At 37.0% G+C, this 1,153,433-nt stretch overlaps 4 protein-coding genes, 6 non-coding genes and 2 pseudogenes across 11 annotated transcripts; 9 read left to right on the top strand and 3 right to left on the bottom strand.

Annotated features, from left to right (window-relative positions):
- Nucleotides 1–56,275: 56,275 nt before the first annotated feature.
- On the top strand, nucleotides 56,276–143,099 carry ACTN2 (actinin alpha 2). 2 transcript variants are annotated; one of them, XM_049789041.1, is made up of 21 exons: nucleotides 56,276–56,415; nucleotides 88,117–88,231; nucleotides 89,210–89,329; nucleotides 91,724–91,810; nucleotides 99,105–99,192; nucleotides 102,117–102,195; nucleotides 106,241–106,322; nucleotides 111,160–111,245; nucleotides 112,693–112,785; nucleotides 114,646–114,876; nucleotides 118,507–118,654; nucleotides 121,812–121,962; nucleotides 125,417–125,525; nucleotides 127,291–127,431; nucleotides 129,032–129,214; nucleotides 134,140–134,274; nucleotides 135,118–135,297; nucleotides 135,934–136,080; nucleotides 137,819–137,884; nucleotides 138,753–138,911; nucleotides 142,729–143,099. In XM_049789041.1, the coding sequence occupies exons 1-21, from the start codon at nucleotides 56,290–56,292 to the stop codon at nucleotides 142,885–142,887; spliced, it is 2,685 nt and encodes an 894-aa protein (XP_049644998.1). In that variant the 5' UTR covers nucleotides 56,276–56,289; the 3' UTR covers nucleotides 142,888–143,099. The 2 variants fall into 2 exon arrangements, with proteins under 2 accessions (XP_049644998.1, XP_049644997.1); XM_049789040.1 differs by lacking the exon at nucleotides 111,160–111,245 and adding an exon at nucleotides 109,829–109,914.
- Nucleotides 143,100–155,444: 12,345 nt separating this feature from the next.
- LOC126030793 (cx9C motif-containing protein 4) lies at nucleotides 155,445–156,281 on the top strand. The gene has a single exon (XM_049789033.1). It carries the CDS (start codon nucleotides 155,726–155,728, stop codon nucleotides 155,939–155,941), a length of 216 nt encoding a protein of 71 aa, XP_049644990.1. The 5' UTR covers nucleotides 155,445–155,725; the 3' UTR covers nucleotides 155,942–156,281.
- Nucleotides 156,282–157,804: 1,523 nt separating this feature from the next.
- LOC126031668 (U6 spliceosomal RNA) lies at nucleotides 157,805–157,911 on the top strand. Its single transcript, XR_007503501.1, has one exon. It is a non-coding gene; the product is annotated as a U6 spliceosomal RNA (small nuclear RNA).
- A 4,491-nt stretch (nucleotides 157,912–162,402) lies between these two features.
- MTR (5-methyltetrahydrofolate-homocysteine methyltransferase) lies at nucleotides 162,403–281,196 on the top strand. The gene is given in 34 exon segments (XM_049789038.1): nucleotides 162,403–162,605; nucleotides 168,634–168,805; nucleotides 168,807–168,872; nucleotides 173,479–173,574; nucleotides 177,398–177,467; nucleotides 179,770–179,862; nucleotides 185,129–185,235; nucleotides 186,082–186,141; nucleotides 187,954–188,048; nucleotides 190,377–190,477; nucleotides 193,645–193,706; nucleotides 195,070–195,137; nucleotides 196,382–196,461; nucleotides 199,133–199,245; nucleotides 202,188–202,328; nucleotides 206,062–206,247; nucleotides 223,745–223,924; nucleotides 227,579–227,695; nucleotides 228,172–228,312; nucleotides 236,250–236,339; nucleotides 238,426–238,578; nucleotides 240,194–240,301; nucleotides 241,448–241,548; nucleotides 252,886–252,953; nucleotides 253,664–253,784; nucleotides 261,708–261,789; nucleotides 267,027–267,125; nucleotides 268,250–268,325; nucleotides 271,339–271,494; nucleotides 273,594–273,790; nucleotides 277,474–277,674; nucleotides 278,570–278,762; nucleotides 280,274–280,386; nucleotides 280,808–281,196. Coding segments are annotated over 33 exon segments (3,768 nt in total). The 5' UTR covers nucleotides 162,403–162,605; nucleotides 168,634–168,658; the 3' UTR covers nucleotides 280,895–281,196.
- LOC126030794 (guanine nucleotide-binding protein G(I)/G(S)/G(O) subunit gamma-10-like) lies at nucleotides 235,132–235,581 on the bottom strand (annotated as a pseudogene).
- Nucleotides 264,788–264,892, bottom strand: LOC126031825 (U6 spliceosomal RNA). The gene has a single exon (XR_007503648.1). It is a non-coding gene; the product is annotated as a U6 spliceosomal RNA (small nuclear RNA).
- A 115,114-nt stretch (nucleotides 281,197–396,310) lies between the features above and the next one.
- Nucleotides 396,311–400,620, top strand: LOC126030762 (5'-AMP-activated protein kinase catalytic subunit alpha-1-like; annotated as a pseudogene).
- Nucleotides 400,621–461,537: 60,917 nt separating this feature from the next.
- RYR2 (ryanodine receptor 2) lies at nucleotides 461,538–1,147,115 on the top strand. The gene is made up of 105 exons (XM_049789034.1): nucleotides 461,538–461,651; nucleotides 649,309–649,428; nucleotides 690,844–690,948; nucleotides 702,018–702,038; nucleotides 713,746–713,760; nucleotides 718,013–718,087; nucleotides 721,497–721,575; nucleotides 725,744–725,856; nucleotides 735,492–735,591; nucleotides 736,265–736,361; nucleotides 758,143–758,217; nucleotides 765,563–765,719; nucleotides 790,917–791,081; nucleotides 799,334–799,455; nucleotides 806,113–806,296; nucleotides 807,460–807,595; nucleotides 827,356–827,451; nucleotides 840,167–840,285; nucleotides 840,632–840,765; nucleotides 843,062–843,303; nucleotides 846,996–847,188; nucleotides 850,319–850,535; nucleotides 852,260–852,364; nucleotides 858,098–858,201; nucleotides 861,425–861,508; nucleotides 883,650–883,809; nucleotides 887,834–887,981; nucleotides 894,886–895,094; nucleotides 897,365–897,539; nucleotides 901,803–902,011; nucleotides 902,913–903,256; nucleotides 905,256–905,370; nucleotides 913,971–914,131; nucleotides 915,886–916,045; nucleotides 916,561–916,647; nucleotides 919,704–919,930; nucleotides 920,927–921,731; nucleotides 927,140–927,340; nucleotides 934,498–934,603; nucleotides 936,376–936,519; nucleotides 937,353–937,626; nucleotides 939,669–939,783; nucleotides 942,109–942,241; nucleotides 942,431–942,534; nucleotides 948,397–948,532; nucleotides 949,010–949,196; nucleotides 951,594–951,699; nucleotides 953,304–953,424; nucleotides 958,606–958,775; nucleotides 960,152–960,372; nucleotides 961,687–961,777; nucleotides 965,344–965,484; nucleotides 968,316–968,479; nucleotides 970,815–970,893; nucleotides 973,215–973,304; nucleotides 973,458–973,595; nucleotides 975,076–975,153; nucleotides 975,995–976,070; nucleotides 981,519–981,642; nucleotides 981,992–982,107; nucleotides 983,436–983,500; nucleotides 985,969–986,090; nucleotides 991,574–991,623; nucleotides 1,001,663–1,001,723; nucleotides 1,002,761–1,002,999; nucleotides 1,004,908–1,004,989; nucleotides 1,008,397–1,008,527; nucleotides 1,012,283–1,012,603; nucleotides 1,015,176–1,015,416; nucleotides 1,015,848–1,015,935; nucleotides 1,017,178–1,017,270; nucleotides 1,024,843–1,025,013; nucleotides 1,026,267–1,026,326; nucleotides 1,033,554–1,033,688; nucleotides 1,036,704–1,036,816; nucleotides 1,040,258–1,040,354; nucleotides 1,044,369–1,044,472; nucleotides 1,045,944–1,045,995; nucleotides 1,053,491–1,053,544; nucleotides 1,054,746–1,054,769; nucleotides 1,064,708–1,064,807; nucleotides 1,066,583–1,066,662; nucleotides 1,070,718–1,070,794; nucleotides 1,072,223–1,072,296; nucleotides 1,082,665–1,082,745; nucleotides 1,083,678–1,083,766; nucleotides 1,084,693–1,084,821; nucleotides 1,087,564–1,087,668; nucleotides 1,090,618–1,090,699; nucleotides 1,092,524–1,093,821; nucleotides 1,094,970–1,095,037; nucleotides 1,098,111–1,098,258; nucleotides 1,101,935–1,102,021; nucleotides 1,102,726–1,102,944; nucleotides 1,104,358–1,104,488; nucleotides 1,105,737–1,105,779; nucleotides 1,109,513–1,109,646; nucleotides 1,114,203–1,114,263; nucleotides 1,119,675–1,119,821; nucleotides 1,123,173–1,123,307; nucleotides 1,138,635–1,138,791; nucleotides 1,140,524–1,140,588; nucleotides 1,143,366–1,143,468; nucleotides 1,144,691–1,144,740; nucleotides 1,145,563–1,147,115. Exons 1-105 carry the CDS (start codon nucleotides 461,604–461,606, stop codon nucleotides 1,145,656–1,145,658), a joined length of 14,883 nt encoding a protein of 4,960 aa, XP_049644991.1. The 5' UTR covers nucleotides 461,538–461,603; the 3' UTR covers nucleotides 1,145,659–1,147,115.
- LOC126031739 (U6 spliceosomal RNA) lies at nucleotides 624,754–624,860 on the bottom strand. Its single transcript, XR_007503569.1, has one exon. It is a non-coding gene; the product is annotated as a U6 spliceosomal RNA (small nuclear RNA).
- On the top strand, nucleotides 752,121–752,226 carry LOC126031776 (U6 spliceosomal RNA). The gene has a single exon (XR_007503606.1). It is a non-coding gene; the product is annotated as a U6 spliceosomal RNA (small nuclear RNA).
- LOC126031683 (U6 spliceosomal RNA) lies at nucleotides 793,375–793,480 on the top strand. Its single transcript, XR_007503515.1, has one exon. It is a non-coding gene; the product is annotated as a U6 spliceosomal RNA (small nuclear RNA).
- LOC126031850 (U6 spliceosomal RNA) lies at nucleotides 904,774–904,880 on the top strand. The gene has a single exon (XR_007503665.1). It is a non-coding gene; the product is annotated as a U6 spliceosomal RNA (small nuclear RNA).
- Nucleotides 1,147,116–1,153,433: the final 6,318 nt, after the last annotated feature.

Below are 1,153,433 nucleotides of genomic sequence, written 5' to 3'. Positions count from 1 at the left end.
CTTCTCTTCCTTTTACTTTTTTGTTAGTTTTTTCTTTATGTAAGCACCATGGTTAAAAAATTGTTTATGATTTTCATCACACAAGGACACCACCTTTCACTAGTGTACTTTTCCTTCCACCAATGTCCCGTCTCCCTACTACTTCCCACACTTCCCCTGACTGCCTTTGGCAGACATTTTATTCCTCTATCTCCATCTCTTGCTCCCTCTCTCTCTATTCTTTTTTTCCTCTTTTAACACTGTGGTTTGCACTATTGTTAATGAAGGGCTATCATGCATATCACTTTATCCCCTTTGAGCATTCAGTTTTTGTCCAGAGTCATCAGTTCCAACTATTATTGTCATAGTGGTACTTTCTCTCCCAAATTAGCATTGCTCCATTATTTGTGCCAAGCTTTCTACCATGGATTGATCCCTCTGGCCCTATCATTTTGCCTTATATCCTAAAAATGAGAGATATTATTCTGTCTATCCTTCTCCCTCTGGCTCAACATCATACACTACATATCAATACTCTCCATTTCACTCAACATCATACTCTACATATCAATCATGTACAATCAAATCTCATTACTTTGTTTTTTTCCTAACAGCTGCATAATATTCGATTGCCTCAATGTAACATAGTATCTTTAGCCACTCATATGTTCTTAGGTACTTGGGTTGTTTCCAGATTCTGGCTATTATAAATAGTGCTGTGACATAGGGATGCAGAGGAATTTTCTGCATGGTGTTTTTGGTCTCTAGGGTATAATCAATTGGAGTGGTATTGCCAGATCATATGGGAGCTCGATTTCTAGTTTTTATTTGTTTGTTTTAGGAATACCATATTGTTTTCCAGAATAGATGGACCAGTCTACATTCCCACCAGCAGTGAATGAGAGTTCCTTTCTCTCTGCATTCATGCTAGCATTGGCTGTTCTTGCGATTTGTGACGTGTGCCAGTCTCTGTGATGTGAGATGATACTTCATTGTTGCTTTTATTTGCATCTCCCTGATGATTAGTAATGTTGAGCATTTTTTCATGTGTCTATGGCCATTTATATTCACAGTTTGGTGGTTTTTTTTAGTGTGTTGTGATGAGCTCCTTGGCTAGAATATGTGAGGTCACACAGCTTGGTAGAGCAGCCATGCTTATTTCTAGGTGACTACCATGAGTCCTAAATTGCCCTTTTGATTTAAAAAAACTTCCCATAATCACTACAGCTTCTGGTATTTGCTCTTGCATATCTCAAGCCACACTCTTGTCTGGATGCAGGAACCATAGTTGAAATGTAGCTTGGGCCAAAAGCCATTACTGAGTTGCCAGGTTAGTGGGACTGGGTTGGGTGAAAGGATACTCACATATACAATGGCTCCCAGGCTTCACTACTAAGGCCGGCCTGCTGGCAGTCTGTAGCTGTCTCATATCTATGCTGCTCCTGCCAGATAGTAGTGTCCAACTTAGCTTAGCTGTGCTCTCTCAATGGCTCAGCTGCATTCTAATGTCTATGTCTTGAGAGCTTGGCTGTGGGGTTGCAACCAAGCTGCTCTCCAAAGGTCCAAGTGCACTCTTCCCATGCTCAGCTGCACTTTCTGATGTTCATGTCCGGTGATCTTGGCCTGCTCTAGACCTGACCAGCTAACAGAGCTCCGGTCTACCAGGACAAAGTTGGGACAATGTTAGGGCACCATTCACTGTGTCGTGCCGCTGCCAAGCTTTTCTCCAGCAGTCTCCACAGGAGCTTGCTTTTTGATCCGCTGATGGTGGTGTCTCCTCTCCAGGAGTTGGGCTTGAGGATTGCCAGGTTCTGGGATTTCAGGAAGTTATACTATCCAAGGCTAACGGGATGAGCTGCACTCTGTATCTCCAGGTTTTTCTGTGCTGCTGCTGTGGCAACCGCTATAACTGCTGCCTTGTTTCTGCCATATTTTTCAATCCTCATTTTCCTTTTCTAGTATTTAAAATGTATTATGTCAACTATGTGGTGTGTATTATTTAATAAATTAAATAAAAAAGATAAATGGAAAACTAACTTTAACACCTGGACATTAAACAGCTAACTACTAAAATACCAGTGGGTCAGAGAGGAAATAAAAAGATTCCTAGAACAAATGAGAAATTATAGCTTTGCAAGTATTCCTCAGGAAGAAATAAGGACCTACAGAAATAACTTAATGGAACAGTTAAGAACTTGGAAAATGATCAACAAAATGAACCAGAAGTGGGCAGGAGGAAGAAAATAATAAAAATTAGAAGGACTGGAGGCACAAGTGGTAGGGCATTTGCCTTGCACGAAATAACATAAGACGAACCGTGGTTCAATTCTCCACATCCCATATGGTCCCCCAAGCCTGGAGTGATTTCTGAGTGCATAGCCAGGATTAACTCCTGAGCATCACCAGGTGTGGCCCAACCCTCCCTCAAATTAGAGTTGAAATGAATTATCTGGAAACTCTAAAGTAGTCTGATTAATGAAAGCTAGAGTTGGTTCTTTAAAAAACAACAACAACAATAACAAAAAACCAATAAGCCATTATTAGTAAGATTCACAAAGAAAGAGAATGAGGACTTAAATAAACTGAATCAGAAATGAAAGGGGATACCAAAACATATATTTCAGAAATTCAAAAGCCAACAAAGATTGCTTTGAGAATCTTTATGCCACAAAATAAGAAAACTGAAAAGAAATGGATAAACTTTTGGTCTCCTAGAACTTCCCATTGAACAAAAAAGATTTTAAATACCTGACCAGTTCTATCAACATTGAGGAAACTGAAATGGTAATCAAATGACTTCCCAAAAATAAAAACAAATATTCCAGGCCCAGATGGATTCACTACTGAATTCTTTCAAACCTTTAAAGATATTCTATTGACAATACTGTTATGACTCTTCCAGAAAATGGAAAAAAAAACTAGAAATACCCCAGTTTCTATGAATCTGACATTATCCTGAAACCAAAAGCAGACAGAGAAACCACAAAAATAAAGAATTACAGGCCAATATCCTTGATGAACACAGATGCAAAGATCCTTAACAAAATATTAGCAAACAGAATCCAACAATTGGCTCCTGGCAGCCGAGCTGCTGCTCCTGTTGCTGCTGCTCACACTGCACATCACCATGCTCTGGGGCGGAGCCGCCCACCGGGAACTCAGATGCCAGCACCCCTATCTGCCTGTCTTCTGCACCGTGCTCCATTTTTGGCCTGATTTCATCCTGTGTGTGGCTCATCTGAGGATGGCTTGCCTTCCCTGGAGCCTTCCCTGGAGGTGAGTTTACAAGCCCAGAAAGGGGAAGCTGCTGAACTCTGCTGGAACTCAGACACCAGCACCCCTATCCGCCTGTCTTCTGTGCTGTGCTCCATTTTTGGCCTGACTTCATCCTGTGCGTGGCTCATCTGAGGATGGCTCGCCTTCCCTGGAGCCTTCCCTGGAGGTGAGTTTACAAGCCCAGAAAGGGTAGAGCCAGAGGAGCACGGCCAATCCGCTTTGCTTCCTGGCCATGCATATCATTTAGCCAACGAATACAATCACAACACGTAGAAAAACCCACAATACAAAAAAAAAAAAAAAAAGAAAGAAAGAAAGAAAGAAAAAAAAAGAAAAACCCACAATACAAGTGTGACAATAGAGACATAGAGAATGACGATGGCAACTCTGATGACTTGAACATGACTTGTATTGTCACACAATACAAGTGTGACAATAGAGACAGAGAGAATGACGATGGCAACTCTGATGACTTGAACATGACCAACCATCTAGTCAGTCTCTCAGATAAGGAGTTTAGAGTCACAATATGGAAGATGTTTAAAAAACTCAAAGAAAGTATAGAAGAGAACACTAATAAAAAATCAAGAGAATATGAAGATAGAAATCAAAAAACTCCAAACTGAAATTTCAGATCAAATAACAGGTTTGAAAAACTCAGTAAATGAATTGAAGAAAAACATGGTTCAGATTTCAGGTTAACAGCAGCTGAGGATAGAATTAGTACTCTGGAAGATGAGATGAATAACAGTTCCATATAGCAGAAGAAATTGAAAAAAAGCCTTAAAGCAAATGATCAAACAATGGAAAAATTACTCAAAGACTGGGAACAGATGAAAATAGAAGTCTATGATAAGCTTAACAGAAACAACTTAAGAATCATTGGAGTCCCAGAGACCCAGGAAGAAAAACTCCAGGAAGAATCAACAGTCAAGAAGATCATTAAAGAGAAACTACCAGAGCTAATGAATACATGCAATCAAATCCTGCATGCCTGAAGAGTACCAACTAAAAGAGACCACAGAAAAAACACCCCAAGACACAATCTAGTCACAATGACGAATCCCACAGATAGAGACAGAATTCTGAAAGCAGCAAGATCGAAAAGAGAAATTACATTCAAGGGAACATCCTTGAGATTTACTGCAGACCTGTCACCGGAAACACTCAAGGCCAAAAGTCAGTGGTAGGACATCATGACAAAACTCAATGAAATAAATGCTTCACCTAGAATACTGCACCCATCAAAACTCACATTCAGGTTTGAAGGAACAATACATGGTTTCACAGACAAACAACAGCTCAGAAACTTTACAGACTCAAAACCATTCTTAAAAGAAAAACTGAACAGCCTACTTTAAGACAAGACTGACCAACAGACACACCAAACTTTGATATAAAGATGGCACTAACTCCCAGGACAATTCTTTCTCTCAACGTCAATGGACTAAATGCACCAGTTAAGAGACACAGAGTGGCTAAATGGATCAAAAAAACTCAATCCAACCTTCTGCTACCTACAAGAAACACACCTGAATAGTCAGAACAAACATAGACTCAAAATAAAAGGCTGGAGGGAAATCATCCAAGCAAACAACACCCATAAAAAAGCTGGAGTGGGGCCCAGAGAGATAGCACAGCAGTGTTTTCCTTGCAAGCAACCGATCCAAGACATAAGGTGGTTGGTTCGAATCTCGGTGTCCCCTATGGTCCCCTGTGCCTGCCAGGAGCTATTTCTGAGCAGACAGCCATGAGTAACCCCTGAGAACTGCCAGGTGTGGCCCAAAAACCAAAAAAAAAAAGCTGGAGTGGCCATACTAATATCAGATGATGCAAACTTTATACTTAGGAAAGTTGTAAGGGACAAAGATGAACATTTTGTATTAATCAAGGGATGCATGCAGCAGGAAGAAATCACTCTCCTAAACATATATGCACCAAATGAGGGGCCAGCAAAATATCTAATAAAATTGTTGACAAATCTGAAAAATAATATTAATAACAACACAATAATTGTGGGAGACCTCAACACGGCATTGTCAACACTAGACAGATCAACCAGACTGAAACCCAACAAGAATATACTAGACCTGAAAAGAGTAATGGAAGAAAGAGGCCTAGTAGATATATACAGGACACTCCAACCCCAGAAGTCTGGATACCCATTCTTCTCTAATGTACATGGGACATTCTCCAGGATAGACTACATGCTCGCACATAAAACATACCTCCATAATATCAAGAGGATAGAAAATTTGCAGGCTACCTTCGCTGACCACAAGGCCCTGAAATTATATGTGAACCACAAAGGGACACAGAAGAAAAACTTTAATACCTGGAAGTTAAACAGCCTAATACTGAATAACAAGTGGCTCCGAGATGAAATCAAAGAGGAAATCAAAACCTTCCTAGAAACAAATGACAATGGAGACACAAACTATCAGAACCTATGGGACACAGCAAAAGCGGTACTGAGAGAAAAATTTATAGCTTTGCAAGCACATATCAGGAAAGAAGAAGGGGCATACCTGAATAGCTTAATGACACAGCTCATAGAATTAGAAAGTACTCAACAAAAGGACCCAAAAATAGGGTGACAGAAGGAAATAACAAAGCTGAGAGCAGAAATAAATGAAGTGGAAACCCGAAAAAGAATCCAAAAGATCAGTGAAGGCAGAAGTTGGTTCTTTGAAAAAAAAAAATAAACAAGATTGATAGACCACTGGCAAAACTAACAAAGAAAGAGAGAAAGAGAAACTTGATAACTCATATTAGGAATGAAAAAGAAGAGATCACTACTGATATGGTATAGATACAAAGGGTAATCAGAGACTACATTGAGAAACTCTATGCCACTAAAAATGAAAACCTGGAAGAAATGGATACATTTTTGGACTCTTATAATCTTCTGCAGTTGAATGAAGAGGATGTAGCATATCTAAACACACCCATCACTATTGAGGAAATTAAGACAGTAATCAAATGTCTGCCCAAAAACAAAAGTCCAGGCCCAGATGGATTTACTAATGAATTCTTTCAAACGTTTCAAGAGGAACTTCTACCAATACTGGCAAGACTCTTTCATGAAATTGAACAAACAGGAACACTTCCAAATAGCTTTTATGAAGCCAACATCACCTTGATACCTAAACCAGACAGAGATGCTACCAAAAAAGAAAATTACAGAACAATATTACTGATGAATACAGATGCAAAGATCCTCAACAAAATCCTGGCATATAGGATTCAGTGCCTCATTAAGAAGATCATCCACTATGATCAAGTAGGTTTCATCCCAGGAATGCAAGGCTGGTTTAACATCCGTAAATCTATCAACATAATATACAACATCAAGAACAAGAAAGATAGTAATCACATAATCATATAAATAGATGCAGAGAAAGCATTTGATAAGGTCCAACACCCATTCTTGATCAAAACTCTCAGCAAGGTGGGAATGGAAGGAACCTTTCTCAATATAGTTAAGGCCATCTACCACAAGCCAGTGGCAAATATTGTCCTCAATGGAGAAAAACTGAAAGCCTTTCCTCTAAATTCTGGCACAAGACAAGGCTACCCTCTCTCACCACACCTATTCAACATAGCACTGGAAGTACTTGCTATAGCGATTAGGCAAGAAAAAGATATCAAGGGAATCCAGATAGGAAAGGAAGAAGTCAAGCTCTCACTGTTTGCAGATTACATGATACTCTACCTAGAAAACCCTAACGTCTCTACGAAAAAGCTTCTAGAAACAATAGACTCATATAGCAAGGTGGCAGTTACAAAATTAACACACAAAAATCAATGGCCTTTCTATACACCAATAGTAATAAGAAAGAAATGGACATTAAGAAAACAACCCCATTCACAATAGTGCCACGCAAACTCAAATATCTTGGAATCAACTTGACTAAAAATGTGAAGGACCTATACAAAGAAAACTATAAAACTCTGCTCCAAGAAATAAGAGAGGACACGTGGAAATGGAAGCACATATCCTGCTCATGGATTGGCAGGATTAACATCATTAAAATGGCAATACTCCCCAAGGCATTGTACATATTTAATGCGATCCCTCTAAAGATACCCATGACATTCTTCAAAGAAGTGGATCAGGCACTTTTGAAATTTATTTGAAACAATAAACACCCTAAAATAGCTAAAGCAATCATTGGGAAAAGAATATGGGAGGAATTACTTTCCCCAACTTTAAACTGTACTACAAATCAATAGTTATCAAAACAGCATGGTATTGGAATAAAGACAGGCCCTCAGATCAGTGGAATAGGCTTGAATACTCAGAGAATGTTCTGCAGACATACAATCACCTAATTTTTGATAAAGGAGCAAGAAATCCTAAATGGAGTAAAGAAAGCCTCTTCAACAAGTGGTGTTGGCACAACTGACTAGCCACTTGCAAAAAATTGAACTTAGACCCTCAGCTAACATCATGTATGAAGGTTAAATCCAAATGGATGAAAGACCTTGATATCAGACTCAAAACCATAAGATATATAGAACAACACTTAGGTAAAACACTCCAGGACATTGAGACTAAAGGCATCTTCAAAGAGGAAACTGCACTCTCCAAGCAAGGGAAAGCAGAGATTAACAGATGGGAATATATTAAACTGAGAAGCTTCTGCACCTCAAAAGAAATAGTGCTCAGGATACAAGAGCCCGCCACTGAGTGGGAGAAACTATTCACCCAATGCCCATCAGATAAGGGGCTAATCTCCAAAATATACAAGGCACTGACAGAAATTTACAAGAAAAAACATCTAATCCCATCAAAAAAATGGGGAGAAGAAATGGACAGACACTTTGACAAAGAAGAAATACACATGGCCAAAGACACATGAAAAAATGCTCCACATCACCAATCATCAGGGAGATGCAAATCAAAACAACTGTGAGGTACCACCTCATACCCCAGAGATTGGCACACATCACAAAGAATGAGAACAAGTAGTGTTGGTAGGGATGTGGAGAGAAAGGAACTCTTATCCACTGCTGGTGGCAATGCCATCTAGTTCAACCATTATGGAAAGCAATATGGAGATTCCTCCAAAAACTGGAAATCGAGCTCCCATATGACCCAGCTATACCACTCCTAGGAATATACCCTAGGAACACAAAAATACAGTACAAAAACCCCTTCCTTACGCCTATATTCATTGCAGCACTATTTACCATAGCAAGACTCTGGAAACAGCCAAGATGCCCTTCAACAGATGAATGGTTAAAGAAACTGTGGTACATATACACAATGAAATATTATGCAGTTGTCAGGAGAGATGAAGTCATGAAACTTTCCTATACATGGATGTACATGGAATATATTATGCTGAGTGAATTAAGTCAGAGAGAGAGAAAGATGCAGAATGGTCTCACTCATCTATGGGTTTTAAGAAAAATGAAAGACACCCTTGTAATAATAATTTTCAGACACAAAAGAGAAAAGAGCTGGAAGTTACAGCTCACCTCATGAAGCTCACCACAAACAGGAATGAGTTTAGTTAGAGAAATAACTACATTTTGAACTGTCCTAATAATGAGAATGTACAAGGGAAATAGAAAGCCTGTCTAGAGTACAGGCAGGGGTTGGGTGGGGAGGAGGGAGATTTGGGACATTGGTGATGGGAATGTTGCACTGGTGATGGGTGGTGTTATTTACATGACTGAAACCCAAACACAATCATGTATGTAATAAAGTTGTTTAAAAAAAAAACAAACAGAATCCAACAATTCATCCAAAAGGTCATACACCATGACAAATTAGGATTCATCCGAGGGATGCAAGAATGGTTTAATATATGCAAGGCAATCAACATAATAAACCATATCAATAAAATAAAACATATTAATATATTAATAGAACATTTGACAAGATTCAGCACCCATTCATGATAAAATTTCAATGAAGTTGGAATTGAAGGTATTTTCCTCAATAAAGTCAATGTCATTTACCAGAAGCCCACAGCAAATATTACACTCAATGGGGAAAAAACTAAAAGTCTTTCCTCTAAGATCTGGCACTAGACAACCTGGCCAACTTTCACCACTTCTATTCAATTCTTGCTGTAGCAATTAAGCATGAAGAAGATATCCAGGGCATTCAGCTAGGAATAAAAGAAGTCATATTCTCACTATTTTTAGATGACGTGATACTATATTTAAGAAATCCTCAAAACTCTACAAATAGTTTTTAGAAACAACAGATTTGTATAGTAAAGCAGCAGCTTCAAAATTAATATGCAGAAATCCATGCCTTTTCTATGTACAAATAATGAAAGCAATATTCAAAATAATTCCATTCACAATTGTGCCTCAGAAAATCAAGTACCATGGATTGACTTGACTAAAGAGTTGAAAGACCTATATAAAGAAAACTGCAAAACAATGCTTCAAGGAATAAGAGGATACATGGTAATGGAAACATATACCTGCTCATGTATTTGGAGTATTAATATCATTAAAATGGCACTATTTTCAAAGCATTGTACTACAAATTAAATTCATTTCTTATAAGAATTTCTATGACATTTTTCAAGAAATAGACCAAGCACTCCTAAAATTCAAATAGAAGAATAAACCCACACAAATACCGAAAGCAATATTGTGAAAAAAGAAGATGGGAGGCACCACTTGCTCCACTTCAAACTATACTACAAAACAGTAGTGATTGAAACGCATGGTATTGAAATACAGACAGTCAGATAATTGACTACACTTGAATATCCTGAGACATACCATCAGGTTTATGATTAATTAATCTTTGATAAAGGGGAAAAATCCAAAGTGGAACAAGGAAAGCTTCTTCAACAAGTGATATTGGAAACTGGTCAACTTCATGTAAAAAATTTAAATCAAACCTCTTTAGTGCTACTGTGTACAAAAGTCAAATCAAAATGGATTAAATAACTTGATAAAACAACTGAAACCACAAGAAACAGAAAAAAGCATAGGTAGAACACTCCATGATTTTGAAGGTATTTTCAAGGATGAAACACCATTGGCCAAGCAAGTGGAAGCAAAGATAAACAAATGGTACTACATTAAATTTAAATGCTTCTTTACTTAACTAGAAATTATGAACAGGATTCAAAGATTGCCCATGTATTAGCATAAACTATTCACCTAATTCCCATCTGATAAAAGGGTTAATATCTAGATATAAAAGGCACTGGAAGACCTTAACTAGAAAAAATAATCTAGCCCCATCAAAAAATGGGGAGGAGAGATAAATAGAAAATTTTTCAAAGAAGAAATACAGATGGCCAAAAGGCACATAAAAATATTACACATCATTAGTCATCAGGGAAATACAAATCAAAACAATGGATATCATCTCATGCCACAGAGATTGACACACATCACAAAGAATAAAAACATCCATTGCTGGCATGGATGTAGGGAGAAAGGGTCTTTCATTTATTGCTGATGTGAATGTAGACTGGTACAGACTTTTTGGAAAAAACAATATGGATAGTCCTCAAAAAACTAGAAATTGAGCTCTTATATGACCCAGCAACAATGCTCCTGGGAATATACTCTAGGACCCCCTACCCTCAAAAAAACATGCAGAAAAATGTATATACACTTCTATGTTCATTGTAGCACTATTCACAATATTCAGAAACTGAAAATAGCACAAGTGCCTAAGAACAGAGGAGTGGATCAGGAAACTATGGTATAACTACATAATAGAATACTATGCAGTTCTTAGAAAAAATTAAGTAATGAAATTTATTTATACCGTATTTGCTGGCATAAAAGACGACCGGGCGTATAAGACAACCCCCTAATTTTGCACTTAAAACATAGGTTTAGGCCTATATTCGCTGTATCAGACAGAACGTTCCTGTGCTGCATGTGCTGCATGTGTTCCTGTGCTCATGTACCACAGTGAGCCAATCACAACAAGCGAAGGTTCAAAGGTTCTACTGTCATAGACTTCCTCTCTGACTCTGGCCAATCTCAGCAGGCTTTTGACAGTGTAGATTCGGGTCCAGAACATTGTCTAATTTGCATGCATAAAAAGCCTGCTTGGATTGGCTGAGTTAGAGAGGTGGTCTGAGCAGCCTTGCAGTGATTGGTGCAGGATCGAATTGGGAAATTCATTTTGTGGCAATATTCAGACAATTTTCGTTTAGCGGCATATTGAAACATTTTTTCAGGATATACTCGGCGTATAAGACAACCCCCGATTTTCAGTTGGCTTTTTTTTTTTATTATTTCAAAAGTCGTCTTATACACCGGAAAATATGGTACATGGATGATACAGAGAGTATTATGCTGAGCAAAATTATTCAGAGGGATAGAAATAGACATCAGATGACCGCACTCATTTGTGGGATATAATAAAACCAGATAGTTTGGTAATAATTACCAAAGACAATAGAGATGAAAGCAAGGAGGACCATGATAGGAGTCTTTCCACAAATACTCAAATACTGGGTATGTGCAGTTAGGGTAGAAAAAGGAATTTTTTCTGTATTGCTGTGGTATTTCAATACCCTTTTTCACATCCTCTCTCAAACTGAGGTTGGAAGCCTCTAGAGAGACTCAGCCCATTTTCAGCGTATTTGACTTTTGACTTCTTTTTTTTCTTTTTCCCTCTTATTTTGTACCCCATCCTATTGCTTTTCTTGCCTTCAAACAAAACCACGTACCTCGATTTTTCTAGCTCTGCCTCTTAAATAGAAGGGGAAACGAGGGTTCCAGGACCAAACAGATATGAGATCACTAGTAGTAAGCCAGACAAAGAGGGGTCCACCTACTCTAGCAGCCGGGGGGGGGGGGGGGTGATGGTGGGGTATATGGGTTGTAGAAAGGGAACTGGAATGGGGGGAGGACATAGTTGGTGATGGGTATTCCCCTGATTCAATGTTAATATGTACCTAAAACACTACTGTGAAAGATATGTAAGTCATCATGGAAAAAATATGTTTTTAATCAGAAACTTTCTTTGACTTACATGTATTATTATTATATCTATTATATGTTATGTTATGTCACTATATTATGTTATGTTAGCTTACCTCATTATGTTAATCAATTTTGTCTCTTGAATAAATTCTTACAATAAAATAAAAAAATATATCAACTAATGATATGTCAATTGGGATATAATAAGGTCATTATTTAGAAGTCTTAATATTACTTAAATTTCCAAAATGCCTTGTATAATCAATTTAATAAAATAAAAAATTATCAGCTAAAAAAAAAAAAGAAAAAGGATCACTATGACAATGATAGTTGGAGGTGCTCACTCTGGACAAGAACTGGATGCTGAAAGGAGGTAAATAGATGTGCATGCTATCCTTCAGTAACAATATTACAAACCACAGTGTCTAAGAGGAAAAAGGGAAAAGAGAGAGAGAAGAAAAATTTCTGCTGCTATAGGTGGTTTCTGTCCTACAGCATCAGTTTGATTTCAATTAATCCACTTCAGGGAGAGCGGGTTGCACGGTGGTGAAATATGAAATAATGAAACCACACACAGAGTATGTGGGGTCAACACATCTTCTGGTAAGAGTGCGACAAGTTTAATCTTTAAGCAGGGGGCTTTATTTGGGCAAAGCTACTCATAGGTATTGAGAAGAATGTTTATAATCACAAAGTAAATTTAACAGTAAACAATACTTAAGCTATGTGTGTGAGACATAAGGATTCTGAGTTATAAAGGAGAAGGCTATAACTCAAGGCAGCTCTTTGCAAGCTTACTTCAAATGCAAAATTAGGGATTATTAGGAAGTAGAAAATATCTAGGAACATGGTCTTCGCTGAGCTGGGCTCTATTGTTTTAGAGGTCAAGTAAAGAAAGGAGACAAATTCCCTAGGTGTGGCTCCCTTTTTCTGAGAAGAGTCAATAGCCCAGGGTCTGTATTCTGGCTACTCCCTTGATTACCAGGAACTGAAGCTGCAAGGACATATTTGAAAAAGAGAAAAAAATATTGTCTTTGCTTTCAGATGCTAAATATTAACCAGAAAAAGGGTTCTCTTAGTAATCTTTAGTGCTGGAATTTCTGAGCCAAATTATTTGAATGAGGCCATAATTTTGCCTGAGATTTTACAAAGGAGAGATAGCCAAATAATGACCAAAAAAAAAAAAATGTAATACCAAGCATGGGTTTATCCACACAGGGGAAAAGGTGTCCACAGCAAGCCTTTTGAGGAACCCCGTGGGGGTTATTTCAGTTCTCCACACCAGGAAAATCTGGGGATACATCTAGTGTGTCTCGTGAGTTCCCCTAAATTTATGTATGCCATGGCAGTCTGCCATAGAGGTAAGTATGTGGAAGAAAAACTGGGGACTTTAGTAGTAGGAAATGTGCATTGGTGATGAAATTGGACATTATATGACTGAACCTCAGTCATTAACAACTTTCTAACTGTGTATTGCAGTGATTTAAAGATATTTAAAAAAAAATGAAAAACTGCTTATATGTGAATAAACTTTCTCTCCAGGACAAAAATAACTCAGATGCTAAAAGACATATCAAACATGCTTTGAAGCCTTTTCACTAAACTAGAACAATTCCACTTCTGTTTATTGGTTTCCTAAAACAATAACGAAGTTTTAAATTTCATATAATCTTCACCATTATTATTAAAATATATTTTCTAATTCAATATACCTTTAATTTTAATGGTGCCAATTAAATTATTAAAACCTTCACATCAATACCATTTAGATAAAAAAAATAACCTTGTGGAGCCTAGGAGAGAACTCAGTGATAGAGACTTGGCATTTGGCGTTTAAGCTCTGGAACCACATGACCCTATGATATCCCCCAGGTATTACTCTACTGCTCAAGCTCAAGCTTCTCCAGGAATACCTATGAGGTTGCAGTCACCACAGAGCCTGAACATCTCTGTGTCCTTGCTTGGCCAACTATATCTGGGAGTAGTCCCTGAGTTCTCTGGGCACTACTGGGAGGCACATTGACCAACACACACACACACACACACACACACACACACACACACTCAAAAGTTCAATATATAAAAATTATTTTGTTGTATATCAGCAGTATTTTTCTTAGAATGGAAACAAATAGATCACATTCCACATTGTCTTATTTCTTCTTTCTGTAGCAAATGAAAAATCTCCACATATCCTGACTCAATGAATTTATCATTTTCGTCTCCCTATCCAGAGCCAGAATGAATTGAGGGGAATAGTATGGAAGATAAGATATTTGGTTAAAAGAGGCTCCAAATGATCCAACAGTCAGCTACAGCATCTGCTGAATAGAAAGTTCTGTATATCAGTAGAAATAATAATAGAACAAATAATTAATTGAGGGTATCCAATTATATTTTTCAAAATTTAGTAACTGGGAAATGACAAAATTTTCATGATTGGTTTTTAGGCATACAATGTTTCAACACTGATCCTTCACTGTTGTCCACTTCCCTCTACAGGGAATGTCCCCCTACCTGTTTCCATTAATTATTTAATGAACGATAAACCAGCTTTTGAAGAGTTTATTTATTTATTTATTTTTGGTTTTTGGGCCACACCCATTTGACGCTCAGGAATTACTCCTGGCTATGCGTTCAGAAATCGCCCCTGGCTTGGGGGGACCATATGGGACACCGGGGGGATAGAATAGAACCGCGGTCCATCCTACGCTAGCGCTTGCATGGCATACACCATATCTCTAGCGCCACCTTCCCGGCCCCTGAAGAGTTTATTATTGAGCATTATATTTCATTTTAGTTATGCTAGGCCAGTAACTAATAACAACTTAAAAGATTAGAAAAACCCTAACTTTACAGAAATGTGGGAGAAAAATTGTGCCAATGTATTCTTATAAATCCTCCATAAAAAATAATCCTGCTCACACGTATACGATTCATTCCTGTATGTACATCCTAATTATTGAAAGGTACAATAACCACTACTCTGAGATGTTCAACTGCATTAAAATTATATATATATATATACTTACACATATATGCCTCTGTATAACAACTCAATGCATTTATCCTCTCCTGCTATCTTATATCCTTGTTTGGGCAGTCCCAATGTTACTATCTCTAAATATTAGCTCTAAATATTTTTCTGGTTTTAGCACAGTGCTTTAACCATAATGAACACTAAATAAGTATTTGTTTATGATTAGTCGGGCAAAAATATTAACCAGTACTGAAGAGATATTTTTTTTTACCTGTACAAACTATTTCCAGTGAATTCATAGGATTCTTTTTTTTTTTTTTTCAGAATGATGTACTGATAAAGTCTACACTGGTTTATTTTATTTTCTCTGCAACAAGTAGGAACAGTTGCTAGACTAGACATCCAAGCAGGGAATCACACAGGACTTTCTCACTTTCTCTGTTGCTGATGTCATCATACTCACTTAACCCCAACTGTCTCTTCAGCTTATATAGTCTGGCCACAAACATCTCCTAAGGTTGCAATAATGTCCAGGTGTCCTGCGTCATCACTTTCCACTCCCTGGAGCCCCTGGAGTCCCATTTTAGCAGTGGGGATCACGCGGTGGCATGGCAGATCTATAATGTCACCCGCAGAGATACCATTGGCAGTCCCTCCCAGTACATATTCTGAACCCCTCCCCCAACATCAAGTTTCACAGACTGCTGGTGTGATTTAGAAGAGGCACTAAGCAAAGGGCTTTACCTACTTCCACTGTTTTAAAAAGAAACTGAACAAAACAGTTTTTTTTAAATCGTTGCTTTTTAAAATTTAATAATTAAATTATAAAAATACTAAAATTATGTAAATTATATATTTTATATGAATATACAATTTGATATAATTATAAACATTAAATTATAATTTAAGTCATCATGAGATACACAGTAACAAAAGTTGTTCACAATTGAATTTCAGTCATGTAATATCCAACACCCTTCACCAATGCACATTTCTGGCCATCAATGTCCCCAGTTTCCCTCCCAGCCTCCCCTTTTTGCCTCTTTGACAAATGTTTTTTCTCTCTCTTTCTTCCTTTTTCCTTTGTGGTTTGTAATATTGTTACTGAAGGAGTATCATGCATATCACTTTACCTCCTTTCAGCACCTAGTTCTTGAGTTCTTGTCCAGAGTGATCATTTCCAACTATTATTGCCATTATAATTCCTTTTCAGCCTTAACTGCACTCCCCTCTCCTTTTTGGCAAGCTTCCTACCATGGATTGGTCCTCTGGCCCTCATGTCTATTATCAAGACAGTTTCTTGATGGTCAGTAAAAATTTGGATTATCGGGCCCGGAGAGATAGCACAGCGGCGTTTGCCTTGCAAGCAGCTGATCCAGGACCAAAGGTGGTTGGTTCGAATCTCGGTGTCCCATATGGTCCCCCGTGCCTGCCAGGAGCTATTTCTGAGCAAACAGCCAGGAGTAACCCCTGAGCACCGCCGGGTATGGCCCAAAAACCAAAAACCAAAAAAAATTTTTTTTTGGATTATCATATTCAGGTTTCAATGATATATATCCCTAGGTATGTGGGTGACAGCACAGTAAAATATTTTACTCTAAAGAAAAAGATTTCCGTTTTTTTCCATGAATTCATTTGAAATGTGATGGAGCTTGATGTCTAATCTGTTTTTAGTAACTCATTATTTTTCTATGCAGGGACATCTCTTAACAACAATCACTTCCATGTTATTGCTGTTTAAGTTCCAGACCCATCACTCTAACTAGGGAAATACAGAAATAGAATCAGAGGGACAAAATAAGTAAGCATGGAACAAAATACTTTTAAAGGGCTACTTGTACTTTATGGAATTTCCTTTCTAGATAATCCCCAGGATCATTAAAAATAGGTCTTGGCAGCCTTTTGTGATCCTGAAAAGTTTTAGTTCTTGTCCCCCTTCTAACTTGAGCACCAGACTAAGCAGGTGGGTCAGGGCAGGGGTCCCTCACCCTGCAGCTGCACTTAAGCTTGGTGAGCTGACACTTGCCAGGCTTCCTTTAGCTGGTTGCCAGGTTTCTGGAGTGTTAGAATAGTAAACAGTTGTTTCTCAGAAACAGAGATAGAGTTATCCTCAGCCTCACATGCTAAATTTAAATTGAATAAAGCTCTTTCCTAACCACGTAGATCAGTGATTTTTCTACTGGGGCGGGAGTGAGGCAAGATCTGTCTTCAGAGCTTTTGGGAGAGAAACTGGCATAGACAGATAGAAAAGGTCTCCCAGTGATTCTGTCCCCCATTTTTAACTCCCAGTGCCTCTTTGGGAAATACTGGTACAAATGTTTAATGCTGATAGAGGGTTTCCTGTAATATGTCCATAGTGCTCCTGACATTTCATAATTAACCTCTACGGCATTTGAGGAAGATTTCACAGGAGATGTTGTAAGTCTCTGGCCTCCTCCACCTTTCTGCTCTGTGAACTTTCTCACAGTTATACAGGAGTAGCTAAAGAGATAGAATCTGATAATGAGAATAAGGTGGGAATAATTTAATGTTGATAATAGTTAACTGAGAGTCTTAGGTTTGAGCCTCAAAGCTACTGCTGACTTAGAGTCTGAATTTGGATGTCATCAGTCACATAATCCTTGCAGAACAAACATCAAATATAAAAACATAAATGAAATAAAAAGAAATAAAGCATAAATGAAATAAAAAGGAATCTGTTTTCAAAATCACAGAATAATATTTTTGTTAGGCAACCTCTCATACCTTGTGCATACCAACAAAAGATTAAAACCATTGGTTCTAGGTTACAGAAAGCAAAATTCCAGGGAAAGAGAAATAGCAGGGGAGGAAACAAGAAGAGGAAAACTAAAAATAACACCCGAGCAGAGATTTGTGGCCTTGAACATCTCTGTGGTTTAGAGATGATGTATCTGTATATATCTAAACCACTAGATCCAATATGACTGTAGTATGGAAACTATGACAATTAGACTTAAGAAATGCCTGCCAAGGAGTCATGTTGGGGTTGGGGAGAATCTGGGGCCAATGATGTCACTGATAGTGGAACTGGAGATGGGCACATTTCTTGCCTGAAACAGTGTTAACAACTTTGTAAATCATGGTGTCTAGATTAAAATTTTTATAAAACAAATTTAAAAAAACAGTTTTATAGTTTGAAGACCAACAGTTGAACTGGTCACCTAGTGATGAAAATAAAAGGCAAAGCCTAAATTGAAAATGGGAGAGAGGGCAGATGCGCAACTGATAAACTCAGGGGATCCCATCTGTAATTATAGTTCTATTGCCCTACTTCCCCAGTGAAGAGGAGTTTCTTTAAAAGAATTTGCAATAGGTATTCAATGATACCAACATTAGTTGACTTTACCACTCTCCTCCTTACTGAGTCCAATGTGCCAATGCAGTCTGACATGAAATAGAGAATTGCTAGAACAAAATAGGAGAACCAAGCTGAGTTCTATTTAGACACAAAACAGAGATACTAACATTAATGTCTAAAACAGGGGCCAGAGAGATAGCATGGAGATAGGGCGTTTGCCTTGCATGCAGAAGGATGGTGGTTCGAATCCCGGCATCCCATATGGTCCCCTGAGTTTGTCAGGAGCAATTTCTGAGTGTAGAGTCAGGAGTAACCCCTGAGTGCTGCCGGGTGTGACCCCAAAAGAGAACCCCCCAAAACAAAAACCATACAAATTCCATGATTTCCATTACCTAGGTAATCCTCAGGTGAATTTTTAGTCTTTATCTTAGATTTGAATACTAGTCTTTCATTGTATTTTATTTTTAATTACATTAATTTCTTTTTTATTTATTTATTTGGGGGGGGTTGGTCATACCCGGCAGCACTCAGGGGTTACTCCTGGCTTTGCTCTCAGAAGTTGCTCCTGGCAGGCTCAGGGGATCATATGGAATGCCAGGAATCAAACTGGAGTCTGTCCAGCCTTGGCCGCGTGCAAGGCAAATGCCCTACCACTGTGCCATCTCTCTGGCCCCAATTTCTATTTATTTTAATATGTTTATATTATTTACTTTTGTTTTTGTTTTGGGGCCACACCTGGCGGTACTCAGGGGTTACTCCTGACTCTAAGTTCAAAAATCATTCCTGGCAGACTCTAAGGACCATATGGTATGCTGAGGGTTGAACCCGAGTCTGTCCCAGGTCAGCCATGTGTAAAGCAAACGTCCTACTGCTGTGCTATCACCCTGGCCACTATTATTTAGTTTTTAAAACCCTATGATATCCTTTTTTTGTACAATGATTCTTTTCTATAATATTTTCATTTATAAATACCTGATGAAATGTAAAAGAAAAGCCTAGAATATAAATAAATCTCAAAAAATGTTTTTACTTTTTGGATCATATTCACTGGTGTTCAGGGGCTAATCCTTGCTCAGTGCTCAAGGCTCACTATTGGCTCAGGGAATGCTGGAAATCAAACATAGTCCTACTGCATATAAAGCATGCATTCAGTGCTTTGAACCTCTCTCCATCTCACCAGCTCAAATATCAGACTTGAATTTGGGAAGTCACTAAAGAGCACTGAAAATTTCTTTGATGGTCTGGAATTCAGTGATCTTTCTTATCACTAATTTCTTCCATGATTGGTCATGGAAGTAATATGCCTAGTACATTAAATCCCCACAGAATCCAGTCAATTTATTAACTGCTTGGCTTTTAATCCAGACCCACCTTGTCTTCAGTATGCAAAAGAAACCAAGAGTACAAGCTAAATGGCTCAGTACATTCTGAAATCAAGATAGAAGACCACTGGCGAGAGTTAAAATCACCCAAAGCTAGCTCTTTCAGATACTTCTATGGAATTGATTTTTGAGGTAATACATAGATTGTACATATATCTATTATTTTGATTCTCCTTGATAATACTTTGCTGTATGATGTTCAGTACACAATGGTCTGTACTTTTAAATAAATGAAAAAAGAAGAAAGAATGAGAATACCTATAATCTTACTATACTCTCATTGTGTATCATATGTGTGACCATATGTGTAACAGGGATCGAACCTGGGTCAGACGAGTGCAAATCAAACTATCACTCCAGTTCCTTCTTTATTGATTAAATGAGTCAATGAAAGAATACTTTGCATTGTATCACCCTCTGTTTCAGCATTTTCTTAGTATCTCTTAGCATACTTTTTGTTTCTACATAAAATGACAATTCATTGCTCATGTTTGATTTCTTTATTTTATCTGACTCTAAAATCAAGACTACAGCACCATCCTCTGTGATTGCACATCATAACTCTTCAATAAAAGCTCTCTGAGTTGAACATTTTTATTTACTCAATCAATATTTTAACAGATTCCTTTGATACACTGTATTCATGTCAAATATGCAATATTTTAGAAAAATATGTTTCTGGGGCCAGAGCAATAGTCCAGTGGTAGGGTGTGTGCCTTGCATGTGGCTGATCCAGGATGGACTTGGGTTTGATACCCAGAGTTCCATATGATCCCCCAAGCTAAGAGCAATTTCTGAACACATAGCCAAGGAGTAACCCCTGAGCATCCAGGTGTGGCCTCAAAACAATATATATATATATATATATATATATATATATATATATATATATATATATATATATATATGTTTCTTCTTAATACTATATGGAAAGGAAGAATAAGAACATTTTCTTTTTTGTTGTTTTTTGTTTCTTGGGCCACACCCGACGATGCTCAGGGATTACTCCTGGCTGTCTGCTCAGAAATAGTTCCTGGCAGGCACAGGGGACCATATGGGACACCGGGATTCGAACCAACCACCTTTGGTCCTGGATCGGCTGCTTGCAAGGCAAACACCGCTGTGCTATCTCTCCGGGCCCGAGAACATTTTCAATTAGAGTTAAAAGTATAAAGGTTGACAAAAAGGTGATTGAGATCAATATTCAATTAAAGCACTCTGGTAGAACATTAACATGGAGTACTATGTAGTAATTACAAGGAAATTGAACATATTTACATATTAAGTAAATTCAACATAGTATGATGCAAAAAATCCTCAAGAAATACTTTTAAGCAATTCTTCTGAACATCCTCAATTTTGTCAATAGAATTCCAATAACTGGTTCATTTCCTTCCTGCCTCACTTTTAATGAGTCACACAATCATTTTTACTTTCTCAATTCCAAACTTCAGCATAGTGTTTCTAATATGAAAATGTATACACCTCATGTTCTTGATCTATATTTTCCAGAAAACGTCATTTAATTCTGGTAGCCAAACAATTAAGACTTTGGGGTCAGAGCTACAGAACAGCAGAGAAGAGTAATTGCCTTGCACGAGGCAGACCAGGATTGGATCCCTGGCACCCCTCAATTTCTGCCAAGAGCAATTTCTGCCAGGTGCATTTTCATGTAGATGAGAGCCAGGAGTGGCCCCAAAAGAGAACAAAACAGAAACAATTAAGACTTCAGAATTTTGGAAGTAAAATAGGTAAGGTGCTTTCTTTGCATATGGCAGATCTGAGTTTAATCACTAGCACAAAATATGATCCCTCAAACCCAACAAAAGTGATCCCTGAGCACCACCAGGTGTAATTTTTTTTTTAAAGACCATCATTTCACCCATATTCAAACTTGGCTATCATACCATTTCTCATGTTCTCCTTGAGTTTTTTTCCCTAGCTAAACTCAATGAACAATATTACTATCTTCACAGGAGTGCTTCTTGCTAATATTTTGTTTCTGCTTTATTTATATTTATTTATTTATTATTTATTTATTCATTTTTTAATTTCAGGCCATACCTGGCAGTGCTCAAGGGCTAATCCTAACATTTGTCAAGAGGTCACTTACTGATGATATTCGGGGGATCAGGCAGTGCTGAAATTTTTTTGTCTTGTACTTGGCTGACCCAGGTTAAATCTCCAGCAACACATATGGTTCCCTGAGCAGGAGTGATCATGTGATCACGGAGTACAGAGCCAGGATTAAACCCTCAGCACTGCTGGATGTGGCCCCCAAAAAGCTTAAAAATCAGTATCCTTATAATATTTAATTATAGCTAAATGTTTATTTTATGTTAATATCTTCTCTCTTCAATTACATTTTAACTTTCATATGGAGGAAATTACATTTTGGTCCTCTTTATATATATTAAAAAAAAACCCATAGTCCCAGTAATAAGGAGTTCTCAACCAATATGGAATTGTCCTCAGAGTAACTATTTACAGCTTCCCCTTTCATTTTGTCATGTCCCAGTTTGAACAATAAACATTCTGATGGACGAAGATGGTGATAGAGAAGAATCCTTTATGCTGCACTTTTCTGGCTTCTTTATGGGATTGGCTTCACACCCAACTGGGGTCAGGGCTAACTTCTGGCTCTGTGCTTCAGGATAATTTCTGGCAGGGTGAGGGAGATCACAAGGTGTGCCAGGGGTCAAACCCATTTCTACCGCCTACAAGGCAAGTGTCCTCACTGTTGTACTATTGCTCTACCTCTGGTTTCTATTTTCAATGTCTTTCTTTCTCAAATGTTAGCACCAAATATTTTTATATTTGCTTTTGAAAACCAATTTACTCTTCTTTGGTAGGGGGCACACTTGGAGATACTTAGGGACTACTCCTGGCTCTGTTCTCAGAAATTACTTTTGATAGGCTTGGGGATCATATGGGATGATTGGGATTAAACGTAGGTCAGCCATGTTGAAGAAAAATGCCCTATCCTCTGTGCTATTGTTCAACCTCAACAAAAACCCATTTTATTCTTTAGCGATTTTTTCACACAGAAAATATGAAATTGTCATATGGAACAATAAACTTCCATGAGTAGCTCAAGCAATCATTGAGGACAAAAAGATGGCATATCACTTTCTCCCAAACAAACACAGTAATATAAAGCAGTAATAATTAATACAGCATGATATTGGAATAAAAACAAATCCTCAGATCAATAGAATAGTCTTGAATATTCTAAGACTAATCCTAAGTATATAATCAATTAATCTTTAATAAAGAAGCAAAAATACAAGGTATTTTTATGTACATAAAGAAATATTCAAGTACTTTTGTATACACAAGAAAAGTCTCTTGCGGTTTGGGAAGAATGGTCAACTGCATGCAAGAAAGTGAACTAAGACATCTCTTTAAAGCCATGCACAAAAGTCAAATCAAAATGGATTAAAGACCTTGATATTAGATCAAAAACCATAAGGTTTATAGAAGAAAATATAGGCAGAACAATCCATGACATTAAAGCTAAAGTCACCTTTAAGGATGAAATACCACTGGTCAAGCAAGTGGAAGCAAAGATAAACAAATGGGACTACATTAAACTTAGAAGCTTCTGAGCTTCAAAGGAAATGATGGCTAGGATATAAATACTACTGATGAAATGAGAGAAACTATTCACCCAATACCCAGCTGATAAGAGATTAATATCCAAAATACACAAAGGACTGGTAGATCTTAGCAGGAAAAATAAATCTAACCCCCATCCAAAAATGAGGAGAATAGGGGCCGGGTGGTGGCGCTAGAGGTAAGGTGCCTGCCTTGCCTGCGCTAGCCTTGGATGGACCGCGGTTCGATCCCCCAGCACCCCATATGGTCCCCCAAGCCAGGAGCGACTTCTGAGCGCATAGCCAGGAGTAACCCCTGAGCATCACCGGGTGTGGCCCAAAAACCAAAAAAAAAAAAAAAAAAAAATGAGGAGAATAAATGAACAGACACTTCCTCAAAAAAGAAATACAGATGGCCAAAAGGCACATGAAAAAAATGCTCCACATTACTAATCATCAGAGAGATGCAAATCAAAACAACAATGAGATGCCATCTTATACCAGAGAGACTGGCACACATCACAAAGAACAAGAACAGATAGTGCTGGCGCAGATGCAGGTGGAAAGAGACTCTCATTCACTACTGGTGGGATGAAAACTGGTCCTTCTTTAAAAACAAAACAAAACAAAACAAAAGGATATTGAGCCGGAGTGATAGCACAGTGGTAGAGCATTTGTCTTGCATGCAGCTGACCCAGGATGGACCTTGGTATAATCCCTGGTGTTTTATATGGTCCCCCAAGCCAGGAGTGATATCTGAGAACAGAGATAGAAGTAATCCCTGAGTGTCACCAGGTGTGGCCCAAAAACCAAAAAAAAAAAAAAAAAAAAAAAAGAAAGAAAAAAGAAAAGAAAGAAAGAAAGAAAAAGAAAGGATATTCCTCAAAAAAAAAAAAAGAAAAGAAAAGAAAAGAAATTGAGCTTGTATATGACAAAGCAATACCACTCCTAGGAATATACTTTAGGATCCTGAAAACACAATGTAGAAAAGCCTTCAGCATTCCTAAATTCATCTCAGCACTATTCACAATAGCCAAAATATGGAAATAATCCAATGCTCATGAACAGTTAAATGAATAAAGAAACCATCTATGTAGCTGTTAGGAAGAATGAAATAGTAAAATTCCCTTACACAGGGATGGATATGGAGAGTATTATGCTGAACAAAATAAGTAAGATTGAGAGGGAGAGACATAGAATGAGCACACTCATTTGTGTGATATTAAATATATGTATATATATGAATATATATACTATGGTAATAATATCCAGAGACAATAGAGATGAAGGCGAGGAGGACTAGTCCATGGTTGGAAGCTTGCCACAAAAAGTGTGAGTGGTGGGTGGGGAGTGCTTTTAGGGCAGAGAAGGAATCATGATGACAGTGATAGTGGAAAATGAGCACTCTGGACAAGCATTGTGTGCTGAAAGGTTAAAGTGATAGGGATGATACCCCTCAGTAACAATATTACAAACCACAATGTATAAAAGGGGGGAGAAAGAGAGAGAGAAAGGAGAGAGAGGAGAGAGAGAGCCAGGGAGAGAGAGAGAGCAGGGGAGAAAGCAAGACAGAAGAAATGAAACTGGTGGCACAAAATGTGCACTGGTGAAGGGTGTTGTACATTGTTGAAACTCAATCATAAACAACTTTCTTTGTACCTGTGGGGGAAAAAACAACAGTATTATGAACAACCTTGTAAACATGGTGTTTAAATAAAGTAATTAAATACAAATACACATATGTAGTAATCAAAAAGCAAAAAATAAAAATATGGAGTTGTGATCTTTAATTTTTTGTACAGCAGTCTAGTAGGATGAGATCATCATCTTCTGAAAAGCTGCATGCAAAATAATCCTCTCTATTTGGCTTAGCTGATAGAGACAAGAGTAAAAGCTGTTTGGCACTGAGATCAATATTCTTCAAGTAGCCTGAGCTAACCTTTGAGTCTGAATGCAAGAGCAGTAAAAAAATCAACAGGTGACACAATGACATAGCAATTTGGCTTCCTGATATACATCAGTATAATGAATTGTATGAAGAATATGTATTTTCAGATATCAATGATTATTGCTATCAAAAAGATTAAAAAATTAAAATTGATTCTAAATAAATTCCAGTGCAGTCCATTAAAAACTAATCCAATGTGTTTATAGATTGTCACTTGTATTTTAATTCTTTAGAAAACAGAAACTATTACCTTCCTTAAAATTTTATAACCATTAGTAATAGACACAATTACAATGACAAAGAGAAGTCTCCCTTTGTCACTGAACTAAGCTATTTTATTTTCTGTATGCAGAGTTTGGCATCTGTTTCAGCTAATAGAAATGTGCTTTATAGAGTCTTCTGCACCCACCCCACCACTGGAAGTCCTGGAAGTTTCCCACCTACTGCTGATGTCTTCCCAGCAAAAACACCCTGCTCTACCACCATGATCCAGAAAAAAATAATGGCCATTGAAACTTCCCAGGTAATCAGGTCCAGAATGATACATCTGTGGCAGTCTAAGAAAGAATTCTATTTTCCAAATGAACTACAGTAGCCCAATACCACTCTTGATACCCTCCAACATAAAAGGGTTCAATTTCATGGCTTAAACTATCAAATTTCCAAGCCACCTAATTTGTTTAGATCTATAAATCCTGGACTACACAATGAAGCAGCCATAAGACTGCTTATCTTATAGTGTCAGCCCCAGAGGATCACAGGAAATATTATGGGAAAGTATAGTAAGTAATCTACCCATCTCAGTGAAGCTAGCCAGTAGCACAAAAGACTCAACCAAAAAGCCAGTAAATCCTTACACACTGACTTTAGTAATACCATGGAGAGATATAACAATCAATTCAAATTGACCTGTTTTGATCTAAGATTTGATCATTTCATTTTCCTTTGTGTTGTAACAAGCGATATAAAGTAAATTTTTTGTGTTTACATGGAGGCAGGCTTATGGTGATGGTTGGGTGACTGGGGATACCACTCTGGTGGTAGGATTGGTGTTTGAAATTTTTTTTAAAATTATCTTTATTTAAACACCGTGATTACAAATATGATTATAGTTGTATGATTACAGTCATGTAAAGAACATCCCCCTTCACCAGTGCAATATTCCCACCACCAATTTCCCAGATCTCTGTTTGAAATTTTAATGCATAAAATGACTGTATTATGAACAATCTGAAAAATCATGGTGTTCTAATAAAATTAGAAAGAAAACACTGTGCTTCATAAAAGAGATATACTAACCTGGAGAAGAACAGTGTGTTACAGGACAGGGGTGTCAGAATTGACACAAATAGCCAGGATTCGGCTCCTAGGATGTAAATATCTTGGTGCAGGTGATGCTATGAGAGTGTTTATATGGGGCTGGAGAGATAGCATGGAGGCAAGGCGCTTGCTTTGCATGCAGAAGGACAGTGGTTTGAATTCCGGCATCCCATATGGTCCCCTGAACCTGTGAGGAGTGATTTCTGTGCATGGAGCCAGGAGTAACCCTTGAGCACTACTGCGTGTGACCCAAAAACCAAAAAAAAAAAAAAAAAAAAAAAAAGAAAGAAAAGAAAAAAAAGAAAGAAAGAAAGAAAGAAAAAAAGAAAAAAAAGAAAAAGAAAAGAAAGTGTTTATATATCTTTTGTAAAGTGCAAAGTTTCAGAAGTGAGTTAATTAAGTGTCTAATCCCTGTGTCATAAAATAAAAATCAACCATTTTGTAGAACTTAAGTATTTATGTGTTGGTTTCAACCTGGTGCAATGCACAGGTATGCATTTTTACCTAAAAGGAACACACTTTTTTTTTCTTTTTTTGCATCACACCTGGCCACACTCAGGGGTTACTCCTAGCTCTGTGCTCAGAAATCACTCCTGGCAGGCACAGGCAACCATATGGGATTCGAACCACCATCTGTCCTGGATCGACTGTGTGCAAGCCAAATGCCCTACCACAGTGCTATCTCACCAGCCCAGGAATACACATTTTTAATTTCTTCCTGACTTACCTAAGTTAAATTTTATTTCTGACTTCAATTTTGGGTCTCTTTTTCTGAAAATTGGCATGTTCCTCACAAATATATATGGCTGACATTTTGATATGACTCTCAACCTATGTGCCTACCAAAACTCTTTTGTTCCATTTGTTGAACTGAGGTGTTTTGATGATAAAGTTCAAAGAACAATTAACTTTTTAGCATCTAAAAAAGTAAAAAATGAAATTAATAGAATTTTATCAACTTTTTTAATCTTTATTTACATACCATGATTACAAGCATGTTTGTAGATGGGTTTCAGTCATAAGCAGAATATACCCCTTCCACAAAGAATGGTGAATGCTGTTAGGAATATAACTACACTAAAAACTAGGATGACTATGTTAGGGAATGTTGAATTTTATCAACTTTAAATGATTTCTTTCCATAATCTTCCTTGAATATAAACACTTGGGCTGCTTGAAACTAATGCATTAACATATAAAATAAACTAAGCAACACATAATTTGAAAGAATTCTTGTTCCCATTTTTAATTTTCATATCAATTATAATTTAATAGTGTACCCATTAAATGGGGGTAGTTGCCAAAAAATAGATCTGTTTAAAATTCCTATAATTTTGGATTCTTAGAGTGAGTTTCTGATTAAGGGTTAACTTGGAAGTTAAGTTGTACTGGCACGACTCCAACTTCACTTCATAGTATTGAGAGGATAGATGTGTCAAACATAGTAAAAAAGATCAGACATAGTAAAAAGAAGTCAGTCCCAACCTCCAATCCTGTTCAGATTATTGTCTTAATTTTTTAGAAAGGAATTTCTGGAGACAAGAAGAGTTCTATTTAAGAAGTATGGAAGAGGAGAGAAAGAAAGCATTATCAAAGACAAGCCATTCATGAAAAGTAGACAAGAGCAATTCTGGTGGAGGGGTCGAGTAGAGGAGAAATGGCACACCCAGAGGTGAGACTCGAAAACCCCAGAGTGGAATATGCTAAGCTGCTTTTTGAAGCTGATTTTATATGTTTCGTTTTTCTCCAGGTTGCCTCAGGTTGAGCTAACAAAGTTTTTCAAGATAGATGGTATTTAGTCCTAGAGGTTTTTTTGGTGCCCCTCAGTATTTGGAGAAGAGGGGTTGAGGGAGTTTTGGCAGAAGGGAGGGGAAACAGTGGAGCATATGCTCAAGAAGCATAGGCAGTGCCAGGATTTGAACCAGTTTCATGGTATGCTACAGAGGCATCTAAACCTTTGTACTATTGTTCCAATTTCAAAGATTAATCTTTGATTAAGAACCAAAAATGTGAAGTAGAGCAAGGAAAGCAACTTCAAGTGGTGCTGAGAAAAACTGTATACAAATAGTGGATTCAGACCTCCTTCTAATGCCATGAACAAGTCAAATTAAAATGGATTAAAGACCTTGATAGTATAACTGAATCCATAAGGTACATACAGAAAAATATAGGTAGAACTTTTCATGACATTGTAGCTAAAGGCATCTTCGAGGATGAAACAAGAAAACAACTATCTAAGCTAGTAGAACAAAGATAAACAAATAGGAATGCATTGAATTAAGAAGCTTCTGCATTCAAAAGGGAAATGATGAACTGGATACAAAGGCAGCCCATGGATTGGAAAAATCATTTGTCCACTAATCATCTGATAAAAGGTCAATATCAAAGATATATGCATAAACCTCAACCCTTGAGGGAGGGGGGCATTGGTGGTGGGAATTTTGCACTGGTGAAGGGGGGGGGGGTGTTTTCTTATGACTGAAACACAACTACAATCGTGTTTGTAATCATGGCACTTAAAGTTTATATATAAAAAAAAAACCAACCCTATGAAAAAATGGGGAGAAGAGATAAACCGAAATTCCCTCATGAAAAAAATCCAAATGGCTAAAAACACACATGAAAAAATGTTCTGCTTCACTTTAGGGAGAATTAACATAATTCATGAAAGATGCAAATCAAAACAATGATGCAAATCAAACAACAATAAAATAACATCTTACTCACATCAAAAAGAATAAGAACAATTAGTGTCATGTGGATTTGGAGAAAGGAATTTTCATTGACTGCTGGTGCAGTGTTGACTGGTTCATCTTTCTGGAAAAACAATATGGATAATTCCAAATAATCTAGAATTTGAACCAGCAACCGCACTTTTTGAAATATATCAAGCAAAAATATTATTTTTACTTTGTTTCTTGCAACATTATCCAGAATAGCTAAGTTCTGGAAACAGCCTAACTGTCCCAGAATAGATGTCTGTATAAAAAACAAAACAAAACAAAACAAAAAAAACCCTATGGTATATATATGCATGATGGAATATACTTAACCATAAGAAAATACAAAATCATGAAATTTTCTACTCCCTGAAAGGATCTGGAGAGTGACATGCTGAGTGAAGTTAATTAAAGGGATAGAAACAGAGAATGATCTCTCTCAAATACAAGCTATAAAGAAACATAATGATGGAATAACAAATATAAAGAAATATAATGGTGGAATAACAAATCCCAAGGACAGTGAAAACAAAGAGAAGTGAAAACTGGTATTCAGTAGGAAACAGGTCACTTGGGATGGGGGATGGGGCTAGTTAAGGCAGCCATGTTTATAGTGAAATGAAGTTTTCAAATGGGAAGAGGAGGTGGTGCTGAAAGATGGTGATGAAATGTGTGAAATCCTATCAGCAACAATACTGTATACCACAGTGAAAAATTTTGTTTGGGAAAAAAAAATGCACCTCTTTTGGGATCAGAGAGCTAATATCTAGGGCACTTGCTTTGCATGTAAATATCTAGGCTTGAGTTCCTTTCCCTGAGCACTGCCAGGAGTGATTTCTGAGCTAGGAGTAACCCCAAACATTGCCAGGTGTGACCCTAAAACAAAACAAAACAAACACAAAAAGCACCTTTCATAGAAGCTTTCTGATGGATGGGACTCAAATGGAGGTGAGTGCAGAATTGGTAGAGGGAAATCCATTCACAAATAACAGTAATTTCATCATGATTAGACAAATAAAAATAATAGTAAAAACTGCACAGGCGAAAAAAGTGGGCTATAGATACATAATAATCAATAGAGCTACTTCTTCAAATTGGAAAGAAATATTAATCAGTACCCTTCATTTCTATTTTGCTAGCATCTCATCATTCCAGGTTTTTTATGGTATTTTAAAACTGGTATTTTTTTAAAGCTGGTCAGATGTTTTTCTTTGGGTGCTATGTTGTGAAGTCTACTACCAGCAGAACCATGTGTTGCTGAGGATGAAACTCGGGATCTCACACAGGCAAGGCATGTGCTCCCTACTTGAGCTATATCCTACTCTTAATTCACTGTGTCCTCTTGTTCTCATAATTGCCACTTTAAGACCAATAATCTCTACTAATCCATCTGATAAAAATCTTAATTTAAATAAAGGTACTCTCAATCTCCCACATTTTTGTCCCCTGGGCAAACCATGCCTAGGATTTGATTGGTTAAATGCTAGTGACTGTAGAGAAGTAAAGTAAATATACTTTGACTTCTCTACTTCTCTGAACTGTGGGCACACAACTTGAGGACTAAATAAACCCCAAATGCTATCTATTATAAGCTGTGGAGGAAAAGAAAACAACACCAGTTATGCCAGTGTAGAAAAACCCATTCTAAAATAAGCTATGGGTATCTTCATTTTGTTTCCTTAGTCTTCACAGCTCTCACTTCTTCATCTCTATCTCACTTTGGTGTGATTTGGAATTGTACTCCCTCCATGTAGGCTCTCTCTTCTCAGAGGTAAAGCCGCAGGGTAGCCTATCTAAAAGATAGTCTGTGTAGAGGCAACTCTGCATGCTGTATTTCGAAACATAAAGTCTGCCATTCTCAAAAAATTTGTATTTTTTGCTTTCCAGAAGTTTTCCTTATGCTTTGTTGGTTTTATGGAAGGAAGACCTGCCTTGATTCTTGTTTTTACTAACTCAAAGATGTCTGAGGATGATTGCTTTTTTTGAAAAGATTATATTAAGTGAAAATAACATTCAGCATCTGTGCTGTAGCAGCACAGATGCCTAAATGAAGGCAGGCAAAGTGGTACCACCAAGCTCCTTCCTGAGCACATTTTTATTTTCTTTTATAAAATTTTGTTAGATTAGGCACTGTGGTTTGCAATCATGTAAATGGTAGAGTTTCTAGTATAAAACATTCCAGTACCTCACCATCCATCATAACATTTGCTTCCCTTCATCAATATCTCCCCCTTCTATTCTTACTCTCAGTGCTGCCCTGCCACCCCAAACAAGTTCTCAGTTTCTGTTGCCTTGGGGCACTGGTTATTCCCCTGCCATGGTTTTTTATATGCCCCATAAAAGAGAGATCATTCTATGTCTAACTTTCTGCTTTAGACTAACTTCACTCAGTAGAATATTCCCTAGAACCATCCCAGTAGTAGCAAATTAAATGACTTTATCTTTTCTTCTGGCTGAGTCATATTCCATTGTGTATATGTACCATAGTTTCTTCATCCAGTCTTCTTGGACAAGTGGTTTAGGTTTAAGCTATTGTGACTAGAGCTGCAGTGAGCACTTAGTACAAATGACAGTCTATGTATTTATCCTATCACTTCTGCTTTTACTCCATATAGTGTTATTTTAGGTCTTATGCTTTATTTCATATGATTTGCAAGTTAATTTTTGTGCCTGGGAGCACTAAAAACTTTTCCATATAAATTAATGGTAATTGCCTTTTCATTTTTTGGCTTCATAGGTTTCCTAGGGATGCTCTGCTTTTGGAAGGAGAAAGCATGCTGCATTTTTACAATAATATTGCTTTCTCCCTGGAGGTATTCTAATGAAATGCAAATCTTCCTACTAGATCCTGTTAGGACATTTATGCCTGGAGCAATGAGGAAAGATTAGCTTTGTAACTAAGTGGAGAGGAGGAACTATAGCTGGGCAAAGCTTTAAGAGAAGAAGTCTCGGGCCCGGAGAGATAGCACAGCAGCATTTGCCTTGCAAGCAGCCAATCCAGGACCAAAGGTGGTTGGTTCGAATCCCGGTGTCCCATATGGCTCCCCGTGCCAGCCAGGAGCTATTTCTGAGCAGACAGCCAGGAGTAACCCCTGAGCACCGCTGGGTGTGGCCCCCCCCAAAAAAAAAGAGAAGAAGTTTCTTTCGACTCAGTCTGTTCTGTGTGAGTCAATTCTGTGCACACACACCAGCCTCTGCTGGGTATATACAAGCAAAATGCCTGTAACTGAAGAATATTTTCTTTCTTTTGTTGGAAGAAAGAGGGAAGGAATATAGGCGGAGCTTAGGGATTACTCCTGGCTCTGTGCTCAGGTAAGCCCCTGGTAAACTTGGGGTAACATATGAAATGCCGGGAATCGAACGGGGTCAGTGGTATGCAAGAAAATGTCCTACCGTTATGCTATCGTTGCAGCCCTTAAAAAATATTTTCTAATTAAGTTTATTTCTTTGGTTATAGAAGCAGTTTAAGGGCTCTTGGTAACTTAATTTTTTTTGGTTTCGGGGTCATAAATTTTGGACCACATCTGGCAGTGCTCAGAGCTGCCTCCCAGCTCTGTATTCAGGGATTACTCCTGGTGGTGTTTAGGGGGCCACATCCTATCTAAAGGATTGAACTAGGGTCAGACGTGCACAAGCTAAGTGCCTTAAATCCCTACAGTAATCTCTCTGATCACCCTCAAATTCCTGAGAATTTTTTGTTTGTTTTTGGGTCACACCCAGCAGTACTCAGGGGATACTCCTGACTCTACACTCAGAAATTACTCCTAGCAGGCTCAGGGGACCACATAGGATGCCAGGATTTGAACCACTGTCCTTCTGCATGTGAGGTAAATGCCCTACCTCCATGATATCTCTCCGGCCCCTGATTCCTGAGAATTTTTAAGGTTATTTGCCAAAATGACATTCATTCATTAACTCTAAGTTTATATGTAAAACCAAAAGTTTGAACATATTTGGGCTGTGAGGCATAATGAAAATGTGGGATTTTGCATTTCAAGTGGCTGGTTCTAATGGACAATTAAAGCTAGCATGCAACTCTTTCAGGAATAGTTGGGAAGGCTTTATTAGCATGAATAAAAGTCTTCAATCAAGAATAAACATTGTTCACCAATTTATTAAAAATTCCACATCTGGGACCGAAGAGATAGCATAGTGGTAGAGCTTTTGCCTTGCATTTGGTTGACCCAGGAGGGATCCAGTTCAATTCCCAGCATCCCATATGGTCCCCCAGCCTGGCAGGGGCGATTTCTGAGTGCAGAGCCAGGAATAACCCCTGAGTGCCAGTAGGTGTAACCAAAAAAACCAATCAATAAATAAAGTAAAAAAGTTTTTTTAAAGAATCCCACATCTTGGAGCTAATTTGTGTTTTAATAAAACCCCCAGATAATATTGTCTTACATTCTAGCTTGAGAATGAGAATGAAGTGATGATATAGGAGGCAGGGTACTTACTTATCTTGCAAGCAACCTACATAGTATTCTATCTGGTCCCCTAAGCCCTCTGAGCACAGAGCAAGGGGTAAAAACTGAGCACATCCAGAACAAGCAAAACACACATACATTAAAAACAAACAATTTCGAGAACCACTGTCACGTGATAAAAGATAAATTTTGGAATGAAAGCTCTTTTGGGAATTAAGTAACCTATCTCATATTCAGAAAGTTAAAAGCAGAGTGATGCCTACAGTTCATTTTATTTTATTTTATTTTATTATTTTTTTTAATCCTGGAGTTAACTGGTTTTCACAATTATGTTTTCTTTCTCTTTTTTTATAATATATTTTATTTAAACACCTTGGTTACAAACATGATTGTGGTTGGGTTTCAGTCTTTTTTTTTTACTTTTTTTTTTTACAGTTTATTTTAACTCTCTACTCTCTATTGAATAACTACTACTACTCTACTCTCTATTGAATAACTTATAGAGCTCCAAATGATCTATTTCATTAGTTAATTTCTCATATTTGTCTTCTCAGAAAAATCAGCTCATATTCCAGTTTTAAAGATGAGGAAATCAAAATGGCAAAAGTGTTCAATGAGGAGATAAGTGGAGATGGGATAGAACCCGGAATGCCTAAATTCCTCCCTCTGCTCAGCTTCCAGGCAATATGATCTAGGAGACTGGGAAGTCAAGCAGTTTTCCATTTCTCTCAAATACCATCAAACTTGACCAGCCCAGGAAGGGATGTGGTTCAGTCAGTGAATTTGGTATTTGGACAAGGATTGGTGGGGAACTTTGTTGTTCTAAAGTTGAATTCTGTAACACACTAAAGATTTCAGTACCACCATAGAACTTAATCTTGCAGTTTAGTATACAGCATGATGGGCTGCCACCCAAGTCTTTTGCACTTGTATGTTCTTAAGGATACCACTAATGTATGCCTCTGATTCTACAAGTCTGTCCCTTGCATTCCTGACATTACATCACTTTGAAGGCCTTGGTCCTGACTTATCATTTTTTCCATTCTTAGACCAAGGCTATTTGTAGTTTCCCCACCTGTCACCATATGTGTTCGACTGTAAAGGGCAAATGTAACTTCATTAATAGCACGATACCAGCTCAAGCTCACTCAGAACACCAGACTTACTTTGAATGTTCCATTTTAGGGACTCTTTAGAAATCTTCACAATATTTTTCAGCTGTGCAATTTCACTTGTTTGTGAGGATAATACCTATATTGAGTTAGATTGATATTGTGATCTTTAAAGGCCTGATTTATTCTCTGACTTTGATAATTTACAAATTGTATCAGATGGTCATGATATAAAAAGTTGCTGCATGAGTCTGAGTAACACAGAGTCTATGAAAAATATTATTATAGAAAGAAAGCAGGAAAACGTGGTGGAATATAGAGTAGAAGAAAGCCAAATTTTCAGAATGCTAACTACAATGTAAAATTTAAAATAGCCACATTAGCAGTAATCATAATGGGAAATAGTGGAGAATATTAACTTATCAAAGACAATGAAATATATCATGCATAGAAACATAAAATTTAGAACCATAAAGCTCCTAGAAGTTAACAGAAGAAATCCAAGTGATCTTGAGTTTAATGATGAATTTATTTGGTTGTTTGTTTGGGGGACTTTGCTTTGCAGTGCTCAGTAGCTACACCTTGGATATTGCTCATGGGTTACTTAGGGTAACATTTAGTTCTGGGGATCAAACCCAGGACTTCTGAATGCAAAGCATGCACAGTCTTTCTTTCTTTGAGCTGGCTTCCCAGTCTTAAAAAATGAGTTTTAAATATTTCAGAAGTGTAATCAACTTCAGAAATAAAATAGTCAGTTGGTCTTTGTTACTATTTTTAAAAATTGGAACATAGAGATGTTACAGTAGATAAAGCACTTGTGTTGCACATAGTAACCCTGATCCCCAGAATTGCATATAGTTTCCCAAGCACTTCTAGGAGCAATCTTTGAGCATAAAGCCAAGAATAAGTTATGAGTACCTCTAGGTGTTGGCCCGATCTGCTCCTCCTTCAAAACTAATAAGTTTTAAAAGAATTGGAGAAATAGTACAGGGATTAACTCACTTGTCTTGCATGTAACTGATTCCAGTTCAGTACTATGATCTATCCACCAACAATGATATTTAAGCACAGAAACAAGAGATAGCCTAAAGCAAAACTAACCCAAACTACCTTCAAGTTAAAAAATATAAAATATTTATGACTAAAATCCAACAATGAATAATTTTTTAACCATGGTGCTTAAATAAGATAAGAAGACCAGACCAATAGATCAATGGAACAGAATAAAATGCTCTGTAATAAAAAAAACTAATCAATTATGTTCTATGAAAGATGATATCAAGAGACTGGAAAGACAAGTCATGGACTACAATAAAATACCTGCAAAAGATGAATATTTGTGATGACTTATTCAAGATAAACTAAAAACATCAAAACTCAAGAGTAAGAAAACAAGCAATCCAGTTTTAAAATTAAACAAAAAATTTTTATAGTCTACTATAAGTGACTTAATTTGCTTTTATTATGTTAAATATAAATACATATGTAAATAATTATATCATACAGCCCTAAAACTAAAGTGTATAGGTTATATATCATGAAAATAAGGACATAGATATTAAACATATCAATAAAGAATATATATAGATGGAAAAATATTCAGCAAAATATATCATATGGGATTAAAAATTAAAACAATAATAGGTGTCTATTAGAATGACTAAATTCCAAAGTATGCCAGTACCTAATGCTACAAAAAGAGGAGCAAGAACTCTTATCTATTGCTGGAAAATGCGATTTATGCAAAACATTACACTTCAGAAGACAATTTGGAAGTATTTTAATAGAACTAAACATAACTTACCATATGATTCAACAATAGGTTTGATATTTGCCCACGATTTAAAAACATCTTTATCATAACCTGCATATGAATATTTATAACAGCTTTATGTATAAATGACAAAACTTGGAAGCAAGCAAGATGTCTTTAATAGTTGAACAGATAAACAAGTTGTGTCACATCCAGACAATAGACTATTTTGTGATTAAAAGAAATGGCTATCAAGCCACAAAAAGACACAAAAAGATTGACCAGAGAGTTAGTGCAATGGATTAGAGCACATACTTTAAATGATAAAGACCCAGGCTTTTATCCCTGGCACCCCATTATCTCCTGAACAACACTAGCACTAAATGCCCCTTAACTTTCCAGTTGTGGCCCAAAATCTAATGCCCCAAACAAAACAAACAAAAAAGATTTAGAAAATTTAAATATGTATTGCAAATGGAAGAAAACTGATCCAAAAACACTGCATATTTCTGACTCAAGTCTATGACATTTTAAAAAAGGTTAAACTACTGAGACAGTAAAAAGATCAGTGATTGACAGGGATTTGTGGGGGAAGGATGAAGAACAAGTGGAATAAGGCAATGAAACTATTCAGCATAATACTGTAATAACAGATACATGTCATTATGTTGCAATGCTCCTGAGCAGTGTTCAGGAGGCCTGAGACACCACTGTAAATTCTTGACCAACTGAAAATTGGTTAATGCAAGGGCATTACTGAAAAGTTTGAGGGATCTAGACTACTGAGCATCACTCAGGCCATCCTAGTGGTGCTTTGGGGCCTTCAGTGTCACACCTAGATACTTAGAAGTATCCAGGACTACACTCAGAATTTGTAGGGACCATAAAGTGCTAGGAAACAAGCCCAAATCAGGCACATGCTAGACATGCACCCCAACCACCGTACCTTTCCCTGGTCCTTCCATTGGGTTCTTGTGGACTCTAAAAGTAGGACACTGATCTCCAGCTGTCTTCAATGTCATTGTTCTTTTTTTTTTTACAGCTCCTATAGTAGTTCCAATCATAACCTATAAAACTGTTGACCAAACAGGTCATAGTAAAGAATTGGTAATTTCATGGAGAGTTGTTAGGGAAACAGGATCCTCTTGGAGTTCTTGGACTCTGGGAAGACAAATTTGTTTATGAGACAAGGTGTGAATATAAAGTTCAAATCTCTTAAATCTGAAGGCAGCAGTAAAATAGTGGAGGATACATTTTCGCCCTAGAAAAAGTTTCTTTATACATGAGCATAAGCTTGGATGACAATAGTACTTACAACTTAGAAGGTTAAGTCATTGTTACTTAAGAGAAGGTACTTAGGTCTTCTAGAAGTTAGAATTGATTCTGTCTTTGTGGTCAATATTGGAGCCAGGGTCTTAGAGCTCTGATAGAGTCAATTAAGTCACCGTAGAATTCAAAGCCTCTGAATATGAGGACCATTCTACCTATTCACCTGAGAAAATTAGTATAGAATCTCAGGAAACTTGATGGCCTGGAGCAAAAAAAAAAAAAATAACTGGTGAGTTTGGTGAATCATGCTAAGTATTGACTAACATCAAGGTACCTGGGAGATAAAGAACTTCCCAGGAGGACACTTGCTAATCAGAGTACTTGTTTTTCTTGTTGTTTACTTTGTGGGGGGTACATATGGCAGTGCTTAGTAGTGACCCCGGTGATGTTTATATATGATGCAGCGAATTTGAACCAGGGTCCCAGCTTTTACAGCCACATGCAATGCAAAGGCTCCACTAAGGAGTACTTAATGACTTGTTTACCAAATTCTTCTAGAGCCTGATAAAAAGAAAAAGAGTGTGTCTTTGCTGTGGAAAACATTAAAATCAAATAATAGGTTAGTGTGGATGCAGGGTTTCCAATGTTGGGTTAAGATCCAAGAAAGGGGGTTGGAGAGATGGCACAGCAGTGTTTGCCTTGCAAGCTGCTGATCCAGGACCTAAGGTGGTTGGTTTGAATCCCAGCATCCCATATGGTTCCCCATGCCTGCCAGGAGCAATTTCTGAGCAGATAGCCAGGAGTAATTCCTGAGCACCGCCGGGTGTGGCCCAAAAACAAAAAACAAACAAAGGAACAAAAAAGATCCAAGACAGTGGAAGAGGTAATCTTCATTCAAAGCAAAGCCAGAGAAAGAAAACACAGTTGATAGGTTTGTACCCTGCCAGTTCCACTCACTCTGCTCTCAAAGGGATGTCAATCAAGCCATGAAAAATTATAGTTACAGCAGCCATGCAGCTAAAAGGTGATAATCTTTGGAGGATAGGGTGGGCCGACTCCCTCCCCTGCTGAAGCCATGCCTGCTGCACCCACCGCCCACAATCACCATTCAGTCCATCAATGGCCTACTTCATCACTTCTCAATGACTCTTTGTAGAACACCAATATGACCAAAACTTCAGGTATGCCAGTATTTGGGCTCATATCACCAGGACTTTTTTGGAGTATGTGTAGGCATTTCCTCCTCTCCTCCAAATTCTCATACTTCCAGAAGATCAGGCAGCTGAAAACACACCCCATGAAAGCAATAATGCTTGGAATTTCACAACAAATATGGCCATTCCATTTTTGTTTAATATGGGAATGTATTAAACAGTCAGGACTCTGGGTTCTCCTAGATAGGCTGGACAACCCATAGGTAGAGCACCACTATCCACCTCTGCGATGAGAGGGTGAAGTGTCCAAACTTGTGGGTGCTTTATTCTACAAAGTATCTGCCATCTGTAAACAAAATGAGGGCCAGTTGTTTTCTTTTTTCAAAGAACTGTAAGACAGGTCAATTCTCCTGCCATATGTATGTATGTTCAAGGGTTGGAGACAAGAGTGTGCCAGTTGTGTCCTAGCATAGGAAGCAACGGAGCTAGATTAGGGTGTACAGAACTTCAGAGTTGTGTCTGGATTCCACAGACGATGAGAAATAAATATAAGGAAACAACTATCAGGCATCCAAAGGTTTCCCATGGTTCCCAGACATGGCATTATTTGGTGAGAGTGTAGATGACTAAGCCCTTCCCAAATTTAAAAGCCAGTAAATCTATGGTAGCATCTGCTTTCAAGCAAAGGAGGCAATCCTGCTATGACTCAATTTAGTTTTTCCCCCAAGAAATCCCATGGATGCTTGTCTGTGTATGATTTAATTGTACTCCCAAATCACTGCCAAAGAAACATGGAAGAACTTCTCAGTTTCTGACAAAGCTAAAGCTGGGAGTCAAGTTAAAGCTTATTTTAAGGCAGCTCTCTCTATTGTCCCCCCCAAAAGCAGGAAAGGATCTGCATTCTTCAAACTCCTATATAGGGGCTCAGCTATTTTTCCACTTCCCAGAATTCACAATAAACAGCACACCATTAGGCCCAAAGATAGTCATAGTTGCCTTTCAAATATAAATGTGGGCAGATCAAGTATAGATTCTTTCTGGTCCTAAAATTCTTCTTCCTGGGGTCAAAGTTACTTCCAGGTATTTACAAACTTAGACGTGAATCAACCATTTAAATAAACTTCTTGGTTGTAATCCTGTTCTAGGCCAGCTAGGAGAACTACAGTGGATCCCAACGGACAGGTAAAAATCATCGATGTAATTGATCACTCAAAGCTTCTGCATTGTCTTGGACAATGTATTTCTCATTTCTCATTAGGGCTTGATTTAAAATGAGCTCAAGCCCTTCTAGATCATCTCAACCATATATTTTTAGCTATGTTGAATATGTAGAAGAATTACCCTGAGGATTAATTTTCAGTTATTGTATCTTTTTTGGTTTCAGTTAAGTTCATTTTTTGAAAATATTCTTAATTCTTTTACTACCTTCTATATTCTCCTTGGGTTTTTAATTCTTTCTTTAAACTATTAAATATATTGTGGTTTGGGGAGAATGGCTGGGAGGGGCCCTTGGGATATTGTTTTGATATTGTTGCTGTTTTTGTTTTGTTGTGGCTTTTCAGTCATTTCCAGGGATGCTCAGGGGTTACACTCCTAGCTCTGTACTTAGAAATTACTCCTCGCAGGTTCAGAGGACCTTAAGGGATGCTGGGAACTGAACCTGGGTCAACTACATGCAAGACAAACACCTTACCTGCTATTCTATCGCTCTAGTCCCAAGGATATTGGTGAGGAAGTGGTCACTCTGGTGACAAACATGGTCTGGGAATAATGACTGTATGAAAAGTATAATTAGTAATATTGAAATCTTGGTACCTTGGTAAAAATGACAAAAATATATATTACTGTTATTTAATTTGTTTTTCATTTTTCATTTTCTTGTTTGCTTTTAATCAGGAGCCATATTCAGCATTACTTGGGGGTTACTCTTGGCTTACCTAGTAAGTACTTGTGGTAGCTCCTGGCAGTGTTCCAAGAATGAACCCGATGCTTCTATATGTGAAAAATACATTATAGCCACTGAGTTTCTCTATAGTCCCAGTAAACTTGATTTTATATCAGATTTTGATAATTCTTTTTTTTGTTTGTTTTTTTGGGCCACACCCCTTTTGATGCTCAGGAGTTACTTCTAGCTAAGCGTTCAGAAATTGCCCCTGGCTTGGGGGGACCATATGAGACAGCCGGGGATCGAACCGCGGTCCTTCCTTGGCTAGCGCTTGCAAGGCAGACACCTTACCTCTAGCTCCACCTCACCGGCCTGATTTTGATCATTCTAATAGCTGATATGATGCTAGGATGTTTGACTCTGAAACCTACTTTTTCTATAAGCTTTACTTCTCTATGTATAAGTTATATGATTTCTGAACATGAACCAATGACATTTGTATTTGCTTCTAGTAGGTGGCTGTGAGCATAGCTATTGCTGAACCCTTTTTTGGTATATAAGTTTATCAAGGGAAAATTAACATATGGTAATGCACATGCATTTAAAATGTACAACAGGATGAGCATATGGTTTGCATACTGTAGACCTAGTTTTTTTTTAAGAAAATGTTTTTGATTGAATCACTGTGAAATACAAAGTTATTCATGATTGAGTTTCAGGCATACAGTGTCTAACATCAATTTCTTCATCAGTGTCTATTCTCAGTTCCCCTTCCATCCCCAGCCTGCCTTTATGGCAGGTGCTCTCTCTCTCTCCTCTTCCCTCTCACTCTCTCTCTCAATATATATATATATATATATATATATCTTATTTAAGGTATTATGGTTTACAATCCTGTTGCTGATAGAGTATCATGCATATTATTTACTTCCTTTCAGCACCCCTCCTCTTCCAGAGTGATCAGTTTCTTCCACCATTGTCAAAATGTCCTTTCCCCATCCTATCCACCCATGCTCCACAGCATTCAACTTCCTGAAGACCAGTTCTGATGCTCTTTGTGTCATGGCACTGCATGATTCCCCCAAACATGCTTCTGGAAGTAACCTTCCAGCAACACCCAGGTGTGATCCCAAACCAAATTATCAATCAATTAATATGTATAATTTGATACAAATTATGTTTAAAAGTTTTATCTCCTTTATGTCTCTTGTGGGAAATCAGTAGAAGAAATGGGTTCTCTACTGTAGAACTTTAGAACAAAGGCACAAAGTGATGTTTAAAATAAAATTTCAAGTGTTAATGTACCCTCTCCACTGCTAAGAGTTTTATCTCAGATTGTATCAGCAAAAAACATTGCCTTAGCATCATAGCACTTCTTCGTTTTCTTCTAAGTTGCTTTAGGATTAAATTAAAAGAAGCATTTAAAACATTGCTCACTTTCTGTAACAGTTATAGCATCAAAAGCTTACCATCCTACTCCTTTATTTATTTATTTATTTATTTTTGTTTTGTTTTGTTTTGGTTTGGTTTTTGGTTTTTGGGTCACACATGGCAATGCTCAAGGGTTACTTCTGGCTCTATGTTCAGAAATCACTTCTGGCAGGCAGGGGGACCATATGGAATACCAAGATTCGAACCACCATCCTTCTACATGCAAGGCAAACACCCTATCTCCATGCTATCTCTTTGGCCCCGTATTCCTTTATTATGCCCACTCTCCCATAGGGAACAGAATAGTCTTTCAGTTGTGGATTTTCTCCACTGCCTTTTTCATTTTTTTAGATTCTCAGTTTCTTATAAGAAAATTGGATAAGAGACATTACAGTGTATATAGTGTATGTATTTACATGCACTGTGTATAAAAGACACTGTAATGTCTTTTATGAAATAAATAGAACAGAAGATTTCTCTCCAAAAAAGATCTAAATTTCTAGTGATTTAAAATTCTTCAGCAAAAAATCATACTACTCAACACTAGATATAAAAATAAAGAGAAAGCACTAAACCACAATTGAAGTAATTCAGGCTCTCTGTCAGACAGAAACAAATAGTTTTTAGTACCTAAATCAAGAACTATATCTTAATTAAACTGAAACAAAACTATTTTTTTTATTTAAACACCTTGATTACATACATGATTGTGTTTGGGTTTCAGTCATGTAAAGAACACCACCCATCACCAGTGCAACATTTCCATCACCAATGTCCCAAGTCTCCCTCCTCCCCACCCGACCCCCGCCTGTACTCTAAACAGGCTCTCCATTTCCCTCATACATTCTCATTATTAGGACAGTTCAAAATGTAGTTATTTCTCTAACTAAACTCATCACTCTTTGTGGTGAGCTTCCTGAGGTGAGCTGGAACTTCCAGCTCTTTTCTCTTTTGTGTCTGAAAATTATTATTGCAAGAATGTCTTTCATTTTTTTTAAAACCCATAGATGAGTGAGACAATTCTGCGTTTTTCTCTCTCTCTCTCTGACTTATTTCACTCAGCATAATAGATTCCGTGTACATCCATGTATAGGAAAATTTCATGACTTCATCTCTCCTGACAGCTGCATAATATTCCACTGTGTATATGTACCACAGTTTCTTTAGCCATTCGTCTGTTGAAGGGCATCTTGGTTGTTTCCAGAGTCTTGCTATGGTAAATAGTGCTGCAATGAATATAGGTGTAAGGAAGGGGTTTTTGTATTGTATTTTTGTGTTCCTAGGGTATATTCCTAGGAGTACAAAACTATTTTTCAATCTCCACTAATTAAAGTTTTTCTAGTAGGCTTTGTCCTGTGTACACAGTAGAACTTTATTGAAATATACTTTAACAGCATATTTTCTTTTTCTTTTCTTTTCTTTTCTTTTTTTCTTTTCTTTTCTCTCTCTCTTTCTTTCTTTCTTTCTTTCTTTTTCTTTCTTTCCTTCCTTCCTTCCTTCCTTCCTCCCTCCCTCCCTCCCTTCCTCCCTCCCTCTCTCTCTCTCTTTCTTTCTTTCTTTCTTTCTTTCTTTCTTTCTTTCTTTCTTCTTTCTTTTCTTTCTTTCTTTCTTTCTTTTCTTTCTTTCTTTCTTTCTTTCTTTCTTCTTTCTTTCTTCTTTCTCTTTCTTCTTTCTTTCTTCTTTCTTTCTTTCTTTCTTTCTTTCTTTCTTTCTTTCTTTCTTTCTTTCTTTCTCTTTCTTTCTCTTTCTTTCTCTCTCTCTTTCTCTCTCTCTTTCTCTCTCTCTTTCTTTCTCTCTTTCTTTCTCTCTTTCTTTCTCTCTTTCTTTCTTTCTTTCTTTCTTTCTTTCTTTCTTTCTTTCTTTCTTTCTTTCTTTCTTTCTTTCTTTCTTTCTTTCTTTCTTTCTTTCTTTCTTTCTTTCTTTCTTTCTTTCTTTCTTTCTTTCTTCTTTCTTTTTTTTTTTACCACATCCAGTAATGTTAAAGAAATGTGCTTAGGAGTGACCCTTGGTGATGCTTAGAGAACCATATGTGGTGCCAAGGATTTTTAACCTGGGTCTATAAAGTGTTTCAACTGTTGTACTAACTTTCTGGACAACGGGCCAAACTTTTTCTTTGTTGGTGAGAGTCGGTGCTCAGGGCTTACCACTGGCTCTGTGTTCAGAGATTATTCCTGATACTGTTTGTGTCTTTATGTGATGCCAAGGGTCAAAACCAGTGTTGGACATGTGCAAGGCAAGCATTTGGATTCCTGTGCTATCTCTTTGGTCTAGAGCATATTTTCAGTGAACAATTCATCTGTGTTAAAGCTAATGTTTCCCTTATCTCTGTATCCTAGATCTCTGATCCATAGCACAAGTTGCACTTGACTACTGAATATGTTCTAAAACTTAGTTCACCAAGTTCTCCACCATGCCTGCTATATTTCTGCAAACAAGAAGTCACTTTTTAGAAGGCAGTAGAAAGCCTAATTTAATTTTTCTAGACTTTTCTGTCATGTAATCATTTACATCTTCAACTTCCTAAATATCTCTCAAAACCTTTCCTTCTTTCCTACTGTCACTATCCTCCCTCCCTCCCTAACTTTTGCTACTTCAATGCTCTTTTAAACATAATGATCCAATGACATAACACCCTTAGTGATAGATCTTTCACCAATGGGTCCTGCTAGGTATAAAGCAAATCTGCATTCTCTGGTAGATTACACAGGTTTTCTCCTCAGGGTTGGCATATACTCACGTATTGAGTCTTATTTCTTGCTGTGCCCTACCCTGTAATCTCCTCTCAGGGCTCCCACAGGTTTTTATGCTTTTCCATGTATAGTCCCCTTTTCCTAAACACCAATGCCAATCATAGAACTGAAAACTCCTTCTCTTCTATCACATTGCAGTTAAAAATTCACATTCTCTGAACAGTCTATCTAGCCTCTCTTGAGACTGGACCCATTTCCTATAGCACATTTGAACATACTGCCTATAGCATCAAATCACTGTGCTATACCCATTCACTTGTGCAATTCTCTGACATACATGGAGCTCCATGAAGATGAAGATAAAGATAAAGATGAGAAAAATTAACTTATTTTTTTAAATCACTAGCACCTACCATGGTATTTGGTACTTAAAAGACACTCAAAATATAGTTGCTGAATTTAATGATCTTTTAAATCTGTCTTGTTAAATTGTTTGGCTGAGTCAGTGCTGATTCAAAAAAAAAATTCTAGAACTGTCCTCTTGTACTTGGGTTCATTTCCAAATTGGAATGGTTTAAGGGTATGGACCAATCAAGAATTGAACCTATTTTCTTCCAACCACATGCTAGCAAATTCTTTTGCTGTGGATTTCCTTATGTTCTCTTGGAAACAAAGCTTAGACTAAATCTCAGAATACATCAGAAAATATTTGACCAGTTTAGAGTAAAATTAACTAGATAAAATGAGATTAACCAAAATTACTGCCTTTTAAAGAAGCAGAATAGAACAAAGGCCTAGTAGTTTGAAAGCAGACAGGTCTATATTTAAATCACAACTGCAGCCTTTTCTAATTGTGGGCTGATTTATTCCCTGATTTCACAATCACTGCTTTAATAATCTATTGTATGCCAAACACTGTTGCATATTTTGGCAATAATGAGTACTAATAATAGTGATGCATGTAGCACATGTCTGGCAAAAAGCATCCTTCAACATATGGTAGATATTACTACCGATAATTCCATGCTTCTTCTGACACTGCAAATTTAGGTAACAACATTCCTCAAGAAATCATAAATATACCAATAGCCTTAAAGAAATTTTAAAGGAATTATTTCAGTCACCACCCAGTTTCCAGTCAAAATTGTGAAGCATGTAAAACATCTTCGCCTACCTCTCTCACGTCTCCTTTGCTAACACTATGTTCTATCCTTTATTATCTAACAACTTACAGCCTACCCATCCAAGTGTTCCTATTTTCCTAAAGTCCAGGTTAAAACATGTTGTTTAGAACTCAAATTTACCAAGTTCATATCAAACATTACCCAAATAAGATAAAAATGAAATAATTGACACAAATAGATGATTATGAATGGAAATATCTAATTCTACATGTTACCTAACCTTCCAACCCCCATGGGTATGAGAAAAAGTTCTTACAGTCTAACTAAGCTTGAATGGATCCTTAAGGACAGGCTGGCAGGGAGATTCAAAAAAATGGACAGTGGGGAAGGTACTCAGATGAGAGGAGGGCATCTAAAGGCATTGCTTAGAAACACAATAATCTGAGGCAGATAAAAAGACATCTAGACATCTAAATGGATAAGGGAGGAATCAGAAATGAGAAAAGCAACTTAGTGGACTGATCCAGTGATAGGTGACCTCTGAGAAGGTCTGCTATAGTGTTGCTGCTGTCCAGGTAATTGTTGGGCTAATGTGATGGCAATTTTTTATAAAGAGCAGCTAGGCTACACAAAATTCCTGCCAACCTAAGTGTCTATCTAGTTGATGGAATATTCAGATCATCACTTGAGTAGATAGGCTTCTATACCTTGCTTTTTGGAATCTCAGGAAGAAAATGTCCTTTGTCTTTCTATATCTTATTTTGTACTTTATTCACCATCCAGTCATTCAACATATAAAGATTCATGGTAAAAAAAAAAGGTAAAATAAATATTATTTAGGCAATGCCTTCAGGAAAAATTCTCTGCATGTAATGATATATAATGATATTCAAGATATAGTGTTATACTAAAAAAGGAAGTGGCATAATAGTTTGTGTATCTTAATTCTATTGAGGTTTAAAAAATAATATGAGACCATGATAAATGACTGGAAATCCATAGAACAATCCTAAAAGGAATCACAAGATTTTGCTAACATTACTTGTTTGTAAGTTTTGGGAAAGTATTACATTTATAAATGTACATTTGTAAAAACAAAGAAAATAGAAATACCCAAGCACTACTGAAATCTTATTGCACACTATATATTTGTCCTTGGTACATTTTAAAGAGACTGAGAACCTCATAGCAACTCATTAAAAACCCTAAAGTATCATCAATAGGAAAAGAATGTGGCATGATATGTGAAATGAATGTGGAAAATGTCAAGAATTTCCTGTTGTCTTACATCTGTTCTTAATAATAAGTAACAATAATTGGATTGCGTTTTATCTCTTGTTATTTTGCCCACGCTGCTTTCTGCTTCTGTGATAAAAAGACCTAGATGTCTTAACTGATGGCATATTTAATAGAAACTAACTGTAGGCATACAAAAAAAAAAAAAAGCAAACACAAAGTTAAACTGGATTAACAGTTGTGATGTTCAGTTCTTAATGTGTGTTATTGTCTGTGCTGGTGAGAACACAGCTGGAGTAATAAAGACTTTCATTTATTATAAATGTAGCATGTGCTTACTGAAAAACAAACAATTCAAAAATGTATCAGACTAATAATTGAAATGTCCTCATGTCTCCATCTCCTCCTATCCACTCCCTGTGATGTTGACAGGAATAGTTTAGAGTGTTTTCTTCTAACTACAAATACATTGTAGGCGTATATAACTTTTTATACAAAAGAAATCATGTTTGCAACTTGTTTTTCATTTCTAAATCACAGACACCGAAAGTTAGAGATGTTTCATACTTAATAAGCCCCACACCCATAGACATTTATTCACATTGAATAATAAAAACACATTTTTTGACTGATGATGTGGTTCAGTGATAGAACTTGTCTTGTATCTGTGAGGCTCTATTTTCAGTGTTGGGCACCACACATATAAAAAACAAAAAAGAACTAGAGTGATAGTACAGGGGTTAAGATGTTTACCTTGCACACAGCTAACCCATATGCAGGTCCTTAGCACCATATACGGGTTCTCAATCACTGTCAGAAGTGATTCCCTGAGCACAGAGCAGGAGCAATCCTAGAGCACTGCAAGATGTGGCTCCAAAATAAAGGGAAAAAAGTCAAAAAAAATCTCAGCATCTTCTCTACTATTAAAATTAAATTAAAATTTTGTTGCACTGTAAATTTACTTTCCCAAGTAAATTGCATGAAAATAGTATTCTAGAGGGGGCCGGAGAGATAGCACAGCGCTAGGGTGTTTACCTTGCACGCAGCTCATAAAGGACAAACTCCAGTTCGAATCCTGGCATCTCATATGGTCCCCAGAGCCTGCCAGGAGTGGTTTCTGAGCAAAGATCCAGGAGTAACCCCTGAGTGCTGCCGGGTGTGACCCGTCACCCAAAATAATATTCTAGAGATACTAAAACATACATTCTTATACTCCAAAAATATGTTCAGAAATTTAAAATAAAATATTATCCTTAAATGTATGGGTTTGTAATAATATACTTTACATTGAGCTGGGTAGTGAATGCATTCTATAACTTAGTCAGGTCTCTTATGTAACTTGTAAAATGGGAATCATAACTCTTCTAGCTAGTCGGCTGTGCGGACAATAAAGCAATATATGTGCCATAGTGTTTATTACAGAGTCCTTAATAGAGGTTACTATGGAAAAAGATCAGAAAACAGTGACAATCAATATTAGAGAAGAATTTTCTGTTTAAAATGTTTAAAATGTGATAGTGTGGAATCAAATTAGATATCTTCTCTGAGGCTGCAGAAGACTGAGAATTAAGGTAAATGCTACCTAACTTTTCTCCAAGATAGGCCAAGTTCAAGGACTTGTAGATCATTCACCTTGGTAGACCATACTCAAGACTATATATATACATATATATAATTATAAGTTCTAAAATTATATGTATATAATTATAAGTTCTAAAATTAATACAAAGTACTGGAAATGGTCATGCAAATGAGGATTTCTATGAAGCTCAAGATCCAGGAAGTCTTCCTCTAGATTAATCACATTTGAGGAAATAAGACTTGTCTGATGCAAAATTATTTTAAGGGCATCATATCAGCCACTTCCTGGGTCCTTTATCTATATTTTTATTGGGTTGATTATTTTCCTATTGTATTATAATATATATTATAAAATGTATATTTTTGTCCTTTTTCAATATGTAATTTACAAATTCTTTTATATATAGTAGTTACTAATAGGGTTTGATTTATTCAGCATTCCAGTACCACACCTTCCACCAAAATGTCTGCTTCCTTCCACCATGTCTCAGTGTTCCATCTTACAACTCATATAACCTCTCTGTCTCTCACCATGATAAATGTAGTTTTGTTGATAACTTCCTAGCTTCTGTTGCTTTACTCTATTTGTTATTCCCTTACTATATGTCTTTATATCTCATAGATGGGAAGATCATTCTGCATCTTCCCTCTTTATCTGGTTGACTTCATTTAGTCTGAGATTCATATATGTAGTGGAAAATTGCATGATTTCTTCTTTTCTTAGTATTCTATTGTGTATATATCATAGTTTCTTTATCCAGTCATCTGTTCTTGGACATTCAGGTTGTTTCTGGATCATGGCTATTGTGAATAGTTCATTTTCTGCAATGAACAGAGAAACACAAATGTCATTTCAGCATAGTTTTTGGCTCCTTGAGATAGATGTCCAGCAATGGAATTGTTGGGTCATGTGGAATTTCAGTTCTAAGTTTTCTGAGATGTTTGTATTGTGCTTCCAAGAGGTTGAACCAGTTGATAGTCTCAGTAGCAGTGAGTGAGGGTTTTAGTTTTCCCCAACCCTCATGCCAACATTAACTATTTTTGTTGTTTTTGAAGTGTATCTCACTTGTATAAGGTGATATCTATTGTTGATTTGATTTGCATTCCCCATGATGATCAGTGACGCAGAGGATTTTTTCATATAACTATTGTCCATCTGTACATCTTCTCTGAGAAAGTTTCTGTTCATCTCTCCTCCCAATTTTTGATGGTATTGATTTTTCAAAATTTTACAAGTACTTTCTTTATATAAGTAGGATATTAACCCTATATCAGAGAATAGTAGAAAAATAGTTTTCCCAGTTTATGGGTATCTTTTTGTTTGTTTATTTTTGGTTTTGGGGCCATATCTGATGTAGATGATCTTTCTTTGTAATGCCATTGATATTTCACAGATACAGGTCTCATAGGATAAATTAGGAGGTAGTTCCTTCTCTTCAATCTCCTGGCTATGCATATATTGATGTTATCACTTTCTTAAATGTTTAATACAATTTAACCTTTAGACCTAAATTTTAATATATTTTAAAAATTTATGTGTGAATGGCTTTTTTGGAGGGGGGGAATAGTTAGAAGAGTATCAGATTACTAATTGAGTTAATTTAATGAATATAAGATTACTAAAATATTTTGTTCTTTCTTGAGTGATCTTGGTTGTTTGTATTATTAAATGATTTCCTCACTTCATTTAAAATATTGAGTTTGTAAATAGTGAACTAATAATAGTATTTGCTTATTATTTTTAATATATGGAGTCAATAGTAACATTTCTTATTATATTTATGCTGTAGATCATTTGTATTTTTTCTTCCCTGAACAGTATAACTTTATGCATAGCAATTTTACTGGCTTCTCCAGGGAATCAGATTTAGGATTTTTTTTCTTCATTTTTTTTTGTTTCATGTACTTGTCTTTCTTAATTTTAATTTGGGGTGGGGATTTGAGTCACACCCGGCAGCATTCAGGGGTTACTCCTGGCTCTGCACTCAGAAATCACTCCTGGCTAGCTCTGGGGACCAGATGGGATGCCAGGAATCAAAGTGGAGTCTGTCGAGTTTGGACGTGTACAAGGCAAATGTCCTACCACTATGCTATCTCTCTGGCCCCTTAATTTTATTTTTTTATTAAATAATATGATTTATAAAATCATTCATAATAGAATTGTGTTAGGCATTCAGTCCTACCATCCATGTCACATTCCTCCCATCATTACCCCCAGATTCCCTCCACCCTCTAACCTGCCTCTTTGGGAGGCATATAACAAATTTATTTTATATGATTTACTCTAACAAAATGTAAAGAAATGGCAAATGGAGTTAACACAAAATAAGTTCAGCAAAAGAAAAATATGTTATGATTAATTGCTATATATTTTTAATTTCATTAATCTGGTAGAAGCACCATGAGTGAGTGTTGACAAGTTTGTTCTGTTCTTTTGTTTTGTTTTGTTTTGTTTTGGGAAGGGGCACACCCGTTTGATGCTCAGGGGTTACTCCTGGCTAAGCGCTCAGAAATTGCCCCTGGCTTGGGGGGACCATACAGGACGCTGGGGGATCGAACCACAGTCCTTCCTTGGCTAGTGCTTGCAAGGCAGACACCTTACCTCTAGCGCCACCTTGCAGGCCCCGTTTGTTCTGTTCTTTAAAGGAGCTCTTTTAATGTTTCTTCCAAAACTGATTACAAGACTATGAATTCCCTAAATGTTTGCCTGCGTAGCTCTTTCAATTTTGAATCATCATCTGGCTGGATAGAGTATTATTGATGAGGTGTTCATTTTGTTGAATTTTTGGACTATACCCCTCCATTCTCTTCAGGTTTGTCAAGTCTCATTTGATAGATTTTTGTATATCTTATGAATTTTTGTTTGTATAAAAGTTATTTTTGGCCGCTTTTTTTTTGGAGGGGGTGTTCTGGGTTTTGGGTCATACTCGGCAGTGTTCAGGGGTTGCTCCTGGCTCTGCACTCAGAAATAGCTCCTGGCAGGCTTGAGAGACCATATGGGATGCCAGGAATTGAATCTGATCCATTCTGGTAGGATAAAACTAGAATAAAGATAAAACTAGTAGTGCAACAGATCTACTCAGCAAATTCATACACCTCATAGCTATGCTTCCTGTCATCCTGTCATCCTGTTATCGTTTGCGTGCAAGGCAAATGCCCTACTGCTGTACTATCACTCCGGCCCCTTTTGGATGCTTTCAATAATCTGTCTCTATTTTTGAACTTTGTCATTTTAAATGTATGTCTTGGAATTTTCCTACTTGGGTCTAGTTTTTTGGGCTTCCTGGACCTCATTTTCTATATTCCTTAATTCTTAGAAATTCTTATCAATTATTTCTCTAGCTATTGTTTCTTCATCACATTTGCCTGCTTGTTCTTCAGGGTCTCCAATGATTTTTATACTATCCCTCTTGAACTCATTCCATAGTCCATATTTCCCTGGTGTGATGTTCATGTCTTTTGAGACTGCTTTCCACCTTCTTTTTTTGTTTTTGGGCCACACCCAGTGTTGCTGAGGGGTTACTCCTGGCTATGTGCTCAGAAATTGCTCCTGGCTTGGGGGATAATATGGGACACCAGAGGATCGAACTGTGCTCCTTCCTAGGTTAGTGCATGCAAGGCAAATGCCCTACCACTTGTGCCACTGCTCTGGCCCGTCCTCCTCCTCCTTCTCTTCCTCCTCCTCTTCCTCTTCCTCCTCTTCCTCTTCCTCCTCTTCCTCCTCCTCCTCTTCCTCCTCCTCCTCCTCCTTCTTCTTCTTCTTCTCCTTCTTCTTCTTCTTCTTCTTCTTCTTCTTCTTCTTCTCCTTCTCCTCCTCCTCCTCCTCCTCCTCCTCCTCCTCCTCCTCCTCCTCCTCCTCCTCCTCCTCCTTCTTCTTCTTCTTCTACTTCTTCTTCTTCTTCTTCTTCTTCTTCTTCTTCTTCTTCTTCTTCTTCTTCTTGAAGTTTCTTCCTTTTTATCTCGGAGCTCCATGATCGTTTGCTCATTTGCAATTATTCTACTATTCAGAGCTTCAATTGAGTTTTTTTATATCTCCTACTATGTTCTTCATTTCTGTCATTTCTAATTGTACCAGTATTTAACATTTAGACTTATACTTCCTAGTGCTTTGCTGAATACCTGTGTCATTGTTTCTTTGAATTAATTAGATATCTGCATCATGGTGTCACTAAAGACATTGAGGATTTACAGTGCTTGTTGGTGCTGTTTGTATCTCGAGTGATATAGTTTTCACTCATTGGGCATTGTGGGCTTCTGCATGTTTTCTCCATTGTTTCTCTAATGTTCTTGTGTTGGTGTGAGTCTTTGTAGTTAGAGTCCCTAGAGGTGCTACAGGATTAGGTTGAAGTTTGTATGCTTTCTTCTCTTCTAGTCTTCGCTGGATGACAGGAAGCATAGCTATGAGGTGTATGAATTTGCTGAGTAGATCTGTTGCACTACTAGTTTTATCTTTATTCTAGTTTTATCCTTATTTTTCATTTATTTTGCTTATTTGGGGTTTATGTAGCTTGCTTTCCCTTCCCTCTGTCTCTTTCTACTACTAGCTTAGGAAGAATGAATTCCATTGTATTGAGGAAACACCTTTCTGAATACCAAACGCAGTGCTCTATGAATTACTAGTTTCACAGTCAAATAGGAATCCCTTGATGCACTGTTCCCACTCATTAGTTCAGATGGTTCTGCCTTTAATTTAGGAGGTTCTACAAAAGTATGTTCTATTCAGTATTCCGTTAAATACTCAGGTGATACACTCAGAAGACCTACAGAGCTATTTTTCTGTATGGTCTTTGTGCCACTGATACTCTATCTCTGAATGATATATCAGAACTTGTAATTTAACCCGGCTGAGAGTGGAATGTTTTTTGTACTCCTATAAATATTTTTGAGCTTTGTTATGGGACATGATTCAGTGGCTTGTGATCAGTTTGGTCTTTTAGGTCTTGATCTTTTAAAGACAGGTCCTGTGTGGCACTATTTTATTGTGACATGAATTTCCCCTGGCTTTTGAAAATCTCTTGCTTTGTGAATGATGAGGTTTCCTTCTCTGAAAACAAGTGCTATGTATAAGTTCCAAGGATCTTTCTTTCAAATTCTTTTGGGTGTTTCCTTTCTCAGCCTCAAGTAATTTTCACCCATGCATTTATTTACTAGACTTGAGGGGAGTATGCTGCAGACATCAGGGTTCTCCCTTTGTAGCTTTCTTTTTTTTTTTTTTTTCTTCTGCAATTGGGTTTTAGAGATTTGAACCATCTTGAACTTCTTGAATGCCCTTGTTAAGAAGTGGCAGAGAATTTCCTTTTTGCTGTGTTGTATCTTGGATTCTTTTTCCAGCAATAAACTGGGTCAATCTCAGTGTTTATTTCCTACCTCCCACAAAATATCCTGCTTGCTTGATGGATGACCAATGTCTTGAAAATCTTCATTTTATATATTTCCCCAGGCTAGTAAATTGGATGCCTTTCACCTTATTTTGTCTGAACTGAAACCTCAAGTCTCTACGGTTAATTTTCGAAGACTATAAACAGTTTTGCTATTGTCGACTGAGCCCCTAAAAAATTCAGACTTACTCACAAACTTGTTCCAAAATAAAAACGTCCAAATTAAACTCGAATCCAAGGCACTACTTCCAAGAATAATTATTCCTTTAACAAATATCTGATCACCTACTATCTAGTCAGCATACACATTCAAGCTAGGGTTTATAGCTGTGAGTCAGGCAAAATCCTTGTCTTCCGACAGGAAGATGCTTTTGCAATGCTTTTGAAATTTTCAAAATACTTTAAAAAAATTAATGAAATATATTTACTAATTTGTCAAGGTCTATTGTGCAGAAAGCTCAACACCAAGTTCAATGATATAAAATTCTAAGCAATGATGAATTTAGTCAATTTTCATCTTGAAATGTCAAGAAATCAGTAGTGGCTCTCCACCAAAAATTAGAAGACGATCTTTATTCAAGTGGAACATGAATTTCAGGAGGCAAGTGCCCTGCCTATGTATTCCCAGTGTATGAGGCCATGTCTGGGTTATAGAAGACTCTCAATAAATTCGTGTAAATTCCAGCTACTTGTTCCAAAATACCTTGTTTTGATTCCTTCAGGGGCATAGCTGATGGGGAATAGCTAGCCAGCACCACAGGCTTGACAAAGGCTTAAGTGCCACAAATTAGGGGGAGATGGAATTGTAACCCGAAGCGTCTCGCCGGCTCCTCTATGGTCAGTTCTTTGAAATTTATGACTGGCAGGTGAGACCCGACGCTTCCCTCCACCCACACCACCGCGTTTGGTTCGGATCCTCCCCTTTTAATAGGATTGATCCAAATCCCTTGCCTTGATTTTTCAAGCTGGAGAGCTAGAGGGCATTCCTTAGATTGAACTTTTGATTTTGATTTTAGTTTGGCGTTTGGGGCCAAAACTCCAGGCGGTATTCAGGGGAGTTTACTCCTGGCTCTGCGCTCAGACATCACTCCTAGTGGGCTCAGGGGTCTCCTATGGGATACCAGGGTTCAAACTCGGGTGGGCCTCATGCAAGGCAAGCGCCTTTTCCACAGTGCTCTGGCCTTGCTTTAACTTTTTAAGTGTGTGTGTGTGTGTGTGTGTGTGTGTGTGTGTGTGTGTGTGTGTGTTGCAAACAGAACCGTGGGAAAGGAGAGCGTATTTGCACTTGACAAGCGAGGAAACTTGGGTGTATTGGGGGTTTTGGGGGTGGCCAGACTCTGCCAACCGGCCTGCTCCCCGGGACACTCCAACTTACCCAGGGTCAGTGGCTCCAATCAAGCCCCAAGTGGAGAACCAGAAGGCGCAGGTGGGTGGCCTGCCGCGGGCTGGCGCTGGCAGTGTCAACTCTCGCCCAGGGAAGTTGAGGGGCGGTGGGGCACCCAGGCCACCCCGAGTCCCCGGACCGCCGGCACATGCGGGGAGCAGCGGCGGCGCGGGCGGAGGAGGGGACCCGGGCGGGGGCGCGGCCGGGCCGCCACGTGATGCGCGCGGCGGGGTATTAAGAGGCGCCGCAGCTGCTCCGGGCTGAGCTGGTGCTTCCACGCCCGCGACTGCGCCCGCCGCCCCGAGAGGACCCAGCGCAGGTCACCCCGAACCCAACGCGCCCGCCCGCCACTCCGTCCCGCACGCCGATCGCTCGCTCGCCCGCTCTCCCTCCACCCGCCACCGCCGCCCGAGCACCATGAATCAGATCGAGCCCGGCGTGCAGTACAACTACGTGTACGACGACGATGAGTACATGATCCAGGAGGAGGAATGGGACCGCGACCTGCTCCTCGACCCCGCCTGGGAGAAGCAGCAGAGGAAGGTCAGCAGCCGGGGACACCGTGCGTGCCTGGGGGGGTCTGGCCCAGCCCGTCCTGGGGCTCCCACCCTCATCCCCATTTGTCATCCCCATCCCCAGTCAAGCCCGGGCTTTGCCCATCTTGATCCTGGAGGGACACTTGAGCAGGGCACCTACCTGGGGATGGTGTTTTTCCAACCCCTGAACCTTGGGAGAAAGAAGGGCACTTCCAGGGCAAGAATCCACAGTGGGTGTCTCTCTCTGTGTGTGTGTGTGTGTGTGTGTGTGTGTGTGTGTGTGTGTGTGTGTGTGTGAGTGAGTATGTGTGTATGTGTGTGAGTATGTGTGTGTGTGTGTGTGTGTGAGAGAGAGAGAGAGAGAGAGAGAGAGAGAGAGAGAGAGAGAGAGAGAGAGAGAGAGAGAGAGAGAGAGAGAGAGAGAGAGAGAGAGAGAGAGAGACTTGTGCCCTGGGGATGGTGTTTTTCCAACTCTTGAGCCTTGGGAGAAAGGGGGACACGTCCAGGGCAAGAATGCACACTGGGTGTCTTGTGTTTGTGTGTGTGTGTGTGTGTGTGTGTTACGAAAAAGAATGTTCGATTTGCAGAACTGTGCGGTGCTATCCGTGTTTCTGTGCCAACCTACCCTGGTTCCCAATCTGAAGGTGTTTAACTTAGGGCTGTTCCTCACCTCCTCTTGAGTCTGTGACCTCTTAGTTAGACTCTAGTGCCCGCCCCGTCCCCCAGAGTTGGGTTTTTTTATTTTTTTCCTCCCCCTACCTAAATGCATCTCTCATCAGATAAAAGACATCAGATGAATGTCAGTTGCATTCCGAGTTTCAGAGGGTTTCCCCAAAGAGTAACTGGAAATTGGGTATCACCAACTGGGCTCTTTCGAGAGAGATGCCGTGTGAACACTAAAGTTCACTGATAAAGTAATAATTTCACACTCTATTTATAGTTCATTGAGGTAAGCACACAGGGACAAGGGAGTCAGCCAGTTCCCAAAACTCCTGCCATCCCCCCCACCCCGTTGTCGCTCTCAGGAGTTCCAATGAATCACCCCATTATTTCAAGGTTTCTTATTGATTCCCACAGCTAGTACCAAAGGGGAATGCTCATGAGCAGGCTAATTCTTGCCTGTTGGACTGTATACAAACTATGACCCAGTCTGGTATGCTAGCAGCGACCTGCTAACCCAACTTGATGGTAGGGTCATGGCAAAATGGTCTATGCCCTCCACCACCCCACCCCCGATTTTTTGGGGGGTGGAGCAAAGTAGATTTCCCTTCTAAGGCCCTGCTTTGAAGTGGGTAAATCTCCGTTGACCATATGTGTACGCAGGAAGTGTAGCCCCTGCTGTGATGACTCCTTAGTATTTGGTGAATAAGTGTAAAATGGGAAAATGCAATATATCCCATAATATTCTCTCAACAATCTTAGCTGGAAGGAGAGAAGTCTCATCTTTGGATCAATACCAAAGAACTGCCTTTGTATTATGATTTCTCTTTGGTTGTTTATCTTCTCTTAAGTCACTTAGTACAATTATTTTAAGCCTCCCATTTAGCTGTATTCCATGCTCTGCTTTCATTTGCTAAGACCTGCACTCACCCTTACCACCTTGGGAACAAGAGAATGGTAGTGTTAGACATTGAATATAAAGGAAAATAGGAAAATGGAATCTTACTTCTATACTTTGGGCTGTTTTTTACAAGACTTACTGTGAGGGGAAAATAGGACCTGAGGATTATTAATGGTACAACACTGAGACTAGAAGCATCATCAATCCGCAGGGTTTGTCATTTACTTTTTTGTTTCTATTTTTCCCACAATTTTGATGGATTTAAAACAAAACAAAAGCATTTGTTTCAAATATATTTTTCCTGATGAAGATTATTTTTTTCTTTTTACTACATGAAGGCATGGACTTGAAGCACTTTCCTGTCACTTGGCCCCACCGTTTAAAAACTGAGCATCTAATTGCAGTGTCTCCTGAGGTTGTTTGTTTTCAGAGAATAAGCTAGATCTAATGTCAGGGTTTTTTTTTTGTGTGTGTGTGGTTTTTTTGGGTCACACCCGGCAGTGCTCAGGGGTTATTCCTGGCTCCAGGCTCAGAAATTGCTCCTGGCAGGCATGGAAGGGAGGTCGGGACCATATGGGATGCCGGGTTTCAAACTGATGACCTCCTGTATGAAAGGCAAACGCCTTACCTCCATGCTATCTCTCCGGCCCTAATGTTAGTTTTTTAAAGGTTGCATTGATGTATATTTTTCCATATTTAATTTTTTATGTATTTACAAAGTTATAAAAATTAATTAGATTGGGGCTGGAATGATAATACAGTGGAATTACCCTGGGTTTGCTCCCCTATACCCCATATGGTGCCCCAACCTTCACCAGGATGATCTCTGAGTGAATAACCATGAGTAAGATCTGAGTACCACAGCTTGTGGTTCTCAAACCAAACAAACAAAAAAAAAACTTGTTAATTTGTTAAAGTTTGGCATTCCTGTGTAAATATATTGCTATAATTGTGTGACATGTATAAACATATTTTTAACTATAATACTTTAAGTGCATTCTTGAAACACAAGATATGTTTTCTGATTCTAGTCTGAGATATGCTAAAAAGTTTAAAGTAAGTATTCATTTTTTTTCCTTAAGGTAGTTTGGGTATTATTGACTCTGGGGAAATAGAAAAATAAGCACTCCAGGAGGGTATAGAACCAAGAAATGCTAGTTCTACTCAAGTCAGTAAATAATATTGAACGGTGAACTCAGTGCAGCCAGAGCAATGGCCTCTATTTATGTCCGATGAGACAAACTGTTGGAACAGGACTAGGAATAAAATGCCATTGTTTCTATTGTGGGCTACCTTCTCCACACTTGCCATTTCAGTGATATGCTGGGTATGAGATCTGTCAACAGATGCCAGTCACACATGGTGACGTCTGTGGCGTTATAATGGATGTGGAGCCTAATATATCCCCTGTCCAGAGAGCAAGCTGAGTGTCCTCAAACTCTGGTAATTCTTGCTCTTTAGTGTAGAATTCCCTCCTACATAAGGACTTAATAAAAGCATAGTGTTATTTAATTTTTCCTTTTTATTGGGAGATTGTTTTTTTGTGGAGAGAAAAATTGTGGACGAAGATATGTAACGTAACATTGACTTTTAAGTGTATGATTCAGTAAATTCATTCATTAAAAATTTTTTGGCTATACCCCGGAATGCTTAGGGTTTACTGCACTCAGTAATCACTCCTAGTGGGCTTAGGGGAATCATACTGGATGTCTAGGATCAGACCAGGGTTGACCTCATGTAAGGCAAATGCCCTACCTGAAGTACTATTACTTTAGCCCCAAATTCATTTATTGTTGAGCAACTAATCTCTGGAACTCCTCATTTAAATCAGTTAAACTCCACATGCCCATTGAACAATAACTTTCCAACCTTGTAACCACTCTATGTATCTACTAATTTGACTTCTCTGGGTTTCTCACATAAGTTCATTTTGCATTTGTCTTTTTGTGTATCTTAGTAGGCATAATTTCTTCAGATTTATCCATGTCATAGCATGTGTCAGAACTTCCCTTAAAATAAATTTTTGGACTGTACTTGCCAATTACTCAGGGGCTACTCCCAACACTGTATTCAGGGGTTGACCCTGGTGGTTTTGGGGTGACCAGTATTCCCTTCCTTTTTAAGGGTAATTAATCTTTCATTGAGTAGACAGGCCACATTTTGTTTATTCACGCACTGGAAGACTAACTCTTGGGTTGCTTCTGCTTTTTCACTGTGTAAATAATGATGAAAAAAAAAAAAAAACCCTGCCCACGTTTCAAACAAGCTCACTTCAAGGTAACACCAGAGAGCCAATGGACAGTAGAGTCTAGATGATATGACATAACCATGGTGTGCTTTCAGGATTTCCTTGAGATGGTCAAGATCTCATTTTGTAAGCTTGGTAACTTGGAAAAATATGCCAAATGTGATCATTTTCTTGGGGAGGTCTAGACTCTGCTTTGCAAAATAACATGCTTTGGAAATTCTGCTTTTGTATTCTTCCACCAATTAGTTGCCTGCAAATCTTCCAACCCCCATCAAATACTTTATAAAATGGAGCTTTAGCATTTGTTCTGAACCCAGTTTGGAGCACGAGTTCAGTTGAGTTCACTAGCAAAAGAGAAAAATATTTTCCCACTTTTTAAGGTGTACTGGTTAGTTTTTCACTGACTTTTTTGTGGGAATTTCCACAACAATAATGCAACTATAAACATGGGTTGATAATAAAATTATGACATGCTAATGAGTATGTTTATGCCAATAGCTCCAATATCTCTCCATGACTTTACTTTCCTGGTTTGGGCTTTTATATAATTCAGAAGTTAACTTACTAGATCATGTAAATATTTTTCATTTTAAAACAACTGTAATTCTATCTCTAATAGTTAGGGCAATTGAAAAATTTAGCATCAGCATGTAAGGAATTTAGGGTGCTCATAGTCTCGGGGTGGGGGGGTTGTATGAACCAAGGTAGGAGTATTTAAAATTTGGTAAATTAAGTTCCTTTAAATGTGCTTTAACACGCTGAGCTTCTCTGGGTAGAAGTAAGCTTCTCCTGGAACCAACGAACTTCTCCAGCCATTAATTCAACAGAAGCCTAATCAGAAGGTGACTTGTCAGCACAGCAATGCAGAGTATGTGTGCTGTCCCCATAAGCACTCAGTGCTGTCCTTCACTGCTCTTCGGGGCCAGTACAGACCTTTTAAGGAAATGGCAGTTTTGCTTCCGAAAGAGTCCTTAGGTCTTTGATCTGTAGTTGTAGCTGATGATCGAGATGTTTTTCTAGTCATTGCAGAGATTATAAGAGTACTTTTTTCTATTCCACATTCAGAATCCTGATTGGTTCTCAATAGTTTCTACAGTAATACAAATTCTGTATTTAGATTATTTTTTTTCCAAAGTGGGTGAAATCGTCCCCTGGCGGTTGCTGAAATAATGGAGATGTTGTAGTAGCCTCAGATGCAATTGGGTGTGATGGTGGTACTATTTTAGTTCTTGCTTAAAGAAGGTTTGTTTTTGGCTAGTGAGATAGTAGTACTTTAGGTAGGAAGGTATAGTTGCCTTGCACAGGCTGATTTTGTTTCTTTCTAAAAAGGTGGTGAAGTATCATATAAATTTGGGAAGCTGAAAAGGAGGTGAGGGAAATGTAAATTTGGGAAGAGGAGTTAGATGGGCTTTATTTTCCCATTCACCTCAAAATACCTCCTGTTGGTTTTGTCATCCAGTCAAAAATGTTGCCATATTGGGTCAGGCTTAGGGAAGGACACATGTGCTTCTGGGAGCAATTGCTCACAGGGATCAGATTCAATCTCAGGTCAGGGCACCCGAGAGTTGCCCCTTTTAGTCTTCTTTGAGCAGCTCAGGACAAAGGGTGCAAGGTGAAGGCTCTTCCCCTGGCCCTGAGATGTGTTGTCACAGCAGCTTCCCAGAAAAAAAAAAAAAAAAAAGACACTAATTGTGTCCATAAGATGAACCATTAGCGAAAAGCCTGTGAACCTTCTTGAGTGCCTGAGACCCAGATGAAATCTCAGCTCCGCCTTTGGCTGAAGATCATTAAGTTATTAAATCTTTTGAGCTTTCCTTTCTTCCACCCCCTCCCTCTATCCCCTCTTCATTCCTTCCCCCCTTCCTTCCTTCCTTCCTCCTGGATATGTGCTTAGAGATCATTCCAGGTATGACTGGAGAGGGAAACTATATGGTATGGTGCCAGGGATTAAACCTGGGTCAGTCCATGTGCAAAGCAGGTACTTTACCCACTGTACTTCTCTTCAGAATCCATTTTCTTCCTCTAGAAAATAAAGGTGTGTTTTCTGTTTTTCTTACTTCACAGGGTTTTTCAGCTTCAAATAACTAAGCAGGTTTAGGTTGAAGGAATTTTATCCTTCTGTAAATTGAAGTAAGTGCTATCATAATACTATATACTTGGACTTGTGAGGCATGAAGTAGCATGAAAAAAAATTTTTTTTTTTTTTTTGGTTTTTGGGCCACACCCGGTAACGCTCAGGGGTTACTCCTGGCTATGTGCTCAGAAGTTGCTCCTGGCTTGGGGGACCATATAGGACACTGGGGGATCGAACCTCGGTCCGTCCAAGGCTAGCACAGGCAAGGCAGGCCCCTTACCTTTAGCGCCACCGCCCGGCCCCGCATGAAAAAATTTTACTTACTTTTATGTACTCGAGTTTATTATGGTAAAATACACAGAACAAAAGTGTCCATTCTGGCCCCTTAGAAGGGTGCCATTCTCTGAGGTTACAGTCTCATTCACAGTCTCTTTGTAATACAGTCATCACTGATATCCAGAGCCACATGCTTGCATCTTCCTGAGCTGCACCCAGTTAAGCAATAGTTTCTTACTTTTTTTTCACCACTCTGATTGATTTAAAAAAAATATAATCGGCAGAGCGATAGCACAGCAGGTAGGGACTTTGAATTGCATGCGGCTAATCGAGTTCCATCCCAGGCATCCTTTATGCCCCCCCTCTCCCAAGCATGCCAGGAGTAATTTCAGAGTGTAGAACCAGGAATAACCCTTGAGTATTGCTGAGTGTGGCCCAAAACCCCAAAAAATATATAATGGCTACACTTAGGGCTGCTTCTGGGGTCATGCTTAGAATGCTGGGCCTTGCTGAGCAACATTGGTGTTTCATAGCACCATGCAATTCTGAAAAACAAAGTAGGGGCCCCCACATGTGTTAGGCATGTCCTCTATGGCTTGAATTACATGCCAGACTTCTAATTCAATTTTCATTTAATTTTGCACACTTGAACTTTGCTAGAAAGTAAGAAAGTTTTTGAGTGTTAAGTGCTTAAATACAGAATAATTTGGGGGCTGAAGAAATTGCCGAGTGGGAGAAGTACATGCTTTGTATGCAGGGTGCCTGGATTCAGTCCCTGGCACCACATATTCCCCTGCATACACTGAATATAGCTGGCTGTGGCCCCCAAGCCCAAGTAAAATAAAGTCAAATAAAGAACAATTCTGGACGTCAAATACGAGAAATGGTCATGGTTGAGAGTGATGATGGAGTAGCTTTCTAGGACTTGATTTAGGCTTCAATATGTAATAACTGGGAACTGAGTGAAGGGAAAAGGCAATGTGTTTCTAGCTAGAGAAATAGAGTGAGCAGCCTATTGTGCCATTTGGGGGGGAATGATAAGTGTGATGTCATAATAAATATAGATGTTTGCATAGTATTTAAACACTATCAGGGCACCCCAGCATTTGTGATTTTATGAGACAAAACCCCATAAAAGTAATGCAGGAATGAACTCAGAAAGGTCAAGGTATAAAAGAAGAAAATGCTGAGTTGATTCAAAGGTGTGGGACAGTGCTTAGCCCTAGTCTTCTGGCTGTATGTACTTTCATGTTCTGTGTTTGAGGCAGTGTAAGAGGATATAGGCTTAACTGAAGCTCAACCTGCAGATGTAGACTTAGAAAACTGAACAGATAAAGAGGAACCAGTGTTGTATATGAAAACATTTCCATAAGATAATTCTTTGCCTGTTGTCCCACCTTGACCTTTCAGATGGGGGTGCTGTCGAGAGCGGAATAGTTTGGGAGTGAGTTCAGGGTCTTTTGGGAGAGTTTGCTGGGGGGCTCCAGGTTTTTTTTTTTGGAGGTAGGAGCAGGCTGACAAAGGACTCTCTGTGCCCAACCTTTTACCCCTTAACCCTCCTATCTGTGTGAATTATTGCTGCAGATAAATATTACCAAGATCTCCCCCTAAAAAGGGAGAAGGGGATGGGAATCAATTTCTCATTCTGGGAACTCTTTGAGGATACACAAATAACAAATAAAGGAGTAAAAGGGACCCAACAGACCAGGTTATAATGGGATGCCAGGATAAGTGAGGACTGCATTCTCTAAGTAGTGGAGGTTTTCAGCTAGGAAAAGCCAAGATTAATGTTGGTATTGTTGGCAGAATAAACTGGAGTAGACAAGGGCATGAGATGGAAGAATCCAGGCAAAAAAATAGCCTGTCAGGGGATTGTGCTGATCAAAAGTGAGAATTAGAATAAGGGACTCAACAGAAACAACTGCAAGGAAGGCATCAACTTGAGACTGATCAAGAGAGATTAGAAAAAAATACTAAATACGTTCTTGTTCTTCCATGGCAAGCTGTGGTCTAAATCCAATTAAGCAGACATGATTTTACCATTAGAGCTGCTAGATTTAAGACTCAGGATATGTATTGACAAGTAACAAACAAACTAATGAGAAGTATCTGTTTAGCCACTAAGAGAGTGTGTCAAGAGGGAAAGTTAAATAAGTACTGGATGCCTTATTAATCAGTGGGGAAGAAGGGTTGGCTGCCATGTTGAAGTGTGAGTCTGTGGATCTATTCAGTCATGATAGGAGGGTTGGAGTATTAGGCAGACTGTCTGCCCCTAGAAGACGAAGAGCAAAATCTTGGATATGCACTAAAAATTCTCTTGAGCTGGAGCAATAGTATAGCAGATAGGATGCTTGCCTTGTATGTGGCTATCTTGGGTTTGATCCCCAGCATCCCATATGGTCTTCTGAGCACAGCCAAGAGTAATTCCTGAGCTTAGCCAGGTGTGGCTTCCCCACCCCATCCCCCCAAAAAAAAATCCCAAAGAGAAAAGGAAAGCTCTATCCCAGAGGAATGTGGCACTAAAGGGGCTAGAGTCACAAGGAGGTAAAAAAAAAAAAATCACTGTCTGTGCCTCCTCCCTTAGGCATTGACTCGTCCTGGCATTGCTCAGCCCCTTTAGTGGAATTCACACAGGGAGCAACTGGAACCCAAAATAAGATTTTCCATTTGTGTGGGAGGAGGACTAGAACTCTTCTCTGGGAAACTTAATTAACGCAGCCTCAGAAAACTGTCAGAAAGTGCTGCAGTCAGTTGCCGCAGCTGGGAGACACCTACAGAAAAGGCACAGTTCTGGAGTGGGTGGGGGAGCAGCCATGATGAGCAGAGGAGTTGATACGGAATCCGTTGGAGGACAGTCAGAATTGTACCACTGTTTCCCTGGGAACCGTACTAATTCTTCCAGAAAGAACAAGAAAGCAAAGATGAGGGGAAGCGCTTGCTCTCTACTGTGCTAGACAAATTTCAGAGGAATGCAAACTTCCAGCGCAAGAGCTTGGTCTTTCTGCAGACTTCTGAGGAACCTTTCTTTCTCACATTCTATCTGAACACAGGCACACATACCTATGACACTCGAAACACTCCTCCTGGCCACAATTTCCTAGTTCAGATGCTAAGATGTTTGGTGGCTCAACTGAAGAGCCAAATATAAATGGAGCTCAAGTGCCTCAAACGGTCTTACATTCATTTGGCAGCATTTGATAATGGCCCTAGTCTGTGCCACAATAGAGAATTGAATCAATCCACACTGGGAGTTAGTAAGAGACAGAAAACATGAGTTGGAATTGCATAGGTAGGCTGGAAGAGATAGTACAGCTGTAGGGCATTTGCCTTGCACCTGACTGACCCAGGTAGGACCCGATTCCTGGCATCTCATGCAGTTCTTGGAGCCTGCCAGGAGTAATTTCTGAGTGCAGATCCAGGAGTAACCCCTGTTCACTGCTGGGTGTGATTTCCCCCCCCCCACACACACACACAAAAAAAAAAAGCCAAAAAATTAAAAAAAGAGAGAATTTCAGAGGAGAGACACCCAGTTCAACCAGGCTGTGGAAAGAAAACAAAGTTGAGCCTTGAACACAGAGCTTAGGTGCCAACCACTGCTAGCAGAATTCCATGTACTATTAGTTGACAGTATGATCTGAAGTTCATTGAATCTGTGAAAGTGGTGCATACACATATATACACATACACATGTATGTATATAAATATATACATATATATGCGTGAATATTTATAAGTATTAAATTATATTATATATTAAATATATATATTTAAATCCATTTCTAGGCTGGGGTAAAAGCAGGTAGAGCATTTGCCTTGCACATGACTATAAGGTTCCCCTGAACCACCAGAAGTGATCCCTGAGTGCAGAGGTAAGCCATGATCACCACTGGGTGAGGCCCCAAAAGAAAAACAAAACAGAACAAAACAAAAAATTTACTTCTAAGGAGATCTGTGCTATTTAGACCAATGTATTCTGGGAGTTGATATTTTCCAAGGCACAGTGCCCTTCCTGTGATACTCCTTCCTGGTGGAAGGAAGCATCTCTCCTGATCCTAAGATGAAAGCCTGGTGAACCAAGCTCCACTGTCACCCACTTTCTGCCAAACCCACCCCTAAATGCCTCTGGAGCTGCTCCATCCTCCAAAGATATGCTTCAGATCTCTAGGCCTTCTGTGTTTCCTTCCTGGCTTGGAGAAGTGCTTCCCTGCTGGCACCTTCCACAGGTCATGCTCATCTGCAGGCATTTCTCCTTGTCACTGGTAGGAATGAATGATCTTTGTTAAACACAAGTCTCATCATGGTGGTATTGATTGTTCAAAGGCCCTCTTGTGTTCTTTATGCCTCCAGAGAGAGTTCACTTTCTCTGTATGCTTTAGGTGGCCAGATCTGAGTTGGCCTCTGTCTTCTTTACCACTTTCTCACTGGTTCTTTAAGATTCCTGCCTTCCCTATGGCCCCTTTTCACATCTGTAGCCCTCCTGTTTTATTTTTTCCTTTGATGGGAGAGGAATTAGGCCATTCCTACTAGGTTCAGGGCATAGGCTTTGGCTCTGTGTTTAGGAATCACTCCTGGTGGTGCTCAGTGAGATCATTTGGGATGCCAGGGATCGAACCTGAATTGGCTGTATCGGAGGCAATTTGATATCCATTGTATTATCTCTCTAGTCCATCTTCATGGTTTTTAATTCACTCCCTTTACCCATTCCTATCCCTGACCTCTTTTAGACATCCTGGGGTTTCATGTTCCTCCTTGGAGAGGCCTCTTGCCCTTTAGAACCTAGATCACATGTTGCTATCTTGAGGTCCCCTCCAAGGATGAGGAGTAGACATTTTTTGGACAGGGGTATTCATACCTAGTATTGTTTATGGACTATTCCCAGTTCTGTGCTGGGAATTATTCATGTTCTGGCGTTATTCTGTTCTGGGGTTATTCATGGCAGTGCTAAGAGGAACTTGTGGTGGTAGGGATTATATATGGACCTCCAATGAGCAAAGCATATACCCCAGCACTCTACGCCCTGTCTGCTCACTGCTTACAATCTCAGTTGCGTAATGAAGGAATTATGAGCTATATATCTAAAAAACTTAAATACAATAAAAATTTTAATTTAGGGGCCGGAACAGTGGCATAGCGGTAGGGCATTTGCCTTGCATGTGGCTGACCCAGGACGGACCACGGTGATCCCTCGGTATCCCATATGGTCCCCCAAGCCAGGAGCGATTTCTGAGCACACATTCAGGAATAACCCCTGAGCGTTACTGGGTGTGGTCCAAAAACCGAAAACCAAAAAAAATTTTTTTTAAATTAACAATGTTTTCTGTCTTTATGATGCCTTGAGCAGTAAATATATAAATATTAACTTGTATAGAATTTTGTTAATGTTTATTTCCAACTTGGGAAATAGTTCAAGCATTGGAATGTATATCAGCATGTCTGAGGCCCTCAATTTGATTTCTGGCACCAAATGGCCCCTATTTAAAAAGAAATGTCTTCTTAAAGTAGTTCCTCAAGTACTAAAATAATGGAATTCTTTGACTTAATTCATAATTCTAAGGCTTAACTTTCAAAGACAAGCTGTTACTTAGCTTATTATTAGGTATATGATATTGGGGGTCAAACCCAAGGCCTCATTCATGCAAAACATGTACTTTACCATTGAGCTACTACCATAGCCCTAAACTGTTTAATTTTGTGGGGGGGGGCATACCCAGCAATACCAAAGGAATGACACATACCCAGGAATTAAACTTGGGGTTTCCATAGGCAGAATATGCACTTCAGCCCTTAGAGACAATACCCAACCCCTGAACAGCTCAATACTTTTTTTAAAACAATTCAGAAATTATATGTTTGTAGAATTAAAAAGAAATCTGCTGAGGATATACTCAGAAGGTTATGTTCATGTTTTGCATTCAAGAGGCCAAACTCAATACTAAGTTAGCATGATTTGTTGAGTTGTTTTATTTACATGTTTGCTAGTTATGAACCATTATAAACATTACGAACCATTACAAACCCCAAAATACAAACCATTGGGCAAAGTTCTTATTAGTATGCATTACACCATTCTCTTTAAAAGAAATGTCCTTTTGGGGAAAAATCCTCATCTTTTAAATGGTTATATTATTTTTTTGAGAAAAATTCTCATCTTTTAAATGGTTATAGTCATCATCTACTTATGCCCCTCAATGTAAATTATGGACTGAGAGGAGGATAGTGGAAAATGTATGTTGCTGACATGAGCTAAGAGTAGCAGATCCTAAAGGAAGCAGCAATGTTTCTGAATTTTTTTTCAGAAATATTGCTCTGTGGGTTAAATCATGAATATATTACATGACTTGAAATTACTAGCACTGTAGCTTTTGATTTCTTCCTGGAGAAATCTCACTTTGGAATTCCTTGAAACTGTGCCAGTCAATCTGATTCTAGCATTTGAATTGGATTATTTGCTGGAATAAAAACCCAGGGATTTGGCACCATGGAATGGGATATCACATAGCTCATAAACTACATTATACTTCAAAAGAAATGAAAAGTTGTAAGAAATTATTTATAGTGATATGCTAAAGCCTGTGACATAAAATTCTTCTGCAATTGGAATGGCCAGTGTTATATTTTATTACATTATTGAACATTTGTAATGATAACTGAAAGTAATATAATTGTTTATCTTAATATAGTAAATGTAGAATGTAACACCAAATGAGGTATGATTTTCTTTTATTGCTCTCTTTTATTATTTAGATGGCTTATTTTTTATTTTTTCTTTTGGTTTTTGGGCCACACTCAGTGGTGCTCAGGGGTTACTCCTGGCTCTGTGCTCAGGAATTAGTATTAGCAGACTTGGGGGACCATATGAGGTGCCAGGATCCCGGGTCTATCCTGGTTGACCATTTGCAAGGTAAATGCCTTGCTGCTGGGCTATCACTCTGGCCTAGATGGCTTTTTTCAACACTTAAAAATATCCAAGGTCAGAATCATGGTACAGTAGGTAGATCATTTGTCTTAGGTGTGATTGACTTGGGTTTGAACCCCAGCATCCCATATGGTCTCCTGAGGCTACCTGAAGTAATTCCTGAGTGCAGAGCCAGGATTAACTCCTAAACACTGCCAGGAGTTGCCCAAAATGAAAGCAAAATCCCTCCCCAGATATTTGTATTTTGGGTGTTGGAAATTGATTACCAGTTATAAAAATGGTAAAACAAAACTGTTATTAATCACTTTAGAGAGTACTCATGGAAGGTAATATTTTATGATTTTTGAAACAAAAACATTTTTTTGTTGGAGGAGGGGTAAGGGTTGGATTTGGTCTGATTAGTAGAGGGAGAGATGTTATTCATCAAAATGCAAACTAGGCATTTAACATTTTGCAAAATATATAATTAAGAATCCATTATTCTAATTTTATGAAAATAAGAGATAACTGGTCATTGCATGCTTTGACCTCTGATGTTACATTCTGAGACAGAATGATGTTTTATTTTTCAGTACAGCACCAAAACAAATATAATTCCAACAAAATATTAAAAGTGAAATTTTACATGGATTTTTGCTAGTAGAATATAAAAGGGAAAATTTGACATTCTGTTCATAGTATTCTAAGCTACTCATTGTATAAAGCAGAGCAGCAATTGTTTCTAAGATTTTCCAGGCACTATTTTAGCATAGATACTATTTTATTTGATCTTTGTAAGTCTTGAAAAATAAACATTATTTACTACTTATCTTAAGTTTTAGTTTTTAAGTAGGGAAAGTTAAGTAACTTGCCCCAAAGGGATTGAGAGTTAGAAAATTACTAGAACATATATAATTTATCTAAATTACAAAAGTATACAGTAGTTCAGTTTCACAGCTGAAATTTTATAAAATATGGAGTTGTTAGATGGTTCATTGTGTTTTTTATTAACTTAATTTATTATTGATTAATTGATTGATTGGTTGTTGGGCCACACCCAACGGTGCTCAGGGATCACTCCTGGACCTGCACTTAGAAATCGCCCCTGACAGACTGGGGGACCATATGGATGCTGGGAATCAAACCACACGCAAAGCAAATGCCCTACCACTCACCCTTCATTGTGTTTTGGTTTACAAGTTGCTGCAATGAATTTCAAATCCAGACTGTTTATGTGTCAAACTTAACTCTAAAACTTTTTCTGATATTTTTTTGTTTAGATATCTAACTAGCAACATAGAGAGTAAGTTTAGGGTTCAATATTGTAACTTTTTCAGTGATGAAAAACTGTTTGGGTTTTGTGGAAGGGAATGTGTTTGTGACTTTTTAATTTCTACATGGGTACAATTTGGGACATTAAGTGAGAAGGAGAAATTTGGGTATATGATAAATGGCCATTCTCTGAGGTAGACTCTAGCAGTTGCTTTTGTCCAACAGAAAAGAAAAAGTTGGGGGAAAGTGGCCACAGGATAAAGCCAATTAACCCCTTAAATAATTTTTTATAGGACATGCCACAAAGGGGATATCTTTGGAGTTAACTGCTGGTCTATCTGACTCAATGTCAAAAGAAGCCAGATCAGATGCCTAAGTATTTGAGTCAAGTTCCTTTTGGAACTAGAATGTGAGACTTTCAGAGACAAGAGCATAGTCATCCTCCCACAGACATGATGTCTTAGTGGACAAGAATGTTCTCTAAGATTTAGTTACTCAAAAGAGACTTAGCTAAACACATTTTGAAATGGCAGTCCAATGCACTCCCTTTATTTTATGTTTTAAAAATTATCACTTTTTTTTGGTTTTTTGTTTGTTTTGTTTTGTTTTGTGGAGGGGCCACACCTGGCAGTGCTCAGGGGTTACTCTTGACTCTGTGCTCAGAAATTGCTCCTGATGGGCTCGGGGATGCCAGAAATCGAACCTTTGTCATCTCAGGTCAGCTACGTGCAAGGCAATCTGTGCCCCTGTGCTATCGCTCTGGCCCCTAAAAATTCCTTTATTTAACTGCTGGGTGGGAACACTTGTTGGTCTTCAGGATTTACTCCTGTTTCTGTATTTAGTAATCACTCCTGTGGATTCAGGAAACCATATGGAGTGTTTGGATCAAACTTAGGTCAGCTACTTATAAGGCTAGCACCCTGTCTAATGTACTATTGCTCTGAACCCAACTCGTTCATTTACTTTCTTATCATGGAAAATTTCAAATGTGCACAAAAATAAAGAGAATATAGTCAATATAATGATATATTCTATAAATAGTCAACGGAATACAGTCAATGGAATAGGCCAAGAAAACTCCAAGTTTCAGACATGAGGAATGATCAATTCATCTCTTCCCTTATTGAAATGTTACAGAGTGTTATTCTTATGGTGTGTGATATGTTTTGACCTGTGCCTACATTGTCAAGTAATTGCCAGTGCTAAAAGAACAAAAGCATCAAAGTGATATTTTTCCCCCCAGAGAAAAGGCATCAAAAATGCTTCTTCTCTAAACAAAATTTTGAAAGAAGCAGTCAAAATTTGAAAGGATGGTCAGTTGTTCCCTTCTGTTTGGAAGGCCTTGATAAGATACCCCACCCTTGGTCTTGCTTCCTGCTACTTCTTCCTGCTGGCTAACATTGTCTGGTTTCCCTTCTCTTCTCTCCAATTAATGAAGTTGAATTGTTAACAATTTTTCATGATCTCAACATTTCAATATAGCATTTTCTTGTCTTCTGTTTTTAGTTTTAGGGTCACACCTGGTGGTGCTCAGGAGACCATATGGGCTGCTGGGGTTTGAATTTGGGTCTTCCATGTGCAAGACAAGTGCCTGACCCCCTGTAGTATTTCTCCAGCCTTTAATTGTGTATTTCTAAATGCTAAACTTCTTTCAAACCTGCTTTTCTGAGATCACCCTTATTTTAAAGATGGTCTTTTAAAGACCTGTTGTCTTATTCCAGGAAAGACCTTCATGGTGAATCAGAATTTATAGATGATGGGACCAGAGAGATAGCACAGCGGTAGAGCATTTGCCTAGCATGCAGCTGACCCAGGACGGACCTGGGTTCCATTCCTGGTCCCCTGAGCCTGCCAGGATCGATTTCTGAGCAGAGTTAGGAGTAACCCCTGAGCGCCGCTGGGTGTGGCCCTTTAAGGAAAAAAAATGTATAGATGAGGTAGGAATTCTACTTAGAAAGAGCATTTTCTGCAGAGCAAAAGTTTTGAACATCCTTTAAGTGGGGGAGAGAACTCTAAGGGCTAGTGTGCCTGTTTTGCATTTGGGAGACCTGGTTTGATCCTTAGTACCACCTAAGACTGACCTGAGAGTAGCCCCTATTTACATCTGGCTGTTACTCCAAAACAAACAAACAAACAAATAAAACAAGGGACTCTTTTGAAAGGTTATTTTTAAGGATGTGGATCACCTGATTAGGTGAATTTCTATGATAAATTTCTATGTTGATTGAATGCATGCAGCAGTTCCAGTCTCCTCATGCCTTACAAAAATTTTCCCCCCATATTACTGAGCTACATTAATTTAAAAGAATCATAAAATGTAAGGTGTGCCCTATGTTGGTAAACTCTTGTGGCCTCTAGCTTTAAAGAGAGGCAGATGATGGAGATTTGAATAGCTAAAGTCAGAGTATTTACAAGCTCTGATGTCTCTAACTTTCAAACTCTGTTCAGTTTGCTCTGCAAACTACTGTGAAATTTTCTGACCAGCAATGTCAATGAAGGTTAACACAATGCTGCAACTTGAATAACATATAGAGGAGAGCAAGTCTTTTCTCAAAGTATTAATCTATTATTGAACTAGAAAACCTAGAAGTTTAGTCATGAATTCTTTCTTAAAATTGTCTTAACTGTGAGATACAAAATTATCCATGATTGAGATTTCAGGTGTACAATGTTCCAGCTCTACTCCCAAGAGGCCTGAGCCTTGCAGACTACTGTGGGACTGAGCCCATGTTTGAGGCTGGGGACAGTTTCTCTCCTTATGTCCTCATTGCACTTTGTTCCATATTGGTGATTCTATAAGCTACATATTTTGCTTGTATAAATATTACATTGAGGAGCTGAAGTGATAGCACAGCAAGGTAGGGCCTTTGCCTTGCACATGGCCAACTAGGGTTTGATGCTTGGTATCCCATATGGCTCCCTGAGCCTGCCAGAAGTGATTTCTGTGTGTGTGTATAGAGCCAGGAGTGACCCCTGAGCACTGTCAGGTGTGGCCCCCAAATCAAAAATGAATAGATATTACATTGACTCTTTTGCAGACAATTTGATATTAACATGTACTAGGCTTTAAAGATGTCTGTTTTGCTTACTTGAAAGACTAAAGTTTAAACATGATTTAAATGCGTGAGCCAGTTACCAATGCTGGATTTTTAGGTTTATTCTGACAGTTTAAATATTTCCTCTTTTTTGGGAAAAAAGTATAAAGATGACAATAATCATCAGGTAAAGTGATGCTAATTCTATTTATTGTATGCTAAGCTCATGTTTAATGTAAAATTTGTCCTTATTTCTTTTTTTTTGGGGGGGGGGGTTCAGGCCACACCCATTTGATGCTCAGGGGTTATTCCTGGCTACGCGCTCAGAAATTGCCCCTGGCTTGGGGTGACCATATGGGACGCCGGGGGATCGAACCGTGGTCCTTTCCTTGGCTAGCGCTTGCAAGGAAGACACCTTACCTCTAGCGCCACCTCACCGGCCCCAATTTGTCCTTATTTCATAGCAGGATTAGATTCTGTCAGAAATACCTGATGCAGGCCCAGAGCCATAGTATAGTGGGTAGGGCATTTGCATTGTAAGCACTGACCAGATTTGATTCCCAGCACCCCATGTGGTCATTGAGCACCCCCAGGAGTAATTTACGAGTTTAGAACCAAGATAAGCCCCGAGTACTGCTGATTGTGGCCCCAAAACTAAATAAAAGAAGAAAAGAAAATAAATACCGGGGGTGAAAGAGGTCTGGAAGTAACTTGAGGACAGAGATAGGGGCCTAGCCAAGCTCTAGAAGCGAGAGCCTATAAAAATCGACTTGCTGGAGCTGGAGTGATAACACAGTAGTACTACACAGTGGTAGTGCCTTGTACAAAACCCAACCAGGATGGACCCACGTTTGATTCCCGGTATCCTATATGGTCCCCCAAGCCTGTCAGGAGTGATTCCTTTTGAGCCCAGAGTCAGGAGTAACCCCTAAGCACTGCTGGATATGCCCCCCCAAAAAACAAAAACAAAACAAAAAAGAATCTACTTTTTTAGATAGACCTAACTAACTGCTGAAAGCCTATGAAAAGCCTATGAAAGCCAATGCACAATCACTAAATTGAAAAATATTGGGGTCAGAGTGAAAGTACAGTGGGTAGAGCATTTGTCTGTCATCCAGCCTCGGTTCTGTCCTAGCTCCCCATAGGAGCTCCCCCTGAGCTCAGTGAAGAGTGGCCCCCAAACACACATTTATCTGTCAGGGGAGGAAAGGAGGGAACCTGATGGAGGGAACCTGGTGGAGGGTTGGGGTCACAGACTGGTGGGAATGTAGGTGAAAATATTACACGCTTGAAACCTGTTATAAACAATACTGTAAATCATGACATCAAAATAAAAACAAACAAAGATAAAAACCTGGGACAAGACAGAGAGTTCTTTTGCTAAAATGAGTATCAAGATATTCTGGACTCCAAAGGAGTTCTATTTTGTGTCTCTAAAACTTGCACAATTAGCACCTGTTCTTGTAGGGTTTTAAAATATTTTGTCTAAGTAGGGATTAAAAAATAAATAGGGATTTTACTGTGAATACATGTGGGAGGAACACTTCATGGAAAGGTTATTTTGAATATCAGAGTTGCTGGATTCTATCCAGTTTTAAGTAAGCTTTCTTTTCTAGGTAGAAATTGGGAGAATAAGGGAAGTTAACTTGCTAAGGTGAATCTCAACTAACAAATTCTGTCAATCTTCCCAAGTTACTTTTTAAAGATAGACATTTTATTTTTTTTATTTTTTTTAAACACCTTTATTACATACATGATTGTGTTTGGGTTTCAGTCATGTAAAGAACACCACCCATCACCAGTGCAACATTCCCATCTCCAATGTCCCAAGTCTCCCTCCTCCCCACTCGACCCCCGCCTGTACTCTACACAGGCTCTCAATTTCCCTCATACATTCTCATTATTAGGACTTTTATTTTTTATTTTCAATTTTTTGTTTTTGTTTTTGGGTTCATACCCGGCAGCGGTCAGGGGTTACTCCTGGCTCTACACTCAGAAATCGCTCCTGGCAGGCTCAGGGGACCATATGGGATGCCGGATTCGATCCACCATCCTTCTGCATGCAAGGCAAACGCCTTACCTCTATGCTATCTCTCCGGCCCCATAAGATAGACTTTTTCAATAACTGCTTATCATACCTGTTCATTGTAGAAACTGCAGAGATTTTTAAGATCTCAGAAGTCTAATGGTAACATTTAGTTGCCCTGAAGCCTGCTAGAATTCTTTAGGCTATAATTCAGAATCCAGTGTTTATTTATGTACATTTTACTATAGCATATAATTATCTAAAATGTCTCTGAATGCAGAGATTTTATTATATGTTTTTATGACCACTTAGCACTAGGGGACAAGCTTAGGAAAGCCCAGCCTACTTCCCTCCCATGGAGACAGGGCTGCAACTATGAAAATGTCCAGTTTCCCTGGTTTTATTGATCCCTTCTGCTAATCAAAGTTTTTCCCAGATGGAGAAGAAAACCTGTAGATGCACCTGAGTGGGGATTGTCCCCTGCCTGAGAATTGTGCTCTCCACTCTTCACCAATGCTGAGAATGTGGTATATTCCCGAGAGCTGCTTCCTTTTAAATGAATGCTTTAAACCCTCTGTGTAGGCAGCCATTTATTTGGGTCCCTGAAAATAGTAACAGTATGGTGAACCTAAATTAAAGAATATTTATTTTGCTGTCTGTGGAGTACCAGCTGCTTCTCCAGTTGCTGGAACCGACCGAGGTGGGGCGGGATGGGGTAAAGTATCCTTGCGTTTTACTTTAAGCATGAATTCAGCCTCCAAAAGAGAATGTAAGAACAAGAAATGGTGCTCTTACCTAAAGCAGAGCAACAGTTGGGTCTGCCCTGTCACAGAGCCACATCATGCACATAATTATCCGGGCTCCAAGGGAACAAGTTATTTTGGGAAACTTAGCTCAGGATCAATCATATGTAAGACTGTTTGTTGGGAGCCTTAAAAGCTTGCTTACCAGAGGTCTCAAAGGAATTCTCCATGGAGCTGGTGCCAGCTTGGAGGAGGCAGGTGTGACCCTGCAGAACTCTCGGCCAGTAGCTAAGTCAGGCTTCTGGCCTCAGGAAATCTTCAAGCTCAGATTACCCTGCACCAGTTTTCATGGGCTTCTTTGAGCTTATCAGGTTAAAAAAAAAAAAAAAAAACCACCTCTTTGATTTTTGAAGATATTTGATTTGACTAGGTTAACATATGTTTTCAGTTCTGAGTTTAGAAAATATTTGTGTATTTATTTTATTTTATTTGTTTGGTTTTTGGGTCAAACTCAGCAGCCCTCAGGGGTCACTCCTGGCTATACGCTCAGAAATCGCTCCTGGCAGACTCGGGGGACCATATGGAATGCCAGGATTCAAGCTATTTACCTTCTGCATGCAAGGCAAATGCCTTACCTCTATGCTATCTTTTTGGCCCCATATATGTGTATTTCTATAATCTGAACTTTTTTCCCTATTTACCAATTGAAAGGGAATTTCATCAAGATCACTTATTAACTGTCGTTTAGGAGAGAGGTGTTGTACCTTTTATTTAATAATTAAAATTTTCTTTCAAGAATCTTAAAATGCCCATTGGGAATTAAAATAGAGATCATTTAAGTTGCTAGCCAGTGGTGGGAAACAAGGCTCAAAGAAATATTTAATGTCCTTACTCTATTGCTTAATCTTTATCTTGAGGACCTTAGAAATGGAGAGATGAGTAATGGCTATTGAAACATTAAGGGAACAAGGATAAAGGTACCAGAAGTGGTAATAAAATATTGTAGGACATTTATATGCATAGGGAGGAAATTAACAGATGGAAATGTTTTAGCTTCTAGGTAAATGTAAAAGCGTTATGAACAGAGAAAAATGCTAAGTAATTCAACAAAATCTCGTATTATATATGGTGATCTGTATGAGAGAAAACATGGGGACACCTACTGGATTTTAAATGAACTTTTATTTCGGTCTTGGAAATTTATTGGATTTTAAGTGGAGTGTTTGACATGAAAAGATTAGAATAGCAAATCTGAAAGCATATTTGAATGTGGACCTTTTTCGGGTGGAGGGGTGCACACCTGGAAGTGCTCAGATGTTACTCCTGGTTCTACACTTAGAAATCACTCCTGGTAGGGCTCAGGGGACCATTTGGGATGCCTGGGATTGAACTCTGGTCAGCCACGTGCAAAGCAAGAACCCTACTGACTGTGCTATCTCTCTAGCCCCTGAAAGTTGACCTCTTTTTTAAAAAAAATTCTAACTATTAAAAGATAATTATTAAAGCTGGTAGACTTTTATGTGCGTACAAAAATGAGTACATTAAAGGTGCTATTTGACTCTAAATAAGAAACTGGAGAGGCATTATAACTAGTTCAAAAAAGAATCCAAAAAATAGATTCATTGATGGGGTCAGGAAGAGTGAAAAGTATGTCCGAAGGACATAAACGTTTCTGTGGGAGGAAGGAAAGCTAATGACTGAACAGAATGCAGATCTAGCCAAAGGACAAGAATTATTTCACCTTCCTCCTTACTACGGAGTGGTAGAATAGTGTCAGTGAGATGCTGCCAGGGGTCTCAAACTCAATTTACCTGGGGGCCGCAGGAGGCAAAGTCGGGGTGATCCTTGAGTGCAAAGTCAGTAGTAAGCCTTGAACATTGGGGAGTGTGACCCAAACAACTAAAACAAAACAAAACAAAACAAAACAAAAAAGATTTCTCTAGGGCAGGGCCACAAAATGTTGTACGGAGGGCCGCAAACGGCCTGTGGGCCACGAGTTTGAGACAAAACATACAGATTTCCCATTGAAGCCTACATTTTCCTAATCTGAAGCATTTTCCCTAGCCAGTTCCCTTTCCCAAATAACTTTCATTTGTTTCATTGTTTCTGCAAGATAGAGAAGATGCCATCATCAGAAACTGGAATTCTTTAAACTGGAATTAGTCTGGGATAGATTTGGCTTTCTAAAAAACCTGAAAAGAATTGTATTTCTAAAGTTAGGCAACCTCAAAAATTTTTAGCACTTTCTTAATACATTCTGAACAGTTCAGGGACACTAACGAAGTTAATCTTATAAAGCTGGGGGATTGAAGCCTAAAATTCACAGCTGAGAATCTCTGATTAAAACCAGACCTGAAGAGGACTATCTTCTCAAGTGCTGGAAGAACCATCGTTAACCTACCCACTTACAGTATCATCCATTAGCCTGATTCTATTTTTACCCTTAGTTAAGAGTTTGCCATTTACTTCTTACCCAGTTTTTTTTTTTTTTTTCCTTCTCAAAATTAGAGCTTTGTGTGTGTGGTGATTTTTTAATTGTTTTTTTTTTTTTTTTTTTGGTTTTGGTTTTGGTTTTGACATTTAGGGTTTTGTAGTTAAGTTTAACATACTTTAAAAGAAATAAGGAACTAGAGCAGATACAAATTTTCAGCACTTCTTTCCCTCCTTCCCTCCCTCTTCCTTCTTTCCTTCCTTCCATTTTTCTTTTTCTCCTTCTTTCTTTCCTTCCTCCCTTCCTTCCCTCCCATGTATTATATATACAAGACATACTCTACCATTAAGACACATTCCTGGCCTTATATTTTCTATTAAAAAACAAACTCTGAGGTGCAGGAAGGATATAAAAGAAGTTAAGGCACTTGCCTTCCACACAGCAAACCCCTGTATGACCCCAACATTGCTTACATATTATATATTCCTGTAAACTACCAGAACCAAGTGTAAGCCCTGAGCACAGCCAGATGTGACCTCCACTTCAGCCACTACCAGCATCGGGTCTGCAATTCTGAAGTGCAGGAAGGTTGAAAACCACTTTTTTTTTTTTACCATTTGGTTATGACGGCTGATCAGTGGACTGCTTTGCAGGGGCTAGCACCTATCAGCAGGTATAAAAAAAGTTGAAGAAAGCTCCTGTTCTTCTTGTTCTTTCACCAGCATTGAGAGGGGTGGCACAACTTTTGGAGCTTAGGGGATAGTATATAGTGCCAGGGATCAGACTAGGTTTGGCCTTGTATAATGAAAATATCCTATCCATTGTACTATCTCTCCAGTCCTTCAGTTTGTATTTATAAGAACAATATTTGGATACTGTCAAGGTTCTGTTTGTTGGTTTGTTTAAGACTGAAATGATCACAGGTCAACTGAAGTATTAAAATTTGAGTAGGAGTGAGTGAGCTCTGTAGAGGGTATAAAGGTACATTTGCTAGGTGCTAGCTTCTTTAGCTGATGAAAAGGTAAGGTGAGTAAAATTGGATTAGAAACTGCTGGTTTGTTTTATGGTTTTTGATTCAGGCTGTTTATGTTTGCAGACATTGAGAAGCTTCAGAAAAACTTATGAGCCTTATAGTAATGGAATGCAGAGGAACTTGCCTTTTTATAATGCTCACTTTTGGCAAGAGGATTTAATTACTTCTTTTGATTAAACAATTTAACTATAAAGGGGCCAGGGGGCTAACACAGTGGGTAGAGCATTTGCCTTGCATGAGTTTGACTTGGGTTTGATCCCTGGCATCCCATCTTGTCCTGGCTTTTGCCAGGAGTAACACGTTAGTGCCGCCAGGTGTGGCCTACCCAAAAACCAAAAACCAACCCCCAAATTAATGATTATAATTTAGGCCACATGTTTTCAGTAGTATTAATGTTTTGATATTCAGAGTAATACCATCAACAGGCCCAAGACACTCCACCACTGTCCTTCTGTTACTTCTAATCTATCTCTTTATCCTTCCACCTCCACCATCCAATTTGGCAATCTCAGTTTTATAATCTAAGACCAAAAGATTATCTCCTTTTGTTTTTACCTTAGAAATCAAACCAAAACAATATTCATACCAATAGTGCAATGAATGTTCCTTGTTCAAAGCATCCCTGCCAGTGTTGATTATTTTTAGTCTTTCTGATGCATTTCCATCTCATGGATGTGAGATGATGTGTCACGGCCATTTTGATTTGTGTTTCCTTGATGATACAGGGGTTCTGTGTGTGTGTGTGTGTGTGTGTGTGTGTGTGTGTGTGTGTTTAATTGCTTTATTTAAGCACTAGTATAGGAATTAATTTGAAGGCGAAGGTTTTTTTATACCTGTTGTATTTTGAACCCAGTCTTGATTCAAATGTAGCTCTTCATAGGATTTCTCTTAGAAATAAGTTTAAAAATACACATGAACAAAATATTTTTACCCCTATTCAATAAAACTATTGTTCCGAACACCTTCTACCTTAAGGAAATATGCTAATTAAGCTCTTTGTTCTCTGACGTGTGGTGAAAGTACTTGTGAAGAATGGAGGCCTGGAATCCTCTGTAATCTGCCTCACAGACCTTACATTCTTTTTTTGTCTGTGTGCAGCAATTGTCTGTGAAATGTGCTATAAACCCTAGCAGACTTTTGATAACATACTGGAGATAGACTATCTTCTCTGCTCAAGTAGACTTTAGTTGCACCTACACTCTTAGTTTTCTAGTCATCAAATGATTTTCTGCGGAAATCCCCAAGGCCCTTCAAGTTTCTATAATTCCCATCACTGCCTTTTGATCTTTGGTGTTTCTTCAGCAGTTTTTGAGATTTGATGTGTGAAGTGGTTTATAATCTTTTGTGAATTATCTTGCTTCATTGGAAGCATTGTGAAGCCTATAAATAAAGCATTTCGTTGAGTGGGGGCAGGGTGGTCCAACTGAGACTCCCAGCAGGTCACAGCCAGGGTTCAGATTTGGGGGTTGCTGATTTTCAGGGATGGTCAAACTGAGCTGTGATGAGTTGTGCTATCTAGAAGGGTTTTGAAGACCCTCCAGAGATTTGCAAATGAAAAATACAAGGCTTGCCAGATTACTAAAATTGTGAGAATACAGGGGCCGGGAAGGTGGCGCTAGAGGTAAGGTGTCTGCCTTGCTAGCCCTAGCATAGGACGGACAGCGGTTCGATCCCCCGGCATCCCAAATGGCCCCCCCAAGCCAGGGGCAATTTCTGAGTGCTTAGCCAGGAGGAACCCCTGAGCATCAAACGGGTGTGGCCCAAAAACCAAAAAAAAAAAAATTGTGAGAACATTAGGGTTTTCAAAGGACTTCTAAGACCTCTGGTAAGTTACTTAGCAGACTTCCTGCCTAAAACTAGTAAAATGTCATGTGTGTTTTACCATGAAAAGATATATCTAGGCACTGGATAACCTTAAAATCTGGGCAGGTTATTTTGTTTTGTTTGTTTGTTTGTTTGGGCCACACCCGGCGGTGCTCAGGGGTTACTCCTGGCTGTCTGCTCAGAAATAGCTCCTGGCAGGCATGGGGGACCATATGGGACACCGAGATTCGAACCAACCACCTTAGGTCCTGGATCTGCTGCTTGCAAGGCAAACACCGCTGTGCTGTCTCTCCAGGCCCCAGGTTGGTTTTTATTTTTTTATTTTTTTATTTTTAAGATTTGATGATTATTTAATGCTGATTATGCTGAACAGTCAGTCACTGCTGTGAATGACTGAGTTCTGAGAATTGGCTTAATGTTAGGGTAAATGTCAGAAGAAACGCTTTTTACCATGTTTTAAAAGATGGTTGAGTGTCTGACTATTTCAACTGAAGGTTGCTCTGCTGATTTCTGAGGTACTGCTGGGCTGACCCCAGGTTTGGGGATATTGGCATTTGCGAAGTTCACCCCATAGTAAAATTTCACATGTGGTATATAGCCAGGGTCTTTCTGGCTGAAGAAACTATGAGGCATGGCAGAGAGCCAAGAGATGCTCCAGTCTTTATCTCTTTATTGAGGGCAGAGTGGCCTGTTTCACCCAAAAACTGACTAATTCAGAAGAACAGCTCTGACACATCTGTCCACCTTCACTGGGGTTTCTGAACAGGTGTGAGGAAACTATTAATGCTTCTGTACTTTCCAAGTTCATTTATGAAAAGAAGCAGAAAAGCAAAAAGGAATCTTGGAAAATTGAGAATTTGTAAAGTAGAAATTACTCTTCAAGTGACTTTTTTTTGTTTAACGTTGGGCCATACCCGGTGGTACTCAGAGATTATTCCTAGCTCTGCGATCAGAAATCACTCCTGGAAGGCTTGGGGGGACCATGGAATTCTGGAAATCAAATTGGGGTTGGCCATGTGCAAGGTAAACACCCTACCTAGTGTACTATTGCTTTGCTTTGGTTTCTCAAGTGACTATTTTAAATAGAGGAACAGATAAAAGTTTTTTTGTTTTTGTTTTTGTTTTTGGTTTGTGGGCCACACACAGCAGTGTTCAGGGGTTACTCTACTCCTGGCAGGTTTGGGGGATCATATGGGATGCTGGAAATCTAACCTAGGTTCATCCAAGGCTGGCAGTGTGCAAGGCAAACATACTACCACTGTGCATCTCTATGGCCCCCTGATTTTTTTTATGTGTTTTTGTTTTTGTTTTGGGCCACACCTGACTGCACTCTGGAGATCTTTCGTGGTGGGCTTGGGATACCAGCTGGAGTGCCAGGGATAGAACCTGATACAGCTGACTGCAAGGCAAATGCCCTACTCATTGTACTATTGCTTTAATTCCAAAATGGAACATTTTTAGAAAATTGACTTGGTTTCAGTAGTGTCATGGGAGAAGGAGTCTTCAGAAACTTTGAGATGAAGCAGTACCATTCCATTTCTTTTCTTTATTCTTCCGATAACCTTTTGAACTTGGCAACTATTATCTCCCTCTTTCCATTTTTTGCATCAGGGTAAGTGTCAGGTTATGAAGGGCAAATAATTGCAGAGTGTCAGAAATAGAATTTCTAGCTCTGAGCCAGGATTTTGGTTCTGATCAAACTTCCAATGGGGCCAGAATAGGTGCATGTTCCTCTAAAAGTGCACATAAATCCATAAACAGTAACATGTAAAATGTTTGGAGTTTGTTGCTGCTCTTGTTGTCTTTTTTTTTTAAATTATCTCCTCCACAATTGTCAGGATTTTCACCAAAAATAAATAAAATAAAATAAAATAAAATAAATAAAAACCAGGACAATGGGTTTTGCATAGAGTGTCGCTATTAGGCCATGGTAATTAAAATGAAATAGAATTAAAATTAAAACAATTTCACAAAGCAGGAACTTCCCTTTCAGAATCCATTTGCCTCTTGCAAGCTATTATCACAGAACTGTTGGGGTCCTTTTTCCTCATTTAAATTGGTTACTCATCACTTTTTGCTGGCTCTTAGGAATATTCATTAAAGATGGGAAAGCCCCATTAGATTTTACTAAACAAATAGACCTTTGAGATTAAATCTATTCTAGATTTGCCCAATTCAATAATTACCTATGGAAAATTTTCTTCATTGTACTAAATCTGAAAATTACACTTTCTCAGTATTCCATAGAAAGTTTCAGAATGCTTGCATTAATTTCCATGAGCTTCTTTGGGTTTATATCAGAAATACTTCTGACACTCTAATTATGAAAGGATTTAACTTACATACTTATAAGGCAAGGAACGTTGCTCTATGGTATCCTCCCATTTTAAGTGTATTCTAAGTAAAACAACCCATATTATTTGTCACTATATTTTCTTTCTGTTAATTCCTTTATTGTTTATTTGTTTGTTTTTTTTGGGGGGGTATGGGGAATCACACCTGGCAGCGCTCAGAGGTTACTCCTGGCTCTGCACTCAGAAATCACCCCTGGCAGGCTCAAGGGATGCTGGGAATCAAACCTCCATTCGTTCTGGGTTGGTCACATGCAGGGCAAACACCCTACCACTGTGCTATCTCTTTGGCCACCTGTTAATTCCATTTAAAGAAATCGCAATGTGCTATTATTGTCCAGTTTCCAACTAGTTAAATTTATTATTAACTTCAGTATTGTCAATTTAAAATAAATGTTTGTAAAGTGATTTTGCTAGCAGGAATTGAGTCCTTGGATGCTTTTTTACTCTAAGAACTTGGGTTTCTGGGTATAGTTACTCTGGAATCTCTCACATCCCATCTTCCTTTCTTTTACTTCATAAGACTCATTTCAAGAGAAATATGTGGACTATTATGTGGCTAGACAAAGGAATGATCTGTACATTTGCTTGTTGCAAAATGCTCATTTATTGATTGTTAGGCCATAGGTACAAAATAATTTTCTTAGCGATAGCCCCTGTAGAGCCCAGTTGTATAGTAGGAAAACATTAGGTTCCTAAAAGTGACCTCTGTGAAGTTCACTGGGCAGATTATATACTGGTATGCAACGATTTTCAGGTTACAGTTTTTAAGTGGGTGAAAAAAGTTAGGTGTGGACAGAATGTATATTATGATTTGTGTTAAAGGAACCAAAAATCAAAAAGAAAGTGCAGTAGGGAAGGTGCCTGCCTTGCATGTGACTGACCTGGCTTTGATCTCCAGTGCCATGTTTAGACTCTCGAGCACCTTCAAAACTAATCACTGAGCAAAGAGCCAGGAGTAAGCCCTGAGCACTGCCAAGTATGGCTCCCAAAATAAACAAAATAAAAAAGATCAAAATTAGATTTGGATCTATATATGCATAGAATATCACTGAAGAGATCAAGAGGGAGCAAAGTGTATTTGTAGCCTTTGCAGATAGGAACTGAGATCAAGAATGAGAGAACCAGCGGCCGAAGCTATAGCACAGCAGGGAGGGTGCTTTCCTTGCACACGGCCCACCAGGGTTTGAATCTCTGACATTCCATCCCTGAGCACACCAGGAATTATTCTTGAGTGCAGAGCCAGGAGTAACTCCTGAGAACCACCAGATGTGCCCTCCCCCTCCCCCCAAAAAATAAAAAAGAAGAAAAGAAAGAATAAGTAAACCAGAAGGTTAGGACAGTAGGAAAGTTAAGGTACATCTTTTGTATGTGTCTGACCCTGTTTTGATCCCCAGCACCCTTTAGCATGGCCCTAAGCATATCTCTACCCACTGGCATGGACCTTGTTGGCCTAGAATTTCTGGGAGGAGCTAAAGAAATGGGGGGGCTTTTCCTTCAGTGCCTTGTGTTCCATTTGATATGATTTCACCTTCTCTGCCAACCCCTTGTGCTGGGGTTTAAACCCAAGGGTTCACATGCAAGGAAGGTTCTGTCTTGCTGCATCACTTCTTCAGCCCAGCCACTTGAATTTTTGAATCAATATTACCATTTCAAAAATAAAACACATTAATATTTAAATAATCGATTGATCTATACTATCTTAAAAATGAAATGTGGGGCGGGTCCGGAGAGATAGAACAACGGCGTTTGCCTTGCAACCAGCCGATCCAGGACCAAAGGTGGTTGGTTCGAATCCCGGTGTCCCATATGGTTCCCCGTGCCTGCCAGGAGCTATTTCTGAGCAGACAGCCAGGAGTAATCCCTGAGCACCACCGGGTGTGACCCAAAATCCAAAAACCAAAAAAAAAAAAAAGAAATGTGGGGGCCGGAGAGATAGCACAGCGGTAAAGCATTTGCCTTACATGTGGAAGGTCGCTGGTTCAAATCCCGGCGTCCCATATGGTCCCCTGAGCCTGCCGGGGGTGATTTCTGAGCATAGAGCCAGGAATAACCCCTGAGCATTGCCGGTGTGACCCAAAAACCAAAAAAAGAAAAAAAAAAAAGAAAGAAAGAAATGTGATCTGCTAAAATAGCACTGTCCAATAGAATTTTTTATGATACCAGTTCCACCTTTTCTTTTTTTTTTGGTTTTTGGGCCATACCTGGCAACTTTCTGGGGCCATTCCTGATTCTGTGGTCAGAAATCATTCCTGGCAGGCTTGGGAGACCATAATGGATGCTGAAGATTGAACCCAGGTCCATCCTGGGTTGGCAGTATGCAAGGCAAACACCTTACTGCTGTGCTATTACCACCCATTTGTTAAATAGTTGAAAGATGGATTTCACAGCTAGGAAACTAAAATTTAATTTTTTATTGTAATTAATTTACATTTAGATAGCCACACTATTTGGATTGGAGAGACAATTATTTTTGTTTTGTTATTGTGAAACCTCAATAATGGCTATCGCTCTAGAATTTAATTTGAACATATATTTCTTGCAATAAGTGACACAAACAGATTTGGAAATCCTCTTTAGGGACCAGAGTGATAGCACAGTGGGTAGGGCATTTGCCTCGCATGTGGCCGACCAGGTTCAATCAATCCCCAGCATCCCATATGGTTCCTCCAAGCCTGCCACGAGTAATTTCTGAGGGCAGAGCCAGGAGTATTCCCTGAGTGCCACCAGAGGTGCCCCCCCAAAACAAACAAGTAAACAAAAATCATCTTTACCCAGAAAAATCACTTGAATGGAAACGATGTCTCTCTGTGTGACTTGAAAATAGTCTGTTTTTGAAAGGGTCATTTTCTCATCTACCACATAAACCCTATTTGTGGGTTTCCTCTTCGTCTAATGTGCCAGACACTTTGTTCTTAAGCCCAGCAGCTGTTGAGAGCTGAGGGGACAGTTTGCATTCTTAGCCAGCAACTGCTGGCCACATTCTAATCTGGTTTTGGCAGGAAAGAGTGTACAAATTATAAGATGCTTGAACAATAAACAGAACAACTTTAGATGCCATATCCTATATTCCATCTTCCCAGTGAAGATCACCCTTGTTTACTTGTTCAGTCTTTCCAGGGCAGAACTGCATGTAATAATAGTCTTTGAAATCTGGGCTTTTGCCTAAGGACTGAAAGATGCTAGTAGGAAGTCATTATTACTGCTAGTAATACTAATTTCTAAATGATTGATTATTCTGCAATTGATTTAGATACTAGCTTGAAACTGTTATTCATTCCAGAAAACTAGTTGTAGATAATTAGTAGTTATGAATCCTACTGTTTTTCTCCTTTTTTCTACACAATACCGCCCGCCCTCTGTTCAAGTAGGACATTTTGAATATTCATTAAATATTATCTATTTATTCATCCTAGAAGCAAGCTTGGTGTAGTTGTAGGCAGGAAATAAGTATATCCTCTTAAAGGATATACTTAAAGGTTATACTAAAGTCTACCTTTCCTACAAGGTAAAAGGTTTTTAGAAGGTAAAAACCTAAGAGGACTTTGTAAATTGAAGGTCCAAATTCCTCAGAAGGATAGATCAGATACATGATCTTTGTCTGTAAAAATGAAATTTAAGGGGTCAGAGTGATAGTCCAGCAGATAGAACATTTGCCTTACATATTGCTGACCTGGGTTTGATCCCTGACATTCCATATGGTTCCCGGAGCCCCACCAGGAATGATTTCTGAGCATCACCAGGTATTAACACTCCCCCACCCCCAGGAAATTTGATAATAATCCTACTTTAGGGACTTAAACAAATGTTTGTTTGTTTGTTTCTGGAAGATCCAAAAATTTTCTATCTTTTGGTCTTCCCAGAATTTGTCACAGGCAACATTGTCCCAGTAGAGAGAGCCTGGCTGCCATGTTGAGCCATATTCGATTCTTGTTACAGACCTTCACTGCCTGGTGCAATTCCCACCTAAGGAAAGCTGGCACCCAGATCGAGAACATTGAGGAGGACTTCAGGAATGGTCTTAAACTCATGCTGCTTTTGGAAGTCATCTCAGGTTGGTTTGACACATTTTGTCAGCATTGTACTCCAGTCCTTTTTTGTCACTTTGTGTGTGTGAAAAGATGTTTCTGTTTGAAGCTGACTGCATCGAGAGACTGCAACCCTTTGAAGCTGGCTGGTCAAAAACAGAGAAACCCTTTCCAAAGAACAATCTGCCTGGAGTTATTTTCCTGTTCCAAGTTCTGTGAATTCTGCCTAAAACTTACTAAAACAATGTGATTACACTCACCTCAAAATTAAAAAGGAAGTGGCACTCCTCATTCCACACTTGGTTCAACGAATGTATATTCCAGTAATTGTCTATGTAAAAATGCCAATAAAAAGTTTGAATTATTTTGAGAACAAGAGTTAAATTCCAAGAGGACTTATGGTTTGCCTGAATTTTAGTTGGGTGGTTTAGGTTTTGAATTAGATTACCCTTGAAGAATTTTTTTTTCTTGTTTTTTGGGCCACACCTGGCGTTGCTCAGGGGTTACTCCTGGCTGTCTGCTCAGAAATAGCTCCTGGCAGGCACGGGGGACCATATGGGACACTGGGATTCGAACCAACCACCTTTGGTCTTGGATTGGCTGCTTGCAAGGTAAACACCGCTGTGCTATCTCTCCGGGCCCTTGAAGAATTATTTACCAGGAAGGATTATGGCAAGTCAATCCTCATCCTTATGGTCATGTGATTAGGTATCTAAGGAAAACATTAACCAGCTTTTCTTTTTACTCATTTGTAAATTGGCTCATAAGTTTAACTGGACTCCCAAGAGATTTGGAAACATATGTTCTTCTCGTTTGGCTTCCCGCTGGTTCTTCTGATTTTGAAAGAATTGGATTAGTGTTCTCTGCTGTGACTTAGAGAAATCAAGATCACATCAGAAGTGAAATTCTGTTTAATAGAGTGCAAACTGAATTTTGACATCTTGACTTTGTATCAGTGAGTCACTTCCTTTATGTCTATACATTATTCTTTTATCCTCTAACAGGGGAAAGATTGCCCAAACCTGACCGAGGGAAAATGCGATTTCATAAAATCGCTAATGTCAACAAAGCCTTGGATTACATAGCCAGTAAAGGCGTGAAGCTGGTATCCATCGGGGCTGAAGGTAAGTAAAGTGTGATGGGAACAATCCTGACCTACACACTGATCTCCCAATGGGGGAAATGGAAAATGCAGTGCACACTTTTCTCCCATCCCACCTTTGTTCTACTCATTGTGCTCCTGTTGCTTCACTCTCTCCACTAATTCCAGACATACAGAGAGGTAAACAAGTGGAATGAGAGACCCGGCTCCAGGATTATTTTCCTAATACCATGACATTTTCATCAGGGCTGTGAACGGAATGAGAAATAACTTATATATCCCAGTAACTCCTGATAAGAACTGATAAGTAGGAAGGAAGTGATTCTTCTTTCTCATGCAGGATTAGGAATCCTGATGAGTTTTGGGGAGCACCCTGTCTCTTATATACAGCTCTCAGTCCTATGAATCTGCCAACCAGGAGCCCTAAAGAAAAGGTCAGGGTAAAGATGAGTCTGTGTTCTTTTTTTTTTAATTTTTAATTTTTAATTATGAGAACAAAGATGCAAAGAAAGAGGACAAGGTAAAGTTACAGTGGAAGGACAATCACCCTTAAACAGAATTCTCAGTAGTCCCATTGCTGATATCTTAACTTTGAACTTTCAGCCAAAGAACATTAAGAAAAATAAAACAGGGCCCGGAGAGATAGCACAGCGGCGTTTGCCTTGCAAGCAGCCGATCCAGGACCAAAGGTGGTTGGTTCGAATCCCGGTGTCCCATATGGTCCCCCCGTGCCTGCCAGGAGCTATTTCTGAGCAGACAGCCAGGAGTAACCCCTGAGCACCGCTGGGTGTGGCCCAAAAACCAAAAAAAAAAAAAAAAAAAAGAAAAGAAAAGAAAAAGAAAACAGAACCCATGTACAATTACTTTGTCCCTCAAGTCCCCAGATTGTAGTACATAATATTTCTTAGCAGCACACAAAGCAATCTAAAGACATAAAACTTATGTAACTCCTTAAACATTGAAGGCAAAGTACTCTTACATTTCCATGCACATGCATATTAGTTTAAGTGAATGTCAAAAGTTTAAGTGGGTTGTTTTTCTTAAGGATTGGAGTCAAAGGAGCACAGTAAAAACGGTGTTAGAGGGGCCGGGCGGTGGCGCTAAAGGTAAGGTGTCTGCCTTGCCAGCACTAGCCTAGGACGGACCGCGGTTCGATCCCCCGGTGTCCCATATGGTCCCCCAAGCCAGGAGCGACTTCTGAGCGCATAGCCAGGAGTAACCCCTGAGCGTCAAATGGGTGTGGCCCAAAAAAAAAAAAAACGGTGTTAGAGTGGCAATTATTGTTTGCATAGGCCCACCAAAATATGAGGAACATGGAAAGGAAAAGCCTTGGCCTAAATACAAGGAGACCCTCCCCCTGAAGTTTCCTGGCATAAGACCAGCTCTAGGCTCCAGGCAAACTAGTTTGTCCAATCCAGGTCATTGTTTGTAGTGCCAATACACTTTTATTTTTCACACAGTCTCTGTTGTTGGTATCATGTTTCTGTATTAAAGATCCTGGAATCTGCATATCCTATATTGCAGTCAGGATGGTGCAGAACATACTCTAGTTTCACCTCACAATTAAAGGACAATACAGAGAACCCTGTCCTCTAAGCAGGTCGTTGTTGCTGTCAAGTCTTCTTAGTGTTAAGGGAAATCTCTTTTGAGCAGGTCGATGTCAGAAGAGTCTGTATTCTTCGTATTTGATTATCTAGAACTTGAGTTAATTTAGTCCTGAACTGATTCAGTGGTTATATATCATGCAGGATTTGTATTTATTTTTAAAATATTATTTATTTATTTTTAGTTTGGGGGCCACATCCAGTGATGCTTCAGGGTTACATTTGGCTCTGTACTCAGGAATCACTCCTGGCAGTGTTCTGAGGCCATATGGGATGGCAAGGATTAAATCAGTCCAGCAGGTGAAAGGCAGCCGCGTTACCCACTATCTCTTTGGCCCAGGATTTGTATTTACTATTAACTCAAAATTAATTTTGGGGGCCGGAGTGATAGCACAGCGGTATGGCATTTGTCTGGCATGCTGCCGACCCGGGATGGACCCAGGTTCTAGCCAAGGCATCCTATATGGTCCCCCAAGCCTACAAGGAGTGAATTTTGAGCAGAGAGCCAGGAGTAATCCCTGAGTACTGTCAGATGTGGCCCAAAAACCAAAAAAAAAGGAATTAATTTTAGCAGAAACATCTGGATATGAATACCTTATTTTTAAGTAAATATACTGTAACATTTAAACATAAGCTGATATTCCCATAATATGTATATGTATGTATGTATATGTGTCTGTATATATGTATATATATACATATATATCCAATAGCTCTTTAGTTAGAACTTACAGAAGATTTGTGGCTAGATAAAAGTAAATAACTTATTATGTTATCTTTATATTAATTTGTTCTTTTTTTTTTACCCAAAGAAATTGTTGATGGCAATGTGAAAATGACACTGGGTATGATCTGGACTATCATTCTTCGCTTTGCTATTCAGGATATTTCAGTTGAAGGTAAAAAAAATATCATTTAAGTTTATATGGTGATACTTATCAGAATTTGTAAATTAATATCAGAAAAGCGCTTTGTGAAACTGAACAGTCACATCAAGACTGAATGAAAGATTCCATTGTGAGTTGGGTTTTCACAACTTTTATATTTGTATAGGAAAAGACCCTGACAGGCTGTTTCATTCATGGGGGTGGAATCACTTTAGAAAAGATGAACACATGTTTAGAACAGAAGTAGCTTTAAAAAAAATGGGACTTTTTAGTTATTATAGTAGGAACTGCACAATGGCAATAGAGTCCTTTAGACTTACAGACAAATATTTTTTGGTTTTCTTTTGGGGAAAAATCCAGTGGTGCTCAGGAGTTATTATTGGCAATGCACTCAGGAATTACTGCTGATGATACTCAGGTGACCGTATGGGACACTGGGATTGAGGCTGGGTTAGCTACATACAAGACACTTGCCCCCCCCCCCTATTGTTTCTCTGGCCTTAATCATTTTTTTAAGTGCAAAAAAATCTGTTTATTCTAAGCTTGTTTCTTTCTCTCCTATGTCTCCTTCTCCTATTTGCCCCATTCTCCCTCTTCTCTCTCATTTTCATTATTTTTTCTTTCAATATCTTTATTGTCATTATATCCTCTGCCTAATAATCATTATGCTAGAATCCTTATTCTTAGCACTGGTAGAGAAGATGAAAAACTTTAGTTCCTTACTCTTATGTCACTTCTAAATATTTTGTAGTTAGCACTATTGAAAAGTGTCAACTTGACATGTTTAAAATTATAATTTTGCCCACAAATTATAAAATGTATAGCTTCAGGATATATTTAAGGTCAGGCTGACTTTCCAACCAGTTCACCTAATTTTTTTAAGTAGACAGGTAACCACATACTTAAAGGTGAGAGGTTATTATTATAATTCTTCCCAGGACTGGGCACCATTTAGTCTAGTTCCATTGTTTCCTTGAGCTCATTGAACATCCTAAGCATTTCTACTCTGAGAAATTTCAGAGGTTATATAGGGAATTAATACTGATTAGACCTGCAGAATTGTTTCACCCATAAGGTATGGTGGAATTTTCATGCTGCATGGTTCTTTTCTTAGTCTCAAGGTTCTTTCCCATGTCACTTCTAGGCTATCCCACTGCCAGGGAGGTCTAAGGGGAGTTCAGGGGAGTGAAAGACAACCTTGCAGCTTCATATGCAGCAGCCCACTTGCCTGACCATGCCCCTGGTGTAGTCTTACTTGGGTGCACAGGTAGACCTTCTCAGGCAACCAGCAGCCACCTAGCTGCTGTGCAGGTCCCCTGCTTGCTTGGGCCCACCATCCCTGGGCATCTCATCACACTATTCTTATCATCTGAAGTCAATGTTGATGAATAACATTAAGAAAAGACTTTCTTCTGCGGTGTGACTTTGAGACATTAAAAGATGAAACATTAAAAGCTGGGGAGATAGTATGATGATACTTGATCTGAATGCAGCAGACCTGGGATTGATTCCTGGCACCCCATATGGTCACACCAGCACTACCAGCACTGATTCTTAATTGCAGAGCCAGAAGTAATCCTTGAGCCCTCCTCCCCAAGAATATAAGATGAGACTTGCCTGATTAACTATGAGCAATAATGAAAGAAGTTTAAAGTAAAGACAATTGTAATGTGATTTGAGACAATCATAAAACACATAATACAAGTGATTATATTTCATGTAAACCAACTCTGCCAACTGTATTTATGAAAATACAGAAGATCTTAGGTGCCATCTAAGGTCTTCTTTGAATTGATGTCTCCTTAATTTTCTGGCTTTAATTTTTAGCTACATCCTTTCTTGAAATGTGGAATTCACTGAACTGTGAATTTCTGCACATTCTGTGAACTTTCTCATTCATGAAATTTCTTCATACTGGAACATGTTTCCTACATCAGGTTCCTTCTTGTTTATGATTTAAAAATTAGTTCAAGTCAATCTCTTTGGGGAAGGATTTTCTGAATGTATGCACTTACCCAGTATACATATAAAGAAGTCTTTCAGGTGAGGAGACTGTTATAAACTTATTAACAAAAGGTTAGAACATTATGAAAAATATTCTAATGGTGAATACAGTTGAGGAAGTTTTCTTAGGTAAATGCAAAGGAAACTTTTAAAGAATAAATGAGAGGCTGTGTTAAGATGGTCATAAAAATTGAAGTTAGAAGAATAGGAAGATACATCTATAATCACAATTTAGCCCTGTGCCCAGAGCAGAATGATTTTTCTTAAGGATAATTCTTTTGATAAATAATGTCTGGAAAAAGAAAGAAAAGGTATATTTTAAGGAAAAATATATTTTATTTTGGACACACAGAGTATGAAAATATATGAAAGATAATATGTTTTGTTGATAGCTGAAGTGATTTCTAACTTATGATTAAAAGGCTAAGACTACAAGTACAGTAGGATAAGAAGTATATTTACAGTATTCTGAGAAGTAATTTTTACAGAGAGGGCCTTTTACAGAGGTCTCAACCCCTGTAAGGAAGGATAAACAACTGTAGAAATATTTTTGTTTCTGCTTTGTAATAGAGTAATTTTTAATAATTTTCAATCAATTTCATATGAATTTCAATGTAATTAAGGCCTTAGAGATATCCCAGTGGGCTAAGCTTAAACTTTGCATGCAGAGAGCCTGGATTCTATCCTTGGCACTGCATGCTTCCCTGAGCACTGCCAGGAGTTGCGCTCAAGTACAAAGATTGGAATAGCCTCCAAGCATCAGCAGGTATGCCTCCAATGAGAAGAAAAAAATACTAAAAGAATTCCAAACTCAAAAAAAATTGAGCTAAAAAAAAAAAAAAGGGCCCGGAGAGATAGCACAGCAGTGTTTGCCTTGCAAGCAGCCAATCCAGGGCCAAAGGTGGTTGGTTCGAATCCCGGTGTCCCATATGGTCCCCCGTGCCTGCCAGGAGCTATTTCTGAGCAGACAGCCAGGAGTAACCCCTGAGCACCGCCGGGTGTGGCCCAAAAAAAACAAAAACAAAAAAATTTTGAGCTGGTAAAACTACCTTAATGAATTTTTATTAAAAATAATCTTTGTGGGGTCTGGATAGAAAGTATAGCAGGTAGGGCATTTCTCTAGCACATAGCCAGTCCTGGTTCAATCTCTGGCACCTCATATGGTTCTCTGAGCACTATCAGGAGTGCAGAATCATTCCTGAGTGCAGAGCCAAGAGTAATTCTGAGCACCAAGGGGTGAGGCCCCAAACCAAAAACAAAACAATACAAAACAAACAAACAAACATACAAAAAACCCAATTCTTGGATTGCTGAAGTTGAAGATTCAATCCCTAGTACTGTCTTATCCCCTGTCTCCCACAGAGAGCCATCTCCCAAAACAGACTCAGGTATTAACCTTACTGCCAGGTTTAAGATTCATCCCTCCCCACTAAATGGAAAACAAAAATTTTTCATTCTTGGTTACAGTATTGCAATGTGCTAGACAATTCTACACTTACTTGTTTAAAAGACTATGAAATTAGTCATTCAAAAGTTAATTTCTTGTGGGTAGGGCATTGCCCTGTATCCACTGATGCCTTATATATATATACTGGATCCAACCCATATGACCCCTTTGAGTACCTTAAAAGTGATCCCTGAGGCCAGGAGTAAGCCCTGAGCACTGCCAGGTCTGGTCCCAAAACAAACAAAAAAAAGTAAAAGTTCTTAATTTTTTAGCCTAACATTTCTCCCAAAATGGCATCGTTGGCACCCCACACAGTAGATATTAGCTTGCTAACTTGCACTTTTGTTTTAGTTTCATGGGACCATTTCTCAGTAGCCTTACTTAATTTCTGCAAGTCTACAGAAAAGACAGTAGTTTTTCATGATGTCTCTAAAAAATTAAAAGCTGTTATGGGGCCAGAGAGATGCCTTAAAGGACTCGGTGTGCACTTTGCCTACAAGAGGCCCAGTTTCCATCACTGTCACTATATGGTTCCCTACACACCACCACAAGCTATGACAGAACACAATTAGATGTGGCTCAGCCCTAATCCCTCTATACAAATCATTATTATTATAGATGAATTCTTTGAGAAGCTATTCTTTAACAGAGTGAGGGAACATCAGGGGCCAGAGATAGTACAGCAGGTAAGGCACTTGCTTTGTATGTGGCCAACCTGAGTTTGATTTTGAACATCCCATATGGTCCTCTGAAAACTAATAGAAGTGACTCCTGAATGCAGAATTAGGAGTAACCCCTGAGCATCACCATTGTGGCAAAATAAATAAGTAAATAAAAACCAGGGGCATCATAATATATCTGTTGATGAAGCCAAGTCAGATATAATTAGATAGGTTCTTACTATGCCACATGAGTTTCCATGACTAAGATATACACTACCAATAACTTACATCTTGTTCTCAAAGTCAGGATTTGTGCATGATTATATATGTGGGTGTTAAATAGCCACATTTGGATCCAACTTACACCTGCAGGCCATGGAGGTGTAACGCCTCAGGTGGTACAATTTTTACACTTAACACAGGTTTGTTAAGCTTGTGCTGAAAACCTCAATTTGACTTCGGAAGTGGAAGAGAGTCAGCTTTTAGCACATTAAGTGAAGAAAATATTCTACAGTCATAGCTAAGAATGTTCAAGAATATTTATACAGAAATTAAGTGACTAACAAATCTAAACTCTAGCAACAATACTAAAAGTTTATTGATTTACCTTCTAAATTAATTTTATTTAGATGTTATAAAATATAATACTATATAATAAATAATATAATATTTCCTCATACTGTATATTTTCTTATTATTACAATATTGGGGACCTTACAGCAGAGTTGTTTATATAGTAGAACACTAGATCTGGAGTTCCATATTTCAATATCTGTATTAATTAATATTCATATAAAGTAGAATTCTGGTTTTCTCTGAAAAAAATTAGTTGAATAAAACACAGGAACAGAAATTACTCAAATTATTTTTTTAAAACATGAGATTTTTGTGATTTTTCAACTATGGTTGATCCATATCACAGGAAAGCCTGAATTATAATATATAATTTAGATAAATCAATATAGAATTATTACTTTGGGGTATGACTCAACAGTAGAGCAAATGTCCTAAATGAGTGAAGCCCTAAGTTTTATCTCTGGCACTGCCAAGGAAAAAAAGAAGAAAATAAGAAATAGATTATTTTATGTGAAAAAAAAATTAACTTTATCTTTCAAAAATGGAAGACCAGGACTCAATATTGGTGCCTACATAAAAATATGGACAAATTATAAATAATGGACAAATAATAACAGAGACCTTTAACATTATTAACACTTAAGTGTGGGTAAGATGATAGATTAAGTGATTTTGGGGAGCTATTTGGTTGTATGCATCTTTGGGTTACATACATACATCTCTAAGAAGCTAGTGTCACGCTGATATTAGCAATTTTCTTGGGGCACAGATAGTATAGTGGGTAGGATGTTTGCCTTGCACACAGCCAAGTTCAGTTCTCAGCATCCTATATGGTCCCCTAAGCACCACAACGACTAACCCCAGAGCATTGCCAAATCCTCAGATACTGTCCTATTTGGCTTGAGGTGTCATAACAAAAGACCATAGAAAGATTCTCAAGCTACAGAAATATATTTCTTGTAGTTTTGGTAATGGAAGTCCAGGGTCATTAGTTTTTGTTGAGGGATCTCTTTGCTTGTAGACAAATGCTTTTCACTGTATACAGGATGGAGGGAAGGAGAAGAGAGAGAGATGAGAAGAGAAGAAAAAGAACTCTGCTGTCTCTCTTATGTACAGTGGGGGGGGGTAGAGTGAGAGAAAGAGGGAGGAAAAAATACAGTTTTCAGTGTCTCTTTTTTGAGTATGGATAACCATCATGAGGACCCCACCCATATGATCTCAGATAGCTCTAATTGCCCCTTTCCATAGATCATGACCTCCAATGTGAATTTTGGGAGGAACATCTATATTGTGTCCACTTTAGAGGTATATGAAATTTGGGGAGATAATGCTTGGAGAGAGAAAAGGAAAAAGCAATAGTTGGCCAAGAGAACCTTCTGGCAAGGCCATGCTGGAGAAATGAAAAAGGAGGATCCCAGAGAAGAGGCTCGCTCTACACTCCAGTAAAGCATTACACATGTCAACTAGATTAATATGAGTATTTAGCCTAAATTGCTCTCAGAGGAGGCTCATTTGGGACAGGCAGGAATCTATTGTTCTTCCCTTCTTCTGTCTTTGGTTGGAGCAGTCTAAGGAAGTGTGGGCTTTGGGGAATGCAGGGCTGAGTTAAAGAATGTGGCAGCTGGGACATCAGCTGCTTGACCTATGATTCCAGCACCTGGCATCTAAGCCACACATCGTCACAGCTTGCACAGGGATACTTATATATATTTAATTCAGTCAGAAGTCAAGTACCCACACTTGACATTTACCAATCAAAAAACTTTAAGAATTGTAAAATCTACCAAGAGAATACATTTGAGACATAGAAGCCTTTGTGAACTCTGTTTAAGAAAATAAATTGTTGCCGGGCGGTGGCGCTAAAGGTAAGGTGCCTGCCTTGCCTGCGCTAGCCTTGGACGGACCGCGGTTCGATCCCCCGGTGTCCCATATGGTCCCCCAAGCCAGGAGCAACTTCTGAGCACATAGCCAGGAGTAACCCCTGAGCGTTACCGGGTGTGGCCCCAAAAAAAACCAAAAAAAAAAAAAAAAAAAAAAAGAAAAGAAATTGTGGGGTCAAGCAATAGCATAGAGGCAGGGCATTTGCCTTACAAGCAGCCAACCTGGGACGAACTCAGTTTTGGTTCCCAGCATCCCATATGGTCTCCTGAGCCTGCCAGGAGTGATTTCTGAGCACAGAGCCAGGAGTGACCCCTGAGCACCACCAGGTGTGGCCCCAAAATAAACAAACAAAAAATTGCAAATGAGTTGATAACAGGTTAATTAAGTCATAAATGACACAGTTTTTAATTTTTCATTTAGTAAATTCCCAGTAACCATAAAGAAAACTGTATTTTGTGTTGAAGGCCTGTTTCCAATAAACCTACAGATTGGCTTTATTCTTATTGTGTTCTAACTAGCAATTGTTTCTGACGTGTCTTTTCTGAGTCCCTTAATCATTGTAAAAATCAATTTGGGGAAAAAAAATCAGTTTGGATGAAGGGTCTAGCTCCCATTCTCTTGTGGCTTCAAGGTTCCCATGGCTGATTCTTTGGGAGATTTGTATGGAGAGTGGATAAGAGTTGAGCAAATGAAATGGTGTTTCCCCATGGACACATAATTTTGGCTGTCATTACAGAAACCTCTGCTAAAGAAGGTCTGCTGCTTTGGTGTCAAAGGAAAACTGCTCCTTACAGAAATGTGAACATTCAGAATTTCCATACCAGGTAAGCAACTGGGACCCCACATTCTGTTATTCCTGGCAGAATCCACTGATGACAGGAAAAGAAGAGGGAATTCAAACTATACATTCTTTCCACCTGTGTGAGGGGCATCTTATGTATGCAGCCCAGTGAAGGCTATAGAGATCTTGATGCGAAGGTCTTTCTGGGGAAAGCATTAGATTAAGGTTTGGAATACTGACAAATGATTCTGGTTTTGAAAGGGATCAACATGTAGCTCTAGAGATCTTTAGAATTTGAGGGTGTGGGTACATATTTTGTTTTTTTTTTTTCCCTATCCAGAGAAGGTGACAGCCAGGCTTTCTTGGTAAGATGGAGACACCACATGAGACTGAAAATTCTGGAGTACTTCCCACTGCCAATTTTCTGCTCCCCTGTGCACAGAAAGGCACTTCCTTAGTCAGCTTTGTATGCCCGAGAAAAAGGGAAATTATGTTTGAAAGCATTTTAAGAGTCTAGATACACAAAAGCCTTATACAGTGTGATATCCTGATTTTGTCACTTCTTTCTCAGGCAAATCTTTTTGCCATAATTCCATAATAGACAAATTGTGGATTATTTTTGTTAGCTTTTGTGTCATGTAACCCCAGCAATACTCAGGGGTTACTTCTGATTCTGCACTTAGAAATTGCTCCTGCCCATTCTTGAGGGACCATATGGGGAGCTGGAATTGAACCTGTAAGGCAAAAGCACTATATCCTGTACTATCTCTCTAAGTTCAAAAGTAAAAAACAACAACAAAAAAAAACCCTTATATTTCCCCCTTTGGGGGTGGGTGTGTAACTCAGTAGTAGAGCATTTGTCTTGCATATATGAAGTTCTTGATACCACAAAACCATGTATTATATGTGTATGTAGAGTATTCTTTTTCACCCTTTGGAGAATGGGTTACAATAAAATTAGGACCCAGGTACCATGAAAAGCCAAAGAATGAACGATAGGACTAAGTTACAATGAAAAAGTGGGGTTGTGTCCTATTAGATGGACAACTATTTGTGGGGCATCTGTCAAGTCTCAGGGGCTTAACCAGACCTTAAATGTGCAAAGGTGAGAAAGAAATCTTCTCCCCCACACACAATGTCCACTGCTTGGAGGAGGAGGGAACCAGAGAGTGAGGACCATCTGCCAGTATAAATGGCAAGTGTCCCACACTTGCTTATCACAATCTTCATGTTTTCTTCCTCCATCCTAGTTGGCTCAGGCACTACTACATCAGTGCAGCCTCTGGGGTTTCATTCTCTCCCCCCACCCACAGACTAGAGAGAGAACTGCTCCCTACTTCCAGTGAGCCTGAGAGTGAGCTCTGGCTGGTTGGTGTTGGTGTCTGGGGAAGCAGACTGGAAGCCGAATTTTCCCAGTTAACTTTTGCAGGTAGTTTTTTTAAAAATAAATAAGTGTAAGGTACTGGAAAGACAGTATAGTGGGTAGAGCAGTGGTTTTACACTCAGCTGACCTGGGTTCAATCCCTGGCATTGCATAATGGTGTCCTGAGCCCCACCAGCAGTGATCTTTGAGCACAGAGCCAGGGATAGCTCCCTGTATACCACTGGGTGCTGCCCCCAAACAATCAAACCAAAACACAAACAACTAAAAGCCTAAAATTTTAAAAAGTTGCCTTAAAGTTTTTTTGATACAACACCACCAATCTGGATTTGATTCTTGGTGTCCCATATGGTCCCCTGAGCACTGCCAGGAATAAATCCTTGAGTACAGAGTGACGAGTAACTCCAGAGCACTGCTGGGTGTAGTCAAAACAAAACAAACAACAAAAAAAAAAAAACCAACTTTGCCATTTAAAAAAAAAGAAAAGATAAAGAAAATCATCATGGAAACAGTCCTTTATTAGGTTTTTTCCTTGCTGGAAAGTTTCTTTCTCTTCTACTTTTTTTGTTTGTTTTGTTTTGTGTTTGGTCACACATGGTAGTGCTCAGGGGTTACTTCTGGTTCTGTACTAAGAAATCATTCCTGGTGGAATGCCAGAGATTGAACCCAGGTCAGTTGCATGGAAGATAAACATTCTACCTGCTGTACTGTCTTTCCAGTCCTCTCCTACTTTTTTCTATGTATAAGAAGAAAGAGAGGAAAGAGAGAGGGAAGTGTAAGAAGTGTAATAAGGAAGAATAGTGAAGGAAGGAAGGAAGGAAGGAAGGAAGGAAGGAAGGAAGGAAGGAAGGAAGGAAGGAAGGAAGGAAGGAAGGAAGGAAGGAAGGAAGGAAGGAAGAAGACAGGGAGAAAGGGAGGGAAGGAGGAGGAAGTTATGAAGGAAGGAAATTAGGGAGGAAGGAGAAAAAGAAGGAGGGAAAGAGCAAAGAGAGGGAGGGAGGAAAGAAAGAAGGTAGGAGGATCAGGCTACCTTGTGGCTAGTGGAGATTTTCAGAAATTGATGGAGGACCCAGAGAGATAATACTTTGGGAAGGTGCTTTCCTTGCATGTAGTTGGTCTGGGTTTGATCCTAGCACCCTATTACCAGAGTCCATCATGAATGATCTCTGATTTAATAAACAAGAGTAAGTCCTGAGCACTGCTGGATATAGCCCAAAATAAACAAAAATTTGCAGGAAAGCATGCTATAAACATTTCAGGGTGTTGTTTCTTGTGTATAATAACTTCTGGACAACTTTGGGGCAACTTCTGGGAGGGAGACTTGGAGAGAGAGAGCAGGAGAAAATCAGCACAAGGAGATGGAGAGAAGACCCCACACGAGAGAGAGGTCTTGCTCATCATCAGTGCAATTCTGATATATAGGCAGATGGAGGCAGGAGATGGGAGGCATATCAAGCAGGTGGGCAAGGAAATTGGAAAAATAGAAAGAAAATGGGGCTGGGTTACTTATGGAGGTGGTCTCAGGACCTTGGCAGCCACTTTCTCTCTGCTAATATCTGTTCCTATTCTTCTCAATTGTTGTACAGCTGGAAAGATGGCCTTGGACTCTGTGCACTCATCCACAGACACCGGCCTGACCTCATTGACTACTCAAAGCTTAACAAGGTCATTCTGGGCACCAGGCATGAAGTGTCCCACCATCCCCACAGCATGTTGTCCTGAAAATCAGCACTAAGCTTGTACAAACACTCAGCAGCCACTGCAGAATGTCCCAGCTAAGCTTACACTATGTGTGAAGGACAGCCAGGAAGATACTTACTTGGTCTAACGAGGGTTGGATAAAGTCCAGAGCAAGTTTTTGCCAAACTAATATGTATTTGACTGGACTTGATTTGACTAGAAAGGTGTTACATATGCTTCTTAGAGAGTTTTCATTTCTAGATTTTTTTTTTGTTTGATTTTGGGTCACAGCTGGCAGAGCTCAGGGATTACTCCTGGCTCTAGGCTCAGAAATTATTCCTGGCAGGCTTAGGGACCATATGGGATGCCGGGATTCAAACCACCATCCTTCTGCATGAAAGGCAAACGCCTTACCTCCATGGTATCTCTCCAGCCCCTCATTTCTAGATTTTTAATATTAGAAAAGAAGTATAAATTGAGATGGGGGGGGGTTAAAGAAGAAAGATTGAGATATTCATAAGAATTTATTAAATTCTTTTCCTTTACTGAAAAAGTTGTTGCAAACAATTAAAAACATATATTAAACAATATTATAAATTTTATACAATTAAAAATTTTTAATTATAAAATATAAATTTTATAAAATAACATTTTAATATTATTAAAATTAGCATATTTCCCCATGAGCAAAGCCATGCTATTACTCACTATTGATAGAAGATATTATGGCATTATTCCCCAAAAAATTTTTTTTCAGAATTTTTTTTTCTTTCAGAAAATTCACCTTAAACTGTAAGCCTACTGGAGAGATAGCACAGCGGCCAATCCAGGACCAAAGGTGGTTGGTTCGAATCCCGGTGTTCCATATGGTCCCCCGTGCCTGCCAGGAGCTATTTCTGAGTAGACAGCCAGGAGTAACCCCTGAGCACCGCCGGGTGTGGCCCAAAAACCAAAAAAACAAACAAACAAAAAAAAAAAACCTATAAGTCTATCTATAAATCAGCTTAAGTCTGTGGAAATTTCCAATAGCCTTTGATTTTTTTTTGTTTAAAAGTAGTTTTAAAATGTAATCTGTGTGGGGCTGGAGTGATAGTACAATGGGGAGAGTGCTTGCCTTGCACAGGACTGACCTGGGTTTGATTCCCTGGCATCCTATATGGCTCCCTGTGCCCCACAACGAGTGAATTTTGAGCTCAGAGTCAGGAGTAACCCCTGAATGCCACCTGGTGTGACCCCCTTCAAAAAAAAAGTTATCTTTAATTAAAAAAATTATTGGTGCCTGGGCTGGAGAGCTAGCTTAGTGGCTGAGTGTTTGCACAGCATGCATTGCATGTGGGAAGTCTGGACTTGCTCCCCCAGTCACATGGTCCTCCAAGAACCAACGAAGTAACCCCTGAGCACCACTGGTGTTGCACACAAGCACATCCCTCCCCCCTACACACACACACACACACACACACACACACACACACATGGGGGAAAAAAAGCAATCTGTGCCCCTTTACATTTTGTGGAGGACCCCTTATGCTGCCCTCAAAATAGTGCTGTGTGAAAATTTAAGACTGAAAACATTGCCTGTTGCATAAAGCACTATTGGCAGTTCTGGTACATCCTCCTCTTGTACATCCCGCCTCTTTATCTACTCCTTATCTAACCAAGCCTATTGTGTTGCTGTGTTTTGGTGTGGAAGCTGGCTCTGCTGCATGCTGCCTTATCCCTGTGTGGTGTGGTTGGTTACCTGTCCAGCACCCTGCTCCTGACCCGTTTCCATAGGAGAGCACTTAAAGAATACACTTGTATCCTGAAGATAAATTCCACAGTATGGTAGCAAAGCAGGAAGAAACTCACATTTCTCAACTTGTTCAAAGTATACAATCCTCTTATGCCTGTGCTTTTTTTTTTTTTTTGAAATGTTTCAAACATTTGGACATTTTATATTTTTCAAATAATTTTTACCTCATAAATAAGGATCACACTAGAAAGTTCATGGGTAGGGATATTGATCAGTGCTTACTTTGTATGTATGAATCTATATTTGGGTTTTTTATGTGGTTTTGAGGCCACTTCTGGTGATGCTCAGAAGCTACTCCTGGCTCTGCACTCAAGAAGGACTCCTGGAAGTACTTGGGGAACCATATGGGATGCTGGGATCAAACAAAGGTTGGCTGTAGTCCAGAATGTATGAGACTCTGGGCTGGACTCCAGGGCTACCACTTTCCCCAAAAGAAATCAAGCATGTCGTATACAGACCTCATTTCATTAGCAATTTATAAGGGCCAGTTTTTGTTACAAAAGGCCAAAAACATGTAGTAACTGGTCATCTGCAATGGGCTTTTTGTAAAAAGATGATAAAAAATAATAGCAGCTGAAACTTACACAGCTCCAGATTAGACCATTATAAATCTATATAGGTGTGTATGCTATATCTTATATTTATATAACATAAACATATTAATTTGAATTTAATAATAGTAAAAATATAATGCATGTGGAAGTGGTACTATTATTATTCCACTTTTACAATTGAAGGAAATAAGAAGTTAGTCATCTATCCATGATCACTGGCTGAGTCCAGAAAATGCTGATAGATTTTAGTCAAAATGATAACTGTTACAAAATCTCAGAATTATTAGTCTGGGGCTGGAGAGAGAGATAGCAGGCAAGGCTCTTGCTTTGCAGATGGCTGACCAATGTTTGATTCTCAGCATCCTACAATGTCCCCTGAACCTGCCTGGAGTGTTCACTGAGCACAGAGCACAGCTGACTGTGGCCTAAATACAAAACAAAAACACACTCACAGAACCACTAGTCTGTATGTTTAATGCTGAAAATTTTCTCATATATTAAAAAGAAAAGAAACTTAGCTGTTTGGTTATGTGAGCATTTGTAGTGAGATGTACATAAGACTCACTATGATATAGCCTTTCTTAATGAAATTATCATATGCTTTGTCAAAATATTTAGTTGTCAAACAAATGTTTTTTTTAATTAAATAATTGTATGTGCCAGGACACCAGGAAGCTAATTTTGGTTTCTTTATTGAGCACCAAGACTGTTTTTGTAATTATTACTTTCTATTAGAATCAGGCAAGCACACTGCAAAGCACTACAGTTTCTAAAATGTGAAAGTAGCTTTGATGTTGAAATTCTTAAAGTTATCCCAAGCTAACTTTCCTTTTCATTTTCACTTTTCTGTCTTACAACAAACCCTCTTTCAATTCATAATAGCTAATCTCTTAAATGAAAACAAGAATTGTTAAAGTAGTCTAAATTTTTTAAGCATTTTAGTTATAGACTTTTGGTTAAATTTATTTTGTCTGATATATGTTAATGAGTAGAAGTCAAACATAAAGCACAAAAATACTTTAAAAATACTTAAAAATTGTTAACATTTTCCACTTTTGAATTATTTTTAAGCTTTACTATCATTAAAACATAATTTGTGCTCTTTGTTGCCATCTTGTAGTACCTAATCATAGTTTTTTTCACCTCTTTATTCTTTGATTTTTGCATATGTCAGATTAGGGTGTTGGACTTAATGATCAACTTTCTGGTTAGCAAATGCATGTTTCATGGAATTTTTTGATCACAGTTCTGTTATTAATAGAATTGAAAATAAACTTGAATGGGTTCAGAGTATTTTCTCCTTTCCATGAGAAAATACCTGATACCTTTCCTCTATCTACTAAGCACTTGTTTTCTTAAGCTCTTTGCTCACATATTATGAACTGAAGTGTGCCTGGAATTTTGTGACTTCTGTTTGATTTCTTTACACTTTTTTAAGTGTTTGAAGTCAGTGGGAAAAAATTAAGAAACTAATATTGTTCTGATTAAGTGTGGATTGGAAAGTTTCATACCAATAAAAAAATACTTTTCTCTGTCTTGTTCAAAACCAATTATAAAAGAAGCAATGTAGCCTGATGGTAGATTGCTTGCCTCTGCATGTTTGAGGCCCAAGTTTGATCCCTGGCCTTCTCCCTTATCCCACCGTACAAGGTTTTCAAAACTGGTTTTGCTATTTTCAATGCAGGATGACCCCGTAGGAAACATCAACCTGGCCATGGAAATTGCAGAGAAGCACCTGGATATTCCAAAAATGTTAGATGCTGAAGGTAAGATGAAAACGATGATGTTTAATGAATTTGATAAAGTTTGAATGACATGGTGTCATGTGTACACAGGGGGATCTGTAACATATGAAATATATGGGACTCCTACGAAGTTTTTTCCATTGACCACATAATTATGTCTTAGAGAATTGTATGTGTAGCTTGTTGATGAATTATATATTTCAGGGCCAGAGTTATACAGTACAGTGGATAAAGCACTTGCTTTACCACTGACTCAGGCTCAATATTCAGCATCCCCTATGACAGTGGTCAGCAACCTGCGGCTCTCGAGCCACATGTGGCTCTTTACACTTTCAATTTGGCTCTTCTGTGTGCCGGGCGGCCGCTCCAGGAGTCAGAACTCTGCTCCTAGCCTCTTTCAGTGTGCGCCCTGTGTGGCTCTCAAAATAAATTTCAATCATGGTTTTGGCGAGATTTGGCTCAGTTGAAAAAAAAAGGTTGCCGACCACTGCCTATGATTCCCCCAAGTACTGCCAGCAGTGATCTTTGAGCACAGAGATGGGAGCACTCCCTCTGAATATTGCTGGGTGTGGCCCAAAGAGACAAAATTCTCTTTCAATCCTGTATAAGAACAAGCAAAACTGGAAAGGATCTGCTAAAAGATTCAGCTTTAGTAGAAAAATAATGATTTCTTTTGTGATTTATCTTAAAAACTTCCTATTTTTATTTATTTTTTTTACAACACACTAAATTTCTATTATTTCATCGTGACCAGTTTAGAAAATAAATCTATGGTGTACTTAAAATTCTGCATAGAAAAAATTCTTCCAAAGAAAAGTTCTAAACTTGAAATATAGGAAGTTAGGTATCAGTTTACCTTTTAAACTATACTTTTCATTTTTACTTTACCTGAATTATATTTAGTGCCCTTAAATTGAAAAAAATAAACATTTTTTTTTCAGTTTAGCATTTCTCCTCCTGGGAACTAGTTTCAGACACCTTTTGTACCTTAATTTGTATGAATTGTATGTGTGGCTCACTACTTGTAGCACAGATATATAGAGCTTTTATTCCTTTTTCACTTGTTCATAATTTACTTGGCACCTATTGTACATTGAGCACTTACTAAGAGCAACTCCATCCTTTGTTAGATACCATAGGAGATAATAAGATGTATAAGGTAGGGCCAGGCCCTCCAGGAACTTACATTCTGTGCGTGTTAATAGCAGTTATTTCCTGACTGGGAAATAGAGGAAAACCCTTGTTAGCATCGTTGGGGAAAAGCAAATTATATGATTGTAATTAATAAATAATAATCGATTCCTCCCTATTTTTGGTGATTGCATTATAGTGACTATTACAAATTATCACAACAGGTGATTTAAACAAGGGAAGTTTATTGCAGTTTCATAGGCTTGTCATTTTGAAATCAAGGATTTAGCAGGGCCAAGTTGCCTAAGAAGACTCTAGGAGGTGAACCTTCTTGGCTTCTTCCAGCTTTCAAGAAGCTCCAGGCATTCCTTGGCAGATAGCAGCATCAATCCCACCTTTGACTCTGCCTTTTACATGGCTGTCTTTCCGACATCTGTCTTGGTGTCTCTTTTCCTCTTCTTATAAATAACCAGGCATATTGTATTGAGGACACTTTCCTATCCCAACATGACCTTGTTAACTAGACTATGCCTGCATAGACCTTTCTTCCAAATAAAGTGACATTTACACCTAGTAGGGAGTAAGACTGAAACATATATTTGGGGAAAATTTTAACCTCTAACAGTAAACTTTCAGATAGGATTCTAATTTTTCCTACCTAGTGATGTAGTCATCTTATTCAACATCTGTATTGCTGGGTGTTGATATTTGAGTATACTCTTTAGAAAAATTATTCTTTGTAGGGAGAAAATTAGTAACAATAACATAGAAAAGTTTCTTTTGCTTTATTTGAGGGCAGGGAGGCTGGGTCACATCTGATAGTGCTCAGGGCACTATATGGGATGAAGAAGTGGCCACAAGCAAGGCAAGTACCTTAATTCCTCTCTAGTCCCCTTCTCCTTTTATAAAATACATTCACTTTTGTAAAATACCTCTCCAATGTAAGTTTACATTTGTGTGCTCCATTCATCTTCCACATGTTCTACCAACTTAAAGTTGATAGAACTTTATCCACTTAATTTAATAGCTAAGCTACTAAAGAGAGGAGAAAACCAGAGACATTTAGTAAATTCATTTTTGTTTGTTAAAACCTCTGTCATATAGCAGAATTGAGGATGAGTTCAGTATCATCGTCCTTATTAGTTTGCCATACTAATATTCTTTCTGATTCTTTACATTTTTCCTTAGTCTCTGAGTCCTGGTCTTAGAAAGCAACTATGCATTTTGGTTTTCCTTCAGGGATTATGGATTGTGCTAGATCTGTGTTCTTTTCCTCCCTCTCTTGTCATTCTACTCTTCCTTTTCACCCTGTTTCCTTTTTAATGACTCGGGGAAAATGCTCACTATTTTTTTTTGTTTTCAAATTAATTTCTCTTGTGAATCTTCTACAGAGAGTTATGTTTTTGTTTTTGTTTTTTTTTTGTTTTTGGGCCACACCCGATGGTGCTCAGGGGTTACTCCTGGCTGTCTGCTCAGAAATAGCTCCTGGCAGGCACGGGGGACCATATGGGACACTGGGATTCGAACCAACCACCTTTGGTCCTGGATCGGCTGCTTGCAAGGCAAACACCACTGTGCTATCTCTCCGGGCCTGAGAGTTATGAACTTAACCAATTTAGGTACATTTCTTTATCACTACCTACAGATGATGCCCATGCGTGATGCTTTTGTATCTCGTTGCTTCCCTTGCTCAGATCTGCCAATACTGCAGATGAATCTGGTCTTATTTCCTGCCACTCTTTTACTTGGATGGCACACACTGGTCTCTTATATTCTATTTTTTTTTTTTTTGAGAATCCTGGTTTTCCTGTCTGCTCTTATTAACTTTGCTGTTATCTGTATTGGTCTCTGAAACTTAAATGATGAGTTTTTGATTAGCTAGCAGGGTCACTCATTTGAGTGTAATAAAAACACTCAAAACTCTTTCTCATCTGACTTGTCTTTCCTGTTTTTAAAAGGGTATGGAAGTGTCGTTTTTTTAAAATTTTCTTCACAAGCCTTTTTTTAAAGGTGAGCCCCCAGATTTAGATTAGTGGATGCATATATTATGTATTGAACTGTGAAAGAACAGAAGGTCTCCAGGAATGTTGTGTGTATTTTTTTTTTAATTCTGCAGATCTAATTCTGGCCACAGATGCCATTTGCTTGAATTAGCCATGCCCTTATCTTTGGCAATTTCTTTTGTGTTTTGGCAATTCTCAGAAGTGAACAGAAAACTGTATGTGTGGAAGTGTGACCTCTTTGATTTCAGCCAGAGTTTTAAAAACCCAATAGTGTGCAGAGATTGGGGATGGCGGGGATAGTTAGTTCATTTACTTTGACTCCTCTGAGCAGCCCTTAGCAAAGCCCGCTGGTCTTAGGACAGCAGAGCGGTTAACCTTCTTTTCTCCACACAGATTTAGTATATACTGCCAGACCCGATGAGAGAGCCATAATGACTTATGTCTCCTGTTACTATCATGCTTTTGCTGGTGCACAGAAGGTGAGGATGTAAAGCACAAGTCACCACTCACCCTTCACCTTCTGTGTCTTGATTTTTTTTTCTTTGTTTCTCTCTTTTTATTTTCCCCTTTCTCCTTCAAAGAAGGAGACCCATTCAGTTTTGAGGAAGCAGTCATTTGTCTTTTATAGTCTAGTTTTTTTTTTTTTGAAACTTTCTGTCCATGCAGTAGTATGCCATTCATGTTTGTTTTCCAGAAGGTTCCACGCTTACACAAGCCCATGTCCTTTCTATTAAGATTCTCTGAAGGCGGGGCCGGGCGGTGGCGCTGGAGGTAAGGTGCCTGCCTTGCCTGCGCTAGCCTAGGATGGACCGCGGTTCGATCCCCCGGCGTCCCATATGGTCCCCCAAGAAGCCAGGAGCAACTTCTGAGCGCATAGCCAGGAGTAACCCCTGAGCGTCACAGGGTGTGGCCCAAAAACCAAAAAAAAAAAAAAAAGATTCTCTGAAGGCCCAATGACTAAGTTTCACCTTGGCAAATTACAAGATATCTTCTTAACTTCACTATCCAGTGACTAATTTGAGTTTAGAGATAAAAAAAAAACATTTCTCATTAAGTCCTGTTTCCAAGGTAGCAGCAAAAAGGATTTGTGTTCACGTGGTTCTGTTTTCTTTCTTCTTATTGGTTATTTTTGCAGCTCATACAAAAATGATAGCAAGTATCATATTAAGTACAAGCTGTGCATAACCTTCTCTTTTGGTGTTTTATTACTCTTGGTGGTTTCTATTAATGGTATGGTAAGTATGTATGAGCATGGAAGGATGTGTCCTCTTCAGTGAGTTTCATCCTTGCACACCAAGACCACATCCACAGAGCAGGAAGCCAGTAATACTGAGGGTGGGGTGGATAAATGACAAGAGATATTAGGGAATTTATGAGTACTTAGGTCTGTGTTAATTTTCCCAGAATTTCCCAAAGTAACATCATGGCTCCTAGCAATGGCAGCAGATGACCTGATACAGTCAAAAGAGGAAGGGCGGGTTGTGATGACAAGCTCTGATGGTTCCCACACAGTTCTTATAGGAATGCCAGGCTGATTCAAGACCGTCCTCTTTCCCAACCGCATCAGAGCTGTTAAGCCTGGCTGAGATTTAGAAATGGGGCCTAAGAAACACACAGAAAACCAGTCAGTGTAAACCAATTTGTTCTTCCCTTTGTTCACCCTGGTTTCTACTCTTCATCTGTACGTGTGCTTGTTTTCTGTGTTATTTTCTCCCCCACTTCAGACATTGTGAACACTCCCAAACCTGATGAAAGAGCTATCATGACATACGTTTCCTGCTTCTATCATGCTTTTGCGGGAGCAGAGCAGGTATTCAACACATGTCTATGCTGTGCAGCTCTTCTGCATCAGTTTAACTGTGTGTTTGTGTATGTTTGTGTGTGCATGCAGACTACCTGGATTTGTGTTTGTTTGCTTCACATCTTACCTTGGAATCTTTTTACATGTTCTATAATGATTGTATGCCAAGTTCCAAACTGAATATATTTTTTGGTAACAGCTTTAATTTTAGACAGTTCTGGTGTGGTTTTTATTTGTTTATCTGTCATTCCTTTAAAGAGATTGATGCATTTCTTTAGTCAGTTGTGATAAACATTTATGCCTTAGGAAGAAAAAGAATGCCATGAAAACCACACTACATTTATTGAGCAGTGAAGAGAGACTCAACAAGGAGTAATTGATTTCTTTTCAGTGTTTCTATTCTCCTCTGTATAGAAGTTTCTTTCCATATTCAATATTTGTTCAAACACTTCTCAAACTAGTCTTACCTAAAATAGCAAAGGAATAATGGGAATAAAACATTTTAAAGAAGTATATTCATTAAGACAAACAGTCAGAGGGATTACTGTGAGTAAATGTCCTTTAGACTTCTCCTATATTTACCTATATCTGTTTCCTGCTTATTCCCTGACACAACTTTACTCAGAGAATCCCTGTAGACTGGGATAGACAAAGTATATAACTCTGTGATCCCCTTTATGGCCATCCACAGCCAATGAGGAAAACTGCAGTCTAGCCTGTTTTTGTATTTCTGGCTTTCAGAAGGGATACTTTGGAACAGGCTTAGGTAAGCTTGACAATTCAAACAGGCAAGATGTACTTGATTCATCATGTGATCATGACTCAAGGCCCAAGTTCCCTTCTCCAGAGTAACAATAGAGAATTATATATTTATCCCTGTTGATATATATGTATATATATATATATATTTATCACATCTGTTGGTTATGTAGAATCCTATATAGCTAGTTCAGTCCTGTGTAAGAATTCCCTAGAGAAAATCCAACATCTTATTTTCAAGAGAAGAGGGAAAGAGTGAATTCAAGAGCAGTAACCTATGTATTCAGGATCCTGTAATTTTTGCTTTGATTTCCTCACCCTGTAGTTAAGAGACTAGTAGAATGCTCAGTTGAGAATTCAGGGACTGGTGATTTTGATGTCCTTGACTCATTTATTTCTGTTACTAACTTGCTTGATGTTTTCCAAAGTATGTGTTTTAGACTAATGTTATCTCCCCATTATTCCCTACAGTATATTCCGCCTGCTGTGTAAGTCTATGTGAAAACTATTAAAAAGGTGTGAATTGCTTCATAGTATTAAACAGCCATATATGCTCAATTTTCTCCACCCTAACCCAGAATCTGCACCATTTACAGCACGCCATCTTCCTCATTCCCTCCCATGCCCCACCACCTTCAGTTTTGTATATCACCTCCCTGTCGACAGAGCTGTCCTGTTTACCTATTGTGTTTTACAGGCTGAGACAGCGGCTAACAGGATATGTAAGGTTCTTGCTGTGAATCAAGAGAATGAGAGGCTGATGGAAGAATATGAGAGGCTAGCAAGTGAGGTAAAGGAAATGGGATGACCTGCAGTCCTAACCATTACCCCACCTCTATATACACACACACACACACACACAGAGGGTGAGACACAGAGGGTGAACACAGATTGTCAAACCTTTTTTTCTTTGCATTTTTTTCATCTCAAGTGGAATAAAAGTAGGGCAATACACTTAATCTCAGAGACTGTCCATCTTGTAGCAACATAATGATCAGCACAAAAGTGATCCTTATGGTCTTTCCAACCATTCCAAAATCTGCATGTTTTAAGAAGTAGATTGTGGGAGCTGAGCGATAGCACAGTGGGTAGGGCATTTGCCTTGCACACATCCAGTCCGGATCAATTTCTTGCATTCCATATAGTCTCCCAAGCACCACCAGAAGTGATGTCTGAGCACAGGACCAGGAGTAACCTAATAAGCACCACCAGGTGCGGCCCCCAAACCAAAGAAATAAAAGAAGTAGATTGTGATTCCATCCTCAGCTTTTCAACCCTAGCATTGGACTCCCCTGGATGATATTGCATTACTTGTTTTTTTTCCCAGCTGCTCATTGGCCACTGACTTCATGCACAATATAATCTTTATATTCAGAATCTTTGCTCCACACAGTAACATGACACCAAAGGAGCAGATACAGCCTATATGAGACCTGGCTCAGCCTTGTATGTGTATAAAGTTCTAAAGAGAATAGGATGGAGATATAAGCCTCCTTTCAGAACACTTGAGCATAGTTTCTCTGATGTTTTTCTTCAAATCTTCATCACAGTTCTTGCTTAGGATAGCACTTTCATGATGCTCTTCTTTTTGTTCTGATCAGAGCCTAAATACAAACTATGTCGTCTCTTTACTGCTACTACACAGTTTCCCCAGACCAGTCATAGGCCAAGTGTCATTCATAGCCACATCCTGTCCTAATGGAACTCAATCACTGTGACAGCTCTCAGAGACCAACTCGTTTTGGCTGTGATTTAATGTACTTCCTATTTGGTCTGTATTGGAAAAAGTGTTAGGACATTTGGAAAAGATCTTGCCAGTCCATAATACTGAGTTTTATTTTCATACTACTGCTATGGGAAAATTTATTTTGATGTCATTGTTAAATGCCAGTAGCCTTCAGGGATTGACACATGGCAAGAACTGAAGGACAGATGATCTTCAGTAATTATGTCCTCCCTTTTTATGGTCCTTCACTTATGAGTGGCTTTATAATAGTTTAGATCTAAGAACTTGGTAGTGATGTATAATAAGCAGGGATTGGGCGATTTGCACTTCATCCTTAGGAACTCACTCTTATTTTCTTTTTTATCATGTGAATTTCTTTGAAAACTAGATACATTCAATTAAAATGAACTTTGGCATTGGCTTAGTCCCATAACAAATATGTGTACCAAATGAACTCATTAGATTTTAATGTATTAAAATCTAAATACATTTTAAGTTAAACTTGATTTTTGCTAATCTTATTACAGTACATTCTTCCATGTTAGGATTTTGTTATTGTAATTATTTTTTATTTGAAATATCCATTCAGCATTTGTCTGCTAATGTCTGGTCTTCAAGTTTCCTGTAAATGTCACGTTTTTGTGAAACATGGCTTTTGTTGACCTTAAGTTTTCAACGTGTGTATGCTATCTTTGGGGTTGATCATGGGTAGCTATGGGTGGACATTGAAGTTCTCTTTGTGCTATTGTGCACAAAAAATGGCCTTCCTACTCCTTTCAGACAGGAGTATGATAGTCCTGTTTCTGAAATTTTAGGAACACCAAGTTAACCCATTCCAAAGTGTTAGATACCTGTGCTTTCAAATGGGGGAGGGGGAAGCAGTTTGGTGGTGTGCTCAGCAGAATCTTTGTATTTGGGGAGCAGCTTTTGGAATGGATTCGTCGCACGATCCCCTGGCTTGAGAACCGAACCCCTGAGAAGACCATGCAAGCCATGCAGAAAAAACTGGAGGACTTCCGGGATTACCGTCGGAAGCACAAGCCCCCAAAGGTTCAGGAGAAGTGTCAGCTGGAGATCAACTTCAACACCTTGCAGACTAAACTGAGGATCAGCAACCGCCCTGCCTTCATGCCCTCTGAAGGCAAGATGGTGTCGGTGAGTAACTCAGTTTTTTTACTTATAACCGAATTTCTTTGAAGAGTACAGGATTTTGATACAAAACACCCACTGTTTTGTATTGCATTTCTATGAGCAATACAGAAGAGGGTCTGTTTAAGGAGAATGAGGTGCTATATTTTAATCAGCTGGGTACCATCGTCAGCTTAGCAATGCAAAACTATTGCATACTTTGTGTAATTTTTTTCAAAGATTAATTTTTATCAATGCACTCATAAGAAATGTCCACCAGTAATACTTACCTGAGTTTTGAAATGTGAGAAAGGGTAGATGGTCTTCTCATTATCTTCCAGTTATTCCAGACCCAGTTTATATAACTGTACATTTTAAAAATGATAATACTAGACAGCTGATATTTTTTAGTTGATAAATCCTTTCTGTAGTGGACAGTTGAAGAGGACACATCGATTTCTCATGTCTTTTCTGTTAAGTCTATTAATATAATTCTGGCCTTGTAACTACTTAATACTTGATATTTTTTCTCTTAGCATTAGTCTTCCTTAATTTGTAGAACTTTTGCATCATGCCTGATGTTTGTTTTTGAGCCATACCTGGTGATGCTCAGGGGTTATTCCAATCTGCACCCAGGCATTACTCCTGGTGGTGCTCAGGGACCATATGGGATGCCGGGGGTTGAATTTAGGCTGGCCACATGCAAAGCAAGCACCCTAACCCCTGTACTACAATCCCAAAGCAGGCTTTAGTAGCATGTTTTTTTTTTTCTTTTTTGGTTTGGTTGGTTGATTTTATGTGTTATTTGTTTATTTTTAGGCCACACCAGATTGCGTTTAAGGATTATTCCTGGCTCTGTGCTCAGGGTCACTCCTGGAGATGTTCAGGAGTCTATATGTGATGTCAGGTATTGAACTGGGTTAGCCACATGTATGGCCAGCACCTTAACCCTTATTCTATCTCTGGATCTCTCTGGATTCCTTAGTAGTTATTGATAAATGATGTGCATCTTCTACTTCCTTCCTCAAGACTTGGTCTCATCTTTCCTCTTTAGATATCCCAGCATCCTATGCGACTCTTAATTTCTGCTCTGACCACCTCCCCAATTCCTCTCTTTCAGACTTGGTTCTATCTTTATCTCCTTGTCTTCACATCATCAGTTTCTTCTGCTCACCAAACCACTCATATCAGCATATAGAAGTACCCTAGAATCTGGAAAACAAAAGTTAAAATCTTTGATTGCAGATCTCCAGGAGCAGTAACTCTCTTTCTTCAAATATCTACCATCTATGCTGCTTGTTTTCAATTCTGTCCTAGTCCTTTTCTTCTTTCTTTCACTCTCCAGCCTGCTGTCATTTGATTTCCTTGTTCCATAGAGACTTTTCTCATAAGAAGTAAATATGTCCATCTTGATAAAATTCAATCACCATTTAATTTTTCAGACTTTCTGTAGTTTTGATGCCATTATCTATTGTCCTCTTTTTGAGATGCCTTTTGCTCTTGAAGTTATTCCTTCCCCCCACAATTGTGTCTTTCCAATGACTGTTAAAAGCTCTGCCTCTACGCTAGTCTGTGGATGGACAGCTCCTGGGTTTCACAGTCTTTTATTTAACTTCATAATCCTCCCAGAAACTCATTTAGGTTTCTGATTTTAATAGCACTTACATTCCCCCCCCCCAATTCCAGCATTTCTGGTTCATATTTCTCCCAGGTTCCAGGCTTATCTAGTCTCTTGGGTGTCTCAAAGCATTTCAAACCTCACATACCCAAGGTCTTCCTGCAACCAATCTTTCTCAGTAAATAGCATTGTCTCCGCTAAGTTACTAATGCCCCCCCCCCCACATCAGGGTGGCATTTTGGTCACTTTGGTACATCCAGTTTCTCAGTCAGTTCCATTCACTGTACTTCCAGATTATGTTTTTTTTTCTTTTTTTTCAGATTATATTTTAAATGTGCCCTTCTCTCCACCTCTTCTGCCATTGCCCTGTGCCAACCAAGTATTATCTCTCTATAGTCTAAAGTAACTTTTCACTGACCCTTTCTCTCTTCCCTAAAATTCCTTTTTCTTCTCCAAACCTCTACCAAAATATGTAGAAAAACTTAGTAAAACTCAGAAAAACTTCAGGCTTGCTGGATCTGAATGGTCTCCCACACTTCATCCCTTACCATGGTTCTCTTCAAGTGTGAGGAATTATGGTCCCTTCACAGCCTTGGATTTTGTTCCCTTGTAACAACAAGCTCTCATTCCCCACTGCTAAGTTTTTCTCTCATTAAGGTCTTGGTTTCAGAGGGGTATTCTCAAAGGAACCTGTTTGCCAGAACCTCCCCCACAGATTCTTAGGATCACCTGGCCTTGTTTAGATTTTCCATGACAACATTTCACTGAATGAACTTATGATTAAATAACTTATTCTTGGGGACAGAGCTATGAAAGCACAGAGTAGGGTGTTGACCTTGCATGCAGCCAACACAGGATGGATCCCAGTTCGAATCCTGGCATCCCATATAGTCTCCCAAACCTGCCAGGATTGATTTCTGAGCACAGAGCCAGGAGTAATCCCTGTAAGCTAGGTGCCGGGTGTGACCCCAAAACCAAAAATAAATAACTTATTCTCTTTCTCCCTTCACTATCATGAAAATTACACAGGGCAGAAAATTAATGGTGTTATTTGTTCTTTTGTTGTTGTTGTTGTTGTTGTTGTTTTTTAAGTTGTTGCTCTTTCTTTTCCTTTTTTTCTTTCTTTTTTGGTTTTTGGTTTTTGGGTCACACCTGGCAGTGCTCAGGGGTTAACTCCTGCCTCTGCACTCAGAAATATCTCCTGTAGGCACAGGGGACTATATGGGATGTTTGCACCACCAAACCACCATTCTTCTGGATAAGCTGCGTGCAAGGCAAACGCCTTACTGCTGTGCTCTCTCTCTCTGCCCCCATTTATTTTTCTTTTTTATTCAACATTGCTTAGTAGAGCCACTGGAGATACTCTTGGCAGGGCTTTTGGAGGGGGATAGAGGAGCATGCAGTGCCCAGTTTAATTTAGGGCCTCATACACGTAAGGCATGTGTCCTACCACTTGAGCTACCTTCCCAGCCAAAGATGGAAGGACTTAGAACATGGATTATCAGAATCTAGTAGTTGATTGCTACCTTAGTGTAGTTTGAATTGAACTCCTTGAAACTTCTCCTGGTCATGAAATTAAAACCCAGAGGGGCCAAAGTGATAGTACAATGGGTAGGGCATTTGCTTTGCATGCGGCCTACCTGAGTTTAATCTCCAGCATCCCCTATGGTCCCCTTAGCACCTCCAGGAGTGATTCCTGAGTGCAGAGCCAGGAGTAAACTCCGAACACCACCAAGTGTGACCAAAAACCAAACCAAAGCAAAAAAAAAAAAAATCTGGATGCCAAAGAGATAGATCAGGGATAGATCACATGCCTTGCATGTGCAAGGACCCGAGTTTGATCCTCTGATTCTACTTGGCACCACCCCAAATTTAGTTCTGGTGACCCTTGAGCAATGTTAAACCTTAATCAGCAGTACTGTATGAACCCTTAAACACCACCAGGAATGACACCAGAGGACCACCAGTTGTAGTCCAAAAACCTGGAAAAAGGTTGGTACATAACAGACACCTCTTGGCTTATCTTCAAACCATCCCAGGATATTGCTGGTGCCTGGCAGAGGCTGGAACAGGCAGAAAAAGGCTATGAGGAATGGTTACTAAATGAGATCCGGAGGCTGGAGCGCTTGGAACATTTGGCAGAGAAGTTTCGGCAGAAGGCATCCACGCATGAAACGTGGGCTTATGGTAAGTAGCACAGGTTCCTATGTGGTTTTTTGAGGAGTGAGGACACACCCAGCTCTGCTCAGAGCTTATTCCAGGCTCTGTGCCCAGGGATCACTCGTGGTGGGCTTGGAGGACCATGCATGGTGCTAGGGATCAAATCTGGGTCTGCCACATGCAAGGCAAGCACTTTAATCTGTATAATATTGCACTTGACCCCTATTTGCAGAGTATAGTGTATCAGATTGATCTGCAGACAAAGCCAAGCTTAACATTTACTGCTAATTGTGTTCCCTGGAACCTTGTGGACAAGGTGTCCTCACTTCTCTTTGCTCTGCTGTCTCTGCACTGCATTTCAGGAGTGAGTATGAAGATATGTTTTCCAGTCAAGCAAATGGTGTATTTTAGTTTTTCATAAAACAGTTCTGGAAATAAGTTTTCTATCCTTATCTCTTGCCCTGGCCTTCTCATGCATTCCCACTTTTGTTCCCTCTGTTTGATTTCCTTAATACCTGTTTATTCACTAACTCAGGTCAGACAAGCCTGGCCCAGATACCAACTTCTGCTACAAAGATGCCACAAAGCAATACATTTTCCACTTAGGAAATGGACCTGACTTTGATCCAATACCTACTAGCCTCTATATTTCCAGCCCATCAGAGGATTTTTCTTTTGGGGGAGGGTGGGAGATATACTTGGTGTTGCTCAAGGACTCTTTCTTTTTTGGTGGCACACCCAGTGACGCTCAGGGGTTACTCCTGGCTATGCACTCAGAAATTGCTCCTGGCTTGGGGGACCATATGGGATACCAGGGGATTGAACCACACTCCATTCTAGGTTAGTGCATGCAAGGTAAATGCCCTACCACTTGCACCACTGCTCTGGCCCCTCAAGGATTATTTCTGATTGTTCTTAGAAATGACCCTTAAAATTGGGGGGGGGCAGGGAGGACCACCATATGTGGTATCAGAGTTCGAATAGGAGTCAGCCACATGCAATGCAAATATCTTTTTGGCCTGTTTTATCACTTCTTGGCCCCATTCTAGGTATGGATATTTAATGAGTTCATATTTATAAAGTACTTAAATCAGTATCTGGCACATAGTAAATCCTGTGTTGTCATTGTTAAATATGTGAACATCTGCCTTCCATTTCTAGCCTTACAAAATTCAATTTATAAATATTATCACCGATCAAATTAGTGTGCATTCAGTTATTACCACAGCAGTTGCTTGATTTAAGAAAAATGACCAGGGCTGATAGCATAGAGGTAAGGCATTTGCCTTGCATGCAGAAGGATGGTGGTTTGAATCCTGGCATCCCATAGGGTCCCCTGAGCCTGCCAGGAGCGATTTCTGAGTATGGAGCCAGGAGTAACCCCTGAGCGCTGCCAGATGTGATCCCCCAAAAAACAAACAAACAAAATGACCATGGGGCCAAAGCGATAGCCAGCAGTAGAGCATTTGTCTTGCAATTGGCTGACCCAGGATGGATCTGGGTTCAATCCCCGGCATCCCATATGGTTCCCCAAGCCAGGAGTGATTTCTGAGTGCATAGTTAGAAATGTGGCCCAAAATCAAAGAGAGAGAGAGAGAGAAGGAAGGAAGGAAGGAAGGAAGGAAGGAAGGAAGGAAGGAAGGAAGGAAGGAAGGAAGGAAGGAAGGAAGGAAGGAAGGAAGGAAGGAAGGAAGGAAGGAAGGAAGGGGAAAGAAAAAGAAAGAAAGAAAGAAAGAAAGAAAGAAAGAAAGAAAGAAAGAAAGAAAGAAAGAAAGAAAGAAAGAAAGAAAGAAAGAAAGAAAGAAAGAAAGAAAGAAAGAAAGAAAGAAAGAAAGAAAGGAGGGAGGGAGGGAGAGAGGGAGGGAGAGAGAAAGAAAGAAAGAAAGAAAAGAAAGAAAGAAAAAGAAAGAAAGAAAGAAAGAAAGAAAAAGAAAGAAAGAAAGAAAGAAAGAAAGAAAGAAAGAAAGAAAGAAAGAAAGAAAGAAAGAAAGAAAGAAAGAAAGAAAGAAAGAAAGAAAGAGAAAAGAAAAATGAACAGTGAGATAGTACAGCTTTGTTGCCTTGCATACCGCTGAACCAGGTTTTAAACCCCATATGGTTTCTGAGCCCCACCAAATGTGATCCCTGAATGCAGAGCCAGAAAAAAACCCTGAGTGTAAGTTATCTGTGCTACTACACCTGAGCACCACTGGATGTGGCCCCCTCCCCTGGCAATTTTGTAAAGGCTGAAGAGATAGCTCAAATGGTCTCTTGCATGCTAGGTTCATTTCTTGGCACTGCATGGTCTATTGAGCACCAACAGAAGTGACTTCTGAGCACAGAGTTCAAGTAACTTCTCACAAGTTCTGCCAAGTGTGACACCCCCCTCTTGCTCTCCCAATAATTTTGAGGTAGAGGTTTGAAGAAAAAATATCTTATATTACCAGTGGGGCAGGGGATGCAACTATATTTAAACACACATAGTAAAGCTTTCAAACAAAAGATTTGGGGCTGGAGAGATAGCATGGAGGTAGGACATTTGCCTTGCACACAGAAGGATGGTGGTTCGAATCCTGGCATCCCATATGGTCCCCTGTGCCTGCCAGGAGCTATTTCTGAACATAGAGCCAGGAGGAACACCTGAGCACTGCCGGGTGTGACCCCAAAACCAAAAAACAAGCAAACAAACAGAAAAAACAGAAGAACTGTATAGTATGTATTCAACTTGCTTTCCCAACTTCCCCCTCTTGCTGGGGGCAGAGTTTAGAGAACACATCAGAAAGTAGAGAGGGGGCCGGAGCCATAGCACAGCAGTAAGATATTTGCCTTGCACACGGCAGACCAGGACAACCCTGGTTCAATCCCCAGCATCCCATATGGTCCCCCGAGCCTGCCAGGAGCGATTTCTGAATGCAGAGCCAGGAGTAACCCCTGAGTGCTGCTGACTGTGATCCAAAAACCTTAAAAAGAAAAAAAGAAAGAAAAAAAAAAGGAAAGGAAAAAAGAACATAGGGATTTTAGTACACCTTGAGCAGTGTAATAGCCTGGACTCCAGTTGAAATATTGCCTCCTCTTCTTTGATACTCTCCTACCCACCTCCTTCTCTGGCTTCTTTGGAAATGTAAAGTCACTGGGAGAATTGGTGTCTCCAGAAGCCAAAGTGTGACATTTCAGTCTTCACACCTCTTCGCTGCAACCTTTGCAGGCAAAGAACAGATTTTGCTGCAGAAGGATTATGAGTCCGCATCGCTGACCGAAATCCGGGCTCTCCTGCGGAAACACGAGGCTTTCGAGAGTGACCTGGCTGCGCACCAGGACCGGGTGGAGCAGATAGCCGCCATCGCGCAGGAGCTCAAGTAGGTGCTGCCTCAGAGCTCCAATGCCAGGGTTCCCCCCAGAGGGCTTGGGAGGCTCATCTGTCCCTTCCTGTGCTCAGTTTACAGAGACCCAAGCTAGAGGACTGTGATGAAATTGCAATTGGTTCATTTTGTGCCTTTGGGTAATTCATTTTTTTGGTTTGAGGCCACACCTGGAAGTGCTGAGGGGTGTTCTGGCTGTGTGGTTGTGGGTCACTCCTGGCGATGTGTAGGACCATACAAGGCCAGGAATTAAACCCAGGTTTTCTTGCATGCATAGCAAATAATCGGCTCTTTGAGATCTTTCTCTAGTTTGCTGGTGTGTGTGTGTGTGTGTGTGTGTGTGTGTGTGTGTGTGTGTGTGTGTGTGTATTTCAGGGACCACACACAGAGCTACTCAGGAATTTCTCTGGCTCTGCACTCAGGGATCACTGCAGCTTGTACTCATGGGACCATAAGTAGTAAGTGCCAGGACCATATGTAGCCCCGTGAAAGGCAAGTGCCCTACCTTTATACTATGTCTCCTGTTCTTGTCCTTCTAATTTGCAACAGATGAACTGACTTCAGCCTTAGGGTTTTTGATTAGAATCCTTGTTTCATCCCATCAAGCAGGATCCATCTGTTGCCCCAGCAGAGGCAATTTCACTTCCGAGAGAAAGAGGACTAAGTATGGAAATTTTCCTCATTTTTTATTTTATGGAAGCTACTAGCATGCTGTGGAACCCAAGTTGGTCTAAACACTAGTGGGAATTTCTTAGTCTTTTCTGCTCGGAGTTGTTGCCTGTGACTATGGCTGCCTTTGGGTATGGCCTCCCTTCAGTCTTTAAGATCATTTGTTTGTGGCCAGAGTGATAGCACAGCAGTAAGGTGTTTGCCTTGCACATGGCCAACCTGGTAAGGACCTGGGTTTGATCCCCAGCATCGCATATGGTCCCCTGAGCCTGCCAGGAATGACTTCTTATTGTAGAGCCAGGAGTATAGAGCTTTTGAGCACCGCTGGGGGTGGCCCAAAAACAACAACAAAAAGATCATTGGTCTCATGATAAATAAATCTTTGACTTACCATACCTTTCCCTGGCACTATAGTTGATATCTGCATTTTTAAAAGTTTTTAATATTTTTTGCTTTTGGGCCACACGTGACAGTGCTCAAAGGCTTCTCCCCAGTGTGGTTGTCAGTTGCTCCTGGTAATGTTTGGGGAACCAGATGGTGCTGGAGATTGAACCCAAGCCTTCTGTATGCAGAGCATGTGCTCAACCCAGTTGATAGCTGAAAAATTACTTTTGAAAACCAAGATTAATTTTCTATATGTTATATTATGAGATTCCCATTACCTGAGCACTGGTACAGCAGTAAATAAAGCACTTGCCTTGTTCATAGATATTCTGGATTTGATCCTTTGCATCCCATATCCCTGAACACAGATCTTAGTCGCAGTAATAGAAAGACTTCTTGTCACAATGCTACTAAGAAGAAAATGTCTCAACTTTCTGATGATCACAGATGAGAACTATATGTATCTTTTCCACATGCCCTCTTATTGTCAGGATAGGCACTAGATATTGTAATCAGAGTTCTAGACATGATTTGTGGCTAAAAACTAGTTATTAAAAAAAACAGGGCCTTCAAAGATAACACTGTCATCTTAAGCCTTATGTAATGTAATTTGCTTACATTTCTCCTTGGATTTAGGTAAAAATAATTAGTGATCTTCCCATTGACATTCATTGGTAGTGATGAATAGTTGTAGATGTAAGGTATCAAGTGAACCTTACTATCTTTTTGTTTTGTTTTGGTTTTGGGTCACATCCGGCAGTTCTCAGGGGTTACTCCTAGCTCCATGCTCAGAAATTGCTCCTGGCAGGCACGGGAACCATATGGGATGCCAGAATTTGAACCGATGACCTTCTGCATAAAAGGCAAACGCCTTACCTCCATGCTATCTCTCCAGCCCCGAACCTTACTAATTTTGCAGTATGCTGGTGCTTAGGGTTACTCTATGCTCTGTGCTTAGGGATCAGTCCTGGAAGACTCAGGGACTATATGGCATACCGGAGATTAAATTTGGGGCAGCTGCATGTAAGGCAAGTACCTTCCCCACTGTAATATGGCTCTGACCCCTGGTGGTGCTATTTTGATACAGTAAAGCAACATCCTGGCTGTACAGTGATGATTCTTTAATTATAAAACACTCAATGTAAAAAAAAAAAAAAACAACTAAAGAAAATGGACTTGGAAGGATATAAAAGGCTTACCTAAAAATCACTTAATCTTGGATTGGTTTTTAAGAAAAAAACATGCATGTGGCCAGCCACATTTTTTATTTAGCTTTGATTAGATTTGATTTCTCACATTTAGATTTGGTTCTTGACATTCCAAGTGGTCTCTGAACACTGCCAGGACTATTTTCTGAGTAGAAAGCCTGAAGTAACCCCTGAGCATCACTGAGTATGGTCCCTCCAAAAATTTCCTGATGATGACTTTATACCTCTATGACTCTCAACAAAAAAGGATGATCATATTTTATATAGTATTCACTTTTTTTCTACCTGGAGTAACTATGTTACCCTAAATGAGAATTTTCTCTCATGGGAAATGGAAAATATTTTTCCCAGCATACATATAGTTTACATAGCCAAAGTTGATGAGGACAAGTGATTTCATATGTTTTTGTTTGTCACATCAGTATCATACAACTATGCAACCCACCAGAAAGTTGAATCTATACTGAAGAGAGAGGACAGAGGGTAGGGTGTCTGCCTTGCATGCAGCACACCTAGGTTTGACCCTCAGCATCCAATACGACACCCTTAGCATCACGAGGAGTAATTCCTGGGCACAGAGTCAGGAGTAACCCTGAGCATTACTAGATGTGGCCCCAAAACAAAAGCAAAACAAAACAGTAGAATCTTTCTGTGCTCAACTTAAAGACTGGCTTTAGAAATTTCAGGACTGCAGTCACAGCTTGCCTTGAGGCCATGTCCTTCCAAAGCAGCCAAGGTCACAATGGGATGCAAGCTGATACTCTCTCTCCCCCTTATTTCCTGACTCCCTTGAATGGTCTAGTCACTGTGGTTGCAGCAGGGCCCTGGGGACTGTCCTCTAAGACAGTTAGTTGGTTTTACTTACAGGTACATCACCTCTTAAAAATAATTCCTCTCTGGGCCTGGCCAAGACATGAAGGGAGAAAAAATTTCGTTAAAGGCATGGAGAAGACAGGGGTTTTCTTTCATTAAAAGGCTGTGTGCCAGCAAGCATTTCATGTATTCTTGAGTTAGTAAAACTAGGTCAAAGAATTGTGACTATTTGCAAGGATGACGATGACAAACAAAGCCCTGAATTACCCTACACTTTTGCCATCAGCTTCAATACTATTTTTTGTTTGTTTTCAGCCCAGACTTAATTTTCCTCCTCTTGTCTGGGAAACTTGACCTTTATTTTGTACTTCTTATAGTGAACTGGACTATCACGATGCTGTGAATGTCAATGACCGGTGCCAGAAAATTTGTGACCAGTGGGACAGACTGGGAACACTTACTCAGAAGAGGAGAGAGGCCCTCGAAGTGAGTGAACTCTTCCAACCACCTGTTGACATGAAATATTTTCAGAGAGGCTCATTAATTAAGTTACTAGTATTAGTTTCCTATTTTCCCATGACGTGGTTTATGAAGCAAGAAAGGACACTTTAAGGAGAACATACCAAGGAAGAGAAAGAGGAAAATGAAACATACAGAGGAGGAGAAAGAAGAAAATGGAAAGTTGGGAGTTTTGCATTTTCATTTATTCATACAGAGGTGAAGCATATGTTTGCCTTCAAGGGAAAAAAAGAAAACAAAACAGGATCCTGAGATTTTCGGTTTCAATTCATTTTCTCTCAGTTGTAATTTCAGTGAATTTCCAAAAACTCTTCCATAAAGGTCAGTTGAGCTGTAGCTGAGTTAGGAAATTGGGAAGAACCAAATCTGAGATGAGTGAAGGAAACTATACCTCCCCAGGCCCCAGCATCTTTAGAAAAGAACCAGGCTGAATTTGACCTGATCAAGGTCAAATTTGTTTTTCCCTCAGCAACAAGACATGGCTCATGGCTAATTATTGTTCACCATACAATAAGAAGGAAAGAAATTACTACCAGTTTTCTTAGTAATTTATCCCCCTGATCCTGATGGCAATTTTTAAAAACATGATATCCAGTTTCCTGCTGCTAAATGGCTTTTACACATGATTTTACATGCCAAAGAAATGTTACAAAATGCCACATAACTCAGCAATAGGATGGTAGAACTTATTCTTCAGTGTAGGAGAACCTGGGTTCCATCTCTTCCATTCCAAAACCAGTCAAGAGAGAGAATGGATCAGATATGTAATAGAAACAGCTTAAATATTTTAGAACAGGAGAAAAAAAATAAATACAAGTATGGAAAATTTACAAACACAGAATGCCTTAAGAAACAAGTAGAGTACCATTGTCTGTTGCTTGAAGCCTTGTGCCTGCATATGCCCAAAGTCAAAGAGGAGCTCCTTATTAAATACTGAGTGAAAAAGTAAAGTGCAGCCATGTGACCTTGGGGAAGGTTGCATTATTTATGCACAATGTTTACATATAAAAATGAAAGAGAAGATGTTCTGACTCTTCTGTTATCAACCAGAATTAGGCACTCAGATCAGTACAGCACTGTCAGCTATGGAATCTCAATTTTCAAAAAAGAGGCATGTACTAGTTGTACTGAATGTTATTAAGTCTTACTTGGTTCAGAAAATAGTTCAGCATGAATCACTTTGTTTTACCTCATATTTCTATGTCTTTCTACAAACTGAGAAAAAAAAGTGGACAGGGCCCAGGGGCTAAGTGGTCTCAGGTGCATTGGGTGGGAAAAATAAAAGGTCCCAACTAAATAACCAATCCAAAGTCAATGAAAATAGAATCAAGAGACCCAAACTATAACAAGCTAAACACAAAATGGACCTGTTATACTTGTTAACCCAGGACTAAGAGTGGAGGTACAGATGCATGCTGGGAATTCTGGTGGACGGACGTCAACACTAGTGTGGGAATGGCCTTAACTGACTGTCACTATGTTCCTGAAATTCAACTGTAAGGTCTTGTAATTCACAGTGGTCCCAATAAAAAATTTTAAAAAAAAGAAAGTAGTTTAGAAACCTACAAGATTTAACTTAATATTTTGTCTGTCTGTTAATACATACAGATTACCGTGATGAAATAATCGCCAGTCCATAGTTTATTTCTCTGGACTATGAATCCTGACATTTTGGAAGAAATTTTATGTAACTTAAGATAATAATACTTGCTTTTATTTAACTAATTTCCAGAGAACTGAGAAGCTACTAGAAACCATTGATCAGCTTCATCTGGAATTTGCCAAGAGAGCCGCTCCCTTCAACAACTGGATGGAGGGTGCCATGGAGGACCTGCAGGACATGTTTATTGTCCATAGTATTGAAGAAATCCAGGTAGCAAGACCCCAGATCAGTGTTCTTGTCTCACTGGAAATGAATTTTGTTATATTTTATTTAGAGGTTACATTTTTGGGATTTTATTAACTTATTTATTTATTTATTTATTCATTTATTTATTTTGCTTTTACTATAAGATAAATGTAGAATGGGGGCTAGAGTGATATTACAGCAGGTGGGGCATTTGCTTTATAAAGGACCAACCTGATTCAATCCTTGTCGTCTCATTTGGTTCCCTGAGCCTGCTAGGACTAATTTTCAAGTGCAGATCCAGGAGTATCCCTGAGCACTGCTAGATATGGCCAAACAAACAAACAAACAAACAACAAATAGACTATTAGCTCTAAATTGGTACTTAAAATAATAAAAACAAACTATTAAAATATTTTTTAGAATTTAGACACTATAATTTACATAGTTGTTCACAATGGGTTTTCAGGCATTACAATGTTCTCACCTTTAATCACACTATCCCCCCATCTCTCCACCCCAAGTTCCCTCCCAAGTTTCAACCTGACTCCTTGACACATACCATATTTTCAATTTTATTTCGGGCATCTTTTACAATACTGATAATGGTAAAGTTTCATAATAAACACATTATAGCACCACACACTTCACTAGATTGTCAGCTTCTCTCCAGCACAGTCCTAGTGTTCTCCATCCCCACAAGTTTCATCCAATTCCTTTCATCTCTCTTACAGTAATTTGCTTCCTCCAAAGACCATTTTAAGTTCATTTGCCATAGTTTGCATTCCATGTTTGCAGTGGTTAGTTTAGGTACATGCAGATACTTTGCCTCTCCACCACAGAAGGGCCCAAGGTCCTTGCCCCTATGTTATTTCCAAACCTCCTTTCTTGCTTGCCCCCTCTATTTCTCTCCTTTCTTGCTTGCCCCCTCTATTTCTCTCCTTTCTAGGCATTTTTATTTCTGTAATCTAGAACCAGTGTTACAACAGAAGAGAAAAGAAAAGAAATAGATTGCAGGAGAGAGACAGACAGACAGAGTAACAGAAACAGAGACAGAGACAGGTGAAAAGTAATGGAGGAGAGGTCAAGAGGATTCAGGCATATTAGTGCTGTTTAGGAAATACTGAGCTGAATATCCAAACCACAGAATCAATCAACAAAAGTGAAACCATGAAACCCAAATTTGAGCAACCAAACTTGAAATGGTGCCTGTCAAGATGAGAGACAAGGAGGGAACTTGGGAACATTGATGAAGGGAAGAAGACACTGATGGTGGGATCAGTGCTAGAATATTGTGCGTCCAAAACTCAACTATGAATAATTATATAAATATCATCTATGGCTAACTTCGTAAATCATAGTGAATTAATAAAAAAAGAACATTCAGAACAATTTTAGGAGATTTTTTTATTAATAGTCATCAGTAATCCTGTCATCCTTTTGCCATAGTTGCTGAACTTAATTTTTAAAGATCAAATTGCTTTTTTGAGACATCAAGCGTGTCTTCCTTGAAAGATATCTGCAGTTGTAAAGGCAGTTTGCTAGACAGTACAGAAGGGACTGTTGAAGTCTGTGAAACAGACACTGAAGTAAACTGGCATTTTCTCTGCTTGTGTCTCTGGTTTAGAGTTTGATCACGGCTCACGAGCAGTTCAAAGCCACTTTGCCAGAGGCGGATGGGGAACGGCAGTCCATCATGGCCATCCAGAATGAGGTGGAGAAGGTTATTCAGAGTTATAGCATCAGAATCAGCTCAAGCAATCCCTACAGTACTGTCACCATGGATGAACTCCGGAACAAGTGGGACAAGGTGAGGTATTGATGGAGTGGGATTCTTGAAGCCAAGATTGATGGAATATGTAAAATGCCTGGGATCTGTTTCCCTTCATTGTTATCTCAGCCCCAGCCCCAACCCCTTCCTGCCTCAATAGGCCTTCTCCTCACCTCACATGTAAACCAGTGATTATGTTGCTTTTGGCATTTTGTTATTCCTTCTGGGCTTTGTAATATCTCATGCAGACAAGAGAAGAGATGATTTTGTATCTGCCCCTCTCCTTCTGGCTGACTTCACACAGCATAATGCTCTCTACAGCAAATTAAATGTTTTTGTCTTTTCTTATAGCCAAGTAATATTCTAGTGTGTATATATATATATACACTGTAATTTCTTTTTCTGGACATCTGTTCTTGGGCACTTAGTTATGTCCATATTTTGCTGCAACAAAAATGTCTTCTCTGAATAGAATTTTGGGCCATTTGGATAGTTGCCTAGAATGGAATTGCTAAGTCATATGGAAGCTCAATTTTTATCTTTTTGAGAGGTATTCATATTGTTTTCCATAAAAACTGAACCAGTTGACATTCCCCACAGCAGAGGATGAGGGTTTTTTTTTTTATCTCATATTCCCAACAACACTGGTTTTTAGTTTTTGAGGTGTGCCAGTTTCACTGATGTGAGGTGATATCTCATTGTTTTGATTAGCATTTCTCTAATGATAGTGATGCAAAGCAATTTTTGTGTACTTGTTGGCCATTTGTATATCTTCTTTGAGAAACTTTCTGTTCATCTCTTATCTCTATTTTTGATGGGATTGGTTGTTACTTTCTTGTTAATTTTTACAAGTGTCTTATACTTATCTCGGATAGTAACCCTTTGTCAGATGAGTGGCAGGAAAATATTCTTTCTCAGTGTATGGGGTGTCTTTTTATTCTGGTCAACATTACTTTTATGGTGCAGAAGTTTCTTAATTTGATGTAGTCCCATTTGTTTATTTTTGCTTCCATTTGCTTGTCCAATGGCTTTGAGTCTTTGAAAATGACTCTTGCTATAGTGTCATAAAGGTGGTACCTATTATTTTCCTTGTCTACTTTATGGATTCAGGTCTAATATTGATGTCTTAATCCATTTAGAGTTGACTTTTGTTTATGGTGTAAGAAAAAGGTATGAATTCTTTTTTTACATAAAACTGAACAATTTTTCTCAACACCATTGATAAATAGACTTTCTTTGTTCCATTTGAAATATGCTTAACTCTTTTTCTGTTGTTATTATTTTTGAGGGGCACATCGGTACTGCTCAGAAATTACTGCTGGCTTTTCACTCAGGAATCACTTTCGATGGTGTTCAGGGGATCATATGAGGTGCTAGGGACTGAACCTGGGTTTATTATGTGGAAGACAAGTGATCTGCCTACTGCTCTGTCTCTCAGGCTCCTGAATATGTTCAACTCTTTATAAAATGCCATTCTGGAGCATCTGTGGTTTGTATGAAAGAATATATATGATTGCTGGGGCTGGAGCAATAGCACAGTGGTAGGGCATTTGCCTTGCACGCAGCCAATCCAGGATGGATGATGGTTTGAATCCCAGTGTCTTATATGGTCCCCCAAGCCAGGAGTGATCTCTGAGTACATAGCCAGAAGTAACACTGAGCATCACCAGGTTTGGCCCAACAACAACAACAACAACAACAACAACCAAAAAACAAAATAAGAATATATATATGACTTGCCTTAAATTTTTTTCAGGGGCCAGAGAGATAGCACAGCAGTAGGGTGTGGCCAACCCCAGTATAGACCTGAGTTCAATTCCCTGAACCTGCCAGGAGCGATTTCTGAGTGCAGAGCCAGGAATAACCCCTGAGTGCCACTGGTTGTGGCTCAAAAAAAATGAAATTATTTTTTCTGAAATAAAATCAAGTTATGACACTAATATCACAATTACACAATCACAATAGACAGGTTTGGTGAAATGAATTCACTATTAGTACTTTTCTTAGAAGTTTTAGAATATGGGGGCCAGCGTGTAGGGTGTTTGCCTTGTATATGAACAACCCCAGTTCTGTCCCAGGCATTCAAAAAAATCCCCAGAGCCTGCCAGGAGTAACCAGAAGTAACTTCTGAATGAAGTACCAGGAGTAAACCCTGAATACTGCCAGGTGTGGCAAAACAAACAAAAACAAACAAACAAAAACAGAAACAAATTTAGAATTTGGGATAGCTTGCCCTACCTGTGAATTTTATGGGGGAGGGGTTGGGCCACATCTGGTGATACTCAGGGATTACTTTTGACTATGCACTCAGAAATCGCTCCTGGCTTGGGGGGTCATATGGGATGCCGGGGATCGAACCCAGGTCCCTCCTGGATCAGCTGTGTGCAAGGCAAATACCCTACCACTGCACTATCGCTCCGGCCCCTTACCTGTGAATTTTTGATGCAAAAAACGTTTCTTAGAAAATTTTGTCTGATGCCTCTTAATTTCTGAGAAACTATCCACAAATGTGACTCACAGCCAAAATGAGTTCATTTGGGCCTTTTTGTCTCATTCTTAAGAAAAAGTTAAGTTCATGGCATACAATATAGCACATTTATTTCAGCATGAGGCGTATGAGCATATTGAGTTGATGCCTTAACTATGTATTACAGTCTAATACATACTATTTAGGACTATGTCCTCTAAGGATATCTGACCTGATTTCTTAAAAGACATATTACACTCATCAGTTAATTACAAATATGCAAAAGAGAAAAGAAAAACAAGTGTAGGAAGAAGAGTGTTTATAGTTAGTGATTTCAGTTGAGCTTTAAGTTTAGCTCGGGTCTTCTGAAAGCCAAGTTGAAAAGGGAAAGAAACATGTGACCTAAGTTCAGGGATCATTCCTGGCAGTGCTTAGGGGACCATATGGGATGCCAAGAATCAAACCCAGGATGGCAGTTGCAAGGCAAGTGCCCTTCCCACTGTGCTATTGTCTGACTTCAGTAGTTTCCTTGTATAGGGAAGATATTTTTCCTTTCACTTTTTAAAAGGAGACAAACCTTTTTTTCCCTGTCATGGAAAATATAAAGCAAACGGGCCACATGAATTTTTCTAAAAATCATTGAAGAATAATGTTTAACAGCAATTTTGCTAGATACACTCACACATACACACACACACACACACACACACACACACACACACACACACACAAAGATTTATGAAGTAGTTTTCTGTTTGATGATTCAAAGAGAACAGAGCTCACCCCTGGAAGAGCAGAGAGTATAGCTAGATAGATGGTATATTTGCCAAGTACAATCCTGTCTTTTTTTTTGGGGGGGGGGGGTTCACACCCGGCAGTGCTCAGGGGTTACTCCTGGCTCTACGCTCAGAAATTGCTCTTGGCAGGCTCAGGGGTCATATGGGCTGCCGGGATTCGAACCACCGACCTTCTGTAAGAAAGGCAAACGCCTTGACTCCATGCTATCTCTCTGGCCCCTCCCCCCTTTTTTTTGCCAAGTACAATCCTTTCCTGTGTTCCAGCATCACAGAGGCACTGAGCTCAGATCCCTAACTTGCTAACTTACTGTGTTTTACATCTCTTTGATAGTCTCGAGAAATCTTTGAAAACTTCCTGTAATACTATTTTGTAAATTCATTAAAAATATTAGTTACAGGGGCTAGGGGCAAAATATTTGCCTTGCAGGTGGCCAACCCAGGTTTGAGCCCTGGCAACCTATATGGTCCCAGAGTCCCACCAGAAATTAGCCCTGAGCACCAATGGGTATGGCCCAAAAACCAAACAAAAACTTGTTACAAAGGAAAAATATTTAAATATAGTTATCAGGGACAAAAGGGATGACTCTGGAGGTTGGAATACATGCTTCTCAAGCAGGAAACCTGAGCATTGCATATTGTGGCCCCTAAATAAAACAAAAAAAACAATAAATAGTTTTTAATAGCTTTTAAAGTTACCATAATTTTTTTGTTTGTTTTTTTGGGCCACACCTGGCGGTGCTCAGGGGTTACTCCTGGCTGTCTGCTCAGAAATAGCTCCTGGCAGGCACGGGGGGACCATATGGGACACCGGAATTCGAACCAAACACCTTTGGTCCTGGATCGGCTGCTTGCAAGGCAAACAACGCCCATGTTACCATAATTTTATTTTTCATAGTTCTTCAGCTATTTCAGTTGAGATATAGCAATTTAGATGTGTGCATCACTATTTACATCTTCAGAAGCAACTTCTAGCCAGGAGCAAAGGCCTGAACACTATTGGGTGTAGCTTTCCAAAACAAAAGCAAAAGCAGCAAAAAAAAAAAGAAAAGGAAGAAAGGAAGGAAGGAAGGAAGGAAGGAAGAAAGGAAGGAAGGAAGGAAGGAAGGAAGGAAGGAAGGAAGGAAGGAAGGAAGGAAGGAAGGAAGGAAGGAAGGAAGGAAGGAAGGAAGGAAGGAAGGAAGGAAGGAAGGAAAGGAGGGAGCGAGGGAGGGAGGGAGCAAGGGAGGGAGGGAGGGAGGGCAACATGTAGCTGCTAACCTAATCACTTTGAATTAGGGATGATTGTTTTGAGTAGAAAGCAAATGCCTGCTTTGTGAAAATGTCTGAGGTTTCTACCATGGTAAAGTTTCAGTACTTCTAAGTACCACCCACATTCATAGTAAAAAGGAAAAGACCACTCATTAGAGATTTTCTTCATCAACTTTGCAAATCTCTGGAGTCTGTAGACTCTTCCAGAAACTGCACACCAGAGTTTCTGACTGTCCCTGAGATAGACTTGCCCACAACTGCAGGCCTCCAGTAATAGGCCAACCTGAAGGGGGCTGTCTTTTGAATTCCTAGAGTAGCTGTGCACTCCTTGTGCCTCTGTTCTTCTTCCTCCTTTTCTCCTGACCTTTTGCCACCTTTTCAACTATTATTTTAGTTTTGGGTTTATCCTGGTTCAAGGCTGCCTCTAACCTTCATTATTTTGGGGCTGACAGGTGAAACAGCTGGTGCCTATCCGAGATCAGTCCCTGCAGGAGGAGCTGGCCCGACAGCACACCAATGAGCGCCTGCGACGTCAGTTTGCTGCACAGGCCAATGCTGTTGGGCCCTGGATTCAGAACAAGATGGAGGTAGGTTAGTAAATGGTTTGCAAGAGATTGGAAGCCTCAAAATTAGTTCCTGAGTTGACTCAACATCTGTACCACTTATTCTGTAGCTTCTTGTCACCCATCAGTAGCTGTGCAAGTACCACTCTAGATCTACTCTTTGCACTTTCTGTGCTTTTGTAGCCTGTGTGCACTTACAAACAACTGTTACTGTGTTTAAATGTGTGTGTGTGTGTGTGTGTGTGTGTGAGAGAGAGAGAGAGAGAGAGAGAGAGAGAGAGAGAGAGAGAGAGAGAGAGAGGGAAGAAGAGAGAGAGAGGGAGGGAGAGAAAAAGAGTGAGAGAGAAAAGCATGTGTCTATGTGATGCAGCAGGGGTCACTGAAAGAAGACAGATCTTAGTTAATGTTTTCTCCCTTTCTCCAGAGCAGAATTTTTCTATAGTTGGTCTACAGCTCCCTTTTCAGAAAATAAAATCACTTAGTGCCTCCCCCCACCAAGTACCCTCACCCAAATCTATCTTTTTTTTTTGAGGGGGGGCACACCCAGCGGTGTGTCTGGCTGTCTGCTCAGAAATAGCTCCTGGCAGGCACAGGGGACCATATGGGACACCGGGATTCGAACCAACCACCTTTGGTCCTGGATCGGCTGCTTGCAAGGCAAACGCCGCTGTGCTATCTCTCCGGGCCCGAAATCTATCTTCTTTAAGCAAACAGAAAGTACCCCGTATGATATCTCTCCATAAACTGTTGTAGCACCCCAAGAAGGTGGTATCTTCCATTTTGAGATCTAAAGCAGAGTAGGAGTGACAGCTCTTTAGTTCCCTTTGGACCACTCCCCTTGTAATCTCCTATTCCTGCCTCCATTAGGAAATTGCAAGGAGCTCCATCCAGATCACTGGAGCCCTGGAAGACCAGATGAATCAGCTGAAGCAGTATGAACACAACATCATTAACTATAAGAACAACATTGACAAGCTGGAAGGCGATCATCAGCTCATCCAGGAGGCTCTGGTCTTTGACAACAAGCACACCAATTACACTATGGAGGTAGGGCTGCCAGGCATGCCTGTGTGACTGTTATTTCTAATTTAAGATCATTTCACCTGCTCAGTGATCATTTTCCCACCCTTAACTCTTATCTGGGAAGTTCTACAAGTATGAAAGGTAGGGATCTCTGAACTATTCTGGTCACTGTGTATGAAAAGGCTTTTGTGAATCATATCAAGCCCTGTTCATTACTATTATCATCACTGTTATCATCATCACATTGAATTCAATGCACTTCACAGGACATACTACAAATTGGGCTGTTACATATCTACCAATTTGGCCCAATTTGATCTCCCTGGGAGCCAGCATATATAATCAAGTATAATCAACTGTAGTTCAGGGCCCCTCGTGCCACTTGGTAAATGGAAAGACACACCTAATAAGAACTAGATCATACATCTACCGAATGAATGTATTTTATCCACCATGTGCCATTTGTCACTATTAAAAATATGCTCTCACTTTTGAATAGCTATTTTAGGCTCTTGCAAAAGGAAAAAAAAATAGAGGGAAAGACTCTAGTAAGCATTATTTATTTTCTCCTTTTGGATCAACTCTCCTGCTTTGAATATATAAAAGCAAAATTGTTGTGCTAGAGAGAAAGAGCTGATTATCTCCTTTTCCTTTTGTTAGCACATTCGTGTTGGATGGGAGTTACTGTTGACAACCATCGCCAGAACCATCAATGAAGTGGAGACCCAGATCCTCACCAGAGATGCGAAGGGCATCACTCAGGAACAGATGAATGAGTTCAGAGCCTCCTTTAACCACTTTGACAGGGTACGTGGCTCTTATTTTAATGTATTGAGGGTCTAGGGAGAGGATACAACATTAAGGGGCATACCATGCATGAGACGACCATGGTTCAATCACTGCATGGTTTCCTGAGTACCAAGTGTGACCCAGCTTCTCCTCCAATATATTTATATATGCATATATATATATACATACATATATATAGGAGGGACATGGAGTTAACTCAGATAACTGGAAGACATATTTTTGCATGCTGGAAACTTGGATTCAATCCCTGGCACCACATATATTGCCAGGAGTGACATCCAAACAGCATGCTAGGAGTAATCCTGAGTACTAACCCAAAGATACCAAGCAAATATGAAATAGAATTTAAAAGTATTGGAAATAACATTCAGACTGTTAGCTGAAGATCTTAGTGCCCTTCAAAAGCAGGGTGATTTAATGTTCAAGGAAGATAGGGTGAAGTGCCAAACTCTGATTTTGCTCATACAAACCTAGTAACAAGTCTAGGTTTGTATACTGGATTTTTCAGATTATTGAACAAATGCCTTTGTAGTTGTTAGCAAAGTTATATTTATCCTAAGTACAAGAATGATAGTTGTCAGGCCAAAGCTATAGTACAGAGGGTAGGGTGCTTGCTTGCATGCGGCCAACCCAAGTTTGATCCTTGGTGTCCCAAACAGTTCCCCAAACCCTCCAGGAGTGATTCCTGAATGTAGATCCAGGAGTAAACTCTGACAACTAACAACTAGGGCCCCAAAACAACACAAAAAATGGTTGTTGGATCTCAGTCATCTTTTGAAGACTGAAATGCTGAACTCTAATGTAGCTTTTCTTAGTGTAATGTTTCTCTTTAGGCAAAGTACCTGGTAAAATTTGACCAAATGCTTTTTTAATTTAATTTTTTACTCAGCAAAACAACTGAGGTATTTTCAGGAAAGTACAACCAAAAAAGAAAGATGATAATTGCCATAGTAAGATATAAAAAGTTTTCTTCCCTGCACCATAATATCACTGAAAGTGACCTTCAAGCAATGCCTAAGGAGTAGTCTCTGAGCTCTATAGGTTAGCCCCAAATGAAAAAAAAAAATAACATTAGCAGAACTAATGTTTTTATGGCCAAGTACACTTAATATATTGAATTATTGGCTGGGCCAATAATAAAAGTGTCTTCCAGATTTTAAATTTATACTGATGTATACTGATGCTTAATCCATAGCTGCTCTTTCAAAACCCTGAGGAAAATCTTCAGCCTTTTACTATCCAGCATAGCTCTGCATTTCATCATATCAGGTTTCCATAGGATTTGGGTGTTTCTCTTCACCAGGCCTTCCCTTAGCTACAGAAGCCCTCATCCAATGGAGTTTTCTTTCACATTGTTCTTAGTAGCCTGAGAATGGTTGTAGGATAATTGCTGGCTATTTGAATACGAGGACTATTGACATCTGGGAGGGGGTTGTGTAACCCCAGGAAAATATCCTCCATTCTCAGAGCACTTCCAGTATGTTCTATCCTCATTGGGTGGTAGTATTTAGATCCTGGATAACTAATTTTTCTTGGTTATTCTCTGCTGCTTTATGAAGTATCCTTTCTTTTCTATAGTTTTTTAATTTAGTTTTTAAGAAATAATTTTGCCGCAGTCCCTGTTTGGTTCCATCTTGCCTATAAAGTAGTGAGTGACCTTCATGTTCCCCTTAGCAAGTCTCCAAGTGTCCTTTCTCTGTTCTTTGTATTTATTTGTATTTGTATTTATTATCAGAGGAAGAATGGACTGATGGATCATGAGGACTTCAGAGCCTGCTTGATTTCCATGGGCTATGATTTGGTAAGAATTGAAATTGAATTGAAATTTTACTAAGATTAGGGGCCGGAGAGATAGTACAGTAGTAGGGCATTTGCCTTTCATGCAGCCAACCTAGAATGGTGGTTTGAATCCTGGCATTCCATATGGTCCCCCGTGCCTGCCAGGGGCAATTTCTGAGCTCAGAGCCAGGAGTAACCCCTGAGGGCTGCCAGGTGTGACCCCTGCCCCCCCCACAAAAAATGAAATTTTATTAAGATTTGCTATTTTGTTGAATTAGGATTGATATGATAGGTAACAAGGAGTTTCAAGTATAGTGGCACATTGGGATTGCTGCTTTCTCACTCTGTAGGATATTATTTTGCAGGTCAACCAGCCATTGTATAAAAGTAATTTTAGAACTAGAGTATATAATTTTATTTATTTAATTGGTTATATTTTATTTCTAGTAAAAACAGAAAACATAAGCTTTTCTTAGAACTTTGTAATAGCTTTATTGATATGTAGCTCAGGTACTATACCATTTGACTGATTTGGGGCACAGAGTCAGAAATAGGCCCTGAGTACTGCTGGGTAGTCCCCAAAACAAACAAAAACATTTTTTATGTAAATCTTGGAGCCAGATAGGTCACTAAGAAGTTCTGACACTTGGGAACCTTTGACAACTTTTAAAAACATTTAAAAACATTTGATGCAGGGAAAGAGGATGTAGTTGCCTAATAAAATACATTTCATATAAAATACATTTAGTCCCCTTAAGTGGAGTCAGTTTCAAAGACTCCAATGAAATGGAGGGGAGATACAAGTTTGCATGGCAGCATGGAAAAGTAAGAAAGTAGCAGTGTTGAGAGTTACCTGATGAAATAAGAATTTTTTTGTAACCTGACCTCAGGGTGAAGCCGAATTTGCCCGCATTATGACCTTGGTGGACCCCAATGGACAGGGCACAGTCACCTTCCAGTCCTTCATTGACTTCATGACTCGAGAGACGGCTGATACTGACACAGCTGAACAGGTCATAGCCTCCTTCCGGATCCTGGCGTCTGATAAGGTCTGTATTGGCAGATTGGTTTCTGTGCTTGCAGTAGTTCCTTCTGTTATTCTAATGAAAAGGAAATGGCGCTATGTAACTCCACCCTGGATTTAGGTGTAGCTACCTGAGACCCACCCATTTCTGGGAGGGGTCTTGGGAACTGAATATTAGGTGTGACCTTACCTGTAAGACCCCGCCCATTCCTGGGAGGGGTCTTGGAATAGGTAGATAAACCCTGAAGCCAGGGGATTAGGGGTCGGCCCTGCTGAGCTCTCTGGCTTCTGGGTCTGTGCCTCTTTTCAGCGCTACAAGTGAAAGTCAGTTAGAGCCTACTGCTTTTTCTATGTCAACATTGATTTAAGTGACCTGGAGTAGGTTGTTTGCCTTGCAAGCAGTCAACCCAGGTACATTATCTGGTACCCTGATTTTACCAGAAGTAATCCCTAAGCACAGAAACAGGAGTAAACCCTGAGCACTGTCAGGTGTGGTCCAAAAAGAATTAAATAAAAAAAAAAATAATTAAAGAGCAGCACATGAGCTGGAGAGATAATAGCAGCAGGCAAGGTTTGTGTCTTATATGCAGCCCACCCAGAATCAGCCCTCAGCATATCAAGCAGCTCCCCAAGCAGTGCCAGAACTGATCACTACTAGGTCTGGTCCCCAAAACAACCAACAAAGCAGCACAGGGCTTTCTGCATTGCCCTTTAATTGTGAGTTGAAATTAGAGGACGCTCTGCACCATCCTGACTTCAATGTAGGATATACAGATTCCAGGATCTTCAATACAGAAACATGATACCAATAACAGAGACTGTGTGAAAATAAAATTGTATTGGCACTACAGACAATGACCTGGATTGGACAAACTAGTTTGCCTGGAGCCTAGAATTGGTCTTATATCAGGAAACTTCAGGGGTAGGGTCTTCTTGTATTTAAGTCAAGGCTTTTCCTTTCCATGTCCCCCATACTTTGGTGGGCCTATGCAAACGATAATTGCCACTCTAACACCATTTTTGCTGTGCTCCTTTGACTCTAAACCTTAAAAAAAAACCCACTTGAACTTTTGAGGTTAACTTGGACTAATATGCATGTGCATGGAAATGTAAAAAACTACTATGTCTTCTAATTTAAGGAGTTAATAAATTTTATGGCTTTAGATTGCTTTGTGTACTGCTAAGAAAATTTATAATGTACTACAATCTGGGGTCTTGAGGGACAAAGTAATTGTACATGGGTTCTGTTTTATCTTTCTTTGATTGCAAGTTTAAAATTAGAAGGAAAAGGGGCCGGAGAGATAGCATGGAGGTAAAGCGTTTGCCTTTCATGCAGAAGGTCATCGGTTCGAATCCCGGCGTCCCATATGGTCCCCCGTGCCTGCCAGGAGCAATTTCTGAGCATGGAGCCAGGAGTAACCCCTGAGCACTGCCGGGTGTGACCCAAAAACCACAAAAAAAAAAAAAAAAATTAGAAGAAAAAAAAAGCAGCACAGAGACAAGAGTCATAGTAGGTTAGTAGTTAGTAGTTAGTAGGTTGCTTCCCCATATGGTCTCCTAGACACTGCTAGGAGTAATCCCTGAACACCATCAGATATTGCCCTAGAAATAAAACAAAAGAAAACAAAAAGCAGCACATATATATAATCATGGTGTCCCCAGAACGAAAGAAATAATCTTTCTATTTCTGCCATTTGTGCTGGAACTTTACAGAGAGTTTTATAGAAGGAATCCAGGGTGCATATTTTGTAGAACTTTGTTTTTTGTTAATTTTTGGTTTGTTAGTTTTATACTAGTTCAGCTACATTTTAAATTCTAGATTGGTAAGCTATGACTCAAAAATAAAGAAACCAGAGAGTAAATCAAAGGGCTGAGTGCAGGCTTTGCATCCAGGAGGCCTAGGTTCCATCTCTGCCATCTCTGGTAACACCCTCAGGAGTGACTCCCTAGCATGGCAAGAGTAGCCCTCTAACTCTGCAAGCCAAAAGATCAAAAGGGGGGGGGCGGGCAGAGCAATAGCACAGTGGTAGGGCATTTGTCTTGCACACGGCTGACTCAGGATGGGCTTGGGTTTGATACCTGGTGTCCCATATGGTCCTCCAAGCCAGGAGCAACTTCTGAGCGCATAGCCAGGAGTAACCCCTGAACATCACTGGGTGTGGCCCCAAAACCAAAACGAACAAACAAATTCTGCAAGCTATGACTTCAAAACAAAAGCAAAGCAAACAAGCAAAAAGAAACTGCAGTTAGATGTTATGGAACTGAAAAACTGTTAAAGATTGGTAACCCAGTCATGGAGAAAAGTTAAATATAGTAAGTAATTCAGTCCTGTGAAAGATATGTAAGCCATTATGATCAAAATAAAAATTTAAAAAAATGCGAAAAAATATTGACAAGTGGGGCTGGAACAATAGTACAGTGGGTCAGGTGTTTGCCTTGCATGTGGCCTACCCAGGTTTAATCTCCTGCATTCCTGAATGATCATTCAGGAGTGATCCGTGAATGCAGAGCCAGGAGTCAGCCCTGAGCACTGCTGGGTGTGACCCCCAAACAAAGAATCGAAAGTAAAATTGGCAAGTGTTTCAATACATGTACCATGGAAATTAGGTAGGAATTTTATTAGCAAGTGTAGAATTATTTAATTATGTTTCCCAAACAATAAAAATAACTATATAAATTCAATTTGAACTATGATTCTTTTAACCTGTGTTATAGGCTGGGAGGAAAGAAATTCAAGATATTAAATCAGTATGCATATATTTATTATCTTAAAATATCAAATAAGAAGACTGGAAAGATTGTATCTGAGTTTTATCCCTGCCATGTCATATGGACCTTTAATCCTCTAGGAGTGATCCCTCATCTCAGAGTCATGAATAAGCCCTAAGAATTATCAGGTGTATTCCCAAGACAAGAACAATATATTAAATAAAATAAACTACCTTGGGGCCAGAGCCATAGCACAGCAGCAGGGAGCTTGCCTTATATGTGGCTGACCCAGAACAGACTTGGTTCGATCCCCAGCATCCCATATGGTCCCCTAAAGTAGGAGCGATTTTTGAGAGTAATAGCACCAGTGGGTAGAGTGTTTTCATGTGACCAACCTAGATTCAATCCCCAGCATCCATATTTCCCTGAGCCTGTCAGGCATAACTCCCGAGAATCAATGAGTATGCCCCCCCAAAAAAATCAACAGCAACAACAAATAGTACATATATGTTTATTTTTGAAAATCACATACATTTACCATTCCCCCAAATTACATAAATTATATCAAGTTAAATATTCTTATGTTCTAATTTGTGTGTGATAGAAATAGATTGTCCCTTTGCTTTTATGTTGTCTATTTAGGCCCTAGTATTTACCATGCGTACTTTGACCTAGTTTGAGAAATATTGATGGTGTTGCTTCCTTTGCCTAATGAAGCTTGTTACATTTCCTGTTGGTCAAAAGATGATCAGCAGGGGGCCGGGAAGGTGGCGCTAGAGGTAAGGTGTCTGCCTTACAAGCGCTAGCGTAGGACAGACCGCGGTTCGATCCCCCGGCGTCCCATATGGTCTCCCCAAGCCAGGGGCGATTTCTGAGCTCATAGCCAGGAGTAACCCCTGAGCATCAAACGGGTGTGGCCCAAAAACCAAAAAAAAAAAAAAAAAAAAAAAAAGATGATCAGCAGACCAGTAGATCTGCTTGGCTTTTTTGGGGTTGCATAGTATAACATCAACCAGAATCTCTTCTTCTACTCCTCCTTAAAAGTTAAACAAATGCATTATGGGAAAGTCGCATTGTTTATATTCCACCTGTTTTCTGTGACCAATTTTGCAAACACTTGCATTTTTTTCCAGCCATACATCCTGGCAGACGAGCTACGTCGAGAGTTGCCACCAGACCAGGCCCAGTACTGCATCAAGAGGATGCCTGCCTACTCAGGCCCAGGCAGCGTGCCTGGTGCTCTAGATTACACCGCCTTCTCCTCTGCACTCTACGGCGAGAGTGATCTGTGATGCCCAAGTTCTGTAATTGTTGATCCCTTAGAACGCAATAAAAGCTGAGGTCACGGTTGATTTCTTGGAAACTTTGACAAGCCTTATTAAGTTAAGAGAGATTTAAAAAAAAAAATTACAGCTGTGTAAATGCTGGCAATGCACCCTGGCTGAAATTCAGTTTCTTCAGTATGTGACGATGTTCTTTGATAGGTTCTGAATTTTTAGCTGAATGTGATAAAATACCAGATTATTTGTTTCTTTGCAAAAACTGAACAGATTACTTCAGTAGTTTAGAAGTAGAAACTTTTCAGGGCATAAGGAAAATTTTGAAATGGGAAAATTTGAAGATTTAAGTCCAGGAGAGAAAAATTGGCTAACTTACTAAATATTTGCTATTTTAAAAATATTCTTCGGGGCCGGAGAGATAGCATGGAGGTAAGGCATTTACCTTGCATGCAGAAGGTCGGTGGTTCAAATCCTGGCATCCCATATGGACCCCGGAGCCTGCCAGGAACATAGAGTCAGGAGTAACCCCTGAGCACTGCTGGGTGTGACCCCCCAAAAAATTATTCATATTTAATATGCTTATGTGACTCTCCTTAGGGGAATATATTTAGAGACATTAGAATTTAACTTTCTTGGCTATCCAAAGATCAGCTGTATTTAGTATAAATTATATTATCATTTCTTTCATTGAATTTAGTATCCAGGGGATAAAAACAGATTACTCAAAAGATATTTAAAACTTTTTTTTAAAAAAATTGAGGGATACTAGTTGGCTCTTTGTAGGTTAGGATTCGTAATCCAATTAGCGGTTTCAATGCCTTATTTCTCCTCCTAAGTAGGGACCTCAGGATACAGGGAAGTCAGTATAATTGCCAGAGCAGAAGGTAGAATCACAGGTAAAGTGAGTTTTTTACTAGGTTATTTATTGATTTCAGGTTTTGTGCTTTTTCTGGAGCTTTTTAGTGAGTAGAAGTTCTCAGAAGTTGATTATATGTGCTCTGTTTTTACATAAACAGGTGTCTATAATAATAGTTTGTTTCAGGAGGCAAATCAGAAACCAGACCCAGTATAGCTCTCTAGGTATAACTTCTTCATGCTTCTAGTTTAATGATATGGTGAGGATGAACCCTCAACAGTCAAGGTCAGTTTCTCCATTGCAGAGCCTTTAATATCTTTGGGTGAGTTGTTTCTTGTCTAGAACTTTCAGTAAGCATTTGGCTTGGCCTATGCTTATGGCTGTGTTGAATTGTCATTCCTGATGAGCTGAGTCTGCTCTGTCCACATCTGAAGACCCATGTAGAAGACACCACATGTGCTTTCAGCATCATTCTCACCTCTTCAGTATTCTTTGGTTCTGCTAATGTTTATCAGACGCTATTACTCCCCCGTGTGTTTTTTCATCTAGTTGACAGCTTGTAGAAAATAAAGCAGGAATTCTTTTATATCTGAGTCCTTAATGATCTGGAAATGAATTATAAACAAACAAAAACAGTTGCAAATAGCAATTCAAATGTTACTAAATAAAGCAGCTATGTGTCTATTACCTACAGTAATTTCTTCAGATTTTTATAGATTTCCACCAACAGCTGGAAATATATCTTTCTTTCATTAATGTCTAATAAGCAAATTGACCCATTCAAGATCTTCAAGCTTTAGTTTTATTTTATTAAGTGTAATTTTCAAATTTTTGAGTACTTGAGTTTAATGCCAAACACTTCTGGGATGGTGATTAGGTGAATCCTGACTACTTATTTTCTTTCAAGAAGGTGCTATATTCCAGCCATGTACATTAAGGCAAATCTAAAAAAATTGTTCTGCCTTTGAGGCTCTGAGGGATTTGTGGTTTATGATGGGAATAGGTAGTTTAATCTACCCTCAATTTTAATATCTTTACAATGGTCAAGAGAATGGATCTATACTGTCTCCTAATCAATGAAGAAAAACTCTGGAAACACTTAATAAACATGTTTATACTCTCATTTCAGTTTTTTATTTCTAAAGCTGAATTACCTATTAAACTTAATTTGTAAAAGAAAAAGAATCTTGTTTTTTATTCTTGCAAAGAGTACCTTATTTATGTGTTAATTTGAAACTTTCTCAATTAGAATTCTCATATATTTTAAAACTTGCATTGGCTTATTATCTGCCTCCTGAAAGATATTCAGATTGACATGTATAAGAGAGAAGGAATTTGAGAAGATAAATTAAGGTGGAATCAATAGGAGTGAGTAGTAAATATTTTAGAAAACTTAGTAAAGTAGGAAAGAAATTTAGGACTAGGAGATCACTGAAGAATCTCTGGTAAGTACTTAAATATTGTATGCAGAGTTATAGTACCACATGTAGGGCACTTGGCCTTGTACATGCCCAAACCAGGTTCGATCTCTGACATCCCATATAGTCCTCAGAGACTTTCAGGAGTGATCTCTGAACACAGATTCAGAGTAAACTCTGAACATCACCATGGATAACTCAAAAACAAAAATAAAAACAAATAGAAAAAAAGAATCTATACATAACTAACCCAAAGCCTGAAGTTTAAGTTGTGAAAGATCTGACTTAAGACTTAAAATTTTTTATTTTTTGTTTAAAGCTTTATGGAAGATTCTATCAGCCCTCGGTTAAAAACCACTAGATAATAGGTAAGAAAAAATTAATTAGTAAAGAAAAATGCTAAAATCATAAAGAAGCTTTTGCTGGAAAGGTGGATAGTAGAAACATGAACATCCAGGCCAATTCCCAAATCACCTGGTTGGTAACAGAAATGCTTGGCAATTATTTTGTTTTAACATTTATCTTAGTGTTCTTTTTTTTTTTTGCTGTATATTGATTTATTTATATTCATTAATTAAAAAGCTGAAGATGAATTTTCTATCATCCATAAGTAAAAAGGAAACATAGAAATGATACAAAGTCAGAAACATGTTTTCAAAGAATTTGCAAGTTGACATATTCAACCAATATCCCTGGGCTATTTACCAAGAAGAAATTGAATGTGCTCAACTATAGTCTTCAGCTTTTACAAATACCCAGAGGCTTCTGGACTATATTTGCCTATGCTCAAACATTGTTCTGTCTGAGGTATTTTCAAATTGCAGATGAAATTAGTAGAGCAGAAGACAAGTTTCTTTTCCCATTTGGATTCATTAATCCAATATTTAAGGCAATGACAGCCCATCATCATACTTTGTAAACTGGTATCTCAAAGGTATGGTGATTTGTCAAAGAGAGTCATAGTTGAGGAATCCTAAGGGCATAAAGACTTACTGGCATAATCTCCACAAAGACTAGACTTTGGTTGTAAGACAAATTAAATGAAGAAATGCTTGGGAGTCCACCAAGACACACTGCAAATTCTTTTGCATACCTGAAACTTTGGGGCATCAAGTGCCACATTGAAAGCAGTCAGGATATGTCCTTTTAAAATTTGCTACCCGAAAAGGACAATAACAGCTATGTAAATAGTAATTACAAAAGGAAAAACACATTTTTGAATGGCCCTATATGAATAATTAAATGTTATAATCAGAATTTAGTTGTATTATTCTAAAATTAATCTAGGCTACCAATGCTCAAAATCGAATCTCAGCTCTCACTGTATGTCCCTTCCTAAGTGTTCAGTCCTCATACTGCTCTAAAAGTGCATCTCTGAGAGAGAGAGTGAGAGAGAGAGATAGAGAGAAGGATAAATGATATCAAAAGATACATAAATACAAAGTGAGGCTGCTACAATCATAATGCTTCATTAGGATGGCCATAATGCCTTTAGTTTATAATTGGATGAAACTCTGTAATGTAAGACAAGAATAATAAACTAAATAAAAGGAAATTAATATGGCATTATTGTCAGACCTAACAGACTTTTAAATTAAAAAAAAAAAGACAAAAAAGTACACTATAAATTAAGGTTTCTAGAGCAAGAAGGTAAATATAAATCTAACAACAGAGCCACTAAGAGTATGAAGCAAATAAATTCAATTTAATAACAGTATGCATTTTGTTTTGTTTTGTTTGGAGGGCCACAATCCAAACAGGGTTGCTCAGGGGTTACTCCCGACTCCTTGCTCAGGAATCACTTCTACCTGGTTCCCAAGACCATATGGGATGCTGTGGATCAAACCCTGATTGGTAGCCAGGAGTAACCCCTGAGCATCAATGGGTGTGGCCCCAAAACAAAACAAAACAAAGAAAAGGGGGGGGGGGCTGGAGTGGTGGCGCTAGAGTTAAGATATCTGCCTTGCAAGCGCTAGCCTAGGATAGACCGAGGTTCCATCCCCTGACATCGCATATGGTCCCCCAAGCCAAGGGCGATTTCTGAGCGCATAGCCAGAAGTAACCCCTGAGCATCATCGGGTTTGGCTCAAAAACAAAAACAAAAAAAACAAAATAAAACAAACCCTGATTGGTGCATGCATGCAAGGCAAGCACCCTATTGCTGTACTGTACTATCACTCTCGCTCTGAACTCAACTGATAGAAAAATAGTTGTATAATAATAAATATTTTGCTTTTAATAATTGGTAGAGCTAGACAAAAATAAGTAAGGAAATGGGTACTTAACAATACAATAAGTCAACTAGATTTAATAGACATATCAAAGATCGCCCAACAACATAATACACGTTCTTCTCAAGTGCAAATTTAAGAATAACAAACTAATTGTACAACTTAAAAAGTAAGAAAAAGGGCCCGGAGAGATATCACAGTGGCGTTTGCCTTGCAAGTAGCCGATCAGGACCAAAGGTGGTTGGTTCGAATCCCGGTGTCCCATATGGTCCCCCGTGCTTGCCACGATCTATTTCTGAGCAGACAGCCAGGAGTAACCCCTGAGCATCACCGGGTGTGGCCCAAAAACCAAAAAAAAAAAAGTAAGAAAAAGAACAAATTAAAGCTAAAGGTATTATTAGATTGACCACAGTCAGATATGACATCCCTTCCCAAAACATAAAGCAAAGCAAAAATAAATAAATAAATAAATAAATAAATAAGATTAGAGCAACAATAGATAAAACAGAATAGAAAAACAATACCAAAAAAAAAAATCAATGAAGTCAAAAGTTGGCTGGCTCCTTGAAAAGCTCAACAAAATTGATGTGCTTTAGCTAGACTAATTCAAAGGAAAAAAAGTCTTGCTATTGGCATTATATCATTAAAGAGTTCTTTAAAGTATAAGTCTTGGAGTGAATCTAGGTTTTCCTCCGTATACTTTAAAGATTCAGGTCTAATCTCAAGGTCCTTGATCCACTTCGAGTTAAATTTTTTTGTTTGTTTGTTTTTTGAGGCACACTCAGCTGCGCTCAGGAGTTACTCCTGGCTCTGTGCTCAGAAATTACACCTGGCAAGCTCAGAAGACTACCAGTATATAACATGCTAGGGATCAAACCTAGATCAGCTATGTGCAACACAAATATCTACTCATTGTGTTATCACTCTGGCTCCCTGAGTGGACTTTTGTACAAGGTATGTGTTATGGATTCAGTTTTAATTTCTTACACATGGTTATCCAATTGTCTTAAAATCATTTGTTGATTCTTTATTCCATTTCATGTTTTCAGCTCTTTGTCAAAACTTAGTTGACAAACTTGGGAGTTGTAATTGGATATTTCATCTTAACCCATTGGTCCAAAAGTCTGTCTTTGTTTCAAAAATTCTATTTTGATCACTATGGCTTTTTAGTACAGCTTCAAGTTAGGTAATGAGATGACTCCCAGTATCTTGATTTTCAACATGGTTTTGGATATCCTGGGTCTTTTATGGTTCCACACAAACTTTATAATTGACTGTTCTAAGACCCTGAAGAGTGTTGTTGAAGTGGGACAGGGATTTCCTTGAATGACAAAGGCTAAAAAAATCAAATTTGAACAAATGGGTCTATATAAAACTAAAAAGTTTCCAAATGGCAAAACACATGTGGGCTAAAGCTAAAAGGCAGTTATTGAGTGGGAGAAAATATTTTCACTCAACACATCGGATAAAGGGTTGATTTGTAGAAAATACAAAGAATTCACAAAGATTACCACCCCCCAATCTAAAACCTCCATCAAAAATGGGGAGAGGAAATGAGCAGACACTTCTCTGAGAAAGAACAACAGATGGCTGACAGGCTCATAAAAAAAATGCTCATCATTTGTTATCATTAAGGGAATCCAAATGAAGATGACAATGTGATATCATCTTATACCAGTGAGGATGGCACATATCAAAAATACTAAGAACAATCTGTGTTGGTGGTGGAGATGTGATGAAAAAGGATCTCTGATCTACTGTTAGTGGGAATGCTGTGTAATTCAATCCTTTAGAAAACAGTGTCAGGCCGGCAAGGTGGCGCTAGATGTAAGGTGTCTGCCTTGCAAGCGCTAGCCAAGGAAGGACCGCAGTTTGATCCCCCGGCATCCCATATGGTCCCCACAAGCCAGGGGCAATTTCTGAGCGCTTAGCCAGGAGTAACCCCTGAGCATCAAATGGGTGTGGCCCGAAAAAACAAACAAAAAAAAAAAAAAAAAAAAAAAGAAAGAAAGAAAGAAAGAAAGAAAAGAAAAGGAAACAGTGTCAAGGGGGCTGGAGAGATAGCATGGAGGTAAGATGTTTGCCTTACATGCAGAAGGACGGTGGTTCAAATCCTGGCATTCCATATAGTCCCCTGAACCTGCCAAGAGCGATTTCTGCGCATAGAGCCAAGAGTAACCCCTGAGCGCTGCCAGGTGTGACCAAAAACAAACAAACAAAAAAAAAAGCAAAACAGTATCGAAGTCTCTCAGTAACTCAGAATTGAATTGCCATTTGACCCACCAAATCCACTGGATATTTATAGCCAGGGCAGAAAAACATTCATCCAAAAAGATGTATGCACACCACTATTCATGGTAGCATTCAGTACAATAGTTAAGAGTTGGAATTATTTGCCCAAAAACAAAGGAGTAGTTATTAAGATGTGGTACATATATGCGATAAAATATTACATAGCTGTAAGGAATGATGCAATCATGCAATTTGCTGGAGCATGAATGGAATGGAAGATATTATGCTAAATGAAGTAAGCCAGAAAAAGAAGTATAAATACAGGATGATATTGCTTATATGTGGTATTTAGAATAACTGCAAGAAATAGTGCAATGGTTAGGGCTGGAGCGCAGCGGTAGGGCGTCTGTCTTTCATGCGGCTGATCCAGGATGGATCTCGGTTTGATCTCCCAGCGTCTCATATGGTCCCCCAAGCCAGGAGCAATTTCTGAGCACATAGCCAGGAGTAACCCCTAACCATCACCGTGTGTGGCCCAAAAACCAAGAAAAAAAGTGCAATGATTAAATGGGGGCTGTCTAGATGACTCTGAATCCCAGTATATAGCAAAGAGAAGGAAAGAAATTGAGTAGAGAAGAAGGTCATATGTGAATTAAGGGGTGTTAGGGGCTAAGGGGACTTCCGTGCATTGGTGGCATTAAGAAATGGCAGAACTGGGGCCGGAGAGATAACATGGAGGCAAGGCATTTGTCTTGCATGCAGAAGGATTGTGGTCCTTCCCGGTGTCCCATATGATCCCCTGAATATGTCAGGAGCGATTTCTGAGTGTAGAGCCAGGATTAACCCCTGAGCGCTGCCCAGTGTGACCCAAAAATCAAAGAAAGAAAGAAAGAAAGAAAGAAAGAAAGAAAGAAAGAAAGAAAGAAAGAAAGAAAGAAAGAAGGAAGGAAGGAAGGAAGGAAGGAAGGAAGGAAGGAAGGAAGGAAGGAAGGAAGGAAGGAAGGAAGGAAGGAAGGAAGGAAGGAAGGAAGGAAGGAAGGAAGGAAGGAAGGAAGGAAGGAAGGAAGGAAGGAAGGAAGGAAGGAAGAAAGGAAGAAAGGAAGAAAGGAAGAAAGGAAGAAAGGAAGAAAGAAAGAAAGAAAGAAAGAAAGAAAGAAAGAAAGAAAGAAAGAAAGAAAGAAAGAAAGAAAGAAAGAAAGAAAGAAAGAAAGAAAGAAAGAAAGAAAGAAAGAAAGAAAGAAAGAAAGAAAGAAAGAAAGAAAGAAAGAAATGGCATAACTAGAGGCCAGAGCAATAGCACAGTGGTAGGGTGTTTGCCTTGCATGTGGCTGACTTGGGACAGACCCAGGCTTGATTCCCTGCATCCTATATGGTCCCCTGAGCGTGGCAGGAATGATTTCTGATTGCAGAGCCAGCAGTAATTCCTGAGTGCTGCCAGATGTGGCCCCTAAATTTTTTTAAATATGGAATACACAAATAATATTAATTTTAGATGCTGTTAAAAAGACTTTACTAAAGAAAAATGAGAATTTTGCTACTAATTTTGATATAAAATAAGAAAATATCTCAAATAGTTGTACAGTAACAAAGTAGATAACCTACATAGAATTGACATATTTCTTGAAGTATATAATCTTTCAAACTAACTCAAAAATTAATATAACTCTAGTCTTCTAACTAGTAAGAAGAATTAATCAAAATGAAAATCTTCCCAAACTCTTGAGTCCAAACTTTAAGCCAACAATTGAAAAGAAAGAAAGACTTTCTAATTCATTCTTTTTTTGGGTGGGGCACACCCAGTGGCACTCAGGGGTTACTCCTGGCTCTGCGCTCAAAAATTGCTCCTGGCAGGCTCAGGGGACCATATGAGATGCCAGGGATAGAACCCGATTCCATCCTGGGTTGTCTGTGGTGTGTAAGGCAAATACTCAATCGCTGTACTATCGCTTTGGTCCCCTTTCTAAATCATTCTATAATATAAGCATTACCCTGATACCTTATACCAAAACTAGATGAAATAAATCTATAAAATAATATGCAATATGAATTTAATGTTAATATACATACTTATCTAGGGGCTGGAACTATTTGTTTATTATGCCTAAGTGGAATTTGTTCCTGAAAATCAACATCAATTTATGTATTAACAGGATAAAGTAAATAAAATCATGATCATCAGCATTAATTTAGAAAAAGAGTCTGATGATATTCAACCATGCATAATAAAACTTTCAATAAACTAGAACTCTTTTTTGGAGTTATGGAAAATTGATGTCATATGCTTGGTAACCCTTTAGCACCATTGAGAATGATAATTAATTGGTATTGATTAGTCTAAATATAAACCGAATAATCAGACTAATACAATAAAAGCCCTTTCTATATATATAAAAATTCATCATACGTCTAGAGAGAAAGTTTAAAGGTCTTAGCAAATGCTTTATATACTAGAGACCAGGTTTAATGTCCAGCACAGCATTGTACTCACCAAAATTACAGAATTACATCACGGAAATTATAGAACACAGAACCAGTCACTGCTTCTCAGTTTAATGTAGTACAATTTAGTGCAGCTTCCATTTGCTTGGACACCTCCTTGAGATGCCTTTAGTCTCAATGTCACGGAGTGTTTTGACTATGTTTTCCTCTATGTAGCTTAGAGTTTCAAGTCTGATATCAAGGTATTTAATCCATTTTTATTTGATCTTTGTATATGTTGATAAAGACAGCTGGAGTTCATTTGTTTGCATGTAGTTGACCAGTTATCCCAGCACCACTTGTTGAAGAGGCTTTCCTTGCTCCATTTTGTATTTGTTGCCCTTTAGTTGATTGTATGTCTGGGGTCAGTCTCAGAATACTCAAGTCTATTTGACACTAATCTGACAGTCAGGCTTTATTCCAATACTATTCTGTCTTAATGACTTTTGCTTTATAGTTCAACTTAAAGTTGGGGAAAGTGATGTCTCCCATCTTTTCTTTCATAAAAATGCTTTAGCTATTCATGGGCATTATTATTCCAAATGAGTTTCAGGAGTGTTTGATACACTTCTTTGAAAAATTTCTTGGGTATTCTTAGAGGAATTGCATTAAATCTATACAGTGCTTTAGGAAGTATTAACATTTTAATGAAATTAATCCTCCCAACCCATGAGCAGGGGATAGAGTACATGTCTCCATTTCCTGTGTTCTCTTATTTCTTGAAACAGTGTTTTGTAGTTTTTTTGTATAGGTTATTCACCTCTTTAGTTAAGTTTACTCCAAGGTACTTGATTTTCTATGGTACAATTATGAATGAGTTTGTTATTTTTTTAATTTATTTATCTGATTTATTTCTTTTGGGTCATGGTTTTCTTCCTGACTCTGTGCTCAGGAATCACTTCTGGAGGGCTCAGAGGACCATATGAGATGCCAGGGATCAAACCTGAGTTGGCCGTGTGCAAGGCAAGCACTCTACCCACTATAATATCCCCTGAGTCCTAGGATTGTTTTTAAATGTTTCTTCACTTTTATTATTTATATTAAAAATCATAGTTTTTGTATGTTATTTTTGTAGCCTGTCACTTTACTATACAAATCTATAGTTTCTAGGTGCTTCTTTGTGGAGTCTTTAGGATTTTCTAAATACAGTATCATGTCATCAGCAAACAGTAAGAACTTGAATTGACATCTTCCTTTTCTATATGTATGCCCTTGATATCTTTATCTTGCCTGATTGCTATGGAAAATACTTTCAATACTATGTTGAATAGAAGTGGTGAGGTGGGCAACCTCATCTTATGCCAGATTTTAGAGGAAAGGCTTTCAGTTTCCCCCCAATTGAATATAATATTTGCCCTAGGCTTATGGTATATGGCTTTGACTATACTGAGAAAAGTTTCTTCCATTCCCATCTTGTGAGTATTTTTTCCATGAATGGGTGTTGGACCTTGTCAAATGCTTTCTCTACATCTATTGATATTTTATTTTTGTTGATATTAGTATTATATTGTTATCATATTGATTGACTTGCATATGTTAAACTATCCTTGCATCCCTGGAATGAATCCTACGTGGTCATGGTGTATGATCTTCTTGATGAGCTGTTGGATCCTATTTGCTAAAATTTTTTTTTGAGGATTTTTGCATCTTTGTTCATCAAGGATATTGAGTCTGTGGTTCTCTTTTTTGTGACATCTTTATTTGCTTTTGGTATCAGGGTGAATTTGGCCTCATAGAAGTTATTTGGGAGTATTTATGTTTCTTTAATTTCCTGAAAGAGCCTGAAAAGAATTTGCAATAGCTCCTCTTTAAAGATTTGAAAAATTCACTAGTAAATCCATCTTGGCCTGGACTTTTGTTTTGGGGAAGTCTTTTGATTACCACTTGAATATCTATAATAGTGATAGGTCTGTTCAGATATTCCATATCATCTTTGTTTAACTTTAGGAGGTTATAGGAGTCCAAGAATTTATCCAATTCTTCCAGGTTCTCCTGTTTTGTGGCACAAAGTTTCCAAAGTAATTTCTGATTACTCTTTGAATTTCTGCAGTATATGTAGTGACTGTCCCCTTTTCATTTTTAATTCAATTTATTAAGTTCCTCTCTCTTTCCTTGTGAGTATTGCTTACAGTTTATCAATCCTGTTTATTTTTTTTTTTCAAAGAACCAACTCTTGCTTAGACTGATCTTTTAAATTGTTTTGTGGGTTTTTAGTTTATAATTTCTACACTAAGCTTTATTATTTCCTTCTGCCTGCCAATTTTTGGCTCATTTTGTTGATTGATCATTATCTGATTTTATTGAGGTAATTTTATTAAGTTATTTGCTATTTATGTAGGCCTTTCTTCCTTCTTGATGAATGCTTGCAAACTTATAAAGTGTCCTCTTAATGAAGCTTTTGCTGTGTCACACAAATTCATTCTGTCTTCATATGAATTATTTCTTCATTCTCATTTTCTCTAGGAACCATTTGATTTCCTCTGTGTCCCACTGGTTGTTCAATAGTAAGCTGTTTAATTTCCAGGTGTTAAAAGTTTTTTTCTTTGTTTCTTTTGGCAGGCAATGTGCACTGGTGAAGGGTCCAGTACACAGCATGACAAATTCAATCACTAACAACTTTGTAACCACAGTGTTTAAATAAAATATTTAATAAAAAGGATAAACATACATCGCTTAACTTTAAAGTTTTCAGGCAACATCTATTTTTGAGACAGACAAGATAATGGATTTATTAAATTTTTTAATTGTGGCCCACTCCTGGAAGTACTCAGCCTCTGCGATCAGCAATTACTCCAGTGGTACTCGGAGGAATATATGAGTATGCCCGAGATCTATCTACCTGGGCCAGCTGCGTGCAAGGCATATCCTACCTACTGCACTATTGTTCCAGCCCCATATTAATGCTTTTAATAAGAACTTTGATGGAAAGAACTTTAATACCAATTGATCATCCAAGTGCATGAGCTACTTCAAATACTACTAGAAGCGCTTCAAACTTAAACATGGGCATTCTCACTCAAAAGCTATTTGACCACAATAAAAATTAAAAATAAATAGGGGGGCTAAAAAATAAAAATAAATAAATAAATAAAAATTTTAATATATATTAAAAAGGAAAATATTAAATCATGTTATCCTAAAACAAACAAACAAACAAACAAAAACTAGCTAGATCCACCAGAGGCCTGGGATCCAGGAGGCCTGGGCTGCAGGGAGGCGGTGCTATGCGGCCTCCCGCCGACGTGATCCAGATGCGTCAGCGGAGCGTCCGTTTTGCCCGCCCGCTGTGCTCGGTGCAAAGTCTATTCGCTCCTGGGACCGGCCGGAAAGCTGCTGAACTGCGCGCAGCCCTCTTAAGCCAGAAAGACGCTTTTTAAAAAGGAAAACCGTGAATTTACTCTTTGATTTCCAAGATCCGGCCCCCGAGTCCTGGAGCCCTTTCCCCGGATCACTTCCGACAGCCGGTGCGGGCCTGGGAACTTTGGTTCGGGTGACCTCTGCCCGGCCTGCCTCTAGGCTAGCCCGGGAGACCGAACCTGATCGTGGTTGCAGTGGCCTGGGGTGGGGAACCTGGAAGTTGGTGCCTCGAGGCGGAATAAATAGCCTGAACATTTTTATATTCCATTTTTCTGGAGATGCCGCAGAAGGATCCCTGCCAGAAGCAAGCCTGTGAAATACAGAAATGTTTACAAGCCAACAACTACATGGAGTCCAAATGTCAGGCTGTCATCCAGGAACTGCGAAAGTGCTGTGCTCAGTACCCCAAGGGAAGATCACTCGTCTGTTCAGGATTTGAAAAAGAAGAGGAAGAAAAGCTGGCACTGAAGTCCAAATCGACAAAGTTCAGCTGAGAAGTTACAGGTCCACCCAGTGAGCTGTATTTCTTTTTCTCCTGACTCTTATTCGGGCCAAGGAGCAGCAAAGATCCAATAAAAAACATTAACTCTGAAAGTTAATGAATATATCACCCAATCAGAACAGATAGAAATGCGTGGACAGTCAAAACCAAAACTGGGCTGCTAAAACAAACCTTTGTAAGTTTGTTTGTAAGTGAAAAGCAAACAAACAGAAAACTAGATAGACCATGCATCATTATTAATAGAAAGCCCCAGCTCAATATAGTCAGTTACCTGCTGTCAGAGAAGGACTAGCTGGCCACCGAGAAATTAGTTGAATGACTTTGAAAATAAACTATGAGGATTTTTCTTTCTGTTTGTTTTGTTTTGTTTTGTCTAACCCAGTGGTACTCACAGGCTCCCTTTAGGGGGCGTGCTCAGGGATCATATGGGGTTCTGGGGATCAAAATAAGGTCATATATAAGATAAATGTGCTACACATTTTCAACCATGTTTGAGGTTTGAAATCACTTGTTACTAACAGAGCAGCCCCCTCATCTCAGGAACAAGTCTAAAGGATGCCACCAGCAAGGTGTCACATTCTTAAGCTCCCTGCTCTGTACTTCCATTGCTGACCGGTGCTCACTCCTATGGGATAAAAAAGGTTCACATTTTATTTTATTATTTAGGGTTTTTTTTTGGGGGGGGGCACACCTGGTGACGCTCAGGGATTACTCCTGGCTATGTGCTCAGAAATTGCTCCTGGCTTGGGGAAACTTATGGGATGCCGGGGGATCAAACCGAGGTCTATCCTAGGTCAGCCGCTTGCAAAGCAATTGCCCTACCACTGCGCCACTGCTCCAGTCCCCACATTTTATTTTTTTTTAACAAGGATTAGTGTCCTTCATCATACTGCAGTTTGCCTGAACTATTGCTTTATTTTTGTTTGTTTGTTGGTTGGTTGGTTTTTGGGTCACACCCAGCAGTGATCAGGGGTTACTCCTGGCTCTACCCTCAGAAATCCCTCCTGGCAGGCTCGGGGGACCATATGGGATGCTGGGATTTGGACCACTGTCCTTTTGTATGCAAAGCAAATGCCTTACCTCCATGCTATCTCTCCTACCCCAACTATTGCTTTATTTATGTGAATCTAGTGAGTTTTCTCTTACCATAGGCAAATGAATAAATCATATCTCCAATGTTAGGGAAATGATTATTATTTTCAAGTCACATCTGAAATTTAAGCAAACAAACCAAATAGTCTCTCTGCTTTTTATAGTTTGCAGTCAAATTTGAGATAAGCAGTGTTTATTTGGCAAATCTTATTTCACATGGAGACAAGCATTATTTATTCTCTTGCTGCTGTGTGCCAGGTATTAGATAGCTGGGATCAGGGCAGAAAATGTACTTAAGGGAGAGTTTGTTTGTTATTCTGTGCCTTATCCTATGGAATTTTCCCAATGCAGTGCTTGGGGGTGGATTCTGGCAGTGCCTGGGAGATCATGGAATACTGAGAAATGATTCTCAGGCCTCCCACACAACAACATAAACATAATCTTTTTGAGCTATCTCCCTCCCCCTTATAAGAGAGTTTCAAGTGTGTGAGGTAAAAAGTCTCACAGATAGCAGGCAAATTACCAGGCCTATCAGAGCTCAGAGGAGAATGTTTGGTGGTAATACTTAATTCTTAAAAATTAAATTTTCATCTAGCATTCTACTGCAAAGTAGGAATAGCTTTCATTGAATGTGGAGCATTTCTAAAATGATAAGATATCATGAAGAATGAATCAATGAATGGTAATCATTTATAATACTATAAACATAATTTTAAAAGCAGGGCACCTGAGTAACATTTGAAATGGTAAATAATTTGGTGTTGTGCTCGCTTCGGCAGCACATATACTAAAATTGGAATGATACAGAGAATATTAGCATGGCCCTTGTGCAAGGATGACAGGCAAATTTGTGAAGCATTCCATATTTTAAAAAAATAATAATTTGGTGTTACTTTTATTTTTTCCCTAAAGAAAGAATTCTTGGGGCCGGGAAGGTGGCGCTAGAGGTAAGGTGTCTGCCTTGCAAGCGCTAGCGTAGGACGGACCGCGGTTCGATCCCCGGTGTCCCATATGGTCCCCCAAGCCAGGGGCGATTTCTGAGCGCATAGCCAGGAGTAACCCCTGAGCGTCAAACGGGTGTGGCCCAAATGAAAATTAAAAAAAAAATGAATTCTTTTATCAGTAATCAGGGATATGAATGCCCTGAGCACTGAGGTGAGAGTAGTCTCTAAGCACCATTATTAGCATGACCCTCAAACAAAACAAAAACAAATGCTCTTAAAAGCAAAAATTAAAACAAAATATTAACCTGATTTTGTTTCCCAAATGAACAATTAGGTGTCATTTCAGCCAGTGTGGGGGGATTGTGGTTGGGGGAGAGGGGTAGGCAGAGTCAATGGAGGTTCAGGTAGAAAACTGCTTAGCATTAGGCATATGCTTTATTACTTCAGCTATTTATGTATTTATATTTTGAGGCCATATCTGGCAGTGCATAGGTGCCACAGCAGCTTCAGTGGAATCTGTGATATGGTGAAAGCCTTGTTCTCGAACCTGAGGCAAAAGCTTCATGGAAGTTAGTCAGGTGGTCCCAGAGCAAAAAAAAATATTCCCCATGTCATGTACTGCTTCTGGGAATAATGATGATTGTTTTTCTTACTTTATGCTACAGTAACCTGGGCACACTGGGTTCTATAGAAAACCCACAACATAATTATTTGAGAACACATTAATGATTTTACGAATCACACAAAAACTATCGAGAATAATTTTTTAGAAAAGAAGTCTTTAGCAGAAAATCAAGGAATTTTGCTTAAAAGCTATCACTAGTATTCTGTGCTTAAAAGCTATTAAGAATAATAATAGTAAGAATCATTTAGCTATAACTTTTAATCAGTTATAATTAGGAAGGTTTCTGATAAAAAAAATCTAGGGAAAAGCTCATAGCATAAAATCTGACAGCTGGAGACACTTGTAGGACTGTGACAAATTCATATGAGTGTCCTTATAATAAGGCAGAAATAGATCAGGATAAGGAAACAGGATTTCTTATGTTCCTAAGAAAAAGAAAGGCACACAATGATTATATCTAATACAGGGCAAAAGATGGGAACCACCTATAGATAGGACTAGACTATGGCCCACTTCGCATAGGATTAACTACACCTGATCCCTCACCTTATACAGAAGTGTATGATAAAAAAAAAAAGAAGTGTATGATGAGACTAGTAACAGAGGAGTGTGCATGAAGGAAAAAGAGTGTCTTATTATAAATTGCCCATTTTATAAATACTATTAAGAGCAATGCCTCTTTAATTTCATCTTACACAGGGACAAAAGGATTTACTAAAAAAGCAAATAAAGAAGGCTGTGGAAGGCTTGGACCACAGCAGTACATGATCGGAGACTTAAACCTGGACCCCCAAACATAGATTTAAAATGGTAAATTTATAACATATTAAATATAATAAAAATCCTGCTCACAACTCAGACTGGGCAGGCTTCTAAAATCAAGAAAAGATTAACCACATTAACCATTAATCTTAGGTCATATAGTAAATGTAGTGTCATTGATTTTTTTTGTCAATATCCTGCTGTTAGATGTATATATAACCTAGAGAAACATATGCAGTTGCTCTGTAGTGGAGGCTTTAGCCAAAGTTCTTAGCCACTTTCCAGCACCCAAGACTTCGAGTCTTTTGTTATGCTGACCCCTTACCCACCTGTCTTCCGAGGAGGATGCCAGTGCTGCCCTCCGACAGCTGAGCAGTCTGTGGCACGTAGGGGCTACTTCCCATGGTTTCCCTGGGCCCATTCGAAGTTAGGGATTAACTCTGACTTCTGGAATATGAAGCATGTACTCTAGCTCATTGAATCAAATCTTTTAAATAAATTTTTTCTTATATTTATTAAAAATAGTTGTTCTAGGGTTGAGAGAAATAGTTGCAGAGGGTAAGTCTCTTTGCATTTCATACAGCTGACCCAGGATTCAATCTCTTGACACTCTGGTTTTATAATCTTAAAAAGATTGTCAACTGTTCAGAACCATTCCATCCTTCCCACACTGTTACATTCTCTCCTGACACACTCAATTTCCCTTCCTACAAATAGAATAATCTTTGGTACATGTTATTTTTAATTTTATTAAAAATTTTTGTTCATTGTTTTTGGTACTCAGGGGTTACTCCTAGCTCTACCCTAAGGAATCACTCCTAGCAGACTTGGGGGACCATATGTGATGTAAGGAATTGAACTTGGATTGGCAAGTGCCCTACCTGCTGCACTATCTGTCCCCTATTTCATTTTATTTATTTTCTGGCTACAATGGGTTTTTGCTCAGGACTTACTCTTGACTCTGTGCTCAGGGCGCATTCCTGATAGGACTCAGGAGACCAACCATATGGGGTGCTAGATGTTGGCTTTATTCAATGGAAATGTCCTACCCACTGTACTATTGCTCTGATCCCTTTACTATTATTATTAAATTAAAAGTTGAAAGCCAAACTAAGTTCATCTTTTGTATGTCGGAGGCCCAATTGTATCCTGGGTCCCCTGGATGTCCCATGATCCGCTGGGCATGCCTTTCAAAAATATTAAATGACGAATAATGACATAAAGCAAAATGAGAATAACAGAAACATCTTTTGAGAGCATCGTCAACTTTGTAATTCAATTTCAGTTTTACTTTCCTAGACTCATTTGATTTTCCTTCCATCCACTGTACAAAGCATATGTGTACAGGAATTCTTAATTCATACAGAGTTGTCCTCTATTTTCAAAGGCTCTTCCACTCAGAATTTTGTTTAGTTTTTTTTTTTTTTTTTTTTTTTACCACATCCAGTGGCATCAGGGGTTACTCCTGGTTCTGCACTCAGAAATCACTCCTGGCAGCCTTGGGGAACCATAAGGGATGCCAGAGATCAAATGTGGGTTTGTCCTGGGTTGGCAGCATGCAAGGCAAATGCCCTACCGCTGTGCTATCATTTGGACCCTAGTTTTGTTTTTGGACCACAACTGGTGATGCTCAGGAATCACTCTGCACCTGTATTTTCGTGGTGGTGCTTGTTGGTACCATGTGAGATGCTGGGGATCAAACTGGCTTCAGTCATTTGTAAGGCAAATGACTCCAGCCCTTGGAAAATTTCTTTTGGTTGAAGTGGCCTTTCTAGCAGACAAACTTCTTTCAAAACACAGTTACTTTTTTGAATACCCTTTCTCCAAGACTTAGCCTAGTATTATAGCTCTTTGGCAGACTTATGTGTTGGTGAGTTTCCACTACTGGCTAGAAAGAAGTAAAGTGTGATGCTGCTAGTCTGTTTTTGCATTCAAAGTATGTAGCCCAATACCAGACATTTAACAGGTGCTCAATGTATGTTTACTGTCAATATGACATCAAATATGTGCTTTGTAGCATTCAAATGACTTCATTCCATCCCTACCAACATCTTATAAAACAGCAATTTTTTTGGGGGGGGAGGGGCACACCCAGTGGCACTGAGGCACTCGAGTTATTCCTGGAAGGCTCAGGATACCATTAGAATGCGAGGTCGAAACCTGGTCTGCCACATGCAAGGCAAACGCCCTATCCATTCATTATACAGCAATCAATCGTTTTCTTCAAAGTGCAGAGTGAAGATTGCTCAGTGCCAATCAGCAGCCAAACAAGATAAGAATTAACCTTTTGACTCTTAAGTTCCTCCAAGCTTTTGACACTATTTAACAGATTTAAGCCAGGGCCAACAACCATGTTGTTTACATTTAGAGGGAAGGGGCCGGAGCGAGGAGGGCAGTTTGTCTTGCCAGAAGATCTCCAAGACCACTGAACAAGCATCTCAAACTTCCCTCTGGAGAAGCCTGTGTGCTCTCTTCAGCACACATTTCCTCTCTTGATCTCTTCTAAAATATTTAGAAGCAGTTTGAGTGCAATAAGACTACCTGATTCGCTAATACAATACAATACAATACAATACAATACAATACAATACAATAATTAAAATACGCGTGGAAGGAGATGTCCTACAGCACTGGGTCCAGGTGAGCGCAGAACTACAGAAACCACAGAAACTACAACTCCCAGATAGCCCTGCGACAAAACATCAGCTGATTGGTTGAGAGCGGTTCCGGTAAGGCGCGACGAGCTCTTACTGACCAATCACGGCCCGAGGCGGGGCTTCCCACTCCGGGGCCGGACTGCAGCGTGCAACGCGCAGAGTCCCAAATCCCCAGAACCGAGTTAGAGCCGTATCCAGCACCTGGGCCGCTACCTCGTCCATCCGGACTTCTCCCGGTGATCTGCTTCCAGGTGCACGAGTCGAGAACCTGGAACAAAGCTCTTGAAGCCATTGGGAGAAGCCGACCGTGCGGACGTGGCCTCGCTGAGCTCAGGCCTGGCGAGCGGGCGGGCTTGCAGAATTCTTCGGTGCTTCTTGTGACCCGGCCCATCTGGAGGCGTCCAGAAGCTCGAACTTTCTGCGGCAGTCTCGCCCGAGCCGGCTGGCATCGCTCTTGGCCATCTCCGGTGCGGGCACGTGTTCCAGGCCGCGCCCCAATCTGCGGATGGCGACCGGTGCCCCGAGAGAGCTCACCTTCCAGTAACGCTGCGACCCAGCGGCCTCCTCAGCGCTGAGGTGAGATCTGGAGACGCCGGGCCAGGTCTCCCAGCGGCGGCAGGCACCCCCACCCCGAACTTGCGAGGTGCTCTGAGGCTCTGGTTTTCTGATGCATTGCTTCTCCTTCCAACGCTCCCTCCTTACCAGGCGAACAAAGTATGCAACTAAGCAAAGCACCCCCCCCCCCCCCCTTTTCACCCGGCGCCTCAGATCTCATTGAACATTAAAGTCACTTTGCAGTTGGACTGGGCATGCCTACCAACATTTTGCAGCGTGGCTTGACTTAACGCTCGAGTGTGGATTGCGTGTCTACTTAGTTCCCCCAGCCAAGACAAGTCTAGAAAAAGACGAGTTAGCACAGAGAACTCCCGAAAACAAAGTTGAGTTTTCATTTCTGCAAATCCCTTTCTGCAGAGAGTCGCTAGCTTCAATTAAAACTAACAAGCCAAGTTTGCAGTCTGTCGGCGAGGGGACTAGGAATGAGAAGTGATTCTGATATTGGATCTGGGATCAGGAAAACACACACACACACACACACACACACACACTTGAGCTCAGTCATTTAGTATAAGTCAATTATTGATTTTCACATCTCTAAAGCTATTTGAGGGGCTTCTCACCTTCACTTCTCCTGTTCTTGCTGGGGGAATCTTCACACACACACACACACACACACACTTGAGCTCAGTCATTTAATATAAGTCAATTATTGAATTTCACATCTCTAAAGCTATTTGAGGGGCTTCTCACCTTCACTTCTCCTGTTCTTGCTGGGGGAATCTTCACACACACACACACACACACACACACACACACACACACACACTTGTGCTCAGTCATTTAGTATAAGTCAACTATTGAACTTCACATCTCTAAAGCTATTTGAGGGGCTTCTCACCTTCACTTCTGTTCTTGCTGGGGGAATCTTCCTAACAGCAGGCCCAAGACATGCCCCTTAGAAAAGATTGCACACTCGTCCTTTGAAAGATCATCTTTCCCTGTCAGTAGCTGTTTTATGATGGAATGAGGATCTTTAGCTCTGGAAGGAGGGTTCATGCTAACTTAGCTGAGGAGCCCAAGTCCAGTGCAAGGACTCTTGCCTTGCACATAGACGATCTGGTTCAATCTCCAGCACCATATATGATTTCTTGAGCACTGTCAGGAGTGATCCTTGAGGGAAGGGCTTGGAGTAAATCTTAAACACCGTTGGGTGTGGTGCCAAAATCACAGAAACAACAAAGGATTCATGGAACAATTCAAAATGGAGAGAAAGGATGAGAAACCTCTAACTTGCCACTGAATTGCTTTGATTCTCTCATTGTCACTAACATTGAACTTTACACTTCATTTTAGTAAAAATAAATTATAACTTCAGCAAAGATTCTGTCACAGACTAATATCCATTTAGTAAATTCTCAGGACGAATGTGTTATGTAACTGGCTGTGCTTTAGGGCACCCCCCTTCTTCACTTTTCTATCCCTCCCCCTTTTTTTATTTTGCCATACCTGTTGTACTCAGGATTTACTCCTGACTCTTCTCTCAGGGATCACTTCTGGTGGGTTTGGAGGACCTTATGTGGTGCTGGACATCGAACCTGGGTCAGGTACATGCAAGGCGAGCACCTGTACAGAGATGTCTCTGGCCTGCTTAAGCCTTCTTTGCCAACAGCTCTAAATTGTCTTGGTAATTGTCTCCTTTTCCTTCTGAGCAGACATAAATCCTCTGTGCCGTGTGCTTCCTTCCCCAGTTTAACATGTGTTCTTGTTCCTTTTGATATATCACATTCTATATATATATATTTTTTTTTACATTCTATATTTTTAATTAATTTATTATTATTATTATTATTTTGGGGTTTTGGGCTACTCCCTGTGACGCTCATGGGTTACTCCTGGCTATGCACTCAGAAATTGCTCCTGGCTTGGGGGACCATATGGGATGCTGGGGGATCGAAATGCGGTCTGTCCTATGTTAGTGCATGCAAGGCAAATGCCTTACTGCTTGCGCCACTGCCCTAGCCCGATACATTACATTCTTTTTTTTTTTTTTTTTGGTTTTTCGGGCCACACCCGTTACTCACTCCTGGCTAAGTGCTCAGAAATTGCCCCTGGCTTGGGGGGGGGACCATATGGGATGCAGGGGGCTGGAACCGCGGTCCTTCCTTGGCTAGTGCTTGCAAGGCAGACACCTTACCTCTAACGCCACCTCGCCTGCCCCTACATTACATTCTTTTTTTTTTTTTTTTGGTTTTTGGGCCACACCCGGTGACGCTCAGGGGTTACTCCTGGCCATGCGCTCAGAAGTCGCTCCTGGCTTGGGGGACCATATGGGACGCCGGGGGATCGAACCCGCGGTCCGTCCTAGGCTAGCGCAGGCAAGGCAGGCACCTTACCTCTAGCGCCACCGCCCGGCCCCGACGTTACATTCTTAACAGAGATAATAAGTTCAGACAATTCTTTACCTCCTTGTATCTTTTATGTGCCCATTCTAGTGAGTAACTTCCAAGGCATAAGTAACCAAGGTAGACTTCAGTGGACATCAGAAAGGTAACAGTACTTTTTTTTTTTTTATTTTAAACTCCGTTTTAATTAGTACCACAGAGAAACCTCCCACAGTTTCATGAAGTGATTCTTTTTTTTTCCCTTTATTTAAACATCTTGATTACATATATGATTGTGATTAGGTTTCAGTCATGTAAAGAACACCCCCTTCACCAGTGCAACATTCCCAACACTAATGTCCCAAATCTCCCTCCATTCCACCCCACCCCCACCTGTACTCCAGACAGGCTTTCCAGTTCCCTCATTCATTCACATGATTATGGTAGTTCTCTGTGTAGTTATTTCTATAACTGCATTCACCACTCTTTGTGCTGAGCTTCATGAAGTGAGCTAGAAGTTCCAGCCCTCTCATTGTCTCTGAGGATTGTTGCAAAAATGACTTTTATTTTTCTTAACCAGGGTCTGCTGTGACTTTTCCATCTGAATTGCTCCATTGATATGCTTGATAGAAATGTGTTTATTTTGTGTACTTGGTCAATGTTTTTGCTCATTGTGTTTATCAGCCCATTGTCCAACAGAAGCACCTTATATTTTAACTATATAGACAAATAATCCTATTGATATTATACATACATATCAATGCAAGTCCTTGGAAAATCACATTATAGTTCTCTAGATAGGGAAAAGAAGATAAGCCTAGTTCCAAGCACATAGGATCCAATTATACTAGAATTCCTCAGGGATCAGCTCAACCTCATTTTCAGGAAGGAATGAGCTGTGCCTGCCCTATGTGAAAGCCCCTTTTTGCCAAAATATCCCCACCAAAGAGGTCTATTTCTTTTATTTGTTTGTTTTGGGGCCATATCCAGTGGTAGTCAAGGTTACTCTGGCAGATATTCCTGGCTCTGCACTCAGGAAATCATCCCTGGTGGTGTTTGCAGGGGACCATATGGATGTCAAGGGTTGAAGCCAGGTCAGACGTGTGCAGGGCTAATGCCCTAATCACTGTGCTATAACTTCAAAAAGACTTGTTTCTTTAAAGCAGTGGCTGCTGCAGCAGCAGTAACAGAAACTGCTATAGGAGTAGGAACATGGTCACAAGGGTCCAAGGAGCTGTTTTAGTGTGTCAGTTAAAGAAATTTTAGGGACCTCAGTTGCAGAGGAGTTTTGTATTCAGTCCATGCAATTTCTATATGTATATGAATATGTATGTATAAACATGTATATATACATATGTGTATATATATTACATCATACTGGTCTTGTCACAAACTTCTCCCATGTGAAATTAATTCTGTTTAGCTTCTGCTGCATATTAAAAAACAGTCATGTCATAGATGATGACATTTCTGTTGCACCTGAATTTCATTTGAAATATCTGGGCTACTATATAATTCATTCTATATACATATATTTCCACTATAAATTCCCTAGCTTTTGTCCCATTTCCCAAGAGATGTTTTTCCCTCATGTTTGATATAATGCTTCTGTTCAGATTATTGGATTTTAGCATTAATCACCTCTCAGGAAGTATTTTTTTTTTCCTAACTGCCAAGCTCAATTAACAGATTAGCTAGTGAGTTGGCTTTGGAAAGGATTTGTATCCCTTAATTTGTATACTCTTTGGAAAAGAAGAAAATAGATATTGGCATTTTGTTTGTTTGTTTTGTGTTTTGTATTTGGACTATATTTGACAGCACTCATGGTTTTCTCCTGGCTCTGAGCTCAGGGATCACTCCTGGTAAGCTCAGGGGAGACTGTCTGGGGTATCAGGGATAGAATGAGTCAACCACAGGCAAAGCAAGTGTCCTACTCACTGTCCTATTTCTCTGGTCTCATATATTGGTCGATTTGCCTTGTGAGCTTTTAGAGCAATCATTCGGAAACCTACTTGGAGTCCTTCAACCAAAATAGCTCTGTAGCAGTTCCATTACTATATTGGATAACTGAGATTCAGGACAGTAGGACAAGACTGGATTTTACATTTGCAACCAGTGTCAGAATACAAGTATTCATATGAGGGGCTCAGAGTGATAGCACAGCGATAGGGCATTTGCCTTGCAAGTGGCTGACCCAGGATAGGCCTGGGTTTGATCCCTGGTATTCCATATGGTGCCCCAAGTCTGCCAGGAGAAATTTCTGAGCGCAGAGCCAGTAGTAACCCGAGTGCTGCTGGGTGTGGCCCATAAACCAAAAACCAAAAAAAAAAAGTATTCATACGATAGTCATTTGGATTTTTTTGTTGTTATTGGGTCACAATGCCACCATGCTCAGAGCCTACCACCAGCTTGGTATCCAGAGTTCTCTCCTGGTAGTACTTGGGAGGCCCTATGGTGTAGGGATTGAATTCAGGGCCCTAGATTGCAAAACAAATATTCTAGCCCTTTAAGCTCTCTCCCTAGCTCAGTTGTTTGGTTTTAAATTACATTCTTTTCTTTTTGGTTTTTGGGCCACATCCAATAGTGCTCAAGTATCACTCCTAGCAGATTCAGGGGGCCATATGAGGTGTTGGGGATCTAATCTTGTTTGACCACGTGCAAAGCAAGGACCTTATTCCCTGTACTATATAGCTTCCAGCCTTGGTTTTAAATGACATTCTTTCCTCATCTTCCTGTTTTATTATTTTTAATTTATTTTTATTTTTACTGCTTAGGAATTGCTCCTAGTTTTGTACTCATGCTTCTCATGGAGCTTGTTGAATTATGTGGTTATGGGGTCTTGGCATTAAACCCACACCTCTGGTATGCAAAGGATGCACACCAACCCTTAGAGCAGTTACCTCTGCCCTTTTATTAACAAGTGAAATAGTGAAATTTGGGGTGGGGATGGGGGATGCGTGTTTCCACTGCTTTCCTTATTAACCACCTCCCTGGCCTGGGCAGGTCATGATTGATGAAGTCTGCTATGAACATCTGCATGGTGTGGGCACTTGCATCCCCTCACCCCCACTCAGGAATGGTCGGATTGCACCTCATTTGCACAGTGTGGGAATGATTCCTTACCACCTGATTTGTTTTGGAGCCATGGAACTTAGGCTGGAGTGGGGAATTGTTCTTTGTAGAAGAATGAAAATCAGCCCTAACCTCTACCTAGGATGCAGGGTAGGGAGAGTCAGAGTGGGGAGAGTAACAGTGGCACAAGTAAATAAAACCTTAATATAGGTGGGAGAGACTCAGAGTTAATGAGTTCTGTGGCAATTTGGAATTACTGATTTTTTTAAATTTCTGTACTATATTTTCTAAACTAATGGAACATGAATACAGGATTAAGCAAAGATGCCAAAGATTCTCACAATCTAGCGTAGGTCCCAATCAGTTGCACTGTGGCCTATTTCCTTGATTCTGAAACAGAAACAGTAGCCTGGGTTTTGGATTGTGTAAGCTTGTGATTCCATCATTCTATAATTTATGGCAGTATTATAATCTTTTTTTTACTGTAGAAGAGTACATCTTTCATGAGCCCCATTTACTCCATATTGTGAATTGTTATGATTGATTACAAAGTCCCTCTCTAACCTATTTTCCCCTTTTATTTTTTTAAATAGAATTTTAACTTTGTTTAAAGCCAAGATGAAGAAAACACAGGTGGGGAAGATTGAAGCCATTTTACAGGAGAGGATTATGGTGCTAGATGGAGGGGATGGGGGACCATGATATCAGCGGCACAGGCTAAATGAAGAAGACTTCCGAGTGCAAGAGTTTAAAGACCATCCTAGAGCCACTGAAAGGCAACAATGACATTTTAAGTATAACTCAACCTGATATCATTTATCGAATCCATAAGGTAAAGTATCCTCAGGCTTCTTCACTGTGCAGAGTCGTGTGGAGATTAAAGACAGAAATAATTTGTTCAGTAAAGGATGCCTTTTTGACCCCAAAATAAAAGTTATATGTTTACTGTACTGTTATAATTCAAAGTAAGGGTGATAAGAGAAGGGAAGGTTTCTGCCTTAGGAAACTTCAAGAATTTTCCTTTTCTTTTTTGTTTGTTTGTGTGCTAGGGATCAGTTGCCGGGGCTTCATCCATGCAAAATCTTTTTGGGGGTAGAGGGGGCTAGCTTTAACGTACAAGAGTCACTTTTGGCGATATTCAGGACCGTATGCGGTGCTGGGAATCAGGGTCAGTCACATGCAGGGCAAGTGCCTTACCCACTTTTATTGTTTCTCTGGCTCTAACACTTTAAGCAAAAAGGATTTATTTTTGTTTGCTTTGTTAGTGTTTTTGGGGCCACATCCAGTGGTGTTCAGGGACATGTTTCTGGCTCTGTGCTTGGAGGATCACTCTTGGGTAGGCTTAGAGAACTATATGGGATACTGGAGATCAAATCTGTTGCTAGACATGTGCAACACAATTCCTTGCTTGCGTACAATTACTCCAGCCATAAATGAAATAATTTATAAGGAACCCCCCCAATTTTGGGGTAGCTAATTGATACAAACAAGATTTAAGTTACATATTGCATATTTCTGTTCATAGACACATCACCACACTTCTAAATAAAGGGTCCCAAACACTTTAAAAAAGACGATTAATTTTTATTCTTTAAATTTAATTAATTTTTTCCTACTGTGTATATCCAATCAGGTTCACTAGAAATTCTTTGCCTTCTAGAAAACCAAGCTGTGTTCATGAATGAGTAAAGAGGAAAAGAACTAAGTTATTTTTCACATTTTATTTCTGGTGGGAGGTCAGAAACAGTAGATTAGATCCCCTGATGTTTTAAATTTTACAAGAAAGTTCCCAAATTTATTTGCACTGTATGTGCCTGAATTCGAATTTTTGAGTGACATAAGCATTCATTTCAAATGTTCTAAAAAATGGATAAGATTGGAATTTGGCCAGCATATCAGGATTGTTTTTGGGGGAAGGGGGGTGTTGCTGGCTTTGCTTAGAGCTTACTCCTGGCTCTGTACTTAGTTATCAATCCTAATGGGCTCACAGACCATCTGGGACCCAGGGATCAAACTGAGGTTGACTGCAGGAAAGGCAAGTGCCCTATCTGCTGTACATGAGTGGGCTTTTTAGTGAGGAAAGAAGGTTCAGAGAGAGGGTGAAGAGTAAGGAGAAATTAATTTAAACTTTAAGGAAATTAAATATTCAATATCATATCAACATCTAATTGGATTTAAGATATATGTTTTCTTATAATGAAGATGTATGCTATTAAAAGATGAGGTTTAGCTAGATAATATAGAAAAACAAAAGAAAAATGAAAAAAGGCTTGTATTATCAATAGCACAACAGAATAGCTGTTCATATCTTTAATTTATATTTTAATCTAGTTCTTATACATGGAATTTTGAAATTAAATTGCAATTTATTACCTTATACTGTTTTATAATTTATAATATTTGATTAATACCATAAACATTAAATATCTTGAAAAAATGTTTTTAAATACCATTTTATAGCCTGAGTATATGTATATTATTGTTGGTTAACGTACCTTACTGAGTGTTATTTCTTTGATGTCTGGTGTCAACGCTGTTTTTCAATTTCCTTTCTTACTTGAGAAACTAAATTTAATTAGTTTTTGATTAAAATTCATAGATAGGACCAGAGAGATGGCACAGAGGTAGGGTGTTGCCTTGCATGCGGCTGATCCAGGAGGGACCCAGTTCGAGTCCTGGCATCCCATAAGGGCCTCCAGCCTGCCAGGAGTGATTTCTGAGCATAGAGCCAGGAGTAACTCCTGAGCATTGCCAGGTCTTACCCAAAAACCAACCAAGCAATCAATAAAGTTAAAAAAATAAAATTCATAGATAATAAATTTCCTTTGGGTGACTACTCCACACTTCTCATTTTTTTTTTACCCCCATTGACTGTATTTTTCTAGATCATTCATTATCCATCTATCTAGATCTATCTAGATCTATCTAGATCATTCATTATCCATTTATATACATATATATGTATGTACGCCTACATTTGTGTATTATATATATATATCTATAAATATGTGTGTTTGTGTGTAGATCTTCATTCTGATGGATGGGTTATATCCTGATAAGCCTATCAACAATTTAAAATATATTGTAAATGCACTTTAGAAATGGCTTCGTGGTAGAGCACATGCTTTGCCTTGTATGTTGAAGCCCTGATTCAATCCCTAGCAATTAAAAAATATTAATATACTTATCTGCCCAAACATCATAGCTTAAGCCAAACTATTCTAGTTTAAACCTGCTTAGAACACTTTTGCCAATGATTGAGGAAAATCATTTTACTTCAAACAGATTTTAGAATACCAAATATCTCATGTGATTTGTTGGATGACCTATTTGAAGTGAAAAACCATACCCAACAACCATTTTTCTATTGAGACGATACCTGCAGAGTTGGAGATGGCTCAAAGGGTTTCAGTGCATACTGTGTAAGTGGAGAGGCTTGGGCTTTAGCCCTGGTGCCGTATGGGTATCTTGTAGCACCGCTCAAAGGCATGACAGTTCATACTCATAGTCTGAAAATAGTCCCATATACTGGTATGTCCCAAAACCAGTATCTTGGTATAATTGCAGTAATTTCCCAAATCATAGTAGCCTCTGGGATACTTGGGCAGGTAGGTCAGGGTATATTTTTCTGCTTTTTTCATTTAAAGAAGTTAGATTTCCAGTGGGTGAGCTTAAGTGACCTAAAAAGGGAATATTTGACAAATAAATCTGAGAAACTCTGTATATTGCTTTTATAATACCATTGTTAAAGTCACAGATTACACAGATGCACATATATATGGAAAGCTCATAGTATGTTGGGGCTGGAGGGGTGGCACAAGCATCGTGGGTTTGATCCCATGGCCTCATATGGTCCCCCAAGCGGAGTTGATTTCTTAGCACATAGCCAGAGGTAGCCCCTGAGCATCAATGGGTTACAGTGCCCCAAAACCATAAAACCAAAACCAAAAAACCCAAATTCATAGTATATGTTGACTATTTGTATGTTTTTAAATTTTTTTAATTGGTTTGGGCGCGGCATGTAAAAGCATATGCCTTACTGCTGTAGACTATTGCTCCAGCTTCGTATTTTTGTATGTTTTAAACTTAATAGGCTACGCTTAACATCTTAATAAATTTCTTTTTAGCTCAAGAGTGATTTTAGAAATCTTTTTATTTGAGGTGTTTTGTATATAAAAGGCATGTTTACTAGTTATGGTATAGCAAGGTAATAAAATTGGGAGTGTGTTGCCATTTAATTTTTAGTGATGGATATTTAGTATGATTTTTACTGAATTATTTATTTATTTATTATTTATTTATTATTTATTTATGTTTTTAGGGCCTCACTCTCAGGGGTTACTTCTGGGCTCTATACTCAGAAACCACTCCTTACAGGCTCAGGGATCGAAACCCAGTGTTGGCCATGTGCAAGGTCTACCACTGGGTTATTGTTGCTCTGCCCCCTGGAATCGTGTTTTTAAAAAAATTCTAGTTTTCTTCAGGGTTTTCAATATAGGATTGGTTGGTTTAAATGACTAATAGAAAACTATGGGTGTTGAGACATTTCAGAATACACATCAGATATTGGTTGGGCATGGTATCTAAAAGTGAAACTATAAAGAAAAGGGCTTCAGACACAAAGGTCTGGAGGACATCAAGATCCTAGTAAGGGGGTAGAGGGGACTGACTTGGAATGTGGACTGAAATAATCATATTTAGAGATGAGAATCACAGAAGTAATTTGGAGGGGATTCGTTTATGCTATAGGAGTGAGAAAAAGGGTAAGGGAACTGAGCTAACATTTGTTAAATGCCCATCTTGAGTCAGTAACTGGGTTTTTCCACACCTAGTGGTGCTAAGGTGTAACTTCTGGCTCTGCATTCAGAAATTACTCTTGGTAGGCTAAAGGGGGCATATGGATTGCTGGGAATCAAACGCCTGGTCAGCTAGTGAAATCCAAAGGGCCCTACCTGAAGTGCTAGCTTTCTGGCCCCAGACCTCTTTTTTGTCTTGAAGTCTGTATCTTTGGGGCCGAAGTGGTGGCAACTAGAGGTTAAGACATCTGCCTTGCAAGCGCTAGCCTAGGACGAACTGAAAAACTGTTGTTTAATCCCCGGTGTCCCAGATGGTGCCCCTAAGCCAGGAGTGATTTTCTGAGTGCATAGCCAGGGAGTAACGCCTGAGCATCAACAGGTGTGGGCCCAAAAACAAACAAATCTGTATCTTTGCCAGTGAAGGGAGCTTTATGATATGTTCACACAGGAAACTGAAACTCAGAAGGTTAAGGGAATTGACCCAATCATGTAAACTCAATTAAAATCATTAATCTCTTTTGGTAGTGCTTTCCATTTAGTAAATGGTCTGAAAAATGTTTAATGATAATGATGAAAAGAAACAGTATTGTTGGGGACAGGGGGAACCTAAAATACTAACATTTGCACTTATTTTTGTTGTAGGAGTACTTATTGGGGCAGGAGGCAAATATCATTGAAACAAATACTTTCAGCAGTATTAGTATTTGCTCCAAGCTGACTATGGACTTGAAAAACCTGGTAAAGAATTCCATTTTTCTCTGTATTGAAGATGTTTATGAGCTTTTGATATATTGAAAATACTAATGATGAAAAAATCCCAAAGTTGCAGAATCAAAAATGCCTACTTAGGGGTCAGAGAGATGGTAGGGGCATTGGGCCAGACCTGGGGTCAATTCCCAGGCATTCAAGATATTCCCCGAGCCTGCCAGTAGTAATTCTTGAGTGCAGAGCCAAGAGTAACCCTGAGCCTCTTAAGGTATGGCCAAAAACGCAAAAACAAAAAACAAAAAACATAAAAAACCTAGTTAAGTATCATTGTGGTCAGGGAAAATGATTTAATCTCTTAACAAAGTAGGCATATTTTACTTTCCAACTGACCTTTTTTAATGGGAAAGTAATAGTCAAATAAAATGATACCTGTTCAGTGGCTCTTGTCATAGGTATGACTAGCTGTGTGTAGTTTGTGAACTCTTTTAAAATACTGGGTGTGGGGCCAGAGCAATAGCACAGTAGTAGGGCATTTGCCTGGCATGCTGCTGACCCGGGATGGACCTGGGTTTGATCTCCGGCATCCCAGATGGTCCTTTGAGCCTGCCAGGAGTGATTTTGAGTGCAGATTCAGTAGTAACTCCTGAGGACCACTGGGTGTGTCCCAAAAAACAAAAACACAAAACAAAACAAAAATATAATAAAATAGTGGGTGTCAGATTGGTTTCTCTTTTTTCTTAATTTCAGTGAAATAGACATTCATAATAATTACCATCATAATCTTTAAAATTATATAGCTCAAAGGCATGCAGATTATTGTTGTACTATCATTATTACTTTATATCCACAGAACTTTTCATTTTGCAAAACTGAAATTCTGTATCATAAAACATTAACTTCATATTATGGCCATCCCACAGCCCCTGCCAGTCATCTTTCTGTTTGTAATCATTTTTGTTTTGTTTTGAGGGCCTTACCTAGTTGCTGTCAGGAGCTTTCTTAGTTCAGTAATCAGTGCTCAGGGGTCAGTGCTCAGTGGGCTTGGTGATGACTGTGTAGTATTGGATTAGCACCCTGGCTTCCTAAATACAAAGCACTCAGCCCATTGAGCTGTGTCTTCAGCTCCTGTTTGTATGAATTTTTTTTTTTTTTTTTTTTTGCCATTCCCAAAGGGCTCATGGGTTACTCCTGGCTGTATACTCAGGAATTAGTCCTGCCAGTGCTAGGGGGAACCATATCAGATGTTAGGGATGGAACTTGGGTCAGCCACATGCAAGACAAATAAATGTTCTACCCGCTGTTCTATTGCCCTATTTGTATAAATTTGATCACTCTAATACTTCCTTTAAGTAGAGGCAAGCAGCGTTTTCTTAAGCAAAAGGATTATTTATACCCCTAGCTGGTTAACTTCACTTATTTTTATGGCTTATTTTATGTAGTATAATGTCTTCAGAGTTCACCCACATTGTAGCCTGTGTCAAAACAATTTTTTTTGGTGGCAGAATACCGTTTTAGTATTACCATTCATGTGTAATCATGTTTATTTGTTTGGTTGGTTTATTTTTGGGTGGCTCACCTTGTGTTGTTTAGGGGCTAATCTCAGCATGTACTTAGGGACTATTTTCAGCCATACTCGGGAGACAGTATGATGATGTCAGAGATCATATCTGAACCTCCTGAATACAAGAAAAAAAAAATTCATACAAACAGGAGCTGAAGACACAGCTCAATGGGCTGAGTGCTTTGTATTTAGGAAGCCAGGGTGCTAATCCAATACTACATAGCTCAGTCCTTTGAGCTGTCTCTTCAGCCTCTGTAATCATATTTTCTTTATCTATTTATCCATCTGAATACTTGAATTACTTTTGACTTTTGCCCAGAATGAATGTACAGTAGCAATCCCTGAGTGCAGTGGTGTGGCACAAAAAACAAATGAAAACAACAACAACAACAACAACAACAACAACAACAAATCCCCAAAATCCAGCAAGCTAGATTTGCCTTGGGATTATTTTAGAGTTATTTTAGATTATTTTAGAATACTCTGGCTTCTTAATTTTTAGATATAAAGATCCAAGCCACTTGGAGGATTTTGGAGGATCTAAGCTCTTAAAAGTCATCTTTTTGTGCTGCCTGAGCGATATTACAGTGGGTAGGGTGCTTTGCAGTTGACCTGAGTTCCATCCCTGGCATCATATATAGTCCCCAAGTACTGCCAGGAGTGCAGCACCAGGAGTAACCCCCTCACATTGCCACCACCCTGAAGGTTAAGTCATCTGTTTGGAACTTCCTAAACAACTCTGTTGAATGGCTTCAGGAAACTCTGAACTTCTTTTTATTCTAGGCTGTTCTTTAGTGTGCTTGATATTTATTTCTTTGACAGAGTGTTCATCACCCTTTACCAAATTTTTAAGAGGTTAATAATTTAACAAAATTTTAAATTAATTTTTGTTAATTTAACAAAAAAGCCCAGAACCATTAATTTTGGGTTCTGTTTGATAAAATAGTTCAAGTCTTGCAGTTACTTACAGCAGCTCTATGAAGCCTAGGACCCAGGCTTGTCTCTAAGCTTGTCCTCTTTCCATTTCTATATTTCATTTGATTTGACTACATACACTTTTTCTCTAACATGCCAGATATTTGAAGATTGTCTCTTTACTAACTTGCTCTTGCTATTTGGAGGAGAGCCTAAAAGCAACTCCCTCACTTTTTCAAGTCATATAGGTGTCCAATAGGCAAATGAAAAATAGGCATCTGAAAAAGTGTTCATCACTCATGACTAGGGAAATGCAAATCAAAATAATAGTGAACTGCTATCACATGTGAGAAAGTCTGGAGACAACTAGTGTGGAGGTAAGGAACCCTCATCCACTGTTGGTTGGAGCATCATCTGATATAGCCTATATGAAAAGCAATATGGAGATTACTCAAAAATAAGAATAGAACTCATATATGATCTAGTGATACCACTTCTTGGCACCTTTCCCCCAAATATGAAAACATTTATTTTAAAAGAGCAGGGCGTGGAGTTATGGTACAGCAGGTAGGTGCTTACCTTATATGCGATCAACCTAGGTTCAATCCTCAGTATCTCATATAGTCCCCTAAACACCAACAAGGAGTAATTCCTGAGTGAGCCACATCCTTGGCATTATGTTTTATGGGCCCATTTCCGTACAAAAAAGAAAGAGGTATATTTGTGGTTTTCATCATTTAGTATAATAGCCAAGATCTGAAAACAACCCAAATGTCCAACTATACATGAATGGATCAAGAAGTTATGGTACGTGTACTCAATGGAATGCTATGCAACTCTAAGAACAAAATCATGCAGTTTGCTATAACTTCGATGGAACTTGAGGATATTATGCTGGGTGAAGTCATAAGGAGAAGGATAGCTATAGAATGATTTCTCTCACATGTGCTACATACAGATACACAACAAGGCAGCAACCAAAAGACCAGAAGCAACACAACAGGAGAACTCAGCCACACAGTTGAGTTGGTGTTGGGGAGTGTTGAAAGGGAGGGGCTTTCAGTTCTTTTGGGAGGGAGGTGGGCTCACAGAATATGGGGATGGTTTTGTGTGTGGAAACCATGTGATGTGCATGGGAAACTATCACAGAGTCTCAATCAAAAGAAAAGTTACCAAAAAAAAAAAGCAACCCCTGAGGCTTTGCAGGTGTCTCATTATTGGGCAAGTGATGGACCATCTTAGCTACTTCATTTAAAACTTCAGATTAATTGATCTCTGTTTCCTTGCTGAATAAAATTGGGTGATTCAAGTTTTTTGAATTTCTTACTTATGTACAGAGGAAAGAAAGATAAAGTGAATTTTTGCTTCCTGTGTTAGGCCTACCGGATGAACAAGTGCTCGGCAGAAGTGGCCCAAAAGGCAGCTGAGGAGATAACTCTACAGACTGGTAAGGAATGTTGTTCTTCTGTTTTTACAGAAATGGTTCGTTTGGTATCCTCAACAGTCATGTGCCATTTTTATGGCATTTTTTTATTTTATGACAGCTGGTCTACCAGCAATAGTGGAGATATTGTATTATACTAGTTTGTAGGTTATTCTCTGGGGTTTTATAGTAAAACATTCAGTGGTTCTTTGAATTAATTAGATTCCAATGGGCTTAGGGCTCAGAGCTTATATGTTTTATGGGGGTTTTCTCTTTTTTTTTGTTTTTTGTTTTTTTGTTTTGTTTTGTTTTGTTTTTTTGGGTCACACCTGGCAGTTCTCAGGGGTTATTCCTGGCTTTATGCTTAGAAATCGCCTCTGGCAGGCTAGGGGGACCAGATGGGACACTGGAATTCGAACAACCATTCTTCTGCATACAAGGCAAAAGCTCTACTTGCATGCTATCTCTCTGGCCCCATGGGGGGTTATATCTTAACTAACTTTGTAACATGATTCATGGCTCCCTAGCTCCATAGCTAAAAGAACTTTTTTCTCTTTGGAAGAATTATTATCAGGTCATTAAGATTATCATGTTATTATCATATTTTAAAATTAACAGCTGTTTTTTAAGATATTTGATCTTACCCTTTTAAAATTACTTTTAGAAGCCCAAGAGATAGTATAGCAGGTAGGGCACTTGCCTTGCATATGGCCAATCAGATTCGATCTCTGGTACCTAAATGGTCCCCTAAGCCCTGCAGGAGTTATTCCTGAGTGTAGAACCAAGTGAGTAAGCCCGCAGCACAGCTGAGTGTGGCCCCAAAGACAAAACAACAATTAAAACCCTTTATCTATGTTGACTAATTTACTTAAAGAGACACTGTCTTTTATTATTTTTTTTAATTTTATTTATTGATTTATTGATTGGCTTTTGGGCCACACCCAGCATTGCTCAGGGGTCACTCGTGGCTCTGCAGGCTGGGGGACTATATGGGATGCCTGGAATCGAACCCAGGTCCTTCGACAGGTTGGCCACATGCAAGGCAAATGCCCTACTGCTGTGCTATCTCTCTGGCTCCTATAATAATTTTCCATTTCATACCATTAGCATTTTTGTTTGTTTGTTTGTTTTGAGCCACACCCTCTATGCTCAGAGTGGTTACTCCTGACTCTGCACTCAGAAATCACTACTGGCACGCTTGGGGACCATATGAAATGCTGGAGATTGAACCTGGGTCTGCCACATGCAAGGCAAATGCTCTACCTGCTGTGCTATTGTTCTGGCCCCTCATTACTTTTCTTCATGGCTCTGGGAGGCACCAAAAGAGTGCCAAAAGACCAAAAGAGTCTTTGATTCATTCTTGCTGGAATTTGCCTCTCAAGAAAAACTAACCTGGCTAACTGCCCCAAGAATACTTGGGTACCAGCTGGTAGGGAGTCTCTGAGGGAGGGAAGGAATAGAAGAAATATATGGAGCCTCGTCAGATTTGGAAATGTGAAATTATTGCCAGCAGGAAAGATGAAAAGTGAAATTGTGAAGAAGTTAGTTTGCCAGTCTGGCATACTAATGATGCTGAAGCCATTTATAGGAACGCTGTTTCTGAGAGATAATGTTTAAATCCAGAGTAATGCAGAGACAGCTACTTCCACAGTTACAGGTTAAAGGATATTCCTTTGTTTATTTTGTTTTGTTTTGGAGCTACACACTGCTGTGCTCTGGGCTTGCTACTGGCTCTGTGTTGGTGGGGCTCAGGGGATCATATCCACATATGTTGCTCTGGAGTAAACTCAGATCAGCCTTATTAACTATAGAATGGGTTTTCAGCCCAGTGTTTTTTGTTTTTGTGTGTGCAGGTTTTTATTATCCCCCCCCCCCCAAACTTCTGTGTTGTGGACAACTCCTAGCTTTGTCTTTTGTGATCACTTCAGGTGGGATTTAGGGGACCCTATGGGATACTGGGGACTGAACCCAAGTTGGCCGTGTGCAAGGCAAATACCCCACTTGCTGTGCTATCCTTCTGGCCCCGACATTTTTAGTTTTTTTGGTGGTGCTGGAGCTGTGAGGCTTCACATATGCAAGGTAAGTGTTCTACCATCCCTGGCCTTTAGAGAAGTCAAGTTTTCTTGTCCTATGCATTAAGGAAGAACTGTAGATGTTTTTCCTTTTTGGATTTCATACTTACGAACAAGCATTATAGGTTTTTGTAAATTTTAGGGGTAGTCTTAGAGCCTTTATTGATTAGCCTGTATTAATTCTTGACCAAAAAAAGATCTGTAAATCTGTAAATCTATTTACAGATTTCATGCTCATTTTCTTGTTCCTTAAGGTATTAAAAGGTTTGTGGCAGGAGCATTGGGTCCAACTAATAAGACACTGTCTGTGTCCCCATCTGTAGAAAGACCGGATTACAGGAATATCAGTGAGTATAATCTATGATAATGGGCCAATATTTCTGTGTTTCATTAATCTATGCTTATGATTGTGCCAGTAACAGGCTCTAATAACTCAGGATTATTGTGACTAAGTCTATTTTAAGAGCTTACAGTGGTCCCCTGAATGTAGTAAAAATTTAAATCAAATAATTGCTATTATTTTTAAAGCTTGCTATGAAATGTGCATGAATAATCAGCTATGGAAATAAAACCAGCCATAATAAAACTTTAAAATGAGAAGTTCAGTAAATATGGATACCCAACCTTGATCTGCTGTGAAGTAATCTCCTTGACAGCAGCTTAAATTCTATAAATATACTACCAGAATAATATTCAAAGCTAACATATATAAGCATATGTACTTACATTGAGATTTTATGTTAAAATCTCAAAGCGTAGATCAAGTGCTTTAACAATAGACTGTAAAAATTTAAAAGATGATAATAGAGCTTAAGAGTAATGGTAATATTTATGGTAATTTGTGTTAAGGAAAGTTCAGGTTTGTAGGCTTTGGTTACAGAACATTCCATATAGTGACACCACATTTTTCCACCTGGGTTGCTTATTATTGGGATGTGTGTATGGTCTGCCTGACAGTGAGAACTGAACTTTTCCTTTATCTGAAGTTGTTTAAGATGAAGTATACTGATAAGCAAGCATAAGTGTGCTCTTTGACTCTTCAATGGAAAAATTATGGTTTTTGTTTATTTGGGGTATAATGGGACAGGGAAATAGGCAGTTCAAGAGGTTTGTGTGTGTGTGTGTGTGTGTGTGTGTGTGTGAGAGAGAGAGAGAGAGCTCAGGAGCTCAGGCACTATTCAGATGCTCAGAGATCCTGTTGTGTCAAGTACCATTCCTGGTGGAGCTTGGGAGATCATATGGGGTATCAGGGATTGAACTGGGGTTTGCCCTGCCTGCTGTACTGTCTCTCCAGTTCCAGCCCACTTATTAGTAACTTTTCAAAGTTGTCATATTGTATTATTGCCCATAGATCTAATGTTGTACATAGCATTATAATGACTTTAATATTTATTTTATAACTAGGAATTTGTATGTTTTGCTCGCCTTCACCCAGTTTGCCCCTATCTCACCCCTTCATGTCTTCCTCCCAAAGTATTTCTTTACAGGGATTGGAGAGACAGCTGAATGGACTGAGACCATGCTTTGTATGCAGGAAGCCTGGGTTCAGTCCCAGGCACTGCATGGTCTGACCTCCTAAGCAAAAATGAAATCGAACAAAAACATATGTTTCTATGAAAACCTTAAGTTTTTTTCAGGGAGATAGTATAGCAGGTGGGCACTTGCCTTGCATGCAGTTGATTCAAGTTTGACTTCTGGCACACGTATTGAGCACCCTGCAGTCCCACCAGGACTGATTCTTGAGTGCAAGCTAGGAGTAAACCCTGAGCACTGCCCAACCCCCTAACCCCCTCAAAAACAACAAAATCGTCCATTTAGCTGGTTTCCACTCTATCAGAGTTGATATCAGAAGGTGGAAACAATTCACACAACTGCAGCTTTTTTTGTGTGTGTGACAATTTAGCCAATGCTTTATTTATTTAAATAAATAAATATTTACTTATTTATTTTGGGTTTTGGGCCACACCCAGCGGCGCTCGGGGTTACTTCTGGCTCTGCACTCAGAAATCGATCCTGGCAGGCTCCAGAGACCATATGGGATGCTGGGAATTGAACCCAGGTCTGTCCTGGCTCAGCTGTATGTAAGGCAAACACCCTACCGCTGTGCTCTCTCTCCAGCCCCTATTTAAATAAATATTTTAATTTAGTCACCATGAGATGCAATTACAAAGTTGTTCATGATTTGGTTTCAGTCATACAATGTCCATTACCCATCCCTTCTCCCTTTACCAGTATTCCCTCTCTTCTGCCCTTTTCTCTGCCTGCTTCTATGGTAGACATTCGTGCGCGTGCGTGTATGTGTGTATGTGTGTGTGCGCGCGCGCATGCGCGCATGCGCCAGAGCCAATTCCCCCCCTTTTAAAGACAGTATGGTTTGCAATATTATTACTGAAGGGGTATTTTTAACCTTCTTTCAGCACCCAGTTCTGTTCAGAGTGATCATTTCTAGTTATTATTGTTATAATGGTCTCTTCTCTGCCCTAACTGAACTCCCCTGTTATTTGTAGCAAGCTTCCTACTATGGACTGGTCTTTCTGGCTCTTGTCTTTATTGCCTCTGGGTATTATCACATTTTTTTAAATGAGGGTATCATTTTTCTTATAAGCCACAAATGAGTATATAAAATCATTCTGTTTATCCCTCTCCCTCTGACTCATTTTGCTCAGCACAGTACTCTCCATATCCATTGATGTGCCAGCTAATAGCTGTGTAGTTTTCCATCTTGTGGATACACAATAGCTTCTTTATCTACTCATCTGTTCTTGGACACGGGTTATTTCCAGATTCTGGCTATTGTGAATAAGGCAGTCATGGGCATATGCGTATGGAGGGCTTTTCTGCACTGTATGTTTGGGTCTCTAAGGTATAGTCTGAGGAAGAGTATTGCTGGATCATATAAAAATCAATGCCTAGTTTTTGAGGAATGTTTATACTGCTTTCCAAAATGACTGGATCAGTCGACATCCCCACTAGCAATAAACGAGAGTCCTTTTTTCCCTGCATCAGTGCCAGCACTGATTGTTCTTGTTCTTTGTGATATATGTCGTCTCTTTGGTGCGATATGCTACCTCATTGTAATTAATGGTGTGAAACATGATTTATATGTGCCTTTGGCCACCTGTATTTCTTTTCTGAGGAAGTTTCTGTTCATTTCTTCTTCCCTTTTTTTTTTTTTTGGATAGGATTAGATTTTTTTTCTTGTTATGTTCTACCAGTGCTTTATATATCTTAGATATTAATCTCATCATATGGGTATTGGGTGAATAGTTTCTTCCAGTCTGTGAGAACTCTTTGTATGCTGGTCACTATTTCCTTTGAAGTATAGAAGCTTCTTAGAGTATTGCAGTCTCATTTGTTTATCTTTGTTTCCACTTGGCTCGGGAGGCATTTCTTCCATTAGCTTCCATTAGCCATTAGCTTCAGTCTCATGGAGAGTTCTGCCTATGTTTTCCTCTATGTACTTTTTGGTTTCAGGTCTCCTTTCATATTCTTATATGGTGAGGGGCATTACTCAACCGCACTCAGGGCTTACTCCTGGCTCTGTGCTCAGAAATCGCTCCTGGCAGGCCGGGGGACCATATGGGATGCCAAGAATTGAACCCAGGTCTATCCTGGGTTGGGAAAGTGCAAGGCAAGTGCCCTACTGCTGTTCTATCTCTTCTACTGTGTTTTCATTGTCTTTGATCCATTTTGATTTGACTTTTGTGATAGCGTTAAAAAGAGGTTCAAGTTCTTTTTGTATATAAATGATTGTTTTCCCAACATCACTTATTGAACAGGCTTTCCTTTCTCCACTTCATATTTCTCGTTTCTTTTTCAAAGATTAATTGATCATATAACTGAGAATTTGTCTCAGGGTATTTAAGTTTATTCTATTGATCTGATAGTCTATCTTTATTCCAATACCATGCTCCTCTTTTGTTTGTTTGTTTGCTTTTGGACCACACCAGCAGTGCTCAGGGGTAACTCCTGGCTCTACATTCAGAAATTGCTCCTGGTAGTATAGAGCAGGGGTCTCAAACTCAATTTACCTGTGGGCTGCAGGAGGCAAAGTCGGGGTGAGGCAGGGCCGCATAAGGATTTCACTTACTGAATATTCGCAATAAAAATCGCATTAGTAAGAAAAAAATCGCAAAAGATCACATTAAACATTTGCATACCCAAACGGAACTGCTAGGGGTATGCGAATGTTTAATGCTATTTTTTTCTGACTAATGCGATTTTTATGCGGTAAGCGAATAATTGTGAATACTGCGATATTTGAAGGCTGGCCGCGGGCCACAAAATGTACGGAGGGCCGCAAATGGCCCGTGGGCTGTGAGTTTGAGACCCCTGGTCTAGAGGGACCATATGAAATGCTGGGGATTGAACCCAGGTTTGTCCTGGGTCGGTAGCATGCAAGGAAAACTCCCTACCACTGTGCTATTGCTCTGGCCCCGATCATGCTGTTTTAATTATCAGTGCTCTCTATATTCCAGTAGTGGAATCAGGGAAAGTGATGCCTCTCATCTTTTCTTTTCAAGAGTCATGTTAGCTATTTATGGATGTTTATCATTCCATGTGAATTTCAGAAGTGTTTGATCTATTTCTTTGAAATTTGTTATGGATATCTTTATACGGATTACATTAAATCTGTACAATATTTTGGTGAGTATTACTGAAACTTTTTATTACAGAGAGAGGAGAGAATGGGATGGAACCTATGATATCTCAAATCAGCATCACTTGCTTATTTAATTCTCGTAGTCATCTCTTACCTGTGGTAAGAATATTCTGTGTTAGGGTTTTTTTGGGCCACACTTGGTGACGCTCAGGGATTATTTCTAGCTCTGAGCTCAGAAATCGCTCCTGGCAGGCATGGGGGACGATATGGGATGCCAGGGATTGTACCCGGGTTTGTAGGGTTGGCTGCATGCTAGGCAAATGCCCTACCATTGTGCTTTTGCTCTGGCCCTGAATGTTCTGTTTTTAAGAAGTTCAGTGTAAGGCAGAGGATTCAAGACATTGGAGCAGAGCAATAGTGCAGCAGTAGGGCATTTGCCTTGCACGTGGTTGTTCCAGGATGAACCTGGGTTCGATCCCTGGCATTCCATATGGTTCCCCAAGCCTGCCAGGAGCGATTTCTGAGCACAGAGCTAGAAGTAACCCCTGAGCATCACCGGATGTGGGCCAAAAACCAAAAGCCAAAAGCTAAAAAAAAAAAAGACATTATATACTTTCTTTTTTTATTTTTATTTATTTTCTAAATAAATCATTATTTAAGCACTATGATTACAAGCATGTTTGTAGTTGGGTTTTAGTCATAAACAGAATATCCCCCTTCACCAGTCTCATTTATTATAAGTGCAGACATAGCAAGTGTTTAAGAGCATCTGTTTTCAGTTACTGATTTAACTTCTGTCCACTGCCATAGTCATTATTTCTTATAGAATGTGGCTTTGTCCTTAAATTATGAGTTATAAATCAGTAATAGTTATTTCCTCAGGGGTCGGGCCTGATCTCAGCATGTCCTAGACATTCAGGGAACAGTGATGAATATATTCCTGAGTGTGACTTATTTCTTTTTATTTTTTATAATAGTTTTTATTTTGACTTACTTAATTTTTTTTGCAGCATTTGATGAGCTCGTTGAAGCATATAGAGAGCAAGCCCAAGGACTTCTAGATGGTGGGGTTGATATCTTGCTCATTGAAACTATTTTTGATACTGCAAATGCCAAGGTGAGTTAAGTAAGAAAAAAAGGCAGTGCTGGGGTAGGAGCTATGATGAATCCTGTAATGTAATAAGGCAATAATAGCCATTAACTTATTATTAAGAATATATGCACACATATATTTATATATACACACATGTGGAGATTGTAATACTTTTACCTTTATAATGTGTTTCAAGTGTACATCTTCAATCTAGAGCTACTCCTTGTGATGCTCAGAGCTTACCCTTGCATCTGCAAGGGTTGTTGTTGTTGGGCCACACATGGCAGTGCTCAGGGCTTAGTTACTCCAGGCTCTGTGCTCAGAATTTTCTCCTGGCACATCTAGGAGACCATCTGGGATGCCAGGATAAAATCCAGGTCAGCTGCTTGCTTGCAAGGCAAATGCTCCACCCACTGTGCTATCCCTCTAGTCCAGCAAGGATCACTCTTGATGAGGGATTAGAGGACCATATGAGGTGGCTGGATTGAAGGTGGGTTGATAAGGTGTGAGGCAAACACCTTGTCTGATGTATTATCTTTCTAGGCCTTTTGTTGCTGTTTAATTATTTCTTTTATTTTAAAAATAATTGTTTAAGATAAAATAATTGATTAAGATAAAGAAGATAAAGAAGAAAGAACAGCTCTTCAGTTCTTCCATTGTGGATATACTAATTTATCGGTGAATTTTCAGACATCATTGCTTTATTCTAAGTGTATCATAGTATATCTGAGAAGAGGAGGCAGAGCTTGAACTTTGTAGGTTGGCTGTGTTTCCTCTCCTCAGTAAATACATTATGTAGCTTATTTGAGCAGGTTAAACTAATTCCTCACAGTTGTCCAGATTTAAAAACATTTTTTTTCTCTTTAACAGGCAGCTTTGTTTGCAGTCCAGAACCTTTTTGAAGAGCAATATTCTCCCAGGCCTATCTTTGTAAGTTCTAAAATGTTTGTATGGTGAATTTTGTTTTTTGGTTAATATCATCTGGTGGGTAGGTTTTTGTTTTTGTGCATAGCAGAACTATGTTTGTCTCTTTTAAGAACCACCTACTTTTTCAAATGTGGGCATACTTTTGGCTCTGGATTACAGAATGAAAGTGCCAATGAAGTGAGGGGAATGGAATGCGGGGAGGAGAAAGAGCAGATGGGACTGGTGGTAACATAGGGGCTTTGATCAAGTGTATTGGGCATTATGATGGTGTAGAGGTAAAGTTACTATAGACATCAAAACCATAAGAGTCATCATTATTGTAAACATGCCACCCAAAACTATACTAATTAAACCAAAGCAATGGGTTTGCTAAGGAGGTGAGGCGGGGAGTGGTAGGGACCTTGGCACCTGGCAGAGGGGTGCTGACACTGGTATGGTGCAGACATTGTATGCCTGGCACTCTGCTACTTACAGCATTGTAAAACATGGTGCCTACATTAAAGTGGGGGGAAAAAAGAAAATAATTAACTTTATTTTGTTGTTTAGTTTTTGTTTTGGGGCCATACCCAGTGTTGTTCAGGGATTAATCCTGGTGCTACATTCAGGAACACTCTGACAAGGATTAAACTTGGTTGGATACTTGCAAAGCAAGTACACTACCTTTTGTACTATCACTCTGGTTTCAGAACCACCTACTTTAATCTCTGTTCATCACCTGTCTGCCACAATCTTTGAACCAGTTGCAGTTTTCTGACTTCTGTAATGTGAAGAAAATGAAGCTATAAGTATTCTTGGCCAATGTTTCCCAGGAAACTGAATTGGTCATGGAAGCCAAAAATTAGAGATTCTTATTAGAGTGCAAGAAGAGATGGACTTGTTGAGATATACCCTAGCTTGAAAACACCAGGCAACCAATATGTTAAATCAATGGCAAACCTGTAAGAGAGTCACAGAGTCCTTGGTGCAAACAGAATAGAATCCAAACAAAGGATGTTAGTTTAATATCTGGATGTCAGATAGCCTGATTATTCATGGGAAAGTCTTCTCCAGGGGACCATGAATTCTAAAGTTTTTTTGGTCATTATTTTTTTATTTTTTATTTTTGTTTTTTCGGGCCACACCCGTTTGATGCTCAGAGGTTACTCCTGGCTAAGCACTCAGAAATTGCCCCTGGCTTGGGGGGACCATATGGGATGCTGGGGGATCGAACTGTGGTCCTTCCTTGGCTAGTGTTTGCAAGGCAGACACCTTACCTCTATTGCCACCTTGCTGGGCCCAGGTCATTACCTTTTTAGTATACATCTTAGTGTTGTAAAAGTGAGCACTGTCATTTTTTTTTTTTTTTTGTCATTCTTCAGTGACCTCACCCTACACATTAAAAAAAAATCTTAACAATTCCTTCCCCCAATCACTATGTTTGTACATTTTGGCTATGATAAAAAATATATCTTTTGGGTTTGAGTTCCATAGTTTTTTGTTTTTTTTTTTTGTCTTGTTTTGGAAGAACAAAGTCAGCGTGACCATTTTATTTTGTTCTTGTGACTGTATTCTTTTTTTTTTAAACTTCATTTATTGATTGATTGATTGGTTTCTGGGCCACACCCAGTGGAGCTCAGGGGTTACTCCTGACTTTGCATTCAGAAATTACGGTGGCAGGTTGGGGGAACATATGGGATGCCAGGAATCGAACCACATTCCTCCCTGGTCGACCACATGCAAGGCAAACGCCCTACTGCTGTGCTCTCTCTCTGGCCCCTGTGGCTGTATTCTCAATTTGAGTCTATGTTCTGGTTGGAGTTTACTTTTAAAATTCAGATTTCAGGGACAATTGTTGATAAAAGTGGACGGACTCTATCTGGACAGACAGCTGAAGCATTTGTCATCAGTGTGTCTCATGCGAACCCACTCTGGTGAGTGATCCTTCTTTCTTCCATTCTTTTTGCATTTGGGCTTAAGGCCTTTCTCTTAGCTCTGTGCTTAGAAGTCCCTCCTGGGGATGTAGGGGACCATGTGATGCTGGGAATAGAACTTGGGTTGGCTGTATGTATGGCAAGTGCCTGAACACTAGTACTATATCTCTAATCTCTTGCTTTCTTTCTTTTATGATGACTTCAAAATGTGAGAGTGTGTCTATGTAATTCCATTATTGTTTACATAAAGTATTGGTTTTGTTTGAAGGATTTCCAGCCATTTCTGTTAAGGTCATCAGAGACCTTTCTCTCATATTTTAAGAGTAAAAATAGAGGCTGTGGAAGATAGCTCAAGGGACTGGAACACATACTCTGCTTGCTGTAGTGGAGTTCCATGCTATGTCAATACTAGTACCTTAAAATTATTACCAGCACTTATATACTTTTTTCTTTTATAGTGTTTGGCCCATAGCTAAGGTGCTTGGTTCTGTGGTTAGGGATCAAACTGGGCCTCTTCGATGCCAAATATGTGCATAGTCTATTGAGCTGTCTCTGCCTCCTAAAATGCTGGAGTGTTTTTTGGGGGGACAGAGGGCAGGGGAGATACACCTAGCAGTACTCAGGATTTATTCCTGGCTCTTCATTCAGGACTCACTCCTAGTGGGGCTTAGGGAACCATATGTGGTGCTGGGGATTGAACATGGTAGGCCATACATGATAGATGCTTACCCACTATACTACCACTCTGGCTCCAGCTTTGAATTTTTTATTATCACACTAATATGGTATTTACATTTTGTTTTAAAGTCTCTCTTTCTTATCAAAATGTTGACAATTAAATGCTCTGAGTAAAATGTAGACTCTAAGAATATATATTTCCTGTATTCAAAGGTTTTGGTAATAAATGTGTGTTGAGTATTTATAAAATCAATGTTTCTTTGGACTTCAGAAAAGTTGCAAAGATAGTACAGAGAACTCCCATTTACTCTTATATTGTCATTGTATTTCCCCCCTAATGTTAATATGTTACATAAATAAGGTACTTGTGTGAACATTAATCTATTTCTAGTAGCTAAAAAAGATTTTATTCAGGTCTCAGGTTTTCAAAAAACCACCCTTTTCTGGTCTAGGATTTAATCTAGAGTACCCCCATAGTACTTAAGAACAATAGAAAACTGGGCCCGGAGAGATAGCATAGCAGCGTTTGCCTTGCAAGCAGCCAATCCAGGACCAAAGGTGGTTGGTTCGAATCCTGGTGTCCCATATGGTCCCCCATGCCTGCCAGGAGCTATTTCTGAGCAGACAGCCAGGAGTAACCCCTGAGCATCGCCGGGTGTGCCCCCCCCCAAAAAAAAAAGAATTTTAGAAAACCAAGTACAGTAATTAAAATTACGGAAATTTAAAATGTTAAATTTCAGAGGAGCTGGAACAATAATACAGGGTGCTTGCTTTGTATATGTCCAATCTGTGTTTGATCTCCAGAATTCTATGTGGTCTTCCAAGCCAGGAATTATTACTGAATTCAGAGCCAGCAATAACCTCTTAACACTTCTAGGTATAGTCCCTTCCAAGCCCCTCCACCCCCAACAAAAATAAAACTTAAAAAGAAAAAAAGAAATCTTATTATTTGGTAGTTTCTGATCTAACTTTTGAAGGCCGTAGGACTACCTACAGAGAGTAGTCTTGGAGGGATTTTCAGACCTCCCCCCACTGTTTACTTCAGTTAGAGAAATTCTGTTTTGATTTGTTTTGAGGTTGTCATAAATTTAATTTGTGAGACAGACAGCCCCTTGGTTTAAGCAGATAAAGAAGCCAGCTTAATTTATAAGAGGGCAAATCCCAAGTCCAAGTTCAGCTTTTAAGGCAATTACTGAGCAAGAATTAAGTTCCCATCTTTTGGATTCACAAAGCTTCTTTCATTTTTCAGTAACATTCCTTCTACATCTAAGATTTTCCTCTTTTCCCCCTCTTAAATACTGCTTTCAAATACAATGTTTACTTGCAGAGACAATTGCAGGCATTTATATTTCACAGTATTTCTTTGGCCAAACTGTGAACTTTCTGATGGAATCACATCCATATTTAGGGACCGTTATCTATAAAATAATGACATTGGAGACACAAATAGAAACATTCATGCCCCATGAGATTTCAGGGAGATGACTTTGACGTTTTATTTAATCTAATAAACATGCTTTGAAGACCAAGATTTATTATCTGCTTGGTTTTATTCCTTTGTCATAACTGTATATATATAAAAACACACACATATATATATAAATAAACATTTTAAATAATGCTTCTAATTGCTTTCTTTCCTTTCCCCAGCATTGGACTGAATTGTGCGCTGGGTGCAGCTGAAATGAGACCTTTTATTGAAACAATTGGAAAATCTACTGAGGCCTACATCCTTTGCTACCCTAATGCAGGTTTGTGTTACACAAAGTATTCACCCAGGAGGAATTCAGATACATAGAAGTGGGGTAGACACTAGAGTCAGAGATCTTGACTCATAGAACTGACTTGTGTATCTTGTTATATAGTTGACACAGAGAGTGTGTGGGTCCAGGCCTCTGTTTCCCTTTTTTAATTTGAATCAATCTGAAAAGTTCACACTTGGGTAAAACTTTGGGTACTAACACCTTGCCACACAACTGACTAGATTTTGCTTTGGTAATGCTGCTCATCACATGGACATCACTCAAAGAAGTGATGCAAATAAGAGGAGAGGGTGTCCTTTGTCTTCATTGCACTTTTTCTTTATTTTTTTCTTCTACTGTATTAAGCAAAGAGCAGTGAAGATCCCTTTAAATTACCTTTTATTTTTGACTTTTGGGTCACACTGACAGCACTCAAGGGTTACTCCTGACTCTGCTCAGACATCACTCCTGGCAGGTTTGGGAAACCATATGGGACGCCGGGATCGAACCTGGGTCCCTCCCGCGTCATCTGTGTGCAAGGCAAATGCCCCTACTGCCATCCTATTCCACTCCCCATCCCACTTTTATATTTCTAAATGAGTAATTACAGTCTACTGTTTATAAAAATTAGTTGTTTTGGGGCCATACTAGGTGATACTCGGCGGCTTTCTCCTGGCTCTGTGCTCAGGGATCACTTTTAGTCGGGCCTCAGGGACCATATGAGGTGCAGGGAATCAAACTTCGGTTGACTGTGTGGAAGCTACATTATCAATCTGGCCCCTGTTTATAAAAATACGTAAGATGATGGGTCTAAAGTGAAAACATAACATATAAGCATCTCGTCTTGCAAATATCTGACCTAGGTTCAGTTTCCTGGCATTCCATATGGTCCTCTGAGGACTCTCAGGATTAATTCCAGAGTTACCCCTTAGCATCACTGGATCTAACACAGAATTGAAAAAGAAAAAAAATTACTTGGTTTGTTTTATAGCTCTCAAGCTATGCAATTGATTGTTGGCAATTTATTCTGTAATAACCAGATATTTTGGTGAAAATTTTTTTTAGCATTGCTTCAGTTACTTAGGGCTAACAATAAGTTTCAAGCTTTCTTTTTTAAATATATATATTTTAGGGTCAGAGAGATAGCCTGGAGGTAGGGCATTTGCTTTGCATGCAGAAAGACAGTGATTCGAATCCCAGCATCCCATATGGTCCCCTAAGCCTGCCTGGAGCGATTTCTGAGCATAGAGCCAGGAGTAACCCCTGAGCGCTGCTGGATGTGACCCAAAAACCAATATATATATATATTTAATACATAATTCCTAGTTCCCCATATGAGTAAGAAAAATAGGGGATAACAATAAAGTAAATTATGTAATTAGATGCTACAGTCTTGGGAAAATTTATTTGAAAGAAAGTTGGTAGTGTTTTGCTTATTTACTTTTAATTGCATGCCAATTAGTTCAAAGTGTATGTAGTATCCCATACTCGACACCTTTCCTTGCCAGGAAAATAGTTCAGAATTTCCTTCCTTCCTTCCTTCCTTCCTTCCTTCCTTCCTTCCTTCCGTCCGTCCTCCTTCCTTCCTTCCGTCCGTCCTTCCTGCCTGCCTGCCTCCCTCCCTTCCTCCCTCCCTTCCTCCTCCTTTCTCCCTTTTTTCTTCTCCTCCTCCACCTCCGCCTCCTCCTTCCTTCCTCCCTCCCTTCCTCCCTCCCTCCTCCTCCTCTCCTTTCTCCCTTTCTCCTCTCCCTTCCTCCCTCCCTCCCTTCTTCCTTCCTCCCTCCCTTCCTCCCTCCCTTTCTCCCTTTCTTCCTCCCTCCCTTCCTCCCTCCCTCTCCTTCCTCCTCCTCCTCCCTCCTCTCCTCCCTTCTCCCTTCCTCCTCCCTCCCTCCCTCCCTTCCTCCTTTCCTCCTCCCTCCCTCCTTCCCTTCTTCCTTTCCTTCCCTCCCTCCTTCCTTTCCTCCCTTACTTCCCTCCCTCCTTCCATTCCTCCCTTCCTTTCCTCCCTCCTTCCCTTCCTCCCTTCCTTCCCTCCCTCCTTCCCTTCCTCCCCTTCCACTTCCCTCCCCTCCTTCCCTTCTTCCCTTCCTCCCCCTCCCTCCTTCCCTCCCTTCCTCCCCTCCCTCCCTTCCTTCCCTCCCTCCCTCCTTCCCTCCCCTCCCTCCCTCCCTTCCTTCCTTCCTTCCTCCCCTCCCCTCCCTCCCTCCCTTCCTCCTCCCTCCCCTCCTCCTCCTTCCTTCCTTCCTTCCTTCCTTCCTTCCTTCCTTCCTTCTTCCTTCCTTCCTTCCTTCCTTCCTTCCTTCCTTCCTTCCTTCCTTCCCTCTCTCCCTCTTTTCTTCCTTCTTTCCTCCCTCCCTCCCTACCTCCCTCTCTCCTTCCCTCCATTCCTTCCTTTCTTCTCCCTCCTTTCCACCCTTCCTTCCATTGATTTTACCCACTGAGCTCTCTTCTGATCCAAGAATTAATTTGGGGGGGCGGAGAGGTGGCGCTAGAGGTAAGGTGTCTGCCTTGCAAGCGCTAGCGGTTCAATTCCCCAGCATCCAATATGGTCCCCCCAAGCCAGGAGTAACCCCTGAGTGTCAAACAGGTGTGGCCCAAAAACCAAAAAAAAAAAAGAATTAATTTTATTTATGCTAAAGAAATGGGTGGGGAAATTATTGTCTATTTTCTTTCAAATGAAAAAGATCTAGTACATGCTAATTTTCCTCTGAGATTTAATTTTTTTGGTTAAAATTTATTTGGTTTGCTATTTATGTGTTTAATTTATTAACTATTATTGTTTTTGAATATTTAATTGTGAAAATAAATGTCTTTCTCTTTCTTTGTGGACTATTCCCCATCATTGTTCATGCTTGACTCCTGACTCTGTGCTCAGTAATATCTACTGACAGGACTTGGAGGACTGTATATGGTGCTGGGGATTGAACCTGGGTCAGCTTGTGAAGACAAGTACCCTAACCAGCTGTACTATTTCGTCAGCCAATTGCCTACAGGAGCTGGTATTCCCAGGCAGTCTCCATTAAGTATTAACCAGGCCCAGTGCTTCTGTGATGATAAGATCAGGCACATTCAGAATACTTTGTTCTTTCTCTATCTTTTTTTGATCTAAAACCTTTACAAATACTATTTCTGTTTGTTAAGGAAGTTTCAGTAATGGTTAAAATGTGCCTTTGTAGGTCTTCCCAATACCTTTGGTGAATATGATGAAACGCCACACATCATGGCCATGCACATAAAGGTCAGGAATCCCATTTCACTTTGTTTTTGAGAGATGGAGAGTAGGAAATTTAGACTCAGAATGTTGAGAAGCATATTTTCTTTTAAAGAAATTCCAGCGTATATATAATAGCTTAGAATCGATACTCTGAATTAAGATGGTGGAGGGAGGGAGAGGGAGAGGGTTGGGAGGGGGAGGGGGAGAGGGAAATTTTCTCTGTAGTTGGTACTGGTAGATGCTGGAAACTTTCTGATGAAATTTAAGCCATTTCAATAGAAAATTTGTCTTTCCTTTGTAGTAGTACTCCTTTCATACACTGCTGGTTGGAGTAGATACCGCCCCTGCTCTTCACTGGCCTCTAATTCTCTCCCATACTACTCCCATATTTGAACCATCATGAGACCTTACTATCCATAATTCCTTTATTACTAAAGATTTTCTTTGTTCTTTAACATTTTATCTTTGAGCTTAATGGCTTAAACAATTGCTGACTTAATTTTTTTTTTTTGATTTGTTTTCGTTTTGGGGCCACATCCAGAGGCACTTAGGGGTTACTCCTGGCTCTGTGCTCAAAATCGCTCCTGTCAGGCTCAGGAATGGGATGCCAGGGATCAAACTAGGGTTGATGCAAGGCAACTTCAGGAGATGAACTTTCCAGTACTCCAACTTACTATTACCTTGTCTTCTTTTCCTAGTTACTCTTTATCAGACTGTGACTAAACACTATCCATGGGGGCTGGATCAGTGGCGCAGGGCCGCAAGGCATTATTTGCCTTGAGCACACTAGCCTAGGACGGATCACGGTTCGATCCCCTGGTGTCCCATATGGTCCTCAAAGCCAGGAGCGATTTCTGAGGTCATAGCCAGGAGTAACCCTTGAGCGTCACTGGGTGTGGCCCATAAAACCAAAACCAAAACAAAACAAAACAAAAACCACTGTCCATGCCATAGATTTTATGACAAGTTACTGGAACACTCAAAGTGTGACTATTGTGACTGAAGAACTGAGTTTTTAATTCTTTAACTATTTTAATTAAAGTTTAAACTCTGATAACTTATGCATTATTTGAAACTGTATTATGCAACTTAGTTTTATTCAACTCAGTATATAGGCTTACAAAAATCCTTGTTGTGATCAAATAGGCAGATAAATTACCCAGTTGCATTTTAAACAATATGAAGAATTTTATAGAGCTGACCTGTTCCTTGTTTTGAATTTCTGTCAAAGTACTTGAAAACTTCATATCTAGAGGTAAATATGCTCTCTAGCTTTTTATGTAAAACTAGTTATTCAGGAAATGTTGTTTTGATTTTCTGCTGAATTGGTAGTTGTAGTTTAAAATTCAAACGAATTTCCTGATAAGTTATCTTTTCTTAAATGCAGAACTTTGCTATGGATGGCTTGGTCAATATAGTTGGTGGATGCTGTGGTACCACACCAGATCATATCAGGTAATAATCACTTCTAAATAGTTTGCCTTTTGTGAGGTATGAAGTTTTTGTTTTGGGGACATACCCAGTGATTTTCAGGGTTTACTGAGCACTGTACTCAAAAATCAATTCTTGCAGTGCTTGAATAACCATATGGAATGCCAGAGATCTAACTTGGATTGACCCAACGAAAGCTGGGCAAGTGCCTTACCCATTATCACTTCAGCTCTGGAATGAAGTTTTTATACTTTCTTATGCCATATATATATATATATATATATATATATATATATATATATATATATATACTAACACCAAACTCCTTTGACTGTGACCTTTTTTGTGGGGGATAGGGCCTTCCTAGAGGTATTTAAGGAAAGGGCAATTTTCAGGGTAGATTAATCTAATTGGACTCTGTTTTCTTTTATGAAGAGATTAATATTTGACATCCATAGAGTTATGAACTATATGAAGACAGATGTAAGAAAAGCAGCTATCTATAAGCTAAAGGAAACTAGCTTTGCCAATACTTTGGTCTGTATATATAGACTTTCTCTTATATATGTGTGCATATGCATACTGTTTTTATATTGATAGCCATATGTTAATACTAATTTGGACATGTTCTGTTCCCTTGTTTTCTTTCTTTTGGTACTACCTATGGATGAGATCATCTATTATTTGTCTTTCTCCTTCTGGCTTATTTTACTTAAAATGTTTTCCTCTTCCAATACTAATTTTGTAGGACGAGGGCGTTTAATGATCTGATAAGTTTAGTGCAATAGCTAGCTGATCAAATCAACCTTCCAGGTTAATCAGCACCATAATTCATTAATGCTTAATGGTTAAAATGAGTATGAATACTTAAAAGTAATCTTAAGAGTGGAACCAGAGAGATGCCACAGTAGTTAAGGTGCTTGCTTTGCATGTGGCTGATCCAGGTATAAGTCCTGAGCATTGCAAAATATAGCCCCAGAACAAAACAAATTGGGGAGTAATTTTTTGCTAGGGATGATTGGAGCCACATCCAGCAGTGCTTAGAGTTAGTTTCATCTTTTTAGATGAAGATACTTGTGTAATACATAAGTCAGAGCAGCAGATACAGAAAAAGTTTATAGATTTGGTTCTGCATTGCTGAGAAAATGAAAAGGCATAATCACTGCTGCACATTTGCTAGGAGTATGATTATGTTAAATAGACTTAATAGGCTTAATTAAATTAGTTTTTTTAATTAATAGATAACAGTGTTTTTCTTTTTAATTCAGGGAAATTGCTGAGGCTGTGAAAAGCCACAAGCCTAGAATTCCACCTGCCACTGTTTTTGAAGGGCATATGTTACTGTCTGGTAAGTCATAAAGACATCACACCTCTTACCCCCCAAAACGTGACTTTCATAAGAGAGTGATGTGTAGGAAATTTAGGGTTCCTATTTGTGGGAAAATAGTTTTATTTAGGAAAGAAAAGAGAGGGTCCCATAAAGAGAACATTCACACTTTCATCTTTAGATTTTTTTTTTTTTGGAGGTGGGTAGGGCTGGACTATACCTGGGCTGTGCTCGGGTTTGCTCCGTGGTGCTCAGGATACCGTTTGTAGTGCCCCTGGGATCCAAAGACATTGAATGCATAGAAGGCTAGTGTCTTAACTATCCTGTACTTTCTCCAGCCCCTCACCATTACATCTGAAAGCTTTTCATTGTTTTCCAATAAGGACAAACAATTAAAATTAGCAATCTTTGTCATAATTGAAACAAGAAGAGAACCATTTAAATAGAATTTTTGGCAAGTATATGGCCAGAGTGATGGTATAGCAGGTAAAGCACTTGCCTTTCATGTGGCTGACCCAAGTTTGATTCTCTGGGCCCCATATTGGTTCCCTGAGCCAGTTAGGAGTGAACCCTGAGCAGTCAGGTAGAAACCCTAAACACTGCCAGGTGTGGCCTACAAGCAGAAAATAAATTTTGCAAAGTGTGTAAATATATGCAGTTCTGGGATAGAACCCTGGGCTTCTATGTGTAAAGCATTCCTTTGAGTCATCTTCCTGGCCCTGAAAGGAGCCTTATTTTCCCTGATTTTAACTTCATGTGCTATTTCTAAATTACTTTTATTTATTTATTTTGGTTTGGGGGCCACACCTGGCAGGCTTAATGTTTACACCTGGCTCTATGCTTATACTTGTTTGGGCTTGGGAACCATATGGAATTCTGGGATCAAACCCAGGTCAGCCATGTGCAAGGCAAGTGATCTCCACACTACTATCTCTTCAGTCCCCACTAAATTGCTTTTGAAAATCCTCAAATTAAAAAAAAAAACACAAAATTAATATCAAATATAGTCATTTAAGCTTGTGGGTTATTTTTTTTTATAAATTGTGGAGTTGACAAAAAGTATATTTTTCATTGCAGATGCTTCTCATTTGTATGAGATCAAGCCTTGTGTTACTTGTAGGACAGTAACACAGGATTTTGCCAGTGCTTAAAAGAGAAATAGCACAGTGGATAGGGCACTTACTTTGCAAATGACCAACCTGGTTTATTCCTATAAGGCCTCCTGAGCCTGCCAGAGTGATTCTTGAGTGCAGACCTGTGTGCTTACCTACTGCCCTGCATACTTCCCAGTCTGATTCCAGATTATGGATACCCAGGATTAGCATGGGAGATTCATTACCAATAGGAAGGGTAATTGTTAGCCAATTTGGGAAGAAATAGAATTCTCTTCTCACTGAACAAATGACCTGGAATAGTTTTAAAATGACCCATTTCATACTTATTATTTTCTCTTTCATATAGTTCTTTAGTATTTTGGCTATGGGCTAAAAAGCCATTATTAATTCATTTAGCTATTATCTTTTGTTTTGTTTTTGAGTGGTACTAGCTCTATGTTTAGGAATCACTCCTGGCTTCGTTCAGGGGACCATATGTGGTGCTTCCCGTCTAGCCCCCACAATTTTATTTTATTTTTTGTTTTGTGGGCCACACCTGGTGATGCTCAGGGGTAACTGTGCACTCAGAAATTACTCCTGGCAATTCTCAGGGGGCCATATGGAATATCAGGGATTAAACCTGGGTTGGCCATTGCAAGGAAAGGACCTTACTTTATAGTCACTCCATCCATCCATCCATCCATCCATCCATCCATCCATCCATCCATTGCTGTGATGGTTGGTGCTAATTTTATGCTTATCAATGTTATTTATTCATATTTTTAAAAAAGTTATGATAGATGTGTTTCTTCATTCTGTTTTATTAGTTTATATTAAAAGATATGAGCTATGGGTAGTCACCCCTGTTGTATACTTAGTCAGGCAGGGTTTTGAATGTAAGGCTTTCTCCTGAGCCTGCCTTTAATTATCCAGCTAGTCTCTTAAAGTCACTATTTTAAATGTGACTACAGAACTACTTTTGCAGTTTTAAAAGGCCTTTCTATGGTGATACTTTATGCTTTGTGGCTTTTTATTTTAAAATAATGTATATATTATTAATATTAATATATTATTAATGTATATATTATTTGCCCTTAGATTGGCCTTTAACAGGGGAGTTTTAATTTCCACCCAAAGTGCCATAGGAATGCCTGCTTCCAGGGTTTTGTCTTGGTTCTTTCAATTTGGCATTGCTCAAATAAAAGACACTTGTTTTGCATGTAAGAGGCCCAGGTTTCACCTCTGGCACTGCATGACTCTCCAGCACCACTGGGAGTGACCCCAAGTACTGAGGTGCAAGTATTTCGCCAGGTGAGGCATAAACATCAGCAACTGACTTTCAAGCTAATATTTGACGGGCAGTTGTGGAGGAATTGTGTTTCTAGCCTCAGGGTTTTTGCTCCAAGCTCTTGTCCCCACAGGGATATAATGATAGATTTTTCTTGTCTGAATCAGTGCTGGATGATTTAGTTCTTTGGAGAAATTTGAAACTCTGAAATATTTATCTGGGTATGCTTTTCTGAAATGTTTCTCTGAAATCGTTTTCTACCTGCATCATTGTTAGTGTATATATTTTCAGAAATTCTTCCCCTTTTAAGGTCTGGAGCCCTTCACAATTGGACCATACACCAACTTTGTTAATATTGGAGAACGCTGCAATGTAGCAGGATCTAGGAAGTTTGCTAGACTCATCATGGCAGGAAACTATGAAGTGAGCATTTTAATAAGATCTTTCGGGCATCTTCTATGCTTTTGGCTAGACAGTATGTAAATGAAAATATCTGCCTTTGCTTGTATAATTAGCAGAACTGCTGCTTGTAAAAATGGTAAAGTATGTTTATAGCTGGCTGAACTGGTAGGAGGATGAGCCTTTGAAAGATCAATGCTGCTGTTTCCACTGTTTGTCAAAAGGTACTGCATTTGGGGTATGAAGTGGAATGACCTGGGGAGGATTCAGGTTCTAGCTCTTTGTATTGTGAAGTAAGTTTTAAAATATTTTTTTAAATTTAAACACCATGGTTACATAATACATTTTTTTACAGATAAAGTTGATCATGATTGTACAATGTACAACTTTCACCAGTATACATTTTCTGCCAATAATGCCCCCAGTTTCCCTCTCACCTTCCCTGAAGACTTTTGCCCTTCCATCACCCTCCCTTGCCTTCCTCTGGGGAACACATATTACTTCTCTCTCTCTCTCTCTCTCTCTCTCTCTCTCTCTCTCTCTTTCTCTCTCTCTCCCTCTCCCTCTCTCTCCCTCCCTTTCCCTCTCCCCTCTCCCTCTCCCTTCCTTTCTCTCTCCCTCTCCCTCCCTCGCTCTCCCTCTCTCTCTCTCTGTCTTATTTTTTGGACACTGTTTTGAACTACTGTTAATGAAGGGATGCCATGCATATCACTTTATCCCCTTTCAGCACCCAGTTCTTTTCTAGTGTGATCAGTTCCAATTATCACTTTCATAGTAGACACTTCTCTACTCTTACTGCACACTCCCCTCTTTGTGGCAAGCTTTCTACCATGGACTGATCCTACTAATCTTTATTTTATTGTCTCTGGATATCATCCCCACAGTGTCTTTTATTTTCCTTATACCCCACAGATGAGTGAGATTATTTATGTTTGTTCTCTTTCTCAGACTCATTTCACTTAGCATAATTTCTCCATGTACATCTATGTATAAGCAGATTTTTTTGACTTCATTTCTTCCTAACAGCTGCATAGTATTCCATTGGGTAGATGTACCACTCGTACCATTCTTTAGCCACTCGTCTGTTGCTGGGCTGACTATTGTAAATATTGCTGTGCTCAACATTGGCAGAAGGCATTTTTATATTGTGTTTTTGTGTTCCTAGGCTATATTCCTAGGAGGGGTATTATGGATGTTTCTCAAAAAAACTGGAAATTGAGCTTCCTTATAATCCAAGTTTAAAATTTTCAAACTGTTATTCATCTTGCAACTAAATGTAGATTTTTAATTGATTAATTAATTTTGATTTTGAGACCATACTTGAAGATGCTTAGGGGTTATTCCTGGCTCTGCACACAAGAATTATGCCTGGCTGAGCATTAAATTCAGGTTGGCTGCATGTAGGCAAGCACTACTACTTGCTGTATTGTTGCTGCAGCACCTAAATGAGGATTTTATTGATTGGCTTTAGCATGAAACTTCTCTTATTTTTAAGATTTTATAACCTTTAGGTTACAGATTAAATAAATATATTACAGAAACCAGTGTAAAATCAGACTTAATTTTAATCACGTTCATTCTTTGTTAACATTACTGTAATGATTTTTTTTTACTACTTTATGGTATTCCTCATCCACTGAACACTAATGAGGCTTGGTTTAAGATTAGTTTCTGAGACTTCCATTAATCCTTATTTCTTCATCTGCTTGTACTCATTGTTGGCATGTGCCTTTTTAAAAAAATTTTTTTGAGCACCTGGCGGTACTCAGGGGTTACTCCTGGCTCTACACTCAGAAGTCACTCCAGGTAGGCTTAGGGCATCATATGGGATGCTGGGGATTGAATATGGATAGGGCATTTGCCTACCCTATGTGCTATCATTCTGACTCCTGGATGTGCTTTTATTATGGTCCTTCTCAGATCAGGATCTTTTTTTTTTTTTTTTTTTTTGGTTTTTGGGCCACACCCGGTGACGCTCAGGGGTTACTCCTGGCTATATGCGCTCAGAAGTCGCTCCTGGCTTGGGGGACCATATGGGACGCCGGGGGATCGAACCGCGGTCCGTCTCCTAGGCTAGCGCAGGTAAGGCAGGCACCTTACCTCCAGCGCCACCGCCCTGCCCCAGATCAGGATCTTTTATGGAGTAACTTTTTACATATAAGATTAAATCCAAGCTCCTTAGACACCCATTCATACTCTGCACTTAGGGTTCAGAGTACCTTCCCATCCTTGATATTAAATAATTTCAGCAGAACTGCTTCTGTGGCTTTGTTTTTGTTCATGTCATTTTCCTTCTGAAATCTTCATAAAAAAAAGTCTCAGAAGATTTTTTTTCAGTTTCAGTGTTTCTTCTTTTTTGGAGGAGAGAAGATGGGCCATTCCTGGTGATGCTCAGCTACTTCTTGCTTTTGCTTTCAGGAATCACTCTTGACAGGATTTGGGGGACCATATGGGATTCTGGGATTGAATCCTGGTTGGTTATGTATAAGACAAATGCCTTATTCTCTGTATGATCTCTCTGGCTCTGCAATATTTTTTTTTTATGTTATGATGTCCTTAACAGTGCTCAGATGACTAGATTTGATACTGAGAGCAGAGAGCTTTTGGGGAAGAAGCTCACAAATGCATGTACCATATTTAGGTTTTATTACATCAATCACTATGCTTTACAATACTTAGTCTTCATAGATCTGTGAGCTAAGTACTGCTATTGATCTTGTTTTACCTATGTGCATTTGGAGGCGTGGGGACATAAACCTCTGTACATCAAGCCTATGGCTTTAGCTGATTTCCTATTTTTGTTTGGAGAATATAGGAGGAGAAAGAAGCAATAGAAACCTGAGTTTCAATGGTTTGGGTGCAGGTTTTGCCTGTAGGAAGTCTAGGTTCAGCCTGCATGTTTTTTTCCAGGTATCCCCAGGAGTCGCCCTCTTCTAATGCTTCTTTCTCTTACATTCTTTCCTCAGGAAGCTCTCAGTGTTGCCAAAGTGCAGGTGGAAATGGGAGCCCAAGTGCTGGATATTAACATGGATGACGGCATGTTAGATGGTACAAGTGCGATGACCAGATTTTGCAACTTCATTGCTTCTGAGCCTGATATTGCCAAGGTTGTACCAGCTTTTGCTTTATCAAGGATGTTTACATGTCATGCAGTCACTTAACTTTCTCAGTTGTCCCATCCATATCTGTTCGTATATATTGTTTTCTAGTCTCCTATGTTAAAGTCACTGTGATTTTTCTGACAGTTTTCTCATTTAATGGTAACTTGTCAATGTAAGTTAGACTTTAGACAGTGAAATAATTTCAGCTTGGTTGTTTCCAAGATTTCTAGAATTGGCCATAAGAATTGATGTGAGTTATCTCTGGTTTCTATATATATTAGGGATATAAATGAAGGCTACATTTACTTGTTCCTATCAAGTCCTTAGTAATGTTCTTATTATAGGCAAGGAACATAGTTAATTCATCCTTGGTACAGAAGAAAGACACTTTTTATGAGAAAATTACAAACCAAGATCAGGTCAAGGTGTTATGAAAGATATTATGTTGTCCTTTAAAGATATGGAAGTTTATTTTGTGTTTATTTTGGGGGGGGGAATGAGCTGCATCATGCCTGGGGGTGCTCAAGGCTTTTTCCAGGCTTTGCATTCAGGATCAGTTGTGGTTTGGCTTAGGGGTTGCAGGGATCAAACCTGGGGTCTTGTACTTTCTCTCACCCTGGTTCTTTAAAACAAATTTTTGATGGGTGCTAAAATCTTTAGTTATGTCATGTTGTCTACCAGTAGCTTTGTAATGGACAATAGTTTTTTTTTCATTTTCTTTCTTTATTTTTTTTTTTTTTTTTGTTTTTTGTTTTTGTTTTTGGCTATAGCCAGCAATGCTTAGGTGTTACTCCTGGCTCTGTGCTCAGAAATAACTCCTGGCAGGCTCAGGATGCTGGAGATCGAACCTGGTTCGATTGTCTACAAGGCAAATACCCTACCTACTGTGCTATCTCTCCAGCCCCATGAAGTTTTTCCTTTTTTAAAGAAACTTTCTAGTACTATAAGAGATAATAGTGTCCTTTTATTTTTAGAAAAAAAATTAGTCTTCAGCAACTTTGAAATGAAAAATCTTGTATTAAGCAGTGAATTATATATTCTACCCTTTATGTCTTAAGACTCTCCTGGTGATAAATATATTGACAAGTTCAAATGTAGGGAAATGAAATAGCTTGTCCTGGTTTAGAAAGAGCTATAGTAGAAGCAGTACTTTATCACTGAGTTGGGTGCTGTATTGAATATTAAGTCAGTTTGGTCCTGGCTCTGGTTAAAATTATGCTGGTCAGGGGCCAGAGTGATAGCACAGTAGGGTAGAGTATTTACCTTGTATGCAGCTACCCTGGTACAATCCTTGAAATACCATCCAGTTACCTGAGCACTGGCAGGAATGACCTCTGGGCATAGAGCCAGGAGTAATCTTTGATCACTGCCAGGTATGTCCTCCAAATTAAAAAATATATATGCTGGCCATATATTTTATTTATTTATTTTTTTTGGTGTTTGGGTCACACTCGGCAGTGCTCAAGGGTTACTCTGGCTCTATGCTCAGAAATCACTCTGGCAGGCTCGGGGGACCATATGGGATGCCGGAATTCAAACCAATGACCTTCTGCATGAAAGGCAAACGCTATCTCTCCGGCCCCAAACATTTTGATGCTATATTCCAGGTGTTCAAAATTTTTCTCAAATAAAACTTAATAATTAGTCAAAAACAAGAAAGAAGGTTGGGGAGTGTAGTTTAGTGGTCAAATATTTAGTCTTACATGTGTGAAACTTTGGGTCACACACACACACACACACACACACACATACACACACACACACACACACACGCTGGAGCTCAGCCTTTGCATTGCAAAAGGTCTGCATATTTTATTTTCAGCACCACATTGTGCATGTGTGTGTGTGCGTGTGCGTGTGCGTGTGTGTGTACAGTAAGAAAAATTATAGTTACTAAAAAATTTTGAAATTGAAAAAGAAGTTGTAGTGATCAAAAAACTAAGTAATGGAAATGTGTTAAGTAACACTGTGTCCTTCACAGTTAAAAAGTTACCATTCTTTTCTCAGTTCACAAGTCAGACAAGGGAGGTTTGTTTACTCCCATTTAGAGATAAAGGGGAAATCAGAGTCAGTGATACATCAGTTTGCCTGAGAGTATTTACTTAGTTTTATGATGACTACAATAATTTTTCTTTGAAGTTTACTTGAGATCAAATTTTGTACAGCCCAGATGAAGGTTATAAACACATACAACCAGCACATTTATACCAGCAGAGTTGGGTTTCCAGATGTCAGCAGGTATTTTTGTTTGTTTTGTTTTGAGGCCATGTCTGCCTGCCTGACCATTTGCCCATGAGTCTAGCATAGGGCTACCATGGTCATTATGTGTATGAATGAATAATAGAGCCTAGAAAAGCAACCCCATTGCATTTCTTTTTATATATCTTGCTCTTTAAAGTCCCTTTTTACCCCAGAACAGAAGTGTTACTATATGGAGCATGTTAAAAATAATACTATGCTTATTGGTACAATCCAGTTTTTTTTCTTTTTTCTTTTTCCAATTATATGCATTTTGTTTGTTTTTGTGTCACACTCAGTTTACTTTGAGCTCAGAAATCACTTTTTTAGCAAGCTTGAGGAACCATATAGGCATATGGGATGCCAGGGATCAAACCTGATTTGGCAGCTTGCAATACAGGCATACTGCTGTTCTGTCACTCTGGTCCCAGTAGTTATGTACATTTTTGAATATGACATTTACCTTTCCTTTCTAGTAACAAAATTCACTATTTTTGACTAGGGTAGAAACTTGATTGTCTAAAGGGAAGATTCAGTAACTTGGCTGGAGGGCCGTTACCAAAGATATGAGGCTAAACATTAACAGAGTGAGAGCAGAGATGTCTGAATGCTCTTTGAGGTTTTTGCCTTAGGGTTGAGGAATTTGACAGTATAAACTGGTACTGAAGTCAGTGAACTGACCTTCATGATTTCATTCTGATATTCAGCTGTGGTCTTCGTGCTTTTACAATTTCTGGTTCTTGGGGCTGGCGAGGTGGCGCTAGAGGTAAGGTGTCTGCCTTGCAAGCGCTAGCCAAGGAAAGATCCCGACCGCGATTCAATCCCCTGGCATCCCATAGGGTCCCCCCAAGCCAGGGGCGATTTCTGAGCGCTTAGCCAGGAGTAACCCCTGAGCATCAAATGGGTGTGGCCCAAAAAACAAAAACAAAACAAAACAAAGTTTCTGGTTCTTTATGGATTCTCCTATAAAACTAAAAATATGCTAAGTCTAAACAAGTGCACTAGGTGCTGTAACAATAGCACAGTGGGTAGGGTGTTTGTCTTGCATGTGACCGACCCAGATTCAATCCCTGGCATTCCATATGCTTTCCCTAACCTGCCAGGCATAATACCTGAGTACAGAGACAGGAGTAACCCCTGAACACCACTGGATATGGACCCCCCAAAAAAGAACTTCCACAGCAAACAAGTGCATTAAATACTGTCACATTACTACAGTTTGTCCATTGTTTCTTTCTCAAGTGAAGAAACAGGGAGGACTGAATAGCCAGCTCAGTGGGCTGGAGTACAGCCTCTGCATTGCAAAAGGACTGCGTGTTTGATTATAAGCACTACATAAGCCCCTGGCATGACCAAAAGCTACCCCTGAGCACCATCAGGTGTGGCCTTAAAAACAAAAACAAAAAATAAAATGAAGAAACAGGGACTTGATGGGAACCTCAAAGGCCTGTTTGCGTTGCCTCATCATCATCATGTGGTTTCCTTGCTCTTTCGACCTCAGGTACCCTTGTGCATTGACTCTTCCAATTTTGCTGTGCTTGAAGCCGGGTTAAAGTGCTGCCAAGGGAAGTGCATTGTCAATAGCATTAGTCTGAAGGAAGGAGAGGATGACTTCCTGGAGAAGGCCAGAAAGATTAAGAAGTTTGGAGCTTCTGTGGTGGTCATGGCTTTCGATGAAGAAGGACAGGTGAGTGAATTTCTTTTGACTCAGTGGAAGGGAGCCAAGTCTCAGAGAGCTTTGTGTACAAGTATACATGCACCCATGCAACCATACATATATACTTATATATGTCTATATACACATGCATACATAAAAGGAATTGTTTGGTAAATGTTGGGATAGCTGGCTATGTATTTGGAATACATTTGGAAGAATGAAATATATTCTCACCACACATGAAAGCAAACCAATGTCAATTAAAAATCTAAGTATAAAAAGAAAATTGTAGCTTTTCTCTCTTAAAACTGTGCACTCTTAAACATGTATCCTTGCTTCCTTGCCCTCTGAAACCTATGTTCCCTCTTGAACATCTCCTTCTCTCTCTCTCTCTCTCTCTCTCTCTCTCTCTTTTCTCTCTCTCTCTCTCTCTCTCTCTCTCTCTCTCTCTCTCTCTCTTTCTCTCTCTCCCTCCCTCCCCTCTGTCTTTCTTTTCATGTCACCTGAGTAGTGCTGTGTGTTGCCCAAAATACCAAAATGAACTAAAACACAGTATCTTGCTCACTAACAAAACAAAACAAAACAAAAGCAAATTCTAGGGCTGAAGAGATAGCTGTGCTAAAGCTTATGGTTTCTACCCAGGAGTCTCTCTATAGTTTCTCTTAATTTGCCAGTAACAACCCCTAAGCACCATTGGATATGGCAAAAAAAGAAAAGAAATCCAATCTCAAACCCCAAAAATTTTAAATAATTTATAGAAAAGTATTTACTTAAGTTTGAGATATGGAAAGTCTCAGAAATCAAATAAGATTAAGAGTATTTTCTACTAAAAATGTGAACCTTTCTATGGCAAACCATGATACTAATTATAATATAAATAAGAGTAATGAATTAATAATGCTAATATGTCAAAAGTTTCTACAAATCAGAAAGCAAATTGCTCCAATCAATCTAGTAGAGTAACGGATTTAAAAAATGAGCAAACAGGGGCCGGAGAGATAGCATGGAGGTAAGGCGTTTGCCTTTCATGCAGAAGGTCATCGGTTCAAATCCCAGCGTTTCATATGGTCCCCCGTGCCTGCCAGGAGCAATTTCTGAGCATGGAGCCAGAAGTAAACCGTGAGCACTGCCGGGTGTGACCCAAAAGCCACAAAAAAAAAAAAAAAAAAATGAGCAAACAATTTATAGAGAAATATAAACAGCCTTAAATTTAAGAGAAGATACTTCATTTTTTAATGATTAAAGAAATAAAAGACAAAAGCATTGAGATAGGAAAAAAATGTTGATAAATGAAAACTCTTATAATATATGTCATGGTATCAGAGAGGAGGCATATCGGAAGTTCAAACAGTGCTTGTGTGTTTATGCAAATGATTATTGTATGGCTGTATATCTTACGGCGTTTTTTTTTTTTAAGTTTTTGGGTCACACCCGGCTTGTGCTCAGGGGTTACTCCTGGCTGTCTGCTCAGAAATAGCTCCTGGCAGGCACGGGGGACCATATGGGACACCAGGATTCCAACCAACCACCTTAGGTCCTGGATCGGCTGCTTGCAAGGCAAAAGCCACTGAGCTATCTCTCCGGGCCCATCTTACGGCTTTTATAATATTTTTGTGTTTATCTTTGGTTTGGGGCTGTGTTCAGGTCTTACTTTTGGCTCTGTACTCAGAGATCACTACTTGGCAGGGCTCAGGGGACCATATGTGGTGTCAGGGATTGAACCTGGTTCAGCAATATACAAGGAAACACTCTACCTGCTGAACTATATTTCCAGCCCCTTATCTGGTATTTCATTTAAAATAATTTAAGTGATTCATGGATTAGGTTTTAGTTCCACCTAATTATCTTATAGTAGTTTGACCATTTAAGGGTGGGAGGAATCTACATTTATTATAGCATTGTGATAAAAAAAAAATAAGAACTCTAACTATCCATTAACAGGGGGATGCTTAAATCTTGTAACACAAACATATTATAATGAATACTATACAGAAGCTAAAAAGGTGATGAATTATGATTACAGTATTTTGAAAAGTAGAAAAATATGTGACATGATCCTGGTTTTAATCTACTTAAAAAGGAATTAGATATATGATTAGATATATGATACAGAAGCAGGGGAAAAGTTTGGTAGTGTTAACTAGAGGTTTGAAATGGAAGATATATATTGATTTATTTATATAATTGACAAAAGGTAAAATTATATGGACTTTTTCTTATCTTTTTTTTATTTAAAAATAATTTAACAAGGGCCTGGAGAGATATCACAGCGGCGTTTGCCTTGCAAGCAGCCGATCCAGGACAAAAGGTGGTTGGTTGGAATCCCGGTGTCCCATATGGTCCCCCGTGCCTGCCAGGAGCTATTTCTGAGCAGACAGCCAGGAGTAACCCCTGAGCGCTGCCGGGTGTGGCCCAAAAACCAAAACAAAAAACAAAAAAAATAATAATTTAACAAAATTTTTATGCAAACTGTTTTTGTTATGAGAAAAATTCAAATAGTCTAGAAAAATACAAAAGAGGTTTTATTGTTGTTGGAGGGGTGTTGGCACACCCACTGGTGCTGAGAAATTGGTTTTGAATAAGAAGTTTGAATGTAAGTATATATCTTGGCATGTTAGTGTGCTCCCATACATGATTCTGAGTTTCAAATGCATGGTCCAGATAGGATTTGCTTACTGGAGAATTTCATAGGTAGCACTGAGGTTGACTTAGCTTATGAAAAGAACAGCTCAAGAAAGGGTCCTATGACTATGTGAGCCTTGAAGCTCCTCTTGCTTCCAGACAAGAGGAGATCTCATTATAGAAGGATTTAGGGTGACACAGTTGATAAGTAGGGGAAGAATCAGGAGACAAGGACCACAGGGAAGCCAGTTAGAGAATAGGGCTCAAGAAGGCGTGATCAATTAGGAGGAACCTAAGATTTACCACTGGATTTAGAAACAGGGTAGTATGTGATCTTGTACTGTCTTCAAGGACATAACAAGCTTAATAAAAGTGGGCTCAAGAGAGAGTAGGAAAAAAAAAACTGAAGACAGCAGATTAAAATTGTTGGCAGTGGAGGAATTTTGCTATTAAGGGGAACAGAGAAATAGGATAAATCCCAGAATACCAGATAAGAAATTAAGGAAGGTGTGTGTGTGTGTGTGTGTGTGTGTGTGTGAGAGAGAGAGAGAGAGAGAGAGAGAGAGAGAGAGAGAGAGAGAGAGAGAGAGAGAGAGAGAGAGAGAGAGAGAGAGAGAGAGAGAATGTTTTTAAGATAGGGTATGAGCTAACTGGAAGAAAGAGCTGATGTATGAGAGAATTGTAGCATTTGCTATGCTCATGACTTCGTTAATTGAGAGAGAAGCAGTTGTGCAATTGGAGCATTAGACTCTGCTCACATTAGACTCTGCTCACATTCAGGACAGATGATAATGTCCAAGTCCAAGACTGTAAGTGTTGGGTGGAGTGGGTGGGGTCTCGGGGCCGATCATTGTGCTGGGGAGAATCTGACTTTCTCTGAAGGAAGCAAGATCTCTAGAGAATGATAGAAATTTGTGTGCATTGCACTTCTGTGCAGTTTCTCTCTAGTATACAACAGAAAAATCCTGATTGAGGGGGTGATCTCGGTAAATGCCTTTAAAAAGAACAAAACACCCAGGCTCCATCTCTGGGTTTTCTGAGTCTTTTGGTTTGGGATGAATCAGTAATTTTAAAGCCATAGAAGTAATTCTGTATGCAAAGTTATACCACCTGCAGAGTTGATCTCATTTTGTCCTTTATCAACCACCTGGGGTAGCTGTTGTCCTATTTTACAGTGACTGTAATGATCAAATAGCAAAGGCATGTGAGAACCAAATTTTAGTACCTGTACTGCATAGTTTGAAGACTAAGCTATGTTTCCAAAAACTCTGTTAATCACCACATATTTTTAATATAATTTTTATTTTGAACATAGTGGCTTACATATTGTAGACAATAATATTTTAGGTACATATTTACATAAAATCAGGGGGATTCCCATCACTGATTTGTCCTCCCTACACCTCCGTTTTCGTCCTACCTCCCAAATCCTCCTCCCTCACCCTCGGGGCTGCTAGAATATGTGGTCCCTTCTGTACCTTGCTTACTACTTAGTAGTCTTGCACCTGTTTGGTCTTGGTACCTCCCTTATTTCCCCCTCTAACTGGGAGGCAGGACTAGCTAGTTCAAGTTATGTGGTTTTGTTTGAAGAAGAGAAAAGTAATAAACTGGGGTAAAAGTCTAATACTCCGAAAATAGGCAGAATCCTTCTAATCGAGAGGCTCTCATCATCGGTTTGAAAGACGAAGGAGAAAAAGAAGGTGAAACACTCCAACAGTACAACAAGAAGTGTCAAATATCCAGTGAGCACTCCAACAATAACAACGATAAGCACCACAAAAATAGCCATGGTCTTGAGATAAAAAACATGGCAGGGCATATAAAGAAAGAAAAGAAAAGAAGGAAAAAACATAAATATAAATGGGGACAACAACTTCAATAACCACACCAAAACAAGAAAATCACAAGAAGTAGATAGGTAAATAAAAATAAAAAATAATAAAAAAATGAGTATTTAAAAAAATAATATATATAAGAAAAAAATGTTTTGTGCTTTTATCTTTTTTTTTTTCCCTCTTGCAATGGCACAGTAAATATTGGGGTCATTCGAAAAGGAATTCACTTGGCCTAAGAGATATGGGGTTTCTCCACCCTTGGAGTATATTGTCATGGGATTAACTATAGACTCCATTCAGGTTCATTTACTCTCCCCTTGGTGCTTTCGTGGTGTTTGGAAGGCTTCTGCTCCTTCCTGGTAATCACCACATTTTTTTTTTTTTTTTTTTTTGGTTTTTGGGCCACACCCTGTGACGCTCAGGGGTTACTCCTGGCTATGTGCTCAGAAGTTGCTCCTGGCTTCTTGGGGGACCATATGGGACACCGGGGGATCGAACCGCGGTCCGTCCTAGGCTAGCGCATGCAAGGCAGGCACCTTACCTCCAGCGCCACCACCCGGCCCCAATCACCACATATTTTTAACTAACACTTTATTAAAGTGCTTGATCTCGTCTGAGGACAAGCATTTTCTAGTTTTGATTTGAATCTGAATACAAATCAAAGCAAATTTTGGGGAAAATTTTTTTGGTTATGAAAGAAATGCATATTAGACCAATGCTGATTTGATATCTTATTATGACTGTAAATTAGTAAATGGAAATTGAAAAACAAGACCATAGTTGAGAGAGAGTACAGGAAGGAGACAAGTGTTTGCCTTGAACACCACTGGCCTTAATTAGCTCCCCCAGCATGACATGGTTTCTATGAGCACTGCCAAGAGTGATTTCTGAACACAGAGCCTGAGAACAGTTGGGTGTGACCTAAAAACAAAACCAAGAACCAATAAAACAACAGGAATGGGATTGAGGATGTGTCTCAAGTATTAGAACATGCATATATGAGTCTTGGATGTCAGGCATCTGGAAAAAATTGAATATTAAAACCAGGTCTGTGTAGGTACAGCTGTGGTGAACAGGAAGGTTCGTTCAGTTTAGAGGGAGGTATACTTTTGTGTAAGCTTTATGAAAGAAACTGTAATACCTGTCAAATAAAAAAAATGTTTGCATCCTTTGAGCTAATGATCTCATTTCTGGGAAATTATTCCAGTAACAGAATTCAGCTGCATAGGAATACTGCATATGCAGAATTTTTACAAGTTTTTTTGAAGATGAAACACCCTAAATGCTCAGCTGGAGAGAAATCAATAGCTTCGGTTATATTCTCCTATTAGAATACTATCCTGATTTAAAGTATTAATGGTACAAATGACAGATTCACTGACAGTGATTCCGTAATATAATTATTAATGTGCGAGCCAAAATTATATAAGCACTTGAATATATGACTTTGTAAAGACTCATTTGCTAAGAAGTGGATGCAGTGGGAATGTTGCACCAGTGAAGGACACCCCCTTCACTGAGACCCAATTACAAACATGTTTATAATCATGATGCATAAATAAAGATACTCATTTAAAAAAAAGTACAGGAGAAAGCCCCCTTCTTAATTTTTAAATGAGAATGATTAGTATCATAGACATGTTCCCTTTTCTGGATGAATTATCCACTGACAGAAATGATTTAAAGAAAAAAAAAGAAGCAGATGAAAATGCAATATAGGGAAATAGAGAAAGATAGCAAGATTAAAGATGCCTTTTCATTTAAAAAAATTTTGTTTTGAGGTGCCATCGCATTTATGGAAGATAGTGACTATTCCTTAATATAGTTTATATGTGTGAAAATGATCACATCTGCTACTATGTGATCACTATTTCTAAGAAATGACATATCATCAAAATGGTCATATGAAAATAGCTTCTTCAACAAAAACAGAAAATTATTTGGCAGTGCTCTGGGGGCCATATTGAATGACAAACTTGGATCAAACTTGGGTCGGTTCTGTGCAAGGCAAACACCTTATATGCTGTACTATCTCTGTAGCACACAGCATCACCATGTGTACACCCCCCCCAAAAAAAACTCCACACCAAAATCTCTAAACTAAATATAGAAAAATTTTATTAGGATTTTATGTAATGTTGGCATGCTGCTGACCCTGGATAGACCCAGGTTCTATTTCCCAACATCCCATATGGTCTCCCGAGCCTGCCAGGAGTGATTTCTGAGTGCAGAGCCAGGAGTAACCCAAGAACACTGCTGGGTGTGGCCTCCCAAAAATATTTCATGGTAATAACTGTTGTATATGAAATTATTTCCTTAAGATTATCCTTTGCCTTTGTCCCACCTTGACCTTCCAGGTGGGGGCGCAGTTGAGAGCCGAATAAATAGCTTGGGTGCCAGGCGTTCAGGGTCTTTTGCCAGAGTTGGTTGGCTGGTTCTAGGTGTGTTTTGGAGCCAGCAGCAGGCTGACAAAGGACTCTCTTTGCCCAACCTTTTACCCCTTAATCCTCCTGTCTGTGTGGATTATTTGCTGCGGATAAATATTACCAAGATCTCCCCCCAAAAGGGGACAAGGGAATGGCAATCAATTTCTCATTCTGGGAGCTCTTTTTGGATTCACAAACAACCCATAAAGGAATAAATGGTACCCAACAATAACTACTTTCTCTAGATTAATTTTTATTTTTATTTTTATTATTATTTTCATATGATCATTGTTGGTAATATATAATTTCTTAGAAGTAGTGATCACAGTAGCAGATATTAATGCAACTATTATATTCAGCACATTTTCTGGTGTTTAAATGATTTGAAAATATACCAGGCATGTAATTCAGTGGTAGAGCACTTACCTTGTAAATGTAAGAAGGCTTTGAGTTTGATGACCAATATAGCAAAGGAAAAAGTAATTGAAAATAATTTTCTAATTTATGAACAAATGAAGTCCTGTTGGAGTAGTGATTATAATATAATTAATTTTAACCCAACTAAAAAAAATTTGTAATCATGGTTCTTAAATAATTAATTTTAATCAAGACTACAAGTGAATGTCTTGGCAGCATTTAGACTTGTCATTCAGGAACATACTGTCTTTCTAATTACTGGTCAATCGAGTTTTGCAGTTTTCCTCAAGTAGGAAACATAAAGATAATGACAAGGTGTTATTTTACTTATTTTGGTTTTGTTTTGGGACTACACCTGGTGGTGCTTAGGACTCACTCCTTGTAGGGTTCAGGGAACTGTATTCAGTGCCCAGGATTGAAACCAGATCAGTCATATGCAAGGTGAGTGTGCTACCCACAGTACCATCTCTCTGGCCCCTGTGCTGCTTTATTGTTGTGACTAGCTTATTTTTTTATTCCTTTAATGGTGAAATTTTAGATGTTTATTTCATAGCCAATCTCTATTGTATTCCAATAATATGATACTGTTTTTTCAGGTTTACAGTACAGTATTCAAATAGTTCTAGGAAATTAAAGATAAGAATTCTTGGACCAGAGAGATAGCACAGCGGCATTTGCCTTGTAAGCAGCCAATCCAGGACCCAAGGTGGTTGGTTCGAATCCCGGCGTCCCATATGGTCCCCCGTGCCTACCAGGAGCTATTTCTGAGAAGATAGCCAGGAGTAACCTCTGAGTACCGCCGGGTGTGGCCCCCCCCCAAAAAAAAAAAGAATTCTTAGTTTTCCCTTTACTTTTCCTTTGTAGAAGGTAATGATTGAAGTCTAGGGCTTGATTCTTACTTTTTTTTTTTCTCTCTCTAATCCTCCCTAGAGCTTTGCTAAAATCTGACAAACATTTCTGTATTTTTCTTTTCCTTTTTGCTTTTGGGCTACATCCAACAGTGCTCAGGGGTTACCCCTGGCTCTGTGCTCAGAAATTGCTCCTGGCAGGCTAGGGGGACCATATGGGATGCTGGGGATTGAACCCAGGTTCATCCCGTGTCCCCTTTCTGCTGTGCTATTGCTCTAGCCCCATTTCTCTATTTTTCTGGACCTCCATTTTCATGGCTGTCAGGACTCACCATTCCCTAGTTAGATGGCATGGTTGAATATTTCTGTTCCTGAACCTTCCTTTATGTGACATGTATATTTGAATTCTTCGTAAGAAAGAAACCTCTCAGAATTGCCTTCCAAGGTGTTTAGTGCAGGGATATGAGGAATATAAAGCCTCTAAGGCACTCTTGATCTGATAAACTCCCAGCCTGGGTATTCAGTGTCTCACAGGAATAATAAATAGCACAGCAGACAGCTGGATTACCTCCAAACTCTTTCCCAGTTTCCCAGCATATGCCTAGCATTCCTCTTTAGGAAGGAGATTTGATCCCCTGCTGGAATCTGGCATTGCTTCTTCTAGTGTTTGACATTGTGGAGGATTTTCCAGCTAAGAGCATCTAATTTTAGTTTCAAGAAAAAAACCAGGCGATTATATTGACTCATGGTGATCACCATGCAGATAAGGTCTGCTTTCTCATTTCTTCATCTCCTTTCACCAGTGATTACTCAGTTTTCTGAGATGGACCCATTTTACCAACCCTCAATGACATGTGGCAATGTTTGGTCAGATTTTTTTCCCATGACTGGCATGCTGAGTGGTGGGTGAGCAGGAAATCAGCTACTGACATATAGGTAAGATATTAGAGTTGCTGCTGAAATTCTGGGCACTCTTCCACACAGAATTTTTTGTTTTGTTTTGAAGGGCCACACCCAGTGATGCTCAGGGGTTACTCCTGTCTCTGCACTCAGAAATCGCTCCTGGCAGGCTCAGAGGTTCATCCCAGGTTGGCCCCATACAAGGCATATGCCCTACCGCTGTGCTATCTCTCCGGCTCCCACAACAGAAATTTATCTGATCCCAAGTACCAAGAGTGCCAAGGTTGAGTTTCCTTTACCTGGAGCACTTTCTGCATCTGTAGTCTATTTTCTATTACCATCTGGCTAGTAAAGGCCACACTGGTCTTTGTAGTATTCAACATTTGGGAGTTTTGAGTGGAAGCTGAAAAAGAACCTGATGAGACAGGGATAGATAATCTAGCATGGGGTTCTAGAAAGTTTTGAAAGCTGGGAAAGTATTCTTAGAGCTCCATTCTGAAAAGAAAGGCAAAGTTAGAGCGTTTGTATATTTTGCTGTATATATTTTTATATAGTATATTTTTGAGTGTTAGGTTAAGTTGCATTTCTGATTAGCAAATCAGTCATTTTGCTATTCTTCAGAGCTCTTTACAAGATCTCCTACAGTTTTTTTTTTTTTGTTTTTTTTTTTAAGATATCAGAGCAGACCCCTCAGTGCTGTAGTTGGGAATCTATAGAAAAATTTTATTCTTTTTCCTTTCCTGCCCTTCTTGCCCCAGAACTTTGTTTGTTTGTTTGGGTCACATCTACCAGCGTTCAGGGGTTTCTCCTGATCTATGCCAGAAATCCCTTCTGGCAGGCTCAGGGGATCATATGGGATGCCGGGATTCAAACCACCATCCTTCTGCATGCAAGGCAAATGCCCTACCTCTATGCTATCTCTCTGGCCCCTCTCCCCAGAACTTTATGGCCTAGAGACTAGCATTTGGACACTGCCTTTATGAGAATGCAGAGGTTCTGAACAGTGGCACCTACAACCTCCAGATTGCTACTCAGATTCCCCCCTTTCTTTGCCCATCTTAACTCTGGATATTATACTTCAATCTCACGTCCACATCTCAGATATTTCCATTTTTCCCTCTACCCCAAGTTTCTGGTCATTGCAGCTCTGACTTGAGCATGAGTTCTACTAGGAACTCAACCTTTCCAGTGCTGATTGTGAACCAGGCTGCTTTGGGTTTCCCACAGAGAAGACCCCATGTGTGCTCTTCTTGAGCTGTGGGTGAGATCTCAGCCTCCTGCCTGGGTTTATGCCCCAGACTGCACTTCCCCCCAGGTTCTAGGCACTAACACTTGTGTTTAGCTGCTGTGGGCATCCATCTGCCACTGTAGAGAATTCATTTAATATTTCCAAAATGAGCCTTTGCCCTTAGTGCTCTCATGTCCTTTGCTGTATGTTTCTCCTATGGAAGTTTTCCTTCAGCTTTTTTTCTGCTGTCCTGTCAATGCCCTTCTGAGGGTCATACAATGCCCCCTTTTTCACCACTTCTTTGTGATCTTTGCTACAGCAAAGATCTGCTGTGCTCTCTGACCCATGTGAAGTAGTTCGTAGGAATTTAAACCTTTCATCTTCTTTTGCAGTTGGTCCTCTCCCATCATGAGTCCTTCCTTATCAGACTTGGTCCTGTTTTATTCCCCCCAAATTATTATAGACACCATAATTTACAAAACTGTTAATGGTAGGGTTTCATGCATAAAATATTCCAGCACCACATCCTCCACCACTATCCCAGTTTCCCCCCAGTTGCCCAGTACATTCACCCCCAAACCCCCACACAATGATAACCTTACTTATATAGACTAGTTCTCAGTTTCTATTGATTTTGAACATTTTTTTCATCATTACACATTACATTTAATAGACACATGCATGCAGTAAAATTTTCCAGGTAAATGGAAATGCTTTGGTGCAACTGACAGGAATTATTACACTAGAGTGCTAGCAAGTACTCTATAGTGCTATAGACATTGGATCACATCACATACTTTTCTAACTTATTTCCAAAAAAGGGACTTAAATTGTAATTACTTTAGAAATTGTCATATCTTCAGAGACAGATACTTCCTTGATTATGTGCTATGAACTTAGATGCTATTTTTCTTCTTGTTATAGAAGGATCTGGGTTAAGATTCTTCCAAATGAAATATGTGAAAATACTAATATTTCACAGGAAAATAGAATTTAAGGGATAAATATTCCACAAATGAGTCGTCATGAGATACATTCACCTTCCCTTCTGGTGAAGAGTCTACAATAGAGACCAGAACATTTTGGGGAAATGAAATACAGGCCAGACTAATTTGACTGACTCATGGTAACTAAATCAGTGGTTCCCCAGAAACCTGACAGACACTTATTTCTTTTGTTTCTGTGCCACACCTGGTGATGCTCAGGGATTACCCCAACTTTGCACTTGGGAATTACTCCTGGCAGTGCTCAGAGAATCATAAAACGACAGGGATTAACCTTCATTTGACTTGTGCAAGGCAACTACCCTACTCTGTACTAGTGTGCTTATAACCACTTAGATTGACACTGTTATAAAAAGGCAGCCAGGGCTACAATTCCTAATGATGTGATAATTACTTTGATTTTCACTGGCTTTTTTTTTTTTTTTTGGTGGTTTTTGGGTCACACCCGGCAGTGCTCAGGGGTAATTCCTGGCTCCAGGCTCAGAAATTGCTCCAGGCAGGCACAGGGGACCATATGGGATGCTGGGATTCGAACCAATGACCTCCTGCATGAAAGGCAAACGCCTTACCTCCATGCTATCTCTCCAGCCCCTTCACTGGCTTTTTTTATATTAATAATTTTTATTTTGACCAAAGTGGTTTACAAATCATTCACAGAAGTATTTCAGGTACATAGTGACATTGAATCAGGGGCACTCCCACCACCAATGTTGTCTTCCCTCCATCCCTGTTCCCAGCCTGCATCCCATATCGTCCATTTATGATTTTTTTTTTTTTTTGGTTTTTGGGCCACACCCTGTGATGCTCAGGGGTTACTCCTGGCTATGCGCTCAGAAGTTGCTCCTGGCTTCTTGGGGGACCATATGGGACGCCGGGGGATCGAACCGTGGTCCGTCCTAGGCTAGCGCAGGCACCTTACCTCCAGCGCCACCGCCCGGCCCCCATTTATGATTTTTTATCACCCTATTTTCTCTAGCATCTTCCCAGACCCTATTTATTCATCTTAGAATTAGGTGTTCTTTACCCTTTTCTTTTCCTTTTCTTTGTCTCACTCTTGTATGTACCTTGATGATGAAACTGAAGAATGGCTTTAACTTTAGCCATTTGTTTCCAACAGTATGATTCTCTAGCAAGGCCAGGCAGCAATTGTTTTTTGAGGGGATGGTGATGTGGGGAACCATCCTGTGTGCTCAGGAATCACTTCTTGCTGTGCTGGGAGTTGAGGTGGAGACCATGTTGTCCCAGGGATAGAGCCCAGGCCTCTTGCATACAAAGCATGACTCAGCCCTCAGATCTATCTCCCCAGCTTTGCAGTGAGTGGATTTCTTAGATTTTTTTTTTTTTTTTTGGTTTTTGGGCCACACCCGTTTGACGCTCAGGGGTTACTCCTGGCTATGTGCTCAGAAATTGCCCCTGGCTTGGGGGGACCATATGGGACGCCGGGGGATTGAACCGTGGTCCGTTCCTTGGCTAGCGCTTGCAAGGCAGACACCTTACCTCTAGCGCCACCTTCCCGGCCCCATGAGTGGATTTCTTAGCTAAAGCCTATACCCACTCATCACTGTCCAATTTTTCATAGCTTATGGATAAGCCTGGTAAATTACAAACAGTATTCTCTCCTTCTTGATCCTTCAATTTGTGGTATGGTGTCTGAAATTTTTCTCTAGCCTAATGTAAAAGGTGTCACAATCTCTAGGTGATTTTCATCCTAGCTATACATTAGAATTCTTAATTGCTACTGCTGAGTGATCATCTCAGCCTTTGGATTTAACTGGTCTGGATTCTGCTTTATGGATCAGTGATAGAAAAACAACAAAAATCACTCCAGCTCACTTTAACATGCAGGCAGAGTTACCAGCTCTCTCTCAGAGGAAAGGTGTCATTCTGTTTTGTTCACTGAACCTCTATTCTGAGTCTATAATATTTGAATGCTGGAGGTTTACTAACATGCTTATCTCACAACTTATATGAATAAATATGACAAAAATATGGCAAATCTACTACCGTATATATTCTGCTCTTGGCCAAGGCCTGACCTCAGAAACTCTGTTTACTCTGAGATTCATTATTTTATGCAACTGGCAGGTGTGATGAATCTGGAATATACCAGGTGCTCTGAGAGGCTCTCAGTGAACCAGGTGATAAGGGCCTCCTTCTGGAGCTGAGAGTTGACAATTCTGTTCTGACTCTACAATGACTCTGCCCTGCAAGGACCCTCTCTTTGCTCCATATCCAGTGCAGTCTTCGGTACACTGCCAGATCCCACTTCTCCATCCCCTTGAATATAAAATATACAATATGCTGCCAGATTGGGCCAGACATCATGTCTCAGAGAGAGTAACTGGGCATTTGGTTTCTTGTCCCACTAGGTTACTAAGAAATTCCAGCAGCAGTGGTAGCCCCAAATCTGTCTAAAGTCAATCAAATCGACACTTTCACCCTCTGTCCAGCAGGAGTCGATTGCAAAAAAGGAGATAAGCACACACATAAAGAGACAGACACAAGGACTGGGCTTTCAGGATGCTGGGCTAGCTATACAGCTCCCTACCCTGGTTCCTAAGATGTTGAGTTATTGTTTAAGTTGATAGGTATTGAAACATATCAAAATTCACTGGGTATATTAAGAGCAGAGTAGGATATTTCACACAGCCAATCAGAAGACAGTCTTAAGATCATGACAGTTTCCTATTCTGTTTTTGCCTATGTTGACCTCTATATTAGAATCCTAAATTGGTTTATTTTGTGCTGTCCTGGGTATGTGTTTGCTGCCCATTTATTTTCTTTTTTGAATTGTGAGTGGCGGTGGTGTTCTGCACTCAGGAATTATTCTTGGCAGTGCCCAGAGGACTATATGGGGTGCCAGGAATTAACATCGGCTATACCTGGTGTACTATCTCTCTAGCCTCCTGCCCATGTATATTTTATGACCTAAGCTGTTTTTACCTAGGGAACTATCCTGACCTTAGGGTTTGGTTTTTGACAAGGGAACTATTTCCTACATAAATTTATAATCACTTCTCTAGGTGAGCTGAGCTGGCTATCTGATGGGGGGTGGGGTTTGACCTCTTCCTGACTGTTTTTTTCAGGGTCCATACTTTTTACCTTATTACTAATGGAAGGAAGAAATAAGATTAAAAAAAATTCTATTAAGGAGGGTGAGATCTTGTCACCTTCCTTAGCAGAGGTCTCAAATTCATAGCCCGTGGGCCACAAACGGCCCTCCATACAACATTTTGTGGCCCTGCCTTAGAGGAATCTTTGTTTTGTTTTGTTTTAGTTGTTTGGGTCACAACCCCAATGTTCAAGGCTTACTACTGGCTTTGCACTCAAGGATCACCCTGACTTTGCCTCCTGTGGCCCGCAGGCAAATTGAGTTTGAGACCCCTGATCTAGAGCAAATAGGCTACATACCCCACTTATATATCTGTTTCTTAGCTCACCCCTGCGTTTTTTTGTATTGGGACCACACCCAGCGATGATCAGGGGCTACTCCTGGCTCTGCACTCAGGATTCATTTCTGGCAGTGTGAAGGGGACTATTTGGGATGCAAAATTCTCTCCCCAGTGTACTATTGCTCTAGCTCCTCCCTGGCCCCTTGATTTGCCAAGTCATGCTGGCAATTCCCTAGTAGGAACTAAGAATATAACCCATCAACTGCTTCTGCAGGGACATATGAGAGACCAATGAGGCCAGTTAATAAAAGATTACCTTAGTAGGTAAGCAATGTAAAGCCTAGCTCTCAAGTGAGTTCTTTGTATAATTTCCCTACTACTCCTTTCTCTGAAGATCAGGTCTCAGTAATTGTTCTTTAGTGAAAGCAGAGCATTCCCCTTCTTGAACTCAGGCAGAATTCTCCTTTGAGTTTAGGACACGTGTGATTAGAAACTGATTTTTTAACGAACAGTATTTATATCTTCTGATGGGCATCTTCTGTAAGTAACCATTCTGGAAGATTTCAACATTGTGCTGGATTTTAGTTTATTTTTAATTTTGTATCTATTTTTTTATTTTTGTTTGCCAGTCAAACTTACCTGGTGGGTACTCAGGACTTTCTCCTGCCTTTCTGCTCATGAATCATTCTTAGAGGCTTAAGGACCATAGAAGATTCTGGGGAGTAAACCTGGGTCAACTGTATACAAGGCCAGTGCCTTACCCACTGTACTATCTCTCTAGTCCCCTTAAAAAAGATTTTTAACTAATGTTGAATTTTCTGGGAAAATTGATCCACACAATTAAGTTGTGGAGAGTGTTGAGAGGGATGGAGGTTGGAATCTTTTGGAAAGGGTACATTGATGATGAGTGTGGTGTTGGAATTGTGTGCATGGGAAACCATTATTAATAGTAATATAAACCTTAGAATTGCTATAATATTTTGTGAAGTTTAATTATGACATTATTTAAGTTTCATATACATGCAATGGAACATTTATATACTATATATATATTTTTTAGCCACACCCAACAGTTACTCCTGGCTCTGCACTCAGAAATTGATTCTGGCAGGCTTGGGGGACCATATGAGATGCTGGAAATCAAACCCAGGTCCATCCTGGGTCAGCCGTGTGCAAGGCAAATGCTGTACCACTGTACTATAGTTTCGACCTGTATCTACTGAATATTAAACTTATCACTGATAACTTCAGTTCAATTTAGTGATATTGGAAATCTTCAAGAACATTTTCTACTTTCATTCAAAATTGTCTTTTTTTAAATCATGGTAGGCATAGCAAATGCTCACTTTTTCTTCAGAATAGACTGACTTTTTTAAACCAGAAATAATTCAGAATGTATTATGTTGAGTAGTCCTGTGTTGAGGCTGTAAATCTGATCCAAAGACATTTTCCATAATGCTGTTCCAGTAATGCCTTGAATGAAAGATCATTTGTTATGCAATAAGTAATACTAATCACCTACTCTGACAGGTACTGCTCTGTGCATTGGAAATTCAGCAAGACTAATATTCTCACCCAAGTTCACCAATAAATAGCATTCAAATAAGTAACCAACATTAAGAAAAAGGTTGCTTAATAAATATGTAATTTGTGGGGCTGGAGTGATAACACAACAATAAGGCATTTGCTTTATACGCAGTCGACCTTGATGGACCCAGATTTGATCTCCGGTATCCCTATCCCTGAGCCTGCCAAAAGTGATTTTTGAGCGCAAGGCCAGGAGTAACCCCTGAGTACCACCAGGTGTGGCCCCAAAGCAAAACAAAACAAAAATATGTAATTTGTATGAGAGATGTTGAGTGCAGAAGGGCTGATTTAGAATGATTAAGGAAACTTTTCTGAAAAATGGATTTTGAATGGTTTAAAGCTGTGCCTTGGTATGTTCTAGGGAGTGGCAGCAGTAAGTAGAATGCTTTGACACCTTGTGTGTGACAAGAACGTCGTCGAAGAACAGGATGGGAAGCATGCAGTAAATGAAAGAGGGAGCAAATGATAGGAAATAAAATAGGACATATAGATTCTGGTCTATGGAAAGCAACTGAGAATTTGAGTTTTGCTGGAAATAGTTCTCTGCTTTCTAGGATCACTGTTTATTATTAATAATTTATATTTATGGCAAAAGGTACATATTAACTAATCAATTTTATTACTGGTATAGATAGGGGTAGGCAATAAAAACATTCTGGAATATTAGAGTGCTATAAGAAGAAAACAGAAGTCTATGGCAATATAGCCTGGGCAATGGCTTAGAAAGTGATAGGCAGATTAAGAGAGGAAGGGCACTTCTTTTTTGAGGGGGACCCACACCTGGCAATGCTCAGGGGTTCCTCCTGGCTTTGCACTCAGAAATTACTCCTGTTGTGTGGGGGAATAGATGGGGTTCTGGGAATCAAACCTGGGCTGGCTGCATGCAAGGCAAATGTTCTACCCTCTGTTGCAGTACTGTCTCTTCAGCCCAGGACACTTGATTTAAATTTATTCTTTAGTAGTACTGATATTTTATTGTGTGTATAATTTTTAAGAAGCTTATTTATAAATATAGCATGTATATATACAGGATACGATTTTTACAGAAATAAGATAGCTGTTGTGTTGATGAAAACATAAAGGGACTTTGAGCCAATTCACCCTCTGAGAAAATTGATAAATGTTTATCAATTTTATCAAGGCTGCTTGGCATTTAGATTTTCTCTGAAATCCAGCATTGATACTTAACACAAGTGAAAAATGCTTCTGTCTCTACAGAAAACACTTCATTTTTCTATTTCAAATTATATTTTTCACTCTTTCCCTAGGCAACAGAAATAGACACTAAAATTAAAGTATGCACTCGGGCCTACCATCTTCTTGTGAATAAACTGGGCTTTAATCCAAATGACATCATCTTTGACCCAAATATCCTCACCATTGGTACTGGAATGGAAGAACATAACTTGTATGCTGTTAATTTCATCCAGGCAACCAAAGTCATTAAAGTAAGTATGAGTACTTTCTCTCTTCTACTCAAAATATTATTAAATTACTCACATGGCTCCAGTGAATAGTTTGAGATAACAGATTTTTATTGAGTGGGAATGTTAACATTCTTGTTCTGAATAATAAATTGACTTTATGAAATTCAGGAGTCTTTATTATTATCCTTCTATGTGGTTTTATTTAGGTTGTAAAATATAACATACTGGAGAAAAATAATTTATTATGAATCCTTTAATAGCTTTCACTAAGATCTTGAAATAGAACTTGGTTAGTGCCTCCATTTCTTTCTTTTTCTGATTACTGATTATAGCCTCCTTCTAAATTTAATGTAGTTACCATCAACCTGTCTCATTAATTCTACTTTGTTTCTTTTCCTAAAGCAGCTATAACCACATGCATATGTGATCAACTCAGATTATCCATGGGTTTTTTAATTTTTTTTATAATTATCTTTATTTAAACACGGTGATTACAAGCATGATTATAGTTGTATGATCACAGTCATATAAAGAACTCCCCCCTTCACCAGTGCAACATTCCCACCACCAATTTCCCAGATCTCCCTCCTCCCCACCCCCCCACACCTATACTCGAGACAGGCTTTCTACTTCCCTCATTCATTCATATTGTTATGATAGTTTTCAGTGTAGTCATCTCCAACTGCACTCATCACTCTATGTGATGAGCTTCATGTATACTATGCAGCCGTCAGGAGAGATAAAGTCATGAAATTTTCCTATTCATGGATGTACATGGAATCTATTATGCTGAGTGAAGTAAGTCAGAGGGAGAGAGAAAGACGCAGAATGGTTTCACTCATCTATGGGCTTTAAGAAAAATGAAAGACATTTTTAACAGTATCTCAGAGACAAAAGAGATGAGGGCTGGTAGGTGCAGCTCATGGGTTTTTTAATTTTTAAGCTTTTGGGCCACACCTAGGGATTCTTAGAGCTTCCTCCTGATGGCACTCAGGGATTATCCCTTGTAGGGTTTATCACTCAGCAATGCTCAGGAACTATACCTGTTCCTGCACTCCTGGCTGTGCTCATGGAACCATATAGGATGCCAAGGATCAAACCTGGGTTGGCCAAGTGCAAGGCAACATCCTGCCTGTTGTGCTCTCTCTTGTCCAGATTTTTGTATTTATTTATTTGGGGGGAGGGTTTGGGTCACACCCGGCAGCACTCAGGGTCACTCCTGGCTCTATGCTCAGAAATCGCCCCTGGCAGGCACAGGGGACCATATGGGATGCCGGGAATTGAACCACCGTCCTTCTGCATGGAAGGCAAACGCCTTATTTCCATGCTATCTCGCCGGCCCCAATTTATTAATTAATCTATTTACTCAAATTTATTTTGACACTCCTCTCCACCACTCCCACACAGGGATACAATCCCACTGCCCTGAACTCACTCATCCAGTCTTTAGCTAGTTCTTAATCTATAAAAACGTATCTTTTTGGGTGGGGGGGTACACCTGGTAACACTCAGGGGTTACTCCTGGTTAAGTACTTAGAAATCGTTTCTGGCTTGGGGGACCATATGGGATGCAGGGGATTGAACTGAGGTCCATCCTGGGTCAGCTGCATGCAAGGCAAATGCCCTATCACTGTGCTATCACTCTGGCCCCATAAACAAATATCTTTTATATATAATATATATTGATATAATGCCACATTTTTCACATATTTCTGCTGCTTTTTCTCTTTCATTAACCTCCATTCATTGTACTGAGGGAGTGACAATGATTACTAAGTGCAAGAAGACAGTGATATACCTTATGGAGAAATATTTTTGTTAAAAATGATTCATTTAGACAAAAGTTACACATATATTGTCTGTGAACTCAATATTAGCAAACTTATAATATCTATTAGACAAGACATCATTAAATAGAAATAGCTATAAAACAAGGGTTTTGGGGGAAGTGGTGTCCTACTGGTGATTCTCTTTTTTTTTTTTTTTTTTTTTTTTTTTTGGTGTTTGGTTTTTGGGTCACATCGACAGTACTCAGGGGCCACTCCTGGCTCTATGCTCAGAAATCGCTCCTGGCAGGCTTGGGGGACCATATGGTATGCAGGGATTCGAACCACTGTCCTCCTGCATGTAGGGCAAAAAAAGCCTTTCATGCATGCCATCTCTCCGGCCCCCCACTTGTGATTCTTGACCAATCAGTTCAATGTAAAGACATGAACATGGAATGCTGTCCAGTGGGGACCTCTGGGGCCGCACCTGGCAGTGCTCAGTGGACCAGAAAATGCCAGGAATTGAATCTAGGTCTGGTGTTTGCTAGATATGTGTCTTGACCACTCTTATTTTCTCTCATCCCCAAAATGAGGCTTTAAAGAAGATTTTATATTTTTTGCTAAAATTGCCATGACTAGAGGTAGAAGCATTGTTTCTCATTGAGCAAGAATTTTCTGTATTCCCAGATCTTGTCTTTTTGGTTAACCACCACAAATAATGATAGTCAGCTATACAAATAGTATTATTTAACATCTTTACTTTTATGCTTAAATAATTAAGGTTTTTACATTCTTTTTCTTTTACTCAACCTAATTTTTATGCTTTGCATGTATTGCAGCTATACAGTGTTCACTGTAATTATTATGTAATATTCCATCATATAGCTTTACCATAGTAGATATTCTACTGCTAATAGACATTTATTTCATCTGTTTTTACTTGTTGTACATTTATGAGCCATGCTGACGCGTACATTCTTGAATATGTATCTTTATGTGCATGTTCATGAGTTTCTCTATAGCTTCCACTTGGAAGTGGGGTGTCATAGTACTATAGAAAGGCAAAGGGCTCCCTAAAAGCTTGAGTTAATTGTACTGTTATCAACAGAATTCTTGTCATTCTGTCCAGATGCCAACTGCATCAGTGAGGATATAACCATAACATATGGTAGAAATCTCAACTTCTTTTTGTCCTTCTGAAATTGACCAAGTTCATAGTGAATTTAGGGGAGTTTGTTCATTTAGATCACAAGTTCCCAAATGTATTTGGCCTACTGACCCCATTTCAGAAAAGATGTTACCCAGTACTTCCTTTGGAAAGTCTTTTAAATGAACAAAGAAACAGCCAGAAAGAAGTATGTACAACATGTCACCCAAACACACAGAAATAATGTACCTGCCACTTGATGAGAGTCTTTTTCCCCTAGTCCCTGGTTCCAGTACCCTGGAAACAGGGTGGGTCACTCACTTTGGCAAACACTGAATTTGATGAGGAACCTCATTCTTTATTCTTCAGTGAATGACATGCTCCTTTATTCTTTGTCTGTGTTTGCCTGGTGTCTGCTTTTCTGTCTCTTTCTCTTTTATTTATCCCGAAAATATTTCCTGAGACACTTGCCACACGTCTTGACCTCTCATGGTCACTGTAGAGCAGTGCAGAAGCAGAACAGAATTTGAAAGCTTCCTTTAGCGAGATTAGATCTAGAGGCAAAACCCGTTTATGAATCAGTACCTTTGTGATGCCATGTAATGGTAAGATTTGGTTTATATCAAACTGCAAGAAGCCTTGAATTATTTCAGCCTTTGTATTTATTTTTAGTTTCCAATCTTGTAGAAAGCTTAAGGTAGGTGATTATTGCCTTTAGCAACATAAGGGAGTCTTTTCACATTTTCACATGTTTTTTGTTAGGAAACATTACCTGGAGCCAAAATAAGTGGAGGTCTTTCCAACTTGTCCTTCTCCTTCCGAGGGATGGAAGCGATTCGGGAAGCAATGCATGGAGTTTTCCTGTATCATGCTATCAAGGTATGTTAGAAGATCTCTTTGTCCTGTTGAAACCAGCTTTAATTTGGAACAGGGGTTTGCAAATGTTAGCTTGCAGACTCACTCTAGCCTGCTGTCAGTTTTTATGAATGAAGTTTTATAGGAACAAAGTCATATTCACTCAGTTATATTGTCTACATCTGCTTATATGATATAGCAGCAAAATTATAGAATTTGCAACAGAGAATGTGGCCTAAAATATTCTCTATCTAGACTTTTATGAAAAATTTTTGCTGTGACTTAGAAATTTTTCACCTGGGTCAGAGAATTTGTACAGCAGGTAAGGAATGTGGCAGACCCAGGTTCAATCCCTGGCACCACACATGAGTCTTTCAGCAATGTTAAGAGTGATCTTTGAGCCTTGAACTCTGCTGAGTGTGAGCCAAAACCAAAAGAATTAAAAAAAAAAAAGTGATACTAGCTTCTTGAAAAATCCTCCTTCTTCTTATTGCACTTAGTTTGGTATGGACATGGGGATTGTGAATGCTGGGAACCTCCCTGTATATGATGATATCCATAAGGAACTTCTCCAGCTCTGTGAAGATCTCATCTGGAATAAAGATCCTGACGCCACTGAGAAACTCTTACGTTATGCTCAGGTAGGGAGAATGTTCTGATGTTCCATGTTTGAATGTTTCAGTCACTTATAGTTACTAAATGTTTATTTTAGAATAGACTCAAGTAACTAATTATTTCTGGATCACTGAGGACTGCTACAGAGTTCTATAGAAAATGCTTTAATTACTGCAAAGGAAAAACAGGTCATACCCAGCTGTTTCAGTATTCTGAATTTAGATTTCTTTGAAGGTATCTTTAAAAGTAGAATTAATCTTGGGGCTGGAGAGAGAGCATGGAGATAGAGTGTTTGCCTTGCATGCAGGACAGTGGTTAGAATCCTAGCATCCCATATGGTCCCCTGAGTCTTCCAGGAATGATTTCTGAGCTTAGATCCAGGAGTGACCCCTGAGCACTGCCAGGTGTTGCAAATCAGCCCCTGATGAGATTGACTGATGAAGGGATGGAGGATGAGGCCTTTCTCCTCCAGGTCGGACCACGCAGTCTGTTACACTATTCAGCCAACGGTTCTGAGGTTAATGCGACGGGAAGAAAGCCAACAGGCAGTCAGGCTTCTGAAGAAAACAGCTCTTTATTCTGTGAAGAGGCCGAAGCCAAAAGGCCTAAGAATAGGTCCCAGGAAAAAAGCCCCTCACCTTCCACAGACCCTTGCTTTTATGCCCCAGAATCAGGTACCACCCAATGGTGGGAGCAGAATCAGGTACCACCCTAGGGTGGGATCAGAATGCCAGGTCACACCCTAGGGTAGGGCACAATCACCGATCAGGGTAGCTCAGTAACATAATAATCCCATAACAATGTTTACATATACAACAGCGGGGTATGACCCCAAAGCAAAAACAAACAAACAAAAAAGTAAAATTAATCTTATATGAAGTAACAATTACTAGTTTTTAGAAAATCTGGAAATACGGATAAACAGAGAAGAAAATAAGAGGACTTATACCTTAGGTACCACTGGACCAGGGGAAATGTTTTACTGGTAAAACAGCCTAAGAACTCAATCAGCATCCTAACATCTGGAGCTTAAGAGACTGGTGTATGGAGACCAGCTGAGTCCAGTGTCATAGACCTGCAGACTTGTAATAAGATCATAACTGGTTGTTGTTCTATGCTCTGATTGGGAAGTACTTTGTTACACAGCTTTATCATGGAGATAGTTGCCTGATACACCAAAGAAGTGCTTACTTGGTATGTTATTGCTATTTGAAAAAGACTTGGCTTTTTTATTTGTTTGTTTTTGTTTTTTAAGTTTTTGAGCCACACCCGGTGATGCTCATGGTGTTACTCCTGGCTATGTGCTCAGAAATCACTCCTGGCTTGGGGGACCATATGGGACACTGGGGAATTGAACTGCAGCCTGTCCTAGGCTGGTGTGGGCAAGGCAAGATGCCTTACCGCTTGCACCACCACTCCGGACCCAATACTTGGTTTTTAATCTGTCTCCACTATTAATTCTCTGTGTGGTCTTTAAATACTCCAAGATCAAACCTTTCCCTATTCCATGTCTTTGCTTCAGAGTCTTGTTTAGAAGCATTTTACTGAACACACTAATCCTGTGCTTCTTTCATCTACTATCTACCATCTATCTCTGTAACTTTGTAAGATTTGATTAATCAAATGACCAGGAAGTCAGGACTGACAGGAACTTTAAGTCCTGGATCATTTGTCCCCTTGATTTCTTAAAAACAAACTTAAATTTTCTGCCATATCTAATATTAATGCAGGTCTATCTTGTTCTTAATACCATACTTGAGAAAGTTTTTGACAACAGTGCTTCTGAAAATATATTTATTTAATAAAATAAGCATCTATTTAATAAAAAAAATAGTGACTTTTAATTCTATTACCCAAAGTTAATCACAAGTAAGATTTATGATAATTTTTTGTTATTTTTTTGTTTGTATTGTAATGAATATTTTTCAGTGCAGTACTTATACACACATTTTTTTTTCTTTTTGGTTTTTGAGTCACAACCAGCAGCAGCATCAGGATTTACTCCTGGCTCTATGCTCAGAAATCGGTTCTGGCAGGCTCTGGGGGACCATATGGGGTGCTGGGATTCTAACCACCATCCTTCTGCATGCAAGGCAAACATCCTATCTCCATGCTATCTCTCCGGCTCCACATTTTTTTTTTTTTTTTTTTGGTTTTTGGGCCACACTCGATGATGCTCAGGGGTTACTCCTGGCTGTCTGCTCAGAAATAGCTCCAGGCAGGCACGGGGGACCATATGGGACACCGGGATTCGAACCAACCACCTTAGGTCCTGGATCGGCTGCTTGCAAGGCAAACACTGCTGTGCTATCTCTCCGGGCCCTCCACATTTTTTTTTAAATTTTATTTAAACACTGTGATTACAAACAGGACTGTAGTTGGGCTTCAGCCACCAAAAGAACACCCCCCCTTCACCAGTGCAACATTCCCACCACCAATACCCACAGCTTTTACGCACATTAAAAATAAATAGAACTATGTTGTAGATATTCTTTCGGTAAAAACCTATTTAGCAGGTAACATCTTTCTGTTTTAAAGATTTTCTTTGCCTTTTTTTTTTTTTTTTCAGGAATCGAACTGGGGTCTGTTCCGGGTAGGCCACATGCAAAAAAAACACCCTACCACTCTGATATCGCTCCAGCCCCTTAGCTGGTGCATTATACCCAACTATATTCCTGATTCTGGCTCTGCCATGGGGCTTGGGGGCTCATATATTGCATCATGATCGAACTCAACCTAGCTATGTGGTAGGCAAGTGCCTGAGCCATTATTTGGGATTTTCTTGTATGGCTATGTTATGCCTGATTTCCATTACTAGACATGGTTTTATACTTGTGTACATGACAGCTGTCCATTTGTCACAAGGCTTGCAGTTCGGTTCTGTACACATTCAGTGTATAGTTGTGATAATGATGATCAGTTCCTTGTGTCCCATTTAGTTTGTGTCATTGTAGTTGTCATGGGAATTCTGTCATGGGAATTCAATTTATAGAAAGATAAGACTTTTACCTCAAGAAAACTCACTTTTTAAATTTATTTCATAGCATGATAGCAAGGAAGCCTTTCATTTTTTTTTTTAAATCAAGTGTGTTAGGCAAGTGGTAGAATGCCAACTCTGGAATGTTTTCCATCAAAATCTTAATTAAATGCTGGCAGAAGTATCAGTTTTCCTTTTCTATCAAAGAGTACGGAAATGTTCTGGAAGAAGGATAATTTAGGACTTCACTCTATCCTTATTTATCTACCTCCTGAGTGACAAGAGTGAGATTTTTAAAGCTGCTCATGTTAATCTTAGACTTAGCCAAGGTGATTCAAGTTTAGATTCTGCTCCAGTGAGCACCTGACCTTCTCTCAGTTCCCTAAAATATATATCTCAGTTTTGGTGTGAACCCAGGACACAGTGTCTACAACAAGTTCTGCTTCTGAGCTCTTGAAGACAAACCCTTTGATTCTTAGAACATTAAGACATGAATGCCGCTCACTTTTCAGTCTTAGTCTGTCTACCCCAAGGTGGGAGACTGCTTTATTATCAACCCTCAACAGAGTTTTATTGAACATCAAAAGGGCATCCTCTATAATCATGAGGCTATTCTGGGGCATTCTTAATTCATCCTTAAACAGATGTGTTATCTTATCTTTTTCTCCCTGGTCCAGATTAGATAGCTTTTTTACTTAGAAAAGATAGACCCCGGGTCCAGAGAGATAGTATGGAGGTAGGGCATTTGCCTTGCATGCAGAAGGACGGTGGTTCAAATCCCAGCATCCCTCATGGTCCCCTGAGCCTGCCAGGAGGGATTTCTGAGCGTAAAGCCAGGAGTAACCCCTGAGCTGGTTACTCACCAGGTATGACTCAAAACCAAAAAAAAAAAAAAGAAAAGAAAGAAAAGATAGATACCTTATTTGTAAGACCAGGCTCATTTGATATTTGCTTGATGTTTTGTTTGCTTGTTTTTTGTTTATTTGGGCCACACCTGGTGTCACTCAGAGGTTACTTCTAGCTATGTGTTCAGAAATCGCTCGTAGGTTGGGGGACCATATGGGATGCCAGGAGATCAAACCGCGGTTCATCCTAGGTTAGTGCGTGCAAGGCAAATGCTCTACCACTCCAGCCCTGATGTTGTAGTTTTTAATGTCAGTTTTTCTCACTGGTCTGTGTTCTCTTTTAGCATGTGTTGACTTATTTTTCAATCATGCTGAGCTACTCAGTGGTCTTGCCCAAGGTACAAAGCTGATCTGAGAGAAAACAATTGCAATGCAAGAACTTAACAATCCATCATATGGGGACCAGAGAGATAGCATAGTGGTAGGCAATTTGATTTGCATGCGGCTGACTGGGAGGGACCTGGTTCAATTCCTGGCATCCCATGAGGTTCCTCAGCCTGCCAGGGGCGCTTTCTGAGTGCAGAGCCAGGAGTAACCCCTGAGTGTCACTGGCGTGGCTCAGAAACCAATCAGTCAATCAATGAATCAATAAATAAATAAAGTCAGTCCATCATATAAGAAATTTCCTCCCTCTCTATGTAGCCACCAGTCCTTATTACATGCTATTGACCCTTTTTCAAGTACGCTGTCTACTTTCAAGGTAACTTATGGCATCATTAAGAGAATTAATAGTCAACATGTGTTTGCTTTAATAACTCAGGAATTTCCAGGTCTGTTACAATTTCTCAATATACACCAGACACAAATGCAACATGAAGAGAAGGAATCTCAGGAGGCATATAAGAATTTAGGATAAAACTTTTTGTTCATGAAAAGTGTTTTTTTTTTATTACTAATAATAAATTCTGCATTGAAGTCTTTCTTTCTTTTTTTTTTTTTTTTAAAAAAGAACTATTATAGTTTAGGTAACAATATTGTTAAGTTCTCCAAAGTTCTTCTTTATCTGCTTATGAAAAAGGGTGGTGAAAAACTAGCTGTAGTCTTCTTAGTTTTCTAACTATACTTTGTGGGGAGCAGTGGGTGCTATTAAAAATAATTCATTAGTTTTGATTCAGACTAACTTGTGATGAGCAAATTATCTTTGGTAATAAAATATTCCAAATATCAGTTTGGAGTATTAGTTTTAAGGGCTAAAGTGTATTGCCTATCTGGCTGTTGAGGCCTTGGGTATGACTTCTGCTACCAATTGGTCCCCCAGTCCACACTGGAATAATACTGGTGGTCCCTAGCCCTTCCAACCTAAGGAACACTGTTTGGGAGATAGTCCTCACTCCCCCCAAAAGTTTTAAATATTAGAGTCCATGTAGTTTATAATAAGCTTCTTTAATGTTTCTATAACAGAGGTTTTAACTTGTTTGGAAGCATTTTTTCTCTTATGGGCAGATGATGAAGCTACGGGGGGAAAGAAAGCCAGATAAGGGCATTGCAAAAGCACTGAATCTCAGTACTGTCTCCTGAGAGCAGTAGGGATTTTTCAGTTTCACACTGGATCAGATTTTTATTTTGGAAAGGCCCCTCTGGTTATAGTAGGGAAAACATGTAGGAGAATAAAATTATTCTGTGCTATAGAGAACAGAGAGCTGTGGACTATGAAAATGTAGTTAGGCAGAGTAAATTACTAAAGAGATATTATCAGTTGGAATAGATGATAAATTGAGTGTGAGGTATATATGGGGACTCAAAGGCAATACTTAGATTTCTGGGCAATTGGTGCTGCCAGTTGAAATAGAGAAAGAGCTGGTGCTTGCGCACTGTGGGTAGGGTGTTTGCCTTGCATGTGGGCTGACCTGGGTTCAATTCCCTGCATTCCATATGGTCCCCTAAGCCTGCCAGGAGTAACTTTTGAGCATTGAGTCAGATGTAACACCTGATTGCTGCTGAGTGTGGCCTAACAACAAAAACAAATTAGAAACTGAGAAAGATCATTTAATTTACCATATGAATTGTGATCTGGTGAATCCTTCCATTCCTTTGAAGTATGTTCAACATTTCAGTTTGGAATGAGCACTCCTTCAAATTCTGTAGTCTACTCATATCATCTACTAGTTGATAACATTCCTGGTTGAAATCTCAGCACATGCTTCTTGCAGCTTACCATTCGCATATATTTTCTTTTTTTTTTCCCAAGCTTTTTAAAGATTACAGACACAATATATCCATTAAAGGTGTCCCAAATTAAAGGCACATCATCAAACACTTCTAACAACATCAAGAATGCATTTATGGAGTTTGATCCCTGACAATCCCATATGGTCCCACTAACCAGGAGCCATTTCTGAGCACAGAGCCAGGAGTAAACCCTGAGCACAGCAGGGCATGGCTCAAAAAACAAAAACAAACAGAAAAAAAGAATGCATTTATGTTGTAATATATTCATTTTACTTTGATTTTAATAATATGCAAAGTTCCTTAAGTCTTATTTTAAACATTTTTTAAAAGATGAGATAATAATAGTTCTGTTTTGAAGTATAAGTACAAAGTAAAGAAACTTATAAAAGGCAAAGATTAACTTGGCTTCATACACAGATGGACAGTCTTATTACACTAGTCTTTCTAAAAAAGTTTACTGTTCCCATATAGTGTTTAAATTAAAACAAAATTTTAATTAAGAAAGTTCAAGATATCATTTGATTATTGAAGTCTATTTCTTCCAATTTTGTGTCTCATTTAGAAATTGTAAGTTCACTAGAAAAAAAATCTTGCCATGATACAAAAGTCTTATTAAGGAACAACAACGGATAAAAATTTTTTAATAAACAAGTATTTCATTCCCCAAAATGTAAATATACAGTAAACAAAACATACATAATATGCCAGGTATACAAATACAAATTTACTCATGAAAGAGGTCCATTTTGGAATTTTTGGTGATAAGGTATTTGTCTGAAGTACAGTGTTAGCCTCTCCCCCACCCCCAATGGTGCAAAATTCAAATCATTATTATTTAAATCTATTCTAGTTTTATTGGGTTAGGGTTAGGGCAAATTTCTGTATAATTCTGGCTGTAGGTCTAAGTCATAGGAAATGTCTGAAATATCTTAAAGTAATTTGACGAGAGATAAGTGTTTTCTTGAGACTTGGAGGCAGCCATTCATAATATGCACTGGAAAACATTCTTCAGCAAACTTCTTCTCTACGGTCTTCAGAGTAAAAAACAGGATCTGGGCTCCCGGAAGGGGTTACTTCCAGCTGGAACATAACTAGCAGGGCATCGGCATCCTTGCAAGCTTTCTGCATGCAGTACTGCTGAAGCTCTGCGGCACCTGGGAGACCTTGATCCTTTCCATGGCCGCCTCGAGCTTGAGCTGCTCCACCAGACGCTGCAGGGCGCTCATGCTGGCCCCGGAAGACATGGCAGCGGCGAAGCTCTCTCATATATTTTCTACCTTCCTTATGATATGTTGGAGTCCTTGAGAGCACATATGGTCTTGTATCTCTTGTGCTCACCTCCAGGGTGATGTCTGACTTGTTTTATCTCAGCTTCTCTATACATGGTTATGGGTAGTGGTGATTCTTGTTTAGAGTTCTAAAGACCTAAAGAAGGGCTATGGCTTGGTTTCTCAGACAACTCTAGAAATCTTTTGTCTGAAGTATGAATCTTTTGAAAAAGGAAGGAGAAAGGAAGGAAGGAAGGAAGGAAGGAAGGAAGGAAGGAAGGAAGGAAGGAAGGAAGGAAGGAAGGAAGGAAGGAAGGAAGGAAGGAAGGAGGGAGGGAGGGAGGGAGGGAGGGAGGGAGGGAGGGAGGGAGGGAGGGAGGGAGGAAGGAAGGAAGGAAGGAAGGAAGGAAGGAAGGAAGGAAGGAAGGAAGGAAGGAAGGAAGGAAGGAAGGAAGGAAGGAAAGAAAGAAACATGGAACATTAAGAATTATTCTTCTCTTACCTTATTCTAAACATTTGTTGAAATCCTAGTTCTTATTGATAAACTCTTTTAGGTAATGTTGATGTTTTTTTTATTTTTTTTGGCCATTAACTGGATCAGTCAGGACCTAATTTAACCCTTTCTTCATCCTATTTTAATCCAGACTCATGGCAAAGGAGGCAAGAAAGTCATTCAGACTGACGAGTGGAGAAACAGCTCTGTTGAAGATCGTCTTGAGTATGCCCTTGTAAAGGTGAGTAGTGGGAACTGGGTTCCCGGCTTATCTGGTATCATGCTGAAGGGGGTAGAGTTGACAACATCAGGCAAAAGAAATTCCAGAGACCACTCACTCCTGGGTGATTTTGATCCTAGTTCCATCACTTCTGGCATTCTGGGTAGTGTCAGGCATACTCTTGGTTGTCATAACTGGGTGTGGATGAAGTTACTTGGTGGCATCCAGACGCCATGGAGGCTGCTTAAAATTTGGCAGTACAGAGAACTGACCATTGGAACAAAGAATTTTCACTCAAAAGTTTAGTGCTAAGATTGAGAAATGTCCTTAGAGATCAAGTTACTGTTAGTCAAACGAACAAGCAAGTTCCAGATACTCTGATAACTGAGATTTGGGGCAAGATTAACAGTTCTTTAGGTCCAGTTTCCTCATTTGTGAGTGTGGAGAATTTTAAGAAAACTATTTTTATTTTTGGCTTGAGAATTTTAACATTTTAGATTTTTTTTTTCTTTTTGGGCCACACCTTGTGACACATAGGGGTTATTCTTGGCTTTGTGCTCAGAGATCTGCTTCTGGCTCTGGGGACCATATAGGATGCTTGGGATCGAACTAAGGTCAGTCCTGGATTGGCTGTGTGCAAGGCAAATGCCCTACTGCTGTGCTATCGCTCTGGCCCCAACTAGAATTTTTGAGCTCCATTATATTTGAATTTGTGGAACTGGCCAGCTTCCTATAGTGACCATTGAAAGAGGGATGCTGAAGGATTAGAACGGGATCAGTAAAGGTCAGATAAATCAAGAGAGACTTCATGGATTTGAACTTTGCCTAAGTGTCCTGCTGTTGTTATTCCTTCCTTTGCCTCATCAAATTACAATGAGAAAATATATTGACTTCTCAGGCAATACTTATATAATTTGTTAGTCATTAGGATAATAAGTAGAGTTTATCATAAATTTGAATTTTATGTACAACACTCTATCTGTGGCTGACTTACTGGGTACTTTGTATCAGTAATACCTGCTATTACTTGATATATAGAGTATAATGTCCAGAATAACCATCTAACATAGGTACTGCATATTTTAATTTAGTAAAATTAAGTTTTACAATTAGTGGTAGGAGCTAAGATTTGAATTCATAAAATCTGTTTTCTAATCCCCCACTTTCAAAATTTCTTTTAAATTTTAATGGTGAGTAAAGATACTTGGAATGTTTAAATACATTTTCTTGTTGTTGTTGGGCTATACCTGGCAGCGCTTAGAGGTTACTTCTAGCTCTGTGCTCAGAAATTACTCCTGTCAGGCTCAGGGACTATAAGGGATGCTGGGGATTGAACCCAGGTTAGCCCCAAGCAAGGCAAATGCCCTACCTGCTGTGCTATTGCTCTGGCCCCTAAAATACTTTTAACACAACATTTTAATATAACACACATCACCAGATTGTTCACTTCCCTTTGCCATTGTCTCAGTGTTCTTCAAACCTTCCCACCCCTGCCTTGTCTCCCAGTCATGGTAAGCTTGGTTCTGTAGACCAGAACTCAGTTTCTGTTGTCTTTGGTCCTTTGTTTCTCCTTTATGTTGCTTTTTATATCCCACATATAAGAGAGATCATTTTGTACCTGTTCTTCTCTTAGCTGACTTCATTTAGCATGATTCCCTGCATTCCCTCCATATTGAGGCAGGTTGTATCATTTCATCTTATAGATAAGTAGTATTCCAGTTTGTGTATATTATACCATAGTTTCTTTATCGTCATCTCTTCTGGACATTTGGATTGTTTCCAGAATTTGGCTATTGTGAATAGTGTCACAGTGAGCATAGAAATGCATATGTTTTTCCTGAATTGAATTTTTGGCCCCCTGGGATAGATTTCAAATGTGGGATTGCTGGGTCATATGAAAGCTCAATTCTTAGTTTTTGACAACTGTCCGAAAAGATTGAACCAGGCAGTATTCCCACCATCATTATGAGGGTTCCTTTTTGCTTACATCTATGCCAATATTCAAACCTCCTTTGCAGCATTTCCATGATTCATACTCTGCTGGTTGATTATACTTAAATCAAATTTTTACTTAACTTTTCTTCCTGGTTTCATTTTTGTTTTGTAGGGTATTGAAAAACACATTATTGAGGATACCGAGGAAGCCAGATTAAATCAAGAAAAATATCCTCGGCCTCTGAACATAATTGAAGGACCACTAATGAATGGCATGAAAATTGTTGGTGATCATTTTGGAGCTGGAAAAATGTTCCTACCTCAGGTTGGTAAAGAATGGGAAGAACTTTTCACAATTGAAAGAAACTGGTATTGTTTCTTAATGTTTAAAGTCTGTTAGTGTTCAGGTTTGCTCTTAATTCAAGATTGAATTAAGCTAATGTTTAGATTTGATTGAATATTTTGAAGGGCTTGTGAAGATGATATAGCAGTGATCCCTGAGTACATCTGGGAATGATCCAACTCCCCAAAATATTCTTCCTTATAAAGTTATGACCATTTGAAGTAGTAGTATACTATAAGTGACATGTTTTGCATAAAGCTAGAACTTTTATTTCAATTTGCAGCAATTAATACCAGATTACTTAATAAATAAATAATAATAAATAAATAAATGTTGGAAAAAAATAGTTGCTGAGCCATCTGGATTCAAGATTGTGAGAAAAATAAGAAAGCTGAAAAGATCCATTTTCTTATTTACCCTTTCTATGTTCAATTATTAGCTGTCAATTTTCTCTCTTAAATTTTATTCCCAGGGCCAGAGCCATAGCCTTTCACATGGCCCATCTGTGTTCAAACCCCAGAATCCCTGAGCTTGTCAGAAGTGATTTCTGAGCTCAGAGCCAGGTTACTGAAAAAGCCAAACACCCTCTCCCCCCAATTCTCTCTTTTAGATTTTAGGTTTTTTGTTTTTGTTTTTAAATTTTGGCCATACCAGTGGCCTGAACACCAGTGGTATTCAGGACTGCTCCTAGGTTGGTGTTTGGAGTTTTGTTCATGGGGAAAAACAGTTCATCTTGCAAATTTTCTATTTTTTATACTTCCACCAATGAATTTTGTGTAAAATTCTACTCTTGCTTAAGCATACATTTTAATTGTAACTGAATTATATTGCTGGGGATTGAGTAGAGAAGCCTGGATGAACTCCTGAGGGAATGCCATGACATTTAAAGAATGTATAGAATTAACAGAAATGATGGATGCCTTCTAGGCAGAGAAAAATTATTACACACAAGAAGTTCAAAGGACAGAAATTGCAATATTTGATTTTGAGTCTTGTTTCCTTCTGCTGTATTGTTTGTTGATTTTCCACCAAAAGAATTTATTTGAGGATGTCCTTAAAGGTGATAAAGTGTTATGCATGAAACCCTGACAGAACAGTACTATAAACCACAGTGCCTAAAATGAAAAAAGAGAGGCATGTGTGGGTGGGAGGTAAACTGGAAAACTGGAGAAGGGATTGGTGTTGACACATTGTGTGCCTGAAATCCATTCATGAAAAATTCAGTAAGTCATAGTGATTAAATTTTAAAAAAATGTTCTCTTATTCCTCTCAAGAAAAAAACCAATGTGAGTTACCTGAGTACAAAGTATGAATTCTTTCTTTAGCTTATGGGACCATTCCCAGACGTGCTGAGGTATATTGGGAGGTGGGATGCTACTCTCATTTCGGTGCTCAGGTATTGCTCCCAGAAATGCTCGGGGAAGCATGTGGTAGTGCTGCCCATGTGAGGTAGCCAGAATATAGGTAGTAATCCTCAGGGTTATCTTTTTCCAGTCCTAAAACATTATTTTTCATTTGTGTTAATTTTTTTTATGTAGCTGTTAAAAATCATTCAAGTTGTTTAGTAAAGATACTTGACTCTATATTTTTTTCCTAGGTTATAAAGTCAGCTCGAGTCATGAAGAAGGCTGTTGGCCACCTTATTCCCTTTATGGAGAAAGAAAGAGAAGAAACAAAAGTACTTACTGGTACTGTAGAAGAAGAGGCAAGTCAATTTTCTAATCCAGGAGGGTTCTGTGAAGAACTGGGAGGAACTGATCTGGAAGATTCTCCTTGGGTTGGGAATAGGATTGGACTGTTGTACTGTCTATGTATGTTATAGAAGATGAAAATAGAGAAATTATTCAACTCTATTACTGTCAGAATACATGGGAATTTTTTCCTTTGCACACATCTTTATGAATATTTTTATCTGTGATTTTTCCCAATAAGCCCATAATTTCAAAACAAAACCAGTACATTCATTCAGCTTCTATTGTATTTCAAGTACTATGCTAGTTTCTTTAGATCAGTTACTGACCTTGAGGTAAGTGAGTAATATATGGTTTTGGGAAACCTCTTAATTTAATATTCTCTCTATACTGGTAATGTCCTTGGCACCACTTCTGGATTCAATTTATTTCTTGTTGGCTACACCACCCTAGTAAATCATTGTGCATTTGACCTTATTTGGCTCCATGTGAAACTCAGTCTGTTTTCGCCCCTAGAATTCAGAAGTCTTAAGTGGATTGAGTTTGTGAATTTCTCAGACAGACCTCATGCTTATAAAAAATACCATTTTATTCTCATGCCTTTTTTTTTTTTTTGTCTTCTCCTTTCTACCCTCCACCCCACATCTACATTCTTGTGGAGGAGGAGAATCTGACATTGCATATAGACCAGAAGTATTGAAGATATTTGAAGATAATCCAAAGTCCTTCTGCATTGTGCTGTTATAATTGTTCATATTCTCACGTGCATTTACCAGCTCATTTCTTCCTGCCTGCCTTGTTTTCCCTTTCACCTGACTGCTAATGATAAATACTTGTCAGCTGGATATGGAGGGTTCAGAATACGGTCTTTAACTAGGGTTCGTTTTTTTTCTGTACTTGAGCTTAAGCGTTCTTTGTGGTGGTGAACCCATGACTTTGACTGACGCTCCTTGAGCTTATCAACTAGGTAGGCCTCCTTTGAACAGTTTAGTTTCTATCATCAGAGCGCATGATTTGACTTCTGCATCAGTCTTTGAACTTTATCTTGGTTGTATTAAATTGCTTTTCTATGTGGACATCTGTCTAGCTCTGAGAACAAGGTGATCTAGTCTAAAATGACTGAGAAATTCTCAGCTTCTTGGCTTTGGCTTATTCCCTAGGATCCCTACCAAGGAACGATTGTGTTGGCCACAGTTAAAGGCGACGTACATGACATAGGGAAAAACATAGTCGGAGTGGTCCTTGGCTGCAATAACTTTAGGTAAGTTAAAATTCATTTTTTTCCAACCCCTACTCCTCTCTTACTTTAAATTAAGAGCAACAGGATTATTTCTTATTAGTGATAGAGGTGGGGTATGAAGTGGATTTTAGAGGTTGCTTTAAATTTTTTTTATTACATCTTAGTATTTTGTACAAGAACCTATCTTTTCAAGTAAGGAATATTAGTATCTGTTTAATCTGTGTTATTTTCAAAAAGCAGACAGCAGCAAAAATGATTCAAGTAGCATTCAAACAACGTAGAAGCTTTCTGGGAATTACCAGTGGGCCAGACAGCCTATAAGAACATTGAACTTCTTGCCCTTAATCAGTAGCATAGAACATGCCCCTTTTACTTTTGATAAATTGACTTATAAATTGGAGTTGAAATCTTATATGATCTTGGTTAAGATTTTTTTGAGGTTCTGGGTAACACATGAGAGTACTCAGGGTTTACTCCTGGCAGAACGTGGGAGACCATATGTAGTGATGAGGATAACACATGGGTTGGCTATATGTAACACAAGCATCCTATGTGCTGTACTGTTGCTCTGGCCTTAAATGGAGGTTTTTGTTTTGTTTTGTTTTGTTTTTTTTGGGGGGGGAGGTTTGGGTCACATCTGGCAGTGCTCAGGGGTTACTCCTGGCTTTACACTCAGAAATCACTCCTGGCAGGCTCAGAGGACCATGTGGGATACTGGAATTCCAACCATCATCCTTCTGCATGAAAGGCAAACACCCTACCTTCATGTATCTCACTGGCCCCTTAAATGGAGTTTTAGCAGAAATCTTTGACTTTATGATTCTCATTGCTTTAATTAATCAGAACTATGCATTATTTCTAGGTAATGATGAAACTAGTTTGGAATTTTTGTTTTGTATTTGTTTGGGGGGGCCACAGCTAGCAATGCTCAGGGATTACTTCTGGTTCTTTATTCAGAGGTTAGTTACTTTCGGAAGACTTGGGATATCATATGGGATGTTGGGGATTAAAGTTAGGCCAGCTACCTGTAGGATAAGTACCCTCCTCATTGTACATAGAAAATCTTTTTGATATGGCTCACTGTTAATGAAAAAGTATTTAGCACAAAGGCATTTCTGTGTGAGAGCTAATGACCTACAGTGAGTGTGCACTTTGGTTAGATTTCAGCGTATTATTTGTAATAAAAGCCTAATATCACTAATGTCTTCTCTGGTCCATGTCCAATCAACAGTCCTTTTGCGTCATGGACTTCTTTCCAATGTCAAGTTAAGAGAAACTTAACTGCGGTTATACCTGTCTCCACTTTGAGTTTTCTTCTGCTGTGAGCTGACTCTGTCAGCTTAAGTCCATTTCCTACCCTCCTCATTATCAACTTTGTTGTCAAGTTTCTAAATGTTTCTAAAATGTAACTGCATATAGTTCAAAGAAGCTGAGATGGAAGTGCAGTGCAAGGATGTCTGTTATTTGGCTACCAACTTACTGGCAAAAGGTTTAATATTCTAGTCTAGTTCTGGAAATTAAGAAAATGGTTTTGAAATCTATCTATCTATCTATCTATCTATCTATCTATCTATCTATCTATAGTTTTATAAATAGAGAAATATATTTGGAGATGTAGTACAGTAAGGACTTACCATGAGGCTTAGCTTGTAAGTACTTGAATAAAGTATTTCCTAAAATTCATGACATCTGCTTTTATATTCTCTTTTCAAATCTATTATTGGTTTCTATTTGCCTGTATCAGAATTACTGAAGATATATTTCAAATTTCAAATCTTTCGAGAGCATCTTCTATATACCAAACACTGTACTAGGTACTCCAAAGTGGTTTAGTTGACTTTTCTCCAAGTTTAGTATTTAACAAACTAAATATACAGGTGAGTATTCTATTATGATAATGGGACAGAATCTGGTTTTTTTTTTTTAATGTTGCTTTTAGATAACTTCTTTAAAATAATTCTTGATATATGATTGCAATGTGTTTATCATTTTTCATTTCCATCAGTGGATAAGTAGCTGAGAGAATTGTACTAGGAATGTTTTTTTCTCTAGTAAAGACATCTTAAGAGGCCAAGAAGAACTATGGCATTTCTCCAAGGTGCTACTGGAATTTAATGTCAACAGTTGTGAAAGCTTGTTTATTAAGCCTGAGGCTTTCCTACAGCATATCCAGTTCCAGTCTCTTGTGCATTGAAGGTCTGCTTGGTTACCTTTGCTAGTTAGTCTAACAGGAGAAATATCCTTTGTGGAAACTATTCTTTTTGCAAAAAGCAACTTATTATGCACACTTCTAATCAGGTCAGACACACCTTTGTGTCTGATTCTATAACACATAGACTTCTGGAATTAGTGAGTTTTAATTTTATGCTGTTATTTAGACAAATATTCTGGAGGTCTGACTTATGTTCCTAAAAGTATACATGTACTAAATGTCAGCATTCTAGGCACAATACTAAGGCAAATCACCTATTCCGCAAGAGATCAGCAAACTATCCTCTTCCAAATTCTACACCAACTTTCTGGATCTTAGATCTTTGCCTTGATGCAGGAAATCTCATAAAACAATACGATTGTGTGTGTGTGCTGTGTGTGTGTGTGTGTGTGTGTGTGTGTGTGTGTGTTTGAGAGAGAGAGAGAAAGAGAGAGAGAGGAACAGAGATAAAGAGAGTCAGAGATAGAAGAGAATAATAAGGGATAATTTTATCCAGACAGAAAACATTTTTTTTTTTGTTTTATTTTGTTTTGGGGCTATACCCAGAGGTACTCAGGACTTATTCATGGGTCTGTGTTCAGACCCACGTGGAGCTCAGAAGATTACATATGGTGCCAGGGATCAAACCCAGGTTGCTACATGCTTGCAAAGCACCTACTTGCTGTATTATCACTCTGGCCGTAGACCAAAAAATATACGTATTTTTGTTGGTTATTTATTTAAATAAGTTCTTTAATTGAATCACTGAATCATAGAGTTGTTCATAATTGAGTTTGTCATACAATGTCCAGTACCCTTCACCAGTGCACATATCCTGCCACCAATGCCTCCACCTTTCTCCCTGCCCTCCACTGTTGCCTTGCCTAAGTAGCAGGTGTTTTTCTTCTCTCTCTCTCTCTCTCTCTCTCTCTCTCTCTCTCTCTCTCTCTCTCTCTCTCTCTCACTCTCTCTCTCTTTCTTTTTATCTTTTAGATACTGTAGCTTGCAACATTGTTACTGAAAGGATAGCATGCATATAATATCTCCTTTCAGCATCCAGTTATTGAGTGATCATTTCCAACTATCATTGTCATAGCAGTTCCTTCTCTGCACAAATTGCACTCCCTTGCTATTTGTGGCAAGCTTCCTACCTTGGACCAGTCCTCCTGGCTCTCATCTATATTGTCTCTGGATATTATTATCATCTTTTTTTATATCCTGCAGTGAGAAAATATTTTTTTAAATAGATTAATGCAGGGCCTGAGAGAGAGAGAACAGTGAATAGGGTACTTGCCTTGCACTCAATCAACCCAGGTTCAATCCCTAGCATCCCATATGAACCTCTGATCCTGCAGAGTGATTCATGAGGGTAAAGCCCTTTGTACCACCAGATGTATTCCAAAAACAAAAATGAGTGGAGGGGCCTAATGCACTAAATTTTATGGTGCAATGCAGTTTGCCAATTCCAGAATTTAAATTAATCTAGGAATATATCCTTTATGAGTTTACTAATATCTAACATTTGTTTGCCACAAATTTACATGACTGACTTTTTCCCCATTGGTGCTGGGGCTTGAACCCAGGGTCGCATATATGTAAGATATATACTTTACCACTGAGCCACAGCTCCAACTCATTATCTTTCTTTATTCTTCCTCCCATCCCCTATTTTTCTTTCATCCATTAATTTTTAATGGTGCTTTAAAATTGAATTACTGTGAAGTTGCAAAATTATTTATGATTGAGTTTCAGGCATAGTGTTTCAACACCAATCACTTCCCCGGTGTCCACTTCTCTCCACAAATGCCCCCTCCCCAACCCCATTGCCTCCTCCTCACCAGTCTGCTTTTCTGAGAGGAGGGTTTTTCTTTGCACTATGGTTTACAGTACTGTTGCTGATAGGGTTTCATATATAGGACTTTAACATCTTTCAGTGTTGCCTCCTCCTACTTTGATGCTTCTCTCCACCATAGATATTGTTCTCTCCCTATCCTCCATTCCCCTCAAGTGGCATGTTTTCTACTGAATATCAGTTCTCATGTTCTTTGTTTCCCTTGTCTTTGGATATTCATTAGTCCATCATGATGCTTCTTTTTTTTTTTTTTTTTTTTTTGGGTCACACCCGGCGGTGCTCAGGGGTTACTCCTGGCTGTCTGCTCAGACATAGCTCCTGGCAGGCATGGGGGACCATATGGGGCACCGGGATTCGAACCAACCACCTTTGGTCCTGCATCGGCTGCTTGCAAGGCAAACGCCGCTGTGCTATCTCTCCGGGCCCATCATGATGCTTCTTTATATACCACATGAGAGAGAGAATTCTGTGTCAGTCTCTCTCCCTCTGACTAACTTAACTCAGCCTGATACTCTCTAGGACCCTCTATGTAGCAGCAATTGCACGATTTTATCTTTTCTTACAACTGAGTAATATTCCGTTGTGTATATGTACCACTTCCATATTCAGTTATCTATTCCTGTACACTTGGTTGTCCATATTTTGGATATTGTGGCTATTTCTGCAAGGAATATGAGAGTGCAAATACATGTTCTCTGTTTTGTTTGTAGGACCTTGAGGTATTTTTTAAAGGAGAGGAATTGCTGGTTCAAATGGAAACTCAATTCCTAGATTTATTTTAGAAATCTTCATATTGTTTTTCAGAAAAGCTGGACCAATTGACATTCCCACCAGTGGTGAATGAGCAACCCTTTCTCCCTAAATCCCTAACAGCACTGGTGTTCTTTTTGATGTGTGCCAGTTACTGTGGCATGAGATATTTCACTGTTGTTTTGATTTACTTCTCCCTGATGATTAGTAAAGCATTTTTATGTACCTTTTAGTAATTTGTATTTCTTTGAGGAAGATTCTGTTCATCTCCCATTTTTTTTGATAGGGTTGGATTTTATTTTGTAAAGTTCTATCAGTGTCTCGTATATCTTTGATATTTATTAGTCCCTTATCAGATGAGTATTGAGTAAATAATTTTCCCCATTTTGTGTGCAGCCTTTTTATCCTGGTCATTGTTTTCTTTTAGGTGCAGAAGCTTCTTTAATGTAGTAGTTTTGCTTATTTATTTTGCTTCCACTTTCTTGGCCAGTGGTGTTTTTTTATCCTTGAAGATGCCTTTAGCTTTCATATCATGGAGTGTTCTGCCTTTGTTTTTCTTTTTGTACCTTAATGGTTTCAGATCCGATCTCAAGGTCTTTAAACCATTTTGATTTGACTTTCATGCATGGCATTTGTGTGTGTGTGTGTGTGTGTGTGTGTGTGTGCGTGCGCGCGCGCGTGCATGTAACTGACCAGTTTTCCCAGCACCACTTGTTGAAGAAGTTTTTCTTGCTCCACTTCATATTTTTGCTCCTTTATTAACGATCATATATCTGATGATATGTCTCAGATTCAACTCTTTTCCGTTGATCTGAGGATCTGTAACTACTACAGCTTTTTTTTTTTTTTTTTTTTTTTTTGGCTTTTGGGCCACACCCAGTGACGCTCAGGGCTTACTCCTGGCCATGTGCTCAGAAATCGCTCCTGACTTGGGGAACCATATGGGATCCCGGGGGATCAAACTGCAGTCCTTCCTAGGTTAGCCATCTGCAAGGCAAATACCCTACTGCTGCGCCACCACTCCGGCCCCCAACTTCCTTTTTTTTAAGACTTAAAATCCTCTCTTCTCTTATTTCCTCATGCCATCCCTGTTAGTTGTACTTTCAGTTTTTCCAGAAGCTGTCCATTGCCCATAATGCTCATGGTGGGCTAAACCATTATCAGCTGTTGCCTGCAGGCAGTCTTCCTCCAGGGAACAGCACATCCAAAATCAATCTGCTGGGGCCAGAGAGATAGCATGGAGGTAAGGCATTTGCCTTTCATGCAGAAGGTCATTGGTTTGAATCCCGGCATCCCATATGGTCCCCCGTGCCTGCCAGGGGCGATTTCTGAGCATGTAACCCCTGAGTACTGCCAGCTGTGAACCAAAAACAAACAACAAAAAAGAAATCAATCTGCTGAACAATTCAGAATTCTTCATTTGTTGTTTGAATCTTCCAAAGACTTCCTTCACTCTGGAAAACCCCAAAACACTTTTATTTACCTGGGAATATTTTTTTAATATTGGGGCCTGAACTAGTCAATAAGTCATAATCTCTGAAGAAGAGAATCCTCACTTCATTTGTTTGTTTAACTTTTGGGGAGAAAAGCTCCTCTAATGATTCCAATGCGCAGTCTAGATTCCTTCATTGATCGAACTGCCTGCAACTTTCTCCTTCCATTTATATTCAGCCACTGGGTCATTTTGTTCTGCCCCAGCTAAGGCAAGCACACAGGTAAGTTGTTTCTGAAAGAAGCATGGCTTTAAGGATTGAACGCACAATGATACTTGCCTCATACCAAGAATTTTTAATTCTATTTTTTATATGTAAAAGTTGGGGCCAGAGAGAGAGCACAGTGGTACGGTGTTTGCCTTGTAAGCGATCAACCCAGAACCAATGGTGGTTCAAATCCCGGCATCCCATATGGTCCCCCAAGCCAGCCAGGAGTGATTTCTGAGTAGAGAGCCAGGAGTAACCCCTGAGTGCCATCATTATGGCCCCAAAACAAAACAACAAAAAGTAAAAGTCATCCTTGAATTATAAGCCTTTTGTTTTGCTCTTGCAGCTCTATGTTATTTTGCTTATTTGTGGGGGGGTAATTGGGCCACACTCAGCAGTGCTCAGGGAGTATTCCTCTCTCTGTGTCAGTTTATCCCAGTGCTCAATAGACCATAAATGGTGCTGGAGGCTCAGCTGCTTATAAGGGCAAGAACCTTACTGGTTGTATAATCTAGCTCTCCCAGTCCCCTTACTTTGTTATATTTGCAAGTTTTATTTGGTCATTGTTTAAAAAAAGATTTGGTCACCACACATTTTCAATATGCTAATCTGAAACTTCTCCTAATGTAGATGGTTTTTGTCTCATTCCTACTATTACCTACAGTGCCACATCTGCACAGAAGTCCTGAATATGTTTTCTTCTAGGTTAATACCAAAGTATACCAATGAATACAGTGATGTTTCAAAATAGTTTCCTTACTGATAATGTCATATATATATATTTCTATATTTGAAAAAAAATTTTAAGTAAACGAGACTGAAAAATCTAAAATAATGAAAGAGTATGTACTAAGAAGTAAGTCTCCTTTCTGCCACTTGGGTCTAGCATGCAGCAAATAATATTATTCATTGACTTTATTTAATTAGTCTTCTTCTTTTAGAATTATTGACATTATAAGATAAGTAAAATGTATGCTATAACTTTTGGGGGCACGCTTAATAATGCTCTGGGCTTATTCCTGGCTCTGCATTCAGGGATCACTCTTTGTGGATTTTAGTGGACCATATGGGATGCCAGGGATACTACCTAGGTCTTCCAGATGCAAGGCAAATGTCCCACCCACTGTCCTGCTTCTCCAGCTCTAGCATGTTGTAACTTTTTTTGTTTTTGTTTTTGTTTTGTTTTTGTTTTTCAGCCACACCCATTTGATGCTCAGGGGTTACTCCTGGCTAAGCGCTCAGAAACTGCCCCTGGCTTGGGGGGACCATATGGGATGCTGGGGGATTGAACCGTGGTCCTTCCTTGGCTAGCACTTGCAAGGCAGATGCCTTACCTCTAGCACCACCTCACCGGCCCCACATGTTGTAACTTTTAAGTAGATACTCATAATAATACTCAGAAAATGTTGAAATACAATGTAAGAATATTTGGGTTGTGACTCTAGGATGTAACACATGGTATAAGTTACTATTTTCTCTGAGTTTCAGGAAGATAGATCATTTATTTCTGCTCAGGGCTTACTCTGGATGCTACACTCATTAATCACTTTGGTGGGCTGGTTGTAGTGTGCCAGGGAGTGACCTGGGCTGGCTGCCTGCATAGCAAGGACCCTTCCAGCTGTACTGTCTCTCCAGTCCCACTGTCTGTCCTTTATGAGATGGAATTTTTCTGGCATTTCTTCTCTCAGAGCATATTCTCAGTGTGCTGTGTTTCTTTTGTTCCTATCCAACTCAGTTTTTCTTTTGACCCTCACTCTTTTCCAGGTGACCTGCTTCTTGATTCATTCTCCTTGACTTAAAACAGCATATTGGGGGTCGGAGCAATAGTACAACATATAAGGCACTTGCCTTACACACCCAGGTTGACTCCTGGCACCCTGATGGTCCTTTTCTTGAACACTGCCAGGAGTCATCCCTGGACATAGAGTCAGGAGGAACCAGAAGTAAACCCTGAACACTGTCAGGTGTGTCCCTAAAGCAAAACAACCATAAAAAAAAACAAAAACAAAACAACTTTTTAATCACCCCAAACATAAACTCTGTAGCCATTCAGCAAAATCCCTATTATATATCCTACCTTCTATTTTTATGAATTTACCTATTCTTGGCACTATCTAAGTAGAATCAAACCTCTTTTGTTCTTTCATATCTTTTTTTTATTAAGTCTTCAAGGTTTAGTCAATTTCTGGCAAGTATCAAGGACTTCCATTTTAAGTATGGGCATAATATCTTTGTGTACTCATTCATTTATTGATGAGCACTTATTTGTGTCACTATTAAACTTACGTGTCACTACATAAACAGACTTATTTCACTCTCAGAACAACTCAATCATGGAAGAACTAACTGTGAGCCCTCTTTTAAGAAGGACAGGCCTAAAGATAGCTGGGTTCAAAGAAGTTAAACCAATTGTTGGTCACATCACTAATTAGCAGTACATGTGGGGTTTGAACCAGGATTTCCAACCACAACCAAGTTTTTCTCTGGCCCCAAGATTGAAAGACTTTTGAAAATGAACCATCATCACAGCTGTTCAACATTGTAGCTGTGATTAGTGACATTGAATTGTATCAAAGAAATGCAATTGTTGCAAAAAATTGTTCCAAGACAAATGGAATGATCAAAACTTAGATCAACACAGGTCAATTGAAAATGATATATCTCTCTATAGTGTTACTAAAGTCATTCTCTAAGGATATATTGGGCTTTGGTTGGTGCTAGTTGAGCCTCTGTCTTACTGTTGAAACTCAATGAGCTTGGTTGACTTGTATGTAACTTTCCCACCAGATTTCCTGTGATACTACTGACCTGACATCATTATAAGATATTGAGATGTCATGTGACCATATGCTGCCAAGTGGTCCAGGATTTATAGATCTAAAACAAATTGGGTGGCTTAGAAGTTTGATAAGGTTGTTGCAGAGCTGGGTCTTTTCTCTTGGATGGTGGAGGGTGGTGTTCAACAGTTGCTGTAGTTTATGAATAAAGATGAAAATGCCACAGAGGTACCTGCCAGACTACCTGGGAAATTATTTCTTTTTTTGTTTTTTTTGGGCCACACCCGTTTGATGCTCAGGGGTTATTCCTGGCTAAGTGCTCAGAAATTGCCCCTGGCTTGGGGGAACCATATCGGACGGACGTCGGGGGATCGAACCGTGGTCCTTTCCTTGGCTAGCGCTTGCAAGGCAGACACCTTGCCTCTAGCGCCACCTCGCCGGCCCCGGAAATTATTTCTTTTTGGAGCTTGGTACAGAAGTCAGGTTGTATTTCTGCCAGAAAGATGGCCAAACAAAATTTTTTTTTTTTTTTTGGTTTTTTGGGCTACACCCATTTGATGCTCAGGGGTTACTCCTGGCTAAGCGTTCAGAAATTGCCCCTGGCTTGGGGGAACCATATCGGACGCCGGGGGGGGATCGAACCGTGGTCCTTCCTTGGCTAGTACTTGCAAGGCAGACACCTTACCTCTATCGCCACCTCACCGGCCCCACAAAATATTTCTTTTTTTATTATTTTTTTATTTTTTTATTTTTTTTGGTTTTTGGGCCACACCCGGTGACGCTCAGGGGTAACTCCTGGCTATGCGCTCAGAAGTCGCTCCTGGCTTGGGGGACCATATGGGAAGCCGGGGGATCGAACCGCGGTCCATCCTAGGCTAGCGCAGGTAAGGCAGGCACCTTACCTTTAGCGCCACCGCCCGGCCCCACAAAATATTTCTTAATGGTCAAACAGACTAGATTTCTGTCTCAAGACATACATACCTTGTATGTCTGAGTTTCTGGGCTCAGTCCCTTGTAACACATGGCTGCCTAGAACTATTGAGTATCCCTATATAACAGAGCAGTTGTTTGGGTGTGTTGGGTTTTTGTTTGTTTGCTTGCTTTGCTTTATTGTTTATTTTAATTTTAATTTTTTTATTTTGAGGCCATATTCATCAGTGTTAAGGACTTACTCCTGGCTCTGTTCAGGGATCACTCCTAGCTAAACCATATTGGGTGCTGGAGATAGAACCTAATTTGGCCACATGAAAGACAAGTGACTTATCCATTGTACTATTCTTCTGGCCCCCATAACAATATTTTATGAAACCCCACCATCCCCAACAATTTTTAAAATGATTAAAATGACAAATTGTATTATGTTTATATGGTCTATATATATATTTGTATTTCCAACATATATACATACATAATTATAAATTATTGTATTATCTGTATTTGACTAAAGCATAAAAGTAATATGCAAATAACCAAAACCACTCATCCTTCTATTTGTCCCTATGATACTCCAAAGGGGCTCGGATAAAAATCGTGTAAATAGGGGTTCACAGCATAAGACTAAGGGACTAAAAGGTAAGCTGGGAGTAGAGGTGGAACATAAGGCAGAAGCAAGGTCTGAAGGGGACCATAGTTGAAGAAATATTGAAAAAGATTGCTTTAAATTAATTTTTGCTTGGGGCCGGAGAGACAGCATAGAGGTAGTGCGTTTGCCTTGCATGCGGAAGGATGGTGATTCAAATCCCGGCATCCCATATTGTCCCCCGAGCTTGCCAGGAGTGATTTCTGAGCATAGAGCCAGGAGTAACCCCTGAGCGCTGCCGGGTGTGACTCAAAAACCAAAAGAATTAAAAATAAAAATAAATTAATTTTTGTTCTATGAGTGCTGTATCAATGAAGCTGCTTCCAAAAACTTAACTTGACTACTGGTTTAAGAAATGGTACCTATACCTGTGATGGTTGATATTTGGCGAACATTTCAGTGCAATTCCAGTCTACATTGGAGCAATCTTTAAATGGGAAATTAAAAATGTTCGTTTTCAACTTTGCTCTCATGAGTTCTCTTTTTCTTATGTCTCATTTGTGTCTTAGAGTTATTGACTTAGGAGTGATGACTCCCTGTGATAAGATCCTGAAGGCTGCTCTTGACCATAAAGCAGGTACAACTGTGCTTCTGTTACTGACTCTCATTTCCCTCCACTGTAGTCTGTGAATCATAATCCCAAAGCCCATGTGGGATCCATGGGGCCTTGAAGGATCAGCTCTACTTTAGGAGCTGCTTTAATTGCTCTTTATAATAGTGTGAAGGGCTGAACTGTAGAACTCCAGCTCTTAAAATGGAGAATGGAACAGGCATATATCTTATAAGAGAACAATGTAGTCTTAGATTTTTTTTGTCTCTGTATATAACTGTTTTTATATTCCTTAAGACACTGATATTTGTCAATTGAACCAACAAACTGACTTTTCCAAATTGTGGCAAATACATTATTGCTACTTTAGATTAGAAACCATATTTACTGCATGTCTGGAGAGATAGTTCAAAGGTCTTAACATGTCTTAGCATGCTGGAGACCTAGGTTTGATCCCAGCTGGGACACTGAATGATCTCCTAAGCATCAACAGGAAGTAATGAATTCCAAAGCACAGAAAAAATAGATACTATCAAGAAATATATCTTGCCATAAGAAGCAAACAATAAATTAAAATGATACCTTAATTAAAGATGCCTTAAAATTAAAAATTGGTGATTGGGGGGGGGTCTTGTGTTTTTATTACGAAGTTTTAAAACTAAATCTTCATACTTTGCCATTTTTTCCTTTACCTCCTTCTCATTGACCTGTCTGTTTTCTCTGTTTTAAAATACTAGACATAATCGGCCTGTCAGGACTCATCACTCCTTCCCTTGATGAAATGATTTTTGTTGCCAAGGAAATGGAGAGATTAGCTATAAAGATTCCTTTATTGATTGGAGGAGCAACCACTTCCAGGTAAGTTAAGCAAATGAATCTTGAGCTTTACTTTAAATGCTCTTAGATACTAGTGTTCAAATACAGTGATAAAACCAAGGTTATTTTTTCTTATGCTTAGTATCTTGTCTTCTTAGAGAATAAGTAAATGGTTTATATACTGGCTTCTCTTTTTAATGGGAGCCACAATCCCTGTAGAGCATACTGAAGGAAACACTTTTGTGCTCTGCCTACCCTTTTAATTTGGGATGGAATTTCCTTGGATTTGCAATTATCTTTTCCTTAATATGCTTAACCTCCTATGCTGATCCAAAGACTAAAGAGCACTTACTCCTTGAAATCAAACTGAGTGGAGAATTTATATTTTGGGGGACACAAAGGCGTTGCGTGTCTTTTTGCCTCTTCTTTACACCGAAGTAGGTATCTAAATGAATAATTACATGTTCTTTCAGAAATTTGGCTTTTGTAATAGTTGAGCAACGAAAGTCAATCTAGTTAGAATGAACTGAAAGATCTATCACCTTATGAGATTGTTTTGGAAAATGGGAACATTTTGTGAAGTTAAGCAATTTAGAGAGGAGAAAATTATTATTTGGTAAAAAGAGTGTTTTCAGAGTTTTTGTTGGGTCATGATCATAATCATATTTGGTGATAGATTTGTTTAATAAACAATTCAAATATTAATATATTTTATTCTGCGATAATAAGATAATTAATACTTTAATAATCCAAATAATTTAAATTATTAAATTAATTAAATATTGGACTTTATGACTATCTTCTTTTTTTCATTTTTACTTAAAGTAATTGATAAATGTTTCATACTAGTTTTATTTACATATATTATAATGATAAAAGGTAAACTCAGCTAATATTCATCTCTCACAATAGAAGAAAAGAAAAGAGAAGATTTTGAGGAAGGGAGAAGTGGGTGTTGACGTTCCATGCTCAGGGTTTACTTTTGGCTCTGATTGTATGAACAACCACTTGCTGGTGGTGCTAAGGGACCAAAGATAGTGTTGGAATCTAATTAGTGCTAACCATATGCAAGGCAAGTTCCTTCTCTATTATCTGAATACATAATCATTATTATGTATCAGGGGCATGAAAAGTTTTTTTTGCATGTTTTCTTGGGAAAATGTCTATTGAATTCTTTTGCCTTTTGTTAAATTGTGTCACTATTACTTTTATTGCTATTGAGTTATATGAATTTGTTTATGTATTTCAGCCACTAACTCATCAGACTTACGATTTGCCAAATATTTTTTTCTATTCCAAATATTTCCTTTCGCTTTTTTGATATTTTGTACTAGGTGTTATCTTGTGGTTTGATATAGTCCCACTTGCTCATTTTTTTATTTTGTTGATTGTATTTTAGGTGTCATGTGCAACAAATCGTTGCCAAGAACCATGTCTGACATGTTCCTTATGTTCCATATAGTTTATATTGGAATAATGCCCAGTTAGAAAATTGAACTTGATGGTCGTACAAGTATATTGCTCATTTTCCTGATATAAAAACTATAATGTGTATCTGATCAAAGATATTTCATGTTTTTCTTAAATCCTAGAAACAAATGTATGTTAGGTCATATGACTTCATTAAGATTCTCCAGAGACTTAAACGCGATCGGATGCATGCATGTGTTTACGGAAATAATTGATTAGCAGAGGCCCATGCATATTATGGAGATCTTTATATCTGTATTATTTACAATCTGCTGATCTAAATGGTAATTTCTTCTAAAGAAGGAATATATTTTTTCTAAAAAAATACCTTCACAGAATATGTAAATTGGTATTTGGCAAAAAACTAGGTACCAGGGCCTACCCAAAGTCACACATGATCACCATGATCAGGTTTGAGAGATAGTACAATGGAATGCACCTGATTTGGGTTTAACTCCCAGCACCAGCATCCCGAGCCTTACCAGGAACAGCCCTGGAAGCCCCTGAGCACTGCCAGAAGTGGCCCCGGAGGCCTTCAAAACCATTGGGTGACTCAGGCATCCATGTCACCTATGGTGCAAGTGAGCAACAGTGATCCTCAGCCTCTTACACTGAACACCAGCCCAGATGACTAAGAATTAGGTGGAACCCCAGGCCTTCCAAGCTTAGGTAGCTATCCCTCAAAATTATGGTCTCATTTATTATTAAAATGGATTTTCCTGAGTGGGGAAGGAACTCATAAGTGGATACTCAGAATGCATGGGGCCCATGGCCAGAAATTCTGTGATGCTGCTTTGGCTTGAGGTGCCAAGGGCCGTCACAGTCACCCTAGTAGTGCTGGAGGACCTACAAGGATATGCTCGACAATAACTTGGAGGCCACATGGGACCTTGTGATTCAAGGGATAAAACGGGGTCCTACAGATGCAATTTCTTAAATCATTTTTTTCCTGGTTTTTGGGCTACACCCAGCAGCGCTCAGGGGTTACCCCTGGTGCTATGCTCAGAACTATTGACAGACTTAGGGGAGTGGGATGCCGGGTATTGAACCCGGGTTCATACTGGGTTGGCCAAATGCAAGGCAAATGCCCTACCACTTTGCTGTCATTCTGACCACCAACAGATGCATTGTTTAAAATCGGTATTCTGCCTTTTTTCATGCTGATTTATACACGTTTTTAATAAATATTATGTATTATATATTACTTTAATTATATTCTTTTATAATGATTACATATATTGCATATAGTAATATATTAATAATATATATAATTATAAAGAAATATTACACATTTCTTTGTCAGGAATATATATTGCAAATAGGTCTTCTAAGTGGTCTTACATTTTGTTTGTCTTCATGGTATTGCTATATAAAGTTCTTAATTTTTATGAGATCTAATTTTCCTCTTTTCATTTGGATATTGCTTTCCTTTTATTTTTAATTTCTTCTTGAGTCACTAAGAATGGCAAAATTATTCATGACTGAGTTGCAGGCATACAATGTTCTAACATCTCTCTCTTCATCAGTGTGCCCACTTTTCTCCACCAATATGCCCAGTTTCCCTCCTAACACCCTTTCTCCTAACACCTCTTTGACAGGCCCATTTTCTTTTAGCATCTGTGGTTGACAATACTGTTAGAAATACTGTATCATGCATATTACTCTAGTATTCCCTTCCCTGTCCTATTTTCCACCCCCACCCAGTGACATGCCTCCTACTAAAGACTGGTTCTCATGTAATATTTTGCAACTGTAAGAAAGATTCTTGGGAGAGGAGAGTCAACTTTGCTAGAAAACAGTCAAGAATTCAAATGTCTACAGCCCTGGCTGTAGAGCCCTTCTGCACACCTCATATGAACTAGGTACAGGCCCTTCTAGTTTTTCTCTCTAACAGTATTTGGGCAGATGGTGACTCAAAATGTCTAAGTTGCCATGATAAAATTTGAGTGGGGGAACATCATGTCTTTTCTAGACCTCAGTGGTTTGCAATAACAACTGTAATCTAACTTTTTCAAAGTGAGGTGAAAGGTTGCTTACTGAATTCATCCTTGGAGAGGTTGAAAAGGTTTTCTAGATCTAGGGACATATATGTATTGAAATATGCTTAGTGCCCCTTTAAATCTAACTTTAAGAGAATAGGACTGTGACTGTGCTCCTTTCTGTAATGCAGATGGTTTTGATATCAAACTATAAATAACTATAATGGAAATCTGGCTCTATTGGCTGCAGTGCTTCTCAAGGTCATAGATTGGGCAGTTCGCTCTCAATGTGTCAGTGGTTTAAAGCCAGTAACTAAGAAATTACTTTTCATGATCTTTTGTGGAGAATGAAACAGGAAGCCACATTACTCAAAGCTAGAACATTTCTGAGATTTTATTTTCCTTTTTTATTTGCTAGGAAGTAAGGTGCTCATAACTGGTAGAATTTACATAACTGGTATAATTTTCCTCTTTTAATTGGCTGCAGGAAAGCTTAGAATTTAGACCTATATATAGTACTTCATGGAATAAATTTTATATGCTAATCTCACTTCTGGTTACAGTCTTAATTTTCTAGTCTTTTATTTTGGCCTCTTATCTTTCTCATCTAATTTTAAGTTTAGGTCATGCTGAATTTTTGTAAGAACACTAGTTTTGAGATAGAATGTGGCATGACATAAATGTTTGAGTTCTTATTTTATCAAAGTGCTAAAACTTTTGTCTAGGGTTATCATTATTCTGTCCATTTGGCAAGTTCAGAAAGCAACTAGTAATTCCTAATTTCCAATGAGTGACTTAACTGAGATGAATTTGAAATTCAACTCTACCCACTAGCCCTTTGTTCTTGACTTAAGGTTCTTGTTTTTCTTTTGGATAGGGCTAACACACAGCTTTTCTTAGGACTTAATCCTGCGTCTGTGCTTAGATTCCCCATGGCAGTGCTCAGGGGACAATTTGAGATGCCAGGGATCAAGCAGAATTGACTGCTTGCAAGTCAGGTGCTTTATCCATATACTATTTCTCTGACCCCTATTATTTGTTTATAGGAAGAGACTTGTTATGTATCTTCTCAGATTTCATAACGAAGTGTTCTCTCAGGAACCTGAGGCATAATATAGGAGTAAAGAGGTTTGTCTTGCACGTAACCAACATCAGTTTGATCATCAGCACCACTCATAGTTTTCTGAGCATCCACAGGAGTTGGAAGTGGTCCCAAAATAAAAGCAAACAAACAAAATGAATTAGTTTTCTTGTTAGAGAAATTGTGTAAGTGAAACAAAGTAAATTCAGTGTTAAGAGATTATTTTTATTTTTATTTGTATATTTTTTGTTTTGGGGGGCCACACACCCAGTGAAGCTCAGAGATTACTCCTGGCTATACACTCAGAAATCGATCGCTTCTGGCTTGGGGGACCATATGGGATACCAAGGGATCAAACCACGGTCTATCCTAGGTTAGTGCATGCAAGGGAGATACTTTACCTCTTGTGCCACTGCTCCGGCCCCAGAGATTATTTTTAAAAGAAAACCAAAAATACTTTCAATGAAGCTCAAATGCCATGTCTGTATTCAACTAACTTTGTTTGATTTTTGCCTTGGGAAGCAACACTGTATACTTTCATTATTATTATTTTTATAGTGGGTCTTGTTGAGAAGATTCTCAAAGAGTAGCTAGAATTACATAGAGAGATGTCTGTCACAGAAGCATGTAGTGGGGAGGGCCCAGAGAGAGTTTGGGGACATTGGTGGGAAGAAATTTGCACTGGTGAAGGGTGTTGTATATTGTATAACCGAAACTCAATCGTGAACAAATTTGTAACTGTGGAAATTTTTTTAATTAAACTGATTGTCTCCAAAAGGAGATTTTATTTAATTCACACAAGAGTTAAATTTTTTTGAGAATCTAACTCAAAGGCATGGCATACAAGTTTGCCTGGATTCCATTCCTGAAATCACTGAGCATTCCTGGAAACAACCCTGAATCTCTCTCTCTCTCTCTCTCTCTCTCTCTCTCTCTCTCTCTCTCTCTCTCTCTCTCTCTCTCTCTCTCCCTCCCCACTTCCCCACTTTCTCTCTCTCCTCCTTCCCTCTTTCTCTCTCCTTCTCTTCCTCCCCCCCACCTCTCTCTCCCTCTCGCAGTGCTCCAGCCCTACTTTAATTCTCTTAGCTTTTTGTTTGGGGGTCCATACCCTGGTGGTACTCAGGGGTTACTTTGGCTCTGCACTCAGATATCACTCCTGGTGGTGCTCTGGGGATCCTATGGAGTACTGGGGATTGAACCCAGGTCAGCCACATTAAAGGCAAGGGCTCTATCCTCTGTAGTATTTTTCAGGCTTTGCTCTTATTCATCTTATGAATGCATTTTTTGAGCCTTCTCTGAGAATCTTATTAATATACTATATCTAGATTAACACCTTTAAAATGGCCAGACAGTGGGAACAGGGAACAGAGATGGAACAGAAATGACATAAGGGGGCCTGAGAGATAGCATGGAGGGAAGGTGTTTGCCTTGCATGCGGAAGGAGGGTGGTTTTAATCCCGGCATCCCATATGGTCTCCTGAGCCTGCCTGGAGCGATTTCTGAGCATAGAGTCAGGAGTAAACCCTGAGCGCTGCCGGGTGTGACCCAAAAACCAAAGATCCCCCCCCCCAAAAAACAGTCACATAAGGACAATACTGGATGGTCTTGCAGTACTTTGGTGATCATGGATATAGTATATTAATATTTTATATTTGTATTTTAGTACCATAAATGTTAGTGCCATTGTAACTGTTAATAAACTATAATAATAATAATAAATTATAAAAAGAAAAATAAAATTCTCTTGGTTTAAAACAAAATTTTGCTTATGTTTTGGGCCAAGTTGTGCTCAGGAGCTATTCCTGACTCTGCTCAGGAGTAACTCTTGGCTGTGCTTGGGAAACAAATGCAGTGCTGGGGATATGAATTTAAATTCATAAATTTCCACAGCCAGTGCAGTCACATGAAAGGCCAGTGCCTTACCTCTGGACTGGTTCTCCAATATCTTGGTTTTAAATTTTTCTCTGAGCAATGCCTGACTTTTAGAATATATTACATAATTCAGAGAACTATAAAGTAAAATATAATCTGTGCCTTCACACTGTCAATCCCATGTTTAAATTCTACATCATCAAGGCTAACTTTTCGTTTTGTTTTGGGGTTACACTTGGCCTGCTCAGGGCTTACTCTTGGCTCTGTGCTCAGGAACCATTCCTGGTAGTGCTTGAAGAGACCATAGGGGCTACTGGGGTTTGAACTTAACATGCAAGGCAAATGTCCTGCCTGATATACTATTTTCTTTGGACCCTCAGTGTTGACTTTTTGATAGAGAGGTCTATGGTTTGTTTGTCTCCCTCCTCCCCTCAATTTATGGAAACTTATCAGGCTTGTTTAGTTGAGGCAAATATGATATTACTTTTGTTTTTTAAATAGAAATGTATCATATGCTGCTTGCTCCTCTTTTGCCCTCAGATTATAGCTTGTTCTATACATCTTTCCAAACATGTGATTATTTTGATCTGCTTAGGGCTTGATGGGGAATACTTCTGTGGTGGACTAGAGAAGGAAAGGAGGAAAAGACCAGAAAGTATTGCTGCCTGTGGCACTTACATTGCTACTCATAAAATAGAAAATGGTGGCAAGTTCACCTCCCTCTCTTCTCCAAGGCTCTGGTTTGCTACTTTAAAGGAGGGCTTTCAGTATTCAATTTAATGGTGTGTTCTATAATGAAATTATAGGTATGTGGGCTACGCTATTGCCATAAACATTCCATAATCAAAGGGCAATTTGTTTTGCACTTTAGCTAATCAGGTAATTTCAAGGATTGAAGACTGTTTCTCCCTCCATACCCATGTATTTTTTTAATTTGGCAATAGGGATTTGGGGTTAAGCCAATGCTAATATAAACATTTGTGTTGCTTTTCTTCCTTCTTATTTGCCATTAAATTAGTTTAGGGTATGAGATATCTAGCTGCACTTACAAGCTGGGTTTGGGGCTCAGGAGTGTGGGTGTCTCTGAGGGGACAGCTAGAGACGAATATCCTCTACCCCCTGCCTAGGCTTGGATTTTTTCTGGTGCTCAGGCTGTTATCCCAGCTCATTTGCAGGGAGAGCTCAATTTGGTCTTTATAGCAACAAAGTGCAAATTGCCTGTTCCAGTTCGATCTTCAGGTTCATACATCCTGCTGAAGAATGAGGTTGCAGGCTTGTCCTCCATTGGCAGAGATCTGAGCTCAGATTCTTGATTTTATCACAGGCTTCTTTGTAGTCTAGGCCAAGTTCCTGGCTTTCCCTTTTGGCTTCCTCCTATTTGGGGTAAGGAGAAAGTCATTCTTGTTTTACAAGGGAAATTTGGAGTTCAATATTTATAAGTACCTGAAAATCGTTCTCTGGAAAGCCCTGTCGAAACGCATTGCCTCTATTGGTTGTGAGCATGAGTTGTGTAAGAACTGTCAACACTGATGGATGTGCTTTTATTCTGACCCCTCTTTACAGAACCCACACGGCAGTTAAAATAGCTCCACGGTACAGTGCGCCTGTAATTCATGTCCTGGACGCCTCCAAGAGTGTGGTGGTGGTAAGTGTGGAGCCTTATATTTTTATCAGCTATATTGTAAGGAGAGAGCATTAGGAGTCATTCAATATCTGTGGTTTATTTTTTGCCCAATTATACTAATTAAAAAAAGTGAAAGAACCATGAAAGCCTAAGGCTTTTGATGGTGTCATTGTGTTGTCTGCCTTGCTGGCAGGAGCACCAGCAAGTGTGGTTTGTGCTTTTAGAGATTTGAACCAGCAGTGGATGTGCTAGTCTGTGTTAATACAGGTTGCCTAATACCTTTGGCCTTGACTCCACACCAGAAAGATTTCAGCCATTGCAAATATGATTAGATACACTTTAATTTAACTCTATGCCAGTGCTAAATGGAATGTAGAATTTCTTTAAAAAAAAAAAAAAAGGCAAACTATTTCAAGATAGAAAAACATTTAACCTGGAAATGGGCCAGAGAATGAAAAAAAAAAAAAAACACCCGAAGCCCAAACAAACATTGACTAGATGTTCAAAACCAAGATTTACAGATTCTTTATTAAGTAAACATAATAAAGAAGTGAAGTGTTTTTCCTGTCCTTTTTTCTTATTGACCATATAATTCAGTGGTTTCTACCTCTGTTGTAACTACAAAAATTTATTTTCAAGGGATGCTTAACCCAGAAACTCAGTATGTTGCAAATAAGAGCTGAGTAGCCCTTTCTTTCTCCCTTGATCCTGTCCCTCACTTCTAGTTTTCATTTAAAGAACTTACTAGGAAAACCATTAGTCTTGTCTTTCTATTTTGCATGTATGGGAAGTTACTGAGGGGCCTGCTAATCTGTGGGGCTATTTGAAATGCAGCATAAAGTAGGATAAGGATCTTTCCTAAAACTTATTCCAAAGGAGTTTTTCCATGTCTGTGAATTTACACATATGAAACTTACACAGTAATTGCTTTAAAAGCCTATAGAGTTCTAGGAACTGGAAACTTAACTGTGCTTTACATGGATTTTTTTTTATTATATTTGGTCCTCATGAAATATACTTTTGTTGGGGCCAGAGCAATAGCGCAGCAGTAGGGCCTTTGCCTTGCATGTAGCTAATCCAGGAAGGACCTCAGTTCGATGCCCTGCGTCCCATATGGTCCCCCAAGCCAGGGGCGATTTCTGAGCGCATAGCAGGAGTAACCCCTGAGCGTCACTGGGTGTGGCTGGAAAAAAAAAAAGAGATCAGCAATTCTCTTGAGGTCACACATTTGTCTTGTGGCTGGTCAGAGATTTCAATACAGGTATTCTTATTATATACTACATTTAATTGCCCAGGATTTTCTTTTGTTTTTTTTGGGACCACATCCAGCAGTGCTCAGGGCTCACCCCTGCCTCTGCACTGAGCGACCTTACCTGGCCAGGTTTGCAGACCATATGGGGTGCTAGAGATCAAACCCAGATGGGTCAAGTGCCAGGCAAACACCCCACCTGTACTATTACTCCAGTAATAGTAATAGTAATAGTAATAGAAGCTAAGTGCTTCTTCCTAATGTTTTATAATTATCCTTTATTTATTAAAAAAAAGTTTAATTTTTATTAAGCAAGTTGGATCTATGCATTCCAATGTGCAAATAAGCTATTTGTACAGTTTACTTTCCAAATAATAATTTACTACATTTTATATTTGGATTGCTTTCATAAAATACTTACATAAGATTTATGGTGAGGCTTTTTTTAAAGTCTTATTACTATCATCAAATGCTAATGAATGGCTGCACATTCCCATTTGGAGACCAAACTGTTGGACCATTTAAGTACGGGGTGACTCACCCCTGAGGGAGGGGAGGACTTGAGCTGGGAAGAAAGTGGCCTTCAGTTTCTTTTTGAGAATAAACTCCTTCAGCATGTTAAGGCTGAAAGGCAGTTAGAGAACAGGCCATGCCATCATGTTCTTTATTGTGTGGCTCAGCTGGGCAGTTTATCTTCTCTTACACAAAGAAAATGACCATATCGTTACATTACTCAAACATATGGCTGATGATAAACTGAGTAAATGCTAGTGATCTTTTCATGAGTCACTGACAGTTTATTTTTTTTTTTACTGACAGTTTATTTATTTAGACTGATCATTCTGAGTTTTTTGCTCTAAGTGTATATGTATGACATAGGCCCATGCTCTAATTTAAGTTTTTCATATATTTGAAAGATTCCAAAGATGTGTATTACTACACAGTAGAGATATAAACCTAAGGTTTCACTTCTTTCCTTAAAAACAAAACGAAACCACAAGGTGCCAATATTGAGGTTTTTTAAATTATAAAATATATTTTCAGCTTTTTTTTTTTTATCTCATGCTACTTGCTGTGATAATTCAAAAGAGGGAAAAACATACACATGAAGAATAGTGATTTTGTGATGGGTTAGTGTTCTTAATTGGCCCCAAACTTGTTTCCATCAGTCAAGTCAGTCCAGGCAAGGGTTATTACTGTGGTTGGGAATGCAAGAGGGACCATGTGAAAATGTGGAAGTGCCAACACACCTCATGTTCTCAGCACAGTAGTACCTGTGCCACTGTGTCACTACTTTCTTTGGGTGTTACATTCTCAGTATGTCAGTGTATTTGAAATAAAGAGTGTTTTAAACTTCCTTTGCTTGTATTTTGGAGAGCTCAGGAATAGAATCCCCTACATATGTTCGATTAGCTCTGCTGGGCTTCCTAAACAAAGAGTTCTTTGAGTTAGGGGGTGAGTGCAGCTGGTAATTCTGTATATTCTGAGTACCTTTGGGGGATATCCTAATTTTTTGATGTTTTTGTTTTGGAGGGGGGCACACCCATTGATGCTCAGGGGTTGCTCCTGGCAAAGCACTCAGAAATTTGCTCCTGTCTTGGGGGACCATATAGGACACTGGGGGATCGAACCATGGTCCTTCCTAGGCTAGCGCCAGCAAGGCAGACACCTTACCACTCCACGCCAGGGCTCTGGCCCCAAGGGGGATTCTATTTTTAAGTTGGTCTTTTCTGATTATATTCCTAAACAAAATGATGATGTTGCTGATGATTGGATATGGAACACTTTACAAATCTGTGTGCCATTCTTGTACAGAGGCTATGCTAATCTTCTTTGTAGCATTGTAATTTTAGTGTATGTTCTGTTGAAGCAAACGCTAAACTGATTTTTTTTAATACTCTCATAGGTAAGTTGGGTTGTTATTAGAGAGACTTAGAAAATTTACATAGATCATTGGTATTTAAAGATAGTAATTGGACTTTAGCTGCTATCCAATCTAACTTCCTTCAGTCAAACTATATTATTGAATTTTCCTGCCTAGTTGTATGTTAGAAATCCCTGCAAAAGGATGCAAGTTCTTTCCCTCCCAGGGGTGAGTCACCTTGTACTTAACTGCTGTGGTTTTGTTTGTTGAGCTTAGGTGGCTGCTATGATAATTTCACATTGAATTTGGTATATTCCTGCTGGGTTTCAGTATTAGAAAATATGGAGGTGTCATGCAGCCACATATATGATCATGCAGTCCAAGACTTCAAGGATCTGTGGAGATGGTCTGATGAGCAGCAACTGTGGATTGCTGGAATGGCTCCCAGGGTGCTGGAAGTAAGGAGGTGTGTGAGGGAAGGCAGCTTGCCTGGACTCCAGAGACACTGGAGATCTCAGTCTCCAAAAAGGCATACTTAGAGTTTGGGAAGGTTAAGTGTTTCTGCAGAGATTAGTTGAAAATGGTGAAGTTGGGCCATAGGTGTGATGGTGGCTGTGGAATATGAATTCAGCTGCCCAGGCCTCAATCTAGGCCAGGGGTCTTCAAACTTTTTAAAGTGGGGGCTGGATTATGATCCCTTAGAGAGCTGGAGGGCCGGACTATATGAGCTACTAATTCCTACTCACACTGCACATATCTTATATAAATAAAATGAAAACCATTTATAAATAAACAGATCACGCACCAGTATTTCAATGGGAACTGTGGGCCTGCTTTTGGCTAATGAGATGGTCAATGTCCGGGTCCATATTTGTAACTGCCAGCCGTAACAAGTGATGCAAGTGGGCATCAGTTAATCTTGATCTGGTTGGAGATTGCATATGTTTCATTCTTGAAAAAGTCTGTTCACAGGCATAAGTGCTACCAAAGATGGTGACCATTTTGAGTGTATGGTTCCTGATATTTGGATATGTCTCAGAGGGGAGAGATGCATAGAAATTCAAAAGGTTACTTGACTTAAATGTGTCTTTCAGAGAGTCACAATTCTGCAGTTCAGCCAGTTCCATTTGGTAAATTGTAAGGACATTTTCAGTCACAACAGAAAATGGGTTACGAAAAAGCTGTATGTCCTGTTCATGGAGATGAAGCTCTTTGAATCTAAATTGAAACTCCTTTTGCAACAATTCTAGTGAAGCCAGACATGTTTCCTTTGGGAATGCAACCAATGGTTAGTCCGATGACAGGTTTTGAGTTGTTGGGAGATGACTGAAGTTTTCCTCCTGTACTTGTTTGATGAGAAGGCCTAATTTTACTTCAAATGCTTTCACATGCGATGTCATATCACAGATGAGCTTCCCCTTGCCTTGAAGTTGCAGATTGAAACTGTTGAGTAGCTCTGTTATATCTGTCAGAAAGGCAAGGTGCCATTTCCATTCTGCATCATTGAGCTCTGGTACTTTTTGGTTTTTTGAAAGTAGAAAAGCTGTAATCTGCGGAAGTCAGTCATAGAAACGTTTCAAAACTTTCCCTCTACTCAGCCAATGGACTTCTGTGTGTGGAGGCGGTTGACGTCATCCCTGAGAAACCTTGACACTGAGTGTATATGCTGGCAGGTATCTTGGCAACCAAACAGCGCTCACTGGTGGCGGGCTGGATCAGACTCCTCTGCGGGCCGCACGTGGCCCGCCGGCCATAGTTTGAAGACCCCTGGTCTAGGCTTCTACTCTTAAAGTTTTTTTTTTTTTTTTTTTTTTTTTTGGTTTTTGGTTTTTGGGCCACACCCTGTGAGGCTCAGGGGTTACTCCTGGCTATGCGCTCAGAAGTTGCTCCTGGCTTCTTGGGGGACCATATGGGACGCCAGGGGATCGAACCGCGGTCCGTCCTAGGTTAGCGCAGGCAAGGCAGGCACCTTACCTCCAGTGCCACCGCCCGGCCCCCTACTCTTAAAGTTAGCATTTTACTGTCTTTCCATGCAAGAAATTGGTGAAGGGAGAGAATGTTAGTATGGAAAACTTCCTTGAGGGTGAATTTTACATCTTTCTTTTACTGTTCTATAGTTACTGATGTTTAATCTTGCATTTTCAGTGTTCTCAGCTATTAGATGAGAATCTAAAAGATGACTATTTTGAGGAGATCACAGAAGAATATGAAGATATTAGACAAGACCATTATGAATCTCTCAAGGTAAGTGACTGATCCTTGCTTCTTAGAATAATAAAATGCTTCTACAACGTTCTATGTGATTTTATTTTTTGAGGAGAATAAGGTTTAGGATCATTTTAGGAATTTTTTGTTTTCTTGTTCAACTCAAGAGTTCTTCATTTTTCTCCTTCATTTTATATGAAAATTAATTTTAATTTTTATTTATTTGTTTATTTGGTTTTTGGGCCACACCTAATGATGCCCAGGGGCTACTCTTGGCTATGCCCTCAGAAATCACTCCTGGCTTGGGGGACCATATGGGACACTCAGGATTGAACCCAGGCCCATTCTAGGTCATTTGTATGCAAGGCAAATAAATGCCCAATTGCTATGCTATCGCTCTGGCTCCTAATTTTTAAATTTAAATTAATTATTTAATTATTAATTAATATGTTTAATTATATATTTATAATATTTAGAAATATATAGAATATATAAATATTTTTAAAATATAAAATATTTGTAAAAACAATTAAATGTTAATACATTTTAATTAAATAATTGATTTTATTAAATTTAATTTAATTGCATACCTATTGGGTATGCAATAATAGCTATGTAATAAATAAGTACTGTGCTTGGTACTGGAATTATGAGAATACATAAGAATTTATATCCAGCAGAAAATGAACTGAAACTGGAAACTGAAAGGTCTCCTTCTACAGACCCTTGGTTTTGAGTGCTTTATTTTTTAAAATTTGTTTGTTTTTGGACCATGTCCAGCAGTGCTCAGGAATTATTCCTTTCTCTAGACTCAGGGATAACTCCTGCTAAACTTGGGAGACTGTGTAGGATGCCAGGGATTGAATGGGATCAGCCACATGCAAGTCAAGCGCCCTACTCACTGTGCTATCTCTTCAGCCCTGAAAGACCCTTGTTTTTGAGGAAACAGTGAGGAAAATTAGATATTAAACAGATTTATTGTAAGCCTTTCTCCCTGATTTCCCAACATTGAAAATACAGCATGCAAGGCAAGTGCTCTACTCTCTTCAGCCCTAAACAAGCTTTAATTTCTTATAAAGCCTCTGTACTGATTTTCTTGAACATACCTTCATAACAGTGTCTAAAAAGCTGACAGTTCTAACTGAGCAACATTTTCTCCTTAGGAGAGAAGATACTTATCTTTAAGTCAAGCCAGGAAAAATGGTTTTCATATTGACTGGCTTTCCGAGCCTCTCCCTGGTAAGTTTGACTATTGGTTAAGGTAAGGCTGTTTGTGGCAACTGTAAGCTGGAAAGATGTTTGCACTTAATCAGAGTTAACCCCACATTGTCATTTAGAAACTCTTAAAGTGTATAAACATAATGAATGATGATGGTAGAAAAATTAAAATAAGCAGATATTCATCTGTGAGGAACCAAAGCCTCTCCTGGTTTGATCCACAGTAGTCCTTGGCACAGCTTTGCAATGAATTTTGCTATTTTAATATGATGAGAGAGTTTGGAACAATACTTTGAATTGTTACTAGGATTACATTTATAACCTGAATTCTAAGCTTATACCTACACTGTGCTGTGTCAGAATGAGCCTCTCCCACCCTCCACTACTTTCCTTTAAACTGGAAGCAATTCTGCGAGATCTGCTTAGGTGATCTGGATAATGCTGTGTTTGCAGGCAGGCCTGAGAACAGGCGTAGATTCAGATGTTGAAAGAATGTCCATATGAAATAGGCCTTTAATTCAGATTGCAAAGCAGAAGTCCCTTTCTTCTCTGTCTCCCTCCTTTCATCTTTTTGTTTGTTTATTTTTTAATAGCTTCCTTTTTTGTTATACTAAGGTATTTGGGATGGAATAAATGGTAAGATGCTTTGACAGACTCAGAGAGGTGTGAGATACAAATGCAAAGCTAAAACATATGAATATGGTGCTGTACTAATTGAATCCATATCTTCAAAGTACTATCTCAAAATCTGCTTTCAGTGCTTGTGACATGCTTCATGGAATTGAGAGGATTAAATTGGAAATGTAGGGTGTTGTCCTGATTTCATTCCTATGAAGCCAATGTGGTTTTTTTGGAAAGAATGTTGAACTGGGAGTCAGGATGCCTGGGTTCTAATCTCAACTCTGCACCCTGAGTAAACTGCAGCAGTGTCTGAGGTATAAAATAGGAGTTACTTTATGAAAATATTATAAGGATAATAAGATACTCTGTCAGAAACCTTCAGAAACTATGAATCACTATAGTCCAAACTACCATATATTTTTTCTTTTTCATTGTGATATTGATTAAAAAAAAATCACAAAAGAAACTTTTTGTTAACCTGAAACATCTGAAACATGTCTTAGGAGAAATTGATTTATTTTTCTTTTCTTTTTTTTTTTTTTTCCAATCTTTGAAATCATTATCTAAGGGATGGCAAAGTCTTGGAAGTGTTTTGATACTAGCCTAGTGTTAGACACTAACAGTGACTAAAAGGAGAAAGAAGTGTTCTTCACTCAAGGTTCTTTAGTGATAAAACCTCAAACAAGTCTTCGACTCAGGAAGATCGCCTTGCTTCAGAGAAGCAACCTTCAGTTTTTCTGTAGTAGTACATTTCTCACTTGTCTTTCTGGACCGGAATAAAATGTTTTTCAATTTTATTTTATTGAAAGAATTGTGAGTCCTTCATAGTTGAATTTGAGATATACAGTGAGTCAGGGCCACTCACACCACCAGCGTCAACCTCCCTCCACCAATGGCCCCAGAGTACATCCTATTCCACACCCTTTGCCCCCTGGCCTGCCAGTATAACAGACCCCTTTAAGTTTAGATTATTAAAGTTTAGGTCCCTTGATTCTATTATTGTTGACTTTAATTTGGATATTTAGCATGGACCAGAAGAAATTTTATTTTGGTGGGGGTGGAGGAGTATTCTCCAGTGTTGTTTGGTGGGGAAGTCACTCCCAGCAAGACTGACCTATTGATGGACACCTGACAGCTTGGGGCTTTGATCCAGCTATGTGATGCTGCTCAGGCTCTGAGGTACTGAAGATTAAGGATATATCTGATAATATTTAGGAGTTCTGAGGACCTGGAGTCAGGTTTTGGCTTTGTGCTCTGCCCCTTGAGCCACCAAGAAAACATTCATCAGGAAGATAGCTTATCATTTTTTTTCAGTTACCAAACAAAACAGCATAAGAGTATTTTGAGGTTTGTGTAATGAAACACTGATGATGACAAACAGGACAGGAAACTGTGAACATATATGAAAAGAGAGACTTTCAGGCAAGATTAAGCTTCTACTTTTCCTTTACTTTTCCACTAGTCACTTGGTTATCTAATGAGAGAAAATTCTTTTTCTTTTCCCTGGGAATGAGAGAAAAATTCTGAGATGCTCTGTTATCTTGAAACACCTAAAGTTAGTAGTAGAGTGTCAATTTTCTAGCCCGCAGAGAGCCCTGCTCCAAACAAACTAGAAAAACAAGAATGTAAAGGGTAGAAAACCAGCAGGCACCTGAGTATTCTCTTGCCCTCAACCCCCACCTTGGTTTGGTGGGAGATGTAGACTGATTGCCTGGCAACTCATCTTATGTTTTCTTTGGGGCCAAGCCTGGTGGTACTCATGAGTTACTCCTGGTTCTGCACTCAGGAATTACTCCTGGCAGTGCTCAGGAGACCATATGGAATTCTGGGGATCTAACCCAGGTCAGTGGGTGCAAGGTAAGTTCCCAACTCACTATACTGTTGCTCCAGCCCAAGTGATCCAATCCTTTATTGTGTGGTATAATGAGCCATATACTGAGAACTCAGGTATACCCACTAACTACTTAAAAATAATCTACTCCCCATAAAAGATTGCATCTGCAGTGAAATTCCTCCAATTTCCCAACACCCTCCTTTGCCCAATCCTGAACTTAGTGCCTCTTTTCTGTCATTTTCTTTATTCTTGGAGCATATATATATATATATCACTTGACAATATAGATTATTACTTTTAAGCTTTATATAAGTATTAAGTCATGCAGTGGCCTTTACTTTAGACTGCCCTGATCAAGTCTTTAGGCACTGTCAGTCTGGCAGCTTCTTGGGAAGCATGTCTAATAAGATTCCCTGCAGAATTCTCTCTGATCATTTTAAGTTTTCCTCATTGTAAATTCAATCCTGTGCTTGTTAGAAAGGATATAGCAGAAAAGAGCCAATCCTGGTCTCTGACAGGCAGCTTTGTGTGGTATCAGCTCCTGACATTGATTGTGGTCATGGTACTTCTTTTCTCTAGTGAAGCCCACGTTTTTTGGGACCCGGGTCTTCGAGGACTATGACCTGCAGAAGCTGGTGGACTACATTGACTGGAAGCCTTTCTTTGATGTCTGGCAGCTCCGGGGCAAATATCCAAATCGAGGTTTTCCCAAGATATTTAATGACAAAACTGTAGGTTAGTTCATTAAGTTCTTCCTTTATGTTCTCATATTTGAGACTTCATGGTATAACTTAGAAATGAAAACTGGTAATGATTGGTGAACTTGGATTATACAGGACATTATATGTTGATACACAATATGATGTAGAATATTATTTACTGGCCCACCTCTTATATAATTTTTAAATTGCTCATTCCTTTTTTTTTTTTTTTTTTTTTTGGTTTTTCGGGCCACACCCGTTTGATGCTCAGGGGTTACTCCTGGATAAGTGCTCAGAAATTACCCCTGGCTTGGAGGGACCAAACTGCGATCCTTCCTTGGCTAGCGCTTGCAAGGCAGACACCTTACCTCTAGCGCCAGCCCCTTTCTTTTTTTTTTGTTTTTTTTTTTTTGTTTTGTTTTTCGAAATTGCTCATTCTTTACCAACTAACTTGGGCATTGCAGTGCTCAGGGCTGAATATTGGCTCTGTGCTCAGGAATCACTTCTGATAGGGATTATGGGACCATATGGGATACCAGGGATCAAAACTGGATTGACAGCTTGCAAGGCAAGTATCCTACCTATTATACTGTTACTCTGGGCCCCTCATTATTTTCTTTGGGGGATAGAGAACACCTGAACAGCAACATTCAGAGCTTATTCTTAACTCTGTGCTCAGGAATTACTTCTGGCAGACTTGGGGGACTAGAGGGGATATTTGGAATAAATAGGCCAACCATATACTAGACAAGTGCCCTGCCACTGTACTATCTCTCAAACCTCTCTGGCCCAGCATTCTTTAAGAAATATTTATTCATATAAATTATGTACTGGACTCTGTGCTTGACACTGGAGATAAAAATAAAAAATAGTTCCTTGTTCCTGACAAGCTGATGTGTTGGGCACCAATGGATGGCTTGCTTAGAGCATTCAAGTTTCAGCTTTGGGGCCAACACTAGGCTTCTGTGCCATAAAGTGATAAGACCTCAGGTCAGAGGTCAGGGAGACTTCATCAGAGAGATAATGCTTGAACTGCTTCTTGGAGATTAAATGGGAACTACTGTACCTGGGATAGGGAACAGGAGGCTGTGTTGAAGAAAAGTCTATTCCAGTTAGAGGACATAGAATGAGAGGCACTGGCATATATATGCATATACATATATAGATACATATATATATATGTATACACACAAACACACATATAGGAATGCTACAAGGAGTTGGCTGTGTTTATAGCATTGGGAAGAAGGAATTAGGACACTAAACTAGAGAGCAAATTGGCTGACAGGATAAAGTACAAGCCCCACGCTATGTCCTGTCCCCAAATGCTAGACTATTCAAAGAATTCAGGAGTACCCAGATCAGAGCAAGATGGAAGAGTGGACTAGGAGAAACTAGGAGAAAATTGAGAGGGGCTAAGGATATGCTTCTGCCAGCTTCCTGCTGGGGACCCTCATATTCCTAATAGGTCATTGTGACTCCAGCAGTTAGGCATGGCAGTGAGGATGAAGACCCTGGTTTTGACTGGTCTGGGTTGCAACTCAGATGGCACTAGTGTGACCAAATAAATTCTGGACTGACTGGCCACAGCCTTTTCAGAAAGCAGAGAAGATGCCTATGGTTCCTTTCTGTGAGAGGGAAGGGAGACTCAAAGGCATGTACAACTTGTCAAAAACCAAGAAGCAGGCAGGAGCCCAGTCCTCACAGTACACAGAGGAAAATGGGAATCTTGAGGAGTGTGTGTGTGTTGGATGGCTCATTTGGCTTTTCGTTGAGTTCCATGTCCCTAGAAGTAACTATGAAGCCAGTGGAATTGTATGTGTACAAGGAGATGGGAAAAATTAGACTGCTTTGTTTCGCTCTAACAGACAGTTTTGGAGAGCCACAATTTGGCTCTCTGCTTTTGGTGGAAAAATTTAAGTGGCTTGAGCTATGAAGCAGAGTATGGGAACTGCACTTAACAGAAACCACTAAACCACACATCTCCACCTACAACTGTACTGGTGACAAATACTAAGTGTTTAGAGGTAGACAAGAAGGTGAGAGAGAAAATGACTGAGGTAGACAGTGGTGTTAAAAAGGAAGGAAATTTTGATTGCTTGAGTGAATCTTTAACAATATTGTTTTCAATAGGCGAAGAGGCCAGAAAAGTCTATGAAGATGCCCAAAATATGCTGAAGACACTGATTCAGCAAAAGAAACTCCAGGCCAGGGGCGTGGTTGGGTTCTGGCCAGCACAGAGCATCCAAGATGACATTCACCTCTACGCAGAGGATGCTTTGCCCCAGGCAGCAGAGCCCATTGCCACCTTTCATGGGCTCAGGCAACAGGTAGTAAGAGTAATATTGACAGCAGCCACAAATGCAGCTTTTTTACTTTCTGGTTTAAGTACTAAAACACTGTAAATGAGAAGTAAGCGTGAGCTTTGTATGAATGGTAACACCACTTGCTCTTCCTTTCCCAAAGGACCAATCATGGGCCCCAACTGAAGGCATTTGTGAGGATGAAGGGGAAAAGGTGCTAGGCCAGGTTCAGAAACTCCAGCTGGAGTGAAGTGTTTCCTTTTATGTTGACAGGTGGAAAGGAGCATTGCTGCAGCTGTGGGTGGTCCTGTACACATGAACATTCACTACTTCCAAATGCATTTGCATCCATTAGCATTAGTAAAGTAGGTGGATGGCTGATTAATCTAGAATGTCTGACAGGTACCAAGTAGGGTGCTCAGTGAGCTCTTTTGTTTTATTTCTACAGAACTGAGTTAGTAGGTGATTTTACTTGCCATTGTATGGAGAAGTACATGAAGCTGCAGTGGTCCTCAAACTATGGCCCGCGGGCCACATATTGTATTTGTATCTGTTTTGTTTCTTCATTGCAAAGTAAGATATATGCAGTGTGCATAAGAATTCGTTCATAAGTTTTGTTTTTACTATAGTCAGACCCTCCAATGGTCTGAGGGACAGTGAACTGGCCCCCTGTTTAAAAAGTTTGAGGACCCCTGGCAGGAAGAGCTCAGTCTTCTATGGCTCTTCTCTCACTGTGCTGGTGAAGAAAGCAAGTTCTTTACATGCTTCCATTTTGCATACCCCCACGTTTTTGAAAAAAATGTAAATAATCATGTACATGTCCTTTTGGTTGCTATGGAAAATAGCAGCTAATCAGCTGAATTCACTGGCAACTGAAAGGTGTTGAATAAATTATCGTTGCAAGGTTTTACTACCTTTTTCAGTCATTTACAAGTGACATCACTGCTTTTTTTGTTCAAAAGCACATTTTAAGTCACAGCAATATCTGTCTAAAGGATTTCTTCACTTTGGGGCATCAAAGATTACAGCAACAAGGTAACTAGTTAGTTTTTTCATGTGCACTCAGTGAGGAAACCATTCATGTCTGTACTTGTAGTATTAAGACACTGGGGCCAGGGGCCGTAGAGAGAGCATGGAGGTAAAGCGTTTGCCTTGCATGCAGAAGATTGTTGGTTCAAGTCCCGGCATCCCATATGGTCCCCTGAGCCTGCCAGGTGTGATTTTTGAGCATCGATCCAGGAGTAACCCCTGAGCGCTGCTCGGTGTGACCTCCCCAAAAAACAAACAAACAAAAAAGACACTGGGGCCGGAGTGTTGGCTCAAAGGTACGATGTTTGCCTTGCATGCAGCTGACCTAGGACAGACTGTGGTTCGATCCCCGGTATCCCATATGGTCCCCTGAGCCAGGAGTGATTTCTGAGCACAGAGTCTGGAGTAACCCCAAAGTGCCATCAGGTGTGGGCCAAAAAAAAAAAAAGACACCAAACAATTTACCAAACAAACCTTTACTTGGTTGTGATGTCAGTTTTGGTTTCTTCTTTTTGCCTCTGGCAATCAGTGTCTTCTTGTGTGTGTGTGTGTGTGTGTGTGTGTGTGTGTGTGTGTGTGTGTGTGTTTTCTTTTCGCCTGGCAATCAGTGTCTTCTCGTGTGTGTGTGTGTGTGTGTGTGTGTGTGTGTGTGTGTGTGTGTGTGTGTGTGTGTGTGTGTAATACAGTGGCTTCTTAGGACCACAGCTATAGTGTTGGATGTAACTTCTGTTTCTCACCTGGTAAACAAATCAACTGCTCATGTGTGTCTCTGTCTATAATACGGCTTTTTGAGACCAAAGCAATAGTCCAGCAGATAGAATGTTTGCCTTGCATGTAGATGACTCTGTTTTGATCTCAGACACCCCAGGTGGTCTCCCAAGCACCGCCAGGAATAATTCTTAAGTGCAAATCCAGGCATAACCCTTCAGCAGCACCAAGTGTGGCCAATCAACTTACATGTATGTATATGTATAGGTTTATATATAAGTACATATATATGTATAAGCCCACTTAGAATCATGTTTCCCCCATGTCAGATGTAGCTGACTTTAATATCACATGTGATATTAAATATACTTTTAAAAACCATATATCTATGACTTCTAAATGTACACATTGTACCCACTCATCCTTCTAAGTAGCTTTTTTCTTCTGGTAAATGTTGGAAACTTTTGGCTGCAGCATTACATTTCTCTGAGATTCTTATGTTCTGAGTAACTGATTGCTGTTTCTCCTCCAGAGCTGCAGGGCTCTGTGAACTGTCTCTCTTGATGTTTTCAGGAGGCTTTGTATCTACTTCTGGCTTTTGTTAGCAGAGGATGGTTGGTGGCTAGAGTACAGCTGAAAAGTAGCAGCTCTGCCCTGCCTGTCCCTGACCTCTTTGCAATTTCCATGTCCACCTATGCAAACATCTTTTTGCTATAACCACTTAACAACTTTCTCTGCTCAGTGTCAGTTAGGCAGCACTTAATTTCCAAAGAGAGCAAGCAAATAACTCTGGAGCTCCTGCATAGCTACTCACTGACATTGACTTAGCCTTGTGTATAATAGTCGAGAGAGTTGGTTATGGTTTCAGATCTCTCAGCCTTCCATTTGAGCTGTTTGATTCTCAGCTCTGCTTTAGGTTTTTTTTTCTGTAAAAATAAGGTGAATGTCTCACTTACTTTACAGGGTTATGGAAAGGATTAAGCCGTCCAAGTGAATAAGGAAGAGAAATGGGGGATGTGTGTTAAATGTTGATAAATATTAATTATTAGCTATCACTATTTTTTTTTTTTTTTTTTGCTTTTGGGTCACACTCAGCAGCCTACAGAAACTCCTGTCTCTGCACTCAGAAATCACTCCTGGTAGGCTTGGGACCATATGGGATGCCAAGGGATCTAACCAGGATCAGCATAAGCATGGCAAAATGCCCTCCCCACTGTGCTATCACTTCAGCCCCCTCACTAGCCTTCTTAGTCCGTGCTTCTAGATTGTGAAATCTGCATTTGACCTTATTTTTCACTAAGCAGACATGCTTAGTAGCAGGGACATATTTAACCATCAGCTGTATCTGTAAGATGATTGAGGCTGGACACAGAACCAATGGAAAAATCACATTTTGATTTGATTTGACTGAGAAATGGGTTCTGCTGAAATCTTGGTTTGGATTCAGGCCAATTCGGCATGTCCTTTGCTACCCACATTACAGACAGCATATATGTCTTTGATGTTGACAATTACGCTATGTTGTTGATTCTGGCAATTTGTCAAACTGCTTCTGTTGATACCAAGTAGAGGCTTTCATACATTTAGCAGCCCCTTTCAAACATGATTTTAGGATTTATAGTTGATCTTGAAAACACTTAGATAAAATAATTTTTCCTAGCACAGTATTTGGAGGCATTCAGTAAAGATTTGGGCCACGTATGAATGTGGCACAAACTTTCTGATTCCTTCAGTCTGTGTGTTATGTCTTGTCATGTATTTTTATGTGATATCTTTTTATGTTTATTCAAGTAGTATTCATTAATTGCTCAGTATGTATCAGGTGCTATTCTGAGTTCTGGGGATATAACAGTGAACTAAACAGACAGGCCTCTCTGAAGCTTCTATTCTGTTGACTCTTCTAACTTGCTATTCACCGTGCTTGGTGCTGCATTTCTGCTAGTGATTCCTCTACCCTCTCCTTGGACTTGAAGGCTGAGAAGGATTCTGCCAGCACAGATCCATATCACTGCCTGGCAGACTTCATCGCTCCTCTGCATTCGGGTGTTCGTGACTACCTGGGCCTGTTTGTAGTTGCCTGCTTTGGGGTGGATGAACTGAGCCACGCCTATGAGGAAGAGTGTGATGACTACAGCAGCATCATGGTCAAAGCTCTGGGGGACCGCTTGGCTGAGGTAAAGTAGCAGAACAATGGAGACGCGGGCTGGGGGGGCTTGATGGGCATCAGAAGCCAGTCCCCTCACCCCACCCTGTAGAATCATGTTTTCTTCCACCCCATGTCAGTTGTTGCTGGCTTTAACATCACACATAATTTCAAATCACATAATCTCTCATTTCTGGTACATTATCTGTTGTGGAAAGGGAAAACTTTTACAATGTCATATGCATTAGTTACCCTTCTAACCTTGACTTCTTTGCCCCAGTTCTGTCTGAAAGTCTTCCTTTGCTTATTGTGATGTGAGATTTTCCTGGGGAGTCCCCCCAAAACAAAAGGCCTATTTTTGTTTCAGAACTCTATGTTTTAAAGTTGGTATGTTCTGTAGAATTCTCCTTTTCTTATGTGTGAACTAGGCAGAGATACTTTCTCCTTTTCCTAGAGTTTTTAGTAGTAGAACTAGTTTTTTTGTTTGTTTGTTTTTGTTTGCTTAGTCTGAGTTTTGGCGGGGCTTAAGGAAGCAAGTAGTGCTGGAGGCTGAATTCAGGGTTCCTACATGTGTAAAATCATGTGCTTCAGCCCTTTGAGCCTTTTCCCTGACCTGAACTAGCAGCTTTAATGCATCCAGTTTATCTTTTTGCTGCCATAAGTCAGGGAAATAATCAGGGACCTAGAATCTTCAAATCATTGATTACTGACATTAGAGCTCAGGTCAAGACCAAAATTGAGCAGCAAAGAGCTAATGAGACTGCAGATGAGCTGAGAGTCTTTCCCTCTTTCCTAGAGTTCCCTATTTTTGGTCCCAGTTTTAATAATATGCTTTGGATTTACTTTGGTTTAGGGTATGGTGGGCACACCAATCCTGGGGCTTTTGCTTCTCTACCTAATACACATATCTGCTTCGGGACTCCTAGGCCTTTGCAGAGGAACTCCATGAAAGGGTGCGCAGAGAGTTGTGGGCTTACTGCAGCAGTGAGCAGCTGAACACGGCAGACCTGCGAAGGCTGCGCTATGAGGGCATCCGCCCAGCTCCCGGCTATCCCAGCCAGCCTGATCACACTGAGAAGCTCACCATGTGGAGACTTGCTGATGTGGAGCGCTGCACAGGTTTGTGTCCAGAGAGAGGAAGCATATCTCTCTCTCTCTCTCTCTCTCTCTTTCTCTCTCTCTCTCTCTCTCTCTCTTTCTCTCTCTCTCTCTCTCTCTCTTTCTCCTTCTTTCTCCTCCTCCTCCACTTTCTCATCTTCCTCTACTTCCTCCTCCTCCTCCCCTTCCCCCCAAGGCACAGATGGTTAGATATAAGAATATGGAAAGGTGTACAGTGAAATCCTCTCTCATCCTTTCTTACAGTTAGGTCTTTAGCTCTTTAGTCTAGTATTTTCCTAAAGAGTCACATCACCATTTTCAGATTTACTCATGCTCATTATTTTCCCTAACCTATAACAGATGGGAAGTTAGCCTACTCATAGTACCCCACAGCTTGTCTGCCCCGTTTTTCCTATGCTAGTTGCATTGCCAACTTTTCATCTCCATCCAGGTCCTTTGTGACCTTCAGCCACTTTTTCTTTCCAGTGCGTACAGACACTGTCTCTGACCACTGATTGTCACAGAACCACTTCTTGTTAGCTCTGTTCTAGCTCGAGTGTTCTTCTGTTATTAGCATTTGTGCTCTTATGTAATCACAGTTCTCTTCTCTCTTTTGCTTGGTCTGTGGGTTGGTTCTAATAGTTGCAGATCAAAAGTTGGCATGTGTTCCTTTGAGACAGAAGGTGCGGGCACCCAGCCTCCACTTCCTTGGCCCAGAGCAAAATCAGTCACAGTTCTGACTGTGCCTTGTCATGTCCAAAATGCTGATTCGAGATCTGACTGCAAAATTTCTGTCATCAAGAATGCCCAGGCAGTTTTCAGTGGAATTCTTCAAAAACTGGTCTCCAATTCTTGCCGAAGGAGAGGAATCTAGATTCTAGGGAAGACTGTGAGGCTGCTACCTGCGTCTCATCAAAAACAACACAAACTAAGTCAGGAGATGTGGGTTTGATTTTCTCTTCTTCTGTAAACTAGATGGATGACCTTCAGCAGAGCCATTAAACTTTGTACCGCTCTGTTTCCTTGTCCATAAAATGAATGACCTAGATAGTCTCATGTTCCCCTTGAGTTCTCAACTCTTGAAAGTATCTTTTATTTTTAAATCTTGTTATGGGCTCATTCTTTACAGAAGCCTGGCTTTTGGTCATTCCTCTTAGAGTTGACCCCATAGGAACTGTTCGAGGATTATTCAGATAACAATCTCTTATCCTATCTGGTACTCCAAGCCCCAGACTTGGGAACAAACAGTTCTTTTAATCGATCTTGGGGGACTATGGATAGAACAGAGAGTGCCTTTTCTCAGGTAGCGGAAATTGCATGTCTTCAACTTATTCCCCCTGGGAGAAACTTACTGAACTAACAGGTCAAAGTTTTGTGTTTTGTGGGGTTGTTTTTTTTTTCTGTGCTATATGTTACCTAAAAAGCATGAGGTCACTTCCATTGTTTAGCAGAAGTTTAGTGGGTGCCTGTTACCTGCCTAGGCCTTGCTACAGGCACTGAGTTAATGTTTTCCCCTGGTTGGTTCTCTCTAGGCATTAAATTAACAGAATCATTAGCAATGTCGCCAGCTTCAGCAGTATCTGGCCTTTACTTCTCCAATCCGAAATCCAAATATTTTGCAGTGGGAAAAATTTCCAAGGATCAGGTAAGTTAGCTGGTTCATCGTACCTATGTTGTTGTATGATATCTGTCTTGTAAATGGCATTGTGAAACCAACTTGTTTTATATGTGAGTAAAAATAAAATGAGAGGGAAAGAATTAAGAAATGTACCCTAGCTCATATCTTAATGTGATTTAACCCATCACCCCAATTGTGACCTTTCCACTTACATACAAACCACATATGTACCTATGCACAAGCTTGAGCTATTTCGTACTTCATGTTATTTTACTGTCTGCAACAAAAGGCAAACTAAGTGAATAAATATTTACCTCCATTTAACTCATTAGATTTCTATGAAGGTAAGAAATGGAAGGTCCCAAATGTTTCTTGGCAAATTTGTTGGCAATTTCAGATTGAAAAGTCTCATCCCGTGGTTTAATAAATTGCTCTTAATCTTTTGCAGATTGAAGACTATGCCTTGAGGAAGAACATGTCGATGGCTGAAGCTGAAAAATGGTTGGGGCCAATTCTGGGCTATGATACAGACTAACACTTCCTTTCAGCCTTCTCTGAACTTACTTTGTCTCGAGGAAATGATGTCCAAATGTGCCTTAAAAACAACAGCAACATGCCAATGTGGACCAGACTGGCATTTTCCCAGCTTTTAGTTCAGAAGAGCCTTTGATGGAACTGGATAAAGAAAGAGGGTCTTCCTGGAGTTTGTGGAGTATAAGCAGCAGTTTATTTTTCCAGAGGACCATGAGTGAAAAACAGCAGATAGAACTTTGGTGGTGTCCCAGGTCTAGGACAAAGTGAAGATAGAGGTCTTTGACATTTCAGAGCAAGTTAGCTTGCCTGCTTCTATTTTTGCCTTTGATCTAGGAAGCCACTTTTTTTCTTTTTCTCCTTTTTTGGAGAGAGAGGGAGAGGGAGAGAGAGAGAGAATGAAAAGAGAGAGAGAGGGAGAGAGGGGGGAGAGAGAGGAGAGAAAATGTGTGTATGTAGCACCCAGAAGTGAGAGAAAGAGAGAATGAATGTGTGTATGTAACACCCAGAAATGAGAGAGAGAGAGAGAGAGAGTGAGAGTGTGTGTGTGTGTGTGTGTGTGTGTGTGTGTGTGTGTGTGTTTGTGTGTGTGACACCCAGAAGTGCTTAGGGCTTACTCCTGATTTAAGCTCAGGGATTAATCCTGGAAGTGCTCAGGGGACCATATGGGGGTCCCAGGAATTAAATGTGGGTCAGCTGTGTGCAAGCCTTATATGCTGTACTATCACTCCAGCCTTTAAATCTTTTCTCTCCTTTAGAAAAAAGGTCTGCAAGTCCCTTGAAAAGAGAAATGTGACCCTGTGGCAAAATGATGCTTTGAGAATGGAACATTTCAATCTAAAGAGTTCTAACAGTCAATTCTAATGGGAAAAAAAAAGTCTAACTCTGCCCTCACTCCGGAGGACCTCATTTTCTAATGACTCAATTAAACGGTTCCCCTACCCCCTGCTTTGCTGTCATTGCTGAGTGTCAGAAGCATCAAGCTAGCTTGCCGCATTATGGTCAAATACAGTAGTGTTTCTCCAAGCTTTTTTGTCCTTTTATAATTTCATATTCCCTTGCCCAAAGGGAATAAGGAGGTGGAGAAGACTGTTCGTGAAAGTTATTAACATGTTTCAGTTGTTTTCTAGGATTAAGCAGATTGTTGGCAGAGTGATGAACAGCATCATTCCCCACCCAGTTCTTCCTTTCTGCACTGAACCAACTGCAGACTCATAAAATGTAAAAGTAGTATATTCACTTGTTCTCGGTTATTTCAGGGGAAGTGATGAACAATATTTGAACTCAGACATCCTGCTTCAGATTTCAGCTTTGCCACTTATTGCTGGAGGTTATGGGAAAATCCCTTAAGCTCTTCAAAGATATTTTCTCATCTATTAAAAAAGAAGTGTTCCGGGGAAGGAGGGAGTTGATAAGACCAGACAGCATTTCTAGTTCCTGCCTTATAAGCATGACTGCAGATTCAGAAGGAGGGCGATCACAAGGCAGCTTCTAGTGAGTGATTTATAAATAGTATCTTCTGTAGAGTTTTAGAAGTTGTTACTCTCCTCTTCTTCCTTCCCCTCCCTGTCTTCCTCTTCCTCCTCTCGCTCTTGTCCTTTTTTTCCTCCTCCTCTTCTTCCCCTTCTTCCCTTGCTCCCCACCCCCAGAGATACCAGACCATGTTCAGGGTTTACTCCTAGCTCCACACTCAGAGATCACTTCTGGGATCTCAAGGATTAAACTCAAGATGACCACATGCAAGCCAAAGCCCTACCTGTTGTACTGTCTCCCATCCTAGATAGATCCTTTCTTTCTTTCTTTTTTTTTTTTTAAGTGAGCCAAAGTAGTCTTTTTGTTTGTTTTCGGATCACATCGGCTGGTTCTCTGAGCTTACTTCTTGCCTACACTCAACAATCACTCCTGGGGCTGGAGAGTTAGCATGGAGGTAAGGCGTTTGCCTTGTATGAAGAAGAATGGTGGTTCGAATCCCAGCATCCCATATGGTCCTCCGAGCTGGCCAGGAGCAATTTCTGAGCATAAAGTCAGGAGTAACCCCTGAGCACTGCTGGGTATGACCCCAAAACAAAAACAAAACAAAACAAAACCAAAAAAAAACCAATATCTCCTGAATTCGGGTTTGGGGACCATATGAATATCAGGGATTGAAGCCTAGTCAGCCATGTGCTCTACCCACTGTACTATTGCTACAGCCCAACCAAGGTAGTTTTTATTGAACAAAAACTTGCTTATAAAGAAAGAGTTTTAGAGGAGAAAAAGAGGAAAATTGTGTGCTCAAAAGAGAACAGAGAACATGGGCTTCTCCAATGAGCAAATAGAAGCAAGCAAAGTACATGTTTAAGAAAGAACACAGGCTTCAAGAACAAGCCCATTGGTAGTTTCTTGAGTTTGGCATATAGGAGGTACTCACGGTAGAGGAATTGAAATTAATATAATGAAAAGAGATTATGGAAATACATATGGAAATTTTCAGACTGAGGATTTCAGATACCCTCTGTGAATTAAAACCCTTAATACTTTATTGGAAAAGAAACTGCTTCCTGTGTCACATGCACCATTGACCTTGATTTTCTGTGTGGGAACCACTACCTTTTCTTACCTCTTGTGGTTGAAACTGACCTTGCTCTAGTACATTTCTATCAAATGTACCCTCAGGTACATCGAAAGGTAAAAGGGGAGGGCTGACCTTAGGAAACAATGACATTACTAGTCCAAATATATATGTATGCACATGCTCTACTTGCCTTTTAAGCAATGAGAACTGTACTTTATTTAGGAGCTTTTTTTTTTTTAATGCCAGATTGAGATTCTCTTTCCTCGGATGCTATGTTTGAGTTCTTATTTTCTGTCCTAGAGAAAACTTATTTTTGGAGAATACAAACCTTTTAAAATATTTTAATGAGTTTTATCGGTATTAGAGTTGCCAAGATCCTCTTGATTTCACCATTGACTATCCCTTCTCCCAACTGCTTATATCATAGGATGTCTTCCTAAGAGATATCTTTGATCTAATCTAATGAGGAACACTTTTCTTTCTTGTTTTTTTTTTTCACTAAAGACAAAAACAGTTTTACAAATTCAAGTGTCTATATGTTCATGGGTGAATAGACTACAAAAGCCCTTCGTTATGTTACATCAGATCATTTCAGAGTTAGAACCCAGGGTCTGTACCATGCCTGAAAATCCAAACTTCTTGTCTTTAACACCTTAGACATGAGCTCACTCTTACTACTTTCACTAAAAGTTCCATGCTCATTTTTCCTTCTTAAAAAACGGCCCTTGTTTAAAAGACTCCTCTCGGTATTTCTCTGCTGTTCTGTACAGAGGAGGGTGGTTTATGGGCTGCTGGTTGAAATTTCAGATATTCAGCTAAACCCACTTAGAGAAGATTTGGTCTCTCTGTTTTGCTCCAGCATGCTTTTTACAAATATTTGAGTCTGTGCCAAATATCAGCTGCCTTCTCCCATCTCCCTTTAAGTGAATAAAGTTGGTTAATGTTTTTTTTTTTTTTTTTTGCTCATCTCTCAGTCATTACTAATATCTTAATTGTTAGAGTCAATGGTCCTTCAATGGTATTTCTTCTCTATGGGTCTGGACACTAGATTATTTCCATGAAGCTCTTTATTTCCTGTCTGGAGAGACAGAGTAGTTGGGAGCATGTATGATTTCCAGTACCCTATGGCCACCTATAATCATGGCCTGTGTGTCATTGGAGACCCCTAGATTTTGCCAGGATGGTCCTGGTGGTCCCTGGCTCTTCAGGGCCATTTGTAGTACCACATCCTCTTGCTTTCATTTTGAACTACTTATCCAGTTAGTTTGAATCTCTGAGATTGGGTCCCAGGTGTCCTAAGCACTATTTGGGAGATGCAAAAATAAAAAAATAAAAAATAAAAGGATTTCTCTGTCCTGGGTTACCCTTGATGGCATGTTTCTATATTTCTGATAATTTCTCACTATATTTAGTTTTCTGTCCTAGAGTCTTTTTTAAAATCCTGATGTCATGGAAGATTGTAGCTTTTCTAAGGGCAATCTTATTGAATAATTTGGAGGTATTTTCACTCAATCTTTTTTGTCCTTAAAATTAAAACACCTATCCAGTGATGGCTAACCCTTTTGAGCCTGAGTGCCCAAACTGCCGCACAATGCCCAGTCCTCCCAGTGCCAATACAGCACTGTTGCCAGGTGAGCCGCAAAGCAGACACTGGCAAACTTGCCTCCCACTGCGCCACATATCTTAATTGCAGACCCCTTCCCATGTGCCAGCTGCAAAGCCTTCGCATACCACCGCTGGCATGAATGCCATAGATTTGCCATCGAGGAACAGTAGTCTCTTCCAAGAGAGTGTATGGTATCTTGACTCAATGGAGTCAAACTAGTCTCATCTTATTCCTAACAAACCCTTGATATATTCAATAATAATTGTGCTACCACTTAGGAAGCAAACCTAAGACTCATCATATCTTTTTCTTAGACTTTTCTTTATCAAAAAGTAAAAATATACATAAAAAATACAGTTATATTTTACTTTAGTTGAGGTCAGAAGGATAGCGCAGCAGTAGGGCATGCAGCCAACTCAGGACAGATGGTGGTTTGGTTCCTGGCATCCCTTATGATCCCCCGAGCCTGCCAGAGGCGATTTCTGAGTGCAGAGCCAGGAGTAACTCTTGAGCACTGCCAAATGTGACCAAAAATAAATAAAAAATAAAAGTAAAAAGATACATAAAAGATACAGTTGTATGTTACTTTAGTTGGAAAGAAAGTGGAGATGTTTAGGAAAGAAATATTTAAGCTTAAGGTCTGATTTTAGATTTGAAGGCTAAATGTAAATTATCTGTGCTGTCAAATCCTTTGTTGGGTATTTGTGAACCCAAGAACAGTCCCCAGAATGAGAAATTACTTCCCATCCCCTAGTCCCCTTTCGGGGGGAGACCTTGGTAATATTTATCTGCAGCAAATAATAATCCACACAGACAAGAAGGATAGGGTGTAAAAAATTGGGCAAAGAGAGCAAGAGAATCCTCTTGCAGCCTGCCAACAGCTTTCACAAAAGGACCCCTCTCCCCTGTCCATCAAGCTATTTATTGCCAACTCCACAGCACCCCCACCTGGGAGGGCTAGGTGGGGCAATAGTCACAGAACAATCCTAAGGAAATACTTTTATATACAACAATTCCAAGAATAATCTTATGGAAACTTTTTCATATACTACAGCTAAAGATAAAGAATCAAGGAAGAAGAGTTCGAGAGGTAGTTCCAATGTATAGGTACTTGCTTTGCACACAGTTCAACCTGGTTCTACTGGCACCAGCAGGGAATTAGTCCCCTGAGCACTGTCAGAATTGATCCCTGTGCACAAAGCCAGGAATAATTCCTGAGCATTACTGAAGAGTAAGCATGGTCCCAAAAGCAAACGGAAAAAAAAAATGAGTAGGAATATTAAAAGTCATAAAGGTATAAAGTTTTAAGTTATAGGTCCAATGTCATTCCAACAAATTGTAATAGAAACTTAGTTGAATGTGACAAAGAGATATATATGTATAGTTTTATCTGGAAGAGCAAAGTACTATGACTTGTTAACTGCCTCTAAATGTGAAGGGGTTATAATGGGATGCAAGAAAATTACATTGTAGAGCTTGTTCAGTCTGTAGTGCAGGGACATAAGGAACCTGGAAAATAACCCATATGCGTGTTTTGTTTGTTTGTTTGTTTGTTTTTGAGGTATGACCAAGGCAACATGGTGAATCCGTAATAAGAGCATAGGAAGGCTGCGTCAGTGGTTACAGTATAGTGGAAAATTGAACTTTGATTTCTATCTCACCTCTTACATTCTCAACATATAATAGAAGGTCTTTAATGCAAAAAAAAAAAAAACTATAATAAGCACTTTAAGATGGTGGAAAGAAGTAACTTAATATTTTTAGAATTGAATTAATGAGAATCAGTAAGCAGAATTAACAGCCTGTTCTTTTATTTTTACTCACTTATTTTGATTTTTATTTTGAGGCTATACCCAGTGGTATGTGGGGCTTACTCCTAGCTCTGTACTCGGGAATTGAGGGACCATCACACTTGGGTCTGCTGTATGCAAGGCAAGTGTTCTGCCCGCTGTATCTCACTGATCCCCACAGCTCATTCTTCTTTGTAAAAACAAAAACAAACAAACAAAAAAAACCCTCAATTAAAAAAATAGAAAAAAGCTGAAAAAGCATCTTACAAAAGAAGTACATGAAACTTATGTATAAGTTAAAATTATTTTTCCACAACACTGGAGATGAGGGAAATATTAACTCAGACCAGTTGAGATTTGGTGATATCCTAATCCACATCCATAAGACTTAGAAAAATTAAGGAGCGAGCACCAGGTACTAAAGATCATACATTGCATGAATGTGTGAATAGGCACCTTCAGTTTAGGAAGCAATCATGTGCAAAACTTGTTACTTTATTATATGTCTTGTGATTCTGACTTCCATTTTTATTTATTTATTTATTTATTTTTGGTTTGGGGTCACACCCAGCAGCGCTCAGGGGCCACTCCTGGCTCTATGCTCAGAAGTCTCTCCTGGCAGGCTCGGGGGATCATATCGGATGCCTGGATTCGAACTACTCTCCTTCTGCATGCAAGACAAATTCCCTTCCTCCATGCTATTTCTCTGGCCCCTAACTTCCAGTTTTATATCTAACAAAGGCTTGCACATTTTGTGCCCCAGAGTGTGTGCAAGAATGTTCATAGAATCATCTTTCTAATAAATAACAAGTGAAAAATTGAGACGTGTGTGTCTATAGCAGAGTGAATAAATTTGGTGTGTTTACAAATGTTAGACTTAACAGTGAGAATGAATCTCAGAAAATACTAAGAAAAAGATGTCCAGGAGATCTACTTATGGTACTATTTGTGTTGAGCTCAAAATAAAGCAAAACAATATTTGTTAAAGCAGACATATACAATAAAACTATATTTAAGAAATAGCTATGATAAATCCAGATTCCGCCTAATGATTACCCCTGAAAAGGAGAAACAGCGGAAGGAAGGGTCTCACTACAGGCTGATTCTGTTTTGGTTCACATACTTTAATAAAGATGCAGGTTGTGTTCTTGGTAATGGGCAGATATATAGTTATGCCTTATAATTAGTATATTATAAAGTTTTACATGTATTAAATATGCTGTCTAAATACATGTAGTAAAAAATAAAAGCAAAGTGAAGTAATAAGTGAAAAATCCCTGATGGTGACTTTATATTAGAGGTCCTGGGAGAGGGAGAGAGAGAGGGGAGGGGAGAGGGGGGGAGAGGGAGAGAGAGAGAGAGAGAGAGAGAGAGAGAGAGAGAGAGAGAGAGAGAGAGAGAGAGAGAGAGAGAGAGAGATGGGATGGGGAGAACTATTTTTTAAAAAGTTGTTTTGGGTCCACACTTAGCAGTACTCTGCAGCTACTCCCAGTTTACTCTTTGCGGGACAGGGGTCAGTCCTGGTGGTGCTAAAGGACCATATGTTACAGAGACTTGGACCTGGTGCTCCAGCATGCAGTGTATGCTCTAATCCTTTCCCAGCTCAAAAATGTCATTTTGGCTAGAATAGCAACATAAGGCAGCAGGCATTGAGGGATTTGTATCAGCCCACAGTGTCACAAGGATAAAGCCTTACGTGGCTTCCAGATACCAGGCTTTGGTAAATAAGGGTATAAATTTACCATTTGCTAAGATGCAGAATATAAGAGGGAATAAGAGATAAATTTTGGACAAATTAGCTATGATGATTATAGATCATTAGATATATTGAAATTTAGGGTGAGAAAAGGAATAAAGAAGATAAAAAATGTTAGTGTTAAAATTGAGAAATTTTAAGTTGGAATGGAGGTCAGGCTATGCAGACATGAAATTATGGACACTGGGAGAAGAGAATTAGAGATAGGATTTGAATATAGGCAGAGGGAATGAGAAGGAACAGGATCATTGGAAAAGTGGCTGTGTGGTCAAGGAGACCGAGAGAGAGGGTAAGACGGGATAAAGCCAATGAAAAGGAAGTTTTAAGATCTGACCAGTGGAGCTCAGTGCTGCAAAGAGGTCTGGGAATGAGATTGCTTGAGGGTCCTTCTCACAGCAGGTCCTTACTAAAGCCAGTTGAGAAGCTTTTGGGACTAAATAAACATGTGGGTTGAAGACTGAGCTCAAGGTGGGGAAGATTTGTTGGCTCCTTTAAAAGATAGAAGGGTAAATGAGAATTGAGAGTTTAAGATAGGAAAGAGCTTTACTATTGTGAAGAAATTCAAATAAACAAAGTTGTAGATGGGGCAAAACTTGACAAGTGTTTTCGACACTAACTTCCAGAGAATCTGGAATAACATTTGCCAATCACAGCATTTTAGTTTTATTTTTAATTTATTTAAAATATTTTAGGAAACGGTTTGCAATACTGATATTGGCAGGGATCTCATGTAGAAAGCATTGTAACTCCACACCCTTCACTGTGTCAGCCTCCTTTCACCATGTCCCAGTGTCCCCCTGTGCCCATTTCCCTCCCCATCCCTCCTATGCTTTCTCCTAAATATGTTCTCAATTTCTGTTATCTTTGGATATTTGTTGTTTCTTTTTTATTTTTTATATACCACATTTATATAAGGGAGATCATTCTGTGTCTTTCTCTAGACTAACTTCACTCAGCATGATACTATCCAGATCCAGCCCCATAACAGCAAATTGCACATTTTCATCTTATATTAGCATTATTTTGTGTATATGTACTACAGTTTCTTTACCCAGTTATATGTTCTTAGTTACTTGGGTTGTTTCTAGATTTTGGCAATAAACATAATAGGACAAATGTCTTTTCCGAATAGAGGTTTTTTTTGGCCCTTAAGGTAAATACCAACAGGAATTGCTGGGAGATCAGTTCCTACTTCTTTGAGAAGTGTCCATATTGTTTTCCAGGAAGTGGATCAGTCAGCATTTCCCCCAGCAGTGGATGAGGGTTCCTTTTCCCCAACATCCCTGCCAACACTGGTTATTTTTTAAATAATAATTACTTTATTTGGGGGTGGGTGGAAAAAATAATTATTTAATGACTATGGTTACAAAGTTGTTCATGGTTGAATTTCGGTTAAATAGAGTACACTTCCCTTTACCAGTAACACTAGTTTTGTTTGTTTTTTTGTTTGTTTTTGGAGGTGCCACAGCTGGTGGCACTCAGGGATTACTTCTGGCTCTGCACTCAGAAATCGCTATTGGAAAGGGTTGGAATGATAGCACAGAAGATAGGGCATTTGCCTCGCTCGAGGCCAACCCATGATTGACCTGGGTTCAATCCCCGGCATCCCATATGATCCCTTGGCCTGCCAGGAGTGATTTCTGAGCACAAAGCAGGAGTAACCCGTGAGTGCTGCCAGGTGGGGTCCAAACACCCTCCCCCCCCCCCCCCAAAAAAAAGAAATTACTCCTAGCAGGCTTGCTATCAAGATGTCAGCGATCAAACCCAGGTTGGCCACATGCAAGGCAAACACCCTACCCAGTGTGCTATTGCTATGGCCCAACAAGTTATTTTTGTCTTTGTGATGTGTACAAGTCCTAGGTCTGAGGTATCTGTTTTTATTTGCATTTTCTTCATGATGAATGATGCAGAGCACTTTTCTCATAACCTTTGACATCTATATCTCTTCTTTGAAGAAGTTTCTTTTTATCTCTTCACTCCATTTTTGATGGGATTGTTGGTTTTTGTTGTTTTTTGTAAAGTTCTACCAGTACCATATATATTGAATGGTTAACCCTTTATTAGGTGAATAAAACCAACATTTTACACATAGGAGTTATCCCCAATTTCTCTTGTTTTTTCTCAAACTTTACATCCAAATTGGTTCTCACACCAAAAATACTTCTTTTATACCTGCCCTGATTTAGATTCTCATTCTTTCTCCTCTGGGTTGTTAGTTTCCTGGCCTCTTTATGACTCTTAATATTCAACTCTTATCCTTTGTACCCTGCTCCAATCCTTCTGCTGCCTAAGTCATTATCTCCCCATTGCTCAGGATGTATTCAAACTTAGCAAGGAGCAAAGCCTGGCCTGTTCCCACACTGCCTTGTATGCCCCAGAAACTTTAACTCTTAAGGATTCCTTGCTTGCCTAAAAGATATTGTTCATTGTCTCCATGGCCTGATGCAATCCTATTCTCCTTCAACCCATGAACTTTAGGAAAGATTTTCAACTTTTTATTTCCCCAAAGCTAAGTGAAGTGACCCCATACCCCACACACACAACTTGCCTCCATAATAACATTGTGCATTATTTACACTGCTCTCACCATGAATAGAATATGTTTTCCCATATGACTGTGAATTTTAAGGACGTTTGAAACTCACCCTGCACCCCCCCAACACTCACTCAAAAATCCAAACAAACCTTTACCAGAAAGTTGAAGACATGGAAACAGGATACAAGATTACAGTGCACAAGGAGGAAGAACATAAGCAATAGTTAATACCAGAATCCCAAAATTTAGAAGTTCTGTCAGCACATGCAGAAGTCTGCCTTACTTATTGAATGGATTAAATCATATTAGCAGACTGAACTCTTAAAAAAACCAGTTGGAGTTACCTAGAGCTTTCTTAGACATATGCAGAGATTTGCAGAACCTGGTTGATGCCAGAAAGCCACTGAGCAAAAGCAATTTGTTTTCTCTATCCAGGTCTTTCCAAAATCTATAATTCAGTGATCTGATACTCATAACGGCCAAGACATAATAGTACATTATTTGTGTGGTGCCTCTGAGAGCTCACAGGCTCATTACCATTCAGTATAGCTTCAATGTTGAGTACCTTCTCCCATGTGGCCATCTCTATTTGAAGGTTGGCCCTCCAAGTATAAGCATGTTGCCTGTCTTAAATAGCAGATAGTTTACAAAATGTTTCTTTCCTCCATCAATCAGTTAACAGTACCTTCTGCCTCTTTGGCTTCAGGACCTTTAGAGCTTGGTCATGTTTACCCAGTAAATGGTGGTGTTGAAGCAAAGGTTCATTGGGTGAAAGGAAAGATGTTGAGTAGCTGTAGAATGCAGCATTGTCATGACAAGGATGTCAGAGCACACCCTGAGAGCTGAAGGGTGTAGCAGGACTGAGTCATTTAATGCCATTGACACTGAGGGGGAAGGAAAATGCTAATTTGGGCTGGTTTGTATCTGAATAGCAGGAGTCTCTGACCAGAACAGAGAACAGAGTAATTGTTGGGTTTTGTTAAATGGAAAAGGGAGTTTAGGTTCTGGAAAACCACCTTTCAGTTTTTACTTGACAAGTGTGAAAGGGTTGAAGGAATTAGGGAAGGTTAAGTTTTCTGGATGGTGGGAAGCCAGAATCAATGTTACCTAGGGTTTGTGAGAAAGTACCAAATATTTGTGGGCATATTGGGGGAAAGAGTAGGAAGTGTGAGGGAATCATCATTACCCTAGAAGAGGGTGAGAGTGAAAAGGATCTAAATACTATCGGTCCAAATATTTTCCTACCAACATAAGAGAAAAAAATCTGCCTTCTGTAGGGGAAAAATATGGCTGCATATTCTGTGGTGCTGTAGGCCACAAAAGAATAGTTTGAGCCTAGTTGTGCACATCTGGCGCATCCTACTCTCAGACATTTTGCTACCTCTGTAGGGAGAGAACATCGCCCTCAATCTAGCCTAGTGCAGGGAGTATGTTATGTCCCTCTGCTCTTGTGTTCTCTGCTGCCTCAGATCCCATACTCCTAGAATGCTGCTGTCTTCTTTTTTGTCCTTTGCTCTCTTGCAGTGTGTTTGATAAACCCCATTTGTGGCTGGGCAGAGGAGAAAGGTCTCCTAACTGTGTCAGGAAACCAAAGGTCTACCCCCTGTAACATATTAGATATTTGCTTGCTTCTGGTAAATTATTTAATTTCCCAAACTCTCCAGACTGCATGGAATGAAAGTCTTGTTGCCAATTACTGATATAAACACAAAGTATTTTTTATTATTCCTTTCAGGTTAAAAAAAAGTATTTTTTGTTTTGATTTGATTGATACCCAGCTAACAAGGCCCTGCTATGATTTGCAGTTATAGAAGAGGTGAGGGTGGGAGACATTTATATCTACTCTTTTATTCTCTTCTCATGAAAGCAAACAGTGTTCGGGAACTCAGGGCTAATAATGTTTGGGAAAATTATCTGCACTTGTCCTTTGAGATTGGCCAAGAGGAACAATGTTTGCTGTATAATGGCCTTTGTGCATTACTTTATAGTCACCCAATTAATTCATTTTTATTTTTATTCATCAAAAAGTGATTGAGCCAAGTTCTATTCTAGGGCAGAGTGTGGGATAAAATGTGAGTTTAATTCATCGGCCACAAGGAAAGTAACACTCTCACAGAGACTGGACCCAGCCTGTGTTGTTCCACTCTTAAATTCCTCATCTGCTCTGGATTTAAAAATAGAGTAGGGGCCGGGCGGTGGCGCTGGAGGTAAGGTGCCTGCCTTGCCTGCGCTAGCCTAGGACGGACCGCGGTTCGATCCCCCGGCGTCCCATATGGTTCCCCAAGAAGCCAGGAGCAACTTCTGAGCGCATAGCCAGGAGTAACCCCTGAGCGTCACAGGGTGTGGCCCAAAAACCAAAAAAATAAAAAAATAAAAAAAATAAAAATAAAAATAGAGTAGACAAGTAGGCATCTTCTAGTCTCTCCTATACTGTTTGGGGGAATATTGTCACACCTGTGTATCCTCTGCTTTTTCAATCTTATCATGAGACTTTGCCTTTACAAAAGATCAACCTTTATATCTGCTATTGTTATTGTTCCTAATCAGAATGTTCACTTTTATTTATTTGATTATTTATTTATTTTGGTTGCTTTTGGGGGAGAGGTACAGCTGGCAGTGCTCAGGAGTCCTCAGAAATCAATCCTGGCAGGCTCAGGTGACCATATGGAATGCCGAGGATAGAACATGGGTTGGCCGCTTGCAAGGCAAATACCCTACCCATTGTGCTATCACTCAGGCACCAGAATTTTCACTTGTAGAATAGAAGTCACAACAATGCAAACAGCATTTGCTGCTGCTCTATATCATTGGTGAAGAGCTACTGCACATCCTCAGCAGTGAGTGGCATCCAAGTGTCTTCTCAGAAACTGCCTCATCCACACTGTGCATTCATACGCTTTTAGCAATATGCTTTTACTGTACCTTAGTGTTGTTTTAGGTTTTTGTCTGGTATGATTCGGTATATATTTTTTGTTGTATACTAAAACATTTTCCCACATCGAATGTGTCCACACATACATTCATGCAATGGCTTTTTTCTCTATCCCAAGAAATTACTGCCTTTCCTGAGTGCAATTACTAAATGACTAGGAAATTTGACATTTGGGTTCCTTTGCCCACCTTTTAGCCTTGGACTCTATCAAGTTAACCTAGCTTATCTCAGACTGAAGTTTTGGTTTCTTTTAATGAGAAGTCTTTTTTTCTCTTTTTCCCCCTCTTTTATTTGAACAATTTGGTTAAATTGTTTATGATTGAGTTTTATTCTTACAGTGTGCATCAACTTTCACCCATGAACATTTCCTACCACCAATGACCCAGTTTCCCTCCCACCCTCCCCACTGCCTAGAGGCAGGCATTTTACTTCTCTCTCTCTCTCTCTCTCTCTCTCTCTCTCTCTCTCTCTCTCTCTCTCTCTCTCTCTCTCCCTCCCTCCCTCCCTCCGTCCCTCCCTCCTTCTTTCTCCCTCTCATTCTCTATTTCCCCATTTTTCCTTTTCAACACTGTGGTTTGAACTATTGTTAATGAAGGGGTATGGTGCGTATCACTTTATCTCTGTTCAGCACCCAGTTCTTGTCTAGTGATTATTTCCAACTATCACTGTCACAGTGGACCTTTCTTTACTCTAACTGCATTCCATATATATAAAATGAGTTATTTTAGGTTCGATTCCCCGGCGTCCCATATGGTCCCTCCAAGCCAGGGGCGATTTCTGAGTGCATAGCCAGGAGTAACCCCTGAGCGTCAATGGGTGTGGCCCAAAAATAAATAAAAATAAAAGTGAGTTATTTTATGTCTACCCTTCACCCCTGACTCATTTCATTCAGCATAATACTCCCCATATTCATCCATGTATAAGCAAATTCATAACTTTATTTTTCCTAAAAACTATGTAGTATTTTGTAGGGAGCCAGATTCTCCCTCACAGTCTTGGCATAAGCACAGCCATCTTGTAGCAAACTGCCATTTTCTAACAGGCCTGTCCTTTAATTGAGCTATACATTGTATACGTGCCAACTGGCCATAGGTTGATGCAGATCAAAAGAACCATAAGGTCACACTCTTCTGGCTCAGGAAACTCAGATAGAGCATTTGGTGTGATAATAGGATATTCCTCAGGAAACTTGTATTAAATTAACAGGCATATGCCAAACCTCTTGAACTGAATGATGACAAATGTATGCTTGACAAATGTTTGCATTGTCTCCTCCTCCCTTTGTGTAAAAACTATATAAGTCATGGCATTTCAAAAATAAATCGATGCCATAATCAGAATCCTTGGTGGTCGGTCCCCTTTTTCCTACCCATTTCCTTTTCAGGTGCAGACCCTTTCCACGACCACGAATAAACTGAAGCTGCTGGCCGGCACAGTATTTCATTGTGAAGATGTACCATTGTTTCTTTATCCACTCATCTGTTCTCAGGCACTTGGGCTGCTTCAAGATTTTGGCTACTGAAAATAGAGCAGAGGGCTGTTCTATATTGTGTTTTTGTGTCCCAGGGTATTACTGTATCATATGGGAGCTCAATTTCTAGTTTTTTTTGTTTTGTTTTTTGTGGAATACCCATATTGTTTCCCAAAATTACTGGTCCAGTTGACATTCCTACCAGCAATGAATGAATTTCTCTCTGCATCCAGGCCAGCACTGGTTGTTCTTGTTCTTTGTGATGTGTGCTAGTCTCTGTGGTGTGAGATGATACTTGTTGTTTTGATTTGCATCTCCCTGATGATTAATGATGTGGAACATTTTTTCATGTGCCTTTTGGCCATCTGTATTTTTTCTTTTAGGAAATGTCGGTTCATTTCTTCTCCCTATTTTTGGATAGAGTTAGATTCTTTTTCTGATTGAGTTCTACCAGTATCTTGTAGATCTTAAATATTTATCCCTTATCAGATGGATATTGGGTGAATAGTTTTTCCCATTTCATAAGTAGTCTTTGTATCCTTGTCACCATTTTCTTTGAAGTGCAGAAGCTTCTCAATTTAATGTAGTCCCCTTTGTTTATCTCTGCTTCCACTTGTTTGGACAATGGTGTTTCCTCCTTGAAGATATCTTTAGTCTAAATGTCATGGAGTGTTTTATCCATGTTTTCTTCTCTATATCTTATAGTTCTGGGTTTGATATCAAGATATTATTATATAACTATTTTGATTTAACCTGTGTGCATGGCAACAAATATATGTCCGAGTTTATTTTTTTGCATGTAGCTGGCCAGTTATCTCAGCACCACTTATTGAATAGGCTTTCCTTGCTCCACTTTGTATTTTTTGTCTTTTTTATGAAAGATTAATTGGTTAGATACCTTCAGTTTAGTCTCGAAATATTCAAGTCTAGCCTATTAATCTGAAGGTCTGTCTTTATTCTAGTACCTTTCTGCTTTAATGAATACTGTTTTATAGTACAGTTTAAAGTTGAAGAAAGTAATTCTTCCTATCTTTTTTACCTCAAGGATTTCTGGACATTAATTACTGTTCCATATGAATTTCAGGAGTATTTGATTCACTTATTTGAAAAACATGGATCTTCTTATAGCGATTGAGTTAAATTTGTACAGTGCTTTGGAAAGTATTGTCATTTTAATGATGTTAATACTACCAAACTATGTTCAGAGTATGTTTCCATTTCCTTGTATCCTCTTTTATTTCTTGAAGCAGTGTTTTGTAGTTTTATGGGGTTTTGTATAGGTCTTTTACCTATGTAGTTCAGTTGACTTCGAAGTACTTGAGTTTCTGAGGCACAATTGTGAGCGGGGTTATTTTAAATATCTTTCTACTCTTTTATTATTGATATATAAAAACCATGAACTTTTGTGAATTAATTTTGTCATCTGCAACTTTACCATACAAATCTATTGTTTTCAGAAGCTTTTTCTAGAGTCTTTAAGATTCCCTAAATGTAGTACCATGACATCTGCAAACACTGAGAGCTTGACTTCTTCCTTTCCTCTCTGGATGACGATATCTTTTTCTTGCCTGATTGCTATGACAAGCATTTTCTGTAATATATTGAATAGAAGTGGCGAGAAGGAGCACCCTTGTCTTGTGACATATATTAGAGAAAAGGCTTTTATAGTCATGGATGACTTTAACTATATTGAGGAAATTTTTTCCAATTCTAATCTTGTTGAAAATTTTCCTCATGAATGGGTTCTAAACTTATCAAATGCTTTCTCTGAATCCACTGATATGATCATATGATTTTTATTATTTCTTTTATTTACATAGTGTATTATATTGATTGATTTGTGTGCATTATTATTTTTTTGTTACGGGGGCCACACTTGGTGGCACTCAGGAGTTACTCCTTACTCTACACTCAGAAATTGCTCCTAGTAGGCTCGAGGGACCCTATAGGATGCCAGGGATCAAATGTGGGTCCATCCATGTGCAAGGCAAATGCCCTATTGTTGTGCAATTGCCTTGACCCCAGTTGTTGATTTGTATATATTAAACTATCCTTTCATCTCTGGAATGAATCCCACTTGGTCATGATGTACAATCTTTTTGATGAGTTCTTGCTTCTATTTGCTAGCATTTTGTTGAGGATCTTTGCATTGTGTTCATCAAGGATATCTGCATGTAATTCTTTTTTTGTGGTGTCTGTCTGCTTTTAGTATCAAGGTTATGTTAGCTTCATAAAAATTATTTGGGAGTATTTCTGTTTCTTCAATTTCCTGGAAGAGCCTAAAAAGGATTGGCATTAGGTTTGAAAGAATTCACTAATGAATCCACCTGGACCTGGACTTTTGTTTTTGGGAAATCTTTTGATTAAAATTTCAATTTTATCAATTGTGATAGGTATGTTCAGATATTCCAGATCATCTTGGTTCAACCTTGGGAGATGATAGGAGTCCAAGATTTTATCCATTTCTTCTAGGATCTCTTGTTTTGTGTCATAAAGTTTCTTTGTTTTATTTTTGGACCACACCTGGTTGCACTCAGGGGTTATTCCTGGCTCTGTTCCCAGAAATCTTTCCTGGCAGGCTCAGGGGACCATATGGAGTGCCAGGGATCAAACCCAGGTTCTTCCAGGGTTGGCTGTGTGCAAGGCAAATGCCTTGCCACTGGGCTATGGCTATGGCCCAAGTATAAAGATCCTTCCTCCCTCCTCCCCACCCCCTGCATAAAGATTCTTAAAGCAATCTCTGATTACCTTTGGATTCCTGTAGTTCCTATTATGGTATTCCCCCATTCATTTTTTCCTTTTTTTTTTGTTTTTTGGGCCACACCCATTTGATGCTCAGGGGTTACTCCTGGCTAAGTGCTCAGAAATTGCCCCTGGCTTGGGGGGACCATATGGGATGCCTGGGGATCAAACCACGGTCCTTCCTTGGCTAGTGCTTGCAAGGTAGACATCTTACCTCTAGCGCCACCTTACTGGCCCCTGGAGGTATGTCTTATGGCCAAGCATGTGGTCTGTCTTGGAGAATATCACATGTGTATTCAGTTTTGTGAGGATGAAAAGTCATATATATATAATAAGCTCCTCTCTTCCATTTTCTTCTTCAAATCCATTATATCCTTGTTAAATGTTAGCCTGGTTGATCTATCAAGATGTGACAGAGTGGTGTTGAAGTCTCCCACTACTATTGTGTTGCTTTTGATGTCTTTCTTCAAATCTAATAGCAGTTGTTGTAAATATTTTGCTGGTCCTTTGCTGGTTGTATGATTAGGAGTGTGATTTCTTCCTAATGTCATTTCTTCCTTTAATTATTAAAAATGACCCTCTCTGTATTTGGGGGGCTTTTTATGCCTGAAGTCTGTATTGTTGATATTCATATGACCACTCTAGCCTTTTATTTGTTTGTTTGTTTGTTTTTGGTTTTTGGGCCACACCCATTTGACGCTCAGGGGTTACTCCTGGATATGCGCTCAGAAATCGCCCCTGGCTTGGGGGACCATATGGGACGCTGGGGGATAGAACCACCATCCGTCCTACACTAGCACTTGCAAGGCAGACACCTTACCTCTAGCGCCACCTTCCCGGCCCCCACTCTAGCCTTTTAAAGAGAGTTGTTTCTTTGAAGAATTGCCCTCCAGTCTTTGACTTTGAATCTGTGTTTGCTTTGAATATTCAAATGTGTTTCTTGCAGGCAGAAAAATGTTGAATTCAATTTTTGGGGTTTTTTTCTGGTTTTTTGTTTTTGTTTTTGGGTCACATCTGGCAGCACTTAGGGATTACTCCTGGCTCTGCACTCAGAAATCGCCCCTGGCAGGCTCGGGGGACCATATAAGATGCCAGAGAGAGATAGCACAGCGGCGTTTGCCGTGCAAGCAGCCGATCCAGGACCAAAGGTGGTTGGTTCGAATCCCGGTGTCTCATATGGTCCCCCGTGCCTGCCAGGAGCTATTTCTGAGCAGACAGCCAGGAGTAACCCCTGAGCACCGCCAGGTGTAGCCCAAAAACAAAAACAAAAACCAAAAAAAACAACAAAAAAAAAAAAGATGCCAGTATTCGAACCACTGTCCTCCTGCATGGAAGGCAAACACCTACCTCCATGCTATCTCTTCAGCCCCTGAATTCAATTTTTTAATCCATTTTGCCACTCTCTGTCTCTTAATTGGACACATTTAGTTATTTGACATTGAGAGAGATATTGTTATGGGTTTTTGTGCCATCTTTTAGTAGAAGTTTGATGTGTTTGTGAGATCAGTCTGTCCCTCCAGTCTGTAGACCCTCCACTTCTTCTTTTAAGATTTTTTTTGAGTGTAACATTCCTAAACTCTTATTTGTCCGTGACACTGTATTTCTTTTCTTTAAATCTGAATGAAAGTCTGGCTGGGTGAAGGATTCATGGCGAAGCATTCAGTCCATTGAGATTTTTTATTATATCCCACATCTACCTTCAGGCCTGGAGGGTTGCTTGTGATAATTGTACTGTAAAAGGATGTTTCTTTGTATGTAATTTCCTCTTTTGATCTTGCTGCTTTCAATATTTCAATATCTATGCTTTTTGTCATTGTTACTAGATGTGCATTGGGATGCTTTTATTTGGTTCTCTTTTAGCTGTACTCTTCAGGTGTACAGGATGTAGTTACGCGCACTATTCAGCTCTGGGAACTTTTCAGCAATGATATTCTTAACTGTTGCTTGTTCGTAGGGGTTTTCTTCCTTCCTCTCTGGGACCCTTATGATTCTTATGTTGTTTTATCTCAAAGGTCTATTGTGCGCTAGCTTATTTTAAGGATTTTTTCCATCTCTGTTTATTTTTTTAAGGTTCTTTCCCAATCTCTTCTGTTCTATGGAGGTATTATGTAGCTCATCTTCAAGCTCACTGATTCTGTCCTCAGCATCTGGTACTCTACTGATGAGTCTTCCAATAAGTTTTTTATTTTGCTTACCAAGATTTTCAGTCCTGTTATTTCTGTTTGAAATTTTATCATTTCTACTCTTATATCCTCTTGAGTCTTATTAGCTGTTTGTTCTACAGCTTTTTTGAGTTCTTTGAACACCCACCACTTTTCCTCTCTAAAACCCTTATCAGAAAGGTTTTATAGGTATGTGATATAAGTTGGGCCCTCAGTTTTTTTCTTCTTATTCACTAAGTGTGGTGAGGTTCTGCGTTGTCTTCCCATTGTGAACTTGCGATGTGGTGTTGTTTTTTATGTGTTATGGTGGGTCTCCTTGACTAGAAGAAATGTGCAGTCATGGGGCTAAGCAGAGTGGTCATGCTCTTCTCTTAGTGCACTATCCTGAATTCACAATGGCTCTTTTTATTCCAAAAGTTGTGCACTGTCACCGCAGCTGTTGGTTTCTGGTCTTGCCTGTCCCAAGTCCACTTTTTTCTGGGTACAAATTCAAAAGGCTGGTTAGGCTTGAGGCTCTGTTTGAGCTCCCCAGGAAGGGGGAAGGAGTTGGGTAAAATGATACTGGCGAGCAGAGGAACTTCCTGTCCTCACTGTCACTGCTGGTCATCTTGTAGTCTTATAGCCACGCCTCCACTTCCTTTATGGCTAAATCGTGGGGTCCTCTTGCCTCACTTAGTCTTTCTGTGCTGCACTCCCTTGGCGTTATTATCCATGATCCACAAGTTTGGTCACACAGATGGTCACAAACCATGTTCCATAGCTTCCAGCCCGGCTGTGGGACCAAGCCAGGATGCCACTCACTGTCAGTCTTCTACTCTGACAACAACACTGCATACATAACCACTTCCAGAACTGCCTTTGTTACTTAAAGCCACTACTGCCACTGTATTTTTCTCTGGCAACCTCCCTTAATTTTTTTTAATCTAGGGACTAACCAATGCTTCATCTCCAGGTGTCTGGCACCCCATCACTGGGGGCTTTGTGAAATTCATGCTTGGTGTCATGCAGGGACAAGCTGCTCTTGGCATCGACAAACTCCTCCATGCTGCTGCCATGTTGCTGCCATTTTGGATTTTAGACTGCAATCTTTTGATTGGTTTGGCTTGGTTTGGGCTCAGACTTGGTGGTGCTCATTAGTCACTTCTGACAGTTCTCAGGGGACTATCTGTGGTGCTAAAGATTGAACCAGGGTTGTTCACATGCAAGACAGTGTCCTTCCCATTGTATTGTCTCTGGTGCCTGGACAGAAATACTACGTACTACTATTGAGGAAACAGTGGGATAGTACAACAAGTCCTTCAGTAGCATCTTTTGTTCAATATTATTTTATTTGAAGGTTGCTGAAAATAAATTCTGGCTGATAATATTGAAGGGAACAACATTTAAGAGAAATTTGCATGGCCAAGAACTAGAAATCTGGTTCATCTTCAGAAGGGTTTATATGGGCTTTAGGATTGCAGCCCTGAAACTCAGACACAAGGCTGGGGAGGTGGAGGTGAGGAGGTCAATTATGCAAAATATTTCCCACCATTTCTGATTGGTGAAGAACTGTTCTAGTGGTGATTAGTGGAACTTCAATCCTGGGCAATCTGCAGCAGGTTTAGTGTCAGTTTCTCCTCTTGAAGTGGATAGGTCAGGGCTCATCTGACCATGCCTGGGAATCAGTTTCTTGATTAGTTTTACCCAAATGGCTCTGATCTGGGCTGGGCGGTGGCGCTAGAGGTAAGGTGCCTGCCTTGCCTGCGCTAGCCTAGGACGGACCGCGGTTCGATCCCCTAGCGTCCCATCTGGTCCCCCAAGCCAGGAGCGACTTCTGAGCGCATAGCCAGGAGTAACCCCTGAGCATCACCGGGTGTGGCCCAAAAAATCAAACAAAACAAAACAAAACAACAACAACAAAAAAAAAATGGCTCTGATCTGACTAGTTACCCAAATAGCTTCATTGCCATTCTCTTGGGTGGGTGGGGGGACATGGTAAGAGTGTTGAATACTATATAGCATGCACAGAACTTGTTTTTGGCTCTGTACTCAGTAGTTACTCCTAGTGGTGCTTAGGGGATCCTCTGTGGTGCTAGAGATTTGAATTAGGCTCAACAACATGCAAGACAAGCACCTGTACTATATCTCTAGCCCTTATTGTTATTCTTGATTTTTTTGTTTTGTTTTAGGTCAGAGCCAGCCAAGATCAGCTGTGTTCAAGGCAAATGCCTACCTGCTGTGCTAACACTCTAGCCCCTCGCTTTTTTTTTTTTTTAATAATATTTCTTGGGGCCAAAGCAATAGCACAGTAGTAGGGTGTTTACCATGCACACAGCTGACCCGGGACAGATCTGGGTACTGTTCCTGGCATCCCACATGATCCCTCAAGCCTGCCACGGGCGATTTCTGAGTGCAGATCCCGGAGTAACCTCTGAGTGCCTTTGGGTGTGGCCCCAAAACCCAACCCCCTAAAATTTTTTTTATCTGTTGTTTAATTTTAAGCCACAGTTTCCTAGAACTTACATACAATCTGACTGACCCTACTCTTTAGTAACGTGAGCCTCTGTGTTGTGCTGCAGTGTTAGGTGGGATGGGTTTATGCTGTGCAATGTGCCATCATGTTAGAAGGCAAAGGTTTGCAGTTCACTTTCAGCTTCACTGCAGTTCACCATTGCTCCCTGAATACAGATCCAGGAACAGCTGTGATCTTTTTGATCCTCCCTGATTTTGGGGAACAAAAGAACCCAGACATCTTCCTGTGGATGAACAAGCTACATTTTGGAATATTTACTGATAAACAGCTACCTTCTAAAGAGAAACCATTAACTTAACAAACTGCTCATTAAAGACTTATAGATGTAACTTGCCTTCCTACCATGATTCTTTTCTCTTTTTTTTCTTTTCCTAAATAAAAATGCTTTTTGAGTCATGGTACACCCAGTTTTCAGTAATTATACAGGAACATCAATTTTCAAAAGGCTCCACCTCAGTTTTAAAGTCTCTTTTGGGAGCCGGAGCAATAGCACAGTGGTAGGCCATTTGCTTTGCATGCAGCAGACCCAAGATGGGCCCCAGCATCCCATATAGTCCCTTGAGCCTGTCAGGGGTGATTTCTGAGTGCAGAGTCAGGAGTAACCCCTGAACACTGCTGGGTATGGCCCAAAAAAGCAAACAAAATCCCAAAAAAATCCCTTTTGTTGGGGCCAGAGTGATAGGACAGCAGGTCTAGTGTTTGCCTTGCATGCAGCAGATCCAGGTTTGATCCTGAGCATCTCATATGGTCCTCTGAGCCTACCAGGAGTGGTTTTTGCTTTGTAGTGATGAGTGCCTTAACACCTCAAAAATAACTTCGTCAGGAACTCCTTTTGTCCAGCTTCATTCTTCTGCCTTTATTACTTTTTGGGGACTGTTAGGTGGACACATACCCAACAGTGCTTAGAGTTTATTCCTGGATCTGGGCACAAGGATCATTCCCAGTAGGGCTCAGATGATTATGGAGTACTGAGGATTGAACCCTGGTCACCAACATGAAAGAAAAGTACCTTTGTGTTATCTCTCTGTCCCTTCCTCCTCACTTCTATGTCATGAATTTTTGTTTTGTTTTGTTTTAGCACTACACCCAGCAGTACTAAGGACTTATTCCTGATTCTGCACTCAGGAATCACTTCTGCTGGGGTTCAAGGAATCAAGTGGGGTGCTGAGGATAGATGCAGAATTATCTAACTCATCTATGGGTTTTAAGAAAAATAAGACATTTTTGCAATAAATTTCAGAGACAAGAGAGAGGATGGCTGGAAGGTCCAGCTCACACTATGAAGCTCACCACAAAGAGTGATGAATGCAATTAAAGAAATAACTACATTGAGAACTATCATAACAATGTGAATGAATGAGGTTAAGTAGAAAGCCTGTCTAGAGTACAGACGGGGACGGGATGGAGAGGAGGGAGATTTGGGACATTGGTGATGGGAATGTTGCACTGGTGAAGGGTGGTATTCTTTTTTTTTTTTTTTTTTTTTTTTTTTTGGTTTTTGGTTTTTGGTTTTTGGGCCACACCCGGCAGTACTCAGGGGTTACTCCTGGCTATCTGCTCCAAAATAGCTCCTGGCAGATACGGGGGACCATATGGGACGCCGGGATTTGAGCCAACCACTTTAGGTCCTGGATCGGCTGCTTGCAAGGCAAACACTGCTGTGCTATCTCTCCAGCCCCAAAGGGGGGGTATTCTTTACATGACTGAAACCCAACAATAATCATATTTGTAAGCAAGGTATTTAAATGGATACTAATAAAAAAGAATGTTTGAAGGTTTAAGAATGCTTCCTTCTGCTTCCTTCATTTCTTTGTGTTTTAAAGTTGTCAAAGAGAGCAGCATTTTGTTACTGAATAATCTTAAAAGATTATAGCAGGTGCCAGAGTGATAGCACAGAAGTCAGGTCTTTGCCTTGCACGTGGCAACCCTGGACGGACCCAGGTTCAATTCACGGCATCCCATATGGTTCCCCGAGCCTGCCAAGAGTGATTTCTGAGTGCAGAGCCAGGAGTAATTCCTGAGCACTGCTGAGTGTGGTTCCCCTCCCGCAAAAGAAAAGCTCATATGAGGAAAGTGGTCAGACCTATAATCTTTTTTTTTTTTTTTTTTTTTTTTTTTGGTTTTTGGGCCACACCCGGCAGTGCTCAGGGGTTTCTCCTGGCTGTCTGCTCAGAAATAGCTCCTGGCAGGCACGGGGGACCATATGAGACACCGGGATTCGAACCAACCACCTTTGGTCCTGGGTTGGCTGCTTGCAAGGCAAATGCCACTGTGCTATCTCTCCGGGCCCAGACCTTTAATCTTTTCAATGGACAGGTGTGTGAGGAAGCTGGAACATATATTTTGTTTTGTTTCATAAATGTTGTCTCTACCTGCCACCAATATTACTAGGGACATTGGGTTTGGTAGATGGCCTCTTGGAGGTTAAGCTCTTCTGTCTGTAAATGAGCTGACATTAGCATTTAGATTACAGTAAAGGGCAGGTCTTATTTTGGGGGATTTTGTTTGCTTTTGGAATCACAACCAGTGTGCTCAGGACTTCCTGGCTCTGTTGTGCTCAGGGATCATTCCTGGCAGAGATTTGGAGACCATATGGAGTTCCAGAGATTGGACCTAGTTTTGCTACATGCAAGGCAAGTGCCCTACCTGCTATACAATTACTCGGGACCCAAAACTGCAGCTCCTGAATGCAGTATTCTACAGAAATATCTATTAATCCAACATTCTATTAATCAAAGAAGATCTTCAGGGGATAGTGACATTTTTTCAGTTCTTTGGCAAGCTGTATCAAAAAATGAATGTACCATCCCATCAAACAGACTTCACTTGTATACAACCTTTGTAAAAATTGTTGATATGAACATAGGTCCTTACTGTAATTCCTTGTGGGTATATACCCAGAAATGAATTTCTTAATTACATTGGAAGTCAATGTTTAATGTTTTTGAAATGAACAATATTCCTCATAGATAGCACCAATTTATATATCCCCTCAACGGTGTAACAATAGAGCTCCTATTTCACCACATCCTTGTCGACAGTTATCACTTGAAAAGAAATAATAGGCATCCTAATGAATGCAGAATGGTATTTTATTTTGACTTGCATATTTCTACTTTTCTTTTTTTTTTTTTTTTTTTTTTTGGTTTTTGGGTCACACCCTGTGACGCTCAGGGGTTACTCCTGGCTATGCACTCAGAAGTTGCTCCTGGCTTCTTGGGGGACCATATGGGACGCCGGGGGATCGAACCGAGGTCCGTCCTAGGCTAGCGCAGGCAAGGCAGACACCTTACCTCCAGCGCCACCGCCCGGCCCCGCATATTTCTACTTTTACCTTACCTTTTCTCACTCAGTTTTATTTCAAAGCCTTTTTCAAATTAAATTCTTTATAACAACCCATTCTAAAAAATCCACTATAATTTACATAACCATTCTTCCTTGTGAGACATTAGCCTATTTCTAATTTTTCACCATTGTACATACCAAAAGCATGAACAAATTGAACATTAAGTCTTTTATCATATCTCTGAAAATGTCCTAAGAATGAATTACTCAAAGCAGTATTACATTGAAAACTATTAGTATGTTAAACTAAATTGCTCTACAAGAAAGCCCAATCAGTAGACCATGACATGGTTGAGTATTATGCTTTTTACACCTATTTTTTTAGGTGTGAAGTATATTCAGAATACAGATGAGAGTATCTGTGAATCACTTACTTATTTGGAAGCAAACAGTTCAGTTTTTATTTAATTTTTAAAATAATTTAATTATTTATAGTTTACAATAGTTTGTTTATTTTGATTATCTTACTATTTATATTTGAATACTGTTAATTATACTTTTCATATACTCTTTTTTTTTTTTTGGGGGCCACACCTGGTATTGCTCAGGGGTTACTCCTGGCTGTCTGCTCAGAAATAGCTCCTGGCAGTTATGGGGGACCATATGGGACACCGGGATTCGAACCAACCACCTTAGTTCCTGGATTGGCTGCTTGCAAGGCAAACACCGCTGTGCTATCTCTCCAGGCCCTTTTCACTCATCGCCAAAGAATGTGCTTCCTCCCATCAGAGTTTCAAGGGCCTGGCCCTTCTCCTTCCTTTCCCAACTACTAATGCTCAGTCTTTAGACAAAAATCTTCCTTTCTGATGCCTCTGGTCACTTACTATTCCCTAACTATGTTTCTTTATGTCCCTCATATGAGAGCTGTTTTTGAAATCTATTGTGGAGATGGTGACACCTAACACATATCATGAGGTGCACAGTTATGAAGTTGTTCATGATTGAGTTTCAGTCATCCAAATATCTTTATAAATAGGCATGTTTATATTAAAGATGATGTCTTAGACAAAATGCAGTCAACATGTGTATACTTGAGCAGTTCTATAGATTCACTTTGTTCTTGAAAGAGAGATAAACCAAGCTGTGAAAAATTATAGGTACACCATCTTTGCAGCTGAAAGCTACCAAGATACCAATCTTAGGAGGAAAGGGTGGATCAAGTTTCTGTTCTGCTCAAGTCAAGCCTACTATTTACTCACTGCTTCCACCAATAGCCCTTCTACAGCTCTCTGCTGTAGAGAGATCAATCTGGCCAAAACTCCTGGCTTGTTACCCTACCCCTATTCTTTGTGTATGCTTACCTACAAGAAAGACCCTCCCATTTCTGGGAGGGGTCTTGGGGAGATTTCAAAAGTTTGGCCTGAGGGGCAAAAGGAATTTGCATGGATGCAGGATGGAGGAGGAAGCAAGAGGAGATCTCTGAGGGACAAGGTACAGTGCAGGGCTGAATAGGAATCCAGTGTAAATGGTTATTATAGGCCACACATGTTGGCCAGGGCAAATAAAGCTGATATATCCTGGAACCTGTCTGGATGATTTCCTTGCCTCTACCTGAAGCTGCAAAGCTGCCGGCTGGAGGGGTTTGGAGCCACATGGCCTGGGACAGCAGAGAACAGCCCCTCCATTCATCCCATCACCATCCAGTTCCATCCAAAAGGGGCTTAATGCAACACTGGCTTGCCAGTTTTGGGACTGACATTACTAGAACTTCTTTTGGTGGGTACCTTTCCTCCCCCTCTTCACCTTCTCATACTTCTGGAAGCCCTGACAGCTGAAAACACATCCCACAAAAGCCACAGTATCAGCAATAGTGCTTGGAATTCCTGGACCTTGTGACCGTGACAACTCCATTTTTGTTTAATACTATCATCCTCATAAGGACACAACAATTTTTTTTTGGGGGGGGCACATCCCTTTGACGCTCAGGGGTTACTCCTGGCTATGTGCTCAGAAATCGGTCCTGGCTTAGGGGGACCATATGGGACACCAGGGGATCAAACAGAGGTCCATCATAGGCTAGCACTTGCAAGGCAGACACCTTACCTCTAGCGCCACCTCTCGAGCCCTTGGACACAACAATTTAGATGCCAAATGTTTCTCTGAAGCCACCTAATGTTCAGAAAAAAATGAAGTAACAGAATGGTCACCCAGCAAGAAGAGCTTACTAAACCTTCTGGCAATTATTTAATGACCTCATTGGAGATATATTAATTTTCACAAATTTGCTATTGCTATGTTCTTTTTTCTTTATTTTTCCTTTCTTTGTTTTTAATAATATCTCTCCCACTTACATGAAAACAAATATATTATGCTTAGCTATATCAATTATGTGATACATATTATTTAATTGAAATGAATTAAATATTAAAAATGAAAAAATTATATGAATAATTTCTTGCTAACACATTTTAAAATAGGGTTGGAGAAATAGCATGGAGGTAAGGCGTTTGCCTTGTATGCAGAAGGACGGTGGTTTGAATCCCGGCATCCCATATGGTCCCCTGTACCTGCCAGGGGCGACTTCTGAGCACAGAGCCAGGAGTAACCCCTGAGCACTGCTGGGTGTGACCCAAAAAACAAAAAAAATACATTTTAAAATTTATATAAATTAGATAAATATATAGATGTACAATTTAATAAGTGTAAGAATAGGAGAATTATAAAACAACTAAAAATATGACGAGGCCCATAAAAGCATAAGTGACCTTTATCCTATGAAATGTCAAGGAAAGTCTGGCTTTATGTTCAAAATATATCAGCATTAATAAGTAAAATATTTGAACAAAAACCCTAGATATAAAAAAATTCTCATGAACAGGCATAGAAGAACATTCTATTGCTTAACTAAACAACTCATTATTGAAAAAGTATAAATTTCTTTTTTAGTAGATGGCAGCCATAGCACCATGAATGAATGCTGTATATGCATGGCAGTCTTGTCTTTTTTGTTTGTTCATTTGGGGGTTCACAGTCAGTGGTGCTTAAGCGTTACTCATTCTGCACTCAGAAATTACTTCTGGTGTTGCTCAAGGAACCATATGGTCAGCAAAGTGCAAAGCAAAGAACTAAATTGTTGTACGATTTCCAGTCCAAAGATGAACTTAAATTTTTACTTTGTTTTAGGACCACACCTGGAAGTGCTCAGTGTTTCTTCCTGGTTCTGTGCTCAGAAATGTCCTGCTAAACCTACCAGGTTCAGAGGACCATATAGGGTACGGGAGATGGAATACACATTGGCAGTATGCAATGTGAGCACCCTATCTACTGTACTATCTCTGACCCTTGTCATGCCTTTTAAAGAAACCACTTTAATGCTTCTTGCAATTAGTTAGAAAGGCTATGCATTCCTTAAGCTGTTGCTTGTCTGTGAAGTTCTGTATCATATCTTTAAGTCTGAATGATAATCTACCCTAGAGAAATAAAGTATTCTTGATAAAGTATTCATTTTACTTTCTTTCCTATGCCCTACTATTCTCTTCTAGCTCATATTCTCCTTTGATAAGTTTGCTGTAATCATATGGGAGTTCCTTTGAATGTAAATTTTTTTATTGATCGTGCTGCTGTTAATAGTCTCTCTTTGTCTTCTTCTTTTTTTTTTTTTTTCATTCTGATTATAGCGTGTCTTGGAATTTTTCTTTTTGGGTCTATTTTTGCTGTGATTCTTAGAACCTCTTAGATCTGGTTGCCAGCACCGCTCAACTTTGGAAAATTCTCATTTATTCTTTCTTTAGTGATTCTTAAATTTGCTATCCTGTTCCTTGGAACTCCAATGATTGTTTGGGGAGACAGGGAGACAGCTAAATCCAATGGTGTTCAAGACTTTTTCCTAGCTCTGCACTTAGGCATCACTCTTGATTAGCTTGGGAATCATATAGAGTGCTAGGGATTAAATTCAGATCATTTTATTCAAGGAAAGGGCCTTACCCACTGTACTATCTCTCTGGTCCTGAACAACTTATTTTGTTCCTCTTGAACTCATTCCATAGTTCTTGGTTGTAGTGTGCCAGAACCAACTGCCAGAGAGGGGCCCATGCTGGTGGAGTCTGAATGGGCATTTACAGGCAGGACTCTGACAAGAAACATCAAGCCTTTTTAATAGAGGAGCTGAGGGACCTATGACAAACCCCTAGGCAGGAGAATGAGAAAAAGGGAGAGAGACCTGGGTGTGAGACTGAGAAAGAGGGAGAGAGAGCCAGGTGTGAGACCAGGGTAAGGTCAGATTGAGAATCCAAGTAAAAAGAACAGGTATACAAGGTAAAGGATAAATATTCCAAAAAGATACAGTTGAATGTCTGTTGAAATCAGGGAGAAAAGCCATACCAAAGAGTAGAAACGGTTTGGTCAGATTGCTGCTCCATCTTCCTCTTCAAACTGCCATGACTCTCCATACTGACTCCCACCCAGAGGCTCACTGGGAGAGGCTTTTATAGCTCCAATAGCCAAAAGTATTCGATTAAAGTCTTTTGTAAAGGGGTGGACCCCTTTATGGCTGGTGCTGGACTGCTGCTGGGATAATACAGTAATTTAGGATAAGAGAAGTGTTCATGGGTTGGAGAGATAGCACAGCAATAGGGTGTTTGCCTTGCACACAGCTGATCCAGGTCGGACAGTGGTTCGAATTCTGGCTGCTCATATGGTCCCCTGTGCCTGCCAGGAGCAACTTCTGGGCAGAGAGCCAGAAGTAACCCCAGAGCACCACAAGGTGTGACCCCTCCCCCCAAAAAAGTTGTGTTCATTTATTTTCAGAAAATTTTCCACAGCTTCGTTGTTTTCTAAAGATTTCCTTTGTCTTTTTTTTTTTTTTTTTTTTTTTTGGTTTTTGGGCCACACCCGTTTGACGCTCAGGGGTTACTCCTGGCTAAGCGCTCAGAAATCGCCCCTGGCTTGGGGGGACCATATGGGACGCCGGGGGATCGAACCGCGGTCCTTCCTTGGCTAGCGCTTGCAAGGCAGACACCTTACCTCCAGCGCCACCTACCCAGCCCAAGATTTCCTTTGTCTTATCTTGAAACTGACTTCTTCCTTCGCTGCTATTCTGCTGCTCATATCTTCTTTAGTTTTATTTTAGTTTTAGTTTTTTTTTTTTTTGTTGTTTTGTCAGTTTCTTTCTCTTTGGGGGGAGGGGCACTTCTACCTGTACTTAAGGGTTACTCCTAGCTCTACACTCAGGAGGAATAACTCCTGACAGTGCTTGGGTACCATAGGAGATACTAGAGATTGAACCCTGGTCAGCCACAAATGCACTATCCACTGTACTAACTCTCCAGCCCTGTCTATTGTGTTTTTAATATAGTTTAATATAGCTTATCACACTCTTCATTTCTGTCACTTTTGATTGTAATTTTCTCATTTGCACTCATACTTTTTTGTGCTTTACTACTTGTACCCATTTTTTTTAAATCTTTTCTTGCTTTGGGGGCTACACCCAGCAGTGCTCAGGGGTTACTTCTCGCTCTGCTCATAAATCACACCTAGTAAGCTTAGCAGACTATATAAAGCTGGAGATTGAACCCAAGCCTACATACAATGCAAATGCCCTATCTGCTGTGCTATTGAGGCTCCAGGCATAGTTTCTTTTAATTTGTTAAATATCCTTAACATGGTGTGTCTAGAGTGTTTACAGAGCATTTGGTATTGGTAGAGCTTTCCATGCTTCCATGATTATTTTTACTCATTAATCTTGGTGTTTTTAACCCCAGCATCTCCATTGTGTTTTTGTGCTCAGCTGTGTTGACTGAATCTAGACTCCAATGGAGTCTCTGAAAGATTAGCCTGTCATTGTAGTTTTCCTTCTGTGCCAATCTTCACCTAGTGACAGGATGTTTAAGTGTGTGCAGTGTTAAGTACAATGAGTAGAACTATCTGTTCAGAGTAATGAATGTGAGTAGTGGTTGTTGACATTGGAAGGTTAAATCAGCAAGCAGAGAGTCTGAGATATGGAGTTCTACCCATTTGAGATGGGAGAGGTTGGGTATGGTGGTTTGATTAGTGGATTCTTGTCTGCTGGATTCCTGTAGGCCTGAGCAGAAGATGTGTTTCTCTAGTAGCTTTTTTGCTTTTAGATATACTAGGTGCATTGTTAGTCTGAGGAGTCTATTAGTAGCCTTCTACTGCTGCGGGCTTTTTATTATAATAAGATAAAAGTCCCTAAGCAGACCTTAGTGGGTTCATTTTCCCACTGGAAATCAAGCGGATGCACGAAATGGATGAATATGAAATATGAATTATGAAATATGAAATAAATGAAACCACACAGAATTACATGGTGAAAACAAGAGGGAGAGGCCAGAGAGAGACCAGAGAGGCTTTATTGGGCCTTATATAGACGGATTTTTGGGCGTAGCTAGGGAGAAAGGAAAAGGGAATAAACCAATGAGATCAGAGCTAGAATTAGCATATGAAGAAACAGGTAAAGAGAAACCAGATACCTTTAAGGAAATGGGGAGAGAGAGAGAGATCACAGGAGAGCTCAGAAGGAGACTTTTGGCGGGCTTTGATATTGACATTTCTTTGTCTGTAGAAGAGCTGAGGCTAAATTTCTATAGTGGGCAAATAGAGAAGGAGGTAATGTTACAGCCATGTTGGAATCACTGCCAATAATCCACGCAAAGGGTCAAATGATTGACTTCGCTAAGCGGGCCTTTTGGCAAATAATTCTTTAAGAGGAAAGCCCTGCACCAGGGAAGGAAAAGACCACATCTGCTGCGTGATTTCCTTGAGATGGGATGTAACATTCTACTATAAAAATTTCCTTATCACAGGGTACTATAAACTTTAGCTACAAATTTTAAAGAGGAGTGCTATAGTTTGAACCTTCAGAGTAGTATTGATCTTATGGGCAATTAGACTCAAAGCATAGAACAAGACCGAAAGATGTTTTGCAAAGGTGTCTTTAATGATGGGTAGATGTTAGTCTTTTTTTCCCCACTTCTCCCCATATGGTATTCTTATAATCAAAAAAATATTTAAAGACCATGATTTACAAAGTTATTCATAGCACAGTTTTAGACATACAAAGTTTCAGCACCAATCCCACCATCAATTTCAACCTCCTACCACCAATGTCCCCAATGTCCATCCCATACCAACACCCACTGCTGTAGCCTACCACTATAACGGTCACCTTTTAAATTTGGTTGTTAGAGGCTGGGTCTCATTGTTTCATTGTTGTTGACTCCGTGACTTGGATATTTAGTTCTGTCCTTTCTTAATACCACCAATCCATCTGAGTCTCCAAGGCTCCTGTCCTCCTTTGTTTTTCTCTTCCACTCAAATTTTTTCCTTCTCATTGTACTCTGGGGCCAAGAGTATTCTAGACAACCCACTATTATTTTTTCTTTGTTTGTTTGCTTGGTTTTTTTTGGACCACACCCAGTAGCACTCAGTGGTTACTCTTGTCTCTGCACTCAGAAATTATTCCTGGAAGACTCTGTGGACCATATGGTATACTGTTGATTGAACCCAGGTTGGCAGCATACAAGGCAATCACCCTACATGCAGTACTAACACTCTGGCCCCTAGTCTTATCATCTTTAATGAAGGTTGTTACCCTTCGAAGATCCTGACTCTAGAAAATCTGTTCCATCTACTATCCTATGTCCAAAACTTTTTTATGTTCTCCATAGTGATTTATTTAAAAGATAGCCCCTTGTCTGTCAAATTTAGCACAATTTTCTAAAGTCATCTAAAAGTCTTTATTTTGTTATTGTTTCTTTGCTCTTAGGAATTTTCTTTACTTTTGTTCATGTTTAGTTATATACTGAAGTGGATATTCATTAAATTTTATCCTCTGTTCCCGGTGTGAGGAGATCTTAGTTTTTATAATCTACCGTACTATAATACATGTAGGTCACCTTCTAATGCTAATTTTTGGGGTGTTGTGATTCTTTTTATATTCATTTAGCTACTTTATGTGTTTATCTTTACATCATCTTCATGAATTGTGTATTCTGAGTCAATATTTTGTTGGAATTATCCTGTTTCACTTGGTTGACAGAATTTTAATAAGAATTTGCCTACCTGAACTAAAGCCAGGGAAGCTAGGGCTGGGGAGATAGCTTAGTGGTCTGGAGGACATAGTTTGCATGTGTTCCAGGTTTGATTCTCAGCAATTTATGGTCTCTCAAACACCACAGACGTTGGCTTCTGAGCAGTGAATTGTGAATAGTCCCTGACTATTTATGTATACCATACTCCACCCTGCATCATCATGTAGACCAGGGATCCTCAAACTTTTTAAACAGGGGGCCAGTTCACTGTCCTTCAGACTATTGGAGGGCCAGATTATAGTAAAAACAAAAATTATGAACAAATTTCTATGCACACTGCATATATCTTATTTAGAAGTGAAGAAACAAAATGGGAATAAATACAATATGTGGCCCGCAGGCCGTAGTTTGAGGACCATTGATGTAGACCATCAAAGTTAATTTTATTGCTATTCTTGGCAAATATATATGTGGAATTGAGAACAAACAAAATCATTCAAAGGTCTCTTAAATTATCATTTATATGTCATTGTTTGTTCTCAATTCTCACCACCAGTGTTGACTTCCTTCCGCCACTGTTCCCAGCATGCATTCCATACCTCCATCCTTAGCTCCCTGGACTGCTAGTGGGACAGCACCCATTTGTAGTTTGAGTCTCTTGATACTATTGTCATTGACTTTGGGTTAGGTATTTAGGTCTGTTCATTTTTTATTTTTACTCATTGCTCATGAGACTACTTTGCCTCTGATACCATCTACTTTTATTTTCCTCTGAGTGTTATTTTCATTATGATACAGGTTTATATTTTGCACATCATGCTCCAAGAATGGTAAAAGGTTGTATCATTTACAAGTGTTCATTTCATTCTAGTTAGTAGATACCATTGGTTGTAGGGTTTACATCTTGATTTCTAGCTGCCAGTATTTGTATGTTTTTTTGCCCAAGACCCTTCTCTGAAGACTGGAATCTGCAGATTGCAGACTGAAAATACTGCTTATGTGTTAATAAAAGAGTTCTCAACCAGTGATGGAAAGAACTAGTTCACAGCTAGTGATTTTTAATACTCTCACTCTAGCCCTCAGGTAAGATAATAGAGGCAAGTGGGATTTAGCATCTCTGGTGGGATTGAGCTTCATCTGCAGTGGCAATTTATGAAGATATTAACAAGTGGAGAAGCTCAGGGCTACAGAGGTTGTTTTGTGTGTTTATGGGAGTGAGGGAAGGAGGTAACATGTGATGCTGGAGATTGAACTCACGGTGTTGTTCATGTCACAAAAGTGCTCACCACTTGCGCTATCTCACCAGTCCTCCTTTTTCACTTCTATCAGTGTTTCTTGAGATAATATTCCAAATAAATTATTGCAATTGAAATCTCGTCTTAGAATTTGGCTTTGGGTGAATTAAGAGATGTTCCACCTCTCACCAGCCCTGTATTGCAGGCTTTTGCTCTTTCAGCTCTTTATGGAGAATGATCAGTCCATATTAAAGTTTCTTTATGGGGGACCCCCGTAGGGAGGGTCCTTTGGGACACACCCTTTGCTGCTCAGGGGCTATTCTTGGCTCGCTCTGTGCTCAAGAGTGGCTCCTGGTGGTGCTCAGAGTCACATGCGAAGAGCCTTAACCACTCTACTATCTCTCCTCCTGCTTCTCTTTTTTTATACAATATTTATCATGAATTTTTATATTAGTAGACTTGCTTCCAAAAACAATTTTATGCCCCTAACCGGAAGAATTTCTGTCTAAACTATAGGTATAGCCCTTGGCGAATCTTGGGGTTGTCTGGTATTTCTATACAAATCCTTAGCTATATTATTCTTTTCAGAAAGCAAGAACAAACCCCAGAAAAATAATTTTTGTTCTTTTGTAGAATTTTTTTTTATTTGGCATAAAATGGTAACTCATGAAACCTGCAGCAGAAGGCAGGTTTTCACCGTCTAGTCAATAAGATCAACACTAAGCATCCATCAAGTGAGAGATTGGGAGCTATAACCTTAAAAAAAATTCTGCAAGGCAACTAGCAATTGATTCACTGTTCAGGGTGATGGATGAAAGCACAAAGGCAACAAGTGACTGCAACAGCACAGCTCTGGTTATCCAGCGCCTGCTCTGAGTTAGGCTGGACTTGTGGTACAAAATGCTATCAGTGCTCTTACTCAAACCCCAGTTTTTTTCGTCAACTCAGAAAGAGATTCTAGCAAAAGATTTTATCTTTCTTAACTTTCCTTGGGATTTTCAGAAAATCCCCAAAATAATTTACAATAAGAGCTAATTACTGGCTATATGTGTTTTTGAGATCATTTGGGAGGATAAAGTTTGTACTTTATAAAAAAAAAAATAAAAATCTAGGAAGAGCCTGTAGGAAAGGCTTTATTTTCTTTGCAAAGTAAATTCTTCTCAGAGCCCTTGAAACGTTGATTCATTTGAAAATAATAAATGTGCTTATTACAGTTTAATCATTTCACCTAATTAAGCCAATGCCACAGGGCCCATCATTAACTATATCTCCTTAGTGGGTAATAATAATAGGTATTGTCCAAGAACTCCTAAAGACAGCTGACTGGCATCAGCCTAGCAATCCTTGAACAGAATCAGAAAGTTCCTGGCATTACATGTTCAATGCCTGTAGGTTTTATGTCGTTTCTTTTTCTGAGGAATGGTGGTGGTGGTGGTGTTTGGACCACATATGTGGAAGTGCTTGGGCTCCTGTGATCTGTGATCATGGGACCTTGTTTTTGCTAGAGATTGAATCAGGACTGACTGCAAGCAAGGCAAGCTCCTTAACTACTGTACTCTCTCTTCAGCCCAGGTGTATATATATTTATATAATTATATCATATATTATATATATAATTATGTATATATTTGGTTTTTGGGCCACACCCGGTGAACCTCAGGGGTTATTTCTGGCTATGTACTCAGAAATTGCTCCTAGCTTGGGAGACCATATGGGACACCAGTGAGTCAAACTATGATTCGTCCTAGGTCAGCCGCATGCAAGGCAAACACCCGACCACTTGTGCCACCACTCCAGCCCCGAGCCCAGGTATTTTCTGTCCACATCATTGAAAGCTTTCCCAGACCAGTCACCTTAAAAGAATCAAAGACAGTCCAGAGTGCAAAGGGCAGACATGCCTGACAGGCACAGGTTTGATCTCCTGAATACAAGGACTTCCGGGTAAACTAAGTTTACTGTTGGGTAAATTTAGGTGGTCTTTGCACCATTGGGGAGAATCTTCCAAATAAAGATCAAGTACATGGAGTGTGCTTCATTTTGCCATTTCTAACTTCATGTTATAATGAGCTATTGTAACAAAGTTAGTACTTTTTATTAAGCTAATATGTAATTAATGAATCTACTGATACTACTTGCCTATTTCAATGAGTCTAAATATTAATAAACTAGATTGTGAAATATTGACAAATTGTGCAAAATAGAATGTAGTTCATATTCTAGTTACCTTCTGGAAGATAACAAAATGTCTTGCACAAAATATTTGCTACCTACTAATGAACAATAGTGATCATCTCTCCACAAGGATAGAGCAATGTTGACCTTGGATAATAGAGGGGCATCTCTCTAGTTGCTCTCCTTGAAGTTACATCTTTGTTCTAGGACTCTAATAGAGGAACTGTCTGAGTGAGCTCCTGTGAATCCTATGGCAGCAAAACCATAGTAAGCAACTTCCTGCCTATAAAAGGGCATCAACTGACACATTCAAAGAACATCAGCATGCCTTGAAGTTTCTGGCCAGAAAGGATTCTATGAGCACTGAGGTTCTGTAGACTGTGCACTAGTACTTCATTCAGAATGACAACAGGGAGCTGCCGTTATCATCAAACAAGGGCTCAGCATTACTAAAGAAGCAACAAGAACATTTTCTGACCTAGAGCGTTGAGTTGCTTGTCACAGTTAGCTGGGATGCTGAAACACATGAATCAATTCCCATTTTAATTAGACAGTGTCTGCAGAACACCTTGAAGATGGAAATAGCCTTATAATGAAAGTTACATAACAAATCTCCAACTGCAGCCTTGTCTGCAAGATCCTCTAGTAACTGTTCTGATGATTCATCGTTCCTTTTTCTTTTTGTCTTATTTGTGGGCCACACCTGGCAGTGCCCAGGGCTTACACTTGGCTCTGCATTCAAGCATCACTCCTGATAGAACTCTGGGATTGAACCTAGGTCTGACACATGCATGGAAGGTACCCTATACACTCACTCTACTATTTATTCAGCTCCAGATCCATCTTTTCTGTCTCAGAAATTGTGAACAGATAAAGGTAAACAATTAAGAAGAAAACATTTGAAAACCTCTTCTGCTAACGATATCATTTGGCCGAGTGTCATCTATTTACTTAAGTTGATTGAAAGTGGGATAAAGAAACTCATCTGGCACCATGCATATCAAGCAGTGAAGTGGCGAGAGGGTGTGATATTTGTACAAAACAGTCCAGCTGGTTTACACTGTGGGCTTAGAATGTTTTTTTTTCTTTCATTTTTTTATTCCTCGGTTTAAGGTTTGTTTTGAAAATGGAAGGAAACTTTATGACTCACTCTTGTTTCTGTTTCATAGCAGCAAGGATGGTGGACTAAAGAGAAAAGTGAATGGGTGATAAGAGACATGACTTGTGGTGGAGGCGGAAGAAAGTTTAGCCTGTATCTTCTCAGCTTTGTCAGCTTCACCCATTATGAATGGGACAGTCTCCCTCAGTCTTGTAAAGACAAGCTGTTTGAGCCAGAGTCAATATAGAAATACCTCTGGAAGATCAGGGAGAGGGGTGTGAATGAAGAGAATAAGAGTTGACTCAGATTTGTAAAATTTAGCTGGGGTTGGACAATACCTAGTGGTGCGCAGTCAGCTATTCCTGACTTTGTACTCAGCAATGACCCCTGGAGGTGTCCAGGGTTCATATGCATTTCAGAACAGTAAATGGGTGTTTTTAACATGCAAGGCCAGCATCTTACCTCCTCTATTATTTAGCTGGACCCAGGATTTTTGCCTTTATTTCTGTTTTTGATCACACCTTATGGTTCTCAGGTGTTATTCCTGAGTAATGCAGGAGTAATTCCTGGTGGTGCTTGGGGGATCATATGAAATGCCAGGGATCCAATACGGTCTCTACAAGTAAGGCCAAGGCTCTACCTGCTGTTATTTATTACTCTAGCCCTTGACTCAGGATTGCTATAGATCTGATATTTATTTCATCAGAGAAAGTACTTTGCTTAATGACTCTGAAGGTACCCTAGAAGGTAGCACATGGAGGTTGGGCATGGGGAACAGATGTGTATCTGGGAATACTCCTGCTAGAGAGGGAGAAACTTGAATGTAAGAGGGTGAAGACACACATATGGATGAAGACAAATGACTGTCAAAAAAAAAAAAAAAGGCAAGTTGTAAAGAAGAGCGGAAGTGTAGATATAGTTCTCTCTTCTTGTTGCTCAGGCCAATCAGAAACACCATCGCCCCCCCCCCCCACCCAGTCACTCCATATCTGTAAAAGCACCTCATTGCTCAGGACTTGCCCCTTCTAGCTCTCTTGCTCTCTTACACCCATATCCAGTTTGTCAATCAATATAATTCTCTCAGAAATTGTGTCTCAAACCCCACTACTTCTACTTGCCTGGTCATGGCTTCCTGACTCACTGACAGAATCTTCAAAAGAACTCCTGTCTGTTCTCTAAATTCATAGTAATTTGTTGTTGTTGTTGTTGTTGTTGTTGTTTTGTTTTGGGGTCACACCCGGAGGCACTCAGGAGTTATTCCTGACTCTGCAGACAGAAATTGCCTCTGGTAGGCTCAGGGGACCATATGGGATGTCAGGATTTGAACCACCGTCCATCCTGGGTTGGCCATGTGCAAGGCAAATGCCCTACAGATGTTCTATCTCTCTGGCCTCAATTCATAGTAATTCTTTTAAAAATGATCTTGTTGGGGATTGAGAAAATAGCACAACTGGGAGGGCACTTATCTTGTGTGCAGCTGACCCAAGTTCAATCCCTGGTATCCTATAGGGCAGGGGTGTCAAACTCGCGGCCCGTGGGCTGTTTGTGGCCCTCCTTACAACATTTTGTGGCCCGCGGCCAGCCTTCAAATATCGCAGTATTTGCGATTATTCGCTTACCGAATAATCGCAATAAAAATCACATTAGTAAGAAAAATATCGCATTAAACATTCGCATACCCCGAGCAGTTCCGTTCAGGGTATGCAAATGTTTAATGCGATTTTTTTTCTTACTAATGCGATTTTTTATTGCGAATATTTGGTAAGCAAAATCCCTTCTGCGGCCCTGCCTCACCCCGACTTTGCCTCCTGCGGCCCCCAGGTAAATTGAGTTTGAGACCCCTGCTATAGGGTTTCCTGAGCACTGCCAGTGCTAATATAGTATTAAAATAATACTAAGATAGTAATAATAATAATATAATATACTAAATAATAACTAATATAGTATTAAAATAAAATAAAATATATAAAAATTATCTTGCCACTAGATCTTTCAATGACTTCTCTCATTCAAATTCCTGCCTACGTCTCTAATGACCTGTCCCTTTTCCCCATGCTCCCCCTCTGCCATTCTCCCAACTCTGGCCTCAGGTCATGTTCTCCCAACCTTAGGCTTTTGAACACACTGTTCTCTCTGATGGAGTCTTCCCACAAAAAATTCTCTGGGCCACTCTGTGGATTGAATGAATTCAGATTTCTCTTCAAATGTTATTGCTAAAGTGATGTTTCTGAATGCTTCTTCAATACCTTTTTTTTTAATCTCCTCACTGGCTAGTCCTGGGCTTTTATTGTAACATATATTTCAGCTGATACTATATTCTAGGTTGGCTTCTTGTTTTGTTTTGGTGCCATATCCAGTGGTGCTCAGGTGGTCTGGTCTTAGAAGTTTGGTCCTGGTGGTGCCAGAGATGGAAGTCTGGCCTTTAGCAAGCAAAGTATATTGTATCCATAGAGTGATCTCTCTAGCCCTATGTAAACTTTTTTTTGTCTATTTTATCTACTATTGAAAAAGTTCCATGAGGCCAAGGATTTTCAGGGATTTGTTTTGTTTTCCAAATAATGATTATATTCAACATTTAATTATTGTCTAATCAAGATATGTTGAGTGAGGAGCCAGAGAGATATTACAGTGGTTAGGGCACATGTCTTGCACATGGCTGACCATGGGGTTTTGATCCCCAGCATCCCATACGGTCTCCCAAGTCCACAGGATGACCCCTGAGCACAGAGCCATGAGTAAGTTCTAAATACAGCCAGGTGTAGCCCCCCAATACCAACCAAACCAAAAAAGACTTGATTGAATATATCAATGAATGACCACTGCAGACACATTTTCATTGCTTTTTTGTTGCGCCTGCGCGCGCGCACGTGTGTGTGTGTGTGTGTGTGTGTGTGTGTGTGTGTGTGTGTATGTGTGTGTGTGTGTGTGTGTGTGTGAGTGAGAATATATATCAGTATCACTGTCTTCTCTCTCCCTTTCTACCTAGGAATTACTAGCATTCAGAGATATCTAAAGTACCAAGAAAGATAAATATATCATATTATATGGTCTGCTTTTGTGCCAATTACTGAAAGTAGATTTTTTTTTGGAGGCATACTGAGAGGGGCTCAGGACTTACTCCTTGCCCTACATTCAAGGATTACTTCTGAGGCTGGAGAGATAGCACAGCAGTAGGGTATTTGTTTTGCATGCAGCCAATTCAGGATGAATGGTGGTTTGAATCCCTGCATCCCATATGATCCCCCATGCCAGGAGCAATTTCCGAGTTCAGAGCCAGGAGTAACTCCTGAGTTCCATCGTGTGTGACCCCCCCCCAAATATATATATGGATTACTTCTGGCGGGTTCAGGGGACCAGATGGTATGTCAGATATAAAATCCTGAGTGGCCACATGCAAAATAAATACCCTATATACTATGCTATCACTCTGGTTCTGAGATTGGGTTAGTGCTACTTGATAACTCTGTGGCTTATGACAAAATCAAGCAGTCAGCTTCATTGACAGGAGATGGTAATCACATGATGGCCATGTAAGTTCTTAAAGTTCCTTACATAGAGTGCTGTACTTCCCAGGGTTTCTCAAGACAACGATTTATCTGTCTTTGGTTTCATGTCTAAAAATCTGTTTCATTTGTTTATTTACAAGGAACACTTCATGTTGAAAAACTCAGTTTGCCAACCAGAAAAGTCCTGGCCTTGTGTACTTTCCTCTTAGCAGAGACTTCCGCCTCCATTAAAGAAAATGTGCCTGCCAATCCAGTGGAATGATGCCCAGATGAGAAGGCCATCTTCTATATCCAGGTTTCAGCTCCATTTCAGCTCATCTTTAACTAGCCCTTCACAGCTCTGCCCACTTCAATTTTCACTCTGACAGCTTTTCTCTTACAATTTAGCCACCAGTCTGAGTATCTAATGTGGCTGACAGGCCAGAATTGCCTTTATTTACTGGGGCTATGGAGGCAGGTTCAATGAGAAGATATTGACTTTAATTAGTACTCCTCCAGGCTGTGAAACTCTACCTGAGGCCAGTTCATTACAAAATTTGGAAAATGTTTAGGATCTATCCAACTCAGCCTAGATATCTCAGGAAGAGGTTCTGATGACCATTTCTCAGATTTTCTGAAGTTGTTTAAACAGTGATCCTGATGGGGAATGCACAGGTCTAGTTCCTATAGTCCTCCAATCTTGAAATGAAAGCATGGCATATATGATATAAAATATATGCAAATATGGAAATTTGGAGAAACTAGACTTGTACTTCTATCCTGCTTTAAAATAGAATCTGACTTAATTGTGTGGTTGTTCTTAGCTCATCTCAGGCAAGACAATCTCTAAGGTATATTTTCTCCACCAGTGATTCATGGGATGAGAAGAAGCTTGCATATATCTCATATCTAGGTGGAGAGCAGTGATCTTGTCTTTGGAGATCACATCTTTGTTTCTCCAAGAGTACTTGCTCACCTTGCTAGTGCTTGCAGCTGATGCTCCAACTATGCGATTTCTAAATTGTTTACTATCCTCACTGATTGTATTTTATCTAAGGCATGACTATGACTTCAGCTGTCGTGGGCCTGGTCATCCATCTTTTGGGCAACCATGACCTTCTCTGGTCAGCTACTCTACATAGACGCTATCTGCCTCTGAGTTTTTACTTATTTACAAAACTGAGGACAAAGTAGTAATGTTCCTGAGACTTGCTCATCTGACTGTTTGATGTCTCCAACTTTATTCCAGGTGGTACTAGAAAAGAAAAAGAGCATCACTTTTTCTTCTATCCACAGCTCCTTTGAGTGCAATGAAGAGATTTTTTTAAATTTACTTTGGGGCACTATATTAGTTTTCTAGAATTATTATAATTAACAACCGCTATCCAGGCAGTCTAACAACAGACATGTACTGTTTTTTATTCTAACTATCAAAGTTCAGGATTCAGTAAGTTTGTGGTTTTTTAAGAGTTTTGAGGGGAGAAATGACCCCAGCCTTCTCTCAATGGCTTGTATAGGAATGTCTTTATGTTCATGTGCCATTGTCCTTCTCCAACTATGTTCAGGTTTTCTCCTTTTTATGAGAATATCAGTTATATCACGTGAGGGATCAACCTTGTCACATCATTTCAATTTCATGACCTCTTCAAAGTTCTTATCTCCAAATATGATCTTATTCTGGGGCATAAAGGGGGTTTGCTATCAATAGATGAATTTGAGAAAGAGGACATGCAATTCAATTCTTTAGTCATGTTCTTGGCAAAAGCTGTGACATAGTAGTAAAGCTCATGAAAATTGTATGCATGAAACCTAGAGTTTACTCCTAGTTCCACAACAACAGACAAGAAAAATCTAGCCTCATTCTTTTTATACTATAGAAGAACTCAGATTGTAGTATTAACCCTTCCATGTAGGTGTTATGGACAAATGAGTTGTCTTCTCTGCTCTATATGGTTAATGCTGGGGGCTGAATCATCCCAATCACCGATAAAAAACAGTCATCAATCATTCACTAAGTGTTTAATAGGCCAAAAGATAATAGAAAATGTCTTTTGTTGTTTTTGGAGCCACACTCAGCTGTGCTCATAATCACTTCTGATTCTGTGCTCAAGAATTGTTCCTGGCAGTGATTGGAAGATCATATGGTGCACCAGGGACCAAATTTGTGCAAGGAAAATACCTTACCTGCTGTACTACCTCTCTGGTTTTGGAAGATAGAAAATATTTGTCCTTCTATTGATAGAACATTTGCTTTATTATCAATCCACTTATACATTTCAAAAGTTGAAGTTCTTTGAAGTCTTTTTCTTTATACTTTTTTCTGTGACAATTTTTAATCTTCCCCAGATTTTCATCCTTCTTAATCATGCCTGCCCCCAGGCAAATAGATATTCTGGACCAGCTTGGAAGAACATTATACAATTATTAAGGTAAAAAATAAGGTTTTACTAAGTTTAAGTTGCTATTTCATGACTATAAATTATGAAGGAAGACAGTTGCTTTAGGAAGGAATAAAACTTGGTCTTTACATTTTTTGAACTATATTTTGGTCAAATATTTATTGAAATTTATATGTAGTGGTTGAAAACAATTCTAATTATAGAGGCAAATTTTAGGGAGATAAATCATAGATAATAAATCAGAAAAAGATTGAGCTAGAGAGATACCTCAACTAGCTGGAGCACATACATGGCATATAAGAGGCTTGGACTGATCCTTGGCCCACATATAACATGACTACAATAGAGAGCAGTGTTCAAGTCTTGAGCTGTAATAGACTCCCAGCACCATTAAGGCTCACAAATAAATACAAAAAATAAATAAAAATAAACAAATTCAGGAGAGAAACTGACTTAGGAAACTACAGAAGTAAATGAGTTTAAGACAACATCAAGGGCTGTAGCTCAATGGACTGTATGTACTTTGTATGAGGGAGGCCTGGGTTTGATCCCAAGCACCATATAGCCCTGGAGCACAGAGCAAGGACCAACCTCTGTACAAGTCAAGGTAAGACAAAAACAGACAAACAAACAAGAGTAACCCTCCAAACAAAAATCATGGCACAAAACAAAAGTAGGGACTGGAGCAATAGTACAGTGGTTAGGGTACTTGCTTTGCACATGGCCAACCTGGATTCAATCCCCAGCAATCCATATGCACTTTCATGAGTAATTTCTGAGAGCAGAGATAGGAAAAAGCCCTGAGCATTGCCATGGGTGGTCTAAAAGTAAATAAATAAAAATGTAAATATAGACTAAAGAGAAAGCTATTGGAAATGTTTTTCCATTACTTCCATTTTTCAGATGTTTGCTTCTTATACTTAATTATTTTGAATTTCCAACTTCTTGCTCTTGAATTTCCCTTCTGCAGAATACTAGTGTCTTAGGCACTAGTATTGAGAAAGAAATGATTAGCTCAGAAGAGTTGAAGAGGAGGGCCTGAGTATAGCACTGAGGTAGGGCATTTGCCTTGCATGTAGTCAACCTGGGTTTGATCCCAGGCATCCCATATGGTCCCCCAAGCATGCCAGGGGTGATTTCTGAGCACAAAGCCAAGAGTAACCCCTGAACACTGCTGGGTGTGGCCTAAAAACAAAAAAATGAGTTGAAAGGAATTTGAAACCTGGATACAGAGAACTAACTTAAATATGTTGCTTTTTATTTCCATTTTTATTTAAAAATAATATAAAAATAAAATATTTACTTATATTCCTACCATTTAATACAGATCATTTAATTTTGGGTTTTTTTGTTTGTTTATTTTTGGGTCACACCCAGAGGCACTCAGGGTTATTCCTGGCTTTGTACTCAGAAATTGCTCCTAGCAGGCATGGGGGGACTATATGAGATTCCAGGATGCGAACCATCTTCTGTCCTGGATCTGCTGCATACGAGGCAAATGCCCTACTGCTGTGCTCTCTCTCTGGCCCAGTCCATTTAATTTTTAATAACTCCCTCTCTAAATGCTCAGACACATGAATATTGCTATGAAATTCTAAGTGGAGGTCACAAACTAGATATTTCTTATGTCTCCTTAAGATTGTATCACCTGCATTCCACATGTGACATTATAATAGACTGTGGAAGCATTCTTTTTATTTAATCTGATTTTATTTTTTTTTTTAAAAAAAGACATTTAGACTTTTTATTTGAGCTTACACATCAAAATAAATTTTTATACTAATCAAGAAAAAGTGAGCCATCATAGCAATGTGGTCCCAGAGCATTTATGATATTTGCGTAACAGTACAAAACATTAATTTCTCTTACTTTGTTTAACCTTTTTTTTACATCATGATTCGACAGTGTATAGCTTTATGGAATAAAGCAATAATAAGGACAGTTATTAAACAATTAATATCATTCTATCCCCCCAAGCCCCAACCCCTTCTGATGGCTTAGGGTACATTGCTTGAGAGAGAAAGTGGAGCCAATGGTTGTAAACACTTTTATGACTTTTGAATATGTATTTATAGACTTTGTTTGGTTGGAAAATAAATTTTAAGTTTCCAGACAGCCTGTCAAACAGCAGAAATAAAATTGTATCACATTGCTTTTTTTAAATTTTGGGACTGATTTTCTACTCTATAAATGTATATTTCTGAGTACAGATATACCAAATGTATCAGTCTTCTTATAAATAGTGTATTCTTAGCTTGGGGAGCTACAATAGTGTTCCTGAGCACAGACATTCTATTCTCTTTTCTAATCTCCTTCAACCTGGGGACATTTTCAGCATGCTGTGAACACTAACAAGTGCATCTAACAGGATTCTGACTTCATGAAGTAGATTATGGGAGGAGAGGTGGTGTTTCTAGTGTACTGTCTTTTTCCAGAATATTTCTGTAGGTGGAAGGAGTAGGAAGTGTTGTCAAGGCCTGAGAAACAGAACCCAGCTGCTCCTTAGAACTCTGCAAGGAGCTCAGATGTTTCCTGGTGGGTTGCTGGCTTTTCTCTTCCAGGTGAAATGCAGTTTAAATATCTTGTTAATGGAGTTCTTCAGAGGAGCAAAGATTTGATTTTCTCACTGGAGCCTGCTGTCAACTCTCAAATACTTTCAACAACTGGCAGGCTGCCATTAAGCATGTACAGAGATGAAGCTGACAAAGAATGATAGAATGGACTCTACTTATATGACCATCCTTTCTTCCTCTCTCCCTTCTATCCTCCTTTCCTTGCTTCCTTCCTTCTTTCCTTTCTTTCTTCTTTACTCCTTTCCTTCCTTCCTCCTTCCTTCCTTCCTTCCTTCCTTCCGTTCCGTCCTTCCCTTTTTTCCTCCCTTCCTCTCTCCCTTCCTCTTTCTCCATTCCTTTCTTCCTTTCTTTCTTCCCTTTCCTCCTTCCTTCACTCCCTCCCTTCCTCTCTTCCCTCCTTCTTCACTCTTTCCTCCCTCCTGCCCTTCTTCCTCTCCTCCCTCCTTCCCACCTTCCCTCCCTCTCTCCTTTCTTTCTTTCTTTCTTTCTTTCTTTTCTTTCTTCTTTCTTTCTTTCTTTCTTTCTTTCTTTCTTCTTTCTTTCTTTCTTTCTTTCTTTCTTTCTTTCTTTCTTTTCTTTCTTTTTCTTTCTTCTTTTCTTTCTTTCTCTTTCTTTCTTTCTTTCTTTTCTCTTCTTTCTCTCTTCTTTCTCTCTCTCTTTCTTTTTCTTTCTCTCTCTTTCTCTCTTTCTTTCTTTCTTTTCTCTTTCTTTCTCTCTTTCTCTCCTTCTCTCTCTCTTTCTCTCTTCTTTCTCTCTCTTCTCTCTTTCTCTCTTCTTTCTTCTTTCTTCTTTCTTTCTTTCTTTCTTTCTTTCTTTTCTTCTTTCTTTCTTTTCTTTCTTTCTTTCTTTCTTTCTTTCTTTCTTTCTTTCTTTCTTTCTTTCTTTCTTTCTCTCCTTTCCTCCCTTCCTCCTTTTTCCTCCTTCCTCCTCTCCCTTCCTTCCTCTCTCCCTCCCTCCCTTCTTCTTCCCTTCCTTTCTCCCTCCCTTCCTTCCTCTCTCCCCTCCCTCCCTTCCTTCTTCCCTCCCTTCCTCTCTCTCCCTCCCTTCCTTTCTTCCTCCCTCCCCCTCCTCTCTTTCTTTCTTTTTTCTTTCCTAAAAAGAAAACCAAATATCCTCCTTGAAGATAAAAACTAAACTTATATGGCATACTTCAAAATGAAATGTGTAGTTCTATAAGACACAGTGAGAACATTTCAGCTTCCAGGCTTCTCCCTCAAATTGTGTGCTGGCTTGCTTACTCCTAGTCATGACTAACCAAGATAATTTAATCTGGAAATAATATTGAAGTCAGAGTATAACTCATAGTAGGATCCCTGACTTCTGTTTTAGCTATGAAAGGAAAATTAATATCTAATCTTGAAATGATAGGAGTTTGGGCTTGGTTTTGTTAAAGAAGCAAAGTCTTTCTTCAGAAGTTGATCCAGATTGATGTGAATGTCTAGCTCTCTTTTAGAGACACAGAAGTATATTATAAAAAGTGTCAAAATAGGCATAGAATGGTGAACATAGGAACAGATGAATTAAAAACATGGTATAATTCAATATACCAAAGCAATGAGCTATTGATCCAATCCACAGCATGGATGAACTTCTAAAACATTACCCTAAGAGTACCCTAAATGCAGTATACAAAAGACCACGTTCTATGATAATTTTATATAAAATTTCAACAAAATATTATAGAAAGTATAGCAGTAAATTACATCAGATTGGGATAAAGAGATTAAATATGAATGGTTATGAGAGATAGTTTTTAAGTAAAGGAAATTGTAGTAAAGCAGCCTTTAGGATGGGCTTGGATGGTGGATGGAGGCCTTTGTTCTTAGGCCCCGGCTAGGTGGCTCCATCCCCCATTAACCGTCGGGTCAGCAACTTCAGGTGGTCGCGGCGGGAATCAGACTCACTCAGACAAGCTTCATGAGAGATAACATCTTTATTGGCCCTGGTCCACGTGTGTGGCCTATATCATAACCAATTATGCTGTATATCTACTTAGCCCTGCATTGTACTTGTCTCTCAGCCACCTCTGCTTCTGCTGCCTCTCCATGCTGGCAAAGACCCCAATCCCATGGGTCAAAGGCCTTATCTAACCTTCCCAAGACCCCTCCCAGGAATGGGTGCGGTCTTGTAGGTAAAGATACACGTAATATCCGCCCAAGACACCTCCCAGAAATGGGCAAGTTCTTGCAGGTAAATCCGAGGTGGAGTCACAGGAAATGTTGTAGAATTGGATTGCATTAACATACAAAGTTATGTTGTTGGAATAACCGATTTTCACTCTATTCAGGATAATTCTTTGCTTGTGCTTGTCACTTATGAACTGGAAGTACCTCTGGATTGGTCCCTTACCCCTACCTATTCTCTACCCACGATGGTGGTCCTTTTTTTTTTTTTTTTTTTCCCAATAAAGACCTCGGTTCACAGGGAGAAGCCGCTTGCAATTTCAGTTCCACAACTGTCTGCTGGTGTATTTTGTTAGTGAGCAGAATGTTTGAGGTGGAAATTTCCTAATGTTGGTGTTTGCTTCCAGACCTGCACTCCTCAATGCCTTGAGATTGGGGCATGAGACTTAAATTTGTAATGTACACTCACAAATTTTCACTTATTATGTATAGTAACCGAACATTTATAGTTATATATTTTATGGTAATTAATTATAGGTAAATCAAAACTTATGAAAATAAAGTTCTCACATAAACATAGGTAGGTATTATATTCATAAAGCCAGTGACTATGAAATATGAACTTGAAGCTTCGAGAAAAGACTCGAGTTTCTTGAAAGCCGAAGATACAATTCGCCAAGTTAAAATGCAGAGCATGAGGGAGGCAAATCTTTAAAATATGAAGGAAATTATGTGACCTTTATTTTTATTTTATATCTGCCAAATAATCATTACAGAGTTAGAGTGAAAAAAGTATATTTTTTCCAAAGCTATAAGAGATTATCATCTATAGCAATGGTCCTCAAACTATGGCCCGTGGGCCACATATTGTATTTATTCCCATTTTGTTTCTTCACTTCTAAATAAGATATATGCATTGTGCCTAGAAATTTGTTCATAATTTTTGTTTTTACTATAATCTGGCCCTCCAACAGTCTGAAGGACAGTGAACTGGCCCTCTGTTTAAAAAGTCTGAGGACCCCTAATCTATAGATTTTGTCTGAAAAATTGTCAGAGGTTGTACTCCAGTTACAAACATTTAACACCCAAAAATGAATATATAAGGAATAATAGTTAGAAAAAATTAATGCAGTATTTTTTAAAGATATTCCTTTAAAATGTTTTGAGGAGTCAAATATTATAGCAGGTAAAGTACTGGCCTTGCATGAAGAAGACCTAGCTTCGATTCTCAGCACCCCTTATGCTCCTACAAGCAGCGCCAGGTGTAAGCCCTGAGCACTGCCAGGTGTGTCATAATCTGCTCCCTCCAAAATAAAGAATTTTTTTTTGTTTTAGTTTTGGGGTCACATCCAACTGTGTTCAGGGTCTACTCCTGATTCTGAGCTTAGGGGTCATTTCTGGAGATGCTTGGGGGGACCATACAGGATGCCAAATATCAAACCCAGGTTGGCTACGTGCAAAGCAAATGCCCTACCAGCTATATTTTTGGCTCCAAAAGAAAGAATTTTATTATACATTTAATGCACCTAAATGCACAGATAACATCAATGTAATATTTAGAGATGAAAGAAGCTAAGGTTGAAAATCTACTTTTCTGTGTGAGGCAGCCAAAGAAGATGCCAGCCAACATAATTTCTTCAGAGCCCAAACCCAGTAAGATGTCCCCACCCAGTAAAGGTGCATACTGATTCCTGTCTTGTGTCTGGGCACAAGAGAGCCATTATAAAGAACTGTTGCCTTGTTCCCTGCTTACTTTTCTGCATGAGGCAGCCAAGAAGATGCCAGTCAACCTAATCTTTATAGGGCCCAAACCCGCACGTAGTAAAAACCACACTACAAGCTTGGCAACGGGGAAACAATGCAGGACAACCCCATGTAAGAGAATGAAGATGGCAGCTCTGATGACCCGAAAAGTACCAACCAGCTAGGTATTCTCTCAGATAAGGTGTTTAAAGAAGAAATATGGAAGATGTTCATGGAGCTCAAAGAAAGCATAGATCAAGTTGAATGAAACACAAATAAAAATCAAGAGGATATGAAGATAGAAATCAGAAAACTTTATACTGAAGTAACAGGTCTGAAAAACTCAGTAGATAAAATGAAAACCTCAATGGAAAGCCTCTCCAACGGAGTAACAGTAATTTAGGATTGGGTCCATGAGCTGGAGGATGAAATGTAGAACAACTCCATATAGCAGAAGAGATTGGAAAAGAACTTTAAAGTAAATGATCAGACAATGGATAAACTACTCAAATAATGTGAACAGATATAATAGAAGTCTTTGATAAACTCAACAGAAACAGCATAGGAATCATTGGAATCCCAGAGACCCAGGAAGATAATAATAATGAGAGGAGTTGGAGGAAGAGTGAGAGGAGGAAGAAGAAAAGGGGGAAGAAGAGGAAGAAGAAAAAGAAGAGGAGGAAGAAGAGAAAGAGAAAGAAGAGGAGAAAGAGGAAGAAAAATAAAAGGTAGGGTGTTTGCCTTGGACACAGACAGATGGCGATTAGAATTCCAGCATCCCATATGGTCCCCGGAGCCTGCAGGGGGTGAGTTCTGAACCTATAGAGCCAGGAGTAGCCCCTGAGTGCTGCTGGGTGTGGACCCCCCCCAAGAAAAAAAAACGAAGCAAACAAAGAGTATATAAATATCAGCCTTTGGAGATGGAAGGAAAATGTTGGGATGCTTTCTGATAGTTTATCTCATTTCATAGAAAATGTATAACTTTGTGAATGTGTCTGGAAGCAGGAAGATTTCAAGTGAATACTCGAGTTAATGGGTAAGTTTTTGCTGTAATTGGCAATATTGCTAAGATCAGCTAATTTTCCTTTGAGTGATAATTGTAAAGAGAGGGGATGGCTCATTCTTTATTCGACTATCTATCCAACTATAGCACCCGTGCTTCTAAGGAGCAGCATTTGTATACTCATGTACAAGAAAGAATGGTACTTGAAAGTTGGCATAAGTCTGTTTAGGTGAGACCTCAGGTTGTGCCTCAGCAACGGTATGCCAGTTTACAGCTTTAGCATTAATCAGTCCTGAAAGCAGATGTTTAGGTTATTTTTCTGCTTTTGTCTCTTAAATGAATTTTGCTCTTGGTGCTTTTTGTTTATGTGTATCAGAGTCATCTCTTCTTACTTTTCATTTGCATATAATCAATCTAGATTCTGTTGATACAAAGTATGTGCTTTGCAGTCTTCAGCACTTTCAGCCTTTTGTTTGTTTGTTTGTTTGTTTGTTTTGGGTCATATTCGGTGACTGTCAGGGGTTAGTCCAGGCTATGCACTCAGAAATAGCTCCTGGCTCCTACGTCCGGTCTCCAATTTCAGCTTTTGTGGAGGTTCTGAATGCTTCAGTTTAAGTCTTGCCAAATATTCCCCCCAAGAAATACTCTTAAAGCCTCTTCCATTTCGAATATAATATATTAATTCTATATCAAAAATTATAAATTCAGGGGCCAGTGTGATAGCAAAGTGGAAGGGTATTTTCCTTGCATGCGGCCGATCCAGAGCAGACCTGGATTCGATCCCTGGCTTCCATATGGTCCCTTGGAGCCAGGAGCGATTTCTGAGCATACAGCCAGGAGTAACCCCTGAGCGTCACGGGTGGCCCAAAAAGCAAGAGAATAAAAGTTATAAATGCAACATAATACCCTAATGATATTTACTCATAGAATTAATGCACCTAGTCTTGTTTCTTAATGTACCTATTCTAGTATTTAAGCAATTCATTTGAGATGTCTATGCTTCTGCTTTTTTTTGTTTGTTTGTTTGTTTTGTTTTTGTTTTGTTTTGGAGCCATACTAGGAAGTGCTAAGAGTTTACACCGAACACTGTCTCTTAACTTTTCTGGACATAGTTTTTCTATTGTGCGCATAAGAATGAAGGAATAAGCTGGGAATGGCAGCTACATGACATTATTCACATATGTCCAATTTCAACTGTCCAACTTATATGAGAGTCAGACATCACTAGTCAATTGTAGCACTGTTTGTAGTTTAAAAAGCTATGATCAATTGACTGGAGTCAGTCCATAAAATGTAACCCATCATCCTTACATGAAAAGATTCTAACGTATTTTTCAGTGGAATAGATTGTGAGCCAGATTCTCAGATATCTCAAACTAGGAAAGTCCTAAATTAGAAAGGCTAGAGTTAGGGAGGCAGGGAAATGGGTGAAATGACCATAACATTTTATATCATTAGATAGCAACCAAACTCAACCAAACCAGCACTTATTAAACATATACTCGGATTATAGCTTTCTGAGGAACTAAAATTATATTATATATAATATATTATAATATATAAATATATATTATAGCCTGAAGGAACTAAAAATGTAGTTATTGGAAGCAGAATGAGAAGGCAGAATGAGCTGAGTGTAAATAGCAATCTAAGCAACATATAGAAGCTAAGGAAGTTGGAAAAAAATCAAATTTCTTACCCTCATCTAAATGATTTCAGTACAAAATCTCATCTAGTGCTCTTAACAACTATGCAAGGAGATATTTTTCTTATCTTCTTTTGCAGGATGAAGAAACAGAAACCCACTGAGATTTAAAAATATTTCAAAGTTACACAGCTTGTTTGTAACAAATCAGGATGAAAACTCAGGGTTACAGGTTCTAGGAAAGGATTCCAAAGGTATATATCAACATTACAGACGGTAACATATGACTTCAAAGTGGGTTTTGGTTTTTTGGGGGGGGTTAAATCCAGCATCACTCAGGGATTATTACTAGGAGTTACTCCTGGTAGTACTCAGGGAATCTTATAGGATGCTTGCTATAGAACCCAGATAGGTTGTGTGTGAGAGAAGTACTCTACTCAGTGCACTATCTCTCAGCCCCCTTGGATCATTTTTAAGTGAAGCTAAGTACAGCATATTTGAGGTCAGGGGAGAGAGCCAACAGTGGGAAGATTCATGGAAGACCATGGTGAGAAATAGTTAGTACCTTGCCTCTTTACATGGTTGGTAGCACAGAGAGTGCTAAGCGGGAGGCTGTGATGTGTCAGGCTTTATTTTAGGATGATTATGGCATTAATGTGATGAAGGAACAAGATGCTGATAGAGTTAGTTGTTGAAAGGTGGTTCTCCAAACAAGAATAAATGTATGGGACTAAGGGAAAAATTCGGGCTTGGGGGTGGGCAAAGGAAAGGTGATATCATCGTTTATAATGGGAAAGATAACACACACAAATACTCCCCCAAACACACCAAAGCCATTGATTATTGAAAAACAGTTGCTCCTTTCTAGAAGGTTCCAATCATTTCCTCTGATTTCAGAGTTATTGATCTCTAAAAGTACGTTTCTGATGAGAACTCTTTTATCAGAGCATAATGCCAAGAAATCCAGAAAATAGTGCAGAGAAAAAGGTAATATGAATAGCTGTTGGATTTAAGTTCAGGAGTAAACTAAGTCTCCAGCCTCAGCACACGCAAGCTGAATAACCCCAATTCAGTCGAAATTTCAGCCTTGTGACAGCTACAATTGGATCAAAGAAATGGGGTGACCCAGGAGCAATTTCAATGAACCTTATTTGGCAGAAAGCACACCTGGTAATGCTCAGGGATTACTCTGACTCTGCAATCAGGACACTGGGGACCTGGCAATGAACTGGGGGACCATATGGGATGCTGAGGATTAAACTCGTGTCAGCCACATGCAAGACAAGTGCTTTAGCCACTGTACAATCTCTCAGGCCCCTCAATAAACCACATTTCTGCTGAGATGACCAGATGAAAGTGACCCGGGCATCTATTCTCTTCCCTCACTATTGATGTATAACTGGCAAGTCACTGGAGCTCTTATCTTATGACTTTTTCATCTGACACAGGCAAATAAAACATTCCTTGTAATTCCTCATAAATTTTGGAGAGTTAAATGGATTTCTGCAATCAGGATATACTGTAGAAAACATTAGGGAGGGCCATTTGATCTCAAGTTGTTCAAAAATGGCATGTATCTACATGCCATACTACATGCTATAGTATTTATAGTATAGTACTACATATAGTATCTACATGCTATAGTATTTATAGTATAGTATCTACACAGGCTATAGTATTTGGACATTAGTAATCATCAGGTTCGTTTTTATTCATTAGCTGTTGGGTTATAGAATCTGTTGGATTATAAATTCTGACAAGACTTTTTTGAGGTCATTGAGTTTTAATCTCTAGAAAGAATTCAGGACAATAGCTTGTTTTCGTGTGTCTTTCTTATGCAAACATAATTTTCATGGTGAGAAGGGGTTGTGTGACACCATTGGAAATTCAACAGTAAACAGCAAGTTCAGTTGCTGGATTCAAGGTGGCCAGTTGTGGTATACATTGGAGCTGTGGGAGAGGGCTCCAGACTGGAGATTTTCTTGGAGTGTTTATTCTGTAATTTTTTACCAGCAGATTTTGGGGGAAATGAGAAAAGGAAGAAAAGGAGAGGGAGAGAAAACTTACTTTGCCTCTGGAGAGAAGTTTGTAGAACAAACATTGAAGACAAAACACACCTTACTAGACTTAAATATTTTAATAAAAATCTGCAGCTCTGGGGGTGCGGAGGTAGTTCAAGAAGTAGAACACATGTTTTAATATGCAAGGTTCTATGTTAAATCCCTAGCACTTTATGCTCCACTCTACCTACCAATGCCTGGTAGTCCCAAGAATTTCTGAGAATGACCTATATTACCTATATCATGTATACAACATATATGATACTAAGGGAAAATGCAAATGCTAAACAAAGAAGTTTCACTAAAGTCATTATCATCTATCTCTAGAGTGACTATGTATTTAAGCTAACTTTATCTAATAGTATCTTGTCTTCAACAAATAGTTTTGTTGTCACTCTCAATCCCTCTTCTGAAAAAACTCCTGGTTATGGGAGGAGGCCGAACTGGATGTCACTGGATGAAGTTATAGTTGTGTTCCAATTGCCAATGGAAAGACTTAATAAGCAGTCACCCTAATTCTTGAAAAACACCAAAGGAGACTGGATAGATTTCAGTGTTCACCTTGGGAATCAGGCCAGTTTGTTTTTAATCACTTCTAGGCTATTTTTGATAAGTCCTTGTAGGAGTCAGTAAATATTCCATTCATCTGGAAAAGTTCTGTTATCAGGTATGGTAGAGCTGTGAAGGGGCCTATATATATATAATTCTGACTGCAAGGGAGGTCCCAGTTATGGTAAAAGGCTGATATCAAATCAGTGGGCCAGGGGTGGTTTGGTGTTTTGTTGCTGGGAAAGCTCGGGTTGCCTAGATTGAGCCCAAATGAGGGGTAGGGGCAGAGTCGGGGTGAATCGGATGAAGGTTAGGCCACCCCATACTTAGTATGTCTGAAACCTTTGTCTCTAAATTAGTGGTACTGAGTTCAGGTTCAGAGAGTAGTAGTGGTAATAGTGGTGAGAAATGTATATACTATTTTTGAAATTCCAGTCCCTCTTCTCTAAAATGAGGGTGGTAACTACTCAAATATTGTTGTCAGTATAAAATATCAAATCTCAGGGCTGAAGCAACAGTGCAGCAGTTGGGCGTTTGCCTTGCACACGGCTGATCCAGGATGGACCTCAGTTTGATCCTAGTGTCCCATATGGGCCCCCAAGCCAGGAGCGATTTCTGAGGGCATAGCCAGGAGTAACCTCTGAGCATCAACAGGTGTAGCCCCAAAACAAAACAAAACAAATACTGAATCTGAAAGCACTTTACAATATTGTAATCCTATGTTAACACAATATTTCTCTAGCTTTTCAATATGATGTTCTTCATGTGTGTTCAACTCTTTTAGAAGTATTTGCTATCATCTCCAGATCTTTCCTTTCTTAAAACTTTTCTTTATAACTCCAAATTTCAGCTACTTGGCAAGAAAAGGAGGATCAGATAAACACATTTACCTGAAGAAATATATTTGTTTGCGAGGACTTCCATAATATAACACCACTGAGAGGATAATTTAAATCACAGCAGAAAATTACTTACAGCTGAGTCCAAGATCAAGTAACAGGCAGGGATGGCTTCCTCTGACCCTGTCCCTAGGCTTGCAGATAGCTGCCCTCGCTCTCCTCTTCACATTCTCTTTTCTCTGTGCTTGTGCATCTTTACCACATGTACAAATTTCTCTTCTGATGAGGATTCCAGTCTGACTGTATTGCACCCACCCACGTGGCCTCATTTAACCTGAATCACTTCCTTAAAGGAGCTTTCTTTAAATGTAACCACATTCTGAGGTTCTAGAGGTGAGAGCTTCAACTTGTGAATTTGGGGGGCTGCAGATGAATCCATCACATAGAATTGGTGATAAGCAACTTCATTCTTTTTCCTTTTTAAAATCTCTTGAACTTGTAAAGAGGATGCTGAAGGAAGAGAAAATTCATAAAGGGAAGTCTGACTAGATCAAGGATGGTAGATTTTAACAACTCGTGACCAGTTGGGAAGGGGAGCTTGTTGGCTGGGGATCTTCTTGGCATTCTTTGCAGCCCAATATATAGGCAGACACCTGCTCTATTCATGTACATGGCTGGTGTTGACTAGAGCCTGAATTTCATTTTCTTCTGAAATTGTAAAGAAATAAGTCAGTCTTACCTCCCTGCCTCTATGGCACACCAGTACTTTTAAAAATAGTTACTCAGATGGCAGCTGTTGCAGCTCTACTTGGAGAATTAAACTGTCAGCTTTGCCAACTGTTGTGCAGTACAGGAAGAGGCTTTCTGTCGTTCTGAAGAACTCAGACCACCACAATCACAGGGCAGGTGCAGGGCAGGCACAGGGTAAGTGCAGGGCATAACTCTACAACCAGGGTCACTTCCTACAGCCCATCTCTGCTGTGTGGTAGAGAGGTATGGCAAGTTGTAAAGAAAAATTACTGGCTGTGTTTTTGTGGAGAATTGTGAAAGGGATTTTTAGTTTTCTAAAAAAAAAAAAAAGAAGAAGGTCTAGGCTTCTGCCTTGGGCCATTCAGAGACTTGGAAGTATAATATGGAATACACTGTTGGCAGAAAACTATAAGCCAAGCCCAGCAGGTATTAGCTCCCTTAGGGGAAACTGTCATGAACTCCACCTGTTCCCTGAAGAGAATGGACTTCTTCAAACAGCACCTATGACTCAACCTTCTGTGTCATGAAAGGACCGAAACCTTTTATTATCCCCTTGCTGTGAAAAATGTATTTATATATATTGATGCGCTCATTTTTAACAACGGAAAGGAATTGAGTTCAGAAATCATAGAGTTCTTAGAAGCAAAAAAAAAACATTTCACAAATGCAATACAATTTTACTATGCTAATCTCTTTATCCCTTCCTAATCTTAGAGAAATACCCTTTTCTATTCATGGATACAGCCACACAGTCAATTTTCTGCACTAAAAGGTTGACGAAGGTTCAGAGAGAAAGCGAGAGAAAGACAGTAAAGGGTTTAAGACTCCTTATATGCAGCTGACCCTAGTTTGATCCCTGGCACTATAGGGGTGATCCTTTGAGTTTCATCAGGAGTGATCCCTGAGCACAGAGCCAAGAGTAATTCTTAAGTATTTACAGGTATTGCCCCAAATCTCTTCCTGCTAAAAATGAAAAAAAAAAAAAAGACAGATCAAATATTCTGTTCTTGTTTATAGAAAATGATATTCAACTCCCCTTAAGTGAAGCCATCATAAATCTTCGGGTTTTTTTCCATGCAACTCTCCTGCTACACTCCAAAGCTGCTTATATTTTGTTTACATTTGAAGCTTGCCAGCAGCCTGCAAAATAATAGAGCAGAATCCCTTTACCAATGACAGTCTTTGCCAGGAGGATTTGCCTGCAGAATTCCCCAGTCAGAAAAGACCTGGAGAAGTTTCCCCATCTGCCTGAACTGGCAGTCAGAATAGAAATGTCTGAGTTCAGGGAAAGCTGGACTTGAGCCAGTCAGCGAAACACAGGAGGTAAACTTTTCCCTGGGACATGATTTTAGTCATTTGCCTGAGGAACTTTTATTGCTGTATAAAGCTGCAGCTGCTTGGAACAAAATAAATAGATAAAAGATGCATTCTCTGAGGTCTTTGAGATGATAGAGTCTCTATTTTGATCCTGAGACAGCGAGAAGAGCATCTGTTAATTTAATATCAAGCACTGGGTCTTAAGGCTTCTATACAAAATAGACAGAACTGACAGCTCACCTGTTGTTGCCCAGGAGAGACACTTGTTCACACCGACTTCAGGAAACTGAGAAGGTGCAATCTTACTGTGCTTAAAGGAGAGTTAGGACAGGGATTACTAGCAAGCAGCACGTATTGAATGGGATTGGGAAGGAGCCTTGGGGTAAGAGTGACAGTTAAATAGAAGATGAGGGTAGGCTTTGGACAGGGAGGGAGGCCCATGAACATCAATCTAGGAAAAGGTCTAAATCTGAACAGGAAGCAGTGTTACACACTTAGTTAAAAGTGCCCTTTTGGGGAATGAAGCGTTAGCAAAGCAGTATGACATTTACTTTGCACACAGGAACTGGCCTGGGTTTGATCCCCAGCATCCCATATAGTCCTCGAACCTGCCAAGAGCGATTTCTGAGCCAAGAGCAAGGAGTAACCCCTCAGCACTGCAAGATGTACCTCCTCAAAAGTCCTTTTTTTTTAAATTGAATTCACAAGGTTAGTTTAATCTGGGTTTCTTCTGTAAGTGTTGCATTCACACAAACAAATTATATCCACATGAATCCAACACACATGCATACATGCATAACCTAGTGAGTCTCATCAGTTAAGTAATATCTCTTCAAGCATTAATTATGCCTTTTCTCTCTCTTTCTCTTCCATCTGGAATACCATTGTAACTATGTTGAGATTTTTCCAACATTATATTTATCTTTCATTTTCCATACTTACCATTTTTTGTATCTTTAAACATATATATATATATATATATTTCTGACCTAGTTTCCAACTTTCAAATTCTTTTCTGCTTTGTTTATCTGATGTTAACGGTCTGCAATATTGTTTTAATTCCTAATTTTTAATTTTAGAAGTTTTCTATTTTCTTCATTTCTGACAATTTTATAAAAGCACAGTTTTCTGTTATTTATAAAAATTATTACTCCTGTTATTTATACTTTTGATAAATTTATCATAGTTACTTTACATTTTATTAAATTAAAACTTTTTAATAAAGGCACCATGATTCACAAATGTATTCATAGCTGAATTTTATGCATACAACATTCTAACATCAATCCCATCACCAGTGTCAACCTCTCTTTACTACTGTCCCCTGTATCCCTCTTATATCCCAGCTTAACTTCTTGATAGGCACCTTCTGAAGTTTGGTTGTGATAGTTTGGATCTTGTGCTTTCAGATTTGTTAGTTCCATGTTTCATATGTGAACATAATAAATACATACATACATATATATGTATATATGTATACACACACACAGTAACCCCTCTATATTACTGATGTGCCTGAGGCCCCTGTCTCTTTCCCTTTCTACCTCCTGTCTGTCCGCCTCTTCTTTCTCCCCTCTACCTCTTGGTTCCTTTCTTTCCCTGTTCTCAGTTCTGTAATTTAGGGGCCAGGGTAACCTAGGTATCTAAATGTTTGTTAATTTTTTTAAAGTTGAAATCTTAAACATATCAGTTTGACCTGATGAGGGTAAGTTTCTTTATCCTATTTTATTCCTTTATTTTTTGAGTCAAGTTTTGTCTTTTCTTCATTCTTGACTATATTTTAATAAGTGGCAGGCAGTATATATGAAAATCTATAGAAATTACTTGAGGTTTATATATATGGAGGCCACACCTGGTGATGCTCAGGGGTTACTCCTGGTTATGGTCTCAGAAGTCTATCCTGGCTTGGGGGACCATATGGGAGGCCAGGGATCAAACCTTGGTCCGTCCTGGGTAAGCCACATGCAAGGCAAACTCTCTACTACTGTGTCATTACTCCAGCCCCAATGCTGTTATATTCTTTTAGAGAGGATGTACTTTGGCTTCTGAAAGGCATCTTGGCTACGAGTACATAATTCTAGATTGGCTTAATGGAATAAAAGATTTAGGTGATTTAGAGTTGAGCTTCAGGCCCTGTGAGGGTTAGCTTATTGGTTCACACTAACTTAGAAGATAACTGAAAGCCCAGGCTTCTTACTAGGGGATTTCCTCTGAAGGAACTCTACTCAGTTTTATAGGTGTCAGTTTTCACTTCTAAAATCTGCATATGCCTCCAGGAAAGGTAATCCTAGATGTCAGGTTCTTTTCTGAGCTCCCTGTCTCTGATATACCTGTAATTCCTTGCTTTTATGGTTGCTCTTCTATGTCCCCAAATGCATGTAATTTTATCTTCATTAGTTATCCTAGCCACCGGAGAAACATTCCTAGAAGTGACAATTCAGTTCAACTTATACTGAGGTTTGAGTGACAGAGAACTAATATTATCAAAATGAAATAAGACTGAATGGCCACATCAGGAAAATGATCAAGAATAATATTTTGTGGTGAGCTGGATATGAGGTTATGTTCAGGAGTAGACAGCCACTATTAGAGAAAATTAGTGGGAAAGTAAAGGGTTCAGATCATAAAGGTACTGGAAGCCCAGGGCCCATTGCTATGTGCTTAATATTCCCCTGTTCTCAGTGTTTTTCACTGTGGTGTGACTCATAATTGTGTTCATAGAACTTTTAAGTTAATGATCCAAAGCCTGTCTGTATAGCTCTAGAAACTCACCAAGATTTCTAAGTTCTTGAGTTAATCCATAAATAATCTAGTCAGCTTGCCTATATCAAAGTATATTTGATTACAACAGCAAATAGGAACAAACTCAAAAGTGCTAGCCATTTGACTCACAGAACCCGCAGGGACTCTAGGAAAATATTCCTTTGGCTTTTCTTTTCTTTTCTTTTCTTTTCTTTTCTTTTCTTTTCTTTTCTTTTCTTTTCTTTTCTTTTCTTTTCTTTTCTTTTTAGTTTTTGGATCACACCTGGCAGCACTCAGGGGTTACTTCTGGCTCTGTGCTCAGAAATTGCTCCATATGAGCAATTTATGGGGACCATATGAGATGCTGGGATTTGAACCACCATCCTTCTGCATGCAAGGCAAACACCCTACCTCCATGCTATCTCTCTGGCCCCCTCCTTTGACTTTTCTCTTATGGCCACCTCCAATACTCCCATTGCCTATTGCCTTCATGCCATCCAAAATGCAACCCAAAGTCCCCATCATGCCCAAACCTGACAGGAAGCCTAAGCCAAGCCATTAGGTCCCCAAACCTCATGACCTTCATTTACTTATGGACCTCTTCCTTACAAAGTGATAAATATATTGAAAAAATGTGTGTGTGGGGGGGGTCAGAGTGATAGCGCAGTGGTAGGGCACTTGCCTTGCACGTGGCTGATCCAGGACAGACCTATGTTCAATCTCTGGCTTTCTATATGGTCCCCCAACTCAGGAGCGATTTCTGAGCGCATAGCCAAGAATAACCCCTGAGTGTCACCGGGTGTGGCCCAAAACCAAAAAAAAAAAATGTGTGAGAACTCCAAGTGATTCACAGAAGCTCTACTACACTTAGCTCTCTAGAGAGAATGTGCTTTCCTGAAAGTATTTATTGTCCCTGGATGACATATTGGAGATAATTTTGACAGTATTTCAAGCTAACTTTCTTTTTCAAGAAACCAAACATGAATTAAAATGTCTATTCTCTGCACAAACCCTCTCAAGTTATCTCAGTAGCTCCCTCACCTTTTTCAAGTAAGGCAACACCTCGCAAGATTCCAGAAACAAAATTTATCAGAGCATCAGTACTGAAGTACCAAGAAATTCAGAAATGAAAAATCATGCCTCTACATAATGTTCAATTTGTTGAACATAATGTTCAACTTGATATAAATGATTCCAAAAGTCCTACATATTGATTGTTTATATATATAAATATACTAGAGCTTGTTTATCCATGATTGCTGGGCTTTTAGTTTATCTATAATTGCTAGCTACCGATTTCAGAATCTATTAATATATAGAGAAGAGTAGACACTACAAATTGGCAAGCTACACATCAAAAAGAAAATATACATCTTTTTCTGCTGTCCTAAAAGTTTCCAACCAATGCTTATCAGTGAGCTTTGGTAGGACCTACATAATACTGTACATACTTAAAGATCTTAATTTCAAGCAATCCTGGTAATTGTTCTGAAGACAGAAACAAAAGATGACAGGAAGGATTACAGTACCAAGAGACATCCATGAAGGAAAGATGGAAAAAAGAAAATTATCTTTCTGGATATTATCCAGTGGCATTTTCTAATACAATGCCCTTCAGTAATATTTCACCTGAAGTGGAGATTTGGGGGACTTGTACGTACATCTTTGGTCAAATTTAAAAAGTCTGTAACCCCACCCCCCATTTCTCCTATGTAACCTTACCTGCTAAGGTAAGGAGGTGCCTTTGGTAGATAACAAAAGCTTTGGTCGGAAATGCAGAAGGGATTTGCAAGGATGGAGGTGGGAGAAAGAAGCAGGAAGAGATCTCTGAGGGACAAGGTACAATGCAGGGCTGAATAGGAATCCAGCATAAATGGTTATGATACAGGCCACACATGTTGGCCAGGGCAAATAAAGATCTTATTTCCTGAAGAAGCCTGCCTGTGAGTGGATTTTCTCCTTGCTGCCACCCTGAACTGGTAGACCCACCAGCTGGTGGTGGTTGGAGACACGTAGTGCTGGGACGGCAGAGAAAGGCCCCTCCATTTATCTCATCACCATCCAGCTCCATCCAAAGGGCCTCTTAATTATTTTATACTACAAAGTCTATCTAAAAAAGTCTGGTTGTCTTGTTATACTTATCCAGGAGGCTCTTGTGTACCACTCAGGCTGCTGATGTAGTGCAGATGCAGAGAGCTATTGCTCTCTCTCAAATCACTAACTCATTCTTGCCCTTGAGCATTTTGTAAAAGACAAATCCATCTGTTCTATAGTTACTTTTTGTGACATGCTCAATGAGCTGGAAAGCATCTTGACTAAATCATTTCAGATTTACCTGAAAGAAGACTCATCAGAAAACTCTTTGACAGAGAATTCAATAGCAGAAATAGGTGAGAACGGACTATCTTGGGCTACAGAAATGGTGCTGTTTTCGTTCCTGTAGCTCCAATTTAGGCAGTTAGGATCACAGATGGCAGCAGAACATAGACCTCTCCTGGGAGCATTCTTAAATCTGATTCTAGAATAAATACAGTCACAGCACAGGAAGCTCCTGTAAACAAACATCTTACATTCATGAGGATGAGGCTCTGTTGTCTGCCAAATGGCTTCCTCAGTTCATTCATCTGAGTTGAGTTAGGTGAAAATTATATCCTGGGAAATAAGTGGACAACAGAGATGCAAAGTGACTTAGTCAAGATCATTTTGCAAGGCAGTGATAGATTTTTTTCAAAAGAATCTAACTTCTAATTCTATAAACTCAAGATACAAAAATCTTCTGTCAACTAGCAGTGAGGGAGCCAAAAATAAATGCATTGATTCATTGGCTAATCTGGGGATTCATTTGCTAATCTTCTGTGCTAGACTGTGACAATATGATTGGGTACAAGCTGATGAAAAAATTGTCTTCTTCTCTTGGGAGAACAGGTGTAATTTTTTATTTTGGAGAAAAAAATAGACAACATATAAAAAAGTAATCAACATTGGGATAAATGCTGTGGAGGGACCACAGTACAAGGGGTTACTTGAGAGTTTCAGTGGCTCAGGCAGTAAGTATGGAACACCAGGAAGTTAAGAGAGAAGAAGCAATTGGAGCAATTCAAATATAGGATGGACAAAAGTCCAGGAGGGAGATATGGAGCTGATGTTGGGATAGGCATAAAGTTGCATTCTAAAAAGCCAGCAAGATGGTAAGCAAGGAGCATATGGCCAAAGATGAACTGGAAATAAGCCCAACTCTGAAGATCCTATAAATAGGTTAGAAATCCATCTTTCCCATGAACACAAATAGAACCTAGTGAAACTTTTAAAACAATAGTCTATTTATTCTTTTTTGGGGGGCACACCCAGTGACACTCAGAGGTTACTCCAGGCTATGCGCTCAGAAATCACTCCTGGCTTGGGGGACCATATAGGATGCCGGGGGATCAAACAGCAGTCCATCCTAGGCTAGCGCAGGCAAGGCAGACGCCTTAACACTTGCGCCACCACTCTGACCCCAATTTATTCTTATAAAAGATCATTATGTGGAAAGCAAACACGTTGATAGCCAGAGTAGTAACAAGTATCTTACTGTCGCAAACAAATGAAGATGCGGGATAGGCAGTAGCTAGGGGATAGAACAGCAGTAGTGGTCAGAGTCCTATTATATTCGGATGTGATATAGGTAGAACATACAATGAGATGCTAAATGGACAAGCTGAGAGAAAGGAGAAATCAAGGGAGTTACCTAGGCTTGGCTTAAGCTACTGATTTGAGAGATTATCTTGATAAATTGAGGAAGCAAAGGGAAGAAATAGATTTGAAGGACAGGACGTCAGATTCTATCCAAATGAAAAAATGAAAAAATGAAGAAAATTGTTGGAAATATATATTTGGTACTTAGAGAAATGCCCTGGGTTAAAGATAAGAATTTAACAATCTTCAATATATAAACTATTTAAGGAAATTATTATAAACTAGACCAGGAAGGAAGAAACTATAGCAGGAAGAAGATTTAGGAAGATGTTGTTTTAGGATTAAGTCCAACAGCACTAAAGACTTTTTAGTTTTTATCCAGGAGGAAAACCCTTGCAGTCATTAGACTGCAAGATATTTACTTTCTATTGCACAGTAATAAATTAATATTTAAAGTAACATCATTTATATTAAATTTAAAGTAGCACCATCCTCCATAATGCTAAAACTATACACTTTTGACTTGGTCCTCAAGGAACTTTTGGGAAAGAATTTATTTCCTTACTTTTTTCAGTTGCTAGAGCTAGATACCTTGGTTTGTAGGCCCTTTCTTCACCTTCAAATCCATCTTCAAGGCAGAATCTTGCTGTAGTTTAAGTTGAACCTATTTTTCTTTGATCATTATCCTGTTTCTCTTTAACATATGTGTTCTCATGGATAACTCAGGTAATCCAGGATAATTTAGCCTATCTAAAAATCCTTTATTTAATCACATCCGCAAAGTTATTTTTGTCAATAAGGCAATATTTAAAAGTTCTAGAGATTAGGGTGTGAAACTCACTGGGGGTTATTTTCAGCTTAATATTTCTAATAATCAAAGGTAAAACACTTCAGGAGAACAGAACATCATAGACATCATCAATCCTTCCTTCCTTCCTTCCTTCCTCCCTTCCTTCCTTCCTCCCTCCCTTCCTTCCTTCCTTCCTTCCTTCCTTCCTTCCTTCCTTCCTTCCTTCCTTCCTTCCTTCCTTCCTTCCTTCCTTCCTTCCTTCCTTCCTTCATTCCTTCTTCCTTCCTTCTCTTTTCTTTCTTCAAGGGGGGGGAATAAAACTAAACACCTTTTGCACAACAAAGAAAACTATCAACAAGATGAAAAGGCAACTAAGGAAAGGGGAAAATTTACAAACCAATTAAATATTAGTATATGAATTATTACAGAAAGTTATACTTGGCAGAAACCCAAAGTTATGTGTGATCCTGGCAAGATCACTACCTCTCCTTTTGTTTCCCCTTCTATTAATACACTATCATCATTCTCTAATTACAGGGACTCATGTAGACTTTGATTCCTGTGAACATAAATCCTCACAAAGAGTCTAGGTTACATAGGGTTAATCCCTTCTCCCTCACCAGTTGGGCAGTTACCTACAACTTCCCCTCCAACTCCCTCCAACCCCATTTTATTATTTTCTCCATAAATCTTAGCTCTATATAGAACATTCTTTGTTTCACTTTATTTTGATATATTTTTATTTGTTTACTCATTTAGGACCAGGCAAGCTTGTATATTGTATTTTTTCTGAGTCCTTGGATCTCATTTTAGTGCTGAGTATCATCAATTTTTTTTAATGAATAGATCTCCCACTGATAAATTTAAAAAAATAATAGTGAATCAGTTATAAACAATGGAAAGAAAAACAGTTATTAAAATAATTGAAGCATATAGATCACCAAAATATTAGATTAAGTACGATAGAAAAATTATGAATTGTAAGATAGTATCAAGTACATAACCCAGGACTAGAACTGTGGCTAAAAGTAGGGTACATGCCTCATATGCATGAGACACTAAATATGAGACACTACCCCCCCAAAAGAGTGGCCCAAGCACATCTATAGAAACATTATTTAGGGCCGGAGAGATAGCACAGCAGTAGGAAATTTGCCTTGCACACAGTCAATTCAGGACAGATGGTGGTTTGAATCCTGACAACCTATATGGTCCCCCGAGCCTGCCAGGATCCAGTTCTGAGCTCAGAGTTAGAAGTAACCCCTGAGTGACACTGGGTGTGACCCAAAACAAAACAAACAGAAACGTTATGTTTATAAATAATGAGGTACCATCTCATGCCACAGAGACTGGCACACATCACAAAGAACAAGAACAATCACTGCTGGTGGGGATGTAGAGAGAAAGGAGCTCTCATTCACTGCTGGTGGGAATGTCACTAGTATAACCTTTATGGAAAACAATATGAAGATTCCTCAAAAAACTGGAAATAAAACACCTATATTCATTGCAGCACTATTTACAATAGCCAGACTCTGGAAACAACCAAGATGTCCTTCAACAGATGAATGGCTAAAGAAACTGTGGTACATATACACAGTGAGATATTATGCAGCCATCAGGAGAGATGAAGTCATAAAATTTTTCTATACATGGATGTACATGAAATTTATATGATGAGTGAAATAAGTCAGAGGAAGAAGATAGAAACAGAATAGTCTCACTCATCTATGGGTTTTAAGAAAAATAAAAGACATTATTGTAACAATGCCCACAGACAATAGAGATGAGGACTGGAAGGACAGACTCACGATATAAAGCTCACCACAAAGAGTGGTGAGTGCAGTTAGAGAAATAACTACACCGACAACTACCATAGCAATGTTAATGAATGAGAGAATTAGAATGCCTGTCTGGAATACAGGCAGGGGAGGGAGGAGGGAAATGGGGGACATTGATAATAGGAATGTTGTATGGGTGAAAGGGGGGGGTTTCTTTATACAACTGAAACCGAACTACAATAATGTCTGTAATCAAGGTGCTTAAATAAAGATATAAAAATAAATAACATAAAAATTAAAGAAATAAATTTAAGCAGAAAATAAAATGTACTACAATATGCAAAGAAAAAAGGGAAAAATGTTTATAGACACATTTATCCTCAATACATGCCCTAAGAGAAGTCAGAGAAGTAGAGAATGGAGAATAGTAGAGTCAATAGTATTTTCTGGAATTGTTTAAAGACAAAATTTAAAACCCTCAAACTTCACACCAAACATTTAATAAAATAAACACAAATAAGCCATCAACAAATAAGCCTACCTTAGAACTGCAGAGTATCAAAGTAAAAGGCTGGTAGGAAAAGACAGGGCTACTGAATAAGGAATGGCAGACTGACAGCAAACTTTCATGAGCAATAAAAGATGCCAGAAATCAGTATAAGCCGAAATAATTCACTCAAGTGCTGAGATAAAGGCATTGCAATCTGAAGATCTCTTTCCATTTGAATTCTTATTCAAGGATGGGAATGTAACTCAGATGTTATCAGAAATCCAGGGACAAATAATTTAGCACACAGATCTTGTACAGGAGGTAGCTGATTTATTAGATGAATATTCAGTATTACCATATCATGTGTATGTGTTCTGTTTACAGCTAGCCATGATGAAAATATGTGTCTTTTCTTCCCTGCACAATCTTTCTCTGCAGCTTGGAGTGATTTTTATCCATTTTCTTGTTTCTTTCTAAATAGTTTTTAGTAATCTAATCTCACATTATTCAATAATGACCTAAAAACCTCCTCTAAAAAATATATGTTTTTCTCAATTTTTTCCTGAAAAAGTTCTATCTATGGATTTCTTCCATGATGGGGAGGCTATCATTTGAGGACTTATACTTACAATAATCTAGGAATCCCATCTACCTTTCTACCCTTCTGTCTCTTTTCCTGGAGCCCAGGCTTTATTTTCTCCACCTTTTTTTCTGGGGGGAATTAAGCCCTTTTGTTATAGATTTCTTTTACTTGGTGTACTACTTTATTTTGACTAAGCATCTCTTCTTGGAAGATCTTTTGAAGAAAGCTAAATGGAAGTTTCCAGTACTATATTTTAATTATTTCTAACTCTATAATGTCTGGTTATCTCTTGGAACAAGCCTACTACCCTCAGCCCAAACTTGCTCTGCTTCAAGTTTTCATGGCCAGTCCCAAAACATCATTTCCCCATCTGTGTCAATTCTTCTATTTATCAGTGAATAAGTATTAATGGAACACATTTTGCAGTCCCTTTCTTGGACTCTGGATATAACAAAGAAGACAAACACATTTTCTGCTTTAATAAAATTTATGTCCAAGCAGAGAACACAAAGAACAAATAGTAGTATAAAGAATGTCATGTAATGTTGTACAAAACAAAGAAAAGATGAATTTAGAGTGATAGGCTATAGAATGCTGTTTTCCTTAGGGAAGACCTCTATGGGAATAGCATTCAAGAGCAGAGGTTTGTAGGAAGTAATGGAACAAGACTTCATATAAAAATGTGTGTGGACAGTAGGGACCACCTGTTCTGGCGGCCTGGGGGGGGTGAGATGGGGATATGGGAGACAGGATGGGAACGGGGGAGAAAGGGAGGACAAACTTGGTGACGGGAATTCCCCTGATTCCCCTGATTCAATGTTAATATGTACCTAAAATATTATTGTGAAAGTTATGTAAATCAATATGGTCAAAATAAAAATTTTATATATATGTATATATATATATTGTGTGTGAATTTTGGGTCACACCCGGCAGTGCTCAGGGGTTTTTCCTGGCTCCATGCTCAGAAATCGCTCCTGGCAGGCACGGGGACCATATGGGACGCCAGGATTCGAACCGATGACCTTCTGCATGAAAGGTAAACGCCTTACCTCCATGCTATCTCTCCGGCCCCTAAAAATTATATATTAAAATAAAAAAATGTGTGTGGAAAAGCAGGTAAAGAGATTCCATATAATAAAGGCTCTGAGATTCTAGAAATAGAAGGCCAGAGTCAACAGAGTGAGCAAGATGCTGCTTCTTAGCAGCAAATGAAAAAGAATGGCAATTTAGGTCATATAATGACATGTAACAGGCCATAAAAAGGATTTTGGATTTTATCTGGGTTGTAATGTGAGTTCCTTGGGGGGTTTTGAACAATGAAAGGACAATTTGGTTTTTTAGTTCAATATCTTATTTGGAAATGATTTAAAATTTAGTAGAAGATATGTTAAGATAATAGTATGCCAATTACTTTTCCCAGTTTCCAGTCTAACCTTCTAACAGTTGGTTGCTTTGGTGATTCTAACAGTTAGGTGAGCCAAGAGATCATTTAGTAGAAACAACTATCACAGATATAGGTCAGGATAAGTGGGTAGAGTTCAAAGTTCTACTGTTTCCTGCTAAATTTTAGTTATTTTAGATTCCTAAAAGGAGTAGAACTTCTATCAGCAGTGTTAACTTCTACCTGCTTTACTTGGACTTTGTTGTCAAAACTGCCTTTTTAGCCCCAAACTACCCAGGTTTCAAAAAGAAAAGAAGTTCCTTCCTCATTACAATCTCCAGATTTTCTTGTTAAAAACACATTATGAAATTTTATAATTCTATAGTGTGGTTTTCCTTCTTCCTTCCTTCTTCCCTGCCTTTCTTCCTTACTCCCTTCCTTCCTTCCTTCCTTCCTTACTTCCTTCCTTCCTCCCTCCCTCCCTTTCTTCCCTCCTTCCTTCCTCCCTCCCTCCCTTCCTTCCTTCCTCCCTCCCTCCCTCCCTTCCTTCCTTCTTCCTTCTTCCTTCCTTCCTTCCTTTCCTTCCTTCCTCCCTCCCTTTCTCCCTTCCTTCCTTCCTCCCTCCCTCCCTCCCTTCCTTCCTTCCTCCCTCCCTTCCTTCCTTCCTTCCTTCCTTCCTTCCTTCCTTCCTTCCTTCCTTCCTTCCTTCCTTCCTTCCTTCCTTCCTCCTCCCTCCCTTCCTCCCTCCCTCCTCCTCCTCCCTCCCTTCCTTCCTTCCTTCCTTCCTTCCTTCCTTCCTTCCTCCCTCCCTCTCTTCCTTCCTCCCTCCCTTCCTTCCTCCCTTCCTTCCTTCCTTCCTTCCTCCTTCCCTTTCTTTCTTCCTTCCTTCCTCCCTCCCTTTCTTTCTTCCTCCCTCCCTCCCTTCCTTCTTCCTTCCTTCCTTCCTTCCTTCCTTCCTCCCTCCCTCCCTCCCTTCCTTCCTTCCTCTCTTCCTTTTTCCTCCCCCTCCTCCCTTCCCTTTCTCCCTTCTTCCACCCTTCCTACCCTTGATCCCCCTCCCTCCCTTCCTCCTTTCCTTCCTTTCATAAGGTTCTCTTTGCTCTCTCCCAGGGTGACCGAGAACATGGGTGAACACAGAAAGTAACTTGTGTGCCTCAACTTATTTTTGCAAAAAAAAAAAAAAAGGATTCATTTATGGCACACTGACAGAATTTGCAGTGATGACTGGAGGAATTTATTCTGTGATGTTATTTCATATCTCATTGCTTAGACTAATTAAATTCCGGGCTTATCAATGACAAACATATGGATTCCCCCTCTCATTTCATTAGAAGAAGAGAAGGCAATGAAAATTGAAACAACATCAAGTATCCCATCAATATTAAAACATGTAAGTAGTTTATCAAGATAAAATCATGAGGAAATTTATAAGATAAATGAAGTATATGTATTAAATCTTTTTTGGGGGAGGTTTGGGTTACACCCATGTTCAGGGGTTACTCCTGGCTCTGCATTCAGAAACTGCTCTTGGCAGGCTTGGGTGACTATATGGGATACCAGGGATCGAAGTTGTATCCATCCTGGATTGGCCATATGCAAACATCCTTCTGCTGTGCTATCTCTCTGGCTCTATAAGTATTAATTTAATATAAACACATATGAAACTCAAACTGTGAACTTGTAGGAGAAATTGCCTCAAGGCAAAACACTGCTCAGTGTACAAATTCTTCAGGGCAAGCTAGTGAAGCTTTATTACAAAATTCCTTCCAACAATACTTGTGGGAGAATGCCAAGCCCATAATTTGCACGAAATTGAGCAACTTATCCAATATGTTAGACTTCTTTCCACTTAAAATTTCTTTTCACCTAGGAAATTTTTATGTACTCCCAGCATGTAAAATGGGTATACAAATCAAAATTGTAACTAATCATATATCATAAAGAATTTTATTTTAAAACAAAATTAAGTATTTTCTCTACACCCAGTTTTTAACTTCTCCTCTTCTTCCTCTTTCTCCTCCTCCTCCTTGTTCTTCTTTTGCTTTTGGTCTAAACCCAGTGGTTCTCAGGGATCACTGCTCCTCTTCTTCCTCTTTCTCCTCCTCCTCCTTGTTCTTCTTTTGCTTTTGGTCTAAACCCAGTGGTTCTCAGGGATCACTGCTGACTCTGCACTCAGGGATCACTCCTGTAGGTGCTCAGGAGACCTATGCTGGGGATTGAACCAGGCCGGCAGCATGCACCCAATCTAATGTATCTCAAATTCCATATTTCTTCTGCTGCTTTGGGGCTACACCTAGTATGCAGAATTCACTTCTAGTTTGGTGCTCATGGATCCATCTTGGCAGGGATTGTGGGACCTGATGACTTTAGGAATTTGAATCTAGGTCTGTCATAGGCAAGGTGAGGGCCTTAATTCCAGCCCTGATTTGCTTTATTTTTAAAAAAATAAAAAATATGAAATTTTTATTACCAATGGAAATTGCTACCATTCAAGGAAAAGCATCATAAATGAACCATTCAAAAATTCCTTCTTATTTTGGACGGGCACACCCAACTGCACCCAGGACATACTCCTTGCTCTGTACTCAAGGATCAGTTCTAGGAGGCTCAGTGAATAAGATGGAGTGCCAGGGACAGAACCCAGTGTGACTATGTGAAGGCAAGTGCCTTATCTACTGTACTCTCTCTTTATTGACCCCAACTTCTTTATCTTTTATAAAAAATAAGTTGGTAATTATGCAAAATAGAAAAATAGTAAATATGGTTTGAAAGATCATCTGATGTTCAATATTAGCTGGTGCACTGTGTGCTAAAATGAAGTACACTGTAGCTAGCTAGTAAGGTGGACAGTTATTGTTTTTTGGGAGGGCCACATCCAGTGGTGCTCAGGGGTTACTCTTGGCTCTGTACTTAGAAATCACTCCTAGTAGGGTCGAGGTATGCCTGGAGTCAAATCTGGGTCAGCCACATGCAAGACAAATGTCCTACCCACTGTGCTATCACTCTACTTCCAATTATTGGTTTTTAAGAATAAGCTTTAATTTCAATAAAGTCAACAGAAAATGGGCAAAAAACATAAGACATAGAACAGGGGTTTAAAGTACTTGCTTTGCTTGCAGCAGAATCCCTGGCACCACATATGGTCCCTAGAGCACTTTCAGGAGTGAGCCTGGGGCATTGAGCTGGAAGGCAACTATAAGCACTACCAGTTGTGGGCCAACATCCTTCACTCTACCTCAGAAAAAAAAAAGTTCAACAGAAAGTGGCTATGTGTTTTGATAGGAATATGAATCCCTTTCTAGATCTAGCAGTTACTTCATTCATTGTAGAAACAAATGCTTTGTTTGTGACCTAGTTTAAAACATTCTTAAAAAAAATTCTTAAAAAACGAGTATTCTTAAAAACAAAAAATACCAACAACACTACTCACAGAAGCATTCTTTTCTTCATTGTTGTTTTGCCCTCCTACTCCCTTTGCTGATATTATTTCTACAGATACCCCTGTTGTGGTGGTAACCAACATTCTAATTGTAGTCTGTTGGCTTTGCACACATAGGGTAGGAGTAGGGTAGAGATGGGTGGGTGAGAGAGGGCAGTAATGAGCAACTCTGCCAGCTGGGTCAGGTACCTTTATCTCCTATATGCTTGTGCTTCCTGTATACTGGGTGATACAGCAGTCTAATTTGATATGCACAAACTAGTGGAGTTCCTGGAACCAAGTGCAGAGTTTCCTAATCAGAGAAAAGGGAGTTCCTGGGTTGCCTGGATGCTTCTGATTATCATCTATAGTGGCTTAAAACTGGTGACCACATTCCCCTTTTTTGGAGGCAATCTCACCACTGCAGCAGCATCCCTTGTGCTCAGGCACAAGCCCATCCCTGATCCTTCCCACAGTGAACTTTAGTCCTGGTTTTTTTGCATATTTCTCTTTTTCTGAGTCTGCAACACAGGAAAGAATCACTTGAAACCTCTGATTTATAATCAATAATTTAGAGGCACAGGTAAAAAAAAGAACAACCTAGACTTGTGACTGCCATCTAACATTGGAGATATGAAGTCTTATAAAACCAAACCCTTAAAAAGTGAATTATATTATTTCTTTCAGTGAAAAAAGTGTTCAGTTTGAGCTGCATTACAGAACTTCCAACTGGTGGACAGAGAATTGATTGTTTTTGCCAGGAAAACTGTCTCTTGACATTAAAAATTAGGTCCAGGAACACTTCAAATTTATAATATACCCCCTTGTGTAAGCTCTTGCTTGGATCATCAGCAAAATCCACTATCTACAATTATCTTATGTAAATGGTATTTCTTACAAATGTAGACAACTGGCTCCTTTTTCTTTCAACTCCCTTTGTGATGTTCTTCAGGGGAAAATTTCCTGGTATTCAAGGAAAGAAACTTAAGAGCATTGATTTGTGTCCTGCTCAGTTGTCTCACCATCCACTTGTTATCCCCACCTTTTTTTTTTTTTTTTTTTACAGAAGGAAAAACAGTTCAAGTTGTCATCACCTTTTCATATCATTTTATAGAGAATTAAATATCTATCAACAAACATAAAAGTAAAATGTTAAAAGAACATAAAGCATTTATTTTGGGGGAGACTTGGGCCATACCAGGTGTTATTCCTGACTCCTTAGGAGTGATGTCTTGTGGTCTTATGGGACAATATGTGGTAAGCCAATGTCCTAGTTACTGCCTCCACATGCAAGACAAATGCCTAGGGTACTCCACAATACCTTTCCAAACCCTAAAATGAGAAGTCTGATCTCCACGTAGGAGCTTCCAACGAAATCTGAGGGGAAGAAATAAATGCATTCTTCTACCACTAAGGCGATAATCGTCACCCCAGTGATAATCCTTGCCTCAAGAAAAAACCTTCTCTTAGGAGGAGGTAGTAAACAATAAAAAAAAAATCAAACGCAAAAAAATTTTTGAGCAGAGTTTAATAAAGTTGCTATACAGGTTGCTTCAAATTGTGGTTCACTTTACATTGAGAAATGATATTTATATGGCCCCCCAGTCCAGGAGCAATTTCTGAGCTCATAGCCAGTAGTACCGTTTTTATTTGAGTATAACACGCACCCATGTATGTATAACACGCACCCCTAATTTTCTATTAAAATCGGCATAAAATTTTGTTTTACACCAAGCATTGTGACCGACAAAAAAACGTTGTTGAATACGTGAAGCCATGATAAAAATCATGTATTGACAACGTAAACTGTATAAACACAATACCGAAATAAAATGACCGGTAACAATATTTATTTAAAATGCTTCCAAGTCAGATTCATTATCAGATACACTAAAGAGTTGTTCCCATTCTTCTCGAGTTAATTTTTCATCAGTGTCCCAGTTGGCAGGAACATCTGTTTCTCCAGTTTCTTTGCTTTCTTCTGAGTCTGAGTTCCACAGCAAGTCCTCTTCTGTGCGTCCATTTGATTGCTGATGCCTGTCTTCAAAACACTTTTCTTGATGATCATTTCTTTTGGTATGTCTTCTCTTCCCATGATGTTTGAACCCAAGATGTCACGAGAGGTAGGCCAGGTTTCCTGAGTTTTTTTTTTTTTTTTTTCCTTTGCCCTCCCGTACAGTGCTGCAGCCCGGAAAAGGCACAGTGGAACTCTCAATTCGCCTGGGCCCTCATTGGGCCAGCCGCCACTGCCACTCCACCCCAGCCCTTGTTTATAACGCGCACCCAAACTTTGATTTCTTTTTTGATAGAAAATTTGCGCGTTATACTTGAATAAATACGGTAACCCCTGAGTGTCACCAGGTGTGACCCCCCCCCCAAAAAAAGATATTTTTATATTAAGAGTACACATAAAAAATCCCTATCACCACCATCACCAACCCTGACACTAGGGCCACTGGGATCCCCTTTGCTATGATTATGTAACCTCCAAAACACTGCTACCAAGTATGTGACCTTCTGACATTGTAACTCTGACAACAACAAAGGGACAGGACCTGGAAAGAGAATAGCTCAAAGCAACAGAAGAGATGTCGATAGTTTGGGCTCAGTAGGGACTTCACCACTGGGTGACCAAAGGCACAACAAAAGATTAGAATGTTTGGTGATCACTGGACTGTGAATAACAAGAGAATAGGAAGCCACCAAAACTAATCTAATTGTAAATTCTGTGTAGAATGCATTAATTCTTAAAAAATCACTAGGGAGTGATGTGGGCGGGATGATAATAAATCAGTGAATTAGGAAGGTTTTGTATAGACTTTGCATTCCAGTACAAACAACTAACTTTAAATAACTAACAAAGAACTCGCTATAGACTATACTGAATTGGAAAGTGGCAGTTTCCTGGTACTTTCGTTAAGAATTTGAACCACAATGGAATGGTGATAGTATCCTGACATGTAATCTTACCATGTTCTCAGAAAAAAATCTTACTCTTTAAGGGAAGGAAAAAGTACGTTTTTGCTTGTTTGTTTTCCTGGATTGCTCAGAAAAGCTATTTCTGCTGTTGTAAGTTGATGTGAGTTGTTACACCTGGTGTTGCTTGGAGATGGGGAGCATGATATGCTGGGGATTGAACCCAGGTCTCCCCACATGCAAAGTATACACTCCAGTCTGTTGAACTATCTTCCTGGCCCCTAAGAGTTTGAAATTACTATTTTGTAAGAGTAAATCACAGGCTGATTTACTTAAAGACTGGTACACTTTAGGTATATGTGTATGTATATATATATTTGGGTATATATCCCCCAAATAAAACAATAAACAACACTGCTAAAAATAGTATTAATAAATATATAAAAATATAGGGAATATAAATATATATTTATTTTATTTATAGATCTTCCTCTGATATACTTATATCATTTAGCAAATTTAAACATTGATTCATACTTAATTTTGTTTGAAAATGCTTGTATTATAAAGTAAAGAGAGGAAAGAGGAATCTACATAACCTTTACTATAAGGTTGGAGAATGTTAGGCTTTCAGAATTTAGACTTAAATCATTCTTTAATTTCTCATTTGCTTTCTTTTAAAAAAAAATCTTGTAGATGCCATAGCAGGTATTTTGGGACCATTAACTGAATAATTGCTTTTTATGTGAGATCAAGATTTAGGTATAAATGGAAGCTTGTTTGTATGTGCTTAAAAACAAAATACCAATTCTGAAAATCTCATATTAGAGAAATCTAAGAGCCCAAGGTAACTTTAGAGAGCCATGATTCTCTATCTCATTATTGAAACCCTTCCTTTCAAGACTTACATGGAGTTACTTTTATTAAATTAATCCATGGGACTGCTGGGGCATTTGCCTTGCATGTGGCCTACCTGGGACTGACCTAGATTCAATTTCCTGGATCTCATATGGTCCCTCTGCCTGCCAGGCATGATTTCTGAGCACAGAGCCAGGAGTAACCCAAGAGTGCCACTGGGTGTGGCCCCCTAAAAAAAAAAAAAAACCAACAAAATAAAAAAATTTCAACTAACTTCGTGTTTAAAAGAGAGAAATAAGAGTAACCTCCCTACTCATATTTGTTTTTAAAAGATTAAGAATACTTTTGAGTAAGAGACAATCAAGTTGAGGCAAAAAAAGCAAGGTATAGCAATGAAATAGAGATGATATGGGAGCAGGACCAAGATGATTAAGTAAAGAGAACCCATGTTCTCATCTTCCTGTCATCATAGCAGATCTACACAAACATTAAAACAGCATATACGGGTTGGAGCAGTGGCTCAAGAGGTAGGGCATTTGCCTTGCATGTGGCTGACCTAGAACGGACCCTGGCATCCCATATGGTCCCCCAAACCAGGAGCAATTTCTGAGCACATTGCCAGGAATAACCCCTGAGTGTCACTGGGTGTGGCTCCTAAAATGTAAAAAGTTAGCATATTGAGGTTAAAAAATTGCTGGAGAGCCCAATGAACTGATGGAGGATATTGGCATTTTGGTGGCGTGCATGGGTTGGTAATGTTCTTCTATACACATACACTGTTTTAAAATTTTAATGTAATCTGGGGGATAGCTCAAATAATATGTTTTGAATTATATGTTTCGCATCCTGAAGTCCTGGATTTGAGACCAGCACTGCATGATTATTGATCACAGCTGGGATCCAGTAGCTGTGAACACCATTAGGCCCAAACTGTCCCATCCCAAATTAATGAAATTGAAAATGTAAAAAATAAAGATCATGTGAAGCTGATAAAGACAAAAATATTACAAAGAATATATAATATTATTTTGATATCATTTTAAATACATGATATATGTGATATATGTGAGTTTATATTTGCAGAAGACTGGGAGAACCCACATGGACAATTAACATACCAAATATTTCATGCAGGTTTTTTCTCACCTTTGTCATTCAACTCTCCCCTGTGCTGCACAACAGAATCTTGACTGATTTGCCAGCTTTTCTTATACTTTCTTCCTTTCATTTTCCACTAAAGGCTGCTAAAGTGAGTTTTTAAAAATGGGAATCAGGGCTGTAGCTGTGGTGCAAGTGGTAGGGCATTTGCCTTGCATGCACTAACCTAGGACGGACTGTAGTTCGATCCCCCAACGTCCCATATGGTCCCCCAAGCCAGGAGCGATTTCTGAGTGCATAGCCAGTAGTAATCCCTGAGCATCATTGGGTTCGGCCCAAAAAGCAAAAAAAAAAAAAGAAAAAAAAAAGGAAATCAGAGGCCAGAGAGAAAGTACAAGGGTTAAACCACTTGCCTTAGATGAAGTTGACTCTGGCTTTATCTCCATAGCACATATGGACCTCACAACACTGTCAGGAATGACTCAAGGAAGTGTGATTCCTAAGCCCAGAATCGAAACAAACAGAAGGAAAATCACATCATTTTACTTCCTTGCCCCAAAGCCTTTCAGTGGTCTTCAATAAGACATAAGATTCCACAGTCAGGTTGGCTCCAGCATCCAATCACTTAGTCTCAAGCTTCTCCTAGTTCCCTCCTTCAACCTAGAACAATGTCTCACAGAGAGGGCTCATTTAATGCATTGTTGTTAAGATAAAACATATTTAATATATAAGAACTAATTGATGCTAAAATATATTCAGTTTTTACTTACGATTTCTTCAGAAAAACACTAACAAATGAATATCCCATAGACCAAATAAAACAGATAGTTTTCTGAGTCATTCAGTCACACAGATAACTTTTACCTAAATGACCTAGAAAATTGAGGTCAAACTATATTTTGACCCAAATATAGCATGAACTGCTTCAATTTCCTTTTTCATTTTGTCTGTGACAGCCACGCCCTAGTTTGCTAAATTCAATTTTAGTTAAAAGCAGTCACGGATTTCTAGCCTAACTAGTTTTCATTTTATCTTTATTTAAAATGAAACCAGGACCAAGAAGGTAACTCAGAAGACTGGAGTACATGCTTTGTGTGTGAGTAATCAGGGTCGGATTTTTGGGAAGCATTTAAAGACTGATACCAGTCTCGAGTTAGAGTAGCCTTTAAACCTGTTGTGTATGGCTACACCTAAATAACGTAACCCTCATAAATTCGCACTCTTAGGTCTTCATGCATTCTTGAAACAGTATGTCCTAAATTATTTAAATAAAGAGCTTTTGTAATAAGACTTAAATAATTATATGGTAGGTACAGGATCCCAATACAAAGAGTTTGTAATCCTATATTTATACATTGTAAATGAGACCAAAGGTCATTCTTTTCTCTTCTTAGATGGTATTTTTCTTAATTTTATATAAAAAGAATAAATTTGTCTCATGTTCTTATTCAAGTCTCTTCCTACTCCCCACAGCTTTGTGTGTTTATGTATGTATGCATGTATGTGTTTACTTTTGGACCACACCCAGCAATGGTCAAAGGTTATTTCTGGCTCTGAGCTCAGGAATCACTTTTGGTAGGGTTTGAGAGGCCATATAGATGCCAGGTTAGCCACATGCAAGGCAAATGCCTTTCCCCTCATACTTCTGACTCCAGCTCTGTGTGTTTAGTTAAAAACAAAAGTAAGAGTATTTACCTGAGATCTGTTATATACTCATGGATCTTATAACCCAATGTTGTCCAGATGCTATCTATTCTAACTTGATATATAGATTGAAACTAATACTGATCAGTAGGTTATTTTGTGACTATTTAGAATTGATTGTATAATTTATATAAAAGATGAGACTAGAGAAATAGTATAGCAGTTAAGGTGTTTGACTTGCACATGGTCAACTGAGGTTTGATCCCTTCAGCATATATGACTCCCTGGGCAGAGAGCCAGAAAAAAGCTCTGCATATTGCCAGTTGTGACCGAAATAACCAGAACAATAACAAGAACACCAGTAGCAAGTACATCAACAAAGAAAATACAAAATGACCCAGAATAGTCAATAACATCCTGACAAAGAAGGCCAAGGAAGGTGGAATGGTACTTCCTAACTTGAAGATTTCCTACAGAGCTACAATCATATGGTACAATCATATGAAAAGGATTATAAATTTAATAGAACAGATCAGGAAACTTAGAAATAGAGTCTTTTCTTATCCTCAGGCTTTCCTTAAAATACTCTCTGTCCATGTTGTGCCTGCAGCCTCAAGACCAATCCATTTTTGATTCTGGCCTTCCTTTGTGGGGTTGATTGTTTGGCCTATCTATAATGATACCACTTTACCTAATCATCTTTTGTGTATTTTTTTCATTTTCTTTCCTTGAAGATATACATAATTTTTTTTTACCTTTTTGTTTGTTTGTTTGTTTGTTTGTTTTGATTACACCCTGTGGTACTCAGGTACCTGAGTACCTGGCTCTATGCTCAGAAATCACTCTTAGGCAGTCTCCATTGAGGGTATAGGCATCTCCTCCTTGGAGAGTGCCCTCTGTGAGAAGCTCAGAGACTGAAGGGTCTTGGACCTGCCTGACTAGTGCAAGTGCAGGCCTCCACTGCAGTAGCCATTGAGAGGTATAGGCACACTCGCTTGGAGAATGCCCTCCCTGAGAAGCTCAGAGACTGAGGTGTCTGGGACCCCTGGACCAGGGTAAGTGTAGGCCACCACTGTGGTCGCCATTGAGGCGTACCTAAGTGTGCCTGCCTGGAGAGTGCCCCTTTCTGTGGGAATCTCAGAGACTGAGGTTTCTTGGACTCGCTAGAACAGGGTGGGGCCAGAGGTGTGCAGCTGCTCCACTTCACTGCTGCATGCTCTTTCTAACTAATGAATCCCATCATAACACGTACAAAAAATGAAACTACAAGTGTGAAAATGGAGAAACCTCGCAGGCAAACACCATGCACAGAGAATGAAGATGATAGCTCTGATGACCCAAAAATTACCAACCATCTGATTAATCTCTCAATAAGGAGTTTAGAATAGAAATATGTAGGATCCTCATGGAAATCAAAGAAAACATAGCTCTAACTGAACAGAACACAAAGATAGAAATCAGAAAACTCCAAACTGAAATAACAGATCTAAAAAACATGGTGGCTGAACTGAAAACCTCAATGGAAAGCCTCTCCAATAGGGTAACAGCAGCCCAGGACAGAATCAGTAAACTGGAAAATGAAATGCAGAACAACTCCATACAGCAGAAGAGATTGTAAAAGAACCTTAAGGCAAACTATCAGACAATGGAAAAACTATTCAAGGAATGTGAACAGATGAAAATAGAAGTCTTTAATAAACTCAACAGAACAACATAAGAATCATTGGAGTCCCAGAGCCCAGGAAGGAGATCCCCAGGAAGAATCAACAGTCAAAGACATCATCAAGAGAAACTCCCAGAGATAAAGACTACATGCAATCAAATCCTGCATGCCTGAAGAGTACTAGCCAAAAGAGACCTGAAGAAAAACACCTCAAGACGCATCCTAGTCACAATGAAGAATCCCAAAGATAGATAGAATACTGAAAGCAGCAAGATCCAAAAGGGAAATTACATTCAAGGGAGCATCCTTAAGATTTACAGCAGACATGTCACAAGAAACCCTCAAGGCCAGAAGACAGTGGTGGGATATTGTGACAAGACTGAATGAAATGGATGCTTCACCTAGTATACTGCACCCAGCCTGACTCACGTTCAGATTAAAGGAAGGATACATAACTTCACAGATAAGCAACAACTCAGAAACTTTACAGATGCAAAACCAGCCTTAAAGGAAAAAACTTTAAGACAAGACCGACCAACAGACACACCAAACTTATACACAAAGATGGCATTAAATCCCATGACAATAATCTCCCTCAATGACAATGAACTAAATGCACCAATTAAGAGACGCAGAGTGGCTAAATAGATCAAAAAGATTAATCCAACCTTCTGCTGCCCACATGAAACACACCTGAATAGTCAGAACAAACATAGACTCAAAATCAAAGGTTGGAGGAAAATCATCCAAGTAAACAACACCCTTAAAAAAGCTGGGGTGACCATATCAATATCAGACAACACAAAACATAGACTCAGAAAAAGTTGTAAGGGACAAAAATGAACACTTTGTACTAATCAAGGGATATGTGCAACAGGAAGAAATCAGACTACTAAACATATATGCACCCAATGAAAGACCAGCAAATTATCTAATACAATTATTGACAAATTTGAAAGAGGAAATCAAGAACACAATAATTGTGGAAGACTTCAACACGGCCCTGTCAACACTTGATAGGTCAACCAGATAGAAACCCAACAAAAATATATTAGACCTGAAAAGAGAAATGGAAAAAAGAGGTCAATTAGATATACATAGGACACTCCATCCCCAGAAACCTGGATATACATTCTTCTCCAATGTACATGGATCATTCTCCAGGATAGACCACATGCTGGCACATAAAGCATATCTCCATAAAATCAAGAGGATAGAAATTTTGCAGGTTATCTTTGCTGACCACAGGATCTGAAATTAGATGTGAACTACAAAGGGACACAAAAGAAGAACTTTAACAACTGGAAAATTAAACAGTCTGCTACTGAACAACCAGTGGGTCCGAGATGAAATCAAAGAGGAAGTCAAAACTTTCCTGGAAACAAATGACAAAGATGACACAAACTATTAGAATCTGTGGGACACAGAAAAAGCATTTCTGAGAGGAAAATTTATAGCCTTGCAAGCACACATCAGGAAGAAAGAAGGGGCATACCTGAATAGCTTAAGGACACAGCTCATAAATTTAAAACATGATCAACAAAAGGAACCAAAAATAGGGATACAGAAGGAAATAACAAAGCTTAGAGTAGAAATCAATGAAGTGGAAACCCAAACAATCTGAAAGATTAGGGAAAGCAGAAGTTGGTTCTTTGAAAAAAATAAACAAGATTGATAGACCATTGACAAAACTCACAAAGAGAGACTTGATAACCCATACTAGAAATGAAAAGGGGAGATCACTACAGATATTGCAGAGACTAGTATGAGAACCTCTATGCCATGAAACGTGAGAACCTGGAAGAAATGGATAAGTTCTTGGACTCTTATAATCTTTCACGGTTGAATAAAGAAGATGTAGCATATCTAAACACCCTCATCACTATTGAGGAAATTACAATGGTAATCAAATGTCTGCCCCAAAACAAAAGCCCTGGCCCATATGAATTCACTAATGAATTATTTCAAACCTTTCAAGAGGAACTACTTCCAACTCTGGCCAGGCTCTTTCATAAAATTGAAAAAACAGGAACACTTCCAAATAGCTTTTATGAAGTCAACATCACCTTGATACCAAAACCAGCCAGAGATGCTGCCAAGAAAGAAAATTACAGACCAATATCACTGTTTAACACAGATGCAAAGATCTTCAACAAAATCCTGGCAAATAGGATCCAATGCCTCATCAAAAAGATCATTCACTATGATCAAGTAGGTTTCATCCCAGGAATGCAAGGATGGTTTAATATACATAAATCTATCAACATAATACACAGCATCAACAACAACAAAAATAAAAATCACCTGATCATATCAATAGATGCAGAGAAAGCATTTGATAAAGTCCAACACCCATTTTTGATAGAAACTCTCAGCAAGTTGGAAATGAAAGAAAGAAACCTTTCTCAATATAATTAAGGCCATCTATCACAAGCCAATGGCAAATATTATCCTCAATGGAGAAAAACTGAAAGCCTTCCCTCTAAATTCTGGTACAAGACAAAGCTGTCTGCTCTCACCACTCCTATTATACTTACTATAATGATTAGGCAAGAAAAAGATATCAAGAGAATTCAGACAGGAAAGGAGGAAGTCAAGTTTCACTGTTTGCAGATGACCTGATACTATACTTAGAATTTCTAAAGCCTCTACCATAAAACGACTAGAAGTAGTAGATTCATATAGCAATGTGGCAGGCTACAAAATTAACACACAAAAATCATTGAACTTGGGCCCGGAGAGATAGCACAGCGGCGTTTGCCTTGCAAGCAGCCGATCCAGGACCAAAGGTGGTTGGTTCGAATCCCGGTGTCCCATATGGTCCCCTGTGCCTGCCAGGAGCTATTTCTGAGCAGACAGCCAGGAGTAACCCCTGAGCACTGCCAGGTGTGACCCAAAAACCAAAAAAAAAAAAATCATTGAACTTTTTATACACCAATAATGATAGGGAAAAAATGGATATTAAGAAAACAACCCCAGGGCCGGAGAGATAGCATGGAGTTAAGGCGTTTGCCTTTCATGCAGGAGGTCATCGGTTCGAATCCCGGTGTCCCATATGGTCCCCTGTGCCTGCCAGGAACAATTTCTGAGCCTGGAGCCAGGAATAATCCCTGAGCACTGCCGGGTGTGACCCAAAAACCACACACACAAAAAAAAAAAAAAAAAAAAAAAAAAGAAAACAACCCCAAATACAAACTCACAACTCAAACTCACTCAGACTCAAATATCTTGGAGTCAACTTCACCAAAGATTTGAAGGACCTATACAAAGAAAACTATAGAACCATACTCCAAGAAATAAGAGAGGACAAGCGGAAATGGAAACACATACCCTGCTCATGGATTGGCAGGATTAACATCATTAAAATGGCAACACTCCCCAAAGCATTGTACAGGTTTAATGTGATCCCTCTAAAGATACCCATGACATTCTTCAAAGAAGTGGATGAAATACTTTTGAAATTCATTTGGAACAATAAACACCCTCGAATAGCTAAAGCAATCATTGGGAAAAGGAATATGGGAGGCATTACTTTCCCCAATTTTAAGCTGTATTACAAAGCAATAGTTATCAAAACAGCATGGTATTCGAATAAAGACAGACCCTCAGATCAGTGGAATAAGCTTGAGTGCTCAGAGAATGTTCCCCAGACATAAAATCTCCTAATTTTTTTTGTTTTTGTTTTTGTTTTCATTTTTCGGGCCACACCCGTTTGATGCTCAGGGACTAAGTGCTCAGAAATTGCCCCTGGCTTGGGGGGACCCTATGGGACGCCGGGGATCGAACCGCGGTCGCGATCTTTCCTTGGCTAGCGCTTGCAAGGCAGACACCTTCCCTCTAGCGCCACCTCGCCGGCCCCAAAATCTCCTAATTTTTTATAAAGAAGCAAGAAATCCTAAATGGAGCAAGGAAAGCCTCTTCAAAAAGTGGTATTGGCACAACTGGTTAACCACTTGCAAAAGAGCGAACTCAGACCCCCAGCTAGCACCCTGTATAAAGATAAAATCCAAATGGATTAAAGACCTCGATATCATACTTGATACCATAAGGTATATAGAACAACACGTAGGTAAAATACTCCATGATATTGAGACTAAAGGCATCTTTAAGGAGTTAACAGCACTCTCCAATCAAGTGGAAGCAGAGATAAACAGATGGGAATATTTTAAGCTGAGAAGCTTCTGCACCTCAAAGGACATAGTGCCCAGGATACAAGAACCACCCACTGAGTGGGAGAAACTATTTATCCAATACCCATCAGACAAGGGGCTAATATCCAAAATATGCAAGGCACTGATGGAACTTTACAAGAAAAAACATCTAATCCCATCAAAAAATGGGGAGAAGAAATGAACAGACACTTTGACAAAGAAGAAATACAAATGGCCAAAAGACACATGAAAAAATGCTCCACATCACTAATCATCAGGAAGATGCAAATCAAACAACTATACGGTACCATCTCATGCCACAGAATTTGGCGCACATCACAAAGAATGAGAACAAGCAGTGCTGGCAGGGATGTGAAGGGAAAGGAACTCTTATCCACTGCTGGTGGGAATGCAGTCTAGTCCAACCTTTATGGAAAGCAATATGGAGATTCCTCCAAAACCTGGAAATCGAGCTCCCATATGATCCAGCTATATCACTGCTAGGGATAACCCTAGGAACACAAAAATACAATACAAAAATCTCTTCTTCAAACCTACATTCATTTACTATGGTCATACTCTGGAAACAACCAAGATGCCCTTCGACAGATGAATACTAAAGAAACTGGTACATACGGTATTCACAATAAAATATTATGTAGTCATCAGGAGAGATGAAATCATGATTTTTTTCTATACATGGTTGTACATGAAATCTATTATGCTTAATTAAATAAGTCAGAGGGAAAGAGATAGATGCAGAATAGTCTCACTCATATGTAGGTTTTAAGAAAAATAAAAAACATCTTTGCACTAATTCTCAGAGACAAAAGAGAGGAGGGCTGAAATGTCCAGGTCATGACATAAAGCTCACCACAGAGTGATGAGTGCAGTTAGAGAAATAACTACACTGTGAACTATCATAACAACATGAATGAATGAGGGAAGTATAAAGCCTGTCTAGAGTACAGGCAGGGTGGGGTGTGGAGGAGGGAGATTCGAGATATTGGTGATGGGAATGTTGCACTGGTAAAGGGTGGGGTGTTCTTTACATGACTAAAACCCAACTACAATCATGTTTTTAATCAAGGTTTTTATATAAGTATTTTAATAAAAATACTTTTTAAAAATTAAAAAAAAAAAAAAAGAAATCACACCTAGCAGGCTACGGGAATATATGGGATACCAGGAATCAAATAGAGATTTGTACTCTGTTGGCCATATGTATGTCCAACGCCCTACTGCTGTGCTATCTCTCTGGCCCACATGATTTTGTTTTTAATCTTAACACTTTCACTATGGCTATAATTTGAAGAGTGAAGCCAAAGAGGTGGAAGCAAGAAGGTGAGCAAAGCCATAGTTCGCTGAACAAGAGTCACTCCTTAATTATTGCATGTTTTTTCACCTTTAAACTTTTAGGTGACAGAATATCTGATGTTTTGTTTGCAAATCATGCATAACAAGGAATCTGGAGTTTAACAGTTCCAGAAGCAGATAATATATCCGTTCAACTAAGTCAAAGCACTGAAACAGTGCCTTGTGCTAAACTCTTAACTTTCCCTTTCCAGGTGCCATTGGGTAGCTGCAGTGCCTGGTCCAGGTCCTCAGGTGGCAGCATCTCTGTAAGAATCAAGAAGCTGGAAAACCTTCAAGAGGTTTCCCGTAATGTCTGGAGGAAGGTTTTTCCTGAAAGGCAGTATCCTTCCTGTAGGACTTACCTCCAGGTGTTATTGTTTTTAATCAGACCACAAGGGTACTGAGCAGTAATGTATGAGTGACAGGATTTCCAGGCTGTTGTGGTTAAAGCATGATTCATTCTTGGACACCAGAGTTCAGGCCACTTGTAACCTAAACAAAATGGGCATTCAGCATGCAAGAAAGCATAGAGAATGGCAATTAGGGAGACAACAGGATCTGACTATTGCTTTCCATGTACTTCTGGGGTAGGAACTTCAATACCATGGTTGGGCACTTGTTTTGTGTGTGACCAACTTGGGTTGATCCCTGGCACCCCATTTTGTCCCCCAAGCCCACCATAAGTAATCCCTGAGTGTAGAGCCAAGAGTAAACCCTGATCACTTTTGGGTGTGCTCCCCAAATACCCAAAAGATAAATCAATATACTTCAGAGCTGTACATAAAGAAGTTATAATGATGTTCCTGAAGTACATACAGATTGCAAAACGTGTGTATGCATTATTTTATTGGTTCTCACCACAAGATGAAGAGATGCAAGGGTAGCTGTTATCTTTGATGGAGTGGAAGACTGAAGATTGTGGGTGGTGAGTGATTCACCCATGGTCTTGCAGTTTCTCAGAGCTGGAAATAGAACAAGGACTTCTGCATGAATGTCCAATATTGAAGCTTTCCTTCAATAAGCATGTGACAATAACTGACAGCTCATAGATACAGCAGGACAGTGAGCTTGTATGAATTTCTTTTATAAGCTGGTGTCTTCTATGATCCCAACAGATGCTTAGAGCAGAGTGCCCTTTGACTGAGCACAGGCAGCTGCAGAGGAGTGGGCGGTGAAGCCCATTTTTTACACAAACACATCTTGTGCAAAGTAAGCCTTGTCTGAGCAAAGGATGATGTCCCGTAACAGATGAGCAGATGGAGGCTGCAGATGTGTGAAGGCTGTGTTCAGCCTACATGGAATCAGGAGCTCCAAAGTTATCATCTGAGCTTTCCAACTTTCTGTCAAAATCGATGGGATCGCCTCCCAACTTACTCAATGATTTCAACCATAAAAGATGGAGGGGGTGACTTTAAGGAAGTACAGAAAACATTTACCATAAAGCATTTACAGCACAGGGTTGAAAACAGCAAAATTTCCTAGGATTTAAACCCTTCAATTCTCTCGTCATCACTTCCCATCTGGTCCTCAGACCCAGCTTCCATCCCCCAGAGTCGGCTGAATAAAGATCTGCTCTTGTGTTCACTCTGGTGACAGTCTATATTAAAAACTATTTTTGAAAACTAATATGGAAATATTAAGAAGTGTCAGTAAGGTAAAGAACCTTGTGCACTTTTGAGAATTTATACTAAGGAAATAAATAAAATGAAAGAAAAAAGCTCTTAAGATGGTGATAGCTGTTAATATTACCCATGAATGAGTTAAGAGTAGGGAAGCAGCCTAAATATTTAATAGTAAGAATCATAACCAGATGATCTACTCAGTAAAAAATAAGCAGCTGTTAAAAGGTATAATTGTAAAGATTATGATTTATTCAAAAATACTTATTGAGTGGTACAATATGCCAAGTTCTATTTTAGACACTGAAGCAGCAAATAAAATATACCAAATCAGGACAGGAGAAATAGTACAGCTTGTAAGGCATTTTGTCTTGCAAAGGTCTAACCAGGGTTTAATCCCCAACATACCATATGGTCTCCTTAGGACTACCAGGAGTAATTCCTGAGTGCAGAGCCAGGAGAAATTTCTGAGCACCCTTGGATGTGACCTCAAAACAAAATCAAAGCATAAAAACATAAAGCATACCAAAAACAAAAAACATACCAAATATCTGTGTTTACTTAGTTTATAATAATGCGGATGGCAAAAGAGATAATGCAAAAACAAAATATTTGGAGCTAGAAGAAAGAAGAGCTAATCTACTTGTTGACTTTGCCCAAGAGTTGTCTTTGGGGACTTAACTCCAATAAGAGTAGCTTCTGCAAGAGTAGCAGAAATAGAAGAAAATAAATGGAATTCTAGCATATTAAAAAGCATTTGCACAGCAAATGATACCATAATTAAATGAAAAGCTCTCCTACTAAATGAGAAGTTATTTGTATATTATATACATGACAAGGAGTTAATAGCCTTGGTATCTAAAGAACTCATTTAGCTCAATAGCAAACAAGACAAATAACTCAATTCCAAAATGGGCAAGTGATCTGAGTAGTAGATACTTGTCCAAAGAAGACATACAGATAGCCAACAGGTACGCCCCAAAAATACTTATATGAGCTATCAAGACCTCATACCTGTGAGATTGGCCTATATAAAAAAGGGTAACTACTTTTGTCTCTGGGAGATAGCTTAAAGGGTTGAAGTGCATGCTTTGAATGTAGGAAACTCAAGTTCGAGTCCCAGCACTGCTTGGTCCCCTGAGCATTCCTTGGAGCCCAAACCACTGAGAGCCTTAAGCCAAGAGTAAGCCCTGATCATTGTCTGGTGTGGGCTCTAAACAAAAGCAAACAAAACAAAAATATAGAGCTACAGGAGGTATGAAGGAAAAGTAGTCATTATACATTATTTGTGAGAATGTAAATTTGTGAGGATAGAAAACACTATGGAAAGTGGTATGGGTGTTCTTAGAATATTAAAAATAGATCTACCATATTGTGAAAATTTCCTATCATAAATCCAATCAGGTTTGCACTTCTGACCAAAGTTCAGTGTGGATTGGCTACATAGAATGAGACAAACACACAGGGACTGTCCAAGCTTTAGGGTTGCCTGAATAGTCATGAGTGATCTTACAGGTTAGCTACTTATTCAGTACAATATAGCTTTCTCACCTAGGTCCTCAACATTTGAGTCATTAATTAAGTTAACAGAGACAATAAGGACAGTTAATAAGTACATCAAAATTCAATGGGTGCATTAAGCGTAGAGAGTGGGATATTTGACATAGCCTTTATTTTATATTTCAGCATCACAATTAACAAATGAGATCATGACTATTTTCTATTCCTTTTTTCACCTATTACTTCCAAAGCACTCTAAACAGTTTTCTTCCATTCTTTCCTGGAGCCATGTTATCAATTATATTATTTCCTGGGTTTGTATTTGCTGTCAGATTCTATTCTATTCTCTTTTTTTGATGTGTGTATTTGGTGGTGGTGCAGGGCTTGGCCAGGGTGGGGACCACACCCAGCAATGCTACTCCTGGTTCTGCATTCAGGAATCACTCCTGCTCTTGCTCTAGAACAGAATCAAGTTTGGGTCAGCAATGTGCAAGACAAATGTCCTACCCACAGAACTATCTCTCCCACTGATCAAATTATATTCTTTTTGTCTCTTGTTTTTGTTTTGTTTTGGGGTCACACCTGACGGTGCTAAGGGGTTACTTCTGGTTTTGTGCTCAGAAATATGCTCCTGGCAGGCTTGGGGGACCATATGGGATGCTGGGAATTGAACCGGGGTTTCTCCCTGTGTTGGCCACATGCAAGGCAAATGCCCTACCGCTGTGCTATCTCTCCGGCCCCTGGTCAAATTATATTCTAAAAGACATAAATTGTTTTTTGACCAGGTGATTGTTCTGACCTTGGGGTTTTTGCTAGAGGAACTACTTCCCAAACCATATAATTCAACAATTCCACTGCTAGACATTTGAAAAGGGAATATTATTCTCTAAACACTAAACAGAATATTTATGTCTATGTGGACATTATATATATGTTTAATGTATATTATATATAAAATGTATACACAATGTTGCTAAGATATATAATAAAGTACAGGGGCCCTGTGGAATATTGTGGAGGATATTTGCTACTTTGAAGGTGGCTAGAGCAGGGCAATATATATTTTAAAAAGTATAAATCTGCATGCTAAAACATACAGTGTTGCAAATTCATCTTACCTCAATAAATTGCTAAAAACAAAAATCTTGTGATTCAAAATAAAATACACAAGAAAAATAAAGAAGAAAATACACTAGAGAAAATTATATGAGTAGTATGGTTCTAGCTATATATTCAATTCTGTGAACAAAGTTTGGAAAGGAAAAAGAAAAATGGACAAATGATGATGGGATGATAAAATTTTAAGTAATTTTCTATTTAAAATTCTAATTTATAAAAAATAAAAAATTCAGAATAAGAACATAACAATATTTTTATAGCTTCCTATTATAAAATAATTGGATTTACCTTTGTATATATCAAATTAAAATATGTTTGAGGAAAACTGGATGGAAAGAAGAAAATAAAACAGAATAATAGGTAGAGGAAGTAGAAAGGGAGGAAGGTAAAAAGGTAGTAGGAACAGAATCTTGATTTATTTACGGCTTTAATCAAAACCACTCTTACTATAGTTGTCTTTCTAGACTCCAAACATTTGATCTTGAAGTGTAAACTCTAAAATGTCATTTCTAACTTCATTTTATTTTTTGTTTGGGGTCATACCCAACAGTGCTCAAAGCTTATTCCTTTGCACTGAAGGATCATTGTCAGTGCCTAGGAAACTTTATGTGGTATCAAAGATACAAGTCAGATCATCTGTGGGCATGAAAAGTGACTATCCCACTGTACTCTTTCTCTAGCCCTCCTGACTTCAATTTTGATTTATTTGGGAAAATAAATATTTGCTGCGATAATATACTAGTGAAATCCGGTACAGACAAGTTATTTAAACAACTTCAAAAATATCTAGCTTTTTGGGCTGGTAGGACATTTGCCTACTTGAAGCTGATCAGGGTTCAATTGTCAGCATCCCATATGATCCTTTGAGCATTGCCAGAAGTGATCCCTGAGCACTGAGTCAGGATAAAGCTCTGAGCACAGCCAGGGAGTGTCCCTCCCCCCAAAAATAAGCAAGAATTTTATGTCTACCTGTAAGATTACACGCAGACATCAACTCCAAACAAAGGTGTTTCCCCAACTTCCTCCTATTTTTTTTTTTTGTTTTAGTTTTTGTTTTTTGGGTCACTCCCCGGTGGTGCTCAGGAGTTACTCCTGGCTCTGCACTCAGAAATCGCTCCTGGCAGGCTCGGGGGACTATATGGGATGCTGGAATTCAAACCTGGTCAGTGCTGTGTTGGCCCCGTGCAAGGCAAATGCCTTACTGCTGTGCTATGTCTCTGGCCCCTTCCTCCTTTCTTAAACCTCTTCTTTGATACGTAAAACTCCACTGGTTAGGTACCTTTGTCTCACTAGACCTCCCCCCTCTCTTACAACTACCTACAGCCAAATTCAGTCACAAGCTCTGCAAGTCTAACTCTAAATATGGAAACTGTGTGTGGTTTCGTACGCTTGTAGTCTAAAGCCCAGACACCCAATCACCTAGATGAAGTTGACGCAGTATTGACCTTACCTAGAGGATGGCTGTGACTATATTCAAAATTACCCCCACCTTTTTTTTTTTTTTAATTTTCTAGATCTGACTATCATCTGTTCCAGTTTTCAGGCATTTGGGGTCATGAAAGGATCCTTACCACATGGATAAAGGTAAGACTGTGAGTCCCTTTGTGCCGCTCAGTCTCCACCAGCTGCTGCTTATATTTCTGTGACTTAGAATTCCACCTGCTGCTCCACCTGCCCTGTCATTTGTCTTCAGGTCCTGCCCCAAGCTCCTCTGTGGCATTGCCCTTCACTGCTGAGCAGCTGCTCTTTCAAAGCAAGCTGTATTGCATGAGCTTACAAGATGGTCCTTGCAGGTGGCTGGTTGTATGAATTTTCAGTTCACCAAATGTTTTGAGAATCGAAGCTAAAAATAGACTTGTTCGTGCATGGGATTATTTTTTGTGATTATGAGCAACAAGGAAAGTGACAGGAGAATATATGCTCTGATAGTGCTGCATCATCCTCAATGTATTTATAATCTTTTCTATCTGTAAAGACTTGAAGGCTCTTAAGAAACAAGGATTTCTATGCTCTTGTCCTTGCTCCCATCCTCCAACATCACTTCCTCTTCAGCAGTTCTCAAATTAAGTGCTTTGTTTTAGTTTCTGTACCAGGACTTGAACAACCAGTGTCTTTCCCCATTTTTCCTTCCCCTTGTTTTGTTTTTATTGTTATGTGTTTGGGGCGGGGGGGGGGTCACACTGCTTTAGTTCAGGTGGACATTTTCTGGCTGTGCTCACCAGAGTTGTGGTGTTAATGCACATGCTCTTTGGGGGCTGAGGTCCCTAAAATTCTTTAACTGTGGTTGTCACACTCCCTTGGCTGTTTTGGAAACTCCATGATCTGCTGAAGCACCAAAGGTCCCAGGCAGCAAAGCCCCTGTGTCTTTTGGCAAGTTGCAGCAGTGACTATGGTCCCATCTGTCCTTGGAGGTCCCATCTGTGTTGGAATCTAGTTCCCTTGGTTACTTTGCAACCTAAGCCCTCTGCTGAATTCCAGACAAATTCTGAGTTTGTAGAATATCCAGCATGTTTCACATTGTTGGGATGCACCAAGGACAGTCTCTTGGGCTTTGCGCACTGCATGTGGAAGAACTCCAGACTCATCTCTGGCTGCCTTCTCTTGGCACCCCAAGCCCTATGTAAATGTAACACCATGCCTTTCCAGGTACCAAGAATGATCTGCCTGCTCACTTTCCCTGACTTTTACGTACTTTTTCTTTAATGAACTTTATTTACCCTCAAGTTTAAAAACAAATGCTTTTAAGGGTTTGTTACTGAAGATAGCTCCCTTGCTCCTTTGAACTCCCTTTTTGTAGTGCTACAACTCTTTAGATGGTTATTTTGGTATTAAATCAATATTGAAAATAATTTGACAAAATATATTATCATTTTCCTACAAGTTAGATTTTTAAGTAATTCTCTTTGTCTTTCAGTTTTATATAATATTAACTTATATTCCATTGTGAAAGATGAGATTTTGTCTCTCTTTTCCTTTTCTCATCAACTTACACATACATCTACTTGGTCATTCTATTCCAACTTCCAAAAATGTTTACTTATGTCATAACAGTAGGATCAATATTTACAGTTTATTTTAATCTGACCTTTTGAATGTTATTCAAAGATGAACCATGGAGAAAACTCTTTATCTTTCCTAAAAATCGTTACCTGGAGTGATCATCATCTTGTTTGCTTCACATCTATTGCTAACCCAAGATAATCATTAACTCAACCCTGAACTCTTGCCAAGAACCATCTTGTTCTTGTTCTTCTCCTCCTTGTCCTCCTACTCCTACTCTTTTTCTCCTCCTCCCCTCCTCTTCTTCTTTCTTCTTCTTCTTCTTCTTCTTCTTCTTCTTCTTTTTCTTCTTCTTCTTCTTCTTCTTCTTCTTCTTCCTTCTTCTTCTTCTTCTTCTTCTTCTTCTTCTTCTTCTTCTTCTTCTTCTTCTTCTTCTTCTTCTCTTCTTCTTCTTTCTTCTTTCTTCTTCTGCTTCTTCTCCACCTCCTATTCGTCCTTCTCCTCCTCCTTCTCTCCTCCTTTCCTCCTCCTCTTCCTCCTTCTCCTCTCCTTTTCTCCTCCTCTCCTTTTCTCCTCCTCTTCCTCCTCTTTCTTCTCTTCTATCCTCTTTCTTCTCCTCCCTTCTCCTCTCCTCCTCCTCCTTCTTCCTCCTGGTTTTTTTGTTTGTTTGTTTGTTTGTTTTGGTTTGTTTTTGTTTTTTTGGTTATTGGGCAACACCTGGCAGTACTCAGGGATTACTCCTAGCTCTATGCTTAGAAATCACCCTTGGCAAACTCGGGGGACCATCTGAGATACCAGGGATTGGGTTTGGGACAACTGTATGCAAGGCAAAAGCCCTACCCTAATATCACTTTGTGCCTTGTGCCAATATTTTTTTGGTTGTTATTAAAAATATCTTTATTCAAACACCATGATCATGAACAGGTTTGTAGTTGGGTTTTAGTCAAAAAAGAACATCCCCCTTTTTCAGTGCAACATTCCTACCTCCAGTGTCCTTCATCTCCCTCCTCCCCCATTCCCTTCCTGTATTTGAGACAAGCATTCTACTTCTCTCGCTCATTACCATTGTCATGATAGTTGTGAGTGTAGATATTTCACTAATCACATTCACCACTCTTTGTGGGAAGCTTCATATTGTGTGCCAACATTCTTAATAAAACTAGATGTGGAACATATTCAATATTTTCTTCTTCTTACTTATATATACAGTCTGGATAGACTGGTGCCTCTTTGATCTTGTTTGATTCTTGCTTCTCTATAAACCTATTGAAGAGCTAGAGAGATAGTGCAGTACGTAAGGTGTTTGCCTTTCATGCGTACAACCCAGGTTCTAGCCCACATACCCCAAATGGTCCCCTGAGCCTGCCAGGACCATAGAGCCAGTAGTGAGCCCTGAACACCAACCAAGTGTGGCCCCTTAAAACAAATCAATCTGTTGCATTTTCTCTCTTATGTCAAAATTTTTTCTTTTGTCTTCTTTTCTGTTCTTGTTTATTTTCTTTTATCTTTTCTGTTAGGTAATTTAAGTTCATAGGGCTTCATGATTAAATATATAAGGCTTGGCACATCTAAACCTTTTGTGTTCTACCCTGTTATCTCATTAACCACTTGATTACATATAGCTCTACATGAGAAATAATCTTTTCTTAGAAATTTAAAAATGTTTTTGACATTATCTTTAAGTTTCTGGTAACATTTATTTTTGTTTCATTGTCCTTATTTTTCTGAAATTGTATGACATTATCTTGGGTACTTCCTCAACTCTTTCAAATAAAGTTTTTTTTTTTGGTTCTGTAAAATTGTCATATCATTTTATTTATAATTTTCTCATTTTTCTCTTCTATGCTCTTATTATTTTTAAATTTTTTATTTTTATTTTTCAGATGAAGATTTTATTTAAGAGGAATAAAAAGAAAAGAAGACAGAAAGCCTCCCACACAAGAGAGGAATTTTCTAAGCAGAATTCCTTCTTTTTTCTATCTCTGAGATGTACAATTTGAGTTTTTAACTCCCAAACATGATACTTTAAATTCCTGTTTCTCTCTTATAATAGATTTCTCTAACTCTCTTCTATCAGCTTCATTTTCTAAATCAGTGGTCCTCAAACTATGGCCCACGGGCCACATATTGTATTTGTATCTGTTTTGTTTCTTCATTGCAAAATAAGATATATGCAGTGTGCATAAGAATTCGTTCATAAGTTTTGTTTTTACTATAGTCAGACCCTCCAATGTTCTGAGGGACAGTGAACTGCCCCCTGTTTAAAAAATTTGAGGACCCCTGTAAGCTTTATCTCTTATTGCTTATGCTAACTTTCAACTTTAATCTCACATTTTAATTAAAAATTAATTTGCTAAGTAATGTTCCCTCTTTCCTTCTTTTCTTGCCTTCAGTGCTGTTCTTGCTGTTGCTGCAATGACCAGACCTGTACACATGCATGACTGATATTTTGCACATTTAATTGTGGTGTTCACTGGTTCACTGGGGGTTTATACATCATGTCTTGGGTCTTGTATATGGTCTCAGTGCTCATCAAGATTTGCAATCTTTCAGTTTTGTACTTGCACACATGCTCACTGGGACGAGCAATATTATTCAAGTCATATGATTATATGACCTTGGGATTCACAAGGGTGATTTTAGTTCCCAAACATATACTAATCAGATGTTACACTTCCTGAGTCTGGCACCTGTACATCTTTTTAATTGTGGTGTATATCAGGGCTACCCCCCTTTACTCTGTGTGTGTTTCGGGCCACACCTGGATGAGCTCACTTTTGGCTTAGTCTTGGCTCTGTACTTAAGAATTATAATTGCACAGTGTTAGGAGTAGGGGAGTGTTAGGGAGGAACATAATGCAATAGGTTGGAATCAGGCTCAACTGTATGCAAGGCAAGTGCTTTAACTCTTGTACTATCTCTCCCATATCTGCTTCTTTTAGTGGTCTGCACAAATATCTGAGTGTCTTTTGGCTGGAAATAGCCAGGAATACAGAGAGCAGAGATGCCAGGCCCAACAGAAAAGCTGGCAGGATTGCACTTGCCATCTGTGGATATGGGGGATTTGAATACATGAACCACGCATTTTGCAAGACAGGCACTCTAAGCAGCATTGCTATTTCTCTAGGCCCTGTTTTCATATTTTTAATCTCAAAGAATTCTGTACTATTCTCTACTGTTCTTTGTTGAAAGCATATTATTTGGGCATGGAGGAAAGCAGTGACTTCTCTTTGATAATATTAAAAGAAAAAGAAACACATAGGGAGTCTTTTGTAGGTACACTGAGTTGTTGGGAAGATTGGCTGGAGAGCACCGGAAATGCACATGGAATGACATTCTCATGTTCTCAGAGGAATGATTGCTTAGGGGACAGGGTGAAGGGTCGTAAGAGTTATTCCTGGTGAAACCGTGGCCCAGACAAATGAACATTATTGCCAACCCAGGGTTATGAAGTTTTGGCAGGCTTTTCTTTTCACCTAGCTAATCTTAGATCTTTCCTGCCTGCTAACTCTGGGTATTGGCATTTGTAAACGATTGCTTGTTTGCCTGCTTATTAGACCACCATTTTGTTGGTTGTTGTTTTTTATTATAACCCTTGCAGATGTCCTGTGTTTGTGACCAGTGGTGGAAATTCTCAGAAAGGTGACAACCGCAACTTATTTGTCAAGATGGGGACTTTCTTTTTTCTTTTTTTCTTTTTTTTTTTTGGTTTTTGGGCCACACCCGGTGACGCTCAGGGGTTACTCCTGGCTATGCGCTCAGAAGTCGCTCCTGGCTTGGGGGACCATATGGGACGCCGGGGGATCGAACCGCGGTCCGTCTCCTAGGCTAGCGCAGGTAAGGCAGGCACCTTACCTCGAGCGCCACCGCCCGGCCCCTTCTTTTTTTCTTTTTTGTCTATTTATTTTTAACAATAATATCTTTATTTAAACACTGTGATGACAAGCATGATTGTAGTTGGGTTTCAGTCATAAAAAGAACACCCTCCCTTCACCTGTGCCACACCCATCACCAATGCTCCCCATCACCCTCCCCCCTGATTTTGAGACAGGCTTTCTACTTCCCTCACTCATTGACATTGTTATGATAGTTCTCAGTGTAGTTATTTCTCTAGCTGTACTCACCACTCTTTGACAGGGACTTTCTTAAACTAAAGACTCTAAAAATAATCCTTATTGACTAAGACAAAAGACAGAGCTTTTTTTTTTTATGATTACTGACAGCTAAAATAACCTCAAGATTGTAACTATATTTCCTATAAAGCCTGTAAATCTTTTATAGTATAGTCCCTTATCTGAGTTGAGCCTTGAACAAAGACAATTCCTGGCTGGAAGTAAAAATTAGAACTGCCCGAAGTTAGGGTAATGTATGCATGTATGTATGTCACAGTCTGTCAAGATAATATAAGTGCCACGAATTGTTTATTTTGGGTATGTTCAGAAACAGTGATTTTACTTCAGAAGGGGGCACTTCTGGATGGTTGTAAATAAGAGATAAGGAAAACACCCCCATGATCCATTATCAGGAGAAAAGGGAGTGATTAAGACAACTTTGTAAACTAGATTATGTCTAAAAATGTTCACCCTAACCTTTGTAATCTTTATAATAAGTCAATGGGTTGGGAATGTGGCCTCCACCCACTGCCTTTGTGTATTTTTGCTTTTTTAAAAGACTTTTGAAACTTGGTCTTTTCTTTGACCTGGAGTCCTCAGCACTGAGCTTTCTACTAAACTTTCTATTTATTTATCTCTGATGTCTTTGTGTCTCTGTGGTTCTGGCCTAACACCACTATTGTGATAGTGTATTTTGCTTATCTGTTTGCTTATTTTTTTATTATATTGAGACAATTGTGAAATACAGAGTCCTTCATAGTTGAGTTCAGCTATATAGTGAGTCAGGGCTATTCCCACTACCAGTGTCAACCTCCCTCCAACAATGAACCCAGATTGCATCCTATACCACCATCATTTGCCCCTTGGCCTGCAGTATAACAGGCCCATTTAAGTTTAGACTGTTAAAGTTTATGTCTCTTGATTCTATTGTCATTTACTTTGGCTTGGATATTCTGTTTTGTCCTTATTTTTTCCCCACCAATGCATCTGAGACCACTTGGCCTCTGGTCCTCAGCCTTTCTTTATTCCTTTTTTCTTACTTTTATAGAAAAATGCAGAAATATGTGGTAAAACAAAGTAATCTGCATCCCAAGGTTCTATGAAAAAGGCAGGAGCGTGGCTCCCTGTGTGTGACACCAGGCGGGGAAAATCCGCGAAAGTACACCGGCCCAGTGGGGCTCAGCTGTGAAAGACTGTGAGTGTGACCTGTCTATGTCTGTCTACTGTCCTCTTGCGTGAAACTCTTGCGAGTGGGGCAAAAAGAGCCTCCAGAAACCTCGCTCGCCCAGACGCCATTTTCAGGGAGGGACTTCAGAGCATAAAAACCGGCTATCCTTTGCAAAAGCTGGCTCCCTGTGTGTGACACCAGGTGGGGAAAATTCGCGAAAGTACACCGGCCCAGTGGGGCTCAGCTGTGAAAGACTGTGAGTGTGACCTGTCTATGTCTGTCTACTGTCCTCTTGCGTGAAACTCTTGCGAGTGGGGCAAAAAGAGCCTCCAGAAACCTCGCTCGCCCAGACGCCATTTTCAGGGAGGGACTTCAGAGCATAAAAACCGGCTATCCTTTGCAAAAGCTGGCTCCCTGTGTGTGACACCAGGCGGGGAAAATCCGCGAAAGTACACCGGCCCAGTGGGGCTCAGCTGTGAAAGACTGTGAGTGTGACCTGTCTATGTCTGTCTACTGTCCTCTTGCGTGAAACTCTTGTGAGTGGGGCAAAAAGAGCCTCCAGAAACCTCGCTCGCCCAGACGCCATTTTCAGGGAGGGACTTCAGAGCATAAAAACCGGCTATCCTTTGCAAAAGCTGGCTCCCTGTGTGTGACACCAGGTGGGGAAAATTCGCGAAAGTACACCGGCCCAGTGGGGCTCAGCTGTGAAAGACTGTGAGTGTGACCTGTCTATGTCTGTCTACTGTCCTCTTGCGTGAAACTCTTGCGAGTGGGGCAAAAAGAGCCTCCAGAAACCTCGCTCGCCCAGACGCCATTTTCAGGGAGGGACTTCAGAGCATAAAAACCGGCTATCCTTTGCAAAAGCTGGCTCCCTGTGTGTGACACCAGGCGGGGAAAATCCGCGAAAGTACACCGGCCCAGTGGGGCTCAGCTGTGAAAGACTGTGAGTGTGACCTGTCTATGTCTGTCTACTGTCCTCTTGCGTGAAACTCTTGTGAGTGGGGCAAAAAGAGCCTCCAGAAACCTCGCTCGCCCAGACGCCATTTTCAGGGAGGGACTTCAGAGCATAAAAACCGGCTATCCTTTGCAAAAGCTGGCTCCCTGTGTGTGACACCAGGCGGGGAAAATCCGCTTCGCTACGCGGCCGTGCACTCTTTCTAAGGAAAGAACTCCATTGCAACAAGAAGGAAAAATCACACTAAGAACGGCGCTATATCACAGAAGCAAACATTTCTCTCTGGACTGTCTTCTCTGTTGCATGCTCGGGCCTAAGATTTGACCCAGTGTGAGGCTTCATCCACGGAGGACTCCCCTCCCTTAGAGGCAAGTCAGCCCATCCAGAAAGGGAGGAGCCAGAGGAGTGTGCTGCCTACATCATATAGACAATGAATACCACCACAACACGTAGAAAAACCCACAATACAAGTGTGACAATGGGGAAACAACGCAGGCCAGCATCAGACATAGAGAATGAAGATGACAATTCTGAGGACCAGATAATGACTGAACAACTAATCAACCTCTCCGATAAGGACTTTAGACTAGCAATATGGAAGGTGCTCAACAGACTCCAAGAAACCATGGATCGAGTTGAACAGAACACTAATAAGAACCAAGAAAATATGAAGGCAGAAATGACAAAACTCCAAACTGAAATAACATGTCAACTAACAGGACTGAAAAAGTCGGTAAACGAAGTGAATGACAAAATGGATAAGCTCTGGGACAGGGTATCAGAAGCTGAGAATAGACTTGGTGCTGTGGAAGATGAGATACATAACAATTCCATACAGCAGGGAGATTGGACAAAAAACTTAAAGCAAATGAGCAGACAATGGAAAAATTAGTCAAAGAATGGGAACAGACGAAAATAGAAGTCTATGATAAGATCAACAGAAACAACTTAAGAATCATTGGAGTCCCAGAGACCCAGGAAGAAAATTTCCAGGAAGAATCAATGGTCAAGAACATCATTAAAGAGAAACTTCCAGAGCTAAAGAATATATGTGATCAAATCCTGCATGCCCGAAGAGTACCAACCAAAAGAGACCCCAGAAAAACCACCCCAAGACACATCCTAGTCACAATGACAAATCCCACAGATAGAGACAGAATTCTGAAAACAGCAAGATCAAAAGGGGAAATCATGTTCAAGCAAGCTTCCCTGAGATTTACAGCAGACCTGTCACCAGAAACGCTCAATGCCAGAAAGCAATGGTGGGATATTGTGACAAGACTGAATGAAATGAATGCTTCACCCAGAATACTATACCCAGCAAAACTCACTTTCCGGTTTGATGGAAGAATACATGGTTTCACAGACAAAAAACAGCTCAGAAACTTCACAGACACAAAACCAGTCTTAAGAGAAAAACTGAAAGACCTAATCTAAGACAAGACTACCCAAAAGACACACCAAATTTTGAAATAAAGATGGCGTTAAATCCCAGGACAATTCTTTCTCTCAACGTCAATGGACTAAATGCACCAGTTAAGAGACACAGAGTGGCTAAATGGATCAAAAAACTCAATCCAACCTTCTGCTGCCTACAAGAAACGCACCTGAATAATGAACAAACATAGACTCAAAATAAAAGGCTGGAGAAAAGTTATCCAAGCAAACAACACCCATAAAAAAGCTGGAGTGGCCATACTAATATCAGATAATGCAAACTTTATACTCAGGAAGGTTGTAAGGGACAAAGACGGACATTTTATATTAATCAAGGGGTATGTAGAGCAGGAAGAATTCACTCTCCTAAACATATATGCACCGAATGAGGGCCAGCAAAATATTTAATACAACTGTTGACAAATCTGAAAAATAATATCAACAACAACACAATAATTGTGGGGGACCTTAACACGGCTTTGTCAACACTGGACAGGTCAACCAGACTGAAACCCAACAAGAATATACTAGACCTGAGGAGAGAAATGGAAGAAAGAGGCCTAGTGGATATATATAGGACACTCCATCCCCAGAAACCTGGATACACATTCTTCTCCAATGTACATGGGACATTCTCCAGGATAGACTACATGCTGGCACATAAAACATACCTCCATAAGATCAAGAGGATAGAAATTTTGCAGACTACCTTCGCTGACCACAAGGCTCTGAAATTATTTGTGAACTCCAAAGGGACTCAGAAGAAACACTTTAACACCTGGAAGTTAAACAGCCTCATGCTCAATAACCAGTGGGTCCGAGATGAAATCAAGGAGGAAATAAAAAGGTTCCTGGAAACAAATGACAATAAAGACACAAACTCTCAGAACTTATGGGACACAGCAAAAGCAGTACTGAGAGGAAAATTTATAGCTTTGCAAGCACACATCAGGAAGGAAGAAGGAGCTTACCTGAGTAGCTTAATGACACAGCTAATGGAACTAGAAAATGCTCAACAAAAGGACCCAAGAATAGGAAGACAGAAGGAAATAACAAAGTTGAGAGCAGAAATCAACGAAGTGGAAACTCAAAAAACAATTCGAAAGATCAACGAAAGCAGAAGTTGGTTCTTTGAAAAAATAAACAAGATTGATAGACCACTGGCAAACCTAACAAAGAAAGAGAGAGAGAGAAACTTGATAACTCGTATCAGGAATGAAAAAGGAGAGATCACTACTGATATGACAGAGATTCAAAGGGTAATCAGAAACTACTTTGAAAAACTCTACGCCACTAAAAATGAGAACCTGGAAGAAATGGATAAATTCTTGGACTCTTATAATCTTCCACGGTTGAAGGAAGAGGATGTAGCATATCTAAACACCCCCATCACCATTGATGAAATTAAAACAGTAATCAAATGTCTGCCGAAAAACAAAAGCCCAGGTCCAGATGGATTCACTAATGAATTCTATCAAACTTTCCAAGAGGAACTACTGCCAATCTTGGCAAGACTCTTTCATGAAATTGAACAAACAGAAACACTTCCAAATAGCTTTTATGAAGCCAACATCACCTTGATACCTAAACCAGACAGAGACGCTACCAAAAAAGAAAATTACAGACCAATATCACTGATGAATGCAGATGCAAAGATCCTCAACAAAATCCTGGCAAATAGGATTCAATGCCTCGTTAAGAAGATCATCCACTACGATCAAGTAGGTTTCATCCCAGGAATGCAAGGCTGGTTTAACATCCGTAAATCTATCAACATAATACACAACATCAATAACAAGAAAAATAAAAACCACATGATCATATCAATAGATGCAGAGAAAGCATTTGATAAGGTCCAACACCCATTCTTGATCAAAACTCTCAGCAAGATGGGAATGGAGGGAACCTTTCTCAATATAGTGAAGGCCATCTACCACAAGCCAGTGGCAAATATTATCCTCAATGGAGAAAAACTGAAAGCCTTCCCTCTAAATTCTGGCACAAGACAAGGCTGTCCTCTCTCACCACTCCTATTCAACATAGCACTGGAAGTACTTGCTATAGCGATTAGGCAAGAAAAGGATATCAAGGGAATCCAGATAGGAAATGAAGAAGTCAAGCTCTCACTGTTTGCAGATGACATGATACTCTACTTAGAAAACCCTAAAGACTCTATCAAAAAGCTTCTAGAAACAATAGAATCATATAGCAAGGTGGCAGGCTACAAAATTAACACACAAAAATCAATGGCCTTTCTATATACCAATAGTAATAAGGATGAAATGGACATTAAGAAAACAACCCCATTCACAATAGTACCACACAAACTGAAATATCTTGGAATCAACTTGACTAAATATGTGAAGGACCTATACAAAGAAAACTATAAAACTCTGCTCCAAGAAATAAGAGAGGACACACGGAAATGGAAACACATACCCTGCTCATGGATTGGCAGGATTAACATCATCAAAATGTCAATACTCCCCAAGGCATTATACAGATTTAATGCCATCCCTCTAAAGATACCCATGACATTCTTCAAAGAAGTGGATCAGACACTTTTGAAATTCATTTGGAACAATAAACACCCTCGAATAGCTAAAGCAATCATTGGGAAAAAGAATATGGGAGGAATTACTTTTCCCAACTTTAAACTGTACTACAAAGCAACAGTTATCAAAACAGCATGGTATTGGAATAAAGATAGGTCCTCAGATCAGTGGAATAGGCTTGAATACTCAGAAAATGTTCCCCAGAGATACAACCATCTAATTTTTGATAAAGGAGCAGGAAATCCTAAATGGAGCAGGGAAAGCCTCTTCAACAAGTGGTGTTGGCACAATTGGATAGCCACTTGCAAAAAATTAAACTTAGACCCCCAGCTAACATCATGTACAAAGGTAAAATCCAAATGGATTAAAGACCTCGATATCAGCCCCAAAACCATAAGATATATAGAACAGCACATAGGCAAAACACTACAGGACATTACAGGCATCTTCAAGGAGGAAACTGCACTCTCCAAGCAAGTGAAAGCAGAGATTAACAGATGGGAATATATTAAGCTGAGAAGCTTCTGCACCTCAAAGGAAATAGTGCCCAGGATACAAGAGCCACCCACTGAGTGGGAGAAACTATTCACCCAATACCCATCAGATAAGGGGCTAATCTCCAAAATATACAAGGCACTGACAGAACTTTACAAGAAAAAAACATCTAACCCCATCAAAAAATGGGGAGAAGAAATGAACAGACACTTTGACAAAGAAGAAATACGCATGGCCAAAAGACACATGAAAAAATGTTCCACATCACTAATCATCAGGGAGATGCAAATCAAAACAACGATGAGATACCACCTCACACCCCAGAGAATGGCACACATCACAAAGAATGAGAATAAACAGTGTTGGCGGGGATGTGGAGAGAAAGGAACTCTTATCCACTGCTGGTGGGAATGCTGTCTAGTTCAACCTTTATGGAAAGCGATATGGAGATTCCTCCAAAAACTGGAAATCGAGCTCCCATACGATCCAGCTATACCACTCCTAGGAATATACCCTAGGAACACAAAAATGCAATACAAAAACCCCTTCCTTACACCTATATTCATTGCAGCTCTATTTACCATAGCAAGACTCTGGAAACAACCAAGATGCCCTTCAACAGACGAATGGCTAAAAAAACTGTGGTACATATACACAATGGAATATTATGCAGCTGTCAGGAGAGATGAAGTCATGAAATTTTCCTATACATGGATGTACATGGAATCTATTATGCTGAGTGAAATAAGTCAGAGAGAGAGAGAGAGAAAAACGCAGAATGGTCTCACTCATCTATGGGTTTTAAGAAAAATGAAAGACACCCTGGTAATAATAATTTTCAGACACAAAAGAGAAAAGAGCTGGAAGTTCCAGCTCACCTCAGGAAGCTCACCACAAAGAGTGATGAGTTTAGTTAGAGAAATAACTACATTTTGAACTGTCCTAATATTGAGAATGTATGAGGGAAATGTAGAGCCTGTTTAGGGTACAGGCGGGGGTTGGGTGGGGAGGAGGGAGATTTGGGACTTGGGTGATGGGAATGTTGCACTGGTGATGGGTGGTGTTCCTTTTATGACTGAAACCCAAACCCAATCATGTATGTAATCAAGGTGTTTAAATAAAAAAAAATTATGAATAAAAAAAAAAAAAAAAAAAAAAAGAAAAAGGCAGGAGCCCCTATTTAAAAGATAAAAAAAGAAAAGAAAAAGAAAATAGAGAAAAAAGAGTGTGTCTTATATTCATTGCAGCACTATTTACAATAGCCAGACTCTGGAAACAACCAAGATGCCCTTCAACAGATGAATGGCTAAAAAAACTGGGGTACATATACACAATGGAGTACTATGCAGCCGTCAGGAGAGATGAAGTCATGAAATTTTCCTATACATGGATGTACATGTAATCAATTATGCTGAGTGAAATAAGTCAGAGGGAGAGATAGACACAAAATAGTCTCACTTATCTATAGGTTTTAAGAAAAATAAAAGACATTCTTGCAATAATTCTCAGAGACAAAAGAGAGGAGGGCTGGAAGTTCCAGCTCACTACATGAAGCTCACCACAAAGAGTGATGAGTGAAGTTAGAGTAATAACTACTTTGAGAACTATCATAACAATGTGAATGAATGAGGGAAGTAAAAAGCCTGTCTAGAGTACAGATGGAGATGGGGTGGGGAGTAGGTAGATCTGGGAAATTGGTGGTGGGAATCCTGCACTGGTGAAGGGGGTTATTCTTTACATGACTGAAACCCAACCACAATCATGTTTGTAATCAAGGTGTTTAAATAAAGATACTTAATTACAAAAAAGAAATAAGTCAGAGGGAGAGAGATAGATGCAGTATAGTCTCACTCATCTATGGGTTTTAAGAAAAATAAAAGACATTCTTGTGATACTTTTCAGAGACAAAAGAGAGGAGAGCTGGAAGTTCCAGCTCATTACATGAAGCTCACCACAAATAGTAATGAATGCAGTTAGAGAAATAATTACATCAAGAACTATCATAACAATGTGAATGAATGAGGGAAGTAGAAAGCCTGCCTAGAGTACAGGCAAGGTTGGGGTGAGGAGAAGGGAGATTTGGGACATTGGTGATGGAAATGTTGCACTGCTGAAAGAGGATGTTCTTTGCATGACTGAAACTCAACCACAATCATGTTTGTAATCAAGGTGTTTAAATAAAGATATAAAAAATATGTATGACAGTTGTATTTTTGTTTTTGTTGTGTTGTTTTTGCATAGGCACAGCAAAAAAAATGGGGGAAATAGAAAGGAAAAATCTTTGGCCTAAAAACAGGGAGATTCTTATGGCATCCTGCCATAAGACCAACTACAGGCTCTGGTCATACTAAGCTGTCTAACCCCAAAATCTTTCTTTGTGGTCCTAGTAAAAGTTCTTCTCAGTCATGGCTGTCACAATCAGGTTTCTGTAGTTAGAGCTCCTGGTTTTTGTACAGATTCTTTGTTGAAGTCAGGGTGACACAGAATGTCTCCTGGTTTCATCTCACTGTTCGGTGGCAATGCAGGGAACCCTGCCCTGAAAGCAAGTTGTTGCTGTTACCAAGTCGTCAGGGTATCCTATGAACCCACTCTGGATCAAATCAGTGCCAGGGCAGCATTAGGCCTTCCCTGGGAGAAGACTGATTCATGATGCTGTTACAGAAAACCATGCCAGTTCCAAAGATGGGATCCAAGGTTCAGGGTTGAATGACTAATGTTCGATCTTCTGAAGCCTAAACCAAGTCACTATGACAAATGTTCAGAATGTAAGACTCCACTGCAATATAAAATTTATGTGTATCCCTATTAGATAAGAACTTGTTTCTACACATAAAATTTCCCCCATTTTAATGTACCTATGCAAAAAGGAACAATGCCACATGATACTACTTGTGTATTTGGGTGTAAAAATAACAAGCTAAACAATCCCATAACCTGGTTCTAACCTGAACTTGGAACTCAAGAGAAACTTATATACTAGAATTTCCTACTAAATAGATCCATCTTCTAAAGAAGGATAATCCACATTTTAAAGGGCTGGAAGAACTGTGTTTGGAGCTGCACTTTGCCTTCCCTTTCATGAGGTACAGTTGCTGTATGGCAAGTAAAGAATTCCTGAGTGCTTTGCCTTGCTGAGTGCTTTCAATCCTTGCCAACCTGGGACATAACACTCCTCATGATGTTTGAGTGAGAAAGCGCCTGCCAGTCCTCATAGCTCTCCTTCATGGGTGTCTTTCAGACTTGGCTAATTCAGTCATACCAGTGTGATAACCTGGAAGAAGTAAAGATGTAGAGAGATGTTAGCCTCAGGAGCACGAGCCTCTCTTGTGCTTCTGTACCCTGCTATATGTCCTGTATCACCCTACCTCTTGCTGACAGGTCTGGGCTTACAAACTGTGGCAAAGCTGATGAAGAGAGCAACTCTTTGTCACTCTGTTGTTGAGGAAACAACCGTTTGGAGTGGCCTCTGACTCTCCTCAGCTGTGGTGCTACTGATATCAGTGTACTCATTCCGACTCCCCTCACAATCTCTGGCCGACTGACGCTTTGTGTCAATCAGTGACTTCACACGCCCTGGAGTTAGTGGGATCCTCTCTCACTTTGGGATTGGCTTTTGATTGCTGAGAAACACTTTGTGAAAGGACAGTTCCTTTTAAACTCACAGCTGGGAAGAGAGGAAGCAAACGCTGTCAATTAAGGTCATAGCCCAGAAGAGCAGCTTCAGGACTCTGTCAGGAGCGAAATCCAGCATAGATGTCAGACTCTGGGTTACAATGTAGAGAATCAAAGTAATATTAGGACTAGAATATCATTCCTGTATTGAACTTGATTCCTCAGAGTTTCTAATTTAGGGCTGCTTAGAGGAAATTGTTAACAATATTCTGAGTAACTGCTTCTCTTTGGCCCTAATACAAAGTTTGTATTTTTGGCTGGCAGCTTTCTCTCAATAGAAAAAAAAGTCATATTTGAAGTAGTAGGAGTGATCAAACATTGGTGATGGATAGGGAAAATAACAATCTCGTAACTGAATGAGAAAAGGGAAATAAAATGTATTAGCGTTTTTATATTTTAGGTGAGGCAGAAAACATTTAAGGTATGAAGAAATGCAAGTCAAGAAATAGCCATTTACCCTAAGATACTTGAAGACACCAGCAGGGTCTTGTAGTAACTCTAGTCAGACTTAGGATGGCCTCAACAAGGGGCTGAGCGGTAGGTGGGTCAGGCTGCTGCATATTTCACTTGCAAAATGTCTTCTTTCTTCCTTTCATCTATATGGCTAACTGGGGGTGGTGGTGGGACAAATAAAAACAACAACTTCTGCAAAATTTTCTCTGCCCAAATTTTATTCCACCAGGATATTGGATAGTGGAGGAGACTACTCAGGGAAAGGGGGCTATGGAATATCTGTACTAATTTAGTTTTGAACCTAAACCTGTGTTTTTTAAAATGTCTATTTTCAAATGCACGGTTAATTCCCAGAGCAGAATGCTTAAACAATGTTCTAATTTATAAGACTAAATAAAACTACATGATATTTGAGTGCCTAGAAAATGTAGAAGAGCCTATTTGCAAGCCAATTAGACCAGGCAGGTCAGAACCACTCAGAAAGCCAAGCCTGGAGTAGAGTGCGGGCCTCATAGCACAGACTTAGTCCCTCCAGGATCTCTTAGCCTTTAGATGAACCCCAAAGAATCCCAGGTTTTCTCTGTTGGTATTTCAAAGGCATAGATGCTTCCAAAGGTTCAGGCAGTTTCTGAGCCCAGGTATGGGCTTCTTTCTTTTCTTCCATTTCTGCTAACCTTGGGGTTCCTCTCAACATTGTGTGACACATTGGATTCCTAATTCTGATTACTGAGGTCAAAGCTCATCCTGAGAGCTAGGTCTGCACAAAGATGACCATAACTCTAAACTAACACATTAATGAACATAACTCTTGGCATTGATTTTTCTCTTGAGACAACTGAGAGAAACTGTAGGGTCTTGCAAGCTGAAATATTCTGTTTCTCTGGGGGATTTTGCTCTTCAGGGTAACACACACTTCCACATTCCCCTCAATTAGTTCAAAGTTTTATGGACTCAGATTGACCTGAGGAGAAAGGAAGTTCAGGTACTGGTTCTCCTCATCTATTGCTGATAGCCCTGCCTCATTTCTAGCTAGGAGAAGCTGCACAGTAGCCTTTCTGCTAATTTTCAACATCAGAATTCATCAAAGTTTCCCACTGAGATTGAAGCAATAGTATAGTAGGTAGATTGTTTGTTTTGAATGCAGTTGACAAGGGTTTGATCCCAGGCATCTTATATGGTCCACGGAGCCCAATAGGAATGATTCCTGAGTACAGAGTCAGAAGTAAGCCCTGAACACTACTGGGTGTGGCACAAAACTAAAACAAATGAAAACCTTAACTTCTCATTAAGTCCACTCGACCCAGTGAATCTCAGAAATGGAGCAGCTAGGCCTTTTTTCTTCTAAGAAAGAGTGGCTGAGAAGAATTGGGGAGGCAGCAGAGAGTAAATGTTTAAATTGCAAATTGGGATTGCTTTTTGAAATTAAGCCTTATTTACCCTCATGGTCTCAGAGGATGAGGTTCATTTCCCAGGAAATCACTGCAGCCCAAGGTGGCTTAATAGCTTTTTTTTCAAGTCATCAGTGGCATCTTTGTATTTGAATTCTGATTGGTCCTTTTGGAGAGGACTGAAATCTTCTGTCATGAGGATTTTGACCTTTCCAAATCTGAAGATAGAATATGTGTCTGTGTGTGTGCGCGTGCGTCACCATGAGCTATCAGAGAACACTTTTTCTCTTATCAAGAAAGTTGTGTGGATTTTGTTCCCCAGAGCAATGATGCAATCTGAACTCACCTGCAATGGTGACCTCTTTAAAAAAAAACCTCTTTAAACCTCGTCACACTATCTAAAGTTCCTCTCATCTTATGAAATTGCTCCTGTGTAATTCCATTAGTGGATTGTGAATGCTCTTAAGAGAAGAATATCATGTTTTTCTGAATCCCAGGATCTCACTGAGAGTTGTACACAGAAGAAGGGCCCACTTAATAGTAGACTAATGAAATAACATATAATAATATATAATTATATATTTATATACATTATATAAATTATATAAATAAATATATAACATATCATAATAATATCATAATAATGGAATAAATATGCCCCTTAATTTAAAAAAATCAGTCAGTGCTTGGAGTGAAAGGGTCAGCTCTGATGATATTTGGCCAGCAGTGTGGGCTAACAGTTCCCATGATGCAAAAATTGGGCCCAGTTGTGCTGGAGGACCAGGGCTATATCTACTGGTTTTTGGAGGCCTTGAGGGGCTACGAGTTAGCTCAGGACCTTGCAGATGCTAAGCATTTTTTTCTACCCATTTGAGTTATATTCCTGACCCATGATCTTTGCCTTTATCTTCCTTGAGTGCCCCAGGTTATGGCATTTAATTATATTATAATACTTTATAAAACTTGCCCAATGGAACACTAAACAATAAGCGCAGGGAAAAGAGAGTCAGTAAAATTATAGCCTTATATACAAAGGATTATATTGAATAAATGCCTATTTTCCAGACATTTTTACATGACTAAAAAAAAACTCCACACTGAATTTCAGAATAACCATTTTAGAGATAATTTAGTATAGAGGTCCACTGAAAATAATCAATTTCCCCAATGTCTAGTATTCACATTAAACTGCCTATTAGGAATCCTGTCTTCAGTACTATGCTTCTTTTACCATAGACTCTGACTATTTACTTCTCTTGGGAATATAAATTATGTGAATTTTAAAGAAGAAAAGTTGATAAACTAGTTCAATAAGTAGGTTGTAAAGGAGGAAATCTTAAAATGATTTTTAATGGTACATGGTTTTGCTCAGTTGGTACTGCTATGCAGAGCTACCAGAGGTCTGGATACAATAAAGGTGACCTTGTTCTATATTTAAGTATTTGCTCCTCCTCAACCTCTTTTTTTGCTTATGTTCAAAGTTTCCAAGAAAATTTTCACTTATTTGCTATGTAAGTTTTCAATATCCATTTGAAAAGCTATTAACAAACACCAACAACTAATTCTCTTTTCCTCTTCTTTTTTTGGGCCACTCCTAGCTCTGTATTCAGAAATCCCTACTGATGGTGTTCTGGGAACTATATGTGATGCAAGGGATCAAATCTCTGGTAGGGCAAGTACAAGGCAAGATTCTTACCTGCTGTATTGTCTCTTTGGCAACTTTCCTCCTCTTTTGTTCATTCTTTTTCAGGGAGGATCTCTGTTCCAAGGGGCTGATGACTCCTGAGTTTATGCCCCTGGTTGCCTTCCTTTCTGGTTTTTTTTTTTTTTTTTTGGCTTTTGGGCCACACCCAGTGATTCTCAGAGGTTACTCCTGGCTATGTGTTCAGAAATGCTGAGGCTTGGGGGACCATATGGGGCTCTGGTGGCTTGAACTGAGATCTGTCCTAGGATATGCGGGCAAGGCAGATGCCTTACCACCTGCACCACTGCTCCAGCTCCAGCTTTCCTTTCTGATTTCCAGTGAGGACCTTGAGAAAAAGAAAGAGAAGAGGGGAGATGAGAAAAATAAGAAAAAAAAACCACATGCCATATCTGCAAGTCAGGCTGCCGCACTTCAGAACACCAAAAGTGCCCTTCATACTGTGGTGAACATGGATGGTATCCCCAAGAAGTGTGCACATGCTACGCATAACACTGTAGTAAACCCAAAAATTTCAGAATATTCTTTCCTATTAGAAGCCATGGACTATTTCTTATAGGTACTCACCAAATACTTCTTTTTTCTACTAAGGACTGTTAGGAACTTTATGGATCTGAGCCTGGATCTAGTATGGTCAAAAAAGCTTCAGGGCTGCTTTCTACCCAGGCTTTTACAATTCATAAGAACTTGAAACAAATTCTGAAGGGTACTGATAGGATCTAGCTTTGTCAGGATTTTTCAGGATAAGATGAAAATTGGAATCTATTGAATGTTTTCCTTAAATGCTTAACTTTTAATCCATACAACATCCTCCATTTTATGCATGAGTTTCACACAAGACAAATTTCTCTGCCTCTTGGAAATCTATATGCTATTCTTCCTACCATAGCATTTGCTAAAGTACAGTCTTGAATTCACATGATAAAATTGATATGATCAAAATTTTTTCTTTTACCTTTTAATTAGGCTTAAGTGTTCTTCAGTGCATACCTAGATTACAGGGTCACACATATAGATGGATAGAAAATATCTACTGGGTGAATGAATGGTCAAAAACTTTGAAACAGAATTTAAAATATGATTGTGTAAATATAAAATTATTTTTCACTGAAAAAAGATAATATAATTGAACCCACAGAGAAAGAAATCCCTTTAATTCCCCCAATCTGTACTTATTATAATGCTTTGAGATTCAAGTTCAATTAAACTTTGTTATTTAACAATACTCTCCACCTTTTCTAATGCTATAGTGTAGAATCAAATAATTAACGATGGGGCTGGATGGCGGTGGATGGCGATGGATTTCTCTCTGCCATCCCAGGCCACGAGGCTCCGCAACCCCATCCAGCCGGCGGGTCCCAGGCCCAGGTGAAAGGCGAAATCACTCACTCACAGGCAGGCATCAGGAACCATCAGCTTTATTCATGCCCTATTCACCACATGTGTGTGGCCTACTCATAACCTTTCAAGCACTAGTTATTCTTGGCCCTGCATCTCAACTTCTTTCAGCCATCTTCCTTTGACCTCCATCCTGGTCAGAGACCAAAAGAGGCAAAGAACCTAAAGCCCGCGAGCGCAGCAGGGCAGAGACAGCCCCTAATCCCCTGGCTCCAGGGTTTATCTACCTATTCTAAGACCCCTCCCAGGAATGGGCGGGGTCTAGCAGGTAAGGTCACACCTAATATTCAGTTCCCAAGACCCCTCCCAGAAATGGGTGGGTCTCAGGTATCTACACCTAAATCCAGGTTCTCAGATAGGTACACCTACACTATAGTAATTAGCCCCATATTTAAAAGGCTTAAAATACAAAAATATAGTTTCTCTGGCTAGAGAGAGTATATAAGGATTAAGGTGTTTGTCTTGCATACTGCTACCTCAAGTTTTATTCCAGGCACACCATTGGGTCTCCTGAGTACTTCTAGTGGTGATTTCTGCATACAGAGACATGAGTAATCTCGAACACAGCTAGACATGGCCCCAAATACAAAAAAATATACATAGAATTTTTTATTCATCACTATTCATAGTGCAGATATATGCCCCTGATCATTTTGTTATACAAGAAGCTCTTTTCCAGATGGTGACTCAGGGACTCAGGATCTTTTCATCTTGTAGTTTTACCAGTTTCTAGGGCTTTAGGGTCTTTTATTTCTAACTGCATAAAAGAAAGAAAGAGGGGCTGGTGAGGTGGCACTAGAGGTAAGGTGTCTGCCTTGCAAGCACTACCCAAGGAAGGACCGTGGTTTGATCACCCAGCGTCCCGTATGGTCCCCCCAAGCCAGGGGCAATTTCGGAGTGCTTAGCCAGGAGTAACCCCTGAGCATCAAACTGGTGTGGCCGAAAAAAAAGAAAGAAAGAAAGAAAGAAAGAAAGAAAGAAAGAAAGAAAGAAAGAAAAAGAAAAGAAAAGAAAGAAAGAAAGAAAGAAAGAAAGAAAGAAAGAAAGAAAGAAAGAAAGAAAGAAAGAAAGAAAAAAGAAAGAAAGAAGAAAAAGAAAGAGAAAGAAAGAAAGAAAGAAAGAAAGAAAGAAAGAAAGGAAGAAAGGAAGGAAGGAAGGAAGGAAGGAAGGAAGGAAGGAAGGAAGGAAGGAAGGAAGGAAGGAAGAAAAAAGGAAGGAAGGAAGGAAGAGAGAGAGGAAGGAAGGAAGGAAGGAAGAGAGAGAGAAAGAAAGAAAGAAAGAAAGAGAGAAAGAAAAAAAGAAAGAAAGAAAGAGAAAGAAAGAAAGAAAGGAAGAAAGAAAGAAAGAAAAAGAAAAGAAAGAAAGAAAGAAATAAAAGAAAGAAGAAGAAAGAAAAGAAAGAAAAAGAAAGAAGGAAGAAGGAGAGAGAGAAAGAAAGAAGAAAGAAAGAAGAAGAAAGAGAAAGAAAGAAAAAGAAGAAGAAAGAAAGAAAAAGAAAAGAAGAAAGAAGAGAAAGAAGAAAGAAAGAAAGAAAGAAAGAAAGAAAGAAAGAAAGAAAGAAAGAAAGAAAGAAGAAAGAAAGAAAGAAAGAAGAAGAAAAAAGAAAGAAAGAAAGAAAGAAAGAAGAAAGAAGAAGAAAGAAGAAAGAAAGAAAGAAAGAGAAAGAAAGAAAGAAAGAAAGAAAGAAAGAAAGAAAGAAAGAGAAAAGAAAGAAAGAAAAGAAAGAAAAAGAAAAGAAAGAAAGAAGAAGAAAGGAAGATGATAGGGGCCAACCTCTCACCCACCAACCACCCTTGCCACTTCCTCCCCCTCCACCTCACCATTGTCAGACTCAGTCCTGGAGAAAGATGGCGGTGGCAGAGACGCAGGATAGTGATGGACAGTTATGGTCAGCCACTATATCCTATGGGGAGACGCTTGGGGCCGGCAGGTTTGGCAAAGTGAAGGTTGGATTACATGAGCTGACTGGGCACAAAGTCGCTGTGAAGATTCTTTTTTTTTTTTTAATTTATTTAAACACCTTAGTTACATACATGATTGTGTTTGGGTTTCAGTCATGTAAAGAACATCACCCATCACCAGTGCAACATTCCCATCACCAATGTCCCAAGTCTCCCTCCTCCCCACCTGACCCCCGCCTGTACTCTAGACAGGCTCTCCATTAATCGAAAGAAGATGCACAACCTCTTGGTAGGAAAGTAGTAGGAAAGGTCTGTAGAGAAATTTAGAACCTCAGACATCCTTATAGAATTAATTTGTACCAAGTCATCAGGACACCATCTGATTTTTTCATGGTGATGGAGTATGACTCAGGAAAAGAGCTAACTCACTATATCTGTAAAAATGGAAGGCTAGATGAGGAAGAAAGACGATTCCTGTTCTAACAAATCTTTTCTGGTGTGGATTATTGTCGCAGGCATATGATGGTTCATAGAGATTTGGAATCTGAAAATGTTCTGCTTGATGCACACATCAATGCAAAGATAGCTGATTTAGGTTTTTCAAACATGATGTCAGATGGTGAATTTTTAAGAACCAGTTATGGCACACCCCACTATGTTGCACCAGAAATAATTTCAGGAAGATTATTCGTAGGTCCAGAGGTGGGTATATGGAGCAGTGGGGTCATTCTTTATGTTTTATTATGTCGAACGGCTCCCTTTGCTGATACTCAGATGCCAACTCTTTTTAAGAAGATTATGTGATGGGATCTTTTATACCCCACAGTATTTAAAACCCTCTGTCATTAGACTTTTGCAACATATGCTGCAGGTGGATCCCATGAAGAGGGTCACAATAAAATATATCAGGGAACATAAATGGTTTAAACAGGATCTTCCAAAATATTGATGATGAAGCAATAAAAGAAATTTGTATAAAAAATGTGAATGATCAGCAAAGGAGGTTCATAGTTGCCTTTACAACAGCAATCATCAAGACTCTTTGGGCGTTGCTTACCACTTCATCCTAGATTACAAGAGACTAATAAAGAACAAGACCGAAGATTTTTACTTGGCTTCAAGTCCACCTGATTCTTTTCTTGATGATCACCATTTGACTCGACCCACCCCAGGATAGTACTATGCCTGGTTGCTGAAACACCAAGGTCTCACCATGCCTTTGATGAATCAAATTCACAGGAATCCAAACACCACGGAGTAAGGAAAGCTAAATGGCATTTGGGAATTAAAAGTAAGAGTCAACCAAATGATATCATAGCAGAAGTTTGTACAGCAAAACAACTAGATCAGGGATCTCAAACTCAATTTACCTGGGGGCCGTAGGAGGCAAAGTCGGGGTGAGGCAGGGCCGCATAAGGGATTTCACAAAAAAAAAGTCCTCAAACATCATTATTAACAGTTTTAATTATTTCTTCTGAACATGAATAGAACATTGAGTGAAGATCATGAACAGTTCTTCTGAACATGGCATCTTTTGCCTATTCCTTGCTGCCAGAGACTTGACAGTGCTTCTTCTCACAAATCTGAACCACATTTGGCTTTAGAGAGGAAGCAGTTGAGACCCTCAGTATGGCTTGAAGATGATCATCATTAAGTCTAGACCTGTACTTTGACTTACTGAAGTTCAATGTGGAGAATAACTTTTCACACAAATATGTGCTCCCAAAAAGGTACATCGTGCACTTGAACATTCAGGAAAGCTCAGGGAAGCTGGGGGGCAATTCTCTCAAAAATTGCCCATGCATGTCTGCTTTTCCACTAATCTCCCTGAACTTGGCTTTGAGATCAGAATTGCATTGCAGGTCAATGATCTTCATTTGAAGCACAGGAGGGGCATCTTGCATATCAAAGGAAAAGGGGTCCACAAAAATTTGGAAAGTAGCTATGTGCTTTTTGAAGTCTGCAAATCTGTGATCAAATTCCTTCTCTAGCTTAAAAGTAGCATCAACATATTTCTCACCACTGAATCGTATGCCTGCATCTATAAGTTCCTTGCATGCTGGGAAATGGCAAAGGTTTGTCTGAGAGAGCTGGGATTTCCATAACACAAGTTTTATGGAGAATGCTCTCATGTTTTCATAGGCAGCACTGATAAGCTGCCCTGCCTTGTAACATCTTATTTAGTACATTCAGTTTATGAGCAATGTCAACAAGAAAAGCTAAGTCCACGAACCATTTGTGATCACTGAAGTCAGAAACAGCATTCCCATCCTTCTCCATAGAGGCTTTCACTTCTTCTCTCAACTCAAAAAATTTTTTCAGGACATTTCCCCTGCTGAGCCAACGTACCTTGGTGAAATAGGGCACACCTCTATATTCTGACTCTATTTCCTCTAAAAAAGCATGGAATCTCCTGTGCTTTAAGCCCCTGGATCTGATTTGGTTGATGCATTTCACAACAACAGACATCACATTGTCACATGGCAGGCATTTACTGCAAAGGGCCTGCTGATGGATAATGCAGTGAAGAGCAATGGCCTTCTTTACACCCTCCTCTTCAATTTTTTTTTTTTTGAACAAGTGCCACCAGTCCATTTTTCCTCCCTGTCATCAATGGCGCTCCATCGGTTATTATTCCAGCAAACCTCTTCCACGGCAAACCTGCATTCTCAATGGCATCACACAGATGCCGAAATATCTCATTGGAATCATTGTGAGCAGCTCCTCTGTCAATTCAAAATTGCAATAAACACCACGAACATAAATTGTGACCTGCGCAGTGTCTGTTATATCTGTGCCCTCATCAAGAGCAACTGAGTATGCATCAAAACATTTGGCTTTCTCACACAGTTGATGATAAATGTCACTTGACATGTCAGAAATGTGCTCTGCCACAGTGTTGGCAGAAAGGCTGATTTTGCTAAACTGACCTTTCTTTTACAGATAGATAATACTTGCAGCCTGTAACATGCATTTTTTAAATAAACTCTCCTTCTGTGAATGGTTTCCCTGCCTTAGCAATCATCTCACTAACCATGTAACTAGCTTCGACTGATGCAACGTTCTTTTTGGTTGCTTTCTTGAGGAAATCTTGTTGCCTCATTAGACTTGCTTTAAGATTGGCAACTTGGTTGGCTCTCTCATTTCCTTGATATTTTGCACATTCCTCAGCATGTTTAGTTGAATCATGGTGTTTCAAGCTGTATTCCTTGTGCACTGCAACTTTCTGTGAGCAAATAAGACATGTGGGGATTCCCCTGTGCTCAACAAAGAAATACTGCATCTCCCACTTTTCCTGAAATTGTCTGCTCGTCATCAATCTTTCTCTTCACTGCAGGCTTTGATGAAGTCATGATGAAGGTATGACAAAATCTAATTCTGTAATAAACTTCTCTCGGATAATGCAAGGGACAGTGGGCAGGAGCAGCAGAAATGACGTCTGCGCCAGGCGTAAAGTATTCACGATTATTCACTTACGGAATATTCGCAATAAAAATTGCATTAGTGGGCCTGGAGAGATAGCACAGCGGTGTTTGCCTTGCAAACAGCCGATCCAGGACCAAAGGTGGTTGGTTCGAATCCCGGTGTCCCATATGGTCCCCCGTGCCTGCCAGGAGCTATTTCTGAGCAGACAGCCAGAAGTAACCCCTGAGCACTGCCGGGTGTGGCCCAAAAACCAAAAAAAAAAAAAAAATTGCATTAGTAAGAAAAAAATCGCATTAAACATTTGCATACCCTGAACTAAACTGCTGGAGTATGCAAATGTTTAATGCGATTTTTTTCTTACTAATGTGATTTTTATTGCGATTATTCGGTAAGTGAATAATCGCAAATACTGCGATTTTTGAAGGCCGGCCGGGCTCCACAAAATGTTGCACGGAGGGCCACAAATGGCCTGTGGGCCGGGAGGGAGGGCCACAAATGGCCTGTGGGCCGGGAGTTTGAGGCCCCTGAACTAGATTATGAATGGAAGTTTGTAAACCAATATTGATTGTGGGTTTGAAGGAAGAATCCTGTGACAAGCACCTATTCCAAGATGAGTCTACATTTATACCAAGTGGATAGTGAAAAATACTTGCTGGATTTTCAAAGTATTGATGATGAAATTACTGAAGCCAAGTCAGGGACTGCTACTCCACAGAGATCGGAATCCGTCAGCAACTATTCAGATGCTGAGACTCCAGGGACATCCTCAGAAGCTTCTCTTACCTCATTTATGACATCACTGGACTTTACTTTTGACTTAACTCCAAGACCAGGAAGTCACACAATGGAGTTTTTTTGAAATATGTGCAAATCTAATTGAAATTCTATTAAAGTAAATCTACAATGTTGCTTATATCTTTTATAGCTTTAAGCATGCATAATAAATTGTAGCCAAATGCTTCCATTTATAATGAAGTTATATGCAATTGCAACTAAGGATTGGCCTTTTTGAATGCAATTTGCACAGGAATTGGAACATTATCAATAGTTAAAAGTCTAATGTGCAAAAATAAAATGATTTTGTTTATTATTTAGTAGCTATCTAGCATAATATACAAAATGAATTATAGGTCTCTCAGGCTCACTTGATTTTTGGCTATTTTATATTTAGTGCTGTTATAGAATATTAACTTATACCTTATATTTAGACTTATTTATATTTTATATTTATATTTAGACTTTATTGAATATTAATTTGCCATAAAGGCCTTCATATATTATATGTTAATGCGTTATATATTTGCTTCATAACGCTTTCAATAAATATTTGCTTAGAATATCCAGAGACCTTCATAGGTGTTATTTTCTGGGCTTCTTAAATAACAAGTATTTTCCAACAGTGGTAATATCTGGGTTACTCATTCCCCACCTTCATACTCTTTAGTATGATATAAGTCACACTACAGATAATAGGCACAATTACATATTTTCCTCTAGCTTGGTAAGTTAAAAAACATACTCCTATACTTTAGGCACTAAGTTTAAAGTTACCATTTGTCCCACCATATTTTGTACATAAGTTGCTCTTTTTGTCATAGGGGCAGAGTTGGATATACTGTAAATAAGTCATGCTGTATTTGCCAATATCAAAAGAATGTTAAAAAAAGAAATTCGCACAAAAGTCACTGTATAGAGACCCCATCACATTTAACTAAAATTGAGCTTTCATTTTAGTACAGATAAAGAGGAAAGCAAACTAATTGTGAAAGGGGTTTATCTCAAATTAAAACAAGGTGGTATATTAGGAGATAATTATTAGTTGTCTCATTGCACAAACATTTAGTAATTAGTTATTTCTTAGTCTCATAAGAAATTAGCAATTATTACTAATTAACATTAGTCAGTAATTAATAATTGCTGAATTGCTCTCTACATGGATGACATTCAACCTGGAATTAGGAGAAAGTCAAAAAAGAATTTTGGAGATAAAGTATAGCATAAAGATCGCTGAAGGAATACACTTGTTATACCATATATGAGGGGGAGAAAATCTTCCAGTGTCTCTGGAAGATGGAAGTGAGAGATAAAATAGACAAAGTTGAAACCAAAAGGGAGAAAAATCAACTATCTCATATAGGCATCTATTAGTAGATAGATGCTAAAATTTCTGTAAATTAAATGAGATGAGTGGTAAATAATATGTTACAGTGGAGCTGGAAGGTAACAGAGAAACAAGTTGTAAATACTACCAAAATGAGGGATAGATAACAAAATGGATAGGCTACACAAGGCAGGTACCTTCCTCTTTGGTCCCCCTTCAGCTGTATCAGAGCTGTCTAATGACACAGTTTATACTTAGGAGGCCTGATAACATAGGAAAACAGGAGGTACAAAACTGTACAATGATTGGCCTTGAGAGTCAGATTATAGACTGCAGAGTACTGGACTTCAGAAGAGGAGAATATAAAAGGACATAAGGCCTATAGAGTGTCATGGGACAGAATGAGTGAGGTCATGTACTGAACAGGTCAGCTTGGGAACAGGACAAGTGATGTCTTTCACTGGTCATATCAGCAAGGGGAAAGGATGAATGATTTTGTAGATGAAAGAGAGGATTGGCCATTGGGTAGGGAACTAGAATTCCCTATTAAAGCTATAAAATACAGAAACTCTGGTATCATACTTACCATGAGTTTTATCTGTTAATTTTCCATGGAAAATTCAAGGACTTATTCAGGACAATAGACTAGTGATTACAAAGTGATAAGATTTCTACAATTCTTTTTAATGGCTTAATGAAAATAAAGAAGAAATAATTGGACTCAGATTATATTTTTAAACTACATATAAGAGAAATTAGCATAACCTGTCAATAGATTCAATACAGGAGTGAAGGAATTAGATGAATTGAGATAAGTTCATTTGACCAATTTTCTGGACAATTATATCAATTGTGGTATGGAGAATATGGGAGAAAGAAAAGTTAATAAAAAGTTAATAAAACACTGTTAAGCTTCCTTCTTTAGTTATGGTAAACGGGTGGTGTATGAAAGATACCTAACATTTTTAGAAACTGACATATGAGATTGTAATTGACACAGAAAGCTGTCTTGGTTGAATATTCTTATAGATTCATATATATGGGAAACATCTGCTTATTTAATTTATTTAATATTTATATAAAATCAATAAAAGGAGTGTAGTTAAAAAAAAGTCTTGATAAGCTTTTGTAGGAGATCCTGCATTTAGAGGACGATGTTCATAAAATAAAATAATTGGGATAATCAATGAGCTTTCAACAAGAAGATCTTTGGTAATATTTGGGACATAATAGAGATATATCTTCTGCTGAATAGAAGATAGAGAGTAAAAATGAAGAAACAAAGAAAATTTGCCTTTATTTTGGTTTGGCTTTATTATTTTTTATGATATACAATAAGTTATTCCTCTGCAGACTTTTAACTTTATTGCTCCCTTCCACAAAGATCTTTTTTTCTCTCCTAATTTAGAATCCAGGTTAAATATCATCTAAGCAAAGAATAATTTAGCAATTATTAATTGCTGACTAATTGTAATTAGAAAATTAAACTAGTTTAATCATTTTTTCAATGTTACATATTATTAGAGAAACAAAAGTAGTAAAATCAAAATAGATCAAGGAAAAATTTTTTGTTTGTTTTGGGCCACACCGCCAGTGCCCAGGGATTATTCCTGGCTCTACACTCAGAAATTGCTCCTGGCTGGCCTGGGGGACCATATGGGATGCTGGGTTTTGAGCCACCTTCTGTTCTGGGTCAGCTGCGTGCAAAGCAAATGCCCTCCCGCTGTGCTTTCTCTTGAGCTTTGTTTAGGAGTGAAATGAGACTCAAAAGTAGATATTAAAGAATAGGCATGTTTTTAATGCAACAGTGATTGAGACTTGAGACTTGATAGTGGATATTAAAAGAGAAAAGGTTTGGGGCCGGAACAGCAGTAGGGTGTTTGCCTTGCATGCGACTGACCTAGGACTGACAGCGGTTCTATCCCCAGCATCCCATTGCTATTTCTGAGCCAGGAGTAACCCCTGAGCATCACCGGGTTTGGCCCAAAAACCAAAAACCAAAAAAAAAAAAAAAAAAAAAAAGAAAAGATATGCTTTTATACATTGGTGAATACAAATGTGAAAATATTTAGGTTTAGTTGTTTTGCTGGAGAGTATAAAATTCTATTTTAGATTTAGGTTCAGAAATTTGAAATGTCTAGCATTGCTCATAATTTATTTGTGAAACACTAAATGCACAGTTCTGCCCTGGAATAAAAGTAAAATATTCAAACTCAATCTACTCTGAAGAAAAAGAGTGTATTAGAAAACACTTTAAGGGGTCGGCGAGGTGGCACTAGAGGTAAGGTGTCTGCCTTTCGAGCGCTAACCAAGGAAAGATCGCGACCACGGTTTGATCCCCCGGTGTCCCATATGGTCCCCCCAAGCCAGGGGCAATTTCTGAGCGCTTAGCCAGGAGTAACGCCTGAGCATCAAATGAGTGTGGCCCGAAAAACAAAAAACAAAACAAAAAAAAAACAAACAAACAAACAAAAAACACTTTAAGATTAGTGTAAGGAGACTTAAGGATGAGATATGACAGTCCTGAACTTGGAGGTTCCTATTTCTGAGACTGGTATAGCCCCAAAAGATATACATATCTACAATGGCTTTGAAATTACTTGTCGTTTAAGTATATTAACTGTGACACAGATGATGACGGGTGATAATCTTATACACTGACCCCAAGGATCGCAAGTTAGCTGGTTTCTTTTTTGTTTGTTTGTTTTTGTTTTTGTTTTTTGTTTTGTTTTGTTTTGGGGCCACACCCGGTGACGCTCAGGGGTTACTCCTGGCTATGTGCTCAGAAGTTGCTCCTGGCTTGGGGGACCATATGGAACACCGGGGAATGGAACCGCGGTTCGTCCAAGGCTAGCGCAGGCAAGGCAGGCCCCTTACCTCTAGCGCCACCGCCCGGCCCCAAGTTAGCTGGTTTCATTATAACAATTCTACAATAGCAGAAATTTCAATGTTGAAAAGAATCATTAAACAGCTCTCCCCTCAAATATTAATAACCATTCTTATCTTTTAAGAATTTTCTATAAAATTCAATTAAAATCTACTTATAAAAACTTTTTTTAAACAAAGAAGATATATTTAATCTATGAGTGCTTAGAACGATTGCTATAGAATGACTTTATTTTACAAAAATATTCCATAAAGGAACCTGAATGGTCGAGACATGGTAATTGATATGCCATGGAGTAGACTCCTCATACAGAGTCCACTAACATATTGCTAAGTACCCTTGATTGGAAAATTATGATTGTTCTAAGAATGCTCCATGCACAATCTAAACCCAGAACCTTTTATCTAGCGAAGTTTATTCCCACAATTGATGAATTGCCTAGATCCTGGCAAACGTCTCTCCCCTCCCCAATTGCCAGCCTAGTTTTTTTCTTTTAAGAAATCTGACTCAGGGCCCGGGGAGATAGCATAGCGGCATTTGTCTTGCAAGCAGCCGATCCAGGACCAAAGGTGGTTGGTTCGAATCCCGATGTCCCATATGGTCCCCCGTGCCTGCCAGGAGCTATTTCTGAGCAGACAGCCAGGAGAAACCCCTGAGCACTGCCGGGTGTGACCCAAAAACCAAAAAAAAAAAAAAAAAAGAAAAAAAAAAAAAGAAATCTGACTCATTCCACAAGTGTCAGTCCTTCAACTGTAACCTATGAATAGATCTGCAGTCTCTGTGTGTGTGTGTGTGTTTGTGTGTGTGTGTGTGTGTGTGTTGGACTCCTCTATGCTAATCTAATATGTATTATACATAATCCCTGCCTATATTGTATATAGTTCCTATTTTATGATAGCCCTCCCTCCTCTCCACCTCTTGTCTACCACCTTATAAATCCTTTTCTATTCTCCCACCCCCTAAACTCTGATCCTTGATCACCCTCTACTTAACCCTCTTCACCCTTAGTTCTTAACTCCTCAGAGATTGGAAACTTCACCTTACCCCCAGAAAGCTGCCAACTGACTCCCAAAGTGAAAGGACACCCTCCCAGCCTGCTATGTCTTGCTCCAGGCAGAACCTGCAGACATCGGTTCTGCAGACCCACTCCTTGCAGCCTTTTTACTTCCACCTCCCCACAGTGTAGACTGTTGCTTGTTACGAGATTCAGCTCCTGAGAGACCCTCAGCTAGAGGGACACTACCTGATCCCCAACATCTACAAACCTTTTCTCAGACTCCACAAGACAATGGGACAGGACGAAACTGTGCTCTGGATTCTGTACCCCTCAACTCTCTCAAAAGACTTAGAGGGGATTTCTATATTTCTTTTGTATGTTTCTGTAGATGCATTTCCTTAATAGTTATAATTCCTTTTTTTTTTGTTTCTTTTTTGTTTTTTTGGATCACACCCTGCAGCACTCAGGGGTTACTCCTGGCTCTATGCTCAGAAATTTCTGTGATAGTCTTGAATACAATTGCTAGGGGGACACTATTTGATTAAAAGGGTAGATTTTTAAGGAGACACCAAATAATATTTTTTCCTTTGTTTTATGAAGAGGGGGAAACAGAACAAATGAAACTTCTAATAACTGTAGTCTAGGAGGGGATAGAAATCAGACTTTGGTGAACATTGAAAGTATTTACTACATGCTCTGAACAATGCCATATTTTAGTTTGTTTCAGACATCTATGCTGCTAATATTTGTTGTTAGAAATAACTACGTGATTTTGCTAATAAAATGAAAGCTGGTGCATGCTGCCACACACTTGCTCTCTGTCACAGAAATTGATTACATTTTGATATGAATTTCTGCCATCCTGAATTTTAGATTGATGACAATAAAGAGGACACCTTCCAGCTGACTTTCAATGGGTATATAGTGTAAATATGTAAATATGGAATACTGTTTACTATAATAAGGTTAGTAAACACATTCTTCATCTCATACATACATATTATGGTATAATACTATAGTGCTAATGCTTTGGCAAATTTCCAAATCTTCAATATAGTACTGCTAACTATTGCCTCTGTGCTGAAATATTTTAAATATAGTGACTGCATTTTCTTTGGATAGATATCTAAAAGTATGTTGGATGGAAATTTTATTTACATCTGTGTCTGAGATAAAATCCAGGTCTTCTTGCTCATTGCAGCACAATAGCCAAAGTCTGGAAACAACAGAGTGTTCAAGAATAAATGACTGAATAAAGAAATTATGGTACATATATGCAATGGAATATTACTTGGCCATAGAAAATATAAAGTCATGAAATTTGCTGATACATGAAGGGACCTGGAGAATATCATGCTAAGTGAAGTTAGTCAGAGGGAGAGAGACCGTCATAGAATGACTTCTCTATTATGTGAAATATAAGTAAACATAATGATAAATAACAAATACTCAAGGTCAATGGAATATAGAACATGAGAACTGGTAGTCAGTAAAAAAAAATATACCACTTCAGGGATCTTAGATATTAGGTCAAGAAGGGTTTTTTTTTCCCTATGGTGAAGTGAAATATCTAACCAGAAGAAAACAGTGATTAAAATGTTATATATGAAACCTTATCAGCAACAGTTCTATAAATCACAGTGCAACAGAGAGAGAGAGAGAGAGAGAGAGAGAGAGAGAGAGAGAGAGAGAGAGAAAGAGAGAGAAAGAGAGAGAGAACATATCATAGAAGCAGATTGGCAAGTAGGAAGCTGGAGCAATAGTACAGCAGATAGTGTGTTTTCCTTGCATTTGGCCTACCTGGATTAAATTTAATATTGGTCCCCCCAGATGGCCAGCTGTGATTCCTGAGTACAGAACCAGGAGTAACTGCTGAGCAACTCTATGTGTGGTTCAAAAGCCAAAATAAATAAATAAACAAACAAATAAATTTTTTAAAATGTGAGCTTATTTAAGTTTTACAGATTTTACAGTCAGGTTTTTTTGTGTGTTTGTTTGATTTTGGATTTTTTGGTCACACTTAACAGTGTTTGGGGGATACTCCTGGCTCTGTGCTAAGGTCAGTCCTGGAGGTGCCCAGGGGACCATATATGCTGTTGGGGAGCAATACAGGGTCAGCCATGTGCAAAGCAAATTCCTTTGTCCACTGTACTATCTCTGGCACTATAGTCAAGTTTCATCCACTGAGAGCTTCGATCCCCTGTATGTGACTGGGATGCCAGATTTATCATCTTTCTACAGTGTATTCTACTCCTAAAATTTTGTAAATAGATACAACTGAAGGTTTTCCCAATTCTTTTTTTTGGGGGGGGTTCCCAATTCTTAACATAAATCTGGCTCTTTTCAGTATAATTTTCTTTTCCTTTTTTTAAATTATATGGCATTGAAGACTTCCTCATATATTCTACACTCACACACAAGGTTTCTCTCTAGCATGCCTTCATTTTGTGCATTTGGATATGTCTGTGACAATCTAAAGTTTTCCCACACTAGTTATGTCCCACACTAATTAAATTTCTTGCCTAGCTAGTTTTTTTACATGTATTTGAAGTGAATGGGTGAAATAAAGGCTTTCCCACCTTCATCACAATGCTAAGGCCACTGTCTAATGTGTTTGTCTTCAAAGAACTAAAGAAACAGTGAATTTTCACCCATATTCATACATTTGTTTATTATGTGATTCCATCTATGAATTTGTAAAACACTGGAGTAACTAGGTTTTTACTCATTTCTTATCATCATGGTTTCACTCTGAGGTTTGTCATTTCAGATATGTTTCTCTTATAGCTGTAGGCTTTTCCATATTACTTGCAGTCAAGAATTGCTCTCCTGGGGGGCACAACCACTGGTTTTTAAAGAATGCTTATTGCTACAGAATTTACCACACTATTACATTCATACTGTTACATTGCATTTCTCTCTATGTGACTTTTAGCAAAACAGAAACAGGTCTCTCTGTGACTAAGCAGAACAGAAACAGGTCAACTGATCATTTTTGTGCTTTTATTACATTTTAAAGAACTTCTTTCAAGTGGAATATTTTCATGGATTTGGAGTCTCAGTGACAATTGATTTTACTACATTTTTCACATTGATGGTGTTTGTTATGCTACATAAGCATCTGTGAAATCTGATAAGGTGCAGTTTCAGTGTGAGTGATCATGTGTTCTTGATATTGCATTGTGTTTTTTCATGATTAGAGGAAAAGCAAAGACAGAACATTTTTTTTATCTTTTTGTATTGATAGGGTTTTGCTTGTTTATCTTAGATATTCTTGAAAAGTTTTTCAGTCTGTCTGTAGACTTACCCACAAACCAAGTTTCCATTGGTATGATTTTCCTGCAGTGTGGTATTTTCATGCATTTGAATTAGAATGGGAGGCTGAAGGCTTTCCCACATTCCTTCCACGTCCATGGTTTTTATCATATTTTTGAAATTCAAGTGGTCTGAATATACTGTAACATCTAATGTGAACTACTCAGGGGTGAATGATGCATGAAGTCTTTTCCACAGACACAGCACTTATGTAGTTTTACTGCAGTAGATTTCTCATTCCGTCTGAGATTTGGAATGAGAGCAGTATTTCTTCAAGCTGACTAATCTTTTTTACTTTCACGGACTCTCTTGCATGACTCCTTAGATGTAGCCCCTTAATTTTATGCACTGAATTCCAATGTCAATATAGTTCTATTATTTTTCTACTTTGGCCTTATTCTACAAGGCTTCCTATATCACATAGCTTTAGATTTTTTTTTCTGGAAGAATCCAATAATGACCACTATTTCAGAGTGAAGTTTATAGCCACATCCTCATCAATTACCGAGTCCATTTTTATTTCTAAGACCTTCCTTCAACTTTTGTGATCATATACATGGTTGGCCCATACTCTACCAGTTTTCTCCCCTGCAACAACAGGCACCTGTATAGCAGTGCATATTCTCTTTTTTATTTAAATTTTTTGTTTGTTTTTTTGGGCCACACCCAGCATTGCTCAGGGGTTACTCCTGGCTGTCTGCTCAGAAATAGCTCCTGGCAGGCACGGTGGACCACATGGGACACCGGGATTCGAACCAACCACCTTTGGTCCTGGATCGGCTGCTTGCAAGGCAAACGCCGCTGTGCTATATCTCCAGGCCCCTATTTAATTTTTTTAAAGATAATAAAATATTACATATGCAGGAATCAGAATGCTGGAATAGTAGAAAGAGTGACTTATTGTTTTTAGGTGAGGCAAACAAGAGCATGCACAAAGAACTAGAGAGTGAGTATATTACCGAAAGAACCACCTGTTTTTTTCCATATGAAATATGTTTTTCCCCACTGTGAAGTATACAAATGTTTTATATGCTGATTCTTATTCTGCAAGTTTACGGCATCCATTTATTAATTTTACCATTTTTGTAACATCTTTAGAATTTTATGCATGTAAAATATGGTCATCAACAAGCAGACAGATTTATGTATTCCTTTCCTACTTTGGTATGTTTTACTTCTTTTACTTTACTAAGTGCTCTTGCTAGGATTTCAGTATCATGATAATTTACATTGTGAGAGGATGCTGACTTTTGAGGCAACCCATATGGTATTTTCTTTCATTCTATTAAAGAATGTATCACATTTATCGATGTGCATATGTTGAACCATACTTGCAATTCAAAGATAAATTCCACTTTATTATGGCATCTAACCTTCAATATGCTGTTTAATTTGATTTACTATTTGTTGATAATTTTTGAAACTATATTCATTAGTCACTAATTTTCTTGCAGGGTTCTTATCTAGTTTTGACTTTAGGGTAATGCTGGTCTTGTAAGGTGATTTTGATAACTGACCCTGCATGCCAGAGATGATATAGCCTGTTGTAGTTCTGGGTATCAAACAGAAAAACTGTTGGATCATAATCAGTTCATGTGGGAACACAATTAAACTTTTGGGAATAGAATGCAATCTCATGCTTTCAAGGTAGGTATCTTTACCTATTGAACCATCTCCTATACCCATATTTTAATATCTTTCATGTTACTAATTTGCATATTTGTTAACCTTTATGGACGGAGAAATGGTGAGGTCTTTTACTGTGTTTAAATGAAGTCATTCCTCCTTCCATCAACTAGAGTTTGGAGTCTTCAATAGAACTCCTTGACTGATATCCTTCTGTAGACTTTCCTCAGTCTGGAATCTAGTTTCCTCCATTTTAATTTGTTTTCTGTAAAAATATACTTCAGATTTTTTTTCTATTTCAGTATTTGTCTAAAATTCTGCTTTATTTATAGTCAGACTTTTCCATTTGTTGTACTCTTTGGGGTTTATTATTTTACTTATAGAGCTCTCTTCTCCTTTTATTTATTTATAATTTGCCCTCAAGGAAATGGGATTTAGAGGAGAAAAGAACATTAGTAAAATATGTTTCATCTTGAAAGAAAAATCACTTTTTTTATCTCAAGGGCTACTATAGTAGTGCTATTTATTCTGTGTTTGCCTAACCAATAAATGTTACTTAAATCTTCAAAAGGTTGAAAATAGTAGATAACTAGGAAAGGTAGCTTATAATTATTAATATAGTATTGCAAATATAAATATATATTTACATGTAACACACAAATACATTTTTGTTCTCTATAAAATAGTTGAAGATGTATGTTTTTTTTTTTTTTTTTTTTTTTTTTTTTTTTTGTGGGGTTTTTGGGTCACACCCGGCAGTGCTCAGGGGTTATTCCTGGCTCCAGGCTCAGAAATTGCTCCTGGCAGGCACGGGGGACCATATGGAGCGCCGGGATTCGAACCGATGACCTCCTGCATGAAAGGCAAACGCCTTACCTCCATGCTATCTCTCCGGCCCGAAGATGTATGTTTTTAAACATATCATTTATCCTTAAGCATGTGCTATTTTCAAAGTGATTTTTGTATGCTTATTCATTCTGTCTTCAATTATGGAATCAACTAGGTTATCGGTAAACGTTAAGTGAATGAATGGTATATTTTACACAAATTAACACCTCCTCAGGTATCTGTTACCGCGTTTTTGACTGAAGTATGCATTAGAGGTTCCCATAACCCTCATTTTAGACTTTAGGTGTCAGTCACAAGCCCATGTTATTTCTGATCAATCAGCTATAAATTATGTTTATAATTAAATTTTAGGTTTAGGTAACTTGCTAGAGTAGCGGGTAGACTTCAGGAAACACATTTTCTCTCTAGATAACTAATTTATTGCAGAGGTTATAATTCAGAAAAGTGGAGAAAATAATAGGCAAGGCACTCCTCCATCAATAGTGAAAACCACAGCTTCAAAAAAGGAAAGAGAAAGATATCAGCAAGGGGAATTCTTCTGAGAATTATGTTATGGGTGATTGTCCTTCCACTGTAACTTTACCCTGTCCTCTTTCTTTGCATCTTTGGTCTCATAATTAAAATTAAAAATTAAAAAAAAAAGGAAAGAGAGAAAAAGTGAGAAACAGAGAAGAGGGAGAGAGAAGCAAATTGCCTGCCCTAAAGCAAAGCAGAGGTAGTTGGGAGTGGGGGTGGGATGTGGGATGGGAGGGAATTGGTGATGAGAAGGGTGCACTGGTAAAGTATGGTGTACATTGTATGCCTTAAACCCAACAATGAACAATTTTGTAATCATAAATAAAGCAATTAATTTTTTTAAAAAAAGAAACAGTTGGAAGAGATGCATAGGCAAGGTAAAGAGAAAGAACAGATTTTCTTTGCTCTGTTTAAGTGCTCCAGTCTCTTCAAAGATTCTGTAATATGGGACCAAAGCAATAGTACAGTGGGTAAAATGTTTTCCTTGCATGTAGCTGACTTGGTTTGATACCCACCATCCCATATGATGCTCTGAGCTTGCCAGGAGTGATTGCTGAAGGCAGAGCCAAGAGTAACCCTTAAACATGGCTGGGTGTGAAATCCTCCCCCCCCCCACTGCAAAAGATGTATTTGATCCTCCTCTTGAATTTTTATAAAAGTTTTATTACTTAGGCATGGTTGATCACATCACTCACCACTACCAATTGATTAAATTATCAAATCTTTTAAAAATTTATTGGATTTTAAATAAATGTCATCAATGTGAATTACAATTCTTTCACAGTTATATTTAAGGTACATAGTGACAGTGAATTAGGGCCATTCCCACCATCAGTGTTGTCCTTCCTCTGCCCCTGTTCCCAGCATGCATCCCAAGCCTCCACACTTCGCTCCCTGGACTGCTAGTGTAACAGCTCCCTTTTGTGTCTAACGTGCTGTGGTTTGGGTCTCTTGATTCTATTGATAGTAACTTTGGGTTGGGTATTGAGGTCTGATCATTTTTTATTTCCACTCAATGTTCATGCCACTGTTTGCTCCTGGTACCATTCACTTTTTCTTCCACTCTTAATTTATGAGGCAGAACAAGATGATTCAAGTTCTGTGGTTCTGTTGGGAAGAAGAAGAAAAAAGAGGAAAACTGGGAGGAGTCCATCTAGGAGCTATCAGTATCAACTTAAAAGAAGAAAGAGAAAAGAAAAAAAATTAAAACACCCAAACAAGCAATAAGCAACAACTAAACAACAAGTAAGAATAAAAAAGAAAAAGAAAAAAAGAAAAGGAAGGAGGGCTGGTGTGGCAGGGTTTTGTGAGGTGTGTGTGTGTGTGTGTGTTTTGCTTAAGCACTCAAAATATCAATTATTTTCTGGAGGTCTCTTGCTGGAATTAGAAGTTCAAACTTTCTAACTACACGGGTAGTTCCTCAGGCAATATTCCTAACCTTTGATGATTCTAAAGGTCACTTTAACAAAGCATAGCTTAATCAACTCTAAACACCATTAGTCAGGATCTGTGAATATGTATGTATATATACACATATACACATATACATATTTCTGCAAAATATTGTATGAGTAACTGTTTATTTTAGGCATTCCTCTAAGGAACATATATGAGCATGAATTGTCAATCTTTATTGCATTTTTGGAAGTCAATTTGATAGTTTAAGGAACAAATATCTAAGATAACTAATAGCCATAAAAATAAAGGATATAAGGGGATGTAGAGAAAGTAGATACAGTGACACTATTGCCTGGCATGGAATAAGCCCTGAGCAACTCTAGAAATAATTCTTTTCTTTTTTTTTTTTATAAATCTTTATTTAAGCACCATGATTACAAGCATGTTTGTAGTTGGGTTTCAGTTATAAACAGAACACCCCTCCAATCACCAGTGCAACATTCCTACTACCAATGCCCCCTCTCCTACCCCTACTTCTCTCATTTTTTAACATTGTCATGTTAGTTGTTAGTGTAGTTATTTCCCTAACAGGGTTTACCACTCTTTGTGGTGAGCTTTAAATTATGAGCCGGTCCTTCCAGCCCTTCCAGCCCTTAACTCTAATGTCTCTGGACCTTGTTACAGTAATGTCTTTAATTTTTTTTAAAACCCAGAGATGAGTGAGACTATTCTGTGTCTATCTCTCTCCCTCTGATTTATTTCACTTAACATAATAGAGTCCATGTACACCCACATATAAGAAAATTTCATGACTTCATCTCTCCTGATGGCTGCATAATATTCCACTATGTATATGTACCACAGTTTCTTTAGCCATTCATCTATTGAAGGGCATCTTGGTTGTTTCCAGAATCTGGCTATTGTAAATAGTGCAGCAATGAATATAGGTGTGAGGAAGGGATTTTTGAATTGTATTTTTGTGTTCCTAGGGTATATCCCTAGGAGTGGAATAGCTCGATCATATGGGAGTTCAATTTCCAGTTTTTTGAGTAATCTCCATATTGTTTTCTATAAAGGTTGGCATTCCCACAAGCAGTAAATAAGAGCTCCTTTCTCCCCACATCCCCGCCAGCACTGATTGTTCTCATTCTTTGTGATGTGTGTCAGTCTCTGTGGTGTGAGATAGTACCTCATTGTAGTTTTGATTTGCATCTCCCTGATGATTAGTGACATGAAGCAATTTTTCATGTGTCTTTTGGCCATTTGTATTTCTTCTTTGTGGAAGTGTCTGTTCATTTCTTCTCCCCATTTTTTGATGGGGTTATATGTTTTTTCTTATTAATTCTTGAGCACAGATCCTGGAGTAAGCCCTGAGTACTATTGGATCTGGTCCCAAAGCCAATAAAATAAAATAGTAATGGACTGAAAATTCAGGGAAAACAAAAGTTTGTTGTGCAGATAGCATGAATTGCTATGAAAGACAAATGAATATAAGTCTCGCTTGTTTTGTCAAAGATCTATGCTGATCTTTTCTATTCAAGATACTGTGGAACTCTTTTGTTCCATATTAGGCAATGAGTTTCAATTTCTTTAAGTCCAGAGTAGCCATAACTGGGTTTTAAATTCAATTGAGAAATTGAGAGAGAAGGAGAGAGAGAGAGAGAGAAAATTGATGGATGGCAGTTGGACCTGGACAAATGCCTTAAATAACCCCACTGTAATGACAGTTGAACATGGACATACTCCCTGTCATGAGTATAAAGGAAATTCTTGGACCTTGGAGGGGAGGCCCAGGATATTGAACAGAGCAGAGTCTGCTGGCTTGTAGGGGGCTGGAGATACAGCATTGGTGAGATGCTGCCTGCTATGTATCTATTCATTTCTTTTTCTTTTTTGAACCCAGGCCCCAGGCCTCCCCTGGCCATCTAAGACTGATGAATTTTCATCTATCTCTCCCTATCTCTCAGAAAACCTCGGCCCACATCAGCAGGACTCAGACTTGAGGAGGAATAAAACATATTCTTGGTTTCTACTTCTTGCTTCTCTCTTTTTTAGTCCCAGGCACAAGAGAGACAGACAGACAGACAGAGACAGACAAACTGAGACAGAGAGAGGAGAGTGAGGAGGAAGAGAAAAAGCGAAAAAAAAGAGAGATAACCCAATAGACCAAATACATGCCTTGCATGTGCAAAGCTAGATTTGATCCCTAGCACTGTACAGTCTCCTGAGTATTACCGAGTGTGGCCCTGAAACAAAATTTTAAAAATAAGCTTAATGGAGACCTGGGAATACTCGAGCATTAAGAAATGAGAAACTGGGGCCGGGAAGGTGGCGCTAGAGGTAAGGTGCCTGCCTTGCAAGCGTTAGCGTAGGACGGACTGCGGTTCGATCCCCCGCGTCCCATATGGTCCCCCCAAGCCAGAGGCGATTTCTGAGTGCATAGCCAGGAGTAACCCCTGAGCGTCAAACGGGTGTGGCCCAAAAAACCCCCAAAAAAAAGAAAAAGAAAAAAAAAAAGAAATGAGAAACTAGGATGAATTCCTACTTTAACCATATAATTACAAAGGAAGGATGCCACTAAGCTTTCCTAAAGCCTCAGAGAATGCTGAATTATGCACATCTCTACATCACCTTTTTTTTTTTATGGTCCCTAAGGGTAGAAGGGTAGAAGACTTGCTGAAGAGTGTGACAGGGAAGGCACGAATGAAGGTCTTGGCTCTTATTCAATTTATTTACTTACTTCCTCTTTCTTTATTTTCTTACCTGGTCTTTTTTATTTTCCCACACTGTCAACTTTTACAACTGAAATCACAGATGTTCTATGATATTACATTAAAAATCCAGCGAGTGAAGTCAGTTTTTCCATGCAAAATATGTATGCAAGATAGACAGATGCTCAGTTTTCTAGACATTGGAGGATGGTTCTAAGCCAGGAAGATGGAAGTGATGTCAGTGTGCATTGACATCCAACATCTGTCATGTTGTTTTACTTGTCTTAGTGCTAAGCTGCAGAATTAGTCAGAACAAATTGACCTAGTCAATGAAGGCTAGTGAAGCCCTTGTTGAGATTAGGAACCCATATGGTACAGAGAGATAAATCTTCAAATAGAAATTGCTTTAAACATAGTAACTGGTCATAGCCCTCACCAGAGTCTTAGCATGTAAGAATAAGGTTGGATCGAAGTGTTGGTATTTATTGTTAACATTTCTAAAGATGTCATAACCTAAGCTCGGTTAACAACTACATGTCTGAAATTAATAACAGAGAGGCCAGAGCGATAGCACAGAGGCAGGGCATTTGCCTTGCACACAGCTGACCCAGGAGGGTCTCTGGGTTCAATCCCCAGCATCCCATATTGCCCCCTAAGTCAGGAGAGATTTCTGAGCACATAGCCAAAAGTAACCCTGAGTGCTGTTGGTTGTGGCCCCCCCCCCAAAAAAAAAACAAAGCAAAACAAATGAAATTAATAGTGGAGAAATGAAGTCACTGACAAGAGCAAATGACAAAATAAGCCACATATCAGTATAATGTTCCTAATTCTAGGTTAATATACATTTTATATATTTTTTAAATTAAAAACTTCTTGTACAATCTTACAACACTGAATACTCTTACTAGGGAGTAGGAAGAAAATTGTTTTTTTCATCCTCATTTAACTAGTGGATCTAAAGTTTTTTCCTTGTTTACCTTTTTTCATCTTTGGTAATGATGATCACCAAATAATTGTCTGGGAATGTGCTTGTTTTTGAAATATTCAGATTGTCTAGCTCTAATTTCTAGACAGTACTCCCACTTCTTCCAAGGTATATTTCTCTTCTGCATTTTTACTGATTCTTGGGGGTCTCTTCTATTTGTTCATTTTTGTTTTGGGGTCACACTTGGCAATGCTCAAAGCTTGCTCCTGGCTCTGTGTTTGCAGACCATTTCTGGAATTTTTACTTGGGAAACCATATGCAGTGCCAGGAACTGAATAGGGATTAACCATGTGCAAAGCAAATGCTTTTAAAACCTGTATGATTAACCCCTATAACATCAATCTAGCCTCTTAACACTAATTTTGTTACTACTGATGTTAATGTCATTTTCTGGCATTTCTTCAGTGTCTTGGATATAGCAGCTATTAAATTAATCTTGATGCACTGAACTTCGCTGGATCTCAGATGCCAGCACCCTTCTGCCTCTCTACTCTGTTGTCCTGCATTTTCGGTCTGATTTCACCCTTGGTGCGACTCATCAGCCAGCCTGCTTTCCTGTGAGCTTTCCGGGGAGTCTGCCTTCCCGTGAGCCTTCCTTGGAGGTGAGCCGACACGCCCAGAAAGGGAGGAGCCACCGAACTCTGCTGGATCTCAGATGCCAGCACCCTTCTGCCTCTCTACTCTGCTGTCCTGCATTTTTGGCCTGATTTCACCCTTGGTGCGGCTCATCAGCCAGCCTGCCTTCCTGTGAACTTTCCGGGGAGTCTGCCTTCCCGTGAGCCTTCCGTGGAGGTGAGTCGACACGCCCAGAAAGGGAGGAGCCACTGAACTTCGCTGGATCTCAGATGCCAGCACCCTTCTGCCTCTCTACTCTGCTGTCCTGCATTTTTGGCCTGATTTCATCCTGGGTGCGGCCCATCTGCCAGCCTGCCTTCCTGTGAGCCTTCCGTGGAGGTGAGTCGACACGCCCAGAAAGGGAGAAGCCAGAGGAGCACGGTTGCTCCGCTCCCCTTCGCGACGGTGCACAGCATTTAGCCAATGAATACAATCACAACACGTAGAAAAACACGCAGTACTAGTGTGACAATGGGGAAACAACATGGGCCAGTGCCAGACATAGAGAATGAAGATGGCAACTCTGATGACTTGAACATGATCAACCACCTAGTCAGTCTCTCAGATAAGGAGTTTAGAGTTGCAATATGGAACATGTTCAAAGAACTCAAACAAAGTATAGAAGAGAAAACTAAAAAGAATCAGGAGAATATGAAGATAGAAATGAGAAAACTCCAAACAGAAATTTCAGATCAAATAACAGGTCTGAGAAACTCAGTAGATGAATTGAAGAAAAACATGTTTGAGATTTCCCACAGGTTAACAGCAGCTGAGGATAGAATCAGTACACTGGAAGATGAGATACATAACAATTACATACAGCAGAAGAAATTGGAAAAAAGCCTCAAAGCAAATGATCAAACAATGGAAAAATTACTCAAAGAATGGGAACAGATGAAAATAGAAGTCTATGATAAGCTCAACAGAAACAACTTAAGAATCATTGGAGTCCCAGAGACTCAGGAAGAAAATCTCCGGGAAGAATCAACAGTCAAGAACATCATTAAAGAGAAACTACCAGAGATAATGAATACATGTGATCAAATCCTGCATGCCCGAAGAGTGCCAACTAAAAGAGACCCCAGAAAAAACACCCCAAGACACATCCTAGTCACAATGACGAATCCCATAGATAGAGACAGAATTTTGAAAGCAGCAAGATCGAAAAGAGAAATTACATTTAAGGGAACATCCTTGAGATTTACTGCAGACCTGTCACCAGAAACACTCAAGGCCAGAAGGCAGTGGTGGGACATAGTGACAAAACTCAATGAAATAAATGCTTCGCCTAGAATACTGCACCCAGCAAAACTCACTTTTAGGTTTGAAGGAACAATACATAGTTTCACAGACAAACAACAGCTCAAAAACTTCACAGACTCAAAACCATTCTTAAAAGAAAAACTGAACGGCATACTTTAAGACAAGGCTTACAAACAGACACACCAAACTTTAATATAAAGATGGCACTAACTCCCAGGACAATTCTTTCAATGTCAATGGACTAAATGCACCAGTTAAGAGACACAGAGTGGCTAAATGGATCAAAAAACTCAATCCAACCTTCTGCTGCCTACAAGAAACGCACCTGAATAGTCAGAACAAACATAGACTCAAAATAAAAGGCTGGAGGAAAATCATCCAAGCAAACAACACCCAAAAAAAAGCAGGAGTGGCCATATTAATATCAGATGATGCGAACTTTATACTTAGGAAAGTAGTAAGGGACAAAGATGGACATTTTGTATTAATCAAGGGATATGTACAGCAGGAAGAAATCACCCTCCTAAACATATATGCACCGAATGAGGGGCCAGCAAAATATTTAATACAACTGTTGACAAATCTGAAAAATAATATCAATAACAACACAATAATTGTGGGAGACCTCAACACGGCATTGTCAACACTAGACAGGTCAACCAGACTGAAACCCAACAAGAATATACTAGACCTGAGGAGAGAAATGGAAGTAAGAGGCCTAGTAGATATATACAGGACACTCCACCCCCAGAAGCCTGGATACACATTTTTCTCTAATGTACATGGGACATTCTCTAGGATAGACTACATGTTAGCACACAAAACATATCTCCATAATATCAAGAGGATAGAAATTTTGCAGGCTGCCTTTGCTGACCACAAAGCCCTGAAATTATATATAAACTACAAAGGGACACAGAAGAAAAATTTTAACACCTGGAAGTTAAATAGCCTCATACTGAATAATCAGTGGGTCCGAGATGAAATCAAAGAGGAAATCAAAACCTTCCTGAAAACAAATGACAATGGAGACACAATTTATCAGAACCTATGGGACACAGCAAAAGCAGTACTGAGAGGAAAATTTATAGCTTTGCAAGCACACATCAGGAAAGAAGAAGGGGCATACCTGAATAGCTTAATGACGCAGCTCATAGAATTAGAAAGTGCTCAACAAAAGGATCCAAAAATAGGGAGGCAGAAGGAAATAACAAAGCTGAGAGCAGAAATCAATGAAGTGGAAACCAGAAAAACCATCCAAAAGATTAACGAAAGCAGAAGTTGGTTCTTTGAAAAAATAAACAAGATTGATAGACCACTGGCAAAACTAACAAAGAAAGAAAGAGAGAGAAACTTGATAACTCGTATTAGGAATGAAAAAGGAGAGATCACTACTGATATGGTAGAGATTCAAAGGGTAATCAGAAACTACTTTAAGAAACTCTATGCCACTAAAAATGAAAACCTGGAAGAAATGGATAAATTTTTGGAATCTTATAATCTTCCACGATTGAATGAAGAGGATGTAGCATATCTAAACACACCCATTACTATTGAGGAAATTAAGAAAGTTATCAAATGTCTGCCCAAAATCAAAAGCCCAGGCCCAGATGGATTTACTAATGAATTCTTTCAAACCTTTCAAGAGGAACTACTACCAATCCTGGCAAGACTCTTTCATGAAATTGAAAAAACAGGAAAACTTCCAAATAGCTTTTATGAAGCCAACATTACCTTGATACCTAAACCAGACAGAGATGCTACGAAAAAAGAAAGTTACAGACCAATATCGCTGATGAATGCAGATGCAAAGATCTTCAACAAAATCCTGGCAAATAGGATTCAATGCCTCATTAAGAAGATCATCCACTACGATCAAGTAGGTTTCATTCCAGGAATGCAAGGCTGGTTTAACATCCGTAAATCTATCAATATAATACACAACATCAACAGCAAGAAAAATAAAAATCACATGATCATATCAATCGACGCAGAGAAAGCATTTGACAAGGTCCAACACCCATTCTTGATCAAAACTCTCAGCAAGATGGGAATGGAGGGAACCTTTCTCAATATAGTTAAGGCCATCTACCACAAGCCAGAGGCAAATATTGTCCTCAATGGAGAAAAACTGAAAGCCTTTCCTCTAAATTCTGGCACAAGACAAGGCTGTCCTCTCTCACCACTCCTATTCAACATAGCACTGGAAGTACTCGCTATAGCGATTAGGCAAGAAAAGGATATCAAGGGAATCCAGATAGGAAAGGAAGAAGTCAAGCTCTCACTGTTTGCAGATGACATGATACTCTACTTAGAAAACCCCAAAGACTCTATCAAAAAGCTTCTAGAAACAATAGACTCATATAGCAAGGTGGCAGGCTACAAAATTAACACACAAAAATCAATGGCCTTCCTATACACCAATACTAATAAGGAAGAAATGGACATTAAGAAAACAACTCCATTCACTATAGTGTCACACAAACTCAAATATCTTGGAATCAACTTGACTAAAAATGTGAAGGACCTATACTAGGAAAACTATAAAACTCTGCTCCAAGAAATAAGAGAGGACACGTGGAAATGGAAGCATATACCCTGCTCATGGATTGGCAGGATTAATATCATTAAAATGGCAATACTCCCCAAAGCACTGTACAGATTTAATGCGATCCCCCTTAAGATACCCATGACATTCTTCAAAGAAGTGGACCAGGCACTTTTGAAATTTATTTGGAACAATAAACACCCTCGAATAGCTAAAGCAATCATTGGGAAAAAGAATATGGGAGGAATTACTTTCCCCAACTTTAAACTTTACTACAAAGCAATAGTTATCAAAACAGCATGGTATTGGAATAAAGACAGACCCTCAGATCAGTGGAATAAGCTTGAATACTCAGAAAATGTTCCCCAGACATACAATCATCTAATTTTTGATAAAGGAGCAGGAAATCCTAAATGGAACAGGGAAAGCCTCTTCAACAAGTGGTGTTGGCAAAATTGGATAGCCACTTGCAAAAAATTGAACTTAGACCCCCAGCTAACATCATGTACGAAGGTAAAATCCAAATGGATTAAAGACCTCGATATCAGCCCCAAAACCATAAGATATATAGAACAATACGTAGGTAAAACACTCCAGGACATTGAGGCTAAAGGCATCTTCAAGGAAGAAACTGCACTCTCCAAGCAAGTGAAAGCAGAAATTAACAGATGGGAATATATTAAGCTGAGAAGCTTCTGCACCTCAAAGGAAATAGTGCCCAAGATACAAGAGCCACCCACTGAGTGGGAGAAACTATTCACCCAATACCCATCAGATAAGGGGCTAATCTCCAAAATATACAAGACACTGACAGAACTTTACAAGAAAAAATCATCTAATCCCATCAAAAAATGGGGAGAAGAAATGAACAGACACTTTGACAAAGAAGAAATACAGATGGCCAAAAGACACATGAAAAAGTGCTCCACATCACTAATCATCAGGGAGATGCAAATCAAAACAACAATGAGATACCACCTCACACCACAGAGAATGGCACACATCACAAAGAATGAGAATAAACAGTGTTGGCGGGGATGTGGGGAGAAAGGAACTCTTATCCACTGCTGGTGGGAATGCCGTCTAGTTCAACCTTTATGGAAAGCGATATGGAGATTCCTCCAAAAACTGGAAATCGAGCTCCCATACGATCCAGCTATACCACTCCTAGGAATATACCCTAGGAACACAAAAATACAATACAAAAACCCCTTCCTTACACCTATATTCATTGCAGCACTATTTACCATAGCAAGACTCTGGAAACAACCAAGATGCCCTTCAACAGACGAATGGCTAAAGAAACTGTGTACATATACACAATGGAATATTATGCAGCTGTCAGGAGAGATGAAGTCATGAAATTTTCCTATACATGGATGTACACGAATCTATTATGCTGAGTGAAATAAGTCAGAGAGAGAGAGAAAAACGCAGAATGGTCTCACACATTTATGGGTTTTAAGAAAAATGAAAGACATTCTTGCAATAATAACTTTCAGACACAAAAGAGAAAAGAGCTGGAAGTTCCAGCTCACCTCAGGAAGCTCATCACAAAGAGTGATGAGTTTAGTTGGATAAATAACTACATTTTGAACTGTCCTAATAATGAGAATGTATGAGGGAAATTGAGAACCTGTTTAGAGTACAGGCGGGGGTCGGGTGGGGAGGAGGGAGACTTGGGACATTGGTGATGGGAATGTTGCACTGGTGATGGGTGGTGTAAAAAAAAATAATGAAGATCCTTATAGAGATTACATTAAATATGTACAGTAAAAAAATTAATCTTGATATAACTAGCCTCCCATACTGCTCCTAACCACCAGTTTCTCTCTACATCTTTTACTTCTGTTGGAATCACTGAAGACAGAATCAGAAGGCTCCAAACCTTGTATTCCAGATAATTCTATGATTATTTGTTTTTATTGCATAGATATACAACATTTTGTTAGAATCAATTGTACAAAATAATGATCAGAGATTTTCATACATTTAAAGTTTAAATGTATGTTTAAATTTTAAACAAAATCATCACGATTTTATTTACCATCTTTTCTAACCACTTTTATAGTTATAGTATATTATTGATTATAGTTTCAGGGCTATAAAATAAATTTTAACTATTGTAACTGGAAATTTGTACCTATTGATTTCCTTTACCCATTTTACTCATTTCCATAATTCTCCATCTCTCTGCCTATTATCAACATGTTTTATTTTTTCTTTTGGTTTTGGGACCACATCTAATGATACTCAGGGCATACTCTTGGCTCTATGCTCAGAGATCACACCTGGTGAGCTCATGAGACCATATAGAGTGCTGAGGATTGAACCCAGGTTGAATGCAAATAAGCAAGCGCCCCTACCCACTATGGCTCTGGCCATTCACTAGCCTCTTTTATTTGCCATATTTTTCATACCATAAGATGCACTTTCTCACCCCCAAAAGTTGGGGGAAAATGTCTGCGTGTCTTTTGGAGAGAATGCCACGTGGAGCAATGCAGTGGAGGTGAGTATACACTAACCATCCGCAGTGTTACACCCCCTTTATTGTGCAGACATACCACTTAGTACAAGCAATAAGGTTAATTCATTTTCACCTTCACATATAGAGCTTTCGCTTAAAACGATTTGATTGTTGCTGTTACTTTTATTTTTTATATTAACATAATATACAATAATATATTGTAATTATAATATAGACATATTAATACAACATAACACCATTGATTATTTAAGTAATCATTAATCATATACATAATATTAATATTAAATATATAATTAATATAAACTAATAATGATTGTGTTGATAATAATGATATTAATTAATTATTTATATCACTCATTTAATAATGATCAATTGATAGATATTATGTATAATATATAATATGATGTAGACAAAATATACAATACATATTAATATATGTATATATTATATATTTATATTAAAGTATTTTTAAATGTTTTTTTTTCTGATGTAAATAAAGAGTCAGGTAAATGTGTTTAACCAGCTGTGGACTCGGGTATTGTAAATATACAGAGGAGGATACAATTCAAAGTTAGGGTCAAATGAGCCCAACCTCTCTTAATTCTTAAGGCATGTTGATTTTTTGGGGGGCCACACCCAGCGATGCTCAGGGGTTACTCCTGGCTGTGTGCTCAGAAACAGCTCCTGGCAGGCACAGGAGACCATATGGGACACAGGGATTCGAACCAACCACCTTTGGTCCTGGTTCGGCTGCTTGCAAGGCAAACGCCACTGTGCTATCTCTCCAGGCCCAGGCATGTTGATTTTTAACAGGATTTGGAATTTCCTTTTCTCATGGGGTTTCCACAACAGGGTTGTCAGGGCCCCTCAATGCAGGGGGCCCTGGGGCTGATCTCATAAGCCTGTGCTTGGTGGTCAAGTGCTTTTTATCCACTGAGTCATCTTATGGGTATAAGTATGGGTTTGTTTCATTTGCATTATGCAATGAGAACAAGTGTAAGTAGGTCTTTACTTTTGGTTTTTGTTGGTTTGTTTGGAATCATACCTGGCTGTGCTCAAGGTTTACTCCTTTCTCTGTACTCAGGGGTCACACCTGGCAAACTGTATGTAGTATTAGAGACCAAATCTGGATCAGGTATGTGTAAAACAAGAGTTTTAAGACCTATGCTACCTCTAAATAATGGAAGAGTGATTTTTCCATAAACATATATTAGACATAATTTTTTCTCCAGAATCTTGTACCATTGGTAGAATCAAGTTATGTCCAGCATGTTAGTTGCTGTAAACTTAGTTATGAATGACTCTATTATATATAAGGACTGATTTAACCAACAACTGTTATTTATATACTGATGTCTAAAGGAGTCCTTTATTAGAACTAGTCTTAATTCTCAACCCCTTTGTTTATGTTGGTATTACACAAACAATGCTCTGGGCTCAGGATTCACTCCTGCTGGGGCTCAGGAAATCATATGCTATGCTCCAGGGATAAAGCCCAAGTCAACTATAGAAAGGCAAGAAACCCACCCCTTGTACTATTTTGTCAGCTCTCTCTTGCTGATTACATGAAAATTAAACTGTTCACATTCTTCGGTCATGGAATGATGACATAGACCAGGGAACTTGGTTATTTCTGGGCAGTATCTGGTGACTCTTCTGTTAGTATTCAAGCCAGCAGTTACAGAGAGGTAATTCTGTTTCTTCTACATCCCTGATACTGGTGTCAGTCCTTCTGCTCCCTTTCTCCTGCCCAATCTTGCCTCTGTGGTTGCCAGAGAAACCATAAAAATATTACTCCACATGCTCTAGGAACAAAATGTCAGTGCACGTTATTATTGATTGAATTTAAAACCTAAATTGTGAAAATAACACCAGCCTGGAAGAAACTCTTTTTCTGGCAGACAATTCATTTTGGAATGAAGGGCTGTAAAAATCAGTAAGAAAAGCTGAGAAGTAGCATCAGTACTTGGGTTTATTAAAAAGTATATAAATTCCTGTCCATCACACTAGTAAATGTGAAATCAGTTCTTGTTCATGAATGAATGAATGAATGAGTAAAAGGAAAATGAAGCATAAACTATACTGGATCATTTTGGAGATGATGTGTATGCACATCAATTTGAAAATAAAACACAACACTTTGGGGGAAGATTGGGCTATCACCAACACTGCTCAGAGATTACTCTTGGTTTTGAACTCAAGGATCACTTCGGGCAGTCCTCAGGCAGACCATAAAGGGTGCTAGGAATCAAACCAGGTTGGTTGCTTGCAAAGCAAGCACCTTAACCACTATAATATCTCTCTAGGCTCTAGAAATCAATTCTTAATTTCTGAGTGCTATAAAAATGTCAAAATTGTAGATAAAATAGGTTGAGCAGCATTGGGGCACAGAAAAAAAATCTCTGCTACCTTTGGGTTCTTTTTCGACTAAGTGAAAATATCTATTTAACATACACATAGAGAATTCACATGGTTGTAACTCTTACAGTAAAGTGGGGGCAGATTGGGGATATTTATCCTAGAGAGAGACTTCATGTGATTTTCATTTTAAGAGCCAAAGAATGAGATAGATGGAATCAGATAGAGAAGACATGTTCATTGACAAATTTTACCTGCATGATTTCTTTTAAACTACATCATTCTAGGCCTTATAAAAGAGGAGCAGTGATTGCTTCTCTAGATTAGGAAAAGGGTGAAGAATAGCTTCTAGGATTTTTATTTTTCTAAAAAAATAATCTGAATTCTTTAAGTAAAATAACAGACCTCCTAAGATCCATAGGATTCAACTCACCCTTACTTTCCTATGTCAAAACTTGACACCTTTGGAATGACACCTTTAGATATTACCCTGAGAATGATGAAAAAAAAAATCTTCTAACCCATCTGGTGAAAAGCAATCCCCTGGCAGTAACATTCTCCAAATTCTTCAACTTCAGGTACCTAAGAAACTAAGAATGTGACTCATTTAGAAATAAAATCTAGAATCTTTTTTGGGGAGAGGGGAGACACCAAACAGTGCTCAGTGATTACTCCTGGCTCTGTGCTCAGGAATTAGTCCTGTCAAACTCAGGGGACCATATGGGATCCCAGAGATTGACTAAGGTTGGTAATGAGAAATGTCAAATGCCCTACCACTGTACTAACCCTATGGTTCCAGAAATAGACTCTTTGTAGAGGTGATTACTTATGGTTCCCATAGTAGAATCATTCTGGGTTGAGGTGGACTTTAAAAATAATGATACAGGGCCCGGAGAGATAGCACAGCTGCGCTTGCCTTGCAAGCAGCCGATCCAGGACCAAAGGTGGTTGGTTCAAATCCCGGTGTCCCATATGGTCCCCCGTGCCTGCCAGGAGCTATTTCTGAGCAGACAGCCAGGAGTAACCCCTGAGCACAGCCAGGTGTGGCCCAAAAACAAACAAACAAAAAAAAATGATACAGGCAAGGCTGGGGAGCATTGATGGTGGAAATGTTGCACTGGTGAAGGGGGGGGGGTGCTCTGTTTATGACTGAAACCCAACTACAATCATGCTTGTAATCATGATGCTTAAATAAAGATTTTATAAAAAAAATAAATAAGTTTAATGACCTAAGACTGATGTGAGGAAGAGAGGACACAGGGATATACACAGAGAAGAGGACCATGTAAATAAAGATAGAAATTTTTAAAATTATTTTATTTAATTTTTGGGTTTGAGTTACACCTGGTGGCGCTCAGGGGTTACTCCTGCTCTGAGCTCAAAAGTCACTCCTGGCAGGCTTGGGGACCATTTGGGATGCCGAAATTGAACCGGAGTTCGTCCGAGTTTGGCCACGTGCAAGGCAAATGCCCTACCTCTATGCTATGGACCCAGCCCCTAATTACTTTATTTAAACCCCAATGGATACAAAGGTATTCATAAAAGTTGGTTGTTTTTCACAATTGCAAAATTATTCATGCAAAGTTTGAGTCATACAATGTACAACACCCTTCGCCAGTGCACATTTTCCACCACCAATATATCTCCAATTTCTCTCCTACTCTCCCTACTACCTGACCCTGGGGCAGATATTTTTTCTTCTTTCTAAGAGAGAGTTGAGTTATGCTACCTTTAGCCAAGAAATATCAGAAGACCCTGTTGCTAGAAAAAGAAAGGGAGGCTTCTCCTTTTGAGACTTTGGAGGGAGCATGGCCTGCACACACCTTGGTTTTAGGTATCTGGACATGAGTTCTTTAAGAGAATATACACAATTTATGGTCATTTGCTCTGGTATTATATACAAACAAATAAAAGTGGAATATTTATAGTTCATACTGGTGCTTTTTAATCACTAAGAACTCAAAGACTTCCGAGATTAATATAAAAATGAATTTACTATAATGATTATGGTAAGGGAAGAAAATCACTTTGAGCTGATTTTGAGGTTTTTTTTGTTTTGTTTTGTTTTACTTTTTGTATTGTTCTCTCTATACCTCAACATTCTCTCAACATTTATAGCTGCCCCAAAATGTAACTCTAATGGAGAAAATGCAATAAATTGATTAATTTTTTTATTAATATGAGGATTCCTTTTAGAGAACTCTTTTGGATCATGGGGATAAGCCTCTGAACCTAGAATGGATAATGTCTTTAAAAATAATTAGATTGTTCTACATAAAGAAGTGATAAAAACTTGGAGTTCTTTTACTGGAACCCTCAAAAAAATCCCAAGAAAACAAAATATGAGAAAGGAAGGGGCTGGAGTGATAATATAGTTGGTAGGGTCTTTAGGGCTTACATGTGGCTGACCCAGTTTCTATCCCTGGCACTTCATATAGTCTTTAGAGCCTGCCAGGAGTGATATCTGAGCAAAGGGTCAGGAGTAAGCCCTGAGTATAACTGAGTGCGGCTTCAAAAATAACAACAAAAAGATGGAGAGGGAGAGAGGGGATATAAGATGAGGAGGCAGGTGAACAGATCAAATAAGGATAATATTGCTTTAGTTTAAAGATTTAAATTATTTACATCTAAAACAATGATCAGTGTGAATTTAAATTACTCTCTTGCTATTTGTTTTATTTTGTCCCACCTATTTTTTGTTTCTGCCCTCTTTGTGCTCATTGAATATTTGTATTCAATATGTTCTTCTCATTTCCTTCCTTCCTTCCTTCCTTCCTTCCTTCCTTCCTTCCTTCCTTCCTTCCTTCCTTCCTTCCTTCCTTCCTTCCTTCCTCCCTTCTTTCTTCCACATATATTTCTATCATTATTAAAAATATTTTTGGTTTTTGGGTCACATCTGGTGGTGCTCAGAGGTTTCTCCTGGCTCTACACTTAGGGATCATTCATTGCAGTGCTTGGGAGATCTTATGGGATACCAAGATTGAACCCAGGTAGGCCATGTGCAAGGCAAACACCTTATCCACTGTACTATAGTCATGGCCCCTAAAAAAATTCTTAATGGTTTTTCTTAATAGAAAAATACATCTTTAATTCATCATAGTTTAAATGTTTTAATAATAATAATACTCATAAATTATTACAAGTATATCATTCATAATAATATTGTCCATTTCCCCCCACAATTTATTGTCTCAAAAAAGTTTACATATATTTTAAAATATGTGATAAACTTTACAACACATGGCTGTATTTTGAATGAAATTGTCAAAATCATTTAAAAAGTTTAAAGGTAAAAATAAAAAAACTACTTCTTATCTAAGTATTTATGTTTTTTCTCTGCTTATGATCAATAATTTCCAGTTGCACTTGAATTAAACCCATGTTTAACGTGTCCTGCATTTAAATCTAAAATATGTTTTTAGCATTTAGTTTAATTATCAATTAATGATAGGTTTTTAAAACAGCATTTAGATTTTTTGTTTTTTTTTGTTTTGTTTTCTTTTTGGGCCACACCTGGTGACGCTCAGGGGTTACTCCTGGCTATGTGCTCCTAGCTTAGGGGACCATATGGGACGCAGGAGGATCAAACTGTAGTCCATCCTAGGTCAGCTGCATGCAAGGCAAACATCCTACCATTTGAGCCATTGCTCCAGCCCCTAAAATGGCATTTAATATTATTATTAACTTAATTTCTACATCAGTGTAGTTTACATACCCCAAAGAGGAGGCCATTAAAATGATCACCTAGCAATAAATTTATTTCCCTTCTTCTCTATTTCCAATTTTTATTCCCCCCATTTCCTCCTCACAAATCCCTTTAAGTAGTGTTTCAGGAAAAAAAAATTAGCTCTATCATGTAATTACATAGGAATTTTGTTGTTGTTTTTGTTAGAAAAAAATGACCCTTGAGTCTGTGGTGCACCTCTTTTGTTTTTCTTGTAATTTTCAATAATTTTTAAAATCTAGGGATTTTTCTACCAGTTAGAGCTGCTTCATCTGTTTTTCAAGGACTTCTTCATTGTTCAGCTCTATTTTTCTGGCAGGAGGGATTGCCTTGTTCTCTTCCTCCGAACACTAAATTTCACTGGCCTATGATTACTGCTACACAAGCTACTCAGCATTCTTTCCCTTAACAGTTCAGTGAACAGCCCTGCATATTTCCTTTCCTTGTAGACTCTGAAATAGGGGTTTCTTATTCACTCCCTCTTCTGTATCTGCTCTAGATGAAGCATTCTGTCAATCTTTGCATGGGTTACTGAAGTTCTTCCTCCATACTAACTGACCTGATTTGATATTTCCCTAGGGCAGTGAGTTCTCCAGCTATGTCTCAAGGCTGTGCTGCTGGGCATAATAATACTTGTTAGGGTGCTGTCCTATTACATGCTTCCCCTCTCATTTACTAAATAGAAGAGGAGAAATATACTTAACAAGGATGTCATGTCCTTCTCTCCAAACATTACCCCTTTCACATTGTAGGAGAGTTAGATTTTAGTAATTCATTGAATTTTAAATATTTATTATTAGTTTGGGGCCACACCTAGCTATGCCTAGGGCTTATTCCTGGCTTTGCACTCAAGATCACTTCTGGTGAGCTAAGGAGAACATATGAGATTGATGCATATGAGATTGACTGATTCACACTCAAGACAACAACAGAGATAAGGTTTGAAATGACCAGCCTATGATATAAAGCTTACCACAAAGATTGGTGAGTGCAGTTAGAGAAATAACTACACCAACATTATCATGATAATAGTAGTGAATGGGACAAATAGGGGGTGAGGTTGAGGGAGATAAGGATGGCAGGAGATAAGAGATAAGGGGTGGTGGGGAGGTTGCACTGGTGAAGAGGGGGTATATATATATATATATATATATATATATATATATATATATATATATATATATATATATATATATTTATCATTGAAACCCAACTACAAACATTTTTGTAATCACGGTACTTAAATATATTAATAAAAAGAAATTTTTTAATTTAACTAATAATACATCTATTGAAATATTTGTTTTGCTTCTTTGTTTTTGTTTGTTTGTTTTTGGGTTCCCTGGTGGCAATTCCAGTGGCACTAGAATGAACAATAAAATCCTTCTGAGTCTGGCCTCTTGGGATGTACTCTATCTTATCTGCAAAAAAAGTAAGCTTTAGGATTTTGCCAAGGACAAATTGAAGAAGATATCTATCTTTAGACTTTAGGACATAGGCAGTTTTCCTTATCTGATACTGATCTTTGGCCCGGTTTCAGTCTAAATAGGAGCAGAGCCCAATGGTTGTAATCAGAAAGACTTGCCTTGGCAATAGGAGCCTGTCTCCAGGCTGAATGATTGTGTTGACAAGAGTGCTTCTTTTTTGGGGGTGGGAGGGATCGCACCTAGCAGTGCTCAGGGGTTACCCTTAGCTCTGCACTCAGAATTCGTTCCTGGCAGACTCGGAGAACCATATGGGATCTTGGAATCTAACCAGGGCCTGTCCCAGGTCGTCACATACAAGGCAAACACAGCCGTAAGCTCAGTGCTGGGAAACGTGTGTGTCCTCCCCAGTCTGAATCTCTAGGAGTATTCAAATTCTCCCCAATGAGTAGAGTGTAGACAGGATGAATTGGGAAGAGATCCCTTGGTGCTTCCAGATTCCTTTCAACCTGTACACACACACAGTTGAAGGACTACTATCTGCAAATCTAGAAAGCTTAGAGACATCAGATCTCTGGAGACTTAATTGTGAGCTTCTAGTTTCCAGGCTGTGAGAAATAAATGTTTGCTGTCAAAGTCATTTCATTTCTGGCTTTTATTTATTTTTTGTTATAGTGCCTGAACTACCATAAGATAGACTCAGCTAGATCTGGGAAACTGGAAGCCTATTTCTCTAAAGCAACTCTTTTGTTGTCTTCTGGCTTCCTAAATGAGATGTGTTGTTGTTCTTGCTGTTGGTTAACTTTTAATGTTTGGAAACAAGGAAGTGTTTTTCCCCCTTTTAAAAATATTGTACACTGAATAGATTAAGATTAATGAACAAATAACAAAAATACATTTTAAGGGTATGCAAATTTAATTAGTAGAAACTGAAAAAGAAATGACAAAAAAACACTCCAGAAGACTGGGCATTTTTACATGCAGTCTATTAAGAGCAAAATAGTTATTCCATATCTCTAAATAGACAAAACATAAAATTAAAGCTAATTAACTAAGCAAAATACTTCTTTGGAGATGGAATAGAAATTAAAATGTTACATAAATAGAAGAGGGGCAGTTTATTATTAAATGTGAAGAATGGGGAACGTTAGTGGGTAAATGAGACAACTACAGCAAAATTTGGAAGAAAAATTTAAAAAGACTAGAAAGAATAAAATGATATTTATAAAGGAAAATAGTCTTACTTGTTAGATAAACAGGAATGTGATTTTTAAAAATTTATTTAAAGAAAATATATCACATAATTTACATAGTTGGGCATAATATATTTGTTTCTTATAAGTGAAACCAAAGTTATTGAAAAAATAGAAAAATTAAATGGAAGAGATAAAAGAAGTTTAAAAAAAAAAAGAGGGGCCGGTGAGGTGGAGCAAAAGGTAAGGTGTCTGTCTTTCCCGCACTAGCCTAGGATGGACCTCGGTTCGATCCCTAGCGTCCCATATGGTCCCCCAAGCCAGGAGCAATTTCTGAGTGCATAGCCAGGAGTAGCCCCTGAGCATCACCGGGTATGGCCCAAAAATAAAAAAAAATAAAAAAATAAAAGAAAAGGGGTGGGGGAATAGCATGGAGGTAAGGTGTTTGCCTTTCATTCAGAAGGACCGTGGTTTGAATCCCGACATCCCATATGGTCCCCAGTGACTGCCAGGGGCGATTTTCTGAGTATAGAGCCAGGAGTAACCCCTGAGCGTGTTTTTTTGGTGTGACCCCCCCCAAAAAAAAAGAAAAAAAGAAAAAAGATTAAAAAGAAAAAGTACAGTAGCAAGCACATTTGTGAAAATTATTATTATTATTATTATTATTATTATTATTATTATTTTGCCAATGAAGTCATTAAGACAATTGCAGAAGGTTTATTAAGCTCTTGTTGTTAGCTGTCCATTCTCTTAAATTGGTGTGTTCCTTTAGGGATGGCAGCAGCAAACAAATGAAGTTGTCCAGAAATTCAAAGCACTGTTACAGATACTATGACTTTTAGGGGTTTGTACTCAGCTGCCAGTCCTATTGGAAGAAGGAGAGGGAAGAGTTCCCACACTCACCCCAAAAGCCCTGGTGATATTAGTTAACGACTGTCATACCTGAAATCTGAAGTTTGGTCAGATCTATGTCCCCAAAGGTAATCATAGAAGGACACTAATGAGGCAGGGCCATTGGGTAAATGGTAATTGCGTGGCTTCAGCAGTGTGGGAGAGCTCAGCCAGACTTCTCCTCCCTTGATGGTCAGCTTTCTGCTGCGTGGGCTGGTGTCCTATAATCTTTCATGGCTTGGTTTACATCTTATTGGAGAAAAGAGTCTATGGAGCTGGTAACCACTGTTTCTTTATACCACATATATGAGAGAGTTCATTCTGCATTGGCCTCTCTCACTCGGAATAACTTCATTCAGCTTGATATCCATCAGATCCATCCATATAGCAGAAAATGGCATCATTTTATTTTTTCTTACAGTCAAGTGATATTACATTGTATATGTGTACATAATTTCTTCATTCATTGATCTGGGTCTTTAGGTTATTTCCAGATTTTGGTTACTGTGGAGTGCTGCAATGAACAAAGATATGCAACTTTTTTTTTCCACTGTGTTTTCTGGCCTTTGTTGTATATTTTAATATGTCAAATATGTCAAATGGCAGTTCAATTCCTAGTTTTTATGGGGAATTTCCATATTGTTTTTCCAAAGTGCTACAGTAGTTGACAGTCACACTAGCAATGATGAGTGTCCCTTTCCCCCACATCCACACCGATACTATTTTTGTTCTCTTTGACCTGTGCCAGACTCTGTAGTTTGTAACCTCTGGAGAGGTTATATCTCATTGATTCTTTATTTTTATTTCCCTTATTATTAGGATGCAGAATATTTTTTACTTGACTTTTCGTTATTTGTATGTATTCTTTTGGGAAGGTTCTTTCAACTCCCCACTTTTTGATGGTGTTAGATTCTTTATTTTGTATAGTACTACTAAGTACTTTATATATCTTGGACATCCACTTTTTGTCAGATAAGTGGGAGGACAAATATTTTCTGCTAGACTATGGGTTACCTTTGTGTTTATTTATCACTTCCATTGAGTGACTTTTTGGGGGAAATTTTGAATAATTTTAATTAACCATTAGTCTATACTGCACAATTAAGACAATAGCAATCTCTTAGAAGAATGACGATTGATTATATATAGAAAAATCAGTTCAGTGTCCACTAATACAATGTAAGCCTTATAAAAGAATCATTAACATTTTATGACTTAAACAGAAAGGGTCAAGAACTGTAGTCTGACCTTAAAGGGCTCTTCCCACCCTCCCCTCCCTACCCCCTTCCTCCATGCCATCCTCCCCACAAGACAATTTTCTTGTAGTCTATGGATTACAGAAGAAAATGTAATGTCCCTGGTAGAGGGGAGCTTTGTGAGGAGAAAAGAAAGAACTCATACATTTTCTTTCCCTGAAAAAATCAATGGTAAGACCAATGTCAGAGACCAGCCTGACAATTTGACCAATTTGACCAGAGACCAATTTTCCTCCTGCTGGGTAAAAGCTAATTATCAATACACAGATGCCATATCAGGAGTTGGACTTTGCTAACACCAAAGAGAAAGTAAATCAGAGATTAATTATGAGAATAAGTTTGTGCAAGTAAAGATGAGATGCAGCAACAACAGTTACAACAAAGACAATGGTACTGAGGAGGAAAAAGAATTTAGTCATCATTCATAGTGACAACTGACTCAACAGATGAACCCCAAAGAGTTGACTTGAGGGGCATGATATTGACCCATCCACTTGATTCTGTATAGCTGTACTATCTCCCATGCATGTTCTCAATGGGGAAAATGGTACTTCTCTAGCAAGCAGATCACTACCTTACTGAATAGTAGTACCCAGTGATAGTTTGGTTCTCCCACCTGCCAACTCTTTCAGGTGAATTTTATCATGTCTGTTGATTAGAAATCATAGCTAAATTGGGCCCGGAGAGATAGCACAGCGGTGTTTGCCTTGCAAGCAGCCGATCCAGGACCAAAGGTGGTTGGTTCAAATCCTGGTGTCCCATATGGTCCCCCGTGCCTGCCAGGAGCTATTTCTAAGCAGACAGCCAGGAGTAACCCCTGAGCAATGCCGGGTGTGGCCCAAAAAAAGAAATTATAGCTAAATCAATCCTGCCTTCATAAATGCTTTCCGACTTTATACTGCAACTCTAGTCTACAGGATGAGAATTTGAACAAAACCAAACAGGAATTAGATAGCTTTGGGAGCGATATGATATGACAAGTATCTTTCTTTTTTGAAAAAATTTATTTATTGATTTATTAATTAGTTTTGGGGCCACACCCAGCTGCACTCAGGGGTTACTCCTAGCTCTGCACTCAGAAATCGCCCCTGGTAGACTGGGGGACCATATGGGATGCTGGGATTTGGAATGGTTCCTTCCCGGGTTGGCCACATGGAAGGCAAATGCCCTACTGCTGTGCTATTTCTCTGGATGGCCCCTGAATCTTTTTTTATTTTGTATGTTATCACATGGTAAAAAAAAAAAAAAAAAGAGATCCGAACATTCTCTTTTGAAAGTTGGCAGCAACTAGTCTACTTTTCAATTATGTCATCTAAATACAAAACTACTAAGATTTTCCCCCCAATGAATTTTAAAGTAAATAACAGTCTACAGGCTGGCTAACCACATATGCTTATGATTGAAGTCTACCCCCAAGGACCTATTGAGTCACACCCAGTGGCACTCAGGAGTTATTTCTAGCTCTGTGCTCAGAAATTGCACCTGGCAGGCTCGGGGGACCATATGGGATGCCAGGAATCAAACCCAGGTCTGTCTGGGTCAGCTGTGTGAAAGGCAAATGTCTTAATGCTGTGCTATTAATCCAGCCCCATAGTATACTCTATTCAAGTTAACCCTACCTACCAAACTCACAAAGTAAAATGACAAAATCACTAAAAATTCTAAAGTTAATTAAAAATACAAAGCCCACATCATAACACAAACTTGTCAAACTTTCTGGGGTTGGAGTTTGGGTGACAAATGTAGGTATAATGGTGATTCTACCTGGCTCATGTTGCAGGGCTGAGATCCTGTGTACTTGCTCAAGTGGAGTTTTTCAATCCTCTCTCTGTCCATTCTCTATCTCCATTCACATTCAAGTTGTGTCTCATCAAGCCTCCTTCAGACAGGATCTCTCATTGTCATCCATAGGCCTTAAATCCCTCCTGCCAAACTAGTACACTGAAAAAATTCACTGGACAAAATATCTCCATACCTGAAATAGCTACATACCTATAGTACATATCACCATTTACATCATGACAGAGAGTATTTAGTGTCAAGAAACCATTTATAATCATAAAACCCAAACATGGTTTATCTATCTATCTATCTATCTATCTATCTATCTATCTATCTATCTATCTATCTACCTATCTATCTATCTATCTATCTCTTTATCTACAATCTATTCATCATCTATCCATCCATCAATATGTCATCTATCTATCATCTATTATTTATCTATGAATCTATATATTAAAATAGCACTATGTAATTTCATTTGGAAGTATAAGTTGAATCTAAACTGAAACCTGGTAGGAGCCGGAGCAATAGCACAGCAGTAGGGTTTTGCCTTGCATGTGGCTGAACCAGGACTGACCTGGATTCTACCCAGAGTCCCATATGGTTCCCCGAGCCAGGAGTGAATTCAGAACATATAGCCAGGAGTAACCCCTGAGCTTCACCAGGTGTGACCCCAAAACAACAATTTCAACAACAACAACAACAACAAAGTGAAACCTGGGTCATATGTTTCTGAATCCTTTGTTTGTTAACATTTTAAATGCTTTAGTTTCATTTTAGAAAAATTGTAAAGTGAATATTCATTAAAATAATGTTACATATCTATAAAAGAATAATTTATGTCTCCAGATTGATAAACATAAACTTTGATATGATATCCAAATTGATATAACTATCACAAAGAAAGTGGAAATAACTTTGTAAGATTATTTTATAAATACTTTAGAGGCTGAAATGATAGCACAGTGTGTTGGATATTTGTTTGATTTTCTTGTGGCTGACCTGGGTTCAATTCCTGACACCCCACATTGTCCCCTAAGCTTTCTGAGAGTGATTGTTTTGTTTTGTTTTTTGTTTGTTTGTTTTTTGGGCCACACCCGGTGATGCTCATTGGTTACTCTTGGCCATGCACTCAGAAATCGCTCCTGGCTTGGAGGACCATATGGGACTTCAGGGATCAAACCGCAGTCCGTCCAAGGTTAATCAGGAGTGATTTCTGAGTCAAGAGCCAGGAATAAGCCCTGAGCACAGCCATTATAGTCCAAAATCCTAAAGGAAAAAAAATTTAGTATGAATAGTAGTAAACATCATGCCTTTGTAGAGAACAAATCCTGTCAGAATGAAACACTCTCCTATGTCAGAATGACAAGTCTGCTGAATAGAGGGGGAGGAATAGATATTAGCTATCAAGACTTCACTAAGGATTTTGATTTCTGCTTGGGAGGCAAGTAAATAAGATAATTTTAGGTAGTGATAACCAAGGAAATAACATTGAGTAACAAAGAGGAATGTGATGGTTGAAAGCTAGTGACTTTGAAATAGTGTTGCAGGGAGCTTCTGGGTGAGCATTCATATACTGAGCTCTAAATGAATGTCAGTGTATGCCAAATGTATGTATGTCAATGTATATCCAAGTGTATGTCAAGTGAAAATCAGAATGCACCAAGGGGGGTGCATCTAATAAGGGACCTTGGCCTATTTAATAGATGGAAAGAAAGTGAATGGAATTGAAGAACGGCAAACCAAGTGTGTTGGGGGAGGGTATCATGTATAATCAGAGGAGTTGGGAGGCATAGAGCATTCTGGTTGCTGAGGATGTGTCATAAAGGGTAATATCTAGTCATGGTCATCAGAAAGATGCCTGACTTTGGAAAAAGAGGATTATAGATTGAATTTGCCTTTGTTAAGTATAGATGGATAACAGGGACAAAAATGAGAAGCAGATAGAGGACTATAAAAGGAGCACAGAAGTGGATATCTAGACTAAGATAAAGGCCAGATTTGAAATGTGTTTAGAAGTTAGTCTTGACAATTGATTAGATATGTGTGTGGGTTGAGATATGACATGGAAAGGGAAAAAGGGTTGATTCATCGATTCATTGATGTGGGAAAAGATTCAAGAAGGAAGGGCTTGGGCACAAATGTGGGAGTTGTCAATTATGTTTGTGATATGTAAATCTATATACTACTCATTTGCTTACTATTCATTTACAAGGGGAGGTTTAGTAGGAGGTTGGACATAATTCCAGAGTTTATAGGTTAGCAATGGAGATAAAGTAAATGTGGTAGGAGATAAAAGGTATTGATATTACCATGTTTTTTTGGGGGGGCGAGGGGAGGTCCTTTCATTTTTTTTTAACCAGTTGGAAAGTGTTACACAAACTGCTTTGCTAAGAATTACTTGGGAAAGCTCTACAGTGCTTGAGGCCTGATGATTGTGCCCATTTATTTTCAGGGGACTATATGATGTCAGGATTAATTGTATTATGTCAGCCACATGCAAGGCAAGCGTTATGACCCCAGGACTTGTTCCGTAGTCCCAAAATGACCACATTTGAAACCTCATAATTTCTCTGCTGAAGTTGTTGAAATCCAGAATCCTATGTTTGAATGAAGCAAGAAGGTTATATATGGATCATACATGGTGCCAGTGATCAAACTTATGCATAAATCACCTTAAACCCTGTACCTTCTCTCTGGCCCCAATATATATGAAAGTTTGAAGTTTTCCATATGTATTCCTTTCTTTTTATTCTTAATGCCTTACAAAGATAAATCTAATTTTAACTTTTTCTAGAATTACTTTATAATTCTATTTTTCTTTTTGAACCACAATTTTAGGGGTTAATCCTAGCTGTGCATGTAGAAATTACCCCTACTGGTGTTTCTAGAACTATATGAGATACTAGGGATCAAATTGGGATCAGTCACTTGCAAGGCAGGAGCCCTACCTTCTGTACTATCACCCCAGCCTTATTTTATAATTTTTCCTCTCTTAGACATTGTACTTTCTGAAGCAGGTGTATGTGTGGTACATCTTTTGATGCTATTATTAGGTTGAAATTTCATAGTGGACTAGAGATTTGCATTGGAGACATGCTCAAGAATAAAAGGCTCCATGATCTACATCTAATTCCTTTAACAAGTTCTGTATAGGTGTTCTAGAGCTGTGGTTTACAAATATGAGTACAAGGACCAGTCTTGATCTAAAGAAATTTTCTGCCAATCTGCAAAAAAAAAAAAAGTATGTTTAATATGTGTGTGCCTGGATCAAGTAATGGTAGGACACTGCTACTTGTAATTATGTATGAGTGGTAATATGTAGATAGACATCATTTTGTAGTTTTGAAATATTTCTCTGATTTTCATTGGTCTGAAGATATAGAAGAAAAGAGGTTAAAATCATTGTTCTGGGCCCGGAGAGATAGCACAGCGGTGTTTGCCTTGCAAGCAGCCGATCCAGGACCAAAGGTGTTTGGTTCGAATCCCGGTGTCCCATATGGTCCCCCGTGCCTGCCAGGAGCTATTTCTGAGCAGACAGCCAGGAGTAACCCCTGAGCACTGCAGGGTGTGGCCCAAAAACCAAAAAAAAAAAAAAAAAAAAAAAAAAAATCATTGTTCTAAAGTTTCTTTTTGGAACATGGGGGTCTTATACACTATTCTGTTCATATTTATATTGGTGTCTCAGCCGAAAGTAAGACAAAAGAGTGCTATTCTACTTATGCTAAACCTTGTACTTGAATCTAGAAATATAAATGCCAAGGGAAAAAGTGCCATGGTTAAGGAGGATGAAAAGACAAATTGGAGATTATGTAAGGCCTACAGTCTCAGATATTTTAGTGATGTTGAAGTGAAGTAACTATGCTATTAAAACTGTAGAAGTTGGGCCAGAGAGATAGTATTGCATGCTCCTGGCCCTCATTCCATCCCCAGCACCACATCTGGTCCCTAAACAGCCTCACCAGGTATACCCCACAGAAAAATGCAGAAATTTATACAAAAACCAAGTCAATATGAATCAACAGTGGTGTAACTATTTGGCCTAAACTATGGAAAGTAAATTTTTGAAAAACAAAAATAGATTTTGATAAGGAGGTAATATGGGGAGAGGAAGAGAATCTTAAGTCAATGAAGAAGGAATGCTGTCACTGGTGGTAGGTTTGGATTTGGAACATTGAATACCTGAAATACTGTTTTTTGTTTTTGTTTTTGTTTGGTTTTTGGGCCACACCCAGCATTGCTCAGGGGTTACTCCTGGCTGTCTGCTCAGAAATAGCTCCTGGCAGGCACGGGGGACCAGATGGGACACCGGGATTCGAACCAACCACCTTTGGTCCTGGATCGGCTGCTTGTGAAACTGTTATTAACAGTTTTGTAAAATCACAGAGCCCGGTGTGTGTGTGTGTGTGTGTGTGTGTGTGTGTGTGTGTGTGTGTGTGTGTGTGTGTGTGTGTGTGTGTGTATGAAGCCATGTAGTTTATCTTGGCTGAAATTTACTTAGAAAAATGTGAGGGGAGAGAAAGAGGAAGAATTCATTGAAGAGAATATAGGCTTCCCGGAGTGGAGTAAGAAGAGACATAGACACAAGCAAGCAAAATTCATGTTCAGGGGAGAACTTGAAGAGCAAGTTGTGCCCATTTTTTAAAAAGTGCTAGCTTACTAACATTAGATATTCTGTGTGTGTGTGTGTGTGTGTGTGTGTGTGTGTGTGTGTGTGTGTGTGTGTGTGTGTGTGTGTTCCAAACCCACAGCTTACTTCTGAATCTGCTCTCAGAGATCACTACTAGCAAGTTCAGGGGAATATGTGAGAGTGACAAGGATTTAACCTGGGTTGGTCATATGCCTACTGTACTATTTCACTCTGCTCTCCAATTTTTATCTTACTTGTATTTTTAACACCTGAGTACCTGCTATATATTGGCACTCACTGTTTCAGGTACAAATTACTAACAAGAAACCACAGTGAAGAAACGAGTATGGCAATTTCTGTTTCAGACAATCCATTAGTCTAGCTTAGACAAAAATCTTTCCCTGGATGCTAAGATTTCCCAATTGAAATGAAATGGCATAGGAATTCAGAATGTTTTCTCAGTTATTGGCTCTCCCAAGCAGAGGATTAAAAAAAAAAAAAAAAACATCAGTGACACACTTTTAGGTAATGCCTTGGCCCATTTCAGTTCCTTTAGAGATTTGTGAAATGATGCTACCTTTTCTTAGTTTCTCACACTCATTCCCAAGCTCCTCTTGCTAGTTTCCTAGGATTCCTATTCTTGTGCCCACTCTTCTCCAAATTCAGATATGTCCTTACTATTGAGTTTACAAGTCACTTCCTCATTGTCCTCATTAGTTCAGACCCTTGCTCCTAAGAACCTGATATAGCATTTATCTTTCTCTTATGTATCCCTGTAATTCCAGTAATGTTGGTACGGCCTTACTCATTATATTCCAAACACAGAATACTGAAATGCACAATAAATAATAATGAATGAATAGATGGATGGATGATGAATGAATGATTAGTAGTTATAAAACCTCCATGTTGTTTTTTAGGGGTGAATTTGCCTATGCTATGACTTTCAACTCTCAATACAGCACAGAATGCATCAAGTACTTAAGTGAGTGCGCCCAAGTGTTTATGGGCTTCATAGTGGACTAGAGATTTGCAAGCTTATCATTCTGACTGCATTAAGCATTGTTGTTGGCTGCATTACCAGACTCACTGCACCTGCTACCTGAAGTATATGTAGAGAATCAGGCCCAAGCATCACATCACAAAAGTTTATTAAGACACTTCATTCCTGGGGCCAGAGAGATAGCATGGAGGTAAGGTGTTTGCCTTTCATGCAGAAGGTCATTGGTTCAAATCCCGGCATCCCATATGGTCCCCCATGCTTGCCAGGAGCAATTTCTGAGCATGGAGCCAGGAGTAACTCCTGAGCACTGCTGGGTGTGAGCCAAAAAAAAAAAGAACCCAAAAACAACAACAACAAAAAACACTTCATTCCTGTGAGTTATGATTTCTTTTCCCAAACATGCATTCTTTATGCCATTGTCTTTAGTAGCTTTCTAATGATTATGACAGTCACTGTCAAGTTAAAACACACAGCTTGGTTGTAATACAAACACTTCATTCAGTTTTAACATTATGACTTTTATATTCTATCAGAAGTATCATGATATCATATGTGAGCATAGCCCATTCTTTTTCTGACACCACCTCTACTCAAGACAAATGGATCTTTTAGAGTCAAATTAAGATGAAGATAGAATACAATGTGACCCTGTGACCAAAAAAAAAACATTAGTATAGTTTATGTAGAAGAAGTTCAATATGTGTTCAAAGAAAATATTATTAAACTGAAGATTAAAACAAGAAGAAAGTTATCTGAGTAAATTATTAGTAATGTATGTATGCTTTTGGAGAATCCAAGAATAAAGAATTCTTTTTGAATTAAGCAAACAGGTGTTTTAATTTAATGATATAAATGTATTTATTTTCCTTTATAATTTTTTTTATTTTATTGGAGCCATTGTGGTGTTTTGTAAAGTTCTTCATAGTTGGGTTTCAGACATACAATGAATCAAGGCCAATTCCATCGCCATTGTTGATCTCCTACCAATGTTCCCAGACTGCCTCCCATGCCACCACACTTTGCCTCCCAGTTTGCCAGTATAAAAGACTCATTTGAAGTTTAGATTGTTAAAGTTTGGGTTTTTTAAGGCTGGAGCGATGGAGCAGCACCTTGCACGCGGCTTCTCCAGGACTGACTGTAGTTCGATCCCTCAGAGTCATGGTCCCCCAAACCAGGAGCGATTTCTGAGCACATAGCCAGGAGTAACCTCTGAGCATCATTGAATATGGCCCAAAAATAAAAAAAAAATAAATCAATGTTTGGGTCTCTTGATTCTTGTTGTTGATTTTGTTCTTAGTTTTTGTTTGTTTTTTTTAACACCACCAGTGCACCTGCTGACACCTGGCCCCCATCCTTTCATATTTATATTTCTCCTCTTCCACTCTTTCCTTCCCCTAGCTATACTCTGTGGCCAAGGGTGTTCTAGACAAGTCTCATTTAAATCATTGCATTTCTTCTGTAATTATTCTAAAATATTACATATAAGTGATATCATTCTGCATTTATCCTTCTTCTTTTGGCTTATTTCATTTAACATAATATCTTCCCATATTCATGCTGCAAATTGCATGATCGCATCATTCTTTACAGCTATGTTGTATTCCATTATATATGTACATATGTATAACATCTTCATGATCCACTCCTCTGTTGTTGGGCATCTAGGTTGATTTCAAATCTTAGCTGCAATGAGTAGCGGTGTGCATACATCCTCTTGAATGAATATTTTTCTGTTCTGGGGCTAGATACCCAAAAGTAGAATTGCTGGGTCATATGGCAGCTCAATTTTGAGTTTATTGAGAACCCTGCGTACTGTTATCCATAGGGGCTGGACCAGGCAGCATTACCACCAGCAGTGAAATACTTTTATTTTCTTAAGGGATTATAGATTCTTGAGATTTAAAGACAAAATTATACAGAGTTAAGGAGGAATCTAGTTTCACTCTTTTGCATATGATTATGCAGTTTTCTTGACACTGGTTAAAGTGTCAGCATGCATGAGGAAACCACAAAATTATAAAATTAGTGGGCACGTGCATCATATAAGACGTTTTTGGGATATTGGGACCAAAATCTCTTGGTTGCCTGCCCAATTTACATTTAACAGAGCCCTAATGTTGTTGAGAGCTTAATGTAACCAATTCTGACTGGCATTTCATAACCTCTCAAAGAAAGGTGACTAAATTCTGAGCAATGAAATGGAAACTCCTGAAATGATGGGTTAACTCATACAAGTTTTTTGTTTTACCATTTCACTTCTCCTTCTCTTTGGAAGTTGAGCCTGATGGCTGTTGCAGTAGCACCCATTTTCTTTTTTAAATTTTTTTTAAAAAATAATCTATAGTACCCATTTTTTTAAAAAAATCAAACACTGTGGTTTTTCATAATAGTTATTTTTTCACAGATAAATTTGTTCATGATTGAGTTACAGTCATACAATGTACAAAAACTTTCACCAGAGTGCATTTCCTGCCACCAATGTCAACAGTTTTCCTCTCACCCTCCTTCCTGATGCCCTCTCCCCTTCCTTTCTCTAAGACATGCATCATTTTTCTCTCTCATTTTCTCTTTCTCTCTCTTTTATTTTTCCATTTAAACAGTTTGATTTGCAGTACATTTTCCATCATCATTGTCCCCAGTTTTCCTCCCATCCACCCTGCCCTTAGCGACCCATGTTTAAGACAATGAGTATTGAATTGAAAAATTAAGAATAATGTAGCTAAAAGATAAGTGACATGATAACACCATGTACTAGTCTGGAATTGTTGAATTTATATCAGTACCATTTGTAATAGTATTTCCTTATAATGTTTAATTCCATGATTTATTGTTTATTTTTATTCTAAAAGATAGGGTGATTATGGAAAAGCGAATTCCTTTATTTGCACCTGAAAAGAAAACTTTCCAAAGAAACTTTTCATTTTAGATATACTACTGGAAAAATAAGGAAGTCTTTATTTTTAAAGCTATTACAATGAAAATTTGGTTACTTTAGTTCAGAGAAAATAAAAATTTTAGCAGATTGGCTAAATTTAGCTGTTCTAAATTTAAGTGACACAGACACAAAAATTAATGAGTGTGGTTCAGTATTCCAGGCTTTTTACTTTGCTAGTTATGTTAATTATCTCATTTAATGTTTCAGTAATCTCATGAACTATTACTATGATCACATATAGGGAAATTGAACTTTTAACAGTAAAGTAATATCCTAGTAGAGGCAAAGAAAAAACAAATAGTGGCCTGGAGAGATAGCACAGCGGCGTTTGCCTTGCAAGCAGCCGATCCAGGACCAAAGGTGGTTGGTTCGAATCCCGGTGTCCCATATGGTGCCCCCCCCCCCCATGCCTGCCAGGAGCTATTTCTGAGCAGACAGCCAGGAGTAACCCCTGAGCACCACCGAATGTTGGCCGAAAAACCAAAACAAAAAAAAAAAAAAAAAAAAAAAAAGAAAAGAAAAGAAAAGAAAAGAAAAAACAAATAGTGAATTTGCTTCATTTCAAAATTCACAATTGTGACCATTCTTTTGTTTGATTTCTTATATAAGACCAGATGATCATAGGAAAAGGGCAGAAGCTGGGTTTGTATTTCTGAGCACATAGCATTCCTGTCATATTTTTCCAGAACTCACTTTGCATCCAAGAGCTAGAAGGACTCTTGCATTGAGTTGGCTTGAAATCAGGGAGCAAGTCTCTTAGGACTGTCAGTGCCTTATTTTTAGGTTCTGCTAGTCTAGACTCTTGTATTTTCTATACTGGGATAGGACAGGGATAATAGCATAAAACAGCGATGATGAATTTAGAATTAAATCCTAACACCTCTCACCTATTATTCAGAAGCTGTTTATTCTTGGGATTAACTACTTAATTTTCTACAAGTCATGATTTCTTTTCTTTAAATGGCATTGCTATAATTAAAAAGCAAAGTACCGGGAGCATACTACCACTCAGTAAGTGAACCTTTTTCATCATCATTATTATTATCATCATCATCATCCTTATCAAAATTATAAACAATAGCATCACTAGTACCACCAAATGTTACCATTCTTGGTACTATTTGTGCCTAAAATGGACAGAAATTCAGACCAAAACTGCCTGGGGCCAGCTTGTTGCAATTACTCCAGAACTATTTGTATTTATTTTTAGTTTAGGTGTACAGCAGAACGATAATATTTTAGAAGCAAGTATTCAAGTTGTACATAGCATGTTAATTTTATAAAATGTTGCTCTGTTAAATTCTTTTTTGTTTTTGTTTTTGGGCCACACTGGTGATGCTCACTCAGGGGTTCCTCCTGGCTCTGCGCTCAGAAATCGCTCCTGCCTTGGGGGACCATATGGGACGCCAGGGGATGGAACCAAGGTCTGTCCTCGGCAAGTGCACACAAGGCAGACGCCTTACCCCTTGTGCCACCTCACCGGCCCCAATCAGTTAAATTCTTAATATGAGTAAGAACCAATGCACTTAAAACCTCCCTAGAAATATTGAAAATAGAAAGGAGTTACAAGAGATGGGTTAAATCTTTGACATCTCCAACTCTAATTCTATAATGACCTAATCACAATTTTAGAGTCTCTTCCTTCAGCACTGTCTTTAGTTTATGTGACCTTAATGGAAAGTAATGGAAATAAAATAACACTAACTATTTTAGCTGACTTGTCATAGAAACCTTCATTTCATATTGGTTAGCTTAGTTAGGTTTAAGTAAAAACAATAAAGTGAAACAGTGATCTATCCTGAATTAGAGTATAACAGAAAATTATTTATGAAAATGTAGTTTTATTTACCATTTTAACTACTGTTTAATTTACCCATTTATATGATTTCAGAAATGTTCTTCACACCTCTATATATTATATCATACCACATCTACCTAACCACCAAAGGTTCCAGAACTTTTGCACTATGAACACAACTCCTATTTCCCTTTCTGATAGCCACCCTGAAGTTACAGAGACTATTATTTTTGTTGTGTTTTGCCATTTTTCCCGTTGATTATTTATATCTTACATATCAGTACACTCATCTGATGATTGTCTTTAAACTTATGATAATTTAGCTTAGCATAATTGTTACACCCCACTCAGGAAGGGCACACATCAGAAGTGTTTTTTAACCTTCTTAGGTGTAGTGCACTCCTGAAAAAGAATTATTTGCCAAAAAGGCCTGCTTAGAGTAGTCAAATCAGTTGACCCTTTGCGTGGATTGTTTGGCTATAATTCTTTTTTTTTTTTTTTTTTTTTTTTTGGTTTTTGGGTCACACCTGGCAGTGCTCAGGGGTTATTCCTGGCTCCAGGCTCAGAAATTGCTCCTGGCAGCACAGGGGGACCATATGGGGCGCCCGGGATTCGAACCGATGACCTCCTGCATGAAAGGCAAACGCCTTACCTCCATGCTATCTCTCCGGCCCCTGTTTGGCTATAATTCTAAACGTGGCTGTAACTATCTCTCTCTTTATTTTTGACCATTATTAGAAATCAGGCCTCAGTATTTCTAACAAAGAAAATACAGTACGGAAAAAGCCCGCCAAAAGTATCCTGCTGAGCGCTCTTGTAATCTCTCTTTTCCTTAAAGGTATCTGGTTTCCTTTTACCTGTCTCTTCACATGCTAATTCTAGCTCTGATCTCATTGGTTTATCCCCTTTTCCTTTCTCCCTGGCTACGCCCCAAATATCCGTCTATTTAAGGCCCAATAAAGCCTCTGGCCTCTCTCTCTGGCCTCACCTCTTGTTTTCACCATGTAATTCTGTGTGGTCTCATTTATTTCATATTTCATAATTCATATTTCATATTCGCCGCTTCGTGCTTTCGCTTGATTCCCAGTGGGAAAAAGAACCCACTTAAGTTCTGCTTAAGGACTTTTTATCTTATCAGGATAAAAGGTCCGCAGCACATAATCATCTTAAGTTCTATGTTTTCTTAAAAACACTGCTTCTTTTTTTTTATTAGTTGAATAATGTCACTGAATCTGTATGCCACAGCTTTTCTAAGACCCAGTGTAGTGATCCTTATCTTTCTTTTGGGGTCTGGCATTGACTTTATTCATTCATTCATTTTCTCATTACCTCATTTATGATTTTTGGCCACATTCCACTGTGCTCAGGATTTACTCTGTGCTCTGTGCTCAGGTTCTGTCCTGGAAGTGTTCAGAAGACCATATATGATGCTGGGGATTTAAAGTGGTATCTGCTACCTACAAGACAAGTGCCTTATCCCTGTACTCTCTCTAAATACTTTATTTCGGGTGGAATGGAGGGAGATTTGGGACATAGGTGGTGGGAATGTTGCACTGGTGAAGGGGGATGTTCTTTACATGACTGAAACCTAATCACAATCATATTCGTAATCAAGATGTTTAAATAAAACATTTAAAATAAATAATAAAAAAAGAAAAATACTTCATTTCAACCTTTCACTATATGCTTAACTCTATATTAATAGTTGATACATTTCTCATGATACATGGATTCTGCTTTGTAAAAAGACCAATAGCATCCACTGTGTCTTATGGTTTGTGAATTTGGACTTTTAAAATCTAGGGCAGACTTTCTCAGAGTGGGTCATATTGTTCCTGGTGGGTGACAGAGTGATTCAGTGGGTGCTATTGAAATGACTTTCTATTTGTTTACTTAAAAGAAGGTCAATTTTCAGGAAAACACCATGTATATTTTTTGTTCTAAAATTGGGCTCTAGGCCAAATAAGCCTGGAAGTTTGTGATTTACAATTAACATATAAGGCTTAGTTACCGTCAGTTACAATCTTTTATTTTTTATTTTTATTTTTTAAATATATTTTGAGTGTTACTATTTTTCTTATATTCTTTTTCCTTCAGATGGTTCCCCTGGTGCTTCTTTCAGTTTCTTTCAATTTTATTCTAAATGTTTCTGAACTGAATTTTTCTTTTGTGCTTATTATAAAGATTGTACAGGATATCCATATTTAAGATGATCTTTTTTGTGCTGTAATCTACTAATCATCTACAAACCAATCAGATTATCTCCTAATTTTCTTGATGAAATGATGTTATTCATTTTTATGTTTTTTTGATCCACAGTTACTATTTTTCACCACAGTAGAAGTTTTACATTCTTTTATTTTTTCAATAAAAGAATTCCTTTAAAAATATCTTGTATGCCATCACTAATCATCAAGGAGATGCAAGTCAAAACAACAATGAGATACCATCTCACACCACAGAGATTGGCATACATCACAAAGAATGAGAACAATCAGTACTGGCAGGGATGTGGAGAGAAAGGAACAGCTGGTGGGAATGCCATCTAGTCCAATATGATATGGAGTGATATGGAGATATGGAGAGTCCTCCAAAAATTGGAAATTGAGCTCCCATTTGACCCAGCTATTCCATTCTTAGGGATATACCTTAGGAACACAAGAATACAATACAAAAATCCCTTCCTCACACCTATTTTTTTTTGCAGCATTATTCACAATAGCCAGGCTCTGGAAACAATCAAGATGCCCTTCAACAGAGGAATGGCTAAAGAAACTGTGGTACATATACACAATAGAATATTATGCAGCCGTCAGGAGAGATGAAGTCATGAAATTTTCCTATACATGGATGTACATGGAATCTATCATGCTGAGTGAAATAAGTCAGAGGGGGAGAGAGAGAGAAGAAGAATAGTCTCACTCATCTATGGGTTTTAAGAAAAATAAAAGTCATTTTTGTAGCAATCCTCAGAGACAATGAGAGGAGGGCTGGAACTTCCAGCTCACTTCATGAAGCTCACCACAAAGAGTGGTGAGTGCAGTTATAGAAATAACTACACTGAGAAATACCATAACCATGTGAATGAATGAGGGATCTGGAAAGCCTGTCTAAAGTTCAGGTGGGTGTGGGGGGATGGAGGGAGATTTGGGACATTGGTGGTGGGAATGTTGCACTGGTGAAGGGGGGTGTTCTTTACATGACTGAAACCTAATCACAATCATATTTGTAATCAAGATGTTTAAATAAAGATATTATAAAAAATATCTTATATGCAATTGTGATGGTGGTAAAACTCTATAAAGCTTTTATTCATTGGGGAAAGTCATTGTTTTTTTTATTTTCATTATATTTGAAAGTTAGTTTTTGTGGTTAGTTTATGGTATAGGATTTTCTTTTTCTTTTTAGATTATTATTATTATTATTTTTATTTATTTATTTTGGTTTTCGGGTCACACTGGCAGCACTCAGGGGTTACTTCTGGCTCTGCATTCAGAAATTGCTCCTGGCAGGCACAGGGGACAATATGGGATGCTGGATTCTAACCACCATTTGTCCTAGATCGACTGCATGCAAAGCAAATGCCATACCACTGTGCTAACTCTCTGGTCTCTCCTTTTAATTTTGATAATTAGGGGTCATATCCAATGGATTTTGCTGACTAGCAAGGTTTGTCCTGGTGCTGTGGGCCACCGTTCAGTAATAAGACTATTAATACAGTGGTGCTTGGGTCATGTAGTACTTTGGGACCATCATCAGAGCACTATCCTGGTGGTGTTAAACATTGGGGTAGTATATAATGCCAGAGACTGAACTCTGAACTTTTCATATGCTAACCATAAATTTTAACTTTTGAGTTCTACCCTAGACTTTAGGGTAGAATATTCTTGGCTGGAATTTTTTAAATCTTTTTAGTTGAGGATATTACATTCTACTCATAGCCTGTTGAGTTTCTGCTAAGAAATCTGACTGGGTAACTTCAATACATTTTATTCCAAATAGCCTTTAATGTGTTTTTATTTATTGTTAATTTTTAATCAATTTAACAATGACACATCTTGGTAATTATCTTTTTTTGCATTGAGACATTTGGATGTTGTATTCATTTCCTGGTTTTCTATTGTTCCCTTTCCCCTTAAGGTTGGGAAGTTCTTAGCAATTATTTCTTTGAATGTGCACTTTATTTTCTTCACATTCTGGAAAGAGAAAGTGATACATCCATTTTACTTGTTTCATTTTTCTAATGGAACCTTATTTACTTAAAGATTTAAAAATATTTTTCTCAGGGGCTGGAGCGGTGATGCAGCTGTAAGGTGTCTATCTTGCAAGCGCTAGCCTAGGACAGACTGCGGTTCAAGCCCCCCTCCCCCCACCCCCAATCCCCCCTACACCCCCCCTCCCATATAGTGCCCCAAGGCAGGAGAGATTTCTCAGTGCATAGCCCTGAGCTTCACCGGGTGTGGCCCGAAAACAAACAAATTTTTTCTTTTATTTAATGTCTCTTTTGTTTGAGCTTCAAGATAAAGGGAGCTCCTCCTCTCATGTTTGCTAAAATTGGAGGAGTTCAGAGATGATATTTTACCCAGATTCTGGAAATTTAGTGGATTTTGAGGGGTCTCTAAAATGGTGTTTAGGAGACCTGGAAATCCCTCTTGATGATTGTCAACCAACCATGACAACAGTCGATTGCAGTGCTGGAAACCACTCTGGTTACCTTGGCAGTGCTTGGGAACTTCCAGTACTCAACCCACCATTGTCTGAGGATCCATGAGATACTATGAATGGAATTAGGGTCTGCCACATGCAATTTCTGATCTCAACGGAGTGAGTTTTTTCTCTCTTTAGTTAGGGATCTCCCTAGAGACATGAACAACAGATTACTCCTGAGTCTGGCCCTATTTGACCTGCAATTGGTGGATAGCAGCTCCTCAATTCTTTACTTTACGTAGCAATAGCTGGAGCTCCTTTCCTATTCTGCCAATACAACACTATGTGATTTGGAGTGCCCGTGTTCTTAAAACGCAGGAGTTTAGATCAGATAGTCTTTGTAAAAAAAAAAAAAAAAAAAAACTGATGAAAATTACATAAGAGGTATAGTTAATTTCCACTTGTGTTTTTAGGGCTCTTTTAAAAAAAAAAAAAAAACATTGTTTATTACTCAACCTCCCACCCCCTTTTGCTTTCATTATGATTAAAGTTAAACTGAAATTCTATTCCAAAAAATTGTCAATCAATAATAAGCTGGATTTTTTTCTCAAAAACTGTAACTTTCCTTTTTGTAGTTATATAAGTTTAAAAATCCTGATATGTTTAAAAGCTAACAATTGTAGACAAATTATACAAATACACAATTTCATGAAAGTAAGGTGAAGAGAATTAAGGAAACATTAAAACAAAATTTGAATAACTTATAAAAGTATAAATATGTTTTTATCCAAAAAAGTGAATAAGGCTTTATATTAGAAAATGTTATAGGATAGTGCTTAATTATCTGCATAAATAAGTAAAAGATTATAATAAACTGTCTGTAAACAGAAAACATCGTCTGAATATATACAGAATATTCAATATAAATAAAGCACTAATTCATTAAGCAAGCTAGGAATTTTTTTCTAGTGAAGTAAAACAGTGTTATTGAAAAAAATTACTTAAAACTGTGAAGGGTGAGATGAATTGGGGGGAAAAGAGAGAAAGAAAAAAAGAAAGTCTCAAAAGTTAATATAAAATTTTTAAGAATGGAAAAAGCAGAAAATGGCTCTAGGCTTCTGGACATACACAATTTTTCTAAATTGTCTTAGTTGGAAATTCTCTGTATACCTATATCATCACAGTTGGACTTTTGATGGCCCTTTCCAATACTTATCATGACCTTTAAATTTTCCTATAGTACCCACCCTTATTTGTGTGATGCCTCAGTTTCTTTATCTATACAGACCTTCCTTAATCTAGTAGTATGAGAGAATACCACACTCAAACTGTTGAATGGTTTGTCATGTTTTTTAAAGAAGCTTCTTTAGTACTCCTTGCAAAACTGGTTTCAAGTCTATAAATTCTCTAAGCTGTTGCCTGTCAAGAAGCCTCTGTATTGTTCCTTCAATAGTGAATAATAATCTAGCTGTGCAGAGCATTCTTGATAAATATTCTTTTTCATTAAGGCATTTTCTTTTCTCTTCACTTCTTTGTTTCTTTACTATACCCCACAATTCTCTTCTCATTTGCGAGTCTCATTTGATAGATCTTCCATTAATCTATGACATTCCTTTGTATGTAAGTCCTCGTTTTGACCTTCCTGCTTTCCATATTCTGTCTCTACCTTTAGCTTTATTCATTGTGTTTATAATATATTTTAGACTATTACTTTTTGGGTCTCTCTCTCTCTCTCTCTCTCTCTCTCTCTCTCTCTCTTTATTTTGGTTTTTGAGCCACATCCAGTGATATGCAGGGGTTACTCCTAGATCTGCACTCAGAAATCACTCCTGGTTTGGGGGACCTTATGGGATGTCAGGGGAACAAATTGTGGTCCATCCTAGGTTAGTGCATGCAAGGCAGTCACACTACCACTTGCACCATTGCTCAGAGTATTTGGGTCTCTTTTCACTTGGGACCATTTTGATATCTTGAATATCAATGACTATATTCCTTAACTCTGGGAATTTTTTAGCTATGATGAAATATATTTTCCTGTTCAAGAATTTTGATGATTCTTATATTGTTTCTCTTGACTTTACTTTATCCTACAGTTCTCTGATGTACTGTTCATTTCCTTTCTAATTCTTTTCATCTTTTGTTATTTTTCTCATCTTATCTTGAAGTTCCTTGATGTTTCTTTCTCAGCTGCTGTAATTATGCTGCTAAGATTTTTTATTGTATTTTTTTATGTCATTAACTATATTTTTCATTTTTGTCACTTCTGAATGTAGTATTCTCATTTAATTTTTTTGGGGGGGGGCCCCACACCCGGTGACACTCATGTGTTACTCCTGGCTATGTGCTCAGAAATAGCTCCTGGTTTGGGGGCCCATTTGGGACACCGGAGGATCGAACCTAGGCTAGCATGTGCAAGCTAGGCATCTTATGCCCTGTGCAACTTCTCTGGCCCCAGTATTCTCATTTCTGTTGTCATACTTTATTGCACTTTGCTGGATACCTTTGTTATCATTTATAAGATAATGCCCAGCTATCAATTTCAAACAAAGGTGGTCCCCCAACTTTCTCATCCTGGGAACCTCATCTTTTGATATGTAGAAGCTCACCTAGATTTCAGGACCTTCCCCCACCCTGATGAATCTGGTTCTAAAGAGAGAGCAGGCTGATTTTATCACCCACGACAGAGCTGAAAGTTTCCAGACACTATAAAAGGACTGAAGGGAGAGTAAAAGAGCATATACGAAGCATGTAGTTATTCTCATGACAGTATACTTCAAGGGTGGAGAAACCCTGTATCTCTTAGGCTAAGGGAATTCCCTTTCTAATCCCCCCAATATTTACTGTGCCTATGCAAGAAAAAAAAAAGAGAAGCACAAATTAATTTTTTTTAGTTTTGTTGTTGTTTGTTGTTTTTTTTGTGCTTTGCTTTGTTTTATTTCAGGATGTGGTTATTATGTTGTCTATATTGCTGTGGTGCTTTTTAAATTTTTTTTATCCTTTTTTTGTATTATTATTATGTTTTTCTTCCTTTTCCATTTCTTCTCTTAAATTGATAGATATAGCCTCTAGAAGGACTCCTCTCATTTTTTGCTCGTTTGATTTTTGCCCCATTTTTTTTATTATTAGTATTTTTTTTCTTTCCTTCAAACAGAGCCACACAACTTGAACCATCTTGTTCTGCCTCACAACTATCATAACAATGTGAAGGAATGAGGGAACTAGAAAGCCTGTCTCAAGTTCAGGTGTGGGAGGGGAATAGGGGTGGGTTGAAGGGAGATTTGGGACATTGGTGATGGGAATGCTGCACTGGTGAAGGTGGGTGTTCTTTATATGACTGAAACCCAACTACAATCATATTTGTAATCAGGTGTTTAAATAAAGATATTTTAAAAAATTAAAAAAAGAGAGAGCAGTTCTGGTTTTTGTCAGGCACAGAGAGAGACATGGCAGAGAGAGGCAATGAAGTGAGAAGCAGGCCTACTCTAATGAATATCTGTCTTGTCTGGCTTGGTATCATTTCTCTGCTGATACCCTGGTTCATCACACCCATCTACCTAAGGGGCTAGAAACATGGCATGTGGGGGAGGTCTCACCAACTCATGGATATTTTTATTTTACAATACTTTCTTTGAGTTCATTAAACATCTTCAACATGATGCTAATAAAAATCAGTCTCTGAGATTATACAGAACTGGATTGTATGGAAAAGCTGTGTATTTTCTCTCATTGATTAAGCTTAATGGGCTCTGTGCATTTTTCTCATTGTGTTTGAGATTGGCTATGCTGGGGGTAAATTTTTATAGTTTTCCTATTGTAGCTGAAATGTGGCTACATATGTTCAGGAGACGTGGATGTGACGAACTGAGAAGATGGTGAGGTAGAGCGGGTGAGAAATTAGGTGTGGAGGCTACCAGGATTTATCTCGAAGGGATGAGAATCTGCTTCTAGGTTAAACGAAACTGTTTTTAAAATAAAACTGTTATTCATTAAAATAAAACTTTTTTAGTTGTTTAAATTAAAATTAAATTGTTAAAATTAAGCTGTTTTTCCAGTTGTTTCAAAAAATGCGATGATTTAAATGGGAGATGACTAGAACAGTCTTGGCACCAGAATATAGTGAGGAAAAGCGAAGAAATTGAGTGAAGGATAAAAAAGACATGTGAAATAATGAAGGACAAACAGAGACTCATGTGCATTGGTGGTATTAAGGAAGGTTAGAACTAAATACCTAAGGGCCCAGAGAGATAGCACAGTGGCGTTTGCCTTGCAAGCAGCCGATCCAGGACCAAAGGTGGTTGGTTTGAATCCTGGTGTCCCATATGGTCCCCCGTGCCTGCCAGGAGCTATTTCTGAGCAGACAGCCAGGAGTAACCCCTGAGCACTGCCGGGTGTGACCCAAAAACAAAAAACAAAAACAAAAACAAAAAAGAACTAAATGCCTAAACCATGTGTAGACAACAACAATAAAACTGTGAGAATCAAGCTTCAACAACTAGACTTAAAAAGGTGCTCTTCTGATGGCTGGCTGGGATGGACTCTTAAAAACATTGGTGAAAGAAAGTTGACTGGCGATGGGCAGGTATTGAAACATCATATATCTAAATCTTGGCTATGAATCACTGTAAATAATGATGTTTTAAATAAAAATAATAAATAAAAGAAAAATACACTGGCAATCCAGTTAGGTAGTTGGAAGAGCAAGCAGAGGCTCATTAAAAAAAAATAAAACTGGGGCTGGAGAGATAGCATGGAGGTAAGGCGTTTGCCTTTCATGCAGAAGGTCATCGATTCGAATCCCGGCGTCCCATGTGGTCCCCCAGCCTGCTAGGAGCGATTTCTGAGCATGGAGCCAGGAGTAACCCCTGAGCACTGCCCAGTGTGACCCCAAAACCACAAAATAAATAAATAAATAAATAGATAAAAATAAAACTATCAGACAAAATATCAAGAAACCATCTATTTTTTCTGTCAGGAGAAAATTAATATAAGACTAGCAATTTCAGTCTTTGGCATCTGTCCCAAGAACACAAAACATTAATTTGAAAATATGTGTGCACGCATGCATTTATTGCAGCACTTAATAAATAGTTAAGGTATGGAAACAAAGCAGGTGTCTAACAACAGATGTTTGGATAAAGAAGCTATGGAACATATATACAATAGAATATTATGCAGGTGTAAGATAATATTAAATCTTGTAGGTTGCTGCAACCTGAATAGATCTGGAGAACATCGTGTTAAGTGAAATAAATCAGGGGGTGAAGGAAAAATACTGGGTGTTCACACTTAAGTCTTAAAATGAAAACTTGTGGGAATCATGACACCTGTTGAATAGAAAGATTCCAGTAAAGGGTGAGAGAAGGCAAGCACAGGTAGGTCACTTGCTTTGCCATGGACAACATGGGTTTGATGCTTTGCCCTTATTGTCCCTGAGCATGCTAGGAGTGATATCTGAATGAAGGGCCAGGAGTAAGCCCTGAGTACTGCCAAGGGTGGCCTCCAAACAAAACAAAACAAAACACAAATTTTTATAAGCAGCACTAAGATCCAAAACTATAACATGTAATTCCTTTAGAGAAAGAAACATTTTAATAAAAATACAAAAATCATAGGTACGAAACCATAGATACTAATGAAAATTCTAAATAAGGACAAAAATCTTCCTTAGTTAAAATTAATAATAACTGATCAAATATGAGCAAAATCATATTTCTTTCTGTTAGTTAAAATTACATTTAAATTGAAATTAGTTCAGGGCCTGTCATCCCATGATCCTTCAGTCAGGACCAAATTTTATTATACTTGTTCATGATAAGAAGAACTTATAAAATCATACATATATAAACAAAATCCAAGCAGAAAAATATAATTATAACATGTTATATAATTATATAACTATATATGATGCATGTTATATATTATTATACACAATCAGGTACAATGAACAATTATAATATAGAATACATAAAAGTGTATATAAAATTTATATATAAAATATAATAATATATTATTGTATATAATGAGCACTTCTTTTAAGAGCTTTAGTGTTACCTTATAAAAATGATTTGAACTTTAAAATTTATAAAATAAATGAAATGAGATATTAATAATAATAATGTACAATGCCCTATCGGGACTAAGATTAAATTTCCTGTTGTTCCTCTGTTTTCTTCTGGGATTGGTTAAAAAGTATATTTAACATTGGATGAGTTGGTAAGGGAAAAGACCAAATTAAGTTATATACATATGGAGAAAACTACGTGCATGTAGTTTCTAAGGTTAATGGGGCAAATAAGAGTATATATATATATCCTGAGCTAAGAAATAGGCTAGAGGTCTGTGATTTCAAGGAGAGAGATAGGGGACTCACAAGATAAGGAGAGGGTGACTCATGACAAAGACCAGATGCTCTGTAATTACATGTTTCATCTGCCATTGAAATAGCGTTCTCCCTTCGGAAGGTTATTTTCTAGTAAAAAAACTAATTCCGAGTAATGCCTTCAATTTTTGTTCTAGTAAAAACTTTTTGTGTGCCTCCAAGCCTGGAGAGAATGTAGCTCCAAATAATCCACATACCAAAGTGATATATTTTGGGGTGTCTATTTTGGGTATCACAGGAGACCTAACCATCTCTTAACTCTATGACAAACAACATTGTGCATTTACTTCAGTTCATTTTAGAAAAATAAATATTTTGGTCTTTCCCAAACATGCTTTTTGTTCAGAGATCTCTAAATCTTTTAGTATTACTTTTATGTTATTTTAAAAGTCCATGTAAATGATGTCTTAGAAATAACCTTTGCTATAAGCCAATTTGCTGCTGAAAACTATAAAAGTAAGAATCACTGAGTACCTAGACCATTAAGCACTATATCACTTATATTGAAATATTTAAAAAAAATAGTGTAACATATTAAAATTTTTTCATGCTTAGTTACAGTGCTGAAGTGGAAAGCAGGTGAGTTAGAGGGTTTTTTTTGTTGCTAATAATACTATTTTATCTACTAAGAGGCTAGTCTTGTATAATTTGCTAATAGAGAAATAGTCTATATATAGTTATGCACAAAATACTTGGAAAGGACAAATGGATTTGCCGTATGTTGAAGATCAAATTATTTATCATAAGTTATAAATTTATTTCAGAAATGGTCTTTTCTAATGGAGTGCCCTTTATTTTGTGAGCTTCTTGATTACTAGGCTCCTAGCTTAAAAACTCACATCGACTATAATAGTTTTAGGGACTGGTTATTTTGTGGCATAGTATATAAATTTATATCAAGACTAAAATATAGAGGGAATACAAACAATAAAGTCTTTGAACTCTTCAATATCAAAAAATATCTTCGTTTTACCTTCAAAATTGAATGCCAGTTTGGCAGGGTATAGAATTCTAGGCTTAAAGCCTTCTTCCTGTAGAACTCGTATGATGTTGGCCCATTTGCTTCTAGCATCCAGAGTGCCCAATGATAAGTCGGCTGTCAGTCGGATTCTTGTCCCTCTGTAAGTTATTTCTTCTCTTTCTCTGGAAAGCCGTAAGATTTTCTCTTTATCATGAGAGTTCCAAAACTTCACTAAGATGTGTCTGGGGGTGAGTCTATTTTTATCAAATTTACTGGGAACTCGATAGGCACTAACAATTTCAAGACTGGCATCTCTCTTGAGTTCCGGGAAGTTTTCTTCAATGATTTCCTTGATTATATCCTCTGCTCCATTTTCTTTTGTGTTCCCTCTTTAAAAAGGTTACTGGAAAATATACTTTAGCAATCCAGAGTGACCTTAAACACAACACATAAGTTTGTTTCTCTTTCACTCCCATATTAAACAAGGGAAGCTAGAAAAATGCTATACCTCTTTAGGGCAATGGATAAGCTAAAAGCGTATGTTCTTAAGAACAAGGGGAAGGGTCATAGATGAAGCAGATGTTGGTCAAGGTTAAGGGTATATTAAAAATTTGGTGGTAGGCATGTAGCTTATGTAGAAATAAGTTTTCTAAACCACTGTGGGATCTATTCATGTAACCATAGACTAGAAAATGTTGGGGTTTGAGGAATTGACAGAAACACTTGGGTAATAGCATGATAAGATTAATGGAGCAAAAGGCAAAAGGTGAACTCAAAATCTTGGTTGGTTGTCACATGAATTCTCAAACTTTTATTAAATTTTTTGAATTGCAAAAAAAAAAAAAGACTAAAATATAGAACACAAAAACCTTGTCATGGAAGGAGAATATCTGTATGGTCTTCCTTATGGTATCCGTCCTGCTCAATGAATGTATACAAAAGTAGTCAGTAAGCATAAAGTTAATGAAAATTGAAGATAAAATCATCCTGCATAGAACTTACTGGTAGCTTTTAACAATTAACATAGACGTTGCCAATAGTGAAATGTAGATCAATTGACCCAAAGTTTTCATTTTACACGTTCTACCTCTTTATAATACTGACATTTGGATGTTTTGCTTTGAATTTGCTTTTAAAAGTCGTTCAAAGGAACTGAGCCATAGGCTAGGAAAAAGATAAGTAAGTGCTCTTTGGTCCAAATTGCTTCAGTTCTTGCATTTTCTTTTTTTTTTTTTTTTTTTTTTTTTTTTTGGTTTTTGGGCCACACCCGGTAACGCTCAGGGGTTACTCCTGGCTATGTGCTCAGAAGTTGCTCCTGGCTTGGGGGACCATATGGGACACCGGGGGATCGAACCGCGGTCCATCCAAGGCTAGCGCAGGCAAAGCAGGCACCTTACCTTTAGCGCCACCGCCCGGCCCCCAGTTCTTGCATTTTCTAAGCCATATCTATTTGTTGAATTCAGTATCTATTGGCAGTGGAGAGCTGCTAGTGGTAGATATTGATAGCTGTGGTGGAATGCTTGCATTTTTTCCCCCCTTATGCAGTAAATGGCTTTGGAGGAAGGATAATAGATATTATAACAGTCTGAATGTTGGGCTTTTCAATGATCCAAACTTACAGATATTCTACATGATTGGCATTCTTGCTTCAATTGCGTTTATACTTCAACTTTAGAGTAAATCTCTCCAATCTCCACCCTTCGTGTCTTTCCTGAATCACAGAGTCTGCGATGTTGAACGTAGTTGTTAAAAGTTTTGTGTACCAAAGCCACGAACCTTTACAGGTAATCTCATTAAGTGCATTTAAACAAGACCCTGAGGAATTCTGGTGGGGAATAGTGTTAATCCAAGTTTTTTTTTTAAAGGTTGGCTAACCTTTGCTAGCAGATTCCAAAGTGCTTGTAGGAATTACTGCCCGAGCCCTCTAAAGAATGATGGAAGGCTGCTTGAGCAGACCTGAGGTTAAGGTTTAAGGTCAAGTGCATGAATTCAGGGGCTGCACAGAATTCAGAAGGGTGCCAGTTGGAGTCTGGGCGCTCCTTCTTGGCAACGCGCGGGCCCAGATACCCAAAGTAGCCAGTAAGCGGCGCTGGGTCTCGGCTTTGGGGGGCCCCGGGAGGAGCGGGCTGCGGATTACCTGCAGCAAGCGAGAGAGGGGAGCCGGCGAGCTCCTCCCCGCCCGCCGCCCCCAACCCCCACCCCACCCCCAAGGGCTCCGCGGGGTGAGCACTGGAGCTCGGAGGAGCGGGGGCCCCAGCACCCGCCTGCTGCAGGCAAGGCAGGCAGCGCCAAGCCGACGCGGCGGGGCTGCAGAACAGCCTTGGCGAGCCGTCCGGGCCGGGTCGCCCTCCTCCTCCCGCACAGTGCGGCGGAGGGAGGCGTCTGCCTGGCCGCCCCCGCCCGCCCGCCCACCCGCCGGCGCCTCCTCCACCTCCTCCCCGTCCTCGTCCTCGTCCTCCTCCTCCGCTCTGCAGGCGGGGACCGCCCGGGAGTCGGCACCTGCCCGTGCCCGCCGCGGCTCCCTCCCGCCCGCCCGGGGCTCTGGACAGCGGCCGCCGCGGGGAGCCGGCCCCGGCGAGGAGGCGAGCGAGGCACCATGGCCGATGGGGGCGAGGGCGAGGATGAGATCCAGTTCCTGCGAACTGTAAGCGCCGCGCGTCTCTGGGTCCCCCCAAGACCCCGGGGAGGGAGGGAGGGGATGCCGGGCACTCCGGCGGGGTGCAGGCAGAGTGGCGCGGGTTGCACCCTTCTGCGGGAGGAGCCGGGCATCCCCCGCGGGTGTGCGGGGTGCGTGTCGGGGCGCGCGTGTGTCAAGCCGGGGGCAGCGCGCTTGGCGCTCGGGCTGGGGTCCCAAGGAGCGGAGTCTGGCTTGGCCTGACAGCTCGGTGAGGCTGGGACCTTCCTTCCCCAGCGCCGGAGAAGGGTGCCAACGGGGTGCCCTGTTAGGCGCCCCGAGCCCGGGAATCCCGCAGCTGCGGGAGAGCTGCTGGAGCTTTCGGGGTGCACCCGCGCGCTGTCACGCAAACCTCCCTTTGGCGACTTGGCTAGGAGCGCGCGGCTCTGGCCGGGTGGCGGGTGCGGAGAAGCTGCTGGGAGATTTTCCCAGGTGCTAGGAAGAGCCGAGGGGAGTCACCTTCCTGGATCCCACAATTCTAGGGACTGGGACCCTGGTGGGATCAGGTGCATTTGCAGAACGTGCAGGGGATGGTGTGCGTGTGTGTATGTGTGTGTGCGTGTGTGTGTATGTGCGCGCGTGCGTGTACGCGCGCGCTCGGGCTAGAGTGGGGGAATATCATGAAAGTGTTGTTCTTTTAATGCTGCCTTGGAGAATGCAGAGTGCAGCAAAGTGTGTGTGTGTGTGTGTGTGTGTGTGTGTGTGTGTGTGTGTGTGTGTGGCGTGCGTGTGTAAAATCAGTGGCTGCCTGGGAATTTGCACACTGGGTGACAGCAGGGAAAGGTTGGTTCCTCACTAATACTAATTTTTTCTCCTTCCCCCCCCCCCCCCCCCGTAAGTACCTTTTGGCACTGTTCCTTGCTCTCGCTGATCTGTTCGAATGCTGCAGATCCTTGCTAGGCTGAAGCCTCATTGCTCACCTGAAAGCTGCATTTGAAGAACCTCTTGGCCAAAGAAAAGGCCTTAACTTGGTGTTAAGAATAACCTAGTTAGCCCTGGCAGCATCCTCCACTTCTTTGATCCCTCGCCCACTTCTGAAGGATATTCCTTCCCCTCCAGGGATCCCTTCCTGAGCACAATCCCCTGGGACTTAGATCTGCAGCCTCTTGCTTCCATTTCTTTCCTCAACAGTGAGAAAAGCTATCAGCCCCCAGTTGCTGTTCCTTCCACAGTCACAGAAAAAAAAAAAAAAAAAGGCTTCGAGACATTCTAATTTAATGGTCACCAAACAGTAACTTTCAGGTGAAAGTCTTGTTGATCATGAATTTGGGGGCTGTGTGAGTGGAGACAGTTTTTTTCAACCGTATTTAAAGTGACCTTTAAATTATTTCTATCTTTAAAACTCTTTTGCTTTCCTCTCTATACATTTATTTTGGCCTCCCCCTTATTTTTTTTTTTTGCATTAGAGAGGGAGAGGAGAAAATTAAGGCTAACCATTGGATGGTAATGATTAGACGTAATGCTGCATGTTATTTTCCATTATATACATATGACATAACATGTGTAAAAGATTCACAAAAGGCCCAGCTCTGAAGAGACTGCTGTCTAAAATCTTGCTCATGGGGAATGTCTCAAACCCACTAGGTTCTCTTTTTATTATATTTATGCTTTTATATTATATATATCAGTGAAAAACTGTATTATTTGTCCATCTAGTATATAGTCCATAGTATATAGCTACATAAAAGGATAATTTTCAGTACTACCAATTTTTTTTCAGGTGGATAGATTATGCCATTGCTGTGTAATGTTTAAATTCTATTCCACACACCCGCCCATAGGGTTAAAATTAGCTAGAAAATTTTGGAAGGCTTTGCACACTCAAGGGCTTCCCGCAGGCTTAAACGTTAAGCTGAGCTCATGGAGGTGGTGTTATCAGAATACTTAATGGGGGCCGAGGTGAAAGTGCTTGCTGATGGGGTTCTGCACTTATAAAGTAATGTTCAGTCGATGCCACTTGACAGCTGCCTGTCAGTCCGAGCAACACCTTTGATAAGTGGGTCCTGGGTAGAGATCTGGCAGTCCTAGGCTAGGCTTTTTCTTTTAATAAAACAGCCGTAGGTTCTTGTGCCAATGATAAATGACCTTGAAAGAGGTAGGAGAGTGGAGCAGGGGATTTTTGGTGTGTGTGTGTGTGTGTGTGTGTGTGTGTGTGTGTGTTTGTGTGTGTGTGTTTGTGTGTGTGTGTGTGTTTGTGTGTGTGTGTGTGTGTGTGTGTGTAGCATTAGGATGTAAAAGGAAAAAAGGACTTTCTTCCTCTAAATTTTAGCTTTACAAGGAAAATCTCAAATGCCTTTTTAGCTCATCTGTTTATTGCCCCTACTCCTTTCCATTTTATTTTCTAGATCTGAGAATGTTAATGGTTTGAAATGTTAATGGAGCTAGTAATAGAAAATGTAATTCTTAGAATAAATTGATCATTTCTCTCTCCTGGGCATATTTGTTGTGTCAATATTTTTTCCTTCCTTCCTTCCTTCCTTCCTTCCTTCCTTCCTTCCTTCCTTCCTTCCTTCCTTCCTTCCTTCCTTCCTTCCTCCCTCCCTCCCTCCCTCCCTTCCTCCCTCCCTCCCTTCCTTCCTTCCTCCCTCTCTCCCTCCCTCCCTTCCTTCCTTCCTCCCTCTCTCCCTCTCTCCCTCTCTCTCTCCCTCCCTCCCTTCCTTCCTTCCTTCCTTCCTTCCTTCCTTCCTTCCTTCCTTCCTTCCTTCCTTCCTTCCTCCCTCCCTCTCTCCCTCCCTCCCTCCCTCCCTCCCTCCCTCCCTTCCTTCCTTCCTCCCTCCCTCCCTCCCTCCCTCCCTCCCTCCCTCCCTCCCTCCCTTCCTTCCTTCCTTCCTTCCTTCCTTCCTCCCTCCCTCCCTCCCTCCCTCCCTCCCTTCCTTCCTTCCTTCCTTCCTTCCTTCCTTCCTTCCTTCCTCCATTTCTTCCATCACTCCACTCCTTCCCTCCTTCCTGCTTTCCTTTCTACCCTCACTCCACTCCTTCCTTCTTTTTCCTTCCCTTCTTCCTTCCTTCCATCACTCTATTCCTTCCTTTCATCCATCCTTCCTCCTTCCCTTCCTTTCTTTCTTCCACCACTCCTTTTTCCTTCCCTCCTTTCTTTTTTCCTTCCCTCCTTCCCTTCTTTCCTTCCTTCCTTTCTTTCCTTCCTTCCATCACTCCACTCCTTCCTTCCCTCCTTTCTTTTTTCTTTCCCTCCGTCCCTTCTTCCTTCCTTCCTTCCTTCCTTCCTTCCTTCCTTCCTTCCTTCCTTCCTTCCTTCCTTCCTTCCATCACTCCATCTTCCTTCCTTCCATCACTCCATCTTCCTTCCTTCCTTCTTTCCTTCCCTCCTTCCTTTCCTCCTTCCCTTCTTCCTTCCTTCCCTTCTTCCTTCCTTCCTTCCTTCCTTCCTTCCTTCCTTCCTTCCTTCCTTCCTTCCTTCCTTCTTTCCTTCCTTCCTTCCTATTCTTTAAGTAGCAAAAGAGTATTACCAGTCCACACATTATATAATTATATATCGACAGTTATACTTTATGGATGAGGTGATTGTACTTGAAAAAATGAAAACCCAACAGTTGTTAAGAGATGTCTTAATGATGTTGACCAGACATTTTATATTTTCTGATTAGAGTGCCTTCAGTTTTAACATCAATTTTTATTTAAGCACTGCAGCTTATTGAGGCATCTCTGGCTTCTCTCTGTTCGAAGAAAGCTTTTTTATCTTCTAGAAGAGGTACAAGATCACTGAGGAGGGAAACATAGGTGATCTCTGATGGACTTTGCCCATGAGTTATGTTCATTGCTCTGAATTAATTCTTCATTTTGAAGAGTGGTTTTGCCATTGTTTACTGTAACATCTTTTTTCTATGGCACAAGGGTGAGTTTCATAACATTTGTTCTTAAATTATTATGTAGGTGAGCGATCATCTACCGTTTACTGGCTCCCAATCAGCTGGGCACATGCCCACTTGAATGTATTTATCTCAGAAGGAAGTTGAAACCATATATGCAAATTCTAGATGTACTGGAACATTTAGAAGAACCATATCATAAAAGAAGCCCTTAGTTCGTAATAGATATATTTCACATACTCATGACTTAGAATGTATAGTTTGTTTTATTAAAAAAAATTAGTAACTTACCAAAATAGGAATAAGCTATAATTTGGTACTTTAAAACATGGATCAGTTTTTGGTTATACTATTTATTTTTAAAAAGCAGTCTTACAGGGCCCGGAGAGATAGCACAGTGGCGTTTGCCTTGCAAGCAGCCGATCCAGGACCTAAGGTGGTTGGTTCGAATCCCGGTGTCCCATATGGTCCCCCGTTCCTGCCAGGAGCTATTTCTGAGCAGACAGCCAGGAGTAACCCCTGAGCACAGCCGGGTGTGGCCCAAAAACCAAAAAAAAAAAAAAAAAAGGCAGTCTTACAGAATTATATACATGGAAGGGAATCTTAGACTTGAAGCAAATTCCAATATAAAATTATCTTAGTCAAGAATCTTTCAAAGTACTTTGCCCTTCTTTCATTTATGTATGTACAGGTTGGTTGCTCTTGGGCATACTGTCTCATATACATTTTTGTGGTCCCATATTTCTCATACTTTTATATTTCGGAGTACATTGATATTTACAACTGGATGCAAACATTTTTTTCTGCCAGGAATGATTTTTTTGTTTCCTCTAGTCTTCTTTTACACAACGAATGATATCTTTGTAGATATCTTCTGTGTTTTATAAAACCTGCTTTGTAATGATAGAAACATATCAGAAAGTATCTAGACATTAATAGTAAAGGTGTAAATTGAAAATGCCACTGAAGAAACAGCTGGAGAGGGAAGGAGTATTTAGTCTGATTTTGTAGAGGCACAGGAAGATTCATTGTACTTAGAGACTCAGCCGTGAAGAACCAAGACTAAAACTCAAATCTTAGCTGATTTCCTTTGCAGGTGAAAAATGTATATTTCTAATTTTTCAACAAATGCGTTTTAACTTTGCAGCAAGCATAATCGAAAAAAATCCCTTCTCAACTATAGGAATGTCCTGGAGCACAAATGGAAGATTCTGAGTGATAGTGAGAATTTGCACCGTTTTCCCCCTTTAGAATGAAGACACAGGAATGAGGAATGTTAGATAACTATGTATGGTGGCATTTTTTTTGAATGACCTGCTAAGAAGTCCACCCAGGCATTCATTAGCAGAATTATTTTATATATTTATTTTTATTGAGAAACCGGTGTGTGCAAGTTGGCAGAAGGGCAGAATTGAAAACATTTAGGGCACTGACTTATTTGACAGTCAATATTATTTGTTCTTTAGTTTCATTTTCGTGTTTTGTTTTATTTGGTATTTTTTCAATCAAGGCAGACACTTGAGAAATAATCATGATGTCTGTGACTGTACTTCCATTAGATAGCAGTTGGATAAGTAGGAGAGATCATGAAACAATGTAGTTGTCTACAAAATGCAGAGACTATAGGAATTTTTTAATCTGGAAAAACATTTGTTGAACACCTTCTGTATGCATGGCTTGAAACAGGTGTTAAGGAATTAATAAACATACAGAGTGACTTGATCGACAGCTATGAATCCCAGAAATAAGATTTTGATGCTTATATTGAATGATTAAGAGGTAAAAAATATATGCATTGATGCTTAGTAAAAATGTATGTGGAAACTTAAGAAAACTAAAGCTTAGAGAGCACTTTGGTTTCTATCACAGTCTAGAAGTTTCTTTCTTAGTTTGGCATACTGTGCTATAGATGATACCACCAATGGGGTGTCTGAAACAGCAGATATTATTTTATACAGTTTTGGTTTGGGGGCCTTTCCTGTGTAGGACTTATTCAGAGCAGTGCCAGTGATCGAACTGGAGTCAGTTTCATTCAAGGCATGGACCTTAACCCATTCATAGGCGATCTCTTCTGGTCCCATATTTCTCACATTCTGGAGAGTGGGGAGTGAGTTCAAGATCAAGATGCTAGGAGATCCAATGCTAAAGGCTCTCTTCCTGATCTGCAGATGACCTCTTGCATTTTCACATGGCAGAGTGAGGAACCAGATCTTACTATCTTCTCATAAGAGCAGTCCTGGGCAACCTCAGACCTCATCATTTTCTAATATTCTCACCTAATTTCATTCCATTGGGAATTTGGATTTAAACATACAAATGGGGGTGGAGGAGGGACTGAACCATTCAGTCTGCAACTGAATTGGAAAATCATAAATACAAAGTCTCTGAAAACCTCTGAAGAATTGCTGCAAAGGTAATTTATCTGCCCATCATTCTTTACAGAGTAGATTTAAATTCACTTGTCTTTTTTTTTTTTTTTTTTTATCAAATCTTTAGCATCTCAGAGTTACCATTCAAATCTGGCTTTTGTCTTTCCAACCATTAAATAAAAAAAGCAAGTTTCTTTTCTCCTTTCTTTTTTTTTGTTTGTTTGTTTTTGGGCCACACCCGCCGGTGCTCAGGGGATACTCCTGGCTGTCTGCTCAGAAATAGCTCCTGGCAGGCACGGGGGACCATATGGGACACCGGGATTCGAACCAACCACCTTTGGTCCTGGATCGGCTGCTTGCAAGGCAAACACCATTGTGCTATCTCTCTGGGCCCTCTTTTGTCCTTTCTAAAGTCCCTCTCTCCTGTGTTCTAGAATTGCTTGCTTTCAAGGGGGTGTACTTGTTTTTTATGACTGAAACACAACTACAAACATGTTTGTAATCATGGTGCTTAAGTAAATATATTAATAAAAAAAACAAAGGACAGGAATCTTACACTTATTCTGTCTTTTCATTGCTTTCCTCTACAAATTTTCTTCCTATTAATCTTGAAACTTGCTAATTTCTCCTATTTGAAAATTTCTTTGTTTGATCTTGATGCCCTATTTTGCTACTCTTCTGCACCCACAGCTTGTGGTCTCCACCCACAGCTTGTCTCCACCTCTCCTGTAATTGTCATTTAGCCTCACTTCCTCCATTGCTGGATATTACTCACCACCCCCTGGATGCCAAATCCCAGTGTTTCTCTCCACCTCTGTTCATTTAGATCCCTCAAGCCCCCCATCCATCCTTTTAAGGCTTCTCTGACTGTGAAAACACAGCCTTTTGAGAGTTATTATATTTCTAATCATGTCTTCTGGGTATTCATTTCACTCCTTTATTTCAACTCTGTGACTATCGCAAAAGACTCAGTTCTCTTTTTTGATTCAGTCTCTTCTAAATTTGGGAATAAATCTATACCACAAAAATCTAGGATCCTTGGAATAACAAAGTTTGGAAAGACTCACTGATGACTTCTAGCCTGGAGAGCCAGAGAAATGAAGGGAACATTCCCAAAGCTCTTCCTTCCTATAAAAGAACCTGCTGCTGACTTGACAGCCTTTGGTCCCTCAGCTCCTCACAAAGGTTCTGTTTCCACTCTCCTGTTCCAGTCCCAGTGCATTCCATCCCTACGTCTTTTTTTCTTTCCAGAGACTCTCTCTCTGCATTGGCCATTTAGGGTCTGGTTTAGAAAATCCAGCATGGTCTTGACTTTCAAAATTTATGTAAAAACCTATTATGAGGCCTGTTTCATGTTAGCTCTCAATGTATTAGTTTAATTCTTTGATCCTTCCTGTGTCATTTTGTCATCACTCTTGCTGTGTTTTCCTTGGCTATCAAGTTCATATTTAGAGTTCTTTCAGACCTTAACTACCTCTTCTACTGACTAGTTGCAGCCCTCTTTGAATTCTCCTGAAGCCCTTATATTCATACCACCATTTGCCATTTCTAGATTCCTAGTACATCTAATATAACTCCTCAAATTGACTCACAGCATTCTGAAATCTGATTTGGATACCCAATTTGAGTTCCCCATCTTACAGTAGGCTTTGCGACTAACCCATTTTGATATAACCTTTCTCACATCACCTCTTAAACTTCCCTATTTTACAGATGATCTTATTTTTCTGTTCAGCTGCTCAATGGGAAGCTTTTGACATTACCGGGGACATTAGTGAGTGTCTCATGATGCTTAGCACCTTATTAACTTCAAGGACAAGCTTGAGAGAAATCTTATGGCAGAAGGGAAACAGGGACAAGAAAAAAAGCTTCCTGTTTCTCTCCTCCTCCATTTAAATAGCAATCACTTGATTGTGTTCAATTGCACAAAGAGGAAATCTGTTATGAAGGAAGTAGGCAAAGATTGTGGAGGCGGAAGAGCGGAAGTAAGATCCTTTTAGGAGGCAGGAAAGTAGGAGGTTTTAGGTTAAATTGTGAGGAGAGAGGGGAGTTATGTGGGTGAAATAGGTATGGTAATGTTTGTTGGTCTCTGAGGGTGGTAGTAGATCTTGGGCCAGCAGGGGAGAACATTGTGTTGCAAATCAGCCCTTGATGGGGTTGACTGATGGAGGGTTGGAGGATGAGGTTGGAGGATGAGGTCTTTCCCCACCAGCTCGGAGCACGCATCTGCCACCTTGTTCAGCCAGCAGTTCTGAGGTAAAGCAGCGGGTAAACAGCTAGCAGACAATCAGGCTTGTGGAAATATTAGCTTTATTCGGTGGACAAGACTGAAGCCCAAAGCCTCAGCATCAGTTCTAGCCAAAAAGCTCCTTGCCTTCCACAGACCCTTGCTTTTATCTCCCAGAATTGGGTACCACCCAATGGTGAGATCAGGTACCACCAATGGTGGGAGCAGAATCAGGTACCACCCTGGGGTGGGAGCAGAATGCCAGGTCACACCCTAAGGTAGGGCACAATCACCGATCAGGGTAGGGTCAGTAACATAATAATCCCATTAAAATGTTTACATACACAACACATTGGATCCCAATTTTGTGAGGAGAATTTGAGAGAAGTAAGTGAGTTAAGGAGAGAAAGAAAACAGTGGAAGATTAGGTGAGTCCGAGTGATTGGTTCTGTATTTAAAGTAGAAGCTTCTAGATGAGAGAAAGAACTTCCAGCATTGCCAGAGCATCCAGGGAAGCAGTTTGTCCAGTCCTTTTCATTTCTTATTAATTATTAAAAAAAACATTTTGATCGGGTTTCCTTCAAGAAATGGTTGTGCATCTTTAGAATTGGGGGTTTGTAAAAATTCTTTCAGGAAAAGTGAAATCCTGGGGTGAATCTGACGCAAACCATTTCATTTAGAGAATGGGTATGAATAAATTTGATCAGTAACTAAACTACTGATGATCTTGTTTGTTAATTTTGCTGTCCTAGCTTTGAAGTGCTTCTTTTACTTTCTATTAGTACTTGGATTGCTGAAGATCTGACATTTTTTAAGCCTTTTGTTTGTTTGTTTGTTAATATATTTATTTAAGCACCATGAATACAAACATGTTTGCGGTTGGATTTTTGTCATAAAAAGTTGTGGGATATCTGTCACCACCTTTATCAGTGCAATTCCCTCAACCAATGCGCCATCTCCCTCCTTCCCCACCTCCAGCCTGTCTTCAAGACAGGCATTCTATTTCTCTCACTCTCTAGCATTATTATCATAGTGTTAATGTTGTTATTTCTTAATTGCACTCATTACTCTGTGGTAAGCTTCATATTGAGAGCTGGTCCTTTCAGCCTCATCTCTATTGTCTCTGGGTATTATTACTATACTGTCTTTTGTTTTTTCCTAAACCCCACAGATGAGTGAGACTATTCTGTGTCTATCTCTTTTTCTCTGACTCATTTCACTCAGCATAGTAGTTTCCATGTTCATCCATGTATAGGAAAATTTCATGACTTTATCTCTCCTGACAGCTGCATAGTATTCCATTGTGTATATGTAGCCACTGTAGTATCTTTAGCCACTCATCTGTTGTCGGGCATCTGAGGCTTTTTGATATGTTAAAACTGATATCAAAGCTCAGGTGGAATCCGTATTTCATAGTTCCTATTCTAGTAAGACGTCTTGGTCTTTTTCTGTAGTAAAATGGAAACTGAAGCTTTCCCTAGAATTGACTTGGAAGTGTTCAGAGAACATGTGTTTGCACCATTATTAATTCAAGTGATTTTCTCTTTGGAGTCAAGGCCAAAGAAAACTGGAACTGCTGTTACTTTGTGTGGGTGAGATCACCTGGGTAGCTATGCCCAGTCATGTGCTGTCACTCACTGCTGAAACTATGCTGTTTCACCGAGCAAAACTTTAAATTTAGTTGGTGTGTCAAGGCAGATTTAGAGCAAATTGAGTGGGACAGCATCCACTTTGATAAGCCTTGCTTGGTCTCAGAAAAATTAAGGCAGTGGTTACCAGGTAGAAACTGAGAGCCTAGTTTTTTCTCAGGGATGCTGACTTCTTTATGTGCAGAGCAAACTCACTTTCACTTTCTATAGCTGGAAAGGGCCTTAAGCTCTCATGTCCACATCACCACAGCAGAGGAATAACTTGGTAAGTTAGTTTACTTTTTCTCCCTTCTAATTTATTTTTTCTTTTAAATGTTTGTGGCTTAGAAAAAAAACCCGTGTATTGTTCATTTTCCTAAGACGATTTTCATTGTTATTGCCCTCTGAATTTAGACTCTGACTATAATGTCCATACAAGCCCATTAATTTTATTCAGATTTAATAACAATTAAGCAATCAAAGATGGGACATGAAAAAGAAAATAACAATGACAGGATAAGTGGAATCCCTAGTGTTGAGTAAATTGGGATATTGTTAAAGTAAGTACTAAATGCCATACTGAGTTTATAGCTTTAAAAAGTTATGCTCACTTATTTTCCACAGCGGGTTGCTGGTTATCAAAAGAAATTAAATTATGATTTAGCTTCTTTCATATTTCACTGGATTTTTATTTCATATCCAAAGAATTTTATATGAGGATAGTTTTTTGATCAAACACATTCAGAAGTAAAAGATAGTGTCTATAGACCTTTTACCAAATTTTGACCCTAAATAAATTTCTATTAAATCAATTCATGGACAGTAGTAAAATTTTGGTTCCAGGACTTTTGAGTTTTTGTTATTATTCTTTTTTTTTTTTTTTGAGAGGACTAATGGATACATTAGATGTGGGAGCTGCCATTTGATAGTGATAAGATCAGAACAGAATTCAGTAATAAGGGAAAATGTCCTTCTGTACTTGTCTAGTACATTAGCTTCTTCCTTGAAGTATAGTGGCAGCTCTGAGCTGTTGTATCTCTCTGGATAAAACACTTGAGCTATTGTTATTGGCCTTGCTACTGTTGGTGACTTTACTTTTTTAAGTTCATGTATATGTACAATTGGGCATGTCTTCTCTAGGCACTTGACATCTATTTTTTCTTTTTCTTCTTTTTTTGGTTTTTGGGCCACACCCAGCGTTGCTCAAGGGTTACTCCTGGCTGTCTGCTCAGAAATAGCTCCTGGCAGGCACGGGGGACCATATGGGACACCGGGATTCGAACCAACCACCTTTGGTCCTGGATCAGCTGCTTGCAAGGCAAACGCCGCTGTGCTATCTCTCCGGGCCCGACATCTATTTTTTCTAATGAAATCCTTACAGAATCCCTTCTAAGAAGGTACCAGGAAATTGAATCATTGGTTTCATGCTTATAGAGACAGATAATGGAATGAGGGTTTAAACATAGGCAGGTAGCTATATAATTACAGTTATAAAGACTGGATGTGTCCCTTTACTTTTGGAAATGCACATATTTTAAAGAGTAGCAAAAGAATACCAAACTTATCTCTAAATTTACAGGACATACTTTTTAATAACAAGTATTTATATCTTAGACTACTAGTGCCTCAAAGACCATTTATCACACAGCTGACCTTTATTCAATGTTTATAGAATTGAATTGATTCTGTGAAACAATAGTTTAGATAATAAATACAGATTAAATAAGTTTCACATAGGCATAGTTTACTAGGTTACCTTAATTCAAGGTGCAAAGTTTGGAAATCTTGTTTGTTCACAGCATTATATAAGGTATATATAAAGGCAGTTCTTGGAGTTGAGTGTCAAAAGAGTGTGGGATCATATGTATCCCAACAAGGAAATATCAATAAACTTGTGATCCTATTAGGACTGCGCTCTATTAGAGGGGATGTTTCCAAAAGTGAAGACGTGATAGCATGGACGCACTAGAGGACCACAGATTCCAAATCTATGAGATGAAGTAAAAACTATAAGATATATAAGATGGGAAAATACCCTGAAACACGTAATTTGCATTCAAAATATAGCATGTGAAGCAGAAGTTTAAGCTTTAACAAAGTTCAACATAGATCTCTAAAAATACCCTCAAGTTCCACTTGTAGAGTTCTGAGAATTTTGATTTGTTGTTTGGGACACATTGAGATTTGGGGGAGTAGTCTAAGTGGTGAAACACATATGCTTTTTAATAACAAGAGGATAGTTATGAACTGTACATCAAGGATTCATATACTTATGTTGAAGGGTTGTTTGGGACACTAAAATCTTTTGTCAAAAATACACACACATACATTCTCACTGGATTAAGTTCTTGCTCCCTTTTTACCTCTTTCATTTTTTCTTAGAGATTTGCTTTATCCCCTTTTGGTTTCTGAACATGCCTGACATGATTTGACTTCATGAACAGTGCACACAATTGGGGGCTATGATCTGGTTTAAGTTATAAATTCAGTGAAATGTCAGGAGAAAAGTTTTTGAGTCACAGACAAATGAAAATCGGATTGAATAGCTTCTGATTGATGGCTGTCAAAGAAGCAGAATACTTTCAATTCTGCTGCTGTCCCCTTTGTGATAGTAAAGGGGGGTCATAATAATCTGAATATGAGGTGTCTTTATTGAGTATGAAGTCTTTTCTATTGCTATTAAGAACAATATGTAGGAGAGCTTAAAATTGGGTCAACTTAAGACTTGCTTATTGCCAAAAAGGATCTTCAAACTAAGAAGAAAGCACTATGCTCTCACCCCTTCCTCCAATACCTTGTTTTTATTTTTCAGTTAGTTTTGAAATGTTTATTAAGTATGTGTGTCATATACCAGGTGAAACTCACACATCCATCCATGTATCTATCTATCTATCTATCTATCTATCTATCTATCTATCTATCTATCTATCTATCTATCAATCATCTATCTATCTATGCATCCTTCCTTCCATCCATCCATCCATCCACCCACCCACCCATCATCTATCTGAACTTGACCATGTCTTCTAGGTCTTTATTCTCTCTTTGGTAGGTGGAATGGGAAATAGGAATATGGAGAATGCACATGCACATGTTCTACTATAGAGTAGACTTATAGAGTAGACTTAGGATATAGCTAACTACCATGAAAGGATAGCAAGGCTGATCTATGTAATTCATGATTTCCCAAAGCTTCATCTATGAAGGAGGCAGCATTTGCAGAGAATTTTCAAACTGAAAGGCAGCTTCATGTCTAATCATCTCCAAAGTTAAATAGTTGAGGGAAGGTGGAAGAACTCTAAGTATTTGGATTACCTTTAGTAAGCTCAAACAGGATAACCATCATTCATTTGCTTCCTGGCACAATTCATTTCATCCCCAAAACAGTTCATTGTTCTTCTAAAGGTGAGGAAGCTGAATTGCAGGCATGTGAAATGCCTTTGTTTAAGAGCAATTTGAGAGTGGCCAACATGGTTGGGGAGACCAGGTCTGTCTGAAGCTATATCTCATCTTCCATTTCCTTCCCCTTTTCTACCTTCCATAGTTTCTTCCTGCTGTCAGACAAAGTTGTGAAAGACTAATTGGCCAATGAAGAAATAATTATGGGTGCCCTGTCTTCTTTATTTTGCTAATTTGTGTTATATGCTTTTTCTTTTATTTGTCTTTATGCTGTTTCAGAGAGTTTAAGATATATAAAAATGGATCCTAATGATTTCTGTACACTTGCTTGTTTAACAATTTTTTAAAATTATTTAAAGATAATGCATCACATAGTTGACATAGTTGATCATGATACATGTTTCCAGATAAGTGAAAGCACAGTTATTAAAAAATAGAAAGAAGGGGCCCGGAGAGATAGCACAACGGTGTTTGCCTTGCAAGCAGCCGATCCAGAACCTAAGGTGGTTGGTTCGAATCCCGGTGTCTCATATGGTCCCCCGTGCCTGCCAGGAGCTATTTCTGAGCAGACAGACAGGAGTAACCCCTGAGCACCGCCGGGTGTGACCCAAAACAAACAAAAAAATAGAAAGAAAAATGGAAGAGAAGAAAAGAAAGAAGTACAGTAACAAGCACATTTGTGAAATTTATTTTCTCTCCAATGAGTCATTATTACAATGCCAGAGGTTTAGTAACCTTTGTTAGCTTTTCTGTTAAATTAGGATGTTTCTATAGGGATGATAGCATCAAACAAATGAAATTGTCTAGAAGTTCAAAGCTCTATTACAGATACTATGACTTTTAGGGGCATGTACTCGTGTACCAGCATTTCTGGAAGAAGAAAGATATGGGAAGAGGGTACCTGCACTCGCTTAAAAAAGCCCTGGTGATATTAGCCTCCAAACTGGTGTACCTGAAGTATGGTCAGATTGGTGTCCCTGAAGGAAATCCTAGAGAGTTCTTGATGAGGCAGGACCATCTTGGAAACAGTAATTCTGGGTGATGGAGGCAACAGGCATGGCTTTGGCAGGGTGGGGGCTTGGTCCACCCTCTCCTCCTGAGATGGCTAACTTCCTGCTTGCATGGGCCTGTGTGACCATATTTTTTCATGGCTGGTTTACCTCTCGTTCGAGAAAGAGTGAGTCTTTGGAGCTGGCCTGTTTCGAACATCCTTAATTGATTCTTAGTCTTTGAAAAATGTATTTGGGGGGCCGGGCGGTGGCGCTGGAGGTAAGGTGCCTGCCTTACCTGCGCTAGCCTAGGAGACGGACCGCGGTTCGATCCCCCGGCGTCCCATATGGTCCCCCAAGCCAGGAGCGACTTCTGAGCGCATAGCCAGGAGTAACCCCTGAGCGTCACCGGGTGTGGCCCAAAAACCAAAAAAAAAAAAAAGAAAAAAAAAAAAAAGAAAAATGTATTTGGTATTTGGTGGAGGGCATTTGTGCCTGTTGAGCAGTTTTGAATGAATCAGGCCAATTCATTTCCTCATTTCGATTGTGTCTTTTCTTTCAATTTGCTTGTGAATTTGCTGTTACTGACATAGTACTCTTTGTTATGATGAATTCAGTAAGATTTTAGACCTGGGTTTATTTTATATTTGCCTGAGTTGTGTTTTTGCCATTTAAAGAATCAACCTAAGAATCACTAACATGCCTTATCTCATCATTAAAGATGGGTAAACATTTGAAGAAATTAGATGTGAAAAAAAATTATTTTATTTATTTTTATTTTTTTATGAACTGGGATGTGAAAAATTTGAAGAAGTTAGATATGGGAGATAGAGTCCCCAGTGGAAACTGCAAGGTCTACATTACTTTCCTGTCCTGCTCTAGATCCAGAAGTCAGTTGCTCTCACTGGCCACTGGAAATGCCCTGGCCCCCCTTTGTGCCCTCAGGTGGAGGACGATGGCTATTTTCTTTTTTTTTTTTTTTTTTTTTTTTTTTTTGGTTTTTGGGCTACACCCAGCATTGCTCAGGGGTTACTCCTGGCTGTCTGCTCAGAAATAGCTCCTGGCAGGTACGGGGGAGCATATGGGACACCGGGATTTGAACCAACCACCTTTGGTCCTGGATCGGCTGCTTGCAAGGCAAACACCGCTGTGCTATCTCTCCCGGCCCATGGCTATTTTCTATTTTAACTAGTCAGTAGGCATCCCAAGATCTCTACTGGAGTTCATTTAATGACATCCAGTGAAAGCCTATGAAATACTATATTTCCTTGGTGTAACTCTGAAATAGTCTGGAATGCATGGACGTGTTGGGGGGGGGATTTACATCAGATTGTGGGCTGTGCAGTCCTTGAAGGGTTGGGATACTTGTGACTACTAGAGGCCCTGATTAAACTTAAATTCATAAAATAAGAGGGTAAGACAATGTTGGAAGGGCAGCACTTCTCAGGCCTTACTCCTGGGTCTACACTCAGGAATGGTGCTTGAGGGACCATATGGGGTGTGGCCAATGGAACCTGGTTTGGCCGTGTGGAAGACAAATCCCCTATCTGCTCTACTATTTGTCTGGTCTCATAAGAAAAAATTCCCCACTTTTTCCCCTAGAAGGAGAGAAATGGGTCAGTACTGTCTGGTAAGAAGATGAATGTGGCAGCAATTTATAAGATAGATTGGGATTTAGAGATATTTAAGAATGACTGGAGTTCAAAAGCCTTTTGGAGACTGTCACTGTGGAGTTGGTGCAAGATAATTTAGGCTAAATTTAGGTAGTAGTTGTGACAATGAAAGAAAGAAGCAGATAGATGTAAGAGATGCTGTGAGGAAAGGTATATCATCTTGGCCACTGATTCTATAAAAAATCAAGTCAGTAACAACAATAAAGAAGAGGTTAGGAGATCCAAAAGATTTTAAGGAAAGACAGTGTATCAGTATTGGGCATCCTACTATTAAGGCATGTTATGGATGATTTAATGCCCTTCTCTCTCCTGCTACTGACAGAATGATATAATGAAGTGATGGAATCCTAAACCTAGCACATCAGAAGGTGACAAAATTTGGAGGTGGGTAAAGACCTGAGGAAAACAAATCAAAATATGGTTGTTGGGATGAGCTTACTCCAGTATGACGGGTGTTTGTATTAAAGGGAAATCTGGACTGAGACACACACAGGGAAGATGTGAAGAGACACAGGGAGAACACCCTCTGAAGACAGAATTGGAGTGGTGCCTCTACAAGCTGAGTACCTCAGTTTGTAGCTCCTGCAACAGACCTCAGAAGTAACCAGCCCTGTCAGCATCTTGCTTTTGAACTTCTGATCTCTGGAGCTGAGAGACAAGACATTTCTGTTGTTAAAGCCTCCCAGTTTTGGTGTTTTGTTCTCTCAGCCCTGGGAAACAAATACATAATGTAAAGCTGCAAGGGCAAGTTCGGTGTTTTAGAAAGAGCCTGGATCTGCAAAGGCATATATAACAAATCCATGAAAATAGAAGCCATGATAGATATAGTATGCTCTATGGCATAGACTGAAGAAAAGGCCACTTAGAAAACCTTTGACCTTGTTGTAAGTGGAAGGTCAAGTACACTGTGAAAGACATACTGAGGTGAGAGAGGGCAGTAAGCAGAGGGGCTCTTGAATGCCTGTGCCAGTGGGGGTATAAGGCTTAGTTTGAGGGGAAAGCAATATTGAAAAAATTGCCAATTTTTTAATCTTCCTTATGGGGAAGACATTTTTTTAATTCTGGATGAGGTGGAATAATTGATGGAACAAGGGCCTAGGTATAGGACAGGATAGAGAACAATACCACCTATCCCCCACCATATTTGGATGCAGCAGCAAAATAAAAAGTCCCAGACACATCCATCCTTTTTTTTTTTTTTTGTTAAATTCAGATCACACACTGTTTTCATTTGGTTTTAGGTTAGCTTTGCATAATTTCATTTTCTGCTGTAGGCTTTTTGGTTAGCAATTAAAGTTAGAGTCTCATTTATTCTAAGCTGGGCGTGTTTTGTTTGGAAATTGCATGGTGCTGATGATTAAATAATCCAACTAGTTTTGGAGCAAGCCTATCTCATTAGAATGAATAAGAAAAGTTCATTTTGCTAGTGTTTTTTTTTTCTCCCAATAGTTCAAAAAATGCTTATATAGCTATTTACAAATAATTTTTAGCAAATGGAAAATGTAGGAATGTATTAGAACAGTTTCTGACAGATCAGGGTAGCATGTTGATATATCTCAGGAAATAAAATAATTTTGCTGAGAGCATTTGCGTTCGCCTCTTCTACTTGGCTAAATTGCTTAGCTGGTAAAACAAATTTTAGTAATATTTCAGAAAATTAACCAATTTACATTTTCTAAGATAGCTTCCTCACTTTTTTTTATGTAATTGGCACTACACAGTATATTCAATTTATAATTTGCAGACTTCTGTTAAAAAAATCCAATCATGGGGGCTGGAATGATAGTACAGTGGTAGGGCACTTGCCTTGCATGTGGCTGACCCAGGACGGACCTGGGTTCAATCTCCGGCATCCTATATGGTCCCCCAAGCTAGGAGTGATTTTTGAGCGCATAGCTAGGAGTAACTCCTGAGTGTGTGGCCCCAAAAACAAAAAACAAAAAACAAACAAAAAAACCACTACCACCACCACCAACAAATCCTAATTAGTGAATATATATATATATATGTAAAGCTCTCAGTTTGTTTCATACTTGACACCAGTGATTTTTTTTTTTTTTTTTTTTGGATTTTGGGCCACACCCGTTTGACGCTCAGGGGTTACTCCTGGCTAAGCGCTCAGAAATCGCCCCTGGCTTGGGGGGACCATATGGGACGCCGGGGGATCGAACCGCGGTCCTGATCCTTGGCTAGCGCTTGCAAGGCAGACACCTTACCTCTAGCGCCACCTCGCCGGCCCCGACACCAGTGATTTAAAGGTAAAAGCTTTCAACAAATGTCTGCACTTAATAACAAAGAATGTATCTTAAAACTATTAAGTGCCCCAGCGGTGTTTGCCTTGCAAGCAGCCGATCCAGGACCAAAGGTGGTTGGTTCGAATCCCGGTGTCCCATATGGTCCCTCGTGCCTGCCAGGAGCTATTTCTAAGCAGACAGCCAGGAGTAACACTTGAGCACCGCCGGGTGTGGCCCAAAAACCAAAACCAAAACAAAACAAAACAAACCCCCAAAAAACTATTAAGTGCCCTGAATCACTGCCCATATTTCTTTTTTTCTTTTTTTGTGGGGTGGGTTGGGGTTTGGGCCACACTCTGTAGTGCTCAGGGTTTACTTCTGCTCTGTACTCTAGTGGGACTCTGGGATGATGTGATGCCAGGAATTGAACTGGTCTCAGCTGTGTGTGCAAGGCAAGCACCGTACCTGTTGTACTATTGTTCTGGTCTCCCACATTTCTTCTTAAAACAAAACTGCTTTGAGATAATAATTGCTATAGATCTACTCAAAACTAGCCAGGTCACATGTTCCCCATGCATCAAATACATACTTAATAAAAAAGTATACCACCTCAAGGTCATAGATATAGTACAGTATATTTTTACCCAGTAGTGTGCTATATGAAATGTTCGAATACGGCATCTTTTTTGAAGAACAAAAGTTCTACCTTTACACGTGCCAGAATTACATTTTAGAATGGGACCATATTCAACTTATCAAATCACATTTATCCAGTTCTCAGTCCTTTCCCAGAAAATAACCTTACTATTGTTCAATTGCTTAAAAGGATTCAGAAACCAAATGGAGTTTAATCAAATGATTTAGTATCTTTTCCTGACCTCGCCCTGTTTCTCTGCCATCATTTCACTTGGACACAAAGCATGTGAATATTGGACAAAAGAAGTGGGGATGCTAATATTTCAGCATCAAGTGTGGGGAGCTAGTTACCCAGTATTTTCATTTTAGAGTGATAACCAAGTGTCGTACATACTTTCCTGTGTGGAAAAACAATTTTCTGATTTCTGTCTTGCCGAGTACATTTTCTACAGAGCAAAATGTTGACCATATCATATGATTGGCACAACAAGAAACATGACAGAAATGATCAAAAACAAAAATATTGCCTTGGAATGGCTTCAAGTGAGGATCTGAGTGTCAGTAGGAATTAGGACCAATGATCACAAATCACAGTAGTGTCCTGCAGCCACACTCTAGTATTGGAACAGAAACCGCCCCCCCCCCTCAATCCATCACCTACTACGTATGGGCAGATAGAAGAAATCTAGAGTTTTGTTATAGGATGTGTGTGTGTGTGTGTGTGTGTGTGTGTGTGTGTGTGTGTGTGTGTATAGATAACCTGGATAACTAAGAATATGGAATTAAACTTTTAAAAATCTCAGATTTCAGTGTTACCAATGATACAGTTGTTGCCCTCAGTTGTGAATAATGGAGCACACTAAAATTGGACCAAAATAGTGTAGTAAATTAACCTAGGAGAATAACTTGCAAATCTGTGCATAAGAGCACAGATGAGTGATGGCATCCCTCTTGGGTTGTTGTTCAGATCATTGGAACTCAAGAATTCTGCATAATTTAGCAATACTTGAAGAGGCCCATATTTTGTGGATAAATTCAGCCTATTTTATGGGCAGCAGAAAATTATTGCCCAAGTGATTTTGATAAGATTATTCTATGTCATAAACTGAAATACTTGCGAGCATAACCATTTTTTATGTGAGTGAGGTAGGAAGAGCAACAGTACTATAAATTATAAAAGGCCAAATATGTGTTTTTGTTTGATTGTTGAATTAATAGTTTGGGGAAACATGTTTTAATTTTATTCATGATTGGCTTTGTGATTGTTCCAATTTATTATAAATTTTTATGAATATTGGATTGACCATTTATTAGAATTCACTGAATGGTAATATTTTGGAATTGTCATGATCAGCTTATTCGTATCTCTGTACTCAGCAAATCTGGATTTACTACATCAAGTTATATATGTGTTTTTGGGGTAGTGAGACTGAATGCATCCTTCTTCATTTGTATTTTAATATTATCTCTAGTGAATTACTAATAAGTCTTCCAAACAGAAAAAGATTAAGGCTAGAATCCAATGATCAACATAAAATTTCTTTTTAGATCTATGTTAAATCAGTTTTATACTACTTATAATAATCAAGTTGATAATTTTTTATTTTATGCAATGACAAATTAACAAGCTTTTCAAATGCTGGCTGAAACAACTTGTAATTGTATCCATAGACATAAAATACATACTTATATGTTATAATTATTTTCTCAGCATTTTTTCCATTTTGATGTTTTTGGCTATGTCAGGTGATGTTAAACTGACTCAGTAATTCTTCCTGGCAGTACTCATCTAGCAGTACTCAGGGGACCATATGGATGCAGGGGATCAAACATGGGTCATCCACGTGCAAGGAAAACATGGCATATGCTTTCTGACCCCATATTTTCTCAGTATTTCTTAATACCAATTATATGCAAAGCATCCTACTTGACTCTATGGACATAGTAAGATATAGAAGTTTGTTCTTACCCATAAGCATCTATTCTTAAGAGTAATTTATTTGGTTTTCAAAGTTATTTTTTTCTGTTACATTTTCTTCTTTCTGCTAAATTCTTAAGTAAATTAAAGAAAACTTTTGAAAGTCAAAGTTTAATATATACTATATAGGACATAAATATTAAGTGTCCACTTCTTTTTTTTTTTTTTTTTTTTTTTTTTTTTTGGTTTTTGGGCCACACCCGGTAACGCTCAGGGGTTACTCCTGGCTATGTGCTCAGAAGTTGCTCCTGGTTTGGGGGACCATATGGGACGCCGGGGGATCGAACCGCGGTCCGTCCAAGGTTAGCACAGGCAAGGCAGGCACCTTACCTTTAGCGCCACCGCCCGGCCCCTAAGTGTCCACTTCTATAAAGTTTTGCAATAAGACACACTGGTATAATTGTCACTCATGTTTGCGTGTCATTGGAAGAGCTAGAAGTCTCCCACATACTTCTTTTCATTGGCTACCTGACTCTCCAAACATAATTACTATTCTTATTTCTAGCAGTTGAGATTAATTCTGCCTATTTTTGCACTTTATGTAAATAGAGTAGTACAGTAAGTGTTCTCTTTTTCCTAGCTTTCTTTTGCAGATTATTATGTCTGTGAGATATAGTCCTTCGGTGCTTACTACTAATACACTGCCTTGAAAATATAGTTTATTTAGTCATTCTGTTATTAGACATTAGGTTGTTTCCAATTCTCACTAGTATGAAAAAGGTGGTATTATAAATAATTATGTTTTCTTAACTATGAACTATTCAATGAATATCTAGATTATAGGTATGTATACATTTTTGGATCTGGAATTGATGGAAAGCTCAATTGCTAAACAACTTCCCCCAGTATTTATATCAATAAAACTCTCCCACCAATAATACTTAGAATGTATTAATGTATATGTTTCTAAGAAATTAGTTAGTATGTGATAGTTCATTTTTATTTTTTTTTTTGACAGTGCCTGAAATAGAATTCAGGCCTTAGACATATAAGGCAAATACTCTGTTGCTGTCACATTTCTGGTCTATATATTATGAATTTAATTTACGTTTTCCAATGACTCAGGATCTTGAACATATGTTTGCTATATTTATTTACCATACTCTTGTGAAATACTCTTAAAGTTTTTATTTAAAAAATTAGGAGTTCCTACGACAGACTGTGGTTCTATCTCCCTGTATCCCATATGGTCCCCCAAGGCAGAAGTGATTTCTGAGCGCAGAGCCAGGAGTAACTCCTGAGCATCACCAGGTGTGGCAAAAAAAAAAAAAAAAAAAGTTAGGAGTTGAGCTTTAATATGATCTAGTAATTTCACTTCTTGACATATATCCCAATGGCCCCAAAACACTGTTTGCATATTTCATTGCATATGTTCAAGATAGCTGTGGTCTGGAAATAACTCAAATATCCAAGAATAGATGACTAGAGAATTTGTAGTGTGTGTGTATGGATGTATATATATATACATATATATATATACATACTTAAATATATACATACATATATACAGACAATGTAATACTTGGTTATAAGAAAGTATTAATTAATGTATTTTGTTGTTACATGGATGAATCTGGAGAGTTTCATGTTAAACAAAAGTACAGATTGATTTTCCTAATATGTGGGATATAAAGGAACATACTAAGAAAATAACAAATAACTAAAGGAAACAAAACCTGACACTCGGCCTACAGAATTGAGCTTTCTAAGAAGCAGAGGCTAGGGGTTGGAGGTGAGGGGACTCTGGGAAATTAGTAAAGGGAAGTAGACTGGAAATAGACTGGTGGTGATTGAGCTGTTAGAATATTGTATGTGTAAAACTCCATCATTAACATATTATGAATCCTTCCTTCCTCATTCCCTTCCTTGCTCCCTCCCTCGCTCCCTCTTTCCCTCCTCCCTCCCTCCCTCCCTCCCTCCCGCCCGCCCTCCCTCCCTCCCTCCCTCCCTCCCTCCCTTCCTCCCTCCCTCCCTCGCTCTCTCCCTCCCTCCCTCCCTCCCTCCCTCCCTCCCTCCCTCCCTTCCTTCCTTCCTTCCTTCCTTCCTTCCTTCCTTCCTTCCTTCCTTCCTTCCTTCCTTCCTTCCTTCCTTCCTTCCTTCCTTCCTTCCTTCCTTTTTTCCTCCTCCCTCCCTCCCTTCCTTCCTTTCTTCCTTCCTTTTTTCTCCTTCCTCCTACCTACCCTCCCTTCCCCTCCCTCTCTCCCCCTCTGTCCCTCCCTCCTCCCTCCTTCCTCCCTCCCCCTCCTTCCTTTCCTTTTCTTCCTGGCCACACTTGGCTATATGCATGGCATACTCCTGGCTCTGTGTTCAGGGATCACTCCTAGTGCAGCCCAGGAGATCTTATGGAATATCAGGGACTGAACAGAAGTCAGCTGTATTTCAAGATAAGTGCCTAATCCACTGACTATTACTTCAGTTGGGAGATCATTTCATATCTATTCCGTTTCTCTTGACTGATTTTACTCAGCATTATATCATTTGACTTCATCCATGTTGCTGCAAATTTCATGATTTTATTTTCTTAGAACTGTTTAGTATTCCATTGTGTATACCACATCTTCTTGATCCATTGATCTGAAATTGGGCATTTGAGCTGTTTCCATATCTTGGCTATTGTACTAAATGCAGCAATGAGCATAGAAGTGCATATATCCTTTCCAGTGAATGGTGCTTGTGTTGTGGGATACATGCTAAGAAGCGGTAGCACTGGTTCATGTGATAGCTCTGTTACTATTTTGTTGATAAATATTACTTTTCATAAAGGATGAACCAGACAACATTCCCCTTAACAATGGATAAGGGTTCTATTCTCATCATACTGCTACCAACACTGGCTATTTCCAGACCTTTGTAGATATGCCTTTTTCTCAGTCATAAGGTTACATCTCATTGTTGCTTGATTTGCAGTTTTCTTTTTCTTTTTTTTGGTTTTTGGGCCACACCCATTTGACGCTCAGGGGTTACTCCTGGCTATGTGCTCAGAAATCGCCCCTGGCTTGGGGGGAACCATATGGGACACCAGGGGATCGAACCGCTGTCCGTCCTACGCTAGCACTTGCAAGGCAGACACCTTACCTCTAGCGCCACCTTCCCAGCCCCGATTTGCAGTTTTCTAATAATTAATAATGATGAGCACTTTTTTATATGTCTGTTGGTCATCTCTATGTTCTCTTTTGGGACGTGTTTATTCATCGTTTATTCATCTCTTTGACCCATTATGGATGAAGTGGTTAGATATTTTTGTTGTTGTTGTTGAGTTTGTGAGTGCTTTAAGATCTTGAAAATCAACACTTCATTTCATGGATGTGTGCAACTACTTTCTCCCATTCATTAGGGTGCCATTTTATTAGAGCTTGTATAAAAGCTTTTCAATTTCATCCTATCTCATTTGTTTATTTTTGTTGTCTTTGCCACTGCTATCATTTCATTGATGATTCCTTTGTGGTCAATTTCCTAGAGAGTTTTGATGCTTTCTTCAATGTATTTTATGGATTCTGGTCTGATCTTGAGATCTGTAATTCACTTTAAGTTACTTTTTGAAGGATGTGAGGTATGGTTCTAATTCCATTGCTTTACATGTGACTATCCAGTTTTCCTAGCACCCTTTGTTGAAGTAGAAGAATTTCCTTAAGGAAGTCTTTACTCTTAAAATGGAAGCAAATACTTCAATTATTACTAACTTCAATATTGCTACTTCAATATTACTAGTACTACTATATTTATCTCTTAGATGGTTTCTTGAGTGAAATGATTCTATTTAATGCTTTAGCTTGTTTTGGGGCCATACCTGGTGATGCTTAGGCCTTATTCCTGGCTCTGCTTTTGGGATCACTCCTGATGGTGGTAGGGAATCATGTGAAGTGCTGGGGATTGAACTCAGGTTAGCTGCATGCAAGACTAACACACTATTTGCTGTTGTGTTGCTCTGCCTTTATTTAATGACTTGTTAGACACAGGTAAGGCAATTCAAAAAATTATATGTAAAGTCAAAGAATTAGATTGTTAAAGCAGTTCTGGGCAAAAGGAATAAAGTGGGAGGAAGTCTTTACCTACTTTTAATATTTATATAGATACAGTATTTAGTACTGATGATATTGGTTAACAGATAAACACATAATGCCTTTTGAATATACAGTGAATATTTTCTATTACTGTGTTTAGAAACTCCTTGTCCTTGTAGTCTTTTGTGGGGGAGCTGAGTGTCTGTTCTCCAAATAGCACTTTAGGAGGCTGGGGGGGGGGGTCCCACTAGAATTTTTGGCCCATACAACTGGCCTTTCAGTGCAAGGGTCCAAGATGCTGGTGCACAGCTCTGCATTACTGGAGATACCTAGTACATATGCCTATTACTTGAACTATCCACCCGGTCTCTTTATCATAAAAAAGAGCTTGTTAAACTACTTAGTAGCTTAAAAGCTTGTTAGAAAATACTTCAAGATGGATTGGGAAAAATGACTGTTTAATCATTATGATCTGCTTTTCATGTTGCTTAAATGTTTGTGAATATATTTCTGGTCTCTAGAAAAATACCTGTAATGTAGTATTCAAGTTATTACTTATTGATAATCTGGCAATATTTTTGTGATAAGGGGAAGGATAAATAGGAGCATTCAGTGTTTAGTCAGAGAATTTAAAAGGAATGATTTCAAAAGCAGTACTTTGAAAATATGGTTAATGAATAAATTTACTTATTTTGAGAACTTAATGATTTAAAAATTATTTGTATCTAATATGAACACTGCATTTTAAAGTAGGAATGGGAAGTTGAACATTTATAGCTTGTAGAATGGTGCAGTATGGATGTGCATACTTTTAATTGTTATTGATGTTTGTTAGTCAGATAGCTAGTAGTCTAGAAACAGCAGAAATATTTATATAACATTAAGCTTCAGAAGAAAATAATACCCAAGAAAAATTCTTAATGATGCCTTTTATTAATATTCTTGCCTTTCACAATTGCTTCAATCTAAGTGGCATACTGAATTTTTGTGGTGAATAATCTTCACAATTTTGGCCATTTATCCTCTTTCATTGTATCAGAAAAGAGTTTAAACATATTCAGTAATTTTTTTCAAAATGCTATCAACTTATTTTTATTAGCCCATTTTTCTAAGAATGTGTTATTCTTTAACATTTTTCAATTCATGCTAATTTTCCCCTTGCCATTATTATTTGGAAGCTTTCCCCAAAAAACATATTTAAAATTGAAATGCAGGACTATAATATGATGTTAGTAAGCATTTTTTCTTTATTCTCCTCACCCTCAAATTTGCTTTCTATTGCTCATCACATTAAAAACTCATCAGCCATATTAGACACAACGTGTTTGTCCAGTCGTTGGAAAATGGTTGGGCAGATTTATGTTTGCATTTACTGCTTTCTTTTTCCATTTTCTGTGTGTTCTTTTGCATGTAGAACTGAAGTGGTATTTCCCTCACATTCTGCTCATGAATCTGTCAACAGCAGATCACGGTAGGGGATTAGATTAGTTCTGGTGAGATAGTTCCGTTGTTAAGAATTCTGTGATGATAGGAACAGAAAGAAAGCAGAGCACCTTGAATGTTATCAATCAATGCCAAAAGAATCCTGTTTTGAGGTCAAGTACACAGCTCCTTTTGTACCTACCAGTTAGGATGATCCCTTTGCCCTCTGGTATGGATGCAGAGAGGGTAGAGAATGATATGATAGCCCAGATATGATGGTATGAGTTGTGGCCAGGTAGCACAGGGCAGTCAGGGCTTTGCAAGGGGCCTTTATCAAAATGCCAAATGGAGGAGGGCAATAGATGCCCAAGGTCATGATTGGAGGTTAACTAGAGACTAGTTTGAAACACGCTTCCTTGAAGATGTCATTATATTTGGTGACTGGCATTGAAAAAGTAACTCCCAGTTAGCATGGCTAGTGAGTGTGTTCTTTTGACTTCCTACCTTTTCTTGCACATTGGAATAGTTGTGGTGGAATAGAGGGGAGAGAGTTAAAGGTCAATTTAACATCTAAAGAAATGTATATTTCATTGTGGACTTGCTGAATCAGCAGTTGCTTGAAGTGAGGAGAGTGAGTGAGGTCGCATTTTGGGTGGGCTCCTACTCAGAGCTTATATATCAGATCAGAGCATGTGAGGAGCACATATCTAGCTGCAGTGTGGTGGGAAATGGTGGAGGGAGAGAGTGAGTGATAGAGAAAAGTCTCAGTGAGACAGTCATGTTGCACTGTCATGATCTGGTTTGCATTTGAAATAATCATTACAGTGGGATGTATTTCCTACAGTCACCACATGAGAATTGAGCTGTCTACAAGTGTAATACATACAAGAATTTGAGACAACGTGAAAAAAAATGAATGCATGGTATTGTAAGTAGTTTTTTTTTTTGTATTGCTTACATGTTGAACTATCACTGGATATATTCAATTACATATGGTTAAAATGATTTCACCTTAACTTTGAGTCACTATAACCTTTACTTTGGATTAATTCTGCCTTTACTCTTTTTGGTTAAATGTGACTACAAGAAAATTTAAAATAATACATGTGACTTAAACTATATTTTATTGAACTGTATTGTTTAAACTCTATGACAGCTTGGAAATGGAAAAGAAAGGACTGATCCTAGGGGACAAAGTGGCCAAAGACAAAGAGAACCTTATTGCTTTAAGAAAATTATTTTATGTTAGGGCTGGGAGATAATACAGCAGTTATTACAGCAATCAGTTGACCTAGGTTTGATTCTTGGAAGCATATGGTTTAGAGATTGCTACATGTGACCCTCAGCAGTGACCTGGGTATCCTTAGAACCTGGGAGGCACATTGTATCTTCAGGACCTTCAGCTGAATTACTGATCCAGCTGACTTGAGAATTGCAGCAGGATCTCTGGACCTCACAGCACTGGTTAGAAGTTCTTACAATCCATTCTTTTGTCTTATTAAATTTTTTAAAATTTAAACACAAAGCAATACTCACAACTCTTCCTAATACCCCTTAACCTTTTCTCTTACCCCATGCTTCCTTTCAGCTCATCTTAGTTGTCTGGTTTATTTTTGTATTGTTTTGTCTATTTATCACTTTTATTTCTTATTATTGAACACACAGGTCACAGTAATAAACATTTGTCTTTCTGACTTATTTCTCATTGCATAAATCACAATTTCTTCTATTTGCCTCATAGTGAAATTTTCTCTTTTGAGTATTCTAGTTAGATAGAATATCTCTATCTTCTTTATGCAATTGCATATAGATAGGCACTTAGGATATTTCTAGATCCTTGTTACTGTAAATAAGGGTGCAAGGAATAATGTTGTGGATATAACCTTTAGAGTTGATGTTTTCATCTTCAGAGAGAAACCCAGAGGTGTAGGGTGTAGACTGTTTTAAATAACAGAAGCTCTCAGCAGGACACACAATGAGGTCATTTGCATTTATCCACAGTTATCTGCTGTGGCTTTTTAAATATTCTGATTCATATGATTTGGTCAACCATAACTCTTCCCTGTTCAGACATATAGATGGGGTGGTGTTCTGTCCCTACTTACTCACAGTTGTTCATAGGACCTGTGGGCACTGCTAACCCAAGGCAGGCCCCTTGTTTCCCTGTGCTGAGTGTGACCTATGCCTGAACTCTGAGATTCATTGAAACTTGTCCATCAAGATGACTCAAGAGATCTTACATTTGTGTGATTGGATTTATGGTCATGTTATCAGTGACAGATGGATCTCTTTGGAAAGTTGCACATTGAGAATGATGGCCTTGGAGGAAGGGATTGGGGTTAGTACTGTAATGTTTTGAGGAGCTGTGATCCCAAAGAAAATAATGCCATGAGGCTGGAGACCCAATAATTTACACTTCATACTTGGTTTAGGCTTCATGATTTTCAAATCTGAAGTTGTAAGCAGACTTTTGGAACACCCATTGCATATATGTTATGCAGAGGTAGGACAGTTATCATGGTATGGCTGCCAAGATGACCCACATGGAAGATGTTTTTATTGTGTCTTATCTAGAAACTTATTTCCCAAAGACTCCACTTATTTATCCAGGTGGGAGATTGTGATCGAAGAGCTCTGAAACAAAATCTTTACTCTTGAGAAATCATTAATTTCTTCATACAGTACAGCACTTTCTCTCCTAGCTGCCATCATTGAATTATTATTTAATGTACAGAAGTATTAAGCTCCACCAGACATTACTGGGAAATCTCTGGAAAAAAAGAGTGAGCGGGACTTTTCTGGTAAGATAATGAATAGCTGTAAGGTCATTTTCATTTTTTCCCTTTGAGCCATATCTTGTGCCAGAGATTAAACCAGGGTTCCCATGTGCAAAACATGTTCAGCCCTTTGAGTCATCTCCTCGACTCTCACTATCAATATTTTTGATAAGAAAAAGATGGAATAGACATATTTTCAGAAGTGAAACTTCCAGTCTGGTTACACAATGTGTCTTCAGGTGATCAATTGTAAGATCCATTGATCTGGTCATTTCTCAGACTAATAGATATCCTAGTAGCTAGGAATGTTTAGTGGGGTTCAGGTTCTATTATAAACAGTACTTGTATATTAACTTTTCTTTCATCTCACAAAACCATGTGAAATCTTATTCTTTTTTTTTTTTTTTTTGTGGTTTTTGGGTCACACCCGGCAGCGCTCAGGGGTTATTCCTGGCTCCATGCTCAGAAATTCTCCTGGCAGGCACGGGGGACCATATGGGACACCGGGATTCGAACTGATGACCTCCTGCATGAAAGGCAAACACCTTACCTCCATGCTATCTCTCCGGGCCCTGTGAAATCTTATTCTTATCCATTGTACTATTATTATCCATTTTAAGGAGTTCCAAGGATCTTAAACTACAGAACTCATTGTCATTAATCTGTGCTAGAGCCTACATTCTAATTCTAAAACCCACCTACACTGTCCACTAAAATTGGATTCCTCTTCTTCCCTCATTCCCCCAGTACCCATAAATAGTCTAAGATGCTAATTATTTATGTGGTCTGGGAAGGAAGCATGCAAGTTGTTCTGTCAGTGCTCCTTTGTATTCATTGTTGGTGCTACTTTTATGCACTGCCCTGTTTTCTTGTGGAACTAAACTTCTTGGATTGGGAACATAACTCAGTGGTAGAGCACTTGTCTTGCATGCATAAAGCCAGGGTTTTGATCTCTGGCTTTGTAATTCAGTGCAACACAAAACAAACCTTTGCATGTGTGTGTGTCTTCAATTAAAGAAAAACTTATATATGCATGATACAAAGAGAATTGCTTTTTCAGAGCTGCCTCTCATGTAGCTCTGTCATGTTTCTGAACTCTTACCAGCATAAGGTTAGCCACCAAATGCTTGAATAAGTAGATGTGTATGGGCTCAATGCTTGAGGCTTGATGTTTGCTTCCCCATGCGAATGGGACTCTGCTGTTTTTGCAGTTTGTTATCTGAGGAATTAATAGGGGACATTTATAAGCCATGTCATTTATGCATGAATTAAATATTTCTCTCCACATCTATAGTCAGATGATGTTAATTCCTGCATCTCTTTGTTGTTTTGATAAAATATCAGAATAATAACAAAAGCTTGATGATCTTCAGTGGTTTATGAAAAAAATATCTGAATTTTTAACAGTGTTCCAAATGACGTGTGTGTGTGTGTGTGTGTGTGTGTGTGTGTGTGTGTGTGTGTGTGTGTGTGTGTTTATAATAGTAGCCTAAATCTGCTTCAAGTATGCAATAGCTATCTGTTTGGACTGTGAGTCCCCATTCCATTGAGAATTGACATATAGAGATCAGAAGTTACACTATCCAGAAGTAATTTTGGGCGATTGAGGACTTAGAGGAAAAAAACGCCCAAAGGTTCTAAGGGTGTTTAGGTACATACTTGAAGTTAATAATATAATTATTTACAACCAGGTAGGCATTGCTAATGAATTTATTTTCAAATGATGATTTTAGGAAAGTTAACAACCAGATGAAAAATCCTTGGAATTCTTAGATCCAAACTGTGCACACTGGCAAATATTCTTAGTCCTGGCAAGTAACCCTCTTAGCAATTTTAGTGTTGTTCTCCATGATCTCATTGGGGATTTTAAACAAATCTCAAACATAGAATGGAAGTGTTTCTCCTCAGTAAATCATAGAATGCATCCCTGTTTATTCTCCTCACCCCCCTCCCTCTTGACATGGATATGTGAGGGGGGAATGAGAATGTAAATTCTCAGTAAGGATTAGAATGTAGAGGTGTGAATTCCCAATGGGGCAGTTTGGGTCTTGCTGGAATAAAGCTTGCAGCTTGTAAACATCCATAAATAAGTATTCCTCTTCATAAGCAACACAACTAAACTGTCCTTAATTTTACTCTTGTTTGTGCCGAATTTCTAGTGATTTCCTTACTAGTAGAGTCTGGTCACCTCTCTGCAAACTAATTGAAATGAGACATGAATCCATGGCGCCCAGATGCATTCATCTTTAAACTTTATTCTTTCCAGGGTATGCTTCTTATTCTTTTGAGCTTTTGTCCAGTTAGTTCTCAAAATCCTATAAATTGGAGCTGGACAGATAGTATGGGGTTTAAGGCACTTGTCTTATATATGATCTCTTACATCAACCCTGATTGGTTTCTCATGACCAGATGGTGTCCTTAACTTAACATTCCTTGATGCAGTCTCAGAGGTTTCTGAACATTGTCTGGGTGGCCAAGTTATCCATAGACCTGAGAAATTCTACATTCTCTTTTTCTTGCATTGAACTGTCACCTGGTTGGCTGAGAATTCCCAGGAAGGGCACTGGGACCTCGGAACACCTCATGGGAAATTTACACCCCCCACTATTTATACATGCAATCCACTTCCAGATATTTTTTCACAAACCACTAGAAGATTTTCAAGCTTTGCTGATTATTCTGGTATCATCCTGGTGAACTGAACACAGACAGAAAACTCTGAAGAGTCATTTTTGGTGGCGCAGATCTTCATATGATGCTTCACTATTCACCATGAATGCCTTTGACTGTTTGAACTCTTGTTGCCCTGATGTGAATGCCTCCAGGGTCTGGCCCTCCTTACTCTGCATGATCTGTCCAATGAAGATGTCACTCACAGCTAGCCATCAGCTGTCCATGTTGAGAACTGCCTGACCTCCACATCTACTCTCTTGTCCCAAATCAAATTCATCTATAGAAAGCTGCCATCCCTGCTTTTGTCCACACTGCTTCAATTTCTTGGCTTTTAATATTCCCTTTAATTTTATAAAGCAGGAATAGAACAATCAGGCTATGGTAGCACAAACTGAATATTAAGAGCCCCAGAGCTCAGCGTATTAGCTGAAATTGGACGGCACTTCGAAGAAAGACCTACATCTTTAATGATGTGCACATATTCACATTGCAGCAAAGTGAATAGGTATATATGGCTATTCAAGAGAATTAAGGTTGATATTGTTTTAATTCATGGGGAGAACAAGCATTTTGGTGCAAATGGAGGAGAGAATTCTCTCTGGTCCCTGCTGCCCTCCTTGCTGCTAGAATTTGATGCCCTTCTTTTATCATCCCTTAACCCTGTACTAATTCAAGAACTGTTCTTGCAGTTTTCAGTGCTTTCACTGTTCCCTGTTTTACTGTTTAGGGACTAGTTGCCCCCTTTTTACTTGGGCATTTCCTTAAAGTGCTTATCCCTTTTTTACTTCTTAATAAAGAAGATTAAATTAAGAGCTGATTTGGGACTTATTAGATGAAGGTAATTGCTGGTTTCACCTGCTGTTTTCACTGAGAAAACATGCAAAGAACTTATCTGGCATACTTGTGAACTATGGCCTCTGAGAGCCCATATCAGACTTGTCATTTGAGTTGTGTCCCCAGTGCTGAATTGTGATAGGAATTCCTAGAACTTAGATAGCTCCTTGATAGTCATCATTCTATATTTTGAAAGAAGATATGTCATTCTTTTTTATGATTATAACATTCTATAGAATTACAGTTCTTTCACAGTAATAGTTGAGGCAAATAGTGACAATGAATAAGGGGCATTCCCACCACCTGTGTTGTCCTTGCATTGAACAGGAATAGAACAATCAGGCTATGGTAGCAAAAACTGAATATTAAGAGCCCAAGAGCTCAGGGTATTAGCTGAAATTGGATGGCACTTTGAAGAAAGACCTCCACCCCTATTTCCAGCATGCATCCCACATCTCCCTCCTTTATCCCCATAATACTAGTGCAACTGTTCCCCCTTGTACAGCTTGTTGTAGATTGGGTATCGATTCTGTTATCTTTGACTTTGGATTTGGTATTCATGTCTGATCAGTTTTTATTTCCACTGTATGAACATATGACTGTCTGGTCTTGGTACCATCCATTTTCCTCCCTCAAATTATGAGGCTGATTAAGGTGATTCAAGAAATGTTGTTGTATTGGAGCTATAAGAAAAGATATGGGAGAAGGAAAAAAAAAGAAAAACTAGGTGTTATAAATATCCATTTTGATATTTGAAGAAGGAAGGGAAAAACGAAGAAAAAGGTAACAAAACAAAACAAGAAAGAAAAACAGACCAGCAACTTCTTAACTTCTTTTTCTTTCTTTTCTTTTTTTTTGGCATAGGCACAGTAAATATTGGGGAAATTAGAACAGGAATCCCTTGGCTTAGGAGATATAGGTTTTCTCTGCCCCTGAAGCACACTGCCATGGGAACAACTACAGGGTCCATACTCACTCATTTACACACCCCAAGGTCTTTTTATCATGCCAGGAAAGTTTCCGCTCAGATGTGGGTGATGACAACCCACCTCTGTAGCTGGAGATCTTGTTGTTTGTGTAGGTCATAGGGCGAAAGCTAGGAGAGAGGTTGATTTTTTTCTTTTACTGTTCTAGGACTTCTGTTCCATTGCTGTTGTTGCAATCAGTCTTCTGTAATTAGTGGTCTTGGTTTTTCCTCAGATCCTAGGACAGAGCCTAGAATATAGTCTTTCAGCATGGTTCCAGAAGTTCTGTTCAGCAACAGTTGTCAAAGTAGGACATCTGGGGTTAGAGATCTTGGTGTTTGTATGAATCCTAGGCCGAGGTCTAGGTTAGGAGCTTCCTCATTGGTCCCTTGATAGGTTCTGTACAGTCCATGTTTGTCAAAAAAGTCTGAAAGAAGGTATGTCATTCTGTAAAACTCAAGAATTTGCTATTCTGTGACAACTTTAGCGTCGTTTGTGAAATTTGAAGTTCAACTTTAGTTTCTCTGCATATTTATAGAGTAGTCAGCACCTAATTAGTATCAAGTTGAAATTGATCTCTAGATATATTAAGATAATGTTTAAAGGGTTGGAGTGATGGCACAGCGGTAGGGCATTTGCCTTGAACGTGGCTGGCCCAAGACGGCCCACAGTTCGATACCCTGCATCCCATATGGTCCCACAAATCAGGAGCAATTTTTGAGTGCATAGCCAGGAGTAACTGAGCATCACTGGGTGTGGCCTCCCCCCAAAAAGATAATGTTTAAGTGCTTCTCCCATCAGACTGTTTTACAAAAGAGTTGACCATCAGCTTTAGGAAGAAGACTGTGTTTTAGGGGTAGGGAAAATGGGCTTTGGAAGCTGTTTTTGGGACTCAATTCTTTTTTTTTGGGTGGGGGAAGAGATTCATCCAATGGTGCTCAAGGGCTACTTCTGGCTCTGTGCTCAGAAATTACTTCTGGCAGGTTTCGGGACCATATGAAATGCTGAAGATCGAGCTCTGGTTGGTCACGGGTAAGGCAAATGCCCTACTTACAGTGCTATCACTCTGGCCCCAGGGGATCAATTTTTGAATCCGCTATTGAAAGCTGGAAGGGAGAAGAGGGAATCAATGAGAAAGAGCCATAGACTGAAGATGTTAGAGAGACAGCAGCTGTATTTTTGGGATAGTGTCATTATGTGTGAGTGTGAAAGTGTGTGTTTAATCAAATTACTTTCTTAATCTCAGGAAACCACATTATTTGGAATGAAATGTTGCATTCTGTGAATTTAGTTCAGCACAATCAGGATTCTGGCTCCTGAGGACTGACAGGAGATAATCCTGGGCTGAGGTAGGGTTTTTTGGAGAGGAGGGAGAATGGACATATCTAGTGGTGCTCAGGGCTTACTTCTGACTCTGCTTCGGGGATCACTTCTGGTCGGTTTCTGAGGATCATATGGGATGGTGGGGACGGAGCTCTGTTGGATAGTGTGCAAGGCAAACACCCAACTTACTGTACTATCACCCTGTCTTCTCCCTGGTGAGATAGAATGGTAACAGTTCTGTGAAAAGGGATAGGAATTAAGTTTGTCCATGCCTGACATTTTTATCTAAGACACCCACCCCCTCTTTTTTCTCTATCGATCAGCTAGTGCTTTCTTAATGATTGGTTAAACACCATGGTTTTGGTGACTAAACATTATTTTCTTATAGTCTGGAGGCTGGAAATTCAAGATCAAGGTGTTTTCAGTTTGTAGTCCCTAGAGGCTCCCTCCTAGCTTAGTCTGGAGGACTTCCTTCTCCCCGTCACTTCACATTTCTTTCTTCTATATGTGTCTGTGCCCTAATTTTCTTTTTTTACAGAGACACCAGTCAGATCGAATTAGGGCCTATCCTAATGTCCTCAATTTACCTTAATTATCTCCTTAAAGAACCTTTCTCCAATTATAGTCATATTCTGGGGATTAGGGTGTTAACATATGGATTGGGAGAAGTGCATATTTGTCTGCGATACTTCCAATCTTTTTACAAAAATTTATTTTTTCTATCATCCCAGACTATTATTTTGATCTTACTAGAGCATCTTTTTGGGAAAAGAAAGGGGGACTGACCCTAAGCGAGGAGCTTATTAAGCTTGTTACTTAACTAGTTCAAGTTGGATGTGCTTAGGGGAATTCTATGTCCTAAATACCTTTTCATAGCAAATTCTGGGGCAGGGAGATGAGGGGTGTGGTACGGCTCTGGGCACTTTGTGTTGAAGGCAGTGTTAGGGTTTTGGGAGGAGAGGTTGAGGGGACTGTAAGTATTTGAATGTGCAAAAATATGGTGTCTTAATTGTTTAGCTGCTGTGTAGTCAGACTGGCTGAATGCGGTAAAATTGTTTTCTTGATATGACTAATCAACAAATTTCCAAATTTTTAAAAATTTGGATGGATAACTCAGTAAGCAGCCCTGATACTTACAAATCATTAGTATTTCTGTGTACTTTTATATATATATATGTATATATATACATATGTATATATCTGTATATATACGTACACTCACAACTCACAAATTCTAGTGCTGTGACTTACACCACATGGTTTACTTTTATTCAGATTGTACAGTACATGTTTATGACCACTGGCCATTGAAAAGCTATTCTGAACTTGTACTTATGAAAGATACTATAACAGCTTTTGCAATGAAGTGCTGATCCCTTGTAGCAAGGAGTGTCTTAGGGAACATTTTGAGTTGCTGAGTTCTTAATCTCACCTAGTTAAACTCTGCAGCTTTTCAGTGGCATTTAAACCAGCGATGGAGCCAATAAAAAAAACCTCTGTATTAGTCTTCTTCACTGCACTTGGGTATTCATTTCATGTATTTGTAAAAGTAACTTTTGTCACATACTGTTCTATTTCCTGGTTCAGTGCCAAGTTTATAATGTATGACTTATTTTATTTCTTCCTCCCTTCCTTTTTTCTCTCTCCCTCTCTTGCTTTCTTATGTCAAACTGCTGTGCCATATGAGACAAAACATAACCCAAACCAAGAAAGAACATCATTGCTAATCTTTGCTTTATTTTACTTTCATGCAGTTTTCTGGTTTCATTACTTAGAAAAATAAAAATTCTAGGGACTTGCAAATTGGTTTGCATTGGTTTTGTGTTGTAGAAAATATCTAAGGGGTGGAGCTCCAGTAGCACAGTTGGTTAGGGAGCGATACTTATATGGAAGTACAAGCAGAGAAAATATTTAAGAGATAAAAGAACTTTCCTACTCATCAAGTTCATTGTTTCAAGTCTTGTTGTGTGGTAGGTTGCAAGATATCTTCGCCGTTATCTTGGCTGGGTATTTGTGAATCCCAGAACAGTCCCCAGAATGAGAAATTACTTCCCATCCCCTTGTCCCCTTTCGGGGGAAGGCCTTGGTAATATTTATCCGCAGCAAGTAATAATCCACACAGACAAGAACGATAGGGTTTAAAAGATCGGGCAAGGAGAGCCAGAGAATCCTCCTGCAGCCAGCAGCTTTTCACAGAAGGACCCCTCACTCCTGTCCCTCAAGCTATTTATTGCCAACTCCACAGCGCCCCACCTGGAAGGGTTAGGTGGGGCAAAAGTCACAGAACAATCCTAAGGAAACACTTTTAAATACAATTCCAAGAATCATCTTATGGAAACTTTTTCATATGCTACAATTCCCCCTTTTTTGTAAAGAAACAATAAACAATAATAATGTACAGAAATAAATAATATATATATATATTTTTAATTGTAAAAAGAATAACTAAGCAATTGTAAAAGAGTGGCTTTTTGCATAAGTGCATCACGGGAAAAAGTATAGAAAAAATTTTTTAGCCTAACACAGGGTGTTCAAAACCAGAAACAGATGTAAAGGAATCAACTACAAGCTCCAGAGTAGAATAAAATCTACAGCATCCAAGATGATCAATTCCGAGTAAGTATTCCCTTGAAAAGCAGAAGTCGAGTAAGAAATTCCAATATTCAGGACCTAATAGGCCATGGGGAGCTCCCGGGGCAATCACAAAGCCCGAAAGTAATTCGGAGACAGAGATCCTTAGATGAGATGCTCACAAGGCTGCGTAGCAGGTTAGAAGACACACATTTTCCATTCCAGTCCAGTTTGAGCAGAAGAAAGCCCATCTTTGGAGGCAGTGAATTAGGCCCCTATTTCGAAGGAAGAGCCACACACACACACCCGCACAATGGGCGCCAAAGTAAATAAGATCCATATGTACTTGAATTCAATCCAAGATGAGTTCTAGTCCAGTCAGAAGTTCATAAGAGGTCCGAAAATGAAGAACCATGTACGGCCGAATAATAGGTGGGAGCTTAAGTTCAAAACCAAAACAAAATGCTTAAGGCAGAGAACTTCCCCGTGTAAATGAAAAAATTGAGGGTCTATCCAAAATGGATAAAACCTCCTTTTGCACCTGCTATTTTTTCCAATGATGCACCCATGCAAAAGGCCAAAATACCAGCCAGGATTACAATCCAGTAACTTATTTATGACAGTATCTAACCCTTAATCCAAAGCAACACAAGTAAAACCTTAATGAAATACCATAACAATTTTGAGAGTTAACAACTAAGATGTAAAAACATTAATTACAGTAATCAACAAAAGTGTAGACTCAAATATAACTTTACAGGATTACAATTATAAAACTACAAGAGCTGAAATTTCTCCCAAGTTAAAAACTACTAAGAAAAGATAGGGAGTCCAGAACTCCCAAAAGTCCCACCAAAGAAACTTGATGAGTCAGGGAAAGCAGTTGTAATAAGAAGCAGGATACAGCACTGCAACAGTTTACGATGTCTTTCTCAGTCAGAGATCAGGAGGCTTGTCATAGTGGGTGATGATTTGCACACGATGATTTGCGAATGTGGAGGGATTCCTGAAAATAGACTGTTAGGGACTGGGAAAAAAGAGGGAAGGATAAGTAAGAATAAATTGGGGAAGATAAAGTCAGGAAAAAAGAACTATATACAAAACATGTAAGACATACAAACACAAGACATACATAAACATATTTCACACAAACATGGCCATCACTCACTCATACTTACCAAAAAATGTTAGCTGGGAGGATCCCAAATAGAGCGAAAACAAAACAAACAAAAAAAAATTCAGCTGAATCAACAAAAAGCGCTTTAAAATACAATAGCCGGCAAACAGTTTAGATGAAAATCTTCAAGTTCACAGCAACAACAAAAGATATATTTTTAAGGCATAGTCGAGTAAATCTGCAAGAGAATTTCATGCACAATACGACCAAGGAAACCAATAATACAAGTAGAGACAAGTAATTCTATCGTAACCATAGATGATGAGCACTGTAAAGAGAGTCCACCTAAAAGGTACTGTTATGTCAAAATTATTAATTCACCTCCATCTAGAAGCCTAAATTGAGGCAAATAAAACAATGACGTTAGAGTGAAAGAGTGAAAGTTGTTAGATGAGTATATCTCAATATATTGTTATATAATACCTTAGTACGATGAGGAAGCTTTCTCTCGAGTGAGCCTGGATCAATAGTGGTGTTAAGACATAAATACCTCATACAAGCAACTACAATGGGGATTCATCATAATAAATCCTATTCAGCGGGAGTACCTGTGAAATGAATCATAAAGCATTAATGACAACTAACAAATAAAATAAATAATTATTAAGCATTTATAGTAGATCTCTGAGAAGTATAAAACAGGATGTATGCTGCTGTGGATTTTACCGATGCAGTAGGAATTTTCTTGATTTTCTTGTCATCAAAATTGATCCAGTGTTGTCTTGAGTCAATATTACAGTATGATGTACAGTGTCCAAAATGTAGTTTACCAAAATGGTTAGACACTGATGATAAGATGTATTTTTCAGTTTTGTAAGTTTTTTCCTGAGTGAATTCTGCTAAGTTGAGGTCTTCTAAAGGAAAATCCACATAAGTGAGTAGTTTTTTAATTTGTTTGCCATCAAAAGCAAAACGTTTCAAATGAATAATTAATACTGGAGGTAATTTCCACAAGTATGTCCTCTTCAAAAAGTCCCTTTTAGTGTTGCAGCTGTTACAATGAATTCTATTGTTACCTTTCAAATCTTCTTCTCTAAAGAATTCAACGAGGCATTCTTGTAACGTACATTTATCTGTAGGCTTGATTGCCAGGGACAACTGAACAAATGTCTCATATACTTCAGACTTTTGGTGACATGTGAGACACTGTAGTATAGATTTGAACTGTCCTTGAAAGAGGTCATATATAAGAGATTTGTGAGCCTTTTGGTGTTTAGGCCTAGATTGTTCATGTTTTTCATTGTCTATCAGGTGTATAGTTTTATCTGCTATTGAATTTTCAGTAAGCAAATCCTGATGTAGTCCCTCTATAAGGAACATCAATAATTCGTGAGGATCCTGTTGGTTGTGTCCGGCAAATTGGTCATTAAGTAAACCAATTGTTGCTTTGAAGTGTTCAGGATTGACATTCCTATGACATCCATCTCCCATGATTTTTATGAGATGACCGAATTGTTCTGCTAATTTACCTTTATGTCCACTTGGATTTTCTTTGTTAATGTCTTTTTTATAATGATCTTGATAAAAATACTGAGTTAAGTCTGAAATATTATACAGGCATTGTAATATTGAGTTCATATAGCATGAGTTCCCTAAATTTCGTAATCCTGTAAATGCAGGTCTCTGTTTCTCTATTTCCATTCTGGAATGTAAGGGCTTCTTACTCTTGTCTGCCTTATTCCAGGTATTGGGTGTAAAAGTTAATCCCTTGTTTACTTTCTCAGAGGCCACAGCAGTGTTACAATTGTCAGTGTTTTGGGCATTTTGTATTTGACGTGGGGGCAGGCTTGTAGTCCCAGCAACCTGATCCTGGTGGTTAGTACTAATTCGATTTCTGATTAGGCGTAAAGGGACCCAAAATTTCTTAGAGGGGTTGTCATTTGTACCAACATATGCATATCCCCTTCCTCTCAGAAGAAGATATCCAGCGATCCATTTTTCATCCTCTTTGATCCAAACCGGTATATGTGATGTTTCTTGTCTCTGAATATCTTCTTTAAAATGTCTTTCCCCAGCAGTGTAACTTTCCCCTTGGGGTAAATTTAGGTAATTTAGTGTAAGAAGAGTCAAAGATAACAGCTCAGTAGGTGCTAAACCTCTTTTTCTATTCTTTTGTAATTGAGTTTTTAGCGTCCTGTGTGCTCTTTCCACAATGGCCTGTCCTTGGCAATTATAGGGGATTCCTTTCAGATGTTTTATCTGCCATTCTTTACAAAAGAATTTAAAAGTTTTGCTGATATAGGCGGGTCCATTATCAGTTTTAATGGAATACGGAACACCCATAACTGAAAAGCATTGTAAAAGAAAACTGCAAACTGCCTTAGACTTTTGGGAAGACATAGGGATTGCCCAAATAAATCGAGAATAAGTGTCCACCACCACATGAAGATAAGGTTTCTTTGGAAATAAATCTGTTTGAGTTACGTCCATTTGCCACAGTTCATTAGACTGTAAGCCTCTTGGGTTTGCTCCTGCTATGTGAGTCTTTTTTGCTAATGGGGCACATATGTTGCACCTTTCTATAATTTCTCTAGCTTGCCTCCAGGGAATCTGGTAATTTACATGTAAGCGGCGAGCATTTGTGTGTAAAGCTGTATGTTCTTCTGTAGGTGACTTGAATATAGGCATTGCCAACAAATCTGCAGTTTTATTTCCTTGAGCCATTGGCCCTGGAAGACCTGAGTGGGCTCTAATATGCGTGATGAAGATGGGTTCAGTTCGTTTTTGAATAAGCTGTTGCAATGTTTGTAGTAAATTCTGTATAATTGGGCTATGAGCATTGAGAGAGGCCGTGGCTATCACAGGACATAAATTTACCACATACAAAGAATCAGAGACAACATTCATGGCGTCAGATACATTTTCTAATAGGTAAATTAACGTTGCTAATTCAACTTTCTGTGCTGACTTATACTTGGTATCTATAGTTATATTCATGTTTTCTCCAGTTATCCCACCCCTACCCCCGCTGGACCCATCTATGTAAAAAACCTTCGCATTGGGGATAGGAGAGTCTCGAACGATTGAAGAAATGACAAACTGAGTTTTTTTCAAAAAGTCCCATGTTTTTCCTGGTGGATAATGAGAGGAAATTTCTCCTGTGAAATCTGAAAGGGCCCTTTGTAAAGATTCATTAAGAGGCAATATTGACTCAATTTCCTTTTTTGGTATTGGCAATACTAATATATCAGGGTCAAATCCTAGTAAAGATATAGATCTGAGTTTTGCTTTGATAATGAGTTCTGAAATTAAATCCAAATAAGATATCACAGACCGAGGCTGTTTGTTATGTAAATATACCCATTCCAGGGGACCTGCCTGTTGCATCAATGCCCCCGTAGGGGTTTCTTTTGTAGGGAAAATTAATAAAGAAACCTTCTCTCCCGGAATGAATCTTGAGAGAAATGATTGTTGCAACCTGTTCAAGAAGAAGTCCAATTCATTTTTGGCCTCTATAGTTAAATTTCTCGGGCTGTCTAGGGCAGAATCACCCTCCAACGTTTTAAACAAATTAGACAGTTCTGTATTTGGGATTCCTAGCGCAGGCCGGAGCCAATTCACGTCACCTAAAAGTCTCTGAAAATCATTAAGTGTTTTGAGGTTTTCTTTTTTGATGGAGATTTTTTGTGGACGTATAGACGTTCGGTCCAAAATAAAACCCAAGTATTGATATGGTGGCATAGTCTGTATCTTTTCTAAAGCTATTTTCAGTCCTGCTGTTTGCAAACAGTCAATAACAAAAGAATATACGTCCTGTAGATCTGTTTCATTGTTCATTGTGATAAGAATATCATCAGTATAATGAAAGATCATGGCTTGAGGAAATCTTTCTCGAGCAGGGCTCAAAATCTTATTTACAAAAAATTGACACATTGTTGGGGAATTCAGCATGCCCTGGGGGAGGACAGTCCATTGGAACCTCCGGCAGGGATGGGTGTTGTTTATAGAAGGAACTGAGAATGCGAACCGGTGTTTATCATCCGGGTGAATAGGAATATGGTAAAAACAGTCTTTCAAGTCAATTATGACTAGTGGCCATTCCTTTGGGATAACTACAGGTGATGGTAAACCTGTTTGCAATTTTCCCATGGGTACCATAGATATGTTTACTGCTCTCAGATCCATCAACAGTCTCCATTTTCCGGACTTCTTTTGTATGGTAAATATAGGCGAATTCCATTGAGAAAATGAAGGCTCAATATGTCCTAATTTTAGCTGTTCTTCCACTAATTCTGTTAGCACCTTTAATCTATCAATTTTAAGGGGCCACTGACCTATCCAAATTGGTTCATCAGATTTCCATTTTATTTTTATCGGTGCTGGGTTCTTTCTGTCAGTGGCCCCTACCAAAAATTCTGAGTTTTCATTTCAGGAGAAGTTCCAGACTCTTCTGGAGCTAATGGGATGTGGAATTCAGCTTTCCACTGCTTATGTAGGTCGCGACCCCATAGAGAAGGTGAGAATGGGCCCACATGAGGTCTAATTATGGCCTTTTGATTTTCTGGGCCGTGAACTACCATAGTCCTTTTACTTAATAGACAGGAACTTAAACCTCCCACTCCTTCTAGCGAGTATGGAATTTCTTGTAGAGGCCAATTTTCTGGCCATTCCTTATCAGAAATTACTGTGATTTGCGCCCCGGTGTCTATCATTCCATTAAAGGGTCGCCCCTGAAAGTGAAGTTTAATCATCGGATTTTCCTCTTTAAATTTAGTAACCAAAGCGATAATTGGGTTATGGGCGGCCCCTGGATCTGTGCTTCCAAAACCTCCAATTCGAGTCTTATCTGAAGTCCCAAGTTTGACATACGGCACTATTACTATCTGGGCAATTGCCTCCCCCTTTTTGAATGTCCAAGTATCCGGTACCGTAATTACTACAACAATTTCTCCCTTTGAATCTGAGTCAATGACACCTGTGGTTACTGATATACCCTTTACATTGAGGGAACTTCTGCCCAGAATCAACCCCATTGTATCTGGGGGTGGCGGGCCTACAATGCCAGTCTTTAGCATGAAGGGGCATGCTCCTGGGTAAATTGTAATGTCCTCTGGGCAAGTTATGTCGAGCCCAGCGCTCCCCGCAGTCGCATGAATTAATTCGCTAATTGTGAGCAATCTTGGGCTGGGCTCGGAAGAAGTATGGTTTGTGGACTTTGCCCCTGATTTGCACGGGCCTGGGGGTTGGCCCGGTAGGCGTTTCCCTGCATTGGAAATGTGTGTCCCTGAGGAGCTTGATTTAACAAAAGACGACAATTTCTTCTGATATGGCCCTGTTTTCCACAATGGTAACAGAGGAATTGCCTCCTGGGTGTGGTGTTAAAACCATTCCCTGTGTTATTATTAGGGAGATTTCCAGATCTGCAATCTTTTGCCCAGTGGCGACCTCTCTTGCATTTTGGGCAGAGACCAGGCTTTGGGGCGGCGCTTCTTCCCCGGGAGTAGAAAGACTTTGTTCCCTTACTAACCGCAAAAGTTTGCACTGGATCCAGGTTTGCTGAAGAATCATAAACATTTCTGCAGGCATATAAAAACTCATTTAAGTCAGCCTTGTTCTGCAAAGGGGCCAATATCAATTTGCAGGCTGAATTCGCATTATGATAAGCCAAACTTTTTTCTAAATATTTTCTAACCTGCTTATCTTTGACTTGTATTTTCAAGGCATCTTTGAGTTTAGCTACAAAGTCGATATATGGCTCATGGGGACCTTGGGTAATTCTTAAAAAGGTTCCTGCACCTGTGCTGTTCATATCAAGTTTTTCCCATGCGGATACTGCAATATCTTTAATTATGTTTAAGATTTCCTTAGGTAAAGCAGCTTGTGCCTGAATATCTGCATATTGATTTTCTGCCATTAATAATTCATACGATAGAGTGACCCCTGCCACTTGTTTTTTTGTTCCATCTGGGCTATATAATTTGGATTTCACACCCTCCGCATAGAACATCTCCCATTCCGTTCGCTGTTTAGATGGCAAGCATATTTCAGCTAGTTTTTGAAATTCATGCAGTGTCCAAAGTGATTTTCGACACCAAAGTCTTAGCGTTTCCACACAGTATGGAGAGGTTGGCCCAAATTCCTTACATGTTTTCTTAAACCGTTTCATGTCTTCTATTTTAAGGGGTTCGTAAATGGTTCTATATACTGTTTGTAACGGAACTGAGGCCGGATTAGCAGAAGTACTTTGCACCGGGCTCTGAGCCCTGACATATGGAGCACTAGCCTGTGATTCGTCATCTGAGCCGGCACTATTTTGTGATTCCATTCTGTGTACAGAATCCGGACTCACTTGTGGACTTAGCACCGGGGGTTGGTTATCAGTGTTAATATTTTGATTTGGGTCCTGAGTTTCTAAATTATGTTTCCGAGTAGATTTTTTGTTGGGAAAAATGCCTATATTTTTGATGTTGGTGCTAGCTTCATCAGCCTGCACTTTGGCCTGGAGTTTCATTGGATAGATCTCCTTATTTTCCAGGCTGGTCTTAGCCTCACTTTTCCCACACTTTTTCCTTCCGAAATACCAGCCAATACCTATGCACGCCATAACAATATTAGCAACCACAGAGATTCCACAAACTATGGCTAATGGAGCCAACACAGGCGAAGCAAATATTTGAGTATCAATTGTCATTTGAACTATAGACCACAACCATTCAAAAGCAATGATTTTACCTATCATCCAGCCTATTTGTTTGAAATAGTATGGAAATATCCACTTGACAAACGCCAAACCAAAGAATTTGTAACAAGGTGGCACAATCAACACGGCTGACCATAGAAGCCATCCAAGGATCTCCAGAGGCAATTTTCAATAAAGCGTTTCACTTACAGTTATTGAGGGTCCAGGTCCCTGTTCGGGCGCCATCTGCAAGATATCTTCGCCGTTATCTTGGCTGGGTATTTGTGAATCCCAGAACAGTCCCCAGAATGAGAAATTACTTCCCATCCCCTTGTCCCCTTTCGGGGGAAGGCCTTGGTAATATTTATCCGCAGCAAGTAATAATCCACACAGACAAGAACGATAGGGTTTAAAAGATCGGGCAAGGAGAGCCAGAGAATCCTCCTGCAGCCAGCAGCTTTTCACAGAAGGACCCCTCACTCCTGTCCCTCAAGCTATTTATTGCCAACTCCACAGCGCCCCACCTGGAAGGGTTAGGTGGGGCAAAAGTCACAGAACAATCCTAAGGAAACACTTTTAAATACAATTCCAAGAATCATCTTATGGAAACTTTTTCATATGCTACAGTAGGTAGTACTTGGGCACTTGTAAATTAAGTGGTCAGGCAAAGGATACAGGACAGAGTTCTTAATATCTTGACTTCAAAAGAATAACATAACAGAATTTTGATAAATAGCATTTTATCAGATTTCACTGAAATATTTCAGTTCCTTATAAAGAAAAATAATCTATTTTGTTTGTTTGTGTGTGTGTGTGTGTGTGTGTGTTTGTGTGTATGTTTGGGTCACACCCAGCAGCACTCAGGGGTTACTCCTGGCTCTACCCTCAGAAATAGCTCCTGGCAGGCTCAGGGGACCATATGGGATACTGGGATTCGAACCGCCATCCATCTGCATGCAAGGCAAATGCCCTTCCTCCATGCTATCTCTCCGGCCCCTAAAAATAGCCCTTTCTTGATTGACTTTTCAGGAAAAGTCCACCCAATCCTCCAAATAGCAAACCAAATATTTATGGACTTCACAAAGCCAAATCTCTCATCCTTGAATTAAAGATAATTACAAACTCATGGAGGGGCACAGTCTGATCTTTTGCTTCTTTCACACATAAAGTCTTTATGTATGTTAGACCTCTCTGGTCATTCTATCCATTTTTATGTGCTTTCAACTTACTCCACTTCAAATGAGGGTTACCAGTTACTTACCTATCTCCAAGTATCTGCCATGCATTTTAATTAATTAATTAATTAATTTATTTGTGGTTTTGGAGTCACACCCGGCAGCACTCAGGGGTTACTCCTGGCTCTATGCTCAGAAATCGCTCCTGGCTGGCTCGAGGAACCACATGGGATGCCGGGATTAGAACCACCATTCTTCTGTGTCTAAGGCAAATGCCTTACCGCTGTGCTATCTCTCAGGCCCCAATATATTTATTTTTAAATATTTTAATTGAAACATAATGAGATACAGAGTTACAAACTTATTCAGGTTGAGTTTCCAACATTCTTAATTTCACAGTGGATTTCATACTTGAATTTTTTAGATGAAAGTAAGGAAATTGATCATTTTGGTGGTGTATTTGAGATCAAGGAAAGTCTTTTCACTTTTTCAAAGCTTTTGGCAGAGAGATGTTGAGCCACACCAGCCAGTGCTCAGGGACTATTGTTGGTTCAATGCTCAGAAGAGACCCTATGCAGTGTTCAGAGACCATATGTGTCAGTGATTGAAACTACGGTTAGTGGGATACAAAACAAATGCATTAACTCCTATACTATCTCTCCTGCTTTATTTATCAGATTTTTGAATAGAACGTTTGTGTAAGCAGGGGTCCTCAAACTTTTTAAACAGGGGGCCAGTTCACAGTTCCTCAGACCATTGGAGGGTCTGACTATAGTTAAAACAAAACTTATGAACGAATTCTTATGCACACTGCATATATCTTATTTTGCAATGAAGAAACAAAACAGATACAAGTACAATATGTGGCCCGCAGGCCATAGTTTGAGGACCACTGGAAGGAAACATAACCATCTTTTACTATTTCTATATACTGCTTCATTCCACTTGAGTACATTTAGTTGTGGAAATAAATTTTATTCAGGCTAGTACTAGATCAAATTTATCACTAGGACACAGTGACTTAGTAAGAAGTCACCAACATGATTATAAAAAGTTAAACTGAAGTGAATATAGTAGGTTTACTATGACTTTATATTTATCATTAACATTAAGGAAAATAGTAAAATACACAGTAGATTTTTGTAAATGATAGTTCCATAAAAGTTTATGACTATGAAAAGAGTAGCTTGAAGTTAAAAGTATTCTTTAAATATTTGAAACAGATGGTTTTATTTTTCATGTATCAACATTTTAACTATTTTTATTGAGATAAAATAGTTCACAAAGGGTTTAATGGTGCTGTTAATCATAACAAAGTAGTTTCTACTCCATAGCTGTTCCCAGCGTATCCTATAAGAGGTTGAATAGTGTGCATAAATATAAAGCTTTAGTGGTCCTGATGGGTAGCACAGGAGACTAGAATACCTGCCTTAGAAGAGTATGGTCAAGAGTTCAGATCTCAGCACACCACATATACCAAGAGTGATTCTGCTATTTCATCTTTTTGAGCTTGGAAGCTGTGCTAATTGTGATCACCAGTGCTGCAAACAGTTTCAGCTGCAGCAGAGCCAAGTGTGGATAAATAACACAGGAAAGGGCTTAAACCTTGGCTAGTGTCACCTCTGGTCATGGCTTCTGTATTGCCACTGTAGTGGCACCTCTGCTGAGCTCCACAATCATGAACTGTCACTTGTTTGTTTTAACAAAGAGTGTTAGCACCTCAAACCTGTGTGTAAGTGCTGCAACTAATGGAAGGATGACCTTGGTGAGCCTTGTGAGCACTTCTGATGAGCAGTACAACAAAATATGTGCCACCCTGTCATTAAAACATCAACAACAGAAAAGAAAATGGATGATAGGAAAGGGGAAAAGACTTCTATAGGTAATGAATGTTAATCAATTAATTAGGTCCTAATACTTCAAAAGATTACTTTTTATCAGGTAGTTTTTCAAGATAAATTTATGAAGTTAGAGTGATGAAGTGAATAATGACCTCCAGAATATTTGAGTCTTGGGCCAGAACTAGAGCACAGTGGTTTAGGCATTTGCCTTGCATGCAGCCAACCCAGGTTTGATCCCCTGATCCTTGGCATCCCATATATCTCTTTAACCTGATGGGAACCTAAAATTACCCTGAAGGGTAATTTCTGAGTGCAGGCCTAGAAGTAACCCCTGAGTGCCGCAAAAATTAAAAAACAAAACAATGTTTGAGTTTTATTCTACGGGGCCAGAAAATGTTCCTTTACAAGACAAAGAGATTTTGCATATGTGACATAAATTAAGGCTCTTGGAATAAGATTATTCTAGATATATTGAATGGATCCAATGCAAATGTAAGGTTCTGTATAAGAGAAAAGTGGGACAGTCAGATTAAGAGGAGATGCAACAGAAAGGTCAGATAGGGGAATTTGCAGATTCTTAAACTGCAAGTTTTAAGGGTAAAGGAATCTTACGCCTGTAGATGCTTGTTTGAATTTTAGACTTCTGAACTCCTAAATTGTAAGGTAATAAATTAGTGCTTAAATAAAAAGAAACAAAGAAAACTGGGTCAGAGACATACTACAATGGGTAGGGTGCTTGCCTTGCATGCAGTCGATCTGATTTTATCCCCAGCATTCCCTGATATTGGCAGAGTGATTTCTGGGTGCAGAGTCAGGAATAATCCCTGAGCAGTGCCAGGTGTGACCCAAACAACCCCTGCCCTTCCAAAAAAAAAGAAAGAGTAAAACTATTCTTGGTGTTTTAAACAGAGACATTTTGTTTATTTATTTTTGGTTTGGGGACCATATCCAACAATGTTCAGGGGCTTATTCCTGCCTCTGCACTCAGGAATTACTCCTGGTTGATTCAGGGCACTTTATGAGATCCTGGGGATTAAATTGGTGTTGGCTGCATGCAAGGCAGTGCCCTAACTGCTATATTATTTCTCTAGCCTTGGAGAGATGTTATCTTTTTTTTTTTTTTGTGGTTTTTGGGTCACACCCGGCAGTGCTCAGGGGTTATTCCTGGTTTCACGCTCAGAAATTGCTTCTGGCAGGCACGGGGGACCATATGGGACGCCGGGATTCGAACTGATGACCTCCTGCATGAAAGGCAAACACCTTACCTCCATGCTATCTCTCCGGCCCCGCGAGATGTTATTTTTATTAAAAAGGTTAGGTGTGTATGTGTTGAGCCATGCCTCATGATGCTCAGGCCACACCTGGCTGTGGTTAGGGCTTATTACTGGCAGTGCTTTGGGGGTCCATATGTATGCCCTGATCAGTGTTGAACTGTTAGTTCAATACGGCCCAATTGCCCAGGTCATATTGAATCCAGAGCAGTTCTGTGCAAGGCAAGCATCTTACCTGCTACACAACCAGGATTCTTGGCTAGAATAAAGCTACCCAAATTTATTGGCTTATTACCACTGTTCAGAAAAAAAAATCACCTCCATGGGAAATATACAAGGTTTAAGGAATAAACAGAAAGCGCCCCACTCATTGCCCATGACTATTCCTACCCCTCTGGATTTTTCGACCCATCCCCAGGGGGTAGTTTCCATACCCCCTGCTTTGGGAAACATTGGGATAGAGGGAGGATGGTTATAATTGGAGGTAAAGATGATTTTGATTTTTTTTAGTGCTCTTTTTTCTTTTTCTTTTTATGTGTCTTTTTCCTTATTCCTTTCTAGTCTTGATTTGATTATTTGATATATAAATACAGCCAGAATGTCAATAGCCTCATTGAAATGCATGTTTATAATGCTAATTTCTGAGGAACAGAATCTTGATACAGAAAAGGTATGCCCTCAGGATTTGTCATGTAAAGGGATGTCATCTGTTCACAGCTAGATTAATACTAGGTTAGTATTATCTGATAGCGGTGTAGAGCACTGTTAAGGTTAGATGAAGGCATAGAAAAGCTGGTGGAAATATCTGTAGAAAGAATCTAAATGGCCTTTCACACCAAACAAAAGAATGTTGGTTTCTTTGCCTAACTTCTCAGGCTTTGCATTTCCCTTATGGGGCTTTTTCTGTCTTGTAAAATATTGTCCCATAGAAATGGCATTATTTAAAAATATATCACGTGAATATGTAAAGTATTATACATTTAAGACTGTCATATGGATTTTGAAATCTAGTTCAAAACTCACTTTGCTCATAACATTTTTTGGGATAAATTCTACTGTAGCAAAATTAGCCTCTCCTTTCTCCAAAATTAGCCTCTCCTTTCTCCAGTGACTGTGACCAGAGCAATAATATATGGGTAGATATCTCTGCTTTGTAATGCACTGCCCGACAGTAACTTTCTCTGACAGTGGTCATTTTCAGGATCTGTGCATACACCCCAGGCTGGTTTCCTGTGAGTCTTAAGTCCCTTGACACTGAAGATTGAGTTTATAGTTTTATTAAATTATTGAGTATTGAATCGATATGATATCCTATTTTGCATTTGATAACAGTTTCAGAGAGCTTATTTGGGGAGTCTAGGCTGATACTGTTTGGTCTCAGATGACCAGGAAAGTGTCCTAGATGACCAGGAAAGTGTGCTATCAGCTCGAGGTCTTATTTTACACAGCCACATCTCTCTGCTTCTCCAAGACTCTGGACTCTTGGGCAAACCTCGATCTTGGAAGGGATTTGAGACTGAAATCCTCATTGTAGGTTGGGGCAGGAATAAGAAGGACACCATGGCTCTTTGAAATTGAAACTTTCAGAACAGTCAAAGTACTAGAGGGCTTGGAATTTCTATGGTCAAATAGGTTGATGGACTCTTTTGTTGAATTGATGTGATTTTTTTCCTTTTCCTTGTGAGATACTTCGCATATAGCACATGTATCTCTCTACCATGATAGGTCATGTTTAAATAGTCACTTAAGCTTGTAATACCAGAGTTCATTGTGCTATCCTAGTGTAGAATGGGTTCTGTTATTCTAGTATATTATATATACTATATATATAATATATCAGTGTAGGGTGTGTTCCAGGCTATATCAGTGCAGGATGTGCTATCGTGTTATACTCCCATAGGAAAGCAATAAGGGAAGTCCTGGTTTTTGTTTTTGTTTTTGTTTTGCTTTTGTCTTTGGGCCACACATGGTGATGCTCAGGGATTATTCCTGGCTCTGTGCTCAGATATCACTCCTGGCTTGGAGAACCATATGGGATGCTGGGGATTGAACCCAGGTTTGTCCTGTGTCAGCCGAGTGTAAGGCAAACACTCAACTGCTGCGCTATTGCTTCGGCCCCTTGGTATTTTTAATGTAGACTCTTGAACTCAGAAGCAACTGTGGGGAGTAGACAGTTAAGAAAGCTAGTTGTGGAGCCTCTTAGGAGACACTGGTGCTTGGGACAGGGCATTTGGGCACCTCCTTCCCTGACTCTTCCTTTTCTAGAGTTACCATTCCAAGGTTAAGTTTACCCAAAAGGCTTCCAAAAAGTGAGTTGAATGAAAAGGAAAATCAAGATTCAGCTTCAATATACATAAGCTAAATTATCTACACAGAACTACCCAGTGGAAAGCTTTTTTATCATCAATAATTATACCTAATATTGGCTCTATGATCACTCAGTTACTCTCCTGTTTTAATGTCCTCTCTGTTCTGTAAAATAGAAATCTACTCGGTAATGAATTCATTGTGAAGAAGGACCACATTTCCCCTTTATGCCCTCATGCCTATTTATTTATTTACTTATTTATTTATTTATTTATTTATTTATTTATTTATTTTGGGGGGCCACACCTGGTGATGCTCAGGGGCTACTCCTGGCTCTATACTCAAAAATCGCTTTTGGCAGGCTCGGGGGACCATATGTGATTCTGGGATTCAAACCACCATCCTTCTGCATGCAAGGTAAATGCCCTACCTCCATGCTATCTCTCGGGTCCCTTGTTGCAATTCTTGAATATGAACGTTTTAGTTCATTCCCTCACAATAAAAAGTTAAAATAATACCATTCCTGTAGTTCCATTTTTCCCCTTCCCGTAAATAATTTTCCCATAAAGTTTTAGAGACAGGAATGCATGGAGGATAGGGTTCTTAAGACTGAGTTTTTAAGACTGAATATTGAATCATTTTGCTTCACTAAGGAAAGCCTTGACTCAGTTGTGAATTTGGATTATGTATAGACTTTGATCTTCAACTATAAATATACATATATATATTATTTGGGATACATATGACACTTATGTAGTGCATCCTTGTGTGTTAGCCTCTGTAGAACTGGGTAACACTAGAGGTTATGGGATTCTTATGTATGGAGAATATTCTTGTATATGGAAAGTGACAGTGAAAGATCTTCATTTTATGGTTGAGAAGTGCTTTCTAAAGTAAAAGATTGATATCAGAACCATTGAAACTGAGTTCTTCCCCTGACTAAAAAGGAAATAATCCTAGGCAAGTTTAAGTGCAGCCTCCTTCCCAATATCTGGAAATCATATTGCTTCTTGGAGGTTCTGAGAAATGCTTACTAGTCATGATAATTTTGTGTTCTCTGCTGGGCAGAAATAAGATACAAAGGAGACCAATCAGAAAACATGATGATATGTAATAGGCATGTAATAAGCATGACTCAGCCAGTCTCAGATATCGGTTTAGGCAAAAAAAAAAAATAAATAAATCAGCAACAGTGATAGAGAGGTTAGTTGTATATCGAGGAAATTGACTTGTGGTTAACCTTGAGGCCTAGGCATTGTAGACAGGAAGGACAGCATGAACCCTGAAAAAAAAAAACTAGCATAGTTTTCCTTTCCATGTGCAGAGATCTGAGTCATCAAATAAATTATTGAGAAGAATATAACTTTTCAAGTAGCATAAGAAAATGGTGAAAGTTATGGCCTCTGGGATCCTGAAAATTATTTTTTGTTTTCATAGACTCATGTTCCTAGATTTATGGGAAGGAGAAAAAAATAAGTTTTGACAATTCTTTCTTTAACAGAAGGGACTTGCTCTTTCGTTTATGACATTAAGCAATGCCCTGTTTCAAATACTTTCCACTGGAGAAAGTGCCCTTTACACTTCAGTTACCAGTCTGGGAAATCTCTTCTAGACTTGTTTTGCTTGGGATGAAATCATGTGGAATTATTTTCTTCAACTCATGTTTTGTACTTGATACACTCATACTTCTCTATAATTTCGAGCTTGTGAACCTTTTCTTTTTTCTTCGGAAGTGAATTCATCCTTCCAGTTTATGGTCCCTATGAAAATGTCTTTCAAGCACTTATGTGCAAGATCACAAGATCTTAAGAGTACTCAGGATCATACTGCTTTTAATTCTATTTCTCAGATCACCTTTGCCTTCTGTCATGAGGCTGAATTCTTTTATTACTTCTCTAATACCAGAAATGGTATTAGGAATACTGTTGACTTTTATGATGTTTTTTTCTGCCATCTTCTCCAGAAACAAATATTAAAGACAGTTTTCTGTAACATTAAGACTATTCAGAATTTGCCCCAAACCCTCCAAAAGAAGAAAACAAAAGATGGAATACTGTTGACTTTTATGATGTTTTATCTACCATCTTTCATCTCCAGAGACAATTATTAAAGACAGTTTTCTATAACATTAAGAATATTCAGAATTTGCCCCCAAACTCCCAAAAAGAAGAAAAAACAAAAGATGGAATACATTGACTTTTATGATGTTTTTTCTACCATCTTTTATCTTCTCCAAAGACAAATATTAAAGACAGTTTTCTATAATAGTAAGACTATTCAGAATTTGCCCCCAAATCCTCCAAAAGAAGAGAAAACAGAAGATGGAAAGTTTTAGAAGGGTGCAGTTAAAGTGTTCCAGCATGTATGGGAACTTTTTCTTTCTTTCTTTCTTTCTTTCTTTCTTTCTTTCTTTCTTTCTTTCTTTCTTTCTTTCTTTCTTTCTTTCTTTCTTTCTTTCTTTCTTTCTTTCTTTCTTTCTTTCTTTCTTTCTTTCTTTCTTTCTTTCTTCTTCTTCCTTCCTTCCTTCCTTCCTTCCTTCCTTCCTTCCTTCCTTCCTTCCTTCCTTCCTTCCTTCCTTCCTTCCTTCCTTCCTTCCTTCCTCCCTCCCTCCCTCCCTCCCTCCCTCCCTCCCTCCCTCCCTCCCTCCCTCCCTCCCCCCCTCCCTCCCTCCCCTCCTCCCTCCCTCCCTCCCTCCCTCCCTCCCCCCTTCCCTCCCTCCCTCCCCTCCCTCCCTCCCCCCCTCCCTCCGTCCCCCTTCCCTCCCTCCCTCCCTCCCTCCCCCCTTCCCTCCCTCCCTCCCCTCCCTCCCTCCCCCCTCCCTCCCTCCCTCCCCTCCCTCCCTCCCCCCCCTCCCTCCCTCCCCTCCTTCCCTCCCTCCCTCCCTCCCCCCTTCCCTCCCTCCCTCCCCTCCCTCCCTCCCCCCTCCCTCCCTCCCCCTTCCCTCCCTCCCTCCCCCCTCCCTCCCTCCCCCTTCCCCTCCCTCCCTCCCCCCTTCCCTCCCTCCCCCCTTCCCTCCCTCCCCCCTCCCTCCCTCCCGCCCGCCCTCCTTCCTTCCTTCCTTCCTTCCTTCCTTCCTTCCTTCCTTCCTTCCTTCCTTCCTTCCTTCCTTCCTTCCTTCCTTCCTTCCTTCCTTCTTGTTTAAATTTTATTGAGACCATTGTGAATTACAAGTCTTTCACAGTTTTATTTTAGGCATATAGTGACAATGAATTAGGGCCATTCCCACCACCAGTACTAACCTCCCTCCTAGCCACCAGAGGGTAACATCTCATGCCCCCATTATATTTGTGAGGTATGCTCCAAGAAGTCTTTTTCCAAAATTGATTTATATGTTTTCTAAAACAAAAGGAACTGATGGCCTGCCCTAGGGCCTGCTGTAGGAGTCCAGTGAGTTTCCAGTGAAAGCTGTTCAGTTGAATTGTGATTTTAGTCTATTTTTAGTGGAACCTGTTTATTCAAAACCTTTCTAAAATTGAAGTTGACTAAAGGCTATCTTAAAATCACATTGATTTTTAGCTTGAATATGTTTTCTTTTCTTTTTTTCAAGTCCTGAATGGCTCTATTCTAGCTAGTATGATTCAAGTGTTCCAGTGCAGAAAGGATCCAAATTATGTCCCTTAGGTAGAAAAATAAATAGAGAGAAGAATTTTCTAGAGCTGCCAGACTGATCTTTTCCATCAGCCCTAAAACATTAAAACTGGTCAAGAGATTTAAAGCGTTGAGTTAAAAGAGGAAGAGATGGATCTCTTTGTATTAAGGAACCCAGGAAAATCTATCCTTCTTTCCTCTTCATGTTTTTGTGTATCCATTTTTAATAAGGAAGTGAATCTCAGATAACAGAACTTATTTTCTTTTATGGGTGGCTGCTGAAGTTATTTTGATTAAATCATTTGAAATAAGAAAGAATTTTGTTTTGTGAGTCTGGCTTCTGGGTCTCTTGCATCTTTATACAGACTTCTACTTACTAGATCTTTCTGTCTTTTTAAATTTCATCTTCTAGTATAAGATAAGATAAAACAAAATGAAAATAACTTTTCTAATATTATCAAAGCAAGGGCAACTTTATTTACAAGTAAGATATGCACTTACATTAAAAACAATTCTGTTCCTTTTTATAGGTGATTACTAACCATGTAGGTCCATTATTTAGTTATCAGCAGTTGGGCTAGAAATCTAGAAAGAGAAAGAAAAAACTCTTATATTTGTGATCGCTTGTCAAATAAATATCCCTAATCTATTAACCTTTGTATTGCCTTGGTTTCACTGAATGCATTTATATTTTAGATAAATATACTAGGTCAGGATTTGAATTACTTATTAAAAACCCTTTGCCATTTTTATTATTAAAACTCTGTACATCAAAATATTGGTATTTTAAGATAAAAATTAAAACCAACTCTGGGGGCTGGAGAGATAGTACAGGGCTAAGATGTAATCTTTTATACAGCTGAGCCTGGTTTGATCCCTTCACTACATGGCCCTTGAATATCACTAAAAACAGTCTAGAAATCTCCAAGCACTGCTGGATGGCTAAGTCTGAGTAGCAATGCATTCTCAGGCCTTTCCATTGAACCATTGATTGGTTAGCTGAGATCACTGGGAAACCCTCAGACCTTCTGAGGGAAACCCTCAGATCATTGCTTGCGAATGCCCCCAAATAAACTGACTCTGAGCAGTTTATCCCCCCCCCAAATAACAAAGCAGAAAAAGCAATAACAATATAATTTAAAACTAGATAATAAACCAGTTATCATTTAATCCCTGTTCATTTGCAATGGGAATGGTAACAGTCATTATTTGTGTAGTGTAAGGACATTTATTATCTAGAAAATGGAAAATATTTGGAAGGGAAAGTCACTTGTGCTATAAAGTTAATGGATACCAAAGCAGGATCAAAGATTTAATCTTTATTGAAAGAGAAGTTCATGAGTCTGAGAATAGATCCACTAACTTTTCAGCAAGGACCACACCCCCAACTCATTTAAATTGTCTCTGCTTCTCAATCACACATTATGGGTTGTTCTATACAATGTGAAGGTATCCATAAACTTCCTAATATACTCTGTTGCGTTATTTAACAATCATATTTTAACCATGAGAAAATGGTGTGAATATCAATTAGAAAACAAAAACAGAGGAGGCAGATAGGTAACAAACTGAGCATATATTTTGTATGCAGGAGGCCACATTCAATTGCAGCAAATGGTTCCCCAAGCACAAGGCCAAAAGTAACCCCTGAGCACCATCAGGTGTTTACTCCATGCCTTCCCCCCAAAAAATAACCCAAGCAGAAAAAATAATAACAATATAATTAAAAATTAGATAATAAAATAATATTATAAGCATCACATTGAAGTTAATTCTTCCCAGCTGAGGCAAAGAGGCATCCTGTCATTTTCCTTGGGTTACGAGGCAGAAGTGGGATATAGCCCAAATCCGACTGGCCTCATAGCTGAAGATCAAGCAGTATAATCCCATCATCTCAGATCTGTCATTCCTGTCAGTCCCTTTTGCTGGGGTTAAGGTAGATGCCTTTGCCGCACTTTTCTCCTCTGACTTTCCATCTGCTCTCAGTAACAACTTAGGTGAGAAATAGGGTTGTTTTCATTTTTCTTGCATTCCCTGGAGAACAAGGTTGTGACTTTTCAAGTAACCTTTACTAAAACAAATGAGGGGCAAGAAGAAGGCATGTAATTAAAAAACAAAATGGAAGAGCTGAGAAGGAAATAAATTAGGTTAAAGAGTATGGATTTTTTTTCTCCTCAGCTGTACATTATTTATTGAGCCTTTCTGGCTCAATTTGTCTGAGAGTTCTGGGTAGAATAAAAATGCAGATTTTTGAGTAAGCTGCTGCCTGTGTCAGGAAGGTGTTAGTACCTATAATTCTTGGGCTTTCCAAGCCCCAGTATTTATTTTCTTTGTATGGACTCCATGGGATTTCCAAAAGATCTCCACAACCTGGGCCTCTGAGAAGGCAAGAGATTTCCTCATTAACCTTCTTTCCATCACTTCCTTTTCTGGTCTGACTAACCTGCATTGACCTCACTGTCTACCTTCATGCTATTCATTGAGGTCCCTAAAAAGAATCTCCCCCCTCAGGCTGATTCCTTTAGTTCTGCTCCAATCATCTATTGGTGATGGTCCCAAAACCTGTCCTAGAACTGCTAACTCAAGAAATGCATAACAAAGCTTTCTTCCAAGTTCCAGAAGTGTTCCTTTTAGTATGAAGCCTACCTCCTAATGGTCTGAGAGACTGCTCTCTCTTTTGGCTTAGTGACAGAGCTACCATGACTTAGAGGTTCAGTGAATAAATAAATTCAGACACTTGGCTCTGGCTTTTTTGTTCTCTTAGATACTTTGCTGCATACAGGGAGTTTGCTGGTTAGAATCCAGCCAACACGTTATATAAATTAAAACACACAGACACACACACAGATCTTTACCAACTTTTTTATACAGAAATATTTATTGATATTTCTGTTTTTAATCATTTCACATAATCAGTAATTAAATTACAAAGTGTGTAGACACCAAAAAGCATAATTACAGTCTATCAGGTAGGTGCCAAGTGGGCCACCAGACAGATATATAAATACCATAAATAGTTCTGTTTATACAAAAGCAAAAGCAGCCAGTTTCATTGTTTAGTTGGGGAATTATTGCTTAATAATCTAGGAGGCTCTTAAAGAATTACATGAAATTGACTTATTTTCATCTGGTTTTTATTCTACTGTGCTTTAAAACTTTCCTTTTCTCACTCACTAAGTCAGCTACTTAATAGTTACCAAATATTATCTCTAAAATTAGGTAGAGTATGTGCAAAGGAGATAAATTCCACATTTGTCTATATGAATTTTTGTTCAAGTATATGCATTCCCAGAAGAGAAGGTAATGAAATGAAGTGGGGCCATGTGCTCTAATTCTCTCCAGTGAATGTCATGGGAGGTTTTAGGTCAGAGAAATCACAGGGGATCCTGGGAATGGGCTGGACTTAAATGAGCCAAGAAGGATGTAGGATTAGATAGAAGATGGACAGGATAAACGAGTGCAATGACTGTCTAAGAGGATCAAGGAAGAGAAGAGATGAGTTTACCTGGAGTGAAGAATTTGTTTAAGGGAAAGGAAGTTTAGTTTACCCTAGAGAAACATTCAGTAAGATAAAAAAAATTATATTTTTTTACTATTTTTTCCCCTGCATATATATGCACACACCCACCAATCCTCCTAAATATTCTAATTACATATATACCCAGAAGGGACATGATTAACTATTTAGCTATTAATAAGATAGTCTAATAACTTTGAGAGACTGGCTGACCAGGGCATGTGACCCAAGCACGCATCCCATCTCAGTTGCTTTCTGTTGTTTCCTTGAAGCATTCTGACTTTCTTCTTTTCTCTTTATGGTCATTGGATCTTTCTTGGTCTACATCATCCTGATCTAAAGTTTCACAAAGGGCCATTTTTGTTTGTTTAGGAGTCACACAAGGCGATGCTCTGTGTATGCTCCCTTCTTGTTCCTTGGGAGACCATGTAGTGCTCTGGATTTAACCCAGCTTTCTACATGCTGCTACCCTTCAGAGAAATAGCTCATTTCCAGCTCTCAAGGGGTTGTCAGTATCTCCAAACTGTAACTCCATCTTCTTTCTAAATGCACTTGTTCAGCCCTTTATCATTTCTCAATGGGACTAGAAAGAAACAGTCCTATGTTTCCGTTTCCAACTCTTTGTTTGTAGTAGGAGATAGAGGGAACTTTCAGCCTTGGACATAGCCTACCTGTACCTTGGACACTTGGGGATTTGACCAATATAATTGTTGCATTATGTAGGGAAACTCAAAAACTCTTCAGTAGTCTTCCACTTTCTCAGCTTCAGGAAAAATTTTCTCCTCTTCCAGCAAAACATACATCTTTCCCACTTCCTATAGACTCTTCTGCAGTGATTAGTGAAATGATTCAGCTCATTTACCCTTTGTAGGCTCCTCCTATCTCTCTAAAGCTATCCGGTTTCTCTCCCAGATTCCCATGACAACCTTTATATTGGGTCCCAGTGCACCCTTATCCTGCAGCATAACTTGCTGCCTGCCCTATGGGTCAGCTTCCTGGAACTTGTTCTGCTCTCACACCTCCACAGCTTCCTCTTTTAGTAAAAACAAGTGCCCTAGCTTGACCATGGCTGCCTGCAGCCTCCTCTTTCACTGCTGTGTCTATAGGAAAGTGTGACCTGACATGCTCATCCACCTCGATTTGGTGTGTGCCTTTTCCTCTCCAGTTCTTGGCAATACAGGTGCTGTTCCCCACTCTTCTTTTTCTGAGCCTGGCATGTTTTGGTAGTGTGCCAGCCGTTTCTTCTCTGTGCTACTTACGGATCTTGTTCCACACCTTTATTTCAGGTCCCACCATGTAAGGCCACAACTCCTTATGACCACACATCTCTTCCTGTTAACACAGCCAATATGTGATGGCAGGAGTAGACTCTCCTCAACGTACTGCAGGGTTTTTAAACACAAAGCCTGTGTATGGCAGGTGTGTTTACAATTGTAGGATGGAGATGCAAGCAGATGAATTTGTGCCAGATGATAATGGCTGTGATGTGCTCACCACAATCTCTCCTCCCTGGAGGCCCTCTCTGAAGATCTGATGTGAATGCTGAGAATTTCAGGCACTCTGGCAGACTGTCAAGGGAGAAATGTTGGTGCAGAGGGCCTTCTGGAAGTTTGCAAATCAGATCTCGTATAAGGACCGTGTCTCTGTTCGTGAGTCATTTGTCCTTGTAACCCATGAGGCACAGTTTTGGCAAATGCTGATGGGTGAAGTGGAGCGGCACACTGCACTGGCCCAGCTGCAATTTCTCCATTGCATTTGGGAATGGCTCCAATGTTTATTGAGAACCCACTAGGTTCCAGGCACATTTCTGGGAGATACATCAATGATTCTCCTTCACAATGCTTAGATTCTAAAGGGAGAGACATGGTAATTAGAAGTATTAACTGAATTGAAAATCAGTAGGTATTATGGAAGATGTGAGTAGATGGACAGATTAATGAATACAAGGAGGAAATGAGTTTGATTTTTCAAATGTGGCACAACAAATTTTTTTTCTGTCATGGTGATATTAGAGTGGAGTTGAAAGGGATTGATGGCCGGGAGAAATAGCACAGCGGCGTTTGCCTTGCAAGCAGCCGATCCAGGACCTAAGGTGGTTGGTTCGAATCCTGGTGTCCCATATGGTCCCTCGTGCCTGCCAGGAGCTATTTCTGAGCAGACAGCCAGGAGTAGCCCCTGAGCACCGCCGGGTGTGGCCCAAAAACAAAAACAAAAACAAAAACAAACAAACAAAAAAGAAAGTGATTGAGGGACTTAGTTCAGGGGACTCCATGCAGAAGAAACATCCAGTGGTTCTTGGTACATCTAGTCAGCTCCAGGAGGAAGTGGAATCTTATGATGGGAGAATGGCGAAGGAGGGGGTAGAGAAAATTAAGGACTGTGGAAAGGACTTATTGCTAATAGTACCTAAGAGTCATACAGATAATGAGAATGAGTAGAGTGTATTTGTCATTTTTTTCTTTTTTTCTTTTTTTTTTTTTGGTCTTCAGACCACATTCTGTGTACTCAAGGCTTACTTCTGGTTCTGAGCTCAGGTATAAATTCTGACAGGGCTTGGGGACCATATAGATTAAATTTAGGGGATTAAACTTGAATTGGCTATGTTCTAGGCAATAGCACCACCCTCTATACTAATTCTCCTGCTCCATTATTTTATTTTTTAATAAAATAATTCTTTACTTGCATCACTGTGAGATACTCAGCTACAGAGTTGTTTATGATTTCGTTTTAATCATAAATTTTCCAGCACCTATCCTTTCACCAGTGTGCATTTCCTGCCACGCATGTTCCTGTTTCCTTCTCTGCTTCCCTTGGCCCTCTCTCCTGCCTGACTCTGCAGACATTTTTTCTTCTCTCACTATCTCTCCCTCTCTTCTTTCTCTTTCTTCCATTTTTACTTTTAGACACTGTGGTTTGTGGGATTGTTACTGAAGGGATATCATGCAGATCACTATATCTCGTTTCAGCACTTAGTTCTTTGTCTCAAGTGATTATTTCTTACTATCATTGTCATAGTGATCCCTTCTCTGCTTTTACTGCCTTCCCCCCTATTTGTGGCAAGCTTCCTACCATGGGCTAGTCCTCCTGGCCCTAATCTCTATTTTCTCTGTTTTTTTTTATTACCATAAAATCTTTATTAATACTGTTTTTTAAATGAGTGTGGTCATTTTATGTCTATCCCTCTCCCTCTGACTCATTTTGCACAGCATAATACTCTCCATTATCTATTTAGGTATAAAAATATTATGACTTTATTCTTTCTAACAACTCTATTGTATAGATATACCACTATATATCTAGGCACTGGGGTTGTTTCCAGATTCTGGCTATTGTGAACAATGCTGCAATAAATATAGGAGTGGAGAAGGCTCTTCTGCAATGTATTTTTGGGCCCCTAAGATATATTTCCAGAAGTGGTCTTGCTGGATCCTATGGTAGTTCAATTTCTAGTTTTTATGAGCAAGGTCTGTATTGTTTTCCAAAAAAGATTGGACCAGTCTATATTCCCACCAGCAGTGAATGAAAGTCCCTTTTCCTGCATGCACACTAGCATCTGTACTAGTTCTTTTTGATGTGAGCTACTCTCTGTGGTGTGAGATGATATCTCATTGTTGTATTGATTTGCATCAGCTTATTGATTAATGATGAGCTGCTCTATCATTTTAAAGGACTGTGTGGCTTCTCTTCTGAGATAGGTGTGGGAACTACCAGGACCAGTGTCCCGATAGTAGCTCCAGTTGCACCTCAGACAGGGTTAAGTGTCAGAGATAACAGATGGAAGTGAGGTTAAAGTGTCAGGAGTCTGAATAGATTTAATACTAGAAAAGTCAGGATTTCTTGATGGTTTAGATGTGGGTTTGTAAGAGAACAGGAGGGTCAGGGGTCCTTTGCAGTTTCGGCACATGAATAGAAAGCTGCTACAAAAAGAGATGGAAAGTTGTGGTTGAACATTCTGGCAGGGGTGGAGTCGGGAGGTTGGTTTTGGATGATGCAAGCTTTTCTCGATGCTGGAGTCAAGTGAGAGGTAGGGAGGAAGAAGTTTAGGAGAGGGGTCTTAACTAGAGATGTTAACTGGTGCAAGAAAACATGGATTTCTCAAGATATTGCATGCATAATATCCTTCCCCTGAAGAAACAAGGTTAATTTAGATCAAGAAATTTTAGACCTTATGAGAAGAGAGCTATTCTAAGTCTCATAATTTTTAGTATATTTGTCAAAATAAAACAAACCAGTGCTTTATAGAATGACATCAAGATGTCAATCACAATATGCTTTATCATTTTTAGCTCAGAAGTTGTGGTGCTCCACTGTGCAGAACTGTTCTTTTCTTGTTTGGTAGAAAAGATTAAGGATGCCAGTTTGTTGCAATGTAAATTTTACGGAAAGACTTATGTGCAAATCTAGCAAGTACCTGATAGTAATAGGTGTGAAGTGCTTCTGATTTCTGCCTCAGAGTTGGTGACTTGTATGTTGTATGTTGTACATCTTGCATGTTGCTTCTGAGTGTGCCAGACTCTGTTGTGTTGGCAGAGATGCGGACAAATCTTGATTATTGAGGAAGACCCTTTGTGAATTTTATTTCTTGATTTACAGTGTCATGAGTTTTGTTTTTTTGCCAGGAGCTTTTCTTTCTAAAGTAGGTATGGCTTTGGAAGGGTTTGGCTCTCCCCTTCTTCCCCATTGGTTCCTGGACACACTCAAGGCTGATTTTCTCCAATGTTTCCTTATTTTTGTGGGGGAATAATTGGAAAACCTACTTATTGCACTGTTTTTTCCTTCTTATAAATATTCTAGTCTGGGATTCAGTTTCTCTAATTTCCCCTGTGGGAGTGAATGGAGCTAAACTCAATAGTATCTGTATATTTGACTTTGCATCAGAGAAAATTCATACTGGAATATTCTTTTTTGACATTATGTCCTATATTTCCTAAATGATGAGTTTTCTGGGTTCATTATTTAGCACTAGGTCTCATCCTATTGTGACTTATATTGAGAATTGCATTTTTTGGTTTGTTTTTGGATCATTCCCTGCTGTACTGGAGTAAGTAAGCCAGGCTTACTTTTAGGGTTAAAGAGCTTCTGGTTCATGAACAGGTGGAGGTATAGGGAGAATAGTTCACCTAGGGCCTCCTAACCCATTCCTTGTCCTAAGCATCTCTTCCAATTGACGATATTCATCCATTTGGCTATACTAAGTTACATTCTTTTATAATACGCCAGAGATAGTGGGCCCAAGTGATAGTGCAGTGGGTAGAGCATTTGCATTGTATGCAGTAAACCTGGTTTGATCACTGGAATACCCAAGCCATTCAGAAGTGATTCCTGAGCACAGAGCCAGGAATAATATCTTTTTTGGGATGTGGTGTGGCCACAACCCCCCCCCCACCAAAAAAAAAACTAAAAGAAAAAATACAATAACAATAGCAGGAGATATACTAAATAAAATATTCCCCTGAATTCTATGGGATAGTTTAGTAAATTAACTGAATATGAGGAGAGGTCAGAGGGACCACTTATTTATAGCCCATTGATCAGAAGCATGGGTAACTATCTGAAATTGCAACTGATCCTTAAAATTTAAAAGAAATGAATCCTTAATTTATAATATGATATGACATCTGGGTAGATAGTGTCAAAAGTATGCTGGAGGACATCTTTTGGGATCCAGGGGATTGCTTGTTGGGTATAATCTGATTTAGATAACTCCAGTCCCTACCACCATGGGATGACCAGGGCATCTACATCTTTGATATACCTGGTGGAGGTATCTTGCTGTATACTAGTCCTCTCTTCTTTTAAGTTAGCAAACTGAGAAGAAAACATTGATGACTAAGACAAATGGGAAGTCAGAATGTCATCTCTTTCCCAACAAAGGCTTGGCTAAAGGATACTGTTTTAAGTCAGTTCGCCTTGTGAACTTGCTAATGGGATTCTTGGAATGAGGATGACTTACTACAGAAGAGTAAAGAGACCCTTGACTGGGGCAGAGCTAGAGCAGTACACATTTTCTGCAATCTGCAAGCAAGCTTACATCCCAAGGGAAAGGGGCAGATCTGAGCAGTCCTGTGTGTCTCTTGAACTATCAGAAACATGATTTTCTCTAGCTAGAGCAGAAGAAACTAAAAGGTGATAGGAGGGTACTTTGGGGAATTCTCTAAGACAGTCAGGGCTGGGGAAAACGTTTTTGTATCTGTGTGGTTGTGCAAATTTGGATTGTCTCCTCTTTTTTTCTTTTCTTTTCTTTCCCTTTATCCCCTCTCCTCTTCTCTCCCCTTCCCTCATCTCTCCCCTCCCCTCTTTTCTTTTCTTTTCCTTTTTTCTTTTCTCTCTTTTTTATTTCTCTGGCCATGCTAGTGATGCCCCTATTTTCCATGAGGTAAAAGAGGATTTAATTATGAAATCATGGCTTGTCACTTCTTGCCTATGTTTGTTAACAAAATCCAAAGGGAGGACTGGAGAGGTGATAATACAATTAGTAATGTCTTATACTTGGCCAACTTTGGTTTGGTCCTGGTCACTATCTGTTACTACTGGAAGTATTCCCTGAACACAGCAAAAAAAACAAAATAACCACCCACTGTGAAGGGGAGGAAAAAATAAAATGGTGAACCTAAGCATATTTATAGATGTTTAGGAAAAATTATGTATATACATTTTCTGATATTGATAATATTCTGATATTCATAGGAGTCTACACAGAAAATATATGAAAGTATTTCTTTAAATAAATATATATATATATATATACTATATATACAATGTAATGCTACATAGCTTTAAGGAATGTTTCAGTCATGCAATTTGCTGCAACATGGATAGAACTAGAAAATAGCATGTGAAGTAAGGCAGAGAAGGATAAATACAGAATGATATCACTTATATATGATATTTAAAATAACTGCATGAGGGAATGTAGATATTTAAAGAGAAGCTTCCTCTATCACCTTTGGCCTCAGAATGTAGAGAGAAGGAAAGAAATAAAGTGGAATGGAAGAGAGACAGATTAAAAAATATTAGGGAATAGGGGTTAAGGAGATTCAGGATAGGGTAAGGAGATTGGTGGTGATAAGGAAGGCCAGAGTTAAATATCCAAACCATGGAGTCAACAACATTGAAACAATGAGACCCAAACTTTAACAACCAAACTTAATGTGCTTGTCAAGATGACAGACTGGGAAGGAAAGATATGAGAAGGAACCTGGGAACATTGGTAGAGGGAACATGACAGTGATGGAGGGAAGTTGACACTGAAATTTCATATGTCTGAAACTCAACTATGAATATATCATGGTGCCAAATAAAAATATATTCACATATATTAAATATAATAAAATATGTATATTTTATACATATACTTCCTGCTCAGTATACGGCTTACTTCTAGCTCTGCACTTAAGGATCACTCCAGGCAGAGCTCATGGGATCATAGATGCTGCCAGGGATCAAACCCAGGTTGGCTGCATGGACAGCAAGTATTCTATCCACCATGCTATCTCTCTGTCCTTCTGCTCTCTAATTTTTTGATGGAAAAATTATATTATTTAAATTGATAAAGACCATACAGTTAAATTCTGGATAATTTAACTGGGAGAGCAAATTGCATGAAAAAGAATGATGGTTTGATTTGATTTGTGTCTGTGATGTTAGCTACATGTTTTGGAAAATTGAAAGGTGGTATCTGATTATCTTGAGCTTTGAGTGCTTAAAACCAGAACAGTCTGGTTATAAGTAGACTGCTCTGGGTATCTGTGCGGGTAGCCTGCAGCCTACAGTCTATAGAGTGCCTGTGAAGGGGCATTGGGCAGCATCCTATCCTTTCAGGTCTTTTCAGGGGCTTAACTCCATTGATTAGAGAAATTTAAAGAGCATGTGCTGGAGGTGAGTGGGCAAGAAGATAGTTCTAAGCACTGGAGTGCTGCTATTTGTGTTAGGTCCCAGGTCTGGCACCACATGGTTTTCTAAAGAACTGTCATTATGTGTCATCTGATATTATTAGGGTGGCCTTGTTTACTCCTAGACCCAAGAACTGAATTTTCAGGCCTGCCAGCTGGACTCGGTATCTCCAGATATGCCCCACCCAGGGCCCTTGTTTGGGGAAACCCTCCAAACAAAAAATAAAAAAAGGAAAGAAAAACCTTCCTAAAATTAGCATGCAAGGACAGCTTGGATAAAAAGAGAAAATATATTATTTTTTACCTGACTACTGATATTTTCCAGGGAAAATGATTTCATGAGAATTTTAGGCTTTAAGTGTCTTCTTTATGGTATTCCATACAGTTGTTCCAACAAATTCGGCATTCACGAGTTTATTAAGTATGTGACTTGGCTCTTGGAGACTTTCCCAATATAACAAATTGCAGAGTTTTGTCCCAAGACAGAAATATTGACAGCTGTGCCCTCTTTGCTAAAGGCAGAGAAAGCCTAATTCTTCTGATATGCTTTCCAATGGTGAAAATGCATTATCGTGCTGTATCGCATATTGATTTTCCTTCTAGAACACTAGAATCATAGAACTGAATGTTCTGTGCTCATCTCAATAGTGGCTCTCAGAATCGAGCCTGCAACAAAATCCCTGGAGGGCTTGCTACAACACATTTCTAGGTTGGGAAAACAACTTTAGTGGTAAAGCACATGCCCAGCATGTATGAGGTTATAAAGTAGATTCCTGGCACCACAGGCCATTCAGGCACCACCTGATGTGATTCCCCCACCACCCACTCCCCAGGCCTTCTGAGCTTTCCTGGGTGTGATCTCTATTTCAAAAGAAAAACAATTGCTAACTGAACCTCACCTTTACTTTTTGATTAGGTTGGACTGAGGTTGGTGCCTGAGAATTTGTATTTGTAATAGGGGCTAGTGCTGCTGGGGGTCCAGAGTCCACAGTTTTCAAAGTCTCCTCTTGGCAAAGCTGGCAAATTCAACGTTTTCAGGTGCATACTACTCCCTACCTTCTTGGATAAGTGACACTTGTGTCCCCACAGCTTTATCCTCCCTGAGCATCAGTGATCTGGAGCAGCCTGTTGTGGACTCCATCTACTAACTGATGCATTTGAACTGATACAGATTCAGGACCAAAGGAGCCTTGCATAATTCGGCTGTGCCAGCTGCTCTACTGCCAGGTGTTGCCATTTGTTATCTAATCTTCAACACTGACTCCTGAAGTAACCTCATAGTCTCCCTAGCATTAAATGACTTTATCCTGCCTCAGTATGGTGCCATGTCTCCAACATAGTCGCAGCATTCTAGTTTCTCCTCCAGATGAAGTCCTTTCATGTGCTCGCTAAGGTTGCTGTGCTGAAATCACTTTTCTGTATGTCTGCTGAGACATTAAGACTTGAGAACCTAAGAACTGCTGTGTGAAGTTTCTGTAGGAGAAAGGATCATTTAGGTCTTTATGATGCTGTCTTTAATGAGTCCTTACGGGATTTCCAATCTTAAATGTTATCTTCTATTCTCCTTTCACCCTAAAATAACAGAGAAAGGAGAGTGATTATATTTGTGACTGAGAAGAAATTATTTTAGCCAACTTCAGTCCTTGTCTGCCATCAATGCGCTTCATGTATGGCAGAGAATAGGGCCTTAATAAGAGGAGCCATTGAGTTGAGGATGTGGCTATTCAGGTAGGCCTGATGGAAAGTGCCGTGAAAATGAAGCACCTAAATGTAGGAATTGGAAAAGATTCAGTGGAAGACACATTGGGATCCTCTTTAGGTTTTGCTCATTTTTGCCTGTCTGTTATTCCTGTTACCATATAGGGTAACAGGAAGCTGGAAAATTAGAAGTTAGACAAACTTTCCTGATCCTGCCCTAAATAAGCCCTCATGCAGAATCTAGATGAGTTGTAGATTGCAGTTGCATGTCTCTAAGTCTATAGTGGGTAGGGTATTTGCCACAAATGTGGTAGACCTGGGTTAAATTCCTAATACCCCATTGGGTCCCCCTGAGTATTGCCAGGAGTAATTCCTGAGAGGAGAGTCAGAAATAACCCTTGGACATTTCTGGTTTTACCCTCCTCCCACCAAAAGAAAAAAAAAGAAGGAAGGAAGGAAGGAAGGAAGGAAGGAAGGAAGGAAGGAAGGAAGGAAGGAAGGAAGGAAGGAAGGAAGGAAGGAAGGAAGGAAGGAAGGAGAGGGAAAAAGGAAAGAAGGAAGGAAGGAAGGAGAGGGAGGAAGTGACTGAGTTAGGGAGTTAGGGAGGAAGGGGGAAGGAAGGAAGAAAAGAAAGAGAGAAGGAAGGAAGAAGGAAGGAAGGATGAAAGGAAGGAACACTAGCATGATAGAATGCAGTTCTTACTATGGTATCTGGTATGAAAGCAGTCAGCATATTTGACACCCTTGAAAGCATTCCTGTGTCTCACACTTAGAAGAATTTCCATCTGTGAGTCATTGATGTTCATCTATGGGTGACCTGGAGAATTAAGTGAGTTAATGTGTTTTTGAGGGACTAAGTGTCCCCAATTCCCTCCCCCTCCACTTTCCGCCCTTCAGTATTTTTATTACTTAGTTTTTACTGATTTACTTAAAAAATATTTATATATCCCCCTCAGGCATGAAGGGGAACTACCTCTTCTTTCTAAGCTACAGTAGGAAAAAAAAATGAGCTGATGGCTCACTGTTTCCAAGCAAATTCAATATTTCTAGGATGAAATGACTTAATTTTCCTCCTTATGATTCGAGGGCTCACCTTTTCCACCTACATCTAGTAATAATTACAGTTTTATATTTCTGGGGCTCTTCGTTTAGTTGATTTCTCTCTCAGCAAGCATATAAGCATCTTAGGAATGGGGACTATGCTTCTTTCTTGACATAGTGCTGACTTCTAAAATAACAACCGAATTTCTGGCTCACATTTAGTTTATCTTCTTTGTGTAATTTGCTGTCATTCTTCTGTGTAGCTGGTTTATCCTTAATCCTGTATCTGGGTTGTTTGCTTTTTTATCCTTAAGTGCCCTACCTCACTGAGCCTCCATGTTATATAAATATTTATTAAATACGCTTCAGAAAATCTCACTAGGGGCTGGATTCACAGATCTGAGCAGTATGCTCCCTCCCGTCTGTGTTTCCTCTCTGTACATCCTCCAGACTGTACTAATTAACATTGAACTTATCTCTTTAGGAGTCAACTTTTTTTTCTTGTTTGTTTGTTTTATTTTGTTTTGGGACCACACCTGGCAATGCTTTGCACTTACTTCTGCCTCTGTATTCAGGAATAAACTCTTGGCTCTGTGATTAGGGCTCCTTATGTTCAAACTCAGGTCAGCCAAGTGGAAGGTGAAGACCTTATTGACTGTTCTATCTCTCCAGCGTTTTCAGTTTTATTAGCTTGGAAGGGGCTTTGGCCCTCCTCTCCTGATGGTTAGGATATTTCAGACACCAACTCAGGACTGTCTGAAGATTATTTAAAGTCACATCTGATCTCTTGAAAGTCAGAGATCAGGTTATACCAATTCACCTCTGAGCATGTCTCATCTGATCTCACGAAGGTCAAAGATGTGTTGTACAAAGATGTGTTCCTACACCAAGTAGTACTTCATAAAATCTTGTGGGCTAGAGCTGAAGGTGAGGCCTTCCAAAGATGTCTAGAACTGGCCTTCTTCAGATGAATCTCTTTGGTGTGTAAATTATTTTGAGTTGAGGTCAGTTGAGGCTCTGCAGACTCTTGACAAACGGATCACACAAGTAACTGTAGAGAATAATAAAAATTGGAGGTTTTACCTGAATAGCTTTCCTCTCTAGAAAGGTTACCTCTAACAGAAATTCTGTCATTGTTATGACAGGACAGTCACTTAACTACTGAACATCTCATCTTCATTAGTTAATTTTGTTTTTGTTTAAATTTTAAATGGTGTGCTCAGGGGTTATTCCTGGCTCTGCCCTCAGAAGTTACTCCTGGCAAGCTTGGGGAACCGTATGAAATGCTAGGGATTGAACCTGGGTCAGCTGTATGCAAGGCAAATGCCCTCTCCGCTGGGTTATTGCTCCGGGCTCCTTCATTATTTACTTATGTAAATCCTTTCTCTTGCCTTAAAACCTCAATCCACTATCCATTACTTGATTTAGGAAATGTAACCTCAGTTATTTTAGAACTTCTCTCTAGATTGATCTTCTATACAGATGTAATAAATCTTTTTTAAATTATAAAAATATTAAAAATTGAATTTAAATTTATTTTGTTGCTATTTTTGATGTTAATTGATGTTAACGTTTGATATAATTTCTCAAACCACTGATGAAAAAGCAGTGGGTGTATCAAGAATGCCATGAAATAGAGAAACTGTAAAGCATACTTAAAAGACAGAAAGTTTAAACCAGAATTTTGGAGCCAAAGGAATATTATCTCTAATTCTAGAGGCTACTAGAGGACTGAATTTTAATCACATGTATTTAAACATCTCTTAGTGCATTTTTTAAAAAAGATTACATGTGAATAAACACTTCATAAAACTATTCATAGTCTGGATAATTTGAGTATTAAAGCTAGGGGAAAAAAACAGGGTTGGAGAGATAACACAGCAGTGGGGTTTGCCTTGCATGCAGCTGATCTAGAATAATGGTGGTTCAAATCCCAGCATCCCATATGGTTCCTAGTGCCTGCCAGGAGCAATTTCTGAGCACAGAGCCAGGAGTAACCCCTGAGCACTGCTGGGTGTGATCCAAAAACCAAAATAAATAAATAAATAAATAAATAAATAAAAAAGAAAGAAGGGAAAAAAAGAACAGTGAAGACCCATTCCTTTGTTGTTGTTTTTTTTAATTTATATTTTCTTATTATTCTAAAACTTCAAAAGTTGATCCATAATCTATCTTTTATTTTGAAGATTTTTAGCTACATTTTAGCTACAGATAACATTTTGGTGTTTATTTTGTTTTGGGGCCACTTTCAGTGCTCAGAGCTTACACCTCGCTCTGTGCTCAGTGATCTTGTACTGGTGGGACTTGGAGAAACATCTGATGTGCTGTGGATTCTACCTGCATATTAGCATGTAAAGACAAGTGCCTTACATGCTGCTGTATCTACATATACCACAACCAGGTATTGTTGGAGCACTTCAACCAAGCGTGCAATCCGTGGTCATAATAATAGTAACCACAAGGAAGGGGAGGGGAGAAACATCTTTGCTGAGTAACATGTTTTACTTTTGGAAGTAAAATTGCAGTGACATCTTCTTTGCCTTTAGAAAGGGATCCTGAGTTATAGAGTTTTATAGTATATAAATGGAAGAAGAGAAAATATTTGAATTAGGACACTTGGGCTCTGTCAGAAGCTTGTAAATATTTAGATTTAAGAAACTGCTCTTCTGTGGACTTTGCCTGGGAAATCCATTTAGAAATCATAATCTGAGGGAAGAAGTCTGAGAATGAAATGTTACCACAAGGAAAAATAGTAATATAGGAGAATAACAGGGGTTAAGGGTTGTTTAGTGTAATGGGTAAAAGCCCACTCTTTGGAGCCAGACTCTGAAGAGGCCTCAGTCCAGTTCTTCCTTTTAACAGGGATGGTGAACTTGGACAAATTGTTTTTGGGCAAATTCAGAGCCTATGGCCATTTCTTATGTTGGAAAATATTAATAGCAATATAGTTTGTCTCTAGGGTTATTGCAAGGGTTGCATTAGTTAATTTGGATAAGGGTCCAATAGTTTTTTAAATTTTAATTTATATTTTCAATTGCATGACTGTGATTTACAAATCTGCAAAGATATTCATGATTGAGTTTCAAGTGTACAAGATTCTAATTCCAATCCCTTCCATCTTTTTCCTCCTGCCACACCCCCCAAATCCTGCCTCTGTGATAGGCACTTTACCCTTCCACTATTATCCTACCTGCCCATTTCTAACTATGCACCCTACCAGCCTCCATTCCAGTGACAACTTCTTGAAGACCAATTCTGCTCTTTGTTTCTATTGCCTTTGGGCATTGCTGTGATGTAAAGGTACATTTTAGTCACAATATAATGCTGAGTCTGTGCTTAACTGTGGGTCTGTTGCCACACAGTAGCCAGGAAACAGGAAAGAATAAGGAAGTTGCCGTGATGTGAGAAAACTTGAGAGATGTTCCCAGACTTTGTATTCTGAAGTCAGATGCAGAGAGGGAGAAAGGAGGGCCAGGCACATTTGGTGGGGAAAAGAAGAGAGCTCTGTACTTCCCTGTCACCTCAGTTATCAAGTGAGCACCAGGGCTAGTAGCAGGGAACAGCATTTGGCTAATTAATCACACCAAGTCCATCTAATGCAAGAAAAGCAAGAAGATTTTTATTAGCATCTAGACAGATAACGAGGCAAACTGTCTTTAAATTATGGCCAAAAATAGGAGTTTAGAGTACTTTATATAGGAGTTTTCCTGGGAACATAACAGATTACCGGCCAGAAAGCTGCAAAGGAACTGACTTTCTTGATTGGCTATGCCGTGACAATATGGCAGTGTGGGAGGGCCTATCATGGACCTTTCAAAGAGTCCTTTTGGGTAGGAAACTTTGTGTTCAGTACATTGTCTTTTTTTGTTTGTTTGTTTGCTTGTTTTTGTTTTTGTTTTTGGGCCACACCCAGTAACGCTCAGGGGTTACTTTTGGCTATGTGCTCAGAAATTATGGGATGCTGGGGGATCGAACTGAGGTTCGTTCTAGGCTAGCTCAGGCAAGGCAGATGTCACACCGCCTGCACCACCACTCTGGCCCCTCTGTCTGTCTTTTTATATAGTCACCTGCCAGTTGTCTCAATGCCCTCCTTCTCCTTGTCTGAGTAAAAAGGTTGGTCTGGCTTTCCTGTTCTGGTTAGCTCCATGATTTATGACGTATTCAGCTCTGCCCAGTTCCAAGAATGGGTTGATCAGAGTTTGTCCCTTTAACTACCTGCTTATGTTTTTCTATCTTTCCTACCACTACAACAATAAGGCATTTTTTAATCCAAAATAATTTTGCAGGTGCAAAGAAATTCACAGAAATGGAGAGGAAAAACTAAAGTTAACCACTGGGCCAGTTGTCAACTTTCTGCTACTGGGGTCTGTTTGCTTCTTCTGTGGTATTTTTCAGTTTGGGGAAGACAATTATTTCTCCATCTCCAGATCCTCAGAAAACAACCCCCCCCAATCCCTTGATTTATGAAAACCCAGAAGAATTCCCAGCTGAACTTGACAGCAGCTCAAAGGTATTTTCAAAATGGTTAAATAAGATGGAAAATATTTTTGTTATGACACCTACCTTTTTTTTAATGAAAGTATAATGTAATAGAAAATGTTCTCTTGAGTGGATATGAAGTGCATCTCATGGCTTTTAATATCAAAGACAAAGACTTATTTTCGCACAGAAAATGTGATGAAGCCCCAAACCCAACTCTGATGCTGGAAAGAGGTGTGAATTTATCTGTGCACCAAGTGAGAATAAATTTGTAGCCCTCAGTGCTTTTATGTGTGTGAAATGTTACTCTTTAAAAGCTGCAAAAACTTGCTGTAAAGTTGAAGCTTGGCACCAAAGATTTTTTTTTTAGCTAAATTTACTCTAGATAGGAGGATTGAATGTGATATTTATGTTAACAAATTGCCCTGTTTGGTCTTAGAGAGTTGCTTCATTTTTTACTGTGAACAACACATTTCTGTTTTTTTTTTTTTTGTTTTTGTTTTTTTTTTTTTATCCTGGCAGAAGAAAATGAAAGTGTGGACTCCCAAGAAATGAGAAGTGTGGCCAGAGAGATAGTACACTGGGTAAGGCCTCAACTAGGCTTAATTCTCAGCACCTCTTACGGACACCTGAATTCTTCAGGTGTGATCCCTGAGTATAGATCTAGAAGTAAATATAGGGTGTTCTTTAAAAAAAAAAACAATTAAAAAAGGGCAGAAACAAAACAAAACAAATAAAACCCCCACGAAGTATAAATGGATTGTAGGCATCTTGCTAATTAGGAGAGAATTTAACCTTGCACAGGTGAGGACCTGGGTTCATTTCCCAATACTACCAATAATAAAACAACAGCAAAAAAGCTTTAGAAAAGAGGACAAAGCATGAGAAAAAGTCTGATATGGCCAAACTATGCTTTTAATTGATCTTAAAGTCTGAAATTATATTAGAATTTGCATGTCCTCTAAATTAATACTTTACATATATAATATAATATATAATACATATATAATATAATATATTAATATTATTTTAATTATACAATATATAATTTATATGTTATATATAATACTTATGTTATAAGTACTATAATACTTATATTATTCTTGTCCTGCCATCCTGGGTATTTGGTCCAGTAGAGGAAACAGGCATGATAGGAGATACTCTAATTTTATGAAAGTGTGAGGTAAGGTTCTTAGCTTCTAGAATATAATGGAATACCTCTGTCTCTATGAGTTTAGGCACACCAAATCATGGGAAACTTTCCTGAAAGGTCAATGAAAACTTCTCAAATAAAGACAGTAGCAAAGAAGGAAGAGAGACTAGGAAAGTTAACTTAGGAGAGAATTTTTGGAAATAAAGAACATTGTGTTACAAACGCAGCTTGGACTATGAGGGGAATAATCCAGTCAGCTCTCAAAAGACCCTTTCTGTTACAATAAGAGATTACTTTGATTGTTTCACCTGTTTTCTAGGTGTATCAGTGGTAACATATAAAAAGAGGAGACACTTTAAGGTATTATGAAGATAAATATGACAACGAAGCGAAGGATGGATGAATTGAATGAAGAGAATCACTCTCTTTGGTTTTCTACTTAAATTGTTTATTTTTGGATGTTCAGCTTTGGATTAGTGTGTTGACCATCCTCTGGAAGATTTAGAATCTCTGATTAGTTGACTATTGTTTAAATCAGTTTTAAGTTCTGCAATGTAATAAAAGTACTTACAAGTATCCTTTGTTTTATTTCAAAACAATTGTGTAAGGATGTTCACATATGCTGATATATTTTAAATGGGAGTTGACTGGAATAAAGAAATGTGTGTATTTAAAAAAATGAGTTTGCTGAGAACTTGGTTTTCCCAGGTACAATTAAAATTATGGCTGGCCGTTACCACCATGGAGAATCACAGTCCTTCCAAACAACTTATCACAATTGTTTTTAATCTGTCTCATGTGATAACCACACTTACTGTGAAGGCCAGACATTACTTACTATGGACTAAGAAACTGCTGTTTTCATCATTCATCTGTCTCATCTCTGACATGATGCTGTGCTTGGCCCTGAAGAAGCAAAAATAGAATTATTCATGGTCACTGCCTTCAAGATGTAGCCTCATAAACTAGCCAAAAGTACATACATAATCTAGTCCAATTAACACAGACAGAAAGTAGAATGTTGGTTTCCAAAGACTGTAGGAAGAAAACTGTGGAGTTAGTGTTTAATGGATATAGTTTCATTCTGGTAGGATGAACAACACTGCATAACACTGTGAATGTACTTAGCACAACTGTATAATTAGAAATGGTTCAGCTGGCACATTTTTTCTTATGTGAATTTTGCCAATTAAAATTTTTTGTATGTACATAAATTAATTATTTTTAGGATGCATTTAAACTACACAGTCACAAGTAATTTTGCGAAGGAACTTCCTACACAGTGCTCAGGGGGATCTGAGTCTAGTACTACAATATTCTACAACTGGGATGTTCAATTCAATGCTAAGATGTGAGGATACAGTTCTTCTTACCTGGGACTTTTAGTACTGGTTAATGAGGGCTACCTGCAATGATGCTTGGAGCAATACCATGTGATACTGTCTATTGAGCTATTGTCCTCCCTAAATATGAGTTGTACTCCTAATTTCTATGCTATCTTCCTAACCCCTATTAAACTTTTATTTATTTTTTACTTTTTATTATTCTTAATAAAAATATTCTTGGATAGTTTGTGTGCACTTGGGCACCCAGGCAGGAAGGGCACACATTTTTCCCAGGTGACGGAGGAAGGCTGAGACCCAACCACCAGTCACCATAGTCTGCGCGCTCTTGGAGGTCTCCAAGAGCTCCAAGCAGGGAGCAGCAGGCACCTTTCCCAGGTGACGGGGGAGGCCTGAGGCTGGACCACAGGGTTGCCATAGTCTGCATGTGCTTGGGGGCCCAGGCGGGGAACGGCATGCACCTTTCCCAGGTGCTGGAGGAGGGCTGAGGTTGGACTACCATCGGTGGCTTGGGTCCTGCACATTCTCACAGGTATCAGTATTGGGAGGGAGGAGGCCTGGGAGTGGGGCCAAACCTCAGCTATCGCATCATCATCCTGACCTAGATATGCATGTCAGAGTAGGGACCCAGCCACACATTACAGGTGACAAAGGAGGGCTGAGAACAAGGGAAGAACACTCCAAGCCACCAAAAGCAAAGAAATATGGGAAAACTAAGGAAGACACTAGTATCTGGGGATATGAACAGAAATCCTAGCAAGTTTCCAAGTCCACCAAAATGTACAGGCCCAAGAGATGAGGACATAAAAGTGGCTTCAAAAGCCATGACAATAGAAATTAAGGAATCACTTGCCAGTGAGTTCAAGAAATTCATAGATGAACAAGTCAATCAATTCAAAGATGAACTTTTACAGCAGATGAGAGAATCCATACAAATGGAATTAAAGGAAATAAAAAAAGTCTTAGTTAGCCATAATAGCAGAATTACACAACTGGAGAATTGCATAGAAGAATTTGAAGAAAAACTACAAGCCAAAAATGACACAGAAGCCAATAAGGAAATAAGAGGTAAAGCATTGGAAGAAATGTTAGATATTTAATGAACAAGACAAAAGAAATAGTCTATGAATTGTAGGAATACCAGAAGAGGAAATAGGGAAAGGGAAGAACGTGTGGTGAGGGGAAATAATAGCAGAAAACTTTTCCACCCTCTGACAAGAGGCTCCGGTGCAAATCTAAGAGACAAAAAGAGTCCCTAATAAAATAGACCCTAATAAACCACTGAGACATATAGTAATGCAAATGGAAAAACAAAAAAACAAAAACAAAGAGAAAGATTAATTTCTTAAAGCAATAAGGGAGGGAAAAAAACCCTCAAGTACAAAGAAAGGAACATAAGAATCAAACCAGATCTCCCATTAGAAATAATTCAAGCAAGAAGACAGTGGAATAGCATATTCAAACTACTGAATGACAGAAACTTTCAACCTAGAGTCTACTACCCGGCAAAACTCTCATTCATATGGGAAGGAGAACTAAAAACATTCTCTGACAAGAAAGAACTCACACTATTTACGCTAACCAAACCAACTCTAAATAAACTACTCAAAGATGTATTACACAATCCAAACCCTGATTGTAACAACCACCACTCTATTCCATACAATAGCACAACAATCCACTCTATTAAAATCTCCTTAAATATTAATGGGCTAAATTCCCCCCTTAAAAGATGCAGAATAGAAATTTGGGTCAGAAAATAAAAACATTCTTGGACAAGCAACAGCTGAATGTATTTGCTGCATCTAACTAAACCAATTTTGCAAGAGTACTGAATGTTGTCATATTTTCTTTTTATTTAAAATAATTTCTTTATTTAAGCACCATAGTTACAAATGTGTTTATAATTCGACTTCATTCATAAAATACACACCTTTTCACTAATACAACTTTCCCGCCACCAATGTCCCCATTTCCCTCCTCCTTCATCTTCTGCTTATCCTTGAGACAGGCATTTTATTTTTCTCTCTATTATTGTCATGTTAGTTTTTAGTGTAGTTATTTCTCTAACTGCACTTACTACTCTTTGTGGTAAGCATCATATCATATTCTGGTCCTTCCAGGCTTATATCTATTGTCCTTGGCCATTATTACTATACTGTCTTTTATTTTTCTTAAATTTCATAGGTGAGTGAGGCAATTCTGTGTATCTCTCTCTCCCACTGACTTATTTCACTCAGCACAATAGTCTTTATGTCCATTCATGTATAGGCAAATTTCATGAGTTCAATTTTTTCTAGCAGCTGAATAGTGTTTCATTGTGAAGATGTACCACAGTTTCTTTGACCACTGCCCCCATTAAACTTTTTTTTTTTTTTTTTTTTTTTTTGGTTTTTGGGCCACACCCGGTAACGCTCAGGGGTTACTCCTGGCTATGCGCTCAGAAGTTGCTCCTGGCTTGGGGGACCATATGGGACGCCGGGGATCGAACCACGGTCCGTCTAAGGCTAGCGCAGGCAAGGCAGGCACCTTACCTCTAGCGCCACTGCCCTCCCCCCCCCATTAAACTCTTAATGCTAATAAAACAATACATTTTTTTCTCTCTTTTTTTTTTTCTTTTTAGTTTTTGTTTTGTTTTGTTTTGGTTTTGGTTTTTGGGCCACACCCGGCGGTGCTCAGGGGTGACTCCTGGCTGTCTGCTCAGAAATAGCTCCTGGCAGGCACGGGGGACCATATGGGACACCGGGATTCGAACCAACCACCTTTGGTCCTAGATCGGCTGCTTGCAAGGCAAACGCCGCTGCGCCATCTCTCCGGGCCCCTTCTTTTTAGTTTTTGAGCTGTACCTGATGGTGCTTAAGTAGCAGTCCCTTGGCGGATCATATGGTGTGCTGGGAATAGAATCCAGGTTAGCAATAAGGCAAGCACCCAACCACTATAATATCATTCTGACTCTGAGCTTTCCCTGAGATATAATTCCTGTGCCTATATATAATGTATTGTGTGTGTGTTTTTGGTTCTGGGAATTGAATCCAGGGTCTTGTACCACATGCAAAAGAAGCACTCTGCCACTCAGGGCATAGTCCTAGTTATGTGCTCAAAGATCACTCCTGATAGGGCTGGGGAACCATATAGAGTATCCAGGATTGAGCTCAGGTTGGCTGCATGCAAGGCAAGACTCTACTCACTGAACTCACTCCCTGGAGTCTACCTTTAACGGGTTGTCTTATGGGTCAGGACTCCTCTGGTACCCCAGCTATAATTGTAAATAAATTTATTTCTCATGTCTTTATTAATAGACTGTGACTTTCTCACAGGTGGCTTCCTTTTTTGTTAGAGTAGAGGTGGAGCCATACTTAGCAGTGTTCCTGGCTTACTACTGAAACTCACTCAAGAATCATTCCTGGATTGAGTGATCATATGGGATGCCAAGGATTGAACCTGATTTGACCACTTGCAAGACAAATATTTTTCCTCCTGTACTATCTCCCCAGCATGTAGTCCTCTTCAAAGTCTGATGAAGTTCTAATATGTAAGACCTCAGAATGTGACACTGAAGTTTATATCTTTCAAGAAGCAAATGAGATAACTTGAAAGGAGATTAAAATGCCAACAGCTTGTAAGGAAGCTGGTCATGGGCAAGTCAAGATCTCCCTAAGAAGAAATAAACCCTACTGATACCTTCATCATGAGCTTCTAACCTCCAGAACTTAAACTATTTATGTTTTTTAGGTTAGTTGGACTGCAGGGCTTTATTTTGGCAATTCCAGCAAACTCAGACAGTGGCTAATAGTTTAATCATCTGATTGCACTGCTATGATCTCATTGCAGTTGTGTGAATGTCTGAAAGTTGGAACTGGTCTTGACAGACTGGACTCTAGGTGTCCAGAGACACCTCGGGTATACTGTCACATGGGCCAACTTTTTCTGTGGAATCCTCAATGAAAGTCATGTTTCTAGAGGCATCCATTGAAAATAGCTTTATCCCAGAACCTAAGGTGGTTGGTTCGAATCCCGGAGTTCCATATGGTCTCCTGTGCCTGCCAGGAGCTATTTCTGAGCAGATAGCCAGGATTAACCCCTGAGCACCACTGGGTGTGGCCCCAAAACAAAAAAAAAGGGTCAAGAAAATAGCTTTATCATGTTGGATCAATTGAAGGCAGAGCTGGCATAATGGACTGTCCTACAATTAAGGAAATGCCAGTCATGACTTTCCAATTTTATGGAAATCCTTATTCACTGGCTCTACAATGCCTATCAGTTTTATAGTCTTCCCTTTTTGGATCTAATTGGATCATATTTATACATAGTTTTGAGCTTGTGTTCAAACACATGCAATTAAGTGATTGATTTTTTTTGAACAGTTTAAGTGGGAGGATAGAGAGTATAGGTAATGCTTGGGTACAGATAAGCAGGATCCTGTTCTTAACGGCAGAGGTAATGTAGTGTTTATTTTTATGGTCTCTGCTATTAGGATTTTGATTTTGATTCCTATTTCTCCATCTCATTTTATTTTCTTTAGCAAAATTTATATTTTCTGATTCTCAGTTTCCTCGTCTATAAAATGGATTTGCAGTACTTTTGGCATTGCAGTAATATTTGGAGGCTTTACAAGGTGATTTATTTATGGCCTCTGACACATAACTAGACATATTTAGAGAGCTTGATAGATGTTAATTTCTATTATTATTTTAACATCCCATCAAAAAGTACCTTAGGAGTTACAGTAGTTGGTAAATGCACTTTGAATTCTAACAAAATCATACTATTTAACTCCACTAAAATTAGTGGCAGAAATAGTAACTGACTCATCATTAAAATTTTACTGTTAGAAGTCTGAAAAGAGAAAATGTGTGCAAAGTATAGAATCTTATAAATGCCCAATAAATATTGAATTAATGATGGTCTGAGTTTGGTTTGGGTCCAGCTCTCCCCTTATGTAGAATTGTGACCCCTAGTAAGTTTTTGAAGCTTTTCCACCTGGTGATGCTCTGCGGTTAGACCTGGTTTTACATTCAGGAATTACTTCTGGTGGACCACATGAGATGCTGGGAATCGAACCTGGGTCAGTTGCATACAAAGGAAATACCCTACCAGTTGTGCTCAGGGCTTACTCCTGTCTATGCTCTTAGAGATCATTCCTGTCAGTGCTCAGGGAACCATATGGGGTGTTATGGAATGAATCTGGATTGGCCTCATGCATTGCCAGCACCCTGCCTGCTGCACTACCTTTCAGTGCCTGAAGAAGATATTTTGAGGATAGTGCCATGATATCCATAGGCTGGTTATGAGTGATTCTAGTAGTTTCTTTCATTCTGAAGTTTTTTTTTTTTTTTTTTGTTTTCATTCTGAAGTTTTAGAGTGCCAAACCATATACGTTCGGTCTGCTGCCTATGACTCTTTTTTTTTTTTTTTTTTTTTTTTTTTAGTTTTTGGGCCACACCAGCGTTGCTCAGGGGTTACTCCTGGCTGTCTGCTCAGAAATAGCTCCTGGCAGGCACGGGGGACCATATGGGACACCGGGATTCGAACCAACCACCTTTGGTCCTGGATCGGCTGCTTGCAAGGCAAACGCCGCTGTGCTATCTCTCCGGGCCCTGCCTATGACTCTTAACCACTGAGGAGAAATAACCAAGCACAGTGATTTTTAATAAGGCTGTTAAAAAAAAAGTCAGCTTGCAGGCTCTGTGATTTATTGTTACAGTCTGTTAGCACTGAAATTACAGCAGTTGAGTAACTCTTTAAACCGTTCTATTATGGGATGCCTTTATCTTGGAGAGATTAAAGTCTTAATATAGCCTGAAAACAGATTAAAAATATTAGCATCACTAAGTTCCTAAAATACTATTATTTGGACACAGGTTTTCAAATGAAGAACTTTTGTGAAATTAAAAACACACATCTCTTATAAGGTGTTTTACCTTTTCCTTTGGTAAATATTTTGATTTTAATTTTCATGGTCAAGTGGACACCATTGTTATTTAGAAGCAAAAAATGACTAATTTTATTTCACACTGTTGCTTAACAAAATAAATGTTAGCAAGTAATACATGGTGGCACCAGAGCTTTGTCATCCACTTTTTCTTCCAGAGAATATACTGAGAAAGAGTAGTTGGTTAAAAGGGATTGTAATCTACCAACAAGTAGCACTATACATGAATGATTTGGAAGGACATCTTCTGGATCCAACTAGTCCTTCAGGTAGTAGTAACCTTGAATGATATCCTGAGAGCCCCCCTTGTGGTGAAGTCTCTACCATAACCATTAGCTCAGGTGTTTCCAAATTATTCATTTTAGGGATTGGAGACTAAGGTATATTAAAAGATTAAAGTACATTCCATATAGCAGACCTAACTGATTCCTGGCATTACTTGGGCATCTGAGAATCACCAGGTATCAACTTGGAGATCCCCCTCTACCTCCATGTGTGACCTTGGAGTCTCCTGGGCCCCAACAGAGTGGCCTGGGTAATCCCTGGCATTGTAGAACCTGAACAGCATTGTTTTGGGATCCTAGTATTGGACCACTGACCTGCTTGACCAGGAAGGAACACCCCCCCACCCCCGAATAAGATAAACAAAATGAAAAATAATACTTTACAGAGGCTCTGCTTGAAATTACTTAGTTTGTGGCTAAGTTATTTCTATGGCAATAAATGCATAAAGAATAGGGTAATCTACAGACTAGATATTTTAAAGGAGAAAACTGTGATTTCAGAGAGATTAAAACAGTCAAGCTAGAACAGAAAAAATGAAAAGAATGGAAGAAAACAAGAGTACAAGTCTGAAATATGTGGTATAGATATCAAATATATTAATTTGTACTCATAGATGAAAGGAGGGATGAATGTAAGAAAAATATGTTTGGGGCCGGAGAGATAGCATGGAGGTAAGGCGTTTGCCTTTCATGCAGGAGGTCATCGGTTCGAATCCCGGCGTCCCATATGGTCCCCCGTGCCTGCCAGGAGCAATTTCTGAGCCTGGAGCCAGGAATAACCCCTGAGCACTGCCGGGTGTGACCCAAAAACCAAAAGAAAAAAAAAAAAGAAAAATATGTTTAAAAGTCATGGCAAGAATGCTCACAACTAACAAATAACTGTGAACCACAGATCCAAGAATTTCAGAGGACCCAATGAAGATTAAGTATGCAGAAAAGTACATGTATATATATTTATAGTTGAGAACTTAAAGGTTCAGAATCAAAGCTAAAGAGCAAATCTTGAAAGCATATAGGGAAAATACCCATTTTTCAAGAGGGGAATTGAGTTAATGATGATATTGGCCCTCTCGTAAACTTTCAGGTCAGAAGAACTTAATATAATGAACTGTTTGTTTTATTATTTATTTAGTGATGCATCTAGCTGTGCTCAGGTCTTACTTCTGCTTCTGTACTCAGGAATCATCCTAGTGGGCTCAGGAAACCATAAAGGATGCAAGGGATTGCCACATACAAGACAAGCTCCCTACCCACTGTACTCTATAGCTCTGGCTCCTGAATGCAGTATTTAAAATAATTAAAAATAAAATGACAACTCATGAAATTTTGGTTTTGGTTTTGGTTTTGGTTTTGGGTCATACCCGGCAGCGCTCAGGGGTTACTCCTAGCTCCATGCTCAGAAATTGCTCCTGGCAATTTCCTGGCTCAGGAGACCATATAGGATGCGGGGGGATTTGAACCAATGACCTTCTGCGAAAGGCAAATGCCTTACCTCCATGCTATCTTCTCCGGCCTCCAGACTCATCAATTTTAATATTTTACCTAGATAGCATACTTTTGAGAAATTAAAGTTGATAAACTATATTTTTAGGGAAAAATCATGACAAACATACCAGTTCTTTAAAGATATTTAAGTCAAATTCATCAGGCAGAAGGAAAATGAAGATAGAAGTTTGATTCTACACTATGAAATGAAGATCACTAGAAGTAATAAAGTGTGCGCAAATAAAGTTGTATTTTTTCTTCAGTTTCTGATCTTAAAAGTAGTCTACTGTTTAAAAAAAATAGCAATTTATTGTTGGATTTATACCATATGTAGAAATGAAATGTGTGACAGTTCTTAGGGCAGGGAATTACAAATGGAAATATTCTTCACCTTCTTACAACTAGAATTACATTATTTTACTGTGCTCCTTGGACTCTAATCCTTAAAACACACCCACTTAAAATTTGAGGTTAACTTAAGCTAATATGCATGTACATGGAAATGTAAAAAATACTATGCCTCTAATGTTTAAGGAGTTAAGTAAGTTTGATGGCTTTAGATTGCCTTGTGTGCTGTTAAGAAATATTATAATGTGCTACAATCTGGGGACTTGAGGGAAAAAGTAATTGCACATGGATTCTGTTTTATTTATCTTAACTTTCTTTGGTGAAAGTTCAAAGTTAAGATATCAGCAAGGGGACTTCTTCAGATAATTATGTTATGGGTGATTGTCCTTCCACTGTAACTTTACCTTATCCTCTTTCTTTGCATCTTTTGTTCTCATAATTCATAATAAAAAAAAAGTGAAAAAAAAAAGAAAAAAAAAGAATTACATTATTTGGAAGCAAACAGTGATATTAACAATATATATATTATGAAGTCTGGGAGCACTAACTTAAATGTGCTGGTATTATAAATAAAACTTTTATATAGAAAAATTATAAGAATTCTCAATTAAAATAATCAGGAAAGGATGGCTCGAGTCATGACACTAATGGTAGAATGCATGCCTAACGTGTGAGGCCCTGAGTTTAAAATCACGTGACTTCCTGAGCACCACTGGGTATTACTACATGTTCATGTTTGTTTTTAAAAGTAGAGGAGAAACAAATAATATCAAAAGTACAAAAACTGGGGTAATAATAGGTTAAAAAGTGCATATTGATAATTCATACTTAATATAAAAATACAAATATTACTTAAAGGATAGAGATTAGGAGACCTACAATGAGTAGGGTGTCTGCCTTTCATGTAGCCAACTTGGGTTTGTGTCCCAGTATCTATATTGTTCCCTGAGCACCACCAAGAGTAATTTCTAGGTGTAGAGCCAGGAGTAAGCCCTGCACAGAGCCAGGTGTGGCCCTACTATAAATATATATAAATATAAATAAAATAAATAATAAAATAAATAAATATAAATAAAATAAAACATAAAATATAAATTATTAGATTTGAACCTGAAAGCAAGAATTAAAGATTCATAATATGACTCATGTTTGGCTTGTATATTAGGGGCCCTGAGCTTCATCCATGACACCACCATAAAAATAAACAAAAAATTATAATACCATATTTTTCGGTGTATAAGACGACCGGGTGTGTAAGACGATCCCCTAATTTTAGACTTCCACTCTGACTCTGGCCAATCTGAGCAGGCTTTTTACAGTGTAGATTTGGGTACAGAACATTGTCTAATTTGCATGCATAAAAAGCCTGCTTGGATTGGCTGAGTTAGAGAGGTGGTCAGAGCAGCCTTGCAGTGATTGGTGCAGAATCGAGTTGAAAAATTCATTTCGTGGCAATATTCAGATGATTTTTGTTTAGCGGCATATCGAAACGTTTTTCGGGATATACTCGGCGTATGAGATGACCCCAGTTTTCGGTTGACTCTTTTTTGTTTCAAAAGTCGTCTTATATGCCAGAAAATACAGTATGTTATCTTAGGAAGGCCACTTTAAATACTAGCCACAAATAAGTGTGGGAAAAAATTACTACCAAACTTTAATCAAAAGAAAACTGGAGGGCCAGAGCAGTGGTGCAAGTGGTAGGACACCTGCCTTGCACACACTAACAAAGGACTGACGCAGTTTCATTGTCTGGTGTCCCATATGGTCCCCCAAGCCAGGAGCGATTTCTGAGTACATAGCCAGAAGTAATCCCTGAGTGTCACCGGGTGTGGCCCAAACACACACCAAAAAAAAAAAAAAAAAAAAAAAAAGAAAACTGGAGCTGCTCTGATAATACCAAAGTAAATTTTGTATTAAAAACTGGGCTATAGTCATAGTACAGAGAGTAAGGTGCTTGGCTAGTTTTGCACATGGCTTACCCAGGTTCGATTCCCAGCATCCCATATATTTTCCAGAATGATTTCTGAGTGCAAAGCCAGGAGTAATCCCTAGCACTGCTGTGTGTAGTTCCTCCCCACAAAATAATTTTTAAAACCATTATTTTTAATGTATATTCTGATAATATCATAACTTGCAAATACATAAGGGAAAAACTGATGAAATAGAAAAGAGGAATATATATATATTCATAGATATTGTTGGATATTTCAAAGGTAGTCTTTTTTTGTTTGTTTGTTTGTTTTTTTGTTTTTGGGCCACACCCGGCAGTGCTCAGGGGTTACTCCTGGCTGTCTGCTCAGAAATAGCTCCTGGCAGGCACGGGGGACCATATGGGACACCGGGATTCAAACCAACCACCTTAGGTCCTGGATCGGCTGCTTGCAAGGCAAACGCTGCTGTGCTATCTCTCCGGGCCCTCAAAGGTAGTCTTTTAAATGAATTTAAAGAATACAAAAATTTTAAAGAGTACCAAACAAATCAATAAATAAATTGAGGATTTCAGGAGCATTCCATATATATGCAAACATCTCTCTCATATTTTTAGAATACTTCTTGATTTCAGACATTTCATGATTTTTCAGAATAGATTTGTCTGCTGTTACTGTTAATTAGAACATATGTAAACATGAGCAAGGTGAAAGAAAATTGAACTTTCACAGTCAGTGGCCAAAGGAACTGTCAACGTTTTTTTGTTCTATTATAACAATGTAATCACAAAAAGCTGCAGAAAGTGCCAGAGCGTGTTAGCACATTTTTGAATGTTTTTAATTCTCAGAACACTGATGTTTCCCCACTGTAGTGGGGGAAATGGACTAAAAAAGATAGTATATGTTTGTGCTGTAAGTTCTATTTTGTTGGGTTCCAAACTCTGTCCTACTCACTATACTATTTCCTGTCATTTAGTGGCTGGATAAAAAGAAATGGACTAGCATTATGTTGAGAATTTGAGAGTAGAGGCAGAGCTCAGTTGACACTAGTCAAATCACTTTTAGTTAACAAGTGAACGGTTTGCTCTGTGTATGCAAAGGCTAGGTGGTAGATGACTCAGCTTTTCAATCTTATATAAGGTTATGGCTCACTTAATTCAGTTTGTTTTCAGGTATCTTCATGAAGTCTGAACTGACAGCAAGACTGGGTGCTCTCGCATCAGCTTATGATGATCTTTGTATTATAATTCCATAAGACAAGTTTTAAAACAGTCCTCAGAAAAATGATTTTTCATTGCTATTCTGACTCAGCAGCCCTCCTCATTCTCCATGGCCCCAGTCAGGCTGTCTCTACAGATCTGTGACCCAGTGAAGATTCTTAATCATGATAGACTTAATCGTGTTCAACATTTGCTTTCACACTCTATGTGGATTCTTCTAAAGGATCTTTTTGTATGTGTGCTGAATTCAGGTGTTTGCCTCAACAATATCTGGGTGTTATTAGCTTGTGATCACTCCTCCACTTGGACTTATTTTCTTAAGGAGTTGTGGGAGCTTTCTTGGCTTAAAGATGGACAGCAGAGGCGTTTTTCAGAGCTGCTGTACTTCTCACTGGTTCTTTAGAAGAAGAGCTGTTTGTAATTCCCTAACGGACATAATTTGTGTTTCTGTGACAAGCTACCTTTCTTCTCTGTCCCAAGATATCAGCTTTGCTGACTGAACTTTGAATGATATTTGGTGTAGTAATAAAGAAGAGGCAGCTCTTTGCTCCCTACCTGGCATGTAGCCACCTTGCCAAGGAAGCAATATGGAGTATGACTTCACCATACATAGGTTCTTGGGAAGCTAGTGCAGGACTGAGTGATGTAATGAGCTAAGTAACCTTGAGCTATTTTTTTTTTTTTTACCTTGAGCTATTCTTACCATGAAAAAGTCTGTCACTTCTTTCCTGAATTCACCTGAACCAGGGTCAGGGTGATAGCATGTCTGCTGGGCAGGAGGGCTTCTGAGAGCTCCATCCCTTGAAGGGTCAGATCAAACCTTTCCCCAATTTTCTTGTCTTTCTTTTTTTTCTTCACCATATGGGTTGTTAGACTTCCAATGAGCTTCTGAAGAGCACATCCTACTTCCTCTGGCAGGTCCTAAGAAGGCTTGGCCTCTTACAAAGTGATGTTCATTTATGATGTGTGTTTGCTGCACCAGATCTATCTAGAGCAAGTTGTATTGGAAGGGAGAAGTAGGGGAAGACAGCAGGTTTATCTGTTCAAGTACACTATGATGTGAAAGCAAAGTTATGATTTTATAGTCTATCTATGGTTAGAGTTGAGCCGTTATAAAGGATATGGATATAATACCCTGCATCTCTCCAGCTTATAGTCTTATATAATGTCTATGGCCTATACTAGGACATTTGCCTAATTTTATTTTGCTTCATCAGTCATCATGTAGCATAGTGTGTATGTCTATGTATATATGTGCGACTCTGTATGTGTGTGGAGAGGGGTAGAGAAAGAAGGAAGGACAAGTAAAGGGATTATAAGGGGAGGGAAAGAGAGAGAAGACAGAAAGATGAGAGAGACAGAGACAGAGAGACACACAGAGAGAAAATCTCCATTGTAGCAATTCATTTCAGTTCTCTATTTTTGTGAGGCTCTGAAGCTGTGTTCCAAAACCCTGGGGTAACACTCCAGCCATTCAACCTGTCTGGATAGTTCATTACTCAGCATGACTGAGGTCCTGCTGTTCAGGTAGGAGGTGCTGGTGGCCATTAGGCCACTTTTGGGGGTTTGGGAATTCTAGGGTACTTCGGTAGCTACGTGTAAGCCGGTAAGGGGCTCAGCACTTTGGGAGCTGAGCTACAATGCTATGAGAGTGTCCGGGAAGCTGACACTGGTTGATAGTGGGGAGTTGCAATATTTTTTGTATGAATTTCTGTCATCCATATTGTGAACATTGTGCCTAAAATAAAATTTACCCCCCAAAAAGGGTTTTTATTGGCCATAGGCAGAAGTCTGGGTTAGAACATTTGTACCATTATTACTCCCTCCCACAATTTTATCTATATTGTATGTGTTCTTTTGGACTGGCCTTTTAAGAGTTTCTCAGCTCTAAACTATATTACTAGAGAGCAGGAAGAAATTAGGCTTCTAAGCACTATAAATATTATGGCTTTTAGTTGCTAATGTGAGATGTCTTTTCTGCTGCTATAATTTCTTGGTGAGGAGAAAGAACAGGTGTGAACACTGGAGTGTGCTTGGACTGGGGTTGACAGGAATGACAAGGATTTTATTATCATGCAATAAATGTACTTTTCAGTGAATTGGCAGGAAATGTTGCTCAAAGGTAAATGACCTAGAAGAATGGATTATCTTGGAAAGCAAATCTTTTGTTTATCTGTGCAAAATAAATTAAGATGTGCAGTGGCCTTGCCATCAGATCAGTGTGGATTGAAGGGAAATAATCCTCTCCTTTAAATGATCAGCTTTGGATGGATTTTAAGCAGTTTGTGTGTGTGTGTGTGTGTGTGTGTGTGTGTGTGTGTGTGTGTGAGTGTGAGTGTGAGATAAAACCTCCCAATTTATTATTACCATTGAGTATTCAGTGGTAGCCATTTATTTGAAACTTTAAAATTGTGAAATATAATGTCCATGCATGTTTTTAAATATGAATAAATTAAATAAATAAATATGAGTAAGTGAAAACTTACTTAAGCATGGTCCAAAATAGTACATTGTTGATGGTGCAGTTTCTTGAAGTACTGTTCTTTCAGGATTACCACCAGCGTGATAATCATTTAATTCTTTTTCTCTCTAATTTGACAACTTTTATATTAGGCATATAATGAAATATATCACTGAAGATTTCTTTTTTTGACTAATTTTACTGTTCTTATTTATCTAATTCTTCTAGAAAGAATTGAAACTAAAGATACAAGATTATTGTTATCACTATTATTTTGTCTGTAATCTGGTTTAATCATTTAAACTCTCAATTTATATGAGGGGGAATAAAGCTGGGCATTGATTAGATAAGTGGTTTTATAATTTTTAAGTGGTTAGATGAAGTTGTTAATGAATTTGAAGATGGAATATGTATTTGTAAATTCAGATTACAAAACCATTGAATGAGAATACATAGCACATTAACAATATAGAAATCAGTTATGCAAGGTTTAATAAAATTGCATATTTATATCACAGTAAAATATTATTTGATATTAAGGAGGAGTAAATGCTAATATAGGCTACAATGTAGATGAAACTTGGAAACATTACTGAGTAAAGGAAACCAAATACAAAGGACCACATGTTGTAAAATTATTCTATGGTGTAGAGACAAAAAGTAAATTAGCAACTGTCAGGATACGACCATTAGGAAGTGTCATTTGAGGGTTATGGAGTTTCTTTTGCGGTAATGAAATGATGAAAATATTTCAGTTTGTATTGTGGTGACGGTCTCACAATTCTGATATGCCAAATAGCACTCAACTGTACATTTCCAATGTACAGTTGTAATTTTCTATGGGTGAACTATAAGACAAATGAATTGCATCTCAAGAAAAGTTATTTTAAAGTTGCACATAAGAAAAATTGATTAGGGGCCGGGCGGTGGCGCTAGAGGTAAGGTGCCTGTCTTGCCTGCGCTAACCTAGGACGGACCGCGGTTCGATCCCCAGGCGTCCCATATGGTCCCCCAAGCCAGGAGCGACTTCTGAGCGCATAGCCAGGAGTAACTCCTGAGCGTCACTGGGTGTGGCCCAAAAAGCAAAAAAAAAAAAAAAATTGATTAAAAGGTTGATAGTAAGAAATATCTTGCTTGACACAGATCAGGTAGAAGGGAAGAAATCTGTTACTGAGAAAAAAATGTATCCTGTTAAAAATCTCTACAAATATTCAGTTTGTATCTAGAAGCTCCTTATGGAGCATGATCACAGTACATCTCATTTTGTATGCCTAATGATTTGCTTTGTTTCAATTATGACTAACTGTTGCATTTTCAGTGATGTAGACACAGAACAGTCTCACTCTTCTATGGGTTTTACGAAAATTAAAAAGACATTATTGTAATAATGCCCAGAGAAAATAGAGATGAAGGTTGGATGGATCAGTTTACGATATGAAGCTCATCACTAAGAGTGGTGAGTGCAGTTAGAGACATAACTACACTAACAGCTATCATGACAGTGTTAATGAGCGAGTGAAGTAGAACACCTGGAATATAGGTAGGGGGTGGGGAAGGAGAGAGATGGGTGGGGCATTGGTGGTGGGAATGTTGCACTGGTGAAGGGGAGTTTTTTTTATGACTGAAGCCGAACTACAAACATATTTGTACTCATGATGTTTAAATAAAGATATTATTAAAAAAGTAAAAAATTCTAATCATGTGGAGAGAACAATAGCATAGAATATAGGGTGTTTGCCTTGCAGGTGGCCTACCTGGGTTTGATCCCCAGCATGGTCTCTGAGCAGAGGTAGGAATAAGCCCTATTGCTGGAATGGCACAAAAGCAAAACCAGAAAATATGTATTCATTAAAAAGCAATTAATGAACATTTTCATACAAGTTCATAAACACTGTGATAGCTTATGTAGTAAATGAGGATTTTGATGGAATGGATTTTCTGGCAGGTGGGCAGTACTTCATGATGTTGTAATTCCAAATGTGTGTACAGAGATCCATGCAAGTTTAGATTGAGTGGTAAGAAGGCGGTGTTTGTATTAACTGTAGTTAGTTCAAAAGTTACATGTAAGAATATTGACTACTGCCTGATTCCAACATACATTTGAATATATGTTTCCTTAATAGGAATTTGGATTAATTTGGAATCTAAGAAAATCAGCATCAAATATTCATGGAGCCCTGGAGCTCCAATTGCAGAACATAGCTTGTATACTACTAGACTAGATCATAATTTTAGCTTTGATATATATTATTCATATTTTCTTTTTATATTTTCATATATTTTGTTTCGTGTAAACTTACATATGAATATGTTTACCACCACACAGAGGACTTGATGGTTTTTCTTGTGGGTCATGAATCTTCATGTTTGGTTATTTCCATTGTGGAGTTTCAAATTACTTTCGTCATAGCAGACATTTAAAAAATAGAAGCATCTGCAAATTTTATTAAGTTGATTATCACAAATTAAACTAATTAAATTTTTATTTAGGTTTGAAAAGCTGAATGTTATCTCAAAAAATTCAACACTTGGGGCCAGAGAATACAGTGTTTATTATGTACTTCCCTCTAGGAGACAAACCCTGTTTATACCCAGCACCTTATATGGTCTACTAAGCACCACAGAGAATGATGGGGAGCACAGATTCAGGAATAAGGATGGAGAACCTCCATATGTAGCCCCAAATCCAAACCAAACCAAGACCAAATAAACAAATAACCCTAGATATGACACTGATGCGTCTTCAGACCCTTGAGACTTTCTAAAACATTCTAGTACAAAATTACATTAACCTCATTTTTTAAATTTTTTTTATAGAATAGGAGAGAGAGGGGGAGGCTTTAGAGAAAATTTTTTTCATTTTTAGGTGAAGTCTATGGAATAATCTTATGGATTTGGACTTGAGGTTTAAAAATTTATTATAAATAGAAAGATTTGATGGTGTGTAGAATTTCCAGTGTAAAGCATATTTGTTCCTGGGAGAGTGAGTTAATTTTTAAAGATGACTGAATTATTGGTGAGTTGGCACACTCTACCCCATTGAATTTCTCTAGATTATCTTCATAATGCCATCTGTACTAGTAAAATCTACTTTAACTTTCTCAGTGTCCCCTACAAAGCGAGACTGGATTCTATTTCTATCTTTATTAACAGCTATAGATAAAAGAGCATATTTGTTATATTTTACTCACTTATAGAGGAACATATTGGCATTTAAAATAAATACTCATATTGATAGTCTTTATATTGTTTGGTTTTTTTTTTTTTTTTGTAAAATTGTCCTCTTACAAAACAAGTTCATAATGAATAACATTGCATATGTATCTTTGCTGCAATGAGAACATTTTCCAGGATTATCTTTGGCTGGGACTGAATGTAGACCAGGCTCAAATTTAATTAATTTTTTTGTTTGTTTGTTTATGGGCCACACCCGGCGATGCTCAGGGGTTACACTCCTGGCTGTCTGCTCAGAAATAGTAATTTATTTTTTTGTCTCTCTATACCCTCTCTCATTTTTAGTACCCTATTGTACAAAATAATGTTGATGGTTGCTCTTGTCTAATTCTAAAAGGTTTTGTTTGGTGTTGAACTCAAATTAAGAGATTTTCTTCTAGATATTCTTGGTATAATCTCTTCTGGGTAAAGGAAATTCTCTTGAAAATTACTTATAATACTGTTTTTCCAGGTATCTAATCTATAAAATTTATAGGAAATACTTATGATCTTAGTACCATCAGGCTTGAGACTTAAACTTTGAATGTCTTCTATTATATTTCCTAATTCCCTCCCAAGGTTAAGGGTCCTTAAACTGAATTTTGTATTATTATTTTCTTGCCTGTACCACACATGCATACTTCCTTAGATAATATTCTAAATTGAGCCAAAAGTTTACTTCTGCTAAGTTTTGAACTTAAAACGAAAAAGGGACACCATCGTCATATATTGGGGCTAGACTTATAAGATAGAATTAAATTTCTAAGAATCACACTCATATAATTTTGGAGCATTATCTAGTAGTTCATGATACATCTATATAAATATTTATACCTTCTCCTGTCTGTGAACAACCGTGTTGTTTTTGTTTTGTGATAATCTATGAATGTTCTTATTGGGTCTTCTTTAGTACTGGGAGTTGAATTGCTAGGCAACTGATTTATTTTCCTGCTTGTTCTCTGGCTTATCTTCTATCTCATCTCCTATACCAAAAGGAATTCTGTTAGACTGGACCTTTGTCTCAGACTCCTTCATAGATCAATGCACACATGACCAGTGACCCAAATCCTGCTTACTGCTATTACTAAATAATCTCTCTAGAGAACACCAACTATTCATTCCTGAGAAGATAGTCAGGAAAAACTAAGAGCACTAGGAAATTGATGGTTTGTCGTCTTAAAATAGAAGTGTTAAAGAAGAAATTATATGCCTTTGCTGTATTTTTAAGTGTAGGGGTTCCTGACTGTTAAAATCTATTATTAGTTGATATTGAAAGAGTTTTCTCTCTCAGCTGCCACCGTGTTTTAGTAAACAAAAAATGGTGGGCTTAAAAATAAAATCTTCATAGTGGTATCAATAAACAGGGTAATTCCAGTATTTAAAAGGATGTTGGGGTAAATTTTTTAGAAATTTAGCTGTACTGATAATAGAGCTTAATTTGAAGTCAATCTTCCTTTGAATAACAAATTTGATATGAGGTGGTATCTTTGGTATAATAAAAGTACAATTATTAAATTTCTGAGCATCTCACCTCGTTAAAGGAAAAGTGTTATTACATTTGGAGATAGCAGAAGATCTTCAGTCATCACATTCATTGATACCACTATTTTTAATCCCATACCTAAATGTAGCTTTTGTTATCTATCTGAAGACTGAGGAAGTTATCAAAGCAACACTCTAGTAAATGGGAAGGGGTGCTTTGTGTCTCGAAGAAAGTTGTTCAGTTGACAGGGAGAGGAATGCCTGGGAAAGCAATTCCAGGAATTACTGATGTGATTCTCCTGGGAACCCACCTTCAAATATGTAGATAAGAAGCAGTTGACATTCCTGGAGTAAAAAGTTTATACTGCTTACAATATATGCACATTTCTTCGTATAGCACCTAGCAGTATTATTGTGCTTATCTTTGACTAATTTAATTGTGACAATTTAAATTCTTTTAAAAATCTTAGCCAAGGGGCCGGGCGGTGGCGCTCGAGGTAAGGTGCCTGCCTTACCTGCGCTAGCCTAGGAGACGGACCACGGTTCGATCCCCCGGCGTCCCATATGGTCCCCCAAACCAGGAGCGACTTCTGAGCGCATAGCCAGGAGTAACCCCTGAGCGTCACCGGGTGTGGCCCAAAAACCAAAAAAAAAAAAAAAAATCTTAGCCAAAATAAAAACAAGAAACAACTCAACAACAACAAATAGTCTCTGGCTATTAAGAATTCTTCTTAGCCTTACTGAAATGATTTTTGAATTGCCAGTTTTCTATTTATTTTCTCTCTGAGATATGGTTAACCTATTTCCAGGACAGAATTTAGGTATTACTTGCATTGATTATAATAGCAATTATTATCAATTCTCATTAATTTCTTAAATTTTAAACTGCAAATTAATCATCTTGTTGAATATTTGGAAAAAGGAGATTATAGTGAGATATTCTCCCTTAGGAATTTTTCTCTCCACTTAAAATATAGAACAATAGTCTATTTATTGGTAGTTTAGCTTTTAAAATGTTGAATCTGCTCTTAATAATGTGCCAGTTATGTATGGTTTGGGAGCTGTAAATATCCTTTATTCTCCAGTGGATATTATTAATACCTAAGTAGAACTCCTAGTAGGAAGCCCTGAGAATCAACCAGAAAACTTAAAAAATATATATTTTGGGCCCGAAGAGATAGCACAGCGGCGTTTGCCTTGCAAGCAGCCGATTCAGGACCAAAGGTGATTGGTTCAAATCCCGGTGTCCCATATGGTCCCCTGTGCCTGCCAGGAGCTATTTCTGAGCAGACAGCCAGGAGTAACCCCTGAGCAACGCTGGGTGTGGCCCAAAAAAACAAAACAAAGCAAAACAAACAAAAAAATATATATATATATTTTAAATATCTGGTTATTATTTTTGCCTTAAAATAGTAGGTGCCAGAATACCATGTTGAACTGTACATTAATATTGTTCATTAATACATAATATACAAAATAATGTATGTTAATAAACATTAATATATTTTTATTAATAACTACATATTAATGTTAGAAATTTTTATTTTGGATTGAAAAATAAAAAAGATTTGTATAGCATTTTTACATTATCATGCTAGTTAAGCAAGCCAGTTATTTGTTATTTCCCCCTATTTCTGTTACATCAAGAAGAGAGAGGGCTTATAGTTAATAATATTAATACTATCCATGGAGTACATTGTTGTCAGTATAGAGGGCAGGATTGGAACATGAATATAAATTTTGTGTAGGTTGCTCTTCCTTTTTTTTTTTTAGTTTAAACTTCAGCTTCTCACTAATCCTCCTACTTCTTGCTCAAACAATGAATGATTATTTAACGCCTTCAGCAATTTATATTTGTCTGGACAGTCAGGCAACTTGAGGTTTTATTGGTGATCGCATTTTAATTTTTATCCCAGTATTTACACAATTTTTACAATACCATTGCTGTAAATTGTTCCGCTGGTAACATTAGAAGTGAGATTATTAGTAGGAGGAGCAATGTCTTAGGTAATTGATAGACCCCTCATGATCTATCTGGCACAAAGGTCTTGTATAGTCTGTTTATTTGTTGAATTGTTTAGGCATCCTCAAGTATCCCGGCTGTTGGAGAATTGTTGACCTAAATGAAAAGAATATAACCAAATATGTACTTAACTATTGTAACAGCATCATAGATCAGGATAATGGTACTGAGCAAATAATGTTGGTCAGTTGCAAAGATGATTTTTTGGGTTACACCCAACAGTGCTTTAAGTGTTATTCCATCATAGTGTTTAAGGTTCATTTCCAGGGTATTCTCAGATTATCATGTGGAGTAAGGAATTGAACTTGGTACTCTACATGTACAGCATGAGGCCTTCTTCTTCCAAAGTTCTTTCTGTATTCATGGTCTGCTGTAGTGGTTTTCAAAGACTTCCATTTCTTACCTTGAACTCACCTCATAGTTCTGATGTGTTTCCATATTTTCAGTGCCATCCCTGTCTGTTTTTATTTATATCGAATTTTATTATGGTTGGAAGTCCTGTGACTGATCATATGAAAACTTGAGAGTTGGGCTGCTCTCCACTCTGAAAGTAGAAAAAAATTTTTGATAAGATTTAGCAGGTTATTTTGGGGGTCTGGAAATTCTTAAATTTTTTCCCTATAAATGACTGATAATAGTATTTCAAGAGATTATCCCCTATACTACATACCTGGCAGTTCTCAGAGAATCATGTGGGATGCTGAGAATTAAACCTAGGTTGCTGCATGCAAGGCAAAGACCCTACCTGCTATAGTAGCAGTCTGGCCCTGTATTAATTTAACTTTCTATTTGTTATTACTTCATTAGTTTAATTAGTATAACAAAACATTTCAATTTTTTGACTTTTGGCTATTGTATTACCCAGTTGTTATGTAAAGCCAAGAAAACTTGAATCTTCAATGACTTGAAATAGTGCCTCTGAGATTTTATTTGGGGGTGAGATTGGGCCACACCTAGTGGTACTCAGGGCTTACTCCTGGCTCTGCACTCTGAAATCATTCCTTGAAGGCTCAGGGACCAATGCCAGAGATAGAACCTGGGTCTGTCCCGGATCAGCTGCATGCATGGCAAAAGCCCTATCACTGTGCTATTGCTCTGGGACTCTCTGAGATTTTTTAAGTGAAAAGTAAGGTAATAGTATTTCAAGTGAGAAAAAAATATTGTCATTCTGGTTCACATGCTGTCCTGCTTCTCACAGTTTATTAGTAGAGTTTCATACTCTGTACAGATTTGAAGGCTAAGAACTTTATTTCTAGACATAGGGCTTTCTTTGTGTGTTCCTGTCATGACAATCTTATGAGGTTAGTTCATCATTATTTTCCTTTGTTCTATGGTTGTGGGGGTACTTTTGGCTCATTGCTTAGGGATTGTTCCTGGTAGTGCTCAGAAGGTCATGAGGTTCCAGAAATTGTACTGAGGCTCTCACTTGCAAAGATTACTTAAAAGTGCTTTGCACTGTCTCCTTGACCCTTTGTTCCTTTCCTTTGTCTTAGATATGTTAAATAATGTGTCCAAGGACAAACAAGTGTTAAGTAGTGAAGTTGGATCTTAAATAAGATCTGTCTGACTTCAAAGCTTAAACACTTTATCATAACTTTGTCTACTTTGTAAGGGCAGCCTTTTGAAATGTTGAAATTAAAAAGTTTGCATTAAGATTGTACTATGCCCCTTTCCCCCCACCCCATATGCCCTTTTTCCTTTAAAAAAATTAAGCTTAGTGTCAAGACATTAGTATTCAGATATAACTCTGCAATTGCCAGAATTGTCCAGAAACCAAAGCATATCTCCTCTGAAAGACCTTATTACTTAAAACAAAAACTGGACATATGCCTTATCCATTGATGGCTATGTCAGACTAGAATAATTATTCTTTTTCTTTTCTTCCATTTTATTTTATTTTATTTTATTTTATTTATTTATTTATTTATTTTGGCTTTTGGTTTTTGGGCCACACCCGGTGTTGCTTAGGGGTTACTCCTGGCTGTCTGCTCAGAAATAGCTCCTGGCAGGCACAGGGGACCATATGGGACACCAGGATTTGAACCAACCACCTTAGGTCCTGGATCAGCTGCTTGCAAGGCAAACACTGCTGTGCTATCTCTCCGGGCCCTTATTTTCATTTTTTTTCTTTTTTTTTTTATTGTGACTGAAGTTCATTTACATAGAATTATTTACGATACATAGTGACAATGAATGAAGGACATTCCCACCACCAATGTTATCCTCCCTCCACTCTTGTTCCCAGCATGTCTCCCATATCTCCCTCCTTTACCCCCCCAGAAACCTACTGCAAATGGTCGCTGCCTTACAGCTTGTTCTAGGTTGGGTATCTATTCTGTTCCGTGTTCCAGTCTGGTCATTTTTTTATTTACACTACATGTTCATATGACTGGTCCTGGTATCATTCTTTCCCCCCCTCAATTTATGAGGCTGAATGATTCAAATTATGCTTTTCTGTTGGAGGTGAAAAGGTTAAGGAAAAGAGGAGAAAAAAATTGGTATCAACTACTAAAAAAAAATATCCACAAAAGTGGAAAAGAAAGAAAAAAGTGGAAGAAAAAGGAGAAGGAAAATAATATCAAAAACAAAACAAAACAAAACAACACTAGAAAAATGTTGCAGTAGCAGGGTTTGTGTTACCCCACCTTTTTTTTTTTTTTTTTTTTTTTTTTTGTATAGGCACAGCAAGTATTGGGGAAGGAAGGAAATTCCCATGGCCTAAGAGATTCAGGGTTTCTCCACTCTTCAAGCATATTGTCATGGGAACAACCACTTGCTCCATATCTTCTCATTGCTTTATCTAAGCCAGAAGACCTAATTGGGAGGCTTATATTGCCTACGTTAACTTAATACCTTTTTAAAAATGTATCTTAAGATCCCCAATCACTTTCTTCTTTCAAATACCTTTTCTCCCTTTCTTTTCTCAATTTCCTTTTTTTTTATATATCTCAATTTTATCTATATAATCTATTTTTTATATATACATATTATCTCTACTCTCACCAGTTTTGGTGCTGCTTGGTCAAAAACCAAGAAAACGTCTTGCCTGGGATAAAAGCACAGACCACACCACAGATACTGTATGTGTGGTCTGTCATCCTTACATGGAATAGCACCAGCAATACAAAAGGACACCATACATTTTTGTATAGGCACAGTAAATAAGGGGAAATCATGGACTCAGACACAAGATCTTATCTTCTATCTAGGATCAGAACTCACACTTTTTATACAAGGGTGCCTCCCATCCTGGACGTATGTCATGTGGATACAACTCAGTCTCCACGAGATTGGACAGTGTTAGTTCATTCTCAAATCCCAGATCCCAGACGTAGAACTGAAACAAACCCATGCAACAACACCAGGAACTAAGCTGCGTTGGGAGATATACCTGTGCCAGTGTTAATATGACAACGAGGTCCTATCACATCACCTAACACTAAGTGGAAATCAGAAGAAGTATCGTCCTTTGAACTATAAAAGATAAGAGCACTAACTACAGAAAACTGACCTTGACAACTGTGACTGAACAGAACGTACCTTGAGACCTTTAAGGAAAACCCTACCCTAGGCTATAGCCTAGGTCTTTTACAAAAATCAAGACTTCTTAGTACAGAGGCCCAATTCTGACAACAGAAACTGAGCAGAACCATTGGAACCATAATTTCCTAGACTTCAGCTTAGGGAACGAGCAAAAACATGGAGCACATGATACAGAAAACTGAACACACCAACAATGGTGGAACAGTACCTCTAGAACCTTAAAGACTCTATCCTAGGCCCTATCCTAGGACCTACGCAAATACCAAGATTGCTTGCTATAGTGGCCTTATTTTCTCATCCACAACAGAGAAGAAAGGTTCCTGACACCACAAAAAACAAAACAAAACAAAAAACAAAACAACCCTAGAATAATTATTCTAACAGAGGCAACCATCTAACCTTTTTGTATTTTAACTCTAGAGAAAATTATTTTTTAGAAATACATATTTCACCCCTCAAAATGCTTTTGAAATCATAAATGATCCTCCATTTGCATTATTATAGAATTTCAGGGATGTACATGCACTCACCTCCAACATTCTGGTGTTATTTTTTTTCATAAAAAGAAAGGATTATTTTTTCATTTCTCCCACTCGTTCATCATTTTTTGTTTGTTTGTTTTGTGTCACACCTGGTGGTGCTCAGGAGTTACTCCTGAGACTGCTCAGAAATGTCTCCTGGCAGGCTCAGGGGACCAAGGTCTGCCACTGTGTAATTGACCTGCCCTTGACCTCTATCGTCTTCCCCTTTGACAATGACCATATTTTCACTAAGTTTAGGAATAAATTCTGTTAGATTTTGCTAGTCTGTTTGCTATATATTTTGGATTTGGGGGGCACATGACAGCTGTGCTCAAAGGTTAATCCTGGCTCTGCATTCACAGATTACTTGTGGCAGGGCTGACGGGGGGGCAATTATGAATACATGACTTGAACCTGCAGTGACAGACTGCTAGCAAACACTTTACCTACTGTTCTATTTCTCTAGCCTCAATTTAGGATAGATGTAATGAATTTTCTGATTTAATTTTTCCATCATCTTTCTGACAGCTCAAACTAAGTGACTGCTTATTTTTGTTTATAAAATATTTTATTGAAATAACATCACACCACAACATATTCATATATGCATCATTAGAAATCAGCATCTAAGGAGTAAACCTGAGCACAGTTGACTATTTACTCTTTCAAAAAAAAAAAAGAAAGAAAAACGAGAAGGGAGAGAGGGAGGAAAGGAAGGAAAGAAGAAAAGAGGAAGAAGGGATAGGAAAAAATAGAAATCAACATCTGTATATACTAACAAGAAATAATGGTATGTTTAACTTTTAGAGTGTAGTGGTATCCTGTATGATCTCCTGAGCCCATTAGGAGTGATCTCTGAGTGCAGGGCCAGAAATAAGTCTTGAGGACTGCCAGATATAGCTCCAAAATCCAGGGGAAAATTAAGTAAAATAGCGAAATTTGTATAACCATCTTCTTTATTCTTTGATAAGGAAAACACTAATGGTTCGAACGTAGGTTAATATTGAAACTAAGGTATTTTTTATAGATTCTCTGTAATAGATTTGGGAAATGTTAAAGTACTAGGATGAAGCTTCCAAAATCCCTGGTAAAATATATGGATTATACTGATAATTTTGACAATACTCCTGAATTTCTTGTCTGGACCAATTCGCAGGAAATTCTGCAGATTAGTTAACATAGGATCAAAGGTTCAACTTGCATTTGGTTTTCTTTGAAAATCTCATTTCAGTTTTAGGGTCATGATTTTGAAGGTGAGATTTGACAAATAACAGGAGTCACGGGAGAAAGTAGATTACATTAATGTTCATCTTTATTTTTTACTTCTAGTAATTTTAGATAAAGGAATAATGATTTTGGGAACATAGTTTTAGGGGATATTTAAGTTTGCAAGAGTTTTAGAGCCTGTGTCAGCAATAGAAATCTTGCTCCCTATTTTTATTGCAATGGCATGGTTTACTTACACTTTGCATATTATTTGTTTTCTACCTGCTTTACATCTTCACTTCTACCACCAGATAGTCAGTAACCCTACACCATTGTAGAGTGTCCCTTCTCCCCTATTGACACTTTATTTGAAATAGGAAAGATTTATTTGAATGGCTTTTACTTCAAGTGAAAAGAAAAATGTTGTAATAAAATGGAAGACATGATCAGTAATTCAGAGTTTCAGGGACAGTTTTTGAAAAACAAATAATTTGACTACAAATCTGACTTTAAAATAAAGTGTTCTTAGTAAAAACCTGGAGGAAGTTTTTTTTTTCTTTTTGAGTGGAGGGAGGCACACCTAGCAATGCTCAGACCTGACTCCTGAACTTATCCCTGATCCTCAGGGATCTCTCCTGACAATACTCATTGAACCAAATGTGGTAGCAAAGGTTGAACCTGGGTTAGACAGGTGCAAGACAAGTTCCCTCCCTGCCTTTACAACTCAGAAGTTATTTACTTCTCTATCTTTATAGGGACATATAGTGGCATTGGAAATGTATATGAGCACTGTCCCCTCTGCTTCATTTTTGTGCAAGCATTTTATCTACTTTTATAATTTGATATTCTTCATTAGTGTATTGTACTCACAATTTTTGTGAGCATTCTGTTCTGGATTTATAGTTTATAACTTTCTTAACTACCAATAAATATATGCACTCTATTAATTATTCTTTTAAATTTACAAAGGTAACTTATATTTTTATAATGTTAACAAAATGAAGCCAAGGTATTTCTATAAAAATCACACTTTTAGGTGCCGGAGCGGTGGCGCAAGTGTTAAGGCATCTGCCTTGCCTGTGCTAGCCTAGGACGGACCACGGTTCGATCCCCCAACTTCCCATATGGTCCCCCAAGTCAGGAGTGATTTCTGAGCACATAGCCAGGAGTAGCTCCTGAGTGTTATCAAGTGTGTCCCAAAAACCAAAAATAAAAAAAAATCACACTTTTATTAAGTACATTTTATTAGATGTTTTTCTAGAGCTAAATATAAGTATTAATAAAAAAGAATGGAGACTATAATTTTGTCCAACTAGCCTGGCAATAGAAATATCACATAGATGTGAATTTTAAAGGAGGTGACAATATTTCTATGAAATAATTTTGGCATAGCAATGAAACATATTTGAGATAATGAATTTATCATTGAATCAACTGACAGTGAACAGAGCAGAGATAATATGAAGGATGTTTCTGCAGAATATATTTTTCCCATTTTTGATTTTGGTTTTGAAAGTTATAAAGCACACCTCATAATATATTTTAGTATTTATGATAGGTTTGCAGACAACCCACAACAGTTTTTAGGTCATAGGTAGAAAATTAATACCATAAATTTAGAAGGATGCTTTCCTGAATTGTTACATATTTTTCATTTAAATTTCCTCAAGGCTATGATTGCATTGGGAATAAAGAAGTAGCTTTCTACTGCAAAAGTACTGTCTGCCCACTGGGCAAAGATAGTTTTTTTGAAAAAAAATTCAAATAGTAATACTTTTAAAATTATCTGGGTTGATACTTATAAGTCAAAATTTTCCATTCTATAGTTTGTTATTAAAAGGCTGGATGTGGGCCAGAGTGGTGGCGCTAGAGGTAAGGCATCTGCCTTGCATGCGCTAGCCTAGGACAAATCGTGGCTTGATACCCAGGCATCCCAATCCCCCGGCATCCCATATGGTCCCCCCCAAGTCAGGAGCGATTTCTGAGCGCATAACCAGGAATAATTCCTGAGTGACAATGGATGTGGCCCAAAAACAAACAAAAAAACCCCAAAAAACAAACAAAAGGCTGGATGACCTTGAGAAGCAACATTGTAACAAATTCATGTAAAATAAATTAAGAGGAAGATAAGTAGGAATCAAAACCAGAACTTAGGAGAAGGACTTTTGGCTTTGTTGGCTATCAATTAAAACTGCTAAAAAATGTTAACCTCCCTATCATATATGGTTTTGCAACCTCATCAGAGTAATTTGTGTGCATTGAACCAGAAATATCCATGAGCTTCACTGAGTGTGGCCCCAAACCAAACAAACACACAAGCAGACAAAATAAAAAATGAAGAAAGAACCTGCTAACCTTTGATTGTAATTTTGTCTTTTTTTTGTTTGTTTGTTTTTGTTTTTTGGGCCACACCCGGTGGTGCTCAGGGGTTACTCCTGGCTGTCTGCTCAGAAATAGCTCCTGGCAGGCATGGGGGACCATATGGGACACCAGGATTCGAACCAACCACCTTTGGTCCTGGATCGGCTGCTTGCAAGGCAAACACTGCTGTGCTATCTCTCCGGGCCCAAAGAGAAAGTTCCCAGACTTTGTTGATATGTGGCTATGACCTAAATGATAAATTAAATTAAATTATGATTTCTTAATAGCTCTCAAATTACTATCAACGCTGCCCACTAGTCTTTAGAAAAGCAGTGGATTGTTCACTTGAAGGCCTGTGACTATACTGTTGCTGCTGGCGCTGTTTGAGCATATGAAGGTGTGCAGTGGTTTCCTGAAGTCACTCAGCAACTTCAGGAAGAGATTAATTACTGCATAAGATTGATTTAGGAAATAGCTGTTGAATTAAGAAAGTAAATTGCAACTTAATCTCAATCTTCATTGGTCAATGAAGCATTCCCAAACCTCTTACACAAATTTTGGGTGGTAATGTAGGCTTTAACCTGATGAATTCAGTAATAATTTGTGTGCATTTGGACACTTCCTTTCTAGCTCTTGAGAAGTTTTACTAACTTCAGAAGACATCCCACATTGTTTAAAGCACATTGTACTTATATTTGTTTTCTCTTATACTCTCTTTACAATGATTCTAAGAACAAAACAAGATTTCAAGTGTTTGTGCTAACCCTGTAGGGACTTGTAAGAAATAAAAATAAAGAATGTTCTATTAATGAGGATACAAGATGAAAGCCTTAATCTCTGTTCATGCTTTTTCTTCTTTTTTGTTCTTTCTAGGTCTTAGATGAAACTATGGGGCAAATTGTATTCCAAGTTGCATGGGTTTGTAGTTCTTTTGGGATTTACAAAATCCCCAAAGATTATTTCCTCTAAGTAAACTCCTTGATAAAAGAGAGGACATGAAATGCATATCTATTATCAGACAGTGAATTATTAAACCAGAAAAGGGAGATTAGGAACAAGTAAAATAAGTTTAATGGAAAAATATTTGACTTGATTTGAAACTGAAATTATCTGTTTCCAGTATTATTTTGGAAAATTTCACTACATAATATAACTGTTGACTTAAGTATTTTATGATTTATTTCTAGATAATTTAGTAATATAACCATGGCCAACTGCTTAGTGAATCTCCATTCAGTTGTACATCTGCTTGGGATGAAGGAGAATGGTTAATACTATTGCTGTTCCTTCCTCCCTGAAATCTTTGGAGTCATCATAAGTTGTCCAAGTTTATCAATACATTATTGAAAAAGTAATGGACATAAAGTAATCTCATTGCTCAACCACCCTGCCTTGTAGCCATTATATTTGCATATGTGGAGCTCCTCTGTCTATGAAGACCTGTACCTTTCATAGCTGATAATGTACTCTCTCAGCAAATGGTGACTGTTCTCATGTCGTTCATCCTAGGCAACATCTTATCTCTCTTTTCTGCTTCCTCTTGATCTGATGGTGACTTTTGAGACATTTCAGCTTTCAGTGGGAGAGCTTGTTCCTGGCTCTTCAGTACTGACTTGGGTCTTAGTTTCTCACAGCTTATGATGTCCCCCAAGACCAACATCACACATACTTCTCAATGTTTTATTTGGTATGTCACAGTGGTAGTCTTCACAAAATCTGTGGTCAGAAAGTTCTGGAATGGATAGTGCTAATGGCTGCATTGGATGTTAAGACTCTGCTTGCCTGTTTATGTACCTTTTGAGGGGATAAATAGGAGGAGGATCATTTTTATAGTCCAAAAATAGATGTCAAGTAAGTCTGCAGTTACTATTGAGTAAAACACTTTAATCACAGTGTTAACATGTAGAATATAATGTCTGTGTGGAACCAACGTGGAGACCTAGAGATCAATATTGGAGTCTTAGAACTATCATTTAGTTATATGAGATTTGGCAGTCATTTATACCCTGACCTTTTCATTTATTAAATTAAAAAATGTGAGGAGTAACAGGGGTAATATGTTTTTATTATCTGGCACAGTAATTCCTTTCTTTTTCCATAGAAAATTAAATTAGAAAAATATTTATAGATGAAGAAATTTTGGTGTTTAGGATGAGATTGCTTTTAGGTGCAGGAATGAGGAGAGACTTTGTAATCAAATGAGTTAAAGAATCCAAAGAGAGGTTGGGCCCGGAGAGATAGCACAGCGGCGTTTGCCTTGCAAGCAGCTGATCCAGGACCAAAGGTGGTTGGTTCGAATCCCTGTGTTCCATATGGTCCCCCGTGCCTGCCAGGAGCTATTTCTGAGCAGAGAGCCAGGAGTTACCCCTGAGCACCGCCGGGTGTGGCCCAAAAACCAAAAAAAAAAAAAAAAAGGCAAAGAGAGGTTGGAGTGGTGGCGCAAGCGGTAAGGCATCTGTCTTGCCTGTGCTACCCTAAGACGGACTGTGGTGAGCACGTAGCCAGTGTAAACCCCTAAGTGTCACCAGGTGTGGCCCAAAACCAAACAAACAAACAAAAAGAATTCAAAAAAAAATTGGGCATGGGGCCGGAGAGATAGCATGGAAGTAAGGCATTTGCCTTTCATGCAGAAGGTCGTTGGTTCGAATCCCGGCATCCCATATGGTCCTCCGAGCCTGCCAGGAGTGATTTCTGAGCTCGGAGTAACCCCTGAGCGCTGCTGGATGTGATCCAAAAACAAAAACAAAAACAAACAAACAAACAAATTGGGCATGTGAAGATAAGCATGTGGAGACAATGACGTCAAGTACATATATCGTCTTTTTTTTTTTTAAATAATTACTCTATTTTAAGTACCATAGTTACAAAATAGTTTCTGATTGAGTTTCAGTCAAAAACATATACCACCAGTGACATTTTCCTGCCACCAATGTACTCATTTTTCCTAAACATCCTGCCCTTTGCCTGTCTCTGGGCAGACATTTTTCAAGAACATATTTTCTTAATAAAAATAGTGCTCATTTTAAATATGTTATCTTTTAATATGGTGTTGATGCAATCATTTCAAGAATTGAAATTGCTGAGGTTTTCTTTTCAGACATTCAACTCTCAAGATAAAAATGCTTGGACTTTACTTTCTCACAATCACTTTAAAAAATAGCATTTTTACATGTAACGTGCATGAAAATAGGACTTTTATCTCAAAACTTTTTTCCTCTGGGATCAGAGATTGAACCTGTCATCCTATACATGCAGTGCACCACTCATCTTCAGCCCTTACCTAGACTAATTATAGTCCATTTTAAAAGAATTTTTAATTTCATTAAACAACCATATTTACAGGTTTTAATAGTTGAATTTTAGGCATATAATATTTCAATACTGATCCCACCACCAGTGTCAACTCCCATCACCAGTGTTCCTATACTTCATCATCCTCAACCCTCACACCCACCTTCTCCATCCCATGCCTGATACCTTGATAGGCACATTATAAAGTTCAGTTTTGCAGCTTAGATCTCATGTTTCCAATGTTGTTGAGTCTGTGCTTTGGATATACAGCTATACCACTCTTGTACATCAGCAATATAACCAAAGCCTCGATCATTGTTCTCCCATTACTTCCCCTTTTTTCACATTTCTTCCCAACTTTATTTCCTTCCTTCTCTGTTCTTCTTCCTAGACTCTGGGGTCAAGATAATCTAGGCATCCTCCCCTTCATACTTTACAGTTCTTAATCCAGTTGTTCTGTATACCATAAATAAGTGATATCATACTGTATTTCTTCTTTTGGCTTCACTTAGCATGATATTTTCCATACAATGAAGTTGTCCCAAATCACATACTTTCATCATTTCTTTTGGGTGCATAGTATTCCACTGTGTATATATATATATATATATATATATATATATATATATATATATATATATATATACACCACATCTTCACAATCCATTCATTTTTCATTAGGCACCTAGGTTGATTCCATTTCTTAGCTATTATAAGTGCACAAATGAATAATGGTGTGCATACTTCATTTAGAATGAATGCTTATAAGTCCTGGGGTAGATATGCTAAAGTGTAATTGTTGGCTTATGTGGCAGTTCAGTTCTATGTTTCTTGAGAATTCCATAGCAATTTCCACAGAGGTTGAACCAGACAACATTCACATAATCAGTGGTGCTAGCATAGATTATTCCTACAATTTTTGATATGTGTCATTCTTACTGGTATAAGATGTTATTTAATCTTTGTCTGAATTGAAATTTCCCTAATGATAAATAATGCTGAGCACTTTATTTGCTTGTCTTCCTTCGGGAAGTCTCTGTTCATTTTTTCTTTGAATTTTATGCCTTGGATAATAGACCTTTATATGATATGTTGTTCCATTCAGTCCTTGAGTTTTAACTCATGTTCCTTTTTCCATGTAGAAACTCTTTAATTTGATGTGGTCCCATTTGTTTATTTTTGATCTTGGTGCCTTTGCCAGTGGTATCAGATCATTGCAGATGTATTTGAAGTCCAAATGTCGGAACATTCTGTCTCTATTTTTCTCGATGTACTTTATAGTTTCTGGTCAGATCTCAAAGTCTATGATCCACTTTTTATAGACTTTTGTGTAAGTTGTGAGATAGAGACTGAGCCTTATTAACTTACATGTATTTGGTTTCCCTGTACTATTTGTTGAAGAGACTAGATTCCATTTCATGTTTCAGATTTTTTAATTAAAAATTAATGAAGGTCCACATATATGATGCTTTGTTCTTTGGTATTTAATTCAGATCCATTGATTACAAAAACCTTCACAAAACTCAGTCAAAATGGGCAGAAGATTTGAATAGACACTACTTTATTATTATTATTATTATTATTATTTTTATTATTTGTTTTGGGGTCACATACATTGGTGCTCAGGGGATACTCCTGGGTTTGCACTCAGAAGTCGCTTCTGGCAGGCTTGGGGGACCATATGGGATGCTGGGATTTGAACCACCATCTGTTCAAATCAGTTGCATGCAAAGCAAATGCCTTACTGCTGTGCTATCTCTCTGGCAAATAGACAGTACTTTAAAGAAGATATACAGGTGGCCAATAGGCACATAAAATTCATCTTCACTTATTATCATGGAAGTGCAAATCAAAATTAAAATGAGAACTATTAACATCTGTTAAGAGTGACTAGAATAACATGTTGGTGACTATGAAGAAAAAAGAACTCCCATATGCTATTCGTATCACCACTTTGGAGGTGGTAAATTGGTAACACCTCTTTGAAAAACATTATGAAACATACAACTCAACTAGGAATAACTCTATAAATTACAGTAACTTAATAAAAATAAATGAGAATGATGATGTAAAATTATTAAAATAGATGTGCCCTGTGATCTTTTTATCCCTAGCTATAGATTTGAAGACTATATATATATGTCTATATAGTAGTATACACAATAACTAATGTAAAAATAACCTAAATGTTCATTCATAGAAGACTAGACAGAGAGACCTTTTAGCATATATACTAACACACATATGCATATCCAATAGAATATTCTGCTACTAAAAGCTCTGAACTTTTGCCTTAAGTAATTTTGCTGGAAAAAAGTCAAAAGGTGAAAAACAATTATTGTTAATTTCTCTCATATGAAATATAAATAAAGCTAAAGAATTAAGAAAATTAGAACCAAACCCAATTATTAACTATTAAAAATAATCCTGGGGCCGGAGATATAACACAGCGGTGTTTGCCTTGCAAGCAGCCGACCCAGGGGCTAAAGTGGTTGGTTCGAATCCCGGCGTCCCATATAGTCCCCTGTGCCTGCCAGGAGCTGTTTCTGAGCAGATAGCCAGGAGTAACCCCTGAGCACTGTTGGGTGTGGCCCCCCAAAAACAAAACAAAACAAAACAAAACAAAATCCTTATTTTCTACAAAAAGTATCATGGTTTCCAGAGTAGTCAGGAAGAGGGAATTGGAGAGGAGTCGAAAGAGTTTGGGTGAGTATGGTTATATGGAATGGTACCAGAACTTTGTTGGTAAGGCTTAGGAAGATTTGGGGCTCTAGTCCTGAAATTTATGTAGTGTTATAATAGAAATTAATAATAGGTAATAGATAAAAAACTAAACATGTTATGATAATCTTAATGCTCCATCATTCACTTAGAGTGAATGTTCTTTGTTAGTCCAAGTTGGCTGTTTATTAGCTTGTGCTTCTTTTTCATTTTTTCTTTTTGGGTCACACAGAGCGGTACTCAGGGGTTATTCCTAGCTCTGTATTCAGGAGTTACTTCGGACAAACTTGAGGGATCACAGAAGATGCTGGGGATCGAACCTAGGTCAGTTGTGCACAAGGTCACTGGCTCTTCAGTTTGTGTCCCACTAGACACAGTTGAGCCTGGGAACTTAAGCCTTTTCAGTGCTGATTCCAGTCATTTGACCTGGGTGTTCTGTAGATCTCCACCTGCTTCTTTCATGTTATTTGTGGGTATTCTTTTATTTTTAGATAGCACCAGCAATAACATCCTTCTACATGAATACTTTTAGAGTCAGAAAGGTGAGCCAATTAAACATTTTGGTTTTTGATGCATATGAAACCTTTTGCATGTGGTTTTTCTGAAATTTGTGATTTGTAACTCTACAATGAAATTTATATTGAAGTCTTTTGGGGCTGGAGTTATTTAAAATTATTCAGGAATGTTAGATTGAATCTCTAAGCAAAATTACTATGCATATAAAATGCATGAACATGAGTGCTGAAAAACAGATAACAAATTTTAACATGCATTTTATTTTTTAGACTGAGCCATGTAAATGAGCTCTGACTTGTTTTCTAAATATGAAAACAAAAGGATTTTCTGGAACACCTAAATTTTATGTTGACAATCAGACATAGTGGAACCCTTGTAATTCTAATTACAAATTGTACTTAAGCACAGACGGGTTGAGTTTAGAACATTTGCTGCCTCACATATTGGTTTAGAGATGAGAAAACAAAAACATCAGGGCGTACTTGTAGGGTCTGGGGTTTCAGATTCAGTCTTCATACAACAAAGCTGACATGTATATCAAGAGTATCAAGAGAGTAGGATTTTTTTTTATTAAACTACACAAACCGAAGCTAAAGATTTTTTCTTTGCATTTGAACAGATAACATAATGAAGCAACAAAAATCGACTTAACAAACCAACCAGCATATTTACTGCAGATGGGCTATTAGCACTTTGTATTCTTAAGATCAGCCACCAAAACTTTTATATTTGATTTCCAAAGCTGTGCTTTGTTGAATATTTGATGAAAGGACTGCAGATATCTGCAGTGGCATTTCTGGTGGATCCCTGCTGGCAGCTATAGGAGTCTGTCCTTTTGGAGGTTTCTAGAGATTGTTTATCAAGCTAGAGCAGAGAGGTGGAAGCATGATTTTAATCAAATGAGCAGGCACCAGAAGGATAGTGCAGACTCAGAATTTCCTGCCTTCCTGTAACAATCTTACATCCAATTAAGTGCAGTAGTTCTCACATCACCAGATGGGTGGTCAGTTTTTTATAGAGGAAAAAAAGAATTGCTGCGTTTTGTAGCTAAATGAGGGAAAATTTGCTGACGCATCTCTTTGATGACATGGTGGTGAGGATAGATATCTCTTTGTTGCCACTAATTTTGCAATTTCATAAGTATGACATCATTGTTTATTCCCACATTAAAGCTGAGAGTAAGCACTGCAGTCTATCAGTGGTATTTTTCTCTCAAGGAATCCATGTAGCTCTGTTGGTTTGCATAGAAAAGGCTCATGGTCAAGAGGCCAGCGTAATAGCATAGCACTAGGGCATTTGCCTTGCAGGCAGCTGACCTAGAATAGACTGCGGTTCAATCCCCCAAGCCAGGAGTGATTTCTGAGAGCATAGCCAGGAGTAACTCCTTAGCTGAGTCACTGGGTGTGACCAAAAAAAAAAGAGAGAGAGAGAGAAAAGGCTCATGGTTGAAAGCTATGTTTCTAGGTATAGGCTCTTTCCTTTAAAAATGGAAACAGAAGTAATCCTGTAGTTCTCATCTGATGTTAGGAAGATTTATTTTTGGATACTGATTTTTTGAGAGAGAGAGAGACAGAGACACAGAGACACAGAGAGAGACAGAGACAGAGAGAAAGAAAGAGAGAGACAAAGGGAGGGAGAGAGGGAAAGAGAGAAGGAGGGAAGTCAGACTTGGGTTGGGGGGTTGGGGGGACAGTAAGGAATTAGAGATATTGGTTGTGGGGACAGTAAGGAAATAGAGATATTGGTGGTGGGAAGAGTACTTTAGTGAAGGGATGGGTGTTGGAACATTGTAGAACTGAAACTCAATCATCAGCAACTTTTTAAGTGTGTATATCATGGTAATTCAAAAAAATAAAATAAAATAAAAACAAGAAAAGCAAAGACTTCCTTTTCCTGCATGGGATATTTGGTAGGCCTGACAGATACTGAGGAAAGACATTGAATTTGAGCCTTGCTCCAGGTTAGTCAAATCCTTGTAAAATTTCCAGGTATTATTTGTGAAATGTTTTATTAGAGATGAAGCTTTAAAAAAATCGGCTGAATCTATTGAGAGAGGGAGAGTGACTAGATTTAATTTAGTAAATTTAATCAGTATTTAGAAGTAATTGCCTTTGGGTCAGTGATTTGAGGGTGGTGATTAGCACCAGTGAACTTGCTTTTTGAACTCTTGCTTCTAATGGCAGTCTGATATTTTGAAGAGACTGGTGATTGAGAGAATAATGTGATAACTTTGCTGCACTACAGTGTCTCCAAGCCTACATTTCTGTTGTCTTTTCCTGAGAGCTCCCAAAGTGCCTTCTGAGGTGGGAGGTGAAAAATGTCTACATTATAATATTTGATTTAAATTTGGGGAAAGAGATCAGAAGATAGTATGGGAGTTGAATGACCTGGTTATGGCTCCCTGCATTCCATAGATCTAGATCCACACCATATATGTTCCTGATGCTTGCCACCCCCAGCCCCCAGCATTCTTGGACTCTTACTGTGAACTGCTGGTCTGGTTGATTGAATATTCCTGAAAGTGGCCTCTAGGCCCATGAAGCACAGCTTGGCAGACCCCCATCAAAGTTTTGTGGAAAATTTTAGGGTTAGGATAATTAAATTTTTTTCACTTATTTGTTTTGCCATTTTTTTTTTTAATGCTAGTGTCAGGAACAGCAGAATTATCATCACATATACCTGCTTTCACTTGTGAAATGCACTGCCAGGCAATGGATTTAATTTCAGCAGCAAAACCAATTTTGCCTCTTGATATTTTAGGATGTTGATTTATTATTAGGAATATATGACCTTATACATTTCTTTTCTTACTATGAGTCCATGCTATTGGGAAAAGTTTGGTTGTTGATATTTCTTTTATGTCTCTTTATTCAGAGAGAACAGAATTTATGAAATGTTTTGAGATATTTTATACTTATTTTCATTCTGTTTTTATAATAGAACATGAAATTTGGAGTAGCGAATCTTATTTCTTTTGGTAGTGTTAGAATGAGATGTCTGGTTGTACAAAACATTGAATTATTAATTTTTATTGGGGAGAACATGCATTAATCATTTTCTAAATGTCATATAATCCTAATTCAATTTATTCCAGACACCAAAAAAAGCAATTTGTTTTTGTCTTTGTTTATGATCTAAATGGACTCCTGTGTGTAAATACCTTTTAACTTGGTGAAATATATTTCTAATTTTATTGTTTGTTTAAAAGCATGACTGGTATTTGCTTTTGCATTTATAAATGCATAAAATTGGGCTCCCTGTGTGTGACACCAGGCGGGGAAAATCCGCGAAAGTACACCGGCCCAGTGGGGCTCAGCTGTGAAAGACTGTGAGTGTGACCTGTCTATGTCTGTCTACTGTCCTCTTGCGTGAAACTCTTGCGAGTGGGGCAAAAAGAGGCTCAGAGGAGCACGGCCGCTCCGCTTCGCTACGCGGCCGTGCACTCTTTCTAAGGAAAGAACTCCATTGCAACAAGAAGGAAAAATCACACTAAGAACGGCGCTATATCACAGAAGCAAACATTTCTCTCTGGACTGTCTTCTCTGTTGCATGCTCGGGCCTAAGATTTGACCCAGTGTGAGGCTTCATCCACGGAGGAATCCCCTCCCTTAGAGGCAAGTCAGCCCATCCAGAAAGGGAGGAGCCAGAGGAGTGTGCTGCCTACATCATATAGACAATGAATACCACTACAACACGTAGAAAAACCCACAATACAAATGTGACAATGGGGAAACAGCGCAGGCCAGCATCAGACATAGAGAATGAAGATGACAATTCTGAGGACCAGATAATGACTGAACAACTAATCAACCTCTCAGATAAGGACTTTAGACTAGCAATATGGAAGGTGCTCAACAGACTCCAAGAAACCATGGATCGAGTTGAACAGAACACTAATAAGAACCAAGAAAATATGAAGGCAGAAATGACAAAACTCCAAACTGAAATAACATGTCAACTAACAGGCCTGAAAAACTCAGTAAACGAAGTGAATGACAAAATGGATAAGCTCTGGGACAGGGTATCAGAAGCTGAGAATAGACTTGGTGCTGTGGAAGATGAGATACATAACAATTCCATACAGCAGGAGAGATTGGACAAAAAACTTAAAGCAAATGAGCAGACAATGGAAAAATTAGTCAAAGAATGGGAACAGACGAAAATAGAAGTTTATGATAAGATCAACAGAAACAACTTAAGAATCATTGGAGTCCCAGAGACCCAGGAAGAAAATTTCCAGGAAGAATCAATGGTCAAGAACATCATTAAAGAGAAACTTCCAGAGCTAAAGAATATATGTGATCAAATCCTGCATGCCCGAAGAGTACCAACCAAAAGAGACCCCAGAAAAACCACCCCAAGACACATCCTAGTCACAATGACAAATCCCACAGATAGAGACAGAATTCTGAAAACAGCAAGATCAAAAGGGGAAATCATGTTCAAGCAAGCTTCCCTGAGATTTACAGCAGACCTGTCACCAGAAACGCTCAATGCCAGAAAGCAGTGGTGGGATATTGTGACAAGACTGAATGAAATGAATGCTTCACCCAGAATACTATACCCAGCAAAACTCACTTTCCGGTTTGATGGAAGAATACATGGTTTCACAGACAAAAAACAGCTCAGAAACTTCATAGACACAAAACCAGTCTTAAGAGAAAAACTGAAAGACCTAATCTAAGACAAGACTACCCAAAAGACACACCAAATTTTGAAATAAAGATGGCGTTAAATCCCAGGACAATTCTTTCTCTCAACGTCAATGGACTAAATGCACCAGTTAAGAGACACAGAGTGGCTAAATGGATCAAAAAACTCAATCCAACCTTCTGCTGCCTACAAGAAACGCACCTGAATAGTCAGAACAAACATAGACTCAAAATAAAAGGCTGGAGAAAAGTTATCCAAGCAAACAACACCCATAAAAAAGCTGGAGTGGCCATACTAATATCAGATAATGCAAACTTTATACTCAGGAAGGTTGTAAGGGACAAAGACGGACATTTTATATTAATCAAGGGGTACGTAGAGCAGGAAGAATTCACTCTCCTAAACATATATGCACCGAATGAGGGGCCAGCAAAATATTTAATACAACTGTTGACAAATCTGAAAAATAATATCAACAACAACACAATAATTGTGGGGGACCTTAACATGGCTTTGTCAACACTGGACAGGTCAACCAGACTGAAACCCAACAAGAATATACTAGACCTGAGGAGAGAAATGGAAGAAAGAGGCCTAGTGGATATATATAGGACACTCCATCCCCAGAAACCTGGATACACATTCTTCTCCAATGTACATGGGACATTCTCCAGGATAGACTACATGCTGGCACATAAAACATACCTCCATAAGATCAAGAGGATAGAAATTTTGCAGACTACCTTCGCTGACCACAAGGCTCTGAAATTATTTGTGAACTCCAAAGGGACTCAGAAGAAACACTTTAACACCTGGAAGTTAAACAGCCTCATGCTCAATAACCAGTGGGTCCGAGATGAAATCAAGGAGGAAATCAAAAGGTTCCTGGAAACAAATGACAATAAAGACACAAACTCTCAGAACTTATGGGACACAGCAAAAGCAGTACTGAGAGGAAAATTTATAGCTTTGCAAGCACACATCAGGAAGGAAGAAGGAGCTTACCTGAGTAGCTTAATGACACAGCTAATAGAACTAGAAAATGCTCAACAAAAGGACCCAAGAACAGGAAGACAGAAGGAAATAACAAAGCTGAGAGCAGAAATCAACGAAGTGGAAACTCAAAAAACAATCCGAAAGATCAACGAAAGCAGAAGTTGGTTCTTTGAAAAAATAAACAAGATTGATAGACCACTGGCAAACCTAACAAAGAAAGAGAGAGAGAGAAACTTGATAACTCGTATCAGGAATGAAAAAGGAGAGATCACTACTGATATGACAGAGATTCAAAGGGTAATCAGAAACTACTTTGAAAAACTCTACGCCACTAAAAATGAGAACCTGGAAGAAATGGATAAATTCTTGGACTCTTATAATCTTCCACGGTTGAAGGAAGAGGATGTAGCATATCTAAACACCCCCATCACCATTGATGAAATTAAAACAGTAATCAAATGTCTGCCGAAAAACAAAAGCCCAGGTCCAGATGGATTCACTAATGAATTCTATCAAACTTTCCAAGAGGAACTACTGCCAATCTTGGCAAGACTCTTTCATGAAATTGAACAAACAGAAACACTCCCAAATAGCTTTTATGAAGCCAACATCACCTTGATACCTAAACCAGACAGAGACGCTACCAAAAAAGAAAATTACAGACCAATATCACTGATGAATGCAGATGCAAAGATCCTCAACAAAATCCTGGCAAATAGGATTCAATGCCTCATTAAGAAGATCATCCACTACGATCAAGTAGGTTTCATCCCAGGAATGCAAGGCTGGTTTAACATCCGTAAATCTATCAACATAATACACAACATCAATAACAAGAAAAATAAAAACCACATGATCATATCAATAGATGCAGAGAAAGCATTTGATAAGGTCCAACACCCATTCTTGATCAAAACTCTCAGCAAGATGGGAATGGAGGGAACCTTTCTCAATATAGTGAAGGCCATCTACCACAAGCCAGTGGCAAATATTATCCTCAATGGAGAAAAACTGAAAGCCTTCCCTCTAAATTCTGGCACAAGACAAGGCTGTCCTCTCTCACCACTCCTATTCAACATAGCACTGGAAGTACTTGCTATAGCGATTAGGCAAGAAAAGGATATCAAGGGAATCCAGATAGGAAAGGAAGAAGTCAAGCTCTCACTGTTTGCAGATGACATGATACTCTACTTAGAAAACCCTAAAGACTCTATCAAAAAGCTTCTAGAAACAATAGACTCATATAGCAAGGTGGCAGGCTACAAAATTAACACACAAAAATCAATGGCCTTTCTATACACCAACAGTAATAAAGAAGAAATGGACATTAAGAAAACAACCCCATTCACAATAGTACCACACAAACTCAAATATCTTGGAATCAACTTGACTAAATATGTGAAGGACCTATACAAAGAAAACTATAAAACTCTGCTCCAAGAAATAAGAGAGGACACACGGAAATGGAAACACATACCCTGCTCATGGATTGGCAGGATTAACATCATCAAAATGTCAATACTCCCCAAGGCATTATACAGATTTAATGCCATCCCTCTAAAGATACCCATGACATTCTTCAAAGAAGTGGATCAGACACTTTTGAAATTCATTTGGAACAATAAACACCCTCGAATAGCTAAAGCAATCATTGGGAAAAAGAATATGGGAGGAATTACTTTTCCCAACTTTAAACTGTACTACAAAGCAACAGTTATCAAAACAGCATGGTATTGGAATAAGGATAGGTCCTCAGATCAGTGGAATAGGCTTGAATACTCAGAAAATGTTCCCCAGAGATACAACCATCTAATTTTTGATAAAGGAGCAGGAAATCCTAAATGGAGCAGGGAAAGCCTCTTCAACAAGTGGTGTTGGCACAATTGGATAGCCACTTGCAAAAAATTAAACTTAGACCCCCAGCTAACATCATGTACAAAGGTAAAATCCAAATGGATTAAAGACCTCGATATCAGCCCCAAAACCATAAGATATATAGAACAGCACATAGGCAAAACACTACAGGACATTACAGGCATCTTCAAGGAGGAAACTGCACTCTCCAAGCAAGTGAAAGCAGAGATTAACAGATGGGAATATATTAAGCTGAGAAGCTTCTGCACCTCAAAGGAAATAGTGCCCAGGATACAAGAGCCACCCACTGAGTGGGAGAAACTATTCACCCAATACCCATCAGATAAGGGGCTAATCTCCAAAATATACAAGGCACTGACAGAACTTTACAAGAAAAAAACATCTAACCCCATCAAAAAATGGGGAGAAGAAATGAACAGACACTTTGACAAAGAAGAAATACGCATGGCCAAAAGACACATGAAAAAATGTTCCACATCACTAATCATCAGGGAGATGCAAATCAAAACAACGATGAGATACCACCTCACACCCCAGAGAATGGCACACATCACAAAGAATGAGAATAAACAGTGTTGGCGGGGATGTGGAGAGAAAGGAACTCTTATCCACTGCTGGTGGGAATGCTGTCTAGTTCAACCTTTATGGAAAGCGATATGGAGATTCCTCCAAAAACTGGAAATCGAGCTCCCATACGATCCAGCTATACCACTCCTAGGAATATACCCTAGGAACACAAAAATACAATACAAAAACCCCTTCCTTACACCTATATTCATTGCAGCTCTATTTACCATAGCAAGACTCTGGAAACAACCAAGATGCCCTTCAACAGATGAATGGCTAAAGAAACTGTGGTACATATACACAATGGAATATTATGCAGCTGTCAGGAGAGATGAAGTCATGAAATTTTCCTATACATGGATGTACATGGAATCTATTATGCTGAGTGAAATAAGTCAGAGAGAGAGAGAAAAACGCAGAATGGTCTCACTCATCTATGGGTTTTAAGAAAAATGAAAGACACCCTTGTAATAATAATTTTCAGACACAAAAGAGAAAAGAGCTGGAAGTTCCAGCTCACCTCAGGAAGCTCACCACAAAGCGTGATGAGTTTAGTTAGAGAAATAACTACATTTTGAACTGTCCTAATATTGAGAATGTATGAGGGAAATGTAGAGCCTGTTTAGGGTACAGGCGGGGGTTGGGTGGGGAGGAGGGTGATTTGGGACTTGGGTGATGGGAATGTTGCACTGGTGATGGGTGGTGTTCCTTTTATGACTGAAACCCAAACACAATCATGTATGTAATCAAGGTGTTTAAATAAAAAAAAAATTAAAAAAAAAAAAAAATAAATGCATAAAATTACTAAAATACCTTGAGAAAAATTGATGAAGTAAACACATAATCTAGAAGCTTTAAAAATAATTGTACCATTTCTATTTAAATCTATTTTTATTTATGGATAATTTATATTCTGTTTGATAAAAATTTTAGGTACAGTAATAAATTTTTATTGCTAGATTTCACTAAAAATTTATATTAATTTTTCTCTAAAACTAGCTGTTTAATATTGATTTAGCTTTTGAAAATTACTTTATTGGAATACTCTTGTTAAAGTCCCTATCATGTTTACTGACAATTTAATGCTGAACAAAACAGACAATTCTTTACTCACAATGTTTAAGATGGAGGATACAGGGGATTTGATAATGAACAAAATAAGGAAAAATGATCTGGCAGAGAGGGATCTTGTTTCAAATGAATCGATTAAATCTACAGCCCAGTAATAGAGAGCTACATGGAATTAAGAGGTAAAAGGGAGTATAGGCAGTTTGATTTGATTGTTATTTTTTTTGAATGTGACATTTGGATTGAATAATAAAAAATTAAAAGAAGCAAGCCCTGGAAAGATCTAGGGGATGAGCTCTTCTCTCAGAAGTAATGAGCGCCAAGCTATTTGGCAGGAAGAAGCTTGGCAGGTTGGAAGACATTGTAGCAGAAATATATTCAGTGTGTAAGGAGGAGGAAAATGGAAGGAGGGGTTCAAATGAGGACATGAATTATGATAATTATGAAATATGGTAAGTATGAGGATACCAATGTCTCACAAAATGCCAGTAGACTAAAATATATAATGCAGTTAGAAAAAAATTGTAGTTAATACAACTTCTTCATAAATATATTTGCATTTCTATTTTGGTTTAACCTTGTAGAAAGATTTGATTACATATGTTTATAGGTCAAATAGATAATATAGCTAATAGTTAATAAGAATCTTGACTTGCATGTGGCCAACTGGGTTTGTACAAGTCCTAGGCTACAGCCTAGGGTAGTGTTTTTCTTATTGGTCCCAAGATAAGTTCTGCCCAGTCATGGTTGTCAAAGTCAATTTTCTGTAGTTAGCACTCTGATTTTTGCACAGATCAAAGGATGACATGTTTTCTGATTTCCTCTTACCGTTAGGTGATAGGACTTAGATAAACTTGTTGTCGGGATGTCATATCAGAACTGGCACAAGTTGGTGCCAGAGCGGTGTTAGAAATTTCCCAGCGGAGTTTGGTTCCTGGTGTTGCAGGGAACTATATCAATTCTACGTCTGGGATTTGGGGTTTGAGGTTGGACTAACACTGTCCAATCTCATGGAAACTGAGTTGTGTACACATGACACATGTTCAGGGTGAGAGACACCCCTGTGTTATAAAAAGTGTGAGTTCTTATCCCTAGAAGAATAAGATCATGTTTCTATGTATATTGTGTCCCCATTTTTGATGTGCCTATACAAAAGCATATGGTGTCATATTGCATTGCTGGTGCTATTGTGGGTAAGAATGACAGGCCACACAGTCTCTGTGCTCTGGTTTTAACCTGAACTTTTTTTTTTATTTAATTTTTATTTTAATCATAGTGGCTTAAATATCATTGACAATAATATTTTAGATACATATTAACATAAAATCAGGGGAATTCCCATCACCAAATTGTCCTCCCTCCACCTCCATTCCCGTCCTACCTCCCACATCCTCTTCCCTCACCCCCGGGGCTGCTAGAATAAGTGGTCCCCTCTGTGCCTAGCTTACTACTTAGTGGTCTTACACCTGTTTGGTCTTGGTACCTCCCTTATTTCCCCCTCTATTTGGGAGGTGGGACTAGATAGTTCTAGTTATGTGGTTTTGTTTGAAGAAGAGAAAAGTAATAAACTGGGGGAAAAAATCAAATACTCCGAAAATGGGTGGAGTCCTTCTAGAGGCTCTCATCCTAGGTTTGAAAGACGAAGGTGAAAAAGAAGGTGAAACACCACAAAAGTACAAAAAGAAGTGTCAAATAAAATATCCAGTGAGTACTCCAAAAAAAAAAGATAAGCACCACATAAAAACCATGGTATTGAGATAAAAAAATGTGGCAGAGCACATTAAGGAAGAAAAGAAAAGAAAAGAAGAAAATAAATAAGTAAATATAAATGGAGACAACAACTTCAATAGCCAAACCAAAACAAAGAAATCGACAAAAACTAGATAAATAAAAAAAATTGTTTTGTGCTTTTTGCCTTTTTTTTTCTTTTTTTCTTCCCTACTGCATGTGCACAGTAAATATTGGGGTCATTCGAAAAGGAATTCCCTTGGCCTAAAAGGTACAAGGATTCTCCACCCTTGAAGTATATTGTCATGGGATTAACTATAGACTCCTTTCAGGTTCATTTACTCTCCCCTTGGTGCTTTTGTGGTGTATTGAAGACTTCTGCTCCTTCCTGGGTGATAAAATCAGACCTCTGTATCTAGAGATCTCAGTATCTGCACAGGTCCAGGAGTGGAACTTATGATGAAGTCTTTCTTTGTGGTTCTAGAAGTTCTGTTCCCTCAGTGTCATTTTAATCTGTCTTCTGTGGTTGGTGGACTTGGTCTTTGCGCTGATCCTAGGATTGGGCCTGGGATAGCGTCTTTCGTTATGTTTCCAGAAGACCCATTCTGTTGCAATTTTCTCAGAGAGACCTCTGGAACTAGAGATCATGGTTGTTGTGCAGGTCGTAGCCAAACCCTAGACTAGGGCTTTTTTATTGGTCCCAGGATACATACAGTCCGGTCATGGTTCTGTCAGCCAGTCATCTGTAAATCGCGATCTTGGCATTTGAATAGACCAAAGAGTGACAAGTCTTCTGATTTTGTCTTATCGTTAGCTGGTGAGGTAGGATAACTTGCTCTTAGGTCAAGTTATTCTCATTTTCCTCGTTGTCAGGATATCATATTAGAGCTGGCACTTGTCTGAGCAGTATTAAGGATGTCCCGAATGGGATTTGTTTCCTGTGGCTGTTGTGAAGAACTGTGTTGTTTCTATGTCTGGGATCCAGTTAACCTGAACTTTTATCCCAGACAGGACTTTTTCTTCTCGGTTTTTTCATACCAAGCAGAACCAAAACCGGTAAGAATAAAGAAAATATGTATATGTATATATATATGTATATATATGTACATATATATAACAGAACAAATAAATAAAACTGAAATTTAAAAAAAGTAATTGAAGAAAAAAGTGATGGAGGAGGCTACCTTTATATTTGGGAATAAACACCCTAAGATGCATTATTATAAAGGTATTAAGCATACAAAGGAAATATAGGCCTCCCAATTAAGTCTTTTAAGATTTTCTTGTGGGGGGTGGGATCCAAGGCACTTTTTTAATCACGCACCTTGGTCTTGAGTTTGAGACATGATTTGCAGCAATACAGGATTAGGTAGTGTCCCTGAGCTGGAGGCGGGGGGTTGTCTTTCTGAAGCTGACTCCGGTACCATGCAACCGTCCACGTTTTGAGGGGGGTAAGAAGGAACACATAGCATGAGTCAGCAGGTGTGTTGGTTGAAGTTTCTTGCCGGTGCACGAGATGTGGGACTGAGAGGATGTCTTTTTGTTTAGGAGCTGGGTGGTGGTTTGTTGGGCAGGAGATTGGTTTCAGTGACTAATGAGTTAAGAAGTATTGGTAAAGAGGGTTAAATAAAGAGGGATAACAGATCAGGATTGGGGGATGAGAGGATAGAAGGGATTCTGAAGTGTGGAGAGGGCTAATATATAAGTGGGGCTATATACACTATGAAATGGATTGTTTACAGTTTAGGTTTAGTAATCAGAGAGAAGACCACTGTATAGAAACTCATGCCCACATATAGCCTGACTTTAGAGGTCTATTTGAGTATGATCCTCTGGATTTGGGGCCTTCCATTTTCTTTTCTAGGAACAATCTAAAATTATGAGCATTGTTGAATAATGGTTAAAATGTATAGTTTTGTATACTTTTTGTTATACTTTTTGTATAGTTTTTGTTATAAAAAGTATAGCTTTGGAAAATGAGGACTAGTGAGAAAGGACACCCTTACAAGGGGGTCCACAGCATAGCCCCATTTATGGCCATGGAAGGGTCTAGTTTCCCTTCCTCCAACCCCCAGAGACCCAGCTGCTCAATCTTGCTTTGAAGGCCTGGTCTGGCGTGGGGGGGGGGGTTCCCATTCCTCTGCACTAGTGTTCAGTACAGTGGGCCTGTCGGCTAGCTCCCCCACTCAGTGACTCCCACATACCAGTTGCAAGAGGAACGGTGAAATCCTGGGACATGGGGTCTGCTGAGCCGGCTCCAGCCTATCCCGGTTGTTTATGCATAGGGAAGGTTTGTCTCCCTACCCTCACCCCCCAGAGACTTAGCTGCCCAGCCTTGCCCTGAAGGTGTGGCCAGCTGTGTTTGATACCCATCACTGAATATGGTCCTCTGAGAACCACTAGATACGATCTTTGAGTAAAGCCAGGCCAGGAGAAGATCCTGATCATAGCTAAGTATGACCCAAACAAAAATCGTTTTCCGGGATATTCCTGGATGTGCTCAGGGCTTACACTTATTTTGGTGCTTAGGGATCACTCCTGGTGGGGTCAGATGACCATATCGATGCCAGGAATTGAACCTAGGTAGAACACATACAAAGCTGGAAATTTTGCCACTTATTTTTTATGAATCTACCTTTTAATGACTGGACATATCGGAAAGAGGAGTAAGACATTGATTAAGAAACTAGGCAGGGGTTGGAGCGATAGCACAGTGGTGGGCAGGGTGTTTGTCTTGCCTGCAGACAACCCAGGTTTGATCCCTGGCATCCCATGTGGTCCCCTGAGCCTGCCAGGAGTAATTTCTGAGCACAGAAACAGGAGTAACAACTAAGTGCCATTGGGTGTGGCCCAAAAACCAAAATCAAAACCAAACAAATGAAAAAGAAACTGTAGGCAGGTTGACATATGGCTGTCTGACCATTCCTTCCTCCAGAGTCTGTATAGAAAGCGATCAGCTAATGGAATAGCTTTTCCAGCTAATGGCATAACTGCTCCATCACCACCTCATTCTGCCACCCAAAGATAAAGCAAAGCCAGAAACCATTGAGGTCCATCAACCATGTGTGTCTCTGCTGTTAGTTTATCACAAGTCACATCAAAACACAGTCATCTCCAGCATGCCTCCTGAATCCAGCCAGCAGCAGGTATCCTGGATGGTTCAGTAATATGGTCAGTGGGTGTGGGTTATGTTGGATTGGGATTTGAAAATAAAATATGATTCACTTTATTTAATATCTAATGGCCATTCTCTTTTGCCAGTTTTTATTTTGGTACCATGATTTACATAACTTGATAATAAAGTTTAAAAAAAGAGAGAAGAAAATAATAACTTTGCCTTGTTCCTCCTGAAACAAATGTATTATGATGGTGTCAATGACTAATATAATAGTATTAAACTTCAGATCAGGAAGTCTCAAGGTCTATCACTTAAACTTTTGAGGTTTAAAACTTAAATTACTATGCATGTGCTTGGAACTGTAAAAATAAACTATGTCTTCAATGTTAAAGGACTTCCATAAATTTTGTGGCTTTAGATTGCTTTGTGTACTGCTAAGAAATATTATAATGTACCACAATCTGGGGATTTGAGGGACAAAGTAATTGTGCATGTGTTTTGTTTTATTTTTCTTAATGATTTTTTGGGGGAAAGTTCAAAATTAAGGTGTCAGCAAGGTGATTTCTTCTGAAAATTCTGTTTAGGGGTGACCATCTTCCCACTGTCTTCCCCTTGTCCTCTTTCTTTGCATTTTTTGTCTTCATAAAATAAAAAAAAGGAAATATAGATATTCTACTCCCCCCAAAAAAGAATACAGAGTTCTAACACCAAACTCAATATCAGTGTCAGAATTTCTCCATCCATATTTCAAGATATCCACCCACACCTTTGGTGAATTCATTAAAAAATTTAATAACTATAGTTTGAGTTACATGTTTATAGTAGTTAACAACTTTACAGTATAGCTACTATCATGTGATTGATGAACACTGTTATTCAACCCCACTATCATTAAAATGTCCAAGACCCTTAATCGGAGTCCTGATGTTGCGTCCAGTCTACCTCCTTATGCTCTCACCTCCTCCTTTTACTTAACGTTATCAGTTTTATAATTCAGCTGCAATGCTTGTTTTGTTTCCTTATGTAATGTAAATGAAAGAAACACTCTGTATTTTCCTTCTACTTCTGACTTGCTCCATTTAACATGATTCCCTTTGTTTTTCTCCAAGTTGTAGTGAACAACTTCATTTCATCTTTATCACGGCAGCATAGTATTCTATTGTGTTATTTGGTCTACATCCATCTTTCATTGAACATTCAATGAACATAGGTGTGCACATATCTTTTCTAATTAATGGTTTTGTATTATGGGAATAGATGCTAAGAAATTGTTGTTTGAAAGAACTATTCTTACTTTTTGTTTTGTTTTGTTTTGAGGCCGTATCAGGGGTTATTCCAGCTCTGCATTTAGGCATCATTTCTGATAGGCTCAGGGATTGTTGGAGTAACCGGTTTCACTCTAATCAGAATATTATTTTTTTACTCTTCCCAATAAAGAGCTGAGTCAGTGAATCTTCTTCCGGTTTTGGCCCATAGCTAACTTATTTGCCAGCCAATACCTTTTGCCTGATTGCAGCTAGCAAGTGGTGGAAATTCCTGAGCCTGTTTTATCTCCCTAAACTGGTGTGGATATTTTCCTGCATTGGTGTTGCTTCCAAAGCCATGTTCCCCAAGACCTCCCCCACCCCCCCCCACGATTGGGGCATGGACTTCCTCTACAGGGACCAAGTGGGATGGCAGGGATTGAACCTTGGTCAACCACATGCAAGCAAATGCCTTACGTATGGTACTGTTGCTCTAGCTCCAATTTCAAATTTTGTGATGCATACTTTTCTTATTGGTATGTATTATATCATTGTTATTTTGATTTGCATTTTTCTAATAATAGGAGATGATCAGTGTATTTTATTTATCTATTGAACATTACTGTGTTCATTTTGTGAAACTGTTCATCTCCTTTTTTTTAAAAATACTTTAAGGGGATTATTGTTGCAAGCTTTTTAAAGAAATTTAGATCACATTTGGTGGTGCACAGGGCTTACTCCTGCTTGGCTTTGTGATCAGGTATCACTCCTGGAAGGTTTGGGGAGTATATTGCCAGGGTTCAAACAGGTCATCCCTGTGCAAGGTGAGCACCATACCTTGAGAACTAAAGCTCTGATTTGTTGCTGAGTTTTGTGAGTGATTTATCTATTTTGAATATTCGTTGTTTATCTGTTGTCCATTTATTTTAATCTGAATTTCTTTTGTACATGAAAGCTTTATAATTTTATATAGTCTCATTTGTTTTTATTTTTTGTTTTGTTTTTGGGTCACACCCAGCGGTGCTTAGGGGTTACTCCTGGCTGTCTGCTCAGAAATAGCTCCTGGCAGGCACGGGGGACCATATGGGACACCGGGATTCGAACCAACCACCTTTGGTCCTGGATCAGCTGCTTGCAAGGCAAATGCCGCTGTGCTATCTCTCCGGGCCCTTGTTTATTTTTTTAATTTTTATTTTATCATTGACCATATACTGATATCATTGAAAACACCTCTGAGGTCCAAATCCTGGAGAGTTCTCCCTGTACTTTTCTCAAATTCATCTTACAGATACTAGTTTTATCCCAAGTTTTGTTTGTTTGTTTGTTTGTTTTGATTTTTGGATCACACCTGGCAGTGCTCAGGGGTTACTCCTGGCTCCATGCTCAGAAATCGCTCCTGGCAGGTTCGGAGGACCATATGGGATGCCGGGATTCGAACCACTTCCATGCTATCTATCAGGCCCCTTATCCTGAGTTTTTTAAAATCAACTTTAAATCTAGTATTCTCAACACTAACTATTTGTAAATGTTTTCCCTGCTCTATTTCATGCATCCAGCTCTTTTTTTTTTTTTTTTTTACATTAACTGCCCATAAATCTGAGTGTTTATCTTTGGCTCTCAATTTAATTCCAATGGTTTTAGAGTTTATCTTTATTCAAGTGCCACAATGTTAATTTTATTACAGTGTTTTAAATTTATTTTTTATTTAAATATCATGGCTATAAGGTTGTTCATACTACAGTTTTTTTTCCACAGATAAAGTTGTTCACTATCGAGTTACAGTCTTACAATGTACAACAATGTTCACTAATGCGTATTTCCCAATGTTAACTTTTCCACTCACCCTCCCTGATGCCCTTTTTCCTCCCAACCACCCTCCTGGCCCCTGATTTGGAGCGGGCATCTTCCTACACATAAATTCTCTCTATTCTTTCTCTATCATCATTTTTTAACACTGTGGTTTGCACTACTGTTAATGAAGGGGTGCCAGGCATGTCCCTTTCATAGTAGACACTTTTCTACTCTAACTGCACTCTCCACTCTTTGTACCATATGCTTTGATTACTTTAACTTCATTGTATAATTTAAAGTCAGGAAATGTACTACATTACAAGTCTTTATTTCTCAGAATAACTTTATTCTGGAAGTTTTGTGATTCTATATAAATTTTAGTAGCATTTGTTCTAAGTTTTTGAAGAATATTATTTGAATTGTAATGAAAATTGCATCACATCTATATAGTCTACATTATCTATAATTTATATGTAATATGATAAATAATTATCATATATAATATATAGTATGACATCTATATACTGTTTTGGGTAGGATGGACAATTTGATCAGGCTAATTCTTGCAATACATAAACATATAATATTTTTCATTTCCTGGTGCCCTTTTTTCTTTCTTTCCATTGTAATTATAGATTTCAGTGTATATGTATTTAACATAGTTTGTTGATTCCTAAGTATTTGGCATTTGGGGGTTCTATTTTAAAAGTACCAGTCTTTTTGACTTTTTTTCTCTTATATACATTTAGAATTGTGAGTTTTTTGTGTATTGATTTACTTTGTCATGTTTATTTTTTATAAGCTGTTTTAGTGGGGTCTTTAAGATAGTCTATGTATATCATAATACCATCTGCAAATAGTGATATTTTGATATTTTAGGTTCCTCTTTTCTGTTTTGGATCTCCTGTTTTCCTTTTTTTATTTTTCCTGCTTGCTGAGGCAAGGACTACTGAAACTATATTGAATAGTAGTGGAAAAATGCATGTTTCTCCCTTGTTTTAGATCTTAGAGGAAAAGGTTTCAAATATTTGGGTTTGAATATAGTGTGGGGTTGTTGTAGTTGGCCATTACTATCTTGAAGTTTGCTCTTGAACTTCCTTGTTTTAGATCCTATTGACCATACATAGACAATTCATTGAGCTTGTCTTGTTACATTAATATCTGGAACAGAATGTCTTTGATTTATTTTACTTTTATATTTCCTTAACAGGTATAAAAACTGTGCAATTCAGTATCATATGTAATCTTCCTGTTTGTGTTGACTATTAACTACTTGCATTATCATAATATTATTTAGGCAGACGTATAAATCTGAGACTCTTCTGGAACTTATTTTGAATCTGTTTTCACCAGAGTTTCTCTAATTATGCAGTGCAATGATTTAAAAAGGCTGCAAAAGACTTTACTGTGGGCCCGGAGAGATAGCACAGCGGCATTTGCCTTGCAAGCAGCTGATACAGGACCAAAGGTGGTTGGTTCGAATTCCAGTGTCCCGTATGATTCCCCCGTGCCTGCCAGGAGCTAACCCCTGAGCAACGCCGGGTGTGGCCCCCCCAAAAAAAATAGATTCTACTGTACATGCATCATAGGTATGACTGGGTATGCTTCTTGGCTAATAATATCACCCATTTAACACATTTTTTTCTGCTCAGGCTATTATTATTACTACAAGATTGCCCTGACTTTTCAGACGGGGAAAAAGAGGCTCAGAAAAATTAACTTGACACTGGGTATCTTGCTATAGATTCTATGGAATCATCTGATGACTATTTTACTAATGCATTTGTAAAGGCAGAGTAAGAAGTGGCTCTCAGGATAAAAAACAGAAAAGGTTCAGCAAGGTTTTTTGTGTCATGCTTTGTGGCTAAACGCTCCTCCTGAGGTTTGGAACTGAAGACAATTGGTCTGATGATGGCACTATAGCTGATTAGCTGTGTGCCTTGAGCAAATTACCTAATTTCTTCAAACTTTAATTCCTTCAGTTGTAAAACAAGAGCACTAATAGAGTAGAGTCCATCTCATTGGATTGTGGTGAGCGTTCCTGAAGATAATTGAGTGATTGTGTGAACTCATACTTTATGATGCTTCTTTTTTTTTTTTCCTCTGATTATTTATTTGAGAAAACACTGAGCATGAGTTAAGAAGCATTAGAGAAGAGAGTAACTGGGTCAAGTGGTAGCTTTCTGCCTCTGGAATGATAGATCGCTTTCTTTTTCCACATAAATGTTAATATCTATTTTGTGCATAAGCAGTTTACTGCATGATTGTTAATTGCTGTGTGGGCCTTAGAAAACTGGACAGACATTAAGAGACTGTGATAAAACATCAGCACTGTTCATTTTATTGACTTTAAAAGAGATAGTTCCGAGGATATATGATTATGGTACCATCTAATGAAAACTATATAAGAATATTTCACTTTAAAAAAAGAATATTTCACTTTTCTCTACTCTAGTTTAATATTTAAAATATATAGTTAATGATGCCAGAGACTGGTGTATTCATCAGTGTGAGCAGAAATGTTTTCTCAATATTTTATGTCTTTTTGAATTTATTTATCTTTAACATGAGAGTAGTGTTCCATCAGGGCTGCCACGATCTTTCCTAAAGTTCTTGAGAACTATATGGTTTGGGGATCAAAGCCCAAGCCTCTCACACATAAGGATTTGAGGTCCATAGCTCCCAGATGCTATCTCTCTATTTTGTAAAAGCACATGAAAGAGTAAGATGTAGTTACTTATTTAATTCTTCATTTTTCCCCGAGAATTACTCTGATTCTACCAATTTTGTATTTTTGAAATACATATTGTTATTTCAAATAGCAGTCAGATGATATAGCAGATACATTAATTTGTGCTAAATATTTAAGAATGATTTGATAATGGGGTGTTACTCCCCTACCCCAATTTCCTGTTTTGCTCACCTTGAGGAGCAGACCTGCCTACATCTGGGAGGGGTCTTTGGCTTCCTGTTTTGCTCACCTTGAGGGCTAAGGAGGGGGTTTCCTCAAGGGGCAAGAGGAGGTTAGATTGGGAGAGAGGTTTTCAGCTAGAAAGCTTTTCAGCAATGGAGCCGACTTAAAAGGTTTAAAAAGCTTAGAAGCCACACATGGTAGTAGGCCTTAATAAAGTTGATGCCTCCTAAAACCTGACTGCGGGTGGATCATTTCCTCGAGGCTATCCTGAACCCTCAGACTCACAGGCTGGAGGGAGTTGCAGGCAAGTGGCCCGGGGCAGGCAGAGAAAGGCCTCACCATCCATCTCACCATCCTCCACTACCATCCAGGACTCCATAATTAATATTTGATTCAACAGTTGAACTCAACTCTTTACAAATATTCCAACAGTGTTACAGGATCTGGATTAAGAAGCGTTTGTAAAGTGTTTTAGTTATGAGTGAATGAAAGATGTTAAATATAGTAGATTCCAAAGTTTTAAAAAGTCACTGAAAAACTCAATTTTAAAAGCCACTGATTTATGAAAGTTGATCCATGAAAGTTACAATAACCAAATTCGGGCTAGAGAGATAGGGGTTTTGCTTCCTTGAGCACCACTAGGAGTGCTCCTTAAACACAGAACCAGAAGCCCTGTCAATAATCATTCCCATAAGCAAAAACCTAACAAACCAAAGACCATTTAACTAAGGAATTTCTGTTTGCAACATTTCCTAGCAAATGTTTTTCTAGATATTTTAAGTGTATTCTTATGAGTCAAACATTATGGTTAGAAAATCTTGTTAATAATATGGAACTTCCAAATGAATCATCACTTATGCATGGCACTGGCACATGCAGATTTTAAAAAATGCTCATAATCTTAAGGCTATTTTTAATTTGAAATTTTATATTTTATTTATACTGTATTTTATTGTTATATCATGAGCCATACATTTCCATATATCACATTTCATCTCAAGGCACCTTAATTATATATATTCTGTGATTCTTGAATTAAAGAGCTTCCAGGTTTATTTGGACTTTTAGCACAATTTTAGCACAAAGACATGCCTTTAGACCCATGTAAGATTATTCTATGGTGTGTATATCCTTTATATATCCAGAAAATCCATATCTAGTACTAGTGTTTGTATGTGCACATATGCACCAGTGATATATTTGAAAATTGGTTGTCTTACACATATTTGTAGTGGCATATTTATCTTTCCACAATTATTGATTTGTATTTCTCCCTTACTCTCTGGAGATTTTTGTTGTATAGTTATCCCTAATTTTACTATTTTACTTTATAGTTATAGTTAAGACTTTTCTGAGATTTGTTTAAGAAATCCTTCTCTCAGGTAGAGTTTAAATTTTGTGTAAGAAAATCTTAAAATTTTATTTTCAATGAGTGTCTTAATAATCACTCACCTTTTTTCCACATAAGCTTTTTGATATAGAGTAGATGTAAATTTTTATCTGTATTTGTAATTATAATTTTATTGGTTCAGCACTCCATTAAATAGGCTCTATATGATTATTGACACCTTTGTCAGGTATGTTTCTGATCTATTCTTTGTTGTCTGTCTCTCTGCCATTACTGTTCAAAATTATGATAGTTATTTTAATAAGCTTGATATCTTTTGGGACAGTCTTTGTTAATCTTCAAGAGTGTCCTCATTAGGAAATTTTATCTCTGACATATAACAAATTTCAGAGAAAAAGAAATAGTAGTAGAATTGGTTGCATTCACTTATCTTCAGAAATACTTCAAGTACTTAAGAGACTTACAGAAAGTGTTAGATGCAGAATAAACATTTAGTTAAACCAAAACTACTATCTGTGTACAAGGGTAACCTTACAGTGTTGAATTCCATCTTTTTTTACTGTGTGTTTAAATAATTTAGAAGCTTGATTTAGATTGCTTGCTGAAAATCTTGATTCTTCTTATGATCCCAGGATTTTCTCTAATTTAGGAAAATAGAAATACATTCAGATGTTCTAAAATTGGGGGATAGAGGGGAAGAGTTAGTGTTAATTGGCACCTATAGATTCCAATTACTCTATTAAAACTTTTCCTCCACTGTTCATTTAAATTTCCAGTAGGTATTGCAATAGCATATTTTTCTTTTTCTTTATTATTTTTTATTCTATAATGGAGAACTTGACCCAAAGAAGCTAAGAAAGGCCTTTGTAACCTTGGGAGAGTTACATTGCTCATAAGTATAACCCTGCTATTTGTCACATTGATTTTAAATAGCTGATGAAAGCTTCACATCTCATCTGTGTTTCCAGAACCCACAAGTTTTCTGTTCAAACCAGCATCTACTGGTTGCTATTGAGCTCTTAGACTAAACTTAGAGGAACATACATAGATGGAGGCAGAGGCCATTCTTTGAGTTCAGTCTGAGTCTTGTTGTCTTGTTATTATGACCTTCCTTGCAGAACTCTATTCTGGAACTGATTTCTGCTTGGTGGATAAGAGAAAGGAGTGTCCAGGGCAGAGGTTGAGAGGGTGTCAATGCGTCCTTTGTGAACTGGAGGACAAGAATACAGAGCCAGAGGGACACTGGCTTTCAGGCTAAATTTCAGCTCTGTGACACAGAATGATAAGTCTGGCTCTTGAATAGTCTATGATGAAAGATCCAACTTACTGATCTCTAGCCCTGTCATCCACAGTTGAATGTAATGGCAGCTCAAGATCTTCAATCCTGAAGACTGGTTTGGAGAGAGAAGAGTGATGAATGATGCATTTTACTCTCCAGGAAATTGAGGCTCCTGGGAAAGACTAAAAGTGGGGGGGTGAGTGCAGCATGGGTGCTGACACTGAAGTAGTCAGGCCATTACTAAGCCAGGTCCTTAGGTCCTGACCATTCTGCCTTTCTTTTCTAGGCATATCCTGGTCTAGTCTGTATATAATTTGCATTTCACACTTTTATTCTTCATTTTGTGGTTCTTAATTTATCCTTGCTTGCTCTCTTATCACTGATTCTTTGGCCCATATATTTCTGTATACATCTTTACTTTATGTCCTACCGAGGCTACCCTGATTTGACCTTTCAGCACAGGTCCTCATTTTCTTTAATAACAATGCTAATGCTAATGATGATGATGGTGATGCAACAGCAGCCACTGATTCCCATGAGCACATTAAGTCACTCTTCCCTTTGAGAGACAAGAGAAGGGAATACAGAGTAACAACTGATGACAAACTTTTGGCCTTGGATTTCAAAATTATCAAACAGTGTGGATAGATATGGAGGGTTGAAAGATGAAATAACTGTGACAGAGGACAGCGGAGGAGGTCTTGGGCAATTGGTGTAGTGGGAACAGTAAGAAATAACCTAAATGGGTCTCTGGGTCTACTTGACTACAGTTTTACGATATCAGGACCTTGATGCTAATTTTTCTTTATCAACTACCATATAATAAATTAACTATTAGAGAGACCACAGACTTGAGTAAAATTATAAAGTAACACTGATTCTTTTCTCTCTTTCTGTTAAATCCTAGCTTCTCAGTACTTTGCATGGAAAACTTACATTGAAGTGTTTTGCTACATTTGCTCCTGTGATTCCAGAGAAATCCAAGTTAAGAGTCTGGTGGGGGGCCCAGAGAGATAGCACAGTGGTGTTTGCCTTGCAAGCAGCCGATCCAGGACCTAAGGTGGTTGGTTCGAATCCCAGTGTCCCATATGGTCCCCTTTGCCTGCCAGGAGCTATTTCTGAGCAGACAGCCAGGAGTAACCCCTGAGCACTGCCGGGTGTGGACCCTCCCCCCCAAAAAAAGAGTCTGGTGGGGATAGACATATCTATTGAAAGTGACTGGATGCATAAATTAGAGGGATTGCATCAGAATTAAGAAAAATAAGTTAGAAGATATTTGTTCCACGTGTGAGTCAGCTTGTGACCAGTAGGATGACATCCACAGGGTTAGGAACTACACATTTGTGTTGTTCCAAAGAAAATGATTTTCTTTGGGTTTGTCAGTTTGAAGGCCATTGATGATAGCAATTTTAGGAAACTACTGAATTTCCCAATGAAAACTATTGAGTATTTAATGAAGAAAATAATCCATTTACATGGTAATATGACATAACTAGGAGGAAGAGAGAAGTTCTAGATGTCGAAAGAAAATATGTGTAGAAATAAGTTTGTAGGGGCTCTTAAGGTCACCTTGTGAATGAAAACAAAATACTACGAATGGGATTTAAGCAGTAGAGAAGTAGGGTGATGAACTAGGACACTCAGAGCCCTTCTCAAAAAATGATCCCGTGTTATAGCTTATGCCTTGTTTTATTTTGAGATCCATCTTTGCTTGAATATCTTTGACATGAGACTAAGGTGATAGAGACAGGAAGACCTTTATGTAGATGAAAGCATTTATGATTTGTAAGATTTTCTGTAGTTATATAGCATTCTTCTGACCATGGAGGAAATAGCTTTAGAGTTACATATCACTTACGTGGGATTACATCTCTTAAAGTGACTTAAAGGAAAGAGGGTCCAAGCATTATGGTGTCCAAGTCAGTTGATGAGGCTTTCTTTCTTTTTTCAATCTTTTTCATTTTTGTGGTGGGTGTTTAGGTCACACTACTGGTGCTCAGGTGTTACTCCTAGCTCTGTGCTCAGAAATTACTCCTGGGAATATTGGGGACCATATGGAATGCCGGGGATCAAACTCAGGTCAGTCATGTTCATGGCAAACACCTACCCATTGTGTTATTGCTCTGCCCCTGATCAGGATTTTGGGGGCAGTCCTTTTTATGTAAAGTGTCGCCCTCAGAAACTGTCTCTTTCTCGGAGTGCCTCTTGAGTTGATGTATAGACCTGGGAGCCAAGATTACCAAGTTTCAGTATTGCAGAAACAAATTTGCCTGGCCCAGTGTTTGGGGCCATGGGGTTATCTTCAGAAAAGCCTATGCCTCAAGTTTCAGGGAGCTATAATGAAGGGTAGTGGGTGAAAGGAGGAGACTAGGCAGGGCATGGAGCTGGTGTGAGGAATCTTCTGGACAGTCTCTCATTGTACCCCATATAAGGAGAGTTGGGCTCTTTGCCCATTGTAACAATTAGGTGGTATAAAGATACTGATACAGCTTTGTCTTTTCTAGTTAATGCAATTTTTTTCAAATTGTGGAAGATAATTTACTAGAAAAGATTGACTTTCTAAGAACTGTTAAATTGATCAAAAATGTGGACTTTTGGGGGACTTACATATTGTAGTTTTCTGTTAAACAGTGACACAGTTGCATGACATAAATTTTTACAAGAATAGTATTTGACAGTATATAGTCTGTTTTTATTAAAAATTAGATGATTGCATTGGGAATTAACTCAAACGATTGGAGCATATTACTGACATGCAGAGAGTCCCATGTTTGACCCCCCCACCACCACATGACTCACTGAACACTGCTGAATGTGGTATTGGTGTCTTCTAGTACCAACAGAGGAACCTGACCAAATAAATATGTAATGATTAATTCTAATGTTATTGGGCAATTTTAGCTATCACTGAAATACCATTTGGAATATAGTCTGAATGATCTGTGTGTTTTTCTTTCTATATATAAATGATCTGAATGTTTGCATTTTTTGTTTTTGTACATTAATTTGTATATTGATATTTGTAGTGTGAGAAATTATTTGTGATTTTAAAATTACAGACATTTATTATTCAATGTATAGAATCTCCCTCAGTCTCATTGAAAGTAGTACAATTGCTTTATTGAGTTGGAGGAATTAAGTTCCAAGTAAAGAAGTCTTTAACAAAAAGTCTTGAGTAGCTCTATTATATAGGTATAGTTAGCACATAATATTTTGGGTGTGCGATCCACACCCATTCATGCTCAAGGACTAGTCCTGGCTCTGTGCTTAGGACTGACCCCTCAGGGTGCTGTAAGGACCATATTTGGTACAGGAACTTAAGGAAATTAGAATAAGGGTCACAGCTGATTATGACTGCAAGGCAAGAATCTTACCCTTGTCCTATATCTTGTCCCTAGCACAATGCATTATGATTTCTGAATTCCCACCTTCTTTATTTATATAGTCTTATGTTCTATTATAAACCATCTGTATGCCTCTCTTTTTTGTATTTTGAAGCCTAGTCCCCCAGGTAATGATACTAGGAGGTATTTGGTAGATGCTTAGGTTATGGAATAGAAAGTGACTAGTACCCCATGAAGGAAACTCCCAGACCCTCTCTTCTCTCTGCTATGTGGCAATACTGGGAGAAATCAACAGATTCATTTTGCTGGGGACTCTCATCAGAACCTAATCACATGATCCCTTGACCTTGAAATTCCAGCCTTTAGAATTTTATTGCTGACCTAAGTCATATGCCATTTATATATATATGAAAAGATAAAGGAAAATCTTTAGTATACAATATATTATACTAAAGATTTTCCTTTATCTTTCCGGAGAACACTTCTTAACTTCACAGAATCCCTTTGTCCAGACACTTTACTTCTGGTCTTGGATTCAAAACAATTTTCCCCCAGACTGCCTCCTTTCAGTTCAGTAACAAAAAGCTACCCCCTGAGAAATGATTGTGTGAGTTTGGTAAACAACTATAGGGAAAACAAGATTTTCTTACCCCATGCCTTCATGGTCTGCTTGGGAAAGTAAACAATGGTGCATGGCTATGCATGTTCAGGAGAAAGTGAAAGGATTTGTCGGAAAGTCATCAGGTTCATCTTTTAATTAGACTTCTGTAGGCAGCATGTAACTCCAAGGTTATAGAATTCAAGGAAGCATAGCCTTTTGATTCTTAATTTTGCTGCTCTGGGCTTCACCATTAAAACATAATGAAGTTTCTAGCAGATCTGGCATAGATTTCAATTTATCTGTTATTTGCAGGGCTTGGAAAATAATAGTTCCTGGTTAAAGAGCTTTATTGTCAGAACTGTATTGACATTTAATCTATTTCTAGGTCTTAAGTTTTAGATATGCCGTTTGATTTCCTCCTTGATATCTAAAGCCTTCTTATAGGTAAATGACACATTCTGATTCATAAGAGATGAGATCTTGTCTTGCAAGGCTTTGTAGTTGTGAATTAGTATGCAATTTCCCGACATAATGGTGATCTCTGTCAAGGATTTCTCACCAATTCAGGTAATAGTTTGACACTATTTTAAAACAAGCATCATTATATTTGTCTCTTTTGTGACATATTAATGCCGTCATAGGGACAAGTACATGGTCTTGTAAGATTTTCAGTATAATGAGACTTCTGCCACCACTACAGTGTCATCTAACCCAGTTTAACATGAACAAATCAAACATGCTGAGCAACTAGTAAAGCATTTTGATTATTTAACCTTTAAACACTGACTTTTAAATTATTATCTTAGTGATCTTCAGTGTTGGCTTTAGATGCTTTGGTTTATACTTCTCTTTACTTAATGCCGATTACCATGATTGGAAGGTTATAATTCTGGGCTGTCCTTCTGATAGAACAGTAGAAACAGATTATGACCTGCTTGTGTAACAGGCCACAGAACTGTTCCACAAAGTGCATGCTGTTCTCTCCCAGACATCCCCAGAAACCCCATTGTCTTGATTTATTGTTAAACATGGAGAGAAAGGCCTTAAAAAACAATTATTTGCTTTCCCCTGTGGTTGTGTATGTCATTGAAACCTACAACGAGTTTTCAGCATCTGGACCTATTTGTGTCAAATGGCTGCAGAGTTAATAGGCTGCGGCGGATGCAGCCTGCATTGTGTGGCCTCGAGGGAGCTTTGCTCTGATCACCAGGCCATGTTCCACTGCAGCATTTTAAAGAGCTCTGTGACCTGCATGGTGCAACAAAGAACCGGTAGGTGGGAGATCTGTTTTCTACCACTTCTAAAAAACAGAAATGACCTCACTGCAACCCTACAGAGGCCTGGTGCTTCACTAAGTTCTCCAAGTAAACCAATAGGACTAGTCACAGTCCCACTCTCCTCCAATTCATGCTGTTGCTGTAGTAGAAATGTAGTGGTGAAATGTCAGCTAGATAATTCTTGTGAAATTGCTCTTTTGGCAGAAGACAAGAAGCAGATAGACAATCTTCTGTGACCCCTGGGGCTTAGGGGTTTATTTTTAGAGTCCCTCACCAAACTGCATCTATAGGCACTGTTTGCATCTATTATTGGTCATTGCAATTTGCTTCATAGATATTATGTGTAGAAAAAAATCTTGAATCTCCTTGTCTTTCATGTTATACATAATTTGAAATCACCTTTTGATTGAACTCATTTTCTTTTCTCTGCCTGGATCATTAAAACGGAGAGCTGTATTAGCCATGTTTGACAGTCCTTTGAAGAGCAAGTTGGCGATGATAAAAACTGAAATTGATCTGCTCTTATTGACTGCTGTTCTCAGTGAAGGAATGTCATAGTGTATGCCTGGCATAAATTTGCTGTGCAAGGTCATTGGATGAGTATGTTTCCACCCAAAATGATTGCCAAGTTTTTATTTATAAATATAGGTCAAACAGGAAGAAGGGTAAGGGATGCCCTGTCTCAGAAAGGCTTTATAGGCGCTCTGGTTAAAAATAGGAAACCATCACCAGTGCTTTATTTATTTATTTATTTATTTATTATTTATTTATTTATTTTTGGTTTTTGGGCCACACTGGTAATGCTCAGGGGTTACTCCTGGCTATGCACTCAGAAGTCGCTCCTGGCTTGGGGGATCAAACTGCAGTCCATCCTAGGCTAGCGCTGGCAAGGCAGACACCTTATCTCTAGCACCACCGCGCTGGCCCCTATTTATTTATTTATTTATTTATTTATTTATTTATTTTTTAACTATTCAGTTCTGTTTATTTGGGAAAAATATCTTGGGGATTAGGCCCTAATATTTAACAAACAATATCTAACGAACCATGTGTCTTAGGCTAGGAGTCATGTGGCTTTTATCAGAGTGTCTTTTAAATCCTAGCATTTTACTTAACAATGATATAATAATTCTGATCTAACTGTGGGGATTATATGACGAGAAAATAGGTATAAAACTCTCAGCATGGTAACTGACTGTTATGTATGGTTCAGTTGATGTTAGTTCATCATTTTGTCATTTCAAATGTATCGAGGTGATTTTCTGGTAGTGCTTTTGTTGCAGTGTTATTTTATAACCTTGATATTGACAGCCTTAAACATTTTTTAAAATATAATTTAAAATATGTTTTATTTATTTCTATTTATTATGGTAATAAACTTAAAAATATCTGTCTTCTTCATTTTAATTTTTGGTTTTAAGTATCTAGTATGCTCACTTTTTCATCTAGTACAACTAACTTGGTGACTATTACATATGAATTTCTTCTCCTCCTTCCATTTAGCCCTTAGCAACTACTTTTCTGCTTTCTCTTTCTGTTTCTATGATATTGAGCGCATTAGATACTTCATGTGAAATAAGTGAATGATATTTGTTCTTTTGTGACTTGTTTTATTTCATTTAGTTTACCTTTCTTCAAGAAATCATCATCACGAATTATATCATGCATATCACATCATCACATATTACAAGATTTCCTTTCATTTTCAGCTGCAGAATGACCCATTATATGTTTAGACCACATATACTGCCTGTATTCATATATACGTATATAAAATACTTTCACCTATTATATTGTGACCAATGGTACGATGATCATAGATTTGAAAAATAAATCTTAAAGATCCTGTTTTGAAATTTTTGGAATAATTATAGAAATAAAATTGCTTTATCTCTCTTTTTGGGGGGCACACCCAGCTGTGCTTAGGGGTTACTCCTAGCTTTGTGCTCAGAAATTGCTCCTGGCAGACTCGGGGGACCATATGGGTTGCTGGAAATTGAAGCTGGGCCTGTCCTGAGTTGGCCGAATGTAAGGTAAACGCCCCTCTCTCTTCGGCCCCAGTAATCCTGTTTTTAAATGTAAGAGAAACCTCCAAACTGCTTTTCTATAGTTGCTGCACCATTACCTTCTCATCAAAAGTGAAGGAGGGTTCAAATTTCTCTGCATATTTGTCAACATTTATTTTCTGTTCATTTGATAGCGATCAAACTAATAGTTTAAGGTGGTAACATATTTTGGGTTTGATTTGCATTTATTTCATGTTTACAGATATTGAGTAGCTCACTTTTTTTTTTGGACCACACCCTATGACGCTCAGGGGTTACTCCTGGCTATACTCAGAAATTGCTCCTGGCTTGAGGAACCATGTGGGACTCCAGGGAATAGAACTGCGATCTGTCCTGAATCAACCACATGCAAGGCAAATGCCCTACTGCTGCACCATTGCTCTGGTCCCTGAGTAGCACTTTTAAAAAAGTTTTTGAGCCATACCTAGCATACTCAGGGATTGATTACTTCTGGCTCTGTACTTATACATCACACCTAGTACTGCTCAGGGGAGTACATGGGATATTGGCAATCAAACCCTGGTCAACCATATGCAAGGCAAGCACTCTACCCTGTGTATTATCTCTCCAGCTCAAGCATCTCCTTTCATCTGCCTTTGATCATTTGTATATATTCAAGGACTTAGCACATTACTTTTAAATGTCATTGAGAGTTATATAAATTCCTTTTATACTCTGGATAACCTTTTAATAAATACACAACTTATAGGTATTTTATCTCATGAGGTAAACTGCCCTTCACTCTTATTTTGATACTACTTTTGGTGTTATATTTAAGAAATTATTCCTAAACCCAATGTCCTGTGTTTTCTTCACTTAAGATTTTAGTCTTTTTGTTTGTTTGTTTGTTTTTGGGTCACACCCGGCAGTGCTCAGGGGTTACTCCTGGCTCTATGCTCAGAAAATGCTCCTGGCAGGCTTGGGGGACCATATGGGACACCGGGATTTGAACCAACCATCTTAGGTCCTGGATTGGCTGCTTGAAGGCAAACGCCGCTGTGCTATCTCTCTGGGCCCAAGATTGTAGTCTTAAGATTAGTTATTTAACTAATTTGGGATGTATTTTGTAGTTGATTAAGTAATGCAAAGGCCCAATTTTAGTATGTGTGCTCCATGAGCCCATACACATGGTGCCCCCATGCACAAGTAGCCTGCATCTCCCCTCTTGAGATGTGACTTTCATGCTTTTATGTTGGGTTGTATCAGGAGCTCTGTCTACCTTTGGAGAAGCCCATGTTCTTTTTTGAGAGAGTTGCTCTCTTGAGCGAATTACTCTCTCCTTTTCTCATTTTCTTCCTCCTCTTCCTCATTACCTTTTAATTTTTTCTTTTTGGTTTTTGGATTTTGAGCCACACCTGGTGACGCTCAGGGGTTATTCCTGACTATGTGCTCAAAAATCGCTTCTGGCTTGGGGGACCATATGGGATGTCGGGACATTGAACCGAGGTCTCTCCTGGGTTAGCTGTATGCAAGGCAAGCGCCCTATCGCCGTGCTGTGAGTCTGGCCCCTTCCCTTTCTTTTTCTGCAAAAAAATACTATTGGGAATTTTGTAAGGATTTCCTGTTTATATTTTATCAAAGATATTCACCAGGGTTAACAAAAAAAAAAGTGAACTACTTTCTATAAAAGATCATTTTTTTTGTTGCCAAATTTGTGTTTGAGCCAAGACCAAATAGAAGAGTAACATAATTGAACCATGCAATGTCATCTTTAGACAAATGACTACTTTAAATCAAATGACACCTTTTATTTGATTGACCAACAGAAACACCAAGCATTTATTATATTTGCTGAAAATATCAGTTTTATGTGGCATGCTTAATCTAAAATATCAAATTAGTAAGGAATTTTACATAAGTAGGTTATAGGTCTAGAAATACCTTAATACTAATTATACTAATTATACTAATTTTACATGAACTACTGACTTTATGATTTGGTTACTGGATTACTTTTTCCAGTTAATTGTATTTATATTGTTTTTGGTTACATTTTAATTTTTATAATAGATTTAAATGAAAGCTTAAAATATAATTTAAATATAAAGTTAAAAGTATAATTTATTTTTGGGTGCACACACCTAGTTATTCCTCCTCCTCTCAATCTTCACCCAGTTTTTCTAGATCCAGTGGAGATCTGTTTATCAGTGCTCCATGGTGACATTTAAGCAATGCCATGTTAAGGATATAATTCAGGGTCCCACACATGCAGAAACATCTCTGTTCCCTACCCTTATGATATATATGACTAATAAAGAATAAAATCACAGAAGTCATTATTACTGTTATTTTCAGTAACATTTATAATTTTTTTGGTTCTAATTCCTAAGTGAGAATAAGTGGATTGGCTTTTATTTCTGGTGTTTTAAATTTCAAAATTAACCAGGGATACATTTTCAGATTTATTCTGAGACTTTATCTGACTTTGTAGCAAGAAGGAAGAAGAAAAGAAGTTTCTGGATAACAGAGTACAAAGACAAGGCTGGGTTGGTTCCTTGTCCAAAACAATGTGGTTCTAAGAGGCAGAACCTACCTTGTTTCTTAACACTGCAGCTTGTGCCCTCTTCTTGAACAATGTGATGTCAGATCGCATTTCATACAGCAACTAGTGATTCCAAAACCCATGAACCCACTTACATAAGAACAATTACATATTCAAGTACCAGGCCAATTAATTAGCCTTTGGACAATGCCTTTGCACAGAAGTCAAAAGATCATCATTTTAAAACTAAAGAAAGTTAGGAAGGCTGAGGGATTTGTTTTTAGCTGAGGAATTTAGAATAGAGATATTTGACTGTAAGTATAATTCAATTGATGACAAATTAAAAATATTTATTTTACTACATTTAAATGTGCTTTTTCAAATTAATAACTGAATAGTTATCAACATGTGTTGCCTGTAATAGTATTTTAGATATTATATTCAGTTAAGATATTTGATTTTATTTAGAATTCAAGTATTATGGACAGAGAATCTATAAAATTCAATATTCTCCCAAGTTCAGCTTTATTTAATTGTATGACATATGTCTGGGATATCCTTAAAATTGCCATCTCTTCTTTTTAATGATATCTTGAATGTTTGGAATGACTTCTAATTTGTCACAGTGATGTCAACTGCTTAAAATGATTCATGAATCAGTATCCTTAATTCCTTCAGTGCCAGACACTTGCTTTTCAGGAAATAAGCTACTATAAATTGAAAATATATTTGGAGCACATTCATATATGTGTCACTTTATTTTTTTATATCTATGAAAATTCTTTGGAAGTGAGATGCACATATTCTACTAATGTCAAAAGTAACATGTCTTTGTGAAAAGTACACCTATATCATAAGCACTATAGAACAAAATAATAGCTATTAGGATTTGGACCAAATTCAGAAAGGGCATTTTGTTATATCTATAATACTCTCCCCCTCATCCTAAACTGTCTTTCTAGTACCTTAATAAAACTACAATGAAGAGAAGATTGCTTCCCTCTTGAGCCGAACATGGTCTCATTACTGTATTCCATCTCTGACTTCTCATTCTGAGGAAGCAGATTCTTTTTTTTTTTTTATGTTTTTGAGTACTTGCCCTTGATTAGAACACTTGAGAGGAAATTTTGCTCAGGAAAATCTTTCTTCTGCACTCTCAAATATTTTCTTGCATAAATACATTGAATTTATTCTTATTTTGACCTTCACATGGTAATGCGCAGATAAGATTTTGTACTTTGTTGGCACCCACTGATTTCCCTTTCTTATTTTGACAGCTGGCAGGGATGATTAGAGGGGATTATATTAGAAAACGGGAGAAAATGAGCAAGGATTAGTAGTTATCACTGTTCAATTGGAACACAGTGAGGATAATCAATAACTTAATTATTTCTAAGCCACTTTTCAGTCACTGCTGTTTTCTATAAGTGAATAGTGACAGCTTTCAAGGTACAAATAATCCAGTTCCTGAGATCAGGCAAGAGAAATCTAGAAGTGATGATGAGTAAGATATCATCATGACCAGAGACAGAGAGGCAAATGCTGAGGTCAAAACATGAAAGAAATTGGTATGAACCCTTTGCTCTTCCTTAAATGTGACAACGAAGCGCTTTTGGGGGCTTGTTTCTTGACATCACATTGTCCTCAATTAAAACTTTATTTTCATATTACTGCAGAGAAAATGATGGGGGCATTTGGAGGGGTAGAATTCAAGGGTGGACAATGGGATAGTTGTGGAGGGAAGCTGACCTTCTGATGGAGAGTGTGGTGCTGGAATGTTTTATGCAAGAAATTTTGCTGTTATCAGCATTGAAAATCATCTTTGTAAAAAGATGAAAAAAGGGACGGAGAGAGATAGCATGGAGGTAGGGTGTTTGCCTTGCATGCAGAACGGTGGTGGTTCGAATCCCGGCATCCCATGTGGTTCCTCGAGTTCCAGGAGTGATTTCTGAGCATAGAGTCAGGAATAACCCTTGAGTGCTGCCAGGTGTGACCCCCCCTCAAAAAAAAGATGAAAAAAAAGTACTGCTTGTTACAACACTGTATATATTTTTGGGATATAGTTTTATACCTTTTTAAATGTATGTTATTTCTTTAAATAAATACCATTATTGAAATTATGTCTATGATAAACCATTATTAACAGTATTGTAAGCCAAGAAATACAAATTCAAAAAAATCTATAAATAATCATGACTAAAGTACACTGCTATTCATTGGATTCCCTTTTTCTTTTGGTCCCTGCCCCAAATAAACTTAATTTTGTGGCTGGATATATTTGTCTTTGCTAGTTCTCTTGCTTTATTTTTTTTTTATTCTCCACATCTGAGTGAAATCATCTGGAATTTATATTTCTCCATCTTATTTATTTCAGTTAACACAACTTCATCTAGTTTCATCTATATTATAGCAAAAGGCAGATTTGATCTTTTCTTTTAATTGCATTTCATTGTGTATTATGCCAAATCTTCTTATACACATATCTATCATTGGGAACTTGGATTGTTTCCAGATCTTGGTTATTATAAACAAAGTTTCATGAATATAGGTATATACACACAAGATTAATGGTTTTGTGTTCTTTGGATTGATATGTAAGAATGGAATTACTATATCTGATAGAAAGTCAATCAGGCACAGGGAGAGCAGTAATGGAATGAAATCATTCCTCTGAGAATCCTATAAACCTCCAATTCTTTGGAGATAAAATGAGAATATTCTAGGCATGTAGTTAATAAGAGGAGGCTTGCACAAGTACTTCCACTTAGTACTTATCACTTATCATGTGATGAGCAGATATTTACTAAAATTCTATTTGTGAATATTTAATTGAGATAGTTTAACATATCTCCAAACTTTGCTCTTTTAAGCTGTTTCAAAGTTAAGTTCACATCTATAAGCATAATTTCTTGTTATGTTTCCAATATGTTTAATTATAAATATTGAACATGCTCATTTCTTACGTAAGAAAAATAAACCAAATGTATTTACAAACTTGAATTGTTAAAATTAATTACATTTATAATAAAAATGATGCCTGGAGAGATATGTCAAGGGATGTGTGTATGTGCTTTGCATTGCTGGAGGCCTAGGTTCAATCCCTCATAATTTATGGTCTCCTTAGCACCATTGAGGTCATTTTTATGACCCCAGGGCCCCAAACCAGGAGTATGACAAAGTGTTTATAAATACCAGAGTTAGCATCATACAGAACCTATGTACTTATCCCAATGTTCCATACTATTAAGAACCACATGATCATGGGTTAGCTATTTAATTTCTTTATGCCTATATTTTCTTTTGTAAAGAACATAATATTCCTACTTCATTGTGGTAATATAAAAGATAGGTAGGATAATATGTGTGAAAGATTTAGCATAATGCCCAGAAACTAGTGAGTCCTCACCTAATGTTAACTGTACTATATTTTAAATTGAAATAATCCTTGTAAATGTGGAAACAAAATCTTCTTTGGAGACAGTTATTCTTACTTTATATTTTAAGTATTTAATTAAATAGTACACCTCTTTTCTGTCAGTTTGTTAAAGGAATTTGTTCATTTCTTTTCCATTCTCGACTAATTTTTTAAAGACATTATACTCATTTTTTTCTTTTTCATAATGCAAAGGGTACGACAAGCTAAGAAAATCATTAACTCTAAGTATCCAGTAAAAGACAACTGAGGAACAACTGAACATATAATAGTCTGAGTACTTAGTGAAATGTACTTTTGGTAGGTAAGCTTTTAATGTTCTCATAATACATTATTTGCACCACATTCCTTGATCTAATATTAAAATAAATACATTGGAATGAAATTAATTGAGTTGGGGCAATGGTACCAGTTGGTGGAGAAGAGTACATTGTGACTTGCACCAGATAAAAATGGAACGAAACAGAAATAAAGGATTTCATGATCAGTCTCACAGAGGAAGGATGCGTGAGTGACAGTAACTGACAAACTCTCTGTGAGAGTTTCTGCACGTTAAATGGGGGCTCAGTAAGTAAACCTGAGTGGTATGACATAAGGTTTGGGGAGGGGCAAAGAGGAGGAACAATCACAGTGTGCCAAAGGAAGAAAAACATATTCACTGAGGACATGCTCACAGTTGTGTTCAAGGCCTGCATGGTTCAAGAGTTCAAGACTCTTCCAATAGAATCCCAGACTAGCAGGAACAGTGACCTACACAGCTGTTGATGTAGGCAGGGATGCCCAGCATTTCAAGATAATGTGTTGAGCAAAACATTAAAGATGTAGAGCAAGGTTGTATCATCCTTCAAAGCTCATTCCAGGGCAGCATCTACCTAGACTCAGAATGAGTTGATTTGAATAATAGGGAATAGGGCCGGAGGAGTAGCACAGCAGTAGGGTGTTTACTTTGCATGCCGCTGACCTAGGGCGAACCTTGGTTTGATACCTCAGAGTCCCATATGGTCCCCCAAACCAGGAGTGATTTCTGAGCACATGGCCAGGAGTAACCCCTGAACATCACTGGGTGTGGCCCAAACACCCCCCATCCCAAATCTTAGGAGGGGTCAGGTGCAACATAAAAGCAACAGCATAAACTATAGGTGAGATTGATGAATGTGAACTTTATTTTTTGTACCCAAGAATAGTACAAAAAAACAGATATTCAAACTTAATCTTCATTTCACAGTAGACACAAAAAAAGAAGCAGAAAGCCCTACAAAATTTAATAAGTGAAGTCAGTCCAGAACACTCTTCCAGCACGCAGTGTCTCTATAACCTTTCAAATGACAACTTCAAATTGACCATAACATGCAGTTTAATCACCGATGTTAGCAAGAGAATAGATTTCTAATAAAGAAGGAGAAAGTATGACTCAGTGTGAGAAAGCTGCAACCTAAAGTCTTTGAATTGAAGAACAGAATTGGTAAACTAGAAATTTCGTTGAGCTGGCCAGAGGATAGCACAGTGGGGAGGGCTCTTGCCTTGCATGCAGCCTATCTGTGTTCTATTCGTGGCTTCCTCCTTGGTTTTCCCAGCCTGCAAAGAGTGATTCCTGAGTGCAGATTCAGGAATTACCTCTGTGTACAGTCAGGTGTAGGCTCACAAACAAACAAACAAATTTCATTGAAAGTTTTCAACAGAAGGGCGATAGAAGCTGAGGAATAAATTGTTGTTCTGGTGGATATGATGCAGGAAAATATCAATAAAAACACAAAAGATGAAAAAATAGAAAAGAACTGGAAGAAGTCAGGATTATGGAATGATTTTTAAGAGGAACAGTTTTTGCATTATAGGAATCTTTGAGGAAGCAGGAGAAGAGACAAAGAAGAACTTTGGATCAAAGAAATTATATCTGAAAATTTTCCTAGGTTGAAAAATAGCTCAAACACAGGTCCAAGAAACTCAGAGTTCCAAACCAAACAAACACAAATAGAAGAATACCAAGATAGATTGTAAAAAAATAATAACGTTTTTATTTTTACTAGGTTAGTTTTTTTCCTGAAAAAATGGTAAGATATTTTTTCAACAACCTTAAATTAAAGTAAAATTGATCAGAATTTTTGTATTTGCAATTATAATTTAGAAAACATTAAATTCTAGGTCACAAAAATTGCCAGATTAATTTCTTAAATAATTAATAATTTAGTTAATAAATCCCAGCATTTAGTCTTATAGTTCATAGGGCCCTACAAAGTATATAAAATAAAAGTCTTATATATAATATATGCTAAATATATTATCTATGTTTACATATATATATATATATATATATGATCCCCCGAGCCTGCCAGGAGTGGTTTCTGAGTGCAGAGCCAGGAGTAACCCTTGAGTAATGCCGGATCATATGGAATGCCGGGAATAGAACCCAGGTCTTTCCTGGGTCCCAGGTTCATCCTGGGTTGGCCTCGTGCAAGGCAAATGCCCTACTACTATGCTATCTCTCTCTCTGGTTCAGGAGAAATTTATGAGTGCAGAGCCAGGAGTAACCCCTGAGTAGTGTTTAATTCTCCATCACCTAGCTTAATATTATCTTTTATTTTATTTCATTAGATTTTGATTTTTTGTACCTGTGCTTTAGTGCTTACTCTTGGTTCTGCACTCAGGGATCATTTTTGGTGGTGCACAGCAGACTCTGCAGTGCCGGGGATCTAACCTGAGTTAGTAGCACTAAGGGAAAATCTTTTACCTGCTGTACTATTGATCCAATATCTCTGTTGTCTTTTAATAAACTATGTCAAAATAATAGTCATCAGAAAAATGGAAGATGGACAAATATGAACTCACAAATATTAGTTTTGTTATTCTAGATTTAAAAAAAATTGGACTGCAGTTGGCTGTTCTCAGGGTTTACTTCTGGTCTGTGCTCATTAATCAGCTCCTGGTAGCGCTGAAAGTACCAAGTATGGTGTCAGATATACCAAGGCTGACTATGGGCAAGGCAAGTACTTTCATCCCTGTATTATCTCTTTAGCGCAGGAATATATTTTTAATAATTGTCACTGTATTGATATTTTGCATCATAATCTCATCACCCTTCTAAAATGCAATAAGAAACATAGCATGAAATAATTATTAAACACTTATTTCTTTAAATTTGGTTCAAAGGAATTGCAATTCTTTTCGTTGCTAAAGTTATACATTTTGTGACTCTTACTTTTATTTCCTGTTTTCGTTAGAGGTCTGGTCTGGTGATGGAATTGCATATTCATCATTTAGATTTTGGTTCTCAGCATATCAATAATGTCAACGTGGGGTTTCTAACCATGAGTAGTCTGCCTTATTTTTTTTTTACAGTCCATCCCACACATATTTTAATGATATTAAATGCCACAAGGAAAGATGGTAATTTTAATAAGTAGCAGTTTTCATTTCTTGACTTACGTTTATTTTTAACTTACATATTTTTTATTTAAACACCATGGTTACAAGTTATTCATAATACAGTTATTTTTTTATCATATATAAAGTTGTTCATGATTTAGTTGTTATCATTGAGTTATACAATATACAACAACCTTCACGAGTGCTCAGTTCCTGCCATCAATGTACCCAATTTCCCTCTCACTCTCTCCAGTTCTCTCTTCCCTTCCTATCTCTGGGGCATACATTTTACTTTTCTCTCTCTCTCTCTCTCTCTCTCTCTCTCTCTCTCTCTCTCTCTCTCTTCTTTTCCTTTTAGACACTTTGATTTGAAGTGTCCACCACCAATGTCCCCAGTTTCCCTCATACTCACCTCCTCCCTCCTCCTCCTGCCTCTCTCTCTCTCTCTGTCTCTCTCACACACACTCTCTCCTTTTTTGATACCATGATTTGAAATATTATTAATGAAGAGATGCCATATACATCATTTTATTCCCTTTCATCACCCAATTCTTAACCAAAATGATTGATCAGTTCCAACTATTGTCATAGTAGAACCTTCTTTACTCTAACAGTTATGTTTTTAAAATAAGTTCCCTTTAAGCTAAGAATTGAAAATGACTGGACATATTTGACTTGTGGTTGTAATTGGCTTACTTAATAGCAAACTAACAGAAGAATTCAACCTGAATTGATATGTGTTTACTTCTGGACTTGAGTAGTGTCACTTTGAGGTCCTGACATTGCCCTTGCTATTATTCAAGGTTCTGTTTAACTGGCAGAATTTGTTCTTGACAGCTGTCTGTTTTTTTTTTTTTTTCTTTTTCATTTTAATAGTTCTGGGAAGATGTGTTGATTTATAATGTTAGATGAGATGGACACTGTCAGTTTGGACAGAAATAACTTTGTGATCCATGCTATGAAATCTCATTTGTGTTTTTTATGTTGATTTTGGAAGAATCTCAAGGAAACATGGATCACTCTTTCCCTAAAAGAGTGATAAGCTAGATTTAAAATTCATTGTTAATTCATAGGATCAGCATTTTTCTTCTATTTATTTATTTATTTATTTATTTATTTATTTATTTATTTATTTATTTATTTTTTATTGACTTTTGGGCTCACCTGGTGGCGCTCAGGGGTTTCTCCTGGCTCTGCGCTCAGAATTCGCTCCTATTAGGCTCAGGGGACCATATGGGATTCAAACCACCGTCCATCCTGTGTTATCTGTGTGCAAGACACATGCCTTACCACTGTGCTATTGCTCTGGCCCAGAATCAGCAATTCTAATCGTGTTTTCTAGATACATCCCACATATTGGCATTACCATTCTTTCTTCCCATCATCACTAGTGTGATTGAATGGAGGAACAAGTTTACATACAGAATTCTCATCAGGCTATTAACTCTGGGGGCTTTCAAAGCCTCATGCATGCTTTAGTTACATGCTGACTCAGGGTGGATTGCGGTGTAAGAGCAGTCTGTACTTAAATTGAAAGATTAAATATATTAAAAATTATTTTGCTTGGCACGATTTCATTCTACCTGAGTTATTTAATTGCATTTACTAATTTGTGGCCTAAAGATTAATCTGGCTAGATAGCCTCAGTAGTCTCAGAGCAGTTAGCTCTGATGAAAGTGAGTGTAAGATATAAAATACATCAAATTGACACTGGAAAAATAAGGTGACAGTATGACAAAACCTTAGTAAGACCCACCAAATACTATTAGTTATTAGAATTTCATCATGCCTAAGAAAAGATTTTCATCTCAGTAGCATTAAGATTTCGTGCTTACAAACTTTGCATTAAATTTTTCCTCAAGATAGACATGTGTGATATGAACTGCTATATTTTTGTGTCTGATAATATTCTGCTCTCATTTCTTTGTCACTCATTTCTAATTGCAAGTCTTTCTCCCACCTGGTTTTGATTATGAGCTCTTCAACATTAGGAATAGGTTTGATGATATCTCTGCATAAATCTAAATTTCTCACTAGTTTTTTCTCTTTACACATTAGATATGGAGTTTCCATTAAAAATGCAGTTCTGTCAAAAAAGTTAACTGAGGGCTGATGAAGAGTATTCAGTTCGAAATTTTGAAAATGACTCTTATACACGTTGTTTCTGCTCAAAGCTCTCTTTATGGCTATTTCTTAGATCTTTGATGATGAGTGTAGATAAGGGACAAGAATATCAAGTAGACAAAATAGGGCAATACTGCGAGTGGAAAAATCACTTTAAGCAAAATATTTACTGCAGGAGCAACTTTATCAAGTAGCATAGTGAACCTGTTTCTTTCTTTTCTTTTTTTTTTCTTTTCTTTTTTTTTTTTTTTGGTTTTTGGGTAACACCCAGCAGTGCTCAGGGGCTACTCCTGGCTCTATGCTCAGAAATTGCCCCCGGCAGGCTCAGGGGACTATATGGGATGCCGGGATTTGAACCATCATCCTTTTGCATCCAAGGCAAACGCCTTACCTCCATGCTATCTCTCTGGTCCCGTGAACCTGTTTCTTATAAGGGCAAAGCTTTTCATAATTTCTTTCCTCTAAAAACAGCTACATTTTGCATTTGCTTCTCAATTAAATATAGATAATATATACTTTCATGTTAGCTTATACATATAATGCTATCACATATGTTTGATATTTTAAGATCTAAGAAATGTTATATATCTATGTCTATAACCTAAGTAAGTTCTAAGAAATGTTATATACCCATGTACCTTAATTTATGAAAATTTCTTCTTATTTTGAGATGTGTAGAATCATGTCATTTTTTAGTTATTATAAATATTGTACATTTGCTTAATGATTCAGAAAATCTTATTTGATCACCATCATTCACTGTCGGTGATGCTTTTGGTTTCACATTTTACCCATTGTAATAAATTCTGTGGGACTAGCTGTTAAGGGAAAAAGAATTTTTGTGAAATATTTTGTTAGTTTCTCTAACTCTGTATTATGGCTATTTAAAAAGTGTCCAAGCTTGAGACATGGGGAAAATAAATTTATCCTTTATTGTTTAATTTTAGGTCATATCTATCTCTATTTAGTGTTTATGCCTGGCTCTCTGCTCAGGGATCAATCCTGAGGGCTCTCAGGGATCATGTTAAGTGCCAGGGATTGACCTGGGGTCAGCCCAATATAAGGCAAACACCTTATCTTTTGCACAGTCTTGCCAGCCCTCCCAAAACATTTACTATTATAGTTCCAAAACTTTAAAAGATTTCAAGCCTTTTGACTTTATATATAATTGTAGGCAGAAAGAAGATGATTATTTTTCCATATTTTCCATTTAAAGAGAAATTAATAGTATTGATTCAATTATTATTATTAAATTAATTGAATTGAGATTTACTTTAAGCAAAGCCCCATTGTTCTAGATAACTGTACTATCATGATGAGTAACAGTTGATAGAACAAGGAAAATTCTGGCCCAGAGCTCAGACATTGGAGCACATTTGCAGCAATATAACTAGTTCTAGTGTACCATATTTGTGCTTTTTGGGATGACTTTTGACTCTGTAGGCTTAGGAATATATGAACTAATTAATTATTCAAGTTATTTTTGTAATATTTGACCTAGCAAGAAAAGTAGCTGCTATTGATTTGGAACTTGCTGTCTCTATGGTTTGTTTACAGCATGACAACTTTTACTGTTTAAACTACACTGACAAGAATAGCTAAATTATTTTGTTTTCTGTAGGCACTTGTGTGTTTTCTTTTGCTGAAATCTGTACTGTTACATAAATTAATATGTTGAAAAAATAATTTCTTGGAAAAATGCTTAAATAGTATATCAGTTCACTGAGTGTCCAAGTGGTATGTTTTTTTATTTATAATATCTTTATTTAAGCATCTTGATTATAAATATGATTGTGATTAGGTTTCAATCATGTAAAGAACACCCCCCTTCACCAGTGCAACATTTCCACCACCAATGTCCCAAATCTCCCTCCATCCCACCTCACCCCCACCTGTACTCTAGACAGGCTTTCCAGTTCCCTCATTCATTCACATGATTATGGAGTTCTCAGTGTAGTTATTTCTATAACTGCACTCACCACTCTTTCTGGTGAGCTTCATGAAGTGAGCTGGAAGTTCCAGCCCTCCTCTCATTGTCTCAGGATTGTTGCAAAAATGACTTTTATTTTTCTTAAAACCCATAGATGAGTGAGACTATTCTGTGTGTGTGTCTCTCTCTCCCTCTGACTTATTTCACTCAGCATGATAGATTCCATGTACATCCATGTATAGGAAAATTTCATGACTTCATCTCTCCTGACGGCTGCATGATATTCCATTGTGTGTATGTACCACAATCTCTTTGGCCATTCATCTGTTGAAGGGCATCTTGGTTGTTTCCAGAGCCTGGCTATTGTGAATAGTGCTGCAATAAATATAGGTGTGAGGAAGGGGTTTTTGTATTGTATTCTTGTGTTCCTAGGGTATATCCCTAGGAGTGGAATAGCTGGGTCGAATGGAAGCTCAATTTCCAGTTTTTGGAGGAATCTCCATATCGCTTTCCATAGAGGTTGGACTAGACGGCATTCCCACCAGCAGTGGATAAGAGTTCCTTTCTCTCCACATCCCCGCCAGCACAGATTGTTCTCCTTCTTTGTGATGTGTGCCAATCTCTGTGGTGTGAGATGGTACCTCATCATTGTTTTGATTTGCATCTCCATAATGATCAGTGATGAGGAGCATTTTTTTCATGTGCCTTTTGGCCATTTGTATTTCTTTTTTTTTATCAAAGTGTCTGTTCATTTCTTCTCCCCATTTTTTGAAGGGATTAGATGTTTTTTCTTGTAAAGTTCTGTCAGTGCCCTGTATATTTTGGCTATTATCCCCTTATCTGATGGGTATTGGGTGAATAGTTTCTCCCACTCAGTGGGTGGCTCTTGTATCCTGGGCACTATTTCTTTTGAGGCGCAGAAGCTTCACAGCTTAATGTATTTCTATCTGTTTATCTCTGCTTCCACTTGTTTGGAAAGTGCAGTTTCCTCCTTGAAGATGCCTTTAGTCTCAATATCATGGAGTGTTTTACCTATGTGTTGTTTTATATACCTTATAGTATCAGGTCTGATATCAAGGTCTTTAATCCATTTGGATTTTACCTTTGTACATGGTGTTAACTGGGGGTCTATGTTCGCTTTTTTGCAAGTGGCTAACCAGTTCTGCCAGCACCACTTATTGAAGAGGTTTTCTCTGCTCCACTTAGGATTTCTATAAAGCCCTGCTCCAAGAAATAAGAGAGGACACACGGAAATGGAGCACATACCCTGCTCATGGATTGGCAGGATAACCACCATTAAAATGGCAATACTCCCCAAAGCATTATACAGATTTAATGCGATCCCTCTAAAGACACCCATGACATTCTTCAAAGAAGAGGATCAAACACTTATGAAGTTCATCTGGAACAATGAAAACCCCGAATAGCTAAAGCACTCCTAGGGAAAATGAGTTTGGGAGGCATTACTTTCCCAACTTTAAACTGTACTACAAAGCAATAGTTATCAAAACAACATGGTATTGGAATAAAGACAGACCCTCAGATCAGTGGAGTAGGCTTTAGTTCTCAGAAAATGTTCCCCAGACATACAAACACCTAAGTTTTGACAAAGGACCAAGTGGTATGTTTTTGAATGCCTTATTAATGTATGTGTATAGTTAGATGGACATGACTTTGGAAATCCTATTATTTTGTTTTTCTTCTTCATGATAAATAATGTGGCTCTAGAAAGTATGTACTATAGTGACAATGAATGAATAAGGGCCATTCCCACCACTCGCGTTGTCCTCCCTCCACACTGTTCCCAACATACAATGTCACATGTACCTTAAATATTACTGTGAAAGATTCATAATTCACTTTGGTCACAATAAAAATTATTTAAAAAAAAGAAAGGACCGGAGCAGTGATGCAGCTGACTTGGAATAGACCACGATCGATCCCCCAGCGTCCGAAATGGTTCCCCAAGCAGGAGTGGCTTCTGAGCTCATAGCCAGGAGTAATCCCTGAGCATCACTAGATGTGGCCCCAAAGCAAGAAACAAACAAACACAATTATTGAAAAAAATCCATCACTATAAATATTTTATGATAACAAAACAATAAAAGAAAGTATGTACTATATATATATCTGTTCTAGTACTTTAGTTGTTTCTTAGTGTAAAGGCTACATAAAATATGTTTTTTTAATATTTATTTATGTAATTTTTTATTTCTTTTGTTTTTGGGACACACACAATGGCACTCAGAGGTTACTTCTAGCTCTATGCCCAGAAATTGTTCCTGGCAGACTCGTGGTATGGGATGTCGGGGATAGAACCTGGATCTCTTATGGGTTGGCCATGTGCAAGGCAAATGCTCTACTATTGTGTTATTTCTTCTACCTAAATTAGGTACTTTTTTGGCCACACCCAGTGAATAATTTTATTTATAAATGGATATTTTCTTCCATATTTTAATATCATAAGTGTTTATTGATGAATCTTTATAAAATATTTTTATCATTGCTCTACGATGGTCTCGTTATAGTTTATTTTCTAAAATTTTGGGGATTCTATTGTCACAAAAGTCTTAGCTGTGTGGACATCTTTGAGTAAGAAGGCATCTACCCTTATTCTTTTGGGTTGCTCAGGGTTTACTTAACTCTGCACTCAGGGGCCACTTCTGGTGAGCCAGAAATCTATATGGTGTACTGGACATTGAACCATCACGCAAGGCAAGTGCCCTAACTCCTTTGACCCCACAGGACTTATTTTTTAACCTATCAATTGAAATCAGCTCTTGTACTGAATCAGGACTTTCTCTTAATTTACTTAAGGCTTCCTTCCTGAATTTTTTTTTTCTCTCAACTTCATCTGTAAATCTTAAAGCCCTAAATCCTGAGGCAAATTGATTTTCTCAGCTCCTGCTCCTGGAGCAGTTTGCTTTCCTGGGTGCAGGAGTGTAGCTGAGTTTGTGCAGAGTTTCTGATGTTGACTTGGTATTTTATTAGGGATTGGTGGTGAAAATCTGTTTTCACCAACTCCCAAACTGAGCTCTGGATTTGGCAGTCAAACTTGACCTCGAAGAGAGATAGATCTAGGAGCCTCTTGGCTGGAGTTAGAGGATTTTTCCTCAGAAACAGTTAATGCCTTGGTTTTTAAATTTTATAATGCTGCTTTCACCTTTGCAGCCGTTATGTGTTGCTATGGATATTTTTCTTGAAAATTGTAGGAGATCAAATGAGTTCAGTGAATCAGCTTTCATCTTAACAGGATGGTCTACACACTGCTGAGGGAGTGAGTCTAATTCAAGGCCATGTTCCATCTCAGCCTTGGCGCTGGATACAACTGAGGCTCTCCATTGGAGCTCTTTGATGAAGACACAGATTGGGATGAGTTTGTGCTTTTCTCTTCATTGGATAGGGAAGAGAAACTTATCCCCCTTCCCAAGAACACAATCCTAGGCTCACCAGAGGCCCCATTTTAAGTGTACTACCATCTTGTGGTAAAAAATCAAGAAATGGCGATTAGCCATCCAGCACTCCAGCTTTTGACTATACTCATAAAAGTCATTTATTTACTCTACAGTGATGATTGCACAGAGACTAAGCTATATATGTTTGGTATACACAAAGAGTTATCTTTGGAGCATTGATGATTTTGCATTCACAATACTCCTCTGATAGTCTTTAGAGTTAGTATATTTTGCAACGAGGAGGTGATGTATATAGATAAAGTACTAAAATTGTCAAAAATTGTATCATTGAGATAGCACTAAATTTTTTTTTTTTTAGTGTTTGGGTCACACCCAGCAGTGCTCAGGGGTTACTCCTGGCTCTACACTCAGAAATCACTCTTGGCAGGCACGTGAACCATATGGGATGCCAGGATTTGAGCCATATGGATGCCAGGTTTTGAACCACTGACCTTTTGCATGAAAGGCAAACACCTTACTTCCATGCTATCCCTCCGGCCCCCTTTCCCTAAACTGAGTATAGCACTTTTCTTGTGAAGTAGAGGAGTGCTCAAGGATACAAGGACCACTATAGATGATATTTAGCCAGCATATATAGGTCTGAGGTTTGGTGTTCCAGCCTGTTATGTTGTGATGGTAGTTAGACTACCAGATAGACTACCAGTTAAACTGGTAGTGCCAGGGGCTGTATGGATCATATATTATAGAAATGAAGCAACAAACTTAATATCATAAATACATGATATATATTTCAGCTCTTGAGATATCTTTCTGACTCCTCTGATCTAGTATTTTCTCCCCATTGTACAAGTTTTTGAACTGAACAACTGAACCATTTACTTTTCCAAAAAGGCATTTTCCTTGCAATGGTTTATTCTTTGTTTTATCATTTATCTATTTGACAGGTTTCTGAACCATGGTTGCCCCACTTTAAAAAAATATCTACAACGCTCTGCCTGATTTACCCGAATGCCAGAGTGCTTTTAGTGTGTACTGAATAATTGTGTTTAATGATTATTCTTAGTGACCTGCCCCTTTTAATTTTACTCCAACTAACTTGATTTATTACTTCTGAGAATGGTTGATAAGTTGAATGCCCATTTGAGGAGAATGACACCTTTTATGTGAGGCATTCTTAAGATTGATGGTGAAAACAAATGAAGTTAATTAGATATTTAAAGGCAGTCTTGTACAGAGTCAAAAGGTATTTGCAATTTTATTTTATTTTTTATTTTTTTTTGTGATTAGTTACTTTATTTAAACATCATGGATACAAGGTTGTATATATAAATATTTCCTCACAGACACAGTTATATACATTTATTCATTATTGAGTTTCAGTCATGCAATGTACAATACTCTTCACCAGTGTACATTTCCCAACACCAATATCCCCAGTTTTCCTGTCATCCTCCCCCGTACCTTCCTATGAGGCAGACATTTCTCTTTCTCCCCATCCCATATTGCAGTTTGCAATATTGTTAGTGAAGGGTATCATCTTTATCACTTTTTCTCCTTCAGCACTCAATTCAGAGTAATATCAAAATATAAAAAAAATTCTTCCTCACTTTTACCTTTCTATGTAATTGATTAATTTTTGTTTTGGAGGGCACACACTGTGCTGAGTTCAGGGATTACTCCTAGTTCTCCATTGAGGAATCACTCCTGGCAGGGATCAAACCCAGGGTGACTATAAGTAAAGCAAACACCTTATCCATTTGTTCTCTCTGGCCCTTGTCTTTTTCTTTCCTTTTCTTTTCTTCTCTTTTAATATAAAATCTTTATTCTAGCACCGTGATTACAAGCATGATTGTAGTTGGATTTCAGTCATAAACAAAACAGTCCCCTCTTCACCAGTGCAACATTCCCACCACCTATGCCCCCACCTCCACTTGCCTATATTCGAAACAGGCATTATACTTTTTTCACTCATTAACATTGTCATGCTGGGGCCCGGAGAGATAGCACAGTGGTGTTTGCCTTGCAAGCAGCCGATCCAGGACCAAAGGTAGTTGGTTCAAATCCCGGTGTCCCATATGGTCCCCCGTGCCTGCCAGGAACTATTTCTGAGCAGAGAGCCAGGAGTCACCCCTGAGCACCGCCGGGTGTGGCCCAAAACAAAACAAAACAAAACAAAACAAAAACATTGTCATGCTGGTTGTTAGTGTAGTTATTTTCCTAACTGCACTCACCACTCTTTGTGGTGAGCTTCGAATTGTGAGCCGGTCCTTCTGGCCCTATTGTCTCTGGGCATTATTACCATAATCTCTTTAATTTTTTGTAAAACCAATAAATGAGTGAGACTATTCTGCGTCTCTCTCTCTCTCTCCCTCTGACTTATTTCACTCGGCATAATAGATTTCATGTACATCACGTATAGGAAAATTTCATGACTTCATTTTCCTGACGGCTGCATAATATTCCATTGTGTATATGTACCACAGCTATTCATCTGTTGAAGGGCATCTTGGTTGTTTCCAGGGTCTGGCTATTGTACATAGCACTGCAATAAATATAGGTGTGAGGAAGGGATTTTTGTATTGTATTTTTGTGTTCCTAGGGTATATCCCTAGGAGTGGTATAGCTGGAGCATATGGGCGCTCAATTTCCAGTTTTTGGAGGAATCTCCATATTGTTTTTCATAAAGACTGGACTAGATGGTATGCCCACCAGCAGTGAATAAGAGCTCCTTTTTCTGGTATTTGCAATTTTTAAGATAATTTTATCTTAATATGTTTGGCAGATGACTGAGAATTAAAAATTGTTGACATTTTATGTTTGGTTGCTTCTTGTGTTTTTCTGCATGCTTATCTTGTTTGGAGATAGTGTTTTTGGGGAAAGTTCAGATAACACTGAACAATACATAAGATATTAAATGACTCTTATTATGATTATTTTCGGCTCAGTACCCTCATGCTTAAAACTATTTTCTTGGGATACTGTAAGTACTTTTTATGGTAACTAAAGAACTTCTCTATTTTACTATAATAAATAGTTTGAAGTGCTAATACTATTTAATGTACTTGTAGTCCATGTTGCCAAAATTTCATGTTTTAATAGGTTAACATTTTTTTATAGAACTATGGGCCAAAATAAAGACTTTGCAGATTATTGGAACTCCTCCAAGTACTTGTAGTTCAAGTAGTTTTAGTAATTATATTATTAATGGTGTGTTAAGTCACAAAGTTGAAAGCATTAAAAATAGGGATCATCGGGCCGGAGAGATAGCATGGAGGTAAGGTGTTTGCCTTTCATGCAGGAGGTCATTGGTTCGAATCTCGGCATCCCATATGGTCCCCCGTGCCTGCCAGGAGCAATTTCTGAGCATGGAGTCCAGAGTAACCCTGAGCACTGCCGGGTGTGACCCAAAAACCACCAAAAAAAAAAAAAAAAGGATCATCACGAGATTACTTCATGTCATTGTTTTTAGTTCTTCAGTAGCTAAGTAACAAGTTAAAAAGAATTAGTGAATGAAATGTATATTGCTTTCAATATATATCCTATTATAGTATATAAAATAAAAATATGTGTACAGTTATATCATATATTGGAACCTCTTATTTTTTTACCTTACATTTAATTTTTGACTTTTACTGATTGATAGATTGGTTGCATAGGCATTTCTGGCTGAGTAGGTACTTAATGAATGCTTATAAAGGTGAAGGATTATCCTCTAATATAAGTGTCTGAAGTTCCAACTACTGAACATTATAGTATTCAACTTGTAATAAAAAGGAAAGTCTGACACAGTTCTTCCCTCATATTGCCTCTCCACTTCTATTGTTACTCTCAGAGTTGACCATATGTAGTTCTGGAGATTTAACCCAAGTTGTATGCAAGACTAGTGCTTAACCTAGAGTACTCTCTCTTCAACCCAAGGAAGTTCCATTTCTGTCTTGATGTAATCTGAGTACCCAGGAAGAGAGCAGCCATTTATCAGGATTTGTGATCTTCATACAGAGGCTGTATTTGTTCTTACTCAAAAGTAGTATTTGCTATGGCTTTCAGAATGTGAAATAATAGTTAATGGGAAAAATATAAAAAAAAATAGTTAATGGGGACACCAGGATTAATGGCAAAAGTTAAAAATCACTTAGTGACTAATAACTTAGTGGCCTATCAAATCTTTATCTTGATATGCAGGGTGGTTATCCCATTAACATTTCTAAGCTGTTTAAAACTTGGTTGGATGCTTTTCATTATGCATTCATTTTTCATATTTGCTTCTCCATCAGGAAGCATCAATAGGGTTTAATAATTCTCTGTCATTTTTGGAAAGAAAAAGAATATTATAGATTAGCAAGGGTTATTTTTCATTTTGGTGGTAGATAAGCATAAAGAGTAGTCACTGATGAATGAAAACTGTGATTTATTGATTATAATTATAGAATTAATATGAAAGCACCCACATATTTTAATTCATGTAGTTAATTTCTGAGTAACATTATAAATATACTCTGGAGTGCTCTAAATTATGAAGATTTGTTTCTGACTACCAATTCTCTCACATTAGCTTTTCAGATTAGGTATTGTATACTTGAAGACATGCAGGGTATAAGAGGTGAATACCAACTTAAGGTCTTATATAGGCTAAACTTGTTTTTATTCTTCCTTACATTGTATGTGAGTCCTGAATTTTACCCTGACTTAGAGCAATGGGATAGTTTAAACTACAACAGATCTGCTGCAAGTATTTATTTTATTCCCCCCTCCCAATTCTGCACTTAACTTTGACTCTGGGTAGGGTTCTCTTCAGACCTTTCAATGTTCAGTAGGCTACATCAATCAAGAGAACAAGCTGAGACATCAGAGAGATGTGAGTTTTAATATAACACTCTCTAATTTGACACTGTGGGCCATTTGAGCAACTTTTGGTAGCAAGAGAGTCTTATTTCCAAACATTAACTTAAATGAAGAGATAAAATCAATCTATCCAGGGCTGCTCTGCTACTCTTTATGTTAGTCTACTACTAACTCGTAAAAAAGATGACCTTGCGGCTTCCTGAAGGCTTGACAATATCTAAAGAATGAAAAATATAACTTTTTGATATGTGGCTAGAAACAGACTTTTGTGTTTTGGTTTTTGGTGTCATACCTAGCTCTGCACTCAAGGACCAATCCTAATGGGGCTCAGGGTAGTTTATATAGTACAGGGATTGAATCCAGGTCAGATGTATACAAAACAAGCACTTACCCACTGTAATGTTTCTCCAGCTCCGAGACAAATATTTTTTATGTTTATTTTTATTATTATTTTTTAAATATGGAACACTTCACAAATTTGCATGTCATCCTTGCACAGGTGCCATGCTAATCTTCTCTGTATCATTCCAATTTTAGTATATGTGTTAATATAAGAAATAAAATATACTAGAAAAGTACTTTTATTTTGATTTACAGTTATAGATAGTTGAGTTTTAGGCAAATATTTCAACACTATACCCGACTCTAGTGTTCTTATACTCCATAATAGTCCTTCAGCCCCTACACTTACTTTCCCTTCCCCATGTCTGCTACCTAGACAGGCATAGTACATAGTTCTGTGGTTCCAGCTTAGATCTTTCTCTCCCACCCCCACCCCCCTCTTGATTTTTGGGCCACACCCAGCGGCACTCAGGGGTTACTCCTATCTCTCTGCTCAGAAATCACTCCTGGCAGGCATGGGGGACCATATGGGATTCCCAGGATTCATATGAGAATATCAAATATATGTGGTTTTTTTTTTTTTTTTTTTAATAAAAGTGGAGTGCTGGAAACCACCTCAGAGGCCAAATGTATCCTTTCTGTTTTGTAGGAGTCCAGCAAGTTGGAGACTCTTGATTGGCCTTTTTATTAAAGTATCAGAGATATATCATATAAACAGTAGATAGAATAAATTACACATTTATATTATTTAAAATGTATTACTTTCCATGAAATTTTTAATTGCTTATTATTTTGATCAATACAATACTAGAATATTTTAATTCAAACACCAAATGTGTGTACTTTTGCTTACTTTTGGTTTAGTTTATGATGTGCCTTGGAATACCTGATACTTAGAATAACAGTTTTTGTTGAATCAGTCTCAGCTACCACCATGGCACAGTTATTTCCTAAGGGCTAAGATGATAGGAAAATACTTAATTTTAAAAGAGACTCTATAATGACAGTAGCACCTATATTTTATTGAGTCACAGATGGAATCATTTTCCCAAAGATAATTCACTTTTTATTCTTTTCTTTATTAGATACATACCCAGGAAAAGAATTAGCAGCTGGTTTCACCTAATGTATATGTTTTTTTTTTTTTTTTAATTAAGAAGATACCTCTAGGGTATATACTAGCAGATAGGATACTTTCCTTGTAAGCAGTTGACCGGATTTGATCCCTGGCACCACATATGGTAGCCTGAGTCCTACCAGAAGTAAACCCTGATTGCAGAGATAGGGATACAAAAATAAAAAAGCCAAAGGGAAAGAAAACAACTTTATAGTTCAGCAGGGCCTTTGGTGCAACATTTTCCTCCATTAGCACGGATGCCTTTTTTTCTCTCATGTCTGTGGCAGTACTGGAATTTTCATCTGACTGGATCTTGGAAAAAAATTATCTTTGTCTCCAGAGCAGATTGAGCATGTTTGCATGTAACCTTTGGAGGCAACAATGGTGATGAGAATCAACAGATTATAGGGGACCTGTGTACTTGTGTTATCCTGGGAACACTGCATTTGTGTGACATTTGGCATTGTTCAGAACATAGCAGAATAGAGTCTGGGGCCTATGGATAGTTTGGTACATAATAAAAAAGGCCAGAGAGAAACTTTAAATGTCATACCATTTCAAATACACACATAAAATCTTCTATTTGGTCAGCTGAAGTCCTGTCTGGCTTTTCTTATGATCTCTATCATCAAATGATTTTTGGTACTCTAGAAAAAAATGTCTTTTTTTTTCTTCCTTGAAGTTTTTAGTCTATAATTCAATGTGTTAGATCCCTGCAGTGTTGGTAGGCACAAACTCTACTCCTAGATTTTTAGAAACTCTTTTTTATGTTCTAGTAGCAACAATATATTCTAACCCCAGACATGTGTTTCTTATTTATTTTATTATGAAGGTATACATAGAGAAGCAGGCTTCCTAAGTTACCTTGGACATAGTATTCTTTTCTAAAAGTAATAAAGCTGTTCATCCCTAAACTTTCAACTGAACAGTGCTTCTAGTGCTTCCTTCCTTCTATATTACCTAAACACCAAGTATGACCTAAAAATGAGAGCCGATGTTTCATGAAAGCCATTATTCTGTATGGCTCTGTAATCGACAAAGTGTCACCTCTAGGTTTAAAAGTAACACCAAGTCATGCCAAATTATGGCATAAAATCAATTTTCATTACTAAAGAGATGAAAGGACTGTGACAACTGAATTTTATTCTGGGAGTTGATATTTTAGGTGTATGCACATTTACTATGTACTCTGTTGAGTTAAATGAGAAAATTTCCTTTTGTACTCCTGTTTTTAAGGTATTTGATAGAGGAAGAGAGAACTAACCTTAATCATGGAGACCCTTGGAACAAATAGTGTGACTTTATATCTGTAAACTACATTAAAGAAAGCCCCCAAACTTTGACCATCCTATGGATTTGCCTCAATAGGTCTAGTTTAAGGCTGATGTTTTTACATAAAAAGTTAGAAACCGGTTATGAACTATAAAGTTAAACTCACAGGTTATGAGATCAGTCCAGGCACTGTGTTTCTAAACCCCACACAGATGTGTATGAAGAAGCAGGGTAGCAACAAAGAAATAATAAACTGTTAAGTATTTTACAGTAGGAATGCGAAGATGTTTAGCTGTTAGTTTCATGGTTTGGTTGAAAAATTCGCATTGGTATAAAAAAAAAAAAAGATTAGAATCTTCATAAATTTCTCTCAAGTTGCTGCAAATCTTACCTCTCACTGATTCCTTGAATTTAAAAGTGTGTCTCTCTGTATCTGTAATCTATGGTTATTTCTGTTCCATACTTTTGTAGGTTTTCCCTTTTCCTTATGCTTCAATTATATTGAATACCTACTTTATATTAAAGACAATATAATCAATCTTTGTGTTGTAGAGAAATGTTGCTCACTTACTGAATGCTAATGAATGTGAGTAATATTTCTATTTAGGAAAACACTTGAGATTGTTTTTTTTTTATAAGGGCAAGCCCAATAGAAGTGGGAGCACCCCTCAAGGATGCTCAGAGCAGTGTTGAAGATAGCCTGCAGGTTTGGTATTCTGACCTGGTGATGCTCAGGCTTTTTTTTTTTTTTTGGTTTTTGGGCCACACCCGGCGGTGCTCAGGGGGTTAACCCTGGCTGTCTGCTCAGAAATAGCTCCTAGCATGCACGGGGGACCATATGGGACACCGGGATTCGAACCAACCACCTTTGGTCCTGGATCGGCTGCTTGCAAGGCAAAAGCCGCTGTGCTATCTCTCCGGGCCTGGTATTCTGACCTGGTGATGCTCAGGCTTAACATCTAGGGTGAAAGGTGGTATGAGGAAGAATTCAGGGAACTCAGGGCCTCATGTGTGCTAGCCCAGTGTTCTACTAATGACCTATCTCACTAGTAATGACTTAATAACCCAACCCAACACTTCGGGTATAAAACTATGTCAGTGTATGGAACATAGAAAGCTGTATTTTGAGTACACCTTTCACAAACTCAGAATATAATTTGTTCCTTATGTAAGATATGTATTGCTGCTGTACAGTATAGACAAGGAGTGATTGATGTTGACATTTATGGTGCTTGAAAATGACAAGCTAATGTGGGAGGCCAGACATTCATTCCTTGAAGTGTCATCTGAAATGAGTGGAAGAGGCATACCTGTCACAAGGTGTTTAATAACAATTATGTGTAATTGTTACCATTGGAATTGTATTGTCCAAAATGATGCAAAATGTGATCTAAAACATACTGCCAAATTTTCTGTGTTGGTCATTTTATTTTAAAGCCTTTTCTGACAATAGGAAAGATAGGGAATAGATAGTTCAGAGAGATAGTACAAAGTTGAAGGTGCTTGCCTAGAATGTAACAGTAGCCATAATCCCTGATTTGAATCCCAGCACTGTATATGATTTCCTTAACACTGCCAAGTACGGCCCTGTGCAAAATAAAAGGAATAAAAATAGCTGGCATTATTATGCCTTTAACAATGTACCAATAATGGTGTCATCCTCCTGAATCATTGCATCCCTTAATCACATGAAGTATTTACAATTTTAAAGATGTGGAATTCAGATTTTTAGTTTTAAGTTATTTTTCTGCACTCACACATTTAGTTGATGAGACAGCTATGAATTCAGCCTGTCATGTTGTTGCATTATTTCCAGTAAGGAAAAGCTTATGGGTTGGATTTTATTTACCATGTTAATTTTTGTATATGGTTGAGTGAATAAAGCTGGATACTTCTACAATATACATTATTATTAATTATTTGTTTTTTTTAGAAGCCACATCAGGCAGTGCTTAAGGGTTAGTCTTCAATAATTCCACTCAGAAATTAATCCAGGTGGAATTTAAAGGCCCATATGGGATGTAGTGGATTGAATTTGGGTCAGCCAAGTATTAGGCCAGTGCCCTACTAACTGTACCATATCTCTGCCCCCTATATATATTACACCAAATGAAAAGTTATATTCTCTGAGAGAAATAAAGTGCTTTTGGACTTTTCTGTGATCTGAAAGTGGTTCCATGTTATTTTGTTTCTTTCATATTCCAGTATTTATTGCTGTGAGAAGTTTATACTGGTTTTATGAAGAACATTTGGTGAAGCCTGATCTCAGGGACTGAAGGTGCTTAAGCATCTACATCTTGCTCAATACATAGAATGAACTTCAATCCTGACACCAAGTCCTTGGCTGCTGCTAAGCCACCAATAGATGGTTTAGTTGTTTACCCTTCTAATGTGCTAAATTGTAATTTAATTCTAGCTTGATGCTCAAATTTAATACAATAAAAACTGAGAGTTTGGATTGAAGATTATTGAGCTCCGTTGTAATCTGAAGTTTCTTGTTGTACCACAATCGGTTTTAAACATCACATGATTTTCTACCTTCTTGTATCCTCTTAGACTAGGTAAAGTGATAAACTTGGTGGGTAGTACAGAGAATTTGTTCTAGATTGATCCTCATTGATGATATATCAAAACCCTTGTCCTGGGAAAAACTTTCTTCCTTCCTTCCATTCTTTCTTCTTTCCATCTTTCCTTCCTTACTCTCTTCCTTCTTTTCTCCCTCCCTCTCTCCCTCCCTTGCTCCTTTCTTCCTTCTCATTCCCTCCTTCCCCCTCCCTTCCTCCTCCTTCCCTTCTCCCTTCATCCCTCCCTCCCTCCCTCCCTCCCTCCCTCCCTTCCTTCCTTCCTTCCTTCCTTCCTTCCTTCCTTCCTTCCTTCCTTCCTCCCTCCCTCCCTCCCTCCCTCCCTCCCTCCCTCCCTTCCTTCCTTCCTTCCTCCCTCCCTCCCTTCCTTCCTTCCTTCCTTCCTTCCTTCCTTCCTTCCTTCCTTCCTTCCTTCCCTCCTTCCCTCCTTCCTTCCTTCCATCCTTTCTTCCTTCCTTCTTTCCTCCCTCCCTCCCTCCCTCCCTCCCTCCCTTCCTTCCTTCCTTCCTTCCTTCCTTCCTTCCTTCCTTCCTTCCTTCCTTCCTCCCTCCCTCCATCCCTTCCTCCCTCCCTTCCTTCCTCCCTCCCTCCTTTCCTTCCTCCATCCCTCCCTTCCTTCCTTCCTCCCTCACTTCCTTCCTCCCTCCCTCCCTCCCTTCCTTCTGTCCTCCCTCCCTTCCTTCCTTCCTTTCTTCCTTCCTTCCTTTCTCCCTCTTTCCCTTCCTTCCTCCCTCCCTCCTTCCTTTCTCCCTCCTTCCCTTCCTCCATCCCTCCTCCCCTTCGTCCCTCCCTCCCTCCTTCCTTCCTTCCTTTCATCCTCCCTTCCTCCCTCCCTCCTTTCTTTCTCCCTCCTTCCCTCCCTTTATCTTTCCCTTCTTCCCTTCCTCCTTCCCTTCCTCCCTCCCTCCTTCTCTCCCTCCCTCCCTCTCTCCCTCCCTCCCTCCCTCCCTCCCTCCCTTCCTTCCTTCCTTCCTTCCTTCCTTCCTTCCTTCCTTCCTTCCTTCCTTCCTTCCTTCCTTCCTTCTTCCTCTCCCATCTTCTTCCCTTCTCCCTCCTCCTTCCCTCCCTCCTTCCCTCCATTCCTCTCTCCCTCCCTTCTTTCCTTCCTTCTTTCATTCTTTCCTTCCTTCTCTCTGCTTCCTCATTTGGTAATGCAATCTAGAAAAATTTAAGCGTCATAATATATGTTGGGAATTTTATTTATTTATTTATCTATTTTTATTTTTTGGTCACACCCAGCAGCACTCAGGTATTACTCCTGTCTTTGTGCTCCTGTAAAGCTCATGGGACTGAATGGGGTGCTGTGATTCAAACCACCGTTCATCCTGGGTTGGCTGTGTGCAAGGCAACCACCCTACTGCTGTGCTATCTCTCTGGCCCCCATGCTGGTAATTTTAAAGGTGTATAAAGTGTTTAATTAGCCTTAAAAATAACTAGAATTCATCATTAAAACTATCTTTTATTTTTACTTAATGAAGCATAAAATAAAGCATAAAAAAACCCTAAGTAATGCCATTGAAAGTAGAGAATAAAAAATGTAACTTTTGTGGTAGTCTCAGTACATTTTTGTTTTGTTTTGTTTTGTTTTGGGGTCACACCCAGCAGTGCTCAGGGGTTACTCCTGGCTCTGTGCTCAGAAATTGCTCCTGGCAGGCTCGGGGGACCATATGGGATGCCAGGATTCAAATCACTGTTCTTCTACATGCAAGGCAAGCGCCCTATCTCCATGCTATCTCTCTGGCCCCAGGCTCAGTACTTTTTTAAAATAAATGCTTCTAATATCACCCCTAATGCCATTTGATTTACTTAAAAATGAACGGTTATTGAATTAAGTTTTTATTAAATCATTTAGTGCCAAATAGGTTTAACGAAGAGACAAAAATGACACCAATGACACAATGCACAATCAACTCTTTTAATATTATAGTAATCCTTTTTCTAAATGGAGATATTCTAAACAATTACTACTGAAAGCGACATACTCAGATTTTTTAAAAAGACATTTCTCTTTACTAATTGTAGATTTAAACCATGAGAGTTGGCTCAATGGAAGTCAGTTGTTTACTGGAATGCTTTTATTCTTAAACTGCTACTTCTAACTGGCACTCATAATGACTGAAATGAGGAAACAGTGCTAAACTTGATATTAGGCTATGGGTTTTTGTTTTATTATTTTTTTTTTTAGAAGCATCATCTGAAGACAACTGTTATTAACCTCTCTCACTGAAACTTGGGAATCTATAGTGACTGCATAGCTTTGCACCTATAATTCCAGCTTTCCCAACAGGCTGCCCAAAACTGTACCTGTGTCCAGCTCAGTGTACTTAAATAATATCAATCTGCTTTGGGGGAATGGCCTCCAAGGGCAATGGCACATGTGGCCATGATGGATGAACTTTTGGCCACAAGCCTTGAATTCTCTTGCTTAGGATCTGATTGATCTGTTAGGGAAATTGGAAAAGTGAGCATACATTTGTTGGTTGGCTTAAATTAAGCCTCAGAGGAAAGGAAGGGTATATAGCAATCCCTAAAGGTGTGTTTAGCAGAGGAATTATTTGTAGGAGAGTTTTGGGTGCAAAGATAAGTATATGGGCTAGTGCAGAGATTTCTCAATAGGGCTTGTGGAGAATAAAGCAGTTTAATAGGACTTATGAAATATGAGGGATAATTGGATATTTTTGGTAAATAATAAGAAAATAAGATTATCTTTAAATTCCAGCATATAAGCAGAGCAGGAAGTTGTCTGTTTTGTTCACCACACTGTCCAAATACCTGGCACCATATGTGGTCTCCTGAGTATTGGTAGAAATGCTAAACACCACCAGGTATAGTCCTAAAATAATAATAATAATAATAATAATAATAATAAAGTCTTCTAAAATTACCAATATTTGGTATTTAATATTGAGTCTTCTTGCCTCTTCTTGTTTATAGTTTAAAATTGTGTAATTTTATTGACTGGTTGATTTGGGGCCACACCCAGCTATGCTCAGTGCTGACTTCTGGTTCTGTACTCTAAATTCATATTAGGCTGTACTTAGGGAACCACCTGTCAGAGATAAGTACAGATTAGTTTCCTGCAAGGCAAATGCCTGCTCTTCAACCCCTAAATCTGTGTAATGTTCAGATTATAAAGTTAGCGGGATATTGAGATTTGTTTATGTAGCTCATAGAATTTTTGTCTCCAAGCAGATTTATATTTAAAAAAATCAATTTGATATATATTTTGAATATGTTTTTCTATCAATTATTTATTAAGTTTATCTCTATTTAATTATCTATTAAATTTATTCTTGGGAGGCACCTAAGAAACTGCAAGTGCTTCAGAGGGCTGTTTCTGCTAGGGTCCTCCAGTTCTGAAAATTCTTAGGTTGCCCTGGCAGTGCGCACACAAGACTTGTACCCGAACCCCCATTGTTTATTTTTTAAACAGGACTTTAACCCTATTTATTTGTTTGTTTGTTTATATATGTTTGTTGATTTTAGGGTCATACTCAGCAGCTCAGGACATCTCCTTGTTCTTCCCCCAGGGACCATTCCTGGCAGGCACTGGACATCAGATGTGGTGCTAGAAGTATGAAACCTGGGTCAGCTGCATGCAAGACAAATTTTCCTGTTTTATTTTTGAGCTAGTTAAATGGCTTGCTGAACAGTGGTCGGTAAAGCAGACATTTGCTGTTTTAAATCTTCCTCATCACCTTTAGTTCATGCTTTTTAGATGAGTCTATGATGGAGAATCCTATTGTGTTAGTTTATAAATATATTTTATAAAAAGTAAAATGTTTTCTTTCTTTGTATTTTCCCCCACCCCCTTTTGCATTTTGTTTTATTGAGATAAATTCTTCCTTAGGTGGGAACATTGCTATGCATTAACATAGTATATGATTATGAATACAGAAGACTTCTCATGTTCTTCAATGAAGAGAAATATATTAAGCATCAGAAAGAATCCACAGCCAGGCAGTATGGGCTTCACTGACCTGCACAAAACGTATGCCTAACATGCTATATATAACTTTAGTAATTAAATACATATTATCAAAGCCCTTTCTTACTCCCTTATCTCCATTAATCTTGTTTTTCTATTTTATTTCTCACTTTATTTATTTTTATTTTAGTTTAGGTAAATATAGTTGCCACTATCCTATATCACTTCTAGTCTACCTATTCTTGTCTTCCTTCTTATCACCCCCCTTAACCTCTTCACCTCATAATTTTAATTTTGTAGTCAAAGACAGAAGTGTTGAATATGGTTAAAAAAATAAAATGAATCTTCTTTCACTGCTGGTGGAAATTTCCTCTGGTTTATAGAAAACAATATAGAGACTTCACCAAAAAAGTAAGAAAACCTTTTCTATGTGACCCAGAAATTTTTGGCATCTATTTCAGGAATACAAAAAACATTAATTAGAAAAGATTGATGCACCTCCTGTTCATTGCAGCAGTAAGTACAGTTGCCTAATTATGAAAACAACACTTGCATTTTTGATAGGAGACCCCTATCTAAAGGGGATTACTTATTTTCTCTGCCATGGATTAGAGTGGTGATGAGCAATTCAATTAGCACTTCTGAGCCTTTGGAAGAATTTTGCTATGAGGTGGTGAAGTGTTGTGTTTTTTTTTTCCATTATAGGTACTAAATCTTATAGTGTCTTTTCACTACTAACCTTATGTTCTTTAACTTATTTCCATTTAATTAATTTTAAGTTGCATCTCTGTAGTTTGTGTTGTATCTTTGTGGCTTTAGAAGTTTATTGTGGCCTCTAAAACAAAGTGTCATAGACTGTATAGCTTATAAGTCACACAAATGTATTTCTCATATTTCTGGTAGCTGAGAGTCTGAGATTAGGATGTGCATAGAACTGGATGAGGCATTCTTCTGCTTGAGGCTGCTTGTGTCTTGATATAGCAGGTAGGGGTTATCTCATAGCCCTAAGCTCTTCCATAAGGGCCCAAATTCCATTCTATCCTCATTATCTGATCACTTTTCAGTTTCTACCTCCTAACATGGTGTTTTGAGTAGTTAGATTTCAACAAGTGACTATGGGGATGTGTAAAAATTCAGATCAAACAAAAATGTGAATAGAATGTGCTGAATTCATAGTAATAGGAAGTTATGCTTGAACATACTTAAATACTGAGGGCATTTTTTTATTGCATCATCTTTAGGGTATTTAGGATAAGCCATGTATAACTGAAACCTTTATCAGCTTTACACAGTGGAATAGACTTTTTTTTTAAATGATTGAAAGAAAATTTTGAGAAGCCTACTGGGAAAAACGAAGTAAAGACTGCAGATGTATCACCATACTGTAAGGGATGGCACATTTGTTAAGAGTATATACCTGTAATAATTTAAATATTCCTGTAAACAATTTAAGCTTAAATTTACATGTACACATGTAGGCTTTTCTGTACTCTAGTCCATATGTGTTTATTTTTCCTTTTTTCGTGCAGTGTTTGCAAAATGCACCAAGAAACAGTACTTAGAGATATATCAATTTACTAAGAATAAAATATTTTCTATTTGAAAACAGTTTTTAGGTCAAAGGTAAAATACTTAAAGCTTTCCAGCATATAAACAAACAGACATTAACTTTAGTGAAGTATGCATTTGTATAGTTTGACTTATGATTTAAAATAAACCTTGGTATTTCCTTACATGTTTTGTCCCAATATTTTTGAGGTAGTAGAATTCTCAAGTTTCCATTCATCCCAGTATATGTTGAGGGAATACAGTGAGTCAAACCTATATAGACAAAAATCTTTCTTCCTCTCCTCTCTATACATTAAAATAACAACAACAACAATAACAACAAAACACTTAAACATCATTTATAGATCCCAGAGTTTTATTTTTAAAAGACAGATTGGTGGCTATTATTGGACGCCATCTATTTCGATTCATGTAAAAAATAGGAGGATTTCAAATACTGAATAATTACCACTAGTAACTCTCCCTGTTCCCCGTGATGGTGTTAGGGAGATAGCAAGTGGTATGCATGAGGTCATGAGAACATAGAGAAAAGTAAGCAGTTGTTCCAACCAAGGGAAGTTCTAGGTTATTTTCAAAAGAACTCAAGCTTTATGATACTTTAAAATAGCCAAATGTGGTCAGATTTTCAGACTCTAAATAGTTGAGAGAAAAATGGAAGGAATAGGAAAGTTTAAGACTGTAACAAGAGGGGCCGCAGAGATAGCATGGAGGTAAGGCATTTGCCTTTCATGCAGAAGGTCATCGGTTCGAATCCCGGCGTCCCATATGGTCCCCTGTGCCTGCCAGGAGCAATTTCTGAGCATGGAGCCAGGAGGAACCCCTGACCACTGCTGGGTGTGACCCAAAAACCACAAAAAAAAAAAAAAAAAAAAGACTGTAACAAGAAACAAGAATAGCTTTAGTATTTCCCTGGGTTTGATCCCTGGGATTCCATATAGTCTTCTGCCATGGAGTGTAGAGCTAGGACTAACTCCTGAGTGCTGCTGGCTGTGGCTCAAAAACCAAAACTAAATAAATAAATATATTCATGAATTGGTTTTTATATTTTTGTGGGTGAGGAAATTTAGATCTAGGAAATTTAACGTATGTTTTTCCAAAGCCATATAGATGTACATTGGTATGGAAAGGAGTTCTGTGGTATTTTTTTCTTATTATAATAAAGTGAGGGTAGTAGCTAGTAGCTTCTTCAATCTTCAAAGATGACTACAAGACAGAAAGAACTTATATTGAGTTAACTTTAATGGGAGGCATTTGATGATAAAGAATTTTGTTTGTTTGGGGGCTATATTCAGCTTTGCTCAGGAATCATAGTTGGGTGGTCCTGAGAGGACCAGGTGCCAGTACTAGGAATCGGCACAAGGTTCCTATGAAAATTTCTGATAGAAAAATACCTCCGTTTATTAAAAATATTTTAAATTTAAATTTTGTGAATTTGAAGTTTTTATATTACTGATGTTATGCTAATTTACTCAAGTTGCTGGTGAAATTTCTTTTGGATGTATGTGAAAAACACAGTTTGAATGAGTTTAAGCCAGAATATGGGAGAGGTATGTTAAAAGGCTCAGTGTTGGTCTGAATTCAAGCATGGCTGTTTCTTGGAAGATGCACAATGCTACAATGACTGATCTATTTGTTTTTATGCTTTTCTTCTTTTTAAGGGTTTTTAGGGGTCAACACCTTGCTGTACTTTGGGCTTATTTCTAACTGTGTACTTAGAAGTCACTTCCAACAGAGCTTGAGGGATCATATGGCACAGGGTTCAAACCCTGGCCTCCTGCGCACACAGCATCTGCTCAACTGATTAAACTGTCTGTTCAGTCCGCTTCACTAAGTTTTTCTGCGGGGTTGCTTTCATACACAGGTTTTCCTGAAGAGGCTACGATTACTTGTTGCTTCAAACTCACTTTCTATTAGTTATTAGTAGCTTTGAGACTGGCAGAAAGAGAGAACTTTTCCTTTTTTGCTACAATTGAGTCCCAGTGGACCAAGTTGAGTTTTGTGACTAGAAGAATCAGTGCCACTGCATTCAGTGCATTGGAGCGGGCATAAGTGCCTCTATCCAAACCATTGGTATTGAGTCTGGGAGGAGTTCCCTCCAAAGGGGAATATCAAGGTATCCCACCAGAAAGGACAGTAATCTGAGCCTTTCTGCCACTCTCCCATCTGCTTAAGTGTTACTGACTCTTTGTATTCATACACAGGTTGGTATTTTGTGATTGAGAAAATAAAGTTCCATGTTTAGTGTTTCTACTAGTTGAAGTGGAAATTTTCTTTTCAACATTCACTCGTGGCAATCATTTAATATTAAGCTACCCATAAAAACCCAGGGGATACTTCTTTTATTAAAACTAACTGAAGAGCCAGTGATGGAGTAGCGTGGGTACTTTGTTGGTGGTAGGAGGGCTGTACACTAAATTTCTCTTTAAATGCCATAAAATTTAATACCACTGTAACCATAGTACTTAAAATAGAATGACTTTTTAAGAAATCTCAAATGATTTATTATGTTTATATTTTACTAGCATTTGTGAGAGATTTGTATTAAAATTGACATCTTTGGATGCCGTTTTGTTTTGACTGCCTCTCAGCTTTGAAACTTTTAGCATACCGTCGTTCATGGAGCAAGAAAGCCTCTGAGAATTTCTGTGTAGATTTATTATTATTTTATTTTTGTTTTGAGCCACCTAATGGGGCTCATTTTTTACTCCTGGATCTACACTCAGAAGTTACTCCTAGCAGGCTTGGGGGACCATATGGGATGTTAGGGATCTAACCCTGGTTGGCCATGTAAAAGGCAAAAATGCCCTACCCACTGTGCTATCACTCTACCCCCTGTATAGACTTTTAGAGGCAAGAATGCACTGGCTAATATGGAAATGAATTCTAGCTCTATTTCCTTTTTTTTTTTTTTTTGATTCAGGAGTCCTGGACATGTAGGAAAAAGTCTATTTCCATGAAAGCTTATAAATAGCTAGAGGCCAAAGAGCAGTTGAAAACGACAAATTTAGACTCAGGATTAATGTTTGAGTCCTTAATAATGTATCAAAGTGGCAGGAGGAATTTTCAAAGATAATATTTAAAAGAGAAGCATCAGCAAGTTATTTACAAACTAATTTTGAATTGGGAAATCACTGCTCTCTTTGTCACAGAATCTAAACAAATTTGTCTGTTTTTAAATGTAGCTGCAGCTTTAACCTGAAATCACATTATGCTTTGATCTGTTTTCATTTTTAAAAAAATCTGTTTTCTTATCTGTTATCTTATGCCTTATCTCTTTTCTATCTATGTTATTTTGTTTATCACTCTAGTTACCCTTATTGAATTACCTGGTTTTTGATATACTATTATTTGTAAGTAGATTTCTTTGCTTTTTGGACATATATTTGAATTTGAATTTGTCCAAAAAGTCCATTTGAATTTTAATGAATTGACAACTTCTTCTTAGATTTGAAAATAATGAACTCCCCATTTCCTTTTATAGATGTTTGGTTGTTTATGCTTTTAAGAAGCTTAAATTTGATTTAGTTAATGCAAAGAAATAGGATCACATGGGATGATTTTGACATTTCAAATAGTATTTGTTTTTACATATCTTTATTCCTTGCCTAATGACTACTGACTAGCTTTGTTTACAAATTTAACTGTAGTTGAGAATTTTGAGATTTTATTTTAAATTTTTGAGTAATACTCTGTGGTGCTTAGGACTTACTCCTGGCTCTGCACTGTTAGTGCTCCAGGGGCTATAAGAGATGCCAGATTAAACCTGGATCTATTGTATGCAGGGAAATTGCCCTACCCACTTTATCCCCAAAGATGAATAGAATATCTATTTTCATTATATCACAAAATTTCTTACAGTTCTGTATATTATTTTATAGATGATAATTGCTATTAATTTAAAACATAATTTTGGGGCTGTAGCAGTAGTACAGTGGGGAGAGTGCTTGCCTTGTGCACACCCAACCCGTTTCAATTCCTAGTATCCTATTAGTGCTCTCAGCTGTCAGGAATGAGCTGTGGATACAGAGCCAGGAGAAAGCCCTGAACACATTAGGGTACCCCCCAAACAAAACTTGCTCCTCAAATTAAGGTGTTTGCCTTGCATGCAGAAGGACAGTGGTTCGAATCTGGCATCCCATATGGTCCCCCGAGCCTGTCGGGAGCGAGAGCCAAAGTAACCCGTTACAGCGGGAGCCTGTCTGAGCGTAGAGCCAAAAGTAACCCCTGAGTGCTGCCGGGTGTGACCCCTCCCCCCAAAATTGCTCCTCAAAAATAGATTTATGATTTTTTATTTATTTGATTTATGATTGGCATTTGTAGTTGCTGCTCTCTGCTTTTGGTTTGTCTTGTTTTGTTTTATTTTGGGGCCACATAAAGAGTGCTTTACTGATTCAGTGCTCAGGGGTCTACCTGGTTGTGCTTGGGGGGGTGTCAAACATTACTAGGGATTGAACTGGAGACTCCAACTTTCTGAGCCCTTCCCATGACCCTAGCCCCCAGCTTTTATTTTATTTTAATGTGATGAAAAAGATCTTTAAATAACCCATAATTTCTTATGAATTGTTCTTCAAGTATTCTCTTAAATTTCTTTTTCTTTCTCAAATGGGAAATAAAAAGCCCTCAAAACTATTGAGAAATCCAGGAAGAGTCAAACATATTTTTTAAGTGTTTCTTTAAAATCGGCCTTATATATATATAAATATATATATATATATCTGTATATATATACATATATAAAACATATATTATTGTTATAGTTCCATTTTTCTTGTCACTTTCTTTTTCTATAGAGTTTTAAATTACACAGGCTTTCATATTTAGAGTGCCCACTCCTGCTCTCCTACCTATTCGCTGTGGAAGGCTCCTGTCAGGGATAATCTTTAATAAAAGAGGTAGTTACCATAACAGCAGTGTAAAGGGGACATCAAGAAATGAGCCCACTGAGATGTCATGGACCTGTGAGGAACTGGTGGGTTGGAAGTTTCATTATGTTCAATAGCACAAGAGACCACGTTTAATAGGAAAGGGACTGGATGACAGTTTAATAGCTGCCCCTGGCTGGCCATTGTAGATAAGTGTGCCATGCAAGGAAGAAATACACAAAAGGGAAATGTTTGGTAGAACAAAGACTACTCTTCAGGGTATTGGGTAATAGGAGAAAGCTATACAGAGCTTGGTAAATAGAAGAAAGTGATCGTTTCAGAAGGTAACCTGCTTCTAGTGATACCTGAAGGAGAGATAGAAAACAATGTCCAAAATATCTTAGGTGGTACTGAAAGTTGAAAAGTTACAATGCAACTGGCTGAGAGCAAAACTTTTGGAGATTTTTCACAATCTGCAATTTCAACTATAAATCACAATGCTTGTTGGTTTTTGAAAATAAGTTTAGACTAATGTAAAATTGATACATATTTTGGAAGCTCCACTTACTTTTAAAGGGAAATTTGGCTTGTTTCAGCTATCTTTGAAGTCAAACAACTTTTCTTAACACATCTCCAACATGAACTTGGGAGATAATCTTTTTTTTTTTTTAACTTCTCTTTTTCCAGAGACTTTTAGCTTATCCACAGAATCTAAGACAAGGAACCAGTTTTTCATTCAGATGAAAAGTAATTATTGCAAATAATATGCACTTTACATCTTTGATTGCCAGAAAAGAATGTTTTAAAATAGTTGTATATGTGGGACCCAAAGAGACTTTTAAAGCAAACATAAAGAATTTAAGTAATTATGACACAACCTTCACACTGAGATATTTCTAAAGAAAATTCCAATGTAGTATTTTAAAAGAGACTAGATACTCAGTGTTCTATTAGATGATTGTTGCATTTAAAGACTGAAAAAATAAAAACCCAGTGAATTGAGAGACCTTGATCATGTATCTGAAACATTTGGTCATTTCCATCTATGCAAAATTTTTGATCACTGCTTTTATGATTTAAACATTTCTTTTCCTTAAATAAATGTGATTTTATGTGACTGATATTGATACATTTTTCTTTGATTTATTTTTTTACTTAATGCCTTAGTACTTATGGACAACAGGAGTCCAGTTCAAAATGATCATCTGTGATCAGATCTTGCTATTGGTTGGTTTGCTGTGTAGCTTTAACTAAGAACGACCCTTTTGTGACCTCTGTTTCTTGACCAAGTTATCAGCCAAATAGATGTTAGTAAAAATCAAGTATTCAAAACTAGTATTTCATATTTTTTCATAGACTCATATTTTTAATTTGCTTTTGAAAAAATCATATTGTAGGTAAGTATAAACTTTTCTTTTTGTTTTGGTTTTTGGGTCACACCTGGCCTTGCTCAGGGGTTACTTCTGGCTCTATGCTCAGAAATCGCTCCTGGCAGGCTCAGGGGACCATATGGGATGCCGGGATTTGAACCACCGACCTTCTGAATGAAAGGCAAATGCCTTACCTCCATGCTGTCTCTTCGGCCCCAAGTATAAATATTTTTAAATGAGATAACTGAACCCCCAGGAGTTATAATTAGCCTATTTCAAAGTAAGATATTTGACACTTACATTCCAGATGGCTAGAGTTTTTATTTTTATTTGTACCCTTTTATTAATTAATTGATGGGCTCATTAAACATTTAGTGACTGTCTATTACATTTAAAATTTTTCTGGTTAATTTATAATGTAGTCCCATGGAAATATATAAATATATATTTAAGTGATCATAACACCATTTTTAATTTGGTTCAAGTATTAATGGAATGAATTAAATTTATTTAAAAGGCAGAAAAACGAAAAGCACTGCAATGGGCCATGATAGCACTCCCAGTACGGCTGGCTCATCTTTAAGTTTGCCCCTCTCAGTGGGACTGTTTGGAAATATTCTTTCTGGCAATTAGTTATCTACTTACCGTGTCTCTGCTGTGGACTCTGAGTGCTTTCAGGTTTGTCAGAAACATGTTCAAAATACTTAATCCTCCAAGTTCAACTGTCTATACTAGTGTGTCTTATCTCCTCAGCTATTAGCATTCTTTTTGCATTTTTAAAGTAATATTATGTATTTATATAGTATTTTAGAGATTTTTGATAGCCTCTCATTTAAATGGATATCCTAAAATCAAATGTGTACCTTTAGTGTAACATTTCCCTAGACATTTTTTTTTTTTTTGGTTTTTGGGCCACACCCGGTAACGCTCAGGGGTTACTCCTGGCTACGTGCTCAGAAGTTGCTCCTGGCTTGGGGGACCATATGGGACACCGGGGGATCGAACCGCAGTCCGTCCAAGGCTAGTGCAGGCAAGGCAGGCACCTTACCTTTAGCGCCACCGCCCGGCCCCTTCCCTAGACATTTGTCCTGTATTACTCAAGCCCCATTTTTCCCTTCTCATTCTTTAGTTGATGGCTTTCCTTTTTATTTCACTGTGACAACAGAATGTAAACTTACCACTCTTCCTCCATTAATCAGTCAAGCTTCCAGGAACTCTTTCTTTGCTCTAATTAGAGGATACTTCTCCCACTTGTGTTTTCAAGCCCAAATGGGGATACCCATTTTCCTCCCAAATCACTAGCTTTGTGTTTTTATTGGACCCCCAGGATTATCTCCATAAGCATCAGCATGTGTAACATACTTTTTAAACACATTCACAACACTTTGTTTTCTTCGAAACTCTCTCCCAGCTTTATTCCTGGTGTGCTTTCTCACTTCATTCAGGCAGTTGCCATTTTATCACATAGATCTTCCCTATGAAGCCATTTAAAATATCAACTTCATTTTTGTGTTCAGCCTGTTTATTTTGCTCAAAACAATCACCCTTTTATTATATATTCATTTGTACGTATGTATGCATGCATGTTCATTATCTGAACCATTATACCATAAAGCAATTATTTTCCTCTCATGATACTTGAAGAAGTGTTGAAATATTACATTAGCTTTTATTTTCTATCATCTGTATCCCTCTTCAACCACTATATTATTTTTCTGCTCCATTTTTTTATTTCCCTCCCAAATAGTACTCAATAGTATCAGTGGCTCCTCCTGCTTATTCTCTGCTAACAAACCATTGGCTCAATGCAAGGGCCTGAGAATACAGTACTGCAAGAACCCTTCAGTTTTTGGAATTATCCAGATGGCCCTGGAAATGCTTGAAAACCTTTCGGATCACACTATTAGTGCTTGTGATCCTCCAGGACTGCACTTGTAATTTTCGGGAAATCATGTGGTAATAGAGACCATGTTGTAATAGAGGTTGGCTCCTGTAAAGCATACACTTTAATTGCTGTACTATCTCTTAGCCCACTTCTCTGTTTTATAGCATAGTTCAAGATTTTCCTATATCTGCCTATATACTCCCTTCTTTCTTTCTCTCTCAGGTCCTATTCATTCTGGATCACTCTTCACATCTTTGCCAAAATTATACATGACAAGGCTGTCAATGAGTACTATGTAGTCAGATGTAATTCATCAATTTTGGATGTGTTTAACTGTTTTCTTATTCATTCTATTATTAAAAATCGTAATAATTTACTTTTATTGAATTCTTTCTTACCAATTTCCTAATAGCCTCTTCTCATCTAGTATTAGTTCTAGAGTTCAGCATTCATTTTTAGTGTCCCTCCTCTTGATTTACTCATTTATTACTTACTGATTTCAACTAGTATCATAGCCTCTAAATATATTTTCACCCTGATGAATCTTAAATATTCGTCTTTAGCTAATGTATTTCTTATGAATTTTATGATCCTCTGATCATAAAAACAGAAGTAAATTTTGAACACACTGGGATGTACATTCCCCTTCAAAAAAAAATTAAAAAGGCTCACAGCCTTTCATGGATCATATTTGAACCAAACCCTAACTCTTCTCTAATTCTTCCCATTTTCTTCTGGCTCCAGCTTTGTTGAGTTTCTCCTCATTTCAGATTTTTTTTCACTGACTCCCTTTCTCTTCATAGTTCACTAAACCTTTTCCCATTACAGGGAATACTCCAACTTGGACTATGCTACATGCTTATTCTCATTTTTTCCAGGTCTTTGTTCAGCTTTTCCTCATCTGAGAAGCTGTTTCTGTCTATTTTATAATATGACTCTTAATACCTTCAACTCTGTCTTTTTAGTCTTGGCTTTACATGATCTGATATTGAAATTTTATAACTAGGTATTTACTTATTATCTAATTTGCTTCCTCTTAATATAAGCTCTATGAATGCAGAAACTATTTCTGTTTTACTGGTGGTAATATGTCTTGAATAAGTAAATTTAATCCTTAAAAAACAATATAATATAGAATCTATAATTGTGTTTTATATATTGAACACCCTTTCCTGGGCCTTTACAACAATATAAATAGAATTTTATTTCATCAATAAAAATTTTGGCAATCAGTGACTAGTTAAAAGTATAGCTTAGGGCCCGGAGAGATAGCACAGTGGCGTTTGCCTTGCAAGCAGCCGATCCAGGACCAAAGGTGGTTGGTTCGAATCCCGGTGTCCCATATGGTCCCCCTTGCCTGCCAGGAGCTATTTCTGAGCAGACAGCCAGAAATAACCCCTGAGCAGACAGCCAGAAATAACCCCTGAGCACCGCCAGGTGTGGCCCAAAAACCAAAAACCAAAAAAAAAAAAAAAAAAAAATGTATAGCTTAGATTCATGGGCTAGAGTGGTAGGTAGTATACTTGTCTTTGCATGTGGTTAATACAGGATGAATTTCTCACACTCCAGGTGGGTCCCCGAATCTCCCAGGAATGATCCTTGAGAACAGAGCCAGGACTAAGTCAGAAGCACTGCTAGGTGTGAACTAAAAACGTTAAATAAATAAATAAATAAATAAATAAATAAATAAATAAATAAATAAATAAATAAATAAATAAATAAATAAATAAATAAAATAAAATAAAATAAAATATATAGCTTGGATTCAAGCTGAGTGGTTCTAGTCCAAAAATTCTTAGTTTATGTTTTTATTATTAAAATGATTAAATAGGAGTCCGGAGAGATAGCACAGTGGCGTTTGCCTTGCAAGCAGCCAATACAGGACCAAAGGTGGTTGGTTCGAATCCTGGTGTCCCATATGGTCCCCCGTGCCTGCCAGGAGCTATTTCTGAGCAGACAGCCAGGAGTAACCCCTGAGCATCGCCGGGTGTGGCCCAAAAACCAAAAAAAAAATATTAAATAATCATATCTGAGGAAATATTGTAAGTCACTATTATTTAAGATTATTATTTCCTCCTACCTGATGAAAACGTCATGGACAAAGTGATAAGAAAAATCACCTAACACTATGTAGTTATATACTGAACAAAGTCTTCATATCATAATTTTCTAGTTGGGTTCCTATGGCTCATTATGTTCAACTACAAGAAATGGTTCTAAAATTTATATCATGGATTTTTTGATTAGGGTTTTCATAATCTTTAGGACACTTGAATAAGCTCAATAAAGATAGCACATTAGTTGAGTTTTCATCTACTATGTATAATTTTCTATAATTCAAATGTACCACCTGACTCCTCTTAGACACAGTTTAATATTATAGTTTTCTGGTTCATTGATTCACTCATTTACTGTAGAAAGCTGAAATATTTACTGAATACAAGTAAAAGTAAGATGATTTATAGAATGTTTATAAAATTTGGATATTTTAAATCTCAGCCCACTAGATAGCAATCTCCATTTTCATAATGAAATTATGTGTGTTATTAGCAAAAACATAGTCTGGCAATTGTAGAAATAAATTAGAACATGACTTTGCAAACTAATACTTCAGTTTTTTTGTTTTGTTTTGTTTTGTTTTGTTTTTCGGACCACACCCATTTGATGCTCAGGGGTCACTCCTGGTTAAGCGCTCAGAAATTGCCCCTGGCTTGGGGGGACCATATGGGATGCCGGAGGATCAAACAAAGGTCCTTCCTTGGCTAGCGCTTGCAAGGCAGACACCTTACCTCTAGCACCACCTTGCCGGCTCCCTAATACTTCAGTTTTTAAAAACAAATCTATAAATTTGTAAATGAATATCTGAACACATATATATAAAACTTATGTAAACATGCATGTTAGAACATGCATTTTATAACAGTCATGGCATTAAAGTATTTGAAATAAAAATATTTACTGGTAAATAAAATATTTACAAATAAATAAGAATAATTACAAGTAAACTACATTACCTTCTATGAATAATATATTTTGGGGAGGTCACACCCAGCAGTTCTCATGGGTTATTCCTGGCCCTGCACTTAGAAATCACTCCTGATTTCTAGGGGGACCATATGGGATGCCAGGAATTGAACCACTATCTGTCCTGGATTGACTGCGTGCAAGGCAAATGCCTGACCACTATGCTATCTCTTCAGTTTTGAATAATATTTTCTGATGCATGTTCCTCTATTTCTTTCATTTTTATTTATGCTTTTAATGACAGTTGTTAAAATGTCAGAAATAATCATTTTCAAGAATTTTTAATATAAGAACAAAAATTTTCCTTTAATCATGGTTTCTAGTAAACTATACTTCTTCATAAACTATTAAGAAATGTATTTGGGGGGCAAATACAAATAGCAAGGTAGGGCACTTACCATCCATGTGACCACTTTGGATTTGATCCCCATATGGTCTCTTGCATCCTACAAGGAGTGACTTCTGAGCACAGAGCTAGGAGTAAGTCCTGAGCATTGCTGAGTATGATCTTTCCCAACTCCTACCCTTCACCCTGGCCCCCTAAAAGGAAAGAAATGGTTTTGCATCACTACTCATGAGGCAAAATTCATGTTTTCCACACATTTGATGAAAAGAAAAGCAAGAGAGGATAGATAAGACACATTATCTTATTACTGAAAAGGACTTTTCATATGATCTTATGGTAGATCTTCACTGGTTCTGACCCAACTCAGTGCTACATAGAGATCAAATAGACTACAGGACTGTATCTGCATCCATGCATTCAGTATGCTAGTCTAGTTGTTTAATAGAAAATTCTGTCCTACCCATCCCTACCAGTTTTCCTTTAGAAACTTTCCCATGGTGGGGCTTATGTTAGAGATGTTAGTCAGTGGCTGGTTACATATTCCCATATGGTGTTTAGCATTCCCTATATTTAGAGGTAATAGAAAGCAGGGCAGTGGTTTGTGATTTTATTTATTTATTTTTTTAGGGTTATAAAGCTCCCTAAAGAGTAGCAGCTTTTTTAGCCTTCTTGTCTGCCTACATGAAGACTGGCCTCAAACCCTCCACTTTTTGGTTACTTCGTTCTTATTTTGATTTTCTTTCCGGGGTCTTAGGGGGACATAAAAAATCTTAGTATAGAAGCAAGTGAAGAGAAAAAAATTCTGTTTAGTTTAAATAAGTACATGGATTTAAAAGACTTTTATTCTATAAAATGGGTTTATACCAAGTATTTTTTTTCATCTCTAAAATGAAAGAAAAGGTCCCATTTTTCTCCTATGTCTTCGTTGCTTTTTGTTTTCTTTCCTAGAATTCTATTGAATAGCATTACTTAATTATGACCTTCCTTCATCTAAATTCTAATTAAAATTTAATTACTGACCTAATTTAAATTATATATTCATAATATGCTCAATTGTCTCTTTTTGTTCTGTCACTGCCTGTTAGTTTTCCACTCAAACAGATTTGCTTACTACTTTCTATAAAGACCACTTCATAGCTGATTCTTTCATTTTTCTGGCCAGACACTTTGTGATTTAATATTGCTAGAGATAGTGCTTCTTAGAAGTTAGGGACATAAATTTGAGTCCGGTGGCCCCAGACTCAAGTCTAATTTAGGTGCTTACTATCTATCTATCTATCTATCTATCTATCTATCTATCTATCTATCTATCTATCTATCTATCTATCTATCTATCTATCTATCTATCTATCATCTATCTATCTATCTATCAGTCTATCTATCAGTCTATCTATCTATCTATATAATCTATCGAGATTTGCTTCTGAAGCCCAACTTTGCTTGGATGCTTGGATAAAGATGCTGTATCTGCATCTGTGTGGAATGTGAAGTGTAAGTGTGTGTGTAGTGGTGTAGTGTGAGGTACAATAAGTGGTGCTATTGGAGTTCAGGAAAAAAGTAGTGGTAAATGTAGTTATGAACATATGCTGGAACTAGGCAGAGTGGAAGGAAATCTTCAAGTTTCATAAAAGCCCTGGGGTATTAACTAGTAAATTAACCTCACATACTAGGTTAAATGAGAAAGCACGAAGTCTTAGATATGAATGTGGGCTGCTAATTTGATGGAAGTTGGGTTGACTCTTGTCATTTTAGAGATTCAATACATGGCCTGCTAGAACACCAACGTCTGGGATATGGATTAGACTACTAAAATATTTTAAAGTCGGTGTTTCTTGCTTAAGTCAAAAATTTGTCATCTTTTCCCTGGTGTCATTTTTTTGCCACCTGTTTTTCACTGGTTGGAAATTAGCACTAAATTTTAGAAGACTAATTTAAGAAATTGTCTCTCTAGACACTTTTAAAATGTATGAAATTTAATGAATTCTTTAGCTTGCTTTGGGAGCATACCTGGTTGTGTGAAGAACTTACTTCTGGCTTTGTGCATAGGGATCACTCTTGGTGGTGCTTGGTGAACAGTATATGGTGCTGGAGATTGAATAAAGTCAGATAATTACAGAGCAAGTGCTTTTATACCTGGTGCTGTTTCACTGGCCTTTCTCTGTACACTTTGAAGTGTCATTTCAGATATGAACAAGTAGCTTAATGTATTATTGAACTACTATGTTTTTCTTGGTTAATTTTACCTTGAAATTATGTTACTGACCTGTTTTTCCTGTGATAGTTTGGAACTTCCTGTGTGCCCACTAGTAGATTCTCTTCCATTCTTGTGACACTTGATGTCCTAAAAGTGTCAGTCAATTTCTTGGTAATTTGGATAATTAAATCAGACAGTGAGAGTGCTCACATGGAAAAATAATGTTTTACTATTCTCCGTGCAGCTTGCTTCTCGGGATCAGTAAGGACAGTAAGAAAACCTGAAAGCCTTGAATAGCAAAATATTCACTCTGAACCATTCTACCTAGTAATATTTATTTCGCAAGTACAAGTGCTCTGGTGATTGATTTCTATGGGTGGATTTTTTTGAAGGGTTGTTCTTACATTTTTCTCCTCAGATTTAAGAATGTACTAAAATAATGTTCTTATGCATCAATTTGATCTGTCTAGTCATGTCAAATCTCACTTTTTTCTCTGTCACTTTCTTTACCTTTGCAGGATGATGAAGTGGTTCTGCAGTGTACCGCAACCATCCACAAAGAACAACAAAAACTATGCTTGGCAGCAGAAGGCTTCGGCAACAGACTCTGTTTCTTGGAGTCCACTTCAAATTCCAAGGTGGGATACAATCTTTGGAGCTTGCACATATATTCCAGCTTTGCTAGTGCCTTAAAGTAATTCATGGTACTCTCCTATTTTCTGTGGCACACATCAACTAAAGGGGATCTGAACTATTTTTTTCACTATTCTTTATTTCTTTATTTTATTTATAATAATTTTATTTTGACCAAAATGGGTTACAAATCTTTCACAGTAATATTTTAGGTACATATTGACATTGAATCAGGGGAATTCCCACCACCAAAGTTGTTCTCCCACCACCCCCGTACCCATATCCACCTCCCTTACCCCCTGGGGCAGCTAGTATAAGTGGTCCCCTCTCTGACTAGCTTGTTGTAGATTGAGTATCAATTCTGTTGTCATTGACTTTGGATTTGGTGTTCAAGTCTGATCATTTTTATTACTACTTAGTGATCATACAATTGTGTGGTCTTGGCACCCTTCATTATTTCCCCCTCAGTTTGAGAGGCAGAGCAAAATGGTTCAAGTTATGTGGTTTTGTTTGAAGAAAAAAATAAAATAAAATGGGGTAAAAATCAAACAAGCAAGCTATAAATATCAATTTGAGAGAAGAAAGGGAAAATGGAAGAGAAACACAACAAGAATATTTTTCACTATTCTTTAAGTATATATATATATATATATATATATACATATATATGTATAACTTTAAATAATTTTTATATTTACCAAAGTGAATTACATCTTTCACAGTAATATTTTGGGTACATAGAAACATTGAATCAGGAGTATTCCCACCACCAATGTTGTCCTCCCTCCACCCTTGTTCCCAGCATGTTTCCCATATCTCACTCCTTTATCCCCTGGGCTGCTAGAATAAGTGGTCCCCTCTGTGTCTAGCTTGTAGATTGGGTATCGATTCTGTTGTTGTTGGCTTTGGATTTGGTGTTTAAGTCTGATCATTTTTTATTTCTACTCAATGTTCATACACCTGTTTGGTCTTGGTACCATCCATTATTTCCCCCTCAATTTATGAGGCAGAACAAGATGATTGAAGTTATGTGGTTCTGTTTGAAGGAAAAGAAAAAAGAAAAAAATATATAAAGCGGCCAAAAATCAAACAAACAAAAACTGAGAGGAGTCCATCTAGAGTTTATAAATATCAATTTAAGAGAAGAGAGGGAAATAGGAAAAAAATAACAAAAATACAAAAATCAAACAAACAATCCCCCCAAAATCCTAGACAACAAGAGAACAAAAACAAACAAAAATAAAACAAAAGCAGCACAGCAATAAAGACAATAACCAAACACTAAACACGAATCCGAAATAAAAACAAAACTAAATAAAAACAAAAAACAAAAAAACAATGACAAAACTTTAACTCTTCCTCCTCCTCCTCCTCCTCCTCCTCCTCCTCCTCCTCCTCTTCCTCCTTCACCTCCTCTTCCTTCCTCTTTCTTCTTCCTCCTCCATAAGCACAGTAAATATTGGGGAGATTAGAAAAGGAATTCTTCTGGCCTAAAAGATACAGGGTTTATCTGCCCTTGAAGCATACTGTCATGGGAATAACTACAGGCTCTGTACATAGTCTTTTACTCTCCCCTAGGTCTTTCTGTGGTGTCTGGAAACTTTCTGCTCAGTTGTAGATGATAAAATCAGGCCTCTGTAGCTAGTAATCTTGGTATTTGCACAAGTCACAGGATGGAGTCTAGGATGGAGTCTTTACGGTTCTAGAATTTAATCAGTCTTCTATAGTTGGTGGTCTTGGTTTTTGCTACAATCCTAGGACGAAGCCTAGGATAGAGTCTTTTATTATGTTTCCAGAAGTTCTGCTCAGTTGCAGTTGTCTCAGTCAGACCTCTTGGTTGTTGTAGAGATTGTAGGCCAAAGCCTAGGCTAGTATCTTCCTTATTGGTCCCAGGATATATTCTGCCCAGTCATGGTTGTGAAAGTCAGTCTTCTATAGTTAGCAATCTTGGCTTTTGCCCAGATCAAAGGATAATGTGTCTTCTGATTTCATCTTATCCTTAGGTGGTGAGATAAGACAACCTGCTCTTAGATCAAGTTGTTGCCATTTCCTGAATCTGCGCTTTGTGAAAATAACCCAAATACTATTGAATAGAAAGATACATTTCTGCTTCTGTTTATATTTCAGTGGCAATGTAAACATGTATATCAGTGAACTAAGGACAGTGAAAAAAATCAACATGAGATAGAGAGTGACGAGACAGGATTTGCTGTTCACAAAGGTATCAGTCATTCTATAGTAGTCACACTTGAGCCAAGTAGATAAATGTGAGAGTGATCAGTTCGTGATCATTGTGGAAAGTGTCCTAATCAGGCAAAGCCAAAACATTAACTGTTTAGAAATCTGTTTGAGGGGCCGGCAAGGTGACACTAGAGGTAAGCTGTCTGCCTTGCAAGCGCTAGCCAAGGAAGGACCACAGTTTGATCCCCCGGCGTCCCATATGGTCCCCCCAAGCCAGGGGCAATTTCTAAGTGCTTAGCCAGGAGTAACCCCTGAGCATCAAACGGGTGTGGCCCCCCTCCAAAAAAAAACAAATAAAATATCTGTTTGAAGGCTGCTTAAGGAACAGTAATAATCAAGAAGTTCTAATCTGTAAAGGAGGGAACTGAGGTTGAGACATGTGGAGAAGTGGACCAGATCAAGAAGGCCTTCTAGTTTCTGCTTGAAACTTAAGCCTTCTGACAGTATGACAGGTGGCCATTGGAGCAGTAGAATAACACAATTTGATTTTGGTGTTTAACATGTTTTTTGTTGCTATCTAGATTAAAGGATATTAAGAGAACAAGTTGAAACAAGAGATTCATTGTGAAGTATCTGTAAAAGTCTGAATGGCAGTTGATGATTTTTCAGGCTAGAAGTTAAAATGGTAGGGAAATGTGTGTATGTTGCAAGGTTAGCAATTGAATTCTTACATAAAGGATGCTCTGATAGTTCAAATTACATACATAAGGGAAAGATATAATGATATTTCTGGGGGTAGAAACTTAACTAGAAACAACCAATTTAATCATCTTTCTTTACAGAATCCTTTGACATGATCTCGTTTAATTGTTACGGTAAGGGTGTACATAATTATTACATCCATAGACTATGCACAGATAAGGACATCGAAAGCTAATTGAGGTCAGGTACTTTTCTTAAGAATGCTTAACGTACTTTCAAGCAGTAGAGATAGCAATGACTTTTTACGTGTTCAATTTTGTTTTTTCTAGTGTCATTTTCTTGGTTCTTTATAGTAGGTGCTATAAAGGCTCTTTAGTTGCCCTGTGAAATAATATCAAACAATGTATTTATGTGATTTAATTGTTATATGAATTTAATGGTAAATAACATTATCAGTATTGAATTAATGAATACTAGACATTAAGCATTCTATAGGCCTGCTTAGACTTATTTTTAATTTCAAATGTTTGCTGCATAGTCTTAGATATGAAAATATTCTTTAAAATAAAACACTAGTGACCTTAAATATAACAGTTTTTGCAGTTTCTGATATTTTGTAGTAGTTAGAAAGATGTAGCTCATTTAATTAGTTAACTTGCTTTTCTAAGCTATGTTGAACATTTTACTAGCTCAGTTTTTTGGCATCTGTATTTAAGAGCATGCTTTCAGTATGGAAAATAAATGCCTCTGATTTTTTAGTAGGCTTTCCATGTAATAGTCAAGGCCTTGAAATAGGGTAAGGCATTCATTTAAACTGCTTAGTTCTAGCAGGAATACTTGACACTCTAGATAATTATTGACAACCTCGAAAAAATGACTTTTAATCAGTTTTCACAGTTTACTTTCCCTTTTTTTTTTTTTTTTTTTTTGGTTTTTGGGCCACACCCGGTGGTGCTCAGGGGTTACTCCTGGCTGTCTGCTCAGAAATAACTCCTGGCAGGCACGGGGGACCATATGGGACACTGGGATTCGAACCAACCACCTTAGGTCCTGGATCAACTGCTTGCAAGGCAAACGCCGCTGTACTATCTCTCCGGACCCTACTTTCCCATTTTCTCTGAAAATTTTACATTTGGGATAAGATGATGAATATTTATTTTTTAAATTCCTTAATCAGACATTTTTCTTTTTTCTACTGAGATTAATCATCCCTATTTTTTATTGCATCATCTCCACCATATCTCTGCCTTTATTTTTCCTACACATACACTCTACTGGATCCTTTCTGCTTAGTAAAACATGATTTTTCCTTCAATGCTTGTCACAAACAACCACCCCCACTTCTGTTTTTTCCCCCCAAATGTCTGGGGTTCTGCTTATTAGGTACTTTGTTGACGTTTTCATTATAATGTCAGTTGAGGTTAATTTTGTATATCTGCACGATCTTCTATTCCTACATAAATGTACTTGTATTCTCTCAGATATGTAAACTAAGTTCTGAAAACCCTGAGAACCAAGCATATTTGATTTTTGTTATTTTTTTTTCCTTTGGCCACTCCTGGAAGTGCCCTGAAGTTACTTGTGGCCATGTGGTGGTGGGAATCATATGGGATATAAGGGATTGAATTTGGGTCAACCACATGCAAGAAAAATGTCTACCCACTACTCTATCACTCTAGACCCCTAATTTATTTTCTTGTTTCTTAGAACCTTGCACAGAGCCTTAAACAAATTAGAGTTTCATAAAATGTAAAATTAGGTATTAGAGTAATAGTACAGCTAGAAGTAAACCTGAGCATCACCAGGCATGTTTCCAAAAATTAAAAAAATAAGGAAACAAAACCCAGTGTTTAGCGAATCATTAAATTTGAAGGGAGCTCCTCGGCTTAAGCAATATTTGGTTTTTAGGTCTCCTGTGGCTGTGCTCAGAGCTTACTTTTAACTCAGAGCTGAGGGATTGTTTCTGGCAGGTTCTGGGGACCATATGGGTTGCTCAGGATCAAACCCAGGTCAGCTGCATGCAAAGAAAACATCTTACCTGCTGTTCTAGATCTCTGGTCCCAGGCAATTTACATTTTTATAAGAGATTTTAAGAGATAATTACAAAGTCGAAAATCTAAATCGTTTCATGTATAAAATTTATAAGCTGGTACTGGAGACATGGTATGGGGGCAAGGGACTTGCTTTGCATGCAGCTGACTAGTTATATCTTTGGCACCTTATATAGTCCTTTGAGATCTGCTGAGAATGATCCTTGAATGCAGAGCCAGGAATAGCCCTGAACATACCTGGGTTTGTTCCAATTTTCTTTTATCCCCACAAACAGCAACAACAATGGAAGCACAAATATATATTCAAGACAGAGTACAGTTGTACTTTACAGAGATATATCTCTGAGAAAACAGAAGTTGGCCTTTTAATTTTTCAAGTTGGTGTCTGCTGTATGTATTATAAAGGTGCAAAGAACAGACTGATTGCTGGCTGCGAGTAGTCAGCCATGATAAATTATATATGTTCTCTTGGAAGTGATCCCAGAAATATCTTAAGCTACAGAATCTCTTAATCAAAGCAGGACTGACCTTTTCAGAAGACTTTTTCATGTTCTTCATTTATCTATTTAGGGTGATTTCTACCTGTGGAAAATGTAAATATTAACTCTGGTGATATAGTTTAATATAGTTTATTATTTTGAAATAAATATACTTGTATATGCTTTATATGCATGAATTTTAATTTTTGTTTCTATATTTAGTGTTTTTATAATTTCTATTTTTTAGTTTATGTTTTTAATATTTATATTATTTAGTTGGCTTCTTTTAGGAATTATTTTCAGACATGCCTATCTGCTTTTGTTTAAAGCTAAAGAATTAAAAAAAGAAGTTATAAAGGAAATACAATTTATAATTTCTTAGATTTTCTATATAAAAGCTGTTACCTGCTAAGAAAATGGCAAATGCCAAAGCCACAACTAATATAATCTCTAAGACAAAGTTGGTAACAACTTATCCCCATTTATGGTGTCAGTTAACATGCAAGGCAAAGTAAAGGAAAAGCAAAAAATATTCTCTCTTATTGAAAAATCAATAACAAATAATGACTAGAAAATATGATAAGAATATCCCAATTAGGAATTCATAAGAGAGCCAGGAAAGAATGGTTATTTCTAGAGAAATCCTGGCCAGTGGGCCTTTAACAATAATAAAGTGAAATTTGATTTTAGTCGAAGCCGAGGAGAAATTGTGGTGAATCAAGTTGAATTATGATCGAAGAACTAGGGGCTGGAGAGATAGCATGGAGGGAGGGCATTCGCCTTCCATACAGAAGGACGGTGGTTCGAATCCTGGCATCCCATATGGTCCCCTGAGCCTGCCAGGAGTGATTTCTGAGTGTAGAGCCAGGAGTGACCCCTGCTGGGTGTGACCCCCCCTAAAAAAGATCGAAGAACTAGGGGCCAGAGCAATAGTACAGTGGTAGAGCATTTGCCTTGCATGCGACTGACCCAGGACAGACAGTGGTTGGATCCCCGGCATCCCATATGGTCCCCCAAGCCTGGAGTGATTTCTGAGTGCATAACCAGCAGTATTCCCTGAGAATCACTGGGTGTGCCCCCCCCCAAAAAAAAAGATAAAAAAAAATCGAAGAATGGGGCCAGAGTGGTGGTGCAATCAGTCCGGTGTTTGCCTTTTATGTGCTAACCAAAGACAGACTGTGGTTCGATACCCGGCGTCCCATATGGTCCCCAAGCCAAGAGCAATTTCTGAGCGCCTATCCAGGAGTACCCCTGAGCGTCACTGGGTGTGGCCCAAAAACCAAAAGAAAAAGAAATCGAAGAACTAGGCTAAATTTTGGGAGGGAGACAGAGGCGATAACTGAGAAAATTAAAAGTTGTGGTTTGAACACTAGATGAAAGAAACAAATTATTCTTGAGCTACAAAGCAACAAAAATGATGAAGGTTCATTCTCCTTTTCTAAGATTGCAAGAGAGCTCGTCTAACTTGCACTTGTTTTTCAGGTGTGCCCATGATATTGATTATGCTTCTCTTTCTTTCTTTCTTTCTTTCTTTCTTTCTTTCTTTCTTTCTTTCTTTCTTTCTTTCTTTCTTTCTTTCTTTCTTTCTTTCTTTCTTTCTTTCTTTCTTTCTTTCTTTCTTTCTTTCTTTCTTTCTTTCTTTCTTTCTTTCTTTCTTTCTTCCTTCCTTCCTTCCTTCCTTCCTTCCTTCCTTCCTTCCTTCCTTCCTTCCTTCCTTCCTTCCTTCCTTCCTTCCTTCCTTCCTTCCTTCCTTCCTTCCTTCCTTCCTTCCTTCCTTCCTTCCTTCCTTCTTTCTTTCTTTCTTTCTTTCTTTCTTTCTTTCTTTCTTTCTTTCTCTTTCTTTCTTTCTTTCTTTCTTTCTTTCTTTCTTTCTTTCTTTCTTTCTTTCTTTCTTTCTTTCTTTCTTTCTTTCTTTCTTTCTTTCTTTCTTTCTTTCTTTCTTTCTTTCTTTCTTTCTTTCTTTCTTTCTTTCTTTCTTTCTTTCTTTCTTTCTTTCTTTCTTTCTTTCTTTCTTTCTTTCTTTCTTTCTTTCTTTCTTTCTTCTTCTTCCTTCCTTCCTTCCTTCCTTCCTTCCTTCCTTCCTTCCTTCCTTCCTTCCTTCCTTCCTTCCTTCCTCTCTCTTCCCTTCCTTCCTTCCTTCCTTCCTTCCTTCCTTCCTTCCTTCCTTCCTTCCTTCCTTCCTTCCTTCCTTCTCATATATGTATATATTTTTATCTTTCTACCCATATTGTGTAGTTACATATGCTGCATGATTATGCAGAATATGTATGATTTATATATAGAGAAGTGCAATTTGTATTTATTTGTATATTTTATTTTTTAAGTATAGTGTATAATTACTTTAGGATTATAGAAAAATGCAACAACAGAATACTATTTTTCAAATTATGATGTATTTAAAAATGAGCTAAACTAAATTAAAATAATGAGAGGTACTATGAAGAATAGCTTAAATTTTAAACAAAATGTAAGATAAGAACAGAAAGATTTGAGCAATACTGGACATAACAGAATTTTTTTTTGTTTTTTCGGCCACACCCATTTGATGCTCAGGAGTTACTCCTGGATAAGTGCTCAGAAATTGCCCCTTGCTTGGGGGCCCATATGGCATGCCGGGGGATCGAGCCACGGTCCTTCCTTGGCTAGCGCTTGCAAGGCAGACAACTTACCTCTAGTGTCACCTCGCCGGCCCCCATAACAGAATAATTTTAATGGAAAGAAACTTATTTTAAAAATGAAGACTGAAATAGTAGGAGGATATTGAAACAAGTATATCTCTATAGGTAATGCCTTCAGAGTAATAGGCTAGGGAAAACTAAAAATCCATTTAAGAAAAGTGAATCCAAAAGAAATACAGTTTGATATGGAAAGGGCATGTGAAATTTCTAAATTTCTATTTGCCATAGAAGAAGCTTATAAGCAGCCCTTCCATTGTAAAAACAAATGAAAATTTGAACATAATGAAAAGTCAACAACACTTCTGCAAATCTCTACAAATTATATATCCTGAAAACAGCTGAGAAATAATAATAGAACCACAAAATTCTTTCCTTCACCCATTATAAGCAAGTGAAACACATTTATTTTACAAACTGAGACTCAGGATGGTTTAGAGACTCACAAGTCATAGTTCTAGGATCCTGCAATGTTATTGGTCAAACTGCAAATAAATGGGGTACAAATTGTGAGAGTTTATTAAAATGATGCTATAATTCTGTATGGTCTTATAGGTACTATGTGAAAATAAAACTAAAACTTCGAGTTAGATGTACTTTTTGTTTCGTTGTGGAGCCTTCCCAGTGTTGTTTGAGAATTCTGGTTCAATCAGTGATCAGCAATTACTGTACGATCTGCACTCAGAGTTACTCATGGCAATATAGGAGGGACCATATGGAATACTTAGAATCAATCTCAAGCCTGCATGCAAAGCAAGCATTCTACCTACTGTACTATCTCTCCAGGCCCCTCAAGTTAGGTGTTAAGAGAGAAAAATGAAAAATAAGTCATTAGCTATTTTTAGTATTGTTTATAGGTTAATGACCCAAATATAATTAATGGTTGTTTAATGTATAAGCATAAACTTTTTAAATAAAATAATACATCTATGTCTGTTTTAAATATAGACATTAAATGACTATATATATGTTAAGAGATTTAAATATAAAAATAAAGTAGATCACATGATGTTATCTGATGCATACATTCACAGTTTTGGGGGGCGTGTTTGGTTTTTTGGTTTTTGGGCCATACCCGGTGACTCTCAGGGGTTACTCCTGGCTATGCGCTCAGAAATTGCTCCCGACTTGGGGACCATATGGGACGCCGGGGGGATCAAACTGAAGTTCATCCTTCTTTGTGCATGCAAGGCAAGCACACTACCACTTGCACCACCGCTATGGCCCCCACACAGTCAGATTTTAAAATAAAAGTGCAAATAAGGCCAGAGCAATAGCACAGCGGTAGGACATTTGCCTTGCATGCAACCAACCCTGGACAACTCCAGTTCAGTTTCTGGGATCCCATATGGTCCCCTGAGCCTGCCAGAAGTGACTTCTCAGTGCAGAGCCAGGAGTAACTCCTGAGTGCCGCCGGGGGTGACCAAAAAAAAAAAAAAACCCAAAAAGCAAACAAACAAAAAAAAACAATAAAGAAACAAAACAAGTACAAATAAATAGAAGTTAAATTTACATTTATTTAAGCAAACATGCTATTTTTAACACAAGAGCATTTATGCCAAAGTAATAAATTATAAAAATAATTCTATGGAAATTGATTACCCATTAAACTGAGAGTAAATTAAGACTTTAATTGACAGCCAATTTGAACAATGTGTATTATAACATAGAGATTCAGTAAGTTAAAAGGATGAACAAAGATATATATGCCAATATCTATATCTATATCTATATATCTATATATCTATATATATCTATCTATCTACTGTTCTTTCCACCTAGTATTTGTTTCCCATTATGTGCAATATTGACATATGTAACCACAGTGGATGCTCTGTGCAGTTCCTGACAAGCTTCAACAAGAAAGGTGCAAGGACTTTCTCTAAAAGTTGCAGAATAATACTCTCTTTAGCAAAGACCTTCTCTCCATTTCAGAAACAGCAAATAAAAGAAGTTATCCCCACCTTGATGGTTCTCACTACAAGCTGGGTATTAAAAAAAAAGATATATATGCTAATAAGTGCTAGAAATGACATGAGGATAGTAGGAAATGAGTATATTAAATGACTACTTAATTATATCAAATAGATTTAAACCTCCTCAGAAGATATAAAATTTTCTAGAAAATTGATAGAAATTATAGAAATAATTAAATTTCTCATATGGAATGCACAAAGAATATATAGAATGCATATAGGATATACAAATATTTGTAGAATACATAAAATTATAGAAATACAAAAGGAAATTTATAGAAGATATAAAATTTTCTTGAAAATTTATTTACCCCAGCAAATGTAAATGGACCAATTCATATAACATAAGGCTGTAAAATAAATTCTGACAAATAATATATATCCTAGGGCTGGAGTGGTAACACAGTGGTAGGGCATTTGCCTTGCCTATAGCTGACCCAGGACTGACCTGGATTTGGTCCCTGGCATCTCATATGGTTCCCTGAGCCAGGAGCAATTTCTTAGTAAAGAGCCAGGAGTAATCCCAGAGCACTGCCAGGCGTGGCCCCGAAAAAGGATCTATAGGTATATCCTTCCAATTTTTTTTCTACTTAATCAACTATGCAATAAAAATTATTCTCAAAGAAAGAAAATTTCTAGTTTATTTTTATGAAGTAATTGTAACATGTATTCCAAAACTTTAAATACTTAAAAAATATAGATCTTTTAAATTGAGGCCAGAGGGATAGAACAGCTGGTAGTGCAGTCCTTTGCATATTTTACAACTTGCATCAATTTGGTTTTCTGCAGCCCATAATGGTTGCACAAGTCTCTCAAGAATGATCCCTGAGTGCAGAGTCATCCTTGGCTCTATCAGGTGTGGCCCAAAATACAAACATATGTGTATATGTATATATTTCAACTTATGAATTGTGAGTATTTTTTTTTGTTTCGTTTTTTAGGTCACACTCTATGGTATCCAAAGGTTACTCATGGCTCTGTGCTCAGAAGTCACTCCTGGCAGGCTTGAGGAATTATATGGGATTCCAGGGATCAAACTCAGGCTGTCCTCGTGCAAGGCAAATTGCCCTACCTGTTGTTCCAGCCCCAAGTATGAGTATTTTAAATTACTGATTTGAAAAAAATGAAATATTTCTCAAATAAGAAAGCAAAGTAATATTAAAATATATATTATGATCCAATGAGGTTTATTCCAGAACCTAAGGATCGTTTGACAACAAAAAGAACCCAATTAATTTTTAGGATCAGAGCAGTGGTGCAAGTGGTAGCCTTGCACGTGCTAATTTAGGACGGACCACAGTTTGATCCTCCGGCATCCCATATGGTCCCCCAAGCCAAGAACAATTTCTGAGTTCATAGCCAGGAGTAACCTCTGAGTGTCCACTGGGTGTGGCTAACCACCCCAAAAGAGAGCCCTATCAATATTATTAATTTTATTGAAACTAAGGAGAAAAAAAACCCTGAGCTTCTATGTGAAGATTGGGAGAATTAAGGTGACAGAGCTCTTATTTTTTATTTATTTATTTTTTGTTTTTTGGGTCATACCCAGCAGCACTCAGGGGTTACTCCTGGCTCTATGCTCAGAAATAACTACTGGCAGGCTCGGGGGACCATAAGGGATGGAAGGAATCGAACCAGGGTATGTCCGGAGTTGAACTCATGCAAGGCAAATGCCCTACCACTGTGCTATCTCTTTGGCACTCTAAGAGCAATTTCTTTTTTTTTGGGGGGGGTCACATCTGGTGGTGCTTATATTTTGAAAGTATGATCAAATATAAGCAATGGCTAACAAATTAATGCTATTTCTCTTTCACACTTTTGTTCTAAAGTCACTGCTACTTTTTAGGGGGGGCACAGCTATTTTTTGTTTTTGACACCACATGTGTATGTGCTCAGAGTTTATTATTATGTGTTCTCAGGGATCATTTCTGCCAGGGCTCAGTATGCATTTCTAGGAATAGAACCCAGGTTGGACACATGCAAAGTAAGTTTTACTGCTGTGTTATCTCTGGTTTCCTAAAAGTCAGTGCTTTTTTTCTCCAAGGAATCATTAGTGGTAAGAATCACTTTTGAGGTAAAAAGATATTTAATGTGTCTGCCTTATATATGTATTTTGGAGATATAAATCAATATAGTTAGATGTAGAGAATAAGTCTAATATGCCTTCTAATATGAATTCTCTTATAGAGAATTTAATTATATATCTAAAATCCCAGAGTCAACAACTACTGAAAATGAATTTATGATAGCAACTCATACTCTTATCTAGTTATAAAATTGGTTTAGTAATAGATAGCATAAATAGATCAATTAGAAGGCACAATATTAGAATGTGCATATGTAAAATAATATACCTAGCATAAATAAACACAAATATTCAAGCTAATTTATAAAGGGACCAGTATCAATTTAGATCAATCCTTTTTTTTTGTAGTCATGGAGTGGATCTCTTAAAAAAATTATTCTAGGAGCTGGAGAGATAGCATGGAGGTAAGGTGTTTGCCTTGTAAGCAGAAGGACGGTGGTTTGAATCCTGGCATCCCATATGGTCCCCCGAGCCTGCCAGGAGCGATTTCTGAGTGTAGAGCCAGGAGTAACCCCTTAGCACTGCCGGGTACGATGCAAAAACAAAAAATAAATTATTCTGGGGGATACAGCAGGTAAGGTGTTTTTCTTGTATTTGGCTGAATCAGGATCAATGTGGGTTCGATCCCTGCCATCTCATGTGGTCCCAAGAACAATTTCGTTTTCTTTTTGATTTTTGGGTCACAACAGGTGGTCCTCAGGGGTTACTCCTGGCTCTGTGTTCAGAAATTGCTCCTGGCAGGCTCAGGGGACCATATGGGATGGAAGGAATCGAACCGGGGTACGTCTGGAGTTGGACACATGCAAGGCAAACACCCTACCACTGTGCTATCTCTGGCTCTCTAAGAACAATTTCTTTTTATTTTTTGGGGGGGTCACACCTGGCGGTGCTCAGGAGTTTCTCCTGGCTCTATGCTCGGAAATCACTCTAGGCAGGCTCAGGGGACCATAAGGGATGCCAGGATTCGAACCATTGTTCTTCTGTGTGCCTTACCTCCATGCTATCTCTCTGGTCCCCTCTAAGAGCAATTTCTGAGTGCAGTGTCAGGCGTAAACCCCGAGTGCTGCCAGGTGTGGCCCCAAAACCAAAAATAATAAATAAAATATTCTGGTTTTCTAATCTTATTGCTGATGACATTAGGACTAAGTTAATAAAAGAATTTTAACATTTGTTTATCCCCAAACTTCAACAATTCTGCATTCCGAAGACTAGTTTATATACACTGTATGTGTAAAATAGCACTGTTGATTTTGATCAGGTTTCAAAATGGAAGTGGAACCTTGTAGATAAAACATCAAGAGCTTTTTTCTCTTTTTCTTCTAATTTCTATGCATTACATTTTTTGGGGGGTTGGGGCACACCCGGTGATGCTCAGGGGTTACTCCTGGCTATACACTCAGAAATCACTCCTGTCTTTGGGGACTATATAGGATGCCAGGGATTCAAAACACGGTCCGTTCTAGGTCAGTCACGTGCAAGGCAAATGCCCTACCGCTCTGACCCTTCTATGTATCACTTTAATTAAAAGTCCTTCTTCCCTAATGGAACATGATAGAGCAATATTTTATCTTCAGTGACTTCTCATTTCAGAATATTATTCACTATCATAAATAATGCATGAGAATATTAATGATGCATAATAGTTGTTTTATTTCAGATGAACTGCTCATCTTGCCCAAGTGAAAATTTTTGGATTAAAAAGAAACGTTAGTATAAGATAAAAGCTGATGATGTAAGAAAGATATGCTTTAAAAACAAAGTTTATGAAACGTTTAAAACAAATACTTATTTCTCAGTATGTATTTCTCTTAAAATTAAGTGAAGTCATAAAACATAATTAGGAGAAATACTATGAATATTTTGTTGTCCCACATACTTTATTCATTAAAAATTTCACAGAACTTTATTTGAACTAAAAAAAGGAAAAAGAAAGGCCAAGCAGTTGTACAAGAACATTAATTAGTGGTAAACAGATTTATTTCTCTGAATTCTTGTGTTTTAATTATGTAAGTTAACTACTTGCCATTATTTTCAGAAGACATTTGGTATATATGTAAGAAATGATATTAGAATGGGGCCAGAGCGATGGCACAGTGATAGGGCGTTTGCCTTGCATGCTGCTGACCCAGGACAGACTGCGGTTCGATCCCCTGGTGTCCCATATGGTCCCCCAAACCAGGAGAGATTTCTGAGCACATAGCCAGGAGTAACCCTGAGCATTACTGGGTGTGGCTCAAAATCCAAAAAAAAAAAAAAAAAAAAAGAAAAGAAAGGAAGGAAGGAAGGATGGAAGGAAGGAAGGAAGAAATGATATAAGGAAATAATCTTTCTTATAGAATTCAATTTATAACAAATACATAATTGTATGAAAGCTGCCATAGATAATATGCAAGTTAATGATATTGATATGTTCCAAAAATTGTATTTATGGCTACTAAATGTGAAATTCTAATAAATTTTACTTGTCATAATATATTATTTTAATTTGTTAACATTTAAAAACTGTCAAGTTTACTTTTCATTCTTGAGCATAGGAAGACATAGTGAGTCAGAGTTGACTCATGTTCTGTAATGTGTCTATATATTATATAACCTATGTAAGATATTATATTAAAGGAAAAGGTTAGCTCAAATTTACAAAAGCATTATTCAAAAATATGATAAATAGAAAGAATTTATGTCTGTAGGTTAAATGTACCTTATCCTAAATTAGAAGAGAAAAGACTTCTGGCTCAGCTATTAGTGAAATTTTAATAAAATATTTTTCTACCTGCACCTCACAACACTTCTGAGGTAGGTATTGGGCCCCTTCATATGAGGGAGCCAAGGCTCATGTATGCCCAGAAACATGGCAGGCAGGAGCTGCCATCCACAGCAGTGGAACCGGTGCCGCCAGGCTCCAGTATGTGGTCTGAATTACCACAATAACAAATCTTAACAATGAAAAGAGGCACACACAGAGGAGAGCTTTGCGGTCCCTATGGTTCTAGATGTTGGGCGTCCCCAGGGGGCACTCGGGGCACTATGCAGAAAAGAAAACCACAAAGAAGGGACTGTGGTGACTGCATCATGCCTGTCCCTTGTTGCTGTCCCAGAGCAGGGGGGCACAGCCCTCCTCACTTCACCTGTTAGAGGCGCCCAGATTCCTCTATGATCTCGCTGCTGGGGAAGTGTTGTTGTTTTTTAAATTTTTATTTTGACCAAAGTGGATTACAAATCTTTCATAGTAATTTTTTAGGTACATAGTAACATTGAATCAGAGGCATTCCCACCACCAATGTTGTCCTTCCTCCACCCCTGTTCCCAGCATGCATTCCATATGTCCCTCCTTTACAACCCCCCCAGGTTGCTAGTATAAGTAGTCCCCTCTGTGCCTAGCATGTTGTAGATTGGGTGTCAATTCTGTTGTCATTGGCTTTGGATTTGGTGTTTAAGTTTGATCATTTTTTTTTTTATTTCTACTTAATGTTCATATGACTGTCTGGTCTTGGTACCCTCCATTATTTCCCACTCAGTTTGTGAGGCAGAACAAGATGATTCAAATTATGTGGTTCTGTTTGAAGGAAAGAAAAATAAAATAAAATAAAATGGGCAAAAATAAAACAAGCAAAAAATAGGAGGAATCCTTCTAGACTATAAATATCAATTTGAGAGAAGAAAGGGAAAAAGGAAGAAAAACATAACAAAAATACTAAAAGAAAATTTTAAAAAATCAAACAAAAAACTTGAAAAGCACCACAGCAATAAAGACATCAACCATACAATAACCATGATCCTGAAATAAAAACAAAATAAAGCACAAAGAAAGAAAACCCACAGGGAAAAAAGCAACAAACAACAACAATAACAAAACAAAACAAATTAAAGTTAATTTTTGCTTCTCTTCTTTTTTGCTTGCATAGGCACAGTAAATATTGGGGAAATTAGAAAGGGAATTTCCTTGGCCTAAGAGATACAGGGTTTCTCCACACTTGAACCATACTGTCATGGGAATAACTATAGGCTCCATACATATTCTTTTACTTTTTACAGGGGCAGGGCAGTTCTGAATGGAGCCTGAGTAAACCTGAGCACTCTGTTTCTCATGGCCTTTGCAGTTTTGTTCCTGCCTTAGCCTGAAGGCTGGAGGGCAAAGGCAAACTCCTTGTAGATGGTGAACCCTGGTTACTCCTGGCTCTATGCTTAGAAATCGCTCCTGGCAGGCTCAGGGGACCATACGGGATGCTGTGATTCGAACCACCGACCTTCTGCATGAAAGGCAAACCTCTTACCTCCATGCTATCTCTTTGGCCCCAGAGTCCTGTATTTTTATTCATATTCTTCTTATCTTTTTTTTTTTTTGGTTTTTGGGTCACACCCGGCAGTGCTCAGGGGTTATTCCTGGCTCCAGGCTCAGAAATTGCTCCTGGCAGGCACGGGGGACCATATGGGGCGCCGGGATTTGAACCGATGATCTCCTGCATGAAAGGCAAACGCCTTACCTCCATGCTATCTCTCCAGCCCCCTCTTCTTATCTTTTAAGGAAATAAAATATTAATTGTGTCTTCATTAGATTTATTTTATATTTTTTGAGTTATTATATGCCTAAAGGGACCAGCTGTCATGTGGAAATTTGCTGAGAAAATGAGGAATAAAATTCTAAGAATCATTATTATATATGCCTCTCTTATTAAGCTGTCCATTTATATAAATGTGCTTTCAATGATTTTTCTAAACACTTAAATTATAATTTTTAGAATTCTGTTTTTTATTGCACCTTACCTGCTTTATACTATTGCTCCAGCACAAGGGTTATATAATTTTTATTGCTTTGTTATACAAAGGGTTTTATTCTAAACAGTTAGTTTTTGTTTAAATTCTTAAATTGTAATGTACTTATCTATTTCTCCTCTTGATGCTGTTGGGGAAATTGGGGTATTTTTTGGAGAAATGTGCCTTTTTAAAATTTTGATTTTACTATTCTTTTTATATGATGTAACTTTACAAGGTTACCTTTTGCTAGAGAGATCAAAATGATGATCAAACTTGCCCCACTGAGTAAAAGAAAAATATGTTATAAGATATGAATTACTGAGGCTCAATAAGAGAACCTATTTAAAATATGATTCCTTTTGAATGTGCAATTTCTCTCAGAGTATTACAATATAAAATTATTTATCCTGAAATGCTACTTTTGGTGTAGTGGACCCAACATGTTTCTTTACTCTATTAGTTCAGGATCATAAAGTACTACTGGTTGGGTACAAGTATAATATTCCTGAGCAAAGAAAAAGTTTTATGACCTATTTACTTGTTATTGTGGACTATGATTTTTCAATATCTTCCTAAGGAGTTTAGGAGAATATGTTTGCACAGCACACATGGGATCATTATACTTTGAACCAAACTGATGGGCTTTAATTATATCAAGACATGTAGATCCTGGAGCTGCTGATAAATTGACAGTATGTTTAAATAGCAACAAAGGAAATCACAAGCAAAAAAATAAAATTCAGATTAATTTGGGGGAAATAGTTATTTTGTTGAGATGATGCCATTTATTGTTATTTCTCAATTGGTTGATGCATGTGGCATTCAAATCTGTGTTATGGAAGAGAGAGTACTATTTTTCACCTTAATTTTCAGATTTTAGGTTAGAATTTTCACTTACTTTATGCTTGGACAAACTTGACTAACTCAGGCAATAGTTGACGGAAGGCTTACTAAGAAGTAATAATAAGTGGTTAGATGGAGAGTAGAGTCATAATATAGCCATAGAAAACTCTCTTCTGAGTTTGAGAACATGACTCAATGACAGTGAGGCCTGGATGGGATTCCTGGAACAAACAAAAATGGAGTTTTGTCTGGATGAGCATCTGATTAGTTTTCTTAATATTTTCTGGATTTGATCATTGTGATAGTCTTCTAATGTTCTGCTTTCTGTTAGTCTATTAAACATGGCTCTCTGAGCATGTCAACAATACTTCCTTTTACATCCCAACCAATATGTTACCATATTACAACTCTAAAAAGGGGACAGGTCCTTGTTGCTAAAAAGTCTTCAGCTAGGTCTTGCTGTTCTGTAAAAATTGTAGTGGTCATGATTTACTATCATGAATAGCTTGAAATTTGCTAAGCAAGACCTTCAGCCTCTAGTTAGACAAAGCACTTATCTCCTAACTTAAATAATACTCCTACAATTTCTCATCATGTAGTTAAACTTATGACTCATTTGGTACCCTTAGGGATATACTTGACTTTTACACATTTCAGATATAATAAATATATTAGCATTTTAGAAATTTCTAACCTTGATGCAGCAATGGAATCTATTTTCTTTCCATTATTCCATGGTATAATTAAGTCCTGATTATTATAATAATTCAAGTGAATTTAACAAAAAGGTAAAGTTCCTGGCACATAGTAAGTATTCAACAGAATAATTGTGGAATTGCCTTGATAGGGCTTTTTCTGTTTCTTGAGAGGAAAAATGCTCACTGTCAATATAAAAAATGTGAATGCTTATGGAAAGTATCTCTGATTTAAATGCAAATTTTATATTAAACATTTTCTATACACTATTTAGACATAAATAAGTGGAATAAATGATATATTTAAAAAATGTAATCTGGGGACCTAAACCATCAAATAAGATGTAGGGTGTTTGCCATGCATTCAGCCAACTTGGGTTAGATCTCTGGCATCTCAAATGGTCTGTTGAGCACTGTCAGGAGTAATTCCTGTGCAGTGGATTTCTCTCCTGAGAGAGGAGGCATAATCCCTCATCATTACCAGGTAGGGCCCAACCTCCCCAAATAATATGTTCATAGCATTTCAATTTTGAGACAGAAAAACTGTTATTATTCTTTATCTTACTATTTGCTGAGAACTTATACAGTTGAACCTCATTCTCAACAATGTAAAAATTCTTGCTTGCGATATCTCAGAAATTACTGTTTCTTTGTCCAGGGAGAAAACTCAAAGGACTGGAATACATACTTTGCATGTGGGTGGCGTGGCTTTGATTCTATCGCTTCAGTCAACTGAGCATTACTTTACTGCTAGAAGTAACCTTCAAGCATTGGTCTGAGAACATCCCCTAATCAATTCTCTGATGTGACCATCCTCCCAAACCCAAGCAAACCAGTATACAGTTTTCTTGCATTTTCATGAGAGTTATAGATATTTCTTGGAGAACTCTGTTTTATAACTAAAAAACAAAAGCAATATGATTATTAGCTTAGAAAGATAGTTTTTAATGAGGTGAAATGTTAGTGATAATACTAGTAGCATCACTTAAGGCCCAGCTATCTAAAGATTATTTTTGCTTATGTATAATTAACACTTATTAGTAATACAGTCATCAAATCCTTTAAAAGTATTTTCTCTGAACAACAAATTGGCTCATATTATTCTAAGGCATAACTTAAAATTAATCTGGTGAATATGTTATTGTAATACTATTTTGCTTAGATGTGAAACTTTAGCTATAATTGAGAGTCTATCTTTTAAAATAATAATCTTCAAGTTTCTGTTCAAAATTTCTTTGTTATTGGGGCCAGATAGATAGCACAGCGGTGGGGAATTTGCCTATTATGCAGCAGATTCAAACAGATGATGGTTCGAACCCCGACATCTCATATGGTAACCTATGCCTGCCAGGAGCGACTTCTGAGAACAGAACCAGGAGTAGTAACCCCTGAGCGCCGCCAGGTGTGACCCCCCAAAAAAATTCTTTGTTATTTCAATGATTTGGAAGTTTCTCTGCTGTCAAACTAGAGAACAGTGAATATAAATATCAGAAATAATTTGAATTATTTGTCTTGCTTTTATCACCAAATTAATAGTGTAAACTAAGTATATTAATAATTTGAATACATATTGCTTGATATTTTGTCCCTGGCATTTAGAATTTTTTATATATGTTAATATTGATACATTAAAACATAGTTTTAAAAAAGACCCAAATTTTGGAGTTAGACGTGAGGTTTTAATTTTTGCTCATTTTAAAAAAAGTTCTAAAGGAGTTTGTTCTGTTTACGACTGAAACCCAACTACAATCATGCTTGTAATCATGGTGCTTAAATATTTTATAGAATAATTTTTTTCTAATATTATAATTCTATTTTACTATTTGGAAGGTGGATTTGAACCACACCCAATAATGGTCAGAAGTTTCTCCTGGTTTTGTATTCAGAAATTATTGCTGAGGTGCATAGGGAATCAGATGAAATGCCAGGAATCAAACCCAGGTCATCCTTGTATCAGACAAGCTTCCACTTTATCCCTAAATTTCACTATTTATAAAATAGAAATGATGCTGACCTTGAAGCATTTTAATGTTATATTTTATAGTAAAAACACAGATAGAGGGGCTGGGAAGGTGGCGCTAGAGCTAAGGTGTCTGCCTTACAAGCGCTAGCCAAGGAACGGACCGCGGTTCGATCCCCCGGCGTCCCATATGGTCCCCCCAAGCCAGGGGCGATTTCTGAGCACATAGCCAGGAGTAACCCCTGAGCGTCAAACGGGTGTGGCCCAAAAACCAAAAAAAAAAAAAGGAAAAAAAAAAACACAGATAGAACCATCTAAATAAGTATCAATGTCATTTAAGAAATGGAGGATCTGGGGCCGGTGAGGTGGCGCTAGAGGTAAGGTGTCTGCCTTGCAAGCGCTAGCCAAGGAAGGACCGCAGTTTGAACCCCCGGCATCCCATATGGTCCCCCCAAGCCAGCGGCAATTTCTGAGCTCTTAGCCAGGAGTAACACCTGAGCATCAAACGGGTGTGCCAAAAACAAACAAACAAAAAAAGAAATGGAGAATCACTGTTCTTTTGTGATAATTATGAGTTCAAATTTCAAAATTTATAATTCAGTCTTTTAACTTCTGACTGCTTTTTTCATTATTTTTTAAAAGGTTTTTTTTTTTACTAGCTACAGTATTTAAGTAGTAATATGTAGAGTCTGCTCAAATATGCAAATTGCTTATAGAGGTTAGATCAGTTCATAATTCTATCAGTGTCAATGTGCTCTTTTCTTGATTCCCTAGACATTATTGAATAGTATCAAAACTTGTCCTGGTTTACTTAGCCAGAAACTCTATTTTTAAAGAAATTTCATTTGTTTTATCACCTGTGAAATTAAAATTATAATTATATCATGGTCATTATTATTTTCTGTGAGTTGTTCTCTATGATTCTACCTGTTAATATTTTTCTTAGAAATTTGTGTTAGCATAGCTTTAATATGATAGAAATGTGTCATCATCGCTAACAATTGTGGGAAGAAATAGATAATGCTTTTTTAATGTAAGAATGACAGGACTTTTTTTTAGCCAACTGGCTTTATTATATTAGTAGAGTCTAAGAAAGGCTAAATAGACAAGTTTCGGTGTAGTTACAATCTTCTATCCTGTACTAAAAAAAACCAAAAAAACAAAAGAGATGGAGCAATAGTACAATGGATTTGGTGCTTGTCTTGCACAAAACAGTCCAGGTTCATTCCTTGGCATCTCTTATGGTCCCCAGAGTCTGCCTGGAGTGATCTCTGAGCGCAGAGCCAAGAGTAAGCCCTGTGCACTGTTAGGTGTGACCCCAAATCCAAAAAACAATACCAGATCTGTACTGTTGTATTACTACAATGTCATGAATAACAGGTGTTAGCCTAAGAGCAGTAAATTTAAATTTATCAGGGGCACAATTCCCAACTCTACTAAATATATTATTGTTTCTTTTCTATTTATTTTTACCCTTTATTGTTAAAATACAATTTAGCAAGTATTCATATAAATATAGTCAGTGTTGGGCCCGGAGAGATAGCACAGAGGCATTTGCCTCGCAAGCAGCCAATCCAGGACCAAAGGTGGTTGGTTCGAATCCCGGTGGCCCATATGGTCCCCCATGCCTGCCAGGAGCTATTTCTGAGCAGACAGCGAGGAGTAACCCCTGAGCACCGCCGGGTGTGGCCCCCAAAAAACAAAATAAATAAATAAATATAGTCAGTGTTTATTTTCTTAGAGTTAATTCCTAGAAGTAGATTTCCTAACTAAATACCTTTAGTATTTTATGGATTTGCTGTCTTATTAATTAGCCTTTGAGTAATTTCTAATTGTAAGTTACATTTTTGAGCATCTGGTCCCCCATTTCCTTACCATTTAAAGCATTTTAATTAATTTTTATATTTGTATTGCTGTAAATAGAGGCATTTGGGCCACATCCCATGGTACTCATGCTTATTTATTACTGGTTCTGTATTCAGGGATTACTCCTGACAGTGCTCATGGGACTCTGTGTGTGTATGTGTGTATGTATGTGTGTGTGTGTGTATGTGTATGTATGTGTATGTGTGTGTGTATGCAGCCAATCAGGTTCTTTTCCTATATGGTCTCCCAAGCACTGCCAGGAGTAATTTCTAAATGTAGAGCCAGGAGTAATCTCAGAGCATCATTAGAAATTCCCTTCCCCCCCCAAAAAAAAACCCTCAAAATAAATGAATAAATAAAATTTAAAATAAATTTAAAATAAGACATTCTGCTAATCTGAAAAGCAAAAAGTCTCTCTTTTGAAAATGCTTCTTTATAGGTTTATTATTTCTCATATTTAGGTTGATAAATGTTTTCTTTTATATCTTTTCTATATCTTCTATTTTTTATGTTCTTTTCTTTACAAAATTTATTTTGATATGTTATACACTGATTTTAAATTTATTTATATTGTGTGGTATATTTACTTGGTATAAGTGTTAGAGTATAAGTGTTAGATTCCTACTAACCCTGACTAATATGTCTATTATAATAAAGTCCAAGAGGCTTTGATTCATTAAAAATTAATTTTTATGTAGTTATATAATCATGACTCTGGTTCTTTTGAACTTCTATTTTTGAAAAATTATTTTTCTATATTACCTAAGAACTTTATGCATTTATTAGATTGAATAAACTTAAGTTTATTTTCCCTACTTCTACTAACCATGTAAATTAGTATAAACTTTGCATTCATATCAAATGGAGTTTTCTCCACAAAACTGACATGGTGATAACTAAGATACATTTGAATTAAGCTCATGATTCCAAATTCAGATAGATATAATCCAAGTAGCTTTTTTTTTAATATTTAGATAGTTCAGTAATTCCACCAGAGCTACTCTGTGTGTGTTTCTGTCTGTGTGAGTGTGTGTATAAATATGGGAAAGATAAGAGATTTAGGATAAGTTTTTGGTTTTTTTGTCAGGGGGCATACCCAGCAATGCATAGAATTACTCCTTGCTCTATTCTAAGGAATCACTCCTGGCAATGTTCTGGGGACCTTATTGGGTTACTAAAGATTAAAACCTGGGTCGACCAATTTCAAGGCAATCAGTCTACCTGTTATGCTATTCCTTGAGCTTTTGGGGCATTCTTGATTTGTATAGAATAAGTGATGTGGAAATTTGGAGGATTATTGGACTCCATTTCTATATCAGCAACCAGGTGTAATGAGCCTTGCTTTACAATAGAGATCGTTCTGTGTTCGATATAATCCTTTTATAAGTAGTAGGTACAAGTTGATAACTAGGATGACTCAGACTTATTTAAAAAATGTCAGGTCCCTTGCTTTGGCAGCATAAGTTCCTTGGAAGGCAATGTGATGCCAAAGAACACATACCAGACAAGGGATCAGGAGAGCTGCAAATGTTTACAAACTTTTCCAATTTTGGACAAGTCTTTTCATACTTATTTCTTAGTTATGGACTGCCAATAATTCCTCATGCTCTCCAGTGTTATTTTGAACACCTTATTAGTATATAAAGGACATTGGAAAATAAATACGTAAAATGCTACACAAATCTAAGTTGCTGTTAAGAAAAACATCTCCATGATTATTCTGAATGTATGTGTTAGGTGAGCACCCCAAATATGCATATATTTTTTCAGATATTAATATTTGCTTTTATGCACACATCCCTCCAATTTACCATCCTCAATCTCACTTGGCTATTATTTTATGCCATCTTGTACTTCTTCTTTGTGTGTGTGTTTTGTTTTTTGTGCCACACCCGGTGATATTCAGGGGTTACTCCTGAATATGTGCTCAGAAATCGCTCCTGGCTTGGGGGACCACATGGGACACCCAGGGGATCTAACCATGGTCCATCCTAGGCTAGCATGTGCAAAGCAGATGCCTTACCGCTTGCGCCACTGCTCTAGCACCCCATCTTGCATTTCTGGGTCAAATTTTTAAAAGCAAAGTGATAGTGGTTTTTTTTTTCTTGATATTTATATGGGCATTACTCTTATATGACCCAAAAGCAGAGTATTATCATTCATTTAAAAACAATTTTTATTATTAATTTTTATTTTGATCATATTGGCTTACATATCTTTCACAGTAGTATTTTAGGTACATATTAACATTGAATCAGGGGAGTACCCACCACCAAATTTGTCCTCCCCCAACCCCCTGTTTCCTTCCTGCTACCCATATTCCCCATTTTATTTAGGTATTTTTCTTTTAGACAATAATGTAGCCCAAAAATTGTTTTAAAATCAAGGCAAAATGTAGAGATCATCAAAATAAAAATTATTTTATATCACATATTAAATATAATATTTAAGACCCAGAGTATTCAAAATATAAAGAAGTTGGAGAGGTGGTGCAGGGGTTAATGTGCTTGCCTTGCATGCATCCAACCCCAGTTTGATTTCCAGAACCATATATGGTTTCTTGAGTGACCCTTTAACATAGAGCCAGCTTTTAATTCTTGAGTATTGCTCGGTGTGGCCCCCAAACTAAACCAAACAAGACATACATACTGTATTCTTTTCAGTCAATACAAAAATGAGAGCTGTTTAAATAAAAACAAAAGGAATTTACAGACATTTTCAAGGGAGAAATTAAAGTAGACCATTAAAATATTAACTTTATTACCAGGCTCATTATTAATTGGATAATTGGAAATTCAAAATACAATAAAATATCATATTATAGGTTACAATATCATTTTGATGAAAATATAGAACAGTATGATTATCTACATAATATGGTATATTTATAATATCTGAAGTATTTTGGAAAGTTAAATATTCTAAATTAGAAGTATGTATACATTATATGATAGGATTTTTACTCTCTGCTATATATCCTAGTGATATATTTATTTTTATTGTATTTATTGATTTGTTTGTATTTGGGGAGCAATGATGCTCATTTCTTGCTTCTGGTTCTGCACTCAAAAATTACACCTGGTAGAGCTCAGGTGATCATATGGGATTCTAGGGATAGAACTTGGGCCACCTATTTGTAAGACAAGCATTTTACCCACTGTGCTATCTCTCTGGCTCATAGCAATATTTTTGGGCATGTGCATATGAAAGCCTATAACTATGTATTATTAAATTGAGCTATAATTACACAGCAGATTACTATAGCAGTGAAAACTAAGAAAGACTTATTTATATCCCCCCCCCCAAATAGTATTACCACCACAAATGGATATAGTTAACATACATACCTTTTGCTACAATTTTTATAAAGGAATTTTAAGCCATTTTGCTCAATAGAACAAAAATTGATCTAATTTAAGTGCTATATTTTATCATAGTTTGTTATAAATGATAAAAAATCAAGGAGATACAGTTGGGAAGAAACACATAGAAATATTTAAAATGAGATGGACAATTTTTTAAATAATAATTTATTTATTTAAGCACCCTGGTTACAAACATGGTTTCAGTCATAAAATGGACTGTTTTAAGCATGACTGGAGGATTCCTGAATGTTCATTTTATTTAAAATAGGCACTTCCAGATGAGGATATAGCTCAACCAGAGAGTGCTTCTCTTAATGCTAAGGACTCAGCACAATACAAATAAAATTACAAGTTTTATTTTATCATGTATTTCTTCTGAATGTATTTACCTGCGATAATTTGAACATTTTTTCCCAATGAAACAGAGGCTATAAGACCTATTATTTGAGGTTGGTCTGCAACTTTGCTTATAAATTAGAGAAATACATCAAATATTAATAATAAATGAAAACATTCTCTTAGCTACTATTTTACTAGCACTGAACTAATAATTGGATGATGAAATATGTACTTAAGGAAATTAATGACTCAGTTAAACTTAGAGGAAAAATGGAAAACATTTACTAAGATTAAATTAAATGAAAATCAGTAACATATTCTTAGGTATATTATACATGCTTTTATATTAACTTTATTAAACACCTGATGATTATTTGCTATGCTAACAATAGAACAAAAAGTCTTATAATGCATCTCACAATTTAAATTTTAATATGCTTAAATCCATAGGTTTGTTAGGTAGTGCTGAGGGCTGCAAGGCTATATTTGGAATGTTTGGGGGCCTCCAGGGTTGTATCAGGCAACCATAAGGTGCTGAGGTTAGAAATGAAGTCAGCCATATCTAATGCATAACCTGTAACAGCTGTACTACATTTTTAATCCTCAAATTGGACAAGGATTTGGAAATATGTTTATAATTTGGTATTATTGTAAAAATACTTTTAAGACACTTATATGTAAATTGTTATAAATTGTTTTAGAAATTGTAGTACCACAGTAAGAATAATTCAAAAGACACATGACGAATAAAAGTTATAATAATTAATCTTTAGAGTACCAATTTTATTTTAGTTCATTCAAAATGTTAATAGCATTTAAATATATTTCTTTTGAAATTAATAAGAAGTATTAACAGTGTTCTCTGGTTATGTTTTATATTGATATTTAGAACAATGATTTGCTCCTTATATGTTCCTATAAAGTTCATCTGGAACCATAAAAGATTGAGTATAGCCAAATTCATATTGAAAAGCAAGAAACTGGGAGGCATCTCATTATCTAATTTGAAGTTCTACTACAAAGCCCTACTACAGACAGCATTGTATTGGAACAAAGACAGAGTTTCAGACCAATGGGTCAGAATAAAATATCCAGTAATAACCCCCAAGTACGTGGTCAATAAATTCTTGACAAAGGAGCCAAGAACTTAAAAGACAATCTTTTCATCAAATGGTATTAAAACAATTGGATAACCACATGTAAGAAATTAAAGATCGATCCATATCTCACACCTTACACAAGTCAATTCAAAGTGGATTAAAGACCTTGAGATTTGATCTGAATCCATAAAATTCCTTGAAGGAATTATAGCCAGAACACATTACGATTCAAACCTCCAAGAATTCTTCAATGGTAGGATGCCAATAGCAAGGGCTATCAGATCAAATCTGAATAAATGGGACTACATCAAACTAAAATGCTTCTATATTACAAAAGAAACATGGATAACTAACTGAATGGGAGAAAAAATTTTGTGCTCAACACATAAGACAAAGGTTTGCTATCTAAGATATACAAAGTAGTCACCAAGGTTAACTCCACAAAACCTAAAACAAAAACCCATCTAAAGTTGGAGAGACAAAATGGAGAGAGACAATTCTTTGGGGAAGACCAAAAGAAAGTCAACAAACACATGACAGAAATACTCATCATCACTTAGGGAAGTCCAAATCAAGACAACAATGAGATGTCATCTTACACCAGTGAGTATGGCACAGATAAGAAATACTGGGAACAATCTATGTTGGTGCAGATGTGGTGAGAGCGGGACTCTCATCCGTGGGAATACTGCCTGGTCCAACTCCTATGGAAAAAATTATGGAGGGGTCTCAGCAAACTCAAAAACTTTAGCTGCCATATTCCCAGAAATCCTTCTTTTGGGTATCTATATCCAGAACAGAAAAACATTCATTCAAAAGGATGAATGCACACTGTTATTCATTGCAACACCCAGTACAATAAGCTAAGACTTGAAGTGAACCTGGATGTCCAGCAACAGATGAGTGGATTTATATCAATAGAATATTACATAACTGTAAGGAGTAATACAATTTGCAACAAGATGGATGGAGTTGGAAGATATTATGTTAAATGAAGTAAGCCAGAGAAAAAGGATAAATAGAGAATGATATCACTTATATATGGTAGTTAGAATAGCTGCATGAAGAAGTATAATGGTCTAATGGAAGTTGTCTCCAACACCTTAAGTATAGTGAGAAGGAAAAAGAAAAACTGAGAGAAGAAACATATACGAAAGGATGAGAGCCAGACGCATCAAGTGATCTCAGAAGCATTAGTAGTGTTAAAAAAAGGAGAGAATTAAATATCCAATCCAAAGGCAACAACAATGGAATCATGAAACCCAAACTTTAACCATCTAAACTTAAAATGGGCCTATTATATTGGCAGGCGGGGGAGCGGGGGCAAAGTGTAGTGGTTAGGATGCACTTTTGGAGCATTGGTGAGGAAGGTCAACACTGGTGGTGGGATTGGCCCTGTTCATTTTTTTTTGTTGTTTTTGGGTCACACCCGGCGTTGCTCAGGGGTTACTCCTGGCTGTCTGCTCAGAAATAGCTCCTGGCAGGGCACGGGGGACCATATGGGACACCGGGATTCGAACCAACCACCTTTGTTCCTGGATTGGCTGCTTGCAAGGCAAACACCGCTGTGCTATCTCTCCGGGCCCGGCCCTGTTCATTTTATGTCTGAAACCCAACTATGAAGGTCTTTGCTATCACAATGGTTTTAATAAAATAAAATAAAAAATGAAGTATTTGATTTAATAAAAAATCTAAATTTTTCAAGCTTACAATAATAGGTACATGTTCCTGATTCATGGCATGCTTTCTTAGAAATATATTTTTGGGCTTTGATTGATAATGCCATTTTTTTAACAATGAGAAAGTACCTGCTATTGAAATAAATTTACCATGGCAAAGCAATTTTGAAAATTATTTTAAGTGTATATTTCTCATTTTATTGTGCTTAAAAGAATCTAAATCCATTACCTGTAAATGTTCTAATATAAGTAAGCTTACAAAGTTGAAAGTAGAATTACCTATTGTGCATATTAAGAATTCAATTGGAAAACATTAACAAAAATATAAAAGTAATAGTCTTGAAAAAGAAAAAGAAGAAAATCTCATTATAAACTCGATTTATTATAAAAGAAAACTAATGTTTTTTCATTTGGGTCTATTCATGCTTTTGCATTTATTTTTTAGCATTGAAGAACCAACAAAATAAATTAGGAAGATAACCCAATCCTGAAATCAGTCTTTTATTAGATCACAATGCTTTCATCTAAGTTTGTTAAAAAATATTTTTGGGCACTAAAATAGTAGTATAGTGTGTAGAACACTTATTTTCTACACAGCCGACCTGCATTTGATTTTTGTCATCCCATATAGTTTCTTCACCGATGACCTTCTGCATGAGAGGCAAACGCCTTACCTCCATGCTATCTCTCCGGCCCCACACCCAGCAGTTCTTAGGGCTAATTTCTGACTATGCACTCAGGATTCCTGAGTAAGGCATTTGCCTCTCATGCAGAAGGTCATCGGTTCGAATCCCGGCGTCCCATATGGTCCCCCGTGCTTGGTGCTTGCCAGGAGCGACTTCTGAGCGTGGAGCCAGGAGTAACCCCTGAGCACTGCCCGGTGAAACCCAAAAAACCAAAAAAAAAAAAAAAAAAAAAAAAAAAGAACTGCTGGGTGTGTCCCAAACCAAATACCCCCCAATATATTCAATAAATTTATTTTTATAGCCCCCCCAAAATTCCTTGTCTAACTAAAATGCTAAAAAACCAAAATTTAGAGAAATACTGTTTATGTTATATGTTTTTATTTTAAATTTTAATGATATATATGAATACAGGCATATTAACCATGAAAATAACATTTTAAAATGCTCCGCTTTTTTTTGCAAATATTCAAATTATTTGCTTGTGGAGCATATATTTGGTTGAATTGCTCTGAAGATACCCAGGTCTTGATCTCCATAAATTCTGATTGTTTTGTTATATCTCAAAAGGGACTTTTGCAGATGTGGAAAGATTGTTTTGAATTATATGGGTAAACTTTGACTAATCATAAGTATTCTTGTAAGAGATCATAGGGAGATTTGAAAAGAAGGTGGTATAATCACTGAGGCATAGTGAAGTGCTTAGAAGACCAGGAAGATCAGGAAAAAGGAATTATAATTAGTTAACAGAATTTGAAAAAGGAAAGGAAGCAGATTTTCCATTCAAGCTTCCAAAGGATCCAATCTCATTCATATCTTTTGTTTTGTTTTGTTTTGTTTTGTTTGGGCCACACCCGACGTTGCTCAGGGGTTACTCCTGGCTGTCTGCTCAGAAATAGCTCCTGGCTGGCATGGGGGACCATATGGGACACCGGGATTCGAACCAACCATCTTTGGTCCTGGATCAGCTGCTTGCAAGGCAAACGCTGCTGTGCTATCTCTCCGGGCCCTCATTCATATCTTGATATTAGCTCCACAAAACTACATTCAAACTTCTGACCTCTAGAAATAGGAGTATAATTTTCTTTGTGAAGGAAAGGAGGGAACTGTCCAGTGGTACTCTAGAAGCATAGAATTTACTCTTTTTGCTATTAGCTTTAATGTTTAAGACTGTAGTTATGTAATGCTTTAATATTCCAGGAATTTAATTCAGTAGATCTGATATAGACCAAACAACTGTCTTCTCGCCTGGCTCCAAATTTGTGTTGTCAGAAGTCATTGAAACATTTCTGAAGAAAAGAGAATGATCTCATTTAGACTAAATGTAGTAACATTCAGAAAATTAATCTGTATTCAGAATTTGGATACAAGATGGGGAGCTTAGGGGCCAGAGAGATAGCTTGGAGGTAAGGTGTTTGCCTTGCCTGCCACGAGCGATTGCTGAGCATAGAGCCAGGAAAAAAAAAAAAAGATAGGGAGCTTAGACTTAATATTTTAAATAATGAAATCTCTTCCACTCATCTCTCGAGATATCATATATATTGCATATTGTATATATTTAAGATATAAAATATAGTTTTATGTATATTCATTGTTAAATGATTGCCAGAATCAAAACAAATTCATATCCTTAACTAATAGCCTTAACCTATCCTTAAAACTAGTCATATCCTTAACCTCATGTTACATGTTTTTGGTGAGAACACAAAGTTCACCTCCTAAAGTAAATTTTAAGTTTAAACTAGCTCATTACCTAAAATTGCATTATTATACATAGGGTCTGGATAATTATGCATTTGCTTAGCTAAAGATTTATATCCCATTGATCAACATTTTCCCATTTTTCTCAGATATAAGCTGCAGCCATATTTTTCTCAGCATCTCTGAGTTTGACTGCTTAAAAAATCAGATATAAGTGAGAGTATAACATTTGCCTTTCTGAATTCAACTGACAGTTTCAAGTGTAAGGGTTTCCTTCCTTTGTAATGTTTAATGATGTTCCATTTTGTGTTATGATATCTGTATTATGTATTTATGTATGTTATATTACTTTTTCTTGATATATAGGTAAGGTGAGATATCAGTGTTAGTCTTTTACATGAATTCATATATTGTTTTTTGCCATTTGTTTTCCCTATTGTTTATTCTTGGCTTCTTTGCCTTAAAATAACTAACTATATGTGATTGGGTTTATGCCTCTCTTCTTTCATATAATTTTATATGTTTATATTTAAACTATTATACTGTTTTATTTTTATTTGAAATTGGGACATATATTTCTAGTTTTGTTCATTCTCACTACTGTTATTTAGAGATTTTTAAGATTTCATATAAAGTTTAATAACTTTTTCTATTAAAATACCATTGTAATATGATAGAAGTTATACTGAATTTGTAGGTTTCTTTGGACAATATGGGCTTTTTACCAATATTGTTTTACTTGCCTCTATCATAAGATATCTTTTCTGTTTCTTTTTTATGTCAGTATACAAGGTTTCAACTGCTTTGCCTGAATTTTTTTTGCCTAATTTATTAATAGTTTGTTTCTTTTTTTAAGGTGTTACAGATTGGACCATTATTTTTTCATCTTGATAATTTGTTGTTAGTGTATTGGATAACAACATATTTTTATGTTGATTTGAAACTTTTAATTTTACTGAATTTACTAGTTCTAAGAATTTTCTACTCCCAGCATTATTTTTTAAAGAGATTAAGATATGAAAGGAGATGGAAAGAAATTGAATGGTGGAAGAGAAAGACACATATAAAATGATGGAGGACAGGGCTAAAGGGCCTCAGGTGGATTGGTGGTATTATAAAAGGACAAAATTTCCACACCAAAGTCAACAACAATAAAATCATGAGACCCAGACTTTAATAACCAAACTTAAAAATGGTGTCTACTATAATTGCTGGTGGGGCATGGGTGCTGGTGTGGTATGAAATTTGGGAATATTAGTGGAGGGAGGTTGATACTGGTAATGGAATTGGTACTGAAACATTGTATGTCTAAAACCCAACTAAAATAACTTTTAAATCACAATGGTTTAAATCCACAATTTAAAAAAATGACATGCATAAGTAAACTATCTTTAATGTATGGAAAATAATAAAATTTATAAAACATAAAAGAGATTAAGAAATAAAGTATACTTATATCATATTTTATATTAATCCATATACCATATCTGGTATTTTTATTTCTTGAGAGAGCTCCTGAAGATCTGATGGCATTCATTATATATCAGAAATACCTTTCTTACAAGTAGCAGTATATTCTCTGCTTTGATCATGGAATCTCAATATTTCTGGTTTTCAAAAGTTATTCAGAAAACATTTAGGTTTGAATTGACAATATTTTCTTTGAACTATGAAAAATACTATCTCACTATCTTCTATTTCATATTAGAAGGTAACCAATAGTCATTGATATTGTATATGATAATTCTCTTGTTTCTTAAATATTTTATTTTCTGTCTCTGACATTGAACAGAGTATGATGTATTTAATTGTATTTTTTGTATTTCTATTATTTGAATTTGTGTATAATGCATATATATAAACTAATGTTTTTCATCAAATTTTGTACTTTTGAATATTTTATTTTATTTAAACCATTGTAATTTCTATTTAGTTATATTTGGTTCCCTTTGTGTAATTTCAGTATCTTTACTGAGAATTATATAGATTGATACTCTATTCTGAATTTTTTAGTTTAATATGTTTTATTTTAGTTTTTAAAATATTTATGTGTGTAAAACTCCTTAGAGCCTTTTTCCCAATAGGTGCAATTTTTGGGATTCAGAAATAGTTTTTCTTCACTGATTTTTTGTTTTATCCCTGAAGTTTAGGCCATGTTATCTTGTTTTGTTGCTTTACTTTTTCATCTGTCACTTTTTTTGTTATTAAAACATACTTTTTAAGATAACATTTTTATTTTTTAATTATTTTAACCTTTATTTAATATTTAAGTGTCATGATTACAAGCATGATCATAGTTGGATTTCAATCATAAACTGAACACCCCCCTTCACCAGTGTAACATTCCCGCCACCAATGCTCCCCATATCATCCGCCCCTCCTTTTTGTGGTGAGTTTCATATTGTGACCTGCTCCTTCCGGCCCTTATCTCTATTATCTCTGAGTATTGTTACAATAATATCTTTAATTTTTCTTAAAACCCATAGATGAGTGACACTATTCTGTGTCTATATCTCTCGCTCTGACTTATTTTACTCAGCATAATAGTTTCCATGTACATCCACATATAGGAAAATTTCATGACTTCACTTCTCCTGACAGCTGCATAATGTTCTATTGTATATATGTACCACAGTTTCTTTAGCCATTCATCTGTTGAAGAGAATCTTGGTTGTTTCCATAGTCTGGCTATTGAAATAGTGCTGCAAAGAATAGTGTGAGGAAAAGCTTTCTGAATTGTATTTTTGTGTTCTTAGGTATATCCCTGGGAGTGTTATAGCTAGATCATATGGGAGCTCAATTTCCAGTTTTTTGAGGAAAATCCATATTGTTTCCACAAAGGCTGGACTCAAGGGCATTCCCACCAGTAGTGAATCAGAGTTCCTTTCTCTCCACATTCCTGCCAACAGTGATGGTACTTGTTCTTTGTAATGTGTGCCAATATCTGTGGTGTGAGTTGGTACCTCATTGTTGTTTTGATTTGCATCTCCCTGATGATCAATGATGTAGAGCATTTTTTCATGTGTCTTTTAGCCATTTGTATTTCATCTTTGAGGAAGTATCTCTTCATTTCTTCTCCCCATTTTATGGTGGAGTTATATTTTATTTTCTTGTTCAATTCTGTCTGTACCTTGTATATTTTCTATATTAGCCCCTTTTTTGATTCTTTTCTGATGGGTATTGGGCTAATGATTTCTTCCATTTAGTGGGTGACTCTTGTATCGTAGGAACTATTTCCACTGAGGTGCAGAAGCTTCTCAGCTTAATATATTCCCATTTGTTTATCACTGCTTCCACTTGTTTGGAGAGTGCAGTTTACTCCTTGAAAATGACTTTATTCTCAATGTCATGGAGTGTTTTACCTACATATTGTTCTATAGACCTTATGGTTTCAAAATGCAGTTTATAAGAGGTTTATTACAAAGTGTTCAGAGACTTAGTTTGTTGTTATTTTTGTTTTGTTTTGTTTTTGAGATGGTGACTGCCAGATGGACTTGATTTATCATTGTTTAGCAGAGAGTATATCTGATTGCTTTCAAAATGCTAGGTACTTGTTTTCTCATCAACAGTGACTTTCCTTCAATTACAAGTGAGTAAATTTGACCTGTGAAAAATTGTTTTGTTGTAGTAAAATGAGAGAGGTAACATGTAATGTCAAACTCATGCTTCTAGATTTGCATTGACACATTCGAATCAACTGGATAATTATGAAGTTAATCATTGTAAAATTAGATTTGGGCATTTATTTAACATTATATATGTTTCAAGGACATTATACTATAAAAAATGTGTTCAAGGAGCGTAATACTCACTAAGGAAGTTATAGGAAACTAATTCCCTAGGTATTATCATAACTACAGCTACATTAGCACAGTTGTGACCTTTTGTATTGGTGATGTTTCACTATTCTCATTCATTTTTAAAGACCTAGTATTGGATCTTTTTCACCTAAACCTATTGTTGTCAATAAAACCAAGTTGTCTTTGTATATTTGCTCTCATGTTAATGCTGGTTGCTTAGTAAATCATTTTTTCTGTAGTATTTGGAAGTGTTAGAAATGGGAAACAGACTTCCTCCCAGGAAAAATTCTTGTTTCTCAAGAGAGAAAAATAGTTCTCAATGGTATTCTCATGCTAACTTTTGGTACAAACTGGGCTTTTGAAAAAGGATCATGACAAGTAAAACTATGCAGGACTACATAATCTCTCAAGGAAAAATATGAAAATCTAGGAATAACCACATTTTTTAAGTTAGCAACTTGAGGAAATGTTCTGATTGGAGTTTTAAAGAAACACATAATAAAAAGTTGAAATAAAATTTATTTATATCTTGTTTAATATTCCTTCCCCATGATGTTTCATGTTAGTCATTGGTTACAACATAATTTTAATTAGAATGGGGCATCCATATATTAAAAACTTTATTTACGGGGCCAGAGAGATAGCATGGAGATAAGGCATTTGCCTTTCATGCAGAAGGTCATTGGTTCAAATCCTGGCATCCCATGTGGTCCCCTGAGCCTGCCAGGAGCGATTTCTGAGAGTAGAGCCAGGAGTAACCCCTGAGTGCTGCTGGGTGTGACCAAAAAAAAAAAAAAACAAAAAAATATATATATTTACATGGTAGATGAAATTTTCCTGGTTCATCTTTCCATTTGGCAACTTACTCAACAGTACCAACAACAATATTTCTCTGGAGAAAATATATTTTGATATATTATAATTCATGGAGAAATTGACCCTCAGTAGTTAGACTTATCAAAGTGCACTCAGCATATGGATAGCTGAGCAAAACAAATCTATCTTAAGTTTGGACCATCTGCTTCATTCTAAAGTGTATTGTTTTCACATTTCTTGATGGAGACTAGATTTACCCTTAATAAATAGTTTGATGAATACCTGAGTTGGAAACCTAATTGATTTCACATTGACTCTCCATTGCCACAAATTGCTGTGTGATTATTCATGAGAACTCATTCCCCTGAGATTCAGTAATGTTTGTCAGGCAGAGAATAGTGACTGATTAATTTATTTTTTAAGAAAAGGGCACACAGCCATGTGACTAACTAAAGACTTGTTATCTTTGGCACAGATCATATAGATTGATATTACCTCCTTACAGAAAACATGCTTAGTCTCCTGTCTGTTTAGATAACACTATGTGGCAGCCTATATAGACTGAAGCACATAATCTGATTTATTATTGCATGGCATGGAAATATTATGAACCACATGTAAGAAGCATAAGTACATGTGGTGTTGTAGTTCTTATTTTGGAGGTTGAAGGAGAAGAGTTAGGTCACACTTGGTTGTGCTCATGGTTTACTTCAGTCTATGCTCACTATGAAGATCATTCCTGATCTTCAGGGTACTTACTATATATGGTGCCAGTGGTCAAATCATACATGCTTTAAAAAATATTTAAGCCCCCATACTATTTTTTCAGTACTGTGGTTCTAAGTTTTATGCTCCAGTGTAATCTATTTTGAAGCATATATTAAATATTACTTTATAAGGATTTCCTTTATGGTTTGGATACATACTCATTTAAGTGTAAGTAAATTAATTTCAAATTAAAACCCAAGAGAGTTAGTTTTTAAATAAAAATTAGTGAGCTCTTTATTTCTGGTCTTATGCCTTACTCATGACAGAAATCTCTATCTTCAAAATATTGTGTATATATTTATTTTGATCATTTTTATTGGTCAAAATACCCATACCCATCACCAAAGTGACTGACACCAATCTCCAATGTTCCAAAGACCCTGGCCATGTACATTAAATTCTATAGACAAACCTCCAGTTCCAAGTTGACCAGTTGTTGGTATTTTATCTTGTTCCTTTCCACATATGGAAAAGCTAATTTTCTTCAATTTACTTTGGGGATGTTGATATCTATGCAAAATAGATGAATACAGCAAAATTCCTGAAATCCTGTAAAATCATAAATCTGTGAAGTTAATTAAATAAAAGCCGAAATCTTCTTCTATTTATTTATTTATTTATTTATTTAGTTAGTTAGTTAGTTAGTTAGTTAGTTTTTGGGTCATACCCAGCAGCGCTCAGGGGTTCCTCCTGGCTCTATGCTCAGAAATCACTCCTGGTAGGCTTGGGGGACCATATGTGATGCCGGGATTTGAACACCATCCTTCTGCATGCAAGGCAAATGTCCTATCTCCATGCTATTTCTCCAGCCCCAAAAGCTGAAATCTTCTATATATATATCTTTCTCAAAAGTATATAAATTAAAAATTAATATTATAAATCTGTGGTTATACACTTTAAATTACATGAAGTAGATAAATAATACAAATGTAAAGTTTAATAAATCACATGATCAGACATAGAACATTCAATATAAATGAAAAAATTCATTGCTGAAAACCTTACCAGTAAGCTAGGAGCAGGGAGATTTTTCTTAACAGTATCTGGCAACCATAACCACTCTGCTTTAATGTCATCCTCTTTTCCTTCCCTGCTAGTCTTCACCCAGTGATAGGAAGTATAGTTGTGAACTCTGTGATCATATGAGTTTAGAACACTATGCAAAGCCGCACAATTCAATAGATGTGGAGCTGAGCCTCTTGATATGATAGAATTTGAACTTGGACACTGCCAGTATCTAGCTGGAAGGAGTGGAATTTGCTTTCCTTTCTGAAAATGAAATGACATTCTGAAGATGTCAGTTAGAAGATTAAGATTAATCTCATGTAGAGGCATGGAAGAAAACAGAGGTTCCATAAGTTTTTAAGTGTCTGTGGGTTAATCCATATTGTTAACTCATAACGTTAGCTTCAATGTTACCACGTGTGTTGTTGAAAATACTGTTAAGTATGGGGCTCTATAAAAGGGTGCATTATTTTATTTTAATAACCATACCAATGTTTTTGCTTTATATTTGCAGTGCAGTTATTTCCATAACTAGAGTGTCAGGATCCTTTCATTGTTATTCCAAGATACCTCCCCCACATACTAGTACCCTAAAATTACTATTTTATCGCAGGTGCATTATTATTAAATTCTGTTTTAAATCCATTTTAGAATCACATTTAAGAAACAAGTCGTGCTTCATAAATATCTAAAATAGTGAGAAATGATAATATTCAAAACTAGTGACAATAACGCACTTGCTTGGAGTTACTAAGGGTAACAACACTAAGTTCTTTAGACATTTATATTTATTCAAAAACCTTATAAGACAGTTATTGTCCAGTTTTTCAGAAAAGGAAATCAATAATTATAAAGGTTAACAGTAACTGTAAAATCAGATTTCTTGGGCACATTGTTTTAGAATTCAAGCTCTTATGGGCCCGGAGAGATAGCACAGCGGCATTTGCCTTGCAAGCAGCCGACCCAGGACCAAAGGTGGTTGGTTCGAATCCCGGTGTCCCATATGGTCCCCCGTGCCTGCCAGGAGCTACTTCTGAGCAGACAGCCAGGATACCCCTGAGCATCACCGAGTGTGGCCCAGAAACCAAAAAAAAAAAAAAAAAGAATTCAAGCTCTTAGTTTTTATGACATTCTGATTCAAAAGCAATGAATGAATGTAGATTAAAATCAGTTGAGCAGTGTGCTATTAGCTTAAAGATTCCTGAACTGAGAACTAATTATTAGTAATTTTGTGAACTGATTTGTAAGTCTTCATATTTTGAGCAGTAATCATAGTATCTATCATAGAGACATAGACAAGTGTCACAAAAACTAACACATAATTAATCCTTTTCTTCTAGCTTACTAGTTAATGACATGGTATTTTGCCAGTGCTATAGTTTGTTTATGCTTTGAAAATTTTTCTATTTTTAAATGAGTATAAAAAAATGAACATTACTGCCCTAATAGATTTGTTGTTGTTGTTTTGTGTTGGTGCCACATCTGACAATGCTTAGGGGCTACTCCTGGCACTGCTCTCAGGAATTACTCCTAGTTTGTTGGGACCATATGGGATGCCAAGGGTTGATCCCAGTTGGTTGTGTGCAATGAAGTTATATCTGTAGTACTATTTCTCTAGCCCTTTATTTTTACTATAGTTCTCTATCAGCTTTTTTGCCTGGATAAAGAAATTAGTATACTAAATTTAAGACATATAAATTTAAAATATTTTATCTAAATTTTATAGCACAAAAGGCCCTTTCCTAGCTTCTATTCTTTTTCTTTGACAGAAAGCCAACTGCAGAATAGAAAAGCACTGCCTGTGTCCAGATGTCCGAAGTGTTTTTGACTATTGGTTGAATTAGATTATTATCATGATTCTGTGTTTTTAAACCCTCAATTTTTTAAACTTCTAATTTAGAAGTTTGTTAATATTTTTTTGAAATCATAAAACATTATTTTCTGAATAATATGAATCATTATAATGGTAGTTAGACAGTTTAATTAAATTTAAACATTTAATTAAACTTAAACATTATAAAATTTAATTTTTTGCATTATAGCATGTTATATTTATCACCCAAAAGTTCTTTTTAATGAGAGGATGTCATTCTGCCATACTTTGTTTGTATTTTGTGTTTTACGTGTGTATATACTTCTATTATAAAAACATGCTTATAAATTTCAGCCCCTGTTGAATAATTTATTGGATTTGATAATCTCAAGAAAAACTTACATGAATGATTATGTATTTGTGATAGGATATTTCTAACTTAGCAGTCAGTTTTTATATTGTTTCTTTTGCTTTGTTAACTGTGCCCCCACAAATAGAATTTATAGTCAGAATTTATAGGGTTAGTGATTGAAACAGAAATTGAAGGGAAAGGAGAAGGTAAAATAGAATGAGAAAATAAATTCACAAACATATACAAAAAGGTATATGTAAGGCATGCACATACACCAGAAATAAAATGATCACATGCAAAATTAGAAGAGAATTCTGATCTTGAATGAATAAAACAGTATTTATCTTTGTGGATAAAGTGAAGCCTGTGTAAATAAGCATTTTTAAAATTAAAATGAACATGTTTTTATAGTCAGTTTTAATTTGGGACAAATATTTTCTGTCATTTTTATTTTCTCTTATGTTTGAGTACTTGATAAATATAAATGCTTGAAAACTAGAGACTAGTTCAGGGGTTAAGCCATTTGCCTTGTTTGCATCAGATACTGTCTCCAATCCTAGCATCACATATGTTCCCCTGAGCCCTGCTGGAGTGATCCCTGAACACAGAGCAGGAATAAGTTCTCAACACAGTTGATTGTAACTCACCACACGCCCCCAAAAGAAAAAATTCTGACAGTCTAAGAAATTTGGCTTTTGAGTCTTCAGTTGAAAATGAAATAAGTTGGGCCTGGAGAGATAGCACAGCGGCGTTTGCCTTGCAAGCAGCCGATCCAAGACCAAAGGTGGTTGGTTCGATTCCCGATTCCCGGTGTCCCATATGGTCCCCCGTGCCTGCCAGGAGCTATTTCTGAGCAGACAGCCAGGAGTAACCCCTGAGCACTGCTGGGTGTGGCGCAAAAACCAAAATAAATAAATAAATAAATAAATAAATAAATAAATAAATAAATAAATAAATAAATAAATAAATAAATAAATAAAAAGAAAATGAAATAAGTTGGAAGTTGGAAGAGTAATTTCACTTCTCTTTTCATTAGTTACTGATAAGTCTCTGAATGCAATGTTTATTAAAGTCAGAAGTCAATAAATAGTTATTGTTTATGAATTACTAAGTGTGTTAAGAATATCCCAAGTATTTCCTTTTTGTTTTGTTTTGTTTTGTTTTTGGGTCACACCCAGCAGTGCTCAGTGGTTACTCCTGGCTCCATGCTCAGAAATCGCTCCTGGCAGGTTCTGGGGACCATATGAGATGCCAGGATTCGAACCAATGATCTTCTGCATGAAAGGGAAATAAATGCCTTACCTCCATACTATCTCTCCGACCCCTTCCCAAGTATTTCAATGATTCCAGAGATTATATTAGAAAAATGTTAAGTACTATGTTAAGTAATATGTAATACATATTACAGCAGATAGAGCACGTGGCTTGCATGCAGTCCACCAGCTCACCTCTGGCACCCCATATGGTTCTTTGAGCCCTGCCAGGAGTGATACGTAGGCATAAAACTAGGAGTAAGTCCAGAACACTCAAACACACTCAAAACAAAACAAAACAAAAAATGTAAGTAGTATGGGTGGTGTGTGTGTGCGTGTGAAAGATATTGAAATCTGATAAGGTCTGCATGCTGCTTCAGAGATAAGAATGATGGTGATAATGCTAGTGATGACGGCAATGAGAATGATAATGTGATGATGATGATTATACCTTCCTTCTTCCCTTTATTTTCTGTACAGAATGTTCCCCCTGACCTCTCCATCTGCACTTTTGTGCTGGAACAATCTCTCTCAGTCCGTGCCCTGCAGGAGATGCTGGCAAACACAATGGAGAAGTCTGAAGGGGCAAGTACTTTGTTATCTGATATCAGTCCTTAATGAACTCAGCAAATATCGGAATGATTTCTTTTAGAGATATTAGATATTTCTCATTTTGTCAATGCCTTTAAATCATGGTTTCCTTTGCTTTATTCTGCAAAATGTGATGTCTTAAAGAGTTTAAAATTTATATCTAACCTCAAGGTGAGCTGTGTTATTGAACCTCATGCTGATGTCTGTGGTTGACATAAGCCTTTGTGTGTTATTTTATATTTTCAACGCTGTTTTTATTTATTATTTTAATGAATTGCTTTTTTGCATGGCTCCTTGTCATTCATTTTCTTTCTTTTCTTTTCTTTTCTTTTCTTTTCAATGTCTCTAACGATGTGACTGTTCTCAGCTTCTTTATGGCAAATAAAATTTCATGGCACTCTTAAAAACTTTAAGTAACAAAATCATGGTGAAACTTAGTTGATGACAATTTTGCAGGTAGCTTATCAATTTTTCTGAAAACTGGAATTCTTATTTTGTTCCTAATGCAGACCTTTTTCTTTGAGATTTTCTGGTAATTTATTTTCCAAGTTCTGACTTGCTATGACTGCCTTCTGAACTATCATTCATTCTCAGATAGTTCTCTAAAGTTTAGAATGAAGAACAAAAACGAAAAGACACGTTTTGTATTAAAATTATTAGATTTTATAGTTTTATAGTTATACTATGTTCGAGTAAACTATTATTTTGCTAATCATTGTTTTGGTCTGTATAAGTGAAGATATTACAAATGATATACACGAAATTTTCAACAGAAAATGCGAATTAGAATGTAATGTATTTGGCAATAAAATGACTTAGTGTTATGCAGCTGAATATTTTAGTTTTCACATTAATTACAAATGAATAAATGTTAATAGCATATTTATTTGATAAAATATACTTAATGATTACAGAGGATAAACTGGCTTTTACTGGGTATTGAATGCAATTTATTAGAAATTGAATTATAAAGATAATTATAAAGATATACTTAATTATAAAATAAATGTGTTATTTTAAAATTTATTTCTTTCTAGAATGTTTTCACTTTATATATAATGTAAAACAAATTTTTTTAAATATCTACTTTAGGGACTGGAATGATAGTATAGCAATTAGGGCATTTGCATTGTACGCAGTCAACCTGTTTCAATCCCCAGCATTTCATATGGTCCCCCAAGTCTGTCAGGAGTTATTTCTGAGCACAGAACCAGGAGTAACCTATGAGTACCACCAGATGTGGCCCAATAACCAATAAAATAAAATACCTACTTTTCAATACTTAGCTTTTAGAGTATACTTAAAGTAGTATAAAAATTCTCACTCAGCTAATTTTGTTTCTAATCAGTCTCTTCTGATTTTATTTTATTTTTTATCTCCTGATTTTTAATATCATAGTCATATCGACTCAGAAATTAAAATAACTTTGCAAAGTTTAACTTTAAACACCTGTGAAAATCTTTAGATTTTTTTTAACTTTATATATCCTTGAAAAAATGTTTTATTTTCTCAAAATATGGGGTTGAACTAAGGCTAAGCAAAGTCTACATTTTCTGTTTAAATAGGAAAAATTGGAATTAATTTGAATTTTAAGTTTTAAAGGTATTTATTAGTTAGAATTTCTACTCAGAACTGAGTCAGTAACTCTTTACTGAAAGGATAGGTTTTTTCTATTTTTACAATGTTCTTAAGAGCAAAATTAATGATCAAACCAATAGCATGTATAATTCTGTGATCTGTCATTGCTGTTGGAACTTTACAGACTCCTAGGTATCTATATATTTTCTTTCTTAGTGTTACATAATGTCTTCTTTGAAATTAAATTAGGAGCTTTATGGCATATCCTTTTGTAAATCAAGTTGTCATTTTCAATTTAATACATTTTGAAAGATATTTCTTTGCCAGGTTGAAGTAAAAAAGGGTTTTGTAAACAAAAAAAACACCCTTTTTTTATAAGCTAAATATTTAGCATAAAGGATGTGGTTTTCAACATGATTCCTTGATTCTTTACCTTATCACTTCCTTACAAAAGCTGTTCTATTTTAAAAACTATTTCTTCTAAGAATGATGTGATTTAATCCATTGAATTTGTTGTGATAAAACATGTCTTTTTTTTTTTTTTTTTTTTTGGTTTTCTGGCTCTATGCTCAGAAATCGCTCCTGGCAGGCTCAGGGGACCATATGGGATGCCGGGATTCAAACCCCCGACCTTCTGTATGCAAGGCAAACACCTTACCTCTATGCTATCTTCCGGCCCTGATAAAACGTGTCTTGAATGCGACTGATCCATTCAATTTCCGGCACCAAGTGATTCCCTTTGAGTATCTTCGGGTACTGCCCTAGAGATTCCCAGTATTTCTGGGTATACCTTTGGAAGTAGTCCAGATAAACTCTTGTAGCCCCATCTTGGAGCCTGAGAAGTACCATACCCACTGAAGTGCCAACCAGATTGAGATTTCCTCAAATGAAAAACACTAATACTAAATTTAACACCCAGAATGCTTTAATATGCTTATAGCAATACAAACACACCTGATAAGGAAACCCACAACAACGTTGTGGTTAAGTACCAAGTGCTGAACCACATTTCTGGGTCCCATGAACTCAGTTCTTGATTTTCATAAAGCTTTGGAAAAATTAGGAGCATATTCTCCATATCATTTCTGCCAAAGAAAATAACTAAAACTCTTAATAGGAAAAGGAAATGTGCAAGGTTCTATGATAAAAATATTTTATGAAGTTTTGATTCCATAGAGTTATATATTTTGACTATTAGTAAAAAATAGAAGTATGGCATAAAAAGCATTCCGGATGTTTTTATTTAAAGGAATTTTGTAATAAAAAATAATGTGTTAAGACAGAGATTTAGTGGATCTCATATAAATGACTTAGTTAAAATTTATTTTACTTTCATTCTTATTCAAAGTTTATCAATATTAAGTAAGCTAGAACCTTAGTAGATGTGAATGGGATTTGGAAAATTCTGAAAAGAAATATAATACAGATAAAAAAAAAAGGAGAAAATGACCAAGGGATGGTGCTTATCCCTGTACTAGTTTAGTCTAAAATTCTCTACATTTTTTTTTGTTTACTTTTCTCCTGGACTTGGTGTCATTTTTGTTTAACTTATTTGCTTTCAATCAACTCTCTTTGTCTCTTATTACTCTTCAAATTTATTTTGTGTATTGGTGATCTAGCACAGAGCTAATACTGGGGCTTTGTAGTCTTATAAAATTCATGGAGAATAACCAGTTCTGCTATGTATGAACTGCGATTTTTAGGGACAGTAAGTCTTTAATGATCTGGTTCAGTGATTATCATATAATGGCATGTAAAAATATTTAGTATGCATTTGAAACTGATTATTATTATTGCTGTGATAACTGTTTTATGCATACCTGTATACTTCATTCATTACACTCTAATTCAGGACTATCTGTTCTCTGATCTTGATATCTTTCTTTTATTTTTGGGTGATCCAGCACTTAGTTTTCTCATTTTGATGATAATACGAGTATATTTTAGCACAACCAATGATAGCATTTTCAAATTGCTGTGTGTTCTAGTTAATAAAGTTTTAAAAATTAAATGAATTTGTGTTCTAGGCCATCGATTACATTATAATTTGATTAGTTAACATTTTGTTGAATATATATCTTCCATACTAATTTTTAAGATGTCTAATTTAATAACTCCATTTTATTAAAACTAAACATTATATAAGAAATGATACAGTGTAGTGTAATGAAATACAATTTAGAAAAATCATTGTGGTCACTTAATGCCATAACTAGATTAGATGGCTGATTTGTTTATTCATTTTAGAAGTATATATTTTATAACTATAGCATTTGTTGTCCTTTCATTTGGTTTAGTTGTTTCTAAGGGGCTTATAGGACTGTATTTTTTTTATTATAGGTTTTTGGGCCATACCCAGTGATGCTCGGGTTACTCCTGGCTATGTGCTCAGAAATCGCTCCTGGTTTTGGGGGACCATATGGGACGCTGGGGATTGAAGCATGGTCTATCCTGGGCTAGTGCAGACAAGGAAGACGCCTTACCCCTTGCACCACCGCTCAGAAGTCGCTCCTGACAGGCTTGGGAGACCATATGGGATGCCAGGATTCAAACCAATGACCTTATGCATGAAAGGCAAACACCTTACCTCCATGCTATCTTTCCGGCCCCAGGACTGTATCTTTTTTGACTAATTGCTTTCTACTTGATTAATGGTTTCATTATTGTTAGACTATTGTAGTTCAACAACAACAACACCAAAAAATGTAAATTAATTTAATATTAATTAATAATGAATGTTAAATTAAATTAATATTTATTTCTTATATTCTGGTCTTTGGGAGTGAAGTAATCTGTAATTTATAATTTAGTCTAGTGTGATTTTCATTCATTTAGTTATTTATTATTATAAATAATTGATAATTTACTACAGTTCAAATTATAAGAGGTAATTTAAAGAGCTATAAAATTCAGATTATAATATTATAGATATGACTTATTATAAAGAAATAAAGCCATTTAGTTCAAATTATGATTTTACTTAATAAAAGGTCTTTATAGTTTAATATGGATTAAATGGTGATTGTAATCATCAGTGCATCATTTGGTAACAATCACAGGGCCAGAGATTGTGCCAGGGTTAAGGAACTTACCTTGCATGTGTTTTAACCAAGTTAAGTCCCTGGCACTGTTTGTGGTCCACCTAGACGGACCTGAGAACAAAGCAAGAAGTAATACCTATACCCCATTGGTGTGGTCCAATTCACTGCCCCCAAATAAAAGAAACTCCCAAACTAATTATAATATAAGTTGTCATGTATTATCATGGAGTGTTTCATTATTAACATGTTAGCATGAGGAAGGCAGGGTATTTAGAAATTGTTATTCTGGGGGCTGGAGAGATAGCATGGAGGTAAGGCGTTTGCCTTTCATGCAGAAGGTCGGTGATTCAAATCCCGGCATCCCATATGGTCCCCTGAGCCTGTCGGGAGCAATTTCTGAGCAGAGTCAGGAGTAACCCCTGAGCGCTGCCGGGTGTGACCCACCCCTTGCAAAAAGAAATTGTTATTCTGTTTGAATGTTCTTTGGACTTTGTATAACAGTTTTGAAGATGTGTAGCATTAAGTTAAAACTAATAAAATCATTAATCAAGGAACAATTTGATTTCATTTGACTGTACTTTAAAATTCTGATAGAAAGCAGCATTTGCCAGGAAGATAGTTCAAAGTATGTTCAACAATAATTTTAAAATGATTTTTATGCCTCAAAATTAAAGTGTTTTATAATTTTATATGAGAACAAAGAATGCCTCATATTTCAAAGTTATATATATTTTCTACATAATGGCACAGATATTATATGGCTCTGTTATTAGTGAGATAAACACCAGCTTCAGACCTGTCTAGTTTATATAAAATGAAGTAATAGATTAATTAAAAGTTTTAATATTTTAATAAAATCTCTGCCTTTTAAAAATTGTACTCTGAGATTACTCAGTAATTCATGAAGAAGCAACTGGCTAAATTTATTGGTACATTAGTTTTTAAAAAGTACATTTTTAAAACAGCACAGCACCATAAATGAGCTTTCTAAAATCAGATTTATCAAACCTTGAGAACAAATTTTAGACCAGTGATTGCCTTTATGATCATTTCATATAAATGTAAGACCAGAAGTTGAAGGTAAAGAAAAACAGTACTCCATTTCATAGTAGTTGAGGACAGTTTCTAGAGTAGAAACCTCGAGTTTAATTTCTAAAAATCCTTAGCAAAAGGCTTATCCTTTTCTGCCTATGTTTTCTTATCGTAAAGAGTGAAAAAAACAACAGTTTCACCCGCTTAGATGTTGTGTTTAATAACTTATATATTGCTGTATAAAGCACTCTTGGCACACATGTTATCATTGTTATACTTTGAGTATGCCTAAACACACTTCTACCAGAACTAAACATTCTGGAGAAAAATGTATGAAAATTAAATTAAATATTAAAAATAAGTGAACAACATAAACTTTCCAATTAATTAGAACTCTAAAACTTTACCATTTTTCTAAAAACAAAAATCATATGTTCAGAAAATCAAGGAGTGAGTTGGGATTGAAATCTCAAGAAATTAAATATCAAATTATATGTGGAAACTATTACTGCCTTGAGCTGATGTTTAATTATGTGTGACTTCGATGTAAATTTAAATGCTGTTACTGTGGACATAATGATCTAAGTTTTGTATTGCCATCAGTGATTTGATGTTTACAGTTTGAGTTCATCAACTAATCGCTTGCTAATATAACACAGTATTTGTCAAAGATATTTAGTAGAATAGAGAATCTTGACATTATAGAAGAACAGGATGAAATTCACAATCGCCTGACATTGTGACTAGCATATTTGACCCAATTTAGAATAAAAGATTGCCAGCAATAAATGCTAGAAATTATATGAGTGATTTCTGTACAGAAAACTAGGTGTCAGCTCTAATCACATCTGGGTATGATACAAAAAATAAAAATAAATAATAATAAAGTATAAAGTATAAACTATTATTTGGAGAGACAAGAGCTTAATCAAAATATTGGATTGATGGGCTAGTACGGGGAAAGGTGCTTCCTTTTTATGTGACCAACTAGATTCTGATTAGCTATACTACATGATCTCTCAGTACCAGCAGGAGTAATTCCTGAGTACAGAGCTAGGAGTAAGCCCTGAGCATAGCTGGGCATGGCACCCCCAAAACAGAAAAGAATGATAAAAATTGGAAGGGGAGAAATAGAACTAGAAATAAAACATAGGATAGACTCTGGCTGAAAATATATTATGATCATGACTCATAACTCTGAGGGTTATTATAAAGTAATTAATAGTGATTATTTTCCTGAAAACCCAGGCTCTAAGACAGACATGCACTCTGTTGTTGAGTCACATCCCTGGCCTGTGAATTATATACTTTTATACTGTGGACTTTATATTTTCAATAAAGTTACAATAAACAAGTAGTTAATATAGACATTAAAAAAAAAAAGAGGGTCCAGTGAGGTGGCACTAGAGGTAAGGTGTCTGTCTGCCTTGCAAGCGCTAGCCAAGGAAGGACCGCTGTTCGATCTCCTGGCATCCCATATGGTCCCCCCAAACCAGGGGCAATTTCTGAGCGTTTAGCCAGGAGTACTCCTGAGCATCAAATGGGTGTGGCCCAGAAAACCAAACCCTCCCCCGCAATAAAAGAATTAAAGCAAGAAGCTAGTACATAATACTGTGATATCAATGTAAACATATAATGCAAACGTATAATATGCATGAAAACTACTCGGTCTATTTTAAACATGAAACAAAATGCAGAAAAGTAATATTAACAAGTGCAATCATGAAGAATCTAAAAATGTTTGGGTGTTTTCTCAAGTATCAAGACCTATTTTGATATTATAATTACTAAGGTAGTTCATTTTTAACACAGAAATTAGGCAAGGATAAAATAGAATTTATAAATAGATATACCCGTTAGTAACTTGATTTACTACTTAGTTGGCAATTTACTGCAATGGGGAAAAGGGTGTGATTTTACAATAGTATTAGCTCAATTGTACAGCTATGTATTATGGGAAAATCTATCCTAATTCTTCTGTACCACTATTAACCAAAAACTATTAACCAAAAATCATTACCAAAGAGGTTGTAGTTCTCAGCTGAAAGATAATACAGTGAAATTCTGGAAAGTAAAGAGAAGAATCAGTTTAAGGCAAAATGAAACAAAGCAAAGCAAAGCTAAACAAAACCCTACTATCTAGCATTTGAGAATGTCATCAGAATTTTCTTATATTTTGACAAGCTGTACAGGAGTTGAGAAACTAACTAGAATTGTCAAGGTATAGACTTGGGAATAAATTGTTTGTAAAACATTTGTTCAGATTTATTAGCTGCTTTCAACTACTTTATATTGCAAGTACTTGGAAGTTTATGCAAAAGGTACTTCATCCCAATAGGCATCAGAAAAATACAAATTAAAACTGTAATAAAGTGGAGCCCGAGCGATAGCACAGTGGTAAGGCCTTGCATGTGGCCAACACAGGACAGATCCTGGTTCGAATTCAAGCATCCCATATGGTTCCTAAGCCTGTCAGGAGTCACTTCTGAGCAGAGAGCCAGGATTTACCCCTGAGCTCTGCCAGTGAGACCCCAAAACAAAACAAAACAAAAAACCGTGTAATAAAGTACTTCAACATAAGACCAGAAGAGGTCGAATTTAAAGGACTAATTCTATCAATATTGATAATAAAATATGAATCAAGTACAAGATCGATGCTACTTATATTAGAAGTTTATTTTACAATTTTGAAAACGTTCCTTGCATTACATAAAGTAAAATACTTATTGATTTATGATTGAATTATTCCATTCCTGTCATATATATTATATAGCAATATATTTGCTTTTTTTTTTGTTTTGGGGACACCAAAAAAAAAATTAAGCAAACACGTTGTTTGAACAACAGAAAATAAATAAAATATTTGAATTAGAAGACTCTCTAGTTAAGTTTTGCAATGTGTAGTGCAACTCAAAACTAAACATAGCCTTAAGATTTTGAAATAAAAGAGACTAAGGCTGAAGGATCTTGGTTTCAAGGTCAAACCTCACTTTTTGTAATAACGTGTAACGCTCTTTTCTTGTGGAAGATTCTGAATGCAGTTTCTCCATGCACAAAATGTAGATACTGAGATACATTTAAAGAGTTTAGTAAAAGACCTGGTACATAGCAACCAATTAATATGTGACTTATAGATTTAATAATAATAAACTCTGTCCTTAAAACGGTGAAATTAACATTTGACATTTTGGAAACAGCCAAGCAATTTTATATTTTAAAATAGTTCATCCTTATATAAAATAAATTCATTTTAAATGAGTAAAAAATGTTGACATTGTAATGAATATTGCTAAAATTTGTAATTAATACTCTTGTATTCTTATTTTCTTTCAAGTGGTAGCTTATGTTCTTTAATTGAAGGTTTATTTTTATTTGATAAACCTAGACTGCCCTTTTCTGCTTTAATGTGATAAAACGTTTAATGTAATTTCTTACAGTTGTTAAACTATTTATTTTCTCAAAACTAATAGAATCAATATTTTAAAATCCTACATTTTTGGATAATTACTCAAATAAATATTTGTCCTACACATTTTGTGAATTTTGTGATTGTTTGAATCTAAAATTGGCACATTTATTATGAACTTATATTTCCCTTCCTTAATCAGCCTACAATCAATATATTTTTTTTACTTTTCACTCAATTAAATGATTCTTGTTAATTATATTGAGATGTGTCATGAAATCGCTCTACATTGCTTATGCATAATTACAACGTTACTGCACTTTAGTCAGTCTTTGGATTCTGTCAACCATTTGTCTTGTCCTGTATGTTTTTCTGACAATTCATCCCTAGCATATGCTGTTGCTAAGCCTTTCTTTGGGTACTGAGATATTTAATCTGCCATATTGTTGTTACTAATTCTCTCTTCTTAAGAAATGCCTTCTCTTATGTCATATAGATAATTTAAAGAGATTCTACTACTAATATTAGTACAACTTCTCTTTCTCCTAGAATGTTCCCACAACATTATCTTGGAATGTCGTGTATCTGTGTCTGTGAATGTTTAATATTTACAAGTGAGAATAAATTAATGTCTTTGATAAATATTAGAGTGACTGAAATTATGGCATATCCTTTCCCCAGATAAATATTAAAGTTTTTTCATCTTTTAAAATTAATTTTGAGAAGAAAATAAATTTAAGAATATATGTTTACCTTTTTCTGGTTAAAAAATGAATGACTGCTGCAATATATTGGACGTGAGTAAATTGTTTTCCTTTGCCTTAGGATCTAATCAAATGGAGTTATCACTCAAATACATTAACGTTTAAAAGGAGAAAGTGAAATTTTTAGACCAGCTAAAAATCTTAATAATTTATAGAGAAAATGATTAGACCTGTCCATGCAGTAAAATTCTTTTTTTTCCCCAAGTAAAATATCCTTTCTTAAAAATGTAATTTTGAAATGCAAAGGTTAGGGTTAGTCTAGATTACATTTATCAGAGCACCATGTAAATGGCCAAAGAAATAAAATACTGTTATAAATAATCTAGTGTATTTCAAAGAGGATACTAAAACAATTCCACCTAGTATATATTTGAAGTGATATTTTTCTATTGCTTTAATGGACTGAAAAATATTCAATCTATTACTACATTTCTGTAGATTTGTTTGAGAACCTACTTGTTAATAGATCAAAATTTTCATCTGTTTATCACAATTTATATGAGTGGCAATACTTATTTCATTACTGCATTTGAATTAAATGTTTAAAATCGTAAATATGCTTTTTAGAACACTGATTTTCTATGACACATAACTTTTCTTTGAGATTATGCTCCTCAGTGTTGAAGGTTTTTATTCTGTTTGAATTGCTATGGATTTTAGTTAGGTCCTTGCTTGATAAAAAGGCTTTCTTAATTTTCAGTACTATACTTTATATATAATTATGTCTATTTTTAAAAATGTTCAGTTATAATTGATGATATTCATCTGTGCAATTAGTGAATATGATTTAAAGATGATTTGGTTATATAATTTCAAAATATTTTGCAGCACAACCTTTTTCATATAATTTCAAAATATTTTGCAGCACAACCTTTTTCATATTGTAAGTGTTATATTGTACTAGAGATCGTTGAATAAGAGAAATATATTTTTATTTCATACAAGATTTTTAGGTAGATGCTATATTTCTAAATTGATATTTTTCACGAATAAGTTTTTATATTTAGGGGAAGAATAGTGGTTTTTATGAGGAGGCTTTTTAAGTTTCAGAATCAGGTAAACATTTACATGTACTTTTGAATAAAAGGAATTCTTACTTTTAAAACCGTTTCTTAAACTTTAGAATGGAACATATATTTTGGTGCAGGGGCTACACTGCAATTTGCCTAAGTAATAGTAATTGAAACCTTGCTAGGTATTTATTTGTTTGCTGTTATTTATTTTGGCTTTTTCTTTCCACAGCAAGTTGATGTGGAAAAATGGGTATGTGTTTCCATGTATTTACAAAGAAATTGTGATCTAATGAGTGCATGTTTGCTGTTGCCTCTAATCTGTTTTATTTTCTTTATTTATTTTGCTTCCTAGTGTGGCTTGTTCTATTGAGATAACTTCTATGTTGTAATAAACAGAAATTTCATCAGTCTCTAGTTAGAACCCTCCTTTTTTTCTTTTCTGTTTGCCTCATCTGAAATGGGTTATATTCAAATAACTTCCATTCCTAAACCATATTGTTTTTAATGCAATATGTTCTGTAAGTATGAATTCTGTAAGTATGAATTTTCTTTTGTTTAACGGGAAAAGTTTTATTCTTAATATTGGTATATTTTATCGAAAAATCTTGCCTGCCCCATTTTGAAATCCTACTGCTTACTATATTTTATAGGAAGAGATACTTATTCTTGTAATCTGAGAAACTGAAGGTGAATGACATTATCATGAGGCTTACTGATACCAAAGGTTAAGTCTGGGGATCAAGATAGTGACACCTTGTGTAAGGAGGGATATTTTTGTTTCAGACAGACAGACAGACAGACACATACATGCACACATAAATACATACATATATACAAACACCTACACACACCCTCTTCCATTTTTGAATTCTCAGTATCTCTTAGTAAAAATTTGAGTTTCACCACCAATATTTAAATCTCTATATTACCCCGTGCAACGATGAGGCTTTTCCTGTTGTTTTGTTTCCATTTTAATTGATAAAAGACCAACTTAAGTGATGACTTCATTTTCTTTTAATTTTTTTAACTGATATTATTATTCTGTTCTCTTGATATTCTGTTCTGAGAAGTTTAGTAGCTTTAAAGTAGTTTCTCCAGACAAACGCTTCTTCTAATCTTTTTATGATTCTTTGGTCATTTGACTTCTCAACCCTTATGTACTTCAGAAAAATTTACTTTGTAACCTTTGTTATGATAATCAGACTCATTATTTTTGAGAATTGCCACCTCTATATTTCTGACATATATTCATCTTGTTGTTTTATAATAGAACACTAACAAATTTTGTTTAATTCTTTTCTTTTAATAAGTTTTTTTCAGTGTTTATTGTTAAATTTTCATCTAAGAATCACAGTCGTCTCATTTTAGAAATAGAGCCATTTTCTAAAAAACTATATGCTCACCTCTTTGTGTCCACGTTCCCTGCCTGTTCATACCACTCATCATTAAACAAGTCTTTGATTTTCTCTTTTCCAATCCTCTACAAGATTTTGATACAAAGCTTATTTAAATTCTTTTGGAAATTTACAAACCATAGTTAAATACTCCCCTTTATTTCTTTGTGCACCTGATTACATTTTGTTTGCCTGACTATGTATTTTTATCTTTTATTTTTTATAATAATCTCTATAGGGCCCTGGAGAGATAGCACAACGGCGTTTGCCTTGCAAGCAGCCGATCCAGAACCAAAGGTGGTTGGTTCGAATCCCGCTGTCCCATATGGTCCCCCGTGCCTGCCAGGAGCTATTTCTGAGCAGACAGCCAGGAATAACCCCTGAGCACCGCCGGGTGTGCCCCCCCCCCAAAAAAAATCTCTTTAAAAAGTGATTCTTGGGGCCAGAGCTAGCACGGCAGTAGGGCGTTTGCCTTGCATGTGGCTAACCTGGGAGGGTCCCGGTTCGATTCATATGGTCTCCCAGCCTGCCAGGGACAATTTCTGAATGTAGAGCCAGGAGTAATCCCTGAGCACCTCTGGGTGTGGCCCAACAACCAATTGATCAATAAATAGAGTTGAAAAACTAAATGATATTTATTAGATTGCTTTGTAAATATTTACAGTGGAAATTACTTTCTCTTTCTGAGAAAGTAAGGGAAATAATTTTGAGCTGAAAATCCAGCACTTTCTTTTTTTAATTTTTTACTATATATAATTTTTATTTTGACCATATTGCCTTGCATATCTTTCACAGTAGTATTTTAGGTACATATTAACATTGAATCAGGGGAATTACCATCCCCAAATTTGTCCTTCCTCCACCCCCATTCCTCATCCTGCATCCCATTTCCCCCACCTTCACCCCCCGGGCTGCTAGAGTAAGTGGTCCCCTCTGTATCTAGCTTACTACATAGTGATTATATATCTGTTTGGTCCTGGTATCCTTCCTTATTTCCCGCTCTATTTGAGAGGCAGAACTAGATAGTCCAAGTTATGTGGTTTTGTTTAAAGAAGAGAAAAGCAATAAAGTGGGGGTAAACATCAAATAAGCTGAAAATGGGTGTAGTTCTTCTAGAGGCTCTCAACCTCAGTTTGATATAGGACAGGAAAAAAGGAAATGAAATACCACAAACAATACAAAAAGAAATATCAAATAAATATCCAATGAGCACTACAGCACTAAAGGCAAGCACCACATAATTGTCTCGGTCCTGAAATAGAACTATGCCCGAGCGCAAAAAGAAAGAGAAAGATAAAATAACATAAAATAAAATTGGAGACATCAACTTCAATATCTACACCAAAACAAAGAAGTCCCAAAAAATAAAAATAAAAATAAATAGATAAAAAAGATTATTTTGTGCCTTTTTTTCCCTGCATAGGCATAGTAAATATTGGCGCATTAGAGAGGGAATTCCCTTGGCCTAGGAAATACAAGTATTGAAGTATAGTGTCTGGGATTGACTGTAGACTTCTTGTCTGTTCATTTACTCTCCCTTGGTTGCTTTTGCGGTGTATGGAAGACTTCTGCTTCATCATGGGTGATAAAATCAGACCTTTGTAACTAGAGATCTTGGTAGCTGCACAGGTCAAGGAATGGAGCTTTTGATGAAGTCCTTCTTTGACAGATTAAATTGACATGGAAGGAACAGAACTCCTAGAACCAGAACTCAGAACTTTTTTTTTGGTGGGGGGCCACACCCGGCGGTTCACAGGGGTTACTCCTGGCTGTCTGCTCAGAAATAGCTCCTGGCAGGCACGGGGGACCATATAGGATGTAGGGATTTGAACCAACCACCTTAGGTCCTGGATTGGCTGCTTGCAAGGCAAATACCGCTGTGCTATCTCTCCGGCCCCGAACTTTCTTTTCTTTTCTTTTCTTTCTTTTTTTTTTTTTTTTTTTGGTTTTTGGGCCACACCTGGTGGTGCTCAGGGGTTACTCCTGGCTGTCTGCTCAGAAATAGCTCCTGGCAGGCACGAGGGACCATATGGGACACCGAAATTCGAACCAATCACCTTTGGTCCTGGATCGGCTGCTTGCAAGGCAAACACCGCTGTGCTATCTCTCCGGGCCCGAACTTCCTTTTCTAAAGCTTTTGTAAACCATAATTTTGCTATAAGAATTTAAGACTAGCCCTTTCATGTTCTAAAATATTCTCATTTTAACAACCTGGTGATGCACAAGTATCTGCCTCATAGAGACCCTAAGTTTAATTTCAGCAACTCATGCCTTTGCACCCTAGCCCTATAATAGTCAGGTGTACTTGGTTGACTAAGAGCACATATGCATTAGCATCAGCACTGACCTTCATGTCTATACTACATTGCCCATACCTCCTTAAAGAGTAGTAATGATGAAGGGAAAAAAAATCACTATTTTATTAATCATCAAGCATTTCATTTAGCTCCTAAATGCACATTATTTAGAGTTCATGTAGTAGTAAAGTCCTGCTATTTTACCTTGAGAAACCTTAATTATGTGTATATATATATTTGGTTTTTTGGGCCACACCCGGTGACGCTCAGGGGTTACTCCTGGCTATGCACTCAGAAGTCGCTCCTGGCTTGGGGGACCATATGGGACGCCGGGGAATCGAACCGAGGTTCATCCTAGGCTAGCGCTGGCAAGGCAGATACCTTACCTCTAGTGCTACCGTGCCAGCCCCATGTGTTTATATTTTAGTATATTTTAGATTTGCTCTATTTCATTCAACTCTTTATGGATTTATTTATTCAACTCTTATGGATTTTCCATTAGCAAGTTTGAAATTAAGGTCCCCAGTAGCGTAGCAGAAAACAATTTAATCCTGTATATGTCTACTTGTTCTGTCCTTTAAATTAAAATAGATCAGGTCCCATGATGTTTTTCATATTCCCATAAGTAAATATCCTCAAGTCATTTCCAGTCACATCAGTTTCACTTCAGCAATAAAGTGCTACTATTATTTCAGATACTCTGGGAAGGACTAAGAAGAAAGTTAGTAGGAAAAGTCTTCTTTGATGATGTTACCCTTCATTAGGCTTATCCAGTATTTCAGATGAGTTTCTCAGAAAATGGAGGATATTTTTGAGAGAGTTGCCATCAAGAGTATCACCAACTTGTTTCTTCTCTTGCTATCTTCAAATGCCTTTTTAGCCATTCAGTGGTGATTTTCTCATCTCTGATCACTAGGATGCACTGAAGATAATCTCAGGCTGATTCTTTCTAGTGTGACTCTCCATTGATTTTTTCAGTCAGTCTTTTGCCTTTCCAACTCTAGGCATAGTCACAAACTGGTCTTGCCTCCCAGCTCCTAAGGAAATAGGTAACTCCAATGTTATCCTCTCTAGGCTTGATCTTGTAGGACTTGGGGAGTAGTACTTTTTGCTCTATGCTCTTTGAACTCCTTTGTTATGCTGGATCTAAAGTAACAAGTAAATTTTTAGTACTCCACTTTTGGTGGTAAAACAGGTAAGGCATCTACCATAACTTTGTTCAAAGGCAGGGTCCTATTTTTAATATCTTTTTACACAAGCTTATCTACACAGTATATTTACCACAAACAGTTTAAGGGCCCTTTCAATTTCTCATACAGATAGGAATCAAAATGACTTCTTTATGTATTTCCTGATAGCATAGTTGCATTGAGCCCTTTGGATTGGCTTAGATGGAGGTGGAGGGTGATGGAGGCCTTTCTCCTCCAGTTCAGGACCACATGTATCCACCTCCTGTTGAGTTGGCGGTTCTGAGTTGATTGTGGCTGGTAGAAAACTCACATGCAGGCAGGCTTTAAGAAATATCAGCTTTATTTGCCCTGGCCAAAATGTGTGGCCTATAATAACCATTTACATTGGATTCCTATTCAGCCCTGCATTGTACCTTGTCCCTCAGAGATCTCCTCCTGCTTCCTCCTCCATCTTGCATCCTTGCAAATTCCCCTTTAGCCCCTCAGGCCAAACCTTTTTGTTCCCTACCAAAGTCTTTCTTGTAGGTAAGGTTACACAGGAATAATGAGGGGTGGGGTTACATCTGCCCCTTTCTTTTTAAATAAAAACAAAAGAGCATTAGTTATCCTTTGTAATATTCCCATTGCATCAAGGTTAAAGTGAAAATTAGCATATTAGCCTTTTTCAAAAACATAACTTTTCTGCAAAATTACCATACACCTGTAACTTTAAATTTTCTCAATGCTTTCTACCAAGCACTATCCTGGAACTTCCTAGTTCCTGTACCTCGTAATGCTATTTAAAATCAAGCATTTTATCCTGGAACTTTCATGTTCCTATACCGTTACCCTAAACACATAAGCACAAGAACATCTGTACAGAACATACATTTTAAAAACAGGCTAATACATCAAAGTACACAGTAAAACATTATGCAATTGAGAAAATTAACTATGGAAAGCAATAAAGTACATTTAAATCAGCAAGAAAATGACTTAAAGAGATACACCTGAAGCAAAGTTAGATGCAGGCGGTTATAAATTAGATTTTCAGTTGGGCTTCACTGTAATTCCTCCCGTTTTTTAAAATTTTTATACCACTACCTAATTTTATACCATCACCAACACCAATTGTCCAGACTTTGTGTAAAATCTGTGGGCTTCCCATTTTATCCCTTCACCCAAAACCATTTGTCCAGACGCTGGTGTTCTCCTATGTGGCTTCACTTCCAGAGTCCCAGGCTCCGCAGATGGGTCTGGGACAGAGCCGCCGCGTTGGCTGCTTTCACCTGGTGGGGTGCTGCAGCCTCTTAGCTCTCTGCTGTGCCCTGCCACAGGGCAAGGAGGGAGCTCCGGTGTTTCTTATCAGAGAGAGTGATGCTTGCTGCCGCTGCAGTTGCTGCCGAAGCTCTCTGTCACTGCAAGCTTTGTGGCCGCAGTTTCTCCTCTGGGTGAATCTGGGTGTACAGAGTTTACAAGGATCCAAGCTGAGAGTCCAGTCCTAAATTTTCAAAGTCGAAATCCATTTTTCATGATTTAGTAAATCAGTCCACGCTTAATAGTGTTTTTCTTGTTCTTTTCCAATAAAAGCCCTCTATCAGTCTCTGAGTAGACTAAGGTTTTTGCAAAAATAATTTTTTGTAATAAAGTCTTAGTTCTGGGCCTCGGATCGGGCTGATCCTGATTTCACCTCTCCCGTTTCACTGGCCCTTCTGCCCCCAGAAGGGGGTCTCGGCTATTTTTGAAAATGGCTCCATGTAGTGGCCCAAGGTTTTGAGCTCACTGCAGCTGAAAAGAGCCAAAATCCCACTAAAGAATAGAAATCTTACCATGCTGTCTTGATCCAGGGTTCAAATGGTCATTCAGTCTCAATATTTTAAGATTTTTGCCTGCTCTCTCCTCTCTTTCCCTCCCCATCCTCACCAGCTTCCTAGCTGCCCCTTGAGTAGTTTTATTTAATCATGGCCCAATAACTTATGAAATGATGCTCTACATATTTTCAGAAAGAACAACACTTGTGAGTCCTGGACTAAGTCATGGTTTAGTTTTTTATTCCATTTACCTCACTCCCAGCCCTTTAGTATCCTGAGTATAGTGTTGATTTCCAAGATGTTGGTCTAGGATAACAAGTCAAGGGTGGAATTGGCAATAGCAAGGGATAAAAAAGAATGTACTATTAGTTTATATGAAATATAATCTATAGCCCAAATGATACCTCACAATATACATTTACTAAGAATATATTGATACTTTTATAACTGTTAAATTATAAAGTCCTCTTAAATGTTGTATCAAAAATCTCTAATTTAATCTTAGTTTTGAATAGTATTGCATTTCATTTGTAATTGTAATATTTTGTGAAATGCTCTCATATTGCCAAAATGCACTTAAGTTTGAAAAAATATATATTATATAACTTATTAAAAAATGTAACTGAGGGCTCGGAGAGATAGCACAGCAGTGTTTGCCTAGCAAGCAAGGACCTAAGGTGGTTGGTTCGAATCCCGATGTCCCATATGGTCCCCCGTGCCTGCCAGGAGCTATTTCTGAGCAGACAACCAGGAGTAACCCCTGAGCACCGCTGAGTGTGGCCCAAAAACCAAAAAAAAAAAAAAATGTAACTGATATTCTTTTTATAGTTTCTGATCTGAATAGGATAAGATTTACATATCCTCTGGTCATTATTAGGCAAATAGCCTCTGTAAAAATCAACTATGCTTTTTGGTTTAGCAAAATATCTCTAAGCAAGGTGAGAAGTAAAATAATCATATCTAAGATAGTCCTTTTACTTTATATTTTAAACATTTATGTATCCAGTGATTTATAAATACATATTACAAACATAAAGTGTGAACATATATAGTAGTACCTTGTTAGCATCCTACATTCATCTTAAGCCTTCTAAAATGTTTGATTATTTTTATAGACTCAGGTATGTCAATTCCATTAAGTGGAATTGGAAAAGTCCATTACCACACTAACTATACAGCATTATGATAGGTGGAAATAGCATTTACTATTCAGTATCTATGAATTCTTTAAAACAAGACACAATATATAGTGATAACATGATTTCAGTGATGGTTATTGAGATATTGTAAGAGACTATATAAAGGTATAAATACTTTTAAATCAGCTGAGAATGCTCTTAAAAATACGATCTTGGCCTAAAACCACTAGGTCTTGTAATCTGTGGGGATTGACTAGAAAACTAAGAACTTGCATTGGATATTTTCATCATGAGAGAAATAGTTGACGATTTTCTATAAATATATAGCTTTTTATACCATTGCATAATATATAGATATATAAATTAATATATTTTATTTTGGATATGTTAGACATATGAATACTGTATATATATTATGTATGGAGTTGAAGTTGTAAATTTAAATTTCTATTTTCCCATAAAATTAGTTGAGAGAGCCTTTAATTTAAATTAGCCATCAACAAACCTAAGTCTTGGGTGACAAAAAGTAATTTTTTCTTTTCTTAATATAGTAAAGTTAACCAACTATATTCTAATTTGCAAGGAGAGGTTATTAACTAAAGGGTTCTGTATGATTCTAGCATCTTGATACATGGATAGAAATATGACAAAGATGCTTAGTTTGATGGAGCAGTCTTGACAGAAAAGGACATCTCATTCGTTTCATGGACACTTAATATTACAAAGTTTTGTATCATTTCAGTTGATCTAATTTGATATATGGTTTCAATGACAGGAACCATTGCTTATTTTGTTCCTTTGTTGTTATTTCTTTACATTATTTTCTGAGGAAATATTTCAGCTAGCATTCTTTTAAAATAAAGAATGTCAAGGTCATAAATAGAAGTTGAATTCTTTAATCACTTGTCATTTTATGAAACTAAAATAATAAAAAGTTAAAAGAATTCAAGGTTGAACTGAATGGTATAATTATGGTGGAAAAGGCTTTTATCCATCACCTAAATTACTGTTTCTTTCTTTTTACTAGTAACAAATTCAACTTAATAATGCATTTCTTTATATTTGATTATAATTTTTGTCTGATGTAGTCTTTATTTTTTTCCCTCAGAATCATTAGCACTTGCTACAAAAGATTTTTTAGGATTGTGGTTTCTCTTTATTTGTCATGTTATGTACGATGACTGGGAAATGGATTATACCCCAGTTCTTATTTATACTTGAAGTTTCATCTGAATTATCATTTCTTAAATATTAAATCAAGTGTAGGATATGGGACTACTGAACTGTGCATATTTACCCTGAATATCTAAAATTCCCTCTTCATATATCTGTGTCAATTGACATTCATCCAAGTTTTATTCTGAGACAGCAGTATCAAATTCATACCTGTATTTGGAATGTAATTATCCTTATACCATCCACTTCTATACATTTCATAAGGAAATTTCAGCTTTTTCTAATGAAGTATTCACAAATGAAAAAATTCAACAATTAATCTTTAGCAATCCCTAACAAATCCTTCTCATCATTATACAGGCATTTTTATACAAATATTGAAGACTGTTTTCTCTAATCTTATCATTTGTTATAACTGACTTTCTTTTTATCCAATATCATGTCATCAACTTTATTGGGATTACTTGTTTTTCTGTTTCCTTTAACCATAATTCAACAGTATATATCTATTTTTTTTGTTTTTTGGGCCACACCCAGTGATACTTAGGAGTTACTCCTTGACATGTGCTCAGAAATCACTCCTGGCTTGGGGGACCATATGGGATATGGGGAGATCGAACCGCGGTCCGTTGTAGGTCAGCCATGTGTAAGGCAAATGCCCTACTGCTGAGCCACGGCTCCTGCCCCACTAAACAGTATTTTTATAGAGATTAAACTCCTATACTTTAACTTATTTATTTTGTGGGGGCATCCCAAGTGGTGTTAAGAATCCCAGAGTCTTCTCAATCCCAATGATTCTTCATCAACCAGGCATTTGGTTTTCTGCCAGATCAAAATCTTATAGAGATCAAAGGCCTCCAAAGTTACACCTTATGATTCCTAGGGCCTAGATGGTGTTGGGAATCAAATCCAAGACAGGCCACCCTTGCATTATTTTCTCAGCTCTTAAACACACACATATACATACATTTAAATATACCATTTTTATTTTCTTTCCTCCTCTTCCTAATTTTCTTTAGAAAATCTTATAGTTTATAACTGGTTCTAAAGACCAATTGAGTAAAGGCTAGGGAGAAAGCTCAAAGGGCCAGTAGGTATACTTTGAATGCTGGAACCCTGGGTTAGATTACCAGTACTGTTTGGCTCCAGAGCACTATTAAGAGCTACTTTGAACGTGAAGTTGGGAGTATATATCTTCCTCACCCAAAATAGTTGAACTGAGTAACAGATGATTTGTATAAAAAATTAAAGTCAAGTAAGATAAATTTTTCTCATTCACCCTTTGAATCTAATTTATCAATACATCTGCCAGTCTTTCTTATTTTACAGATAAATATTTAAGACTGCTCATTTCAGTCTTCATTTTATTTTATCATATGCAAATCACTATCTTCTGGGACTTGAATTTCTTACGAGACACAATAAAAATTATGAAGAGCATATCTCATTAATACTGCAGACAACTCTCTTTTCCTGTTTACTACAATTCTAAAGCAGTACAGTGTAGATAATTGATAGTCAGGCAGAAAACACCTGAAAGAAAAAATGTTCAATACCTAGATGAATTTTATAATGAAATAATAGATTTTATAATTTCAAAATAAATTTCACAATGAGATAATATTTTGCATGTTCTGTAGCAAAAATTATTTTTGAATTAAAACTTAAAATGGAATTGTCTTAAGTACTCATAGCAATCTATATCACTAGTTACCAAATGTGATATGTGACTGGTAATTTTAAATATAAAATTAAGTTTCACTAGCCTGAGTGAAAGCATAATGTGTAGGGCACTTGTCTTACACAAAGCTAACCCAGGTTAGATCCCTACTATCCTGAATGGTCCCTTAGCACTGCTAAGAGTGATCCCTAAGCACAGAGCCAGAAGTAAGTGCTGAGAACTGCTAGATATTGCTTAGAAACAAGTAAACAAGAAGTTTCACATTATCATTTACATTGAGATCAGTCATAATGAATGTAACCAATAACTAATATTTTTAAAATTGAGAAATATCTTTACAATCTTTCCATCAAGTGAAAAAACATAAAAGTTCAAAAATTAATAAAATAGATAATTTAAGTTCTTAGTTTATAATATTCATATTATTATACAGTTATGATTTAGGGAAATGTGGTATTTTAAAGTATCTGTTAGAAAACTCTATTATTGTTTTCTTTAAAGTTAATTTGGTTGTTTATCTTTTCTCTGTAGGACTTAATGTTCCTGAAAACTAAATTTAGTCCTAGGTTTGGAAATAAAGTGTCATTTTTTCCTTCTCAGCTCTTTTTTTTTTTTCCAATTTGTGTACCTCTCCTATGAATAGAATCAAAGCAACTTTATGGGTCTAAAAAAATAATGAAATAATGTAAATATTATTTTTTAGGAAATTTATATAAGTTATGAGAATTATTTTTCAGTGTTAAAAATAATATTTTACTTTGAAATTTATATTTCACAGTATATAGTTTCTAACTCTAAGAAATTGCTTAGTATTTTGCATGAATTATAAACAATTTATCATAATTTTTAGTTTCTGAGCTATAGTACCTTTGCTAATCCTCTTTTTTTTTTTTATTCAACTTGTGTCACTATTTATATCACTTCATTTTTAGGCAAAAAAAATGAAGCAATCTTAACTAGTTTCACAGCATAATTTAATATGATACCTTTGTGAATTTTTGTCTTTAGCTATGTTACAAATTGAATCACGCCTTGAAGTAGAACGGCATGTTTTCACAGTGATAAAAGCAATGTAAAAAAACATGTAAAAAAAAGTTTTGCTTGCTACAGCTTCTTTCTAGCATGTAGTTGACAGTTTTATTGTGACTCACAGTGGATGTCTGCTTTTTTATGTTTATTATTCACATAAATTTATTTAGGACAATGGAATCATTATAAATAAGAGATTTTAAAAGAAATCTTTGAAATGATGTGTACTTAATATATTCTCTTTTTCTTTTGCTTCTACAGAAATTCATGATGAAGGTAAGACATCGGATCCTCTGTATATGTCATTTTTTAGTGCTTTAAGTTTGGTAATGCATTTTAGAATCTATGAGATTAAAAATTTAACCCAATGTTCAACTGAAATTATTTTAAGATAAAATAAGTCACATTTGACATCTATAGGTATTCTTACAGTCTTGCTTTACTTAACAAATGTTAGGAATTTCTCACATTAAAATAGATTGTTGCTTTTGGCCTTTGATTATAAAATAGGTTACCAAGCAGTGATCTCCTGGGTTGCCAGGCAAGAGACCAAGATAAAAATCATTCCAGAGATGTGAAACAGTGGTGATGTAGATGCAGTAACTCAGTCACAGCCATATATATTGACACTATTGTAACTTTTGCCTAAACTATAATAATTGTTAAGAGATTAAGAAAATTTTAATTTAGAAATGTTGTTTTTGAAACTATATTTGTTCTTTTTTGAGCTTAAACCCTTTGGCATTGATACAGTAAGAGAATTCACATACTTGAAAATCATAAGAGACATAAAGAACTTATAAGGAATTAAGAGAAAAATGAAAAATAACTTAATCCCTTTTATGTCCTAATGAAATGACAGAAATTCACAAGTCCTAAGTGAAAATAAACTAAAAGAGAAGAATAAAATTGTTATTAAAGGAAATATGAGGTGGAAGAAATTGATTACAAAATGTCATTATTTTGGAACATAGTGCAACCATTTTTATATAACATCTCATAGTTATTGTTTGTTCGCTATATAACATGCACCTGACCATAAGACACACATAATTTTTTTGTTTTTGTTTTTGTTTTGGTGCCACACCTGGTGACACTCAGGGGTTACTCCTGGTTCTTCACTCAGAAATCACTCCTGGCTTGGGGGACCATATGGGACTTGGGGGATTGAACTGTGGTCCATCCTTGGTCAGCCTGTGCAAGGCAAATGCCCTAACTCTGAGCCACCACTCTGGCCCCAAGACACACATCCCTTTTATATGCTCTCCTCCCCTGCACTCAGGTGCCATTCGCTCCATAAGACACACTTGGGGGTGCGTCTTATGGTATGAAAAATGCGATAAATCTTGTAGGATAAGAATTTGGGCCACGCTGAAAAGGTGCTCAGGGCTTTCTCTAGGTCCTGTGTCTAGGAAACACTCTTGGCTGTGTTGACATCTGGGGAAGCAGATGTCAGGGATTAAACCAGAATTAATCATTAGCTTCCGTGTTACTTTTCCAAAATAGATTTAAATTTTCTAAAAGTTAAATCTTTTAAAGTACTTTTTGAAATAATATGTTTTTCTGTACATTATTTCTCAATTTTAGTAGATAAACTATGTTTTCTCATTTTGGTAGGATAAAGTGGTACCTATATACAAGTGAAACAAAATAGTTGTGTTTTAAAATTACACACAAGGAAAGGATGCAAAATATTCCTCTACTTAAGTCTAACATTCCTTTTATAAAATAGACTACATACTGTAGGATACTGACAACTGAATGGTTTCATTACTTTAAAGAATTTGAGAATTTGAATAGGGGAACAGAGTTAAGTACTTCTTTGAAGCCTTCTATCAGCAAGTATTTCAGACATATTAGAACTTCAGCTATAGGTCAGAACACAGCAGGTAGGGCGTTTGCCTTGCACACGAACCTGGGTTCAATCTTGGCATTCCATATGTTTCTTCAAGCCTGCCAGGACTGATTTCTGAGTGCAGAGCCAAAGAGTAATAATCCCTGAGAGCTACTAGGTTTGGCCTCAAAGCCAAAACAAACAAAAAACAAAAGAGGAAAATGTTATTATTATTTTAAGTAAAATATTAGTACATTTGGAATAGAAGACATCAACTGCTACAGTAGATATGTTATGAAATAAGGATTTTGTTTAGCATGTTGTAAAAAACAGCAAGACATGAACATGTCCTTGACAAATATGCAAGCTAAAACAATTAAATTAGAAATAATTCTGTATTTTTTTCTAAATTTGAATTTTATCATTTTACCCCTATTCAAACCTCAACTGATTAAGTGTAGTAGTGTTTTATTATAGTTATATTATTTATTAAGCACTTATTTGGGAGGTGCTCTGCCTGACATTGCTTAGGATTTACTCCTTTATTTTTTTGTGCTCAGAGATCTCAACTGGTAATCAGCATATGTGGGTTCAGAAATTGAGCCATGTTTGGCCATGTGCAAAGCAAGTGCCTTAATCTTTTACTATCTCCAGCATCATGTCCTATTTATACATATCTAATCTATACCCACATCTATATCTATATTATATCTATATCTAAATACTTGATATATTACGTGAATGAAGTTGTGATTCCTTCTATCTGTGAGGCTAAACGCCCAAAGTCTTATTTTTATAAGATGATCTGGAAAGGATCTTTCTTAGATGATCTGGAAATAGACTAAAATTGGGGGGGAGCATATCTTTTAAATAATAATAAATTAAACTTCTTTAAACAAAAGAACAGTGCATTTTATTCAGCTTTTACTTATTAATTAGTTGGGCTTTTTTTTGGGTGGGGGCTGTCATACCCAGATAAATGTTTAACCTCCTACAACCAGACAGGTGCTTCCTTGTCACAGGATCTCATTTTTCCTTTTGCACTAAATGATCAAGATCTACTACACTGATTTATTCTCCCAGGAGATTTTTGCTTAAGACCCCACAAGGAAGCTGTCAGATGGCTGCCAAGTGTCTGCCTTGACAATTCTACTGACTTTGTTAGGCACTTTTACTTTGCTTGAAGACAGAATTCTTTGTCCTTGCTATTATTATCCTATGAACCTGTTGTGTCATGAGCCATTAAAGATGGCAGTGCTATTTGAGTATTTTCTGCTGTAAGCAACCCTTAGGGTGACCAAAATGCCATCTTCGGAAGCAAAAAAAAAATTGTGCTAGTCAATCTTGTGGTGTTCACCTTGTGATTACAAATCATTTTGGTCAGTCTTGTGCTGTTTACATTGTGATTCTAAATCATTCTCAGATGATGTAAATTTTTAAACATAGAAAACATTTTCTGTTTTTCTACCTGAAACAACACTGTTAATATTTACAGTAAATATAAAACTTACATATTTGAACACTAAGAAATATATTATTTAATGTAATTTTTTGTTGGCTGCTGTTATAAATTCTAAGTAGCTTAATAGTTACCTACAGTGTAAAATTTCATTTTCAGTTTAGACTTTCTTGTTTTATTCTTTGTTTTTATACCATACATGGTGTTCAGAGAAGTTGTGGAATAGTACTGGGGAAAGATGAGCCAGAGAGTGCTGGTTTTTTTTTTAAAATCAACTCTCTTCCATTCATTGTTTACTAAAGAATAACATATTTTGGGGCCCAGAAAGACAAGTGGTGGTTAAAGTGCTTGTGTTCTACACAACTGATCTGGACTGTTTCTAGCATCATATGAGCACTTTTGAGTGTAATCCCCAAACAAAAGAAAATAAAAATAACATTATTTTACAGAACTCAAAGGATTTTTTTTTTCTTTTGGTTTTTGGTTTTTGGCTCACACCCAACAGTGCTCAGGGATTACTCCTGGCTATGCATTCAGAAATAGCTCCTGGCAGGCTTGGGGGACCGAGGTCCTTTGGGGTTGGCTGCATGCTAGGCAACACCCTATTGTTGTGCTATCACTCCAACCACAGTTTCTCAAATTTTAGAATCATAAATATCTAAAGTTCGAAAAGGTTTCTATTTTATAAAAAGAGTGTTGGACTCTTTTATGTATAATAAGAAGTATGAAAGGGTTTACCATGTGCTAGAACTTTTGCTAGGAACCAGATGTATAGTAGTTATCAAAGATACATAGTCCCAGCACAATACACACCACAATATAAGAGGACATACGATAAATAGATCTAAAGAAAAAATAGGAATGGGAAGACAGGAAAGGATTAGGATGCTTGCTTTGCATCCTAAAGACCACCAGAAATCATGCCAGAGTACAAAAGCCAGGAGTAGCTTCAGAGTGCCCCCAAATAAAACAAAACATGGAGAAGAAATAATGATTTATGATGGTATTTACTTATTGTCCATTCTTTACTAACTAGATGGACTGCTAGCCTATGGTAGTTTTTCTTATAACTTCTATTCCAGTATAAACATTATTTCCAGAACACTTTGTTTAAATGTAATAACATTTTATTATTTTTTTCTAATTAAACTTTTCCTCAAGAACAATAACACTTAAATTGAATTAATTAAATTACCTTTACTCATTTGTGAATTTTATCTTGCTCCTCTCTGCAGACAGCTCAGGGTAGCGGTCATCGAACACTTCTCTATGGACATGCCATATTGCTTCGTCATTCTTACAGTGGCATGGTGAGTATACATTTGGACATACATACTCAGGAAATGATGGTCATGCCATTTATGTAGATGCATAAGTGAGCTTGGATGAATTTGTTCTTTAGTATTTGATATGCGTTTGGGGGGGGGAGAAGGACCACATGGGATGCTGGCAATTGAGCAGATTGATCACATGTAAGACAAGCTACACTATCTACCTGCTACACTATCTCTCCAGCCTCTCTTTTATCTTTGTACCTTGTTCAGTTTACTCACTTATAAGATGAAATTTGCTTAGAAATTTAAGGTTCTTCAACCTTAGCATGCTGTGACTCCTTTATTATTGTTATTTGTGACCCAACCCCCCCCAAAGGAATGAAAAAAAGAAGAAAGAGGAGGGATGACAGGTTTAAACAAATGAAGGTGTCATGTGGCCACAAAGTGACCAGGAACTCAAACCAGTATTGATGACACTGTGGGTTATTGCGGTGTGGTTAGAGCTGCTAGTACAAGACAGTGGGGAGAGGGTGCCTGTACTCACTCCAAAAAAGTCCTGGTGATATCATCCTACTAATTAGCATACCTGGAATTTGGTTAGATTGATATCTCTGCAGAGAGTCATAGAGAAATGATGAAAAAGGGCCATAGGCAAGTGATGATTGCAGGTAATGGATGCAGCAGACATGGCTTCAGCAGGTCAGGAAATTGTCCTTGCCTCCTGATATTGCCTGATTTCAGCTGCTTCACTGGTATGATGTTTCATGGCTAGATTGATATCTCTTTCGAGAACAGAGTGATGATTCCTTTAAAAAATGTCTTTTGATATCTTTTAAGGAAAAGAGACTAAAAATCTAGAAATAGTTTCCATTTCTACTTTTGCATATAGTTCATTAACTGAGAATGAAGTTAGATTCTTGACAAAACCGAGTTTATTTAAAAGGTAGAATATATTTTATATTTGAGATTTATAGACAGCCAACATTTTTTCTTTAAAAGGTAGCTGTTTTATTTTCTCCTTTCACTCAGTAATTCATATTATACATTGGAACTTCTATTCTCATTTTCTATCACAATAGAATTCAAAAGTATACTAGAATATAAGAAAAATGCAGGTCAATTTTAAAGATGACTTAATAACATTTTAATTAATGTGCTGTCATTTACATAATATGAATTAGAAATACTTAAAGAAAAATGTAAATAAGTTCTCATTCTTAATAAAAATACTAAGGAATGAGGGGCACAGAGGCAATTTTGAAAAATGAATTTATTTTATTGTTATTTTTATTTGAATTACTTTGGTTTATTTTTTACTCAGACTCCTAGCAAAGCTTGGGGACACCATAAAGAGTGCTAGGGTTTGAACCCAGATTGTCTGAGCTCATATAAGAGGGCCTATCTTCTATATTATTGCTCTGGCCCAGGACAAAATTAATTTAAGCCAACAAAAAAACAAAATAAATAATATATTATCTTTGTTCTTGAAATCTTAATGATGTAGCCATACATCACTTAAAATAAAATGTTTAAATAAATGTTCTTATATATATATACATATATGCAATATAAATATAGTAACCACACATTGAAACTCGATGGAAAAAATGAAAATAAACTATGGAATAAGAAATTGAGAGTATTTTAAGAAAGTACTCTTTATAATTAGTGGCCTGGGTTAAAAAAATGGACTTGTTTGAAGATAAAGATTCATTGTCTCTGTTTCATGCTTTATAATCTTATTACTTTGCTGGATCTCTGTAAGCCTGTAATCACATTTGAAAGTTTTATGCATTAAATCAGTAAACATTTGAGTACCCTTGGTAACCTAGACATTGTCCTAAGTGTTGGATTCAATAGTAATTTAAGACTAAGTCCTTGCTTTATGGTGCTTAATTGACAATTAGTGGAATAATTATAATATTTTCTGTGAACTTTAGAGAAACATAATGAGTCTTAATAGTCCCAGTGCCTAGTGTTATCCTGCTATTGAGTAATATTACTGAAAACTTTTATAGAAAGCACTTTATATGTTTGCATGAAGAAATGTTTTGATAATTATATAAAATTGATACCTTTTATCATATAAAGGCATATTACCACATTTATATTTTAAGACTATAAACTTTAGGAACTACCAATAGGTTATTGGTTTTGGTTATACTTTCTTTTCCCAACTCACTAAGAACATGAAGACTGGAAGCATCTTTTCTATATCCATTGGAGCCAGTGGTTTGCAGTCAAGAGATAGAATGAGTTTATAGATCTAATCTGATATCTCTGTAGTAATTCCTTCCTCCCCCAAGAATATCTGGAGAACTGCCAACACATCTATCCCTGATGGGTAACTCTCCTCTCTCAAATAGATCCAAAGTGAGCTTTTCCAGGGTTGGACCTAGCTAAAACTTTGCATTCATTGTCCAATGATTCTCTTGGATCTGAAACAATTCCTAGAATTGTATCCGTGCTCTCTTTTCAGCTCTTCCATTCTTGCTGGTAGTGTATTTGGTAAATGGTAGTAAATCTAGTGAATATACCAGATTTTCTGAACCTTCTAAATGAACCCTTACAAAGTTTTTGAGGTAGAGTGATGGTTGAGGACTTGGTATAAAAAATTATCTTAAACTTAATGTCTAAAAGTATCCAATAAGAAAAACTTAACAGTAGCAGAAGAGATAGCATCCTTTTGCATGCAAAAGGATGGTGATTCAAATCCAGGCATTCCATATGGTCCCCCAGCCTGCCAGGAGCAATTTCTGAGCCTAGAGCCAGAAGTAACCCCTGGGTTACTTTGGGTGTGACCCCAAAAACAAAAACAAAACAAAACAAAATAAAACAATGTAAAAAACAAAAACAAAGAAAAACCTTAACAGAGAAAAAATGAAGGGATAACACTTTTTTGGATTTTGTTGGAAAATTATCTTATATCTACTGTCCATAATATTATGTTAGGAAAATTAAGAGAGAGAAAGAAGGAAAGGATAATTCTCTGAGGTTAGTTACTTTTAGAAAAGCATACATGGACTTGACAAGACTTACCACACTATACACTAAAATCTCAGTGTTTTTAAATGCTAACAAATTAGAAAACAAAAAATGAATAGGTCTCGATTTTTTGTTTGTGAGAATGATTTATATGATGCCAAGTTGTTCTTTTAATTTGATTTATTACTTCCATGTGACATGAAAAATATACAAATATTGACAGAACACATTTCCATTCTATTCTCATGAAAGGATAGACTGTTTTTCCTTTAGAACATTCTTCCTACTATGCAGTGTGAATGATTTTTTACCTTCTAATGAAAATCATAAGCTTGTATAAAGCTCTCCAAATATAAAGGAGATAATAATATTAAATATATTGATACCAAATTACACATCAGAACAGACTTGGAGAGTTCTGTCAATGTTTACTGACCACTATTATTCTGTGTCTTTTTAGTATCTCTGCTGTTTGTCCACTTCTCGATCTTCAACAGACAAGCTGGCCTTTGATGTTGGCTTGCAAGAGGACACAACCGGTAAGCACGATGTTGTGTCCTGAAGCTGCACTAAGAGGGAGTGACAGGGATTGGATACAGGCTGTCATGGTGAAACTGTTTTAACAGGTGTCAAGAAGAAGCAAATGCCTTAAAAAAAAAAAAAAAAAAAAAAGCTGGGCCCGGAGAAATAGCACAGCGGCGTTTGCCTTGCAAGCGGCCGATCCAGGACCAAAGGTGGTTGGTTCGAATCCCGGTGTCCCATATGGTTCCCTGTGCCTGCCAGGAGCTATTTCTGAGCGAACAGCCAGGAGTAACCCCTGAGCACCGCCGGGTGTGTCCCAAAAACCAAAAAAAAAAAAAAGCTTTATATAAGTACTATGGTTACAAAATTGTTCATTGTTGTGTTTCAGTCATACAATATACACCATCCTTCACCAGTACACCCTTCCGGTCTTCAATATCTCTCTCTGTGATGTTCAGGGATTATTCCTGGCTATACACTCAGTATTAATTTCTGACAGTGCTTGGGGGAACCTTTTGGGATACTGGGGATACTGGGGATCAAACTTGGGGATCAAACTGGGATACTGGGGATCACTGTACTATCTCTCCAGCCTCAAGGAAGAATTATATATTGTTTCTCTCAATTAATTATTTTCAAAGATTAGCAGTTTATTCAGCATAGGCTTTGTATCTTACTTTTATAAATTAATATAGAAAATATGTAATTAAATTTACTGTTACTTATATTAATGTCCACTTAGTTTACAAAGTGTTATTGCTATTTCTTGCCTTCATCTTCATATGCTTATTCTCAACTTTTAACCATAAATGTGAAAAAATATAATAATTTTTATTTCTCTGCCTACAAGGCACCAGATTAGATTTGTACAGACATGTGTTTGTATACATTTAGAACAATAATTTATACACAAACCCTCTTAATGAGTGAAAACAGTCTTTGTGCTCTTGATCTCTCTGCTTTGAGGATTTGGCACTTTATATGCTTTTGTACTTGACTTTGTGTGTATTTTATCGCTTTTTAAAGACCACACCTGACTTGTAAATTAAAGATAAATAAAAGACTAAAAAAAAATCACAGTAGAAAATTTTCCTGACTTACGAAATTTTCTTTTCAGAATTTGGATAAATTATGTCCTCTGGGCCCCGAGAGATAGCACAGTGGCGTTTGCCTTGCAAGCAGCCGATCCAGGACCAAAGGTGGTTGGTTTGAATCCTGGTGTCCCATATGGTCCCTGTGCCTGCCAGGAGCTATGTCTGAGCAGACAGCCAGGAGTAACCCCTGAGCACTGCCGGGTATGGCCCAAAAACAACAACAAAAAAACAAAAAAAAAATTATGTCCTTCTTGGGATTCTCTTTTCAAAATAATTTTTGTTCCACAAACAACAAATGGATGAATGTAAATCTATATTTAACAATCTAATTCACTTATTAATACATCAACATTCTACCTTTATCAAGAAATCTTAGGTGCCAAAAATCCTAGTCAATTATTCTGATTTTTATTTCTTTTTATGTTGGGGTCTTGGTGGTGGTATTTGGAACCCCTGGCTGTGCTTAGAGCTTACTCTTGGCTCTGTTCTTGGAAACCTCTTATATCAATGCTTGGGGAACCACTTCCAGTTCCAGGAATTGAAACTCAGGAACATAAGAGAAGCATTCTACTGCTGTACTGTCTCTGAAGTCTTTTTTTTCAGTTTTGGTCAGTTCTTCTTATTTCATTTAAATAGACTTAATAAGCCTGTATTTTGATAGTTATTTTAACTCATTTATTTCAGCACACAATCATTCAATAAAACCTCCAGTTCTTTCAAAATAAGTAAAATACTTTCATGAATTTTCTACATTGAGCTTATTATGTAATGGTCAAAGTATGAAAGCAAAATGTTTCCTTTCAGCTGCATTCTATGTCTCTTACATTACTTGGTTTTCTCCCATAGCTCTCTGTTTTCTTCAGAATTGCTGAACTATTTATCTGTTTATCACTTGACATATGCTTGCCTTAATAATAATTAAATAATTTAATAATAAGTAATCTTATCTGAATTAAACTAAAACTAATAATTCTTTCTTGCTTATTTATTGTCATATGTCCAGTTATTTCAAGTAGTAATTAGTGTAGTTACTTTGTAAGTTTTGTAGTGAATTAATGAAAAATTTTCTCCAAAAGTATGAATGATTGAATGATTTCAAATAGATTTTAAGTAAGATGAATTGTTATATTAAAAATAGTTCACAGTCTAATTTAATAACTGTAAAGTAATTGAAAATACTATTTATGGGGCTGGGGTGATAGTTTAGTGGGTAGGGCACTTGGTCTTACTTGTGGTTGATTTTGATTTGATCTTTAGCATGCCTATGGTCCCCTGTACTGATTCTGGAATGAAGAACCAGGAGTATCCTCTAAGAATTTTGGGTGTGATCAAAAATAAAAACAATATTTATTTGATAACTCATTTATTGACTGCCTGTAATAAACTACAGGAGCAAAGGAAATTGCAATGAATCAAGAATACCAAAGTTTTAGTATTTGAAACTTATATTATAACATAAGATAATTGCTAAAGGGGCCCGGAGAGATAGCACAGCGGCGTTTGCCTTGCAAACAGCCAGATCCAGGACGAAAGGTGGTTGGTTCGAATTCCGGTGTCCCATATGGTCCCCCGTGCCTGCCAGGAGCTATTGCTGAGCAGACAGCCAGGAGTAACCCCTGAGCACCGCCGGGTGTGGCCCAAAAACCAAAAAAAAAAAAAAACTTGGTAAAGAAAAAAAAGAGCTTTTTGAAAAAATAATAAATTTAAAAGGGAGAGAATTATGATGATTCAATAAAATATCATTAAAATGCTATCCTCAATTTTGGATAGAATTTATATATAGGTTTTAGAAGATAGTATGAATAAATATGTTTATATCTTGGGTATTGTTTCTATACAAAATTGATATAAAGTTTATGCATTTTAAATGCTTGACTTATCCTAGAAAAAAATATTTATGGAAGCCTGATATATAGTCCAGTGAGCAGGGGATGCTCTTGCATAACTCCAACCTGGTTGGACTCCAGCATCCAATTCAGTCCTCCAAGTCCCACCAGGAATGATCCCTGAGTGAAAAGCCAGAATAAACAGTTGTGATTTGAAAAAAAAAACTGCAACAAAAACTTACTTCATTTATTGAATAGTCAAATGTTTCTTGGTGTTTTCTTATACAAATAATTTGATTATATTGTACCTGGAATTAATATACATGACCACAATTAAAAATCACAAAATGAAACAGCATAGTAACATTTAGATGACAGTTTTGTATTCATTTTGAATAAGTAGTTCCCCAAAGTAGAGTTTTCAAAATTGATAGCGTTCACATTCCCAAAAACCATGAAAATTGAAGGACAAACTTTAATATTACTACAAAGAGTAAAGTGAATAGTGTCATAACTAGCTCAATATTACTACAAAAGTGTAAAGCATATAGTGTAATAATGTATAGAGAAGGAAGTTAGATCAGTTTGATTGGATGGTGCAAAGAAATATCTTTAGTAGAAGGAAAGAAACAGCAGATTTCCTCAAATGCTGCAATCGGTTTCTTGAGAAGACTCTTTGTATTTCTGAGCTGGAGTGGTAGCACAGTGGTTGGGCATTTGCCTTGCTCGAGGCTGACCCAGGACTGATGCCGGTTTGATCTCTTGTATGTAATATGGTCCCCTGAGCCAGGAGCGATTTCTGAGCACAGAGCCAGGAGTAACCTCTGAGCACCGTTGGGTGTGGCCAAAAACAAAAAAAGAAAGAATTTTTATATTTCAATATGTCTTCTAAGTGAATATAGATGGTATTTTTGAATGTTGTGCTTTTGGAGATTACTGTACATGAAATTTCAAATTCCTGAAAAGACTTCTTTTTGGGGATTTGGTATTTAGTTTGAGGCCACACCTGGCCAGTCAATGCTCAGGTATCCTCAAGAATTATTCCTGATGGTGTTTGGGGAACCATATGGCAAATACCCTACCCACTGCCTATCATGCTGACCTCATAAAATTCCTGAAATATTTTAATAGGGCGATTTTCTATTTAACATAACTGATTTTGAAGTTTTAGTTTATTTACTTTTTTTTTTCAAGTCTTAGGCAAAGAAAATAGATGTTAAAGTAAGAGGTTTTTCTTTTGATTTTACTTGTCATTTGTTTTTCAGGAGAGGCTTGTTGGTGGACTATTCATCCAGCCTCTAAACAGCGGTCAGAAGGAGAAAAAGTACGAGTTGGAGATGATCTCATTTTAGTTAGTGTGTCCTCTGAAAGATACCTGGTAAGTCCAGAACACAGTATTGTATACTTGGTGATATGATAAATGACAGGTCATTAAATGATCTCTTTCAAATTTAGACACAAATTATGTAGGGAAATTGTTTAGAATTAAGTCTGTGTTTACGTGACAAATTACAAATTACCCAGTCAGTAGAGGCATTATGTATCATATACGGAAGTCATATATGACTTATGTCTGTATGACTTGCATATGACTTCCCAGGCTTATTTATATGAGCTTTCTCTGTGCCTTGATATTATGATAGTTAAAATACCTGTGTGGGAATATTTTATTAGTACAATGTAAATTCAGATTGAGGAATTTGAAATTTCATGGATTTTATTTTATTCCAAACCTGACCTATTTTATTTATTATATGAAAATATCTTAACATGTTAAGAAAGAAGAAATCAACAAAATGTGAGCCCAAGTTTTTCATTGATGTTGCATTATTTTAGAGTAGAGGCTGCAAATGAGAGAATGAAGAAAGGAATTTATATTTCTTTGTTGAAATGTTTTGTATTTGTTTTTGTTTTGGACCCAATCCAGTAATTCAGGCAAGGATTATTCCTGGAGATGCTTGGGGTCATGTCAGGTGTTGGAAATTGCACCTGTGTTAGCCACCACTAAGGCAAATAAGCGGTTTGCCTGCTCGAAGTTATTTTTAAGTATTTTGAACTTGAAGGTATTTTTAAATTTTTGTGGTTAGGTAAATTTATTTTTAATTTATCTTAGTGAATTATAGCATCTTAAGGAACAAACATATATACAGATTTGCAGAAGACTGAAATTAACAGAAATGTGAAGGACACTATTACATAGGTTTTTGTTTTTTTGTTTTTTTTAAATTGGGAAGTAATTTAACAGGCTAGAAAAACAGTACTTTGGTAGCGCTCCTGCCTTGCTTGTATCCCATATGTTTCTCATAGACCCATCAAGTGTTATTCCTGAGTGCAGAGCCAGAAATAATCCCTAAGAACTGCCAGAGTGGCCTCAAAACAAACAAAAATAACAAAAAATAAACATAAATATATATGTGTGTATGTATATATCTGTATATAGATAATAGATAAAGAAAAGAAAAATAGAAAGAAGGAAGGAAGGAAGGAAGGAAGAAAGAAAGAAAGAAAGAAAGAAAGAAAGAAAGAGAAAGAAAGAAAGAAGAAAGAAAGAAAGAAAGAAAGAAAGAAAGAAAGAAAGAAAGAAGAAAGAAAGAAAGAAAGAAAGAAAGAAAGAAAGAAAGAAAGAAAGAAAGAAAGAAAGAAGAGAAAGATTGAGAGGAAGAGATATAGATGTGTAAGGAGATGCCAAGGACAAATTCTATACATAGTTTTGGCTATTTTTGTTTGTTTGTTTGTTTGTTTCTTTTTTGGGCCACACCTAGCAGTGCTCAAGGGTTACTTCTGACTTTGTGGTCAGAAATCACTCCTGGCAGGCTTGGCGGACCATATGGAATGCCAGGGATTATACCTGGATCAGCCATGTGCAAGGCAAACACCCTATCTGCTATGCTAATGTTCTGGCCCTTATACATGGCTTCTTAAATCCAGAGAGATAGCTTGCCATTCATACAGCCAATGGATATAATTCGCTGTACCACATGGTCCCCTCCCAGCATCCAGATGTAGCTCCATAGGCCCCTGAACTCTGAGCATCAATATAGGTGACCTCAGAGTACCCCCAAGCAATCACTGCCTGGCAGCCCAGATATTCTCACGTACCACCAGGTCTTGCCAACTTGGTGGCTGAAAAGAACCAAGAGGAATCTCCAGCTCTCCTGAGCACTGTTTGGAAGGTCCCCTATAAAAGAGTAGAAAAAAAAAACAAACAACCAGGCATGTATGGAACGTCATATTATAATTTTAATTGTTACAATTTAGGTTAGAGTGCTTAAGGAAATTGCTATTAAATTGGCTAATTATTATATCATATTTACACTACGAAAAATTATGTGAACACAGGAAATTTTATGGGGGACTGAAAAACCTATCTGGTGCTTAATGAGAAGCATGTGAGAAGTGAAGGATCAAGAACTAACTAGACTTTGGAATACACAAACAACAAGTATAAGTCACACATTGAAGTTTGAATGGCTAGAACTGAACTATCTTTTTTTTTTTTGAGGGGGGTATATATCCTGGTAAAAAAAGGAACTGGCCAGATACCCCAATTTCTTAAAAATAGTGATTCCTATGTCCCACTTGGGACATTGGTGATGGGAATGTTGCACTGGTGAAGGTTTTTGTTTTTGTTTTTTAAATAAAAAAAGAAAAGAAAAGAAAAGAAAAGAAAAGAAAAGAAAAGAAAAGAAAAGAAAAGAAAAGAAAAGAAAAGAAAAGAAAGATGTGATCACTCTGGGGACAGATCCTCCCTAGGGTGAGGAGATACAGAAAAAAGGCAATTTTGCCTCAAAGGAGGGTTGGGTTTGAAAATACCAAGGGACAAGGAGGAATGAAGCTAATATTAACAATACTATAAACATATTAACAGTTTAAAATATTTTACAGAAAAGAATAAACATACAAAAGTAACATTTTAGTAACTGTTTTATTCAATTATATCCCTGGTGCCTAATGCAAAGCACACCTTCAGTCCATAAAAAAACATAGTGATTCCTTCATCTGTAATATAGGATTACTAAAGAATCTATCTCATAGGGATACTAAAAAAATTAAATGCCTTAATTCAGCTCTGTGAATATTATATAAAACTTTCTAATTAAAATGTTATCTTTGTCTGGGATATTTGTGACAAATAAAAATGGTTCCGGAAACTGCAGCTGTTTAACCTGAAGAAGAGAAAGTTTGGAAGGGATGAGTTGAAGGAAATATACCTAATTTAAAATGAAATATCTATATGTGAAAGCAATGTACATAGACTGAAAAATTGCTATTGTGGTTAAAAAAAGTTTAATGCCCTGAAATGGCATTAGTTAAAATTAACCATTTATGGTAATACAAACATTTCCAGTCATGACATTTTTAAATACCTTAATTATTAATATGCATTGATCTGTAAGCTGTTTTTCTTTTACTTACATTGTTAAGATAATGTCAAGTCCTCTAAATGTGTATTCGTCTCAATAAAGCTTACAATTAACAGGATGTTGAGTTGAGTTTTTTTTTGAAGACAGATTTTCACTGTATGTTTTGCAGAATTGCCTTACTGACAGAGGAGGGCAATGGATTGGGCAACAAAGCCTAGACTCCTCCTAGCATCACTCTGATGTCCGCTCCTATATTCAGTTTCCAGGAATTAAGGAACTTTTCTCTGGAAATTGTTGTAAACTACTCATTCAGACAGAGCAGATGTCTGCCATGAAAGAGGCCTTGAGTTTGATAACCCAATAGTGGCTTTCTTATCTCATTTTATGTCCTAACAAGAAATGATATCACAGTCCTTTTCAAAAATCTCCGATGGGAAAATAATTTCATTTGTAAATTTCCATTTATTCTTCTAAAGAAGAATTTAGGAAAGTAGCTGATAAGGCAAATATACATTGTAAAAAAGAGAAAATATTGTCACACTTCAGAATGTGAGTCAGATTTAAGCTAAATAAATAAGGTAAAACATCCAAAAATTTTACTTGGATTAGGTGTGAGAAACAATTATTATATTCACAGAAGTTTTCATTCTGTGCATTCTATATCTTGTATTAGATACTCTGATTTTTGACTAATTTTAAATCGACTCGGCTACTTACAGAATCATTTTTAACTAATATTTTCCTTACTACATTTTATTAAGGTAATATGATCTATAATACTGTTAACATCTTTGGAATCTGGTGTGTATTATTTCTATACCATACTCACCAACTGGAAATATGTTTCATGAAAACTTTAATGAAAAATAAGTTTCATAAAATCATTTCCCAAATAATTCTGTAAATATAATTAAGTAAAACATAAGTCAATGATAAAAATAATGAAAAGACTGATATAGTTTCATAAGATAGTATTCTACTTTTCTCCTACCTCTGGAAATATCGTAAGAATTGTTTTGATTGCTTAATTAACTTAATTGTTTCAAGCTGCATGAAAATACTGATAACTAAAAAGGTAGGTCTGATAAATATTTTCAAGCTATTTTTCTTTTTCTTTTTTTACTTTTTGGTTTTTGGGTCACACCGCACAGCATTCAGGGATTACTCCTGGCTCTACGCTCAGAAATCTCTCCTGGCAGGCATGGGGAACCATATGGGATGTCAGGATTCGAACCACCGTCCTTCTGCATGCAAGGCAGATGCTCTACTTCCATTCTCTCTCTCTGGCCCCTCAAGCTATTTTTCATGTCAACCAGTATATCTTTGTAGAAAGAGCATCTTTTCTGTGATGCTTTTTCTCCAGAAAAACCCATGAAGCCTGAGTGGGTGATATGTCTCTTTGACTTGAATTCCCTATCACTATTTGATAATTTATTTAGATTATTGCATTATCAGGGCCCAAGTGCCTGCCACTTAAAAGGAGATAAATAAATGTATTAATAAGTGCACCAGAAAAGGGTTAAAGTCCTTTAAAAAATATTGTGCCATGGACCTCTTGGTAGCCTGATAAAATGTATTCATTACTTACTGCTAGGTTTTTAAAATGCATTACTATGAATAATAAAATTATAAATGAAACTAAAACTGTGAACTATCAAAGGATAAAGATTTCCTCCAGATTAAATACTCCAGATAATTTAGAATATGCTTTGAAATTCTGAGATTTCTGTGCTCCTATTATATATATCTTGTATTTAAATACATGGCTCTTGGACAGTGATATTGATTATACCAATGTTCTAGCTCATACCTCTTAGATACATGTAATGTCTTTGAAAGACACACAGATAAGTTGTGCATGTTAAAGCTTGAAAAATGCTTACATATTAGAACATACTGATCAAGAAGTGACAAGGGAGCAAATCAGTTCCCAATGCCCATGCTTGACTGCTAGTGGTTTGATGTGAGCATATCATTTTGTAAACTCTGCAGCAGTTACATATTCAACCTAAGGCTATGTTTGCTTTCAACCTCTGACAATATCTGCCTTGCTTTAAGAATAACTCGTCTTAGTTTCAGTAATTGAAACTGTTATTGCCATCAGAATACTGAGTAAAGGCCTCACTAGATGTTCTTATTCATATTTTCAACCTGCTGTTGAGGCAAAAAAAAATGAAACAGAAACATGCAGAATAATTATGCTAAGAGAAAATCCTCCCTTTCTTTCTACTTCCTCCCTTTCTTCCCCCATTCCTCCTTCCTTACTTCCTCCCTTTCTTCATTCCTCCTGTACTCCTTTCCGTCCTTCTATCCCTTTCTCCTCACTTCTCTCCCTTTCTCCTCACTTCTCTCCTTTTCTTCCTCCCTTCTGTACTTCCTTATTTACTCCTTCTTTTCCTCCCTTCCCTCCTTCATCCTTTCCTTCCTCCCCCTCTTCCCTCCTCCCTTCCTCTTCCACCTTCCTCTCTTCCTCCTCTTCTCTTCATCTGTTTTTCTTTCCTCCCTCCCTCCCTCCCTCCCTCCTTCCTTCCCTCCCTCCTTCCCTCCTTCCCTTCCTCTCTCCCTCCCTCCCTTCCTTCCTTCCTTCCTTCCTTCCTTCCTTCCTTCCTTCCTTCCTTCCTTCCTTCCTTCCTTCCTTCCTTCCTTCCTTCCTTCCTTCCTTCCTTCCTGCTTGAGGGTTTCCATTCTGGCTCTACCTTCCTGCTAGTTTTTGATTTAGTATGTGGAGTGCCACGGTTCAAATTTGAGGCAACTGCCAAAAGGGGAAACCACCCTATCCACTGAATTATCTCTTTATTCCCAGGAGAATATTTTCTTTAGCAGAGTGAATATGATATAAATAACTTTATTGGTGTAATGTGACCTAAGGGACATACTTTTTACTTTCCTTAATAGACTAAGACTTTCACATTTTATAGTTCTATTTATTATTTGTCTTAGGCTTAGATTCTATTTGGAAATTGCATTTTAATCTTTCTCCTGGTCTCCATTACTTTTCACTGCAGTGACTCCTTATTACCTAAAGTTTTTGCACCAGCACCAGACTTGTCTATAGACCATCACTAACTTGTCTGGTGTACTTTCACTTATACCCTTTTCTCTGCCATCCCATTGCCCTTAGTAGTGCATTTTTGATGGGCTGGAAGACCCAGGCCACTTTTTGTTTTTGCTTTTTGAGTCACACCCAGTGGAGCTCACGGGTTACTTTTGGCTCTGCACTCAGAAGTCACTCCTAGCAGGCTCTGGAGACCATATGGGATGCTGGGATTTGAACCGGGGTTAGTCTTGTATTGCCCACATGCAAGGCAAATACCTTACTGCTGTGCTGTCGCTCCAGTCCCCATGGAAGACCTAGGTCAACTTTCTTTTCTTTTCTTTCTTTTTTTATGGGGGGGTCACACCCAGCAGTGCTCAGGGGTTACTCCTGGCTCTATGCTCATAAGTCGCCCCAGGCAGGCACAGGGGACCATATGGTATGCCTGGATTCGAACCACCATCCTTCAGCATGAATGGCAAACTTCTTACCTACATGCTATCTCTCTGGCCCCCCTAAGTCACTTTTCATATGAGGTTTCTGGTATATTAAAAACTAAAATGTACTTGTTGGGTGACTGGAAGACCCCTCCCCTTGTTCTTGTGCAATGCAGCTGTTAAGGAAAATGAAGTCATGAAATTTGCTTATACATGAGAGGATATGGAAAGTATTATGCTGAGTGAAATGAGTCAGAGGAAGATAAATAGACATAGAATAATCACACTTATTGTGGAGTCTAAAAAAAGATAGTATTGTAATAATTCCCAAGATAATAGAGACGAGGGCAAGGAGAAACAGTTTATGGTAGGAAGCTTGCCAAAATTAGTGAAGGAGTGCAGTTTGGACAGAGAAAGGACCACTATGACGATGGTAATTGGAAATTATTGTTCTTGACAAGAACTGGTTGCTAAAAGGAGATAAAATGATATGCATGATACCACTTGAGCAATACTATTGCAAATCACAGTCTCTAAAAAGAAGACAGAGAAAGAAAGAGAAGGTGGCAAGTATGGGAGAGGACAGTGGAGAGGGCAGGAAGAAAATGAGACAATGGTGGATGGACATGTACACTGGTGAAGGAGTGGCTTTGGACATTATATGACTGAAACTCAAACATGCACAATGTTGTAGCTTTGTATCTCATGGTGATTCAATTAAATAATTTATTTAATTAATAAATAAAATTAAATTAAATTAAAAAACCCTATAATGTACAAATTGATTTTAAAATTTGAGGCATATTATAAATATATATATATAACCTATTATTATTATTATGAATGAACATATCCAAATCCACTAATTGAACAGATTTATTTTAAGACAGCTTCTCTATATAGACATGAGGCTGAGGTCAAAATTGTCCTACTGGCTCCTCAGTCCACTCACCCCAAGCAATGCATTCCCGCTTTCTTGAGGAATTGCCACTTGTTTTCAAGGCCCTCTGATGGAACTGTTCAAGTTAGGACATAAGTGTCTAAAAGTGTCCCGTTTTCTCAATTTCTATAATATATTGATTACATTTTATATACTATTTTTAAAAATCCCAATTTTCAGTATTTTGTATGTATAATTTATCCTCCCTTCTAGTTCATAAGAACCCAAAGATGAAGTAATGTTTTATTTAGCACAGAGCTTTCCACATAATCTACTCAATAAACTATGTCAAATTAACAAATCTGTTGTGATATGGCATGATTTTCCCCTCAAATTAAAAAGCAAAAATATAAACATTGGCATTTTGGATCATATTACCTTGTTTATTGCAGGGGTGGGTTGATTTTTACTCTTTTTGGAGTATATCCAACGATAATCAGGAATTACTCCTGACAGTACTTGGGGAGCCTTATGGGATGTCAGAGATCAAACTTAGGTTAGCCACATGAAAGGAAAGTACCTTACCTGTGGTACTATGGTCAGCCCTTGTTTAATATTTATTTTATATATATATATATATATATATATATATATATATATGTGTGTGTGTGTATATTTGATGTATGTGTGTCTCTGTGTATATCCCTATGTGCTTGTAGTTATTATTATTATTACTAGTTATTATTGACTCAGTCCATTGAAAATAAGGATATTTAGGATGCAAACTTTTCTGACATTGAACTCAGTGGTGGTGTGATGAAACTTGACAGAGATGTGACACCATGGTCCCCAAGGTTTATAGCATTGTTCATAAACAAAGTATAAGTCAATAAAATTGTAATAGAGCAAAATTTACAATTATACTGTTTTGAATGCAACGTTCTCTCATGACAAATTTATGCCAGATTGTTTACAAGTGAATGAAAGGAAAAATACCCTGAACAGTTACATTGTGCAAATATTCTGTGAAGTAAAATATTTTTTGAAAATGTAGAAGCAGATGCAACATGACTTATTTGTCAATAGTTAAAAATTCAAACTTATTGGGCAAGAAATTAGTTAAAAAAAGGAATTTTATCTGGACATGTGTGAGAAAGTCATACTGTGATCAAGAAGAGTTTGTCAAAAGTAGACAGTTGACCAACAGGAGGAAGAGTAAAAGTAATTTAGTGCTGAATCTGATGCATCAACTGGAAAATACTTAGTCTTATTAATTGGAAAATTATTCAAGAGATATTTGCATGCATACTAAATACTAAATACTGAAAGACCTATGGAATATGCCAGTGTAACAATTTCATGATAGGATCCCTTTTCATATCACTAATGAAAATCTGGAGAAGTAGAAATTCTCATCTACACTGAGATAGCTATGCAGAGACTTTTCATTATTATTGGAGCTATTTCAGAAAAGGACAACAAGAAAACAGGTGTTTGCTACAGGAGTATTTGAAATTCTAGAGGTACAAAATATTTACTCCAAAAATAAGTAAGGCATTTGGCCATATTTGTTTTTCAATCTACACAAAATACATATTATGGTCAGACTGGAGTACAGAGGGCAGTGAGCTTGCCTTGCACAGGACTAACTTGGGTTCATTCCCTGGTACTGATGTTTCATGGAGTATTTCCAGGAGTGATACTGGAGTACAAAACTAGATCAAATCCAGAGTACTACTGGGTGTGGCCCCCAAATATATACATACATACACACATACATGAAATTTTTTGAAAGTATTAAGTACATTAATGTAATTCTTAAGAGGAGAAATATGAAGTTTGGAGTATGTTTGTTTTGGAGGATTTTTTTTTCTTGGTTGTAGATACCTATTAGCAAATAGTACCATCAAAGGATTAATCGCAGATAAAAAAAAATGATAAAAAATGCTTTACCTACAGATCAAATTACAAGTAATAGTTCTCAATGGTTAAAGCATGCATCCAGAAGTTTTTTCCCTAATTTATTATCAAAATATTTTTACACATAGAGAAACCTTATTTTGATTTTAATGGTATGACTTGGGGAAGCAACTCTTTAAAATGGAGCTGAAAAATACTTCTTAAGTCAACAAGAAACCCTTTCCTCCACTAGTCTTATGTTTTGAGTGATAGGGTTGAAATAGATGATCTATGTGGAAATTTGTATGTCTGTAAAGTTATGTTTGTGTTTGCCGAAAGCTTTTAGATGTTAAGACTTACCAAGTGCCTAAAGAGATGCTTCTCTTGTCTCCAATGCAGCACTTGTCTTATGGCAACGGCAGCTTGCATGTGGATGCTGCATTCCAGCAAACTCTCTGGAGCGTGGCCCCAATCAGCTCAGGAAGTGAAGCAGCCCAAGGTAAAAACTTCACTTGGATGAGAAGCTTTGTTCTGGATGAACAGTTGATGATCGTTTTTTGGAATTATGATAATGAGCTGAGCGTTAATTAGAGCCTGTCAAACTATTCTACATTACTGATACTTAAGAACTTAAGACATTTCTGAATTTCAGTTGTTATTTAGAAGTGAAATTCATGTTAAGATTCACCTTTCCTTCTGTTTATACTACTATGAGATGTGTTTTTATGTGCTATGTTTGAGGGGTTGTTTTTTTCCAGTGATTTGTCCTTCAGGATATTGCTTTTTAGGCTATTGTTAAGATTTCTTATCTTGCAAATAGAAGACTTAGAGCCAGATAACAACAGTATTTTAAACATTAGTGGTTACTGGGGAAATACCTGTTTGTTCAAGTTGTCCTCATTTATCTTGGCTCAAATCTGAGCCTATCTATGCTTGTGTATTTTATGGATTCATTTATGGGGTTGAAGCAATTTAATCTATTGGCAATATCAGTAACTGTGAATTAGAAATCTTGGCCCAGAGGCAACAACTGACACCTGATTTGGGCCAAGTAGTTAAGTCTTGCTCGGCTTATATTTTTTTCTGGAAATGGAAGATTGAAATGGATACTTTGCCCTGCTATCCACATCTAACCACAGAAGACTAAATGTTAATGTTTTCAATTCTTTTAGGGTATCTAATAGGTGGTGATGTTCTCAGGTTGTTGCATGGACACATGGATGAATGCCTTACTGTCCCATCAGGAGAACATGGTGAAGAACAGCGGAGGTTGGTGCCAAAGTCTTGTATCTGGAGCTCTGGCATTTTTTTCATTAATATATATTTTTAAATTTATTTGATTCTTATGGGGGAGTTGAAACACACCTAGTAGTACTCAGAGCTTATTTCTATTCCTTGGTCAAAGATCACTCTCAGTGGTCCTCACAGGACCCCATGTGATACCTGTGATCAAACTGGATTGGCTGTGTGCAAGGCAAGAACCTTTCCCATTGTACTACCTCCCCAACCCCTATGTCTTTGAATTTTCAGCCAGATTTTGTGTTGCTTAGGGTAACTCCTGGCTCAGTTTTAAGAAGTCATTTCTGAGGGTGTTGAAGGGATCATAGAGTGCCTGGAATTGAACCTGAGCCTCCCACATGTAAAATGATCCTGTTGGCTTTCTCTTCAATCCAATATAATTTTTGTTTGTTTTGCTTCTTTTTGTGGGGATCCATACCTGGTGGTGTTTAGAGCTTATTTCTGGCTCTGTACTCAGGAATTGTTCGTGACATGCTTGGTGGATTGAGATTACAGAATTTGAATTTGGGTAAGATGTGTACAAAGCAAACAATATAATTTTCCAGTAATTTTAAGTGTATAATATCTCAGCTAGGTCTGTTTACATATTACAAAATGGATCACTAACATTTATTTGTTCACTAAACTGGTAAAGATTTTTTTTTTTTTGCCTTATTGGGCTTTGCTAAATTTTTCATTACCTATCAGTAGAACTAAAAAATATCTCATTAAAGCACGGTTAGAACTATCAAACAAAATAAATTGAGTAGGAGGAGAGAACACACTTCATTAAACTTCATTAAATGTCCAGTAGATTTGATTAATTCTCTATCATGTTTAATATTAAGTTCAGTTCAAACACATATTAAATTTAGTTCCAAATTGCACAGGATTTCAGTCTTCTTCTGTGATCTGCTATTTATCAGCGTAATTAATAAAACTGGTCACTTTTTCTAATACTGTGTGATCATAATACTTTTTTTATATTAATAATATTTGTATTGAGCTTAGGTCCAGATAGTTTTAATCCACTGCGAATAGAGTACAAATGACACAAAGATAATATAAATATTTAGTACTATTTGAAATCTCTGCTTTACCTTAATAAAAACAATGGATGAATATAATAACTTAAAAAAGTCACTAATATTTTAATGAGAATGTGTTGTTTAGATCATTTGATTTATATCCTTATTGTGTGAATTTTTCATTTGACATATGTACTTAGGCAATGATGATTTAATACATTTTTACTTTTTATAGTTAAAAGAAAGATACAAAAAACATTTAACGTTGAGAAAAAGTCACTTTGAAACTTTATTACTATTACTTATTATCACTGGGTAGTTATGGTTTGTATTAAATACAGACACCAGAAAATTATTTAAACTCAAATTGATGCTTTCTGTAGACTAGGAAGGATTTGTTACTAACCATAGTGTTAGTAAAGCTTGCATAAAAGATGATAGGGAATTTAGGGGTGGAGCGGTGGTGCAGCTGTAGGGCATTTGCTTGGCTTGCGGCTGACCTAAGATGGACCGCAGTTAGAAACCCCGGGATCCCATATGGTTCTCCAAGCTAGGAGCAATTTCTGAGTGCAGAGCCAGGCGTAGCCCCTGAGCATCATTGGGTGTGCAGTCCTCCCCCAAAAAAAGAATAAAAAAAAGATGATAGGGAATTTATAAGGCTTTTAGTATGAGGAATTAATTTTAAACTCTTCTGTTTAAACATTCTTCTGTTTTCTTTTAAAGGGGCGACTTGTGTTTTGGGAATAGCATTTTTTCCAAAATTATGGAGGGGGTCAAGGAAAATAAAGTGCAAAACTATGCAGATGCAAGGAATTTGGTTGACGTTTAGAGACCATGCACAGTACATGTAATCTAATATTTACTCGAAGGTAGTTTTAGAGGGGATGGAGATGAAATGTTCAGAATCCTTTAAAACAGTAACTTTACTGGGCAGGAAATGCCTAGAGCAGAAGTGGACAGTATGAGTCAGGGAAACTGGCTGAGAAGACTATAGTCGTGGTTCTTTGACATGATTGTTAAAATATAACATCTAGTTAACCAGAGGGTCTATGAGATATCAAACAAGAAATTTGGATTTTGAGGCCTGCTATTTATTTATACAGGATTACATTTCTATAGGATTAAATTAGTATTTTTGGTTTTTGAGCTTCATGTGGAATTGCTTAATGAAACTTGATGTTCAAGATTCACTCTCTGATAGTTCTTGGGAGACCATGTGGTACTGGTCTCTAGCCTCGAAACTTTGGGGTCTTCAAACTACGGCCCGTGGGCCACATATTGTATTTGTTCCCATTTTGTTTCTTCACTTCTAAATAAGATATATGCAGTGTGCATATAATTTGTTCATAATTTTTGTTTTTACTATATTCTGGCCCTCCAACAGTCTGAAGGACAGTGAACTGACCCCCTTTTTAAAAAGTTTGAGGAACCCTGCTCCAAGCATCAGCTCTAAGAACTCTCTCTGGCCACGAACCTGCCACTTTGACAGAGTTTGGAATTGGTTCTAGATCAGAGATTTACTGATAATAACTGAAAGAAAGAGTGCTTGATGAAGAAGATGGAGTTATAATACCAATTTGGGTACTCTTTTGGAAAGACTGAAAAAGTATTGATATCTCGGTACTTTTTTAAAATCCCTTTTATACCTACCTACACACTGGTATCTGCAAGTTATTGAATTCAGTTGTGTTAGTGATCATAGGTTTATGACAGAATGACAGGGAATGTATGCAGTTTAGACTAGTTTGCAAACTTGAAATTTAAAACTACAAGAATAACTAATCAGTGAAGAAGAGGTTAAGAGCACAATATTAGGGAACACTAATATTTTTTCTTTAAATTTCCTGATTTATTTTATTTTTCTTTTTGGACCACAACCAGCTGTGCTAAGTGCTTATTCTTGAATCACCCTTGGTGCTGCTTGGGGGACCACAAGGGGTGCCAGGAATCAAATTTGGATTGACCTGGAACAAAGCAAGCACCCTGTCTGCTGCTGTTCTCTCTGGCCTATCATGATTTTTAAAAATTTATTATTTTTTTATATTTTTATTATTTAAGCACCATGATTACATACATGATTATAGTTGAGTTTAAGTCATAAAAACAACACCCCCTTCACCAGTGCAACTTTACCACCACTAATGCATCCCATATCCCTTCTTCCCCACCCCTGCCTGTATTTGAGACAGTCATTCTACTTCTCTTACTCATTAACATTATCATACAGTTAGTGTAGTCATTTCTTTAACTAAACTAACTAGCCTTATGGAAAACAATATGGAGATTCCTCAAATGACTAGAAATTGAGGTCCCATATTATCCAGCTGAATCACTCCTAGGAATATGCCCTAGGAATACAAAAGCACAATACATAAATGCCTTCCTCACACTTATATTCATTGCAGTGCAATTTACAATAGCCAGAATATAGAAACAACCAAGATGCCCTTCAAGAAATAAGTGGCTTAAGAAACTGTGGTACATATACACAATGGAATATTATGCAGCCATCAGGAAAGTCATAAAATTTTCCTATACATGGATGTATATGGAATTTAGCATGCTGAGTGAAATAAGTCAGAGGGAGAGAGACAGACATAGAATAGTTTCACTCATCTATGGGTTTTAAGAAAAACAAAAGACCTTATTGTAATAATGCCCAGAGATGGGGGCTGGAGGGACTGGCTCTCAATATGGAACATTAATACTTAAAATCTGCTTTGCTCCCTTCTTTTATGTTGTTGTTGATTTCTAGTTTTACATACCATTCTCTGAAAAGATGCTTGGTGTGATGTTCAGTTATTCATAAATTTATAGAAATTTGTTTAGTAAGCCAACATAGTATCTGCCCTTGAAAATAATCTAATTTAGCTTTGAAAACAATTTATTGTTGTGAGGTGGGATGCTTTCTAAGTATTTATTAAGTCCATTTATCTAATTTGTTTATTTTAGAGCTGTTTCATTATTGTTTTTTTGTCTGGATGATCTATTTATTGCTATTAGTGTATATTATAGTTCCTTATTATTATTTTCTATTATATATTATATATTAATATATATTATATATTACTATTATATGCTACAGAGCCTTCCTTTATACTTGTTAATATTTTGTTTTTATTATTCATTTCAGTGCTGCTTTTTTGGGTGCATTCATAATAATACTTGCTAAAACTTTTTATAGTGATCACTTTATCATTCCTTAATGCTTGTCATCTAAGTATTTTTTAGGCTGAAATCTTTATTTGATGTCAGTATAGCAGTTCCTATCTTTTAAATTTTTCCATTGACTTCAAGTACAGTTTTTCATTTCTTCACTTTGATCTCTTATAAGCAGAATATAGTTGAGTCTTTTGTAGATAGACCATGATAGAGTTTTGTTTTATAATTTATGCTGCCACTCTATGTCATTTGAAGAGTTCAGTCCATGGGTAGGCAAAGAAGTGTAAGCAAGAATAGAGTGAAGTATAAAATTAGAGGAAATAGCCATGAAACTAAAGGAGAATGTGTATGTTTCTTGCTATGGTATGCCTATGGACCAAGAATAATTTTTGCCACAGGATTTTTAGTCCCAATTTGCTAAAGAAATCTCTTAAACCAAAGATTCCTAGAGTCTGTTGATATTTTTTGCTGGCACTATAGTGATTTATAGTTTAAAGGAATAGATTCTAGCATTCCACAAACCTGGGTATGATGTCAACTCTGCCACTTAACAATTGTGTACATATACACAATGGAATATTATGCAGCCATCAGGAAAGATGAAGTCATGAAACTTTCCTATACATGGAAACTATTATGCTGAGTGAAATAAGTCAGAGGGAAAGAGATAGGCACAGAATAGTATCACTCATCTGTGGGTTTTAAGAAAAATTAAAGACATTATTGTAATAAAGCCCAGAGACAATAAAGTTAAGGGCTGAAAGGGCCTAAAGAACTGACTCTAAATTTAATGCTCACCACAAAGAGTAGTGAACGCTGTTAGGGGAATAACTACACTAACAACTAGCATGAAAATGTTAAAAAATGAAGAAGTAGGATGCCTGTCACAATACAGGCAGGGTGGGGGAAGAGAGGGGCATTGGTGGTGGGAATTCACCAGTTGCACTGGTGAAGTGGGTATTCTGTTTATGACTGAAACCCAACTACAAACATGCTTGTAATTATGGTACTTAAATAAATATGTATAAAAAATGTGTGATTTGTACCAATCACTAAAATCATATAAACATTGTTTCATCCTTGGGGCTGAAGCAATAGCACAAGGACATTTGTATTGCACGCAATCACCCAGGTTCGATTCTTGGCATCCCATATGGTCCCCCAAGCCTGCCAGAGGTGATTTCTGAGCAAAGAGCCAAGAGTAATTCTGGAGCACTGCCAGCTATTGCCCAAAAACAAAAAAGAAAAAGAAAAATCTCACAAAACATTATTTTACCCTTTGTAAAGTGCAGCTTCAATATTAGTTTCTACTTTGTAGAATAGTTGTGAAGATTCGATATTAAAATTTGATATATGAGATTAATTTTTAATTATTATCTTTATCACTTACAGGAGGCAGTGCTAATCAGATATTATAGAAAAATTTGAGGGACTCTGGACCTGTGGATAGAAAAGATGTGGTAGAGCATTAAGCTTTGGAGAAGTGAGTCTAAACTGTATCAAAGTTTAATTTGGTCTGAGAACCATGCCTTGGCAGTGCTTAGGGCTTACTTCTGATTATTTATGGATCATTCCTAGCAGTGCTCAGGAGTTTCATATGCAGTGCTGGAGATTGAAGCAGGGTTAATCTCATGCAAGGCAAACAGGATCCCCCCTGTTTCCCCCTTATTCTCTCTCTAGCCTTTTTTCTATGCATTCGAAATGATGTAGCAGTGTGTAGATTGAAATAACTTATTCCTGCTAAGGATTAGAAGTCAAAAATTAATGAGTATTGCTCTACTTTAATATTTTGGTAATTTTACTTTCAAATTCAAATGTTCAGTGTCTGCTAGATCCCAGAAATTTTTAGCTGACTCACTGCTATTGTCAAAAACTATCACTTCCTTATACTCCAGGATATCAGCAAACAGGTTTACTAAATTAGGTATTTTATTGAACTTGGAACCCTGAAAGTATATTTTTCAGTAATTCTTTGAATAGCTGGTTATTTTTTGCCGAGAAAATAAGATCCAAATAGACATATTTTTAATATTGTTCTTGACTCTTTTACTCTTGAAATCTGCTCATTTGTATACTATTCTGAGTATAATGCTGCTGATCTTTCTTAAATTAGTCACAGTAAGCAGTCAGATCAACAAATTGCAGCTCTGGTAGTGGGTGATGTCAGTAAGAATACATCTGTTCTTGCCCTTTGCGCAGCATGTTTACATGGGTGAAATTAGATTAAAAATGGATGTCAGATCATGATGTGAGGGAGCAAATGAATCAGAAATAGAAAGCAGGAGCCTGAGGATATTGTACAAAAAAAAAGACCGTATTTATTTGATTACTTTGAGCATAGAAGGGTAAAAATACTTTCTTAAATTCAGAACACTTAATCACTTTCAAATCTCGTTAATACCATTGTGCCTCTTTGTTCTTACCCAAAATATTGTCAGTGCCTTCAGGAGCTAGAAGGGGCGAACAATCTAGCCTGTAGGAGATATTTTATTAATTGGTATGAAATGCTATTGGGGGAGAAAGAATAATGATAACCTAAACATATTTTGGTTTATTTTTTATAAAGAATTAAAAATAATTTGAATTCCACATAATGATTTGGAAGAATGCTCCAAGGAAATACATAACAATATTTCTTTGACTTTATAATTCTTTGTTATAATTATGATAAAATATGCTAATTAATTGGATTTTGATATCAAAGTGAAACAGTGAAAGTCAAATCAACCTGTTATAAAAACATAGTAAAAATTAGATGTCCAGTGTGACATATTTCTTGAGTACTTAATGAACATGTTGGTCATAAAGGCTGGGATCCTAAATGATTCTGTCAGTTTACTCATAATCCATTCTGGTGAAACTTTTTGAATGTACCTGCTTTAATTTTAGTACTTGAAAATAAAGTTTAGTAATTCTAGATTCTCTGTGGTGTTGTGTTTAACTTTTCTTTACATTTAGGTTTATACGCATGTGTGGTTGCTTTAAGCATTCTCGTGAAAATGTCAATAGAACTCTTAAAATGATGTCTTTTGTATCCTATGAAATTAAGTAAAATTTAATTGAAGATGACACCTACAGAGTTTAACCAAATATATATTTTATCCTTATGCTCTACTCCTACTGCCTCTATGAAATAAATTCTTAATTGGTGAAATATAGCATCCCTAAGATTTTATGTAAAATTTCTTGATATTTTTTCCTGGAAGAGCCGTGACTCTAAAATGACTGGAATACAACTATTTTAAACAGTAAAAGTGGTTAAAATATCATCTATAGTAATTGAGAATTTCAGGGTGAATGATTTAGATGTATTGAACACTAAAAGGGGTATTGTAAGTTTTTAATCAAACTCTTTTGTTTGTTTGGTTTTGGTTTTTTTTTTTTTTTGTCACACCCTGCAGCGTTCAGGGGTTATTCCTGGCTCTACGCTCAGAAATTGCCCCTGACAGGGCCGGGAAGGTGGCGCTGGAGATAAGGTGTCTGCCTTGTAAGCGCTACCAAGGAACGGACCGCGGTTCGATCCCCCGGTGTCCCATATGGTCCCCCCAAGCCAGGGGCGATTTCTGAGCACATAGCCAGGAGTAACCCCTGAGCGTCAAACGGGTGTGGCCCAAAAACCAAAAAAAAAAAAAAAAAAAAAAAAGAAATTGCCCCTGACAGGCACGGGGGACCAAATGGGATGCCAGGATTCGAACCACTACCCTTCTGCATGCAAGGCAAACACGTTACTTCCTTGCTATCTCTCCGGCTTCCCTTATTCAAACTCTTTATATAATGACATAAACAAAATTGAAGAGAGACAAGTTCTGATATTTTGCAAAGGAGTTTTCAGATGCTACATGGTGTTGTAATTCTCAGTTTAATAATAAACGTAGGGTCTGGAGAGTTAGCACAGCGATAGGGCCTTTGAATTGCAAGTGGCTGACCCAGGACCGATGTTAGTTCGAATCCCGGCATCTCTTATGGTTCCCCCAGGCCTGCCAGGAGCAATTTCTGAATGCAGATCCAGGAATAATGCCTGAGTGCTGCTGAGTCTGACCCCCCCCCCCAAAAAAAAACACGAATAAACATTAATTCTAGAGACTTGAGTCTTGATTATCAATTTTTATTTTGAGTCAAAAATATATTGTGGTAGTATATTTTATAATTACTAGAATTATAGTTACAAATTCTCTTTGGATTTTATATTATTATTTTTGTCATAATTTTATGTGAATATTATAATTGACAAAAGCATTTCTTTATGTCTACATCTGCCTACTTAGAGATTAAGTATGTAGTATCTAAATTTAAAATTACATAGTTATGGGGCCGGGAAAGTGGCACTAGAGGGAAGGTGTCTGCCTTGCAAGCGCTAGCATAGGATGGACTGTGGTTCAATCCTCCGGCATCCCATATGATCCCCCCAAGCTAGGAGCAACTTCTCAGCACATAGCCAGGAGTAACCCCTGAGCATCAAATGGGTGTGGCCCAAAAACCAAAAAAAAAAAATTACATAGTTATAAATTAATAAGCTTTTAAATATCTAAAGTAGGGGCATATTATCCAGGACCTTTTATTTGCACAATAGTATTAAAATATATTTTGAAAAGCCTATTTTATGTTTAATAGATTTTTCCACATAAGTTTTATTTATTTGATAGAAATTCTTAGAATTATGATCACACTCTGCTTAGGAGAGTTATAGAACTAGATCCAAAATATTTCTTCTCAGGAAGCTTTTATTCTACATAAAATATCTGATATAGGACATAATGTATTAAAAATCTGAGTCTAACCAAGGATGAGCTTCATGATTTATGTCTGGTTACCAAACTAAATAACTAATGTCCTTGAGGGATTTGTATGCCCTTGTATGCTCTTAAATTTGGAGAAAGTTATGATGCTTTTCTATTTTTCTCCAAACTGATCAAGGATAAACTTGTCTAATAAACACTTTCCTTCCTTCCTGTCTGAGAGTCTCTGGATCTGAGAATAGCATGGATGTGCAAAGAAGTCCTAATGAAGTCAGGACATGTTCTTTACTTTGTTCTTCTGACTTGAATTAGATTTACTCTTCACCTTCACACTTAATCTCCCTTCTGATTGCAAGGAACCCAGTGACCAACCTTACTGCAACCTTTTCCAGCTAGTCTCTGGCTGGATTTTGAGTCACATACTCAGAAATGACTGAGTATAATGAACTTAAAACAAAAAGGAAGAAAATGAAAAAAATATAGGCTTTGAGGCAAAAAATTATATATTATTTATATAAATATATTATATTTATATAAAAAATTGGAGTCTTGACTCCAAGAGAATGGGGACCAGCTTCTGCCTGCTGAGAGGAAACTTACTACAGAATGAAGATCAAGGATTGAAGTTGTCTGGTTCTTCCAGATATGGAGTTTAGCTTTACTCATCTATATCTCACCTTCACAAAAATTTTTTTAAATAAATAGCTCTCTCATTTGTGCAATTCAGGAAGCATACCAAGGGAATAACAAATGGCCAAAGTCATTGGAATGAGCATTGTGCTTGCTTTTTGGGGAGGGAGTATTAGAGAGGGGCCCTTGGGACACCAATAGAGGAAAATCACACTCTGGTGATTGGTGTGATGTTAGGAATATATATGCATGAAATATGTAACTAGTAGTATTGTATATCTCAGATCTCAATAACCAATGACTAAAAAACCCAACTTATAGTTCAGAGAGCACTTGAATATGTGAGGAACTAGTTTGACCTCTGGCACTGTCTTCTCACCCCAGGCATCTAGTTAATAGTAGCACCTGAGCATTGTTGTGTTTATATAACAACATATATACTTGATTATATACTATATAAATACATATTTTAAAATATTATTATATAAAAATAAATATGCGTGTAAATGTTGAGCCACCAGATACAAACAATTCAGGTGTTAGATTTAATGTGAATGAATAAAACAGTAATAGTAAAATTTATCGTTGGAGTAGAAAATAGAACTATCTTGGACTAAGAATGTAGCACAAGGCCTGGAGAGATAGCACAGCGGCGTTTGCCTTGCAAGCAGCCGATCCAGGACCAAAGGTGGTTGGTTCGAATCCTGATCCAGGACTAAAGGTGGTTGGTTCGAATCCCGGTGTCCCATATGGTCCCCTATGCCTGCCAGGAGCTATTTCTGAGCAGACAGCCAGAGCAATGCCGGGTGTGGCCCAAAAACCAAAAAAAAAAAAAAAAAAAAAAAGAATGTAACACAATATTAGAGCACGACTGAGTTCCTGGATTCCATTCTTAGCAGTGTGATTATGTGAATGCATTCCTCCACATATATATGAAAGAAAAAAATAAAAAGTCTCCCAACTATTTATTTTGAATTTTATTTTATATGAAATTATGTATATAAATATATATGTAAAATAATATTCTTATGATTTATAATATTGATAATGGCAGTGTTCATGCATAAATATTTTAAATTCCCATCTTCCACTACATGCAGCTTCCCTCCACCATTATCCCAAGTTCCCTTGCCTACATTCTTGAGTATCCCATTTATTTTCTCAGTAAAGATTTAAAACATTTTTATGATGCTCATGTCTTGTTTATTAACTATTTATAAGGTTTTTTTTTGTTGTTGTTTTTTGGACCACACCCAGCGGTGCTCAGGGGTTCAGGGGTTACTCCTGGCTGTCTGCTCAGAAATAGCTCCTGGCAGGCACGGGGGACAATAAAGGATACCAGGTTCGAACCAACCACCTTAGGTCCTGGATTGGCTGCTTGCAAGGCAAACACCGCTGTGCTATCTCTCTGGGCCCATAAGTTTTTTTTATTAATATCTTTATTTAAACACATTGATTACATATATGATTGTAGTTGGGTTTCAGTCATGTAAGGAATACCTTCCCCCTTCACCAGTACAACATTCCGATCACCAATGTCTCAAATCTCCCTTCTCTACTGCCCTCATTCATTCACATTGTTATGATAGTTGTCAGTGTAGTTATTTCTCTAACTGCACTCACCACTCTTTGTGGTGAGTTTCATGTTGTGAGCTGGAACTTCCAGCCCTCATCTCTAAGAATTATTGCAAAAATGTCTTTTTTTTCTTAAAATTCATTGATGAGTGAGACTATTCTGCATTTATCTCTTTTCCTCTGATTTATTTCATTCAGCGATAATAGGATCCCATGTACATCCGTGTATAGGGAACATTTCATGACTTCATCTCTCCTGATGGCTGCATAATATTTTAGTGTGTATATGTACCGACAGTTTCTTTAGCCATTTATCTGTTGGAAGGGCATCTGGGTTGTTTCCAAGTAAATAGTGCTGCAATGAATTATAGGTGTGAAGAAGGGATTTTGTGTTCTTATGTATATCCATAGGAATGATATAGCTGGATTGTATGGGAGCTCGAGTTTCCAGGTTTTTGGAGGAATCTCCATAGAGCTTTCCATAAAGGTTGGACTAGACCAGTAGTCCCTCCAGCAGTGAATTATAGTTCCTTTCTTTCCACATCCCACCAGCACTGCTTGTTCTCATTTTTTGTGATGTTGCCATAGTTTGTTTGATTTGCATCTCTCCCTGAGTGATTAGTGTTGTGCAGCATTTTTTCATGTGTCTTTTGGGTCATTTGTATTTCTTCTTTGAGAAAAGTGTTCATTTCTTCTCCCCAATTTTGGATGGGATTAATTTTTTCTTGTAAAATTCTGTCAGTGCTTTGTATATTTTGGTTATAGTCATTATCTGATAGGTATTGGTTGAATAGTTTAACTTAATCTTCATGTAGACTATATCTCCTATAGACTATCTCTCAGAATGTAAAGATAAAGAAAGACTTCCTTTTTCTTTTTTTAATTTTCAAATTGTCTCTGGTTACTCTGGCATTTGATTTGGGGTAAAAAGTAAGAAGAGCAGTATCCATTTTGTTGTCTTTCTGCTTAATTTTATTGATTTGATCCTTCTCATACTGATTTGGAGTGTAATTATTGTTTTGTCTTTGCAAGATGCTGGAACAATTGTTTTGTCATTGCAAGATGGGCCTGTTTTCTCATGTGCAATAACTTGAATGGGAATTAATCACAAATTCTGCTACTGAATATATAGTGTTTCTTTAAGTGCTGTTTTGAGAAAAATGTCTTCATTGCTCTATTATGAAAAGACTACTGACAGCTTGCTCTGGCACCTACATGTGGTCCAGCTACCCTGCCAACATTCTTTTAAGCATTTCCATAGAAGTCTATAAAAAGCAGAATTTGACTATAAAACTGAGTAAATTAAAACTATTCCATTTTCTTTCTGAGATCACATTTAATTATGAGTCACCTATTGACCACTTAAACTTATTTTTTTAATGTATTTTACTTGGCATTATGAGTTACTAGATATACTGAATATGAGGCATTTTGCTGAGTATTGACTATGGTAGATGAATTGAGCCTGTCTGTTCGAAAGAATTCAGTCTATTAAGATCACAACACTATCATTCAGGATAAGTGACTGTTAATCTCATATTAAAATGACTGCTAAGTGACAAGAAAGCAAATTGGAGTATGTTTTTAATTGGTGTGCAGAAGATATATTTTGACATCTTTTTACTCTCAAGGAAAAGCAGGGAAGAGCTGTAGATGAGTCAATATTAGTATCTGGTTATAAATGAATATATTTGAACTTAGTTTGCTTGAAAACCTGTTTAAATTTGGCAGCTTTAACTGTCCCATACAAGTGACACTTGTTTTACTAGTGTGTGAGTTCATCTCTTCTATTCAGCATTCAGACAGGGCTGTACCATTAGTCCTTTTATACCTTTTAATAGTGATTGCTCTATGGGAATCTGCATATTTTTTCTTCATTTGTGAAAGAAAAAAAAACCTAGGAAAAAAGTCATGCATTTCTTATGGGTTTCTTGAAGTGGGAGTGCCTCCTTGACTGTGACTGACTCAGTAAAAATTACTTGAAGTCCTCCCATCATTTGTATTATTTGGGTAACCCCTTTAATACTTACCTGCTCAGACTCAGGGAGGAAAAAGATAATTCATTTTAGTAAACCACAGTTTGAATCTGAGTAAATGGAAAAAATTTTGGAAGGGCTATGATTTCCATGTCCTTAGCTAAAGCCTTCTACATTGAAATATGTAAACGTCAAGTCACTTCACAAGGAAAAATCCTAAAATGTGAGATTAGCATTTGGGATAAGTCTCTTCTTTGTAGAATATTGCAATAATAGAAGGAACAAGAGGTAGATGAGAAGTATTGGAATATCATTAAGGTTGAAGTGGGTGCAATATTTATAGTACAAAACCACAAGGAACAACCCTTCTTGGCAGGGAGTTACTTTTGAAGGTGTAAAGGAGCCAGTTAGTTTTTCTCAATGTTAGTGTTATTAATATATGATATGTGATCATCAAAATTAGCCAGCCTATTCTATTATAATAATTGAACATATGAAACCGACATACAGTTTGAATCTAATCATCTAGAATGAGCAAGTATTTCAAATGAAGTTTTCCACTTTTCTAGAAAGCTCTTCTGCCATGTATTCACCCAACAAAGAATTTTCAGATCTTTTGTGTACTTCCTAGCATTATTATTGACTATTATGCTCTAATAATTAAAAAGCAAGAAGGACACTTTTTGTAGAGAACTGCATGATAAAAAAGAGATTATGCACAGATTCTAAAATTAAAAATTAAGGCCCCAAAGTTATCCCCAGTGGCTAGAGTGCTACTTTGTATGCTTGAGACTTTGTTTGATTCTCAATAACAATGGTTCTTGAATACCATCAAAAATGATCCCCAAGGACTGAGACTCTAAATAAGTTGGGAGTGGCCTCCCAACAGACTAAAAATAAATGTTATTAGAAACATTTTTTATTTTTTGTTTTTTTTTTCCCTTTGGGTCACACCCAGCAGCACTCAGGGGTTACTCCTGGCTCTACGCTCAGAAATTGCTCCTGGCAGGCTCAGGGGATCATATGGGATGTTGGAATTCGAACCACCATCCTTCTGCATGCAAGGCCGGCACCTTACCTCCATGCTATCTCTCCAGCCCTAGAAACAGATTTTATTAAAGTAGCCAAAGGAAGAATTATTAAAGCAAAAATAAGGTCAGAATAAATATTTAGACTAAAACACTGATAGTCAAAGTTGAAAGTTCAGAAAATAAATATGAGGAAAAATTAATATTTATTAGGTAAATGATTATTGGTCTGTAATACCTGCAGCATATTTTTTTCTATTAAAAAAGGATAAAAACGAAGCAGAGGTAGTAGAGAAAGGAGAAAAATAGGGAGACAGCCAAGTATAAAGGGTTCATTGTCTGGCATTTCTGGCAGTATATCTGGCAATATGTAGTATATTATAATACATAGTATAATATGTAGTATATATGTAGGCAGTTGTTGTGTATAGTTGCTTGATATTTATCCATAATGCCTTATTATATCAAGCCACAGACATAAGAAATTCTGTGAAGGTCAAGAAAGCAAATAAAAGAAAGTCATTCTTTGGTGGTTGGAGAGAGAGTTGGGAAGAGTGTTGCTTTGCATGCTGCTGACCCATATTTCATGCTTAGTATCCCATATGTTCCCTTGAGCACAGCCAGTAGTAAATCCTTGAGCATCACATACTGTGTCTCTAAGCAAAGCAAACAATATAAATTTCACTTTGGAGATCAGAATAAAACTGTTAAAGAGATGGGCTGAAGAGATAACATTGTGGTTGGTTGGTTGTCTTGCATGTGGCTGACCTGGGACAGACCTGGCTTTGATTTCTGCCATCCCATATGGTCCCCCAAGCCAGCTAGGAGTGATTTCTGAGCACAGAGCCAGGAGTAACCCCTGAGTGCTGTCAGGTATGGTTCCCCTCAAAAAATTCAAACAACAACAACAACAAAAGACTATTAAAGAGTAAAGGAAAATAAATCTCATGGATAGAAAAAGCTATAATGTCTTTAAAGGAGCAACAGAAAGATCTAGGGCTAACTTTAACGGAGACACATGGATATAATTAAGACATAGGATGTAAACTTAAACGGTGCTTGAAAAAAAAAACCCTAGAACAACTGAAAGATTTTATATCTACTAAAACTGATTCTATTAATGACAAAATGGAAAGAATTTATTACTAATAGACTCAAAATATAGGAAAGGATCCTTTTTAAAGAAGAAACTGATCACAGTGAAACATTTGAAGAATCATCAAATTCAAATGAAAGGAACAAGAACAAAATTATAGTGGGTAGGGTGTTTGCCTTACACAACTATGTGGGTTCAATCTCCAGCATTCCTTATGATCCCAAACACTGTCAGGGTGCAAAACTCTGAGTAGCTCCTAAGCATTGCAGAATGTGATCCCCAAATAAAACAGCAAAAATGTCAACAGAAGATAAATGGAAGAACTGAACAAACAGTGACTAATATGATTTTAATGATAGCAACAGACTTAGAATTAAAAACTGTAAACAACAAAATTCATTGCAAGTTGCAGCACATATGTCTGGAGGATATATAAAATAAATGTGATTCTGTGTTTTTTAGGATGAGATAGACCAATAAGTAGAGTATAGTTTTAATAAGTTAAGAACACATGTGTGTGTGCTCGCTTCGGCAGCACATATACTAAATTGGAACGATACAGAGAAGATTAACATAGCCCCCGTGCAAAGATGACACGCAAATTTGTGAAGTGTTCCATATTAAAAAAAAAAAAGAACACATGCATGGTTTCTTTGAGAAATACTGAAAATTAATAAACTGAAACCAAGAGATATAACGATATCAATAAATACTTAATTCAAAAAAAGCAGGTAAATTCTGATGCTGTATGCTAAGTAGAAAGCATAAGACAAAATTCTGAATTGCCAAAGCCTTCTGCCTCCTGCAGGAGACTGCTGTATAATCTTTTACTTTTCTGAGTAGTGGTCCATGAATAAATATGGTGGTCTTCTTTCTCATATTGGGATTATAAATAAAGAGAAAAAGGACTTAATATATTTTACTTTGTAACGAAGGTTTTCAAGCAGTTCTCTTGGGGAATAAATTATAGGGAGATTTTCCTGCATTAATATCACTTAATATTTAAATTATTGAACTATTTGAACTTAATATTTGAACTATTGTTACCACATTCTTTCCAAAACCAGAGACTTAATGTATGAGAGATATTAATTCTAGCCTTGAAAAAAATGAGCTTTCTCTGTGACTGGCAGCAGGCATATTACAAGGATCAGAAGGTTGCTTTATTGCTAAAGTGTTCTCTGATAGCTGGCAAGAAAATAGAGACATTAGTCATCTGGCAGAAATGAACTGAGTTTTACTACTTCTTGGAAGAAGTTCCTGAACTCAAAGATTATCAATATTTATATTATGTTTATTAAGTTGAAGAAGTTTCCCTTAGTTCCTTGTTTACTTTTGCAACATGGCATTGAATTCTATGTTCCATTATGCAATCACTGAACATTATTTTTGAATAATGTAAAACCTTTGTTGTTATTTGATTGCTTTGCATAGTGACTTTAGTACATTGGTAAGACTCGATCCTTTTTTTTTTTATTGTGGTCGAAGGTAATTACAATTCTCTCACAGTAATATTTGAGGCACATAGTGACAATAAGTGAGGGGCATTCCCATCACCAGTGTTGTTCTCCCTCCACCCCTGTTCCCAGCATGCATCCCACATTTCCCTCCTTTACCCCCGTAATGCTAGTGCAACAGTTCCCCCCTTGTACAGCTTGCTGTAGATTGGGTATCGAGTCTGTTATTGTTGACTTTAGATTTGGTATTCATAAGACTCGATCCTTTTTGAGTTCTACATAATTATGTAAAAAAGATTTGAATTGACATGGAATCTTCATATGCTTATAAAATGTTTTCCACTCTAAACTTGCACAGTTGAGTCATTAAATTTTAATGTGACTAATAAAGTTACCTGGTTTTTTATTCCCTCTAGTTGTTCAGCATTTATTATACACTAGTTTCTTTCTAGATAGAAATGAAAGTAAAATATATCTAAAACTAGCACTGTCCTTTTCCCTCATTTCTTCAAAATCAGATGATAACTTTATAAAAAAGTTTACTGGAAGGAAAAATGGTGTCTATGATACTACATTAGTAAACAACTATGCAATTATTCAGTGCTAAAATAATATTCAAGTTATTAAAAATTTCTTATGTTAAAAAGACAAAAATAAATTTACAATGCATACTTATTTACTTTTTAATATATATATGACAATTTTTGCTCATGCTTCAGGGATCAAAATGAAAATTATTTTTTAAATGAACTAACTACTCTGAACCACCTAAATTAATCTATAACTAGCCTTTGGAGAAAATAAAACTTGTACAATGTGAATGTGAATTCCAGATTTAAATATGTAATTCAGGATAGGCAAGTTGGATTTTCTCTTAATTATTGTGATGGTTCATTTTACACACCAACATAACAGGATCATTCAGCATCAGATAATGGGTCAAATATTTTCGGTATGTCTCTGATATGCTTTTGGATTTGTTTATCATTTAGATATATGAATGAATATATTAGACACTCTCTTAATATTGATAGGTTAAGTTGACACTCCTGAGGGAATTGGTACTAGAAACTTGTATGTCTAAAATATATCTTATATGTCTAAAATAAGCATATATGTCTAAAATACAATAATAACTTTGATTTATATTGTTCTTTAATAAAATCAGTAAAAGACCAGAATAAAGTAAAAAGCTGAAACATAAAATTAGAAGAAATTCATCCATTTCCTCTATGAATGAAGCATATGACTTTTCTGTCCTTGGCTAAAAATTGAAATTTCTGTTTCTGCATCTGATCTCTCTCACTCTTTGTACTAGAACTATACTGCTGAATTTGATAATTCACAGACCTGTAAATTTCAGCTGAAATTTATACCATCAGTTAGTTCTAAATCTTCAGATTAGAAACTGTAGATTTTGGATTTCTTAATTTCCATAATCACATATGACCACTCTTTATAATAAACTGTTTCTGTATAATCATACATGTTTATATGTCATATATTTACACATGCCTTTCAAAATTAGGATTTATGCATTGTTTTATGGAAAGCATAAAATGTACTATATATTTTATATACTGTATTTACATATTATTAGTTCTGCTTTCTCTGTAGAATCTTTATATATATATATATACATACATATATATATATATATTTACTTATTTTAGTTTTTGGGCCACACCTTGTGACACTCAAGGGTTACTCCTGTCTATGCACGCAGAAATCGCTCCTGGCTTGGGAAACCTTATGTGGAATGCTAGGGATCCAACCATGGCCTATCCTAGGTCAGCCACGTGCAGGCAAACACCATACTGCTGCACCATGGCTCCAGCCCCTTTTCTCTGTAGAATCTTGACTGATACAATTATAATAGATCAGAAATGGATTTTTTTTCTAGCTGACTCTGAGATTAAAACTACCAATCATTTGGACAGGATCTTGTAAACTAAGTCAGAAAACTATGACCAATGGTCAAATGCTTCCAACTGTCAAAATTATTTATAGATGTATCTTAGGACTGCAAAACCACATAAAATAATTACTCTAAATGATGTATAGAACCATTCAAAGCCAAAAGAATATATAGCAGTAGATCATGGTTAAAAAATAATCCTAGAATGCTCGGAACAGTCCAGCAAGGAAGTGCTCATATAATTTTACATGTATATTTTAATGGATAATATAATAATATTTGTTTCACTTATAAAAGTGAAATTGAAAGAGAGAGGATATTTGTACTTACTAACAGAATAACATTTAAAGACCTCTTTAAGTATTTTATGTGATGGACCTGAAATATGAGTTTCTTGATGAGATTTATTATATTGGGGAATGATATGTTATCTATATAATTTACAAACCAAAAGATTGGGAATTTTCAAAGTACTATTATTATTTAGCACTTTGGGGATATTATTAGATGTGGTTATTTTATAAATTCCTGTTCAGTGAAATTTTAGTGATTGACTTTTCTTAATTAGGGAGATGAAAAATTCTTTCAAGGAATCTGTTAGAATTTCCTTGCCTCTTTATTTTAAATACATTTGTCTGTATTTTTTTCATTAGCAGTAATACTGATTTGGTGAGTTGTAGAAATAGTCTTTAATTAATAGAGAAAAATACAGTAGATTTTTTATCTTTATCCATTGACCTTCCCTTAAATTAGGGCACTTTTTTGCCATATGCATTGGAATTTTCTGTTGAGAAATTTCAATAATTTTATTGAATTTATAATAAATTTATAATTTATTATCATTTTTTTCTGTTCTCGGTGTTTCTGTTGGGAAAGATTTTACTCTAGATTTATCTCTTAGCTATACAAGTTTGAATGTGGTATTTAATTCCATTTAGTAAACTTTATTTTCTTTAAAAACTGTTCTTTCTAGAGCCAGTGGATGTTTACTTATCTTGAACAAATCTCCAGGTTTGATTTTTAGCACATATATGGTTCCCCGAAGACCCAAAAGATTAACACCTGAGTGTTAGGAGTAAGCTCTGAGCACAGCCAGATATGGTACAACCCCAAAACAGCAAAAAATTATTTAAAAATTAAAACTTGTCTTTCTGAACTCTGATTTAACATTTGATATTATTTTAGGGAGACGGTAATCCCTTAATAAAATAGATTTATTTCTTCAAGTGGACTTATTCTTAAATGAACTTAAATGCCTTAATGTCATTAATTATGGGATGGTTTTAGGCATTATATTATATGCATAATATAATCTTATTATATTATACAGATGATTTACTAATATGATGAGATAATGATGATGATGATGATTAGGGACTTTAGCATTTTGAGACAATTTTCTCCCCCAGAAAGTATTTGTTATTGTCTGAAAACAATTCCTTTAAAACAATTTTTATTTGTGTTTTTGGGCCACACCTGGATGTACTCTGGGTTTATTCTAGGCCTGTTCTGAGGGAATACTCCCAGTAGTTCTTACATAGGTCATTCCAGGATTGAAAGAGGTCATGTGCAAGGCAAAAACATTACATGCTATACTCTATCTAGCCCTTGGAAACATTACACATAACTGAGGGGGAAGAAAAGGACGATTACAATACTTCAGTTACAACCACCTATAGCATAATATATCAATCATATTAGATAGCAAAGCAGTGCATGAATAGGCATTTTTCTTTGATGCAGGTGATTCAAATTTGAACTCTACATTACATATGGTCCCTTGAGCACAAAGCCAGGAGTTAGCTCTGACTGCAGCTTGTTTAGTATGGTCCCTAAACAAGCCCCCAATTCCAAAACAAAAATCAACCAAACAAAATCCAAAATAACAATCATATTAATGTTTAGAAATATATCTATCCTGGGCTGGCATGGTGGCGCTAGAGGTAAGGTGTCTGCTTTGCCCATGTTTGCCTAGGATGGACTGTGGTTCGATCCCCTGGTGTCCCATGTGGTCCCCCTAGCCAGGAGCCATTTCTGAGCGCATAGCCGGGAGTAACCCCTGAGTGTCACCGCTTGTGGCCCAAAACCAAATAAAAACAAAAACAGGGTCCGGAGAGATAGCACAGCGGCGTTTGCCATGCAAGCAGCCGATCCAGGACCAAAGGTGGTTGGTTCAAATCCCGGTGTCCCATATAGTCCCCTGTGCCTGCCAGGAGCTGTTTCTGAGCAGACAGCCAGGAGTAACCCCTGAGCACCGCCAGGTGTGGCCCCAAAACAAAAACAAAACAAAAAACAAAAACAAAAACAAAAAATCTATTCTGGGGTTTCCCAAGTTGACTTTCATTTTAAATAGCTATAGACTTTAAAGAATGTTTGGCTCCAAATTTGGTTTGTTATTAATAACAGCACTGTATTAATATCTGCAAAAGCAGCACTGTAGGAATAGTAAAGGAGCTAAGGCACTTGCCTCGCATGCAATCAAACAGAATTTGACATATGGGACTATATATGGTTACCTTAGCACTGCCAGAATTTACCCCTGAGCAAGAGCCTTGAGACTAACTGTGCATACCCTAAAACAAAAAACAGTGATCTAAACTATTCACTGCTGAGGATGTTGGTCATTTATTTACTTAAGATTCTTTTAAATTTTAGAAGTGCTAATAATGATATAAATATGCTATAATTAGAATATGTATATAATATGCATATATGAATATAATATGTTATAATATGTAATAACACGTTACATATTAAACTACCATTGAAGTCATAGCTAAGTATTTGTATGGACCTATATAAATGAGAAATGTAAAGTTTTACTTGTGGAAGGGAAAGGGAGAGAAATGAAGAAAAGAGAGGAGAGAGAATGGGTGAATGGTATTCAAGGATGAGGATGGCGTGGGGAGGAGGGAGATTTGGGACATTGGTGATGGGAATGTGGCACTGGTGAAGGAGGTGTTCTTTACATGACTGAAACCCAATCATAATCATGTTTGTAAACCAAGGTGTTTAAATAAATTAAATTAAAACACATGCCACAAAATTAAAAAAAAGAAAATGCTACTAATTGTTTTTCCAAAGACTTCTTTTTCTTTTAGTTGGCTTAAGCAACAGAATCCAAGAATGAAACATTTTGAAATGGACTTTTTTTCTTTTTTGACAGAAGTGTTCACTATGAAGGTGGTGCTGTATCTGTTCATGCACGTTCCCTGTGGAGACTAGAGACACTAAGAGTTGCGTAAGTAGAGAACTTCTCATAGACACATGCTTCAAATACATAGAATAACTCTAAAACTATTGATTCATGCTTCTATGTCGGAAACAAAATGGCATACAACGTTTACCAACCAGCAAGCAAATGAAACACAAAAAAGGATGTACTCTTTTCTTAAAAATGGTGTAAACCACATTTTTGAACATGTCTTTAGACTGTGAAAACAGAACTGGAGTTACCAAGTTGCACCCAGGATATGAGGCAAGAGAGGATAGGAAGAGGTCTGTGCCTAGTGGTGGTAAAATATTGACACTTTGGTGCATTAACATAAATGTGTTACGTTAAAGTTGTACCCTTATAGCATGCAAACATTTATATTCTTTTTAATAGTAATTTTAATAGTACTTCAACATGTTCTTTAACAGTAAAAATAGTATTTTTCTTTTCATTGGAATACTTGTTCATTTCTTTTGAAAGAATTTTATTCCAATCAATCCTCCATGTTCAATGATGAAAACTTTTCCTGTTCACTCAATCATATTCTATGCACAAAAATATGGTATGAATTATTTTTCATATATTGATGTTATAGATGTGCCTTTAAAAAGTCCAGATTTAACACCATAGTGATTAACAGTATTAACTTCTTCTATATGCAATGGAAGTACTCCCAACTATTAAAACATTTGCCACTTCTTATACATAAAAGTAAAGTTTGTTGGGGCAGGAGCGATAGTCCAGTGGTAGGGTATTGTCTTGTATGCAGCTGACCAAAGATGGACCTCTGTTCGATCCCCGGCATCCCATATGGTCCCCCATGCCAGGAACAACCCCTGTGAGTCACCAGGTGTGGCCCAAACCACCCCAAACGTAAAGTTTGTTATAATTTCATTTCTTTACGAAATTAAAAAAGAAATTAAAAATGGAATAAATTTAAAGTTTTTATTTGCTTAATAATTTGTTCAGACAATTTGTAAGAAAGGATATTGAATATATACAAATATTTCTCTTAATTTATATAAAACCGGTTATTTATTCAGACAATTAATGGGAAAGGGTTTTCAATATATACAACTATTTCTCTTTTTATATGTAATGAAACTGGTAGTTTTGAGAAGTGACAAACATGTGTCTGATCAAATATTAAATAAAGGAAAGTTTAGATAAACTTGTTGCCTTCATAAAGTAGATTTAAACATTTGCAGGTGTATAGATATACTTAACTTTTATTATTCTGTGTTAACAAAATGAAATTTTGGAGAGAAATATTGGCTCTGAATCTTTCTCAATTTATAGAAAAGAAAGAAGGATGAAGAATTCTAAAAAAATTGGATACGGTATTTGTTTTGGTTCTCATCAATATTACTCATAAACTGTATTTACATAAATCCATATTATTCCATAGATTTTCACACATTTTGGTTAATATAATCTTGATTGCACTCCTCTACTATTATCTTTTGTCTAAAGTTTTAAGGCAGATGCTTGGGATTTATTTTAACTTTAAATTTGAATCAGATGCTTGTGATTTATATTAACTTTAAATTTGAATCATTAATATATAGAATTAGTACATAGTATATCTGGTCTGATGGTCAGTGAGAGGAGGGGCTACTTTCCCATTCAGTCATTTGAATGCATACTGTCTCACAGAATACAAGTGATCTATAGAATAATTCAATGATAGAAGGCAGGTAGTATTCTAACCAATTAAAATTAAGGATCTGTTGGAAATCATGGTGCTTTAATAAAATATTAATTTTTAAAAATAAATTAAAAAAATTGAAATTTTGGAGGAGGAATCACAAATACAACAGATATATAAAAACAAAACAGTAGACTACTTTGAGCTAATGAGATATCTATATGCAAATAAATGAATCTGCCTATGGACAAGTTTTGGACTCATGTACCCTTGTAAGTCTGATCGAGGAATACATTGATAGTTTAAAAAGATCAGTAAAGAAATTAAACAGTATTTAAAATCCATGTAAATATTAAACCCAACTCCAAATCACTAGTGAGTTCTATCAAATGTTTCAAGAAAATGTGATGTTTGTGTTTCACGAACTCTACAATAAATGAAAGGTAGGAATACTTTCAATTATATTATCATGGCCAGAAACTCTCTGCTCCTAAAACCAGATGAGAACAGGACACGCAAAAATAAACCTGTAGACCATCTATGTCTATGTCTATGTCTATGTCATCTTTGTTTGATGAACATAGATGCAAAAATTCTTCGCAAAACCTCAATAGAATGAATACAGAGCTGTGTGTCACATTACATGACTATATTTAAAGCTTTTATTTATCAGTTCAGATTTGTGCTACAAATCTTTCAGCCTCCTTTAATGGACAATTTTTATTTTAGGAGTGAATCAAGGCAGATGACAAATAATCAGTGAGTCCCATTCACTACCCACAGCCAGTCATATAGTTGATCTCAAAGCAAAATCATCTCTGCATCCATTGATACGATTATATAATTTTTATCTTTTCTTTTACAGCTGTGTTATATGACGTTAATTGATTTGTGTATATTGAACCATCCATGAATTCAAACTAGAATGAAAACCACTTGTTCATTATATAAAATTTTCTTTTGATGTACTGTTGGATTCAGTTTGCTAAGATTTTATTGAGGATATTTGCATCAGTTTTCATCAATTAGACTGGCCTCTAGATTTATCTTAACTTTGGGAATCAGTATAATGTTTGCTTCATAAAAGGTGTTAGGGAGACTTCTTTTCTGTTTAATACTTTTAAAAATGTTATAAAACAATGTCACCAATTCTTCTTTGAGTATTTGAATAAACTTACTCATAATACAAAAAAAAAAGAAATGTATAAAATGATGGAGCTAGTGGTGCAATAAGTCACAATATAAATTAATTTTCAAAATGTGAAAAAGATAATTCCTTTTACTGTATGATTCTTTGATTTGCACATGTGCTTTTCATTTATTCTACTACTGTAAAACATAAAAATATTGGTGTTAACATAGTGCTAGTTCTTAGGAAAAAGATAGAAAACCACTGATTTATGCCTTTTCTTGGTATGAATGTGGAGGCTTACATGTAAATATGACAATTATAATTATTCTGTTTTTTTTTCCAGATTCTGTTGAGTTTGAACTACTTCAGCTTTTTTTAAATAAATTTTTTATTTTATTGAAGCCATTGTGAGCTACAGAGTCCTTCATAGTGGAATTTCAGATATGCAGTGAATCAGGGCCATTTCCATCACCAGTGTTGACCTCCCGTCACCACAGTTCCCAGAGTGTATCCTATAGTACCAATCTCACCCAACAAGGCCTGCCAGTATAATAGACCTATTTAAATTTAGATTGTTAAAGTTTAGGTCTCTTGATTCTTTTGTCATTGATTTTTGGCTTGGATATTTAGTTCTGTTCTTTTTTTTTTTCCTCCACCAATGCATCTGAGATCTCTTGGCTCCTGACCCCATACTTTCTTTTCTTTTTTTCTTCTTAGTTTTATTTTTTTTTGGGGGGGGGATACCTGGTGGCGCTCAGGGATTACTCCTGGCTCTGTGCTCAAAAATTGCTCCTGGCAGGCTCGAGAACCATATTGGATGCCAGGAGTCGAACCTAGGTCCATCTTCGGTCGGCTACATGCAAGGCAAATGCCCTACTACTTTGCTATCTCTCTGGCCCCCTTTCTTATTAGTTTTATAGAAAATGCAGAAATATGTGATAATCAAATAAAATTAGCTTTTTAAAATGAAAAATAAGGCTGCATTTCATTTACTTGTCTTATATGCAGTTTTTACATCAATGCTATTTTTCTTATTCCAGCTTGTGTTTATAATAGAGTTTTATTTACAAATGTTAGTTAATAATATTTGGAATACTGTACCTTTTCTTAAATGTAGCCCCAAGCTATATATATTATTCTATTTTGTTATGTATTTTCTTTTTTTTATAATTTTTATTTTAGTTATAGTGGCTTACATATCTTTCACAGTAATATTCCAGGTACATATTTACATTGAATCAGGGGAATTCCCACCATCGAATGGTCCTCCGACAACCGCTCCCATCCTGCCTCCCATAACCTCCACTCTCCCCCCCAGTGGCTGCTAGAATGCGTGGTCCCTTCTGTGTCTAGTTTATTACTTAGTGGTCTTATAGCTGTTTGGTCTTGGTGCCTCCATTACTGCCCCCTCTAATTGGGAGGCAGGACTAGTTATGTGGTTTTGTTTGAGGAAGAGAAAAATAATATAATGGGGTAAAAATCAACTATGTCGACTATGAGCAGAGTTATTCTAGAGGCTCTCATTCTTGGTTTGAGGGATGAAGGGGAAAGAAAGAAGGTGAAACACCACAACAGTTGAAAAAGAGGAATCAAATAAGATATCCAGTGAGCACTGCAGCACTAAAAATATGCACCACATAGTTGCCATGGTCTTGAGATAGGAAATATGACAAGGCGCAAAGAGGAAGAAGAGAAAAGAAGAAAAAAAAAAGTAAATATATAGTTAAAAAAAATGGACAACTACTTCAATATCTACCCCAGCCCAAAGAAATTGACAAAAACTAGATAAAAAGATACTAATAAAAATAAAAAAAAAAGGATTATTTAGTGTTTTTTGTCTCCACCCTCCCTGCATAGGCACATTAAATATTGGGGTCATCTGAAACAGGAATTCCCGGGCCCGGAGAGATAGCACAGCAGCATTTGCCTTGCAAGCAGCCGATCCAGAACCAAAGGTGGTTGGTTCGATTCCCGGTGTCCCATATGGTCCCCCGTGCCTGCCAGGAGCTATTTCTGAGCAGACAGCCAGAAGTAACCCCTGAGTACCGCCGGGTGTGACCCAAAAACCAAAAAAAAAAAAAAAAAAAGAAAAAGAAAAAACAGGAATTCCCTTGGCCTAAGAGATACAGGGTTTCTCTCCCTTGGAATATATTGTCATGGGATTATCTATAGACTCCTTTCACGTTCATTTACTCTCCCCTTGGTGTTTTTGTGCCACATGGAAGACTTCTGCTCCGATCTGGATGATAAAAACAGACCTCTAAATCTAGAGGTCTCAGTCTGTGCACAGGTCAAGGAGTGCAACTTATGTATTTTCTATGGAAGACAGAAAAAATATCATTTTAAAGAGTTACTAAGTATCAGGGCCAAAGTGGTGGCACAAGTAGTAGGGCGTTTGCCTTGCATGCAACTAACCTAGGAAGAACCCAGGATCGATCCCCGACGTTCCATATGGTCCCCCAAGCCAGGAGTAATTTCAGAGCATATATAGCCAGGAGTAACCCCTGAGTGTCACTGGGTGCGGCCCAAAAACAATACAAAAGAAGATACTCAGTATCAAAAAAGTTATTCAGTATCATAACAATTTTAATAACTAAGTTTTCGTTCATTGAACTAAGTTTAATAGAAAAAATTTATTTTGCCTACATTCAAGGCTGTAAAAACATTGGAAATAGTTTCTAAAATGGAAATGTTTATTGTAATAAAAAGCCACATGGTTATTTAACTTTTTATTTCTTATATACTGTAATTGAACAAAATTGAGGGCTGATATATCATGAAAAATTACTTTTCATTCCCTTTGAGATGAGTTTAAAGTACATAAATATAGCTAAGATATAATGTGTCACCAAAGAAAATTATTTTTATGGTCCCATTGCTATATATTTTAGAATTTATTATATATAAAATTTTTTGGTCTTTTTTGGGGGAGGACTACACACCCTGTGCTGTGGGCTTACTTTTGACAGTGTGCTAAGGGATCACTTTTTGCTGTGGGACCATATGGGGTGCAAAGAATTGAACCCACATCAGTTGCATTCCAGGTAAATACCCTACCCACTGTACTATTTCTCCAGTCCCTGAAAATATAAATTTTATAAAGATTAGCAAGATGACTCATTATTTAGAAAGCTATTCCAATAGAAATACCCAAATGCTTCCTATAATAATGGAGTCTAAACAAAGTTTATTAACAGAAATGCTTTAATACCCTACTTTTGGTAAAGAATTACATGTGATTATTATCATACTGTAGATAATCACTAATAGATAAAGGCATTATGTGGCTATCTTTGTGAGGATATTGTCCAAATTAGTTATCTTCATAAAGAAATGTATGGAAAAATGAGTTTACTACCTTATGATTTTGTTAATTTTCCTTTTTTATATTTGATATAAAAATCCAGATGAGGGAAATAATATAAATTGAGTTCTCATTTATTAAGGAAAAATTTTACTTTCATAAAGAAAGTAATTTCAGTTTATAGAATAAAAGGATTTTAGGGGCTGTAGAAATAGCACAGCGGTAGGGCGTTTGCCTTGCACGCATTCGATCCAGGACAGATGATGGTTCGAATCCTGGCATCCCATAACCCATATGGTCCCCGTGTCTGCCAGGACTGATTTCTGAGCACAGAGCCAAAAGTAAACCTGAGCGCTGTTGGGTATGAATCCCCCCCCCCAAAAAAAATAGAATAAAAGGATTTTAAAGGACCTTAACTGACAGGCCTTGGGGACAGAGGGTGGTGATATCAGATAAACTCTGGGATTATTGGTGAAGGAAGCTTGACACTATGGTGGGAATAGCCCAGATTCACTGTATATCTGAAATTCAACTATGAAGGACTTTGCAGATCATAATTATTTTAATAAAATAAAAATAGGCCACTAATATTAAAAAAAAAACCCTTTGTTCTGATTGACATATTTATTTTATTTTTATTTATTAAGGTTATTTTGGGAGGGGCACATCTGTTGACGCTCAGGGTTAACTCCTGGCTGTGCACTCAGAAATTGCTCCTGGCTTAGGGACCATATGGGATGCTGGGGGATCGAACCATGTTCTGTCCTAGGCTAGCATACACAAGGCAGGCACTTTACCACTTGCCTCTTGTGCCACGGCTCCAGCCTCTTTATTTTATTTTTAAATGTAAAGATGTAATGTTAATTTTAGTTCATACATACCTGGCAGTGCTCAGGCCTATTCTTTTTTGTTTGGTTGGTTGTTTCTTACTTTTGGTGCCACACCAAATGGTGCCCAGGTTTACTCCTGGCTCTGCACTCAGGAATCACTCCTGGTGACGCTCGAGGGACCACATGGGATACCAAGGATCAAACCCACATGCAAAGGAAACAACCTACCTGCTTGGGCCTCAGGAACTATTGTTGACACAGTATTCTAGAATCTCCCAACAGTACTCAGGGTCAAATATAACCTCTTATCAGTGTCCAAGGAACATGCTATGTTGATAGTCAAACGTAGGTCTTCTGCAAACAAAGCATGGGCTTTTTCTTTGAGTTGTCACTCTAGTTCTGTCTAATATACTTTACTTGTGATTTCTCCATGATTGTGGATATGTTGCTTTTGTCAGGTGGAGTGGAAGCCACATAAGATGGGGCCAGCCTTTCCGACTACGACATGTCACAACAGGAAAATACTTGAGCCTCATGGAAGACAAAAATCTTCTACTAATGGACAAAGAAAAAGCTGATGTAAAATCAACAGCCTTTACCTTCCGATCATCCAAAGTAAGATAGAAATTGCTATTTTGGTCTTCTTATAACTATACCCACCACATGTCCTTTGATGAGAGAAATGCAAAAAGTAGTGATATGAACATGTTTTATATCTGTTTCTGATTTCCTCTTTTCTCTTTCCAGTAACACCTATTTCCTAGGCCCTATCCAGATGTTCCCCCGATTTATTTTGGTTATTTACATATAATATTCATTCAACTACTTTTTATTTTCTTAGTTTATGAAAAACGCAGCCCAAAATTTAGATAGCAGGTAAGGTGTTGCTCTTGCACACAGTCAACCCAGTTTGATCCCTGGCATCCTATATGGTCTGAACTCGCCAGGAGTGATGCCTAAGTGCAGAGCCAGAAAAGAACCTGAGTGTTGCTGGGTGTGGCCCCAAAACAACAACAAAATATATATACCTAGTGACTGGAGCAGTAGTACAGTGGAGAAGGTGCTTATCTTGCACATGGCTGACCCAGGTTCTCTTCCTGGCACTCCACATCGTTCTTTGAGCACTTCCAGGAGTGATCCCTGAGCACAAATGTAGGAGTAAATTGATTACTTTTGGGTGTTGGCTACTCCCACAAAGAATAGGGGGTTCAGTCTAAGAAGAATTTAGGCAAAAGAACTGAGGGAGACAAATTATACTTCTTAGTATTAAAGAGTGCATTTTACTAAAGATCAACATTCTGAATCAAAATCTACATTCCAAATAATGCAGCACAGTATCAATAAAACAGAACCTAAAGGAGAGATTAGAATAAACAGAAGCCTAACAGTTGTAAAGCATCCCGTCCTTGTTTCTCAGTACACATTAGTTAGGTAGACAAAAATAAACATGGGGATATATAAGTAATTTATGATACACCATATGTATAGTGTGTGTGTGTGTGTGTGTGTGTGTGTGTGTGTGTGCGCGTGCGTGTTCAGTATTACTGAGGTTTGAGCTTGAGCTTGAAGAGCTATCCTGGAACCCTGTTTCTAAGTGATCTTTCATTCCCTGCTTTGACCTGGATTCCATGTGGCAACAGTTGAGGTCTCCTAAGTCTTGTTTAAGGCTTTTGGAAAGCTGAATTTCTTTCTTTCCTCACTCGTTGACTTTTTAGAGAAAGAGTTGCTAAGTTCTGTTATTCATGTTTGCCACCATAACTGAATACTCCCCATAACCATATCTCACTAATTTACAGAACCCCAATTTATGAAAGGGAATAGCAAAAAGGGAATGAGCCACTGGCCCAGGGAGATCCAGTGTTCATCTTCATACCAAACACCTGGAGTGCATGGTTTATATTTTATTAGCTCTAAGTATGGAATCTTGACATCACCCATTTACTCAGTTAGCACCATGCTTTATTACTATGTGCCCTTCACCTCCCTAGATCACACAGAGCTGAATTGCCGCAAGCTCTCAGGGCAGCTGCCTAGGAATATTGTTTAACCGTGTTCTCGAAAATCCAATTGCTGAAGAAATCTGTATATAGTTTCTTCCTCTTTATTATTTCTATAAAAATCCCTTTCTGTAGACTCTAAAAATCCCACTTTTGCTCTAGAATGCTGCATATGCACATCATTTTTCTTTTTTCATTTATTCTATAACAATTCTCATTTTCCAGGAGTTTAATGGATGCCTCTGGCAAAATACGGGCTATGTTATTCAAATGGAAACGCAAAAGAAAAAGTTCTATTAACGTATCTCAAACTTGATTTTATATATGCATTAATATTGAATTTTTTTTTTTTTGGTTTTTGGGCCACACCCGTTTGATGCTCAGGGGTTACTCCTGGCTATGTGCTCAGAAATCGCCCCTGGCTTGGGGGGACCATATGGGACGCCGGGGGATCGAACCGCGGTCCTTCCTTGGCTAGCGCTTGCAAGGCAGACACCTTACCTCCAGCGCCACCTACCCGGCCCTTTTTTTTTTCGGTTTTTTTTTGGGGGGGGTGGGGGTTTGGGCCACACCCGGTGATGCTCAGGGATTACTCCTGGCTGTCTGCTCAGAAATAGCTCCTGGAAGGCACAAGGGAACCTTTTGGGACACCGGGATTTGAACCAACCACCTTTGGTCCTGGATCGGCTGCTTGCAAGGCAAACACTGCTGTGCTATCTCTCCGGGCCCCTCATTAATATTGAATTCTAATATTGTTTTCAAAAGAGTTGTTGATAGGAGCTGAAGTGATAGTACAGCAGATAGGGCATATGCCTTGCACGAGGCTTAAATAGGTTCAATCCCCAGAACTCCCGATAGAGCCCCAGCAGTGACCTCTGGGATCAGTGCCAGGAGTAATATTAGAGATTCTTGGGATTTGGGCCCAGACCAAAACAAAGTGAGTTGTTCACATAAATAAAATAAATGCAAGTAAATTTATCATTCATTGTCATAAAGAAAACTAGAAGATAGGGCTGGAACAATAGCACAGCAGGTAGGGTGTTTGCCTTGCATGCAGCTGACTTGGGACAAACCTGGATTTAATCCTCAGCATCTGTCATGGTCCCCTGAGCCTTCCAGGAGTGATTTCTGAGCATAGAGGCTGGAGTAACTGAGAACACAGCCCTGTGTTGCCCCAAAGCAAACCAACTAAACAAAAAAATTAGAAGATAACCATATGTTTTCTAAATGTATTTGGTGGCTATGTATTTTAGGTATCAATATAAATTGCTCTGAAAAGATTTCTGTGATAAATATTAAGTAAAATATAGGTAAAATGATGAGAAGCTTATTTTAAACTACAAAATAGCCTTATATATTGTATATGATTATATATAAAATCTGTTAATTGTTTTTATTATTTAAAGAAGCTCAAACTCCAGTGTATATGAGAATATATGAACAAAGCAAAATTATTTTTTAAAAACAAAAATTTTTGGATTGCTTTTCTATTACAATAGACACATTTCTTCTATAGCATAACAATTTTTTTGTTTTGGGGCCACACCCAAAGTTATGACTTAAATATTTTTTATTAAAATTCTTACTAAAGCAATAACTTGTTAAATAATTTTCTCTGAATATCTATGTTAATATTAGGTTAAAATTAGCAAAAAGTTTGCTTTCTTATTTTTTATTGAAACCATTATAATTTACAATGTTATTTATAGTAAGGAGTTAAACATACTTCTGAAGGAGGGTATTCTGTTTATGATTGAAACCCAACTACGAACATGCTTGTCAGCATGATGCTTAAATAAAGATTTATATATGTATATAAAATAAAAAAATAAACATACAATGTTTTCGGACTAATCCCAGCATAGTGACAACTACTTTCCTTCAATATTCCCAGAGATCACCCCATGTAATCAACCCCCACCCCAGTCTACCATCATAACTGTCACCTTTTTAAGTTTGCTTAAGTTTGGGTCTCATAATTTCATTGTTGTGGACTCTGGCTTGAATATTTAATTTTGTCCTTTCTAAACATCACCAGTGCTCTTGAAATCTCTTGTCTCCGTCCCCCATCATTTCACACGTATTTTTCTCATCCTCCACTCAATTTTTTTCTTCTAGCCATTTTCTAGGGTCTAGAATGTTCTTGACAACCTCCATTTAAGCCTTTCATGTCTTCATACAGTTTAAATACCACATATCAGTGATAATATCTTGTATCTATTCTTCTTCTGGCTTATTTAACTTATCTTCCAGTTCCATCCATGTTACAGCAAATTGCATAATTGCATCATTCCTTACAGCTATGTAATATTCTACTGTATGTATGTTCCACATTTTCATTATTCACTCATTTGTTGTTGATTGATTCCAACACATATTACTGTACTGAGTACTGCAATGAATAGTGAAGTGCTATATCCTTTTGGATGAAATTTTTATGTCCTGGGGAGAGATACCCAAGAGCAGATTGATGGACCATATGGCAGTTCATTTCTGACTTTACCTAGAGCCTTCCATAGGGGTTGGACCAAACAGCATTCAACCCAGCAATGGGTGAGAGTTATTTTTTACCACATCTCTGCTAATACAAATTGTTCCCAATGTTTTTGATTTGTGCAATCCTCACTGGTGTAAGAAGATAATTTATTTAATATCTCATCTTAATTTGTATTTCCTTAAAGACATCTAATGATAAACATTTTTTATGTGCCTGTTGGCCATCTGTTGGTCTTCCTCAGAGAGATTTCTATTTATTAATTTCCTATTTTAATGGAATTTTTTGAATTTTGTGGACTGATCCATTATGAGTACTTTATATATCTTAGATATCAATACTTAGACATCAATAACTACTATGTTAATTATAAATATTTTCTTCTACTCAGCTGTTTTTTAGTTCTAGCTCGTGTTTCTTTTCCCATACAGAAACTTTGAAGTTGAGGTAGTCCAGTTTGTTCAGATTTGATTGTATAGCCCTTGCCAATGGCATCATATTGTTGACTATTCCATTCAAGTCTAGAATGTGGAGTGTTCTGCCTATGTTTTCCTCAGTGTACTTTATAGATTTAGGTTTTATCTCAACACCTTTGATTCACTTTAAATTGACTTTTGCGGAAGGAGTGATATATGGATCCAACTTTTATTTCTTACACGTGGTTATCCAATTGTCCCAATACCATTTTATTGAAGAAGCTGACTTTATTCTATTTCATGTTCTCATGTTTCTATTTCATGTTCATATATTCTATTTTATATTCTCAGCTCCTTTGTTAAGGATTAATTGAACATAAACTTGGGGATTTGTCACTGGTTATTCTATTCTTACCCATTGGTCTGAAAGTTGTCTTTGTGTCAATACCATGCTGTTTTGATTGCTATGATTTCATACTACAGCTTCAAGTAAGGTAAAGAGATGCCTCCCAGAATTACTTTTTAAATTCTATATTTAATGCTCTATCATTTTAGAAATTTTAAGAGAAGGGAAGAGAAGGGAAAGCTAAATTTGTGTACAACCTGTATTTCAGAAACAACTTTTGTGTTATACATTTAGTTCAATTACCAAAATATACATTATTTGCAACTATATAGAGTTACATATGATACCGAAATTTTATTTAATACTAACACATTTCACATTTAATAGACTTTTTTCCTTAAAGAGGAATGGAGAGGTAGTACAGCTAGTAAGGCACTTACTTGCCTTATAAGAAGATTCCGACCTGAATTCTATCTCCAGTTCCACATATGGTCCACAAAACACTGCAAGAATTGATCCCAGAGCACAGAATAAGGAGTAATTACTGAGAACAAATACATTATGTATGTGGCCCTGAAACAAAACTATATTTATATATAATACTTATTATAACATTTAACAGAAAACTTAGTTCTTACAGTTTTTTAATTCTGGATTTCCAGAAGACCTTTTATTTTATAGTCTAGTTTGGCAACTGTCACTTACTGTTCCTTGTAATGATGGAATGGGAAAGTATAAATAGTAAAAGTAATCTTCTAATACTATATATATATATATATATATATATATATATACTATATTCTAATACTCATTTTAAGAATCATAGGGTACTATGAACTTTTAAATTTCTGTGCAACCTCATCACAAATGATTCTTTAAAGATATATGCAAATTTTTAGAACTAAAAATGAATTAGGCATTATGTTTTATTCCAAGGATTTTAATCTTTATTTTGTTTTGAAATACAGTATTTTAAAGGCATATTATGTTTGCACTACGTTAGTGAATGCAATGATTTCCACACTAAATAGTTGAGATGTGCTTTTTTTTGATTACTTAAACATATTTGTTTTTTATAAATATATTAAAAATTATATGTGGTACTTTTTTTCCAGTGCAATGACCATGCATTTCTTTCTCTTCTAGGACATATAAGTTTTATTTACCTAAAAATTATGTATTGGGGTGAGCAGAGTGATAGCTCAAATGGAAGGGCATTTGTTTTGCATGCATCTGATCTGGGTTCAATTCCTGGTATCCCATATGGTCCTCGAGCCTGCCATGAGTAATTTCTGAGCACAGAACCAGGACTAAACCCTGAGGGCTGCTAGGTATGGCCTCAAAGTTAAAAAATAAAAAAATGTGTATTTGGGGGACCAGAGCAATAGTGTAGCAGTTAGGGTGCTTTGCTGATGGCTTGCTGGGTTTGATGTATGGTATTATCTTTTCAACCCTCTCCAAATTGCACCCCCCTCCCCATCAGGAGTGATCCTTGAGTACAGAGACAGGAGTAAATTCTGATCATAGCCAGCTGGAGCCCCAAACCAATCTCAGATGTTTGGCAGATAGTAACTCTACAAAGCAAATAGAATTGTAATTGGGCCCGGAGAGATAGCACAGCGGCGTTTGCCTTGCAAGCAGCTGATCCAGGACCAAAGGTGGTTGGTTCGAATCCCGGTGTCCCATATGGTCCCCCGTGCCTGCCAGGAGCTATTTCTGAGCAGACAGCCAGGAGTAACCCCTGAGCACCGCCGGGTGTGACCCAAAAAACCAAAAAAAAAAAAAATAGAATTGTAATTGAAATTTTAAAATAAGTGTGTCCAATATCATAGAGGTTAAAATACATTACTTAATCTTGTTGAAAGTTTTCTTAAAAATAGTATGTTTATATTAGTAGAAAAAGGAATTAAAATAGAGTTGAATATCTTGAAAAGAGAATTAAGGTGAACATAATTTAGTTTTATTAAAAGTAAATAAACTATTAACTTGTGTCACAGGATAAAACAATATCACAAAATTAGTTCATATCTAAAACACAGTCATATATTCAAGTATATTGTAAAAATTGTTTTTATAGTTGTGATTATCATGTTAAAATATAAACCCATTTTATTTGGAAGAAAGGTATCCTGATGAAATTAAAGGCATTTATGATGAAACCTGTTTCATGCAATTAAATAATAAAGAAATATTGGCCTTGATCCAAATAAAATACAGTACTAGAGTCCTTGATTAAGATAAAATCATACATTTAAAAATTAAATGCTACCTTTATGTTATTAACATTTTGAAGAAAATGATGTACTATTTTATCCTTTCATTAATTATCACATAAGATTATCATTGGACATTTGTCTTTGAAATTAAGACTGGATTTATTTAGAGATATACTTGAAATCAGGGCAGAGTCAAGAATGACCAAATAGGGAGAGTTTGTGTTGCATTTTACTCTTATTCATCACAAAACTAAAATCTAAACCAAAAGTTCTGCAAGATACAAAAACCTATGTTTGGCTGCTCCAAAACCAAAACAAGGGAGTACAGATGCCATTTCCAGAATAAAATTTCCAAAATAGATTCCAGGATAGGAATCCTAACATCTCACATAACAGACTGGAATACTGGCATAGTAAAGGAAAGTAAGTTGGGGTAGCAACCAACAGTTCAACAAATAGGGAGAGATTGCTAAGGACTGTGGAACCTTACCTTGGAAAATTGAGAGGTAAACCAAAAACATCTCACAACAAACTTAGTGGTCTCTTACATCCCTACTGGGAGACACTTTCTTTTATTCTTCTTCTTCTTCTTTTTTTTTTTTTTTTGGTTTTTCAGGCCACACCCGTTTGATGCTCAGGGGTTACTCCTGGCTAAATGCTCAGAAATTGCCCCTGGCTTGGGGGGACCATATGGGACGCCGGGGGATCGAACCACAGTCCTTCCTTGGCTAGCGCTTGCAAGGCAGACACCTTACCTCTAGCGCCACCTCGCCGGCCCCTCTTTTATTCTTCTGAGACAATTATGCCAGAGGCAGATTTCTAGATGAAGAAATGATGAAATAATCCATGTTGATGTGTTATAAGAACCAATATTGGGAACATGTCCATTTTATCTAGATTCAATGCAATGCTCATCAAAATCCTGATGACATTCTTCAAGGACTTAAAATAGGCACTGATAAAATTAGTATGGAAATATGGAAACATAAAACACCCCAAAGAACCAAATCCATCTGAGAAAAGAGAAAATGGGAGATATTGTTTTTCCTGACTTGAAACTGCCTTAAGAATAGTAAGCAAAGGGCCGGAGAAATAGCACAGTGGTGTTTGCCTTGCAAGCAGCCAATCCAGGTCCTAAGGTGGTTGGTTCAAATCCCGGTGTCCCATATGGTCCCCTGTGCCTACCAGGAGCTATTTCTGAACAGACAGTCAGGAATAACCCCTGAGCAACGCCGGGTGTGGCCCAAAAACAAAACAAAAGAAAGAATAGTAAGCAAAGTAATATGGTACTGGAATAAGGACTGTTAGACCCATGAGTCAGAGCCAAATATCCAATATATGATCAACTAATTTATAACACAGGAGGTAGCTTCATCAAATGTCCTCAAGATAGTCTTTTAAACAATGATTTGGAAAATTGTGGCTACATGGCAAATAATGGGACCAGGTATGTATCTCACCTTAAAAGTCAATTCAAAGTGTATCAAATACCTTTATATTAGACCATATTCTATAAGGTTACATTGGAAAATATATAAAAATGCTCCAGGTTTTGAATATCAAAAGTATATTCAGGGGATGGAGCAGCACAAGTGGTAGGGCATTTATTTGCCTTGCATGCAGCTAACCTAGGATGGACCATGGTTTGATCCTCCGATATCCCATATGGTCCTTAAGCCAGGAGCGATTTATGAGCGCATAGCCAGGAGTAACCCCTGAGTATCACTGGATATGGCCCAAAAAGCAAAAAATAAAAATAAAAAAGTATACTCAACAATACAATGCCATTAGCAAATAAAATGAAAGCAAAAATAAACAAATGGGACTATATCAAATTAAAATATTTCTGCATAGAATAAGAAAAGTGCTAACATTAAAGCACCCTAGTGATTGTGAGAAAATGCACACAATATGTCAAATAAAGAATTAATATTTAAATATACAAAGTACTCCTAAAGGTTAATGTCAATGAATTAAATAATCATATTAAAATTGGGACAGTAAACACACAGACTCTCCTTAAAAGATACATAGATGGCCAACAGGCATATGAAAAATGTTCATTATCACTTGTTACTATGAAAACCAAAATTAAGATGATATTTGATATCACCTTACATGACTATGGCACTTATCAGAAACCATATAAATAACCTTTGCTAACAGAGTTATGATGAAAAATGAACTCTATGCACTGTAGTGGGAATATTATCTTGTTTAGGCTTTGTGGAGAACATTATTTTATGGAGATTCCTCAAAAAAACTAAGAATAGTTTTTATGACCTAATGAACCCATAGATAAAATCATATTCAGTATATTAAAAATAAAAGACTTATAACTAATATCAGTGACAAGACAAGGTTGTTAGTACTCACTGCTATAATCCAACACAGTACTGTAAACCTTGTTTTATTTATTTATTTATTTATTTATTTATTTGTTTGTTTGTTTGTTTGTTTGTTTTTGGGTCACACCCAGCAGCACTCAGGGGTTACCCCTGGCTCTGTGCTCAGAAATCGCTCTTGTGAGGCTGGGGGACCATCTGGGATGCCGAGATTTGAACCACCTTCTTTCTGCATGCAAGGCAAATGTCCTACCTTCATGCTATCTCTCCGGCCCCAGTACTGGAAATCTTAAGCATAGCATTTAGGCGAGAAAAATAAATTATTATAATTTTTGATTTGTTTGTTTGTTTGTTTGTTTTTTGTTTTTTGGATGGTTCACAGAGCTGTGTTCAAGGTGTACTCCTGGCTTTGTCCTCAGGAATCACTCATGGCTATGATTAAAGATGAAGCAATTGCACTATACTATCTCTCTGTGTCCTTGACATGTTTAAATTGAAAAAGAAATGAAATGATCATAATTTAAGTAAAAGACATGATAACGTACCAGGAAAGCTCCAAAATCTCTACAAAAATATAATAATAAATTAATCTAATAAATTTTAAGTTGAAAAAAATTAATATACAAAAATCTATTTCACAGTTTTGTTTGTTTGTTTGTTTGGTTTTTGGGTTTTGGGCCACACCCGGCATTGCTCAGGGGTTACTCCTTGCTGTCTGCTCAGAAATAGCTCCTGGTAGGCACGGGGGACCATATGGGACACCGGGATTCGAACCAACCACCTTAGGTCCTGGATCTGCTGCTTGCAAGGCAAACACCGCCGTGCTATCTCTCCGGGCCCTATTTCACAGTTTTTAAACGTTTTATGTTAGAGCTAGAAATGATTGTTCAGCAGGTAGAGCACTTGCCTTGCATGTGGGATTATATCCCCTGCACAGTGCCCAGAGCCCTTTAAGGAATGATACCAGACACACAGAGCCAGGATTCAGCCCCAAGCACAGCTGGTTATGGTCCCAAAATGAAACAAAACAAAAAATTGATGTTAGATTCAAATATATGCTAATGGACAAGAATAAAACACAGATATCCCATATTTTCCGGCATATAAGGCGACCCTTCAACATATGAAAAACTTCCTAAAAGTCAGGAGTCATTTTATATGCCGGTATAAGGCATGATGAAACTTATTCCAGCTTCAGGGACAAGTGAACTGCCCCTCTTTTATATACCACCATTAAAAATTGGTGGTATATATGAGATTCAGCTTCAGTGGAGATCGTTCAAAATGCTTCTCTTGGTGGTATATTTAAGAGATTCAACTTCAATACGGGAAACAAAATGAAATAAATAAATGGAACTATATCAAACTAAAATGTTACTGTACAGTGAAACAAGTTATCACTTGAATTAAAGAACAGCCATGAATGGGAGAAAACATGTGCACATTCTTCTTCTGACAAAGAGCTAATTCCAGATTGATTAAGCATTCCTATAATTCAGTTACAAAATCAGGCATCACCATCCAAAATGTGGAGAAAAACAGATCAACCACTTCTTTCAAGAAGACATAAATAATGAAAAAATAAAGTTCATCACCACTGGTTATAGGTAAATACAAACAAAATTGACATTGAGATATCACTGCACATTGGTGAGACGACCTATATAAAAATGAATAGGAAAACTGCTGACAGCTATAGAAGCAATCAACCTTCATTCACTGTTTGAGGGAATGTAAATTGATTTAGTTTCTATGGAAAACAGTCTACATAGTTCTTTTAAAATTTAAACATAGAACTTTTATATGTTGCATTAATTCTATTCTAGGTATCTAAGAACTCAAAAACATTTTATGGTGTTTTTATTTACATGTTTCTTGCAATGTTATTTATAATAGTCAAAATATGGAAACAATCTAAGTGACCAATGACAGTTGTGTGGATAAAGAATTGTGATGTATATATCTAATCAATTAAGATTCAACTACTAAAAGACATGACGGCCTCGTGTTTTGCTACAACATGAATAAAACTGGAGGATGTCGTGCTCAGAGAAATAAGTCAAAGGGAGTAAGATAAATATTGAGTATCTCATTTGTAGATAGCATTAAAAATAAAAAGGCCAAAAAAATAGACAATTGCTAGAGATTACTCCTGGATATGCTTGGGAAGTTACATTTGGTGCCAGTGCTCAACGCAAGAATCCTATCAGCTGTTCTGTCTCTCCAGCTCATAAAGGGACATTTGGCCACCATATTCACTGTATCATAAATTATTATAATGAAAAAATATAATTTCCTAGGTCACTTGATAATGTCTATTTTATTTGGTTATGTCTTGAATGGTTTTATAAATTTTGAGTTGAGTTATTTAATGAAGTATTTGCTTTAATACTGTATTTATTTTGAACTGTGTGAATCCTTTTTGGAAGTTTATTGTTGAAATTCTATAAATCATTAAAGAGAGTTGTTACTAAAATAACAATAGATTATGAATTTAAAAGTCCTTCTTACTACATATTACCAGGAAAGTTTTCTTGGTTGTCATTAGGATGTCTTTGTCACTGATTACTGAACATTCAGTGGACAATCTCATATTTATAGTTACTCTTCAAAATGAATAGAATATTATGACTAATTTATAATATAACTTATTTTATTGTCCTTTATTTTTTTCTCTATTTTAATTGCTACAAGTGACATGTATCATCATCTAAGTTACGCAATATGATGATTTGGTAGATTGTTAAGTAGTTGTATCTCTGAAAATATTTTATATTATAATGAATTAAATTTAGTGGTGTGTGTTATTATACAGCAGGTAGAGTGGTTGCTTTGCTAGTGACTAATCCAGGTTTGATCACTGGAATCTCCATATGATTCCCAAGCTCCAGCAGGAATAATCCCTTGCTTACTAGGTGCAACCCAATCTCCCTGCTCCCACATTATATATATGTATATATAAACAATATATAATATAAATTATTTGTGAGGGTTCTCTTATACTAATTCTTTACTTTCTCCAATCTTAGAGATTTTACCCTTTACTTTCAAGTGTTTTTAAATGTCTGTTTTAATCATAGAGTAGGTCTTGCACATAGATATCATACGCCCACCAAATTTAATTAGTTTTTAGATTAAAACTTTCCTAAAATATATTTTGTGGGTGTTTTCTTCAAGTTCACTACCTTCTATGCATCATGAATAGAATCCTTTTGCTAGTGAAATTGTGTGGAATATAGGTTGTGTGTGTGTGTGTCTGTGTGTGTGTGTGTGTGTGTGTGCCACAATGAGTAATGCAAAGAAGTTATTTTAGGTTCTACACTTAGGAATTATTTTTGGTTGTGCTTGGGGAGCCATATGGGATACCAGTGATAGAACCCGTATCAGCATAATGTAAGGCAGATGCCCTAGCATTAAACTCTCTCTCTCTCTCTCTCTAGATCCTGAAATATAGGTCTTAAATAAGACTACCAATGAGATCACAAGATTATGGAGCAGTTGCTAAAAATAAGACTACAGATTTAGAAACATGATGTTTCATATGTTATTTTTATTAGTTTTTATTTTTGATTCAGAAATACTTAAGGCAGGGGTCTCAAATCAATTTACCTGCGGGCCGCAGGAGGCAAAGTCAGGGTGATCCTTGAGTCCAAAGTCAGTAGTAAGCCTTGAACATTGGGGGATGTGACCCAAACAACTAAAACAAAACAAAACAAAACAAAAGCTTCCTCTAGGGCAGGGCCACAAAATGTTGTACGGAGGGCCACAAATGGCCTGCGGGCTGCAAGTTTGAGACCCCTGATTTAAGATGTTTTAGAACATTCATTCTTACAAACAGAATGTATACAATTTAATAACTATGGGCCAAGGTAGTGTGGGATCAGCTTACTTGCATTTTCTTATTTAATCCTATTTTTCCAACCATCTAAATTAGATACTATTTTTAATCTTTATTATTCAAATGAAGACATTGATGATTAGAAAATATATTTTCCAGATTCAGATGTTGAACCCAAGTACTAAAGATAAAGCCCTCTTTAATAAGAAAATGGAGGATTTAATGATGATGATAATGGCATATAGAACAATTATGTTGCTTATCTAGCATATTCTATTATAGTTGTTCAGCAATAATTAAATGTCTAAAAATAGAAACAAAACAAAATGAAGAACTTATAGGGGCTTTTTAAATCAAAACAATTTACAGTAACCCATCCTCAAGGTTCTTTGACAACTTAAAGAAAATTTTAACTATATTGTTTACAAACTATAGAAATGTAGTTATATTTTGGGGGACATACCCACTTGATTCTGCTTAAGGATCAATCCTTTGGGCTTGGGTGACCACATTGGGTGCTGTGAATCAAGCCATGCTGGTCACATGCAAGGCCTGCTGTACTATTGCTCTGGCCTTCTGATTATAGGGTTATAGTTTTTATTATGTTCCTATTTAATGACCCAAGCATAAGAGAGAACTTTCATAAAGCTTTTGTGGTTTAGATGGGGTGGATGAAAATTTAACCAGAAAAGTAAAATCATGTGAATTGTGAATATGAAGCACCTATCTTTGATCTTGTTTTACTGTATCAATAGAAGTTCCTCAAATGCCCTCTTATATAAGAAGCTATTTAAAAGTTCCATTTTTCCACAGACTACTTATCAGAGATTTTTTTTCTCATGTCTTCTCAGTATATTTCTGAAGTCTAGAATAAGCAAACGTGTGTTATATGTACATATATACATATGTAGATATCTATATATCTAATATTGTTCTATTTATCTAACTATCTATCTACCTATTTATCTATATCTATCTCTCTCTCTCTCTCTCTCTATATATATATATATACATATATATGTGTGTGTACATCCAAATCATTGCCCTGGATAGGCTAACTTTATTCTGATATACTAGTTCCAGCAATTTCTTTGACTCAGCAGTAGTTTTAGAATCATATTTCACCATGACATCTATTCTGTGCAGTCATTTGGCATCTAAGAAAGTAAATTAAAAGTCTTTTAAGTTTCTAATTTTACTGACTTTAACCATTATTTATTTTAAGGAGAAATGGTTATTACAAAAGCACACGCTCTATTATCTGTAGATAAAGTTTTTTTTCCCCATTCTTTTTTTTTTTTTTTTTTTTTTTTTTTTTGGTTTTTGGGCCACACCCGGCGGTGCTCAGGGGTTACTCCTGGCTGTCTGCTCAGAAATAGCTCCTGGCAGGCATGGGGGACCATATGGGACACCGGGATTCGAACCAACCACCTTTGGTCCTGGATCGGCTGCTTGCAAGGCAAACGCCGCTGAGCTATCTCTCCGGGCCCCTTTTTTCCCCATTCTATCAGCCATTTGATAGAGCCATTTGGATAGATTTCAACGTATTTAAACAAATAACAAAATATTCTCTCTGAGCTTACAGGATACATGTAATAAAAAACATAATCCTACAGTGTGAGATGAGTTTATTTTGATATAGATAATTTCTTATAAGAGCACATTTATTCACAGATATTTGGACTTTAGAATGATCCAGTTTTGTTTACTAAGGCCTAATATATCATTTAATATTTTTTTTAGACTTTGGACAGAAAGGCAAATACAGTGGTTAGGATATTTGACTTACATGCAGCTTATGCTAATTTGATACCTGGCACTTCAAATGGTGCCTTGGGCATTGCCAGAAGTGATCCCTGAACTCAGAGAAAGAGGTTTACACCACAAACAAAACAAAATTATTTTTAGGTTTTTCTTTTTTCTTATAGAATTATTTTGATATTTATTTGAAAATTAGTTTTCTAAGCTTTCTTGAATAGAAGTATTTGAATGCTCAGATTATAAATATCATTTATAAGATTATTTATAAGTATATTTTCTGAGGTAAATTTAAGTGGGGATGTGGAATTTCCAAAATATAACCATTCACGGGCTGGAGAGATAGCACAGTGGTAGGGCATTCGCCTTGTAAGTGGCCCACCCGGGAGGAACCCAGTTTGATTACAGTCATCCCAAATGGTCCTCCAGCCTTCGAGGGGGCAATTTCTGAGTGCTGAGCCAGGAGTAACCCCTAAGCACTGCTGGGTATGGTCCAAAAATCAAGCAAGCAAGCAAGCAAGCAACAAATAAAGTTTAAAAAAATATATAACCATTCACTTAAAATCTGGCATTTGTGTGAGTTATTATAGTCTTGGGACATGAAACATTGGAGTGAAGAACCCAGGCATGTTATTTATGCTCTCAGAATCTAATTAGTGAAAAACCAATTAATTGTTAAATACAAAAAGGATAGTTTCTAGGCTATTGTAAAGCTACTATAATTTTTATCATAACTGGAGTACAGTATAGTACAAGAGAACAAATCTAAACAGGAAATGTCTACCCAAACAGTGAAAGCACATATTTTAGATTATGCTAAAATATGCCGAAAACTGTTGTTTTTCTTGGAGCATATAGTTATCAAGATCTGAAGAAACTCAAGATGTTGGTGAGTGAAAAATAATATTGAGAATCACATTTTCTTGATTGTAAATATAGGAAATCTATATGTGTGTGTGTGTGTGTGTGTGTGTGTGTGTGTCCCATATATACCCCCTATATTATATATACCCCAGCATCAGACTGGGTTCATCACATTTAAGGTCATAAACCCTGTACTGTCTATCCTTTGTATTATTGTCTTTTTTGAAAAAAAAATTTTTTTTTTTGGTGGGTGGTGATTTGGGCTACACTTGTTGCTGTTCATAGCTTACTCTGTTTTATGCTCAGGGATCACTTCTGATGATGCTCAGGAGACTGTATGTGGTGCTATAGGTAAACCTGGGTACACCTTACCCACTGCACTATCTATTTGGACCCAACCTTTATAGTTTTTGAAGAGAGTTTCTTGTTAATGATCAAGTACTTATGTTATAGTGCCTTTATGGAAAATTTTATTGATCTGATTTTAACTTCACTGACTCTTTAGTCTATAAATTTCAATTTGATATGAGTGGCTTTCATTTTATAGTTTAATCATTATTTTCATTTTCATTGTATTATTGAAATTTCCCATCTGTGTATTAATTATGGATGGATTTTATGATATTCTGAGTGTATTTATAACTGTTACTTTAATATTTTTGTTACTTATTGCAAGGGTCAATTTTGCATCAGTACTTGTCACCTATTTTTATATAGGTTATATGTTTTAGTAGAAAAAAATCACATTTGTTTACATTTACTTATTTTTAATAGCATACTAGAAATTAGAAATATGTCATGTAGTCATTGAATTTTAAGTATTATTCTGAAGAATAAGTTTGGTTTTGGCAGGAAAGTAGCCTGGCTAGACCAAAAAATTTCTCTTGCAGTGGGCAGTTATTTATATTTCATCTTCCATCTGCTGCCATTTTACAAGGTCTCTGCCAAAATGCATAGTTTTAGTTGTCAGCAAGAATGTGAATGGAATTTATAAAACGATTTTATGGTTACTTTTCTGGTCCAGGGCTAAGCGCACATAATATTCTGACATCTCATGAGGCCTGGAGTGTGCCCAGCAGTAGCGTCTTCTGACTAAACTATAGGCTTATGGATACAATATACCCCTAGCAAAACCCGCCTTACTTTTTTTCCTTAATTTTATTTGTCTCAATTTCTCCTTGACTTTGGACCCCCTTAACTTTCAAATATGTTCCCCAAACTATTTTTCCTCAAATTGTATACTTGCTTTGGGAAAAACAATTCCTCTAATCTTATTACCATTCATTCTACATTTATCAAAAATATCTCAACTATTTATGATGGATGTTGAATCCAAAGTCCTCTGATCTATATGCTGTGTAACTAATTCTAATGCAGTTGTTTCTTCCTTTATCTAGAAAAAGCTAAGTCATATTGTTGACTCAGAATACACTAAAAATAAATTGTTCACACTATCCGGATATTTTTACTTGATTCTCCTAAAACTTTATACCAATATGATCCAAAATAAAAGAAGGAATGAACATTACTGATTTTGTTTTTTTTTTTCAAATAATTACACTTTTTTTTCTTGACTCCCCGGTGTACCTGACTCCCAAGTACATTGTGTGTACTTCTTTTTAATATCTTTATTTAAACATCTTGATTACAAATATGATTCTGTTAGGTTTCAGTCATGTAAAGAACACCCCCCTTCAGCAGTGCAACATTCCCACCACCAATGTCCCAAATCTCCCTCCATCCCACCCACCCCCACCTGTACTCTAGACAGGCTTTCCAGTTCCCTCAATTATTCACATGGTTATGGTAGTTCTCAGTGTAGTTATTTCTATAACTTCACTCACCACTCTTTGTGGTGAGCTTCTTGAAGTGAGTTGGAAGTTCCAGCCCTCCTCTCATTGTTTCTGAGGATTGTTGCAAAAGTGACTGTTATTTTCTTTAAAACCCATAGATGAGTGAGACTATTCTGCGTCTATCTCTCTCCCTCTGACTTATTTCACTCAGCATGATAGATTCCATGTACATTCATGTATAGGAAAATTTCATGACTTCATCTCTCCTGATGGCTGCATAATATTCCATTGTGTATAAGTACCACAGTTTCTTTAGCCATTCATCAGTTGAAGGGCATCTTGGTTGTTTCCAGAGTCTGGCTATTATGAATAGTGCTGCAATAAATATAGGTGTGAGGAAGAGATTTTTGTATTGTATTCTTGTGTTCCTAGGGTATATCCCTAGGAGTGGAATAGCTGGGTCGAATGGAAGCTCAATTTCCAGTTTTTTGGAGGAATCTCCATATCGCTTTCCATAGAGGTTGGACTAGAACACATTCCCACCAGCAGTGGATAAGAGAAAGTGCAGTTTCCTCCCTGAAGATACCTTTAGTCTCAATGTCATGGAGTGTTTTACCTATGTGTTGTTCTGTATACCTTATGGTATTAGGTCTGATATCAAGGTCTTTAATCCATTTGGATTTTACCTTCGTACATGATGTTAACTGGGAGTCTATGTTTTCTTTTTTGCAAGTGGTTAACCAGTTCTGCCAGCACCATTTGTTGAAGAGGTTTTCCCTGCTCCACTTAGGATTTCTTGCTCCTTTCTCAAACATTAGGTACTTGTATGTCTGGGGAACATTCTCTGAGAACTCAAGCCTATTCCACTGATCTGAGGGTCTGTCTTTATTCCAATACCATGCTGTTTTGATAACTATGGCTTTGTAGTACAGTTTGAAGTTGGGGAAAGTAATGACTTCCATATTCCTTTTCCCTAGGAGTGCTTTAGTTATTCGAGGATGTTTATTGTTCCAGATGAACTTCATAAGTGTTTGATCCACTTCTTTGAAGAATGTCATGGGTATCTTTAGAGGGATCGCATTAAATCTGTATAATGTTTTGGGGAGTATTACCATTTTAACGATGTTAATCCTGCCAATCCATGAGCAGGGTATGTGTTTCCATTTCTATGTGTCTTCTCTTATTTCTTGGAGTAGGGCTTTGTAGTGTTCTTTGTATAGGTCCTTCACATTTTTGGTCAAGTTGACTCCAAGATATTTGAGTTTGTGTGGCACTAATGTGAATGGGATTGCTTTCTTAACGTCCATCTCTTTCCTATCATTGTTGGTGTATAAAAAGGCCATTGATTTCTGTGCATTAATTTTGTAGCCTGCCACCTTGCTATATGAATCTATTGTTTCTAGAAACTTTTTGGTAGAGTCTTTAGGGTTTTCTAAGTAGAGTATCATGTCATCTGCAAACATTGAGAGCTTGACTTCTTCCTTTTCTATCTGGATTCTCTTGATATTTTTTCATGCTTGATCGCTATAGCAAGTACTTACAGTACTATGTTGAAGGGGAGTGGTGAGAGCAGACAGCCTTGTCTTGTATCAGAATTTAGAGGAAAGGCTGTTAGTTTTTCTCCATTGAGAATAATATTTGCCATTGACTTGTGGTGGTAGATGGCTTCAACTAGATTGAGAAAGGTTCCTTTCATTCCCATCTTGCTGAGAGTTTTGATCAATAATGGGTGTTGGACCTTATCAAATGTTTTCTCTGTGTCTATTGATATGATTATGTGATCTTTCTTTTTATTGTTGTTTATTTTGTGTATTATGTTGATAGATTTAAGGATGTTAAACCATCCTTGCATTCCTGGGATGAGACCTACTTGGTTGTAGTGTATGATCTTCTTGATGATGCATTGGATCCTATTTACCAGGATTTTGTTGAAGATCTTTTCATCTGCATTCATCAGGGATATTGGTCTGTAATTTTCTTTTTTGGCAGCATTTCTGTCTGGTTTTAGTATCAAGATGATGTTGGCTTCATAAAAGCTGTTTGGGAGTGTTCCCATTTTTTTCAATTTCATGGAAGAGCCTGGCTAGGATTGGTAGTAGCTCCTCTTGAAAGGTTTGAAAAATTCATTAGTAAATTCATCTGGGCCTGTGCTTTTCTTTTTAGGCAGACATTTGATTACAGCTGCAATTTCCTCCATAGTGATGGGGGTGTTTAGTATGCTAAATCCTACCTTCTTAACCTGGAAGGTTATAAGTGTCCAAGAATGTATCCATTTCTTCTAGGTTCTCATGTTTAGTAGCATAAAGTTTCTCAAAGTAGTTCCTGATTACCCTTTGGATCTCTGGAATATCTGTCGTGATCTCCCCCTTTTAATTTCTTTTTTTTTTTGTTTTTTGGGCCACACCCGGCAGTGCTCAGGGGTTACTCCTGGCTGTCTGCTCAGAAATAGCTTCTGGCAGGCACAGGGGACCATATGGGACACCGGGATTCGAACCAACCATCTTTGGTCCTGGATCGGCTGCTTGCAAGGCAAACGCCGCTGTGCTGTCTCTCCAGGCCCCCCTTTTAATTTCTAATACGAGTTATCAGGTTTCTCTTTCTCTTTCTTTGTGAGTTTTGCCAATGATTTATCAATCTTGTTTATTTTTTCAAAGACCCAACTTCTGCTTTCTTTGATCTTTCGGATTGTTTTTTGGGTTTCCACTTCATTGATTTCTGCTTTCAGCTTTGTTATTTCCTTCTGTCTCCCTATATTTGATTCCTTTTGTTGGTCATTTTCTAATTTTATGAGCTGCATCATTAAGTTATTTAGGCATGCCCCTTCTTCCTTCCTGATGAGTGCTTGCAAAGCTATAAATTTTCCTTTCAGTACTGCTTTTGCTGTGTCCCATAGATTCTGGAAGTTTGTGTCTTCATTGTCATTTGTTTCCAGGAAAGTTTTGATTTCCTTTTTGATTTCCATCTCGGACCCACTGGTTCTTCAGTAGCAGGCTGTTTAATTTCCAATTATTAAAGTTTTTCTTCTGTGTCCCTTTGTAGTTCACATCTAATTTCAGGCCTTATGGTCAGCAAAGGTAGCCTGCAAGTTTTCTGTCCTCTTGATTTTATGAAGGTATGTTTAATGTGTCAGCATGTGGTCTGTCTTGAAGAATGACCCATGTACATTGGAGAAGAATGTGTATCCAGGTTTTTTGGGGTGGTGTGCCCTATATATATATATATATATATATATATATATATATATATATATATATATATATATTAGTCCTCTTTCTTCCATTTTTCTTTTCAGGGCTAGTATGTTTTTGTTGGGTTTCAGTCTGGTTGATCTATCAAGTGTTGACGGGGCCATGTTGAGGTCTCCCACAATTATTGTGTTATTATTTATGTCGTCTTTCAGATTTGTCAATAATTGTATTAGATAGTTTGCTGATCTCTCATTGGGTGCATATATATTTAATAGTCTGATTTCTTCTTGTTGTACATATCCCTTGATTAGTACAAAGTGTCCATCTTTGTGCCTTACCACTTTTATGAGTATAAAGTTGGTGTCATCAGATATTAATTTGGCCACCCCAGCTTTTTTTTTTTTTTTGTTTTTGGGCCACTCCCGGTGGTGCTCAGGGGTTACTCCTGGCTGTCTGCTCAGAAATAGCTCCTGGCAGGCACGTGGGACCATATGGGACACCGGGATTTGAACTAACCATCCTAGGTCCTGGATCGGCTGCTTGCAAGGCAAACACCGCTGTGCTATCTCTCCGGGCCCCCACCTCAGCTTTTTTAAGGGTGTTGTTTGCTCTGGATAATTTTTCTACAGCCTTTGATTTTGAGTCTATATTTGTTCTGATTATTCAGGTGTATTTCTTGTAGGCAGCAGAAGGTTGGATTCATCTTTTTGACCCAGTTTGCCACTCTGTGTCTTTTAATTGGTGAATTTAGTCCATTGACATTGAGGGAGATGATTGTCATAGGATTTAATGTCATTTTTGTAGATAAGTTTGCGGTGTTTTTTGGTCTCTCTTGTCTTAAAGTAGACCTTTCAGTTTTTCCTTTAAGGCTGGTTTTTCATCTGTGAAGTTTCTGAGCTGTTGTTTATCCATAAAGCTACCGTATTTTCCAGCATATAAGATGACTGGGCATATAAGACGATCCCCTAATTTTGCAGTTAAATCATAGGTTTAGGTCTATATTCACTGTATCACACAGACCGTTCTTGTGCTGCAACTGTATGTACCACAGTGAGCCAATCACAATAAGCAAAGGTTCAAAGGTTATATTGTAATAGACTTCCTCTCTGACTCTGGCCAATCTAAGCAGGCTTTTTACAGTGTAGATTCGGGTCCAAAACATTGTCTAATTTGCATGCATAAAAAGCCTGCTTGGATTGGCTGAGTTAGAGAGGCAGTTCGAGCAGCCTTGCAGTGATTGGTTCCTTATCATAGGCACCTTTTCTGGCAATACCTTGGTGGCGTCAGTTAATCTTCCTCACTACATGAACCAAACAACACCCCATCCTCGGACCCTAGCACTGAACCACCAACACGGTTAGCTGTGTTTTGCCAGAAGTGGCCCGCAGAACTCCTGAGTATTGTTTGGGAGCCCCCAAGAAAGAGAATTGGAAACTGTGGCCTGATTTTTTTTTTCATTTAGCGGCATATTGAAACATTTTTCAGGATATACTCAGCGTATAAGACGACCCCCAATTTTTGGTTGACTTTTTTTTTGTTTGTTTCAAAAGTCGTCTTAAACACCGGAAAATATGGTATGTATTCTTTCTTCAAACCTGAACGTGAGTTGGGCTTGGTGCAGTATTCTCGGTGAGGCATCCATTTTATTCAGTCTTTTCACAATATTCCACCAGTGTCATCTGGCCTTGAGAGTTTCTTGTGATATGTCTGCTGTGAGTCTTAAGGATGCTCCTTTGAATGTAATTTCCCTTTTTGATCTTGCTGCTTTCAGTATTCTATCTCTCTGTGTGGGATTTGTCATTGCAACAAGGATGTGTCTTGGGGTGTTTTTCTTCAGGTCTCTTTTAGCTCGTACACTTCAGGCATGCAGGATTTGATTGCATGTAGTGTTTAACTCTGGGAGTATCTCTTTGATGATGTCTTTGACAGTTGATTCTTCCTGGCGATCTCCTACCCGGGCCTTTGGGACTCCAATGATTCTTATGTTGTTTCTGTTGAGTTTATCAAAGACTTCTATTTTCATCTGTTCACATTCCTTGAGTACTTTTTCCATTGCCTGCTCACTTGTCTTAGGTTTTTTTTCCAATTTCTTTCTGCTGTGTTGAGTTTTTCTGCATTTCATCTTCCAGCACTTTGATTCTGTCCTCACCTGCTGTTTACCTGTTGGAGAGGCTATCCACTGAGTTCTTCAGTTGAGCTATGGTGTTTTTCAGATCTGTTATTTCAGTTTGGAGTTTTCTGATTTCTGTCTTTGTGTTCTGTTCAGATCGATCTATGCTTTCTTTGAGTTCTATGAACATCTTCCATATTTCTATTCTAAGCTCTTTATCCAAGAGGTTAATCAGATGATTGGAATTTTTTGGGTCATCCGAGCTATCGTCTCCATTCTCTGTGCATGGTGTTTGCCTGTGAGGTTTCCCCATTGTCAAGTAGTGTAATTTTTTCTGCGTGTTGTGGTGGTGTTTATCTAAGTGACAGTTTTGGGGGGTTCACTTCCCAGGGCTCTGAGAAGAGCTTCAAGAATTCAGGAAAGACAGAGAAGCACAGGACAGAATTCCCTTCAGGTCCTCAGGGTCCTCAGAAGAAGCACAGCAGGGCGGAGTCTCTGCAGGTAGAGCAATCAGCACTCCACCTGGCAACCCCCACAGTCAGCCAGTTCTTACTCACTCACTTGCTTGCTGGGCAGCTTCAGAATACAGTGTTTTGGGGGTTTGCTTCCCAGGGCTCTGAGGAGAGCTTTAAGAATTCAGGAAAGGGCCCAGAGAGATAGCACAGCGGCGTTTGCCTTGCAAGCAGCCGATCCAGGACCAAAGGTGGTTGGTTCGAATCCCGGTGTCCCATATGGTCCTCCGTGCCTGCCAGGAGCTATTTCTGAGCAGACAGCCAGGAGTAACCCCTGAGCACTGCCGGGTGTGACCCAAAAACCAAAAAAAAAAAAAAAGAATTCAGGAAAGACAGAGAGGCAAAGGACAGAGTTATAATTACACGTTTTTTACATTTAATTTTGATTTTTGGTTTTTGAACCACACCTGGTGATGCTCAGAGGTTACTTCTAGCTATGTGCTCAGAAATTGCTCCTGGCTTGAGGGACTATATGGAACAAACAGGAATAAAACCGTGGTCTGTTCTGTGTTGGCCTTGTGAAAGGCAAATATCCTACTGATGTACTATTGCTCTGGCAATAGTCACTTTAACAGGTCTACATTATCTAAGAATCAGAATGAACAGTAAAATTATCATCATAAAGCTTTATAATTATAATTTCTTACCCAAAGAGTGAGAATATGACTCACTTTAATAAAAAGTAAACAAAGCAGAGCCGGAGAGATAGCACAGCAGAAGGAGAGTGGTTCGAATCCCGGCATTTCATATGGTCCCCGAGTCTGCCAGGAGCGATTTCTGATCATAGGGCCAGGAGTTACCCCAGAGCACTGCCAGGTGTGACCCCAAAACCAAAAAAAAAACCAAAATAACAAAGCATCATTTTACAAATAATAATTGTGAAATCTCAAAACTCAAATAAAATCAGAAATATACTAAAAATGAATTTTCTAGAATAAAAAATAACAAATGTTAGTATTTTATTATTATTTTTTTTGTTCTGTTGATCATACCAAACAGTGCTTAGGGGAGATAGCACTAGAAAATAAGTTGAAAAAGGAAAGCTTAATTTAAGTAGGGGTTGAAAGGAGATACTTATTTGATATAAAAGGACCTATTGAGTATTCAAAAAAACACAGGAAACTTGGCATAGTATTATTTTAAGAGTAAATTCTGTAACTTACATACCGAAACTTGCACTGAATTATAACTTTTCTTTTGTTTACTTAACTTTAGTTTGGAATAATTTATCATTTCAGTCCTCATTGCCATCACCATTCTCATTATCAATATCACTTAGCTGATCAAACCTATGTCTTTATTTTATTTAGTCTCTAGCGCTATTCTCAAAACACAATGTGAATTATATCTTATTTTCTTCTCATACTATGAAGAAAATATTGTGTTAGTTTTATTTTCAGATGAGAAAACTGAAGCTTAAGAGGTAGAACTTTGCCTGTGGTAGAGATTGAACTCAAAATCTAATTTCTCCCTCTCTGTCTATATTTATTTTAAACAACAATTTTCCTTTCTAATTCTGGATCTATTTCCAGTTGTGTACAGGGATCACTTTTGATGAGATTCAGAGTTCAATATGCAGTGATGAAGGTCAAACCTGGGCAAGATTCTCATCTACCATACTATTTTTCCACCATCAAAAACAATTATAAAAATCTGGAAAAAAATTTCCAGTCCTAACAACTAATTTTGAGATATTTGGTTTGAAGTTTGTTGATAGTATAAATTTTGTGTTTTTATTAAATAATTTTTGCTAGTATGAATAAATCTAGGTTGTTTACGTTGCAATTTCCTACTTGAATTTTAGTGGCAGTTGAATGGCTGTATCATTCACTGTTACTATTTCAGGGTTTATTAGGACTGATTTTTAAGAATTGTCTTTATAACATCATAATCTAAATATTTAAAAATTTTTTCTTGATTTTCTTTTTCTCTCAGGAAAAATTGGATGCTGGCATGAGAAAAGAAGTCGATGGCATGGGAACATCTGAAATAAAATATGGAGATTCTGTATGTTATATTCAACATGTAAATACAGGCTTGTGGCTTACGTACCAGTCTGTGGATGTGAAATCTGTGAGAATGGGATCCATACAACGTAAGGTAAGTGGTAAGCTTGCTTCACACATGTATACACAGACATTCTATGCACACGTAGACATATACACATGCTTTTGAGCAGTCTTCCTTTTATGACTAAAAATCACAAAGAGAAAAAAGGATATTTCTCTTTTAGCAACTGACTAATGATCATTATTTACTTGCTAAAAATCAAAGCCTACCATTGTTAAATCCACCTAACTGGCCTGGGGTTCGGGGCTGGAGATCCCTTGATCCCAGGGATGGATCCCAGGGATCGGGAATACCCAGGGGTCCCAGGAAGAAAACCACCCGCTGCCGAATGAGGAACCACAAACCTTGAGGATGCAATCACACTCAGGTTTATTTTCTTCCCAGAATTCTGGGATGTCACAGCATCCTGAGAGTCCAAATTTACAAATATTTAAGGAAATTCATATGATAATGAGCATACAGGTCAAAGCATTTAATAAGGTTTATTACAGTTTGAATCATTCAATAATATTTTACAGAAAAGGTGCAATTTCTGTCTGTTTAGAGCCCCTTCATGACATCATTTACCCCCAACTCCTACACTGATGGCATGCAGAGATAAGAGTTGAACCCTTCGGTGGTCTCTTAATTTACAGGGTGGAGAACCTGGTCTGTTCAGCCCCCTTCATGACCTCACAGGAATCCCACCTTGGGCCTGATGTCTCTTTTGATAGTCCTCACAGGTAGTCCCTTTGTGTGTAACTGATTTAGCTCAGGGAATGTCCCTTGCTGACAGGGCTGAGTTATTTCATGTTGGGATGTAGATGCCACTTTGGATTAATGGCTTAGCCATGGGGGGAGTTCATGAAGTTATTTCTTATTAAAGAATCTCAAGCAAGCTGGTGACAGAAGCAAAATTAGGAGTTAATTCTAAACTTAGAGCCTGTTTTCCCTGAGCGCCTGCTTAGTGCTTGAGTGTACTATTTTATGTTTACTACATTACCGCCATATTTTGTTTTGTTGTATTTCACTGTGTTCTGATGTTTAAAAACTGCTTTTGTGAGGCAGTAGGGGCCGCAACTCAGAGGTCTGCCCCAGGCATTGGCTCTGTCTGCCTGTCAGGGGGTTTGAAATAACTTGCTAAAAAAATCTTAAACCAAGATATAAAGAGGAGATAAACACACTTCCTATAAACTATATTATTTAAAGCTCTGAATCACACTTAAAAAATCTCACAAGATCCTAGAAAATCAAAAGTTACACAACGAAATTTCCAGACTCAACACCATAATATGTTCTCTGGATTTTGTAGTGGTGACTAGATAAGGTACCTCTGTACTATGACTAAGAAACAGTAGAGACTGATTCTTTAGTTCAGAAATAGTGTTCTATTTCAGGAATATTTTCTATCTTCTATGAAGATTTCAGAAATAGTTTTCTGAAGCTCATCCCGCCTTTCTTCCTAGGTAACTTGACCTTACCTGAAAGACCTCGCCCATTCCTGGGAGGGGTCTTGAAAAGGTAGATAAGGCCTTTGACCCAGGGGATTAGGATCTTGGGGGCTTTTTGGTCTTTGACCAGGATGGAGGTCAAATGGAAGATGGCTGATAGGAGTTAAGTTAAGTTAAGATAAGCTAAGAATGACTGAATGGTGTGGATAGGGCATGAATAAAGCTGATGCTTCCTGATGCCTGTCTCTGGATGAGTCTGAGTTCCACATTCACCTAAACCTGGGACCCCGCCAGCAGAATGGGGATTGTGGGAGCCACGTGCCTGGGATGGCAGGAAGAATCCAATCCCCCAATCCACCTCCATCCAGGTCCATAGTTAATTATTTAATGCTACAGTATTCTATGAAGTATACTCTTGATTTCAGAAATGCCTAAAATTTACTTTGTCTTTGTGTTGCTCCCAGAATTACCCTTCTAAAATGAAAAGTGTTCATACACCCACATCTCTTAGTCCTTTTCTGATTCCCTATTGACTCTAAGACAATGGCCCCCACATTTTTAGTAGGTTAGGGTATTGGGCCACATTTTAATGTGCTCATGACTTTCTTCTGTCTCTGATCTCAAGAATCACTCCTGTTGGGTTCCAGGGACCATCTCGGGTGCTGTGGATCAAACTCAGTTTGGCTGTGTGCAGGACCCTACCCACTGTGCTATCTCTTTAGATCCATGACCACAATTTTGATGCTGCTGTACTGCTCTTTCTGAATAGCTTACAACTCAACTCTGCCCTAGTCTTACTCCATTATCTAATCTCTAATCATCATCTTCAATTTAGACCCCTTGCCACTTATATCATTTTACTTTAAGTCTCATAACAAAAATTTTCTGGATTTGTGCTCTCTTCGGCAGCACATATACTAAAATTGGAACTATACAGAGAAGATTAGCATGGGCCCTGCACAAGGATGACACGCAAATTATGAAGCATTCCATATTAAAAAAATAAAATCTGGATTTTACACACCTCTGCCTTTGGCCACATCATGTCTTCTCTTTGCAGTACCTTTAAATGTGTTTTATTTTTTTCTACAATTACTTTTACATTCTTCGAAATTAAGTCTAAAATGGTTTAAACGGTCTTCTTGACTATATCAACTTATTCTTATACACTTTATTTTATGTTCTTAAAATACTCATATCTGTTTTTTCTTCCAGCTTATAAACAAATGAGTTTATTTTATGTATGTCTCTTTGTTTATGGATTTGTGTGCTCCCTTAGGGTAGGTGCATTGTTTCAGATTTTTTATGTTTCACATAGTTGTATGAAATATACCAAATAGAATAATATGATACAAATGTTACTTTTTACAAGTGCTAAAGATAGCAATGGATTCAAAATTGTTATCTTTAATGGATTGATTGTAATAACTATATACATTTAGTATAGATTAATCAAGGTTTAGTGATTTTAGTGTGAGCTGTACTAGTTTGAATTATGCTGGAGTCTGATTTTGCTTGGACTTAGCCATGTCCTTGTATTAACTTCTAAAGACTTTTTGATGGAGATTTGAGCAACTTTTCTTAAGACTTTTCTTAAGACTTGTCTAATCGTAAGATACATACTTGCTTACCTCCACCCTCCCTCCTTCTCCAAAAATTCCTTCCTTCCTTCCTTCCTTCCTTCCTTCCTTCCTTCCTTCCTTCCTTCCTTCCTTCCTTCCTTCCTTCCTTCCTTCCTTCTTCCTTCCTTCCTTCCTTCCTTCCTTCCTTCCTTCCTTCTTCCGCCTTCCTTTCTTCCCTCCTTCCCTCTTTCCTTATTCCATTCCTTTATCCCTCTCTCCCCTTTCTTTTCTCCCTTTCTCCCTCCCTTTCTCTCCCTCCTTTACTTCCTCCCTCCTTCCCTCCCTACCCCTCCTTCCCTCCCTTTCTCCTCCCCCCTTTCCCTCTCTCTCCATCCCTCCCTCTTCCCCCCCGCTTTTCCTCCCTCCCTTCCTTTCCCTCTCTTCCTTCCTTTCTTTCTTCCTTTTTTTCCTTCCTTCCTTCCTCCCTCCCCCTCCTTTATTTCCTCCCTGTCTTCCTTCCTCTCTCCTCCCTTCTTTTCTTCCTCCCTCCCTCCCCCACCTTCTCTCCCTTTCTCATTCCCCCTTTCGCTCCCTCTCTCCATCCCCCCTCTCTCCATCCCTCCCTCTCTCCTTCCCTTCTCCCTCTCTCCCCCCTCTTTTTCTCCCTCCCTCCTCTTCTTTCCCCTCCTCCTTCCTTCCCTCCCTTCCTCCCTTCCTCCCTTTCTCCCTCCTTCCCTCCTTCTCAATCTTCCTTCCTTCCAGTAAAAAAATAGTATGATTTTTTTGAATTTTTTTTATATAGGTGCATAAATTCGTTGTTTCAGTCAGTATTTGTATGAAACATTCCTTATTTTCTGAGACTAAGTCTGACTGTTTTTAACTTTTTAAGAAAATAATTTTAACTTAGAGATGATTTATTGAAATAAAAATGCAAAAAAATAGCTCTATATGTTTTCAACAAAAATATATTTGTGCAATTTACAGTAGTCAGATTATGGAAATTTCCATTTTCTCAGAAAGCTGTTTAATTCCTTTTTAGTATATTCCTGCACCTCTTTCACTATAAACAACTGTTCTGGTGATTTTAGATTAGTGCTGCCTGATGTAGAATTTTATATAACTGAAATGCTGTAACAAACAATTTTTTAAAAGTATATAGGTTTGACTCTGCTTTAAAAAATGCTTCTTTCTTCTTCTTGTTGCATCTATGTTTGAATCTGAAGTGTTAAAGCTATTTTTTGAGGGTTTTCACAAGTCAAGGAGTCATTTTAAGCTGTTTCCTTCTTGTTCTTAGTTTATGGTGAGGTTGTAAATATTGCTCAAGGGCTAGCTAGAGGCATGTTTTGCCTGCAGAAGCATTGGCTTCCATCTCTAACACCACAAGTTCCCCTGGAACACCAGAAGTGACCCTCAAAAGCACAGAGGTAGGAAGTAGCAAGTTCTGGTAAGTGTGCCCTTCCACTAGTCCCTGCCCCTGCCCCAAACAAAAGAAAACACAATTCTATAGTCTAGGGGACCTAGATATAAAAGAAAGGACTTAAGGAGATATTTGATTCTCATTTCCCTTCTACAATACTAGACTCAGCAGACTGGGAACTATGTCTTATTTCTGCAGTTTTCTCAATGTCTGCCACAACAGTGTTGTGGGGTTGTGTTGTGGGATTTCTGCTGCAGATTTGTTAGTGTCCCTAAGCAAAAACTTAGTGGGTTAGATAATTCTCACTAGGAATAAGCGGATACACAAGGCAGACGAATATGAAATATGAAAATGAAATAAAGGAGACCACACAAAATGAATTGTATGGGGACCCACGTCCAAGGGACAAGAGACAAATTTATTTTTCAGCTGATGACATTTTTCAGCATGAGCTCTGGTATGCAAGGTGTTGTCAGCGAGAACAAAGAGTAGGAGAGCAGTACAATGGGGAAACAGGCTTAGAATCTACATATCAAATGACTATCCTATAGGTGAGAAAGACCCCTATTGGAGGTTGGTGATGGAATTGTTTTTGGGTAAGCAGAAAAACAGGTTTAAGAAGGGAACAGGAGGAAAGAGAGATTTATGATGTTTATCTAGATTTTTGGGGGGACAGAAATAATTGTTTACCCTCATAGAGCTAGACTCAGAAAAACAAGCTGCTGGCACCAGGTTATACTAGAAATATGATTCAAAAATAGACTAGCCAGCGGGGAGCTTTTGGCGGGCTTTGGTACCAAAATCCTTTGTGAGTGAAGAGAAGCTAAAGCCGAATTTCTGTACAAGAAAAGGAACAAAATTCAAATAAAGAGAAAATGTAATGTCACAGAATTATAGCCAATAATCCACGTAAAGGATCAATAATTGACTTCTCTGAACGGGCCTTTTGGCAAATAATTCTTGGGAGAAAAAATTAGACACTGCACCAGGAAGGCAAAAAGCCACATCTGGTGCATGCCCCCCTAAGTGGGGGGGGGGGTAACAGATTTCCACTTAGGGAGAATGGGGAAGACCAAATGAAGCTCCAGAAGCAGGATTTATTCACAACTGGTAGACCAGACAGAGCTAAAGCTTTTAGTACCCTCCTCCCTCAACAAAGATAAAGGCTAAGCAGTGAATTCATACTTTATTCTCTCATAAAATGTTCTCTTTGAAATGTAGATATTGCTAAAGGCCAGAGGAAAATGGCCCTGGGAGAATCTGGCCTTAGTGCCAGAGGAAGGGATTCTTGAAAAAACAATTAAAAGGTTTAGGGAGTGCAAGAAAGGGAATCTGGTGAAGAGAGTTCACCAAAAGATGCAGAAGTTTTAGGCAGCTTGAACATTCAGTCCTTTGCCCCATGTCCCTTCCTCCATAAAGGAAAACAAATGAAAGTCCCGGTCTTGCAGTTTTACTGACCTTCACAGGTGTTCTGTGAGTGAAAATATGCATTTTTCAAGCATGTAGAATAACAGTGAAGAAGTTACAGAGATCTCAGATGTCTATGTTAGCTTGAACTGCAACTACATTAGCCTTACAGATTTGAATTAACAAGTACTGCTGGTGAACAGCTCTGTCCAAATTGTGACAAAAGAGATTGAGCTTCTGAACAGGTCTTTAGTTTGAACAGATCTGTTTGACTATGGCTCTTCAACTCAATTTAATTTAATCTCTGCCATTGGTTTCACCTCTTTCTAATCTGGTTTTGGCTTCAGGAATGCAAGGTTTAAATCCTTCAAGGCTGGTACTTAACTCCAGTAGTAATTTAAGTCTCTTTAGCATTACAAAGCAGATCAGTTTTTCTCCTCTCTTCATTAGCGAAATCCTAAATCTCTTTAGCATAACAAATCAGATCAGTACTATCCTTTCTCCATTAGCCTCAATCTTATCTTAAATGACTCTAAATTTTTAATCATTATTTCAAGGTACTACTCTTAATCCAGGGTTAAAATCAAAATGGGGATTTATATTCTCCATTTTAGCATAGAATATAACTTTCTAGAATCGTTTCACAAGAATGGTTTAGAAGCAGGGCCATAGGTAGGGCATTTGTAGCAGACCCAGGTTTAGTTGCCAGCATCGCATATAGCCCCTGAGCACTACCAGGAATAATTCCTGAGCACAGAGCTTGGATGTGGCCCCAAACAAAAATAATGATAGAGGTAATAATTGCTTGAAGTAATGAAATTAATATAAAATTGATTTTATATGTCAATGAAGAGATAAAAGAGATAATTTGATTAAATCTCTCCTACACATTTTGCTACTTCTAGAATCATTATAATAAATCTTTAGGGGAAGACCAGTGTATTCATGATAGACTAGGATTTACCTAATCTCAGTTCCTTAATTTATACATGTATCTTGGCTAGCTAATGTTCTGGCTAGCATATTGATGGGTCACCAAAGTTTTCTGTAATCAGAATCATTCTACTGTTGTTTAAATTTATGATTTTTATGTTGTTTATGATTTATGAAATGGGAAGGAGAGAGGCAGAAACTCTGAGAAGGGAATCTACTGATTTTTCTTTCTCTACTTTTAGCTATCCCTGAATAGCTAGGGATTGTGAGCCTTGTGCTGGTTAAAAAAAAAAAAAGGTCAATCTTAGGTCCATTGCTTTTCTTTTAGAAAAGAATTTCAGGAGGAGATGAGTAGTGAAGTGAAATTAGTTTTTATTAGAAAATTCTGAGAAAGGAGCAGAGATAGGAAGAGAAAGACTGAGCAATTCAATATAGAGCCAGGAGTAAGCTCTGAATGCAGCAAAGTGTGCCCCGCCCCCACAAAAAGAAGTTTTAAATTTTGTTGGGACCTGAATTCTGAACAAGGAAAGACACCATTTTGTAAATACCACATGGCAGGCTGCTTCTTAGGTTCTGAGCAGGGAGAGACACATGGTGTAGGACCACATGATGTAAGCCACATGCTGAGGCTTCACAACCCCATTTCCATTTGTACCGCCCCAAGCTACCTGACCATATCAGGTAACCTATCTGGAAGGGACAAAAGGCAGTAATGGGAAGATACCCCTAGACAGAGCCAATCATTTTAAGGATAATCAGAAAGCTAGAACCTCCCTATATCCCTATCCTATATAATCCCATTCGTGACCTTGGGCAGGGTTCTTTGGAGAGAACCTTGACCAGTCAGTTATGAGCTGTTGGCAGGCAGAATAAAGTTTAAACTTTACTTCAATTTGTGTGGTCTCGTCCTTTGATTTCTGGACCCTAACAAACTCAAAAGAACTATCAAAATAAAACTGCATTTTTCAAAGGATGGATATCTAGAAAAGTTGCTGTTTCTTTTTAATTAACCAATCTGCATTCAGCACTATCATATACTGATATAATCCTTTGGTTCTTAGACTGTTGATTCATCATAAAACATGGGCAGATATAAGAAAATATTTTTACCCAAATCAATACATTCATTAATTCATTCTTTAAAATGATTTATTTCAAACTATCGTATTTATTTTTCGGAATAATCCTTGAATTAATATATTGAATGACTAGTTTGTATTATAATTTGTGCATATAATTTTACCTGTATCTTCTACCCTTGTAGTTTTCTTACCTATTAGTGTTGTTTGTTATTATGGCTTACCTTTTCTGAATCTGCATCTTTTTATTTTGGGGTTCTTTGGGGTCACAAAGGGCTTACTTTTATGCCTCTAAGCTCAGTGGTCATTCCTGGAAAACTCAGAGAACCCTATTGGATACCGGGAGCAAAGCAAGCTCCATATCTACTATTCTATCACCCCAAAGTGCACATCTTTTAAACTCTCTTTGCAGAAGAAATGTGAGAGTGATGTCATTAATTTTACTTTCTTACAGGCTATTATGCATCATGAAGGCCATATGGATGATGGCATAAATTTATCTAGGTCTCAGCATGAAGAATCTCGGACAGCACGAGTAATCCGGAGCACAGTATTCCTCTTCAATAGATTCATAAGGTATGCTTTCTTTTGTTATAGGTAGACATTTTTTTTTCAGTTTCATGATTGGTTTACAGACAGACAAGCACTTCCAAATCATACTAGGTAAGTGAAACGTATACAATGTAGTATTTGGCAGACCATGTTAGGATGTTACTTGTTAGGAGAATTTACAGCTCTCTTTTCATGTTTAAAAGGTAATGTGCTTTTAAAATTGTATACGTGTGTGTGTGTGTGTGTGTATACATATATATATATATAGTTTATAATTGACTTATTCTATAAACTATCCTTGTTTCTGAACTATTTAAATTCAATTTTAAAATAATGGTAATGATACATCAATACTTTGAAAGATTTTTTTATTAGAGTAAAATTTGCTTCTTGCAATAATCAGTAACAATGTGAAAAATTGTATATTACAGATTAAACCAAAGGTTTTCTGGTTGTATTACAGTATTAATGTGTTATCTGTATTGTGATATATCTTTTCTTCCTTCCTTCTTTTCTTCCTTTCTTCCTTTCTCTTTTCTTTTTTCTTTGTCTTCTTTCTTTCTTCTTTCTTTCTTTCTTTCTTTTTCTTTCTTTCTTTCTTTCTTTTTCTTTCTTTCTTTCTTTCTTTCTTTCTTTCTTTCTTTCTTTCTTTCTTTCTTCCTTCCTTCCTTCCTTCCTTCCTTCCTTCCTTCCTTCCTTCCTTCCTTCCTTCCTTCTTTCTTTCTTTCTTTCTTTCTTTCTTTCTTTCTTTCTTTCTTTCTTTCTTTCTTTCTTTCTCTCTTTCTCTCTCTCCCTCCCTCCTTCCCTCCCTCCCTCCCTCCCTCCCTCCCTCCCTTCCTTCCTTCCTTCCCATTTCTGGCTTTGTCTTTCTTCTTTCTGTCTTCGTCTTTCTTTTTTTTTTTTTCCTCTTTCTTTTTACTGTCTGCCTGTCTGTCTTTCTTTCTTTTTTTTTTTCTTACTTTTTGCGGGGGTTTGAGCCATACCCAGTGACTTTCAGGGGATACTCCTGGCTATGCCTATTCCCTCAGAAATTGCTCCTTGCTTGCGGATCAAAAGGGAATCCAGGGGATCAAACCAGGTCCGCCCTAGGCTAGAGTGGGCAAGGCAGACGGCTTACTGCTAGCTCCATCGCTCTGGCCCCACTTTCTTTTTCTTTCTTCTTCCTTCCTTCCTTCCTTCCTTCCTTCCTTCCTTCCTTCCTTCCTTCCTTCCTTCCTTCCTTCCTTCCTTCCTTCCTTCCTTCCTTCCTTCCTTCCTTCCCTTCCTTCCTTTCTTTCCTTCTTTCTTTTTCTACTTTTTCTTATTACAACACCCATAATCTATGTACCTCTCCTCTATCAAAGTACCCCCAAGACCCATTTCTCTCAAGCCCCCAGCTCAATAGTGTGTATTTATTTATATATTTAAAGTGCAGTAAAATAGCTTTATTTAGGGAAATAAGAGAGATTACATTAGTGAGGTAGAGCATTTTAGAGGAATTCAAGAATTCAAACCATTCAAGAGAGAATTCTGTCTTCTCAGCAGTGGGATAGAGATTAGAATATCCATTTCAGGTTGAGATATAGGTGAATCCCTAACATAGAAAGTAAGCTCATATATATTTATTTAAATTTCATTAATTTGAGAGAAAAAATAATTTGTATATTTATTTGTAATTATACACTAAATGTTTTTATTTGAGAATTGTGAAAATGGTTGTATTTTAAGATTGCTGATTTTTCATTTATTTCTGTTATTTATATACTTATTTCAATTAAAAATTGCCAGCAAGAACTAAAAGGAGGGGGCAAAAGTGTTACTACAGTAGGAGGTTTTTTGCCATGCACACAACAGTGGACACCAGTTCAAATCCTAGCATTCTATATTGTCCCCCAAGCCTGCCAGAGGTGATTTCTTTTTTTTTTTTTTTTTTTTTTTTTTTGTTTTTGGGCCACACCCTGTGACGCTCAGGGGTTACTCCTGGCTATGCGCTCAGAAGTTGCTCCTGGCTTCTTGGGGGACCATATGGGACGCCGGGGGATCGAACCGCGGTTCGTGCGCAGGCAAGGCAGGCACCTTAGCTCCAGCGCCACCGCCCGGCCCCCAGAGGTGATTTCTTAATGCAAAGCTAGAGTAACCCCTGAGTGCTGCTAGGTGTGGCCTAAAAAAAACAAACAAACAAAAAGAACTGAAAGGAAGTAAAATGATATACATGATACCTCTTTAGTAAGAGTACTGCAAGTCACAGTGCCTAAAATAATTAAATAGAGAAAGAGACAGAAACAGGGAAACAGAGAAGCAGAGTGAGAGAGACAAAGAAATATAACTGCCATACATAGAGGCAGTCTTGGGGTGGAGGTGTGTACAGGAGAGTAACTAAGGAAATTGGTGTTGGGAGATGAACACTGGTGAAGGATTGACTGTTTTTAACATTATGTAAACAAAAGTCAGCTATCAATAACATTTTAATCCTGTATCTCATTGTAATTTAATAAAAACAAGTTTCTAGAATATTGCTAGGGACGAGCAAACTGACAGTTTTCCTTTTCTATACTAACTCATCTTACTTGTGTCTTAGTTGTCTAAAAATTGAAATTTAATTATTGCTTTCTTTTTTTTAGAATATTTGCTCTCCAGTTGTTTAATTCTATTTATCATATATATTTCCATATATGTATTTTATTTTTGTGTTTAGTAGTACATTTATATTTAGCAGTATGTTTATTTTAGCACTATTTTTTTTTTTTTGGTTTTTGGTTTTTGGGCCACACCCGGCAGTGCTCAGGCGTTACTCCTTGCTTTCTGCTCAGAAATAGCTCCTGGCAGGCACGGGGGACCATATGGGACACCAGGATTCGAACCAACGACCTTTGGTCCTGGATCGGCTGCTTGCAAGGCAAACACCACTGTGCTATCTCGCCGGGCCCTTAGCACTATATTTTTATGTATTTACTAATGCATTAATATTATTTACTTTGAGAAATCCTGCATTTATGCAATTCTTTATTATTCCTTAAAATCTTTCAAAAGATCTGTTTAATTACAGAACAGAAAAGCTTTATAGAAAAGTTTTATAAAGTGAAGAACATTTTAAATGTATATAAAACCTTTTTGCATAATTATAGAACAGTTTAAAATATATGTTATTTTTTGTCAAATCTTTTATTTGTATATAAAATTTATCCAAAGCATATTAGCAATGTACTTTTGAAGTAAGTGGAGAAAGAAGGCAATCTGTATTTGTTAAAGATGAATCTGGCTTAATTGTTAAATTAAAAAATCTAATAGAGATTATTTTTATTTTAATACTACTTTGAAAAATATGATCCTATCATCATTTGTTTTATTTTTTGTCCTTGATAATTATTTCTGCATTACTTATAATTACTAAAACTGATCATATAAATACTTTGATAGTCTTGTTAATCATTTTTGTTTGGCAGAGGTTTTTCTTGAAAGGTAATTGAATGTTATAATATGAAAACTGATAAAGTCAATTAAATCTAAAATTTGACATCTTTATATATTAACAATTAAAATTGTGTTTTAATCAGTTATTATAATTTTTAAATGATCATTGTGAAATGTAGAGTTAAAAACGTGTCCATAGTTCAGTTTCGGTCATACAAAGCTCTAACACCCATCCCTTGACCACCAGAGTTCATTTCATCCAGTTACTCTTAGTTCTGCACTCAGGAATAACTTCTGGATGTGCTCATAGTAATAAGGATATATGGTGCCAAGAATCAGCTGCATGCAATGCCAAGTACCTTGCTCACTCTCCAGTTTCTGGAGTTTAGTAAGTTTTGGCTTTCAGTAACTTTAACATGATGACAGTTGTTTGGCTTTAATAAAAATGGATTTATGATTAATCTAGAATTAATAGATAAGATTTTTATTTTAAAAAGAAAAAGATATTTTTTTCTGAATGTAATTTCTTTGTTTTTTAACATACCGTATTTTCCGGCATATAAGACGACTTTTGAAACAAAAGAAAGTCAACCGAAAATCGGGGGTCGTCTTAAATGCCGAGTATATCCCGAAAAATGTTTCAATATGCCGCTAAACGAAAATTGTCTGAATATTGCCACAAAACGAATTTTCCAACTCGATCCTGCACCAATCACTGCCAGGCTGCTCGGACCGCCTCTCTAACTCAGCCAATCCAGGCAGGCCTTTTCTGCATGCAAATTAGACAATGTTCTGGACCGGAATCTACACTGTCAAAAAACCTGCTCAGATTGGCCAGAGTCAGAGAGGACGTCTATGACAGTAGAACCTTTGAACCTTTGCTTGTTGTGATTGACTCACTGTGGTACAGTGCCTTAGCTGCAGCACAGGAATGTTCTGTCTGATACAGCAAATATAGGCCTAAACCTATGTTTTAACTGCAAAATTAGGGGGTTGTCTTATACGCCCAGTCGTCTTATACGCTGGCAAATATGGTACTTATAGAGATGATATGCCTTACAAATGAATTCAATTGATACATTGATTTGGAATTTCAGTTAAACAGTTTTAGTCATTCAGTGTTCCTATTTCTGCTATTTATAAACCCAAAGTGAAATATTATATATAGATTTAATAATATATTTAATGTAAAAAACCTGCTTATTTACAATATTATTTTGAACATTTTAGCATTTATAAATATACTAATTTTCACATAAACTTTAATAAAATGTAAATTCTAATAACATTAGATTTCTGAAGCATTTTCTTTTTTTTTTTTTTTTTTTTTTTTTTGGTTTTTTTTTGGGCCACACCCTGTGACGCTCAGGGGTTACTCCTGGCTATGCGCTCAGAAGTTGCTCCTGGCTTCTTGGGGGATCATATGGGATGCCGGGGGATCGAACCACGGTCCGTCCTAGGCTAGCGCAGGCAAGGCAGGCACCTTACCTCCAGCGCCACCGCCCGGCCCCTCTGAAGCATTTTCTTTTTGTACAATTTTTATGATAAATTTGAAAAGGAATCAAATATTTTATATTAAATTTGTTATGGCTCAAATTATGTTCTGCATATTATTTTATTATGTGTACTATATAGACTTTCTTTTTTGCTGTATATATTTTTTAATTTTAAATGTATAAATACTACATTATATATATTTATTTTTATTTATTTATTTATTTTTGGTTTTTGGCCACACATTATCTTTTAATGGTGATACTAAAATAATTGTCTAAAGATTTATTGGACTGTTTGCTTTAATTGAGCTTTCTGTGTTATTGTTTATGCTCACTGAGCTTTGTGCTCTTCTATGCAATTTTCACATCAAATTTTCTGAGATCCTACTGGTCTTATTGTATTAAAACTTAGAGGCATCTGCCAAATTCATGCCAGCTGCACCCATTACCCACAATTGCCACTTCACCTATCTACCTGCTTCACCACTCATATAGGGCTCTCTGCAGAGACATCAACTTGACCAAAACTCTAGGTATGCCAGTATTTGTGTTGACATTACCAGGACTTTTTTTGGCGTGAGTGCAGGCATTATCCCTTTGCCTTCTCTTACTTAGAAGATCTAGCAGCTGAATACAAGACATTTAAAATAGGAACACAGGAACCTAATGTTCAGAAACAATAGAAGTAATAGAATGATCAACTAGCAATAAGAGCTTACAAAATTTTTCTACAATGCCTTAAATGATCTAATTGAGAGAATATTTTTCACAAAATTTCTTGTTTCTGTACTCTTTCTTTTCTTTTTCCTTTAAATAATTTTGCTCCACTTACCTGAAAACAATTATGTTATGATATGTCAACTATGTGATATGGTCGTTAAATAAAGTAATTTATATGTAAAATGTAGGAGGGTCATGCGACCATGTTTGTGGATGCTTGGTCTAACATCTACAGATCTGGAAAAGTTTGGTAGCTTGGCAGCTTGACAGGGCTCGATTTTGAGGGTGGGCCAATTTTATGTTGGAGAGAGTGCCTTCTGGCTGCTGTACCTTCAGGCAGAGAATCTGCCCACCCATATTCTGAGAATGCCCAAAGATGTCAGCTGGTATCATTTTACCTGGGAAGAATTAGTGGTCATCATGCTTTGTGGGGGTTAGTTGCAGATTTGGGCCTTTTTTCTCTAGAATGTGTTTTTAAACTGGCAGATTTTAATTTATTTGTTCTGTCTTATTTTGGAGAAGAAATAAGTAAATTATAGATTTTTAAAATTGTAGATGTCCTTTACTTTAACATATGCTCTGTTTTAAGATGAAACTAATTTTGTTTTCAAATATTTCTACCTTTGATTGATGTTATAGATATTGTACAAGTATCTAGTCTCTTCAGCTTTTTCTCTAAATATTTTACTCATCCTAGTAATGTAAAATATAGTATCTTATGTACGTAACAGTACATGACATTTCTTATTTGATTATATTGATGTTTGCTATTTGAGGAAAACTACTATTTTTCCTTTGTGGATGGGTTTCATGCTTTGAGGTCTTCCCTGAAGAGCTCAGCAGTGACTATTTCTGGCGTTGTGCTCAGGAGTAATCCCTTACTCAGGGGACCATATGTGGTGATGGTTGTTTTGAGCTAGGATTATAGCTGCTGCAGTGCCATCTGAGCCTTATGTTCTATATTTACACTCTCTACAGTCTTGAACCTTTTCTGTATGTTTTCTTTGTAAAGATAAGAGTAATATTAAATCATTGTGAATCACTGATATAAGGAAATGTTTGCTATTTCTTTTAGGGGCCTTGATGCACTCAGCAAAAAAGCAAAGGCCTCTACAGTGGATTTACCAATAGAGTCTGTCAGTCTAAGTCTGCAGGACCTAATTGGCTACTTCCACCCACCAGATGAGCAGTTAGAGCATGAAGACAAGCAGAACAGATTACGAGCACTAAAGAACCGGCAGAATCTCTTCCAGGAAGAGGTGATCTTCTTTCTTTTCCGTTTTGTGTAGGAAAATAATTTCTAGGAGGAGCAAATTCTCTAATACCTTTGTGTCCAGAGACTGAGACAGAAAACTGGTCAAAGGAATTATACTTTACTACTGCATTTCTCCATGGGAACCAGGCCTTGAATATATCCTGTAGTTATGTGTATTTCTGAACTGATGAATATTAATTTTAATAGAAGATACTTTTTCAATTCTATTGATAATCAAATAATGAAAACTTGGTGAAGATGGGACAAAGAAAATATACTTATTTGGTGCTTTAGAACTTGATCCCCAGAAACAAAGACTCAAGCAGTGTTGAATTATGTTCTATAATATAGAATCTATATTAACCAATCCAAAATGGATTGGGCTTTGTAAGAAAGGATAGAGCAGGATCTCGAGTCTAGTCTACTATTTCAATTTGTCTATAAGTCAAGCAATAATTGGTTTGGTAATATGAAAATAAAGTGAAAAGTAGGCAAACAGAATTTTGTTAATGTATCTTTTCATATACATGGAAGTAGTCAGTAATGAGGAACTCAAAGGAGTTCTCATTTGATTTTATACTGTATATTAATGAACATACATTGGCAGAGATGGACAAAGTAAGAGATTTTGAATTTCTAAGTACTGCAAATTGAGGGTAGCTAAAGTATGGAGTAGTGCCTAGAAGAAACTCCTAGAAGATAAAGACTAGTTAGTAAAGTTTGTTATTTAGATTATTTGTGCAATTTCTAGGCAGATTAAAGTCCAGATTGAGAAAGGGAGAACATTTTCTTACCTCAATTTTTTAATTGCTTTCAGCTCAAAATAATCTATAGTGGCATATTTTCAGTTGGCATATTCTGAACCCCTTCATTAACTTATAATAAAACATATAGTTATTGACTCACTAGTAAACTTTGACATGGGGAAACTATAATATCATGAGCTTTACTTCTTTTTGAGAATATCACACAGGTCTTTTAATCTATAGGGATTAGTTCAAGAAAATTTTATTTCATTTTACATGCAAGTAATTTCTACCTATACTTAAAGCAATCATTTACTTTTATAATTAACCAACTTTCAGTCAGATTTTTAATTTTTAATCAGTTTATCATGTGTGGGTGAGCTGATTCAGTTTTGAAATTGATTTTTTTTTACCTTTCCAGGGAATGATCAACCTTGTGTTAGAGTGTATAGACAGGCTGCATGTCTACAGCAGCGCTGCACACTTTGCTGATGTGGCTGGGAGAGAAGCAGGAGAATCTTGGAAATCAATTCTAAATTCTTTGTATGAATTACTAGGTAAGAAAATAAGAAATAAAATTAATGTTTTCCACAATTGAGTTATGTCCATGTTTTAAAAAATCAGGTTTTGCTTTGGCAGTTTTATTACACAAGTCTACATTAAGCTTTTGATTTTTATGTTAGTGACTCTCAACTCAATGGTGTTTCATAATTAAATTTATATTTGAATATAGATGGAGTAAGAGCAGTTAGTGTGTTGTTGGTTCAAGAAGCAGTAAAATCTTGTTAAGAATATCTTCCGGGGCTGCAGCAGTGGTGCAGTAGTAGGGCATTTGCCTTTCACGCGTGCTGCTTTGCACAGACCATGTTTTGATCCCTTGGTGTCCCATATGGTCCCCTGAACCAGGAGAATTTCCTTTATTTTTCAGGAGCAATTTCTGAGTTCAGAGCCAGGAGTAACTCCTGAATGTCACTGACTGTGGCCCAAAAACCAAAATAATATCTTTCACTCTCTTCTAAACCTTTAGAGATTTTCAATTTCAATCTTAGGTGTGGTTGGCATACACTGAATAACCTTGGTGGGTTATACTATAGTCCTGTTAACTCTGCAAACATAGGTCCCATTAGATCTATCTTATCAGATTCTAGTATCTTCTATTTGTCTCTTGTCAAAATGGTGAATGGGGCTAGAGCACTAGTATAGTGGGGAAGATACTGGTATGGGGAAGATACTTGCCTTGTATGTGGCCAACCTGGGTTCTACCTTCATCATCTCATATGGTTTACTGAGCCCATCAAGAGTGACTCCTGGAAAAAAGCCGGCTCCCTGTGTGTGACACCAGGCGGGGAAAATCCATGAAAGTACACCGGCCCAGTGGGGCCCAACTGTGAAAAACTGTGAGTTTGACCTGTATATGTCTGTCTACTGTCCTCTTGCGTGAAACTCTTGCGAGTGGGGCAAAAAGAGGCTCCAGAAAACTCGCTCGCCCAGAGGCCATTTTCAGGGAGGGACTTCAGAGCATGAAAACCGGCAAGACTTTGCAAAAGCCGGCTCCCTGTGTGTGACACCAGGCGGGGAAAATCCATGAAAGTACACCGGCCCAGTGGGGCCCAACTGTGAAAAACTGTGAGTTTGACCTGTATATGTCTGTATACTGTCCTCTTGCGTGAAACTCTTGCGAGTGGGGCAAAAAGAGGCTCCAGCGGAGCATTGCCGCTCCGCTTCGCTACGCGGCTGTGCACTCTTTCTAAGGAAAGAACACCATTGCAACAAGAAGAAAAAATTACATTAAGAACAGTGCTATATCACAGAAGCAAACATTTCTCTCTGGACTGTCTTCTCTGTTGCATGCTCGGGCCTAAGATTTGACCCAGTGTGAGGCTTCATCCACGGAGGACTCCCCTCCCTTAGAGGCAAGTCAGCCCATCCAGAAAGGGAGGAGTCAGAGGAGTGTGCTGCCTGCATCATATAGACAATGAATACCACCACAACACGTAGAAAAACCCACAATACAAGTGTGACAATGGGGAAACAACGCAGGCCAGCATCAGACATAGAGAATGAAGATGACAATTCTGAAGACCAGATAATGACCAACCAACTAATCAACCTCTCAGATAAGGACTTTAGACTAGCAATATGGAAGATGCTCAACGGACTCCAAGAAACCATGGATCGAGTTGAACAGAACACTAATAAGAACCAAGAAAATATGAAGACAGAAATCACAAAACTCCAAACTGAAATAACATGTCAACTAACAGGACTGAAAAAGTCAGTAAACGAAGTGAATGACAAAATGGATAAGCTCTGGGACAGGGTATCAGAAGCTGAGAATAGACTTGGTGCTGTGGAAGATGAGATACATAACAATTCCATACAGCAGGAGAGATTGGACAAAAAACTTAAAGCAAATGAGCAGACAATGGAAAAATTAGTCAAAGAATGGGAACAGATGAAAATAGAAGTCTATGATAAGATCAACAGAAACAACTTAAGAATCATTGGAGTCCCAGAGACCCAGGAAGAAAATTTCCAGGAAGAATCAACGGTCAAGAACATCATTAAAGAGAAACTTCCAGAGCTAAAGAATATATGTGATCAAATCCTGCATGCCTGAAGAGTACCAACCAAAAGAGACCCCAGAAAAACCACCCCAAGACACATCCTAGTCACAATGACAAATCCCACAGATAGAGACAGAATTCTGAAAACAGCAAGATCAAAAGGGGAAATCACGTTCAAGCAAGCTTCCCTGAGATTTACAGCAGACCTGTCACCAGAAACACTCAATGCCAGAAAGCAGTGGTGGATATTGTGACAAAACTGAATGAAATGAATGCTTCACCCAGAATACTATACCCAGCAAAACTCACTTTCCGGTTTGACGGAAGAATACATGGTTTCACAGACAAAAAACAGCTCAGAAACTTCACAGACACAAAACCAGCCTTAAGAGAAAAACTGAAAGACCTGATCTAAGACAAGACTACCCAAAAGACACACCAAATTTCGAAATAAAGATGGCGTTAAATCCCAGGACAATTCTTTCTCTCAACGTCAATGGACTAAATGCACCAGTTAAGAGACACAGAGTTTCTAAATGGATCAAAAAACTCAATCCAACCTTCTGCTGCCTACAAGAAACGCACCTGAATAGTCAGAACAAACATAGACTCAAAATAAAAGGCTGGAGAAAAATTATCCAAGCAAACAACACCCATAAAAAAGCTGGAGTGGCCATACTAATATCAGATAATGCAAACTTTATACTCAGGAAGGTTGTAAGGGACAAAGATGGACATTTTATATTAATCAAGGGGTACGTAGAGCAGGAAGAATTCACTCTCCTAAACATATATGCACTGAATGAGGGGCCAGCAAAATATTTAATACAACTGTTGACAAATCTGAAAAATAATATCAACAACAACACAATAATTGTGGGGGACCTTAACACGGCTTTGTCAACACTGGATAGGTCAACCAGACTGAAACCCAACAAGAATATACTAGACCTGAGGAGAGAAATGGAAGAAAGAGGCCTAGTGGATATATATAGGACACTCCATCCCCAGAAACCTGGATACACATTCTTCTCCAATGTACATGGGACATTCTCCAGGATAGACTACATGCTGGCACATAAAACATACCTCCATTAGATCAAGAGGATAGAAATTTTGCAGACTACCTTCGCTGACCACAAGGCTCTGAAATTATTTGTGAACTCCAAAGGGACTCAGAAGAAACACTTTAACACCTGGAAGTTAAACAGCCTCATGCTCAATAACCAGTGGGTCCGAGATGAAATCAAGGAGGAAATAAAAAGGTTCCTGGAAACAAATGACAATAAAGACACAAACTATCAGAACTTATGGGACACGGCAAAAGCAGTACTGAGAGGAAAATTTATAGCTTTGCAAGCACACATCAGGAAGGAAGAAGGAGCTTACCTGAGTAGCTTAATGACACAGCTAATAGAACTAGAAAGTGCTCAACAAAAGGACCCAAGACTAGGAAGACAGAGGAAATAACAAAGCTGAGAGCAGAAATCAATGAAGTGGAAACCCAAAAAACAATCCGAAAGTTCAACGAAAGCAGAAGTTGGTTCTTTGAAAAAATAAACAAGATTGATAGACCACTGGCAAACCTAACAAAGAAAGAGAGAGAGAGAAACTTGATAACTCGTATCAGGAATGAAAAAGGAGAGATCACTACTGATATGACAGAGATTCAAAGGGTAATCAGAAACTACTTTGAAAAACTCTACGCCACTAAAAATGAGAACCTGGAAGAAATGGATAAATTCTTGGACTCTTATAATCTTCCACGGTTGAAGGAAGAGGATGTAGCATATCTAAACACCCCCATCACCATTGATGAAATTAAAACAGTAATCAAATGTCTGCCGAAAAACAAAAGCCCAGGTCCAGATGGATTCACTAATGAATTCTATCAAACTTTCCAAGAGGAACTACTGCCAATCTTGGCAAGACTCTTTCATGAAATTGAACAAGCAGAAACACTTCCAAATAGCTTTTATGAAGCCAACATCACCTTGATACCTAAATCAGACAGAGATGCTACAAAAAAAGAAAATTACAGACCAATATCGCTGATAAATGCAGATGCAAAGATCCTCAACAAAATCCTGGCAAATAGGATTCAATGCCTCGTTAAGAAGATCATCCACGGGGCCGGAGAGATAGCATGGAGGTAAGGCGTTTACCTTTCATGCAGAAGGTCATCAGTTCGAATCCCGGCGTCCCATATGGTCCCCCGTGCATGCCAGGAGCAATTTCTGAGCACGGAGCCAGGAAAAACCCCTGAGCACTGCCGGGTGTGACCCAAAAACCAAAAAAAAAAAAAAAAAAAAAAAGAAGATCATCCACTACGATCAAGTAGGTTTTATCCCAGGAATGCAAGGATGGTTTAACATCCATAAATCTATCAACATCATACACAACATCAATAACAAGAAAAATAAAAACCACATGATCATATCAATAGATGCAGAGAAAGCATTTGATAAGGTCCAACACCCATTCTTGATCAAAACTCTCAGCAAGATGGGAATGGAGGGAACCTTTCTCAATATAGTGAAGGCCATCTACCACAAGCCAGTGGCAAATATTATCCTCAATGGAGAAAAACTAAAAGCCTTCCCTCTAAATTCTGGCACAAGACAAGGCTGTCCTCTCTCACCACTCCTATTCAACATAGCACTGGAAGTACTTGCTATAGCGATTAGGCAAGAAAAGGATATCAAGGGAATCCAGATAGGAAAGGAAGAAGTCAAGCTCTCACTGTTTGCAGATGACATGATACTCTACTTAGAAAACCCTAAAGACTCTATCAAAAAGCTTCTAGAAACAATAGACTCATATAGCAAGGTGGCAGGCTACAAAATTAACACACAAAAATCAATGGCCTTTCTTTTTTTTTTTTTTTTTTTTTTTTGGTTTTTGGGCCACACCCGGCAATGCTCAGGGGTTACTCCTGGCTGTCTGCTCAGAAATAGCTTCTGGCAGGCACGGGGGACCATATGGGACACCGGGATTTGAACCAACCACCTTTGGTCCTGGATCGGCTGCTTGCAAGGCAAACGCTGCTGTGCTATCTCTCCGGGACCTCAATGGCCTTTCTATACACCAATAGTAATAAGGATGAAATGGACATTAAGAAAATAACCCCATTCACAATAGTGCCACACAAACTCAAATATCTTGGAATCAACTTGACTAAATATGTGAAGGACCTATACAAGGAAAAGTATAAAACTCTGCTCCAAGAAATAAGAGAGGACACACGGAAATGGAAACACATACCCTGCTCATGGATTGGCAGGATTAACATCATCAAAATGGCAATACTCCCCAAGGCATTATACAGATTTAATGCCATCCCTCTAAAGATACCCATGACATTCTTCAAAGAAGTGGATTAGACACTTTTGAAATTCATTTGGAACAATAAACACCCACGAATAGCTAAAGCAATCATTGGGAAAAAGAATATGGGAGGAATTACTTTCCCCAACTTTAAACTGTACTACAAAGCAATAGTTATCAAAACAGCATGGTATTGTGTTACTCCACCCTGAATTTACGTGTAGCGACCTGAGACCCACCCATTTCTGGGAGGGGTCTTGGGAATCGGATAATAGGTGTGACCTTACCTGCTAAGCCCGGCCCATTCCTGGGAGGGGTCTTGGAATAGGTAGATAAACCCGGAAGCCAGGGGATTAGGGGCTTTTGCCTTTTGGCCCTGGTGGGCTCTCTGAGTGAGATGGCTGAAAGAGGATAAGACGCAGGGCAAGCCTAGAATGGCTGTATGCTTGAAAGTTTATGAGATAGGCCCCACACATGTGGTGGCTAGGGCATAAATAAAGATGATTCTTCCTGAAGCCTGCCTGTGAGTGAGTGATTTCGCGTTTTACCTGGGCCTGAAACTCGCAGGTTCATGGGGTTGCTGAGCCACGTGGCCTGGGATGGCAGACAGAGAAATCCACCTCCGTCCATCGCCATCCAGCATCATCCTTAATTATTTAACTCAACAGTATTGGAATAAGGACAGGCCCTCAGATCAGTGGAATAGGCTTGAATACTCAGAAAATATTCCCCAGACATACAATCACCTAATTTTTGATAAAGGAGCAGGAAATACTAAATGGAGCAGGGAAAGCCTCTTCAACAAGTGGTGTTGGCACAATTGGATAGCTGTGGGTGTACCTATTTAAGACCCTAGACCCACCCACTTCTGGGAGGGGTCTTGGGAACCGGATAGTAGGTGTAACCTTACCTGCTAGACCCTCCCATTCCTGGGAGGGGTCTGGGAAATGTTATATAAGGCTTAGACCAAGGGAATTCGGCCCCTTTTGGCTTTTTGCCCCTTTTTGGCTCTTTGCCTTTTTTGCGCTGCTGGGCGCTCTGAGGAAGATGGCTGAAAGGAGTTTAGATGCAGGGCCAAGAATAACTAGTGCTTAAAAGGTTATGAGATAGGCCACACACATGTGGTGAATAGGGTATGAATAAAGTTAATGCTTCCTGAAGCCTGCCTGTGAGTGAGTCTTGATTACGCCGATCACCTGGGCCTGGAACCCGCCAGCTGGATGGGAATGAAGACACGTGGCTGGGGCCTAAGCACAAAGGCCTCCATCCATCGCCATCCAGCCCCGTCGTTAATTATTTCATGCTACAAATGGCGCTCCGAACTTTGACCTGAATCCTGGACCCAAGAAAACAGCGAAAATGGTGAGATTTCTGCTCTTCTGTTTGATTTTCGCTTTGTTCAGATGCAGTCAGCCCAAAGTGTTTGGCCACGTGAAGCCATGTTCAAAGATGGCCGCAACCCCTTCTAGGGGCAGAAGGGCAACTGGAAGGAGAAAGGTTTAAGTTTGCATCACCTCCAGCCCAGGCCCAGGCCCAGAACTGAGACTTTGTTACAAAAAACAAAAACCTCGGCCTGTACGAAAACTAATTAAAAGTCTAAATTGGAAAAGGAGGAAAAAAAGACTATTAAAAATGGACTGATTTTCTGAAAATAACCTGCGGCTTGAATTTGGATTTCGACTTTGGAAATTTCGAACTGAACTTTTAGTTTAAATCACTTGGAACTCTGAACATCCAAAGTGCGCCCGGAGGAAAAAAGCGGCAAAAAGCTCCAAGCGGCTCGGCTCGGCTGGGCTGGGCTGGGCTGGGCTGGGCTGGGCTCAGCTTGGCCCAGAAAAGCGAAAAACTTGGAATCCACCCTCCAGCAAACCGGCAGCGGGCAGCGGAACCCGCGACCTCATGGTCTACAGAACCGTCTGCGGGGCCTGAAACTGAAAGGAAGCCACGTGGTAAAATCAGCGTGGGACAAACCAACATCTGAACTTTAAAAGTTTACAGAAGCCACGTGGTGAGATCAGCGTGGAACAAACCAGCATCTAAAATCTAAAAATTTACAAAAGCCACATGGTGAAATCAACGTGGTGAGATCAGCGTGAAACAAATTAATCATTTAAACTATGATTTTAGGTGTAGAAACTTAGCAGGTAATTTTATAGTTTACTCATAGTTGGTGATGGAATAACTTTTAGTTAGTTAGTGGTTAAAAAAATAAAAATAAAAGGAAGGTAATACAGTTTAACATCTAATTTCTAACCACCTGCATCTTTGTCTTAGTCATTTTCTTTATGATTTAAATGTGTTTTGTTGTCTTTCAAAGTTAATATTTTCTATTGCAAAATGTTTTACTGTGTATTTTAATGTACTTAGCCTGTTTTTAAAATGTATGTTATGCATGTATGCTGAAGTACTTGTGTATAGGAAAGGTATAGGAACATTGGAAGTTCCCCCAATATAGTTTAAAAGTATAGGAACATAAAAGTTCCGGAATAGTGCTTGGTAAAAAAAAGCATTAATAGAATTTTAGGTTACAGGTGTAGAGTATATTTTGCAAAAATATGTTTTTGAAAAGGGCTGGTATATTAATTTTCACTCTATTACGTTGGTGCATAAATATATTAAGAAAAGGAGGAAATGTGGGTGTACCTATTTAAGACCCTAGACCCACCCACTTCTGGGAGGGGTCTTGGGAACCAGATAGTAGGTGTAACCTTACCTGCTAGACCCTCCCATTCCTGGGAGGGGTCTGGGAAATGTTATATAAGGCTTGGACCAAGGGAATTCGGCCCCTTTTGGCTTTTTGCCCCTTTTTGGCTCTTTGCCCTTTTTGCGCTGCTGGGCGCTCTGAGGAAGATGGCTGAAAGGAGTTTAGATGCAGGGCCAAGAATAACTAGTGCTTAAAAGGTTATGAGATAGGCCACACACATGTGGTGAATAGGGTATGAATAAAGTTAATGCTTCCTGAAGCCTGCCTGTGAGTGAGTCTTGATTACGCCAATCACCTGGGCCTGGAACCCGCCAGCTGGATGGGAATGAAGCCACGTTGCTGGGGCCTAAGCACAAAGGCCTCCATCCATCGCCATCCAGCCCCGTCATTAATTATTTCATGCTACAGATAGCCACTTGCAAAAAATTGAACTTAGACCCCCAGCTAACATCATGTACGAAGGTAAAATCCAAATGGATTAAAGACCTCGATATCAGCCCCAAAACCATAAGATATATAGAACAGCACATAGGCAAAACACTCCAGGACATACAGGCATCTTCAAGGAGGAAACTGCACTCTCCAAGCAAGTGAAAGCAGAGATTAACAGATGGGAATATATTAAGCTGAGAAGCTTCTGCACCTCAAAGGAAATAGTGCCCAGGATACAAGAGCCACCCACTGAGTGGGAGAAACTATTCACCCAATACCCATCAGATAAGGGGCTAATCTCCAAAATATACAAGGCACTGACAGAACTTTACAAGAAAAAACATCTAACCCCATCAAAAAAATGGGGAGAAGAAATGAACAGACACTTTGACAAAGAAGAAATACACATGGCCAAAAGATACATGAAAAAATGTTCCACATCACTAAACATCAGGGAGATGCAAATCAAAACAACGATGAGATACCACCTCACACCACAGAGAATGGCACACATCACAAAGAATGAGAATAAACAGTGTTGGCGGGGATGTGGAGAGAAAGGAACTCTTATCCACTGCTGGTGGGAATGCCGTCTAGTTCAACCTTTATGGAAAGCAATATGGAGATTCCTCCAAAAACTGGAAATAGAGCTCCCATACGATCCAGCCATACCACTCCTAGGAATATACCCTAGGAACACAAAAATACAATACAAAAATCCCTTCCTTACACCTATATTCATTGCAGCACTATTTACCATAGCAAGACTCTGGAAACAACCAAGATGCCCTTCAACAGACGAATGGCTAAAGAAACTGTGGTACATATACACAATGGAATATTATGCAGCTGTCAGGAGAGATGAAGTCATGAAATTTTCCTATACATGGATGTACACGGAATCTATTATGCTGAGTGAATAAGTCAGAGAGAGAGAGAAAAAACGCAGAATGGTCTCACTCATCTATGGGTTTTAAGAAAAATGAAAGACACCCTTGTAATAATAATTTTCAGACACAAAAGGGAAAAGAGCTGGAAGTTCAGCTCACCTCAGGAAGCTCACCAAAAATAGTGATGAGTTTAGTTAGGGAAATAACTACATTTTGAACTGTCCTAATAACGAGAATGTATGAGGAAAATGGAGAGCCTGTCTAGTGTACAGGCGGGGGTCGGGTGGGGAGGAGGGAGACTTGGGACATTGGTGATGGGAATGTTGCACTGGTGATGGGTGGTGTTCTTTACATGACTGAAACCCAAACACAATCATGTATGTAATTAAGGTGTTTAAATAAATAAAAAAAATGGAATTAAAAAAAAAAGAGTGACTCCTGGGGCCGGAGAGATAGCATGGAGGTAAGGTGTTTGCCTTTCATGCAGAAGGTCATCGGTTCGAATCCCGGCGTCCCATATGGTCCCCCATGCCTGCCAGGAGCAATTTCTGAGCATGGAGCCAGGAGTAACCCCTGAGCACTGCCGGGTGTGACCCAAAAACCAGAAAAAAAAAAGTGACTCCTGAGTGTCAAATTAGAAATAATCCCTGAGCATAACTTGATGCACCTCTGACCCCCCCCCCCCAAATACTATAAATGGTTAAGATTTAATCTAACTTGAAAGCTACTGAATTAGTCTACCAATAATATCAAGAGGCATTGGGTTTAGAAAGATGTGCATTGTGTAGGGAGGATGTTTGAATGCACAAAACTTACCTAATTTTATTTCACAACATCTGATATGTTCCCCCATGCACCACCAGGATTAATTTCTGAGTGCAGAATCAGGAATTAGTTCTGAGCACTGCTGGGTGTCTTCTAAAACACTTAAAAAAAAAAAAAGATGACGTGGGATTGTTTATTTCTGAAAGCAATTGCCATAGCCAATATTTTAAAATACATTTTCTGAATTATACTTTAATTTTATAAAACGCACTCTCTGGTTGGGGTGTTGTTTTTTGGGTCTCACTTAAAAGCTATGTTCAGGACATACTCCTCGCTCTTTGCTTAGGGTCTCTCCTGGTGGGCTTGCGGAACCATAACGGATACTGGGGATTGAATCCAGGGTGGCAGTTTGTAAGACAAACGCTCTCTGCCTGCTGAGCTTTCTCTTCAGATCATAAACTAATACTTTAAAGTATAGTGGTATGATAACCAAACCATATAATAGCCATGTATGACACTTCAAAGATATTATTTCCTTGGCCTTTATATTTTTAATGTAACAAGAGGCATAACTTCTATGTGTACTTTCCCCAATAAGCACACATACACATTATTAACTTTTCTGTTTGCATAAAATTTCTAAAAATGGATTTTGCTCACCTCACATTTTAATCCTTTTGCTTATTTAAAAGTAAATATAGGAGCTACAGTACATTGGGTAAAGCAATTGCCTTACATATTTCTCATCTACGTTTTCTCCCTAGTACTATATAATGTTTTCCTAAGCTCTGTCAGGAATGGTTTCTGAGCGCCAAAGCACGAGTAAACACTGAACACTTCTGAGAGTGGCCAAAAAAACCCCAAACAAATAAACAAACCACCACCACAATAAATTTGTTCTAGGAAAGCTTTGTTCCTTTTTGGCCTGTTATTTTATTTTCCTTCTTCCCCAAGTGCCTTGCCTCTTTATTTCCAGTAGGGTTTCCCAAAAGGGTATATTTTATAATACAAAGTGCATTCACTTGAGGACTTTAACAGATTTTAATAGAAGCCATTTTTAAATTTATCAATGGCTAGTTGAATGTCTGATAGGGAAAATACAATGATTTAGGTATTGAAGTATAGTGGTAACCAGGATAGTTTCCCTGGAATTATGAACCATGGTTGAGTGAAAACAGGGTAATTAACAAAGGTACCCATATGCCATGCAATTATTGAGCTAAATACTTTGATGATCTCCGGACAAGTGACCATTAAGCCATGTTAGTAAGTATAATACTGATCAATTTGACTATACAAAAGTTAAAACTAATGTGTTAATGACACATACCATACTAAGGAAGTTGAAAACTTTTAAAACAATCTGTGTAAGGGGGTGCTAAAAGAAAAAGAAAAAAAACCAATCTGTATAGGTTATTTAAGACATATTTTCCAGAACCCCCCATATTTTCCAGAACTGCAATCTATTAGAAAAACTGACCGTTATAAATAAACCCAGAACTAAAATAGAAAATATTTTCAGCGTGGCAAATCAATTAATGCAAATTAAAATATTTAAGGGTTATATTTGACTTGTTAGGTTGGAATAAATAAAACAGTAATGACCATTAAAGACAATGCTGTATAATATATTTTGGTAGAAGAGTAAACTTATGGACATTTAAATACCAAATTATCTTAGTTTGATAATATACATAAAACTTTATATTTTTCACTTTCAGGAATGTTATTTTAAGGAATATATTCCAGAGATATATTTGTATGTGACAGAAAGTATGTCTACTGCAAAAATTGCAGACAATTGAAAACAATTTTCCTGTCAACATGAGATTTGTTATAAATATAATAGTATACCTTCTCAGCACAATACTATTATCATTGAAAATTGAAATAAAATATAATTTGAAAAATTGTCTGAAACATAGGAAAGATTGCTGTATTTTAGTGAGGCAATCTAGCATATGGTAAAAAAACAAAGGATAGTATATTTATGATAAAATTTTAATCATAAAACTAAAATTCTGTATAAAATATATTTTATATAAATTGTAAATTAATTAAAATACATATAGCACTGTTAGATGGCTTGAATTTTATTGCATATTTAACGTTCTATAATTTTAAAAGTAGTTAGTGCTAATTAACATAATTGTAAGGCTTTAAATTACTGCATTAAAGGTAATTTATAATGATATTATTACCATTAATTATATATCAATATTTCATTAATTCAGTATAGAGTGAAAATTGAGAATAGATTTGTATTTGTATGTCAATAAAAGTAAACAAACTCCTTATACTTTTAATGGTGGTTATTTTAATTGCACTAGATTTATGAACTATCTAAGACTTAAATGTTCCTTTGACGAGTCTTGATTTTCTTTCTGTATTACAGACAATTATATCATGATTAGAAAAATAAATTAATTGAAAACGTTTATGTATGGGCCAGAGCGATAGCACAATGGTAGGGTGTTTGCCTTGCTTGCAGCTGATCCAGAATGGACCTCGGTTGTATCCCTGGCATCCCATTTGGTCCCCCAAAACAGGAGCAAATTTTGAGCACATAGCCAGGAGTAACCCTTCAGCATCACTTGGTATGACCCCCAAAAACAAAAATATAAAAAAGAAAAAGTTTATGTGGATTTAAGAACCAACTGCCACCAAGAATTTTTAATGTCAGTTTAATTCTAAAATAGGTAGCCATGTTGGGACCAGAGAGATAGCATAGCGGAAGAGCATTTGCCTTGCACGCAGCCAGACAGAAGGTGGTTCTAATCCTGGCATCCCATATGGTCCCCATGCCTGCCAAGAGAGATTTCTGAGTGCAGTGCCAGGAGTAACCCTTGAGCGCTTCCGGGTTTGACCCCCTCAAAATAAATAAAATAAAATAGGTAACCATATAAATATATATAAGCATATGCTTCTATTTGACTGGTAATCTTAATTTGTCATAAATTATAACAATTATAAAATTAGTGGTAATCAATAAGATATTTCTATCTTAATGCTTTATTGTCTGAAGCTCTGTTTTAGTTTGGTTTTAAAGATCATTCTAATGTTTTTATGTTTCTTCTCTTTTCGTCAGAGAGGCAAAATCTCTCTCTTGAAGGTTATGTATGGCATAAGTCTTTTTCTCACCCTTCCTGCAACATTTCAGGAAGTTTATATAGTAGAAAGCAAAAAAGAAGGCAGTGGGAATGACAATCTAGAAAAGTTAAAAAAAATCGACATGAGTGTACTTATTTATTTAGGTGGAGAATGACACAACTAGATCTGAGTCTACAACCTCGAAGACCTAAGTAGCTCATAGATAGAATTTGAAAGGCATCTTGGTGGCATGGTTTGATCCATCTCTTCAGACATCCACACAATAAATCTGCAGGAGATTTATTTATAAGCCAGGATGATTTTCTAAATATGTCTGAGGGATCTCTGGAAAACACTCTCTATGAATACTCATTTAATGAAGATTTAAAGTATGAAAAAGCAGAGTCGGTGGCTATGTTTTTTAGTATGGCACGCCTTGGAATTCTTAAAGTCGCATATCCAATAGCAGTTGAACAACACTTAAAGAATCTGCACATCCAGATCGTTTTTCCTGAGCTCTGAGAGTGCAGATATTTAATAGTTGAATAATTGGTTAGGCTGATTTTGTGAAAAGTTACAAAACATTAGTAGAAGTCAATCAAGAAGTGAAAAGTTGGTCCACATCAACCATGCTCCAAACAGGTATTCTTTAGGCATTAGTAAGAGATGTTTCCTAGCTTGTTCTTCAGAAAAGTCAGCAAAGTTGTTTTAAAAAAAAAAAAAAAATTAGGGGCCGGAGAGATAGCATGGAGGTAAGGCATTTGCCTTTCGTGCAGAAGGTCATTGGTTTGAATCCCGGTGTTCCATATGGTCCCCTGAGCATGCCAGGAGCGATTTCTGAGCGTGGAGCCAGGAATAACCTCTGAGCACTGCCTGCCAGGTGTGACTCAAAAACAAAACAAACAAACAAACAAAAAAAAAACAACAAAAAAAAGTAAAACCACATTGGAAATGATCTTATGCCATTGATACAATGATGACAGTCAATTTGTAGTGTAATTAATATTTTAGCCATTTTATGAAATACTTATGAGATATGAAATAATTGTGTTATTTCTTTACTACCAAAACCCTATCTTATGTCTTCTAGGTTAGAATTTTTTATTTTTTTATTTTTGGTTTTTGGATTATACCCAGTGACGTTCAGGGGTTACTCCTGGCTATACGCTTAGGAATCGCTCCTGGCTTGGGGGACTATATGAAATGCCAGGGAATTGAACCATGGTCGGTCCTAGGCCAGTCTCATGCAAGGCAAACACCCTACTGCTGTGCCACCCCTCAGGCCAGGTTAGAATTTTAAGCAGGAAGAGTTGGAATAGGAATGGAGATATAGAGTTTGAGGGGTGTGTGTGTGTGTGTGTGTGTGTGTGTGGTGTGTGTTTAGGGTAGGTAAGACTTGAGCCCCTGACCATAAACTTTGGAACCACAGTTTGCAGTGTGTGTGTGTGTGTGTGTGTGTGTGTGTGTGTGTGTGTGTGTGTGTGTGTGTGTGGTGTGTTTAGGGTAGTTAAGACTTGAGCCCCTGACCATAAACTTTGGAACCACAGTTTGCAGTCTTGAACTTACTTTTGTCTTTCCTTACTTTTTTCTGCCAAAAAACCAAACAAACAAACAAAATACAAAAAAGCTTTTATATCTTCTGAATAATATAGAAAGGAATTGAAAGCAAAACAGTTTTTCTCAACTGCTAGTTTAGTTGGTTATCTGAAAGATTAAGACTGTCATCATTGATGCCTGGCCTTGACTGAGAGCTAAGTACCACTTTTGGGCTTATTGGAAGTTCCTTGCCAAGGAACTTCCTGCTGTTCCTGTGATGGAAAAATCAGCAACTTCTATTTTAGCCGCTTGTCAATGGTCATTTAGGCTCATCTTGTGTTTTTAGTAATAATAAATAATGCTTTTATGAATTTAGAATATAGGTATGTGGTTATCCATTTGAATCAGTATTTCCATATACTTTAAATAAATGTCTAGGGTGGTGTTTTAGGATTAACTGGCATTGCCATTTTTCAGTTTTTAAAGGAATATCCATAGTATTTTCCACAGTGGCAGCAGCAACTTATTCTCCTATCAATAGCGTTCCAGAACTTTTTTCTCTCCCTTGTTGCTTCCAAACTTGAGAAAAGTTTTCATCATTTGACACCGTTTTGTTTTGTTTTGTTTTTTAGGTAGTGATCTTTATGGGGGAATGAGGGGACTCACTTCTGGCTCTGTGTTCAGGGATCACTTCTTGCCATGCTGCATGCATTACATTGGGTTCTGGGAAATGATCAAGGCTGGCTGTATACAAAGTAACATGTTCCTTGCTCTATTATCTCTATAACTCGTAGCATTCCTATATATGATATGATATTGTAGTGTTGATTCCATACAACTTACAGACTCAAAATTCATTAAAATTTTAGTGCTTTGGGCCCGGAGAGATAGCACAGTGGCGTTTGCCTTGCAAGCAGCTGATCCAGGACCAAAGGTGGTTGGTTCGAATCCCGGTGTCTCATATGGTCCCCTGTGCCTGCCAGGAGCTATTTCTGAGCAGACAGCCAGAAGTAACCCCTGAGCACCGCCGGGTGTGGCCCAAAAACAAAACAAAACAAAAAAAAAAAAAGAAAAAAAATTTAGTGCTTTGATTTTCCTTTTTTCCTTCTTTTATTATTAATTTTTAGTTTGATAAATTGCTGTCCTTTGTGGTTGCAAAATCTTAATTAAATTTTTTGAGGATTACTATATGTTTCTCATAAATACACTGTTTATTAAAGAGTTTGTTCTTGCTTTATTAATTTCTTCAAGAAGCTCTTGCTTTACTAATTTCTTCAAGAATAACCTTCTCTCTATTAATTGACCTCTAAAATATTGAATATTTTTAATCTGAATAAACAGGAAAAAATTAAAGAGTACATTTTAAACAAGTGAGACTGCATAAAGATTATAACGCTTCATTATCTCTTCTTTTCATTTCTGTTGTTCTAAGTCAGGATCGTTTATTAAAAATAAACAGAAGTTCCACTAAGAACTAAGAAGTTTGCACTTCTCTGATATACCTAATCCTCAAACACTTGTGCCTGACATAGTCCCTCATGTATCTGAATCAGTTGCTGGATTTTGATTGGCTGCTGATCCCAGAACTCAAGTAGTACCTAACTCAGTGGATTTATCATTCTTTTCTTGTGGGAAGCCTCTACAGCAGTACGTGGGGGCCTGGAGGGTTATAACTTTCACCTTGGCAGCTCAGGATGGTAAGTTTAGTGCTCAGAATTTTTGAGAAAGATGGGTGCAAACCTAGTGTTACTCAGAGTATAATCCTTACTCTGTCACTCCTTGTAGGCCAGGAATCATATGTAATACCGAGGAATCAAACCCATGTTGGTGTTTAGATTTGTTTCTGAATAATCTTATGACATATGGAGAAAGCTATAAAGTTTTCACTTGGGAAATTTGGATGCTTTTGAAGCATTAATTTTTTTTAAATTTTTTATTTTTAATTATGAGAACAATAATGCAAAGAAAGAGGACAAGGTACAGTTACAGTGGAAGGACAATCACCCATAAACAGAGTTCTCAGAAGAAATCCCATTGCTGACGCCTAAATTTTGAACTTACAGTCAAAGAACATTAAGAAAAATAAAACAGAACCCATATACAATTACTTTGCCCACAAGTCCCCAGATTGTAGTACATTATAACATTCCTTAGCAGTACACAAAGCAATCTAAACCCATGAAATTTATGTGACTCCATAAACATTGAAGGCATAGTATTTTTTTACATTTTCATGCACATGCATATTAGTTTAAGTTAACATCAAAAGTTTAAGTGTTTTTGTTTTTTTTTAAGGTTTAGAGTCAAAGGAGCATAGTAAAAATGGTGTTAGAGTGGCAAATATTGTTTGCATACACCCACCAAAATATGGGGGACATGGAAAGGAAAAGCCTTAGCCTAAATACAGGAGACCCTACCCCTGGAGTTTCCTGGCATAAGACCAACTCTAGGCTCCAGGCAAACTAGTTTGTTCAATCCAAGTCATTGTCTGTAGTGCCAGTACAGTTTTATTTTTCATGCAGTCTCTATTGTTGGCATCAGGTTTCTGTATTAAAGATCCTGGAATCTGCATATATACATTAAAGTCAAGCTGGTGTGGAGCATCCTCTAGTTTCACCTCACAATTAAAGGGCAATGCAGACAGCGCTGTCCAGTAAGCAGGTCATTGTTGTTAAGTCGTCTCAGTGTTAAGGGAACTCTCTTTTGAGTAGGTCGATGTCAGAGCAGCAGTAGGGTCTTCCCTGGTAGAGGATTGCTTCCAGGTGATGTTATAGACAACCTTGGATGTTTCGTAGATGGCTTCCCAAGATCGGGGTAAATGGAGAATGCCCATTCTTCTGAGGCATGTGCCAGGTCATTATGTCAATGTTCAGGGTGTAAGGTCCCATTGCACTGTGAGATGTGTGTGTTCCCATCTCTATTAGATAAGAACTTATTTGTATGTATAGTATTTTCCCATTTTAATGTGCCTATGCCAACAAGAAATAAAGTCACGTGGCGTTATCAGTGCATATGGGGGCATAAGAACACGTCCAACAATACCCGTGACTTAGTTAAAACATAAGCATTAAACTGAGGAACTTTTTCACCAAATTCCATATTGAACAGCTCACAAAGAGAAGAAAAGATTTAAAAAATGGGGAAAATCATCACTGTATAAGAAAATATTCAGCAAGAGCTATAGCTGTCAAAGAAAACACACATAAAATATTGAAAAGACATATGTGTCCACTTTATGCCTTTTGAAATAGTTGGGCGGGTGTTAACTCCAGTGCACCACTTTGGTCTGTGACTTAGGACTCTGCAGTTCTGAACTTAAAAAGGGTAAATGTGGAGTAATGATGATAGGGGGTGAGAGAGTTAAAGAGAAATATGAGCTTTTGTAGGGGTGTGCGAAAGGGCAAAGTACAAAATGGACATTCTAAATACACAAAAACATAATTCAAGGATAGGGAGTACTATTAATGTATATTGTGCACGCAGGGGCACAAGCCCCATGTGGTTTTGAACATATAGACTGGTAAGAAATTACCAGTGACTGCTTTAGTGCAACCGAGCAACTCTCAGCACCCACAAGTTAAGTCTAGGGTAATATTCAAGCTCTTCTAAGGGACATACCTTGCTGGCTTGCCCAGGCATGTGGCCCAGGGGAAGCCCTGGAGATCCGGAGCAAGGTGGTAGAGGGCTGCTGGGTCACCCAAATCCTGCACTCCACCCGGGCCTGGTTAAGAAGGCCTTTGGCATGTGTGAGGCCTACCGAACCCCATGCTGGCAGAGACTCCTGGCTCCCAGGAAGGAAAGAGATCCTTCAAAAGCTGGGAGGCCGGAAGTTCAAAGCCCCTACCCAAACCTTCCCTAAAGAGCTGGGAGGGGAATGGGGGAACATATAGATTGGTAAGAAATTACCAGTGACTGCTTTAGTGCAACCGAGCAACTCTCAGCACCCACAAGTTAAGCCTAGGGTAACCTTCAAGCTCCTCCAAGGGACCCACCTTGCTGGCTTGCCCAGGCATGTGGCCCAGGGGAAGCCCTGGAGATCAGAGCAAGGTGGCAGAGGAGTGCTGGGGTCACCCAAGTCCCGCACTCCCCCTAGGCCTGGTTAAGAAGTTAATGTTTGGGCCGGAGAAATAGCATGGAGGTAAGGTGTTTGCCTTTCATGCAGGAGGTCATCGGTTCGAATCCCGGCATCGCATATGGTCTCCCGTGCCTGCCAGGAGCAATTTCTGAGCCTGGAGCCAGGAATAACCCCTGAGCACTGCCGGGTTTGACCTAAAAACCACACACACACACACACACACACACACACACACACACACACACACACAAAAGTTAATGTTAAGCAGTTAATGTTTTACATGAATATATAAATTGAGTTGGAAGAGAGCAATAAGGTCAGCTAGAAATAGGTAAATTTAAGCATTCTCAATCTCTGGCACACATTGTAAGTCAAATACAAAGAAGAGATAAGGGAGAAACAAGATTTTCAAGCTTTTTAGTCTTCCATAGCTTTCTTTAGTCAAGTCTGCTCTTTTTAAAATCATGTAACATTTAATTCTCTCTGTATGGCTATTATAGTTAGTAGTAATATCTCCTTAGTAGTTTGTTCTCCATTTTCAGGAAAACTAATGTGCCCTTAACTTCTTTGTTATATAGGTGAGAAAACTGAGCTCTAGGGAAATTAAATGATTTATTTTCAAGGCTAATTAAAAGTAATGAATATTAAAGCCCAAGGAACAGAACTCCCAAGACATTGGTTTTTCCATTATCCTTCATTATTGTCTCCCGTATGAATTGGTACTTTCTTAAAATGTATTTGTTCTAATGAGCAGTGTTTATTTCCTTCTCCATTAATTAAATCGATTTTAAGACCTTATTTTACATATACATATTTGTATTTGTTTTAAATATCAACCAAAAATTTTGTTCTTCATCTAGATTTTTAGGGTTTCTCTTAGTTTTTCTGAACTGGAAAATCACCTAATTATACTTTTTTTTTTTCTCCCCAGCGGCTCTAATTAGAGGAAATCGTAAAAATTGTGCTCAATTTTCTGGCTCCCTTGACTGGTTGATTAGCCGACTGGAAAGATTGGAAGCTTCTTCTGGTATGTTTTTAAGCCATTTCTTTAATATAACATGTAATTTCTATGTGTTTCTATTTTATGCTCTTTAAGATACAATAGATACTCATTTAACACAATGTGATTATGTTTTTAAAGTACCGTATTTTACAGCATATAAGACGACTTTAGAAAAAAAATAGTCAACCAAAAATCGGGGGTCGCCTTATACACTGAGTATATCCCCAAAAATGTTTCAATATGCCGCTAAACGAAAATTGTTTGAATATTTCCACAAAACGAATTTTCCAACTCGATTCTGCACCAATCACTGCAAGACTGCTTGGACCGCCTCTCTAACTCTGCCAATCCAGGCAGGCTTTTTATGCATGCAAATTAGACAATGTTCTGTACTGAATCTACACTGTAAAAAGCCTGCTTAGATTGGCCAGAGTCAGAGAGGAAGTCTATTACAGTATAACTTTTGAACCTTTGCTTGTTGTGGTACATACAGTTGCAGCACAGGAACGTTCTGTCTGATACAGTGAATATAGGCCTAAACCTATGTTTTAACTGCAAAATTAGGGCGTTGTCTTATACGCCCAGTCGTCTTATATGCCGGCAAATACAGGTGAAATTTTTGACTTACTGACACTGATATTTTTATTAGTTATTTCTAAATTGTTTTCTAACATTACCTTTTTCATTTACTGTTCAAAAAGACTATTAAGAGACTCAATTTTGAGAGGTTCTCTCAAAATCTCTTTTTGTGAGAGATTCTCTCACAGTCTAAGCTACTCCCCCACCCCCAAAATAAAATTAGAGTCAGGGCTATAGTTTAGCATGCGTGTGCTTGTCTGGTATGCATGGTACTGTGGGTTACATCCTGCCATCACACACACACACACACACACACACAGCAATCTTTTTTCCCCAAATACAATGCTCATCTGCTATTTATCAATACAAAATATTGGACTGGAATTCTCATTTTTAAGTTGTGTGCAATAGTTGGGCAAATTTGGGAGAAAATTGTTTAATTCTACTTACTACTTGACACACAATTTAAAATTCTACTAACTGGGCTATATAGTATTGAATATTTATAGGAAAAAAGATGAATTTCTGTTTTAAACTAGTATGTTATTTTTATTTTTGTGTTGTGGAAATTTAAAGTAATTACCAGTCTCTTTTGAATTAGTGCCATAAACTGTCTTAGTCACAGCCCAAATTCAATCTATGGCTTCTCTGTCTGTTTACACAGTATTGCATTAATTGTCTTTAGATAGTACTAATGCTCCCTTATGTTATTTAATTTTTCTCCTAAACTTCTATATTAAGAATGTACATCTGGACATTAGGAGATCATGTTATTCATCTTTGTATCTTCTTGACTTATTCCACTGTTTGGACCTGGCATTTGTTCAATGAATGAATTCTTAAAGTCACTTAAGAAAAATACTAATCAACCCAGAAAATAATACCATGATTTTATTTACGAAATATCCAATCTGGGGGGCCGGAGTGGTGGTGCAAACTGTTAGGCATTTGCCTTGCACTCGCTAACCTAGGACGGACTGTGGGTTCGATCCCCGGCATCTTATATAGTCCCCCAAGCCAGGAGCAATTTCTGAGCTCATAGCCAGGAGTAACCCCTGAGTGTCATTGGATGTGGCCCCAAACAAACAAACAAACAAAAGAAATATCCAATCTGAAATGCTTTTCTTAGGATTGAATAAACAGAATAAAGAATATACAGTTGTAGTCAAAGGGTAGTTTTAAGCTATGGGGGTGCATTTTAGAGGTTAGTACTTAGGAAGAGAGAAATTGAGACAATAATTTCTAAAGTATTGGATTACTGAGTAGCAAAAATAAATAGACATGAAATGTTATTGAGATAATAACATTTTAAAATCTTATTTTTAGAATGATAAGTGAGGAGATTTCAGGTATTATAACATAAATGAAATGACTGAATCAATACTGAATATGTTGACCAATAAAGAAAACTGAATAACTACTAAGAGAATGCAGTGAAATTAATATAACAAGATGATAGAGATTTCACAAATGGATACGTGCTATGTCAAAGTGCCTGGCTTGTTCTCTCTCTCTCTCTCTCTTTTTCTTCTTCCCTCTCTCTTTCTGTGTATGTGTGTGTGTGTGTGTGTGTGTGTGTGTGTGTGTGTGTGTGTGTGTTTGTGTTAGATATTAATCCCTTTTTCTGGCCCAAGAGCATATCTGGAAAATGGCAATCAGAGCAACCATTAGTATATAGAAGTAATGCTGAACATATTAGCTGCTTCATTTAAAAAAAATACACACACACACACACACACCCTAAAAAAGTATGGAAAGTAAAAAAGGAAAGAAGGAAGTCAAAGGAAGGAGGGATCGAGTTGAACATTGTTCAACTCGCCAAGCAGAGTGCAGTATTAATATTTTGTTCATACCCATAAGTATCCCATTGGATGAAAACTACTTTTACTGTGATCTTTTCCCAAATTAGCTGTCAGCTGTAGGGATTTCTATATAGGGTAGATATCCCTGTGTTCAGAGACAGTATAGTCTTCTGTGTTCAGAGAGAGTATAGGGAAGGAGTCTCACTTAAAGAAATTTCTCTATATTTCTTCATTTTATAAACCCTTATTAAGTTCAGAAAGGTAACTTCACTTACTTTAGAGTAGTGTTTTCAACTTTTTCTAAATTCTTGCCCCATCGGATCTTGTTTCTTTCCTGAATTTTCCTCCTTCCTATTTGTTGCTTTCATAATCTCCTTCTATGACACTTCCTCCACTACAGTGAGAAGTTTCTAGACTAGAGCTTTCACATAATTGATTTCAGGTGCTATAATTGTCTTAGTCAAGATGAAAACACAGTTCCTTTCATTAGGTTTGAAATGTGTTTACTATACATTAGAGTCCTGTAGTTTATAAGTATCTTGAATATTTTTCACTAAACAATTTTTTTCTATTGTGGTGACAATACTTTTGATGAAATGCTTCATTTCTCCCCAGAAGTAGAATGTTGTCCAGTTCTTAAAGAAAGTAACAATAATTGTAAATGTATACGTATGCATTATGTCAATGAATATATAAATTCATCTTAATCATTCTTTATTGTTTACTGGATACTTATACATGCATCATCTTATTTTCTCTATATATTAGATTGCAAAACTCATATGCTCCTCAGTTTGTTGGTCTCCCAGCTGCATTTTTGGTTTCTTTGCATGTATATTTGGGCAGCAGAATAGAACCATAGCAATTTGCAAAAAGCTCCAAGTTTTCTTTAGCAAGACAATGGGCAAAAATGAAAATAAACTTGTGTAAACTTAAATAGAAAGCTGATAGAATCTTAAAAATTTTCAGCGGAAGGATGTATGATGAAATGGTTTACATTGTTAGGGTTCCGTTAGTAAAAGGAAAGAAAATCAGATTTCTTTGGGATGTTACTGGAAATGAGATGGAGAAGAGAAAGACTACGTTGGTGCTTTTCACTAGGGGATTTTAGAGTCTGTAGAACTTGTGACTTAGAGTTATTCTGTTGTTGAGGCAAAGAAGTTGAGATATTTAGAACTAACTTCTGTAGTGACCATCTGCCTGGGACTGAGAAAGAGAGAAGAGAGAAATTGAAAACAAGTATACTTTGATGGAAATTTACTGGCCACCAGGGAAAGCTCAAGTTCAAAGAAGAAAGAAACTGGATTAAATACAAAGCAGGCAGCATCTCTCAGATGCTTTATCTCTGCCCTCCACACACCCACTGAGGACCAGCAGGCCTTCTCTGGTCACTATCCTGCCCCATCCACAACAAACTTCTCTTTGTTATTAGGTAATATTGCTCTGGGCTAAGAGTGGCCAGAATTCTAGAGTTTTTTCAGAGTCTGCTGTGGTCTAAGCAAATCAACTAAGAAATGCTGGAGCTGCTGTTGGAAGTAAGGTTGCATAATTGAGTGGATAGGAAAGGTTTTTTGTTTGTTTGTTTGTTTTTGGGCCACACCTGGTGACGCTCAGTGGTTACTCCTGGCTATGCACTCAGAAAATGATCCTGGCTTGGGGGACCATATGGGATGCTGGAGAATTGAACCTCGGTTTTTCCTAGGTTAGCGTGTGCAAGGCAGATACCATACCGCTTGCACCACTGCTCAGATGTTTTATAAAGTTAACTTGAACGTTTAGTTTTGTGATCTTCCTCAAGAAACTTTTTGTTGTGTAGTATGATATAATGTCTGAGGTTCATTTATTTGAATATCTAATTGTAGCAACAACATGTGTGAAAAGATTACCTTTTCAAAAAGATTCTTTTTTGTAAAGCACTGGACCTTTCATCATGATAATAGCCATAAAGAGAAGAGGGGGAATTCTAGGAAGTACAAGATTTGTACTATGAATTTCAGGGCCAGGCAAGATTCTTTTGATTTACTACAACAAAATTGGCATTGTGTCTGCTTTCTATACTCTCTCTCACTTTAGATTCTACCATAAAGTATATTTGATTGTAACCAGGAAAGCTAGATCATCAGGTAAGGTGCTTGTTTTGCATATAATGAACTCCAGTTCAGGACTCAGTCTGCATACATTTCCCTGAGCATTGCCTGGGTTGAGTTCTGATTATAAAACCAGGACTAAGGATGAGCACCACTGGTTTGTGACCCAAAAACACTTTATAAACTATCAAACTGCATTCCAAAGAGCTATATGTTAGTTCTGTTGACTGATCACATAAAAAATTACCTATTAGTGGTGATGCTTTGTATAACAAATAATCAACAGATTATTTCTAAAACCCAAAATACCTTTGTACTGAGAATATATTTAAACATATTTACTTGATTTTTTTTCACAAAGGAACATAAAATGTAATTAATTTTAGATCTTACAAAACTCAAAAAAATGTCCAAAACTGAAAAAATAATGTCCCCCAATTCATACGTATAGATGCAAAATGATGTGTTACCAACCACTCATATGTTTTTTTTCATTCTTGAACCTGAGTAGAAGCTATGTTAGCATGTTTTATCATTACAATTCTCATTTCAGTCAAGATTGAAACTGAAATGTATTTTTAAACTGAGAAATGGAAAAGATATGAGGAAAGTTATTTACTGAAATAAAAATAAACTTCAGGGACTGGAACGATGGCGCAGAGGTAAGGCATTTGCCTTGCATGCGCTGACCTAGGACTGACCACGGTTTGGTCCCTGGTGTCCCATGTTTCCCTAAGCCTGGAGCGATTTCTGAGTGCATAGCCAGGAGTGACCTCTGAGTGTCACCGGTGTGCCACCCTCCAATTAAAATAACCTTCAGTAAAAACTATTAAAATTCTAAAAAAACAGAAATATTTGTTAGGTGATTTACTAAAGTAGAGTATAAGACGTGAGAAATTATGGATACTGTTGGAAGAAAGCTAAATGAAAGAGAGATTCAGCATTCAAAGTCAAGTTTGAAAGCCAAAGGAAATGTTTATATGTCCATGTGTATATGAATTTGTATGATTTAAGGATACTGCTTAAATAATGTGGTAAAAGACCAATGGCAAGGCAAAATTTAAGATTCAAGAGAAAATGAAAATTAAGAGAATACTTGATGATTTCAGTTTCAACATGATGAAGAGAATGAGCAAAAAACTAACTAACTTTACAACTGCAGCCATTTAAAATTACTGGTTGTCCACATCATTAATAATCAGGAAGATATAAATCAAAACTACAATGAGGTACCATCTCACATCACAGAGATTGGCACACATCACAAAGAACGAGAACAATCAGTGCTAGAGGAGATTTGGAGAGAAAGGAACTCTTATTCACTGCTGGTGAAAATGTTTCTAGTCCAGCCTTTATGGAAAAAAATATAGAGATTCCTCAAAAAAATAGAAATTGAACTCCCATATGATCCAACTATTCCATTTCCTACGGATATATCCTAGGAACACAAAAATATAAAACATAAATCCCTTCCTCACACTTAAATTCATTGCAGCGCTATTTACAATAGCCAGACTGAAAACAACCAAGATGCCCTTCAACAGATGAATGGCTAAAGAAACTGTGGTACACATATACAATGGAATATTATGCAGTAATTAAAGATATTATTGTAATAAGGCTCAGAGACAATAGACTTAAGGGCTGGAGGTTCTGATGGACTGGCTCACAATGTGAAGCTCACCACAAAGAGTGGTGAATGCTGTTAGGGAAATAACTACACTAACAACTAGCATGACAATGTTAAAGAATGAGAGAAGTAGGGGCCGGGCGGTGGCGCTCGAGGTAAGGTGCCTGCCTTACCTGCGCTAGCCTAGGACGGACCACGGCGTCCCACATGGTCCCCCAAGCCAGGAGCGACTTCTGAGCACATAGCCAGGAGTAACCCCTGAGCGTCACCGGGTGTGGCCCAAAAAAAACCAAAAAAAAAAAAAAGAATGAGAGAAGTAGAATGCCTGTCACAAATACAGGTAGAGGTGGGGAGGAGGGGGCATTCTTGGTGGGAATGTTACACTGGTGAAGGGGGTATTTTGTTTATGACTAAAACCCAATAACAAACATGCTTGTAATCGTGGTGCTTAAATAAAGATTTATATATTAAAAAATAAATAAAATTACTGGTTGTTTTCTCTCACTCCCAATGCATAATTATTTAGCTAATAGATCACATGATCAATATGTGTATATGTTTCAATATGTGTAGATATTTCTGTATGTGATAAATCACATGATCAATATGTGTATATGTTTTAATATGTGTAGATATTTCTGTATGTGTATATATGTATGTGTGTATGTATATATATTAACAGGTGTATTTGAGAACTGACACTTCATCCCATTCTACTATTTCAGCTTCTTCAAAATCCTTCAGTCCCATGGAATAATTCATAATTTATTCCAACATTTCATAAGTTGTACTTTCCACAAAATGTTCTCATTCCATTCATCCTTTGAGGATGAGTGGAAATTTGGGTGACATCCATGGTGCTCAGGACTTACTCCTGGCACTGCACTCAGGATTCATTCATGGCTGTGCTTTCTTAGATAGTTGTAATTGTAACTTTTCGGGCATATTACTTTAGATGTATTATTTATTTTATTCACTAGTTATCTTTATGGACATCTTTGCATAGTCAACAGTTATTACCTCATCTTCCCCCCAAGAAAATACTGGCTTTATTTCTTTTTTTCTTAATATCTTTATTTAAACACATTGATTACAAATATGATTGTAGAAGGGTTTTTAGTCATGTAAAAGAACACCCTCCCCTTCACCAGTGCAACATTTCCATCACCAATGTCCTGAATCTCCTTCCTCCCCACCCCACCCCCGCCTGTACTCCATCTAGGCTTTCTACTGTGCAGTTAGAGAAATAACTAATAGAGAGTGCAGTTAGAGTAATAACTTACATCGAAAGCTATCATCACAATGTGAATGAATCGGAAAGTAGAAAGCCTGGCTTTATTTCAACATTGTCTATCTTAAAGAATAAAAGCAAAATTTTTAGTTAAAAGAGTCAGAAAACAGATGCCAATTTTTATTCTTCTCATACTTTTCTTTCATGGTTTGCCACAAAATCTTGCCTCTCTTCTATTAAATTCAATAAAGTTCAGGTAAAAACCTTCTGCCCTGAACTAACTTCACCCTATTCATATTTTAGTCAGTATTGACTATAAAAATAAAATAATTAATTCAATTGTTATTTTTTTAGTTACTCAAGTGCTGCATGAACACAGCTCACCATGACTGACCACTGCATTACTCTAATAAGGATACAGGCTCTAAGAAGGATGTATCCTGTTTATCTAAATGTCAGACTTGAATTACCTATTGTGTACGTTTGAAATCTCACATCTGAAGGAAAGAGTTCTTATGGAAAATTATGGGAGGATACTGGTAGTCCGAGTCCTGTTGGCTCCTGTCTCCTGTTATTTCATATCTATCTTTATTTTACTTTGTGTTGACCCTGTCATCCAGTGTTGTCTTTATTAAATTAATGAGTCCTATTGTTGGTAGGGAGATGGTAAGGCCTTTCTGGGCTAGACCCAGCTCCCACAGCCCCTATGGTCTGGCAGGTCTGAGGGTTGTAGGGTGAGGGCGGAGAGATTCACAAAGCAATCGGATGAAGTTCCAGGAGTCAGCCAGCTTTATTTCACAGTCCCTACTGCCATGTACACCTCCTCACATAGCCTCTTATACTAAACCTTTTTTTAACAGCTACTTCTCTACTCCTTCTGGGCTCTCTCGGCCTCTTTCAGCTGCTTTTTCCAGGCTTCCTAACTGGCTTCCAGGATGACTAGCTCCCTTTGATGAAATTGCTACTGCTGCTTCTTTGCTAATGCTGAATCTGATACTGAATTGGTGATGTTGAATCTGATGCTAAATCTCTGATGATGATGCCTCTCATACACTTCTCTCTCTAACGCTTCTTCTTATCCTCTCTCTCTACCTACCTATTTCAGGTGTGGGCAGTTTTGATCATTCTGGTGGGATAAATAAGAAGTTGAGGGAGGGGATACCCACAACCCAGCATGGGTGAACTTGTGTCTTCCTGGTACATTTAGGACCAGATTACGTCCCGCCCCACACACACACATACACACACACACTGAGTACTGGGAAGGAATGTCTCCCAGGCTGATGACCAGAGATGCTTTATTCCAGTCCAACCATGTTTATCTAGGCAAGAAGAACTGAGATATATGCATGGTATCAGGACCATGGATGAAGCAGAAAGATAGCCAAGGAGATATGAGGTGCAGGGAGAAGATAAATATAAAAGTTGGGGGATTAAGGTTGCAAAAGAAGATTGAGTCTAGGGCTGGAGTGGAAACACAGCAATAGGGTGTTTGTCTTGCATGCAGCCAATCCAGGACGAACCTTTGATCCCCAGTGTCTCCTATGGTAAATAATGTTGAAGTAAACACAGTAATCCAGGGGTCTCAAACTCATGGCCCGAGGGCCACAAACGGCCCTCCCTACAACAGTTTGTGGCCCTGCCCTAGAGGAATCTTTTTTTGTTTTGTTTTGTTTTAGTTGTTTGGGTCACACCCCCCATTGTTCAAGGCTTACTACTGACTTTGCACTCAAGGATCACCCTGACTTTGCCTCCTATGGCCCCCAGGTAAATTGAGTTTGAGATTCCTGCTAGTGCATATACTTCTTTGAATTAGTATTTTATTGCTTTCTCAGATAAATTAGTACTTCAAAATGAGATATTTATCACAGATTGTTGGAAAACAGCTATTTTTGAACCATACCATTTAATTTATTCTCCTGAGAACTTTTTTTTATTAATTTTTTTATTTTTAATTATGAGAACAAAGATGCAAAGAAAGAGGACAAGGTAAAGTTACAGTGGAAGGACAATTGCCCATAAACAGAATTCTCATTAGTCCCATTGCTGATACCTTAACTTTGAACTTTCAGCCAAAGAACATTAAGGAAAATAAAACAGAACCCATGTACAATTACTTTGTCATTCAAGTCCCCAGATTGTAGTACATAATATTTCTTAGCAGCACACAAAGCAATCTAAAGACATAAAACTTATGTAACTCCTCACACATTGAAGACAGAGTACTTTTTTACATTTCAATGCACATACATATTAGTTTAAGTTAACCTCAAAAGTTTAAGTGGGTTGTTTTTCTTAAGGATAAGAGTCAAAGGAGTGTTAGAGTGGCAATTATTGTTTGCATAAGCCCACCAAAATATGAAGGACATGGAAAGGAAAAGCCTTGGCCTAAATACAAGGAGACCCTACCCCTGAGGTTTCCTGGCATAAGACCAACTCTGAGGTCCAGGTAAACTAGTTTATCCAATCCAGGTCATTGTCTGTAGTGCCAATACACTTTTATTTTTCACACAGTCTCTGTTGTTGGTATCATGTTTCTGTATTAAAGATCCTGGAATCTGCATATCCTATATTGCAGTCAGGATGGTGCAGAACATACTCTAGTTTCACCTCACAATTAAAGGGCAATGCAGAGAGCTCTGTCCTGTAAGCAGGTCATTGTTGTCAAGTCTTCTTAGTGTTAAGGGAAGTCTCTTTTGAGCAGTCGATGTCAGAGCCGTGGTAGGGTCTTCCATGGTAGAGGATTTCTTCCAGGTCTTGTTATAAAAAAACCTTGGATGTTTCGTAGATAGCTTCCCTGGTTCAGGGGTGAATGGAGGATGCCCATTCTTCTGAGGCCTGTGCCAGGTCATTATATCAATGTTCAGGGTGTAAGGCCCCATTGCACACACATTTGTGTGTTCCCATCTCTATTAGATAAGAACTTATTTGTATGTATAGTATTTTCCCATTTTAATGTGCCTATGCAAACAAGGAACTGGCACATGGCATTATCAGCGCATATGGGGGCCATAAGAGCAAGTCCAACAATCCCCATGACATGGTTCAATCATAAGTATTAAACTGAGGGACTCTTCCACCAAAATTCCTTATTGAACAGCTCACAAAGAGAAAACAAGATAAAAAGTGGGTAGAATCGCCACGGTAAAAGAATATTTAGAAAGAGTTATAGCTGTTATCTCCTGAGAACTGTTAGTGAAATAAATATTGTTCTTATGAATTAGGCATTAGTGAAGCAATGATCATTAACTATTTTTAGATTTAAAATGAATTTGGATTTAAACCAACGATAGATTATGATGACAATATAGTTCCGATATTTTGTATACCTGAGCAGCTTATTTATTTTTTATTTTTTGAAAGAAAGTAAACTTCTCTTGAGATTTTGAAAACTTTCTACTTGGTTTACATGCAGGAAATATTCTATGGTTCTTATGGGACTTTTCTTAATAATATGGTCTCTCAAGTATATTAACAGCTAATCCTTGATAAAATATTCAAGTATATGAGGTAGACACAAATCTTTTTTGTTTTTGTTTTTGTTTTTGTTTTTTGGACCACACCCGGCGGTGCTCAGGAGTTACTCCTGGCTGTCTGCTCAGAAATAGTTCCTGGCAGGTACGGGGGACCATATGGGACACTGGGATTCAAACCAACCATCTTTGGTCCTGGATCGGCTGCTTGCAAGGCAAACGCCGCTGTTCTATCTCTCGGGGCCCGACACAAATCCTTTTAAGAAAATTATTAGTAAAATGGTCAGCCACATACAAAAAAATGAATTTGGGGGCCGGAGAGATATCACAGAGGTCAACCCAAGAGACGGTGGTTTGATTCCCGGCATCCCATATGGTTCTCCTTCCCAGCCTACCAGGAGCTATTTCTGAACACAGAGCCAGGATTAACCCCTGAACACTGCCGAGTGTGACCAAAAACCAAAAAGAGAAAAAGAATTCTTATTCCTATTTTATATCATTATAACAGTTAATTCAAAATGTTTAGAGATCTTTTGTTTTGGTGTGGGGGGGTCACACTCTGCAGCACTTAGGGATTACTCCTGACTCTCTCTGCTCAGAAATCACTCCTGGAAGGCTCAGGGAACCAGATAGGATGCCGGGATTCAAACCAACGTTCTGCATGAAGGCAAACGCCTTACCTCCATTCTCTCTCTGGTCCCATGTTTAGAGATCTTGATTTTAGACCTGCATATGGTCTAATAAGGACAAACAATTATTTTCATGTGTGAAATATAAAGAAACATAGTAAGGGAATATAATGAATGTCTAAAAGTATCAGAACCTGAGAGTAGGACTTCAGAACTGAACTTACAGTGGAGTAGGTTTGGATGCTAAAGGCCCTTTAGTCATGAATGGAGAGAAACTGACCCTCTGCAGTGGTTGTGATATAAAATCTTACACATAAAAATTTCATTAACAACATTGTAAATCATGGTCTCTCAAAAAAACTTGAGGTATGGAGTTACAGGTGGAATTGCAAAAAAAAAAGGAGACTGGGTCATGCTTTCACACTAAAATACAAACAAAAGACTGATAAAAATCTTAGACTTAAGACCTGCCTGAAAGCAAAATGTGCATTGGAAAACATAGATAAAACTTTTCACATACTTGCTCTAAATGATGTCTTTGGAAACTCAGGCATAGCAAGGGAAACAGAAAATAAAACAAAGTAAAATATAACTGGGACTATATCAAACGCAAAAATTTTTGTACAATTAAAATCACTGCCAGTAAAATGAAAAGACACCCTGCCGAGTGGAAGAAAATTTATGTATATTTATGTATCCAAAACAATTAATAATCGACGTATTGCAGAATTCATACAGCTCAATGACAAAATATATAAAATATCAGAACTGGGAAGAAATATTTAGACACTTCTCTCAAGAGTACATACTTTAGAGATACATAAAAATTTCTTCTTCTACCATACTATTGGAAAAATGCAAAAAGAAAAAAACAACCTCAATGAAATTTTATCTCATACTCTGAGAATAAACTATATACAAAGACACTATAAAAGTGTCAATGAGGCAAAGGATAATATACATATATATATATATATCTTTTGTATTTTTAGGTAGAAATGTAAACTGATCCAGGCTCTTTGGGAATAATTATGGAAATTTCTCAAGATTTTAAATAAAGATTATACAATCCACCATAATTTACCAATTTCACTCATAGGTTTCTAATCCAGAACATGTCCTGGAATGTCTCTCTTAATGTTCTTTAAGTGGAATCTTTCTTCCCCCTTCAACACTGCATATTATTAATCACAATGCCATGTGATAAATACATTGAGTCATAATTTTGTGCTGAACACACAGAGAAAAGAGAAGACAATGGCTATTGTAGATGAGTTATCAATATTTTCTTTTATTTTTCATCTTTAGGTATTCTTGAAGTTTTACACTGTGTGTTAGTAGAAAGCCCAGAAGCTTTAAATATTATCAAAGAAGGACATATTAAATCCATCATTTCACTTCTAGACAAACATGGAAGAAATCACAAGGTAAGTCAGCTATTTTATTACCTTAAATTAATTCTGAAATCTTTTAAATATTTTTAAACTTGATTAGAAAAATATTTTAAACATGTTTTGAAAATTATCCAGAGTGGGTGTCATTTTTAATGACATTTTAATCTACTATACATGCAGATAATATAACTTAGTGTTATTCATAACATCAATGAAATATGCTCAATTCTCAATTTGTGCAGGAAGGAAACTATTAAAATAAGTGAGTGTTCTGTTGTTATAGTGAAATAACTGTCAGAGATAACTGGAGAAAATGTGTTTGCCTTTGTGTAACATACAGCCTGTACTTGAAAATATGACTGAGAGTTTCTCTTCCCAGGTTCTAGATGTGCTGTGCTCTCTCTGTGTCTGCCACGGAGTAGCAGTTCGTTCTAACCAGCATCTCATTTGTGACAATCTCCTGCCAGGAAGAGATTTGTTATTACAGACACGCCTTGTGAATCATGTCAGCAGGTAGATTCAGATAGATAAAGTCACAAAATTGATAACCTAACAAAGGAATTCATGTTTCAGCTCTGGAGCTAAGGCATTATAATGACTTATTCCCATCTTGTTACCATCTCATATGTCTGCTCTTTCATCACTCATTCCCCAGATACCTAGACTGATGGTTTTATGGTGAATTCTATTCCTTATTGTAGTTTGAGAAAACCGTATTTTATTAGTTATTTAAAAATAATTCTCTTTATTATTTTATTTTTAACTGTCATGCAAGATTGTTCTGCTTCACAAAACACAATCAGAAAATAGATTAGCCCAGAGTTTCCAGAATTATATTCTTTAAACCCCACCAATAAAACTCATTATTTTCTATATTTTGATTATATAGCAGAGGTGAAATTACAGTTGATTAGAGGATCTAAAGTCACATTTGTTGGTACTAATACATAATTTTATCATATATTCTGCATAATACCATCAGAAACAAAAACTATAATATTAAATAATTTGTAAATATCTTCTGTATTCCTCAGTGAGTAGATTTTTTTCTACCAGTTTGAGAAATATAATAAATCATTACATTTGAAGTTTTGTTCATGTCCATATGTAGATTCTGTTTGACATCTGTAGGAGTGAGTGATGACTATATTTTGGCATAGTCATATATAGTTAGATTTTATGCTTTCTTCAAAATATGAAAATCTGGGCCAGAGCAATGAAGTTCCAGTAAGGGGTTTGCCTTGCATGTGGCTAACCCAGGACAGACTACGGCTTGATTACCCCAGCGTCCCATATGGTCCTCCAAGCTAGGAGCAATTTTTGAGCACAGAGCTAGGAGTAACCCCTAATCGTCACTGGGGTGGCCCAAAAACCAATATATATACATATATATAAACACTATTCTTTTGTATCAATTTTGAAATGCCCACTATGTGTAAGAAAAATCGATTAGAATATAAAATATTCAAATCTGGTATTAAAGATAATTATGTTTATATTTGTAAGTAGTTATAAAGTGTTTTAGATTATATATTTTTGAGAGATCAGATATTCACTGAATATTGTGTTCTAGCCCTTCTACTACTTTTCAAACATTTCACATAATTTATATGACTTCTGTAAATTAAAATATTAGGCCCAGAATTATGACTTTCTTCATGTTATGTTCTCTTCCTTGTAATAAACAAAAATGCTGACAATAATAAGTAAAACATGTAATTGCGCCCAGAGTACAGAAGAGTACAGAGACAGGGCATTTGCCTTACATTTGGCCCACCTGGATTTAATCCCTTGTATATCATATGGTCTTATAAAATACTCAGGAGTGATTCCTGAGTGCAGAGCCAGTAATAACCCCTGAAAACTTCCGGGTGTGGTTCCCAAATCATAAACAAATAAACCTATAAATAAGAGATTATTAAGTGTAATAGTAATGATTTTTATGCACTTTATTCATCTGTCACCTAGGATATACCCATTAATGGAGGGGGGGGTTCCTATATATTTCTATATATATTGTTTTAAACAGAATTGCCTAGAAAAACTTCCTTCACATTTCTTTTTTTTCTTTCTTTCTTTTTTTTTTTTGACGCTCAGGGGTTACTCCTGGCTATGCACTCAGAAATTGCCCTTGGCTTGGGGGGACCATATGGGACACCGGGGGATCGAACCGCTGTCCGTCCTATGCTAGCGCTTGCAAGGCAGACACCTTACCTCTAGTGCCACCTTCCCGGCCCCAGCCTTCACATTTCTTAATATAGTAGGCCTGCAATTAATGATTGATAATTCTTGAAGCGTTTAACAATTCATAGTATATAGGGTATATATTTCCCTACACCTAACTAGAAAATCTTTTTAGGGTAAGATAAGATACATGACAAAGTGTATTAGCCACTGTATTTCCTTCGTTAACTTGATTTGCTTCTAATTTCTATATTAATGAGCTTAATTTAAAACTGTTGCATAATATTAATGCTTAATACTTAGCATTGTAGTACTATTAGTTTTGAAATCTTGTATATTGTTTCATCCTAAACATGTAAGTCTTATATATTCTGCTGAGGACAAATTGAGAAAAATAGTATTAGAATCTTGAGGTACTGTCAAGTAATATAAGAAGTAAACACCATTTACTTAATGATAACAGTGAGACTGGCTGTCAATGCATAGAATAACCTCAAATTGTTTTAATAGTATTTTTAGTAGATAAGGACATTTATCCTTAAGTGTCACATCTGACTTCTTTAAAATAGTGAGATATAAATGGAAGCAATGAAATATATTGATGCTTTTACATGTCTCTTTAAAGCATGAGGCCCAATATTTTTCTGGGCGTCAGTGAAGGTTCTGCTCAGTATAAAAAATGGTATTATGAATTGATGGTGGACCACACACAACCATTTGTGACAGCAGAAGCGACTCATCTTCGAGTGGGCTGGGCTTCCACTGAAGGTTATTCTCCATACCCTGGCGGAGGTGAAGAGTGGGGTGGAAATGGTGTTGGAGACGACCTGTTTTCCTATGGATTTGATGGTCTTCATCTCTGGTCAGGTAAGGGCTATGGATTTTTATTTACAACATACTTGAAGGAACTCTTTTGCTCATGCTCTGTTTTGATGAAAGCTCTTAGTACTTTTTATATTGTATGTCTTCTTGGCACTTCTTATATTGAATGTATTCATCATTCATAATTTAACATTAAAATGATAGTAAAATTATAAATAACTAGGGAAAAAGAAATTGATTACAATTACAGTATATTACAACAAACTGTATTACTTATAAACAATATTTTAAAGGTGCTATTTTGCTTTGTAAGTAAATCACAAAAATCATTACCTACTTTAATTATTTTGTACACATCTTTAACTTCTAATATAAAAAGAAGAACAAAAAAAAATTCCTGGGAAATGTGAGGAAGAAATTGGCTTCTTATGTTTTTGATAACATGAGTATTCCCTATATTATTTTTCAACACATATAGCATATGGAAGATGTGGAAAATTATCTTACATTATAAGAAACTGAATTTGTTATTATTGATGTGTAATTTTCACAACATGAAAAGTACTTTATATGAACTTGAATTAAATCTGTATTAGCAGGAACATATATATTTTTAAACTTCACATAAGTATTGCTTATGATTGTTTTATTCAGTGCAAACAACTCAATAGGTACATAAGCTAAGACTGTATTCTATATATTTGGTCTAACAATTGGGGTGTGCCTTTTAAATCCATTTACTTGTATACCATGTTTTATATACTAGCATATTTTGCTTAGCATACAGGCATATTTACTCAACCCATTATATTTACCTCTACAGTAAATTTGTCCAACCAACTGAACAAAGAAAGCAATGAGCACTGACCTCAGAATAGATGATAAACATATAGCAAGACTAACATTTATTTTATAATAATTTAACCTTCATCCTTGATGCACTATATTGCATTTCTTTAGCTTCTGGTTATTTTCCATAGGAAATAGGTACACTTCATGTGAATTAATGAAACATGCTAACTTGTTTTCACATTATACCAGGGGTCCTCAAACTTTTTAAACAGGGGACCAGTTCACTGTCCCTTAAACCGCTGGAGGGCCAGACTATAGTAAAAACAAAAATTATGAACAAATTCCTATGCACACTGCCTTATATCTTATTTTAAAGTGAAGAAACAAAACGGGAATAAATACAATATGTGGCTCTTGGACTGTAGTTTGAGGACCACTGCAATATGGATATAAATGAGAGAAAAGGGCATGAATTGATAAAACAATGGTGAAAGACTTCTAATTATTTTAGTCAACACTGCTTTGCCATTTTCAATTTTACATTTAGTTTAATGCTTTTACTTTCTTTCTTTCTTTTTTTTTTTTTTTGTGGTTTTTGGGTCACACCCGGCAGTGTTCAGGGGTTATTCCTGGCTCCAGGCTCAAAAATTGTTCCTGGCAGGCACGGGGGACCATATGGGACACCAGGATTTGAAACGATGACCTCCTGCATGAAAGGCAAACGCCTTACCTCCATGCTATCTCTCCCGCCCCTAATGCTTTTACTTTCATTTCACTGAACTAATTGATTAGAGGGTTGAAAGGTATATAGTGTGATTTCATTATAAAATGTCTGGTAAACAGAACAATAAAATCAGTAAAAATGTAGTGGTTTTATTACAATATTGCAGGAAAGAAACAGTAGGATCTGGAATTTGAGGAGAAAATGATCTTGTAACTTTATGAGGATAAAATATTCAACTTTAATTCTTAATTCAAGAAAATATGTTATATTATATATGTAGTTGAAAGATATGTCTGTTCCTCACCCCCAAATCAATGGCATCTGCTTAATGATTTTCTAATTTTAGATTCACAGTTAACAAAGACAAATCTAAATAAATTAACTTCTGGTTCATTACTCTGGGTCAATTTGTACTAATTCAGATATTTGGAGCATAACCCTTTTCTTTTCCATGTATTTGAAGTAGAATGTAAAAGGTTAAATATCTATGATTTCTGCAGTAGAGCACATTCCTTCCCAATTACGTCCGTACCTATACAGTGGAAATGTTCTTTGAAACCAGAATTTGGCTCATAAGCACAGGTTTTGAACCTGATCTTCATTTATCTTTATCCAATTTAAACTAATATATAGTTGCCCCCGAAAATGCAGAATTAGATTTGAGGTATCCAATTCCAAAGAGTGTCGAAGGGCCAAAGATGTGGGATAAATGGTTGTCTTTTGCAGAATATAAATATAAAAGTATGGCAGGATGTCAAAGAATTGTACAGGGAAAATGGGTGCATATTTATAATCTAGGACCTATAAATCAGAAACAAGAGTAATTGAGGCTGGAGTGATGATACAGCAGGGAAGGCTCTTGGTTGTACACTGCTGATCTGGGTCCCATTCCTAGCATCCTATATAGTTTCTCAAACCTTTCAGGAGTGATTCCTTAGTTGTAGAGCCAGAAGGTCACTAACCGTGGGCAGTGCTGGGTGTGACCTCAAAACCAACCAAACAAAAAAGGAATAAAAAGCTTTTGACCTTCTGCCTTACAAAGAACAATAACACAGCTCCCAAGTTTCCTTACATAAATGTCTCTAAATCACTTCATCAATGTGAGTGCTGTGAAACTGGATTTTCAATTGTGTGCTACTGAGATTGTTTATCTTACTTTTTTGTTTCAATTATTACAAAGCCAGTGTCCTGTGGTGGTTCTTGAGTAGTCACTAACCTTATTAAAATGATTATTCTTAAATTGAATCATATAATAATTATCAGTGAAATAACATTTATCTTGAAAACACAGTATCTAGCTCTGTTTCAGTAACTGGTATTACATTTATAATTTCTTTTTATTTAGAGAATCTTGAAGAAGCACTTGTTTGTAAAGTTATCACCAACATATTTAGACATTGACAAAATAATGTCCACACTGTAAAAAGTAGATATGCTCTACAACTTGCATTTTATATATGTAGCTTGTGAAAATTTTGACTTCCTAGAAATTTTTAAAGGTTGTGCCAGAGCAAACATTGTATTATAAAGCCACATTTTTTTATGTCTTTTTCAAAATGTTGTTTTGTGAGCATGTATGCATAGGAGAACCTCAGCGTTTTTTTTCTTCCAATGTGCTTCTGTGTCTAATTAGCAAAGAATTCTGGCATAAACAGGATGTGTCTAGGCCAGAGCTTGACTAGGGCAAGTAATAACCTTATTCAAGTATCATTTTTAGGCCTCAAATTGTATCCTATCAAAGATGGGAAAGCAACTGAAAATCTCTGCAAAAATCAACTGTAAAACAACAGCAAACCAATTAGTATATATTTGTTCTGTAAAGAATGCATAAATTATTGTCTTCTATATTTTTATTTTTTAAATAAAAGGGATTAACTATTTTGGAAAGGGACTACCATGAAATACCTGTTGTGTTTGAGACTCTGTTCTGATGAACATTAATTTAATCATAACAACTCCACCAGGTGATGACATTTAGTTTATAGGAAATAAAGGATTAGAGACAGTAAATAATTTGTTGATGGTCAACAAATTATTATCATTTCTAAAGTAATATATAGTTTCTAAAATAAAACAACATAAAAAGCATTACTAAGGTTTATAGAAGTATGTTGTTATTATTGTGCATTGATTTATCATCAATTTGCATCATTTACTTTGACTGTGAAGATGATTTTCTGAGATAAAAATCCATTTATTTTCTTATTGTTTTCTTGTATAGGTTGCATTGCTCGTACTGTAAGTTCACCAAACCAGCATCTCTTAAGAACTGATGATGTCATCAGCTGCTGTTTAGATCTAAGTGCCCCTAGCATTTCATTTCGAATTAATGGACAACCTGTTCAAGGAATGTTTGAAAATTTCAACATTGATGGTCTCTTCTTCCCCGTTGTGAGTTTTTCTGCAGGAATAAAGTTAGTATTTTTCTGTTTTCTTTTTTTCTTTCATGTTTTCACAGAAGAGTCTGTATTTGCCATCACCCCTTTTTCTTTCTCCTTCCCTCTGAATTCCAGACATCTCTCCCTTGGACATGTTGCCTGTTCTTTGAAGAGGCAAAATTCAACCCATGGGGGAAATCTTTTGAAGCTCAATTTTTGGTTCACATTTAGATATGTGTCTAGATAAGTCTACCATTTCAATATGTGCTGTTTACCAATCTTCCCTAAACCATGTCACTTTAAGTTCACTCTTCTATTTCATAAGGAAAAATAGATGCTTGAAAAGTTTTTCTCAAATATATATTTATGAATTTTACTATTCTTTTTCTAATATTCTTCCATTTTCTCCACTAAACCTCTAATTTCTGCATAAGCTAATATGTTGTCTATTTGCTGTCCTCTGTTACACTTGTAAATTTTCTTTAATCAACTGGAAAGACAGTTTCATGTAACACTTTTATTGTGTGTCTTGATGGAGATGTGGACCTCACCTCATGGTATTTATGTCCTATTCCTGGAGCTTCAGTGCCCTTGGGACTAGACTCCAGGGGATCATCTCCTGCTAGGATAGAGTCAAGAGCTCTCATTCACAAAGCTTGTGCTACAGGCAAATCAGCTCACCACTACAAGAAAAAAAAAGTAATTAAAAATATAGATAGGTGGAAATAGAAATGTTTTTTATTTTGTAAGTAAAATATATTGGGAAGAGGAAGCTGATTATTCCTTGTGGAGCGTAGGATTTCTGGCTTTGTGCTAAGAAGTTTTTCCTGTGATGCCAGGAAACACGTACTTCTAGAAACTGAACTTGATCTCCCAATACAAAAAATGACAAAAAAAAAAAGCACCTTCATATTTCAAATTACAGAGTCAATAACACTGAACATGAGTTTGTACCACACTTTCAAATGTGCCTGTTGGGGCCAGAGAGATAGCATAGAGGTAAGGTGTTTGCCTTGCATGCAGAAGGATGGTGGTTCGAATCCTGGCATCCCATATGGTCCCCCGAGCCTGCCAGGAGTGATTTCTGATCATAGAGCCAGGAGTAACCCCTGAGCACCTCCAGGTGTGACCTCCCCCAAAAAATGTGCCTGTCAAGGATGCTATGAGGGGGTCAGAGTAACATTCCTTGATCAAGAAAGATTAATACTGGTGTGGATGGAATTGGTATTAGAGCATGATATGTCTAAAATTCAATAATCATTTGCTTTTTGAATCATGGATTTTTGTTGTTGTTGTTATTGTGGTTTTTGGGTCACACCTGGCAGTGCTCAGGGGTTATTTCTGGCTCCAGGCTCAGAAATTGCTCCTGGCAGACACGGGGGACCATATGGGACACCAGGATACGAACCGATGACCTCCTGCATGAAAGGCAAATGCCTTACCTCCATGCTATATCTCCGGGCCCTGAATCATGGATTTTTTTTTTTTTGGCCACACCCAGTGTTGCTCAGGGGTTACTCCTGGCTGTCTGCTCAAAAATAGCTCCTGGCAGGCACGGGGGACCATATGGGACACTGGGATTCGAACCAACCACTTTTGGTCCTGGATGGGCTGCTTGCAAGGCAAACGCCGCTGTACTATCTCTCCGGGCCCTGAATCATGGATTTTTAAGAAATATTAAAAATAAAATTTTCTTTTACTCCTGTTTTATCTCTTCAGACCTGAGAAGAGAAATGATTTGTTTGGAATGAATGAATTCATTGGATGATTGAATTCATTCAAATGAATTCCTTGGAATTCTATAAACAATTATTGGACCTGGACAGCTTATACAAAGGTTAAGGTGCAAACCTTGCTTGCAATTAGATGTGGCCATCATTTAGTATAGTCCTGGCTCTGGCCCTAACAATCACTGCTATACTAAGCTGGAATAGAGCCACATTTTCTGATCTCTGGGCCTGAATGATTGGAAATCATTGGAAAAGAACTCTGGCCCCCCTGAGCAAAGCCTAAGAGCCTTCACAAAGCTAGCAAACAAACAAAATCAATGGTCTTTTATGACAAGAGGCCCAATTTGTTAGCGTCTATATGCATTTACTTAATAATAGTGGCTTCCTTATTATTACTGCCATTCTTTTGATCTTGTGAACTTTTTATTTTATTTAAAATTTTACTTATAGGAACAATTCATAATCATTTAGTATAAGAGAAATGTTGAAATATTAGCTTTCCATGAACCAAATTCTTTGTAATTTACTTAGAGTGGATCTGTACTTAATTTTTTTTCTACAAACTTATAGAATGCTTTAAAATTTCTGTGTTGCCTCTTATTTTGAGTTTTTATTTTTAGTTATTTTTACAATTTTGTCATTTTATAACTAATGATAAGGCCTAAAAATAAGATCAGTGCAAATTTGAATCAGTTGCTTAAAAATTAGACTCCTGGGGCCGGGAAGGTGGCGCTAGAGGTAAGGTGTCTGCCTTGCAAGCACTAGCCAAGAAAGGACCGCGGTTCGATCCCCTGGTGTCCCATATGGTCCCCCCAAGCCAGGGGCGATTTCTGAGCGCATAGCCAGGAGTAACCCCTGAGCGTCAAATGGGTGTGGCCCAAAAACCAAAACAAATGAATAAATAAATAAAATAAAAATTAGACTCCCAAGAAACTGGCATGATTTAGTTTATTTTCAAAACACTATGTTCAGTGGAACTCAAAATATATATGTGATTTATAAAACATTTTGGCAAGGTTTTATTGTTCTTGTTGAATAAGATTAGAAGATAAAATTTTCTTTAGCAGATGAAAATGTGATTTGTGTCTACTTTTAGGACCTTCCTGAGAATTTGAGCACTGGGAAGTGATTTTTCTCTTGTTTATACTTTGTCTTGACCTTATAATTTAATATAGGTAAATATATAGATTAGATTTGTATTTTTGCCATTTCTTTAGTGAGTACTGAATCTTCATTGGTTTATTAACATAATTATTAAGATAATTTATTTGTATTATACCTTTTATTATTAGAAGTCCATAGGTGCAAACATGATAATAACGAAAGGGTTAAATATACATAAGTTAATTTGTTAGTAATAATTCATTCCTTTTATTTGGTTGGTGGGAAATTACTCTGTACCCCAGAGATGAAACTGATCCAAGTATCCTTTTTAGGGTACGCTTTTTGCTTGGAGGTAGACATGGGGAATTTAAGTTTCTTCCTCCACCTGGTTATGCACCTTGTTATGAAGCTGTTTTGCCAAAAGAAAAGTTGAAAGTGGAACACAGCCGAGAGTACAAGCAAGAAAGAACTTATACACGGGACTTATTGGGCCCCACGATGCCCCTGACGCAAGCTGCCTTTACGCCCATCCCTGTGGATACCAGTCAGGTACTCTGAAGAACTTGGCATGGCAGACAGTTGTATTGTTGTCATAAACTACCCCTGATGTATGTGCATTTTGCAGTGGTACAACTTATATGTATAATGGGGGCATGTTTCATAAAGTAATGCTTACTATTATCATTCATCTATTTTCTGTTTTTTATTTTTGTGATTGTTGTTGCTGATGTTATAAGAGGGTCTTAGTCACCATATTTATTTAATCAGTCCAGCTTGAAGTTATGCATGCAAATTTAAAATACATTTTTATAAAGGGTAGACAGTTTTACACTTCTTTCCTCAGTTATATACATTTACTGTTTTTGAGGAAATTAATTACCCTTTTTAGGTGGAAATTAAAATTATGTTCTCTAGCGCCTAATTTGGAAACTTGAGAAAATTGAAGATTGGGGTGCTGAATATGTTTGACATTATTAATAACACATTGGCTTGATACCTTGCAGATTGGCACTCAATATTTCTAGTCATTATTCTTCTTTTGTTTTGTAATTGAAAAAGTATTTTGACATGGGACATGAATTAAACATTGCTTTCTTTGGGTAATAAAGGACTTCCATGAGGTTGACTATATTATGTTTTTTTTTTTATACTAGTTTTGGTGAGCAAAGGGCTTTTTTCTCAAGCCTGAAGTAGAAATAATTGCCGGCCTCAGAAGCTTCAACTGTCTAGCAAAAACATGTTTTATCTTAAATCAAATATCTTTTTTTTTTTTTTTGCAATGCTCCCTTTTTCTGTCTTTATGGTAACATAAAGTTTGTTTATAATTTTTGAAAGGTGTCAAGATGTCTAGTTTTACCAAATTTGAACAGTGAACATGATTGTAAGAAGTAGACTGGGATTGTATGATTGAATGATGCAGTGGTAACACATTTAGGGGTTCCTAAGACCTAGCTAGATAACCACTCCTATTTCAAGAAAGAAAGCAACTATATGGTACTCCCTCTTGAAACCTAGCCCAGCAGAGGATAGTAGACATTAGCTTGCTTGTTTTGTTGTGAAATAACTAGATGACCAATAGTGCCATATATTAACAATTAATGTAACAGACATAAACAGCCCACCCCTCGCCTGGAAAATAATTTTTAGTTTTCTATACAGAAGTAATTGAACTTCCACTTTTTTATAGGAACAGATACAAATATATATTTTTTGAGGCTTATATTGTGAAAGCACAAAAATGTAACAGATCTGAATTAAAGCAAAATACAAATCAGTGTACAATTAGGTACCATATTTTCAACGTAGTTATAGATTCAAAGAGTCCCTGTATTATCCATTATCCTGTATTATCCAAGTCAGTGGACTTTCTTAACATTCAGGTTTGTGGATACAGATCAGGTTGATATAAGAATTTTAGAGTAATTTTTCTTTGGAATTCACAGTTGATATGTTTATCTCATAGATACTTAGACATCCTTAATGATGGTTTCTCCCACCAACACTATTTTCTTTTCTCCTAAATTTTGTTAATAAATTTAGTTGGAAACACAAGAGCTCCACAACCTGAAAAATGATCCAGAAACTTTACCTAAAGAATATCCCTAGTTATGTTTTTACAACTGTTGTATTAGATAAATATAACTATTTCTATTATTGTATTATAATAGTTTAAAAGGTAGTTTTGTTCATAGTACAAAAGACACAATAGTGTACTTTTAACAATTATTTCTGATGTGTTTTTCCTTGTCCCTCCCTTTCTTGTTTAATTTTAGATTGTGCTGCCTCCTCACTTAGAAAGGATAAGAGAAAGATTGGCGGAGAATATCCATGAACTCTGGGTTATGAATAAAATTGAACTTGGCTGGCAGTATGGTCCGGTACATAATTTTGAAATTTATTTTAACATTCTGTTAATGTATTTTTCTGAAAGCATAATGTTTTCCCTACTGCTTTGTGTTGACAGGAATTTATTGATTTGATTTTTCTTCCTACACATTAGATTTAGCATTTTTTTCTAATTTAATGAATGAAATTATTGGCAGGTTTATTGAAGAATTATTTAGTTGTCCAATAATTGAAAGTAATTTATCTTTAAGATGAAAGCTAACTTTTTGATTCAAGATTAATATATACAGATTATATGCATTCATTTCCAAACTGATTAGTAAAAAACTTCATTAAAATTGAAAGTGAAACTTGAGAATGGAAAATATTCAGTTTACTTTCTCCATTCCTCATGATGTTCCATTTCTGTTAGTACTGTTTTTTTTTTTTATAGAAACTTAGTCTTATGGGACAGTGTTCACCACAGATTCAAAAATGGTTAAGAAATAATGACTATGTTTATTTTCTAATGATTTTTTTAAAAGAGTTTGGTTGCAGTTAATCAATAAAATTTAGAGTTAAAGAAAATCAGGCAGCTTCCCATGTATTCCCAACATTCATACCTTTTGTTAAAAAGCAAAACCATGACAAAACCTTTGTTTTTATACTATCATTCGATTGTAGAACTTTCTTACATTTAACTAGATATAAAAATGAATATACTCCCTCCTAAAATGTAGTTTATTGCAGTGAACTTTGTAAAGAACATTTATTATTATTGTTAGTGGTAATATTGTAAAGGGCTATATATTCAAGGAAATGGTCTTCATTGAAATGTCATATGGTTCCTTAAAGGATTGTTTTGTGCATTGAGTGCATGCTGTGTTTATTCATTAAAAATTAGAAAAGTGGGGCTGGACGGTGGCGCAAGAGGTAAGGTGCCTGCCTTGCCTGCGCTGGCCTTGGACGGACCGAGGTTCGATCCCCCGGCGTCCCATATGGTCCCCCAAGCCAGGAGCAACTTCTGAGCGCATAGCCAGGAGTAATCCCTGAGCGTTACCGGGTGTGGCCCAAAAACCAAAAAAAAAAAAAAAAAAATTAGAAAAGTATAGGGCTGGAGTATAGCACAGCTGTAGGGCATTTGCCTTGCATGTGGCTGACCCAGGACAGACTTTGGTTCGATCCCTGACATCCCATATGGTTCTCCAACCCAGGAGTGATTTCTGAGTGCATAACCAGGAGTAACTCCTGAGCGTCACTGAGTGTGCCCTTCCCAAAACAAAACAAAAAGCCCTTAGAAAAGTATGAATTTTAATTATTTATTCTCCCAATAAAATTTCACTAAGCTTACTATCACCACCTATTGCTGCTATATTCACCTTTTAATTTCCTATACCTCACATGATGAAGTCCCTCTCGGTCTTCCTTCACATGGCTTCCCCAAGTTATCCCTAATCTGGACTCAGACAGGTTAAAATACATGGTATATTCTTGGTAGGGAGGACACAGTCAAATATATTATAATGGAATGAAACACTTGTATTCTTAGGAACCTTTCTAGGTGAGCACAGTTACGCATATATAATATAAAATATAAAAAATGTGGACTGGTTGGCCGGAGATAGAGCATGGAGGTAAGGCATTTGCCTTGTATGCAGAAGAATGGTGGTTCAAAAACCAGCATCCCATATAGTCCCCAGAGCCTGCCAGGAGCTATTTCTGAGCACAGAGCTAGGAGTAATCCCTGAGTGCTACCGAGTGTGATCTAAAAACAAACGAACAAACAAACAAAAATGTGGAATGGTGGGGCCAGGGAGGTAGCACAGCGCTGGGGTGCTTGCCTTGAATGCAGCCAATCTAGGATGGCTGGTGGTTCGAATCCCAGCATTCCATATGGTACCCCGTGTCTGCCATGAGCGATTTCTGAGCTCAGGAGTAACCCCTGAGTGCCGCCGGGCATGACCCAAAGACCAAAACCAAAACCAAAAAAAAAAAAAAAAATGGAATGGTCTCAATACATTTTATTCTGTTTACTAGAAAGAACTAGTTGATATTTGTTGCTTATTTGTCTATATCTGTCATATGTATCATATCTATTTATATTTTTAGGGGAGCCACACTTGGTGGTGCTTAGAACTTATTCCTGGTTCTGCTTTCATGGATCATGTCTGGTGACATGTAGTTCCGAGGGTCAAACTCACGTTGCTCAAGTACAAGCAAGCACCCTACCTGCTGTTATAATGCTTCAGTATATTGTTCTATTTTTTTTCACATTGAATTTTGCAGTTTCTTTTGCATGTATTTAGGAAATTTTTTTTTATCGAATTAAGCAATAGTTGTAAAAGGAAGTGATATCAGGTAGCTACATTCAGGCACTTATCTGCCAATTGATTTTTAATAGATGCTTACTATTTGCCTGACTTTGTGCTTCATACTGGGGTGCAAAGGCTGAAAAAAATCCTTAACACTTTGTCTTGGTTTTTAGTTTTGGAATTTCTAGCTTAGTTGACTAATTTGCTTGCAAGCAATTGCAATCTAAGTATATAATGGAAATGGATGTGTTTACAGAATGATAAGAGGAATTATTATTTCTATGGGAAATTAGGAAGGCTTCCAGGAGAAAATAAATATCCGATATAAATTCTCTAGGACAAGTAGGAAGTGATCTAGCAATCAGAGATCAAGAGAGTATTCTAGACAGAGAACCTATTATGGAGGTAAAAGCAGCTGGACATTTGCAATGACAATTTTAGTAATTCAGGATTGCCAGAGTGTGAAGAACAAGGCATTGTACTTTGACGTGGGGAGTCCAATAAGGCAGATAAGAAAACTAATTCAAAGTGATTGGGGGTGAATATGATTTTATTCTATTAAGGGAAAAGAACATTGATGAAAGTTTAGGGGAATATAACATGATTATGTCTGCTTTACAAAGAAACTCTGATTGCTGAGCCTAGAGGTGAGCAGCAAATTGAGGTTGTCCTTCATGAGGTCTAGTGAGATTCCTTCCTATGCACTTCAAGAGAGTATGGAGGAACAGGACTGTTTTAGACATTTATGAATACTGAGCTTGGATTATAGTCAAGAAAAAGAAAGAAATCTTGACAAATTTCTGGTTTGAGCTTGATATTTAAGTGTGTAGTGGTGCTACTTAGGAAGTGGATTTGACCTAAGTGAGGAGTAAATGTTCTCAGACTTGGAAACATGCATTTTTAGTTTTAGATTTAGAATCTAGAGTTAACAGTGGAATTATTGTTGGATTTCACTTTCAGATTTCCACATTAAATTAGATGTATATATATATTCTTTTGCAGAAATTATGTTTATTTGTAATGATCACCAGAAAGAAAAGAATAAATGTTTTATGCCTAGGTTGGTAACTTCTGAAAACTTACAAAGGCAAAGTTGCTTATGTTTGCATACTTTTTATGTGGTTTATAGAACTTGATAATTATTCCCAAGGAATAATTTGCTTCCTGACAGCAACTGGCAGTCATCTAGGTGCCATCAAGATAGTAATGCTTATATAATTTAAATCTCCAGAATCTTTTAAAAACCCAATTACTAATGAAAGGTATAGAACATTTTTTATAATCAGTCCTAAAATATTAAATTTACTTTCTTCTGATTGCTAATGTATACTTCAGAGATTAATATGACAAAATGATTGAATTAGGTTAACTGGCATTATTAAAGCCTCAGAATAATTTATAAGAGCAGAATGTACTTTAATATGAGTGAAAGGAACAATTGGAACCACCTCAAGGAGCTGATAGTAATCAGATGTGCCATTATCCAGTTTGGCTCTAAATACATAAAAAAATTGTTATGCAACTAAATTGGCACCAGACTTTTATTACATAGAATTCATTTCAATTTCCAAAACATTTTTAAGTGCCTATTATTTACAAGGACTATTGTAGGTGTTTGAGAACACAGCAAAGAACAAAAAACCAAAATCCCTGTGCATTGGTCTTATTTGATTTTGGCTTAGGGAAATAGGCAGTCATCTAATAAATAGGAATCTAGTTAATTAGCTGGTGTAATTATTATTAAGGGAAAATAAAAAAAAAACAAGTGTGGGTTACTTGATTGCTCGATTAGAAAGGTGGGTATAATAAACCTCATTTAGAAATAAGATTGGAGCAGATACTGGAAGGAAGTACGAGGCTAAAAGAGCAGAGTAGGCATAGACACAAGGAATATGCTAAATAGGCTAATAGTAACTAGCATAGCATATTGATTACTGACCTTAAATATTAATATTTTATGCAAAATTATAGAGCTAGCTTTGTTGGGATGAATATTAGAGTTTTTATATTTCTGTATGAATTTGGGAACAGATTGTCAATTTTTTTTTTATAGGGGATCAAACCCAGCTATGCACAGGAGCTTTTCTTTATGCTCAGGTTCTGTGGTTAGAGGTCACAACTGGTGGCAATCAAGCCATATTCAGAGGTCCATATGGGAATTCAATCCATAGGATTGAATTCAGATTGGTTGTATGCAAGGCAGGCAACTTTTCTTTTGACTAAATAAGAGACATTTTATTAATATTAAATTTATCTTTTTTTTATGGAATCTTGACTTTTTTAATATAATTTTATTTTGATCATAGTGGCTTACATATTGTTGACAATAATATTTTAGGTACATATTTACATAAAATCAGGGGGGGATTCCCATCACCAATTTGTCCTCCCTACACCTCTGTTTTTGTCCTACCTCCCATATCCTCTTCCCTCACCCCCAGGGCTGTTAGAATATGTGGTCCCCTCTGTACCTAGCCTACTACTTAGTAGTCTTGCACCTGTTTGGTCTTGGTGCCTCCCTTATTTCCCCCTCTAACTGGGAGGCAGAACTAGTTAGTTCAAGTTACGTGGTTTTGTTTGAAGAAGAGAAAAGTAATAAACTGGGGTAAAAGTTGAATATGCCAAAAATGGGCGGAATCCTTCTAGAGGCTCTCATCATTGGTTTGAGAGACGAAGGAGAAAAGGAAGGTGAAACACTCCACCAGTACAAAAAGAAGTGTCAAATATCCAGTGAGGACTCCAACAATAACGATAAGCACCACAAAAAAAACCAAACAAACAAAAAACCCGCCATGGTCTTGAGATAAGAAACATGGCAGAGCACATAAAGAAAGAAAAGAAAAGAGAAAAATTAAGTATAAATGGGGACAACAACTTCAATAACCACACCAAAACAAAGAAATCGACCAAAAATAGATAGGTAAATAAAAATAATAATAATAAATGAAGATAAAAATAATATATAAAAAATAAACAATGTTTTGTGCTTTTTGCTTTTTTTTTCCCTCCTGCCCTGACACAGTAAATATTGGGGTCATTCGAAAAGGAATTCACTTGGCCTAAGGGATATGGGGTTTCTCCACCCTTGGAGTATATTGTCATGGGATTAACTAGACTCTGTTCAGGATCATTTACTCTCCCGGTGGTGCTTTTGTGGTGTTTGGAAGACTTCTGCTCCATCCTGGGTGATACAATCAGACCTCTGTATCTAGGGATCTCAGTATCTAAGGCAGGCAACTTAATATATCATATTATATCTCTAGTACCCAAATTGTCATCTTCGAAAATGAAATAATTAAATAGTGTTTTATTTATTTGGATTTTATTTATTTATTTGTTTGGATTTTAAAAGAATTTTAAAAGAACTTAAGTTTTTTCTGCTTTCCTTTTTACTTTCCACAATATAATTGTATGACCATTGTTCTTGTCTGACATTAGATACAATTATAAGTCAAATTTTCCATTCTGTTTCAGGTTAGAGATGACAATAAAAGACAACATCCATGTTTGGTGGAATTCTCCAAGCTGCCTGAACAGGAACGTAATTACAATTTACAGATGTCACTTGAGACCTTGAAGTAAGTTTCCTAACTTTTTTTACAGTTCAGTCTGCCTTATTGCAAAAGGAACAAAATATTCATGTTAGAACTAATGTAACTTTAAATTTAATTCTGGTTGTACTTACAATGTGTGGGTACACTACTTCAATAATTATTTAAAATTAGAATATAGCCTCTCCATATTGTGCCTTTATCTTTTATATTATTAGTCTCCAGTGTTCAACTCATTTTTAATGGTATTATGAGATGATGAGGATTCAGTGTTACTTGCAATACCTACTTTAAATAAACTATGGACATGGTCATTCATATGGTTACTAGCTTATGATAAAAATATTAAGAACATGTGTTTGAAAAAATTGTTCATTTGTTTATGTTGGGGCCACATCTGGTGATGCTCATAGTTTACACTGGATCTGCACTCAGGAGTTATCCTGGTAGTTCTTGGGAAACAATATGGAATGCCAGGGATCAAACTTGTGTCTGCTGTGTACAAGGCATGAACCTTACCCACTGTGATATCTCTTCAGCTTCTTAAAATACTATCAAAAGTATTTGAAATATTTTAAGCAAGCACTTTTTTTGTCTTTTGAATATAAGAATTTAAAATCCATGAGTTATATGGTTCCTTTTAAAAATTTATTTTCTCTAATAATTTTTGTTGTATTTTATTAGAGCATCAGACAATGATAGATTGGAAACTAAAAAGAAAAATCTATCCTTTACCAAAGATAGTTTGAGAGGCATCAATCTAATATATTTAAAATATGCTGAATTAAAATAAGTAAAATATATTTTTTAATTAGGGCTGGAGCGCTAGAACAACGGTAGGGTGTTTGTCTTGCATGTGGCTGACCCAGGATGGACCTCGGTTCGATTCCCCTGAACCAGGAGCTATTTCTGAGTGCATAGCCAGGAATAACCCTGAGCATCACTGGATGTGATCCAAAAATAAAAACAATTTTTTTTTTATTTTGCTTGATGACTTCTCAGAATTTTAATGTGTTAGTATAAAATGTAGATCTCAAAAATGGAATGGAATTTATTTGTGATAAAAAAAAGAAAAAAAGTTTAAGATTTAATGTTGGTACTTTCAAAAAATGTTTTGCTGAAGTGTGTGCGATTTTTATTCTTTTTGTATATGAGATTCACTTTAGAACTATTCATTCAAATAGGTCAGTTATTGTACTACATCAGATAAAATTTTGTTCTTTTTGCTAACCTGGTTTTGTTAAGAGTAGCAAACTATTTTCTTAGGATATAAAATTGTTGTTTTGAAATTTTATTTATTATGTATGTATGTATGTATGTATGTATGTATGTATGTATGTATGTATGTATGTATGTATTTTTAGAGTGTAATTGCTACCTGTTCAAGTGATTAGGAATTACTCTTGTCTTTGAACTCAAGAGTGACCCCTGCTGGCACTAATATGACCATATGTAATGCTGAGGATATTTGTTTTTTTTGAGTGTAGCAGTAAGAAATGCTAGAAGCCTTGAAGAATCAAGATGGTGATAAAATATGTAAAATTAGATTGCATTGATGGTTATGTAACTAAATTTATTAAACTAAAATTATTCTTTGAAAAATACCTTTAAATACATCAACTTTTAATATATTTCTGAACATAGCACACAGTGGGTCTTTTACAACTACTGGAGTGTGTTTTTCTTAGTATGGCCCTAAATGCTGTCAATTCATTTGTTAATCACGTCTCCAGATATTATAATCAGTAAAATTATAGGGAGCTTGTATTCAAGTTTTAATTGCTCATATTTAAGATAAATATTATCTGTTATCTCAAAGTCTCATCAAAGCTGGATTTTGTATATACTTGAAATTTCATAGTCCTTTATCATTATACAAATTATTTATTATAATTAAGAATTATCTGAAGTTCTGAATAACTTGAAAGCTTATTGCCATCATTTAGCACAGAGATGGTACAATTCAGCAGATAATTATTGAATAGATAAATAAATGGAAAATAATATAAAAAAATACCTTCCTGTCTCAGACATTCAAGTAAATATAAGTTGTATTTATTCTAGGAGCTAACTATTTTATTCTTATATTGATGAAAATATCCTTTTACTTCTTACTTCTTAAATTTCTTTTATGCTTCTATAATTTATTTCTCTATCAATAATTTTATTGCTTAACATTTAAAGGCTAATTGTATGGGACTACCTATTTTTTCTATTTATAACCTAAATTTTATAACAGTATATATAAACATATTTATATAAAATACGCATATTTTGAAATTTAGATGTATTTAACATTCTATTTAAATGATTTTAGGTATTTGCCACATTATTACAAAAATTGACCCGACCTTAGAAATTCTATAATTTAAAAAAGAAAGTATAATAACATCTTATGCTATTAGAAGAAACTGTTAATTATCTTGGTACTAAGGATCATTTGTTCTTCATGGCCAAAAGTATTTTAAAGATTCAACTCTTAAATATAAATTATAAGGATGAGAATTGGAAAAATCCATAAAAATATAAAATTAGTGACTATATAATCATCTTCAACTCAGACATTTGGAATATTTTTTTAAATTTAAAACTCTATATACCTCTAAGCTAGTAATTATATGCCCAGAAAAGTATCCTAAATTATGTATATTAAATGTCTGAGGTTCTTCACTGAAGCCTTGTTTGTAAACATAAACAATAGAATGGGATAACAGGATAAATCTATTACGACTTCTTTTAGGTTATGAAACAATTCAGAACCATTGAAAAATAAAGCAGTTTTATTTGAAAGAGCATAATGTCGGTTTTATTGGATTTAAAGTTACATTATCAAGAAGCAGATTACAGAGAACTGTCTGCCAAAAGTATAGACATACCAAATAGGCATTACTATGGGCATCTACAATAGCTGGATACTTAAGATTTAGTTGCAGTCACTGACTTTTGGAAAAGGAGGAACATTGGAGAAGAAATTGAAGGCAATACTTTCAAAATATTTCTTACAATGTCATTTCAGTTTTTAATGCCTTGTCGATTAGTCAAAACTTTATAAGTATTTTTTTTCTTTTGCTTAAAATTACATCGTATATATAGATATATCACATATAAGATTTACTTTGGTATAAATGGGTAAATATTCTATCTGCTCTAAAAGATAAATGGGTAAATCTTAATTTTATCTATATTGTGTTAGATTCTTCTGGAATATAAGAAATGGATTTTGCAGCTTATCTGTGATTTCATTTTCTAGAACTTTGCTGGCTTTAGGATGCCATGTGGGTATCTCAGATGAACATGCTGAAGAAAAAGTGAAAAAAATGAAGCTACCCAAGAAGTAAGTTGACATTCTAACCAACATCAAATAGTATATACATTGATTTACATAGAGTTTCAATAAACTCTTGACAGAGTCCTGTTAGTGTGAGTATTTAAAGATATAAAATTTAAATTCAAATTTAACTAAGAATTGCTTCAAGCTTTTGTATGGTCAAAGCATCTCCTAGGAAAAAAACAAAGTTCAGAAAATATTCAGCAATAAGTTTCAAATATAAAATGTAGGTAAACTCATTATGTATGCTTAATTAATATGTACAGCAGAAATATTTTATACTTACATTTTTTTCTTAGAAAAATATTTTTGAGTTATGGATTTTAAATTATTCCCAATTTGCCTTTAATGAAAAGTAAAGTTATAGTAATAATTTGCTTTTGTGCAAAATTTATCTCTTAAATTTCCCCAAACCTCAATTTTCTTTTTAACAGATATTAATAACATATATTTCATAGAGAAGCTTAGAATTAAATAAGTGCTCAGTAAATGATACCTGCTTTGTGTTTCATTTTATTTATTTAAATTTAGTATTCAGGTTATTTTTCTGACTTAAGCACTCATTTAGAATAGCATCTTCTGGTTTCAATAGCTTGAAAATGACTTTATTATGGAAATTAAAACAAAGTAACCAACTAATAATCATTATCAGTCATATCAGACCTCAAATTAACTAAGATAAACATGATATCAAAATAGAAATTTTTTAATAATATCTTTATTTAAACACTCTGATCACAAACATGATTGTAGTTGAGTTTCAGTCATAAAAAAGAAAATCCCTTTTTACCAAAGCAACCTTCCCATCACCAATGCTCCCATCTCTTCCCTCCCCCACGCCTCCTGTATTCGAGAACAGGCTTTCTACATCCTTCACTCACTGACATTGTTATAATAGTTCTCGGCGTAGTTATATCTCTAACTGCACTCACCACTCCTTGTGGTGAGCTTCATATCTTGAGCCGGTCCTTCCAGCCTCATCTTTGGGAATTATTTCAATGTCTTTTATTTTTCTCAAAACTCTTAGATCAGTGAGACTATTCTGTGTCTATCTCTCTCTCTGTCTTATTTCACTCAGTATAATAGATTCTATATACATCCATGTATAGGAAAATTTCATGACTTCATTTCTCCTGACAGCTACACAATATTCCTTTGTGACAACAGTTTCTTTAGCCATTCATCTGTTGAAGGGCATCTTGTTTTTTTCCAGAGTCTGGCGATTGTAATTATCACTGCAATGAATATAGGTGTTATAGGTGTGAGGAAGAGACTTTTTTTTTTTTTTTTTTTGGTTTTTGGTTTTTGGACCACACCCGGCGTTGCTCAGGGGTTACTTCTGGCTGTCTGCTCAGAAATAGCTCCTGGCAGGCACAGGGATATGGGACACCGGGATTTGAACCAATCACCTTTGGTCCTGGATCGGCTGCTTGCAAGTCAAATGCCGCTGTGCTATCTCTCTGGGCCCGAGGAAGAGATTTTTGTATTCTATTTTTGTGTTCCTAGGGTAGATCCCTAGGAGTGGTATACCTGTATCATATGGGAGCTCAATTACTAGTTTTTGGAGGATTCTCATACTGTTTTCCATAAAGGCTGGACTAGACAGCATTCCCACCAGCAATGAATGAGAGTTCCTTTCTCCACACATCCCTGATTGTTCTTGCTCTTTGTGATGTGTGCAGGTCTCTGTGGCATGATATAGTACTTCATAGTTGTTTTGATTTGCATCTCCCTGATGATTAGTTTTGTGGAGCATTTTTTCATGTGTCTTTTGACCATCTATTTTTTCTTTGAGAAAGTGTCTGTTTATTTCTTCTCCCCATTTTTTGATGCAATTAGATGTTTTATCGTGTTAAGTTCTGTCAGTACTTTGTATATTTTCGGTAGTGTTTCCTTGTCTCTTGTGCTTCATGTTTTGTGGCTTCAGTGCTTTGGGGGTTTTTTCAAAATATTCATAAAAAAATAAAAATGAAAAAATACAACCATATCGGCAGTCACATTGAGGAAAGGAGCACTGTTTCATGTTGATGTGAGCGAGAGAAGGATCCCTGAATGTCAAACAAGAAGATGAGTTGACTCAGAGTACATACCAGGGACTCTCATAAAGGCATGTGATTGAGATCTGATGTGACATTGACCAATGAGAGCATGAGTGGATTTACAGTGATCCCTCGTTTTTTATTACTGTATAAGGTTTTGTAGTCAACCTTATTAATTAGCATTGACACGTTTGAGTAAATACATATACTGTTGTAATTTTTGTCTTAAATGTGTAAAGTATAAATACTGTTTACATACTTATTTATTTATTTTGGTTTTGGGCCCCACCCAGTGATGCTCAGGGGTTACTCCTGGCTATGGGCTCAGAAATCAAACCTGGCTTGGGGACCATATGGGACACTGGAGATTAAATCGAAGTTCTTCTTGGGTCAGCAGCATGCAAGGCAAATAAATGCCCTACTGCTGTGCTATCGCTCCAGCCCCCTGTTTACATATTTAAAACATTCTTGTACCCGCATACAGGAAAATTCTTAGATGCAAACCCTACTTCAAGGTTTTTCAGCTTTCACAGAAGGTTCTGGTTCCCATTAAATGCGAAAAATGAGGGATCACTGTATTAGACCCTTATCTGTTGAGTATTGAGTGATTGATTTCTGTGAGTGGCTTTTGTATCCTAGGCACTATTTCCTTTGAGGTGTAGAAGCTTCTCAGCTTAATATATTTTCATCCGTTTATCTCTGTTTCTACTTGTTTGGAGAGGGCTATTTCCTCCTTGAAGATGCCTTTAGTCTCAATGTCATGGAGTGTTTACCTTCATGTTTTCGGTTACTCCTGGCTATGCGCTCAGAAATTGCTCCTAGCTTGGGGGATCATAAGGGACACTGGGGATTGAACCCAGGACGGTCCTCTGTTGGCCACATGCAAGGCAAATGCCCTACTTCTGTGCTATTGCTTCAGCCCCAATAGCTCGTTTTTAAATAATACACCTGCACTATATAAATATTAGCACCTTGAATAATGTTGCTGAATATTGCAAACACCTATATGTAAAGGTTTCCCCCTCCCCTGCAGTGCATAAAAGAAAAGAGAGAAAGAGACAGAGAGAAGAAAAATGTCTGCAATAGAGGCAGGAAGGGGGTGGATGGACAGGAAGAAAACTGGGGATGTTGGTGGTGGGAAATATGCACTGGTGAAGGGATGAGTGTTGGAAAATTGTGTGACTAAAACTCTATCATGAACAACTTTATAATTGTGTATCATAAGGCAATTAAATTAAATTTTTTATTAAGGAAAAATATTAGCACCTGAAAGACTGAACTACTTTTTTTTTTTTTTTTTTGGTTTTTCGGGCCAAAGCTAAGGGCTAAGCGCTCAGAAATTGCCCCTGATTTGGGGGGACCATATGGGACGCTGGGGGATCAAACCGCGGTCCTTCATTGGCTAGCTCTTGCAAAGCAGACACCTTACCTCTAAAGCCACTTTGCTGGCTCCTGAACTACTTCTTAATACAATTTAATATTTGAAAGAATTTTGGAGGCATTCCTAGTGGTGTTTACAGCGCACTCATGGCAGGGTTCAGGGTGCCAGAGATGCAAGTTCTTTATTTGTACCATTGCTCTGGCAGCACAGGAGTTATTTGCAGTTATTAAACTGCAATAATTTTGAAATTACCTTTTTTTTTTTTTTTTGGTTGTGGGTCACACCTGGTGGCGTTCAGGGGTTACTCCTGGCACTGCCCTCAGAAATTGCTCATGGCAGACACCGGGGACCATATTTCCATATGCCGGGATTCAAACTACTTTCCTTCCTGACAGCTGCATACAAGGCAAATCCCTACCACTGTACTAGCTATCCAGCCACTGAAATTACCTTTTGAATGTATTATTTGTATATTTAAAAATATAAATTCAAACATTAATTAGGAAAAAGATACATGGTTTACATTCTCCAGATAGGAAAGTCAAATTGGATGTGGCTCAGTAAGAAGGAATAAAGTGTCATATATGTAAGACGCTGAATTTGATTCCTTGTATTGCTGACCAGTAGTAAGATACCTCATGTTCACACCCCACAGAAACTTTTGTACTGTTGATGGTACATTAAGGACATAGGAACAATTAAAACATTAAAAATATGGTCCTCCGGGGCCGGGCGGTGGCGCTAAAGGTAAGGTGCCTGCCTTGCCTGCGCTAGCCTCGGACGGACCGCGGTTCGATCCCCCGGCGTCCCATATGGTCCCCCAAGCCAGGAGCGACTTCTGAGCGCATAGCCAGGAGTAACCCCTGAGCGTCACAGGGTGTGGCCCAAAAACCAAAAAAAAAAAAAAAAAAAAAATATGGTCCTCCAAAAGGAACTCACACTTTAATGTTATACATTATACTATCTCTGATAAAATAGATCAGAGTCAAATTAAGAAAATAAGTTTACTACATCAAAATTAAAAATTATTTTATATATACTTATATTTAAAACAACTAAAATATATTAAATGAAAAAACCACAGTAAATTTTTCAAAATGAAGAATTAAAAGGATTACAGTGATAATTCTTGACAAGTTCCAGAAACTAGTATTTGTAACATGAACATATAAATGAAAATTCTATGTAAACTCTTGAAAATTAAAAACTTCAACACTGCACTTGTGTTGTATTATGAAATCAGTCATTTTAGTAACATGAGGTATTGATAACAGAATGAACATAGTGACTGAATCACAGGAGTACAGCAAAAACCAGAAACAAAACAGTAAGAGTTGTATCATTTATAAAGTTTAAAATTATTTCTAGGGATTTGGATATGCTTAAAGTTATAGAACAAATACTTTTTAATATACAAGACACTATATTTGGTCCACTAGTCATATGGTTCCCCATACCACCACATTAAGCACCCAGAGCACTATAAATATACATGTGAATCAAATGAGTACACACATCTGTACATACTGCATTATAATGTATATGTTGACAAAGTTTTGAAAAATGTAGTAACATAAAAGTATTATATAATTTTGAAGACTGGTATGATAATACAGAAGGAGGATATTTGTCTTGCACAGGTTGATATGAGTTCAATCCCTGGCATCTCATATAGTTCCCCCAAGCTGGCAAGGAGTGAATCCTCATCACAGAGCCAGGAGTAGCTCTGGACACCACCGGGTGTGGTTGAAACAACCCCCCCCCCCAAGTTAGACATTTAAAATTACAAGAAACAAAAAAGCAAAATACTTCCTATAAAAAGATGTGTTATAAATTTAACAAGGATATTTTGGAGCTGGAGCAAGTGGTAGGGCGATTGCCTTTCATGCGCTAACCTAGGATGGATCCTAGGTTCGATCCTCCAGCATCCCATATGGTTCCCCAAGCCAGGAGCAATTTCTGAGCACATCACCAGGTGTGGCTCCAAAACCAAAAAAAAAAAAAAGATATTTTTTTCTCTTGCCTTTTTATTAATTTATAAATTCTTTAATTGAATCATTATGAGATAAACAGTTATAAAGATGTTCATAATTGAGTTTCAGTCTTACAATACACAACATCCTTCACCAGTGCACATTTTCTGTCACCAATGTCCCCAATTTCCCTCCCTACTTCCCCTTCCTACCTCTGCTGGAGGTGGCTTCTGTCCTACAGTATCAGTGGGATTTCAATGAATTCACTTCAGGGAGAGTGGGTTGCATGGGCAGCAAAGTATGAAATATGAAATAATGAAATCACACACAGAGTATGTGGGGTCAACACATTTTCTGGCAGGAGTGCGACAAGTTTACTTTTTTAAGCAGGAGGATTTATGGGGGTAAAGCCAGCCATAGGTATAGAGAAGAATCATTACAATCACAAAGCAAAGTTTAACAGTAAACAATACTTGAGCTATAGTTGTGAGCCATAAGGATTTTGAGTTACAAAAGAGAAGGTTATAACTCAAGGCAGCTCTTTGCAAGTTCACTTCAAATGCAAAATCAGGGATTATAAGGAAGTAGAAAATATCTGGGAACATGGTCTTCACTGAGCTGGGCTCTATTGTTTTAGTAAAGGAAGGAGCCAAATCCCCTAAAGTATGGTTCCCTTTTCTGAGAAGAGTCAATAGCCCAGGATCTGTATTCTTGCTATGCCCTTGATTACCAGAAACTGAAACTGCAAGGACATATTTGAAAAAGAGTAAAAATATTGTCTTTGCGTTTAGGTACTAAATATTATCCAGAAAAGGCTTCCCATAATAATATTTGGTGCTGGAATTTCTCAGCCAAATTATTTGGTAGAGGTCCTAATTTTACCTGAGATTTTACAAAGGAGAGATAACCAAATAATGACAGAAAGTGTAATGCCAAGCATAGATTTATCTCTTTGGGGATACCTCAAGTATCCACGCAGGGGAAAAGGGCATCCACAGCAGGCCTTTTGAGGAACCTCGTGGGGGTTATTTCAGCTCTTATACATCTGTTGGGCTGAGCTCCCCTAAAAGTTTATGCATGTCGTGGCATACCTCTCCTCCATCTTGTCTGCCTCTGTAGTATACAGTTTTCTTCTCTCTCCCTCTTAATTTTTTTTCCGTTTAGACCAGTTTAAGGCCAGTTAATACTGATATGTATATTTAATATAAAACATCAAAGAATGGCAAGAATAGATATTACTCTGCTAGAAATTAAGACTTATGATAAAGCTTTGGTAATTAATAAAACATTATGTTTCAAGAATAGAGTGGGAGAGAGAATAGAGAGACAGAGAAAAAAGTCCCCCAAATAGTGTGAACACATAAAAATAATGTTGAAAAGTGTCATGTTGAATAGTTTTCTTTTTTGCAAGCTTACTTCAGAATCTATAGAAGAAAAAACCACAACTCATAAAATATTATTGAATATTATTAAATGATGATGTAAGAAAAATATCCTTAAACAAGACAACATAAAATCTTTTTTTTTTTTTTTTTTTTTTTTTTTGGTTTTTGGGCCACACCCAGCAGTGCTCAGGGATTACTCCTGGCTGTTTGCTCAGAAATAGCTCCTGGCAGGCACGGGGGACCATATGGGACACCGGGATTCTAACCAACCACCTTTGGTCCTGGATTGGCTGCTTGCAAGGCAAACGCCGCTGTGCTATCTCTCCGGGCCCGAGAACATAAAATCTTAAAAGTCCTCTCACTTTAAGTGTGTTAAAATATAAATTCCTTTTATTTGTCTTTTCTATATATCTATCTACCTAATAATTGAATCATGACCTTTCACATGCTATATTTTTTATTGTATTTCTATTTTTGACATGATTTTGTTCATTTTTTCATGTTTCATAAATTACAGTTATACTCAATAAAGATGTATTCTTTGCTAAAATGCTCCCAGCTTCTAAAATACTATACATAGTAGTTATCATAATAATCTGGTAATGTAAAGCTTTCTTCTTATTCTACTTTTATATCAAATATTTAGACAGATAAACATAAAAAAAAAAACACCTTTTAGAGTTTGGGGACTTTTCACTTTTCTTCAGGTGACTCAAGAGAAATTTCCATCAATGCAGACTATTTGTGATTAAACCCTCTAGCATGCTTACAAATATGTGGGGAGCCAGTGAGATAGAATGGATTAAGCTAGTAATTTTCAAGTAAGAATTTGGTTGCAATTAAGGTTGGAGACATAGAATGGAGATTTAGGCACATGTCTTGCTTGTGACTTACCTATTCAACTATGCACCTACCTGTGGTCTCCCAGAAATTTCCAGGAGTCATCTCCAAAGAATCTGGTGATTCCCCAAAAGGCAGAGTTCCCTTCAGAGTGAACTTACAGAAATATTGTATTCCCAAAAAAGAGAATCCTACATTCTCAGGGAGAAGGGGAGTGAGGAAGAAATCTGTAGTCTTCTTTTCTATGTGTGTGTCCCCATCCCCTCAATAGTTAATGGAGTTGAATAAAATGGCAGAGGCTACATCCCCACCAGGCAAAAGGGTAGCGAGAGAAGTTCAGGTCACCCCAATTGTGTGGCTACTACTAGGGAAATCTAATTTTCTTCACCAGTATCAGCAACACTAAGATGGCCAGTGATTGGAGGGAGGGAAAACATTGGAAAAGAGGCAGACAAGAAATTCAAGCTATGTTAAATTGGAATTTGAATGTGCTCAGCAAGTTTTACCACTGGCTTCAGAGAGTTCCCAATGCTCTCCCTAAGTCACCAATACAGTCCTTTCGCACTTTGCTGCTGTATTTTTGTTGTTGTTGTTGTTGTTGCAATTCCTGAATGTAATTGCTATAGAGTTGAACTCCAGGCAGAATTCCAGGGAGCCAACTCTGAAAATGAAGCATCAGTGACAAGGAAAATACCACAAACTTGTGCTGTAGTGCCACCTTCTGGAAAACAAGAGAGGCTTTCTATTAACCTGATGAATTATAATTTCTGCTAAATCAAGTATAAAATCAAAAGTGCAGAAATGGAAGGCACAGCCACATTTTTGAAGTTATGGTACTATAGCATCACAAAATTATAATTTTCTAGTAACTGAGTTCAGAGCCACTGGAATATTGCAATCTAATGAGGACTTGAACTGATAATTAAAAATATTTGTTATGAAGAATTCAATAGGCTATCAGAAAATTCAGAAAGACAATCTCCTGGAATCAGGCATAAAGTGAAAGAACAGAGAAAATTTTATTTATGTATTTATTTGGTTTTTTGGGGGTCACACCACTGATGCTCAGGGGTTACTCCTGGCTATAAACTCAGAAATTGCTCCTGGCTTGGGGACCACATGGGACGCCAGGGATTGAACAGTGGTCCATCCTAGCTTAGTGTTGTCAAGGCAAACACCTAACTGCTTGTGCCACTGCTCTGGCCCCAGAAAAAATTTTATTAAGGTGATTAAGATATAAAGAAAGTATTTAAAACAGAAAAAAATGAGAATGAAAAAATCAAATTAGTTAAAGAATTTAATAGAGAATAGTCTGGGAATATGTATGACTTAAGTGTTAGAATGCATGCTAGTATGTGTGAGACCCTGTCTTTGACTCCCAGAATCATCTGAATCCTCAAGTACTACCTGGTAAGACCCTAGTAGTCTTTGACTACCTCTTGAATTTTTAAAAATCTTTCCAAAATGTAGTACTGGGGCAATAGTCCAGTGGGAGAGGCACTTGCTACTGATCTGGATTTGATCTTGAGTGTAGAGCCAGGAGTAAGCCCTGAGAAAAACTGGATGTGGGCCCAAACAAAAACCAAAATTAAATAAAACAGGAAGGAAGGAAGGAAGGAAGGAAGGAAGGAAGGAAGGAAGGAAGGAAGGAAGGAAGGAAGGAAGGAAGGAAGGAAGGATGAAAGGAAGAGAGGGAGGGAAAATGATCTGTCACAATAAGCTTTCAATAAGGAGAAAGAAAGAAAAAAGAAAACTTGGTCTGTCACAATAATCTTTCATATAAGGAGAAATAAAGACTTCTCAGGTCAAACAAGAAAATGTTCAGTACCATTAAATTTCTATGTTAAGAGTTGCTGACATTGAAAGCAGGGATGAAATCAGAAAGGTGACAAGTTATTTAAGCAGAATACTGGTGAAGATAAAAAATGGTCACATCTAGAATATAGTAACTCTTTCTTAGGATGTTATATGAAAGTTAAAATGTATAGTAAAATTGACCAATAAATTTTTAATAAATTGATTGTTAACAATTGAATTGACTGGAAATGATCATTTTAGGATGCTTGTAAATCTTCATGATTTTTCTGCTTTTCGGTTATTTTTCCGAGAATGTTAATGTCAGGATCCCCTACCATTAGTAACTCTTTGGATTTATTATTTAAATCTAACTTAATAAGTTGTACTTCAGATATACAAAGAGTAGATAGATAGTCACTCTTAAGTTGTTGAAAATATGTGCAATGTTTTAGATATTAGCAAATATTAGTTGAAGTAATTTATATTATTTGGTTTTTCCAGTTTAAATTCAGCCCATGACTTAATTTTACACATGTTTTAAATATTTATATGGTTTAAAAATTGTCTTTAAAATTCAGAAAATTCTGGGCCTGGGGTGGTAGCACAGTAATAGGGCGTTGACTTGTATGTGGCCAACCCGGAACAGACCTGGGTTCAATCCCCAGCATTCCATATGGTCCAACAAGTCTGCCTGGAGTGATTTCTGAGCACAGAGCCAGGAGTAAACCCTGAGTGCTACTGGGTGTGGCTCAAAAATCTAAACAAAAAAATAAAAATAAAAATAAAAATTCAGATAATTTGCCTGATAAACATTTAGCTATTCTGAGAAATTTAGATCTGTATTAGTATTGGATCTTGGCCAGTGCTCCAATAAAGAAGTTACTGTTTTGAAATAAAGCAAACTTTTATTTTTCTTGGAAAAATGTTAATAAATATGTAAGAGTAAAGTAGGTATTATAATAATATTAATATAAAAGGGAAGAATAAAAGTTGAAAACTTTATAGGTTTTTCCAATACAGGCTGTTATCCACCTAAAGTGAACTGTTTTATCTGTAAGTTAGTTTTTGTCATCTGCAGATAACCACCAAGCAAAAACCTAGAGTAGATCTTCCAAAAATAATAGAGGGAAATATTGCATTTCACTACATGCAGCATTAGCATGGAGACAGGTAGTAATTATAATATCAGGTAATTAGAACGCAATCAATATGAGAGCATAACTATATGCTTACACATGGATGCTTAATCTACATGGGTTTTACTTACCAATAAAACAGCACAAAATAGCAGGATAGATCACAATACAAGAGCCATATAGGCTTCTAATGAGATCCATTTCAAATGTAGGGATGCATTTGTGAAAATGTCAGCATCATATTCATTTTAGAAGATGTGATTCCAACAAAGACTGTTTTTAGTATCTCTTGTGTGCAGTCATCTGAGATTTTCCCATTTGTTCAAGGTTTTGAAGGGCTGATTTGAACTGGAAGTTTACAGCTAATGTACACTGAGTTTGGACAGTTTTATGAAATACTTTCATGTTTATTGTGCATCTCTCACAAAATAATGACTTGCAAGGTTCATTTAAGTTGATTTATATAAAACAAGTAGATTTGAAAGGTGAGAGAAACTAGAACAAAAGGAAATGCTTTGTTGCTTGATGTTCTTAATATTTTGCCATATTTTATTACTGTCACTTGCATCGGCATTTGCTGATGTAATAACACTTTTTCTCCAAAGACCAGTTTAGTATACCTGCTTAGAAAAATTGTGGGTCAGTGTCTAAAAGGAAAAAAAATGGAAAGGGGGATAAAGGTCTGCCACAGAGAAGAGGGCAGGGTGGCAGGGAAATGCATTGGTGGTGAGAAATGTGCACTGGTGAAGGCTGTTGTACATTGTATGACTGCAATTCAATCACAAACAACTTTGTAGTTGTGTATCTCAGGGTGATTCAATTAAATAATTTATTTGTTTTTTTTTTATAAAGAAAAACTGAGTCAATTAAGAGGAAGGAAGTACAAAACTGAATTGTTACTTAGCTTTAAGATTTCATCAAGGGAGATACTTGCTATCAATTTTATTTATAATATTGGTAATTAATACAAGTGAAGATAACAATTTTTCAGCCATTTTCTTATTAAGAAAGGATGGTTATTTAGCAAAAGGAGGCTGAAGCCCAGAAAGTCTGTGCAATTAAATAATCTTATTTTAAATTTTATTGGATAGTATGTTAAATAAACAATAAATAATAATTGTGTATATTTTGATACTTTGAAATATGAACATATATTTTTAAAATTTATTGAATCATTATGAAATACAAAGATTGAGTTTCAGTTGTGCAATATTCAAGCACCACTCCCTACACCATTGTATCTCTTCACCAACTTTCCATTTCTCCCCAAATCATGTTCCCTCCAAGCATGCCTCTATAGCAACCATTATTATATTTTAGACTTTGCAATACTGTGGTTTGCAATACTTCTATGGAAAGGGAATCATACATATCACCCTATCTCCATTTAGCACTGAGTTCTCATCAGGAGTGATACGTCTTTCTATTATTGGCATAGTTGTCCATGCCCTGTCCTAACCCTGCTCCTCCCACTGTGGTAACTTTCTGCTAAAGATCAAGTTCTGCCACTTGTTTCTATAGTTTTGGGACATTATTTTCCTACTATGTTTCTTTTTATCCTGGAAATGAGTGTGATCATTCTATATCTGTCCCTCTCCCTCTATCGTCATTTAGCATGGCAACTCCAAATCCATCCATCTTTCTGCAAATTTCAGGACTTCCTATTTTCTACTGGCTGCAGAGTATTCCAATATATATTTGTTGTAGCTTATTTATTAACTCATCTGCTCTTGCACATCAGATTTTGGCTATTGTGAAAGATTCTGCAATCTACATAGAAGGGAAGATGCCTTTTCTATATTATGTTTTTGAGACCATCATATGTTCCCAGGAGTGGGATTGCCAGGTCATATGGAAGCTCAATACCTAGGTTTTATTTTTTATTTGTGTAAAGAATGTCAATTTTTTTTTTTAAAGGCTACACTGGTTGACATTCCTAACAATAATAAATTAGGGTCTCTTTTTTTTTTTTTTCCCAGATCCACCTCAATGCAAGTTGTTACTGTTCTTTGTAATGAATGCTAGTTTCTATGGGATGAGGTCATTATCTCAATTTTTTAATTTGCATTTTCCCGATAGTTAGTGATTTGGAGCTTTTTATGTGTCTTTAGTCTATTTGAATTTATTTGTTTGTTTGTTTATAGATATGAGCTCAGAAATTACTCCTAGCAGGCTCAGGAGATCATGTGGGATGCTGTGGATCAAAACTGGGTTGGCTGCATGCAAGGCAAATAACATACCCACTGTGCTATAGATCTGGGCCCTATTTGTATTTATTTGGGGGTGTTTCTGTTTATCTCTGCTACCTGCTTTTTTGATGTGTTAAATTTGGGGGAAGGTTTGGGTCACACCTGATAGCACCCCAGCATTATTCCTGGCTCTACACTCAGATGTCAATCCTGGCAGGCTCAAGGGACCCTATGGGGTGCTGAAGATCAATCTTCGGATTGATCTTTCTTAGGCCAATGTCCTACCACTGTGCTATCACTCCAACCTTAGACTGAAATATTTTTATTGTAAAGTTTTACCAATGATTTATATATTTGAATATTAACCTTTTATCAGATTAGTTGTGGTAAAATAATTACTCCCATGCTACAGCTTTGTATTCTGTTTTTCTTTTCCTTCATAGAGACTTCTTAATTTTTTTTCACAGTTGCCTGAGTAACTTTTCCTTCTTAATTTAATGTAGTCCCAGTTGTTAATCATTGCTTCTACTTTCTTGGTCAGTGGTTTAAAGACACCTCTAGATTCCATGTAATGAGAAGAGTTCTACCTATGTCTTCCTCTTTCCTCTAATCCTCTTTCTCTAATTCTCTTTTGAATTCAAGCCTGAAATTGAGGTTTTTAATTTACTTTGATTTGACTTTTGTGCCTGTCAGAAAGAGATCTGAGCTCTCTCTCTCTCTCTTTTTTTTTTTTTGTATATAGCTGATCACTTTTCCCAGCATTACTTTGAAGAGGTTTTCTTTGCTTCATTTTATACCTGTTTTCTTTTATTGAAGTTTAATTGACTATATTCCTGAAGATCCATCTTCCAAATTGTAAATCTGTTCCATTGATTTCAGGTTCTGTTTTCATCTAGTACCACGCTGCTTTAATTATTATTGCTTTCTAGTACATTTTGAAACTATGGCAATATATCCCTACAATTTTTTTCCAAGGATTGTTTTGGATTTGGGGGAGTAAGAGTATTGTCTAATATGAATTTTAGAAGTGTTTTATTTTTTTTTTATAAAATGTCATAGGTTTTCTTATAGGGATTGCATTGAATGGGTATACTTTGTGGAGTATTGCCAACTTGATTTTTGAAGTCCTCAATTTATGAGTATGGAATATATTTTTATTTTCTTACGTCTCTTTATTTAAGCACTGTGGTTACACATATGTTTGTAGTTGGGTTTCAGTCATAAAATATATACCCTCTTCACAAGTGCAACCTTCCTGTTCTAATGCCCCACCCCAGTCTTTCCCCACCCTTTGCCTGTCTTCAAGACATGCATTCTATTTCTCTCAGTCACTACCATTGCCATGCTATTTGGCATTTTATAGTTTTCTTTGTATATGTCTTTCACCTCTGGTTAAAGTAATTCTTAGATACTTGATTTTCTAATGTACAATTGGATTTAAAAAAAGGCCCTTCTATTTTATTATTTGCAAATGGCAAAATAATGGACTTTAGCATGTTATATTGTACTGTGTCCATTTTACTATACAAATCTATTGTTTCTAAAAAGCTTTTTATAGATTATCTCATGTATCATGCCATATGTAAATAGTTAAAATTGAACTTTTACCTTTGCAGATCCATGTTCACCAATCCCTCTGGGATTGTAGTATAAGGCTTCCTCTACATGAAACCCTATTATATTTTTTTCCTAACTGCTGTGGCAAGTATTTCCAGTACTATACTGAAAAGAAGTGTAGAGATTTGGAAAACTGGTCTTGTGCCTGATCTTCTAGGGAAGTCTTTTAATTTTTCGGCCATGATTGCTATAGGCTTTGATTATGAAGAAAATTTCCCCAATTCTCATTTTATTGAGGGGTTTTACAATGAATAGGTTCTAGATTATGTCAAATGCTTTCTATACATCTATTTACATAATTATAGGATTTTATACTTTATTTTATTATTATGTTATATTACATTGTTTGGCTTATGCTATGTTAAACCATCCTGCCAGGGATGAATCCCACTTGGTGTTTGATTTTTTTGATGAGATGTTGGATTCAATTTATTTTTGTTGTATTTTTTTATTTTTGTTGTATTTATGAGTATTTATGCATTTGTGTTCATCAGGGATATCAGTTTACAATTATATTTTTTGTGGTGTCTCTGTATGCTTTTCTTATCAGGGTAATGATTTCTTCATAGAAAGTCCAGTAGTGTTTCTGTTTCTTCACTTTCCTGAAAGAGTCTGAAAAGATTTGGCAGATCTTTAATGATTTGAAAGAACTCACTAGTGAAACCAACTGGACCTGAGCTTTTGTTTAGGGTTAACTTTTGATAACCATTTTAATTTCTTCTGTAGTTAGAGGTTATCTTTTGATATTCCATATCTTCTTGGGAAGTTGTAGGATTTTAGAAATTATCCATTTATTCTAGGTTCTCAACTTCAAAGTAACCTCTGTAATGTCTTTAAATTTCTGTGGTTTCTGTTTTAATGTCATTTCTGATTTGGCTTATTAATGTTTGCTATTTCTTTGTGACTTTTGCTAGTGGTTTAATTATTTTCTTTATTTTTTCAAAGTATCAGCTCTTGGTTTACTAAATATTGAATTTTTAAAATTAAATATACATTAAATATAAAATTAATGATAAATATTGAACTAAATATTTTTTGTTTATTTTGGGGCCACACTCACTCGAGGATTTCTGGCTTTGCTCTTCAGAAACAGCTTCTGAACTTCAGGGGACCATATGGGATGCCGGAAATCGAACCTGGGTTGGCTATATGCAAGGCAAATGTCTTACCTGCTGAGCTATCATTGTAGCCCCCAAATTTTTAAAATTCCAATACTTAATTTTTGTTCTTAGTTTTATAATTTTCATCATTTTGTCTGCATTTGAATCTTATAGTTGGATGTTTTCCAATTTTGTAAGATTTGAAGTTAGTTTATTTATGTGTGACTGTTTTTATGTCCTGATGAATGCTTGAATAGCTATGATCTTTCCTCTTAACACTGCTTTTGTTTGTGTCCCATAGGTTCTGGTAGCTTGTGTCCTCATTCTCTTTTGTGTTTAGTAATCTTATACTTCCTTCTCTGATTAACTGACTTTTCTGTAGTATTATGTTTAATTACCAAGTTTTTAGTTATTTTTCTGATTTTATTTGTAATTAACTTCAATTTTTAGTGCATCATGGTCTGAGAAGATAGTTATACAATTTCTGACTTTGTGAAGGTTTCTGGCCCAGCTTGTATCTGTTTTGGAGAAAGTTTCATGTGCATTGGAGAAGAATATGTATTTACATTTTGAAGATGTAAAGCTCTTTATATAATAGCTTTATATATACATATTTTACATACACTTATATATGTATATGTGTGTATATTTATATATAAAATCCATCTCTTTCATTTCTTCCTTTAAGTCAATGTTTTCTTGCTAAATAGTCTAGTTGATCTATTAATAGGTGAGAGTGATGTTTGTCTCCAGGTACTGTTGTATTGTGTTGCTATCAATGTCTTTCTTCAGGTCTATTAGCAGTTGTTTTAAGTTGTTTTGTTGGTCCCTTATTTAGGACATATGTTTAGGAGTGTTATTTCATCCTGATGAACATATCTCTTGATCATTAAGAAATGATTCCCTGTCTCTTATAACCTTTTTATTCCTGAAGTATTTACTGTCTTATACTTCTTATAATGACTACCCTCCAGACTTTTTCAGAGTGTTTGAGTCTGTGTTTCTTGTAGGCAGTTTAGCTTTCTATTCCATCCCATCACTCTGTGTTTCTTATTTTGTTTGTTTATATATTGACATTGAGATAGATTATTGGCATGTAGTTTCATGCCATCCTTATGTAGAAGTTCGGCATTTTCATCAAATTTGTCTTGCTTTAAATTAGCCCACTTATTCTTCTTGTAAAGGTACATTTTAGTCTATAAATCTCCTAAACTGTTGTTTATTCATGAAATTTGATATCATTTCTTCAGATCTGAATGAGAATATGGATGGGTGAAGGATTTTTGGTGAACAGTTTGTTTTATGGATTTTTTTTCTTTTACCGTATTCCATGATTTTCTTATGCCCTGAGGATCTCGTTTGATAAATATGCTTAAGTCGTATTGTGGCTCATTTGTATGTATTATTCTATTTTTATCTTGTTGCTTTTCCTATTCTATCTACCTAATGCTTTCATCACTTTGAATAGGATGTGTCCAGATGTATTTTTATTTGGATCCCTTTTAGCGGGCACCCTTTGAGTTTCTTGGATCTGAGTGCATGTGCTCTTTAACTCTGAAAACTTCAAATAACTCTATCTTTGTTGCCTTTTTTATTGTGGTTGTCTTCCTGGCCCTCAAAGATGTCTATAATTGTTATGGTATTCCTCTTTCATCCATCCCAAAATTCTCTTGTCTGCTGTTCATTTCTTTTAAGGCTTTCCTCCTTCTATACTCTGGAGGTTCTTTTCTGCACCTTATCTTGAAGCTCACTGGTTCTGTACTCAGCTGCTGATACTCTGCTGTTGAGTCCTTATGAATTTTTAATTTTATTTATCAAATACTGAGTCATTTATACCTTTAGTTTTCTCATTTCTGTTTTCAAATAATTTTGTGTGTGTTGGCTGTTTCATTATTCTTTTGATCTCATTAAACATCTTAAACATTTCCTCTCTGATGTCTTTTTCAGAGATTATCTTGGTGATTATTACTGGTTGCATCTTCAGGGCTACTATATTCATCCACTACACATGTTGGGTTCTGTACTGCTTACCCATGGTGACTGTCATAGTCTGGGTGTGAGCCTTTCAATTTACTATCCACATCTCTCCACTGCCAGGGATATCTCTCGGGAAAACATGGTAGGTGGTGATCCCTTCTTTCCCTGTCAAAATTACTCTCTTCCAATTTCATACTACTTTGTAATTGTGTAGAGCTTCTAGAAATGCATCCTTTGCCCTGAACTCATTGGTTTTTTGAAATTAGGTATGTATTGTTTCTTGCTCACAAAGCTACTTTTGTGGGATTCAAAGGAACTTGAGTTAAAGTTAATATAGTCTTGACACAGTATGATTGGGGTTATCCAAGTCAATGTGATGAGAGTTAAGTACAAAAGGCCAAGTCATGATTCTTATACAGCATGTAGTGGGAGATTATCTTCCAGCCATTAACCATCCACATGCAAGAATGCAGATTCTTCTGTTCTGACCCACAACTGGGTTAGGAATCCACTTAATTCTGTTTGGGTTGTTCTGCAATACTCACAAGAGGTTTGGTTGACCCACTTTGAAAATTCTAATATGCGAACATATTGAATGTTGTTTCATTTCATTTTGCTTTTCCTAAGCTAAATTTGTAAAATGATTGCTGTCACATATTTTACATATTAAAATAAGAAAAGTAAATGCTGTACCTATTTGACACATAGATTGGAGAAGAAAGAATCATTGACTAATTATTGCAGAACTTTCCTAAGGAAGTTTAAGAAGGTGCCTCTTAGATGTCTTATACAAACTTAAACATTTTAAATCATTATGATATTTATTCCATACTAATTAATGACTAGCATGCTTATTTTTTTGTTTATTTGAACTGCAATATTCTACTTTCCAATGATTGTCGTAACAGTCATTTCTTTTTTTTTTTTTTTCAGTTTTCTGGAAATCTTAAGCTTCTTAAAATCACTTAGGTTCCAAAATTTATGTCAGCTTTATTTTCTTAAAAATCTGTAATTTTTAGTTCTTTCCCTTTTCATTACTTAAACACCATGGTTACTATGTTGTTCATAATGCAGTTTTTTTCAAAGTTACAAAGTTATTCATGATTGAATTTCAGCATTCTTTTCAAGCATAGTAGTTTATAATAGCAGTTGATTTATCTTTTTGTATATAATTAATTAAACAGACACTTGCCAAAGTATGTATTACACACTTGCTGGACTTAAAATGAAATTGTTTCCATAAATTATTGTTTGTAAAATATGGTATATTACTAAACATTCAGAGCTTTCACTAAGTACTATAAGTTGAGATATATAATTTTCAAATATATTTATTATTTTAGTTTCAAAATGTTTTGAAATGGGAAGAGTGGAAATAAGGTTAGGTAAAATGGGAGTTAGTAAGTTCAAATTGGATAGGATGATTCTCTATTTAAAATCACCACTTTAAACTTCAAATCTCTTCCTGACTAAAGTTACCAAAAAATAAAGTAATTTGTGGTCCACGTCTAAAATTGAGTGTGAGTTGCCAGAGAGATAGTACAGTGCTTGGGGTATTTGTTTTGCACGTGACTGACTAGAATTTGATCCCTGGCATCCTATATGGTCCCCTGAGCACCACCAGGAGTAATTCCTTTAGAGCCAGGAGTAACCCTTCAGTCATGCCAGGTGTGCAGTTAAACAAAAAAATCAAAATTAAAAATATTTATTGTGAACTACTGCATTTTTGAATCAACAGAAACAAATGCATCTCCATGGATTTCTATTGTAATAAGACATCTAGTGGATATGATGTAAAAGAAAAGGAAATTATAAAATACAGAAAAATACTTAGACCACTTTTATCTAGCTTTATATGAAAATAGAACTTTCCTATGTTTTTATTTGAGGATGGATATTCTTCCCACCAGCTACCTTATGAAAAATACCTCTCCATTTTATTTGAGATAGTACACAGAACAAAAACTTGTCTACTCTTTGGGGTTATATTTGGAATTGTGAAAAAACTCGTTAACTTTAGATAATTATGTAGGAGATTATTATATGTTTACTTATGATATGAAAGTTTATATATTTGTAAATTTTAGAGTAAATGATAGAGATTGGTGGTTTTTGTTTTGCAAATGAAATAAGAGCCTGAAATATCAAGAGAAGATGAGAAGGTTTCACAATGAGAAAAGAGTGATTCACTTTCTTGTAAGGTATCATCCAGATAAATGTTTATTTATGTGAAAACCCTAAATCTGTGTCCTCTTTATATTTGAAATAGTAGAACTTCTTTCTTTTGAAGTCTTCATAAACTTGTTGACTTTAGTCTCATATATCGGATAAAACATTTTAGGATGTGCATCAGAAGGGAAAAGTCTTCTTTCACATTTTGGAAGAAGACTACCATGTCTAAGGCAAAAAAGTTTACAGTTGGTTGTTGAGGAAAGATCTTTGCTTCAAATGCACGTAATATCAAGAAGGTAGCATAGATATTAATCACTCGCTCACAGATTACTATAAAAATTGTCATATGTCTATGCTGTGATAGTGGTAAATGGGAAAGAAAAAAATAGAATCATGTGTTAATGTAATATCTGTGCTTTCAGTTATGGGCAAAATCAAAGTGGGAGTCTAAGGACAAACAAGTCTGGGTTGAGTTGAAACTTACTTTTACATATATAAGACAATGGGTTCAATCTACAGGAAAAATAACCACAAAGAATGAATTCTTCTAAAATAACTACTAACAAAAATTTAACTTATCTGTCATCACTGATATGTGAAATTATAGTCATTTTTCTTGAAGGAAATATTTTCCAATTGAAAACTTGTATATTCTGTGCTTACATTGTATAGATCAGTGTAGTTAAAATGTCAGAATTCTATAAAACACAATGTTTTTTTTGAGTAGCTAAAAAATTTTCATGTAACTTCTTCTTAAAAGAAATCACATGCATACAAGAAATATATTGTAATGCCCAAAAATAGAGTACAGATTTAAAACCAAACAAAATTTTATGTATATATTTTTAGCTTCTAACTGTAAATTGAAAGGCATAAGGCAGTAATTAGCCATAATTGTTGCAATTGCCAGACCAATCTAATCGACTTAAACAAAACACAATATTTTGAAAGCTTTTGTCTATATATAGATCATTTCTAAAATATGAGATGTCTTATATTTAAAAGACATAATTAAGGTGAATTAAACTTCATTTGATATTAAAACATTATTACTATTATACATTGTTTCCTCCAACACATTTTATTAAATGCTTGAGTTGGCACTCTTCTAGATTTTGGTGATAGCTTGCAACAAAGCTGTTAAAATTCCTATAAAACCCATTATAGTGACTTTACCTATAATAATGCTAGCCATAGTCCAGAATTATGTTACAAAGAAAAATAGCATACTGTTTTCTACAAATAAAATTTACTTGTGTTCTGGTCATTTTAAAGGTAACACAATTATTTGTTTTGTTTTTTTTTGAACAAAGTAAGAATCCTTGATTCAAAGATGGCTATATGTTTGCATTAATTTTGCAAATAGCTAATTTTTTCAAAAACTATAGATTGAAAAGATGATATGTGTCATTCATTTATTAAGTAAATGGCAACTGGAATATTCATCAAAAACAGATCTGACCTCAAGGAACACTTAGAGGGAGTGTATCTAAATGAGAAGATTGAAAGGGGAATTGGATTTGTTTCACTCTAAGTAATTAAGAGTACTACAAAAAAACCCTCATTCTTTGTATTTATTTTTGGGGACCAGAGAAACACTCTTACTGCTACTACTATGACTACTACTATTATTACCACACTGCTACTGTGTTGAAATTTTTATATTTCCATTTTTTATGTTTTCCCAAAGGATTCATATCAATTTTTATTTTAATAATATCTCATTTCAGTTCTGAGATTGGAAATAGTTTCTGACAAGATTTTCCAAACTGTGCCTCTGTCATGCCTCTAGAATTTTTATTATAAAATAAGGAATAATAAATGGTGAACAATTTCTAAGTGAATTAAAATTTTCCCTTACACCGATGAACTTTTAGTGTCTGAAAGGATATACAAATCTATGAATTAAATTTATGCTTATATAAAATTGAAACTTGAAAAATAAAAACTTAATAGGAAGAGAATCCAAACCACCAAATGTTTACATATTGTAAAATAAAGTTTTATATTCTACATAATGTTATGTTTCATACTATACACTGATATTATAACTTTTAGGAACATATCAAAGATAAATCGTAGCTCTAAGAGTAAAGTAAGTTGTCTTTTTATGTTGGCACAGAAATAAACAAAGAAACATCATATGGCATTTCCATATAATGAAGTATTATTTTAAGCAAAAAAGGTCCAAGAAGGCTTAATGACTGCTTACCAATTTGAATTACAGAACATTTGGATTTTTGTAGGTTATAAAGAATAAGATAGCATAAGAATCTCAAAATCTTAGCTTTGTAGAAAAGTCAATCATATATATATATATATATTTTTTTTTTTTTTGGTTTTTGGGCCACACCCGTTTGACGCTCAGGGGTTACTCCTGGCTATGTGCTCAGAAATCGCCCCTGGCTTGGGGGGACCATATGGGATGCCGGGGGATCGAACCGCGGTCCTTCCTTGGCTAGCGCTTGCAAGGCAGGCACCTTACCTCCAGCGCCACCTACCCGGCCCCGTCAATCATATATTTATTGCTTTGTTTTGTAGTTACCAGTTGACAAGTGGATACAAGCCTGCACCAATGGATCTTAGTTTTGTTAAACTCACTCCATCTCAAGAAGCAATGGTGGACAAGCTGGCAGAAAATGCTCATAATGTATGGGCCCGGGATCGAATTCGGCAGGGCTGGACTTATGGCATCCAACAGGTAAAAGAAATTGAACTCTCTTGGGAATTAGCATAATTTTATTATGGTATAATAACTTTAAAATTCATTTTTATATGTAAATGTACAGTAAAGAACCTATTTACTGTTGGACTCAAAAATCAGATGATATAATTTTGTGTTCTATTATGATGTATAGAGTGTAGATTTTCAGGATGAATCATTACACAATTATGTGCCATTTCTTCTGTGAGGTTATATTTTAGGAGAAACTGTTGAAATGGGAAGATTGAAATGAAGTAATAATAAAATAGCTCCAATATTCTTGTCAGAACCCTAGGGCCAGCTGAACCTCATAATACAAATGTATTTTTTGGTTTTCATAATGGTTATGCATTTATATATTAATATTATTTAATACCCTCAGCCGAGCTACGGACTAAATTATCTTGTTCAGCACATAATGTAAGCACAATAATACCAAGATGGATAAAGACTATAAGCAACTTTGCATCAATTCAGCTTGTTATTTTCCACATATGTTTTTAAATTAAAGTAAATAAAAATTTTTCAGGGGTTTCTGTATTTCAGAGTCATTCATTTCTATTGATAGTGAGTTGTGAAATGTAAATAGGAGAATAATTATATATTGAAACTGCATAGCGAAGAGGTTGAGAATAAACCTCAATATGCTTTTTGGTGACAATTTGAACATCAAGACAACATTATTTTCCTTCTCAATACTTTGTTTTTGTTATATAACATGTCTGAGAAAGGTTTATAATAGTGCATAACAAATATTATGCAACTATTTGCCATTATTGTTAGATACCAGTTAATATGCTTAGATTTTTAGGTAGAGTTTTTATTAATTCTCATATAATATTATGATTGATTGACAATTTTTTTTCTAATTCACAAAGGGCATAAACGAGAAACAACAATGTCCCCAGAACTATACAGCCGGTGGTAGAACTACGTAGGGATTAAATCTTTTGAGAGTCAAAATTCTTGACCACCTAATGACCCTTGATGGATTGTTTTAATGTAAAATTCTAAAATAAAAACATGAGTTGTTGAGGCCTGAGTGATATAGCAGCGATAGGGCTTTTGCCTTGCATGCGGCTGACCCAGTATGGACCACAGTTGGAGGCGTCCCACATGGTCCCCAAGCCAGGAGCAATTTCTGAGCACATAGCCAAGAGTAACTCCTGAGCATCACCAGGTATGGCCCAAAATAAAAACAACAACAAAAAAAACCATGAGTTGTTAGTTAACAACTCATAGGTTTCATTCATAGTTCAGCATAATGTCTAAAAATTAGTTTGAAGAAGATATTTCTAGTGATGTTTGTCTTTAGGGTAGCTAAAGAAAACTAGAATAATTTTGATTGAACCCTAGCATTGAGTGCATTTTTTGTTTGTTTGTTTGTTTGAGGGCCATATCCAGTGATGCTCAAGATTATTCCTGGCTCTGCAGTAAGGGATCTTCCCTGACAGAGCACAGGAAATTTATGTGATGCAGGGGATTGAACCAGTATTGGACACATGCAAGGCAGGCTCCTTATCCATTATGCTCTTGATCTGGGCCTCCAAATAATTTGCAATTTTATATTGAATGCAATTGTTTGTGAGTAATGAAGATGTCAATATCAAAATAGTATTTATGTGTGTGATCATTAAAAGTATGTGTGTGATCCTGAACCTTATACTGAAAAAGGAAGGCTTGCCTCCTTTGAAGATAAAAATGACTTCCAGAATTTTCTGAGGTCTGTTACTTTGAGATTATTACATCAGGTGCCTGTTCATAAGGCAAGCTATCTCTTCTAAGACTAATTCTTCATTCTATCACCTTTCTCCCATCCCAAACCCCTGCATTTTCCTCTCTGACATAGCACAAATTGATGATTATTAGAGTGAATTCTGTCTTTATTTTTTAATCATCCTCTTCTTATCTTTGTAAACTCTTTAAGAAAAGGAGTTTGCTGGATTTACATCCTCTATGTCTTGACAGCACAGTTGATATCAAACATTATTTGTGCAAGAACCCCCTGGCAGACAAATCAGATCTCATTATCTATGCACAGGGCAGTGGTGAAAGAGAAGGATATGGAATGATATTCTAATAGCATCATTGGCAGTGTTCTATTGGTACTGTTTGTGTAATTAGTTGGCTTTATGGTAGTTCTCTGGCCAATCATTGACCTAATTTTGACTCTATGTGAATGTAGTTTTTCATTTATTTAGAATGAGGTATTATTACAATTTGCCAGCAAGAGGGATAAGAAAGTAGGAAATAGTTTTTATTGTTCCTGACGAACCAGGGCATAAAAGATCCACAAAATAATTTGTTTGTTTCATATAATTGGGTCGTATTCACAGTCTACCAAATTTTCTCCAGAAACAGAAAATTGAGAACTGAATAGGCTTGCTGAAATACAGAAAGCTTCATAGAAACTGTAGCAAAACCTCAATGAGGAAATTGAAAGATGGCTTTTTCCTCTGTGTAAATAACCAACAGTGAGGTGGATGAGAGGGCAGGGGTATAACCAATGTTGGTAATTCCAGACCTGGTGATGAAGGGCATCATGATGGGGTGGGCATACAGTAATGCTAATGTAATTTGGGACCCAATTTATGCAATTGCATTTTGCAATTGAAGGTACAGCACTGTAAAATTTCCACAAGTGCTTTATCTCCAAACCCAGGTGAATGAATCTGAAACAGGATTATACATGAAATAATTCAAACCAGACTGAGAGTGAAACATGTATAATCTGGCAGTCTTCTACCTCTTAAGGAGAGCCAGCTGCCTGCCAGAACTGCTGTTTTTATTGAGTACAGAGACAGCTCCTGGGTGGGGCAGTAAGAACACATAGGTCAGGCTATCCTGAGTCCCACCCAGGTTTACAAGTAAGGCAATCTCTGTTTTGGGGTAAATCCAAGTTGTAAACAAACACACCAGGGATGACCTTTGTTTTAGGTGAAATAAGGTATAACCACACACAGAGCCACCTCCCTTATGATGAAGAATTTTATACCATATCTAAGATTAGACATCCTTTCTCCCACCCCAGTAAGATATCCCATTTTCTTGCTAGGCCAACAGAGTTTTTATTTGCTTATTATTTTAATTTTTTTTGGACTACACCTGGTGGTTCTCAGAGTACTATATGTACTATATGTAGTCATGGGGTTTAAAACCTATGTTGTCCATTAGAGGCCTAACGTTGGCCACTATACTATTGCTCCAGCTTCCAACATTGTTTCTTTTTTTTTTTTTTTTTTGGTTTTTGGGCCACACCCGGCGGTGCTCAGGGGTTACTCCTGGCTGTCTGCTCAGAAATAGCTCCTGGCAGGCACAGGGGACCATATGGGACACCGGGATTTCGAACCAACCACCTTTGTTCCTGGATCGGCTGTTTGCAAGGCAAACGCCGCTGTGCTATCTCTCCGGGCCCTCCAACATTGTTTCTAGCTAACATTTTAAAAATGGAGCCTCTTTATAGTAGATTAGTTAATATGTGCACTTTATTTTACTACTTTTGCTATTAGCTGTTTTAACCAGTTGATGGAACCAATTTACTGCATGTGTTTCAAGCCATTTGTGGTCAAAGTATGGTTCTCAAGGTACAATGGTCCTCATAATATATTAACTTTTTGCTTAAGAGGAATCACAGCAGTCAGTGGTAGTCAGTATCGATTTGAATCTTTTTGTCACATAGATTGTTAATTTGAGTTAAATATTTTTTAATTTAGTCTATTATCTGATGATTCTGGCAGATAGAATATGGCTGAAGTGACTCTTTAAGTTAATATTAATCATTGCTGTTGTTAGTTTTACTTTTTCACCTCATGGACAGCTTTACTTTTTCATCTCATGACAGTTATTCATTTGATTAACATTATTTTCTTTCCTAGAAGTACAATTTTTTCTGCACTTAAAAGAAGAAGTAAGCAAAGCAAAGGTTACTGGGACTGCTTTTACCTTCAGAGATTTTATTTTTGGGGGATGTATTTGGTACCGCCTCATTTCCACATGCCCACAAGTCTTTTTCTTTCTTTAGGATGTAAAGAATAGAAGAAATCCTCGTCTTGTTCCCTATACCCTTCTGGATGACCGAACTAAGAAATCAAATAAAGATAGTCTCCGAGAAGCTGTACGCACACTGCTGGGATATGGATACAACCTGGAGGCACCAGATCAAGACCATGGTATTTGATTCTCTATGCAGCTTTCTAGTTGTAATATTGTGTATAGCATGGTTTTGAACCCCAACTGTTTTCCTTATACCTGTACTTGTGTTTTTACAAGAGAGTTCTGCACTTATTGACTCAACCAACTGCAAATGATGCTAAGTTGAATTCTCTCCTCTCACTGTCTAATCAAGGGTTGATTGATTTTATAACATCAAATAAATTTAATGGGAAAATAGTAACAATAATGAGATAATAATGGGAGAATGGGAATGACTGTTTTGGTTTAAGTGTATGATTGGGGCCAGTATTTTAGAACAGTGTTTATTCATCATTTTTTCCCCTTCTGACTTTTCTTTCTGTGGATCTCCAAATTAAGTATTGGCCCCGCAGTCTTGTGACATAATTTTCAATTTAGGTGATTTTTATCTCTTTCTCAACCCTCATCTTCAACATTGAGAAGAGTTGGTTGTGGTTTCAACAAGAGATCCTAGAGTGACAGCTAGTATTTTCTAATCCTTCATGATTTATCTTCATATATCTAGGCAATATTAATTACTTAACATGGTACTTGGCTTAATGCAAAAACTTATTAGAGTAAGCAGTCAATGTTTACTTAATAAATGATTTTTAAAGTGTTTCATTAAGTACCTATTTCCCTCAAATCATGCTAGGGATATAATTTATAATTTAAAACCTCTTAATAATTTGAGTTAATGTCAATAGCCTGTTTTGTATTTGTTTAAAGGACTGTTTCAATATAATGACTGTGCTTGGAAAATTCCAAGTATCCTCTGATAGCTAATATATTCACTGCGTTATTTTTCTATTATAATCCAGAGTTCAATAGTAATAATAGGTAAGATTTGCTTAGTGCTTTCTCTTTGTATTTTATTTCCAATTATTAGTTACTAATAACAACAAAATGATGACTATGTGTATTATGGTATTATGGTCATTTTACAAAAAAGATCTCAGAGGTATGTGTTCTGTTGTTTCCTAAGTCCTGACATCAGAATTTAATTTTTGAGCTTTTATTTATTTTTATTTATTTATTTATTTATTTGGGTTTTGGGCCACACCTTGTGACACTCAGAGGTTACTCCTGGCTATGTGCTCATAAATCACTCCTGGTTTGGGATGGAAATGAGGTTTGTCCTGGATCTGCCATGAGCAAAGCAAAAGCCCTAATGCTGTGCTATGGCTCAGGCCCTGTCTTTTGAACTTTTTATTGTATAATTAGCTTCTTGATAACCCTAGTGATATAATCCTTATAGTTTCTACAAGTAAAATGAAAGATTTACTTGATAACAGTATTAATAATCATAAGGTAAATTATTTATAATGAGATGAAGATAAGCTTTTTTAAAATTAGTATCTTTATTTAAACACCTTGATTACAAACATGATTGTAGATGGGTTTCAGTCATGTAAAGAGAACATCCACTCCTTCACCAGTGCAGCATTCCCATCACCAATGTTTCTATTGAGCTTATCAAAGACTTCTATTTTCATCTGTTCATATTCTTTGAGTACTTTTTTCATTGTCTGATCATTTGCCTTAAGGTTCTTTTCCTATCTCTTCTGCTGTTTGGAGTTGTTCTGCATTTCATCTTCTAGTTCACTGATTCTGTCCTCAGCTGCTGTTACTCTGTTGAAGAGGCATTCCATTGAGGTTTTCAGTTCAGCTATCGTGTTTTTCAGATTTGTTATTTCAGTTGGAGTTTTCTGATTTCTATCTTTGTGTTCTGTTCAGCTTGAGCTATGTTTTCTTTGATTTCCATGAGGATCCTCCATATTTCTATTCTAAACTCCTTATCTGAGAGATTAATCAGATGGTTGGTATTTTTTGGGTCATCAGAACTATATTATCTTCATTCTCTGTGCATGGTGTTTGCCTGTGAGGTTCCCCCATTGTCATGCTTCTAGTAGATTTGTTTCTGCATGTTATGGTGGAGTTCATTAGTAAGAAAGAATGTGTTTCTGCATATTCTTAAATCATTACCTCTTTCCCACCTAATGTATGCCAGCAGGTCTTCTTGCCCTTTTGTGTAAAGCCAATCTCTTTATCTCTTCATGTTCTGAGGAGGTGAGGATTTGGAATTTGGAAGAAAGTGAGGAGTTTGCTTCTATAGAATTTCAAGGACCTGAATCCCTCTCCCTTGGTATTTTAACTACTAGAGCTAAGGGGAGTACTTTTAAATCATTCATTATCAGTTCAAAACACTACAGTGGCAGAGATTCCCAGGTAGCCTCAGACAGAAAAAGACACCCATTGAAGCCTAGCTTTAAGGATGGCATCTGAATTTTAAGAATTTTAAAATAATGCCATAGCTAATTGATTAGAAAATGTTTATTTTACCACAGTTAATGAACAAGAAATTGAGTAATCCATTCTATATTGGAGACTGAGGATCTAGTCACCATGTGTCCAAAAATTATTCACATACCTACTTTAATGGTTGGGATCAATTTTATCCTCAGATGCAGTATGTAAGAAAAGATATTTTTAATTTGGAAACCAAGAAAATAAAGTAACATCTGGTTAGTTTTGAATCCTTCAATATAACCACAAGAAAATCCAGTATTTTAAAAGACAGTTGTTCTAGAAGGAAAGACAATGATTCAATTAAGTATATACGAAGTTGAGGAAAGAATGATAATCTAGTTCAGCTAATTACAGGGTCTATGTGGAATGAGTAGTCATGTAGGAAGATTAAGACAAAATAAGGCAAAAGAGATGATACATGGGTGATCCAAGTTTGATTTGTAGCACCCTAAAAGATCCCTAGAGCCCAGTAAGACTGATTCTTGAGTGCAGACTCAGGAGTAAGCCCTGAGCACTGCCATGTCTGCTCCCATTTCAAAGACAAAATATGGGTTATATTTTAAACCATGATAAAACATACAGAAGGTCTTCTAGCTCCAGGAAATTTTAAAGTAAGAAGCTTAATATATAATACAGTTTATGATAGTAAAATGACTATGCAATAGAGGGAGGAAAAAAGAGAATTGTTAGCGATAGAGAGGCTTCAGAAATACAGTGATTTCTAAAAAAAAAAATGGTGATAATAGAACTTAAAATATAGTAGTGTAAAATTTTTTGGAATAAAGAAATAAGACAATTACTAAAACATGATTTGAAATATTGATTTATAATTGGCTATATAATAATTGGCAACATTAGTGTACTAAGGACATAAAAATTATGATTCAATTGAACCTATGTAGCTCATTCATTTATAATTTTTGTAGGTCAATTTGTTGCAAATTACAGATTGAATATAACTTCATATTTAAATGGTTCTATATTGAAATCCACTTTAAATAATATTTCACATTTTGAACAAGTTGTTCTTATTTATTAAAATTACTCTTTCACATGCTTTGAATTGCTTATTAGACATAGTACCAAAAACTATAAAAATGGCTGGTTAAAAAGTTTCAATTGCTATACATTTACAACATAAATAATAAGTTTTCTGAATATATGGAAAATTTAAAGACACTGCATTTCCTTGTCTTCAGCTTGTCATAATATTAAATTTTAATACATAATTAGATTTTGACTGCCCTCTAGTGGTGTCTAACAAATGAACGGTTAGTAGTTCTCTATGCATATTTTTGGCTTTATTTGTTCAGTCGTTGGCATGTCCCAGCTGTGCCTATGTGATAAGGTGAGCATAGCATTTTATTGAACGTTGACCTTAACTTTGAGGTGAATATTAAATTAAAGGCATGTTTCCTCGACTTTTTTTAAGAGTTCTACTGCTGGGTATATATTTGCTACTGTTTATTTTAAAATGTCATATATATTTATTACAGAAATATAAAAAATAATATACTTACATGAGTTATGATTAAATATTAAACACATACTGAAGTTTAATATTAAAGAAAACAAAAGCATTGGCATTCCAAATTTTGACAGTTTTTGGCTATTTTCAAGAACTCATAAAAGTTTTGTTTAGTATTTGTATATTGAATGAAGCATCTGGCTTGTGTTTAGCTGTACATTCTTTAAGATATGCATGCTAGGGCCAGAGAGATAGCATGGAGGTCAGTGGTTCAAATCTTGGCATCCCATGTGGTCCCCTGTGCCTGCCAGGAGAGATTTCTGAGCATAGAGCCAGAGTAACACCTGTTCCCATTCATGAGAAAATACTAACTCTGGAAACTGAACTTGTCTTTGGGAAATGCATCTTCTAGAATTAATAATAGTCGTATCCAATTTTACATGCCATAAAATGTCATAATTTTTTTCTCTCAAAAATTACTTTACTATCCTACGCGTCAAAAATATTTTACTAGGACCCGGAGAGATAGCACAGTGGCATTTGCCTTGCAAGCAGCTGATCTAGGACCAAAGGTGGTTGGTTCGAATCCAGGTGTCCCAAATGGTCCCCCGTGCCTGCCAGGAGCTATTTCTGAGCAGACAGCCAGGAGTAACCCCTGAGCAATGCTGGGTGTGGCCCCAAAACAAAACAAAACAAAATTTACTAAGTAAAAGACCTGGAAACTTTTTGATTCTTCATGAGAGATGTTTCTCTCCAGGTTCCTTTCTCTTCCCTATTGGAATGTCTCCAAAACTTTTTTTTTCCATCAGAGACTGTTGTATGCTATTTTTATATTTAAACTGCTTTAGTGCATTTTTATTTCAGAAACAGGTTTAAGAATTGCATGTACAGGAACACCCATATAAGGCAGTGCTTTGAATTGAGACAGTTATTATAACATACAAACAGGCCGCTTAAGGAAGACAAGGTTGTTAGCTGTGTGTATGTGGCAACACATGAGAAAAGTGTTAAAAAGTTGAGTGTTGTTTATTTAGAAACAATTCAGCTTTTGAAAGTTTTACCAGCTAATAGAGTTGAGTCACATCCTAGAGTTACTACAGGCCAATATCCTTGATAAACACAGATGAAATGATATTCAATAAAATTCTAACAATAGGATTTAATGACTCCATGAGAAGGTTATACACCGTGACGATGTAGGATTCATTTTAGAGATACAAAGATAATTTAACATAGCAAGTCAATCAATGCAATACACCATGTCAACAAAAGGAAAAAGAAAAATTATATAATGATATCAATAGATGCAGAAAAAGCATTTGATAAGGTCCTATGCCTATTGGACCATTCATGATGAAAACTCAACAAGATGAGAATGGAAGGAAATTTTCTCAATATAATCTAGGCCATTTACCACAAGCTGATGGCAAATATATTCAATGGAGAAACATTGAAAGCTTTACCTCTAAAATATGGCATAAAGCAAGACTGCCTCATCCCCCCATATTCCCATTCAGTATAGTACTGGAAGTGCTTGCCATAACAATCAAGCAACAATGATATCATTTATAGGTGGTATTTAGAATAAATGCATGAAGAAATGAGGTCTAAATGGAAGTTGTCTAGAACACCCTTGTCTCTAGAGTATAGCTAAGAGAAAGAAAGAAACTGAGTAGAAGAGGAGAAGCAAATATATGAAAGGATGGGGGCCAGTGACAAGCACTCTCGGATGGATTGGTGGACAAAAATACAAAACGAATAGAACTAAATATCCAAGCCAAAGTCAACAACAATGGAACCAAGCAATCCAAACTCTAATAATTTAAACTAAAAATGGGCATATTATATTGGCAGGTGGGGGATAAAAGGTGGTTTGAAATACACTCTGGGAACATGGTAAAGGAAGTTCAACACTAGTGGTAGGATTGCGCTGATTCATTATATGTCTGACACCCAGCTATGAAGAACTTTGTAAATCACAATAGTTTCAATAAAATAAAATAGAGATATCAAAATCATCCAGATAAGAAGGGAGGAAGTCAAACTCTCACTGTTTCCAAATGGTGTGATTTTTATATTAATATATAAATAATGATAGGGAAGAAATAGACATTAAAAACAAATCCCATTCACAATAATAACACAGAAACTCAAGTACCTTGGAGTCATCTTAAAGAGGTTAAAGACCTGTACAAAGAAAATGACAAAACACTATTTGAATAAATAAAAGAGGACACAAAGAAATGAAGATATAAACCCTGCTCATGTATTGGAAGGATTAACATCATTAAAATGCCAATACTCCCCAAAGCATTGCACAGATTCAATGCAATCCCTCTAAGGATACTCATAATGCTCTTCAAAGAAGTGTGTCAAACACTCCTAAAATTCATTTGGGATAACAAATACCGATGAATATCTAAAGCAACTGTCTATATGTCTTTCTTCCCCTCAATTCCTTCTAACTTCTCCTCTTTTCACACAGAATGTACAGAATTTTTAAGTGAATAAATTTAATAATTTTATTTGTCTTCTTTTATACCTAACTTCACCTTTATCTCATTTTTCTAGTACCAAACCTCACAAAGTAACTGGTCCATTTTTTCCTATAATTTTTTTTTCTTTAAATAAAGCTAATGGGGGCCAGAGCAATAGCACAGTGGTAGGGTGTTTGCCCTGTCCACAGCCGATCCAAGACAGATGGTGGTTCGAATCCCAGTGTCCAAGCTGGTCCCCCAAGTCAGGAGCAATTTCTGAGCACATAAGCAGAAGTAACCCCTGAGCGTCACCGGGTGTGGTCCAAAACCCAAAAATAAATAAATATATAAGTAAATAAATAAATAAATCTAATGGAAAAGCAAAACTAATTCTTTCTCCCAACGCTTATAAATAAATGAACCACCACATATCCTTATAGAATTACTCAGTTCTAACAATCGGTTCTTCAACCTAAACCACAGGTATAATCTTATGAAAATAGTGTAAAAGGTAAATCAAATTAAGTCTAGTGGGTAGCAGTTTCATCACCACTATAGGCTTAATTGCAGTTCTAAGGAATCCTCCCCCATTCCCCTCTTTTTATTAATTTCTCCTCAGTGGTAACTAGAATATCTTAAAATTCACAGCTGCCAGAGCTGAAGTTTGTAGCAGTACTGGAGAACGGTTTCGAATCTTCCGTGCTGAGAAAACCTATGCTGTGAAGACAGGAAGGTGGTATTTTGAATTTGAGGCTGTCACTGCGGGGGACATGAGAGTTGGGTGGAGCAGGCCAGGTTGTCAGCCTGATCAGGAACTTGGTTCAGATGATCGAGCCTTTGCTTTTGATGGCTTTAAGGTAAGTAGAATATGATTTGCACAAGCACGTGAGATCTTCAAGGTTCTATTTTATAAACTGATGATGAGCAAGTCTCGATTGGCTGTAGGGTCCCACATGCCCAAAATGGAATTTCCTGTAGCAGTAATATCAGAGCAAAAATGGAGGAAAATATTTCCTTAGAAAGCATTTGACACCAGAGAGGTGGCGCTAGAGGTAAGGTGTCTGCCTTGCAAGTGCTAGCCAAGGAAGGACCGCAGTTCGATCCCCTGGTGTCCCATATGGTCCCCCAAGCCAGGGGCAATTTCTAAGCGCTTAGCCAGGAGTAACCCCTGAGCATCAAACGGGTGGGGGGCCCCCAAAAAACAAACAAACAAACAAAAAAAAAAGCATTTGACTTTGTAGTTTTAGTATTTCCTCCCACTCCCCTGAATACAATTAAATTCAAGAAGTAATGTATCTTTTCTCTATTGTTTCCTTACAATTATTTATCATTGGATATCTAAAGTGTTAAAATACATGTATTTGGATGTCAGTGCCAAAGGAAAAAATTTATTATCAAACAATAAGTAATGATAGGTATACAAATTTAAGAACCCTAGGAATGCTTAAGACAACGTTGTTTGTAATAAAAAATGTTTTCTAAATTAAAAAAAAATTTGGGGGGGGGGTTACACCCAGTAGCGCTCAGGGGTTACTCCTGGCTCTATGTTCAGAAATTGCCCCTGGCAGGCACAGGGGACCATATGGAATGCCGAAATTTGAATCACCGTCCTTCTGCATGAAAGGCAAATGCCTTACCTCCATGCTATCTCTCGGGCCCAAATTTTTAATATATTAAGAATTTAATTGTTCAAGTTGACTAGTAGCTAGTTGTTTATTGTATTATATACCTTATGTAACTATATACCTTAGCTATTTAGCTATATATTTAGCTATATTACTATTTTAGCTATATATATATTTTAAACCTTAAAAATATGGTTATTTCCACAATTGAATGCATTTTAATTGATAAAATTATAGGTATCTCTCATTTTTATTCTATGATTATCTTTTGTGAATTTTTATTTTGGTATTGGAGGAATTTTTAATTTGTAAAAGAAAATTAAAACAAAAAAGCAATTTAAAGAGAAGGCTGGGTCTTACCCTGGGGCACCCGGGGCTTACTATTGATAACTTTAGGTGGTGGTTGGGGAGCAATATATGGTGCAGGGAATTAAACTAGATTAAACCAGAGTGGGCCACATTAAAGTAAGCTTCTTAACCCTTGAACTCTCTCTCTGCTAGGAATTCATCTTCTATTTTGAAAGCAACTAACCCAGTTTATTCTTTATTTTAGATAAAACTATTAAATTTTTGTTACCTAATTTAACTTATTTTAGTAATATCTTACAAATATTTATAAGCTTGACTTTATTTTTAGTAAGTACTGAAGTGTTTCTAGATATATATTATACTATATTATCAATGCCCTTAGTCCCAAGGAACAGAACTTTATTTTAAAATCGATAAAAATTAGAACAATCATATTCAGTGATGAATTTGTAGCCTGATTCTTTGTTTATATATATATATTTGGAGCCATACTTGGTGATGCTCAGGGGTTACTCCTGGCTATGTGCTCAAAATTGCCCCTGGCTTGGGGTACCATATGGAATCGAACCATGGTCTGTCCTAGGTTAGTGTGTTCAAGGCAGATGCCTTACCACTTGTCCACCACTCCAGCCACTTCTTTGTTTATATTTTTCTAAAATATGATGACTAGAGAAAAAAATCATCCATGTCCTATAAATTATTCATTGTATTAAGAAAAAAACAGAATTCTAAGAACTATCTTTTTTTTTTTTTGGCCACACCCGCAGCACTCGGGTTACTTCTGGCTTTGTGCTCAGAAATTGCTCCAACTAGGGGGACTATATGGGATGCCAGTGATCCCACGTTCATCCTGGGTTAGCCACATGCAAGGCAAACGCCTTACTGCTGTGTTACCACTCCAGTTCCTCATTTTTCTTTTAATTATTAAAATGGAGATCAGTTTTTAAAATAATTGACTCCAGAACATGAAATTGCATTGCAAATTAAGTCTAGAAATCATGAAATTGCATTAGTTTTTACCAAGGTTTGCAATATGTAGTGCTCAGATTAGAGAGTTAGTTTCCCATCTGCCTCTAGTATTGCTTAGGACATTATAATAGAGTGAACTATTAACTAGAGTTCTTACTGCAAGGGGCCACCAGTAGAAGAAAGTATAAGACTTTCTCTATGACAAATGACTCTTCCATGTTCAGGCCCAGCGGTGGAACCAAGGCCATGAGCACTATGGACGTTCTTGGCAAGCAGGTGATGTTGTGGGATGCATGGTGGATATGATGGAACATACCATGATGTTCACACTGAATGGAGAAATACTTCTTGATGATTCAGGTTCAGAACTGGCTTTCAAGGACTTTGATGTTGGGGAAGGTAAGTGTATTATATTGTGTTTTGTTTTCAGGTTTGTACTACAGTGAAGCTATTTGTTATTACTGTGTAACTAGCCATCTTTACAGTTGAAATTGCAGACTTGTGGCTATAAATTAAAAGAAGGCCTTCTGGCTTAGGTGATCAGGCATCCATGAAATTACTTTAGCAGAAACACTCTACTGGTTTGTGAGAATTTCAGTAAGTCATAAATGGATTTTTCTAAGTGCAAATACAAAAATAAATGACAAGCCAGGGGAAGTTTGTAACAACTGTTAACTTTGTTTAATCATCTATTATAGACTTTCTGTTCATTCAGAGTACATAAACATGGTACCAGGTTCTCTACTAGATATGGAAGATGCAGAGATGAATAAAGCATTGTTCTTGGCTGGAGTGTTAGTAGAGTGATCAAAGTTTTTCATGCAGCCAACCTGGGTCTAATCCCCACACCACTCGTAGCCCTGCTACAAGTGATTTCTTAGCACAGAAGTAGGGGTGAAGTCTAGATACTGCCTGGTGTGTCTCTGAAAACAAAAGTCATTGTATTATTAGGATGTAGATTCCAATTCATTTCAGTGAACAAGCTCTAAAAAAAGAAATACAGTTTTATACAAGCGCAATGCCAATGCAGGAAAAAGTACCTTAATTTATGTGGCTATGTGATGACTTTGAGTAGGGAAGATACTTTTTTGCAATATCTAAAAGTATTCTACATGGTTAAGAATTCATTGATGTAGCCTTTGTACATATGGGTTTATTTAATTTATCTTCACTGGGGCTGGAGCGATAGTGCAGTGGTAGGGCATTTGACTTGCACGCACTGACCCAGGATGGACTTCAGTTTGATCTCTGGCATCCCGTATGGTCCCCCAAGTCAGAAGAGATTTCTGAGCACATAGCCAGAGTTAACCCCTCAGTGTCACCGGGGGTGGCCCACAAACCAAAAAAAAAAATTATCTTCACTTAAATTATGTAAATTAAATACTGAATTTCTCAGTAGCACTAGTTACATTTAACATTTTCAGAACCCACAGAACATTTGCATCATCAAAGAAAGTTTTTTATATATTTATTTTTTTGGATTTTGGGTCACACCTGGCAATGCTCAGGGATTACTCCTGGCTCTACACTCAGAAATCGCTCCCGGCAGGCTGGGGGACCATATGGGATGCCGGAATTCAAACCACCGTCCTGCATGCAAGGCAAACGCCCTACCACTATGTTATCTCTCAGGCCCCAAAGAAAGTTTTTCGTATAGTGTTTTTCTAGAGCATATAAATAAAATTAGATAGTATTTAACAAGACATTCACAAGTATATAACATCAAAATGACATGCATTTCTTTAGAATGGCTTTGAGATATATTTTATTTTTAAAAGTATATATAATATATATATATATGTGTGTCTTGAATTTTAAAAGATATTCCTGAATTTATGTTTTTAATAGTCTATAAACTTGTTCCTGATCCTCAAAGGGTTAGACAACTCTTTGTATTAAGTTTCATATTAAATCCTTTATTGGTAGAGTTTTGAACAAGCATGTCTCTCATTTCCTGAATACTCATATGCTTTGAGGGTCGGCAGATTGTGCCACACATTCACAGCCGATGGGAATTGAACTTTGAAAACTTGAAGAGTATGGACACTTTTGTTCTCTAAAAACAAATCACCAATTTTTATTTAGAAACTGTGATTTACAGTATTATATATAATAAATATGTGTATTTATTTTTATGTATATATGTTTTATGTGTATATGTTTATATACATAAACATAAATATACATATCTTTTTCCACATATTTCTACCATTTCCTTGCACCATTTCTTAGACTCTCATTCCATTCAGGTACTTTATCATAGATTAATATATACATTAATTATACCAAAATCTGAGGCTTTATCTTTGAATCTTATTCTTCAGTTGGTTTGAAAGAATTAAAAATGTTTAAGTAACCATTTTCTCTAAGCGGTATGTAAACTCATGCAATTTTCATCAGGATTCTGGTAGTAATATTCAAGAGTTTATGACACATACTACAAAAACTTATACAAAAATCATGAAACTCCACAAATAATCAAAGCCATTCTAAAGGAAAAGATTTGGGAAAGTATTTTATTTTCTGACTTTTCATTATACTATAAAGCTATCATAATCAAAACTGTATGGCACTAAAATATTTACTCTCAAACCATTGGAATACTCACCCATGTTATTTACACATTTCTATGAGAAATGTTTATGTCTTATTTTATTAAACAAATACAGATTTTAAAAAGGCTCCAAGTGTTTATAAAATATTCATTGTACTAGTGTAGCCTCTTTGGAAAACAATACGGAGATTCCTCAAAAAATTAGAAATTTATCTACGGTATGATCCAACAGTTACCACTAGGGATATCCCTAGGAACTCAAAAAAACACAACACAGAAAAGCTTTAACAGATGCAGATATAACTGTGGGTTTTTTTTTTTAATTTAATTAGAAATTTATCATTTACACTCCTTAATCACAGTGGTATTCCTGTTTTCTGGCTTGTAAAACTACTGTGCAACCATATATTTAAATATGTAGTTGACTACAAAACAGATTAAATCATTTTGAATTATTAAATAGTTTTGTATCACACGTACTACTATAATGGTTCTTTGTTGCTCTGACTTAACTAATTTTATTAAAGAAGAAGGATAAATTACAATGGTAAAATTTTTTGCCTTGTTCTTAGTATCCACTGTCTTTTTTTTTTTTTTTTTTAAATCTTACTTTGGGCTCTTTTTTTTTTTTTTTTTTTTTTTTTTTTGTAATTTTTGGGTCACACCCGGCAGTGCTCAGGGGTTACTCCTGGCTTCATGCTCAGAAATTGCTCCTGGCAGGCACGGGGGACCATATGGGACGCTGGGATTCGAACCGATGACCTCCTGCATGAAAGGCAAACGCCTTACCTCCATGCTATCTCTCCAGCCCCATCCACTGTCTTTTTATCTGCAAATTATATCTTCTCATTTGTAAGATATTATATTGTTCTCATTGTATCTTCTCATCTGTATTCCAAAAGTGACTTTATTTACTGTTTGCTAAATGTTTGAAGTTTTGTTTAAATAACTAGAGAGATAAGGGAAGGAGAAATTAATATAACCCTATATTGAGAAGCATCATCTCATCCTTTGCCAAAGACAGTTGGTTCTGATCTGTGTAGAGTCTTTGTTAAAGAGAAAGTGTAAGAGAAAGAACGAGAGAGAGAGAGAGAGAAAGAGAGAGAGAAAGAACTGATTCCAATAAGCACAATCAATAGAACTCATATAGGTTTTACTGAGTAGTGGAAAGATTTACTGTCTTTATTATGCATTAAGTTGACCTATTAAACATTTTTTGTGTTCTCCCTATTCTTTACTATTGCTTTTAAATTATTTTCTTGATGGTTATTTAATTTTGTATCTTATTTTATTTTCTTAGATTTTTTTTATTGTCAATGATATACAAAAGTAGTAGCATCAAAGGGAAAGAGACCAATGAATTTTCACTTGGGTTTTAACAACTTTCAATTTTGCTTTAAATTAGATCTAATGCACTTCATGGAAAAATCGACAGACATTTTTTAAAAAAACTCTCCTAAAATGTCAATCCAATCCTTTTTGCTTTAGTATTCATAAAAATAAATCCATAGTTATGACCATGCCTGCTGTTTAGATGTTTCAAACTCTTTAAGATTTTGACGCTTTATTCTCACTTGCCCATAAGAGAGTCATTTGAGTTCCTAAGCTAGGAAATTAAAGGCTGGGGACTCCTTTTATTCTTATTTACTCTAAGATCACTGACTAGGAAGTGCTAAGCAGTTCTTTAATTTTACTTGTGTCTAAGCCAAAATAAATAATCAACCATATTTTATAAGTTATAATGTACATATAAAATACAGATTATTCATTTGATATTTATTTTTTTGGGGGGGCCACACTCAATGCTGTTCAGAGGTTATTCTCAGTTCTGTGTTTAAGGATCACACCTAGATGGCTTTGGGCACAATATAGCATTCCATGGCTTAAGGGATCAAATTTGAGTCAGCTACTTGTATTCAAGTGCCCTATCTGCTGTACTGTCTCTCTCATACATTTGATATTTAGTGTCATAGTTAATTTCACTCCTATTTTCATGTCAGGATGACATGTTTAACATTGAAAAGAGATCTGAAGCAGTATTATTTTGATAGTTCTATGTAATAGATCTTGTAATTATAATAATACATATTTTTTTTTATTTTCTCCAGGATTCATACCTGTCTGTAGCCTTGGAGTGGCTCAAGTTGGCAGGATGAACTTTGGAAAGGATGTCAGCACATTGAAATATTTTACCATCTGTGGTTTACAAGAAGGCTATGAACCATTTGCTGTTAATACTAACAGAGATATTACCATGTGGCTAAGCAAGAGGCTTCCTCAGTTTCTCCAGGTTCCATCAAATCATGAACATATTGAGGTTTGCTTTTTTTTTTTAAACACTCAATCATTGTCAATACCAGGAATTTGCTCATGGAATTTCTGCTTGGACAATTTTCCTCACTTATTTAAAATGATGGCTCTAATGTATTGCATAATAATGGAAACTAAGCAACAAATAAAACTGAATCTTTATAAATGAGCTTAGAATGAGTAATAATAAATTTCTTTGTATGAGTAACAATAAGTTTGTTTCTTCAATCTGGATGCATGCGGTTATAACACAAATATATCCAACTGTTTTCTGAATTAGAGCAATACAACTGGAGAGATAGGGAAAAAATTGGGCATGTTTCTATCTGTGCTCAAGATTCTAGTTTAATTTCTGTACTGTAGGGTTCTCCTGTTCATGGGTCAGTGTAGACCTGGAGACCTTAGAGCATCTCATGGTGGCCCATGTCATACCCTGCACCATAGGGCCTGAGCAGCACATTATTCCCATTATTATCACACAGTATTGAGCTTTTATTCTGAGAGTGGCCCTTGGTCCTTTGAACACTACTTGGGAAGCCCCCTTATCATACATATATTCATATACATATGAATTTTATCCATAACAATACTCAGTATCATTAGTGATCTCAACTTAAAAATTGTTGCACTTGTTTTTCTTTTCTTTTCTTTTCTTTTCTTTTCTTTTCTTTTCTTTTTTTTTCTTTTCTTTTTTTTGATTTTTTGGGTCACACCCAGAAATCGCCCCTGGCAAGCTTAGGGGACCATATAGAATGTCAGGATTGGAACTACCATTCTTCTGCATGCGAGGCAAACACCCCTTGTTGACTCATAAATTTTAAAGCTTTAAAGGTTTTAGTCATTTTAAGATCAGGAAATCATCATCAATCATTAAAAATGTTCACTATTATTGTTTCTTCATTTGCCAGGTGACCAGAATCGATGGTACTGTAGATAGTTCTCCATGTTTAAAGATCACTCAGAAGTCCTTTGGCTCCCAGAACAGCAGCACTGATATCATGTTTTATCGCCTGAGCATGCCAATTGAATGTGCAGAGGTCTTCTCCAAGACAGGTCTTCCTGGTGCAGGTCTCTTTGGGCCCAAAAATGATTTGGAGGATTATGATGCAGATTCTGACTTTGAGGTTCTTATGAAGACAGCACATGGCCATTTGGTGCCCGATCGAGTTGACAAAGACAAAGAAGCTACAAAGCCAGAGTTTAATAACCACAAGGATTATGCTCAGGAAAAGCCATCTCGTCTAAAACAAAGGTTATTGAGATACACAGACTTATTTTTAACATGTAATATTATGTGCCAAGAATTCTACAGTGGACAATAAAGCAGCCCTTTTACCATAAATTTGTTACCAAAGATATATGCTATTCCTCAAGGGATTACAATTATTGGGGACCACACCAGGAAATACTCAGGGGTTACTACTGGCCCTGTAAACAGGAATCACTCCTAGTGGTGCTCAGGGAATGATATGAGATATCAGTGATTGAACCCAGGTTGGACACATACAAGGCTAGTATCCTATCCTACCCATGTACTATTGATCCAGCCCAAAATGCAATAATTTTTATCCTAAAACCATATGTAAAACTGGCCATTTCTACTTTCTAAAAGTATATTTTAGAAGTATATTTTATATATACACGATATTTTACTTATAACATATTTATATAACATATATATCATATTTTGTATATCAATTCTTTGATGTACATTTGGGCTGACTTTAGCTGCTTACTATTATTGTCATGATATATAAATATCTTTTCATAATTTTACTTTGCTCTTTTTAGGACATACCTAGTAGTAGGTAGATAGGTCTTTTTATTTTTGAAGAAAATGCATTGAACTTTCATAGCATTACATCATTTTATACTCCTGTTAACAATACAAGACTCTAATTTATCCAATACCTCATCAATTCTCCTTAGTTTCTATTTGTTTATTTTATAGTAGCTATTCATATGGATATAATTTAATATCTCATTGTGGTTTTGATTTTTTTTTTTTTTTTTTTTGGTTTTTGGGCCACACCCGGCGGTGCTCAGGGCTTACTCCTGGCTGTCTGCTCAGAAATAGCTCCTGGCAGGCATGGGGGACCATATGGGACACCGAGATTCGAATCAACCACCTTTGGTCCTGGATCGGCTGCTTGCAAGGCAAACGCCGCTGTGCTATCTCTCCGGGCCTGGTTTTGATATATTTTTTTTTTTTTGGTTTTTTTTTTTTTTTTTTTTTGGGCCACACCCGGTGACGCTCAGGGGTTACTCCTGGCTATGCGCTCAGAAGTCGCTCCTGGCTTTGGGGGACCATATGGGACGCCGGGGGATCGAACCGCGGTCCGTCTCCTAGGCTAGCGCAGGTAAGGCAGGCACCTTACCTCGAGCGCCACCGCCCGGCCCCTGGTTTTGATATATTTTTTAAGATGGTTAATGAAACTTAAAACCTTTTCATATGCTGTTGATCATTTGTATATCATCTTTGGAGAAATGTCTATTCAAGAACTTTCTTTTGGCTTATTTGCTTTTTTCTTGAGTTGACAGGTCTTTACATATTTTGAATTTTAATCTTTTATCAGATTTGCAACTATTTTTACTGAAGGGTTAGCTATTAATATGTACTTATTTGTATCTCAATTTTATGTAAATGTATTTTCTTATGGACAAGAAGAAAAATTAGTTTAGATCTTTTTCTGTACTAAATTTGAATTTTTTGCATACAACATATTAGACACCCTGGATCAAATAATCTTTTGTGAGAATCTGCCTTGTGTGCTTACTTTGGTAGCACATATAACAAAATTGGAACAATGCAGAGAAGAACAACATGGTGTCTGTGCAAGGATGAGAATCTGCCTTGTGTATGATTATTTAATATCATTACACATTTGATTTCCTCTACCTCTTAGATGCCACTTTTAATCTCTCTTGTTGGTACAATTTAAAATATCTATAGATGCTGATATGTACTCTGGGGCTGAAAATCAACTCTCCTAAATTGATTTTATACTTGGTTTTGAAATAGGAAACACACATTGTTTCTTTTGTTGTTGTTGCTGCTGTTGTTTTGGGGCCACACCTGGCAGCACTCAGATGTTACTCTTGGCTCTGTGCTCAGAAATCGCTCCTGGTAGGCTCAGGACCATATAAGAGTTTGGGGATTGAACCTGCTGCATGCAAGGTAAATGCCTCACCCACTGTGCTCCAGCCCCTACATTAATGCTTCTTATTCTTTGTTTTATAATATTTTCCAGGTTTTTACTTAGAAGAACAAAACCCGATTATAGCACAAGCCATTCTGCAAGACTTACTGAAGATGTTCTTGCAGATGATCGAGATGACTATGATTATTTGATGCAAACGTCCACGGTAGGAAGATTGTAGCTCCTATGATTTATTTCTATTTATCAGTTATGTTTCTTTGTTTTTGTTTTTGTTTTGGGGTCACACCGGCAGCGCTCAAGGGTTACTCCTGGCTCAGTGCTCAGAAATTGCTCCTGGCAGGCTCGGGGGCCATATGGGATGCCAGTATTTGAACCCATGCCTGTCTTGTGTTGGCTGCGTGCAAGGCAAATGTCTTGCCGCTGTGCTATTGCTCTGGCCCATCAGTTATGTTTCTTACCTCAAATAATCTGCTCAGATTTATCATTTTTATTATTATTTTATTATTATTAATTATGCTCATGTAAGAGTGGATTTATTCATTTGAGTTCCTGAGTTCTTGATAATTGTATGAAAGTTTTGTATGCAAAATTCATATGTTTAAGAAGTTTAAGTTTATTATTTTTGTAATAGTTTCTATTAATTTGGTTATTGGGCAATACCTGGCAGTGTTTTTTACTCAGGGATCACTCCTAACATGTCTCAAGGGGTCGTATGGAGTGCTAGGGATTGAAATTGGGTCAGATATTTACAAGGAAAGTGCCTTACCATCGGTTCAAGCCCTCTAGCCAAGAAGTTGAAATTCATGGCAGAGTCTAGATCCTTTCCCTATGCCCAGACTTCTCTTTTAGCCAGTCTATGATGTCAACCATCCTGTCCTTGATGCCTACTGCAGGTTCTGATGCACATCCTGTCCCTGCTCACCTCCCGTGGCCCACTCTTGTCCCTACACTGTTATTTATCCTGAGGTCCTAACCTGAAATCTGCATCTAGAATACTGTTACCTGGGTCTTCTCCCTGGGGCTTGCTCCTCTTAAACTGCCTTTTGGCCTTTCTAATACTATATGTCAGCGGATCCTTGTTCCCCCAGAATTTCTTAGTTTCCAGCTCTGGCCACTTGTGTATGTGTCATATTTCTGATTCCCAGCCACCCCTCTATTCAGAGCTGATGGGGCAAAGAGAGAGTTATCTTTTGGGGGGCTTCCTTTTACCTCCTATCTCTCACCTCAGTCATCCATTTTTTTTTGACTGAATATTAATCCAGTAAGATTTAAAATGACCAATCAAAATAACTAGTATACTTGGCAGTCTACCAAGGAAGTCTACATTATTATTAATGTTTAGGTTTAAGAATCATACCCAGCAGTTCTCAAGGGCTATTTCTGGCTCTATGTTTAGAGGTTCTGATAGTGGTTGGAATACCATATAGCTGCATACAAAGAACTCGCCTTAACACTTGGTCTATCTTTCTAGCCTATAGCTAATTTATTAATTCATTAATCAATTACTTATATTTTGGGAACTGAGAATTTAAACCAAATTTATCCCTATAGTCTCATCAGATCATTATATATATTAGTGACTTTAGGAAAAGTATATTTAATGGCACTTTTAATCCAGATTTTCTTATCCCATTTTTGGCAGTATATTAATTTACCACTTACTTTTCAAGTACTCATTAATTACACCAATTTAATGATATATCAAAAAGAAAATAATTGATCCTACCTTGTTAGAGTTCAAATTTTCTACTAAGCATTTTAGATTCCTAAAACAATGTCTCCTAAATTGCCAAATTAAAATAATATTCATTATGTACCTGGTACTCTAAGTACCTATGTTAGAGATTGATTTTCACATAAAAGACCTGAACAATTTTGTTTGTTTGTTTGTTTGCTTGCTTGCTTGTTTTGGGTCATACCCAGCAGCGCTCAGGGGTTACTCCTGGCTCCAGGCTCAGAAATTGCTCCTGGCAGGCACAGGAGACTATATGGGATGCCGGGATTCGAAACAATGACCTTCTGCATGAAAGGCAAAAATGCCTTACCTCCATGCTATCTCTCCGGCCCCAGACCTGAACAATTTCAAAGTGATTGTAACGGATGAAACATGTTGAAAAACGTGACAAGTATAAAAACTATAACATATTAATGTACTATTATAAACTTAAAAAATAGTAAGCTTACCTACGCCCAGATTGCTGATTTATTTACATAAATATGATATACATGAACTCATGTACATATTATGTATAAATAATTTATGTGCATACTGAAACATCTCAAGTTACTTAGCATATTTTCTTAGATAAGTCATTTGTCTTTTCCCCATTACTTTTTTTTTTTGTTTTGTTTTTTTGGGCCACATCCGGCAGTGCTCAGGGGTTACTCCTGGCTGTCTGCTCAGAAACAGCTCCTAGCAGGCACGGGGGACCATATGGGACACCGGGATTTGAACCAACCACCTTTGGTTCTGGATCGGCTGCTTGCAAGGCAAACGCTGCTGTGCTATATCTCCGGGCCCCATTACTTTTTACTGAACTTAGGACCTTTAATACATTTTGAATTTTGCATTGTACTTTGTACTTTCAACATTTTAAATAATTTATCTTAAAGAAAAAAATATACTCAGGAAATTTCAGACATTATAAATAAGTTTCATTTTTTTTTATTTACTAACACTTTATTTTGCTTTCTTTTTTTTTTTCTTTTTTTTTTTTGCATATTTTTTTTTATTTAAACACCTTGATTACATACATGATTGTGTTTGGGTTTCAGTCATAAAAGGAACACCACCCATCACCAGTGCAACATTCCCATCACCCAAGTCCCAAATCTCCCTCCTCCCCACCCAACCCCTGCCTGTACCCTAAACAGGCTCTACATTTCCCTCGTACATTCTCAATATTAGGACAGTTCAAAATGTAGTTATTTCTCTAACTAAACTCATCACTCTTTGTGGTGAGCTTCCTGAGGTGAGCTGGAACTTCCAGCTCTTTTCTCTTTTGTGTCTGAAAATTATTATTACAAGGGTGTCTTTCATTTTTCTTAAAACCCATAGATGAGTGAGACCATTCTGCGTTTTTCTCTCTCTCTCTGACTTATTTCACTCAGCATAATAGATTCCATGTACATCCATGTATAGGAAAATTTCATGACTTCATCTCTCCTGACAGCTGCATAATATTCCATTGTGTATATGTACCACAGTTTCTTTAGCCATTCGTCTGTTGAAGGGCATCTTGGTTGTTTCCAGAGTCTTGCTATGGTAAATAGAGCTGCAATGAATATAGGTGTAAGGAAGGGGTTTTTGTATTGTATTTTTGTGTTCCTAGGGTATATTCCTAGGAGTGGTATAGCTGGATCGTATGGGAGCTCGATTTCCAGTTTTTGGAGGAATCTCCATATCGCTTTCCATAAAGGTTGAACTAGACAGCATTCCCACCAGCAGTGGATAAGAGTTCCTTTCTCTCCACATCCCCGCCAACACTGTTTATTCTCATTCTTTGTGATGTGTGCCATTCTCTGGGGTGTGAGGTGGTATCTCATCGTTGTTTTGATTTGCATCTCCCTGATGATTAGTGATGTGGAACATTTTTTCATGTGTCTTTTGGCCATGTGTATTTCTTCTTTGTCAAAGTGTCTGTTCATTTCTTCTCCCCATTTTTTGATGGGGTTAGATGTTTTTTTCTTGTAAAGTTCTGTCAGTGCCTTGTATATTTTGGAGATTAGCCCCTTATCTGATGGGTATTGGGTGAATAGTTTCTCCCATTCAGTGGGTGGCTCTTGTATCCTGGGCACTATTTCCTTTGAGGTGCAGAAGCTTCTCAGCTTAATATATTCCCATCTGTTAATCTCTGCTTTCACTTGCTTGGAGAGTGCAGTTTCCTCCTTGAAGATGCCTGTAATGTCCTGGAGTGTTTTGCCTATGTGCTGTTCTATATATCTTATGGTTTTGGGGCTGATATCGAGGTCTTTAATCCATTTGGATTTTACCTTTGTACATGATGTTAGCTGGGGGTCTAAGTTTAATTTTTTGCAAGTGGCTATCCAATTGTGCCAACACCACTTGTTGAAGAGGCTTTCCCTGCTCCATTTAGGATTTCCTGCTCCTTTATCAAAAATTAGATGGTTGTATCTCTGGGGAACATTTTCTGAGTATTCAAGCCTATTCCACTGATCTGAGGACCTATCCTTATTCCAATACCATGCTGTTTTGATAACTGTTGCTTTGTAGTACAGTTTAAAGTTGGGAAAAGTAATTCCTCCCATATTCTTTTTCCCAATGATTGCTTTAGCTATTCGAGGGTGTTTATTGTTCCAAATGAATTTCAAAAGTGTCTGATCCACTTCTTTGAAGAATGTCATGGGTATCTTTAGAGGGATGGCATTAAATCTGTATAATGCCTTGGGGAGTATTGACATTTTGATTATGTTAATCCTGCCAATCCATGAGCAGGGTATGCGTTTCCATTTCCGTGTGTCCTCTCTTATTTCTTGGAGCAGAGTTTTATAGTTTTCTTTGTATAGGTCCTTCACATATTTAGTCAAGTTGATTCCAAGATATTTGAGTTTGTGTGGCACTATTGTGAATGGGGTTGTTTTCTTAATGCCCATTTCATCCTTATTACTATTGGTATATAGAAAGGCCATTGATTTTTGTGTGTTAATTTTGTAGCCTGCCACCTTGCTATATGAGTCTATTGTTTCTAGAAGCTTTTTGATAGAGTCTTTAGGGTTTTCTAAGTAGAGTATCATGTCATCTGCAAACAGTGAGAGCTTGACTTCTTCCTTTCCTATCTGGATTCCCTTGATATCCTTTTCTTGCCTAATCGCTATAGCAAGTACTTCCAGTGCTATGTTGAATAGGAGTGGTGAGAGAGGACAGCCTTGTCTTGTGCCAGAATTTAGAGGGAAGGCTTTCAGTTTTTCTCCATTGAGGATAATATTTGCCACTGGCTTGTGGTAGATGGCCTTCACTATATTGAGAAAGGTTCCCTCCATTCCCATCTTGCTGAGAGTTTTGATCAAGAATGGGTGTTGGACCTTATCAAATGCTTTCTCTGCATCTATTGATATGATCATGTGGTTTTTATTTTTCTTGTTATTGATGTTGTGTATTATGTTGATAGATTTACGGATGTTAAACCAGCCTTGCATTCCTGGGATGAAACCTACTTGATCGTAGTGGATGATCTTCTTAACGAGGCATTGAATCCTATTTGCCAGGATTTTGTTGAGGATCTTTGCATCTGCATTCATCAGTGATATTGGTCTGTAATTTTCTTTTTTGGTAGCGTCTCTGTCTGGTTTAGGTATCAAGGTGATGTTGGCTTCATAAAAGCTATTTGGGAGTGTTTGTGTTTGTTCAATTTCATGAAAGAGTCTTGCCAAGATTGGCAGTAGTTCCTCTTGGAAAGTTTGATAGAATTCATTAGTGAATCCATCTGGACCTGGGCTTTTGTTTTTCGGCAGACATTTGATTACTGTTTTAATTTCATCAATGGTGATGGGGGTGTTTAGATATGCTACATCCTCTTCCTTCAACCGTGGAAGATTATAAGAGTCCAAGAATTTATCCATTTCTTCCAGGTTCTCATTTTTAGTGGCGTAGAGTTTTTCAAAGTAGTTTCTGATTACCCTTTGAATCTCTGTCATATCAGTAGTGATCTCTCCTTTTTCATTCCTGATACGAGTTATCAAGTTTCTCTCTCTCTCTTTCTTTGTTAGGTTTGCCAGTGGTCTATCAATCTTGTTTATTTTTTCAAAGAACCAACTTCTGCTTTCGTTGATCTTTCGGATTGTTTTTTGAGTTTCCACTTCGTTGATTTCTGCTCTCAGCTTTGTTATTTCCTTCTGTCTTCCTATTCTTGGGTCCTTTTGTTGAGCATTTTCTAGTTCTATTAGCTGTGTCATTAAGCTACTCAGGTAAGCTCCTTCTTCCTTCCTGATGTGTGCTTGCAAAGCTATAAATTTTCCTCTCAGTACTGCTTTTGCTGTGTCCCATAGGTTCTGAGAGTTTGTGTCTTTATTGTCATTTGTTTCCAGGAACCTTTTTATTTCCTCCTTGATTTCATCTCGGACCCACTGGTTATTGAGCATGAGGCTGTTTAACTTCCAGGTGTTAAAGTGTTTCTTCTGAGTCCCTTTGGAGTTCACAAATAATTTCAGAGCCTTGTGGTCAGCGAAGGTAGTCTGCAAAATTTCTATCCTCTTGATCTTATGGAGGTATGTTTTATGTGCCAGCATGTAGTCTATCCTGGAGAATGTCCCATGTACATTGGAGAAGAATGTGTATCCAGGTTTCTGGGGATGGAGTGTCCTATATATATCCACTAGGCCTCTTTCTTCCATTTCTCTCCTCAGGTCTAGTATATTCTTGTTGGGTTTCAGTCTGGTTGACCTGTCCAGTGTTGACAAAGCCGTGTTAAGGTCCCCCACAATTATTGTGTTGTTGTTGATATTATTTTTCAGATTTGTCAACAGTTGTATTAAATATTTTGCTGGCCCCTCATTCGGTGCATATATGTTTAGGAGAGTGAATTCTTCCTGCTCTACGTACCCCTTGATTAATATAAAATGTCCATCTTTGTCCCTTACAACCTTCCTGAGTATAAAGTTTGCATTATCTGATATTAGTATGGCCACTCCAGCTTTTTTATGGGTGTTGTTTGCTTGGATAATTTTTCTCCAGCCTTTTATTTTGAGTCTATGTTTGTTCTGACTATTCAGGTGCGTTTCTTGTAGGCAGCAGAAGGTTGGATTGAGTTTTTTGATCCATTTAGCCACTCTGTGTCTCTTAACTGGTGCATTTAGTCCATTGACGTTGAGAGAAAGAATTGTCCTGGGATTTAACGCCATCTTTATTTCGAAATTTGGTGTGTCTTTTGGGTAGTCTTGTCTTATATCAGGTCTTTCAGTTTTTCTCTTAAGGCTGGTTTTGTGTCTGTGAAGTTTCTGAGCTGTTTTTTGTCTGTGAAACCATGTATTCTTCCGTCAAACCGGAAAGTGAGTTTTGCTGGGTATAGTATTCTGGGTGAAGCATTCATTTCATTCAGTCTTGTCACAATATCCACCACTGCTTTCTGGCATTGAGTGTTTCTGGTGACAGGTCTGCTGTAAATCTCAGGGAAGCTTGCTTGAACGTGATTTCCCCTTTTGATCTTGCTGTTTTCAGAATTCTGTCTCTATCTGTGGGATTTGTCATTGTGACTAGGATGTGTCTTGGGGTGGTTTTTCTGGGGTCTCTTTTGGTTGGTACTCTTCAGGCATGCAGGATTTGATCACATATATTCTTTAGCTCTGGAAGTTTCTCTTTAATGATGTTCTTGACCATTGATTCTTCCTGGAAATTTTCTTCCTGGGTCTCTGGGACTCCAATGATTCTTAAGTTGTTTCTGTTGATCTTATCATAGACTTCTATTTTCGTCTGTTCCCATTCTTTGACTAATTTTTCCATTGTCTGTTCATTTGCTTTAAGTTTTTTGTCCAATCTCTCCTGCTGTATGGAATTGTTATGTATCTCATCTTCCACAGCACCAAGTCTATTCTCAGCTTCTGATACCCTGTCCCAGAGCTTATCCATTTTGTCATTCACTTCGTTTACTGACTTTTTCAGTCCTGTTAGTTGACATGTTATTTCAGTTTGGAGTTTTGTCATTTCTGCCTTCATATTTTCTTGGTTCTTATTAGTGTTCTGTTCAACTCGATCCATGGTTTCTTGGAGTCTGTTGAGCACCTTCCATATTGCTAGTCTAAAGTCCTTATCTGAGAGGTTGATTAGTTGTTCAGTCATTATCTGGTCCTCAGAATTGTCATCTTCATTCTCTATGTCTGATGCTGGCCTGCGTTGTTTCCCCATTGTCACACTTGTATTGTGGGTTTTTCTACGTGTTGTGGTGGTATTCATTGTCTATATGATGTAGGCAGCACACTCCTCTGGCTCCTCCCTTTCTGGATGGGCTGACTTGCCTCTAAGGGAGGGGAGTCCTCCGTGGATGAAGCCTCACACTGGGTCAAATCTTAGGCCCGAGCATGCAACAGAGAAGACAGTCCAGAGAGAAATGTTTGCTTCTGTGATATAGCGCCGTTCTTAGTGTGATTTTTCCTTCTTGTTGCAATGGAGTTCTTTCCTTAGAAAGAGTGCACGGCCGCGTAGCGAAGCGGAGCAGCCGTGCTCCTCTGAGCCTCTTTTTGCCCCACTCGCAAGAGTTTCACGCAAGAGGACAGTAGACAGACATAGACAGGTCACACTCACAGTCTTTCACAGCTGAGCCCCACTGGGCCGGTGTACTTTCCCGGATTTTCCCCGCCTGGTGTCACACACAGGGAGCCGGCTTTTGCCCAGATAGCATTGTTATCTCTTCCTGAATGTAGTTTCTTTGGAGTTAGCTTCCCAGGGCTCTGAGGAGAGCTTCCAGAGTTCAGGAAAGACAGAGAAGGGTAGGACAGGGCTCCCTTCCGGTGCTCAGTTCCTCAGAAGAAGCACAGCCCGGTGGAGATTCTGCAGGTAGAGCAGTCAGCACTCTGCCTGGAAACCCCCACCTGCAGCCATTTCTCACTCACTCACTGGCTCGCTGGGTAGCTTCTGAATGTAGTTTCTTTGGGGTTCGCTTCCCAGGGCTCTGAGGAGAGCTTCCAGAGTTCAGGAAAGACAGAGAAGGGTAGGACAGGGCTCCCTTCCGGTGCTCAGTTCCTCAGAAGAAGCATAGCCCGGTGGAGATTCTGCAGGTAGAGCAGTCAGCACTCTGCCTGGAAACCCCCACCTGCAGCCATTTCTCACTCACTCTTATTTTGCTTTCTTGACAGTATTATTATTCAGTGAGAATCTTTCCTGGGCAAGAACCTGCTAATGTTTGGGTAGGCTGGATTACCTCAGATTTCCATCAGTATGATACAGGCTTTGATTTGGACAGAGTTCGTACTGTAACTGTTACTCTAGGAGATGAAAAAGGAAAAGTGCACGAAAGGTTGGTTTTTCTTGATATTTTTTGCATGCATGATAACTGCTAAAAATGTTTATGACTTTAGTTCTTATATTTCTTGAGTGTCATACTCAGGATATTTTGTTTATAGAAACAACTTTTTCAGGCTATTAATGTCAGTATTCTTTTGCTATTCATATGAACTACTACAAATCTAAATAGATTAAAAGTGAGAAACAGTAAAAACAGTATCTTTTTTTTTGGTATAAACATCATATATTTCTTCAGGTGAGTTTATACAAGTCTAACAACTATTTACAAGTAGTTACCTTGGTTTTAGGAGTAGAGATGGGTGAGTCTAAGGCATTTAATATGTGATCTGATATGTATCCTGGGAACTGGTTTTTGGGGGTGGAGGAGGGTGGACAAAGAGTGTGAAGACATATGGGCTAGTAGTTTAGACCAGGTGGATACATTGGAACTCAGACTGAGGAGCAGTGGGTTCTTTCCTCAGCTTTGCCATTGACTCGCTGTGTGGCTTTGGGTAAGTCAGTTAAACTTTCTGTGCCATCCTTTTTCATTTGTAAAACAATCAAGCTCAAACCAAACCTTCAAAAATGTGAAGAAGGCTATCTTCCTTGCAGAATAAGACAAGAGAAGATCTGACCATTTGCATCTATCTTTTGTGCCCATGCATCCTCTCTGATCTGCTATGGCAGGTTTCATAGAAAGAGTCCTCCATAATATTGCTTTTCTTTTATACCTGCACCATTAATTTTGGTGACTGGAAGCTCACTCCTGCCTTCACGTTGTAACACGTGAAATGTAATTAACATTGTACTTGAGACAGTGGGCCGAGCATAAACTTCTCATGAAGGGTGCTTTCCATCAGTTATTCCTGTCGCCAAGAATATTCTTGGGGGACATATATTTTCAGATATGGCTACAATAGAAGGAAATAACTCTGGAATACCTGATTGTTGATTTTGGTATAGGTGATACAGGCCAGCAAAAGGATTGTTGTATTTTATATAAATAATGCAAAGAAATGCAGATAACTGTGGTTATTCAGAGTATCTCTACCTTATTGTTATTTTCTTCTTACCTGCCTGCTTTGGGCCTTTTTTTGTGTCATCTAATTAATGCATCCACAACATACAGTGAAATAGAGGGAGACTAAACTTAAATTATCTGTCAGTTACCATCTTAGATAAAGATTTTGAAGAGGGTGAAACTCAGATGGGGGGCAGTTGTTAATATCCTTAAGTTTACACATATTTTAGCTATGTCTGTCTCATAACAGATAATCAGAAATAGCCCAGAAAGGGGCAACATTTAGGCAAATTTTAAATATATCAAAACACCAATGGCTCACATAGAATTTTCCTAAGGATTTTTATACTGCTTGGAAACTAATGTTTCTCAGAACAAGTAGTTAAAAAAAACTAAGAGAATGAAATCACAAATTTTGACGAATAAACTATTTTGAGCCTCAGAAAAAGGTCCAGTTTGGTTTGAGTTTTTGGAGGAAAGGTGCAGGTCAGATCTTACGTGGTTGTAAACTTGTCAACCTGTCTCCATTAGGTGTGAAATTTAGGACCTGTAAGACCTGATTCAAAACATCTACTGTAGTCAATGGAGTTTTGCTCAGAATCACAGAATTGGGCCCATTTTGCACCTCTCCCATTAAAGCATGAGCTTGTTGCTTGCGCAGCATAATTTAGGTTTAGTTTGCAAGAAATACATGCTTTTCTTTCTGTTTGTACAAAGATTTAAAAAAATGTTCCCTTGAAATTTAGCATCAAACGCAGCAACTGCTACATGGTGTGTGCAGGCGAGAGCATGAGTCCTGGGCAAGGGCGTAACAATAATGGACTGGAGATTGGTTGTGTGGTGGACGCAGCCAGTGGACTGCTCACGTTTACTGCTAATGGCAAGGAACTGAGCACATACTATCAGGTATGTGGTTCGGATGGGACTGGCTCCTGAGGAGCAAAACCTTTAGTGGTCTATTAAAGAATAGCAATAAATAGAAGAAACTTAAAATAGAACTAATGAATTATTTATTTGAATTCAATTTGAATAATTTACAGAATAAACTGTCCTTTCCTTTTGAGTGGAAACAGCAGGTAGAGAATTTGCTTAGCATGCAGGCTACCTGGGTTCAGTTCCCAGTATCCTTTATGGTAAACCCTGCCAGGAGTGATCCTTGAGTATGGAGGAAGGAGTAAGCCTTCAGCAAGCATAGTATGTTGCAATCCCCCACCCAAAAGAAGTTAAAAAATAAACCCTAGTACTTGTCCTCAAAAATATTAAGCACAGTAATGAACTGAAAAATCCAAGCAATTATAAAGGAAGGGTATTCATATGAAAAGAAAAATCTCTGATCTTCAGTAAACTATTTCTAAGTTTTTATGAAGGAAATATTTTCTTTGTGTTCCTTTTCTTACTAATACTAAATTCGTATGTTTCAGGTTGAGCCAAGTACAAAGTTATTTCCTGCAGTTTTTGCACAAGCTACCAGTCCTAATGTTTTTCAGTTTGAGTTGGGAAGAATAAAGGTAAGCTCATTTTTGGTGTTACTTTGGGATTATTTTTTCACTTTTAAAATTTCTATGAATTAATATTCTATTTATATTTGAGTATTAGTTCATTTTACTACTTGTCTACTTATATTATTTTTCTTTTTAAATTTAATTAAATAAGTGGTTTACAAAGTTATTGATAGTTGAGTTTTAGGCATATAATATTTTTTAAATATATTTTTTATTTAAGTAACATGATCGTATTTGGGTTACAGTCATAACCGGAACACCCCCCTTCACCAGTGCAACATTACCCCCTCCCCCCTTCCCATCCTATGCCTGTTTTCGAGACATGCATTCTATTACAGTAATTTGTTTTTAAGTTCAGTAAGTTGTATTTTTTTCCTTAAAGGATAAAAGTAAAAAAAATATAGTAAAGGTGTGATAGTGGCAATCGCCAGTGTTTGCATAGGTCCAGAAAAATGGAGAAAATGGGAAAAAAAAATCCTTGACCTGATTACAAAAAGGCCTCACCCCAGAAGTTTATTGGCAGAAGACAGACTCTGGGTTCCAGGCATATCAGTCTATCCAACTCCAGTAATTCTAGGCACATAATATTTTAACCACAAATCCTATCACTAGTATCTTCAGAGCTCCTGTATTCCACTGTTCACTCCTCCTTAACTTCCCTTTGTTACACCTTGCCTGCCACCTTGTCAGCAACATTAAAAGTGTGGTGGTTTCGGGAAGATCTCCTCTCCTGTTTTCAGTGTAGTTGAATCAGTTTTTTGTATGTTCAAATCATTACAAATTTATATGGACAAATCTATGCAAATCTTCCACATCACCTGTATAACAAAGCCCTGACCCCTGTTTCCTCATTACTTCTATTTCTCATCCTCTTCTTTCTCTTCTTGATTTCTTTTATTCTCTGTCATTTTCCACTAGGCTTTGGGGTCAAGTGAGATCTAGGCATAACCTCCCTTTACTGTTAGACTTCCTCATACAGTTGTTCTTTACACACAGGTAAAGGATAATCATATGTTTACTTTTCTTCTTGCTTACTTCATTGTACATATCTTCCAATCCCATCCAATCTGCAGCAAATTGCATGATTCAATTCTTCTTTTCCATTGCATAGTATTCCATTGTGTATAGATGTCACATTTTCATAAGACATTCATCTGTGGTTGGACACCTAAATTGATTTCATAACTTAGCTATGGTACTCATTGCAGTAATGAATAAGGTGTGCATACATTCTTTTGAATGAATTTTTTTGACCTGGGGTAGATATCCAAAAATAGAATAGCCAGTTTTATTGCAGCTCACTTAGTAGTTAATTGAGAACTCTCCATACAATTTTCCAAGGGGACAACATTCTCACTAGCAGTGGATGAGTTCCATTTCACCACATCCCTGCCAGCACAGATTGTCCCTACTATTTTTGACGTGTCATTCTCTGTGATGTAATATAATATCTAATTGATCTCATAATTTGAATTTCCCTAATGATAAGTGATGCTGAGTATTTTTCATGTGCCAATTGATGATCTGTTTATCTTCTTCTAAGGAATATTTGTTAATGTTACACTGCATTTTTATAAGATTTTAATTTTTTGTTGATCTTTGTGAATACTTTATATATCCTGGATTTCAAGCCTTTATCTAAAGTGTTGAATGAGAGCATTTTTCTCATTCAATTATCTGTTAGCTGTCTCTTCATTTTAGCCCATATTTCTTTTGCTATGCAGAAACTTTAATTTTATGTATCCCATTTGATTATTTTCAGTTTTGTTGCCTTTACCAATGTTATCAGATCATCAAAGAACAATTTGTGGTTAGAATCTTGGAGCATTCTGTCTATGTTTTGCTCAGTGAACTTAATAGTTTCTGAATCTCTAGGTCTTTGATTCAGTGTGAATTACTTTTGTGTAAAGTTCTATTATTGTCTGTTCACTTATAGTGAGGAATTTTTTCCATCTTTTGTTCATTTATATTAAAGCCCTTTTCCATCTTCTTTTGTATGTATGGTGTTGTTATGCAGATCATCTTCCAGCTCACTGATTCTATCCTTATCACCTCTTACTCTGCTGGTGAGGCCATCCAGCGAGTTTTTTATTTTATCTACCAAGTTTTTCAGTTCTGTTATCTCTGTTTGAAGTTTTTTTATTTCTACTTTCATATCCTCTTGAGCATCCAAAATATGTATATTAAAGGTATAGTAGAGCAGAGTGAATATAAAGTTATTTTTGATTCAGGTTTACTTGTTGATCAGTCTCTGATGTACCACTGGACTCTACAACCTAAAATAAAGTCATGAATGGTTGAACACTTTAAGGGTAGAAGAAGCAAACAACAAGTAATAGACAGCCAGAGAGAGAGAGATACATACACAGAGAGAATCAGAATCATAGCAAGAGAGAAAGAAAGGAAGACACAGAGAGTGAGCTCTTATCATTGTTAAGATTTCTGTTTTAGGAAGTTTACAGTAAAGAGAGCTAAGAATTGCTAGATTTCCCTAAGGATCCTGCTTGATAAAAAAAAAAAAAAGGAAACTGGGGCCGAAGAGATAGCACAGCAGTAGGATGTCTGCCTTGCAAGCAGCCAATCCAGGATGGTGGTTCGAATCCCGGCATCCAATTTGGTGCCCCGAGCCTGCCAGGAGCGATTTCTGAGCACAGAGCCAGGAGTAATCCTTGAGCGCTACAGGGAGTGACCCCCTCCCACCAAATAAGGAAACTTGGTTATGTTTTGTATGCCATAAAGCAGTGGTTTATGACTTTTTAATATCTGTGTATCAGCATGGGTCCATATTCCAAGGGTTGAAACCACAGTCATAGAGGACAAGGGAAAGAAACATCCCCCAATCTATTTGACTACTCAGATGCCCTACATATTGTTTCATGTCTTCTTGTTTATCCTTTTAGAAGTTCTTCAACCCAAATTCTACTCTATGTATTGACTTTACTTTGATGAATAGTAAATCCTACTTCCATGACCCTTTTTGTGTGTTTAGAAGTATAGTTACTACATTGTTAACTCCAAGGGTTATTCTAACTTAATACTTTTTCTTCTTACCCACTCCCTAGAATGTGATGCCACTTTCTGCAGGGTTGTTCAAGAGTGAACACAAAAACCCAGTGCCACAGTGTCCCCCTCGTCTCCATGTGCAATTTTTATCACATGTCTTGTGGAGCAGAATGCCCAACCAATTCTTGAAAGTGGATGTCTCTCGGATCAGTGAACGGCAAGGCTGGTTGGTGCAGTGTTTGGACCCTCTACAATTCATGTCCCTTCATATCCCAGAGGAGAACAGGTTCGTCATGTGTGTCCTTTAATCTCTCACAGAAACTCACTGAAATAGTCACTGTCCAGGGCTGCAGAGGAGGCAGTGGAGAAATAAATTGAGAATTAAAAATATTTCATTTCTGGTACAGTGGGTAGGCTGTTTGCCCTGCATGTGATCGGGAATAGTCCCTCATTCCCTATTGGGTCCCCTGAACCTGTCAGATATAATCTCTGACCACAGAGTTTGGAGAGAGAGAGAGAGACAGACAGACAGACAGAGACAGAGAGAGACAGAGAGAGACAGAAACAGAGAGACAGAGACAGAGAGAAACAGAGAGAGATAGAGAGAGAGACAGAGACAGAGACAGAGAGAGAGCTTATTTGAAATCCAGAAGACTTCAGCAATGAACCAGAGTTTTATTTATTAGTGAAAATCAAAGATTTTATTTGGGGACGCTATTCAACTGCACTTTTGGGAACATCATTTTAGCAAGACTTTTAAAGGATCAAAAGTGGCTAAGAGGGGCCAGAGCGGTGGCACAAGCTGTAAGGCCTTTCCCGCACTAGCCTAGGATGGACCACGGTTTGATCCCCCAGTGTCCCATATGGTCCCCTAAGCCAAAAGGATTTCTGAGCGTATAACCAGGAATAACCCCTGACCATCACCTGGTGTGACCCAAAAACCAAACCCCCCCCCCAAAAGAAAAAAGTGGCAGAGAGGTAGCAAGATATCTAAGCAGAACTCTCTTTTATAAGCAAAGAAATACAATTCTTTTAAAAAAGAGAAAGAAAAACCAAAAGCGAAGGGTGCCTGCTTATTTGGGTAGTGATAAACTGCCCTTATGAAGCTAAAGATGCCAGTTGTATGAAATGCTCATACAATTCAATTATTAGATGTTTCCTCCATTTATTTTTATTCCCTGATCTGAGTCATCTCCACAATAGGTTTCTCCTCTGATACAGGATATATATTTTTAAAATTCTATACTCAGCCTCACTACCACTACCTTTCTCTCTTTCATAGATCTGTTGACATATTAGAATTGACAGAGCAGGAAGAACTGCTGAAATTCCACTATCACACTCTCCGGCTCTATTCTGCTGTCTGTGCCCTTGGAAATCACCGGGTGGCCCATGCCTTGTGCAGCCACGTGGATGAACCTCAGCTCCTCTATGCCATTGAGAATAAGTACATGCCTGGTTTGCTGCGGACTGGCTACTATGACCTGCTGATTGACATTCACCTGAGCTCCTATGCCACTGCGAGGCTCATGATGAACAATGAGTTTATTGTGCCTATGACCGAGGAGACAAAGAGCATCACCTTATTCCCAGATGAGAACAAAAAGCATGGTCTTCCAGGGATTGGCCTAAGCACCTCCCTCAGACCCCGGATGCAGTTTTCTTCTCCTAGTTTTGTAAGCATTAATAATGAATGTTACCAGTACAGTCCAGAATTCCCATTGAACATCCTTAAAGCCAAAACCATACAGATGCTGACAGAAGCTGTTAAAGAGGGAAGTCTTCATGCCCGGGACCCAGTTGGGGGGACCACTGAATTTCTTTTTGTACCTCTCATCAAACTTTTCTACACCTTGCTCATCATGGGCATATTTCATAATGAGGATTTGAAACACATCCTACAGCTTATTGAGCCCAGTGTGTTCAAGGAAGCTGCCACTCCAGAGGAGGAGAGTGAAACTCTGGAGAAAGATCTGGGCACAGAGGACTCAAAGCAGGAAGAAACTGCAGATGAAGAAGCCAAAGCAGGCAAGAGGCCCAAGGAGGGCCTGCTCCAAATGAAGCTGCCAGAGCCAGTTAAATTACAGGTAATTAAAATATGTATAATTTTCATAATTGCTAAGCAATAAGATATCAAGTTGTTCCTTTGCCTCTTTTCCTCTCTGTGTATTTGTGTTTCTTATAGCTCTTCATATATAAATTTTTCATTGTATTAGGATCTATCTAGTTTGACTTTTTTTCCTTATTGATTTCTTTATTTAAGCACAGTGGTTACAGAAATGTTCATAGTTGGGTTTTCAGTGAATGTAAACCGCTCTACCAGTGCAACTTTGCTGTCACTAATATTTCCCATTTTCCTTCCCCTAGCTCCCTGCCTGTCTCTGGGCCAGGTTTTATGCTTCTATCTCTCACTACCACAGTCATGGTAGTTGTGACTTTTTTGACAGAATAAACAAGTGAAGGGTGGCTTCAATACAGTGGATAATGCATTTGCCTTGCACATGACCAAATAAGACTCAGTTCTCAGCATCCTGTATGGTTGGTCCCCTAAGCCTGCCAGAAGTAATTTTTGAGTGTAAAGCAGCAGTGACTCTTAGAATATGGCTAATTATGCCTAAATAAATAAATAATAAATAATTAGTGAACCAAATGATTTCTCATATTGAGTCAATTGGTGACACAAAGCTTTTTCTGTGAGGTAGTTTCCTTGGTTAAATATCTATCTATCTTGCATCTGCAAATATTGGTTTTGCAATATCTGCAAGATATTGGTTTTGTTTCTATATGTATGGGTATATGTATTTGTATATGCAAGTATTTGTATATATTGGAAGGAAGTATAAGAAAGGGAGTTTTGTTCTGCCAGTTCTTCTCCCTCATCTTTTTTAATTGTTCCATCTGTCCTCTTATTTCTGCAGATGCATATTTTGACTTTTTGTTTTGTTTTGTATTGTTTTGGGCCAGTGGCACTCAGGGGTTACTACTGGCTCTGTGCTCAGAAATCATTTCTCCTGGATTGAGAGACCCTATTGGATGGTGGGTATTGAACCCATGTCTGTCCTGGGTCAGCTGCATGCAAGGCAAACACCCTACTACTGTGCTGCCACTCTGCCACTCTGGCCCTGACTTTCTTTCTTTCTTTTTTTTTTTTTTTTTGTTGGGCCACATTTGGTGACATTCAGAGGTTACTCTTGGCTAATCACTCAGAAATTTCTCCTGGCTTTGGGGACTATAAGGGATACCGAGAATTGAACTGTGGTGTGTTCTGGGTCAGCCGTGTGCAAGGCAAACGTCCTACATTTTCTTTTTTATAATTGAAACAGCATGAGATATGCAGTTAAAAATGGTTAATGGTCGAGTTTCAGTCATATAATTTTCTAATATCCCTATCTTCAGCTGTCCATTTTCCTGCCACCGCCTACAGTCTACATCCCCCTATTTAGTATCGATATTTTTTTTCATTATGCCTAAAATACAAAGAATTTCTTTTTTTCTCTCTACCCTCTCCTATCTTTTTACTAATCTTCTAGCAATTGTTGACTGGTAGTTGTCCATGTTCTCACCCAAGAAGATTTATTTCCTACATAAAGAAAGAATCAAGACATTGGTTTTCAGTGTTTCTTCAAATTGTGGGAGAGTTTTATAAATACCTCTTTGGTTGCTTCGGGTCAATTTGATATTATTTACTAGAACCCTTTCTGAACACACTTTAATTCTTCATTTCATGATACTATTTAGGTCTTACTCTGAGCCACATACTAGGTGTTGGAAGAAGAAAATAGATATGGTTCCTTATCTATTTGTTTGCCTGTTTCCCCTTTGTGTGTGTTTCTGTCTCTACCACCCACCCACAGATCCTCTTTAAATTTTTTATCTTCTTGGCACCTTTTGTTATATTATCAAAAGTGAAAACAATTTTAAAAATAAAACAGTATGTTTTATTTTCAATTGCAAAATTTCTTTTGCTTGTTTTGTTTGTGGGAAGACAATGTTTATTGTTGAGTGTCTAAGCCAATCAAGGGGACACTCTTCATAAACAGTTTGTTTTCATATGTAATGATAATGTATATATTTATATATGGTTATACATAAGTATATACATAAATATACATAGCATATTTAAACATTGCTTTATATAAGCCAAATGCAGTCATTTCATGTGAATTATTAAAAATGTTTGTGGAAGTGTGTAAACAGTATGAAATATTCACAGCTGACTGTTTTGTGGTCCTGTCAACAATAGAAGGTTAGAAAAGGAAGTATTTTGGGGCCGGGCGGTGGCGCTAAAGGTAAGGTGCCTGCCTTACCTGCGCTAGCCTAGGACGGACCGCGGTTCGATCCCCTGGCGTCCCATATGGTCCCCCAAGCCAGGAGCGACTTCTGAGCGCATAGCCAGGAGTAACCCCTGAGCGTCACCGGGTGTGGCCCAAAAAACCAAAAAAAAAAAAAAAAAAAAGAAAAGGAAGTATTTTAGGCCCCATTTCTAGAAGATGAAGCAAGATGAGAGAGATCACAGGATGAGCTATGAGCCATTTTCATTCAAATAGATTCAGATATTTTGGTGGCTCTGACATCTCTAAAATTTTTGATCTATATTAAGCATGTCTATAATCTATATTAAGCACTTCTTTTAATCTATGTTAAGCACTTAAAATTAGATTAACATTAGTTATTTATTCAATAAATAACTATTATGTAAACAATAGTCCCAGAAGTTTATTGTCTAATGAGGAAATATACTGCAACTTATGTATTACATTTTAAGTACCTGAAAACTAGTGGGGTTAAGTGAAAGGAAATAAACAATGGATTTCTAGTAGAAATAAATATTCAACTGAATTACAGTGATAGAATTGTGGGAAGAAAACAACAAAATTAAAATCAGATTGGTGACCTGGAGATTGTAGGGATGAAGAAGAATCTTAATAATGCTCTAGGAACTTTTTGCACTGGTCACATGCATATTCTGTTCTGGCAGAAAAAGTCCAGTGTGGCTGCATTTTAACAAGCTAGGGATAAAGATATGTTACCCAGAGGACAGTTTATGCAGATCTAGCTGTTTTCTAAAGCCATTCATTTTCTTTTTTTTTGGGGGGGGGGTGGGTCACACCCGGCAGAGCTCAGGGATTACTCCTGGCTCTATGCTCAGAAATCACTGTTGGCAGGCACGGGGGACCATATGGGTGCTGGGATTTGAACCGATGAACTTCTGCATGAAAGGCAAACACCTTACCTCCATGCAGTCTCTCCGGCCCCAAGCCATTCATTTTCTTTCTTTTTTTTTTTTTTTAATTTCTGCTCTGGTTTTGATTATTTCGTGTCTTCTGGTTGTGTTTGGGTTTCTTTGTCAATGCTGTTCCAGCTCCTTAAAATGGTCCTTTAAGCTGCTAATTTTGTTGTTTTCCTCTTTCCTGACATAGGATTGTATTGTTATGAGTTTCCCCCTGATTACTGCTTTTGCTGTGCCCCACAGTTTTGACAAGTTGTTTCCTCATTGTCGTTTGTCTCAAGAAATCTTTTAATTTCTTCTTTGAGTATCTCTTTGATCCAGCTGTTTTTGAGCAGCATGTTTTTTAATCTTCAGGTGTTGGGATCAGTTTTGTTTGCGCAAATAGTGCAAGTTCATTTTTGTTTGAGAATGACTTTAGTCTTCCCTCCCATATGAATGAGAGTTTTGCTGGATAGTGGACTCTAGGTTAAAAATCTCTTTCATTCAGTTCTTTAAATATGTCATTCCACTGTCTTCTTGCTTGAAGTATTTCATATGGGAGATCTGGTTTGATTCTAATGTTCATTCCTTTGTATGTGAGGGTTTTTTTCTCCCTATTGCTTTAAATTGATCACCTTTCTCTTTGTTTCTTACCATTTGAATTACTATGTGTCTTGGAGTTGGTTTGTTAGGGCCTATTTTTGTTGGGGACTCTTTTAATGTCCTGGATTTGCTCAGATGTGTCTTTCCAGAGGGTGGGAAAATTTTCCACTATTATCTCCCTGACTAATTGTTCTTCCCCTTTCCCTGTTTCCTCCCCTTCTGGTATACCTACAATTCTTAGATTGTTTCTTTTGTCTTTGTTCATTAAATACTGGACTTTTACTTCCAGTGCTTTTCCTTCTATTTCTTTGTTGGCTTCTTTGTTGTCTTTTGATTGCAGTTTATCTTTGAGTTGTTCTATGTGATTCTTGAGCTGTGCGATTCTGCTCTTCTGGCTTTCTACGGTTTTATGTATTTAATTTAATTTTGTTTGTATGGAGTCTTTCATATTTTGTAGGAGTTCTTGTTTAAATTGGTCCATTTGTTCATCTATTGATTTATTGTAGTCTCTGGCCAGTGTGTCTTTCATTTCTTCTAGCATGGCTTGGAATTCTATTCTTTTTTTTTTATCTTTATTTAAACACCGTGATTACAAACATGATTATAGTTGTATGATTACAGTCATGTAAAGAGCACCCCCCCTCACCGGTGCAACATTCCCACCACCAATTTCCCAGATCTCCCTCCTCCCCACCCCCCTACACCTGTACTCGAGACAGGCTTTCCACTTCCCTCATTTATTCACATTCTATGATAGTTTTCAGTGTAGTCATCTCTGCAACTGCACTCATCACTCTACGTGATGAGCTGCATAGCCATTCATTTTCTAAATGAACTTCAATTTCATTCTAAGTCCAACTTCCCATTGAAGAATTTTAGTACTATAATTTTATTTTAAAACTCAGTGCACCGGCTGTGACAATGGGTGGTGGGATTGGCAACTGAGAAGAGAGAATAATCTAGACAATCTAAAGTTAGTAAACTGTTACTCTCATATTACCTAGGGGCATATTGCCTATTTTGGGTTAGATGAAAGCAGCGGAAGCAAGGGAATTGTCTCTAGTAGCAGGTAACACTATCATGGATTTTTGTCACATTAATATTAAGTGTACTTAAGTGTTTCATAAATTTGGAAAATGCTTAAGTAGCAGTCATATTTCTGTGATGCACTTCAGTTAAATATTATTCTGTTAGGAAAATATCTAATCATTTAATGACCATGCACTTAATTTAAGACTTACTTAGCTTGCATCATGGACAAAAATCTAGAATTAAAGTAACAAATCAATGATGCCTTCAGCAAAAAAGCTTTCATTATCTTTCTATGACCTAAGTAAGGCTTAGAGTGTAAGATGTATTACTTTATTTTTTATTCCAGTAATCACCCAGTTAAATTATTTTAGAAAGTTGTTGTTATCAATGATGAAAAATCTTTCTGAGAATATCCCTGGAAAACTTATTTTAATTTAGCATTGACCTTCAGAGAGAGGCTGGGTAATGGTCACCAATGGGAAAAAATTGATTACTATGAGTAACAACACTTATTTCATGCTGTGCTTATACAACATCAGAAATTCATAAGTGAGAAGAGTTGGCAAGTAAACATGTTGTCACAATTTTAATTTGACATACTAAAGGAAGATTAAGGAATTTAATCTTGCGCTTCTTTAATAATCTCTTTAGATGTGTCTCCTACTTCAGTACCTCTGTGACTGCCAAGTCAGGCACCGGATAGAAGCCATTGTGGCTTTTTCAGATGACTTTGTAGCAAAGCTCCAAGATAATCAGCGCTTCCGGTATAATGAAGTGATGCAAGCCTTAAATATGTCAGCTGCATTGACAGCCAGGAAAACAAAGGAATTTAGATCACCTCCTCAAGAACAGGTATAAGATACCATTATTATTTTTTACTTATTTAAAATTGTTCAATTCTTCTTCTCTCTATCTTAACATGTTATTCTCCAGCTACATTCATGTTATAGGAGGTAACTGTATGATTCCAACAATTACATGATATTAACCATTCCTTGAACTTGCATAGTATTATATATATTTATTAAACCATCATTCTTCTTTCATCTCTCATTGTACATCTGTTAAAGAGGAAGGCTGTGGAATGGAAAGGAGCCTGAAGACTCTTGTGGAGAGATGTTAGTACTAGTGGTGGAATTAGTGTTTGAACATTGTATGCCTGAATTTCTGCTACGAAAAACTTTGTAAATCATGGTGCTTTAATAAAATATAAAATTAATAAAACTTTTAACCCATTTAATACATATACATGCTGCAGAATTATGCGATGTGTTTCTTTTCTGTTTTTTTTTTTTAAGTATCTGATTTGGTTTTGTTTTCTTGGTCTCACTAAAGAACCTATTTAACTACTTTAAAGAACTGGGAAACATATTACATTCTACCAAGTATAACATAAACACTTTGAGAAGTATAGTTTGTGGTTTTATTAGGTAGGCTCCACAAGTAAACTCAGTGCCTAACTACATGTGAATGATTTTCTTTGACTAATGTGGTGCTAGTCAGTCAGAACGTTTGACTTCCAGGACTTCACAGTTTTTTTGTTTTTGTTTTTATTTTTGTTTTGGGCCATACCCGGTGATGCTCAGGGGTTAGTCCTGGCTATGTGCTCAGAACTTGCTTCTGGCTTGAAATACCATATAGGACACCAGGGGATTGAACCACGGTCCATCCTAGGTCAGATGTGTGCAAGGCAAATGCCTTCCACTGTGCTATCTCTCCAGCCCCAATACATTACAGTTTTTACAAAATGATCTAAACTAGGTAACAAAATTTAATATTTTTATCTAGAATAAAAAATAAATTGCTGCATAACTAATTGGGTTAGTTGCTTTCAAAATAAAAGATTAATTCCTAGGAGAGAGAAAGAGTTCAGGTGTTAGGAAGTTTACATAATGTGGCCCACTCTGGTTTAATCCAGTTTAATTCCCTGCTAGCGTGATCAAAGCAGATGCCTTACTGCTTGTGCCACCACTCGGGCCCCATGTTTTTATTTATTTTATGTTTTTACTTTTTATTTGGTGTCTCCTACCCCATAAGGAACAACAAATTGTCACTCTATCAGAGTGACTAGAAGAATAAACTCTTTTTCCTCTTTTCCTCACTCTTTTTGATCACCTCCAAACATAGACCCACTTAAGGTGCAGTAAGTAGGTACATTCATGAAACAGAATATTCTACTCTAGTGATGTGAATTTTCTAGCAACTATTTCAGGATGGAACTTACAATGTTAGAAATTCCCAACATGTAGTTTTGGTGGTTGAAGTGTATAAATGACAGATCTCTTTTACCCAAGATATCTTCAGATGGAAGTGTGCAAGAACTAATTGAAGAATTTACTTTATATCTCTAGAATATATATCATTGAGAAAAGGAACAGGTAATTTTGCTTATTTCTATAAGCAGTATCCCAAGCAGAGATAAACCCAGCAACTCCTGGTTTGACTTCATTTTAAAACTACTATTGGATGACTTTTACTTCATGGAGAAGGTGGAATGCATGTACCTTTTCTTTTCCTTTTAAATACAAATCTCAGCCTGGACATTAAATAAATGAGAATATAAGTAGACTAAAAGAGAGACAAAAGGAGTGTTCGGAACTGGAAACTTGAGGAGCAAAATGGTGGTAATTCCTTGTGGTTATATTTTATTTCGGTTTTTTATTTATTTTTTTTCCACCCCTGCTTTTTTTTTTTTTTTTTTTTTTTCCTCAACTATATCAGAATGGAACCAAAAAAGCTGGCAATCAGAAACTCCAGCAAGCCTAGGCAAGAAAAGTTGCAGCAAAACTCTTCAATGACTATTCAAAGAACCATGAAAACTGCTTTTCTAGCAGTTTAGAAGACTTTTCAATAATGAACTTTACTTCTCCATCTGAAAACAATAATTATTTTATTTTATTATTTTTTTTTTACACCAATCATCTGAGTGGGGAGTCTTGACATAACTGTTACTGGGCTATTATTCAGAGTTATTCCATCTAGGATTTAATTTGTTGGAATTTTACACTGACTGATTCTGAGGCCAACTGTTTCTGAAGTGACTCAAAGTAATGAAAGAGAGAAGTGTCAGTGCATTCTTACCCTTTCATCCTGGGTATATCAATAGAATGAAAACTGAAAGCCTAGCAGAGAACTAGTTGTATCTCCAATGTTGTACAGCAAACACTATGTCTCCTTCCCTCCCTCTACTGGTACTTACTTGTGGAACAAACGAGAAGCCCAAACCCTTGATTACTTAGTAATGTTAGAAGATACAAGTTTGAATGAGTCAGTCTCTCAACTTACTACCCTAAATGTCCAAAATTTAACTAGAATTCACACATTATATATCAAAGACAAAAGAAAACTTGGATTAAAAATGATAATACATAATAATTCTGAGGCAACAAAGTTGTTAAAATACACTGACAATATTTAATTAAATCAGCTATCAATAATAACAAAGAATTTTACCCTTTGCAATTTATTCTTTGGAATAACAGTAAAGAAGGAAGTATCAGGAGAGAAATAGAAGATGTGAAAAGATGCAAATAGAAATTTTACATCTGTGATGCCAGGAAAGTTTCCTCTCGATTGTGTGTGAGAAAATCAAGCCACTGTAGCTAGCAATCTTGGTATTTGCGCGGGTTATAGGTCAGGGTCTTAGGATAGAGTCTCTAGGTTCTAGAGGTTCCTATCCATCGTTGTTGTGTTCAGTCTTCCGTAACACTTGCTCCCTGTTTTCGTTCAGTCCCTAAGCCAAAGCCTAGGATATTATGGATCCAAAGGTTCTGCTCAGTCTCTGTTGTACAAGTTGGACCTCTGCAATAAGACATCTGGTTGTTGTTGTTTTTCATGTGTCCTGGGCTACAGCCTAGGGTAGGGTTTTCCTTATTAGTCCCAAGGTAGGTTCTGTTCAGTCACGGTTCTCAAAGTCAGTTTTCTGTTATTGGTGCTCTTATTTTTCACAGTTCAAAGGACAATAGCCCTTCTGATTTCCATTTAGTGTTAGGTGATGTGATAGGATAGCCTGGTCTTAGGTTAAGTTTTCCTTTCCTCGTTGTCATATCAAAACTGGCACAAATTGGTGCCAGAGCAGTGTTATAAATCTCCCAATGGAGCTTAGTTCCTGGTGGTGTTGCCTGGAGCTGTATTATTTCTACATCGGGGATCTGCGGTTTGGGATTGGACTAACACTGTCCAATCTCCTGGGGACTGCGTTGTATCCACATAACACATGATCAGGATGGGAGGCACCCTTCTGCTATAAAAAGTGAGTTCTTATCCCTAGAAGATAAGATCTTGTTTCTGTGTCTATGGTTTCCCCTTTTTTTACTGTGCCCATACAAAAACGTATGGTGTAATACTGTGTTTCTGGTGCTATTCTGGGTAAGTATGACAGGCTGCACACACAGTCTCTGTCGTCTGGTTTTGTTCTGAGCTTTTATCCCAGTCAAGGCCTTTTGTACCAAGCAGCACCAAAAATGGTAAGGATAGAGAAAAAATATATATTAAAATAGAACAAATAAATAAAACTGAGTTAAAAAGAAAAGGTATTCAAATAAAACAAGTGGTGGAGGAGGCTACCTGTATATTTAGGAATACACATCTTAAAATGTATTGCTATACAGGTATTGAGCTTCCATAGGCAATATAAGACTCCCAATTAGGTCTTTTGATATATTCTTGTGGGGAGTAAAAGCCAAGGTACTTTTCGTATCACAGGCCTTGGAATTGAGTTTAAGAGATGCTTTACTGCATTATGAGACCACACAGTGTCTTTGAGCTGGGGGTTTTGCTGAAGCTGATTCCTGTATCGTGCAACAATCCACGATTTGGTGGGGGTGAAAGGGGCAATCAGGCATGAGTCGGCAGGCTTGCTGGTAGTAGTTCTTTGACAAAGCATGAGAACGGAGACCCAGAGGGTGTCTTTCACTGAGGAGCTGGAAGGTGGTCCGTTGGGGCAGGATTTTCTTGCCTATATTCATCACATTTGAATTATCTCTGTGTAGCCTTAAATATTTAGGGAAAATAAAAAGAATTTTTTTTTCAAAAAAAAAAAAGAAAAGAAAAGAAATTTTAGATCTGAACAATACATAACAAATATAAAAACCCTAGATGAGTTGAAACAATGAAAAATATAATTTAATCAAAGAAAGGACTTGAGACATAACTACATGAAAAATAGAAAACTGGAAATAAAAAATTATCCCTAGGACAAGTGTAAACATTACAGTAACCTAACAACATGCTGAATAGTTAGATCAAACAGAAGAAAAATATTCAAAATGCAATGTTGAAGCATCTTGAATTTTATAAAGCTCAAAAAAGAAAAATGTTTAAAATGCAATTTTGAAGCATTTTGAATTTATAGAGTTCAAAGAAGATATCCTTACAAATATAAATGAAGATGTAGCAGAGTCAAACAAAGGCAAAATCTTAAAAGAACAGAAGAAAATAAAATGGGAGAAAATGGTGGTAGTACACCAACATTTTTTTAGATATTGAAAAATAATAGAACACTCAGGAAATAAGATTATAGAACAACATCACATGTATTAAATTTGTATAAATAGAAGACATTTTTATTTTCTTTCTTTTGGGTTATTTGACAGTTGAAGTAAACAGTATAAAGTAGTATAGTCTTAGTGGACTTTATATTTTAAAGAAAAAAATAAAAGCCATAAAATATGAATATTTATGTAGTCTTTCAAATCATGAAAAGACTGATCAGCAAGAATTAAGCGCAATAGAAATTGTTATAAACTAATAGGATTTTTTATTGTTGTTGTTGTTCATTTTTGTGTTTGTTTTTGACCTCCTAAGTGGTGTTAAGGAGGCCAATATTTCCATCTATGTTTCAATGCAAGTACCTGAGGATTCAGTACTGCTTTGGCCCTGGGATACCAGAGATTAATTGACCCAGTAGTGTGTGGAAAGCCTACAAGGTTACACCTGCTAGTGCTGTGGAACTATTTTTTGGTGAATGGAATCAAATTGCTGAACTATCTCCTGGCTCAAATATAACCCCTCCTCGCAACTACTTATGGAATGGTTACAAAGATGTTCTATAAGCTGGGCTATAAATTGTCCTAAATACATTTAAAATAATTTTTTCATACAGAGCATTTTAGCATGGTAGAGTCAACAAAGAAATTAATAACAAAAACATAACATGATAGTCTCCAAAAAATAAGATATATAGTATATTTTAAAACAATATATGGTTTGAGAACAAAGTTTCTTGAGATATTTAAAAATGCATTGAACAGAAAAATGAGAAAATATAAAATTGGTGGAAATGGCTAACACATTGTAGGAATGTATGTGTATGATATTAAATAAAATATTAACAAATGAAAAAAATTTGCAAGTAAATAAGCTGCTAATCAGATAACCTAATGAAAAAAGAGCAAATAGACCCAATGAGCACAAAGAAGGCTATAAAGTAAATGGGAGCAAAATAAAATCAATGAAACTGAAAACAGGACAATGATTGAAAAATACTAGATTAGAGAGGTAGTACTGAAATTAAGATGTATGTCTTCTATCAGTTGACCTGTGTTCAGTTCCCCTAAACTGCACATATTTCATATTCCTTTGAACACAATCAAAAGTTATCACTGAGCACAAAACCAAGAGTAAGTCAGAGTACCTCTGAGTGTGGTCTAAAAGCCAACCCATGAGACAAAAGGGAAAAGATCAATGCATTCAAAAGCTGGTATTTTAAAAATGAAAAGAAGACACTTTTTGAGTTCTCTAATGAAGAAACCTTTAAAAGGCCAAGAAAAAGAAAAGAGATAACAAATTACCAACACCAGGAGTGAAATGAAACATCACTAAAAATCTCACAGATATCAAAAAGATATTATACAACTATATATTTTGCATGCTGTTTATTCCAGTTCAGTAACATTTTGAAATTAAACTAATATAGAAATGAGCACAGATTAATGGTTGCCAGAAATTAGAGACTGAAGAAAATAGGACTGAAGTGAGCCTGGTTATCGAAGGGTGACAAGATCTGGTCCGAAAGTGATAGAATTTTTTTCTGTTTTGTCTTTATCAATTTTAATATATGAGTTACAGTACTATTCAAAATGTATGATGTACAAGATGTTACCATTGGCTGTAAACAGGGTAGAGTGTGCAAAGGATCTCTTATTAATTCTTAAAATTCTTATTTCATATTAATTAATTTGAAGGTACAATTATCTCAAACAAAAACTTCACAAAAACTCTAGAAAAAAAAACCATTTTTTAAAGAAAAAGTTATGGAATACCATACACATTTACCTATACATGCACTACTTTAGTGTCTAAAAGCAAACAAATAGAAGAAAATTTATTGTGATCTATTTAATTGCACCATTAATGTTAGCAAACATTTATCCATTTATTCATGGTACAAATGATTTTTAAATTATATTTTAATATTTCCTTTTTACTGCTGCAGTCTCAAAAATTAGTTCTTTATGGGGCCGGAGCAATAGCGCAGCAGTAGGATATTGGCCTTGTACGTGGCTGACCCAAGGAGGAGTGTGGTTCAATCCCTGGTATTCCATACGGTTCCCTGAGCCAGAAACACTTTCTGAGTTTATAGCCAGGAGTAACCCCTGAGCATCACCGGTGTGCCCCCCCCTCCAAAGTTCTTTAAATATCCATATAGTATGAGAAATCTTTAGGAAAAATAGTAAATAGTAAAGTAGAAGTAAACCAAACATTTTCAAAACATATATTTTAGCTGATTTAAAATTTCTCAATATATAAAGATCTAAAATATTGTGGGATTAGAAAAATGAAGTAAATTATGTGACTATTTTGTAGCAGGTTAAACTTTGAATTTTTTTATTTTCTTTGTGAAATTTGTTGAAGTAAGTACTTAACAATGTATTTTCATTGGTCAAATAATAATTTATGAATACACAAACCCAAATTTTGTGCATCTTTATTTTTTTCTCTCTTCTGATTTTGCATTTCTTATACCTCTTTGTTCTTATACACATTTTGCTATTTTCCCAAATTTCCAGATCAATATGCTTCTCAATTTTAAAGATGACAAAAGTGAATGTCCTTGTCCTGAAGAAATCCGAGACCAACTTTTGGATTTTCATGAAGATTTGATGGAACATTGTGGTAAAGTCTCTTTGTTGTTATTGTTGTTGTTTGTTGGGGGAAACAACACCCGGTACTCAGGAATTACTCTTCGCTCAACATGTAGGAATCACTCTAGGCTGTGCTCAGGAGACATTATGGGATGATGGGGAATCAACCCTGGTCACAATATTCAAACACCTTCCTTACCTGCTCTACTAGCTCTCTAGCCCCTAATTGTGTATTTTAATATACATAGACAATACTAAAGTAAGTAATAATGTGAATACTTTCACAATTACTATATGCCTGTCAGAAATTTAGAGAGTGGCAAGCTGGAAGCTGGTTAATAAATATTATGTGAGAGGTCAAAAGGATAGAGAGCTTAGAGAGGCAGTGAAAATATAGTAACTGTGACCAAATGTTTATTTTTTTTTCTTTTCATTTTCTCCTTAATGTCAGGGAATGGAAAGGGGTAGTGAGGACATGCAACTGTGTAAGTGCATTGGCAGGAATGTGTCTAGTTGATTTAATCTAAAGAAATTTTATCACAAACATTAAAAATTTTCAGTCAGGGGGCCGGGCGGTGGCACTAAAGGTAAGGTGCCTGCCTTGCCTGCGCTAACCTTGGACGGACCACGGTTCGATCCCCCGGTGTCCCATATGGTCCCCCAAGCCAGGAGCAACTTCTGAGCACATAGCCAGGAGTAACCCCTGAGCGTTACTGGGTGTGGCCCAAAAACCAAAAAAAAAAAAAAAAAATTTTCAGTCAATTTTATGGCCCTGCCTTGGAAATTTAGGATTAGCTTGGGAAAGTAATTAATATTTTCAGAAATTCTTCAATATTTCAATATTTAGGAAATTCTTCAATATTGAAAAGTAATATTTCAGAAACCCAAATCTCTGAAGAGCTGCAAATTTATCTCCTTTTATTATACATACATTTACATTGGAATTTATGACTCTTTCTCTCTTAATGATATAGTGTGCATATGTCTATTATCCAGTGAAAGTATAGGAGTCATCTACTTCTTTAATGACACATGAAGTGTCACTGGTATTATTAGTTATTTTAGTAAATAGTAAAAGCACCACCTTAGATAGTAATTCAATTTGTGATTAAGAGCCACTATCTGAAATAATTGCTAGAAAGTTATGCTACTCACAACTCTCTAAAATTAGGATTTATTGCTTTAGAAATAAAACATCTTTAAGCATGTTTTCTTTCTCATAGTTTACATAGTTTATATTTATGCCTAATAGGCACGTGAAAGTTACAAGATAGGGTAGAATGATAGGGTTAGGCAGAGTGTGCACAGATAGTTTTTTAAGGTCAAACTAAGTAGTGTTATTGATTGGACCTCCAAAGTCAAGATCCAAATGTTTTTCTTAGATTTCTGGTAGTCCTGACCCCAAAGGATTGGGGGAAAGAGAAAAGAAAATAGTCGATTTTTTTTTTTTGCCTTGTATTATAATGGCAGCATTATTTTCAGTCAACAGTTCTCACCTGAGGCCATCTGGCTCTCTGGACACCCCCAAGATATTCCAACAAGGCTCCATGTGAGAATTTCCTAAATAGGTGACATCAGAGCAAGACTAGGAATTGGTATTGGAATTGGTAGACTGGTCTGGAGGGCATAGGAAGGGCACTTTAGCTAGAAGAAAACACTTTAGCCATTATAGGAGAACTTTGAGAAACACTGCTTTAATTTATAAATGAAAAATTGTAAGAGAAAGCCTGAGAAGATTTATCCTAAATGTGTGTTATAAATACAGATACTTATTTAAGCATTTATTTTTCTTCTTTATATTAGGGATCGAATTGGATGAAGATGGGTCTCTGGATGGAAACAGTGATTTAACAATTAGAGGACGCCTTCTGTCCCTGGTAGAAAAGGTGACATACCTGAAGAAGAAACAAGCTGAAAAACCAGTTGAGAGTGACTCCCAGAAGTCCTGTAAGCAGTACGAAAGGGCACTGGCAGAGTGACTCAGCTGCTGACACTGATGCATCCTTTGAACTAATAATGTTTTAGATTAACCAGTGAGAACACTGAGTGTGCACTTCCAAGAATAAAATTCTTAACTAGATGTCGCTAGCTGCAGTAATAGACATCAGAACAGATTGAGAAAGAAAGAGCAATATAAGGGTGGATGGACTCCCAACAGAACTGAAAACTTAGGTATTTGAAGTCTATCAAGACAAAGTATTAAGGGAAGAATGTAGCCTTTGTTTCTAAGTAGTATGCTGTTGCTTTTCAGATAGTATTGCATCTAGTGAAAACCTTCTATAATTAGCTATTTCAGTATCTATATTTTGATTCTAAAGTATTTGCTGAAGTATTATAGATTCCTACTTTATCTATATTCTCCTTAGCTAACGGGTTGATAGCTGAGACTTGATAGCAATAAAAATGGGCTAGTTTTAAATGAGATGCTCCTCCTGAAAAGGTTCAAAATAGGCATTTTTTCCTTCTGAATCAAAATTTATATTGATTGCTTATAGTTGTTTTGAAAGAAATTGGTTATAATTGATAAAGATTTGATAATTGTATTATATAGTGAATTTTAAGGAAAATTTTGTATGTTTATCTATGCCTGCTCATAAGTCTCTATTGACATTTATAAAATATTTAAATAACAGTTATAATCTTCAAATGGTATTTGTAGGCTTTCTATTCCTATACAAATACAGATGTCAGTTTGGGGTGATGAGATATGCAGTTGAAATACTGAGCTGAGTCTTTGCTTACATTTTCTCTCTTTTAAAATATTTGTACTGCTTTTACAGCTACTCTTCAACAGTTGATATCAGACACGATGGTCCGATGGGCTCAAGAGTCTGTCATTGAAGATCCTGAGTTGGTGAGGGCCATGTTTATGTTGCTCCATCGACAGTATGATGGAATTGGGGGTCTGGTTCGGGCTCTGCCAAAGACCTACACTATCAATGGTGTTTCTGTGGAAGATACCATCAACCTGCTGGCATCTCTTGGTCAAATTCGTTCTCTGTTGAGTGTGAGAATGGGGAAAGAAGAAGAAAAACTTATGATTCGTGGATTAGGGTAAATTACTTAACAGTTACAACCATTGTTTTTTACTTTCAATTGTTTATATCACAGTACTAATACTGCAGGTACATTAATATTATTGGATAAAGGATTCTAAAATAGTTAAGTAGTAAAAGCAAGTTTTTTGATTACTTTCAAACATTTGGTTGTACATATATTTTAATATATACAAATATATAGTATTCATACAAAATATTATATAATATGTATAATAATATATAATATATACATGTATAATATCTAATACAGGAAAACTCATCTTATGATTACAACTGTGTCTTGAAAGTTGAAAGATTTTTTTGGTTTTTGTTTGTGTTTTGCTTACTGCCATCCAGTATTACAGAATGGGTTGAATTACTTGACTTTTTTTGTTCTTACATGAAATACATTATTTTATGCTCATAGTGTGGCCCCAGAGTCACTTTTATATTATTTGCAGCTCTCATTATTCAGACAAAATTAAAAGTAAAATATGTAGGAAAAGATCATAGAATTTCTCTTCTTGATATAGTCATAATACATAAAGTAACATATAAAAATGAACAGGTTTTAAATTCAAAGAATTCAAATTTTTACAGTAAATTACAAGTTATATAATTTTCTTGGTATAGCTCTGACAGAAAAATATTTTAATTTTATTACTATTATTATTATTATTTTTTAGATTTTGGGTCATACCGTTGACACTCAGAGCTTGGTTACTCCTGGCTATGGGCTTAGAAATCGCTCCTGATTTGGAGGACCACATAGGATATTGGGGATCAAACCCAGGTTTACCCTAATTTGCTGTATTTTGTAATGCACATGCCCTACCACTGTGCTATCACTCCAGCCCCAGAAAAGAATTTTAGAAAGAAATATTCTTGCCTCCATTTGATTAATGTTTAATTTTTTAAAAGCATATCTGTGGGGCTGGAGAAATAGTTTAGTGGAGAGGGCTCTGTCCTTGACACCTAATTTGGCCTTCTAAGCCCAGGGAGTGATTCCTGGTGAGTCATTGGTGAGCTGTTATATCACACCTGCGTTTGGTTTGGCCCAACAAAATATCAATAGAAAAATAAATAAAATGTAGGGCTATTTTCCATGACGATTGCAGAGGTTTTGGGAAATTCCTACATTTTAGAATATATTATGAAATGTAGTAATTATAATATGAACCATTTTAGTTTAGTTATCATCTGCTGTTGGTTTAATTAAATATCTGGGTTCATGAATTATGTTACTTTTACTGAAATGTAATATATATTAATTTATCGAGGAAAATACATATCTTTTAAAATCATTTTGGACTTGAGAGTTCATGTGGAAGAACACATGCTTTGCTTGCAAATTTCTGGGTTTATTTCTAACTGCATATCTTCCCATCACCTATGCCACTAGATGTGGTTCTAGAGACCTGATTAAAAGCCCTGTAACAAGTCCCCCCCAAATAACAAAAAAATGAGAAAATACATGGCATTTCTTTAGAAATAACTAAGGAAAAGGTATTTTAATTTTATGTACAAAATTATTATTTAATGCTATCACAGCATAACTATTAATAACACACATTTATCAATAATTTATACAGGGGCCGTAGAGATAGTAGAGCAGTAGGGCATTTGCCTTGCACGCAGCTGACCCAGAATGGACCTGGGTTCAATTCCCGGCATCCCAAATGTTTGCCAGGAGCAAATTCTAAGCACAAACCATGAGTAACCCCTGAGTGCTGCTGGGTATGGCCCAAAACAAAAACAAACAAAAAAAGGAATTTATATAGGAATTTTTATTGAATATGTAACAAATTATTTATATATATATTTAGTACTTTTGTCATAATTGAAAAAATACAACTAATATACTATTTTGTATTTTATCAATACTTTAATATAAAACTTAATAACTCTGCCTATAACTTTTTTGGCTTTACTACTGCTCTTATTTTTCCATTCATGATAGGAATTATTTCTAAGTGCTACTAATATTTTATTTAATGTTAATTTATATATTGTTCTGATCTCTTTGTTTTATCCCCAACCATACTTTGTCTTTTCTAGGGATATCATGAATAACAAAGTATTTTACCAGCACCCAAATCTCATGAGGGCTCTTGGTATGCATGAAACAGTGATGGAGGTCATGGTGAATGTCTTAGGTGGTGGAGATTCCAAGGTAAAAGAAATTCCCTCATATTGGGACTCAATTTTGGCACATAACCTCTAGGAACACATGCATAGTCTTACTAATAATTTCTTAAATCCCCTTAAAAAATGCTGTTTTTATAAACATCCTTTTAGAGATAGTTCAAAAGGCTGAGTTCATGCTTTACATATTAGAATCTTAAGTTTGATCTTCAATACCATATGATCTTTCAAGCATTATTAGGAATAACCTTGGAGCACAAAAATGGTAGTAGCTATATGAAAACTGCCAATATGGCTCAAAAAACAAACAAGCAAAGAACAACTTTTGTAAAAAAAAAAAAGTAATACCTTAACAAATTGAGAGTTGCTGCTATTTCTTTGATAGTTGTAGCAACTTCTATCTTCCTTTCTACCTTTGCTATCTCATTATTTCCATTTGATGGATATTTGTGTCTTAAATGTTAATACTAACCTAGTATTACTTTTTTAATTATAAAAGAAGTTTTTTGTATATAAAAGAAACATGTTCTGACTTTTTCATACCCATAATTCCAGATGATAATAGTTCCATCAAATTCATAATTCAGATAAAAATTTGAGATTAAGCTTCTGTACTATTTGTTATAATATTTTTAAGTAATTTCCTAAGAATTTTTTTAGCTACTCCCAGAGGTGCTCAGGGACTATGGCTGGCAGACTAACGGGAGCATATGGGATGCTGGGAATTAATCCTGTGTTTGCCAAATGCAAGGAAAATGCCCTACCCAGAGTTATTGTTCCAGTCCCAGGAATTAAACATTTTTTTTTGTAATAATTTACAATAAACTAAATTAAGTTACATAAAAATCATTAACATATTTTCATGACTTCTGAGTTCTAAAATATATTTAAATAGTTATGAAATTTCAAGATAAACACTTCATAATATGGAATATTAGAAATATGCTTGTAAAAATATTATTAAGGGAGAACTACAAAACTCATATGTTGTATACTAAAATAAGATCAAGGGAGATATGTTTGATGTAATAAAGGACTGGACTTCTGTCTTAAATGCCAATTATATCATACAAATCAGGAAAGTTGTAAATCCTTAGAATTTCATAATAAGTAGTAGTAATAGTAATAATGGTAGTATGTGCATATAGCTCTATGTATCACTTTTTATATATAATTTTTATTTGAATCATAGTGGGTTATATATCGTTCACAGTAATATTTTAGGTACATATTAACATTGAATCAGAGGAATTCCCATCACCGAATTGTCCTCCCTCCACCTCCGTTCCCGTCCTGCCTCCTATATCCTCCTCTCTCACCCTTGGGGCTGCGAGAATGAGTGGTCCCCTCTGTGCCTAGCTTACTACTTAGTGATCTTACACCTGTTGGGTCTTGGTACCTCCCTTATTTCCCCCTCTAATTGGGAGGCGGGACTAGATAGTTCAAGTTAATGTGGTTTTGTTTGAAGAAGAGAAAAGTAATTAACTGGGGTAAAAATCAAATACTCCGAAAATGGGCGGAGTCCTTCTAGAGGCTCTCATCCTCAGTTTGAGAGACTATGTATCGCTTTTTAAAAGAAGATATTCATCTTTTTTTTTTTTTTTTGTGGTTTTTGGGCCACACCCGGCAGTGCTCAGGGGTTATTCCTGGCTCCAGGCTCAGAAACTGCTCCTGGCAGGCACGGGGGACCATGTGGGACACCGGGATTCGAACCGATAACCTCCTGCATGAAAGGCAAACGCCTTACCTCCATGCTATCTCTCCGGCCCCGAAGATATTCATCTTTTTTTTTTTTTTTTTTTTTTTTTTTTGTGGTTTTTGGGTCACACCCGGCAGTGCTCAGGGGTTACTCCTGGCTCCATGCTCAGAAATTGCTCCTGGCAGGCACAGGGGACCATATGGGACGCTGGGATTCGAACCGATGACCTCTTGCATGAAAGGCAAATGCTTTACCTCCATGCTATCTCTCCAGCCCCAGATATTCATCTTTTTAAAAGAAAAGAATGACTTGCATAATTAAATATTTAAAAACTAGTACATTAAAGTTTGGGTATCTAGAAGTCGATTGTAACTGGGGCTGTAGTGTGTTTACCTTGCATGTGGCCAACCTGGATTTCATCCTGGGCATCCCATATCGTACCTGGAGCCTACCAGGAATAATTTTTGAGCCAGAGCCAGGAGTAGCCCCTGAGTACCATTGGGTCTGGCCCCAAAATCAAGAAAATAATGTCACATCTATGATATGGCAATCATGGACACAGATAATTGGCAAGATGATGGAGACCTCATCTTCGGTACTCAATTTGATAAGAATCATTCACTATTATATCTAACAAAGTATTTCTATATGCAGGAAATCACTTTTCCCAAGATGGTGGCCAACTGTTGTCGCTTTCTCTGCTACTTCTGTCGAATAAGTAGGCAAAATCAAAAAGCTATGTTTGATCATCTCAGTTATTTATTGGAAAACAGTAGTGTTGGTCTTGGTAAGTAAATGTGTAACAATTTAATCTTTAAGGTAAAATGAATAAACATATAACAAGTAAATTTTAATGTAAATCAGAATCTATGTTCTATACATTTAGCAATTATATTTTAATTGAAACTAGTTTCTTATATGAATGACCAGTTGCAGTATAATCCAGATTTTGTTTTTATTTCTTTTGGATTAACAGCCTCACCAGCTATGAGGGGTTCAACACCACTCGATGTAGCAGCTGCATCAGTGATGGATAATAATGAACTAGCTTTAGCTTTGAGAGAGCCAGATCTTGAAAAGGTAGGCAATATTCTTGTCTTTGTTTTTGTAAGTTAAATTTGTTTAGTTATTTGTTAAGATGATTTTAAAATCACTATAATATATGATGTCATCCTTGAAAGGCACAATACATTTTATATAAACGTAACTTTATAAGTTGTAAAAAATCACAAATTTGACACATTTTTCTGAAACATGCGTTTTTCTCTCAAAAAGCAGTCAACTTACTCCATAGGCATTCTTGCTTGCTTTGCCTTTCCATAGTATCTTGTACTTTATTTTTAGTGTCTTCATAGTTTTTTTGTACTTTACTGTTATATTTGTATTACTTAAAATATTTAAAACTTATTTTATATATCTTTTTTTTGTTTGTTTTGTTTTGGTTTGGTTTTTGGGCCACACCCGGCGGTGCTCAGGGGTTACTCCTGGCTATCTGCTCAGAAATAGCTCCTGGCAGGCACCAGGGACCATATGGGACACCAGGATTCGAACCAACCACCTTTGGTCCTGGATCGGCTACTTGCAGGGCAAACGCCGCTGTGCTATCTCTCCGGGCCCTATTTTATATATCTTATAGCATAATGGAGTTTATTTATGCCGATGCTAAGTGTAATTTATAAACTAAACACATTAAGCAACAAATATGTTTTTCATAGTTTCTACTTCTCTTTATTGTAACGCAATTAAATTCTAAGTCATCTCCATAGTCTCCAACTTGCTTCTCTACAGAGCAGATGGAATGAAAATTTTACTTTAAATTTTATTTTTATTTATTTATTAATTGATTGGTTTCTGGGCCACACCCAGCGGTGCTCAGGAGTTACTCCTGGCTCTACACTCAGACATCTCCCTAGGCAGGCTGGGGGACCATATGAGATGCCAGGAATTGAACTTGGTCCCTCCCAGTTGACTGCATGCAAGGCAAACGCCCTACCACTGTGCTAACTCTCCAGCCCCGGAATGAAACTCTTAAAATATTTTATTAATCATCTTTCCAGAATATTTTAAATAATTTATCCTCTTGATGGCTTCTGTAATTTGGTGTTGGTGCAGTAATGTTAAATACCAGCATTACAAATAAGAATTCTACTGTATTCATAATACCTCAGCAATCATAAAATAATTACAGAAGAAAAGATATTGCGATTGTTTTTTTCTTCCTCATCTCATTTCACATCAGTATGATTTCATTTCATATAATTCAGATGATTGCTCTTTTTGTTCCAGCCATATGTTATAACTTGTACTAGATATATTACTTGTTAGTTTTTAGGATACAATTAGCTTTATCTTCTTTATATATATATATATATATATATATATATATATATATATATATAATGTATTTTAAAAATGCACTTTTTCTTGCTGAAAATTGAATCCAAGACGAAAACATCTTTGAGACATGTATTCTACTACTGAATAACATCTCTGGTCAAAAAAGACTATTTTACGGGTTGGAGCGGTGACGCAGTGGTCGGGTGCTTGCCTTGCACGTGGCTAACCTAGAACTGACCATGGCTTGATCCCCCAGTATCCCATATGGTCCCCCAAGTCAGGAGCAATTTCTGAGCGTATAGCCAGGAGTAACCCCTGAGTGTCAATGAGTGTTCCCCCAAACAAACAAATAAGACTATTTTATTTTATTTTTGTAATTTTATTTTTTATTTAAGGAACTGTGGTTTAAAAAGTTTTCAGGGAGCCTGAGCAATAGCACAGTGGTAGGGCATTTGCCTTGCATGCACTGATCCAAAACGGACCTGGGTTCCATCCCCAACGTCCCATATGGTCCCCCAAGCCAGGAGCGATTTCTGAACACATAATAACCCCTAAGCATCACTGGATGTGGCCTCAAAACCAAAGAAGTAAATCAATCAATCAATCAATAAAAAAAAGTTTTGGGTACTTGAGTTATATGCATATAATATTTCAATACCAATCCCACTACAAGTGTTAAATCTCATCACTAGTGCTTCATCACCAGTACTTTATCATCCCCCATCCCTTGCCTGCCACCATGGCAGGTACATTACATTTCTGTGGTTTCAGCTTAGATCCTATGCTTTTTGAGTTTGTCCTTGTTTTGAGTCTGTTCTTTGGATATATAGCAAAAAGCCACTCTCCTTCACCTCTGATATAACCAAAGACCAGATCCCTGTTCCCCCATTACTTGCCTTTCTCATCTTCTTTCCTTCCTCTATTATTTCTTTTTTTATTTTTACTTCTTTTTCCTCCCTAGACTATGGAGTCAGTAGTTTTGTAAGCTTCCCCCTTTACTACATTAAATTTTCTAATGCAATTATTTTGTATACCAAAGCAAAGTGAAAGAATCCTTTGTCTTTCTTCTTCTGGCTTACTTCACTTAACATACCTTCCAGATCCAACCAGATTGCTGTAAATTGCATGGTTTCATCATTTCTTTTTTTTTTTTTTGGTTTTTGGGTCACACCCGGCGGTGCTCAGGGGTTACTCCTGGCTGTCTGCTCAGAAATAGCTCCTGGCAGGCACGGGGGACCATATGGCACACCGGGATTCGAACCAACCACCTTTGGTCCTGGATCGGCTGCTTGCAAGGCAAACGCCGCTGTGCTATCTCTCCGGGCCCGGTTTCATCATTTCTTACAACTGCAAGAATCATTCCATTGTGTATGTACCACATCTTCACAATCCATTCATCTTTTGTTGTTAAGCACTAAGTTAATTCCATATCTTAGCTATTGTGCTAATTGCAGCAATGATTTGCATGTATGTCTTTTTAAATGAAAGTTTTTAAGTCCTGAGGATTGATAACCAAAAGTGGAACTGCTGTGTCAAATGGCAGTTCAAGTCTAAGTTTATTGAGGACTCTCCATACTATTTTCCATAGGAGTTGAAACAGACAACATTCTCACCATCACTTGATGAGAGTTTCTTTTTCACCACATCCCTGTCTCCACAGATTGTTCCTACTATATTTTGATATGTGTCTTTCTCACTGATGTGAGATAATTTCTCATTGTTGTAATGATTTGGATTTCCCAAAAGATAAGTGATACTAGCACTTTTCATGTTCCTATTGGTTATGTGTTTGTCTTCCTGAGAGAAATGTCTGTTTCATTTCCTCTTTTCATTTACTGCTAATTTGTCTGTTGATCTTTGTTAATACTTAATATCCTGGATATTAAACCTTTCTTTGAAATGTTGCGCAACAATATTTTTTCCAATCCAGAAAGCTGTCTTTTAATTTTTGTTTCTTTTCCCATGCATAAGCTCTTTAATTTAAAGTAGTCCCACTAGTTTATTTTTGACTCCTTTGCCTTTGCCAGTGATATCAGGACATTGAAGACACTGTTGAGTTCCAAACTAGGGTGTTTTGCATGTTTTCCTCAATTTTTCTGATCAGATGTCATGGGCTTTGAGTCACTTTACATTGACTTTTTGTAAGTGGTGAGATGTGGATTGATTTTTTTTTTCTGTTTCTTAGATGTAGTTATCCAGCGTTTTCATTACCATTTGTTGGATAACTATCTTTACTCCATTTCATGTTTTCAGCTCTTTTATCAAATATTCGCTTGGAGGGGGGGAAATATTAGCTTACATCTACATGTAGTTTTGTCATTCTGTATATTCTGTTCTATTGTTTAAAGATCTGATCTTTACTCCACTGTCAGTTAATATAATTACTATAGCTTTATAATACATTTCCAAATCAGGTAATACTACACCTTCATATTTCTTTTTTCTAATATGGCTTTAGCTACTTGTGGTCTTTTCTGAATCCTTACAAACTTTATTAATTACATTTTTGTGCCCTTGAAGTATTTGAATGTGAATGGGAATTGCATTGAACCTTTATAATAGCTTAGGTAGGACCATGATTTAATCAATATTGATTCTTCCTATCCTGAGCATGGAGTATTTTTCAAACTCCTAAGTTCTTCTCTTTCTTAAGTGATTAAAATCATCATGTTATAGATAATCCATATCTTTGGTTAAATCCATCTAGATACTTGAAGGTCTTAAATACTATTTTAAATGCAATATACTCCTTGACCTCTTTCTCTTCAGTTTTTGTATACAAGAATAGAACCAATTTTTTCATTGACTTTGGAACAAGCTACTTTTCTATATTAATTTATTGTTTCTTAAAGCTTTTTTGTGGACTGTTTAGGGTTTTCTGTGTATATCATCATTTCATCAACAAATAATGGCTATAGGTTTTTCAAAATAATTTTTATTGTGACCAAAAGTGAATAACAAATGTTTCACAGTAATATGATAATAATAAAATAAATAATAAAATAAAATAAATAAAAGTAATAATAATAAAATGTCACAGTACATAGTGACAATGAAGCAGGGCCATTCCGACCACCTGGGTTGTCTTCCCTCCACCCCTTTTCCCAGCCTGTGTTCCATATCTCCCTCCTTTGTCCCTGGTGTGCTAGTGTAACTGTTCTCCTCTATTTATAGCTAGTTGTAGATAGGGTATCTATTCTGTTGTTTTTGCCTTTGGGTTTGATATGTAAATCTGATCATTTTTTATTTCCACTCAATGTTCATATGGCTGATTGGTTGTTGTTGTTTTTTTTTATAGATGACCCTTAATAGCTGAAAAATGTTCTCTCCATCATTATTTTGTTGAGGGCTTTTATCATGAATGAATATAGAATCTTGTTAACTGCTTTCTCTGCATTGATTGATTTGATCATCATTATCTTTCTTTTTATTATTTGGTACATTATGTTAATTGATACATATGTTGAACCATCCTTGCATGCCTGAAATAAATCCCTATTAATTGGAGTGTATGATATTTTTATATTTTGCTGGATTCAGTTAGCTAATATTTTGTAAAACATTGATATTTATTAGGGAGATTGGTCTGAAGTGTTCATTTCTGGAAATGTCTCAATCTGATTTGAGTATTAGTGTAATATTAGCTTCATAGAAGGTTTAGAAAGGATACCTGGGTCTTTACTATTTTGTAAGAGCTTATCAAATAAAAGTTGTAAATCCTCTTTGAAGCTTAATCCAGAATATTAAAAATAATGCAGAATTTTTATTGGTGCAGTGATTGTCTCAGGCAATGTACATGCAAGGTAAGGGCTCTAGTGCTGAGCTGTATAGCTATACCCAACCTAAACAGAAATTGTTTTGTGAATTGTATTGTGTTAAATTTAAATATAGAAATAGAAAAGTCTAATTTTATCCCAAAGTTTTATGAACAGTGACAATAACTAAAAATTTTTAAGTAATTTGCTCAAAATGACTCTGTAATGAGACTGATAAGATTTGAAGTCAAGGAAATAAGACTCTCAGTTTAATTCTTTATGTCTATTCACATCTTCCCTCCTTCCATTAAATTGATGTATCATTTTATAACTAAGTCATAACCTTAAAATGTTCTTTTCTAGATAGATCTTTCAATATCCTAGATGGGTCAGAGACCAGACAATTTTGGAGGTCTTTAATATTATGAATTTTGTAGGTAAAAGTCTCAACTCTTATATGAAATTTTGCTTCAGGGTATTAATTAAAAAAAATTTGGGGGGTCACACCCTGCATCACTCAGGAGTTACTCCTGGCTCTGTGCTCAGAAATCGCTCCTGGCAGGTTTGGGGGACCATATGGGATACCAGGATTCGAACCATCATCCTTCCACATGTAAGGCAAATGCCCTACCTCCATGCTATCTCTCCAGCCCCCTCAAAGATGGTTTTGTTGTAATAGCACTATGTTAATATTTCTTAATTCTAATTTTTGCCTCAAATTGTGAGTTATCCTGAGATTATTACATTTATTTTAAGCATGTACATTTCAATCCATCCTTTGAACTTATTAAAGTGCAAGTGTCTAAGGACTTATACTGGGATAAAGCCTTGTTTATGCTCTTTTCTTTAGGTAGTTCGATATTTGGCTGGTTGTGGACTCCAGAGTTGTCAGATGTTAGTGTCTAAGGGTTATCCAGACATTGGGTGGAATCCAGTTGAAGGAGAAAGATATCTCGACTTTCTCAGATTCGCTGTCTTCTGTAATGGTAGGACTGGTTGCTTAGGCTATATTTGTACATTATTTAAGTTGTATTAAAAAAGGTCTATAAAACAATAAAATATACCAGTATTTTTATGAAATTAAGAAATTATATACCTTATAATTAGTAATTTATTTATTTTTGGTTGTGGGATTGGGCTCCTAAGTGGTTCTCAGAGGCCTGAGACTGCACCAATAATTCTCAGTAAATCAGCATTCATTGAATTCAGTGAATTGAACACCAATTCAATCTCTGACACAATAGAGTCTTCCAAATGCATAACATCCTCCAAGAAATACCAACCACCATACCGGATATAGCCACTATCACTTTCAGATATACCCCCCATATAAAGATGTCATTTTACTATTTTCATTGGTTTTAGTTATGTTTATGTAAATGCAGATGAGCTAGTAAGTTAGTTATTTACTCAGAATCCACTTACTCAGTATTTGCTTATTTATTTTCTTCATTTGATTTCAGGAGAGAGTGTGGAGGAGAATGCAAATGTTGTGGTGAGATTACTTATCAGAAGGCCTGAATGTTTTGGACCTGCTCTGAGAGGGGAAGGTGGAAACGGTCTACTTGCAGCAATGGAAGAAGCCATAAAAATAGCTGAGGATCCTTCTCGAGATGGTCCCTCACCAACTAGTGGATCCAGTAAAACACTGTAGGTTTATTAAACACTCATTATGCTCACTAGAGTAAATTATTATTAACTTGTCATTTTTAAAAATGCAGTTTTTCTTTCTTCTCATTGCAATGTAATTATCTTGTATTCATGTTGCCACTTCTTAAGATATCAAATGTATTAAATCCAGAAGAATAAAGGGTTTGGACAATGTTGCTGGATTGAGTTTGAATTAAGAGAGAGCTGGAGGAATAGTACAATGGGTAGGGCATTTGCCTGCACATGGCTGACTTAGATTTGCTACTTAGCATCCCATATAGTCTTCAGAACCCACCAAGACTAATTCCTAAGTGCAGACCTGGGAGTAAACCCTGAACACTGCCAGATGTCCCAAACCATAAGCAAACAAAAGAAAGAGCTAGGGCAATTCATATGGATTTAGTAGAGAGATGTTAGGTTATCTGAAGAGATTTATCTTGTATAATTTTTCAGGAGTCTGTGAAAAAATGAGAGAGAGAGAGAGCTGTTGCTAATATAAGCCTTTGGATTAGAAATAATGAAGAGAGGGCCTGGAGAGATAGCACAGCAGCGTTTGCCTTGCAAGCAGCCAATCCAGGACCAAAGGTGGTTGGTTGGTTCGAATCTCGGTGTCCCATATGGTCCCCCGTGCCTGCCAGGAGCTATTTCTGAGCAGAGAGCCAGGAGTAACCCCTGAGCACCGCCAGGTGTGGCCCAAAAACAAAACAAAACAAAAAATAATAATGAAGAGAAATAATAATGGAGAGAACGACCTTTATTGGGAAAATATTGGGGAAGGGTGATTGAAATGTATATATTAATGTCCAGAAAGAGAGTATCATTTTGAGAAATAAAATACTTGATTAAGATATTGATGATTAAAGGACAGGTTCTGTCATAAGATACATAGTTTAATGTCTGAACCCAGCAACTATCATAGATTAATCCAAACAATATATATATTTTCTCTTTTTGTTTAAATGTCAAAATCTGTTGGGATGTCAAGTTTCCTTAAAATAACAATAATGACAAAAATAGGCCTGGTTAGAGATAATTTTCCAAGTAAAGTTTTATAATCCTAGTTCCTCATTATATAGACCAGGCATAAATGTTCTTTTAACATCAACACTAGACTTTTATTTTGTAAATTCCCTAAAAAAATTTATATGTTTATTAGTTATTAATATTGATCCTTTAGTTCATTAAATAGTAGATAAGTATCAAGAGATTTCTATCTCATATCAACACATAGGAGATCAGAGGGATAAAACAGTTATGAAGGAGCTTGCTTGCACACCACAGGCCCTGATTATATTTCCACAATAACTTATGGTCTCCCAGATACCATGAGGAATGATAGATAAGCACAAAACCAGGATTATTTTCTGAGTGGTGACTGGGTATGGCCTAAAATCTAAACAAACCAAAAGAACCAAAAATGTAAGTTACATTAGGGACATGGTAATAGCCTTGTAACCAGTAATCAGGTCAGCAAGCATAGCTGAATATCTCTGATAAGTGCAATTATTTGCTGTGGTGCCAAAGAAGAAACATGATTTCTCAGGTCATCTAGATTTGTCTCTTAGTCCGGAAGTAATGAAATACTTGTAGTACAAAAGTTAATACCAAGTCTTTTAATACCTTCACTTCTAATTAAGTCTTATTGACTTCTAATACCAAGTCATATAAATTATATTCTTTTCTACTGTTTCTTTGCCCCTAGAAATGTTTAGAATCCATCAAATAAGCAATTCTTTTTTTTGTTTGTTTTGTCTTTTTTTTGGGGGGGGGGGGTCACACCGGCAGCACGCAGGGATTACTCCTGGCTCTAAGCTCAGAAATTGCCCCTGGCAGGCACAGGGGACTATATGGGATGCTGGGATTTGAACCACCATCCCTCTGCATGAAAGGCAAATGCCTTACCTCCATGCTATCTTTTCGGCCCCAAGCAATTCTTTTAACCCATTTGTAAATCTTAACATTAAGTTCCAGCAGGGACTAAGAATGTGGTTCAAGTAGTTGAAGTCATGCCTTGCCTTGCATGTATGAGGCCCTGCATTTGATTTCGAAACTGTACGGGCCCTTATGTATGTAAGAGCCTGAACTGTATAGCCCTTAAGAATTCTGAGCTCTGATGTCCTAACTACAGTAGAGTATGATTTCCAGAACAAGTTCCTCAGACTTTAAAGTGCAATGAATAAAGTTCCAGCAAATGTATTTATGTGACAGAAATCACCAACCTGATCTTTATTACGTTGTCCTATGAACATGTTAAGCTATAGATTAAATATCTAAATTAAAAGTGTCAGAAAAGGCTGAATAATTTCCTTTACTTTGAAGAAGTATATAATAAGTCTTTATTGTTTTCTCTTTATTGTGCTCTTCACTTTGCTTTCTCTTATGGAAAATCCATGAAAGTGATACAGAAGAGGAGGAAGATGACACTATCCACATGGGAAATGCCATCATGACGTTCTATGCAGCTTTGATTGATCTGTTGGGACGCTGTGCACCTGAAATGCATGTAAGTTCTTTGGTACCAAGGAAAAACAAAGATTCACCATTTAGGTGTAGTTTAACCTATATTAAAACATTATGGGATTTCAGTATATTTAAAAATAGTTACTTATATTTTTCTAAAATTCGTAAAGCATCCCCACACTTCAAGAAAGAAGAATATATCTTCTTTATACACAATCTTCTATTTTAGTCTTTGTAGAAGCTACCACTCTTATCTTGGGCATTGCTCTTGTGCAATTTCCTTGTGTAATATTTGGTGTTGTGGAAAAACTTGACACTGGCTTAAGGGAAGATGGATAGAGACATCTTTGTGGGAAGAAAATACTTACTTGTATTCTTATATTTTAACTTAGTTTTATTCTCTTATATTTATTGTAAAACATGCTAGCCAGGTCCTATTAAATGTTCCTCATAGCCTTCTAATTAGAAGGAGAACAGAGTTTAGAACACACCCCAGTGCTGAAGAGAAGTCAAATACATTTAACAACTGGTCTAGGCAGTTTTGGTTTTTTTGTTTGTTTTGTTTTTGCCTTTAGCCACTAGTAATTGAAGATTTGTCACTGAACCAGCCATTGTCATAATTCAACATCCTGTATAAAAATAATCGCTCCCTGGCTCTGAAACCTTCAGTCTATTCCAGAAACTAATATTCTGGATCCTGTCCAATTTACTCTCCTCTACTTAATCAGACAGTGCCTTTTAGGGTTCCTTATCATTTCCTCACAAAGTGACTCCTTAGAGTGCAGAATATAGGTGTCTATATAATTTTTTCATAAAGATACAATGTTGAATCAGTTGTAATTTGGGTTAAAGACATACTTGTATATATTTGGATTGAAGACACTTTTTAATATTTTAATTTTCTGCATATGTTCATACAAATATACTTCTAGAGCATAAGTAAAAATGATGATCAAATGATCAATACATTTTAATTCTCTGAAGAAAACAAAACCATTATTCTATGAATAAAGTGGTTGATATAGAATAGTCAATAATTTGCTGTACTCTGGAGTCAGTGACAACTCTGTAAACAAATATGTACTTATCCATCTATAATTGCAAGCCTGAAACGATCTGAAAGATGTAGTTTTTGAAAAAAGAATATGTAGTTTTTGTTTACTTTCTGGGATTTTTTTTTTGGGGGGGGGCGAAGGGAGGCAATTCTTGGACTACTTCCTGCAGTGCTCCGTGGGTCATGCGATGCTGGGGATAGAGCTGGAGGCTCTCAAAAGCAAAAATGCTCTTCAGAACTTTGAGCAATTTATCTAGTCTCTGAGAAAAGTTTAACTTTATATGTTTAACTTTATATATAACTGTGTTTGTTGTTTGTTTGTTTATTTGGGGGGCACACCTGGCAATGTTCAAGGGTTACTTCTGTCTCTGTGCTCAGAAATTGCTCCTGGCTCAGGGGACCATATGGATGCTGGGGATTAAACTTGCATCCATCCTGGGTGCTGCGTGCAAGGCAAAAGCCCTGCTGTGCTGATACTACCCCATACAGATAACTTGTTAACCCAGATACCCATACTTCAAGCTTTTTTCAAAAGATATATATTATTGATTTCACAAAGTTAATTCTGATATTTCTTGCTTTTTCTTTAATAGTTGATTCATGCTGGGAAAGGAGAAGCCATCAGGATTAGGTCAATTTTGAGATCCTTAATCCCACTGGCAGATTTGGTGGGAGTGATTAGCATCGCTTTTCAGATGCCAACAATAGCCAAAGGTAAAGCTAATTTTCATTCTTAGGAAAACAGTAGGACATTGATGACCTAATGTTTCCAATAACAACAGTGCTCAGCATTTCTCTTTCTGTTGCTGGTTGTACACTTATGTCTCTGTGCTAAAAAAAAAATCAAAAAGTGTATTATTTTATAAAATATTTCCGAATCTTTTAGTTTTAAACAGCTATATTCTTTATATTGTCTTATTTTTATGTGACATTTTAGACATTTTCTATAAGAGAGGAAATATCAACCTAAATCTTCATATTTAATTTCTTGCTTTGAATCCTTTGGTCTCTAAGTCTTTTTTCTTTCTTCTAATTACTAAATTCCTCATTTTGAACAGTAATCAGGGGTCTCAAACTCGCGGCCCGCGGGTCATTTGCGGCCCTCCGTACAAAATTTTGTGGCCCTGCCCTAGAGGAATCTTTTATTGTTTTGTTTTGTTTTAGTTGTTTGGGTCACACCCCCCAATGTTCAAGGCTTACTACTGACTTTGCACTCAAGGATCACCCCGACTTTGCCTCCTGCAGCCCCCAGGTAAATTGAGTTTGAGACTCCTGATGGTCACTTTCTTATGATTCTCTTTCCTTTAGATTTCAGCTTTTGATATTGTGATTTAAAATTTTCCATTGTAGGGCCAAAATACAGAGGGTTGAGCTTTGCCTTGAATGTGGCCAACTTGGGTTCGATCCCCAACATTTATTCCCAGAATTCCATATTTGAAAATTTTGTATTTGTCCTGAGCGCAGAATCATGAATATTCCCTGAGAAACATTGGGTGTGCTCCCCACCAAAAAAAAAAAAACAACAAAAAAATTACAATGAATGGGGAAAATATACTTTTTTCTTTTTTTTCTTTTTTTCTTTTTTTGGTTTTTGGGCCACACCCGGCGGTGCTCAGGGGTTACTCCTGGCTGTCTGCTCAGAAATAGCTCCTGGCAGGCACGGGGTCCATATGGGACACCAGGATTCAAACCAACCACCTTTGGTCCTGGATCGGCTGCTTGCAAGGCAAACGCCACTATGCTATCTCTCCGGGTCCGGGAAAATATACTTTTAAAAATATTATTAAAAAAAAAGGCCAAACACACACAGAAATATTTTTATACTTTGAGGTAAAGCATATTATCCTTTTATAAAATGCTATATTTGGACTAGATCAATAGCACAATGGTAGGGCATTTGCCTTGCATGCAGCTGATCTAGGAAAGAGTGTGATTCGAATCCCAGCATCCCATATATTCCTTCGAGCTTGCCAAGAGCAATTTCTGAGCACAGATCAAGGAGTAACCCCTGAGCATCACCAGATGTGACCCCAAACAAACTAACAAACAAAAATACTGTATTCGTCTAGAAAGTATATATGATGATTTCTAATATTTACTCAAAAACTAATAAAAATAAATGCAACATACTCTATATAAAAGACCAGTCACTGTGTCCTATGACCTTCTTGCCCAGGTTCTGGCATCACTGTAGAAGCATTCCTGTGAAGGATGATGGTTGAGCTGGGTTTCTGTCTATGCTGATAGGAACAGTTCTACACTATTGTTCTTTCACACTCCACCAGAAATGGCAAATGACTTAGGTCCATATCCTAAACTCACTTCCTGCCTCCATGAACATATACTAAAGCAGTCTTTGAAGATACTTGAAACTTCTACTGTATCATAATTCTACTTTATTTTTCAGTTTTGGTTTAGTTTAGCTTAAATCCTCATTGTGTATTGTTGCATATATCAATATAAAATTTCTAATTTTATAGCAACACCATAATTATGTGGAAATTGCACAATATAACCTTGCTGTTATACATACATAAGCTACAGAAGGGATCACTATGTAATCAAAGGTGTCATGCCTTGCTTTTCTTCTCTAGCCATCTGCCTGTGAGAAAATAATTTCACCTGGTTTTGCCTAACAATCAGTATATTCAGTGTGACTTAATAACCATAAATGAATACTTTTTTTGTGAGTTAAAGAAGACTAGTCCTTAAAAATTGTCTCATAGATGTTGTCTTCTTTTTAAGATATTTTTATTTGTCTACAAAATGACTTATTCTATCTCTATCTTTTTCCTGACTTATGTTCTCTTAAGTACCGTATTTTTCCGGCGTATAAGATGACCGGGCATATAAGACGACCCCTTAATTTTTTAGTTAAAACATCCAGGGGTCTCAAACAATTTACCTGGGGGCCGCAGGAGGCACAAAGTCGGGGGTGTTCCTTGAGTGCAAAGTCAGTAGTATGCTTTGAACATTGGGGGTGTGACCAAAACAACTAAAACAAAACAAAACAAAAAAAGATTCCTTTAGGACAGGGCCACAAAATATTGTACGGAGGGCTGCAAATGGCCTGTGGACCGAGAGTTTGAGACCCCTGGTAGGCCTATATTCGCTGTATCAGACAGAACGTTCCTGTGCTGCATGTGTTCCTGTGCTCATGTACCACAGTGAGCCAATCACAACAAGCGAAGGTTCAAAGGTTTTACTGTCATAGACTTCCTCTCTGACTCTGGCCAATCTGAGCAGGCTTTTGACAGTGTAGATTCGGATCCAGAACATTTTCTAATTTGCATGCATCAAAAGCCTGCTTGGATTGGCTGGGTTAGAGAGGCAGTCCGAGCAGCCTTGCAGTGATTGGTGCAGGATCGAGTTGGAAAATTGGTTTTTTGGCAATATTCAGACAATTTTCGTTTAGTGGCATATTGAAACATTTTTCGGGATATACTCGGCGTTTAAGACGACCCCCGATTTTCAGTTGACTTTTTTTTTTGTTTTAAAAGTCATCTTATACGCCAGAAAATATGGTAATGTAACTTTTTTCTAGATTTTGAGTCACTGATATTGGTTACAGGAAGGATCTAGTTAATACCAGTGATATATATCTTTGGGGGGAAAAGTGCTAAGTATACAGAAAATGATATAATAACAAAGATCTAAAAATATAAACTATGAGAGTACCCACATATCCAACTCAGACATTACCTCAAAAGTCTCCATATTCTATTAGTGATTTTCCTGCAATCATGTTTAGAAGTTTTTAAAGTGATTTCTTTTTGTTTTATTTGTAAAATTATAAGATTGCTGTTCTGTGATTTTTTTTTAAATAAATATGCAATATTTGTCTGCCTTGGAACTTAAATATTGTGATCTCTCATTATCACAATGAAAGTTACTTTTAAAATACGATTTATTTGACACTGGTAAATACTACATTTATTTTTGCTACTTTCCTTTTGAGGAAAATGTAGATGAAAACCAGTATGGTTTAATTTTGCTATAGTATGCTTTTAAATCAACTTTTTTATATTTATAACTGACAAATAGTTGATTCTTTAAGAATCACCTATTATCTGTAATAGTTGCTATTGCATAAATACATGTTCTATATTTAGTTATGGATTTTCTTCAAAAGCTTAAGGTTTTGTAATATTTTATATATTGTTTTTGTTTAGTTTTCTTTTTACTCCTTTAGTATTAAGTAATTTCTCAAAATTTATGAGTGTAGTTCAGAATTATTATAAAAGATTGTTTAAGTACTTGCACAAAAATTTAAGATCATGTGCCTTACTTTGAAGGCATGTTGGACAGACTGAGGCAATAATTTCAGGTAATGAGTCCTCCAACTACCACAATGGAATGGTGTAATAGAAATGCGTACTCAGACATAGTAAATTGATAGGGGTAGTAGAACAAGTTCTCTTGTCTTTAGTGTTTGAGGAAAAATTGAAACTAAAACAACTTATTTTATTTTATTTATTTTTTTTTTGGAGGGGGGGTTCACACCCAGCAGTGCTCAGGGGCTACTCCTGGCTCTATACTCAGAAATGGCCCCGATTTCTGACAGGCTCGGGGAACCATATGGGATGCTGGATTTGAACCACCGTCCTTCTGCATGCAAGGCAAATGCCTTACCACTATGCTATCTCTCCAGCCCCACTTCTCCAGCTTCTTTTTTAAACAGCAAATCAATTAGTTTTAAAAGTTTCACAAAGAAAAAATCTTAGCATTCCTTAAAAGTGTTATGTGATTATGTGTTTATAAAAAAGTTTGAACACTAAATTGTTCACCATTTCTATAATTCTCTTGACCAAATAGGCAACAGAACATTTCTTTCAGATTTTAAATTGGTCTTGTACCTAAACTGTCAGTCTGTAAAGTTTTAACTATGAGTTCACTAATTTATATCAAAATCAAGTATTAAATAGTATTAAATATTGATAGAAATATCCGACTTTTAAGTGTTTTCTAATTTTATTTATTTAATATTTATTTATTTATTTACTTTTGGTTTTTGGGTCACACCTGGCGGTGCTCAGGGGTTATTTTTGGCTGTCTGCTCAGAAATAGCTCCTGGCAGGCACGGGGGACCATATGGGACACCGGGATTCAAACCAACCACCTTTGGTCCTGGATTGGCTGCTTGCAAGGCAAACGACGCTCTGTTATCTCTCCAGGCCCTATTTATCTATTTCTTTATTTAAAATCCCAAAACACTTCTGGTACTATGCTCAGAAGTCACACTTGATTCTTAAGGGATCATAAGGATCATACATAAGGGACAGATCCAAGGTCAGCCATATGCAACAAGCACTCTTAACTCTATAAACTTTCTCCAATCTTCAAATGGTTAACATTTAATGTGAAATATATTTCATATGAAAGTCAAATAGCTTCTCATCATATTGTAATTCTCTAAGCCTTAGATATGTAAATGGTTTATGTCACTAAAGATAGATGAGTTTTAATGATGCTCTAAAATCTCTCTTGTAAAAGTATGAAAACCCACTTTATATTTTTAACTATTTAAGGGATTTATTTCTAGCATTACAGTGTAAAGTATTAGATGTCTTTGTTTCCTTCTAAGTATCTAATATAATTATATGATCTTTCTGTGTGTACTGAATAAATAGATTACCAAATAGTATTTAAAATACTTTGGATTTATGTTGCATTATTTATTTAGCCTATTCCAGGTACTTCACTGAGAGTAGTAAAACCACAGAAAATCATTCAACAGATAACAAGTTGAAATTAAACATGAAGAGGCTAGACATTAGTTCTTACACATATGTGGTTTAATCACGAAGAAGCTAGAAAAAGCTATTTGTTATTTCTCTTTTTTTTAGAATATTAAAGTCAAGGAACATTAACAACATATCACTTTCTCTCTTTTAGATGGGAATGTGGTGGAGCCTGACATGTCTGCAGGGTTTTGCCCAGATCACAAGGCAGCCATGGTTTTGTTCCTTGACAGGGTTTATGGAATTGAGGTTCAAGATTTCCTCCTCCATCTTCTTGAGGTTGGCTTTCTGCCAGATCTCCGGGCTGCTGCTTCTCTAGATACGGTAATAATAAGTTTATTTCTCTATTTTTTGTCTCTTTAGTTTCTGACTTGTACTGTTCTTTTATACATTTATTCTCAATAAATTGATTTTCTACCTGTTATCTTTTTAGGTAGCAAAAATAGCAGAAAATAAGATTAACTTTGACCTCAAGGAATTCACTGAATAGTAGAAAATTCTGATAATCTTTTTATTTTAATTCTGATAATCTTAAGAATAAAATAAGAACTTATATTAGGATTAATGGAAGACAAAAAGTTTGAATAAGCCTATATTGAGAGATTCCATTAGCTACTCTGAATTCTGGCTCACCCCTGAATGATGTTTTTTTTGTGTGTTTTTTTGTTTTTGTTTTTGTTTTGTTTTTGTTTTGTTTTTGGGCTACACCTGGTGATGCTCTGAGGTTACTCCTGGCTATGCACTCAAAAATTGCTCCTGGCTTGGGGGACCATATGGGACTCTGGGGATTAAACCTCGGTTCTGTCCTAGGTCAGCTGTGTGCAAGGCAATCCGCTTAGCCACTGCTAATGATGTTTTTCAATGAAAATATTTGAAGTACTAAGAAGACTTAATTGATGATATTGAGTTGTGTGCAACACCATCGTCCTGGTATATTTATTATCTACAAATAATTAGGGAAAATAAATTGTATTGTAAATTGAGATATTCACATAGACTATCTACTTATATCAATTGTGTTCTATTCTCTGAAGATTTATACAGTTAGCTAAAGCTCTAAATTTTTTCTACTAATAATATCTCTTTATAAAGTTTCAATAAAAATGGGTCTTTTTTATAACAAGGGATATCAAACCCTTGAATTGACACTTCCATAAAATGATCAGGTGAAATAATAGAAGGTGAAAGTGAAATCTCCTTTTCCTTTGTTGGATATGCTCACATGAAATTACAAAACGAAATAATGGAATATAACATGATAATACAGTTGAACTTTTCATTATTAATGTTGAAAGTCATAGTAGAACTATAAATTATATTAAGAAATAGATTTCAAAATATATAAAATAAAGTATATTAGGAAAATAATATTATTTTTCTTTTACTCAAATATTTTTACTATGTATTTGTCTTGCATTGGCCTTACTATTGATATATTATTTTAGAGTATAACCCTCTTGGGTTTTTTTCTTTTTACAAGCTATAACTTTAGGAATATTTATTGATTTGTCAGTAATCAATCTAATTTTTAAATGGTTATTATGTGAGTCACAACTGAAAATTTACTGAGAAATATATATATATATATATATATATATATATATATATATATACACTATATATTAACATACTGATCTCTTTGGAACTTAGTTACTACCAAACACAAATGATTTTTTTTTTACTCTCCAATTCCTTTTTAGGCTGCTTTGAGTGCTACTGACATGGCTTTGGCTCTCAATAGATACCTCTGCACAGCCGTATTGCCTTTGTTAACAAGATGTGCTCCTCTTTTTGCTGGCACAGAGCATCATGCTTCTCTCATTGATTCATTACTTCATACCGTCTATAGACTTTCTAAGGGCTGTTCACTTACCAAAGCTCAACGAGATTCCATAGAAGTTTGTCTACTCTCTATCTGTGGGTAAGAATGCAACAAGCTTATACAAACTTTATTTTTCTAATGAGGATTTGCTTTAGAACCATTAGAAATTGTTAGAAACATTGGGAATCTTTACACACCCACTCCCAACAAAGAAAAATCAATTCACTCTAGGTAGTCCTATTTACTGAAGCCTGTGTCAGGTTTAGATCATCTTTGGCAACTAGAGAAGAGTTCATAAGGGTAGGTAGGTACGAGTTAGATATAGTGTTGTCTGGATATTGGTTATTGAGGTGGTTGTGGAAAAATTCCGGACTATTTTAGGGAAAGATTAGTAGATACTCCCTTGATTAATAGAGTATAATCATTTTGACTCTTCATTCAAAAAAGAAAATAAAAGGTATTAAATATAAATTATTGTATTGCATAACATTGTGTCAATGGTGGTTGACTCCTCCAATGAGGATAACACTTTCTTTAGGTAGAAATGTTCAAATGTGGGGTGGAGAGATAACACAGCAGTAGGATACCTATGCCTTACACACAACCAATTCAGGACAACGGTGGTGTGACCCAAAAACCAAAAATAAAATAATATAAAATAAAATAAAAAAGAAATGTTCAAATGTTACACTATGAAGAACAAACCCATATCTTGTCACATTGAAGTTTGGAGAGTAAAAGTATGGTATCCATGCTCTTACCTAGTGTGATGTTTTTTGTTTTTTTTTTTTCCTAATTGCACTAGAGCTACTGGCTGTGAATCTTACACTCATAATGGAGTATATGGGACTCAGGAAGCAGAGACATTAGAACATTTTTACTCCATAAATTTATTATATAAACTTCATACACACAGCTTTCTATAAAATGAAACAAAAAAGCTACCTCACACATTATTTTCTAAATTTTGAGGAGGAACAATTACATGACCTTCCTATAAATCTTTGCTCCATGATAGTCTTTATTTCTTTTCTTGCCTGTCAAAATTTCTGTTTCAGCCTCTTCTATATTTCCACTCACTGCAGTGAGGAAAGAAGCATTGACTAAATCAGCTGAGAATGGTCAAAGGAAATTGGCATTTTTAGTTGTGAATGGTTGAGAAGGGAAACTACAGAAGAGTAACTGGTGCAATAATAGGAAATTGACTTTAGATCTGGGGATATAGATGAGTAGGAAAGTTAACATTTTATAAAATTCTGGACAATAAAAATTATTGGACTATCCTTGGATAAGGAAAACCCAGCTCACATCATCTGAATTAGTGTACTGGTTTTTAGGCATTTGTCATTTAATTAAATTCTCTAATTTAAAATCATTTCCCTTCATTGGTAAATATTAGTTTTGTTTCACCAGCCAATTGAGACCGTCCATGATGCAGCACTTACTCAGAAGATTAGTATTTGATGTCCCGTTATTAAATGAACATGCAAAGATGCCTCTTAAAGTAAGTATAGGCAATGTTTTAGTTATTTCATAACTGGGTCCCTATGAAATAAGTTTCTATTAATATATATACACACATATATACACATACATATATGTTTTTTATCTTTGATGTTGGTAAGTTTCTTCTTATTTTTGAAATGGCCATATAGATTTATATTATGTTATATAATATTTAATTTATATAGATTTTTACATATATTGATCATGAGAAGAAAAATGAGACAGGATATCTTTAAGCTATAAGACACAATAATACAAATGACCAAAAATATTAGAAACTTTAGGGAAAAGAAAATGGACTTTAAAAAAATATACTTCCTGGGCCAGATGGGTAGCACTGCAAATAGGGCATTTGACTTGCATTCTGCCAACCGGGGTTTAATCCCAGGCATCCCATATGGTCTCCTGAGTCTTCCAGGAACGATTTCTAAGCACAGAGCCAGAGCACCACCTGGTATGAAGCAGAAACCAAAAGGAAAAATAATACATTTCTAAGTTGATAACAATATTTGTTTTGCTTGATTGTTTGTTTGGGGCCAAACCCGGCATCATTCAAAATTACTCCTGCTCAACAGTTGCACCTGGAAGACTCAAGGGACCATATAGAATGCTGAGGATCAAACCAGTGTTGACTACATATATGCAAGGCAAATGCCATGCCCACTGTGTTATTAGTCTGGCCCCAGATAACTATATTTCTAAATATCATTTTATTGTGATCAAAAACAACCTTTCCATATGTGCAGTAAATGTTTTTAATAGAGTATAGAAGAGTCATTGACATTCTATGCTAAGCTTTCTGTCAAGCTTTATTATTCTGTTTATGAGATTAGAGTTTATTTTGTCTTACTGACAACATATTTTCTTGTCACATGATACTTTAATACAGTTTCAAGATTATGATCATAGCTCTATTCTGTCCAGTAGCATATTCTTTACTATGCTGCACATGGAGAAATGTGGGTATATACACTTGCGTTGCCATCTAGAAACCATTTTTTCCCCTTAGTGTCAGTATAATACTACAGAAGAGGGCTTTAAAAATGGTCTAGTCTAGCTTTGAATCAAGACATTGTAATCGGAGCTGGAGTGATAGAGCGATGGTAGGGCATCTGCCTTTCACACGGCTGACCCAGGATGAACCTCAGTTCAATCCTCGACATCCCATATGTTCCCCTAAGCCAGGAGCTATTTCTGAGCACATAGCCAGAAGTAACCCCTGAGCATTACCGTGTATGGCCCAGAAAACCAAAAACAACTAAACAAACAAAAAAGGCACTGTACCCCTACTTATTTAGCAAAAATAGTAATTTACAAAAATTAATGTTGGTTCAAAGAATTGAGATAAATTAACAAAATATGTAAATTATTTCCTTGTTAAAAGGCCGAATTAATAGTATTTATAATATAGAATAGCTGTTATCATGAAAATGTGCTTGATATAAATTAGCTATATCTTCAAAATGACACAGCCCTGTGAGACTCATGAATGAACATGAATTTCAAAAGTGCATATTTAAAAACCTAACTAGTTGGAGAACCTAACTAAAATTTTTTCCATAGTTAAAGATACAACTACCTTTAATAATATATTTGATTTATAAAGACCACCTTATTAATTTGGCAAATACTGGGGACCATTTGTTAGTTTATAGATTCCAAATAAATTGCACAAAAAGGCTACTAAATAAATGAAAGTTTGCTTTCTTGTCTTTAATTCACATTTAATCCTAAACAAATGTGATATATGTAGATAAAACCCTTGGAAGCAATGCACAATGCATAAAAGAAATTTCATCTTAGATTGTTTGGGGGTCACATTTAGCTGTACTAAGGCTTATTCCTAGTACTATGCTCAGGGAAAGTGCCTGGTAAAGCTTAGAGGACCTTACATTGTGCCAAAGATTGAATCTGGATCTGCTGCATGCAATACAAACATGATAAACAGTCTCTCTAGCCCATAAATTTCAACTATAACCATCAAAGAAATACAGATAAAGTAATTGTTTAATTGGAAACATTATTAAAATTATATTCTCAGTAATATGGTTACAGTAATGTTTAATTTATTGTATTGATGTATGAAATTACTACATACCATCACCACCACCATCACCAAGACGATGGAGGGAGGCAATTTTAAAGTTTACTCACAGGCTTATGTTGTGAGGCAAACTTGAAACATGGTGATTAAAAATAGGCAAAGAGGAATGAAAACGGTTTCAAGGTATGGTTAGAATGCATTTTTTTTAATTATGAGAACAATGATGCAAAGAGGAGAAGGTAAAGTTACAGTGGAAGGACAATCGCCCATAAACTGAGTTCTCAAAGGAAATCCCCTTGCTGACGCCTAAATATTGAACTTACAGTCAAAGAACATTAAGAAAAGTAAGGCAGAACCCATGTACAATTACTTTGTCCACGAGTCTCCCAATTGTAGTACATTATAACACTTCTTAGCAGAACACAAAGCAATCTAAAGCCATGAGATTTATGTGACTCCCAGGGCTTTCTGTATTGCCCCTTAACTGGGAGGTGAAACTAGAGGATACTCCACACCAGCCTGACTTCAATGGAGGATGTGCAGATTCCAGGATCTTTAATACAGAAACCTGATGCCAACAATAGAGACTGCGTGAAAAATAAAACTGTATTGGCAATAGAGACAATGACTTGGATTGAATAAACTAGTTTGCCTGGAGCCTAGAATTGGTCTTATGCCAGGAAACTTCAGGGGTAGGGTCTTCTTGTATTTAGACCAAGGCTTTTCCTTTCCATGTCCCCCATATTTTGGTGGGCCTACGCAAACAATATTTGCCACTCTAACACCATTTTTACTGTGCTCTTTTGACTCTAACCCTTAAAAAAACCTTAAACTTTTGATGTTAACTTAAACTAATATGCATGTGCATGAAAATATAAAAAATACTATGCCCTCAATGTTTAGAATGCATTTTTAAGCTACTTAACTACTGTATTTAAAGATATATACTGTTCTGGATCTTTTTCACCCTGAGTTTTAACACTCTAAATATATGGAATACAGAGATAAACAACTTATAAAATTAATAACAAATAATAGGAACCTAAGTAGAATTTAGGAATATATAAATAGTCAAAAAGTCTCATGAAGGGGCCGGAGAGATAGCATGGAGGTAAGGCGTTTGCCTTTCATGCAGGAGGTCATCGGTTCGAATCCCGGCGCCCCATATGGTCCCCTGTGCCTGCCAGGAGCAATTTCTGAGCCTGGAGCCAGGAATAACCCCTGAGCACTGCCAGGTGTGACCCAAAAACCAAAAAAAAAAAAAAAAGTCTCATGAAGTATGCTGTTCAACATAATTTGCAATATTATGGCTAGGCCCTATTCTTAGGCCTAGTATTATAATTTATATCTTATGCCCGAGTTAAATTTTAGAGATATATAATATAAGCCAATATATTTTCTACAATATTATTATGGAATTGAAAACTTTTTATTACATAATATTAGAGTGTCATAGGGAAAATGTAAAAAAATCTATAAAATATCTTTAATTCATTGCTCATATAATTTTTTCTACACAGCTGCTGACAAATCATTATGAAAGATGCTGGAAATATTACTGCTTACCTGGAGGGTGGGGGAATTTTGGAGCGGCATCAGAAGAAGAACTTCATTTGTCAAGAAAACTATTCTGGGGAATTTTTGATGCCCTGTCTCAAAAGGTAACTTAATATTTATTGATTTTATGGTTGTAGTAAAATAAAGTAAAAGCCATTGGTGCTATTCTTATCAAAACTCACATAATTCTATTTTTTCTTTTTAAGCCTTTACAATGTCACTTTACATAATCATTATGGTAATATGATCATGTGATCATAAACACTTTATGATATTAAAATGACTCTCTTGTTTTTCGTGAAGCAATTTAAGTAGCATTCATTGAAAGAAATTTACTCAAAGTATAAGAGGAGGGAACAAGAGAGAACACAGGCTACTCAAGAGTGGAAATAACTAAAATTTTGAGGAAAGATTCCAAGTCTTTCAGGCTTCCCTATTTTCAACCTTTAGCTTTTTCTGTAGCTAAAAGGGATCTGCCCTTCTATCGGTGTCTTGATCTCCAAACTGCTCAGGATTTGCATTTCAAAGGAAGTATTTTTTACGCCTTTGTGCTCCTTCAAAGCTGTTTAAATTCTTTTTATATTTTATTATTTACAGAAAGATTATTACCCCTCTCTGAAAAAAAACTACTAAGCTGTTTAGGAACTATACATATATATATAATATATATGCAATATATAGTTAATATAGTTTAGTTATATAACTATATATAGTTATATATGTATACATATATCTCTTCAGTTAAAATTTACTAGAAAATTATCAACCTTATATGCATATGCATTTCTCTCTATATATCTCTCTATATAATCTATATAATTATACATAGTATTTATAATATAAATATTGTATTTATTAGATAATATATAAAGTAATATATGAAGTATAACTTATATATAATATAGACTGAAATAATAGAAGATCAAAGTTCTTCAAACAATATATAAAAGCTCACACTTTTAGTATTTGATATTTTTCTTTTCACAATTTTTTGGGTGAACTCTAAAATGATTTTAGAATTTCACTGTCATATATGTGACATTCCTTATGCTTCTGGACACATAAATATCTCTATGATTTTTTTATATATACTAAACTGCTCTCTACCATTACTCTTTTATATTTATTTTGTTTATTTACTTATTTATTTATTTATTTATTTATTTATTTATTTTGGGTTTTCTGGGGGCCACACCTGGTAGTGCTCAGGGGTTACTCCTGGCTCTGCACTCAGAAATCGCCCCTGGTAGGCTCCGGGGATATGGAATGCCGTTATTCGAACCACCATCCATAGTGGATTGGCTGCATGCAAGGCAAATGTCCAACTGTTGGGCTATCTTTTCAGCCCCTTCAATTACTCTTTTAAAGCAAGTATTTTCTTACCAAGCTTTTGTCCAATTGATCTATCAAGAGGTGGCAGAGCAGTATTTATGTCTTCAACCAGGATTGTTTTAATCATTTTACACTTGAATACTTAAAGTAAGTTGCTTTAAATTATTTTTGTTAAAAACAATAACTATAACCATTCATGTAATGAACACATGTAATTTTTCAGGAATTTAATTATGCACAGATTATAGTTTCCCACTTTAGAAATCTATTTCATATTGCTTTGTTAGGAAATACAAACATATTAATTAAATATTACTTTCAGAAATATTATCCTTTATTTTCATGCATAGTAATCCATAAATGATTTGTAATGTAATGTAAATTTGACTAAAATTATGTTCATTTAAAATAATGCAAAGAATATTTTTATTTTCTTATTTCATATCCTGGTGAATAAAGTTTTAGATAACCAAAAATGTCATTTTATTGATTTTTGTTAGGGACCATATCCAGCTATACTCTGGGCTTACTCCTGACTCTGCACTATGGAATCACTCCTGGCTGCCTGAAGTGATCATATAGGGTGCTGGATATTGTAATACATTTACTGCATCCAAAACAAATGCCCTAATTGCTGTAATAGCACTGTGACTCCACAAAGATTTTATCCTTATACTGTAGCTACAATAAATCTAACTTCAGCTTCTGTTTGATAAAATTTTATGCTATTTTGTTCTAATTCTTGAGAGATAATGTACTTGTAAATTATATATAAAATTTTTTAATCTTTTATTTTTAATTATGAGAACAATGATGCAAAGAGGATAAGGTAAAGTTACACTGAAAGGACAATCGCCCATAAACAGAGTTCTCAGAAGAAGTCCCCTTGCTGACGCCTAAATATTGAACTTACATTCAGAGAACATTAAGAAAAATAAGGCAGAACCCATGTACAATTACTTTGTCCACAAGTCCCCAGATTGTAGTACATTATAACATTTCTTAGCAGTATACAAAGCAACCTAAAGCCATGAGATTTATGAGACTCCTTAAACATTGAAGACATAGTATTTTTTTATATTTTCATGCACATACATATTAGTTTAAGTTAACATCAAAACTTTAAGAGGTTTTTTTTTAAGGGTTAGTCAAAAGGGTACATAAAAACGGTGTTAGAGTGGCAAATATTGTTTGCATAGGCCCGCCAATATGAGGGAGATGGAAAGGAAAAGCCTTGGTCTAAATACAAGGAGACCCCTACCCTTGAAGTTTCCTGGCATAAGACCAACTTTAGGCTCCAGGTAAACTAGTTTATTCAATCCAAGTCATTGTCTGTAGTGCCAATAAAGTTGTAAATTAATAAATATTGAGTTTATTGCATCAATTTTCCTAGGTTTGCTGTTTTGTATATTTATTAATAAATTAACTCTACAAAGTAAATTCAATAATTTTATGTATTCGTGATTTTTAGATATTATCTTAAATTAGCCCAGTGTAATTTAGATTTTTCTCTGACAATCACATATCACCCTTAGTGACATATTGACAACTTTGGTTAAATAATAATACTGTATTTTTTTTCTATCTTGCAATTTTTTCCTAGAAATATGAACAAGAACTTTTCAAATTGGCACTACCTTGCCTGAGTGCAGTTGCGGGAGCTTTGCCTCCAGACTACATGGAATCAAATTATGTCAGTATGATGGAAAAACAGTCATCAATGGATTCTGAAGGGAACTTTAACCCACAACCTGTTGATACCTCAAAGTATGGACTCTTTCTATTGCAGCAGATTTTTATTGTAAATGATGTGTGAAGTCTGAAATTAATAAGGTACTAAAGTGAACTTTCTCTAATCCATGCCCCCTTTGAATTGGTATCCTTTAAATAGGGGTCCCCTTATTTGATTAAAGTGATACTAACATTAATCATGATTTTACAGTTATCAGAAGTAGCTAAGATGTACCTTCTAGAATCATATTCAATATAGAGAATTCTCTTTATATTACACATAAAATATCTATAATAATGAGAATCAAGAAGGTATACCAGGTACATTTTGGTTGAAAATTTGTCCTTATTGTTTACTAATATTATAAGCCACCTGTTTATAGCATCAGGGGCTCTGGATGATCCCAGCATGTTGCATTAAGGTTATTTCTTTGCTCTTAGGGGATGTCAGTTCCCCATTATTACGTCTCAGCAGGGTCTGGGATAAGTAGCTGATGTTCAACATCATGAAACACAGCATGAGGCTGAAGGAAATATCAAAGTATGTGTAGAACATTAAACATGCAATTAGAATACAGAATTACAATCTAAACTATAGGAAAAATACTTAATACGGTAAAACTGTTTATATGTATTTAGTTACATACATTATCCTACTAATAGGATTGTTGGGCACTTTAAGTATTTGGAATCTAAATGTTTTAGGCATGATGATTAATGCTGCTATTAAATAAAACCATGGTTTCTCTTGCAAAGAAAGCTACTTTTTTTTAGCACATTATTTTTACCAAATTCATGATAGGTGAGCAAGATTAGTGTTAGCAAATTTATCATGATATGCTTATTATTCAGTACAGCTGAGTTTGTTCGGGAGTTCAACTTTCAAGCTCCTTGTAACCATCCAACTAGTCTAATTTCTATAACCAGATCAATATTTTAAGCCAAGTGGTGATATGCCATTGGTTTGATAATGCCTTAAATATGCATGTTTGGTATCTGATGACAGTCCTGTGAGAAAAGACTCTTCCCCTCAGTATTTGGCTTATATGATTGATCCTTTGTATCTCTTCCAAAGTAAGTAAACCAATTTGTCACATATTCACATTCCTAAATGGGTAAGTTTGTGGTTTGGTATTATAACTATAATACAGGATTTAAAAATAACATTATAACAATCTCATGGTTTGAGTGTGGATGACATTGTAAGTACTTAATCATTGTGTTTGGCTTACCTAGGTCTGTTTCTTTGGAGACTTCTGAACATACCAGGTTTATATAGGGATATCCGTGATTTCTGATTTTTAAATATTGGTTCTTAAGTCTATGTCATATAAGTAAATTGGTGACTGATAATTTTCTTGAAAAACAGCAGTTAATACCCCAGAGATTTTAATTCTTTCTCAATGTTAATTATACCAACAAGTTCTATTCATTAACAAATGACTTATTTATACATCTATTTAATTTTATGTTCAGAGATATATTTGCTATTATCAAGTTTAAGGTTTCTATTAATACTCGGTAATTAATTGCATGCACTCATAATCTGTTCAAGAGATTACATATGTATTATAGTGTGAAAATAATCTATAAAACATTAGTTACCTACTTTTCTCTATAGTTCATTTTAGTAATGTTTAGAATTTTATGTACAGATCATTTATATTTCAAATGATGACCAAATTAATAGTTATATAAAATTAGTTTAAAATTTTAGTACTTTGAAAAATGGGTGTCAGAATTTAGCAGTTATTTTATAATTATAGTTATAACAGTTATTACAGAAGAAAATTAAGGAAAAATAGTAAGCTCAAAAAATGAACTTGGAGGGGCCTGGAGAGATAGCACAGCGGCGTTTGCCTTGCAAGCAGCCGATCCAGGACCAAAGGTGGTTGGTTCGAATCCCGGTGTCATATATGATCCCCCGTGCCTGCCAGGAGCTGTTTCTGAGCAGATAGCCAGGAGTAACCCCTGAGCAATGCCGGGTGTGGCCCAAAAACAAAAAAAAAAAAAAAAAAAAAAGAACTTGGAACAAGGAAGCCTGTTGAGTTTACTAACTATATTTTGATTTATGTTTTAATATTTTTCTTATAACCTATTGACTATCTTTGAATGTATTTGAATTTATGTTTGTATAATTTTACTATTGACCATATGAAGGTAAAATATAAATCAAGATACAAAAGAATAGATGAAACATTTGTTTAAGTTTCCTTGTATTATTTTCAAAACATGGAAAAGTATAACTTGTTAAAATTTTTGACAATATTTCTATGTCATGCAAGTTAGAATGTAATAAATTTTGAGTAAATTATTAGAATTTCTACATGTCCTGTGAAAATCAAACTTTTGTTTTTTATTTTTCTCATAGTATTACAATTCCTGAGAAGTTGGAATACTTCATTAACAAATATGCAGAACATTCCCATGACAAGTGGTCAATGGACAAGGTAAATATCTAAGTCTAATACTTTAATTCAATATTAAATGTACATAATGACTGGTCACATCTCAAATGTCTTTGCCCATGTCAGTTTTCTACTTTAAAGTGAAAACTTGCCTAAAAAGACCACTGATTATAATTTTCTGTTATTTAGCAAACTCTGTCATAAAATTCACATAATATAGATATAACATTTGGTTATTAGAAAGACCACTGATTGTAATTTTCTGTTATTTAGTCAACTCTTTCATAAAAACACATAATATAGAAATATATAAAATTTGGTCCACAAGAAGTGTAATTTTAGGGATTCAAAAATTTATTGATTGAAACAAATATAGATTCTAAGTACATACTATTTATAAAATCAACTAGTATTTATTAGGAATTTTAGAAAGAAATAATTCTGGATCAATAAACATTTTAAGATACTTTTATTTTGATGTATAATAGCATAAACATTTTTAAATTATCAATAATTTAATAATTACTTAGAATTTTTATATTTTTTCTGTGCATATTTATAGAAAGTACATCTGTTGTTTATTAAAATACATTGCATAGCAATATGGCAGATTTTATTTTGTTAGCAGTAAAAAATTTAAAGCAGTAATAATCTAATAAATTCTACATCTTATGAGATTATCTGAAGAAAATATTATTCTTGGAAGTCACATTCAAGTCAAACCTTTAAGAGAGATAATTAAAGCACATATCAGCAAAAATAAATTGAGATGACACAGGAGTCTAAAATAATCATTTAATGTTTAGTGAAGTAAAAATAAGTTCCAAAAGAAGCATATGCTATATAATAACTAATCCAGTAATTTTCTATTAGACTTCACATTAACTTTTACTCTATTCCCTTGCAGTTCCTCACACTCCATTTAACATAAAAGTAAAATAAAAACTTTTGGTTTTGATAAACATGTGTCTATTCAATAATTTAGTTGATTGCCTAGGTAAGTAAATAAAAGTGTATGCCATATTTTTTGCTCTATAAGATGCATCTGACCATAAAACGCACATAGTTTTTACATGCTCTTCTTCCCTGCACTCTGGCTTCAGCTCCAGGCAGTATTTGCTCTGTAATATGCACTATTGGGGCAGGGAGAGTGTGTCTTATGGTACAAAAAATATGGTATTTCATATAGACAGCTACTGGACTTGTATAATTTACAAGAAGTCAATTCTAAGTTCTTTCTATGCAGATCCTAAGATTCCATTGCTAGACATGAAGTGATGAGAATCAAATCATGTGCAAAGTCATATGGCCAAATAACATGAAACAAATGTGGTGTTGAATAATTGGATATAGGAATAGCTGAAACATCATATTTTTCAGAAAATATTTTAAGTAGCATAATGTCATATTCTTGTTTACTGGCCCACTACTTTTTAAGAATCATAGTTTAGATAACATGATTTTTATTAATGTTAGACTACAGGCTTTGCCAACAAAGAAGCAAAAGCTTCCACTGGTTTTCTTGGTTTAAAATGAATCTTTAATCACAGGTCGTAAAGATATACCACAATAAGGCTCACCAGGGCTGTCCTATCTGTGGCTTCCTCCTAAGAAAATGCCTGTTGATAATTAGTGAACAGGGTCTGTTTATGATTCCCTGGGTACTCTGTGTAGGTACTCTCAAAAAGTGCTTGGGCCTTGATATAATTTAGGGGGTCCCAGGACCACACTTGTAGTGCTCAGGATTGAACTGGAGTTTTTTGTGCGCAATTCATGCAGCTATACTCTCTATGCTATATTTTTGACATCAGAAACTACATAGTTTTAAATATAGGTTAAAAAAGAAAAAATTTCTGCCATAGAGGCATGTTGGGTGGAGAGCAGAGGGGACATTGGTGGCAGGAAATGTACACTGGTGAAAGGTATTGTACATTGCATGACTGAAACTCAGTCATGAACAGCTTTGTAACTGTATCTTATGGTGATTCAATAAAAGAATTTATAAAAATGGGCCTGGAGAAATAGCACAGCGGCGTTTGCCTTGCAAGCAGCCGATTCAGGACCTAAGGTGGTTGGTTCGAATCCCGGTGTCCCATATGGTCCCCCGTGCCTGCCAGGAGCTATTTCTGAGCAGACAGCCAGGAGTAACCCCTGAGCATCGCCGGGTGTGGCCCAAAAACCAAAAACCAAAAAAAAAGAATTTATAAAAATAAAAAATTAATAATAACAAACATAAAAGTTAATTATGATGAAAAGCCTTATATAGCATGTTGGATTAACATAAATCTTAATGTTTGTCTTGATTAAATACCTATATTTTTTGAAACTCATGCTTGTATATACAATTTTGACATTTTTCCCAGTTGGCAAATGGATGGATTTATGGGGAAGTATATTCAGATTCATCTAAAGTTCAACCATTAATGAAGCCATATAAACTATTATCTGAAAAGGTAAGGAGTTTCAGCATAGTTTAAATGGTTTTTAAATATTTTCTTATTATGTAATGTCTTGTTAAAATGTATTATTTTATGATGTTTTTTTACTTTTATTCAACATTTCATTGGGCTTATCATATTCCATTGTTCTCTTTCTTTCACTTCTAGGAAAAAGAAATTTATCGCTGGCCAATCAAAGAATCTCTAAAAACTATGCTGGCTTGGGGGTGGAGAATTGAAAGAACTCGGGAGGGAGACAGCATGGCCCTTTATAACCGAACTCGACGTATTTCCCAGACAAGCCAGGCAAGAGTACAGTGATGAGTTCACTATTGTTACTGTTTAAGCATAACATATTTTATTCATTTGTTTATTTATTTGTTTATTTTTGAACCATATACAGAGATGCTCAGTGCTTATTCCTGGTTCTTATTCTGTGCTCAGGTATCACTCCTATTGGGGTACAAAGGGTCATTTGGGATACGAGGAATAGAACCTGGTTTGGCCATGTGCAAGGCAAACACCCGATCTGCTGCTGTACTATCATTTTGGGATCAACTTTTGTCTTTTGTGTTGTTCCAAGCAAATTATTTAAATTTTCTGAAGATTGCATAATTTAGAAGACAGAAAAAAAAACCCACATGAGTGCTATTTCTTTAGTTGTGAATGAGGTTAAATTATTGGACTTTATTTGCCATCATGCTTTTCTATCAAGTATAAAAGAACTCAGTGATAAGGTCTTAAATTTTACCAATGAAGTCTGCATAGTTGTTCATTAGCTATAATTTGGTTGTGAACAGAACGTTTTAAATCTTTTCCAGTAAGAATTGAAGGTGAGCTTTGAGGGAGTAGTGTGACAATGACTGTAGTGATCCTGACCAAGAGCCTGCATAGAAGTGATCATATTCCATATTTGAAAGTTTATTTTGTATTTTCTCCTCTCCCTCTGACTCACATCCCTCAGTATTACTTCTAGTTTCATCAACATATGATAGCATCTATATGACAGCAAAATTTATCTTTTTTATGTATCTTTTCTTACATTTAAGTAGTATTCTATTAAATTTATATGATCCAAGTTTATGATAGCTTCTATTTTGTCTTATTAATATGATTAGGAGAGATAGCATGCTTTTCATTGCTTTGTCTATCCATGTTGGGCACGAAAATATGAACAAAAATGTATCAGAGTATAATTTAGGATTCTAAGCATGATATAGATCTTATTTCCAGGATGTAGTTTCAATTATTTTGCTATGGGTGAATGAGGTAATAGCAGGATAATAATTGAAATCTTCTTACAGTTGTGAAGGTATATTATTGTTTAAATCCCCAGAGAAGTAAGTCTTCTGGTTGTCAAGGATTTTCTTTTAAATCATTAGCTATTTTATAATTTGTATTTAAAATTAACTAGCTGGTTGTATTTGTATCTACAATTGGACATAAATAAATACATAATATTGACTCCTTTCATTATCTACTACATATATTAATCAGGTGATTATCTTATTCTGAATTTTTGAATTATATCATGATTATTCTGATCATTATTTTTGGAAATGCAATTAGTAAGTATTGGGATTTATATTTGAATAAAACAAAAATAACATTAAGGTACTCAATATAATTTGCTTCCAGATATGATTGTAAAATGATTTTGCCAGGTATATTTCAGAAAATCTGGTATTTGAAAGTTTGTTTTCCTTATTTTTTTTTTGTGAAATATCACATAGCTTTCTTCACTTGATTTTTAATGAGTAATTACTTTGTCATGTAAATTATCTAGGTGTCTGTAGATGCTGCACATGGGTATAGTCCCCGAGCCATTGATATGAGCAATGTCACATTATCCAGAGATCTTCATGTAAGTTTTACTACTTATAAAAAACATGAGCTTATTATTTAGAGTGTCTGACACTTGAATATATTTTACATAATAAAGTATTTGATTGTAATAATTAAATAATGATTCAGATAATATCAATATTATTCCAAGATAAATAAGTATATAAAACATCTTTGTAAGTATATAAAGATAAAGTTTATGCACTATTAAATTTGGGGCCCTGCCCTATTTTACTGTTACTATGTAAATAATTTAGAATTGATCATTTAAAAATCAAGTTGAGGGGCCGGGCGGTGGCGCTGGAGGTAAGGTAAGCCTTACCTGCGCTAGCCTAGGAGACGGACCGCGGTTCGATCCCCCGGCGTCCCATATGGTCCCCCAAGCCAGGAGCGACTTCTGAGCGCATAGCCAGGAGTAACCCTGAGCGTCACCGGGTGTGGCCCAAAAACCAAAAAAAAAAAAAAAAAAAAAAAAAATCAAGTTGAGGAGTATTTAAAAATCCAAAAGGCTATGGAATGGTTAATCTGACTAGTTTAATGTTCTTACCAAGTTTGGGAAATGTATCTAGATTGTCTATCTAATATTATTTACATTCAGTTTTTAATACAGTTTCAATCATTTTTATAAAACATTCGACTATTAAATGCAGAACTTGGAATGAAATGTATTTTATTAATGTCTATAGGTAATATCAAGCTTTTTCTGATAAAATATTTTTGATTCAAACATTTCTTTATTTAATTTTAAGACATTTTATTACTAATTATCATTATTAATTTCAAATTATATTTTACCTTACAGTTATTTTTCTATACTCATTAAAGGATTTCTTTATTGTTAATTATTTTAATCATTTAAGGCTATGGCAGAAATGATGGCTGAGAACTATCATAATATTTGGGCAAAGAAAAAGAAAATGGAGCTAGAGTCCAAAGGTAACATTTTTTAAATAATTTTTATTGTGACCAAAGTGAATTATGACTCTTTCACAGTAATATATAAGGTACATAGTTGCAATGAATCAGGGGCATTCCACCACCAGTGTTGTCCTCCCTCTAACTCTATTCCCAACATGCATCCCATATCTCCCTCCTTTGCTCCCTGGACTGCTAGTATAATTGGTCCCCTCTGTGTGTAGCTTGTTGTAGATTGGGTATCAATTCAGCTGTTGTTGACTTTGGGTTTAGGACTTAAGTCTAATCATTTTTTTATTTTTACTCAATATTCATATGACTGTTTGGTCCTTGAACCATCCATTTTACCCCCTCAATTTATGAGGCAGAACAAATGATTCAAGTTATGTGGTTTTGGAAAACAAGAAAGTAAAAAAAGAAAAAAGAAAAAGAAACTAGGTGGAGGTCATCTAGAGGTCATAAATATTAATTTAAAAGAAAAGGGGAAAAAAAGAAAAACATAACCCCCCCATAAAAGCAACCCCCCCGAAACAAAACAAAAAAACGACAAAAAAAAAAACTACCAAAAAAAGCCTACAGCAACTACAAAAAAAGCACAATAGCAACAAAAAGACAACAACTAAATACCATGAGAACAAAAATAAATAAATAAATAAATAAATAAAAAGGAAAGAGGGCTGGTGTGGCAAGGTTTTGTACTTAAAAAAAATTTTTTTTTGCATAGGCACAATAAATATTGGGGAAATTAGAAAAGGAATTCCCTTGGCCTAAGTTAAGAGATACAGGGGTTCTCCGCCCTTGAAGCATACTGGCATGGGAACAACTACAGACTCCATGCACATTTATTTTCACACCCCGAGGTCTTTTTATTGTGCCAGGAAACTTTCCACTCAGTTGTGAATGATAAAATCAGGCCTCTGTAACTGGAGATCATAGGATGTAGCCTAGGATAGAGTGTTTTTTACAGTTCTAAAAAGTTTTGTTCCATCCCTGTTGTAATCAGTCTTCTATAATTAGTCGTCTTGGGTTTTGCACAGATCCTAGGATGAAGCCTAGGATAGAGTCTTTCATTATGGTTCCAGAAATTCTGCTCAATTGCAGTTGTCAAAGTTAGACCTCTGGAATTAGAGATCTTGGTTACTGTACAAATTATAGGCCAAAGCCTAGTCTCAGATCTTTCTTATTGGTCCTAGGATAAGTTCTGCCCAGTCATGGTTATCAAAGTCAGTCTTCTGTAGTTAGCAAAAAAGGTAACATTGTCAAATCATTCTAATTAAAAATAAATGATATAATCACAAGAACTTTTGATATAAATATCATGGTATTTTATTCAAGAAATGTTATTTTTTAATAGTTTAAAAATATTTTATCTATGTCTTGGGATTTCTGTGGCTTCTCTTGCCTATTTTAGGGTATGAATACCTATACTTCTCATCCTAAGAACTGAGTGTACTAATTGCTTATATCTTTTGGCTACAACTTCAATGTAAATATTTCTCTTATCTTACCTATCTAGTTTTTATATTGTGTCTTAATTCTGACAAGTCCAATTGTGTTACTATGACTTCCATGCATTTGTTTACTCTTTTCTAAAGCATTTGGAATATTATTTTTAAAGCTTTTTGGAATAATTAATTTATTTCCATAAGAACTTTGCTTAGTAAGTACACCTCAAACTGCTGTATTTGTGTATCTGTGTGTATGTGTGGACCTCTCATGCCTCATCCCATGTGAGTTTCTTTCCTCCAATGAAATAATTGCCTTAAGTTCAGGTGACATTATTACAACATTTTCTCATTATATAGTTCTGAATACCAGAAGTTCTCTTCTTTTCTTCCTTTTTTTTTTTTTTTTTGTTATTGACACACTGGTTGTGTTCTGAGTTTACTTCTGGCTTTGTATTCAGTATTCACTTCTGGCAGGGCCAGGAAGATCCTATGAGGGTGTTAAAAATCAAATCCTGGCCTGCTATGTGCAAGAAAAGTACCATGCCTACTTCTGTTCTATCAGTCCAGTTCCATGCAGATTTTTGCTTAGTGACTTTGTGAAATGTTTGAGGGGTCATTGTCCACTTGACTAGTAAAGCACTATTGTTTTTTTGAACGACAGCCAACTGTGCTCATAGCTTATTTTTGACTCTGAATTCTGTAATTGGTCCTGGAGGGCTCCTGAGACTATAGTTTCATTGTGATCAAACCTGGGTCAGCAGCTTGCAAGGCTTACCCACTGTACTGAGTCTCCAGTCTTCTTAAAGCACCATTTCAGAGAATAGTATGTATTAAAGAGTGTTCCTTTTTCTCCAGTATTTTTAAATCTTTTTGCTTTGACTAAAATAACTAGTAATCAGTAACTATAATATTGCTGGCCTTTTAAATAAATCTTATATTACATCTATCATTTCTTTAATTTCTGGTTATTTGTTATTTGTCCTGCTGTTAAACTTTTTAGCTCACTTAAATGTGAATGCCTCATCCATACTCTATATTTATTTGGTATTGGTCTGTATTTATACGGTGTAAATGAGAAACAATAGAGTGTAAAGTTAAATAGTTTCATGCTGAGAATAGTCCTATAAATATTCTAATTATTCTTATTTTCTATTTTTCTTAAAAATTACTTATTGAGAACCAAATTGACAGAACAAAATATAGTGTTTTAATGTTCTGAATATAAGCCCTGGCACTTGGCCTTTAGGTTATCAAAACCAATGTAAAGAAAAATGAGTCTTGAAATAATAATATAATAAACTGTGGACCATTTTAGAAGAGAAACTTTAGGAAGGTGCTCAGGGGAGAAAAGCAGGAGCAAAGATGCGCAGCAAGTTGGATATAAGAACACTACCAGAAATTGGAAACCACCTAAAATAAGACACTTCGACATCAATAGATTGAGTGCTGATACAGCCTTTACCCAACTTGTTAAACAATTCCACATCTGCTTCAAAAAAATCCGGAGGAAATCTCCTCTTTTGCTTACCCAGAATCATCTTTAACTTTATAATCAGTGTCTTCTCCATCTGATTTAGAAACCTTTAAGAGTTGGGGGTAGTTCTCAAAAAACTTAAGGGGTATTTAATTTATAGAAATAAGAAAAACTCAACAGTTTTAGTATATTTGAGACAGAGGTGTGGGATTTATGGAATTTATTCTTTTATGTTCCACATTTAACTCTATCCCTTCACAAAGTATCTTTCACAAAAATATATAAATCCAGAAATTTCAGAATTAGACTTGGGAAAGCAAGTTAGAAATGCATGATTTTACTACATGAAAATGCTCAATTTTTACTTGACTGGCTGACGTTAAAGTAACTTCCTTAGGCTGGAAGAAGAGTGTAGCTGACTTAGAGCATAAGGCTAAATCCTTTTATGCAAAAGCAGTTGCTTAATTTTTTTAGGAGAGTTTTAGAATCAGAAGGTAATTCATATATTTAGCTTTTGATGTGCAGACATTAATTTCTTTCTTTACCTTTTACAGGGTTCTCTATTGGTTTCTGACCTTAATATTATTGTATATTACACATTAACTTGCCAAATAGATAAAGTTTTCTGGGAATAAAGAATTTATGCAATAGTAGCATTCAAAAGAGGTTATGACTGCAGAATAATCAAATTAGATGTTTTCTTGTAGTGTCTCATAAATTATTAATCTAAATTATTCCTTTGATTATAAGTCAATTTTGTTCCTAGTGCATTTCAGAGTATATTATGATTTCTTGTTTTTTTTTTTTTGTTTTGTTTTTTTGGGCCACACCCCTTTGATGCTCAGGGGTTATTCCTGGCTATGTGCTCAGAAATTGTTCCTGGCTTGGGGGGACCATATGGACGCCGGGGGATCGAACCACGGTCCGTCCTACACTAGTGCTTACAAGACAGACACCTTACCCTAGCGCCACCTTCCCGTCCCCATATTATGATTTCTTAATGTTTAAAAATGCTTCCTACTATTATATGCTGACAAATTCTTTTATTTGATACTATGAGTAGAATATTATAAAAATAATATATGGCTCCTTAATATGTTTATTATTTATTAGCTTGGTGGTTCTGGCTGTCCCTTTGTATTTCTGATTGTATAGTGTCCCCTAATGGTCAGTTTTAGTGTTCATTATATTTTTGTTAAAAACATTCTAGGAAAAATAGCATTTCTTCATTGTTTTGTTTTTTTTTGTTTCCTATGTTGGGAAAATTAAATGCTTATGATTGTCGTAATAGTTCTTGGTAAAACACATAGGGCATTGATATAATTAGACTTTATATTATCACCATAATGAAAACAAAATATTTTAATTTCTTTCCTGAAAACCTTTTCAGCATTTACATTTTATAATTTTTCAGTACTCCACATAAACTATATTTCTACATATTTCATAAACTTTAGATTTAAAGTGCACCATACATTTTATCCCAGGCCCATCACCATACTTTTTATTTTACTTCTGCTTTAATCAACTCTTTATCTCTTTTTGTTTGTTTGTTTCTGTTTTTTGGTCACACTCATTGATGCTCAGGGGTTACTCCTGGCTATGTTCTCAGAAAATGCCCCTGACTTGGAGGACCATATGGAACACTGGGGATGGAACTGAGGTCCATCCTAGGCTAGCACACGCAAGGCAGATGCCTTACATCCTGTGCCACCACTCTGGCCCTAACTCTTTATCTCTTTATAACTGGAATTATCGATACATTTTTGAAAGATTAAGAATTTGACCAACTTTTAAAAGATTTTAAAAATATCTCTCTAAATTTTAAATTTAAATACTTTTTAGAAATTTTGATAAAGCTAATTTTTGGATATAACTTACTGTAATAGATATACTAGAAAATGATTCTATTACCATTTACCTTCTAATTAAATAGTGTATATTACTCTTAATTGCACAGTTATACTTTTTATCTAGAAATATGCATATAGAGTTGTGTATTTAAAAGTATGTGACTATATTGTACTCTCTCATTGAGGGAGAATAATAAAAATAATGTTCCCTTATGTGGTGTGGTTATTGAAGTAGATTCCTTGAGAAGCCCCTCGCAATTTTAGTAGCTCTAGCTGTGCATGCTTTTAGTATGTCTTTGTACTCTCCACCACTTTCTCTAAATGTAAAGAATAACAAAACTTCCTCTCCCTCCTTGATGACTTCAAAAACTGTTAGTGCTTAATATTTCAACTGTTTATATGTCTGTGTGTTAGTGGTGTCTTAGTAAGCATGCTAATAGTCGTTCTTTGAACAGGTTTTCTTTATTACTGATAATATTAAATCACAAGCAAAAAAGTAATATATGAGTCTGTGTGTTCTATATGTAATTAGTTAATGCCAGGAGTTGCAACATGACTCAATTATAATGCTATTATATCTAATTTCTGATTATTTATCATAAATAAATAATATATATATATATATATATATATATATATATAACAGCATAGATACTAGTTACTGTGTTGTGTTCTTGTCTTGACATTCTTGTAGGAGGTGGAAACCATCCACTACTTGTCCCCTATGATACACTGACAGCCAAAGAGAAAGCCAAGGACAGAGAAAAAGCACAAGATATTCTCAAGTTCTTACAAATAAATGGATATGCCGTCTCCAGGTGAATGCAAACTTGTTTTATTTATATGTTTTATTTTTAATACTCAATTGAAATATCCCCATTAGAGTTTCCATCCTCATCTCTTAAGTGGATACAACAAAAGCTTAAACCTTAGAGCTATTTGAAGTTCCATATTCATTTAGGCAAAAACTCTATGCAAATTGTACTATATTTTAGTAAGGACTAAGTTACCTAAAAACAGAGTTATATGCAAATTTATTATGAATTAAATCTTATATTTTGCCATGAACTATAAGATTAGGAAACTATATAACTTGTATATGTATCATGACTTTATTTTAATAATCGTTGATGAATTTGGTTTTCATATTTGATTTTTCTATTATAGAGGATTCAAGGATTTGGAACTGGACACACCTTCTATTGAGAAGCGATTTGCCTACAGTTTTCTTCAGCAGCTCATTCGTTATGTAGACGAAGCACATCAGTACATCCTCGAGTTTGGTAGTTACCATTGTCTTATCTATTATTAACAGCAGTTTTTGCTTCCATTGCTGTTTACAATATCAGGAAATAGAACAGCCATTTTTAATGTGCTGATATGACTTTATATCTAGTTATGAAACTTTTAACTCTTCAATATATTTTGCATATGATTATGATTCTTATAGTTTGTTATTATCTTTTCTGTGTGCATAAAGAGCTTTTATGTACATGAGGTTGTAGAGAAAATTTATTCCTAAATAAAATATATTAATAAAGCAGTCATTTCTTTTGTGTGTGTATAACAGAGGGTCGGGGAGTTTTCCCAAGAAGTAATAAAGAAGGGGCTGGTTTGGTAGCAAAGCAGTAGGGCGTTTGCCTTGCACGCAGAAGACCCAGGATGGACCTGGATTCAATCCCCAGTATCCCACAAGGTCCCCTGAACCTGCAGGGAGCAATTTCTGAGCGCAGAGCAGAAGTAACTCCTGTGCACTGCCGTGTGAGACCCAAAAATGTCCCCCCAAATAAATAAACAAATAAATAAAAGAGGGAAAAAAAGAGGTATTAAAGTAATCTGGGCTCACTCTTGGCTATACTCAGCTTAAAGGGCTGTTGATTCAGTACCTAGGATTGGTGGTGTTGGGGACTGCACCCTAAATGGCTCAGGGAGCCATGCAGTGAGAGAGAGATTGAACTTCAGTTCTTGTACATAAAATAATGTGTGCACCTCTGATCCCTGAACTATCTGAGACTCCTTACCTATGAGTCAACTTTAACCCTGAAATAATTTTCTAAAAACTGGATAAATTTTTGATGGTTTCATTTTGATTTATAAAATTGTTTTCTCTTCTAAAATTATCCTCTGATATAAATGAATTTCATTATGTTTTAGCATAATTCTAATTTTTCAACCTAATTTTTCCACACATATTTGTTCCTCTTCTCATCAAACATTCTGACATCTGTAGCTTTCAGTCAGATTGAGAAGTAACTTTTAGTTGGAGAATAGTGTGAAAATTTAACTAATTATATTTATTCAGCTGATACCATTTTTGCATTAGATGGAGCTTTCGTCAGTACTATATCTTAATTTCTCCCTTGCATGTCATTAAGCTCTTAAAGCTTCACCCTTGACATATTGTTTTTTATTTTATAAGTAGTAGCTTTTAAATTTCGGTTTAGAGTTTTTAAAAGTGTTTTTGTATTTCACTACCAGAGTCAGTTTGATTGACTTTCTGTTCAAGGTAGTTGGATAACATATTGAATATATATTCTAAACTTTGTATTTTAGTGAATATCTTGCTGTATTTAAGTGCAATACGTACTTAAAAATGTCTTTATATCTACAGATGGTGGCAGCAGAAGCAAAGGAGAACATTTTCCTTATGAGCAAGAAATCAAGTTCTTTGCTAAAGTACAGTATCCAATTCATTTTGTTTATTTCTTTAATATGTTTATCCATAAAATATTCAATATTTATTTTTGTTTTATATATAACTTTAAAATGCATTTTTCTAACTGCCTAATATCCTAAAATATTCTGTGCATGAAAAAATTTCCTGATTCAAAGATGATACTTTTTTTCTAAATATTTTTGTTATTTTTAAGTAATTCTACACTTTCTACATATTTCTCAGATGATTAATTAGAATTTAAATATATAATTTTGGTGCTTTGTGATTTGACAAATTAATATCTTGTTCTTAATATTCAAATTGTTTTATGATTAAAAGTATAACTTTTTATAAAGATAAAAATTAGTTAACATATAAATCACTTTGATTTGAAAATTTCTACCATAGTTCTTTACTGTGAACCATAGCTTTATTCATTATACAGTAAACAACGATGAGTTTCAGCTTCTGTATATTTAATACTGTTATATTACTTATATATAAAACATGTTATTATTCATTCAATTTAATATGAATTTACAAAAGATATATGCCTAGAACATTTACAACTTCCACTCATCCAATAATAAAGGGAAAGAATTACAAATTCTTCTCCTGGTTTCATTCTTTTATTCAGTGTTTTTTTTGTTTTTTTTTTGGTTTTTGGGCCACACCCGGCGGTGCTCCGGGGTTACTCCTGGCTGTCTGATCAGAAATAGCTCCTGGCAGGCACGGGGGACCATTCGAACCAACCACCTTTGGTCCTGGATCGGCTGCTTGCAAGGCAAACGCCGCTGTGCTAGCTCTCCGGGCCCCATTATTCAGTGTTTAATGAATGCCCCATATCTCCTTGACCCACTTTCCTATTCACACTATTATTCATTTTGTAAAGACCTAGTGGTTTTCCTTTCAAATAACTTACAATTCATAGTTCTTAGAAATCATTTGCAAAATAACATGTTACTTACACTAATGAATATTTTGCCTCTACTATGTGTTTTCAAAATCATATCTCTTACTATTAGGGATATTTGTATTTTCATTTCACACACTTGCAAGAAAACTATATCTTCTGATATTTGTGCTTCCCTACACATTGCCAATTATTTCTTCACATTGCCAATTATTTAGGATGTTACCCCATCTTTAATGATCAAAATGCTTACATATTTGTCTCATGAATTTAAAGTACATCTTTTTTTTCCCTGTGCCTAGTGATTTTCTTCCTAGGTGTCTAATGTAAGTTAATTTCTACTGTGCCAAATATTCATCAACCCACTTATTTATTGTGTAATTTGTTTTACGTCATCATTAGGTTCAGACAATGTCACAACTATTTGAGTTCAGTAATATATTTCATGTTCCTGTTATTTATAATTTCGCAATATTGTAAAGACAAAATTATCTAACTTACTAGTTCTGATAGTCCTTATTACTTTTCCCCACTGATTTGTAAAACAAATATTTATAAACAAATATAGTACTAGTGCCTTCCAGAGACCTAGAAAATCCATTAGTAGTAGTGATTCTATGGTTAATAGAATGGAACAAGTAGTAGGCAAATAGGTAAAGATAAAATAAAATTAGGAAATAAATTTAGAAATATTTCTTACTCTTTACTGTAAGACTCACAGTGAGACTCAAATGAAATTACACATATAAAAATGAAGAATGCAACAATATTATAAAAGCAGAGAATCTGATTTCTTTTTCTAGTTGAGAGGATCAGCAGAGGTTTATCTGTACAAATACTACAGTTGTAATATATGCAGGAGGACTAAAGAGAATGGTTATTGGAGTGGAAGAGCATTTCTTATGAGATCGGGAACATTCAGGGCGATAGACAGAAAGGGCATTTCAGACAGGGAAAACAATGTATAATATCTTAAGTTATGAGTAGACAGGAGAGGAGTGGTTGGAGGTCATCTAAATAAATGAAAACAAATAAAAAAACTTTGAGAGTAGCAAAGAAAATAATAGGGTAAATATTGGCAATGTGACTGAAAACATCATTCACTTTCTACAACTCAATTTTATTGCTAAACAATTCTATGAGCACAACTATTGTACAAAGTGGTTAATACTATAACTGAAAGAACAGTATGCTCTTTGCAATCATCACACTGACAATATGTGTTAGTCATTGATTATTTTAACCTACTTGACACTGAATGATAGAGTATGAATGAACATATTAAGAATATTTTATTTTAAGAAACTACTTAGAATAATTCCAAACTATTGAAAACTGTATGTATTCATCTTAAAACTTAAAATATATGCATGTAAATAAGCACAGGGACCAGAACAGATGAATGAGACTAAGAGAATACTCCAAAATGGGGTTGAGTGATGTGGCTATTAATATTGTAGGACTTGTTGCATATGAATAAACCTCAGGCTGCTCCGAGTCCTCTGTACTTGTTCATTCCCTTCCACTCAGAAAATCTACTGTGCAGATCCATTTTTTTTTGTTTCTTTTTTCCAGGTTGTTCTTCCTTTAATTGATCAGTATTTCAAAAATCATCGTTTATACTTCTTATCTGCAGCAAGTAGACCTCTCTGTTCTGGAGGACATGCATCAAACAAAGAGAAAGAAATGGTGACTAGGTAAATAGCTATAAAAAAAAAAAAAAAACTAAGACTGAATTTATTTGCATTTGAAAAGTAACTTCTCTCACCTGATAGTTGGAGTAGTGAACTGCTTATCCAACATCCTTGCCTTTTGGAATTAAACATTGTGAGGCTAGTTTCTTCAAGTGACTTTGTATTTTCTAGATCCTGAATTTTTCTTACAGTCTATTGCTAAATGTTATGCTGGATATAAGGGATTAAATGAAATGAAAATGATATAAGGGATGAAAAAAACACACACATAATTTACAGTAGAGGCTAGATATGTACTATACTAGTATTTTGATCAGTGTGTTTTCTATTAGTTTCATTATAATTTATTCAAATATAATATTTAACTGCTCATTTTGTTAGTAGAACAAAAATACCATTTCATAAATAAAATTCTGTTTATATATTTAAATAAAAAAGATCAAGTATAAAAGTAAACCCTCTAAAAATTTTTCCATGATAGTGAAGCAAGGAAGGTAACAGTATTATTCACAGATTTATGTTTGGTCTTCCTGGAGATTTTAAATCTGATTCCCTAGAATCTAACAGTTTTATAAATAAGAACCTCACTAGATTGTGTTGTGATCTATTTTGAGATATTTAATTATCTTTTTTTAATAATAATACTCTAGTTTTAAAAATGATATAGTCAACTTTTCTTCTCATGGAAAAATATTGATTTTATATTACTTCCATTAGCACTTTCAAAAAGAATTGAACATATTGCTGTTTAAAGAATAAATATAAATAACTTATTACAGTGATTTAAGTAGTTTTCATAATATTATAATAAAATATAATTTCAAGAGTTTTTTAGTTACAAACATAGTAGAATTTAACTTTATGAAGAGTCCAGGGAAAATTAAGGAAGTTATTAAGATATGGTATTTGTACATAAAAAATACTAGTCATTTAAGTTGTGATAGTTAAAAATATTTAACAGAAAAGTTAATTAAAAATGAAATGCTCAAGTTGTGTTTTTCTAGGTTTAACTAGTCTAAAATTCATATTCATAGAAAAAATACTTAACAAGAATTCTCTTAATTTTTAAAAATAATGCTTCCTTTCTTTAGTCTTATGGTAATTTATTTTTTACTATTACATGTAGTTTACAGAATTTAAAATAAAAAATGTTTTGTAATTATAGAAATATTTAAAAAAATAATCACACAAACGACACATTATGTATTTTGATATGTTGCAATATCACAACTTTATAAATATTTGAGCCCTTCAAACTCAGTTGAATATTACTTTCGTGAATAAAATAGGCAAAAAGTAGGATAAAACAGGAGTAAGCCCTTAAAACTACTGAGAAGAAAACAAAGTAAACAAAAAGTAGAATACAAAAAGTAGAACTCCCCTTCTACTACTTTGAACAAACTCTACTATTTTCATATGCAAAAGAGCACTACAGATGGTAGTTTTAGGTAGTATTAACAGTTGTATGTAGTTGTATGGGTCTCAGTTAACTTAGCCACAATTAAGAGCAGTTTTTTAATAATGAGAAATACAGAGTATGTGCTAAATATTTGCTCTATGTTTAAATTCAATATTATAATATATATTTTTAAGAAGTCAGAAGTGGTATATATGCTCCACAAGGACATTGGCAGTAGCCATGTTTGTAAGTATAAATATATTTCTTATAGAATAAAGCTGAAGTATACTGATTCTGAGTAAAGTGAGACCATGTTAAATAACATATGGCAAAGAACTCTAGAAGCAATGACAAAATTGAACTTAAAGAATATGTAGCTTAGAAAGTCAGAAAAGGGAATTGTGTCTAGATTAGAATGGAACTTAAAGTATTGTAGGCAGTATAGGCTATGCAGATTTATTATTAAATGTAATTGATCATAATTGTCAGAATAAATTACCTTTAAATTTATTTTAGATAAATTAAGAGATAATGATAAAATACATTTGAACTTTGAAAATGGAAGAATGTTCACACTTTTCTTTGAATACTGCATCAACATGAAAGAAATTTTCTTGACAAGAGTAGAATTCTGGAAGGCCAGAAAAGGTTTAGGAGCCTGTAAAGCAATTCAGGCTGTTGTAGCGGAAGTGAGAGAGGCTCATTTATGAACACATACAAAAAAAATCCTGTCCTGTATTTTAGGTTAAACACAAACTTACATAATTACAAACGAATGCACTTAAAAGTACAATTAAGTATGTATAAACACAGACATACAAAGTTATCACATAGAAGATTGTAATGATTGTAAACGTAGACCTCTGTAGCACCAAGTATATAGAGAAGATATTGACAACATAGAAGAGAGAAAAAAAATAGTTGTCATAGAATTACATGACAATTGAATCAAGGAGACCAACACTGAAGTTTCAGTGTTGAATAAATGGAGTTTTATTGATTCTTGTTACAAAATAAAAAAAATTAGAAGTATTAGTTTGAGAAAGAGGTTACATTTGATTATGAAGTATATAAATTAGAAGTTAATTTATCTGGGTATACCCAACAGGAAATTGAAATTGCATTGGTGGAAAGACAGGACTAAAATCACATCTTTGGTTAATTATAAATATAAAATGCGTAAAGACTAATATCAATACAATTAAAGAAGAATGGAGAAAGAACTAAAATAGTCTGGACATCAAAATCTGAAATTATTGTATTTGGAGGGGGCTTGTAAATGATTCCTTAAAAAACACAGAGAATGATCAAATAGGTATGGAGATACTATTCCCATTCAACAAAGTTTCACAGATTTGTGTAGTTGATGATGTCTAGTATAGACAGAAAAGTGAGGTTGCTAGATTGTTGGTTTAGGATATTTGGATCTTAGGGAAGTGTTTCAGCAAAGCAGTAAAGAGAAAAATTACAAAGGAATGAATATATTTTACATCTTTAATAATGTTAGTAATGAAGAGATGTAAAAATACTATGAAAAATAGCTTTAGGAAATCTCTAAAAACAAAGCATAAAATAATCAAAACTGATCATCTCTAGAAACTTCTCTAAAAGTGGATGTCACAGGAGGGCAAAGAGATATAATTCACTTTTTATTAGAACCTAACTTTATGGTGGTTCACTTAATAGGTTAGATGGAAAAAAGATTAAGAAGTAGCTATTATTGTGTGAAGCCATTATAATAATACCTTTCCAGATATTAGTTTGATGCAATGCAGTTATTAAAGTGATATTTCATTTTCATATTACACGCATGGCAAAATACTTGTATGGATTAATTGGTTAAACATAACCATAATGTTATAAATTTAATATTAAAACGTTTTACCCCAGATTTATATGATATCAAAATAGGTAAACTATATCTCTTAAATATATTAATTTTGCTGGAAATTCAAAGGTCTGAGTATACCTTTTGCGTTTAAGAGGCCTGAGTTCTATCTCCAACACCGATTGGTCCCCTGAGTTTCCATTAAGTACCTGTGAATATGGTCCCTTTTGTCTTCCTTTTTATAATATAAAAATATCACTTTTATAATATAAAATGATATAAATTCCCCCAATTTATAGTATAAAATATCAAATTAATTTAAATGAAGGCATACAAATGCCTGAGATTCCAAGAATTAATCATATTCTTTGAATGGAAACATCTTTGTGAATTTTGAATGCATAAATTAGGATACTTGGAGAAAATCATTCTTGTTTTATTCTTTTAAAAATGTTTGCTTAAATTATAGCACAATATAAGTAATGAAGATCAAGAGACTAATCATAATATCATGTCTAATATTTACTTGGATACTTTAAAAATACTTTATGTCAGGGGCCAGATAGATAGTACAAGGTTAAAACTCTTGCTTTACAGCTAACCTGGGTTCTATCCTCGGCAGCCACCACCACCTCCACCCCCCCACTCCCGCCACTCCACCAAGTGATTTCTGAGCTCAGAGCCAGGAATAACCCCTGAGTGCCACTGAATGTAGCCAATAAATAAATAAATAAATACATAAATAAATAATGCTGTGCACTGTAGTGAGCTATATTGTAGCTATAGATGTAGTGAGTGCACAAGTTTCCATGAAAACAATCACTAAGTAGGAATATAAATTAGAAATAAAATGCCTACTTTGTAGGAGACACTGATTTCACTATCCAGCACATTCACACACAAAAACACAAAAGAGCACTATCACATGTATTATTTTTGTGTCTACTTTTCTCCATCTTACCATGAACAGTTCCCCTTATTACTAAATGACGTCAACCCTCCATCCTGGAAGATGTAGTATGCGTGCAGTTATAAATGGAAAAGCTTTGCAGGACAAGCTAGGACACTACATTTATTTGTTACCATAATTGGAAAAATTATGATCGGTTATTCAAAGTTATAATCACTTCAGTTAGATTATTGTTTCATAAATTCTGGCTATTCCAGGATCCCACTCTCTGAGAGCTCACAGAGTGTAGGTAGATGTGAAAATGATGTCAGTAGTAATATGAAAGATAAAATGTCATGGTAGAACTTTGCAAATGGTCCTTGGGAGCTTCTTGGAGAGCATCTTTTTCAGATTAGCTTTGGAATGGTGAGAGAGTACAGGTATTAGAAAAGACTTATGGGAGTAAACATCTTTACTTGAATCCTGAGGGAAGAATAGAAAGAAAGGCATTATAGAAGTGAATAGAAAAAGGCATCCTTCAGGAACTTACTGAGACAGGACAACAGTAGATATCTCTTTGTTTCTGGGACCTAATTTGAGAGTTAGTATATCAATTCTGTTAGGATCAATGATGCATAAAGACTGCCCATTTTAAACATTTTGTTGTTGCTGATCTCTAAGACATAAAACTAAGTAAATAGATACTTGCTCCTGTGAAAAGGAAAGAAAAGGAATATCCTTAAAATATTGCACTCATGTTAAGAGCCTTCTAATAATGTCTGCAAAGTTTATCTTTGAGTGATTATCTGTACAAATTTTGTGTGTAAGTTACTATTCAAATCCATTATATATTTGTTAGAAGTCAAAGGGGTATTATAGATGTTGAAAACAAGGAAGTTCAAATGACAAATCTATACCAAAACTTGTAGTAACAAGTTGTGTTTAAAGCTTCATATTTCTTTTGCTAAATAGTCCTCATGACAAAAATGACTCTTAAATTTCAGTGGTATATTTGGGCAGATAAAAATCAGTTTTTCTCCCATGGTTTTTAGTGTTAATTTCTTGTTGGGTTCATATAGATTGCTTTTATATTAATTAGCTTTGCTTTAAACTTTTTTTGGTTTCTTTACTTATAATATGTGCTTTTTTAACCATGTCTGTTAAAGATATGCACTCAAAGACTCTTTCTTTAATACTTTTATTCCACATTCTGCTGAGAGAATTGATTCTTTCTGTGCGACATCATGTTGCTTTTTTCCGGCTCATGTATCAGCTGTTTATTTATTTTTCTTCTTTATTTTATTTTCTCCCTATTTCTTCTACCTTCCCTTCCCCTTTCCCTTTTCTCTTTTGTTTTCCTTTGTCTTCAGCCTATTCTGCAAACTTGGAGTTCTTGTCAGGCATAGGATTTCACTATTTGGTAAGGAGACCCTTGAAAAAAACACTAGCATGGCTATCACTTGGTTTTCTTTGCCATTTTTGCACCGTGGTGTGTGATGATGTATTGCATGAATGCACGTTTGCATGGCTGCATGTATGCTTATCATAGGTCAAGCAAGGTTCTCAAGATTGTTCATCAACAACTTTTTCGATGGTGAAATTGGAAGCAATTCCTTTTGTGTAGTCCTCCAAAATATACTTAGTAAACAGAAGGAGTTATATTATTTAAGAGAAATTAATGAAAATGACAATGTATTCTGCCATATTTTAGTAAGTATAGTCAAAATAAGCCCTTGAATTTGTTTTTGTATCTCCAATACATTAGATTTGAGCTGTCATAAACAAAAACTACCCTTACTTTTTTTTCCTATGTTCAAACTACAGATTTGCATGACTGATGCATTTCAGATATTGAAGTTCAAAGTAGATACAGGGATGCCCAGAATTTCACTTGGCAAAAATGACTATTCTAGAAGCAGTCACATATAGATAGTTTGTTTATAATAATTCACATAGCTAAAATCCACATTATCCAGCATGTGCTTTTAGCCAGCTATTCAAATGGCCACTCACTTCCCACAGATCTGTCTTGCCCTCTGGCTTTAGAAAAAAATATAAAAACTGGCAGAATGTATTTAATCCATTCCTGGATTTGCTTTTTGAAAGACCATCATAGTAAATGTTAGTCCTATGTTAAATGGATTTTGTGAAAGTGGATAATTTTAGTTGTAAGGTATTTAGTTATTCATCATTATGTTATAGGTATAAGTATGTTGATAGGAAAAACTAGAAAGTAATTCATGTCTATAAAAGATGCAGAGAATAAACTGAGGAATAGGTGAGTGCATATGAACAAATAAATTTCAAGTTCTTTTCAAAATAGCATTTTTAGAGAAAAATTAATTTCTGAATATAATTATGGTATATTTAACCAAAGTATGGTGCTCTTAAGTTTAGTAATTATAATTTGTACTTCATATAGATTGCCCAGTATTTTATATTAATGTTCCAATTTTTCAAATTTAATGGAAAATTATCTTCAAAATAACTTTTAGTTCATTCATTTGATGTCTTTTCAAAATAGGAATATTTTAAGGGAAATTGCTCAGAATTTTTTGTACTTTAACCTTCTTGTTGTAATTATCATGGGTTCAAATGGTCTTCATTTGTCTTCAGAGAATACTGTCTCATAATATAAAGCTCTGCTGAGGATCATATTTTTCAGTTTCAGTGTTTTTATTTGTATCAGTGAAAATAATAATACTTTTGTTTTATTTCTGTGTTATGTATATTTTTACCCTTGTATTTATCTGTAACTTTATTTTTTGAAATATTTTAAAATCTTACACCAAAGTAAATAATAAATCTTATATAGAGGTTAATGATATAGCTTGAATTATTTTATATATATGTATATACATACATATATATATATATATATATATATATAAAATTTTCAGATCAGGTCATAGGATATTTCCACCTTCTGAGAAACCTACCTTGTACAGTTTTACAAATTCTAATCCTCTAAAAGGAACTGTAGGGAGGATGGGGCGATAGTACAGCACAGCAGGTAGGGCTTTTGCCTTGCATGAGGCTGAGTCGTGTTTGATCTCTGTCATCCAATTTGGTCCCTTAAGCCTTCCACAAAAAATTTCTGAGTGCAGAGCTGGGACTAACCCATGAACATCACCACTTGTGGCCCAAAAACTAAACAAGAAAAAATAATAAAAAGGAACTGTAGGCAGACTTCCATGATCATGAATTACTTTTGTCTATTCTTTAACCATTTTTTCTTTAAGTAAATTAATTTTTAATCAGTAATGTGTAATATAACTGTTTTTCCTGTCATTTCATCTGTATATGATTTCAATATTCCTTTAGAAATTGCATTTTAATCCCTTTCTCTTTAAATACCATTATTTTATGTTAGTAAGAATTGGAGTAACTATGTGTCATTACCTCAGAAACATTTTTGTGTATTATTTTGAAAATTGTTCTAATTTCTTTTTATTGTATTAAATTTGTCTATTTCTTTATTTGTAAAATTATAGACCTCAAGATGCTTTTATTAATTCAACATAATTCTAGTTCACAATTTTCAAATTTTAGAATCTATTCTTACACATGTAAAATTTTTTTTTTATATGCTTGAATGCTTGTGGGATCATATATGGTTCTAGGAGTTGAATTCAGGTGCTGCTTGCTAATATAGCACCTTACCTCTCTCCTGCCCCAATTTGTAAATTTTGCACGGTACAGATATTTTATTTTTTACACTATTATGATGTTTTGGAGAGAGGTGGGTTGAAAAACAGGTGTAAATTCTATATTTGTAATTTAATTACATGCTTAAATCTAAGCAGAGTCATCACTTCTCTCTGAAATTTATTTCATTTATTAAAGTTGGTTAAAATTTCGGGGCTGGAGAGATAGCATGGAGGTAAAGCATTTGCCTTGCAAATGAAGGATAGTGGTTCAAATCCTGGCATTCTTTTTGGTTCCCTGAGCCTGCCAGGGGCAATTTCTGAGCATAAAGCCAAAAGTAATGCCTGAAAGCTACCGGGTGTATTTCTACCCTATTACTCTGAGAGGTTTATTGTATCCATGACATATAGTGTAAGTTGATGAGTATTAAACTAATATGTACATTGTAATTCCAGCTTTAAAACATAAGATATTCCTGACTTTATTTATACATTTATTTAAACAAATAAAATTTGTACAAACTAAACCAAGACCTTGAATATTTAAAGTATATGCATAGTAAAACCTTTATAATCTATCTTCAGATAAAAGCAAAAGTCATGTGAGACAATTATTTATTTTACAATATATAAGTTCATTTGTTGAAAATTTCCCTGGAGAGAGCCCTATTAGCATAAATACAATGATTTTTTGGAGATAATCATATATTTATTTCAACTTCCTATTCTTAAATAAATATTTTCTGTATTAATTTATGACAAAATGGTTTTCTTATACAAATCTAAAACACTTTATTACCTCAATTGATTAAAAATACAAAATGGACAGGTAAGACTAATAGGTTGGGAGAGTGGTATGGTGGGTAGGACATTAATTTGACTTGCACTTGTTGGCCCCAGATAAAATACATGACACTACCTATGCTTTCCCAAACACCCCCAGGAGTGGAATAGGTGTCCAGGAGCAAAGATAAACAACTTCAAAGTTGTTTTCAAAGGGTTAACTACCCTTAATTTTTGAAATATCGAATTGTAGAAAAAGAAGAGTATTAAAATAAATAGAGGCATAAAATGTATCTTTGTGGTGGAATCTGCGCAAGCTGAATTTTAAGAACAAGGAAGTTTGTTTCTGAATTGTCTTCCAAATGTAGTGTTACGTAACCAAACTTTTTCTCTAATTGCAATTTTTTCTGACATATACATATTTCCCAAGCTTATAACAACATATGTATGCATCTTTTATCTATATCAAAATATGTCCCATTGGGGCTAGAGCTATATAGCACTTTGGATAGGGCAATTGCCTTGTATGTGACTGACATGAGTGTAATCCCAGGCACCCAGATGATCCCCTGAGTCCACCAGGAATGATTCCTAAGTGCAGAAACAAGAGTAACCCCGTAGCATCACCAAGTGAGGGCCTAAAAACAAAAACAAGTTCTACACACTGATATAGAATATTAATACTTAATTAGAAGTAGATTCATTAAGTCATTAATTATCAATAGTATATTAATAGTTACTTAACATCATATTTTATACATCATATTTTTGAGACACTTAATATTTTATAACAGGAAATAAGATATATTTTCCTGAAAAATAACAGGTAATATTCTATCACAGAACAGTATATCTTAGACATCTATGATAATCCCTTGTTAGCAAAATTAATAAAGAAAAAATATAGATAGGCTTCCTATTTTATAATTGAGAAACTTGTTAGTGATTTCAAATTGTTCTTTCCTGTATTTTTGAGTACACTTAGAAAGTTGGAGGTTGGGTTGGGCTTGGGCTGGGGCCACAAACTGCTGGCTGAGACGAGGCTGCTTGGGGGGCCCCATATACGATTGTTTTTGCGGGCCCGGGGCTGGGCCCTTTTTTTTCTTTTTTTCCTATGCAAATGCAAATGAAACCTGCAAAGCCATTCTTCGTGGGCAAAATAGGCAAAAGCCTTTGTATGAGATGATTCGTTTGTGCAGTGAGGCAGATCCTTTTGTTCATAAGATCACCCAGGACCTAGTCTTTTTTAAAAATCAACCAAAAGGTAAAACCTGTTATAGATGTGGCCAGGCAGGACATTGGATTAAACATTGCCCCCTAGCGAAACAAGCTCCTGTCTTAACCACTGGATCTACAGAGCGAGACACTCTCTTTGTCCCCGCTGCCAGGGAGGCCGCCATTGGGCTACCTCCTGTCACTCCAAAACAGACATAGAGGGCAATCCTCTGCCTCCCATTCAGGGAAACGGGGGGGGGGGGGGTGGGGTGGGCGGAGGGGGAGGGCCCAGCCCCGGGGCCCGCAAAAACAATCGTATACTGGGCCCCCCAAGCAGCCTCGTCTCAGCCAGCAGTTTGTGGCCCCAGCCCAAGCCCAACCCAACCTCCAGCATTAGAATATGAGTAGAATTTGTGCAGTTAGACATGGGTATCTAACCGGTTTTCTACTTTCAGAGACGTATTGTCAAATAGTGAAATATTGCTTTTAATATCCTCTCATTTTTTCTAAGTGGGAACTGATTACTCATAACAAGGAAGTTAAAAAATATACACACCCTTCTATATTAGGATAGCCTTTCAGTTATTTGACAGGAAAAATATTTCAATAACTAATATTTTAAAAGGCATTATACTTTTTTTATCAAGTGGTTCTTAAGAAAAATGTGTCCACTTATCCAACCATTTATGAGAAACAATCTCCAAAAGTTTATAAGAAACGCAGCTTAAGTAATCTATAAAACATTGAAGGTACTTAAAATGGAAAGTATGTAGTATATAATTAATGTTGTTTCAAACATCTAGCTCTTTTCAACCAAGCAAAAATGATCATTTTAATTCAATGCTTATAGAAAACAATTATCTTGTGTAGGTTGCTTTTGCTTTCCATTATTCTGGGGGAATTTTCAGCATGTCATCAGTCAATAAATAATTCACAATGGAATTCCTTGAATAAAGAAAGCATTTCATAACATTATACATATTGTTTCTTCCATTTCTTCATTGTTTCTCGATTTGACATCAAATGAGTCCAGAACATAAGTTTAACCTTTTTTTAAAACAATTCAGTATTAGCTATATAGGAATTTTGAACAATATAAGAATTGTTCTGTGTTTAAGGGAAGCAGTGATTTTTTGGGGGGGGGGTTAAAAATCCTAGGTGAATATGCCTGTATCATGGTTAAGTCTTAATAATAAATTTCTAAGAATTTCATTTCATCTTTTTATTTTTGGAGTGGGGGAGTGGTTGGGGCTGGTCAGGAGTCAGGAGCCAGAAGGACTAGGGATCATACCTACTATTCTTGTGCTCAGGATGCCTGGAGGTCCCACCAACTATTCTAGGCCAACTGGGTTGGCAGTCCAATGCAAAGGCAAGAGGTCATGCTGCAAAGTACCCTGCAATGCTAAGAGTTACCTGGATCACCCAGACAATACTAGGGGGCCTCCCAGACCACACCTGATGATGCTCAAGGACCAAGTGGTACCAGTGAATTAATCCAGGTCAGACCCTGTACTATCTCTGAGGCCCAAATTTTTATAATCAACAGTGAATCCATCTATTATAACTATTTTCATTATAAACTTATTAATGGATTAAGTTTATGTTGTTATAGCCCACATATGCATAACTTTATTTAAATGAGATATTTTTCTCTTATCAAGATATATTAAAATTAATATATTTTAATCCTCAAATTTCAAGCTGCTTTTGTTTAACCCAACACACATAATGAATTTAACGTAATTTAAAATTCTGATAATGTCTAAAAATAGACTATTTGATTACTGAATTTGCTAGACTGGAAGTTTAATGTTTCAATCATGTACAGTCTCTAGTTTTGATGATCATCACTCCACAAACTTAAAACTTCTGTACTCTGCTATTAACATGAATATAATAAAAATGCTGTTGAGGCATTTTAAGTGTATAAAAATCAGGGAAATTCTCTAGCTTTATAGATATTACACATAGCAAAGATGAGGAATATTCTTTCTCTTGTCACATAATGCAACACACACAAATATGTATACATCCAGTATGGGAAAAATGAACTGTCATTAAGAAAAGAAGCTAAGGCCAGATAAAATAAAACACTTATGATTAAAAGATACTAGAAGATTGTGCTAGGATACTAATTCACATTTGAACAATATCACTACCAGAAAAATTCCTGAAGTATGTTCTCAGTTTAGGGGCTGGAGAGGTGACACTAGAGGTAAGATGTCTGCCTTGCAAGCGCTAACCAAGAAAGGACCGTGGTTCAATCCCCCAGCGTCATATATGGTCCCCCAAGCCAGGGGCAATTTCTGAGCACTTAGCCAGGAGTAACCCCTGAGCATCAAATGGATGTGGCCCAAAAAAACCAAAAACAAAAAAAGTATGTTCTCAGTTTAACAGAAACTGCTCACTAATTTATGGAATTAATTTTATATTTCTAATATTGTAGAATTAGGAAATAATAAAATAATCATTATTCAATTTTTCTCTACTCATAATTTAAAGAAAATGTCTATATTCTAAATATAATTGTATTATATATTATTAACAAAAATTGTGCCAAAATTAATTATTTTTTCTTTTTTTCCCACTTACTAATTATTTTTTCAAAGAAACATAGATACTGTATCAAGAAAAGTTTAATGGCAATTTTAGAATCAACATTCTGAGAATATTCATTATGTGCCCTACAACTACAGAAGCTGTGCATAATGAATCATATTTTGGGTTGACTGACTTATAGAAGCCTCATAGAAAAACCACAAAATATTTAGGTCAAAATACAAAAGAATGTTTTATTATTAACCTCGAGGTAGTTATTTTGTTACTTATAGGGTTGTATTATTTTCTGAGCATTATTACAAATTTTTTAGAAAGCGGTATTTTTCTTTATTAGTTTTGGGTAATAGGTATGAATGTTTTAAGTGCAATTATTAGGTTTAGGTAACAATTATGATTTTCTTTGTGAATATTTTATGACTGACACACTCTCGTACAAACATATAACCTTAAAGGTAGATAGACAATCCATAAATATTTTCTTGTATTGTTAAAAGTGATTAAAAGTATCTTTAAAAATGAAAAACTTGTTTTTAGGTACTCAGAGTACAATTTATCTAATCACACAGATGACTAGTACTTTCTTTTCTTAGTAATAGCATGATTAAAATTTCTTGTTAATGTCATTTGAACAACCTTATTATTCTTTAATTTTTCTTATGTTACTTATTGTTTTTTTCTTGTTTTATAGGTTGATTTCTTTTAAAATCTCAGAACAGATCTTTGTCTCTTCCATACTGATCTACAGTTTAGAATTTAACACATGCTAATTATACTGAGTTTTTTTTTTGATATTTTATTAAATAATTTTTGTACTTTATATTAAAATATTAAAATGTGGAAGTGCAACTAACACTTTTAAATTTGTCTTAGGGTACTTTTTCTACTGTTTTTTTTTCTTATCTTTCCACTTCTCTTTTTTTGGGTTTATTTTTTGGGCGGGGCACACCTGGTGACGCTCAGGTGTTACTCCTGGCTGTGTGCTCAGAAATTGTCCCTGGCTTGGGGGAGCATATGGGACACGGGAGGGATCAAACCAGGGTTCGTCCTAGGTTAGCTGCGTGCAAGGCAAATGCCCTAACCCTTGCACCACAACTCTGGCCCCTCTCCACTTCTCTTTTTATACTGGCTTCATTGATGTGCTGAATCTCATGTTATAAATGAATCAATTGACAATCCTATAATTCATGATTTACACAGTAACAAAAATTGAATATTTTATAAATTTTAATTGAATCTGCATGAGATATATTTAACAAAGGTTTTCATTATTGAATTTTATTCATAAAATTCCCTTTCATCAGACACAATTCCTATGCCCCCAATTTCCCTCCTACTCTCCATCCTGCCTGCCTACAGATATTTTTCTTCTCTCTATCTTTCTCCCTCTCTCTTTTTTTCTTTTAGATACTTCTTTCAACACCGAGTTATTCAAAGTTTAATTTCTATCATTATCATAATGGTCTGTTCTCTTCCCTACAGTACTCCCCTTCCTATTATGCATCAGTACTCTTGACCCTCATCTCTAATGTCTTTTACACCATTTTATTACCATACTATCTTTTGCATATATCCCCACAAATGAATGCTCTTATTCTACGTCAAACCCATTTTCTCTGACTAATTTCATTCAGCATAAGACTCTCCATATATCATCCATGTTTAAGGAAAATGTATGATTTTATTTTTTCTAACAGTTGTGTTGTATTTTATTTGGTTGATGTACCATAGTTATTTACTCATGTGTTTTTGGCAGTTGGATTGTTTCTGGATTCTGGATTTGTGAATAGTGCAGCAATGGACATAGGAGTTCAGATGTCTTTTCTGTTTTGTGTTTTGGGGGCCTTACGGCACATTCCCAGGAGGAGTACTGTTGGGTCTTATAGAAACTCAATTTCTAGTATTTTGAGGAACGTCCATTTTGTTTTCCAAAATGGCTGGACCAGTCGCTATTCCTACCAATAGTGGATAAGAGTCCCTTTTTCACCATCTCCACCCCATCTCTAGTTGTTTTTGTTATTGATATGTGAGAGTCTCGGTGGTGTGAGATGGTATCTCATTGTTGTTTTGCTTTGCATCTTCCTGATGATTAATCATATAGAGCAATATTTTATGTACCTTTTGACCATCTGTATTTCTTCTTTGAATATGTGTCTGTTCATTACTTCTTTCAGTTTTGGTTGGTATTTATTTGACCCAAAGATCTGGTCCAGCCACTGATACTATTTCATTCTCTCTTTATACATTGTCCATAGTCATTTCACAATGAATTGTCTATTGTATATCAAACACAACTCTAACTAAGTTCATGGATACATCACAGAGCAAAGTAAATAAATCATGTTTCATGAGCTTCTATTTGTGAATGTTTAACATACCTCTAGAAAGGGGCATGCTGCGTCTCCATGCAAAGGAAAAACAATGAAACTTTTCTGTATTTTCTGAAAATGTCAAATTAAATAAATTCCACCATTACAGAAATGTTAAATACTGTTTCAATATCTTATTGAAATAACATTTAACTTCTTCAGGTTTTGTTGCCTTTTACAGATTATTTTGGTGCTTTTACTAAACTAAAGATTTGAAAGGAAGTCAGAGAGATAGTATAATGGTTAATGCTCTTGTCTTTAAGTTTGTTGTCTGGCACCCATATGGTAACATAAGCTCTTCTAGAAGTGATCCATAACCACTCAGCTTGGAGTTAGCCCTGAAAAAAAAAAGCCAAAAACCAACCCCCCTTACAGAAATGTATAAATTTACAGTATTCAGGCAAGTTAATTTATCTTAGTTTTATTGAATTCAAGCAAATTAATTATCGTTGATATAGCTAAATGTAATAGGAAAGCAGAGCCACTTGCCATAACTAAAATAAAATTTAATTAGAGTTTTATCCTACATCTATTCATAAAAGGATGTGTGATGAGTTGAAGAGTTAGCAAACAATTCATTTTAAAAATAAGTTAAGATACTCTGGATTGGATTGAGCATTTGTTTGAGGAATTTAGTTAGAATATTTAGCCTCATGCAAGCCTCAAGCTTTGGTTGCTTCTTGAATACATCAGCTATTTGATGAGAAATGCTTATTGCTTCTCTACTTACATTTGCATAACCACTTTTAAGCAGAAAACTGCATGATTTGACAATTAAAAGTTAATTGATTTGTTATCATTGAGTTGTATCACTAACTAAATTTTGGAATAGAAAATTGCACTATGAAATTCTTAAGACAAAGTATGCAACATTTTGTTTCCTCCTTAGGTAATGATGCAACATCAATTGTCAACTGTCTTCACATTTTGGGTCAAACTTTAGATGCAAGGTAAATTATTTAATATTTTATAAGTCTATGATGTAATAAAATGTTTGTATTTTATTCTAATTTTATGAGAAAAAGTAAAGTTAACTATTTAACAATAAGGGTAGGAGCTCAGCCACCAATTCTATGTACTTTGCACTGTACCTTATAATCATCAGGACCAAAAATTCTATATACTGATTAAAAAACAGATTGACATGACATATCCAGTATATGCTATATATTTGAGTCATTTGTTACCCAGAAGAAATATAACTGAAAATGTATCTGTTAAAAATATTTTATCTAATAATTTAAATGTTCAAATATTAAATAATTTGAATATATAAATCCAACATTTGTTTTTGTATTTAATTTTTTGTTTCTTTGTTGTCACACTGGTGGTGTTTGGATGTGCTATTCTTGATTCAATGCTTGAGATTTGCTCCTACCCAAGGTAGAGGACTCTTGAACCCTGTGTGCAAAGCAGGAGCTCTTTCAGCCATCTCCCTGGCTCTGTATTTAAATGTTGATTTGATTTATTTTGAATAGTAAATGAAAAAAAGATGTTACCATTACATGATTCCTAGAAATCATGGGTTTGGAAACTCATCTAAACAAATATCAATTTTCAGAGGCTATTTGGAAATATGCCCCTGTAGCATATAACATTGCTATCATTGGCAAACCTGTGTGAGCTGACATTAATATTTCTTTCAAACATATCCCCCAAGCGCCAATATAGTTGTGTTAAATTTGTGTTGAACTGATTCAGATGTGTTTTGTTAGTCATAAAACAACTTTACTCAAATTTTAGATCGCGGGTTGAAATATTAAGTATTAGCACTGCCTTTGACTCCTGTGAAGTATTTAGGAAAGGTTCTGTTTTTTTTAAGGCCATTATTACTGTAAGTTCAGTTAAACAAAAAATGAGTGAAGTTAAAAAATTTTAGTTGAAAAATGGATGTTTTATTTGCAATGTCAACAAATAAAAGCATGTTTTTTGCAATTGAATTGCTTCTTAAGATTTAAGGTTTCAATTCTCCACATTGGCTTCCTAGGACTGTAATGAAGACTGGCCTGGAGAGTGTTAAAAGTGCACTGAGAGCTTTTCTGGACAATGCTGCAGAAGATCTGGAGAAAACCATGGAGAACCTTAAGCAGGGCCAGTTCACCCACACTCGAAACCAACCCAAAGGGGTTACACAGATTATCAATTATACTACCGTGGCACTGTTGCCAATGTTGTCATCATTATTTGAACATATTGGCCAGCATCAGTTCGGAGAAGATTTAATATGTATGTAAATCTATCATTTAGTTTAATAGCTCAATAAAATTATTGATCCATTTCTGGGCTGCTAAAAAATTCCTTATATGTTAAAATGCTTTATAGGTGGTGAGTGCAGTTAGAGATATAACTATACTGACAACTGTCATAACAATGTGAATGAATGAGGGAAGTAGAAAGCCTGTCTCGAGTACCGGGGCCAGAGGGAAATCTGGGACATTGGTGATGGGAATGTTGCACTGGTAAAGGGGGTGTTCTTTATATGACTGAAACCCAACTACAATCATATTTGTAATCAAAGTGTTTAAATGAAGATATTAAAAAAATAAAAAAAAACAAAACAAAAAATGCTTATAGGTTTACATTTGAATTATAGTAACTATATAAAATTTTTATTGAGAGTATTCACCAAATAACATTAATTTATAGAAGGACAGACAGGAAGATAGTGGCTATGGGCATTCATTTTTCAAGCCGTCAACTGCACATACCAAATTTTATTCTACATTATGATTTTTCTTTGATGCTTTCTTTTTTGTTTCTTTTTTTTTAAGTTTGTTTATTTTGTTTTTCTTCTTGGTGGGCACACAGAAGTGTTCATGGATTATTCCTGATTCTGTACTCAGAAATCCTTCTTAGTGGTGTATAAGGACTATATTGGATGCTGGTGATTAAACCTGGCTTGACCACATCCAAGGCAAACCTTATATTCTCTGTAAAGTCTCTCCAAACCCTCCTTTGACATTTTCTAATTTAACCATAGGACATATGATCTAAAATGTTTCCAATTACCAAGTCAATGCAGATCACTTTCATAAACTCTACTACCAATAAATATGAAGACAATTGAGACAAATCTGTATTTTGAATATATTGGTCTAGTAGCATGGCACAAATACCTTTTGTTATAAATTTCAGTGTTTTTTTTAAAAGGATAGTGTAGCTGTACGGCATTTGCCTTGCGTGCGGCTGATCTGGGATGATCTCAGTTCCATCCCCCACCGTCCCATATAGTCCCCCAAGCTAGGAATAATTTCTGGACGCATAGCCAGAAGTAAACCCTGAGAGTCACTGTGTATGGCCCAAAAAATCAAAAATAAATAAAATAAAAAGGATATTAAGTGATGATAGTGAAAATATCTACAGAATAGTCCAAGTTATTTGGAAAAAGATTACAGTTGATGTGACCTGACTTTTAAAGCTCTTGTTCATTTAAGTATGCAGTAACACTTGTTCAATTATCACATAATAAAAGGTCCTGTCTGTAGGTCCTCCTATTCAGACTCCTGGAGTTGTAGTTTTGTCAGGTGAATTATTGTTCTGTGTAACAGTCACTATGTTTCTCATGCCATGACAATCTAGTTTCAAACCATTTACATGAGCCAATAGAAACATTTCTAACGCTGCACTGTGGGCAACATGAAATTTATATTCAATGCCATTTATTTTCTACCACAAATGATAGAATGATAATTTGAAGTAAAAATAAAAGATTAGTTAATTGTCTTACTATGTAAATGTTTATTCTATCTGACCTAAAAGATTTTGTCCTGCAGCATTTTGTCATCCGTGTGTAAAAGTTTCAGAGTTGTTACTTTGAAAACTGAATAAAAATATATATCTTCTCCCAGATATTAATTTATGGTTTTGAAGAACTTCTTTATTTTGAATCTAGAACAAAATAATGAAGAAGTTATTCCAAATATGTTTGGATAACGAACTTTAGAGAGTTCAGTTTTAATAGGAAAAATATTTTTAAGAAAATTATATTTTATATATATGTTTGTATTTTGCTTCTTTAAATATTAAAATGTTGAATGCTTTTAAAATGGAATTTAGTTCTTGGCTTAAAATTTTTGCATGACAATTTATAAGTGAGTGACATTTTTCAAGCAAGATTCTCTTTTATTTCCTTAGTGGAAGATGTACAGGTATCATGTTATAGAATTCTAACTAGCTTATATGCTTTGGGAACCAGCAAGAGTATTTATGTGGAAAGGTAAGAGTTCTTAACTTTGTGCTAATAGTACTTTTAATTATGATGATGGTTACAAAAGTCTTTCTTTGGGCTGGAGAGATAGCATGGAGGTAGGGCATTTGCCTTGAATGCAGAAGGATGGTAGTTCGAATTCCGGCATTCCATATGGTCCCCTGAGCCTTCCAGGAGCGATTTCTGAGCATAGAGCCAGAAGTAACCCTTGAACACTGCTGGGTGTGACTCAGAAACTACAAAAAACAAACAAACAAACAAACAAAAAACAAAAAAAAAGTCTTTGCTAATTTTTTTTGTTTTGTTTTGTTTTGTTTTTATTTTTATTTTGATCACAGTGGCTTACATATCTTTCACATTAGTATTTTAGGTACATATTAATATTGAATCAGGGGAATACCCACCACCAAATTTGTCCTCCCCACTTCCCGTACCCTCTCTGCAACCCATATCCCCCACCATCATCCCCCGGGCTGCTAGAGTAGGTGGTCCCCTCTATCTAGCTTACTATCAGTGATCATACATCTGTTTGGTACTGGTGCCCTCCCTTGTTTCTCCCTCTATTTGAGAGGCTAAGCTAGTCGAGTTATGTGGTTTTGTTTGAGGGAAAGAAAAGCAATAGAATGGGGTAAAGATAAAGCAAAAAATTTTTTTAAAAAATAATAAAAATATGCTGAAAATGGGCGGAGTTCTTCTAGTGGCTATCAGCCTCAGTTTGAGAGAGGACTTAAAAAAGGTCATTGAAACACCATAACAATACAAAAATAAATGTCAAATTAAATATCCAGTGAGCCCTACAGCAATAAAAAGAAGCACCACACAATAGTCTCGGTTCTGAATTCAAATCATGCCGGAGTGCAAAAAGAAAGAGAAAGATAAGATAAAATAATATAAAATAAATAACTTTTCTATATAATGAATTATATAATTAAATTAAGATATGGAATTTCTTAGGAGTAACTATGAATCTTTAAGATAAATTTTAGGGGTCACAATGACAGTACAGTGAGTAGGATATTTGTCTTTTATGTGGCAAACCCAGGTTCTATCTCTGGCACCCCATATGGCGGTCACCCAAACTCAGGAGTGATCCTTGTGCCTAGAGCTAGGAGTAAGCACTAAATATCACTAGGTTTGGACCAAAAACAAAACCTAAAAAGATAGATTTATAATGGTATAAGAAAAATGACAATTAATTAGAAAACTACAACAATTACGGTAAAGACCAAGTTTAATATGAGTTACATGAGTATCTTATGAAAGGTTTTGTTAGGTGAGCTTCTTACTAGGTATTAGAAGTAGAATATTAGTGTGAATATAAGCAGTTATTAATCAGTAGTTTCTGTTTATTATCTCAAATTCAAAAGAGATGTTATCAGGGAGATGATTAGGGATAAGTCAGGTAAGAGTCGACACTGAATTTAAAATAGGGTTCACTTTCAACTTCAAAGATTTTTATATGAAAGAAAAGAGAAAGCAAACTATTTTTGCCTTGTTATTTCTAGGGATATATTATACCCAGCAAGCTCAGGACATACTCCAGTAGGGTGTGGGGGACCATAAGATTCCCTGAATCAAATTTGGAATGGCCTGTGTACAAATGCCATACCCTCTGTACTATCATAAACAAAGCTGTTTTTTTTTTTTTAAATCTAGACAAAATTAAAAGACATAATAGAATACTGGTCAATAAAGCAATAGTCTGATAAAATACTTCACTTGTAATTAAACAAGATAATTGTCAGTTTCATTTTTTAAAATATCATTTTATTTACTTAACAATATTTGCAAGAATGTAAATGTTTATATATTTAGATGTAGAATGTTATCATACTGCTCCTAACACCCAATCAGTATCTCTCTTCACAACTAACCAAAACATTTAGCCCATTCTCCCCACAGTTAGGTAACTTGAGGTCTTTTGCCAGTGTCTGAGGGTTAAATTTCATTGTACATTGTCTTTGTTTCTTTCTTATTTATATACTATATAAGAGTGAAGACTTGGTGTTTGTCTTTCTCTCTTAATTATTTTTGCTTACCATGTAGTACAGAAAAAATATAGCTTTACAGCGAATATATCCTCAACTCTCCAATCTAATCTTTGACATTAGTTATTTACAATTCTTAATTATTTTAAATAGCACTGCAGTGAACATAAATGTACATTATTTCTTTTCAAATTAATATTTCTTTGTTCTTTGAATAGGCACCGAGAGGAATTGCTGGTCCATTTGGCAGCTGTATTTTTGTTTTTTTAGTTTTCTTCACTTAGTTACCAGCATTTCTCTGATCTTTTTTATGTAACACGTTATCACTGGTGCAGTGCCATTTGGATTTTCACTTCCCAATTAATCACTGTATGACAATGACAAACAAACAATGACAAGCATTGCTTAATATCATTGCTAGTCAATTATGTCTCCTTGGAGAAGTGTCTGTTCAGCTCTTTATCACCAATTTTTATGGGTTTGCTTTTTATTGTTGAGTTTTATAGGTGTTCTATATATTTTAGTTAGGGCATGTATGAAAATAATTTTTCCTTTCAATAGGATTTATAGCAGCATATGTAGATATATTAGTGATAAAATAGTTTCTTTTTCAGTGCAGAGGTTATTAGTTTGATATAAGTCTATACTTTATTTTTGCTTTTGTTTTCTTGACAAGAGTGTAATCCCTGAGGATACACTAAAACCAACACCATGAATTGCCTTACTTATGTTTTCTTCTTTTATGGACTTGTGTCTAACCTATATAAAAATTATGTTGAATTTTATTAGTAGGGTGAGATAGTGACAATCATTCAATATTTTGCACATGTCTAAACAATTTTATGGCATTGATCCTTGCAAAAACTTTCTATTTATCTTTTATGTTCTGAGTTTCTTTGTCATAAGTTAACTCTCCATATTCGCAAGTATTTATTTCTCAAATCTATTCTATTATAATGTTCTGTTTTTATCTCATTACCACATATGTTCATTGGTATAGCTATTTAGTAGACTCTTAAGTTAGGAAATGTAATGCCTCTCATCCTTCTCCCTCTGCTTTAATTTAGCTGTTCAAGGAAGTATATGTATACATACAACTTTAGTAAGCTCTTGTTTGTTGAATAGTTTGATTTGTTTTAGTTTGGTGGCTACACCCAGCTGTGCTCATGACTTACTCCTGGCTCTGTCGCTAAGGATCACTCCTGGTGGACTTGGAATAACCTCTTTTTAGCATGAAGACAAATCAGCTTCTTTTAGAAATGTTGCATTTACTATAGAAAACAAGTAGTTTTAAAATTTAAAAGTTAGATTTTGTGGTCATTGTTTTAATAGCACTAGCATTCTTTTAAGGTCAAACTTATTGTTTCTAGTAAAATTCTTTGAACACTTATTTGGAATACATGAAGTATAAGCATTTTCTACTTACAGACAACGCTCTGCATTAGGAGAATGTCTAGCTGCCTTTGCTGGTGCCTTTCCTGTGGCATATTTGGAAACTCACCTCAACAAGCATAATATTTACTCTATTTACAATACTAAGACTTCACGGGAGAGAGCAGGTAAGGCAAGAAACTTGCAGCATGTAAGATATGAAACTAAAATGTGATATCAACCATATTCTGTACATAACTTTTTTAACGTTTTTATTTTTATTTAAATAATTTTTATTTTGACCAAAGTGGATTACAAATCTTTCACAGTAATATTTAAGGTACATAGTGACATTGAGTCAAGGGCATTCCCACCACTAGTGTTGTCCTCCCTACACCCTGTTCCCAGCATGCATCCCATATCCCCCTCCTTTGACTTGGGGCCATTCTTGATGATTCTTAGAGCTTAGTCATAGTTTTCTGCTCAGAGATCACTTGAAGACTCACATGCAAGACAAATGTCTTAATCCCTATTCTGCTTCTTTGGTTCTCGCCTGCAGTGATTTTTAAAATGAGTCATTTAAACTTATCTGTAGTTCTTGTGTTATAATTTGAAATGTTTTTGTTAGAAATATTATATTCTGAAAGGTAGATTAATTTTTTAAGTTAGTTGTCTCAGAGAAATTCACATACTCAGTACTAAAACAAAATGATAGCATATAAGGAAAAATAAATCAATGTGATTTCTGATGTGTTATATCAGATGAGTCAGAAACAGAAATTCTTATTTGAAATTTCCTTTTACTGTATTTCTTTCTTCCTTTATCTCTTTTTTCAATGTTCAGACTGGAAATAGTTCAGACTATTCCTTATTCTTTTCCATTTATTAGGGGTCACTTCCATAAATCTTGGCCATAATGCAGTTCTGAAAACCAATTCAATGCCTCCTACATGTAAACTAGATCTTTGAACTATCTCTCCAGCCTGTTTGAATCTTTTTATTCTAATAAAAATTTCAACATTTGGCTCCGGAGAGATAGCACAGCGGTGTTTGCCTTGCAAACAGCCGATCCAGGACCAAAGGTGGTAGGTTCGAATCCTGGTGTCCCATATGGTCCCCCGTGCCTGCCAGGAGCAGACAGCCAGGAGTAACCCCTGAGCACTGCTGGGTGTGGCCCAAAAAACAAAACAAAACAAAACAAAACAAAAAATTTCAACATTTTAGTTGTTTTTTTAAACAGAATTAAAGTTTTCCAAATTTTTCAGTAGTATTTTATCTCTGTGTAACATGTTTGAATGGGAGCTCCCAGTTTTTCTAATTTTATAACTAATTTTCTCAAATAGGGCATCTTTAAAAATTCATAGTTACTTATTTTTAATTCTAATTTCACGTAACAAATACAGAAAAATGTATTGCATTCAGAGAAGCAACATTTTCCTAAATAATTTACACAGCATATTTGTAAATGTGTACAATGTTGAGTGTAAATTATTAATCTTCTGTATAAATTTGTCATATTAACTTATCTTTAAGAATATTCATTATTAGTTTTTTGTTATGAATTACTCATCAAGAAGACTTTTATAATTTGCTCTGTACTTAAAGGGGGATATGGTACAGAGATAAGAAATATTTGTCTCTTTTCTTTAGGAAGAAATATGTCATAGATTAGTGAGAGAATTCAGAATAGTTTAGTAATGCAGTAAATTTGTAATCATAAACATAACTTTAATGCCATTGTAACAATGTTGTCTTACTCTAATTTAAAGAAAAAAGAATACTGAAGACACACAGAAGTAGTTTAATTTGAGAGCTACTGGGAAGATATCACAGAGTTGGTTCAAGGTGAATCTTTAGTTGCTATCACTGCTACGTATAGAGGAGAAATTTCAAGTATTTTGAAGTGACGAGATAAATTGCAGCATAAAAAAAGGAATAAATAATGGACACAGTCTACCTCTAAAGGTAGACCAAGTGAAAAAATATAAAACTTACATTTATAACCAACATGTTTTATTGACTTTTGAAACCATCAATATTAGAATAAATCTTTGAGAAATATGGTTTTTGAAAGTTATGAATTTATTGCAGAAACCAATGAAATATTTAAACATTGACTAGACAAATGAGAATACCAAAGAGTTATTAATTTCTCAAATAAACCATTTTAAGTTCAGAAATAGAAAAAGATCTTTGAGGGAAATGGACATCATTTATAAATCTGTAAGCTGTGATATAAATATTTAACAAAATTTTATGCAACTGTAATAAGAGATTAAATCTTGAGATTTACTGCAACTTAGATATAACTGGAAGGAATCATTAAGTAAAGTATGTCTGAAAGAGGACAATAATGAATGATTTCACTTCTAATTTATAGAAAAACAAAACAAGGAAATAAATATCAAAGGATGACAAATTCTTGGCCTTGCATTACAAAACTGAGATTACTAAACAAAGAGGGGAGGCATTGGGTGAAAAATAAAAAGGTAGACTAAAATGGGGACATTGGTGGAAGGTCTTGGGCACTTCGGTGATACTAAAATATGGTAACTGTGTTAAAAGCATAATTATGAGTGTTATAAACATGTTATCTAAAATACATTAAAATAAATATAACCATAAAATACAATAGCATTTATATTCTAATATGCATTTACATTTGGAAACCACTGTCACATCAAAAAATCAAGCACTAAAATCTTTTTTTTCCTTCTTTTTTTGAACATCTTGATTACATAAATGATTGTGATTAGGTTTCAGTCATGTAACTCGCTCTCTCTCACACACACAGACACACATACATACACATACATGTAGACACACACAGACCACAGGTTTTAACTGGGTTTTAGTATTGCAACTGTTGGTGCAGTTAGCATAGTGTTGCTTAGAATATCCACAAACTTCCTTAAACACCTCTAGAGAGACCACAAAATAGTAAGTTTAAAAAAGACTGTGAAAGTATATAAGCTTTAAGCTTAAGAAGGAACATTTTCAGGTCCCTTAAAGTGGATAAGTGCACTTTCCTTGCTAATAAATGACTGGAGTTCTATTCCCAGCAGCCCATATGGTCCCCTGAGCATAACCAGAAGTGATCCCTTACTGCAGAGCCAGGATTAAATCCCCTGAGCTTTGCTGGGTGTGGCTCTTCCCCCAACCAAAGGGGAAGGAAACATTCAGAGAATGAATTTGGTCAGTGGTGGGACTATAACAGTAAAGTAAGAATTATTAAGATTCATTTTTGTAAAAGGTTTTTCAAGTAGATACCTTTATTACTGTAGAGGGAAGAGAATCTGAAGATTTAGTGAGGAAGGTGGGATTTTAACAGATATCCACTGCTAGGGAGAAAAGTTAGATATTAGGGAAGTGAAAATACAGTTCCTTCAATGGGCTAAGCTTTTCTCAGTGACATGCAAGTAAAACCCCAGATCTTAAACTCCCTCTGCTGAAATCGAGGAGTGGATTGAATATAGTGAAATTCTATGTCCTCTGAAGTAGAATGAATTTTCTTAGCTGATGGGAATAGTTATAGAGTAGGAACTTGGGGAAAAAAAGCTGGAAATAGATACCATGAGGCAGTTGAAGACATGGCAGAAATTGTTCCATTGTGATACCCAGCCCAACAGGACATGCCCAAAATGACATGGTTACCTGTGTCTTTAGAAATGGTGGAAATTGGGGTCGAAGAGATAGCACAGTGGTAGGGCATTTGCTTTTCACGCGGCTGCCCCAGGACGGACCTTGGTTTGATCCCCGGTGTCCCTTATGGTCTCCCAAGCCAGGAGTGATTTCTGAGTGCAGAGCCAGGAATAACCCCTGTGCCTCATTGGGTGTGCCCCCCCCCCAAAAAAAAAAACTAAAAAAAAAAAAAAAGAAATGGTGGAAATTACCCTGTTCATCATTCACTAAACACAGATCTTTGTCCTATCTTCTTCCCCAGCTCTCAATTTGCCAGTGAATGTGGAAGATGTTTGCCCAAATATACCATCTTTAGAAAAGCTTATGGAAGAAATTGTGGACTTAGCAGAATCTGGCATACGCTACACACAAATGCCACATGTGATGGAAGTAATACTCCCCATGTTGTGTAGCTACATGTCTCGTTGGTGGGAGCATGGACCTGAAAACAATATGGAAAGAGCAGAAATGTGCTGCACGGCTTTGAACTCAGAACACATGAACACTCTTCTGGGGAATATATTGAAAATCATATATAATAACTTGGGGATTGATGAAGGAGCCTGGATGAAGAGATTGGCAGGTAAAAAGTGAACAGGATATGTCAAACACATTTGTTTCACTTCTAAAAAGATTTGAAATACACCGAAGTCTATCAGTTTTCTCTAATTAAATTTCTTAGCATTTTATTCTGTGCTAAAAATTCAGTTATTATTTCTGCCATGCTATTATTCTGGTAAATATGGTAATATTATGCATTGGTTACATTACATACAGTTCCCACTTTTTAAATTTTATTTTTGGACTATGTTAGCTCTGCTCAGTGTATATGTTTGTCTTTATGCTTCAAGAATCACTCTGAGAGGTGATCCCAGAAGGTCATATATTGCACTGGGAATTAGACCTAGATTGGCTGTGCACAAGACAAGCACCTACTCCCTGTATTGTGTATCTGGACCAGTCATATTTTAAAAACAAGCTTTTAGTCACTGCACATTATAAAGTTTACTAGTGTCTAATTTCCTTTGCCAGTGTTTACCAATTCTCTTCCACCCACAAGCCAACCTCTGATAGGGACAATTAGTATTTCTTTTTGTTTGTTTTCAGTTTTTGAGACACACCCAGAGATGCTCAGAGTTACCTCTTTTTTTTCATCTTAAACATGGTGATTACAAACATGACCATAATTCAGTATCAGTCACAAAAAGAACACTTCCCTTCACCAGTGCATTCCCATCACCAATGCACCCCATCTCCCTCTGCCCATACCCTCTGCCTGTATTTGAGACAGGCATTCTACTTCTCTCACTCTATGCATTCAAGAATCACTCTTGTCAGGCTTAGGAGACATATGGTATGCCAGGGATTGACCCCAGGTCTGCATTGTGCAAGAAAATCCCCCTAACCATTAAGCTATTGCTCTGACCCCTAAAAGGCACTTCTTAATAATCTTTAGCACTGTGGTTTATAGTACTTTTACTGATGGGGCTTTATAAATAACACTTTACCATCTTTCAGCATCCCCTTCTCCTCTTGGATGACCACTTTTCCCCCACCATTTTTGTAGTGTTCTCTTCCCTGTACTATTCCCATCCATCACCACTCCCCACACTCCATGGTATACTTCCCACTGGAAACCAGTTCTCATGTTCTTAGTTTCTATTGCATTGGACATTACTTAGTACATTATTTTGTTTCTTTATTTTCACACATGAGAGGCATAATTTTGTGTTGGTCTACCTTCCTATTTACAATTTTAAATAAATAAATATTTACCTAGTTTGATCACTTCTACAAGACTTATTAGTAAACAAAGCAATAGAGTATTTCTATAAAGAAAGAAATTAAACTTTTACTTTAAAACAACCCACTTTTAGCACCTATTTTTCTAAGTGTTTGGGAACATAATCCGAGATATAGCCAAACATTTATATTTCAGTTTATTTATAACATATTGGGAGCACTTTAAATATCCAACTAATAGACTATTATTATTTTATTATATAATTATTAAATAATTATATAATTCACATATCAAATTATAATATCATATTGAAATATAAGGATTTTACTAAAGTGTCATTGTTTATGAAATGTTTATGATGTCATAGAAGATAAAAAGTATTTTAGCATGAAGTAAATCCCAGTTTGATAACTGGCAGCAGATATAGTCCTAAACACTGCTCTGAGTGTTTCCTGAATGCAGAGCAAGGAGTAAGCGTAAAGCACTAACAAGTGGAACCCAATCAGATGCAAAGAACAAAAGTTCATAAACTTTTAAATAAATATAGATTCACTTTTATTAATATACAATGCATTATATATTTATGAAGTTATTTCTTGATACTCTAAATGTACTTGTAATAGAGTACTTCTGGTGTCTTAAATATTAATTTTATCTATCTTCCCAATTATATAAAATTAAAATTAATGTAAAATATTAAGGAAAATGATTTTTGAATGACCTAATAGAGTTTAAAACTTAGACTGAAAATTGCATGTTATTTATATACGAGAGAAGTGCTATATATAGCTTCGGTCTTCCATCACGAAAGTGGGAGGCATTTTCAGTGAGTTGAATACACAACCTCAGAGAGCTATTTCATCTGCATAATTCCTCTAGTAAAAGGACTTTCCATTTGGGGAAATGGGATAGTTGATTTCCAAAGTAAATAAACATCATCCTTTTCCCCATACTTAGCTGAGTAACAATCTTCTTTTTTTTTTTAAATAAAAAAAAGTGTGAGGAGAGAGGAAGAATATTAAGGGTTTTGTTTTTTTTGTTTTTTTTTTTTTGGTTTTTGGGCCACACCCGGTAATGCTCAGGGGTTACTCCTGGCTATGTGCTCAGAAGTTGCTCCTGGATTGGGGGACCATATGGGACACCGGGGGATCGAACCGCGGTCTGTCCAAGGCTAGCGCAGGCAAGGCAGGCACCTTACCTTTAGCGCCACCGCCCGGCCCCCAGAACATTAAGTTTAATTCCGTAATCATTTCGCTTTGAATTAGAAAAGTGAACAAAGTAGGATTGAATCCTAAAGAAAGTTATATACTGAGCAGAGATCTTTTAATAATACTGCACATGTAACTATAATCTGTCGTCTTTTTAGTGTCTATTTATGATGAGCAAAATATTAATTCCTATCTTCAAACAGTATTTTCCCAGCCTATTATAAATAAAGTGAAACCTCAGCTCTTGAAAACTCATTTCTTGCCATTAATGGAAAAACTCAAGAAAAAGGCAGCAATGGTGGTATCTGAAGAAGACCATCTGAAAGCTGAGGCCAGAGGAGATATGTCCGAGGCTGAACTTCTTATTCTAGATGAGTTTACCACACTGGCCAGAGATCTCTATGCTTTCTACCCTCTCTTAATTAGATTTGTGGACTATAACAGGTATAATGGTCAAAAGTGACTTGTTTCTTTAATCCAGTCATAATCTTTTGGGTGCATTCATTCATTCCAGTTGGATTTCTTTATTCACTGACAATTTAATAATGAGTATGTTCATGATTATAGCATAATTTTCTGTTGTTAATTAAAAGTTAATTTCTACTGCTAAATTTGAAATTTGTTAGCAGAAACCATATTCTGAAGAATTCTTAAGATAGACATCTCACTAGATTCTATATGTTTGCTAATTCTGGTTTTGAAGTTCATAATTTTCAAATATTACTACTGTGCACTAATTGAAATCATTTCTCATCTCTTGTCAGTATGTTCATTCTTTACATCTTAGTTTCAAATTTAACTTGGGAGGATGATTTATTATGGAAATTAACTAAATGCGACAACATAGAAATACTTTTGTTTATTTTGGGATCCAGGGCAAAGTGGCTAAAGGAACCAAACCCAGAAGCAGAGGATCTTTTCCGCATGGTAGCAGAAGTATTTATCTACTGGTCCAAATCACATGTAAGTAGGAAAATATTGCTAACTATTGTTATTTGATTTATGTCAAGGCTTCAAATATTTTATCATATTTTCCAGTCCCCTTATGTAGTGGTTAGTATTTCTCAAAAATTTCTGGAAATAACCCTTAATCACTGAGGAAAAATAATCTCACCTGGGAAGTTTGAGGCAATAGGATACTCTCTTTTGAATTTTGGAACTTACCTTAAATTTTCACAGTGATTTTAATTTTGCTCCAGAAACATTTTTTATTTGCCTCAATATGTCAGAGTTTAGAGAGTAGTACACTAAAATTCATCCAGGAATTTTCTCTATTGACATTTTTCTATCTGAGAGACCCAGAACCCCCTCCACAGTTTGATAACCACAGACCTATATGTTTCTAATACAGGGCATACTTACACTTGTAAAGGTACTATTTTAAATTTGTTCTCTTTTCACACATTTATTTCTATAGAGAACTGATTTTACTAACAGCTCATAGTAAAATAAAAATCTACTAGAAGTCCTGTCAATAATATGATTGTTTTATTTAGGCTTTCTCATCTGAAAGAAGGAGGCATAAATAACTTTTATTTTAAAACTTTTTTTTAACTTTAATGTTGTGTTTGCCTTCTTCTAAATATGTTTTATATTTCTAAATTAAAAGTGAATATGATTTTATAATATTTAAAAAATAGATATATATCTAACAGAACAGGAATTTGTAACATATTACACATCGACTTGGGAAGTGTATGTTTTCATTTATGCTTTTCTTTCCAGATAAATGGAAATTTGGGTGTTCATTTTTTTGTTTGTTTGTTTGTTTGTTTGTTTTTTTGGTTTTGGGCCATACCCAACAGCACTCAAGATTGCCCCTGGCTTTTCACTCCGTAATTACTCTTGGCAGGCTTCAGGGACAATATAGGATCCCAGGGATCAAACCCATATTGGCTGTGTACAATGCTAATGCCCTATTCACTATACTATTGCTCCAGTCTGAGTATTCATTCTAGCTTTTAGTAAATTATTGTTACTTAAAATTTCTGGGCTCAATTTTTCTATCTTTAAAACATATACTTATATCTAGTTTCTGAAATAGTTTCCCCACCCAAGCTCCCTTACTGGATATTCAACAAATATTGTTTCTTTTCAAAATAAGCATATATTAAATTATAATTTACCTATCTTCATGGAAGCACTTGGGTTAGGGTCATTACTTACTATATGCTTGTAACTGAAATTTTCTTTACAACATCTTAGAACTTCAAGAGAGAAGAGCAGAACTTCGTGGTGCAGAATGAAATAAACAATATGTCTTTCCTCATTACTGACACCAAATCAAAGATGTCAAAGGTATTGCAAATATTTGTTTCATCATTTTGGAGTGTCTGAATATAGTTTTAATTGGTTGACATATATTAAAAGATGCTATTCTCGGGCCCGGAGAGATAGCACAGCGGCGTTTGCCTTGCAAGCAGCCGATCCAGGACCAAAGGTGGTTGGTTCGAATCCCGGTGTCCCATATGGTCCCCCGTGCCTGCCAGGAGCTATTTCTGAGCAGACAGCCAGGAGTAACCCCTGAGCACCGCCGGGTGTGACTCAAAAACCAAAAAAAAAAAAAAAAACAACGTTCTTCTGAAAAAAAATTCTTAAAAAAAAAAAAGATGCTATTCTCTGATTTCACATACACATGCTTTTTCGAGTACTTAGGGATGTTTTAATTTATTGTGGCAAATCATTAAGTCACAAAAATGACTGTCATAAAAATTTTACTCAGTCTCTTAGAAATAAAAAAAATAAACAGTGGGGCCGGGCGGTGGCGCTGGAGCTAAGGTGCCTGCCTTGCCTGCGCACGGACCGCGGTTCGATCCCCCGGCGTCCCATATGGTCCCCCAAGAAGCCAGGAGCAACTTCTGAGCGCATAGCCAGGAGTAACCCCTGAGCGTCACAGGGTGTGGCCCAAAAACCAAAAAAAAAAAAAAAAAAAATAAACAGTGGTGCCAGGAACCAGAGAGGAGAAGAACACAAATTAGTCCTAAGGCATACAAAGCAAGAGAAAATCATGAACAAGACCTTGGACTGTGTTTCTTGGGTGAGGGGACAGGAGAAGCCAGGTGGGCCGGAGTAGGGTGAACAAATTTGAATACATTTTCAGTGTTCTGGAATGTAAATGCTATCTCTAGTTATCAGTTATCTGATCCTGAGGGTTTTTTTTTTTTTTTTTTTTTTTTGAGTAGCAGGGCTAGATTAAGGATGTGGCTAAGACATAAAATGACCATGGATTAGTTGACATAGATGAAAGAACTGCTTCTAGTCATGTAATTTGATCTCTTTTAGGAACGGATTGTTCCTGAGAGAGGAAATCAGTAATTTCCCAAAGTGTCAAAGCATCAAGACAATAAGATAACCTATGTGCATGCACACACATAACCACCAGTCTGTGTGTATAACATCAACAGTGAACATATCTTTGTATGTGTGCTAAATATACAATGGCAAAACAATCAGCTGCACTGGATAAATTTTAGGTTCTTATGAAATGAAAGTTGTACCTCAACAATTGGTTTTCTTTATTACTTATTATTGGTTACTAGAGGAACTTTCTTTCAAAACACCTTCAAATCAATACTTTGGCTTTGAGAATGGGGTTGTATCACATCCATCTGTGCCTTCTAATTCTGTTGCTCAGAAATCCCTCTTGGCAATGCTCAGATGTGGTGCTGGAAATTGAATGTACTCTACTATCTCTCTGTACTTTCCCTAATTCATGCTTTTATCATTCAAATTACCACATAAATTACAACAGCAAGAAAACACAAGTCTATTGCATAGTATAACTTACAAAAGTGTACTTTCAAATTGCCAAAATTCAAAGTGCCAAGTAGCCAGGGAAATAATTCCATTATTTGCAATCAATTCCATTTTAATATGTACTTATGAAAAGAGTTGTTCTGTATGACAAAACTATTCCACTAAACCTCAAGTGTTACTTGTTATCTTACCTGCTTCATTAGTGATGATTAAGAGGGAATGATCTCACCAGAAACATCTGGTTTATTTAGAATTTTAAGTACCATATATTGATACCAGTACACACAAAGCAGAAATTACCCTATCTGTGGTTTTGCATACATAAAACTATTACTTCATGTGATTTATGTTCTTAAAACAGACATGGGAGATGTCTTTTTGTTGGGCTGCCAGCCAAAAAAATGGAGAATTATTTCTTCACTTAATGCTTTCTTAAGAAAACATTTTTATAGCTATTTTGAACGGAAATTTTTTAGTGAATTTCTCTGTGTAGGCAGGATTTTGTCAGTTTAACCTAGTGTTGACAAAGAAAGGAACAACTCACTATTTCCTTTGGAATGATGATAGTGACCGAAACTGTGACCAATCAAAACTTTAGAGAATTGGTCTGTATATTGCTGTATGACTTTATCTTATTCACTAATGTCCAGTTATTCTAAAACTTGCATTTATGAAAATGTATAATGTGTAAACTTGACTGTTGAAACTACTTTTACTAAGCTTCTTTACATTTACCTCTCTCTCATAGGAAAAACAAAGAATAGGAGTGTATTAATTGTAATATTTTCCCTGCAACTTACATTTACCTCTCTCTCATAGGAAAAACAAAGAATAGGAGTGTATTAATTGTAATATTTTCCCTGCAACTTAAATCCTACTAGTCCTTTGACCTTATGACTGCTAAACACTTAAACAAGATAGAAACAATATGCAATATATTTCTCCCCAAGCAATACTATTTATAATATAAGAAAGTTACACTGAGACAAGACAGATAAATTCAGTAAAGAAAAATTCAGGACTATTTTATTTCTTATTTTTAAAGAATTTTGCTTGTGTATGTATATGTGATTAGAATTTTCTATGTCCTTAATACATTTTCCTAAAAGCAATAATATTTCTAATATAAGAAAGTAAAGTGATGCATACTATATTATTTTGTTAAAGAAATAATAATGTCTATTTGCTTCAGCCTGTGAATATGAGAGTATTGCGAGGCCCTCACAGTACAGTTCAGTTTCATCCACATTATTTGTTTGTTCTGCTCGCAGTGGATGTCATGAAAAATACAAAATCAGGATACATTCAGGGATGATATTAGGATACATTCAGATATTTGGGATACACCCAAATATCTGTATACTCTTCACATTTACAGCCAATAATGGGCATTAGGGGAAATAGAGCAGATCTTACACCTAAAGCTGAATTGAACAGAGATGCTCCCCTAAACCCAGCCTCAAGTAATTCTGAGAAAAGTGATGTGCAGTGTTTCATGAGGAGTTCAAAAACCATTTGCCCGAGGCACCACAGCAGCAGAAACATCACCCTAAATCTGATGGAAAAGGAATTACAACAAAGATTAAAGTAAAGATAAATAGTATCTACAAACATGTAGACATCAGTCTTCAACTCATCACCCAAGCAGGGACAATCACTAAAGAAACCAAATTTACCAAATTTGAATTTTAGGAGAGAATATCCAATGAATGAGTGAGGTTAGCAGGCAGACCAATGTGGAGTACTGTGGTCTGAAATAGGGGATCTCATTTTTATCTAAAATAAAATGCATGCAATCTGTAGTCACTGCATATAAAATTGCTCAGTAAGCTCTTAAAAAGTGACCACATGTATGTAAGATGAAATTTTTGATCTATATGTCCTTTCTTGGAATATTCATAATGGTAATAATGTATGGCAAGTGGCTAATACTGTACTTGCATTTTAATATTACTCATTTGCATATTGAATGACAGCTGTCTATGGTGTGACTGATATTAATAGTCCAGTTTGTTTTATATATGACAGAAAAAAGGATTGATTCATGTCTAGGTTTAGAATGCTAACATCTCACTGGAAGCATCTTAAACTAAACTGTCCCAAGAAATTAGCAAGGGCACCTGGCATAAAATGAGATATGACAAAAACAAAATATATTTGGTAGATTAGGTAGGGAGGGAGGCAAGGAACAGTCTTGGAGGGAGTAGTCAAATGCAGGCCTCAGCAGGAATGTGTTGATGCAGCTCTTCGCTGCATCTAGAGAGGACTTTTTCCTTCCTGCCTTTGACAGTGTTCCTACAGCCCCCACTATGGCTGTACTCTCAAAACTCTGTGTTTACTGACATGAAAAAAAAATAGTTCATGTTCACTTTTGTATTTCAAAGCTATATTTTGTTTTTCCTTAAAATTATAATCCCTCAGCTGAGGAATTGGCTAAGGAAGGAGTGCATGTTTTGCCTATGGGAGCCATGGGTTTGGTCCCTGGCACTTTATGGTTCTTCAGATTCCACTGGGAAGGACTCCTGAGCATCAAGTTAGAGGAGTTTCCAGGAAGTAACATTGGATATGACTCTTCCACCCCCCAAAAAAAGAAGACAACAAAATTATTTCAATTCTTTATGAAATATAATAATTGAACTTGCTATTTAAAAATAGACTTATTTCCCCCAGATTATTAAAGATATAATTAACATATAGTATTATTTTTATAAATTTAAATTATATAGCACATTTATTTATTATTAATATGGCTACTACCATGGCAGTATGCCATGTAATTCCTATTTATTTTTGGTGGTGAGACTACGTGAGCTATTCCCCTAGCAGTGTTCAAGTTTATAATTGTTAACTATTATTATAATGTATATTACATATCTCAATTTTTTTAAACTTGTAACTGGAAGTTTGTACTCTGACAAACATTTGTACATTTCTCTTGACCACCAGCCCATAAGATCATATAAATTATATGATATGATTTATGATTTAGTCATATGATATGTGATTTAATCATATGATTATCTTTGATAATTCTTTTTTAACCATTGTTTTCTTAGTGAATGAACCAATTTTTCATTTTTATCAAGAATTCCAAAGTTTCCCTATCCTCTACATCTTCTCCAAGCACTATTTTTCTATGTTTACTTGATGATATGGCTCACTTATTAAATATATATTAAAAGATTTTAAATCACATGTAACTATTTTTGTTTTGGGATCTTTAGACATCTTAATGTAGAAATATTAAAAATAACTTATATTTTTCTGATATATTACAATTTTGATAATATTATTAGAGATGTGTATGTATGTATTTGAAAGACAGAGATTAGAAAGGCAATTACTCCTCTTTTTTAATAAAATATTATTTAATAAATTGAAAAGGAAATATTCTTCAATTTTTTTTTTTTTGGTTTTTTGGGCCACACCCGTTAGATGCTCAGGGGTTACTCCTGGCTATGCGCTCAGAAATCGCCCCTGGCTTGGGGGGACCATATGGGACGCTGGAGAATCGAACCGTGGTCCTTTCCTTGGCTAGCGCTTGCAAGGCAGACACCTTACCTCTAGCGCCACCTCGCCGGCCCCTATTCTTCAATTTTATATTTTTAGCCTGTCCCTATGAGAAAGCATAGTGTTTGGTTCTAGATAAGTAGAAACAAGCAACTGATTTGGCCACTGCCTTAATCAAGCTCCATTGTCTGGAGAAAGAACAGTAACCAAATATATAAAAACAAACAAACAAATCTAACCCAATTATATTATAGATTTATAGATATAAATTAAATTATAGGTTTAATTTTCTTCTTTATCAGTGAATTGTATTCCTATAAATGTTCACATTTATATTTAATTCTTTTGTTCAGTTTACAGATTTCTTATGTAAGAAGAATTTTTTAGCACTCATAGGAATTCATTGATCTAGTGTCTCTCAAAATTGAACAAATTATAATTTTCTTTATTATGGTTTTATATTTGTATTATAAGATCAAACCATATATATGTTCCTTCTGCTTTTACAAACATAAATGAAAATATTATTATGATTCAAAAGCTGTCATTAAATTATTTAGATTTTAATATGTTGGATATGATTGGCTTGCTAAAACTATATAACCTGTATTAGAAATGTATTAGAAATTGGGGCCGGAGAGGTGGCGCTAGAGGTAAGGTGTCTGCCTTGCAAGCGCTAGCCAAGGAAGGACCGCGGTTCGATCCCCCGGTGTCCCATATGGTTCCCCCAAGCAGGGGCAATTTCTGAGCGCTTAGCCAGGAGTAATCCCTGAGCCCCAAAAACCAAATAAAAGAAAAAGAAAAAGAAAGAAATGTATTAGAAATTACAGAATTGGCACCAATTTGTTAACTTATAGGATTTCCCAATTGGGCAATTATTTCCCAATTGGGAACTTATTTTATCACTAAGTCTACTTTTTTATTTTATCCTTTAAAATCACGAATCCTGGGCTTCAGGTATAGCTGATGAGTAGAGAGAGCTCTTACTTTGCATATTTGCCATAGGTTTAAACTTCTAAACTGAGAAAAAAATTAAAATTACAAATTAAATCACCATTTCATTATTTTAGTATTTAGTTTGTTAATATAGATAATATTTTTGTTTTTCCAAATAGAAAATGAAAATGGTCTCTTTTAAATTTTTACAAGTAAAAATAGTATTAATGAATAAGTTACTTACTTTTATTGGAAAATGAATGGTTGTTTTATTACAGTAAGAATTATGGTGCCGGCGAGGAGGCGCTAAAGGTAAGGTGTCTGCCTTGCAGGCGCTAGCCAAGGAAGGAATGCGGTTTGATCCCCTGGCATCCCATATGGTCCTCCCAAGCCAGGAGCAATTTCTGAGCGTGTAGCCAGGAGTAACCCCTGAGCACCAAACGGGTGTGGCCCCAAAAAACAAAACAAAAAGATTTAAGAATTAATATACTTCATGTATCAATATATGCACACAGATGTAATAATGACACATAAAATAATATATATTATGTCAGCATCATAATAACATATTCAATGATTGAATTTTGTTAACAAAAATTTAACTTATATGAAGAAATAAATGTGTAACAATTATTTAAAATCTGACATAAGAACATGGTCTTTTAATTAATAAAGAACACTTATTACCCAGTTGAAATTGTGCTGTCATTTGAGGCAAACTTGTGGCCAGAGTATAAACTTTATCAATATTTCATGTAGTTTATCAGATAGATCATTCAGAAATAATATCCAATATTTAAGCAACACTGATACGTATGGTCGGGCTTTTTCCAAAAGAGAAGGTTTGGGAAACAAGTCTGTAGGACTTGTAAAAAGCAAATAAATTTTATAATAGTGCTACATATATTTACATTTGTGTTGTTGACAAAGCATGCATTTGTCAGGAAAATATTATTCATTATTAATTTTTCTCTTAAGCATTGGAGTATCTTACATGACTGAAAGATTCATCTATCATCTACTTTGCTAATATTACAATGTGCCTTCTTTAAACATATAAAGAAATGCTTTTCAGGAATTGTAATTTTTTTGAACGCTAAACATATGGGACAGAATTAGCAAGATTCTAAGAAGGAAAGAGAAAAGCAACTTCAGTCGAATTTTAGAGTAGAGACTAGATTTAGTGACATAATATGATTGACAGTTATTTGCCTTGCCTATGATAACCTGGGTTTGATCCCCAGGACCCGATGGAATTCCCCAAGCAATGCCAAGAATGATACGTGAGTGTAAAACCAGTGTAAAACTAGTCCTGAGCACCATCAAGTGTGGTCCAAAACCCAAAAAACTGATATGAAAATTTCAAGAAAATAGGGATTAGAAAATGAGGGAGATAAAGCTACTTTTAGTCAGAAAATGTTTATAGGGGCTGGAGCAGTGGTGCAAGCGGTAGAGCGTTTGCCTTGCACCCACTGACCTAGGACAAACTGCGGTTTTTTTCCCCTGGCGTCCCATATGATCCCCCAAGCCAGGAGCGATTTCTGAGTGCGTAGCTGGGAGTACCCCTGGGTGTCACTGGAAGGGGCCCAAAAAAAGGCAAAAAAAAGTTTATAATTTTATATGTGAAAAAAGCCACATGGTGGGTAACACTGAATATTTATTTCCCAGGCAGCTGTTTCTGATCAGGAAAGGAAGAAAATGAAGCGTAAAGGAGATAGATATTCAATGCAGACCTCTCTTATTGTAGCAGCTTTGAAACGATTACTGCCCATTGGGTTAAACATTTGTGCTCCTGGGGATCAGGAGCTCATTGCGCTGGCCAAAATGCGATTTAGTATGGTAAGTTGTTTTTGTTTTGTTACTTTTAAATGCCAGTGGGAATGATGACTTTACATCCGGAATCTTAACTGTTTAAACTCTGGTAACTCACTGCTCTATATCAGTATTTTATTTGTATTCAATATTTTAATGAGTCTAAGATTCACATGTAATGACTGCCTATTTTTTCATATAGAATTTTGTTTGTTTATTTGGGGGTGCACACCTGGTGACTCTCAGGGGTTACTCCTAGTTCTGCGCTCAGAAGTAGCTCCTAGCAGGCTCGGGGAATTATATGGAATGCTGGGGATCGTACTCAGGTACATTCTGGATTGGCACTGTGCAAGGCAAACATCCTACTGCTGTGCTATCACTCCAGCCCCTCCATATAGTATTTTATACAGGTCTAAATTATGATAATCTTCTTCAGGGTATATTTAAGAAAAAAATTAAAAAAATACACAAAGAAGTCATTGTAGCCTAAAAATAAATTTCATATGAACTACTATATAAAAACCAGTGATAAGAAGTATCTTCAAACTTATAGATTGTGATTTTGTAACTGTTAGAAGCATGATTCATTGTACTGAGTGGTTAAATAAATTGCAACTTTTACACTAGCAGATCTGGTTTACAAATAAATAATTCTAAAGATTTCTTTATAGCCCACAATTTTATCTCTTTATTTTAACAAAAATGAGATTTCTACTTGATAATTATGTAAATTAAAGGACGTATTGTCTTCCTCTGCTCCCACAACGGAATACCCTCTGTCCAGAGTTTGATGCTCCAATATAAATAAATAGACAGCAAGGTCTGCAAGTTGCAAATCTTTTGGCTGTTCTTAACATCTGATCCTCAGGAAATCTTGCTTGTCATTACCAAACAATAGATGATGTAACTAAGTATTAAAATTATTTTGAGCCTATTTCAGAAATTCTAGAAACATGACTCTCATTAAACCTTAGGAACATGTTCTATTCCCCATCTTGTTGTGAACTGATTTTATTTTTACCATGATACTTACTTTGCTTTCTGTGGAGGTAATATTTTTGCCTATCAACAAATCACAGCTCAGCTTCAAAATAAAGAAATAAAAGAGCCCCAACCTAGTTCTGCATAAGAACCACCCTCCCAGTTTGTGGCAAACATATTAATCTGGTAAAGGTGCTTATTCATAAATGAACTGCTTCAAAGGGGCTTTGATTTACAACTTATGGCATGACAGTTGGTGGCTTATCAGACCTCTTTTGATAATATTTATTTCTTGACAGAAAGACACTGAGGATGAAGTACGTGATTTAATCCGTAGCAACATTCACTTACAAGGCAAGGTAAGTCAAAATATATTTTAAAGAATATATAACACTTACAAAATAAAATTGCTTTAAATAGTGTATTTAGCAATTAAGATACAAAAAATGATCAGTTATTGCCTTGTAAATCTTTTTGTTTTAAAGATTATTGACATAACAAATGTTGACATTTTATGGCAATCAGAATTTGTAAAGCTTTGTGAAAAAAATGTTACCAGTTAAAATAGAGGTTAGATATTTCGGACATATTGATGAGGTCGCGGATTCTTGACACATGGTAACAGGTGTCTTACATATTTGAAATCTTACGTATAGTGTACAAAACTAATTGCATATTCTCGAGTCATTGATATACAGAATGAATTGAAAATTGTTGCTTAAGGAATAAACAAATTATCTAGAAGTAGAGTGTATCTTTAGAAGAGAAATGTGTATAGACATCAAGATGTAATATATATTTTTCTAGTGTATGAAAGAATTTTTCAATGTAATTTTATAATTTTTAGGCCTTATATTATTTGGATTTTTTATGCTAGTGATTTTATTATTCATTTATTTGGAAAGCTCATTATGCAATGTAAGAAGTCAAACTATTACTTCAACTCAGTTCCTTTTTATCAGCTCTCTTTTTAAGTAAATTTTTATTTAAGTATGAATATGTTCAAATGCTGAAAAGCAGTACTATATTAACGTTTAGGATTCTAATATTAAAATATAACTTTAAAAATAACTACACCATTTTCTTTCTCTTAATACTTTGGCATATAAGACAATAATGGTTGTGGGTGCCTTTATAATATTTACAATGCTAAATATTTATTTAGAGAAAATTTCATGTGTGATTTGATATATAGCATGTCATACATTTAGCAAAACTTTTTCAGAGGAAGTTAATTTCTAATTGAAGATTATTGATATTTGGTTTATGAATAGATTGTATGTCCTTGTCTCATCACTAGTGGTTAAGAACAAAAAATACTCAATGCCTCTTATAAATGTTTTACAAAAGCCAATGCTATTCCCATACCAACTCAGCCCAGTTTAACTGGACCCCAGTGTGAGAGCCCCAGTTTCAAACTCAGAGCCACAAAATGTCACTGACAAGCACATTCCCAAATGCTTTATGTGATTTCAAAAGCCTGGGACTAGATTTGCACACAATCTCTGAGGAACTTACTTACCAAGACCAGAGCATTTCAGAAAACCTGAGTTCCATGCCAACATGTGTTCCTAGAAAGCAATTTAAAACATACCCACTGGTGAGAAGCACATGGAATAGGATCATCCAATGTCATACTGCTCAGACAACTAAACACCAGATACAAATTAAAAGCTAAGGAACTCGGCCATGTCAACAGAAAGTGAAAAAGTTCAAGTAATTCTCAGTTACATCAGACTTTTCTCAACTGTCCAAAGAAAATTTTAGAACATCAAACACATTAATGGTTAATAGTTCAAAAAATCATTTGAATAGAGAATAAACCTGAAAGAAATTCTAAAGTGATAAAAATGGAAGAATTCATTCAAATCGAAAAAGTGATCTAAAGAATAAAATAGGGGATATAGGTGGTAGGGATGAAAATGTCAATAATGAAAGGTAAAGGGTCTTGGTGGTTTAGAGGAAAGATAATGTGTCCATCAAAATCATATATTAAGGAGCTGGAGTGGTGGTGCAGGGCATAAGGCATCTGCCTTGCAAGTACTAGCCTAGGACGGACCAAGGTTCAATCCCCCGGGGTCCCATATGGTCCCCCAAGCCAGGAGCGATTTCTGAGCACATAGCCAGGAGTAACCCCTGAGCATCACAGGATATGCCCCCGCCAAATAAAAGTCATATATCAAGAGTTAAAGAAACAGAGCAGCAGCAGGGTTTGTGATGGAAAAGTGTCATTTCTGTACCTAGGTCAGTGCTCTGAGAGAACAAAAGTGCCAGTATAAGGGGAGAGGTCTTCAGGGCATCCAGACTGTGCTGTGCCTAGCCACATAAAAAAAAAAAACAAAACAAACCTAAGGCAGACAGACAGAGCATCAACAGGGTCCTCTTTGTGGCTAAGAAATGCTATATCTGCACCCAGGTTGACAATGAACAGTATGGTCCCTTTACTTGCAATCATTCAGCCACAACACAACACACAAAAAACATCTTCAGACTGTTATGTTCACAGTGGGAAAGCAACATAGAATTGTACCATGCTAAATGAATCAAAATGATGGCTCTCAAGACCCAACAAACATCAACCAGCACTATAAACTCTCTGACAAGGACTTTAGACAGGAAAATTTGAGGATGTCCAAGAAACTCAAAAAAATAAAGTTGAATGGACAGCCAATAAAGTTTAAGAGTATATAAGAACAGAAATGAAAAATCTTTAAACAGAAATGGAAGAACTAAAAAAACTTGGTAGATAAAATGAAACCTTATGGGAAGGCCTCATCTGCAGAATAACAGCTGCTAACATCAGAATCACTGTGCTTGAAGTGCATAGCACCTACAGACACCTGTGAAGATGGAAAAAAGAGTCTTAAAATAAATAAACCATTGACAAGAGAACTTTGAGGTGAATTTAAGAGAAACAACGTAAGAGTCATTGACATCTCAGACTGCCAGGAAGACAACTCTAATGAAGAAGCAGCAGTCAAAGATATTGCTGAGAATTTCCCAGAACTAAAAAGTACATGTAGCAAAACCTGGATGTCCAAATGGTATCAGCTAAAAGAAAATCCAAGGCACTTCCTAAACAGAATGTTGAAAACTATAAGTAGATCTAAAATACTGAAAGCAGCAATATTAAAAAGGAAACCTCATACAAAGGAGCAGCCTTAAGATGTACAGCATACTAATTAATGAAAGGCACCTTTCCAACACAAAAGCCATGGTTGAGTAGAGTGAAAAAAATGCAATGAAATGAATACCTCACCAAAAATCCTTCACCCAAACAGACTTTTATTCAGATTTGGATGAAATATATTCAACGTCACAAATATACAACAGCTCAGGAACATCATAGACTCAAGATCCACCACACAAACACATCAAACTTTTACAAATAATGGCAAAAAATATTGTATTACAATAATCTTTCTCAATGTCAATGGCCAAATGCACCAATTAGGACATTTAGAGTGGCATAAAGGATCTTTAAATTAAATCCAACATTCTGCTACCTGGAAGAAACACATCTGAATACTCAGAGAAAACACAAAATAAAAATCAAAGCTTGGAAGGAAATCCTTCAAGCAAACAAGCCCCTCTTTAAAAGCTGGGGTTTCCATTAGGCATTAGAAAACATAAATGTCATTAGACTCAAAAATGTCATAAGCAAAAAAGAGAATAATTTCTTAATAAGAAAGGAATTTGGGGCCAGAGTGCTAGCACAGTGGTAGGCTGTTTGCCTTGCACATGGCCGATCCAGGATGGATTTTGGTTCAATCCCCGGCATCCCATATGGCCCCCAAGCCAGGAGCGATTTCTGATTGCATAGCCAGGAGTAACTCCTGAGCGTCACAGATGAGGCCCAAAAAGAAAATAATAATAATAATAATAAAGGAATATGTACAAAGTGATGAAATCACTCCTAAACATATATGCATGTAATGATATGTAATGCAATGCAAGAAAAATACTTTTAACATATGCTAATAGACTTAAAGAAAGACATCAATAGCAACACTATATAATTGGAGACTTCAACACCACATTCACTTCTTGATAGATTACCCAGAAAAAAAATCAGCAAAGTAATATTGACTTTGAAGAGGGGGCTTAGTGTATATATATGTATTTATGTATATGTATATATACTTATATATGTGTGTGTGTAAATATATAGGACTTCCATACTCCAACAACCAAATGCACATTCTTTCCTTATGCTCAAGGAACATTCTTCAAGATAGAAAATGCAATAGGTCACAAAACATATCTTTATATAACTAATAGGATAGAAATATTATCAACTATTTTCTCAGACCACCATGCACTAAAACTTGAAGTTAATTGCAAACAGAAATGCAGAAATAAGTCTAACACCTAGAAATTAAACAACTCACTACCGAACAAGTAGTAAGTCAGAGAGGAAATAAAAAGATTCCTGGAAACAAATGAAAATAGATACGAGTATTAGAATTTGAGTGAAACAGCGTAAGAGGAAAGCTTATAACTTTGCAAGAATTCACAGAAAGGAAGGAAATTTGTCTTACAATAACATAATGGCATAGCTTAAGAGATTGGAAGACTACCACTCTCCTTCCCCAGTCTCTAGGCCCAGACTGTCACTTATCCTGAAATCTGTCTTCCCTCCCAACCCAGGCGAATCATCTGAGGGGAGGGATCTCTAGACTTGGAACTGAACCTGGATCCTCCAGGTTCCCGATGTGATTCACTACACCCTTTCCAAACCCAGCCTGTCTCCAGTCCTGAAGTCCATCTGCCTTCTCATCCCCCAAAATACATTCCAATTTTTATCTAGCACTAGTGAAATCTAGTACTTTTTTTTCTCAGACAATATACAGCCTCAAATCTCAGTAAAACAAACCAAAGTACTTAATTGTACAAAGTACTCAATTCTTTTTATATCATTCTCAAATAAACCTGCATGTTTATGGAAATAAACTGTAAGGCAGAAGGAAGAAGAAAAACCTTAAGAGCAATGGAAACAGCATAGGAATCAAGGTATCTCATAGAAATGGGCTGCAAAGGCCACAGAGCTTCAAGGCTGCAAGACTACAATTAGCTGCATAGCCACCAAGCTGTGATTTTTCTGCAAGGGTCTGGGGACAGGCTGGTGGGTGAGAGGAGATGCCCATCCAGAGATGTCAAAATGTAGTGGCCTGGGGCCACTTCCCAAATGGTCCTGGATCACTTCCAAAGCAGCCTGAGAGACAGAGAGCGGGAGACAAGCACACAGCCGGGGGAAGGGGGGTGGGGGCAGAAACAAAGTTTCCTTAATATTCTCAGCCTGAAGTCTACCGCTGAGGTGGGGGGGATTCTGATACAGATAGGTAATTTCCCAGAGAGGGACAGGGGAGACCTATAGGTCTTGGGGGTGGCATCTCGCTAATACTTTTTATCACAGGCCCTCCTCAAGCCAGCAGGCTCCTCTCTGATCTTTTCCCTACACCACCCCCCACCTCAGTAACTACCAGGCTCTCCTTTTTATATTTTGGGGGTGTCAGTTACAGGGGTGGCTTGTCCCAGTCCTATTGCTATGACAGGGGGGGGTCCCAATCCAACTGCCATTAAAGGGGGGTGTCATCATCCCTTAAAGGTACATCACTCCTTAAAGGTACATTGACTAATTCCCTTAAATACATCAATACCAGGCAAGAAAGAAATGAAATGAAATATCCAAATTACGGAATGAAAGAAATTTTCAACCTAAAGTCCACTACCCAGCAAACCTTTCATTTATATTGGAAGGAAGAATAAAAACATTCTAGGACAAAAATAACTTGCAATATTCATGATAATCAAAGCAACTATAAATGAACTAGAGGAAGGTCACTTATATAAACCAAATAATCAATAGTAATAGCAACAACTCTATACAACAGTCCTTTCTGAAAATAGTTTCCTCGAATGTCAATGGAATAAAGAAAATAATGTTTTGAATAACATTATATACTATAGTTTCTTCTAGCAGTACTCTGACCAATTTATGTTCTGTATTTGGGTAGAAAGAAAGAATAGAACTTAAAATGAAAGACATTAAAAATAAATATTTTATATTCAAATGAAATAGAGGTAATGATCATATACTGTGTTTGTTTTGAACATTTCATTTGATAGTCTTTTAAAGTTAGACATACATATAATATAGATATAAGTTTATGAAATATTATGTTACTAATTCTTTGAATATTGTGAAATTGTATAACTGGTAATCCTAGTGACAGAGATTAATTTCTTATTGATGAATTTTCATATTACTTTTTGTCAAAGATAAGATAAAATATGTACTTAGTCTGTCACTACTAAACAGTCCTCAGATGAAGGACTACATGTGAAAGGACAAATGGTATTTACAAGTCTTTTATTATAGTTTATGTTTACCTATAGTGGAAACTTGTTTTTGACATTTCAAACTACGTTCTGGATTGGATATGACTCAGTGATAATGAGTTTTTATTTACTTTTATTTTATTTTAATTTCTAAAGCTGAACAAAACTTTAATCCATCTACCAGCAGCTCCAACTGACCACTCAGGGAGTCAGCGACCTCTCTAAAAGGAAATGAACCCCACCCAAGGTCATGAATCGGATTATATATGGAAGGACATAAAGAGATTCTAGTTTTTTGATAGTCTTTAAAGTGATTAGCTGTGGACTAGGGTAACCTTCCTACTGCTTCCTTGTGCCCTTTCTCTAGAGGCTACCTGGGATGGCCAAGTAGCTTGGGGCAGTTTTAATGAAAAAATGCTTGAGCATGTGGTCCTTACAAGATGGCATCTCTCCTTGTTCAGAACCCAGGACTCCACAGATAATGAGTTTTTTAATTTGAAATATAGAGAGAAATCATGAAGATTTAGATATTGTCAATTTAATTATGCTACAGGGCTTACTTCTGATTCTATATTCAGGGATCACTTTTGGGTGTATGAATACTAGGGAATGAACTCAAGCCATATTTATGCAAATTAAACACCCTATTAGCTGTGCAATCGCTCTGTCCCTCAATGTGTATCAGTGAAAGCAGATAAAAGATCATTTTGCCTATTTGCTTTCTCAACCTCCAATTCCAACTTAAATCATAATTGAAAGCTCTCTTATATAGAGATTTTTTAATACACAATCAAAGATTAAACTCTCTCATTTTCTCTCTCTCTCTTCCTGTTGGAGGCCTCCTAAGAAGTGCTCATGGGGGCCCAAGGACATTTCTGGTGATATTCAACCATTTGACTTAGTAGTGCTGGCTATGAAAATGGGGTTCTTTGCATAAAATCATGTGCTTTTGACTCCTGTTTATATCTCACTTTCAAATTAGGTATTTTTTAAGGTAAACTATGCTAATTTTTTATTTTTTAATTAAACCTCATTTTCCTCATCCTAATTATATACATTATTTAATGTCTGTCTTATGCCACTAGTGACAAATTTCATGATACAAGATATTTCTCTGGATGTTCTCTGCATAGTGACTTTCTACTATGAAATGCCTGCTAAATCATTACATATTTAATCTAGAGTATATCCTGCAATATTATAATAATTTTTAAAACTTTTATCACTCTCTCTTTTTTTTTCAGTTGGAAGATCCTGCTATTAGGTGGCAAATGGCTCTTTACAAAGACTTACCTAACAGAACTGAAGATACTTCAGATCCTGAGAAAACAATTGAGAGAGTATTGGATATAGCAAATGTACTTTTTCATCTTGAACAGGTTAGAAATTATGTTGATGCAACCATTTTTTACCCATACAAAAATATAGTGTTTGTTACCCATATATTATTACCTATATATACACCCATATATACATATTTAAGTATATATACAGTGGTTACTCCTGGCTACGAGCTCAGAAATCGCTCCTGGCTTGGGGCACCATATGGGACACTGGGGATCGAATCTAGGTCTGTCCAGGGTCAGCCGCATGCTAGGCAAACGCTTTACCACTACACGATTGTTCAGTCCCAATATATTCCTTACCCATATAAAAGTATGGTGTTTGTTATATTAACTGATATCATAACTGTTTTATAACACATATGGTATAAAACATGTGGTCAGCATTTTTATTGTATAAACTATGTAACTGGAAGTTCCTGGCATTTAAATAAACGCAATTTCCAAGTTTATAATTCTTGTAGCAAGATTTCTTTTGATAAACAAAGCCTTTATTGTATTGTCATTAATAGTTCTATAATTATAAAAATTAACAGTATTGAATAATCGAAATAACTATAATGAAAGTTGAGGAGTTATAACAGTTTTAAATATTTTATATTTGTGTCATTTTTATTACTAGTCAGCATATTTGAGACACTATTGCCCTTGCTCAAATTCCCTAAAAATTGCAATGCAACTTTCACCACATTCAATTAGATTTAACAATATTCACAGTATATGGGTATTGTCTCATATTTATATTAAGTAATGCAATAATAGTAATATACCAATACAATATTAGGAAACTTAAAGAGTTTTCTAAATATTCTATTTTATTTATTTATCTTATTTATTTCTTATTCTATTTTAAAAGTATTAAATAGATATACTTAATCATCCATCTGTAGATGACAATATTTGAGGTAATAAAATTTAACTGATGTATATGACTATTTCCAGAGATATTTTAATGTATACAAAATACATACTTTTGTTTAATAATTAATGAATATTAATAAATTACTTTATAACCAACGCGATGGTGCTAGAGGTGCCAGCGCTAGCCTAGGACAGACAGCGGTTCGATCCCCCACCGTCCCATATGGTCCCCAAGCCAGGAGCGACTTCTGAATGCATAGCCAAGAGTAACACCTGAGCGTCACAGGGTGTGGCCCAAAAACCAAAAAAAGAAAAAAAATTACTTTATATCACATTTAGATACATTTTTTCTACTATCAGCTTTTAATTCTCACTGGTTTCTTATACATATCTGAATTTGACTCAATTTTTAAAAACTAGAGATTTATTGAAATTGACTTATCTTTTATTATATTTTATATCACATATTCATAAAATATGTAAGCATGATGTTATTACTGATAAAATAGTAAAATTTATTTTAATAAACAGCCATTCATTTTCTGATAATTTACTGGGAATATTCCCAAATGGCAAAATTATGCCTTCTAAGTATGAAAATTGAATCTTGTTACTCTAGTTCAGTTGTTTATGCTCTAGTATAAAATGTGAAAATAGAAATAGATAAATACTCAAACATAAGACATATCTTGGTATTCAATATTTAGGTCATATATTTCTTCACTTTGTTTAAGGGTAAACCCCTATTAGTTGTCTTTTTTAATGAAATGCTCTAAATATTTATGTTTTGTAATGACAAATGCCTTTTCTCCCATGTTCACCTCTGTATCTTCAACATCATGTTCTTTTTAAATTTTTTAGAGTTTATTTAAGGTATCTGTTTTTCATAATTTTTATGTATTTTTGTGACTCAGGCTGATCAGAATATCTAATTTCTATAATAACTAATATTTTCACTTTTGAAACTCATAATAATACTTTAAATTAAGTTATAATTGGCATTACCTTTATATCTTTATCAACAATTATATCTATAATATTTCAATTCATATCATAAAATTATTAGGAAAATATTGAAGGAAACTATTACCAAAATATATTTATTGATTTTATAGAGGGAAGAGACTTCAGAAATAGTGCTTTCAAATTATCTAAACTGATTTATTAAAAAATTTTAAATTTCTGTGGTCCAGTTCATTGAAAGGTATTCTTAGACATAAGACTTCTATATTGTTGACCTAACTACAAAGGATAATAAATTTAGTATTCTGTTTTTAGCTAATATAACATTTTATTTTCTTCCAGAAATCCACATATGTATACCGGAGATATGGTGTGGGAAGTATAGTGTTTAATTGCCTAGCTATTACTAATTAATTTGGTATTTCATATTAAAAAGTTTTCCTCTCTAATATTAAAATTATTTTTCTTTTGGATATTTAAACACTATGTTAAAAAGTAACTTGCTTATATGATTTACTGAAACATTTAAAATTTTACTTATCTTTTTCTAACAATTGTTCAATATTTTAACATTTCTGTAAAGTTAGATCTTTTTACTCACTCCTCATATAGTGTATTCATGAAGATTGTCATCTGTTTATCTTAACAGTAGAGTTTTCTTAAATTGTCTTTTTCTTGTTTAAGATTGCATTACATATCAGAATACATTATATTGGGAAAAGGTACACATAACATGTAATGCTTTTTAACTAAATAAAATTATGAAAAGTATGCAAGTAATTTTATAGAGAACATTTTCACCCCCATAGAGAATATTTTTATATTCTTTGATTTCACAGATGACATTATTTTGAAAGTACACACTATTTGTAAAATATTTAGTTTGTATATTAAGTAAAATTCATAACATTTACGATGGTTTCTAATGTAGGGCATTGGAATTCCAACAGTTTTTACTTAAAAGGTACATTGTTGACAGCTATATTTTGAGGTTAATTTTTGGGCCAGAGAGAAAGCATGGAGGTTGTGTGTTTGCCTTGCATGCCGAAGTACATTGATTTGAATCCTGGTATTCCATATAGTCCCCTGAGCCTGCCAGGAGCGATTTCTGAGCACAGAGCCAGAAGTACCCCCTGAGCACTGCTGCGTGTGGCCCAAAAACTAAAATAATTATACTAATAATAATTTTTGGATTTGGCTTTAATATTTGGTGTCTTTCTACTTCAGGTGGAGCATCCTCAGAGATCTAAAAAGGCAGTCTGGCACAAACTGCTGTCTAAGCAGAGGAAAAGGGCAGTGGTAGCCTGCTTCCGAATGGCTCCTTTATATAATCTACCAAGGTCAGTTTCTTTAAGATTTATAAACTAAGTTTATAAATTTATAAATTAAAGTCATTCCTAAATATGTTTCTACAGACTCTACCTTAACCATTTATTCAAGAGTGAGATTTAAGAGATTTATCTATTACCTCTTCTAGTAATAACACTTGGTTTTTTCTTTTTAGAATATTCATAGATAACTGTGGTTTATGATAGAGTTACTAGTGGCTTTTAATTTTAAGGGGAAGAATTTCTCTCTTATGTGGGACTTAAAGATGCTCAGCAAGGTAGCAACAAAGAGCAGAGGCAACACAATAGAACTAATCCACACACCTGAGTTGGAGGGTGAAGTCTTCAAATATGAGGAGTAAAGGAGTCTTTGGGGGAGGAAGATGGGTTTACTGGTAAAGACATTGTATTGGAATTACTATGTGCATGGCAAACCATATTTAACAGTACAGCAAAAAAACGTAAAACCTCAATTTAAAAATTTAATAAAGAAATAAATTTGGGGGAAGATAAACTCTCAATAGCAGAATAGTTATTAGGAATTTATTCTTTGAGTCAGATTGCTTTGATTTGAATCCTGGTATCTTATAGTATGGCTGGATGATTGATCAAATTTCTTTTCTGGCTTTACTGTTGCTTCTTATGTGTGTCATGAAGGGATTTTTTCAGAGTATTTTTTTAAATTATTTAATGGGTTAGAGTATACACCATGTCTAGATACAATCTTTGCCCAGTAAATGTTATTTACTTTTATAAATTTTATTTTTTATAACATTTATAAATATTTATTACTTTTGTGACTATTAGGAATTGGAGATAACCATTAATATTTAACTTAGGGCAATATAATTTTTGTTGTTTTGGGGACACATTAGAGTATTCTCGGGGCTTTCTACTGAATCTGTATTAAGAGCACACTGGGCAGGATACATAGGGACCATATGTGGTACTTGGGATTGAACCTGTGCATAACGCAAACACCTTACCCACTCCTGTACTATCTCTCCAAACTCAATCAATTTATTTATTGAACATAAATAATTTCAACAGAACCCTTCAATCTTGTTTTCAAAATAGAACAGGCTTCTGTGGTAAGAAAGAAATTACCTGATACATTTAAATTGACTTGGTTTTTGGTATCATTTTGTACTTCCTGTTTTTCCAAAATAACTGCCATTCCCTGCTTTGAGATTTAGGCAAGTAGAATTGTCCCCTTGTCTAGTAAACCACTCTACTCAGATGGGAGCTGGTGAGAAGGGAATCTCTCTTCCTGCTCATATGTTGAATGCTTCCCTCTACCTTTTTACAAAATACTTTTGTATGCATTCTTATGTAATATTTCTCCATAGAAATGGGGCTATTAGTCTCTGACTCAGAATTTGAAATTCTTTAGAGTTCTGTTCCTTTGATATTATCAACTGACGTGAAGTAAGTGCTGCATGTGAAATATAAAGGAAGAGGTGAAAAAAGCAAACTAAGAATCAAAGAAATTATTATTAAAAATGAAGAATCATCCCATACAAACCAACACAAAGTGTCACTTTTTGCATTTACTGCTGCCTTCACATCTTCTTACACTGAGTCTGAGGATATATTCACTACTTTTACAAAATAGTATTACTTATTAAATTATTATTACTAGTATATACTCGTAATAGTATTACTCATTAGATTATATTGGCATGACTCAAATAGAACATGAACTTTGAATTTATATTATAATTACCTTTCTAGTTACCTCTCCAGCAGTCTTTAAGTTTTTGAACATAATCCTTGAAATTCTTCAAACTTCCATTTTTCCTTTTTACTGGACAAATCTTCACCTCTCTTACTTATTATTATCACCTGACATGTTGGTGGCAGAAGATCGTGAGCTGGTTGTGTCTATTCTGTTGCATTTTGCCATTTCACTTTCACTGATACACCATTTTTAAAATTACTTCTCCCGTTCAAACATGTAAGTTTTAGAAAATGCACTTAAATCATTTCAAAAATATCCAGAATCAGAATATATATGAGTAGCAAGAATTTTGTTTCAAAGCTATCTAGAAAAAAAGACTTCGATGAGTCAATAAATTTGATGCTTCTCTTCTCTTATGCACAAGAATTTTTTGGTGATTTTTAGTAGCCCCCAACTGTACTAGCAATTTATGTACATTTTTTAGTAACCTTCACAGAAAAGAAATTATATCTCATGTCTCTATAGCTTGCCTTTGGTATCATTATGGTCAGCCTCCTATTCTGCACTACATATGCCACGTTTTATTTTTTTTTTCCTTTTTATTTTTAGTTGAATCGCTGAATTATGAAGGAACATAGTAATTCATTATTGAGTGTCAGATGTACAACGTTTCAACATCAATCCCTTCAGCAAATGCCTACTCACTTCTCTCCACCAGTGTCCCCTGTTCACTCCCCCTCACTCACCTGCTTCTATGAAAGGCACTTTTTACCTTTTTCTTTTCACCACTGCCACATTTTAACTTCCAGTAATAACTTATGAGATTCCCTTCTTATCTTGATTCTTTCTTTATTCTTTCCTATATTGGAGTAAACTCTTAATTTTATTACGTTTATTTATTCTTCTTGTTTTTCTTTGTCATTTACCTCATATGTTACTACTGTCAGTTTTTTTTTATTTTATTTAAACACCTTTATTACATACATGATTTTGTTTGGGTTTCAGTCATGTAAAGAACACCCCCCATCACCAGTGCAACATTCCCATCACCAATGTCCCAAGTCTCCCTCCTCCCCACCCGATCCCCGCCTGTACTCTAAACAGGCTCTCCATTTCCCCTCATACATTCTCATTATTAGGACAGATTTAATTTTAGAAATGATGAATATTCTCTGAACTTCACTTAATATATTTTATTTGTAATTCTCCAAGTATGTTTCTAATTGAATTCAAATGTTGAATACTTTCTGTACTAATATATTGGTTTTTTTTTTGTTCAGAAATAGTTCTATGTTAAAGCAGCTATGTGATGTTCTCATATTCTTTTTATTTTATTTACTTTTTTTCATTGTGAAGGACTGAACGTGGGTCTCACACATGTAAAGTTTATATTCTATGTAGCTGAGCTATGTCCAAATCTCAACCGTCTCATTCTAAATCTCAAAATATGGAGGTGTCCAGAGGGTTGTTAGTGTATTAAAAATGAGAAAATGAAGAAAGAGTTTAACAAGTTGGGTAGCAATGTTAAAATGTTTAGAAAAAGCTGAGTTAGGATTTAAATTCATGTCAATATATGACCTGAGAAAACTGGCTCCATCCATTGAAAACCAAAAGAAATTTATTTTTATTTTATTCTTTAAGTGCAGAAATTTTCCATGATAAAAGCTCTACTGAAAGACCAGAGCGGTATCACAGCTTCTGAATGCCTTTCCAATTTATTTCTTTGCAAAAAAAAAAATCACCCTTTGTTTGGAACTGTACTTATTTTACAGGCATCGAGCTGTCAATCTCTTTCTTCAGGGATATGAGAAATCTTGGATTGAAACAGAAGAACATTACTTTGAAGATAAACTGATAGAAGATTTAGCGGTATGTTTATAATTGCGTTATAAGATAAAAAAGGTTCGGAGCTTAGTTCAATCGTGTGGATATGAGCAGTAATAACGTAACTGTGAGAAATAAAAACACTTTCAATATATTGGTCTCAGGACACTAAATTCAATGGTACTGCATTCAATATGTAGTAAATGAATAAGACAAGTTTTTTTTATTAAATTATTTATCTCAAGTTATTTTTAAAAATTCTTTAAAGTAGCTGTAAGCATCTTAGAACTATAAACTGATATATGATGAAATCATTTATAAAAATTAAAGTATAAGTTAACACTACAACAACAAAGGAAATGAAGCTGTTTTCTTTAACAATGGAACAGAAAATGATAAGCTATACATAGAAGAGAAGAAAGTCTTGCTAAATATAGTTAGCATTCAGAACATTTTTGTTTAGTCATATTGGTAAGAGGTGTGTATTACTGAAATATTGACAGAAAGCCATGAAGCACAGAGTCCTGCAGATAGCTTTTCAGAGTAATCATATCTGCACAGACAGATGTCTAGTTTTCTTTTTTTGAATACACATTTATAAGGGAATATTATATTTAAACTAGTCCAATCCAATTGCTATCCACGATTACACATATTTTAAATGCATTAAATGTCTTTAGAATACAAAAAAATTCATTGAATATTATATATTTATTTTAATTTATATTATTATGTTTGGTTTATGCCCTACACTTAGTCCTGTTTAGGGATTACTTTGCTTCTGGCTCTGTGCTCAGAAATGATTCCAAGTGGTACTTAGGGGGCCATATACAGTTCCAGGTAAGTTGTATACAAGGCCAGCACTTGCTCCCCTCTGTTATATGTCTGTGCTGTTTCTTTGAGGGCTGTATTTCTATAACATTAAGTGTAAAATCCAGGAAACAGCATTGTTTATGTAGAGGAAAATTATCTGATTGTGTGTGAATACAGCAATAAAGATTCAACTATTAAATAATTCAATAAAATCAGTAAATGAATTAATTAACCACTGTCAGTAAAAATGATCCATTTTCTCAATGTGAAAATTTTTGTCCAAAGTAAAAACACTAGATTGAAGTTTTGAGACCACATTACAGGAATTACTTCTAGTTTTATGCTCACTCTGATAGGCTTAAAAAAAACCATACTGGGTACACAGAATTGAACTCAAGTCAGCTGTGTGCAAACTGCATTAATTTCTGTACTCTTTCCTACCCTAAATATATATGTATATATAAATATATATTTTATATATATTTATATTATGTTATTATATATTATATATTTATATTTATAAATACATATATATTTAGTTTCTCGACTTTCAGTGCTAAGATCTTACCCATACCAAGGCTATCAGTCCCAAATATCATTGTCCTAGTAGACATTTCTCTACTCCAGCCACACTCACCATTCTTTGTGGTGAACTTTCTACCCTGGGCTGGAACTTCTGACCTTTGTCTCTATTGTCTCTGGGTATTATTAGCATATTATATCTCATTTTCCTTATATATCACAAATGAGTTAGATTATTCTATATCTATTTCTTTCCCTCTTGCTCATTTCACTCAGCATAATAGTCTCCATGTCCAGCTATGTATAAGTAAATTTCATAACCTCATTTTCCCTAACAGCTGCATAGTATCCAATTGTGTGAATATACCACAGCTTCTTTGGCCACTCATCTGTTGTTGGGAACTTGGGTTGTAAAAAAAGAAAGAGAGTGAGAGAGAGAAACAAAGGTGGAGAGGGGAATTGGTGAAGGGAAAAGTGCACTGGTAGAGGATGGTGTACATAATATGACTGAGAACTCATTCATATTTTGTAACGATTGTGCTTAAATAAAGCAATTTTAAAAAAGGAATAACATGGGTCAGAGCAGTGGCATAAGTGGTAGGGCATTTGCCTTGCATGCACTAACCTAAGATTGATCCTCCAGCATCCCACATGGTCCCCCAAGCCAGAAGCGATTTCTGAGCGCATACAGGAGTAACCCCTGAGCGTCACCAAGTGTGGTCCCAAAACAAAACAAAAGGAATAACATCCACAAAATTTCATAATACAAGTCTTTGCCTACATTATTGTCAATTTAGCTTTTTAAAAAACTGCAATTGACATTTGTGGTGGGATTGGTACTGAGGCATTGAATGTCTAAATCTTCACTATGAGGTTCTGAAGCTGTGGCACAAACAGTAAAGTATCTGCCTGGCCCGTGTTAGCCTAGGACTGACCATGGCTCCATCCCCCAGTATCCCCCATATAGTCCCGCAAGCCAGGAACAATTTCTGAGCACATAGCCAGGAGTAACCCCTGAGCATCACTGGGTGTGGCCCAAAAACCAAAAAAAAATTTTTTAACTATGAATAACTTAAAATCACAATTTTTTAAATTAAAAAAAATCTATTTGAATAAAAGACCTAATAGAAGAAAATTTGAGGATTTCTGGGGAAAATAAGGAAGTCTTCACCATACCTCTCAGACAAATACGTCAAAATTTTCAGTCTTCTATCTCGTCCTACAAATGACTGTCCCTCTGTCTCAGTCTCTGTGTCTCAGTCTCTAAAAAAATATACAACATTGAAGCAGTCTGGCTTATAGTCATGGCAAACCATAAAACATGGGTCCTCAAACATTTTAAACAGGGGGCCAGTCAGTTCACTGTCCCTTAGACCATTGGAGGGCCAGTCTGTAGTTTAAAAAAAAGTATGAATAAATTGCTATGCACACTGGATATATTTTATTTTGAAACAAAAATAAACAAAGCGGGAACAAAACATAATATTTAAAATGAAGACAATAATGTTGAAATAAACAAACTTACAAGTATTTTGTAATGAGAACTGTGGGCCAGCTTTGGGGAGGGAGGTCATAGTATTTGAGGACCCCTTTCTGGGACTGAGAGGAAGAGTAGAGAGAGAGATGAGGGGAGTTGGAAAGTATGGTGCACATCCCACACATATGCACTGTGGGCTTGGGATGAATGAGTCGAGTCGGCTGCTAAGCATGACAGATAGTGGTTGCAAAAACAATCTTTGAGCCAGATAAATGTCCTTGGGGGGGCATCATGTGGCCTGCAGGCTGAAGTTTGGGGACCACTAGCATAAAGCATTGTTAAATAATTACTTTATCTTCAAATACTTCTGGTGTTAAATCTGCACAGTATGAAGATATACCAAGTCTCATCAAATATTTATTTACAAATTCTAGAAATAACATCCATAAGATGTTCGCCATTTTAATTCTTGTGCCATATCCAGTGGTGCTCCAAGCTTTCTCCTGATTCTGCAGTCAGAGTTCACTCCTGATAGGGCTCAGGAATCATTGATTTCAGGGATCTAAACTAGATCAGTTACATGCAAGGCAAACACCCTACTTTACTATACTACCGCTCAAGCTCCCATTTTTAAATTGTGACTTCAGTGTTTGGCTTTATAATGACTTTACAAGGTCCCAAACTGTGATGTTATTGGAAATGGTGATTATTTCTAAGAATCTTAATTGTGAAATCTGTTCATTATTTTTAAATGTGGTTGATATGTTTGACTAACTTTCACTACTATGTGTTTCCTTTGCATGGAATTCTTAATAAAAATGGTAGAAAATAGGGCTGGAATATTAGCACAGCGATAAAATGTTTGCCTTGCACATGGCCAATACAGGATGAACCCCAGTTCGAATCCCTGCATCCCATACGGTCCCCCGAGGCTGCCAGGAGTTACTTCTGAGCACAGAGCCAGGAGTGACCCCTGAACATCACTGGGTGTGACCCAAAAACAAACAAACAAAAAGGTGGAAAATAAAGTCATTTTAACATTCAAAATAAGCTGCAGTTTACACTGATGATATACTACATACTTAATAGGCACACAGAGATAGATGCATAAGACTTCTAAAAATGTGCATGTGACAGCAAGGAGCGAACAACTATTTGCTGTTGCCTGCCTTCACATTGCTCCTGGAAATGAGTGACTATATTATGGAAGTATACATTTTTTTAAAATGTCACTATTTTTCTCCCAGAAACCTGGATTGGAGCTTTCAGAAGAAGATGAAGGCACCAAAAGAGTTGACCCTCTTCATCAGCTGATCCTTCTCTTTAGTCGAACAGCTTTAACAGAGAAATGGTATGCAAAGGTTCATATGAGATATAGGAAATATAGTTGATTTTTTTAGAAAAATCTATGTCTGTATTCTTTGTATATTATATATCTGTGTTTCAATTTCATCTTATTCTTGTTAGGAGAAAGAGTTGTTCAAAGGTCAGACCAGCCTGACATGCACTTGCCGACCAACATCTATTCAACTCACACTGTAATATATGTAAAACTGAGCCCAGTTTTACTATCTATGCTGATTTAGTTAAATCTAAGTCTTCTTCAATGAAATTTCTCTTTATTTCAAATAGCCTTTATGATGAAAGAACCCAAAGTAATTTCTCAAACATTACTAAATAATGTATGGAGAACAATATGATTAAAAAGTTTCTTGCTAGATTGTGTCTCCATTGTGCAGAAGGTCATAGGATCATTTTGAGGTTGGGTGAGCCATCATTAAAATCAATCACTCTTTTTTTTAGATATATATTAAGGGAATTCTCCTTTCTTTATATCATCCATAGACTTGTTCATATTATAAAGTAAAATCACCAATGATCAACCTTTATGAAGTTATATAAGTAATACACTCATAGGCCTGATCATCAAAACCCTGCTCAGCATTTGTTCATTGAGGGGATACTACAGAAATTGGTTCTGTAGGTGGAACAGTTAAAGAGCTATCAAAGATTTACCTGATTTCCCCTGATGTAAATGAGAGATTACTTTTCTCCCAGGCCTTACCACCCTTTTTTTGTTAAGGAAGCTGGGAGATAATGTAATTATCAACTCTTATTCACATGAGTCTTGTCAGTCTGAAAGAGTTCATTTGACCTCTATGCATGCCATAATAATGTACATTTCTCTCTCTTAGCTAATGTGACCCATCTTTCTCTCACTATTTTTCTCTTATTATTTCCTAACTAACAAAATCATCTCATCCTTAAGCATAAAGCAACTCTCTGTCTGGCATTGTCAGGTAATGAGGTATTTCTCATGAGTGACTTTTTCTTTGGTGACTGGTTTACAACTACTAAAATAACTTTGGAAAAATCATATATTATTTGATTAAAATTTTTGTTTGTAAATCAATGCTTTTATTGACTTCTTGAAAAGAATATAATCATTCTGACTATCAGATCCCGATATATTAAATATAACAGCACAATAATTTGGGAAGTTCTACATCAAAAATTGAAAACTCCTTTCTTTAAAAAACACTTGTTTTAACTTTTGCAGCCTTAATAATAAGTAAATTAATTATGTTTGTGTGTAAATTGATAGATTATATTATTTGTCATGCTTGAAGCCTCTTTTGTAAGCTGTAAATGAATATAATTTAGGGGTTTAAGATTTTCGCTTCCTAATTACATGATATATTTGAAATATTATATAATATTTGGTTTTAAAGAGGCATTTCTATTGAAGAAAAATAACATTTTAAGTAATGTATATGAATAGTCTTATGCTTAAAATTATTTAATTATATTCTTTTTCATAGCAAACTGGATGAAGATTTTTTATATATGGCTTATGCAGATATTATGGCAAAGGTAAATAAATATAAATTTTTTAATGTTGAATTTTATGTTTTGTGTTTTGGTTTGTTTTGGTTTGGGGGGCTCACCCAGCCACGCTCAGGATTTATTTCTGGCTCTGCACTCAAAAATCGCTCCTGGCAAGGATCAGGGACCATATGGGATGTCAGGATTTGAACCACTATCCATCCTGGATTGGCTCTATTACTGAGCTATCTCTCTGGCCCTAATGTTGAATTTTAATAAGAGGAAGCCAGGGATGAAGCTATGTAGGAAAGCAAATGCATTGCATATAAAGAGTCCTAAAGCTTGATTTCAACACTGCAAAAAAAAATGCATTCTTGTTTTAGTAATGACATCTGAGAAAGATAACAATCAATGTGTTTTTGAATTAAAATAAAATATCATATTAAATCTTAGAAGACTAAAGGACATTAATCTCAATTTTCCACCTGTTCTAATTCTAAATGAGTAGTCATTGCTTAGACATTACGAAAAGAACAATAATTTTTTTCAAACATTCATCAACAGATATTCACTGGACATTAAAATAAAGGAGGCAATGTATTTAAAGTTAAAAACACATTAGTGCGATTTCAACCATGTTACAGAGAAAACATGGTGAAAAGAAATAAATGCACAGAAAACAGAATTTAAATAAAGCCTACTAATAAATCAATGGTAAAAAAAAACTGTTGCCATACTGGAGATAGATTGTTTAACACAGAGTAAAGCCTTATTCACCTAAAGTTTAAAGATATTGCTGAATAATGACTAATATTTTACTCATTTATTGAGTATGTATTTTATTCACACCTTGCCATATGAGGATAGAAAATGGAATGATAATGGTACAAAATTTGAATGATGAATTTTTTTAACATTTCTGACTTTTAAAGATGGGTAGGGGATGTTCTTTGTGTATATTTTAATTGAACACACAAATTTAAGTATGTAGAAAATAGTTGGAATCCTGCAGTTAGAAGAAAGGTGGTCAATTTATGTTTTGGCATATTCTTGAAAGCTGTCTGTGAGACTGCTAAGTAGAAACATCCATTGATAGAATTTCACACTTTATATTTAGTATCTTAGATAAGTATCATAAAAGCACTCGTGGGAGTCAACAACATTAGGAAGTACCTGTGCCCAAGAAATGAATGAATGATCACGCTGAGTCAGAGAGGGAGCTTGAGAATATAACCTGGCCACTGAGGATATGGACACATAAGAGATGGTTTGAAGGAATGGAACACTTCAAAATTTAGGAGGGCCTTTAAGTGTAAATATATATTGAAGCAATTGGAGCAAATATAATGTCAACAAATTATATTCAATTGAAAAATGGTGTAAGGTAAAGATTAAACACTCTCTCGGACTTATTTTAATACATCGTGTGTCCAAGTTGAGAATAGCTACAGAGAATTGTAACCAGGGATCATCATTGGTTCAGATGTCATTTTTGGAGGAAATAAGAAGAGTTTTTTCACATGAGCTGTTGTGTTGTAAAATGTCTTTACTGAGATGATTCATACATGGGGAAGATAAAGATGTGTTGATAAATATCTAGGTGGCAATGTGTGGGTTTTACTTTTATTTTGCCATTTGATATATATATGTAATAAATTAAAAATACATGTATGTTTGTGTCACATTACAGTGTTCAGGAATTGATTCTGGCTCTGTGTTCAGGGATCAATCCTGGCTGGGAATGGGGGATCTTTTGGGGTGGAGATGCTGGCACTAGAAAGGGATCAGCCATGTGCAAAGTAAACACCCTACCTGCTGTAATATATATCACTCTAGCTCACCAGTTGGTTTATTTTTAAAAATTGAACATTTTATATTCTAATGGATAATATCTAATAAAATTGTCTTCAAGTAATTTGTGAAATGATATTTTGAATAGGTGACAGAAAGAAAAGGAGCAGAAGCAGGTATCGGAGCAAAGGGAAATCATGGTTTTTCAACTTTACATTAACTATAATTGACAGTAAGAAAGATATTTGCCCAGCATACTGATAAAAACATAAAATTAGATATCTTAAAGATGTTTAATGTGATCAAGTCACATTATAAATATGAGCTGTTATTTTTCTATTTATATCTTATTATTAATATATACATATTTGAAAGCATGAATCAGTAGATTTTTATTTCCAATTACTGGGTAGGTGTTTAATTAAACTCATCTTAAGTGTTAATTAAAAGCAGAAGGGTATTTTCTCCCTGCAGAAATTGACTTGAAATATTGACTAGATTTTTAAGTAGATTTTCCAAGAGTAGATTACCATCTATGGATTTATAGCCATAGCAAGTTTCTTGCTTCTTTGACTTTTCTCAAGAAGTTCTCAGAAACAGATGCAAACTCAGAAAAGCAGGAAGTTCAGTTCATCAGGGATAAGAATTTGTGCTAAATTCCTATTTAAGAAGATTGGATCAGGGTTTTTTTTTTTATATATTTCTAGGACAGTGAGTGTATGACTGACCCTAAATTCTAATTGGGCTAAGGAAATGAGGAAGGAAGAAATATAAATAAGGAGGTTATAAATGGTAAAGTTTTTTTTTTATATTCTTGATCAGTTCTATGTTTATAATCTCTCATTTGTTCTTGTTGCATAATGCTAAATCTTAGCTTTTTTTACATGGTGCAATATTTGAGAGTGCTTGTTTTGTCTTAATATTTTTCACTTCATAATTAAATAACATTATTCATTCTATTGCTAAACTTTATTATTCATGCCAAGATTTTGTCACTCAGTTCATTCTACCCTATAATTGCTCTAATTTATCAATATGTGCCACCCAGAAATTAATTAAACATAGTATACTATTTATGTTTACACTTATATGTACATATTGGGGCTTTAATTCTGTTATTTCATCTCAAAACCTTGTATCTTTACAATAAACTGTAAGAATTTTTTTTACCTTTTAGCATCCAGATAGCATTTTTCTGTCCATTTATATTTGCTTATTAATTTCAACAAATTCTACATTATTTATGGATTATTATTGAGATTTATCTCACAGATCTTTATTTTGACAGCTGTTTTTTTTATTTTGTATTTGGGCCACACCCGGTGACGCTTAGGCTTACTCCTGGATATGCGCTCAGAAATCGCTTCTGGCTTGGGGGACCATCTGGGATGCTGGGGGATTGAACCACAGTTTGTCCTAGGTCAGCCATGTGCAAGGCAAATGCCCTTTCACTGTGCTATTGCTCCGGCCCCATAGCTGATAATTTTTATATTAAGGTGATGTCATACTTTAGAAACATACTATAGTTAAAAAATTATACCAATGTTTAAGCAAATATATTTTTAGAAGAACGAAGAAAGGAAAGGAGGGATGGAGGAAGGAAGAAAAGGAGGGAAGAAAGGAGGGGAGAAGAGGATGAGAGGAAGAGATTAGTACCCTCTTTTAATGCCCAATTTGAAACCTAGTGTGTGTGATTTCTCCACATTTAGAGTGTTAATGTTGTTAACTTTTTGTATCCCTCTTTCTTGAGACTGACTTTGTCCAGTTTTGAAGTGAGTATATCAATAGTCTGAGGATCACACCTAGTTTTCATGGCTTCACAGATTTTCTAACAGTCATTTTCTGTTCTTGCCTTGAGCTTTGACACATACTCAGTTCAGAAACCTATTATTAAAACATAAAATGACAAATGTACTTTTTATCTCAGATCTTCAGACTTCAGTGTTTCTAATTGTGATAACATTTATGAAGGATATGATGGATTTTAGAAAATGTAAAACTTTACCACTTTAAGATACATATTAATGGGGTTAAAGCGATATGGTGGGCCAACGCAGGTTCAGTCTTTGGCTTCGCATATATCCCCTGAGCACCGCCAGGAGTGATTCTGAGTGCAGAGCAGGAATAACCTCTGAACGTTTTTGGATATCAAAAATAAAATCAATAAAGATTAAGAGAATCAGAGGCCAGAGAGATAGTATAATTGGTAAGGCAGTTTTTGTGAAGGTTGCAGACATGGATCCATCATCTCATAAAAACCCTGAGCCCTACAAGGAGTAATATTTGAGCACAGAGCCAGGAATTAGTCCTGAGCAAAGCTGTGGACAATGAAAAACTGACAGAAAAAATAAAGATTTTATACGAGTATTCTGAAAAACTGACAGAAAAGAAATATTTTTAGTATTCTGATTTGTTTCTTTTTAAGCAATTAATTTTTTCATAAATGTTATGGAAAAACACTGATTTACTTTCCAAATATATTTTGTTGAAGTTCTTATGAGTCTTTATTTTATTTTTATTATTGTTCATTTTGAGATTTTATGGTTTACAGTAAATTAAGTGATTTTTCATGTACATAATTTTACCATCACAGCCTTCTTACCATCTTCTATCCCTCTTTGTTCCATACAATTTTTTCTCCCATTCAGTAGAGTATTTTAATTAGAGCTTAATTATCTTTCACTGTGAGGCTTTTTTAATTTGATACAGTCTGTTTTGTTGTTGCTGTCTTTGCCACTGTGGTCATCTCATTTAAGACTATAAGAGGTTTATCTTTATTTCAGTACTATGCAGTTTTAATTATGAAAGCCTTCTAGTATAAATCAAATTGGACTATACAATGTACCTATCTTTTAAAAGTGTTTTTATTGGAGCTGGAGCAATAGCGCAGTGGTAGAGCATTTGCCTTGCACACTGCTGACCCAGAAAGGACCTGGGTTCGATCCCTGGCATCTCATATGGTCCCCCAAGCCAGGAGCAATTTCTAAGCACATAGCCAGGAGTAAACCCTTAGTGTCACCGGGTATAGCCCAAAAACCAAAAAAAAAAAATCTTTTATTATAATACACTGTGATTTACCATGTAGTTCATATTAGAATTGGCTTCAGCATTAAACGTTCCAATACCAGTCCCACCATGAATGTGCCCTTTCCTCTAACAATGTCCTCAGTTTCCCACCTATCACCCCAGCCTGCCTACTTTTGAAGCCCAAGAGTGATTTGTTAGAACATGAAGGCAGGTGAAATTATCAAAAATTAGATCAATAAAAGTCAATATATAGCAATGCATATTATTTTTATTTCATAGTGATGTTACTGAAGTCATTAGAGAAATTAAAGGGTCGGTTCATGCTAGTTGCACCTTCTTCTGTGATTTTGTTTTCGTTTATTGAGCTTGGTGAACTTCTATGCAACTTTCCCATTAGATTTGCTGTGATCCTACTTGACTGCCAGTACTATGAAATTCAGTTATGCAGCTGCATGTATTTGCATAATAGTATGTCCGCATGGCCAAACCATCCAGAAGCTGTGAAGCTAGAATGATTTAATGTCTGGGCAGCTTTATGAGGTTCACTATAGAGCTGGGCCATTTCAGTGATGGAGGGTATCAGGTATGACTGTGGGCTGCCATGCTTTCAAGCAGAAAGAGGGATCTGCCTGCCACCATCCCAGAAGGCCCCAGAGTTGTCAGCCCAGACCAGTTTTCATGGAAAGACTAATCAGCATCGTATTATTTTCACACTAATATTTTTTTAATTTTTAAAATATTGGTTTACTGATAACATGAGCATCTAGGGGGAAAATTTCCTTACTCTGAATGAATAATTAACTCCTTTGCATTTATGGTGAAGGATTTAACATCTTTCCACTTAAATACACTATATTTCCATTTATTTTTCTCTTTAAGTTATGCTCACATTTTTTTAAAATTTTATTGAAACCATTGAGATTTACAAAGTTCTTTATAATTGAGTTTCAGATATAGAATGTTTCAGATCCAACCCCACCAATCAGTGCCAACCTCCCTCCACCAATAGTCCCAGAGTATATCCCATTTGACCCCTCTACCCCTCAGCCTGCCAGATGTATAGAAATGAACAAGAGAATGTGGAAGACCTTTCTGAACTCATAGCTGAATGGGTTGAAAATACAACTTTGTACCTCCCAGCCCTCTTCATGTCTATATACAGAATATATTAATTAATCTTTGAATTAAATGTTTTGATTCATGAATATGCTGAATGCTTCTCAAACATTGGAACAATCTAACTTTGAAAAGTTATGGGCCCAGAGAGATAGCACAGCGGCGTTTGCCTTGCAAGCAGCTGATCCAGGACCAAAGGTGGTTGGTTTGAATCCCGGTGTCCCATATGGTCCCCCGTGCCTGCCAGGAGCTATTTCTGAGCAGATAGCCAGGAGTAACCCCTGAGCACTGCTGGGTGTGGCCCAAAAACCAAAAAAAAAAAAAAGAAGAAGAAGAAGAAAAGTTATAGATTTCTATCTAGCATAGGAATTGGTAAATGAACAGCATATTTAGTTATTATGTATTATTAATTCGAAACAACAATTAAAAGCATTTAAGATTTATAAAAATTATTATTTAGCAGACGTTTGTTTCCAACAGCACATATACATATTTATTTGATTAAAAACCATTTTTCTTTCCTTCTTTATTTTTTTATTTTCATTTTGTTTTGCTTTGGAGCCACATCCAATGGTAACATTCCTTTTATACTTAAGAGGGATAATTTGGGTTCTGGTTCTTCCAACTTGGCAATGCAAATGCCCTACCCACTGCACTATATCTCTGGCCCAAGGATCCTAGATCATTTATCTTGCAAGCTCTCCGCCTGCGTTCTATTTGTTTCCAGCATCAATGGGCTACCCTGTGTTGCACTAGGAGTGATCCCTGACCACAGAGCCAGGAGTAAGCCCTGAACAACTCTGGGTGTGGCCCCCTCCAAAAGATAGATTAAAGAACTTGCTCTAGACTAAACAACTGTAGTTACAACATTATAATCTAAATCAGATATTCCCTGTTTCCTTACACCAGTCTTCTTCCTTCTTAAACATTTTAGCCTTGGGAATTTTTAGCCCTGGGACAAAGTATGCCTACATATCTAATATAAATAATTTTAAATTAGGATATCTAAATTAAAATATTCATTTAAAAAGAGTAAAAAATAAAAGTAAGAACAGGAATTAGCACAACTCTTTAATCATTTCTGGGTCAAAAACTCAAAGGAGTTTGTCATTTTGCTATGAAAGAACAGTCACAGCAGTTTTACTTTATTCTTTGCCCCATATTATAGAATATAAAACAAGACATGGATAACATGATTCACTTTCATCTATACTGCTTTCAAGTAAATTTAAATCATAATTATTGCATGTCTCTGTTTTAGTGCATCGCCGTTATAACAATTAAACATAAATATGATCCTTGTCAGCTCGGTTTGAAGCAACAGATTTATATGTAGGTGTTTGGTATGGATCTTTAAAATATCCCTATTATGTGTATAAAACTTATTATGTAATATATTTTCTATAAAGAATTAACTAATCTCATATAAGCTTATTTAGTATAAACTATATATTTAAATATATATAAATATATTTTATATATAAATACCCTTTAAAGAGTGCTGATAAGTTACTATAAATACTTTCGTAATTTAGATTAAATGATTCTGTAATTCTTGCCTGAGCATATTTTAATCTTGTTGATCTTTTAACATTTTTACATGTATCAGAGTTGTCATGATGAGGAAGATGATGATGGTGAAGAAGAAGTGAAGAGTTTTGAAGTAAGATGGATCTTTCTAGATTTGTGGGTTTTTTCTGTTAAAACATTGTTTCATGGCTTTTAACTGACATTTATGTTTCTTGCTTCATGGCTTATTACAGCTTATTTTGTCAAGGAACTGCATGTAAGAAGCTGGGCGGACAAATCTGAGTCCTAACATTTGCTGAAGTTAAGACCAAGAACATAGAATATTTAAATAGTCAAATGAAAACCATATGTTGAGAATGAGTGTTCCTGAGATCTCTCAGAGATGAGATTATTTCAAATTGTTCTAATTTCAGTGTGTGTTACATTCTGAAACTCCCCACAGATATGTGAGGAAAATGATATTGAAGAGCAACATTTAGCTTTACATTAAGCTTAAAGCATTTTGGGGAATTTTTTCCTAAATTGAAGAAGCCAAAGATGTGGCCTTTATTTGCCTTCTGCCAGTAGGTCACTCATTCCCTCTACATATGTAGATGGTGGCAACAATGCAGTTTGCTTGCATGAGGTAGGAGTGCATATGTTACTGGACTGTCTATTTTATGATTATTTTCTCTAATGTTCTCAGCTTTTAAATACCCATATAGTTTGAAATCTTGCTCAGTGTTAGTGAAAAGCAAATAAATATTATTTCTCCCATTTACTTAGACCGTGCTTTTGCTTTTTGTTAAAAAAAATCACCAGTTGTTACTACTATTCTATTTACATATACTTTTATAAATTTCAAATATATGAAAGGAAATAGAATAGAAGCTTTTTCCTATTATTTTTCATGTGTTAACTTTGAATTGGAAGACTAGAAATACATTAAAAATCAATAATAGTTTACATTTTAATTACAGTAAAACCATACACACACATGAAAGGTACAATTGAGGAATAGATAGAGATGTGTGCCCCTTTCAGAAAAAATTTTGATGTGAGCATATCAGTAACATTGAACACAATGTAAAAAGAAATAAAAGTAAGTCATTATTGTTGTGCCAAGAAGACTATCATAAGATGAATTTCTGTATGGCACTATGATCACTTCTGATGTTTATATATATTCTGCTTTCAAATCCATCTTCATTGATAAAAAGTAGGTTAACTAGAATGAGCGCTCAGCAGCAAAAAATAATGTTTATTTCTGAAGTACACACCATGTATAGTCTATCAGTTGTCTTCAGAGCAATTGTTTATTGCTATTTTGCTTCTTGTCCTCATCCTTCCTTAAGGTCACAGGATCACAACGCAGCAAGGTAAAACTATATATATATGTGTGTGTATTTGTCTGGATCTGAGTTTCGGTTTCTTTGTGACATTTACCTTTGTTAGACCCAACATCTTGGATTCTTTTGTAATAAAAAGTCTTGAATTCTTTCTACACGTTAGTAACTTCAATACAAACGGTTTCTTCAGTGTCTCTTTCTTGACAAAGGCTTATTCTTATGACAATTTAAATGACTCAGAGTTGAAATTATGACCTACATATTAACTTTGAGCTTCACACTGGGCTGAGATAAAAGAATCCTGTATTTAAGTAGATTTACTTTTAGATACAGCATTTTTAGTATAGCCTCTCCACTCATCTACCTCAATTTTTTTTATACCAGTCTTGCTACTTGAAGACACATGATAAATGAAATGATGGGGAGATTTGACATGTCTATTTTTGATTGTGGTAGTGATTGAGACTTTCATTACTGACTGGAGATTATGCTCCAGTGCTGATTCATCATTTAATTATAGGGAATAAGGTTCTGTCTCTTAGTATTTTTTATTTATTTTGAATAAATACTTGAATATTTACTGAAAGAAAATTTTAATATAGAATTGCAAAATTTTATTTTGATAATTTATCTTATCAAATTTAAATCTTATTTTTATTTCACTTAGGAAAATCGATTATAAATATACTAGGAAGAAATTATGCATCAAAACTTTAGCTTAAACTATTTTAAAAAAACTTTCAGGCTAGAGAGCTAATGCAGCAAAGGGCACTTGCCTTGTTGTCCCCAAAGTCTTGCTTGGAATCACCTATGCTTAGATCCAGGGGTAAGCTTCCAGGTGTGGCCTCAAATTCCCATCCCCAAAATGTGAACTAATTAAAAGATTTAGTTCTCTTTTTATTATTTTGTGAAAAAGTAAAATATTTACTAGCAAATGAATTTAGAATGTCATAAACTATATAAAAGAATTTTTTGTGTTTGGAGATATATGCTTTATTTTATCATGACCCTTAAAAATGTAAAAATATGATTTCATTCACATACTATCAGATATAGCACCAGTTGGATAGATATAATGGCTAAGGCATATAATGGCATAGCAGTAATAAGTCTACTTAGACACTACTTTGGTATATATTTATATTTCTTTTGCTAGTTATCTGAGATATAACTACTCTGAATAGTTGAGAGTTGAAACTTCAAGAGCCTCCTACATCATGTAAAGTCCATTTTTCTTGACAGAACCAACATTCAAGTCCCCAAGAGTGTATTGATATCTATAAGAAATATATAAATAAGACTGGCCCAAATTAGGTTCTGCTCATTAAGAAAACAATGTAATTTTAGAAGAAATTTAATGAAATTTTGAAAAAATAAAGGCCAAGGCTTTTTGCTATTAGAGTTTCTTATTCAGAAAAGTTGAAGTATGGCCAATAGAGCAATCTATATGTTTAGATCCTGAGATTTAAATAAGTTTAAGACAGGAAATTAGTGAGATATGAAGTTGACATGAGAGAATTCACTACATATCCTAAAATATAAATGTCAAATCTATTCACATACTGATGATACTTAGCATTAGTCCAGATAAAAGGCTGCTGATCATTATATATATATATATATATTATATATACACTATATTTATGTATATGTATATTCTATGGAAGGAAGAAATTTTAAAGTTGACAATAATTGTCAAATATCAATAAGTATAAAATAACAATTTTTGGGGATTTTTATTTTCTAAACATATTTTAATCAAATTCTATGTGACTCCAGCATATAGTCATATTTATGCCAAATTAGTTACTATTAGCAAAAATATATACTTTATGAGTAGCCATATGTACTCTTTTTTTTTTTTTTTGGTTTTTGGGCCACACCCAGCAGTGCTCAGGGGTTACTCCTGGCTGTCTGCTCAGAAATAGCTCCTGGCAGGCACGAGGGACCATGTGGGACACCGGGATTTGAACCAACCACCTTTGGTCCTGGATTGGCTGCTTGCAAGGCAAACGCCACTGTGCTATCTCTCCGGGCCCGCCATATGTACTCTTAACCAAATTGAAAGATAATTTTATCATGTATGGTTGCCTCTGTGATACAAAAAAATTAATGAAAATTTGATCAAATATTATTTACTCATTATCAGTTTACTAATATATTAAGCCTTTTATATGGAGATGGCTGGTTGATTTTTATCATTTAGTAGAATTTCCAAAATTTTAAGGAGTCAAAATGCTTGACAGTTTAATTATTAAAGCAAATTGTATTAAGCAAACATTAGTATAATATATTTGTTGCTTTTACTTTATCTCTAAATTGACTGATTATATATTTTTATTTTCTATTCAAAATATCTGTAATATCTTCAGATGATATTGAGAGCACGCCAGAATTGTAAATAGAAAAATAGTATAAATAGGAAAAATTTCATAAGAAATAAATGAGGCTCAAGAAAAAAATTATTTTTAAACTATAAGATTTTTTTTCATTTTTTCTAATAATATCTTTATTTAAGCACCATGGTTACAAACATAATAAAATTTAAAAGGAAAAATGCCTTTCCCCATTTCTTTCTAATTTCAACACATGTATGTTAAATATTAGAATTCTCCTAAAACTTTGTGCTTTAAGTCCCTGTTTTATGATTATATGAATATAATTTTATATATAACTAGTTTGTAATTTACTGCATATCAAGCTATAAAGGGGCTTAAAATTTTATAAAGGTGTCATTAATTGAATATAAGAAACATTTTATCAGAAATTTGAAACATTAATTACTGCTGAATACTTTATGTATGTTTGAAGTTTTCATCAACTAAAGAAAATAATGCTTGTTGCAGAAACAAATTTCTTAATTTTTCTGAGAATATATGCATTTTTTTAAAATCATCAAAGAGCTTTGGCACAAGTTCAGATCAGACTTTTAACTGAGTTGGCAAAATATACTGAAACAATCTTGACATACTTGATCTTTTTCTGAGGGTATATTTCAAAATAATTATTAAAATGAAGTCCATTAATAAGATATTATATATATTTGAAACTGCAAAATCTAGATTTATTACAATGACATTTAAGGAAACTAGAGAAAAGGAAATTATTTTACTTTCTAGACCATCTTTCTAAAATTGTAGTCAATTTGCAGAAACCTTTGGCAAATGCCCAATTTATAATCACTGATGAATTCTCTGATGATTCTCTGAGGTCCCATTAAAAATAATTTCTAATTTCTTGTGCCTTATACTAAGACAGAGTTTAGTTATGGCAGAGCTGATATTTTATAATAAAAACTTACTTGACTAGCTTATATTTCTTAGATGGGCCTGCAAGTCCTATCCTGAGGACTCAATCTTAGTTTATATTCCAAATTATGTACGATTCAATATGAGTTAAATGACTTAGTCAAAATTTGTCAAGTACTGATGTTAGAAAGGTTCTACACAATGATTAAAGAACTTTTGTCTGCTCCATTCAATTATTTAATTTTAAATGAGGTTCTGTATTTTAGTATTTCTGCAAGATTGAATTAATTGCAAGGTATATCCTCTCCAAAATTATAGTTATTTAATTACAACAGCACAAGCTTTTTTTGTATACAGGATATGAACTAAAAGATTTCATTTCTTGACAAACTATCAAGTCATTAAGAAATAGAGGGAAAACTTCCAATGGTTCATGTTCTTCAGTGTTCATTCAGATTTATGGCTTCAGTCTGCTAAATGTATTTTTATATATTGAGATTTTTGGTCTCTAATAATTCCCTTCTATCTAAGTCCAGGTATATATAAGAAATTAGCACAGAAAATATGTTAATAACTTTTTAAATCATGATGCTCTAATAAAATTTTAAAAAATGGAATAAAAACATAAAGGAAAAATCAAATGAATATGTGCTAACATTTTATTAAAGGTTTATGAATGCCAGGGAATAAGAGTAAGGGGAAAAGAGACTGAATACAAGGAAGAATGAAAGTAAGATGGTGGATAGTTTATTATGGGCTAGCCATGGCTATTTAGTGATAAAGATAACTATTTAATTATATTGTATAACCTTGCAAAGACTATTGTATTATGAAATAGGTCTGGCAAGGAACAATAATAATTATCCTGATTTCTTGCTGCTTATGTGAACTGGCTCTTCCAGGAAAATTTGTGAAAAAGTGTTGGTTTGAATTTAGGAATCCAGTCTCTCTATAGTCATTATAAGATCTTTAGTTAGATGGACATGATGTTATCAACCAGCTTCAATAACTATTATAATGGTCCAAACCATGCCTAAAACCACTTTGACTAAGAAGTGAAGCAAGACTGGGAGAGAAGGGAGTGGAGGATATAGTAATGGTGTCAGAAAATGTATAGAAATCATAGTATATATGTCGTGTCCTGAGCTATATATAGCACAGCGATTGGGATTTGCCTAGCACGCTGCTGACACAGGATGGACCTGGATTTGATCTCCTGAGTCCCATATGGTCTCCCAAGCCAGGAGCGATTTCTGAGCACATAGCCAGGAGTAACCCCTGGGGAGCATCATTGGGGTTGCCCAAAAAGGAAAAAAATAATAATCATAGTCTATATGGATATATAAATATAAAAATCCCTCGCCTTCCACAGACCCTTGCTTTTATACACAAGAATCAGGTACCACCTAGGGTGGGAGCAGAATGCCAAGTAAGAAATAATCCAATATACTATTACCAGGTCACACCCTAGGGTAGGACACAATTATTGATTAGGGTAGGATCAGTAACCCAACAAATTCCTATCTATAAAAATTGTGATAATTATAGCCTTTACTTTATATAATTATAAAATGCCTCAGCTAAATTTTTATACTAGGGTGAGTACAGATCTACCCAAGGCCAAAAATCTGAGTTCATCCAGGTAACTAATCATGCTAACTGCATGATTTATCAGGTTACATCTAATTTTTTTCTGCCTTAGCTCTGTCTTTTCAGCTTATAATTTTGAAATGTATGTTTTTAGAAGACAGAGCTGCTTTTAGTTGTGTTCATTTCTACAACCAAATGTAGACACCTGAATCACTAGACCTGGTGTCAAGTGTCTTAATACAAATAATGAATTACCATGATATATTCTATTATAACGTGTTTTCTGATTTGGCAAGATACAATCATACATTAATATTATAATAGGTTACAAATCATATGTCTTTAGTCAGATTATCCCAGTATTTACTTTCTGTATTCAAAGATTAAATGTATTGCTCTAACGACTTTAAAAATAGTCAAATAAAAGTAGTTTTAAAATCAATCTAAGATAAACTATAGTCCTTCAGATAATGTCAGCCTATTTTTTGCTGATATTATCTCTGATTTTAGTTATTCATTCTTTTCTCTTATCTCAGATTTTTTAAGTGAAACTTTGCAGTGTGATATAAGTTTTGTCACTAGGACCCTGAAATTAAAAAAAAAACATACAGACTCAAAAAACCCCGAGTTTTATTATTTTATTATTAATTAGATATAAACATGCTGAATCCTGGAGACAACATAACTAAAATACAATATATAATATGATGTCAAAAGAAGTAAGCTATGAATTCACACAAAATAACATCAGAGCCTCCAACAAAAATATGTTTTTTATATAAACATACCGTTTTTATAAAGAACTTTGGAAACTATGTTTATTCTACAAAAATATAACTAAAATATTGTTTTATTATTTAATAATTAGCAATAAAGAATATGATTAATAACATAAAGATTTGAGCTGAAAACAACTAAAATTTGGGGCCAGGGTGACCCAGGTTTTATCTCTGGCACCCTATATGGTCCTCCAACCACCATCAAGAATGATCCCTCATCTGAAGAGCAGGAGTAAGCCCTGAGAACAGGTAGGGATTAAAAAAATTAAGTAAATAATTAAAATATACTAAAAATCTAAGAATTTGAAAGTAATTTAAATGTTATTCCTTATTCACTATAAAATTATTTAAAGGGGCCGGCGAGGTGGTGCTAGAGGTAAGGTGTCTGCCTTGCAAGCGCTAGCCAAGGAAGGACAGTGGTTTGATCCCCCAGCATCCCATATGGTCCCCCCAAGCCAGGGGCAATTTTTGAGCACTTAGCCAGGAGTAACCCCTGAGCACCAAATGGGTGTGACCCGAAAAACCAAAAAAAAATTATTTAAAACATATAATTCTAAATCAGTTGACCATATAAAGTAAATTAAATAATTTTATTTAGAACTAAGTATAATTATTCAACATTAGAATGTGTAGAATTTCAGATTAAATATATAATACTACAGGCTATCACATGCTTTAGTCCTGTCATTCCATTTTCTTGATACCTGCTATCAGTGAAGAACTGAACTAGAGTTTTTGTGTATTGTTTTCATAATAAACAATTAGCCCTGTTCCTATGAAACTATACTTCCAGAGAATTTTCTATGTATGTATTTAACTAAAGACATAAAATTAGAGATAGAACTCAGTGGTAGAACACATGATTCACATATTAAGATTTTGGGAGCTATCTACTTTTCAATGAAGTTACAATCTTATAAATTGTTTTCTAGCACTATATTTCAAATGTATATGAAAATTGAATTTTAACAATCTGCAGTTTCATTTACAATGAAAAGTGCAACTCATATATATCTCAATGAGTTGGTTGGTTTGTGTTAAAAACCATACTTTTAGTATCATTTATTGCTTTTCATCTTCTTTATCCTCAGTTATCCAGTTGAAGTTTTTATTTCATTTTTCTTGTAATATGAATTCAGCATCACATTATAGGTTATATTGCCAGTTAATAAGTCCAATTTATAATACTAAATTATGATAATTAGTTTTTTATAAAAGGAAGTTATACTCCTGAACATTTGACTCATAACTAAAACTTCACAGGTTACTTAAGAAAACATTATGACCTTTTTTTTTTTTAGCAGTTTCAATAAATTGAAGAATGCAAAGAAAAAAGGCATGCCAATTGAACTACATTATCTTTATACAAAGACCATATATTTAGTGACCTAACAGGGCAGTGTCAAGGTTGCCCCAAATACCAAGTGTCTGTAGAAACAATGTGAATTTATTGGTTGTCAACAAGCTGCTTTGTCTTATATTTTCATAGTCATTATTGAAATAGTTTAATTACAAACTTAATTTATTCATAAATCAAAATATAATGTTGAACAGTTCTTTTTACTACTATATTTTATAGGTTTGATTTATGGTCACCCTGACATCAAAAATATTCATAAAAATCGTATTTGAATAGTAATGTTCAATTTTGGTTGTTCACAAAGAGTGGCACATTTTGCCTATGGAAATATTTAAATCCTGAAATTGCTCTTTCTTTTTCTGTGACCCTGGATTAAGCTGAAAGCTGAAGGTATAATGTGTTAAGGCACTTTGACAATTTAAGCAGAATCTGGATAAGGTAGAGAATACTACTTTTAAAAAGGTAATTGCAAAGGACCTTTCTCTGAGTAAGATAATTCTAAACAATCTAGCTCAATTTGCTTCTCTAAACTTTAAAATAAGTTGTTTCCTTCCATCTTATGCATCATTATAATTGTCTGAAACTTTCTAGTTAAGGTTTTCACATTTCATCATGCTGTGATAAAATTTCCAAAAATAAGATGATATTATATACCCAGAAGCAGATCTTAAAGAACAAGTTACCCAAAGTAAAGAATATTCAGGATCTTCTGAAGAGAGAAAGAACTTCCTAATCCATCAAACAAAAAGAAATTCAAGAGAGAAGGCAAACTTATCTCTCTTTAAGAAGTGCAATTTTTCCTGTTTCTCAAATGCTAAGATTGAAAAAAGATCAGTATATCTTTTTTAACTCGAAGTGAATCTCATCATCTCTCATGAAAGATTTACTATTACTGAAACTGTGGTGCTCAATATGAAAAATGAGCATGATCTTTGCCCAGGGAGCTTTTTTTTTTTTTAAAGGAAAGTTTGATATCCTGTTTATTTGATCCTCTTCATGTCCATCCATCATGTGTGATTTCAATAATGGAAGAAGAGGATACTAAGGTGGTAGGATTTATTGTGCAAGTTGTTCTGGCGAATCTTTGAGCTGATCTGTCAGTTTTTTGAACACAGACAGCAAATGTTTTGTTTTGCTGTTGGTGTCATTTTTCCCTCCTCTAGGAGATATGGCATGCTGCCATCTTGCTTCTTCTTTGATTCCTGGTGATTATCTTTAAATGTTCCATTGAATCAGAAGAATTGCTCTTTCTAACTCTTTTGCCTCTTCTTTATCTGAAGTAAAGGATAAGCCAGTTTCTTCAGCCAATAATTTCTTATGATTGTCTTACCGAAAAATTCTTTCACAACACAACTTGTTTACTCTGGGGAGCAAGGAGGTTCCATATACAGCTCTGGCAGTAGGAGAAAAGTAAAAGATTGTTGGGTCTAAAAGGAAGATTCAAATGTTGCTCACTGATTTTCAACAACACCTGAAGAGCAGACGAAAGGGTCTTCTTTCAGCTTTTCTGAAACTGTGTTTTGTAATGACTATATGGTTTTGTGTGTCTGTGTGGTTTTGTTTCGTTTTGTTTTTGACTTCACAGGAAGAGGTTTAAACATGAAGGCAAACCTTTTAGATGTTAGCATGGCTACCTATAAAGCAAAGCTGCCTCTTTTTTTTCTTTTCTCTGCTTCCATTTAGGCCTATCACATAATTTAAGAAAAAAAATTTAATAACCACAGGAGCTCTAACTATAGTGTGAAAAAAAACCCTGATCAATTTTGTTTTTGCAGCACGATATTATCAAAGATTTAAGAAACAAATTTGCCAGCCTCGGCGAGAACTCTCTGGTAACAGCATAAATGTCTGTGTTGGTTGCTTTTGATTTAAAGGTTTCTTTTTTTCATTTGTTTGAACCCATTTCTTTCCCCCCTTCTTTTAGTTTACTTTATTTTCATATTCTGTAACTAGCAAGCCTTCATTTTTTAAACCTCTTCCATCTTTCAGTGTCTATTTTCCGTACTTTGGATGGAAAGTTTATGGCAGCAAAGCTGTCACTCTGGCTACTTCTGCTGCAGCTCTTCCTGCTCTTAGGTCATATATGTTTTGGCCGTTGTGTTTATGGACATGATACTAAGTGATTGTTTCATGTCCCATTGACCAAGCTTCTCTACCACGCCATTTGATGGACTCGCTGTCATAGGGCTCTATGCAACTTTCATTCTGCAACTTATACTGCTTAGTTCCGTCTCAATTCTCCAGCGAACTGGATAGCTCAAGTGAATGATCCTACCAGACCTGAACTTGCTGTGCCTTTATATTTTATTTTTTATTTTCTTCTTTATGTTTTCAGTGGTAGTTTAAGTGGAAAAGAACAAACGCCAGCCATTGCTCTAGCAGTACCCATCCAGTATCGTTTATTATCACCAGAGAATACAAAATATAAAGGCACATTGCTTCTTTATTCTTTGGGGGCGACTGGGGAGTTTAGTATCATAACCCACTACTTAGTTGAAGCCTACTTTCTTATCCATATCAGCTTTCAATTTTGCTTAAACTCCAACATATCTCAGTTAATGTTTTTTCTGTTATTCAGTGATAACTTGCAACACGATCCATTTGCTGAGCAGTATCAAGTTATGGCCATGACATGGGAGATGATTATTAAAATTTTGACAAACTTATGCACAAATGTATAATTCAGAAAGTGCAAGTTTTAATGATGAAGTGCAGTAACTTCAAAACTCGGATACAGGTTTTGGACTAATAAAATCATTAAAATTGAGAAAATTCATCCTGATATAAACCAGTACCAAAAGCATATCAAGAAAAATATAAAGGGGAAAAAAAAACCAAGAGTCGACTATGTTAATATCTGTTTAATAACATTGTTGGTGTTGAAATGGTCCATAATGTTGTCATAGAGCCCATATATGAAGAAATATGACTTGAGAAAAGCTGCAATGCTTACTAATAGCCACAACATAAATGGTTGGGATTTGTGTTCAGGAAAAAGAAATGGAAAAGCAAAAGCTGCTATACCAACAAGCCAGGCTCCATGATCGCGGTGCTGCTGAGATGGTGCTGCAGACCATCAGTGCCAGCAAAGGTGAGATTCCAGAATCCTTGATCTCAGTGTTTATTCTTCATTACACTTTAGAACCTCTTGCTATTAAAAATTTGTTTACTAACCTCATCCCTGAATTTATCTTTTTGTTTGTTTTTTTTGGGGGGGTTCCCACCCAGCAGTGTTCAGGCTTTAGGGATCACACCTGGCAAAACTGATGAGATCATATGAAGTACCAAGGATCAAACTGGGTTGGCCACATGCAAAGCAAATACCCTACCCACCCTACATGCTTGGGCTCCAGCTCCCTGAATTTCTTGTTAACATCTTGGTCAAAGGGTGTACAGATGTGAGCTTTCATTGACTGAAGAATTTTGATTTCTGTTTTTAGTCTATGATTGATTACCTTTTCCTCACATGTTTAAAATAATATTGTGACACTAGTAAATGAATTATATTAATTGGATTGGGAAAGTATTTTGTGAGAGAGGCCAAAGACCAAACATATGTGTTCAGCTTTGCTGGCCTGCAGTTTCTTTCTTTCCTGTTGTAGTTGTAGCTCTTTTCTGTAGCTCTTCAACTCAACCATCAAGCATGGAAAGATGCTCTGGGCAGTATACAAACAATTTTATCCAAATAAAGCTTTAATTTTAAAAAACAAGTGATCAACTTTACAAACCCTAGGATATAGTTTGTAGACTTATTTTAAATGCTTAGATATTTAAAAGTGCTATCTTTAATATGTAATGTTGTATTTTTTGTGTGTGTAGTTTTTGGGTCATACACGGCAGTGCTCAGGGAAACTTCTGGCTCCAAGCTCAGAAATTGCTCCTGGCAGGCACGGGGGCCATATGGGAAGCCGGATTCGAACTGATAACCTTCCGCAGGAAAGGCAAACGCCTTACTCCATGCTATCTCTCCGGCCCCAATGTTGTATTTTACAATAGCAAACAATTTAAAGATGAAATTTTTACATTAGTAATACATTTTTTATGAAAAAATTTAATGTAATTTGAAATGTATAGAAAAATGATATATTCTTTTTAAGAAACTCTGTATGTATAGAAATTAGTTTATTTTTAAGATAAAAAACATGAATAATGTAAAAACAAAATATAATGGCTCAAGTGACAGGCAGAGTTGCAGTTATATAATTATTTAATTTAAAATTGTACCTGATTATCCTAAGAAACCATGGCTATAAATATGGTAAGATAAAAGTGATCAAGTGAATAGGATAAAGTATAGCAGCATAATTATGTTAAGGTAGAAGAGTTAAATATTTCTTAAAAGAGAAATATAGGTGAACTCAAATTAATTTTATGATTTTTATGCAAATGATTTTAATGCGTACAATTAGCTTTGAAACAGTACTCTTAGATCTGAATATTTCAAAAACTGTTTCTATTCTGTTTCTTCTATGTTCTTACAAACACTTAATTTTGTATATAATATACAAAACACAAAAATAATGATGGTAAACTACCATATTATTCTTTTGGAATTTTTTTTTTTTGCTTGGAGGCCACACCCAGCAGTGCTCAGGGGTTAGTCCTGACTCTCACTCAGGAGTAATTCCTTGGCAGACTCTGAGGGCCAACTGGGATGCTGCAAATTGAACCCAGGTTGGTCGCATATAAAGCAAATGCCCTACCTACGGTGCTTTTGCTGCATCCCCTGCCATGTTACTTTAATAATTTTATATTTATCAGTGTTTCACCTTCTACTATTATGCAGAAAACAATTTTAAATACATGTTTTGAGATAGATTAGCAGATAAAATGATTAAAGAAGCACTATTTCTTACTATTTTTCAGGTGAAACTGGACCAATGGTAGCTGCTACTTTGAAACTTGGAATTGCTATCTTAAATGGGGGAAACTCTACAGTGCAACAGGTAATATGCTTAAGTCATTCACAGAATATATTTTCAAAAGCATAGTCACAATGTTTAAATATTTTATAATTCTAAAATAACTTCTATACATAACCATTTTCATTATCAATGGAGTATGTTTATTTTATGTTCATAGTCATATTGTAGCAATATCCAAATACACAAAATGTTATCCTGGTGATACACTAAAGTCTCTCTGTATGGAACAATTATTCTTTATAGAATTGAAGTCAGGTCATGTGGTGTCATTTGAAATGATGCATTTTATATGAACAGGACAACATAGACCAGGAGACTTATTTAGTAGGAAAAAATAAATATTCTATAGGAGTTTAGTTTGCTAACATGATTAATAGTATTCCTCTGTAAATGGATTGTCAGGATCTATTTCCATAAAGCTTGTTCCTAGTTTAACATGTAAACAGATATACTGCTAAGAATTTTGATATGCTAATTCTTCTAGACTTTCAAACATGAGAGAACATTTCCCGTCTGATTTTTTTTAACTAAATTCTTTTTAGAAGTTTGACATACATTGAATTGAGTGTTTAAAAACTTCAACCAGCTAAGACTAAAATTTAGTTTCTTTAGTAACTGAAAACCAAATTAGAGTAAGAGTGTCTGAATAAATGAGAAATCTTTCAGAAGCAGATTTTTCAGGGTGTGCTCTGCACACTCTAGTTACATGACTTACATGACTTCTGGTGTGGCCCCTGTGTTCCAAAATATTGTTTAGATAAAAATCAAAATATAACAAGTAGAAGATTGTATGACTCTATAGCTAGAATATATTTCTTAATTGTATGCCTTATTTGCTGTTTAGTAAAAATGTTTGTGAACATAGAAATAACAATTATTTCTTGAATAAATAGCAGACAAAGACAGCCAGGTATAAGGGAAAGGCAACTAATGAAAACTATAGATTGTTTGACATCAAGCTCTTGTTATTTAAGACTCATCATACTAGGACAAAGCCTTGAAAATTTTCCTAGAAAACTGTTGAATAAAAGTAAACAAAAACACAGAAGCACTGGAGGTTACAATTGAGTTTGTGAAGTTTTGAAAGAGATTTAGATGTCGACCCAAAATAGCTTAAAATTTATATTTTTATACTTTTCTCAAATTGTGTTCATTATATATGCATAGTTATGTACATTTTAATATAGAGAGAAGATAAATATAACTTATTCAAGTCAGAATTTTTGGCTTTTGTTTTAATATTTCTGACAGTTTGGAGAGGTACCTGGACTTCTCTGGAGGTAATGTTTATAAATGCACAAAATAGATTTACTGTATATACTCGAGTATAAGTTGACCCCCCTAATTTTACCCTAAAAACTGGAAAAACATAGTGACTCGAGTATAAGCTGAGCTGGAAAATGCGAAGCCACTGGTAAATTTCAAAAAATAAAGATATATACCCAAAACATATACAATAATTGAGGAATCAGTAGGTTAAATATTTTTCAATGTTTATTGCTAAAGAAAAACTGTAAACTAGCAACTATGACTTTAAAACTTTAAATTAAGTGCAGAAAACTGTAGCTTAACAAGTAATCAAACTAAATCACAAAGGTTAAAAATCTATCAAAACTGGATTCCTCCTCCTCCTCATCTGTATGTCCAAACAGAGCTTCAGCTGTATCTGATGTGAGGGTATCAGCATAGACATTGTCATCATCACTGCTGTTGGTCTTATAAAAAGTGCAGAATGTTGTAGGTTAAATAGTTCAGTGGCATTTGGGGCATGAGTGATTGTGCAAACTGTATGGCATCTGCCTTGCAAGCACTAGCCTAGGACAGGCTGCAGTTCAATCCCTTGGCATCCCATATGGTTCTTCAAGACAGGAGTGATTTCTGAGTGCATAGCCAGGAATAACCCCTGAGCATCAACAGGTATGGCCCAAATCCAAAAAAAAAAAAATAAACAAACAAACAAAAATAATTAAGTGGCATACAGTTTAGCTCAGCTGCCAACCTCTTCAGCTGAGCTGCAACTTGTGGACTGAGCTGAAGTACTGCCCCTCCAGCAGTCGGCAGAAGATGACTGGAGGCTACTTGCATTTGATTCAGTGTGTGCACACCAAATCAAATAACCTGTATGACCTAAGTATGAGCTGAGTTCAGGTTTTTCGGCTTATACACGAATATCTAGGTACCAATTTTCAAAGGAAGTCAGATAACTTTAAAAGGGATAATCAAAATATTATAAAACAAAATTTTGATAAAAGGAAACAACCAAGATGCCCTTCAACAGACGAATGGCTAAAGAAACTGTGGTACATATACACAATGGAATATTATGCAGCTGTCAGGAGAGATGAAGTCATGAAATTTTCCTATACATGATGTACACGGAATCTATTATGCTGAGTGAAATAAGTCAGAGAGAGAGAGAGAGAAAGACGCAGAATGGTCTCACTCATCTATGGGTTTTAAGAAAAATGAAAGACATTCTTGCAATAATAATCTTTAGACACAAAAGAGAAAAGAGCTGGAAGTTACAGCTCATCTCATGAAGCTCACCACAAAGAGTGATGAGTTTAGTTAGAGAAATAACTACATGTTGAACTGTCCTAATAATGAGAATGTATGAGGGAATTGGAAAGCCTGTCTAGAGTACAGGCAGGGGTCGGGTGGGGAGGAGGGAGATTTGGGACATTGGTGATAGGAATGTTGCACTGGTGGTGGGTGATGTTCTTTACATGACTGAAACCTAAACACAATCATGTATGTAATCAAGGTGTTTAAATAAAATATAAAAAATATTGGGCATTTTAATAAATTCACAAAACAAAATAATTACTGTGGTGAAAGAATGATTTATTAGCAGTCATGCTTACTTAGATGTGGCCAACCCAGGTTTGATTCCAGGCACCACAGAATTTGTCAAAATCTACCAGTAGTGATCCTTGAGCACAGAGCCAGAAGTAAGCCTTGAGGACAGCTGGATTTGGTCCAAAAAGAATTATTTTCTATTATTATATAAATACATTTAAGTACCTTTAATACATGTAATGCAATAGCAAAATATCTGGAATTTCTCGTGGGGACAAAATCTAAAAGTTAACACTACAGTGTTGTTGTTTTGATTAATATTTGAAAATCATGCTACATTTTATTTATAATTTCAGAGAGGATTTTAATTCCACAGTAAAAGGATATAGGACAGTTAAAATATCTAATAGTTCTACTTTTATCAAGAAAAAAAGTTTGGTTGTCTTATCTTTGACTTCCAAAAACTTTGATTATCTAATATATGTATTCAGAAATATGTAGATCTAAAGTGCCTCAATTGGTTACATAACATATGTAAATAAATTATGTATAAATTTTTTATAAATTTTATCTATAAGCTTGATATAAATTTTGTCATTTTGTCATCTTATTTACTTTTTACTGAAAACATGAGTATATTTTATGCACATTTGAAATAACTTTTATTGTGGCATATAATATATATAACACATAAAACAGATTCATTTAGTGCTTTTTTAAAAGTCTAGGCAGCTACAGTTTTAGGGCTTCATTCTGAAAACGAAAGAAAAGCAATAAAAGTTTGATGATTCTTAGAGATCTTTTTTTGAGTTAGAGTACTGTAATGGAAACTGATTTCTTTCTGTAATATTGGCATATGATAATAACAATTCTTAGATTACATGCTACTTAAGGAACTCATTCTGTATAGAAATTAGCAAATAACAAACAGAAGGACCTTTCTCTCAGTTAAATTCAACGGAGATTATACTTCACCAGAGTGACAAGAAGAGAATCAGATTATTATTTGCCCCTGTTATTCCTCTCTGATGTTTATGATGTATATCAAAGCAACTCCCTTGTTATACCTGTGTTTCTGTGCTGCTATATGTGAAAATATATAATCCTCTTTCTTTGACATGCTTGTTACAATTCCTTTATAAGGAGTGTATGAATAACATATGCATGCACTCAATATTTAGAGTCTTTTTTGATAACATAAAGTATTTTCTTTTAGACTTTTATCATAAAAATGAGTTTTATATTCAGTAGTTATGTGGTTTGTATATTTATCATAGAAAATGCTCGACTACCTCAAGGAGAAAAAGGATGTGGGATTCTTTCAGAGTCTTGCTGGCTTGATGCAGTCATGTAGGTAAGCACATACATTTCTTGTATCAGCTCTCCACAATAGTTTATATTTTCTAGTATTTTATTACAGAAAATGTTTTTAACAGTTAAATTGCTTTAAAATGGAATAAAAGTACTGAAGTGATAGCTCAATGGACTGAGAATATGCTTGGCATGGTAGAGTTCCCCAGCACCAGTGATTTCACAAGTACTGTAGGGAGCAACCCCTAAGCACTGATCCAGGAATAGGCTTTATGAGTTGCCCTCTGTGCCTGCCCACAAAACAAACAAACAAAACAGCAAACAACAGATGATCTATGATATAGTACAGTAAGTAGGGTGCTTGCCTTGCACTTGTCTCACCTGAGTTTGATTCCTGGGACTTCATAGAGTCCCTAAAGAGTAATAAAGCCAGGAGTAAGACCTGAGCACAGATAACTATGGCTCAAACAAAATAAATAGGGGCTAAAGTGATAGCATAGTAAGTAGGGTGTTTGCCTTGCATGTGGCCAACCAGGGTTCAATCCTCGACATCCCACAGGGTTCCCCGAGCCTGTCTGAAATTACAGGAGGAGTAATTTCTGAGTGCAGTGCCAGGAGTAACCCCTGAGTGCAGCCAAGTATGGTCCCAAAACCAATAAAGAAACAAAGTGTGACAGAATCTTATTTATTCTATTACGTGTTTGTAGTGGATTATATTATATTATGAATAATGCTAAAAATTTCACCTGAGCTTCAATAACAATTTTAGAGTCAATGTATATTCTCCACGCTTCAAAATGAGTGGTGTAAAAATTTTAATAGTCAAAACCGAGATTTATATGGTTTTATTTGGGAGCATGTAGATCATTTATTATTTTCCTCAAATAACTGGTCTTTAACCAACTAGTTTGTCATAATTTTTTATGTTTTTAATGGTATTTGAACTCATACAGCTTTTGACTAAGGAACTAGAAATCTTATAGGGTCCAGAGCGATAGCACAATAGTAGGGCATTTGCCTTGCGCTTGGCCAACCCTGGATGGACCCCAGTTCAATTCTTGGCATCTCATATGGTCCCCTGAACCTGCTAAGAGCAATTTCTGAGTGCAGAGCCAGGAATAACTCCTGAGTTACCACCAGGTTAGCCCCCGCAAAAGAAATCTACTTACATAAAAGTAATTTTAACAAAAAGACATGATTAATATAGTATATTTCAATCTGTCAGCTGACTTTGAAATATGATTTTCAGATTAAAACCCTTAATGCTTTATGTTTGGCTTTCATGAACATTTCTTTAGTGTAGACTTTGTGATTTTAATATTCTCCTAGCATGGTGGATAGACATTTAGTTAGAGCTGGCTTCCAGTGTGTGTGAAGATTTGATTATATTATTTTTAAGCATTTGCCCCCCCCCCCCGGGAGAAGTACAATTTTCTATATCTGCTAAGTGTTCTTTTCCTTGCTACTGTAGTGTCCTTGACCTAAATGCATTTGAACGACAAAACAAAGCTGAAGGACTCGGCATGGTAACAGAAGAAGGATCAGGTATTGATCATTTTACTTTAAAGACTCTCCTCTCTCCTTTATCGTAAAATGAGTTGGTTATCAATGATCTTTTCAGAACAGAATGACCCAAAGTTACTTTTGAATGGATGAAGTTCTGATGTGACAGATTTAAAAGTAAATAATTGATCATCCACATAGTTCATATCTAAACTCCACCTTCCATGTAGATCATTAATTCTTTTCTGTCCTACACTTTTTGTCAGTGGCCTTTCCCTAGTTGGGTAGCATATAAAGAATTCCTTATGATGCCCTTTATTATCTATGCATTTATAAAGCACGTAGATGAATCAAACTAAAGAATATTTGGTATCAGGGAACTACTAGGCTTTCTTAGGCTTCTCTGTCTTTAGAATAACAGTTCATTCAGATCCTTCCCACTTTCACCTTTCTTTTAAGACAGTTTTTCTTTTCTCTCATATATTTATGCCATTGCATGTCCAAATTGATGAAATAAATGAAATAAATTAAGATAAAAAACTTATTTATGTGCATTCATTTTGTAATTTTAAGAAAATCATCTTCAACAAATTTTGTTTTGCTTTGTTTTTTACTTCAGTGATTTTTAAATTGGTTTGGCTTTAGCTAAATTTCATGTGTTGGTTTTTCTTTGGTTTGTAATTGTCACTTTATCCATGTGTTGTCAGGGAACATTGAGTCTTCTATAAAATCAAGTTTTATTACAAAAAATACATTTTCCCCATATTCTTTTTGTAGTTTGCTTGATATCCTGAACTATTTTAGAATTAATCCCTTTATATGTGCATATTATTATTCTCATGATAGGAAAAATAAGTATCTAAAAGTAGAATAAAGATAATTATTTGTGTCTTCTATATTATATTTTAAATATCATTTAAACATATTTTAATTCTTCACTATGGTTCCAATGATTTATTTTCTGCTTGGTATTTGATTATATAGAATCATGACTTAATATTAGTCATATGGTTACCTGTTTGTATTATGATCTTCAAGAGATATAATCAGATGCATTCAAGCTTAATTTCATCATTACTAACATTTTATGCCACCAGTTAAAACATGGAGCCTGAGGACCCTTTCTGCATAACACAGACTCACAACAAATCTCATGAGTCATAACCTGCCTGCTTCAAAGATCTTACAGAAACTCTGGGCCAATTTTGAGCCATAAAAAGATTAAAATTGAATATATTCTCTTTCCAAAGTCAAATCCCCCTCTCTTAGAATTCTAAATCCATTTTATTTCCCCTGCATCTTTTAAGTAATGTTTCACAGGATCTGAATACAGTTTTATTCATTTTTAGTCATTATTCATGTCAGCTCAGCTCCCAACCTCATAGGTTGGTTAATTTATTTGCTTAAAGCCAAATATATCCTTTGTCAATTAGATATGGTTAAGTAACACTTGTGAGTCCTAAATGGGAAATAATATGATAAGAATGACTATTCTGATGTGAGAATTCACATCTTTCAATATAAAATAGCTTTGGTTTATTTATTCTTTTCAACACACATAAATAATTACCAAACCTTATTAATATGTGTTCTATTTTATTTCCTTACAATAGGAAAACAAAACACAATCTCATCTTCTTTTTCCCCCCATTTCCTTTCCTTTCTACTACTGTAAATGTCCTCTTTCCTTCTTCAGTCATCACTCATGAGCGTGGTAATTATTATGAACGAATTGCCTTTTATTTATTTGCTCCTTTCTTTGTTGTAGACTTTTGTTAGTGACATTTTTGCACATTTTTCTTTTATACACCGTTTAAGAGATAGATTAATGACCATCTTTATGTATCTCGCTATTTAGAGTATTTATATTTAGCTTTGTTTCTTTTCGCCTCTTTCGATGAATATCTATAGTTTTAATGTAGTAGATACGAAGGAGAAAGGAGCTTTCAAACTGTCATTGTATTTGTTTTGTGCTGTTTCTTTCATTTACAGAATTTCTGGTGGACCAGGGTTTTGTGGTTGTCGTGTAAATGAATGAATCATACAATGTGTGCAGTAGTTACTCTGTAGTCTTTATGTCTTGGACATACTTGGCTTTATGGCTGCACGGACTGGTGCATGGGAAATCTGAGATGTTCTGTGGTCAGCTAGGACAATCTGGGTCTCCTTATGACCATGGAATCTCCCCCTTCCCATTCTCCTGTACTGAGAATCTGTGGTATTTTTTTCTATTTCTTTGAAAATATCATATAAATACTATATTAACATATAAACTTGTTTTCACTCTTGAAGCTAACTCAGTAGTAGAAAACATGGCAAATTCATCTTCAAATTTATCTTCAAATCAATACAATAAAAATGGCACTATAATTACAAAGTAGTTTTTTTGGGGGGGTTTCGGGTCACACCAGTTTGATGCTCAGGGGTTACTCCTGGCTAAGCACTCAGAAATCGCCCCTGGCTTGGGGGGGGACCATATGGGACGCCGAGGGATCAAACCGCGGTCCTTCCTTGGCTAGCGCTTGCAAGGCAGACACCTTACCTCTAGCGCCACCTCACCGGCCCCGGGTTTTTTTTTTTTTTTTATAAAGTAGTTTTTAAAAAATATTAAAGACAGTGGTAATATAGAACAGATGAGATTTTTATAAAGTACTTAATATTTCAACAAGTATTTTACTAATGCATGCTGTTGTCTTGATTAAGAAATCTATTAGGAGAAAATATCAAAGAAACTCATTAATGGTATTAATACTGTCCTATTTTTCTGGCTGTGGTCACTATTTTGTTTAAAATTCAACAAAGATTAAACATTTTTTTCACTTAGAAGAAAAGGAATATTCATGGTCCTACTGGAATGTGCAGGAAGTCTGAAAATTTTAACCTGCTAGACTTCAATTTAAATTGTAAAGTTGCTTTAAATCATTAGACTCAGAAAAAAATCTCAGCAATGAGAAAGCAATCTTATTGAAATTTACTCCATTCTAATCAATAATTTCTATTAAATGAAGTCTCTTACTGTTGATGATAATGAAATAAAAAGCTTCATATAAACATAAAAAACATAAATATAATATATTTTGATGTCAGGAGCTCCCCAGTGTACATATAGAAACTGAAAAACAGAATGGCTCCATCTTACCCATCCTCCCACAACTTAACATTCATGAACCAAGTTACTTTCCTCCCACCTAGTAGTGTTTTGGAGAGGATTACTTTTTGCCAAGCATTGGAACATATTTTTCACTTTATTATTCATTTTTTCCATCAAAGAATCAACTTTTTTCGGTGTCACACCCAGTGACATTCAGGGGTTACTCATGGCTATGCGCTCAGAATTTGCTTCTGGCTTGGGGACCACATGGGATGCCGGGGGATCGAACCGTGGTGTCACCTAGGCTAGCGCAGGCAAGGCAGATGCCTTACTACTTGTGCCACCACTCCAGCCCCAAAGAATCAACCTTTTATTTTTTCATTTTACTTGGAATCTTTAAAATCACTTTTTGATATTTTGTTCCTAATCTGATGTTTAAACATTATTTTAAAATATGTAATTTTCTAAGGTTTATATATAAATAATTTAGTATAATAATTTATATGGTTTTTCTACTGCTATAAATATCATGTAAGCTTTTTAATATTCTATCTTTCATACTAAATTTCATCAATTTGTAGAGAAGTAACATACTCAAATTCTCCTCTCTGTACATTTTAATCATGTGTTTTCTTTTGAACATAATAAAGTTCAAAATCAAAGCCAAAAATTAATATTTAAAATTTCATTCCATATTTATATGTTTAATTTATATTTTCCTCAAATGCATTTAATCTCATTACCAAGTCATGAGCTTGAAAGTGCAGTTGTCTAATTTTTACATTTCATAGAATAAAGAAGATCTTAAATTTTATTTTTGATCATTTTGCTTTTATGTGTGGTCGTATATTTCATAAATAAGTTGAAATTTTATATCTGACACAATTCCTTAGGAGTTATTTGTTGGATTTTAATTTAAAAAATTAAGTAGCAATTAGTTTTCCTGAATTTTTTTATGTACTTGGTAATGTGTTTCACTAAGAATTTTACTAATATACTTATTGTGATCACATAACGATGATTTGAAGTGAAAATTGAAAGATTATTATTATTTTTTAGTTTTTAGGAGCCAAGTAGTTTTATTTTTTATATGTAAAATCTTTATTTAAGCACTATGATTACAAGCATGATTGTAGTTAGGCTTCAGTCATAAATAGTATATCCCCCCTTTACCAGTGCAACATTCTCACCACCAATGCCCCCCCTCCACCTCTGTCTGTATTCAAGACAGGCGTTCTACTTCTCTCATTCTTTAACATTGTCATGCTAGTTGTTAGTGTAGTTATTTTCCTAACAGTAATCACCACTCTTTGTGGTAAAATATTAATTCTAATTAATTAATAGCACAATTAAAATAGTATCAAGACATTGTTAATAGTCTGCTAGTTGTTTGATTTGATTATTTGATTTGACTATTTCCTACCCCAGATTTTCAAAGTCCTTCAGTGTATAGTACTAATACTTGGTTCTGGATTCTCAGAAGTAAAATTTATTTTTGCTGAAAAATCTGTGTGTGATGTCATTTTATAGCACTTAAAAGATTTTCTTCATTCTTGACCTATTTTTCAGCTTTAGACTCGTTAAATTGCAATGACTATTATATATGTTCTAGGCTTTAATGATGCTTGAGGATTTAAGTATTATAGACAGACTTCTGACTGAATTTATTTCATGAACTTGACATCTCAAATCGAATTAATTTAAATGCTGTGAGTTGAATATTTAGCTTCCAGGGATAAATGGAAAGTCTCTCAAGGAAAGTAATATATATAGTCTGAAACAGATGTTTACTTGGTAGATAAGGAAGGCAAAGATGAATGTTTCAAATGGTAGGGAATATCACCTGCAAAGTCAAGGGTAAAAAACATGGCATAAAACAGATATTAAGAGGTCCAGAAAGATTACACAGTGAGTAAGGAAATTAATTTGAATAGGGGGTCCCCTGTGCCTTCTGAAACTAACCCTTGAGCACAGAGCCATGAGTAAGCTCTGAGCACTGCTTGGTATGGCACAAAATAAAACAAAACAAAATAAAAACAGTTGCTGACCTAGAGTACTTGAAAGAAAATGGTCCAGAAGGTCAAAACATAGTTTGTAGAACAGCATGAAAGTCTTTCCATGACCTATGAAAGAATTTGTCTTTTCTTATTGTGGCCATTTAAAATATATGTTATATGATAGTATATCTGAAATTAAATTCCTAATATGCATTATTCAAGAATGCTTTGGATAATACATTACATGAAAGCATAGATATTTCTCTTTTCTCAGTATTGGACATTTATTCCTACAAAGATAATATGGTTTCCTTCATGGAACAGTCAGGAAACTATGATGTTATGCTTAATGAAATGCTATAAGGAATTCCTCAGAATGTACTTTTCATAATTACAGCTAAATAACCTATCTGTTTATCACTACAATATTATAATTAAGTTAGATATAGGTATTAATATATAATATGGGTGTCAAAGTGATATGTGATAGGGGCATAGGTTAAGATGTTGATTGAATAAATGTTTTAAAGAGAGTATGGATTCTTCATAATAAAAACATCAAATAAAAATTCAGAAAGATAAAATGACTCTATATCCAGATAACTTTTCATATCTAGATAATGATTTGCTTTACATTCTTATTTTGATGAATGCCAAGTAGGATTTCACAATATAAATAATCATGACTATTAGCCAAAATCATTTGTTACTACTGATTATAAGCAGCAGCAAATTTAACATTCAAATTTAATATTAAAAATTGTGTCCATTAAACTTTTATCTTTCTCTATGTGAGTGATAAGGATCACCTCACAATTAAAATATTAAAAATTGTATCTATAAACTTTTATCTTTCTCTGTGTGAGTGATAGGGAGCACCGCACAATTACATAGCATATTAAAGATGACAGATGAACATTTATTGAAATTTACTAAATTTCAAAGCTTGTTAATAGCTATAAGACATTAGTCAAGTTACTTAAACTCTACACTTGAAAGTTGAATCACAAAACTGGGTTAATGTAATCAATTTTAAATCACTTAATTATAGGGATATTGTAAGCCTGAATGATACAAGAAAATATAAGTAAAACAATGACTATCAGGGGCCGGCGAGGTGGTGCTAGAGATAAGGTGTCTGCCTGGCAAGCGCTAGCCAAGGAAGAACTGCGGTTTGATCCCCTGGTGTCCCATATGGTCCCCCCAAGCCAGGGGCAATTTCTGAGTGCTTAGCCAGGAGTAATCCCTGAGCATCAAATGGGTGTGGCCCGAAAAACAAAAAAAAACAAAACAAAAACTAAACAATGACTATCAGATTATAGTCATGTCAGTTGTTAATTATTTTTAAAATTTATTAGTTAAATCATAATATAACTTAATCAGGCATTTATATACTGTTTAATCAAGAATAACTAAACTACCCACACAAAATCAAATATGTAGTATTTTAGTATTTAAAAATATTCATCTTAATACTGAAATAGATAAAGTTTTCTAATGGATAATAATTACAATTATTTTCTCCATAGCAGTCAGAGGCCTTTAAATTTCATTTTACTATATTCTCTAGGGCAGTGGTCCTCAAACTATGGCCCACGGGCCACATATTGTATTTGTCTCTGTTTTGTTTCTTCATTGCAAAATAAGATATATGCAGTGTGCATAAGAATTCGTTCATAAGTTTTGTTTTTCCTATAGTCAGACCCTCCAATGGTCTGAGGGACAGTGAACTGGCCCCCTGTTTAAAAAGTTTGAGGACCCCTGCTCTAGGGGATTATTTTGTATAGAAATATTATTTCTATACTTCTGGAACTTTGTCTTATCAGATACATGACATAATCTTATAACTTTGGGCATTTGATTTACTGGGGTATATTTTCTATAGTTTAATTGTATTAGTAAATATACATATAGACATACAAATATACATGCTAGACAGTCTTTATTGAAATTATTTTGTTAACAATTGTTGAGGATTGTTATTGAAGATATTAACTGATAGTAATGATAGTAATTAACTATTTAAAACTATATTTAGATTAAACTGAATACAATTATTCATATCCATAGATTGTATAATGATTAATAAAATAAATAATAAAATAAACAATAATGTAAAATTACTTTAATTTAAGATATATGTGCTCTATTAATTAAATAATCCAACAGTTTATAGAAGAGTGGTCGTGAAAAGTGTGCTAATTTTGTTAAATGATAAAATAGAACTAAATTGGGGAGCCTCAGGCCACATCCATGGACTCAGGGGTTATTCTTGGCTCTGCACTCAGAAATTACTTCTGGAAGGCTCATGAGACTATAAGGAATGCTGGGAATCGAAGATGAGTCAGCTGTGTGCAAGGCAAACACTCTACCCCTATTCTATCAGTCCGGCTACCCTTTAAAAAACTTAGAGCACTGTAATTTACAAACTTATTCAAAGTTTCAGACCAACAGTGTTCCAAACCCAATGTTATCAGTGTCAATCTTTCTCTACCAATGACTACATATTCCTTCCTATGAACCTCCCCTTCCAAGACTGCCATCTTGACAGGCACCATTTTGTGTTTAATTGTTAAAGCTTGGGTCTCATGATTTTAGATAGGATTTAGTGAGGTCTAACTAATATTGTTTCAAAATGAGAATTTATAAACTGGATAATATATTTGCCCACAAAATTAAAACAGATTTTGAATTTACAAGTGAAATTAATAAGTACAAAAACTACATTTATCGCATAACATTTTTATTCTCTTATTTTCACAATTTAACTTTGACATAATTTATTAAAATGGCTGTTTTTTAAAATATATAAACATATAGAACATCTACATGTTATATTAGTTTTATAGGTAAAAATGTAGGGTGAAAAGAATGAACTCATCAGCAACAATAATGAAATAATTCTCCTCTTATTATAGTGTTAGAAATTATGCTCTTCTTATAAAGTGAAATTTAAGTAATATTCTTCAAAATACCTTCATTTTGTTGTTTCAGAGCTATTACAAATAATATATTAAGACTATGAGAGCATAGCTGGAGACAGTACAAGAGTTCAGGTGTTTGCCTTGCATGTAGCAGACCCTGATTCAATCCCAGGCATCAAATATGGCTCCATGAGCATCACCAAATGTGACCCAAAGCCACTCCCCTTCTCAAAACAAAGTATGTCAGAGCACTTTCAACTTTCAACATATTTCTCATTTTATTTGTTACTAAGCTTATTTTCCATTTTACAATGAAATTTCTTTTGCATACATCCCCAAATAGACTTGATCCTGTACCTTCCGCAGACATAAAGCCATAATCCATCTCTGTTACTGCATCATCTACTTGCAGCATGGGCAATGGCAGCATTTTAATCAAATGAAAATGTGTTCATTAAACAACACCCGAGTTTCTACCTGGTATTACCTAATGGTAAATGAGAGCTTAATGTGTCCATTCTCTCAACTTCCTCCCAATTGTTCTGCTCTGTGCAGTGTGTCCTCATGTAAGTGCAATTACTTGTATATGTTTTAGTGTACAGTCGAGAAAATTCTGTGCATGTCAGCAAACAAATTATCATCAGTGTGCATTGTGCTGAACATTTTTAGGTACACAGGTAGAGTGATTTTTTCCAGTGTTAATTTTTCTGAATATTTTTATGATCAAGGGTTAATTCCACAATTAATATATAACTATTTATTATACATGCATCCTTATCGACTTTGTTTTCTGAAAACAATATTAGATGGGCTCAAAGAAAAGAATCAATCTTTCTATGCAATTAACTAAATATTTTGATTTAAAAATAATTCTAAACTATTCTGATTAAAATTGTCCACTAATTATTATGATTATTATTATCACAGAATGGTTTAATTTATTAGTCTAAGATTATCTTCCCTCTTATTCTATCATGAAATAAACACTGAGGAATGGGCTTATCAGCCTTGTATTGAGATACCAAACAATATACTTTGAACAATGCGTTTAAAGTTGACACATCAACTTGCCATATTTGTATACTTGGTGACTTTTATTGTGGTCACCAAATGTCATATTTTATAGGCGAACAAGCAACCAGTACAATGATTTTATTACTTTTTTTAATGTTTATATTAGTTTTCAAAATGGTTTTGCTTCCTAACCTTCCCATTATATGAAGCCTCTCACATTGAAAGTCACAGACTGCAGACTGGTAAGTCCATCAGCTCTCTGTCATTATAATCACTCATAATTTTAAAGTAAACACATGCTCATTGCATAGTTTTCTTTCTTAGCCCAAATTATTTACAGTATAAAAATTTATTATTATTTAAATACATAAGTACATTATTCACTTGCCAAGTAACATTTTTCTGTCATTTTACTTTATAAATAAACATAAATTTCCAAGTTATACTCATAATGTTGCTTTTTTTTTCTTCAGTTGTACTCTGTGAACATTCATCTGTATGATGCTGGGTTTTTTCCTTTGTTTCTTTCTTATAGTTTTGCTTTCAAAGTAACGTGTAATCATGATACAAATAAATCAAAATATTAGTAAAATATTTGACTTCTTTTCTGAGGCTTCATCCTTGCCTTGCCCCACAATTATATTTAATATTTAATGATACATAGTAGCTTCAAGTCATTTTGTCTTTGCTAGATATTGTCCACTGTATTAGATATTGAGCCACTATAGTCTTTCTTTCATTTGGTCTGATATTTAGATATAGGTGTGCCTGTTTTCTTACTCTTAAATAATGTACCAAACTGAAGTTATCTTTATTTTCTATTTAGAGGTTTTACTTAAAAAAATCTATAGACAATATTAAATAAGTTAATTACTGTGAGTTAATAAACATATTTCATTTGTAAATTTCATAAAAATACTCTATTCTTTAATAAAATAAAGTCTTGGTCATACTATATATATGCATGTAGACATATATATGCCTTTACATTGAATCATTTAGTCATTTCTGGAAAAACAAATGTAACATTCTGGTATAGACATTATCCCTATTTTACAAAACAAACACAACCCCAGTTTGCAAAATAAACAAAAAGTTAGAATCTTTGCTATTCCTAAAATGTTGCCAAACCCATGCTGCTACTTTTAACAGAGAGAAATCTGAGTTTTACTATTTGAGTGTTCTTTTCTTACAAAATACAAATGCACCTATCTGCCAAGCAAATGCTCTTACAAGCTTCAGATAGAAAAGCTACTATGATTTGTGACTGTTTTGGTTTAGAACTATGCTAGATTGACTTGCAAGTTTTCAGTAGGAGGGAGTTGAGAGGGAGGAGCAAGTGAAAATAATTTATAAACTCTTAATCGCTCTGGATTTTCTGCAGGAGAAAAGGTTCTACAGGATGATGAGTTCACCTGTGACCTCTTCCGCTTTCTGCAACTGCTTTGTGAGGGACACAATTCAGGTTTGTACCTGACAGTAGCAAGAAATAAATATTGGATGAAATTTAATTCAATTACATATAATCTTTTGAAGAAATTATGTTCTCTTGTATTCTCTGACATTATATGTTTTGTTTGTTTGTTTTTGTTTTTGGTCTTTTTTGCCACTTGAAAGCCCTTTGCTAGCCATGTCACTTAATTCTTGCCAGTTTTTCTATCACATAGTTTTTTTTTTTTTCATCTTGGAGAAGGTGACAAGTAAAGAAAGATAGATTAATTAGAAATTACAGAGGTACCCTTTGGGATAAATAAAGAAGCTTTAGGCTATATCCAAAAATTGTTGATATTGTAAGTTAATGCAATATTCAAATTATTCTAAAAGGGAAAATTGCTAAAGAAATAGATCACTTTATTTGTACCTCATCTCATTATCTGTGAAATCTATTTTGCTGTATGACTTAGCACAATGTATTTTATTTACAGAAAATATATCTAGCTCTCTGCTAGCTCTGTACATCTAAAGTATATGCATCTAAGGTCTGTACATGAGGCTGGGGACTAAATCTTATTTTTCTTTGTTTCTGTCACATTTACTGGAATACAAGAACTAGGCAACTACAAAATAGTTAAATAACAATATCCAAAAGGGTGAATAATCATTATATTAGTCACTCATGGATTTTTGTTCATTCAGTGTCTAGGTATCTAGACCTAATAAGTAATCCGGAAAATAAATGACAGTAATTGAATACAGGTGTTTTGTTGAATTTCTAGTCATATTTTTGGGATTCCACTCATTTTTGTGGAAAATATTTTTCATATAAACAATATCAAATAATGCACTGTTTTTATTTGCCACAATGAATTCACCAAAGTCATAATTTTCTTCTGGAATTATTAGAATAATCTATTTTAATTTTTAATGAGTTTTAATAGTGTTTTTAATCCTATGTAGATTTTCAAAACTATCTGAGAACTCAGACTGGCAATAATACAACTGTGAACATTATTATTTCTACTGTAGACTATCTGCTAAGAGTTCAGGTATGTTGCATTTATATTAAACAAATATAAGTTATTATAGAGAGACTAACTTATATTTATGTGTTATTTTCCATGTCAATAATTATCAGTAGCTATCAGTTTCTTAGGGGTAATTATATAAGTAATACATATGCTTGCATTCTCATCTAGAAAATATCATTAGCTTTGCTAGAAAAAAATGAGACCAAATATCTGTAAACCAAAAAATAATTCATCCAAGATTTGATTAATTTTTGTGCTCACAAAGTAGAAATTAACTTTGCTAAAATATGAACAGGCATGGATCTCTGAATCTTTTTATTTGTGAATAAATGTAAAATATAATTCTTTATGCATTGTGTTTCTCTCTTGGGGCCAGAGAAATATCAGGTAAGGCATTTGCCTTACATGTGACTGACCTGGATTCAATCCCTGGCATCACAAATGGTACCCTAGTTCCACTGGGAGTAATTTTTGAGCACATAATCAGTATCAACTCCTGAGTATTCACTGTGTGAATCTCAGAAACAGAAAAATACATATATTTTTCTCAGATTCAAGGTCATTTTAGAGAAAGTCATTTTCAAGTTTTTTTGTTTTTCTTTAGCTGTTTTTTATAGCCTGGGAACTATTGCCCCGTTATATGTTTAGAAATTATATTGAGAATGGCATTTAATTTTACATTTTATACCCAGTATTATAGTCTAAAGTACTATTTCTATTATAAATCTGGAGGCTGGATAAATAGTGCATGGGTACATACATTACTTTTCACAGGATCTAAGTTTGAGTCTTGTCCCTACACTGCATGTGGTCTCCCAAAACACCAACAAGAATGAATTTGGGCACAGAGCCCAGAGAAAACCTTAAGCACACAGCTGAATGTAATGTAGTCACCATCCCCCAAATCGGAAGAAATCATTGATTATATAATTTCTCTTTTCTAGGAATCAATTAGTGATTTCTATTGGTATTACTCCGGGAAAGATGTTATTGATGAACAAGGACAACGGAATTTCTCAAAAGCCATTCAAGTAGCAAAGCAAGTTTTTAATACTCTCACAGAATATATTCAGGTAAACATTTTAACATTTTATCCATTATAGGAAGAAATGTCAATGAATTAATATTGGATTGAATGGAAAATGTAATATGGTTAATGTGCTTTTCTTAATAGTACATACTTCCTATTGACTCCTTCCATAGATTTTAGTAGGTTGAAATGTCCCTTTTTATGGAATGAACTTAATTTGCAATATGGCAAATTGAAATACTTTTAGCCCCTTTTATATTATTATATTATATTATATTATATTATATTATATTATATTATATTATATATTGATATATATCTCTAAGGCCTTGTAAATATATAAAGTACCCAATAATATGAAGAAAAGGAAAGAGAGAAGAAAACCATGAGAGAGAGTGTAGACCATTAAATCATTCTTTACACTATCCTAGTAAAAATGAGAAAGATGTCTCATGGGAGTTCCATACAAAAGAACGTAGGGTTTAAAACTAAATGTAATTAAATTAATGAAAAATTTGTAATGTAAAAAATTCTAAATACCAGGAAAAATATTTTTGGAAGGCACTCACAAGAGGCCTCAGTGATTCTTGGTAAACTGAGTTGGACAATTCAATGCTAGGATTTAAGGATGAGGTTCTACTTAGGGCCCGCGCTATCGGGGACAAGCCAAGTGACACTGTTAATGGAACTTAGGGGTATGCAGGGTGTACCTGGTGGTATTTAGAGGACTATGGGATGCCATGGATTGAAGCTAGGTCAGGTGCTTGCTAGTCGTGTGCCTTAACCCTACTCTGTCCTAACTGCACTCTCCCCATCATTTTCATTTGGCTATTATTCTCAAAGTATGTTTTTGTTCATTTGTATTTATATTCCACAGATGAGTGTTGATCATTTTATGCCTAACATTCTCCATTAACTCATTTCACTTAGCATAATACTCTCCATGTCTACCCAAGTATAAGAAAATTCCATAACTTCACTTTTCCTAATAGCTGCATCGTATTCCATTGTGTAGATAGAGTTTCTTTAGCCATTCATCTGTTGTCAGACACCTAAGTTGTTTCCAGATTCTGACTATTGTGAATAGTGCTGCAATTAATATAAGAATAAAGGTGCATTGGGTTTTTTGTCCGTTAGTGTATATTTTTGTGAATGGTATTGTTGGGGCATATAGGAGCTCACTTTCTTGTTTTTTAGAGGAATTTCCATATTGTTTTTCCAAAAAGGCAAACTAGACTACATTTCCACCAACAGTGTGTTCCTTTCTTCCCACATCCATGCCAGCACTGATCTTATTCTTTGTGATGTGTGCTATTATCTATAGAAGAGAGTTCAGTGTTTTTTTTTTTATTGGCATCACCCTGATTAATGATATGGAGCATTTTTCATGTGCCTTTTGGCCATCTCTACTGAACAAGGCTCTACAATGTCTATGTTCAAGGTCAGCACCTCAGCTACATACTCTCTCTTGGCTCTCCTCAACACAATCCTCTAAACAAAACCATTGTCTTTATTCTGATCTTAATAGTTTTACCACTGATGTTTCTTTTCTTTTATTTTCCTTCTTTCCTTATTTCTTTCTTCTTCATTTTTTCTTTCTTTCTTTCTTTCTTTCTTTCTTCTTCTTCTTCTTCTTCTTCTTCTTCTTCTTCTTCTTCTCTTCTTCTTCTTCTTCTTCTTCTCCTCCTCCTCTTCTTCCTTCTCCTCCTCCTCCTTCCTTCCTTCCTTCCTTCCTTCCTTCCTTCCTTCCTTCCTTCCTTCCTTCCTTTCCTTCCTTCCTTCCTTCCTTCCTTCCTTCCTTCCTTCCTTCCATTTTTTTGGAGCTAATCTGGTCACCACATTGCATTTAGTGAAATAACTTTTGAAGCAGTTTACTTTAACTTTATATCTACTGAGTAGTAATGAGACTTCAAATAAAAACTTCCTTTAGTTTTAAGCTTATTTTGAACTGTTTCATGTTAAAAACCTTGTATATTGATTTTGGTTAAAATTTTTCTGAATAACATTGAGTTTTGTAAGAGGGATCTTCCATGCCATCAAGATTAAAGTAATTATATCTAATATTCCAATATCATTGTCTATAAAAAAAAAGAGTAGCTTGAGTGAAAGATGTTATAGGGACTTGAGTTATAGCACAGTGGTAGGTTGTTTGCCTTGCACATGGTCGATCTAGGATTGACCTGGGTTTTATTCCCTGCATCCCAGGTCCCCCAAGACTGCCAGGAGTGATTTCTGAGCACAGAGCCAGGAGTAACTCCAAAGTGCCACTGAGTCTGGCCCAAAAACTAAAGGAAGGAAGGAAGGATGGAAGGAAGGAAGGATGGAAGGAAGGAAGGAAGGAAGAAAGGAAGGAAGGAAGGAAGGAGGGAGGGAGGGAGGGAGGGTGGGGGGAGGGAGGGAGGGAGGGAGGGGGGGAGGGAGGGAGGAAGGAATTTAATTGGCATTTTCTCCTGCAGGAAGGAGGAAAATGAGGGAGTCAGTGTACAGCACAAATGCTTTATAAAAATACTTTCTAAAAAATTAGAAAAAACAGCAAACATAAATATTTTATCGGTGTTTCCTTAGTGATAATATAAAATGAACGTTTCAAGAAAAATTTTCAGAGTTATTGAACATTTTAATATGCTACCTTCCAAGAATATTATACCATTTTAGCATCAAACCTTACGCATTCCTATATTTTTCAGATAGCATGTTAGATAATCGAATATGAAAAACTAATTTATCCTGGTTATTATAAAAATTTTGGTAATTAAATTACCAAATGTCTTTGTTTATTTTCCAGGGTCCTTGCACTGGGAATCAACAGAGTTTGGCACATAGCAGGCTCTGGGATGCAGTGGTGGGATTTCTTCATGTTTTTGCTCACATGCAAATGAAACTATCTCAGGTAAATTAATTCTTTTTGAACATCTTAAGTGACTAAGGAGACTAATCAGTGACAAAGTAAAATATCTTTTCTTGTATTTGAATATTATCTTTCTTAGGTCACTTTTCAATAGATTAAAAAAGAACTGGAGGTGGGACATACCCGACAGTGCTCAGAAGTGATACCTGACTCTCTCTGTACTCAGGAACCAGGATCAATATAGAACTTCTTGTATGCAAATCATGTAGTCTATTGAGCGATTTTTCCAACATTGAACATTTTTTAATAAAAAGAATTTTTCAAGCTTGAGAATAAATGGTACCCATTATTCATATATAAGAACAAAAGATATTAAGAAATTAATTTTAGAGAGAAATAAAACAATAGAATCTCTAGATACTGAAAATTTTACAACCCATTATAAATCACCTTTCAAATGGTTACTCATTGTAATAATAACTGAGAAAGGGTGTGCAATCTACTATAAATCTCATGTTAAAAGAAGAAAATTTTTTTGCAGGGACATAAAAATGCAGCTGTTCTTAGTAGAGGATATTTTATCCATTAGCAGCTAATTTAGCTTTATGAAAGTCAAAGAGAAAAATAGCTATCTAAAAAGATAACCAAATAAAGAATAAATCATTTCTGTCAGCATTAAATTATTGTTAATCAAGGAATACATGCTGAAAACATCAGTTTGTTATTTTTCCGTGTTCTCTATTTCATGTTAAGCTAAGATATGTATAAATAGAAGTTGTTTCTTTTGTGCGGGAGGGGGGGGGGAAGGGTACTCTGACACTGTTAGTGCTTCCTTCTTCAGGGATCAAAGGACCTGTGTGATGCCAGGGACATGGAACCTAGTTCAGCTGCATGTAAAATATGTATCTTATCTCACCCCACAAATTTAAAATATTGAGGGCAAGAGAGATTTACATGGGTGAAAGCCATTTAAATCCCTGGCATTACATCTCCACAACATAGGCCAGAATAATAGAATAGCAGATTGAGTGTTTACTTTGCATGCAGCCAACATGTGTTTGGTGCCTTGAACTCTTTTCTGGTCTCCTAAGCCCACTAGGATCAATTCTTGAGCTCAGCAACAGAAGTAGGTACTGATTACTCACCACTTCCCCTTGAAAAATACCCAAAACAAAAGTAAACCAAAACATTACATATCCAAATACAGGTCAGGAAGCTCCCCAGCACCACCCTATCAATATTGAGCAATCACCAACTCCAGCAGAATTACACCACAACCATGGGCCCTTGCAATAACCCTAAATTCAGTTGACCAAGAATTACTCTTGACCTCTTCAACTACTCAATCACCTCTAGAAGCTTTCTCTAATTAATGAATAAATATAACCCTTTGGAGAACTTTTAGCTGTATGTCATGAGATTTGACACATCTATAAAGATTTTCTAGGTGTCAAGGAGAGGAAATAATATTTGATTTGAAGTATATATTAATACTGCCTAGCTCTATTTTTGTTCTTTTGTCTTATGAACAGATAACAATTTTTCCTCTTACACTGTGAAGACGTGTCTGATGAGCAAAAACATATTGTCAAAGATTAAAAATAAGTCTTTGTGAATAGACAAGGAGAGACTCTAATCAGTCATAAGTAGACAAAGTACAAGTAGAAAATTATAGGGGCCAGAGAGATAGCATGGAATTAAAGCATTTGCCTTGCATGCAGAAGGATGGTGGTTTGAATCCCGGCATCCCATATGATCCCCTGAGCCTGCCAGGAGCGATTTCTGAGCATAGAGCCAGGAGTAACCTCTGAGCACTGCTGGGAGTGACCAAAAAACAAAAAACAAACAAACAAAAAAAGAAAATTATTGAGGGTTGGTCAATATATGATTAGTCCAATTTAATTGGCAATAATTGAAGTCAAGATACCATTTTTTTTACTGGTGTCTAAAAGACAAAAGTGCTATTTTCTAGTTTTGATTAAAATGAATAAATTTGGTTTGAAATCTTGAATTTTTGCAGGCAAGTAGTTTAAGGGCGGGCAGTTAGGGACATTTTAGTTTTGTGCTAGCTTTTTTTTCAAGTCCTTATAAACCATGACATCTACTTCAAACCTACTTTAAAATAAATACAGACAAACTTGGATCATGTTTGGACAAGTATAAAATATATTGTAAAAATTAATTCTTGATAGGGGCAGAGAGAGTTTCAGTGGATTGGACATTTGCCTTCAATGTGGCTGAACTGAACTTGAATCCTAGTATCCCAGAAGGACCTCGAGCACTGACAGGACTAATCCTGAGTGCAGATTATTGGTACATTATTTCAATAATTATAAATTATTGGTAATTAGCCAAATAAAGAACTTCTATGGTATTTCAATCTGATCACAAATAATACTTTAAACAGCTATAAGAAACCAACATGAGCCAGATAGGTTACAAGACAGCACTCATTCTGATGTAATATCATACATATCAAAGTTGTTAAACTTTGAACTACTTCTAGGCAGATAGACCTAACACAACACCATTAAAAAATAAAAATGTCGCATTTTTCCAACAATATGGGAAGCTTTGCTTTATATATAATATAAAAATTAAGTAAACATGGGACTGGAGCATAGTATAGCTAGAAGGGCTTTTTTTTTTTTTTTTTTTTTGCATACAGCTAACGTGAGTTTGATCCCAAGCATCCTATATGGTCCTCTGAGCCTACAAGGAATAATTTCTGAGTGTAGAACCAGGAATAATCCCTGAGTGCCACTGGATGTGACTCCTAAAAAAAAATAACAAAGTAAAAATTAAATAAAGTTAAACACTATTTTCAGTGGGAAGAAAAGATCTTGTATGTTACATTTGACCTTCCTTCATGTGGACCATGTCTTAAGTAGTTTACTGTGAGTAAAATAACACTCTTAGGTGAGAATAAGGGAAATATTCTAGTTGCAGTTTTATTATACACTTGTAAATGCTTTCTGTTAATATTTGCAGGACTCCAGTCAAATTGAACTCTTAAAAGAATTAATGGACCTCCAGAAGGATATGGTGGTCATGTTGCTGTCCATGTTAGAAGGTAGTGTCTATTTTACATAGCCTAAAATTTTTATTTGCAGGATCACTTATATTTGTTTATGGAATCATCTTGATCTTATAAATAATAAGATACCAACACTGATCTATACCTGACTTGATTAGTTTAAGAAAGTTCTATATATCTCTCAGTTAACATGTTTGCAGAGTAAAAACAATAGTGCCTTATCTGTATTTTTCATTTCATAGTTATTCTCTTCGAGTCTACTCTCTAAGTTTTGTTTGATTATAGTCAGTAGGGATAATAGACATTTAGCTTAGTGTAAATCCCTACTTTGTTTATAAAGTCCTGCAGGAAAGCTCTAGTGAGACCCACTAAGTCACAACTGCTGGCAGCAGTCTCGTTTACTTATCCTTATGCTTCTCAGTTTCTATTACCCTACTTTATATTTCCTTTTATTCACTTATCTACTGTACCAGACAGTAGGTGGTGCTAACGAGTATGGGCCCCAGATATCTGCCTTCACCATTTTAGCACGCCCTCTCAGATTTCTTCACAGTGTGATACTGGGATATCACACAGTGACACTGGGACAAATTGCATCTCCAATTTTCTGTTTTCTTCCTAGTGAAATGGAGATACCAATAGGCTTGTGTGAGAACTCATCAAAATCATGTGAATTTATTTTAAGAAAACTCAAAAAAAAATTGGCTATTATGTTATCTAGCAGTTTTCCTTATATCTGTCTTAATCTTTGTTTCTGTTTTTTACCTCTGCACTGTGCAGCTGCACTTTGATCACTGAGTGAAATAGTCATTATACAAGGACCTCAGAGATACAATATCTGCTTAAAATCCTTATATAGCAGCCTCTTTATACTCCGAGTATAGAATCCCTTTTCTAGAATCTCAATTCAATTGAATCTGGGTCCATTCTGTGTTGGATGTGTGCAAGGCAAACGCCCTACCAATGGTGTCACTCCAGCCCCATCTTATACAATATGTCTGAAAATTTTTACCACCTAAAGTCACAAACTTTCTTACAATGAGAACTAGTTTTAATTGTGATAACTAGTTTACAGCACTTATGAGTAAAGCATTTAGTATTATGAACAACCAATCAATCAAATAGCAAAAACAAAAAAGAATTATAAAGCGATTTAAAGAGATACTTTGTACTCTAATTCAGATAGGGTTTCTAATTTGTTCTCATTTGAAGTCCTGCTACGACTCTAAATGATAGAACTTGCAAAACTGTCATTTGGATAGTCAGAGTTGACTTAAAAACTTTCTTTAAAACTATTATCGTTAAATTAGGTGGGCTTTTTTTGTCAGAAGTGATTTTTCAACCCTCAAGAACTATTCATGTGCTTATTATTATTAATATATCAAATTTCACTTCCTGGAATTAAGCTATACATTTTGTCCCTTTTAATATTCTTTTTCTTGTTATTTCGTTATTTTAATTATTTGATAATATTTTTATTTAAACGCCATGATTACAAACATGACTATAGTTTGATTTTAGTCATAAAAAGAACATCCCCCTTCACTAAGTGCAACATTTCCACCACCAATACCCTTCATCTCCTTATGCTACTTCTATTATCAACTTAAAAGAAATAATAGCTTTATTTGTATGTGTTGGTCAAGTTGACTTGTTATTTTAGTTTATTCAGTGTATCTTATAGCCATTTTTAAACTGATATTTTCAAATAGTTTTCCATATTTTCCTGAGAATTCATATGCTAATAATTTAAACAAGGAATATCCTTGATTCAAAGGCTGAAGTTCTTACTTTCTCTATATAAAAAAAAATCTTTGTCATGAATTTTCGCTTTGAACAAATGCAATTCTTTCCTTCTAGGTAATGTTGTTAACGGAACAATTGGGAAACAGATGGTTGATATGCTTGTGGAATCTTCCAACAATGTCGAGATGATTCTCAAATTTTTTGACATGTTCTTAAAGCTGAAGGATTTGACATCTTCTGATACATTTAAAGAATATGATCCTGATGGCAAGGGAGTAATTTCCAAACGAGACTTCCATAAAGCCATGGAGAGCCATAAGCATTACACCCAGTCAGAGACTGAGTTTCTCCTGTCTTGTGCAGAGACAGATGAAAACGAGACTCTTGACTATGAAGAATTTGTCAAGCGTTTCCACGAACCTGCCAAGGACATCAGCTTCAATGTCGCTGTTCTTCTGACAAATCTTTCTGAACACATGCCCAATGATACACGACTGCAGACCTTCCTGGAATTGGCCGAAAGCGTGCTGAATTACTTCCAGCCTTTCCTAGGCCGAATTGAGATCATGGGAAGTGCCAAACGCATTGAGAGGGTTTATTTTGAAATCAGTGAATCCAGCCGGACTCAGTGGGAGAAACCCCAGGTCAAGGAGTCCAAAAGACAGTTCATATTCGATGTCGTCAATGAAGGGGGTGAAAAAGAGAAGATGGAACTTTTTGTGAACTTCTGTGAGGACACCATATTTGAAATGCAGCTGGCAGCTCAGATCTCAGAGTCAGATTTGAATGAGAGGTCAACAAATAAACAAGAGAGTGAGAAGGAGAAACCTGAAGAGCAGGGGCCTCGGATGGGATTCTTTTCCATTCTGACTGTCAAGTCAGCCTTGTTTGCTCTCAGGTATAATATCTTGACTCTTATGCGGATGCTTAGTCTAAAGAGCCTGAAGAAACAGATGAAAAAAGTGAAGAAGATGACCATGAAAGACATGGTCACAGCCTTCTTTTTCTCCTATTGGAGTATTTTTATGAGCCTTTTGCACTTTGTCACTAGTGTGTTCAGAGGCTTTTTCCGTATCAGTTGTAGCCTACTGCTAGGAGGAAGTCTAGTAGAAGGTGCTAAAAAGATCAAAGTTGCAGAGCTCTTGGCCAACATGCCAGACCCTACTCAGGATGAGGTACGAGGAGATGGAGAGGAGGGAGAGCGGAAACCCATGGAGGCTGCTCTGCCCTCAGAAGACCTAACAGACCTAAAGGAACTGACAGAGGAAAGCGACCTTCTTTCTGATATATTTGGCTTGGATCTGAGAAGGGAAGGAGGACAGTATAAATTAATTCCTCATAATCCAAATGCTGGCCTCAGTGACCTAATAAGCAACCCAGTCCCTGTCCCAGAGGTACAAGAAAAATTTCAGGTAATTCATATCTAAGAATAAATTTCAGGGAGGAGCAACAATTTAACTTTACATCAGTTTTCTCTCTCTTTCCTTTTTCCCCCACTCTCTCTCTCTCTGGTTTTTGGGCCACACCTGGTGAAGCTCAAGGGTTACTCCTGGCTATGCACTCATAAATCACTCCTGGCTTTGGGAGACCATATGGGATGCCAGGGATTGAACCCAAGTTCATCCTGGGTCAGCCACATGCAAGGCAAATGCCCTACTGCTGCACTATTGCTCCGGCCCCACTTTCGTCAGTTTTAATACCAGTTCCAGAATAATGACTTGAGTTTTCAAAAAGAAATGTCTATTTTAGTAGGCAAAACAATCCCCTTAGAATTTCTTTATTATGTTAAATTGCCTAGGTATAAGTTGAAGTAACTATTCAGATGACAATATCAGGTTGGTTAAGCATTACACCAGGGATTTTGGTTACTCTATGTCTATTCCCAGTGCAGTGGTTTTATAGGGAATTAAAAGAATCATTGCTGTTTGCAAGTTCCATTTAGAGCATATCAGGAAATAATATAGTCATGAGAAGTAATGTGGTCAATAGATAGTAGAGGTCATATTATGGTAGAAAAATGGAAATAGTACTTTAAATAGTACTTTATATTTAAATATAGTTGAATGTATTCAAACTCAAAACAGTTTGAGTCATTCGATGAGTCTTTGCCAATGGGGCAACTTGACCTTGATAGGTAAGACTTAAGTAGATGAATAAAAAAAGAAGAATATTTTTGAAATAGCAAAAATGTTGAGTCAAGAGATATTTAATTTCTGCTAACATGGTAAATGTGGAGTTGGAATTTGTATTCAGAGTCACAAAATTAGAAACATATAGAGCAGTTGATCCTATATGCATGAGAAGGAATCATTTTATAGGTTATATTCATATATATATATATATATATATATATAGGTATCAAAGTAATAATATAGTGGGTAGGGCATTTGCCTCGCATGCAGATCTGGGTTCAATTCCAGATGGTCTCTCAAGCCAACCAGTTGTAATTCCTGAGTCAGGAATAACCCCTGTGTGTCTCTAAGTGTAACTGCAAAACAAATACAAAAAAACAAAGGTGACTTGTAATCCTCTACCTTCTTTCCCCATTGACTCATTCAAGGAACAGAAAGCAAAAGAAGAAGAAAAGGAAGAAAAGGAAGAAATTAAATCTGAACCTGAAAAGGCTGAGTATGTATAGTGTCTGTATGTTTTTATTTTATCAAATATCTTCTTAGAAAATACTATACAAGTAAATCTATTTTCTCATAGAGGTACTCACAAATGAAAGCTTCATTTAGAGAGACACAAATAAATGCCTGCAATGGGCTGCTCAGTATCCTCTTTCTCACAAGGATATTGTTCCATGTTTCTTCCCCAACACACAACCCACCAGAGATTGCATACACTCCGTTCCTCTCAAGGATGATTATCTCCTGCCATTTTGTGATGAAAGCCATGCATGCATTTCTTTTCTTGTAAAAAATCTAGAAGGAAAACCACTGAATATATTGTGTAAAAACTGTAAAAAAATATATTGTGTAAAAAAAATTGTGTGTTCCTCAAAGTGTTGTCCTAAGGTGGGATATGCCACTGTGAATCTGATCCAGCAGATCTGATATGGAACTCATGTTACAAGGGTTCATTTTCATTAATATTCCTCATGGGTGCTTGGGCACAAAGTTATAAATGTAACCAGAAAAGAAAAGAAATGAAGATATTGGTATGACAATAGATGCACAATAGATGTATAATTTTTATAAAATATAATGTCTCTCAATTATTGATACCTACATCTTTTCTCAATTTTAGTTTCATAAGCACATTTTGAAAACTTAGCAAAGTAAAAACTTTAGTTGCCTTGTGTCCCTCTTCTTATAAAATTTAATTTGTCCTTCTATTCTTTTATTTTCATTGACTAATACTGTTAAATTTCATGTAAAATTCATATTTTTATGTTTTTGTTTGGTTGTCTGTTTTGAGACCATAATGGGCAGCTCTCCGGGGTTACTCCTGGCTCTATGTGCAGAAATCACTCCTGGCAGGCTCAGGGGACCATATGGGATGCTGGGGATCAAACCCAGGTCGGCCATATGCAAGGCAAATGTCCTACCCACTGTGCTATTGCCCAAGCCTCCAAAACTCTTTTTTTTTCTGCTTTTGGAGCCATAACAGGCAGCACTCTGGGGGTTACTCCTGGCTCTATGCTCAGAAATTGCTCCAGGGACCATATGGGATGTTGGGAACCAAACCAGGGTTTGTCCCAGGTCAGCTGCATTCAAGGCAAACACCCTGCCACTGTAATATCATTCCAGCCTCTAAAACTCATATTTTTAAATGTTAATTTATTTTATAGGCTAAAGTAAACTATGGGCTATGCATATATGATTCTACATTTTAATATATAGCAAATATTAAGCAAAGCTATATTATACTAGAGAGTTTTTAGGTAGCCAGTTTCTGTTTTACCAGCTGGATCTTTACCAGGGTTAATAGGTATGCTTTGCACAGAGCCAACCCTAGTTTGATTCCAGCAGCCACATGGCTCCATGAGCATTGCCAGATTCAATCCTGGAAGCTCCCCAATCCCATCACAATCAGGTATGGCCCCAGATGCTCTTGAACACTGTTTGGCTTGCACAGCACTGCATATTTGAAACCTATCCTTCAACTGTAAACTCAGTTAAGTGAGAATTTCTGAGCCTCTTGATGGTATGAGAGAAATTACTCGTATTAATTACTACTACTAATAGTACTAGTAATAGTACTAGTGGGTAGGTACTTGCCTTGAATGCAGCAATCCCAGTTTCAGTTCCCACTGCCATATGGCCCCCTGAGCCTAGTTAGGAATGATTCCTAAGCATAGATTCAGGAGTAAATCCTTAGCATCACTGGGTGCGGTTCAAAAAATGGGAAAAAATAGTCTTTGTACCTCCTGAGCACCACTTGGGAGGAACTCTCCTCTCATCCTCCTATAACATTATCAACACTTCTTAATTCCATTAATGTCTGCAAATTAATATACTGAAACTAACTGAGGACATAGCTGAGTAGTAGATCTTGTGCCTGACATTGGCATGTGTGAGGCCCTGGATTCTATCTCTAGCATCAAACTACAACAAATTAATATGTTAACATTATTTATGCATGTGAGCAATCAAATATATGCACCTCTGATTTTAAATCCTAGTGGCTAGGCTGCATAAAAACTGAGCTTTAAACTCATAATTTAAAAAAAAGGCTTTGTCTAATAAGTGAAATCATAGGATGAGTCAAAAATATTTTTTTATTTTTACTTTTCATATTCCTGTCTTGAAACAACTTGTATATATTTTAACCACTGCAGCATAATGTTTTATATATATGATAAAATACAAAAATGGCAGATTCAGTGATTGCAAAATGTTTATAGTTCTACAACTGTTTTAAACCTCTAAGAACTATTTTTAGAACAAATATTGTTATACAAGTATCACAGTTACAAAATATACTGTTAAATTTAATATAAGTGGCTGGAGCAATAGCACAGTGGTAGGGCATTTGCCTTGCACACAGCCAATCCAAGAATGCCAATCCTGGCATTCCATATACTCCCCCAAGCCAGGAGCAATTTCTGAGCACATAGCCAGGTGTAACCCCTGAGTGTCACAGGTGTGCCCCCCTAAAAATATAAAATCTAATATATGATAGGATTTTCAAACTATATATTACATTCCATTTACTTTTACAGTATTTGATGCATTGGGCTGGAGCAATAATATAGTTTGAGGGCTCCTACTTGCATGTAGCTGATCTGGGCTCAATCCCTGGCACCATATTCTTTCATCCCCAGTACTGATACCTGAATGCAAAGCTTGGGGTAAGCTCTGAACAAACCTTTAAAGTTTAAAGTTGTGACCTCAAAACAAACACAGAACTATTCAGCGCAATACAATTCAATAAAATTAAAATTATGTATGTGTAAAGTCATAATAAAAAGTCATTTTTTTCTTTTCCAGTTAAATGATTTTTGTTTAAATTGAAAGGGAAAGTGTTATGTATAGATATAAACACACAGCTTAGACAACACACACTAAGTTTAAAATTCATAGAATTATTCACTTACAGGAGGTTATGATGAGCATTAATTCCTAAAACTCATTGATAGAAAATAGGCTTTCAAAATTATTAATGCAATTTAAGTATGTTGATTTATATATTTTGGTACCATGCCTATCTATATCTTTTGTTTCTTGGTGACTTAAAATTTTCATTCTGCTCACAGAGGAGAAGATGGAGAAAAGGAAGAGAGAGTCAAAGATGATAAGGGTAAACAAAAATCAAGACAGCTCCATGCACACAGATACGGCGAGCCAGAGATTCCTGAGTCAGCATTCTGGAAGAAAATTATAGCCTATCAACAGAAACTTCTAGTAAGATGTTTTAGAATAAATCTCTTTATTGATATATCATGAGACCATAATGATTCAAGACCATCCAGTGACCGTTCACTAATCTTCCCTTGAGTGATCATCAGGCAACAAAATAAGTCCTGCAAGTATCTATTATTGCCCATATTGTTGTGTTTATTTTTTATAATAGATGCCTTTGGCTCACCATCCCCTATTCATTCACATTATTTGAAAAGATCTGGTTTGATAAGTGGGGGCATGGTGCTTCAGGTCTTCACACAGAGACCTTAGAATAGTCACTAAATATATCCTGAGGTTTCAGTATTTGCTTCTCTGTGTGAGACCCTGCTAAATAATAAAGAAAAACATGAATCTAGGACATAAGGAATTTATATCCGTGTTCCACATCAAATTTAATAATTATTTCTAGAAGTCTTTTCTTTTATTTAAAATTCCACTATGGAAATATTAACGTCTAAGCTGTCAACTTTTGATTGACTTTAAGGTCTATTCAAAGTTATTCCTTAAATAGAATTTTGTAATGCAAAAATAATAAAGAAACATTATATAGGGTCAATGCATTTTATCAAAATATTCCTTCAATTAATAAATGAAAACTCATAAAATGTATTTAACTCTGTCTCTATTCATAACTAGTCAAGATGAAGTTCTTAAAAGAAAGACTTCTCATGTGTACATTTGTATGTGCATAAATATGATATATAATATTTTAAAACAGAAAGTGATTGGGAGAAAACTTTGTAATAAAGTTAGAAAGGTACTTAATGTTACGCCTAGAAATTAAGAACATTTATCATGCAATAAGATTATTTGGAAGATAAAATTATATTTAGTATTTTATAGTCTTTGAGAAACAAAATAGATCATTGATAGATTTAGGATACAGCAGAATCTCATCAATGAAGAAAATGGTTTGTGTTCAATAATTATATATTGTAACATAAATGTCCATGTGTAACATATCTTTTATTATTTGTATAATTATATTTTATTATTTTAATTATGTTTGATTACTATGGTATATTTTCCTGTATTGCTCAGTACAAAGCACATTGGATATAAGTGTTCTTTTTTTAAATAGATCTGGGTAATCACCAATCTGATGTATTAGTTGTCATGACTACAACTATAGATAGTATAGGGCATATGATTGAAAGAACTCTTTATAACCTGAAAAAGCTTCAGTGGATTCTTGAAACAAATTTTATATAAAATGTGTAGCATCCATTGTATAAACAAGAATTTACAATTTTTATTCCATAGCTAACCCGGAATTATTATCTTCTCTTATATATACATGATTCCTATTTCTTGTTTTTTCTTTGCATTTTGTCTCTCTCTGCTCATCACTTTGCATGTACAAATGACAGCTTATGGCAGTGTCAACTCACACAGGTCCCCTATCCTCCATACCTTCCCAATCTACCCTTCTTCCACTTCAACCCATGTCTTTTATTTTTCCAAGAATATATGTGACTAAGGAATCTGGATATGTGACCTGTGTTGTCCTAGTAAGCTTTTGCAATAAAGGCAGAATCATCTGTGAGTTGAAGAGAAAATTAATATGGAAGTATGCATGGAGAAGGAAAATAAAATGTACTCTGTTTATATAAGACTTTGTGATATTAGGGGCCAGAGCAATAGCACAGTGGTAGAGCATTTGCCTTACATGCAGCTGATCCAGGATGGACCTGGGTTCGATCTCCAGCATCCCATATGGTCCCCCAAGCTAGGAGCGATTCCTGAGCACATAGTCGGGAGTAACCCCTGAATATCACCGGGTCTGGCCCAAAAACTAAAAAAAAGAGAAAGAGAGAGAGAGAAAATAGAAAAAAGGTCTTTGTGATATTAGAACTCTTTATATATCCAGTTGGATAACCAATAGATCTGACTCACTTAATATTGATGCAAACACTTGAACTAATCTTTGTACTTTCGTCTAAACTCACTTCTCCAATATTTTTGCCAGCTTAATAAATGATGCCAGAGCCAGAGAGATAGTACAAGAATTGAGGTGGTTTTTTTTTTCTGCATGTAGCCAACTCAGTTGGATCTCCAACACTTCATAGGTTTCCCATATACTCCAAAACTGATTCTTGACAATAGGACAAGGAGTAAACATGAAAAAATCCAAGTGTGACTACTAAACCCCACCAACACTAAAAATGTCACCAATCATTTACTTAATTACTTTGTAATCCAGTCCAGAGCTATCATATGCACATTATTTCTTTCCCACCCCAAATGCCGACCAATAATAATTCTGTACTCTCCATTCAAAATTGAGACTGCTCAATTTTATCATCTTCAAATTTACCACTTAGCACCAGCCACCACTCTGTTCATCTTTCCCTGCACTCCTATAATTTGGCTAATCCCTGTTCTTTCACTCTTGCCTTCTATCATCAATTTTTCTCACAGTAATTTTGAAGCATCCTTCAAAATTATAACACAAGTTTATTAAACTTACATCAGGTCTCCTAAAGGTTCCTTATATAATCTCAGATAAAATAACATTTCTAATTATATGAATAATATTGATACATATTTATTCATAACAAAGTTATGAGATATTTTGTTGTAACATTTTAAAGAGCATAAAAATGAAGCTGTGAAACTGTTCAATTCACTTGGCCACAGCTCACAGTTAGTGAAAATGCAGGGCTGGTATGTAGGTAGTATGACTCCAAAACTTAAATAGAATCCCTTAATTGAAAGAGACAACACAACTTTTTTTTGGCTTTTTATGTTTTGAGGCAGGGTTCAACTCAATAATACTCAGGAATTACTCCTGAATCTGTCATCAGGAATTATTCCTAACAATGTTCGGGATATCCTAAAGGATATTAAGAATCTAACCTGAATTGGACTCATGCAAAGCAAACATGGGCCTGGAGAGATATTCTCAGCGGTGTTTGCCTTGCAAGCAGCCGATCTAGGACGAAAGGTGGTTGGTTCGAATCCCGGTGTCCCATATGGTCCCCCGTGCCTGCCAGGAGCTATTTCTGAGCAGATAGCCAGGAGTAACCCCTGAGCACTGCCAGGTGTGGCCCAAAAACCAAAAAAAAAAAAAAACAAAAAAACAACAAAAAAGCAAACACCTTACTCACTGTCCTACATCTTTGGTCCCAGGGAACAAAAACTTTTATCAAGGTTTAAAAAAACAATTTCCCCTGTGCATTTCCCTTCATTGCGTAAGTGTTTCTTTCTTATCATTCCTTAAACACACAAATATTACTCTAAATTCTGTACCTTCACCCTCAACATTCTCTCTGTCTCAAACTCCTCTCAAATGTTTGCTTGGCTTATTCCCTTGTGGCATCTAGGCTTAATGTCATCTCCTGAAATAGATTTTTTATGACCATCTTAAAAAGCCACACATTTGACACACACACACACACACACACACACACACACACACACACACACACATCCTTAAGTCCTTAGCCTAATGGATATTTCTCCAAGCATTTAGTATTCCCTAATATTATGTTTTCTTCATAGTGGCTCAAATATTTCTTAAGTCACTATTATTTCTTTAGTACTAAAATGGTATCTGGTACATAGTAGGTACTTGAGATATAAATTTGTATAAATGAATGAATGCTTTATTTAAATTGTCTGCAAATTTCACATCTCTTCACTCAGTGATGTTTTAATATTTTTTCACCTTCAGAACTATTTTGCTCGCAACTTTTACAACATGAGAATGTTAGCCTTATTTGTTGCATTTGCAATCAATTTCATCTTGCTTTTTTATAAGGTATGTATATTTCATATTTTAATAACTAGTATAAACTTACAAATAGACTGAATTTAATGCAAATAATTTATAATTGCTTAGCAAAATATCTAAACTCATTCTAAAATACATTTGAATAAATCAGACTTAGTGGTTTTCTAAGAAAACAGGGATGCATTTGTTTCTCTGAAGGAAATGAGAAATGTTTAGACAAAGTGGATTTAATTTGGAATATGGTTTAACCTACAACAGTGGTCTTCAACCATCAGTCTGTGGCAGTTTTCAGGTGTCAAAATGTTAAAACGAACAGTGATCTACAGTTTGGTTATAACTGCCAGTCCATGTACTAGTATGCTAGAGAGGCGCCAGTCAACCGGTATAAAATGATTATAAAAACTCATCAAAACTGACTACCTATCCTATGTATATTATGACTGTGTATGCCTTATTTATATACTTTATTGTTTGATAATTGAGAAATGACTTAGCCATTTTATCCTTTTTATGCATGTATTATTACCTTCAAACTAACTCTTTATTAGGTTAGAAGGAATTCAAAATGTGTTTTCATTGGTTTTTGAAAATCTGCCTGTTCCTTTGCTTTTAGTCATTTGTTATGCAGAAATTTATATCCAACTATTTATAATAAGGCTGGTTTCCCAGTGTTTGTTAAGCTGATATCTTTGAATATGTACACTAACTATACTTCCAATGGTTTGAATCAGGTCTCCACTTCTTCTGTGGTTGAAGGAAAAGACCTCCCCACTCGAAGTTCAAGTGAAAATGTCAAAGTTAGCAGCCTGGACAGTGACTCAAACAGGATCATTGCAGTTCACTATGTACTGGAGGAAAGCAGTGGTTACATGGAGCCCACATTGCGTATCTTAGCTATTCTACACACTGTCATTTCTTTCTTCTGCATCATTGGCTACTACTGCTTGAAAGTAAGATAGTAAGGCACCAAAGTACCTGTATGTGCTCATGTGTGTGCATGTCTGTTACTGAATTTCTGGAGAAGCATAAATAAAGAACACATGGGATTTATTGAACATGTTCCACAAATCAACATCTGTGGAGCAAAGGAAAAACATATAATTAAGTGGAAAAAAATGGGCTACAAGATTTATCCTAAGGCACAGTCAAATAGCTCAAATCTGAAACTAAAGCCCCTTTAGTGTGTTCTTTGGCTTGGTTGGGGTGATGTGATAAGCTATTGAGTGAAGGCTGATGTGAAAAGAAAATATGATCTTTGACTTTCTTTACTTGGGGGCAATAACTCACATAATTGCCAGTTTCACCCATAACTTGACCCCACAGATATGACCTACCCACTCTTTCTCTAAGAATTGCTCAGTATATTAGGAATTATAGACATCCATTTTACAGAAACTAAGAGTCTTTTGGTTTATTCTGTTATTAGTTATATATCTATTTCAGATGAAATTCTTTGCAGTTTGTCACATTTCTCACCAAACATAAAATAAGTCTGTACTTAGAGTCTACTGAGGGAGCAATAGAGTTTGGTGAATAAAATTTAAAGCCATTTCTCTGAGTGCTTAGGGCTGTTTATTACCTCTTCAAAGCATTTTATCTTTCCCTAGCAAGGTCCATTTTCATTTTATTGCCTTTATTGAATGTTCTTTATCTCTGATTCTGAAGCTTCCAGAAGATATATCAGGGTACTGTGTAAAAGGATAGTATGTAAATTTTTCTTAAAAACTTCTCTTCTTTTTTTTCCCTTGTTTTATGAGGTGAATATTCTTGACTACTTCCAGAAGTCCTATATCTTTCTTCTATCTGTGCCTGTATAAGTCCATACTAGTGAAAGATAATCAATATGTTTGAGACATTTTGGAAAACTGACAAGATTTTTGCTGGTGTTGAAATTAAAATGTAGCTCCTAGTAGCATGTGGATGTATTGAGCATATTATTAAAAGAGTCCTGAAGTAAATCACTTCATTGCTTAAAAAATGTATTTTGGAACACTAGAAACATTTTTGTATTTTATTGTATAATATATACAAATATATGCACAATAAAGCATTTTGCTTATTTTTTTTCAGCATTTAAAATTATTTTATTATTGTAATTACCTGTGATCTTCTATATTTAAAATGTGTATTTATAAAATTTATGACTAATACATATTTGTAAGATTTATTCTGTCATCTTTTTTCTAAAGCCTTCTAGATGCTTCTTTATGCCTAAATATAGCTGTTTAATTTTTACTTAAATTTTACCCTTATGGAAGTAACATGGGAAATATATTTTCAAAAAACTGTTTCATAAAGATAGCGCCCACAAGAGATGCCAGTAAATCTAAACTAATATTAATATGTTTATTTCTCAAATGTAGGTCCCATTAGTTATTTTTAAGCGAGAAAAGGAAGTAGCACGGAAATTGGAATTTGATGGACTTTATATTACAGAACAGCCCTCAGAAGATGATATTAAGGGCCAGTGGGATAGACTTGTAATCAACACACAGTGAGTAAAGGATTTTATGAGACCTTTCTGAATTCAAAGTTTTTTATAAAGTGCTGAGACATATAATACTTTGCTTGAGTTCCTGCAGATTTGTCAAAAGTTTTGCCAAGATGAATAATAGTTATATATTCAGCCAAGTAAAGCAAAAGACTAAGTGCCATCAGACTCTTAATGGATACCTTCAATTTTGACCTCTGTGTTCTGAAATCCTTGATCAAAAATCTATGAGCTCTTTTCCAGGGCATTGATGGAACCCAATCTCCATTACTCAGTGTTCAGGAAAGCCGGTAGCAAGGGGTACATAACCTATAATGCAGGGTTATCTAATTTGTAAGCCCAGAAGAAGTAAAATATATTAATAAAAATGTGTAGCATTAAAAGCAAAATATTGAATTCAGCACTTCTAGTGTGCTTGAGTTGTAAACTTTCAGTTGGTACCATTAAGTTATCTGGCACACAGCTAGCTAAGAATCATGTTATTTTAAACATAAGAAATTCAAGTAATTTTTTTATACATGAATTATTTAGTCTTCAGAAACATAGAATTAAAATGACTAGCTGCTGCTTAGGTATACTTGACAAAAGCTTAATTTTAACAATAAAAAGTAATAATGATGTAATATGTTGAATATTTTGTACAATTTAAAAGGGAAATATGGTAAGTCGTTTCACTTATTTTAATTCTTTATATCTAATAGATTATAAAATTTTAAATAGGAATGACTTATTTGTACATATTAAGTGTTTATTATCTATGTGTTTTTTCAGTAACTTTGGTTTTTAATACTAAATCTAATTAAGTCTAACCTACATGAATGATATATTAAATCAAGTTGCTAGAATGGTGCTATGATGCACATGGTCAAAAATTTCTTTAAAAAGTAACTGGTAGAAACTAAGTATTTTTTGCTTCAGAGAGAAATATAATTATTTTTATTTATAATTTATAAAAACATAATTAAATATGTATAATTAAAAGTATAACAAGCAGCTTACTAATAATTGTTTTCTTATTTTCTATTAGTCAATAATCTTTTTACTTATATGCATATATTTATGTTAACATTTAAAATATCTTATATGTATTTTATATCTACAAATTAAGGACATGCTACAAAACAGATTCATTGTAATTCTTATGATTGGAAGAACATATTTACATTTATTTTAATTATTTTGTATATTTAAGCAAAGTTATTACCATTTTTGAAATTATAGTGTTAATGTCTATACCTTCATACCTTTTAGGTCATTTCCCAACAACTACTGGGACAAATTTGTTAAAAGAAAGGTAATGCATCTTAGATGAAATAAGCACTTTATTTTTCTACAGCACAATTAATATTTGAATTTTTATGTGGTTTATTATATGAATTAGATAGCATGCTATGCATCTTTAGTTTATTAATGTTATTTCAAAATAGCAAAAATATAGACTCTGAGTATTAGCTTCAAAATAATTTCTAAGACATTCCTACTTTATAGCTATAAGTAAATATTGGTTCATTTGTCCAGCCTATGATACAGGTGAATAAACAGCTAATTGTTTAAGGAAACTAACTTGGCTGAAGGTCATTTTACAATAAGAAAGCAAGTTAAATTACCAGGCATGGAATCTCTCTTCAAAATAAGGAAGTAGGGGACCAGAGTGATAGTAAAGCAGGTAATACACTTGCCATGCACAGAGCTTCCCCACATTCAATCTTTGACACCCAAAGTCATTTTCTGAGCACCAACAGGAGTGATCCTGAGTGCAGAAACAGGAGTAGACCTTGTGTACCACCAGGATGTAAATAAATAATCACTGAATAAAATAAAATCAGAATATCAGCTTTGAATGTAACTCAAGCTTAAAGCATTTGCATTGCTTCCGGTGGTGACTCTAAATTATCTTAGAAGTAAGAATGTTGGTAAAAATTGAATTTTACTTTTTATATTTCTGTTTACAAAATATTTATGAAGCTTTATTCTTCTGATGTAGATAGCTTCAGAATGCAGTAGAAAGGAATACTGCAGTAAAGTTTTGCTCTGGCTGGTGGGGACCATCTTGTCTTCTTTTTGCCACAAAGAATTTATTGTAGAACACTTTTTAAAAATATTATATAATAGAGGGCAGAGTGGTGGTGCAAACAGTAAGGTGTCTGCCTTGCTCACACTAATCTAGGACACACCGCAGTTTGATCCCCTGGTGTCCCATATGGTCCCCCAAGCCAGGAACGATTTCTGAGCACATAGCCAGGAGTAACCCCTGAGTGTCACCGGGTTTGGCCCCAAAACAAAACAAAACAAAAAGACTATATAATAGTATTTATACATTAAGATACTGTATTCACTTTTAATATCAAAAAGTTTAACAATCAACTCTAGTTTTAAAAGACAATAAAGAGACGGGAGAAATAGTATGAGGATTAGATATTTGCCTTGCATATTCTTCACCCAGTCAAATTACTATTTGGTCTCCAGAGCACAGCCAGGAGTAATTTCTGAACACAGAAATAGGAATATGACATGATTACCACCAGATGTGACACCAAGTCCAACTTAAAACAACAAAAAGGCAATGTATTTATTGATATTAGTTAGGTGCAAGAATTTTTATTTTTATGTCTTATGCTTTGCATTATATCGTACTACATTCAAATGAGACCATAATTTTGAGGGAATAATAAAAAATAATTAAATATTCTTATTATTTGGAAAAGAGAGAAAATACAGTGGGAAAGGTGCTTGTTTTACATATGGCTGGTTCTGGAATTTCATATTGTCCCCAAAACTGTCATGAATGATTCTCTAAGTGAAGAACAAGGAGTAAGCTCAGAGCACTGCTGATAGCCCCAAATCAAAAATAATATTTTTATTCTTAGTCAATACTTAACAATAAGGAAGACTTACTACTAAATTATTGAAACAGGAGTTTCTCCGATGGAACTTATGCATTTAGATTCAAATAGATAAACTGTAATTGTGATTAAAAATTTCCATGACCTAAATTTGGTTGAAGAAATCAACTTGTTTTCCTAGAAATGAGGGTGGGAGTATAATCCATTAAGAATGTCTACCCAGATCAGTCCATTCCATTTTTTTTTTTGGTATGTTTGGATTTGTTTTGTTTGGAGGTCACACCCAACAGTGCTCAGATGCTACACCTGCTGAAGAAGTTGTTTCTAGCTGTACAGGGTGGTAGTTTTGAGGTGTAGTTAGGGAGATGCCAACCCAGGCTGACTAAATGTGAAGCATGCTAACTCAGCCTATCAGTTGCTCCAGACCAGCCAATTATTTAGTGATGGGAAGCCTATGCAAAAACAAAATTTTTATTAACCTAAAAAGTGCATATATCTCAGAATATCCAGAGACTCAATCTAGTGTGGTCAGTTAAAGCATGGGAAAGTAAGATTATTTTTCTGACAGCAAATAGGCTTCTATGCTATATTCAAACAGTACATATTTAGAGGCTTTAAACTTCTGTTGTTTGTTTTCACATGAATGCATACACTCAGAAAATATTTCCTATTTCTGTATTCCTTACTGTCTCTCGAGCTAAATATTTTCTTTTCAACTACTCTATGTCATTGGCTTTCACATTCACTTCCTTCCCTTTCACTAGTTATCTCTTTTTGATCATGTATTTCTTGCCCCATCTTCCTAAACCCCATTTTTAGATTTGCTGTCAGTTCTCTCTTCTTTCTGCTTTTCTTTCATTACTGTTCTTCCATATGTGAGACACTCGTGGCATAGAAATTTTAGACTGTATAGTGTCAGGCACATTGAGTACCTGAATTAGCTTTGCAACACATGTAAAAAGCCTGGCACATGTGACAGAAGAGAGATAGTGGTCAGCCCCATGCCCACAGTGGTCTCTGCAGAAAATCATTGGCTACATGACTTCTGACCCAACTCTTGCTAAACTTTTTATTTTTGCTTGTTTGTTTTTGGGTTTTGAGTCACAGCCAGTGGCACTCAGGGTTATTCGTGGCTCTGCACTCTGACATTGCTCCTGGCAGGCTCGAGGGACCATATGGGAAGCTGAGAATCAAACCAGGGTTCATCTGGGGTCGGCCATGTGCAACGCAAATGCTATCCTGCTGTGCTATCTCTCCAGCTCCAACTCTTGCTAATCTTGAGTGAATCATATTTTCTAAGAACAATTTCTTTATCTGTAGAATAAAATTCTAACAATACAAAACTAAACTACATAATGCAGTTTTAGAAGCAAAAACATATTTAGGTTCTTAGCATAGTTCCTGATACATGGGGCCAGAATAGTGGTGCCAGTGGTAAGGCTTCTGCCTTGCCTCTTAGCTTAAGACAGACCGCGGTTCCATCCCCCAGCGTCCCATATGGTCCCCCAAAACAGGAGCAATTTCTAAGCGCATAGCCAGGAGTGTCACCGGGTATGCCCCCCCCAAAAAAAACAAAAAACAAACAACAACAAAAATACCATAATTCCTGACACAAAGTATGAATTTAGTAGAAGCTGTTTTCATTTTCTTACCCAGTTATCTCATCGTTCTCTTTTTGTCACGTTCAATTGTCTCAGTTAAATTAGTGATCTTGTATCTCATGTAGCCATTACTTAAAATTCTGTAAGTTTTATTTGATTTATATGTAGTGTGATCACCCAGGAACCACAAACTAGATAACTAGATAATTAGGTGAATTTAAAAATAAATCAACTGTATAGTTGATATAAGTTAATTTTTTTTGAGAAATCTCCATATTGTTTTTCATAGAGGTTGAACCAGACAATACTCCCACCAACAGCAGATGAGGATTCCTTTTTTTACCACAGCCTTGCCAACATGTTTTATTCTTACAGGCATGAGATATCTCATTGTCTTACATTCTCTAAAGATAAATCATTATTAATAGTATTGCAAACCTTGAGAAATACAATTAATAAAATTTTCTCAATTAAAAATAAAATAAAATGTTAAATAAATAAAAATACATTTTTGTATGCACAAAAATCAGATAAGGTTCATTAATTCTGGAGGTCAATGAAGTCTTTCTTTACCACCCACCAGGTTATGGATAAGTATGGAGAGTTCTATGGCCGAGATAGAATCAGTGAGTTACTTGGCATGGACAAAGCTGCTCTGGACTTCAGCGATGCTCGAGAAAAAAAGAAGCCGAAGAAAGACAGTTCCTTAGCAGCAGTGTGAGTGCTGCCTGGGGGGTTATACTTCTTTCTGGGTTCAAATAAGGAATGAAATAAGTTTATAAATTCTTCCTGGGGTATTAATTTCCTTTACATCATGTCAAAGTAATAAAAAAGAGATGAGAGAAACTGAAAATGCATAAAAAAATTGACTTTTCATGCTTCTGAATACTTTGAACTCTAGAATAATTTTAATATGCATTAAGTTGCTTTTATATTGCTCACATATGGCCAGAAAAAGTTAAGAATATTTATGTGGGGCTGGAGTGGTGGCACAAGCAGTAGGGCATTTGCTTTGCACATGCTGACCTAGGATGGACTGTGGTTTGATCCCTCAATGTCCCATATGGTCCCCAAAATCAGGATCGATTTTTGAGTGTATAGCCAAAAGTAACCGCTGAGCTTCACTGGATGTGGCCTAAAAAACAAAACAAAACAAAACAAAAGAAAGTTTGTTTTTAGTGTAATTTTTTATCCTTAAATGAAAGTTGAGTAAAAGTAAGTTACATGCAGGAGTACGATATATTTGTTTTCCAATACTTTCTGTTTGAAACAAAATTAATTTTCTGATATAAAGAGAGATGTTATCATAGACCCTTTATTAATCATTTTAAATTTATAGCATAAATGATCATATCTTATTAAAATAGTAAAGAATTTTTTACAGGAAATACTATATTATAGTAATCTTTACTTTAAAAGGTTTACTTTAAAATTAGGGCCTTGATACAGTGTTTTCATGGAGTGATAAATCATAGCTAGAATGATGTAAGCATATTAAATTGAATTCACCTGTGACTGTATTTTATTGCTGCTTGCACAATAGTCAAAAATTACACAGTGTACAATGGGCTGCACATACATATTGTATCTTTTTTTAAGTTTAGTCATCTATAATTCTGCAATAAATGAATCAAATGTGCTTTTAAAATTTTATTTTGTCGTGACCACATATAATAGTTTGACTTTCCTAGAAAACTATGTCGGTTTTTTTTTAAAAATTTTTTGGGAGGTTTGGTTTTATGGTCCACACCCAGTGACGCTCTGGGGTTACTCCTGGCAATGCACTCAGAAGTTGCTCCAGGCTTGGGGGACCATTTGGGACTCTGGGAATTGAACTCAGGTCTGCCTGGGTCAGCCGTGTACAAGGCAGATGCCATACTGCTGTGCTATTGCTCCGGCCCCTATGTTGATCTTTTCTATTTGTGAATCTGTTATTTTAGTCAATTAGTATAGAATTTTTACTTTGAAAACTTAGATATTTAAGAATATGTTGGGCTATATTTTCTTGTTTTATATAAATATTCTAGGTAATATTAAAAGTTGCATTAGTTATAGGTTGCTAGATTTTCTATTTGTTGTGAGCTATATCTAGAGGTGTTTAGAGAACCTGCTTTGTCAGGTGTTAGTATATAAGGCTTTGAATACCTCCAAACCTCTAATTATAGTTTTTTTAATCTATGAAACTTTAGTAGGGAAACTTTGGATACTTTGATAGTGTTAGAATGAAGTGATTGTATATAGCATGTAAACACATGGTCTAGACTACCATAAAGTATAAGGCAAATAAAACTTGTTAGGGAACGAAAAATTGTACAAAGATTAGGGAATTTACCTAGCAGGTAGTTTTGACTACTACTATAATTCAAATCTTACCAATGCATATAGTTTCCCAAGTATCACCAGATGGGATTCCACAGACAGAAGTGGGCCGAGAACTACAGGATGTGGCACTCCTAAGCAAAAAAAAAAAGGGGCGGGGGAGAGGATAGCAACAGCAAAATCCCTTTGTTAAAACTACTTATATCATTAAAAATAATATCATTAGGTCATTACATCATTAAAAAGAATATCAACCTAATTCAAATGTAGTTAGCTAAGCAAAAAGTTGTAGGTTTCACTTCTAAAAATTATTTGTGTACCTTAAGGAAACAAATAAGATACATAAATACTGTGACATTAAATGTAATATAAAATATACGTGGTATTCATTAGAAACTGCAGTCATTCTGTTAGAATATTATAAAGGAAAAGGATTATTATCATCCTGATAATAGCATGTTCGTATCCCTGATAAGATGTAAAAAAGTAGTTATATTGAATGATAATTAACTGAATGTAAAATAATTAGTTATGTTAAATGATATACTTTCTACGGTAAAAATTACTACTCTAAAAGTTTAGTCTGATAAAATAGAAGGAAAATTTATATTTTTTATTTTACTGTGAACAAATAGTTTACATGAGTGACAGTTCTCACTGTTGTACATAGTACTCACATTTAATTTGACTCCTATAAAAATTCTAAGAAGTAAATGTGGTATTTATAAAAAAAACAAGTATGGATAATAAAGTCAGAACATTTAATATCTAGTACTTTACCAGGAATAATATTCAATATTGTGCTCCTTTACTAAGAGTATATGAAGAACTTAATTAAGGACTTATTTCAATGGGGACCAGTTTGCCTCCTGAGGATAGAATGACTGCCATCAGTCGAACTGCCTGTATCCTTCATTTTTATCTTCATAAAATTGTAAAGGCACTCTCTAATATGTGACTCATATATATATAATTAATATCAGTTACCTGAGATATTTGAAATGCTAACAGCTATAATAATATAATATTTATATTCTATTATATAGTATATACTGTAAACATTATGTATTATATACTGTAAACATGTTATATTTCACAATAGGTAATATAGTATAATTATATACTATATACAATAATTATAATGACTTTACATTATCATATTATAAAGCTATAATAATATGTAGTCCTGAAATCAAAAGCTTTGAGAAAATTAAAACTTTATTTACATATTCATTTTAAATATTCAAAGATGATTAATATTTATGTTTAATGTTTATTTATTATGCTTCACAGATTCATCTTCAAAATATAAATACAAGCAATGTGTGCATGCTTGTACAATGATAAAATTACAATGATAAGGGGCCAGAGCAATAGTGCAGTGGTAGAGCCTTTGCCTTGCACTCAGCTAACCCAGAACAGCCTTCAGTCAATTCTGGGCATCCCATATGGTCCCTTAAGCCAGGAGCGATTTCTGAGTGCATAGCCAGGAGTAACTTTTGAGCATCACCGAGTGTGGCCCAAAAACAAACAAAAAAACCCCAAAAAGTACAATGATCATACAGAGTATTAAGGGATACCCAATGCTATGGAAAGCAATAGGAAAATTTGGGCTCCTTGAATAATATAGGTGAGATTTCAATTGAATATGATTGAATTTTAAATTTTTTTCATTAGGAAAATGAGTATATAAAAGTAAATGTTTATCAAAACCACGTAACTTGAACTAGCTAGTTCTGCCTCCCAATTAGAGGGGGAAATAAGGGAAGCACCAAGACCAAACAGGTGCAAGACTACTATGTAGTAGGATAGGTACACAGGGGACCACATATTCTAGCAGCCCTGGGGGTAAGGGAAGAGGATATGGGAGGTAGGACAAAAATGGAGGTGTAGGGAGGACAATTTGGTGATGGGAATCCCCCCTGATTTTATGTAAATATTTACCTAAAATATTATTGTCAACAATATGTAAGCCACTATGATCAAAATAAAAATTATATTAAAAAAGGTAAATGTTTATACCACTTTCTATAAGTTGAACTAAAATTTATCCTATTGAAATATAATAACTAATGTGTACTCGAAGAAATTTTATGCACATATGCTTTTTGTTTTCTGCATTTTCCAGGCATAATTTTCATATACACCCATACCTTATAGGTTATAAAAGTTGAAATGTTCTGAGCAAGATGAATAAGGTGGCATTATGTTTTGTTGATAAGGTTTTTAAAAGGAAAAGGAAAGGACAAGACCCTGAAATATTTTGTCCAAGATGGTGCTTTGCCATTCCTTTGGTATCTGACATAGAACTGCAGTTGACATTTAAATAATCTGTAGTAAAGGTTAGAATAATCATAAGAATGATACTGATCTGAACATACTACAAAACCTAGATATAAGCATTGACTGTACCGAAACTTATTTATAGCTATCTCTTGATATCTGCTGAACAGGAGGCTTTGATTTATAGCTATCTCTTGATATCTGCAGAACAGGAGGCTTTGGTTCCAGGATATCTTCAAATACAAGAATCCATTATTTTTTATAGTTAGCCCTCCATTTCTTTAAATTCTGCATCCATAGTATGAACTAGCATCCAAGGTTTGTTAAATTCTTGGTTGCTGAAACAGACTAGAAAATTTTGCTTATAAGCAGTCTATACATAGACCCATGCTATTCAAAGGCCAATTGAAATTTCTTGGGATATTGGTCTTATTCTATGAGAATTTTATGCCAGCAGACTTTTAGATGCCTATGAAACTTTTCTATATTTGGGGTGGGGTTATAGGGATGAGAAAAGGGGCAGCAAACCTAGCTGTGCTTAGGGATTTTTCCTGGCTCTGCTTTGATGGATCACTCCTGATGGTGGGGGTACCTTGGTAGGGTATGGGTGCATATATGGTATCCAGGATATTTGATTAATGTATTTGCAAATTATTTTTATGTCATTCCAGACTGAACTCTATTGATGTGAAGTATCAGATGTGGAAACTTGGAGTTGTTTTTACTGACAATGTAAGTATACTTCAAAACATATAATAAAATGAACTGTTAGTGATTATGTTGAGCTTTTGCAGATGGAAAGACAATTATTTTTTAAAAAATAGTCATTAACTCTGAGCAGAAAGCTGTTAAGATACTGAGAATCATTAGGCTGGAGCAGCATTACATCACTGGACCCAAAATTTACAGAAGTGACCCTCAGAACCTTCAGAACCACTTATAAAAATAAGGTTATTCGGGGCTGGAGAGATAGCATGGAGATAAGGCCTCTCATGCAGAAGGACGGTGGTTTGAATCCCAGCATTCCATATGGTCCCCCAAGCCTGCCAGGGGCGATTTCTGAGCATAGAGCCAGGAGTAACCCCAGAGCGCTGCTGGGTGTGACCCCCCAAAAAAAAAAAAAAACCAAAAAGAATAAGGTTATTCAAATACAAATCCATATAATCTAGACCTTCTTAGAGAGTTCCACAAAATCATGATTTCTATTTTAATACTTTAAACATTAAAATGAAAATATTTATATAAGGAAATGAGATTTAAGTTCATGTGTACTTTTATTCATATATCAGGTGAGAAATGTCATTTCTGAGTTTTTTTTTCCATTTCATTTCCAGTGCTATCGATGAATAGGTATTTTTTGTTTTTGTTTTTTTTTTTAATAATTTTAATTTTGATCAAAGTGTTGTTTTTTTTTGTTTTTTTGTTTTTGTTTTTTTTTTGTTTTTTGGGCCACACCCTGTGACGCTCAGGGGTTACTCCTGGCTATGAGCTCAGAAGTTGCTCCTGGCTTCTTGGGGGACCATATGGGACGCCGGGGGATCGAACCGTGGTCCGTCCTAGGCTAGCGCAGGCAAGGCAGGCACCTTACCTCCAGCGCCACCGCCCGGCCCCCAGATCAAAGTGTTTTTTTAATATTGTTATGTTTTTCTTCCTTTTCCCCTTTCTTCTCTTAAATTGATACCACAGCTACCACCCCCCACCCAAAAAGAACAAAAACAATTTACCATCTACTTAGTGATTTTTGTTTGTTTGTTAGTTTCTGAAGCATACCCAACAAGTGGTTCTTAGGGGTTATGGCTGGCTTTGTGCCCAGGAATCATTCCTATTCCTGGACTTAGGGAACCAAGGGACTTAAGTGGGCCACATACAAGGCAAATGCCTTACCTTCTTACTATCACTTTGACCCCTAACTTCCTGTCATTAATGGAATTACCTTCCATAAATTTACATTTACATGTAAAGAAGAATGCCAGGATTGATATTTTCTATTCAAGTAATTAGGCCATCTTGGTTCTTCCTGCCAAGGTCACCCTTTTCATTACAATCAGTTAAATTTCTGTGCATTTTTGTACAAATATTACCTTGTTATTAAATGATCTACTTTTGATTTCCATAGAGCAGAGTTTTTTTGTTGTTGTTGTTCTTGGGTGGGGGGAGGTAGCAGTGGATTTTTACCTTTTTACAATTATCCACCAGGCTTGTCCATGGATCAGAGGTGGAAACCCGCTGGTCTAGAGAAAAGGTCATGATTAGACCCTGAAAGAAGTATGAAGAGCCTTCCTCAGACTTCTTAACAATATCATTAGATTTTTATTGATGATACCAAAAGTCCATGACTGCTGTTTGGTTAATTATTGCTTTTAACACTCATTCATTATTCACTGAAGCATTTTCTCTCTAAAACATAATTAGTGTTATATTAAATATAAGATTGAATATTTAATTCAATTTAAATATATAGTTTAAATAACTTAATGCATATTATTTTGTGTATATATAAAATGTATAAAAGTAAATAATACATATACATTTATCAGATAACTAATTTTCTGACAACTCCTGAATATGCATAGCATGATTATCACCAGAATAAAAAGGGACTGTGTATGCAAATAATCTTATAAATATGCACATATGTAATTTAGCATAAATCTCATAAATTTATAATTAAACATTATTTATTTAGATCTGATTTTGAAATTTAGTCCGATTTATTTCCAAGTTTGTCAAAAATTAAAACCTGATATAGTGCACTTATTTTTTTTGACTCAATGTATCACTGATATTTACATTTTTTTCATGCCTGCAAACTTATATTTTTCCTATAGCATTTGCTGTAGCATAACATTTTCTATAGCATTTATCATCTGCCCCTTCTCTATTCCTTCCCATTAAATCCATTTACCTGTCTACAATTAACTTTTTAAGAGGAGGGGCACACAGTGCTCAGAGCTCAGTCCTGGCTGTGTAATCATGGATCCTGGAAAGACTCAGATAACCATCTGGATACCAGGAATAAACCCAATAGCCACATGTAAGACAAGCACCTTTCTTTCCCTCTGTTGACTTCTTTGGCCTCTCATAATGGACTCTTTCTGCCAATATTTTTGTTCATCTTGCTACCTAAACTTAAATTATTTGCTTAAAAATATCTCCTTTTGGGGTCAGAGAGATAGCAATGGAGGTAGAGCATTTGCCTCTAGCCTGCCAGGAGCAATTTCTGAGTGTATAGCTGGGAATAACCCTTGAGCTCTGCCAGGTGTGACCCAAAAACAAAGCAAAACAAAATTTCCTTTCAGGTTGGGAGCAGTGGCACAGGTGGTAAGGCGGTTGCCATGCACACACTAACCTAGGACAGACCATGGTTTGATCCCCCAGCATCCCATATGGTCCTCTAAGCCAGGGTGATTTCTGAGGACATAGCCAGGAGTAACTCCTGAACATGTCCGGTGTGGTCCAAAAACAAAAAAAAAACCAAAAATCTCCTTTCCCTTCTCCTTACAAAAATATATTTAATTTTCTTAGCTTTTATTAGCTCCTTCGTAATTATTTCTAATATTCAACTTGAAGCTAGTTTTTGCTCTCATGGATTTTTAGGCTCATTTGATTCAACATGTAGAGGCTAATTTTTAACTCATACTCAAAAACTAGTATTAACTCAACTAGCTTTGACTCAACTCAAAAACTCATCATTTTAAGGCTAGTTTTGAGTGAAGTTTAGCCAATTCTTAGGCTCACCTTGGGTATATGCTGAAATATCCTAATTAAATGGGCTTTAAAAATTAGCTCAATTTGATTATATTTCATTTGGAACAAAATTGCTTCTTTTAAGTCATCTTGCTATGACAAAATAAATAAATTTTGTGTATAAATATATGGGATAATTAATGGCATTTAGTACTACAGAAAATTTTATATAATGTGTCTTTTCACATGTCATTATTTTGGTTTTGGTCCATTATTGACTCATTTTCCTATAATCAGTGATAGGGAAGACTTTGTTTTCCAAGTGCCACTTTCACATTACTGGACATGTATCACAGGACTACAGGACACCAGTGAAAATCACAAGTGCCTGTCCCATCATAAACCTGGACCAGATCACATGATTTTGTAGCCCTTGTATGGCCATAAGCTGGATGTTTCTTACTCCTGCTATATGATATGCCCATATACCTCAACATGGCCTCATGCCCTTTTAACTCCATGTGCTTTTTCCAGTCTCATCTTCTATAAATTCATCATTATTCTCAAACACAGTTAATAATTTTATCCGTGTCTTGTTTTAAAATGCTCTTTTTCTTTTTTTTACTTAATCTATAGATTTAACCTTACATGGTGCTTTTGTGCTCCGCTAAAAATGAATATAAGTTATAGTCAAAAATGAAACTTCCCATAACTTTTTTCTGACTTCATGGATAAAACAATTCTTTGCAATTTTTGTGGGAGGTTTGTTTTTCATAGTATCGGAGATCAAACCAAGTATATCAGGCATAGAAAACAAGTGTAAATGTTTTCTGCTTTTCCAATTCCAAAATATATATTTTTTACTCAATATAAATTTTATCCTTAACACTAATTACAAATAGAAAATTTCTGCTATGAATACCAACTGTTGTATGGAATGTTCTATAAACCTCCAATGGTATCAAAATATTTAGGTTTTCTCATAGCTGTGTATTGATTCATGTAAGTGAGGTGCCTGGTTAATAGAACACCTCATATTATAGCTTGAAAGTAGTAGATCTCAACATTGATTTAGTGAATGAATAAATAAAGTTGAAAAGAGTTCAAGAGTTACCAACTGAGGCATGTTGGTACTTCAGTCATATGACACATTTGGAGACGTTTCTTTTTGTCATAACTGGTGAGAAGGGGACTGATAAGGGCATTTCATGAATAAAGTTTTGGGTATGCAAGATCTCTAGATACAGAGGTCTGATTTTACCATCCATGATGAAGCAGAACTCTTCCATACACCACAAAAGCACCGAGGAGAAAGTAAATGATCATGCAAGGAGTCTATAGTTAATCCCATGACAGTATACTACAAGGGTGGAGAAACCTTGTATCTCCTAGGCCAAGGGAATTCCCTCTATAATGTTCCCAATAGTTACTGTGCCTATGCAAGGGGGAAAAGAAAAATAAAAGCACAAAATAATCCTTTTATTCACTTATACATTTATTTATTGATCTTTTTGACTTCTTTATTTTGGTGTAGATCTTGAAATTGATGTCTCCAATTTTATTTTATTTTATCTTTCTCTTTCTTTCTTGCACTCTGGCATGATTTGATTTCAGGACCGAAACTATTATGTGGTGCTTGTCTTTATTGCTGTAGTGCCATTGGATATTTTATTTGATATTTCTTTTTGTATTGTTGTGGTGTTTCAATTCCTCTTTTCCTGTCCTCTCTCAAACTGAGGTTGAAAGCCTCAAGAAGGACTTGGCCCATTTCCGGCTTATTTGGTTTTTCACCCCATTCTATTGCTTTTCTTTCCTCCAAACAAAACCACATAACTCAAACTATCTAGCTCCACCTTTCAAATAGAGGGGGAAACAAGGGAGGGTACCAGGACCAAACAGATATATGATCACTAGTAGTAAGCTAGACACAGAGGGGACCACTTACTCTAGCAGCCCGGGGTTTGATGTTGGGGGATATGGGTTGCAGGAAGGTGGAGGGAGGACAAATTTGGTGATGGTAATTCCCCTGATTCAATGTTAATATGTACATAAAATACTACTGTGAAAGATATGTAAGTCAATATGGTCAAAATAAAAATTAAAAATAAAAAAGATTAAGGTATGTGTTATGATATACAAGGCAGCTTCACAACAGAGTTCTCTAGTTCCCAACTATGAATTGTGTTAAATTGAGAAATCGGAAAGTCGCATATGAATAAGCTTTTATGTGGAGAAGGATAAAAATAAATCACTTGATATGAGTAATATTAACGTCTTAGTTAAAAAAGCTCAACTAAAAATAAAATATACAAATTAATGTGATTAATATGAATTTTATCAATTGATAACCTGATAGTAAATGGGGTGATTACAAGAAAATGAAATCAAAGTTGATTTTTAAGAGTAGTCTTGAGTTAAATTTTCTGATTTTCTTCTTTTCTGTTTCATCTTTTTAGTCCTTCCTCTACCTAGCCTGGTACATGACTATGTCCGTTCTGGGACACTATAACAACTTTTTTTTTGCTGCTCATCTTCTTGATATTGCTATGGGATTCAAGACATTAAGAACCATCTTGTCCTCAGTAACTCATAATGGCAAACAGGTAAATATCTATATTTTTATTCCTAAAAATCCCAATACAAAAATAGATAACCAAATCTAAAATGATATTGCACTGGTTGAAAGATTTCTGTGAATAGAACTCCTGTACTTTCTATGAATAGAACACCTGTATTTTTTTTCTTAAAAATAATGATGTAGTCTAAATTTTAGTATGCTGGTAAGTTATATGATTTTGGATTAATTATTTAACATTTTTAAATCTCCATTTTCTCATTAAAAATAAATAGTTTATAAAGAACATCTGCACTTGTAGGGTCATATAAAAATACAATGAAAACATAAACATAGATGTTTTAACACAGGACCTTCCACACCCAATAAACACCAGTTTAAAAAAAGCTATTAATTTGGGCTGGGAAGGTGGCACTAGAGATAAGGTGTCTACCTTGCAAGTGCTAGTGTAGGACGGACCACGGTTCGATCCCCCAGCGTCCCATATGGTCCCCCCAAGCCAGGGGCGATTTCTGAGCGCATAGCCAGGAGTAACCCCTGAGCGTCAAACGGGTGTGGCCCAAAAACCAAAAAAAAAAGTTATTAATTTGATATTAATTAGGCATTTACTCTATTTGAGACAACGGGAATCCAGAATGTGTGACTGAGATCCAGTCACTACCAGTACACTGGTTGTATTAATACTATTAGTATCAATACTATTAGTACTACTCTTAGTAGTATTAGTAGCATTAATATAATAGTATTATATTGGTATTAGTATCAAACATTGAGATGCTGCAACCTCATCATAATGGATGTTTAAAACAATATTCATGTGTATTTTAAAATTAAACAAAAGAGACAAGCTTTCACATTTGACATGTTTATACGAATTTGGAAGAAAATGGTTATTTTCAAGATAATCCATTTATGTTTAATGGAATGCAAATGTTATATTAAAACTTTTGTTATTGAAAAATTTATTGCAGAAGCTTGGACCTGCTGATTTACTTTTTATTTCTCAAGAGTCCATTGGGAGTTAGTGAAGTCTTTTAGGAATTTAGATGGATACAATTCTATTCCAGAATTTTATAGTACTTATTCATTTTATATTTGCGCCTCTCCCAGAATTTGAGCTATACTCAAATGAAATGTGTTGTTTTATTATTTTATTTATACAATTCATACAGTGTTATTAAATATACTTTAGTATCTACATGTTTATGAGTCCCCTATTTTAAAATAATGTATCCTTTGTACTCATCAATCAGTAAATCATTCTTGAGCTCATAAAACTGAAATTGCTGAGTCTATGCTATATTTTTACAAAAAGTCTAGTTTTATTTTCAGTAATTCTCAGAACATTTGTGTGTGTGTGTGTTTTTTAATAATCTTTCTTGGGGGCAGAGCGATAGCACAGCGATAGAGTGTTTGCGTTGCTTGGGGCTAACCCAGGACAGACCGGGGTTCAATTTCCATCTTCAATATGGTCCCCCGAGTTAGGAGTGATTTATGAGCGCATAGTCAGGAGTAACCCCTGAGCATCACCGAGTGTAGCTCACCAGGTGTAACCAAAACAAAACAAAAAACAACAACAACAACAACAAAAAAAAACACCTTTCTCATTTGCAGAAATACAAAGAATTTACTAGTCCTTATGGATAAAAATATGTACAAATTTTCAATAACAACTACTAGTAAATTGGGTTCTGTTACATACAATTTCCTCCAGATAACATGTTTTTATTTGGGAACCTCTATTATCACTGTTCTCAGAGGGTACCCTGAGCTCTGCACTCAAAGATTACTCTTAGCTGAGCTTGAGGAATCTTATGGGGTGTTGGGGATCACACCAGGATTGAATAGGAACAAGCAAGTGCCCTACCCACGGCATTATTTTTCCAGTCCCCTTCCAGATAATTATGTAGTTTTCCTTTTTTGAATTCTAAACTGGCTCTATATTTTTAATTTTTCTGTTGATAACACATTGGTTTACAATCATAGTACTATTTAAATAATGTTATCATCCCATGCCTAACATCAAGGTGACTCTGTATCATACTACTTTTTGGGGGTGTGGGGGTACACCCACAGGTGCTCAGGGCTTACTCCTGGCTTTGTACTTAGGAATCACTGCTATGGACTATATGTGGTGCCAGAGATCAAACCAAGGTTGCCTGAGTGCAAGGCAAATACCCTACCTTTTATATTATGGCTTTAGCTATCAGTAAAATTATTATTATTATTATTATTATTATTATTATTATTATTTTGGTTTTTGGGCCACACCCGTTTGATGCTCAGGGGTTACTCCTGGCAAAGCACTCAGAAATTGCCCCTGGCTTGTGGGGACCATATGGGATGCCCGGGGATTGAACTGTGGTCCTTCCTTGACTAGCGCTTGCAAGGCAGACACCTTACCTCTAGCGCCACCTCGCCAGCCCCTAAAATTATTTTTAAAAGCTTTCTATTTGCTACCTCAACCAGAAACAAAGTGATATGTTGTAATAAGGGGAAATAGTACATTGTAGAAATTTTATAATTCCTTATACATAACCAATAATACATATAATACATATGCTTACCAACTTAGAAATAGGACTATTTAGCTTACATATTCTATAGGGTCTACAGAATATATGTATATATGATAATTATTTAAATATATGTAGTGTAATTCAAAATTAAGGTTTGTATAAAGCTGAAAGAATACCTTTAAAACTATGATATTTCATTATAAAATGAGTAAAAATATAATTATGTTTAAATATAATTCTCTCTTTAAATAATATTGGCTATTGGTTTTTAAAATATTTCATTTTGATGAATTATAACTAAGCAACATTTTTGTTTTATTGTACAAAATATTTATATTTGCATTTCATTAACAGTTGTGCATTTATAGATTTTGGAGGATAAACAATTTATGTTTAGCTTTATGATATAGTTGAGGAAAATTATGTATAAATCACTCTCTTACTATCATAACAAGAAAAAGGTATCAGTTTTATTAGGAATATAAGTTTTTTTCAAAGAAATAGAATTTCTTGAAAGTATTTAATGTAGTCTTTACTACATTAAGATAAGTAAAGTATCAAGATGATAAAATGAACATTTAAATATGCTTATTTATATTGTTAATAAATTTGGGTGCAAAAGTCAGTTTATTAATATTCTAGTTATAATATGAATTTATTAACTGACTCCAGTCAATTCTTCATAAAATAGTTTGCCAACTTAAATCAAGATAGCATAAAAATAAATTTCTATACTGGTGGTTATAAAGGTATATAAATTAGCTTACTCAGTAAATCTGTAATTATAGATTTTCCCCTTTCACACAGATGACAGAATTACTTGATTTCTAATATCTTTTCCATGTCACATTGCTTTCCAGCTTGTATTAACTGTTGGCTTGTTAGCTGTGGTTGTATACCTCTATACTGTTGTGGCATTCAATTTTTTCCGAAAATTCTACAATAAAAGTGAAGATGGCGATACACCAGATATGAAATGTGATGATATGCTAACAGTAAGTTCACATATTTTGGTCTCATATATAAAATAAATATTTTAATGTATTTGCTCCTCCAATGTAATTAAATATAGTGTACAATACAGAAAATACTGTATACAATCAACTGTGACTCTCATAAGAACCCATTTTTTTTATTTAACATTATCTCCATTCCTGTCTTTTAGTTGTTATTCTATTGTTCAAATGTTTTGCGCACACTACAGGCTATGGTAATTGTACATTTTTCGCAGTGATGTTAGCTAGGGATCATACCCCAGGTTGTAATGCTAAATCTTTGCCTGTGATGCTCAAAAAGGTTAATACTCTTTGAGTATACTTGCCTTGATACAGTTCTCATTCTCAGTTGTAATAGTTGTGGTGCTCACTCTAGCCTTACCAGATACCATATGTCCGAACTATTGCAGTTTGCATAGTGCTTGCCACAGGCTGTACCTATGATACTTACATTTTGAGTCAGTGGGACTGGAAATTGTCTGCCATGCTGGGGATTGAACACAGTGGAGCTGTCCAACTTCAATTGTAGAGTTGTCAAGAACATGCTTTGGGGGCTGGAGAGATAGCATGGAGGTAAGGCATTTGCCTTTCATGTAGAAGGTTGGTGGTTTGAATTCTGGCATTCCATATGGTCCCCTGAGCATGCCAGGAGTGATTTCTGAGCATAGAGCCAGGTGTGAGCTGAGCGCTGCCGGGTGTGACCCAAAAAACAAACAAACAAAAAAAAAAAGAATATGCTTTGCTTATGTTGTACACTGAGGATCTGAACCCATCACTTTATGCTCACAAGTAGGCAGTCTGAGCTGTTGTAATAATTTTCCAGAACATGTATCAAAGTTTCACTTTTTCTGAAACACAATTATCATTCTGGTGTTTTGTTTGTTTGTTTGTTGTTTGTTTTTTGAGGGGGAGACCAGCACAGCACATGAAGCTGTGCTCAGGATCTACCTTGGCTCTGCACTCTGAGATCACTTCTGTTGAGGATTGAGGGGCATTATGTGGTCCCAGGATCAAAGCCATGTCAGGCATGTGCAAGGAAAGTGTCCTTCCCACTGTATAGTTGATCCAACTCACAAGGATAATTTCTGCTGATTTCTTTTCATTTCTGATGCACCCACTCTGAAAATAGTAGTATTCTTCAGTAAAGTAGTTAAAACACAAAGAATTAGTACTAATAATTTGTTATTTTGTTTGCATTGTATTTTTGTTTGTATATTTTAGAAGTATATAAAGTGATTTCAAGGTTCAGGAAGGACTTTGTGGGGGGAACGGGGGTCATACACACATTAGTGTTCAGGCTTATTCCTGGCTCTGTGCTCAGAGATCACTCCTGGTGTGGTTAGGGGACCATATTGAGTTTTAGGGATCGAACCCAGGTCAGCCACCTGCAAAGCAAATGTCCTGCCCTCTATATTATCATGTGACCTGACTTGTCTTAAAAGATTTGAATAGGGCTGGAGCGATAGCATAGTGGTAGGGTGTTTGCCTTGCACACGGCCAAACCTAGATGGGCCTGGCATCCATATGATCCCCTGAGCCCACCAGGAATGATTTCTGAGTGCAGAGCCAGGAATAACTCCTGAGTGCTGCCGGTATGGCCCAAAAATAATAAAAAAATTTTTATGATTAAATTATCATAAACTATAGAATAAAAAAGCAGTTGGTAGTTGATTTTTAGTCATCCTGGATGTTGGAACCAGTGTTTATTTCCCAGCACTAATTTCTTGTTACCCTCCTGTTACTCCACTCCTAATCTGCCTCTATAGCAGTTACCTCTCTATCTCTCCTCTGCCTCCTTCTCCTTATGTCATTTTCTGTTTCTCTGTCTCTCTGTGTCTCTTTCTCATACCCTTCATTTCTCATGCATATTATTTGTCTTCCTTTCAATTCCCAGTTCTTGTTCAGAGTAATCATTTCCAACTATAATTCTTTGACCTTACATTTTGTATGCTCAGTTATTTTTTCTTGTTAATAGATTTAACTGAATTAACTAAAATTTAACACATCTTTTAGTGAAACTGTGTTAGGCTTGTAGCTGAGTTGTAGAGGAGGGACTTGCATGATATAGCACTAAGTCATTTCCTAGAATGATCAAGTTATCTGACCTTGAAATTAACTCATTCATATTATGAATATGAAAAACTCCTCACCTTATAATAATTGTGGTGCTGCAAATATAAGCAATAAATTACCACTTCTAGTTTTCAAGGTTAGCAGATTTAATACATAGGTAGGTTTTTTTCTTTTTGGTGGGTTTTTGATTTGTTTAAATTTTGGTTTGGGGTCCACATCTGGTGCACTCAGGGGTTTCTCCTGACTCTGAGCTCAGAAATCTCACCTAGCAGGCTCAGGGCACCATATGGCATGCCAGGAATAGAATAGAACCTGGGTTTGCCCAGGTCAGCTGCATGCAACGCAAAAGCCCTACTACTGTGCTATAGCTCTGGCCCCAATATATCCAGTATTTTAACTACTACAAAAATTTACATGAATACTTGTTTAAAATTTAAGTTAACACAGAAACTTCAGATAACATTTATAATAATTATCAAAATTTTAGGTATATATCTCCTTTGACTTACCCATTCCTCTGTTAGAAATTGATCTAAATATTTAAATATATCTTTTATATGAAAGGAAAAGTGCTGCTATCACAATTTGAAAATACATATATATATATATATCAATAAAAAGTTTAGATCGTATAGAATGAGCCTTCTACATAACAGTCAAATGTGTAGTGACTTAAAAGTAAACAGCCATTAGGTTTATCCTGGAAACTTCCAACTTTGTTAAGTTTGAGCAATTAATCTTCCAGCAATGTTACTCTAGTGTGAACCATGGTTTCTGGCTTGGTAGAATATAAATAAATAAGTAAATAAACCAAGTCTGTAATTGCTGTTTTGGGGAAATATGCTAATTATATTAAGTTGAGGGAGTAGAAAACTGCTGAAATGTTACAATAGGATCCTAAATATGAATTGTCTCTCTCTCATATATATACAGTATAGCAGGTGATCATATATGGTCCCCTGATCACTGCCAACAATCATTCAAGCACAGAACCAGGAAGAGCCTTCAAGCACTACTTGATATGCTCCCAAAATTCCCCTCCCTATATACACACACAAAAGAAAATTTACTGAGCTATTTTACACCCAGGGGGTTGGGGGGGTGAGTGATGTTCAATATCCTGTCTTAGTTCACACTAGTTCAGAGTAGATTTCTAATAGTGACATTCAGTGGCCTCTATCAGGCAGTTAACAACATATGGCTTTAGAGTGCTCTTCCCACTAAAGAAACAGCTCTGATTCCTGGCCTCTCTTTCTATCATGAGTCATTTTTATCTTATTCAAGTTGTCCTAATAGTATATTCAGATGTGTTAACTCTCATCCTTAGCATTCCCAATGCTTTCATTTTGTCAGTGCACTTAATAAGATAATATGCCCTAAATCATTCCAATAGAAGGCAGATTAAAAAGACAGCTGTCATCACCAGCTTGATTTTATTAAGTTACATATGATATATAGAGAATTTGCTCTTTCTTTAAGATGAAGAGAAGGTAGAAAATTTGGTCTTTCTTGAAGATAAAGAAACAAGTCACCACTTACTGGTTTTATCTATGGCTAAAGGCAACCTAGATTTTGTTGAACTGGAAAATTTTCTATCCTATGAATGAAACCACCTATGAAAAACTATGTTGTGGATGTTTATATCACTACTCAAAACAAAATCTTGCCTTTACTAGATTGGTGAAATTGGAATATCATAACTATACATCTTGGGTCTTCCTCTCTTTGTAAGAGGAAATTCATTGCCGAGAGATAAAATTCCAATTCAATATTTGCACCAATAAATCTAATATATAGACCAAGGAAAGGAATGACAAAAACATATTATTGTCAGTAGATGCTGAAAAAGCATTTGATAAGATGAAGCACCAATTTATAAGAAAAACCCTCAATAAACTTGAAGTGTATTGAAATTTCCACCAAAAGTCAGCAGGAAAAAAAAAACAATAGAACATTCCTGGGAAAGTAGGAAAACACAGTTATATTAACAAGTGGACCCATTAAGCTTGTGCTCCAGATGGCTCAGAACAAAGGAAGGAGTTCCATTTTATTAGATTATCTGTAATTATTTTCAGGCAGCTAGCAGGAGAGAACACAAGCAGAAATTCCAAAGCATATTATTTTAGAAAGAGTATTTGTACTGACTCAAGGACCTGGGTGCATGTGACATACATTTTCAGGTTACAAAATGAGAATGACATCTCAAGGACACCCTAAATACACTCTGGTTATGTTTTGTTTTAACATAACTAGGCTTGTTATAACAAGCCTAAATAATATGAGGTTCTCTTCTCATCAGAAGCAATATAATTTATCTCAACTTAAAAAAGGTCATAAACTGTAAATTCACACTCACACTCAATTGTGAAAAAGCTGAAAACTTCTTTAAAATCGAAAACATATGGCCAGATTCATAGTATAAAATGTAGGGCACTTGCCATCCAAGTGACTACCTTGGTTCAATTCTTGGCATTTTATAAGTTCCCCTGAACTCTGCCAGGAGTGATACCTGAGCACAGAGCCAAGAGTAGGCCTTAAGCATGGTATGCCCCCCCCCTGGAAAACAACCAAAATTGGAAAGAGGACAAAGTTGTGCACTCTTGACACTTTTATTTAATTTATGAATCCACATCTTAGCCCAATTAAGGATATATTAGTAAGAAATCAGGGAAGGCAAGATGTATAAGGGGTAGGGCGCCTGCTTTGTGCACTGCAGACCCAGATTCTATTTCCATGACCACATACAGACCCCTGAGCCTGCCAGGACTGACCCTGAGTACAGAACCAGGGAGCCAAAGAAAGGGAAAAATAAAGAAAGAAAAAAGAAAAAGAAAGAAAGAAAGAAAGAAAGAAAGAAAGAAAGAAAGAAAGAAAGAAAGAAAGAAAGAAAAGAAAGAAAAAGAAAGAAAGAAAGAAAGAAAGAAAGGGGGAGGGAGGGAGGGAAGGAAGGAAGGAAGGAAGGAAGGAAGGAAGGAAGAGAAGGAGGGAGGGAGGGAAGAAATAAAGAAAGATAGAAAGAAAGAAAGAAGAAAGAGAGAAAGAAAGAAAGAAAGAAAGAAAGAAAGAAAGAAAGAAAGAAAGAAAGAAAGAAAGAAAGAAAGAAAGAAAGAAAGAAAGAAAGGAAGGAAGGAAGGAAGGAAGGAAGGAAGGGAAGGAAGGAGAGAAGAGAAGAAAGAAAGAAAGAAAAAGAAAGAAAGAAAGAAAGAAAGAAAGAAAGAAAGAAAGAAAGAAAGAAAGAAAGAAAGAAAGAAAGAAAGAAAGAAAGAAAGAAAGAAAGAAAGAAAGAAAGAAAGAAAAGAAGAAAGAAAGAAAAGAAAGAAAGAAAGGAAGGAAGGAAGGAAGGAAGGAAGGAAGGAAGAAAGAAAGAAGGAAGGAAGGAAGGAGAGAGAAAGAAAGAAAGAAAGAGGAAGGAAGGAAGGAGGGAGAGAAGGAAGGAAGGAAAAGAAAGAAAAGGAAGGAAGGAGGAAGCAAGAAAAGAAAGAGAAAGAAGTGAGGAAGGAAGGAAGGAAGGAAGGAAGGAAGGAAGGAAGGAAGGAAGGAAGGAAAAAGGAAAAGAAATTTAGAGTGAAAAAGAAATGAAGTTGTCATTACTTAAAGGTAACATAAATATAATTATATATGTATGTATTTATGTATGATCCTAAAGATTCCATTAAAACCCCAATAGAACTAAATGACTACTTCACAGTGTTAAATTACAAAATAAATACCCAAAATTGTGTTTGTTTGGGGGCTACATTCAACAAAGCTCAGGGGTTGATCCTGAGTTTGCACGCAGAATTACTCAGGGTACCATAGGGGATTCTGGATTGAACCCAGGTTGATTGCATGCAAGGAAAGTACACTGCTCTCTGTACTATTGCAGCAGGCCTCACAATTTTTTAATTCTTATATGCAAGTCATGTGCCAAAACGACTAGAAATTATGAAAATAATCCCTTTACAATGGAATCATAAATAATTAAATCTTAGGAATAAATTAATAATGCAAGTGAAAGCTCCAGAAACAAAAAACTGCCAGATGATCCAGATAGATACTTCTTTCAGAGTGCTGAAGAACTGCCGTGTATGCTGAGACCCAGATTCATTCCCTAGCATGGTCCTCTAAATCAGTGTTTTTTAACTTTTTGTGCACAGGTATACTTTTTTTATGAAAAAAATCACGAGGCACACCACTATTAGAAAATGTTAACAAAAAATTAACTCTGTGCCTATATTGTCTATATAAAGTAATTCTCTTGAATAGGAGGAATCAAATAAACACAAAAATTATTTTATAATTACTTTATTATGAAATAATGTAATGATTGGTCTATTTGTGAGCCAAAGCCACATGTTATGGATGAAATTGAAATTTTTCTCATGGCACACCAGACAATATCTCACGACACACTAATGTACCGCAGCACAATGGTTGCAAAACACTGCTCAAATACTGATGGTAATAGCCCCTAAGTACTACTGGGTGTGGAGAGGAGGGGGGGGGGGAGAGAGAGAGAGTCAAAATGTCTGTTTTGCCAAAAAGTGATTTATAAATTTAAACAATGACATCAAATTTCCTATTAAAGATTTAAATAAAACAGAAAAATCATATTAATGTTTATAATGAATCCTAAAAGAACCCAAATAGTTAAAGCAATCCTTAGGGGGAAAAAGAAAATGAAAAACAAAGTCTTGTTAACCAACTTTGTACTATAAATTGAGCTTCATAACTTACAGTAGGTGGCACTGTCGGTGCAGTTTTGCAGATTAGGGTTGTTTCAAACTTGATTTTTGCTTTCCAGCTTTACTTATTTATTTATTTAGAGTTTAGAGATAGAAAATAATTAAACTAGTAACATCTTCAAAAAAAAAAAAAAAAAACAAACTTGGAACCTCCTCTCAAAGACTGTAGATGGAGAAGGTGAAAAATCATCTGAAGATTAAAAGTCAAGGGCAAAAGATGATTATAACTACCTAACCAGGAAGACAGACTTGACATATGTGAAGGGACATTTATTTCCAGAAATTGAAACAACTTCAAAATGCAGAAGCATCATCAGGAGAGCTCTTATAATCCCTCGGGTTTCACAGAATAAGTCTAGATCACTTGAATCAGAAACCATAGAGAAGGGACCAAGTCCTGTATATTTTGATAAAAGGCTTGCAGGTCTTTGAGATTAAGAAAAAAAAAAAAAGAAGGGGGGGGGAGTGCACTCTAAGGGAACTAATCTGCTTAGGTAATTATCCTGACTTGCTTAATTATTCCTTCTTTACCAACAAAAAATCAGTATTTAATCTCAACTTCCTTCCTTCCTTCCTTCCTCCTTCCTTCCTTCCTTCCTTCCTTCCTTCCTTCCTTCCTTCCTTCCTTCCTTCCTTCCTTCCTTCCTTCCTATCTATCTTCCTTCCTTCCTTCCTTCCTTCCTTCCTTCCTTCCTTCCTTCCTTCCTTCCTTCCTTCCTTCCTTCCTTCCTTCCTTCCTTCCTTCCTTCCTTCCTTCCAGGATAGGGGGTAAGGGAGGGGGACCATGAAATATTGAATATTCAGAATTAAGATTTCCCAATGTTTGTAAAACCTGGCACCTTCTTTCCTCAATTCTCAGATTCTCTGAACAAAACCTATCCTTTTGTATCCCAGAATTACTTATTTGCTTTCTTTGACTCCTCTCATCAGATTTAATCTGATTCTCTGAATAGGAATGTGGATAAAAAGATTTACATATTCAGGAACAGAATGATCATTTGACAGCTGAAAACCTGATAGCCTCACATTCAGGGGTGCTTGTCACCTGATATTCTACTAAAGCAGCCATCTATTATTTTCAGGGTTAACCAGATAATGAAAGGTAAGATTGGGAAAATTAAATTTGAAATCCTGCAGATGGGTTTGCTCAAGTTCTCTATTAAACTTGCATTCTTTTCTTCTTACCCTCCCCACACCATTCCAAGTAAGTGTCATTCAATAAAAAGAATTTTGTTTCACTAAAATAAAATAAAATACTGCAGATAAACTACGCATTTATTAATTTTAAATATGATACTCTGTTGAGATTAAAATATCAAATTTACAAAAGTCCACAAATCTTTTCAGCATCCCCATTGATCTGTTATTTAAATATGGTGGATCCCGCCCACAAAAAAGGTTAAAGCTGGTGTGGAAATGCAGCTTAGAAGGTCCCAGGGTCCTATGGATAGCACAGCAGTAGGGCGTTTGCCTTGCACACAAACAACAGACAGATGGCGGTTCAAATCCCAGCATCCCATATGGCTTCCCGAGCCTGCCAGGGGTGATTTCTGAGCACAGAGCCAGGATTAATCCCTGAGCACCATTGGTGTAATTCCCCCCCCCCCAAAAAAAAAAAAGTTAAAAAAAAAAAAGAAGAAGTAAGGTCCTGTAGTTTTTTTTTTATATTTTAAGAGGCTACATCCAGGTGTCTTAGGACTTACTTTTGGCTCTATGCTTAGGGAACACATTTAGTCATGTTTGGGGGACAATATGCAGTGCTAGGGATGAAACCCAGATAGATTACTATACAGTCTTTCTGGCCCCCCAGGTCTTGTTTTTGATTGTAGCAGAATTTATGACTACCTCCAGGATTATGGTTGGAGAACCATATGATCCTGGATATTGAATTTAGAATTCCCTTAATAATAATATTTAGTTTTTTCAGTCATCTCTGTGCATTTTTCTATCCCCAAATGATAAGGGCTATCATTGACATTCTCTTTAAGTTTATACATCTAGGGACCAAAAGTGAGTTATTTTATTTTCTTAAGGCCCTTAGTATTCCTAAGAGATGAATTATGATATGAATCAGAATACCAGCATCTTATTCATTTTACTAACTTTATGCAACAACTAGACACATTCTCTTCCTTTCTCTATAGAACAACTCTTTGTGTGAAGTTATGTCCACAAGTTTTAGACAGTAAACATTGCCAAAAGGAATTAGCTATGTGATCTTATATTCATATATTTTAAAAGTCAGAGTTTGAAGAGATAGGGCACTCTAGGACTGAGAATTGCATGTTGAAATGGTATAGAAACCAAAAGGGCCGGAATTTAAGATGAGACCTTTGGTTCCAATTATTTACTTTCTAATTGGAAACCTAGCCCAATGACAGTGCTCCAAAATGACCTAAGTATGATTATATATAAAAAGGATAGCATATTGGAGTACATTAAAAATTATTAGAGGGGCCAGAGAGATAGCATGGAGGTAGGGTGTTTGCTTTGCATGCAGAAGGATGGTGGTTCAAATCCCAGCATCCCATATGGTCCCCGAGCCTGCCAGGAGTGATTTCTGAGTGTAGAGCCAGGAGTATCCCCTGAGCACTGCCAGATGTGACCCAAAAAAATTATTAGAATGCTGAATAATAACTATCTATTTTCTGTGCATATATAAAGACAAAAATGGCATACAAATGTCTCTATCTTGATTAAATAAAAAAGATGTGCTTGCGCCAGACAGGTCTTCGGGGCCACGCCTGATAAATCGGGCCCTGGGGGAAGGGTAGGGGAGAGAAATTCCTCTCCTATGCATACACAAACTACAGAGGCAAGGGCTGCACCCAGAAGATGCCACAGGCCAGTTCTTCTGTTTCTCTTCAGCTGGTATGTTGGGGGCTCTGGCCAGGACAGCTAGCCATAGGCCCCCTGGGTTAACCACTTAGTCCAGGGGACTGAGATCCCCCTCATGCCAGACTGGTCTTCAGGGCCACGCCTGGTATATCGGGCCATGGGGGGAGGATGTGGGAGAGAAATTCCTCTCCTATGCATACTGGACCCCATTCAGGAGTTCTTTTCTTACTAGTACTCATTTTCAAAAGTGCGGCAAATGCGCCCGCGTGACATATACTTTTTAACAACACCAAAAAATATTCTTAATTCTCGACTGTTTTTAGGAAAAAAATATGAATTCCCTAGATTTGGAGGATAATATTCAAATAGGTCTCTAAAATCAGTGTATATGTAGACGTAACTTCTTATACAGTGGTCCTCTCTGACTGCCAAGCCTAATCCATAAACAATTGATCTATAAAATGTATTTAACTCCTCTGATATATTTCCCCTCCCCCACACCAGTATCCCTTCTACTCCCTCTTCTCCCAATCCGGATTTGTTATCTTCCCCTTAATTAACCCTGTTTACCCTCAGTTCTTTAATTTGTTAGGCACCAAGACTGACCTCCTGCCCCAACAGATTCTGCCCTTTCACACACCCCTACAAAGCTCATTATTACTCCTTAACTCTCTCACCCCTAACCATCAGTACCCCACATTTACCCTTTGTAACTTCAGTACTATATAGTCCTAAACACAGACCAAAGTCATGTATTGGATTTAACAATCCCCAATTATTTCAAAAGACATAAAATGGACATATCTGTCTTTTGAATATTTATGTGTATTTTCTTTAACAGTATAACACTTTCTAAATATTCTTTTACCGTAACGATTCTACCCACTGTTGATCTTGTCTTCTCTTTGTGAGCTGTTCAATAAGGAATTTTGGTGGAAGAGTCCCTCAATTTAATGCTCATGATTGAACCATGTCATGGGGATTATTGGACTTGTTCTTATGGCCCCTATATGTGCCAATAACACCACGTGGCATTGTTCCTTGTTTGCACAGGCACATTAAAATGGGAAAATACTTTACATACAAATAAGTTCTTATCTAATAGAGATTGGAACACACAGATCTCATAGTGCAATGAGACTTTATGCCCTGAACATTGATATAATGACCTGGCACAGGCCTCAGAAGAATGGGCATCCTCCATTCACCCCTGAACCAGGGAAGCTATCTACGAAACATCCAAGGTTTTTTTTATAACAACACCTGGAAGCAATCCTCTACCAGGGAAGACCCTACCATGGCTCTGACATCAACCTGCTCAAAAGAGACTTCCCTTAACACTAAGAAGACTTGACAACAACAACAACCTGCTTACAGGACAGGGTTCTCTGCATTGCCCTTTAATTGTGAGGTGAAATGAGAGGATGCTCTTCACCATCCTGACTGCAATGTAGGATATGCAGATTCCAGGATCTTTAATACAGAAACATGATACCAACAACAGAGACTGTGTGAAAAATAAAAGTATTGGAACTACAGACAATGACCTAGATTGGACAACCTAGTTTGCCTGGAGCCTAGAGTTGGTCTTATGCCAGGAAACCTCAGGGGTAGGGTCTCCTTGTATTTAGGCCAAGGATTTCCTTTCCATGTCCCTCATATTTTGTGAGCCTATGCAAACAATATTTGCCACTCTAACACCGTTTTTACTGTGCTCCTTTGACTCTAATCCTTAAGAAAAACAAGCCACTTGTACTTTTGAGGTTAACTTAAACTAATATGCATGTGAATGGAAATGTAAAAAAGTACTTTGCCTTCAATGTTTAAGGAGTTACATAAGTTTTATGTCTTTAGATTGCTTTGTGTACTGCTAAGAAATATTATGTACTACAATCTGGGGACTTTAGGGACAAAGTAATTGTACATGGGCTATTTTATTTTTCTTAATGTTCTTTGGCTGAAAGTTCGAAGTTAAGAAGTTAAGATATCATCAATGGGACTACTGAGAATTTGGTTTATGGGTGATTGTCCTTTCACTGTAACTTTACCTTGTCCTCTTTCTTTGCATCTTTGTTCTCATAATGAAAAATAAAAAATTAATAAAAAAAAAAAGATGTGCATGGTAAAAACAATTTCAACAGCAATATATACTGAATGTGAAGTCTCTTCTTCCCATAGCCTACTGTTGACACTTTCAAGCAGTGCTTTACTAAGAGTTTACGAAATTAATGCTGAGCCTAGAGTGATAGTATAGATTATACTTGCATCCTGCCAACAGCAATTCAACTTCTAGGCACTGCATATGTTCCCCCAAACATGACCAAGTGTGACCTCCAAAACTAAAAATAGAGGCCAGAGAGATAGCATGGAAGTAAGGCATTTGCCTTTCATGCAGAAGGTCATTGGTTTGAATCCGGCATTCCATATGGTTCCCCGAGCCTGCCAGGAGTGATTTCTGAGTATGAAGCCAGGAGTAACCCCTGAGCACTGCCAGGTGTGACCCCCAAAACCAAAAACCAAAAAAAACCCACTAAACTAAAAATAAAATGAATTTGTGTATTAATAAAGGGTTAATTAATATTTTAAAGTGATGATGTTCATATTTTTATTACAATATTCAGTAAGTAGCACCAGAATAGCAAATGATGAAGCTTCCACTCAGAACTAGGTTCCACTAGTCCAGTGAAACATTAGAAAAAAGGACTTTCCTGGCCCCTCTCTGAGGAGTCACCTGGCAAATGGACAGTTAGTTCTGAGGTAGACAATGACAGAGCAGCCTCATGGCATCTGCTTACTATATACCAGACTTACAAACCTCATTACTTTACTTTGTTTTTTGTTCCCCATGTCCCTGTCTCCCTTAGTTTTGTGGTGGTTGTTGGCATAGATAACACTTGCATAGTCTGTGTTGTTCACCCACTCAACCAAAGTGCTCCCTGAGATTTTTGTACTTTTACTTTCTTCAGTTTTAGTGTTTATACACATGGTGGTCATAGTCACGGGTCACAATCTTAGGTGAGATCACAACTTTGGTTGTGCTACTCACCAGGAAATTGCTGCATTGTTCACATACATGCTCACCAAAGGTCACACTGGCTGTTTCTACACACAGGATTTTAATTGGAATGTGTGTGTGTGTGTATGTGTGTGTGTGTGTGTGTGTGTGTGTGTGTGTGTGTTAGAGCAAAGAGGGAGCTGTCACATTATTTCTTGTAGTATTCACACATGTTTGGCAGTGACATGGCCCAAACTTCTTCTGTAAGTGACACAATCTTTGATCAATTCTGTTCTTTCAAAGTCTAGGCGTATAACTTAAGAAACATTTTTTGTTCTTTCTACATGCATGCTACATATTGATGTATACTGTTTTTTGAACTGTGAGCATTTTTGTTGATTATTCTTTGTGCTTGTTAAAGTGCTATAAGATTGTAATATTTATAGGTTTAGAAAGTGAGGTCCCACAAGACAATGATGTTTAGTTAGTCTTAACTTTCACTCCTCTTTCATCCTAGAAGGAACACGTATGAATTTTTCATGCATTGAACATTATCTTAAACACTCAAGATAAATCAGTAACCAAAGTAATACTGCTCAGGATAGAACTAATCTGGGTAAAGTGAAACTGAATTAAAACATATCAAATAAAAATAAATTGAAGTTTTAAGTCCAGAATTCAGAAAATAGCCCTAAGGTATAAATAGAAAAATATTTTAAATAATTGGCATAATAAAGATAATTACTTAAGAAACCTGGAAAGCTCTTTTAGCCAGCAAACTAAAATAACAACAATAACAAAAGTCTAAAAACCTAATCGCAGAGCAGTAACACAGCAAATAGGACATTTGCTTTGCACATTGACCCCCCAGCATCCTGTATGGTCCCCCGAGCCTGCCAGGACCTATTTCTGAGCACACAGCCAAGAGTAACCCCTGAACCCTGCTGAGTGTAGCCCCAAACTAAACCAAAACAACATAACAAAAAAAAACTAGTTGCAGGTCAGTGAAATTGAAACATTTTTATTGAAAATGAGACATTTTCATTGAAAATGAAAAATATTTATATATGTTAGAATTGAACAAGGGATCTGAGAGTAAATTGCCATAAATGTAGTAATGAACCAGGAACAAGAAGTAATAGATGAGATGAATAAATAGATCTTTGTTTCCAAAATAATGGCAGAAACAAATAAATGAGTTCTAACTGATGGGTGAATCAGTAGACTCCATCAGCATGACTGGACCCATTCATTTTAAAGAGATCTCATGGAGAAAGGTTTATTCTTTATCTTCTCTGGGACTTTAATAATGATAGATCATTATAATAGAGGATATTACAAGAGAAGGAGAATATACAGACAAAAATCTGGAAGTAGGAAACATTTATTTGGAGGAGACATAGGTGGAGTGGAGCGTGTTTTGGGAACATTTAGCTATCAACTTAGGTGAAGTTTGGCTAAATTAGAGAACCTGAGTTGGAAATATGGACTGATTCCAAAGACAGTTAAAACTGATGACTTACTCTGTGACTGTCAACTAGTGATTATTTTTCTACCTAGGGGACATTTGGCAATATCTGCAGACAATTTTGGTCTTCTATAGGGTGGAGTGCTATTGGCATATAGTTAATAGAAGCGGGGAAGTTCTTCTAAAATATCCCATAGTGCACAGGATGAACCCACAGCTGGAATTATGCAGTACCAAATGTCAGCCTGAGAACTGCCCAAATAGTCTATCTCTGAACACTTTTCTTCAGTGGCCATTTGTAGCTGTATTTATCACTGATTGCGATTTTTTAGGATTCCGGTGAGGAACTAATACTTTCTCACTCCCTCTTCCTTCTTTATTCTAAATGTTAAAGTAGAAAAGAAACATTTTATAGGTTTCACATATTATAGCACTAGGGCATCCTAGGGAATAGAGGCTACCAAGGTTACCTTGTTATGCTGAGGATTATACTCAAAACTACATATGTGTTACAGGCATGAACTCTCACTTAAGCTATCTGCCCTGCCATAGGGAAAGGTGAGCTATTTTAGCAAAATCCTTCTATGATTATGACAGAAGGATGATTCTTTTGTTTTGTTTTGTTTTGTTTTGTTTTGGGGCCACACCTGGCAGTGCTCAGGGTTACTCTTGACTGTTTGCTCAGAAATAGCTCCTAGCAGGCACGGGGGACCATATGGGACACCGGGATTCGAACCAACCACCTTTGGTCCTGGATCGGCTGCTTGCAAGGCAAACGCCGCTGTGCTATCTCTCCGGGCCCAAAAGGGTGATTCTTATTACGTCTGTTTTTCTAGTTTAATTCCTAAAATTCCATTTTGTTATATGTTGGGCTTTTACTTCCCTTACCCTGTGTCTGTGCTCAAAACATTGACCAATGTAATTAAATGTAATTGAGTGCAATTTAATGTATTATTAAGATGAATTTCCTTTTGCCAGATGCTAGCGAGATATTTCTTATTTTCTGAACAAAATAAAGTGCTAAGCAGAGTATGCAGTTTGTTTAAAAGATAGTTGAGTTGATATCACAATGACAAATACTATTAACAAGAAAAGGCAATGTGAATTTAAATATTCTCACCATTTACAGTGGAGGATTTGGAACTAGAGTGAGATCTTCAGGTTTGTTAAATGTGAGCATTTGAAAGTCTTTTAGGAAGTGACACTATTTCTCTCTCTCTCTCATCTAGTGCTATATGTTCCACATGTATGTTGGGGTACGTGCTGGAGGGGGTATTGGTGATGAAATTGAAGATCCAGCTGGTGATGAGTATGAGATTTATAGAATCATCTTTGACATCACCTTCTTCTTCTTTGTAATTGTCATTCTCTTGGCCATAATACAAGGTAAGGCTCATCCTCACAAAACCTCACGAGAAGCAAGAATTTGAGTCACATTCTAATGTTAACATAGCATTAACGCTACAAAAAGAATGCCCTAATTTCTGTAATAGTAGAACATAACAATTTTCTCAGGATTTCTTCATATGAAAATTTAGAAAGAAAGACAAAACAGCATATATCTGGGTGAAGGGACGATAGATTTATTTGGCTTTGGTTTTGTGGGTTTTTGTTTTGTTTTGAGTTCACACCTGATGATCCTTACTTCTGACTCTGCCGGAGGGATCACTGCTGGAGGGGCTAAGGGGTTCATATAGAGTGCCAGGAATTGAATTTGTGTCATACATGTAAGACAAGTGTCCTACCCACTGCACTATCGCACTGCCCCATTGACCTTCCTTTAAATAACTTAATGAAAAAAGCGTTTTCTAAAGTTTGATTTCTAGTCCTGACACTTATAAAAGTTTGGATTGGCAAACCTTTTAACCTCTTTGCTTCTATTAAAGGAAAATTGTAGTGAAAAGTAAAATGACTCATGGTATTTTTTTTTTATCAACTTTTACTTGTTTCCAACCTTGAAACAAACTTCTATAAATGTGATCTCATCCCCTCAGTCCTGCAGGCATAAAATGATAGTTTAAAGCTAAATATATGAACACATTTAAAGAATTTCTGAGTTATTGTTTATGCATTTATGTAAGATAACAAAGATGTGTTTAATAAATGGGAAAGTCATGAAACATTTGGAAGAAACTGCAACCAGCAATTCACAGGACAGGGAAAGGGGACCAAAATTAAAGAAGATGATGTGGCTATTTGATTGTTGGACAGAGACATATAATAACATTGGGCAAAGTAGACTCACTAGAAGCTAGTAAAATAACAATATGAGGCAAGTTTTTTATTAATTATAAAATTAATAGTGGAGTTTTTTGTATCAGAAAATTTCTATTGCTCTCTCTTAGTATGAAATAGGTATTAACACAGAATTCATATCAATCAAGTTTAACTAAACATTTTTTTACCCTGTAATTTCATTTGAAACTTATTAGGCACTATGAACCCAATAATTTAATGTGATTTGGTGTGTCTGTGTGTGTGTTTATTTTTGATAGGGCTGTTGGTGAATAGTTTCACATCTGAGAATCTCAGGTTCTGTGTATTCAAGGCAAACACCTTGGAGCCAGAGCAATAGTACAGTGTATCACATGCTTGCCTTGCATATGGATGACTCTGATTTGGTCCCCTGCATAACATATGGTTCACAGAGCTGTGCTAGGATAGATCCCTGAATACGGAGCCAGAAGTAAGCTTTGAGCACTTTTGGGTATGCCCCACCCAAAGCCAAATAAATAAAGTCAAGCATCTTATGTCCTGTAATGTCTCTCCTACACCAGGAACTACATATTTTTCTATCCCTCTTCTCTGAATAGAAGTGTGCACTGTTGAAGGTTGTTGTACATTGTATGACTGTAACTCAATCATGAGCAATTTTATCTATAAAAAATTGAACAACCTTGCAACTATAGTATTTAAATTAAAAATGCTTAAGAAATAAGAGGCTACCTCTTCCTGTATTGAAATTATTAAGTGTGGGATCACAACTTTTCCCATGTTTGAAGCATTTCTCAACTAGGCTATTGGTTTTTCCTTTATTTATAAATGAGTTAAGTGGCTATGGATTACATTGCTATTATTAGGCTGCTAACAGTGAAATTGCATCTTTATTTAACCCAAGGTTTAATTATTGATGCTTTTGGAGAACTAAGAGATCAACAGGAACAGGTCAAAGAAGACATGGAGGTAATTATTTAAGTATCTATTTTTAATTCAGTTTTTGGTTTGGGAGTGTTTTTGTTTTTGTTTTCTATTATGGACAATTTGTGTCTTATCAAGGAATCATGAATGCAGAAGAAAGGGAAGAAGAGGACATAAACTGTTGCTTCGTTGGTCTGTCTTTGGTTTAGGCATCACTTATAACTAAACAGTGGGAAACTGGGATGGTGATGTAATTATGGTACCTTTCTTGGAGGAAGGCAGAACATATTCATTCAAAATGACAGATTCAATAACACATAAATAAACTGGTAATTACAGAGCAGTATAATGAGCCTTTGATTAGAGTAAACCCTGACCACTGAAATATTTTTTACTCTTGAATAATTAAAATGGTTTTAAAAGCAATAAAAGTTCTGGGAAGATAAGTAGGACAACTACCTTGCACACAGCCAACCCAGTTTTAATTTCTGGCACCCCATATAGTCCTCTTGGACTTCTGTGAGTGATGCCTGAGTTCATATCCAGAAATATTCCCTAAGCACAACTAGGTGTGGCCAAAAATTAGGTAGCTATTTAGATAGGTAGATAGATAGATAGATAGATAGATAGATAGATAGACAAATAGTTAATACATAGGTGAACAAATAGATAAAATAGATGATAGATAAATAGATGGATAGATTAATTAGATGGATGGATGGATGATAGATAGATAGAGCAGATAGATAAATGGTAGTAAGATTGAGGCCTGAGAATTACAGAGGTCTGGGTTTAAGAGTGAAGCAGCACATCCATTTAGACTATTCCTGTTCTTTCCCCACTGAAACATCTTTCCTTCCACATACATCTCCAGGTTAATATTCACATTAGAGAATTGTATGTAAAAACTTTTCTTGAAGCTTTAGTAGTTCAGGATGAAAAGTGGCATTCTAGTGATAGAATTAATTAACTTGAAACCTAATTAGACCTAATTAAAACCTCAATAACTCCTCTGAGAAATGCACTTGGTATCTTATTGGCTATGGGAAACAAGAGATTTTAACAAGACAGTGAATTCATAAACTATGGTTAATTAATAGATATTAAGAATACCATGGGCAGGGAAAGAGGTTACATCATTTTTTTGTGACAGGTTTAAAAGTTATCCTGAGACTGCAGAAACCTCATAGATCCAAGCCTTACTTTGGAGTCAGAATGCAAATGTTTTTGATGATTAGTCAAAATCAGAGGATGAAAAGTTTGAAATAATTAGAGATGATACCTAGGTTTATAAAATGAACCAGGCTTTGGTGCTTAGGGTTAAACCTAGGTCTCATTATGCAAAGTTAATCCATAACAGAGCCAAATTTGTGTGATTGTGTGTGTGTGTGTGTGTGTGTGTATGTGTGTGTGTAGGGTGTGTGTGTGTTGCTTAAGGTTAAACCTAGGTCTCATTATGCAAAGTTATCTCCATCCCAGAATAGGACTTCTCAAGCTTTCTACTCAAGAGACTTTTTCACTGAAAAATTTTTATGAGATTATGAATATATAGATATTCAGACAAAAATAATTTGCAAAGGGGCTGGAGTAATAGCACTGCTCTAGAGCATTTGCCTTGCATGAGGACAACCCCAGATGGACTCTGATTCAGTTCCCCTCATCCCATATGGTTCTCTGAGCCTGCCAGAAGAGACTCTGAGCACAGACTCTGAGTAACTCCTGAGCCCCGCTGGGTGTGACCCCCCAAAAAAAAAACCCAAAAAAACAAAAAGCATGATTTGCAAAGTAAATACTTACCGATAATATATCATAAACAAATCTTTCCAATTTTTGTTACCCATATATTCTGTGAACTGGCCACAGGTTTGGAAGCTAGGACATAGAGTAAGAGAAGCTTCATAGTCAAGGCTGTTAAATTTGAGGCAATTTCATTTTGTCAATGATAATAATATAAAGACCCAGTTGTTGAATAGAGCCTATTTTTTCGTTTGATCATCAAGGTAGAGAAAAATTCATAATTTTGAATACAAATATGTCTCAATTATATGAAAGCTTCTGATTTGCAGATGAGTTGTCTGGAATCACATGGGGACAGTATTTAATAAATTCATTTGAGTCAATACATAAAAAACATTCTAACAATAAAAAAGGAGGTTGTGCTTTTTCCCTGGGTTTTGTGGACCAGGCCTGCAGATGGAAGACCAAAGTAGATACTACTGACTGTGTTGTATAGATTAATACTAAGAGAAATGTTGGAGACCCAAAGTATCTCATTTTTAGAACAAATAGAATCTCAAAATATATCTTCTTGCTTATTCTGTGCCTGGCACAGAGCCTCGAATATGGCAGACACTCTATGAATTACTAACTGATGAGAATGCACATGGCATTTTGATTTGGTTATCCCCAGAGTAAAACTCATCTGTATTCTCTCCCCAAGCTCACCATAGAGTATTCAGGTAGGAACCAAGTTTGGGTTCCAGTGGAGAAGACATCTATTATTTTAGTTTAGTCAATGCTCTGAACAAGAATGATCCTTAAGACTAAACACTACAGATTCAATACCATAAGAAAAAGACATTGCTTTTCAAGCATGCCCCTACATTTTTCTTTCTGCCATGCATATTTCTTGCTGATTACATATATGCTACGAAGAACTAATAGCAAAATTGAGTGGGGAATAACAGTTTAATTGATGTTTACTGGCACAGCCACCAATTTATCTATGTCAACCAAAACGAGTGACTTATATGAATTAATTTTTTCCTTTTGTCTTGCTTTTTCAAACTCTAACATTTCAATATTTTTTCATTTTCTTCTAGACCAAGTGCTTCATCTGTGGAATAGGCAACGATTACTTCGATACAGTGCCTCATGGCTTTGAAACTCACACTTTACAGGAGCACAACTTGGCTAATTACCTGTGAGTGTTTTTAGAGAAGACTCTCCCTCTAGCCCAGCCATTTACAACCCTCTATTTCTGCAAGCTTGAGAAACAGAGAAGAGGATCAGTCTCTTTGTCTTGATAATAAAGCTGAGGTTTCATTCATAGACTTCTTCCAGAGAAAGACACAGCAAGTTTGTTTTCCTTTTCTGAGGTGTATGATGATTTGAGTGAAAGTTACAGCACTTCACTTGATTGATACCTTATAGAACATATATTGGAGAGAATGCAGCCAACCAGATTTAGATCACCAACACTTCAGATGGTTCCCCCCAGGCTCATAGGAGTTATCTATGACACCACCAAAGGTCTACCCATTACTAGACTCTTAAAAATAATAGAAAATATTGTTACTTGGGATTAGCCCCAAAACAGCAGTTGGTAAAATCTTTCCTTACTTTTCTGATCTCAATATAATACTAAAGCAGATTAAAAAAATAGTATGATAGATGACAAATGTTTTGAGCTATGGAATCCATAGATATGCGGAATAAATAAGTTATTTAACCTTTATAATTCTTTATTCCAAATTGGGGGATTGTAAGTCCTATTGTGAATAAGTATGGACACAGTTGTAGTCTGTATAGACCAGTTCCAAAAGAATTGTAATTTGATCACCACATACATTTAATTCCACAGGGAAAAAAAATATTTTAGGGGCCGGGCGGTGGCGCTGGAGGTAAGGTGCCTGCCTTGCCTGCGCTTAGCCTAGGACGGACTGCGGTTCGATCCCCCGGCGTCCCATTTTGGTCCCCCAAGCCAGGAGCGACTTCTGAGCATATAGCAGGAGTAACCCCTGAGCATCACCGGGGTGTTTGTGGCCCAAAAAACCAAAAAAAAATATTTTAAAAGAAGCTTAAGATTTGTTGGGGCCGGGAAGGTGGCGCTAGAGGTAAGGTGTCTGCCTTGCAAGCGCTAGCCAAGGAAGGACTGTGGTTGGATCCCCCGGTGTCCCATATGGTCCCCCAAGCCAGGGGCGATTTCTGAGCACATAGCCAGGAGTAACCCCCTGAGCATCAAACGGGTGTGGCCCAAAAACAAAAAAAAAAAAAAAAAAAAAAAAAAGATTTGTGTGTCTATGGTATATTTGTCTTACTGTTCTAATTAATGATTTTGCTTTGCTGACAGTATGATAGAGCAAGTCTCAGAAGTTCCTGTTAATGCTGACATTTTAATATAATCCCATTTATATATCCATAGGTTTTTTTCTGATGTATCTTATAAATAAAGATGAAACAGAACACACAGGACAGGTAGGTAAACAATTATGATGTGGCATTTTTTAAAGAACCTCTGAATATTGGAACAAAATGTGAGTGTTAAAAAATTAAAAGCAGAATTACTTTTTAGCACAGTAGCTAAAACATATTAATAAACAGTTTTTTCAGGATGAGTACAAAGATTAGCTTCTCAAAAAATATAAATTGTGGTTGCACACAAGATTTTTGTTATGAGTTTAAAATAATGAGTTCATATTTTGGGCATTATAATGTGTTTGTTTGCTTAATCAGATATCAGATGATTTCAAATAAACTTCAAGCCTATGGTCAGTTTAAAAATGCTGGATAAATGATGTGCAAAGATCAACTATATGATGTTGAATAGAAACTGATCTTTCAATGTAACATATACAGATACAAAATTATAATAAATATATACTACAAATAATATTTATATCTTTGCTAGGGCCAGAGCAGTGGCACAGGGCACAAAGGCCTTGCATACCAGCCTAGGATGGATTGCAGTTTGGTCCACCGGCATCCCATATGGTCCCCCAAGCCTGGAGCTATTTCTGAGCACATAGCCAGGAGTAACCTCTGAGCATCACAAGGGTGACCAAAAAAAAAAAAAAAAAAAAAAACAAATATTTATACCTTTGTTATATTATAGTCAGGTTAAAGATATTTATTATGAGAAATAGTCAAGACTGGTATAGATAGAAACTAAATGAATTTGTATTTTCATTTACATATAAAGGGATAAACTACAGCTGTTCTCACTTAAATTTTCTGTTAACGCAAATTGGAGGTGGGGGGAATACAACATTTTAATAGATTTCTTTTATTTTTTTGCAGGAATCTTATGTCTGGAAAATGTATCAAGAACGGTGTTGGGAATTTTTCCCAGCAGGGGATTGTTTCAGGAAACAGTATGAAGATCAACTAAACTAGACTCAAACTCAGATCACCAATTTCTCCTCTTTTCTCTCTCCTTTGCTCACTCTTTCTCTCTTCTCTTTCCTTCTCTTATTGTCTTCTCCCTCCTCTCTCTCTCTCTCTCTCTCTCTCTCTCTCTCTCTCTCTCTCTCTCTCCCTTCAATTCCTCCTCCCTCTACTTTCTTGGACACATCCTACTGATTTCGTGAAGTGATGTGCTTTCTGTGAGCATTGAAGCTATGCTTCTACAGACCTGACTACCTGACTGCCCAGCTGTTTCTGCCCCCAATCCTGTGTAATTTCCCTTTGAGAATCAAGGATCTAAAGAATAATCTAAATTCATACACAGACAAATAGAAACTCTTCAAAGGAAACTTACACAAGGACCCTAGTATAAAACAGACCTTTCCTTCTAAGACTTCTGGAAGTTTCCTTGTGCTCCAGAACATTCACTGAGAAGTGTGGCAGCCATACTCATCGGCCTCTTTATTTCACCATCCTGAAAGGAAACTCTTGATTAATGGTCACAGAGCACTGTAGCACTTACTTACCACCCCAGAATCGCAGTGGACACCAGTTACGAAGGGAAATAGTGCCTTACTATATGTTGGGTTGAGCCTATGCAGAAGATATGTGCATGAAAAAAAATCATCTTTATTTCTTTATGTCTGCCCTTTTATTTTCTTAGCTAGATTGGTTTTGTGTGTGTGTGTGTGTGTGTTTTTTCTTTATTCTTCTTTTTGGTGGGGGAGGGTAAGGAAGGCAGTTTTTGTGCACCTTTTATAAAATAACAGGTGGCCTGTCTCAGGCCAAGAGGAGGCTTTTCTCATTCCGCTAAATTCACATTTACCCTCCCCATGTGCTCCTGCTCTTATTTTGGTAATGCTCTGATGCGACATTGCAACTTTATGAAATCTTTGTATGAAAACAAAAAAGACTGCAAAAAATACATTTTCAAAAGAAATAATTCATTGCATGTTTATTATGCAAGTTTAAATGAACCAAGAAAACCTTCCGAAGCAAGTTGATCAACGTGAGAGAACTTCATGATAATTATATTCATAGTACTAAAGTGTCGTGGGCTTAATTGTATATTTGGAGCCAGTGTCATCCACCAACAATGTGATACCTATGAACTTGACAGTAGTTTTGGGTTTTTCTCTTTTGTTTGGCCACCTGTGATCAGTCATTGATTAAGGACTTCTTGTCAGGCCATTTTTTTAATAACAAAGCTGAAGCAATATCCATTCAGGGATTTCATCAGTTGCATCAAAAAAAAAAACATGGATGTTATCAATCACTCCATTTTGAGTCCTTTTAATGTTAATGCTGCTCTTTACAATAAAAAAAAGTCAGATTCAGAATGGAGAGCAAGGTCATTTTGCAAACATTGGAGCTCTTTTATTACAATCTGCTTGTTAATTTTAGAATTGTAAAACTGCTCTGATTAAACTATTTAACTAACTTTTTCATTTTCTTTTGTCTCCATAACACATGATGAAAATACAATATTTTTAGGATGTGGGGTAATTCAAACACTATCTAGGTATTCTCACTCCAAAACACCAGATTTCTTCCTAGCTGAGCAAGCTCACTGCATTTATGACTATGGAATCTCAGTGTTATCAAGCAGCTTTTTTTTTAACTATGAATTACAAAGTTATAAAATAATATATCTCTGAGTTTTTAGGGGTTCCAATATTATCAAACAGTTGAATCATCTAGCCTTATCCATGTTATGTTACTATTAGGGTATAATCAGATTTCTTGAAATTTCCAATAACAGAAGATTCCTATCTCCCAAATTATTTATTTTTTATACAGATTTAAATTTAGAAAGCTACTCATTTCCCAGGGCAAATTCACTTACGCATAATAATAGGCACCCAATTTCTTTTATCTTACTATAAAATAATAGTTCCACTAGTAATTGGTATGTTAAAGAGTCAAAAGCAAATTAAGCAGTTTCTGTCTACAAGGGCTTTATTTTACTTATAAATTACGAACTATAGAGCCCAGAATGTGCATTTGTTTTTGGTGTCTTTTATATGTTTGGAAGAAGGAATTAGTTTGGCCACACCCTGAGGTCTGCCTGCAATGAATGCAATCTTATATTCTAAGATTTTGAATAAAATAAATCAGTTCTATTAAACAAAAGGCATGATCACCTTTGCTATGACCCTGCAGAAAAAAGCAGACATTGGAGAGGAATAAAGCAATATTTTTCAGGATATGAAATATGATAGATTTAGATTCTCTAAATCCAAATTGGAGATGAAATGAAACATCACAGTGAAAGGTGAGAAAACACATTTCTAGTAGCTCTCTGTTTTGCAGAATTTTGTAGTACCTCATGACTACTTGTTCCTTTTTTTTTATAGAGTCTTTGGAGATGACACAGGTGCTCAAAAGAAAAAGGGGGGACAGGAAGAAAATTTTCTAGTCAGAGCAATAGTGCAGTGGATAGGCCACTTGCCTTATACCTGAAACTTTCAAGAGTAATCCTGACTAAGTACAGAATCTGTAGTAAACCCTGAGTACCTTTGGGTGTAGCCACAAAAACAAAAATAGAAAAAGGAAAGTAAAAGAGAAAGAAAGAAAGAAAGAATTTTAGGAAGCAGTCTTCCACCAGTACACTTTGAGCATTGGTTGGTTGGAAGAACATGAAAGCATGGAGCAGAGCCTTAGCCAGGTATATTTACTAAGTTATACCTTTCTAATTTTGTTGTCCCAGTTACTGGAAGAGATCTCTTTTATCCCTTCTCACCATCATTTTTTTAAAAAAGGACTTTTCTTTATCGGTGATATTAATATTTGCAGAAGGTTGCATGGATCTCATACAAAAGTGAAATTCCATTTCTCTGATTAAATTTGGGGTTAGAGGGCTGAAATTCAAGAAGTGGAATACCTTTTGAAATATTAATGTATCAAACTTTTGCAAAGCATTTTAGGTAGCCACAATTCCAGTTTGACACTTCTATTTTTTGCCATTCCATTTCTTCTGGTCTCCTTTCATCTAAAAACATCTTTTGATCCTAAGCCATTTTAGAATTAAGGCCAAAGAACTAGCACTGCTGGTAAGGCACATAGCCAACCTGGGCTCAATCCTGGCACCACACATGTTCTCCTGAGCCTTACTAGGATTGATTCCTGAGCTATGAACCAACCAAGAGAAAGCCTGAGTACAACCAAGTGTGGCCCAAATACCAAGAGCAAAACAAACAAAAGAATTATGATAGTTTTCCCAATGTACTAAGTAGAATTTACTCTCCTGGATATAATCATAATTTTAATCTTAGGAAGCGATTTGTTATTCACCCTTTCAAAGTTCAAAGTTAATTTAAATGGTGATTATATAACAGGCAGGGGGCTTGCTTGCATGTTATTAGCCTAGGGTCTTCATACGGGCCATGGAGCTCCAACAATAGTGATAACTGAGTACAAAGCCAGGAGTAATTCCTGAGTACAACCTGATATGATGAAAAAAGAAAGAAAGAAAGAAAAAGCTAAACAAACTATAAAAATGGTTAAAAATAATGATACTGTGGACTGAAGAGATAGCTCAGTGGTCTGGAGCACATGCTTTGTATGCAGATGACCTGGGTTTAATCCTTTTCATTTCATTGTCCCTGAGTACTTTCAGAAATGACCCAACAAACAGAGCTAGGAGTAACTTCTGCCTACTGCATGATGGGAACCAAAATACCCATATCCAAAAAAAAATCTACAGAAGGCTGGAAAGATAGTAAAGCCTCAATTAGAGTATTTGCCTTGTATGTGGCTGACCCTGGTTCAAAGTCCGGCACCTTGGAACTTCATCAGGAGTGATCCCTCAGTAAGCTGTGAGTACTGCTGAAGTACATAGACTAACATTATTTGATAGAAATTTCCCAGGATTGGTGCCTCAGACAGAATAAAGTTAGGTGGCATCCTTTGTTAAATTGAGTGAAACAGCCAATATTCTTAAATATGCAATATCACATTTCTTGGTAATTTCTTGTGGGTAAATTAGGAAGAGATACTGCAACATTTGATTGGGTAGCAAATGTTAATGTGCTTGCTGAGAAATAAAGTCTTGTATGTTGTTTTCTATCCACTACTATTCATTGGTCGAGATCACTCTCTGTTGCAGTGCATTTAGGACTATATGCATCATAGAAAAGTAACATGAAGATCTTACCCAGAAAATAATAAATGTCCTCTATAAATTCAGTAAAGAAGTTTGTACTAAAAGCTTTGTCCTTAATCAACAAGATTGGCTAATCTTCAAGAGGTAGTTATTCAAAGGGAACATAGAGAAGCAAGAATATTTGAGATAACTCAGTGACTGCAGTATTTTTAAATGTGTATATATATTAAAATATTTTAACAAAGCTGTTTTCTGCCTGACTTGTAAAGTACACCTATGAAAATTCTTTACACTTTACTACCTGCTTAACCATGGGAAATTTCCTATTAAACTTTTCTTTTGGATGTTTTAGAAAAATATGGTCCTGTTATTAGACAAAGAACTAATGGCCACACAAAAAGAACTTTTAAAAAAGGCATTTCTTACATTTTCTCAAGTGTGGAATTTATATAAGCATAATATGAAAAACTACCTGAGCAGTTAAGCATTCCTCATATGATTCTTATATATTTTTTGTGTTTGGGCTAGAAAGATAACACAATATTTAAGACCTTGCATAATATTGTCCCACGTCCCAAGCTTGATCCCCAGTACTCATTATATTTCCTGAGCCTGTCAGGAGTGATGTCTAAGCACAGAGCCAGGAGTAAATCCTGAGTGGGACCCAAAAACAAACAAACTTCTAGTGTGTCCTGAACAAGCTGACTTCCAGTCACCTTAATGGTAAAACTTTTACCCAACTCTCTGAAACATGTGACAAAAACTGAGACAATGAGTGTCTAAATTTGAGTACAAGTGGTAATGAGTTTTTAGTGGCCAAAAATATTAATAGTACATTTCTTAGTTGGTCTAGATCTAAACCTATCATATCATCTAAAGCAACACCATAATATTGGGTTGTGTGGAATGATTAAAGATAGCTAAAAAGAAAAAAGTAAAATTGCATATGTCCAATGCACAGTATATTAAAAAATGCTACAAACAAGAACAGAAATAGTGAGCAGTGGTAAAACTAATTTGCTCATTTACTTATGTTTATATTCTATAACAGAGCTGGAAGACATATAAATAGCTGTGTTTCAGATGAGACAATTTAGGCAGGTTATATGGCTTGCATAAAGTGACCATGCAAGATAGTGAAAGAACTAGCAATTTTTCTAAGAAGCCAGGTCTCAGTTTGGTCAATTTTTATTATTACCACATGTTTTGAAAAATAATAGGTTCTTTATGACTTGACAAAAATGAGACAGGACAGCACATAGTTAAAAAAAAAAGTTTCATAAAATTTTGCTTATGCATCTGTGATAAAAGATTCTGGAAATGATTATTAGATAAATAATTGGATTCAAAGTGCTCCATTGAACACATATTTCTGAATAAAACTACAAAGCATCAATTTTAGTTAAGGACAATTGGAAAAGTTTCATCTTGATGATTTTACTTTAGTATCTACCTTATTTTTTTAATATTTTATTAGTTTTTAGTAACTCTCTAATAATTATTTTTAGAGGTTAAAAGATCCAATTACAGTATAATATTCTTCATGAGAAAAATATTTACAATTAAGACTTTGATTTCCTCAATTAAGTAAAGGTTTTATGGGTAAATGAATTCTATTTCATCATATGTCAATGATGCATTAATGGAAAATTGACATAAAATTTATTGGCTTTTTTTACCCAGACATTATATTATATTCTATTTTTTCCTACAAATCATAATATTTTTGTGTGAATCATGATAGTCTTTATTGAAACTAATTTATAAAAATGTGAGGCAAGAGAGAGGGGGAATTATATGTTCAAGAAAAATCACAGATCTCTCCGAAGTGGAAACAGGCACACAAAAAATGTAAAAACAGGAAAGATACTGTATGTTCAAGAAAGAACATGGGCTTCAGATCATAATTTTAAAGCATCTACTAAGATATCTTAGAACTTGACTACATGCATTTCATTTGAATTAAACATTTCTAAATTAGCTTTTGAATATTATATATAGAGAACAGAGTTATGGTTAACAGGTACAGAGTGATAGTATAGAGTGTACTTGTTTGTCTTGCACACAGTAGACCCCATATGATCCCCTAAACCTTCAAGGAGTGATTCATGAGTGCAGATCCAGAGGCAAGACCTGAATACAACTGGATTTGGTCCCAGAACAATTACAAAAACAAACATTAAAAAGACAACTGAGGACCAGAGAGATAGCGTGGAGGTAAGGCATTTGCCTTTCATGCAGAAGGTCATCGGTTCAAATCCTGGCATCCCGTATGGTCCCCCGAGCCTGCCAGGAGTTATTTCTGAGCATAAAGCCAGGAGGAACCCCTGAGCACCACTGGGTGTGACCCAAAGACCAAAAAATAAAAATAAATAAATAAATAAATAAATAAAAAGACAACTGAATCTGGAAGTTGCACGTGCTGTATTTTGAATTATCTGGAGTTTGAACCTAACATTAAAAATGTATTAAAATTATGTATAAACATGGTAGACATTGTTTCAAGAACAAAAGTAATAGATAGGCTTAAAATAATTATACTCATTAAAGAAAAGAGCAATGAGAAATATCTATTTAATCTTTTAATATGAAGAATCCCCCTCCTCCATAAAATAAAGATGAAAGGAGTAGAAGCATTCATTAAATATATTGAAGTTAGTAACAGTAAAAGGCAGATAACTGAAGTTCTTATAGATGTAGAGAAAACTATGAGGTGTTTTTTTTTCTCCGCACCACTTGGTAAACTGATAGAAACTCTTGTTTGAAGTATAAATCATGAAATTGCTACTGCATTTAAAAATGTCATGAAGTATAAATTTAGTATGATCTGAGATAAAATGCCACACCACAGTTATATTCCTACTGGGCATAAGAGAAAGAAGTTATTCCCTCCCTTTTTTAGCTTCTACATGGCTTAGCCTTAATTATCTAGAATATATTCTGAGATAAGGGTTGAAATGTTATGCTTTATCAGAATAGTTGTTACAAAAATGTCAAAAAATGGTGTATGCAAAGACTATAAGTAGGCATTGGTCATGTTCTGCCCAGAGATAAGAAGAGACATATGCTGGACAAATCCACATTTGACAGAGGAAGAGAGAGCATTTTTATTATCTCTTTCTCCTGTTGATCATTGGTGAATGTTCATCACAAGGCATGTGAGTTTCACCACTATCTTCTAGACTCAATAATCTACCTTCCAGGAGTCCACTTCCAGGATTCCAGAAACCAGATCCTGTATTTTTTTTTTTTTTTTTTCTAAGGCTTACCTTACCTCCAGCGCCACCGCCCGGCCCCAAATTATTTATTTAATGGTTAACTATTTTTTTTTTTTTTTTTTTTTTTTTTTAGTTTTTGGGTCACTCCCGGCAGTGCTCAGGGGTGACTCCTGGCTGTCTGCTCAGAAATAGCTCCTGGCAGGCACGGGGGACCACATGAGACACTGGGATTCGAACCAACCACTTTTGGTCCTGGGTCGGCTGTTTAGATCCTGTATTTTTTAGTGGAGTGGTGAATCAAGTCTGGAAATTTAGAGTTGCAGCCACTTCTCCCAGTATACTGCACTCAGTTTGCTGCACAAAGAGGGTGTAATGGAAGATCTAGCATGCTAAGAACAAAAGTCTGCCCTGTCCAGAGCAGCAAAACCTTAAAGATCTGAAAA

The sequence above is a fragment of the Suncus etruscus genome, chromosome 15 (assembly GCF_024139225.1).
Source record: "Suncus etruscus isolate mSunEtr1 chromosome 15, mSunEtr1.pri.cur, whole genome shotgun sequence".
NCBI lineage: Eukaryota > Metazoa > Chordata > Mammalia > Eulipotyphla > Soricidae > Suncus > Suncus etruscus.
Note: the sequence above shows the minus strand (reverse complement) of the source record. Positions and strands in the feature narration are given on the sequence as shown.

Bases quoted from the DNA above. Each gene is read 5' to 3' on its own strand.
- ACTN2 (XM_049789041.1), top strand. From the start codon at position 56,290: ATGAATCAGATCGAGCCCGGCGTGCAGTACAACTACGTGTACGACGAC. The intron at 99,193-102,116 runs GTAAGCAACTGG...ATTGTTGTACAG, and splicing joins ATTCAGAATTTCCATACCAG to CTGGAAAGATGGCCTTGGAC. The intron at 112,786-114,645 runs GTAAAGGAAATG...TTTGGGGAGCAG, and splicing joins ATGAGAGGCTAGCAAGTGAG to CTTTTGGAATGGATTCGTCG.
- LOC126030793 (XM_049789033.1), top strand. From the start codon at position 155,726: ATGCCGCAGAAGGATCCCTGCCAGAAGCAAGCCTGTGAAATACAGAAA.
- RYR2 (XM_049789034.1), top strand. From the start codon at position 461,604: ATGGCCGATGGGGGCGAGGGCGAGGATGAGATCCAGTTCCTGCGAACT. The intron at 735,592-736,264 runs GTAAAAACTTCA...CAATTCTTTTAG, and splicing joins AGGAAGTGAAGCAGCCCAAG to GGTATCTAATAGGTGGTGAT. The intron at 991,624-1,001,662 runs GTAAGGAGACCC...TTTCCTCCTTAG, and splicing joins GCATAGGATTTCACTATTTG to GTAATGATGCAACATCAATT.